We start from the raw sequence: 1,153,433 nt of genomic DNA on the forward strand, positions 1-1,153,433 counted from the left end.
CTGATCAGTGGCTTGGTCTCTGGAGGCGACATTTGTCCCAAGAGGAAGTGTTCTATGAATACTTGCTGTCCTAATTCTCAAGTCACGAAATGTCACAGAGGAAATTGTTTTTAATTTGGCATGTTGGTTCATCCATCAACCTCTTGGCAGTCTGGGTGGTGTGGAGCAGGGCCTGCAAGTGGTTCCACTTGCTTGAACTTATAGAATCAAGTTCCAGGGTCTATTAAGGAGCCACTCTGATCCTGGATAGCCGACTATGACCTCTGTCATATCCTCCCCTCACCACCTGGGCACATGCGATTCAAACTCAAAGGGTCTCATCTAACTCCTCTAATAGACATCTCTGGACTTGAGAGAAGTTTAGGAAAAGAAGAAAAAATTACTGCACAAGTAAATCTCTAGGCCTCCCTCTGATCTGCAAAATGAACTGCATCCATTCCGATTAGTGAATCCAACATTGCTGAGCGTGACTATGCCAGGTACTACGACAGGGTGGGTCAACTCTAAAAGGCTGGGCTTTTAGAGCAGTAACGCAAAAGGAAGTTCAAAGCCATTAAGACTCAGGTACTTATATTTATACAACATCTTTTGTGTTCATTGCCTGACAATAACACCAATTAGTAAAGAGAACTATTGAGTTTACAATTGGACTTGGATCAAAAATCAAAAGAATTCAGCAAGATATTGGTTGGGAACTCTTACTGCAGCACAATTTCCTTTTGCTCCAGTCCCTCCTGTCCCTACGGGTAACCACTGCCATTGGTGTCTTGAGAAGCCTCACAATACCCAAGTGGGATATGTAGAACATATATCATTACTGATATTTAGATGAAGGAGAGGAGGCCACAGGAAATTAAAGCACTTGCCCAAGATCACACCACTGGTAAGCAGCACAGCTGGAAATCAAACTCAGATCCTGTGCCTGAAAACTCATCTGTCTTTGTCCATGTAGGCTGCTATAACAAAGTGCCATACACTGAGGTGGCTTATAAGCAACCAAAATTTATGTCTCTCAGTGCTGAAGTCTGGAAGTCTGAGATCAGGGTGCCAGTATGGTTTGGTTCTGGTGAGAGCCCATATTTCAGTGGCAGACTTCCAACCTCTAATTGTATCCTCACATGACAGAAGAAAAGCTAGCCAGCCCTCAGACCTCTACTTTTTTATTATTTTATTTTATTATATTTTCCATAGGTTATTTGGGTACACGTGGTATTTGATTACATAAGTTCTTTAGTGGTGATTTGTGAGATTTTGTTGCACCCATCACCCAAGCAGTGTACACTACACCCTATTTGTAGTATTTTATCCCTTGCCCCTCTCCCACCCTCCTCCCGAGTCCCTAAAGTCCATTGTATCATTCTTATGTCTTTGCATCCTCATAGCTTAGCTCCACATATTAGTGAGAACATATGATGTTTGGTTTTCCATTCCTGAGTTACTTCACTGAAAATAACAGTCTCCAATCTCATCTAGGTCACTGCAAATGCCATTAATTCATTCCTTTTTATGGCTGAGTAGTATTCCATCACACACACAAACACACACAGACATATACACAGATATATATATATATATATATGTGTGTGTGTATTATGGAAAGAATGTGATAAATATATATATCACAGTTTATTATATCACAGTTTTTTATCACAGTTTTTTTTATCAACTTGTTAATTAATGGGCATTTGGGTTGGTTCCATGATTTTGCAATTGTGAACTGTGCTGCTATAAACATGTGTGTGCAAGTGTTCTTTTCATGTAATGACTTCTTTTCCTCTGGATAGATTCCCACTACTGGGATTGCTGGATCAAATGGTCCTTCTACTTTCAGTACTTTCAGGAATCTCCACACTGTTTTCCATAGTGGCTGTACTAGTTTACAAACCCACTAGCAGTGTAGAAGTGTTCCCTGATCACCGCATCCACACCAACATCTACCATATTTTTATGGCCATTAGGAGTAAGGTGGTATTGCTTTGTGGTTTTGATTTGATTTGATTTCCCTGATCATTAGTGATGTTGAGCATTTTTTCATATGTTTGTTCACCATTTGTACATCTGTTTTTGAGAATTGTCTATTCATGTCCTTAGTCCACTTTTTGATGGGATTGTTTGTTTTTTTCTTACTGATTTGAGTTTGTTGTACGTTCTGGATATTAATCCTTTGTCAGATGTACAAATTGCGAAGATTTTCTCCCATTCTGTGAGTTGTCTGTTTACTCTGCCATGCAAACGCTCTTTCATTTAATTAAGTCCCCACAATTTATCTTTATTGTTATTGCATTTGCTTTTGGCTTATTGGTCGTGATATCCTTGCCTAAGTCAATGTCTAGAAGGGTTTTTCCAATGTTATCTTCTAGAATGTTTACAGTTTCACATCTTATATTTAAGTCTTTAATCCATCTGGAGATGATTTTTGCATAAGGTGAGAGATGAGGCTCCAGTTTCATTCTCTACATGTGGCTAATCATGCCAGCATCATTTGTTAGAGGGTGCCCTTTCCCCACGTCATGTTTTTGTTTGCCCTGTCAAAGATCAGTTGGCTGTAAGTATCTGGGTTTATTTCTGGGTTCTCTATTCTGTTCCATTGGTCAGACCTCCTCTTACAAAGACACTAATCCTATTCATGAGAGCTGCCCCTTTGTGACCTAATTACCTCCAAAGGACCCACCTCCCAACACCACCACAATGGGCTTAAGACTTCAACCTATGAATTTTGGGAGACACAAATATTCAGTCCATGACACCATCCTTTCACAGAGCCCATCCCAGTCTGCCTAACAGGGGCTGATAGATACTTGTTAACAAAACTGAAGGAAAGATGTAGCACAAAAGAACACTCTACTAATGGTGATATATTTTTAAGGAGCAAAGCAGGTATCTATGTGCAAGAGATCTTCCCCAAGCTTCCTTTAATCAAAGTACAAAGGTTGCTTCTTCCAAGGGACTGCCCAGGGCCAATCCAGCTTCATCTCCAGGTCTTTATATGCTCTGAGTCTGGTCTCTGGACGGATGTCAAAAACCTTGAAATTTACTAAGAAAAATTAAAAAAAAAAAACAAAAACAGACAACCTCTCAAAAAGGAAAGAGTGGAGAAAATCCAGAAATCCAGAGAGTGAGCCAAGGTTTGCAAGCTCAGTCAGAAATCCAGAACCAGGGACTCAGCAGGCCCAGGGGCCAGCCCCACCAGCTCAGAGAATACTAGTGCTGGAAACCAGCCTAGGGTAATTTTAAGTTCCTGGTTTTAAACATGACACCCAGAGAGGTTATGTGATTTATCTGTATAGATCCAGTATATTCTTAGTCTTTTGGGGTTGCTATAACAAAAGACCTTAGACTGAGTAATTGATGAATAATTATAGACAATTATTTCTCATAGTTCTAGAGGCAAAGGAGTCCAAGACCAAGAAAGACACCTGCAGATTCAGTGTCTGGTGAAGGTTAGCTGTCCGCAACACAAGTAGCACCTCTTTGCTGCACACTCACATTGCAGAAGGGGAGAACGGCTCCTTGGAACCTTTTTAAAAGATAACTAATCCCATTCATGAGGTCTTCATATCCATGACTTAATTATGCCCTAAAGGCCCTGACTCTTCATGCCGTCACATCAGTGATTAAGTTTCAACATATGAATTCCTGAGGAAACACATTCAGTCCATAACAAGCAGGTAAGTGGCAAGCTGGAATTGGACTCTAAGTCTGAGGGATATTAGTGTATTTCCACCACAACCAAGAAAAGGTCCTAGAGTGGCCTTTTGGGCATGTTCCAAAAAAATTATCCAAAGTGTAGTATACATATGCCAGAGGTACAGGAAATGATTTTAAAGGGTAGGCACATAAATTTTAATGTGTGTTTGTTTCAATATGTTTTCTTTCTGAAAGTATATTTCTGGTTTCATAAATATTATCTCTTCAAACGAGGCTAAAATAGGTAATTGGTTTGTATGAAAATGAACCTAATTTAAAAAATAAGGAGGAACCCTGCTTTCACCTCTCATAAAACATCTTGTATCAGACTAATGCTCCCAAAAAATAACAGCTATAAAATCTGGATATATACAAAAGAAAAGCAGCTGTTGAAAGTATCCTAGAGCAATCAAGGTACAGTAATTGAGACTGAAGAGGCCAAAATCCCCAGAGAAGGGAAAGGCCTAGAAGTTAACCTTGGGGTTGGTGCTGTTTTCTTCTCTTACGGCACTTGCTAATTCACAGCACAGGACAAAGTGGTCCAAAAAAAAGCAGGAGTCTAGAACTTGTGAAAGTTTCCCTGACCTAGACATGAGCATTTAAGTTCAGGGCTAAGAAAGGAGCCAGGGTACGAGAGACCAATGTCTCAGAAGAAAAGGAACTCCAGAGAAAATCAGCATGAAATTTCCCTTTGAGAAACTATCTGACATTCCAGGCTGTGTTTACACACCAAGGAGAAGGGAGCTAATAACAGGCTTAAGATGTGAAAAGATGTTCTGCAGCACAGGACTAGGGAAGCGAACACTGGAGTCCAAGCCCCACCAAAGAGGAAGAGTCCTGCTCCATACCCCAGGCTTTCTAATGAAATACACTCTGCCTGCCACAAGAACACATGATCTTATCTGGAGAAAGGCCACTTCACCAAAAGCCTATACATTTTTATTTTGTGTTTAGAGATGGGGTCTCACTATGTTGCCCAGGCTGGACTCAACTTTTGGGCTCAAGCAATCCTCCCACCTCAGCCTTCTGAGTAGCTGGGATTAGAGGTACATGTCACCATGCCTGGTATTTTTTATACACAATATCTAACATTCAATCAAAAATTTATAGGCATGCCAGAACATGAAAACGAATAAATAAAAACCAGAGAGAAAGAGAAGAAAAAAAAATGACACAAGTAGACCCTCAGGTTATCTATATGTTGAGGTTATTAAACAAAGACTTTACTATCCCCAAGCTTAAAATAATCTACTTAAGGAAATAGATTTTTTTAAAGTGGAAAATATTATCAAAAAATAACAAAGCCTGTTTTTAAAAGTATCAAATAGGAACTCTAGTAATAAAAACAGTAAAATAAAATTGAGAATACAATATACAGTTTTAATAGCAGCTCAGAAACAGCTAAAGTGATGATTACCACCCTGGAATCACTAGAAAATAATTAAATTAAAGCACATAAGAAAATTTAAGGTAGAAATGACAGGAAACAGTATAAGACATGCTGAAAACATCTAATATGTGTGTAATTAAAATCTCAAAATGAGAAGAGAGAGACTATAGGCAAAACAAATATTTGAGAACAAACTGACTGAGAAGTTTCAAAACTATTAGAAAATATCAAACCAGAGATTAAAGAAATTCTGTAACCCACACATGGTTTAAATATAACGAAAACAACATCAAAGTACACCACAGTAAAACTGCTAAAAACCAAAGATAAAGTAAAAGTCCTAAAAGCAACCAGATTTTTTAAAAGATGTTTTACTTTCAAAGTCACAGCAATAAGCTGGATCACCAGTTTTCCAACAGAAATTAAAGAAGCAAGCCAATGCAATGGTATCTCTAAAGTACTGAAGTAAAATAACTGTTAAATGAGATCTCCATATCCAACTAAAATCTAACATCTTTCAAAACTGAAATCAAATGGTCAAATGACAATTATGCCAGGAATAGAAGGTTGGTTTCATATTAGAAATTGTATTAACATAATTCATTAAATTAATAGATCAAAGGAAAAATGTGATTATCACCATCTATGTTTGAAAAGCATCAAAATTCAACATGTAGTCCATGTTTAATTATTCAAGAAAATAGGAATTGCTGAATATTTTCTTAGTAGCATGTTTCTTAGTGGGAAAATACTGCAGTCTTTTCCTCTAAGATCAGGAAAGAGAAAGTACGTTTCCCATCTCCTCTACTATGCAACATTGTAATGCACAAATTAGCCAATGCAACTAGACAAAGCAAATCAACTCAAGGCATGAGAATTGGTAAAAATAAGTAAAGCAGTTTCTATTTTCAGTGATATTAATAAATGATAAAATTAACTCAAATAAAGAATACAATAACTTACAATATTATAAAAGAAGTAATCTACAGAAAGGAATAATTTTTATGTACACAAATAATAGTCAATTATGATGTAATGTGGTAGAGAAAATACCATTCCTTGTTACAATAACAACAAAGAAAGATAAATAATTGAGAATAACATCAATAAGGAATGTGAAACATCTATATGAGGAAAACATTAAAACACTTCTGATGAAAACGGTTTGGTAATTTCTTTAAAAATTAAAATATTTATCTACCCCATGATCCTCTAGATATTAATCCAAAATAAACAAAAGCATATGTCTATATAAAGCCATGTACACAAATGTTCATATCAGCTTTATTTGAAATAATTTAAAAATTGAAACAATCCAAAGGTCCACCAAGAGATGAGTGGATGTTTTATGACATTGAGCTTGACAGTGATTTCTTAAATATGATACCAAAAGCACAAACAATGAAAGCAAAATTAGGAAATTTTGGGGGGATTACAAATGGGAAAGCTTCTGCATAGCAAAAGTAATCAGCAAGTGAAAGGCAACTTAAGAAATAGGAGAAGATATTTGCAAACTATATATCTGATGAGGGATTAATATCCAAAATATACAAGAAACTCCTACAACTTGATAGCAAAATTAAAAACAAGTAACTCAATGTTTTAAATGGACAAAAGATTGAAATAGACATTTCTCCAAAGAAAACATATAAATGGCCAACAGGTGTGTGAACATCCCTAATCATCAGGGAAATGCAAATCAAAACCACAATGACATATCACCTCATATCTATTGGGGTGACTTTTATTAAAATATAGTAATAACTAGTGGTAGGGAAAATGTGTAGACATTGGAACTCCATAGACTATCAATGGGAATGTAAAATGATGCAGCCGCTGTGGAAAACAGTATGTATGGTGGTTCCTCAAAAAATTAAACGTATAAGGGCCCTATTATCTAGCAATCCCACTTTTGGATATATATCCAAAAGAATTGAAATTAGGATCTCAAATAGATGTATGCACTCTCAAGTTAATTACATTATTTATAATGGATAAGAAAACAATCTAAACGTCCATCAACATATGTATAGATAAGAAAATGTGGTACATACATACAACGGATTAGAACTCAGTCTTTAAAAAGAAAGGAAATCCTGCCACCTGCAACAACATGAATGAATCTAGGAAATATTATGCTAAGTGAAATATACCAGTCACAGAAAGACAAATCCTGCATGAACCATTTGTATTAGATATCTAAAATAGTCAGACTCAAAGAGTTGAATGGAGTTTTTCAGAAGCTTGGGAGAGGGGAAAATGGTCAGCTGTCATTCGATTGGTATAATGTTTCAGTTATGCAAGATGAGTAAGTTCTAGGGATTGGCCATAAAACAGTGTGTACAGTTAACAATATGGCATTGTGCACTTCACAATTTTCTTAAGAAGGTAGATATTAAGTGTTCTTACCACTGAAAAAAGTACCACAAAGGGTGCAAGAAAATTTTTGCAAGTATTAAATAAGTTTGTTATCCTGATTGTACATAATTACTGTTTCACAGGTGTGTGTATATATATATTATATATATATTTGTAAATTTAATATATACAATTAGATAAGTATATATGTGTGTGTGTGCGTGCGTACAAACGCATCTAATTGTATATATTAAATAGGCATGGTTTTTTTCTATAGTATATATTATACCTTAATATATCTATTAAAAATTTTAAAAACTGTGAAAACTCTGGTGTCTTCATACAAAGTAATTCTAATCAGCAATATAAAGAATAAACTATTAATACAAGCAGTGGCATGAATGGATCTCAAAGTCATTTATGCTCAGCAAAAAGGGCAGACAAAAATAAGTACATACTGCATTATTCTGCCTAGATCAAATTCTAGAAAAACTAATCTATAGTGACAGACATTACATCAGAGTTGCCTGGGACATGAGGAAGGGGCTGGAAGAAGAGAGTGCAAAGGGGTACAAGGGAACTTTGGGGAATAATGGATATTTCAGTCTTGACTGTGATGGTAACTGCATGGATATAAGATAAAAACACTTCTAAGTATTGCACCTTTCATGGGGACTCAAGCAGCACATTAAAATTAGCATTGTGCTTCAAGTGCGTGGCCTCCACTCTGCAAATTTTTGGAGGATAGAGTACAGAAAAGGTAAGGGGCTCACAGCCTACCTGTTGGGAGTCAGCAGACAGGTGCATGCTCTATGCCTCTTCAACACCTCCCCACACCAGATCCTGGGCACCCTGTCCTTCCACTGTCTACTAGTCATCTACGCAAAGTAGCAATACTATATATCAAGTGCCTACTGTGTACTAAATGTTCTATATTTGTTGCTGCCAATCCTCACCACCATCTTGCAAGGCAAGTGTTAGCTACATCTTACCACTGAAGGAATTGAGGCCCAGCTGGTTTTAGCCACACAGCCAGTAAGGAAAGGGAAGGCCTGAATTTAAACCCAGGTCTACTGACCCTGCGGCCTGGTGTCATGAGCAGTGGTTAAGATATGCACAATGGTATCAGGCAGGCAAGAACTAGAAATCTTCACTTGTTAACTGTATGACCTTGGGTAGATTAGTAACCTCTCCAATCACCAGTGTTCTTCTCTATAAAATGAAAATAGTAATAATAATAGGTTTACTCCAAGGAGTGGGAAAAAATACATAAAATTAAACATTGCTGGGAACAAGAAATAGCCAAAATAATATTTAAGAAGATCTGTATCTATTCAGAGTCAGATAAGTTAAAACTAGAAGGAATCTTAGAAGGCATCCTGTACAGTATACCTCCCAGTTTCAAAGATTGCATTTTTTTCCCTCTACATCCTTTATTTTGAAAATCCCCCTTAATCATCAACTCATCGGCGCTGTCATGGTGGGTGTGCTGAAGAAGACCACTGACTTTGTGGGGTTGGCTATGTGCAAGAATCCACACAAGAGGCTAAGATTATTGTACACAAGGATTCTTGATGTTCTTGAGGAAATCCCTAAAATTACAGCATATAGAAAGTATACAGAACAGGTTACAAATGAGAAGCTGGGTTAAAGCAGAACCAGATGTAAAAAATTAGAAGATCAACTTCAAGGTGGTCAAATAGAAGAGGTGATTCTTGAGACTGAACATGAACTAAGTTTGGCAAGAAAAATGGTGCAATGAATCCCACGTTCTCACTCATAAGTGGGTGTTGAACAATGAGAACACATGAACACGGGGAGGGGAACATCACACACTGGGACTAGGGTGTGATGTTGCAGGATGCAGGGGCTAGGGGAGGGACAGCAGGGGGTGGGGAAATTGAGGAGTGATAACATAAGGAGAAATACCTAATGTAGATGATGGAGAGCATGGATGCAGCAAACCACCATGGCATGTGTATACCTATGTAACAATCTTACACGATCTGCACATGTATCTTATAACTTAAAATATAATAATTTAAAATAAAATAATTTTAGAAAAATGGTACAATGAAAACCATGGGAGCCATTAGTAGAAGAGCCTCCTGCTGATCAGTGGAAATGGTCAATATAATTATTAAGTGACTGACAGTTTGATGGGAAACTGATGTAATGAAATTTTCTGTTATATTAAGAGCCTGTTCATATTGTTGACATTTTATAATCAAGAAAAGTGACACTGAAAGTATCTAGGAGACTATTAAAATTAGTGATTATGATAATACAGTCGTGAATCCATTTTTGATTTGTAAAGTAGTCACACAAATTATTTCAAAGATGATATTTCTACAAACAGAGAGGTCATGGGAAGATCTGAAAATTAATTAGAAAAATTCCTACAGATCTTCAATGTAGAGGCCATAATCAAAAAGTAAACTTTCTTTCATAGTATGTTCGGTACATCATTTAATTTTTTAAATTATCCTAAAGAAGAAAAGGTCCTTAATTATTATGGTCTAAACAAATTTACAGATCACTGTTTGAAGTAAATAATGAGTGAATATTTTCAAATGTGATAAAATAGCACAAGTGGCTGGTGATAAAATTTGACATTATGGTTGACATCCTTAGCTGCGATCTTACATATGTAAGGTAAAATTTAAATATATAATTATATTTTGATTGCAAAAAAAGAAAATCCCCATTAATAGAATTTCATAAGCAATTTCATTCCTTCTTCCTGATGTTTTCTTCTGTTACACAGTATATTGCTTTTAGATTCTCCAGACTAATCAGAGAAGAAAATTATCATTCTGTCTTTCTCTCTCACTCTCTGTGACTGCCTGCCTGGCTCACTAATGTCTGTTCCAGACCAGGACTGGAAATAATAGCCTTTAGTTAACAGCTAGAGCCAAAAGTATCACATTCTCTCAGTAGAATAATTCAGTCACTTCACTTCAGACCAGACCTTTCTCTTACTGTACTTATTTTCTTTCTTTTTTTTTTTTTTTTAATGGATTGGAGGTTTCAGTGGGACGGGAGAATCACAAGGAATCAGGTGTTCAGAGGAATGTATTGAGTATAGGTGAGGAACTAGGATGTTGAAAAGTAAAAAAAGGAGAGAAGGAGAGGAAGAAAAAGAGGGAGAGAGAACAGGAATATTGCTTCATTCTAAAAAAGGGTATTAATAATGGCTGATCAATATTTTGTGTATTTAAAATGGAGAACTCTATAAATATTTATTGAGTTTACTTGTTCCAGATCTGAGTTGAAGTTCTGGATATCCTTATTAATTTTCTGTCTCATTGAGTCTAAATCTCGTTATGTACTTATTTTCAAAAACAATGTTGAATGTAGGTTGTTTTATTCCTTGCGCACTGATAAAACATCCATGTATAGATAAAGGAAACATAAATTGTAGCTTTTCCATTCAATTTTTGGATGGAAATGGTCTTTTTTTTCTATTCATTCATTCAAATAATATGCATTGTGTGGCTACATACCATTGCCAGGCATACTCTAGGTGCTAAGAATAAAAGTAAACAACCGGAGAACATCATCCTCAGCAAACTGACACAAGAACAGAAAATGAAACACCGCATATTCTCACTCATAGGTGGGTGATGAAAAATGAGAACACATGGACACAGAAAGGGGAGTACTAAACACTGGGGTCTATTGGGGGGAAAAGGGGAGGGCCAGTGGGAGAGGGAGGTGGGGAGGGATAGCCTGGGGAGAAATGCCAAATGTGGGTGAAGGGGAGAAGAAAAGCAAAGCACACTGCCATGTGTGTACCTACGCAACTGTCTTGCATGCTCTGCTCATGTACCCCAAAACCTATAATCCAATAAAAAATTAAAAAAAAAAAAATAATAAAAAAAAAAAATAAAAGTAAACAACCCAGAGACATGATTCCTGCCCCAACAGGCCTCTGGTCTAGCAGAAAGACAGATAGTAAATCCTCAGCTTTTAAAATAATTGTATAAGTACAATTGTGATGAGAACTGAGAGAACAAATCAGGGAGCTCTATGAGTGTTGAAGAGGTTGCTGCACCTGAAAGATGATATTGTGTCTCCCTCCTCAATGAGCTTAACCTGGAGAATGGCCTGGGTGGGGACAGACTTCAAGGGCAGGCTTCAAGAGAAGGCCTTGCCTTACCAAAATAACAAAGCAATAGAACTACATCAGATGTGTGGGCAATTAGGGTAAATCCAGCCAGCTCAATATCTGTATCAATCTTCTAAGGTCTCCTCTGGTGTGGGGGTTCAGTCAGGATGGTTGGAAAAATTGTAAAATTATAGAATATAGTCACAAACCTTCTTGGAAGCCTGAGAAGTTTGCATAGTTTCAGGAGAAGTTTCAGCTGAAGGCAACCTAATCCCTTTTACCTTTATGTGATGAAGAAAAGCAAAACACTAGGGAATGTGGGGGCGTTTATCCAAATAACTTATTTACTCATTTGGTTCCAAAACTAACCTTTAATCTTTCACAATTAAAGAGTCTGATGGCTCTCTCAGGGGGAGGGCGACCAGATTTATCATCTGCAAATGGTGTTTGCTTTAGGCCTTGGAACCTGGCCTTTCATCATTATCCATAAGTGTGTTGACTCAGATCCTCTGTTAAATCTATACTGAATAAATGCCTAGAGTACCAGCTGTTCTGGGCCATGGCTTCTATCTCTGTCAGGACTGTCTGTGAATGGCCACAGATCCTGAGCCCACTCTTCTACTGGAGATTTGTGTTTGAGTGAATTTTGTTCATCCACCACTAAGTCAGGGTCTGTGGGTCAGACCCTGACACTCTGGTCCTGCAGAGGTTGGAATTCTAAAACCCACATATCCTACACTCCCTTGCAGCTAGAGTTCTGGTTCTGATTTAGGTTTCTTCTACCAGCTGTGCTCACTGAGGGCATCTGTTCCAGAACTGTATTAACCAGGAAGACAGGAGGCAGTAGGTGAGGATCATTTTTCAGGGACAGATCTAGAGTGGGTGACATAGCTCTCAGCCAAGAGTTGCAGTAACATCTTCCTGATCCTCAGATCGAGATTATGATAGTGTCAGTTTGTAACTAACTGCTGAGAATCTGATTCCCCAAAAATAACAGACACTTGTCATGCTTCATGCTACATCCCCTCATCCCACCTGGTTTTAGAGAAGCTGGGATGGGAAGCTGCCTGCATTCTACTTCAAGCCCCTGCCATGGCAAGTCTTTTTTTCTGTTTCAACCTTCAGACTTTCTCCAAAGTCATAAAAGGCAGTCCAGCCCATAGTGATGGAATCCACAACTTCTAACCATTCACACACTTGAGACCAACCCTTAACTCTCAGGGAGCAGGTGTCATGGATAAATGCCTCAGCCCTTCATTGTAGAAGAGAGTTCTCAGGTGCGTTCCATTTAATTCCTCAGCGGGTCCTCAAAGGTTGACAGTGGTAACCTTCCCATTAAGGTGCACTTTGTTGCCATTCCCCACTCCTCTCTGACTCAGACTCCCAGGCCCTCATCCTGGCTTTCTGGGATAAAACTGTCCACATGAACTATCAGCATCCAAGTCCTTATCTCAGGCCCTGGAAGCCAAATTAAGACATAACATACAGCTTACACATTAAGGCAGACAAATAGTTCCCTCATTAGGCTGGTTCTTTAGTATTTTTCTGGCAACTGGTGTTGGAGACCCAGCCTACAGCTGACTCCTCCAGCACTACCAACAATTATTGAAGCAATAATTCCCTGTGTCAAATCCCTTTCTAATCAAAATCTCCCAAGTGGTTGGCTGGCTGGACTTGAACCCCAACTCGCTACATGTTTCCTACATTCTGGATGGAGCACTTTTAGCCTGACTTGACTTTAAGGTTAATGCCAGTGGAGCCACATTCCCAGCAGATCAAGAAGACTGCAGAAATGGCTTTATTTTTCCTCAGGTCTAACACATATCCTGAGCACTCTAATTTGGAATAATTTTCTTTCGTGTAGCTATCACATGTTTACTTTTAAAAACACTACTAAAATCCTTAATCCTGTGTTCTTGTTCAGAATAAGACCTCTGGACAATACTAACCAACAGATAAATTTTTAAGACCTGAATAGGCAATAGTTTGTTAATGCTTATGAAAACACCCAGTTAGTGTTTTTCCCTATGAAATCAAATAATTTCAGTACTAAGATCAAATAATACTAGTAATGAGGTATATGGTAATGGGGCTAAGGTGAGGATTTCTTGTTTCTTGCTAAAATGTTGAAAATACATAAAACTGTGACAAATATCACACTAAACACCTAGGATTTTTTTTTTTGAGATGGAGTCTCACTCTGTAGCCCAAACTGGAGTGCAGTGGAGTGATCTTGGCTCACTGCAACCTCTGCCTCTGGGGCTCAAGTGATTCTCGTGCATCAGCCTGCCAAGTTGCTGGGACTACAGGTACATGCCACTACGCCAGGCTAATTTTTGGTATTTTAGTAGAGATAGGGTCTCACCATGTTGCCCAGGGTGGTCTCGAACTCATGAGCTCAGGAAATCCACCTGCCTTGGCCTCCCAAAGTGCTGGGATTACAGGCATGAGCCATCTAGGATTTTAAGATGACATCATACTTGCTTGCAGCTTCAGCTACATTTTTAAAAGATTGAAGATATAAAAATGGACAAAGTTGGAATCCCGTCTGCCACCTCCTCATTCTAAATCTCCATCTTCCTCCCCAAGACACACCACTGTCATGAATTTCATGTGTGTCTTCCAGTCTATATTACATAGCTTTGTTAAAACAATAAATCCATAAGTATATATGGAAAATGTATTTTTCAAATTTATACAAACGACTCATTATATTAATCCCTTTGTGATTTCCTTATTTTACATTTTAAATATATTCATATTGAAACATATAAATCTATTTCATTCATGAATAGATTCCTTTCTCCATTTGCCCATTGATAGACATATAGATTTTTTTTAGATTTACATTATTTAAAACTTTACTTCAGTACACACCCTTATGTGACTCTGCTTATAAACATGTATGAAAGTTTCCTTAAGGCCTATACTTAGAAACGGAAATGCCAAGTATATGCTCTAGAGTATGCACATGTTCAATTTTGCTAGATGTTCCCAAACTGTTTTCCAAGATGAATGTAGAAATTTACAATCCCATAAGCATTATAAAAGTTTTTATTTCTTTACACCTTTGCCAAAACTTGATATTTTCAGAATTTTTTAATTTTACTAAGCTATAGGTGAGAAATGGTATCTTATTTTGTTGTTTAATTTGCTTCTCTTGGATTATTGGTAAGGTTGAACATCCTGTCTTATTTATATGACATTGAATTTCTCTCTTTTGTGAATTCTTGTGCAATAATTGTATGCATGTTTCTCCTGTGTTGACTATTTCATATTAACTCATTGAATGTTCATGCATGTGTGTGTGTGTATACTGCATTCTAAGTCTGTCTATTATATATATTGCTTCTTCCCATCTTAGCTTATATTTTAATTTTGTTTACATTACCTTTCTTATTAGTAAGTTTAACTTTTAATCTGATAAAAGTTATCAAACTTTGTATTAATAAGTCAAGATTTTTCTGTCTTGTTGATATAGTTTGGTTCTGTGTCCCTGCTGAAATCTCTGTTGAATTATGATCTTCAGTGTTGGAGAAGGAACCTGGTGGGAGGTGACTGGATCATGGGGAAAATTTTCCCCTTGCTGTTCTCATTATAGTAAGTGATTTCTCATGAGATCTGGTTGTTTAAAAGTGTATAGCACTTCCTCCTTCACTCTTTTTCTCTCCCACTCGACCATGGTAAGACACACTTGCTTCCCCTTCACCTATCACCATGATTGTAAGCTTCCTAAAGCCTCCCCAGCCATGCTTTCTGAACAACCTGTGGAGCTGTAACTTAATTAAACCTTCTTGCTTTATAAGGAACCCAGTCTCAGGTAGTTTTTTATAGCAATGTGAAAAAGGATAATATGGAAAATTGGTACCAGGAGTTGGGTACTGCTATAAAATACCTGAAAATGTGGAAGTGACTTTGGAACTGGGTAACAGGCAGAGGTTGGAGCAATTTGGAGGCCTCAGAAGAAGACAGGAAGATGTGAGAACGTTTGGAACTTCCTAGAGACTTATTGAATGATTGTGACCAAAATGATAGTGGCATAAACAGTGAAGTCCAGGCTGAGTAGGTCTCAGATGGAGATGAAGAACTGGGAACTGGAGCAATGGTCACTCTTGCTATGCTTTAGCAAAGAGACGGGCAACATTGTACCTCTGCTCTAGATATCTGTGGAACTTTGAACTTGAGAGAGATGTTTTAAGGTATCTAGCAGAAGAAATTTCTAAGCAGCAAAGCCTTCAAGATATTGCCTGGCTGCTTCTAAAAGCCTCATTTGCATAAACAAAGAAATGATCTGATACTAGAACTCATATTTAAAAGGGAAGCAGAGCATAAAAGTTTGGAAAATTTGTAGCCCGACCATGTGTTAGAAAAGAAAACCCCATTTTCTGGGGAGAAATTAAAGGTTTCAGAAATTTGCATAAGTAAAGAAGAGTCACATGTTACTAGTCAAAACAATGGGGAAAATGTCTCCAGAGAATTTCAGAGACTTTCATGGCATCCCCTCCCATTACAGGCCTGGAGGCCTAGGAGGGAAAAAATGTTTTTATGCGCTGGGCCCAGGGTTCCATTGCTCTGTGCAGCCTCAGAACGTGGCACCCTGCATCTCAGATGCCTCAGCCATGGCTAAAAAGCGCCCAGGGAAAGCTCAGGCTGTTGCTTCAGAGGATGCAAGCCCCAAGCTTTGGCAGCTTCCATTTGGTGTTGGAACTGCAGGTGTGCAGGGGCAAAAGTAGAGGGTTGGGACTAGATTTCAGAGAATGTAAGGAAATGCCTCCATGTCCAGGCAGAAGTCTGCTGAAGGGGCAAAGCCCTCATGGAGAACCTCTACTATGTGCAGAAGGAAAATGTGGGGTTTGAACCCCCACACAGAGTCCCCACTGGGGCATTGCATAGTGGATCTGTGAGAAGACCACTGTCCCACAAGCCCAAGACCCCAGAATGGTATATCTGCCAACAGCTTGTACTGTGTGCCTGGAAAAGCCACAGGCACTCAATACCAGCCCATGAAAACAGCCACAAGGGCTGTCCCTGCAGAGCCACAGAGGCAGAACTGCCCAAGGCCTTGAGAGCCCACCCCTTGGATCAATGTAGCCTGGATGTGAGACATGGAGTGAAAGGAGATTATTTTGGAGCTTTGAGATTTAATGACTGCCCTTCTTGGTTTCAGACTTGCATGGGGCCTTTTTGTTTTGACCAATTCCTCCCTTTTGGAATGGGAGCCTTTACCCAAAGCCTGCACCCCCATTGTATCTTGGAAGTAACTAACTTGTTTTTGGTTTTATAGGCTCACAAGTGAAAGGGACTTGCCTTGTCTCAGATGACACTTTGGACTTGTACTTTTGAGTTAATGCTGGAATGAGTTAAGACACTGGGGGACTGTTGGGAAGGCATGATTATGTTTCAAGATGTAAGGACATGAGATTTGGAAGGGGCAGGGGCAAAATTATATGGTTTGTTTCTGTGTCCTCATCCAAATCTCATGTTAAATTACAATTTTCAGTGTTATTATAGAAGGGTCCTGGCAGGAGGTGATTTATCATGGGGGTGGATTTTCCCCTTGTTTTTTTCATGATAGTGAATGAGTTCTCATGAGAGCTGGTTGTTTAAAAGTATGTAGCACTTCCCCCTTTTTGCTCTGTCTCTCTCCTGCTGGCATGTGAAGATATGTTTGCTTCTCTTTCACCCCTCTGCCATGATAATAAGTTTCCTATGGCCTCCCTCACCATGCTTCCTGTACAGCCTGCAAAACCATAAGCCAATTAAACCTCTTTTCTTTATAAATTACCCAGTCTCAGGCAGTTCTTTAAGCAATGTGAGAATGGGCTAAAATCCTTGTTTAACAAAATATTCTCCACCCTAGGACAAAGTGTGGCTATTTGCTGAAATGTATGTTCTCTCTTTCTTGACATACTGCTCGACCACAGCATTTCCCAACATTGCACCTCTGCAGTTGACCAGTGGAGTGCTAGCAGACGTGATCTGTGTCACTTCCAGGCCTGGCCTCTAAAATCTCCTGTGTGGTTCCCCATGCTTTTTTCTCCTTCATTAATAAGTAGATGCAGAGAATCCAGAGAGGACTTCAAGGTCCTTAAGTAAGGTGGAGTCATTAGATAAAAAGATCCTGAATCCCTGAGTGAGGCCATGGACAGCTGCCCAGTGAACTGTGACATGAGTAGAAAACACTTGTTTAGTTGCATTAAGTCACTGTCATCTGATGTTTTATTTGTAATCCCAGCAGGGCATAACCTTTACAAGCTAGTACATCCACTGAATCTAAAAATTATTATCCTATATTTGCTCTTAAAGTTGTAAAGTTTTGTTTTTTGTATTTAGAATTTCAAGCCTTCTGAAATTTATTTCCTAAAAATAGCATGAGAAAAAATCCATTTTTTCTTTCTGACAAGGTAATTGTGTCAACCCTGCACATTAAATATGTATTAAGTAGTTCTCTTCCATCCGTCATATATCAAATTCTCAATTTTATATGTACATCTGTTTCTAGACTATTCTTCCTGTTATATCATTTACAGGGTGTCTGAAAAAATGAAAAGCATTAAATAAATTTATTCTTAAATAATATATTCATTACATCCTTCAAATCATATGCTCAATTTATTTTTATCAACTTTCAGATGCTTTCCATGTCTCTAAATGTAAAGCAATGAATTCAATTATCAATTTAAGAACAGCACAAAAAAATGCATTATTTTCCCATGTTTCTAGGCTTTCTGGATGGTATACCATCTTTATTCTATTTTTCAAAGAAACCTATAAATTATAGATAACAGAATTTAGCCAAATGTAACCTTATTTAAGATCTTTGCTACAATTGGATTGGGCATCTTCTACAGAAAAAGTTTTGCATATTTATTTAATAGGTAATTTATTTAACAGAAACTAGAACACTTAGCCTAGAAATGGAATAAACCAAATACATTCATGATCAGAAATTTGTTTTATCGTTTCTCTTTAATAAAAGCTAATGTTCATCATAAAAAGATATTCAGATTTCTGATTTTGTATTTTTTCCTCAAGAATTGTATTCTATAAATTCATTAATTCCTTTTTTTTTGAGTCTTGCCCTGTCACCCAAACTAGAATGCAATGGCACCATCTCGGCTCTCTGTAGCCTCCACTTCCTGGGTTCAAGCTCTTCCCATGCCTCAGCCTCCTGAGCAGCTGGGATTACCACCACAACTGGCTAATTTTTGTACTTTGAGTAGAAACAGGTTTTCACCATGTTGGCCAGGCTGGTCTGCCTGCCTTGGTCTACCAAAGTGCTGGGATTATAGGCATGAGCCACTGTGCCCAGCCTGTATTCTATTAATTCTTAACAAAAAAATAAAAATTATTTGGGGAATTTTTATTAAAGTTGATTTGGGAAGATAGACTTTTATATCCTTGAACAATATTTTGTAACTTTCTCTATGAGACATACGGGTTTCTAAAGGACATTCATGCATTTCATTAATTTAAGTACTTTTGTCTTACAACTATAAGCCAGATGTTTTTCTATGGCCATCATGTTTTTTGTTTTCTATTAAGTTTCTAACTGGTTTTTGCTAATGATAGGAATACCATTGACTTCTGTATTAGTCCATTCTTGCATCACTATAAAGAAATATCTGAGGCTGGGTAGTTTACCAAGAAAAGAGGTTTAATTGGCTTCTGGTTCTGCAGGCTGTACAGGAAGCATGGTGCCAGCATCTGTTTCTGGTGAGGTCTCAAGGAGCTTACAATCATAGTGAAAGGCAAAGAGAGAACAGGTGATGTCACATAGTGAAAGCAGAAGCAAGAGATAAAAAAAGAGAGAGGTGGCAGGTCGCGGTGGCTCAAGCCTGTAATCCCAGCACTTTGGGAGGCCGAGGCGGGTGGATCACAAGGTCGAGAGATCGAGACCAACCTGGTCAACATGGTGAAACCCCGTCTCTACTAAAAATACAAAAAATTAGCTGGGCATGGTGGCGCGTGCCTGTAATCCCAGCTACTCAGGAGGCTGAGGCAGGAGAATTGCCTGAACCCAGGAGGTGGAGGTTGCGGTGAGCTGAGATCGCGCCATTGCACTCCAGCCTGGGTAACAAGAGCGAGACTCCGTCTCAAAAAAAAAGAGAGAGAGAGAGAGAGGTGCCAGACTCTTTTAAACAACCAGATCTCAGATGACCTAATTGACCGAGAACTCATTTATCACCAAGGGCATGTTGCTAAGCCATTCTTGATGGATCTGCACTCATGATTCTAACACCTCCTACCAGGCCCCACCTCCAACACTAAAAATCATATTTCTACATGTGATTTGGAGGGAACAAACATTCAAGTCATATCAACTTCTAAATACTAATCCTGCTTATGTTGCTTCTTTCTAACACCACCAAATTTATTTTTATAATTCATCTGTAGATGTTGTTACATTTACTATATAATCATAACACTGAAAATAATAATGTTTCTTTCTTTCCAAGTATTAGATATGTCTTTCTTCTTACCTTATTATATTGGCTTGACCTCTAGAAAAATATTGAATGGTTGATCATGGTGAATTTGTTGATTACCTTTTATATTTTTAAATGTTTTTGCTTTATTTCATTTGAAGCTATGATATTGAATGCAGGAAAATTTAGCATGCCTGTATTTCCTCAAATAAAAAGCATGTTTATTATTTTATATAGTAACCTTGATCTCTATAAGGATAACTCACATATCACAGGTTTAATTGACTGTGTACTTTGTGATTTACGGTCTGTTGGTTATTGTTTTGAGTTTTTTTAATTGAAATGTAATCCCAATGCCACTAATTTTTTTACATGATTAAAGCTGTAAGTTTACTCTCACGTAATATTTAACTGCATCTCACACATTTTAAAGTATAGTAATAACATTCATTCTAAATGATTTTAAATTCTATTGTGATTATTTTGAGGCATAGGAGGAGTGGTTTGATATGTGGTCAGTGTTTATAAATGTTTTATGTGCATTTGAAAAGAATGTACATTATCTGTTTTTTTAATGAAGCCACATATATAATTCCAAATTTGTTCTCAGTTTTCAAACTTCTTCACTCTCAATGAATTAGTAAATCCTCAACCTATAGGTCTCTTTCTCTTTCAAAATATCTTAACCTATAGGTGAAAGAGCTACTAATAAATAAATGTATTAATATATTGGTAGCTCTTGAATTATAAGGAGATTACATTTGAATTATGAGTCAAGAGCTATCAATAAATAAATATATTGAATAAATATATTAAATATCTTCTTAAAAGTATAGCTATATCAATTTTCCTTATAATTCCATCAATTTTAGCTTTACATATTTTAAAGCTATAGTACAAGGTCTAAATACATTAATATTCATTATATCTTATTTATGAATATTTCTACTGTAGCATGCAGGATACTATTAACTATCACTATTTAACAAATCAGCTAAAAAATGCAATAGCTTTAAAAAATAGCACTTATCATTACACATAAGTCTATGGGTCAGCTGGGCAGTCTTGTTGATCTGGGCCAGTTCAGCTAATCTCAGTGGGGCATGCTCAAGCATCTTGAGCAGATAGTGGGCTGCTTGGGAGTTGGCTGTTCTAGGACGGCTTCAGTCACTTGGCTGGCTATTGGCAATAACAACAGATATAACTGAGCCACAGTTCTCTCATCTGCCAGCAGGCTAGCCCTACCTTGTTCCTATGGCACTGCTGGGGCTCCAAAACCACATAAGCTTCTTAAGAGCTATGCTCAAAACTGACACAGGGTCACTTCCAGAACATTCCCTTGCCAAAGAAAGTCACAGACTAGCCCAGATTCAAGGGATTAAAAAAGAGAGAGACTTTTGTTAGGAGGACCTGCAAAGTTACTTGCAAAACAAGGGACAAAGAATTGAGCACAGTTTAAAAATCAGTCACATACAAAGTTTCTTCTTACCTCTAATAATGCTATATATTTGAGACATGTTAATACTGACCTTCAGTAAGTCCCCTATCTTGGCAGGGAATATGTTCCAAGATCGCTACTTCATGCCAGAAACCACAGATAGTACTGATCGCAATATATATATATTTTCCTATACATGTATACCTATGATAAAGTCTAATTTATAAATTTGACACAGTAAGAGATTAACAACAATGACTAATAATACAAAAAAATTATTGTATTATATAATATACTTCAATAAAATTATAACAATATACTACAATAAAAGTTATATAAATGTGGTCTCCCTCTCTCTCTCTCTCAAAATATCTTATTGTGCTATACTGTGGGTACCTGAAACCATAAAAAGTGAAATTGTGAATAAGGGGGCTACCTTATTCACTGATTTATGTAATATTACTTTAGCTTTTTCTCATAAAGTTCAAATTTATTATCTCTATCTCTATCTCACTTTCAAATAAGACAAGACACTAAGATACTTGGCATAATTTAAATCAAGCCTGTCCGACCCACAGCCCACAGGCCACATGTAGTCCAGGACAGCTTTCAATGTTACCCAACACAAATTCATAAACTTTCTTAAAGCATTATTTTTTGCTTTTTTTTCTCATCAGCTGTTGTTAGTGTTATGTACTTTATGTGTGGCCCAAGAAAATTCTTCTCCCAATGTGGCCCAGGGAAGCCAAAAGCTTGGACACCCCTGTCTTAAATCATTAGAACCGCCCATTCCTATCTTTTGTTATTATTGTCTAAAGTTTTGCTTTCATTGTTTTATTCAAATGCAAAAAGTGTGTGTGTGTGTGTGTGTGTGTGTGTGTGTGTGTGTGTGTGTGTGTTCATTCCTGCATAGATTTTACTCTACATAGTTAATGATATCCAGGTTGACAATGTCTCTCTCATTGCTTCCCTCCCTCCCTCCCTTCTTCCCTCCCTCCCTTCTTCCCTCCCTCCCTCCCTCCCCCCTTCTCCCTTCCTTCCTTCCTTCATCCCTTCCTTCCTCCCTCCCTTCCTCCTTCCCTCCCTTCCTGCCTTCCTCCCTTCCTCCCAAAAAAAAAAGTTAATGAATACCTACATATTTCAACAGTTTCTTTGTTTACAGTATTTTCTTAAACCTTACTTCTTTTTTCCATATTTGTTTTTCTTCTTGATGAATTTTATCATTTTGTAGTTCTTTGGGCTATAACTTCCTTCACATTCTTTTTTTTGAAACTCCTCATGCTGTCATACAGGCTGGAGTATCGTGGTACAATCACAGCTCACTGTAGCATCAACTTCCTGGGCTCAAGCAATCCTCCTACCTCAGCCTCTCAAGTAGCTGGGACTACAGGCATATCTGCTATTCCCAGATAATTTTTTAATTTTTTGTAGAGATGGAAGTCTCTCTATGTCACCCAGGTTGGTCTTGAAATTCTGGGCTCAAGCAACCCTCCCACCTCAGCCTCACAAATTCCTGGGATTACAGACATAATCCAGCCCCTGTTTTTATGCTTAAAGCACCACACCCAGTCCCTGCTTTTATGCTTAAACAAATTTTTGATATAATTCTAAGGTGGTACTTATTTTATCTCTGCTCTTTGGGTAGGGATACACACACACACACACAGACATACATAAAACATAATATACACGTATATATAACTTCAAAGCCAACATTTCAAATATATTATTAGATTGGTGCAAAAGTAAACCTACCTAATATATTTTATGGAAAGGTTGCTTTAATAGTAAGTTGATTTAGAGGAAAATAATCAGTAAAGATTAGCACAGACAGTGTGGAGATAAAGCAAAAATAATGCAATGTTACCAGAAAAAACGAAGGATGAGAAACACTGTTTAAGCCATTCTAAGTTCCCTCCTCCCCATGGCACTGAGCAGCTGTGCCCACAAAGCCTCTGTGGATAAGCTAGCTGAGCTCTCAAATGGCAAATCCGAAAAAAAATCCAGAAGTTTAGAACTCCCCTTTCTACAGCCTTTCCCAGTATCACTGACACTCTGCCAAAGTGCTACCTTTCCCACTTTCAGTGGAGGGAAGGGTTAAATGCAGGATCCAGCGCAAAAGGAAGAAACTAGAAGCAGTTGGTTGTCGAGCAAGAAGAAATATCTGAGATGTCTTCAAAATCCCTAAGAGAAGAATCACCATTAAGAGGGATAAATCAGGCTTTGCTCTATTGATTTTGATTTTTGGGATTTCATTCCTCACCCTCCCATCTGTCCTTCTGATGAGCCTGCCGTTTAGATGCAATTCACAAGAGCTTCCTCTTAATGCTATTAAGTAAAGCAGTCAGTGTGAACTTAATACCACATCTCCCCGACACTAAACTCGATATCCAAATTTAAGCCCTTCCCATATGTTCCCATTACCAGACTGGACTTGCTGACGTGAAAAGTCTAGCTAATGCTCAGAATACTTTACTTCTACTGAGTCAATGCTGCAGTGAACGGTGCCGCAGAGTGAACTGGTGCCTCTGCTTTCTTTGGGCTTGTTTTCCCTCCATAAAGTTGACAGGGGCATTTTTTTTCAAGTTCCTAGGCCTCAGAACTGCAAAAGAATCATAAGTTCCTTTCAAGCTCTCATCAATAAATGATAGGATATGGGAAAACACTTTTACAAACTAGAGCATCCTTTCTTAGTAAGGATAAAGAAAAATGGATGCATTCATACAATGCTGAAGGAAGTGTAAATTCCCTCCTAGAAAAACTCTGATAGTGTCTATTTAATAATATACATGATTTTTCTTCCAGTATTTGCAGTATTTTGAGGGAGCCTATGGTATAAGGATACATTTATATAAGAATGTTTACTGCATGATTATTTATGATAGAGTACACTGGAAACTTCAATATTCATGATGAATGCTTCACTATTCATCAATAGGGAATTGGTTGGAGCTATGATGGCAATGCTATAAAATATTATGTAGCTATTAAAAATAAAGAGATGTATATGTATTGAACTAGAAGAATACCCATGATATGCTATTAAGCGAAAAGTATTAAGTTATAAAGTCATGTGTAAAATGTCATCTCACTTTTCATTTAAAAAAGAAAAACTGCATATACAAATATGTTAATACACACACAGAGGAAAAAATATATGTGTATATATGTAAATATAAGAGAGAACCTCTACACGCAAAAACTATTAACATGGTTAGTATGAAGAACAGGAATTGGGAGAAGATAGGAAACATTCTTAACTTTTTATCTTTTACACTTTGACTTGTTACAGTGGTCATGCATTATTTTTATAATTAAAAAATATGATAAAGTTTTTAAATTAAGCACAAAGCATTCCAATTCTATAATATCAATATATTAAATAATATTATCAATACCATTTTCTTTAAATTGAGATAAATCATTACTTTAATCATTCACTAGTTTGTGCAATAGGCATTGCCTCCAGTCAATCTACATTTAGTACTGTCTGACGTACCAGACACTGTGCTACATTCTAGGATGCAGCACAGAACAAACAGACACAGACACTGCCTTCATGGAATTTATGGTCTACATGGCGGAAGAGCTATTAAACAAGTAAAGCCTATATACAAATTGTGACTAGAGCAATGAAATAAAAATATGGAATACCGTGAAAGAAGACCAGGGCAGATACGGGGGTTGCTTATATTATGTGATCAAGGAAAGCCATTCTGAAAAGAACACATGTAAGATGAGAAGATGTAAAACACTGAAGATCTGGAAGATGTAAAAGACTGAGAAGTTTTACATCCTCTGAGAGATTGGGATCTTCCCCCTGGATGAGGGAAGAAGAATGAGATGAGGTCAGAGAGAAGAGCTAGATACTGCGGAGATATCTATGCCATGGGAAGCAGTTTGGATTTTGTTATGAAGTACACAGAAAAAGTCAACACAGAGGGCTGCCCTGAGACTTCTGATATAGGGCAAACACTATATACATACCAGTGACAGAGACATTTAAAGTAGTAAGTATGGAGTGGGGCCATGACAGAGATCTAAGGAAGCACTGAGTGAGGAACAACTACCTCTGCCTGGAAGGATCTGGAAAAGATCCTCAGAAGATATGACACTTGAGATGGGTTTTAAAGAATGATTAACAGTTCACCAGGCTGAGACCAAGATGGGTGGAGGTGGGAATTAGGTAGAAAGTGTAGACAGATAAAAGTGTGCAAAGATGGAGATGCTCAAGCAAGAAAGACTTCAGAGGGAAGTGAACTGCATTTCCATGTAGCTCGAGAATAAGGTCCACGGCCAGAGGGAGAAAAGGGTGGATGATGGACAGTGTACAGATTTGGGGGACCTTCGTAGACCATCCTGCTTTTGGAAATTTATCCCATAGGACATATATTTTTTAAACAGAAATGTGTAATAATCACTTCTAATAACCATACTACATTCCAGTTCATCACTCCATGAACCTCTATGTGCTCCATAAAAAATTAAGATGTGATTATAATTTTTGAATTGGATTTTGCTGTCATATGGTAAATGCATGTTTGATGCTAAGAGAAACTTCCAAACAGTTTTTCAGAGTATTTATACCATTTTTAACTCCACCAGCAAAGTATGAGAGTTCCATTTACCCCACTCTCTCACCAACACTTGATACTATCACCCTGTGTAATTTTAGCCTTTTTGTTAGGGTACAGACTGTGTTAGGTTGTTCTTGCATTGCTATAAAGAAATACCTCAGGCTGGGTAATTTATAAGAAAATGATTTAATTAGCTCCTTTTCCATAGGCTTTACCGGAAGTATAGCACATATGCTTCTAATCAGGCCTCAGGAAGCTTCCAGTAATGTTGGGAGGCAAGGAGGAGCAGGTGTGTCACACGGCAGGAGCAGGAGCAAGAGATAGAGTTGGGGGAAAGGTGCCACACATTTTTCAACAATCAGATCTCATGAGAGCTCACTCACTATCACAATGATAGCACGAAGGCATGAGGTATTCACCCCATGACCCAAACACCTCCCACCAAGCCCTACCTCCAACACTGGGGATTACATTTCAATATGAGATTTGAGGTGACAAATATTCAAACTGTATCATAGGGTATCTCAGTCTTATCGACACTGAGCATCTTCTCATATGCTATTGCCCATTGTGATACCTTCTTTTGTAAGTGCCTGTTCAAAACTTTGCCTGTTTTTAATTGAAATGTTCATCTCTTTATTATTGATTTGTAAGATTTCTTACAAATCTGGATTCATTTCTTTCACATCTAGTCTAATTCCAGCCAGAAGAAAAGAAAGAAAATGAATATTGACAGAAAATGAAGAAGGAAAAGAGAATATGTATAGATTATCTAGTATGTCAACCAAGTTGCTAGGTAGACTTAATTGGTTACTTAATTTTGTCCTCCCAGCAGCCCTTGTAAATTGGTTTCATTGATCCTATTAAGTAAATGAGGAAACTGAATCTCACAGGGGTTAAGAGACTGAGCCAGGGTCACTCAGCTGGGATGTGGCACAATGTGAACTGACCAAAATCTATATCCTGACCTCTCTGGAGTTAAAAGTCTGCCTGTCCAGATGGGCCTCAGCTCTCTCAAGATCCTGGGGTTAACAAGGTTAATGTGACTTCTTTGGACCCCTCCCTAAAGAAATCCATTTGTTCCCTAGTCCTGGCTCTAACTGAAGGCTATTAATCTGCTAATGGTGCTTTCCACTGAGACACATGTTCACCATCTTTTAACTAGGGACCACATCTCTGTGAGTACCAGCTTTCAAGGAGCTGCAGATCAATGCCTGTTACTCCATCTGCACATTCTCTCCCCTGCAAAGGTTGCCTCCAATAGATAAAGTGGACCCTGTCTTGCCATTAGCAGTAATCGGTGTCTGACAATTGCATCCATGAGGGGAGTCAGTAAGTCTTGATAAAAACATATGCCTTGTAAGTGCTATGTGAAAGCGAGAAAGAAAGGCTCCAACTAGATGTAACTGGCATTGGGATTTCACAGACACAGAGACTCTTAGAGGAGAAACGTGCCTCAGAGAATCTAATCCAATCCCTTCACATCACAGATGAAGAACTGATGACAAAATCATTTTCTTAAGACACAAATTTGACAATGTCATTTACATGCTTAATGCCTCCTCGTCAGCTACAGGATAATAATAACAACATTATTTCGACCAACGCTATCTTCCATCAGTAAGTTGTATCGTCATTTTTGTTTACCACTAAGAAAGGAAAAGATACCTGCCAATTAAACTATGACACATATCCCTATGACATATGCATTGTTCGCACCAGTTGTTTTGAATTTTTTCATCTATTTTGAGGAATTTGACAGTCTCTGTTGCCATCAGTTTCAATGCTTGGTGTTTAACAGGCAATTCTTTTGCATGCACCACGTTAATGAAATATAATACAGCATCATATCTTGTGGGTGTCTCCCTTCTTAAAAATATAAAAACACTAAGGTTTGCTTTGCAAGAAAATATAGAATTATTGTTACTCCATCAATGAACATTTGCTTCACTAATTTGAAATCTACTTTCTACCCCTCTGTTTTGATGCCTTTCTATAAATACAAAAAAATTTTTATTTAACACCAAATTATAGTGTATTCTTTTTAACATATTTGAAGTGGCAACTAAATTAAACATCTATCATATCAACAATAATTATCATGTTATTGAAGTCAGAACAACATGGATAGCTACACCCAAGTTCACACGTGCATGGACAGTGTTACATCTGCTGCCTACTTAGCAACAATTGTAAAGTATTATACACCATAAGTCACATCTAAAGTTCAGACATGTTATACTACAGAAGAAATAAAATATGCATCTTAGAATCAATGATGTAAAAGAATAAAAGCCAGCATTAATTCAGCATTTGCTATACGCCAGTCATTTCTGAAGTCTTTTTCAAGTCTAATTAATTTAATTTTCAGGGGAGGAACAAGAGAATATGCCTCTCCCACCAAAAGAAACCAAAATATTGACTAAACCTCCTATGTGGAGCCCAGGAGGATTTGCCTGTGGGACAGCTGAGGCAAAATGCAACTGCACACTCCCATCCCCAAGGCTCTCCGTCTTTCTCTGAGTGAGTCTAGCCCCTGCTGACTGCCAGGCTGGGAGAGAGCAGGGCTGCCCACCCAGTAGCACTGGGCCACACCTGGTCTGCATGCCCCCTTGTCCATCAGTCCCTCCCAAGGCCCCTGCCTCACCACTCATGCAAGAAGTTGCCCACAGCACAGCCTCTACTGCCCTGACTGAGTGTTTTGCCATCTACCTGGGAGCAATTTGGCCCCAGAACAGCCAGGAGACCAGGTACAAAGCTGTGAGCCCAGTGTCAACCCTAAGCACTCGAGTATGCTGCCCAGAAGTAATAAGATGAGATTTGTGGCCTGAGATGGAGCAAGAGAGAAACTTCCACCCTCAGAACACTGAAAAGAATGAGATGTTCAGAACACTGAAAAGAGTGTGCCGGTGCAGGAGCTACATGTCCATCTCTCCACAAGACCAGTCTGGGAATGGGTATCCTATTGGCCAGGTGCAGCATCTGCCTGAGGGATCCCCATGGCCTGCAACACCTGGAACAGCTCAGCAACCTGGGTGCAGACAGCTTGAGACAAAACTAGCTGGTCAGGCCTGCTCCTGAGTCACCAGAGGGAGACTCTGTCAGGGGAACATGAGCAGGGTGGTCCCAGAGCTGTTTTCTACGCAAGAAGTCCCAGACCAAGGGTACCATACCAGTTTATATAGTTTGGATTTATGTCCCTGCACAAATTCGGTGTCAAATTTTAATCCCCAATGTTGGAAGAGGGGCCTGCTGGGAGGTACCTGGGTCATAGGGGCAGGCTTCCCCCTTGCTATTCTTGTGATAGTGAATTCTCATGAGATCTGATTTTTTTTAAGTATCTAGCACCTCTCCCTTCTCTCTCTTCCTCCTGCTCTAGCCATGTAAGTTATGCTGCTTCCCCTTCACCTTCTGCCATGATTGTAAGTTTCCTAAGACCTCCCCAGCCATGCTTCCTGCACAGCCTGTGGAATGTGAGCCAATTAAACCTCTTTTCTTTATAAATTACCCAGCCTCAAGCATTTCTTTATAGCAGTGTGAAAACACACTAATACACCAGTTATACACCCATGGCACAACTGCCCTGCCCAGAGATCCTCTGCCCTTGACCCACCACATCAGCAGACCACCCAGAGACATACCCCACAACTTGCTCTGACTCTGCCAAGCTCAGGGGACCAGCAGGTCCCCAGGTGGTTGTGGGTCCCCTGATGACCTAACCTTTGGCTTGGGCTGCCTCTAAGGGAAGGGGAAGTGCAGCCCACCTGGGACCTCCTTCAGGCTAAGGAAACATGGGCACAGCACCAGTAATTGGAGGAGATCCCCAAGACACAAGAATGGATTTTGTGAGAAATCGTCTTCCCCTGCCACCACCACTACCATTTCCTTCTTCCCAGAGCATTGTTTTGCACATACTAAAATACAAAAGAAGCTGAGTAAAAGCCTATCTGCTGGCTTTTATTGTCAAGTGTCATCTACTGGACCTCAGACTGAATTATACCACCAAACAAAAACAAATTCCTTCACCATGCATCATCTGTGAAACAATGAAGAAAACAAGCCACAACTAAGGATGTGTACAGAGCCTGGGTCCTTTTAAAATACCCGAAATTGACTATAAACAACATATACCACAGTCAAATCCTCAAAGGAAAAAAAGAACTTAGGAACAAAAAGCCCCATTCAAATGACGGCAACTTCAAAAGGATAAAGAAACACCAGCCCTCTCGGATAAGAAGAAATTAGTGCAAGACCTCCAGCAATTCAAAAAGTCAAAGTGTTCCCTTATGTCCAAATGATCAGACTAAGTCTCCAACAATATATCCTAACCAGATTGAAATATCTGAAATGATAGACCTAGAAATCAGAACCTGGATAGCAAAGAAGCTCAACCAAACTCAACAGAAAGTTGAAACTCAATCCAAAGAAGCCAGAAAAACAATTCAAGAGTTGAGAGATGACATAGCCGTTTTTCAAAATGATCAAACTGAACTTCTAGAACCAAATAATTAATTATAGGAATTTCAATATAAGTGGTAGCCTTAACAACAGACTAAACCAAGCTGGGGAAAGAATTTGAGAGCCCAAACACTGGACCTTCAGATGAATTCAGTCAGACAAATAAATAAAGAATGTTTTAAAAATTAGCAAAACCTTCAAGAAGTATGACACTATGTAGAGAGACTGAACCCATGACTCTTGCAGTTTTGGAAAATATATTTGAGGATACAGTCCATGACGATTCCCCCAATCTTGATAGAGAGGTCAACATTCAAATTCAAGAAAGTTGAAGAACCCCTGTGAGATACTATGCAAGATGACCATCCATATTCAAGACACACAATCATCAGACTTTCCAAAGTAAGTGTAAAAGGAAATCTTAAAGGCAGCTAGAGAAAAGGGTCAGATCTCTTACAAAGGGAGCCCCATCAGGCTAACAGCATACTTTTCAATAGAAATATTACAAGCCAGAAGAGACTGGGGACCTATTTTCAGCATGCTTAAAGAAAAGAAAGAATTGCATATCCCATCCCGTTTCACAAGTGAAGAAGAAATAAAATCCTTTCCAGAGAAGCAAACACTAAGGAAATTCATTACCACTAGACCAGCCTTACAAGAAATACTTAAGGGAGTTCTAAACATGGAAACAAAAGAATGATACCTTCTGCCACAAAAACACACTTAAGTACATAGCCCACAGACCCTACAAAGTAACTATACAATTAAGACTACAAAGCAGCTAGCTAACAACACCGCAAAAGGATCGGAGCTTCACATGTCAGTATTAACCTTGAATGTAGACAGTCTAAACACCCCACTCAAAAGGCAGAGTGGCATGTTGTAGTGGAAAAAAAAGAGACTCAATCATGTGCTGTCTTGGAAAGACCCATGTCACACAAAACAACCCGCATTGGCTTGTTGTGAGAGATGGGAGAAGTCTATGAGGCAAATGGACAACAAAAAAGAACAGAGGTTGATATTCTTCTATCAGATAAACCAGACTTTAAACCAACAAGTTTTTTTTTTTTTAAAAAAAAAGGCGGGGGGACAAAGAAAGCCATTAAATAATGATAAAGGGCTCAATTCAACCAGAAAACTTAACTATCCTAAATATATATGCGCCCAACATTGGAGCACTCAGATTAATAAAACAAGTACTTCTAGACCTACAAAAAGACATAGACAACCATGCAATGATAGTTAGGGAACTCAACACTCCATTAACGGTGATAGACAGATCATCAAGGCAGAAAATTAACAAAGAAATTTTGGACTTAAGTTCAACACTTGACCAATTGGACCTAATAGACATCTACAGAATACGCCACTCAACAACTACCGAATATATATTCTTCTCATCTGCACACAAAACAAACTCTAAGGAAGGCCTTACAGACCCATTTTATAGATGAGGAACTAGAGAGAATGACAAACTTTCCTGAGGTCACATGACTAGCAGATAGCAGAAGTAGTCAGCAAACCCAGGCAGTATTGCTTTTGAGATCTTCTAACCCTATGCTATATTGACACTCTGATCTAAATTCTGTATTAATATAATTCAAGGACCTGTGCATTTGGGTCCTGTCTGTTCTCTGCATACCCATCTCACATAGCCCCTGTCTTTAAACTTTGTGTTTCAGTCGTGCTTTGACACTCTACACTGCCTCACCCTTTCTTGCCTTTCCTCCCTCTGGATTCCTGCCCTCTTGTTGCTTCCTTTGGTTAATCTTCCTTCGTCTTTCAAGACTCAACTCTGATGTCACCTCCCTTAAGGAGCTTGCTATGATAGCTCCTTCCAAAATATGGGTTAAGTACCTTCTCTCTGCTTCTGTAATACTTGAATTTCCATCTATTGTATTAATACATTGTATTTTCATCATCCGGTCACAGGACTGATGGTCAAAATGCACTGGTTCAGAGTCCTGGCAAGCAACTTCTCCAATTAAGGAGACATTCATGCTTCTGGGTCAGGGCTTGTGGCTGCAAATCATTCAATGGTGTTGACAGTACTACCACATTTACTTATCTGCTCCTCCTAACTAATGAACACTTTTATATCCTGGTGATGGAGCCCTGCACTTGGAACATATTGGACACTCGATAAATGTTTTCCAAAGTAAATTCAATTGAAATTTGCTCATGGTCTTACAGCAAACAACCACAGAATGAGTCTGTTCACTTAGTCTTGTATGTTCAGAGAATAGTCTTTGGAGAATCTATTCCAACCCCATTAGAGAAATCCAGCACACAGATAGGCAGAGAGGTAGGAAGAGTAATGTCTGTAAGAAACAAGAAACAAGCCATGGAGAGGAGACCAGGAGAGGCACCAGATCTCTCTGCTCATTCAATAAATGTTAGAGCCAAGAAAACCCTTAAGAGACTTGTCCATTCTAGAAGAGAAGAAATCAAGCCTCAGAAGAGGCAGTTCCTGGCCCAAGGCCTCTGGCAAGTAGAGGCAGAGCTGGGACCAAAACAGAAGTCCCAAGTCCTACCACTCACCCATCCTCTCCACCCTCATGGCAAGAGCACTGACTGTTGAGCCCTTCAGATTCAAAGGCAAGAATCGCAGCAAGTGGATTCCTATAAGTAGACTAGAAATTATAAAAAGACCACTTTCTTCTTGGAAGCCTTGTTCTTTAGCCTGGAATTTACTTGCTACATTTAGGAACAAGACAGATGAATCAGAGTTAAAAATGACTTTGAAAAGTGTGCATAAGAAAAGTGTTGAAGGACTCTCTCAGGACAAATCCATCAGCTAATACTCACAAAAAGCGTGACAGAAATCAGCCATACTTGTCATGAAAGACAGGTGATGAATCTAAGCCAAAAAGTGGAACATTGTGACTGGGCCTAATATCAAATCCAATCAAAACTGTCAGGCAGCTGATGTTCACCCCAAAGCATCACTAAGCTTCACAACACCTAGATTTGTAATCAATTTCCCACCAAAATAATGGAATGATTATGGACCTAGAAGAAGACAGTAAGTCCTGAAGGGCACAAGAGGTAAAAGTGGGCATGAAAACAAGATGCTAACATTACTGAGCCCCTGCTTTGCTTCAGACATTTTACATGCATCATTTGTTTAATCCCTGCAGTGGCTCTACAGCCATTATACCCATTTCACAGATAAGGCAACTGAGACTCAAAGAGGTGAAGTGTCTTGCCCAAGGTCTCAGGTCAGCAGTAGTGTCAGTCAGGGATTGGTCAGGCAAACAGAAAACAGTCTAGATGTTTCAAGCTGAAAAAGATTAGACATGTTAATCCTAATTAGGCATTAGGATCTTACGAGACTGTTGGAAGGACCCAAGAAGTGAATGTTGGGCGAGAAGCATGACAGATCTGCCCATCACTAGCTGTCACGTTTATCTCTTTAGCTAGGGTCTGAGGATTGCCTCCCAAAGATGAGGCTAATTTAGAAAGACATTATCAATGCCATACCTCCTCCAAAGCCCCAAATAGGTAATGATTGTTAAATAAATAGCAAAGCTGCTGCAAAGAATCTCACATTTACCAAAACCATACATCTGGCCCTGCTGCCAGTGCAAGAAAAGAGGCTTCTACTTCCCTTCTTCCATCTATGTCTCAGGCAAGTGAATTCCATTGGAAAAGCCTTACCCTATCAAGAACCATCCTGGCAGGTAAGTAAAGGAAATATAGTTTCCAGTCTTCCAACCCCTGAAGTGCAGGGAAGAACATCAAAGGGATGAGTATGGGCCGGGCATGGTGGCTCAGGCCTGTAATCCCAGCACTTTGGGAGGCCAAGGCAGGTGGATCATGAGGTCAAGAGATCAAGACCATCCTGGTCAACATGGTGAAACGCCATCTCTACTAAGAATACAAAAAATTAGCTGGGCATGGTGGCACGTGCCTGTAATCCCAGCTACTTGGGAGGCTGAGGCAGGAGAATTGCCTGAACCCAGGAGGCGGAGGTTGCGGTGAGCCGAGATCGCGCCATTGCACTCCAGCCTGGGTAACAAGAGCAAAACTCCGTCTCAAAAAAAAAAAAAAAAAAAAAAGGATGAGCATGGTGCTGGGCTCACAGACAATATCTAGCGAAACAGTTTAGCTGAAAATCAAGCTCAGGTCTGTCTGCTTTCAAAACTTCTACTTTCTCTACCAGCTCTCTTGTAACTTGAAGAGGATCTATAAGGAAACAAGTAAAAAAAGTTAAAGATTTTTATGGGATGATAAGAAGCATCTTTGTATTGCTTTTCAAAAAAATAAAGAGGAATAAATAGTCACATACTTTGATTTTTTAATTTAGTTGTAGCAGGACTACTTATTACCAGGAAAGTTGATCTATACTCAAGTTAACTGAAAGGAGTTTGTGGTTCATAATTCTTTACTGAGATATGTATAGTATTTGTTCAGAATTCACTAATTTCCAAACTCATATATGTGAGGGGAAAACTAAAAATCTAACAATCTACTAAAAACAAAAAAGAAAATTAAATAGTTTCAAAGTTTGTATTATTTTACATGCATTATCACATTCGAGCTTCAAGACAACCTCACAAGGGAGAAGACTACATGTTACTCCTGTTCCATGTTGCAGGAGAAATGAAGCAGGAAGTTAAGTCTTGTAACATACTGAGCTATGCCGCTTGCCACTGCACTAACGTCAGCGTCTCAACTCTTATCCTAGCCCTGCTACGACCTTGCTGTGTGACCTTGGATCAAAGCACCACCTTTCTGGACCATTAACAATGACACGTTTATTTACCTGATAGAATTGTGTGAGGAGAATTCACGTCAACACATCCATGAAACATCTGCTCTGGCGATGTGCCGTTAAACCCAATTACGCCTACGAGGGATAAACTTAGATAAAGTTAAAAGAGCGATACAAGTGTGAACAATCAGCATATCAATTTTCTTTTTTGGTATTTGTCTCTTTCTAATAAAAGCCAAATGTATGGGAAATTTTATTAGTATTCCAACTTATTTCTTTTTAACTGAACTATAGAAAAAGAGGTCCCATTTTATGTCTTGAAGAAACTTAAAATATAAGAGAAAAGACAAAACATGAGCAGATAGGTCTTGTCTCACCCACTTTTCCTCCCAACTTTCCAGGGTCAATGGTGGTTTTTATGCAATGTGGAAATTAATGAAATACTGCCATATATATATATTTATTTATATTTATATATTTATATACATATATATGGCAGTGATATACATACATACATAACTACTGCATATATATTCTACAATTGTCAGATTGGCCTCTACAGCTAGATTTCAGCTACCTTGAGGACATAGACCCATGAAGGACAGTGAGTTTCATCTTGAACACCAAAGCTTATTGAGTGGATAACGTCACTGCTCAAAATGTGGTCCAAAAACCTGCAGTATTGGTGTCACCTGGAAACATCAGACATGTAGAAAATAAGATCCAACTCAGATCTATTTACTTGGAAACCACACTTTAACATAATGCCCAGGTGAGTCATATGCCCATTAAAATGTGACAAGTGCTGACCTTGAGAATGGTGATAAGAAAGATTCTAAGGTTCTCAGCTGCAAACACCACTTCAATAGTTGTGTGATATTTTTTAACGGCAAGAGGGAACAGGAATCAAAAAGCATATTAACCTTGACAAAGACCAAATCTTATATGTCTGTATCTCCCACATCACCAAACATAATTCTGGGCAGAATTTAAGTACGGTGGATTCGCGATACTCATATAATGAACTTATCTGAGTGATTTACATATAACCAAACGTATAGATATCATCAAACTATATAGACATCACAACGGTCTATGATCTCCGTAGCATGCTCCATATTACAACTGAAATGGAGTTGCTATGGGATTACCATGGGCTGGGAAGCAAGTGGGAGTTCTTGCTTCATGGTTATAGAGTTTCTGTTTGGTTTAACAAAAACGGTTTTGACATAGACAGTTGTGACAGTTGAACAACATTGTGAAGATAATTAATGCCACCAAATTGCATACTTTAAAATGGTTTAAATGGAAAATTGTATAATATATATTTTTTTACCACATAAAAATGAATTTTAAAAAGGGAGAGCTGCTATGGGTCAGGAACATTAGGCTGGGATCTGTATCCAGCGGGGTTCAAATCCTGCCTTCCACCCATTTCTGTGAGGTCCCCCACAGAACCGACAAGGCAAAAGAGCATGTATGACCAACTAATTGGTTACTTAATATCCACAAAAAATATGAAAATGTCATAAGTCTTCTAAGGGAAGTGAGAGGCAACAGGTTGGAGCGGAATTGGGTGCCTGGAGATTGGCAGAGGCTGGGAAAGAGTGAAAGCCCTGATCTGACAAAGGGTTCGGGGGTGTCCCAGATGGGCAATAAGATAGGACTGAGGAACGGCAAAACATGCCTGGGCTTGGCAAAAGGTTGGAGAAGTTACAAAATGGGGCAATTTCATAAAAGGGCTTTATGATCATGGTAATGAATTACAATTTTTTGAGGGGAAAGGGTCTTGCTCTGCACCCAGGCTGCAGCACAATAGCACAATCACGGCTGACGGCAGCCCCAGCCTCCCACGCTGATATGGTTTTGATTTGTGATTCCACCTAAATCTCATGTTAAATTGTCATCCCAAATGTTGGAAAAGGGGCCTGGTGGGAGGTGATTGGATCATAGGGGCAGATTCACCCTTGCTGCTCACACAATAGTGAGTGAGTTCTGACAAGATCGGGTTGTTTAAAAGTATGTAACATCTTCCAGTTCTTCCTCTTCCCGCTGCTCTGGCTACGTGAAGATGTACCTGCTTCCCCTTCACCTTCCAGCATGATTCTAAGTTTCCCAAGGCCTCCCTAGCCATGCTTCCTGTACAGCCTGCAGAACAATGAGCCAATTGAACCTCTTTTCTTTATAAACTGCCCGGTTTCAGATATATCTTTATAGTAATATGAGAACAGACTTATATATAAGCTCAAGTAGTCCTCTCATCTCAGCCTCCTGAGTAGCTGGGACTATAGGTCCATGCCACCACACCCAGCTAATTTTATTATTTTTAGAGAGAGGGTCTCACTATGTTGCCTAGGCTGGTCTCAGACTCCTGGGTTCAAGTAATCCTCCCACCTCAGCCTCTCAAAAGTTCTGAGATTACAGGAATGAGCTACCACACCTGGATATATAAATATATATAAAAATATATATTTAAAAAACTATATATATATATATATATATATATAGAGAGAGAGAGAGAGAGAGACAGGGTCTTACTCTGCTGCCCAGGCTGGAGTGCAGTGGTACCAACATGACTCACTGTACCCTTGAATTCCTGGGCTCAAGCAATACTCCTGCCTCAGCCTCCTGAGGAGCTGTTTGACTGTGATAAATCCCCACATATTAACACTAGTATTATCTGTTCATTTACCCTTCAGCAGAATAGATACCTTAATCATGCCATGACAGCCAGTAAGTGGCACACCTGGACCAACCTCTTGGCTCCTGAATGCCAACCCTTTCCCTCCACCATTTTGAGCCAAGGACAATCGCATGGATTTCTGTCTACAACAAATTATTCGTGAGAGTCTCTGTCCTCTTTTGTCCTGGTATTTCTTACAAGAGGCAACAACTAACAGTTTGAAACCATCAATATAAGACTTTAATAGATTTTAAGAGTGGAGCCTGCGCTACAGCCAACCACTTCTCCAGTCCTTTGAAGTCCAAGAAGTTGTTCTGGCCAAAGACCAGAGGGCCAGAGAAAACAATTAGCAAATGCATGAATGTGGGCTCTGCCTATTCTTTTCTTGTGAGGGATAATCATGTGTTAATTGAAGTGAGATCTTATGAATCAATTGCATGTTGGCTGAGCAAACCACTACTAAATTCATAAGTTATAGTTGAAATATTTCTGGAATTTCAAATATGTTATCATTTACTACAGAGATGATTATTTCACACCAAGAAAATCACCAGCTTCTTCAATAATAAGTATGAATTGTGTACATGGGGTAACCAATTGTCCCAGTTTGCCCACCAGGACAGCCCTCTAGTGTGAGATGTTCCCTGGATGTGAGATATTCAGCACTAAAACTAAGAAGGTCCTGAACTAACTAGAAAAAGGAGGTCATCCTGTGTATGTACCTACCATATGCTACATACCATAGAGGAAGTGAAGAAAGAAATGAAATATAAGCCTTTTCCTCAAAGACATTAGAATGATGGCAGAGATCGTTTTAATGAGAATGTGCCTATATCTGTGCATTTCCATGTATATGACCTTCTCTCTGATCGACAAAAGGCATCCATCTCCCATGGCAAGAAAGTAGAAAGATGTGTGTGATTAGAACTCTTAGAGCAGAAATGCAAAGAGAAAAAAAAGCACATTTGCTATTCATCTTTTGAATACTAAAATAAAATTATCAAGACAGTATTTTGAAAGTCATACTTTCTCAAGATAAATATATGTACGTGTGTGTGTGTGTGTGTGTGTGTGTGTGTGTATGTATATATATATATATATATATACATTCAATTAACAAATCAAGTATGAGACCTGGATGATTTTAACACTGAAATTTTTCTAGGCAAGGCACAAAGAATACTTAGGATGTGATGTGGTGGAAATCCCACCCGATAGGGAAATTGGGAAGCTTTCCAACACAGTGCAGAAATAAGAAGGAGGTTGGGAGTATGCAATCAGACAATGTGCAATGGCTTCTACCTCCAGAATTTTGAAGCAGAGAACCAGATCGTTTGAGGGCTTTGCTGGACATCCATGATAGCCTGGCTGCCTTCTAACATGGGACAGTCACACAGGCTAAATGGGTGATCAGCACAGTTAAGGCAGGAAAACAACCTAAAGTAGCCCTTCTAAGCTCTGTCAGCCCCCTCCTAGCTGCAGCATGGAAAGGATCCAGAGCCTATGCCTTCTTGGGGAGGGGAGTGGAAGGTAACTGCACTGAGAACCCCAGCCAACCTCACAGAGCCATGTCAGGAAGCAGAGTGGCAGAGCCACAGGGAGCACAGGAGAGGGCAGGATAGAGGCTATGCAGCATGTGAGAGAGGCAAAGGCAAAGACAGGGAGACAGAGAGAAACAGAGAGACAGAGAAAGAGAACAGATCCCAGATTCACCAGCTGTGTCTCAAGGTCATCTGGGCAAGGGACCTAGAAACCATTCCAAAACATCCAGAGATCAGCAGAGTAAACCTTCAGCCACAGATCCCAGACCTCCTTTCCCATAGCTACAAAGGTACCTAAGTCCCCTTCCCAGCTAGGTGCCATTTTAGGGAGGAAAGAAGATGAATGCCGAATGACTAAGCATCTGCCAAAATGAATTGCACGAAAGTAAAAAAAAAATTGTCTAAATCAGAAGAGACTGAGATATAATTTACTGGCAAATAAAATTCTTTCCAGGCCACCCCATCCTCCTGTCTTCCTCCCAACACTCTATCCTATGCAATATGGGCTCATAAAGATTTATCAGTTATTGTAAACATGAACAAATTGAAAAGGAGGCGGAGTTATTTAAAGGTAGACTTTTTTGTTACTTATTGGATATGATTTGAAAATAAAGGCACAGAACAGGCACATTTTAAGTGAGAAAGACTTTTGTAAGACCTCATCGCATCACTCAAGAAGCTAAGTTGTGTTGTGGTGAGCAATAACCCCAAAATTTCAGCATCTCAGGACCACAACACCTATTTTCTACTCTCGCCACATGTGTCATGTGGATTGGTGGGTTGATGCTCCCTGAAATCCTTCAGGGAGCCAGGCTAATGGAACAGCCACCGTCTGGAACTTTGCCAATCACTGTGCAAAGGGAAAACAGCTCAGAAGGGTCTCAAATCTGCGGTTTAATGCTTGGGCCCTGAGTCATACCACTTCTACTCACAACTCATTGGCTGGGGCTAACCCGACAGCCCCACCCCCACCACGAGGCGGCCAGAAACTTCATATTATCATGTGCTGGAAAATATTTGACCAATAGCATTAATGATTGCCAAACAAGAAAATCAGGACTTTATTAATTTCTCATATCATGCTGTTTTGACATTACATAATTCAAAGTCAAACTGGCTACCTGTATAAACAGATTAATTGGTTCAAAGTTTAAACAGCAGCAGACAGTAAATCATAACACTAGCCACATCGTTAGACTAAATTCTCCAAGGTCAGATCAGAATCCATGTCACATTTGTCTCTTTAATCTGCAGAGCATAGTGTTTATTAATTAATATTCTTTACTCTAAGAAATATTAAATCCAGCCCTAACTGGTGGGTGCAAAAAGGAAATTGATTGGCTCGTGTAGCTAAACAGATTTGGGTTTCAGGCATGGCTGTATCCAGGGCTCAAATGATGTGATTGAAACAGTTTCTGTCTTTGTTTTTCAGCTCTGCTTTCTTTGCAGAGCCTCTATTCGCAGGCAGGCTCTTCTCTTGGGGTCCCAAGATGTATTCCAGTAGCTCCTGAGCTTTGTGGTTGTGGGCAGGCGAAGAGGCTGATTCCTGATAGTTCAAAGAAAAGTCCCCAAACTGAGTCATGTGCCCATTCTTGAACCCATTACAGGAGCCAGGGAATGGTTTCTTTGAGATGGTATATATCAATCAGGGCTCACTCCAAGAGATGGAGAGGAGGAAAGGCAGGAAAAAATGGCTAAATTTGCTGAATACTTGGCATATGCCAAATAATGTTCCAATAACTCTACAGAGTCACTTGAACCTGACATCAATCTTATAAGCCAGGTTTGTCATGATCTCCGTTTCATAACAGAGGTCTGGCTGAGTAAAGTCAACTCAGGGGCTTATGTTTACACAATGGTAAGTGGTGGAGCCGAGATTCTAACCCATGCGTTCTGACTAGGGAGCCCACGCGTGTAACTACTATTCAAAATGGCCCTGTTCCCATCACACCCAAACTCCTTCACTGGAAAATATATAGGACAGTGGGAAGCAGGGAATTGATGCTGGAAAGGCAACCAGATTACATCCGTCATGGTGCTCAGAGAAAAATAATTTTTAAGTTACAGAAAGAATAAAATCTACCTTTTACCAAAATTGTATATGACAATTTTTCTTATGCAAAATTGTATAACTTTCATTAACATCCTGATTACCTAAACATAGAATCAACTATTTACACTGTTTCCCTAGACATGTTGCACATAATTTTTTTTCTTTTTTGAAACGAAGTCTAGCCCAGGCTGGAGTGCAGTGGCACGATCTCTGCTCACTGCAACCTCTGCCTTGCAGATGCAAATGATTCTCGTGCCTCAGCCTCCTGAGTAGCTGGGATTACAGGCATGTGCCACTGTGTCCAGCTAATTTTTGTATTTTTAGTAGAGACAGGGTTTCACCATGTTGACCAGGCTGGTCTTGCTCCTGACCTCAGGTGATCCGCTCACCTCAGCCTCCCAAAGTGCTGTGATTATAGGCATGAGCCACTGTACCTGGACCCACAGATTTTTTTAATTGGGGCACTCTTTCAGTAATTTTTTTTAAAAAGCAACACTCATATGAACCTATGAATAGCCCTCTCCACTTCCACGAGGCATGCCTCCTTCCTTCATCTTCCCCTCTGACTCCTGTCTCTTAAATCTCCAGGGTTGTCTACAAACCACTTGAGGTGCATGTTCTCCCCACTGGTCTCTTTAGAGAATAAGCAAACTCCTTCTAGAATCCCCTCCCTTCATAAACATTCTCCTCCTTGTACTTCTTTGGCCAAGACAAGTCATCTGTCATCCCTTAGCCAGTTATTCTCAAAAGGGAATGGAATTAACATAATTGGCTAGATTAAGTGGGACTCATTTTCTAGGCTGGGTACTGAGACCTCCTCTTCTAAACCTGCTGTCAATGTCCAAACCAAACTATCTCCTGTTAAGTAAGGAAGAAGGGGACAATGGCTGTGGGTAAGGACACATGTCTACCACTGTCCAACACCACAGCTGCTGCTACAGAGACCCCAAGAAAACAAGGCTGCCCTGCCGAGGGCATTATCCCTTTTCTCTAATAACAGTGACTCGAGCTGCTTCCTGAGGACTTCTGCCACCACTGGACGCTGCCCTATCACCCTCGTTCATCACCTCTGGTCATCAGCTTCCTCTGCAGATGTCCCCAGTCACCACACTTAAACCTCTGCATCCCTAGAGGTGCCAGAGCTTCTGCAAACAGCTAGCCCAACTTGCTGGTTCATCTTATTCCTGGCTTTGTGACGTACTGACTCTTAAGATTCTATGACTAGAAACTCTAATGATCCACATTTTACAAGAGAGGAAACCAAGGCTGTAAAAAGTTAAGTGAATTTTCCAGGATAGAGCAGCTAAAACATGTCGACGCTTGGATTCAAAGCCAAGGTAACTGAGCTCTGGATTCTGACTCTAACTACCACTTGTCCTACCAGGGTCATTTACAGGGATGAGGAAGACATAATGCTTTTGCACACAGCAGCTCACCTACTCTATGAGTTTTAGTGAACACCAGTTTTCCATTTTTTAACTTATACTGCATTTCTTCCCCTACCACTGCCTCAAGACTCCTCAGACACAAGGCAATGATGGCAGGCAGAGACCACACCCTAGAAATAGACCCCTAGACACAGGGCCATACTGATTTTGAAGCAGGCCCTCCAATCCACTACCTAGAGCTTTGTTACAAGATGGGGATTCTCCTCAGTTTCTCCTTCCCATTCAGTTTCTGCTTCCATTAGATTGAGTTCTCCTCCAGGAGGCTTCTCAGCCCCTCATCCAAATACACTGGCAATGCCTCCACCCCTGCCAGCCTGATCTGCCCAAATGTGTTGGAATTCCCCACAGTAGACACTGCTCAGGTTCCCTTCCTTCATTCTATTTCTTATTAATTATTATTCTGCTTAATGATAGTAACACAAACAGCTTACGTTATTGGTTTTCTAAAACACTACATAAATTACATTATATCCAGACAGAACTTCAAATCAATGAAAATGTTCAATAAAATTAAGGGCTCCTCTAAGTGCCTTTATAGAGAATATAAACGTTCATTATGTAGATGAGAAGAATTTGGAGAATATGTTAAAGATGACTCATATAGTTTGCCTCTCTATAGCTTCCATTCATTGACTCTAATTCTATCTTCCGGAGTATATTAGTTATCCCTGGTACGACACTGCATTTTTTTAATGCCAAAATTTCAGGGGCCCACAACACTAAGAAATTTTCCTCATTTGCAGATCTACAAGTCAGCTGTATTGGTTCAAGCAGCTGCTTTGGGCTGTAGTCAAGTTCAGGTCTGTCTCATGCATCTCATTCTGGGGCAAGCTGCCACCTGGGCCTTGTTCTTCTCTTGGAAAATGCAAGAAGCCAAGCCAAACTGCACAGACCTCTGCTTGCATCATATCCATTCACATGCCACTAACCAAAGCCAGTCACCTGGCCAAATCCATCAATGCAAAAGGGAAATTTACTCCTCTCTCAACTCCAGGGAGGGTGGGGAAGATCATGGCTACAGAGAGGAGTAAAGGAAGAATTTCTGGGCACACAGCACAGTCTGCCATATGGATTAGCATGGAATGAAGCAATTCCATGCACTTTTCTGTCCATACTGTGTCCCTAGACATTTTAGGGCAGATTCAAAAATCTCTTCCAAATTCAATGATTCAGATAAGTGTCCCTGCATTACAGACTCTTCCCTCATCTGGAAAGCTGGCAGTAGAGTCTTCAGAACAGTGTGTCTGGACTATGCCGTGATGTGAGAAGGATTGGAAAGCATGAATATATGAAACTGTAAGCTCCTCAGATGTAGAAGGGCCTAGAACACAGGAGCAGACAGGTGGAGCTGCTCATGGCCAAAGGCATTATGTCCAGGAGCACTGCCACCCACTGTTTTCCTGGTTGCCCCTGAAGTTCAGAGATCAATGTCTCAGCACACTTGAAACTCATCACAGCTCACTAGTAGAGAAGTTCTGCTTCAGAGACCTTCACCCTGACACTCTGAAGATAGAGGACACTTAGCAGCATCTCTGCTAGGTGGTCCTCCACTCTCAATGAATCCCCCTCTCCCAGTGAAGCCCAGATAGTTTTACACATCTGTAACTGCTCTGACTCATTCCTTCTTTCACCATACATGCTATGTTAGACCTAATACACCAGCCTCTGTCCTAGATCCCGGGATACAGAGAAGGATCAGTCATGGCTTTTCCCTCAAGTTGGACTTGCGGTAGCGAGAGAGACACAGCACACTCCCGTTGTTGTAGTTTGAAGAATAAGTGCTGTGTGAGTCAAATAAGCATCCCAAAAAAGCATGATCTTAGGTATTAGAATTTATGATTGCCAGGCACAGTGGCTCATGCCTGTAATTGGGATCCAGGTGGATCACGAGGTCAAGAGTCAGAGATGAGCCTGGCCAACATAGTGAAACCCTGTCTCTACTAAAAATACAAAAATTAGCTGGTAATGGTAGTGTGCACCTGTAGTCCCAGCTACTCGGGAGGCCAAGGCAGGAAAATTGCTTGAACCTGGGAGGCAGACGTTGTGGTGAGCCGAGATCACACCACTGCACTCCAGCCTGGGCAACAGAGCAAGACTCCATCCCCCTCCCCCAAAAAGAATTTATTATTTATGTTGAACTGAAGTTTTTCTTTATGTAGCTTCTACCTAACCTGTAGAAAACCAACCTAATTTCTCTTCTAAAGAGCATCCTACCTGAAATCTGAATTTACTGATCATTTCTTTGCCCTTATGTCTCCAAACAGTAAAAGATTTGAGGTGAATCTAAATTTTTCAGATGGTTGGCTATGTCTATAGGAGATCATCAGGAGTGGTAGAAAGAGCATGGGCTTTGGGGTCCGATGCTTCCAGGTGTGAAGCTCCCAAACCTTAGCACGTTGTAAGTCAATTTCTCAGAGCCTCTAGTGCTCGCTCTGTGAAATAAGACTGTAACGTCTCCCTTGTAGAGCCACAGTGGGGATTAGATGAGCTGATACATGACTCACAAAATTACTGGCATGGCACAAGCATTACAAAAATGGTATGGTGCATCCCCTCTCTGTGTCTGCAATTCCCCAGCAAACATGTTTGGCCTTCAATAATCTACTTTTGCTCAAAAACTGGCTATCATTTCACTTCCCCAGCAGGTGGCAGTATCTGAGACCCTTGGGATTTCTTTCCAGCAGCTAAAGCAATAATGGAAAAACAACACAATATTAAAACACAGCTAGTAAGTGATAACTGGCTTCCAAACTAGAGCTCCAACATAATAAATATTTTCTCATCAAGTAGAACCTGCCAGCAGTATTTGATTTGCTTTGTAGCTGGGTGTTACATGATAAACTGACTGAGCAGCCTGCTAATTCCAGAGCCGTGCTCTCAGTGAGGAGGGAAGAAATGATTTGTGGAGAAAGCGAAAAGCAATGGTAGGAATCAGGCCAGGCATGGTGGCTTGTGCCTGTAATGCCAACACTTTGGGAGGCCAAGGCAGGAAGATCACTTAAGCTCAGGAGTTGGAGATCAGCCTGGGCAACATAGTGAGACCTCATCTCTATACAAAAAAAAAAAAAAAAAAAAAGGCTGGGCGAGGTGGCTCATGCCTGTAATCCCAGTACTTTGGGAGGCTGAGACGGGCTGATCACGAGGTCAGGAGATCAAGACCATCCTGGCTAACATGGTGAAACTCCGTCTCTACTAAAAATACAACAACAATAAAAAAATTAGCCGGGCATGGTTGTGTGCACCTGTAGTCCCATCTACTCGGGAGGCTGAGGCAGGATAATCACTTGAACCTGGGAGGTGGAGGTTGCAGTGAGCCAAGATCATGCCACTGCACTCCAGCCTGGGCAACAGAGAGAGACGCTGTCTCTAAAAAAACAAACAAACAAACAAAAATTCAAATAAAAGGAAGAATTTTAAAAAGCAATGGTAGGAATCAAGAAGAAACTGTAATGGTTTTAAAAACTAAAATAAAAGATTCTTAATTTTAAACCAACACCTATAAAAAGGAAAAAATGAGAATCGGAAATCTAATCCCATGTGTTTGGGAACCAACCTGAATAAAGCCTGGTGTAAAATATATCTTTCACGGGTGGAGTCAGATATGCTGCAGAGTCTATCATTTGTGTAAGTCAATAAGGGTATACCCTACCAAGTGTCTCCTATGTGCCAGGACCAGGATTAAAAACCTGATGGTATAATTAGAAAATAATCTTAGCATAAGATTGTCCAGGACACTATGGAAGCATCCAGGGATGATCATGACGGCTTCTCCAGAGAGATGACATTTTAGTTGAGCACAGAGAGAATGGACCTGTCCTGGTGAGTGGATGCTGGCAGGACACAGGAAGGGGAGAAGTGCCCAGAGAGGCAGAAAGACGATGACGCAGGTGGAGCAAACAAACACCCAAAGGTATGAGTGATCTCATCTAAATAACAACATCCAACTCAGAACACAGGGGAGGAAGTGATAGGATATGGGCCAGAAAACTAAGCAAAGCCCAAATGACCAAGAGGGCATGAACATTATAGATAATAGAAACTATTAACATCAAAGACTGTCAACAGACTAGAAACCTGGTCAGATGGTGTGATGATAATGACCTAACAGTGTATCAGTGGCTTAACAGACATTGCCTTCTATAATTCTCCAAATAACTCATCGCAGGGGAATAATGCCTTCCATCTTCTAGATGAGAGCTGGAGCTTTATGTGTGTGTCCCGAGTGATAAACAAGGCAGTTAGCAGTCAAACCAGGTTGCCTGCCTTCAAAGCGGATGTTTCCAACGCTAGCATATAATAGAGTGGAACAGTTAGTATCTTGGAAGAGTAACACAGTTTTATTTTGTTTTGCATTGTGATCCTCATATTTCCTTGTACCCAGTGTTCCTTTCCCTGCATTGAAGCAGCCGGTGGAGCATTCGGTGTTTCCTGGCTTAAGAAAGAAATGACCCAGAGGATGCGGCCAGAACAGAGGATAGTTTTGGGCTTTCTATTCTTAAAGCCTAAACCCTCTAAACAAGAGAGTTAGAAGAAAGTGTAGTGAGAATGGACTATGCTTTGGGTTTTCTGAGACCACAAGAAACTTGCCTGAGCAGGGGCAAGGACAGAGGAGAAATAGAGAGATGTGAATCCCGTCCCCATCCCAGCCAGGAGTGCAGGGAGGGAGGGAGTTCCCCAAACAGGTTTAGACAACTCAAGAGAAGGCAGAATCTGTGGAGCCACAAGTCTGTCCTCAAGCCCAAGCTCAGACTGGCACAGGACTAGAAGAAATGCCTGTAGGGTAGATCTAGATATGCCTCTACGGCAGCCTCATAGGGTGTGTTGTGAGAACAACAGCAGAAGGAGGCTAGAAATGGTGTTTCCTTTATACCATAGTGGGCCAGGGAATGGCAGAATATTCTCCCTACCAGAGGGTCAAAGGAGGACTGACTCAGGGTCAGATGCAAGAGAGGACAGAGCAATGAACAAATGGCTGAGGCTCTGCGGGGAATGTCAGCCTGCAGTCACGACACCACCAGGCTCCAGGTCTCCTTCACAAAACTCCCAGAGCTCAGATGCATCCCGATAAAGTAACGCCCAAGTGGACTGAAATTATCTTTCCTCCACTTAAACCTAGCAGCAGCTTGAAATCAAAACTAGAGTCGCTTGTAGAAAAAAAAAAAAGTTACATTTCTGGTCACACCTGAGGTCTTGGACCTAGATTCATCTCTGCTGTGGTATGAATCTAGGAGTCTACACGTGTGTGCAGAGCGGTGGTCTCCCTGGGGGCTTCCGCTTCCGCAGAAACTCCTAACAAGCACTGCACGGTGCCACGCGAACATCTTTCTCGCCTGCTCTGTGAAGCAGATGGTTCCGCTGTGGGTGATACCCAGTGGTAACACGCTTTATTTAGTCTGCCAGGTCCCTGAGAGTGTTCATTTCTGTTTGCTCAGAAGTGGTTTCCAGTGGCTTCTCTGGTTGGAATGTTCCAACCCCTGTGGATTGCTGCATTCAGAGTCAGGAAGGGTGGAGGCAGCTTCTCTTAGGAGGACTCTGGGTGTTTCAGAGAGCCTTGAGCCAGGGGTCAGGAAGCCTAGGTCCCCATCTGGGCCCTGCCGTAATCAGTGCAGGGACCCTGACCAAGTCAACCTCTCCTTGCTTTGGTTTCCTGTCTTAAAATAGAAGAGATCATTTCTTCTCTGCTTAGTCATGGGAGTAAAGTGAGGGGAAAAAAAAGAGGTCAGGAGTGGAAAAGCTGGAATAGGGACCAGAGAGCAGCTTGACGTGGTTCCAGTGCCCTTCCCTGCCTTTCTTCTTGCCTTCTGCTGTCATAGATTTCAAGGTGCTTCTTGCTTTTTGGACTGTGGGCTCACCTCAGCTGTGGGTGAATATAAGAAGACACAGTCCTCACACTGAAAGAGCTCTCCAGCTTACAAATCGCCTGCACAGAACCTTCCTAGGGCTTCCCATTATTCCCACAGCAAGTTCCAACCCCCCTCCAGGGTCTACACTGTGCCCCATGGGACTTGACTCTGTGCCTCTCTCCTGCTGTTCTGTGGTGGGCAGGCCTCTGCAAGCCTACCAGCTAGGTTGCTGAGAGGCCAAGGAAAGAGGCTGACAAATCCAGTTCTGGGAAGAAATGTCTGCTAAGGACTTACAGACAAAACTGATGGTGAGGGCCACCAAATGGTGAATACTTGGATCTGCCCTCCAGAAAACACTTTTTTTGTTGTTGTTGAGATGGAGTCTTGCTCTGTTGCCAGGCTGGAGCACAGTGGCACAGTCTCGGCTCACTGCAACCTCCACCTCCCGGGTTCAAGTGATTCTTCTGCCTCAGCCTCCCAAGTAGGTGGGACTACAGGTGCATGCCAAATGCCCAGCTAATTTTTGTATTTTTAGTAGAGACGGGGTTTCACCACATTGGCCAGGATGGTCTCGATCTCTTGACCTCGTGATCTGCCCACCTCGGCCTCCCAAAGTACTTGTATTACAGGCGTGAGCCACTGCGCCCGGCCCAGAAAACATTCTTTATACAGCAAGACTTTAGGGCAAAACTTTAGGGTAAAAAGTCTGGTCAAATCTTCAGACCTTCCTGCCATGACTCATGACCTCTGGGGAGCTTAGATAAGCATCTTTATGAAGGGTTATCTATACTACTGGCATTGTTTAAAGAGCGTACTGCAGAACACCTTGGTACATGGGAGTCAAACATCAGTCATCACGTGGTTTCTCCTCAAGATAGCGTCACTCCTACCATGAATAGATGGTTTTCTGCACCAAACTCATCACCTGTGAGGCTCCCCTACACCAGCATTGCTCCTTCTGTCAAATGCTCCAAGTCTGTCCCTGCTTCAAAGCCTCCACGTTTGCTGTTCCCTCTGGCCAGGACATTCTTCCCCGGGTCTCTCCGCACTCCCTCACTTTCTTCAGGTCTCTGAGCAACATCACCTCCTCAAAGAGACATTCCCTGGCCAAAAATTATACCCCTCCATGACCTACTTTTCTTTTATTCTGCTTCTGTTATTTTGCATGCCTCTTAAATATACAACCTCAGAGCATGTCATCTGTCATCTTGTCTATTTGTAACTCAATAAGGGCAGAAATGGTCTGTTCCATCCATCTATATATCTGAGCACCTGGAGCAATGCTGAACGTATAGTAGACACTCAGTAGATACTAATGAAATGATGCAAAGGCACATGAGAACACACAACACGCATACATCCATGCACCCACACACATGTATATATATGCTGCTACTGCTAACAAGAACTGTTTTAAGGTTTAAATAAGATAGTGTGTGTATGTCAGATGCTTAGCACGGGGCTGCTGTATTAGTTGCCTGTGGCTGCCATAGCCAATTACAACAAACTTAGTTTTAAACAACAGAAATGTATTTTCTTACAGTTCTAGAAATCTGAAAGCAGTATCACTGGGCCAAAATGGAGGTGTCTGCAGGGCTGTGCTCCCTCCAGAGGCTCTTGGGGAGGCTTCCTCCCTGGCCTCTTTGGCTTCTGGTGGCTGCTGGCACTCCTTGGCTTGGGGCCACAGTCCTTCAATTTTCTTTCTTTTTTTTTTTTTTTTTTTTTTTTTTGAGACGGAGTTTCACTCTTGTTACCCAGGCTGGAGTGCAATGGCGTGATCTCGGTTCACCACAACCTCCACCTCCTGAGTTCAGGCAATTCTCTGATCTCAGCCTCCTGAGTAACTGGGATTATACCCGTGCCCAGCTAATTTTTTGTATTTTTAGTAGAGACGGGGTTTCACCAGGATGGTCTCTATCTCTTGACTTCGTGATCCACCCGCCTCAGCCTCCCAAAGTGCTGGGATTACAGGTTTGAGCCACCGCGCCCGGCCAGTCCTTCAATTTTCAAGGCCAACGTCTTCAAACCCTGCTCTCTGCCTTTATGATCATAGTGCCTTCTCCTCTGTGTGTAAAATCTCCCTCTGCCTCCCTTTCGTAATAATATATGTGACCCCACTTAGCATTCACCCAAATTATCAAAGATAATCTCCTCGTCTCAACATCCTTAACTGAATCACATCTGCCAAGATCCTTTTTGCTCCCATAAAAGGTAAAACTCACAGGTTCCAGGAACTGTGACACGTTTTGGGGCTAGCTAGCTAATCTAGGTGGGCAAACAGTACCTATTCAAAAAATGTCACCTGATCATACTAGAAATTTTCCTCAGGTAGGCCGTTTTTTTTTTTGGAGACAAGGTCTCACTCTGTAACCCAAGAGCTAGAGTGCAGTGGCTCAATCTCAGCTCACTGCAACTGCTGCCTCCTGGGTTCAAGTGATTCTCATGCCTCAGCCTCCCGAGTAGCTGGAATTACAGACATGTGCCACCACACCTGGCTTATTTTTTTGTATTTTTAGTAGAAACAGGTTTTCACCATGTTGTTCAGGCTGGTTTCAAACTCGTGACCTCAAATGATCCACCCACCTCGGCCTCCCAAAGTGCTGGGATGACAGGCATGAGCCATCACGCCTGGCCCAGCTAGGTCATTTTAAAGCTCTGGAATCTAGATGAGATTTAGTATTAGACAGTATATGCAACAGTGCATTGTATGCATTTTTACCTCTAAAAAATGTTAATAAAATGATGATGTGTCTTATTAATATGTCTTAGAATCAAGGAAATATTGTGTTGTTGAGGAATTGTACCATTATATTGCAGGGAGCAAGAGACAAAGATGCATCTTTCTCCCACCCTGCATACACCCTGCACACAGACACACACACACACACACAGTCATTAAGTTAGCTGCAAGGTCACAGAACAAATTAGTACATGGCAGAAATTTTTAAAGAAGGGTTGAACCTAAGGAGTGTCTGGAATTTGTCCTCATTGGTTGGCAGATCAGCTAACCAGAGCTCAAGGAACATGGGTTCTAAAGTCTAAAGATTGGAACGGAACAACCCTAAACTTTGGAAATTGAGATTTAAACAACGGCAAAGAGAAAAAATAAGAACACATCAATCAATATTTATCTTGGATAGAAGAATGTGACCAAAATGGAACCTGAGCCAGCAAAGATCAGCCAGGGACAGGAAGGAGAATCAAAGAATGTCACGGTATCACTATGGCAACTAAGGAAGAGAGTTCAGGACACGATCAGGTAAGATGCCCTTAGTCTTTCTTGGGGATAGGTGTAAGTGAAAAGGCCTGTATCCAAATCATGATGCATCAACACTTATCCCAGTTTCTTTTTATGGCACCAAATCACATCCTACATATAAAAACTGTGTTAGGTAAGCATTGACTACATACTTGCTGGCACCTAACACAGAGCCTGGCATGTCACAGGGGATTAAAAAAAAAACAATCTTTGTTGCAAAAGTGGATGAAAGCCAAAGATTTGAATGAGGTGAGAATAGAAGGAACTGAAAGAAATACATGATTTCAGAGTTAAAAGACACGATCTCCCTATGTCATCTGATATGGTTTGGCTGTGTCCCCACCCAAATTTCATCTTGCATTGTAGCTCCCATAATTCCCACTTGCTGTGGGAGGAACCCAGTGGGATATCACTGAAACATGGGGCCAGTTATTCCCATACTGTTCTCACGGTATGAATAAGCCTCACAAGATCTGATGATCTAACAAGGGGAAACCCCTTTTGCTTGGCTCTCATTTCTCTCTTGCTGGCCACGCCATGTTTGTGAGGCCTCCCCAGCCACGTGGAACTCTGAGTCCATTGAACCTCTTTTTCTTTATAAATTACCCAGTCTCAGGTGTGTCTTTATCGGCAGTATGAAAAAGAACTAATACATCATCCCAATCAAGAGGTCATCTAGATTCTTCTAGAATACACTGAGTGATAGAAAACTCAGTTCCTTCCAAGAAGTCAGTTCTATAATAATCCATGGAGATAAAACTTTTCTAACTCATTACCATAATTTTTCTGAAAAAAATAAATGTAAGTCATTCCTCTGTTTTAAACCCCTCAGTAACTCCCTGTGCCCTCTGAAGAAAGTCCAAACTCCTCCTCACCAGGGCTTCCGAGGTCTTGTAGAACTGCCCCTTGCTTGTTTTCTCAGTGAGACCTCTACCACACTCTCCAATCCAGCAAGTCACAAGTGGCTACCAGTGCCCAAAAGACCGTCCATTCTACTCCCCTGCTTGGCAAACGACAGCTCATCTTTCAGTTTTCAGCTTTAACACGGATCACATCCACATCTGACCATCCAGTCTACCTTCTACCCATACACACACACACACACACGCACACACACACTCCATACTCCGCCCTATCCTCCTCCTGTATTTGAAACCCAGGCTTTACAAATCAAACCCTCCAGGCTGCAGGATGACTTTTTTGTTATAAATATTATTTTTAATTGAAAAATCATAATTCTATTACGTTTGTGGCATGCACTGTGATGTTTTGATATAGCCGTGCAATGTAGAATGATCAAACCTAAGAGAGTAAATTTCAAATGTATCACCACAAAAAATGTTAAGTAGGTGAAATGGATATTCAGAATGACTTTGAATGTCAGGAAACGTGCAAATTTCTGTGTCTCATTGACTGTTGTTGTCTCTTTAACTTAGTCCTCCATTTTCTTCCCCTGTTTTGTTAAAGGATAATGGACAAATAAAATTGTGTAAGTTTAAGGTACACACCATGATGATTTGATATACATATATACTGTGAAGTGATTATCACAATCAAGTTAGTTAACACATGTATCACCTCCCTTAGTCACTGTTTTTCATTGTTGTTGTTGTTTAATTTTTGATTTTGTTTTGTTTTTTTGAGAGTCTCACACTGTCACCAGGGCTGGAGTGCAGTGGTGCGATCTCAGCTCACTGCAACTTCTGCCTCCAAGGTTCAAGCAATTCTCCTGCCTCAGCCTCCCAAGCAGCTGAGATTACAGGCTCCTGCCACCACACCCAGCTAATTTTTAGTAGAGACGGGGTTTCACTATGTTGGCCAGCCTGCTCTTTTTTTTTTTTTTTTTTTTTCTTTTTTGAGACGGAGTTTTGCGCTTGTTACCCAGGCTGGAGTGCAATGGCGCGATCTCGGCTCACCGCAACCTCCACCTCCTGGGTTCAGGCAATTCTCTTGCCCCAGCCTACTGAGTAGCTGGGATTACAGGCACGCACCACCATGCCCAGCTGATTTTCTGCATTTTTTTTTTTTTAGTAGAGACGGGGTTTCACCACATTGACCAGGATGGTCTCGATCTCTTGACCTCGTGATCCACCCGCCTCGGCCTCCCAAAGTGCTGGGATCACAGGCGAGAGCCAGTGCCCGCCCAGATACTGTTTTTTGTTTGTCGCTTTTGTTTGTTTTTGGTTTCATCTTATGGTGAGAACATTTAAGATCTGCTCACAGCTTTCTTGTGAGATTTAAATACTTTGAAGGCAATTGAAAAGAGTAATGGCAACTGGTAGGCTGCCAGGTGTCTCAGAAAAGTCAGACTTCCTCAGTTCCCCTCTTTGCTCTGTGACCAGCTCTGTAAATCCCATTTGTTCTCTTGGCTTCCAACGTCTCCCCTATAGAAAACAAAGGGCTTTAACTACAGAATCCCTAAATATTCTTCCAGCTCTAACGATTCCTTCATGCCCTGAGCTCATCCAGCTGCTGCGTTGCTTGCCTTCCAGTGTATACTCATCCCTGCATGCCACTGAGGATTCCTCCAATCTAAAGTCAACTGTACATTCTGTATAATCAAGGCCCCCTAAATGCAAAGACAGGCAAGTCACTGAGGGGAAAATACTGCCCTAATTTACTCAATAGTCTCTTCCTGGTATTACTTTTCAAAGCATGTGACCAGAAGCCATTTCTCTAGCCTAGCAATTTTCTTTGCCTCAGGGTTCAATGGAACAAAACAATTTTGCTTTGGTTAACTAAGTTAGGGAAGGATTTGGATTCTAGACAGTTCTTACACACACACATGGATTCATTTGAAAGACTTTCCTATTGTTTTTGGAAGCCCTGAAACATTAAGCATATGCTCAGCTTTTTTTTAATAGTCTCATGAAAATGAGTCAGTTTATAGTGTGTTTTGAACTGGGTTTTACCTTCCTGTGGGCTTGTAGCTCTTGAGGTTTGTTAAAACCTACCTCGGAGGAGTTGAGTAACTTGAAGAACTCTGATACTGATTTCCAAAAACCAGAAGCCTGAGTTTCATGATCCCGAGGCTGTTCTAATCCTGATTACTGAGCTGACCTTAGCACTGACTTCCTAAGCACAGTGCTGGCACTCAATTGCTTTGTGTCATTTAATGCTCCCTCTGTGCTAGGTACTACCCCAAAACTTAGTGGCTTCACACAATAACAGTAATTTGCTGCAGAATATGTAGTATTCAGCAGGGTTCCACCACTCATCTCTGTTCCATTTGGTATCAGCTGGAACAGCTTGAAGGCTGGGGCTGGAACCTTCTGAAAGCTTTTTTCCCACTTGTGTCCTGGACTAAACAGCTAGGAATGGAACAGCTGGCACTCCTCCCACATCCCTTCATCTTTCTACATGGTCTCTCCTCATGCTCTCTCTTACTTGTGGCCTCAGGACTTCCTACAGGTGGTATCAGGGCTGCTGAGGTGCAAGGTGCATGTCCCAAGACAGAGTCCCAAGCAGAAGTTGTATTGCCTTTTATGACCTAGCCTCAAAAGCCACACAGAGTCAGCTCTGTCATAGTCTGTTGGTCAAGAACTCCATATGTCCAGTAAAGTTCAAGGGAAGGAAACCTAATCTTTCAATGGAGGAGTGTCAAATTCACATCATAGGACAAGCACGTGGCATGGTATATGTACATGCTGTCATCTTTGAAAAATACAGCCTGACACACCTCAAACCTGTCAGGTAGATATCAATGCCCCTAATTACAGATGAAGAAAATGATCCCAACAAAATATGAAGTGGCTTATCCCATGACCATATGATGAAAAAATGTCAGGGCTGGAATTTAAGTGGAGGGGGCCTGGAAAATGGGAAGTTTGGGGAGTAGAAGTGAGAAGATCCCCAGTCATCCCCGAGTTACTGCAAGAGAATGAGGCAGAAGAGGCAGTACACAGAAGCAGGGGCTCAGCTTGTGTCCCAACATGAGAGTAAGATCCATAGAGACAAGGACTACCTTGCCTACCTTTTTAGACCAGCAGGGTTTAACACAGGCAGAGTGGTAAGGTAGGAAAAGCATAGGTGTGGGAGTCTGTACACGGTTGAGGCTGTGTGATCTTGTCAAGACTTAACCTCACTGAGCTTCAATTTTCTTATCTGTTAAACAGGGAGACTAGTACTCTCATAACAAGGTTTTCTAAAGAATCCAAGATGCTAGCTAGTGTGTGAACTTCTTGCTGTATAGTGGAAAATCAATTAACGCTCATTATCGTTATTATACAGATATTTACAAAACTGAAATAAATCAATACATTTTGGGAGTTGATGTCTTTGTTAATATTTGGTCAGCCTCAGGTGCGAGTTATGCTAGGACCTCTAATATTTGATAGGGAGACAAACAGAACTGGGTCTGGGAAGCAATGGCAGAAGGGAGCTAGTTTGCTAGTTCAGGATAGTTGAAGGAACCATCCATTACATGGCTATGGACATTGGAATTAGATGACTCTATTTGAGCTTGGTCAAATTGCTTACTCCTTCAAAGCATCAGTTTCCTCATCTGTAAAAATTAGATAATGGTATTGGTATATAAATAATCAATAATAAAACACGTGGCAAACTGCCTGCCATCCAGTAAAATTTCAATGACTATGAGTTCTTCCCCTGCCCCTTACCCCTTTACCTTGATATCTGAAGAACAGTGGTTTACTCATATTAAGTCTCCACATTCAATTAAGTTGTTAAGTTGAATTTATACCATCCATTCCCATGGACTGATTGGGGTCATAGAGCCATGTGTTCTAAAAAGTATTTATTGAGCACCAGCTATGTTCCAGTCAGGGTGCTGGCTCCCAAAATACGTCTGAGAGACTGAAACACAGTCCATCGCCTACTTGAGGAGCCTACAGTATGGACAGGAAGACCTTGGCAGGGACTGTCGGGGAGGACTTGCTGAATTCCAGGATAGAAATAAGCCTTTCATTTGCTCCTTATTTCCTCTGCTAAAGTCTGCTCTTAAATGTTAACTTTATCATCTCTGTGAACATGGACTCATGCATGTGAAGGCATTTCTCATCCAGATCAGAGCTCCTGACGGTTGTAGGCAACAAGCATTGTCTCTCTTCCTGGCCTCCCCGGGACCCCTTGGCCTTGCAGGACAGATACCTGGAGGCGGGGCCAGCTGAAAGGAGAAAGGTGACATAGATTGAGACCTGCTGCCAGGCCTCCTGCCTCCTCCTGATTTTCCCAACTTCTCTGTGATACTCTTCTCTCTGGGGTCTTCCACTTTATGGGACAAACACTCCTGGGATTTTACTTCCTCCTCATACCAAAAGCCTCCTCTCCATCAGACATATGTTCGCCCTTTCACACATGGGTTCCTCTGATCAGCATAACAGCTCTGCAGGTCTGCTTTCATTATTCCCTCTTCACGTTAGGCTCAGAGAGATTAGGTGTCTTAAGGGGTTAAGTCAGTGAGTGGTATAGCTGTATTTAAAAGCAGGCTGCCTGATTCCAAGTTCACCTTGATATTAATTCAGTTCTCTTCAACATATACCAAGCACAGCAAAATAGCAAAGAACAAGATATGGTTCCTGTTTCCCAAGGGCTCACAGACTAATGGGGATATCAGGCATACCAGGAGAAATGTTAAATCTGAGTTAAATTAGATAATGTATGTCAAATGCTTGCTTCAGTGCCTGGCTCTCAGTGCAGGTCAACTCTTGTTCCTGTGCATGTAAGTACCAATGTAAAGGGAAGGAAACAAGGCCAAGGAACACAGACAAAACACAGGCAGCCTAGTCTTGGATGCACCACGTGAGTTCTACATCCTGAGCTACTTGCACTTTAAGCCTTACTGTGTTTAGTATAGAGCATCATTCTGGAGAGACCCCAGGGAAGACTGGAACAGTTCCAGGAGAATGTCCAAGGGATAAGAGAATTTGAACTCTTAGCACAGGAAGACTCCTGAGAGAACTAGGGATGTGTGTGCTGAGGCAGAGAAGATTGAGCATCAACTAAGAATTTCATTTGCCTGCTTATAATGACTACAAATAATACTACTTTTTAAAAAATCAGTGTTTAAAATTTTAATGGGAAAAGCCTGAAGGTGTGCATAGCTGCTCCAGACATTACAAGCTCAAGTTCCTTCTATCTTTCTGCTCTGCCAACCTTGGCATTGGCTTCTATCCTCCAGGTTGCCTTATATGGCTGCTGTAGTTCCAGCTATCACTTCTCCATTATAGTCAGAAAATGGAAAGAAACCAGGAGGGGCAAGGGGAAGGGGAAAGGGTGAGCTATCATCCCCTTTTAAGGAATTTTCTTGGAACTCTTGCCCAACAGCTTTTGTTTACAACTTTTTGGACAGAATTTAAATTGCCCCAGCTAGCTAGGGAGATTGGGAGACGTGTTCTTTAATTAGGAGCATCAAACTCCCAAATAAAAATTGAGATCTGTTTTTAAGGCAGAAAGAATAGGTTTGAGTAGGCAACAGGAGACATACTGTTCATCTCAACCTACTGACAAGAGTTATCAAGAAGAAGAGGAGGAGGAAGAAGAGGAAGAGGAGGAGGAAGAAGAGGAAGAGGAGGAAGAAGAAGAAGAAAAAGAGGAAGAAGAAGAAGAATCATCCATGGAAGGAAAGAATTAGGAGGAGACAAGTTTCTGCTCAATCCAAGGAAGAGTTCACCAAACCAAGGACTAGTGCTGCCTCATGCAATAGAGAGAACTCCCTTTGGAAAGGGGAGTGTGGATATGCATATGGGAGTGCTGTGGCAAGGATTTGGAACATCAAGAACAGAACTGGGCTTGAGGAATGTTAAGATTCTCTTTCTAGTTATGAAATGGAGATTTATCCCTTGTGAAAAGATTTTTAGGCATCCTCCAGCCAGAAGAAGAGGTATTTCAGGAGAGCAGAGACATCCTTCCAAAGAGCCTCAGTGTCCCTTGTAGGCAATTGTACACTACGTTTGCGAGTCTGAGCAACAGGCACACCAGGTGAATACTGTGTTTGTTTTTTAAGTTACATTAACATTTTAATGGTATGAAACTTATGGAAAAATTAGGAAATCCCAATAAGGGAAAATTTTTAAATTAAAATCATCAAAATCTTTTCAGTAGGTGTCTGACAGCTCTAACAGAAAGAGAATGGTCTTTGGAGTCAAATACTCCTCAGCTCAGCTCCAACTTCCACCTCCTACCAGTTCACCACGTATGAAAAAGTTGTTTAACTTCTCTGAGCCTCATTTTCCTTATTTGTAAAAAGGTAATAATTGTAACTACCTTCAAAAGTCATTGTGGCAATTGAGTTTTTAAATGCATGCAAGAGGCATAACACATATGTATTTAATAAATAATACATTACCAAAAATGTTTCCTTTCTTCTTTCCCGCTATCTATCCAAACCACTAGGAACATTTGGAAGTATTTTGTTACATGGTTTTAATGCCAGGCAAAGATTTTGTTTTATTTTGCATTTTACTTAGTGTATGTCATAAACACTTTTAACAGACTCTTCATAAACAATTTTCATGGCTATGTAATGCTCTGGTTAATATATAAATCATAACTAGTTGGCTGTTGGGAATTAATACATTTCTTCCATATTTTTATATAGAAAAGAACATTTTGTGAATAAGAACCTTTCTTCATTTTGGATCATTCCTCTAGAATACATTTTCAGAAGGGAAATAATTCTACCAAAGAGTAAAAATAATTTAAAGGCTTTGATACATACTGCCAAATTCCTTTCCAATATTTCATTTTTATGCATGATCTGGGTTTATAATTAAGTTTTTTTCTGTTATTCTTTTTAAATTGTGGGCCTCTTGAGGACAAAGCTGTATTTTTTCATTTTGTAACTCTATCCCCTGTGACACTGCCTGACCATAGGGCGCATTTTAATAAATATTTACTTAATGAATAAAAATGATCGTGCCTGTTCACATTTTCATTAGTACAAGAATGCCTGTTTCACGGCATCCTCATTATTATAACTGAATACACTGATATGGGAGTGGGGGCAGATCCAGAGGACAAATTCCTAAATAGATGTCTTTCATGACCTTTCTAGAAATTTCTGGGCTATCCTAGAACTTATAAAGCCTGGCAGAACACAAGTTTCTGACTTCTTGTTTAATCCTAACTTGTATGCATAGCTGGCAAAAGCACATATTTAAAGCTAGTCTTGGGCTCTTAACAAAAGCAGTGAGCTTTCTGAAAAATGTTTATGTGTCTCCATTGCTATGTGACAAACCAACCCAAAACTTAGTGAGTTTAAACAATTTATTTGGTTTATAATTCTATGAGTCAGTATTTTTTTTTTTTTTTTTTGAGATAGGGTCTCACTCTGTCTCCCCTGCTGGAGTACGATGGCATGATCAGGGCTCACTGCAGCCTTACCCTCCTGGGTTCAAGTGATCCTCCCACTTCAGCCTCCTTAGTAGCTAGGACTACAGGTGTGTGCCACCATGCCCAGCTAATTTTTAGTAGAGACGAGATTTTACCATGTCTCCCAGGCTGGTCTCAAACTCCTGTGCTCAAGCCATCTGCCTTCCTTGGGCTCCCAAAATTCTGGGATTACAGGTGTGAACCACTGTACCCACCCAAGCCAATAATATTTAACATGGGTTCAGTCAGGCAGTTCATCTGGTCTTGATCAAGCTTACTCATATTTGCAGATGCAGACAGCTCCTGGCTCAGGCAGAGGCTGGCCAACTGAGGAAGGCTTGTCACCCTCCAGCAGGCTAGCCCAAGCCTGCTTACATGAAATCTGGAAGAATTCTAAAAATATAGTGGAGGCATGCGTGGCCTCTTGAGGCCTGGGCTCAGAATTGGCACGCCATCACTTCTGTCACATTTTATCAGCCAAACCATGTCACCTGGCCAGCCCAAATTCAAGGGCAAAGGGGTAAGACTCCGCCTTTTAGATAGAGGAGCTACAAAGTCATGTGGCATGGAGTGTGAATACACAAAAGGAAGGAATACAGAATTTAGCCCTTTTGCGATTGACCGCGGTGCCAGTGACCATTTAGCAGAATGAATCTACTACGTGGAATTACTTAATCTTGGTCATTTTAAACTTGAAGATGATTTGCCCTCAATGTAGTGCCTCAGAGATTTTAAAGATTTAAAAACTTAGTTACTGTGGCTAAGTTTTTGTGTGCCAGCACATTAGGCAGGTTGAGTGGGCAAAGGGCTCTCTCCTCAATTTTTAGATGGAAGATGAGTCTAAAAGAAGTTTGCCTGACTGGGAGCAGATAGAGTCAATCATTCACTCTGTAGCCATCTCCTGCTTTGTGTCCTAGTCACAAAGGAAGTTTCTTTCACGAATGAAAGCCCCAATGCCATTCATTTCTAAACCACACTGCATTATTCAGAAACAAGTTGTAAGGGTTGAGCTAGGGGGTAAAATTAGGACAGAAGATGTCATGAGTCCACTTTCAGCTACCCCAGTTTTGGCAATACTGTTTCAAGGCAGACTCTGAGGCAACATTAATAGCCTGAATTTGTGCTAAGAGCTCACAGAATTCTCCAATGGGCTCAGCTGTGTTCACCATTACTTGTCACCTATGAGATTTGATTTCAGGAAACAGAAAGGAGACGGTCCTACATCCTACCTGCCAAACCCTACTTGTGTGAAATTCCCTTAATGGAACACCAAGCCCTTCCTTCCACAGTGAGAAATCTGTTTGAAAGTGTAAACCCTCAGGACATCAATTCTTATCATAACAATTCTATAGTACATTATAGAATTAAATACAGACATGCAGGCCCAGCGTGAGGGTGCACACCTGTAATCCCAGCACTTTGAGAGGCTAAGACAGGAGGATTGCTTGAGGCCAGGAATTCAAGACCAGCCTGGTCAACATGAGACCCCATCTCTACAAAAAGTTTTAAAACTAGCAGGATATGCTTGCATATGCCTGTGGTCCCAGCTACTCAGGAAGCTGAGGCAGGAGGATCTTTAGTCCAGGACGTTGTAGCTGCAGTGAGCTGTGATCACACCTCTGCACTCCAGCTTGGGTGACAGAGTGAGACCCTGACTCAAAAATGAATAAATAAATACAGACATGCATTGTTTAGCAATGGGAATACATTTTGAGAAATGTGTCATTAGGTGATTTTATCATTGTGTGAACATTATAGAGTGTACTTATACAAACCTAGATAGTAGAGCTTTCTATATATCTAGGCTATATGGTATAGATGACTGCTCATAGGCAACAAACCTGTAGAGCATGTTACTGTTCCAAATACCATAGCTAACACAGTGCTACAATCCTATGGGACCATCATATATGCAGTCCGACACTAACAGAAATGTCATTATGCGGCTCATGACTTATATTTATGTATATAATATATATTCATATAAATATGTGTATCTTATGTAACATATATATCTTTTCTATAACATTATAGAATGTATTATACAATTATAAAACATGCAATTCTATAATATAATAACTTTTTTAATAGACAAAATATATGAAGCCCTGGACTTAAGGCAAAGAAGGACAATGATTCTTAAGAGATGGAAAACAAAATGAGAAGAAGGCTACAATTGCCCCAGTCTCTGCTTTGCAAACTTCCAGGCCATGGAGAGGGTTTTGTGCTTGATTGTCAATGTCTGTCCTGGGCTCAGAGAGGGTCAAAAACAGCCCCCAACCACGTATTCCCCATTCCTGCATGATTGTTAAAATCTTTGGCTTTTCTGTACTCTGTTATCCTGCCTTCTTCCCCACAGTCTAAAATTTTCCCATTCTCTACCAGGTAGAGAAAATGTCACAGCAAAAGCACAGAAATTCTAACTTGCTGGACTTTTCACTTCCTATTAATATTACTTTATATTGGACAATACATAAAATGTTTTACATATACTGTATCAATTGTGCCTCATGATTGCCCGTTACATCAGTTAACACACTTTCAACTCCAATTAACAGAAACACCCATTCAAAATGGCTTAAACACTAACGGGGCTTATTTTCTCTGCCATCAAAATGTCTGCAATAAGGTACCTTCACAATTTGTTAATTCAGTTCCTCAAAAACATCATCCAGACCTGAGATTGTCCCATCTTTCTTTTCTGCTGGTCAGCTTTGTGCTTTATGGATCAAGCTGGGTGCCACATGTCCCCAGACACTACATGTGGACACCACAATGTCCTCTAGTGCAGCCACTGTTCCTCTGGCCTTTTCAAGATTTTTATGGCTAGGAAGTAGCAAAGCATCCTCTCTAATTCACATCCCCTGACTCTGAAGCCAGTGCCGATTTTACTATTCTAAGCAGACTGTCGGATGACCCTGCGCTGGTTACGGTTAACAACAAAGGCGATTTGTTGACTCTTCTTCAGCAAGGAATTTAAAATAGTAATTACCAGGTTCGACTTCTCTCAAAGAGGAAGTTGAAATTTAGCTTTTACCTGCAGTTCTCTGCTGTGACTTTGGAGCAAATCTATTCAACATCACATAGAAAACGCTAATTGTATCGCATAGTTTGGGGATAAACTAATTCTGTTATTGCTGCTGCACATGCTAGAACACACCTAATTATAGGGTGTGAGGAATACACACTTCATCTATGACTACACAGCCCAGAACGGCTGGGCAGGTTTTTGAGCTCACTGCCTCTGGCAAAGGAGACATAATCATCTTTGTTCAAGCTGGTAATTTATTCTGATGACAAAGTTATGTTCTTATGCCCTGTCATAATGTAAAAAGAGAGAGAGAGAGAGAAAATAAATACCTATCAGGACCCAAGTGCTATAGCCAGCCCTTGAGAGATTATATACACGATACACAGCATAGCGGTCAAGAACACAGACCCTGGCACCTCACTGGCATTGGCCGGGTTTCAATCCTAGCTCTGACCTTTATTAATTGTGTAATCTTGCCCAAATTGTTTAACTTCTCTAGGTCTGACTTTTCTCATCTGTGAAATGGGGATACTGATTATGACATTATCTATCTGACACAGTGTGTGAAGCACTTAAAACTATCTGTGGCATATAGTAAGTACTAAGTATTACTAATTTACCTTGTTTCCTCATTTATTTGAGTGTTTCTAAAAATTCTGTAGAATGGATGAAATTGGGATACCAGAGCTATTTTGAGGATGATAAAAGACATGTGTGAAATACTCAATTAAAGATTGCAAAAACCCATCCCCCATGAGGAGACAGAGGTCAAGAGAGTAAGTGACTTATCAGGTTACCCCAACTGGCACTGGCCCTGCTGCTCCACAGAAACTCTTCCCTGGATACACTTTTCTTCTTCCCATTGCTTCTGGTCCAAGCTCATCACGCCTCTCTCCTCGGTGCCTGCAAATGGCGGCCCGCTACACTGAGAATCAAGTCCAGCCCAGGACAATTTACAAAGGATCTGCCTGTGGTACCTCTCTAACCTCATCTCCTGTTCCTCCTCCTCTCACTCACTCTAATTCAGAAGTTAGGGCCTTCTTTTTCTTATTTCCTCATGGTCAAGCTTATTCTCATCTTGGAACTTGTGCCTGAACTCATAGATGACTCCTTCCTATCATTCAGAACTTGGTTACTTGTCACTCATCCCAGATCCCTTCCCTTGTCACACACCCCAAAGTAGCCATTGGCCACTAGTTACCAGATCACTTTAACTCCCTGTCTAGCATATCATCTGATCACTCCTTTGTCATATTTCCCCACATACATGTGAGACTCATGAGAACAGGGACCTTCTCTGGTTATGTCCCAAGATGTAAGAATAGTCCTCAACATATTGCAGGTATTTCACAAATATTAGTTGAATGGATGCATAGGATGTGAATATATGTTTTGCTTCCAATTCTAGTGCTCATTCTCCTACAAGTCATTTGCAGGGCTGCTGCTAATATCAGTAACTCCATTGTGAGAATTGAGAAAAGTACCCCCTCTGAATAGATGAATTGTAAAAAGGTGAAAATAGAAAAATTGTAAAAATTTCTGAGTAGACCAGATAGAACATGGCCCTCACACTCTGTGGATCATGTAGAAAAGGTACTCATCTCTTGGGCTGATACAGCTCGCTCAATATCACCTGACCCGACCAGTGCCCACATGTAGTGTACAACCAGTGCAGAGAGGTAGGGGAGTATGTTTGTGTGCCACATGTATGTGCATGGTATGTATGCACACATCATTTTGAAAATGTTCCTGGCTGCTAAATTTTTAGACGGTACCAAGTGTAAAGCCACAAAACATGTCAAAACATCAGAGGCCATCATGCATTCTCTCTCTTCCATATGAGGCCAGATGATAAGGAATTGACAGTGACATATGTTTATTCTCTGCTATGGTTCAGACCACATCTAAAGCATTTTGTCAGCTCAGAGCACCCCATTTGAAAATAAACTGAAACACTTCTAAATGAAGGCCCCCTAGAAGTGAAGGACACCCCAAATTATGTCTGACTAGAGTAGTTGAAGCCTGGAGATATTTTGCTTAGAAGAGTCCCAGGAAGACCTGACGGCCATCTACAAACCTTAAGGGCTAACACAAAAACAATACATTTCACCTATTCATTTTTTCACCAACTCTCTATCAAATGTCTGTGATGTGTTCTCCATGTTGGAGTTAGAGTAACAAACAAAGTGAAACATAAAATCCCTGCCCTCACAGCACCTACATTCTACATTCACTAGGTATGGGAGACACACAGCAAACAAGCAAATACAACACAATGAAATATAGCATCGAGCTCAGGCTCTGTGCAATTTATAAATTTATTATCTAATAATAAAATATTAGATAGTGACAAGTGCCATGAAGAAAGCAAGTGGCTGGGAACAGGAGTCAGAGGAAGCAGGTAGTTTAGTTGAGTGGTCAGAGAAGCCTTCAACAAGATAGCATTTGAGCTGAGACCCACATGAAGGGAAAGAGCTGAGTTTTGCTCTGGGGGAAAGCCACGTCTGGCAGATAGAACAGCAAGTGCAAAGGCTTAAGGCAAGAATGAGCTTGGCACACTCATGGAAAGAAACAAAAGGACAGTGCAGCTGAGACTCAGTGATGGTGGACTCAGGCAAGGTCTAGATCTTATACCGCCTGGAAGATCATCATAAACAGTCTGGATTTTTTTCTAATTTGTTTAAGCAGAAGAGAAATATGATACAATTTACATCTCTAAAGATGACTTTGGTTGCTGGGGGAGAATTGATTATAGAGCAGCAAGAGTTCTCTGTGTTCCATGAATAGAACTAAGATCAAGGGAGAGAGCCACAGGAGACAAATTTTAGCCCAAGACAAGTGCATTCTAAATTAATGAGCTCATTTAAAGGTGGTGAGTGTCCTCTACTGGAGGTATTCAAGAGAAGCCTAGATGTTTCTTTCCGGGAGGAGGCTGTGATTGTTAATTTTACGCATCAACTTGACTGGGCCACAGGGTGCCCAGATATTTGACTAAATATTATTTTGGGGTTATCTGTTAAAGTGTTTTTGATTGAGATTAATATTTCAATCTGCAGACAGAGAAAAGATTACCCTTCCCAATGTGTGTGGGCATCATCCAGTCCACTGAAAGCCAGACCAGAATTTCCATTATCAGCTCTCCTGGGTTGCCATCTGATAATCTTTGGATTTCTCCATATCATGTGAGCCAATTTCTTATAATAAACTTCTTCATTCATTACACATGTGCACATATATCCTATTGGTTTTGTTTTTCTGGAGAAACAAAACAAATTCAGTAACACAGAGAGGAATGTTACAATTAGATCTCTGGCATCAGAAGAGATCTTAACCTAAAACTCCTGTAGAACTCTTCCAGTCCTAGAGGAGAAGACACAGCCCAAAACTTTGGACTTTATGGTGACTTTATTTCCCTTCTGAAATGTGTGCTCAGGTGGGGTTTTTCTTTCTTTCCTATTTGTTTTTTAAGTAAAAGAATAACAATGCATGAACAGGGTAAAATATCCAACCATACAGTTTTAAATGTAAAAGCAAAGACCTCCCATCAACCCCTTTTACCCATAGGTAACTACTATTGACAATTTCTGATGTATCCTTCTAAAGAAATTATATGCTTGTCTCAACAAATATACTTGCATAGATCTTTTCATTTACACAATTACACTCTACATAGTTTCATGCCTTGCCTTTTTTACTTAATAATATGTAAGATGCTTCTCTTTTTTTTTTAACTCTTCTGTCCTTGAATTGTTTGAAAATACTGGATAGAGGTCTTCCTATCTTAAGAGGGTCACACCAAGATAGGTTATTTTTTTCTTCAACTTGTTTTAAGTTCAGGGGTACATGTGCAGGATGTACACGTTTGCTACACAGGGAAATGTGTGCCATGGTGGTTTGCTGCACAGATCATCCCTTCACTTAGGTATTAAGCCCAGCATCCATTAGCTATTCTTCCTGATTCTCTCCCTCCTCACTTGCCTCTTATTACCAACAGGCCCCAGTGTGTGTTGTTACCCCTTGTGTGTCCACGTGTACACATCAATCAGCTCCACTTATAAGTAAGAATATGAGGTGTTTGGTTTTCTCTTCCTGCGTTAGTTTGCTGAGGATAATGGCTTCCAGCTCCATCCATGTCCCTGCAAAGGACATGATCTCATTTCTTTTTATGGCTGCATAGTATTCCACGATGTATATTTTCTTTATCCAGTCTATCATTGACGGGCATTTTGGTTGATTCTATGTCTTTGCTGTTGTGGATAATGCTGCAGTGAACATACATATGCATGTATCTTTATAATGGAATGATTTATATTCCTTTGGGTATATACTCAGTAATGAGATTGCTGGATCAAGTGGTATTTCTGCCTCTAGATCTTTGAGGCATTGTCACACTGTCTTCTACAATGGTTGAGCTAATTTACATTCCCGCCAACAGGCTAAAAGTATTTCTTTGTCTCCACAACCTCACAAGCGTCTGTTGTTTTTTGACTTCTTAATAATTGTCATTGTGATGGTGTGAGATGGCATCTCATGGTTTGGATTTGCATTTCTCTAATGATTAGTGATGTTAAGCTTTTTTTCATATGTTCATTGTCTACATGAATGCCTGCAGACCAGCCCTGGGCAACATGATGAAATCTCATCTCTCCCAAAAATTCAAAAAATTATCCAGGCATAGTGGGACACACACCTGTGGTTCCAGCTACTTGGGAAGCTGAGGTGAGAGAATCACTTGAGCCTAGGAGGCCGAGGTTGCAGTAAGCTGAGGTCATGCTACTGCACTCCAGTCCAACCTGGGTGACAGAGTAAGACCCCCATCTCAAAAAAAAATTAACGGAAGATGAGAAATGGCTTATGTGTATTGAAGCCCTATTCTGAGCCAGGTTCTGTGCCTTTGACATTGCTATATATCATGTCCTCTGGCCAATCAACTCCGTGCTGGACATGAGATCGTGAAAACACATTCCTTCTCTCCATGCTGCTCTAATTGTTCCTCCTCTTCCTTTCCCTCTCCTGTTTTTCTTTTTTCCTTTTCCTTTCTTTATTCTCAGAGGCTTGCTGAGTCCAGGTATGAGGTAAGAAGGATCTTGGCCCACGTGTGGTATTGGTAAAAGACTGTGGAGTTTAGAGTCAGACATGGATTTGAATTCTGACTTGACTATGTTGTGTGACCTTGGGCTTGTGTGTCATTTAACCTAACTGCAGTAGGCAACTTTCAAATGGCTCCCAGTGATCGCTGCCTCCTGGTACTCTCACCCATGCATAATCACCTCCTTTTAATTATGGGCTAGACTTAGTGACTTGCTTCTCATGAATAGAATGTGGCAAAATTTGATGGGATGTCACTTTTTTTGAGAGAGAGAGAGAGACAGAGAGGTTCGCTCTTGTCTCCCAGGCTAGAGTGCAATGGCACAATCTTGGCTCACTGTAACCTCCACCTCCCAAGTTCAGGCAATTCTCCTGCCTCAGCCTCCCAAGTAGCTGGAATTACAGGCACCCACCACCATGCCCAGCTCCTTTTTGTATGTTTTAGTAGAGAAAGGGTTTCACCATGTTGGCCAGGCTGGTCTTGAACTCCTTATCTTAGGTGATCTGCCCTCCTTGGACTCCCAAAATGTTGGGATTACAGGCAAGAGCCACCACACCCAGTGGATGGGATGTCATTTCTGAGATTCCATTAAAGAATAGGACTTCTGCCTTTTCTGAGCCCTCTCTCTTTTCGTCTCCCTTGCTTGATCTGATGAAGCCAGCTTCCATGTTGTGAGCTGCCACATGGAGAGGTCCAAAGCCTGCAGTTCAACATCCTGGGAGGAACTGAATCTTGCTGACAACCATGTGAGTGAGCTTGGAAGCAGTTCCCACCCTTATGAGAGACCTCTTTTTTGCAGCACATGAGAGACCCTGAGCCTGAGGGCCCAGCTAAGCCAGTCTCAGGTTCCTAACCACAGAAATTTTGATACAGTGAATGTTCATTGCATTAAATCACCAAATAGGTGAGTGGTATTTGTTACACAGCAATAAATAACTAATACACTAAATGTTGGTTAGTTCGTCAGGGGAGGAAAAGAGGCAGAGCCTTCTAAGCCAGGCTAGAGGGATTGGTTCAGTCTTTAGAAGGTCCTCATCCCTACTTCCTCCTGCCACATCCCTCCCAAATGGACAAGGGGGGTGTGGCAAAGGGCCAAGGGAACATGCCTACTCTGTGCTCTGAGTACACAAGACACCAGAGTTCTGTGCCCAGATGGACATGGCTTGGTTCCAGGACTGGAAGACTTTCTCTTCTGGGTAGAGCGTCTACTTGTGTGCACATCCTTGAAGCCCACAAAGCGGCCCAGAGACAGCTGCTGTGAGTGGAGAACGGGCTATGCCTGGAGATGTGTATTAGGGTACCCATCATTTGTTAGCTGGATTTTCAACTATAAACATGGTTTGGTGCCTCCATTAGCACTCTTGCTCCCAGCCCCACAAGCGTTAGAGGAGGCGCTGAGTGGGGATAACAATAACTGAGAACCAAATGGGATCGTTTATTTGAAAGTACCTATCATAGAGTATGACATCCAGTGACTGATCAATAAATTATAGTTCACTTCCTGCGTTTAGTGTCTCTGTGACCTATGCAGAAAAACTAGGACTCACTGGATTTGCCACGTGGATCAGCATTCTTCCCGAAGAGTCCCTGGCTGACAGTTCTGGCCTTCAGGGGTGAAAGGTATTTCTAGCCTGTATCAAATTCACAGCTCTACTAAGGGAAGCACCCCTTGAAAACATACTTCTTACAGTGTGGACCAGCTGTGAGTATTGTGACCCTGCCTCCAAGGACACTCTGTAATCTTGGCTACAGTGTTAGGATTTCTTCCTACCAGGAAGTAAGAAGAAGGAAGAAAATCCTGAGCTCCTTGGGAGCTGAAACATGCTGACTCATCTTCAAAGTGTTATTTAGTCAGCAAATCTTTTTGAGAAGGTATAGCAGAAGGAATGAGAATCATCTCTTTCTATGCTGTTAGTGTGAGAACAATCTAAGCTTGAGTATTGAACTTTCTTACTAGCTGTTGGGCAAGTTATGTGACTTCTGTATCCCTCAGCATCTTCATCTGTAAAATGAGGGTTAAGAAATTTCTATCACATAGGGCCATGTCAGGAATAAAAGGGGTAATCATGGATCATGCTTAGGACAGCTCAGACTCCTAACCTTAAAAGGGGGATTAAAAGCAGGATGGACTTCAGGCTTGCAGTGTGGATGGCGTTAGGTTGTACATGCTTAGTCTGGAACCTGCTATACAGAAGAGGCTTGTAGCAGGTTGAATGTGGGCCTCACAAAGTATGTGTCCATCCGGAATGTATGAAGGTATCACTAGGTGAAAATAAAGGTTTTTGTAGATGAAATTAAGTTAAAAATCTCAAGACAAGATTATCCTCAATTAGGGGTGATTAGGGACCCTAAATCCAGTGATAAATGCCCTTAGGAATAGAAAGGGATATGGCAAACACAGGAGAGCACTAGAAGAAGACAGAAGCAAAGATTGTCACTATGCAGCCCCAAGCCAAGAAATGCCTGGAGCCACCAGCAACTGGAATATGCAGGAATTATCTCTTACAACCTCTGGAGGAAGCAAAGCGCTGTGAACATCTGGATTTCAGACTTCTGGCCACTCAGCAGTATGAGAGAATAAATTTATTTTAAGCCACCATGTTTGGGATAATTTGTTACAATGACCCTAGGAAATTATTACAAGGCTTAATAAATGTACACTATTACAATTATCTGTTGCTTTTCTCCCCCCCACTCCTCCAAGGTTGGGAAGCCACCTGCCATCTATGGAGGGAGAACTGTGAAATGCCTGGGCCGGGACCCAAAAGGAAAAGGTCCATCTGGCTTAGCACAGGTCCCCACCCCTGCCCTGCCTCTGACCCGTCCCACCGGGCAGGGTTCCATTTTCAGGCTGCCTTCATTGCCAGGGTTTCTGAGGCTGACAGCACACCCTGAGCCAAGAGATTCCAAGCCTCAGCATGAAGGAATCATTGTCAGCGAGCTCCCAGATTGTTTTGTCACATCCACTTTGCAATATGACAAGTAGGCGTCCAAAATATGCTCCAGGAGGGGGAGCAAGAAATTTTCCAAAAGCGTATGTGGCAGCCCAAGTCGCTGCTAAATCAAATGTCAGCTGAGTTCTTGGCTTCCCTCCCTACGCCAAGCAGCAGAGCTGTGTCCCTCAGGATGGGGAGTTCCGCTGGAGCGCCACTAGGAAAAGAAAAGCCTGCTCTCAGTGGCATTGGAACCATCCACTTGGCACCATTGGCTACTTTAGGACTTGTCTAAATGACATCATAATAATAGCTGTATTTCTAGAATCATAAAAATGACAACAATAAATCACTATTAGGTCCCCTGCATGAGGCACTATACTAAGTCACTTATGTACTCTTTATCCATTCATCTTCATGACAATTCTATGAAATGGCAATGATTATTATTATCTCTGTGCTAACACAGAAGCAAACTGAGGAAGAAGGAGTTTAAATAATCTGCCTAATGTTTCATTTCTAGAGGAGGGACTAAAAAAGATTCAATTTCTAAGAAGTGGTAGCGGTGAGAATCCATGACCGAGGTGGTAGAGGTAAGAATCTCTCATGAGCTCCTCCCCAAAGCTGGAAGTGTGTACTACACAGTCACTTTGCACAGTATACAGTTTGTTGGAATAAGAACCATGCTGCCCTCATTCCCACTGGGAGCTAAGGACCATCATATCAGAAAGGGACTGGCTATTCCAGATAGGAAGTGAGTAAGACTGTTAAAATGCAGAAAATACAGGTGGCATAAATAGAGTAATTAAAGTAAAGCAGATTGAGCTTTCTTCCTCTCCCACCTCCTTTCCTGGAGCCTGGCAGTATAGATGCTAACGCAAGAGAAGGTCTTTTATCATGTAACTCAGGAATAGGAAGGAGACTAACATTTTTTTTAGCACAACAGGATACAAGAGAAATGCTAGCAATAGGTTGATATTTGTAGTTGAGAGACTTAATTAAGACCAGATTGTTCCAAAGGCCTCTTCCCTTCCCCTTTTTACTATTAAGATCTTACTGTTGGTTGCCTACCCAGCATTCATTCCTCCCTTCTTCCTTCCAGACAAAACTCAGGTTTTGTTCTTTCTCTCCTACATCAAAATCAGTGGTGGTCGATCTCATTTCCAGCTCCAGGGATGGGCTTGATTGATCTAAGAGGAATTCTATTCTCTCTGCCAATGATTAGTTAAGGAATGGTGATCCCCAATTCTGGCTAATGAAACATGAGTTTCCTTCTAGGATGGGTGGTAGCTTAGGGGCTTTTGCAGGAAATGTCTTTCCTTCTAGGAAAGAACCACAGGGGAAAAAAAGAGAGAGAGAGAGAGAGAGCCCTTCTTCCTCTATCTAGATCTTTTCACATTCAGATATGATGCTCAGAACGGCAGCCACCATATTGTTACAAGCCTGAGAAAGAAGCCAGCTAACGATGACAGAGCAAAATGATAGAGAGAAACTGCTCCCAAATGCCATTGTTGAATGGCTAATTCAACCAGCCTCAGATCTGCCTGCCCCCTGGAATTCCTGCTATATGAGATAATAATTCTCTATTGTTTAAGCCAGCTTGAGTCAGGGTTTTGTTTCTGCCACCAAAACCATCCTGACTAATGCAGAATTCAAAGCACCCTCTCCTCCCCCTCCTCCCGCATTCAGCAGCTGAACTGAACCTGAACATCACTGAGAATAACCAACAACCCATTGCAGAGTCTGAGCACAAGAGGAAGAGGGGAGTGGGGTTGGGATGGAATACAGGAGGTTTAAAGGACCGAGGAGTTCATAGGAATGGAGACAGAGCAAGTGTATAAGAGACAGGGATCCTCTGTGCCACCTGCAGAGGGTAGAAACACAGAGTGTGCTCAGGTATCAAGGACTAAGTCTCCATAACCGTGGGCAAGGTGAATACACCAGACCTGCCACTGCTGTATCCTCACCATCCTTGACTCTGAAGGTGTTGGACCATTGTGTTTTAAATTTAAGTAAAAACCTGATTGAATAATATCCATGGTTCCAGATGGTGCTTCCCTGGCCAACAGTCACCATCCTTTTTCAGGCTATATCACCCCTACTTCCTGAAATATGGTGAACTGCTAGGATTACAGATTGTTGATCCCGGTAGACTCTTAAAAGGCCAACTAACCTAAACTTTCCCTTTGTGAATGGGGCTCTAAGACCTAGAAAGCTGAGGTGAGTTCCCTGAGACAGTGCAGAGTACCTTTGTGGCAAAGCCAAAAAAAAAATTTAAGTATCCTGTCTCCCAAGTCAGTTCACACTACACCACCATTTCCCCACAAGAGTATATCAAAAAACTGTCAATAGATTTTGACAGCCAGAATGGTTTTTCCTTTTTTTTCTTTTTTTTTTTGAGACGGAGTTTCATTCTTGTTACCTAGGCTGTAGTGCAATGGCGTGATCTCGGCTCACTGCAACCTCCACCTCCTGGGTTCAAGTGATCCTCCTGCCTCAGAGCTGGGATTACAGGCACGCACCATCATGCCCAGCTAATTTTTTGTATTTTTAGTAGAGACGGGGTTTCACCATGTTGACCAGGTTGGTCTCGATCTCTTGACCTCGTGATTCACCTGCCTCGGCCCCCCAAAGTGCTGGGATTACAGGCTTGAGCCACCGCACCTGGCCCAGAACAGTTTTTAATGGTCAAATAAGCTTGGGAGGCACAGCATGAAGTATTAATAAATCATGTTAAAGGTTTTTCTACTAGCAGAACTTCTCATCGTTTTGGTTTTATTTTATTTGTTTGTTTGCCAATAAATGCTCTGTGAATCTCTAAAACTGAAATACAGCAAATATTCCTTTTCAATCCATTAGACTATGGAACCTTTTTCCCAGAGTACCTCATCAGAAGAGTGTTCTACAAATTATATTTGAACAAATGCACAACATTTGCCTCCATAAAAAGGGAATGAGGTCAGAACATAAAGAAAAGCAGAGTACAGGCAGAATTGAAAAATGGATAGATAAGTCATCAAATGGATGTATGGGTAGAAGAATGGATGGATAGTCAAAAGGATGGATGTGTGGAAAAATCGATTTATAAGTAGACAAATGAATGGCTAGGTGGAGAATGGATAAATAGTCAAATGGATAGAGGGGTAGAAGAGTGAATAGATGAATGGGTAGATGGTTGGAGAAAGGCAACATAATTTGAGTCCCTGATATAGCAGACCTGTTACATGGCCAATATTTTTTTCCCCATAAGCTAGGTTGTGTTGTGTATTAGTCAGGTTTTCCTGTTGTTCTTGTGATAATACTGCATAACAAACGATTCTCAAATTTCAGTGGTAAATTTGGTGGTAAACAATGTATCACAAAATTGTTTATACTATACTCTCAGGAAAGCTGGCCCTGGCCGGGCCCCAGGATCACGTTACATTCAGGTCTTCTTCATTTGTCTCTGTCGCAGAACCAAGACTGAAGTAATCAGTGCTATTTGGTATGTGCTCTTCTCATGGTGGTAAGAGGAAGTATCAAAGAGCTGGTAGACACTTTCCTCTAAAGACCCCAGCTTGAAACTGTCACATAGCTCTGTGACCTTTGGCAAATCACCAAGTCCCTGGTCTTCCACTTCTTCACCTGTCCACATTCCACTGGCCAAAACAAGTCTCACTGTCAAAGCCTAAACTCAATGGGGGAAGAAAGCTATATTCTGTTCACAAGGAAGCCAAGAGCTGGGAGGTAAAGAAAAATGGTGGACAAATGCTTAAAATCCACCCGCAATTGGGTCTTCTCTGACTTACAACCCAAAGAGAACTGAAAAATTCAATTATCTGGTTACTTTGGGGAATCCCTGCTTGGTAAAGTACCTCTAACTTTATAGCTGATCCCTGCTCGGTAAAGTGCCTCTAACTTTATAGCTGATCCCTGCTTGGTAAAGTGCCTCTGAACACTTTATATCTAAATAAACTAGGCTGCTTTACTCACCTGGACTGTTCCTCACTTCTGAAACATTCCCTCTTCTCCACTCACGCTTACTTATTCCTTCTTTTCAAATTACTTCATCTCAGTTTCCCCATGTGTGATATGGAGGAGAACACTACAGACATCTCATGGCTCTTGAGACATTCAAATCAAATAATAACTAACTCCATCTTCTTGCTGTGGACCAGGCATGGCTCATATACTTTACATAGTTAACACATTACTTACAACACTCTGTCACTGGTTATGTGTTCTTTACAGAGGAGGAAACTGAGGCGTGAAGAAGGGAAGTGGCATGCCCAAGGCCACACAGCTGGTTAGTAACAGAGCTAGGATGCCACCTCAGGCCATCTGGCTCATGATCTATGTTGCTATGCAGTCCTCTGTCACATCTCCAGGAGAGGGTCAGCATGAGAAATGCAACACAGGGCAGATCCTTAGGAAACTGGCACATCCACCCTTTCACCTCAATGAAGACGACTACAGACACTGAAGCAACCGCCTGGGCTCTCATGCGTGTGCCTGCGTGCTTCGTAAGTCTCCTTCATGATGGAGGTTGGGCAGGTGTGGGATGGCTCTGCCTCCTTCTAGCTCTGTGACCTTTGGCAAATCATCAGGTCCCTGGTCTTCCGCTTCTTCACCTGACCATGGGGCTGCTAATACTCACCTCTAATATTTTATAGAATTCCTGTGAGGTCTGAAGAGATAATAAAGGCTCAAGTCCCTTGAAAATCTAAAATCTAAGTCCTCTGCAAATGCTCGGTTTGTTTTATAATATACATGAGGCTGATCTTTTTTTTTTTTTTTTTTTGAGACAGAGTTTCACTCTTGTTACCCAGGCTGGAGTGCAATGGCGCGATCTCGGCTCACCGCAACCTCCGCCTCCTGGGTTCAGGCAATTCTCCTGCCTCAGCCTCCTGAGTAGCTGGGATTACAGGCATACGCCACCATGCCCAGCTAATTTTTTGTATTTTTAGTAGAGACGGGGTTTCACCATGCTGCCCAGGATGGTCTCGATCTCTTGACCTCATTATCCACCCGCCTCGGCCTCCCAAAGTGCTGGGATTACAGGCTTGAGCCACCGCGCCCGGCCAAGGCTGATCTTTTAAAGCAGCATACCAGACCCAACCCTCCCAAGCGAGAGCTGGTCCCTCAGAAATGTTCTCCTCCTCAGCTACTGAGCCAGAGGCTTGTTCTAATTATGCTGCTTTTGCTCAAGGCATGTTTGGAATGTTTCCTTGGAAATTACCTTCCCAGCTAGTTTACAAGCCAAGTGAGAGAATCAGTTTTATTACCTCACAGACAGGCCTCCATTTCATTTCGGGGAGCCAAAAATGGTGTTTCTTATCTTGTTCTCTCATCTTATTCATAAGACGCCGTTCTGAATGAATTATGTCTATTTTTAAAAAATCAAATCCACCCTCAGAGGGGGAAGATTTGCCTCATGGAGACTATCAAAGGAATTTGATGTGGGAATCTGAAAGCAATATCATTATTTCACAGTCATATTTCACACTCATCAAACTCAAATGATGGCTGTGCCCCATTGTACCAGCCAGGTCTGTGAGCAAGTGCTCAGCCTGTCAGATATTGAGAGATCCATCCCTACAATAATCTCCTGAAAAGCATCTTAGAAGTCATGTTATCTAGGCAGAGCGAGGTTGCTCACACCTGTAATCCCAGCACTTTGGGAGACCAAGGCAGATGGAATACTTGAGGTCAGGAGTTCTAAACCAGCCTGGCCAACATGATGAAACCCTGTCTCTACTAAAAATACGAAAAAAAATAATTAGCCAGGCATGGTGGCAGGCAACTGCAATCCCTGCTACTTGGGAGGCTGAGGCAAGACAACTGCTTGAACCTGGGAAGCAGAGGTTGCAGTGAGCCCAGATCAGGCCACTGCACTTCAGCCTGGGCAACAGAGCAAGAATCCACTTCGGAAAAAATAAAAAGAAGTCGTGTTCTCTAAATCATTTAATTTATTCATCCAGTGCACTCATTCATTCAAAAAGCCATTCACTAAGTGCCCTCAACATACCCTCACTTTAATTAGGGAAGGAACAGGAAGACACACAGGTCTTAGAGAAGTGTGATGCCCACTCCACTGGAGGTCTGTGATCACTGAGAGAGGCCAGGCTGGCCCAACCCCAGAAGCCATATTTAGGGACTTTTCTGGACAAGAGACTCTGGAGTGGGATCTGGAGGACTTGTTAGAGTTACTGGAGTGAAGAAGGGTCCAGGCATCTGGCAAGAAGGACGTATGTGTATCCAGGCCCAAGATGTGGAAAGACGTGCTGTTTTGCACAACAGCAAAACTGGGAAAGACGCCAGTCCTCAGAGACCCAAGAATGAGTAGGTTTGGTGTTCATAGTGCAGACGTGTATAACTAATGCTAAACCGCTTGACAATATGTCAAATTCAGAGTAGAGAGAAGAGGACCCATGCCTTAATTTCCACCTTCCCTGGAAGAGGCTAACAAATGCATCCGTAGCTATTCCAAATGATCCTCAGGCTAAATAACTCAAGCCCTGCTGTGTTTGCTCAGCCTCTCAGGCTTGAGTTTTTCTTACAACTGCTCACTTTCTCATTCATGTTGCCCTCCTGGATTCTGCTGGTACTGAATTGGCCACCTTGCTTTTACCTGGTTGGCATAGTTAAGTATGCCCTACTGAAGGAGTTCTTAAACTGAGGTCTACAGACTCCTTGTGGGATTCAAGAATGAAGGAAGTATCCATGAACCTGAAGGAGAACAAAAGTTATATACATGTTTTACTAATCTCTACCTTAGATTTAGATTGTTCTTTATTCTTCAGTGTAGGCAACAAACCACAGTAGTGTCAGCAATGTTTCCATCTGTGGGTTCATCACCAGAAGGAACAACTAATACTTCCATTTTTTATGAGGGTTGTTGCAGAATCTCAAAACAGTGTTTGCATCCGTTGCTGCTTTGAAACTGCAATACATATTCAACTTCTACTAGATCTTATTTAACACCTTAGCAAAGCATATATATTTCTATATCATAAGTGAGATGAGGATTTTTTTTTACATTTTGATAATGATTTCTCAACAGAAGTGATTTCCTCTATAATGCTATATATTTCGTTTTATGCATTTAACTTATTACTCTGAGAAGAGGTCAATGGTACAAAAAAAATCTTAATAATCCCCACTTATACCTTTCTGTGTGCTTTAAACACCAATGAATGCATCGAATTATTCTTATTGCTACCATAATTAATTATAATAATTGCTGCTGGCTTTTATAGATGGAAAAAATTGAGCCACAGAAAGATTAAGTGAACTATACAGTGCCACATAATCAGGAAGTGGCAGAGCAGGGAAGGGATCTCAACAGCCTGGTTCCTGCGGCCGTGCCCTCAACCACTGGGCTTCCTTCTAGAAGAACCTGGACAGGGCACAGGCCCAGAACCCCAGGGCCTCAATTTGGTCCTAGAGGTAACAGGAAGAGCAGGAGGAGAGAGAATTGCATCTGTGCTGTGGAAACACACAAGAATGGAGTACAGGAGCCTGGAATGAAACGTGGTTAGAAACCCAAAAGGCAGGGAAGTGGCCCAAACCAGAGCAGTAGCCAAGAGCGGAAGAGTGGTAATCAATTTTGGGAAACCTTTAGGCTATAGAATCAACGCACTTCGGTACCCAGAGAATGAAGTGGTCCCAACCGGATAACCAGGTAACTGAATAAAATTCTTTTCTCACCAACTCTGCTACCCTAAATCAGGAAAGCAAAACAATGATTCTGAGGCCAAACATAACCTATGGTGTAGGGGCAAAGAGCCAATTATTTAGAGCATTTTAGTTGATTTGGATGGGCAGGGGTGAGCCACTGGATTCCCAAAAATTTCTAATCCAGTTCCACACACTTTGGTGGGCCCAATAAGCACCAGATACAGTGAGGTGAAAGAAGAGACAAGGACTACACAATGTGGCCTGCAGGAGGTGCCCTGGGATTCTGTGCAAGCCAATCCTTCACTGTGTGGGACTACTCTGAGCATGGCAGGTCACTTAACCCTGAGCCCTGGGCGTCAAAGCCTTTAGTACTGCGCTTCATCGCGGTGACAGCCAAAAAGTGCTCCCCCACATTTTCCAATGCTCCCACTGGGAAGCACTCCCACCCTGCTTGACAGTCTCTAGGCTACAGACAAAAGTAAGAATCAGAGGCGCCGCTGGATCTCTCCACATAAGAGTCATTCCTGCAATCCTGTGGCAAAGTTCTGTTATTAATAATTCAATCCTAACCACAGAGTCTTCCTTGGACGTGCTCTCTGTAATTCCGCTGCGCCTTTATCCGTGCTGTTTCTGCCTCTGACCACACCCTCCTCCCGTGCTCATCAGCCAGGCAGACTCAGCATCTGGCACGCAGTTAGAACTCAATATCCATTAGCCCATTATGCACACCTGCTCTGAGAAGCCAGCTCCACTTCCCTGGGGAAATAAGACACACTTTCCATAACCACCGTGCTATATGCTTACCTCCATTAAAACAGTGACCAAATGGTGTTGCAATCATTTATTTCTAAATAGAATGCACACTTTCTAATAGACACTCAGAAAAATGTGTTGCATGAATGAATAAATAATATCTTAATTTTCCCAGTGATCTACACTATCAACAACTCAAGCAGATCAGGTCAGATTTCAATTTCGCTGAAAAGAAAACTATAAATCCCCCTCATCCCCCCTAACACTAACATTTATTGAATGTTTAATAAACATTATTTATTAAGTAACATTTAATAATGTCATGAGATGTACTCCCCTGACACTTTCTGATTGTGGGGTGTTGTGTGTTTACTGTCATTTTAAATGCATTGTACCTCTTAAGAGGAAGTCTAAGAGGTTAGATGGCTCTCCCAAGGTCAAGGCCACACAGCCAGTAAGGAAAAAGCTGAAGTGGACACAGAGGTCCTCTGTGATCTGTGGGGCTTATCTGGGCACAGCAACTAAATATGACACAAAGCAAATCCAAAATACTGTATACATATTAGGATTTATACAGAGGGGAATATTAGGGTGGGAATTCTTTTAAAAAGGATTTCAGGATGATACCTTGAAAAGCATAAGTTCCCTTATTAATTAAAAATCTTCCTGACTTACATCATCAATTTTCTCATGCAGCTCTGCAGGAAGACAACAGTTGCATAAAGTGGGGCCACCTGCATTTCCAGGAACACAGACGCCGCAGTCAGTGCGAGGAAGGTGTTGAGTATCCCGAGTCTGTAGGGGTTGCCATCAGATTCCCACTGGCCCTGAGATTCCTCCTCTGGTGTGAGTGACGGTGTTCTTGCTTCTACTTGCCAGGAGCTCACCTAGAAGAGAACCCAGCACTGAGAGAGACCACAGGGCGTGCTTGGCTCCAAAAGATACCGGCTTTGGGCTGAGGTTGGGGGCTGCATTTTGCATTTGCCTCAATGCCTGGGTGGTCTTCGGGGCTGGTGCCAAAGACCACACATTGGAGCAATTTAGCAGACCACAGAAGTGGGTGAGAGCGGCGGAGGTTGAAGTGGGCTTGGAGACGGGCTCCACACCCCCACCCTGCTGACTGCCTCTTGCCACTCACAGAATAAAAAGGTGCTTCTGGTCCCTGCACAGTGTCTTGCAAAAGCCGTTTTCCATGCTGGACAATCAATTGCCAGGCACAACCCTCAGCCTCAGTTTACGCAGGTATGAAAATAAGGGTGAGAATGTCCACCACTTAGGCTTAATGTGAGGACAAGATGGTGCCTTGTTCAGTTGCTTTGAGCAGTGAATTCAGTGGTAGAGAGAGGAAACCTTTGGTTATTGACAAGGCTGAGAGGGTGTGCAGTTCAGTTCAGCAACAATTTGTTAACAGCTGCACCATTCCGGTCCCTTCTGCAGACACAGAGATGGAAAAGGTAAAGCCCCAGCTGTCATAACTCTAATATGAGGCCTGGTTTTCATTTTCTTTTAACATGGAATGACAGAGAAGGCAATTGCAATGTGGAAAGAGAGCAAGTGTCCTGGTGGGACAGAGGTTGAAGGGCTGACCCCCAAGTGGCCCCCACTCCAGAGGCCTGGTCCTGGGTCAGATTAAGCTTGACATCACCTTTCAGTAAGAACGCCATGTAATGAGGGCCTGCCATGTGCCAGCCCCATGCTAAGCACATCAAATACATCATCAGATTATCTTCAAAGCGATCTTTGAATGAATGATGATCTTCAGCTCTGCAAAAGAAGCATCATTAACCTTCTTTCAGAGGCAAGGAAGCAGTTCTGTGTACTGGCTAAGGATGTGAGCTTCAGAATTGAGCAGCTGTGTGACTCCTGCAAGTGGTTTATCCTGAGCCTCAGTTTCTTCACCTGTAAAATGAAAACCATGCATAGCTCCCTCCTGGGTTCATTTAGGAACGTTAAAAGCAATATACATTTATCTGCTTAGCACGGTATCTGGAAAATCCATTGTGGTTTCTATGAAATGGTAGCCTCAAGATAATTTATACTGCGTTCAAAATACCATGGGTGCTTAACAAATGTTAGCTTTCTGACTACATCTACCCCTCCTGCCCATCAGCCACACCTGAGCTCTGCATTCCTAGTACTTAGCACAGAGTAACACTCCAATGCACTGGCTGGAGATGTGAAATGGTATTATAGAATGAAGATGGCAAGCTGGAACGTTTTCTCTAGATCTGTGATTCTATTATTGTTTTATGCTGTAACATCTTTTGAGAATATAAGCATACCCCTCCCCCTAACACACTCACACACACACACACACACACAATCATTCACATTAACATCTGAGCAATATGTGAGTTCCAGGAAAGAGATCCATTTTAAGATGCATTCCAGTCTGATACCCCTTGGCAACAGTGTAATTACTTGCCAGCACTGTCTTTAAGAGAGGGCTGAGCCCTGACAGCTGGAGTTGATGGTCTCCAGGCCACCCCAGTGGGCCCCACACCTCCAGCCCCTTCACCTGATGGTGACCCAGTGATTCGGGCCCTGCTGTCTTTGGCTAGGTTTTGCAGTTTTCCCAGCCAGAGCACCAACACTCCAGGACTCAAAAGGATAACAGAAAGAAGTCTAACCTGAGCAAGAGGTTTTTTTTTTTTTTGAGACAGAGTTTCGCTCTTGTTACCCAGGCTGGAGTGCAATGGCGCGATCTCGGCTCACTGCAACCTCCGCCTCCTGGGTCCAGGCAATTCTCCTGCCTCAGCCTCCTGAGTAGCTGGGATTACAGGCATGCGCCACCATGCCCAGCTAATTTTTTGTAATCCCAGCACTTTGGGAGGCTGAGGCGGGTGGATTACGAGGTCAAGAGATCGAGACCATCCCGGTCAACATGGTGAAACCCCATCTCTACTAAAAATACCAAGAGGTTTTTTTAATGGACTTACGATTTCATATGGCAGCCACACCAAGACTCAGACAGAAATAGTTAGTGCAAACTATTTTCCTTCGAAGCTCCTCCTTCCAAGGAGATGCTTATCATCACTGAGACTGCTTGTTTGGGAAGAGCTGACAATCAGCACAGGGTCAGGCCAGGTCAGGCAGGGAAGTGGATTCCAGGGGACCAGGGCTATAGCTATTACCAACAGCTGTCAGAGCTGGAAATATGGAACATCTCAGAACCAGCCTCCATCCACACACACACGAAACCCAAATGGGAGAGAACATTCACTCTCTGGAAAGAGAGGAGGTGTTCATTTTCTTCTTTTCCTTCTATTTATTTCCCCCTTTCAGAGACAAATTTGCTATCCTGCAGGTCTGGAACTAACAGATTAATGCTGCTTACAGACAATGGGTTTATTTTCTCTCACAGACGGAAATCAGACCTCGTCTCAATACGGCACATCGAGTTTTGTTTTGTTTTGTTTTGACATTGCCCAGGCTGGAGTGCAGTAGCTATTCACAGGTGCGATCATAATGCACTAGCAGCCTTTAGCTCTAGATTCAAGCAATCGTCATGCCTCAGCCTCCTTGCTGAGCAGATGAGACGGCAAGTATGGGCCACCATGCCAGTCCTACCTTGAGTTTTAATTCAGTTAAATTCAACAAGCATGTGCTGAAGGCCAACAGCTGGCCTTTAGCTGGAGTGCTACAGGCTTGGGAAACAGAGATGTATCCTCATCCTCACTTAGCCTGCATTCTTTCTAAGTATCCTTACTAGCATACCTTACACGGGGTCCTGCCCTGTAGAAGGGCCACTCACTAACTCATAATCTTCCCAAACTCCTCCAGTATCTTGCATTTTCTTAAAGATTTCATTTACCCAGTTATCTTCTCTTGGGTTCAGACAGTCATCTTCAGCCCTTCACTATTTCTTTGGCAAGAGGCTCAGACAATTGTAACTACTAAGTGACTCAAAATTCCATCCCTCTTCATTGGGTCCTTATTCCTAATTGCTATGACCTGTTCAACATTTTTGGTTTCTGCCAAGACTCATGCTAGACCCTCCTTACTGGACTCCTTTACCTTCAGTTTCTCTACTTCCAAATTCTCTTTACTTCATATCCAGAACCACCTATCTCTAACATAGTCTGAGCATATGTCAGTCCAGCCTCAGTACATTTGACTGGTACCCACTTGCTCTAACATGAAATTTTCACTCTGTTTTATAAGAGGCACAAAGCCTGTCATGGCTCAGGCTGCTATTGCAAAATACCATAGACTAAGAGGCTTAAGCAACACAAATGTATTTCTCATAGTTCTGGAGGCAGGGAAGTCCAACAGCAAGATTATGGCCAACTTGGTTTCTGGAGAGGGCCCCCTTGCTGGTTTGCAGAAGGCTTCCTTCTTGCTGTGACTTCACATGACCTCTCCTCAGTGGCTGTACATGGAGAGTTAGAGCAAACTGTCTCTTCCTCTCCTTTATATGGCCCCCAAGCACTTGGACTACGATCCCACCCTAATGACCTCATTTAACCTTAATTACTTTTTAAAAGCCCTATCTCTAAACACAACCACATTGGGGATTGGGGCTTCAGATTATGAATTTGGCAGGAAGACACAGTTCAGTCCATAGCAAGGTCCTTCTCAAACTGAGTTCAATTTGTCCGTACCCTCGTCTCCAATTACTCCTCCATCCCACACTCCTGCTGAGCCTCACCACAAGGAACCACTTGAAGGTGTCCCAATACTGTAGCTAACACATGTCTCTGGCATCTTTTGTTCAGTAACCAGAGTAAGGTGGGCACCACTGTTCTGCCACAGCGGGCCATTTTCAAGCAAATGCCTGGTTACACCTTGATTGTATTACCCACATGTCAGCATCTCTGTTCAAGGTGACCATGTACTTCCTGCTGAGATGGGAGGTGGAGGCTTATTTATGGCCAGGGGTGTTGGAAGGAGATGCCTGGCCTTAAGAGCTGGGCTTGTGGAAGAGGGCTGAGCAGAGACTCAGGGCACAGAGGAACATTACTGAACACTGTCATTGCCTACTGGGAGTACCCCCAGGATATAAAGTGAAGAGCAGTTCCACACTTCCCAACCTCCCACACATCCAGACTGTGGGCATTATATGATTTGGCTGTGTCTCCACTCAAATCTCATCTTGAATTGTGGTTCCCACAATCCCCATGTGTCTGTCATGGGAAAGACACAGTGGGAGATAATTTCACAGGAGGCAGTTACCCTCATGCTAGTCTCATGACGGTGAGTGAGTTCTCACGAGAGCTGATGGTTTTATAAGGAGCTTTTCCCTTTTGCTGGGCACATCTTGCTGCTGCCATGTGAAGAAAAACACCTTTGCTTCTCCTTCTGCCATAATTGTAAGTTTCCTGAGGCCTCCCCTGCCCTGCAAAACTGTGAGTCAATTAAACATCTTTCCTGTATAAATTACCCAGTCTTGGGTATGTCTTTATTAGCAGGGTGAAATGGATTACTACAGAGTGTCAATGCTGCTTGCTCAGGTGGAGACCTGCGGTTTCTCAATCTTGCATTCTCTGTCTAATTCTGCCCTTGTCCTTGTGTGGCAGACTATAGAACGCTCTCGGAAATCTCTTCTCCCACAGTGCCAGTGTTCTAGCTGGGCACATGACTGCCCAAATAAGTTATCATTTCCCAGCCTCCCTTGCAGCTAATTGAAGCCACGTGATTCATTCCTGGACCATGACATGGGGCCAGAAGTAGTGTGCTCTTAAAAAGAATACACATAGATTCCCCTGGTCCTTTTCTCCTCTCCTGATGGCTGGAGATGGTGACAGCTAGAAGGATCACCTTGGACCCAGAGGGAGAAATTACACTTGAGAATGTAAAGCTGCTCTCCCTTCAGGACCTCCCGCCTCTGCAGTGTTATATGGGAGAGAAATAAGCATGTCCCCATCTAACTCACTGTATTTGGTGGCCTCTGCTAGATCAGTGTAGCCTATATCCTTACTAATAAACCTCAGCCCACAGTGTCTTTGTATCTAAGCCCTTGCAACAGAAAAAAATGCTTCATTTTCTCCTCTCCCCCACCACCCACCAAGTATAGTCCCCCAAAATGGCACTTCTTAATTATTTTTACATTCATAGTTATATGATTGGGATGTTCACAAACTTTCTACCATTGTCTCTCTTGAGCCCACATTAAAACATGTGTGTTTCCTCCATCTTTAACCTGGGCACAGACACATGACTTGCTTTGGCCAATGGAACATGAACAGAAGTGGTGTGTGTTCATTCTGGGGTCGTGCCATCATGGCCAGTCCAAGTACTATAGTCTCTCTCCCTGCTATGGTGATCGTGCAGCCCACATTTGAGGTGGAACCTCCACCCACCTGAATCCCAAATAAAAAGACATGAAGCAGTACCCCTAGCCAAGGAGCCAAGGACATGTAGCACAAACAAGAAAGAAATCTTTGTTATTATAAGCCACAAATATTTGGAGGTTGGTTGTTTCTGCAGCATAACCTAACCAAGTCCCAGCTGATACTGAGGCCAACCAGATATGATGAGAACAAAGCCTTAGAGGAAACATTGTGAAATACACAATGAGACGTGAATGATGACAACGTAAGGCACTGATAAGGTCATTCAAGGGTAATCTCTGTTTTAAGTATTTTCTTCCCCACCACGGGACCCAAGCTTCCCCACTTTGGCTCTGCCTCCAAATGAAAGAACCTGGTTTCCATGGCATTTCAAGGTAGAAGAGGAGGAGTTGTGTGGCCCTGCCAGGGGTGGGGAAACAAAAATGAGGGGAAATGTTTACCACTGACATTGTTTAGAATTGCTCACACATGATAATAAAAAACAGAGCAATATTTAGTCAGTTTAATTTTATGAAATTGTCAGTCACCTTTCATCACCTCACATAAGCACATCACTGGTTTGGTTTCATCTCTGGGTACCCGTGGATGAATCAGGGATTGCTGGAGAGCTGGAGTCTGGGATGAAGAACTCACCACTTAATCCTGAAATATTACCTACCACATACATGCTGTTTTTCCTACCACGATGGTTTCTGTCACTTTCTTTGACTGATAAAGTTCTTCATGGTTCAAGACCAAGTTCATGTTATCTCCTATGTAAATCTTTCCACAATCCTCCAGGCAGATTGAGTTGCTACTGCTGCTGATTCCAGGACATACTGTGCATACCACTGTTATAAAGTGGCAGTTGTTCATTTACATGCCTTTCTCTTCCACCACATAATGAGTTCTTCAAAGGCCAGGTGTGTGTCTGCTTTCTTTTTTGTCCCTGCACCAAGCACGATGACTGTTATAAAGCTGGTGTTCCATGCATAGTTGTGTTGACTTTGCAAGTACTTCTCTATTTCCTACCATATGTCAGCCACTGGACAAGGCCCTGTGGATACAAAGACACCCGGTCCACTGAGTGTGAAAGGCATTTTGTGACCCATCTGTGTCCCTCATTCAGAAACATTACTCTTTTTCTTTCCTGCCTGGGAAAGACGAAAGTCATCCTTCCACTTGTAGACTATATCATGCATTAGAATGCAGTCTGCTTCATGGCCTAAATTATGTATTTTCCTCAAGGTTTTTAAGGGGTCACTGAAGAATGTCTACTAGCCAAAAAATCTATTTTGAATGTAGAGGAGGTCATTCCACCTTGGCAATAATTGTTTCTTTCCAGCCACTGGGTTTCCCAAAGGCCGAACTTCCCATGCTTCATCAGCATCTGTTTTTGTTTCCAACTTCTGACTGTCACAAGAAATGACCCAGACATCTCGGAGGGTTAGTGAGTTTTTATTTTTACTAGCGGTCTGTTGCAATATTTGGCAAACCGGGGGAGAAGTATTATATTATGTGATTTTAATATTATAATAACTAATACTTTGTATCTTGCACAGAATGCTTAGATGTATCAGACAAGTCTTTTACATACATTTCCCTATTTTTCACAACAACTTGGTGATATTATTACTATGATTATCTCCATTTTACAGATAAGTTAACTGATGCATGAAGATTGAGCAATTTGTCCAACTAGTAAATGCTAGATTCAGAACCTGTTTCAGACACGTGTGCCTTCAAAGCCAGATCCACATTCCTACATTGTGCAACTGGCATGAACCAGCTCATAGCTTGAGAGAGCTGACTGTACACATCTGTTACCAGTTCCACATGCACTGACATCATGCTGGTAACTTGAAATTGACTATGGCAGGAATATTTACACCACAGAAATTGGCAAGCACTACAAATCAGGGCCTCTTTTCTTTTGGAGACACAGTTTTTAAATGTTTAACAGCATACCAATAGATAGTTGTGAGTTTCTGGCTTGGAGGAGGGAAAAATAAGAAAGAGAAGGAAAGGCAGAAGAGTTTGTTTTTCTTAAGGCCTTGATCTTATTGACCCACCTGACAGAGAAACAATCCTAGAATATGAGTCATCTCAGAAAGAGAGCTTACAAAGAAGTTGAAAATAATCTAAATTTCACCCGTTTTAACACTCTATGACTCCAAAACTTGTCTTTTGATCCACATCGAGAGCCAACTATGTGCCAGGCCCTATTCTTGGGAGCTTATATCTGGGGGCTGAAATCTTGATGCAGAAGTTTCACTCTCCCAGTTGGAATTGCGGGACTTGCTAGTGAGTCTATGATTGGGACTCGCAGGCAATGTCTGGGGAAGGAAAACAAGCAGAAGGCAATCTGGGGTTATCCAGTTCTGTGAAACCTTCTTCCCTCACGGTTTTCTTCCTGAGTAGCCTATATACATGGAGCTCAGGAACACTCGTGAGGTAAATTCCTTCAATCAATACCAAAATCTGGGTCAGACCTCACTTTCTGTCACCAGCCCCACAGGCACAACCTTTACTCCTTCCCTTCTCAGTAAGGACAGACGGCCAGACAATTCCCTGGTCAGATTCATGTATTTACTGAGGGCCTGTCTCATTCAGGGCCCTGAGATAGGCATTGAGGATACCAAGGTGCATTAGGCAGAACCTGGCTTCTAGGAGTTCACAGTCCAGTGGGACAGAAAGACCGACAAGGAGACAATAACAATAGAATACACAGAAAGGATGCCTGCCCTTTGCTCCAGAAGACGCTGCTTTATCTTCCAAGGCTGTTTTATATTAAAACACCCTTGAAAAGATAGTCCAGAATAAAAGCCATATGTGCCTTTGCTTGCAAGACATACAGAAACACAAAATACCTATGGAGACTTGCTTTCCAGCAAACTGTTAGAAGTCGCAGTCTTTGCCATGTCATTGTATATTCACTTCACAGCATTTTAGAAGAAATGGAGTATGCATCACTTTTTCATTGTTTATGAGATTGGCATTCCATGTATTAAGTTGCTTGTCTTACAAATGCCTCTGGTATTGACTGTATCCTCTACATTTTGTCTGTCAGTTTTTAAATAAATCAGCAGGGTTTATTTCAGCTTCCCTTTTCCTGTTCATTTTGAGACGCCTGTTTCAACATTTATTCCCCAAAGCTTTCCAGTGACTAATCCCAGTAAAGACAGCAGGGGCTCAATAGCTTTATAATTGGAATGTTGCTTCGAAAATTGCAACAATCTCTTGCTACGTATTTGGAAGTAAAATTTAAGCCATATAAATACGATTTTTCATATTAGTAACAGCACATAATGCACTTTCGTCACTGTGTACATACGATAAAAGGAAATTGGGTGTTTTTCAAAGTAAATGTGTTGTTCTGACTGTAAATTCTAAAACGCATATCATACTTGGGAGCAGAGAGACATAATGGGAAGACATTAATATTTTTGAAACATGCCAACATTTTATAAGAGCATGTGTCTGGACTGAAAACTGAGAATTGAATTGAAAAGGTATTTTATACATTTAGAAAATAATCCTGGATAAGAGCGAGGTTGCTTAGATTGTTGTGAGAATTTGAACTTCGAGGCATTGATAGATGACTGCAATCTCAGATCAGCTCCAACTTCCAATTCAGCTCTCTTTTGTTTTGGCCACAGTGTAGAGAAAAGAGAGGGAGTTTCATTCCTGTTGTCCAGTCTGGAATGCAGTGGCACAATCTCAGCTCACTACAAACTGTGCTTCCCAGGTTCAAGAGATTCTCCTGCCTCAGCCCCCAAGTAGCTGGGATCACAGGCATCCACCACCACACCCAGCCAATTTTGAATTTTTAGTAGAGATGGGGTTTTACTATGTTGGACAGGCTGGTCTCGAACTCCTGACCTCTGGTGATCCAACCATCTCGGCCTCCCAAAGTGCTGAGATTACCAGCATGAGCCACCACGCCCAGCCCCAGAGAAAATCTCGATGTGTATAAAAAATTAGATTGATAATAGCAATTTAAAAACCAGATCTTGCATTTCAGTGTTCTTCTTTCCCTTCTGAAATTTCAAGCCTTCTATTATATTTCCTTTCTGTTCATAGAACTTCCTTTACCCATTCTTTGAAAGAAGATGTGCCAGCCACAAATTCTCAGTTTTCTTTCATCTGAGAATATCTTTATTTCCCTTTCATTCCCAAAGAATAGCCTCACCCAACAGAATTTGCGATTGACAGTTCTTTTCTTGCAATATTTCAAAAGCGTTGTGCTACTTCCATCTGGCTTACCTGGTTCCAGGTGAGACATCTGTCATTCCAGCGGTTTTTCCAATGTAAACAATTGGTCATTTCTCTCCGGCTGTTTTCAAGATTTTTTTCTTTTGTTTTGTTTTTTTTTAATCAGTTTTTGAAAGTTTAATCTACGTTGCTTCTTGAATTTCTTTGACTTAATCCTACTTGTGTTATTTTTAGGTTCCAGTTTAGGTATTTCACCCAACTTAAGAAGCTTTCAGCTATTATTTTGTTGAACACCTTTTTTAGTTCCACTCTCTCATTCCTCTCCTTCTAAGACTCTGGTGATACAAATTTAAGTCTTTTGTTATTGTCTCGCAAGCTCTGTTATTTTTTTAATCTATGGTTTTTTGTGTTGTTGGGTAAATTCTACCGATCTGTCTTCAAGTTCAGACTCTACATTCATCTGCCCTCTATTACTGAGCCCAGGCAGTGAGTCTTTTATTTTAGTGACTATATTTTTCAGTTGTATAACTTCTATTTGGCATTTTTTTTTTTTTTTTTTTTTTTTGAGACGGAGTTTCGCTCTTGGTAGTTACCCAGGCTGGAGTGCAATGGTGCGATCTCGGCTTCCGGCAACCTCCGCCCCCTGGGTTAAAGCAATTCTCCTGCCTCAGTCTCCTGAGTAGCTGGGACTACAGGCGCGCACCATGCCTGGCCAATTTTTTTCTATTTTTAGTAGAGGCAGGGTTTCACCATGTTGACCAGGATGGTCTTGATGTCTTGACCTCGTGATCCACCCGCCTCGGCCTCCCAAAATGCCGGGATTACAGGCTTGAGCCACCGCGCCCGGCCCCTATTTGGCTTTTTAAAAAAAATAACTTCTGTTTCCTTGTTGCAATTTGCTATCTTTTCCTTTGTTTCAAGAAAATTCGTAAGTACTTGTTAAAGCCTTTTGGATGGCTGCTCTAAAATTCCTTTCAGATAATTCCAATGTCTGATTCATCTCAATGTTGGTATGCATTAGCTTTCTCATTCCAGATGTGGTTTTTTTTTTCTGATTTATGCTATAATGAGTGACTTTGTTATTGCATCCTAGACATTTTGGACGATATATTATGAGACTCTGAATCCCATTTAATCTTTTTTTTTTTTTTTTTTTTTTTTTCAGTAAGCAGGTCTGCTGCTGAGGTATACATCAAGAGCCTTGTGGGTGTATATGTGATCAGCTTCCTACTGGGCTCTGGAGCTGACTAATGTTACCTCATTAAAGACGGGTAGGGTGGAAGCTCAGTTCCTCCCTTGGTCTCACTGGCACCTGCTAGGTGAAAGGGGGCCACCATCTTGCCATCACCTAGTTGCCTCCAAGTTGGGGTGTAAGCTAAGTTTTCCACTGGGCCCTGCTATCCATCAGGGAAAGAGTAAGTCCAGGGTTGACTCATACTACTGTTTTGCTGCAGAGAAGGGGTAGAAGCTCAACTTCTTGCTGGACTTTGCTGACACCAGAGGAGAGCAGAGAAGAAGATGGGAGGGGAGAGGAGGGGAGAGGGAGTGAAGCAAGGGGAAGGAGGGGAGTGGGATAGTAGAGAAGCCTATTAGCTCCACTTCCAACCATCTCATTCCACTTCATTGATGCCAGGTAGGGGTGAAGACAGTGCTTCACACTGGGTCTCACTTACATATGAATGAGGGAAGAAGAAGTGGAGTCCTGACTAGGTCCACCTTGCATGGCCTCATTTAGTATTGCTGCTATCAGGTATAGATGGCTGGGCCCTACTGAGACTACCTCAGCAAGGGTATTAGAGCACCATTTAGAGTTTCTGCAGTTGTCTTCATGTTCAGTTACCTTCTCTTGTGCAGCATCTATCTATATTAACTCATTCAGGACAGTTTTTAAATTTCAGATACTGTATTTTTCATTTCTGTAAGTCCTTTGGGCTCCTTTTTGTGTTTCTCACTTCTCACTTCATTATGCTTGTTTTCCTTTGACTTGTTGAGCTCATTGAACACATTTATAGCTGTTGCTTTAACATTCTTGTCTTCTAATTCCATCATCTCTGTCGCTGACTGACTTCATATTGGCTGATTTTTCTCCTGATTATGGGCTCCATTTTCCTGCCTCTTCATATATCTTTTTAATTGAATTCTGGACATCATCATTTTGTGTTGTTGAATGTTAGATTTTATTTTATTCATTTAAAGAGTGGGGAACTTTTTCTGGCAGTCTGTTATTTATTCATGGATTAATTCAATCTTTTTAAGGGTTATTTTTAAGCTCTTTCAGGACATGTCTAGAGTAGCTTTTATTCTAGGGCTAATTGAACCCCACTTCTAAGATGTGGCCCTTCTGGGGTCCCTACTGAATGCCTTGGTATTCAACAAAGTATCTTCACACTGGCTAGAGACAAGTTAATCATGTGTCTTGTGTGAGCTAAGAATTGTTTGTTTATTGCTTCCCAATAATAACTCTTTCCTCCAAAGTGGTTTGTGTCCCAACCTATTGGGTTTCATTATATCCATGCATAAATTAGTATTCAGCTGAAGACTCAAGGGAAACAATGCACATTTCTGGAATTTTTTTTTCTGCATAGGTTTCTCCTCTCCATAAACTTGTCCCATGAGTCCCAGCTGACTTGACATTCTCAAATTCCAATCTCAGTCTTCTCAATGAGTGAGATTTTCAGCCTCTCTTGGGTTCCCTTTTCCTATATTGCATCCTAGAAACTGCCTCCAAGAAGTAATCTGAACCTATGATAGAGCTCACCTCATTTGTCCCATCTCTCTCTGATCACATTTCCTTCACTACCTAAATAATGTCTGAACACTGTTTTTTTAATATATTTTGTCTTTTTACTAGTTTTCAATAGGAGAGGACCTTTCCCATAGCAGTTAACCCTTCATGATTTGAAGGAAAACTTCAATATATATTGTTGTATATATACTGTTGACTATATGTTATTGAATACTAATCAATGTGTCAAGGGATATGCAAAGTTTTGACTGGATAGGCCTAAGTCACATGACCACTCTCAGAGCTGGGGTAGAGTCAACTCAACCTAAACTTCACCTCAAACACATCAACTGAGAGTGAGGGAGTATTTCCCAGAGGAAATTTTTGATAAAAACTACCAGGAGAAGGGTGAAGGTATATTAGGGAACAAAATCAGAAAATATGCATGACACATATCATCTAGTCTATTTCTCTGTCTGAAACAACCCACCAGTCATCTAGAATCTTCTTGGTTGCCTGAACTGATGAAGAACTCACCACTTATATTGGCAGCCATTTATGGTTAGTCTTAATCCCTCAAAAATGTTCCCTATGTTGAACCAGGATCTGCTTCTGCCTCTAATTTCCTCCCATTACTTCTAATTTTGCCATCTACAGCCACACCAAGTCCAACGCTTCTTTCCATATAACAATGCTTTGAATAGTTGGATCTTTCAGAACAATGGATGATGGTTTACAGGAATTCAGTAAAATTAGGCTTACTAATAATGTACTGCAGTAACTCTACAGATCAATTATGTGAAAGAGTTCTTTGGTTATTTCAATGTTGGATGAACATAACTGGCTGTTTTAACTAATTCTATTCAAATAAGAACATATTGGTTATGAACATGGACTTTAGATTTGGGTTTGAATTCTAGTTCTGCCATTTAAAGACTGCATGAGCATTAGAAAACTTACGATGATCTTAGTTTTCTCATTTGCGTAATGGGAGTGATAATAGCTTCCTATTTGTGAAGATTTAGTAAGATAATATTTATAAAGCATATATTTCAGGGTCTATTAAGCAGTAAATATTTATGAAACAGTAGTTGCTATGATAACAGCTGGTCTGAAAATTAGTCAGTTAATTAATTCAGCATAAGCCCTGTGCTAGGAACTGGAATAATGGGTGAATAAGATGTCATATTACCCTCTAAGAACACAAACATTAAAATGATAGGTTAATTTGATGTGAGACTAGCAAGAAAAACAACATGCCAAGAAAGCACAGACAAGAATAATTTTAAAGGAAGTGACATTGAATCTAGGCCTTGGAGAATCTAGTTTTCTAGGTGACAAAGTTGGGGTGGGAATGAAGAAACACCATAGGCAGAAGAAACTTTAGGAAGAGATTCACAGAGCTGCTATAGCCATTTTAAAATATGGCCCCAAAATTCTTTGTCACACCTTCTATCCATAAGAGGTGGAGTTTATGTCATCTGCCCTGGAATCTGAGTTCTGTGGATGCTTGAGCATTAGAATGCAGTGGAAGTAAAACTGAGTTGTTCCAGAGCCCAGTCCACTTCCTGTATCTTTAAAATACTCACACTTGGTGCCCATTTGGTATGCTGAGAAGAAGCCAAGAAACCACAGGAAGAAGTTATATGGATAGCTGATCCAACTGACAGCCTCAGCTGAGATCTCAGCCACCAACCAGCTCCAAACGCCAGCCATATGAATGCACCGTCTTGGAAGTGAATCCTCCAGTCTCATCTAGCAGCCCCAGTGGATGCTGCCTGAAACAGAGATGAACCTTCCCTGCTGAGCCCTGCCCAAATTGTAGATTCATGAGCTAAATAAATGACTGTTCCTGTTTTAAGCCATTAAATGTTGTGATTATTTGTTATGAAGCAATAGTTGAGAAAGTTGTCAGACTGTTTATGGACTGACAGATGCTCTGACTTCAGAAAGAATCTAAGATCCAGAGCAGAGAGTAGTGGAGGAGGCCTTTGATATATTCCGTCTGGAAGAAGATAAGGATTTTCTTTAAGTCAGAAGCATGGGGACACCCGAGACATGAAGACCAAACGTGAAGTAGCAGTTTCAGACAGCCTGTACTACAGTATTTCCCATGTGACAGTCAGAAAAAAATATTCTATGGTCACATAAGTTTCATGGCCACACAGAGAATATATTAACATATTAAAGAATATTTCCAAATATATTTTGCCACCCACACACACTTTTGTTTCTGTGGAAGCCTAATATACTGTGGTAGCTGTATCCAGTGGGACCCAGTTTGAAAAATTCTATTCTTTCTCCGCCAATAGGTTGAATATTTCAGAACTCATCTTGTCTTCACTACTTTGGAGAGGTCTTAACTGCCCCAAAGAATTAATGTATAACCCACAAAAAGCTCTCCCTCCTGGCTAACTGTTGCCTAGGGAGAATCTGATTTATAGACACCAGCACAGTCATACAGAAAGTCTCAAGGGGAAAAGAAGTTTTACGTTTTCCAAGAACCAAATTGATGCCCACAACTTTGTCTTCAGAACTCCCACGCCTTTCGTGAAGACTTGTCAAGCACAAGCTCTTTGCTGGCTGGTGTGTCCCAGGCTACCCAATCCCCATAAATACATGTGCTTCATCTATTTTCCTTATTTGGGCCAGGTGGATTTTCTGAAATTTCTATATATCAAACCTGTACGAATCTCTTATAGGTTCTGGACATGCGAAACCACATCTGCAACCTCAGCAAAGGTCTTAGAGGACACAACATGGTGTGGGTGGGTGACTCATGTGTGTTTTCCATGCATTCGATGAACTGCCACTGAGCACTGGGTAGGGTACAGGTTATGAGACTTAGAGTTCAGTGATGAAGACAGGCAAAATCAAAGCAAGAAACAAACGTGTGCCAAATGCAGACAAGTAACATGCACCCTGAAGGAAACTCACAAAACATCAAAGTGGAGAATAAAGGAGAAATTGGAGCCTATTTTAGATGTGATGGTCAGGGAAGATGAATCTAAGAACATAACAGTGGAAGGTGAAGATGAAAAAGAGTATTCCAAATAGCGTTAGCAGCATTTACAGATGTGTCGGGTTAGTCGTACAAATCGTATAAGGTCCTACTGAAGACCCACTTGGTTTAATACCTTTGGTAAAGAACTATCATCCAATTTCAGGCAGGGATCCAGGTTTCTAGTTATTTTGTAAAGTGTTTTCATAGATTGGATTCCTCAGAAGTAGACCCTGAGAGGAAAAAAAATGCATATGAAATAATTTATTAGGAAGAATTTCCAGGGAAAACAAATAGAGGATTGGAGATGTGGGAAGCGAAGAGAAGGAAACCAAGCAAAAGCTCAGTGTATCAGTCTGTTTTCATGCTGCTGATAAACACATACCCCAGACTGGGTAATTTATAAAGAAAAAGAGGCTTAATGGACTCACAGTTCCACGTGGCTGGGGAGGTCTCACGATCATGGCAGAAGAGCAAGAGACATTTTACATGGCAGCAGGCAAGAGAGAATGAGGCCAAGCAAAAGGGGTTTCCCCTCATAAACTATCCGATCTCATGTGACTTATTCACAAACACAAGAACAGTATGGGGGGACCACCCCCGTGATTCAATTATCTCCCACCGGGTCTCTCCCACAACATGTGGAAATTATGGGATCTACAATTCAAAGTGAGATTTGGGTGGACACACAGCCAAACCATATCACTCAGTATTAAGTCAGGTATCACAGAGATAAACTTGAGTTCAATTCCATAGGGGAACTTTCAGGAAAGCATAGATCACACCCAAGTAGTTCCAATCAGAGGACAAAGGAGTGAGAGTATTTACTTTCCTGCACCCTTCAGTACTGGTCAAAGCTGCTGCCAGCATGATATAAGTTCCCAGGCATTTCTGGGCTTTGCAGGGCACGGTGAAGCAGTCTCCAGCAATCTGAAGGCAGCTCACTGTCAGAGACAGGAGCTGGCTGATGCAAGTGAGATTACCCCAGCGTTCAGCGTAGTCACTGACATCTTCTGCTCTGAAAGTATTTATCTGTTTCAACCAAGTTTTCCAGTGGTTTTGCAGTCATTTACTGCCAGTTAAGAGGCAATCAAGGCCAGGCTTGGTGACATGCACCTGTAATCCCAGCTACTCATGAGGTTGAGATAGGAGAATCGCTTGAACCTGGGAGGCAGAGGTTGCAGTGAGCCAAGATCATGCCATTTCACTCCAGCCCGGGCAACAAGAGCGAAACTCTGTCTCAAAGACAAAAAGAAAGAAAAAGAAAATTCACAACTTAATGTGACCTGTCACCACTTCGACCCTTAGGTGCATTTTCCTGAGAAAGTTTCAGAAGCACAGCCTGGACATCAATTAGTCATCCTAAAGAAGAACTGTCAGCACATTAAGGAATTTGGAAATCCTGAAAGACAGAGGCCAGATGCCAAATGTTTCACTGAGGCCTTACAATTTGATCTCGTGTATTTGACAGGGAGTCTGGCTTCCCAGCAGGAAAGTCATATCCTAGGAAATCATATACAATTTGTGCAAGTCAAGCACACATTTAATTACTAATATCCACTAATGTGGATCCACTAGTCACCAAGACCCCAACGTGTTTGAGAAAGAATCAAGTTACTTTACATACTAAAAGTGAATAATGAGGGCTCATTTTTTATTCAATAAGTATTTATTAATCTCCTACTATGGACCCTGGTCATTTTCTGGGCACTTAGAATATATCAGTGAGGAAAACAGACTAAATCCCTACCCTTATGCTGGGCTTATATTCAGGAGGTTAGTACTTTTTCTTCCCAGATGCAGAGATAAGATCCAGAGAGGATGACACATATCTATACACTTCCTTTCATGCATTCAACTTTGGGATATAATTATTTTGGATAAAATGAGTTTTAAAACTGTTAAACTAGGCAAAATATCTAAAATGTACAAACAAAGGGGATTTTATCCTCAGCATCATTTTTAGCCTTCTAACTGGTTTCTAAACTTGTACTTCAGACATTTTAAAGTTTGACAAATTCAGTCACAGTGTTTGAAAAGCAGTTAACAATTTACAATCACAGTGAAACCTTCCTTACCCCTAGCCCACCTGAGTCTCTCTGACCTTGGACCACAGGCAGGAGTAGACTCAAGCTTCTGTCTCACCCAAGGATAGCCTGGCTCTTGTTATCTGTTGCGTAATGTGGAAGTGTCAGGAGATTATTTTCCAAGTTAGATGCTAAGTTCCTTCAGGGAATATGCCTTTCAAAGCCTTTTCTTCCGGTTTCTAGACAGCTGCACAGAGACCTAGCATTTTCCCCCTCCGAATTTAGAAAACACAGGTCAGTAGAAAGTACTGAAATCAACCCCAATGATGATGACAATGATGATGATAATGATAATAGTAATAGAATAACCTTAATAGCATGTCACTTTTCTTTACAGCCTCTTACAGGTTGCAACAGCTTCCATGTTTATTATTTATTTAATTCTCACTCTAATCCCATGCTGTGAGCACATGGGGATTGTTAGTAATTATGTAGTGAGTGGTAGAATGGTGATGGTACAGATTCAGTATAGGTTTATGGGATCAATGCCAGTTTTTAAACAAGATATTTTGTTTAAGATCTTATAATTGTTTTTGGTCTTTTTTTCAGAAGTATGCAACAGATGTTCACCATTGAATTCATAGTAAACAAAAAGAAAAAAATCAAATAGCACAACAATCTAAAATTCCCATAACCTAGAGATAACCTCCTTGTGATGAATAGTCTTTGAGATACTTCTTCATGAGTTATAAATATGCACATGTGTATTTCAAAGGAATGCATGACATTTACTGTTTTGTATATTCACTCTATATTTACTATTTTCATTTAATAATCTATTGACCTTTTCTATGACAAAAAGTGTAAATCTACACAATTTATTGACACACTAGGTTAATAAACCATAATTTACTGGACATTTAGATTTTCCACTTTTTCTATTATATATGCCCAAAATGCTCAACGAATAATGGGGTTACATTATTACATATCAATATTACAACAAATATTGGTAATTGTACAAATATACAATTATTATTTGTGCAATTAACTATTTAGGATAATTTCTTGGAAGTGAAATTTCTAGGTCAAAGAGCAGGGAAGAGTGTGTGTGTGTGTGTGTGTGTGTGTGTGTGTGTGTGTTCAGCTATATTGGATATATAAAAATAGAGCATCACACTTAAGACAGAAACAATGTACAAATATATACTTCTACTATTTATGAACATGTCCACCCCACCCATAGCCAGACCTAAAAGGGACATTATAAAAAACATACATTCATATTTCTTTGGCTTCCCTTCTTCCTTCCTTCCTGAATAATTTAGTCAAAAAATCCATTTGGCAAGCCTGAATAAGGAAGGTGGCCCCACGGGGGATGAGAACCCAAGTGAGAAAAGCAGCCAAATGAGATATCAGCCCAGCAGGCTTGGAGAGTGGATAGATATTGGAGGGGGTGGCTGGTGAACAAGTAAGTAAATATTTAAGGATAATGAGAGCCAGGCTTCTCATTGTCACAGAAGGGAGTTACAAATATAGAAGAAAAAAGGAATGCTAGAATGAACCATGGGGTACTGAATTAGAGGCTGATAGAACCTGGAAGCCATGATACCCAAGTAATCATGAACACATCTAGCACCTAGATCTTGGTTTCTAAATAACTTTTTACATTAAATAAAAATGAGTAATTCCAGGGCTGGGTTAGGGAATGTGTAAAATGAGTCCAGGATATCTTATTGGGCTACAAAATGTTCAAAATGCTCAAAGAATGATGGAGACACATTAAAACGATATAGCATCCAGCTTGAAGGGACTCCCATTGGCCAAATCCAAGACAATTTGAGTATGAAAATAAATAAGGATAATAATAGGTGATATATCATTACATAAATTAAGAATCTATAACCTGACATAAATAAAAATACATAAATGAATAAATGGGAAAAACAGAAATTTCTTTCTTGAAATAGAATGCCAACTAATAAACATAGAAGAAATCACGGAATTAGAAAATCACCATTTAGCATCTGTCATAGGAAAATTAATTCAGGCAAGAACCATTAATGTATGCTAAGTAGCGGGGGAGTTAAAACTGAACAAGAAAGAAGATGGTCTGGAAGTATCTCTTCACAAAACATATTAATTACAAGGGTAAAAAGACTAACTTTATATTGGAGAACACCTTGATCAAGTGATAAAAGTGAATAACATCAGGAATGATTCAAAGCAGCATTGCATCCCACTTAATGAGATACAGTAGGAGGATTCCAATGTCACTTCTGTGAAATTCCTACCAAAGAAACACAAGCTGAATCTAATCATCAGGATACATTAGGCACATTCAAATTGAAGGACATTTGACAAAATAAATGGCCTATAGTGTTTATAAAATGTTACTATTCAAGAAGCATCAATGAATCATAAGAAAACATTCAATATTGTAAATGCATTTTTCACTGTCAAAATATTACAATACGAAGAGGTAAAGCAATACGGCCAAACAGAAGCCTACAGCAATTATTCCTTCAGCAGGATCACCAAACTGAACAACTATCCACACAAAAAAGCAGCTTTGTAAGAGCCAAAAATTAGAAGAGTGATAGTACCTGCTCTTAAGATCGCATTAAGAAAAGAGACACTGAAGAGGGAAGGAAAGACAGTTTGAATTGCTTATACTACCCCACTCTGGCCCCCGGTGGTGTCTGTGTAGAATAGAGAAAATCTGTGTGCTTGAGAGGGAGAATCTGTGTGATTGTGGGACACTGCATTGGAACTCAGTACTGCCCTGTCACAGCAGAAAGCAACATAGGACAGAACTCAGCAGGGACCCATGGAGCAAGCATTCAGACCATCCCTAGCCAGATACCAATCAACCAACCCAGTGGCAGACCTGAGTTCCAGCAATCCCTGCTACCCTGGGCTAAAGTGCTCTGGGGTTCTGAATAAACCTGAAAGATGGTCTAGACCACAAGGAATGCAACTTCTGGGGAAGTCCTGGTGCTGTGTTGAGCTCAGAACCCATGGACTTGGGGTGCACATGACCTAGTGGGATACCAGCTGGTGGCCAAGGGAGTGCTTGCATCACCCGTCCTTCAGCCCCAGGCAGCACATCTCAGAGCTCCAGGATAGACTCCTTCCCTCTACTTGATGAAAGGAGATAGGAGAGTAAAGAGGATTTTATCTTGTAACTTGAATACAGTAGAAGAAGGCGTCAGACAGAATCCTGAGGCCCCTATTCCAGGCCCTAGCTCCTGGATGACATTCCTAGACCCATCCTGGGCCTGAAAGGAACCCTCTGACATGAAGGGAGGAACCCATTTCTGGCAGGATTCTTCTGCTGACTAAAGAGCCCTTGGGCCCTGAATAAACATGAGCAGCAGCCAGGCAGCACCCACCACAGGCCTTGGATGAGACTCAGAGCCATGCTTGCTTCACATGTGACTCAGCACATTCCCAGCTGTGGTGGCTCTGGGGTTGGGAAAGGAACCCCTTTTGTCTGAGGAAAGGAAAGGGAAGAGCAAAGAAGACTTTATCTTACAGCTTGGGTACCAGTTTGGCCACAGTGTGGTGGAGCACCAAGTAGGTTCTTGAGGTCCCAAGTCCCAGGCTTTGGCTCCTGGACATTATTTCTAGACCTGCCCTGAATAGGAGGGAAGCCTACTACCCTCAAAGGCAGCAATCTGGCAAACATATTTCAGGATATTGCCCATGAAAATTTCTCCAACCTCACTAGAGAGGCCAGCATTCAAACACAGGAAATGCAGAGAGCCCCTGCAAAACACTACACATGAAGACTATCCCCAGCAATCCCACTGCTGGGTGTATACCCAAAAGAAAGCAAATCGGCATATCAAAGAGATATCCACACTCTCATGTTTGTTACAGCATTGTTCCCAATAGCCAAGATTGAGAAGCAACCTAAGTGTTTGTCAACAGATGAATGGAAAAAATACAATGTAATATAAATGCATAATGGAGTACTATTCAGCCATAAAAAAAGAAAAAGATCCTGCCATTTGCATCAACACTAAGACACTGTCCTTTATTTTTCAACTTTTAAGTTCAGAGGTACTTGTGCACATTTGTTACATAGCTGAGCCCTTGTCATAGGGGGTTGTTGCACAGATTATTTCATCATGCAAACATTAAACCTAGTACCCATTGGTTATTTTTCCTGATCTTCTATTTTATTAGTTATTTTTTCTGATGCTCATCCCCCAGGGAAGTTCCTGTGGATAATGTGATGGTTAATATTAAGTGTCAACTTGATGGATTAAAGGATATAAAGCATTGTTTCTGGATATATCTGGGTGTTGCCAAAGGAGACTAACATTTGAGTCACTGCCAACACAGCTAGAAAAAAGAGGCAGAAAGTGGAAGGAGCTGACTACCTAAGTCTTGCAGCCTTCATCTTCCTCCCGTGCTGGATGCTTCCTGCCCTTGAACATCAGACTCCAGGGGAGGATCCAAGATGGCCAAATAGCAACAGCGCCAGAGTGCAGTTCCCAATGAGAACGTCACAGAAGGTGAGTGCTCACCGCATTTCCAAACAAGTTTTCACTGCCCACAGACCAGGAGATTCCCAGGCCAAAAAGTGCCATGAGTTTTCAGCACAGCGGTTTCAGCCAGTGCCAGGTTGGTGCACAGAAACTCACATAAGTCTGGGTGGCTGTTTCAACTGATCCCTGGGACACCAGGAAGACAGAGCCACCCATTCAACTAAAAGGGAGGGAGCAGAGACAGGGAGCCAGGCAATCTGGCTCGGCAGGTACCACCCCCATAAAACAAGCTATCTGAAATGCTCTGGATTGAGAATTTTGCAGCAGGTGCAGCTGGACCCAAGACAGTCCAGCTCAGTGGACAGAATGGCATACACCACTACTGAGGCAGTCCACCAATACCAAGGCAGTTCACACAGCAGCTGGGCAGAGCCTGTGACAGCTTAGCAATGCCTATGCTGGCAGACTGTGACTAGACTACTCCATGCAGGGCAGGGCATCTATGAAAAAAGTGAGCAGCACATCAGGAATTTATAAATAAAGCTGACCTTCCTAGGACAGAGCACCTGGGAAAAGAGGCAGTTATGAGTTCTGCTGCAGCAGACTTAAATGTACCTGCCCAGCAGCTCTGTACAGAACAACGGGGCTCTCAGCAAAGCACCTGAGCTCCTATAAGGAACAAACTGTCTCCTCAAGCAGCTCCCTGATTCCCACATACCCAAAGAGTCACCTCATAAAGGAGAGCTCAGGCCAACATCTGGTGGGAACCCTTCTGGGACAAGGATAGCAGAGGAAGAAACCAGCAGCAACCCTTGCTGTTCTGCAGCCCCTGCAGGTGATCCCCAGGCAAGCTGGATCTGCAGCAGACCTCCAACAGTCCTATGGCAGAGGGCCCTGACTGTTAGAAGGAAAACTAAGAAACAGAAAGAAATTGCTTCAACATCAACAAAAAGGAGGTCTACTCAGAGACCCCATCTGAAAGTCACCAACTACAAAGACCACAGGTAGATAAAGCCACTAAGATGGGAAGAAACCAGAACTAAAAGGATGAAAACAACAAAAACCTGAATGTCTCTCCTCCTCCAAGGGATCACAACTACTCTCCAGCTAGGGATCAAAGATGGATGGAGAATGAATCTGATGAATTGAGAGAAACAGGCTTCAGAAGGTGGGTAATAACAAACTTCTCAGAGCTAAAAGAACATGTGCTAACCCAATGCAAAGAAACTAAGAACCTAGAAAAAAGGTTAGATGAGATGCTAACTAGAATAAACAAGTTATAGAAGAATATAAATCACTTCATGGAGCTGAAAAACACAGCACAAGAACTTCACAAAGCGTACACAAGTTTCAATAGCCAAATCGACCAAGCAGAAGAAAGGATATCAGAGACTGAAGATCAACTCAACGAAATAAAATGAGAAGGCAAGAACAGAGAAAAAAGAGTAAAAAGAAATGAACAAAGGCTCCAAGAAATAGGAGATTATCTGAAAAGACCTACTCTATGTTTGATAGGTGTACCTGAATGTGATGGAGAGAATGAATCCAAGCTGGAAAACACTCTTCAGGATATTATCCAGGAGAACTTCCCCAACCTAGCAAGGCAGGCTAACATTCAAGTCCAGGAAATACAGAGACCACCACAAAGATATTCCTGTAGAAGAACAACCCCAAGGCACATAATGGTCAGATTCACCAGGGTTGAAATGAAGGAAAAAATGTTAAGGGCAGCCAGAGAGAAAGGTCAGGTTACCCACAAAGGGAAGCCCATCAGTCTCACAGCAGATCTCTCAGCAGAAACCCTACAAGCCAGAAGAGAGTGGGGGCCAATATTCAACATACTTAAAGAAAAGAACTTTCAACCTAGAAAGTTCTTTCATATCCAGCCAAACTAAGCTTCATAAGTGAAGGAGAAAGAAAATCCTTTATGGACAAGCAATTGCTGAGAGATTTCGTCACCATCAGGCCTGCCTTACAAGAGCTCCTGAAAGAAGCACTAAACAAGAAAAGGAACAACCAGTACCAGCCACTCCAAAAACATACCAAATGGTAAAGAGCATTGACACAATGAAGAAAATGTGTCAACTAATGGGCAAAACAACCAGTTAGTAATAAAATGGCAGGATCAAATTCACACATAAGAATATTAATCTTAAATGTAAATGGGCTAAATGCTCCAATCAAAAGACACAGACTGGCAAATTAGATAGAAAGTCAAGACCCATTGGTGTACTGTTTTCAGGAAACCCATTTCATGTGCAAGGACACATATATGCTCAAAATAAAGGGATGGAGGAAGATTTATCAAGCAAATGGAGAGCAAAAAAATGTAGGTGTTGCAATCCTAGTCTCTGATAAAATGGACTTTAAACCAACAAAGATCAAAAGAGACAAAGAATGGCATTACATAATGGTAAAAGGATCAATACATCAAGAAGAGATAATGATCCTAAATATATATGCACCCAATATAGGAGTACCCAGGTACATAAAGCAAGTTATTAACAACCTACAAAGAGACTTAGACTCCCACACAATAATAGTGGGAGATTTTAACACGCCACTGTCAACATTAGACAGATCTATGAGACAGAAAATTAACATGGATATCTAGGACTGGAACTCAGATCTGGACAAAGCAGACCCAATAGACACCTATAGAAATCTCCACCCCAAAGCCATATAATATACATTCTTCTCAGCACCGCATTGCACCTACTCTAAAATTGACCACATAATTGGAAGTAAATCACTCCTCAGCAAATGCAAAAGAATGGAAGTCATAACAAAGAGTCTCTCAGACCACAGGGCAATCAAATTAGAACTCAGAAATAAGAAACTAACTCAGAAGCACACAACTTCATGGAAACTGAGCAACTGGCTCCTGAATGTCGACTGGATGAACAATGAAATGAAGGCAGAAATACAGATGTTCTTTCAAACCAATGAGAATGAAGACACAATGTACCAGAATCTCTGGGACACATTTAAAGCAGTGTCTAGAGGGAAATGTATATCAATAAATGCCCACATGAGAAGTGAGGAAAGATCTAAAATGGATACCCTATCATCAAAATTGAAAGAGATAGAGGAGCAAGATCAATAAAACAAAAACTAGCAGAAGACAAGAAATAACTAAGATCAGAGCAGAACTGAAGGAGACAGAGACACAAAAAAACCCTTCAAAAAATCAATAAATCCAGGAGCTGGTTTTTTGAAAAGATCAAGAAAATACAGACTACTAGCCACGTTAATAAAAAGAAAAGGGAGAAGAATCAAATAGATGCAATAAAAAACAATAAAGGGGATATAACTACTGATTCCACAGAAATACAAACTACAATCAGAGATTACTATGAACAACTCTATGCACATAAACCAGTAAACCTGGAAGAAATGGATAAATTCCTGGACACTTGTACCCTCCCAAGCCAAACCAGGAAGAAGTTGAAACCTTGGACAGACCAATAACAAAGGCTGAAGTTGAGGCAGTAGTTAATAGCCTACCCACCAAAAAAAGCCCAGGTCCAGACGGGTTCACAGCTGAATTCTACCAGATGTACAAAGAAGAGCTGGTACCATTCCTTCTGAAACTATTCCAAACAATACAAAAAGAGGGAATCCTTCCCAAATCATTTTATGAGACCAACATCATCTGGATACCAAAACCCGACAGAGACTCAATAAAAAAAGAAAACTTCAGGCCAATATCCATGATTAACATAGATGCAAAAATCTTCAATAAAATACCAGCAAACTGATTGCAACAGCACATCAAAAAGCTTATCCATCATGATCAAGTAGGCTTCATCCCAGGGATGCAAGGCTGGTTCAACATACACAAGTCTATAAACATAATCCACCACATAAACAGAACCAAAGACAAAAACCACATGATTATCTCAACTGATGCAGAGAAGGCCTTCAACAAAATTCAACAGCCTTTATGCTAAAAACTCTCAATAAACTAGGTATTGAAGGAACATATCTCAGAATAACAAAAGCTATTTACAACAAACCTACAGCCAGTATCACACTGAATGGGCAAAAACTGGAAGCATTCCCTTTGAAATCCAGCACTAGACAAGGATGCTCTCTCACCACCCTTATTCAATATAGTATTGGAAGTTCTAGCCAGAGCAATTAGGCAAGAAAAAAAAATAAAGAGTATTCAATTCTGAAAAGAGGAAGTCAAATTGTCTCTATTTGCAGATGACATGATTGTATGTTTAGAAGACCCTATCATTTCAGCCCAAAATCTCCTGAAACTGATAAGCAACTTCAGCAAAGTCTCAGGATATAAAATCAATATGCAGAAATCACAAGCACTTCTATACACAAATAACAGACTAACAGAGAGCCAAATCATGGGGGAACTCCCATTTACAATTGCTATAAAGAGAATAAAATACCTAGGAATACATCTAACAAAGGATGTAAAGGACTTCTTCAAGGAGAACTACAAATCACTGCACAAGGAAATAAGAGAGGACACAAACCGATGGAGAAATATTCCATGCTTGTGGTTAGGAAGAATCGATATCATGAAAATGGCCATAATGCCCAAAGTATTTATAGATTCAACTCTATCCCCATCAAGCTACCAATAACCTTCTTCACAGAACTGGAAAAAAACACCTTAAACTTCATACGGAACCAAAAGAGAGCCCACATAGCCAAGATAATTCTAAGCAAAAAGAACAAAGCTGGAGGCATCACGCTACCTTATTTCAAACTATACTACATGGCTACAGTAATCAAAACAGCATGGTACTGGTACCAAAACAGAAATATAGACCAATGGAACAGAACAGAGGCCCTGGAGGCAATGCCACACATCTACAACCATCTGATCCTTGACAAACCTGACAAAACCAAGCAATGGGGAAGGGATTCCCTGTTTAATAAATGGTGCTGGGAAAACTGGCTAGCCATGTGCAGAAAGCAGAAACTGGACCCCTTCCTGACACCTTACACTAAAATTAACACCAGATGGATTAAAGACTTAAACATAAGACCTAACACCTTAAAAATCCTAGAAGAAAACCTAGGCAAAACCATTCAGGCCACAGGCATAGGCAAAGGCTTCATGATTAAAACACCAAAAACATTGGCAACAAAAGCCAAAATAGACATGTGGGATCTAATTAAACTCCAGAGCTTCTGTACAGCAAAATAAACAATCATTAGAGTGAACCAGCAACCAACAGAATGGGAAAGAATTTTTGCAATCTACCCATCTGATAAAGGGCTAATATCCAGAATCTACAAAAAGCTAAAACAGATTTACAAGAAAAAAACAAACAAACCCATCCAAAAGTGGGCAATGGATATGAACAGACACTTTTCAAAAGAAGACACATATGAGGCTAACAAACATATGAAAAAATGCTCATCATCACTGATTATTAGCGAAATGCAAATCAAAACCACATTGAGATACCACCTCACACCAGTTAAAATGGCGATCATTAAAAAGTCTGGAGACAACAGATGCTGAAGAGGCTGTGGAGAAATAGGAACACTTTTACACTGTTGGTGGGAGTGTAAATTAGTTCAACAATTGTGGAAGACAGTATGGCACTTCCTCAAGGACCTAGAAATAGAAATTCCATTTGACCCAGCAATCCCATTACTGGATATATGCCCAAAGGGTTATAAATCATTCTATTATAAAAACACATGCACACATATGTTCATTGTGGCACTGTTTACAAGAGCAAAGACCTGGAACCAACCCAAATGTACATCAATGATAGACTGGACAAGGAAAATGTGGCATATATACACCATGGAATACTATGCAGCCATAAAAAATGATGAGTTCGTGTCCTTCGTAGGGACATGGATGAATCTGGAAACCATCATTCTCAGCAAACTGACATAGAACAGAAAATCAAACACCACATGTTCTCACTCATAGGTGGGTGAGAACACATGGACACAGAGAGGGGAGCATCACACACTGAGGTCCGTTGAGCGGGGAGGTCAGGGAGGGATAACATGGGGAGAAATGCCAGATGTATGTGATGGGGGGATGAAGGCAGCAAACCACATTGCCATGTGTGTACTTATGCAACAATCCTGCATGATCTGCACATGTGCCCCAGAACCTAAAGTACAATAAAAAAGGGAAAAAAAAGAAAAAAAAAGAAAAAGAACATCAGACTTCAGATTTTTTTGGTTTTTAGATTCTTGGACTTACACCAGTAGTTTGCTAGGGGCTCTTCGGCCTTAGCAAGAGACTGAAGGCTGCACTGTTGGCTTCCCTTCTTTCGAGGTTTTGGGACTCGCCCTGGCTTCCCTGCTCCTCAGCTTGCAGAAGGCCTATTGTGATACTTCACCTTGTGATGGTGTGAGTCAATTCTCCTTAATAAGCTTCCTTTTATATGTACATCTATCCTATTAGTTCTGTCCCTCTAGAGAACCCTGACTAATACATACGATATCCTGAAATAAGTTTTCCAAGCTGCTTACACTCTCCCCATTTATTTTGGGGACATCAGTGAGTCATAGATTTGGTCTCTGTACATAATCTCATATTTCTCAGAGATTTTGTTTACTCCTTTTCATTGTTTTTCTCTATTCTTTTCTGTTTAATTTCATAAAACTAGTCTTAAAGCGCGAGATTCTTTCCTTAGCTTGGTCTATTCTGGTATTACTACTTGTGTTTGCCTTATGAAATTCTTATAGTGTATTTTTCAGCTCTATCAAGTCGGTTTTTGTTTTTTTCTCTACTGGCTGTTTTGTCAACTCCTGTATTGTTTTGTTGTGATTCTTAGCTTGGATTAGGTTTCAGTGCTCCTGCATCTCGATGATGTTCATCTCATCCACATTTTAAATTTTACTCTGTCATTTCAGCCATCTCAGCCTGGCTCAGAATCTTTGCTGGAGAGGTGGTGTGCTTATTTGCAGGAAAGAAGGCACTCTGGCTTTTTGAGTTCTCAGAGTTCTTGCTTGGTTCTCTCTCATCTTTGTGGGCTAATGTTTCTTCAATCTTTGAAGTTGCTAGCCTTTGGATAATTTTCCCCCCTTTTATCCTATTTGATGACCTTAAAGGTTTGATTGTGGTATAAGATAGATTCAGCCAACCAGCATCATTTCTGGAAGAGTTTAGTGGGCTAACACTCAGCTTCAAACTCCTGAACTGTGTGCTCTAACTCTGGGGGACTTGTATCAGGCCCCAGCTTTGTTCTATGACTCCTCAAGTTTAGGAATCCACATTGCACTAGTGGGGGACTCAGGTGCTCTGGGACTTGATCACTACACTCCAATGGGGGGCATATCAGCCAAAGTATTTCATAGTGCGGTGGCAACAGGATCCATCCTCCTTCACACATGCCAGTAGCAGTGGCAACACAGTGGGGTGCACATTCATCAGCTGAGGCAGGGTGCTAGCGGGTGCCAGGTGTCTGCCTCCATGTGAGCATTCAGTACAAGACACTGCCCTTGAACCATCTTCACCCATGTTGTTACAGATTACCATTACTAGAATGAATTCCTTCCTGAGTCTTAAGGGCTCAAATGACATAAAGCAGTGCCTCCTGACTAATAGGTAATAAATAGGTGGTCAAGATATTAATCCTCTCGGCTCTCAGGCAACAAGGAAAGGCCCAGGCATGCTGGAGCCCTGGAGTTACTCACTTCCCTTCAGGGTCAGCTTAGTCAGTTCATGGCAGGACTCTGTTTCCTGAGGCTGGGAAGATGTTAGGAAGCCCTACCTTAAAGGACTGGCTTAAGAGAAGCCAAAGAGTCGAGCATGTCAATATCTCTACATCTCAAAAGGCTGGTTCTCTTACACAGCAAACATCTGATGGTTTTGATTTGATTACGATGTTGGTGTTTACCTTCCCAATACCTTTCTCAGCTTTTCTGGTCATTACACCAATTTCTTTGAGGAAATGTATCCCCCCATCTCCATGTGTTCTCAAGGAGCTCTCACCTACAGCATCCCCTCTTTCAGGCCGCTGGGGTGGGCTTCTGCTTTGGCTCTGTCCAGTCTTTGTATTTCAGACATTTGGCAACCTTGATTGGTTTAAGAGGTTCATGACTCTTAAACCAATGACTAAGCAAGACACATGACTAAGCAAGGCCAGATCTCTTTCCCAGGATGTTTCCTGAACACTTGGAGAAGGCCGTTTTCTCTTTCACCTAAGGTTCCTAGGTTAGAATGGTGTTGGACTAGAACTGCTGGCAGCCATTTTCCCCACCACATGGAGGAACCCACACTATGGAGGAGAGAACAAGGCCCCTGCACAGGGAACAGCAGAGCTGAGAGGAAAAAGGGGGAGCGCAGTGGAAGAGATGGAGTCCTGAAGAGAGTTTGACTCTTGCCTGATGTTAGGTCTACCCACATCCCGTGGTCAGAGGGATTTCTTCTCTCCAGTTCTCACGTTTCATGTCTCCTCTGAAAAATCCCAACTTCCTTCCCCACCCTTTGCTTTCTCTTCCCCAGCATTTGATTGGTGAGGTGGGAGGGGACTGATAAGTATTATTACAATTCTCTCTAATAGGCAGGATTAAAGTGATAACAATTACTATTTCCACATGATCTCCTGCCCACAGAGCAGAGATGGTCTTCTCATATTCTCGCCTCCATGAGTGTATAAAATACTTTCTTGTCTGTCTTTTCTTCAAAACCAGAGACGAAATTTATCTTTGTAACCCTAGCATTTACCACAGTGGTGCTTACACATGCAGGTGCTCAATAAACAATTGAGTTCAATGAACCGAAGAATGCAGGAATTGCCTCAGGTGCCTTTCAACACTGTACTCATGCTCTCAGGAGAACATGAATATTTTTATGGTGAATTTGTTTGTACTATGCCCTCATAGACTCATCTGAAGGGCAATTTGCTATATCTGGAAAAGTCTCAAGAACAAAGAAGCAAGGTTTCACAGCAGGGCAGAACTCTAACCAGAGTTCCAATCCATTTAGCAAATAATGTGTTTACGTGCCTCCTTAGTGGAGATGCTGAGCTAGAAATACCCTAGGCTCCCAAGCACCTGGGAGAATTCATTTTTTCTTGTAAAGTGAATGTCACCTTGGAATGGATTTACTCATTCTGATTAGCTAAGGCTTTTTGAGTGCTCTGCCCTTCCTTTGATGCATGTGCTGAAGTTGTCTTCTACCAATATATGTATTGATGATTAATTCACAGTCCCTTGGGAACCTTTGGCCTATTCATGCTTGGTCAAATTTCTAGCTATTCTATTACTCTGAATAATACAATTTCAATCAACTACTGATTTATTATTTTAAAAATAGCACATATCTAGTTTCCCTGATCAGCATTTCTGGAAGTCTCCTCTGCAGTTTATCTTGTCTCTAAGTGGATGCAGACAGTCTCAACGGTGTCTGGGTAGGAAAGAATGTTTGTTTACAAAGCAGAATGAGGGAACAAAGGCCCTGCATCTCATTAAGTAATGGGACGTGAGCAGCAGCGTAGCATCCAATGTGGCCATCGCACTGTGATATGCGGGTTGTAAACTTGCAAAGAACACTTCATTTTATCTGCAGGGGGGAGAAAATTCAAGCGCAGGAAAAATACCTGCATTTAGTGGAAATGTAGCCCGCCACCATGTTAGCATCAAACACCAAGTACTCTATCAACTATCAAAGCAGAAATTGCTGTGTGCTGTGGCAGGAAGACAGGAGTCTGGGAGCCCAGTGACTTGGGTTCTCTCATGCTCTGTTGTTAGTTCACAGGGTGATATGGTTTGGATATTTGTCAGCTCCAAATTTCCTGTTGAAATCTGACTTCTTGTGCTGGTGGTGGGGCCCAGTAGTAGGAGGTGTTTTGGTCTTAAGGGTGGATCCCTCATGAATGGCTTGGTGCCGTCTGCATAGTAATGAGTGAGTTCTTGCTCTGAGTTCATGTGAGATCCGACTGTTCAGAAGTGTGTGGCACCTCCCACCGCCTCTCTCTTGCTCTCACTCTTGACATATAATACGTCAGCTCCCCCTTTGCCTTCTGCCATGATTGTAAGCTTCCTGAGGCCCTCTCCAGAAGCAGATGCTAGTGCCATGCTTCCTGTCTAGCCTGCAGAACTGTGAGCCAATTAAACCTCTTTTCTTTATAAATTACGCAGCCTGAGGTATTCCTTTATAGCAACACAAGAGCAGACTAACACACAGGGAGATCATTCTGAAATCACAGAAGCTTTTCCGGTCCTTAGTTTGTTGATATGTAAAATGAGAAGAGACTTGGAAAGAGAAACAATCATACCAATTGATCTCTAAAACCTCTTCTGTGACAGCCCATGAACACGTGGATTAATGCCATCATTCTTTCCAAGTCTCTGGCTTTCCTGGGACCTTAAAGATGCAGGGCAGTCCTCCTGGCTTCCCTAGTTGGACTGCTCATCTTTTCCCCACAGTAGTTCTTTTACATGCCTTGTGTATCAGTCTGTTTTCACACTGCTATAAAGAAATACATCAAAACAGGTAATTAATATAGGAAACAGGTTGAATTGACTAATAGTTACACATGGCTGGGAAGGCCTTAGGAAAGTTACAATCATGGTGGAAGGGGAAGCAGGCACCTTCTTCACAAGGCAGCAGGAGAGAAAGTATGTGAAGGAGGAACTGACAAACACATAAAAGCATCATCCCTCAGAGAACTCACTCACTACCATGGGAACAGCATGGGAGACACTGCCCACATGATCCAATCACCTCCCTCCCTTGACACATGGGGGTTACAGGCCCCTCCCTCAACAGGTAGGGATTACAATTTGAGATGAGATTTGGGTGGTAACACAGAATCAAACCACATCACCTTGCTGTCTTCCCAAGCCTCCTAGACTCTATCCTCTTACCCCTCACTTAGAGAATGTCCTTGCATCCACTGCACAGAGGAGCCCAAAGCCATCAGATGGGAATTCCCCAACATCCCAATCCCACCCCTAGGCAACAACCTGCCTCCATTCTTTGCTTGTCACCTACCCTCCTGGCCCAGAAGACGCTCCTCATAGGACTCCCTCTGGTCTGAGAAAAATCCTAGCATTAATCCAGCCTCCCAGCTCCACAGGTACCTTAGAATATTGATGATGATGTTCTCTCTCTCTCTCTCTCTCCCCGCCCTTTTCTTTCTAAATCTCTCGTCATCCTCATCATCATTCCCTCCTTTTCTACTTGCCTCTTACCGTCAAGCTTTAAACACACTCAACTCTCCTTTATGTCAGCACAAGCCCTCTGAGCTCACAGCACCCTCACAGGTATAGACCCATCTTTCTCATTCCTTCCAAAGCCAAGCATCTGAAATGAGTTGTCTATACCTCCTGTGCACATTTCCTCAATCTCACCTGATACCTCAATCCCCTACAACTGAACTTCTTCACTCATCACTCCACAGACACCACTCATGACCAATGATCTTTCTGTTGTCAAGCCCAAGTGATACTTGTCATTACTCATCCCATTTGTCCAGTCCGTAATGTTAGCACTGTCAATTTCTCTCTTGTCCCTGAAATCCTCCTTCCTTCACTTTGGTAACATTGGACTGATATGGTTTCTCTTCCTTCCAGAAAGTCTTTCATAATCCTCCCTCCAACCTGGGCAAGGAGCTTGTAGTAGGGTTTTCCAGAGAAATAGAAGCAAGAGAGAGAGAGAGAAAGAATAGGAAATGGCTCACATCATGTGGAGGCTAAGAAGTCTCAAGAGTCGCAGGATGCAGTGAGTATAGGTAATGTAGAGAACCAGGAGAGTCAATGGCATTGTTCCGGTTCAAGCCAAAAGTTCTGAGAAGCAGGAGCACTGATGGTGTAGTTCTAGTCCAAAGGCCAGCAGGCTCAAGACCAGAAAGAGTCTATGTTTCAACTTGACATCAAAGGCAGAAAAAAACAATGTCCCAGTTCAAAGGCAGTCAGGCAGGACAAATTGTCCCTTACTCAGGGGAGGGTCAGTCAGCCTTTTTGCTCTATTCAGGACGTTGACTGATAGGATGAGTCCCACTGCCATTAGGTGGCCATTAAAGAGGACCATCTGCTTTACTCAGTCCGTCCATTTAAACATGAATCTCATCGAAACACACCCTCACAAGAATACCCAATGACATTTAACTAAATACCTGGGCACCCCATGACCCAGTCAAGTTCACACATAAAATTAGTCATCACAGCGCTCTCCTTTGAATTCACCTCTTTCACTGTGTTTATTATCACAGATTCTCATTGTTTCCTTATCTGTTTCTTTCACTAGAATCTCAGTGTCTTAAAGACAATCAATATTTCTACCCTGCATCTCTGACTTCCTTGCACAGTGACTGGCCTATACCAGGCTTTCAATATATGCTTTGAATAAATGAATGGAAGATTCTAAAGGATAGACCTTACTGTGGTTATAATCATTTTAAAATTCTTATATATAGTCTTACTGCATCAATAAGATTATCTCAGTATGATAATTGTTAACACAATTCAATGAATACTAAGAGCCAGGTACTATTCCTAGTGCTTTTCATGTATTAATTTATATAATTTGCATAGCAGTTTGGAGGTAGACATTGTTATTACCCCTCCCCCATTTACAACTGCAGAAACTAAGGAATAGAGAGGTTAGGTGAACTGCTCTAAGTGACTCCGCTTTGCTGAAAACATCCCGCTTTACCCCAGGGTCCTTTCTACTTCTCCAAGAACTTACTGGGGAGGGTTTCCTCCCAGGTCATCTTCACCAAAAAATTGTAAGGTTGAGAGGCCTGTAGGAAATGCTGTAGTTTCATCAGGACATTACCATGTGCCTCAGTTTGCACAGTGAAACATTCCCTTCAATTCTTCCCCAGGAAAAGAAGTGATGGATCTGTTTGGTGCATTTATGAGCAAGAAGCAATGAGCAAGATACATACTTTTGGTTCTCTCTTCCCTCCCCTCTGTGCTCTAACCTGCCCTGTATTCTTCTGCCAGCTCCCTCTGTCTTAGGGTAAACATTCAGGGCAGTTTCTGCCTCAGAAGTTGGAATAGAACAAGGCATGCATTTGGCCACCTGCTCCATCTCTGGCCTGGTGGTAAGTTCAGTTCAAGGGGAAGACACTGTAGGCCATTTGAGCCTTAAGTCCATGCACCCTTCTCTAATACAGCATTACCAGTGTTAAAGTTAATTATTTTGATTCATACATGACTCTAGTGTCTATTTATCAATTGTATGGGAAATCAGAGCAGATGGGATGTGATTGATATCCCCTTCAGACTCCATCAGAATTCAAGTGGGGTATATTGCATCTATTATGTCATTCATATATTTATAAGTTAAATGCTATCTATTGTTGATTCTCAACCTTTGCTAACACAAAGGAGCCTTTTTAATATCAAAAATCATCACAAACACCCACATGAGAATAATCGCACTTTTGAATCCATTAGCAATTCAAATAAAGAGGACTATGAATTCAGAAATGTTTCTGGATGCATTTGCATATGATTATATGCAACAACATCTATATTCAGTTGAAAGACACTACGTGAACTCGATGCATAGTAAGCACTCAGTACATACTTGGTTATTTTACAAATAAATGAGCATACACACGATGCTTTCATTTATCAGGTTTAATGATGAGGTTTGTTGCACAATGGACCTGCGGCTACCTTATACATAATATAAGATACACATGTTCTCAGACCCTTGAACGTCAGCATGTAGATGTGCATGTGTACACGTTATGGTTCTAACTTAGCCTGACTTTTGCTTTATCTGTTGTTCATGGCCATTGTATCTGGAGAAACTTAGGGTTCTCCAGAGAAACAGAACCAATAGGAAACAGGGGTGTGTGTGTGTGTGTATCTGTGGTGCGGGGGAAGGGGAGAGAAAGATTTATTTTAAAGAATTATCTAAAGTGATTGTGGGGCTGGCAAATCCAAAACGTGTAGGGCCAGCTGGCAGGCTGGAACCTCAAGAAGGAAACTCAATCCTGAGGCAGCATTATTTTTTCTTCCCTGGGAAACCAGAGTTTTTGCTGTGAAGGCCTTCAACTGATCAAATGAGGCCACTCACATTACGGAAAGTAATCGCCTTTACTTAAATTCACCACATCTATAAAATACCTTCCCAACCGGGCACGGTGGCTCACGCCTGTAATCCCAGCACTTTGGGAGGCCAAGGTTGGTGGATCACCTGAGGTCAGGAGTTCAAGACCAGCCTGGCCAACATAGTGAAACCCTGTCTCATCTCTATTAAAAATACAAAAATTAGCTGGGCATGGTGGCAGGACCCTGTGATCCCAGCTACTTGGGAGGCTGAGGCAAGAGAATCACTTGAACCTGGGAGCTGGAGGTTGCAGTGAGCCAAGATCATGCCATTGCACTCCCACCTGGGTGACAAGAGTGAAACTCCATCTAAAAAAAAAACAAAACTTCCCAACATCTAGATTCATATTTTACTAAATAACTGGCACTACAGCATAGCTAAGTTGACAAATAAAATTAATCTTCACAAACATTTTTCCTCATTACTTTATATATAATACATAGGCTTCATATATAATGTCCATTTATGTCAGCACATAAAGATATAAAGTTCATTTAAACTGTCTACTTTTCTTCCTTTACTTTTAGTGTTTCCTAGATGAGGACCATAAAGGAAGTTATAAGCTACTTAAGCTACTTGTAATATTTCAAAAAGACTGGCAAACATATCCTGCATTTCTGATTAAAACAGTCATTTTCTCTTTTTTCTGAAAATATATCTCCACTTAGTAAGCTAGGTATTTCTTTCTTTTTTTTTTTTTTTTTTTTTTTTTTTGAGACGGAGTTTCCCTCTCGTTACCCAGGCTGGAGTACAATGGCGTGATCTCCGCTCACCGCTACCTCCACCTCCTGGGTTCAGGTAATTCTCCCACCTCAGCCTCCCGAGTAGCTGGGATTACAGGCACGCGCCACCATGCCCAGCTAATTTTTTTGTATTTTTAGTAGAGACAGGGTTTCACCATGTTGACCAGGATGGTCTCGATCTCTTGACCTCGTGATCCACCTGCCTCGGCCTCCCAAAGTGCTGGGATTACAGGCTTGAGCCACCGCGCCCAGCCGTAAGCTAGGTATTTCATACAAATACAAAAAAAGTGTAATGTAATAAATATACTATATTAAAACAGTATTAGAAACATACAATTCACTGTGGGAAAATATTTACAGGTGTCTTTGGTGGAGAAAGTTTTTGCCATTAATCCAACATATTATGAATTCATAAAGGTTTCTGCTTTGGGTGGTACAGGGTCAGAGCCATGTAGGAAACTCAAAATTCAAACTCACTAAGCAGTTTCATAACCAGCATCTATTCGTTCTGTCTGCAAGAAATAATCCATAGTTTTCTCAGACAACATTTGAACAGAAGTACTCCCATACTGCAAGCATCCGAGCACGGAGGGGCTCAGTGCCTCCTTCCCTTTGACTTGTTCTACCTCCCAACTTCCTAGTCTGTGTATTCCCCACTTCACAGACCCAGCATGCACCCTAACTTCACTCCCCAATCCCAGCCCCCATGGACTGACTTCTCCAAGCCACTCAATATCATCAATCAATGCCACTATGGTGTCTTCAAGGCAAAATGGCCCTCCATCTTCTCCATCAGACCTTCCCGATCCTATCCCTGACTCCAGGAAAGCTGTTGTCAGCTGCTGCTCCTGGATCTGTCTTACTCACAAGAAGGGCACCAGGCACAACGTGCCACATATAGTTACATAAATTCATCTCTGCTGTTCCTTGTTCAGGAGCAGGGAGTTGTCTGAGCGAGAGGCAACTGTACTGCACAGAAACACCTGCTGTTAGATGGTCTGTCTCATGGTTCTTGGCTTGGGCTGCTGGTTGGCATTCCTTCCTTACAGTTGATATTTTGTTTCTTTGTCCATGCCCTCATGAAATATGTGGTGTCCTGTCTCCACCAGCGGCTACATCAACCTCTCACTCTTATGTATGTATCATGTTTAAGCAAACACGTATAAAACAGTAACTAATTTTGAGCACTTATTTTCTGCCAGGCAGTAAGACATGAACTATATATGTTTTATTGTCACTTGATTAAATCATTATAATAACTCAATAAGGCAGTGGTTATTATTTTATTCCACTTTGTAGATGAGGCATTGATGCTCAGACAGTTCAGAGGTGCCCACACACATGCTGTGAGGCTTGTCTCCAGATGGTCTTCTTTGCACTCTTATGGAGTATACCTTTAGAAGAAACTCACCTAAGCCCTGTGCACTTAGAACTGCAGGTGATGGAGAAGATCGCAGGGTCTGATGGCACACTGCCTAGGTTTGAATCCAACCCTCACCAATGACCAGCTGAATGACTTTCCAGGATTCTCTAGGTCTCCATTGCCACATCTGTGAAATGGGGTTAACAAGAAAACTTGCCTTGCAGGGTGTTTGGGAAACACAGTGGGTGCCAGGTTGCTTGCACTGTATCACACCTGCCTGATTATACTGCCCTTTCAACACAGGCCCAACCAGTAAAACTAACCAAACGGATCACTTGTTTTACATGATAGACATTTGGCACTAGGTGGAAGAAATGTTGGTTAGTTACTGGGATGAGAGAAGACAGAGAAGTCAAGACATTTGTTCTGTTCATGGCACACGACAGAGTCTGGCATAAGGGGGTGTGTTAAGAGCAGTGAAAATCTGGTCTACTGAATAAACACAGGGTGGGCAAACAGTTGGCAAGAGGGAAGGAATAGATAATGGAGAAATTATGCATGATGAACCAACAGACTGAGTAATGGATAGCAGTGCCGGTTCTGATACTGATTGCCCGACACAGCCCTGACTTCACCACATTTGAATGGTGTGTTTGGCAAATTGTATAATGTCTTTTTGATTCAGTTTGCCCATCTAAAAACTGAAAATAACATTAGTGACCATTAACCATTATTGTGAGAATTAAGTAAGATAATACAAAAGTACTTAGATAAGTCTCTGGCTTGATCGCTATTATTATTATATATTATATCCTATTGCTGCTGTGACAAGTTATTGTATTAAAACAATACCATTCTCTTACAGTTCTAGAGGTCAGAAGTCTGAAATCAGTCTCATTGGGCTAAAGTTAAGGTATTGGCAGGGCTGGTCTCTTCTATGGGCTCTGAGGGGAAGGAATTGGTTTCCTTGCCTTTTCCCAGCTTCTAGTGGCCACCTGTATATCTTGGCTGTAGACCCTTCCTCCACCTCCAAAATTCATTACTCCAGTCTTGGCTTATCATTACATCACCTTCTCCTCTTCTGCTAAATCTCCCTCTGCACCCTTCTCATAAGGACCTCATCATTCTATTTAGAATCCATTCAGGTAATCCAAGATGATCTGCCCATTTCAATCCAATTATATCTGCAAAGACCCTTTGCTATCTATATAAGTAACACAGGCTACAGGGTTAAAATATAAATTTTGGGGGGAGAGGCATCATTCAGCTGACCATATAGGTTAATAATTCTAGTGTCACAGCAGGTGGGTGGACAAAAGAGATGGGAAATCTGAGGTGTATGATAGAGGAGAGATTGGTATGTATTGAGAGTACTAATAATGGTTACATTTATGATGCTGGGTCTTGGGGAAGATTAAGCAAGATGCTATCTGCCTGACACAGAGTCAGTTCTCAAAAACCGTCAACTGTGAGTGTTATCATAGTAGTTCCTTAGTCTTCTACGTCCCACTCTGAGTAGTGTGGCAGTTGTCTTCCCAACATGATTTCACCTCTCATCTATCCCCCACTGCATAGCCCATGATTTGAGTAGGACTGACCCCAGCTGCAGACTGGGCTGAAAATGGTCTAAATACTAGCACCGATCCTCTCAGTTAAGATGGTCCAATCCAAGCCGAGAAAGCTGCTACAGGTAGGTATCTTGATACAGGAAGGAAGACAGCCTAAAGATGAAGCAAACAGAAGATAGGATGGGAACGAAATTATGCAGAGGAGCAGAGCCAGATCCCTGACCAAACTATACCTGAAGTCTTACCTCTAGATTTTTAGTTGTCTAATGCAATGTTTCTTTCATTATGAAGCCATTTGGAATTGGATTTTCCTTCCCTTGTCACCTAAATTATCTTGGAGAAAAGTAGATATTGTCAACCTCAGTTTGTATCTGAGAAAATTGAGGCTCAGAGGGATGGATGACTTGTCAAGCTTAGATAACTAGTACAGGACATCGTGAGGCTTCAACCCACGCTTGAGTGACTCCATAGCCAGTATTGTCTCCCCCACCAAGTACTGTGCGGTGGCAGCTTCCTAATCGTCTTCCTCACCGATTCTGACAGTATACTGGGAGTTGTCCGAGGGATACCAACAGGGGGTCAGATGGTCTCACCTGACCATCAGCCGCACAGAGGCTGAAACCATGTAGCACCAACCAAAGATCACATCTGCAATACCTCAACCAGCACCATGGACACAGGAGGAATGAAGGACCCCAGAGTCTGTGTCACCTGGTATTTATCCAACATCCTCCTTCCCAGGTTGACTCTCCTTCAATGATAATTACTTGAGAAATATTGCCCGTTGGCTCCTCATGAAAGCAATCTCAGCTGCATTTTAATTATCTCCAAACAAGTTGTAATAAAAGCTCAAGGGAAGTGGGAAGTAAATGGACTATGTTTGAGTGATCTACTAAGTGCCATGAATAGCTCTAAGCAACAACTTATGTTATGTCATTTAATCGCCATACCCCTGTGAGTAGTATAATAATGCTCACTGGGCTCATGGGGAGACTGAGGCACTATAAGTTTAGGTCACTCTCCCAGATGGTAAATGGGCAAGGCAGAGTTTGAGTCCCATGCCTGGATCACTGAACACTGCATGCTATTTCCATGACATAACACAGACTCCTCTAAAAATATTGCTATGATTATTGTTTCTGGGACATTGCCTAATGCAATGACCTCAGCATCATTGGGCAGGACATCCTAGCCCAGGAGATAATGAGAGAAAGTGCCAAAGACACGTGGAGGGGAATGAGCAAACAGTCTGCAGAATGCTCGGGTGAATTCACAAGGTGATCAAAAAAGCCTGCAAGCGGAAACCTACCTTGGAAACATCTTGGGGGCAAGGTGCCTTGAGTGAACAGCCCAAGGACAGCCATGATCTCAGATTCAGTCATTATCATGTTCCCGAAAGATATTCAGAGGACAGTCATAAAAGGATCAATGACTCATGCTTGAAAATGCATCGATAAGGTTTTGTCCAGCCCCACAGAGGCAACCGGGCTTAGGTGTCAAGGCAGGAGCTATTGCTAGAAAAATGTTGGACAAGGCATCCGGGTTTTGAGTCCTGTCTGTGCCTCAGCAATGAGCTAGCAGCCTGTGTTTGAAAACTGTTCTTTGAATCAGCTACAGAGTCACCTTCCACCCACTGGCCCAAGTAAATTATGATTTATGATACAGGAACCAAATGGGATACTTGGCCATTCCATTCCAGTCCAGTGGTCTCACTCCTGGGTATCTACCCAAAAGAAAAGAAGTCTTTATATCCCAAAGACACCTGCACACATTGCTCACTGCGGCACATTCACAGTTGCAAAGATATGAAGCCAACTTAAGTGCCCATCTACCCATTGTTTGCCTGCCTCCTGGGACAGAGAATGGGTTGGCATGTTTCCAAATGTAATTTTCAAAGGTGGTATTAATTTTGAATCCAAATAGAGAGAGCTCTTGCTGGGGAAAAAAAATATTATCAATAATCCCCCAGGAGATAGGGAGGAGTAGAAGGTAGAAAGCAAGTCGCAACTAGAAAATACCTGAGGTTTACATATAAACACGTAGACAACAACTGTTGGAATCTTAGAAAAGGTTTTTGGTTTTTTGTTTGTTTTTTTGAGACAGGGTATTGCTCTGTCACCAGGCTAGAGTGCAGTGATGATCATAGATCACTGCAGACTCAAACTCCTGGGTTCAAGGGATCTTCCAGCCTCAGCCTCCAGAGTAGCTAAGACTAAAAATGTGCACCACCATGCCTGGCTAATTTTTCATTTCTTTTGCAAGGACAAGGCCTTGGTTTTTTCCCACGCTGGTCTCAAACTCCTGCGCTTAAGTGATCATTGTGCCTAGGCCTCCCAAAGTGGGTGTGAGCCACCGCACCCAACCCGAGGAATGAGTTTTTTTTAGTTTGGTTTAGTACTATGATTTTCTGAGAAAGATAACAATCAAGGTCAAATGCCGAATTCTCCAGTTACAGTGTCCCCCCTTTTTGCCCTCATTATTTTTACCCAACAGTGAGGCCCTGTGTTGGTCCAGCGGGACTGACCTTTTAAGAGGCCAAGAATTTCCATTATTAAAAAGTCAAACAACAATAGAGGTTGGCATGAATGTGGTGGAAAAAAAAAGAATGCTTAAACACTGCAGGTAGGAACATAAGTTAGTACGACATCTATGGAAAGCATTATGGAGATTTTTCAGAGAACGAAAAGCACATCTCCCATTCAATCCAGCAGTCTCACGACTGGGTATCTATCCAAAAGAAAAGAAGTCTTTATATGAAAAAACACCTGCACACATATGTTTAGTGCAGCCCAGTTCATAATTGCAAAGACATGAAGCCAACCTAACTGTCCATCAACAAATGAGTGGATAAAGAAAAGGTGGTATATATACACCATGGAATACAACTCAGCCGTAAAAAAGAACAAAATAACGTCTTTTGCAGCAAGTTGGATGGAGCTGGAGGCCATTATTCTAAGTGAAATAACTCAGAAATGGGAGACCAAACACATATATTCTCACTTATAGGGAGCTAAGCTGTGGGTATGCAAAGGCATACAGAGTGGTAAAATGGACATTGTAGACTCCGAAGTGGGGAGAGGAGGAGGAGGGCAAGGGATAAAAACCTGCAGATTGGGTACAGTGTGTACCACTTGGGTGATAAGTGCACTAAATCTCAGAATTCACCACTGTACAATTCATCCATATAAACAAAAACTACTTGTATCCCAGAAGCTATTGAAATTTTTAAAAAAGAGGTGAAAGACTCTAAGATATAGATAAAAATTGACCACTGAAACAGCTACAGAAGGTTTATAAGGGGTGGAAACTCTTGCATTTTAACAGTTCTGATTATATAATTTGTGGCATTCACTTACCATTTCATTCATTTTGCAAAATTTCCTGAGAATTTACTTTGGGTCAGGCATTTTACTGGGGCTGGAATGAACCTTGTATATTGTTTTCATGGATAGGTGATATGGTGGTGTTGGTGATGGTGGTGGTGGTGATATGGCAGTGGTGATACGACAGAGGCAGAGGTGATAGCGAAGGTGAGAGAATGGACAACTTGGATGTGTGTGTCTATAGTAGTGGTGGCAGAGGGTGGGGTAGTGATGGGAACAGTGGTGTTGCTGCTGTTGGCAGTGACTGTGCTGGGCCATTGTTGGTTATGGTGGTAATGGAGCAGCAGTGGTGTGGTGGCAGTGGGGGGAACATGAGTGATGGTGACATACATGCTGAGGATGACATGTGAATTGGACTTGGCTACATTTCTGTTGTTTTATCTGACCCCTTACTCTCTGAGAAGATTTCCTAAACACTTTATCTGACTAACTCAGTCTTTAAATCGTGTCTTCAATGCTTAACGTATACCAGAAATTTTCAACCCTATCATCCCACAATAGCACTGTGAGGAAGACAGAATTGTCCTCATTTTACAGATGAGGAAACTGAGGCACAGAAGGAACAGAAGAATTCCTAAGATCTCATAGTGAATGACAGAGACAACATAGCATCAGATTTCCCTGATTCTGGGTCCAGAATCACTTGTCTCCTCCAGGTGCTTTTTGATTCGCAGATCTCAGGAAGTCACTGAGGAAAATAGAAGAGGATGTCTCCATTACCTGGCACCTGACCAAGGAAGGAAGGAGCAGGATGCACAGTATTCATGTGCCAAAAGGTGCCTTTAATGAAATGACCTCAGGGCCCCTCACAGTTCCCTGGACCCTCCAAGCCCATCCCCCAGGCACCAAGGCCCAATTTAGCCTTGGGACAAGCTGGCTCAGCATAGGTACAGGGACAAGCTAAGTTTTATCAGGGAAAAGAAGTCTACGCAGAGGAAAGAGCAGAGACTCACAGTACACAGTCCTGGTTTCAAATTCCACCCCTTCTACTTCTTAGCTGTGGCCTCTAGGCAAGTTCTTGACCCCTTGGGAAATAGGAGTGGTGTGAGAATTAAAGGTGATAACAAATGCAGAACACCTGGCTTATGGATTCTTCAGTGGTCACAGAAACCAGAGGCAGTGAGGCAAATCCTCAAAGCAGAGACTCAGCTCAGATGCTGCTACTCATGGGAAATTGGTGTGGGCGAAGCGAGTGGGTGTGGGCTGCTAATAAAGACATACCTGAGAGACTGGGCAATTTACAAAAGAAAGAGGTTTTATTGGACTTACAGTTCCACATGCCTGGAAGAGGCCTCACAATCATGGCAGAAGGCGAGGAGGAGCAAATCACATCTTACATGGATGGCAGCAGGCAAAGAGAGAGCCTGTGCAGAGAACCTCCCATTTTTAAAACCATCAGATCTCTTGAGACCCATTAATTATCATGAGAACAGCATGGGAAAGACCCGCCCCCATGATTCATCATCTCCCACCAGGTCCCTCCCACAACATGTGGGACTTAAGGGAACTATGAGATTTGGGTGGGGACATAGAGCCAAACCATATCAGCAGGGCCTGGAACTTCCCTGGTTTCTGGTCTCTGAGTTCTCCGAGTTTAATGTCTTATCTAAATCAAGCTTCAAACCATTCATTCTTGACTCACTGTGGCAGAAAAGCAGTTGGCTTCATGACAGTGGATACTGTTGGTTGCTGCAAAACCACTGTGTTTTGGGAATCCTTGATATGTAAAAGTCTCTCATAGTCCAGGCCAAATACATGAACTGATTGGTTTGCCCCTGGGAGTGCCTGTGGAGCTCTACCTGGCCCCCTACCATAGGAAGATGCTTTCCCTCTGAGTCAGGATGAGAGGTCCCATCTCCCAGGAGCAGCCAGAAAAAAAGCCTTAACTTCTTTTAAAAGCCTCATTAATAGCTGTGGCCAGAAAGGGTCTCAGGAGAACCAAGGACCAATGTCAGGCAGCATGGAATGAGGTCTGGATTTACAGCCCAGCTCTGCCATTTCCTAGTGGTGTGACCTTGGTATGTCACTTCCCTCTAAATTTCAGATTCATCATCCAAAATATGGCAATGATAATGCCCAATTCCTGGGGTGGGTTCAAAGATAAATGAGACAATAAAACACAAAAGCTTTTAGGTCCTTTAGCAAGTAATTTAAATTCCTTTCAATTATTTTGTGGTACATATCAGAAATTGATCTAGTAATCTTTTTATTGGTTTTGCATCAATATTCTTCTTAGCTATTATTCCACCAGTTCTTTGTATAGTGTGAAAATACAAATAATTGGCACCAAAATGATGCTCAGCTGGCTCAATAAATATGGGTTTTGAGATAATTCTGTGCTTCACACTGGCCTTAGGTACTAGGAATAATTTTCAAATTTTAATGTACATAAGAATTTTCTAGACACAATGTAGATTCCAAGGCCATACCTGCTTGTGATTCAAGTTCAGCAGGTCTGGGATAATGTCCAAATATCTTCATTTTTTATATTATTGTGGTTATGATACTTAACATGAGATCTACCCTCTTGAAGTTTTAAATGTGCAGTACATTTTTGTTGACTATAGGTAGATAAAGAAAATATACTATATACTGGCCAGACACAGTGGCTCATGCCTGTAATCCCAGCACTTTGGGAGGCTGAGGCGGGTGGATCACTTGAACCCAGGAGTTCAAGACCAGCCTGGGCAACATGGTGAAACCTCCTCTCGACTAAAAAACTCAAAAATTATCCAGGCATGGTGGCCCGTGCCTGTAATCCCAGTTACTTGGAGGCTAAGGCAAGAGAATCCCTTGAATCCAGGAGGTGGAGGTTGCAGTCAACCTAGATCACGGCACTGCACTCCAGCCTGGGTGACAGAGCAAAACTCAATCTCAAAAAGAAAAAAAATATTCCACAACATGGATGAATCTTGAAAATAGTATGCTAAGTGAAATAATCCAGTCACAGAAGGACAAATATTGCATGATTCCCCTTATGTGAGGTAACTTAAATAGTCAAATTCGTAGAATAAAAGAGTAAATGGTGGTTGCCAGGGGGTGGGGGAGGGGAACGGGGAGTTGTTAATGGCATAAAGTTTTAATCAAGCGAGAAAAAAATCTGTTTTTAAAGAATACCTTTGGCTCAATGTTTTTCAACAGTTTCTCCAAAATAATTTTTAAAAGATTACGTTGTGACCTAGTGTACACAACTAAAACACAAGTTTCATAAAACAGTGACTACCTAATAGTTTCCCTTACTACCTGCAAGTGACGCAGGTGTGCCTATTCCGTGCTCTTGCGTTTTAATCTGATTCACTTTTTCTTCAGTGCTAGTTGTGACTCACTATGCTAATTTTGTGACCAAAACTACAGTTTAAAAAACACTGATTCTGGGGCCAGGAGTCTGAGACCTGCTTTGAAAAACAATGAATTTTTTGGATTTTAAAACTTTTTTTTTTTTTTTTTTGAGAGGGAGTTTCGCTCTTGTTACCCAGGCTGGAAGTGCAATGGTGCGATCACGGCTCACTGCAACCTCTGCCTCCTGGGTTCAGGCGATTCTCCTGCCTCAGCCTCCCAAGTAGCTGGGATTACAGGCATGTGCCACCGTGCCCAGCTAATTTTTTGTATTTTTAGTAGAGACGGGGTTTCACCATGTTGACCAGGATGGTCTCGATATCTTGACCTTGTGATCCACCCGCCTCGGCCTCCCAAAGTGCTGGGATTACAGGCTTGAGCCACCGCGCCCGGCCAAAACATTTTTTAAAATAACTCACAGACCCTGCCTTCAAGGGCCTCCAGGGCTTCTTCCCCACCTTGAGGTGGAGGCTCACAGGAACCACGTGTGGGGAGGGTCTGTCTTGGCTGGCAAGGGAGCTCTGCCTTAACAAAGTACCACAGACTGAGTAGCTTACACAACAGACGTTATTTTCTCACAGTGCTGGAGGCTAGAAGTTCAAGACTAAGGCGTCGGCAGTGTTGGTTCCTTCTGGGGACCATACAGGAGGAATCTGATCCAGGTCTCTCTCCTTGGTTTGTAGACAGCATCTTCTCTGTCTCTTCACATCATCTTGCCTCTGTACATGTTGTGTCCAAACTCCCTCTTCTCGTAAGGACACCAATCTATGTCCACACTTGCTCTTCTCTTAAGGACACTAGTCGGACTGAACTAGGGACCCCTGTAATGACCTCATTTATCTTCATTTCCCCCTACAGGCCCTCAAATACAGCCACATTCTGGGACCACAAATTATGAACATATGAATTTTTGACACTGGAGACTGTGAAAGCAAATCAGCCCAGGGTCTAATTGGTGTCAGGCTCCGTACATGAACACGATGGTGGAGGTAATTACCTACAGTTCTGGGAGCACCCAGAGAACAAAGTAATTAATTCATTAGGCCAGAGGGTTATTAGAGAGACTCCACAGAGAAGGTAACATGGGAAAAGGGCTTTAAATGAAAAGGTTTCATCAGGTAGAGAAGATTTTAAAATAGAAATTCTAAGTAGATAAATCTGTGCCTGCTAGAGCTTAAAAGTGTGAAAGAATGAGCCACATTGAAGACAACTAGGGGAAATAAGAGGGAAGAGCAGGGAGATGGTTGGAAATGAAGGTGGAGGGACCACTGGAGACCAAATTATAAGAGGTCTCCATCGTCAGTCAAAGATCTTAGTAGCCTTGATCCTTTGAGGTGGTTTCATGAACACCGTTTTTCAGAAAATCATTGAGGCCTAGAGTATTAGATCTGGAGGGAGGACAGAGAACCACCAGCTACAACTTCAGTTACAGATGAAAAAAATTATGGCTTAGAAAATACAAGTGAGTTAGTGGGGCAGAACCTCACCAGCACCTGAGATCATTCCTGTGTGCTCTCTACAACATCACACGTGGTCCCTGGGTCTGTGAAAGTACAAAGATTTATACACCCTGGAGATGAAAATGGGAGAGAAAAATCCCTTTTCCATCATCCTTCCAATCACAATAACATTATACTGGGTCATAAGTGAGGCCAGAAAAAACAGTTACCTTCAGTGATTTATGATCCAAGAACGGAGACCACCTACCATGCTCGGGCCTGAAGCAGATTCCACTAGGTTTTGAAAATAACACTCTGAGTGCAGCCGGCCTGCCAGCCATATGCCTGCCTGGGCCCCTGCCTCCCTATCAGGACCTGGGAGCCTCAACAGCGCTGTATTGGCTGGATCTTACTGCTAATGAGGAAAAAGAGGTGCATACTGATTGGGGAGCAGGGCATGATTTGTTTTTATCTCTGTCTCTGGAAGGAAATTAGTCCCAGATCATCATGCTAGGATAAAGGGCAGGTAGCTGAGCTCTTTCCTGGGAAACTAAGGGCAGCTACTGACCCTGGAGAGGATTATATAAATAGGTAGGCTGGGGAACAAACCAAGACCATCCCTTATGTGGGAACTTAGCTTACAGATGGTGTTAATCCAGTGAGTCTGGGTCTTCCAGAGTCATACTCAGAACTTTAGAGGATATCTTGGCCATTCCTTTTTTTAGGCTGCAGTGAATCTGAGGCAAAGGAGAAAGCAGCTTGCCTAAAGTCATAGAAAGTTGGCAGTCATAGCCAAATTGCTTGGCTCTCAAGCTCAGTGCTTTTCCATGGTAGCCTGTCAACTCCTTTGAACAAGAATGAGTATCAAGGTTTGGGAACCCATCACCTTGTTACTTGAAGGGCAACGCAAGGTCCCATCTCCCCTGTATACTATCCACCCCTAACCTCCAACTGAGGCATCCTCTCTTTTGCCTGGGATGCAGATTTTAGATAAATTTCAGGTTTGGACAATGGGTAAATGCTGATACTGGGTTTCCTCAATATGAATAAGTTGGCTAAATTAACATGTCGGAGCCTTGGACCGTGGGAAGCCCAGTGAGTTGGAGGCTGCAGAACCAGTGAGGACTGGAGGACATAGAATGGTGGTGGCAAGTGACAGCAGAGGACTTCACGTTAGGTAAGGCTGGGGATGGTTCTTCAGGGTGGACTTAGGGAAGTGAAAAGACTGGAAAGTGGGAGAAGAGCTGGTGCAGGTGGCAGAGTCAGCCTTCAAAGGTGCTGAAGTCAGTCCCTACCTGAAGAACTTGGGGAGGACACTAGGCGAGCATGGATCTGGGAATCATGAGAGGCAGCTAGGTGGGTGGGGCAGAGGGGCCTTAGATGCTAAGCACTCAACCTCATCGTGCCTCCATTTACTCAACTATCAAAGTAGAATTCTAACAATTCCTCTGTCTTCCACCAGGCAGTAGTGGGCAGGAAGCTGGGTATCATGAGCCACAGAATCTACTTTCCCCCAGATTTGATTCCCTAGGCTAAAAGGAAACATTGCACAGGAGCGGCAGGGCAGGAAGCATGCTTTATGAAGATTTACCCGGCAGCAGGTACGAAGTTGGCAGAAGAGACAGGAGGATGACGCTGAGAAGGGAAGGGCTCGAGGCATAAAACAGTTAACAAACTGTTGAAGCTGTCTTGGGGAGAGGTAATTAATTCCACTCAGCTGTTAGTTGGTGTTCTGACTGTACACATTTAGAATGATGGGCTTTGACAGGCCCAATGCTGTTTTGCAGTATAGATGGTAAAATAGTCATTTCATAGAAAAATCAATACGGAATCTTTTTGCCTAATTGATCCCTAAGCTCTCAACTTCTGCCTCCACTCCCAGCACTGCTCCCTTAAATCACACCCCTTCCCCGTCCTCTTCTCACCCTCTGCTTCACTGTGCACCATCTCCCTCTTAGGGCAAACAGCATGAACATGTAGTTGTTATTAGTTGACTTTGTGTGGCTGAAGGCCAGTGAACAATTGCATCCTTCTCATCTCACCTGTCTCCCATCACACCGACTGGAGACATCAGAACAGGCAGCCATCTCCAGAATACATCAGCCCCTCCAGGACCTGCTCAGGTTGGCAGATTCCTGCTTGGGAACCAAGAGCTATGGGCAGAAGGGCTAGCTGTCAGCAGCAGGAAACTTCCCACGTCAGAGGGCTCCCGCCATCCCGACCCCATGTCTTCTGAGCTGGAGATCCCTCGCTGCCCATCCACATGGCACCCTGAGGCTCTAGCTCCCACCACTGCCCCAAATCCTCACACTCGGGGCTCGGGGCCAGGTGCACAGGCCTCAGAGCTGGCAGAAAGGGAGCTGCCTGCAGCCAGGAAGGTATTTTCTTTACCAGCCCACCCAAATGTTGTTTGGCTGGCATTGCCTCTGAGCTTTTCAGAAATGAAAAAGAGGGATAGGGAAGTGGGAGCCCTGGTGGGCTCTGGAACCCTTTCTGTTTTCTCAAGGGCATCGCAGTAGGTCCAAAATGTCTCTGGGTTTGAAAGTGAAATGCCGGCACAGAGCAGATTCCTGATGAATGTGGCCCAGATGTTTCTAAGTGATTTATTTTTGTTAATGGAAAATGGCTGAGCTAATAACTCTCAGAAACATTTCTGTAGGGAGAGTTGAAGCCTGTTTTGCCTCTGTGCTTCTTGTTTTTGCTTGTGGTTTACTTTTAGGGAAGAAATTGGATGTAGGAAAAAGTCCAAATAACAACTTTGTCTATGCGACAGCTGATGCCAAAATCCCAGGCATAGCTTTTGTGACCTGATTTCTACCAATTATTGACCATTCACTGAGGCCCAAGTTCTTCTCGTCAATTACCTCATTTAATCCTTATGGCAAAGAGGAGACCAAGGCTCAGAGCGATGACATGTCCTACCCAGCCAGAGCCACACAGTCTATGACAGCATGACTGAGAATTGAACCTCAAGTTTTGACTCCAGATCAAAACCACCATACTCTATAGGGAAATAGCAAAGAAAATACAAGGGTTAAAAGATACCATGAGAGGCTGGGTGCAGTGGATCATGCCTGTAATCCCAGTACCTTGGGAGGCCGAGGTGGGCTGAGTACCTGAGGCCAGGAATTCGAGACCAGCCTGACCAATATGACAAAACCCTGTCTCTACTTAAAAAACAAAAAAAATTAGCCAGGCATGGTGGTGCATGCCTGTAATCCCATCTACTCAGGAGGCTAAGGCAAGGGCAGGAGAATCGCTTAAACCCAGGAGGTGGAGGTTGCAGTGAGCCAAGATCACATTACTGCACTCCAGTCTAGGTGACAGAGAGAGACTCTGTCTCACGAGAGAGAGAGAGAGAGAGAGAGAGAGAGAGAGAGAGAGAGAGAGAGAGAGAGAGAGAGAGAATGTGAGAAGTCTTCTAACTGAGAAGTTAGAACAGAGAAGTCAGTCTTCTAACTGATCCATGGGCTTTTTGTCAACACCCCAATTTTATACCCTAAACTTGGTCAGAGAGTCTGGTGAGTTTCCTTTTCTTTAAGGGAAAGGCACTGCTTTCTGGGCAGCAAGAAAAGGACTATCTTTGAGGTCCCCATGCCCCAACATTTCCTGGGCAGTGAGTGACTGTACTGTCTAATGCTATATTCATAGTAAAGTGAGATGGCTTTGAAGCAGAGAAAACCAGGTCCGACTCTAAGCTTCACCACTAACAAGCTAGGTGACTTTAAACAAGTCAGTTACTAAGGTTCTCTGTATTTAGTTTCCTCACTGCCCGCCAGGAAGCTCTCTCTAGCTCTGTCTCTGTCCCTGTAGCTACAGCCTATGGAAGGACTGTTGTGAAAACAGCTTGAGCACAGCCCTTAGCACAGAGCCAGCTCTCTGTAAATGGTTATTAACTATTCCATAACTATGGAAATGAGTGAGCAAGTGAGTAGTGAATGTGCATCTCCTCCTCTGTTGAGACTAAGAGAGACCCCATGATTGTCAAGTTTAGCCATAAGGAAAGGCATATAACCCTTCTTCTTAGCACATGTGCTGCTGGAAAGTGGCTCCTTTGTGCTTATAGTAATTTGCAAATGACATTACAAGAGCAGGATAATGGGCTGAGAGGAAACAAGCTTGCCATGATCTTCACCTCCTCTTGTTTCCACACATTGGGATCCCAGGACTGTATGTGATTCAGCAGGACTGCCTTATTCATAACTTACTTCCAAGCAAGGTGAGACTTAACCCATCTCTAGTGATCAATTATTGCACATCTGCCATGTGTCAGGCACTGTGATGGCGTAAATAGGTAAGTAGGTAGATAGAATACAATACAGTAGAACAGAATACAATGGAATACAATAGAACAGAATACAATAGAACAGAATAGAATTTTATATATATATATATATATATATATATATATATATATATATATATATATATATATATATAGAGAGAGAGAGAGAGAGAGAGAGAGAGAGAGAGAGAGAGAGAGACTGAGATAATCTCAGATCATCTTATCCTTCCATAGAGGCAGGACAGGATAGCGAAAAGAGTAAACTATGGAGTCAGGTAAGATGGTTTGAAATCCTGGCTCAACTCTTTTTTCTCTGTATGATTTTGGGCAAGTTGTTCTTCTCAGAATCTCTATAGAAGGAGGAAATTACATCTACTCATATGCATTGTTTTTAATCAGATAAAATTCCTGCAGCACACAGGACAGTCTCTGGCGCAGAGGAGAGTCATGGGGGAGCTGACTCTCATTTGTATTTACTCTGCAGAGTCGTTGCCATCATAGTGTACAGATGAGAATGTTGAACTCCAAGACAGAAGGGGACTTGTCCAGAATCACAGGGTTAAGGGGCAAACATAAAAACCCGGCTCTCATGCATCCAAATCGATTTCTGTTCAAAGCTGCAATAAATATTCACTGAGCACTTCATTAGACCCCTGTGCAGTGGGAGAGGGGCTGGGCATTTCTAGGAGATCCAGGATCCCAAGAAACTCACATCCCAGTGAGAGAAACATTTACTTGGCAAATGTTCATTGTGTTAGTCCGTTCTCACGTTGCTGTAAGGATGTACCCAAGACTGGGTAATTTATAAAGAAAAAGAGGCTTGATGAAATCACAGTTCCAGGTGGCTAGGGGGATTTCACAATCATGGCAGAAGGTGAAGAAGGAGCAAAGGCACATCTTACATGGCAGCAGGCCACAGAACCTGTGCAGGGCAACTGCCCTTTACAAAATCAACAGATCTCATGAGACTTACTCACTATCACAAGAACAGCTCAGGGGGAAAACCCACTCACATGATTCAATTACCTCCTGCCGGGTCCCTCTCACAATACATAGGGATTATGGGAGCTACAGTTCAAGATGAGATTTGAGTGGGGACATAACCAAACCATATCAGCCATTTCACCCATTCTGTATCTTTGGCAGCATGGAAGATGGTGGAAATGCAAAAGCATACCTTTATACCTGCAGCTGTGTCCCACAGAGCATAGTTTTGAGGACAGAAGTATGTGTATAAAATGAAATATGTTAAGCACTCCCATGGGAGAATCCTACAGCAAAGGGACTCACCAAGGAAGTGGCCCTTGAGTCAGGCTGAGGCATCAGGAATGGAGAGGTTAGGACTTAGTTGGAGCATCACTCGTCAGGGAGGGAACAGAGGTTCCCAGGAGTGGTCTGGAGAGGAGAGACTGCAGTCCTTGAAGAACTGGAGAAGGTCAGTGCAGCTGGAATTGAGCATAAGAGGGCATAACAAGCTTAGGTAAGGCTGGAGGAGGGCTGGGGCAGGGAAAGCCTTGCAACACATGTTAAGAAACCTGGAGGCTTTAATGAGGCCAGTGTAAAATCTTCAAAGTGGCCGGACGAGGTGGCTCAAGCCTGTAATCCCAGCACTTTGGGAGGCTGAGGCGGGTGGATCACGAGGTCAACAGATCGAGACCATCCTGGTCAACATGGTGAAACCCTGTCTCTACTAAATATACAAAAAAAATTAGCTGGGCATGGTGGCACATGCCTGTAGTCCCAGCTACTCGGGAGGCTGAGGCAGGAGAATTGCTTGAACCCAGGAGGCAGAGGTTGCAGTGAGCCAAGATCGCGCCATTGCACTCCAGCCTGGGTAATAAGAGCGAAACTCCATCTCAAAAAAAAAAAAACTTCAAAGTATTGTAAACAAAGGAGCAATAGAATTTACACATTAGAAAGATTACTCTTGTTACAGTTTGGAGAAAGGACTGGGGATGAGGGAGACACAGAAATAAACAATTACCATTAAGGCAGGGGATTAACAATTACCAGGATGCAAGGGAATATTCAAAATATTGAACAATCAATATCGAATGGACATCAACCAAACAGAATGTAAGGCTACTGGAGAAAGTCCTGAAGGCCTCCTTCTGCACCCAGCATCACCCCTACCAGTGCCGGCAAAGGGACCATGTGGCAGGGAAGGGGCATTCATGGGAGGGGCATTGATGGTGAGGGCAGTGGCTCTTCCCCAGATAGCATGAACTTATTTCAATATTTTAGCCACTGATAAGGCCACCTGGATGCATTTGATTGTCACTGTCAGCCAGGGTAAGGGTAAAAGCCAAGTGTTTGGAGAGACTGGAGATGACTCAGCAGGTTCCATGCATCTCACCTGTGAGCCAGGAACCCAGGAAAGGCCTTTCCTGTGCTCACAGTGTGAACACCCTGAATCATAGAACTCCTGGTGAAACGACTCTGACTTTGGAGAAGGATATGTCACATGGAAGTATGAGGACATGGCTGCTTTAAAAGGGATGCAATCTCACTGCAAACTGACTCCTGGTCACAGCTGCAGCAGGAGAGCATGTCCAAAGCCACCTGCTGTGGTTGAGCAGACTTTGTCTTGGATTCATCCCCAACTCCCACTCTTAAGATGCTTGACGCCCTTCCTGTGTCCTGACCAGGTCCTCAGTGAACAATTTTTCTAATTCTTCTAGATTCCTCTGTTTTTACCTTGCCTTCTCTGCAGAAACCACATCTACCCAGCTCCTTTTTAATTCTTATCTGTGTCTTTCAGTTTCTTCCACTGAACCAGCCAGCTGAGTGCACACCCCTCATTCCCTGCTGGTGCCCCAGCTTTTCTGTCAGAGAAGCAGTGCTTCAGAGAGAACTCAGGTTCAAGTGCAGTGTTTGCTGCTTTGCAAACTAAGATGCTTAAATCAGTGGAACCCTTCATTCATTCATTCATTCGTGCAAGTCTTCCTGCCAGCGCAGCGTAAATGCTTGTGGGATTTACCACTATTTCCACAACTTTAATATTCTGCCTGGAATCTACAGTGCACTCAGTAATGAATCATTGAGCATCTACCACTAGGTGCATGGTCTGTGCCAGGACTGCTGAAGATACAAGGATGATGTGGTCCTGCCTTTAATGAACTTTAGTCAATTAATTAATAATTTGATTAATTAGTTCATTCATTGATTCATTCATTCAGTCATTCCATCATCAGGCACTTGACAGAGCTACTGACTGAATGCCCACTTTGTTTCAGGCACTACAGATAAGGAGCAGTCACTAAATTCAAGCAGATTGTGGTTTAAAAGGAGAGGGTAATATGGGAACCATTGCAGGGCAAGAGGTATCTCTAACTGAAAGATTGTGTCACCCATGAAAAATGAAGATGGGAAATAAAACCAAAGTTTCTCAAGCTGCTTTAGCATTAGGTATTGACTTTGGCAAGAGGATGGAGAATGTGTGGTCCTACTTGAATGGTGGGGCCCTAAACCCTATGCAAGAGTTTTCCAAATCCATCTCATTTCAAAGGTTGAAGTCTAATGGGCAAAAGAAAAAAACATGCACTTGGACTGTGAGCCAGACCTCAAGTTCATTCATGGGACTCATGCTCTGTAAACAGCTTGCTTAGACCCTCGGCAGTTCACAGCCAAAACCTTGCACAGGTTCGTTGCATCTGCTCTCTCCTTTGGCAAGATACAAAACTTAGAACAACAGAAGCTCTTCTAAGTTTTGAACATGACCCTCAACACGGTCATGGCCAGACAGATGCCAATATGAAGCATCAGATCTCAGTAACCATTTAGGAGATTTAAGCTTCTGCATTTGTACTTCATTCAGAAAATATGTATTGAGTCCCTGTGTGTACCAGGTACTGTGTTAAGAGCTGGATGCATGGTAGTGGGGTGCAGTCCCTGCTGGCATGGGTTTTAGAGACAGGTGGGGTTCTCATTATATACCAGACAGTGTTCCAAATAAACCGCTTACAAATGTAGAAACTGAGGCACAGAGAAATAACGCATGCCCAAAGATACATTGCCAGTAAAGAAAGAGCTGAGATTTGAACACAGGGTCTGGCTCCAGAGCCCACATGTACTATTATACATCTCTAGACGAGTGAACAATATGGGAGTCTTTACCAAATGCCATGAGCCACATTGAACAAAACTGGGAAGTAGGGAGTAACTATGGTGGGCAAGCAGGAGAGAAGAAAAACACTGAAAGTGGCTAGGGAAGGCATCATGGAAGAGGGGACAGTTACACTGGAAGATGAACGGTAGAAGCAGTCAACCGTACCCTGAGCTGGGAAGAGCATCCTAGGGCAAGTGCTCCAAGCATGAAGGCATCAGTCAGGGGCCAAGAAAAAAGGAGAAATGGTATGAGAGTGTTTGTAGATGGAGGCACAGCCAGATCATGGGCCTTGGAAGTGAAGTGAGGGGCAAAGAGGAACCATCAGAGTCTTAGAAGGGGAGGTATGCCAGGCCCTGATTTGTGTGCCTGAGGATGAGGCTAAGATGGGAACACTGAGAGTGTAGAAGCACAGGCTCTGAGGCCAGGAAAACTGGATTTAGACCCTGGCTCCTCTACTTTAGACAAGTTGTTTATCTTTTCTGGGTGTCGGTTTCCTTCATTTCTGAGGAAGAGATGATAATGCCTCCCCTGGAAGGTTGCATATAAGGAGAAATGAAATGTGAGTTGCTTAAAACAGTGCTGGCCATGTAGCCAGCAGTCTGTCAATATCAGCTTTAGCACCCCTATCCCCACTTCACTTCCTGCTAAATACAGCTGTCGGCAATAGTATTTTGGCACACCCTGTAATTAAAAGTAATACATGTCCAATGCAGGAAATTTGGAAAATAGAGAAAAGCACAAAAAAATTATTCATATTCACACTAACAAAAGAAAACTGTCATTAATATTTTGCGGCTTTGTCATCTTGTTCAATGCACCTCTCAGAACATGCAAAAATGTTATCAAGTTTGTGTATGGCTCTATAGATTGCTTTTCTTTTTAACACAGCAACTACTGCAGTCTGAACTCTCCAGAGGTAAACACTGAGAGCATTTTGGAGGTGTGCAAGATGTTTATTTGAGATCAACACCTGAGGAAGAGATCGGGAGGAAGACAGATAAGGTAGAGGGAGAAGACAAACTTTAATGCAGGTGTTGAGTTACTTATATATCATACACCTGCATATATACATGCACATGCCCATGTATACGTATATATGCATTCATATGTATCAATCTATTATATAGAGAATGAGGAGAGGGAGGGAGAGAGAGAAAGAAAGAAAAAGGTTGATTAAGGCAGGAAACATGAAATCTCTGGTTCAGAGAAGAGAACTTTTTCACTCACAGAGCATATTCACACCAGTTCTTCACATCCCAGTCCCCACAGGATGATGCAGTAAGGGCCAGGTGTTACCCTTTGCATTTGGCAGGGGTGCAACATAGGTTGTGGCCCAAAAACTCATGGAATTCAGAGTTTGTATAGGGTGGCTAGGACATCTGCCCACCCTCCCCTCTGATTTTGAGTCTAGAATATAAATATGTGTTTCTGCAGGAGAGAGGAAGACATCCCCAGACTTATTACCCTAGAATGTGAGCAAATATCTCCAGAAAAGATTAGTCTCTAAATCTCTTTGAAGCCATACACTATATCTACGTTGTAAGACATGTTAGTAATTCAGTTTAACCAAGTTTGCTCATGTTCTTTGCTCAGAAATCCCAGGACCTACAGGATATTTAAAAATATTCATGGAGAATTATTTCCCTATGGAGGACTTAACATAAGCTAGGCCAACCCGGTGGGGAGCTCTGGAGCATAAATGGTATACCAGAATGTTCTGCACTGGGCAGAAATGGCTGGGCTTTTATACCCCTACCTCAAACAATCACTGGATGTGTGCATGCCTAGAAGGATATATCCATGGCTTGTCTCGCTCTGCAGTTGAGACAAGTCCCTGATGGAACTAACACGTGTGGTAGCAAGTCCTTCCTTGAAGGGGATCTGAACAGCACATCTCCGTATGTGCTGCAGCAACATGCTGTGAACATTTTCTCACATCAGTGATTTCTAAGGTTTGCATGTGATATGGTTTGACTGTGTCCCCACCCAAATCTCATCTTGAATGGTAACTCCCACAATTCCCACACGTCATGGGAGGGATCCAGTGGGAGATAATTGAATCACAGGGGCAGGTCTTTTTCATGCCATTCTTGTGATGGTGGATAAGTCTCATGAGATCTGAAGGTTCTGTAAAGAGGAATTCCCCTGCCCAAGCTCTCTCTCTTCGCCTGCTGGCCATCCATGTAAGAAATGACTTGCTCCTCTTTGCCTTCTGCCATGATTATGAGGTCTCCTCAGTCATGTGGAACTGTAAGTCTATTAAACCTCTTGCTTTTATAAATTGCTCAGTCTTGAGTATGCTTTTATCAGCAGCCTGAAAATTGACTAATATAACATGGTATTTCATTGTTCTAATTATTCTAATTAGGGCAATCTGCCTTATTGAGCATTAGGTTGTTATTAATTTTTTCTGTTCTAAATAATACTGCCACGAATTCCCTACTGTACTATATCTTCATATCCTTCTCTAGTTTCTCCTCAGGACAATTCCTAAAAGTGGAACTCTAGGTCAAGATGTTTGGATATTTTTAAGGCTATTGATATGCATTACAGAACTAGCCCCCATTAAGGCTATGCAAGTTGATACTGTCCTACAGTGGCTGAGCCTGTCTACGTCTCCTGCATCCTGCTAACCTTGATTCTCATTGCTCTTTTAAGTCATCTTTAATTGGATAGGGAAAAAATGTATTCCATTATTGTTTTATTTGCATTTTTATAATACCATAGATAAACATTTTCACGCGCCATTTGACAATTTCAACTTCTCATCTTCTGAATGGTTTACATTTCTTCCTCATGTTTCTAGTGGAGCATTTTTCTTTTCCTTATTGATTTGAAAGACCTCTTAAACATATCAACCCACTCTCGCTATCATACATGTTTCCATTATTTTTCTCAGTTTATAGTTTGCCTTTTCATCTTGCTTATGGCGTTTTTGACAAGCACTTTTCTAATTGATTAGAGCCAAATCAATCAATCTTTTTGCATTTTCAACTCCTTGTCATTATGTTTACAAAGCTTGGTTCATTTTGTAATCCAGATGCAGGATCTTAGTTCTTTTTCCTCTATTAAATTTGACCCAATTCATTTCAATTCATTGTTACAACCAGCCTAGTCCTTTTAGAATCTTGATGATGTCAGCCAGCATTTCAGCTCTGCCTCCCAGCCTTGAGTCAAAAGCAAATGTGATCCGCACTCTTTCTGTGACTTCATCCAAGTCATCCATCACCCCTCGTCCATTTCTCTAATGATGTTAATTCAACTTGTCTGAAATGGAGCCAAATGGAGCCTTCTGTATCACCAACACAGCAGCCAACTGGCCCTAGGGACTGACATTAAGGAGGAAAGGTACTGCCAATGGGATGCCTGGCCTGTTTGGATCAGCGTTTTCGCAGAACCTGTCACTTTAAAAACCTTCACATTTGGGTCATAATAGTTTATTTACATGTTCTTCTTCCTTAGGTGTATCAGTCTTTTTCTCTTTGTGGAATTTTAAGGGGCAGAAATACACAGAAATTAATGATGTGTTTGATGAGGCACGGAATGACGTGCAAACTGCCCAGAGTCACATTCGATGTTCAGTTCATTTCCTTAGAATACTGGGCAAGACATCAGAGATTATTTGGTCCCTGCCTTCCCCTCCCACTCGTCTGATGAAAAGATCCTTTTGACAGTGTATACACTGATTACAGATGTCATGATAGAAACCATCTAGGAACCAGCCAGTTTGCTGCTTTAAAGGCAGTAAAACACTTAGAAGTCAAGATATTGAGCCAAGATGACACAGTCTGGAAATGCTGGAAACCAGATTTGAACTCACATCTATCTGGATCCAACTCCCATGCCAAGTTGCCTCCGCATCTGGGGGCAGGCTGCCCCACCTTCTTTGATGACCATCAGGGATGGGACCTTACTCCTGAAGATGATTCCTGGAGCACTCCAGGGAATTCTGGATGTTGGCCTAAATTTCCCTTTCTGTCTCTTTTTCCCCTTAAAGACATACAAACCTGGTTTTCTCACCCTTCCTCAAGATAAGTCTTTTTAGGATTCTATTTGCCCTTTCCCCTCTCCCTCTGATCTGTTGACAGTTCCACACAGTCAGAGCTGGAATTCCCTTCGTCCTCCTGCCCACTCCCAGCTGACCTTGCTCTGAGTTATGCCTGTCAGCCACATTGCACACCACCGAATGCTATGCTCCAGATGGGCTTTGATTGCAACTGGACTCACATCTCCTGGTAACAGGCCAGGTTCTTTCCTTCTATTCCAGAAAGTTATGGGAAGGGGAAAAGCCTCCTTTCCTCACCTCCTACTCCCAACTTTCTGTTACTCCATTCTCACATGGGAGAGATTGGGAGCCAATGTTTGCTTTTTATTTATATTCATGCAAGCCTGGTCTCTGAACCCTGGGGGATACCAGGAGTGGTCACACAACCTCCTTTTCATGGCAAGGTTTTTTCTTATCTGCTTATGAAGCAAGATCCTGTCCTGGCTTGACAGCTCTTTTCTTACCTCTAAGCCTCACCCTGAAATTCCTGACAGCCTTTATTGAACGTTTATGTTTGGAGATGCTGTCCTCACTTCTTGATGCTCACGGAGAAACAGGTGACAAGATGAGAAAGCTCAGAGTTTCTGATCAGGGCTTCTAAGATGGGGAGCCATTCAGCATAGACCCAATGAGGGCCTCTTCAAAAGTGGCTGGCCACATGGCTGACCTCGCTTCTACTGCTGCATCTTGGAAGGAACTGGGAACTGGAGCAGGGAAGGCAGTCCCCAAAAGCAAGGAAGTGGGAGCAGAGAAGAGCACGTCATAGCCATTCTATGCTCGGCCTCATTTCCTAGTTACTGTATGCCGTGTCTTCTCTTCCCACATTTCTAACATGGGGATAATACTATGACTTACTTCATGGGTTTGTTGTGAGGATTAAAGGGTATAATGAATGTAAAGTGCTTGGAACAATAAGTGTTCCACAAATGGTAACTATTGGTATATTCACTCTAGCCCTAGATCTTCTTATTTCAGTTAACAAAGCACCAGGCTATGTTTGAGAAAAACGTCCTTGCTTTTTTACCTCTTGTATTAGTGCTTTCTCATACATCATGTCATCTGAGCCTCACGACAACCCTGGAGGAGGAAGTGCAGCAGACCTTACTGACCTTCACACAATGAGGACACAATGAAGACTTGGATGAATAAAAGGGTGAAGCCAGAATTTGTCCATGACTCTCAATTGCCACTTTGTTTTCAATGAACATTGTTGACTGGCAACAGGCTTGACCGAATTGAGTCTTGCCTCCCGTCCAACAGGTCCTGCCTCCATTTTATCCTTCTTTTGTCTCCCTCAATCCCCATAGGAGACTCAGCAATGGCTCCCCATTTGAGGCTGGGGCTTATTCCACTGCCCCAGTTGATCATGAAAATGGCAAGAAATTACTCAGTCCTGAATGTTGCTTCAGAGTTTCGACCTTCACCATCATTACTGGATTTAGTCCAAACCTCACTTCTGGACTCTCATCTTGGATTAAGAACTCTAAAGCATCTGGATCTTATCCTACCTGAAATCTACTAAGTTATTCTACCACAATTCCTGGGTACTGGCAGAAGATACAAGACTCCTGGGTCAGAGATGGACAACTTATTACTCAGAAATAGCAGTAGCCAGAATATCATCATGAGTGATTCCCTGACTCCCAATTTCAACATGGCAATGTGTAGACAGCTAGGTAACTCCTGCATATACAGTGGGGTGCATTGCAGGAAGAGAATCCCCAATTTAGGGAACTCTTCTCTTTTAAAGGGATTGTAAACAAACATCCCAAATTTTGCCCTGGAGAGAGACATTGCTTGCTGGTCAACAAAGAAATATGCCCTCCACCCCAGAAGAAAACACTATCTCTATGTTAAAGTTCTATTATATACACGTCCTTGAAAAGATAGTCAGAAAAAAAAAAGCTCTCAGTGCCTCTGCCCATGAGATGTGCAGAAACTCTTATGGAGAACTGATTCCCAATACCTTGTCCCCCCAAGCTCTGGAATCTATCTATATACTCTGGCCATAGATTTTGGGACAGTATCAATAGCCATGGCCTTATTGGGGTCATGATAGTAACATTATGAAGTCATAGCCAGGAGACTTTTAGAAGGTGCTCTGGTTTAAATATTTGTCCTCTCCATACCTCAAGATGAAATTTGATCCCTGGTATTGGAGGTGGTCTAATGGGAGGTGTTTCGGTTATAAAGGCAGATCCCTCATAAATAGATTAATGCTTCCCTCAGAGGTGAGGGAGTTCTTACTCTATCAGTTCTCACTAGAGCTGTTTGTTAAAAAGACCCTCACACCTACACACTCCCCACTTTTATCTTGCTTCCTCTCTCGCTGATCTTTGTACACACCAGCTCCCTTCGCCTTCCGCAATAGTGGAAGCAGCCTGAGGCCCTCACCAAATGCTGAGCAGAAGCTGGCACCATGCTCCTGAACAACCTGCAGAACCATGAGCCTAATAAACCTCTTTCCTTTATCAGTTACCTAGCCTTAGGTATTCCTTTAAATACAAAACAGATTAAGACAGAGGGCTAATGTGTTTTGTGCTGCACGCTGGCAATGGTTACAGACAATGTGTGCCTGGCTTCTTGAGGAAAGATCAAGTGTGACCCAGGGTTTTGAACCCGGAATGGGTATGATATGAAGCCTGATTAGAGGAGGCACTAGCATGAATTGTATAATGATGGCCAATCCCATTTATCTAATGATAGAAGTTCATGAGTCTAACACTGAAGGTTAGTACACTTCAGGGTGTGAGCAGTTAACCAATGTGGATTCTCTTGATGTTTGTGTCCTTTGCTTGAAGCTGTGTTCGTCCACCTGTGTGAACAAACACAGCTGGCTCAAATCCAGGGAAGTTCATATCAAGTGAGCTCACCATTCCCATCTACAGTTCATCTAAACATTACCTCATCCTTTCACCCCGTGGATAAAGGTTTATTATAGTGCTTGCTCTGGGGCAGGTTCTTAACCTTACATAATGAACAGCATGGTGTAGACTGTACAGCACTGTCATCTGACTGCACTGAAGTGACCTGGTAAAAAGTTCCCATAGCTCTTCAAGGGCTTTGCAAATACTTTCCTCTAGGAATTCCACATCCAGGGATGTATCCTAAGAAAAGTATCAGAGACAAACCAAATGGCTTTTCTGAGGATTAAATAAACTAACACACAGTGCTAAGAGCAATCTGTGACTCAATATATTTGTGTAAATGCTCAGCTCAGCTTTACTTATAAATGAGCAGAATAAACTAAATCTTTAAATAAATCTCCAACAGTAAAGAATTCTTTCAGTAAATTACAAAATGCACCTAAAGTGAATTTTAATGCAGGTATTAAAACTATATTGTACCTAGGTTCTGCTCATGTTTAGGATGTAGAAGGAAATGCATGAAAAACAACATTGAATGCAATGGTCACTGTGACCATCAGAAAGCACAGTGTCTTAGGCAGTCCTCTGTTACTATAACAGAATGCCTGCAATTGGGTACTTTTTTTTTTTTTTTTTTTTTGAGACAGAGTTTTGCTCTTGTTGCCCAGGCTGGAGTGCAATGGTGCAATCCCGGCTCACCATAACCTCCACCTCCCAGGTTCAAGTGATTCTCCTGCCTCAGCTTCCTGAGTAGCTGGAATTACAGGCATGTGCCACCATGCTGGCTAATTTTGTATTGTATTTTTAGTAGAGATGGGATTTCTCCCTGTTGGTCAGGCTGGTCTTGAACTCTAGACCTCCGCCCATCTCAGCCTGCCTCCCAAAGTGTTGAGATTATAGGCATGAGCCACCATGCCTGGCCTGGTCATTTTTTTTTTTTAATGTATTTCTTACAGTTCCTGCCTGTAGAAAGTCCAAGGTTTAGGGGCCACATCTGGTTTGGGATTTCTTGCTGGTGGAAACTCTCTGCAAGCATGACATGGCAAGGGGGACATGAGAAAAATCAAAATGTCAAACTGGCCTCTACAACAGACCCACTCTCATGATAACTAACCTGCTCCTGTGATAACTGATTAATCCACTAACCCATTAATCCATGAATGGATTAAAATATTCATGAGAGCAGAGCCCTCATGATGCAATCACCTCTTAAAGGCCCCACCTCTTAATATTGTTAGCTTGGGGATTAATTTTCAACAGGATTTTCAGAGGGAACAGACGTTTCAAACTATAGCACACTGAAAAGCTAAAAAATAGTACAAATAGGCCAGGCACAGTGGCTTACACCTGTAATCCCAGCACTTTGGGAGGCTAAGGTGGGTGGATCACTTGAGGTCAGGAGTTCAAGACCAGCCTGCCCAATATGGTAAAACCCTGTCTTTACTGAAAATATAAAAATTAACCAGGCATGGTGGCATGTGCCTGTAATCACAGCTACTGGGGAGGCTAAGGCAGGAAAATTGCTTGAACCCAGGAGGCTGAGGTTGTAGTGAGCTGAGATTCCACCACTGCACTCCAGCCTGGGTGACAGAGCTAGACTGCATCTCAAAAAAAAGAAAAAAGTACAAATATACAGGAATAAATAAACAAATTAGATAAAGACATTTTTACTGAAAACTACACAATATTACTAAGAGAAATTAAAGACTTTAAAAAAGAAAAACATACCATGTTAACATACTCAAAAACTTAATTTCATTAAACTATAAATTCTCCCCACATTGATCTACAGAGTCAGTGAAATTTCAATCAAAATCTCAAAAGGCTTTTTTTTGTAAATGTTAATAAGCTGATTCTAAACTATATATGGAAATGGCAAGAACCTAGAATAGCCAAGATAATCTTAAGAAGAACAAAGTTGGAGGACTTGCATTATTGTATTTCAAGACTTACTATAAAGCTATAGTTATTAGGATAATGCTTAATTTTAAGTGGACAAATAAATCAATAGAAATGAATAGAGAGTCCAGGAATAGACCAACATAGATCTGATCATTTGGTTTTTAACAAAGATCCCAGTGAAAATCAAGGGGGAAAGGAAGCCTTTTCAATAAATGGTATTAGAACAACTGAATATATACATTTAAAAAACCTTGATCTCTGTTTCACACCATAAAGAAAAACTAAATAAAAAATAATCATATACCTATATGTAAAAGCTTGACTATAAAGCTTTTTGGAGAAGACATTTAAAAAAATCTTAACCTTGAAATAGGCAAAGATATCTTAGCCTATAAAAGTAAATAATCATAAATAAAAACATGATAAATGAAATTTTATCACAATTAAAACCTCTATTTACTCAAAGACATTGTTAAGAAAGTAAAGAGGCAAGACACAGATTAAGAGAAAATGCTTATAATACGTACATCTGGCAAAGGACTTGTGTCTAGAATATGTAAAAACTACTGCAAATATTATAATAAAAGACAAATGTCCTAATTCTAAAATGGGCAATGGATTTCAACAGACATTTGATGAAAGAAGATGTTCTAACAGCCAGAAAGCACATGAAAACATGATTAATTTTACTGGTTGAGAAATAAAAATGTAAAACCATAGTCCAAAAATTGTCCCCAAAATGGCTAATATTAAAAAGGCTGACCATGTTGGTGAGAATGTAAAAGAATATGGAAACCCTAATACCTATGGGGAGTAAAAATTGGTACAACCACTTTGGAAAAATGTTTCTCAGTGTCTAATAAAGTTAAACATTCACCCTCCCAGCAAATGCTATGACCTAGCAATTTTCCTTCCAAATTCAAGAGTATATTTGAGTACACATGTCCACAAAAATACTTCTATGAGAATGTTCAAAGCCCTTTTATTCATAGTTGCCCTAAACTAGAAACAAATATCTCTCAATAGAAGAATTGAAAATTAATTTGTGGAATATTCGTACAGTTTATTAGTTGTTAAATGAGCTCTGGATACATTCAATAGGATGAATCTCAAAAACATTATGTTGAGTGAAATAAGTGAGACACAAGAGTATACACTACATGTTTCCATTTAAGTGAAGTAGAAGAGGCAAAATTCATGTACACTGATAGAAGCCAAAACAATAGTTAATATGGGGGCAGTCGTCAGGGAAGGGATTAATGAGGGGGCATGAGGAAAGAGGAAATTCTCTGGGATGGTACAAATGTGTATATCTTGATACAGGTTGTGGCCATATGAGAGAGAGAGAGAGAGAGAGAGAGAATAAAATACCTGTCATAAATCATTGAACAGTTTGCTAAACATTTGTGCATTTTACTATTTGAGAATCATACCTCAAAGTACTGAAAAAAAAACATATTGTAGACAAGGGTATGGGGAAATTTTTGTGACATGTTATTAAATACAAAAAAAAAGCAGCTGTATATAATAGTCTACAATGTGATTTCAATCTTGTTAAACACCCATAGAAAGACGTATCTATTATCAGGGTCTATGCAGCAGGATGAAGGCTTCTTTTATTCTCTTCCAGATATTTTTCTTCCCTTCCCCATCACCTGAGGGTTCTCTGGTAACTCACCAAGGAGACAGAATAGTTTCTTAGCACAATAATATCTCAAAGCACTCATTTGAGAATTGGTTTCTATAAAAGGATATGTATACATATGTGTGTATAATATATAATATACATTACATATGTGTATATCATACATAATAATAATGTATATTATTTATATGTATTAGTTTGTTGTCACATTGCTCTAAAGGGATACCTGAGACTTGGTAATTTATAAAGAAAGAGGTTTAGTTGGCTCATGGTTCCACAGGCTGTATAGGAAGCATGGCAGCATCTGTTTCTGGGAGGCCTCAGGAACCTTACAATCATGGCAGAAGGCAAGTCTTACATAGCAAGAGCAGGAGCAAGAGAGAGAGCAGGGAGAGGTGCCACACACTTTTAAGTGACCACATCTCATGAGAGTTCACAATCACGAAGACAGTATCAAGGAGATGGTGCTAAACCATTCATCAGAAACTGCCCCCATGATCCAGACACCTCCCAACAGGCCCCACCACCTACACAGAAATTACAATTCAACATGGGATTTGGCGGGGACACAGATCCAAACCATTTTCTCTAGATAATAGACAGTTGTTGCCAAAGTAATTGTAATTTTTGCCATTTAAAAGTAATGGCAAAAACTATTACATTTTACTGTATAAGAATCAGAATAGATGATATAGCTGTAGATATAGATACAGCTATATAATAAAGAGAACATGTCTCACAGATGTTCCACCCTAAGAAATCTGAAAGTTGAAATAACCTCCTTATACAAGGAGGGAAAGAAGGAAGAAGAGAGAGTTGAAAAGAGAAGAGAAAATAGAAGAATGGACGGTAGAAGGGGAAGAGGCAGAGACCACAACAGTAAAAGGGGGAATGGCTGGTACCTGGTCCCCCTGCCAAGCCAGACTCTGCATGGACTGCAAAATGATTCACAGAGGGAAAGTAATGAATGCCTCAGCTTTTGGGCTCTGTGTTTGTTTCTGATCAGTCATTGGTCAAACTCTTTTTGTTGGTAATGAGCTGTTCCTGCAGGCCTTTCCAGCAAATTTAACTGAAGAATAACAAATGCATGGGGAAGTGTCTGGAAATCCATGGACTAGCATGTTCCTAGTTGCCTTGCACTCCTACATTCACAGGAAGCACCTGCAACAACGTGTGCCCTCCAGGGAAGCTGCCAAAGCCCAAGGTCTGCCATCAGTAACCCCAGGTTGATCCTCCTCATCAACTAGCTTCCCTCTGCTAAATCCCAGGGCCATCAGTACTTGTCAGACTCTTGGCCCGTCTTTAAAAGGTGCTATCTCCTACCAATGCCAGATGGTGCCCTGACAAGGCTGTGGATCACCCTAAAAACCAAAGCCTCACAAAAACTGGGATCACAAACTCCTTCATCTAGAACCACATTGATACATTAGCCCCTTTACTTACTGACAAGCAGAAGAGCAGAGACTGGTTTGCAAGAGATTATTTCCTTTACCTAATATACCCTCTACTCTCCCCAGATCTCTAGGTTCCAGTTGTATAAGAGTTCCATTTAATTCTAACTTCAAATCCCATTTCTGCCAAGATGCTGCTCTCTCATTCTAACTAGTATTGACTTTCCCCCCTCTTGCTACCTACGGTAATTATGAACGCATGAGTCATAATATTCTATCTAAACTAGCCCTGCTCTTCTACCAGCTCCGTCGGAACCCCGGACAGCAGTTGTGGCACCACCATAGTTTACGGAGTCACTACATATTTACATTCATTAACTCACTAATCTTCAAAATGGGCCTGAACACCAGGTAATTCTACCCCATGTTGCATATGATTAAGCTGAGGTTCAAAAATGTCAGTGCCTTGCTCAAGGTTGCATCAGTACAGAGCTGGGGTTTGATGCCAGTGCCCTTCCATGCTGCCCATCCATCGATCACTGTGCTTACTGCATTATACTGAAAGCGTTAGGTTCCATGCTTGTCTCCCACTGGGATCTCAGCATCTGAAGGCCAAGGACTCAATCTTATTCCTTTTTATATCCCCAAGGTAATATGGGGTATTCACAAGCTATAAACAAATCTGACCTGAATTCAGTGTTTACCTAGATGCAGTATTTTCTAATTGTCACCCAGAAGGTTTGTTGAACATATAGCTTCTCATACCCTTGGACATTCTGACTCCTAGTTCTCAAATTCACCCCAGTATCTGCAATTCAACAACAGCCCCAGGAGATCTGGATCAGCGGTTCTTCTCATAGTGTAATATGCACAAAAATTGCTTGGCGATCTTGTTAAAATGCAGAGTCTGATAAAGTTAGGAGGCCCGAGACTGAATTTCAAATAGGCCTAGCTACAATACCAAACACACCAATTGTAAAAATGAGCAAAGGGCTGCCTAGAAAGGCTCACTTGCTGGTCCCGGTATGAGACAGAGACACTGACACTATAGTCAAACACCCAGAGAGATCCAGCTGTGTGTAGATTAGGGGAAGGATCTCCCAGACAGAAGAAACAAGTAGGCCAAAGACCTAAAAAGAGGAATGAGCTTGCTGTGTTAGCAGGTGAGAAGGGAGATGTAGGAGACGAGGTTGAAAAAGAAGGCAGGGATTTGTAGCTGGGAGTATAAGGGATTTGAACACAATCCGATTTGAATTTTTAAAAGAATAGATTCAGAAGAACTAGATTCTTTTAAAAATTAGATTTAAAAGAAAAACTCCTGCAGCAGAACAAATGAGGGAGACTAGTGTTGGATTACAGTGGAGTGGATGAAGGGAAGATGATTAATTTGAACTAAGGCTGCATGAGCTATCCATGTGAAGATGTCCATTTATATAGGTCTGGGCTAGACACAGAGTAACCAGCCATTGGACATAGTCTCATTCATTCTTTATTCCAATAAATACGAAGGTCCCAATAAATATGAAGGTCCTTCTCTGTTCCATGCACAGGACTTGGAGCTAGTCGTGCAGAGGTAAACAAGACAGTCAGGGTCCTCACTCTGATGGAGTTTCCACTGGGAATCAAATGATTAAGCTGTCTAAGTCAGGACCTCAAGATGTTAAACAACTTATAAAAATAGTCGTTTCATTTCCTTTGAGGTAAATGCTACAAAGTACACAGCCTAAAGGCATGAACAAGGGATCTGATCTACTCTGGATTATCAGGGAAGTGACGCTTTTTGAGCAAGTGTCCTTTGAACCCAGCTAGTAGGAATTAACCAGGTGAAAAGATGGGGAAAAGGTTTTCAAGCAGAGGGACCCGTATGGACAGAGGCCCAGAAATGGGATTCAGCATGCCTTGTTTGAGCCCCTAAGAGAAGAGCAGCCTGACTTAAAGGCAGAGAAAGAGGGGGAAAGTAGAGGCGGTGGTGAAAATCTTGAGAATGGATGACATTTTCCAAGGAAGCATGTCAATTGGGAAGAGCACGAGGTCGAGGTAGAGTTAAGAGAACCCAGATGTTTCAAGGGTGCCATGCAGTTGCCACCCAAGCCACAGATAAGCCCTGGAAGCCAGAGAGGTGGAGAATCAAGATTACAGACATTTTAGAAAACCAACAGCTTCTTAGGTACTGAATTTGCAAACCTAAGTCTACAACTGATAGAAATGTTACTGCAGTATTTAGGAGTAAATTTTGGAATTTAGGAATAAATTAGTCCAGTTCAACATTTCTGGAAACAGGAGACAAGTTTCTGGTATTAATGTCATACTCTTCCCTCTCGGCTATATTGCATGCCCCATAAAAATTCTTTTTATGGTGTGTTTAAATCACTGGTTTTCATGCTGCATAAAATCGGCTCATGATGGGCCATCTGAGAGTCATGGCTATACCCTCTCAGCCCGGATGCTCACTGATAGATGCTCTCAGACGAGCTCTGAAGCACTCAATCCATTAGATTCAGGAGGCTGCAGATATCATTAAACTTCCAAACCTATTCACTTTCTCTTGACTGACAAGTGGCAAGCTTAAAATCTGATTATTTACTGCCAGTCCATCATTGATGGACTGTCCCAAATTTTATCCTGCATTCAGGGCCAAGATGGTAATTAAGGAGAGGCTAAGTTTGGATCTTTGTGGCTTGTTCACAAACCCAAGAGTCATGCTCTATGATGTGATCCCAAATTGAATTCAGGCTGTTTAATTATATCATTATCTGCAGATATCATTAAACTTCTCAACCTATTCAACTTTCTCCTGACTGACATGTAGCAAGCTTAAAATCAGACTGTTTACTTTTTAGGTGGGGACAGCACTCAGAGAGGTCCAAGAATTGAGCACCGATGTTGCTTTGGTCACCTGTATTTATCTTTCCTGAGCAGGAGATTGTTGGCCACAATTTGAGCTTTGGTTATTGTCTGATGTCCATGGACAAGAGGAAGAACCTACATATCCCTAGGGTAGTGGTTCCCAAGGTGTGATATAAGGACCCCTACAAGTCCCAAGACCTTTACAGGATGTCAACAAGGTTATTTGCCTTTCCAATTGTGTTCACATTTGCACTGGAGGTGCAAAATTAGCAGTGGGTAAAACTGTTGAAAGTTTAGCAGGAATCCAAGCAGGGAACCTCAAACTTCAGGAATAATTGTTGAATTCTTCACTGCCAAAAAATTACAGTAAATTAATAATGATAATCATAATGAATTTTTAAATATTCTTTAAGGGATTCCATTTTAGAATGTCTTTGATGAAACTATAAAAACTCTTTTATTTCATCTTGACCCTTGAGTACGCATCCATGAGATAATATGGGAAATATGTATAAAGCATTTCTGCTACTTTGAGGTATACAATTCTGCCTCAAGGAAAAGCAATACTCATGCCATCATCTGAGTTGCAAGTTGAGCAAGCCACATTGTTTCAGGGAACACCAGTTTCATTTGAATGAACACCAACAGAAAAATTACAGTAGTCAGACTTGGGTATTTGGCAGACATTTTATTGAAAATGAATGAAGTCACCCAGTCATTTAAAGAAAAAAAAACACAATATTTTTCCCATGACAAAATTCAGTTTTTCTTTTTTTTTTTTGAGACGGAGTTTCGCTCTTGTTACCCAGACTGGAGTGCAATGGCACAATCTTGGCTTACCGCAACCTCTGCCTTCTGGGTTCAAGCAATTCTCCTGCCTCAGCCTCCCGAGTAGCTGGGACTACAGGCATGCACCACCATGCCCAGCTAATTTTTGTATTTTTAGTAGAGACGGGGTTTCACCTTGTTGACCAGAATGGTCTCCATCTCTTGACCTCATGATCCACCCGCCTCGGCCTCCCAAAGTGCTGGGATTATAGGCGTGAGCCCGCACCCAGCCAAAAATTCAGTTTTTCAAGGAAATATTAGAATTTCAGACAGCTTCTCAATGTTTAATGACTCATGATCAGATTGGTGGTGGTTGTGGTGATGAATGTGATTTTTTTAACACTGTGTAATAAAAACTGTCAACAATTAAGAGATCTGTAACTCAGTAAGCCAATATTTTCTAAATGACCAATGCATTCTGCTCAAAACCAAACATGGGTAAAAGATCGATTCCAAGTGTAAGAGAGTAATAGAGTATTTAATGGAGCAGAATACAAAAGGCTTTTAATTGCAAAGTAGCCGAGTTTTCTGTGCTTTTGAGCCCTGGTAAGGATGTGGCTTTAAACTGTTAAATCCAGGCAATGCTAAATTGACTATCCCAAATTTTATCCTTCATTCAGGGCCAAGATGGCAATTTTGGAGACACTAAATTTGGATCTTTGTGGCTTATTCACAAACTCAAGAGTCATGCTCTATGATGTGATCCCAAATTAAATTCAGGCTGTTTAATTATGTATGAAGGATAAATCTCCCCAGAGAGACCGTTTCTTTGGCCAAAGAAACTCTGCAACAAGATTCCACTGAAAATCACTGCCAGTGGTCACCTGGTACTCCCAGGATGGCTATACCAAACACTTATGGTTAGCATCTGTTTTAGTTGGTAAGAATTTGTATTAGTCAGAGTTCTCTAAAGGGACAGAATAGAATCGCGATTGATTGATTGATTCATTGATTGATAGAGATAGACAGACAGATGAGTATATTAAGGAGTATTAAATCACATGATCACAAGGTCCCACAATAAGCCATCTGCAAGCTGAGGAGCAAGGAAGCCAGTTCAAGTCCCAAATTTGACTAGGAGTCCAATGTTTGAGGGCAGGAGGCATCCAGCATGGGAGAAAGATACAGGCTGGGAGGCTAAGCCAGTCAAGTCTTTTCATGTTATTCTGTCTGCAGTGGCAGCTGATTAGATTGTGCCCACCTAGATTAAGGGTGGGTCTGCCTTTCCCAATCCACTGACCCAAATGTTCATAAACTTTGAAAACATCCTCACAGACACACCCAGAAACAATACTTTGCATCCTTCGATCCAATCAAGTTGACACTCAGTATTAACCATCACAGAATCTGAGTCATACAAGTTTTATTCATTCATTCAACCAATATTTACTGAGCTCCTACTATGTGCCAGGCAAGGACAGATTTGCTATGAAGCTCATCAAGTGTAACACTCAGGGCATCTCCCTTGCACAGACCTCACCTGAGGAGTCATATAGTCATGGTACACGAAGTATACCAAATAAGATATTTACCTACAGCTAATTGAGATCATTGTCTCTTATTTTTCAAGACCTCCCTCATTTGCACTGTCCTTCATGTTGATTAATGTGGGAGTGACTGTGGTATTTTAGAGATTCAGCTAAAGTTGAGGGGGGTGCTTAATTTAGTTTGGGTTTAGTGTGATGGGTTTATATGCACGCAGTCACTTCCATGTATGTTACATTATTGTTACCTGTGCCAGAAAGAAATTACTTTCAGAAGCACAATTACTGCCCACTATACCAATGCACCTAGAGTTATAATACAAATAATGGCCAGGGCCAGAAATTGTTTATTAAAACATGAATATTTTCTATGGGGTCTCACATAAAAGTATGGAGAAAAAAAAAAAAACGTATGAAACAACGTCACTGGAAAATCCCTCCTCATTTTATAGCTCACAAGTAGAAGAAATTTGATAGAGATCTTCCTAACTTTGACATAAGCAGACACAGAAGCTGAATGAAACTTTCCTAAAATATCATCAATAAGAAAGCAAATTTCAACCAACCATGCAAGAAAAAAGTTTGAGTTGTCTTTATATTTTCAGTAGAAAATGCAGCAAAATTGTTGTCTATTTATACTATTAGTTACTAAAGAATGTGTTGAAATTTCTCACTCTGGTAGCAAATTTGTGTATTTTCTCTGCAGCTTTGTTAAATTTAACTTTATATATATTTGAGACTATGTTATTTAGCATACACAAATTTAGAACTGTTTTATCTTACTGAAAGATTGAACCTATTTGTATTAAAAATGTCCTTTTTTTATTTGTTTTAATTGCTCTGTAGTATTACTTTAGATGTGACTCTTTTTAAAGATCAGATACCTAGGGTTTGTTTTTCAGAATCTATTTCAACAATCTTTTTCTATTTTTTTTTTCCTTTTCTTACTGCATTTTAGGTTTGGGGGTACATGTGAAGAACATGCAAGATAGCTGCATAGGTCCACGTGTGGCAGTGTGATTTGCTGCCTTCCTCCCCTTCACCCACATCTGGCACTTCTCCCCATGCTATCACTCCCCAGCTCCCCCCACCGCTGTCCCTCCCCTATTCCCCCAAATAGACCCCAGTGTGTAGTGCTCCCCTCCCTCTGTCCATGTGTTCTCATTGTTCATCACCCACCTATGAGTGAGAACATGCGGTATTTCATTTTCTGTTCTTGTGTCAGCTTGCTGAGAATGATGTTCTCCAGATTCATCCATGTCCCTACAAAGGACATGAACTCATCATTTTTGATTGCTGCATAATATTCCAAGGTGTATATGTGCCACATTTTCCCAGTCCAGTCTATCATCGATGGGCATTTGGGTTGGTTCCAGGTCTTTGCTATTGTAAACAGTGCTGCAATGAACATTCATGTGCATGTGTCCTTACAGTAGAATGATTTATAGTCCTTTGGATATATACCCAGTAATGGGATTGCTGGGTCAAATGGAATTTCTATTTCTAGGTCCTTGAGGAATCACCACACTGTCTTCCACAATGGTTGAACTAATTTACACTCCCACCAGCGGTGTAAAAGTGTTCCTATTTCTCCACATCCTCTCCAGCATCTGTTGTCTCCAGATTTTTTAATGATCACCATTCTAACTGGCATGAGATGGTATCTCAATGTAGTTTTGATTTGCATTTCTCTAATGACCAGTGATGATGAGCATTTTTTCACATGTTTGTTGGCCTCATGTATGTCTTCTTTTGTAAAGTGTCTGTTCATATCCTTTGCCCATTTTTGAATGGGCTTGTTTGTTTTTGTCTTGTAAATCTGTTTGAGTTCTTTGTAAATTCTGGATATCAGCCCTTTGTCAGATGGGTAAACTGCAAAAATTTTTCCCATTCTCTTGGTTGCCGATTCACTCTAAAGACTGTTTCTTTTGCCGTGCAGAAGCTGTGGAGTTTGATTAGGTCCCGTTTGTCTATTTTGGCTTTTGTTGCCTTATCCACCATGATCAAGTAGGATTCATCCTGGGGATGCAAGGCTGGTTCAACATACACAAGTCTATAAACGTAATTCACCACATAAACAGAACCAAAAACAAAAACCACATGATTATCTCAATTGATGCAGAGAAGGCCTTTGACAAAATTCAACAGCCCTTTATGCTAAAAACCCTCAATAAACTCGGTATTGATGGAATGTATCTCAAAATAATAAAAGCTATTTATGACAAACCAACAGCCAATATCATACTGAATGGGCAAAAACTGGAAGCATTCCCTTTGAAATCTGGCACTAGACAAGGATGCCCTCTCTCACCACTCCTATTCAATATAGTATTGAAAGTTCTAGCCAGACCAATCAGGCAAGAAAAAGAAATAAAGGGTATTCAAATAGGAAAGGAGGAAGCCAAATTGTCTCTATTTGCAGACGACTTGATAGTATATCTAGAAGACCCCATCGTCTCCACCCAAAAACTCCTGAAACTGGTAAGCAACTTCAGCAAAGTCTCAGGATACAAAATCAATGTGCAAAAATCAGAAGCATTCCTATACACCAATAACAGACTGAAAGAGAGCCAAATCAAGAGTGAACTGCCATTCACAATTGCTACAAAAAGAATAAAATACCTAGGAATACAAATAACAAGGAACGTAAAGGACCTCTTCAATACAAACCACTGCTCAACAAAATAAGAGAGGACACAAACAGATGGAGAAACATTACATGTTCCTGGTTAGGAAGAATCAATATCGTGAAAATGGCTATACTTCCCAAAGTAATTTACAGACTCAATGCTATCCCCATCAAGCTACCAATGACCTTCTCCAGAGAACTGGAAAAAACCACCTTAAATTTCATATGGAACCAAAAGAGAGCCCGCATAGCCAAGTCAATTCTAAGCAAAAAGAACACAGCGGGAGGCATCACACTACCAGACTTCAAACTATACTACAAGGCTACAGTAATCAAAACAGCATGATACTGGTACCAAAACAGAGATATAGACCAATGGAACAGAACAGAGGAATCGGAGGCAACACAACATATCTACTATCATACAATCTTTGATAAACCTGACAAAAACAAGCAATGGGGAAAGGATTCCCTGTTTAATAAATGGTGTTGGGAAAACTGGCTAGCCATGTGCAGAAAGCAGAAACTGGACCCCTTCCTGACACCTTATACTAAAATTAACTCCAGATGAATTAAAGACTTAAACATAAGACTTGGCACCATAAAAACCCTAGAAGAAAATCTAGGCAAAACCATTCAGGACATAGGAGTAGGCAAGGACTTCGTGATCAAAACACCAAAAATAATCTTTTTCTTAAGGAGCATTTGTTCTATTGCCATTTAATTAATGTGATTACTGATATATTTGGATTTTAACTAACCATCTTACTAAGTATTTTCTACTCATTCTACTTTGCTTTTATCTTTCTTACCATCATCAAGATTGATTCAAAAAATTTATTTCTATTCCATATCTGCATGAGAGTTACATATACAGATATTCCAGGGGTTATTGTAGAGATTACAATATGTATCCTTGGTTTATCTAAGTCTAATAATAAGCACTTCCAGGTTAATGCAAAGTTCTTAGAACGTTTTAACATCTCTCCAACTTACATACTATTTTGGCTGTGCATAATACATGATTGTTGACTACAGCTACAATGTTGTATAGCAGATCTCTAGGGCTTATTCATCTTGTTTGACTGAAACTTTAGACCTGTTGATTTGTAACCCATTTCCCGTGGCCCTAACCAAGGTGGACTGTATTTTAAATGTGTGTGTTTGTGTAATTTTAATCCCACATAGAAGAGGTCATTTTCCTTCTGTGTGAAGAATACTCTAATTTTTTTCAGTGTGCATGCTAAATCCTTTCATTTTTGTTTTTCTTCAAATGACTATCTTTATTATTGCAAGATATTTTTAATGGGGACAGTATTTTTAGTTGACAGATCAATTTTCACCTTTTCAGCATCTTAAAGCTATCATTCCTTAGTCTCTAGGTTCTACTGTTTCTGTGTTTCTGTTGATAAGTCAGCTTTCAATCTTATTTTTGCTCTTTTGCAGGTAACAAGGTCTTTTTGTCTAGTTGCTTTTAAGACTTCATGTTTGATTTGATTTTTAGCAGTATTGCTATAAGATTTCAAGGCATATATATTTTTTGTATTTATCTTGTTTAGGCTTAGCAGGGCTTCTTGACTCCTAGTTTGATGTTATTTCATAAATTTTGAAATTTTGCAGTTATGTCTTCAACTATCGCACCCCATGATCCTTGAGAGTCAAAAGTGCAACAGCACTTACACTTTTTGACCTTTCTCTCCAGAACTGATCAACTTTCCCAGAGGAAAATGTGGCCCCAGATACAGATGCTGAGATCATGTGCTGGGGCCTCTGCCCCTTCCTGGGCACTGGCATGGCAAATTTGTTACATCTTATTAGTTCTCTAGTGCCTCAAGATTTTATTAAATATTTTGTCCAAGTTTTCTAGTTGTTTTTAGCAGAAGGTTGGTTATTTGTACCTACTATGCCATTAGGTCAAAAGTATTTTTTCTAAAATGCACATTTTCTGTCATTAAAAGGGTTTTTCCAATGGGAGGGCACATAGATTTGTACCTTTTTTATTTTGTAATCTAGGATTATCTTTGTATCATCAATACTTAGGACTATGTCTAGTACATAGGAGGATAGCAATGAACGTGGACTATGTAATGGAGTCTGAAAGATGCCTGCCTTTCAGGTATGACACAAAATGTTAAACCCTTTTCAAAGATGACACAAAAATGTTAAACCCTTTTCTTGCTTTATAAAAGTCGTTTTATGCCATAACTGCTTATTTAATAGTCATAAGCTCACCAGCATAGCCCTACTACATAAAAGGTAGCATTTGCTGAAATAGGGAATTTCCAAGGGAATAATCATATTCCCTTCAGATTTCCTAGATAGTATAAATTTATAAAGCTGCTGGGTAGTTGTTCAATAATTAGAGAAGGTTTTTTTTTTTTTTTTTTTTTGCCTCTTTTCTCTCTTTTGTGGCAACGCCTCAATAAGAAAGGGGAGGTATTACCTGCAAGTATTCCCAGACTTGAGTTACGAAAGTCATAATTATGGTCTGTTGCAGTGGCTCATGCCTACAATCCTAGCACTTTGGGAGGCTGAGGCGGGCCGATCACAAGGTCGGGAGATTGAGACCATCCTGGCCAACATGGTGAAACCCCATCTCTACTAAAAAATACAAAAAATTATCAGGGCTCAGTGGCATGTGCCTGTAATCCCAGCTACTCAGAAGGCTGGGGCAGGAGAATTGCTTGAACCAGGGAGTCAGAGGTTGCAGTGAGCCAAGATCACACCACTGCACTCCAGCCTGGTACAGAGCAAGACTCTATCTCAAAAAAAAAAGTCATAATTATATGGAAGGGAAAATTTCTCACACAAAAAAGCACTAAACTGATTAAAGCAGAAACGAGAAATCATTCCTTAAGCAAGAAAGTTACCTTCCCAAACTAGAGGATTTATTAATGCCACCGATACATAATGGGTTTATGCAGACTTTTGTGTGAAGAGTTGGAGAGTGAAAGAGGAGAGCCCTCAACCCTCATCTGCTCACTGTAAATTCAATGAATGGAACAGCCTAGTCTATTGCATTTACATTACTTTTCTGAACAGTCCATTACAAAGTGCCTTGCGCTTTTGTTGAACTATTTCCTGCATATATATTTATTTCTCCAGCTAGGTGGTAAGCTCTCCAGCAAAGGCACAAGATTTGCACCATTTTTACATCCCTTCCCAACACCTAGCACAGGGCTGTATCTATCAATCAATCCATCCTTCCATCTGACATCCACTAATCCAGTAGCCATCCATCCATCAATTAATTTTATTTCATACTCTGTTATTATTTCAATGACGTCTACTAATTGTCAGGAACTGAAGATGGAATGTTTATAAGGTATGTCCCCACCTCTGAGGAGCTCTTAGTTAAGAGTAGCAGGTTTCAAGTACATTTGAGCAAGTACCTTCAATATATGTGTTTTTATTTATATTATTTACCAGTATATGTTATAATTTTTACTCCTCATACATGACACAAAACCCTCAATCTCACCAAAATAAAATTATTACTAAAAACACCTCTAGTCCCAGCTAGAAGCGTTAGAGCAATATGGGTTAAATACGCTTCCTTATTTTTAAGATGTTGGTTTCAGGCCAGGGTCAGTGGCTCATGCTTGTAATTCCAGAACTTTGGGAGGCCAAGCCTCAAGAATCATTTGAGTCCAGGAGTTTGAGACCAGCTGGGCAACATAGCAAGACCCTATCTCTACAAAAAAACATAAGTAAATAATGTTTTAAAATAAAATACTGGTTTCACTTTGTAGCATGCCTACACATATTTTGTGAGATAAATCTTACCCTCAGCCTCCATTCTACTGTCCTTCTGCACTGGGGGATTACCTCTCAGACTCCCTCACAATTAGAACTCTGCATTCAACGTAGTTCTATCAATTAGATGTACCCCAGGGCTATCTGAGAAGGAAATCATCCTGCTCTCTTTTAGCTGTTTCTTCTGACAAGCAAGAATGTGGAGATGTGAGGTTTCTCTGATGTAGCATCTTAGCACCTATTCCCCTGCATTCTGCGTCTTCAGGGACAATAGCAGAAGTGGCTGTAAGGTGACAGCAACATGGGCTCTTGATTCCAACTTAGCTCCAATGAGGGGCTTAAAGGGAATAACTCATCTTGTGTTGTCTGTATAGTTCCACAGTTATTGCTAGAATTCAGTCTAGAACCTTTTGTCTCAGCCCATTTAATAATTTCATTAGCACCATGTGTCTACCTTTGGTCCCCTTCTAATCAGAATGACTATAGAAGTTTTATTTCTGCACCAAACCCTGATTGACATATTTCTGACAAATCCCTTTTTGCTTATGCTTGCCAAAGGTAGTTCTGTTGCTTGCAATCAAAGAATCATTTCTATAAGGACCTGAAGTGACATTTGCAGAAGCTAAGCTATTATAATGCAAATAACTTAAAACTTGTTTAGAGTTGGGCATGGTAGGGGGTCCAAAGTGGCTCCCTCTGGAGGTCGTGGCACTTGCAAAGGCAAGGTCATGAGTTCAAGGCTAACCTGAGCAACCTTATAAGAGTTGGGCATGGTAGTTCACAACTGTAATCCCAGCACTTTGAGAGACTGAGGCGGGCTGATCACCTGAGGTCAGGAGTTTGAGACCAGCCTGGCCAACATGGTGAAACCCCAACTCTACTAAAAATACAAAAAAATTAGCCGTGGTGGCACGGGCCTGTAGTCCCAGCTACTCAGGAGATTGAGGCAGGAGAATCACTTGAACCTGGGAGGCAGAGGTTGCAGTGAGCTGAGATTGTGCCACTGCACTCCAGCCCGGGTGACAGAGCGAAACTCTGTCTCAAAACAAAACAAAATAAAACAAAACCTGTTTAGAATCAGAAGACCCAAGTTTGGCCACTGAGAAGCATATGGCTTGGGTATATCATTCATATTTCTGAGCCTCAGTTTCCTCATCCATAAAGCAAGGATAGTAACACCCATCTCACAGGATGATTGTAAGGATTAAATACATGAAAAAGTAAAAATGTGTTTGCTGCCTAATAGACATTAATAAGTGTTGGTTGTGTCTGCACTGGTTTAGTGAACACATTAGCAATTATCTAGAATTAAGTTTTTTAACTAAAAAAACTCATTTTTTTTTTAAAAAAAAGGCAGACTTTTAAGGTCCCACGGAGTCTACAGGAAATTTGCTTAGTTGTTCTTTTTGTTTTGGGAGGCGATAGGGTCTCACAGAGTGAGCTCTGTGGCTCAGGCTTGAGTACAGTGGCACAATCACAGCTCATTGCAGCCTCAGCCTCCTGGGCTCAAGCGATCCTCCTGCCTTAGCCTCCTGAGTAGCTGGGACTAGAGATGTGTACCACCACACCCAACTACGTTTCTTATTTTTTATAGAGATGAGATCTCACTAAATTTCCCAGTCTGGTCTCAAACTTCTGGGCTCAAGTGATCCTCCTTGGCCTCCTGAAGTTCTGAGATTACAAACATTAGCCACCATACCTGGCCACCTATCCACGTTTTCCTTTTTTTTTTTTTTTTTTGAGATGAAGTTTCACTTTTGTCACCCAGGCTATAGTACAATGGTGAGATCTCAGCTCACTGCAACTTCTGCCTCACAGGTTCAAGCAATACTCCTGCCTCAGCCTCCTTAAGAGCTGGGATTACAGGCACCCACCACCATGCCCAGCTAATTTTTAGTAGAGATGGGATTTCGTCCTGTTAGCCAGGCTGGTCTCAAACTCCTGACCTCAGTTCATGCTCATGCTCAAGTTCATGTTCACGCACACTATTATTTCATAGTTTTCTATCTTCTGCACATGCATTTTCTCATCTAATCTTCCCAGAAACTGTGACATAGGCAGGGAGCAAATTGCTAGTTTCAATCTAGAGATGAAAACATGTATCAAACACATGTGAACCAGGTGATTTACCTTGGCCTCCCAAAGTGTTGGGATTACAGGTGTGAGCCACCTCACCCAGCCCATTTTCCTTCTTATTGGTGACAGAATAAAAAGTTGAACAGCACTTGGGTCTTTGAAAATGTTTGTGAGCCACTGAATTAACTAACCTTGCACAATATTGTTTAACCAACATTTTGCTTGGTGTTCTGTTACTTGAAGCTAATGCCAACAAATAATCCTGGAAAAGAGATGCTAGGATAGTGGTTGATTGAGGCGCATCATTGGGATAGAGGCCTGTAAGAACATGACATAATCAGGACTGGACAGAAGGAATTAAAGTGCAAGGCAGTTTCAGAAGAGGTCTCAACCAACCCATGGGGGATGCTGGGGCCAGGATAGACCAGTCAGAGCTGTCCCAGATGGAGGCCAGACGACCAGCCTCTAGGCCCCTCCTTACGATTCTTGCATCAACCAGTCTTTTTTTTTTTTATTGCATTTTAGGTTTTGGGGTACACGTGAAGAACACGTAAGATAGTTGCACAGGTACACACGTGGCAGTGTGATTTGCTGCCTTCCTCCCCTCCACCTATATCTGGCATTTCTCCCCATGCTCTCTCTCCCCAACAGTCTTTTGGTGTGAGTAGCTCCCAGGGAGCAGGCATGGCCTGGAGCCAAGCAGCAATTCCTGGGCAGGAACTCAGCTGTGAGCTATCAGCAGACAACGCTAGCATCAACTGGAGAAATGACTGCATTGGTCCTTAAGGGAAATGAGGCAGCCCCTCAGAGCACCCACAGAGAAGCTCTAATTCAAGTTGCTGTGCAAACAGAAAGACTCTCATGAAAGAGGTATATGATGATTAGACCTACCTACTACAACCAAAAATCCTAAATATGTTGAATCAGGTAATGGCATTGTCATTTCTGTCCTCAGCATCTTTGTACTAGAAGGCACTTCAGGCTCACAGTACAATGAATTCATTTGCCCAACCCCACAGAGCCATTCTGCAGGCCTGATAGTGCCGAATCTAGAAGTGTGCTGTTTTGATTCATAATTCGTTACATGACTCTAGCTCTGCGTTTATTTAGCAGACATGTCTGGCTAGCAAAATATTATGCAAATGTTATGTGATGTATATGGCTATATTTATGATGTTTAAATCATTCTGAAAAAGTACTCTCAAGAGTCTTAATTGTAAAGCTTTTTGCATATACATTCCATTAGCATAATTGATTAAACCATAAGTGCCTGTATAAAATTAAACATAGTCTTTTGTTGTCCAAGTATAATTATGCCCCTGATGACAGATAGACCAGAAATTTATGCAACTCAACATGAATTCAATTCCAAGGATGATAACTAGTTCTCATAAAGGCTTCATCTGGGTAATAAGTTCATGTTCATGCACACTATAATTTCATGGTTTTGTGTCTTCTGCACATGCATAATAAGTTCATGTTCATGCACACTATAATTTCATGGTTTTGTGTCTTCTGCACATGCATTATCTCATTTAATCTTCCCAGAAACTGTGACATGGGCAGGGAGCAAATTATTAGTTTCAATTTAGAGATGAGAACATGTGTCAAAAGAAGTGAAATGACTGACTGAAAGATACACATCTTGTAAATGGTGGGGTCAGGGCAAAATGTAGGTCATCTGTCTCACAACTCAGTCTGGCAATTACACCCTAAGCTGACCCCAAGTGAGTCATGATCTTGTGTAATCTCCTCCCCTTGAGTTCAGGTAGCACCTGTGACTTGATTAGACACATGCCAATGACGATGAAATGCCACTACCTTGATTAATGCAAAGATGTTTGACATCACTCTGTGGTTATGCTTTGTTAGATAGGACTCTGTAACTAGAGAGAGGGGCACCCTTTCTGGCCTTGGAAAAACAATCTGCCATGTGTGAACAGCTTTTCTGGAGGGAAGTCCACATATCAGGGAACTGCGGGCAGCCTCCAAACCCAGAGGTTCTTTGCCAACCAACAGCCAACAAGACATTGGGGCCCTCAGCTGAATTCTGTCAACAACCTGAAGGAGCTTGGAAGCAAACTCTTCCCCATTCAGGCCTCCAGATGAGATTGCAGCCAAGCAGATGCCTTGAGTGCAGCCTTGCCAGACCTGGAGCAGAGAGCCCCTGGGTTCCTACTTAACGTGAGACATGCTCTAATCTTCCCAGAAACAGATACACTAAATGCATATTGTTTCAAGCTGCCTAGTTCCCGGTAATTTGATACACAAAGATAGAAAAGTATTACACCTAGTATTTCTTCCAAGACAGCTGTCAAAACCATATATCCCTCTGCCTCATCTTACTCCCTGGGCTCTGCAGCCAACCTTCTGCATTAAACCTATTTATACCATTGAGGAGCTTTGTTAACTTGGCCAGTTTTCTTAGCCTATTTGTGCCTCAATTTCTTCAGCAAAATAGAAATAATAATAGTGCTTTCTTCATGGTGTTCTGAGGACTGAATGAGATCATCTGTAGAAAAAAATCTTTTCAATCAGTAAATATTGTCTATTAGTCTTTTTTTTTTTTTTTTTTTTTTTTTTTTGAGACATTCTCTGGCTGTATTGCCCAGGCTGGGGTGCAGTGGCACTATCTCCACTCACTACAACCTCTGCCTCCCAGGCTCAAGTGACCCTCCCATCTCAGCACCCCCCGCGAAGTAACTGGGACCACAGAAGCACACCCCACACCCAGCTAATTTTTTTTTTTTTTTTTTTTTTTGGTAGAGGTGGGATTTCACCATGTTGCCAAGGCTGGTCTTGAACTCCTGAACTCAAGTGATCCACTTGCCTTGGCCTCCGAAAATGCTAGGGTTACAGGTGTGAGTCACCATACCTGGCCTGAGTATTAGTCTTGATATTGATGTGAGTATTTGCAGCTGTTTCCAAATTTTTCTCCAGGAATAGAAGTTTTTGCTGAACATAAAAATACCCATCTAAAAACTACATTTTCCAACCTCCCTGGCATTTAGATGTGACCACATGACCAAGTCATGGCCGACAGAAAGTTGTGCCTGCAAACTTCGGGGTACAATAGCTGTTGTTTCCCTGAAATAACCATGAAAATAACTTGTTAATGAAGCAAAGTTGAGTTTATTGCTTGCCACAGTAAGAAAGAATATTATCTTAACAAAATCCTTATGGAATTATGAAGTAGAAAAGCTTGTTAACAAATGTATGAGATACAAAAGTTTGGTTTCAGGTGGGTCTTTCAGTTATGGGAGAAGGAATTAATTAATTAGGATTGGGCCAAGTTTGTGAAATAATAGATAGGTTTGGTAGACACCGTGACAGAGTGAAACACTCATGGAAACTAAGCAACCTTCAAGTCCTTTGATGAGCCTTCCTGAGCACTCCATTGTCCTGAGAAGACGTATTTACTCTGCTTTAGTGTATCTTTCTGATAAATGACTTTTGGGGAAGTTCTTGAAACCAACTATAAGTTATTTGTAAGTCCTTCTTTCTCTGCCAGAGTTTTCTGGAATGATAAAGCTGTACGAATGCAGACTGTCAGTAGTCAGATCATGTTAAGGTAGACATTTGCTGTGCTCTCACTTGTAAAACAGACCAACAAAAAAAGAACAGTCACGGGAATTCCCTGCTCTTCTCCTCCTTTCCCCTGCCTGGAATGCAGAGTGGGAGCTGGAGCAGCTGTCTTGAATCATGTGAAGGAATTTGTGTGCAGAAGATGACATGGCAGAGACACAAGACAGAGGAACACAGTCCCCCAAATGACAGATGAAACTTCCAGCCCTGGGCCACCTAGCTAGACCTTTATCTCGGAGAGAAATGTGGTTACACACAGCTTAAAAATGCAAATTCAGAATTTTATAAAAAATAGCTCTTGTCATTTAAGAGAGGGATTAACAACCAGATGAAGCCAGGGACTAATTCACCTAAATTCTTAACACATCTATTTTATGGGTTGCCATTTATACATGAGCAGGACCCAGCATTACCACCATGTTCCCAGAAATTGTTTTGGGGTCTTTCAGGTGAAAGTGGTCATTGTATTGACACATTGCCATTTTCAAGAGGCTGGTAATATACATGTAAAGGGTGAATTATCTGTAGATTTTGCAAATGAGAGGGGACAGGTAAAACGGCGGGACAGGTGCAGTGGCTCATGCCTATAATCCCAACACTTTGGGAGGCAGAGGCAGGTAGATCACCTGAGGTCAGGAGATCAAGACCAGCCTGGCCAACATGATGAAACCCAGTCTCTACTAAAAATACAAAAATTAGCCGGGTGTAGTGGTGGGCACCTGTAATCTCAGCTACTAAGAAGGCAGAGGCAGGAAAATCACTTGAAACTGGGGGGTGGAGGTTGCAGTGAGCGGAGATCATGCCACTGCCCTCCAGCCTCGGTGACAAAGCAAGGCTCCATCTTGGGAAAAAAAGTAATGAAAAAAACTACACATCTAGAAGATGTAGGTAGACATGTAAATAGAAAGGGAGGCACAGAATTTCTTCACAGAATAGAGGAGTGTGCCATTGAAGGAGAAAAATACTAAGACTATTGTTTGTTGCAGTTTTCACTTTTAGAATATTTGCCACAAAGTTCTTTTGATCCTGGGGGCTTCAGTGCTCCCCAACTTTGCATGTTTACATCCACACGTAAGTAAAGATTGTTGTGAATTCCACACTTGATATGAGCCCAGTGCTTTTCCAGTTCATAAAAGCAATCCAGAGAAGTCACTGCTCCTATAGCCTGCGGCAGTTTTTCCAGACTTTGTTACAGAATTTACTGTTTACCGCAGATGCCACAGGGTCTGCAGACGTCCCCTTTTACAGTATAGTTTAAAGCTGCCTTAGAGGGGTGACAACTTAGACTTTTGGGTGATTACGCTTAAACATTGTAACTGACTGAGGAGTCAGACTCACGTTGTTTTGGTGATGGTTTTAGTACAATTGTAGATTATTGTCCACTGGTCTCTGACTCTGTAGCACAGAGCCAACTTGTAGCAGGGAGCAGGTCTTTATTCATAATTCCTTCCTGTGGAGTTGATCTCCCAGCTAGAGTGACGAGGTGGGCGTGGAGTCCAGTACTGTCCCGGCAGTTCACACTTCAGACGAGAAGGAATGTATCTTGGACAAAGAAAGTAATATGTCCTTGGGACAGGAGCCATCACAGGCTGTCTCCTGATAGTGTCATCTGGTCTATGGCTCCACAGTCCTTTGAACTGCAGCCCTCACATACACCATGACAATTGGAAGAACCTCAGGCCGCTTGAGGCCTGCTTATTTGTTGCAGTCGGCTTTCATAACAGAGAGGTGGGATGGAGCAGGCTGCCTAGATTCCTATTTATGAACCTATTTATGAATATCAGTATCATTTCTACCGTAACTTCAGGAGGAAAGCAGTCAGCCCGTTTTCTTATGGGTAATTCATTACCTAAGTTTTCTTCTGTTAACAAAAGTCTGAAGCTCCTACTTTAGGTGATAAGCTCCTCAATGTGTAAATGGTTTTCTCTTTCTAATTATTATTAATTATTTTCTCTTTCTAACCCTAGATTATTTTAATTAATAATATGCTGCAAAAGATGTTTTATAAAGTTTTCAGATCTGATGGAATTCTGCATGCCTTATATTCATAGTACTATGCAGTTCTTAGAAGATACTTAATATTATATCCACTTGAATTTTGGATATTTTATGTGGCTTAGTCTAATGTGCAATTGCAATGTATAGAGTCTTTCTTATATTCCACTTGGGTAAAAAAAAAATGCTTTCAGCTACAATTTACCAGACACATCATAATCTAACTGCAAAAACTAAGAAACAACAACAGCAACAAACCCTGAAAACAGCCAGTGGAAAACAACACATTACTTATACCACTACTTTTCTCCTAAGTTCTTTAAAATATGTGTAATAGTTACAAATGATTGACAGGTGAGATTTTCAATGTATATATGAAATACATATGACAAGTGCAACATAAAGGGCAGAAGAGTATGGGGACCTACAAGATGCACACTAGAAATGGTAAAATATAGATTATAAGTAGACTATTGTAATCCTTAGAGTAACCGCTAAGGACAAAATACACGAAGAGGTATTGTTTAGTCAGCTCAGCCTGCAATAACAAACGACTGGGTGGCTTAGACAGCAGAGATTTATTTCTCACAATTCTAGAGACCAGAAGTCCAAGATCAAGGGGAGAACAGGGACGATGTCTGGTGAGGGCTCTCTCTTTGGGCTGCAGATGGCCACCTTCTCCCTTCGTCCTCACGTGGCCTTTCCTTGGTACACGAGGGTGGGGAGAAAGGACGCAAGCTCTCTAGTGTTTCTTCTTAAAAGGCATGTTAGTCTGCTCTCACACTGCCATAAAGAATTACCTGAGACTGAGTCTTTTATGAAGAAAAGAAGTTTAATTGGCTCACAGTTCCACAGGCTGTACAAGAAGCATGGCTGGGAGGCCTCAGGAAACTTACAATCATGGCAGAAGAAGAAGGGGAAGCAAGCATGTCTTACCACAGTGTCAGGAGAGAGAGAGAGAGAGAGAGAGAGAGGGAACACAAAGGGGGAAGTGCTAAAACCTTTCAAACAACCAGATCTTGTGAGAATTCTATCACAAGAACAGCAAGGGGGAAGTCCACCTTATGATTCAACCACCTCCCACCAGGCATCTCCTTCAACACTGGGAATTACACTTCAACATGAGATTTGGGTGTGGACACAGAGCCAAACCACATCATAAGGCCACTAATCCCATAATGAAGGCAATACCCTCATGCCTTCATCTAAAGCTAAATACCTCCCAAAGGCCCCACCTACAAATACCACCAAATTCAGAGTTAGGACTTCAGCATATGAATTTGAGAGATACAATTCAGTCCACAGCAGATACAGTCAAAAACTCCATAGTTAAGTCAAAATGAAACACTGAAAAATATCCAAGGAATTCCAAAGAAGACAGGAAATTGAAAACACAGGGAATAAACAGAATGCAAATCATTAGGGGGTAGAACTAAATCCAGACGTATCGATTGTCCTATTAAGTAAGGATATGATCCGCCTTCACAGATAAGGACACACAGGCTCAGAGCAGCGCTGTTACCTTAACCAAGGGCGCACTGATGTAAGTAGCAGAGCCAAAGTTCCAGCCCACCTCTGACCAGGCCCCAGATCCACCCTCTTCTGACACTTTAGGCTTGTAAATTTCTCGTCACACCATCCAAGTATCCAGGAGTCCCCGGCCTGCACATAGAAGGTGCTAGTGCCCTTGGTCAGAAGCCAGAGAGGCAATAGGCCTGCATGTCCCAAATACCCAAATCTCTGGGATTCTACAACCCAGCTCACCTTCTGGCTCTTAGTTGGGAAGAGAAATAGCAGTATTCATTATACCCTTAAAGGGCAGCCTTTGGAAAATGAGTGTGGAGGAATCAGCAAGGAGCACATTATAGGTAAAGCAGTCCTTAGAAGCCTCAGGTTAGAGGCGAAATGCCTTCAAACTGGTGGTTGAGCCTCCTGACATTTATAATGCTTGTTACAAAGATGTGTGCATGAGGTTTCAATAGAAATTCACAAATACTACCTTTCCCGAGTAAAGTTCTCCCTTAAGCACCCTTACCCGGTTCACCCCATGCAATTCCAAAGTCTGCCCTGGGCCATGTTTTATTCCCTGCAGGTTGGCAGGAGGAAAGATCCCAAGCTACTCAACAAAGGCCTCTCCAAGTGCTTGCTGTGCTTTGTCCCAGGAAGTAAGTTGCCAGAAGGGGCTACCCGTTCAGTGACTCCCTTTCAAAGCTCTCCTTCGATCTGGTGCAATCCGAACTGACCACTCTTTCTCTGCCTCTAGGAAACAAGAGGAAGAGCCTTCCCAGCACTGGCTCCTGCTTCCCTGAGTCTCTAAAGAGCAGCTTCCTGCCAATTCAGCTCATAGTCATTACAATAAAACTCCAGCATTCCTTTATAATAATAGTAATAATATAAGCTACTGTCTGTCAAGCATCTAGTTGCCAAGCAAAGTAGTGTTTATTATCCTTACTGTAATACTAATCATGACTAACATTTTTAAGTACTTATTTTTGCCAGCCCCCATACTAAGTGCCTTTCAGATATTATTTCATTCACTTATTACATAGAACCCACAAGGCAGGTTATATTATTCCCATTTTTCTACTCAAGGATTTGAGGCTCAAAGAGATTAACCAACCAATACAACCAGGAAGGAGAGAATCAGGACTGAAAACTGGTTCTGTCTCCTTCCAGATCAGGCTTATTTTTGTAGCAACATCATAGTCAGGGCATATATTTAAAAGAGCAATAATATGCTCCCCTTTTGGGTTTGTTTTGCCTTGGGAGACGGAATCTCACTACATTATCCAGGCTGGTCTCAAACTCCTGAGCTCAAACAACCCTCCCACCTTGTCCTCCCAAAGTCCTGGGATTAGAAGTGTGAGCTACCATGCTCAGCCTATCATTTTAATATTAGTATATAACGTTGTCAGCAGGATCCACCAATAAAATCAGGCCAAACCACAATGAAGAAATACCATCTTCTAGTAAATGTTAACTTTTTAGTTAACTCATCTGCAATCAGTATGACACTGTGCTAGACACGATTTTCATTCATCCATTCCAATATTCAGTAAGTCTCTGTTATATTAAATACTTGGAGACAGGACAGTGAGTAAAACAAATAAGTTCCATATCTTTGCAGAAGCTTGCAATCTAGAGGAGGAAACAGACAAATAATCAATTAGAGGACAGGATGATAATTAATAAGATAAATCAAATCACAGAGGCATACCTGACACAGCCCTGCAGAACAGGGGTGGGGTCGGGTGCTTTCCAGAAGGAGCAATGCCTAAGGCAAGACCTGAGACTGGCTGAAAAAGAAGGCAGACACTGTTTACAACAGCAAAGACTTGGAACCAACCCAAATGCCCATCAGTGATAGACTGGATAAAGAAAATGTGGCACATACACACTATAGAATACTATGCAGCCGAAAAAAGGATGAGTTTATGTCCTTTGCAGGAACATGGATAAAGCTGGAAACCATCATTCTCAGCAAACTGACACAAGAACGGAAAACCGAACACCACATGTTCTCACTCGTAAGTGGGAGTTAAACAATGAGAACACATGGACACAGGGAGGGGAACATCACAGACTGGGGCCTGTTGGTGGGTGGGAGGCTAGGGGTGGGATAACATAAGGAGAAATACCTAATGTAGATGATGAGGTGATGGATGCAGAAAGCCATGACATGTGTATACCTATGTAACAAACCTGCATGTTCTACACATGTACCCTAGAACATAAAGTGTAATTTAAAAATAAAGAAGACAGAAAAATATCTGAGGAGAATGTTCTTAGCAAAGAGGAAGGCTCGTGTGAAGGCCCAGAAGGAAGAGAGAATACGGTGCCTTTGAGAAACAGAAGGGGCTGAGGATAGCATTTAACCAGGAGCGCAGAGAGAAATGAGAAGAAAAAGAAAATAGAGGCTACATTATTCAGAGTCTTATTAAAGATTTTGTACTCTATCTCATGAGCAATGAGGCATCAGCAAAGCCATTTTGTCAGGAAAACAACGTGACTACATTTTTACCTCAGACCTCTTTGAATGCAACAGGGGATTGAGACTAGAGGCAAAGAAACCAGCCAGGAGGCTAACGCAGTAAATCAGGAAAGAGATTATGTCAGCCTGAACCAGGGAAATGTCATGGGGATTGAGAGAACTGAATTAGATCAAGAGATGTGAAGAAAAAAGGCTGGACAGACTTAGGAACTGAAATGTGAAGGAGAGAGAAAGAAAAAGCAAAAGATAATGGGGAGGCTCTGATTGGGAAAGCTGTGCACGCACTTGCTAGGGCAACAAAAAGAAGAGCAGGCCAGGGTCAGGATAGGAATGGTAAGGAGACGAGTTTTACACATGCTGGGTTTGAGGTACCTGTAAGGCATCTAAGTGGGAAGATGTTGCATAGGCCAGAAACATAAGTCTGGTACTCAGTAGGAAAAACTGGACTAGAGCAATACATCTACAGACAAAATCATCTTTGAAAGCATGAGTATAGGTGAGCTCACCAAGACTGAGAGTGTACACTGTGAAGAGAAACAGGCATGAGGCAGAATTCTGGGAAAAAAACCCCGCAAAGCAAGAGGATTGATTATAGCGATGGAAGAAAAAGCAAGAAGAATGGTAAGCCAAAGGTATGAAAGGCCTTCAATAGTGACTGGCCAACAGTAACAAAAGATAAAAGTTGAAAGGGTAATGCATAAAAAACAAATTTATTTCTCAGAGTTCTGGAGATTAGGAAGTTCAAGGTCAAGGTGCCGGCAGGTTCTGGTACTTGGTAAGGCCCAGTCTCTGCTTCCGAGGTGTTACCTTAAATGTTGTATTCATCAGATGAGAGGAACCCCATGTCCTTACAGGAGGAGGGGCAGAAGAGAAGGAACCTATGCTTGCAAGCCCTTTGTATAGTGGCATTAATCTATTCATGATAGCAGAGCTCTCATGATCTAAACACCTCCCATTAGGCCCCACCTCCCAACGTTGTTGCATTCGAGATTATGTTTCAGCATGAATTTTGGAGGAAACAAAAACATTCAAACCAGGGAACCCTGCAGCCACCTGGGATGACATTCCAACTCTGCAACTCACTAGCTGTGTGGCTGTGGTCATGTCACCTCACCTCTCAAAGCCAGTGAATCTCCATCTGTTAATGGAGTTAACAATAAATGATCTCAAAAAGTTGTTGTGAAAATTCAAAAATATTATGCCTAACATATGGCGGATAAGAGATGCCCAGCACGCATTTCCTCCACAAATTACCAGTGTATAGATAACTACATGTCACATAGAACTTCTAAGAGAGAACACTGAAATTCAGCAGAAAAGTGACAGGGTACCTCTGGGGCACAGAAGGAAAATAAAACAAAGCAGCTGACCCAGCCAGGATCAGCTCAGAGCCAGAAGAAACTCTTCATAATAGAGAAAAAGTAGAAAGAAATCCCTAGCAGTCCACATTCCCACGGCAATCCTAGACATGGGATAGTCCCTCACCCCTTACTGGCTCTGAGATTAGTATAGGGAGATGCCTGGAGTCCATTTGACAGCATTATTCTACAGAGGGAGTTTGCACTGGGTTCCACACACCTTGCAAGACCCAAGCAGTTGCAGCATGTTGCCATTTTGAGAGCCCAGTTCCCAACAGACTACATCCTCCCCTGGAGCCCAACAACTCCTGTGTCTCCACATCCCTGTAGTTCTGCTGATATTCCCACATATCAACCCAAAGGACCGCAGTGTTGAACACTAGCTGGACCCCACAGTGTGGCCAAATCCCCTGCACTCTAGCCCAGGCAATGTCCTAAACCCCAAGGAACAGACAGTGTAGCTCACCAGGGAGGCTGTCCCTGGGACAAAGAGAGCCAAAGTGTGTGATTCCCAGAGCCTGAAAGCCACCTACCCAGGAGCACTGTCACTGACAGCAACCTCAACCTCTCCAATGTCAGGGCCACTGCACACCTGCACATACCTTCAGGAAACCTGGGAACTGGTCTACTACATGCATGCTATTCCAGGACCTGAGGACAGGCTCATGCCACCTGCCACCACCAGTTCCCACATATATCATCTGGGAGTCTGAGGACAGGCCCATAACACCAACCACCACCAACGCCAGTGCACGACAGCACTATCTGGGGTCCTGGGAGTTGATATGCCCTGCCTACTGTTGCTGGTACACACCATCAAAGAGCCTGAGGACATACCTGCCCCATCTGCCACCACCACAATCACCAGCAACAAAGAACACCACCTGGAGGCCTAAGGACCAGACTACCAAGACACACATTGGTTGGTACTCACCTTTTCCACCTGAGGCCTGTGGACCAGCACACTCAGGGCACCACCATCACTGGTACCTGAGTACTGGCTCACCTAGCATCCTTGACCCCACCAAAGACTCACCACAGCCTTCACTAATAACCACAGCCTAAACACCTAAACACTGAGAAACAGACAGCACTGATGCTAATTACAGCTGAGGAAATCATGAAGACAATACCACCATATCTACCCGGAATCAAAGCCAAACTGCCCTACCCAACCAACACTATAGATACATCTATAGGAAAAAATTCTTCCCCTGTGAAAGTCAATCCATATATTGGAAGAGGTAACTGTTATACCAGATGCGTAGCTATCAACATAAGAACACAGGAAACACAAAAACGCAAGAAAACATGAAACCTGCACAGGAACACACAAACTCTCCAGCAAGAGATTCCAAAGAAAAGAAAAGCTATGAACTGCTTGAACAAAATTCAAAAATAATGATTTTTTTAAAAAATCCATAAGGTATGAGAGAACACAGATAAACAATACAAAGGAATCAAAACAATTCATTATCTGAATGAGAAATTCAACAGAGATAAATGTCATAAAAAAGAACAAAACAGATATTCTGAAACTGAAGAATTCAATGAATGAAAAAAATATAATTCAGAGTTCCAATAATAGAATAAACAGAAGAAATAATTTCTAAACTTAAAGGCATGTCTTTTGAAATAACCCTGTCAGACAATAAATTAATAAATAAGAACAATTTTTAAAATGAAGAAAATCTGCATGATACATGGAACTACAAAGCAACCAAACATTCAACTTTGGGGAGTTCCAGAAAGAGAAGAGTTGGGCAAAACATAGAAAACGTATCTAATGAAATAGTAACTAAATACTTCTCAAGTCTTGCAAGAGGTATAAGACATCCAGATACAAAAATCTCAAAAATCCCTAAATATATATAGTCAACCCTAAAAGGTCTTTTCCAAGGCACATTATAGTCAAACTGTCAAAAGCCAAAGAGAGTATTCTAAAAACATCAAGATAAAAGTATCAAGCCACATATAGGGGAATCCCCATCAGGCTAGTAGCAGATTTATCAGCAGATACCTTTCAGACCAGGAGAAAATGGGATGATGCAATCAAAGTGCTGAAAGAGAAAAAAAACTCTTAACCAAGAATACTAAGTCAGCAAAACTATCTATCAAAAATGAAGGAGAGCTGGGCACAGTGGCCCACACCTGTAATCCCAGCACTTTGGAAGGACTAGGCAGGCAGATTACTTGAGGTCAGGAGTTTGAAACCAGACTGGACAATATGCGAAACCTCATCTCTACTAAACATACAAAAATTAGCCAGGCATGGTGGCGCACACCTGTAACCCCAGCTACTCAGGTGGCTGAAGGAAGAGAATCACTTGAACCCAGGCAGAGGTTGCAGTGAGCCAAGATCGTGCCACTGTACTCCAACCTAGATGACAAATTAATACTCTGTCTCAAAAAAAAAAAGAAGATAGATAGATCTACCACTAGTAGACAAAGTATAAAAAAGAGCTAATAAACACAATCAGAAATAACAAAGGGGACACTGAACCCACAGAAATACAAAATACCCTCAGAGACTATTATGAACCAACTCTATGCACACAAGCTAGAAAACCTACAAAAAATGGATAAATTCCTAGAAACATACAACCTCCCAAGATTGAACCAGGAAGAGATTGAATTCCTGAACAGACCAATAATGTGTTTTGAAATTGAATCAGTAATAAAAAGCCCAAGATCAGACAAATTTACAGCTGAATTCTACCAGATGTATAAAAAAAAGCTGGTACCATTCCTACTGAAACTACTCCAGAATATTGAGGAGGAGGGTCTCCTTCCTAACTCATTCTATGAGGCCAGCATCATCCTGATACCAAAACCTGGCAGAGACACAACAAAAAAAAACGAAATTTCAAGCCAATAATCTTGATAAACATAAATGCAAAAATCCTCAACAAAATACTAGCAAACTGATCTAGTAGTACATCAAAAAGCAAATCCACCACAATCAAGTAGGCTTCATCCCTGGGATGCAAGTTTGGATCAACATATGTAAATCAAGCTTCTTGATCTGATACACAACTTCAGCAAAGTTTCAGAATACAAAATCAGTGTACAAGAATCACAAGCATTCCTATATACCAACATCCAAGCTAAGGCCAAATCAAGAATGCAATTTCATTCACAACAGCCACAAAAAGAATAAAGTATTAGGAATACAGCTTACCTAAGGAGGTGAAAGAGTTCTACAATGAGAATTACAAAACCCTGCTCAAAGAAATCAGAGATAATAAAAACAAATGGAAAAACATTCCATGCTCATGGATAGGAAGAATCCATATTGTCAAAATGGCCATATTGCCCAAAGCAATTTACAGAGTCAATACAATTTTTATCGAACTACCAATGACATTATTTGCAGAACTAGAAATAAAACTACTTCAAAATTTATATGGAACCAAAAAGGAGCTCAAATACCGAAGGCAATTCTAAGCAAAAAGAACAAAGCTGGAGGCATCACATTACCCAACTTGAAACTATACTACAAGGCTACAGTAATGAGAACAGTACGTTACTGGTACAAAAACAGCCACATAGATAAATGGAACAGAATACAGAGCCCAGAAATAATGCCACATGCCTACAACCATCTGATCTTTGACAAAGCTGACAAAAACCGACCATGAGGAAAGGACTCTCTATTCAATAAATGGTGCTGGGATAACTGACTAACCACATGCAGAAGATTGAAACTGGACCTGTTCCTTATACGATCCACAAAAATTAACTCAAGATGGATAAAGACTTAAATCCAAAGCCAAAGACAATAAAATCTTGGAAGATAACCTAGGAAATACTATTCTGGACATAAGACCTAGCAAAGACTTCATGACAAAGATGCCAAAAGCAATTGCACCAAAAACAAATATTGGCAAATAGGATCTAATTAAACTAAAGCAAAAGAAACTACCAACAGAGTAAACAGACAACCTACAGGATGGAAGAAAATATGTGCAAACTACGCATTTGACAAAGGTCTAGTATCCAGGATCTACTTAAACCAATTTACAAGCAGAAAACCAAACAGCCCCATTAAAAAGTAGGCAAAGGACACTAACAGATACTTTTCAAAAGAAGACATTCATGCAGTCAATAAGTAAATGAAAAAATGCTCAGCATCACTGATCATTAGAGAAATGCAAATCAAAACCACAATGAGATACCATCTCACACCAGTCAGAATGGCTATTACTAAAAAGTCAAAAAATAACTGATGTTGGCAAGGTTGTTGAGAAAAGGGAATACTTATGCACTGCTGCTGGGAATGTAAACTAATTCATCATTGTGGAAAGCAGTTTAACAATTTCTCAAAAAATTTAAAAAAGAATTACCATTTGACCCAGCAATTTGATTACCGGATGTATACCCAAAGGGATATAACCCATTCTATCATAAAGACACATACACGCATATGTTAAGTGCAGCACTATTCACAATAGCAAAGACATGAAATCAACCTAAATGTCCATGAATAGGAGACTAGATAAAGCAAATGCGGTATATATATACCATGGAATAATATGCAGCCATAAAAAAGACCAAGATTTTGTCCTTTGCAGCAACATGGATGCAGCTAGAGGCCACTACCCTAAGCCAACTAACACAGGAACAGGAAACTAAACACCACACGTTCTCACAAGTGAAAGCTAAACATTAAGTACATACATACACAAAGAAAGGAACAACAGGCACCAGTGCCTACTTGAGGATGGAGGGTTGGAGGAGGATTAAAAAAAAAAAATGATAAAGGATAAGGATCAAAAAAAAGAAAAAACTAGCAGATACTATGCTTATTTCCTGGGTAATGAAATAATGTGTACAATGAACCTCCATAACATGCAATTTACCTATAGGGCAAACCTGCACATGTACCCTGAACCTAAAATAAAAGTTAAAAATAAAATTTACAAACATTTATACTTAAAAAAAACTGAAGATGAAACAAAAACTTCCTTAGAGCAGCAAAACTGAAGGAATCGTCACCACTAGAAATGCTTAAAAGAGTCCTATATCTTGAAGTAAAGGATGAGATTCATCATCATAAAAACTCATAAAAATATAAAACTCACTGGTAGAGGCCGGATGCAGTGGCTCATGCCTGTAATCCCAGCACTTTGGGAGGCCGAGGTGAGTGGATCACTTGAGTTCAGGAGTTTGAGACCAGCCTGATCAACATGGTGAAACCCTGTCTCTACAAAAAAAAAAAAAAAAATTAGCCAAGCCTGGTAGCACATGTCTGTAATCTCAGCTACTCAGGAGTCTGAGGTAGGAGAATTGTGTGAACCCAGGAGGCAGAGGTTGCAGTGAGCCAAGATTGCAACATTGCACTCCAGCCTGGGCAACAAGATCAAAACTTTGTTTCAAAAAAAAAAAAAACCTCACTGGTAGAGCAGATATGCAAATGAGAAAGATGGGTAGATCACCTGAAGTCAGGAGTTTGAGACCAGCCTTGCCAACATGGTGAAACCCTGTCTCTACTAAAAATACAAAAATCAGCTGGGCATGGTGGCACACACCTGTAATCCCAGCTACTCTGGAAGCTGAGGCAGGAGAATCATTTGAACCCAGGAGGCAGAGGTTGCAGTGAGCCAAGATTGTGCCACTGCACTCCAGCGTGGTGACAGAGCAAGACTCCATCTCAAAAAAAAAAAAAATTCTAAGCCAAGCTTTGAAGATGCCACCGTGTTTCCACCTGATGCCTGCCATCAAATGTGAGTGAGCGGTCAGTTGAAGAAAGGGTTGTAAATAAAAAGGAACTAGGACCTGATGGTTTTAAAATTTCTCAGCCTCTCTACAGGGCAAGTTAAGTTAAAATGTAGGAATGGCTTCTCAGCAGTAAAGAAATTAAGGAAAATGCTAGGAAACCATGGTGTTTGAGAGCCAAGGATTTGAGTAAGCTTTGAGTTGACCATCACCCCAATCGACAGCTTGACTGCAGCCTCGTGAGACAAGTTGACCCAGAGACACTCAGCATGCCCCAGATTTCTGAAACCCATAGGCTGTGGAACAAGAAGGATTGTTTTCAGGGCTCAGTGCTAAGTTTGGGGGTAATTTGTTACACAGCAATGAATCACAAATACATCAAGCCTCTAGATAACATGCCGTTAGCAGGGGTGGAAGGGGGGAATAAAATTACTGACCAAAGAAAGCTAAAAAAAAAATCTTAGGCAAAGCTTGAGGCCACAGCAATGAAAGTAGATTTTCTTTCACTAACGTATTTTAAATACATCAAATCTCTTTAGGTGGCAGTTACAGAGGAGAGAGATAAACAGTGAGATGAATGGTTTCTGCCAGCTGGACTTACTTGCTCTTTCTGTCTGAAGGATTAAGCAATGCCTTTTCCTGGCCAGTTGGAAATAAGAAAGGTAGGCACTCCTTATTACCTGTCCTTGCCCCCTACATGTTCCCCTCTAGATGAGATGGTAAGGATTCTGGGCTAGCCCAGGCCCAGGCAATGAATTTGAAATCTCCCTCCTTCAGCCGCCTCCTTCTCTGACTTCATACCTCATCCCCACAAAACCTACAAGCTAACCCAGTGAATCAGCTCCCGGCAAGTTCTGTAGATGGGGATTTGTCACGTTGCAATGTTGAAGGAAAGCTCCTCTAGCCAGTCTTCTCTTCACACTGCCTTGAGGACTTGATCATGCGTACACTGATTTATTTATACCTTAAATGAACCTCACACAGATGCGTGGAGAGAGACTAGGGAAAGATCAAAAGCCAACAGCCCCACTCTGCTAAGCTGGATCCAGTTCCACTTCTCTCTTGTGACTGATACACCAAATGCTCTTCCTCCACATCCCCTACCTTGGCCAATGGCAAGCCCTGGCCAACTGCTTAGAAGTGTCCCCCATACCCGCAAGAACCAGACTGCCTCCATTTTCCAAGCAAAGATAAAAACAACCAAAGAGCAACCAAATATTCCTGATAACTCTCAGGATGCCTCTAGGCTTGTCAATTAATTAGAAGATGGCACAACGTGACACAAGATGGCAGCAGAAATTCTATGGTCAGCGAGGCAGCCCCAGACATGCCTAGTCGCTCACACAAGAGGCCACTGCCAATGCCTCCATTGTCCTCATTGCTCCTTGTCTCAGTCTTCAGAGCTGATGGCATTCCCTCTCCAGTTTGAAAGACCAGCACGCATGCTGCCTCTCAGAGGACAGCAGCTGGGCAGGCTTCTGAGCCTTGCCTAGGTGGAACCAAACGCCCCTATTTGAACCTCAGAGCTCTTCTTCATTTCTGCTAGCAGCAGAGGGGAAAAGCAGGGGCTGGGTGTGTGGAACAGACAGGTACAGTGAGGGACGGGCTGGTAGTCAGGAGGTAAGTGTCATCAGGGCAGGGAGCATGGAGCAGAAGAAACCAGAGGTTTTTCTCCCTAATCCTCATCCAACCTAGATTTCAGGAGGGCAGTCTTTGATGACAGGCTAGATTCAAATTCTGGTTGTGTGATTTTTACCTTTGAGTTTCTTTGGATACAAAATGAGAATGAGGGTTCCGCCTTGCTGGGTTGTCTCAGAACTAAATTAGATATTGTATATGAAGTGCTTGACACAGCAGCAGGCACACAGCAGCCAATCAAAGCATAGTAGCAATTATTGGCCATTGTCGTATGCTCCTTTGAGTGTGTGTCAGCAGGGAAAATTACAATAATCATCTGTATTGCAGTAGTGTTTTATAATTTCCAACCTATGTCACATACGTTTTCTCACTTAGTTCTCCATCAGCCCTCTGACAGAGATTTTATTACTATATTGTTTCCACTTTTGAAGGAGAAAATTGAGAAGAAAGAAGTGGAAACAAGAGAGTCAAGAGGAAGGAATGGGAAGCAAATTTCTAATGAGTTTCCACCTACTCAGAAGTGAGCCAGAGAAAGTGAGCCACACCCCCAAATAATTCAAACTGTGCATACCGACTTCTTTGCAATTCCAGGAAAAATAACCAACAAAACACATACTAGAATCAGAAGCTCCAGACTCACACACCAGTTATGCCCCTTACGTTCCAATTTCCCCAGAACTTGGTTTCCGCACCTGCAGAATGCCAGCAACATTAATACCTTTCAGAGAGTAGTGCTCAGAAGAGCCAATAAGACACGCGAGGTGAAAGGGATTTCTAACTAGAGAACAGTACCTATTTTTATTGAAAAGGCTACCTTGAAAGCTTTTCTCCAGTCTTCATTCTCATTCTGCAGACTCTCAAATCACAGATTTCTTTTTTCCTATGCCTCCCACAATATTCTGTACCTTTATTTAAGAGCTCTTAGTATCTAGTTACATATCAGCTTTATTATCTATTGCCATCTGAGCCCTCCCCATCAGACCATGAGCTCCAGCGAGGAGCCAGCATAGAGTTGCTATTCAGTAAATGCTCGCTGCATAAAGATATGACTGTATCTCCAGTTTCTCCAATCTAACACAAGCCCAAACAGGTGAGAGGAACTCTGAGCGCAAGCTGAGAGAAGGAACCTTCTCTTTCTTGGTCCTGTCATCTCTGCCGCACTTCACTGGGTCATCAGGATTAGAACAAGAGCAGCTGGTGAAGTTTAAACATACGGAAATGACCAGAGGCAAGTGACTGGAAAGCCACCATGAGATCCAACCCACAAAACCAGAGGGCAGAGTTCTGGGGCCAACTCGGCCTTGGGGTCTTGCCCTGCTACAGGCCTGTCATTGCCAAGCCAGCTTGGACAGGTGCTTGGCCGGACATCCAGCAGTCAGAGTCATTTCAACCAGGATGAAAATAAATCTGAGGGTAGAATGTAGCCAGACACTGGCCAAGCTTCGTATCTAATCAATCTGAGTGTTCTCTAAGTGTGTTTGAAAAACATTCTCAGAGATAAAAATGGACTTTTTAAATAAATGGACTAGGAAAACTGTCAGGCATATGAAAAAAGTTAGAGTTCACACCATACACAAAAGTAAACCCCAAATAAGTAAGAGATCTAAATGTAAAAGGAAAAGAAAAGAAAAAAGAAAACTCGCAAGTACCAGGAGAAAAGATAGACACACGTTTCCTCATTTCGTTCTCCAGCAGCCCTCTGACAGAGATTTTATTACTATATCACTTCCACTTTTGAAGGAGAAAATAGAGAAGACGGAAGTGGAGACAAGGAAGTCAAGAGGAACACAAGGGAAGTGTATTTCTAATGAGTTGACACCCTCTCAGAATTGAAGAGGATTTTGGCAATATCTGACAAAAGCACACATTCTTTTACCTCTGGACCCACCAATTCCAAGTCTAGGAATTTACCCTAAATCACACCTCCAACACAATCAAAATACATATGCACAGTTATTCATTGCAGTAGCATCTGCAATTGCAGACGATATTGGAAACAACCTACTGCACATATGAAAAAAATTGGTTGAAACGATGATATATGCACACAATGGAGTGCTATACAGATGTCAAAGAAAAAGTGGAGTGATTTCCAGGGACTGCATTTACATGGAAAAAACCCATCGCAAAAGATTATCTATAGCATGCCACCTTTCATGTAAGAAAGTCATGATTAATTTTAGGTGTCCACTTGACTAGATTAAGGGGTACCCAGATAGCCTGTAAAACATTATTTCTGAGTATGTCTGTGAGGGTGTTTGAAGAAGATACTGTCATTTGCATCAGTGGACTGAGTAAGAAGGATTCATTTTCACCCAATGTGGGTGGACACCATTCAATTGACTGAGGGCCCTAATGGGACAAAGAGGCAAAGGAAAGAAGAATTTTTTTTCTTTTGGAGATAAGCAATGCTTCTTCTGGCCGGGCGTGGTGGCTCACACCTGTAATCCCAGCACTTTGGGAGGCCGAGGTGGGCGGATCACAAGGTCAAGAGATCAAGACCATCCTGGCCATAATGAAACCCTGTCTCTACTAAAAATACAAAAATTAGCCAGGCGTGGTGGCACGCGCCTGTGGTCCCAGCTACTCAGGAGGCTGAGGCGGAAGAATCACTTGAACCCTGGAGGCAGAGGTTGCAGTGAGCCGAGACTGCGCCAGTGCACTCCAGCCTGGCGATAAAACCAGACTGTCTAAAAAAGGAAGGGAGGGAGGGAGGAAGGGAGGGAGGAAGGAAGAAGGAAGCAAGGAAGGAAGGAAGGAAGGAAGGAAGGAAGGAAGGAAGGAAGGAAGGAAGGAAGGAAGGAAGGAAGGAAGGAAACCCTTCTTCTCCTGCCCTTGGACATCTGAACTCCAGGTTCTCTGGCCTTCAGACCCTGGGGCTTTTACCAGGGGCTCCCAAGTTTCTCGGGCCTTTAGCCGCAGACTGCAGCAGGTGCCTCATGGGACTTCTCAGCTTCCGTATTTGCAGGAGCCAGTCCCCCTCATAAAGCCCCTCTCGTCTATCTATCTTTACCTATTTTGTTTCTTGGGAGAACCCTGACCAATACAGAAAGATTTTCTTTTATGTATTTGCTAACTTAAGCAAACAGAATCACCAGAAGAAATTAGAAACTAAGAAATTAAGTCCAGAGTGGGTGGGAATAGGATGGAAAGTGTGGATGAATGGGAGGAATATAGAGGAGACAGGAGGGTGACATTTCTCTGGATGTATTGTTTGTATAGTTTTGACTTTCAAAATTATATTATGTCTTATACACTAAAGGAAAAAATCAAAATGGTTCAGGGAAGAAAGAGAAAAATGGAATACAAATAGAAATAAATGAGCCTACCTGGATTTCAAATGAATAACCAAACTCAGGAGAGGCAATGAAAAGAACCCCATGTAAACCTTGATCACAGTCTGACTAAATACCTCCAGGCTAAAGACAAAAATAACTGTGAAGAATAATTGAACCTAAATCATGAGTTTGTTTTCCACAACGGTATAGAGGAGCAATTCCAGGATCTAATGTACGTTCCAGAATTAAACAAATGAGACTTAGTTTGCACACAGTCGGAAGGGAGTTTTGCATATGAACAAGGTTTCAATGAACTCACTGGTGTTGAACTGGAATTGAAGGTGTTAAGTGTGAACCCATAGTTTTGAGGGAAGAGAGGAGGGAGAGGTGTATATGTATATACACATACATATATTTGCGAAAAAAAGAAGAGTGATAGGTTTCCTTACGTCAGGGTTCTTCAGGATCTTTAATTTCCTAATGCAAACTCTGAATCTCCAGTGGGGTGAGATAGTACTCCAGTTTCCAAAGCTGTTTAATGGTGGACCTCTTTTCCCATGGGATATGATACAGAACTAGAGTTTACACTAGAGTTTGAAGATGGCCAGAACCAGATTGGAAGTGCTACCAGCCCTTTCTAGCTGGGGGACTTGGGCAAGCTCCTTCCTTCTACAAAAAAAAAAAAAAAGATTAAATAAGATCACACTCAGGTACCTCATTATATTTTCAGGTACCTCATTATATTTTTACTTTTTCTCTTTGTTCCCCAATTCCCCTTTTCTTTCCCTCCCTCCTTTCCTACAACACTCCTATCTTATAGTCTCAGGGAACCAGTTCCTAATGCAGCCAGCTTCCAAATCTAGCCCATGTTAGGGCTGAGCAGAGAGTACAAATAAGCAGGCCAGCCCGTCTGAAACCAATTAGCTTTGTGGAATGCCATGGTTTTTTCTCTCCTCCTTTTGAAACTGGTTCTGCCTGAGCCCAGCACCTGGGTGACAAGTTAAATTTAAGAAGCCCAAAGAAAACAAAGGCAAAAGTGAAAGGAAATTAGAATGGCTTGCAGAAAATCCTATCCCTCATTCCTAATCATCAGGAGGTAGGAAACATGGCAATAAGCGGGCAGAAAGTAGCCAGGGGAGGCCCCACTACAGATGCCGTTGGCTTTGTGGAGTTTAGCTTAGTCCTGGCTGGAGCGATCTGAGTCATGGGTTGAAGACTGAGCAGACAGCTCTGATTGGTTGGGCAACCCCAGCCCATTTTAAGTGAATTTAAAGTCAGCCAAACTCAGAGAAGCCCCATACATTCTCTGACAGTTTGGGGACATGATTGGAGAAGGGTGTTGGAGACAGGTCACCAAGATTTCTCATCATTTTTTGTAACCCAGTGGGTAATTCCTCAGCCCCACCTGCAGGTTCAACCTGAGAGCTCAATGATTCATACGTGGGGATAAAAAACAAAATCCCTGGCCAGTCCCCTGCAGCAAGTCAAAGAGAGAGAAGCCAGATTCAACAGAGAGGCCAGGCAGAGTGGTTTAACTTACCAAGGCCAATTCCATCCACTCCATCCCCTGGGAATCCACAGCCCTGTTTCTCCTCTTGCTGTTCCTCATTATGGTAATAATCAGGGAGACCGTCTAGCACAGTCTATGTGTCAGGCACTATGCTAAACACTATAATGCTTATATCTATTATATTATCCCATTTAATCTTCGCAATGTCCCTGCAAAAGTGATATTCATTTACTTAAGTATTTGTATGTTAGAAGTAGTCCACGTGCCAGAAACTGTGCTGTTGGTGCTGGCATCATCATGATGAATTTACAGATAATGGAGGAATTCTTTTTCCATTCTACAGACGAGGAAGCGACGTCAGAGAGGCAAAGTGAGTGTTGGTCAGATTGCTTCTATATACTTTCGGCAGTTAATGAAGGCACCACCACAGGACTGAGGCTACAAATTGAAAAAGTAGAAACATTCAATAAAAAGCAGACATGTTCTTTCCTTTCAACAAGAAACTGAATATCTTTTCTATCCTGAGGACAGCTTTTCTTATTAAACAATCAGTCACTTGTCCATTAGTTAACAATCACTTCTAATAAAATAAGGCAGTCAGCAAGAGTTTTCTGAAGAAGAGTTTGACAGAGCAAATATAACCAGTTCACCTCAGCACCTAGAAGGAGCTCAGTGGATATGGGAGAAAAAACCAACTGAGGCACAAAAAGTATTACATAATTTTCTGACTTTGATCATAATCACAAAATGGTAGAACCAGAAAGGGAACTTATGCAATTGGAAGGGCAGCCTGTGGGCACCCTCCCAGCATACACTTGCTTCTCTTGGTCAGAAGCCCCAATTTTTATGTGGGCAGCCACACCTCCCTCTCACAGCCTGTTTACTTTGGAGAAGGTGGTGCCACTCCAGCTCCAACCAGCCACCCCACTTCCTGGCCTCAGTTATTAATTCGGAGATGGCAGATGGTCTGCTGGCCAATGTTCTCCAGTAAGGTGCTGGCGGAAGTTTGCCGAGGCTTCTTGGAAAGAAGTATCCTTGCTCTTCTGAAAGAGTGTACTCACTTGGGATTTGGAAGAAGCCAAGAGCCCCTTGCCTCAAAGATGACTGCAAGGCAACCAGCCTGAAAGACATGGAGTCTTGAGCACACCATTGAGCCACTGAGTCAAAACAACCCGGAAACCTGTTTTTATTTTGCTTTCTGATCTCTTCAGCGAATAAATCCCTTGTGTGATTGTAAGCCTATTTCCACTGGGCTATTTACCACAGAGGAACAGTAGACAACATAAGGCCAAATTTTTTTCTCTTAAAGGCAAACAAACTGAGGCCCAGAGAGACTCAGTGGCCTGTTCAAGGTCACACATCCAGAAGACGATAGAGTCAAAGTCTTTCTGGAAGTTTCCAAAAGGAAAAAATAGGATCCTGGTTTGGCATTTGTCTGAATTGGACTTCTATATGATTTTCTGTAGGGATGAATGTCCCAATTGGAGCTGTCCAGCAATGAGATGGATTGCCCTTGAAGAAGTTGAGTTCCTTGCCATAGGAGATATTCAAGCAGAAAGGTACAAAGACTCAACGACAGAGAGGCAGAGGGGATGTAGTCTTACGGAGATGGTTGACATAAACCTCTCTAACTGCATGGGCTGGAAGGGATCCAGGAAGTCCCCCAGTGAGTACCTAAGAGTTCTTTTAACGTGGAGATGATTTGTAGACCTAGGGAAAGCACCACCACACATAAAGTAAAAAATGACACCACATAAAATTTACCATCTCAGCCATTTTCAAGAGTGTGGCTCAGTAATGTTAAGTCTGTTCACATTGTTAGGCAATCATTCTCCAGAACACTTTCATCTTGCAAAATTGAAACTCTGTACACATTAAACAACAACTCCCCCTTCTCCTTCTCCAGCCCCTAGTAATCAGCATTCCTCTTTTTGTCTCTATGAACTTGACTACTCTAAGTACTTCATATGTGAACAGAATCATAACATCTGTCCTTTCGTGTCTGGCTTATTTTTCTTACAATGATGTCTTCAAGGTTCATCCATGTTGCAGCATATGTCAGATTTTCTTTCCTTTTTAAGGCTGAATAATATTTCACTATTCCACTGTACAGGTTGTTTCTACCATTTGGTTATTTTAAATATTGCCCTATGAGCATAGGTGTAAAAATATCTGAGTTCCTGCTTTCAATTCTTTGAGATGTATACCCAGAATTGGAATCTCTGGATTGTTTATGGTAATTCTATTTTTAATTTTTTGAGGAACCACCTTACAGTTATCCATAGCAGCTGTACAGTTTTACATTCTCATCACAAGGGATCCAATTTCTCTGCATCCTCAGAGGACCTGGGTTTGCCTCTTCTGAATCTGATATGAAGGTAGGATATCTGAGTGCAACTGTCCGTCAGACGGTCGGAGGTACTAACTATGACTCAGGTCAGGATGGTACTGCAGACAGATGTAGAATTTATCCAGTAAGAAATGAGAGAAGCCATGAAGATAAATGAGCGTCTGATGAGAGTGGAGGGTGAAGAGCAGGAGTTGAGGACTAAGCCTTGGGGAATGGCTCAGTTGGGTGGCACATTAATTCACAAATGGCAGCTGCTAATTGTTTCTTTAAAAGCTCATTCTCTAAGTTAAACATTCCCCTGCAGTCTCTGGATTTGCTTGCATATTCTGATAGTTACTCAAAACCAAAACTAAAGACTCCAATGATAGTTAACATCTGTAGAGGCTTTTTTCCACAGATTTAATCCTTATAACAACCCTGTAGAGTAGACATTATTCTCATGCAGTCATCTAGTGGGGAGGCAGAGCAACACGCCCCTGTAGGAGAGAGACAAGCAAGCTCTCCTGACTTGACTGCTTACTCCCACTCAGGGGGAGTTAGAAAGGAAGGGTCAGATATCAGACAGTGTGTTCACTAGTTGGCAGGAACACTGTGCTTTTAAAGCTTAGGCGCAAAGATCAGTGGTTGCCAGGGGTTCAGCAGGAGGGAGGGATAAATAGGTGGAGCCTTAGAGGGCAGAGATGGATACGTAGCATGAATACAATTGTCAAAACTTATAGAATGCACAGCACCAAGAATGAACCCTAATGTAAACAATGGACTTTGGCAAAAAATAATGAATCAATATTAGTTCATCAACTGTAACAAATGTGCCACACTAATGCAAGATGTGAACAATAGGGGAAGCTCAAGGAGCATAGTAAAGGACCATATGAGAACTCTAGTACTTTCTGCTCAATTTTTCTGTAACCTAAAACTCAAAAAAAAGAAAGCCTCCTTTTTAAGTGTATGCACATAGTGTGGCCTTTTGTGGTCACCTCTCTCCCATGCTGCAGGAGTGGTAAGAAGACCGGAGGGACAGGTCCCACGCTTTGCTCTGGAAACCTCTTTTCCCTTCTTCAAGGACCCCTCATAGAAGAAGCCCAGCCATCTTGCTCTTTTCCTCTCTGCTGTCTCTACTTCCATGTGGCAGCCAGCCAGACCCCACTTCCTGCTAGCTCTTCCTTCGGCATGAAGGTAAGCACATTCTCTCTCCCTGTGAATCTGTCCCTCGCCAGGTACATTTGGCCTAGTTCTGATAAATGGGTTATATTCGTTTTGGATTTGAAGCCATTTACACCTAATTACCTTAGGGGAAAACGTGTGATTCATGAACCTGAGTCACGTTCACATAGCTTGGGCCTCGGTCTGGCTAAAGACAGAATGGTGCTTGTTTTCCTTGCTCTCATCCTTTATGTGCCTATATTCCTTGGGGGGTCTCCTGGGAAGAAGGCATGGCTAAACCAAAGCAGAATTCTGCTGTTCCTGGTCCCCCAGCAAAATGCCAGCTAATAACAATCCAGAATCCTTATAATCTCTAAGAACTGAACCCCTTTTATAGGTAAGGAAACTAAGTATTGATCAGCCATAAGTGAACTTACTCAAGAACACAATTGCAAGTGGTGGGGCTGGGAGTGAAACTCAGATCTTCTGACTCTAGTATCAATATTCTCTCTATTCTACCCCACCTCTCTACAGGAATATGGCCTTCTTTGCTATTTTCATTTTTCTTTAAGCATGCATGGTTGTACACACCCAATTGTCTTTCTAACCCAGATCCAGTGGCTTTCTAGCTGTGCACATCAGAATCTTAATGTGGGGCAATACTAGCCCCTACATCAGAGTCACTCCAAGGAAATGCAGATGAGGATAAGGGCAAGAACACTAAATCAAATACAAATACCCAAGACTTTGTGTCCTTAAAGAAAAAGATTTTCTGTTTCTGGAGAAATAAGATGGATTCAGTCATTCAGTAAACATTTATTAGAGCCTTGGGAAACATGAATAACACATAATTCCTGCCCTTAAACAACGGATCACTGTCTCAAGGGTGGGATGAGTGAAGACAAATGAACAGATAATTACACATGGGGGTAACATGCAAAATATTTTATAACTGGAAAAGCATGGGAGCCAACCAATCAGAATGGATGCTTAGCCATTCAGAACACATTCCAGCCATAAATTAGCCACCTGGACATACCTATGTGTATTAGTCTGCTCAGGCTGCCCTAACAAAATACCATAGACGAGGTGGCTTAAACAAGAGACATTTATTTTCTCATGGGCCTGGAGGGTGGAAAGTCTAAGATCTGGCAGGGTTTGGTTCCTGGTTAGGGCCTCTTCCTGGCTTGCAGGTGGCCACTTCCTTGCTATGTTCTCACATGGTGCAGAAATGGAGCTCTGGTGTCTCTTCCTCATCTTAGAGGGGCAGCAGCCCTGCTAGATTAGGGCCCCAGCTTTACGACATTATTTTACGTTAATTAACTCCTAAAAACCCTGTCCCCGAATATAATTCACATCCTAAGTTAAGACTTCAATACATGAATGAATTTAGGGAGACACAGGTCACTTCCTAGCAGCACGTGTGTCCTGATGGCAGCATAACAGTGACATAACTGCTCCAAAGGAATTAACCATAGGGTCCTTGGGAGGAGCACTTCCCTAGTGACAGGATTTTTGTTTTATTTGTTTTCTTTTTTTTTTTTTTTGAGACAGTCTTGTTCTGTCAATTACAATAGGAACATCAGAGATCACTGATTACAGATCACTATAACAGATATAATAATGAAAATAAGTTTGAAATGCTGTGAGAATTACCAAAGTGTGACACAGAGACATAAAGTAAGCACATGCTCTTGAAAAAATGGCACAGATAGATTTTCTTGAAGCAGGGCTGCCACAGACCTTCAGTTAGTAAAATACACAGTATCTGTGAAATGCAGTAAAGTGAAACTCAATATGATGGGAGGATGCCTGGACTTTGTTACGGAAGCCCTGGGAAATTAACATATTAATTTTGTATGTTGTTCATTATAAGTGATGTCTTCGGGCACACAGTGGACAGTAGAGATTTGCTTGGAGTCCAACAGCGGAAAAAGTGTTTTCCCAAAGGGGAGTTGGGTGGGGCACCAATTAGGGTAAATGCAGTGTGTTTAGTGCAGTAGAGAATATGCTCATTTATTTTTTTTATTCATTATTTCAGCAAACTTTTTTGGGCGTTTCCTCTCTCAGCTTGGAGGCCCCTTCCCTCTGTCTCTGTACAGGGGAGCTTCTTCCTTCTTTCTCGCCTTTTAAACTCTCCACTCTTTCAAATAAGACCTGCTGTGATCCAGGGTCCATACTAGGGAAGAACAACGCCAAATTTAACTTCTCTACCTTATTTTTCTTTTTTCTTTCTGGAGGCTGCCTGCCTGGGTTCACCTCTGGCTCCTTCACCTGCAGTGTGACCTCAGGCAAATAACTTTACCACATAGTGCCTCAGTCTCCTCATCATCTCATATGTGAAATGGGATAACAGTAGCACTTCCCTTTATGGGGTTGCTGTGATGCCAAAAGAAATGATTTTTTCGAGAATGCCCACTGTAGCCCCTGGTTTATACCCAGTGAGATGTATCTTACTTATTAAAAAGTGTTTGTTACTATGCAAAGAAATCAGTTTCTATACAAAAGCAAATCTATTAGGAAAGGTAATGACTTTTTTAAATGGGGTAGGCAAGGAGTCCTAGAGTTCCTTAGAGGGACCTCAGGATGTAATAAGGGAGGGAGGCTGAGAGAAAGGGTGGGACATGCCAGGTTGGCCTTTTGTTATTTATTTCTTGAAATTCAGCTCTGGATTCTTTTTGAGCAGAATTTTGCTTCCTAAAAAAAGTTTGAAAACCACCCAAACATAGGACTGTTTTATGTATCATGTCCTATGTGTTAAAAGAGAAAGAGAATAAATCTGTATTACTTTTGTAATCAGAAAAAAATTATTAAATAAAAAAGAAAGAAATTGTACTCCAGGATATATGAATAATAAATCATCATCTTTGTTGATGGTGCTGAATTAAATATGAAATCCTATTAGTAACCTTCCCTAGTCTTCAGATAATGTTCACGCTCCCAGCAGGGCCCTGGAGCTGCCACTACCCTCACTGGTTCCCTCATATCTACCTCTCACTCTGACCTCACCAAACTTTTGTCATTTTCTTCATGGACTCAACCCCACTCAAATGTCCCCTCTTAGAAAATGCTGTCTTGACTGGGCCCAGTGGCTCACATCTATAATCCCAACATTTTGGGTGGCCAAGGTGGGCAGATCACCTGAGGTCAGGAGTTCAAGACCAGCCCAGACAACATGGTGAAACACCATCTCTACTAAAAATACAAAACTTAGCCAGGCGTGGTGGCACATGTCTATAGTCCCAGCTACTCAGGAGGCTGAGGCAGTAGAATTGCTTGAACCTGGGAGGTGGAGGTTGCAGTGAGCCAATATTGTGCTACTACACTCCAACCTGAGAGACAGAGTGAGCCTCTGTCTCAAAAAAAAAAAAAAAATACACACACACACACACACACACACACGCTAAATCTCCTCTGTGTGGTGTATTTATGGAATAACAAAGTCTGAATGACAGCACATTTGTTGACAGCATGGTTTACTGAATACTTTAAGCTGACTGTTGAGACCTGCTACTCCACAAAATCTATTCCCTTCAAAATAATACTGTTCATTGACAATGACCCTGTCACCCAAGAGTTCTAATGGATATGTACAAAGAGATTAATGTTTTCATGCCACTAACACAACACCCCTTTTGTAGCACATAGACCAAGCAGTAATTTTTACTTTCAAGTCTTATAATTTAAGAAAGACATTGTGTAAGGCTATATCTTCCATAGATAGTGATTTCTCTAATGGTTCTGGAAAAAATAAATTGAAAACCTCTGGAAAGGTCCCAGCCTCTCGCCTAGCTTCCAGGGATGGCCGGCAATCCTTGACATTCCTTGGTTTATTATAGGACTCTATTTATTCCGAATCCAATCAGAATAAACTCTGCCTTCACAGTTTATTCCAGTCTCTGCCTTCATCTTCACATGGCTGTATTTCTATAAGAACACCAGGCATACCCTACATCAGTATAGTCTCTTGCTAATCACATTTGCAATTCATCTATTTCCAAATAAGACTGGATTCTGAGGAGCCGTGGGTTAGGATTTAACTTATCTTTTGGGAGAGACACAATTCAACCCATAACATACAATAACTTCACAAAAAAATGTCATTTAGGAATCTTAGTAAGCACAGGTTAGACACTTTTGTTGACCACAGCTCCGGGGTAACTACCTGGCATCTATTGGAGTACGGTCGATTCGGTCTTCTGCAGGTGAGAAAGAACACTGGGCTGTAGATGTGAACTTTACATGAAAGAAGAACTTACTGGTGAAGAACAGAGGCCCTGCACGCAGACTGCCTGAGCTTCCATCAGCTCTCACTTTCTATGTGAATTGGGCCGAGTTATCCAGTCATGCTGTGCTTCAGTTTCCTTCTGTGTAAAATTAGGATCATAATAGTACCAACCCCTTATCATTGTTGGGAGGATTAAATGAGAAAACATCCATAAAGTATGTTGAAAATTATTGGCACATAATATATTCTAAATTTCTAGTTTGCAATAATAATAATTACTATTTGGCATTATAGGGATAAAGACAGTAAATGAAATGTGAGGAGTGGATGGCATGGTAAGTAAGGTAGAAAAGAAGGCCTAGGACCAAGGTATAGGAACACTAAGATTTAAGGATCAGGTAAGGGAGAAGGAAGAAGAGCTGGCAAAGAGATAGAGAAAAACGGTAGAAAACCTCATTTCACAGGAAGGGAGTACCCTAAGAGATATCAGTGCCCCCGTGCTCACAGCAGCATTAGTCACAACAGCCAAAAGGGAGAAGCAACTCAAGTGTCCATCAGTGAATGAGTAGATAAGCAAAATATGGTATACACAATGGAATATTACTCAGCCTTAAAAAGGAAGGAAAGGCTAACTCATGCTATGGTATGGATGAACCTCAAGGACATGAGGCTAAATGAAATCAGATAATCACAAAAGGACAAATACTGTATGATTCCACTTATAAATGAGGTGGAAAGAGTAGTCAAATTCATAGAGACTGTATTAAGCCATTCTTGCATTGCTATAAAGAAGTATCCGAGACTTGGTAATTTGTAAAGAAAAGAGATTTCATTGGCTCACAGTTCTGCAGTCTGAACAGGAAGCATGGTGCTGGCATCTGCTCGGCTTCTAGGGAGGCCTCAGGAAGCTTCCAATCATGGCAGAAGGCAAGGGGGAGCAGGCATGGGATATGGCAATGACGGGAGCAAGTGAGAGAGAGTGTGGCGGGGGAGGAGCCGCATACTTTTAAACAATCAGATCTCATGTGAACTCAGAGCAAGAACCCACCCATCACCAAAAGGATGACCCAAGCCACTCATAAGGGATCCACTCCATGATCCTGTCACCTCCTACCAGGCCGCACCTCCAGCATTTGGGGATTGCAATTCAACATGAGATTTGTGAAGGAAAAAATATTCAATCTATGTCAGAGACAGAAAAAAGAATGATGGTTGCCAGGGCTGGAAGGAGGAAGGATGGGGACTCGTTGTTCATTAGAGACAGAGTTTCCGTCTTGCAAGATCAAAGGAGTACTAGAGGTGGATGGTGGAGATGGTTATACAACAATGTGAAAGTATTTAACACTGCTGTACTGTATACCTAAAAAGGTTAGAATGATAAATTTTGTTATGTGCATTTTGCCGCATTTAAAATTTAAAAATAATTAAAAAGAAGAATGGAGTGGTCAACAGTATTTAATTCAGCTGAGAAGTCCAAAGAGGTAAGAACTGGAAAAGGGTAGTTGGTCTTATCAACAAAGAGGCTGGTGGTGGTCAGGCTGCAAGGGCAGCAGCAGCGGGGCTTAGAAATCAGGCTGCCATGGGCTTTAGGTGAGTGACAGATAAGACAGAAAGCCAGCAGTTTGCCTATAAAGGTGGAAGAGATGTGTAATCACAGTTAAGAGAGGATAAAAGTTGTTAAAAGGGCTTTTCCCCTTTCTCTATTAAATTCCTTTTTAAAACTATAAAATTAAGGCATGCTTTGTACAATACATTGACCTACAGAGAAAATATTGATAATCCTTCCTCCCCCTCTTCACTTCAACCCAGTTACTTGTGTTAACAGGCTAGTGTGGGCTTTGCCACTGCCTTCACACTTGCGCCAACATACATCAATGTATAGAGTGTGCAAAGGCTCTGAGACCAAGGTAGACAGTGTTCAGGGAAAAGCCCTGTGTCATTGAAGAACATGAGCAAAGGAGTCAGGTGGATTGGGAAGACAGAGCTGGAGCCATGTAAGACCCTGCAAGCCTGTGTGTTATTCCAAGGGTGATAGGAAGTTATGAGAAGATTTAAGTACAGGAGAGATCTGGTCTGTGCTCTGTCCTCAGAGATTACCTGACTGCTGGATAAAGATCGCCACAGTAAGTGTCGAAATAGAAAAACTACCTAGTAAGAGATCATAGCAAAAGTTCTGGTGAGGAAGGATGGTGGCTTGGCCCAAGATAATAGTGGTGGGCATGGGGAGAAGTGGATTCAAAGCATCTTTTGAAGGGAAAGATCACACAGCTTGCCACTAGATTGAGCAAGTTTCTTAGAGTAGTTTTTAAAAGCCCCTAAGCTCATACATGTCTTAAGAGACAGACCAGTATTCAAACCCAATTCCTCTACTCAATAAGTATGTACTGGCTGGGCGTGGTGGCTCATGCCTGTGGTCCTGGCACTTTGGGAGGCCAAGGTGGGCGGGTCACCTGGCGTCAGGAATTCAAGACCAGCCTGGCCAATGTGGTGAAACCCCATCTCTACAAAAAATACAAAATTAGCCAGGCGTGGTGGTAGACACCCGTAATCCCAGCTACAAAGCGGGGTGAGGTGGGAGAACTGTTTGAACCTGGGAGGCGGAGGTTGCAGTGAGCAGAGATCAGGCCATTGCGTTCTAGCCTGGACGAAAAGAGTGAAACTCCATCTCAAAAATAATAAAATAAAATAAAAGTAAGTATTTATTGAACATCTGTGTTAGAGACTGGGGAAGGAGCTGTGAACATCACTCCTCTCCATCATGAAGCTCATATTCTAGCCGTGGAGAGCCAGTGCACCACAGCAGCTAAAGGCATGGCCCTGACAGGCAGCCATGCTGACATCCCAACTCTTCTCCTGAGTAGCTATGTGATCTTGAGCAAGTTACTTAATCTCTTTATGCTCCATGTTCTCATCTGTAAGATGGAAACAATAATCATCACTCCTGCCTCACTGCTTATTATAAAAAATAGATGGCTAATCTTATGGTTTAAATGTCCCCTCCAAAGCTCATGTTGAAATTTAATTGCCAATATAATGGTATTCAGAGGTGGGGCCTTGAAGAGATGATTAGATCATGAAGGCTTTGCTCTCAGTAAGAGATTAATGCCATTATGGCAGGAGTGTATTCCTAATAAAAGGATTCAGTTCAGCCCACATTCCCTGTCTTTTGTGCTCACCGCCACCTTTCACCCATCCACCCGCCGGTTAGATGTGGCTCACCAGATGCCCATACCACGCTCTTTGACTTCCCAGCCTCCAGAATCACGAGCTAAACAAATCCCTTCTTTATAAATTACCTAGTCTATAGGTATATCTTTTAAAGCAGCAGCAAACAAAGACAGCTAGTACTGTACATAGAAAGTGCTTAGAACAGAGAAAACACTTTAAATGTTATATTTTATTACTGCAGAAGTCAAGCTCTTAACCATTAGGCAATTGGGCCTCAGTTTCAATATCCCATTCCAGCAATGCAAATTGACAATGAATTTCCTCCTTTATTCTGCAAAGTTGAGTATGCGATATTAAGGTTTCACCCAATGGCAATTGCCTCTGTAGGTAGCAGAAGTTAGAAAAACTGCCACATATTTATCCACGTATATGTGAACGGTCCCAATCTTATGACGGTTTGATTTACAATTTTTTGACTTTACAGTGGTTCAAAACTGATATACGTTCTGTAAAAACCACACTTCAACCTTGGAATTTTGCATTTTACCTGAGCTGGTGACAGGTAGTACAATGTTCTCTCAAGATGACGAGCAGCAGCTATGAGCACAGCTCCCAGTCAGCCACACAATCACAAGGGTAAAGAACCACTAGTCGCCAGTGTACCACGTTGCTAGATGACTTTGCCCAACTGTAGGCTAATGTATATGTTCAGAGCATGTTTAAAGTAGTCCAGGCTAAGCTTTGATGTCCAGTAGGTTAGAAATCTTCAGTGCATTTTTTTACTTATGGTATTTTCAACTTACAATGGGTTTATTAGGACAATCCCATCATAAATCCAGAAGCATCTGTAAGTCCACTGAAATAAAATGGCAAAGATAGAGCTCGAAATGATGACACTGTGTGGTGGGATCATGATGGGATTAAGGGTAATACTCAATTTCTTCTTTATGTCAAGTTCTCTGCAATACGACTTTGTTCATGTCCTAGTCATGAGAGCAATCATAGTTATTTTTACAAAAATATCTGAGCAAAGGATCTATAAGCTTAAAGAAAACAGAAATGCATCCATATCCTTTCCTTTTTTGCTTTCAACTCAGGATATACCCTGAGAAATGACAAAAGCATCAACTATTCACCATTGTCCCAAGGCAAGATCACAAAGGAGTGACTCAGAAGTGGCTTCTGACACAAGGCAGAGGGATGACTCAGAAGTGGCTTCTGACGCCAGGCGGTGCCTGAGATAGAAAAGTGCATGAGAGCCAGCAGCAGCCAGCCAACCTCTGCAAGAACCCTCCCTTTCTAAAGGAATGTGGCAGGGAAGGGGCAAGGGGGTGGGGTTGGGAGAGCAGACAGGGTGTTTTGACCCTGAACCACACAAGGCTGGACTCACCTAATTAGGCATGTTAATTGCCAAAAGAGAGCTCTAAACAGTCAGACCCAATACACTGTGGAATTAAAGAATAGCCAAGCTTAGGAGCACTGCCCCCTACCCCAGTCCAGTTCCCTCACTGTTCCACTTGCAAAAAAAAATTAAAAAATTAAAAATCCCCAGTATCAAGATTTCTTTTACTTTAGCTCCCCACAGAGTCCCGCATGGGGCCAGGAACACAGGAAATAAAGTGCTTTGATTATTTTAATCGCTCTTTCTTGTGTTCCCTGCCCAGCATCTATTGCTCCTTTTCCTGGCAACAATGACCAGCTTCCCTTTGGGGAGCCACCCCTCCCCTACTCTTGGTGGGCCGGTAAATCAAGGTGAACTTCCCTCCCTGACCAGGTGGTGGACACTGAGCTCAAGCTAAGCCAGTCAGATGCTCTTTTCCTTGAACAGGGTGAGAGTGGATTCCCCACCCACCCGCTACCTATTACCCACCCACCCACCCACTATACCCTATTCCCCACCATTGCTGAAAGCCTTTTCATTGGCTTTTGTCACCCAAATCCCTGGACCTGAAATGATCCCTACCCTTTTAGAGATCTACTTCTGCAAATTTTCTCCATTTGTGAGAGTGCCCCAATGTTCTCCCAATAAAACGCTTCTTCATTTAAGAAAGCTAGAGTCCTATTTCTGTCACCTGCTCCCAAAGAACCCAAATTTGCTGCTATTCATCATCAAGAGAAAACATAAACAAAATCAACAAGGATACCTAGCATGGATTGGGTGTCACTGTTAATAAATTATTTTCACATTCATTGTCTCCTTTGGTCTTACAGCAAACCAGCAACTCAGAGAGGTTCATTGACTTGCCAAAGACCACAAAACTGTTAAGTGTTAAAAAGATGGCGTCAACCAGATCTTCAGCCTTCGGGACCAGAGCTCTGCAGCCTGGAGTGGCCCTTCTATGGCATCACTGTACAGAAGACATCACTCAATCAGTCTTCTAGTCGCCTTACATTTTTCTCCACTTTTCTCCACAATAGGTTGTGGTCACTATTTTACAAGTTCCTCAAAGACAGAAAGGCACTGTTTCTCCTGCCTGTTCTTTCCCAGCCCACGCTCTCACCGGGAATTTAAATGCCAAGCTTTACGCAAGTTCTCAATGTTAGAACCTCTCAAGCAAAGCGGAGTGAGCAAGAGGGAAAGTGGGCAAACCTTAGGCCTCACAGCTTTAATGCCACCAATACATCCAGTGAGGGACCTGGTCTCTCTGCTTCCAAGACAGGGTCTTGTTGCTGTGTCTTCCAGAGAGGAGGAACACTGTTTCCTCATGTGACAGAAGAGCAGAAGAGGGCAAACCCGCTCCTTCAAATTCTACTTTTCGAGATAGGATCTCGCTCTGTCACCCAGGCTAGAGAGAGCATAGTGGTGTGATCGTAGCTCATTGAAACCTCAAATTCCTGGGTTCAAGCCATCCTCCTGCCTTAGCCTTCCGAGTAGCTGGGACTACAGGCATGTGCCACAGCACCCAGCTAATTTTTAAATTATTTCTTGTAGAGACAGGGTCCTGCTTTGTTGCCCAGGCTGGTCCGGAACTCATGGGCTCAAGCAATCCTCCCCCTTCAGACTCTCAAACTGCTGGGATTACAGGTGTGAGCTACCATTCCTGGCCTGCAAACACTCTTCTAATGAGTATCATTAGTTTATTCATGCAGGCAGAGCTCTCATAACCTAAACGCCTCCCATTAGATCCCACCTTTCAATACGGTTGCACTGCGGATTCAATTCCCAACACGTGAATTTTTAGAGGGGACAAAAACATTTAAATCATAGCTCACCTCTATTAAAGGCCCCTCCTTGTCCACACCTCTTACTGCTGTTCACAATGCACGTCACCTAGCAGGCTGATATTCTAGCTGTAATCACAGAAAAAAATGTTCCTTCCGCTTCATTATGGTGTGATATCTTTTTATTTCCCCCATTTCCCCTATAGTCTCATAGCAGGCGATAAAACCAAGAGGTAAATGAGTGATTCTGACCTTCCTAACCCATAAGGATCAGAAAGATACTGAAAGAGGGTAAAAGGAGGTAACTCGGCTGAAGCAAGGAAAACAAAAACTAAGTGTAAGAAGTAATCCCACAGTGGAGAACTGTCAAGCAAAACTACTTTTTGGGTTTTGTTTTTTTGTTTTTTGAGGTGGAGTATTACTCTGTTCCCCAGGCTACAGTGCAGTGACGCCATCTCAGCTCACTGCAACCTCCGCCTCCTGGGTTCAAGCGATTCTCCTGTCTCAGCTTCTTGAGTAGCTGAAACTACAGACGCACACCACCATGTCCAGCTAATTTTTGTATTTTTAGTAGAGATGGGGTTTTGCCACATTGGCCAGGCTGGTCTCAAACTCCTGACCTCAGGTGATCCACCTGCCTCAGTCTCCCAAAGTGCTGGGATTACAGGCATGAGCCACCATACCTGGCCCAAAACTACCTTGGTTTTACAAACATGGCTTTAGAGTCTGGAGGCTGTGGCCGAGCTAAAGCTAAATGTTCACCAAATCCTATTTTATTTTCCACTTCCTGGGCACAAGGGAAGACCGCAGTTCCCAGCAACCTTTCCAGTTAATCAGGTGCCATGTGATCCATTCAGGCCCATGGTTGTGAGCAAACATGATACACATCATGCTCTTTTTTTAATTTGTCACAGACACATTGGAAGCCATAGGTTGAGATGGTGGCATCACAAAAGGAGGCAGCCTCGATCAGGAATGACTGCAGAGAGCACAGCTGCCCTGGAGAGTCACCAGACTTCTGCATGACACAGAGACTGTGGTGCTGGGTGGATTTGTTCCTGCATCATAAACCAGGCCCCTCCCAAACAAAACATGGATTTCCTGTTACCTCCCAGTCTATCCGCAAAGGGTATCATAAAATGTTCAAGAAGCCTCAGCTGAATGGGGCATTTAAAAACGGCACAGTAGGAAATGAGAGACAGAACAGGGAGGATATTTCATTTGTCTCATATTTCTGGCTTGACCTGAGCCTCAGTTTCCTCCTCTGGGAGACAAGAATAAACATACCTACCTCAGGGAGCGGTGACCTTTTGAAGAACGGATTTACTTCACAATCATGTACATGGTATTTACCACGGCCAGGGACAGCTCTACATTTTTTACCAGTGTTCACATGTTCAGTCCTTGTATTTGTTTCCTGGGGCTGCTGTAGCAAATTAATCACAAACTGGGTGTTTAAGGTGACAAAAGTTTATTCTTTCACAGTTCTGGAGGCCAGATGTCTAAAATCAAGGTGTCACCAGAGCCATGCTCTCTCCGAAGGTCCTAATGAAGAATTCTTTCTTGCCTCTTCTAGCTCCTGAGCAGGGGCAGGACATTCCCTTGGCTCCCAGCAATTCTTGGCATTCCTCGGCTTATAGCCACAAGACATTATAATCATCCTATGAAGTGGGTACTAATATTATTGCCATTTTACAGATGAGAAACCCAAGAGAAAACAAGAACCACCTGACTCTACAGTTTTTATCAGGACACTGTGTTGTTTCTGAGACAATGCATGTGAAATACTTTCCACAATGCCTAATAAATGTTAGGGGTTTCGTGCACCAAGCTCAATGCCAGAGCGGGGGCACTGTCAGGGAGGGAGGTGCATCCCTTGCAGCTAAACATTAACTGCACCTGGAGAAGAGGCAGCAGCAGATTAGGCTGGAAAAGTCTCAGGAGACCAGATGCTCACAGGAGACTGTGATTCGCATTGGCCCCCTCCACTTCCCTCCTGTAGCTCTGGTCTGGAGGGTTCCCATGCACAGTGCAGGAGGTTCTTATGTCCACATGTGCTTTCTTTCATAGCTAGAGCTCCGGAGTTTTTGTGGTGGCTGCAATATAGAATAAGGAATTTCCCTCCCGAGCAATTCTTTATCTTTGGCAACCCACTGGAGTGTGATTTTGGCACTTGCACGATGTGGCAGGAGCTTAGCTGGTGCGAGCCCAGAATATCCTGTGGCTGTCGTGCCAGCTGCTCAGCCGAGGAAGGTGCCAGGGATTCTGCCAGAATGGCCGAACTCGCCATAGTTCCTGGTGACAGCATCAGTACCATGCCTGCTTTGTCTGCCCCATTTCACTTTTGGCTTCCATTGAGAGAAGTGGGAGAGAGGGCACAGCCATGTTTTGGGGGTTGTTTTAGAGAAGAAACCTCTTTCTACCTTGAGGGAATGAAGAAGTCACTGGCTTCAGAATCAAAACTCAGCTGGATTCTAGTCAGTCCCAGATCTCCCAGACTGACTTGCTATATGACTGCTGGGAACCCTGGGGAGGGAGGCTTTATAACCTCTCTCAATTACCAGTATCCTCATCGCCAAAATGGAAAAGATAGTAATAGCTACCTCAGAGGGACATGATGGGATTCAACAAGGACCTACGTCAAGTGCCACAGTCGCATTTGGCACGTAGTAGGTGCCAAATGATGGTCTGCTCAATGACTACCAGATCATCCTACACGTCTTCTCTCCATACGCCTTGAAGGCAAGAGCCATGTTAAATCTTTGTTTTCTCCCATAAAGCCAAGCACAGAGTGCCTTGTACAAATTCGATGCTCCATAAACATTATTTGAAGAATTAGTGAGTGAGAGAAAGGTACAAGTTGAATGTATGAATGAGAGGCAGACAAGCAGCTCTCAACACTTCCCGTGGAATCCGCTGACTGAAATGGCAAATCAGCAGTTTCTCATCTCCCAATCTTCTCAGCACACAAACACGGATCCACTAGGCAGAACAACGGATGCAAGCCCCTCCCAGCCCTCTAGATGCTCCCAGTGCCCTCAAAATCTGGGCACTCTCTTCATCTGCATGCTCTGGGCGTCTGGACATACCTCCTTGACCCCCCACCAACCACGAAGCTCCAAGACGCTGGGCCTACAGAAAGGGACTCCCCCCAAGCCTAAACAGAAGGGCACCCAGGCCAGGCGTGCAGATAGGGGACTATCCCATCCCAAGTCAAAACAGAGGGGTCCTTCTGAGGTACATATTGCTATTATATCCATTTTGCAGATGCAAAAACTCATACCCACTGCAGGCATGCAGACAGACAGGACTTCCCCACGCCAAGCCTAAACAGAGGGGTACCCACCCCAGGCATGCAGAGAGGACTCCCAACCCCAAACCCTAAACAGAGAGGTACCCACACCAGGCATGCAGACAGGACTCCCTCACCTCAAGCCTAAACAGAGGAGTACCCTCCTCCCCACCCCCAGGCACACAGAGAGGACTCCCTCACCCCAAGTCTAAACAAAGGGGTTCCCACCCCAGGCATACAGACAGGACTCCCTCACTCCAAACCTGAAACAAAGGGGCACCTACCCCAGGCATGCAGAGAGTACTCCCCCACCCCAAGCCTTAAACAGAGGAGCACCACCCCAGGCATATAAAGAAGACTCCCCACCCCAAACCCTAAACAGAAGGGCACCCACCCCAAGCATGCAGAGAGATGACCTCACTAGAAGACAGACCAGTGGGAATTGCTTAAAGAAAGCCACAAACTCAGTGTATTTATGGATCTTAGTCCTGAAAAAGTCCCCGAGTACCTCAGCGCACCCACAGCCCTGCCAGTCAGAAGACTGGCGTCAACTCATTGGCAAGATGTCTAATTTTTAAATGCTTTTGTTTCCTGGTCCCCAGATATCACCTCCTCAGCCCTCTCTTCTTCACCTCCCCCTCCCCCAGTTTGCACAAAAACACCATTTGTGGGTGCAAATCTCCCAACCTGGCACTGAGCCCCACAGTGAAGTAATTGCGCAATTAGAGCTTAATTGCTGGATTTAATTTCGGGCTTTTTTCCCCCCTTTGCGTCTCAATTGTTAAAAATGTGCAGTTCCCGCCTTCGAATGTCTGATGAGTTCCTTGGGTCTGCCCCAGGAAAGGGTGTGCTTGGTGCTGAGGAAGGGAGCAGCAAATACAGCTGGCTGGGTTTTGCATCTCAAAGGGAATTTGCTACTCAACCTGCCCTATAGGTGGCTGAAAGCCAGCTAGGAAGGGGAGATTAACTCTGAGATGTGGTGGCAAAGGGATTTTCCCTTGGGACTTTAGATTTTCAGTGACCTTCAACAAATGCCATGCCTGCACTTAGCAGATGTATGGCATGGAGTATCATTACATTAGCCATTCACTGAGGACATGCTATGCGCAATGCACATGAAGCCAAGTGGTGCCATTGAAATCCTCAGAACAACCCTGCCTCAGTTTTTGTGCATGAGGAAACTGAGGCTCAGAGAGGTTCAGCAGATTGCCCGAGGTCACACAGCCAGTTAGTGTTAGAGCTGGAATGTGAAGGCAGGAGCTAGCTTTTTTCTTTTTTCTTGTTTTAACAGCTTCACTGTGGTCTAATTTCTATACAATGAAATTGACCCATTGTAAGGATACAATTCTATGACTTTTATTAAATTTGTAGGTTTCTGCAGCTCTCACCACAATTCAGTTTTAAAACATCTCCATCACCTCAAAAAGTTATCTTATTAATTCCCACTTCCAATTCCAGCCCTAAACAATTACTTTTTTCTTTTGAAACAGAGTCTCGGTCTGTTGCCCAGGCTGGAGTGCAGTGGCATGATCTCGGCTCACTGCAACCTCTGCCTCCTGGGTTCAAGCGATTCTTGTGCCTCAGCCTCCTGAGTAGCTGGGACTACAGGCATGCACCATCATGCCTGGCTAATTTTTTGTACTTTTAGTTGACGGGTTTCACCATGTTGGCCAGGCTGGTCTCAAACTCCTGAACTGAGGTGATCTGCCCACCTCAGCCCCTCAAAATAGTGGGATTGCAGGCGTGAGCCACCACACCAAGCCAACAACTACTGGTCTGCTTTCTGACACTATAAAGTTGCCATTTCTAGACATTCCGTATGAGTGGAATCAATTATACAATATGTAGTCATCTTTTGCATCTAGCATCTTTCACTTAGCATTATATATTGGGGGTTCACCCACGTCATAGCAGGTGTCACTAGTTCATTTATTTTTATGGCCGAATAGTAGCCCATCAAAAGAAGACATCACATTTTGTTTACCCATTTTCCAGTGAATGGATGTTTGAATAATTTTCAGTTTGGGGAGGAGCTATCTTTTTCCATCCTCCTCTCCCCAAAGGGCCTAGCACAGTAGCCACTCCAGGAGAGAATCAATATGAAAAATGAGAGGATGGGTTCACTTCCCACTTTTCCTGCTCAACAGTAGTGAGGTTCCTGCAACTCCATGTCCTCCACACACCTCTCTGATCTGTCCACACTTGATCCAGGCAGCCCTTCACCAAGCCTCTCAATAGGCCCCGTTACCACCACCCTCCTGTGCCCTGGGAAGGCAAGACCAGCCAGCCCCACAGCCTCCAGCTGGCTCAAGGACCTGGCCCCTTCCTGCCTTCAACACACACTGCTGATGGACACCTCAAGGGGCAACAGGAACTTGAGTGCCATCGACAACAGAAGCTCTGGGAATGGTTATTTATCTGCACACCGGGTTCCGGGTTCCTAAGGTAGAGCCTCCAAGTCTTGCCCTTTCTGTATTTATGGCACAATCCTGAATGCTAGAACTTTTGGGGGTTCACTAGTTAGAACTAGATTCACTAGAATCACTAGATTCTTCAGGAATCATGCTTCTCACTCAGCCTCCTTTTGCCCTCGCTCTTGTCACTTTCTGAGTGGGAGGTCTCATGCCTAACCATGTTCTCTCATATCCTTCCCATGAGCCTAAATCCTTCCCGTGAGCCTTGCATGGCTCAGCAAACAAGCACCAGCTTGAGTCTATACCGGGGTCTGCAAACTACAGCCCACAGCCAAATCCAGCCTGCCATCTGGTTTTGAACAGCCTGTGAGCCAAAAATGGTTTTTACCAATTTTTAATAATTAGAGGAAAATCAAAAGAAAAATGGTATTTCATGACACATGAAAAGTGTATGTAATTCAAATTTTGATACTGATAAATAACGCTTTTTTGGAACACAGCCATGCTCATTCTTTTGTGTATTATATGTGTAGTCGTGACAGAGACTCTACAGCCTTTAAAAGAAATATGATGATAACCTCTGGTCTATACCATTGTGACTTACCTCTCAGAACAACTTTATAGCCCATTTTCTTTCATAGCCCACTTTTCCAACCATCTGACAGATGCCTTCATAATGGTCAGCTGCTCTTTCCTGCTGAATGGGATTCTAGCTCTAGCCCACTGATATCACATCCCGCCATTCAACATGGTAGGTTCTGACAGGACATGGATTGACTCAAGCCTTTGCCACCATCCCAGCCAGCAGTAGGAAAGGCACAGAGACGGAGTGGGAGCTTTGGATTTAGACTGCCTGGGTATGAATCCTGGCATCTCCATTCTCCACCTCCATGAGCCTCACTCAGTCCCTGCTATGGAAATGGGGAAATACAGGTTGAGTAACCTGACCCTGGAAATCCAAACTTCAACTGTTCCAATGAGCAGTCCCTTTGGGCATCATGTTCATGCTCACACACTTTCAAATTTTGGAAAATTTCGGATTTCAGATTTTTCACATGAGGGATGCTGAACCAGGAAGTATAATGCAATTATTTCAAAATCAAAAAAAATATGAAACACTTCTGGTCCCAGGCATTTTGGATAATGGATATTCAACCTGTGGTCATGATAGCCACAGCATCAGGTTGATGTGAGCATGAAACAAAAGGATATCGGTACTGGGCTTGGCACAGTGCCCATCCTACAGTACACATTCAGTAAAGCAGACCGCAGTGTGATCCCTAAACCTGGTGAGTATTGATTCAGGAGCATTTCTTGGAGGCCAATCTCATCTCTCCAGTTCCGTTAACTCCTTTTCCTCTATTCTCTCACCTGCCATCCAGTTCCTGTCATTTCCTTAAATGTTATTAACAGCTTCACATGTGCCCTTTGCTGCCACTTAAAATGTGTTGTATCTTAATTTCTCCAACTGCAAAATGGAGATAAAGTCTCCTCCTGATCCACTTGACAGAGCTGCTGAGCAAATGAGTCGAGGGATAGGCTGCACAGAATCAGTTTGCAAAGTGCAATACTCTATGCTTACTTACGTTTGGTAGCTTTGAAGCAAAGGATATTTGGAGTGGATTGTGTGTTAAATTGTGTCCCCTTGAAAGACATGTTCAAGTTTCGTTACCTGTAAATGTGACCTTATTTGGAAATAGGGTGTTTGCAAATGTATTCATATTCAGATGAGGTCATACCGGATTTGGGTGAGTCCTAAATCCAATGATTGGTGTGTTTTTTGATTTTGTTTCTTGGGGTTTTTTTGTTTTTTGGTTTTTGAGATGGAGTTTCCCTCATGTTGACTAGGCTGGAGTGCAATGGGGCGATCTCAGCTCACTGCAACTTCCGCCTCCCAGGTTCAATCAATTCTCCTGCCTCAGCCTCCCAAGCAGCTGGGATTACAAGCATGTGCCATCACTGCCGGCTAATTTTGTATTTTTAGTAGAGATGGGGTTTCACCATGTTGCCCAGGCTGTTCTCAAACTCCTGACCTCAGGCCATCCATCCACCTCAGCCTCCCAAAGTGCCGAGATTACAGGCATGAGCCACCAAGCCCAGCCAGTATTCTCACAAGAGCAGGGAGCTTGGACACAGACACAGAGGGAAGTGCACCGCATGACAACAAAGGCAGAAACTGGAATAATGCAGCTGTAAGCTGAGTAACGCCAAGAATTGCCAGGAGCCACCAGAAGCTCGAAGAGGCAAGGAAGGTTCCCTAGAGCCCTCCGAGGGAGCATAGCCCTGCCGACACCTTGACTTGGAATTTCTGGCCTCCAGAACTGAGAGAGAATCAATTTCTATTGTTGTATGCCACCCAGTTTGTGGTTATCTGTTACAGCCCTAGGAGAGTAGCACAAAGTGCAAGGTCCCTCTTACCAGTCAAGCCTCCCAGAGCCCCCACAGTGGTCCTCAAGCTCTTTACCCTGACAAGCCACCTCTTCGACCAGTTCCCCCTCTTACCAGCCCCCAGCCCACACTCTGCCACCAGCATATCCCATTCATGTTTTCTTCCACCCAATATCGTCTGTCACCCGCTTGCTGGCGTGCAAACACAAGGCAGCATGCTACACTCTGACCTCACCACGGCAGATGCCAGGCAGCACAGTTGCTGACATTGGCAGGCACCGTGCCAAGGGTTTGTGTTTGAGCAAAGCCCTCCTTGCTGGTGGCTCGTGTTCAGTTGCTAAGCAGAAAAGCGGGGGGGAAAACCTGCTACAATTAGGGATGAGCTTCTGCATGGTTCTGAGGCCTCATCAAGCCCTGAAGAAAATGATTAATTACTCCTGAGGTCCCTGGAGCTCAAGCTCATCTGCTATTAATGAAACCCACCCCAAAATAGGGCTCAGAGGAGGGAGACTTGCCTTTTTTTTTTTAATTAAAAAAAAAAAAACAGTAGAAGAAAATATCCACCCACTTCCCCTGGCCTTTAATCAGGACTCAGTCTCCCTGGGTGGATTGTCCACCCCTGTCTTTGCTATTCTATTGCTTTCTCTGAGAATGCCCTTCCCCAGTTCCAGATATGAACCAGCTCCAATGCCTCCTCCCCTATGATGCCTTCCAGAATCAATTCCAGCCACGATGGCTTCATGGGCCTGTGACCTGTATAATCACACGAACCTCCATACTTGGAAGGACTCCAAGTTAATGCTCTAATCCTCTGCTGTCACCAACTTGAAATTTGTAACCATTTTTGAGCTAGCTGTGTTGAATTTTCCATTACTCAGTCAGAGCAATCTCTTCTCTGGACCCTAATTGAATGCTATTTACCTGTACATCTCTTTATTATGCACTCAAGGAACATTTATTAAGCGCCAGTTAGGGTGTAAGACCCTGTTCTAGGCAATGGTGATTTGGCAACAAACAGAACAGTTCCGACCCTGCTCTTATGGACCTAACAGTCTAGTGTGAGGGAGATGCAATAGACACATTAAATACAAAAAAGGCGGATTAGAAATCCTCTTACTTTCTTAAAGTAATTGCCTGTTTCTACTTGTACGTTGATTTTTTTTTTTTTTTTTTTTTTTTTTTTTTTTTTGAGACAGGGTGTCTGTCTCCCATGCTCAAGGGCAGTAGCACAATCTCTGCTCACTGCAACCTCTGCCTCTCGGGTTCAAGCAACTCTCCCACCTTAGCCTCCCAAGGCCGGGGCTACAGACACACACCACCACGCCCAGCTAACTTTCGTATTTTTTGGTAGAGATGGGGTTTCACCATGTTGGCCAGGAGTCTCGAACTCTGACCTCAAGCCTCCCAAAGTGCTGGGATTACGGGCATGAGCCACCGCGCCCAGCCTTCTATGCTGATCCCTGTACGCTTGCTGCTCCTCCAACAAACACCAACATCCCCAGGCTGACCTGTGGGGCCTGTTCGGTCCAGCACCCACTTTCCCTGCTCCCAGCCTTACCTCATTTTGCCCTGATTCTCTCCAGACCTCTTTCAGTCTCCTACACACTCTTGTCAGAGGCCTTTGCATACACAGTTCCTTCTACCTAAAATACTCTTCACTTAATAAACTCTCGTGCGTATTTCAGGTCTCAGAGCCAACCAACATCACTACCTCCAGGAAGCCTTCCTGAATTGCCCTGACTCCTCTACATCTTACCCCACCCATCACTTTATATGTGTGTGGTTAATGGATTAATGTGCACCTCCTCCATTGGACTGGGCCCTGCTGGAGCTGAGACTTCTGCTTTGCTTCCTATTTGTATTAGTCCATTCTCACAGTGCTGTAAAGACATACCCAAGGCTGGGTGATTTATAAAGGAAAGAGGTTTAATTGACTCACAGTTCCACGTGGCTGGGGAGGCTTCTGGAAACTTACAATCATGGCAGAAGGGGAAGAGGCTCGTCTAACATGGCAGCAGGCCAGAGAGAGCAAGTTTGTATGTAGGAGGAACGTCAGACACTTAGAAGACCACCACATCTCGTGAGAACTCACTATCACGAGAACACCACAGGGGAAGTCACTCCCATGATCTAATCACCTCCCCCCAGGTTCCGTCCTTGACACGTGGAGATCACGGGGATTACGATTTAAGATGAGAGTTGGGTGGGGACACAGCACCAAACCAGATCACTATTGTGCCTCCAGCTGTCAACCCTGGAACACAGAAAATGCCTGATTAACACATACTGAACTTAGCCAGCAAGAAATAAGATAGGCTCCTGATGAGAGCAGGACTCAACCCTCAAAGCACTTGGCAATGATTGAGTAAGTGATTAAATAAAGGATTACCCATAAAGAAAAGCACCTGCCCTGCTTTCTGCGTCTCCCAGATTCCTGAGTCCCCCTTTTCCCCAGAGGTCAGTCCTACACACTGCTCTCCCCAATCCCCCTGTGGAATGTGGGGAAGGCAAAGCCCACCCCAAGGCCTGCCCAAGATCCCCAATAAGGAGGAGGTTCCTGAAAAGACTCTGAAGCCCTGATCCTCAGACATGGCTCAGCAGACATGGCAGGGAGTTCTGCAGCCCAGTACTCACTGTTGATACAGACGCACAGGCACACACACGGCTTCTCCTCAGAGTTCACTTCATCTGCATGACCCATGCCAGCATGTTCTGAGTGGAGCTATCCATCTAAGGGTCTACTCAGGAAAGTTTGGGAATCTCATTACAGCTATGAAAATGGACGACTAGAAAAGTGCCTTTAGGTGCAATTCCAATGCCTGGAAACTGTACCTGGTGCAGATATGCTGTATGTGTGGACCCAAATCAAATGTTCCTGAAACTGGATGAAGGTAGGATGGCCATGAATCTAATAACTGGGTGCACATAAGCACAAACACAAATGCATATGTGTGTGCACAAGTAACTTTCTCTATAGATACTTGCTTATCTGCTTCCCACCTGCCCATGCCTCCTACCAAAGTTGGCATGATCCTCAAGCCCTAAGCAGACGGGGCAACATGACAGCCTACACTGACAATAGACAAGATTCCCAAAGGTGAATCTACTGGAGAATCAATAGCATAGAATCAGATGTGGTGGCATGCACCTATAATCCTAGCTACTCGAGAGGCTGAGGCCAGATGATCACTTGAGCCCAGGAGTTTTAGGCTACAGTAAACTGTGATGGAGCCACTGCATTCCAGCCTGGACTACTGAGCAAGATCTCCTCTCTAAAAAGCCAATGGTGGGTTGTGGGGGGTGGAATAGTGAGATGAGCGTATTGGACTTATTTTTCTCCCTGTTCCTCACCCCTAAACAAATGGAACCAAGAACTGTAGAGATAAGTTTCAGCTCAATCCAAAAACAGGATGGAGTGGATCACCTCTTGGTAGTGAGTTTGACATCCCAGAAGGGAGCCATCCCTGGGACAGGCAAATAGTCATATGGGTTCTTGCAGCGGACTTCCAGGACTGTGTAGGGTATTGGACTGTAAGGTCCTACAACTTAAATAAATGTAATACAAACGCACCTGGCTTTTTAGAAGTTACATTAGTTAGAAAATGTTTGCAATCTATTCACCTGACAAAGGTCTACTATCCAGAGTCTATAAGGAACTTAAAAAAATTAACAAGAAAAAAAAAACCCATTAAAAAGTGGGCAAAGGACATGAACAGACACTTCTCAAAAGAAGATATGCAGCCAACAAGCATGAAAGAAAAAGCTCAACATCATTGATCGATAGAGAAATGCAAATCAAAACCACAATGAGATAGCATCTCAAGCCAGTCAGCATGGCTATTATTAAAAAGTCAAAAACAACAGGCACTGGCAAGATTGCAGTCAAGGAACATTGTTACACTGTGGGGGGAGTGTAAATTAGTTCAACAACTATGGAAGACAGTGTAGCAAGTCCTCAAAGACCTAGACACAGAAATGCCATTTGACCCAGCAATCCCATTACTGAGTACTTACTCAAAGAAATGTAAATTATTCTATTACAAAGATACATGCACATCTATGTTCATTGCAGCATTATCCGCAACAGCAAAGACATAGAACCAACCTAAATCCCTATCAATGATAGAATGGATAAAGAAAATGTGATACATACACACCATGGAATAGTATGCAGCCATAAAAAGGATCATGTCCTTTGCAGGGACATGGATGGAGTTGAAAGCCATTGTCCTCAGCAAACTAACAGGAACAGAAAACCAAACATCACATCTTCTCATTTGCAAATGGGAGCTGAATGATGAGAACACAGGGACACAGGGAAGGGAACCACACGCACTGGGGCTGTTGGGGTGGGGGAAGGGAGAGCATCAGGAAGAATAGCTAATGGATGCTGGGTTTAATACCTGGGTGATGGGCTGATCTGTGCAGGAAACCCCCACGGCACACACTTACCTATGCAACATACCTGCACATCCTGCACATGTACCCGTGAACTTAAAATAAAAGTTGAAGAAAAAAATAGAAATTGTATTAGTTTTTCTCTAATCATAGTATTGTTACACGTTAATAGTCATCATTCACAAAGACAATCTCTATGTACCAGGAACCAAAATATGCTTTACATAAGTCATCTTATTTAAATTTTGCCATTGCTGCAATGGGGTATTTTAGCCCCATTTTAAGATTAAAAAAAATTGAGGCTTAAAGAGAATATCAATGTGGCCAGGCATGGTGGCTCATGCCTGTAATCCCCGCACACTGAAAGCCCAAGGTGGGCCAATCGCTTGAGTCCAGAGTCCAAGAGGTCAAGACCAGCCTGGACAACATGGGGAAACCCCATCTCTACTAAACATACAGAAATTAGCCTATCATGCTAATTAGCCTGGTAGCATGCACCTGTAATCACAGCTACCTGGAAGGCTGATTCGGGAGGATCACTTGAACCTGGGAGGTCAAAGCTGCAGTGAGCTGAGATTGCACCACTGCACTCCAAATTTATAAGAAAAAATTGTAATTTGAGATCCTGTCTCAAAAAAGAGAGAGAGAGAGGATATCATTGAGAACTCTTTTTTGATGTACATAACAGTACCTCTTGTTCAAATTGCCTTCAAAGAAAATGGGAAGTTATTTGGTGCCATAACTGAAAAGGCAAGAGGTAGGGAGAAGGCCTTCAGGCTGTGCGTGATCCAGAGGCTCAAAATATGTCAGGAGGACCCGGCTCCATCTTTCTCTGCTCCCCTAAGCCTTGGCAGTCTCTGCATGTTGACTGCATCTCCAGCCGGCTCCCCATGCCAAGGCAAAAATAGCCAAAGTCACTGAACATGAATCTTCACTTCTTACTGTTTTCCCAGGAAAAAGCAAATCGTTTTTGCCAGAGCCCCAGCAATGGTCTCTCTCCATCTCCTTGGACCACACTGTTAAGGATCGTGAGATGAGGAGATTTTTCTGGATTATCTGAGTGAGCCCTGAATGCCATGATGAGTGTCCTTGTAAGAGAGAGAGACAGAAGGAGACTAGACAAACCCAGAAGAGGAGGAGGCAATGGGACCCTGGAGGCAGAGATTGGAGCCACCAGAACTGAAAGAAGCAGGGAATAGATTCTCCCCTAGATCCTCCAGAGAGAGTGTGGCCCTGCCAACACCTTGATTTTAGCTCAAAATGCTGATTTCAGACTTCGGGCCTCCAGAACTATGACAGCATACATTTCTGTTTTCTTAAGCCACCGATATTGTGGTCTCTCCTTACAGCAGCAATAGGAAACTAACAAGCCACCTAATACCCACACACTCCTGGGGCTGGGCACCATGGGATGCTCTAGTACACCATATAACCTCAGTTTGACCTCATGGGTGGTATGAGTTTTCCTGGAAGTCATTCCTACACCGGGACAGCTAACAGTAAATGTACCGTATATGGAAGTTACTGTAAATCACACATAAATATAACCCACCAAACAAATAAGAATTCAAACCCAATTCATCTCACTCTTCATCAGATCCCCAGACTTCTCCCAGGCACTCCAGTGCTACTTATCAAGAGAGGAAGTGCAAGGGAGGAAAATCAGAGTGGGAAGAGACAGTGGCTGGACACAATGGCTCAGGCTTGTAATCCCAGGGCTTTGGGAGGCCGAGGCTGAAGGAACACTTGAGCCCGGGAGTTCAAGGTAGCCATGAGCTATGATTGCACCGCAGCATTCCAGAATGAGATTTTACCTCTAGAAAATAAAATTAAATTAAAAACACAGTAGTGTTTTGTTTTGTTTTTTGAGATTGAGTCTCACACTGTAGCCCAGGCTGTAGTACAGTGGCACCATCTCAGCTCACTGCAATCTCCTCCTTCTGGGTTCAAGCAATTCTCCTGCCTCAGCCTCCTGAGTAGCTGGGACTACAGGTGTGCCCCACCACACCCAGATAATTTTTTTATATTTTTAGTAGAGATGGAGTTTTACCATGTTGGCCAGGATGGTGTTGATTTCCTGAGCTTGTGATCTGCCCGCCTCAGCCTCCCAAAGTGCTGGGATTATAGACATGAGCCACCGTGCCCAGCCAAAAACACAGTAGTCTTAACCGACTGCTGTGTATTTGGAGAGAGGAAATTCCAAGAGGTTTTTTAATTAATTTTTTAATTGATATGTAGTAGATGTACATATTTTTGTGATACCTTGATACATTTGCATAGTCAAATGAGGGTAATCAGGATATTTATCACCTTAAATATTTATCTTTTCTTTACATCAGGAACATTCAAATTATTCTCTTCCTGCAATTTTGAAATGTATAATCTATTAGTGTCCACTATAGTCACCCTACTGAGCTATCAAACACTGAGAACTGCAATTCAAAGCTCTTAATTCAGCAAATTTTACAAAAATATATGGACATACAAAGTTGTTGCTAGGGCTCCTCCCAAAACTTTGCAAGGGGCTCTGCAAGCCGCCTCCCCATGATGCGCTTTTAACAGGGTTATTACAGCCATGTACTGAAACTACACTCAAGGGATGAGGGCAGAAATAGGGGACCCACAAGGACACCCTTTCACAAACGCAGGTAAGACACAGTGGATGCTCAGACCAGCCAGGTGGCAGGGCGGTGGGAGAAGTGGTCTGGTCAATTTCTGGATGTATCTAGAAAGTGGAAACAATAGGATTTCCTGGTGGACTGGATGTGGGTGTGAGACCACGAGTCAGGAGAACTGCACATTTTTTAGCTGAGCAGTTGTGAGGATGGTGCTGCTATGAACTGAGATAAGGAAGACTTTTTTTTTGGAGAGGAAGTCTCACTTTGTCTGCTAGGCTGGCATGCAGTAGCGCTATCTCAGCTCACTATAACCTCCACGTCCTGGGTTCAAGCAATTCTCCTGCCTCAGCTTCCCCAGTAACTGGGATTACAGGCACATGCCACCACCCCCTCCTCCCCGGCTTATTTTTGTATTTTTAGTAGAGACGGAGTTTCACCATGTTGTCCAGGCTGGTCTCGAACTCCCGACCTCAAGAGATCCTCCCACCTCAGCTTCCCAAAGTGCTGTGATTACAGGCATGAGCCACCGTGTCCTGCCAGGAAAACTTTTTTTTAAATGCTACATTCTGTCCTAGCACCACCCCCTTTAACACAGGAAAGTACTCCATATTCTGAGGCTTGGGAGAGAGTCCACAAATAAAAAGATTTTGAATTGTCTCTGGGGTTTCGTTGTGTTTTTCGTTATTGTTGTTTGTCGTTTGGTTTCTTGCTTTTGCTCTTTTTGTTAGCCTTTTTTCTCCCTGCTTCTACGGTTTCCCCAAGGAAACACCTGTTTCTCCCACTCCACAGCTGATCCTCTGACTTCATACTCAATTCCTTGCCTGTGGCCTGGCATGGCATCTGTGCTACCTTTAAGGATAGCTGGCTGCAAACCATTGCCTGTCTCCCTGGGGAGTGGTTCAGGGGAACTTTGAGGGAGGCTTCCTGGGGCTCAGAGTTGATATGCCAATTAAGTGGCTTGGTCCCCACCCACTGCCTCGCCCTCCTCCTTCTGTGCCTCTGACAGCCAGCTCCTCCCACAGACTGCGTGGAAAGGAAACCGAATACTTGAGAGCCTTAAATTCCAAAATCGTTACTCTCTCCGTGGCAGAGTCTGGAAGTGAGATCTTGCAGCCACATCCAGTGTGGGTGCTGTGTGTGTGTGTGTGTGTGTGTGTGTGTGTACTTTGTGTCACTGTCAGTTTCAGGGTGTAAGCCATATTCTCCATTGAAAGTCACAGCATATAATTAAGGAATCTCGGCTGAGTGCAGTGGCTCATGCCTGTAATCCCAGCACTTTGGGAGGCCAAGATGGGTGGATCTCCTGAGGTCAGGAGTCTGAGACCAGTCTGACCAACATGGTGAAACCCCATCTCAACTAAAAATGCAAAAATTACCTGAGCATGGTGGTGTGTGCCTGTAAACCCAGCTACTCAGGAGGCTGAGGCAAGAGAATCACTTGAATCTGGGAGGCAGAGGTTGCAGTGAACCGAGATTGCACCATTGCACTCTAGCCTGGGCGACAGAGCGCAACTCCATCTCAAAAAAATTAATAATGATTAAGGAATCTCACTTCCTGGACCTGCTGAAAGCATCTACCTTGTTGAAGCTACTTCTGAATATGACAATAATCATAATCTCAAAGATAATACTACAACCTCTGCAGTAAGTACTGCTGTCATCATTTTAGAGATGAGAAAACTCAGGTTTTCTTTCCCAAGTCACCAGTCGGCTCTTTGCCAGCTCTGGTCCCTTGCACTTGGTTATTATGTCCTCTACCTGGAACTCTCCTCTCCAGGCTCTTCTGCAGCTGAGCCATTCTCATCCTCTCATCCATCATGGCTCAGCTCAAATGTCACCTCTTCTGAGAAGCTGTCCCTGACCACCCTCTACAGCAGCAACCCCACCACTCTTAGTTTTTCTCTATCAAATCACTCCATCTCCTTCTCAAAACTCAAGACACTCTGTGTTGTTGTTTGTTCATTTGTCTACCTGATAAGAGCATGCCTTTCCGCACCAGAACATACACTCCTTGAGGGCAGGGGCCTGCTCTGCCTTATTCACTTCCACATCCCAGGAACTAGACTAGTGCTCACTAAAGGAAGCTTTCTACTAGCTCCTCGATTGACTTTACTGGTTCAGGCATTTTGAGCCTTCCTCTGCAGCACTGTCGACTGCGTCGGGGTGATGCTCAGGCACGCTGGAGGCCATACTGGGAGTATTTGTATGCCCCTTGGTTAAGCTGGTCCCAGGTGCCACTGAGTGCCAGGAGTTTGAAAAGCTGCAAATGAACTAAATGGTCTCTGTAGGATGGGGATGAACCAGATCCCCTAGACAACAAACTGGAGACATAGTGTGTCTGCAAATGTAAACCACGATTAGGTTGGTGCAAAAGTAATTGTAGTTTTTTGCCATTGAAAGTTATGACCAACACGAGTTCAAGACCAGCCAGCCAATGTGGTGAAACCCCATCTCTACTAAACATACAAAAATTAGCTGGGTGTGGTGGCATCCACATAATCCCAGCTACTCGGGAGGCTGAGGCTGGAGAATTGCTTGAACCCGGGAGGTGGAGGTTGCAGTGAGCTGAGATTATACCATTGCACTCCAGCCTGGGCGACAAGAGCAAAAAATTCATCTCAAAAAAAAAAAAAAAAAAAGACAAGAATGTAATAACCAAAGCCACAATTACTTTTGCACCAACCTCATATTCGGAAATTAATAATGCCGAAAATTTACAAAGCAAAAAAGGAAATGCCCAGCAGAGCAAACAGTGTTAAATCTTTTTAAAAGTTCTATTATCTCAATTCTCACTTTGATCTTTCAACAACAGTGATTATTTGGGCACTGACTACGTACCCTCACGAATTCCTAGGAGTCCAGCATTAGGCCAGAAACACATGTGCAGTCAGAAATGAAATAAGAAGGAAACAAATATGGCCCCAGGAGAGGAAGAAAAGGGAGACTGATGGGCCCAAGAGGGCTTCCTCAATGAAGTACACCTTGAATCGAGACCTGAAGGATGAGTAGGAGCTGGAGAGAGAGGACCCGACTAAAGGGAGTGTGAAAAGTTCCAGAAACTAGAAGAAAGCTGGTATGGTAAAATAAACACTGAGTGAAAGCTCACCAAAGATGTTAGTGTAGCTGAACCAGCTGTTAAATATAGAAATCCTTCTGTACTGTTGGATAAATGTAGCCACTGCTTCAGTACGCCAAGTGCCCCTCCAGTGGCCCACCTGCTCCTCCGGAGCCCCCAGGGCCCTTCCCATGATGCAGCAGCTAAAGCCTTAACCCTGCCTACACAGCAGTTAGAGTCGATCCTGGAGTGTTAACAAGCAGGAGGGCTCCTGTCTAGGAGAAGTAGCAATTTTGAAGGCACTTTAAGCAGAGAGGGCTGCAGAAAGGGCTGCCTATGCAGAGGTCATGCTCTGTGGAGAACACATTAGGAGTGTGGAGAACACCAGATTAGGAGCAGGCTGCATTTTTACTTTCCCAGAAATGATGGTGACTTGGAGTAGAGTGTTAGCGCCAGAAATGGAGACAAGGGGCCTGACTCCGGAAGTACTTAGAAGGTAAAATCAACAGGACACACGATAAGGACAAGGGAAGTATCAAGATGACTCTGAGATTGTCTGATTTGTTGGACTGGAGAAATGGAGAGAAGGAACACCAGAAGGGCTGACTTTGGAGTCACTTAATTCAGAGATATTTCTTTTTTCCTAGAAAATGAACGGAGCTAGCAGCAAGGCTGCTAATTAATATAAAAGAGAGACAATTTGGTGTTATTCCGCGCCCCCCCCCCCCCGCCCCGCAACCTGGACATTCACAACAGCACCTAGGAAGCATTCTTCCAAAAAATCAAATTGAAATTGGAGTAAGCCTCTAGACTTCTAAATGTCAGGTTGAAGTTTCTGCAGTGATGGCGTGTTCTATAATTTGTACTGTTCCATATGGTAGTAATAGCCACATGTGATTACTGACCACTTGAAATTTTGTTTAATTTGTTAAAATCTGAATAGCCTCATGTAACTAGTGCCTTCTATACTGGACAATGCAGGTCTAGATCAAACTACTTAACTACAGGAAATATGGAGGGAATAAACCGTCTGGGGGGACACGCAACCAGCCAGATTCAGACAGGAGAAATTCTGTAGGACCAAAACAAGAAACAGTTTCTTCTACAAATATATTGTATAGGTATAAAAAGAGAGGGGGGGGGAATCTATGCATAAGACATACTAAGTCAATCACAATGTGATCAGCTTGTCTAGATTCTGATTTTTCTAAAAATCTTTAAAGAAAAGTATGACATTTTCTAGATAATTAAAAACTTGAACACCAAGGAAATTGATGATATTAAGGAAATATTATGAATCTTTCTTTAGGGTGATAATGGCATTGAGGTCATGTTTATTAAAATATCTTACTTTTTTAAATACTTACTGAAATATTTATGGATACTGTTATATGATGCCTTGTATTTGCTTTAAAGTTACACAGGAAGGGGAAATGTTTGGCATGGGGATAAGGCAGAAGTGACTATGAGTTCATGACCAAGGAGCTGTGGTGGATTCATGGAGATTCAAGAGACTTTACTGTTTCCTTTTACTTATATTATGATATGGTTTGGCTGTGTCCCCACCCAAATCTCTTCTTGAATTCCCACATGTTATGGGAGGGACCTGGCAGGAGGTAATTGAATCATGGGGTGGGTCATTCCTGTGCTGTTCTTATGATAGGGAATAAGTCTTACAAGATTTGATGGCTTTTTTTTTTTTTTTTTGAGACGGAGTTTTGCTCTTGTTACCCAGGCTGGAGTGCAATGGCGCGATCTCGGCTCACCGCAACCTCTGCCCCCTGGGTTCAGGCAATTCTCCTGCCTCAGCCTCCTAAGTAGCTGGGATTACAGGCACGTGCCACCGTGCCCAGCTAATTTTTTGTAATTTTTAGTAGAGACGGGGTTTCACCATGTTGACCAGGATGGTCTCGATCTGCTGACCTCGTGATCCACCCGCCTCGGCCTCCCAAAGTGCTGGGATTACAGGCTTGAGCCACCGCGCCCGGCCAAGATTTGATGGTTTTTAAAATGGAACTTTCCCTGCACAAGTTCTCTCATTGCCAGCTGCCATCCAAGTAAGATGTGACTTGCTCCTCCTTGCCTTCCACCATGATTGTGAGGCTTCCCCAGCCACGTGGGAACTGTGAATTGCCCATTAAACCTCTCTCTTTTGTATATTGCCCAATCTCGGGTATGTCTTTATCAGCAGTGTGAAAATGGACTAATACATGTTAGAACTTCCACAGGATGATAAATTTAAAATAGAATTAAACAAAATCAAGCATGCCCCAAATAAAAGATGCTTTAGGCATAACTGCAGCCCTGCCATGGGTCCCTCATGGATGCGGTATCATTATATCTCTTTGTCTCACCCTTGGCAGCAGCAGATCATTTGAGAGATGGCTCTTTTCTCCAACCTGCTAACTTCTTTTTAGTCTGATGAAAGCAAAACAAAACTGAATGAAAGATGCTCTTTCATTTTTGCCTGCAAAAAGTCAGCCTCCGAAGGAGAGCTATTTCTCACTCTTTCTAAAATTGTTGCAGTTGCCACCAGAATTGTTTCTAACTTCATCAAAAAACATCTTGACCTTCAGCTTCAGCTCCCGCAACCCCATCCCACTCCCTCCGAGTTCTGGACTTCTTTAGACTGAGCCACTTTCATCTTCCCAGAAAGTACAGTGTCACCCTCTCTCTGGCCTCTTGCATGAGTAGTCAGTGTGCCTGGAACATCATCAGGCAATGAGGAACAGCAGGTGCAATATCAGGGAGAGGGGTCCCAAGGAGAACACAAACATGAGTTTCGGCAAATTCAATAAACACAGTTACAAAAGTGAGACCCCATCCCATGCAACTTGAAAAGGGGCATCCTTCGTAGGCATTACTTTTCCCTGCAGCAATCCCTAGGCTGCATGTCTGTGAATATTAGTTAGGGTACTAATTAGCGTCTCATTTAAGCCACTGATATATGGCCTTGAACAGAGTGGTTTAAACAAGACAAGAGCCTGTTTATTTCTCCCTCAGCAGGAGGTTATCAGGGATGGTGGGTTTCTCTGCTCCATGATTTGCTCCATGTAGATCATGTACCAGGTCTGAGCCAGTTTTGTAAAAGCTGTTCTAAGGTCCTGGAATCAGGGGAGACATCTGCTTGGGAGCTGTTTCTGCTCACCATTGAATTTCAGTATTCGGCAAAACTCGTTGCCTGGGACAGGAAGTGTTCTATAACTAATCAAGACAATAAATATTAGTTTAATTCATTTAAATATATGTGTGCCTACAAATATATACATGTGCATATGTACATATGCAAGTGCATTTATGGCCAAACTCGTTGCCAGGACAGGAAGGGTTCTGTACATAATCAAGACAATAAATATTAGTTTAATTCATATAAATATATGTGTGCCTACAAATATATACATGTGCATATGTATATATGGAAGTGCATTTATGCACAGATCTCTGCCAAAACAGCATATGGGAAACTGTAATATAACTAAGAATATAAAACAAGGGAAGAGTCCACTGAACACTGCTCCATTGTTAAAGTAATTCTCCCTCCAACTAATCTTGGAAAATAAACTGTCCACCTCTCCACAGGATGCTATCTGGATTTTGGCTTCTAGTCATCATGGAATATCTGTCACACACTCCCCCATTTTCTTCCTGTGTCTCTGACCCAGACTTTAAAATCTTTACAAACCCCTCGTCATCTACTATTTCTCAAAGGGTGACGTTTCTAGTAACCTCTAGCCTCCTTGGCAACACCCTCCCTGATAGTTGAAATCACTCCCATGACCTTGGTTACCTTCTACATGCCTACATATCCCTGATACAGACACATGATCTGATACAGATCATGAACCCAGATCATTCCCCAGAGCACTGGTCCTGAACACACAGCCACCCATGGTCAACTCCACATACAGGAAGTCTTGTCATGGCACGATTCTCTCCTTGGGGAGACCTACTTCCTCATAACCTTTTTCTACCTCTGGCCCCTCTGTGTCTCCCCACAGCCACTTGTTTCTGGAGTTTCCAGGTATTGCAAAACAGTTCAAGCTCTCCCACTGTTACAGTCTTGCCAGTGCAACATGCATCACAATGGAGCAGTAAGGTATCACCCAGAGATCTTTGTCTCATGACCAAGAGAGTTAAGGATGGTGGACACAAAGGGTGAGGTTGGAGCAAAAATTTAATAAGAGAAAAGAAAGCTGAGGAGAGGGGACCTGGAAGTGGGTTGACATTTTTACAGTTGAAGGCAAGGCTTTTATAGGAGACTGATGAGGGCTGGGTATCTTATTTGCATAAGATGTGAATTTTAGGTAGCTCTACCCCATCCTTCTACTGTACATGAGGGCCCTTAACTTGACTTACTCCATATTGCTTTGTTCTCCTTACTGCATATGTGTCAGGGGATGGAATTTTCCATGCGGGCATGCTGGGCAAATCACCTTTATAGCTTTTCTTATCTGTGTGACTGTGGGCATGTCTTAGGCAAGCCCCCCATGTGCAAGTTCCCTTATCTGTGCCTGCAGGCAGTTCTTTTGTTTAAAAAGACTCAACCAAGGTCCCACCCTAACTGCCTGCCTGATCATCTTTCTACCTTCTAGGTGTTCACTTGGCTCATGGGAAACTCATACGTTCTCAGCACCCAAAAGTCTATTCAACTCTGCTCCTCTCCCCTACTCAGATAGGTAGAGGGGCTGGATTAATCAGGATACTCCTTTAGCAAATGTTCAACTGGGAAAGGAGATTTCAGGCTCAACACCTGGCACTCCAAATCCCAGCTCTCTGAATAGAGGGCAGTGGAGGAAAAGGCTCGGCACTCTACCCTTCTCAGTGCTTGATGCTTGACACTTGTCATCAATTAGAGGTCTGCACACCAACTCCACAGCAATAGGAAAAGTCCCGTCACAATCTCTCCCCACTCCCCAGCACCCAGTTAAGTTTTCGCATCCTAGCAAAAGCTAATCATCTATAGGTATATTAGTCCGTTTTCACGCTGATGATAAAGACATACCCAAGACTGGGCAATTTACAAAAGAAAGACATTTAAGTGGACTTACAGTTCCACATGGCTGGAAGCCTCACAATCATGATAGAAGGCAAGGAGGAGCAAGTCATGTCTTACATGAATGGCAGGAGGCAAAGAAAGAGCTTGTACAGGGGAACTTCTCTTAATAAAACCATCAGATCTCATGGCACTTATCCGCTCTCACCAGAATAGCATTAAATTGTCCCCATGATTTGATTACCTCCCACTGAATCCCTCCCACGACACATGGGATTTATGGGAGTGCAATTCAAGATAAGATTTGGGTGGGGACACAGAGCCAAACCATATCAATAGGCAAATCTCCTTCCAAAATTCCCATTACTCAAATACAATTTCCAAGCTGTTCTTGCCTTTCTAGCTCCATTTGTTGTGTGTAGAGCTTTCTGATGAACCCAGTGTCTCTGACCCTCCAATTCATTCTCCGCTCTCACTGGAGCTCCTCTGATCCTCCCTCCTCACCTTCATTATGTTTAACTGTGGAAGTAGAACATAACTGTAAGTCAAATAGTAGAAAAATTAAAAACTAAAAGCGCTCCACTTCAATAGCATCTACCTAGCATTAGCATTAATAAAAGTTAAGTATTTATCAATTGGTATAAACTTTATATATCAATCCAGAATTTGGGGGAAAAAATTCCAAACAGTAGGAAATGATATAAAATGAAAAGTAAAGGACTCCCTCTTTCCCTCTCTTTCCAACTCACTTTTCAGAAATAACTACTAACAATCATTTATTGTATATTCTTTATAAAATTATTTTGCATATACATACAGGTACATGTATGACTCTGTGTATATACATGTAAATGCATAGTCCTCCTTTTCCCCACAGAGAATTGTATTATTATGCCCTGGTTTTTTCACTTGACAATAAACCTTGGTGACTTTTCATGTGAACGCAAATAGATCCTGCTCCATTTTTAATGATAACACCGTCAGCTTTTGTGACATATACTGTAATTTATTTAATCAGTCCTCTTTGACGGCTACCTAGCTGGTAAAATGTAGCATCGAATACACCAATTGTGATGGTTAGTTTCATGTGTCGGCTTGTCTAAGCTGTAGGACCCAGTTATTGAATCAAACACAAATCTGGGTGTTGCTGTGCAAGTATTCTGCAGAGGTAGCTAACATCTACCGTCAGTTGACTCTAAGTAAACAGATTGCACTGGACACTGTGGTCAGCCTCATGCAATCAGCTGAAGACCTTAAGAGGAAAACTGACATTTCCCAGAGAAGAGATTCTGCCTGAAGACTGCAGCATCTGCACTTTATGCAAATATTTAGGCTAAGTATAATAAAACTAAAACCTATTTTGCAAATAAATTGGTCCTACTGTGACTTGTTTTTCATAGAAATGGAAAGGTGGAGAGAGAAAAATGATGTTTCAGAAAAACTAGAGTACACCTGTTATTAGATTCCAGCCTTGTCCATTGTTTTTGAGCCTCTGCTGATGACCCAATATCTGGTTGAGTCTTGGGATCGTTAACCTGGATCTCTCAAGGCTTCAGGTCAATTCTACAAGACATTCGCTCCTTATGTTAGGGCTTATAAACTGTTGTTCTCTAAAGTGCTGTACTAAAGCTGTAATAAGAGCACCAACGTTTTTGTTATGCAGACCTTGGTGACCTTGAATACACAGAGACAAAGCAAAACAATTTCATTCCTCTGACCCTAGAGGCAACCCCAACCAACGACATCCCGACATCCTGTGTCAGCAGGAAGAAATTAAAGCAATCCCTCAGACTTTTCCTATCTTGGTAGCTCACACCACAGGATCGAGGTGTGCTAAAACCCGAGGTGGGGACATTGAAACCACCTTCGCAAAATTATAATAAGAGAAATCTGACATAGTCGACTCCATCGTCCTTCTAAACTCCCAGCTGTTTTCGTTCATTCCTGGGCATAGGCCAAGCTAACTTGGAGAATAATTTTGTTTATAGTTTAACATTAAAGCAAAGATGATAATAGCCCTTCCCCAAACCAAATCACCTTTGTGAAAGTAAGGAGAGGTCACAGGATTAAAATTATGAGTGGGGCTTGAATGCTGCTAAGATGTAGGTGTATTTAAATGATAACCAAACCATTGTTCCAGAGGTCACAACATTGATGACTTCCCCAGTTACTCCTGTAATTAACATCACTGTTATAGAACCTAAATTGGCCTTTTGAAATTTTTTTTCAGACTTTTACATTTCTCATGACCAGCTGACCCCAGCTGGACCCATGACTCGGCAGCTCCTGTGCCCTGCCCGCCCCGCCGGAAGCTGACTCAGCACACCAAGACTGCTCTTGACACCCCTGTGATTTCATTCCCAACCAATTAACATTCTCCATTCCCTAGACCCTGCTCACTGAACTGTCCTTGGAAAACCGTAACCTCCAAGCCTTCATAAAGGCTGATTTGAGTAATAATTCTGTCTCCTGTGTGGTAAGCTTCACATAAATTAAACTCTTTCTTTACTAGAACAAAAAGGCTGCAGCATCAACTCCTACCTGAGCTTCCAGCCTGCTGGCCTGCCTTGCAAAAATTCCACACTTGCCAGTCCCACAATTATATGAGCCAATTCCTTAAAATAAATGTCTCGGCAGGTGTGGTGGCTAACGCCTATAATCCCAGCACTTTGGAAGGCCAAGGCGGGTGGATCACAAGATCAGGAATTGAAGACAAGCCTGGCCAAGATGGCGAAACCCTGTCTCTACTAAAAATATAAAAATTAGCTGGGTGTGGTGCCAGGCACCTATAATCCCAGCTACTCAAGGAGCTGAGGCACAGAATCACTTGAACCTGGGAGGCAGAAGTTGCAGTGAGCCAAGACGGCACCAATGCATTAAAGTCTGGGTGACAGAGGGAGACTCTGTCTCAGAAAAATATAAAAGTAAATAAATAAATCCCTTTATATGTGTATATAAAAGTACACATATACACACATATAAAATGTACGCTATATGTACCTTTAAATAGATTATACATTTTTATATACTATATATAATCTATATATAGGTGTAAGATATATATGCACACATATTGTGATAGTTAATTTTAGGGGTCAACTTGACTGGATTGAGGGATGCCTTGATAGCTGGGGAAGCCTTGTTCTGGGTGAGTCCATGAGGGTGTGTATTAGCCTGTTCTCATGCTGCTGATGAAGACACACCCCAGACTGAGCAATTTGCAAAGGAAAGAAGTTTAATGGAGAACTCACAGTTCCACGTGGCTGGGGAAGCCTCACAATCATGGTAGAAGGAAAGGAGAAACAAGTTACATCTTACATGGATGGCAGCAGCCAAAGAGAGAGCTTGTATAGGGAAATTTCCATTTTTAAAACCATCAGATCTCATGGGACTCCCCATAATCCAATCACCTCTCACCAGGTTCCTCCCAGGACATGTGGGAATTGTGGGAGTTACAATTCAAGCTGAGACTTGGGTGGGGGCACAGCCAAACCATTATCAGGGTGTTTCCAGAGGAGACTAATGTGGGAGTCAGGGGACTGGGAGAAAAAGACCCTGCGCTCACTAAGAGTGGGCACCATCCAGTGGGCTGAGGACCTGGCCAAGACGAAGCAGGCAGGAGAAGGGGGATTTCCTCTCCCTCTGCTTTCTCTCTCTCCCTTCTGGAGCTGGATGATTTTCTCCTCCTGCCCTTGGACATCATACTCCAGGTTCTTTGGCTTCTGGACTCTGGGACTCACACCAGCAGTCTCCGGGGGTCTCTCAGGCCTCTCTGGGATCTTCACTCTGGCTTCCCTGGTTCTGAGGCTCCTGGACTCGGACTGAGCCACACTTCCAGTTTTGAGTCACACTGCTGCTTTCCCTGGTTCTCCAGCTTGCAGTCATCTCTAGGAGGTCTTTCTCCTGAACCCTGACCAGGGCACATAGGTTGTATCCTACTGGTTCCATTTCTGGAGAACTCCAACTGATAAGTCGGTCCTTGGACACTCCTCACATTACCTGCTTATTTCAAAATCCCCGCTTTGTTCTCAGGATGAAGCCCTTCCTGGGACATAGAACTTTTGATCCAGCCTTCCCTTCCCCCACTGCCCACTTCTCTCTCCCACCTGCCCACCTCGGCTTTCCTAATGCAGCCCCACCTAAGCACTTGGCACTCACCAAATACAAAGCATTTTTTTTTTTTTTTTTTTTGGTCTCACCTCACAACCTTTCCTCTACGACACTCTTCCCACTAACCCCTGTTCTTCCTCCAGCTGGGTATGGTGGCACACGCCTGTAATCCCAGCTACTAGGGAGGCTGAGGCAGGAGAATCACTTGAACCTGGGAGGCGGAGGTTACAGTGAGCCGAGATCACGCCACTGCATTTCAGCCTGGGTGACAGAGCAGGACTCTGTCTAAGAAACAAACCTTCCCTGCCTCCAAGATTGGTTTAGGTGACCTTCCCCTAGGGCCCCAAAGTCTCCAGTAACTGGCACAAGAGACTTGGCACTCAGCAACAGACATCAATATGGCGATCATGAAATGCTGGACTTCCAGTCTAACAATAAAATGCATTTATGGCTGGGCGCGGTGGCTCAAGCCTGTAATCCCAGCACTTTGGGAGGCCGAGGCGGGTGGATCACGAGGTCAAGAGATCGAGACCATCCTGGTCAATATGGTGAAACCCCATCTCTACTAAAAACACAAAAAAAATTAGCTGGGCATGGTGGCATGTGCCTGTAATCGCAGCTACTCAGGAGGCTGAGGCAGGAGAATTGCTTGAACCCAGGAGGCAGAGGTTGCAGTGAGCCGAGATCGCACCATTGCACTCCAGCCTGGGTAACAAGAGTGAAACTCCGTCTCAAAAAAAAATAAATGCATTTATGGGAACAACAGGACAATATGTTTGAAACCAATACTATTTCAGACAATTGGAGATAGTTATTTGTTCTCCAAGAATAATGAGGGAAATAAATATTGTTCAACAAACATTTATTGGACCTAAAAAGTTCCAGGGGCTGAAATGTTACTGATAAAGAGATGAGCAAGGCACACTCGAGTGGAAAATTTGGATAAACACCAAGCTGCTTCTTGGATGTGGACATGGGAGCCTGACTCCAGAGAAATCTGGATCATAAGCACTAACACTTAGTGAGCACTTACTAAGTGCTGGTTCTTCTTCTAAGCATTTCAGTGCCCTAATTCATTGATGTAATCTTCTCAAAAGTCCTGTAATGTGGTATCTCCATCAGGGCTCTGGAAGTGAAGCCTGAGGCAAGGATTTGGGTGTATTTGTGTTGTCAGGACCAGGGAGGAACACGGCAAGCTGAGGTAGGTCTCAGCTGGAGGCAGCTCCAGTCTGGTCCCACAGGGAGCTCTGGACCACAAACCATACCACAGAGTTAGTCTTACCATGAGGCAAAAGTAAGTCTGACTTGGAGGCCATTGGCCTCTGGCTGCCTCGGGGATTCGGAGAGAAATGGACATAACCTCTTAGGTGGGGAATCCTTATTCAACCTAAGACAACTGGCTGGAGAAGGGGCAGCCAGCAGTAGCCCTCAGAGCAGCCAGAGGATGGGTACAGAGTGACCCCAGCATCTACTGCAAGAAGGGACTATTATTGTCATCTCCATATTACCAAAAAGGAAACTGAGGCCTGGGGAGGTGAAGAAATGAACCCATGCCCACAGCTGAAGTGAAGGCACCGGGGTCTATTGGAGCCACTGCATGTCTCACTGGTTCCTGAAAGTCAAAGGTCTTTGCCCAGAGTTCACTCTCAGAAATATAGAAGACTGGGGAGTTCTGGTCTCTGGAGGAAAGGTGATAGAGACTAAGCCCTCATTTAAACAGATGAACAATCTGAACTTGCTGGAGGCAGAGCTGCTGAGTGAGTCTCATTGGAAAGGGGAAGGGATGAGAAGGAATGGAGCTGCAGGCTGTTCGCACATGGAATTTAACACCAAACTCCACAGCCACATCTGGATTCTGTAAAGTCAAAAACAGCCACGCCTGAAGACCCAGTGCTCCACATTTGGTGTGGTGCCCTAGAAAGGGTTCAGCCTCTGAGGCTTACCTGGCAAGGATGGCGTTCACTAGACCACCTACCGGCTGTTTGACTTTGGACATGTTACTGCATGTCTCTGTGCCTCAGTTTCCTTATCTGTAAATGAGATAACAATAGTCCCAACCCTCTGGGGATGTAGTGAGGGTTGAACAAGTTGTTGTTCATAAGGCATTTAGAACCATGCCAGGAACACAGTAAGCGTTTCATTTGTGTTTGTTAAATACACACACACACAAAACAAGAATTTGTTGAATAAATGAAAGAATGAATGCAGCCTAGCAGACCTGGGTTCAAATCCCAGTACTGCATTGTGTATATGCTTCGTGGCCTAAACCCTTGATACTAAAGCATAGCCTGCAGCCCAACAGCTGCCCTGGGAGCAGAATCTCAGGCCCCAGCCCAGACCTTCTGAATCAGCATCTGCATTCCAGCAGGATTCCAGGTGAGAGGTGAGCACGTTGAAGGAGGAGATGAGAGCCTTGTGCCCAATTCTATGGGAGAGGAAGTCCCTCATTTCCTGTCTCTGTGCTATAGGAGAGGAAGTTAGGCCCATGGATTTCTCAGAAAGGACACTTCAGGTTTGATGTGCACAACCTAAGACCACCAGAAGCACCACCCATCACTCTGCCTTGCTCTCCCAGCCTCTCAGTGGAGGGGTTCAATGGGCTTCAGATTGCTTGGGACTGACACTGCCCTGAGCAGGTGCATGGCTTTCTCTCTGTGGGAGTCCCTTGTGCTCCATAGAGAATCAGGCCAGAGTGAGGGGAGCCAACCCCCTGAAACATGAGCCTTCTAACTGATCCCTAAGTCTTTGGTCTTGACCCTCAAATCCATGCTCCATACGGACCCCAGACTCAACTTTCCAGGCAGATCTGACTGTCAACTCTGTTTGTCTCCCTTCAGTGGCTCCCCACTGCCCCTGGATCAAGTTCAAACCATTTATCCTGGCCCACCAGCTCCTTCCCAGACTGACCTTAACCTAACTCTCCAGCCTCCCTCCCTCCCTGACCTCACTGAGACCTTTCTGGCCATGTTCTTTCAAGGCTATGGTGCTCCAAAGGATAGGATTTGATGAGCAAGGAGGCTGGGAGGCCAGGTGTGGTGGCTCACACCTATATTCCCATTACTTTGGGAGGCCAAGGCAGGAGGATTGCTACAGCCTAGGAGTTTAATAACTGCCTGGACGACATAGTGAGACCCCATCTCAACAAAAAATAATAATAATAGTAATAATAACCAGGCGTGGTGGTATGCACCTGCAGTCCCAGCTACTCAGGTGACTGAGGTGAGAGGTTCACTTGAGCCTGAGAGGTAGAGGCTGCAGTGAGCCATGATCATGCCACTTCACTCCACCCTGGGAAACAGAGCAAGACCCCATCTCAAAAGAAAAAATACACACAGTGAGGAGGGGAGGTGTCCTAGGCTGGGCAAAGCTGTACAAGGCATGGGGCTGGAATGCGGTGGAGGTGTTCAGGGCTCTGCACCTTTGGTGGTGCAGTATACTGCTTGGAATGCTTTTCCTACTCCACCTCCAACTGCAGGCTTGGCCCAATGCTCACAATCCAGCCCTCTTGTAATCACCTCTCTTAATCTACCCAGGTGGAAGTAAAGGCTCTTTCTCTGCTGTGCAGGAGCATTTGAGAATAGGCGGCAAATGATGCGTGGCAGTGCCATTCATTCATTCATTCATTCACTTATTTTGAAATGGAGTTTTACTCTTGTTGCCCAGGCTGGAGTGCAATAGCGCAATCTCAGCTCACCACAACCTCCGCCTCCTGAGTTCAAGCAATTCTTCTGCCTCAGCCTCCCAAGTAGCTGGGATTACAGGCATGTGCCACCACACCCAGCTAATTTTGTATATTTAGTAGAGATAGGATTTCTCCATTTTGATGAGGCTTGTCTCAAACTCCTGAGCTCAGGTGATCCACCCGCCTCAGCCTCCCAAAGTGCTGGGATTACAGGCGTGAGCCACTGCACCCAGCTGGCGGTGCCATTTATTTATTCATGGCTCTTGCCCCCACAAGACTGTGCAGGCAGAAACTATATTCTCAGCTTCTAGCCTGCTCCTTCACCTGTTGTGGGTGCTCAGTAAATGTTTGCTGATGAAATGAATGAACACACCACTGGGATTTTTTTGGAGAAGTAATGCCACCCTGTTACCCAGGCTACATTGCAGTGACGTGATCATAGCTCACTGCAGCCTTGAATTCCTGGGCTCAAGTGATCCTGCGACCTCAGCCTCTCAAGTAGCTGGGACTACTGGTGTGTGCCACCACACTCAGCTAACATGATGTTTTTTATTTTTTTAGAGACTCTCACTATGTTGCTCAGGCTGGTCTCAAACTCCTGGCCTCAAGTGATCCTCCCACTTCTTATATCTCATAATTCAGTATCCACCAGTAGATAGGGGTTGACTCAAAGAGCAATTGGAATATCAAAGAGGCTGGGAGCAAAGGATTCATCTAGGCTCCCATTATTATATTATAGAGAATGGAAAAAGAGTTCAGAGTCATTGAACAATGTAGATGCTGTAATACAGGTAGTTCAAATGACAACTGGACTCCAACTCTGCTCTCAGGTTTTTCTCTTTTCTTTTCAATGTTTTAATTATATTTTTACAGTGACCTATATCCATGTTTTTTAAAAAATCAAATATTGCAAAAGCATGTACAGTATGGTTAAATTCTCCTTCTCTTCCCTGATCCTCAGTCCTCAGTTCCTTTCTTAAAAGAAGTTCCTTGCTATTGTTAATGAGTATTGTTAATGAGAACATTTACATATACTGTATGAACACATTTCTACAGACGTTCTATGAATATCTATTCACATATATGATATTTACCTCCTCTTACACTAACAGTAGCAAACACAGAACAGAATTTCTCAAACTATGGATTGTGATGCATTAATAGGTTATAAAGCTCATTATCAGTGTGATCTTCTTTGGCTGTTTTGTTTGGTTTTAACGAAAAATACTGGGATGGGAGGGAATGGATTAGAGTACATCCACATAAAAGATCAAGTATTGTTTCATAAAACTTGTTTCAGTTTTCTTTAATCAAGCTTATCGAGATATAATTTGCATATAATCACCCTTTTTAATGACGTACAAAATGTGATGAGTTTGAACAAATGTATTCAGATGTGTAACCACCATCACAATTAGACACAGGACATTTCCATGACTCCAGAAAGCTCCCTGGCAGCCTTGAAAGTCAATCCCTTCCCCCTCAGCTTCAGTCCTGGTAGCCACTGATTTGCCTCTGTCACTAGAGTTTTGCTTGTTATATTTATAGAACAAGTGAAAAAAGATATATTATATATATCGTATATAAGATATATTATATAAATCATACTATTTATACTATGTTATATTGTTATATATTATAATATATATGATATGATTATAATATATAATACACATGTATATAAAACAAGTGAGGCCTTTGCATCTTACATGTTGGAGACATTTTTCTCCAACTAAGTTTGTGGCTTATCTTTGGACTTAAAAGTAATTTTTGGAAGGCAGAAAATCTTCATTTTATGACATCATAACATTGTTACTGATTTTCTTTTCTTCTATGGATTCTGAAGTTTGCATCATGTTTAGGAAGACAAAGCTCTTCCTCCATTTGGATATTATTTCAATAAGATAGCTCCTGTTTTCTTTTAATACTTTTACGGATTTTTTTTTAATTAAATCTTCTCCATCTGGATCTTATTTTGGTATAAGGAACCAAGAAGAGATGTAAACTGTGTTAGATGGCTACCATTTGTCTAAACATCACACAATTTATTAAATAATCTCCTTTTCTCCCACTGATTTAAAATGTCCTCTTAATCACAAACTAAATTTCTCTGCATATTTGGGTTTATATCTGGCTCTCCACACTGTTTTATTGGTCTTTCTATCTATTCATGTACCATTACCAAACTACTCAATTTTGTTTAGCTTTATAATATATTCTAATATCCTCTAGCCTTAGATTACTGCTGATTTTTCAGAATTTATGTTGTTATTCTTCTCTGTTTCTTTTTTAATATACACTTTAGCATATCTAATTTTTAAATCCTATTTCCTAAATGAAATTATGCTAATTTTTTTTTTTGAGACAAACTCTCACTCTGTCACCTAGGCTAGAGTCTACGGCACGATCTCTGCTCACTCCAACCTCCATCTCCTGGGTTCAAGTGATTCTCCTGACTCAGCCTCCTGAGTAGCTGGGAGACGTGCACTACCATGCCTGGCTAATTTTTGTATTTTTAGTAGAGACAGGGTTTTACCATGTTGGCCAGGCTGGTCTTGAACTCCTGACCTCAGTTGATCCACCCACATCAGCCTCCCAAAGTGCTGGGATTACAGGCATGAGAACCGTACCTGGCCAGATTATGCTCAATTTAAATATTAACACTGGGACAATTGACTTATGTAGCATGGAGCTTTTGTTTCTTACAAACCTGTCTTTCCATTTATTCCTGTATTTGTGTATATTCCTCAATAATGTCTTCAAATATTCTTCATATACAGTACATCGGTTTTTTGTTTGTTTGTTTTTTGAGATGAAGTCTCACTCTGTCACCCAGGCTGGAGTGCAGCAGTGCGATCTTGGCTCACTGCAACCTCTGTCTCCCAGGCTCAAGCAATTCTCCCAACTCAGCCTCTCGAGTAGCTGGGATTACAAGCACACACCACCACGCCCAGCTAGTTTTTGTATTTTGGTAGAGATGAGGTTTCACCTTGTTGACCAGGTTGGTCCCAATTCCTGACCTCAGGTGATCCACCCACCTCAGCCTCCCAAACCGTGTAATAACTGGGATTACAGGTGTGAGTCACTGCACCCAGCCCATATACAGTACATCTTACACACTACTTGATAACTATATTTCCAGGTATGTGATCTGTTTTTAGCTATTGTAGATACACTTTTTCCTTGTTTTATTCTTGTCTGCTTATGATGTGGGAAGACACTGATTTTGTTACCCAGATGCCTTACTGCATTCTATTGTTAGCAGTGTTTTTAAATGAAATGAAATGTTAGCAGTGTTTTCAATGAAATATCCTGTTGTGAGCATCGCCATATCTATATATAATAAGTTTGCCTCCTCCTCTGTAACATTCACATCCTCCTTTCTAAGCCCATCAGCTATGCCTCATGGCCATTATCTAGTAGTGATTGTGATCATGGACACATCATGTTCCTAACTTTAATGGGACGACTTCTGGGGCTTCATGATTTGGCACATGGTGTGTGTTCCATGATTTTCACAGCTCGCACAAAGAAAGGGAGGAAGCAGAAGGAGACAGAACAGATGAGACAAATGAGCAAAGCAAGTGAATTCTGTGCCTACAGCCCAGACAGCCTCAGACATGCATCTTCCTCCTCCCTCCTCATCTTCCAAACTCTAGGGGAGTCTCCTTTCCCAGAGTCTCCGATGGCTTGAGATCTCGTCCTTCATTCAGTCACTGGAGCTCAGATTCTAGCCCCAGCCCTGCCACTGTGCTTCTGAGCCTCAGTTTCCTCATGATAACTACTCTGCCTACTTCCTGGGATGGGTGTGAAAATCTTTCGTAAATGACAATGCAATCATGAGATGTTATCATTATGGAGTAAGTTTAGGCAGCTGGTGGTCCTCTAACCACACAAATTAAGCTTGTAATGATAACTTGGAGCTTTCTAACCAAGTGCATAACTTGGAGTTATGCACAAGGAGTGAGATGCTGTAGGATCATTTTCCTTTAAACTGCATCCCGGGATGATGCAACAGGCTCCCAGGACCTGCGTGAAACTGCAGTCCTGTCGTGCCGGCTCTCAACCCCTGAAGCAAAGCCCTGCACTTCTCAGGAAAGGAAATTAAATAGTGATGGCATTTCTGACTGACGTGCCAGGGCCTTGGAGGACAGAACTAGTTTTTTGCAGGTCAAGCTGGGTGAGAAGAACCTTGAGAGCCATAGGCAAACACCCACTGCAGCCAGCGTCCAGTCAGCCCATCACGGCCAATCGGGCAGCCCAACTCCGCAACTAGATATCTGCAGGGCAAGAAACCAGGTCGTAAAATCTAGGCAGCCACTTCCGATATCCAAAACCACTTTTTAAAATACAATAACAAAAAATTAGAAAAAAAAATGTTGGAGGGAATAAAAGATGCCTGCCACAATTCTGAGTGTTTAGGACACTGATACGAAGCAAATGAATAAGGAGGTCATCAAGATCAGCAAATAAATGGGCAAGGACGGGAACAGCCTTCCAGAAGAAACAGCCAAGAAACATACAAGGTTTTTGGCTCTTTCTACTTATTTATAGCTTCTCCGTGTTTCTGCAAGGAGCACTGATATTACCTTGGCAATCAGAAAAAGATTACTTGATTAATCTAGACAGTTATTTCAAAACAAGCCTAAGGCTTCTTCCTTGCTGTTTTGTTCTACAACAAAACAGCCCCTGCTGTGCGCTTACACATCAGAAACCTACAGCTGCCTGTCACTTAGATTAGGAGCCATCCTGGGCACAGAGGGGAGGGCAGCAAGCTAGGGCATGTGAGGAAGCAGAAAATCCAGAATAATGAAAGAAAAGGATGGCGGTGATGGGCCCAGGGTGTACAGTCAGATGCCTGAGGTTTGCGCACCAGCTCAGCTACTTAACAGCTGTATAACCTTAATCAACATGCTCAGGCTCGCTCAGAGTCATCCCCTTGTCTGTAAACTGGGAGTAATAGTTTGTATCTTTCAGAATTGTTGTGAGAAGTAATCGAGGTAACGTGCGGAAAGGAATTAGCACTGTGCCTGCCACGTGGTAATCACATGTAAGATGCAAGGAGCACTTGTACCATTAGTAAAGAAAGAGTGCTCTGGAGTAGTGGAAGGATCCACTCTGGGATGGGAATTTCGTCCTAGTCTATGGGACTTACTGTGTGGCCTTGGGCAAGTCCTGTCCCTCCTGCGTCCCAGATGAACTCTGAAGTCTCTTGCAGTCTGGACACTGAGTCTTGTTCTTAGACCCTCCCAGCCGGCCTGCCCTTGGCTGCCAGCTAATTACCCTAGCCACTCCCCTCACCCAGATGGGATGCCAGTGACATGGTTCCTTGTTGAAATGCCACAGCACATAGCTGAGACTCTTTGCTGATGGGTCAGCCCTCCCTTCCCCAAGAAAGCTGACTTTGTTTGGGCCTCAGCCATTTCCATGGAGACAGGGGACACAGCAGAAGGGTTATTGAAAGTTCTTCCTCCAGGAAAGGCTCCTCCCTTCCCCAGGGAGCCCACACTCTAGTGACGCAGTTTCCCGGATCCACTGAAACCACAGGGACTTCCCATAGCAGCTGCCTCCAGGCTGTTCTGGGGAAACAGGGCCAGGCGGCCCCTTTGAGGGGACTCCCTGGGAAGTCAGCGCTCTGCCCACACCCAGGCTCTGCTTGCACCAGGCACCTTCCATCTGGCTGCCTGCAAATTCCTTCTTTCTTACAGGTACCTGCTTGTTCTTGGGATGCAGGACGAAATTTCCATCATTCCTGCTCTGGGAGCCAAGCCCTTGGCATCAGAGAACCAAACCTTCCAAAGCCTGGAGCAGAGTGTCTCTTCTCTTGGCGGAGTTCAAACTAGTGCCGCACATAACCCCACCACTCCTCACAAGGCAGGAAGCACGCCCTGTGAGGGGGCTTCCAATACTCCCAGTTCTCCATCCTGACTCGGAAGTGGCCCACCTATGGCGAGTCCTCAAGACAGCAGAGTCAATCCTGTTGGATGGTCTTCTTGCTTCTCCCTTTGCCACTCCCAGTCCCACCCTCAGTGCCCAGCCCCCTCCACTGCCCAGGCCACTGCATGCCCATGGAAAAGGCACGGGGATTGGAATCTTCAGTCCAAATACCAGTCTGTCATCTACTATTTGGGTGATGTTAGATAGGCTATTTAATCACCTGTGCTCTGTTTTTCTCATCTGTAAAATGGAAATAATAAAAACAGCCTCATCGAGTTTTGTGTATTCAGTAAATGCTTCCTGAGCTTACCTGAGTGCCCAGTGTTTTTCTAGATGCTAGAGAAGCAGCAGTGAGGAAGACATACCTGAATTCTTGCAAATGAACAGAGGTGACATTTGAAAAGCACCTTGCGGCCTTCCATCCCTAGACGTGATTATTTTGTATCACATCAACACGCTTTTAAAATAGCTATCAAATCTGGATTAAAAGGCAAACCAAAAAACAAACAAACAAACAAACAAAACCCAGTCCTTTGAAAAGCACAGAAAAACAGCTTTTCAACTTTAATGTACTTAAGAGAACTTGTTAAAACTGTTTCCCAGCTGAGCTCAGTGGCTCACACCTGTAACCCCAGCACACAGGGAGGCCAAGGTGGGCAGATCACTGGAGCCCAGGAGTTTGAGACCCACCTGAGAAACACAGCAAAACCCCAAAACTACAAAAAACACAAAAATTACCTGGGTATGGTGGCATGTCCCTGTAGTCCTAGCTACTCAGGAGGCTGAGGTGGGAGGAATTACTTGAGCCTGGGAGAGGGAGGCTTCAGTGAGCTGAGATTGCGCCACTGCACTCCAGCTTGGGAGACAGAGTGAGATGCCTCAAAACAAACCAAACAGGCTGGGCACGGTGGCTCAAGCCTATAATCCCAGCACTTTGGGAGGCTGAGACGGGTGGATCACGAGGTCAAGAGATCGAGACCATCCTGGTCAACACGGTGAAACCCCGTCTCTACTAAAAATACAAAAATTAGCTGGGCATGGTGGTGCGCCTGTAGTCCCAGCTACTCAGGAGGCTGAGGCAGGAGGATTGCCTTAACCCAGGAGGTGGAGATTGCGGTGAGCCGAGATCGCGCCATTGCACTCCAGCCTGGGTAACAAGAGTGAAACTCTGTTTCCTGGGCTGTATTCCCAGAGCTCCTGACTCAACGGGTCAAGTTTGGGCTCAGGAATTTGCATTTCTACCAACCTCACAGTTGATGCCAGTGTTCCTAAGGACCACTCTTGGAATTACACTGGCGGAGGAGAACCATCAAGGTGCCCGGAACCTGAGGAGCAGAGGCCTGGGGAGAAGAAGGTCTCTTGTGATGAGCCTGATATTCTCGACCTCTTCTGCCTTTGAGGCATCTGCTGATCTGCAAGTCCCGTAAAGCCAAACAACCAAGTTAAAAACAGCTACGAAGAGTTCTCACCCGTGTCGTGGCTTTGGAGACAGTCCCAGTTTGAGGAGCCAAGAGCCGGGAGAAAAATTAACTACAAAGAAGCAAGCTCAACATTCTGCTCATCCTTTTCCTGGAGATATTTTTCATTTCCAACTCCTTCCTGTCCATGCCACTTGCCTCTTGCCTCCTGTTTGGTTCTGAGAGCTCTGTGAGAATCCGCTCGCCTGCGGTACACATCCGCTCGCCTGCGGTACACATCCGCCCGCCGACGGTACACATCCGCCCACACACAACCTTCAAGTGCAGGGAGTTCACATCAGGCGAAACTTTGATGAATGGAAGACAGAAGCCATTGGATAAATCATGCCCTTGGGTAGAGTCCTGAGACACAGGCTACATGGCTTCTTGAGGGCAGTCTTGTGATCTGAGCAAATTATTTCACTTAGCAGTGGCTAGTATGAAATGATATCCATTAGTGTTCTTTTCATAATGCTAGTAGATTTCCGGTATGTGTCACACGACAGATTTTTCCTCACTCCTATCACCATCAAAATCTACCTGTTTCTTTTCTTTTTGTTTTGAGACAGGGTCTAGCTCTGTTGTCCAGTCTGGAGTGCAGTGGTGCCATGATAGCTCAGTGTAACCTCAAACTCCTGAGCTCAAGTAATCCTCCTGCCTCAGCCTCCTGAGTAGCAGGGACTATTGGAGTACCTGGGTATTGGACTGCATCACCACACCCAGCTAATTATTTTTTTAAAAGTTTGTACATGTAGGGTCTCACTGTGTTGCCCAGGTTGGTTTTGAACTTTTGGGCTCAAGCAATCCTCCTACCTAGGCCTCCCAAAGCACTGAGATTACCGGTGTAAACCACTACACGCAGCCAATTTCTTAAAATAATAATAGCAAACATTTACTGAGCTCTTACTCTATTCTAATTAATGTTCTAAGTGCTTTTGCACATACTAATCCTCTCAATAATCCTGTGAGGTAGGCACCAGCATTACCCTCATTTTATGGGTGGGAAATCTGAGGAACAAAGGGGTTTAGAAATGTGCACGAGCTGATCAGAGTTGATCTGGGATTTGAGCCTGAATTCTTGCTGCAGACTCTGCCATCCTGAGCACTTATACAGCTTCACAGAGCATCACTGCCTTAAATTACTGAAGAGAATCTGTTTAGGAAGAGTTTTCACATGTATCTTATTACCTGTGCCTAAATAGTAATCCTGTAATATAAACATGAAGACATAGTGCTATCCCATTTTACAGCTGGGAAAATCGAGGCCCAGAGGTCATTAGAAAACTTCCTGACAGAGTCTGGATGTCGCCCTCTCCAAATCTCATGTGGAAATGTAATCTCCAATACTGGAGGTAGGGTCTGGTGGGAGGCGATTAGATCGCAGGAGCAGATCAAGAAGGTTTAGTACCGTCCCCTTGATACTGTCGTCACAATAGTGAGTGGTTCTCCAGAGATCTGGTAGTTTAAAAGCGTGAGGCACCTTCCCCTCTCGTGCTCCTGCCCTGGCCATGTAATGTGCCTGCTCCCCTTTCGCCTTCTGCCATGACTGGAAGCTTCCTGAAGCCTCCCCAGAAGCTGAGCAGATGTCGGCATCATGTTTCCTGTAAAACCTGCAGAACCATGAGCCAATTAAACCTCTTTTTCTTTATTAATTACCCGGTCTCACGTATTCCTTTATAGCAATGTGAGAATAGCTTAATAAACACAGTTCCCAACGTTTCCAAAGCTAGCTAGCAGCAGAATCCGTGTCAGAAATTACGCCTTAGAGTTAATAATAATAACTTTATTACTACGTGTCAGTCACTATGCTAAAAGCTTTACATACATCATTCATTTTAAGTCTTAGAGCAATCCTATGAGGTAGGTATTAGTTCCCCCATTTTAGAGAGGAGAAAAATAAAAATACAGAGAGATTTAGCAAGGTCACAACTAAGAAAAAACAGAGATGACTTTTTTAGCAGGCTTTACTGAGACATAATTCAAATACTATATAATTCACCCATTTAAAATGTATAATTTGGCCAAGTGCAGAGGCTCATACCTGTAATCCCAGCACTTTGTTAGGCCAAGGTGGGAGGATTACTTAAGCCCAGTAATTCAAGAGCAGCCTGGACAATGTAGTGAGACCTTGTCTCTACAAAAAATAAGATAAAATAAATTAGCCGGGCAGGGTCGTGTGCACCTGTATTCCCAGCTACTTGGGAAGCTGTGGCAGAAATATCACTTGAGCTGGGGGAGACTGAGGCTGCAGTTAGCCCTGATTGTGCTACTGCACTGCAGCCTGAGTGACAGAGCAAGTCCCTGTCTCAAAAATAAATAAATAAATAAAATTAAAGGTATAATTTAATAGTTTCTAGTATATTGACAGAGTTTTGCAACCATACCATAATTAATTTTATAACACTTTTATCACCAGACCTAGAATTTGAACCCAGATCCACCCAGCTCCAAGGCTTATGCCCTTAATCACATTATATTACCATCAAAATCCAGGTCAGAGCGCCATCCATGACACAACCCTGTCTTTCAGAATGTAAGCCACCTTCCAAAGCCTGGACACGTTCCCATGAGGCCCTGCCACACTCTCTGGGATGTGGAAATCCCTGAGGATGGTGAGGATGGTGTACAGACAGCACCTGAGACTGAGGGCTGAGTTGAAAGCAGTCCCTCACCCATCTGTGACTGACTCAGCAGACCTCAGAGACAGGGCCCAATCCAGGTGGACTGAGATGAAGCTGAAAATAGAATAGGTCACGATGTGAGTAGGGGCCAAGGATGGTCCAAGCAGATCATCCTGTCTTTAAATGCTCTGTGGTGATGAGACAGTGATCAAGAAAGGAGGTGGAGGGTGGATAAAATACTGATCTTGTGCATTCATGCATTCATTCATTCAATACGCACTTACTATTGAATTAGGTATTTTATTATTGCAGCAGAAATACCTGCCATCAAGGAGCTCACAGTTCATTGGAGAAAGCAAGAACAAATTATTATAATGCATTTACTCATTCATTTCAGAAATTTATTTTATTTATTTAATTATTATTATTATTATTATTTGAGATGGAGTCTCACTCTGTCACCCAGGCTGGAGTGCAGTGGCACAATTTTGGCTCACTGCAGCCTCTGCCTCCCGGGTTCAAGTGATTCCCCTGCCTCAGCCCTCCAAGTAGCTGGGATTACAGGTATACACCACCACACCAGGCTAATTTTTGTGTTTTTATTAGAGAAGGGGTTTCACCATATTGGCCAAGCTGGTCTCAAATTCCTAACCTCATGTGATTCCACCCACCTCAGCCTCCCAAAGTGCTTACAGGCATGAGCCACCACACCCGTCCCACTCCATAAATTTATAAGGAATACTAATGACATGTCAGACACTGTCCTAGGAGCTGTGGATCCAGCAGTGATCAAGACTGGCGCAATCGTCAGCTGCCCCCGAGTGCCACCCTGTGCTCCTTTCACAGTAAGGCTGCATTTTCCAACCCCCCAGCACTGAGGTTCCAGGTTGTGGCTGGAACACAGAGAAGGCAGAGTGAAAGGAGATGGGATTGGTGAGGCGGGTGAGGCCAGAGTGTGCAGGGCTCCTTGGACTATGGAGAGGAGGTATGGCCAATAGGAATCAGAATGGTCAGTGGTATTGGAAGTGGCATGTGGCATTTCCAGGTTAAGACTTTAAAGGGAAGGGCCTGGCCCATCTTCCCCACCTCTGTCTCCATTCCGCTTCTGGCTGTGAGCATGGTAGCAAGCTGTAACATATCGGGCAGCACCCAAAGCTGACAGACCCAAGAGAGGAGCCTGCATCCAGGCTACGGTGGAATCGCCATAGCAGCCTTGAACTGCACACACCTGATTATTACATGAGGGCCAGAGGAGGCTGTCTCTTGTTTAAGCCACTGGTATACTGGTTTCTGTGGTAGAAGTCAACCACATATTCTAACACAATAACAAACACAACTCCTCCTTCATAGGTGGGTTATGGAGGGAATAAAAGAGCCGCTGCTTGAGAAGAATGAAGGAAAATGGCAGGATCAATTAACAGGCATGAGCCAGAATCAACTCACTTCCCAAGAAGAAACTCATAGAGCTTTTGGATGGGCGCAGTGGCTCACGCCTGTAATCCCAACACTTTGGGAGGCTGAGGTGGGTGGATAACTTGAGGTCAGGAGTTTGAAACCAGCCTGGCCAACATGGTGAAACCCCATCTCTACTAAAAATACAAAAATTCACCAGAAGTGGGGGCAGGCGCCAGTAATCCCAGCTACTCGGGAGGGTGAGGCAGGGAATCGCTTGAACCCTGGAGGTAGAGGCTGAAGTGACCTAAGATCACATCACTGACAGCAACCTGGATGAAAGAGAGACACTCAGTCTCAAACAAAGAAAATAAACTCATAGAGCTTTGAAGGGGAAGGTTAGCAGTGCAGAGCATAAGCTCATCTTGTCTTTGCCATACAGGGATCTGTGACTTTCCAGGATTCATCGGAATACTTAGGGCCCCAGAACATTGTATCCATTAGGATGTGTTCAGCTGCAAGTAGCAGAAAAACTGACTAGAAGTGGCTAAAACATGAGCCTGTTTATTGTTTACTAAAGAAATCTAGGGGCTGATTATTCCTCTAGAGGCTGGTCATTGTTGGTTTAGTGGTTGACATCACTGAAGACCACTATTTCCACTCCTACACTCTACTTAGCTCACTGTTTAGTCTTAAGCATTCCAACTCTTGGTGGAAAAATGGCTGCCTAAGCTCCTGCCTTCATGTTCTCATCAGGCACAAAGGCTCAAAGCGGGAGTAGGGGAGAAACTGGGAAACAAGCCTAGAAGAGAGAGCTCTCTTATTTATCTTTCCCAGAAGTCTTCACCCAGCAAATGTTTTATTAAATACTGGCTGTTAGAACTGGGTCTGTAGCCACTGTTATCTGTAAAAGTAGTTGAGAAACTGAAAATCTGACTTTTGAAGCCTCTTTTATAGTAGTGGATGAGGGAGAAATGTGCTGTTAAGAGAACACTTAAGAGAATTAGAGGAGGTTATTTAAGCTCTGTCTGGAGACCTGGTATCTCTCTGGGGTTCTTCTGGTTCAGGCAGAGGCCTGACACCAGCCAGGAATTATGAGTTTAAAAAAAAATAGCTGATCGGGCATGGTAACTCATGCCTGTAATCCAAGCACTTTGGATGGCTGGAAAAGGAGGACTGCTTGAGGCAGGAGTTCAAGACCAGCCCAGGCAGCATAGCAAGACACTGTCTCTTTAAAAAAAAAAACAGGTATGTTGGTACACACCTGTAGTCCCAGATACTCTGGAGGCTGAGGTAGGAGGATTGCTTGAGCCCAGCAGGTCAAGGCTGTAGTGAGCTGTGATTGATCATGCCACTGCACTCTAGCCTGGGTGACAGAGTGAGATCCTATCTCTAAAAATATTATGGAATTTTTGTTAAGCCAAATGTGGCCTGAGCTAAACTGGATCTGGATCCTGCACCATCTCGGCCCTAGACTTCCAAGGCTTTTCTCTTGAGGGAAAGTCAGGAGAAGGGAGGATGCCAGCAAGCCGCCTGCCAGCTCCTTTCCAAGAGCCCCCACAGGCCCTTTCCTGCTGGACTCCCATCTGTCAGCAGGGCAAGGAGCAGTAGGTGGTTGGCACAGTGGTTTGAGAATTAGCTTTTTTTCCATCCCCAGGGCAAAGCCCTCCACTTAGATGAGCCAGACCCAGCAGGGACCTTGAGGGTCAAATCCCCGACTTTGGAGTGAGAGGACCTTCTTCTCTTTAGCTAGCATGGCCTTCTCCATATAGCATGGAAGCTCTCTACAGTTTACACAGGCGTGGTTTCCATGTCCTCCCCACCGCAGTTGGGTGCACACTGCCCTGCATTATTTTAAGCTGTGTGTGTGTGTGTGTGTGTGTGTGTGTGTGTGTGTGTGTGGTGCTGGTTGTGAGGAAGGCAAGAAGTATGTGCCCAGGACTCCCAGGAGGAGGAGAGGGACTCACCCTGTCCTGTGGTCTCAGGGCTGCTGGTATAAATCAATTTCATCTCGTTGACTTGGCAGAATACTAAAAGCTCTGGGAATGCTGAACATTCCTACAAAAGACATGTTTACTGAGATAAAATAACTCATAGGTGACTGCACCACAGACAGGATCTCCAGGATCTAAAGAACAAATTCCTTTATGCTTACGTTTCCCAGGGTCAAAGGCCAAACTGCAGTCCTTTGAGGGTCTCCTACATCTGGCCCCAGAATGGCTCCTGATATGTTTCTCTAAAATGACTTCTTTGCAAGCCCCAAATGTGATCCTGCTTCTCCTTCTGCCTAGAATAAGCCCCCTCTCATCACCACATGACTAACCTGCCACTCTCCGGCGAACCATACCCAGGCTTTTCTATTACACTTGTAGTAAGGTTCAAACTCCTCTCCATAGTCCAAGGAGCCCTGCTCACTCTGGCCTCACCCGCCTCACCAATCCCAACTCCTTTCACTCTGCCTTCTCTGTGTTCCAGCCATCAACACTCAGTAATCCTTCCTGCCTCAGCACCTTTACAATGCAGTTTCCTCTGTCTCAAACTCTATTTTCCTAAATCCTTGCAAGGGTGAATAAGACCCCAGCTGGGTGCAGTGACTCACGCCTGTAATCCCAGCATTTTGGGAAGCTGAGGCAGGCAGATCACCTGAGGTCAGGAGTTCAAGACCAGCCTGGCCAACATGGTGAAACCCCATCTCTACTAAAAATACAAAAATCAGCTGAGCATGGTGGTGCATGCCTGTAATCCCAGCTGCAGGATTGGGAGGCTGAGGCTGGAGAATTGCTCAAACCCAGGAGTCAGAGGTTGCAGTGAGCTGAGATTGCGCCATTGCACTCTAGTCTGGGCAACAAGAGCAAAACTTCATCCCTAAAAATAAAAAATAGTAAAATAAAATAAAATAAATGTAGGACCCAATATAAAGTAGCCCTAATGGCCCCAGACACAATCTGTTGATCAATCTGTTTGATTTTTTTCATGGCACTTATTCCAGATTTTCCTGTTCATGATTGGTTCACTTGTGTTTTTATGTGTCCCTCCCGCTACTAGAATAAGAGTTCCATGAGAGCAGGTTCCTTTTCTGCCTTGTTCAGCATTACCTTTGTGTCTCTAGTACTTAGTAGAATTCTTGCCCCAATGGCAAACCTATACTTACTAAATAAATGATTGAAAGCTCAGTTTAGATGGAACCGTCAAAAGCCTTTGCTTAAAGCCAGGCATGGTGGCTCACACCTGTAATTCCAGCACTTTGGGAGGCCAAGGAGGGTGGATTGCCTAAGGTCAGGGGTTCAAGACCACCCTCCCCAACATGGTGAAACCCTGTCTCTACTAAATATAAAAAAGTAGCCGGGCATGGTGGCATACACCTATAATCCCAGCTACCTAGAAGGCTGATGCAGGAAAATTGCTTAAACCTGGGAGGCAGAGGTTACAGCGAGCCGATATCACAGCACTGCACTCCATCTTGGGCAACAGAGCAACACTCCATCTCAAAAAAGAAAAAGAAGCCTTTGCTGATTCCCTGAGCTGGAAATAATCTCCTTCCTCTGAATGGCAAAGCCTCACTCTCTGCCTCTCCTAAGGTCCTCAGCACTTCTGCCTGTACTGCAGTTATTTATAGTTTTTCTCTCCCCTGCCAGACCTTGGGCTCCTTGATCTAGCTCCTCACCTAATTCCTCTCTGTATCTCCCACCTCCTCCCAGCTTTTAGCAAAGTGCCTTGTGCACTGCCAATTCTCCTTCAATGCTGAGTAAGAGGTGCTGACTCTCCTCACAGACCCCTAAGAACCGTTTGGAATTCCATGGGTATGCATACCAAGCATCATGCTCCACACTCTGTTCAAGATGACTCTGAATATATGCAAATATGATTTCCAAAGATAAATATTGCTGGGGAGATAAAATTGAGTAAACACAGGGCTTTACTGGCAGGTTGTTCTGGTGATGATTTTCTCCTCATACTCAGCATAATAGGATGGCTGCATCTAGGTTGTTTTGCACCAACCCTCTTCAAAGGAGGGTGATTAAATGCCAAGAAGATGAAAATGGAAAGCAACAATCTTATTAGGGGAATGGAAAGATGACAAATGCCACTGAGTCTCTATGAAGATGCAAGGCAGGGAGGGACGTTTTTTCAGTGCTTGTTGGACCGTGATGGGCTGCAAGGATCCCGACTCGGTCTGTTTCTGCTCTGGTACATTTCCACCGTCAGCCTTAAGGTTGCATTGGCAGGTCTGCCCTTTGCTACAGGATCCCATCAGACTTTGTTGGCTTATGGAGACACTACCATTGTCTCCTAGTGGAGGATGGATTTGGGGGGATGTTTTCGTTTTACCAGGTATCTCAAACCAAACTCCCTCTGCCACGCACGGTGCTCTGAAATCTCCGTTCCCACTGCTCCTTGGTCTCCTCAGGTATGCTGCTGTTAGGCCATATTACAATCTCCCAAACATGCCATCTTCCCTTACAGCCATTTCCACCAGTGGCATGTTCTACTTGAAAATGCCCGCCCCACCAGGCCACTTTCAACATCCAACCCCGGGAACTCACCCATTAAGGCCAGCTCCAGCCATGCCTCCTGGGCGGGGCCTTCCCTGAGCTAATCATTTTCCCTGTTTCTGCCTTCACTAGATCTTGGTCTTTACTTAAAACAATTATCATCTTGAATTGTCTGTGTCTATCTTCCTCCCTTACCCAGCAACAAGGTCCCGAGGCAGGGACTCAGTCTAATTTACCTTTATAGTCCTGTGCCTAGCCCAGTGCCTGGCACCCAGCAGATGCTCAATAAATGTTTGTAGAACACAGGATGTGGAGCAGAAGCCAAAGTCCTGACTGCTGCACGGTGTGGCAGAGTTGTTAAGTACATAGGCCCTGCCAATAGATTGCTTGAGTTCAAATCCTAGATCTTGACTTGCTAGATATATAATGCTGACCAAGTTACATGGGCATGGTTTGGTTATTTGTCCCCTCCAAATCTCATGTTGAAATGTAATCTTCTTAGGAAGAGGGGCCTTGTGGGAGGTGTTTGGGCCATGGGGGTGAATTCCTCATGAATGGCGTGATGCCCTCCTCATGGTAATGAGTGCACTCTCCCTGTGAGAGCTGATTATTTGAAAGTGTATGGCACCTCCCGTCTCACTGTCTTGCACCTGCTCTTGCCATGTGACATGACTGCTCCTGCTTCACCTCTACCATGAGTGGAAGCTTCCTGAGGCCATCACCAGAAATAGATACTGGCACCATACTTTCTGCACAGCCTGCAGAATTTCGAGCCAATTGAATGTCTTTTCTTTATAAAGTACCAGACTCAGGTATTTCTTTTCTTTTTCTTTTTTTTTTTATTTTGAGACAGAGTCTTACTCTGTGGCCAGGCTGGAGTGCAGCGGAGCAATCTCAGTTCACTGCAACCTCCACCTCCCAGGTTCAAGCAATTCCTCTGTCTCAGCCTCCTGAGTAACTGGGACTACAGGTGTATGGCACCATGCCCATCTAATTGTATTTTAGTAGAGAAGGGTTTCACCATGTTGGACAGGATGGTCTCGATCTCCTGACCTCATGATCCACCCACCTCAGCCTCCCAAAGCATGGGGATTACAGGCATGAACCACCTCGCCCGGCCAAGTATTTTTTTATAGCAATGAAAGAATGGACTAATACATACATGAAGTCCGTTTCCTCATCCCCAAAGTAGGGATGGTGACGATCATGGTAATAATAGCCCCACCCCCATCACAGGGATGTTACAGGGATATTAACATAGCACATGTGAGGTGCTCAGACAGTGCCTGGCACATGGTGCATGTGGCTGTTATCGCTGCCGATGGTGTGATTGTGGGTAAGTCATCCACCCATTCTAAGTCATTTCTACTTACTTCCCCAGTAACAAACTCACAATTGCTGAGAGACTCAGATGATACAATATGCAGGATGAAACTGCTGGGAAGAAGGAAAAATACTATATGAATAAGATGAAACCCCATGTCGTGAAAACTGTGAGCTGCCTCTTCCTCTCCCGCTCTTTCTGCACTCCTCCCCTCCTTTATTCGGAAATGCATGTCATTGCATCGCTTCCCTCAAATAAATCAGAAAATATGGAGATATTACGCTATTTGAGCAAAAAATAAAATTATTGGGCATGTACACTAGGAAAAGTTGTTCATCTAACACCTTGGGTTAAGGTCAGGATCACCCGCTTTAGTACTTCATGATGATATTATTAGGTTGGTGCAAAAGTAATTGCGGTTTTTGCCATTGAAAGTAATGGTAAAAAAATGCAATTACTTTTGTTTTGTTTTGAGATGGAGTCTCCCTCTGTTGCCCAGCCTGGAGTGCAGTGTCACAATCGCGTCTCACTGTTGCTTCCACTTCCCAGGTTCAAGTGATTCTCCTGCCTCAGCCTCCCAAGTATCTGGGATTACAGGCACCCTCCATCACGCCCATCTAATTTTTTTATATTCTTAGTAGAGACAGGGTTTTACCATGTTGGCCAGACTGGTCTTAAACTCCTGACCTCAGGTGATCTATCCGCCTTGGCCTCCCAAAGTGATGGATTATAGGCTTGAGCCACCTCGCACAGCCAAAAACCGCAATTACTTTTGCACAAACCTACTAACTCTGATCCATTCTTCATGCCCTTTGAATCGTCTATCGTAGTCACCATCTATAACAGCACGTGGAGGATGAGTGGGACTAGGGATGTGTTTCCTCAACCTTTGCACCTTCAAATGAAACCCGTACAATGTTTGCCATATCTTTGTAGTGTGTTCCCTCTTTAGACTAGCTCCCTTTTAAAATTTAAATAAACTTATTTACAAAAGGAACTGGATATAGGAAAAATGAAAAGTACTTGCTATAAATAAAAGGAAACAAAAAAAAGGACTACAATGAAAACACGACATTATTGTTGAATTCCAGCCACATGCCATTGCTTCTGTAAGGCTCTTAGCTTCGTTCAAAAAAAAAAAAAGATTAAGAAGAGGCAGAAAGCTGTTTCGCTTTCTGACCTCACAGTGAAACTTTCCCCGTGTTGTTACAAGAGGGAATAAAGAAAGGAAAATGGGGTGAGGACGTACTATCTCACTTTATGTTTTAAGGTTAATTCCGTATTAGTGCACAGTCTAAAATCAGCTTGTGTGTGCCTTACAGGCATATTTTGCTAGTAGTACACAGGTGGCTCTGTCTAAACACTGGCCGACTTACTAGAAAATCATTATCATGGACTAAATGGCTTCAGACATCAACCATAGATAACTCAACCCAAGCACAGTCTAGCCCCTTTTTCCACCTCACTTCATACAAATCTGCCATCAGGTCCTATAGATTCTGCCCCTTCATGGCCCTTGAATCCCTTTCTCCTTTCCATCCCCAGCACCATCTTCTGGGCTCAGCGCTTCGTCAATTCCCTGTGGACTGGTGCAGTATCCTTCTCTAGCATCTGTTTCCTAGGGCCTCTCACATTCTTGCTCCATCTGCCATATGGCTGCCAAAATCAAGACCCTAACAAAAGTTTGCTGAATGAATGAATATATATCTTTAAAGACCCAAATAAGTCGCTGTCCAGAGGCATAATTGGCATTTCTCAGAAATAAATTGGAGTAAGGATAAGGTCTGAAATTTCAAAAAAATATATATGTGGCTGTGCTGTGGCTCATGCCTATAATCCCAGCACTTTGGGAGGCCCAGGCAGGTGGATTGCTTGAGGCCAGGAGTTCAAGATCAGCTTGGGCAATGTGGCAAAACCCTGTCTCTACAAATAATACAAAAATTAGCTAGGCATGGTGGTGCATGTCTGTAGTCCCAGCTACTCAGGAGGCTGAGGCAGAAGGATTGCTTGAGCTCCCCAGGTTGAAGCTGCAGTGAGCCGTGATCACACCACTGCACTTCTGCCTGAGCGAGCAAGTGAGCAAGAAGGAAGGAAGGAAGGAAAGAAAGGAGGGAAGGAACGGGGAGGTAAGGGGAGGGGAAGGGAGGTGAGGGGAGGGGAGAGGAGGGGAGGGGAGGGGAGGGGAAGGGAGAAGAGGGGAGGGAAGGGGAGGGGAGGGGAAGGGAGAAGAGGGGAGGGGAGGGGAGGGGAGGGAAGTGGTGCACTGATTAATTAGATGAATTAAAGAGCTTTCTGGAGTTCTGGAAGACTGTAATAAAAGATGGAATACTCCTTCCCAACCAGAGAGGGTATGACCATATCAAGGAAGCACCCCAGCTTTCTTGGCCTCACTGTTCCCCCAGGGGACCCCTGCCCCAACGTCCTTTATGTGTTCTGTTCTGCAGGACTCTGAGTTGTGTCTATCTCTTTTTCCCCAGCAGACTGTGAGCTCCTTGAGAGCAAGGACCATACCTTGATCAGTCTGTACCTTCCCAGTGCTTAGTACATCGAGGAGATGCCAAATAAATGCTGGCTGAACTGAACTGCTGAAGTCAAAGGCTTAGTAATTCCCCCTCACCTGTCCCATCAGGCTCTCTGCCAAAGCCAACAGGATCCTTGTCAGCCATCCAAGGCCTGAGCATAACCCTGTGCAGTTTGCATGCAGGATCAATTTGTTTCTTCGTGGGAGATCTTGTCAGCCTCTTCTTTCTGGAGGTGAAGTTTAAAAAAAATACTGGCAGAAGACAAATTCAAATGGAAAGCACCTCGAGTGAGGTTAGGAAAGAGTCTTGAAGGCAGCTCTTGCAGCAATTTCTTATGCATATCTCCAAAAATTCATACAATGATAACTGTGAGTCAGCAACATCTTCCCTTGCCAACAGTGCGATTAAATTACCTTTGTCAGTGACTGTGGGCCCCAGGGACTGTGTGGAGGGAAAGCCATTTGTTTAATAGGAAGTTCAGCACAAGAGCCTGTCCTTTGCCACCTCCACCCAGGCATTTGTTTTACTACCATTTAAAGAGTGTGTGCTCTAAGGTGGATGCTTGGCAATTTTCACTTTGCAGCTGCAGGACTGAGGCTCGGATAAGTGAAATAACATGCCCAAGATCACACAGCTCCCACAGCCAGTGTCACTAACCATTACACACACTGCCCCTTTCTCTCCCAGACCAAGAGCCTTTCCAGTTACCTATCACTCTATTCCTGATAAGAGGTCTGCATGACAACTCTCAGGCCGTGGTCTTCAGAAGGAGGGATGCTCTATAAACATATGGGTGGAAAAAACATCCCTCAAATCCATGACTATATCCATGAACATGCAACAGAGGAAATGTGAGGATTTTCCAACCAGACACTGCACCACTGCCAAGTCAGGCTCTGAGCCCAGATTATATGTAAACATTATGTAATTTCCATGTATATGTGAATATATAATTCTATGTATATTGAATAGCATATATTATATGTAATGTCCTGTATTACATAAGAATATTAATAATTTTACATACACATACATATATCTATTTCTTTTCAGGCTGTGAACCCTGCAGGAACTTGGATCCCTTCCCTTTCAAGGCCCAGCTCTAATGGCACCGCCTCTGTGAAGACTTCCTTGATTCCACCAATAGCAGTAAAAAGCCTGACTAAAAGCAGGATGCATTTAGTTAGGAACTGTTGTATCATTTTCAATAATTCATTGCAGTGGGTATTATTATCCCCTTTCTAAAGGTAAGGAAACTGAAACACAGAGAGGTTAAGTAGCTTGTCTGAAGTCGCTGAAGTGGTAACTGGAGGAGCTAGGATTTTATTCATTGAGCAAATCTTTCCTGGTTGCCTTCTATGTGCAAGTGCTGTTTTTTTTTTTTTTTTTTTTTTTTTTTAGGCAAAGTCTCTGTTGCCCAGGCTGGAGTGCAGTGGTGTGATCTCAGTTCACTGTAACCTCCACCTCCTGGTTTCAAACAATACTCCTGCCTCAGCCTCCTGAGTAGCTGGGATTATAGGCACCTGCCACCACGCCTGGCTAACTTATTTTTGTATTTTCAGCAGAGATGGGGTTTCACTATGTTGGCCAGGCTGTCTCAAACTCATGACCTCGTGATCTGCCCACCTCAGCCCCCCAAAGTGCTGGGATTACAGGCGTGAGCCACGGCGCCCGGCCTTGCAGGTGCTGTTCTAGAGACTGGAGAAATAGCAACAAACAAGGTCATCAGAAACCTTCTGTATCCATGCTCTTCATATGGGCCCACACACCTGGAATGAGGATGACGACAATGACAATGACCATTAATACTGCTGTTCGCTGAGTACCTACTGTGCACCAGGCCTCAGTCTGCTCAACTGTAATATGGAGTTAGTATCACCTGTTCCATTCTATAGCGTAGGAGCATATTTCTCATTTAATCCTCAAACTCCATGATATAATACGATGGTATCTAGCGTACAGCTGAGCAAAGTGAGGCTGAGTAAATTTAAGTTGCTTGCCTACAGGTCCATCCTCCCCTGATTCACGTACCTAGATGCTCCCCATCCTCCAGGGCCTGGCTCAAAATCACATCCCACTACCAGGTCTTTCTTGGCTGCCCCACCTGGTCACCTCCGGTTCCTCCACATTCTTATACTGACAGTTATCTGGACAATCAGGAGAGAGACATCTGAAACCAGGGAAACGTAAACATGTATTAGGCAACGCCTTTGAGGTGCTGGAACAGAGTTTAGGCCATAGTCGCAGTTCCTTCCCACAGACTCCCCCTCCACCACTCTCACCACTGGAAGAGGCTTTCGAGTATCAGAGCTGCAGCTCCTCTAAACCTCAGTGGCTGCTTTCTGTGCAAGACAGAAGATCGTTTATCTGGGTGGATGCGCAGAGCCAAATCCAGGCGATTTTACTTTCTTGGAAAGATACAAATGTCTTCACTGTGTGATTGGGTGGACTCACCCCTGAGAGCGCAGCTTGTTTTAACAAACTCTGGTCTGTTCTTAGGTATTCTTGAAACACCAGAGCAACAACTATCTAGGCATGAGCAGGCCAGGACAAAGCTTCAGACGTCCTATCCCACCCATCCATGGGACCAAGGGACTGAGGCCGCCAGGTCTTTGCACACAATGTCCCCCCTGCCTAGACTCTGAATGACGTTCTCTGCAATATTTTTACCTGGTGAGCTTCTATGCCTCCTTCAAGACCCAGATTAAGGGTCATCTCCCCTGTGACTCTCCCTGACTCTCAGGGGCAGTTTCCTCTGTGCTCCCAATGTACCTTATCCGTATGCTCATTAGACATATCCCATATCATGTGTGAATATTAATACTTTTACACACACACATATGTATTTCTATTTCTTTTTAGGCTGTGAACTCCACAAGAATTTGGATACCTTCCCCCTCAAGTCCTGGCTCAAATGGCACCCCCTCTGTGAAGACTTCTTTGATTATACCAAGAGCACTTTGTTTGATTCTCCACTATGGCATTTGAGCCTTGGTGCCTGGATGAGTATATGAGAGAGAGAGAGGGAATGTGTGTGTGTGTGCACACATATGTAAAATCTGGTGCTCCTTCTGGGTTATGAGCTCCTTGGAGGCATGGCTGGGTGTCTGTTTGTTTGTTTGCTTGTTTGTTTTGAGACTAACTCTGTGACTCAGGCTGGAGTGCTGGAGTGCAGCGGCATGATCTCAGCTCACTGAACCTCTGCCTCCTGGGTACAAGTAATTCTCCTGCCTCAGCCTCATCTGGGACTATAGGCGGGCACCATCACACCCAGCTAATTTTTGTATTTTTAGTAGAAACGGGGTTTCACCATGTTGGCCAAGCTGGTCTTGGACGCCTGACCTCAAGTGATCTGCCCACCTCAGCCTCCCAAAGTGCTGGGATTACAGGCGTGAGCCACAACACAGGGCCGTCATGGCTGTTTTATGATAGATTTCTGTGTCCCTGCCTCCTCACCTAGATTCTAGCATATGGTAAATGCTCATTATTTGTACAAAGCTTATAAATCCTGAGCCCCATGTGGGTGCAGTTGAATTGAAAGAACCACAGTCCTGAAGCCAACACAGTGAAAAAGGAATCCCACTGTTTATCTAGGTATCTCCAAGAACAGGAAAGGGGACACGATATACAACTTGCAGTGACACTCATCCAAAACGCCTTCTCCTCCCCAGCTCCCTTATGCTCTGAAATTGCTCTGGAGCCTCCCTCTGGCTGCCACCCCTACCTTCTTTTTGCCAGCCACATCCGAAAACACTTTCTCTCACACAGCCCCGGAGGCCGTGTGGCTGGTTCTTCCTCCGACTTCCCTGCCTTCTTACCTCACCTCTCTCTCCCCATCCCTCGTTAGGTAAATCTGCTTCTCTTTTTGGCTTTCCTTGGGGGTATATAGTAGTTATATATATGTTTCTGGGGTACTTGAAATATTTTGATACAGGCATACAATGTATAATAATCACATCAGGGTAAATAGGATGTCTGTCACCTCAAGCATGTGTCCTTTGTGTTACAAACAATCGAATTGCACTCTTTCGGTTACTTTTAAACGTACAATAAATAATTGTTGACTGTAGTCACTCTGTTATGCTGTAAAATACTAGCTCTTATTCATTATACCTAACGATATTTTATACCCATTAACTACCCTCACTCCCCACCAACTACCTTTCCCAGCCTCTAGTAACCAGCATTCGCCATGATGTCGAGATGTTTTAATTTTTAACTCTCTGCCTCTGTGTCTCTATCCCCATGAGTTGAGATGTTTTAATTTTTAGCTCCCACAAATGAGTGAGAACAAGCAAAGTTTGTCCTTCTACGGCTGACTTATTTCACTTAATATAGTCCTGAGATCTATGTTCTACCCATGTTGTTACAAATGACAGGACCTTAGTTTTTCATGGCCGAATGGTACTCCGTTGTGCAAATGTGCCACATTTTCCTTATCCATTTGTCTGCTTTTTTTTTTCTTTTAACGGGGACAGGGTGTCACTCTGCTGCACAGCCTGGAGTGCAGTAACACAATCATGGCTCACTGCAGATTCAAATTCAAATTCCTGGGCTCCAGCAATCCTCCCCCCTCAACCTCCCAAGTAGTTAGGACTACAAGTGTGCACCACCACACTCGGCTACTTTTTTATTCTTGATGGAGATGAGCTCTCACTGTATTGCCCAGACCGACCTCAAACTCCCCGGTTTAAGGGTCCTCCAACCTCAGCTTCCCAAAATACTGGGATTACAGACATGAGCAGCCATCACGCCTGGCCCCATTTTTCTGTTGATGGACATTTAGGGTTGCCCCCAAATCTTGGCTATTGTGAACAGTGCTGCAATAAACACAGGAGTGCAGATATCTCTTCAATTTCCTTTCTTTTGGATATATACCTAGTCTTTTCAGATTCTGGTTTGCTTTTCACTTTAAGCAAGTGTCCTTTCTCCCTTTGCTCACACATATTTGGAACTCTGCCTCTCTCTACCTAGTTCCCATTTTTGTGCCCTTCCTCAAGTCTAGGGAATCGGGATGACAAAGGGCAAATCCTCCCTCGGAAGGAGAGGAAAGGGCTCAACATGAGCAGGTGGCTGGGAGCATCCACTTGCTGAGAAATCTTGTCTTAGGCTGAGTGTGGTGGCTCATGCCTGTAACCCTAGCACTTTGGGAGCCCAAGGCAGGAGGATCACTTGAGCAGAGGAGTTTGAGGCTGCAGTGAGCTATGATGATGCCACTGAATTCCAACCTGGGTGACACAGTGAGACCCTATCCCCCAAAAAACAAAGAAAGAAAGAAATTTTGCTTGAGCCACATGTGTTTCTTGAATGGATAGATGGATAAATGGATCCAGAGTGTCACTGTAAGTTATGTCATTTATTTATTTAACACATATCCATATAGCACCCACCGTAAGTCAGTTATAGGCACTAAGAAGTCAGCCTTGACAGGAGAAGCAAGGTGGAAATCCTAGCTGATAAGGTACCCTCATCAAGCTTCCCTTTTTCTGGGAAAAGGGTCCCAGTGTGTGTCCCCAACTCTATAGTATGTGGGGAATTCTGTTTTAGGCAATCATACCAGTGCTGAGAACCTCCTTTTCCACTTGTTAGGTAGGAAAATCCACTCATAAAAGTCAAGTGAGTTACTCAAGATCTTTCAGCAAGAAAATTGGAGAACCTGGGCCTTTGAACTTAGGTTTTAATGAAGAGATTGCCTTCTTTGGAAATTCACGATGCAGTTTTTTGGCCATTGACTGCTGAGTACAGCTATTTTAGGGTTTGGTTTGAACTGAGTGGAAAATGGGTCCTAATATGAATATATAGTTCGTATAACAATAACAATAGGTACTTTTTATTAAGCATTTAGCATGCATTAGGCACAATGCTATACCCTCTACAATACACAATTTTAATTAATTCTGCCAATAGTCCTACAAGACAGACATTACAGACAAGGAGACCGAAACTGTGGAGAGACTAAATAACTTGCCAAGTATCAGAGGGGTCAATACCAGAGACAAGATTGAAACAGAAGCCCATGGGATTCAAACTACTGTGACCTCAGTCAAGATGGCCAACTCCTCTCCCTTCCCACAGGGCCGGTTCAACTCAGGGTGGTCTTCAGAATGCCGTGAACCAGGGAGGTCTTTCTGGTCTATATTTTGTTCTTTTCGCCATCCTTTGCCCCCAAGTTCTCCAGCCCCTAAACACACACTCATGCATGCACACGCGTGCACACACACACACACACACAAGCACACACACACACACATCTGGTAAAGGCAGCGATATGGTTTGGCCCGTGTTCCCACCCAAATCTCATCTTGAATTGTACTCCCATAATTCTCATGTTTTGTGGGAGGGACCTGGTGGGAGGTAATTGAATCATGGGGGTAGATCTTCCCATAGTGTCCTCATGGTAGTGAATTAGTCTACGAGATCTCATGGTTTTATCAGGGGTTTCTACTTTTGCATCTTCCTCATTCTCTCTTTGCCCGCTGCCATCCATTAAAGATATGACTTGCTTCTCCTTGCCTTCTGCTATGCTTGCGAGGCTTCCCCAGCCATGTGGAACACTAAGTCCAACTAAACCTCTTTCTTTCATAAATTGCCCGGTCTCGGGTATGTCTTCATCAGCAGTATGAAAACAAACAATATAGACAGTGACTTAGAAAGACAGTTGTTGGTAAAAGAAAAGATAAACCAGCAGGCAATAATTAGGAAGCCACAAAATTCACATCCTGGAATGCGGACGTGGTCCGAATAGCCTCAGCACTCTGAACAGTCCCTCCCCAGCCCACATTGGTGACAGTGTCCTGTAACACCCCTGCAGTAGGCTGCAGAGCCTGGGGAACAGCCCCAGGCCTGTCTCCCACCTCCTAACCTCCATTCTGAATACTTTGCTCTAGTGGCTCCAGAAACTGCACCCACAGCCTCTCCTCCAGTTTCTACATACCAGCCCAGCCTCTGGGTTGACACTTATTCCTTCTGAATGCTGCTTTTCAGCCAGAGCTGCGCAGAAACAGTGGGACCTCCAGGCAGGGAAGTGTCATCCACCTTCAAATGGATATTCTTTCAATATTTTTATTCTGCATTTATTTAATGGAGAGGGGAAGGGTGGGTGAAGGAGGCCTGCTTCTTAGTCACCACCCCAGCCTGTCCTCCACTGTCACAGCAATTTGGCTCTGAGCCTGCACATCCCACTTTGCAAAACCAGAGCCCCTACAACTGACCCAGTTGCGGCCTCCCTGGAAGGCAGTTAGCAGCCTGAGCAGACATTTTGAAGATCCTCCTCACTGACACCCTCAGAAACATCTTATTGAAATGTTTCTTACAACCTTCTTGCAAGCACGCATTCTATTTTTCTTGGAAGGGGTTCTGGGGGCAATGATTTCCTCCATGCCCTCACACCTCCAGTGTTGGCCAGCCGGTTGGGTTTTGTGCCTGGCTAGTGGCCTCTGCCTGTGTTCAGGTCTCTCTAAGCTGTAAACTGGGCCTCTCAGCTAGTCCTGCCCACCTGAGGCTGAGAAGAGACTTTCTCTGGGTCCACATTCAGGTGCAGGAGACACCAGACTTTGGAGAAAGGGAGTTCAAACAGTGTATTTTCACCATGTTAACCATTCTGTCATTGGTATGCTTATCACAGTCGATGTGGCCATTTGATGTGGCAACACTTCTTACTGTTTACCCAAAAGCTGTTGTTAAATCAGAAAACAGCTTACAATCCATGGTATCTTGAAGACATTTGTAGCCTTCATTAATGCACAGACACACCACTCCACATCCAGGCGGAATTCCCTGCTGTCTTCACCGTCTTCCCACGGCCCTTTGTGTCTGCCTCTTTTATAACCCTTGTCAGGGCCCATCATCGTTGTTTGTTTGCGTGTGTCTCACCCACTAGACAGGGAGCTCCTCAAGGGCAAAGGCTCTGTCTCATTCATTTTTATACTCCGATGACCAGCCCTGTGTCTAGTACCTGGCAGGCACTGAATTCAATTTGGTCAAATTGGAAAGAGACTGAGTTCAGAGGTCAGGGAGACACATCAATCCTGCCATCTAAAGGGCTTAGGGTTCTTTTTATTTCACTAATTAGCATAGGCAGCCATGGACCTCTCCTGCAGAGCTCCACGCATTTGTTGTGGAATGAGATGACCCAAACAGATGATGGATTTGTCGACCTTTCTAGGGAAACTTCAAATCCTGGGGTTGTGCTACCATGAAGGGCCCTTTCTACAGTGTCTGGGAGCTCCCTGTCTGTCCCCAAAATCAAGCTCAGGGTGAAAAAAATCCAGTAGTTGACTCACACTGAAAACTGGAAGGAACGGGATCTTGTATTGTGAAACCCTTTTTGGCAATTGTGCCATTGATTATTTTTTCATAAGACCTTTGGGGATTTCACTCCAGCCATATGACCTCAGGCGGAGTGAGGTTGATGGCCTCTTGCATGAGAAGTAAGGATATAAGGTCACAAGGAAGAGGGTATACAGTGAGGCATGAAATCGATCTTTCCCCTAGTCCCCAGTGAATCAGGCCAAGGTTGCAGCAGTTGCCGTTTGAAAAAAGCTATGACAAAATTCACCTGCCAGTTTGTCTCTTTTTAGTAATTATAATATTTGCCAACACATGTGTGGGTTTATATGCTCCAGGTACAGTCAGTGGCATATAGTAGGCACTCAATAAACTTTTGTGCACAGAATAAATGAATACGTGTTCTGTCTACCTGCACAATCTCTTTTAAAGTGTACAACATCTCTGAGGTGAGGCTTACAGAGGCAAAGTGACTGGTCAAAGGTTATCCGCTTTATGTCCCCACTCAGTGATCAAAACCGCTTCTCCTCAGCAAACCAGGGCCTTCCAATGGCTTGCAAGGCTCTACACGATCTGTGATCATTTGCCCAAATGTCACTTTTTCCTGGAAGCCCCCCCTGACTACCACATTTTACCCTGCAATATCTCTGAATATGCCCACTCCCCGCCTCCATGATTTACTTTTTATCGTAGCACTTACTCATCACTCATGATAATCCATATCTCATTTTTTGTATGTTTGTTGATTGTCTGCTTCTCCCCAGAGGAATGTAACCTTATGGAGCAAGAATTGTTTTGTTCCCCTTTGAATTCCTTAGTATCTCAAAAAATGCCTGGGCAATAAATGATTGTGGAATGAATGAATGAAGCACACTAGATCTTTGGGAGCATTGCTGCCTACTAGCGTGAGGCTTCATTACATACCTGGATACTTGCAAAAGTCTCTCAGTTGGTCTCCCCATTAATCAGTGGTTCCTTCCTCTTTCCCCTGGGTCAGAATTACCAGGTCGGTATGGACTAAATTGCGAAACATCTCGAATGTGAAAGCTAAGAGGTATGGCTCTTACCTAGGCAACGAGGACACTTTAAAGGCTTTTAAGAAGGGCCAAGTTGTTTTTTCAGGCACATGACAGGCAGGAAGAGAGAAGATGGAATTGGAGCTGCATAATAATCTAGTCAGAAAGACTAATAAAAAAACTGTTGAGCCAGTCCTGGCTACCAGCTTTCACACTGTGTTGCAAAGAGCTGAGGTGCCTGATGCAGGTGCTCCTGGGGTCACCTGAAGCCAAGGGGGGCATTGCGTAGAAAAAGAAAAGGAGACCTGAGTTGCAAAGAGTGGCTGAGCGCATCAATTACTGTATTTGGAAATAGTTCACGTTGGTTTAAAAAGAGAAAATCACAAATCACTAATCCATGCAAATCACATTGCAAACCACATTGCAAATCACAATGAAACACAAAGAAAGCATGAGCAGAAAAAGGAGGAAGAAAAGAGGGGGAGAAGAAGGAGAGAAGGGAGAAGGAGGAGGATACGCTCACAATGAGGCAAGCATCATGTTCTTCAGCGCTGCAGTCATTTCAAGGCATCCAGGTGGATCTGCATCCTCGTTCCCTCAAACAGCTGTTGACAGGATTCAATTCCCTGGAGCGAGAGCCTCTTCTCCTGGCTGGCCGTAAAACAGCTCACAGTACGGTAACTTGGCTTCATCAGAGTAGTCGAAACCTTGGAAGCGACATCGCTTCTATTTGGTAGAAGCAATCGCTAAGCTGCAGCCCATGCTCAGGTGAGGGGATTAAACAAGGGTATGAATACAAGGAGGCAGGCATCATTGAGAACTATTGTAGAAGAGCCAATCACATTCAGGAATAATCCTCAACAGGACACACTAGGCTCTACTCCTCCTCCCTAGAGGAGACATGACATCTCTGACTCCTGAGTTTGGGGAACAGGAACTGAGACACGTAGACGAGCTCCTCCTTTTTCTCTTCCTCTTTGGAATTCACTGTCTGTGGAGAGCTAGCTGTGCCTGCTACTACCCTGCTGACAGCTTAGCAGGAAGGGCTCTGTCTCTTCTGGGAGAAAGTTCTCCTTTTCCAGAGCCACTGGGGACAAGTCTGTCATTCTGGGTTCAGAATTAGGCAGCCTGCTGTGGCCACGCACCACATGTCACAATCCAAAATAAAGCCTTGCCTTTAAAAATAAAGCTGGCATTTTTTTAAATCACTATTGGCCTGGCAATTTTGGTTTTATCAACTGCTTTAGAACTCAGGAAAGAAAGAAAAAGGTACACCCTCAAAGACCAATGCCATCCTGGAAGGAGCTGGCATTTGGAATACCACCAACTGTCCAGGGCTGGCTTGATGGACATGCGACCTATGTAGGCAAGCAGGAGCCCCAAGCTTGGTTTCATGTTGTTGGCATCTTGAAATTCTTAATAATTTTTGAACAGGAAGTTCCATGTTTTCATTTTGCACAGCGACCAAGTTATCTAACCAGCGCTGAACCTGAGTTTGATCCCTCTTTTACCACTAGCCACTAGGTCTCAGGCAAGTGGTCATCCTCTGTAGCTTTCTCACCTGCATAAAAGGGCTGCAAAGATATTGAAAATTGTGTCTAATCCTAGGGTGAATGAAATCTCAAGTGAGACATTATAAGGGAGATGAGCTGTGCAGTTTACAAACTGTACCCAAATGTCTAATCTTCAGTGAATGAATTCATCACTTCATGTGTGTCCAATGTGCCCTTGCCCCAGGCGGATCCTGACTGAAACAGCTGAACCAAGATGGCAGGAGGAAGGGACAGGAAAGCCAGTGTCATTCTAGAGTCAAATTACCAGTCTGAGATTTCACAACCAATGCACTGGCAAGCAGAGGCTCGAAGGCAGGGAAGTCTGCTCTGCAGGCAAAGGCCCACCCTGTGATTCTGTGAGCAGCTCCCATAACGCACTGCTGATGGGGACACCTGGCAACCTCCAGGGCTCCAAGGCTGTGATGGCACAGGACATCTCCAGGGGACTCAGGCTTCAGGCAGTGATGTACAAACACAGGAGAAAGAACTGGTACCCTGAATACTCATGTTTCAACCAAAGTGGAAATGTTTGCAGACATCAAGCTATAAACAAATCACAACTTGTTGTCTGAAAAAAAAAAAAAAAAAAACCAATGTCAGTGTCTCATTAATATATTTCATTGAAAAATATCAGGGAGAGATGCTCTGTTTGCTACTTGCATAATTTACTGCATTTCATGTTTAAATTGAAGTATCTAATTATACAATTATGAATCATCCTGATTCAAATAAAGTTCACCAAAATAATCTCCTTATGTAACATTATCTTCCAATATACCTGCTATCTTCATTTCATTATGTGCTTTTATTCTGCCAGAGTCTAAAGATCTAATTGTCTTTTTTAAGTGTCCCATTAAACCAAAATAACTATTCTGCCACAACAACCATCAGGAGATAGTATTGGCTTGTATTACATTTTGAAATGTCACGCTTTTTTTATGGTTGTTTTCTCAAGACAGTTTATAGCTTTTGCAATTAGGCAGCCTTGTAAAGCATGGTTTTAAATGATTTTAATGTTTCAAACCAGTTGAGCATTTCATACACCAATTTCCTTTGTCTTTTTTAACCTAATAGTAACGCCTTTCATGTATCTTGGTTCTGTATGATTTACAAAGCACAATCACATTTGTTGTTTTAATTGATCATACTTTCCAGAGGTTACGTGCTAAGAAAGGCTCGAGGTCACCAACAGAATGGGGCTGCCAGAGACAAAGAGAAAAAAATGGGAATAATTTAATATATTTTTTAAAAGCATTAAAGTGGTCTTCTTGAGAAACACCAGCCCCCCCGCCCCCCAGTTTGACTTTTTGATGTTTATGTTATGGCTGAGATGGCGACCATGCAGTGACATCTTCCAATTTGTAAGCATCTTTAAGCCCGCCAGCTTTTCAGGGAGCTGCTTAGGTACTGGGGGGAATCCCACGTGGGTGTCATGACAGAGATCAGAGCTGGGGGCTTCCAGCAGTCATTTAGTCCTCTGTTATGTGCTAGTGTGCCTGTTAGGGGACTTGACTGCAAACAGCAGAGACTGACTTGGGCCAACATGAGTGTAAAATGAATGTATTGGCAGGATAGCAAGCCGGCTGCTCAGGGATGAGGAAACAGGCTGGAGAACCTGGCTCCCACAGCACCCGGGACCAAGCTGAGAAGCTGAGAACACAGCCAAGAGCTTGTCACAACGATAGTCTAATTAGAGTGCAGGCACCAGGGCTGCCAACCCTGGACACTACTTGGGCTACTGGGCTTTGTTTTCTTTTTAGTTGAGATATAATTTATATAGTGCTAAGGGCACAAATCTCATGTGTGCTTCTCAAATACATCTACACATGTGGAACCACCACCCTGTTCAAAATATATGATATTTCTAACACCTCCAAGGGCTTTCTTGTGCCCCCTCCGGGGTTGGTACAGGATCCCCCTCAAGGTGATGACTTTTCTGACTTCTATTACTATTGATTAGTTTTGCCTGTTGTTGAACTTCACATGGATAAACCATACAGTATCTACTCTGTTTATACTCTTTTGTGCCTAGAGTTCTCTCTCTCTCTCTCTCTCTATTATACCTATGAGATTTGTCCATGTGGTTACCTGCAGTATTGTTCATAGTTATTATTATTACGGCATACTACTCTGTTGTATAATTTTACCAAAATGTTTTATCTATTCTCCTTTTTATGAACCTTTGAGTTATTTTTAGTTTTTGTTTTGGTTATCATAAGTTATACTGCTATAACTTGGTAGACATATGTACTAATTTTTCTAAAGCATAGCAATCCCGGTAGAATTGTTGGGTCATAAGGTAGGTATATATTTTACTGTCATAGATTTTAGTTGATGCCATAGATTTTATTTGAAACTCTGGCAACCGCTGTAGATAGTATTCCCTGTCCCTGCATCTTTGCACTGCTTGCTATTCATGTGAAATCCTGGGAGCACTCAAGTGGTCCAGACTAGATCTCTCACCTGCACCTGGTAGCCATGGAGCAAAGGAAGACTGACCTTGTCAGCTTCTGTAAGAGGAAGGGATGCTGACTTCCAGGAAGACTCACTTGCTTCTGGAATGTTCCTCCCAATCAAGGTAAGGCTCAGATAGCTAGCATCAAAAAATTAGGCAAGTGTCAACTGCAGCATATTAATCTTCAAGATTCTTGTTCTATTCATATATCACAATAGTCAATTGTCATTGACTATCTTCCTTTGATCCACTTTTTAAATGTTAGATTTATATCATTTTATATCAGTATCATAAATAATAACACTGTCATAAGTAAAAGATGATTGTTCAAAATGGAAATAAACAACGAAGGCAGGCAGATTACTTGAGGCCAGAACTTCAAGACCAGCTGGGCCAACATGGCAAAACCCCATCTCTACTAAAAATACAAAAATTAGCTGGGCATGGTGGTGCTTGTCTATAATCCCAGCTACTCAGGAGGCTGAGGCATGCAAATTGCTTGAACCATGGAGGCAGAGGTTGCAGTAGGCCAAGATTGCACCACTGTACTCCAGTCTGGGTAACAGAGTGAGACTCTGTCTCTAAATAAATAAATAATCTAATTATTTCACCCAAGGCCCTGAACCTGAGACATATCCTGTTTTGTTAAAAATGGAACATTAGGCTGGGTATGGTGGCTTATGCCTGCAATCCCAGCACTTTGGGGGATCAAGGCAGGTGGATTATTTGAGGACAGGAGTTTGAGACCAGCCTGACCAACATGGTGAAACTCCATCTTTACTAAAAATACAAAAAAGTAAGCTGGGTGTGCTGGTGCATGCCTGTAGTTCCAGCTACTCAGGAGGCTGAGGCAGGAGAATTGCTTGAACCTGGGAAGCGGAGGTTACAGTGAGCCAAGATCAGGCCACTGCACTCCAACCTGGACGACAGAGTAAGACTCCATCTCAAAAAAACAAAAAACAAAAATGAAACATTAAAAATGGGGGAAGCATTAGCAAGCGTTTAAGAAGTCTTAGCAATTTACTAATAGAAATTGGAGACTTTCTCTTTGAAATAAACAGAATTGTGGAGAGAATTAAAAGGGGGATGATTTTCTCACTATGTGATTCTGCTTTTTAACATCATCATATTTTTGCGTGATGGGAATACATCTCACATTCTGGGAACAGTCCGATATGAATTAAGGCCTTAAAAAGTAAATTGAGTTGCCCAAGATCAGACAGCAAGATAATGGCTGAGATAGGCAGATCTTTCAGATGCGTATTTTGTGTTGTTCATTTATTCATTCAACAAAGATTTAATGAAAATGTAAACAGTGCCAGGCATTGGGGAAAAATAGTTAGCAAGGTGGTTATAGTCTCTACTTATAAGGAGCTTGGAGTCTGGTCTTTTCTGCCTTAAAATAGAGTATCTCTCTAACCAGTAGCAAATACAGAAATCAGAAACAAGAGAACCATTAGACAAATTTTTTTTTTTTAATTTTCAACTGAGTTTTTCAGCCCACTGTCATCTAGCCAGGGCTGGCTCTGAGTGTACACTCCTAGGAAGCTCCAGGCAGTAGAAAGCTCACTGGCCCACGTGCTGCTGAAATTCCTGCCATTTGTCATTTCTTCAGGTTGCTGGCATCACTAATAGCTGTGAAATGCAAATATTTCCGGGAAGAGTAATGCATTATGTTTCCCTGAATTAGTATTGCCTTCTGACTGTATGAACTCTACTTTCAAAACATGATGAGAAGCCAGTCCTCATATCTTAATAAATTACAAATTAAGCACACATATACACACAAATCAAATATATGAATAATTACATTAAATGTAACTGAACTAAATATTCAAATTGAAAGATAAAAGATGGTCAGACTGGATTTTTTTAAAAGCAATTACAAGCTGCTTATCAGACACACCTTAGAAATATAGAAAAAAGTAAAATAGGGTAGAAAAAAGTATACAATGCAAACACTCACCAAAAGTCTGTATAGCTCTACACATATCAGTAAATACAGGCTGTAGATCAAGAAGCATTACAAGAAATAAAAAGGAACATTTCATAATGAAAAAAAGTTTAATCCACCAGGAATACATAATAATTCTAAATTTATAAGCATCTAACAATATAGCCTCAACCAAACATATGAAGCTGAGGCAGGAGGATCACTTGAGCCCAGGAGTTTAAGGCTGTAGTGAGCTATGACTGCACCACTGCACTCCAGCCTGGGCAACCAGTGAAACCCTGTCTCAAAATAAGTAAATAAGTAAATGAATAGTTTTTAAAAATAGTTGTACATATTTATGGGGCACATGTGATATTTTGATACATGCATATGATGTGTAATAATCACATCAGGATATTTAGAATATTCATCGCCACAAACATGTATCATTTCTTTGTGTTGGAATCATTTCAAATCTCTTCCAGCTGTTTTGAAACATGCAATAAGTTATTGCTAACTAAAGTCACCCTACTGCGGCATTGAATGCAAAACTTATTCCTTCCCCCTGTGTTTGGATCCATTAACCAAACTCTGCTCACTCTCATTCCCTCATGCCAGCCTCTGGTAACCATCATTTTACTCCCTAGTTTCATGAGATCAGCTTTTGTTTTCCCCATTTGAGAACATGGGAGATTGATCTTTCTGCACCTGGCTTATTTCACTTAATATAATGACTTTCAATTCTATCCATGTTGCTGCAAATGATAGAAGTTCATTCTTTTTATGGCAGAATAATATTCCACTGTGTGTGTGTGTATATATATCATATATATACACCACATTTGCTTTAGCCATCTTTTAACAGACAACCCTGCTGCTTCCATAGCTTGGCTGTTGTGAGTAGTACTGCAGTAAACATGGAGATGTAGGTATTTCTTTGGTATGCTGATTTCTTTTTCTTTGGATAAATACCCAGAAGTGGGATTGCTGGATCTTATGGTCATTCTATTTTTAGTTCTTTGAGACACCGCTACTGTTTTCCATAATGACTGTACTAATTTACATGTCCACCAATAGTGTATAAGAATTCCCTTTTCTCTGCATCCTTAGCAGCATTTATTATATTTTGCCTTTTGACAGTAGCCATTCTAACTGGAGTGAAATGATATCTCATTGTGGTTTTTATTTGCTTTTCCTTGATGATTAGTGGTGTTGATCATTTACACCAATTGGCCATCTGTGTGTCTTCTTTTGAGAAATTTCCATTCAGATCCTTTGCCCACTTTTAACAAGATTTGGGTTTTTTGCTGTGGAGTTGTTTGCATTCCTTGTGTATTCTAGATAATAGTCCCTTGTCAGATGAATAGTTTGCAAATATTTCCTGCCATTCTACAGGCCGTCTCTTTACTCCGTTGATTATTTCCTTTGCTATGCAGAAGTTTTTAGCTTAATAAAGTCTATAGGATGGTTTTCCTAGAGGTGGTCCACATCAATACCCAATACTCACTACCTCAATAGGTATTGAGTATTGAGCCTCTACTGAGTACAATGGTAGTTGCTGGCAATAAGTAGTAAATCAGAGAAGCTTTCTCTCTGCTTAATGAGGTACATAGCGTAATCACATTCACAGAAACAGAAAGTAGAATGGTGGTTGCCAGGGGCTGAGGTGGGAGAAGAAATGAGCAGTTGTTGTTTGATCGGTACAGAGTTTCAAATTGGCATGACAAAAAAGTTCTGGGCCAGACATGGTGGCTCATGTCTGTAATCCCAGCACTCTGAAAGGCCAAGGCAGGTGGATCACCTGAGGTCAGGGGTTCAAGACCACCCTGACCCTGGCCAACATGGTGAAACCCCATCACACACACACACACACACACACACACACACACACACAAACCAATTGTATTTTGTAAAATGCAAAAAATTTATACTACTCAGGAGTCTGAGGGAAGAGAATTGTCTGAACCCAGGAGGCAGAGATTGCAATGAGCTGAGATCTCACCACTGCACTCAAGCCTAGTCAACAAAGCAAGACTCCATCTCAAAAAAAAAAAGAAAAAAAAAAAGCTTCTGGAGACATATGTTAGTGATAGTTGCACAACAATTTTCTTTTCTTTCTTTTTTTTTTTGAGATGGAGTCTCAAAATGTTGCCCAGGCTGGAGTGCAATAGCGTGATCTCAGCTCACTACAACCTCTGCCTCCCAGGTTTATGTGATTCTCCTGCCTCAGCCTCTCGAGTAGCTGGGATTATAGGTGCATGCCACCACACCTGGCTAATTTTTGTATATTTAGTAGAGACAGGGTTTCACTATGTTAGTTAGGCTGATCTTGAACTCCTGACCTCAGGTGATCTGCCTGCCTTGGCCTCCCAAAGTGCTGGGATTACAGTCGTGACCCACCATACCCAGCTGCTAATTTTTATATTTATTGTTTCCCCACCAGAATATAAGCTCCACAAGGGCATGGATTTTTGTCTTTTTTGTTTAATTTTGTTCACTGAGGTACTCCAAGCACCAAGAACAGAGCCTGTCACACAGTTGATACTCAGTAAATATTTATTGGATGCATAAACTCATGATGGGTACAGGAACCGATGGAATGCTTCTGTCACCTGCTTGCTGGGTACCACTTTCCACTTAGTGATTATGAGAGGCACCATGGAAGTCCATTCTACAGATGAGTAAAGTGAGGCATGGATAGGAGTAATACTTTTTCCACGGTTCAAAGAAAAGCCTAGGTTCAGAGATCACATACAGAGAAAATAGCAAATCTAACAGGAAAGGGAAATAAGCTTTCACTGCCAGAAAAATAAGAGATTCACCTGCTTATGTTTTTTTTAGCATTTGCCCTGAAAGACAAACTTGTTCAACGTACAGTTAAGAAAAAAATCAACTTCATGTTTTCCAGCAATATCACCGCTGGATTTTGTCAATCTTTTCCTAACTGAAGCATAGTTGGTAGATAATGGAAAGGGACAGCAAAAGATTGGGGTGAAGGGTGAGTAATGGGTTGGATGAACTGCTTATTAGAGGTTTATCACAAAATACAATTTCTCAATCACTTAAAAAAAAATCTGTGGTTTCCAGATAAATACCATGAAAGTGATGAGTTTTGTTAGGAAAGAAATTTTTTTCTTTCATTTCCTGGGGATTGCAGGAGACTGGGATTTATTCCTGGTTTTAACATTTTAACATGATCTCTCTGTTTAAATAACTTCTCCTGTTGGGTCTCAGCCTTATCATCTGAACAGAATAGGGCAGGAGGAGGATACGGGAAATGTGCTAGATGACCTCCCGGGAGACAATCGCATTTTTTTGCTTAGCTCATGTGTTAGATATCAAAAATGGCAAATAATTCTAAAGATGCTTCTAGTCATACTTTACATACAATGTTTTGATTTAGGGGTGACTGATAACAGTAGAGGAAAGATGGCCAGGCGCGGTCGGCTCATGCCTGTAATCCTAGCACTTTGGGAGGCCAAGGCGGGTGGATCATGAGGTCAGGAGTTCCAGACCAGCCTGGCTAATACAGTGAAACCCTGTCTCTACTAAAAACAAAATAATTAGCTGGGCGTGGTGGTGCATGCCTGTAATTGCAACTACTCAGGAGGCTGAGGCAGGAGAATTGCTTGAACCCAGGAGGCGGAGGTCACAGTGAGCTGAGATTGCACTCTGGCCTGGGCAACAACGCAAGACTCTGTCCCCTAAATAAATAAATAAATAGAGGGAAGAGGAGCCCCTCGAAGCATTCCTTGTGGCCATCCCTGCAGAAGAGGGACTGCCTGGCTGCAGAACAGACTCTGTAAGACGAAGGTGCAAACAGAACCACTGAGGGGCCCGGGACAGAGGTTGCTAGGGTGGGAGAAGAGCTTTAGGGGCTCAGTGGTGTCTGTGAGACACCATTGAGATGCCGTGTTCTTGTTCTTGTGGCAGAACCAGGTACCTGATGGGAGGGCTTCAAGGGTAGCCTCCGGTCACAAAGAGGCTGAAGTAGAGGAACCTTAGAAGTTTGTTTAGAACCCACAGGAGACCCCCTAGGAGATCCCCGAAATAACTGGGTCAGATCCTGCAGGGAGGGAGGTGACATCCTGCTCAGGCAAGTAAGGACAAGCAGCCTGTGAAATTTGAGTCATGCCTGTAAATGGGGTGACAGCCAGAGATGTTCTGGCTTCATATGCAAATTAGTTAACTTTTCAGGCAAATTAATGGAAAGATATTAAGACAATGGAAATGGCTCAGTGGCTGCTCACTGCGTACTGTAGTTAGAGATCTCAGACAAACTGAAGTCTTAAGTACGTCGGTCTGATTTCACTTTCAGCTGACGTAAATAGAGCATGTGATTAAACAAGCAGACTTTGGGTTCATAGTCAAGTTTAAAAACATAATGGATATTTGGATTCATTTCAGGAGTCAGCACGTCGGGGTCCACGTTGTGGAAATAATAATCCTGCCCTTCTCTGCACTGGTCAGATGCCATCTGGAGAATTTATTTACTTCCGAGGACTGTGTTTCAAGAGGACATGAATCAACTTTCATGGGGTCAGGCAAGAGCAAGTGGGTAGGGGTTGGATCTAGAAGTCTGTTATATGAGAAACAAGATGTGGGAGACGCTTAGGGAGGATCATCAGAGCGGTTCTGTTTGAATGTTTGAAGAGATGCTGTGTGGAAAAGGGATTGGACTTGTCCTGTGTTATTCCAGCAGGTAGGATCTGAGCAATAGAGCATTATAAGCACAGCAGCCTTGGCTCTATTTAAGAAACCACCTTCAGGCCGGGCGCGGTGGCTCCCACCTATAATCCTAGCACTTTAGGAGGTTGAGGCAGGTGAATCACCTGAGGTCAGGAGTTCGAGACCAGCCTGGCCAACATGGTGAAACCCCATCTCTACTAAAAACACAAAAAAATTAGCCGGGCCTGGTGGCATGTGCCTATTATCCCAGTTACTCAGGAGGTTGAGGGAGGAGAATCGATTGCACCTGAAAGGCGGAGGTTCCAATGAGCTGAGATGGTGCCACTGCACTCCAGCCTGGGTGTCAGAGCAAGACTTCATCAAAAAAAGAAGAAAAGAAAGGGAAGGGAGGGAGAGATGGGGGGAGGAAGGAGGGAGGGAGGGAGGGAGGGAGGGAGGAAGGAAGGAAGGAAGGAAGGAAGGAAGGAAGGAAGGAAGGGGAAGGGAAAGGAAGGGAAGGAGGGAGGAAGGGAGGGAGGGGGAAAAAAAAGAGAAGAGAAAAGAACAACTTTCTATCTGGTTTCTTCTCCCAAGGAGGCTGACATGAGCTGGGGACTGAGTCCTGGGTCTGCCTGGGTAGGGTCCCTAAGCTGTGGGAAGCTGAGGACAGAGACAGCCACCAGGGCAGAGCTACACCAAGTCTGCAAGTGAGGACAGTGCAGAGACCACAACAGGACCCGAGCAGAAAACGGGAGAGGGGCCAAGCCTCAGGAGCCAGGCAGAGTCAGCCGGGAGCCAGCTGCGCTGACCTACCCTCAGCCGACTGGCACCCATTAGTGGCTCACAGAATACATGCAGAGCCATTATCTTAAAGAATCCAAGTTATAATGGAGCTCATGAGCTGGTCTCTGGCAAACTCATGTGTCAGGAAACATCCCAAGCCTGGAGGCATGCAGTCACTGCCTGGTGGCCAGCTATATTTTCAGCAGTTAAACTTTTAAAAACTTTTAATTGTGGTAAAATACACATAACATAAAATTGACCATCTTCACCATATTTAAATGTATTTAAAAGTCGTGGTATGAAGGACATTCATGTTGTTATGCAACCATTACCACCATCCATCTCCAGAATTATTTTCATCTTGCAAAACTGAAACTGTACCCATTGAACAACCTTATTCCCATTCCTCCCAGCTCCTGGCAACCACCATTCTACTTTCTGTCTCTGAATTTGACTGCTCTAAGTACCTCATCTAGGTGGAACCATAGAGTATTTATCTTTTCTTGTGACTGGCTTTTTTCACTGAGCGTAATGTTCTCAAGGGTCATCTCTACAGAGGTGTGTGTTAGAATGTCCTTCCTTTTTAAGGCTGATAATATGGCATTGTGTGTACACACCACATTTTGTTTATCCATTCATCCCTCAATGAACACTTGGGTTCATTGGGTCAATTTTGCACTGAGCCCTCCAGTAAGCACTGAAATTAATATGATGAATATGACCCTCAAGGACCTGACAATCTACTTGGAGTGGGAGGAGGGGCTGGAGAGGGGAGTGGGAGTGTAGCAAATATGTATGCCAATTTTAATAATGTATTTTGGGCCGGGCGTGGTGGCTCAAGCCTGTAATCCCAGCACTTTGGGAGGCCGAGGCGGGTGGATCACGAGGTCAAGAGATCGAGACCATCCTGGTCAACATGGTGAAACCCCATCTCTACTAAAAATACAAAAAATTAGCTGGACATGGTGGCGCGTGCCTGTAATCCCAGCTACTCAGGAGGCTGAGGCAGGAGAATTGCCTGAACCCAGGAGGCGGAGGAACGGTGAGCCGAGATGGCGCCATTGCACTCCAGCCTGGGTAACGAGCGAAACTCTGTCTCAAAAAAAAAATTAATAATATTAATAATAATAATGTATTTTGATTAACAATATGATTTTTTACCTTCCATCTCTACAGGATATATTGGGTTCACAACGAAGGAAGACATCAGTTCTGGGGGTAGTGCAGAGGGAGGAGTATGATTTTTTTTTTTTTTAAGAAGGCAGGTGTCAGGCCTGGCGTGGTGGCTCACGCCTGTAATCCAAGCACTTTGGAGGCCAAGGTGGGCGGATCACCTGAGGTCAGGAGTTCAAGACTGACCTGACCAATACGGTGAAACCCCATCTTTGAAAAAAAAGAAGAAGAAGGCAGGTGTCTGAGCTGATGAGATCAATAATGCTAGAAAACCTTCTTTGCAAAACTTGAATCTGACTGCCTGGCAGCCCAGTGGTACTCAAAACTTGGATCAGTTGCTAGACCTAACTCTTTGGGACAGTTCTTAAAAATATTGCTCTCAAGAATTCTGATTCAGTGAATCTAGGGTGGAGGGCAGGAGTCAGTATTTTTTATTTCTTTTGTAGAGATAGAGTCTTGCTATGTTACTCAGGCTGATCTTGAACTCCTGGCCTCAAGCGATCCTCCCAACTCAGCCTCTCAAAGTGCTCGGATTACAGGCCTAAGCCACTGAGACTGGTGGAGAGTCAGTACTTAAAAGAGGCTATCCTGGTGATTTTGATGACAAATAGGCTTGGCAGGCACTGGGGAAACACTGAAGGTTATAAGGTGAGGTTTGCATTTTAGATACACGTCTCTGACCTCACCGTGGATGGGGCAAGGATGTGAAGTTAAAAAAAAAAAAAGAACCTCAAGGTAGAAAAACCAGTTCCAGCCCATGAGTGCAATATTCCACGGGCTAGAAATGCTGAAGACGGGCGTGTGGGGTGTGTTCATCTTTCCATTCATTCAGCTTTGCACCTACTGTTTGTTACGTGGACTAGAGCACCCTGAAAAATCCCTTCCATGTCTCAGATTCTATATTCTATCGAACATTAAAAAAAAAAAAAGTCTTAGCCAACAGAATATGGCAGAAATGAGGTTGTGAAAGTTCTAAGCCCGAGGGTATAAAAAAGGCCTAGCAAGCTCCTCTTTTGCTTATCTCAGAACCCTGCTGCTGTATCAACAAACCTGGTCTAACCTGCTGGAAGATTAGCAATCACAGAAAACAGAGATACACTGTTTCAGCTGACCTGGGAGATGACCACGAGTGTATAAATGAACCCAGTTTAGATCAGGTGAAAGCTACCCCGCTGATCCTACCCAAATCACCACCAATCCACAGAACGAAGGGCTGGGTGGTTGTTTAAGCCACTTTGTTTGGGGATAGTTTGTTATTCAGCAAAAACTAACTGATAACGCTCCATTCATTCAAACATCAGCTATGCACCTACTGTGTTACCTGGACTAGAGCGTCCTGAAAAATCCCTTCCATCTCTAAGGTTCTGTATTCTATTGATCCTTTTTTAAAAAGGCCCAAGCCAATAGAATACGGCAGAAAATAGGTTGGTCCTTTGGCAGAAATGATAACTCCCTTTGGTTCTAGAGCCTTAACACATGTTCTTGGTTCTTTACACATGCTGTTGGTTTGGTTCTAGAGCCTTTACACGTGCTGGTCCCTGTTCATGAAACACTCTTCCTTCTTTCTTTGCCTGGTTAACTCCTAATTATCACAGCTCAGAAAAGTTTTTCCTGATCTTGATTAATTTCCCTCTATTTTAGGATCCCATTGCAATTTTTACCCCTCTGGTAGCACCACAGTAATTATAATTTTATATTTATTTGTACGTATGATTTGGTTAAAATCTTTCCTCCCACTGAGACTATAAACTTCCTGAGTCCAGGGACAGTGTCTGTTGTGTTGACCATTACATTCCAGCACCTTGTACATTTCCTTGCACGTAGTTGGTGCTCACTGTAAATTGAATGAAAGACAGCAATATTGCCTTGGAGGAAACAGGGTTTTGGGGATTCTTTTTTAAAATAATGACCCTCGCAGCAGTTCGTTCCTTCCCACTATTACAGAAATTAAAAACAGATACAAGTCACTGCATAAGAATGTGTTTTGTCATTTTTAAAGGACTGTACATATGTTAGTTCTTGATTGTTAGTGTTGTTATTCTGAGGTAGCAACAGCTGGCTTTAGGGGAATCCTTTCCCTGCCTCATTCCCCTGAAATGGCCCCAGGCAGTTTCCTAGCAGCTATGATTATGGCTGGATAAGCAATTTACAGGCTGGAAGTCTTGCCTACAGTAAAAACATGGATATGTAAATATCTCTGTAGTTGCAACCTAGCAAGCAATCTTCAGGCTGGTTAATTGCAGAACTTGGTGGTAATGATACCAATGCTGAGTTCAATTAAGGACTATCTACAAAACCACCGGGGGAGTATTTTCCACTTTTTCTGAAACACTAGGCCCAGACTAGAGGGACCTGTTATTTTACAGTATAAATCACAGCTCAGATACACTAAAATATCCCTTAGATTTAAAGCTGGCAAACTCCATGCCCTATTTTGGCCCCTGGAGCTCAGTTTGCAGCAGGAGAGCCTGAGGGTAATTGCCAAAGGCAGATACTCTGTGTGTAATCTTTCTGAGCCTCAGTTTCCTCGTCTGTAAAATGTACATACTAGTAGCTTACCTTTTAGGTTTACTTTGAGATTAAATGAGACGATCAGTAGAAAGTGCCATTAGAATCATTAGAACAGTGCCAGGTATACAGTGAGTGCTCACATTTTAAGGACTGTACATGTGTTCTTGATTGTTAGTGTTGCTATTCTGAGGTAGCAACAGCTGGCTTTAGGGAAATCCTTTCCCTCCCTCATTCCCCTGAAATGTCAATATCATTACTGTTATTAACACTCGTGGTTGTTTCCACCCTGAACTATTACTGAAACACCATGGGTTCGGCCTAGGTCCTGCTGCTCGAGGCACAGAAAGCCAACGACTGAGACGAGTATTGTCAAGGAAAAAGGCTTGAATCAGGTGCTGCAGAGGAGGAGATGAGAGATGAGTCTCAAATTCATCTCCCTAACTGACTAAATTTAGGAGTTTATATGGCAAGGGAGAAATGTCACTGTGTATGGGAAAACAGGAACTCAGGAGGGGTAAGGAAGCAATCACCATGAAGAGGGGCCTGGCATCTCATTGTCTGGATCTGGTGAGTTTGAAGCTTTAAGACCAGAAGGGTCACTTTCAAATGCTTATCAGGAAAAACTGTCCATGGGACTGTTAGGTCAGTTTCAGAACAACATACCTGCTGGAAAAGCCAGCTCTGAACCCCTCCTTACTCATTCTTTGCTTACTCAGGAAGTGAGAGTGTTTTTTCTTTTTTTTTTTTTCAAACAGCTGGTTTGTGGCGATGTTTTGTAAAGCATGTAAGTTCATTCATTCAAGAGACATGAGTTGAGTGCACACTGTGTGCCTGGCACTCTGATAGATGCTGGGGATACAGAGGCAAATAAGAGAATATCTGCGCTCAGAGACAATAGGGGATAGAGTGTGCACTGTGGTTAAGGCTTGTCAACATTGATCCCAAGGTTCTGTGGAAACACAGGGTTTGGGGTGACTGGCTTCACCCCAAAAGGTCAGGGAGGGCTTGCTTGGGACCTTCTGGGGTTCCCAGGTGAAGAGGGTGAGACCCTTATTAATTCCACACACAAAAGAAGCAGACCTTACTTCCTTAAGAGATTGCTGCTGTGAACCATTTGTCTAACCCTTTTATCACCAAGGTCCATTATAGCTGGAAATGAAGCTTTCAAAATTAATAACCTAAGAAAGGAAAGCATTTTCCCTGATATTCAGCAGCTATAGAGGAAATGCCAGGGTGTTTATCTTACAGGGCTTCTTCAGGGTACGTTTTAGCTGAGTGGGGCTTCATTAACAGTGTAATGGGAAAGATTTCATCATACTTCACATTCTTATGACCTGGGCAAAAGGAGTGACTCCAGGATTGACACTGATTGGGTATAGTAAAGTGGCCAGGTTTTCAGGTAGAAAAACTGCCCCAGCATTCAGAGACCCTGGCTTTGTTCTGACCATGGTGACAGCAGGGTGTGCAAACCCGATTCAGTCATTCACTTCTCTGTGAACAGATGAGCTAAACTTGAGGTTATATAAGGTATTCCCAGCTCAGGGGAGACTGCTTACCACATGCCTCTGTTTTTCCTTCTCCCCTAGACCCTTTTCTTGTTCTCCCAACTGGAAGAAAAACAAAACAAACCTTCCCTGGGATCTTCCTAAGCCTCATGTTACTATTCCATCTCTTTCACCTTCATTACTCAGCTTGAAAAATAATTTTTTAAATGCTGCTACCATAGTTGTTAAAAAAGGAAAACAGTGGCCAGGCGTGGTCTCACACCTGTAATCCCAGCACTTTGGGAGGCCAAGGTGGGCAAACCACCTGAGGTCAGGAGTTTGAGACCAGCCTGGCCAACAAGGTGAAATCCCATCTCTACTAAAAATACAAAAAATTAGCCTGGCATGGGGGTGTGTGCCTGTAATCCCAGCTACTCAGGAGGCTGAGGCAGGAGCATCGCTTGAACCCAGAAGGCTGAGTGTGGCATAGGTCACGTCGGGGTCACTACTTGAGACATTAATCACCACTTGCAGGGTCTGTCCTGCAAACTCTGACTCTGTGACGGATGAACAAATAATCTTACAACTTTCACTAATACTTCCCTTAATATTCTGCCAACTACCTTAAGTGAATCCTAACAGCAGAGGCTTTCATGAGCCAAGATCCGGCCACTGCACTCCAGCCTAGGCGACAGAGCAAGACTCAGTCTCCAAAAATAAATAAATATATATATAAATATATGGAACAAAGTGATGAATACTTATGCTTAGACACTTCTATATCCTCTCAACGACTTTATGAGAATGGGTACTTTTATCCCCCTTTCTATAGCCAGGAAGCAGGCTTACCCTGTTGTTACTAGGTAAAATGACACTGCCAGTAGATGATTGAGCTGAAACTCAGCCTACTCCACTGCAGCACAGGTTCTTGTTTTGCTTCGCTTTTGCTTTGTATTTTGCCTGTGGCGATGTTGCACAGGTCCCTACCCACCTGGCTGTGTATGTTCCACATGCCGGCCCCACTTCCCACTCTTTCCTTTCTTCTTCTCCTCGGTGCCCCTGGAATGCTTTCTTCTGGCATCAAGGATCTCTGGATGGCCCAAAGAGGAACTTCTTGTAGTAGACACATTGGTTAGGTTTTAGGTGCCCAGATCCATTTTCTCTTTCTGTAAGCCCTTGGTTTTCCATGGAATTACCTCTCTTCCATTGATTCTTGTCCTGTGGGGCTGGAATCAGGACTCTCGTCTTCTTCTGGCTAAGGGACAGGGGAGTGACCCAGGCTGGAATTTGCCTTATAAGCAGCAAGGTCAAGAAGGCTAGAAGAGTTTGGCATTCTGTTCGATCCATCCAAGTGAGTGCCAACAAATTCAGTCAAAATAAAGAATATTTTAATGCAATTGTTAAAAAAGAAAAATTAATGTAAAAGTTCCAAGATGAACAAAATACTAAAATTTTAAATAAAGACAGAATCAGGGCCGGGCGCGGTGGATCACACCTGTAATCCCAGCACTTTGGAAGGCCGAGGAGGGCAGAACACATGAGATCAGGAGTTCGAGACCAGCCTGGCCAACAGGGTGAAATCCCGTCTCTACTAAAAAAATACAAAAAAAATTAGCTAGGCATGGTGGTATGTGCCTATAATCCTAGCTACTCAGGAGGCTGAGGCAAGAGAATCACTTGAACCCAGGAGGTGGAGGTTTCAGTGAGCCAAGATCACACCACTGCACTCCAGCCTGGGTGACAGAGCGGAACTCTGTTTTAAATACATACATATATACATACATACATAAATACATAAATGAATACATAAAGACAGAATCAGTATGACTGACTTTCCCTTTTGCCTTGGGCTCCAATATTGCAGGACATGGCACTGCCAGGGATGCCTGTGGAGTGGAAGCCATCCGTGTGTTGCCTTCCAACACTCTGTACCTCTCTCTCATTCTTTGTTCCAAGGTTGTTCTGGGCCTCTGCCTTTGCTCATGTGGCCCCTCTCTGTGTGAAAGGCCTTTTCTCCTTTTACCCTACCTTGCTGAACTCACCCTCCTTCACCATTGTACTTTTCTATGTGTCAGTTTCTTTATCTATAAAATGAGCACAATAAGTAGTACCTAATTCATTGCCTTGTGTGAGCATTAATATGGGCATAGCTCCTGACTCCAGCATCTTCTTGTTCTCATTCCACAAGAAGACAATCAGGGGCCATGCTTCCCACTACTCAAAGGTCAGGGCTGCTGCCTAACATTGGTGAGATGAAAAGTTACACCTAGTTCCCCGTCTACATGGCCAATCACTAAAATCTCAATTAAGGACTCCTCTTCCTCCATCTGATTGGTAAGTTTTGGTGTTCCCTGGGGTTGTTGCTCAATCTTTCTTCTTCCTCCTGTCTACTTTCTCTCCAGACCATGTATAAATATCCACAGCCTCAAGTGTGTCCTCTTGTCTGTGATACATGTGTCAGGTCTGTATCTCCAGGCTCAAATTTCCAAATGTGGTCTGGATTCGTCACCCATGCCTAAATACCATTAAAATACTATGAATGATAGCCAGCAATGATCAAACACTAACAAGGCACTCTGTACTGAGCCTGGCACTTTGCATGGATGACTTTACTCAGTCCTCTCCAAAACTCCGTTTTACAAATTTTAAAAAAAAGTAGAAACCAAGAGAAGACAAGAAAGTCATTCAAGGTTATGAACTAGAGAAGTGGTGGAGCCAGAATTTGAAACTGAACACAAATGCTTTTGCTAAAAAGGTTATCAAAAGGGTCACCTTTCAATCAACAAGTTCAAGTGATGTGAGAAAAACCTGAGAGAACAGTGGTCTCAACCGGGGGCAATTTTGCTTTCCAGGGAGCATTTTGCAATGTCTGGAGATGTGTTTGGTTGTCCCAACTGGAGGGTCACTGCTGGCATCCAGTGGGTAGAAGCTGAACCTCCTGAAGGGGAGGCTGCTGCTGAACATCTTACAAAGTGCCAGAAGCCCGCTACAACAAGGAATCATCCGGTCCCACATGTTAATATTGCCAAGAAAGAGAAACTGTGCACTAGAAAAATCCAGATGACGCAAGACTATGAGAAGCTGGTGAAGGGTGCTATCTTTTCAGATGCTAACTCCCCCACTCACCAACTGAGCAGGTCTCTCTGCCTCCCTCCTGCCCACCCCCCTTCAAGCCCAGCCCCCACCCCAGCCTAGCAAAGCCTCGCATTCTTACCCACCACCTACTCCCTTCTCTCCAGAAAGCACAAACAGGAACTCATAATCTTCCTCCTCAAAACCTTCCCATCCCTCACTCTTTGTCATGGTTAAAAATACCACCCTCGTCCTCCTTACAGGTGAGCACCGTTGTCCCCTCCTGGAGTGTGCCCCGCCACTAGCCAACAAGCTGTGTTTGTGGAATCTCCCAAGTCTCTCCTGCTCATCCTTGCCTTCTAACTTACTTGGGACAAAATAGCTTCTCATGCGATCTCTTTTCCAGTCATTAGGGCTGAAGTCACTTTTTATTCATCTACTTTTGATCATCCAGAGAGTTTTTTTTTTTTTCTTTTGAGATAGGGCCTCTCTCTGCTGCTAGGGCTGGAATGCATTGATGCAATCACAGCTTACTGTAGCCTTGAGAATCCAGCGATCCTCCCACCTCAGCTTCCCAAGTAGCTGGAACTAGATGCATGTACCCTCATGTCTGGCTAATTTTTAAATTTCTTGTAGAGATGGGGTCTTGCCATGTTGCTTAGGCTGGTCTCAAACTCCAGGTCTCAAATGATCCTCCTGCTTTGGTCTCCCAAAGTGTTGGGATTACAGGCATGAGGCACCTCACCTAGCCTAGAGCATGATTTTCATAAGGAATTAAACTCAGGGGTTTAAACTGAAGAATCCACCTAGTTCCTAGTCTGTGACGCCAGGATATCTATGGTGGTTCTTAGAGTCCTGCACCTTGCCCTTTGGCTCTCTCCTTCAGCAGACAAGGTGGCCTCTTCCAGTCTAGGGCTCGTGCCCCCAACCCACTCTAGTTCCCATTTCCTCTCATCAATGAACCATTCCTTCCTCTCAACCTCTCCTACCAACCCAGATGCTTGCCTGCCCACACATCTTTAAAGAAGCCTCCACCCTTGCCTCCCACTTGCTAGACAGCCACATTTCTGAAAAGAGTTGTCCACACTTGCTGTCTCCCACTCACTCCTCAACCCACCGCAATCTGGCTTCCAATCCCTCCACTGCGTCGAGACAGCTCTGGTAAAGTTATCAGCCCTCTCATTGTCAAATGATATGAACACTTGCTTTCCAGTCCTTTCCTGATGAAATTTCCTGCGACATTTGTGAGTATTGCTCATTCCCTTCTTATAAAAGCAATTTCTTCCCATGCCCCCTGGTTCTCCTTCTGGTTCTCTTTCTCATTATTCACATTCCCAACAGCTTGAACTGTCAAGAAAGGCAGTGCAGGGTGGTGAAGAGCCTAGACTCCAATGCTCCTTGGTATGGTTTGGCTGTGTCCCCACCCAAAGCTCATCTTGAATTCCCACGTGTTGTGGGAGGGACCCATTGGAAGGTAACTGAATCACGGGGGCAAGTCTTTCCTGTGCTGTTCTCGTGGTAGTGAATAAGTCTCATGAGATCTGATGCTTTCAAAAAGAGGAGTTCCCCTGCACAGCTCTCCCTCTCTTTGCCTGCTGCCATCCATGTAAGATGTGACTTGCTCCTCCCTGTCTTCTGCCACGATTGTGAGGCTTTCCCAGCCGGGTGGAACCGTAAGTCCAATTAAAGCTTTCTTTTATTAATTTCCCAGTTTGGGGTATGTCTTTATCAGCAGTCTGAAAATGGATTAATACACTCCTCTGTTCACTAGTGTTTAGCCTGGGGCAAGTTACTCAACACACCCGTGCCTCAGTTTCCTCAACTGTAAGATGGTGCAAGGCTTTTTAGTCTCATTGTTTTCCATATCTGAACGTGCACCATGTTCTCAGATCATGCTGAACCTGGTAGAGTTACCCACATATATTGCATGCTCACTCAGTCTTTGCTCAGTAGGGGTACCAGCCAGTATCTGCAGATGCATGCATGAACACTCCTCTGGAATAGATTTCCCCAGAAGTATACTTTGAGACAAGGAGATGGGTGCAGTTACTTTGTTTGAGATCCTAAGAACAAACGAGGAAGTGAGAAAGTAAGGCAGGGAAGGAGAAGAGGCAAATCAAAGAGTGACTTAATGAGGGAGTGACTGCTGGGGGCAACTGGACTCAGTCCTACTGGGGATCCTCTGAGGAACAGCCTTGAGAGCATTTGAGAATTGTTCTTTAGGAAAGAGGAGGCTGACACATTCATCCACTGTTGGGTTAAGGACTGCCCCAGGGCTGTTGGAAACTTTCAGGTTAAGCAAGATCCCACAGCCCTAGAGAAAGCCTCCTGGCAGAGAGGAGGAGGGATGCCTGCTTTGGGTAGACAGTTCCTCTACAGAGGGCAACTCATTGCAGGTGCTGGTGAGCTCAGAGATGGGCCCAGGGGACATGGAGCCGAGTATCACCAACACTCGTGCTTGTTATTCTGCTTGGCAGCCCTGTGCCCTCTTATGAAGCTACATAGGTCCTATCTCTTCCTTGAAAGTTAGTTCAAGAGTACCCACTTCTCGGGAGCATTTTCCAACTTCTCTCCACCCTACTCCACCCTCGATGCTCTGAATAGCCCTATATACCCGGGACATGACTCTCTAAGAGTACGTGTCTCTCTGTTAGCTTTCTTGTCTTTCTTAGCAAGAATAATTCTTTTTCATCATTGCAGATGTAGCACCCAGAGTTTTTAGCACATTACAAGTACTTAACTGATGCCTTAAAATGCATTCAAGTTCACCTTGCTCAGGGACCCCTCAGAGCAAGTGGTCAACAAATGTGGACTCCCTTTCCTCCATCTGATTTACGGGAGCAGTCACTAGTATATAACATATAATGTGATAGATATGTTCTTCAAACAGAAATGCCAAGAAAGCACAAAGGAGGGCATAATTAACTGGGACTGTACCAATGAGACTACAGTTACTTCATCTGACAGTCTTAATTACTTATGGTTATTATTGTTGTTATTTTTTGAGACGGATTCTTGCTCTGTCGCCCAGGCTGGAGTGCAATGGGGCAATCTCGGCTCGCTGCAACCTCTGCCTCCCAGGTTCAAGCGATTCTCCTGCCTCAGACTCTCAAGAAGCTGAGATTACAGGCACCTACCACCATGCCTGGCTATTTTTTTGTGGTTTTAATAGAGATGGTTTCATCACGTTGGCCAGGCTGGTCTTGAACTCCTGACGTCAGCCTGCCTCGGCCTCTCAAAGTGATGGGATTACAGGCGTGAGCCACCATGCCAGGCCTACTTATAGTTTTAACTTTCCAGAAGCACTAATAGAGGCATCTGGTGCTTCTTCCATTGCACTGGGCATTCCTTTTTGAATCTCTCCACCAAAGAGGAAGCTACAGGAAGCTGCGGGAGAGAGTGAACCATCCTATCTCAGGTGGGGGTCCTAACTGCAACTCTAGTTTGTTTGCTTCTTTCGTGTATTCAACACATGTTTATCGATGGTCTCATATGGGCCAGCACTGTTCTAAGGAGACAGGCAGAGGTTCTGCTGTAATGCAGTTTACCCATGCAGTGGCGAGAGTGGAGGGCAGATAAAAAAATAAGCAACAAATCACGTAGGCGACATAAATAGTGACAAGGGCTATGAAGCAATCAAACAGGATTAGCTATGTTTGGGAGAGGTGGAGGTGGGGTGTAGGTGCCAGAGACAAGTAGATCACATGGCTGGGGAAAGCCTCTCTGCGGAGCTGACTTCTGGGCTGTGAGCTGTGTGCCAAAAACAGCCGTGCAAGGATTCTTCCAGGCAGAGGGGACGGCAGCTGCAAAGGGCCTGGAGCAGGACCCTAGGACTCCTGGTGCCCAGCCCAGAGCTCGTCCTGCTGCTACTGATCACGGAAAGAGAATTGCAGAAAGGGAACAATGCTGGGTCTAAAACTGCTATCTGTTCCTTACTTGGAAAAAACAAGCTGGTACCCAACTTTCAGTTCCCAGCAGGTTCATTTCAGGCTTCTGTTTTCGCTCATGAGCATGTTGTTCCCTCTTCAAAGTCTGATTGGGTTTCAAAGGAATCTGAAACACTTAACAGCAAAACCACCAAGCTGTATCCTCCAGGTAGACACCCCCAAATGTGGCATTTCCGTGGGAAACCACAATGAATCATTCATTGGCCACCCGGCATCTCTGCCCAGTCAGAGATTGATTTTGGTTTTCCCAAACGCTGTAAAGCCTCTCCAGACTGTTTACCAACCCCCACTCCCCACCATACCGCGACTCACAGATTGAGAGCAAAATCCCAAATTTTGTGAGGTTTTCTGTTTCAGATTTCACCAGAAGGGGGTCTGCTACAGCCACTAACCATTTCCTCTGCAGAGAGCAGTGTCTGAAATGCTGCAAAGAAAAATACCCAGTAATTAGGAGGGAAATGAAGTTCTAAAGAAAGTTCTGTCTCTGACTTTGAAAGTAGACATAGATATGCACAATACACATCCCACAAATTAAAATCCTTTCTCTGGTGTCTTTTAACAGTAATAATGACAAGCGTGGCTATCATTTATTTGGGTGTTTCCAACCCTCTCTAAACATTCGGTTTCCAGATCAAACCTATGAGGGTGGAATTAGCATCCATTTCATATTTAAGGAAACTGAGGCTCAGGGAAGTTGAGTGAGTTACTCAAGGTAACACGGGTAGAAAAAAGGCCATATTCCAAACGGACACAGAGCCTGCAGTCCACACTATTACTATCCATACTGTTCCTATACTATCCCGACTGGAAAAGTCCCGTTCCCCTGGCACTGGACAAAAATGAGGAAATTTTAAGAGCAGAGAGGAAGTGGTGAAAGGGGGCAGCCTGCTGAAGTCACTTCTTTACTGAAAATAGGGGTAACGGCCAGGACAGTGCAGGGTCCATCCTCTTCAGATGGAAGACAAGCACGTCCTTTACCGCCTTCCCGGCCTTAGAAAGGCACCTTCCGCGTCCAGGGTTTTCTGCGGATAAATCCCACCCCTTCCACCTCTGGCGGGGAGCAGGCCGCCCGGCCGGAGCACGGGGCGGAAGGCCAAGAATGCCCGACCCGGGCCGAGGTCGGGACCCCCAGCCCGTGTCCCGCGCGCGGCTGCCGGCGGGCCAAGGGTTAAGCGAGGCGGGAGCCCCCGGCTCGGAGCGGCTCGGGGCTGGGAATGCTTAGTCAGGATTCCGATTTCCTGTCGAAGTGTTTGGATTTCCTGAAACCCGCGCCCTCCGCAGCTGAGCGGGATCGTGCGAGCCGCTCGCGTCGCCGCGGCCTCCTCCCCCTCGGCACATGGTCGCCCGCCCCTTCCTGCGCCGCGCTCGGCTCCCGCGCATCGCCTGGCCTGGCTCTTCGCCGCCGCGGGCGAGCTCTCTGCGCCGGGCAGCCCCGGGCCCGCGTCTCCCGCCCCGCCGGCGCTTCCAGGTCGCCGTTCGCTTTTCCACCCGAGAGCCGCGAGCGCCCGGCCGAGCCCGCGATGGAATAATGCCCAGCGGCCCGCCCGGTCCCGGTGAGTTGCGGGGCGCCCGGACGGGCTCGGCGGGGCCGGGCGGAGTCGCTGACGAGCGCGGGCGCCCTCTGCCCGGTCCCCGGCGCGAAGAGGGGCTCCGGGACGGGGCGCCGGGCGGGCTCCGGCTCCTCTCGCCGCGGGGTGTCTTTCTCCGCGGGGAGGGCGCCGGCCCGGGGCTGGGGCATGTGCGGGGCGCGCGGCCAGGCTCTGCAGGGCCCGGCGAGGCCGCCCGGTGAGGGGAGGTGGTCTCCGCGCCTGCAGCCCCGAGACGGGGGCCCTGCCGTGGGTGCGGGGAGGGGGTCCGTCCTGGGAGGGCTTTGCGTCCTGCTCCGGGGGAGGGCCCGGGACGACGCGCCTGGCGGCCGGGACCCCGCGATGGGGCGCCCTCCCGGCATTGTCTCTGGCGCCGCCGAGGAAAGTTTCCCGCGGCCCGCAGCCCGCGGCCCGCGGCCCCCGGCCCCTGCCTGGACCTGGCGCTGCCTGGCAGGCCCCAGGCCACTTGCCTAAAGCAAAAGAAGCGAAACGAAAGGGAAGAGGGATAAAAGTCCCACTTGGAGCTTGGTGGTTGCTCCAGGTGGAGCGTGGAGTGGCTTGTGTTTTTTTCTGCTTGTACCATTTTGGGACCTGCTGCGTTTTCTGAGAGCGACATGAAGTTTCAAAGAAAAAAGAAACTTGCCGGTGTCCAGTTTTCTGCGGTTTGATACATCCCAAAAGTTCATCTTGGGCACTTGTAAAGCAGTTTCCTTTAGTAATGTGGTTTTCCAGTAGCTCACAGGGAGGCTGATGGTCAACTGCAGACCATCATCGTTAACTTGACCTCAAACTTTACCCGTACTCATCAGGAAAGAAAAAGAACTCCTTCCCGCATTTCCCGGTCTACTCTGTGAGATGATCTTGGTGTGATTGATTCTGGGATGACATCAGGACCTGGATTGCTGAGTAATGTTTTGGGATTGTAAAAGCTTGTTCAGTTTTTAGGCCAGGGTTATCGCTATTGCAACCTTCACCCCAAAGTCTTTCTGTTTTGCAATTGTAGCTCCGCCAGATAGCTTTCCGTCTTCTGGAAACACCCAGTGAACAGTTGAGAAAGAAGAAGATCTTGGAGAACAACTGATTCTGCCTCTTCTGAGGAGGCCTTTCTCGAAAGGTGACCTGACTTGCCCAAGGTCATGTGGCCAGGAGTAGTTTCCACTTTTTTCAAGCTCAGTCCGGTGCTCCTTCCACTGTGTTAGATTTTGATCTGTTAGCCATCAGATTTGTAAACATGTCTTCTTTGCATCATAAGCTTAACTACTTTAGTGCCTTCTCTTCTGTCTTGTCTGTTAATGCTATTTTTAAGAAATATATACTTATCTGAAGCTGCATATTTTGAGGTAGGGAGTTAAAAAAAAAATCACCTAACCCCTACTGTTCAGCCACTAAATGGATTTGGAGGTTCAGCTACCAAATGGATTTGAAGTATAAAATGAGTGGCTTATTATATGGGGAATTATTTTTCTCTATCCCATTCTTTTGTGAAAAATGGAAACTCCCAGGTCCAAAAAAGGGCAGTATCTTGGCACATAATGTACCCTATGATGTTCTCTAGACTTGATTTTCAGCCCTCCTGTTTCTCATGAGCTAAGCAGCCCATCTATTTTTCTCATGAGAGCTCTGAATGGCTGATTTTTCATTTTTAGTATATGATAATGTTGGAGAGAAAGGACTTTTCGCAAGCTTGCCATTTGGTGAGGGAAATTGAAATTCTCTACACCTCCCCAGTCCTCACCAGCCCCAGCGAGCCAGATTTTCAAAATCAGTGCAAGTCTGGCGGGCCCAAAGATGAATGTGTGCATTCAGATTGAGCCTTGCCTCGTGAGGACTCATGTCCTGGCTGACATCTCCACGCTGCACCTAGGTGGCTGAAGTCTAGAGGAAAGAAGAGATTCCCAGCTAGCTAGGACAATGTCATTTCTGCCATTTTCTTACGTGGGTCTCAGTCGTATTTGGATCCTGCTGCTCTGTTCTTAGTTTCCCCTCTCCTTTCTTCACCCAGCCACTGTTGTATCTGGCATGGGCTCCAGAAGGTTCTTTCTTTTTTTTTTGAGCTGGAGTCTCGCTCTGTCACCCAGGCTAGAGTGCACTGGTGCAATCTCGGCTCACTGCAAACTCCGCCTCATGGGTTCACGCAGTTCTCTGACTCAGCCTCCTGAGCAGCTGTATTACTGGCGCCTGCCACCCTGCCGGCTAATTTTTGTATTTTTAGTAGAGACAGGGTTTCACCATCTTGGCCAGGCTGGGCTTGAACTCCTGACTTCGTGATCCACCTGCCTTGTCCTCCCAAAGTGCTGGGATTACAGTAGTCTTTTCTAGGAGACTGCATGAGTGATCCCCACATGAGCAATTTATTAAGCACTTTCTGTTTGTCCTAGAAGTGTTACCTCCTCAGAAGTCCTAAGGAGGAGTGGAAACTTCTGGGGGAGCCTTGCCCAGAAAGGATAGCACTTCTCAGATTTATCTGGAATTGAGTTTTTCTTTCATACATTCACGGAAACATTCGCTAAGTGGCTCCCCTGTGGGAGGTGCCAGTCGTGCAAAGATGAATAGGACCATGTTCTCAAGGCCTTCTATTTCCAGCCTCATCTTTCAATGTCAGCCTCACACTTTCTCTTTTAATTAATCAATTGAACAACTATGTATTGAGCACACGAGCCATGCTAAGGCTTGTGTGAAGTCCTGATGATACAGTGGTGGATGAAATAGACCTGACACTGCCCTTCTGGAGCTTGCATTCCTCTGGAAGAGATAGGCAAGAAGGAAGAAGGAGAAGAAACAACCTCTAACAAATGAACGATTCGTTGCCATCAGGGAAACAGACCTGGAACCAGAGGAGGGGATGGTGGGACCAAGTTCGTCCTGGTTTTGCAAGGAAAAGCCTTTCTGAGTTTGGAAAGAGGAGAAGGAAGTGGGCAGGCAGAAGGATTGTCGGGGAGGGCATTCCAGGCAGAGGAATGGGAATGTGCAAAGTTGGCTATGTGCAAAAGAGCTTGGTGTGTTCCAAGGAGTGAGGGCAGTGCTAGAGTGTAAGGGAGAGATGAGGGGAATGGCACAAGGTGAGGTTTGAGAGGGAAGCAGGGGTGAGATCACACAGCCAATTATAAGCCATGAGGGAAAGAGTCCCCCCACCCAAAGGGAAGCTTTGGTGAGTTTAAGCTCAGCAGTGAGAGCTGATTGGCTTTTTTTTTTTTTTTTTTTTTTGGACAGAGTCTAGCTCTGTTGCCCAATCTCAGCAGTGAGAGCTGATTGGCTTTTTTTTTTTTTTTTGGACAGTCTAGCTCTGTTGCCCAATCTGGAGTGCACTGTGCAGTGGCACAATCTCAGCTCACTGCAACCTCTGCCTCCTGGGTTCAAGTGATTCTCCTGCCTCAGCCTCCTGAGCAGCTGGGATGACAGGCATGTACCGCCATGCCTGGCTAAGTTTTGTATTTTTTTTTTTGTGAGATGGAGTTTCGCTCTTGTTACCCAGGCTGGAGTGCAATGGCGCGATCTTGGCTCACCGCAACCTCCGCCTCCTGGGTTCAGGCAATTCTCCCGCCTCAGCCTCCTGAGTAGCTGGGATTACAGGCACGCGCCACCGTGTCCGGCTAATTTTTTGTATTTTTAGTAGAGACAGGGTTTCACCATGTTGACCAGGATGGTCTCAAACTGTTGACCAGGATGGTCTCGATCTGTTGACCTCGTGATCCACCTGCCTCGGCTTCCCAGAGTGCTGGGATTACAGGCTTTAGCCACCGCACCCAGCCAAGTTTTGTATTTTTAATAGTGATGAGATTTCACCACGTTGATCAGGCTGATCTCAAACTCCTGACCTCAGGCGAGCCACTGAGGCCAGTCTGATTGACATTTTGAGGAGATTGCTTTGACTGCCTTGATGAAGAGTGGATCATGGAAGCAAAGTGTAGAAGCGGGGAGACCACCTAGGAAGAAAGATGATGGTGGCTTAGAACAGGGCAGCGGCAATGGAGGTAGAGAGAAGTGGGCGGAGCCTACTTAGATCTTGGAAATAGCATTGATGAGATCCGGTGATGGATTTCATCGGAATGAGGAGGCAAGGGGAGGGACTTAAGGGTGACTCTCAGGGTTCTGGCTTGAACAGCTGGGTGCATGGTGGCATTGTTGTGGCAGACAGGAAGACTAGGAGGATTATGTTCATGGAGAAAATCAAGTTCTGTATCAGCCATCTGAAATTTGAGATGTCTAGGAGGCCTCCTATGGAGATGTCAGGCAGGCAGGAAGCCACATGACTGGACCTCCAAGGAGACTTGCAGGCTAGAGACATTATTACCAGCCTGCTGTGGAGCCGCCAGAGTGCATGCCGGCACACGTTCTGCCATTTCATTTCCCTGAGTGTCTGCTTACGTCCTTCCCCAGGCCTGGGATGCTCTTCCTGTCTTCCAGGCTAATTGCTACTCATCTTTAAACAGCACCTGCGTCTTTATCTCTTCGAAGATGCCTTTAACTTCTTCCCTTACTCTTAGGTCCCTGTGTTTACTTCATCGGCTCTTCAGGTGAAGTTACCTTTTTTTTTTTTCAGTAACTTATGTGAATGAAACACTTGGTGCTGGCCTTACCACATAGTAAGTACTCACAGTAAGTAATAGCTAACATTCAACAAATGTTAGTTATTATTGATGGGAGTGATAGACTTATAAATACTAGGATAAGCATAATGACGGTGTATTAGTTTCTTATTGCTGCTGTAACAAATTACCACACACTTAGTGTTTACATCATACAAATTTACTATCTTACAGTTCTGGAGGTCAGAAATCTAGAATGGACCTTGCCGGGCTGAAATCAAGGTGTTAGCACAGCTGCGTTCCTCCTGGAAGCGCTGGGGAGAATCTGTTTCCTTGTCTTTTTCAGTGTCTGGAGCCCACTTGCATATCTTGGCTTGTGGTCTCCTTCTACCACTTTGAAAGCCGGCAATGGTGGTCTTAATCCTTCTGAGGTTTCCATCTCTCTGGTTCTCCCTTCCGGCATCTTCTTCCACCTTGAAAGACACTTAAAGTTATTCCACTGGGCCATGTGTATAATCTAGGCTACTCTCCCTCTTTTAAGGTCAACGGCTTTGCAACCTTAATTTCACATTGCGTGTAACTCGTGTAACCTAATGTATTCACAGGTCCTGGGGGTTAGGATGTGGTTATCTTTGCAGGTTGGGAAAGGAGGGTCTTATGGGAGTTCTGGGGAGAGGTTTCTAGCCCATGGGGAAGAGGAGGGCAGGGACATCTTTCTGCAGCCATAGTGATGCATGGGTGGGAGTCAGCCTCCACCGTGTCCTCATGGTCACTCCTTTGTCAAGGCTCTTCTCTGTGCCAGGCCTCCGTGAAGAGTTGGAGTTGAGGATTCATTTCACTGTGCATTCTTCAGCTCTCGGCCCATTGTTCACTTTCAACCCAGGGACACTAACTTCTCACCTGGCCTCTTGTATAAATTAAATGTACTAACCCATGCAAACCCTCTGCCAGCCTAACTACCTGCATGTCCTCTCCCTGGAAGGGATGGGCAGGGTGTGGGCTGGGTCCTCTGACTTGAGAGTCTGTCTCTCCCCTCTACTGTTCATTTTCCAGCACAGCACAGGTCCCTACTGTTGTTTCCTTTTGTACAGCTAAAACCTTGGTTCCAAAGCTGCAGCCAGGTCCCTAACGTCAGCCAGCCCTGTTCCCAGAGCAGGTTGTTGGCCCCAAGAGAGGTCACAAGGGAGTGTGCGGTTCAATTAGGACAGATCTGTCTGAGTCTTTAGGGGAAGAAGCCACTGGGGAGCCTGGCCCGCTGGTGGCCCCATCTTCTGAGAGTAAAGGAAACATACCACAATGTGCTGTGTAGCCACGTCGCTGCGAGGGGGTAATGAAGACCAGATTTCTGAAGTCCTCTCAGTTATTTAGAGAAAATGGGCTCCTGTCCCAGATCCTCCCCAGAAACAGATGGTTTCTTGAGACCTTAAGCACTTTGGAGAGGCACATGAGCTCTCTTGGCCACCGGCGTGCTGAGTTACAAAGCGACCGAGGGCGTCTGCTGCCTGGGGTTACCCTGCCAGCCCCTTCAGCTCCCATCGCTTGGCAATGCCACAAACTAAGCTTGTCTTGTAATATTTTTGGTGTTTCCTCTTCCTTTACTGCCCTAAGTCAGGAAGTGCGAAGGTGCACAGAGTTAGGAAAACAAAACCTCGTCCCTCGAGTGGTGGGATCCCAGTTGGAGCCTGATTTGGGATAAAGAAGAGTGCCTGTCAGTACTTCCCCAGCTGTGGTGGGAGTTACGCAGAAGCCAGCCGGGGAGGATCAGCTGTGGGCAGAACAGGAGGAAGGGCGTCAAGACAGTGCCTGCCCGCGGCTTCTGGGGGATGTTGGCATTTCCCTTTTCAAAGCCAATTGTGAATATTTGGTCAAGGCTTCTGCCTTTGTAAAAACTCGGCCTGTGTGTAGCAATACTGTATGCCTATTTCATTGTACTTCTCTTTTTCCTTTTTTTTTTTTTTTTTTATGGAGTCTCCCTCTGTTGCCCAGACTGGAGTACAGCGATACAATCTCAGCTCACGGCAACCTCTGCCTCCTAGGTTCAAGTGATTCTCCTGCCTCAGCCCCCCGAGTAGCTGGGATTATAGGCATGCACCACTACACCTGGCTAATTTTTGTATTTTTGGTAGAGACGGGGTTTCACCATGTTGATCAGGCTGGTCTCAAATTCCTGACCTCGTGATCTGCCCGCCTTGGCCTCCCAGAATGCTGGGATTATAGGCATGAGCCCCTGTACCCGGCCACATTGTAGTTTTCTATCTAAATAATTTCCTTTTGAGTAGAAATGTACAAAGGGTGCCCAGGCATTCTATTACAGTTGTTTTCTCCTGAGATCCATAACCTTGGGGATGCTGGATGGCTCAACAGAATGGTTGGTGGGTGGGAAAGCCAGAAGATTCTGGGGTCTCCTGTAGTTACCGCCTTTCCTTCTCTTCTGCATCGGCCATACTGACTCAACTGAGATAACAAAGGACAAGCAGGTAGCACAAGGGTCCTGTATATGGTAGCCGCTGTTACAGCTGCCTTGCAGGGAAATGTGAGTGGGGGCGTGTTGAAGGGGAATGGGAACTGGGACTCTATGTTATTCCTCTTGTCCCTTTGTGCCCAGCAAACGACAGGCACTGGATGAGGAGGCTGAGTCAGGTATATTGGCTTCAGTTGCTTAGCTGTGTTACCACCTTTCTTGAACTTTTTTCGTCATTGAGTTTTAATTTTTAATTTTTTTTTTTTTTTGAAATGGAGTCTTGCTCTGTCAACCAGGCTGCAATGCAATGGCATGATTTTGGCTCACTTCAACCTCTGCCTCCTGGGTTCAAGCAATTCTCCTGCCTCAGTCTCCTGAGTAGCTGGGATTACAGGCATGTGCTACCACACCCAGCTAATTTTTGTATTTTTGGTAGAGATGGGGTTTCACCATGATGTCTTGACTGGTCTTGAATTCCTGAACTCAGGTAATTCACCCTCCTCAGCCTCCCAAAGTGCTGGGATTACAGTGAGCCACCATGCCCAGCCTAATTTTTGATATTATTACTTTAGGTGATAGGGTCTGCCTCTGTTGCCCAGGTGGGAGTGCAGTGGCACCAATATAGCACACTGAAGCCTCTAACTCCAGGACTTAAGCAATCTTCCTGCCTCAGGCTCCTAAGTAGCTGGGACTACCAACAAAAGCCACTGTACCTGTCATTCATTCATTCATTCATTCATTCATTCATTCATTCATTCTGTAGAGATGGGTCCTGCTTTGTTGCCTGGGATGGTCTCATACTTCTGCCTTCAATGGCCAGGCACAGTGGCTCATGCATGTAAGCCCAGCGCTTTAGGAGGCCAAGGCAGGTGGATTGCTTCAGCCTTGGGAGTTTGAGACCCACTTCGGCAACATGGTGAAACCTCATCACTCAAAAAAAAAAAAAAAAAAAAAAAATTAGCCATGCATGGTGGTGTACTGCTATAGTCCTAGCTACTTAGGAGGCTGAGATGGGAGGATTGCTTGAGCCCAGGGAGGTCAAGGCTGCAGTGAGCCAAGATTTTGCCCCTGCAGTCCAGCCTGGGTGGCAGAATGAGACCCTGTCTCAAAAGAAACCAAACTCCTAGCTTCAAGTGATCCTCCTGTCTCAGCCTCCCAAAGTACTAGGATTACAGGTGAGAGTTTATAATTTTAATGAGTATACATTTTACTTTTAGAAATTCTTAGTTCTCTTTCAGTTCAGCCTGCGCTTCTATCCTTGGGTCCTGTTCTTTCCTTAGGGTTTCTGTTTCATATTTTGTATGTTCCTTTTAGATACACTGATGTTCTTTTTCAGATTGCTCTATGTTTGTTCTAGAGGAGCCAGTTCTTCCATTTGTTATGTCTTGTGCTTTGGGGGCTTACTGGCTCATGCCCCATGAGTCCCACCTATCGTGGGTAGCAGAGAGGCCTCCACTTAGCAGTGTTATGCTTCAGCAAAGGGCCTAAGTGTTTCCTGGAAAAGTTTCTATGGAAGCTTTTGGGCCCAAGATTTTGCCCACAGGCCAGTGGTGTATGGTGGCTTCCACAGTCATACCCGGGAGCTTTAAAGTCCTCACAGAGCCTTTTTTCCTTACTTAGATCCTGCTTTCTTGCCATTTCTCTGGGCTGTGGGAGGAATAGTTCAGGCTCTCATTTTAGAGGAGACTGATCTCTTTGGGGGTGCTGATTTTATAAAGGGGTCTCAGTTCTCCAGTCTTCCTGGGAGACACCAAGTTGCAACCAGGTAGCTTAATATTCAGTCTTCTTTTTCGAACCAGGAAGAGAAAGAATATTTATGAAAATGTACAAATTGCCATTTTGGGAAAAGAACTGAGATCTGTAACAGAGCATTAGTAATGAGAAGTTTGGATTCATATCAGCAAGTACTTATTGAGTGCTCCCTGTGCATTCACCTGCTGCAGTGCCTGCTGGAGGTACAAGGGGGGTGGTAGGTAAGGGCGCTGATCATTTCTATAAGCCCTGGTGCCTAGCACTGAGCCTGGCACAGGAAGACAATAAACATTTCAGGAGAAAGGAAGGAGGCGGGGTGCAGTAACTCATGGCTATAATCCTAGCACTTTGGGAGGCTGAGGCAGGTGGATCATGAGGTCAGGAGTTCGAGACCAGCCTGGTCAACATAGTGAAACCCCGTCTCTAATAAAAATACAAAAATTTAGCTGGACGTGGGTGGCAGGCACCTGTAATCCCAGCTACTCGGGAGGCTGAGGCAGGAGAATTGCTTGAACCCAGGAGGCAGAGGTTGCAGTGATCTGAGATTACGGCATTGCACTCCAGCCTGGGTGACAGAACAAGACTCCATCTCCAAAAAAAAAAAAAAACAACAGAAAGGAGATGCATGTGCTTGAAGAAGACAAATATGCAGAAGACATAGTAAGAGAACTGAATTGAGACCAGACTTATTCTGGTGTGGAATGGACACTGACTAGTTATGTGACCTCAGATAGTAGCCAGTTATCCTCTTTGGACCTCAGTTCCCCACCTGCATAAAGGGGATGGTAGCTCCTGTCCTGAGTCACCCTCCCCACCAGGTTACAGTACAGTAATGAGTATGGGAGTGTAGGAGCCTTGGAAGGCCAATGGGACAACATGCCTTCCAGCATCCATCTTGCTTTGGGAACTCCCTTTATCTTGCCCTGTAACCACTGTGGGTGCTGAGTTTTCAGGGGATGGGCTGTAAGCATTTTCAGTCTCGTTTGAGCTAAGGGGCTATTCTTTGGTGTATGGTCAATATTTGAGCACTGGGGAGCTGACCTGCTTCCTGTCTCATGTGATGTCCTTTCCCCTAGAAGTTCCCACTGGACCCCATCAGTAAGGGCCAAGCTGTTGCGGAGAGCCATCGTGGGATGGAATTTTGGCGTTCCATTGCCTTCGTGATCTTTGACCCGCTGTTCTCTGCAGCTTCTCCTCTGGACAGTGGTTCTCATGACCCCTCCAGTGGGCTGTCCTTTGGCTAGTTCATTCTTTCCTGCCTAAGGTGACTTGGAGGGTGAAGGAGCATTTGTCATGATGCTATGGAAAAACCACTGGACTTGGAATCAATAATGATAGCTCTTATGTATTACTCATTAACATACGCCATTATTGTTCTAAGCAGTTTTCCTCTATGAGCACATTTAATCCTCATAATAACCCTATGAAATAGTTGCTATTTTTAACTTCCACTTTATACATGAGGAACCTGAGTTAACTAGCTACCTAGTTAACTTCCCTGAGGTCATATAGTTAGTAAGTGGCAAGATTTTTTTTTAGACAAGGTCTCACTCTTGTCTCTCAGGCTGGAGTGCAATGCCGCTATTACGGCTCAGTGAAACCTTGTGATCCCAGGTTCAAGTAATCCCGCCTGGTTCAAGTGATCCTCCCACCTCTGCCTCCCTAATACCTGGGACTACAGGTACGCACCACCAGGCCCAGCCAATTTTTGTAGTTTTAGTAGAGACGGGGTTTTGCTGTGTTGCCTGGGTTGATCTTGAACTCCTGGGCTCAAGTGATCCAGCTGTCTCAGCCTTCCATAGTGCTGGGATTTCACGCATGAGCCACCATGCTTGGCCCTTGTAAATGACAAGATTTTAAGTGAGGCAATCTGTGTTCAATACCAGTACTCTTGACCATGATACAATATTGCCTCTACAGACTTGAATTTAAATTTCATGCCCTAATTCTTCATGTGGCCTTGGAAGAGTCTGCTTTTGGCCTTTCTCTTAGTCTGCCTGAGCTTTAGTTTTCTGTTCTGTAAATTGTGAAAACTCAGTTTTTTAGGGTGTCAAATAAAGCAATATATAAGGAAAATGGCTAAGCAAGTGCCTGGCACAGAATGGGTACTAAACAAAAATGAGTGGGTTTCGAATTGAGATAGAGTTCTCATTTGCATGATCAGTAGGGAGAAGAAGCATGAAAGAGTGAATGCAATTTTAAGAGTTTTCATTGCACAAACTTCCCTGCATATCCTGCTGTATGCCAAGCACTTAGGATACAAAGATGAAAAATCGAAGTCCACTTGCTAGAATACCTTCCAGTTGAATCCAACAGAAAGATATGTAACTGTTAATACTTTTGGACAAATGTCACCCAACAGCATGGGAGAGTTACCAAGGAAGTCTTGGATGTAGGGAAGGGAGCGAGTCCTCCCAGCAGGGTGGTCAGAATACACTTTGCGAAAGAAGTGTCTGAGCTTTCCTTTTCCAAGATAGGCAGGGTTTCCCTAAGTGGGGAGAGAAGGGAAGGATATACAAGGTTGAGAAGAGCTGGATCAAAGTCTTTGTGGTAGGAACGTGCAGGCTATTTCGGGGGAGGTCTAAGGAAAATGTGTTCAAGGAGAAAGGTGAAACTTTTGGTGAAAATGAAATGGCATTTGGGGCTTCTGTCTGAAATGCAGTCATCCCTGCTGCTTCCTGTGCCTCCACTGTTACAGAACTCCTGATCTAGAAAAGCAAACTACAGTGTCGTTTATAGACCTTCCCTTAATAGCCGTTAGCAAGTTTCCTCTCCTAGGACAGTTACTTCCTCAGCCCTAAAATAGAATGGCAGCAGGGTGGAGACGTGGCATATTTGCAGTCTACACTCTGTTGAGAAGCATACCTCGGGGGCGAGTGAACGACCAGGTGTAGCAGACAGTGGTTGCTTACCCAACCTCCTTTCCCCTTCTTTTTCACTGGCAAGACATTGATCTTCAGATTTCCACCTTCCAACAAGTGAATCACTGGGTCCTATTCTGCTTGGCAGTGATTGGGTTAGGTGTGGGGAACTGACAAAGCTCTGGCCGGTGAAATATGAAGGGAAGTTGCCTGGCGGTGAGGGTGAAGAAAGATCTTTCTGCATCTTAAAAAGAGATATGTAGGAAGAAACAGCCCCTCTTCCCTTGTGGGATATACTGCAGTTGGCATGTGATACCTGGAACCATGGCAGCCATCTTGGGACCATGAGGGAGCTTAGCTTAGGGAGGACCTGTTGAGGGTGTCAGAGCAGAAAAATGGAAGGAATGAGACACTACCTTTAGACTATTCTGATGGGCGTTTTTTGTTATTTGTGACTAAAAAACACCTTAACGAATGTACAATGGGATGGACACCTCATATGGCATCTAGAAGATTCTGGATTCACTACACTTACCTCGTTCACCCTAGGCTTTAGCCCACCACCCTGTTTGAATTATCTTCCAAAACGAAGAACTTTTATGCATTTACGGTCTTGCTGTTCCCATCATCTGAAATGCCCTTTCCCTACCTTCTCTATCTGCCAAAAACCCCACTTATTCTTTAAAGCATGGTTCAGATGCACCATCTCTGAAAAGCTTTTCTCAATCTTTATTATTGTGATTATTTTCTTCTTTGAGTACTCGTGACATTTGTCATCCTCTTCTCAACCTCCCTTCTTCCCTCTCTCCCTTTGCCCCCTCTTCCCCTCCTCCTCCCTCTCTTCCCCTTCCTCCCTTTCTCCTCCCCTCTTCCCTTTCCTCCCCTTTCCCCTGTCCCCCTCCTCCTTTCCTCCTCTCTCTTCCCCTCTTCCTCCTCCTCATTTCCATCTCCTCCTCTCCATCTCCTCCTCCCCATTCCCCCCTTCTCCCCCTTTGCTCCCCGTCACCTCCTTCTTCCTCCTCCTTCTTCCCCTCTCCCAATTCCTCCTCTCCTCCTCACCATTTTCCTGCTCCTTATGCTCCCCCTTTTCCCCCTCCTTCTCCTCCTTTCCTCCCCCTCTACCCTCCTACCCCTCTCCCTTCTCCTCCCCTTCTGTCTCTTTCTGTATTAAGTGCCTACCGTGTGCCAGCTGTTGTGCTGCATACTCTGCTATCCTGGAACCTCTCATACGAATGGCAGCCAGACATGCCCAGATAATTATGAGACAATGTGGTTAGTGTGGTCCTACAGGAACATAATGTGTAATGGGCACCTAGGAAGAGGTGCCTGACTCCACCTTGCAGGGAGGGTTAGAGAAGACTTGTTAACAGGGTCGGATCCTTGAACCAAATCCTAAATAATGAATAGGAACCAGCCAGTAAAGAATGGAAGGAAGGGAAGGAAATTCTGGATGTAGGGAGCCTCAGCAAGATGTGAATGCTAGCAATAGCACAGTACGTGCCGGGAATTGTGAGTGGCTCCCTGTGGTTGGAGCCTAACACTTGAGGTAGATGTGTTGAGGTCAGAGGAGGAGGCAGAAGCCATATCCTGGAGCTTGAACTTTGTCTTGAAGCCACTGAGGATCCACTGAAGGCATAAGGCCGGGGAGTGATGTGATTCTCGCCTATTGAAAAGGTGACTCTGGCTACATTGGGCTGAATAGATTAGTGGTTGAGGGCACGGTCTGGAAGGAGAAGACCAGCTGTGGTGCTCTTATAGGAGTCTGAAAGGGAAGATGGGGAGGCAGTAGGATTGGCTGGCTTGGGGATCATTTTGTGGGGGAGTGGGGAAGAGAGAGAGCCATGACACTGAGCTTTCTGTGTCATGGCAAGACTGAGTCATGTCTGTCTCAAAACGTTGTTGCCTCCCGGCCTCCTGGTCCTGCCAGTGTGTGCGTCCCCTGGGGTGGTCAGTTCCTGGCCTCAGTGGAAGACAAGCTGTGGGAGACACCTACCTTCTCTCCTGTCTTCCCTTCCCACAGCTGCGGCACTTTGGCTCCTGTTTAAGTGGAACAGGAAGTGGGGCTGTGACATGGTTTTCCTGGCGTCCTTGCTTTCTAGGTCTGAGCTTGAGAAGAGAGAGACTCCCTTAATGCCTGTCACTCATCGTCTTTCTTTCTTGCTCTTCTTCCAACCCAAACCAATTCTGAATACGCTTTCCCAGTGTCTGCCATCCAGCCCCTTCTGCCTGTCCCAGAGTTCCTGCCTTAGTGGTGTTCCAGCCAGTGGTGTGGGTGGTTTTTCCAGAATCTTCTAGCCCTCTCCTACCTTACTGCCCTCAGCTCATCCTCTGAACTGCATCAGGGGAATCTCCTTAAAATGTTAGATTGGGTCCCCTTCCTGCTTAACAAGCTTCAGTCTCCATCCCCATGCCCAGGTGGTCAGGGGAAGAGGAAAGCAGCTGGACGTTTGAACTGCTCAGACCCAGGGTCAGCCCTGGCCCTCGGCTTACTCACTGAATGCCCTCAAGCAAGTCACCCAACTTGCTGAATCTTCATTTCTTCAGCTGTGAAATGGAGATAACTTGTCTTACTGAGGGATGAGTGAGAAAATACATTAAAGTGCCATCCTAACACATACGCACACACACACACATGCACTCACGCGTGTGCACACACATGCAGGCACGTGCGTGCACATGCACACGCACACGTACACACACATGTGCACACACGCACACACACATGCACACACACAGATTTTCTTTCCTCCTTGCAGTTTTTTACTCATCTTGGTGAGTCCTTCATATCCACTTAGCAAATTGCCCATCCTGCAGTAGACCAGATGCTTAATTCATGTTTGATTAGTGAATTATTCCTTCATTCCTCTTTAGCTGAGAGTTTGACAATCTCTCTTTTGCTAAATTTGAGAAGCTTTTTTGATTTGTCTTTGAGGTCCAGAAGGACTGGGGCCCTGGACTCAGGGGAGTTCATATGGAGGAGGAAACGGAAGCAAAGACAGTCTCAGGCTTCCTGACTGCAGGCCAGTGATCTTTCCAGTGGCCACCCTGTAACTTCCTGGACAATCAGGAGCCATCTACTGGGGCATGTTGCCCAGGTTCTGGGATGTATCATCATGAAGAGTTGAGCCCTCCAGGCAGCTATTAGAGGGAACAACAAATTGAGCAGTTGGCATAAGCAGGGCCACAGGAATTAGTGAAGTATACATGCGTTACTCTTCGAAACTCATTTTTCCCAAAGAATCCTAATGGACAGAACATGTGTGTGTGCTTGTGTGTGTGTGTGTGTGTGTGTGTGTGTGTGTGGTGGGGGCAGAGGGGATTGTTCTCATCCTGGAACAAGGTGAAAGTTGGTTGGGGTAAGTTAAGTTCAGTAATGATATTTTAAACTTCCAGCCTGAAGAAAGTAATAGTGTTAAGTGATTGCAGATGGTAATCACATTGGACCTGAAACAGCCTACAGAGGGAAATCATACACCAGGAACAACGCTGCTTCTGTGGTATAGATGGCTGGTAAGAGTTTGGATCTTGGACTTAGGTGTGGGTCCTAACCTGGCATTTTACTGGCTATTTGCTGACGTTAAGCAAGTTTCAAACCTCTTTGAGCCTTAGTTTTGTTACCTGTCAAATGGGGAGAATACAACTTCTGCCTCATATGTTTTGTCAAGAGAATTATCTAAAGTGAGACATGGAGAATAGTGAGAGTGGCGTCTGGCACATGGGACTAGGAGGAGAGGAAATGTGAGCTGTTCTGAGGACCATGGTGATAAAGATGATGGTTACGAGTTGCATTGTGTCCCTCCAAAAGATATCTTGAGGTCCTGGCCCCCAGAACCTCAGATTGTGTCTTTATTTACAAATGAGCTTTCCACAGAGGAAATAAAAATTAAAATGAAGTCATTAGGGTAGGCCCTGATCCCAAATGACTGGTGTTCCTGTAAAGGAAATTTGGACCTAGAGGCGGATATGCAGAGAGGGAAGACAGTGTCAAAGCACACAGGGAGAAGACACCCTGTGACTGCAGTGATGCAGCTACACGCCAGAGAACATAATGGATTTCTGGCAACCACCACAAGCCAGGAAGAGGCAAGAAAGGATTCTCTCCGAGAAGAACCAGAGAGGGTGTGGCCCTGCTGATACCTTGCTTTTGGAATTCTAGCCTCCTGAACTGTGAGAGAATAAATTTCTGTTCTTTTAAATCATCCAATACTGGTGCTTTTTTATGACAGCCCTAGCAAATTAATACAGTGATAATGATGATGGGGGTAGTGATGGTGATGATGATGATGTTGGTGTGGTGGTGGTGGTGGTGGTGGTGGTGATGGTAGTGGTGCTACTGCTGCTGATGGTGGTGGTGATGATGATGGTAATAGTTGTGATGGTGATGATGGTGGTGTCGGGGATGGTGATGATGATGGTGGTGATCATGGTGACGGTGGTGGTGATGATGGTGATGATGATGGTAGTAGTTGTGATGGTGATGGTGGTGTCGGGGATGGTGATGATGATGGTGGTGATCATGGTGACGGTGGTGGTGATGATGGTAGTAGTGATGGTGATGATGGTGGTGTCGGGGATGGTGATGGTGGTGATCATGGTGACGGTGGTGATGATAGTTGTGATGATGGTAGTAGTTGTGATGGTGATGGTGGTGTCAGGGATGGTGATGATGATGGTGGTGATCATGGTGACGGTGGTGATGGTGATGATAGTGGTGCTACTGCTGCTGATGGTGGTCGTGATGATGATGGTAGCAGTTGTGATGCTGATGATGGTGTTGGGGATGGTGATCATGGTAGTGGTGATCATGGTGGTGGTGGTGATGATGGTGGTGATGACGGTAGTACTTGTGATGATGATGGTGGTGGTGATCATGGCAAGGGTGGTGGTGATGATGGTGGTGATGATGGTAGTAGTTGTGATGGTGATGATGGTGGTGTGGGGGATGGTGACGGTGGTGAGATGGTGATGGTGGTGGTGATAGTGATAATTGTGTGCTGCTACTGCTGATGGTGGTGATGGTGATACTGATGGTGATGATGATGATGGTGGTGATGATGACGATGGTGTTGATGGTGATGATAATGGTACTGCTGATGGTGGTGATAGTGATGATGAAGGTGTTCGTGGTGATGATAGTGTTGATGATGATGGTGGTGGTGATGATGGTGGTAGTTATATGATGGAGATGATGATGGTGCGGGGATGGTGATGATGATGATGGTGACGATAATGATGGCAGTGATGATGATGATGGTGATGATGTTGATGATTTGGCATCTGGCCTAAAGACTGACCCAGAAGTTGACCTCATGTGTGTGACTGTAGATGGTCCTGTGGCTTTAATTTAGCTAGCACTGGCATGAACCTATTTTAGACACATCTCCAGTGGTACTTTTTGGGAACTTCATTGGTGGTATACTAGAAGCAGGTGATTCAAAGTAAATATTCCCAGTCTAGAGAGTGAGATAGACACCGAAAGGGGACAGTTCCTCAAGAGGTGAAGTGACTTTTGATCCACTGCATGACTGTGTTGGAAAGGGGGATCCCTGGAGTGCTCTCAGATGGTGGCCTATGAGTCACCATGTAGACAGTGGTGGGTGGGGGGTGCTTTGTGGCCAAGTGCAGAGACTGCATAGGCAACAGGATGGTGAGCACGACAAGTGTGTGTCTGGGATTGGTGAGGAAGTTGATGTGGAGGGATGTAGAAGGGTTGGGATCCAGGGGCTTACGACATGGAGGCACAGTGAGCAAGGAATAGATTGAAATTGAGAAGAAGGTGGGTCTTAATCCTGTTGCCAGGAAGAAGAGATTTGTGAGTTGTGCTTTAGGAACATCCCTCTGTTGGGGCTCAGCTGTACCTCCTTTATCTCCGAGTTTTGTTGGCCTCCCTGTGCAGTGCATTGAGAGGATATTCAAACTGAAGGGGAGAAGTGCTGATTTTAAAGGATGAAAAAGGAGCAATGTGAGTTCTTCCATGTCTTAGAGATAGTGTGGTGTGACAGAGAGTGTAAACTCTGGTATCACATAGTCCTGGGGCGGAGTCCTTCGTGGAATCTAGCTCTGTCCCTTGCTTGGTGACCTTGGACACCTTCTTTTCTCTGAGCCTCAGTTTCCTCTCCTTTCCACTTGTGCTGCCAATACCCCCTGCAGAGTATGGTGGAGATTAAATTGGGATCTGATAGGCCAATTACATGGCCCCTTAGAGGCCCTGAATAAAAGTCGGTTCTTCTACACTGAACCCTGTCCACACCTGGGATCTGGGCAAGGGCTTATTGGTGCTTGTGATACCTAATTAATCAGAGGTGGGAGGGAAGAATTGACCACTGGGAGGGCTTGAAATTCATAGGATTAAAAACATTGCCAATATCGAGAGGAGCTGAGTCCCTGGGAGGAAGGGGCGAGACGTGGGGGCTCCAGGGAGGCCATGGTAACTCTTACTGGGAGGTATAACAATGAAGTCCCCATTACTCTCTAGTTCTTTAAAATATCAAGAAAAGCAGGTAAAGTCTTAGTTGTGGATGGCTTAAAAATAGCCACTGATCAGAGTGGCCAAGAGTGTTTTCCCATGACTTGGCACCTAAGGTCCCCTTTCCCCCAATTCCTGCTCTGCCGTCTCTGCCCAGTAATGACTCCTCATGTAACCTCATCCCAGACCCTCCAGCGAGGAACCTTGATATTTATTCCACACATACTTGTTTGCATTTCCATTGCATATCAGTAGTATTCTAGGGGCTTGGCAACAGTAGCAAACATGACACAGAAAAATCCCTATCCTCATGGACCTTACATTGCAGTGGGGCAACAGATAGCAAACAGACATTAAATGGATGGTGTATGAGATGATGAATAGTCCTTATGGAAGAAAAATCATCTGGAGAGGAGGCTGGGGATGTGAACTGTTAAATGGGGTGTTCAAGGAAGTTCTCCCTGAGAATGTGACATTAAGCAAAGACCCAAAGGAGCCAAGGGAGTGAGCACATGACAGTTTGGGGAGAAATGAGTCTTAGGCACAGGGCCTGCCCCACGCGGAGGCCCTGGTAGCCACATGTGTGGAACATTAAATGTACTTGGAGGAGGCCAGTGTGGCTGGAGTGGAGTGAGTGACAGGAGAGTCCTTGGTGCAGGACAAGGTTGATGGGGTGGGGATGAGGGCCTGACCTTGCAGCTGGGCATTTTGAGGACTTTAGCTTTTGCTCTGAGTAAGAAAAGCAGCTCTTGGAGGGTTGTGAGCAGAAGAATGACATGAGCTTGGCTTACCTTTTTTTTTTTTCTGACCAATGTATTAGTTCATGCTTTCACTCCTGTAAAGAACTACTCGAAACTGGGTAATTTATAAAGAGGTTTAAACAGCACATGGTTCTGCAGGTTGTACAGGCTTCTGCTTCTGGGGAGGCCTCAGGAAACTTAACAATCACGGTGAAAAGTGACCGGGAAGCAGGCACATGTTACATGGCAGAGCAGGAGAAAGAGAGAAGAGGGAGGTGCTACACCCTTAAGCAGGCAGATCCTGGGAGAACTCTATCACAAGACAGCACTAGGGGGACAGTGCTAAACCATTAGAAACCACCGTCGTGATTCAATCACCTCCCACCAGGCCCCTCCTCCAACACTGGGGATTACAATTTGAAATGAGATTTGGGTGGGGACAGTTGCAAATCCTATCAAGCAGTATTTGCTGTCTGCTCTGTAGAGAATGGGTTGAAATGGGCAAGGGTAGAACAGGGAGGCTGTTGCTTGTTGCTGGTGAGAGTGGAAGCAGTGACAGTGGTAGGGATGGTTGAACGCTGAAATTATGGATTTCCTCTCCCTCCCTCAGCTCATCCAAATCGCTGCCAAGCGGGGTCAGTTTTATCTTGGCCGTTGTAGGGAGATTGGGAGGAATTTGGAGATACTATACGTCAAGTATGTTAGTCTGTGACCCCCTTTAACAAAGAAATATTTCTTTTTTCTTAGGTGTCCTTAGAACCTAGCCCAGTGCCTGACATAGGTGGTAGGCATTTTCAATGCTTATGATGATTAGCCTGTCATTATCTGATCCCTAAGATCGAATTTGAAGTCATCTTCAGTGCTCCCAGGATCCCCTTGTGTTTAAAACCTTTTCAAAACATCTGTCACCCTGATCTTTCATTGTCTGTCTCTTCCCTCTGCTAGTCCGTGATCTTCATGAGACTCGTGCTGTGTTTTTGTTTTTTTTATTTTTTGAGACAGAGTCTTGCTCTGTCACCCAGGCTGGAGTGCTGTGAGACTACTCACTGCAGCCTCTGCCTCCCAGGTTCAGAGGATTCTCATATCTCAGCCTCCCAAGCAGTTGGGAATACAGGTGCACTCCACCACCCCCAGCTAATTTTTGTATTTTTATTTATATATACATTTTTTGAGATGGAGTCTCACTCTGTCACCCAGGCTGGAGTGCCGTGGCACAATCTTGGCTCAGTGTAACTTCCGCCTCCCAAGTTCAAGTGATTCTCCCATCTCAGCCTCCCAAGTAGCTGGGATAACAGGTTCCCACTACCACGCCCAGCTAATTTTTGTATTTTTAGTAGAGATGGGTTTTTGTCATGTTGGCCTGGCTAGCCTCCAATTCCTGATCTAAAGTGATCCGCCCACTTCGGCCTCTCAGTATTGGGATTACTGGCTGGGGCCACTGCACCCAGCCTGACCCATGCTGTTTGGTCCATTCTTGTAAGTGCAGTATCTCTTTCTGGCCTGCTACCTGGTTGGTGCTGAGGAAGTGCTCTTTTAGATGAATGAATGTAGCTGGTCCCTTTTATCACCTGCTCAGAAGGGCACTGGTTTCAGCCAGCATCTGTTCCAATACCAGCATGTCACTGGGAAGATTATATTGTTAAAAACCCATGAGACTACAAGGTAGCCTCTGGGCTTTTCGAAGGGAGGAGCAAAGTCAGGGAGCCGTTGCTGTTTGAATCAGCGGCGCTGAAGGGCTCTTGGGAAGTGGACTGCTCTCTGAGGCTTGTCTACACGGCAGAGGCATGTGAGTAATCGCATCAGGAGAGTAGGGGGTGCTTGGCTGCTAGACTGATAGGCAGGGATGGGCCAGATTCCTCCTGGCCTGGGAGATCCAAGCTGAATGGAACAGTATTTCCAGAAATTGTGGTTGACTGAGTTTGCCTGTATAGACCAGAGAGTGGGCAGCCATAGTCTCATGTGAAAACATTATGCAACTCTCCCATTTTCAAGCTCAGCTCACATATATTGATTTTTTTTTTTTAACCTCAAGGCCTTTTACAATTTCTTTTGTTATCCATTTAAAAATTAGATTTTTGTAATAACTTTATTGATGTATAATTCACATACCATGCTAATCACCATTTAAATTGCAGAATTTTGTGGGTTTTAGTACATTCAGAGTTGAGCAGCCATTGCTGCAGTCAATTTTAGAACACTTTCATCACCCCACCTCAAAAAAACTCTGTCCAGACCTTTAATCTACTTTCTACACAATTTCTTTTTTCCCCCAAATGTAAACAGAATGCTCATAACAGAAAATTCAGAAAGAACAGGAAAAGATGAAGAGGCAGATAATGACCATCCAGAATTATCCAGCCACTGAGAGATAACCACTTTTGTCTGTCTATGCTGATATACTCACAGACACATAGATTTTGCAAACAGTGTCATCTTACACATTCTTTTCAACTTATTCCTTCATTAAATATGTAGGGACTCTCTTTCCATGTTGAATAAATATAGATTTACATGATCATTTTGCCTGGCATGGATATATCATAATTTATCTGACTGGTTCTTTTTAAATGAATATTTAGGTTGTTTCTAGTTTTTGCATGTACATATTGTCCAAATATGTACTTTTGACAAATTTCCAGAGGTGGAATTTCTGGGACACAGGGTAGGCACATTTTCAAGTGTTGTATATATTACCAAGCCACCCTCCAGAACGGTTTAGCAATCTGTATTTCTAAGAGCAATTTTTCGAGTATACATTTCTTCAGATCCTTGCCTGCCCCAGGCATTATCAATTATGCTAATTTTTGCATAATTGATGGACTAAAGATAAATGTTCTTTATTTGCATTTTTTAATTTAATGCTAAAGTTGAACATATTTTCATAGAAAGTGGTATAAATATGGGAGTCAGGTATGGTGGCTCACACCTGGAATCCCAGCACTATGGGAGGCCAAGGTTGGTGGATCACTTGAGGTGGGGAGTTCGAGACCAGCCTGGCCAAAATGGCGAAACCCCTTCTCTACTAAAAATATAAAAAGTAGCCATGCACGGTGGCGCACACTTGCAATCCCAGCTATTCAGGAGGCTGAGGCAGGGGAATCACTTGAACCTGAGAGGTGGAGGTTGTAGTGAGCTGAGATTGTGCTAGTATACTCCAGCCTGGGTGATAGAGCGAGAGTATCTCAACAACAAAAGGCATAAATATGGATTGCAATAGTTGTTGTAAACAGACCGAAGCCCATTGGGGCAATTTAGTTCTATTACTTGATACTGTGCTTTTATATAGACTTGGGTTCTAGACCTGACTCTGCCATCAACTGTGACCTCAGGCTGCTTGCTCAAACTCTAAGGGCCTCAATTTCCTATCTTGTGAAGTGTGGGAGGTGAAGCAGATGGCATTGAGGTTGTTTCTGGATCCATCTTTATCATTCCACATTAAGAATAACGGAAGGAAGCAATGGTGAGGAAACTGAGGCTTTAGCCTGCCTACTGACTTGCTCCAGATCCCAGAATTCATAAATGACAGCGCAGATTTGAACCCAGGACTTGCTGTGAACCCAGGACCAAGCCTCTTGCTCTTCCCCTTGGTCCAGTCCCCTTTAGGGGAAATGAACCAAGATTTGTCAAGATGATTGTTAGTCCCCAGGGCCTACTTCAGGGGGTGTGAATCCCCTCCAGGAGGCTGATCCATGGGAAAGAGTTTGGGGAACACAGGGAAGAAAAGGTAGAGATTACCAGAAAAATATCTGGATTTCTACGGACAATGCAGTCTTGACAGAGACAGCTTAGGAGGAGCCGCAGAGAAGCCTGAGGCAAGTGAGAAGGCAGGAAAGTGCGCTGTGTAAGAGACAAGCATGGGCTGGGGAGCAGGAGCCAGGAAGCATGGGTGATCCCAGCCTGGAAATGTACTTTTGCATCAAGGAATTAGAAAGTCAGGCCTCATCTGGGAAGGGCTAGATTAGATTAAATCAGCGTTTCTCTGTAGTCACAGTTTATGTGCTCCTGAACCCTCACCAGGCACCCGTGGTGGTCGGGCTCCATGGTCCTCATCAGCTTCATCTCCACACCCCCTTCTTCCCCTTCTTCCCCTTCTTCCACCTGCAGCTGTTGTTGAAGATGTGCCCAACCCCCTCACACGTCCCTCTTGGTTTCAGGCCTCCACACTGTGGCTCAGTTGGTCTCTGAAGACCTGTGATGTTTGTTTACATGATAAGTCCCTTATCCTGAGCTGGAGTATTTCCCTCTTCCAGGAGGCTGTTCCTAACCAGCCTGATTCCAGGTAGAATTGACCACCTTCTTGTCTGTGCCCACCCCCTCTACCTTGTACACGTTCTTCTCAAAGCACCCGAAACATTTCAATGTCTGTTTTCTTCATACCTCTGTCTCCCCTACTATTTTGTGGCTTTCTGAGAGCAGATAGTCTTATATTTTCTTTATTTGGAACTCACAGGATTTCTCACATAGTAGCTATTCAAGTGAAGCTTTTTTTGGGTGAATTAATGAAACCTGTAATTCAATTCAGTAGACACATATTAAGGAGACTGGGATGGAGTATTAGTTAGTAATACAGTGATAATAGCTGCAGTAGCAATTAGTCCCCACAATGTTTATTGGCTCAAACACAAGAAATGTTTTTTTCTCATTCATGTAAAAGCCTAAAATGTGTATTTCTAGTTCAGTGGGAGGCTCCCCTCCACGTGGTGGCTCATGGACCTAGGCCTCTACTACCTTCTGTGGCCCTGCCATCCCCTGGAGCTTTGTTTCTGTCAGCATCCATTGGCAGAAGGAGGAAGGATCCTCAGAAAAAGCACACCCACTTCTTAAAAACCTTGGCCTGAAAAATGGCATGCAACATTTCTCTCATTATCATTGGCTAGAATTCTGACACATGGTCACATCCAGCTGCAAGGGAGTCTGGGAAATGTAGTCTAGCCATGCACCCGGGAAGACGAGGAAATGGAGTTTTGGTGAACTAGCAGTGCTGCCACAGGTTGTGAGTGGGCCTCAACACCTTGTCCTCTGAGGCTTGGTTGAAGGGATGGGGAATGTCTGCTTGAAGAAGCAAAACTCCTGATAAAGTGATATTTGTGACCAGGGCTATAATTTGCCAACCCTTAGTCTAGAGAGATCCAAAGTCCCTCCCAACTCTAGATGCTGTAATTTGTTTTTTTTATTATGCACCCAGTATATACAGAACCCTAAGACTTGTTGGTGGGAGGGGAGGAGGGAGGCAGGGGACAAGCAAGCTTGAACTCCATGCTGTGCTAGTTACTGGGCCCTATATTTACACTATAGCGATGATCATAGTAACTGACATTCGTTAGACGCTTGCTGTGTGCCAAGAACTGTGCCGAGGGCTTTACGTTCAGTCCTCACTTCTAATACCCTATTTTATAGATGAGTAAACTGAATCTCAGCGAAGTAATCTGCTCAAGGTCACGCAGCTAGCAAGGCGTGGAGCTGAGATTTGGGCTCCAGCAAGCTGGTAACAGAGCCTGTCTGCTTAGTGGCTACACTGTATGTTCCTCATTTGGGCCCAGTACCCATTCTACCAAGTAGATATTATTATTGCTTCTGAGAGAGAGTCGTAATTTGTTGTTAAGAGGAATGAGGAATTAATGAAATCACCTTTTCTTTTTTTTTTTTTTTTTTTGAGATGGGAGTTTCACTCTTTTTACCCAGGCTGGAGTGCAATGGCATAATCTCAGGTCACTGCAACCTCTGTCTCCCAGGTTCAAGTGATTCTCCTGCCTCAGCCTCTGGAGTAGCTGGGACTGCAGGTGCATGCCACCACGCCCAGCTAATTTTGTATTTTCAGTAGAGACAAGTTTTCACCATGTTGGCCAGGCTGGTCTCGAGCTCCTGACCTTGGGTGATCCGCCCACCTTGGCTTCCCAAAGTGCTGGGAATACAGGCATGAGCCACCACACCCAGCCTGAAATCACCTTTTGAGCTCCACCTAATGTTCTAATTATGTTTTATACGTTCTCCTAAGTAGCTGTCTTAATAATCCTAAACTAACTTAATGAAGTTGGTGTTATTAGCCATATTTTACAGATGAGGAAACTAAAACTCAGAGAAGCTTAGACACTTGCCTGAGGTCACCCAGCTGGGAAATGGTTGACTGCATATGTCAATTAGGAAGCTTCTAGCTGCAAGGAACAAGGCTGTCTTAAAGAAAACAATGAGGAAGGGCACTGACCTACGTCACTGCTGGTCCACAGTCAGGTGAGGTATCAGCTATTGTCCCAGCAGGAAACACAGTGCACCCTGGAATTCGGGTCATTCAAGGATAATTTCATAAAGGCATTTTATTTTACATATTTATTTTTTTGAGATGGAGTCTTGCTCTTGTTACCCAGGCTGGAGTGTAGTGGTACAATCTTGGGTCACAGCAACCTCCACCTCCTTGGTTTATCCATTCCATTCCTTGGCTGATAGACTTTGGGTTGTTTTGCCTCCCAGCTATCATGAATAGTGCTGCTATGAACGTTCATTTACGAGTGTTTATTTGAATGTACATTTCACTTCTTTCATGTATATGGCTAGGAGTGGAATTGCTGGGTCATCTGGTAACCCATTTTTTAAGGAACTGCCAGAGTTTTCCAAAGCAGCTGAACTGTTTTACACTCCTACCAGCAATGTATGAGGGTTCCAGTTTCTCCACATCCTTGCCAAGACTTGCTGTTTTGTCTGTGTGTGTGTGTATGTGTTTGTGTGTGTTTATGGCTAACCTAGTGGGTGTGAAGTGGCATCTCACTGTGGTTTTGATTTGCATTTCTCTAATGGCTAATGCCTTTAGGCATCTTCTCACCTGTTTTTTTGGCCGCATAAAGGGATCTCTAAGAAGGTGTAGGCAGGTCGGCCAGGAGCAATGGCTCATGTCTGTAATCCCAGCACTTTGCCGGGCAGAGATGGGAGGATTGCTTGAGGCCAGGAGTTCAAGGCCAGCCTGGTAAACATAGCAAGACCCAATCTCTATTTAGAAAAGAAGAAGAAGAAGGTGGTACAGGCAGCTGTAGGGACACTCCGGGGACAGCAAAGCCCTGAGGCTCCAGAGTGTGCCTAGTTTTGAGGAGCAAGGAGGGAACAGTTACTGGAAACTGGAGATGGCGAGGGCTGTGCAGCAGGGCCCTGGCCAGAGCTGAAACTTGGATGGAGGCAAGTAGCCATTTTTCAGTGACCCCCAGAGAGGGATCCCCAGGGGAGAAGATCGGATGCCTCAGCCTCCTTCTCCCTCCTGTCTTCTGCTGAGGCTCCCTGTTGCTAAAACCGTCCTGCAGCAGAGGGAGAGCGAGCCCTTGCACTGGTCCCTGAGGTCAATTTGGGGTGCAGAGTAGGACGGAGAAGGGAGGACAAGCGGAGAGGGCCTGGCGCAGTGGCAGTGCAGGAAAAGGACAAGCGGAGAGGGCCTGGCGCAGTGGCAGCGCAGGAAAAGGACAAGCGGAGAGGGCCTGGCGCAGTGGCAGCGCAGGAAAAGGACAAGCGGAGAGGGCCTGGCGCAGTGGCAGCGCCGGAAAAGGACAAGCGGAGAGGGCCTGGCGCAGTGGCAGCGCAGGAAAAGGACAAGCGGAGAGGGCCTGGCGCAGTGGCAGCGCAGCTTCCTTCTCCCTGTAGTTCTTTGGGTTCATCTTTCGTATGTCGGTGTCTCCCCAAGACTGGTAGTGAGATTGGCTGCAGCCATTTTTAGCTTCCCATCTTTCTTACAACATCCAGAAGAAGAGAGAAAACACTACTTCAGAAACTTCTAGGCAACAGAGAAAGAGCTTTCCCAGAAACCTCCAGCCTCATGTCTGATTGACCCCAATTGTGTTACATATTTCTTCTAAACTAATTAGTGGCAGACGATGGGAACGGTTTCAAGCTAGTGAGGCCCACACCTGGGACTGTAGGCACATGTGCTTCATGGGAAGGGAGATCCCAGTTGAAATCAGGAATGAGGTGGGGTACTGGGCAGAAAACCCACAGTGCCATGTCCTTAGGGAGTCCTTAGACCATCTGTTTGACTAAAGCCTGGGTTTTTTTCTGCTCCACCATGCACTGGTTGGGGTAAGACAGTGCATGCTGGACTCAGGCCTCCAGGAAGGGTTCCTGCCCTGGCTACAGGGCCTGATGTCCCATGTTTGGCTCAGGCCTACTGGGAAGCCCCATTTCCAGCTTCTGCCTCTTCTCAGGCCTCTTAGAGAGGGTCTCCTAAGCCTCTCATTCCTTCTTTGACCCATGTTGCTGAAGGGATGAACTGAAGCGCCTTCCATAGCAGTGATTCCTGGGAGTGGGACTTAATCAGAGCCACAAGGGCAGAGTTCAGCCAGGAGTTTAGGGAAGAGGATCTTTTTGTAGATTTTGCCACAAGAGAAAGAATAGTTAAAAAAAATTAAACGCGAATCCCATGGCACCTATTGTATGATTCTGTCCAAAGAGGCAAAGCTATAGAGATAAAGGTTATATTGTTATTTTTGCCAGAGGTGGGTAGAGGTTGGAATGGGGAGTCATTGCTTATGGGATCGGGATTTCATTTTGAGGTGATGAAGGTGGATTGTGGTGATGGTTGCACAAGTCTGTGAATTACGCTAAAAACCATTGAATTGTATACTTTATTTATTTATTTTGAGACAGAGCCTTGCTTTGCCACCCAGGCTGGAGTGCAGTGGCATAATCTCGGCTCACTGCCACCTCTGCCTCCCAGATTCAAGTGATCCTCATGTCTCAGCCTCTGAGAGGACCTGGGATTACAGGCACCCACATGGTGCCCAGCTGATTTTTGTATTTTTTGTAGAGATGAGTTTTCACCATGTTGGCCAGGCTGGTTTTCAACTCCTGACCTAGGTGATCTGCTCGCCTTGGCCTCCGAAAGTGCTGGGATTACAGACATGAGCCACCGCCCCGGGCCGGAATTGTATACTTTAGATTGTGATGAATTGTGAATTATAACGTGAATTATAACTCAAGAAAGCTGTTGGATAAAAACATTTTAAAATAATGCAGGCTCTTATTCTCTTTGTTTTATTTAAGGCTGAAGGTGATTGCTACCTTATTCTCTAATAAAAATTATAGTTTACACCACCTCCTTTTCTCTCTTCTCTCTTCTGCCCTGTGGCCTTGGGGCAAGTTCTCCTCCCCTCCCTTAGTCTGTGGGTCTCCTATGGAGCTGAGCCGCTCCCTGTGTCCATCTGGGCACATAAGCAATACCTGGCTCGTCCAGTGAGTATTCTAGCTCCTGGCAACAGAGATTAGTGCAAGGATGGATGAACAGAGTCAATCCTGAGACTTTTATTAGAACCACTAGCAAAGCGAGGCTTTCCTGCAGGGATTGCTGAATTGTGTCTGACGTAAGCCTGAAGGCCAGTGGCCCCCTTGGCCAAAGCCTCCCTGAAAATACCGCCCTTCCCCTGTCCAGAAATGCAGAGCCAACAGATGAAGAATAACCTCTCCCTAACCACATCCTCTGAGCCCCTGAATCTAGCTAGGCCTGAATTTCCATCCTTCCTGGACTTGTCAGTTTTGTCGTCAGTCCATACATTTCCCTCTCCTTTTTTTTTTCCGCCTAAAGCCAGGGCTTGTGGGGTTTCTGTCTCCTGGAGCACATCTAAGGATGGGTTCTGCAAACTTGGACCCTCCAGCCTGACCCCTTTTTCACAACAATCTCTGGACCATGAGAAGGGACTGCTCTTTCCGCCTGTATCACTTGTGTCAGAATGAGCCAAGAAACCAGCTTCCACAGAGGAAATGGGCTGACAATGGAATGTCCTGACCCAGCACATGAAGTCCTTTGGAAGGGCCGCTGGAAGCGCATCGGGGAACCGCCCAGCATCCTTTCCGTGGGCCCACAGGGAGCAGCCCTGCTGCTGCAACACACATTCCATTGCACTTCTGCATGTCTGTATGTGTGCACGCAGTTGTACGGGGGCTGTATTTCTGTGTGTTTGTATGTGTGCAGTTGTGCATGGGTTGCACTTTTGTATGTGTATGTGTGCACGCAGTTGTACGGGGGCTGTATTTCTGTGTGTTTGTATGTGTGCAGTTGCGCAGGGGTTGCACTTTTGTGTGTGTGTGTGCACGCAGTTGTACGTGGGCTGTATTTCTGTGTGTTTGTGTGCATTTTCACAGGGGTTGCACTTTTGTATGTGTGTGTGCACGCAGTTGTATGTGGGCTGTATTTCTGTGTGTTTGTATGTGTGCAGTTGCACATGGGTTGCACTTTTGTATGTGTATGTGTGCACGCAGTTGTATATGTGGGCTGTATTTCTGTGTGTTTGTATGTGTGCAGTTGTACATGGGTTGCACTTTTGTATGTGTGTGTGCACACAGTTGTACGTGGGCTGTATTTCTGTGTATGTGTGCAGTTGTACATGGGTTTCACTTTTGTATGTGTATGTGTGCACGCAGTTGTATACGTGGGCTGTATTTCTGTGTGTTTGTATGTGTGCAGTTGTACATGGGTTGCACTTTTGTATGTGTGTGTGCACGCAGTTGTACATGGGCTGTATTTCTGTGTGTTTGTGTGCAGTTGTACATGGGTTGCACTTTTGTGTGTGTGCACACAGTTGTACGGGGGCTGTATTTCTGTGTGTTTGTATGTGTGCAGTTGTACCTGGGTTGCACTTTTGTGTGTGTGTGCATGCAGTTGTACGGGGGCTGAATTTCTGTGTGTTTGTATGTGTGCAGTTGTATGAGTTGCACTTTTGTATGTGTATGTGTGCACGCAGTTGTACATGGGTTGCACTTTTGCATGTGTGTGTGTATGCAACTGTACACTGGTGTGTATACCTGGAGCTGTGGCCTTTATTTCTTCCATTTGGCCATGTATTGTCCCATTTGGATCATAGTCATTCAAGATTTGATGTGCTGGTAACAGCAGAAGGAAGGCTACCCCGTCAGCTCAGGCTGTCCTGATACCAGAATGGGAAGTCTCATGCTCTCTCAGCTTTTTCTCCTTGGCTCCGATAGACCTCACAGTGATTGTGAGATGTGGGCATTATGATTTCTGTTTTACCACTGTGGCATCTGAGTCTCTGAGGCACCAATGTGCTTTCCATTAGGTGGTAGCCAAAGCGGGTAGCTGAGCCAGATAGATCTCTTGCCCCTTTGGGTCACTAATGCATTCTGCCTCTGACTAATTCTTTGTAGGTCTCTGTCATTCAGGGGAAATAGAGTTCAGAAAGGTGGGAAGCCTTGGTTGGTCTCTAAGAGAAATCTAGTTTACAGCAGCCCCCAGAAGATGACAGTCAAAGTGATCTATTTCAGAGATAGTTGCAAAGCAAGCGACTTGCAGGAGATCCATGGCCCTGATTAGATGGTGTTGACTGGTCGGCAGCTGGGAGCTGACTCGGATGGGAAATGACCGTGTGTGCCCAGAAAGTCTTGGCATGAGGGTGTTTGTTTAGGCATTCATTAATTAATTCATTCAACAAACATTTACTAGGCCAGGCACTGTGCTAACTGCAGCATCTTGTTACCCTGAAGTTTTCTCTGGAGTGGAGGAAGAGATGGAGTGTGTGGTTGCTTTGCTTACACTGCTATTTTGCCTGCTTGGGTGATTTTTCAAGGGCCTTCCCTTCTAATGGGCACCCTGAAATCAGCGGCTTGTCCTCGGGAGTTGGCAACACTGAGTGGGGCAGGGAGTGGCACCGGGCCTGTGGTGAGTCAGCTGCATCTAGGCTTAGCATCCTGCCCAGGTGTGGCCCACTTGGCCTGGGAGACACACAGCTGTTGAAATAGAAAATATTTAAAACCTCATTAAAAGGAGAGTCTAGACTCTGGGGAAACTTCATTTCGAAAAGGAGTCTTGTGGAAATTGGCTGATCTTCTCAGTTGATAGGCAGTGAACTTTCTAAGAAATGGAGATGGGCCTTCAGGAAGATGGTTAAGGACTGGAACAGTGGTGTTCCCTGGTCACAGGCTTTGTCGCGGTTGGCTGAAATGTAAGTTGTTGTAGGACTTCCAGTGGAAGGGCCAGTTTTAGGTCACATGACTATTTCCCTGTAGGGTTTTTTTTTTTTTTTTTGAGATTGTGTATCACTCTTGTTTCCCAGGCTGGAGTGCAGTGGTGCAATCTTGGCTCACTGCAAACTCCGCCTCCTGCGGTGAAGCAATTCTCCTGCCTCAGCCTCCCAAGTAGCTGAAATTACAGGTGCCCACCACCACGCCTAGCTAGTTTTTATATTTTAGTAGAGATGGGGTTTCACCATGTTGGCCAGGCTGGTCTTGAACTCTTGACCTCAGGTGATCCACCCACCTCAGCCTCCCAAAGTGCTGGGATTTACAAATGTGAGCCACTGCACCTAGCCATTTTTTTTTTTCAAGAGACAGGGTCTTGCTGTTGTTGCCCAGGCTGGAGTACTGTGGCACAATCATAACTCACTGCAGCCTTGAACTCCAGGGCTCAAGTGATCCTCCTGCTTTAGATTCCAGAGTAGCTGGGACTATAGGCAAATACCACCACACCCCACTAGTTTTTAAATTTTTTTAGATACGCGTCTAACTATATTGCCTATGCTGGTCTTGAACTCCTGGCCTCAATCTATTATTCTGCCTCAGCTTGAATTTCCTTATAGTTTAAAAGGCATTCCCGGTTTCCCATTTTGACAATGCATACAGGTGTCTTTTTGATGCTTTCCTTACTTGTTTTTATCTAATTCTGTTCATATATTCATCAACAGATAATTGGTTGAGCACTTGCTGTATACTAGGCTTTTTAAGAGTTACGGAAGTGGGCTGGGCATGGCGGCTCCCTCCTGTAATCCCAGCACTTTGGGAGGCCGAGGTGGGGGCTTTGCCTGAGGTTGGGAGTTCGCGACCAGCCTGACCAATATGGTGAAACCCTGTCTCCACTGAAAATACAAAAATTAGCTGGGCTGTGGTGCTGCTTGCCTGTAATTCCAGCTACTCAGGAGGCTGAAGCAGGAGAATTGCTTGAACTGGGGAGGCAGAGGTTGCAGAGAACCAAGATTGTGCCACTGCACTCCAGCCTGGGCGATAGAGGGAGACCCTGTATTAAAAAATAAAAATAGTTATAGAAGTGAACAAACAGTATTCCTACCCTCACAAATAAAACACTTTGATGTATTCTCAAGAAAGAAAAAAAAATCATTGTTAAGTAGATGACATACTTTGGCCGATTTTAGAGAAGCTACATTTGCAATATTTTGAGGCTAGAGGGCCAAATGGCAAGAAAGACATCAGTTACATGTGTATTTCTGTGTGCAAATCACAAGACCTGATTCATAGCAAGTACCTAAGGTTAATATTACTATGCCAGTTTCTACAGACTAGGAAACTGAGGTTCAGGGGCTTGCCCAAGACTGGTACAGGGAAGAGCCAGGATTCTCAAATTCTAGTCCCCTAATTCTAAAACTCTGGCTTTTTCCTTCTGCTTTACTGCACATTTCCGGTCCAGAACCTTCTAAATGCAAATCTGCATATTTGTATGGGTGGTAACAAGGTTTTAGATGGAAGCACAGACTTAATGGCTTGAAACAACAGACATTTATTATCTTAAGGTTCTAGAAGTACCATCATTGTGCCTTGGACATAGCAGATGGGTCAGCAAACATTCGACCAATGAAAGGTCTCTTTTTTTTTTTTAGACGGAGTCTTGTTTTATCGCCAGGCTGGAGTGCAGTGGCGCAGTCTTGGCTCACTGCAACCTCCACCTCCTGGATTCAAGCAATTCTTCTGCCTCAGCCTCCCGAGTAACTGAGACCACAGGCACATGCCACCATGCCCAGCTATTTTTTGTATTTTTAGTAGAGATGGGGTTTCACCATGTTGGGCAGGATGGTCTCGATCTCTTGACCTCGTGATCCGCCCACCGTGGCCTTCCAAAGTGCTGGGATTACAGGCGTGAGCCACCACGCCCAGCCAAAAGGTCTTTTTAAGACTACCATTGAATCTAGTGTTCTGTCCATCCAGAATTCCCTCTTCTAACCTTTCTGTCTGGTGTCCTCCTGTTCATCCTCAAAACAAGATGCTCTACTACTTCCCCCGTAAAGCCACTCCTCATCCAGTCCTCCACGTTATTTTCTCTACTTTGTAGCAACTTCTGTTCTTGCAGGTACCAGCAATCATTGGTTCACCTGTTTGCCTGACACCAGAGGAAAGTGCCCCACTTGGATGGGTACCTACTAGGCATCTGTTGGAGTGTTACAGAAATGAATGAATGAATGAATCTGGCAAAATAGAAGATATAGTCAACTATATATTTCGTATTTTTACAACATAATGGGCACCCATTTGATGTTATCTGTGGACTGACAAGTGAGGAATTGATTTCCTTTTTTTAGAACTGAAAAATGCAGATATATAGGGATTCCACGAGATTTCTGAGCCACAGATAGATGGTAGTGGGGTGCCGTGTGGGGCAAAACTTTATGGAGGGCAGATACGTTGATGGATTTTTTGGGAGGTTTGAAGGAGATGATTCAGGCTCCTCATTTTTCAAAATTACAGTCTTCTAAGGCCTGATCTGGGCTTATCTTGATGAGATTTGAACATTTCTTAGATATACTTTATTTCCTTTGATTCTGAGATGCCTTTGATTTTTAAGATGCATTATTGATATCATGACAGTGTTGGGAGAGAAACTAGTTCTGCCACGTTATCTTTTATTGATAGGAAGACACATCCTGTTTCAGAAATGCTAAAATGTGAAAATGTGGTCATTCTAAAACGGAGGAAATAAGGTAATTACGAAGAGTGTGGTCGAGTGGGGTTGATGTTGATTGGTCCTCCTCCTGAGTGTTAGGAATGAGCTTGAGTGAGGCTGGTCTTGTTCATGTGTTAAAGATTTTTTTTTTTAGTTCTAAAATTAGAAGGGAAATGCATGCAGCAGAGACCTCTCCTGAGGCTGTCCCTGCTCTGAAAGGCTGGTGAGATTTAAAGGAAAGAGAAGTCTTTTTAATCAGACAGATCTGGGTTCCATTTATTAGCTGTAAAAACTCTGGCAAGATACTCATCCTGTATTTGCCTCAGTTTCCTTCTCTGTAAAGCCAAACAATAATACCTGTCTCCTCAGTTTGTTTTGAAGGTTAAATAAGTTAATCGCTTGTGTAGTTAGTGTCAGATACACATAATAATCATGCAATATATGCTAGCTTTACTATTTTTAAAAATTGTGGCCGGGCACAGTGGCTCACACCTGTAATTCCAGCACTTTAGAGGGCCGAGGTGGGTGGATCACCTAAAGTCAGGAGTTCAAGACCAGCCTGGCCAACACATGAAACCTCATATATACTAGAAATATAAAAATTAGCTGGGTGAGGTGGCGCATGCCTGTAATCCCAGCTATTCAGGAGGCTGAGGCAGGAGACCTGCTTGAACCCAGGATGCGGAGGTTGAAATGAGCCAAGATTACACCACTGCACTCTAGCCTGGGTGACAGAGCAAGACTCCGTTTAAAAAAAAAAACTATTCTGCTAGATTCATTTTAGGTCATTCTTGCATTGCTGTGAAGAAATATCTGAGACTGGGTAATTTATAAAGAAAAGAGGTTTAGTTGCCTCATGGTTCTGCAGGCTGTATAGGAAAGATGATGCTGGTGTCTGCTTGGCTTCTGGGTGGTCTCAGAAAACTTACAATCATGGTGGAAAGTAAAAGGGGAGCAGGCATGTCACATGGGCCAAGCAGAAGCAAGAAAGAGTGAAAAAGGCACCACCCAGTTTTAAACAACCAGATCTCGTGAGAAGTCACTTACTCAGTGTGGCAAGGATAGCAACAAGGGGGTGGTGCTAATCATTAATGAGAAATTTACATCCATGATCCAGTTCCCTCCCACCAGGCCCCACTTCCAATACTACGGATTATAGTTCAATATGAGATTTGGGCTGGGACACAGATCCAAACTCTATCAGACCTGTTGTTATTTATTCTATTAAAATTGTTATTTATTCTGTGAGAGCTGTTGCTTCCTCTGTAAAGTGGGATAACATTACTAGCTGTGCCTCTCACTGCTCTGGGCTGGGTGAAGATTCAGCATGATTGAAAGGGGCAATGTGGCCAATACCCATACAGGGCCTGCGTGGTACCTGGTGAGCCCTGAGCAATGGGGGCTTCCTGAGGGGGAGTAAACCCCTTTCCATGCAGATCCCTTTCCACCCTGGCTCCCTTTTCTTTGGATAGGGTGGAGGCTGGGACACTGGGGTGCTGCTCCCAGAAGGTGACTTCCAGGCCTTGGTTGTATTCTCTCTCTGTCACTGGGACAGTGGCCAGTGGACACCAACAGGATGCCCAGCCACATGAAACATGCCGATGGAGCTGGCCTTGCTGGGAAGCCAGGCCCCTGGGCTGCAGATGTCATTTCTAGTTTTGGGTTGTCACAATAGTGGCAGTTGTTCATTACACACCTGCTTTATGCCGGCATTTCTCACACTTACACGATCTCCCTTTTTCCGTCCTAACAACAGTCTGTTAAAAGTATCATCATCCCTGTCTTGGGGTGGTTTCCCCAAGAAGCCAACGCTGAGAAAATACTGGAGCATGAGTAGTTTATTTGGGAGGTGATCCAAGGAAACACAGGTGGAAGAATGAGGAAGTGACACATAAGCAAAGGAGCTGATGAAGGGCATGTTATCAGGAAGGCAACTGGAGTTTCATTACTCTGGGGACCTCTCGGGGTTGTCAGAACCAAGGGGCAGGGAGCTGGGATATTGTTTCCACCCATCCTTGTCTGAAGGCCACACCTAGGAGCATTTATTTCCTGGAGCTCCCAGCCTGCTCCTTGTGGCTGAGAGCAAGCTCTTGGGCAGAGTGGCAGGTGTTGCTTGCAGTGAGATGTGTCTGGCCTGTAATGGCCTGTGAGAATCCAGGCAATGTTTGTAGGCATCATCATAGTCTGCAGACATCCCCATTTTTCAGAAGAAGACACAGGGCTGGGTGCAATGGCTCACACTTGTAATCCCAACAATTTGGGATCCACCCACCCCAAAATGGGTGGATCACCTGAGGTCAGGAGTTGAAGACCAGCCTGCCCAACATGGCAAAACCCTGTCTCTCTTCAAAATACAAAAATTAGCTGGGTATAGTGGCACACACCTGTAATCCCAGCTACTTGGGAGGCTTAGGCAGAATTGCTTGAACTCGGGTTCAAGAACTGCACTCCAATCTGGGTGACAGAGCAAGACTCTGTCTCAAAAAACAAAACAAAAACAAAAAATAGAAGATGATACAGGTTTCTAGAAGTGATTTTTTAGCCACTCAAGATCAGCCAGCAGTTAGGTGGGAGAGCCCGTGTTGGAATGTGTCTTTCTGTCCCAAGGGCTCCCCTCCTTGCTCCACTTGGGAAATTCCCCCAGCCCTGCACTGCTGCATGAGAGAGCAGCTGCCCAGGTGGCTCTGTGCTCAGCATACTCACTGAGAGTGAACTCAGGATTGTTTGAAATGACCTTGACGATATGATCACGCAGTGGGCAGCACAACAGACCCTAGGCTCCCTCGGATTTCACATTCCACACTTGCACTTCTTCCCAGAGGACCCTGAAGGAAATGTGTAATTTGTGGTGGCACAGACTGGGTTGAGCCTGCTCCTGCTGGCGTGAGGAGTGGATTGCGTGGCTGGTGAGGGAGCCTAGCCTGCCTCTGGGCATAGAACTCTCAAGTTTATTTGGTTGTTCTGTCCTAGGAGCCCAGAGGCTATTTCTCTGGCACTCACTTATTTTAAGATTCACAAAATTCTTAGGATGTAACTTTTTAAAATGCTGAGGATTTACTAATCACTGACAGTAGGTGGGTTCCTATGGCACCAGTACTTGGCTTTTTTCTTGTCACCTGTGAGGTTATTTGCTGAAGGTCTTATTCCTTAAGCAGCAACCATGTCTATTTTGCTAACCAATACTTCCTTGATACTTAGCTTAATTTTTTTTTTCAGTAAATTAGTTGATGAACAGATGCATTTTCCTGGCAGAAAATGCTCACTGTGGGAAGCTGTAGCCAATGGAAAGTAGCATGCAGTGGGCACTTACGGGATGTGTGTGAGGCAGGTCCTATGACACTGTGTTCACACCCAGAAGATACCACTCACGGTGTTCATCTCGCCTGTTTCTGTACCCGTCCCTGCCCCACCAGACTGTGAGCTCTCTATGGGCAATGCCCTTGTGTTACTCAACTCACCCTCCTCCCTGTCAGGCCCAGTGCCTGTAATCTACTCAGAGTAGGCTGTGAGACATGCAGTCACAGTGTCATGAATTTATAATCCAGCAAGACGATGGTTCTGGTCTTCTGAATTGTAGATCCTTTGCAATGACCTCTGCTTTGGAGAGGAGAGACCCAAACCATTTTTGATTGTTATTATTTGAACTAACGAGTGAGGCAGGGGGTTGGGGCAGGACCAAAGCTAATGTCAAGCAGCCTCAGCATTGTCAGGGAGAATTCTGCAGCCCTCCTTGGCTTTCTTCTTGGGGTGGGCTTCTGCAAGGTCTCCTCTGTATCTCTCTGAACCATAGCCTGTTGGATAATCCTGGGCAGATAGAGTTAGTGGAAGGGCCCATCTCACACACATGCATGCTGGCCAGGGAGAAGGGGGATTAGGAGGAACAGCAGGGGTCCAGAGTTGCCTGGCCTGAGGTTACAGATGCCTAACTCAGGGCTGATCAGGGTTGGTAGGGAGGCAGGACTTGTTTGCTAGCAGATACGAAGACTGAAAGACCTAGCAATTAGTACAAAATCCCCATGACCAGTTCAGGTGGTCTCAGCATTACATTCAAGAATCACCACAGGAGAGGAGTGTTTCTGTTTTGTTTTGTAAGATGCAGTCTCACTCTGTCACCCAGGCTGGAGTGCAGTGTCGTGATCTCGACTCACTGCAACCTCCGCCTGGTACCTGTAGAGATGGAGTTTTGAATTTTTAGTAGAGATGGAGTTTCACCATGTTCGCCAGGCTGGTCTGGAACTCCCGTCCTCAGGTGATCCAACTGCCTTGGCCTCCCAAAGTGCTAGGATTACAAACATGAGCCACCACATCCAGCCAGGAGAGGAGATTTCACTTACCTTTACGAACAATCAGGATATGATACCAAATGGGGCGTATTTGGTCATGATCCCTAGTGCCTTGCTTAGCACAGCAGATAAAGTTCTGAGCTTTGAAATCAAGCTGTTTCAAGTTTGAGTTCTGAATCTGCCCTACTAACCAGCTGTATGACTTGGGAAAGGTTACATAATTTCTGTGAGCCTCACTCTCCTTATCGAAAATTCAGACTATCACAATTCCTTGCAGAGTTCCTTGTAGGATTTAATGAGATAATGAATGTGCCTAGGATGGGGTCTGATATATAGAAGGGTTCTTCAGAGAAACAGAACCTACATACATAAGGGGAAATTTATTATAGGGAATTGGCTTATCCCTATAATAAGTGGAATTGATTATGGAGGCCGATTGGTCCCATGATCTGTCATCTGTAAGCTGGACAACCAGGAAAGCCAGTGGTGCAATTCAGTCCTAGCCTGAAGGCCTGAAAACCAGGGGAACTGTTGGTGCAAATCCCAGTCTATGTTTGAAGTTCTGAGAACCAGGAGTGCCAGTGTCCAAAGGCAGAAGAAGATGCATGTCCCAGCTCAAGCAGAGAGTAAATTCGCCCTTCCTGCTACTTTGCGTTCTCTTAATGTTAGGCCTTCAACGTATTGGATGATGCCCACTCACGTTGGGAAGGGCAATCTTCCTTACTCAGTCTCCTGATTTAAATGTTAATCTCTTGCAGAAACACCCTCATAGACACAATCAGAAATACTGTTTTACCAGCAATCTGGGCATCCTTTAACCCAGTCAAGTTGACACATAAAACAATAAGGGTTTGCTGAGGTTATTAGCAGTCCTGTAAGAGTTGTGCTGGGAAAGTTCGAGAAAGCTTCCTGGAAGAGGTGGAATTTCTACTGGGACGAGTTGGGCTTCTGATTGCTTAAGAGGAATAGTGTCACAAAAATGTGTTTGGTCTATTTTCTTTAGGTCCCTGATTTTCTAAGTACAGCTTCCACAGAACAGAAAAGAATTACATCAGTAAGTGGGAAAAATGTTTGCTGTGATAGTATGGGAAAAAAACCGTCCAAGCTGTAGCCAGCTGCAGATGACTCAAGAGTTTATAGCATCCTCTATAAAAGGATACAAATCCCAACATTTGCAGAGTGATTTCTGCTGAATAAAAAACACCTATTTGAGGAATGGCAGTAAAGAAGGGTTTATGTACCAAATGATTTATGTCCCTGATTCCTGGATGGCATCAGGAATTGCTGTCCTGACTGACAAACTATAAGTCATAGAAAAGAATTTCAGTGGAAAAGCAGAAACGTGGGTGGTAACAAATGTGATGCTTGCTGGTAATGTGAATTCTGGTTCACTATAGCAGGCAGGTGCTTTAAATCTTCTGTCGCTGGTGGCAGCGGGAAATGAGAGGTTGCACAGAGACCATGGGGGTTGATAGACGTTGTTCACTCACTCCTTTGATAGATATTTATTGAGCCTCTGTGTACAGATGTTGCCACGTTCCTGCTCATATCTTTGAGTGCTTCCTGGAAGCCACTGCAGACAGTGCTGGTTCACATAGAGGGCTTCCTGCATCTCAGCCTGAGACTATGCCCTGGTTGTGTTTGGGCAGTGAGGGATGGAAGGTGGCAGGTAAATGCCCACTTCAATGTCTGAGTGTTAGCTTCTCCTAGGATGGGTGCGGGGATTAAATGAGGCAGTAATATCACTACCAACACAGTTAGCTTCCGTGCATTCCTCAGTTATGGGGAGCCGACCATTTTTTGCTTAGTTCTTTAATCATGTTCTCTTATTCTTGCAATGACTGCATGATGTAGGTACTTTACTTGTGGTTACCAGCTGTGCTAGGAGAGTTCAGAAATGGACAGATCATTGGGCGGGGGAACTTGGAGAAAGCTTCTTAGAAAAGGTGGAATTTCAGCTGGGACTAGACAAGTTGAGCTCCTGATAGCCTAAGAGGAATAGTGTCATAAAAATATGTTCAGTCTGTTTTCTTTTAAGTCCCTGATTTTCTAAGTACAGCTTCCACAGAACAGGAAATCCAATTTTAACGACGAGAGAACTAGGCTGGGCATGGTGGCTCAGGCCTGCAACCCCTGCGCTTTGCGAGGCCGAGGTGGGTAGATCGCCTGAGGTCAGGAGTTTGAAATTAGCCTGGCCCACATGGTGAAATCCCTTCTTTACTAAAAATACAAAAAATTAGCTGGGCCTGGTGGCGCATGCCTACTTGGGAGGCTGAAGCAGGAGAATTGCTTGAACCCAGGAGACAGGGGTTGCAGTGAGCAGAGATTCTGCCTCTGCCCTCCAGCACTCTAGCCTGGGTGACACAGTGAGACTCTGTTTCAAAAAAAAAAAGAGACAACTAAAATACGAAAGGATAAATAACTCATCAAAGATTCATAATTTAGATTCTAACCCAGATGCGTTTGTTCTAGGGGCCAACATTTAATAAGTCATATTTTTAGAATATAGGATGTAGCAAGGAAGCTGTCATCATCATCATCATCATCATCATCATCAATCATCATCATCGTCCAGTGTCCAGCACATAGCGGGTGACCCATATTTATGGAATAAAAAAATAACGAATGAATGAACATTAGTCCTTTAAGATCATGAACTTTCTTCTGTTCTTCATTCCGTCTTTAGGCAGCAAGAGCAGGGTAGTTCCCTGCTTCTAAGAAAATCATGGTAATGGAAACGTATTCTTTGTTTCAGCATTACCAAAAAAAAAAAAAAGTCCCAGAAATAAAATGGCCTTAATATAGCAACAGTATTTATCTTCAGGTATTGAGATAATAATTGATTTTCGTTTTTCGCCTTAATATCTTTTCTGATGAACCTGGATTAATTTCTTAACTGGAAAGAAATAATCTCCATTTGTATTAAAAATCAGTCTCAAAGCATTAAATGAGTCTCCAAGTGCCATGGGTGAGATATGGAAATAGACGTAGCTGTAACCTACTTTGAGGGAGTTCAGAGTCAAGGCAGCAGGATGTGAACTGACTTTGGTGTCACACCTCACACAGCTCTTTCACACTCCATGTCTCTGGAGGTTCACGATGGTCTAGTGACGTAGGCCAGGCAGGGATTAGTGGCCTCATTTCATAAACCTGAGGCCTCTTTAGGCTCACTGACAAGGGTGAAGCTCTGCGTGGGGGTGGAGCTGGGACTGGAACTTTCGATGTTAGGCCCAGCGGCCTTCCCCCTGACCCCACCAGTCTCTCGTGAAGACCCACAGAAGGAATGGGACAAGAGTGGAGGGAGACTGGTGCATCACAGACTCATGGGACAGCATCTACAAGACCCTTTTATGATTTATGCAGAGTAAGCCTGGCTTGGAGGTTTTTAGAACACCCAGAACAGGATCTTAGTTCTGCCACACACTGTCTTGGACACATTATTTCATATCCTGTGAGTTTCTATTTTTTCATCTATGAATCTGGCCCAGTGTCTCCCTTGTGTGGGTCCAATTGGCACCAAGGAGGTGGGAATTCTGCAAGAGTAGCTGTCGATGGTCATTGTACTTGTGCTGTCTGTATGCAAGGCTTTCATTTTCCTGACCTGTGTTGGTACTTGTTGGTGTTCATAAATTAATATTCCCATGTGAATTAGGCAGTTTTTGCTGAGTAGCAAAAACTTGAGAATGTCAGAGGCTTGTTTGACAGAGATCTGTGTCTTCATGCTCAAGGATCTGTGGGTTGGTTTTGGTTTGGCTGATCTCGCCTGTGCATGGCTGGTTCATGCTGGACTTATGGTTGGGTTCACATCTGCTCCACATGTCTTTGATCTGAGTTCAGACTAAAAGGCAGCAACAGACAGTGGCCATGGAGACGTATTCCTTTTGTGGTGCATCATAGGAGGGCAAGAGGGATGGACTTGGGACCAGCATACTGCTGCTTCTAGCTACATTCCATTGGCTAAAGCAAGTCAGTGATCCAGTCCAGAATCCAGTGAGACAGGGAAGTAAACACCACTCACTCTAGTGGGAAGTACACAAAGTCCCATGACCAAGGGCAGAAATATATAGTGCATATATAGTCATGTTGGAAGTAAAGAACTGGGAAGACTCACCCAGCCTACCGTGCTAACTCAGCTGGCCCACTTGGGTGAAGCAAGAAAAGCAAAGGAATAACAAACTGAGGAATGGGCTGGGGGAAGCACTGACTATATGAAAGTAACAGATACTTATTGTTTGTAAGCATGTGCTTCATAAATTTGGGTTCTGGAGGTAAATATTATAGGAAGATCACGATCTTTGATTCTGAAGGAGAACATATGCTTATCCTTTGCCAGTACCACACTGTCTTGATTTCTGTAGCTTTGTAGGTTTCAAAGTCAGGAAACAGGAGTCCAACATTGTTCTTTGTGTTTTTTTTTCATTGTTCTTCATTTTTAAGATTGTTTTGGCTATCCTGAGTCCATTGCATTTCCATATGAATTTTAAGATCAGCTTGTCAGTTCCCCGTCTAATTTAAATTTGTGATTCAGTGCTCAGGAAGATTCAATTGCTGTTGGCGTCTAAGTTTGAAGGAAGTGTTATTTATTATAAATAAATCTAAGTTTATTTATAATAAATAAAAAATATTTATTAATATTGTTGTACTGGGCATTGTATAGTCGGTGCTGCAACATACACCAGTAAACAAATTCAAACACAGTCTTTGTGCCCATGTAGCTTATAATTGAATCAAATTAGCAGATATTAATCAACCTTTACATTAAAAACTGAGATGAATGCCATTGTCTAATCTGAAGGTGCAGAGTTTCTCTGAGAGTGTAACATTTAAGGAAGTACAGGAGTTACCTAGACCCAGAAGATGAGAGAGGAAGCCTTCCAGGCAGAGAGAAGCATGGGCTAAGGGCCCGTGGTGGAACGACTGCAGCATGTTCCAGGATCTAAGAAAATGTCCTGTGGCTGCAGCGTTGTGCCTGGTGGACAGGTAAGGTCAGAGAGGTGGACAAGAGTCAGAACATGTTTAATGGTTTGGATTTTTATTCTGAAGCACTGACAAGCTATTGAGGGAAGCTAAGCTGGGGGAGGAGAGTTGAGGGACGACACAATCAAGTTTGTGTTTTCAAAATTGTATTCTTCAGGGAGCTGCGGTGGCTCTGGCCAGTTGTCCTGGCACTTGAGGAGGCGAGGCTATGAGTTCAAGGCCAACCTGAGCAACATAAGAAGCTCTCATTCATTAACCAAGAAAAAAAATATTGTATTCTTCATATCATTCAATTGTTAAGTGTCAGTATTATTTGGATCTGGGTTTTAAGAAAACACTTGTTAAAAACAACATTTTTGACACTGATGAGACTATTAGGAATTTGAACATTGTGTGAATATTTGATGATATCAAGGAATTACTGCCATCTTTTTTAGGTATGGTAGTGGTTTTACAGTGATATATTTTTCCAAAGACCTTATCTTAGAAATCTATACTATAATATTTATGACTGGAGTGATAAGATGTCTGGAAGTTTCCTTGAAATAATACTGCATGGGCGGGAAGGATGAGGGTTTGGATGGGGCGGGTATGATTATGGGTTAATGTGATTGGACTGGTTGATGGGTTCCGGGGATGTATGATACATTTCTCTGTTTTTGTGTCTGTACACAATTCCTTGTAATAAGAGGTTAAAAAAAAAAAACCCACAAAAAAGTATCCTGCTTTCAGCATGGAAGACTAGATTTCAGAGGGAGAAATGGTGATGAGGGGAGATCAGTTAGGAGGCAGCTGCAGAGGCCCAGGTAAGAATGATGGAGGCTTCGTCCAGAGCTGGACCAGTGGAGGTGGGGAGAGAGAAGTGAAAAGATCTTTAGGAAGTAAAGTAGACTTGAACTGGGGATGGATTGGATATAGGGGTGAGGGTGATTGTGGAACCGAGATGTCTCTCTGTTTTCGTCCCTAGATGGAGATGCCACATTGAGCTAGGAATCCCTGGACAATAACCAAGGAGGTTCCTTGGCTCAACTTATTTTTATATCCCCACCTCTGTTTCCCTCCATTCTGCAAATATTGAAGCTGTTCCCTTATGTAACATCCTTTTATCCCAGACTTCCTGTGCTCTGTGCACTCAGCAATTAATTAAGCTTGGGTATGCATGAATTAATTAAAATCCTCTCCCAGGTTCAGAGGGGCTGTCCTGAAATATGTATATTAATCTATATCTGCCTTCTTCCTGGAACTGGTTTCCTTTGCCGGGTGAACACTTTTGCTTTCTCATGCGCACACAGCTGAAGGTGTCTGACTGTCTGTCTGTTGCATCCGTCAGCGCACTTTAATTTTATGTTTAGGAGCCTAGGTCTAGAGAAGTTAATGACTTATAAATTGCTCTCCAATGTGGAGCTAGAAATAAATGATGGAAGGATTCCTGAGTACTTAACTCACACAGGGATTCGATGATGGAGGTATCAGCCCCACCGTAGGAAGCTGAAATAGTAGTTTCCCTCATATTCCTGTGGTGCAAGAACATTCCTGACAAAGGTGCAGCCTCCAAATGAAATCTCATTTGGTCTGAGACAATGTCTTCTGCCCAGTTTCACTGGATGACTCTTGCCATCTTTTTTTCCTGCCCCCATCCAGGTCATTTTCTGATGTGACGGCTGAGACATGAGATCTTCGGCCTCCAGGCTCTCCAGTTTTTCGTCCAGAGATTCACTATGGAATCGGTGAGTGGTCTCTAGCCCATCCTGTCCGGAGAACCTGGCCTGGGAGATACAGAGGGATTCTTCTTGGGAGTTGAAATGCAACATTTAATCAAACACAAGCACTGGAATCTAACAGAGACCGTTGGCACGATTGGTAGCAGAGAATAGATCTTTAGCATTTGTAGAGGTGCAGACGGTCTACTGTGTTTTCTGTCACATTATCCATTGCCTTTGTTTAGAAGGAAAGTTGCCTGTAAGAAGTCGAGAGTAGCAACAACAGTGACACCATCAATAATATAAGGTGCTATTGGAGTCCACTGCATTTTAAGTCCTTTAAAAACATTTCAGACCGGGCACGGTGGCTCATGCCTGTAATCCCAGCACTTTGGGAGGCTGAGGCGGGTGGATTGTTTGACGTCAGGAGTTCAAGACCAGCCTGACCAACATGGTGAAACCTTGTCTCTACTAAAATATAAAAATTAGCTGGGCATGGTGGCAGGTGCCTGTAATCTCAGCTACTTGGGAGGCTGGGGCAGGAGAATCGCTTGAACTCAGGAGGTGAAGGTTGCAGTGAGCCAAGTTTGCGCCGCTGCACTGCAGCCTGGGTGACAAGAGTGAGACTCCCTCTCAAAAAAAAAAAAAATTAAAAATTAAAAATAAATAAAATAAAATTTCATGTACTCTACCCAACAATCCTGCCAATTAAGAATTTCTACATTCATTTTGCAGATAAAGAACTTGCCCAGCTAGATAGAAGTCAATTTTCCCTGACTGTAAGACCCTTGCCTTTTTTTTCTATGCCATGTTATCTCTTGGGAGAAGTAGAGGTATGATTTATTCCATTTTGCAGCTGGGAATCCTGAGGCGTGATGTAGGGACACCTGATGAAGAGTCTAAGGAACCTGGCCTTAGTAGATGGAGATCTGTGTTAGAGGATGATACAACACTGGACTGGACAGGAAGAACCATGAAAAACTAGGCAGGGAAATCTTGTAGAGTCTGAGAAGCTTAAAATTAGCAGGGTGACTGGCACAGGGGTAACCTGTTGGGACCAGGGTTTCTAAGAATTCCATGTGGTGGCAAGTGTGCGGGTGCTAGAAGGGGTGGTTGAATCCTGGCCCTGGCACCGACTTGCCATGTGATCTCATATAAGACACTGACTTTCTCTGTTTTTTTTCTGTTTTCTTTTCTATGAAAAAGGGGTAATATTTATGTTTCAGATTTTTTTGTGTAGTTTAGGAAAAATATATGATAAAGTATCTTACGTAAAGTAGGCACATAGGGCATTGTAATCACATCAATTTTTAGGATGAAAATGGTTTTTAAAGGATGATAAGGTAAGCAAAAGTCTCCTAAATAGGTGGACGAGGTGAGAGGCTAGAGGCAGAGAGGCTTTTGATGTGATCCAGACATGATACCGCCTTCCATGGTAAATGAAGCTTTACTATTTTCAAAATTTGTGTATTATAGGATTACTCCTGGAGTTTGAATTCTGGATCCATGGTTTTGTAGTTATGTGACCTTTGTTTTTTTCTTTTTTTTTAAGTCAAGAGTTCAGCACAAAATGGTATTCGTTTTGCAGGTATCTTTTTAGGTGATATTAATTATAATTGCAATAACTCAGTACATTATTAGAATTCGTTTTTGCTGGCAATGACATAAAGTCTAAAAGAACATTGGCTTGGAGAAGTGTCTCTCTTACCTAAAAGTTCAGGTACAAGTAGTACAGATTTTCTACAGCAATCTATGGGAGAACTGGGCTTTTTCTCTCATTTGTCTGTCATATGAGCCTCCATTCCCAAGGTCACCTCATGGCCCCATTTTAGCTGCTTCTGCTCTAGCCATCACATCTAACAGCAGAAAGAAAGAACGAGAAGGAGAAAGGCAGGTCCCATCCTTTAAGGATGTTTCCTGGAAGTTGTAACTCCTGCTCCTACTTACATTCTATTGGCCAGAATTTAGTTCTCTGGTTAAATTTTGCAGCAGAGAAGGCTGGGAAGTGTAATCTTTATTCTGCAAGACTGTGCGCTTACCACACTGAGAGTTGTTACTATAGACGAAGAGAACCAATATTGGAGGACAAATCTTTCCTTGCCATGCTAATAGTTCTTGAAAGATTCTGCTGAGACAATAGGCTTCGCAGCCAACCAGCTGGAGTTTGAATCTGGATCCATGGTTTCATAGTTATGTGACCTTGGAAAAGCTCCTTAACTCCTCTGTGCCTCAGCTTCTTCTTGTTCTCTCCTATTTTATACATACTTATAAAGGTTGTTTTGAGTACTGGTTAAGGCAAAGCACTTGGAACAGTGCCTGGCACAAGGTAAGTGCTATGTAAGTTTTAGCTATTATCACTATTACTATTGGTCCCGGTATCTCTACTGCTTGTACTACTGCTCCTTTTGTTACCATTGTTACTATTCATACTTTCACTCTTACCATGACTGCTGCTTCTACTGATACTCCTACTATGGCCCTTACTGTTATTTCTGCTGCTGCTAGTACTGCTGTGACTACTTCTGCTTCTCTTGTACTACTATTACTACTATACCGTTATTATTTTTAAATTGTATACTCATAGCATGGTAAGTACTATTTTCCCCAATAGAAGATAAGAGTCAGAGAGGATAGTAACTTGTCAGATGCCATCAATGGTCTACCCTTGGGTGGGTAGGAGATATCAACTTGAAGGGAGCATAGGGCAGGTTTCTGCGATTCTGCTAATGTGCTGTTTCCTGATCTGGGTGATGGTTCCTAATCTGGGTGATGGTTCATTAGTGTAAAAGTTCCTTGCATGACACACTTATGACAGAGACAATTTTGTGTATGTATCTTTATATTTCAATAAAAACATGTCATGTAGCTGGAAAGTGGTAGAGCATGAGTGAAACCTACACTTGCCTGATTCCAAAGCCTGTGCTCTTAGCTATAACACAAGGCCAGCACCTTTATTTCTATGATTGATTGATTGATTCATTCATCTAACTTGTATTGATAACTGCTTATTATTTATGTGCCAGGAACCTGGCTAGGATGCCTGGGATACAAAGGTGCATGCTATAGACAACATCCTGCCCTCATGGGGCTTCCTATCTAGAGGAAAAGGAAAGAGGTAAATACCACTCAGATTAGCAGCCACCAGGTTAGGTTCAGTGTGGGATGCCCTGGGGCCACAGGAGGGGCATGGAAGCTTACCCAGCCCCACAGGCTGCATCTGCTAAAATAACACAGAAGTGTCTTTCCCCCAACTCCTTTGATGGGGGAAAAGTTCTCACATCAGTAAGTAAGCTGACCACCGGAGGGCTACATGAAGAAATTCAAAGCAGTTCCCTCCATCCTTTGCTTAATCAGCACTAAGAAGCGGTCAGCTTTTCTTGTCCTGTTTTCATTGTCACAGTTGGGAACATATCTGGTGTTCCATGAGGAGAAGACAAGGGAATCGCAGGAGCAGAGACTTCACTTACCTAATATGTATACAGGGAGCTCTAATTTAAAATAAATATGTGGGTTGGTCATGGTGGCTTATGCCTGTAATCCCAGCACTTTGGGAGGCCAAGGCGGGTGGATCACCTGAGGCCAGGAGTTTGAGACCAGCATGGCCAATATGGTGAAACCCTATCTCTACTAAAAATACAAAAAGTAGCCAGGGCTGGTGGTGGGTGCCTGTAGTCCCAGCTGCTTGGGAGGCTGAGGCAGGAGAATCACTTGAACCCCAGAGGCAGAGGTTTCAGTGAGCCAGGATTGTGCCACTGCACCACAGCCTGGGCAACAAAGTGGGACTCTGTCTCGACAACAACAGCGACAACAAAATTCTCATAAAATAAATATATGAATGCAATGAATGAATAAAATCACAAGCCACAGCAATGCAGTTGTCATCCCTGGGAAAACTCAATTCCACGGGAATAAAGAATAAGACTAGTGTCCTTTATTCACCCCAAATGCCCTCAGGGAGAAAGGAGCACAGCACATGAAAGTGGAATAAAACTCTGATTCTGATCTAGCAGTAGAAATCAGCTAGCTTTATGTTCATGTTTTTCTCCATATGTAGAAACAGAGTGACCTAAACTTTAGACCCTCCTAAACCAAGCTCATGAGAAACCTCTGTGTCTCCCCCTCCCTCTTTTGCCTTTCCAAATGTCAAGCAGACGCCCTGTCATTATCATGCCGCCGGCTGTCAGCCCAAATTGAATTTCCCTGAGCCCAGCTGATGTCCCTTTTTGGCTGCAGGGCAGGGGTCAGGAACACATGCTGCACATGGACGGGAAGCGTGTCCCTGGAGCTGAATGCAGAAGGCTGACCTCTCAACTCTGCATTTCTAACATAGTTGGAAGGGTTAGGAAGCCTTATGATTTCTGGATGTAAAATAAAAAGAAATGTGTTTTAGAAAAACAGTATTGAAGTTCTGCCGCGAAAGCCCTTTCAAAATAATCGAGTCTATTTAAAATTCAACTGGTTATTCCACAGCATTGACTCTACCTCAATTAGATACATAAAGGAAGGAAGGTTCTGGCGAAACTGGGAGATGGGAAATTATGACCCTGGTGTTGTCTTCCTCCCACTCTTCATTTTTCCCTTCCCGCCTTTAAAATGTATTAAGCAGTGACTGTGTGCCAGGTCCTATGCTAAATCCTGGGGAAGTACATGAATAAGACTCATTGTAAAGCCTTCTTGAGCTTATCCTTCATTTGTTTTTAGAAAATGTATTTGTTCTACAAATGGTTCCTGAGCACCCGATTTGCTCACATCTCTTAGTAGAGATAAAATACGTGGTTCTTCCTCTTACTACATGTATACTTTTTAGAAAAAAATCACTTTTCTGGTGACCTACTATGTGCTAGGATCTGTGCCAGCTGCCAGGATACCAAGGGAAACAAAAACATCTGCTTTGATGGAAATGAACGACTACAAAATGTCCCATTAGTTTCCTAGGATGGCCGTGGCAAAGTACCACAAACTTGGCGGCTTAAAACAACAGAAATGTGGCCAGGCGTGGTGGCTCACACCTGTAACGCCAGCACTTTGGGAGGCTGAGGTGGGCGGATCACCTGAGATGGGGAGTCAAGATCAGCCTGGCTCACATGCTGAAACCGCATCTCTAATAAAAATACAAAATTAGTTGGGTGTGGTGGTGGGCGCCTATAATCCCAGCTACTCAGGAGGCTGAAGCAGGAGACTCACTTGAACCCGGGAAGCAGAGAGGTTGCAGTGAGCTGGGATTGTGCCACTGCACTCCAGCCTGGGTGACAGAGTAAGACTCAGTCTCCCAAAAAAAACAGAAATATATCATCTCATAGCTTGGAGGCCAGAAGTTCAAGATCAAGGTGTTGGTAGAGTCGTGCTCCCTCTGAAACCTGTAGGGGAGAATCCTTCCTTGCCCTTCCTGGCTTCTGGTGTCGCCAGCAGTCCTTGATGTTCCTTGGCTTGCAGCCTCATCACTCCAGTTCCTGCCTGTGTTGTCCTGTGGCATTCTGCCTGTGTGCCTCTCTTCTCTCTTGTAAGGACAGCAGTCATACTGGATTGCAGGACTGCCCTCTCATATGACTTCATCTTAATCACCACCTTAATGATACCTACAAAGACCCCATTTCCAAATAAGTTCACGTGCCTATATGAGGGGGTGGCTAAGAGCTTTACTTTTTGCAAGGGGACACAATTCAACCCATTCCAAACATACATAATGATAGAAAGTGCCCACAGTTCCTGGTGCATGGTGGGCCCTGAGGATGTGTTATTGCCTTCCCTTTCTTTCCACTTAACCTCTGCCTCTAAAGGGTGAGCACCTTGAGGGCAGGAACTCTGTGTTACTTTGAGTGCTTCCAGCTTTCTTGCGAGGGAAGTGAGATGGATGTTTTTCTTATGCTTCGGCAGGGACATTCTTATGTGGTCCCTGGTTGATGGGAAAGGCCCTCTCTTGCTACTGTCATTAGTTTTTGTTTCTTATGCTGATGCTTAATGAGGGAGTCATGGGGAAAGAATAACTTGATTGGAAAGCTGGGCCTGGTAGTTAAAATGGTAAGCCAGGTTTTTCTCCTGGTTCTGCTGTTCGCTAGTCATGTGAGCTTGGGTACATTTCCTACTCTCACTGATTCCAGGCATCCCATCTGTACCCCTTAGGAGTCTTTTTATTTGTTTGTTTTGAGATGGAGTCTTGCTCTGTTACCCAGGCTGGAGTGCAGTGGTGAGATCTTGGCTCACTGCAATCTCCACCTCCCAGGTTCCAGCGATTCTCATGCCTCAGCCTCCCGAGTAGCTGGGATTACAGGTGTGCGTCACCACACGTCGAATTTTTGTATTTTTAGTAGTGATAGGGTTTCACCATGTTGGTCAGGCTGGTGTCAAACTCCTGACCTCAAGTGATCCTCCTGCCTTGGCCTCCCGAAGTGTTGGGATTACAGGTACGAGCCACTATGCTTGGCCTTCCCAGGAGTCTTTGAGAGGGCCAAGTGGGATCAAATGTTTGACAGAGTGTCAGGCCCACAGTAAATGTTTGGTGCTTGTTTGGGGGAGTAGTCCAAGACATTTAACACCTTCCAGGGAGAAGGGCTTACCTGGCCCATTCAGCGCATTCCCCTCAATGAAGACTCTTGGTCACTAATTAGCACCGTTGACCATCAGAACATTTCCTTGTGATTTTCCTGAGGAAAGTTTTTCAGGAGTATGGAAAATAGCGGTTGCACAAAGATGTCCATTAGGGCATCATTTAAAATGATTACAAACAATGATTGTTCCAAACAAGATCCATGATTGTTCCAAACAAGATAAAATCTTGCTGTACAATGAGCAGTCGGTTAACAAATTAGGGGTAGAAGGATGAAAAACAAATTAGGGTAAAATAATGCAGCCATTAAAAAGAAGGAAAGTTATGAGAATGCTCATGATATAACTGTCATGTTAAAAAAAGAAAGGTTTATTTTTGAGGAAATGACTTAATTTCTCTGTGCCTCGGTGCCATGGTTTGGATATTTGACCCTTCTAATCCTCCTGTTGAAGTGTGATCCCCACTGTTGAAGGTGGGGCCTAACGGGAAGTGTTTGGGTTATGGAGGTAGATTCCTCATGAATGAGTTCTCACTCTGTAAGTTCCCATGTCAGCTGCTTGTTTAAAAGATCCTAGCACCTCCTCTAACTTCTTCTCTCACCATCTGATCTCTGCACATACTGGCTCCCCTTCCCCTTCTGCCGTGGGTGGAAGCAAACTGAGGCCCTCACCAGAAGCAGATGCTGGCACCATTCTTCTTGTACAACCTGCAGAACCATGAGCCAAATAAACCTCTTTTCTTTATAAATTACCCTGCCCCAGTTCTTCCATTAGAGCAGAACAAATGGACCAAGACACTTAGCTTCGTTATCTATAAAACGGAGATGATAACAGTACTTTCCTCGTACACAGGATTGTTTTGACAGTTAAGTCAAAAGCACATGAACAGTACTTGGCACATATGAGGTACTCACTAAATGCTAATTGTTATTGTTAGTTATTCATCATATGGTCTAAACCATGTGTAAAATATTCATAGAAAAAGAGTAGAATAAGTAACACGGATGAATACACACACCTTTTCCCTATTAGATATCTTATTCAAAGGAACTTTATTCTGTCAGCAAACATTGCACAGCTTCTCTGTATCAAGCACTCTGACAGCCTAAAAGGCAGCAGGTCTCCCTTTAGGAGTGTGTATGAGAATCCCTTTTGGAGGCCTTTTAAAAAACACAGATGCTTAGAGATGCTGATTCAATAGATGTTTGGTGATTCCCAGACATCTGCAGTCTTAAAAAATATTTCACAAATGATTTTGACTCTCAAGGTTGATATATAAGTTACAATCCTTCCCCTCAAGAAGTTTGCAAACCAGATAAGATGGGACAAGCAGTGGCATGAGGCAGAATGTAAGTGCTAAGGATTAGGGGCTCCCAGCCCTGGCTCCCCCCTGCACAACTTTGCAAAAATGAAGATGGTTTTTCTTGTACCTCTAGATGTGGAATCAGACACCCAGGGCGAAGTGTTTCCGGGAGTTCTGGTGATCACCCTGGTTGGGGACCATGGGTGAGAATTGTGTGTGCTTCCTGTTTGAGAGAATGCAGGGGGTCCCTGTGGCCTGGGATTGTCAAAGAAGCTCCTTCTAAAGAGGCATAATGTGCTGTCAAAGAATACATTATTACACCTACTATGCTGGACTGAAATCACCTGTTAGATATCCGTTTCCCCTGACATACTCTGAGTGTCTTGAAGACAGGAAGCGTGCATGCTTTGGTCAGCCTTGCGATGGTGCCTCTGTGTCTCATCTTGGCATTGACCTCTCCTGGACCCCAGTACCTGCCTAGGTACAGCAGGCTAGATTCAGAACCAAAGTTTTTCCAAAGCCATTTTCTCAAAACCATGAGAACTGATATATTTTCTCTGGCTGGTAGTAGTGAATGCTTTTTAAAAAATCTTTATTTTTATCTATTTTAATTTTGGTGAAGTACGCATAACATAAAAATTACTATCATCAACTATTTTTAAGAGCAGTGACATTAAGTATGTTGACATTGTTGTGCGACCATTGCCGCCAAATCCATCTCCAGAATTATTTTCATCTTGCAAAACTGAAATTCCGTACCCATCAAATTGCAACTCCTCCTCTCTCCCCTCCCCTCCCATTCCTGGAAACCACCATTCTACTTTCTGTCTGTATGAATTTGATGACTCTAGGTGTCTTATATAAGTGGACTCATATAGTATTTGTCTTTTTGTTACTGCCCTACTTAACTTAGTATCATGTTCTCAAGGTTCATCCCTATTATAGCATCTACCAGAATTTCCTTCATTTTTAAGACTGAATAACATTCCGTTGTATGTACCTATCACATGTTGTTTATCCATTCATCTGTGGATGAATATGTGGGTGCTTCTACCTTTTGTTTGTTATGAATAATGCTTCTATGAATATGGGTATACAAATATGTCCAGATCCTGCTTTCAATTGGGTGGGCTGGGGATAAATACCCAGAAGTGGAATTGCCAGATTATATGGTAATTCTACATTTACATTTTTGAGGAATTGTCAGGCTATTTTCCATAGAGGCTGCATCAATGTACTGTACATTCCCACCAATAGCGCACAAGAATTCCCATTTCTCTGTATCATTACCAACACTTGTTATTTTCTGTTTTTGTGATAGTAGCCGTTTTAGTAGGTATGAATGCTTTTAACTGGTGAATGCCTTTAGTGAGGACATTCCATTTTCAGCTTCGTATTTCACTTAGGTCATGTGGTCCTATTAAACAATCTCCAAGCATTTGTTTAAGCCCTATGCTCTGAGAATGCAGACCTAAATAATACATGCATGGTACCTGCCTTCAAGGCACTCAGAGTATGTCAGAGGAAATAGATATCTAACAGGTAATTTCAGTCTAGTATGGTTAATGTCATCATGTATTCTTAGAGAGCATATTATGCCATATATAGTTGAACATTCCAGGAGATCTTGACTGAGTTTGGTGCCTTAGTGTAAAACACATGAGTATGTCATTCAAGCAATTGAGATTCCTAGAATATTTAGGCTGGAAGGGACTTTTGGTACTTTCCAATAGAACTTTCTGTGAAATGGAAATGTTTTGCGTCTGCCATGTTTGGCTTTTGAGGACTTAAAATGTGCCTAGGGTTGGGTTTGTGGCTCACATCTGTAATCCCAACACTTTAGGAGGCTGAGGTGGGCGGATCAGGTTGTCAGGAGTTAGAGACCAGTTTTTTTTTTTTTTTTTTTGCTGAGGATAAATTGAATAAAGTATTAGCTGGCTCTCACTTCTTGGGGTTAGAGGTCAAAGAGAAAGGGCATCACATCTGGCTGGCTCATGCACTGTTGGATACTTTCCAACCGAGTGGGAGCCAAGGCTCCGGCCTCCTCCTCAAAGCGGCGGTGGGTGTCCCTCCTCAGTCAACTTCCAGAGGCAAGATCGAGGCCGTGTGCTGGCCCCACCCTGCATGCTGCTGACAGGTACTTTCTCAAAGCTGTCTCGGAAACAGAGATTGTGACAGACGGTATTCTTCCAGCCTTCTGGGGCTGTCCGGAAAAGGGGGAAGTGCTTTCGAGTGAAACTGTAGATCTGTTGCACGTTGAGGCCACAGAGGGAACTGTTTCTTAATGCCAGGGCAAGTAGATGGAAGTAATTGAGAGGGGGCTGGGACCAGAGCCTCCCCGCCTGGCTGCTGGCTTGCCGAAGCCTCCGACTCTAGAGGGGGGCCCGACATCATGAAACCCTTCCTCTAATAAAAATACAAAAATTAGCTGGGTATAGTGGCATGCACCTGTAATCCTAGCTACTCAGGAGGCTGAGGCAGGAGAATTGCTTGAACCCAGGAGGTGGAGGTTGCAGTGAGCTGAGATCGTGCCACTGCACTCCAGCCTGGGCGACATATCGAGATTCCATCTCAAAAATAAATAAATAAACAAACAAGTCTAGTGCAACTGAGAAACGGAAATTATAAAGTTCCTATAATTTTAGTGAATTTATGTTTAAGTTAAAGTTAGCTATAAGTAGTGGCTACTATGTGAGACAGCGAGGTAATGGTGGGCATTCTTTCCTGATTCTCATGCTTGAATATGCATGTGAGTTGCCTGGGGAGCTGTTAAAAAGCAGATTCTCTCACTTGAACCTGGGAGGCGGAGGTTGCCATGAGCCCAGATGGCACCACTACACTCTAGCCTGGGCAACAAGGGGAGACTCCATCTCAAAAAAAAAAAAAAACCAGATTCTCAGCCCCTTCCTTAAGTTGTAGTAGGGTCAAGGAACCTGTATTTTAACAACTACCACAGGTGATTCTTTGAGGTTGCAGTTTGAGAAATGCAAAATATTGTGGTTTTCAAGCTTTTGCATCCTCAGAATATTTTCTTCAAATGGAAGCTTAAAGCCTGGGCAACATAATGGGACCCCATCTTTACAGAAAAAGAAAACCCTAAAAATATTAGCTGGGTATGGTGTTGTACACCTATAGTCCCAGCTAGTTGGGAGGCTGAGGTGGGAGAATCGCTTAAGCCTGGAAGGTTGAGGCTGCAGTGAGCTGCTATTGTGCCATTGCACTTCAGCCTAAGCAATGGAAGAAGACCATCTCTCAGGAAAAAAAGAGAGAGAGAGAGAAAAGAAAAAAAAAGAAAGCTAAACAGAGAGCCCAGTGTTTAGAACAGAGAGTAGAGTTGTCCCGGCTTAGGTAGGTCAGGCTGCTTCCAGAACTTTATACATATTAGGGGACCAAACTCTATGGTCTCTGGGGAAGGAACTGGGGTTTCTTGGAGCATAATTTATACAACTCTAACCTAGCACAAGCACCTTACTTTATTCATCTTTAAACCTATGAAATGCAAAATAAGATTTGGTTTTATAATACCTATAAACATGCCAGCACCAATTACAAACCACAGGTATCTCTGGAAATGCAAGTTGAAGCAGAAACACAATTAGCACATTAGTCAGCCATTTCTCCCCTTGCCCTGGACTTTAACCAGCCATCTTGGCGTCACACGGTGGAACTGCAGAGTAGTGATTAAAAACACAGGCTGTCTGACGTGGCGGTGAATCCAGTTTCCACCCTAGAGCCTACTGGGTGGTCCTAGGCAAGTTTCCTCATCTGCAAAATGGGTATAACAGTAACTTCTACCTGAGACAATACCAGTAAAACCCAGCACTTGGCCCTAAGTATTCATTATTATAACAACAGCAGTGACAACAATACTACTAATAGCTAGTACTCACCAAGCATTTAACATGAGCCAGGCACTTTCTTCTAAGCACTTGCTGTTTATTAACTCATTCAATCCTTACAACAACTTTGTGAGTAGGTAGTATTGTTATTTCCTTTGTAAAGACAAGCTAAAGCTCACAGAGGTCTGGACAATTATTTAAGGCCACATTGCTGGTTAATGGCAGAAGTGGAACTTGGTTGCAGGGAATCTGGCCCTGGAGCCTGCAGTTTTCACTTTTACTCCCTGTGCTACTGTATTATCCCCAGGCTCTAAGGAAAGCCTGTTAAGATGATCCTTCCATTCCCTCCCCCTAGCCCTAGCTCTAAATCTCAAAGCTTTGGAATTAATCTGTAAGTCAACTCAGCTTCCACGAAGCATCTGACCCAGTTGATCACTCCCTCCCTCTAAAAACACTGTTTCCTTTTGGCTTCCATGACGCCAAGCCGGCTTGGATTTCTTCTTGTGACTCTATGCTCTCAGTCTCTCAGTTGAGTACCCTTGCTCCAACTTACCTCAAAATATTTTTGAAGATGTCTGTATGCAAATTATACAGACATACAAATTGTATTATACACTTTCAACTTATATCTCTAGCTGAATCTGTCCTCTTGAGTTCCAGACTCGATGATGCCTAATTAATATTCCCATTTGGAAGTCTAGCAGGTGTCTCAAACTTACTACGTCCAACATGGATTATTCTCCTCACTCCTCCTACAGGAGATCATGTTGCACCCCTGGTTACAGCCACCACTGACCTCTGAGGCTCCTGCCCATTTTACTTAGAATGAAATTCAGATTTCTTACCGTGACCTTTAAAGACTAGAACGATCTAACCCCTGCCTGCCTTTGCACCCTCCTCTGCCCCCACCCCATTTCCCCAAGAGGCTTCAGCACGCTGACCTTCTTTCTGTTCCTCACAATCAGCAAATGCTATCCTGTCTCAGGACCCTACTTCATGTTCTTCTCTGCTGCAGGGCCTTGTCCTGTACCCTGTACCTCCTGTTCCCCACTCCCTGGTCATCACATCCTGGAGTCTCAGCTTAAATGTTGTGTCCTCAGACGGATCCTCCTAGCCATTCCAGCCTTATTCTCTTTGATTGCTCCCTGTATGTTTTCTTCTGAGCACTTGTAACAATCTGGAATTGTTTGTTCTTTTGTGTATGTCTGCCATCCCCACCAGCTATAAGCTCCCAATGGTCAAGGTCAGTGATGGCTGCTTATTCGGTAAAGTTACTCCAGTGCCGGGCATAGAGCCTGGTACACAGATGGTCAATAAATATGTAGTGTTGTTGAAATCAAATCAGTTGCTACTGCTAAGTCAACCAGGAGTATAAAATACCAGTTCTAGGCTTGTTATTTGTAGAATCCTTTCACGGACTAGAGTTTTCATATATGTATACAAGTGGTTAAAACATTGGTTCGGACTTGGGTTTTTTTGTTTGTTTCTAAGATGGAGTCTCACTCTGTCACCCAGGCTGGAGTGCCATGGTGTGATCTCAGCTCACTGCAGTCTCCACCACCTGGGTTCAAGCAGTTCTCCTGCCTCAGCCTCCCGAGTAGGTGGGATTATAAGTGTGTGCCACCATGCTCTGCTAATTTTTGTATTTTGAGTAGGGATGAGGTTTTGCCATGTTAGCCAGCCTGGTCTCGAATTCCTGACCTCAAATGATCTGCCCACCTTGGCCTCCCAAAGTATTGGGATCACAGGCATGAGCCACCGCACCCACTGGGCTTTTTGATGGGCGTTGGTCTCCATTTTCACATTTCTTCTTCCTGGGTCATCCAGAGTATTAGGACTTACTGAGATACTCTTAGGAAAAACAGCAGCCTTGGATGCCCAATCCATATGAAAATAGGTTTGATTTCAGTTTAAAATGGAAACTCTGAGCTAATGCATTTTACAGATTTGAGTAGAGAACAGTTTTCTCTGTTTTTAAGAAAATAAAGAACAAAATGTGGGATAACTTTGTGTGAGTTACCATACTGCCACAAGCTCCTGAAAGGGGTTCTCTGCAAATATTTGGGGTTTGGTGCTTATAAACAACTATAAATGTTTTCCTGAGAGTTGATAACCACAGCAACAAGGATGTCATTCCACAGTGCAAACATACTTGCCAAGCTGAAGTGTGGAGTGACTGTTTTTGGCTGAGCCATGAACCTGAAAGTGAAGGTTTACAAAGTTAGTGCAGACAGGTCATTAGCTGCAGTGAGCTCCCTAAGTCTTCAGAGCTGCTGCCTTTCATCAGCAGCGATATAATTGACTGTTACACTCCCAAGCCACAGACCACGGCAGAGGTGAGTCCTCTAGTCTAGCTGTTTCTGCAGGGTGAGGTACAGTTGTCAGAAGTTCCCAAACAGTGTAAGTTTGGTAAGAGGAGACTGGAAATGGAGTTTTCACCAGTAAAACATCGCGTAGCGATTATCTACAGGGTGCAGAACGCGCTCAGCTCTGTGTTGACGGGCATGTGGGCTGAGGCCATGATCTGAATTTCCTGTGCCCAGGTCTGTTCTCATCAGGACAGCGTGTGGGAGTGGGGGCAGGCAGAGCTCCAAACTATGGAATTGATGATGTAGGTAACATGTGGTCAGCACAGTTTTAGTTTTGAGTGATAGAAACCCAACTCAGGTTGCCTTAAGCAAGAAGGGAATGTACTGGCTCAGGTAGGAGAGGAGTCCGGGGCTAAAACCTGGTCCCGGAAATGACTGGATTCCTAGATTTGGTCTCTCCCTTTTTTCTGCATCACCACTGAATCTCTCACCCCCTTCCTCTCTAGTGCTTTTTCCTCCACAGGCTGTATTCTCAGGTTCTCCAAGTGTGGTTTCCGGAAGTATCGGTCCTCCAGCCATTGGTTATAAAGACCGCACCTGATAGAGAGCTTTTCTTCCCAGAAGATTCCCGTTACGTGGAATCTTGGTCTAACTTGGGTTATGTGGCCAGCCCTGTACCAATCACTGTGGATATGGCCATGGACTATTCTGATCAGATAGGCCCATGTCACCTGACCATTCCTGGACTTGAGGGAGAGGTTGAAGGTGAGAATCATAGGAACCAAAGGATGTGGGGGGGTCTCCCCAGTGGGAACTTGAAATGCATTTGCCAGAAGGGGTACTGGGTGCTCGGGAAGCAAAACCACAAATGCCCACTCCTATAACCAAGTAACTGGTTGTAGGGAGAGCAAGTAGCTCAAATTCAAATCAGCTTCCTTAGAGGGATGTTCAAAAGCCTCTGTTCAGAGCATGACATCAGCAATGTGGCCGAAGAGAAGCTCCTGACTCTCCCTCCACTTGTGGGCACACCAAGTAAACATCCCTTCACCAGTCAGTTCCCTCCGAGAGAGTCAGAGACCACTTGAGAGACTCCTAAACATCCAATAACTGAGAAAATATCCCCATATAATGGATGGGAAAAGCTGAGGCTCCCTTGGGCATGCCCCCACCTCGGCCACTGAGCCAAGGGAAAAAGAATCCCAGCCCCCAGCATCTCCCCATGGAGAGGAGGCTTTGTGCCTCACCAGGACCACCCTAACTCTAAGGCTTCTTATGGTTGGCTCTTAATTCACCAACTCTGGGGTGGAGGGAACTAGACACATGCAAGTCTCTGTTCTGCTTTGGCTCTAATTTATTTATTTATTTACTTTTTTTTTTTTTTTTTTTTTTTTTTTGAGACAGAGTTTTGCTCTTGTTACCTAGGCTGGAGTGCAATGGTGCAATCTCGGCTCACCGCAACTTCCGCCTCCTGGGTTCAGGCAATTCTCCTGCCTCAGCCTCCTGAGTAGCTGGGATTACAGGCACGCACCACCATGCGCAGCTAATTTTTTTTTTTTTTTTGTATTTTTAGTAGAGATGGGGTTTCACCATGTTGACCAGGATGGTCTTGATCTCTTGACCGCGTGATCCACCCGCCTCGGCCTCCCAAAGTGCTGGGATTACAGGCTTGAGCCACCGCACCTGGCCTTATTTACATATTTTTTAGTAGAGATGGGGTTTCGCCATGTTGGCCAGGCCAACCTCAAGTGATCTGCCCACCTTGGCCTCCCAAAGTGCTGGGGTTACAGGCATGAGCCACCGTACCCTACCTGCTTTGGCTCTTTTTTTTTTTTTTTTTTTTTTTTGAGACAGAGTTTCACTCTTATTGCCCAGGTTGGAGTGCAGTGGTGTGTTCTTAGTTTGCCACAACCTCCTCCTCCTGGGTTCAAGCGGTTCTCCTGCCTCAGCCTCCCGAGTAGATGGGGTTACAGGCATGTGTCACTGCCCTTAGCTACTTTTGTATTTTCAGTAGAAATGGGGTTTGTCCATATTGGTCAAGCTGGTCTCAAACTCCCGAACTCTGGTGATCCGCCTACCATGGTCTCCCAAAGTGCTGGGATTACAGGCTTGAGCCACCATGCCTGGCCAGCCACTTTGGCTCCTTTTTTTTTTTGACCATGCCCACCTAATTTTTTTGTTGTATTTTTAGTAGAGACGGGGTTTCACCATGTTGACCAGGATAGTCTTGATCTCTTGACCTCGTGATCCACCTGCCTTGGCCTCCCAAAGTGCTGGGATTATAGGTGTGAGCCAGCGCACGGGCCTTTTAAGTGAACCTCAAGTGCACCTCCACCAGCCAGCCACCTGGCTGCTGCCTCTGGGATTGCCCCAGGCCACCCTCTTCTTGTAGCTCCTTGTTCAAGCTCATCCCCTTGGATCAAAGACAATATTTGGACCTCAAGCCCTGGCCTCCATGGAGCCTTACGCAGCTCCCCATAGTGTGTGTATGTACATGGGACACCGTCTGGTTTTTATTCATGTTCAGTCTCTGCCTTTCTTACTAGATTATAACCTCCAGGAGAGTGGGGGTCTTCTTGGCCTTTCTTACCACAGTGCACAGCTTTGAGGACATAGTGAACCGTCAGTAAATATTGGTTGAATGAACGAATGACAAGGCAATGGGGAGCCATTGAGGGATGTGAAGTGAGACAGGGTGACTTGCTCAACGATAGTAGAACACACTATCAGTGGATCACTTGAGGTCAGGAGTTCAAGATCAGCCTAGGCAACATGGTGAAACCCCATCTCTACTAAAAATACAAAAATTAGCCAGGCGCGGTAATGGGTGCCTTTGTAATCCCAGCTACTTGGAAGGCCAAGGAATGAGAATCACTTGAACCCCAGAGGTGGAGGTTGCAGTGAGCTGAGATTGCACCATTGCACTCCAGCCTGGGTGACAGAGCAAGATCCCCCCCATCTGAAAAACAGACACTATCCTCCCTGAAGTCCATGTCTTCTGACTCTCTATCTCCCCCCCACCCCCCCACTCCCCGCAACTACCAGCCAGCAGTGGGATTCTCTGAATAAGAAGAAGGGGAGGGGGGGACATATTAACACAGAATGGATGCTTATATGCAGACCAGGGTGTAAATTACATAGCAAGGAGAGCTTTGATGTTGCAGCTGAGAAGGTGTAATTGCCCCTTCCAGCAGGTTTCTCTTAGTGTGGAGGGGAAAGTGGTTTGTGCTTTATTTTAATCAGAGAGGCCCCTTCCTGCTGGAATGACCCTCTAAGGTCATTCCGTCTCATCCCAGAGGATCGTCTTGTCCTTGGGTTGCCATAATCTCCTTTGGTTATGAAAAGGACCTGGAGCCATGCAAGGATGGGATGTTGACTTGCCACCGCAGTCTCACATTTAATCTGACTTCCCCATGCAAGCATTAGAATAAGAGTTTGGGTGTGTGACCTGTGTCACAAAGGGCAGTCTTCATCACAAACCATAGGAATGGCAGACGGCCAGCTCTAGAAAGGAGACAGGAGATCTGGGTCCTTCTTATGACACCCAGACTGCTGGGGAGGGAGACAAGGGCAAGTCCTTTCACCTCTGTGGGATTCCATATCAGTTAAGCATCTTTTAGTGTCAAGTGGTAGAAAAGAAAGAGAAATCCAAGGCTAGTGCTGGCCTCAGGGCTCTTGTAGAACCAGGGATGCCACGGGTGTGGTCAGGCCTCTGTCTTTTGTTGTGATACTACATACATAAACATTAAGATAAACAAACACAAACATAATAAACATTATTCCCCATCTAACATTTCCCTGCAGTGTGACCTTGGACAAGCTACTAACCCCTGTGAGCCTCGTTTCCTCCTCTGGGAATAATATGAGATCCCACGCGCCACTGATGTGAAGATGAAAGGCAGTTCACAAGATTGCTTAGCACTCTGTGCCTGGTGCATGGTGCATAGTAGGTCCTCTGCACTGTGCCTGCTTCATAGTAGGTCCTCTGGGCTTTGCTGTCCTCTCCGATGGCCTCATTTTCAGGCAGGCTTTCACCCCTCGTTGGTCCCTAGTGGTTCTGGGCTCATAGACTCCTGGCTTCTAGTCCACTGTAAAGAGTTTCTTTTCCGTAAAAGGTCTGGGAGGTGGACATGAGCTCCATGCTCACTGGCTGCAGGCTTATGCTATCAGCCAGGAAGCACTCCTTTCAGGGACTGGAGCTTGGGGACCTTTTGAGGGAGATGTCTAAGAAGTGAGCAGTCTGCCTGCCTTGTTGGCAGGGAGGCTGGGCAAAAAGGGGGTGGGGACCAGATGAAGATAAGATGTCATTTCAGGCAGAAGATTGAATAAAGAGCCTTGCAAGCCTTGTTTTGAGAGAGGGGAAACCAGGAGAGAGGGAAGACCTTGAGTGTGTATTAGCAACATGTGACATGCTCTTCTGTGCCTCTTTGCCTTTGCACATGCTGTTCTCTTTGCTAGAACTTCCTCATCCACCCTGCACAGTCCCATTCATCCCCTGCGACCCAGCTTCTTAATAAAACTTTTTCTGGCTAAAGTAGCCACTATCCATCCCCTCCAGCCCCATTTCCCTATCATTAATTGCTTTTCCTTTTTTTTTTTTTTTCCTTTCCTTTTGAGACAATCATGCTTTGTTGCCCAGATTGAAGTGCAGTGGCATGATCTTGGCTCGCTGCAGCCTCCACCTCCCAGGTTCAAGCGTCTCCTGCCTCAGCCTCCTGAGTCTCTAGAATTAAAGGTACACCCCCATGTCCAGCTAATTTTTGTATTTTTAATAGAGACTGAGTTTCACCATGTTGGCCATGCTGGTCTCAAACTCTTGGCCTCAAGTGATCTACCTGCCTCAGTTTCCCAAAGTGCTGGGATTGCTTTTCCCTTTTTTTTTGAGACGGAGTTTTGCTGTTGTTACCCAGGCTGGAGTGCAGTGGCACTATCTCGGCTCACCGCAACCTCCGCCTTCTGGGTTCAAGCAATTCTCCTGCCTCAGCCTCCTGAGTAGCTGGACTACAGGCGTGCACCACGTTGCCCAGCTAATTTTTGTATTTTTTAGTAGAGATGGGGTTTCACCATGTTGAACAGGATGGTCTCGATCTCTTGACCTTGTGATCCACCCGCCTCCACCTCCCAAAGTGCTGGGATTATAGACGTGAGCTACCACGCCTGGCCGCTTTTCCATTTTTGAACAAGCCTCTGTTGGGAGATAGCACTGTGTGCTGAGAATACAAATGAGAAGACATGACAGTGCCTGTGTCAGAATGAGTTTGATCCTTCCTCTCTGCTCTGTTTCTCCTTTATCAGAGCAGTTACTTGTTATTTATCCAGCACATCTTTATTAAGCACCTTGTATTTTTCCAAGTGTTGGTCTAGAAGCTGGAGATTCAGCGGACGGTGGGAGAGGCAATAAAATCAATAAATCATGTTAATGAACAAAGTAATTTCTGATGGCGTGTACCTTACAAAAATAAACATGGGTAAAGGGAGAACAAGAGATGGGGATTAGGGTGGGAGGAGAGTGGTCAGGAAGGGGGGACCCTGTGGAATAGGACCTGGAGGGTGACAAGGCACAAGGGTGCGAAGGCCTGGGTACAGGGCATTCTAGGTGAGGGGAACAGCACGTGAAAAGGCCTTCAAGGGGGTGTGTTCCAGGAGTGACAAAAAGCAGGACTGCGCTGAGAAGAGAGGACAAAAGTTTGGAAATCGAGGTCAGGGAGGTGGATCGTGGCCTGGTCATATAAGGAAGGCCTTTAGACCAAGTAGTGGGAATAAATTTTATTCTAAGTGCCTTGAAAAGCCACTGTAGTGATTCTTGACTGGCTTGGAGGAAGCATTCTCCAAGCTGGGCGTCATCCTGCCCCTTAGATGCACAGTAATTCTTCATTCTCTTTGATGCTCAAACTGCGTCATCTAATACAGTAGCCACCACATTGGTAGTCCCCCTGGGTCCCCTTGGTGCCCCCGGGTTCCCTGCACCCTTCACACCCTTGGCTGCTGGCTCCTGAGGGCTTCTTTGGCATGCTCAGCTGCATGTGGGGCAGGTCAGAAGTGATGGGAGTTCACTCCCCAGGAGCAGCTTTCATCCAAGAAAGGAGCAGAGTTGGAGAATACACACTCATTGTCCTGCTTCTCGGGTACACAGCTCTGAGGTGTGTTCTCTAGCGTTTCCCGAAGGTCACCTTCAGTGGTAACCTGCTCTGCAGTACACCCAGTGCTGGCTTCCTTTCTGTCCCTGTTTTACCTCTCCATTCATCTGGTTGGGGTCACTTCCCAAATAAAGTCTGTGTCCTCAGATCATCCTCTCAAGCTGGGCTTCTGGGGGAACACAACCTGAGACCCAGGGTGCCCAACATGTGCCCAGGGAGCTCAGTAGGAGAGGGCCTGTCTCGCCAGCACTTGCCTGGTGTAGGCTGGCTGCCTGCTGTTGGGGGTAGGGAGTGGGGTGAGGTGGCAGGGGGATCCTGGCCAGTCTCCTGCAGCCTCTGGACCTTTGAGCCTGAGGACAAGGAACAGGGACATGAGTGTCCCAGGCTTGGGGCGTGGTCCTGGGCTGGTCCCAGGCTCACTGGTTGGTACCCAGTGCCTCTAGCTGCCACACCCAGCGAGACAGTTGAATCAGCAGCTGAGTCATTGAGGGCAGAGCCACCCTGCTGAGCACCCACCTCTTGTGTCAATATGGCAGTAGGACCTTTCACAGCAGGAATGGGGACGCAGCGTCCAGCATCTGTGGTGAAGTAGAGTGTTTCCAGGAGCATGTCTTCTTTCTGACATCACTTCTGACTCCAAATGTTTGGGGTTTTCTCCATACGAAGCAGTTCTCCAAATGTCCTACCTGGACTAGATGTTCAACAGTTGAATTTGATTCTGACCCTAACTATCTGGAGTTAGGGCAAACCCCACAGTTCGATGTGCTAGTCCCATTTCAGATGCTAGAGGCTGCGTGTGTCTGACCAACCAGCCGTAAACTGAGAGGCTTCCACAGTCTCCTTCTCAAGTCTGATTTGCTAGAACAGCTCACACAACTCGGGAAAATGCATTTACGGCCATGCCACCCTGAACATGCTCAATCTCGTCAGAACTTGGGAAAGTACTTACTATTACTGATTTATTATAAAGGATACAACTCAGGGACAGCCCAGCTGGGGCTGGGTATGGGGAGGGGGTGGGGGGACAGTCTCCATGCCCTCTCGGGATGTGCCTCCTTCCCAGAACATAGCTGTGCTCACCCACCAGAAGCTTCTCGATCTCAGTCTCTGCAGTTTAGGGGTTTTTGGAGGTTTTATTATAAAGGAATGATTGATTGGCTCATTGCATCATTGACTATTGGTGACTGAGCTCCTGTCTCCAGCCCTTCTTCCCCCAGACTTCTTTCTGGCCATCTCATTAGCATACAACAGACACTTATCACTCAGGAGATCGCAAGAGTTCTGTGCCAGAAGTCAAGGACAAAAACCAAATCTATTTTTTATGACACCACAATGATCTCATAATATAGGGTCCAGCTGTACAGAGTCCCGTGAGTCCCTCCCTGCTGGTGTGGAGATGAAAAATTAGAAATAAACACATAATACACAGAGATAGAGAAAAGAGAGTTTGAGCCCAGGGGTCCATTGCTATCCAAAGCTTGGAGACCAGCAGTGGCCCCGAGTGCCTGAACACTCTAACTTTTGTTGAGTACAAAGCAGGGGGCAGGGCAGGTAGGTGGTCAGCGATAGGGCCAGGTAAATCACGTGTCTTGGAGATAGGGGGCCCAGGACTTTGAAGAAGCCAAGGCGAGGAGAAAACCTAAGGCGTCAGCACTTTTTTCTTACTTGATAAGAAATAGCAAGGTCACTAAGATTTGTGTTACTATTACTAATTCTTATCTTCTAAGAAAAAGAGGAACCAGGTGCAGAAGCAGGACTTGAAAGTAGCCATGGAACGTGACCGCTGAAGCACAGCACCACACAGAGACAGTTCAGTCCCTGGATGTCTGTGGGTGTCCCTGACCGCCATCAGGCCTACTGCAAGAGCTTGGAGAAGTGGAGTTTTCTCCTCACTCCGGGGAAGGAGTGTCTCAGCCATCTTGGATGTCTCCTTCCTGGCTGGCTAAACAGCGGGCGCTTTCACAGCATTGACACTGTCACACAGCCAAGGCATCCTTCAGCAGCCCTTATGCGGGTGTGACAGAGGACTTAAGAGCATCTTGCCTTAGGGTCACCTCTTTTCCAATGCTACTTCAGTCCCATACTTCTTGACCTGAGACTTAGTAAGATTAAAGATTATATAGATGTAGCTATTTGTGATTACATATGAATAGCTGTGTGATTATGTATAGGAATAACTATAACTATATCTCTAATTCTTTTCTAATTCTATGTTTATATGAGAACACGCTGAGGCTTCAGACCCTTGCCTCAGCTCTTGTGGGGTTTCCCCCGATACCATAATATTAATGAGAGAGATGCGAAAACATGTGGAAAGGCCTGTGACCGGTGAGTTGCCCGGATCATGGCATGTTATATGTGTGCACGTTTTTTGGAAGGAAGCAGGGAAATTACAGATCTTGCTGTCTAGAACTGCTGATGTGCATTTAACAGACATCTGCCAGGCACCTACTGTGTGCTCATGCAGTGCCCAAGGAAGGCCCAACATTGCCGCCAGACTGAACCTTCTCAGCATCAAAACTGTTCGTGTCCATTTGCCCATTGCCAGCTTAGAAACTCTCCCTCACTTTTAAAGCAACAACCAAGTTCTTTGACATGACATCCAAGGTCTTCCTCGGCCGGTCACCCTGCCTACCCCTCTGGCCTCAGCTCTAATCCCTCCCTGCATGTCTTCTTTGTTTCGTCGCGCTCAGTTATTTGCACCACTCCACCTCTATATGCGTGTCAAGCCTCCGTGTACTTGCACCTGCTGTACTTGTGCCTGGACCATTATTTGCCAACATCTTCTAGTTAACTTCCTTCAGGAGGTAGCTCAGTGTCACCTCCTCTGGGCATTGCTTCCTGATTTCCTCTTTACCATTACCTTGTCCTTTCTTCTGTGTCCCAGTACCTATTTCTCCTAGTGCTTCTGTCATTCAGCAGGTACATATTGGCCACTTCCTCTATTAAAGGAATTGCAGTATAGGAATCCCTACTAATCTTTGTCAGCACTGATACAGTCATTTAATCCTCATGACCACCCTACTAAGTACACACTGCTACTAACTCTATATTTCAGAAGTGCAAACTGAGGATTAAAGAGGTTAGATTGAAGAGATAGTAGTAGAGCAAGGATGGCAGTCAGATCCCAGAGCTCTTGTATCTCACTGAGGAACAACATTATCTTTCACTGTTCTGCCTTATATTGTAACTGTCCATTTACATGGCTATTTCCCTGTATCAGTCAGGGTTCCAGGAGGAAACAGAAAGCACATTGGAAATAGGGCAATCCGAAGAGAGTTTAATACAAGAGACGTGTGGGCAAAGGGCAGGAGATCCACAGAGGATAGTGGGGCACCCAGCCCATCAGAGGTCTGAAGGGGTGAGGGAGAGGAGGCCTCTGGGAAGCAGGAGCCAGAGAGGCTGGGTGGAACATGCCCTGAGCACGGAGGGCTGGAGCCTGGAGAGCCTGGGAGCACTCCCCGCCTCTGATGGTCTTCTGCCGGTTGCATTTTACCACGTGCCTTTGCCTGAATCCACATGGAAGCCGGAGGGCCGAGGATCTCTGAGATGTGTCTGGAGCAGGTCAGCAGGACAGGGAGCGTACAGAGTGGGCCTGGCAGGCCACCTGCACACACTGAGACTATGGTCTCAAGGACCATAGGCTCCTTGAGAGCTGGGGCCTGGTACTGCTCCTGTTTACACCCCAGTACTCAGCACAGAGGCCAGCAGGCAGGAGGTGCTCGGTCAGTGTGTGTCGGATGAATCAACAATGAGGGACTGACGTTTAGTACAAAACACTCCTTCAGCACTGTCTGCTTGTTGATCACACATGGTCTCAGGAGTGATTTTTTGTTTTGTTTTGGGAGAACAGGTGGTATTTGGTTACATGAGTAAGTTATTTCATGGTGATTTGTGAGATTTTGGTGCACCTATCACCTTGTGTGAGCAGTATACACTGAACATAATTGTAGTCTTTTATCCCTCAGCCCCTTCCCACCCTTTCCCCCTGAATCCCCAAAGTTTGCTGTATCCTTCCTATGCCATCACATCCTCATGACTTAGCTCTGACTTATGAGTGAGAACATACAATTCTTGTTTTCCATTCCTGGACTCAGGAATTCTAAGTGATGTGTGTGTGTCTCTCTGTCCATGCTATTTGTGAGGTTTGGCATGGGGAAGATGATGGCAAAATCTGTCTAACTCTGAGGCGATCTGATTCTTTTCTGTGGCTCTCAGAAAAGTTTTCGCACCTCTTGCCCCATTTCAACTTGGATGTGAAAGTGGAGAGCAAGACTTTTTTGGTTTTTTTCAAGGAAACAAGTGTAAATGCCACGCTGTTCTTGCACCAGCTGCATATAGCCACAATTACTGAGATAACTGGGCCTCATCCTTTAGCCTTTGCCTGAATTTCTGAGATAAAGGAAAGAAAAGCAGCCTGGATGTGGAGTCCACTAGGTCCTGGGTTTGTGGACCTGGTAGGATGCACTGGCATTCAGGGTGGAGCACCCAGCCCAGCCTTGTGGCCACGTCTCCACGCCTTGTGGTTAGGAGGCCCTGTTTGTGCTTCCAGTTGGAAATCATCTGAATATCTCCCAACCAGAGAGAAAGGGAGAGAAACAACCCGAATTACTGTAGTATGTGTATCTGGGAGCCTGTACTTCCTGGAAACTCTAATTCCAAATTGATTATGTCTTCTTTGTTGTTGTTAATTTGTGTGTGGTATGTTTATGTCTCTGAAGAGGCAGGGTAGAGATAACTCACCTCCTTGCCTTCTCCTCTGCCCCTGAGGACATTAGATCACATGGAAATGTCTGTTTTCCTGTTTTGTTATTCATTTCGCAAGCATGTCAGTTGTAGATGGCTGATGTAGAAAAACAGTCCTGGCTTTGAAATCATTCTTTTTAGTATTTAACCTCTCTGTGCCTCAATTTCCTTGTTTATAAAGTGGGGAGCATCTTATGTCACTCACAGGATAATGTAAGAATTAAAGGAGATTTTAAAAAAACAAAGAAGAGAGAGGTGAATGAAGGCAGATGGGCAGTCATGGGAACTCCCTTCTTTGGCCTCCATTTCTTGCTGGTCGGACTTCACTTGCCTATACTTTCTTTTTTTTTTTTTTGAGACAGAGTCTTGTTCTGTCAGCAGACTGGAATGCAGTGGTGTAATCTCGGCTCACTGCAACCTCCACCTCCTGGGTTCAAGCGATTCTTCTGCCTCAGCCTCCCGAGTAGCTGGGACCACAGGCGCATGCCACCATGCCCTGCTGACTTTTTTGTATTTTTAGTAGAGACAGGGTTTCGCCATGTTGGCCAAGATGGTCTTGATCTCTTGACCTCGTGATCCGCCCGCCTCAGCCTCCCAAAGTGCTGGGATTACAGGTATGAGCCACCGCGCCCAGCCGCCTACACTTTCTGTTACACATTTAAACACTTTCCAGTGAAACCAGAAGGAGGGGACCTCTTTTTTATTTTCTTTCTAAGAGTCCAGCTCAGACTGGAGTGCAGTGGCACAATCATAGCTCACTGTAACCTCGAACTCCTGGGCTCAAGCAGTCCTTCAGCCCCAGCCTCTCCAGTTGCTGGGATTACAGGCACGAGCCACTGTGCCCAGCTCATTTTGCTTCCATTAATTTTTTTTTTCCTGGGCTGCTCCCCCACCTCTAACCATAGCCAGACCCCCTGGGCCTCTCTTCCCAGCAGTTCTCCAGGATCTTGCTCTCCATGGCCCATTCCTGCAGTGACCAATAGAATATTAACCAGGGAGGGCGCATTATCTTCCTTAAGCCTGGAGGATCCAAGGGTTTAGAGCCCTGCAACTAAACACAAGTCAATAACCATAAACCATCCCTGACATTGGCCTAGGTTCTTTCCGCCTGCTGATCCCCAAGTGCCCACCAGGGAAGGCAGCTGTCTAAGTAGCCCCAGGCCAAGAGCGGCAATACGGAGTAGTTAGGAAACTGGAGCCATTAAACGTGCAGGTGGGCGAGGTGAGCAGTGGATGATGAGTTCAGTTAGGCTGAGATTCCAAAGCTGACTTTGCTAAAAGGCAGTTACCTGAAGGGTGCCCACAAATGATTCTTTTTTGCAGAATCTTCTTTCACATGTTACCTTGGAAGTAGTCTTGGATATCTTGTGGATGGGGGCTCTGCGAACAGCGACACCACTCTCTTTTTTTTTTTTTTTTGAGACGGGAGTTTCGCTCTTGTTACCCAGGCTGGAGTGCAATGGCGCGATCTCGGCTCACCGCAACCTCCGCCTCCTGGGTTCAATTCTCCTGCCTCAGCCTCCTGAGTAGCTGGGATTACAGGCACGCGCCACCATGCCCAGCTAATTTTTTTTTTTTTTTTTTTTGTATTTTTAGTAGAGATGGGGTTTCACCATATTGACCAGGATAGTCTCGATATCTTGACCTCGTGATCCGCCCACCTCGGCTCCCAAAGTGCTGGGATTACAGGCTTGAGCCACCGCGCTCGGCCTGATACCACTATCTTTTTTTTCTGACACAGTTTTTTGCTCTTGTTACCCAGGCTGGAATGCAATGGCGCCATCTCGGCTCACCGCAACCTCCGCCTCCTGGGTTCAGGCAATTCTCCTGCCTAAGCCTCCCGAGTAGTTGGGATTACAGGCACGCGCCACCATGCCCAGCTAATTTTTTGTATTTTTAGTAGAGACGGGGTTTCATCATGTTGACCAGGATGGTCTCGATCTCTTGACCTCGTGATCCACCCGCCTTGGCCTCCCAAAGTGCTGGGATTACAGGCTTGAGCCATTGTGCCCGGCCTCTGACACCACTATCTTTAAGGGATAAATCATTGCAGCTCTGTTATCCTCTTCGTGTGAAAAGAAGCCCGTTGTACTGGGCTCCTGACCTTTTCCAGGGCTAGGAGGTTGGGCACCTCCTGTGGAAACTGCGCATCTTTGTACGGGTCAGGATTCAGACTCGCTCACTCAGCGCGACTTTAAACATCTGTGCTGCTTCTCCATCAGGAAGTGAGGATGATGCCAATTCGCTGAGCGGGGCAAAACCTGCACTTTATTAAAGTCTACAAGTATGTAAGTGTGTTAAAAAGCAATTCTACAAAATAATAGAGCTACCCTAGACCAAAGTTTGATCCTAACTAAATGCCTTTTTGCATTCTGAAGAGGAGACTGCATTACCTGGGAACCTGATTCCAAAACTTTGTAGTTTTAGAAACAGTTAAATATGTATGCTGTTGGTAATAGGAGGGTCTGGTTTTTAAACACTAGAATGCAGAAGTTCTGCTCAGATCCAGTCCATTCCAGATCCATGGCTAATCAATGTCTCTTTCGTTTGGCAGCCTTCAACTATGGTGTGGTTGAAAGAGAAGCTAACTCGGAGTCAGAACTGGTTTCAAAAGCAGTTAGTAGCTACTTGGTGGTAGGCAGGCTTCTTAAACTCCATAAAATTACTCTATTTTAACAGGGTTGTGTTGAGGATGAAGTGAGATACGTATCTGAAAGCACCAAGTCCCTTGCCCGCTATGTTATCAGTGCTAAATGTAATAATTTCCTTCCTATGTTCATCTCTTTAGCTTTTCCATACTTATGGTCTGTTAATATTAGTCTGCCCCTGTTGTGAATATACATGTGTTGCAGTCAACCTTGGCAAAGGTGTGAAAGCTCACGGGACGGGGGTACCATAGAGTTCCTGAATGCGGGACCATTTTCTGGCTAGAAGAGTTGGTTCCTTATTCAAATTAGAGAATATGAAAGAGGGCTTGGGTCAGATCGTGTGTGTGTGTGTGTGTGTGTGTGTGTGTGTGTGTGTGAGAGAGAGAGAGAGAAAGTGTGTCGTATTTATACTCTACTTTATTCTTCAGACAATAGGACAGCTTATGTTGAGAAATATACAAACCGCTGGGCGCGGTGGCTCACGCCTGTAATCCCAGCACTTTGGGAGGCCAAGGCAGGCGGATCACGAGGTCAAGAGATCTTGGTCACCATCCTGGTCAACATGGTGAAACCCCGTCTCTACTAAAAATACAAAAAATTAGCTGGGCATGGTGGCGCGTGCTTGTAATCCCAGCTACTCAGGAGGCTGAGGTAGGAGAATTGCCTGAACCCAGGAGGCAGAGGTTGCGGTGAGCCGAGATGGCGCCATTGCACTCCAGCCTGGGTAACAAGAGTGAAACTCCGTCTCAAAAAGAAAAAAAAAATTAGCCGCGCGTGGTGGCAGGCGCCTACTCGGGAGGCTGAGGCGGAAGAATCGCTTGAACCCAGGAGGCAGAGGTTGCAGTGAGCTGAGATTGCACCACTACATTCCAGCCTGGTGACAGAGCAAGACTCTGTCTCAAAAAAAAAAAAGAAAAAGAAATATACAAACCTACCAAGTAGAATTCAAGAGCCCAAGTAATAGTAGGACACTAGTAATAGATCCCAAGCATCTTACTATTACTTGGGCTGTTAAAAAAAAAAAAAAGAAATATACAAACCAATGGAAATATATATGCATAAAATTCAAGACCATAGTCTGGAATATAAAGACCAGGGATGGAAGTGTAGTTGTGTTTACCATAGGATCTCATAGAGTTGTTACTTTGAGAGTTCAGATTTTTTCTGAGCATGTATTTGTGTGTGTGTGTGTGTGTGTGTATAAATTATACATACAATACTTGATGAACATTGTTATATGTGTATTTTGGTGAACAGAGGTATGCTTCTATTAGGTATATACGTAGGAGTGAAATTGCTGGCTCACATTTTTTTTAATTTTTTTATTTTGTATTTATTTATGTTTTTTTAGAGACAGGCTCTTGTTCTCTTGCCCCAGGCTGGAGTACAATGGCACAATCATAGTTCACTGTAAACCTCCAACTCTTGGCTCAAGTGATCCCCACTCTTCAGTCTCCTGAGTAGGTGGGACTACAGGCATGAGCCACCATGCCCGGCTAATTATTATTTTTGTGGAGACAGGGTTTTACTTCGTTGCCTGGGCTGTTCTTGAACTTTTGGGCTCAAGCAATCCTCCTGCCTTGAACTCCCAAGGTACTGGAATTACAGGTGTGAGCCACTGAGCCCAGCCCTATCCTTTTATTTTAATGAACATCATCAGCACCAATAATAATTTTAATATTTTTTCATAGAAAGCAATGAAGATTCACATAGTAAAATCTCAGTTTTGGAAAGAACATTTGTGGGCTACTTATGTTGTACTCACATATATTATCTTATTTAATATTTAGAACAGACTCTGAAGTTGCTGTCGTGAGCCTTGTTTTAGAGATGAGGAAAGTGTGTCTAAATTGAGTCTTTTGCCCAATGTCATGCAATATGTAAATAGTAGGGCAAGGATTTGATTCCAGGTCTTTTGAGTTCTAAGTTCTGTATTTAGCTTGGACATGGCTGCTTTTATTATTATTATTATTATTATTATTATTATTATTAAGGGGAGTTGCACTTTTTCCAAGGACTTTGAGCACCAAGTATTTTTAAATTTTATATTATCTTTGCTGGTTTGATTGGAAAGTCTTATAAGAATCTGGATCCAGTTTGGTAGCTTGAATCATACCTAAAACCTTTTTTTTTTTTTATTACACAGGTTTGCTTTTTTTTTCTTTTCTTTTTCTTTCTTTTCTTTTCTTTTCTTTCTTTTTCCTTTTTCTTTTTTTGAGACGAGTCTTGCTTTATCGCCCAGACTGGAGTACAGTGGCATAATCTTGGCTCACTGCAACCTCTGCCTCCTGGGTTCAAGTGATTCTCCTGCCTCAGCCTCCAAAGTAGCTAGATTACAGGTACATGCCACCATGCCTGGCTATTTTTGTATTTTTAGGAGGGACAGGGTTTCATCATGTTGGCCAGGCCAGTCTTGAACTCCCAACCTCAGGTGATCCACCGTCCTTGGCCCCCCCAAAGTGCTGGGATTACAGGCATGAACCACCATGTCTGGCCAGGTTTATTATTCTGAATATCACTTACTAGTTGAGGCCAGGATCGGTTAGGTAGAATGTTTTTCACTCAGTAGCAGGCCCATGTATTTAGAATTTATTTTTTTGTGGAATGGTGTATTTGTAAATTTCTAGTTCGTGGTGCTACATTTTCCTCCCTTCCTTGTAGCCCCCTTTCACTATTCCCAGCATAACTGATGCATTCAGTTTGTTGAAGATCTGAAAACTAGCTCACCAAACTTGTTAGAATTTTGAGTATCGTAAGAGAAAATAGGAGCAAGTCAGAGCTAAGAGAGTCCACATGTGATTAAAATGCATAGGTTTTGTATGCAAAAAAAAACCCCATTCATAATGAATGTGTCTGTCTGGAACTCTACATGATTTTTTTTTTTGGCTCTTGTTTTCTAGAAAAGATGAGACTGTGTGTGTATGTGCGTGTGTGTGTGTTGTGTGTGTGTATGTCTGTGTGTGCCTGTGTGTGCTTATGTCTCTGTGCGTCTGTGTGTCTTTCTGTGTATGTCTGTGTGTCTGTATGTCTGTATGTCTGTGTTTATGTGTGTGTGTGTTTGTGTTATGTGTCTGTATGTCTGTGTGTGTGTGTCTGTGTATGTCTGTGTGTATGTGTGTATATTTGTATGTGTGTGTGTCTGTGTGTGTCTGTGTCTGTGTGTGTGTTTCTGTGTTTATGTGTGTCTGTGTGTATTTATGTGTGTGTATGTGTATGTGTGTGTCTGTCTGTGTGTCTTATCTGTATCCATATGTCCGCATATATGGGTGTGCTCTCTGATAAAAGGAAAGAGGGGGGTAAAATTTCCAGCCACAGTCTGGAAAAAGGATTGTAATACATTTTTCTTTGAATTTTCTCTCTCAGGAAACAGCCTACAATAGAAAATAAAATCAAGATTTTTGCCCTCATAAAGAATATGTGGGTTACCAGCTCTAGCCATCCATAGTGCATACAAAATTAGATATATCAAGCTACAGAAAAAAACTGAAAAAAATCTTTCCTTCCTGCAAATGTTTCATCCTCACTTACGTCATTGTGGCTTGAATTCTAAAGAACACTGATGAGAAAGAAGGAAAACCAAAGAAAAGCCACTCTTGACCCAACAGTACTGTATCAGCCTGCTGTTGGGGTATAGATAATACATGGGTAAGGATCACATCTATTTTATGTAAACAAATAAACAACAAACCTGGGGTTCTGTTTCAGCTGTGGCAAGCCCACTGCCATTTGTCTCTTTGGCAGGGAGCATAATTCTGGAATTTTAAATGATTACTCTGGAGCGATTGGGCAGAACATGATTTTAAAGCAAAGAAGTCTTAGAGCTTTATCATCTTCCTTCCTGTGTGGAATCTGCCCTGTCTCCTCTTCCTTAGCCAAATTGTGCAAGGGTTCTGTAAATAAATTTGCTTCTTCAGAAATCCACTCTGTGGGAGCCTGTTGGCTCCTCTGTGGCTGTATTTCTGAAACAATTTCTGAGATGAAATTTAAGTGCTTATAAAATATAATGCCTATACTTGGTGGATTGAGACCAGTCTTTTCAGTGATTCTATAACTTCACAAAATAGGCCTGTTGCATGTCTTCAGAATAATTCAGTAGGATCCCTAAGCTTCTTAAATATACAATCCAAAACACAGAAGACTTGTTAGGAAAATGACTCTGGCAGAATACTTCTAATCCGACCACTTCTGACATGAGCTGTTCATACATCCTTAGTTGGTTCAGCATTTTCATAGGCCCATTGTGTAAATTAGGATTAGATTTCAACTCTGTACCAACAAAAATCCAAATAACATTAGCAGTTAGGTTTGTTTTCCCTCCCAGACCAGAGAAGTCTGGAGGTGGTTCAAAGCTGGTCAGTGCCTCCGTGGTTATCAGGAACCCAAGCCTTTTCTGTTTCTCTGGCTCTACTGTCCTTATCATATTGCTTTAGGATCCCAAATGGTTGCTGGAGTGTCAGCCATCACAACCACATCACAGCAGGCAGCAGGATGGAATGAGAAAGGAAGGATAACAGGAGTCCTCTTCCAGCTGTGTTAGCTCTTTTTTAAGGCACTTACTGGAAGTCCTACATAGTATTTCTGCTTGCATCTCACTGGCTAGATTTAGCCATATAGCCACCCCAGCTGTAAGGGAGGCTGGAAGATGAGTCTTTTAGCTGAACATATTGCTGCCCCAAATTAAACTGGGGCTGTGTTACTGAAGAAGGGGAGACTAGAGAGCAGGTACATAACCAGTGGTTATGCCACATCAGCAGAGTACCATTTGTACAGAGAGCGCAATGTAGTGGAAGAGCCTTGAACTTTGAAATTAGATAGGCTTCTCTTTGAATCTTAACTCCAACACTTAATCATTTCAGCACCCTGAGTCTAGCACTTAACTTCTCTGAGTCTCAATTTCCTATCTATGAAACATGAGGAGAGTAATAGCTACTTTGTAGGGTTGCTGTCAGGGTTTAATGAAATCATTTATATAAATGGCCTTGTATACAGTAGATACTAAATCATAGCCATTATAGTTGTTATATCTATCTATCTATCTATCTATCTATCTATCTATCTATTTATTTATTTTGAGATGGAGTTTTGCTCTTGTTACCCAGGCTGGAGTGCAATGGCGCCATCTCGGCTTACCGCAACCTCCGCCTCCTGGGTTCAGGCAATTCTCCTGCCTCAGCCTCCTGAGTAACTGGGATTACAGGCACGCGCCACCATGCCCAGCTAATTTTTTGTATTTTTAGTAGAGATGAGGTTTCACCATGTTGACCAGGATGGTCTCAATCTGTTGACCTCGTGATCCACCCACCTCGGCCTCCCAAAGTGCTGGGATTACAGGCGTGAGCCACTGTGCCCGGCCTATAGTTGTTATTAACAGGGAAAGTGTGCCTTCTATCTTTACCACCATGGTGGTTATTTTTAAAATTGAGATAATTCCTATGAAATTTGCCCCTTTAAGATATACATTCAGCACTTTGGGAAGCTGAGGCGGACGGATCACGAGGTCAGGAGTTCAAGAGCAGCCTGACCAATATAGTGAAACCCTGTCTCTACTAAAATACAAAACTTAGCCGGGCATGGTGTCATGCACCTGTAGTCCCAGCTACTTGGGAGGCTGATGCAGAAGAATCACTTGAACCTGAGAAGTGGAGGTTGCAGTGAGTTCAGATTGCACCACTGTACTCCAGCCTGGATGACAGAGCGAGACTCCATCTCAAACAAACAAATGACGAAAGATACACAATTCAGTGGTTTTTAGTGTATTTACAAAGTGATAGAACTGTCACCATGGTCTAATTCCAGAACATTTTTGTCACTCCCCATAAGAAACCCTGTTCCCGCTGGTAGCCATTGCACATTATTACTTCTCCCCAGCTCTTAGAACCACTAATCTGCTTTCTGTCTCTATAGATTTGCCTATTCAGGACCTTTAATATAAAAGGGATCATACAGTGCGTGGTATTGTGTATCTGGCTTTTGACTTAGCATAATGTTTCCAAGTTTCATCTGTGTTGTAGCATGTGCCAGTACTTTATTCCTTTTTATGGCTCAATAATATTCCATTGCATGGCGATACCACATTTTGTTTATCCATTTGTTTGTTCATGAATGTTTGAGCTGTTTCCAATTTTCGACTTTATGAATGATGCTGCTAGGAACATTGGTGGGCAAGGTTTTATGTGGACATATGTTTTAATTTCTCTTGTGTATATACCCAGGAGTATGTCTTAGTCAGTTCGGGCTGGTATAACAAATTACCATAGACTGGATGGCTTACAAACAACAAATATATTTCTCTCAGTTCTGAAAGTTAGAAGACTAAGATCAGGGTACCAGCACGACTGGGTTCTGGTGAGGCCCTCTTCCCTGTTGCAGCCTGCTGACCTCTCATTGTGTCCTCATATGGCTGAAAAATAGCTAGAGCTCTCTCTCTCTCTCTTTTTTTTTTTTTTTTTTTTTTTTTGGTTTTTGAGATGGGATCTCACTCTATCACCCAGGCTGGAGTGCAATGGTATGGTCTTGGCTCACTGCAACATCTGCCTCCTGGGTTCAAGCGATTCTCCTGCCTCAGCCTCCCAAGTAGCTAGGATTACAGGCGTGTACCATCATGCCCAGCTAATTTTTTGTATTTTGAGTAGAGATGGGTTTCGCCATGATGACCAGGCTGGTCTTGAACTCCTGACCTCAGGTGATCCTCCCTCCCCCTGCCTCAGCCTCCCAAAGTGTTGAGATGACAGGCATGAGCCACTGCACCCCGCCTGGGGACTCTTTCATTCATGAGGGCTCCACCCTCATGACTTAATTACCTCTCAAAAGCTTCATGTCCTTCGTAATACCATCACATTGGGTTAGGATTTTAACGTATGAATTTAGGTGAGACACACCATTTAGTCCATAATAGTATACAATTCCTAGGTCAGATGATAACACTAGGTTTAACCTTTGAGGAGTTGCCAAATTGTCTTTCAAAGCCACTGCACCATTTTACATTTCTACCAGCAATGTGTGGCGGGTTTCAGTTTTCTTTACATCCTTGACAATACTTGTCACTTTCCATCTTTTTTATTATAACCATCCTAAGTGGGTGCAAAGTGGCATTTTACTGTGTTTTTGATTTGCATTTTCCTAATGATTGGTGATGTTGAGCATCTTTTCATGTGCTTATTATCCATTTGTATATCTTTGGAAAAATGTTTATTCAACCCCTTTGCTCACTTTTAAATTAGTTGTTTGCCTTTTTATTGTTGGGTTGCAAATGTTTAAATATTTTGATACTAGACCTTCATCAAATAAAGTTGAGAATTCCTAATCTGAAAATCCAAAATCTGGAATTCTCCCAAATCCAAAACTGTGAATGCCAACATGAGATACTGACACTTTTGCTTTCTAATATTTCATTGTATACAGACATTGTTTCTTGCACAAAACCATTAAGAATATAGTATAAGATTAACTTCAGGCTCTGTGTATAAAGTTTATATGAAACATAAGTGAATTTCATGTTTAGTCTTGATTTCTATCCCCAATATGTCTCATTATATATGTGCAAATATTCCAGAAAAAATTTTTTAAAAACTGAAATGCTCTGGTTCCAAGCATTTCAGATAAGGAATACTCAACCTGTATATGATTTGAAAATATTTTCTCCAATTTCTTATGTGTATTATCTAATTGAATCTTTGTAGCAATCCTTTGAGGGTAGATATCATTATCCCCGTTTTACAGATGAGGAAGCTGAGGCTCTAAGGCAGTGAACAGCTTGCCTAAGATAACATATCTAGTAACTGTGAATATGGTACTGGAACCCAGGAAAAGATTAGCCAGGGCTTTTTTAGTTTTAGTGGTAGAAACCCAACTCAGACTAGCTTACCCTAAAAAAGAAGTACAGCTGCTCACATAACTGGGAAGTCCAAGGGTTGGATGAGCATTAGGCGTGGTATAGATTTTTGTGGATCCAGTAGTTCAAACGATGTCACCAGGACTCTCCCCCCATCTCCTGCCATCTTTTGGTTATAATGATTCTTAGGCCGGCTCTCTCACATATGGGAAAGATGGTCACCAGTAGCTGAAGGCCTACTAAGTCTTTTGAACTAGACCTTAGAGAAAAGAGGCATATTTGTCTGTACCTAGCATCTGTAACAGTCCTTCATAAAGGATTCTGGTTGGCCATGCCTGAGTTAAATGCCTGTTACAGTACCCATCAGTGCTGTTTTCAGGAGTCTGGAATACTCTGATTGGATAGCCTGGGTCCAGCCCGTTAGTTGGGAAGGTAGATACATGACTGACAGTCTAGAAAATTACTTGGAGTCAGGGAGGAGTAGTTCCTACAAGAAGGGGATGTAGGGCAGACAGACAGTGTAGTCGGTGTGCTAAAGATCTTTCTAAACTGCTGATAATTTCAAGATATTAAAATTAGTTGGGAGTAAATGAAAGTTAATTCTTAAACCCAAACATAGGGAGAAAAGTCAGTTTATTCACACAAAGCCCCCCAAAATATTGAAAATAATATTCAGGGCCAATCAATAGTAAGTTCTCTGCTGTTCATGTAAATATAGCAGTTTTATAAATTAGTTTTTATAATGCTTCTCAACGTCTAAGGCCAGAGCAAAAAAACTAATTTTTTAAAAACAAAAAACCAGAAAATAGGGAACAGAAGCTGGATGCTCTGTCAGAAGGTTTGCTAGCAATTGTAGTGACTTTTTTTGCTAAATTTGAGCCCGTAGTGTGATTTGGAATGTTCACATTGAAAAAGGATGTTAACTGAATAGCATATGTTAAGAAGAAGACTGCAGCGGGTGGGCAATTTTCCTTTTTCAAATGGAGCAATGCCCTACATTTGACATGGCTATGGAAAAATCCTGTTATGATACAACTCATTGTTATGTGCGTTCAAATACATTGCAGGTGAAATTATATTTTTGAAAAGCAACAAGAGAATACTGTGACAGATTAATGTAATATAGGGTATCCTTAATGGGGGCCCCAACCCAGACAGAAGACCTCTAGACAGTTGGCTTTTTGAAGCAGAGCCGGAAACCTCTTGGTGTTTGGGGTTGGTAGTCACACCGATGTCAAAAAAACACTTACCGAGTTGCATGCTATTGCCAAGGGACCTCTGAGAGCCTGTGCCCCAGGCTGCTCATTTTACCCACAAGGAAAATGAGGCCGAGGGAGGTGAAATTATTTGGCCGAGGAAAAGGAGCTGACCTCCCTGGCATGCCATGTCACAAACATCTTGGTGTTAAAGTCACGAATAGCTACCATTTATCAAATTTTTCTTTTGGAGTAGTATTTCAGAGGCCCAGCAGCTTTGAAAAGTGCTCATAAAAATAGATCTAACTGGGCTGTGGACAAATCAGAGAGAGTTACATCAAATTACTTTTATTTGGACTTTACATTCATTGGTCACATTTTTAAAACACACCTTTATTTTGTTTGAATTATTTGAACATTCCATCACTTGTGTTGAAAACCAGTATCTTTGCCCACATATAATGTAGCTCCTTGATGACGGAAGTTGTCTCTTATGTTTTAAAATATATTTTTGGCTCCTAAAGAATCTAGCAGAGTACCTGTTTAGAATGCACATAGTGATATTAGTAGCTAATGTTTATTGATCACTTACTATATACCAGGCACTGTGCTAAGCATCTTGCATGGATTATCTCATTTCAATCTTACAACAACTTTAAGAGAGAGGTCTTATCATCATCTTCCTTTTAATGATAAAGCAATTGAAATTAAATAATTTGCCAAGGTAACAAATCCTATTGAATGGCAGAGCTGAGATTGAACCCCAGGTAATCTGAATCCAGATCGCACACTCTTAGCCACTAGAAAGGTTATAAAGCTGCTTAATAACCGTTTGTGCATTAGAACTGAATTGACTGGTTCACTCCTAATTCCTCTGTACCTGGTGGAGAATGTGCTTAGAGACTCAGGAGGCAAAGATCTCAGCTCTGAAAATGGCCAAGGGAGAAGGAACTATGTCACAATAGTCAACTGGACTTGAGAGGAGGAGAAATTTGACCTACACTCTACATGTGCTGGGAAGCTTCCCTGAGTAAAAGGCGGGTTGCTTAGAAAAATATCACAACTAGATGAGTACCGTGGGGCACAGTCTTCTTGCCCCAAATTAGGGATGTCAGTTAAGTGATTTGTCCCAAACTTTATACTGTTGTAATTTTTAAATCATAGACAGTTGTGCATAGGCATCCCTTGATACTGTGATGCCAAGACAACAAAATCTGCTGTAGATGGGAGTTTCTCAAGGTCTTTAATCCCATCCTTGAAGTGTAACTGGGAAAGGTGAGATGGGAAGCCCTTGGGAACCAGGATACCTGGCATTTGGTCCAGTTCCCACAAATCTGTCAGGGAACACTGAGCAAGTCGCCTAACTGCTTGGGTATTAGTTTTCTCATCTGAAAAATGAAAAGTTTAGAAAGCACATGATCCTTAAAATTCTCTCTGGCTCTTATTGCTTATAATGATATAAGATAATGAAAGCGACTCGAAGAACCAGGATGGCTTCCGTAGATCTTGCTCTTTTCTGGATCTCTCCAGTTCTCCTCTCTCAATTCCTCTCATATCCCTCCCCCTACAAATGTTTGCTCATTCATTCATTCATTCTTCCTTCCATCTATTCAGTAAGTATCTCTTAAACACTTGGGGGCTTTGGAGCTATAATAACAGATAGAAACCCTCCCTGGTCTTAGGTGGCTCACAGTCTAGTTGGAGAAATACAAATATTTGGAAAATGGTACCATTGAAAAGGGCCAAAAAAGAGGCACGTTCTCATTCTTGACATAGCACAGAAGTTGGGCATCATTAAAGGTGATCAACTCAACTTAAAACAAATTCATCAAAGAAAAAGAGAAACCTGGATGTTTTGTTACGTTTTTCTCATTTTTCAGGTGTATGTTACGTTTTCAGAAATAAGTAAGATTTTAAATCCCTCGTTCCTATAGATTGAAGTGTTTAGGAATCCCATAAAGCACTGTGATTTTTCTTCACTGGAGGTTGTTTTACTTGGATTAGAAATGATGTAGGTCATAAAAGGGAGCCAGTTCAATTCAAAACACATTTATGGGGGGCCCCCAAGGGACTCCAACTAGGCAGTGCCTTCCTAGAGAAGAAAAAGCCTACATGGTTTGGATTCAGAATGACTGAATAGCATTTCTCCACTTATTAACTGTTGAGCTTGAGCAGACTGTGCATATCTCTGAGTTCTCTTGTAGAAAACACACTACCCCAGTAAGTTACTAGGAAGATTTTAGGAGATGGTGCTTGTAAAAGGCCAAGCCCAGGGCTCCAGGAATCTTCTGTCCTTGCTTTAATTTCTGGGGGATGTTGCTGATATAGGCATGGATAGGATTTAGTCCCTGAATGCTGTCAGGGATTGATAGTCTGGGACTCTGTAGTGTAGGATACTCAGTTGGAAGATATGATTTTTGGGGGTTTTTTTGGAAAAAATTTAAAAGATTTTTTTTTTAATTATGGCAAAATTTACATAACATAAAATTTACTATAGTAACCATTTTTTTTTCAATTTTTAAAATTGCATTTTAGGTTTTGGGGTACATGTGAAGAACATGCAAGATAGTTGCATGGGTACACACATGGCAGTGTGGTGTGCTGCCTTCCTCCCCGTCACCTATATCTGGCATTTCTCCCCATGCTATCTCTCCCCAGCTCCCCACCCCTCACTGTCCCTCCCCTATTTCCCCCCTACAGACACCAGTGTGTTTTTTATTTTATTTATTTATTTTTTTGTGACTGGATTGCTGTTGTCCAGGCTGGAGTGCTTAGGTGTAGTGAAGCACTCATAGCTCACTGCAGCCTCGAACTCCTGAGCTCAAGAAAGAGATGAGTCAGAGCCAAGCCCTTCTGCTAACAGAGCTATTTGTTGCTGAGGAAGTTCTCAGTTTCTCCCTCTGAATGATGCCAATATCCTCCAGCTGCTTAAGGCAGAGTGAGAGAAGCTGACTGCAAATACCCACATGAAGATTAATCCTACCTGGAGGAATGGGACAAGGCGAGTGCTCTCTAGATTGATCAAGCTTGCATTTGAATTGGGCTTGTAATGAGTTCCCCAGAAGGAAAAAACATACACATATACTCCAACAGAAAAAGTATCCTGGGACTGTGGACCTATCCACTGTCTTTGATAAGCCAACAGAGTACGGTGGCTGATCACATATGCTATGAAATCAGATTACTTGGGTCCTCCTCCCCTACTTGACAGGTCTCCTCTAAGCTTCACGTTTCCCCTGCATATAACATCGGGACTAATATAGCACCTGCTCTATATTGTTGCTGCAAGTATTAAGTGAGGTTGCGCCTGCAGACTCAGGATAATAAGGGCCCATAATAATAAGCACAGTATTCTTTCATAGGACTACACAGAAACACATCCCTGAGTTCATTCAGTTGATATTTATACTACATGTCTTCTGGATTCCCACCATTCTGCCTCTTTTCTTCCTACTTCCATCAGAGGAACAGGGAGGTAGAACAGAGTAGTTTTTTGTCTCCAAACAAACCATGTTCCCCTCTTAACTGAGAAAACTCTAGTGGTTTTGCTTGGAGTATTTAAATTGAATTAAGTACATTTGGGACTAGAATACACCTTTTTTTATTATATGAAATTGCATGAGTGCACTTGGGAAGCACTCATAGAAAGAACATGAAAGAAGCAGTCTTTAGTTTATGTAGACTATGGCAATGTGAGCCTAACAGCGTAAAACAGGGAATCAGGTACAGCCCTCCCTCCTCCTGCTCCTTCAGTGCTTTCCTTTCCTCCACCACTTCATTAAGATGGGAGAAAATGAATCCGTAAGTTGTCAAGTGAAATAAGGATACTTTCTTTGGTTGCCTGGGCTGGGAAAATACTGTATCTAACAAAGGAGCACTATACCCAGCACAGTAAAGAGACCAATTTTGCAGGCAGCAGAAAAAGCATTGGATTTAGAGTCTGCCAGGCTCAGGGACATTAACTTGCAGTGAGATTTTATTGTGTCTCGGTTTCCATTATTATAATACTTGTATCTCAGGACTGTTATATGAATGAATTCAGACATTACATATCTAACAAGCAATGCAGTACCTGCCTCCGGATGGAAGCTGAGAAAGTAGCATTCTATACCTCAGCAGCCTTAGGTTTCTCTGGTAAATTTGGGATCAGTATGCTTAATTCATAAAGTTGTCATGAGGCTTAAAGAAGGGCACATGTGTTCTAAATTCTGTACTTAGCAGGTCATGGTGAATATTCTGTTTTTGCAAGAATATCATAATTTATTTTTTATTAAAAAAAATTGAGGCCGGGCGCGGTGGCTCAAGCCTGTAATCCCAGCACTTTAGGAGGCCGAGGCGGGTGGATCACGAGGTCAAGAGATCGAGACCATCCTGGTCAACATGGTGAAACCCCGTCTCTACTGAAAATACAAAATATTAGCTGGACATGGTGGCATGTGCCTGTAGTCCCAGCTACTCAGGAGGCTGAGGCAGGAGAATTGCCTGAACCCAGGAGGTGGAGGTTGCGGTGAGCCGAGATCCCGCCATTGCACTCCAGCCTGGGTAACAAGAGCGAAACTCCATCTCAAAAAAAAAAAAAAAAATTGAGATCCAGTCTTGCCATGTTGCCCAGATTGCTCTCAAACTCCTGGGCTCCAGCAGTCCTCCCACCTCAGCCTCCCAAGTAATTGGGATGACAGGTGTGTGCCACTGTACCTGGCAAGAATGTCGTAACTTATATTTCCTGATAAGGTTTTCAAAGTTCCTATAATAATATTGGAAAAATAATTCTCTACTTAGGATGTCTGAGACCCTGCTATGCCTTAGCTCATTGAATTCTCAAAACACTGAGATGGGGCTGTCATTGCCCCGTTTTATAGACATGAAAGCTGAGACCTAGAGAAGAGAAATGCTTTAACAAGGTCTAGTAGCTACTTCATGGCAGAGGCCAGAGCCTGTTTTTTTTAATGTGAGAATCAGCCCATAAAAATAAGTGCCCTGTACCATCATCCTTTAGAAGTTGTTTTGCTCAGATTATCCTTCTTTACAGGGATTGTGTTGGATGAAAATAGGCTTTTATTTTATTTTAGTGAGTTAGTCTTAACTTACCTCTGATCTTGATTGGCATTCTTCCAGTTTGACTCTAGATACTATCTATTTACTTCCATCCAAGCCATCACAAATGGATCTGTTCTAACAAGGGATACCTTGAGAATAAGCAAGATCTCTGAAGACTGTTTATTCCCAAATCTGAGATTCTAGACTTTGGGAAATACTGTGCAACCTTCCTCTCGCCTTCTTCTTTCCTCCTCCTAGTGACTAATTTAGAGATATCTGAGTCGCGGAATGAAAGCAGATGTATTTATAGTCATCTTTCACACAAAAAGGGAGTTCAAAGGGAATTCACATTGGCTCATTATTCACTATGCCTCAGCCTGTTTTTCCATATCTTCTCATTTCATTTCACATAATAACCTGAAACATAGTTTAGAAAACGAGGCTAATCGACAAAGTAGAGATTTAAGCTCAAGTCCATGTAATAAAAAATGTGTTCCCTTCCCACTCTAGCCATTGTCGCTGTTCCATGAGGGCATCGGGGCCTGTGATGAATGCTGTCGCTAGCTAACACTGCAGATCAGAGCACCAAGAGCTCCTCATGGCTTCCTGGACCCAGATAGCACCCCTGACTCCCCACCCACACCTCCCACCTCTGGTGTCTGGTCAGTCATCTTGCAAATGCACCTCCTTGGTTATAAGACAGATGGACAAGAGTGAGGTCTGCAACTGGAAATGTAACTGAAAGCTGATTCCCTGATGGCAAGTGGGTCAGTAGCGCCATTGCTGTTCAGAAGAATAGGCCACCACTGTTCCTGCTGCCTTTTTTTCAGGGAGACAAAGTGCATTCTGCCATAATCACAGTGTTACCTCAGTCAGCAGTGCTCAGAGTGAGAGGCAGGCATGAGGAGGACAAGCGGGCTCAACAGTCTTATTATAATGATGACAACAAAGATGATGGTCGCTTTATATAAAGCCAGGTGCACACAAGTATAAGTATGTGTGTACGCACATTTTCCTGGCTTTGGAGAGGATGTGTATATTTTGGGGCAGCTCCACGCAAAGAAATCCAGCGTTTAAGTTTTGAATACGTCAGTCTCTATTTGCTTTCAGATATCCAGGAATGGTTTTCAGAGTATTTGAGAAAATGAGAGGTGCAGATGTTGTTTTCACTGAGGCATAGTTTCAAATTTAAAGAGGATTATGGCCCATGAACTCCAGAAATGGTGGGTAGAGGTGTGAACCTTTGAAATTCTAATTGCAGACCAGTCTGAGGAGGTATATACTTACCAGAGCACAATATCTTATTGTGACATTATTCCTTTCTTGGTCGAAGGAGACGGGGGGAGGAGCAGATACATAACATAATCTTCAGATTAAACTGAAACAGCAATTGATGGCAGCAGTTTGGAGTCTCCGGTGAATTCAGTCAAGAAAGAAATCCCCAGCTGTCTACCACTGCAGTTAGCTTAGCTTATTGTAATAATCTTTCCTTTCTGCATCTGCAGAGCTGAGTGTATACACAAATCAGCTCCTGCTGGGAGGAATCTGTGGTCCTTTTGACACACCCACCCCTTTATTTTACAAAGGATAGCACTAAGGCCCAAGATGACAGCATCAGTTACTAGGAGAGAAAACTCTGGAAGGGCCTCTTGGAATTGAGGCAATTAAACACTGACTTTTGGCTTTCAATGACAGCTTATGTTTATTGAGTCTTTACTATAATGCCAGATAAAGAAGCTGGAAGGAACTGCCAGCCCAGTGGAGGTGACAGGTGCAAGACGACTATTTGGAATAGATGGAATAAATGCAAGAATTCAAGTCTGAATTTGTTTCCAGCCTAGAGGAAGGAAGTGCTTCTTGGAGTGAAGTCTAAGTACTGTGTGTTTTCAGTGCTCTGTGGGTAGCTGGGTCTCAGAGAGTTTAATTAGCTCAATTAGTATGGGCCATACTTGTTCCAAGTCACAGAATTTTCCAGATTTTCCAGATGCAGGGTAACTTGGTTAGTATGTGGGGAAAAGATGGTAGGATTTTCTCCTGGGTGGCTCATACTTCAAAAGACCATGTTCTGTCAACTATGACACATGAGCAAGTGACATCCAGGTATGGATCTTCACTTGCCTGCTATAACCATCTGGTTGTCTCCCTAGAACTTCAAATTTGGTATGTCCCAAACCAAGCTCTTTTTTTTTTTAAGTGGAGTCTTGCTTCTTTGCCTAGGCTGGAGTGCAATGGAGCCATCTCGGCTCACTGCAACCTCTGCCTCCCAGGTTCAAGTAATTCTCTTGCCTCAGCCTCCCAAGTCGCTGGGATTACAGGCACATGCCAGCACCCCGGCTAATTTTTGTATTTTTAGTAGAGATGGGGTTTCACCATGTTGGCCAGGCTGGTTTTGATCTCCTGACCTCAAGTGATCTGCCTACTTTGGCCTCCTAAAGTGCTGGGATTACAGGTGTGAGCCACCGTGCCTGGCCCCAAACCAAGCTTTTAAAGTGCTAAAGAGGACAGAGTGGGTGCCCATTTATTTATTTACTAATTTTTTAAAGAATGCCTTTTCAAGTTGATTTCTCAATTCCCTTTGTCAGGGAAGAATATTTATGTACATTCCCCTTACAAAATTCTCCCTTTAGTTAGCTGGAACACTTGCTTACCTGAAGCATCGCCTCTTAAAGGACATTGAGGAGCATATCACTAGAGGCACAGTGCAGGTTCAGCACAACCAATAGTGGGAGGTGAATATCTCACACGTTTCTAATGGCTTCCCTATACACAAAGTACTTTCTCATCCATCACCAATGAACTCAACAGAACAGCCAGGTCCTGGGGTTGGTGTCCTTATCTTTTGCTTTCATGTGAGGCAACTGAGGGCCCAAGATGCCATAGACAACAGGATATCTGGGTGACACTCCTGTCATTCTTTTCTCAAGATTCTTTATACTATAGTGACTCCTTCACTTTCTTTATATTTACTCCACTTTATATATTTGTGAATTGTCTATTTCCATCATAGAAGGTAAGCTTCTTGAGAGCAGGGGCCGTGGCATTACTCAGTCTCCAGGACATACAATTGGTGCTTAGTAAATATTTGAGAATTAATGAGATGATGTATTTTGACAGCCACTCTGCTACTTCTCTGTACCAGGCCAAAGGCTTAGACAAGATCCCTGCTTTGGGGCACTCCTTTGTAGTCAGGGGTAAGAACCAGAGAACGGATTTGAGGCTTAACAGTGCAAGATGGCAGGAGCCCAATTCTGGGGGTGAGGGGTAGGCCATGGTGGGTGTATGTTGGGGAGAAGGGGCTCAGCGTTCCACGCTAAGGCTATCAAAGGCTCTCCTGACTTTACAGGTACCAATCCTGTGGCCCCAAAGGCGTAGCTTTTCCTTCTTTTCTTTTAAATCAATTTCATTCGCAGTGAATGGTGAGAAATTAAATGGATTCTTCGGACTAAGTAGGTTGAGCTAGTTTCAAAATTAGCCAATTTCCAAGGCAGAAGAGTGAGGTATCTGTTGGTACTTTTTCCACCGATATTTGGCATCCGCACAGCGTCGAACACCATTTGCAGCTCGGAAATACCTGTTACATTCCCTGACCCTCGGTGTTCCTGTGGGTTAAAAAAAAAAAAGTGCAAATGAAAGATTAGAAAATTATTATTTTTTTAAACCCCAAACGCTTCATTCGTCTTCACGCTGCATTGTAGCGACCTAAAGCAACTGCACAAAACCAGCCTTTCAGAGGCGAGCCGTACCCTGCAGAGGGAAGGGGCTGGCGGGCGGCCTAGGAGGGCGGGAGCTGGGCGAGCGGGCAGCTACCAGCCCCGGCCCCGGGAGGCCGCCCCTGCTCCCCGCGCCTCCTTTGCAGGGTCGGCGGCCCTAGCAGTAGGAGGCGGCATTCCCGGGGCCTCGCTTCCTGCTCCCACACGCGACTATAAAAGAACACGTTCAACTTTTTTGGGCCCCGTTCTTGCAAAACGCTCGCGTAACGAGCTCGCTGCAATAACCGCTCCGGGGGCGGTACAGGCACTCCGGCTTCCGGAGCCGCGCAGCCAGGGTCCGCAGCAGCTTCGGGAGCCAGGCCCCGGGGGCAGTGCGCTGACGGGGGCGGAGCAGGGGCCGGCCCGGGGGCGGGGCGCAGGCGGGGGGCGGAGCGGGGCGCGGCGCGCGTGCGCAGAACACTTCCTTGTTTGTCCCCGTGACTGCAGCGCGAGCGCCGCCCGCCCGCCTGCCGCGGGAGTCTGAGCTCCTTCAGTCGGGCTCGCGCCGCCGCCTGTCAGCGCGTCTGAGTAGGCAGCGCCGGCCGCCGGAGCCGCCCAGCCCGCGCACGCTCCAGCGAGCGGCCGGAGCCCAGACCCCTGCCGCGACCCCACGCGCAGCCGCGTCCCCTCCCCCGCCGCTGAGGAGCCGCTGCGGCCGGCATGAGCAGAGGGAGGCGGGTCCCAGAGAGCCCCCTGCCTCGCGCGCGGCTCGGAGTTTGAAGGGCCCCGCGCCGAGCGCCGCTGCCGCCGCCGCCTGCCTTCGCCCGCCTCCTTCCCTCCCTCCCGCCGCCGCCGGGGACGGGAACCGCGCGCCAGGCCGGGCGGTGGGTGGCGGGCTGCGCGCCGGGGTTCATGAGCCGCCGGGCGGCCCGCGGCCCCGGGAGCCTGCGCCGTGACTCACCCCCCGCCCCCGCTTGTGTCTCGTCCCCCCGGCAGGATGCCGGACCAGATCTCTGTCTCGGAGTTCATCGCCGAGACCACCGAAGACTACAACTCGCCCACCACGTCCAGCTTCACCACGCGGCTGCACAACTGCAGGAACACCGTCACACTGCTGGAGGAGGTAGGTCGGGCCGCTCACCGCCGCCGCTGCGCTGCGGGAGGGTCTCCTCTCGCAGCTGTGAGGAAGGGGACGTGGGGTCGGGGGCGTCACACCCCCTCCAGGAGTCGCTGGGTGAATAAGGGACTTCGGACGGGCCGCCCTGTCCCCATCCCCCCCGTCCTTTCCGGGGTCCTACGGGGGAAAGGCCTGGGGGTTGGAGGTGGGAGAGGACTGAGCTAGCTATGGGCACTCCGGGAAGCGCAGAAGAGGGAAGTCCTCTCCCTGGCAGGCACTGTTCAGCGCTTCCACATCTTCGTGACCCTCCTATAACCCTTGAGGTAGGTGGCTTCAGGCCACCGAGAGCACAGAGGCGAAGCAGCGCAGCCAAGGTCACCAGTAAGGGAGATGGGCAGTGAACGCACCTCTGAGCGGCCCGGCTGGGCCAGGCAGGCGTAGCTGCGAAGGCAAGAGCCGGTGGAAAAATCCCAAAGGAGCCAGAGAGAACTCAGGCTGGGACTGTCTCCACTCCAGCACTCCTCCCTGCTAGTCTCTGGTGCCTGAAGCCCAGATGGAAAGAGATCTGTGCACACAGGTTCCCACCCGGCTTCCCTAACCCAGAGAGTTTGGTAGGGCTTGGGGATGCTGCGCCAGCAGGACCTGCCCATGGGGACATCTGAGGCTGGGCAGGGACATCTGAGGCCGATGTAGCCGGCTTGAACTGACCAGAGAGGACGCAGGGAGGCCCAAGGCTATAGTCAGACAGCTCCACTTATCTGGACCCTTCAGGAAAGCGTTGCGGGCAGTGGTGGGGGGGGGGGGGGGAGGCGGGGGCACGGCCAAGGCCAAATGAATTTTCTTTAGAATTTTCAGTGAATTAATGATAGAGTGGCATGGGCAAGGAGCTCCTGCGAGCCAAGGAGCTGCAGAAGCCTCTGGGGTCAGGATAAAAATAGGATATTTGCCCTGGAACTCAGCATCATCAATAAGTGCCATAAAGCATCCCTCCCCTTCAAACAAGGAAAACATATTTCAACTGAAAAAGGCAACTTCGGGTGGAAGGTAGGAAGGGAGATGGTTTTCCCTGGGTAGGTTATGCTGTGGCTGGTTTGAGGTCTAGGGAGCTCTATCTGATGTAAGCCCCCCCTCCCCCAGGACGGCCCTCTGTAATATGGGGAAGCTTGGGCGTCTGTGGGCTGACTGCTCTTGAAATGAGCTTTGATACTCATGTTTCCACACAGGTAGAACTGGGATTCAAAAGTAGAGGGGTCCTGAATTTTAAGAGGGGAGAGACTTCTGTTAGTGCTGGGTCCTATCTTTCCTGCTTGGTGCTGTGACTGAATGTGTCATTCGGCATGCTTCCAGAGTTCTCTCTGGAGTCAGTATTGGGTGATGGGAGGGAGTTGTGAAGCCGATGGAGAAATAGCACCTAACTGGGTTTGTTTGAAAACTAGAGGTAAATGGATTTTTTCTTTTCGGCTTTATGAACTGCCAGTCTGTTACACTTGTCTGGCATTAAACAGAGTTGCTAGGCATTGAACCCCATCATGGGTCTGTCCTTCACTTAACTTTAATAAATTGAAACATGCTGATGAAGGAGGATTTTGCATCCCCTTTCTGTACTAATTGTATATACTTCTAAGGATGTGGCATTGATTAGACTGAGCAGTTATTTTCCTTCTAGATAAGTTCTTTAGTGCCTGCTAATAGAGCTGTCAGTTATTTTAACGTTCTCTTCCTGCACATTCAGATAGTGTTGCTGTGTTCTGTTTGTGAAGGGTGAGATAAAATTAAGTATTTGGTGATGCTGTTTGTAGGGGTGTGCGAACATATCTTGCAGCAATCCTGGAGGAGAGGGTTAATGTTAAATTACATCAGTTGCTGTTGATACTAGTTTAAGATTACTACATTTAAAAGCAATTAAAGCAATTTTTTTATTTTTAATGAGAAATACTGTTGTAGGATTAGGTAGAAAAATAGATTTAACTATAATGCAAGTGTGGTCACCTACGAACTTGGAATCAGGCTAGAAGCTACAGTACATTGATGATACCCATGTTCTCAAAAATGTAACAATAAATGTTTCATTCAGGATGGCACAATAATTTTATAATTCTTCCGAGCTTGAGTAAGGTGTTGGTCAGGAAAACATTGTCTCCAATCTGCATATTTTAATTCTTGAGGTTGGACTCTTTTACATAGATGTAAAAGGTACACTTTAGGTTATTTTACTGATGGATAGCTACCATTGTTGAATTTTAACTTTTCCCTCTATGCTTACATATATGCAGGTAGTGCATTATTACAATATCTTAGGTGATCACAATTCAGTTTTTTAAAAATGGGTTTAAGATTACCACACTCAAAAGAAAAATTTGGGGGGGCATACCACAAAATCTTGTTGGCATATGCTTCACAAGTGAGATACTTGGAAACTTTAAGAATGTGGCTTGTGTTATTTTGTGGTTATTCTTAGGAAGAGAACTTTTGAGTACTTTTCGGTGATACGAAACTCTGGAATAGGAATTAATTTGGGTAACTTGGAATTCTCTCTTTAAAAAAATATTTTCCTAGTTCTAGTAAGTACCTTCCTGTTTATGACCTTTTTTGCTCTTTGGATCACTAATTAACATACATGGAGCTCAACTGAAAAATTGTTAGATCTCCAGGATTGGAGCCCCAAATTAACCCACACTCTTCCCTTAACTGTCTCCTTGGTAAAGAATGTGGTGTATTATGCAAATGTTGGTGCTTTTGGTTTTATCTCTGTGATGAGCACTCTGGGAAGTAGATCAGAAATATATGATAGGAAAGGCTGGATACAATGGCTCATACTTGTAATCCCAGCACTTTGGGAGGCTGAGGCAGGTGGATCATTTGAGGTCAGGAGTTCGAGACCAGCCTGGCTAACATAGGGAAATCCCATCTCTACAAAAAAAAATTAGCCAGGCATGATGGCACAAGCTACTTGGGAGGCTGAGGCAGGAGAATCATATAAACCTGGGAGGCTGAGATTACAATGAGCCAAGATCACACCACTGCATACCAGCTTGGGTGAAAAAGCGAGACTGTCTCAAAAAAAAAAAAAATAAACATGGGCCAGGCGCGGTGGCTCAAGCCTATAATCCCAGCACTTTGGGAGGCCGAGGCGGGTGGATCATGAGGTCAAGAGATCAAGACTATCCTGGTCAACATGGTGAAACCCCGTCTCTACTCAAAATACAAAAAATTAGCTGGGCATGGTGGCGTATGCCTGTAATCCCAGCTACTCAGGAGGCTGAGGCAGGAGAATTGCCTGAACCGAGGAGGCGGAGGTTGTGGTGAGCCAAGATCACGCCATTGCAGTCCAGCCTGGGTAATAAGAGCGAAACTCCGTCTCAAAATAAATAAATAAATAAATAAATAAACATGGTAAGAAGAGACAAAGAGGAGTTTATTACTGGGCTTCACCTTTTGGGGCAAAGTGTTACACATGGCTACGGGGGTCACGGTTTGGCTGGCACACAGTGAGTGGCTACCTTGGGGAGGCAGGAATGGATCAGCTGGTATTCTGCTAAGGTTTTGTCTTGGTGTGTGCGTGTTTTCTAAGCAAAAACCCAGTGTTTTATTTATTCAGCAATGAAAGCACACTGGTAAGTGCCATTTTACTCATGACCATTTGTAAGTTACGAGTAATTGACTAGGAGAGTATAAGTGTTTTCCCTAAACAGGAGCAGGCAGGCATTTTAGGACCACTGTGACCCAGACATTAGAAGGGACCCTCCGTTTAAAGGCATAGAGTGACTAATACTTAGTACCTTTGAAGGAGAGAGTGTCTAACATCATAAATGAAGGTCTACTTGGGTATTTTATATTGAGCCATATTTTAATTTAGTGGCAATGAAGGAGGCAAGTTCTGTCCATTTATTGAGCACCTGCTGAATACCAGGCCTGCTGTAGACACACGGCATGAATGCTTACATTTACCTCTCATATGAGCTCTCTGAAAGAGGGACAATTATCATCTCCATTTTATAGGAAAGAAAATTGAGGCTGAGAGAGATGAAATTATTTGTGTCTAAGGTCAAGTGGTTAGTAAATAAATTGGAGTTTAAAAATCTCACCCTGTTCTCCCCCTAAAATAGGGTCTCAGACTGTCACCCAGGCTGGAGAGCAGTGGTGCGATCTTGGTTCACTGCAGCCTCCACCTCCTGGGTTTAAGCGATTCTCCCACCTCTGCCTCCCAGGTGACTGGGACTACAATTGCATACCATCACGTCTGGCTAATTTTTGTATTTCTGGTAGAGATGAGATGGGTTTTCACCATATTGGCCAGGCTGGTCTCAAACTCCTGACTTCAAGTGATCTGGCTGCCTCAGCCTCCCAAAGTACTGAGATTACAGGCATGAGCCACCACACCGGACCCAGAGTTTAGAAATCTTAAAACAGTTAAGACATAAAATAGGCATTCTAAATGTCTACAAAACATTTCAGTGGCTTTGTAGGGAACATAGGAGACTTTGCTGTCATTGCACTTTCAAGTTTTGGTTTCATTAAACAGGTGCCTAAGTTCCTTGGAGGCTTAGTGTTTCTTCATGTTTATATTTCAGAGTTCTTAATAGTGATATTTAAATATACTATTTTTTCCCCTGTACTTTCATATATTTGGATATGAGTTTTCAGATTTAAATATGGGAACTCATTTGGGTATAATCCACGAATGGCATTTGTTCAACACATTTTTGGGGAGCCCCTGCTATATACACGTCATTTTCCAAGTCCTCCTGAGGTATCGGGGTTATCTGGATTGTATTATGGCGAAGCTAGTGGTCTTTAAGAAATAAAGAAATAAGGCTAAAACTCCTAACAGGATAGAAAGGGGCAGTTCATAGGGGAGGGAAATAGTATAGAACATACATCCTAGGAATACAAGTGAAATCACTCAAATTACCATGTAGTCAATATACAGATTGTTCAGTGCCTCTTATGTGCCCAGCAGTGTGCTAGTCCCAGGGATACAATCATGAAAAACCCTGCCCTCAAGAAATGCAGTCTAAAAGTTTTCTTAAGGGAATTGTCAGTCAAGTGTGGGTCTGGCATTGGAGGCTTTTTTTTTTAACGTGTTCACATGGTGTGTTCAGTTCTTTCTGAAGACATAGAAATGTTTGATGAAATGAATGAATATGTGGAATGTAGATGCAGTATCAAGATCTATCTCATAACAGTAACATTCCTACTATGTGCAAACCCTGTACATACTATTATTTAATACTTTTCTTCATTCTGCTATTATCAGTGGCCCCATTTTATAGATGAAGAAACAGGATTACAGCAGTTAAATATTTTGCCCAAGTCATACAACCAGTATCAGATTTGGGATTTATCGAGTCCTCTTACAGGCCAATCAGACTTCGTTTGTGTTCCTCACCTTCCATTTAAGTTTCAATCTTTATCGATGTGCATGTCTTCCATGCTGATGATAGAGGTCATCAGTCTGATAAATACTGTTAGGTCCTTAAGTGTTTTCCTGTGGAATCTTACACATGGGAATTGTGTGTTTAGGGCGTGACATCTGATCTCGTTCAACAGCTCCCCTTGCTTAAGAATGCAAGTGCATTACCTCTTAAATTTTGAAAGCTGGTAAATTTAATAGGAAGTGCTACTGTATATTGCAGCTGCTAAACTTAAGGAGCCCATTAATTACCCCCAAGGAGATTATAGTCTTAAAAAAAAACTCAGGACGGATTTAGATAAAATCAAGATTTATGCTTTTGCTTAAGGTAGAGAAAGTATGTTTGGTTCTGTCTTTGACCTCTTGAAGATATTATAACAAAAGGCAAACAAACCTTCCCATAATGCTCTGTTCCACACAGAAGTCAAGGCTCTGGCCCAAGCTTTTGACCCAGTCTGGGGGTACTTACGATGGGTTTTGTCTGGATGAAACCAGCAAAGGTCCGTGAGTGTATGTATCTGTCCATAGAATCAAAAGGAGAAGGAAATTTTGAGTGTTGGAACTCCTGCTGTTTCCAAAACATGGCACAAACCTGTTAGCCGGATATTCCATGCTAATGCTTTTTGTCCTTATAATATGGTTTGGATTTTTGTCCCCTCCAAATCTCAAGTTGAAACATAATCCCCAGTGTTGGAGGTGGGGTTTGGTGGGATGTGATTGGATCATGGAGGTGGATGCTTCATGAATGGATTGCATCATCATCCCCTTGATGATAAGTGAGTTTTTGCTCAGTTCTCATGAATTCCAGTTTTTTAAAAGTCTGGGTCCTCTACTTTCTCTCTCTCTTGCTCCTGCTTTTGATATGTGATGTGCCTGCTCCCACTTCTTCTGCCATGACTGAAACACTCCCTAACGCCTCCCCGTAAACCAAGCAGATGCCAGCACCATGTTTGTACAGCCTGCAGAATTTTCTTTCTTTATAAATTACCCAGTCTCAGATATTCCTTTATAACAACATAAGAACTGCCTCACACACCTTCAAATTCATCTTTGGGGTTTAAAAATTTTTTATACCTATCATCCAATAAAAGCTTACTGTAGTGGTATTCTTATTATTGTTTTATATATGAATATACAAAGGCTCAGAGACATTAAATGACTTGTCCAAGCTCACACAATGGTAAGTGGTAGACTTGGGCTCTGAATGCAGAATCTCTGCATTGAAAACCCATTCTCTTTCTTCTGTATTTCTGTGTATTTTATGCTTCCTCTCTGCCAGTTTTTTTTTTTTTTGCCTTGCAAGACCCATGAGAAAGGCATCTATTAATTATTTTTCTTATCTCTATCTGATTTCTAGTGCTAGAGAGAAACAGTTTGGGAGAGGGAAGAAAAACGAAAAGACAGTTGCTTTTCTCTATTCTTCTGAGACCTCTTGCTGGACCTCTCTTTAAATCTCTGCCTTTTGTCATCAAAGACAGTGCTGCCAGCAGTCCTCTTTGGACTGGACAGATGTGAAAATGACCCTATTGCTTCCATCTCCCTCTGGCATGCTTAGTCTTGGACTGTTGACCCAACCTGATTTGCCTATGAGCTGCCCAGAGCCCTGGCTAAAGAATCACTACTCTCAGTTGCAATTTCTGCAGGGCTCTCTGGCTTTCTGCTTCCAGCTTCCTGGCCATACAACAGCCATGTGGTTTTGCTAGGTGTCAGTTATTTAGGGAATTGCTAAGTGTCCAAGTAAAAGGGACCTTGGAGAATATCTGGTCTGAGATTTGTTAGCCTGAAAGCCTGATCTCCAAAAGGCTCGTGGAAGCTGTGACGGGGGCCTATAGCTGCTTTGCGGAGAAGTTAGTGGGCACCACTGGTAACATGGTTTGGCATAACTCTCATGCCAAATGTGTTTGATTTTTGGATGAAATGCGTCAGCTCGGTGGTGTAGCATTAATTATCTTCTGCTGATTGGATGCATGGACTGCCAGTTACAAAGTAGGAAAGCAAAGTGTTACCTCATCCAGGTGACTGGCTTCCTAGAAGGGCTTTGTATCTCCATGGGAGAAACCTCATGAATGATGGGACCCACCAGAACTAGTTTAGTCCTATTGCTTTGAAAGGCGGAGACTGAGGCCCAAAGATGAGAAGGAAACCATGCAGACATTTAAATTCAGGGCTGCTAACTCCCAGCTAAGGGTTCTTTGCACTCTGCTATTTAGCAGGGCTGTGGGGACGGGAAAGATGAGACGGAAACCATGCAGACATTTAAATTCAGGGCTGCTAACTCCCAGCTCAGGGCTCTTTGCACTCTGCTATTTAACAGGGCTGTGGGGATGGGCAATACAGGATATGGGAGTCCTCCCCAGTGTCAATCTGTAGAACTTGCTTCTAGGCAGAGAGTAGAGGGTAAACCATAAGTTTGGAACTGGATCTTGCTTGCCCAGTCTGCTGACATTAAGTCCTTGTCTCAGAAGACATGCTGTGCAAGGCCACAGTAGCCTTCCCTGATGTCAGGCTAGGAGCCTTTCATCAGAAGCCATTTGTGGTGTTGGATGTTCAAACCCTGTGCAGACCTTTAAAGCTTTCATTGTCTATTTGTCCAGGGAGCCTCAGAGAGATGGTTTCCAGATATGTAACCTAGTTATTTAGGGACTAAAGCCATATCTTGGTCTTGGCCATTTCCACATGTATTATTTAAGCATGAGTAAAGTTTGGGGCTAGAGATCATGTCTAAGCCTCTGTTTTCCCATTTGATAAATAAATGGCATTGCTTTTTGAGTATTAAAGGAGACAGTGCATGGAAGGCACTCATCAGGTGACTTAATGTGTTGGTAATGCGTGGCCCTGTGGGCTTCAAGGGAGAGATAGATGGGCAGGACTACTCTGTATTGAGGGCCAGTGGCAATATTTGGGTTGAGGAGGGTGAAATTCTCTTGCTTAGGTTAATTGCATCCCTATTACTTCTAGCATGTGTTGGGCAAGTTACTGAGCCTTACTGTGTCCTGCTTTCCTCATGGGGATAAGTACCTACCTCTCAGTGAGTCAGTATCTGTAAAGTGCTTACAATAGTTCCTGGTGTGCTAACTGCTCTATAAATGATTGTTCTTATTATCCTTGTTGCTATTGCCCTGTATTATTGCATTAGACCATTCCATGTGTAACTGAGAAGATGAGACTTGGTAGACTCATTTTTGAAGGGTGAAGTCATGATGTCAGATGACAGAGAGATGAAGTCAGGTGTGTGAACATCAAGGACCTAGATTGGGGAGGCACAGATGGAACTAAAGAGGGGACTGGGGCAGCACCAAACACTGACCATTGTGGGTCTTGGTCACAGCCAGTTTGATCTGAAGCAGACTGTCAACTCAGTGTAACTGTATAGTCAGCCCTTAGTGGGCCCTATACTCTCTGAAGTAAGGGAACCAGTGACCAGTGCTGCCCACTTTGACCCAGGCCAGCCTGATGGGCTCTACCAGTGCAATGGCATGGCCCATGCTTCCTCGTGTCGTTGCTGTAATCTTTCTCCTTGCTTCTACACCCCACTTGTTGAGTCCCCTCCATTGGTTGGTCAGAGCTGCCCCTTCTGATTCTTGCTGGGGCTTTGGGGTAATGAGCTGTTTTCTCTGTTACATAATAAATGCAGGTATCTATTATGTACTTGCATAATTGATTGATTGTGGTCATTTGTGGAGAGGTGAAACATTTATGCCCTGACTGGTACAGAGTATGGCAGCTAGGTTGTGTGCTTTATTGATTACAGCTTGAAGCACTGAGACCACAAGGAATTCTATTTTGGTTTGGAAGCAGGAGCCTTAAAGCAAAAGGGATCTCTCCTTGAATTTTCATTTCTGTGTGCTTCACACCTTGTTTTCAGTGTCAGTAAAATGAGTTTTCTAATTACTTGTGGGTAGGAGTTAGGTCAGATCAAGAGGCGCTTGACTCTACTTGGTCGTAACAGAATCCGGTAGTTCACAGTAGGCTCTTTCCAGCCCAGAGCCTTGTCTGAACAGCCTGGTGGCATGATACTGTTTGTGGTCAGTTATGTAAGAACTGAATTTGAATGCCAAGCTATGGTATAATTTTCCCCCAAAGAACTGGAATATGTATCCCTTTGATAAGACAGCACCCAATTTAGCCACTTACAAGCTGGGAAAAGGAGGTAAAGCCCAAGAGACGACTACATTTTGGCACCAACTATTATAGAAAGCAGAGTTGGGTAAGTCAATCTAGGCCATCGCTTTCCCTGCCAGATGCGTTTTGGGTGGAGGAAAATGTAAGCTCTTCTTAGCTCTATTATTAAAACAGCCTGGATACCTTGCATTTCTGTAGCATTGTACCCAAAGACTAGGGTCAGGCTTGCCATGTCCCCAGTGCCTGGTATAGCACCCAGCACGCAGTGGGCTGTAAGTATAGTGATGACTATGTTATTACGATGCACATACTATAGAACTGGAAAAGGCCTTAGAGACCATCTAGTCCAGCTCTTCTTTTTGTGGATGAGGAAGCTGAGGCCCAGAAAACCCACGTGTTAGGCTGTTTTGTTGTAACAGATTCCTTACCCTCCCCCAGCAAAACGAAATACTTTAGTTAAAGCAAAATGGGGACTTACTAGAAGGATTCATGGGAGTATTTTATGGACCATGAGGGGCAAGAATGAAACAAAATGATGGTGTTCTCTTTGGGGCAAATGGTAGGTGATGGTAACTCCGGCACTAAATTACTCCCAGCTCCAGTGCCCTATACCACATTGGTGTCTGCCTGATTCTGGGGCAGGCATATGTAGGAAGGAGGATTGTATTGACCCCACTTGGTCAAGAGACCACCTTTGCTCCACTCAGCTTTGGCCAGGATGAGGGGGTTATGTGTTGGGGTGGGGCTAAGGCCTCCCCTTCAGCCTGGGGGTGATGGTGGTCCTCAGAGGAGAGTAGGAGGATAGGGAAGCATACCATTTATACCCAGATCGCACAGCAAATCTGGGACTAGATCCAGTTCTTCTGGCCTCATCTTCATTTTTTATTTGACATGACAGTTAAATGGAAATGATGGTACCTCACAGCTGCTGGGAGAACCAGTAGGAATATAAGGGAGGCAGATGCCTGGCACTCAGACACTTGGAAGATGTTAGTTTCTCTGCCCTTCCCTCTGCAAGTCTCACCTCCCCTGGGTCTTTTCTGCTGTGTATTCATTTGGGATACTTGGAATGACTGTGGTCAGAGCATTGTGCTGCCTAGTTTTAGCTTTGCTGATGTGGTAAGGAACGATCAGCATTCCACATAGGATATGGCCAGAGAAGAAACATCCCATTGCCACTAAATCCAAAGTGATGGCATGGTGGTCTTTGAACAGTCTCTCCATAGATACACAGGATGGATGGAAGACCAGCAGGACAACTTGGCTCTATTTGGGAAAATTTCTGTTTTGATTGGTTTTTCCTCAGTGTTAAATAAGGGAGCCTGCTTAAAGGTCCAGTGAGGACTAATGGCTTTACTTCCATTGAACAGCTTCTTCACTGCCCAGTTACACAAAAAATAAAATTTGATTGTCTTCATTGTTTTGAAATGTGGAGAGCCTTCCTCTGTGTTTCATTAATTACTTTTTTATGATGCCCATTTCCTTTTCCTTGTAATGTTTATTCACATTAATAGCATTTACATAAAATTAGATACTCCTTATTTTCACAAAGTGCAAATCAAAATAAGCACCCACTGCTGGCCCAGCAGGTGCTGCTGCGGCTTTAATAATAGTAACATTTTTTCATAGCAAGGCAAGAGAATGCACTGCCCCCCAGTCAATACAATGCTGCCAAGTCAGTGCTGTCACATCCCAGGGCTTCTGCATTTTGTGTGTAAGAGTTTGAACATATTCAGAATCTGCAGACACTGCTGTTAAGAGGCTACTCTAGGCCGGGCGCTGTGGTTCACGCCTGTAATCCCAGCACTTTGGGAGACCGAGGCGGGCGGATCATGAGGACAAGAGATTGAGACCATCTTGGCAAACATGGTGAAACCCTGTCTCTACTAAAAATATAAAAATTAACTAGGTGTGGTGGGGCACGCCTGTAGTCCCAGCTTCTCAGGAAGCTGAGGCAGGAAAATCGCTTAAACCTGGGAGGCAAAGGTTGCAGTAAGCCGAGACTGCACTACTGCTCTCCAGCCTGGCACCTGGCAACAGAGGAAGACTCTGTCTCAAAAAAAAAAGAACCTATGGTATGCTGGGACCTGTGCTGGTCCCCCTACCTATATCATCTCATATAATACTCCCAACAGCTCTGTGAGGTGGGTGCTGTTTCTCCATTTCACAGATGATGAAGTAGGTTTACAAAGGATTCAACTCAATTTATCCTCTTTCTACTCAGACTCATCCTCAAGAAAAAAATGCTGTAAATGCAAATATGCATGCAATGCTAATGAAAAGAACAAACAGGAAATAGGCTTCTGCTGAGACATGACATATTTGGGTTAGACTTGTAAAAGAACTTCCTGACAGGGTATTACATACCAACCAGATGGCCATGGAAGTAGGATTTTTTTCCTCCCGACTTTGGGATCATTTTGTTAATGTTAGGCTGGTGAATTAAGTCGTGTTCTTATTCATGTTCGTATATGTCTTCACTTTTAGTATATTGTAAGTACCTCAGGGATATCCCCCCCTCTTTTTAGCTTTAGGTTGTTTTGTTTTGTTTTTAATGTAGTTGGCATTCAGAAATTTGAGTAAAATTATGAAGATTGTAGCAAAACTACATTTGATTTATAAATTTCAAAGGTAGATCTGGTAAAAGTTTTCCAAATACTGTTAAGTCTACCTCTCTGGGCTTTATATATAGTGAGAGCAGTTGGAAAAACCCAGTTACTAAATTTCCTGAAAGTTGTGCCACAGATGCATAGCAGACCTGAATGCTAAAGCGAGATCCCTAGTCTGTCCTCTTAGTGTTTGCAACCTGCAGTCCTCTGTTGGCCTAGAAATACCAGTCACAGAGTTGGCTGTCATTTTTTGAGTACCAGCTCTGTACTGAGTACTTTTTTGTTATGTTGCCGAGGCTGGTTTTGAACTCCGAAGTTCAAATGATCAGCCTGCCTTGGCCTCCCAAAGTGGTGGGATTATAGGCATGAGCCACTATGCCCATCCTGTACTGTGTACTTTATGTAGGCTGTTTTTAACCCTCACATTACACTGCTAGTGTTTGCCTGACTCCATGGCCGTACCCTCCCCACTGCCACCCTGCCTTGCCTTGTTAGTGATTTAGCTACAAAGTGCAAGTAAACGGAAGAGAGTCTGGTTGGCATTTACTTTCTTGGTGGAAACAAACACAAATATACACACACAAATAAGACATGCATCTGCCAGTGGAAAAGGAAAGCATTTTTCCCTCCTGACTTGTTTCCTTTGAGTTGAGTGGGGAGGCATTTAAATCTAGATAATTTACATCATGCATCTGGGGGAGCCAGTCATATGTTATGAAAGGGGTTAATGAGAGAATTGGTATTTTCAAAAAGACCTGTCAGATTTTTCTTTATGGGTAGGAAGTAGTGAATCATATGATTTTATGAGCAGTTGTGCCCTGAGTTTAGTCTCCAGCATTTTTGCACCCTTTTATAATATATTCTCATTTCATCCACACAGCACTTTGTTAGGCAACAAAGTCACCATTTTCTCATTTGGCAGATGAGGAAACAGGCTCAAAAAGTTAAAAATAATTTCTCGAAGATCATTTGCCTGGAAAAGCATGGTGAGGCTTGAGGTCAGTCCTACCAACCAGTCTCCCTGCCCTTCACTTTGAAAGAGACCGACCTATGTTGGAGACGTTTTGTCGAGTAATTTATAACTGAAACGATAGCTTTAGGATTAAAACATACGGGCTTTATTATTGGATAATTTTGTGATATTTTCCAGTATTAGATTCCCCTTTCTCCTCTTGCCCCCTACCTTTTGTAGTCTGTTTTGCACTAGTAGCTCAATCTTCCACTTCCAAGTGGTTTTTTACTTTGGACATTTTTTTCTTAGTTTGCTTTTTTTTTTTTTTTTTTTTTAAGAGACACAATCTCGCCCTGCCACCCAGGCTGGAATGCAGTGGCACAATCATGCTTACTACAGGTTCTATCTCCTGGGCTCAAGCGATCTTCTTGCCTCAGCCTCCCAAAATGTTGGGATTACAGGCGTGAGCCAGTTTGCTTGTTTTTTAACTTAAATTTTTGTACACACAGTAGCAGAGAGACATGTAACTGTCGTTCAGTTTCAACATTTGCCAATCTTTTTTTCATTTCTACCTCCTCTGATTTTTTGAGGAAATAATCAGGTACTTCATTTCATCCATAAATATTTCAGTATGTACTTCTAAAAGATAAGAACTTGAAAAGAATAAACCTGAACCATAATATGTTTTCTCATCTGAAAAAAACACTTCTTCAGTGTCATTAAATATTCAGTCACTGTTCAAATTTCCCTGGTTGTCTCTTTTTTAAAAAAATGGTTTGTTTTAACTGGGATCCATATGAGATCTGTATGTTGAAATTGATGGACATGTATTTCAGATTTCTTTTAATCTGTGGGTTCCTTCCTCTTTTTTTTTCGTTGTAATTCGTTTAAAGGAACCTGGTGGTTTATAACTTACGTCAAGTGAGCGGTGAAAGGAAAAAGGAATGAGTGTGGGTGTTTTCAAACTCTCTGCTTAGCAAACTGAAAGCCAGTGCCATCTCAGTGTAAAAGGGTAGTGGGCAGCTCTGCCTTATCAGCCTGTATCTGCCTTAGTGGTGACTTCTCTTTCTGTTCCATACAGTCTCTTGTCTGAAATTCCTGCTTGTCATGGAAATAAGTTTGTTAAGGCCTCTCTCTCATGGGCTCAGAAATAAAGAAATAGCGTTCACTATGAAAAGGGGAAATGTGTTGAAGACCAGACATGGCCAGCTTCTAGCCTGCGTGTTGCCTGGCCTCAGGTAGCACTCCTTTCTTTACATATATATATGTTCAGGCAAGGAAGAACGTATATACCTAAGTCACATTACTAAGTCACAGGACATTTCTCCAGCTGAAAGCCTTTTTGGCTTAGTATTTCTTACAGACCCAACCTATACTGTCACTTCATTCACACATGATTGTGAATTAGTTAGCTTGGTTGTTTCCCAGTTAACACTTGGCTGAGAAGTAGGGTGGAAAGTATTTTGGAGAGAGGGGTAGAAGTCAGGGGGAGGGGTGTGGTGCCGAAAGCAACTTTAACTTGTCGTTTCTGAGAATTGGCATCTTTTTTAAAAGTCAAGTTATATTTCAGATTTTGTCCTTGAGCTGTCCCTTGGCTAGGGGAACCCCATCACTTTGTTGTGTGAGTTGGTTACGTTCTGTGTTTGTAACAACCACTTTTGTTTTTCTTAGGATGATGATTTCTCAGTTCCTGAAGTTTCAGAGAGGCCTTTCTCAATCTTTGGAAATTGCTTCTGGGTATGTTGGGCCTCTGCTTCCCTAGGGGGTCCAAGCAGCAGCTCTCCGGAGCATCTTTCCCAGCGGATTTCAGCTTAGAATGGACATCTGTTAAGTCAGGGTTCACTCTTGGTAGAATGTGCTGAGTTCCATGCCAAGTACTTTACCTGCAGTATTTTACAGGAGGGCTCTATTATTGGATATTCTGAGGAGAAAGTCTGGAAAGTAAACAGTATTAACTTCGTTTTACAGATGAGAAAATTGAGCATTGAGGGAAGGAGTGACTTGACCAGGATATGTGGTCAGTGGGGAAGCTGGAGTTTGTGTCTCTGAGGTCTATGGTCTGACATGAGAGTGCTACCCTTGCCAACTTGGTACCCTTCTTCATCCTCCTCTCCCCTAAGATGTCTTGCTTGCCCTCAGGGACTCAGGGCATTCTTTTCTCCACCTCAGCATGAATGCCCTCTTTCAGGACCAACATCTTCCTTTCCAAAGTCTGCTTTCAGCTAACTCTTGGAAGGAAATCTCTCCAGTGATTCACTCAAAGATATGAATACCTCTGAGGCATTTTAGGAGCTTATGCCGAAGGTAGTTTTAGGTGTTGGGCATGGGGATCCTATCAAACCTGACAGGGTAGCTGGCTGTCTCTTCCCATCTCTTGTTCCAGTGAACCCTTAGAAAACAATGCCAAGAGTCTCCTAGTTTGACTCTGGTTTCTTGCTGCTCTTCTGTGTCTTCTTTGTTAATATATAATTATATAAATAAATGCTTTTCCTTTTTCTCTTTTTGGTGCCAGGACTTCCGTAAAGCCTGTTTGCGGACCATTGGTGACTGAACCTTGGTCACTTGGTGTGTGTCCTTCACTGGGCTCAGCAGTCAAGTTGAAGACATGGAATTGTCTAATCTTTGCACCAGCCTCGTCAAGTGCTGCTCTGGTTCCCATCTTATAGATTGGAAACAGAGACTCAAGAGTTGCCAAGCTCTTGACATATGTTTTATCCTTTGATCCTCATAACAAGTGGGTAATGTTACTAATTTTTTTAATTTTCAGGTAAGGGGCCTGAGGCTTGGCAGTCAGCAGTTAACTGCCTCATGTTTTACTGCTGAAGGGAAAGAATTGAGGTTTAGACTAAGATCTGGCTGACTCTCAAGTCTCTAAGTCTCTGCCATTAACTGCTCTGCTTGCAGTTCTTACCCAAGATCCTATAACCAATGCTTAAGTTGACTCAAGCACTTAGACACTGTGGGTGCTTCATGGGGCTTACTGAAAATGAGCATGAGTCATGGACAACAGTTTGACATTGTGACACTTGAGCCATACATCCATTTTTGGGAACAGGGTGGCCTTCCTGGTGCCCTGCTCCCATCCAGGCATGCTGAGGGTGGTAGGTGTGTTTCACTCTGGAGCACTCAGTTGGAAGCTTCGCGTTGACTTCACTTTCTGCTGTAATGCATCTTGTCCCTTGACTTAGTGACTTAATTTGATCTGTAAGCACCCCCATAGCCACATGACATTACTGTATCACATTTGATGTCGGTTAAAAAAAACTCTAAAAAACCAGTTCTCTGCCCCCTCCCCTGCCATGAAAAGGAAAAAGCTAGTATTTTATTTCCATGAAGCCTCTGGAAAGATTCTGTCATTCATTGCAATGACTGATCAGTCTTAAGAAGCATGCTGGAGCCATCATAATAACCACAAGGTATTAAGCTTCCTCTTTGGAGCCTAGTAGTGTGCTAAGTTCTTTATGTAAATGTAATACTTAAAACAGCTTTGCAGAGGGTTTCTCCATTTTACAGGAAGTGAATGAATGCTTAGAGAAGACCAATAAATGCCCAAGTTGCACAGTTGTTAAATGGTGGAGCTAAGTTTCAAACCAAGTTTCTTAACTCCTTAATGTCACACTGCTTCCTTAGACATTATAGCCTTTTAAAAAAGGAAATGTGGAATGAAGATTTTTACATTTAAAATTTAAATACAAAGACATATTTTTTGTGTTGGGTACAAGAGTCTAAATACCATGAATACTTACTAATTAGATATTTCTTATCTGCTGTGCCCTTTTTCCTAGAAAGGTGACAGTATGAAGGGAGATAGAATGATTGTTCCACACCCAGTATAAATTATTACCCAGGGTGAGTTAATTTGTGTTTATTTCTGAAGTGGCAGTGGTTGCTTTCCGAGGTTATAACCTTGTTTGACTCTTTTGTAGGCTAAATTTCTGTAGGCCTTTTGCAGAAGCCCTGTCTTCTTCCTCTCAGAGACAATCCAGGTGTTTTTATTCCCTAGTAAAGTCCTCTTTTTCTCACAGTTGTGTGGGATCCTTGGAAAACAGTTAATTATTTGAGGTCATTTATTTCTCCAGCCAGTTTTTCAGCCTTTTCTTCATGTAGAACCCACTGTGCTGAAATGTTGGTTTTAAGGGTATTGCATTATTGTTTTCAGGATAGGACTGGTTTATTCATCTGTTTATCTCCAAAGCCTGGGACCCAGTAGAATGAACTCCCATTTGAATGAACAAAAAATGTACACACACTAAATCCTTGAAGAATTTAGGCAAGGTGAGCCTGGCTCTGTATATGGCAGAATTGAGGATAAGGAGTGTCCAGAAGTACTGTTTGTAGGACTGACCAGGAGGGGAAGGGGAGGAATTTCAGGACTTGCAAAATTTCAGGGGAAATAGTGTAATCTTAGAGTTTTAGAGCCAGAAGGAGCCTTAGAAATCATGGAGGTCAACCACCTCATTGAGATTTCTCATCAGTCCTGAGTTTGCAGCCACTGCCAACTGATCTTCAGGGCACAGAACCGGACATATCTCTTTAAGTTATTGCTTTTATTGGTTAAAACACTTCCTAATCATCAGCATTGTGTTTTATGTTTTAAGTAATTGATTTTTTGTATTTGAGCCCTAAGATGATTTTGTCAGGAAGCTATTTTTAAAAATCTGGAAACCAAGCAGATAGAGCACTGCCTGAAGTGGAAAAGAGTTACCCCACATTGAGTCTTGTGATAGCTCCTTCCTCTTCTTGACTTCCATCTCTACTTGTTGTGAAGTATTCTCCTCCCTGACCCGCCTGATGTATTTGAGGATACTTGTAAATTTGCTGATTCTTAGAATTTTTTTTTTCCATAAAGCCTTTAATTTTTTGTTCACCTCTTTTCCGCAGCATGGTCTTTCAACAGCTGTGAAGGTTTCCAGCATCTTAAATTTGTTTTTAGAAAGATTTTTTGTGTATGTTATTTTATGTTGAGGTATTGGTGAAGCAGCGTAGCTCAGATAAGTCACCTTGCTTAAAACCTTAGAGAGGGTGGGTTGCTACTGGTTAACTGTTGAGTCTAGGTAAGATGACTCGTGTCTCTGGCTTCTGCCATGGCAAAGACCTTTTTTGTTTGTTTGTTTTATTTTTAGTTTTTAATTGCATTTTAGATTTTGGGGTACATGTGAAGAACATGCAGGATTGTTGCATAGGTACACACATGGCAGTGTGATTTGCTGCCTTCCTCCCCATCACCTATATCTGGCATTTCTCCCCATGCTATCTCTCCCCAACTCCCCACCCCCCACTGTCCCTCCCCTATTTCCCTCCGACAGACCCCAGTGTGTGATGCTCCCCTCCCTGTGTCCATGTGTTCTCATTGTTCAACACCCACCTATGAGTGAGAATATGCGGTGTTTGATTTTCTATTCTTGTGTCAGTTTGCTGAGAATGATGATTTCTGGGTTCATCCTTGTCCCTGCAAGGGACACAAGCTCATCGTTTTTTATGGCTGCATAGTATTCCATGGTATATATGTGCCACATTTTCCCTGTCCAGTCTATCATCGATGGGCATTTGGGTTGGTTCCAGGTCTTTGCTATTGTAAACAGTGCTGCAGTGAACATTCGTGTGCACGTGTCCTTATAGTAGAACAATTTATAGTCCTTTGGATATGTACCCAGTAATGGGATTGCTGAGTCAAATGGAATTTCTATTTCTAGGTCCTTGAGGAATCGCCACACTGTCTTCCACAATGGTTGAACTAATTTACACTCCCACCAGCAGTGTAAAAGTGTTCCTTTTTCTCCACATCCTCTCCAGCATCTGTTGTCTCCAGACTTTTTTTTGAGACGGAGTTTTGCTCTTGTTACCCAGGCTGGAGTGCAATGGCGCGATCTCGGCTCACCGCAATCTCCGCCTCCTGGGTTCAGGCAATTCTCCTGCCTCAGCCTCCTGAGTAGCTGGGATTACAGGCACATGCCACCATGCCCAGCTAATTTTTTGTAATTTTAGTAGAGACGGGGTTTCACCATGTTGACCAGCATGGTCTCGATCTGTTGACCTCGTGATCCACCCACCTCGGCCTCCCAAAGTGCTGGGATTACAGGCTTGAGCCACCGCGCCCGGCCGTCTCCAGACTTTTTAATGATTGCCATTGTAACTGGTGTGAGATGGTATCTCAATGTAGTTTTGATTTCCATTTCTTTAATGAACAGTGATGATGAGCATTTTTTCATATGTTTGTTGGCCTCATATATGTCTTCTTTTGTAAAGTGTCTGTTCATATCCTTCACCCAACAGAATGGGAAAAAATTTTTCCATTCTACCCATCTGACAAAGGGCTAATATCCAGAATCTACAAAGAACTAAAACAGATTTACAAGAAAAAAGACAAAGACCTTTAAAATCGCTCTGTGTTTACGTTCCTTTAGGATTCCTTGAGTTTGAGCATTCATTTCCCACTCTCTCTTCAGGTGCTGTCTTCCTGACTGCTCCACTTCTTAGGTGCGGAATAAGGTGCTCATTAGTGCCCAGGTGCTTTTGTTATTCCCCCACCTTGTGATTTTGATTGTCAGCCCAGCAGCCCCGTTCTGGACCAACCACTGTACAGAAAGAGTCCAGCAACTGCTGCCCTGAGGGAAGTGCCAAGGAAATAGTCCTCAGAAGGACTGTGATCTACTGAAGCAGCAAGACAGCCAGGCTCTCTGTGTGGAGCATTGGTGTGGCAGGGGAGATGGGATTGTCCTGGGCATTCAGCTGAGGAAACTAGGCTTACAGATGTCATGTAGTTAGAAGGTGATGGAACCGGAGCTACTGTTAGCCCAGTGTGTACATATTCCAGCACACCCCGTTGCCTGCTTTTAATAAAAGAAATGGAAAAATCTGCACAGATGCATAACCAGCTAGAGTCATTAAAGATATTGCAGAGTGTTTGCTGGGAGGACTGTGGGCAGTAAAGCTATTGAGGAGTAGTCAGGATAATGTTCTTATTTTGGAAGGAGGGTCCAGTCTTTATTTACCTGACACATATATTCTGTTGTTGCTGGCTATTCTTTGTTGAATACTTCCCCTATGCAAAATACTTTCAATTGTAGCAGCTAATTTTTATTATTTGCTGTATGTCAGGTAGTTAACAGTATCCACTAATGTAAACCTCATGACCAACATTTAGGTAGGTACTGTTAAGCTTGCGCTGCCACTTAACTGTGCAGTTTTGTGTAAGTTGTTTTACTTCTCTGTGCCTTAGGCATCTGCTCCCAGCATCACCTATAAATATACACGTTTTTCTGAACTGCAATATTTTTATTGTACTATTGCATGGGTCTTTTGTGAGGGTAAAGTGAACAAATGCATGTAAAACATCGTAAGATTCTTAGGTTGTCTTATCCCCCAGTGCCTAAATATGTAATCTAAGGCAAGCCGCTTAACCCCTCTGAGCCTGTTCTTCATCTGTAAAATGAATGTAATATGTATTTCAATGATTGTTGTGAAGCTAAAATGAAGTAATGGATTAGGCATCTTACCCTCCACATTGGTATGTAGTAAATGCCCAACATAAATGGTTGCTGTAAAGGCCATCCCCATGGGAAACCGGTTGTCACTCTTTTATATGTAGATTAGATTTTAGGATCAAAGGAGTTTGCTACCAAGTCTGGCCATTGGCTGTTCTCTGTTCTGACTAAAAAGAAGAAAATGTTTTGGTGGATGGGTGAGATTTCAAGTTCACGGGAGAGGAAAGTTAAAAGACTTACAAAAATGGCAAAAAATGCCTAAAAACAGATGTATTACAGAAGCTCTTTGAGAAGTTGTGGATGAGGTTTGGTCAGCCATTACTATTTCAATTTTCATGGGATGGAGGGAAACTTCCTTCATCACTACCCCCACCCCCCATACATAACCAACTTTTATTTCCTGATAGGATGATATAACAATTTTTTTCAGTTAATTATGAACATGTTAGGATTTGATTATTTGGGAAGGACTAGCATACTTAATTAGTGTTCACAATTTGTAATTTATAGTGGAGTTCTCTTTGCAGTGTATTCATTTTCATACACTGGAGACTTCTGAAAAAGCAACAAGTTGCCTTATCAAATGAGGAATCAAATGCAGGTGGTTGGTGGTAGAGGAAATCAACCCAATTACTGATTAATATGGGTTATAGAGTGAGTGATTTTCCTCTGATCTTATTTGGAGCATGCATCACTCATTTGGCATTAAGATGATAGTTACAAGGAAGCAGATCCTAAATCAAACTTAAAATGTGATCTAACATGGAAAACATGAACATCTTTTAAAATATTTGGAATTAATCTCACCCTTTTACCAACCTGTGCCATTATTTTCTTGCTGTTGATTGCCAAGCCTTTCCTTATTTCCTCATACCAACTCTGGTGTGAGTTCTAACTGGGTTAATTAACTATTTGTCATTGCCCCTGTTGTAAAGATACTCAAAGTATGGTCTGGGCTTCCCTGTGGGGAGTCCCAGGATCCTTCCAGGAGTTCTGAGAGAACAAAACTATTTTCATACTAAGGTCAAGATATTATTTGCCTTTTTCTCTATTATTCTTTCATAAATGTATGGTTTATGAGACTGGAGCTGTTTGGAAGAAATAGTTTCTTGAAATGTTCTTTGGTGGTTTCATTTGGAGTTTAATACCATTTTAGCTTTTCTGCTAGGTCTAACATCTGGCTTACCATCTTTTAGAGACAATGCAAATCGATACTTACTTTCTTACTGTTTGGTGACTAATGTCAAAATGAGGACCGTCAAAAAGTACCTTTTCTCCTGGTTGGCATTACTGTGCTCCTCTCAGATTATGAGAGTATGTTTTCTGAATCTCTTTGATGCATCACATGCATCAAAGATGCTGGCACCATTCATCTTACCCTAGTCTTTATTTATTTTACCCACGTAAAGTGCCTAATACCAAAACTGGTACATAGTAGACGCTCATCACATATTCATTCCTTTGGTTTATTGCCTTGTCCTTATCCAGCTTGCTTTGAATGTATTTCTCAAATTTGAATGTGTGTATCTGGAGAACTTGTTATATACTGATTCTAATTTGGTAGCTTTGGGGTAGGGCCCAGTAATCTGCATTTCTCTTCAGTTCTCAAGTGATCCCATTGCTGCTGGTCCACTGACCACACTACGACTAGCAAGGATGATTGATGTACATACAACCTTAAACATGCTCCCACACATATATATACCCTTTTGTAACTTGGCCTTCTTCTCCCCTACTGTGATTATTAAGTTAAAAGCAGGATCACTGCCTTGAATTGATTGATCACTGATTTAGTCAGTAAATATTTATTTTGGGTTATATGATTGTTTTCACAGGGCTGTTTCTGGAGCTTTGTTTTGCATTATCTTAATCCCAGGTGTTCATTTCTGTTGGGCATTGATCAGACAGAGTTTGGAGTTGAGTAGTCTTCATTGCATGCAGCTTGGTCTCATTCTAGGACTCTCTTTTCCTGTCTCATTTGGAAATTTCATTTCCCAGTAATTATACTTCGTAGTCATTAAGTTGCTTAGAGTTCACACTTTTTTCTTTTAGCATCCTGAAACTTATTACCATCATTGGACTGACTCAGCAGTACTATAAAAGAAATAAGTTTCCATAACATTTTTACTAACCTCTTCTTTAGATTAAAGCCTACAGAGTAGCTACTTCTGTTGTGTTCGCAGGGTTTTCTCCTGACCTATATTTTCTTTCTTTTTTTTTTTTTTGAGACGGAGTCTTGCTCTGTTGCCAGGCTGGATGCAGTGGCGCAATCTTGGCTCACTGCAACTTCTACCTCCTGGGTTCAAGCAATTCTTCCGCCTCAGCCTCCCGAGTAGCTGGGACCACAGGCATGTGCCACCATGCCTGGCTAATTTTTGTATTTTTAGTAGAGACGGGGTTTCACCATATTGACCAGGATGATCTCGATCTCTTGACCTCATGATCCACCTGCCTCGGCCTCTCGAAGTGCTGGGCTTACAGGTGTGAGCCACTGCAGCTAGCCCTGACCTATATTTTCTAACCTCAGACTGTCTCTCCCTGACCCAGGAGCCCAGTAGTCCTTAGTGGGATGGTGTGGAGGACACAGCCTCAGCAGGGCTCCTGTACCCTTGATCAACCGTTCAAAGAGAGTCAGGCCCAGAATCTGCCTCCCAACTCTTTCTTTCTGTCTCTTTTTCTGCTAGAATAGTTTCCACTAGGATGGTTGTATGCTCTCTAGGCACTGCTGATTTCTGGCTTTGAATCATGATCTTTTCATATTCCAGTATCCATGAATAATAGGAAAATTTCATGCATTCACCCTGCTATTTCTGAGTAGAAGTTAGTGTGACCAACCAAGTTAGAATCTCACCTGCATCTGAATCCTGGCTATGTTGCTCAGTATTTGTCAGTTTATTATACCTCTTTGGGTCAGGTTTCTCCTCTGTAAAATAGGGATCATAAAGTGATCTTATTGAATGACAGGGATTACATGAAGTAATCTATTTAAATGCCTGGCTGAGGGTCTTTTGCGAGATAGGGATCCAGTTAATGGTCATTGTCATGGAGAAAGGAAAGGGAATACAGCAGAGATAATAGTCTGGGGGAGATACTGCTTATGATAGGGAAGGAAGTAATAGGCAAAAAGTATGCTTTAGCTCTCTGGATCTCATTCCACTCTTAAGGGAGGAGAGAATAAGTCAATCATCTTTATGCGTCTCATGCCAGAGAAGTGCTTCTCGTGACAGAGCAGTGTGGCCAGAGAGAATTTGGCCACAGGAAGCACAGGAAGGCAGTGAAGACAAGGAGGGATGCTTGATATTCTGAAAGGAGGTTTGGAGGTCTGACATGTATTTGGATAATCTAAAGGGAGGGTTTATTTATGACAAAGGTACTTTGTTAGTGGGGTGATGGTTTTTAGTCACATTGGTGTTTTGTATTATTAAATGGAGAACTGTTGATATTTGAGAGAGATGCCCAATTTTTCCAGAGTCTGAAAAGGGATTTTTGTTGATGTTGTAGCATAAAAAGTACTCTGTGACATGGCACATGGCTGCCAAAAGTGTGAAAGAAACAGGAAATCACGACACACTTGAAATATAATAGATCTTTTCATTCATCTTGTGGTTTTTTTTCCCCTCTGAATTGTTAAATAAAAGTTTATTCTGTTACATGCTACAGCTAGAAGCATGCTTTAAGCTATCAGAATAGTTATGAAGAACTGTATTTGCTTCATGACATAAAGTTCTTTTCAAATTGGGTTACTCATCCTGTGATTTAAAAGTTAAAAAGAGACCATGTATGTGAACTCTAGCTGAATTTACGTGAAACACAAGTAGAACTTTTGGGAGTCTGTGAGGTTTGTAGAAGACTTGAATAGAAATGCATGAAGAGCTGGTGTTTTTATAATATTTCATCATCTGCTTTTCTTTTTCCGTTACCCAAGGAATATATTTGATATGCTTTTTTTTTGTTGTTACCTGAAAATGAAACTGTACCACTTTATATGTGTACCTCAGCAACTTTTTATGGTTTATAGGATAATGTCCATTCTCCTTAGCAACTAGAGTCCTCTGCCTTCCTCTCCTGCTGCCGAAAGGAGCAGAAGCCAACTTGAAGCCTCTTGCATTTTCACGTTTCCTTGCTTCCTCCTGTACCAGGTGCACACCTACTCAATCTTTCTGGACTGAGCTCAAATGTCATCTTCTGAAGAGATGCTTCGTAACTGCTTTTCCTTGTTCCCCAGTCCCTATTAGAAGTTGGCAGCTCAGTCCTTGCAGCTCCAGCTGCTCTGTGCACACTGTGGCCCAACACTGTGAGGCTTGACGGGGTTCCCTGAGGGTGTAGATCTCTTCTGTAATCTCAGCTTCTGTGGGTTAGGCATGGTGTTCCATCGAGCATGCTGCTCAATTTCTGGCCCTCCAGAAATACTACTGAATGAATAAATGCATCTAATAGTCTGTGATAATTTTATCTGTATGATTGATGAAAATATTAACATATCTCACTGTAAGATCTGGTAAAAAAAAGAAAAAACCTTTTGATATTGTGACTTTGATATGAACCTTTCTGTTAAATGATGGAAGTTTGCCCTGCCATACTTTTAAAAAATTATTATAGCTCTGCCTCGTCTTTCTTTTCTTTTCTTTCTTGCAGAGTTTCATTCTTGTTGGCCAGGCTGGAGTACAATGATGAGATATTGGCTTACTGCAACCTCCGCCTCCTGGGTTCAACCTATTCTCCAACCTCAGCCTCCCAAGTAGCTGGGATTACAGGCATCTGCCACCACACCCAGCTATTTCTTTTTTTTTGCATCTTTAGTAGAGATAGGGTTTCATCATGTTGGTCAGGCCAGACCCAAACCCCTGACCTCAGGTCATCCACCCGCCTTAGCCTCCCAAAGTGCTAGGATTACAGGCGTGAGCCACCTTGCCCAGCTAGCCATGCCTTTTTACTGTAGAAGAAATAAAGAAAACAAATAGAATGTAATCCCATCAACTCAGGATGTTTAGAGTTAAAACACTTTGGTGTATAACTCTTTATAAAATAACCTTTTAAATCCAACTGATTTGGACTAGAGTTGGGGGTGCTTAGGAAGTAAGGAGTAGAGAATAAGATAGTATGGAGTAGATACATAATTGTAATTCCCTCTTGAGTTTTGAGAGCTACTTACCCAAAATAGAGCATGACACGGTTTCGTCTCCAAACAGAATTTCTGTATGAAAGATTGAACCACTTTGTGCTTGAATCACTGTGAATATTGTTGCTGCTAGTTCTTTCTGTAACGTCAATAGAATTTCCTTAGATAACTTGTTTCTCTTTAAAAAGGAGTGTTTCTGTTTTAAAAAAAAAACACTTCTTTTTTTAGCTATTATAGATTTCTCAGATTTTTATGTAAAAATAATCTCTGAAATATTTTTTACAAAAATAAAATGAAAATTGTGCCTGTTGTGCTGCATGTGCATTCAGGTTAGAATCAGACATTGACATGTTAATGGCTCCTTCTTCCAGGTAGGCAAATTAATAATGATTATCCTTTTACTTGAAGAAAGTGGTAAGAGAAGTAGAAAGAAAATTAGGCTGAGATTAATGAGGGAAGCAGGCTTTTCATTCTACTTTCAGCCATTTAGAAGCGGGGAAAAAACGCCAGAGTTTTTAATAAGAAAACAAAAAGTTGTTTTGCATTCTGGAATATTTCCAAAAGCATTGCTGTTGATGTTGAATTCCACTTTGGATTTGGAATTAGGAAATTTTTGTAAGTGCTGAAGTAAAATTAGTTGTTCTTTGTATTATTTTTTATTGACAGTGTGCAAATAATGGAACTATAAACTAAACTACAATGACATAATCACAAAAATGATCATAAAAATGGTTATTTAATTTGAAGTGGGATTGAATATTCAAAAAGTGCAGGTGGTGTGAATGGGCATCTGGGTGAAATTAGGTTTCCTTTCTTAGCAGGAAAAGAAATAGAGTTTTCATTATACTCCCTGCCATTGGTTATCGGGTGTAGACCTGTAATGGTAACAAGCATTTAACATCTTCACTGAAAAGCACCGGAAAGATGCAGAGCAGAAGCTGTAAACTTCACAACAAGTGCCATCAAATCAGACTGTTTCTTCAAAGTTGAATGGAAAATTTCAGATGTTGGTTGTGAAATTTTTACTCTGTGACCCAAAACCAACTAAACAGAGGCCTCCAAGAGAGGTGCTTGCTCTTGGATTTGAAATAGTAGCCATAGTAATAACTTCTGTTCTCCGTGTAAGCCCTATAATTTTGTGTAGTCTCTCACTCTCTCTGTATTTAGAGGTTCTGAGAAAGCAAACCTAGACCTTGGACTGAGACTTCACACAGAAATATTTGAGGATCTGCTTTATGGTTCACTAGGTTGGTTCTCAGATTTTTTTCAGCTTTTGTGGATTCTGATCATTCTTCCCACTTGATGAGCATTGTGTGTTTGCATGTGTGTGTGTGTGTATGTTTCTAGATATGTCTGTGAATTGGGGGGGTGTATTTTTTCAGTGCTTTGCTTGTATTTTTAATGTTGCTAATAAAATACTAGCTACATGATTTTGAGGACTTTATACCTCTTGACTAGGTAACAGTACTGTACTAAACTCTTTACCTGTTTATCTGATATTTTTCTCATAATTGCCTGATGTGGGCGGATGTCCTCTTTTTTACAAATGAGAAAACTGAGGCTCAGAAATTAAGTAACTTTCTCAACTAATAAGGAAGGCAGGAAATAAGGCTGGATTTCATGCCTACCAGATTCCATAGTCTATGGACTTAGCCACCATGTTTGACAGCCTGATTCCCTAAAACTTCAGTATAAGTTGTTGTTAAGGGTTTAGTGGCAAGTTGAGTGTAATGAGTCATCAGCTAGAGTGAAGGCTTTGAATGCTAAGCAACTGTATGACTTGCTTTACTTAACATTCTGGGCCCGTTTTCTTCAGCTGATGCCCAGGCAAGTGAAGTAAACTGACCAAGTTGACACAGTAAGGAATGCTCAGAGCCGGTGTTCCTCTCTCTCTCCAGACGTCTTCCGTGGAATTCTTGCTCTGGGTTTGGCAATTCCATCATGGTTCAGAGAGATGAATCTAAGAGCAAGATGATACTGTGATGCCACCTAAACTTCCAGAGAATGGTCCAAGGGGTAATAGGGCCCTCCTTGCTCTTTGCCCTCGAAATAGCCATGCTCTCTTTCCTTAACTTTGGAGCCCACAACACTTAAATTTAAGATTAGCTGACATTTAATATGTGTGCTTGCTAGGTTCCGGCTCTTTATATATCCTATCTATTCTTTATATCCATCTGCTTGGGAAGTAATCTTACTCCCTTTTTGCAGCTAGAGGAACTGAGCCTTGGAAAGGCTGGTCTGTCCAACAGCACAGCTGTCTTTCTTATGCCAAAGCCCATTTTTGGTCCAATATATCATCTGCTGAGAAAAAAAGGCTAGAAGTGGAGGGGGGGTTGTTTGTACTTTCAGGAGCATCCCAGAGAACTGTAGAGTTGGGCTTAGTATAGTCTTCATGGCTTCACATATAATTTTCAGTTTGGGGCATTTTTATAGGTTTAAGAATGATTATATGTAAAAACAGGCAAAATTTCCAGAAGGCAGCAACAATAAATGATAGAACCCTGTCTTCTGTTCCTTTCCCCATAGAGATACATAAACACATTTAACCTGGGAATGGAAACAATGATCCATGGTAAAGCTTACTCATAAGACAAATTGCCTTTGGCAATATAAACCTTAATGCTCGTGAAGGCCTCACAAGAGTTAAGTACAGTTTAATATGATTCTCCCATTTGAACATCTACTGTGTGCCTCGTTTTTGGTAGATGACTGAGGGAAGGGCGACAGAATGAATTAGACATGCTTTCTGTCCCAAAAGTGTTCACAGGTGAATGGAGGGTGCTTTTGGGGTGCCAGGTTAGCTGTAATATAGCATAGACCAGTCAGAGCTATGATTATAATTCAGATTGCTCTGGGAACACACATGAGGTCACAACTGGTTCTAACTGGAGAAATGTTACAGTGTCTTCTCTGATCTAGACCTGAAGGATAGATGGGTAGAACATTCCAGGCAGAGGATACCATTTAAGCAACGGCCCAGAGTGAGAAAACGCAAGGTGGAATGGAGACTCCCATTAGATGGGTAGTACTGTTTCATGCTTATTCAGTTTGGGTTGATGAAGCAATCTCTCTGTCTCACTCTCTTTGTGGGGGTGTATACATGTGTGTCTTGCTCTGTTAAATGCATTTTGTGTTTTGTTGGGGATATGTGTGGGAGTGGTTCATTTCCAGCTGGGTCCAGCTGTAATGAAAATGTCCTATTTGACAAACTAAGGAATTAGACTACAACCATCTCTCCCTGAAAGCTGTGATACTAGCAGTAAAATCAAACATCCCTGCCTTTGTGGGGCAAGAGAGGAGGGAAATGGTGATTCAGGCTGGATGTGTTGACTAGAAAATTATTTGAGTAAATAAGACTGTGTTGCTCCGTTGATTAATAAACATGGCTTCTCACTGAGCCATGTGGATTTCCTCCAAGGAGAACTTAGAATGGTGCCGTCTGAGGCTGCCCTTGTAGAGAAGTGCAGCACATCGTAAGTGGTCAAAATATTTTTATTGGACTAAGTAATTCATTTGTGTGATTTTCTATTTAATCTCTATTTCAGAGTTCTTTTTTTTTCTTAACATGTAAAGTACTCTCAACTTGGTAAAACTTGAGAATACCTGAAGTTTTAAGTTAGAAGTTTATTATGAGCCGGTAACATATTTGTGCAGGAAATCTGGAGGAGAGCAGTATCACTTGTGGAACTTTCAGCAAGTTTATAACCACCCAGCTATGCCACTTCCTATGTCTGTAGAACTATAGATATGGACCAGCTGACCTCCAAGGTCTTAAACAATAGTTCTTGGGAACTATTGGAATGAATAAATCCAAGATCCTGGATCCTTGCTCTACCCTTTGGCAATACTTGGGATGTAGCAGCTTTGCAGGTTCTCACAGTCTTAAATGAAAAGAGCTAAGCCAAAGCTGAAATTTTTAGTATCTTCCTCAAGGGAGGTTCCCACCCCATGTCTATTCCACAACTGGATGCCCATGTTTTGAGAGGAGCAACAGAGACCAGAATGGAAACGGAACTGGAAAACTTGTTAAGTGGCTCCCTGAACTACTGCTTTGTTACTCAGAGATGAGGCAGCAATGGTGGGGACTGAGGGCCAAAGCTAGCTGTTGAACATTTGGAGGGCTCTCATACCCTAAGTATTGAATCCAGCGTGAGGAAGAGCCATCTAACAAATGGTCAAGAGTGAAATGAAGTGCTTCTGAGAGGGTCAAAGGCTTCAATGGAACCATTCAAACAGATGTCATATTCTGACCATCAGAAATTTGGTTAAGGGAAGTGTTATCCTGTATTTCCTGCTACTGTAGGAGGTGTGACCTTTAACAACCATAAGAATCTATATTGAGGCCAGAATGAATTAGACATACTTTCTGTCCCAAAGGTATGCATAGGTGAATTGGTGGGGGAGGGTTGTCCATGGTTGTAGGGTGCCGGGTTAGCTCTAATATAGCATAGACCAGTCACAGTTGTGATTATAATTCATATTGCTCTGGGAGCACACATGAGGTCACAACTGGTTCTACTGGAGAAATCTTACAAGGTCTTCTGTGATCCAGACCTGAAGGATAGATGGGTAGAACATTCCAGGCAGAGGATACCATTTAAGCAAAGGTCAAGGCTCACGTCTGTAATCCCAACACTTTAGGAGGCCAAGGCAGGAGGATTGCTTGAGGCCACATGTTTGAGACCTACCTGAGAAACACAGGCAGACTCCCATCTCCACAAAAAATAAAAATTAGCTGGGCATGTGGCATGTGCTTATAGTCCTAGCTACTCTAGAGGCTGTGAGGTGGGAGGATTGCTTGAGCCCAGGAGTGCAAGGCTGCAGTGAGCTATGATCACACCAGTGTACTCTAACCTGTGTGACAGAGAAGACCCTGTCTCAAAAAAAAAAAAAAAAAAAAAAAAAATTATACTGAGCCATAACTAATTAATTAGGTTTTATTGCTTTTTGTCTTAAAATTGCCTACATCTCTCATGGAAATAATTTGATTGCAGTATTGTGGGGCCAAGGTGGTGTGTATGTGGTGTGCAGGGCCCATGTTGGGGCAGATGACCAGAATTTCTTGCTTTTACTCAGCAAAATATTTGTCCTCCCTCATCCTGAAATTAATACAGGTTTCTTATAACAAAAGTAGTGTAAAGGTTATCACCTCCACTTCACTGCTTTTAAGACTATTGACCACTGTATTATATATCATAGTGGTTAAGAGTGTAGTCTTTGGTCTGTTGGCCCTGGTTTTGAAACTGTTGTGCCACTACATACTAATTATATGAACTTGCTCAAGCTTCTTTTTTGTCCACAAGTTGTGGTTATTTCCTCATCTAGTACTAGTTTCAGAGAATTATTACGATGATAGATGAGAAATGCATTTAAAATACTTACAACAGTAGCCACCAGAGTTTAAGTGCTCAGTAAATGTTAGCCAGCTGCAATAGTGGTGGTAGAAGTAGAAGATAATAAAACTCTTTGTGTTTTTGTTTTTTGCTTTTTTTTGCAAAAGTGGGATCCTATTAAATCATCTGTCTTAAAAAACTGCTATTTATTTCCCTTTATATTGAGCATTTTTTTCATGTCATTCATCTCCCAAATGATCAATTTAAAAACAGTTTTATTGGTGCTTAATTCACATAACATACTTCATCCATTTGAAGTATACAGTGCAGTGGTTTTCGGTATATTCAGAGTTGAACAGTCAATTTTAGAACATTTTTATGCAAAAGGAAGTTGTGTACCTCTCAGGAGTCACTCGTCATTTTCCTTTAAATCCTTTACTAATATACTTTCTGTTTCTGTGGATTTGCTTATTCTGGATTTTCAAGCCATGCTTTTTAATGGCTACACAATATTCTGTTATGTGGATATACCTTACTTTAGCAACCATTCCACTGCTGCTGGGAATTTAATTTATTTTCATGATTATAGGAAATGTTTATATTAAGCTCCTTTAACCATCTCAGTAGAGTCACCTGAGAGTCTTAATTAAGACTCTTTCATGCTACTTAATTAAGAAGTAACATAAAATCTTCACCTGTGGTCTTACACATGCCTGTGCTGTGAGATGTTCCTGGAGCACTTCAGGCTCGCGGAGCTGCTGACACTCCATAACAAGGTCCCTAACGCTGGAGCCAAAGCTCTGGTAACACCCTACACTGAGGTCCACTTGGAGCTCTTCAGGGAATAACAGCAGCAGCTTGTCTAACAACTTTGGTACGACAGTTTGGTGGGAGAGGATGAGTGACTTATTTGAGCAGAGTTGTTGGAAGACAGGCAGGGCAATAGTATCACCAGCTGTTCAAATAGTGCCACAAGTCTCAAATCTGAGGACAACTTCTAGAGGAACTGGAGTGCAAGGAGAATTATTCATTACATCTGCTCAGAAAGAGTGCCCTACCAGCAGGTTCTTTGCAAACTGAAATTCCTTTGCTCTTGACATGTGATCATCCTGCTAACTCTGTGAAAGCTCCCTTAGCTGCTCAAATGCTGCCTCCTGGGGACATTCATCCAGTTCTTCACATCTGAATCATGGTACTCTGATGTGGACTGACCTGGAGAGGGGGAAGAAATAGCCACAGTGGGTCTGGTGTGCCAGAATCTGAAAGGCTAACTTAAGACGACTTGTGAAATAAAGGGATCCTGAAGAAATAGGCCACTCATCATCTCTGGATATATTCTATAGGGTCATTTTCAGTTCTCAGAGCTGGGAAACAGAGTGTGGAGAGAAGCATTAAGTTTATACTTTGCTTTTAAATGTTGGGATTCTCATAGAAGAATCTATTTCTGCTCATTTGCTATCTTTCTATCTTAATGTGTTGAAGTGTAGAACATTTGCATTTATTTGTTGTTCACAGTGTGTTCTCTACCCTTTGTTGGCCTCCAGATGGATACAATGTTAATTTACTTAGATTAGTGTGGAGTGAGCTGCTTATAAACTTTTTTCAGGGGAAAATGAAAATGAAATTTGTTGCAACAGGAGCTTAGCAATGTTGCACCGACTATCATTCAAACACACGCAGTCTGTTCAAGCTCTGTATTGACACCTGGGTTTTATTTGGGGTGGAAAATTGCTTGAGGCATTTCAACTTCTTTGTGCTTAAATTGGGGATCCTGTTGCAGCACCGTTGTTTTATATAAAAATGGAAGTCGTAGAAAAGTATGGACCTTACATTGCAGGCAGGTGAATTCACAGGCTTTGCAAGTAGGTGCCTGAGTACTGTAATCATGATAGTAGACTTGTAAAAGCAAACTCCTGTTCTTTCGTTTGTGAGCATGTTGGGACTTCTCTCATTTGTCTGTCTCCAGTAGTAAGGATATGCACTGGGAATTCTGCAATGAGGCACTGCATTGAGATTGAGGCATGTCACATGCCACCTCCTCCTTGAAGCCTTCTCTGATTTCCAGCAACTCCCTACTACTTAGCACTGTGGATGGTGGTTAAGGACACATGCTGCGGAGTCAAAAAGATCTAGGTTCTTCAGCCAGCTCTGCCATGGCAGTTTACTTAAATTCTCTCGATTTTCTCATTTGTGAATTGGGGATAATGATAGTACTTAAAACGTCATTGTGAAGACAGAATAGAAAATTTCATGTAAGATGCAAAACTTACCACAGTTTCTGGCATATTTAGTGCTCCATTAAGGTTGTGATTACTGTTACCAATTATATGCTTTGGGATCTCTTCTTGAAGCCTCAGTTTTGTCATCCACAATATAAGAGCAAAGACATCCATCTCAACAGCAGTTGGTAAGAAGTAGAAGAGACAGTGCTGGAAAAGCATTAGCCCTGCCCTAACTTATATCAGTCACTTGGCATTTCAGCATGTGGTGGTTAATATAGTCATAACACTTCATTCTGTTCTGTGTGTGGTAACTAGTTGTTTATGTATCAGTCTTTGACTAAACTGTATATTAAAGCTATGCTCTCATCTTCGTATATCCCCAAATGCCTTGCTCAACACAATAGCTAATCGACAAATGGTCATTCCGACAGGTATGTTTGAACTTTAGAGCACATAGTTTAAGAATGAGTGTGTCTTACTTTGCTTATAGAGTGAACAAAATATGATGAATGGTACGGATGTCTTTTTCTTAACAAGGATGCTTGTGGTGTGGTTATCACATTCACATGAAGTACAGGAGGCACTAGCTAGTGCAGCATTGGTCTTTTCTTTCTGTGCGCTGTTTGACGTTGGCCTCAGTGCTAGAAATCTGTATTACCTGAGCAAATGTTTAGGAATTCTCTTTGCTTTTGAATAATTTGAAAGAAAGGAATTCTTTTTCCGACTTGTTCAGTTTTTCTCCCAGTTAAGAAGAAACCTGTATATTTGATCCCAAGAAAGAGCTAGATGTGGACGCATCACAGTTTTCAGAAAAGGAAAGGTTGAAAGCTCACACATTAATTATTACTGCTGCTATTCTCCCTCTTCTTCACCCCCCCACAATTTGTCTGTGGAATTTTGGTCTCTAAGTGTATAGGAATGTTTAGGTTAGGGTAGGACACACCCCACCTCTGGAAGGGCCTGCAAGCAGGGCTGCCAGTGAACAGCCAGGGCTCTGGGTTTTGGAGGTTCCTTGTTCTCAGTCACCTTTGATTGGCTTTTGTGGAGATTGGGGTTACCAGGCAGACTGTCAGAGCCTCTCCTGCTTCTTGCACTAGATGCTCATGCACTCTGCCACTAGCTGAGGATGCCAAGGCCTTCTTTTGTTTTTCAAAAGAGGTACTGTAAAAAATGAGTGTATGGTTAAGATGTGTGCCATGTGAATGTTCATTGCAAGAATCTTAGGTGTCTGGGTAAAACAGATGAAGTTGTAAGTGCCACTGAAATTTTCTAGCCCTATTCATGTATTCATAGACTTGGAGGCCTCATATTTTGCTGGATTTTATAAATTATGCTTCCTAAATTGATGCACAGTTAAATTAGGATATAATTAATTCCCTCAAACACAACTGAATCATCCAGTGCATATATAGTCAGCCCTTGATTATTTGCTGTCCCTGCTTTAAGTAGTTCCCCAAGTCAGTTTGCCTCACTGTGCCTTAATTTCCTTTTCTGTAGAACAAAGGAGTCAGACTTAGATCATCTTTAAGCCTTAAAAAAAATTACTTCTTGGCCAGGCGCGGTGGCTCACGCCTGTAATCCCAGCCCTTTGAGAGTCCAAGGCAGGCAGATCACTTAAGGTCAGGAGTTTGAGACCAGCCTGACCAAAATGGTGAAACCCTGTCTGTACTAAAAATAGAAAAATTAGCCATGCATAGTGGTGCATGCCTGTAATCCCAGCGACTCAGGAGGCTGAGGCAGGAGAATCACTTGAACCCGGGAGGTGGAGGTTGCAGTGAGCTGAGATTGTGCCCCTGCACTCCAGCCTGGAAAATAAGAGTCAGACCCCATCTCAAAAAAAAAAAAAAAAAAAAATTACTTCTTTGCAGGTGGATACAGCTCTCTGGTTGGTTATGAAATTCAACCCTTTCATCCCTACCTGCTTCCAAAACAACCTTAGAGACTTTTAGCCACACTCCCTCACTTGCTGTTTCCTTATCCATGTTGTTTACCTTCTCATTTCATTTTGGAAAAAGAAGTGAGCCTAACAATTCTGGAAGCTCAGTAAAGGTTAACAGACAACCAGCCAGAGAAGTGGGGCTGAGTAATGATCTTTCTTACAGGACCAGGGAGGCTGTGCCAGAACCATTCAGATCTTCCTGATTAGAAGCTCACAGGCCCTTGGCTTCTACTGATTTGATGATTGACTCAGAGGGTTTGGTTAGTTGGCATCTAACAGAGCTGGCAGGGAAGGAGGGACATGGCCTAATATGTTTTGATCCCCTAGAGGAATAGGGTGTTAACTGAGGGAGTAACATTGTAAGGAAGTCCTGGCAGCTCTGGGAGCCCTGGGGCAAGAAAGGACAAGTGATCCTGCATCTGCTGCTTTTTGTTTCTGGGTATTTATTTACACATAAGTGTTTTTTTTTAATGCCTGGTAATCTCTTAGGCTGTAGGATACAAAGATGCCCTCAAGGGTGTCTCAAGGCTGGAGGGGAGATCTTACTGTTTGTCAAACATCTGCAGAGTGCCTAGCATTGTGTTATGGGCCTTAAATACATAGTATGCCTAGTTTTAATGCAGTATGATAAGTATTTTGCAAGTGGTATCTGCAAAGGACTATGGGACCCTAGTGGATTGGAGACTGCATTCTGGCTGGAGATGGGGATTAAGGGGGAACAGACAGTAGAGGGAGGTAGGAGGAGTTGAAATGGTTTTTCACATGAGATAGAGCTCTCAGCTCTTCTGCAGATGGCATTGGAATAGTGGTCACTTTCTTATCCAACAAGACTGGGGACTGGCAGGTAGAAATCTGTGCCTTGAAATGACTTATATTTGTCTGATAGAGTCAGGTCAGTTTAATGCTGCCTTTCCGATATCTGATAATGTTTGTTACAGCTTTTAAAGCCTTATTTGTTCTTTTCAGAAAAGTGGCTAAAGAAGGTATATTCTCTCTTGTTTCTCTACACTGGTGTTTAAAAACATCAACAGTTTCTGCCCTCCTTCTCACATTCCTAAATGAGTGTCCAGTCCATAATGTTCAGGCTTGAATAGAACGGCAGAGCAGTTCATTTTGCCTCAGTATTAGAAATCTTGTCCTCCCCAGGCACATGGTAATGATCCAGAACACAGTCTTAAGACTATCATACCATCAACAGGAGCAGTTGCTTTTAGTGTTTAGAGACACCAGTTTCTTTCCATTTTTGTGCAGTAGTTGTCTTTAATGACTGGGGCACTGTCTTCACTCCAGCACATGCACTGATAATTTTATTGCGTTGTCCATTCTGGTCTTTTTCTCATCCAGTTTGATTCCGCAAATCCCTAGTGCTTCACGAAGGCTGGATGGAACTGATCCTGTGGGTGTTTTGTTAGAAAGTTCTGATACATGGACTTCCTTCTCCTTAAAGCCTTCTCCATCTCCCTGGCTTGGAAATGATCTTTTCCTGTTGCTCTATAATGCAGGTCTTTGTATATCTCTCTTTGCTCTTACCACTTTCTGCTCTTTGTTAGTTATACATATGTGCATCCTGTCTCTCCTACCACATTGTAAACTCACTTAGGCAAGGACTGTGTTCTATACATACTTCACAATCACTAGTAGGAGGATTTACCATAATAAGCACTAAATAAATACTTGTTGAATGGAACCAAATCCAGATAGCATTATACTGAACTGAGTCCTCATCATGAAGTACAAAGGAATTGTTCTTAGAAGGTTAGTAATATTTCCTTTCCCTATCTGATCCCTAGCCCCTAGTTCTATATTTAATTACTTAAGATACATGTACCATCTGCATCCTGAAGAATTCGGCAGCCAATGATTAAAATACAAGGTAAAATGAGGCAGTTTAGGATAAGATCCGTGTAAATAATACCTCTGTAGGAGACAGCAGGGACTCAAGACACCTGATTTCAGCAGATGGCAGTAACTTCATAATTTATTTGCATCTAAGAGAAGGAACCATGTTTAGTTACAGCGTTTTCATTTTTTTAACCACAGATGGCATAAAATTCATCTCCAGAGAGCGTTCTTAACTAAACCTGAGTATGAATTTTTATCTCTCAATTTGTTAACGCAGTTTGTCACTGCATACCTATATAGCCTTCTTTTGGATGTTTTATTGACTTAAATTTAGCTTTTGTATGTTTTACTTGCTGCTTCTCTTGTCTTCCTGACTTTTTTTTTTTTTTTTTTTTGAGACAGAGTGTCGCACTGTCACCCAGGCTGTAGTGCAGTAATGCAATCTCGGCTCACTGCAATCTCTGCCTCCTGGGTTCAAGCAATTCTCCTGCCTCAGCCTCCCAAGTAGCTGGGGCTACAGGCATGTGCCACCATACCTAGCTAATCTTTTTTTTGTATTTTTAGTAGAGATGAGATTTCACCATGTTTGCCAAGATGGTCTCGATTTCCTGACGTTGTGATCCACCTACCTTGGCCTCCCAAAGTGCTGGGATTTTAGGTGTGAGCCACCACACCTGCCCCCTAGCTGATTTTTCTTAACAAAAAATCTCTAGAGTTGAAGAACTATGCCAGCACAGTAGGATCTTCAATACATTTATGATTTGCATTTCCAGCTCAGCACTTTGCAATGCATATTTGCAAAGCAAATTTAATTTGATAAAAGTCATACTGAGATTTAGCATCTATCTATTTACCATCTGTTATGTGCCAAGTATAGTGCTGGACACTTGCACACTCATTATTTCATTTTATAGAAATTGAAAACAGAAAATTATGTGATTATTAACAACTTTGCATCTCATACTAGGGAAATGAGTTCTCTGGAGTTTATGTGATGGTGGGATAAAATAACAGATGTTAAAAGACAAACATGGTGTATCTTTCTGGCATATTAGTTTTATTCAGAGATTTTGGGTGGGAGGAGTGGAAGAACTTAGACAATTTAAGTGACCAGTAATCATTTTATATTTAAACAACCATGGAAATACAAAAGAATGCAAACTGTGCACAAGTGTTGATAATAAAACAGTCTTTATTACGTAGTTAGAGTGGTAAATTAGGATGCACCCCCTGACTTCTAAGGGATACTTTGTGGAAGAGCTGGAGAGAGACTCCCATCTATATCTCTCTTCTTTTTGTAAATGTAGAAATTGAGGCCCCAAAGTTCACGTTACTATTGACTGAAGTAGGATTTGAACTCCCAGCTCACTGATTGACCCTCACATGCCTGCTTCTCCTTGCCCTTTGGAAGCTTTGGTGCTGAACCAGACTCACATCTGTAGGCTCACATGGTCAAATGGAGGTGAATTTGAAATTGAGGTGGCAGAATACCATAAATGAGGCTATAGAGTGGGTTGTAAATGCCAGGCTGCCTCTTTGCAGTCACCCAGTCTCTGTAGCCACTGGGACTTATTGACTATAATCCATGATTTTTTTTTTTTTTTTGCAGGAAATTGACAACCTTTTGGAAGATTTAATTAGCTGCTCTTCCAGGAAAGATGGCTTAATATGCCAAAGATTAAACTTACTGTGACTTAAAATCACAAAATTTCAAAATGGAAAGGATGTTTAGGTTTTCTAGACCAACATTCTTGCTTTATATATTTGGGATGAGATAGCAAAGTTTTCTCAAATTTCTAGTGGCCTCTATTTGAAGTTAGATAGGTGGCTAGCCTGTTAGTTGTTTACCTGTTTTATTGTTCCTGATGTCTTTAACCGAAGACTGGGCATGTTGCACTCTTTCGCAAACTAAACTAGGGCAATGGTGTTGATGTCTACTGATCTGATCAGTGGTTTGGGATAATTTTACTCTTTCCATTGATAAATTCTACTTTCAGAGTAACCTGTTAGAAAGGATGAAAAGCTCTGAATTTCCTCCATTACTTTTTTATGTGATACTAGAGAGGAATGATACTTCTTCCTGGTACATTGGAAAGCTACATTTAGGTTGGTCATAATTTTTACTGTAACTCTTCTTCCATCACACAGCACTAGTCTTCTCAGTGCTTAAATCTAGGTGTCGTCTCATTCCTGCGTATGTATGTATGTATTTTATTTTCTTTCTTTTTTTCAGACAAGGCCTGGCTCTCTCACTTAGGCCGGAGTGTAGTGGTGCTCACTGCATTCTCTGCCTCCTGGGCTCAACCCATCCTCTCACCTTAGCCTACTGAGTAGCTGGGACTACAGGCAAGCGCCACCATGCCCAGCTAATTTTTGTATTTTTTACAAAATTACAAAAAAAGAGACAGGGTTTGTCATGTCACTCAGGCTGGTTTGAGCTCAAGCAGTCCTCCTGCCTCAGCCTCCCAAAGTGCTGGGATTATAGGCGACAGCCACCGTGCCTGGCCTTCTGTATTTCTTATGATCTCAAATTCTGGAGGCACATGACATATGCCCATTGATATTCCATTTTGGCAGTGAATTTGATAGGCATGACAAATTTGGTTTTGCATTAAAATATAGTGACTTTTCTGATTGTGAAAGTAATTCCTCTTTTTTATTTTTTAAAAGAACATTATAAGTAATTTCTCTTTATAAAAATAGGGAAAATACAGAAAAATATAAAGAAAATTGTGTGCTAATTTTGTGAATTCTAATAGCATTAACTAGATAGGAATGTGTGAAAATGTACTTTTCTATGTATTATATAGTAATGGTTAAATCTTTATATAGAACATGTAAATAATTGTATGAAGTAGTGTACAGAATAATGTCATATATGCAGCTTCATCTTGTGCTTTTTTCACTGATAAAGTTTTTTTCTCATGTTATTAAAAGCTTTTGCCCTCTGTTTTCATGACTACATGATACTCTGTTGCATGGATGTACCTGCCTTACTTTATTCATATTCCTATTTCTGATGTTGGTTTTTCCATCCCTCCACTGTTATAATACATGCATTGCTCTGCTCATCTTTTGGTTGATTTCCAGGAAGGGATCTCAGTAAGTGGAGTTGCTGGGTTTAGGGCTTTTGAACATTGCCCAATTCTCTGAATGCTTTCACCAGTGGATGCCAGTGTGTCCCATCTTCACGGGTAATGTAGGCTTTGACTCTCTATTCATAGGATTTGTAAATACTTGCTCTGTTCTGGGCCACTCATTGTTCCCTGCAAGAAGGGCACCACACTGTCTCATTCAGGGCCTGGAGCAATCCTCACCACCCCTTGAACTGGCTGCTTCCTCTCCATTAGCTTTTTAGTCTTCATTCACTAATGCCACAGTCTGTCAGGGAAGTGCCAGGAATTTTTCTCAACATACTTTTCTTCCTTTTTTATTTTATTTTATTTTAAAGAACAGAAGTGGCTCTCTTAAAATTAGTAGCAGCTGGGGGCTGCTTCTGGCTATGTGATCCAACTCAACAGTAACTTAAATGAAGGTGCCATTCTATTTCTGTCTGCAGAAGCTTCCTTGCCATCTTCTTAGTGTTCTTCACCAAGGTGCTCAGCTGGCTCCCTTGCAGTTTCTTCTCCAAATAACCACAGTAGTTGCTACAGAGGAAGCGAAAATGTAAAAACACTTCAGAAGACTGACTTATTATAGGAGTGACTGCTCTTAAGTTCTAATAAATTGTGTTAATTTTCTTATAATTTCCATTCAAATAAAGGAGAGTCCCAGCTTTTTAACTGTGCTTCTAGCGGGTTTCTTCCTTTCCCACTTCTCCTGAAGCAGGGTAGAGTAGTAATGATGAGACCATTAGCTGAAGGCCCCATTGCTTTGTCCTCACTGATCTTTTTTTCCATTGACCACTCCTTTTGACATTTCCACTGACAGTGTCTTATTTCTGAGTTGAGGGGAAACAGTTTCTTCAAGTGTCTAGTCCATATTTGAAGTTAGATAAACATGGGCTGAACCCCAACTCTATCACATACTGGTTTTAAGGGCTTGGGAAAGGGACCTAACTGTAAAAGGAGGTGATAGTACCACCTCACTGGGCTGTCGGGGGATGAACTAGGATGGCCTGTTTAAAGTGCAGAGAACTGTCCAAGTTAACAGTGAATGTTTTAATTCACTATGTCATTTGCCCCTACCTAGGTTATTTCACCTGTCGACTCATTGCGTTGCTATGAAAATGAAAGGAGGTGTTTGTGAAAATGTCTGGTATGGTATCTGGCACATAGTAGTGCTTGCCAATGGCAGTTCTCCTCCTTGTAGCTCTCTCTAACTCCATGGCACAGCTAATGCACCTCATCATAAAAACACTGGTCTGGGTATGGTGGCTAATGCCTGTAATCCCAACACTTTGGGAGGCCATGGCAGAGGATCGCTTGAAGCCACGAATTTGAAACAAGCTTGGGCAACGTAATGAAACCCTGTCTCTACAAAAGAATAAAAAATTAGCTGAGTGCAGTGGCATGTGTCTGTAGCCCCAGCCACCTGGGGGGCTGAGGTGGGAGGATTGTTTGTGCCTGGGAGGTCGAGGCTGCAGTGAGCTGTGACTGTATCACTATTTCAGCCTGGTGACAGAGTGAGACCCTCTCTCAAGAAAGAATTAAAAAAAATGTATTCCATCAAACAAGTGCTTTTCCTTTTTTTCTTTTTATAAAAAGTGGATGCTTTCTGCACACCCATTTTCTTTTTCTTTTCTTTTTTTTTTTTTGAGACGGAGTTTCACTCTTGTTACCCAGGCTGGAGTGCAATGGTGCGATCTCGGCTCACCGCAACCTCCGCCTCCTGGGTTCAGGCAATTCTCCTGCCTCAGTCTCCTGAGTAGCTGGGATTACGGGCACGTGCCACCATGCCCAGCTAATTTTTTGTATTTTCAGTAGAGACGGGGTTTCACCATGTTGACCAGGATGGTCTTGATCTCTTGACCTCATGATCCACCCGCCTCAGCCTCCCAAAGTGTTAGGATTACAGGCTTGAGCCACTGTGCCTGGCCACACCCATTTTCTAATAGTTTCCTGTTCCTTATTTTAACTATTTCAGTAAAAGTGACTAATGGTGTAGCAACCATTTCTTCACGAGCCCTTCCTCAGCTCTCCCCTCTGCTCCCTCCTCCTCAGGATTTACAGGGTCCTTCTTGGTGTGAGGTATCAGGTCTCAGCTCATTAGTTCTTTGAGGAAAGGGTCTGCCATGCCATATTCATCTCTTCAACCACAAAGGATGGCTTTTATTCAGTAGTCATTTCTTGAACATCTGCTACATTCCACTCTTAGCACCAGTGACACGAACAGGGTAGCGACAGAGCCCCAGGCCTCAAAAGCTCACAATGGGAGTAACTGGTTTCCAGATTAAGTGCACTAAACTGTGGAGGGTGTTTTGATAGTACCTGTACAGGTTCTGATGGAAATATCAGTGGTGGACTTGGCTTTTCCATTTGGGGGAAGAGGATAAAAAAAAGCCTTCCTGGAGGACATGGGCTTATTCTGATTCACAGACAAGTCCAGCCCCTTCACGTCTTACTTTGAGCTACTCCATGTGGAATCATAGAAACTCAGAAGTAGCTCAGTGAATCGTAGACCCTGTTCCTACAGTTTCAACGTTGAAAACCCTGATGGTGGCATTTTGGTTTATCATAGAGATTTCTTTTTTACCCTACAAGAATAATTCTCTCTTGCCAGATTTTGGCTGAGATATGAGGAATATCATGACCATTTTGGCTGTATGGTGTTAGCATATAATGATGTGGGGATTGGTGAGTGAGGAATAAAATGAACCCTCACTTGCTTAGGTACCAATTTTATGTGAAGAAACTCACAGCTTATGCACATTATTTGAGATTTATTTTTTCTGTTTAACATATCTGTGGTACTTTCCTAAAAGGTTATGTTATAGACACCTAGAGATTAAAAAAGCAAGATGTGAAACTAAAAGCAAAATAGGAATGAGTCTCAAGGTGCATAATGTACCAAATGGTACTAGGGTCTGGAACATTCCACAGGATAGCCTGTACTGACATAAGATTAAGAAACTAATGAGTTGTCATTAGAGAGCTTGCACCACATTTTGTTATTGCCATTATTTGATCATTGGCCAGCATCAATTATTACATTGAGCTGCATACTACGGGGGAAAATCCCAAATAGAATTTTTTTTTTTATTTGAGACAGAGTTTCGCTCTTGTTACCCAGGCTGGAGTGCAGTGGTGCGATCTCGGCTCACCGCAACCTCCGCCTCCTGGGTTCAGGCAATTCTCCTGCCTCAGCCTCCTAAGTAGCTGGGACTACAGGCATGCGCCACCATGCCCAGCTAATTTTTTGTATTTTTAGTAGAGACGGGGTTTCACCATGTTGACCAGGATGGTCACGATCTCTTGACCTCATGATCCACCCGTCTCGGCCTCCCAAAGTGCTGGGATTACAGGGGTGAGCCACCGCGCCCAGCCCAAATAGAAACTTAAATGTGATAGTTTATTTCTCTCTCATCTAAAAGGAACCTCAGCATAGGCCTGGAATGCCGCGTTTGTGGTGTCCTTTGGGATTCAGGCCTCCTTCCTCTCTATCTCACCTTCCTCAGCACATGACGTCCATCCTCAAAGTTCCCTCTTGTCTTAAGGTTGCTGCCAGAGCTCCAGCTTTCATTTCTGAGATGCAGAATCTAAAATGCAAGGGCAAAATTGGACTCTCCCAGCTGAGCTATTTCTTTTCCAGAACCCACATAACATTAGTATTTATTGACCACATCTGATGGTAAGAGAGGCTGGAAAATGTAAACTTGTATTTTCAAAATATTCTGGTAAAACCTAGGATTCTGGTACTAGGGAGCTGGGGAGAATGGATGTTGGGGAGCCTATCAGCAGTGTCTGTCACAAGGCCACATCAGGAGTACTTGGAATAGAGAAGAGATAAAGCTTAATGAATCCAGGAGGTGTCAAAGTTGATGGTCACCAATATGGATAACAAAGTTGCTAAGAGAGATGTGGTGGTGGAAGGAATTGTGGATTAGATGGAAAAGTTATTGAAGTATTAGTGTCCTGGAGCTCAGTAGGAAAAGATGGTTGGCATAACCCTCAGAAGAGACTGGTATCATTATAGCATAATAGTGGTCACAGATGAACTTGTGGATGGGAGCCGACTGTAGAAAAGGGACAGCATTCTTTGAGACTAGGTCTTTAGGAAAGGGAATACCTTTTAAGCTGAAAAGGCAGAATTATTTTCCTCTCCTAGTCATGGAATACATGATAAGTTGGTCCTCTGCAGAGAAGGGACCCCAAGGGCACAGGCAAAGGGATTGACTAATGCCAGTGGGAAGATGAGCCAGTAAACCATATAGAGGGAGTAGAGAAGTGGGATTTATATCCAGGCCTAGGCTAGTAGCTGTATTACCAAGAAAAAGGAAGTTGTCACTTGAAAGTTAGGGAGAATGGGAATGATGGATGGGCAGAAGTGTTGTAAATTGGTTTGGTTGCTCAGTGTTGCTTTTTTTTTTTTTTTTTTTTTACATTTTCCAATTTCCTCTGTATTGCCATACACTGTAGTAGTCATTCCATTTAAAATTGCAGCTGAGTAGACCAAATGTTGCTAGGGGTGAACTTGGGAAGTAGGGGGCTCTGCTAATGGAGGCACTCTGGACACCTCATGGGAACATAGCTGGGAAGCAAAAAGTTATCTATTTCTTGGCTCAGCAGGATTCAGAGGCCTCTTCTTAGAGAAAGGAGGAGGAGCCTCTTCCTTATGCTCTGCTCATTGTTTAGGGTTTTTCTTCCTACTTATTGAGATTTTGAACATTATTAATGGATAGTCCTGGTTTTGAGACTTACCTCCTGCCTTAGACCCCCTGTTCCTAGCTCTTACTTCCTGGAACCCAGTTTTTTCTGTTTCTGGATCTCAACTCTGATCCCTGACAGGGCATGATCATTGTGTTACATGATCTCTCTTGGTTATATACAAAGAAAGTAACAGTTCGTGGAACATTCATAGGCTTTTTTTGGTTTTGTTTCTTCCTTTTTGTTTTTTATAAATCCTAGAATGATCCCCTTCTTTGCCACCGGCATGATTTGGGACTGTCTAGCACTTTCCTTATAAAACTTTCTACTCTCCCTGCCCAACTGATATGGAATATTTTTTGTTTCTTTTCACTGTTTGATATGTATTATTATTTCTGTTGCTGTAGTGTTTTGTGGTTTAATAGAGGCTCTTGTCACATTTTCTCCACTAATTCTCATAGTAAAATTGTGATGGGAGCTGACAGTAGTCACTTATTTACAAATCAGCAACTGAAATTCAGAGAGGTCACCCAGCTAACTTGTGGAAGACCAGAAAACTGGATTGGAACCCAGTTTTTCTGTCTCTTAAAGTTCAGAAGTTCAGAGTAAACAAATGAATGTTAATTATTGGCCTGAACAAGATCTAATTAAAGTGGTCAGTCTGCTGTGGCTGAAATAGTTGTCTCCATATCTCAACCACATCTAGACCAGTCTTTGATTGTTTAATGTTTAGTATCATCTGTGGCTTAGCTCCCTTGTGTTTGCACCAGTTAGAGCATGTTGATGCCACAGCAGTTCCGTCCTGACCCTATGAACTGAAGCACGTTTTTGCAGGTCCCCACCTTGCAGGTGCCTCTGGGAAGCACAGCATGCTGTGGTTTGGACAGCCTGCCTAGCATTGGTACTCAACAGGCCTAGTGTGTTCAGTACCACTAGGACACAGACACACTAGTCTGTGTTCTAGTGTGAGTGTTAACTCTCTTATCCTTGGTACAGCACTTAGTATTTCTGATCCTTCAACTTCTCATTGTCAAATTGGGGTAGAAACAGGTAGTTTTTGGACCATTTGTTACCTCTGCAAACCTCAGTTCCCTCTCATCTACAAAATGGGCATAATGATACCAACTTTGTAATGGTTCAGGATTAAATAAACTGCTGTACAAAAGGAGCTCAGAGCCATGCCTAGCAATACAGGGTGCTTAACAAATGTTCTACCCTTTTCTTCCTCCTCATCATTTCAAGACGTTTTGAGAGCATTATAAAAAGTGGTATGAAGATTTAAAAATACAGTCAAGGATGTCACAGTGTGAAAGTTGTTGCCCCTCCAGTAGAACTAATACATGGGGTGTAATTGGGCAGAGCAAGCTTACCTTTTTGACCCCAAGTGAGAGCCTTGCATGACTATTTTCTTAACAATGGCCCTTTCTGGGCCAGGTGTGGTGGCTCACACCTGTAATCCAGCATTTTGGGAGGCCAAGGCAGGCAGATGACCTGAGGTCAGGAGTTCGAGACTAGCCTGGCCAACATGGTAAAACCCTGTCTCTACTAAAAATCCAGAATTAGCCGGGTGTGTTGGTGGGTGCCTGTAATTCCAGCTACTCGGAGGCCAAGGCAGGAGAATTGCTTGAACCTGGGAGGCAGAGGTTGCAGTGAACTGAGATCGAGCCACTGCACTCCAGCCTGGGCGACAGAGCAAGACTCCATCTCGGGGCAGGGGGTATGGAAAGGTCGGTCTTTTCTGACCAAATTGAGGGTGATGCATTCTAGACTTTCATTTATAATGTTTATTTACATGCAGTATTTCTATTTTCAGATTATTTTCTATCATACTGAGTGATTGGTGGGCTGCTTGCCAGCCTAGGGGTGGACTATAGCAAATTTTGTGTTAGGGAAGCCAGCAGTTTGCAGGGCTGTGCTGAAGTGGGGAGAGGAGAAGGGCATGAGACATGGTGTCGAGTGAAGTGATACTGACTGCAGACAGGCTGCTGCTTTACACTGGGGCATTCATTCCCTTTCCCCCAGTAAAGACTGTTAAAATACCAGAACTGATAGTGTGAAGTCATGAGTTTTTTAGTTTATGCAGAATGTGGACCATATTTGAGATAAAAATTCACAAGCTTTGAGTATTCTGGGGCTGATGGTTTTAGGCAGTGAAGTTAATTTTATTTTATTTTTATTTTCCTTAGCTGAAACGTCTGGTTTTCTGTGAGGACACTGATTACGTGTGTTCCATTGCCAAGAGAAGTTTCTCATTTTCAAATTGCAGCTCCCGTAGTTGGGCAATATAACTGTAATTTGAGAATACCACTAGGGCAGTCTGCTACTCTGCAGATAACCCTGCAGTAGATTTGCATGAAGGCATGACTTTAAAACGGTTTTCTTCTCTGACCCATTATTGCAGAACAAAATAGCAGTTTCCTTTCTAAGGTAAGAGATTTGGAAGGAGGACTCATTTTATTTGTGATCTCATTGATAGTGAGGGCAACAAAGATGAGGAAAAGAAGTGGACTTTTTAAAAGTAAAAAAAAAAAAAACCAGTTATTTTATTTTGTTGAAGACAGAGGATATATTTTATTTTAGGCACCCACCATAGTTACTTAAAAATTATCTGCAGGCTTTAGGGATTTTTGCTTATCAGTATATTTCATTCGTCCCATTCTTCAGCCCATCCACCTCCTCTCTCCACTGTTCTCAGTGATTAAACTAGGAGAACATAAGCATTTGGTTATGTGAAAATGTACTTACAGTTCTTCCATGAAAACCTAAAGAATTAAAAACCCAACAGTTCACTTGTGTTCTTATATGAGCGGGTATGTACATGCTGTGATTGCTTTCATTTGCCAAGTCATTTTATTTTTTAATTTAATGAGCTGTCATTCTGCTGTAATTGGATCAATCGTAGACAAGGGAATATCTTTTGGCCTTCATTTGATGTCTTTCTCACGTGCTCATTGCCTGATCTTGTTTGGTTGAGAATCACATTGGCAAAACCAAATCCAGAATGCTAGGATATGACTGAATGGCAGAACAAGCTAAGCAACTATTTCTAGGGGGAACAAATTTCCGTGCCAGGCTTTATTGCTATAGTGGTTGAGTATGGGCTTTAGAATCAGAAAGATCAGTTCAGATCTCCGCATTGGAACATAAAAGTTGTGTTATCTTTATCTAATTTCCCTTAGCCTTGTTTTCCTTATCTATAAATAGCAACAATAATAGTACCCACCTGTAGTGGTTGATGCGGCGAGATAATGCCTATGTATGTCTTGGGCCTGGAAATGTCTCTAATGCAGAGGAAATTCACTGCCAAAGGGAGAGAAGACCCCCTGGGAGTTGGTACAGGTTGCAGTATATCTTTTTAAACCAGAATTTCTAATGCAGTTGTTTCCCTCCTTTTAATGATACTGTATTTTGTTTAAGTGTGTTATATTTAGTTCTCATCTGGGTAGTGTTTAAGCTCCCTTTCAAAGGTGCTATCAGTGCCCAAGGCCAGGGGTTCAGCTGCAGGGATGGTAGCCAGCTCTTTTGGGCATGGTACATCCATTTTTTTTTTTTTTTTTTAATTTAAAGACAAGTTCTTACTCTGTCACTCAAGCTGGAGTGCAGTGGCATGATCATGGCTCATGATGGCCTCAACCTCCCAGGCTCAAGTGATTCTCCCACCTGAGTCTCTTGAGTAGCTGGGATTACAGGAGCACACTACCACACCCAGATAATTTTTGTAATTTTTTTGAGAGACCAGGTCTTACTATTATTTTCCAGGCTGGTCTTGAACTTCTGGGCTCAAGTGATCCACCACCTTGGCCTCCCAAAGTGCTGGGGTTACAGGAGTGAGCCATGGTGCCTGGCCACTTCAATATTTACAGTGGTTGGTGTTCATTTAGAATTTAATGAGGTGAACAAGAATGTATATGCCTATACATTCTAGGCTGAATTTGGATTACCTCATTTAGAGGGAGCACAATTAATAGCAAATCATTATGGATCATATTTAAATTACTATTTTTTGTTGTTAACTAGAGTTGTTTTTGTTTACTTGACAATAGATTTTTAACCATCTAGTTTGGCATACTATTATCATTTGGCCTAAAATCTTTGCTTTCCATAATTATAAGTAACCTGTAATATATCACTTATTTTGTCCTTTTTAAGTACTGGCTTCACAAGTAAAAAAAAAAATGCATGTGCATTGAAGAAAGACTAGGAAGAGATAGAATACAGTGCCAGTAGAGACTGTCTCTGTGTGACAGAATAGGCTATTGTTATTTTAGACTTAAATTTCTGTACTTTTCAAAATTACCACCTATTTGGATACCTTTTCTTAGTTTTATGAAATATGGCCATTAGGAAAAACTTGAAAGTTGAACAAAATACAGAGAAGAGAATTTTAAAATGACCCGTGAAGCCAGCACTCAAATCACCACAGATGACATGTTGGTGCATTGCTCTGTTTGTCACTTATAGTCAGAACAGCAAATGTGCTTCATTTTCCAGGCCTGCAATTTGTTCCTTTTGCATACATTTCTGACAGCCTGCCCTGGACTGCATTTTCATAGAATGGCTGTCCTCCCCACTGTAGGAGCTCTTGCTGAGCCTCAGGAACAAAACCTCCTTCACAGTAGACCTGGAGCTTTTTCAGAGATACACTGGCCCCAGATAACTGGCCCAGGCTGGTCTTGAGTCCAGGTGTTCTCAAAGTGTAACTTAAACATTATGTTGGCATCATGTGGAGCTTGTTTCTTTATAGCAAAGCTCAAATATATAGGGAAATGGGATAGTTTCTGCATCGAGCCCATTAAGAAAATTTTCTGTCAAGTGTGGGCAGAATTTAAACAGACTATTTCCTTTGGCGGGCATGAAGTAGGCCTGTTTAACAAGAAAGTTTTCAAGCTTTTTTTTTTAACCAGAGAATATGCGATTTGGTGATTGACTCTATAAATAGTGTGACCCATATTTAACTAGATTGCTGATGTGTTTTTCAGCAGGACTTTGTGGTTTAGCTAATGAAATCTTTTCAGAGATGATCCTCTGAGCCTTCTGTCTAGTTACTATCACTACTGCTGCTTTTATGACTTAATTGTCTTTGTGGTTTAATTCACTTCATGACACATCCATCACCATGAAGTTTAGACTATTCACCCCATCTTTCTGAGTATTTGCTTGATGACTCCTGGGGTCAAGGAGAGGTTGATAGGTGGTTTTATGCTATTAAAAATAAGTGGTCTGGGCTAACATCGTTTAATTAAAACAGTCCTTTTAATTTTAATTAATGCATTGAAGCTACTTCTTCCTCATAATTTTCCGTGTCATAATACTGTTATCTGAGCCAATAATAGTTATTCCTGTTATTTGTAGAGATTATAAGGCTCTTTCATATTTGTTCTACCATTTAATCTCTCCATTTTTATCTCCCTCCCCCGAAAGAAAAAAACTGTGTTAGCCCCATTTTGTAGATGAGGAAGCTGAAGCAGAGAAATCATGCCAGGTTGGTATGGCTCATGTGTGCTAGAACTGGGAATTCCTGCTATAGAAACTGGACAATTGGGATATTACGATTTAGAAAAGAGCCTCTGTTTCGGGCCGGGCGCGGTGGCTCACGCCTGTAATCCCAGCACTTTGGGAGGCCGAGGCGGGTGAATCACGAGGTCAAGAGATCGAGACCATTCTGGTCAACATAGTGAAACCCCATCCCTACTAAAAATACAAAAAAAAATTAGCTGGGCATGGTGGCACGTGCCTGTAATCCCAGCTACTCGGGAGGCAGAGGCAGGAGACTTGCCTGAACCCAGGAGGCGGAGGTTGCGGTGAGCCGAGATCGCACCATTGCACTCCAGCCTGGGTAACAAGAGCGAGAGTCCGTCTCAAAAAAAAACAAGAAAAGAAAAGAGCCTCTGTTTCATTATTGTCTGCTATTACTGAAATTACCATAGTGTTAGCATCACAAAAATATGTCTAAAGGCTCCTGTTGAGTTCTGGATTTTGAGAGATTTTCAACTAAACCTTGTAAGTTTGCTTGGTCAGTCTTTGATTTTTGTGGACATGGCTGTGGGTTCACATGGCATTACAGCTTGTGATTAAAAGTTCATTTTTAGAGGAACCAAAATCTGTTTTTGCTTCCTTTAGAGCCAGTCTCTGCATTGAGTTTTCTCATTTCCCCTAGCCACGAATGAACTATCAGGAAATTCCAAATGCATCTCAGTGTCATAACTGTCTTCTTTGTGCTGCCCTCTGCAGCACGCTCCTTGGTGGCTGCCCTGTGCTTGTGTGGTGAGAGCCACATGTGGTGGCACAGCCCACAAGGCTGTCTTGGCTGTGCCCTTGTCTCGCCTCGTATATCACTGCTTATCTTGCCTCATCTGCAGCAGCTTCATCTTGAGACGTGTTCATCCATGTCAGCCCAGCTATCTACTTGTTCATCTCATTGATTCTGCCCATTGTTGAGAACTTAGTCTAAGTGCCATAGCATTCATTCAAAGTCTTCTCCAGTACCTTGCCACCCATCACCTCTCTGTTAGTTGGGCTGGGTTAGTTCTTCTCCTCTGTTATTTTATAGGAACTTGTACAGCTCTGTCTTAGTACCTATTCATTCTTTTGAAATGATTTGCTTACTTGTTTCTCTCTATCATCATTTGACTCCCAAGACTGAATTTCGTAAGACTTCAGTCCTAAAGTGACTATGCCCTAAACCAACATTGTGCTTTTTAAAACAGTAGGCACTTCAGAGATTATCAAATGGATAATCCCCCTGGCTAGCACACTAACTCCTTGATAGATAGGTGCTTCCAGACTTGTTTGCTGAAAGAATGAGGTACTGAAAATCTAAGGCTACCTTGGTCAACTCTCACCTCTCTATTATGCATGTGAGTCACTTGTGGTATGGATCATGTGGCAAATTTAAAATACCAACTGGCTCCCTTTCCTTTAACTCCCCATGATAGTTGTAGACTCTTCATCGGCAATCTTTTTTTTTTGGAGGCACCTACCACCATGCCCAGGTAATCTTTGTATTTTTAGTAGAGACCAAGTTTTACCATATTGACCAGGCTGGTCTTGAACTCCTAACCTCAAATGACCCACTTGCCTTAGCCTCCCAAAGTGCTGGGATTACGGGTATGAGCCACTCTGCCTGGCCTCTTCATCGTCATTCTGCATGCCCATTTCTTATTCATTGATATATACTGAGGGAGTTGAAATTATGTTTTATGTCTGTCAAAAACATACATGTTGAAAAAAATTAAATCTGTTGTTGAAAAGAATTTTAAAATGTTTTCTGGATTATCCATGTTTGAGATTAGCTTTCCTCCTTGTTGGTAATGTTAATAAATTTGACTATAAACTATAGTTTTATCAAAAGATCTTGTGCTTACTCAATTTTTTTTTCTTTGTTTTAATTGCATTTTAAGTTTTGGGGTACATGTGAAGAACATGCAAGACTTGTTATGCATTTACTCAATTTTTGTTTAAGATACTACTATTATTTTAAAAAGAACATCTGTATCTTATTCTAAAGGACTGAATTATTTTTGTGTACAGACATACATACAGAATAAAAAATGTACACCTTGATTTTAGTCTGTTTGATTTAAATTTTATTTATTGAGTAGTTCCCCCGTCTGCCTGTATTTGGGTTTCTCATTTTGATCATAACATGGGGTTGGGTTGTTTTTGAGTTTGGAGTTGAGAATCTTATTTTTATAATGCAATAAGAGAAAACACTCTAGTATATTATATTTTGAATTGGATAACTGTGAAAATCTCAGTTTATAGAATGTAAGTTTGGAGTAGAATTTTGAAGCCTTGTCTTACAAAATTTATCTTAAGATGGATAGTTACGTGCATTTAAAATATTTCTACAGGCCAGGCACGGTGGCTCACGCCTGTAATCCCAGCACTTTGGGAGGCCGAGGCGGGTGGATCACGAGGTCAACAGATTGAGACCATCCTGGTCAACATGGTGAAACCCCGTCTCTACTAAAAATACAAAAATTAGCTGGGCATGGTGGCACGTGCCTGTAATCCCAGCTACTCCGGAGGCTGAGGCAGGAGAATTGCCTGAACCTAGGAGGCGGAGGTTGTGGCGAGCCGAGAATACACCATTGCACTCCAGCCTGGGTAACAAGAGTGAAACTCCGTCTCAAAAAAAAAAATTTTTCTACAATAATTAAAGGAACTCGTGATAGCATTATAAATTCAAGACTGTTTTGCTAGGAGCAAATTGACTATGGGTTTTAAAAATGTAAGCATTTCCTAAATTAATTCTATGTTAGGAAATGGAGACAACTTTTGAGGAAGGAAGCTGCTTGCTGAAGCTGTGCAAACGGTACTTCGCTCAAGTGTATTTTAACGCTAATGTTAAAAATCCATTTATGTATTAGGAAAGGCAGCTTACCATAGTAGAAGGAGTAAGAAATTTGGAACCAGAAATTCTGGATGGCAAGCTCCAGCATCAACACTTACTCCTTTGTGACTTTGGGCTAGTGTTTTGACTTCCCTCAGCCTTTTAGTTTTCTCATTGGCAAATTAGAGTGAGGGAATTGGGAAATGGAGGTGCTTATCTCTGTTCCTCCAACCTCACAAAGCTGTTAGATGATCACTTGAGAGGTGGAAGGGGGATATTTAAATTGTCCAGCACTATACAGATGATGTGTGTCTTTCTCTTCTAGAGAGGTAGTTACCTATGGGGTGTTGGAGAGAGAAAAATAAGAGAAAAACTAGAGGCAGGTGACAGTAAAATTGTACCACTTTGCTCTGGATTCCCATTTAAACCACTGGAGGAGGAGCAGACATCCCTAGTCTACTTGGTGTGGTTTAGACCTAAATCTGCGGGCTCCTTGCCAGAGGTTGTACATACTATAGATTAACAGTTCCCATTTTGGGTCCCTCTTTATTTTTGCCACAGGATCAGATAAAAACCTGTGACTTTTAGTTAAATATTATTTCCTGAATACTTAACTATATTCACTTATTCAAAGGATATATCAAATGGAGCACTGACTATTTTATAGTAATTGTTCTAGGTGTTGGGGATTACGCCAATGGAAAAAGCATAGACAAAATTCTCATCTTCATAGAGGGTACATTGTAGAGGGAGACAGATAAAGCAAAAAAAAAAAAAAAGTAAAAGTAAATTCAGGTACTGATAACTGTTATGGAGAATACAAATAGGGTGACTTGATAGCGCCAGGGTAGGACAAACTTAGTAAGGATTGCCCAGAGATATCTTTTTAAGGAAATTACATTTGCACTGCATCCTGAGATGTCAGAAGGAGCCCAGAATAAGAAGAGTTGGCCAGGCACAAGTGCTGCAGACTGAGGGAGCTAGTACAGACATTCAGAGCTGGGTGAAGTGAAAGAAACATGTTTCTAGTTTCCTTAGGCTCTGAGGTCTTTGGCCTGTAAGACTGAAATTTTTAAATGGAGGAGAAAAGCACCATAGAGATAAGACAGAAAGATAGAAAATACAAGCACATGTTGAGTTACGTGGTCCGTGCATTGTGAGTCTAGCTAAAGAATTTATGTGGTCCATTAGTATTTACTTAAAATATACCCTAAATATATGAATGAAATAGCTTTGTAGCTCATTTCATTCCTACATCTGCTAATTTAACCTTATTCAAAGAGCTGACTCCCAAGGTTATTGACCTCTGTCCTTTGGTCTCTCCAGTACAAAGTATGAGAGGAGTTAAGGAACCAGCTGTACTTAGACCTTTGACCAATTGATCGTGTGGATGCTTGGGTGCTTTGTGTTCATGTCAGTGGATAAGGTTTTCTCTTTGCCTTTGAATTGATTTTGTGGCTTTAAAAAAACATCAAAGACTAAAGGGGTTGTCAGTGTAGGTAGAGGGACATTTAAAAAGATGCTATTAATCCAAGTGACTGGGAAGAGGTCACATATGATGTTCATTTACATTGACTTGCTGAATAGAAATCTTTGAGTGAGTGAATAACTTGATAAATAATAATAATTGTAGTGAAAGCTAACACCTACTAAGTGCTTACTCTCTGCCAGATTGCCTGTTGTAGTATCAAGGCCTTTCTATACATGATTCTCCCTGAATTCCTCTAAGAAACCCGTGAGGTCAGTATTACTATCATTATTCTTTACCTGAGAAATTTATGGCTTAACTAGGTTAACCTCCTTGCTGAAAGTCTCATAGTCTGCAAGGCTGAATAAATTTGGACTGAGAACTTTATGATCCCAAATCCTAGTTAATCATAACAAGTCATCACTTGCCCTGATGATGTTAGAAGTGTAAGTAAAGGACATTGAGTGAATACTGTCTAGGGGGAAAAAGTGATGAATAGAAGTAAGGAGGTCTAACATAAGAGCTTGAATAGCTACTAAAGTGCTTTGAAATAGCAATGGAAGGGCTAGTGGATGTGAAGTTATTGGCCCCGATCCTGTCATCCCAGTCACTTGGGAGGCTGAGGCAGGAGAATCACTTGAACCTGGGAGGTGGCAGTTGCAGTGATCTGAGATTGCGCCCTAGCACTCCAGCCTGGGTTACAGAGCAAGATTTCGTCTCAAAAAGAATAAATGAATCTTTCATTAATTGAGTACCTAAAATGTGGCAGGAATCGTCTAAGTGCTATGACAGAGCAATGAAAAACAGACTAAGAAGAATATGCATTGAATTTATTTTTTTAGTGGGGGCAGGCAGTATGTTAGGTTACAGTAGGTGCTATGAAGACAAAAAGAGATGGGCTACAAGAGAATGATGATGGGGCAGTGTAGGAGCAGGAGGGGAGGCTTCATGAGCAAATTTAAGTTGTGATAGAGTTAGCTATGTAGATATGGGGGTCTGACAGCACGTGGTCCTCCAGTAGGTGCATGCTGGACACATTCACGAAGCAACAGGGTCATGTGGCTGAGGTAGACCATGTGAGAAAGAAGAGGTTGGAAAAGTGACAGGAGCCAGATCATGCAGGGCCTACTGACCGCTTTAAAGCCTGGGTTTTACTGTAAATAAACAGGGAGTCTACGGAGTTTTGTTGTTTGGGGTTTTCCATTTGTTTGTTTTGTTTTGTAATTTTGAGAAAGGCAAGCAACACTGAATTACCAGGCTTATACTTAAGATGCATCCCTCTGACTGCTCTCGAAAATAGATTAAATAGATTATGAGGGTATGAGGTGAAAAGAGGGTGCCCAGTTAGGAGGCTGTTGAAGTAAGTAGTTTAGGTGAGATCAGCATTAGTTGGTGATGTACCTCCTGTGTAACATTGAAAACATTGCACATTTAAACAAGGTTGAGATTAAACATGAGATTGTCACAATCAACCACTGTCACTGGGGTGGGCAGATGCGTAGAAGGCTCTTGGTTGTGTAAATGTAAATTGCACAGCGTGTTTCAGGGAGGGCAGATGTGTGAAGGTTGGCTTTGAGCCTCTGCTAGGCTTGACCAGGTTCATAGGTTAAAATTGTTTTTATCTTCATTCTTTCAATATGTTAGTATTACAATAGCATACTTAGAGAACAGTTGTCCTTTTTTCTAGGGTGAATGTGTCGGAATTTCAAAGGTGACTCTTTGGATATTAGATGTTTATATCAACTTAGAACTGGAACAGAGACATAAAATATACAAGACGTTCTTTTCCAGGCACTGTAAAAAATTAATATATATTCACCTCTAACATAAGATCTAGGAGCCATTTTTTAAGCCAAAAAGGAACAAAAGACTATACTATTAATCCACGTTTCTCAGTGGAGATGGAGAGATCTAATTAGTACATTTTTTTTTTAAAAGAATAGTTTTAAATTTACAGAAAAATTGAGCCAAAAGTCCAGAGTTCTTATATGTCGTCTCATTTCACTACCATTGCCACTGCGGTTTTCCCTATTATTAACATCTTACATCATTTAATAATAATGTATTGATATTGACTCATTAACCGTGACAATGGTGTCACACTAATGTAAGTCCATGGTTCACATTAGTTTACTCTGTGTTATGCATTCTGTGGATTTGACAAATGTGCAATTATATGTATCCTCTGTTGTATTAGAGTAGTTTTAGCAGCACACCAAATCTCCTGTGGTCTTCCTAGTCATCTCTCCTTCCTTCTTCCGAAACCCCTGACAACCACTGATCTTTTTTCTCTTTCCATAGTTTTGCCTTTTTCAGACTGTCATATAGTTGGCGTCATAAAGTGAAATATGTAGCCTTTTCAGATGGACTTTTTTCACTTAGCAACATGCATTTAAGTTTCCTCCATGTGTTTTCCCAGCTTGATAGCTCATTTCTTTTTATATAATAATATAAAAATAATATTTCATTGTTCAGAAGTACTACAGTTTATCCTTTCAGGTAACGAAGGACATCTTCATTACTTCTCTGGAAACATTTTTTGGTCACCAACTAAGTGGTAGAGGTGATAGGGCAATTAGTTGGTAGAGGGCAGAGATGCGCCTAATCACCTTGCAGTACACAGGAGACCCCCGCAACAAAGAATCGTCCAGTTCAGAATGTCAGTAATACTTGATGTTGAGAAAGCCCTATTCTAAATATATCTTAAATAGTATGAAGAAAGCATTTTAGGCATATACTTTAGTTTTGCTGTGCTAGAATTGTTTGAGAATCTCAGCCTTACAGCATCCTCAGGAACAAGGTATAATACAAATTCCATTTTGTAGCTGAAGAAACAGTCTAAGATGTTAGTAACATGCTTCCTGTCTTTCTGCTAGTAAATGGCCAAAGCCAGGATTCAGACCTGGAGCCTCCTCCATCTCCAGCCTCAGCATACACAGGCACCTCCTGGTGTTATGTGTGGTTTTCCCTTCTGCCTTAGGTATGGATTCTTTGGTTTTTAACCTACCAAAAACCAGTAGACTCTACTGTATACATGGGAAACCATGGTGACTTAAATTTCTTATAATTGTTTTTACTTAAGTTCTCTTGAGTACATACCAGGTCTTACAATGTTGTAGAAACAACAAAGAAGGAGAAGACATGATCTTTCTACGTGAAGAGGAGCTTTCTAATTGTCTTCTGGAGTTCCTTATTTCTACATAGTTTTCTCCCTTAGAAGTGATTGCACCGGAAGATAAAGGTACACTGATACATGTCCTCTGGTGATTCAGCTCCTCCTAGCCCAGAACCAAAGCCTCTTTTCTCCAGAGAACCATTTGCTTAATGAAGCTAATGAAACTTGAGATGTCCCCTTGTGCCCCTCCCCCTCAGCTGGTGTCTCTCCAGGGCTTGGCTTGCCACCTTTGGCCTTATTCCTATGGCCATTAATCTAGCGCTTCCAGCAGATGGCAGCTGATCTGGATAAAGAACTTGGTTGTTCTTTTCAGTGCCCATTAGAGGCCTGCCCTCTCTATCTGTTCTTCCTGTTTGCCATGAAGAACAGCTGGCCGTGTTGGTTTAAAAGCCAGAATTTTTATTTGTTTGGAGTTTTGCCTTTTCATTTTTAGCATTTCTCTCTCATCTCTTTCAGCCTTTGAGATAGCCATTCATAGTGGCACATATTCTGTATCTGTGAAAAAATGAGCCCCTTAACCCCCAACACACACCATAGACATACTCACCTGTCCTCTAAATATTTATTATTTAAGCAGTCTGGCTGGTTTCCATTATGTTTATTTAATCTTTCAAGAATTTTTTTAATAAAAGACCTGGACAGTGCCTTTTTACTGAGTAAGGTGAAAAGGTGTATGTGATTTTTCAAAAATTGTTCAAAAGAGAGAATGTGTGAGTCTTTGCATACATGCAGATGTTATACCTAATTTAAGACTGTAGCCGTGGGCAGATTTTCTATTTACCTGTCTTTCTCTTCTTTTGGAATGTTAACTCTTAAAGCACAGAGAATATTAGAGAGTATTTACCAAGTAACAGGCTCTGGGCTCTAGATTTTGAAGATACCCCTGCCATCATGGAGGTTACAGTCTTTTCATTCTAACTCTGATCCAGTCATTCTACTTATTTGAAGATTATCCTGTATGCAGCCTTTACTTAGAATTTTAAAAACAGTGAGACACCCTTACTGGTAAACATGATTGAAATCTATGAATATGCTCTTAACAACAATGCATATGCATGTCTGTTGACATGGAAAGACAGTCATGTTGTATTAACTGGAAATCAACAGGATATAAACTAACACAGAAAGGATTATCCCATTTTATGTACCTATAAAGAAAAATTGTAGGATATAATTCTGATTACATTAGTTATTTCTGGTTATACATTAGTTATAAGCAGACTTTTTTTCATTCACTCAGCCACTGTATATGGAGTGTAACTGTATGCCAAGCACAAGGCAGTGAACACAACATACTATAAAAGTCCATGCCTTTAGAGCGTTCTAGAGCATAGTTTACATTGAAATGCTACTAGGTAACAGGGAAGGAGCAGCAGTGTGTGTGGATTAGAGTCACCTCAGAGTTTTTGTCATTTCTCAGAACACACTATTTTGTTTGTGGGTGGAATAAAGGAGGCTGCCGTGTTTAGTGTACATATTGAAAGAAAAAGGTTTTCTACAAGAGTAGGCATTGGTACTACATGTCATTTAAGTTAAGAGGTGGAGGAAGGTAGCCTAATGGGTTATGCAAGCCACTTACCTTTTAAGATAGTCTGGGTAAAATATAGGGTACTATTTCTTATCATGTCTTCTGTTTATGCTGGTTCCCCTATACCATCTGAACTAATAGGTTTTTTGGCATCATGTCCTTAAATGCATCATAGGGAATGAATTTCTCACCAAGAAGCCCCATTACAGCTTTTGTCAGGCTAGGTTTTGATTTAGTGATAGCAGTATGTGCCTTCCAGACAGAGGATGACAATGAGGGAGGGCCTCTGCTGGTTCTTAAGTGCAGGCAGCCCCCTTCTTAGAGATTAATCATTATTGTGACAGATGTGCTTTTGCTGAAACCTGGGCCAGAGAGCAGCAGATAAAGGTTTGGATGATGTCTCTTTTCTTCTTTGTTGGCCAAAGGAAGCCAGCCAATGCTGGGCTTTGAAGAATCCAGTTGTTTAGATATGGGGTAAATAAAGCAGGAAAAGATGTTTTCTTTTTAGAGATTGGTGTGAAGCTTTCTGATCTCCCAATCCAGTTTAGGTTTTTTCAGCTTCATTATCTGTTGAGAACTTGCCATATTAGTCTAAGAAGTGACCTGACTGTGGTTCTCTACCTTGGCTGTACGTTAGAATCATGCTGGAAACTCTTAAAAATCCAAGCCATATGCTAGACAATTAAATCAGAAACTCTAGGGGAGGGATCTAGGCAGCAGTGTTTTAAAGCTGCCAGGTGATTTCAGTGTGCTGCTAGAACTGAGAACTTCTGCAATATGGTTGGTTATACCAGCTACACAAGGCAGACAGTTTTTACCTTGAAAAAATTAGAAAACAGCAGTAGTATAAAAACACTGTCTTCTTATTAAAAGAAGAAATGTGACAGAATGAGTTCATTTAGATGTCTTGTTTGGTGGTTTGATTTTAAAATGCCACACTAAGGTTGAAAACTTTCTCTGTTGTTCTCCATTCCCATGGCCTGATTACTGTGAAATTCTGGGAACTTAGAAACCTTTGGTATTGACTGCTTGTGTGCTCATGTGCACGCGCGCGTGCTCGCTCTCTGTCTCTCTCTCTCTCTCTGTGTTTGTGTGTGTGTATTTTTCTTTTACTTCTTGTTTGGCCAAGAAACTCTATGTGTTACAGCTTGTTTGTTTTTCATTTTTTGTTTTGGCTAAATTGCTTTTTAAGGAACTGCCTGACTCCTTGTTTAATTAACTTCCATATCCTGCGTATGTGGCTCATTTCACAGCCCCTCCATCCGTTAGTGGTTTTCCAGTCTACCACAAAGATTTATATGAAGAAAATATCCACCTCATCTATTTATGCTATTTTGTTTATCTTGATGTTTTTCATTGTTTCTCTGAAGCATATTATTTCTGATCTTGTTATGTTTTTAAATATATTTTTACAGGAATTTATTTTTCTCCTCTGAATTGCCTTTGTTGTTGTTCCTTTAGATTTTGAACTTACTTAACTCTGTACTGGAAAGTTTCTGCAGATTTTCATCTTCTTGATCTCTGTTTGTTCAAATTTTAAATTATTTTCTATTTTTCCTTATTGTTGAATTGTAACACTTAGTCTTTCTGTCTTGTCACGATTTATGGAGACTGACAGCAGAATCGACTTAAATAGTACAGCAATTAAACATATCTATCATTGTTTCTTAGCCAACAGCCTGCATGGATATGCATCCTTTAAAAAAGAGAAGAGGATGAGAAAGGTACTGTGCCATATAGTGCTGGCCATACAACCAAGAGGGCAGTAGATACAATTTGTTAGTGATGTCCAGTTACTAGTATTGCTGAGTTTATTTGTGACCTACATTTTACCTTTTCTATTCCCTGTGCATACATACGTATAGCACTTAAACAGTGTTCTGTTGCCAATATCTCCAAATACTGGAAAAATAAGTAACTGTTTTTTCAGTTTCCCTGGGCTCCACAGAATGTAGAGTGGGCACATCTGCACACAGCACAGGGCACAGCTTGCCCTTGAACGCTTCATAGCCTCTGTCATTGCCAGTGTATCTGCTTGCATACTCATCCTAGCCTCTGGGCAGACGTGCAGAGGCACAGACACACGGGCATCCAGCTTATCCCTCTCCTTTTTTCAACTCCCCATTTAGCTTGTCTTCTTTACCCACCCACTTTCCAGTCATCTCAGGGAAGAGGCCATTCATTTCCTTAATAAGGATGTTTGTTTGTTTATTTGTGTTTCTAAAGTACATACTATGTTCCAAGAACTTTGCTAGCTACTAGGATGCAACTGACTACAAGACAGATGTGGTTTCTGCCGCCCTAATAACTGTAATCTGGTGGGGGAGACAGATGAGTAAACAGAAATTTACAGTGGAGTGTGGTCAATGCTGTGATGGAGTTAGTGCAGACATCCTGGGAGATCATGGCAGGTCACCCAGCCTAGTCTCCTGAGTCAAAGAAGGATGTCCAGAGGAAGCAGCACCTCCACTGAGATCAGAGGGATAGAGGTGGGAGAGAGAACCTGCCACTTTTGAGGAAGTAAAAGATGTATGTTATAACTAAAGGATAGTGGGGAACAAGAATGGTAATGAGCCTGGAAAGACAGTGGGGCTTATCTTGGAAAGGCATGGAAAGCCTTTAGGGTTTCAAGCAAAGGATTGGCATGCTCCAGTTTGCTTTTTAGAAGGACCGTTCTGACTGCAATGTGGAGAATGGATTGGAGAGGGCAAGCATAAATGAAAAGTAACAAGCATTTGTAGACACAACCCAGTGAGAGCTATTGGTGGTCTGGCCTTGAAGGGGAGATGGGGTGGAGCTAGCAGAGATAGGGATTCAGGAATTATTTAACCCATGCCTGCTGTCTCAGGGCAGAAATGATTCTTAGCCCTTGAAAATGAGGGCTTGTCCTGCCATTTGGAGTCTTCATCTATGTTGTACATCATCTTGAACAGATGTGTATTAGCTTCCTACTAATCAAAGCATCTTCATGGATATGGACACCATTACAGGTTCCTCATGTTTCCCTTGGCTCCCAGACACTGGACTAAGTGTTGGATTAGTTGTGCAGTATCCATACTTGTTAACTAGCTGTTTGTCTTTGTTTGGCATCCTGGAAGCCAAAAATACTAGAGCAGTATGATTCCTTAAGTTTTGTCCCATCCATCCCTCATGTTTAGCAGTGAAGATGTGGAAAGTCAAAGAAGGGAAGTGATTTGCCTGGACTCCCACTAAGTATTGGGACTGGAACCCAGATGTTTCAGCTTCCAGTTATGTTTTTCTTTGGGTCAGACAATGGCCTCTCTGGCCAATTTAGCTACAAGAGCATGTCACTTCGCCAGTTTTACTCTTACGACTCTTTTTGAGCAGCAGTGAGTTAGTCTAAAAATGTGTGGCAGTTAAATAAATCAAGGCTGATCTTGGGTGCGCCCTTCCTTTAAGGCCATGGGCCTCTCCAGAAGAATAGTGTGAACATTGTCTTTTGGCTCTACCTTTCTTTTCTGCCCTTTGTTTTCTTTGTCTCCAACAGCAGTGGATTCAGAACCTAGATTTCCCTTTCTTAAGCCACTTGGTGAGTGGCAGGGAGCAGTAGGACTCTGAGAGGTTCTAGGGGTTTTATTGTGGTGGGAGATAGTCCTGCTGCACTTCTGTCAGTTACAGCCTAGCAGGTAGAAGCCTGGGCTGAGGAATCAAGTTGGGTTTCAGTCTCAGTCTGCTTCTTGGCCACTGGACATGCGTGGCCTTCATTTTCTCATCAATGAAATCGGAACAGTCATACTTAATTACAGTTGACCCTTGAATAGCCACAGGTGTGAACTGTGCTGATCCACTTAAACATGGATTTTCTTTAACCAAACACGAAGTGAAAATGCAGTATTTGCAGGATGCGAAAGCTAGTTACATGGAAGATTGGCTTTCTGTATCCTCAGGTTCTGCAGGGCCGACTATGGGACTTGAGTATAAACAGACTTTGATGTGTCGAGGAAGAGGATCTAATCTCCCACATGCAGTGGGACAACCACAATTAGATTTCAGATTTTAAAAGAAAAGTTTTTTAAAACCCAGTGCAGTACCTGGCACATAGTTGATGGTAACAATACTTAAAGTAGATCATTATTCTCTGTCCCTTTACTGTAGTTTCCCAAACCATAAATTTAACTGCCCACACAGCTGTCCACCATCAGTTGCCCTAGTATCAGTTTTTAAGTGAAATTTCAGGAGTGTGGGATTCTTTGTTTCTGCCCTTCTAATAGGTGGGAACTCTTACCTCTCTCATCCACTTAGACCCCCGCCAGAATGACAGTTAAACTTGAAAGCTGCCTGACTGTGAAAAAGTAAGAACCCCTGGCCAGGGAGAGGGCTTCAGCCTTAGATAGTTACAAGTGCCTGAAGCAGAGAAAGAGAGAGATATGTAAAAGCAAATTTTACCTGCTTGGAAGGTAGCGTAAATTTTTTTTTCTTTTAAACTAATTGTGTAGTTGGTGTTGTGCTCTGTAGAGATGAATGAATGCTTAAAAAGAAAGCGGAGAAAAGCCAGAAGAAATGAATTCAGTGGCATAGAGCTAGGAATTCTTCCTTGATGCAGGATCAAGGAGGTTGAAGGAGGTTAAATATGTGAGGGCCAGAAGGAACTATCATGTAATGAGTGATAGTTCGTCTAGCTGCTTCTCAGCAGGGCAAAACATGGGCTTAACAAACGGGAAAAAGAAAAGAGGAAATTAGGCGTTGGAGATAATTTAAATAGCGAAGGGACCCCTGATTACCATCCCTCCACAGAGTTTTGCCCTGGAGTGAGCATGGCATCAAGGTGCTTGCTGCTTCCTCCAGTGGCCCAAGCTCTGTGTGCCTTTGTTGAACAAGGTTTTCGTGGAGCTAAGGTGACTCGTGAACAGAGAATACCTGTACAGAGAAGTACCCAAATGCAAACATCTGCTTTATCTGGTGTTCAACCACGTAAACTTCTGTTTAGAGAGAAACGTCATCTGCAGAGTGGGGAGTGTCTTGTCCTTTCAGGAGCTAGTACCCTAAGCTAGACTCATAAGGAAGAAGGTCAGGCCTCCATAGGTCTTTGTTTCTTCTGAGCAGTGGTAAGCTGGAGGGATTGAAGTGTGACCACTTCCCAGTAAATTCCACTGGCTGGGTTTTAGAAGTGAGTAAGGCTGCCTTTTTGCTCATTACACAAGAATCTAGACATTCCTTTAATTGGGTGGCATTTTAGGTACTAAAAGAAGGGGCTTTGAGAGACAAAGATGGGATATCATAAATTTTTTGTTTTCTATTTAATATAGCTCAGCTCCTGAACTTAAGATTTAACTTTGAAATATAACACAGCTGAGATCTGGCCCCAAAATATTTCTGATATCTCCATGAAGCCTAGCTAGGGACTGATAGAAAAAAAATTCTTGTGCCACAGCTTCATGCAGCTTTTAGGAACCTTTCTGAAACCAGTGGCAGACCATATTAGAGCCCAGCATAAAGTCCACTCATGCACATCAGACAGTTGCAGCTTATTGTGAAAGCTGTTTTGCTCCTGGTTTAAGGCCTTCCAGTCACCAGTCACATGCAGTTAACAGCTACATTGTGTGCTTACTTTTTGCTAGATATTTCATAAACATTATCTCATATAAACTTCACAATAACTAGGTGTCGTTATCCCTATCCCTATTTTACAGCTGTGGAAAGTGAAGTGAAGGATTTTTGTATGGCCTACCTAGGGTCATACAGCCAGTAAGTGCCAGAACTGACTTGAACCTAGCTCTCTGTCTTGATTCAGTGGTGGTTCTGATCAGGCAGATCACCACTGCTTTCTCCATTGGTGGCTCCTGGCTAATCAATGTGATACAGTCTTTAGGGGAAAAAGTGAGTTACTATCTTCAGGGCTTTAAACTTATCTGGGAGAGAATTTAGGACTTTCCTTTGTGAGACAGAGTTGTGCTCTGTCGCCTAGCCTGGAGTGCAGTGGTGTGATTATGGTTCACTGTAGCCTTGAACTTGTGGGCTCAAGTGATCCTCCTGTATCAGCCTCCCAGGTAGAAGGACTACTGGTGCAACTACAAGTGCATGCCACCACCGCTGGCTAAATGTTTTATGTTTATTCATTTATTTATTTACTTATTTTGTATAGACTGGGTTGCACTATATTGCTCAGGCTGATATTGAACTCCTGACCTCAAGCAATCCTCCCACCTCAGCCTCCCAAAGCACTGGGATTACAGATGTGAACCACTGCTCTTGGCCTAGGACATTTTTATTATTCCCCATTCTGTTAATGCACCAACCCTGTCCACATTCCTGTAGATTGGCTTTGTTCATCTTTTTATCTTCCAGACATGTTAATTTTAAAACGAGGGCATCTTACTGTCTTTTTAATGGCTTCCGTTCTCTTCCAAGTTAAACCAAAGAGTCACTTGTAATTTGCCTCAGTAATTGGATTGTGACTTTTAATGGCTGCTAGAATTGGCCTTTTGTTGACTTTACTGGTGTTAAAATAATTCTGTTTTCATTAGCCAAGAGAAAGACTTGTGACTCTTGATGCTTTTCCTACTGCATGAGCAAAGCAGTAACCCCAATAAGGGAGAAGAGAACTTAGATTTGTAGGAAGTCCACTGTGTGTTGGACACTTAAACATACTTTAGATCTATTATCTCATTCCATCTTTCCAACCACATGAAGGTGCTGTTGCTATCCCCATTACGTAGGTGCAGAGAGAATTAAAGGTTACTATGCTGCCGACAAGTAGTAGATTTGGAATTTAAAACCAGGCCTGACCAGCTCAGTTATTTCTACTGTATCACATTTTTCACTTGTACATGATGAATGGCCAGAGTGAAGGCTGGGCTTTATGGGATACAGAGGAGGTGGCTGTACACCAGGGGAAATCAGTGTCACCTTTCTGAGGGTCCATGGCATTACCCTCTTCATATAAGTTACCTTGAAAGTCTTATGAGTACATTGAGAACTAGTTCCAAGTCACAGAACTGTTCTTGTGGTGAAAGTGGTCAAAAGGCTGTAGTTCATTTTGGTTATTGGGTGGAAAAGCCCTCTTTTAGTATACCAGCCATTGTTTCTTTATATGGAATGTTGCTTCTTTTGTCCCATTTTCTCATCTGCAAAATGTGGGTATTCTATTACGTAAGATTATGAGAATTGAGAAGTGTGATAATGTAGGTAAAACTTTAGCAGAGTATTTGGGACTTACATAGAGGCTCAAATTGCATTAGTGGCAGGAGGAAGTTCTGTTTTATTCATTGTTGCTTCCTCAGCAGCCAGGACATTGCAAGGCACATGGTGCACATTCAATAAATGTTGGTGAGTCATTGATTTCTTTTCTCCCTTTTTACAGATAATTTGAGCACCTAGCTTTATGCTAGACAAGAGGGGACATGGGGGTCCTTCACCCAAGAAACATTTGTAGCCTCATGAGATATGTGGTCATTTGTGAAAACAATCTAAAGAAAATAACCCAGTGGTGAGTGGTAGACGGTGACCCTTGAGGCTGTGGTGTGCAAAGCTGATTTTGAAATCCCTCCAGCCAGCTCTGGGGCTGATTGTGGTGGGGGTGGGGGAATCTTTACAACTTTTGCCCCTGCTGTCAGAATTGGACCTTGTACTGTCATTCTAAGCTGGGTTGAGCCTGAGGACGTCTTGTCACCTCTGTGACTGAAGGATGATTTAATATGTCTTGAGGCAATATGATTTCAGGAAGTGGCTTGCTGGGGCATGAGGGATGGATGTTGGAAGTTAGAAAAGAGCCAGAAATTAAAATGCTGCCTCAATTGGATAACTGAATTCTGTCTTACCTGGTGGGGCAGCAACTTACAGATTTGGAAAGTCTTGAGGAATCCATTTTTTTGGTATTCACACTGGGGTATGGGAACCAGCAGCATCAATATCACCTGGGAGCATCTTCAAAATGCTGAATCTGAGCCTCCACATTAGACCTGCTGAATCAGAATCTGTGTTTTAAAGAGATTCCCAGATATTTGTGTGCAGTGTTAAAAGCAGGCTTTGGAAAAGAAAGGGCAATTTTGTAGTCTTTGAGCCTGGGAACCGAGAGTATTATTGTGGAGTTATTTGAATGTCAGTCGTTAAGCAGCGCTGCCAATTAGGGCTAATTTTCTCACTGTTTAATACTTGCCAAGTATTTTGAGCAGTGGCATCCCAGCAGACTGAGCTGCTAACTGAATAAAGGTGGCATAATTGCTGATGAAAATAATAGTACGTTAGAGTTTTAAACTATTTTTCTATAGTTCCTTTTCTCTATTCACAGAGTAGTCTTGTGAGATCAAATCTCTGCTTTACAGGTAATAAAAACGGAAGCACAGAGAAGTCGTGACATGCCTAGAGTCACACAGTATAATCAGTAGCAGTTTTGAACTGAGGTCTTAAAATTCCAAGAAGTTTGGAGCTTGCTTTTTTTTTCTTCACCATCTAAAGTTTCCATGTTGAGATATTAGATATCCTCCATTTCTGCCATTGCATTTGTGTAAGTGCACAATAGGGGACGTAAGACAATTACAGTAGAGAAGAGAAGAATCTAGACCAGGAATGGCATTCTGCAATAATCACCTCTTGAATTATAAACTTGGAAAGTTTCATGGTTGTTTCTGATTTAAAGCCTGGAAGAGCAAGCCATTGTCCTCCTCCTAGCTCAAAGGACCCTGCTTTATAAAGCTTTCCCTCTGGGTTGGGGTTGGGGGGTAGGCAGATAATTGGTTGCTTTGTGCATGTTTTATATATACTTCTGTTACAAAGCTGATTGCACTGTCTTAACTGCACGTCTTACTACCCACCTGTGCAGACAGGCTGTGAGATTCCTGAGGACCTAGAAAGAGTCCTCTTCACCATTGTAGCCCCACTGTCTGGCATATGTTGTTCCTTCATACATGTTAAGTGAATGCATGCATGTATGCATGATTCAGACTTTGTTTTTTGCCTTTCTTTTCTTTTTCCCTATTGTCTGCTTTTTATAGATTTGTAATAGCATCTGAAAGGGTAGTAGGGGCAGGAAGCTAAAGGTGAGACATAAACTCAAATTTTTCAGTTTTGAGTTCCGTTCTCAGTTCAGCTCTTCTCCCGCAGCTTTTAGGAAAGCATTTTAAGGAAAGGGAGTCTGACTTGGGGTTTGAGAATGATCTGGTTCCTCACAGTGAATAAACAAGCATCAGGTGCAGTTGTAGTTGATACATAATACTGCACATTACCTTTCCTCAGTGTCCCCTTATAAGCAGTGAAATGTAACAAGTGGCGTTTTAGGAAACCCATGAGTTGTCAGGTTTCCACAGTTTGGAGAACTTTAACATATGGCATCTTGGGATCTAATAAAAATAAATAATTCATGCCTGGAAATGTGAGAGTGAATCTCACTCTTTGTTATGTAAATGGGGAATTTGGTTGCCTTTTTGAAGGTAGGAATGAAATGTATTAATTTACTCACTCCACGTATTTACGTCCCTTTACTTTCTCACTTACTTGTCAAACTTATCTACCTCTTCTTCCCCCTCCTTTTCCCTTCTTCTCCTCCCTCTTTCCCTCATCTCTCTTCTCATGGAAACCCTGTGGGAGATAGGAAGGTAATAAGTATTATTGTTTTGTCAGTGTCTCCATCTCACACCTTCCATTTTCCTTTCTTGAGGGACCTCAAAGAGAAGTGGCAGGAGGTGACTTTCAGGAGACCTTTCCCCTTAATGAGGACAGTAGGTCCCAGGGACATGTGGAGGCAGAGATGAGGAGGCAGATGAACAAGAAGCTGTCTGGCCTAGGTCTTATATAATTATTTTTTCCTGGAATTAATATACTTACAATATATACTTTAGCAAGTGTATATTTCTGGCTCCAGCATTTTTCTTTGGGTGTCAAACCTGGTTTTATCTCTGAGATTTTTCAACACTAGGAGAATTTGACATTCACATTCTAAGAGTGTTCTGTAATGTTTCCATTTACATACCAGTTTTCTTCATTTTTGGCTGGAGGGGTATGTGAATATATACAAGAATCTGAGGTTCATTTTTAGCTGCAGCAGAGGCAGGCCTCAGGGGAAAAGTCAAGATAACTGGATTTTTGAAATGGTAACTTGGCAACTCTTCTGTTCCTTAGCCTACAAAATGTTTTTTTTGGTTTTAGAAGAAGAGTAGCTCCTAGTTTTGAAGGTCTTCGTTGAATGCATGAACCGTTAGAATCCTTACTCCCTTTAACCCAAGCTGCATCTCAGTGGCTTAAAAGCATGTCAGGCCAGGCATGGTGGCTCAAGCCTGTAATCCCAGCACTTTGGGAGGCCGAGGCGAGTGGATCACCAGCTCAAGAGATCAAGACCATCCTGGTCAACATGGTGAAACCCCATCTCTACTAAAAATACAAAAAATTAGCTGGGCACGGTGGCGTGTGCCTGTAATCCCAGCTACTCAGGAGGCTGAGGCGGGAAAATTGCTTGAACCCAGGAGGCGGAGGTTGTGATGAGCCAAGATCGTGCCATTGCACTCCAGCCTGGGTAACAAGAGCGAAACTCCGTCTCAAAACAACAACAACAACAAAAAAAAACATGTCAAAGCAAGGAGAGGAAAGTGTGTGTGATACAGTACTAAAATTGATTGTGTAGTACCTGGCATAAGGAGAGGAAGGTATCCTGTTAAGGATTTGTCATGCCTCAGAGCATCTGCAAGGAAGTAGTCCACAGATAAAGTTCAGCAAGTGGTTTGCATTTGGTAGAGGTGGTTTGGCATTTTGAAAAGCTTTATAAATGTGACTGCAGCCTGGGAAGAATGACCACCACTGGAATGCGAGAAGGCTAGAAGTACTTAAGGGGTTCTTTATGAAATCAGGCACACATCCCCATGTGGACTACGCTAGACTCAGGCACCAGAGTAGCCCTGGTTCAGGGTTGCTTCTCTTTCCAAGAAGGTTTGGATCCTATAGTTAGAAAAGAGGAATCTTGGATCTCTAGGTGAGGGCTAGAGAAAGTGTTCTGGGCATCTCAGGTTAGAATTTGGTGTCTTTGCTTAACAAGTTGAGAACATTCCATGTGAGAGAATATGGGCTAGTGTTGTAGTCCGTGCTGTTTCACCTGAACAGTCCCTGCCCTTGAAGGACTTAAAGTTGAGGGAATGTGAGGAGGAGAAGTAGCACAGTTATATGACACCTAAGCCAAAGTAGAATATGCGAGCCTTAAGAGAAATGCGAGGGCTGTGAGGAGTACGAAGTGGTTGGCAAATAGATTCAGTATTATATTTCATTCATTCATTCTGCAAATATTTATGGAGTGTCCTTTTATGTTGCTATCGCTGTGCTAGTATTAGTGATACAACGATGAATACGACACCTCTTGGCCCTTGGCTAACTGTTGAGTGCCAGGAACGGTGCTCAGATGAATGGCCATGTACAATGGAGTATGTGCAGTTATAGGTCCACTGTTGTTTGCTGTTCTGAATTACAAATGTTCATATTTTGACATGAAGTTTTGTTTCTTGAGGTTTCTAGAAACTAAAAACCTACTGGATATTTAAAAGCTTTATTACCAGAATCTGATAATGGAGTTCTACCCTAGTCCCTGCAGGATATGTTGTATAATATACAATAAGCGTAGTGTAATTTCTTTCTGAAATTCATAAAATTATAAATTCTAAAACAGCCAACCCCAGCTAAATGATTGTGGTTACAAGTAAGATACTTGAAGTGATTTGGAGAGTTTACCTGACTGTTTGGGCTACCTTGGGAATATAACCACTCTTCATAACATCCTTTCTTCAAGAATGGCATGTGTTAAGTTATAAACAGCTGACTTAGAGACATTATTATAAGTATGAGGCCCTCATTTTTCCATGTTATTTATATGCTCTTGGTAAGCTTTTTTTTTTTTGAGACAGAGTTTCGCTCTTGTTACCCAGGCTGGAGTGCAATGGCGCGATCTCAGCTCACCGCAACCTCCGCCTCCTGGGTTCAGGCAATTCTCCTGCCTCAGCCTCCTGAGTAGCTGGGATTACAGTCACGCGCCACCATGCCCAGCTAATTTTTTGTATTTTTAGTAGAGACGGGGTTTCACCTTGTTGACCAGGGTGGTCTTGATCTCTCGACCTCGTGATCCACCCGCCTCGGCCTCCCAGGTAAGCGTATTTTTTAATGGTTATACACAGTTTCATCCTGTGAATTTATCGTAATTTACTTAACCGTCTCCCATCACTGGACATTGTTATTTGTCCTTCCCTCCCTTCTTTTCTTCTACAAGTAATGCTGCTGTGAATTTCTTGCATTGACCAGATTACTGGGCAGATTACCTCTGCTTCCACAGTGGCTTTACCATAGTACAGATGCCATCTTCTTCCCATCGTGCCCTTGTCTAGTACATTTTAAATTATTGGAGGACAGAGTCTCCTTCAGATTTGTCTGTGGGTCCTCTACACTGCCCTGCTTACTGTCTTGAAGGTGATTAACACGTTTGGTTAATGGATATTGCAGACCAGACTTCTGAATGCCCTTTTCCTTCTTAGAGATAACATGTAAGAGCCGGCAGTGCTCTGTAAATGCACAACCACAGGTAGGACACTGCATCTCCAAATAAAACATAAACATTTGCAGAGAGGTTTATATTCTTAAAGATATCCTCTTCATTAATAGTTGTTTCAACAAGGAATTTTTTTTAATAGCAGCTCTTGCAAAAGAATAGAATTACCCTGAGGAGTGAGTTCTGGGGACCTAAATTGAAGAATGATGCCCTTGAAGTCAAATAGTGGAACCAGAAAGGTTAGAAATAGATTAAAAGCCCAGCTTTATCAGAAAAAAGCCACAGATGAAAAGCCTCAAGCAGCTTCCAGCATGGCTGAGGAGATAAGCTTCCCATATTTGCATTAATTAGCAGGAGCACCATTTAGCACTGATTGCTTGATGTGTATGGCTGAAGCTCCTGCCAAGGGAGAAGAGTTCCGTGCAGCATGGATGCAGGAGTAGGGCTAGAGCACAGCTTGAAAGAGCTTTGGCCTCACCCTGCATGGGTGCTTGGTTGTCTGAGGGTGACTAGAAAGGACAAGCCCGGGCAAGAGGAAGGCCATGATAGGGACAAGAGATATGTGTTTGAAATATTAAGTCAATTTACCAAACTTTCCTGGGGTCTCTGCTATATGCTAGAGTGAGTGGAAGAGCCAGGGGTACAGAGTTGACAAAACCCAAACAGCCCTTTAGCATTCCCTCTGTTAAAGGGCATAAAATAGTTATAATAATGTTCTATAAAATATGTAATTATGACCTTTGGCATAATCTGTGTCTGATAGTTTGCACTCAAACTTGTGAGATAGGGCTTACTTATTTTGCAGAGCAGAAATGCAAATGCAGAGGGTTTGAGGCATTTGCCCACAGAACTGGCCTTCAGTCCTTGACTATTAGGCTATATGGGTTAGGCTTTATGTCCTCAGCATCGCATTGAACTGTGTTTCCCATGGGCTGAGGAAATTAGCCTAACTATGCCTCCTCCCAAAAATCAGTTTACCTCTCAAAAATGGATGGATGAGTGGGTCGGTGGGTGAATGGATGGACGGATGGGTAGAACAAAGACAGTATTCATAAAGGAGGGTGTGACTGATGAGTAAGTGCATGGTGCCCCCATCTATACTGCATTGTCCATTTGTTCAAGCTCTTCCTAATCTGAAGTAACCTTACCTACCCTATGTTATCTTTTACTATCCCCCAACGTCCATCCATCAAGCTGTCCTTCCATCCTTCTGTGCTTTCATCCATCTAGCCATTATTTGCCTGTTCCAGGCACTGTGCTTTGGGCAGGGAATATGCAAAAATGTATGAAGTTCAGTCCTTGAACTCTTAGTGCATATGTAGTCAGCTTTGTTCAATTAAGAGTCATAATTCTGCTTAACAATCAGTTTCCCTGTGTTCCTTCTGGCCCCATTACTAAAAATGCTCTACCTACTTTCGTTTGAGCAATAGTCTTCAAGGTCTCCCTCCTTGGCCACCAGAAAGTCTTCCCTCAAATTGTGCTCATTTCCCCTTTTGACCCCTACAAGCGTTCATCTGAATTGCTCCCTGCTATGAAGTGTTTTCTTATACCATTAGCATATCTTACCTTGTTTATAAACTGGTGTCTAGATTAATGTTCCTTGCAGATAGGAGCTTTTGCTTTTCATCATTTCATAATGATGAGCACAAAGACATTAAAGTTGTTTGCTCATTTGTGCATTTATTTGGGCAGTTGCACAGTTTTTAAAGCTCAGTAAATATGTCGGATGCTGTGAATCTCAATCATTCACACCAGTCTTGGTGTGATGAGCATGAAGGTGATGATGGCTAACCCTTATTGGGTACTTCCTGTGCACCAGGCACTGTTTTTAGTGCGTTACATGCTTTAACTCATTAAGTCCTCACAGCAACCCTCATTGGATAGAGGAAGGAACCAAAGCACAAAAGTATTAAGTTGCTCAAGCAGGATTAGAAACCCAGGAATTCTGGCTTCCAGACACCTTCTGTAACTACAGCACCATCAGTACATGAAGGAGTTCTCTGGCTGCTGTGACTCCCAATTTTGTGAATAGTGTTTTTATTTTATATCAAAGTAAGTGATGGACTTAAAGTGTGAATGGAAGTAGAATGTCCTATACACAGTGAGATAAACTCAGTAAAATAAATGTTAGCTTTGTTTTTAGTTAATTAAGAATAACTTTGTAAGTTCATTTTGCAGCACGTTTTTGTTATGGCCCCATTTTCACCAAAACCCATTGCTAGTGTTTTATAGGAAGCAGTGCAGTGTACTCCAGGTGGTCCTGGTGTCTAAAACGTGCTCTGCCCTTTGATACTGTGAGAACTTGAGCAAATTAATGCGCTCTTAGCCTTGTTTCTTCATTTGGAAAATGGAAAATAATTCTTCCTGGCAACTTTGTTGTGAGGATTGAGGGAGATAACACCTGTTATTTTCTAGCACCATGCCTGGCACATATAGTATGTTTTCAGTAAGTGGTGGCTAAAAAATAATAAATATTTCAGAAACTTGTTACCAGTGATTTTCTAAGTTAAGACAAGAACCAAATTATTTATGATATCTGTTCCAGTAAGGCCTTGACTATTATCTTGTGTTTGTTTATTTTTAATCGGTATTGGAACATTGTTGGTACTTTCTCAGCAGGAACGAAACATGTTAAAGTTACATAGAAACCAGAGGTAGAAAACTTTCCATTGTGTTATGCATAAACAAACACTTCCCATTTTTAAAGAAAGCCTGGCTATTGCCTATAGAAAACAAAAACTGGTATCAGCCTTATTCCAGCTAAATTTGAATGCCAGGTTGACACAGATCATGGATGCTTTCCCAGAGCTTTCAGAAAAACAAAACCAACCTGTTGTGTTTGTTTAATTTTCCAAAGATGTCAGAGTTACAATTGGCAGAGTATTTTTGAAGCTACATACATGGCGACTCTCTTCATTTCAGAAATTAAATTTTTAAACAGATACTTCCTGAATAGATAAATATGATTATAATTATGTTTTTCCTTGGTTTTATTTAGACTACCAAAATTTTTTCTAGTGATAAGATTATTTTGTTTTGGCTGACATACATAAAATTCTCTTCATTCATGAAATTCTGTGTTCACTAGTACCTGTAGACTGGCACCAAGTTCGTTTATTTATTTATTTTTTCTTTCCAAGTTGGTGCTTTACAACTCCTTGAGTATTCCATTTTATTTGTATATGTTTCTGCAAGGAAGATCAACTATTTAAAGTCATTACTGGTATATCTTAATGCTTATTTTACTAATACTTTTTTTAATGCTTGCTATAGGAAAATGAGCGTGAGTTGCCAAGTCTTCCTTTTCTCTTAGGTCTGGTATTCCCTGAAGTAATTCACTCCAAATTTTGCTGTCAAGGAACTACTAGGACCATCTTTGTTAGATATTGGCCTTTACTTTCTTAAATAGGATGTGGATGGGAGAGGTTTTCCAGATCCTCTTCCACAGGCGTTAGGACAAATTTTTGTGGGTAGCCACCCACTCTGTCTCTCTCTCTTTTTTAGGACCAATCTTTGTGGGCAGCCACCCACTCATCATGAGTCTTGTCCCCTCCCCTCCCCTCCCGTCCCCTCCCCTCCCCTCCCCTCCCCTCTCTTCTCCTCTCTTCTCTTCTCTTCTTTCTTTCTCTCTCTCTCTCTCTCTCTCTCTCTCTCTCTCTCTCTCTCTCTCTCTCTCTCTCTGTGTGTGTAAGAGTGTAAAAGGAATGGTTGGTTTTACTACCTCATAAGGAGATCACGTATTCTTTATGGGGTTGGGGGGAATATTAGGAAAGATGTTTTTTTCCTCTGTGCAAAGCTGTCATGCTTTGTCAGTGGTTGCAGAGATACTTAACAGTAAGATGCCTCTTACATCACAGTCTACATGTGGTCTCTGTGGTTCATTGTCACTGGTTCCCAAACATAACCAAAGGAAGCCATTGGCCTTGTTGAGTGGTGATACTTACCTTCATAAATCCTGGCTCTACCTGGGCACATCCCCTTAGTTTGTTTTCAGCCCAGCCCTCATAGTTTACCTTCCCTTGCTTAAAAAATTTCATGGAGTTTCCATTACCCTTAGGGAGAAGTTTAGTTACCACAATTTGACTCCTGTTTTTGCCTTTATGGGGGTTCATTTGAACCTCATACTTCGTGGGCTAAATTACACTATAGCCACTTGAATTCATTTATATATACAATTTATTTATTTTACTACTGTCTAGAATGCTTCTTTACCCCAGTTTTCATTTTCCTACTTTTATTTTTCCAGTGTTTTGAGGTCTTGGATCATTATTACTAAATTTCCAGGTTTTATGGATAGAATTTTGCTTTTAAAAGGCATCTGTTCTTTAAGGCCCCCAAATTTTGAAGAAGCCTTATACAATCGGTTGGCCACTTTAATCCCTTCTTAGGGATGGGTTTTGTCCATAAGCACCTCTGTCCTCTGTGCCCGTGTACTGGGAATTTAAGGAGGATGTGATGTTCATGAGTCTAACAAAAAGCTGTCCTGATAACATACCCAGTCCCCCACAAGGTTTTTGTGGATACAGTCAGTGAAATACTCTCAGACCATCTAGATGAACTCTTCACAGCTTCTGGGGATTTCCTACATCTGATAAGTTTCTGATTCTGAAGCCCCTTAGGACTGATGTTCTCGTGAGACCTTGGCCTTCCATCCAAATGTTGATTTCTCTTAGGACATGGAACCATTTTTTTTTTTAGGCCCTCACCCTTTGTTGAATATTACCATGGCTTTTCAATTTAGACAGCTACTGACAGTTATTCTATTTTGTTCATCAACCAAATCTGATGTTCTATACCTGGTTTTAAGGCCACCTGTTATCTGGCCCTTCCTCATATATCCGGTCTCAACTACCACTTTCTGTCTTATCAAGTTAGTCTCTCCATTCTGAAACACTGTTCCCCACACATCCCTGCCTTTGCTTGGCCTTCTCCAGCTGTCTACATCCTACATTCTTTTAAGGCTAAGTCCAGATGTCATGCTCTCTACAAAGAGGTCCCTGCAGCCCATGTGGATATATGTTTCCTCTCTCCTACAGTAGTTATTACTGCAGGGCTCACAACCTGGTGGCCCACTTGCCAAATCCAGCCCATGCAGGTTTTGTTCTCTCCACCAGATTTGACCTAGTTGCCGTTATTTGTATTTCAGGAAATTTCACATAAATATTGGATTTCTGGCCTGTTTGAAAAGTTAGACCATTTAATAATATTGAATTTCCTTCCCCAATTGGCAAAAGCCAGCTAAAGCTATTCTTTTAGTAGCTGTTTTACTTAAATGATGAAAGTCGTTGTAACTTTACCACGGCAATACCTTCTTCCTGTTATAATAGGTCAACCTTGCTTCTTTCATTAATATTATCTTCCTGACCCCAGTAACTATCTGAGTTTGTGATCCTTTGGTTTCTTGTTCATTTAATTGTCTACCCCACCACACTGTATTTCAAATTATTTGTGTAATTTTTATGAGTAGGGATAACAGCTTTTTAAAAATATATTTTCCCCAATAATGTGGATACTCTGTTGAGTTATTGCAAATTAGTGACTGGTTTTGATATTGTGGCTTGAATGCCATGGTTGATGTACATGTACCAGAACTTTTTTTTTCTTATTTAACCTATGCTACTTAGCTAGCCTTAGCAGCATTTGAAAACCTATGAAAATAATAACATAGGACTGTCATAAACAAATTCTGTATTGCACACCTTAGCATCTCTAAGGCTTGGCCAAAGCACAGAGTCATAAGAGCAGGCCGTAAGCACTGAAAGGGACAGTGCTGTAGAGAGAAAGGGTGACTTCTTTTATAGCGTTTAAGCCTCAGTTCCAGCATCAGCTTCTCCGGGAGATTTTTCTGATCCAGTATAGATGTGTACTCAATAGCATTTATTGAGTACCTCCTTTCTTGTAATTAAATGCCTTTACATAGTGTATTTCATGTAATCCTTGCAATACTCCTGTAAGATAGCAACTCTTTTCCTTTTTTTATGGAGGTGGAAACTGAGACAGAAAGTTAAGTGGTAGATTCCCTAAAAGTGGTTTTAATACTAATTCCAAAATCTGAGACTTTAACCACTCTTGCAGGCTGCCCTCCTGTAACCTCTCCCTCTGAACTGATGAGACTAATGCTTATGCTTTTGCTTGCCTCTCTGGGAATTTCTTGAGGTTGAAGGAATATGTTTACATATTTTAATATTCTTTTTCTTCTTCTTTTTTTTTGTTTCTTTTTTGAGGCATAGTCTTGCCCTGTCACCCAGGCTGGAGTGCAGTGGCGTGATCTCAGCTCATCGCAACCTCCACTCCCGGGTTCAGGAGATTGTCCTCCCTCAGCCTCCTGAATAGCTGGGACTATTGAGGCATGTGCCACAATGCCCGACTAATTTTCATATTTTTAGTAGAAACAAGGTTTCACCATGTTGGCCAGGTTGGTCTTAAACCCCTGACTTCAAGTGATCCGCTTTCCTTCACCCAAAGTGCTGGGATTACAGGCATGATCCATTATGCCCAGCCCATATTTTAATATTCTTAACACCTAAAACAAGACTGGCACAGAGAAAATGCTTGATAAAGGAAATGTGTAAAAATGTGTTTTGGTTTCTTGCCAGCATATTTGTAGATTTTTGTGTGTCTCTCTAGTTAAATTCTCATTGGTCATATCTGGAACAAGGCTTTTTTCTCTCTGGGCAACCACGTGTATTATAGAAAGGAGAAAGGCACTTAAATGATTTAGACTTTCAGTTTGCCAAAGGGGATCTTATTAAGTGCTCACAATTACATTCATGCATCATGATTAATAATGAATATCCACGTGGAGTGCAGATGGTACCAGTTGTATTGCAATTGGTGAACCTTAAGCAGTTTCAGATGAGATTGCAAAAATATTTTGATTTGTTTTTATAAATAGACTAATAATTAAGCCATTTCCAAAAGAAGGAATTAATATACAAATACAAAAGGAATTTATAGTTTTGACTAAAACATGTACAAGTTTGGAGTCACACTATATTTTGTTTCTTTATTTTTTCCTATTTGGCAAAATAAGTAGAGAAATAGTGGTTTCCCAGATATAGATTATTAGATCCCTAAAGCATTGTATACTTGCAGGAGCTTAGGTACTTCTGCTTTGACAGTGTGATTAAATCAAATTGGATTCTAATTAAATGATATTGCAAAATATAGAACATATATATTTGACTGATACAAGAGTAATTGCGGTTTTTGCTATTACTTTTTTTTTTTTTTTTTTTTTTTTTTGAGACAGAGTATTGCACTATCACTCAGGCTGGAGTGCAATGGCATGATCTCAACTCACTGCAACCTCTGCCTCCTGGGTTCAAGCAATTCTCCTGGCTCAGCTTCCCGATAGCTGGTATTACAGGCACCTGCCACCACGACCAGCTAACTTTTTGGGTTTTTAGTAGAGACAGGGTTTCACTGTGGTGGCCAGGGTGGTCTCAAACTCCTGACTTCAAGTGATCCACGTGCCTTGGTCTCTCAAAGTGCTGGGATTACAGGCTTGAGCCACTGTGCCAGGCACCATACTTTTAAATGGCAAAAGCCACAATTACTTTTGCACCAATGTAATACAAAATGCAGAGTTTCTTAGAGGAAAACCATTATTGTGTATTTTGATTCCTGGGTTCCCCACATATCACCATATGGATATGTTACAACACAGAATGAATTAAGTTGTTTTTTTAACCCCCCACCCAAAAAATTTTTTTTTACTTTCGATAAGCTTTTTTAGCCTGAAAAGCTGGACCAGTCCTTAGTTATAGATTTACAATACCTATACTTGGAGATACAAACCCCTGTTCTTAGAAAGTAAAAACTCCTGTCCTGATGAAAAAATCAAGGACCAAGGAAGGTATTCCCTCTCCCCCAGTAGTAGGTTTTCAAATTCAGTTAATAAGCATACATCAGTCTTTATCGAAAAAAATCAAGAAACTATGATGGCATTGACCATCAAGAGATTTGTAAAACTTAAAAGCAAGTTACAGGGAAACATTGTTTATGTTGATCTGTGGATCTCTCATACTAGTTTTATTGAATTGTAGGGTTGTTTACTTCTCCCAGCAACCTTTGTGGGGAGGATACATATCATTTCCAGTTTCAGATAAGGTAATTGAGTTATCTGGATAAAATAAGCTGTTCAATGTCATACCGCCCCAGGTTATCTGACCCCAAGCCTCTGCTCTCCTCTGCCATGCAACACAGCCACCAAGTATAATGTGTTTTTTGAGCATGTATACATCCATACTCTTAACCTATTTGTTATTTGGAAAAATAACATGTTGATTGTTATATGTTATTTGGAAAAAGTGAATCTGTAAGCATATTACTTACCCATTTTTAGACAAATCAGTGACTGTTAACAAATCATTGACATGGATTCTTGGTTATCGTTTGTTTAAATCAAATGATGCTATTAATGACCAGGCAGAAGCATGGGCTGATAAAATTCTCATTTCCTTCTTTGTTTATTTTTAAATTTAAATAGAAACTGAAGTGTTAAATTCTAACATAGAAAATTTAATTCAGTTTTGGCATTCTTCCCAGCCCCAATAACTGGGATCGTTCTGAATTTTAAGTAACTGGATTAATTCTATTTTATTACAAATTTTCACTCTCTGATAGAATCTCTGATGAGGGTGTATTGCTCTCCCTCTTTTCTGTTGCCTTTTGTTGACAGATAAATAACGCTACGGCTAAAAGCTGGAAGAGTCCAGTAGGATGATTAAATTATATGAATTAGGCTCTGAGAAAGTTCTAGTCTGAATTCTGAAAATGCTGACATCATTGACTACTCTCTATTGTGGCAGATTGTGTGTCAAGGATGCCTCCCAGGAGTCGTGCTGATTTGTGAGGATTAGTTGTCAAAAGATTACATGACCATTGTCACAATTAGACTTTATCCATAAAGTGCCCAGTTTCTTGGGACATATAATCACAATTGAATATATAACACACCACTTTTTAAAACTTGTGTTCTAGACCAGAGGTCAGCTACCATTTTGTCCTGCCGGATTCTCCTGAAATCCATCCTCCATATGAGGAGTAAAAGTAGAAAAGGGACAGCGAGGAATATGAGCAAGCACTGGACTATCTGGTGAAATCATCTTTGTTATGTTCTAGCTCGGCTACTCACTGGCCTTGTGATGTGTTTTAAAGGCTTCTTGATTCCTTTGAACCGTGGTTTCCTTGTCAGCAAAACAGAGTCAAGAACAGTAGCTCTGCCTACCTCTTTTTGATGACCAAATAAACTAAGGAACATACAAGTGCCAGTTTGAGATACTCTTAGAACAGTACAAAGTTGCTGAAGGAAACACAGACTCAGGTGTCTAACCTGGCACATAGGTGATGTTTACTAAAAGTTAGTTCCCATCTCCTCTTTTTAGGCGTAGGTTTTATACTGATTATTGGTTCAAGAGAGGCAAAAGGTTGTAAATCATCTAGTCAAGTCTATTTGATTTATAGATGAGGGAACTAAAGCTGAGGGGTTAGTTTCTTGTTTGAGATCACACAGCTGATAAGCAGCCCAGCTGGAATTTAAACCCTATGCTTGTTTCAAAAGCAAATTTATTTTCACTGCACTATGCTGCTTTTACAATTTCTGTTCCCTCACTCTGTTTAAAAATATGCTTAACTATCTCTGCAGAAGTGATTTTCTAACACCTGCCATTAACATCTACTGCCGTGTAAGTCAAGTCCCCACATTCCCTCATTGCCATATTAAAGACTCCATGTGGGACAGCCATGGATCTGGCAGAGAAGCTGATTGCAGCAGAAGGTGTGGGTGACTTCAGAACCCCTAGCACTGGGTGTATGATTCAGACCTTACATGAGAAAAGAATAATTTCCTGTACCTCCCCTGTATACTTTTAGGCTGTAGCAACCACAAAGTTCAGAAGACGGTGTAGGATTTGTGTACTTCTGTTAATTTTTTTTTCCTCTCAGTCTCATTGTGAATCAAGGGCTTGATTTTGGAGATTTTGCTTTTACCTGACAAGTAGAGGGACTGGGATTTGTTCTGTTTCTTATTAGATATCACTTTCAATACCTTATTAGGTATCACTTTAAATAACACCTCTTTCTTCAGCTTCCTCATCTGTAAAATGGGTTTGAGAGTTCCTCCCTTGTTTGTCTGTAAGGGTTGTTTTGAATGAACTAATAGATGAGGAAGTGCTTTTTAAACATTTCTAACACCCTTTAATTGTGAAGGCCTTTATGAAAAGACATAAAAGTAAGAGATAAAAGCCATGGACTTGAGTTCCGGCTCTGCCCCAGAGTGGTTACTGGGTAGGGTGAGTAGATGTTGGGTGGTCGAGAAACAACAGCTTTCTCTCTTCTGTTTCACCCATGCATATTTCTATTTAGAAAGGGTATTTAATGCATATGGATGAAATATCCTAGGAATTAATTAGGGTCTTTTTGGTCCTGTATCAAGTCTTTTATCACATATCCCAGTCTAATATTTGTACTCTTAGCTACAAAACTGGATGATGCATACCGAAAAGGAAAAAGAGAGAAATGCTTATTTGCATGGAAGAGTTTTGCAAATAATGTTTTCTCATTGGCTTATATTGTCTTCATGTGTTTCTAATGAAACAAAAGCCAATGAGTCTCTGGGTAATTTCTTTGTTTCCACCTTGACCCTGTTGATGTCAGCAAAAAAATGCAATTTGTTTTTGGATAGGGTCATATTTTCTTTTTCTTTCTTTCTTTCTTTCTTTTTTTTCATTTAGCATAGGAGTGGTGGATTTTACCTGCCACACCCTTTTCATTTAAAAAACAGTGTCTAGATTATGGGATGTGACTACAGCTTTCTGTGGTTGGTCATATCCATCCTAAAGGTCTGGGGTCAAGACCTGGAAATGCTTGTGTTACTACAATGAAAAACATGCATAACACAACCTGATAAGTATTTACTTTGCTCATTCCCTTCATGCTACTTATGTAACATCATAGAGTTAAGGAACTCATGGTTTGAGGACATTGGTGCTACTTTACATACTTAACTTTTACAAGGCCCTTTGATTTTTTTTTTTTTTTTCCAGGTTTTCAACACACTTACTAGGTCTCTTCTCAGGGCACATGGAAATAAATATTCAGGCTCACTGAGAACCAGACTACTTGGGATTTCTTATTTGCCCCCTTGAGCTCTACTGAGATGAGGTCCTCCCTAAGGACTTTCTGCCACTCTTGTATGTCTCTGTGAACTCCATTTGCAGTCTGAAAACTGTCCTGCTAGGTCCATGTGATGGGCCCACGAACGCCCCAGCCCTTCGTCAGCAGACAGAATACGAGCGTCAGAGACATTTATGTAATCCAGGGACAAATTTGTAAGCTCTTTTGAGAAATCTTACAGAAATCATTTCCCAATTGGAGCTAATGGCTGCTTGCTGGTGGTGTTTCCTAAGGCATTTGAAAGCCATGTCTATATCTGTACTTCCTTTATTCCCACTCTTTAGACTTCTTGGTGTCCTGTTAGATTTAGACTGTTAGGACACTTACTTTTTATTTCTGTCATGAGTTTTGCTTACATGTATAAAGATGGGACTGTCTAAACATTTTTCATGTGATAAAAATGGAATTCATGTTTTGAATTTGTATTTTTTCTATTGAACTTTCTGGTTCTTTCCCCTCAACTTCATCTGCTTCATCTTTTGTTGTTTTAGATTCACTGGACATAAAGAGCTAGCATGGCTTATAGTTACTGGTGTTTTTCTTCTGTTGCCTTGTCCTCGTTACCAAGTGGCTGTTACAGGAAACCACCTTTTAGGTGAATGGCCAGACTAGATGAGGCAGACTGGTTCCTCTTTCTCCCCGGTGCTGTTTGGCAGCTACTTTCTCTCCAGTCTCACTCCTGGTTACTCCGTGGTCCTCCACCAGAGCATGCATCGTAATCAACTAGGAGATTCTGATCTGAAGGGTCTGGTGGGAGGCCTTTGTGTGTGCATTGAAAAGCGCACACGTGATTCTGATGTGGACAGGTGAGGGGTTATGCTGGCAAAGCTGGACCCACTGTGAGCCTGCAAGGCCACACATGGATGAGGGGCCCCAGGAACTGACCTCCCTCGGCAGCAGGCAGAGTTCTTCCATCCTCAGCCATTGAGTTCACGTAGTTCTCTGTGTCTGCCAAGACTGCTGCTGGCACTGTCAGCACACTGCTCTCCTTGTTCCTTCGTTTCTGTTCTTTGGTTTCTGTTGACTCACACTTTCTCTACCTTCTCGTAGTTTAGGGTCATTCATGCTGCCACAGGGTTTTTTTGTTGAGAGAGAGAGAGAGAGAGAGAGAGAGAGAGAGAGAGAGAGAGAGAGAGAGAGAGAGAGAGAGCGCGCGCGCGTGTGTGTGTGTGTGTGTGTGTGTGTGTGTTAGCAGTCTTGGCTCTCAGTTCATGTTTGGCCTGCAAATCCCAATCACAAATCCATTTGGTCAGAATTCAGGCTAAGTGCTTATTCCAGATAATCTCAGCTGTGGCTGAGGTACTGTCACAGAAGACCCTGGGATCAGCCTTTGGGACACACATGCCAGCTTTTCTTTCTCAGGATACCTGTCAGTAGCATAGACCATCACATATCTTATCAAACTTGCTCCTTGTACTTCATAATGGGCTGCAGTAGAAGAAAAGCCTAAATTTTGAATTCATAGTTATGAGTTACAGTCCTTACTAGCATTTGTTTACAGTGTGATTTGAGGTAAGTCATTTTATCCTTTATAAAATGGAGACTAATGTAGCTTTTGTCACAGTAGCAGAATGTATAGGGAATCACTTTGTGAACTTAGAGGAAGTGGAAGAGATTGTTACAGCTGGAGCGGCCTGGCGTTCCCCTAGCCTTCTTTTTGAAACAAATGAGGAACCCAGGTCTAGGAGTTTGCTGTGTCCAGGGACACCATACTTTATTAGTAGCAATGCCAGACCTGGAAGTCAGGCCCGCAGGGTTATTTTTGTGACATCTTTTGTCAGGGCAAAGCATCCATTCATGGAACTGGGCTGAATCTTTCTCACACTCTTCCCTTCAAGAAGCTTGCCTTTTTGTAACTTGGTTCTTTCCTTGATCATTCTGTCATAGAATCTGTTGTTCTTGTGGCCGCTGATGAAATCAAGTAATTGTCAGTACCTTTACTTCAAAAATGTGACTAGTATTATCTGCTTGGTTGTAACGGTTTATGTTCTTTTCCAGTTCTGTTGTTCTTCATGAGGAATATAGTTTTCTACATGCCTTTTTCCACTGGAGAATTACAACAAAAAAGCAAACAAAATAAATCTTATCTTGTCTCTGATATGGCCTTCTTGTTAGTTTTAAAAACATTTTAATGTTTATTTGGATAATATTTAGAAAATATAGATTTAAACATACATAATTTTAAAAGCATCAAAATGCTTACATTTCTCTAATTGTAAGGATTTTTATATAAAGTTTTTTTTTTTAATACTGAAGTTCTATCTTCCTAGTAAAATTTGAGCCAATTTGAATGAATTTCTTTATAAGTTGATAATGTCCCTTTAAAACCCTTTTAACTTCTTGAGACAAGCTCTTAGCTCTCTGTGTTTGTTTCCCTGTTTAGAAGGTGCTTTCTCCCTCCTAGGCTGGCCAGAAGGAGAGCTTTTGTATGCAGGAACTGGGATGCCTCAGGGGACTGGTAATTGAGAGAGGGTTATTGACCTGAGTCATCCATCTGAAAGTACAGAAGTGCTGCTGTCCAAAGCCATTACTACTGCCTTCCAGGAATCTTTGATAAGTGAATTAGTGGGTTTTCTCTAGCTCTCTACCTGTGGAAAGTCCAATTACAGGCCTCTTTGTTTACCCATTTGTTACGGTCTGTTACGGCCAGGAATATAACTTCCATTTGAAGACTTCTCCCAGTTATGCATTTCAGAGCGCTCAGAGCTTTGTATATGCTCTCATTTCATTCTCACCTCAGATTTAGAGGTGGTTAGGATTATTCATTCCTGTTTTACAGATGAAGATTCTGAGAAAGTTGGAGAAGTAGCTCAAGGTCATCCAGCTACAAAATAGCACAGCTAGAGTTGAATATGGAGCTACAGTGTCAAGAGTCTATGCTTATGATGCCTCACTAAGTGGTTTCTGTTTCAAGTTAAGGGTAGTGGACTATGAGGAAAAGAGAAAAGACATTCATATTCCATTTCCACCCACAGGTATACAGAAATAAGAATTACAGTAGTTATAATCAAGAGCCAATCCAATCCTGTACTGGTGGGGTTCAAGAAGGCTTTAGGAGGATCAAGATTCTATGCCAGAGAACACAGATTCCTTCAGGTCACTTCAGCACACATCTGCTCTGTGCCAAGTACTCTGCAAAGGAAAAGAAGTCCATGCTCCCAAGGAAACGAACTTTCGTTGATCACTCAGATCCGAATGAAATATTATGTCATCCAGTATTAATTCTCAAAGATACATCCCCAATGATGAATTCAATCTTGAGAAAAGAGGCAGAGGTTGCTATATCAAGGCTATATATATCAAGTTGATATTCTGTGGCACAACTGTGGGGTTAAGCATCCCCTTCTCTGTTTTCTGTTTAGGATTTAAGGTAGATTTGAGTGGTCTAGTGCAAGGGTTCAGACCAGAAACCACAGCTGTTTGATTCTTCAGCCTGGTTCTTTGCTAGCTGTTATCTTCTCTCTACCAAAGAAAATAACATAGTAACCTCCCCATTTCTGCACCTCCCTCAAAACAAAACTTCCCCATATGCAGTATAAGTGAAAACTTGGCCTCTCTGAACAATGCCAGCAAGGCCCAGTTGACCTCCATCTTTCATGACTTATTGATATGCATGTCCCTTCTTCCATCTTCTTAGTACCAATTGTTTGTCATCTTCTAATAATTGCAAAGCTTGCTGTCATTTTGAGTTGATACTTCCCCAAGGGAAAGCAGCGCAGACAGGGAGCTGTACATTATTAGTATGAGAAGAATGAAAGATAATTATGCTTAAGGTATTGTGAGTCGTAGACGTTTACATTCTAAAGGAATTTATTGCAAACCTTTCCTTTTTCAGATGGGGAAACTGAGGATCAAGATATGAAAGCCAATTAGTAGCTGAGCCAAGGCCAGAACTCAGATCTCTTTACTTTACTCATGAACCCCAGTTCCATGTGTCTCTCCCACCCCTCTTCGTCCAATGGAGGGTGCTGGGATTAATGGGATTTTGAACAAGTCTTGGGAGTAGGAAGTAGTGAGGTTTTTTATGAGAACAGACAAGGTTTTATCTATGTGGCAGATGTGACCAGACAGGGGCAGTGTTAACCCTGGCTGCCCATTGGAATCACCTGGGGCATGTTACATGTGGGCTAATGCCTGAGTCCCACCACAGACCAGTTGAAACTACTTCTTTGTCCTTCTGCACGTGTGACCTATCTCACCAGCTCTGTCATCTTTAGGCATGACATTATAAATTAGGTTTTCTCCAAGTGAGGTTTGTAGGCAACTTCTATCAGGATGCCCAGATACACCCAGAGAAGCAGATACCAAGATCCTTTGAGCTGCTCCTCAATAGAAGCTCCTGGGTTCAGGATCCTGGCCTCCGTGTTTATAGCAAGTTCCCCAGGTAATTTTGATGCGCAACCAGTGTATTGGATGTGGTTTATTTTTCTTCTAGTTCATATTCCTCCCATCCACCCCCACAATTCCTTGCTGATGCCTCCTCCTGCTTTGCTTCATCACCTTCCCCATCTGCAGACCTTGAATGGAAGCAGGCGTTATCCTGCCTTGGTAGGGACCTCCAAACTTCAAGGTCTTTGTTTTTGATGCTTTTCTCCTTCCTCAGGAAGGAAAGAGATTTAGAATGTGGGCTTTTTTCATATTAAATTTAAGATAATAAATGTTAATTGCAACACTAAAACTAACCTTTTTAAAAATCTGTTGATTTGTTTGGCATATGAGTGATAGGATTGTATCTCTCTCTATTGGATTAGCCCCTCTCTTCTTGCTGAAACATTATATTTGGAGGTTACTATGTTAACTGAAATAAAGCAGGCACATGGGGTACATGCGAAATTTTCTTACATGCATAGGATGTGTAATTATGAGGTCAGGGTATTTAGGGTGTCCATCATTTCTGTGTATTGGGAAGGTTTCTAGTCTTCTCTTTGAGCTATTTTGAAATACACAATATATTGTCATTAACTGTAGTCACCCTACTCTGCCACTGAACAGTAGAACTTACTCCCTTTATCTAATTGTATGTACTCATTAACCAACCATTCTTTATTCTCTCTCCTTCCCACCTACCTACTCTTTCCAGTCTCTAGTATCTGTCTTTCCATCTCTGCCTCAACATTTTTAGCTCCCACATGAGTGAGAACATAAGATATTGTTCTTTTTGTGCCTGCTTTATTTCAGTTAACATAGTGACATCCAGTTCTATCCATGTCACTGCAGATGACATTATTTTATTCTTTTTTATGGTCAAATAGTATTCCATTGTGTATACATACTACATTTTCTTTATCCATTTATCTGTTGGTGGACAGATAAATTGCATATCTTTGCTATTGGGAATAGTGCTGCAGTAAACATGGGAGGGTGCAGGTATCCCTTTTATATACTGATTTCCTTTCGTCTGGAGAAATACCCAGTAGTGTGATAGTGGGATTGCTGGATTGTATGATTCTATTTCAGTTTTTTGAGAGATGACCTTACTCTTTTTCATAGTGATTCTACTAATTTAGATTCCCATCAACAATGTGTAAGAGTTCTCTTTTTTCCACATCCTCGCCAACATAGGGTGTTTGTTTGTTTTGGTGTTTTTGATAATAGCCATTCTGACTGGGCTAAGATGATATGTCATTGTGGTTTTAAATTGCATTTCTCTGAAGGTTAGTGATGTTGAGTATTTTTTGTATATACCTGCTGGCCATTTTTATGTCTGTTCATGTCCTTTCCCTGTTTTTTGTTTTTGTTTTCTGAGACAGAATTTTGCTCTGTCACCTAAGCTGTAGTGCAGTGGCATGATCACACCTTATTGCAGCCTGATTTCCCAGAGTCAAGCAGTCTCCTGCCTCAGCCTCCCCAGTATTTGGGACTGCAGCTTACTGCAGCCCATTAGTGACAGTAAGTCTTTTTTTTAAATTTATTTTTATTTTTTATTTCTTCATCATTCAACTTGAGACAGTAAGTCTTGCTTCCTCCCATTCCATTATAAAAACATGACATTTTTATTTCCACAAAGATTTTATAAATTATAAAAATAACAAAATGGGAGGAAAGCTCAGAGTGCCACACAGTCTTCATAAACAGGAGACTAGAAAATGATAATCTAAATTTAGTAATTTTTGAAGCAGAGATGACTATGTGAACATGTGTAGCTACATTAGGAACCATTTCCTAATGATATGAAATCCCAGTAATGAAAACAAGTTTAGCTCAGTGGGTGATCAACCAGTTGTTTATAGTTTAACATTTAGTTTCATTTTAAAAACCTTGGGGCTTGTATTGTACTCCTAAAAGATGCAAAAATGGAAGACCAAGAAATCTGGAGATGTGGGTTGGTAGGTGTTGGATGCTAATTTGCAAAGTTAGCTGAATAGCCCAAGCATCTGAAGTGTACATGTAGGAATGAAAGAAATGATTTTGGCTCCCCGGCCTCCTTTTCCTTGAGGGTGGTAAATATTCTTCTTATCAAAACTATGTAAAATATATGTATAATTTCTTAGTAAAGAAAAATACTTTGGAGCTGTGTGGTCTACAAGCGATGAGGTATTGTCTTAATAGCATATCAGGATAATTTGATATTTTTACAAAAGGATCGAGTCAGGTTGAAGGTACATTTGGGATAAACTGTCCCTTTAACATGACACATGCTGAAGCATCACCCTTTCCTCTGGGTCTAAGGCACTTGTTAGTATAGCTTTTCTGATTGAGTACAGTTTTAGGAGCAAGCAGGCCCTTTGCTGATTGGAAGAATGAAGACTTGGGAATGAGAAGGATTTGTTGCTTGCTCACAGGGCAAATGACACCGAATTCGAGCAGCCTGGCAGCAGGTTCTCCTGATCAGTGGGCCCTCCTTGGGTACCGGAAGCAGCAGTTCTTGTTTTGGGACGGTATCATCCTCAGACTGCCCCCAGTGTACTCAGATACTTGCAAAGGAGACAGTGGTTTCTTTGGCTAAGAAGATTGTTCACTTCTTCTATGTGCTGATGACTCATCTTACACTGTAGGATGAACTACTCAGGCAATAGTTATAGGAAAGATTCCTGTTTTAGAAAAGCAAGATCAATGCAATTCATTAGGAAAAATTAATTCAAGCAGACGGAGGAAATGGCTTTTAAAGGTAGAGAGAAACAGTGGAGTAAAATCTGTAACTCTTGCCTAAGGACTATTTTTTCACAGCAGCTGCTACCTGCTGGACAAAATTTACCTTCCTGAGGTACCTGTATGTTTTGGATGGGTTTTGTTTGTTTTTTATTAAATTCAGATATTAGAACCAAATTGCCTTCTTGCAAAGAAATATACGGGATGAAGATCTGGCCTAGTTGGTTTAGTTTTTGTGTTCTTATGCATGTTTGAGTTGAAAGACTGTTTTTATGCACACAGCAAAATATGAGTGACATGAAAAGCTTTGAATATATAAATTACTTGTCTCTACTACTAGTTATCCAATTAACCTTTTAAATGAGGGAAATTATTTCTTTATGCTTTTGCATACAGAGCTGATTCCTCCTTAGCTATCACACAGATCAGACTGAAAGAATATTGGAATTAGGAACCATCAGAATTACAAGAGACTGCAGAAATATCCTAGTCTAAATGCAGGTCACAGTAGTCTAAATGCAAGTCACAGTGTATTAATGGGTAATGAAATGAATTTAGTGTGATCTTTACCAAAAGAAAAAGTTTGATCTTATTGGAGGGGGAAGCATGGGCCCATATAGGGGAGTGACTTAGCTTGGTTCTTTGTCTTAAATGTTTGGTACCATTTTATTTTATTTTATGGTATACATATTTTTATTTTTTGTTACAGAGTCCTGCTCTGTCTCCCAGGCTGCGTGATCTCAGCTCATTGCAAAATCCGCCTCACAGATTCAAGCAATTCTTGTGCCTTGACATCCAGAATTTGGGATTACAGGTGTGGGCCACCAGGCCTGGCTAATTTTTGTATTTTTAGTAAAGATGAGGTTTCACCATGTTGGCCAGGCTGAAACTCCTGACCTTAAGTGATCCGCCTGCCTTGGCCTCCCAAAGCTGGAATTACAGGCGTGAGCCACCTTCCCTGGCCTGATACCTTTTTATACTTGGAGCAAATGCCTCAAAATTTTGTGATCCTGTATGCTTGGAATACACACTTAGCACATTTATATAATCCAGAGACCAGATAAAACAACAATGAAAAATAACTCTACCCTTGCATGATCCAGAAGCCCGTTCTTATAACCAGAGACCCTGACCTTTACATACCTTTCAATTTTCCCAGGACAGTGCCTCATCTGATAGTGACCCCTTAGGCTACCACCCATTGTCTGGATGAGGACTTGTCTTTAGTTAGGAAACTGGTATTTTTGGCACACAGGAGGTGAGACAGTCACACATAGTTATCAAAACCTAGGTTTGCTACACTAAGCTGAGATGACCACCATGTCAGTATGAAACTTGGAGAGGGACTTTGGTAGGTGGCATCTATTACTGAGTGGCAGTGTAGTCTGTGGGGACATAGGTTTAACATTCTTGTTTCTTTCCTGCTATTGACCCTGTGAGCATGTGTAAACAGACACTTGAACTGTTACTACCTGTATTCCCAGGACATCCTATTAACAATTTTTTTGTTTGCTTCCTTCCAGCTAGAGGTACAGTCAGGTCACAGAATGGCAATTTTACTTAGAAACTCTAACACAGAAATCTGCATTGGCCTTCTATCTCTGGCTGTGTGGGTAATTCTGCAAACCTCAAATTTTACTTTCAAATTTATCCACAGCTAAACCAGACTCTGCTTTTTTTCTAAGTCTAAAGAATGCATCCTAGACAAAAGGCCAATTTCAGTTGGCCTTAATTCTCCCACTGCGGCATTCCTTTAGTTCTATGTGTTTGAAATTCAAGGCCTGTTCTGGTTTCAAGTACGCTTCTTAAAAAGTCTAAAACAGAAATGTATTATTGGACTGATAATGCCTTATGGGGGCCAATAATGGTTTTATGTACAAGCCACAGTACTTTTTTGTCAGTGATTTAAGTGCCTTTGACTGCTCCTTCTCCACCCTCACTTCTCCCCCCTCAGATTTCGTGAATCATGTTAAGTAACTTGATACTGCTTTTGTCCGGCATAATGTAAGCTAACATTGGCAAAATTGGTGGGGGAGTACTTCAGGGAAAGAATTTCGTTTAACAAACAGTAGTATAATTTTGTGGAGACTGCAAATGATTCTTAAACTGGAGTGCTATCAGGGAGCCTGAATGCCTCCCCGCCTTCCCCAACAAATGTAGTATACCATACAACAATAGCATTTTAAAAATATTTGGAGAGAAAAGATCACCTGCCTTCTCAGCACTCTAACCTAACTACTTTTAGTTATTACTTTTTAGTTTTTGTTGTTTGCATACATTGTTTTAACAGTTACTCTCTTCAAATACATGCCATGTTGAATTTTCCTTTTTTATTTTAAAATAGTACAAATATTGCTCTATAGTTGTACAGTTTTTTGTTTTTTGTTTTTGTTTTTTTTTAAAGACAGGATCTTACTCTTGCCTAGGGTAGAATATAATGGCGCGATCTCAGCTCACTGCAAACCTCTGCCTCCTGGGCTCAAGTGATCCTCCCACCTCAGTCTTCAAGTAGCTGGGAGACAGGGTTTTGCTATGTTTTCCGGCTGGTCTTGAACTCCTGGGCTCAGGTGATCCACCTGCCTTGGCCTCCCAAAGTGCTGGGACTATGCTGGGACTACAGGCAAGAGCCTGTAGTCCCATGGCATGCGCCATGCCAATAAAGTCTTATTTTGAGGGCCACATAATATCATCATACAGAAATGATCCTCAATTTACTATGTTACTGGATCTGTGGAGATTGTGTCTGTATTTTGGCTGATGCCATCAGATCTGTAACTTCTTTGAGTTAATAGCCACTTTTCTCCTAGTGACCAATTTCCTTGGGGTGCATGGAAGTAAGATGCTTGGATAGAGGTAATGGAGCACCATCTTTTTGGAACTTGTCTTGTGCTGCCATGTTACTTTGTTCAAATGTTGTGTAACACCACTAGCCACAAAGAAGGGTCATGGTTTTAGGAAAGACTACTTTTTTAGCTGTTTCTACCAGCTCTGGGCTGGACACTTCCTGAGTTTCTCTTAGAGAGAGGGCCTCACTCAACATCCCCTTTTATAGACTACTTATGGGAAGATTTTCTCAAGGAGAAAATGTGTTAGTCCCAACTGAGTTCCCTGCTCTTGTGAAGGAAAATATTCTTCCCAATGGCAAAGGAGATTCCACTCTCACCACAATGCTTTTATAAGGATAGGGTAGAGGAATTCCTTTGATACATAATTTATTCATTAATTACAAATTAGATTTTTATCAAGGGAGAGGGGCTCTGCTGAGATACCAGAATGGTTAAGAGCCTAGCTGTAGAGTTGGGTAGATTGGGCTTGACTTTGAGTCCCTCCATTTACCTGCAGTGTGAGTACAGGCAAGAGGTGCTTGACATTCCTTATCTGTGAAGTCATCATCATCATATCATTCCCATCTTACTGAGTTTTTGGGAGGATCTAATGTGATTCTTCATCTAAAGAGCTTAGCACAGTGTTTGCACAGGTAAGTACTTAGTAAGTCTTAGCTGTCAGTATTATATCACAGCAAAACATTTATTCCCTTATTCTTCAAGGTCCATGAATTGCTTGATTACTATAGCTTTTATATTACTCTCGTTTTCCTTGGACTTCATTATATCTAGGAGCTGTCACTAGGGTTAACTGTAGGATTTAGTGTAGCAATAGATAACTTTTTTACAAGGACTTCCCCAACTGGAGTGTATGAAAAGGAACTGTACTACTTCTTTGTTCTATTAATGGTGCTTTTTTGGTACCTGTAGGTTTAGGTTTAAGCTTTCTCATTCTATCTTCCATGTCCCTTATCCTCACTTACTATTTTGCTTTTTCTTTCTCTGGGCTTCATTGTAAGGATAATTTCATTAGATATATCTTCCAATTAACTAATTCCCTCAGCTATTTTAATGATTCCTTTGATGTCTATTTTTTAGTTTTTAGATCTGCTTTATGTGTATTTATATCTGTATATCATTGTTCATAGTGTCTTGTTCTTTTCTCATTTTTATTCTTGTTTTAGGTCTTTATTTTTACAAATAGTGTAATTAATTACAAATAGTATAGATAGTGTAATTGCAAATACTGAATACATTATTCAGTAACTGTATTAGATCAATTTATTGGGGAAATTAGTTCTGTTTTGTATATCTTTGTTTCTCACTCATGGTAGATTGTATTCTTCCATGTTTTTGTGTTTTGGGAAGGTAATCTCATTATCAGGAGGGCTTTATCTATGGGAAATATATATGGCCTGATTTGAGTCATTACCTTCCACAGTAGTTTTACATTTCATTCTCCTGGGGTGCTTCCAGCTCCAAACTGCTTATTTAATTCATTTAAAAATATTTTTTAAAAGATCCCAAACTTAACTGAAAAGTGGCAAGTACAGTACACAGAACCCCCTGCCCCTGACCACCATTATTTGAAATTAAGTTACTGACATGATTCCCCTCATCCCTGAATGTCTAGACCCCTGTTGTATACCATCACTTTTCAGCTTGAAAATAGATTCTCTTCAGGTGGAATCACTGATCAGTGGTTATGTCATCTCTGGTCAGACTCCTGCAGCCCCACCTTCACTTCTACTCCCAACTTAGACAGAGACAAACCAACTTTTTTGCATATCCCTGTGCTTGTGGGTGGATTTTCCCTCTTCCTTAGTTCACCTTTCATTGAGATTATAGTCCCTCAAGAGATCCAACTTTGGGAGAGAATCTAAGTTTCAGTCCCCCACCTGTGGGTCATTTTTTGTTGTCTCTACAAGAGTGTTGAAACCTAAGCTCCCATAAATTACCAAAAACATGGAAAAGGGCTGTGGCACAATCATCTCACATGCTTGCTGCTTACTTACTATAGGTATTAGCTGTACTTTATCTAGAACTTCTATGTGCTTTATGCTATAATGCTGGAAATCTTCTTTGCTTTTTTTTTTTTTTTTTTTTTTTTTTTAATAGAGACAGGTTTTTGCCACGTTGCCTGTGCTGGTCTTGAACTTCTGGGCTCTAGCAGTCTGCCCACCTCAACCTTCCAAAGTGCTGGGATTACAAGTGTGAGCTTCCACACCTGGCCTCCCCACTTCCTTTTTTTTTTTTGAGGCAGGTTTTCAAGCCAGACTGGAGTTCAGTGTCACCATCATAGCTCACTGCAACCTTGAACTCCGGGATTCAAACAAACTTCCTGCGTCAGCTCATGAGTAACTGGGACTATATGCGTGTACCACCACACCCTGTTAATTTTTTTTAAATTTTAGTTGAGATGAGGTCTTGCTGTGTTACCCAAACTGTTTCTCAAGCTCCTGGGTTCAAGCAGTTGTCCCACCTCAGCCCCGCAAAGTGCCAGGATTACAGGTTTGAGACACTGCACCTGGTCCGTCTTTGCTTCTTTATCTTGTTTTGGGAAAAGTGTGATGGGACACTCTCCCAAATCCTGATTGCTTATATGACTATTCACTTCCAGAAATGTTTATGAGCATCTCCTGTTATTCTGCCTGCTGTAGGTGCTCTGGGGAACTGTGAAGGAAACAAGCTCCCCCATCACAGTTCCTATTTAAAGCTGCCAGGAACCCTTTGTTGCCATGAGAAAAGGGTCACATCCTTGGCTTAGTTCACAATATTCTTTGAAAGATCTCTCTTTCTTTTTTACCACTTCTTTGCACACCAGTAATTTTAGGCCTCATGGCTTCTTCTCCCATACTTTGCCTATGTTCCTCCCCCTTTCTTAAGATGCTTTTCTCTTCCTTTGATGCTTGGGGGTCATTTACTCTTCAAAGATGGCGAAATGCCACCTTCTCTGGGACATTCTCCCTGACCCACCCAAGTAGGGCTTCTGGAGCCCCTTTGTGTACATAGTGATCATATGTTGACACTGTGGTTTACTTGTGACGCACCAGCATCATCACCCCGTGTGCTTCTAGAAGGGAAGGATTCACCCTCTTTCATGTTTGTATTCATGGATTGAGGGTGGGGAACAAACACATTGTTTATTAGCACATAGTGAAGTGAATTGAAACACAATGAAATATGGTGTATGTGAATATATGAGTAACAACTCAAGAATGAAGTTATAGTTCTGAAAACGTTTAGATGATCATTGCTTGCTAGTATTGATCAAGAAGGGAGCAACTAAGTAGGCTTCCATAATCAGGGGCATTGCTTGGGCCACTTTTCCTTCCAAGCACTATTGGTATCTAACCAGGCAGAGGAAAGGAAGGAGAAGTCCTACTAGCCAAGTCAGCTGCCTGGCACATACCACTGCCTTTTCTGATTGAGAGGACATGGCTGGCCTGAGAGTTGTGTCCATCAGGTGACCACAGTATCCTATATAGATCCCAGCAGCATTTTCTTAGCAGATCAACCATGAAAGGACCAGGTGGGATGAAACGTCAGCACTTTTCTCTCTCCATTTCCAATCCTCACCATTTAGGAGCCTCAGTTTAGCTAGCATTCTTGATTTGATTTGCCTTTAGGTTGAATCAGTCTCTGATGTTCTGAAACTTCATTCTCTTCTCCTTATCTGGAGGTAGCCCTCAAGAAAGACATGTGTGTCTGTTCCTCTGTTGACCTCCACACCATGTCATGTCCATCATATTTAGGAATCCTCTGCCTTTTCCAGTTGTGGTTTTTTTCCTTCTCACTACTTTTAACAGGGACTAGAACCTAAGTTGTCAGTGTGTGCACCACAGAGGTGTGTAGCAGGAAGAACGCGTGTGAGTCATTGGACTGCCTTATTGCCTTAGACACATGGAACCTCTCTGAACCTCGGTTTCCTCATCTGTGCAATGTGCCTACTTTTCAAGGCAAATGTGTTAGAAAACTGACAGATGATAGATATAAAGTGTTCCTCTGGAGTGCCTAGCTGGTAGAAGGCACTGGTAGTTGTTATTGTGGAATGCATATAGAATGGTGAATAAGCCCTAGGATATGGAGCAAGACATTGTTGAGCTCGATTCTCTGATCTTGCTACTTAATAGCTCTGTGAACAGCCGAGGTTAATAATACACACTTCATAGGGTTTTTAGACTTAAATAAAATAACAAAGAGAACCCTTTCAGTTAGGCTCCCTAAGTGAGCCTTTGTTCACTTAAACTTACCCGTAAGTGGTGGTCAGTGGGGGATTAATTCCAGCCACCTCCTGGTGTCTCTCAAGGATGTCTCCTTTTTTGCATTTATCTATTTTGTTTTCTTCACATTCGTGTTGTGCCTAGACTTGCCTTTGCTTGGTGTATCTTTTTTCTACTACCTAAGTTTTTATCCCTTCAGTAAGATTTGTGCATGGCCCATCATGGTCTCTTCTCAGTCACCTTCTCTTTTTCTAGTTCAAATTCCTGAGAGGGTGGGATCTGACTAGCCCAGCTCATCTTTTTTTTCTCCACCTACATCTTGGGTTGCTGGGAAGCCTTTAGGTCATGCTACCCTCCCTGGTTCAGTATAGCTAGGAGAAAAGTGTGGCCCTTTGGTGTAAAACCTGACTACCTGATCTTTGAATTCGGGCATTTTGAAGCTAAGTTTTGTGATCAACACACATAATCAGACACTATATGCCAAGTCAGTGGGAGCTATTCATATTAGTAAATACATATTCATAGTAGTAAAAATCAAGTATTTCAGGGGATGGATCTTATGCGTTTCCATGTTGTACAAAAGCAGAAATATTGTCAAGGCAAGGGGTTTAGGGTAACTTTTGATTTGAGGAGGATTTCTCTCTCGATTCAGGGCAGATCTTTGGTTGGAATGTTGCAGACTCTAGTGCAATGAGTCAAAACTTCCACTGGTTTGCATTTTTCATTAGCGCGTCATGCAAGGAAATCCTGTCTTTGGGGTCATGGAACAGGCTTTTATGTTTACCCTTCTGCTGAAGTAAAAAAATTTGAAGCATTTAATAATGCATCTGAAAATAAACTTGTATTTGAGGTCTGTTCTTCTAGAGCTTTTGGGGGGAATTTTCGATGGAGCCTATTTTATAAATATTTTCAAAATTCTGTTATACCTTTTATCCCAACATGGATCATGGAAGATGCAGGGTTCTTATAGTCTAAATATTAAAGACATTTGAGGAGGTAGGAATTCCAACTGACATTCAAAGGCTACTTTCTTCATACTTGATAGTTATTTTCTACCCTAAGCATTCATTGCAGAGATTAGTGAATAAACCTTCTGTCTAACCTATCTGAAATTCCACATGTACTCTTTTTTAATAGCACTAGAAACATGAAGACAATCTATAAAATACCTTTTTTTCCTCATATGCTTGTTGTTAGCAAATGAAAAAAGTATTCATAGTTTAAATATAAACTATGAATTTATAACAGTTAACTGTTAAGTTTTTGCAGTAATTATAAAGTTAATTTGTTTTTTTCTTTTATACCTGTTTACCATACTCCTTTTGTTCATTTTGCCTTTATTGTGTATATATGATATATAAGAAATGTGAAATTGCTGGGGTGGGGGTTCGACTTTCAGTAGTCATAGAACTAAGAACAAAAGCTAATCCCTTGACTCTGATCCTAACTCCTTCCGAATCTCCCCGACCCAGGTCCTTTGACTGCCTCCACACAAGCTCCCATGTAGGCACTCACACTATTTGCATTAACTCTCAAGATTGTATTGTGTTCTTGATCTAAAAGTCTTAGGGAAAAAAAACTGTATTGTGTATCAGAGATTCTTACTCTCTGTTGACTATATGATTGCCTCAGGGTACTGCCACCTGAGGAGTTATCAGCCTCTAATTTAGACGGGCCAGAGTGGACGTTAGATATCTCTTGTATGAGGTCTTCCTGGTCATTTTTACTCACAATGGAAGATAACTAGGTTCCCTTAAGCCTACCCCAAGCCACTTGCTCACATCTCATCTCATTCCAGTATTTCCCAAGCCTCCTCCCACTCTACATCTCCCTTCTAGTCCTTTTAAAACTTACCCCTGGAAGTAGAGTTGGATTTTATGGGGTAGTTAGGTTATCATGTTAGGTGCAAGTAGCATATGGGCAGAAATACCCTTAAAAGTTGTGTAGGAAGATTCCATGATGGAGACCACTATATCTGGGTACTTTTTCCCTTCAGAACATTATTTGTTCATTTGAGCACCAAAGTGACTGACTTGTGTTTAGGGGCTGTGGTGTCATATGTACACATACCTGGCAATGCACACATATTTAAACTGGAATTGCTTTCAGAATAATGGGATCCTTGGAATATGAGAGAGCTTGCAGGAACTAAGGGGCCAGCAGATTCCTTAATCATCTTTCACAGTCTCACTGGCATGGTTTCCTCACAGTGGGGTCTGTGACTAGTAATTGCCCTCTCCCCACACACCATTTTTTTTTTTTTGAGAATATATAATCGAATAAATGTGGATTGTATCTCTTCATGAAGTTGCTTGAGGGATAAGAGACCCTAAGAGGCTTTGAAATTTCCTGGAAATACAGTGTTTTATCTTGAGGGGGAAAAAAAGCAAATTTGGTTTTATGCACAATATAGTTTATGTCGGTTTTAACGTAAAACTTTTTTCTCTCAAAAATCTTTAGTGCCTTGGAAAGAGGCACTGTGTTCATCCGATGGCTGAGTGTGCCCTGATATTTCTTTGTTTATTCCGTAGTGTACTGGCTGGAGAGCTCAAGTGGTTTAGCACATAGAGACAGACTCTGGGGATCCCTTCAGAGGCCAAATTGATCCATTCTTTCGAAGCTCATCCAGCAAGGATCTGAGCTGAGGGACTTACTTGCTAGCCTGGGCCAGTGCCTCCCCAGAGTCTGAAATTCCAGTTACACCTCAATGGAGGGAGAAGCCACGCCCAGGTTTAGTCCTGGTGCTCACCCGTCCAAGTTATGTGAACTTACGCAAGTCATTTAACCTCTCAGAATTTCAGTTTTTGCTTTTTTTTTTTTTTTTTTTTTTTAAAGATAGCAATTAGGATATGTCACCTCTAAGGTCTTAGCTGCTCTGTCCCATAAGATGAGCTGTTAGAGAAAAGTGGCTGAAACATTGTTAGCATGGAGGCTGAACTGCAGTGGGTATGAGAGAAGTCAAAGACCAACACCTCTTGGCACAGAGCTCATTTATGGTCTAGTAGCCCAGCCATCAGAGTGGGCAGTGATTTGACTGGAAGAGACTGCGATTGTATAGAATATACCACTGTTGTGAATATTCTCTCAGGTTTTACTCAGATCTAGTTAGTTCATTATTATACACCTTACATTGTAAAGACCTCATACTGTCACAAAAATAACAAGAAACTTTGGGAGTAACTACTGAATGGAAAGAAAAACATAGATTCTTAATGGGTTTTCTTCTATAACTGGACAATATCTAGATGAACAACATTGTTTGTCTTTTTTTCTTCTTTCAAAAAGGAAAGGAATTTAACAAATTCTTTATCCATTTTCCCTAAAGTTTTTGGAAGAGAGAAAAGTCACTTGAAAAGGAATTTTAGAATAATTTTCAGTGCTGCCCATGACTGATAGATAAATGCACTTAGTTTGGAAGCCTTAGTATTTCTTTATTCTTGGACAAGAAGTATCCAAAATTTGCTTCTCTTAGAACTCTTGCTCTGTATGTGTGAAGTTCGTTGAACTAAGATCTAACCTTTTATAATTTCTTTCTCAGGTGAATACATTGTAGAATTGTACATACTATCACCCCTTCCTGTCCATTATAAGCAACTAAAATGTTTGGATGTCATGTGAGGCAGTGGTGTATAGCTAATTAGTCAGCTAGCATGACAAGATAATGATGGTTCATTAGGTTGCATTTTAAAGAACAGCATTTCTAATTTACACTAATTTTACTTGAAATTTTTGTACAGTCATAACCAGCCCACAAAGGGCACTTGTTGAATCATAGCTCTGCTTTTTTGTTGTCTTGTTTTGTCCATCTGCAAACTTAAAAGTCAGCAGGAGAGACCTTGCATCCAGGGTGATTTCAGTGTAGTCTCACAAAAGAGGACTGGCAAGGGTTTAAAGTGAATTTTAAGCATTTTAGCATCTACTTTGAGGTTTTCATTTCATAGAAGGAACTTGTGAGAAATAACTTGTTATTAGCTGAAATAAAGGGGACAGATTTAAAAGGAGTAGAAAATAGAAGAATGCTTGAAGCTTGTTGGGAGAAAATAAAGACTTTCGGGGAAAATCCCAAGGGAAATTCTCTGATATTTAGAAATCCCAAGGCACAGAGGAAAAAAATCCAGCCCATCTTAGTGAGTCATTACTTTATTTTCTAAAATACAGGCAGATTGTTATTTTTCAGATCAGCTCAGGTCATGAATTTTGTGAACCATACTCTGTGGGGAGATTTCCTTCTTTCTTTCTTTCTTTTTTTTTTTTTAAGAGAGTTCTCTTCTTACCCCCAGCCTTCATAAAATTAAAATACCATAAGCAAATGGACACATGCTCCTCTGGAATTTATTTTCGGAATCAATGGGGCCAGTAGGAAAAAGGCCTTCCTACCACTTGCCCCAAAATTAGGGGTGAGGGAAATAGAGAAGGCATAAGAAACATGGGAATTGAAACAAGGACATTTCTTTAGTTTTGCAGGGAATAAATCAGCAAATCAATCAGTCACCGCGTATGTTACATATTTACTGTAAGAACCCAAAACCATTCCATTTGGAGTATGAGAGATGTGTGAGACACAGTCATAATGTCATGGAGGTACAATGTCAGAACTGATAAACATCTCTGAACCTTCCACTCACCCTGTAAAATAGTGGGGTGAAGATCCTCACTCCCAAAGGGAGTAGGAGACATACCCAACTCACAGAGCACTTCAGAGGTAGAGCTCAGACGCAGACCAAGTCATCTGGGCTCTCCTCTCTGTCGTTTCCACTATACTCACACAAAACAACTGGAAAGTAATGAAGGATGCACTCACTGTTTAAAACATCCATGGGGTGGAGGAAGTTAAGTGAATATCAGCAAATCAATCTTTTGTCATAGCAAAAAAGCTATGACACCTTCACAGCTAGAGTGTACATTTAACTGCTTCAAAAGGGGGCAAGAGTGAAGGTGGCTGTGTTAAATATGCCAGGGCAATGGGTGTAAACAGGGACTGTCCTTGACAAATTATCCTGGGTCGTGGAGGAGGTAGACTGCAGGGGATGGGCTGGTTGAAGATTGACTTTTCTCCTCAAGCATCCTAAACATGCCCTAACATCTTCCATCATGGAGCTGGCACCAGCTATCAGTGACTGGATCAGTGGCAGCTGGAGAACCTAGAAAGGCATCTCCTCTATAGGCCCACTGACTGTCATTGCTGGAAAAAGGTGAATTCCAATCAACCAAGGCCTTCTGTAGTAAAAGCTGATCTTTTAATTTTTTATTTTAAATATCCCAAGTTTTGAAATGTTTATACACTCATATACAAATTTACAATATACTGGCCATGTAAAACACCCATAGCAGTTTGAATTTGGATTTTGGGCCCCATATTTGCAATCTCTGCTCTAACAGATTTGCTGGAATATTATGGTTCAAGTGTGTATAATTAACATGTTATATGGAGAACTAGTTCTGAGATTAGGTACTTCTAAATATAATGGGGAGGTGCTCTTGAGGCCAAGTAAGTTTAGAAAATACTGTGTTAAAGTTTAAAGTTAAAAAACATTTTTTAAAAAACGAATTTAATGAGCTTTTGGTGTATTAAAGCTTTTTGAATTTTCAAAAGGAGATGTAGTTTGGAGTGTTTCCAGACTTTACTAGCCAGATCTCTTTTTTCCCCAACAGCATTAATCGGGCTAGTTGGGCACAGATTTTGAGAAATACTGATCTCAGTGACTATTGCTCAAATTTAGGTATATTCTAAATATGTCAAAGTTTCTAAATCTTTTTTTTTTATCAGACCTATCAAACAGAAGCTTATAAAGTGAAATATTCTTCATGAAGTTCTGTGCCTAATACCAAGTCCTCCACCGTAGTGCTTTGTGAAATGTTAGCCAAACTGTGTATAAATAAATGTAGTTACATTGTGACAGAAAACCTGAACTTTTTGAGGAAAACATCTCCAAAGTGTTAGTGTGCATCTTTGAGGAAAAGGGTTTAATTTGTAGAAAACTTCTTTAACTCTTGTGAACAGGAAGAGTGGAAACAATACCTTGTGCAACATAATGTTCATTAGTGCTTCAGGACAAAGTTTGGTAACTCATCCCTCTCTTCCTCAAGTTAATATTGAATCATTAGGTCCCTGGGTCTGTGAACATTCTCCCATTCTCTTCCTAATAAGACATTCTGCCTGAATTGGCCATCCCGAGGGAGCTTTGTTTGAAAGAGTACATGTTAAGGACCAACTGTTTTGTGGGGTGGGGGATGGGGGGAGGTGGGTGTTGGGAGCAGGGGTCCACATTAGTCATTGGACCCTTTTAAGATGCATTTACTTTGAATTAATCTTATACTAAATTGTACTCACACGTAATTTGCAAGAGGATTAGATTTTTGTGGCATCTCTGGTATGTGACCAGCTTTTGGAAGTCAAAAACGAAATGTAAGACTTTTTGTCAGTGTTGCGACTTAGGAACATAAATTATTATTATCTGAAAAAATAACATTAGTACCTGCTGATAATTCATAATCATATTTTTAAACACACACATAACTTAAAATTATATTTCATAAAAGCAACTTTTTGTTATTTGGCATTTATCCTGAAAATTAGGCTTTTATAAATCAAGACTGTTAGCTACTAAGAAGACTGTTAGTGAAAAACTGTTGATTAAGCTAATTTTGACAGGAATGAATAGGAGACAGATGATATGTCAGAGTGATACAGTGCTATGCAGCTGCTGAAGTGGCCATGCACATGCAGGAAATAAATACACAAAGGTATTTACAGCTTCATATTAAATGAAAAAAGCAGAATACTGGTTGCCCATAAAACATTCATTAGGTACATAGAGAACATGTACATGAACAAAGATAGGAAGCCAACAAAAAAGAAAGTAGTGTTTTAGCGTGGCAGAGTTCTGGCTAAAGTCTAAGATTTTTAATTTGCTTGGTATTGTGTTTAATACAAAAAGGAACTTGTCTTGAGTTTTTCTTTTTGTCAGTAGCAGGTGTCCTAAATGCCTTGTGATAAGTGGGAAACAGACTTAGGGGTTAAATATCTATTTTTATTTGCTTTTAGCGATATGGTATCTTTATATCTTTAAGGTTATGGGAGATCTGTGAACAGAATAATTTTTTAAAAACTAAATGTTGATTTGGGAGATGAGTTTTGAGACATTTATTACTTATGTGGAAAGTCACTTAGCCTCTCTAGAGACCCTTAATTTTCCCAGAAAGGGAAGATGGGGATAATATTTTGGCAGTTGGGAAAGTCACAAGCACAGTGGTAAAAAATGGTAAGATACATGGTATTATTTTATTTTTGAATAATGGTAGTTCTAAGTTCAAAGTTATTAGATTAGTTGTTGCTACTTAAGAAAAACCCATTCAGAGAGTTAGGAAGGAAAACCCGATAGCTTTAAAATGAGTGTACCATTTTAAGAGTTACTTAATGTTTGGTGACTTCTTGTTACAAATTCAAGCCTTAGATAAAATTACTGAGAAATTTTCTGCTAAAAGATCCTTGATTTAGCACTATTTACATAAAAGTCATTATTTACAAACCATTCTCTGAATGGGGACCTTTTGAGTTGAATTTTATTATTTTATTTTGTTTAATGTCTGGTGCCTTTTATCATCTCTTCTAATCTTTCAATGTATTTGTTTGCAATATTGGGGTGAAACTTTTTTATGTGTACTTTCTCTTTGAAGTTTTAACTGTAAATTTTCCTTTTTAATGAACATGTTAAGTTGTACTGTAGTTCATGCAACAGCTGTCACTTACCCAAGTCTTACCTTGAATTTGTGCCCTAACAGACTACTGTATGATTACTTCTCACCGTTTGAATTGCCCATCTTGTTTTATATTAGTCACATTCTTAAGTGCCTTGAATTTTAACAGTTCACTTTTTACAATGCTATTTACTGAATTTATTTATTAAATAAAAACATCTAAAATATTTTTAAAAAGAAAAAACCATTGGGATCTTTGGCGGTGGCCTTTAAACAGTGGGCGGTGTTGTTGCCGTCTCTCTGTACAGACAATCGATAGCTCCTGGCCTGCGTTTTTGTCACATTTTACTCCACCTTCCCCATAATGCTTATAAGCCTGGATGGCAGTCAGTAAATACATGTTGAATTATTTTGTATGTATAGGGCCAAGACGTTTTATTGTCATAAATTTTTTTTTTTTTTTTTTTTTTTTTTTGGAGATGGAGTTTTACTCTTGTTGCCCAGGCTGGAGTGCAATGGCACAGTCTCAGCTAACTGAAACTTCTGTCTCCTGGGTTCAAGAGATTCTCTTGTCTCAGCCTCCCGAGTAGCTGGGATTACAGGAACCTGCCACCATGCCCAGCTAATTTTTGTATTTTTAGTAGAGATGGAGTTTCACCATATTGGCCAAGCTGGTCATTATTGTCATACGTTTTTTTTACCAGAAATATTTAAGAAAAAGTAAAATCTTAAGTTCCATAACAGCAGTGGTTCCCAAACTTTTGTACATCTCATTTGTAAAGCCTTTTGAGCATGCATTTTGTCTTCATATATATAAATATACATACATATACTTTTCTGTGCTAATGCCGTATAATTATACAACATAAGAACTGCAAACAGAAGTTATAATACTTTTCTTCCCACATTGCAGTGGACTGACTTGTGTGCTTCCTTCTAGGAGATCACTAATCTAAAGAGCTTGTTCAGTGGAAGGCTTTGTATCTGTATCTCCCTTTTCTTTTCATTCTATAGTAGCACCACCATTCCCATAAAATTTGTTCTTGCTAACTATGTATCTTTTGGGAACCTTGGTGAAAAAAAAATTAAAAGTATATGCATCTGCAAATTCTAGCTAACATTTATTGAGGGTTTGCTCTCTTCCAAGTACCATTCTAAGGTACTTTTTATGGGTTTCTTCACTTAATCCTTATAAATCTATGAGGTCAATTACTATAAATTTCCCTGTTTTACAGAGGGAGGAGACTGAGGCACAGCTGGGTTAAGTTTCTGGCCCAGGTTGTATAAGTAAGTGGTGGAGCTAGGATTTGACCACAAGCAGTTTGGCTCTAGATTTTGTGCTCCAAACCATGTTATTTAAATTCCAGCATCTAGTCAGTAGCTATGTGATTTTCTATCTCAGATAAAATTGTGTAACTAAGGCTGAATGACTGTGAGCCATCCGTAACATATTTTGAATCGTTTAGGCCAAGACCCAGACAAACAGGTTTATTAGGACATTAGGGGATCTTAGAACTGGTGGGAAGCTAAAAGGCTCAGTGGTTTCCAATCTGTTCCAATCTGTTGTCCGTTGAAGTAGGATTCTATAAGTTCTTACTATCCTAAAAAGATGTGACTCAGGAAACTTCTTTCCAGTCTAGGTTTTAATTCTTCTAAGGAACTCTCACTGTGTTATAACATAGAAGTGATATTTTCATGAGCATTTTTTTTTTTGGTCTTTAAATACCTTGTTGTACCTATAATTATTATTTTCCTAAGAAGGGAACTGAAATTGCATCAAGATGAAAAAGCCATGGTGCTTGTGGGTGGGTGTGCTAACTCCGAACTTTAGAACCACAACAGAAATTAGAGGTTCACAAGGTAATTGCCATGATTACAGTTTTCTTTTGCACCCAGACAGGAGCTCTTGAAACACAATATACTACTAATTTTTTAAATGTACAGTTTGCAAGGCAACATGGAGATTACTGAGAGTATGTACCCTTTCTTCCTTGTTTTCTATGAAAGTTAACATATTGTTGGGTCCTTTGAAATTGCTCAGGAAAAAGCAGGCATTGCATGTATTATAAGACACTGTTAAGAGAATTAAAAATAAAAATACTGTAAGTACTGAATCAATCTTTTAATATTGTATAAGGAAATTATTTTAAAACAAAAAATTTTCCTAATTACAACATAGCACAACTTTTAAACATCTGTAGCTATGTCTCTGCACTTTACATTTCTAGATAATTTACATTATTATAATACATGTAACTTTACATTCTAAATTATATTTTGTAATATCTGCTAACATTATTATATAATAAATGATAGATCTTTGTCCATTATAATTTGTTACATACATAATTTTTAGTAACCATAGGGTCCTTTCTATTTCTGTTACTCTTTAGTTACCATTTCACTGTTGTTGGACTTAGGTTACTTCTAACTTTCTATAAAACACTGCTGATGATGATTTAGAGCAACACATCCTTTGTTTATTATTGAGGATATGGTAGCAGTTGTTTTGAAAGGAATTATCAGGACTGGGATTACTGTGTCAAATATAAGGGTGGTTGTGTGACTTGAAATGTAATTTGTCTACTATATGATTTGTGGCCATTTCTCCAAAGCCTTTCCAGTCACTGAGTTTTTTGTTTGTTTCTATTTCTTACAGCTTTAGAAAGATAAAAAGGCATTTTATTATTGTTCCATGTGAAATTTAAAAATTGTCAGTGCGATTGAAATTATTTGCATATGTTGGCTATTTTTAGTTTCTTGTGTTAATGTTTTCTGTCCCTCTGTTCTTCTTAGTCTCTATAGCAGCAGCATAAGAATTCCACATCCTAAGTATATATTCTGAACCCAGGAGGCGGAGGTTGCGGTGAGCCGAAATCTCACCATTGCACTCCAGCCAGGGTAACAAGAGGGAAACTCCGTCTCAAAAAAAAAAAGTATATATTTGAGATGTCAATTTTGACTACTCTAATGCATGATTTTTGTTGTATTTTTCCCTCTTAGTTCTTTTGTCTTAGTTTTGTTTATTCTGTAAAAATTTATTGCAATTGTTTATCTTTTTCCTAATAGTATCTATTGTTTACATTAGAAAATTGTCAGACCTCTTTAGCTGATATACATAATCTATTTTTTGAGGCCTAACTTTGTTCAGTTTTCAAAAATTGGTTGATTTATTATTTATTAATTTTGAGATGGAGTCTCACTTTTTCACCCATGCTGAAGAGTAGTGGCCCAATCTTGGCTCACTGCAACCTCCTTCTCCCTGGTTCAAACAATTCTTCTGCCTCAGCCTCTCAAGTAGCTGCAATTATAGGTGCCCACCACCACATCTGGCTAATTTTTGTATTTTTAATAGAGACGCAGTTTCATTATGTTGACCAGGCTGGTTTTGAACTCCTGACCTCAAGTAATCCACCCACCATAGCCTCCCAAAGAATTGGGATTACAGGTGTGAGCCAGCATACCTGGCCAATTTTTAAAAAATTTAATGTTCTATATTGGTGTTCCAAAAAACATTGTTCTGCAGGTGTGCAAAAATAAAAACAAAACTAGGTATTCTGATTGTAATTGCTTATTTAATTATTTATATTCTCTTGGTTGAGAATTGCTGGAATACAGAGTTAAAGATGTTTCTTTGAAACATTCTAGTCTTTCATTTATGCAGCCAACAAATATATGAAAAAAAGCTCATCATCACTGGTCATTAGAGAGATGCAAATCAAAACCACGTTGAGATACCATCTCATGCCAGTTAAAATGGTGATCATTAAAAAGTCAGGAAGTAACACATGCTGGAGAGGATGTAGAGAAATAGGAATGCTTTTCCTTGATGAGAGTGTAAATTAGTTCAACCATTGTGGAAGACAGTGTGGCGATCCCTTAAGAATCTAGAATTAGAAATACCATTTGACCCAGCAATCCCATTGCTGGGGATATACCCAAAGGACTGTAAATTATTCTAGTATAAAGACATATGCATATGTATGTTTATTACAGTGCTGTTCACGCTATCAAAGACTTGGAACCAACCCAAATTCCCATCAATGATAGACTGAACAAAGAAAAGGTGGCACATATACACTGTGGAATATTATGCAGCCATAAAAAAGGACAAGTTCATGTCGTTTGCAGGGATGTGGATGAAGTTAGAAATCATCATTCTTAGCAAAATAACACAAGAACAGAAAACGAAACACCACATGTTCTCACTCAGTAGGGGAAGTTGAACAATGAGAGCACATGGACACAGGGAAGGGAACATCACATACCAGGGCTAGGGGAGGGATAGCATTAGGAGAAATACCTAATGTAGGTTACGGGTTGATGAGTGTGGCAAACCACCATGGCATGTGTATACCTATGTAACCTGCACATTCTGCACATGTACCCCAGAACTTCAAGTATAATAATAATAATAAACATTCTAGTCTTTGATAGCCTGATATGCATTCAATATCTCTAGGAAAAAGATATCGTTAGAATGTAGTATTTTCCAAATTTACTATTAATTCCTTTTCTTCAGAATACTTTCCCACATATCTCAGAAACAGTTTGCTACAAATTGCAGTATAGGAACTGCTGTTTTAATTCATTTGATTGTTTTTTTTTAACTCCATCAGTTTTTTTTTTTAATGAGAAGCAATTCTTCATTTTTAGTAATCATCTTTATGCAAAAGTATAACTGGGGCTTCTTGATCTCCTCTGCCAAATTAGGTCTCTCTCTCCTTATTTTAAAAAAAAAAAAAACCCACAATGACCAGATTTGGGGTTGGCAGCGCTGAGGTTTGTTTTGATGAGTAAACAATTGGGTCTAAACTCACAACTGAAGTGGAGAAGTCACCAGTGGCTTACAGCTTGTATTCCCTTCAAAATTCTGTTCTCAGAAGCTAGAGAGATGAACCAACTATAGTAAGCTTAGCATGTGCAATACTTGACATAAAAAAGAAAGTAGAATAAAACATGTTTTTTAATTGGAGAAGCAGCCAGACATGGCAGAAAGCACAGAATTTGGAGTTAAATGTTCCAGGGTTAAAATCCTGATTTTTCCATTTATTAGATTTTTGGTCCTGGATCCCTACTTTGTGACTCAAATACTCCATAAAGGTAGTATTAATGCTTGTCTTCGTAGATTAATGAAGTCTTTGAATATTAAATTCAAGGTGGACTTTTCACAATATTTCGGAGGTCAGAGGAGGCAAAATAGGAACACAGAAATGGCTGGAATTAGAATCTGAGATTAACACTATGGCCTATCTTTTTAATTGCATAGCAATCTTAAATATTAGATACTTTCCCAGATATATTTTCATGTTGATGCTATTTGTGTTACTTTTTAAAATTAAATTTTCTTTCATTTAAAAGAAAATCTAGCATGCTAAGAGAGTTAAAACAAGAATAATGTTCCTAGGATTTGAAAATACTTGATTTTCAGAAATCAGAGCCAGAAGAGACTGCAGATTGGTCTAGTCTTACACGTTTCCACAGGAAGCTTCCACAGGAAGAAAACCAGAGACATCTGAGGGGCAGTCAAACTTAGATGGTTCCAGTTTCTGTGTACTGGGCACATCTAGATCTTCTCCTACACCCTGGGGTGCAGGACCAGCAAGCTGGCTGTACAAGTGGGAGGAAATAATATATAAACAAACACATACATATATGTGTCTGGTATCTTAAAAAATTAATAACTATTCTTTGCCAAGATGAAAATGTGATGAGAACATCATTATAACCTGGAATGTGCTCTCATGGCATTAGTAAATATGAAGAGAGATTATTTCTTAATTGAGGAAGTGAGGCAGTAAAACTTTCTTATTGGGTGATAAGAAAGGTTGAAACAAGAGTTTGTAAAATTGTTAAGAAGACATTGGAGAAAAAGGTGAAAGGCAGAAGTATTGTTCAGAAAAGAGAAAATTTTAGCTACGAGAAATAACATCTCCAGAGTCGTAGAAGCCAGAAAAGATCCTGGTATGTTTGAACATCATGAACTTGGAGAGCTGGGAATATAAAGTGGAAAGTCACAGTGAAAAGAGTGGGCTGGCTGCAAAAGGGAGTATGCAAAAGTAGTTTGAGGTGAGGCAAAGAAGGGCTTTATGGGCCATGGTTGGGGGTTCCACTTTATTCTGTTTTAAAGCCAGAGAGTGACATGACTAAACATGTTTAGAAACATTCTGCAATTGTGAGGAAGATAAATGGGTGGAGGATGAACTGCTAGAGGCTGTAGAAGTACCTGGCTGGGGCATGGTTAAGTCCTAAAAGCAGGAGCCCTTGGAATGGGTTTCAGAAATGCTGCAGAACAGCCTGACAGAGGCACACACTGGTAGTCCAGCTGCTCTGGAGGCTGAGGCAGGAGGATCCCTTGAGCCCAGGAGTTTGAATCTAGCCTGGTGACCTAGTGAGACCCCTGTTTCTAAAAAACAGAAAGAAAACAATAACAAAAAAAGAAATGCTGCTGAGATTGAACTGGCAGAATTTTGTGGCCTGTTGGATACAGAGGGTTAAATGAGGAATGTGACTTTGGTGTCCAGCTGAACATCTTCGTGGCATCACTGTGATACTATATAGACATGGAGGAGGAAGAGAAGATTTGAGGAAACCTTGAGTTTGGGGTGTGGTCCCAGAGGAGGAAGTGGATTAACCCACAACAGAAATACTTCAGAGAAGTTCAGCTTGTTTCCTCCCTTTCCAATCATGCCCCTTTATCTTCCATTTCCACCACAACAGCCAGAGTCATTTTTCTCAAGGTCAAAGCTAATTACTTCTTTCTTCTAAAACCCTAGAGGCTCCATCTTGGCCAGTCTGCAGCCTCCAAAATAAAATCCAGTCTCCTTGCCATGGCCCTTTCTTCCCTGTGTGATGGGTCCCAGTGTATCTCTTTATCTTCCTGTGGCCACTTGTTTTCAGGCATCTGATCTCTTTGATGCTTCTTAACACCAAGGGCCTCTTTTCTCAGAATGTTGACATACACGTGGTGGTTCTCTGTCTCCTCCACCTTGAAGAAGAAAACTTTTTTGTCTTCACCAGGTATCCCCACATCTAGAACAGACTTGATGCCTGGAGATACAGGTCTTTGTAGATGGAGGAGCCATACCTGCCTGTTGATTCCCTCGGCCACATTTCTCAGCACAGACTAAGTGCTTGAGTGACTTCTCAATGATAAATTAGCTCCTGTTTTCTCTCAGATCCTATAGATAAGCCCACTAATTCTTTTCAAGGATTTTTCTACCAATCAGTCACTCTCAGTGGTCTTTTTCCATAAGTCACCAGTATTTTAAAAGGCACCTGGAAGCTTTCACAAGCCTGTGCATCTCCACTTGGTGTTGTGGTTGGTTATTTATATTAATCCTTATTTTCTGTGTGCAGATACACGTGCCACCAATCAGGTTTAGTGAAAATGATGCCCATTGTCAAGACTAGTTTTCACTTTGTGAAGTCCACAGAGGCTGTAGTTCCCAGAGTTTGCCTGAAGCTAAGTGGGAAGCCCCTCTGTGCTGAGCAAAGTATTTAGCAGATAGACCTATGTGAAATGGCGATGGGCAGCTCAAGTCTGACTTGCTTGGGTGGCACAACCACAGTGAGCTGTATATTGACTCCTTTCTACTTTGCTTTTTATCTCATCTACGCATTGTTTGTTTGTTTGTTTTTATCTCATCTACTCTTTAGCTGCTTTACATAGAGCGTCCTGGAATGGGAAGGAAAAGGTCTTTGAAACTAATTTTCTAATGGCCTGATTAATGAATCCTTCCTTGATTGATTGCTTTTTTAAGGATCCTCCATCTTTTGAACCCCATTGTGTCAGGTTGAAGGGTTAGAGAGCAACATGGTTATTAATATAGACCTTGGGATCAGGAAGACTGCTTTGGAATCTTGTCTCTCTTATTAGCTGCATATCTAAGGGCTATTCTGATGTTCAGTTTTCTTATCTGTAAAGCATAGGTAATAGAAACCTTATAAGTTATTGTGATGATTATATAAAATGATACAAGATTAATGACAACGTCACATTGTCATTTTATCATCAATATTGGGGAGAAGAGAGGGAAGAAAGAGCTAAGATCAGACTCTGAGGACCGTTGGGAAAAGGAGGACAAGAAGCAAACATATGTCTGTTCCAGGTATTACATAAGAAAGGCATTAACAGTACCTTTAGTATCAGAGGGGGTGACTAACTTGATCAGAGTCACATTGTGTTTGTAGCCATGGCTTTATCCCTCTCAACATGGTGGCTTGCTGCAAGAGTAGGCTCTGTTTCTTCCAAGAGACAAAGGTTGGACCTGTTAACAAATGGTGGTTGAGTTCTAGAGCATTGATGATCACTTAGAACTATGGGTACTTGTAATAACTTAGTGACAGATCAGATGGTGTGGGACCATCAAGGATTCTACTGATTAGGTACAGAGAAAAGCAAGAATTAGCTTAGCCCTAAGAGGTAGATTGAGATGTGTGGACCGGCTGTACTTCTCTAGGGTGACAAGTTTGACTTTAAGGGTTGTATTACTTTGTTTTCACAATGCTATAAAAAACTACCTGAGATTGGGTAATTTATGAAGAAAAGAAGTTTAATTGACTCACAGTTCCACATGGCTGGGGAAACCTCAGGAAACCTACAGCTATGGCAGAGGGTGAAGGGGAAGCAAGCACCTTCTTCATGAGGCCACAGGACAGAGAGAGAGAGAGAGAGAGAGAGACGAGAGAAAGTTCCACACTTTTTAACCATCAGATCTTGTGAGAACTCACTCACTCACTGTCATGTGAACAGAATGGGGGAAACCACCTCAATGATCCGGTCACCTCCCACCACCATGCCTCTCCCCTGACATGTGGGGATTACGGGATTACAGTTTGACTTGAGATTTGGGTGGGGACACAGAGCCAAATCATGTCAGGGGTCCTGAAGAGGATGTATTTTCCTTTCTCTGTACACATTGCTGGATTCTGCCATTGGTACAAAAGGCAGAGTGGTTTAATGAAAAGATCGTTGATATGATAATGAGGCCTATACCTTCCCCTCACTCAACTACTTTCTCTTGGAGTCTTCTTTTCTCATTTGTGGGGTGAGAGGCGGTGGGGAGGGAGGGAGGTAGTCTTCACCACTGTGGCTTCCTTTTGCCCGTGTTAAATGTAGGACTTTGTAAGGCTTCCTTTACAACTCACAGTGACTAATTGAGAGGAGTGTGCTTCATTCAGGTCCTAAATTTTCATAAATGATCATAAAATGATTTCATCATTGATATGTGTTAGATGTGACTGACTTTTGAAAGGCAAGATGAGGCTTGTGAACCTCCAAGAGTCCTAGGGCAATTTGAAAGTGAATATTTCTACATATGCTACCCAAACAAAAAATATATGTTGCAGTATTTACCTTAGTTAAAATGGTGCTTCCTTTAAGTGATTTGAATAAACACTAAGGCTTTAAAACAAATAGTACATGAGAAATAAACAGCAGCATTATTGAATTCCTGTTTTCTTCTGTACAGCTTTAATTCTTGATGCTTTTAATATTGACTCAGATTTATTTGACTCGTATTTATTGTTCCCTACTCTGGGCCTAACTTAGGCCCTGCCCTCAAAATGTATACACACCTGACGTATAGTTTATGCCTATATAGGAAAGCAGACTTTTGCAAGCTACAGTTTTATGCAGTAGCTTTTCTTTGGCTCCTAGATAGCTTAGTGGTATTTTCCTGCATGGACTAGAACCTTAGAATTCTTTAGGAGGTATTGGCAGAAGGTGGTATGTTGAATTTTTGCCATGGATCTGAACTGTGAAGTAACTTGTCAGGTGGGGCCCAAGCCCTTCAAAGTTTAGGCACTGTAGGTCTTTGCTGTTCTTGAGTCAAATTCCAGCTGAGAACCATGCAACCATTAAGCTGCAGGTATTGGAGAGGACATTAAATGTTTCTGATAGAAATCTTTATAAACACAGAATAATCTTAAGGACACTTTTTATAGTCTAAAACAGCAGAGATAAACAGCTTAAAACCTTCATTTGCTGATAACATGTAAACTTTCCATTTTTTTGCTGTGTTATGCAAATCAAATTTTATTTTAGGTTGGTCATTTCCCCTTCATGGAAGCCTCATTCAACTCATATTAATCTTGAAACTAACAAATGATAACATCTTTACCTCTTCCTTTCACATAAGCTGCTACTGCCAGGTCCCTCTTCCTCTGTTGGCAAGTATTTGGCGCTACTGCTTCCTGGTTTAACCCCAGTAACTATGGGTGTCTTGTAGTCACACAGGATGATTCTTAGCACTCCACACCTCAACTCCTCAAACTGCTGTAATTGAGGCTGTACTTCGAGTTCCTGTTTCTGTTCTGCTTCTCTCTGCCTCAACTTGTCTTTCCTGTCTGCACCCTTACTCCCATTCCTTCCTGGCTTGTTCCAAGAGGATTGTCAGGTAGAATGTTGTGGCTGTCGTCTCCTCTAGGATCGTAGGCTAGGCGCTGAAGATGGAGATGACCTAGGGCAGCGCGTGGCCCACAGGGGACATTCTTAGTTAGCTCCCTCCTTCTCTCCTTAATTCATTTCTAACCTTCTTTTTGTTATCCCTGGAACCCCATGAAACTTACTTTGTTCTTCCAAAGGTGTGCCATACAGACAGGATATGTTTCAGTTTCTTCTGTGTCTTTATGGCCTAGTTCCTAGCCACTGCTTAGTAAATGTTTGCTGGGTGGGTGAATGCATAGAAAGATAATTCTAGTGAGAAGACATGATGAGAAATATTTTCAGACTAGTTGGGTTTTAATTTCCTTGTGGCCACTGCACTTACTCTTTCAAATGAGGAGACAAATCTGCTTTGGCGGCAGCAGCAGCATTCGTTGTACCCACATGGTCATTTTGGATTCTTCCACGGTCTCCAGGAATGGGCATTCTTGTTTTAGTTTCAAGTAGTCAGAAGATTCTGGGACCATCAATTTACTAGTGTAGGAGGGGACAAGGCAACAGGGAGTGCATATCCACATAGTACACCAGCCAGTTTAACTGCAGCCACCAACAGGTCCTCAGATGTCAGAAACAGACTTAAGAGAGGTATTCTTTCTTTCACCATTCGTTGTGTCTTTCATTCTTTCGCCTTCCGTTTGTTCACTTGTTCAGTCAGCTTCCACTGACTGCTCTAGTAAGCCTGATACCATGCCACCTGTTGGGGCCTTTTAGTCTAGATATGAAGGTTACAACAGGGTGATCTGCACACCCTTGATTCAGCCTTCCAGCCAGATCGGTGACTAACACAAGTTTTTAAAGTGAATTTAATAGATCAACAACTTGTGAAAAGAAGGGAAAATTTAAAAATTAATAGATACTTACTGAGTATCTTTTATCATTTCCAGTGCTGGTGACATTGCCACAAACAGAATAGTACTACCTTCTTTGAGAGATTACATTCTATTGGGACAGATGGATTGTAAATGTAGGAGCATACCCATAAGATCATTTCAGAGAGTGTTAGTGCTTCTTAGGAAGCAGGAGAGGGTAAGGAATGGAGAGTGACGGTGAGTTGGGTGGTCAGCATGTCCTTTTGAGATGACATTTGAGCTGAATGCCAGAAAAAAAAAAAAAAACTGAAGGTAGAGGCCAGGCTTGTTTAGATTTAGGCAAAGAGAGTTTTAAGAAAAAGATTTTAGGAGAGAGGTCAGCAATTGTAAAAGCTCTAAAGCAGGACTAGTGCTCTGGGGTTAGAATAACTATAGGTGTGGCTGGAACTTAATGAGTAGTGGAGGATGTGGGAACAGAGGGGAGAGGGCAGAGAGCTGGGTCACATAGGGCCTTGCAGGCAGTAGTGAGGACTTCGTTTTATTGGAAGAACAGTGAATTCATTCATCTTTCCTTTCTTCCTCCAGAGAGAGAGAGAGAGAGCGCACGCACGTGTTCCTTCATGTCAAGGAATCCTTACACAGCATCTTTTATGTGAAGAAATAAACATGAATATTATCCTGGTATTCTTAGAAAACTTTTAGTTGATGGAGTTAGAGGGAGAGACACGGGTACCTAACCACCTAAAACCTAAGATATAGAATGGAAAGATGTGAGAAGTGTGGATAAAGCAAGCCCCAGGCTAGCAATAATAAATGTTTAATGAATAACTTACTTTATCAATCCTATCAGAAGCCTTACTGGGCTTCCCATTTCTTTTAGCAATGGGTTTTGCTGCTGCTGTTTTGCTGTGGCAAGTAGAAGTGAGGAGGCCTGCAGCTGGTTAAGGAGAGGTAGATGAACAATTTGGTTTTCACACTTAGGCTGTGAAAGCGTGTTCACTTGTTGAAGCGTCTGGCACACTGAGTGGATGAGTAAGTGCATAAATCATGTAAAAACCCAAGTTTGATAATCAGCAGAAAAAATACAGTTGTCTCTCAGTATCTTAGAGAGATTGGTTCCAGGACCCCCCACAGATACCAAAATCTATGCACACACAAATTCCCCTTGTGGAACCTGCGGTTATGGAAGGCTGACTGCACACATTTGCATGGTTTGCCTGTACCTCTCCCCTTTTTTGAGGAGGAACTTTATCCATAACTCTACTCATGATCACATGGGACAATGTGGAATGAATGCATGGAAAGAGCTTATGCCTTCACATTATGATTATTCATGTATATGTTCTAGCATGTGGAGCCTTACAATGGATAAATAATTTGCTGATTTGGCTGTGAGCCTGCATGAGAACTTACATCACTTTTTCATCCTCTTATGCAAGTGTTAAGTAGACATCCCTAAACCCAGCAGTCCTCCCTCCTCCCTTCCAGGTAGCATGATTGCCCAACAAGCTCAAGGCTGAAGTAATCAGAGTCTAAACCAAAATTAGGCCAAAGTAGCATTCCCTTGCTTCCTTATTAAAGGAATAATACATATAAGTACATTTGCCTTGTGACAATTATGGGACAAATACATCTATTAAGAAGTATATTTGAAATGACCTCTCTGAATGTACTATAAAGCAATAAAATGGAAGCACTTTTTTTTTCCAAGGGAGTTAAAAAAACTTTTTTTTTTTTTAAGGAAATCACTTTGTTATAGGAGTATTTGTTTCAAAGATGTTTTGCTGTTGCTGCTCCAAGTATTTCACTCGGTACTGCCTTCAGAGGTGAGGGTAAGGACAGCTAGTCATTTTTGAGCACCTGCTCCATTCCAGGCTTTGTGATAGCCACTTCTAGGTACATTAACATACTGAATGCTCAGAGCCCTCCTGGATGGTAGGTATAATTTCCTGCTATCACTAGGAAGTTCTGTGCTAGAATTTTATTGTTATGTACTATTTCCTGCCTCTGTAAACATATTTATAAAATCTAGCTCCAAAGAGTTATAGTTATTATCTAAAATCAAATCTACCCAAAATAAGAGCAGTTTTCCTACTTGAGTATATAGAAAGTGCTATAGATTTAGAAAGTAATTCTAAAATAGAAAATCATAATGAATAATGGCAACAGTATTGCCATTGCTCAGTTAACATAAATGTATTTCAATAAAATATTTCTAAAGAAAGTTCACAGAATAACTATTTTAAGGCAATGTTTTGTTAACACATTATTCTCATCACTGGATAGTCATACCTCTTCTACATATATGGCTATAGATAAAAGATATGTATACCTTTAAACTTTGGTTGTTCAAAATCATTAGGGAAGGAATTACAGAGGACCATGTTTTCTGAATCTATAACTATTTTATCAGCCATTTTCAAAGCAAGTCTTATGTTGCCTACTTTTCTGTTTTGTAGAGATGATTATACTGGTGAGTTTATGTATTCAGTCATTTGTTGCTTCATTTCTTTCTTTTTTTTTGAGACGGAGTTTTGCTCTTGTTGCCCAGGCTGGAGTGCAATGGCGTAATCTTGGCTCACTGCAACCTCCGCCTCCTGGGTTCAAGTGATTCTCCTGCCTCAGCCACCCAAGTAGCTGGGATTATAGGCATGTGCCACCATGCCCAGCTAATTTTCTGTATTTTTAGTAGAGATGGGGTTTCACCATGTTGGCCAGGATGGTTTCGATCTCTTGACCTCGTGATCCACCCGCCTCAGCCTCCCAAAGTGCTGGGATTACAAGCGTGAGCCACCGCGCCTGGCTTGTTGCTTCATTTCATAAGCATTTTTGAGCATCTGCTATCTGCTAGTCACTGGGAATAGGAACTCAGCTGTGAACAGGTCATACAAAGCCCCTGCTTTCATAGAACTCTCATTCTTCTAGTAGAGAGAGAAATACCATAAAAGCAAATAAATCATGACCAGAATCATTTCAGGGTATGGTAACACTATGGAAAAATTGGCATGATGTGCATTTGAGAGTAACCCTTGGGTGGGACAAAGGTGTACACTGCTGTAGGGTGTCCTTAGAAGGCTTTTGCTGGGAAAGGACTTTAATCTGAGGCCTGTGTAAGAAGAAAGAACCAGTAATCTAGAGAACTTGGGGGAAGAGTTCTAGGCAGAGCAATCAGCTAGTTCAAATGCCCTGAGCTGGAAGCAGGCATGATCAGATTCATACATGTCTCTGAGAACATCTGCTCTTACATTCCACTGTGACAGAGGGATACTACTTGGCCTGGAGGGGTACCCTTTGTGTCCTCAAAGTCTCAAGTGCTTTTCCATCCTTACGGTTCAGTTTGTATAATTTTTCTACATCCTTTTGGCTGTCAGCTCTCAGTGCTTCCATCAGTATGGCTTCCCAGCAGCCTCTCTCTCATTTGCAGCAGCCTGCAACTCTTCCCTGTGCCTAGATTCAAATGACAAGACTTGGTAGGACTGTGTGTGAAATAAAAATAAAGTTTATATCAAGGTTGGAAGTACTCTTCTCAATTAGAATTCCTGATCTTTAGTTATATAATGTTAAAGAGAACGTAATGATGCAATCTCTCACAACTTTACCCTCTCCTGTATTCATTTATTTGTTAATTCATTCTTGTCCCCCCCGCCCCCACTCACCCTTTTGAGTTGTTCAACTGTGGATGCATACCTAGAAATGCCCGCACACATTTTATCATACTTTTAATGATTTGGGAAAGAGAATCTTAGAGCCTATATTATCTACCATTTTTCTCTTAGCCCTTATTTAATTTTACATATATGACATTTCAAAGGATGTCACTGCAGTTATTGTTTAGCACTTATTTATGGGAATGAAACTTCGTAGCACACTTAGACATGTGTGTTACTGCTAGAGGGTGCCTTGTTTGATTGAAGGACAGTATCCCCTGGCTCTCTAAAACATGAGGCTCTTAAAAGTGCATTTTATTTAGCTTCTTTTTGCCAGTGGCCAAACTTAAAAAAAAGAAGTGTCACCTAGACTTAACTGACTATAGCTGTCAAGTGGGGATGCTTTTAATAACCTTTAAAAGTAAGTAGGTGAACTTTACACACTACCAGTTCATAGGCAAGTTAGTAAACATTCAGTAGAAATTCTGAGACTGTACCCACTTTCCCCAACAAAAGGAAGTAGGTAGATGGTCTAAAAAAATGTTATGGCTGAAATCTTCCACATTCGTTTGCTCATTCAGAGTTAACTCTAAAGCCCACTTATTAACTTCTGTTAGACCACAGCCATCCCTTTTTAGTCATTATTTCCCCAGAGATAACTGATAGGTTATTTTCCTCCAGAAGCAGATCTTTGTTTCTTTCTTGAAAATAATTTAGAAATGTTAAGATCCAGGGGAAACTTGGACTTGCCTTCCACAACACAGTAGGTGGCATGTTTGAAAAAGCATGGCTCTTCTCTTGCTTAGTATGTGACAGTTGGCAAGCTAACGAATTTCTCTAAGGCCCAGGGTTTTTCATCAGGAAAAAAGAGCAATCATAAGTATAGAAAAGAAATAAATGACTATTTTTAGGATTTTTTTAAAAAGGTCATCACAAAAATAGTGTTTCTGAGAATAAACCCATTGGATTCAGTCTTTTAAGTAAATGCATATTTGCATCATTTTCTTTACCTCCTAATCTTAGCAATTTAAATGTCTTGTAATTTTTTTAAACTCAGGTTTATCTCAAAACTGATATATAGTCACTACCTCCCCCATATGATGAGACTGTTTTTAGTTTCAGCTTATCATAGATATCATTAGAATGCAGAATTAGGTATGGTTAGAATATAAGGCTCTGTTGTCAAAGACCTGGGTTCAAATTCCAGCTCAGCTACCCTGGGCAAGTTAACCTTTCTAAGCCAAGCCTCTGTTTCCTCATCTATAAAATGGATATAATAGTAATATTTATTTCACAGGACTTTTGTGAGAATTAAGTGAGATAATCTGTGTAAACCTCTTAGCATGCTTTCTGGTTAATACCAAGCATTTGTTAAATGTTAGTTCTTCCCTCTGGTTTTTCCTTTATCATAGCTCTTTACAATAGAGTTATTTAAATTTTTTTAAAAAGCTGTGAGTGTATTTAAACAAAAATATTGAACAGAAATACAAGGGGGCAATGGATGTGACAAAATTAGAATGTAGGTGATGGATACAGTGGAAATAGTGTTAAACTTGCAGCCTGGAAACCTTGTTTTCTGTCTCAGCATCCCAGTAAAGAAAGTGTATGCTTTGGGGTTTGGTACGTCTAAGTGTGGAATGTGACATTAGCATTTTCTGACTCTGTGACCTTGGAAAAGCCTTTTTTTCCTTCCCTTTCTATGAGTATTTATTGAAGGTCTGCTACATTTCCTTATCTAAAAAATGAAGATGATACTTAACAGGGTTTTTGTTAAGATGCAATGCAAAGAGATAAAATATTTGAAAGCATATATATCTTACAAAATTGGTTATGTTTTATAAATATAATCAACATTATACCCAATGTGTAGTTAGTGCTCAGTAAATGATAGTTCTAGTGTTATTTTGGACTTGTGGTTACAAGTGACGGAATTCCAAGCTCAAGTGGCTTGGGACAGAAGGAATTAGTTATCTCATGTACTCAGACTGTAGGAAGGTTAACAGTGACATATGCCTTGGGGGCACCTAGAAGCAAAAACTCAGATGCCAGAGGACTGTCTTTACCTCTTTTCTTTGTTACTGTGTCTCTGTTAATGTCATTCTGTCTGGCCAGATTCTTCCTTACATCTAGAAACAGAACCACTGGCAGTCCTAAGCTGATGTGACCAGAAAGGGACTGAGCATTGTGGTCATTGTTTCAAGCACACAAATCCTAGGGATGACATTGAGCCCAGTATGAGTCGGGTACTCACCTGATCAGCCATTGGTGTCTAGAGAACAAGAGGTGAAGGAAAATGGTAGGAAAGACCATTTTCCAGAAGGGGAATGGTGGGTGCCTGCTGCCCTTGTATTTACCCCTTTCGGCATCTTCAGGGAAGTACTTAGCCTCTGAGGGCATCAGTTTTCTGCTCTGAAGTTCCGAGGTTTAGATGACTTAATGGATGCAAGTGTACGTTTAATGTTTTAAATTTTTATTTATTCAGCTTATTACTGTTATTACTCATGCCCTCCAAATCTTGACATATCATCTGGGAATTCCTAGCCTGACCACCAACCCTTGTTGAAGTAGCAGAAAGGGGCCTAAAATTATTTTAGGAAGTTAGTTCAGTGTGCCAACTATATTGACTATGCCTCCTTTTAAACTTGTAGTTGGAGTGTAATATATGTACAGAAAGGAGTACATATCCTAAGTGCACAGTTTGCTGAATTTTAACAAACTAAACACAATTGTATATCTTGGACCTAGATTAAGAGTCAACAGCAGACCCCTAGAAGACCCTGCTTGTACCACAAGTAGATTAATGTGTTGATTCATCATCTAAGAAATCATTTAATAGCATTGCCAGAATCATGATGGCATTTTCCAAACTTTTTTAAATTAAAAGATTGCTAAAATTCAACTGCCATAAGTCATAGTTAATTTTTTTTTTTTAACACTAAAATCCCAAAACTTAAAAGCACTGTGAAAAGCTTTTCAGGTCATTCCTACTCATTATACCTCTTGAAATGTTTTTCTGGCTAAAATTATCATTAGGTGCTAAAATGTGTCCTGTTGCTGGGGTACTGTGCCATTCAGGTCTATGCTTGCCTTTTCTCCTTACCAGATTGTAAACTCGTGAGAGAATACAAATTTCTTAGGTGTCTTGTATTTTCTTTCTTGTACATAACAGCATGATAATTGACTGACTAAAATACTATCCATTTCACACAGAGCTTTGTGAAATGACTAATTTTCCTGAAAAAAATAACTACTCAAATCTCCCAGACTTCAAGTCTGAAATGGTTCATTGTTAATAAATATGTCAGTTTGCTATTGTTTTGATACTCAGGAAAATAAATGCAATTACAAATGAATTTTTCTTTTTTTTAATTTACCAAATCTTCTAACATCTTTTCCTCCTTTTTTCTCTTTTAGGCTCTAGACCAAGATAGAACAGCCCTTCAGAAAGTGAAGAAGTCTGTGAAAGCAATATATAATTCTGGTCAAGGTAAGCACTTACTGAAAATTGGATGACATGAATAATGTCTACAGAGTTTTCTTAGTTATTTAAAACATGTTAAGTTTATAGGAAACGTGACACAAATGTAAAAATAAGTAGGTAAAGAAATTTCTCTTTTTCTCTTAACTTTGACTATCAGCCTAAACCTATTATTAGTCTTTCCAAAATAGAAAGAAGAGAAAACATTAGTCGCAGTGGATTTTATTATACACTTAAGTGCTTAATAGAGTTATGAGTAATTTTGTCACAAGTGACATGAGATGTATAAAATGTCTGTGTGAATTTGGTCAACCTGTAACCCAGTGACCTCAATTTAACACATCAGAATCTTTTCCCCTCCTTAGTGTTACATGTACACATTTGAAAATCAATATTGGTGATGGTTGTGGAAAAAGTTAGAGAGGAGGGGACAAAGTTAAACTCAGACCTCAACAGACCTGTCAGCTATCATCTTTTCTTTTGTTGGGAGGTGTGCCGGGTAACCTGTGTAATTAAATGTTTTAACTTTGTCTAGTAACTTTGTCAACTTGGAGGCAAAAGTATGTCATTGGTGCATAAGAGGAAGTAAATTTAAAAACAAAAAACAATGAGTAACCACAAAAATTGGTAGGCTCCAGCACTGTAGAGGAGAGGCTTCGAAACAAAATGGATTTCTGAGTCTCTCACTCATGTCTTTTGTTATTATTGCAGTACCAGCTCACCTACCAATATGTTACTGATCTAAGAAATCAATGGTCTGTAACTTAACAGAAAACCTGGGAGGGAAGACAGGAGGCTATAATAGAAAGAGCACAGGCCGTGAAGTTGGACAGATGTGGGTTTTCATTCTTGCTAATCCATTTATTAGCAAGGTGACCCTGAACTGATTGTTTCACCTTCTTGAACCTCCATTTTTCTTTCGTAAAACGGGGATAGTGGTATTTAAAAAGTTGTTGAAGGGATTTAATGAGCTCATATCTGTAAAGGGTCTGCCCGGTCATGGGAGTTCAGCAAATGCGTATTCCTCTTAACGTTATCATCATCAAATTGTCGAGCTGAATGAAGAAAGCAAAACCCTCAGGTACTTTATGGCCCTTATGTCTCATCAGAGCTGGGAATCACTAGCCAAATAAAAACTGGAACCTAATACTCTCTTGTTTTTTTAACCCCTCCTTGGTCTGAGACATTGTGTAATATTAATTGTTAACACATTTTGCACCCTGGTGCCTTCATTTTGCTCCCTAATTTCTTTATATCCAATAAAACACTAACTTTTCATTAAGGTAGATAACTAATAGTCATGTAGTTGTGACCAAATGTCGTTTTAGATCTTGGCCTAAGTTATATACCTAATTTATTACTTCTGCCCTTCATTTTTATTTCACGGAACTCCCACACTTGTGTTAGGCTCTTATATTTGATATTAGCTCTTCAGGGAATCAAGTGGAATAAATAACTAGGAGATGCCACAAAGCGGGCTTCTGAGGTGCTGATATTGTTGTTTCTTGATATTAGTGGTGGTTATGTGGTTAAGTTTACTTTTTGATAATACATCAGATGCTGAACTTAGGATTTATGTACTTTTCTGTGCGTATGTATATTATGTACCAATAAAAATTTATTTAAAGTATTATATACAAGGAATTTCACTGAAGCCTCGATTGTGGTTTGGAAGGGCAGGAAAAAAAGGGATTTATTAAATAAACAATAGTATACATATAATAGAACACGACACACCATTTTAAAAAAGAGAAACTCAAGTATTCTAGGTCTGAGTTTGAATCCTAGCTTTGTTATACTTGTTCAAGCATATTATTTAACTTTTAGGAGTCTTACACTTCCTCACCGTAAATTTAAAAAATAATATCAAATGTGCAGGGGATTGTATGGACAAAATGAGAGACCATCTAAGACCCCTAATACACTGCCTACCACATAGTAGGTGCTTAACAAATTGTAGATGATGGGAAAGGACAGCTGGATGAATATTTGTGTGCCTTCTCTATTTTAATTCAGTGATTCCACATATAACATTTGACCAGACTTATTTTTTAAAGAGCTTAATGAACCATTATTTGTCTCAGGAAGAATGGTCAGTTCTCTGTAATGAGATGACGGTTTGTGCTTGAGGCTCTCAGCCTGTGAGCTGCAAAAGGGAGACACTTGCTTTACACCTGTGAGGCACTGCTGTATTTACTATCCTGAGAGCTCCCTCCATGTGACTCTTTTCCAAATGTTCTCCCTCAAAATGTATTTCATCCCTTGGCCACATCACTCAGCGGCTCACACAAAGGCTCCTCTACTGGGGGATATACTTCTTCCTGTTCTTTAAAGGATTTCCTTGATCAAAGCTGCCCTTGGTATGACAAAAGGGAGAAGTTGTTCCTGTATGGATGTAAAGAGGAGAGAGTTTCAAGGGCTGTATGCAGAATTTGGGTGCAGCCCCCTTCAGTAGACTGCACCCTCTTTGTGGGTGGGGGTGGCACAGTTAACTGAACATTGAATCTCTCCAGTCTAGACTAGATTGTGTACCCTCCTCCTAGGTCTTTACTATTAGAGTAGCCTCTGATGACATATGGTTTTATATTTTAAATTAATTTAAATAAAATTTATAATTCAGTTCCTCAGTTTTAGCTACATTTCAAGAGCTTAACAGCCATATATGACTAGTGGGTGCCATATTGGATAGTGCAGAAATAGAAACTTCTCCATCATCACAGGAAGTCCTGTTGGACAGTGATACTATAAGAGAATGTGTATCCTGTTGTATTGCAAATACTAACCATCTCTCTTGGAGGAGACTAATGATTCTTACCTTTGTTGATTAGGATCACCTGAAGAACTCTTAAAAACAGAAATCCCTGAAACTCTTACCCTAGAATTATTCCAAAGTAGAACCCAGGTATAGGGATTAAAAAAATATTATTCCCCAGCTGATACTAACTTGCAGCTAGAATTAAGAACTGTTGCACTGGCCTATGAGCTTTTTGATAAGACTAGTACTATGTTTTTCATCTTTGTAGTTTATGCATTTGTCAAAGTAATTTATTAGTTTGTTCAAAAAGGTATTTATTGAGCACCTATTATGTTCTCCTGTTCTGGGTGTTAGGTGTTTGGCACATCAAATTCTCTGCCTCCATGAATTTTACAACCCAGTGGGGAAGAGATTAATGATCATCAAACTGGAAAGTACTTGTAACTAGAAACTAGGAAGTGCTATAAAAGGAAGCTTACAAAGTACAAAGGGTGAAATAGGAAGAAGGATCTGAGGTAGTGTGAGGAAGGTGCTAAGGGAATACCACTAGGTGAAAATGATATTCATTGTGTATTTATGCTATAGTAGACTGAGACAAACAAGCTGATAAGGTAGGTACCATTGTCCTCATTTTATAGATGATGAAACTGAAACTTAGAGAACCAGAAAAACTTGTTCAAAGTACCATAACTAGCAAAAAATGGAAAGAGAGCCCATCTGACTCCCAGCTTTGCTCTTTTACGGCTACTCTGTATTTGTCTTCTACCTAACATAGAGCAGGGGCTCAACAAGGGTTGAATCGCTGCATGTTGGCTGGATAGGTTACTACCTGGGAAGTTCTCTGAGATCAGCTATGAATATTCACTAATCATGAGTATTTATGAATGGATCCATCATATGGAAACTCCCAGCATTGTAATCTGTGGGATGAATTTGGTATTTCCCAGAAGAGACCACAAATAGTAATTAACCATGGTCATGTTTCATAAATATAGGGACAGACTCAGATCTCTCCAGCTTCCTCACAGAGGCCTGAAAGGGTTTCTGTAATCATGAGCGAGTATAGTACAGCTGAGTTTGTGGACAGCACTATGACATTTAACTCTTCAGAAATAACTAGATGAGTAAAACAGTGGTGTTGCATATCTTTCCATGATACATTGTCAGTGGAATCCAAGCTGTTCCCCTCCAAGGGCTTTTGGCCTCATCCAGAGAAACCACAAGAGGCTGAACCCTGGTATCTGTTTCCCAATGCGTTTTCATAATTTTCTTGTTTTCTCACAATGCTTAAGTGATACAAAACCCACATGATATTTTTTAAACATTTAAAAAGCATTCCTATATTTCTGGTTGGAGATTACCAATCACTCACCTTCTCAAAGTGATTTGAAAGCTGGCTAAACATTGTGAAGGTTCTTACCCTTAAAATGTGTTATTTTTACACATAAGCTTTTATCAGTACTGGTAAGCAGTATAAAAATGAGGGTTTTTTGTTTTTTTTTTAAACAAATTGTCTCCATGCAAGCTCTTTAGTTTGAAGATTGTTCTGGGAATTTGTGTCTCACTTTTCCTTGTTGTGTATGAGGACATTTAAAAAAAAAAAACTCATTTCTGTGAACTGCTTAGACCAGTGGAAGATTCTCAAAGCCATTCAGTTTTCCTGTGTTGTTAGTTGTAAGTTTTGAAGTCTTGATGTTACTAATCTGTGAAACAGATTGTCATTTAGGAAGTCTGCCTTAGTGGTCCCTCTCCCGTTCCCGTTTTCTCCCTCCTTCACTCTTTTGCTAATATGTGATTAAAATGGCTAATAGTTTCTCCGGCACTGTGGAGGTTTTAAAATATATTGTAATTCTGGGACAATTTCCTTTACAAAGATAGAGCCTAATCCCCCTTCCCCTTGAATGTACACCAGAGTTACTGAGTTATTAACTCCCTTCTAATGAATAGAATGTAGTAAAAGTGATGCCATGTGATTTCCAAGGCCAGTCCATAGACAAGATAGCTTCCACCTGGTCTTTCCTTCCATTTTTTTCTGGTCATTTTATTTGGAGAAAGGCAGTTACCATATTCAGGATACCCAAGCAGTCCTATGGAGAGAAATCTCTCACTGAAAACTACCACTCACTTGCCAGCCATGCTAGTGAGACAGGGAAGCAAATCTGCTAACCCCAGGCAAACTTTCAGATGACTGCGGCCCTGGCTGGCATCTTGAACTTGATCTTTGTGAGAGACCCTGGGTCAGTACAGTAGGAGTGGGGCTGGCATTCATGGGATTTCTTCCCTTGGAAACATGGGCACGTGAATGCACGTAAGTCAGGTGTGGCTTGAGAAAAGAGCTTACTGCTTGCTTCTCAGTATTTAAAAACAAAGTGAGATGTACTTTTACAAAACAGAAGCATGCGGTTCATAATAAGCATGGGTATACTGAGTTGGCTGTTCTATCAGATGAGCTAGGTTGAAAACATTAATCTTTTTGAACAGATATTTTTTCACACAACACAGGTACAGGTATGCACTCTTTTCTGGGAATAGGAACTCAGGATATTCCTGCTACTAGGTCTTTTTCTGTAATACAGTTTTACGTTTTTTTTTTTTCTTGGCTCAAATTAAATGGACATTTTATTATTACATGGGTGATTCCTTAAAATTTATGCCAGGATGTATTCAGAATAAATGTTAGCTTATTAGTAACACATGATGTCCCCTAGAATCTATAACATTGTTGGTCTTAAAGTTGAGGCTTGTAAATCCTTTAATATTTCTGGGCAAGAAAAAAATGACAGTGGTATATAATTTGATTACAAGCATATGACGTGGAAGTCTTATTTTCAAAAGACAGCTAGATTGTTATAAAGTTTTGTAGCTTTTTCGTTACAAGGAAGATAGCCATTGGTTTTCTCAGTGCCTTCCATTTTTGTCTCCCATTCCCTTTCAGTTAGAATTAAGTAGTAGATAGTTTTATAAGAGAGTGTTTTTGTTTTTAAGTCAAAAAATATATGGTGTTCTCTTCAGGTTTTCATTTTGTTAAGTTACCTATTTTAAGAAAAAGCTCCTAGCGCACAATCAAATCTAGGATTTTAAAGGTGAAGTACTAAATTTATCAGTGGATAGGAAGCAAATGTTTTTGTAGCCAAACAACTTCATTTCAGCTATTTTTTAGTTAAGCATTTCCTCAGACTTGAAGGTATATTGTGAATTCAGTTGTAACTAGAGTTGGTGATTAGGTTCAGTGTCTTACTGTGGTGTCACATGATGCTTATTTTAATCTTGCAGTTTTCATTGGGGAGAAAAACTTTCTTAACAGGCATGTATAAGAGATATAATAGATTAGAATAAAATGTCACAAAATGTACAAAAGCAGCTTGTCTCTAGGAAGTTTTACCTTTTTTGCTGTTTTTCAATTTTGTGGATAATAACCGGATTTTTTTTTTTTAAATCTTTTTGAATTACAGTAAATTTATTAGTAAAAATGGTAACAATTCCAAGCTCTCAAAAGGTATTAGATAGAAATACTGGGATTGAGCAAAATCTCAACAAATTTTTTTGGGCCTTAAAGGCATTTTGCATTCTCGTGGGTCCATTATTACTTCTTGGGAGGTCAAAACAAATTATTCAGTTCCTTCAGAATGGTCAAGGAAGGGGTATTTTTTCCCCCGCAAAAGGGAATATACTTACCCAGGAGAGTATTACTCCTTAAATTATGTGGGGATAAACTAGAGCAATTCAAAAGACTGCTGTTTAAAAAAATCGATGTCTCTTTCCAGAATAATATATATATGGATGGGGTTTCACCATGTTGGCCAGGCTGCTCTTGAACTCCTGATCTCAGGTGATCCACCCACCTTGGCCTCCCAAAGTGCTAGGATTACAGGCATGAGCCACCACACCTGGCCTCCAGAATAATATTAAAACCCCAGGCTTCTTAGGAAGTTTCAATTTTTGGGTCCCAGTTATTGGCTCACATATTCTGTTACTTGTAATTAGAAGCTATTTACTATGTATACGAGCCTGTGTATGCACTTCCTCCATTTTGCTGGTTGTAGAATGAGTCCTCTCGTTCTACTTAAAATGAGTTAATTTTTAATGATGGATGCTTGTATCTTTGGGGAATATACATCATGACAAATTAAGTAGTTTTAAATAAACTTGTGACCACTAATTTGGGTTTTGTTGGAGACAGGATCTCACTGTGTTGCCCAGGCTGGAGTGCAGTAGTGCAATCTCAGCTAACTGCAGTCTTGACTTCCTGGCCTCGGGTGATCTTCCCTTCTCAGCCTCCCAAGTAGCTGGGACCACAGTTGCATGCTGCCATGCCCAGCTAATTTTTTTGTGTGTGAAGGGGAGGGGATGTTTGGTAGAGATGAATTTTTTACCGTGTTGCCCAGACTGGTCTTGAACTCCTAGGCTCAAGCCATCTGCCCATCTCTGCCTCCCAAAGTGCTGGGATTTACAGGTGTGAGCCCACCATGCTCAGCCTAGTTTGGGGTTTTTAAGCCTCAGCATGAACAACAAATTTGCTCTGTTAAAGGTGGATATATAAATGTATTTCTCTGCTTTAATGATTTCTTTTGGTAAAAATAAATAATAGCTGCTGTTGAATACCTGCTGTGTGCCATGGAATCCATTGATTCAGATTAATGACTATAGTTATTTTTAAGGACCACATTCAGGCCTTAAATAGACCCTTCTTGACAATTACAGGCAAGATTTTATGGCTTTACCTATATCTTGCTGCTTCTTATTCCAAATTGCATTTTCATCATTCTTGAATGGTTTATGTCTCATCAAAGTAGGATTGTATTTTCCTGTATAAAGGAAACTACACTTAAACCATAGCAAAGAATCTGCCCTCTAGAAACAACAGTGGCATGACAACCTCTAACAAGCAGTCATATGTGTGTGTTGAATTATATTTTTAGTTCATATGTCAACATGAATTTTAAAATGTCTTGTTTTTACAACTGGAGGCTTCTCCAATTAAGCCTTTAGCAAGAAAGAGTAACTACTTTTGTGATGTCCCATTTGGGTATGGAAATCAAGCAAGTTGTTACTGATTCTGAAGTAGTTTTCATTGATAATCAGGGCTGTAAGACAAAACTTTTAGGAGTTGACAGAGGATGACTTTGCTCGGCCAGTTTGTCTCTTGCATTCACAGACAACAGAAGGATATTCTGAGATCTTTTATGGCTCAGATAATTGATCAGTCATGTATGTTTTTCTTTATAGAGAGCTGTGTGGGTGCTGAGGGGACTGGGACATCCAGTGCTGATTTTTCTCACTGGTATTTTCTGGTTTCTTCCCCCATTGTGAAAGGGCAATGTGATATTAATATGTTTACTGTAGAAAATTCAGATGAGCTAAAAGAAAAAAAGATAGTAACCACATGTCTTTTTCAAGGTTTTTTTCATTGTTTATATATTTTTTTCCCCAAGTTATAGGCGTTTTTTATTGTTCATATTCCTTCTCTCCTCTCCTCTCCTCTCCCCTCCTCTCCCCTCCTCTCCCCTCCCCTCCCCTCCCCTCCCCTCCCCTCCCCTCCCCTCCCCTCCCCTCCCCTCCCGCCCTACCCTACCCTACCCTACCCTACCCTCCTCTTCTTCGACAAGGTCTCACTCCATTGCCCAGCCTGGAGTGTGTGATGGCATGATCTTGGCTTACTTCAGCCTCACTCCTGGGCTCAGCTGATCCTCCCACCTTAACCTCCCAAGTAGTAGCTGGAACCACAGGCACTTGGTACATGCCTGGCTAATTTATGTGTTTTTTGTAGGGATGTTGTTTTGCCATATTTCCCAGGCTTGTCTTGACCACCTGGGCTCAAGCAGTTCACCCGTCTTGGCTTCCCAAATTGCTGATTACCAGTGTGAGCCACTGCTCCTGGCCCATTGTGTATATTCTGAATCACAAACACACACACTTTTGGAGTCCCCACACATCTGTGTTCTCTGAGGCCCTCATTATCTTACTCGTCCACATTTTAGAGTGATGCCTTTTCCCAGAGTTCTGAAGTGGAGAAGCCTAGTTAAGGTCATGTTTTGGGGAGTGTTCTATGCTGCCTGTACAGTGAGGAGTCGGGATGCTCCTAGGTAGAGCTGGGATATGATCTCTACTCTGACAAGAAGTAACTGAATATTTTTTAACAAGTCCCTTCATTTCTCAGGACCTTGGTTTTTCTATCAGTAAAACAGATGAGATGATGATTTTTTTTCTTGTCTATTTATGAAATGAGATGAAGATGCTTTTGTAGCCTCTAAAATGCACTGTGCATACCCAAAGGGGAGTTCATAGTGTCTAGCAGTACTGCATCTCCCTAGCAACTAATCCAGAGAAACCTGCCCCTTTTGATCTCACATATGCTGTTGCCCTTTCCTCAGACTCAACAACTGTGCACCCAGAAAGGGCAAGAAGCTTTGTCTTCAGATACAGCTAACATTTCTTCTAATTCTGGATATTTTGGGGTCATGGACCCCTTGGTAAACCTTGGAACAATGACACACATTCTCTGAATTAAAAAAAAAAATCTTACAAAGCAGAATATTTCAGTCAATTTCAGGGGTTTTTGGAACCCCTGACATTGAGATCAGAACCATTTATTTATATAAACAGTATTGTTATGATACATACAATATATACTATGTTATATGTAGTATAATATATATAATAATATATAATTGATTAAATAAACATATAAGCAGTGCTTGGAAATGCTTTGAAATGTTTTACTGACAGGGATTGATTATTATTAGTTTGGAAGGCCAAGTACAGTGTGGCTCATGCCTGTAGTTCCAGCACTTCAGGAGGCCAAGGCAGGCGAATCACTTGAGCCCAGGAATTCAAGACCAGCCTGGGCAACATGGTAAAACCCCATCTCTACAAAAAATTAAAAAAAAAAAAAAAATTAGGTGGGCATGGTGGCATGCACCTTTGGTTTTAGCTACTCAGGAGGCTGAGGTGGGAGGATGGCCAGAAGAGGTCAAGCCTGCAGTGAGCCGTAATTGCGCTGCTGCACTCCATCCTGGGCAACAGAGTGAGACCCTGTCTCTCAAAATCAACCACAAAAAAATAGTGCAGAGCACTAGTTCAGAGGGTAGTTACTCAGGCTGAGTCCTGTCCTAGGCTACTACCTCATTAGCAGAACCAGAACCCAACAAGGTTTTATTATCTCTATTTTACATATACTTTATAAGCCAAAAAGCTAAAGTTCAAAACGACTTAAAGGTCACATCCAAGGCCATAATTCTAAACGCTAAACTAAATAACCTTTGTATCCTATTGCAGGTGCTTGATGAAAGTTTGTGAATTAGTAGTAAAATATGGGGTCCTGTTTGTAAACGCCAGTTTATTTATTTAGAAGGTTTGGCTCCTTTCAGTCATACTGTGGAGACTGAAGTAGGGAAGGAATAGGTTGTGTCTTTGCTACCTATTTGAGGGGCCAGATCTCAAAGCATTGCAATTACCTACAGAGCCATCAGTAAACCAAAGTGTAATATGTATTTCTTCTGACAGGTAGGAAGGCTGTATGAAGAAGCCAGGAGAGAGAACATTTGTGCTTCTGCTGTAGGAGAGTGATGTTCAGATGCTGTTTAAGTGCTGAGTAATAGCTCTGTAAAACTCTGTGGGTATCTTTTCTTGGGACTCTGTTATTTAATGGATTTGTCAGTGCTGCAGAAATGAGAATATGCATGCTGAGTTTCCACATAACACCCCAGAGGCTGGGGCTTGGCTAGGACTTTGAAAGAACAACTCCAAATTCAAAATGACTTTGAGAAATTATAGAAATGAATTGTCCAAAGTGGCGGGGAGAAAAGCGGTTTTGAAAAATGTACACAGGGCTTTCTGCCTCCAAGGACTTTGTTTTTAATCTTAACAATAGACTCTTACAGTTAATGGTGGTAGGAAAATGTAAGGATACTGAGGCTCAGGGAAGTGAAATAACTTGCTCATAATCAGCAGCTGTTTCCAAATTAGTCAGTGGTATAGATAAGGAAATAAAGAGTTTAGACTCAAACTCCAGCCCTCATTCCCCAATAACATGGTGTCTATAAAATTAAAACAAATTCTTTTCTGGGTCACAGGACAAGTGGCACTGAGTTTATGGATTGGTGTGGCAGAAAGGATCTGAGCCCCTGTCTGATGATGAACAGGAACAGAGGACTGTGCTTTTAAAACTTTAACCTATCGCAGTGCTTTGGGGGCTGAGGCAGGAGAATTGGTTAAGGGCTGGGTTTCGAGACTAGCTTGGACAGCATAGTGAGGCCCCATCTCTTAAAAACAAAAAAAGCCAAGCATGGTAGTTTATGCCTATAGTCCCAGCTACCAGGGAGAGGCTGAGGTAGGAATATCACTTGAACCCAGGAGATCAAGGATGTAGCAAGCTTTGACCATGCTGTTGCATTACAGCCTGGGCAATAGAGCAAGACCTTGTCTCTTAAAACAAAACAAAATCTTAACCTACTTGACTCTAGATTGAAGGTGGTAAGTTCTGGAGCAACCAGAGATGCCATGTTAGTTTCTTTGTATCTCAGCCCACCTAAGCAAACACTGGCTTCCTTATTCTTGAGTACTTTATGGCATCCATGTGGTATGCTGCTATCTCTTGCCTTGAATGTTCACACCACAAGTCTACTTGTTAAACAGCTATTCATTTTTCAAGTTTCTGCTCAATTATCTTCTCTTGTGAAACCTAACCCGCTCCATCCAAGTGTTGTCTGTGTGTTCTTTTTTTTAAATCAAATATTAAATAGCTGCCTTTTATAGGCCATCTTAAAATACAGAGCAGTATGTTTTCATACAGAAGAAAGAAAACAAAGTTATAACTCCTAATGCCCTATAATTTCATTGCAGATGGATTAAGTATTTACATATTGAAGTAAATGAAACTTGAGAAAGTTTAGTAACATACTTTAAATAACTAACTCTTTCCTGTGCTATATAAACAAATATATTGCTTTTGATTAAAGATTAAATATTTTTAAAAATACTAAACACTAGAAGGCTTAGGAACATAAGCAAGGCAGGAAGCCCCAAAAATTCATTTGCGTACAGATTGATCTATAATGACTACATGAAAATTTTTAATTTCTCTATGACAAAGGACACCATTAACAAGTTACAAGACAAAATCGAAGAAATATTTGCAACTTATAAAGTTTCTATCCTTTATGCAAGACATTCTTACAAACTGGTAGGAAAAAGACTAGCATTGGAAAACTAGGCTAAATATGTAAACAGACAGAAAAGGAAATGTTAATGGACAATAAAATACAAAAAGATAGATTTACTATAGTCAGTTTTTTTATATACATGTGGCCAGAACTAAAAGGAACAGTAACATCTGTGTGCTTATATGGTTGAGCCCCTTGTATATGTGCATTGCTGTTGGGAATGTGAATTGCTTTAACCAACTTCTCTGGAAAAAATGTGGCAATATGAATTAAAATTTGAATTGTACACCCTATCCCCTAGCATTTCTGCTTTTGTGAATATATTTTTCCAGAGATAAACTAACGGCATGTAAGAGCTTATGTATAAGAGTATTTATTGCAGCATTGTGTTTTGGTGACAAAAGCTACAGAAAACCTAGTATCCTCTCAGCAGGAGGATTTATTATGGAACATAATCACAGTTAAAATAATTAGGCTTACTTATATTAAATGTCATGATTTTTATTCCATAGGAAAAAAGCAAGCCATAGTGGTCATATGTAATATCCCATTTGTTTTTTTTTTTAAAGGGAGAAAGGGGTGGAAACACCTGTATGTATGTGTGTGTGTGTGTGTGTGATATTTTTAATCTTAAGATTTCACTGAGATACACTCCAGATTATTAACTTTGCGTATTTTAAGGAGGTGGGATTTGAAAGGGGGAAATTGTAATTTTATCTTTTTATATCTCTGTAATAGTATATGAGTTATTTACATAATTTTAAAAACAGATAGAATTAAATATTTTATAACTGTTATTAGTGCTACAAAGTATGTATGGGATAATATAAAATAATTTGTCACTTCCCCTTTTATGGCAGCACTATGATTTATGACACATTATATGGCTTAGTTATTACATTATAGCTCACTGTATTTTATGTCACTGGCACATGGCTGCTGCTATGTATTTTTTGAAGGAAGGAAAAAGGCTTGTTCTAGGAGAATCCACTACACGCAGTGAGCATTTTACTGAAAACTCACTATTGCCAGGCCCAGCACTGAGAACTGGGCATATAACAACGTATATTAAGCTGAGACCCCCCAGCTTGGCAAGAGGATAAGAAGAGAGTGACTAACAGGATGCTTGGTAGGTTACACTTATATCTGACCTTGAAAGAGTCAGGATGAGTCCTGAAATTGTGATGGAAGTTACAAACAGGAGAACTTTGGATAGGTTTTGTGACTGTGGTGTAATAAAGCATGTATCCCAGCTATCCACTGGAAGATTTTTCTTAGTTCATGAAGATAAGATGATAAACACATGTTGCTCTGGACTCTTGACGCAGAAGGAGAACTTGCATAAAGACCTTGGAAGAGAGGCTAGGCTCCCAGGAAAGAAAGTATGGGAAATTAAGGAAGGAGATTCTGGAGTGTGGGATGGTACTTAGCATTTTACAAACACCCAGTGTATACCAGATACTAGATGAGGCACTTCATAGGCTTTTCTCGTCTGTTTCTGTTAATAGCCCCATCAAGTAGATATTACAGCTAAGAAGGCAAAATCTGAGATGATGTATAAATTTCCCTAGATCCACAATTTATAAACAGAAAACCTGGAATTTGATCCATAGCCATCTTATATATCCTGGAATCCTCCAAAAAAATACCATGTTTAAATTTATATTTGATGTCCATTAGCATCAGGGCTTTAGCGCTGAATTTCAGGGTGAATGAAATTAATAGAAATAAAGGTATTTTTAGAGGCATGCCATGTACCTTATTGGCATTGTCCCATTTCACGTATGAAGTTGAGGCCCAGAAAAGTTAAGTGCCATTTCCAAGGTTATATATGGTCAGTTAGAACCAGATTAGGGATTCAGACCCAAATCTCTGTGTCACTTAGGCCTATGTTCTGTGTGATCCTTCACCAAATGATGTCTAGGTTGTACTTGGTTGTGGTTTGGAATGCTCTTTAGGATGGATTTATTTTTTTTGTTCTCAAGGCCTTATTATACCCATTAAGTAGAAATAATCCTTTGTGGTTTTATAATTTTTTTGTGTTTTTCCAAAAGAGCTCTTATATTAGTTATGACACCTTTACCTCTCAGCAGAGCAGATGTTATTAGACCTATTTTGTATATGCAGAAATTAGGGCCCCTAGGAGCTGCAGTCTCCTGACATAGTAGAGGCTGGAGCTAAGACCTGGATTTTCGGGTCACTCAATCACTTGGCATCTGGCTCAAGTTAAAAGACTTCTGGAGGCTCCAGCACTTAACCGAAGTACACTAGTTAAGAGCACAGGCTTGGGGTCAGTGCTTGTCACTACTGCTTCTTAGCTGTATCACATTGGGCAACTTGCCTAACTTCTCTAAACCAGTTTCTACATTGTGAATATTGAACAAGTTAATGCAGGAAAAATACTTAGCACAGTTCTTGGAACATTAATCAAAAATTGTAATTGCAAATAATTATCATTATTATTACTTTGTTAATATTATGGGATAGAAAGTCTTATTCACCTTTTTTTTCCTGGTATTTGTCATCAAGCCTTTCACATACTAGATTCTGAATAGATACTGTGGTGCACAATATTCTAGTATCCGTGATAGTCTTTCCTGAGTGTGTCAGTGGAGAACGATGGGGTTTGGAATCAAATGAAGCTGGGATCTAATCCTTTCTTCACCACTAAGTTACACTTTTCTAATCTATAAAGCAACTGCCTTGAGGGAGTATCACAGGAGTTTCAGGATATTCACTGTGATGAATCCCTCTACATAGTCAGTGCTTACTAAATAGCAGCCATAATTAGAGTCACTGAGAATCAAAGGTTAGGTTGGCAGGCAGTCTGGTCCAGAGGTTTTGTGAAAATTGCTCTATTTTGTAAGGTATAACACAGGATATCAGAAAAACCCCTCAGGGAGAGACCTATTTAATAATTGCTATGGTTCTTAAAGTTTTGAGGAAGGCCTTCCTTCAAAGGAAGGCCGTATTCATTGGATGAATATACGAAGTATGTTTAAAGAATATTGAATTTTAATGTATTCCTAAGGTATTTGTTAATGCCAGCCCTTAAGGATATCAACTCTTCAGTATTGTCTGAAGCCTCTGCCTTCTGTCCATGGGGTAAAAGGCTGGCTCCAGTGCAGTGGCCAAGGATGATAGTTGGTATAGTTGTCATCGTTGTGTCATTTCCATTATAAATGTTTATTGAGTTCATTGTGTACCAGGCATTTGGCATGCAATAGCTTACTTAAATTTAATAACATCTGGCTGGGTGCAGTGGCTCACGCCTGTAATCCCAGCACAGCACTTTGGGAGGCCGAGGTGGATGGATCAAGAGGTCAGGAGTTCCAGAGCTGCCTGACCAACATGGTGAAACTCCATCTCTACTAAAAATTAGCTGGTCATGGTGGCGTGTGGCTGTAATCCTAGCTACCTGGGAGGCTGAGGCAGGAGAATCTCTTGAACCCAGGAGGCAGAGGTTGCAGTGAGCCGAGATTGTGACATTGTACTCCTGCCTGGGCGATAGAATGAGACTCCATCTCAAAAAAACATTTTTGAAATAACATCTCTATGAGGTATATGTCATTATAACTTCCAGATGGGGAAGAATGAGGTTTAGAAAGATAAAGTTACTTCACCAAGGTACCACACAGATAGTAAATGATAGACTTGAGATTTGACCCTAGGCCTGTCCCACTTCAGGATGTGGCGTTTAGGGGAGGAAAAAAACATTCTCTGCTACCCTGTAAGGTTTAGTGGCTGATGTCTACAAATTAAACGAAAAAAGACAGATTAACAGGAGAAAAGGCTAGTATGTACATAAGGGGCCTCACAGAAAAGAAATGAAAAACCCCAAAGAAGCAGCTAGGCCTAGGAGCTGCTAGTAAAATATACACTATTTTAGCAAAGGGCAAGAAATTGTGGATAAGTGACAAGAGAAAAGGAGGTTTCTAGGAATTAACAGGGCAGTAAATTATAGGGAAGATAAATAAATGAGGGAAACAAATAGATGATTATTTTAACGAGGTTTATTTATGCAAATTAATCTTGGTGCTGACTTTTCATCTCTTGTCACACGGTTTTTTTTCCTCTTCCTAGAAAGGAGGTGGGGGAAACACTTTCACAAAATGAAACTTATGCCTTGCTTTTAAGCAGAAAATTTTCTTCCCTCCCCTCCCCTCCCCTCCCCTCCCCTCCCCTCCCCTCCCCTCCCCTCCCCTCCCCTCCCCTCCCCTCCCCTCCCCTCCCCTCCCCTCCCCTCCCCTCCCCTCCGTTTTTTCTTTCCTTTTTCCTTTCCTCTCCCTTCTTCCCTCCTTCTCTTTCTTTCCTTTCTTCCTTTTTAATTTGTTCAAGGTATCATTCTGTCACCCAGGCTGGAGTGTAGTGGCACAATCACCACTTATTGCAACCTCAACTTCCCAGGCTCCAGCTGTCCTCCTGCCTCTCAGCCTCAAAAGTAGCTGGAACCACAGGGTTACACCACAACACCTGGCTAATTTTTATATTTTTGCTAGAGATGGGTGATAATGGTCTGGCTCTGTGTCCCCACCCAAATCTCATCTTGAATTGTAACCCCCACATGTTAGGGGAGGGACCTCATGGGAGGTGATGGAATTATGGGGGGCTTCCCCCATTCTGTTCTATCATAGTGACTGAATTCTTACAAGATCTGACGGTTTTGTGAGGAGTTTTTCCTTTCTTCACTCTGCCCTTCTCTCATATTTCTCTCATACATCACCATGTGAAGAAGGATTTGTTTGCTTCCCCTTCTACCAATGACTGTAAGTTTCCTGAGGCCTCTTCAGCCATGCTGAACTGAGTCAATTAAACCTCTTTTTTAAATAAATTACAGTCTCGGGTATGTCTTTATTAGCAGCATGAGGACAGACTAATACAATGGGGTTTTACCATGGTGCCCAGGCTGGTCTCAAACTCCTGGGTTCAAGCCATCTGCCCACCTCAGCCTTCTGAAGTGCTGAGACTACAGGTGTGAACCACCGCACCCAGCTACCTTGCTGTTTCTTAAGTGCTTTTCAAAATAATAGTTATGTCAAAGTGGCTTGTGTTAGGGTGGCATATCCTTATATATGACTTGTATCATCATGAGTAAATGTATCTACACAGTAAGGATGGTAATAGTATTTATCTCATGAACTGTTAGTAAGAGTGAATGAAGTAATGTACTGTATATAAAGTGCTTAATACAATGACATATAGTTAATACCCAACAAGCTAGCTGTTATTACAGTTATTACTGGAGTAGTCAATCGGTGATTAGTTTATATTAGTCATCTCCCCACAGAAATGCTGGCAGTTGAAATCCTAATGAAGTAGCCTTTTCTGGTCTAGTTGATAAAACTCTATTGTTTTATTCTTCTTTTAACTGAAAGGATTCACCTAGCTCTTAGAATTATCTTGCAGGCTGAGAGTGGTGGCTTTCAGCTATAAATCCTAGCACTTTGGGAAGCTGAGGTGAGAGAATCACACAGGCCCAGGAGTTGAATGAAGACCAGCCTGGGCAACATGGCGAGACCCCATCTCTACAGAAAATTAAAAATTAGCCAGGCATGATGGCATGTGCCTGTAGTCCCAGCAATTTGGGAGGCTGAGTTGGGAGGATTACTTGAGCCCAGTAGGTTGAGGCTGCAGTGAGCCATGTTCATGACACTGCACTTTAGCCAGGTCTACAAGAGCAAGACCTTGTCTCAACAACAACAATACCTTGCATTCTGCCACAATGTCGTGGATGCCAGAAGTTTCTTCGGAATATTGGGAAAGAATGTATCTTCTTAAGGGATAGATATTTCTTTTTCTGTTCTTTTCTTTTTTCCAGTTTATTTTCTCACCTACTTACCCTAACTCCCACTGTACCATGTGCCCAAAAGTCTTCCAGCTCTTAGATATAATAAAGATCTTAAAACAGAACTGCATCCTGCTCTCTGAAACCTCTTGAAGTGAGTGGGCCATTTTCTGCCTTACCAGTCCCTCTCCTTCAGACACACTCATTTCTGTGGCAGTGTGCCACCAGCACAGCCTTTTCTTTCCCTCCTCTTCCCTATGCCTCTGAGCTGACATTCCACTCAAATGGCTTACTGTATTCTGCAGTGTGTTCCTCCCTTTTGCTGCTGCCCTTGCTGTTTCCTCCACCAGAATCATGGTTCTTTGCCATCTCACTCTCTGTGTCTGTTGAAAATCTGCTGGGTAAACCCTTAATTTAGAACACACATGTATGTGTTGGGGGACATGTGTGTGATCTTTCTAGTACTGACATTGCTAACTTTATAATACAGTATGTTAAAAAAAAAAGACATGTGAGACCTGTGTTTTTATACCATCTGACATTACAGACATCTCTCTGTATTGTAAGTAGTCATGAGTGTATAGCAGTAGCAGTGGCTAACATTTTGGGGCACATGCCAGGCACTATTTTAAGCATCTTACATTTAATTTCTATCATTTCTATTCTCATGGGATTATTATTATTATTGTTACCCCAAGATATATCTTACTAAACTGTACATTTTTACACTAGGATTTTTTTTTTTTTTGAGACTTGAGTCTCTCTCTGTTGCCAGACTGGAGTGCAGTGGTGTGATGTCAGCTCATCACAAACTCTACCTCCTGGGTTCAGGTGATTCTCCTGCCTCAGCCTCCCTAGTAGCTGGGACTGTAGGCATATGTCACCATACCTGGCTAATTTTTGTATTTTTAGTAGAAACGGGGTTTCACTATGTTGGGCAGGCCGGTATTGAACTCCTGACCTCGTGATCCGCCTTCCTTGGCCTCCCAAAGTGCTGGGATTATAGGCCTAAGCCATGGCACCAAACCTACACTAGGAAATTTTATACATATATATATGTATGTATACACACACACATACGCGCCAGTATATACACACATACATACATAGATATTCATATATATATAGAGAGAGAGAGAGAGAGAGGAAGAGAAAGAGACTACATGATTATTCAGCTGTGGAAATAGCAAAACATACAGGACCCATGACCTAGCCTGTACTTATTTAGTCTTCTGCCTCACATCACATTTCATGTTTCATCTACCTAATAAGCATAATTCTTCCCTTGCAGAACTGGTGAGGATGAAATATGAGATTGTAGAAAGCATAAGCATTTGAGTCACAGAAGGTTCTCAGCTTCTTCCAACACTTTTCTTCCCATAGCCTGTCTCTGCCGTAGCCCTTAGCCAAGTCCATCTTATTCTTTAATGAGTCTGTCATCACTGATAGACTGAGAGCTTCTTGTAATTCTTTCTAACCTCTGCATGAAATTTCAATTCAGGATAATGGCTGTGTCTAGGGAGGGAGGGAAAGAGATTGGAACTGGGTAGAGAGACAGTAGTAGGGGAATAGGGAATCATTCTTTAATATTTTATTTCTTAAGCTGGATGGTGCATACATGGATACTTGATCACTCTGACAAATTATTTTTTTCATATCAATATTTGATATTTTCAAGCAAACAGCCTACATATCTGTGTTTACTACTGAGGTACTCCCGTTGGGAGCAGCTATAATGAACAGGCAGCTGAATTCTTTTTTCACTGGTCTCCAAAATCAGAAAAGGATATCAGATGAGGTGGGAGTCTTGGTGGTAAGGTGGGACCTCTTTGGCCTCAGACATAAGGTATCAGGAGTAGCTCCAGCACATGAGGGTGATGAAACCTGTGCATCCTCTGCATTGAGCTAGTGTGGCCTTTCTTTTGTGTTTTTCTGAGCCGCTCCTCTGAGTGAACTTGGGTAGTAACTAGAGCTGCATTTTTTTAATATCTCAGCCTGAAATGCTGACAGCCCCTGCAGGCACCATGAATTTTTAATGTGGTGGTGATTAAAGGGCTGGCTAGGGCCTCATTTCATTTCATTAGACTGCTGTGATACTTGTTTCCTTCATTGTATTTAGACTTCCAGGGTTATTTCCCAATCCAAACGCATGTTCTGTTTCATGACTGCTCATTCCTCCCATGCATTTACTAAGGTGTGTTTGAAAGCGGAATTTAAAATTTTGATCTCAATTATTGAACAACCTAGGCTATTTCAGAAGGGGGTGCTTCTTAAATTCCTGAAAAAGAACTCAATAAATTCAGGTCAACAAATATTAACCAAGCCGCAGCTTTGAAAGTTCAGCTCACTGAAAAATCTACAGCAATGTCTGCTAGGTGGGGATGCAAAGTGAACCATAGGTAATCTCTGCCTCTTGCAGTGTGGTGGAAATGATGTGTGCATATATACATACATACATATATATATATATGATATGAGAATTGTGGGCAAGGAGGGATTGTTTCCAACTAAAGGAAGACTTTATAAAGAAAAGTAATTTGTTGTAAAGCTTTAAAGATAACAACTTTGATAAAAATCTATTTGTTCATTTATTCATTCGATAAATACTATGCATCTACTGTGGGCCTCCATACAAAATCGGCTTCTCTGTACACCACAACAGAGGATGGAGATGGAGAGTTGAGTACGGGTGTCTGAAATGCTTCCATGTGAATGTGGTATGCGTCACTTCCACTCACATGGCCTTGGGTGGTGCATGCCATATTCCCTCCCTTACTTCAAGACTGTAGGGAAATGCAGTACTCCTTTCTGTAAGCCTGCAAGGATTGGGAACTTGGATATCCATGGCAAGTGGTAATATTTGCCATGAAAGTCACAAGATCTGATGCACACTATATAACAGTGTTACATTGAAAGCTGTGTTGATAACGGACTGCTGGGAAGCAAAAGCAGCAACAAAGAGACCATTTCAGAAGCAAAGGGTATTTGCCATTGCCACAGATAGGGTACTGAGAAAAAGAGAGTTTGGGTGGAAGATAAAGAGTTTGGTTTTAGACATGTGAAGATTGAACATAGTTAGTGGAGATACTGAATAGGCAGTTGAATATATGTCTGTATTACAGAGGGTAGGGTTGTCTGGGCTAGGAATATCAATTAGGCAGTTACCAGCTGATAGAAAAGTATTTAAAGCCATAAGACTGAGATCCCAAGAAAGTAAGCAAAAATAGAGAAGGAAGGCCCAAGACTGAGGGGTCTCAACATGGTAAGGTCAGAGAGATGAAGAACCAGCAAAAACAATGGAGAGGACCAGTTATGAGGCAAGAGGACACTCAAGAAAAGGTGATATCCTGGAAGCCAGATGAAGAATATGTTTCAAGGCAGTGGGGGGCTATTGTTTGTGGAGCATTTGCTCTATTGAGAAACTTTTATATACTTTATGTCAGTTTGCCAGTACCACAGTTCTATAAGGCAGATACTGGCCTCATTTTATGAAGTAGAAAACAAAAGCTTAGGGAGGAAAAATTTTCAAAAATTAATGTTTCTCATGTGCACCTAATTCATCTGATCCAGTTCTGAACTGGATGAGAACCATAGGTAATCTCTGCCTCTTGCAGTGTGGTGGAAATGATGTGTGCTCAAGAGATTTTGCTCAAGAGATGGACTGTGAAAAGCATTTTACAAATGCTATTCCTCAGACCTGGGACCTAGACAGAATTAAAGGAAATGAAGATTAGTTGCAGGGAAGGAAACCTGTTAGGACACATGAATTTGTCTTTTGCAATCCAAGATTGTTTTGCCAAAGAGAATTTTCTCCATTTTCTGATAATTGTTCCTTTCCCTCCCCCATCCCCTCCCCTCCCCTTTCCTTTCCTTTTTCTTTTCTTTCGGTCTTGTTCTGTCTCCCAGGCTGGAGTGTAGTGACACAGACACGGCTCACTGCAGCCTCAACTTCCCAGGCTCCAGCTTCCCAAGTAGCTGAGACCACAGGCGCATGCCATAACACCCAGCTGATTTTTAATTTTTTGTAGAGATGGGTCTTGCCATGTTGCCCAGTCTGGTCTTGAACTCCTGGGCTCAAGTGACCCGCCTGCCTCAGCCTCCCAAAGTTCTAGGATTATAGGCGTGAGCCACCACACTCAGCCATTCATTATTTCTTAATTGCTTGAAAATGTGAGATAATTTGACCCCTCAGTCTATGGGGAATTAGTGGATTAACTGGACTATAAATGAGCTAAATTCTGTGAAACAAAAAGGGAAAATCTTCCTTGATAGAATGAGTTACTCCTAACCACCTCTGGGATCTGTGTAATAAATAATTGATACAGTTTATGCTTCCCTTTTGAGAATTTGTAATGATCAGTTTTCAAACTATTTATTGTGGCAAATAATAGTTCAGACTCCTTTCTTCTTTTTTCGTTTTTAGATCATGTACAAAATGAAGAAAACTATGCACAAGTTCTTGATAAGTTTGGGAGTAATTTTTTAAGTCGGGACAACCCTGACCTTGGCACCGCGTTTGTCAAGTTTTCTACTCTTACAAAGGAACTGTCCACACTGCTGAAAAATCTGGTAAGACATTTCATATGAGAGTAAAAAGAATTACAGCCTTTCCAGAGTATAACGTCATATATAGAGAACATTTCAATAATCCTTCCCCCTCAATTCTTGGTTCTGGGGTGAGAAATAATAAACAAAAAAGCTTTTTAGTCCTAGGTGAGTTCTACACCTCAGCTAAAAAGCTTCTTAGTCACTTAGGATTTGCTTAGAGAAAATCCCATTGTGAAATTCTGTAATTTGTACCTGTGGCCCAGCTGATAGAGTAGATTTATTGAAGCTGAGAGAGAAACTGCTTAACCTGAATTCTCTTCCACATCTCTTACCATTGATTTTTTAAAAGATAACCTTTAGCAACTTCTGCTTTTTAATTGGCTAAAAGAATAATGATGATTTCTGCGTCAGTCATACATTGGAAATATATATTGAAAATAATGTATCTTGGCTGGGTGCGGTGGCTCACGCCTGCAATCCCAGCACTTTGGGAGGCCAAGAGGGGCGGATCACAAGGTCAAGAGATCGAATCTTGGCCAACATAGTGAAACCCCGTCTCTACTAAAATATAAAAATTACTTGGGCATGGTGGTGCACATCTGTACTCCCAGCTGCTCTGGAGGCCGAGGCAGGAGAATTGCTTGAACCCAGGAGGCAAAGGTTGCAGTGAGCCCAGACCGTGCCACTGCACCTGGCACCTGGCACCAGAATGAGACTCTGTCTCAAAAAAAAAGAAAGTAATACATCACTTGTGTGTGAAGGTGATCATGCATTTTGGTTTCTGATTTATAAATAATGAACCTCCCTTAAATCCCCACATTCTTTTAACCCCCAAGCAAGAAAAGGGTTTTGAGATTTAGGGAATCTCTGGTTTCAGAAGTAGATGACAAGAAGAATCCCTAAAGATCCAAAACACTAGAGCTGCTGGCCCCAGGAGGCAGACCCAGGGATGGGGGTAGTGAAGGAACCTATTTCCCAAGCAGCTGTGGGTGGGCATCCCCTTGTACTGCACCCCCCTCCCCAGCCCTCACACCATGTGCACACTTAGAAAGGTTCTAGGTAACACCACCTGGACTGATCATTTGGATTTTGTTGGTTTTGGGGGATTAAATTATTTCTCTTAAGAGACACCCATACCTCTAAGTGAAATAATTTAGTCTCTTTTCTCCTAAGTCCCCAGAGAAAGGGGCACCATGAGGTTGAAAGGTGCCAAAGGAAAACTATTTATATCATACATTTCCAAGTTAGCTCTGGCCTGGAGAATAGGAGCTGTTTTCTCTTCTTCTCTGCCAGTCTCTTGGTATTATACTTTTACCTCCTTTAAGGATCCATTACTCATGCTGAAGAAGTCCTTAGCCTAGTTCAGTTATTTACATATCAAATAGGCTTCTGTGACCTTAGGTGATAATTTGTCATAAATCCATTGGATACAAAAGATTAGTTTACAGATGAAGAAAATCTATTTGAAAAAATGAAAACTACCTTCCTACACTCTATTAACCTATTTGGGCAATTACAATATTCTTTTTCTCTATCACAATAAATAAATATATGTGTGTATGTTTCTGTTTTCTTGACACTTTTTCTAATGGGTAATTTATGCCATTGAATTAATCTTACACAATAAATAAGCAAATCTGAAAGCAAATGAATATTGAACATAGAAATATTTACTTTCAAAAAGTTGGGAAAGGATAATTTTAAACTTAGGCTCCAATGTTTCTGTGCTTTGGAATTTAACAAATCCATGATATTTTTGTAAATCTTAGATTATATAAACCTTATTTATGCAGAGAAGCACCCTCGGTTTTCTTCCCTCTGAGCATTGCCTGTGCTTTTGCTGGAGGCCTTGCTCAATGTGTGGTGTGGTGTGGTGTGGTGTGTGGTGTGGTGTGGTGTGGTGTGGTGTGGTGTGGTAGAAAGAGAAGAAGCGAAACAAGACTCTGACAGTTCACTTTGGTCATAGCTGGTAAAGGACTTGCTTGGCCAAGTTCTATTTTCTCTGAGATGGGTGTTTTCACATGGATAGCTTGCTTTAGCTTCCAAGAGACCAAATGCATTTGGCTTACAAGTCATTACCTCCTAGGTTCCTGGACCAATTCACCTCTATGCTTTGCTACACTACAGGTTCCTTTCAACTGTGTGTATATGTGCCATACACACAGTTCAGTAGCCATTCAGGCCAGCATTCATCATCTGTATTTGCTCATCTAATACATTTGCTCACCTCCATACAAAACCAGCTGAGATTTGTTGAACGCTCTTGATGAACCTGGCAGTTTGGTGGGTGCGTTACGTGGATTATTTTTTTGAAAACACTACAGCAATCCTAAAGTAAAGGTTACTGTACCTTTAATCCAGATAATGAAACTCTGAGGCACATTGCGATATGTAACTTGTTCATTTACACTATTAGTATGTGTTACAGACTTGAACCCAAACATTCTGTCTCTGAACCCATTGTCTTTGCTTTTCTACAGTACCCTACCTCTGTCACCTCATGCTCTGGTTGTGTTGTTTCCCTAAGCAGAAGTACTGATCAAGCTACTCCCATATACATACCCCAAGCTATGGCACCTTTTTTCACACACACTCCCCTTTAAGGAATAGAAGTCTAAGAAAAATCTAAAGGAAATTGCTGGTTTTGTTCATTCATTTAATAAAGAAAAACAAATTTTGCCTCTGAAAGTGGTGATAGCATTCCTGGTGAGGGAGTCAGTTAGAAGAATCAGTTTCTACTGTAGTTTGGTTACTAAGAAAACATTATTCTGATTGAATAAAAAGGCAGTCCCAGGAGTTCACACAATTTGACAACAGTCAGCACCTTGCCACTTCCCTTTCTATGCTTTTCCAGGAAAGGGAAGAGCAAACTAGACAGATTGATAGGGCCACCATGCCTTGGAACAGGGGGCTCTGAGAAAGCCAACACCCCCCGAAGGGGTCAGAGTTCTGAATCTTTGTGCAGCACCTGCAGCCCACCCTCCTGGGGCTCAGGAGAAGCCAAAGGCGAACCCATACTTCTCAGAAGATTCCCAAAAATCCTGTTCTCTTATGCTAGTGAAGGCCAGAAACATTAAGCAAACTGACACAGTTGAAATGTAGAAACCAAAGTAGGTGAAGGTATTTGGTACATTTTATTAGACTTTGTAAATTGTATTCTCAATTCAACCAGCAAGTACCAAAAGTTTGTTACGTTCCAAGGTATACGATAAATCCTAAAAAATGTCATTTTCTAATTAAGTATTGCTTATGAAGAGTATTTTAATAGTTTATACTAAAACATAATTTATATTTATAGAGAAAAAGAAAAGGATAGATTTGCAGGCCAGGTCTCTTACTAGCTTTCAGCTTTTGACTAACCCTAGATGAGAAAAACATTTATTATTTGTTAGTTGTAAGAAATCACTATTGCAAGTGTATTGTGTTTAGCAGTTTCCAGGTGGGAGAGTGGTCTTAAAAAATAGTCAGTGCATTCAATGATGGTAACTATCTCAACATCGAGATGCTTTGGGGTTTTTTTTTTTCTTTTTCTGAACTGTCTGTGATTGTAGAAAGTATGATGATCAAGCAAGATGTGATATGAAAACTCCCAAGAGTTACTTACAAAGATGTTGGCATCAACACTGCATGGCGCTGAGTCTGTTTTTAATTAACCAGACATCTGAGGACTGCAAAAAGGATTGGAATTATAGCTGATTACTCTGTGAGCTCTTACCACAGTTGATGCACCAAGTCAATTTTAAAGTAACTTCCTTTTCTTACTCCCCGCTCCTCCGAATTATAGAAAATGGTTCTTACAAAAGTTATTCTACCTTGTAATATAGGATTCGAGAGGCTATGAAGCAAGAGTGGTTGGAGGATCATCAGTTTTGGTCTCAATCACCTATCCCAGCTCCCACCTCACTAGTTTTATAGCCTTTGGCAAGTCACTTAACTTTTCTAATGCTAGTTTTTTAATCTCTAAAAATAAATAATAAGAGTGACTGTTTCTTGGTAGTGGCAGGATTTCATTCAGATCACAGAAGTGAGTCACTACCACAATACCTGACACAATTTGTTTCACAAAAACAAGCCTTCATTGTTATTTACATCTTCTCATTTTATTTTTAAGGTAACTCAATGTAAAGACAGCTATCAGTCATATCCCATTTTAGAGACAGGTACACCAAATCTTCAAAAAATACATGCCTGCAAAATGGTGCAATTAGGGATTGAGCTCAAGCCCTGTGGCTACAGATCATGCCTTGTTTCAGTGATGCCGTCCCACAAATTATATTGCCTTGATAGATTATGTGGGTGGTAAAGACCCACCTGACACGGTGACCAGGGCCTGTCCTGGTGATCATTAAACTACTGTATGTGTTTTAGCCTGCACGATATTTTCTTGGCTATTTTTGTCCTTTGAATTCTCTTATTGGTGAGTTTATAGCATATTGGAAAGAAAGTGTTAGATAGTAGTTCTCAAACTTGTTGGTGTTAGGACCTCAATCTTTTTTTTTGAAACGGATTTTGCTGTTGTCACCCAGGCTAGAGTGCAGTGGCGTGATCTCCGCTCACTGTAACCTCCGCCTCCTGGGTTCAAGCGATTCTCCTGCCTCAGCCTCACAGGTAGCTGAGATTACAGGTGCCCATATCACGCCCAGCTAATTTTTGTATTTTTAGTAGAGACAGGGTTTCACCATGTTGGCCAGGTTGGTCTCGATCTCTTGACCTCATGATCCGCTTGCCTCAGCCTCCCAGAGTGCTGAGATTACAGGCATGAGCCACCACACCTGGCCCAGGACCTGAATCTTAAAAGTGACTGAGGACACCATGTAGTTTCATTTATGTAGACTATTTATATCCATATTTACTGTCTTAGAAATTAAAACTGAGAAATTTTTCATATGTATTACATATTTTAAAATAAACCCACTTTAAAAATCTGTTTTTATGGAAAAATAACTATTTTCTCAAACCAAAGAACATTAGACGGGTGGCATTGTTTAACATTTTTGCAAATCCCTTTAAAGCCAACTTAATAGAAGGTAGCTAGATTTTCTTGTCTACTTCTGTATTCATTTTGTTACAATTTATTGTTTTGGTTGAGGTATATGGAAAATAAGGCCTCACACAGGTGTGTATTGAGAAAAGAGAAGAGTATTTTAAGAGCCCTTTCAGGGCCAGGCACAGTGGCTCATGCCTGTAATTCCAGCACTTTGGGAGACTAAGGCAGGCAGATCATGAGGTCAAGAGATCAAGACCATCCTGGTCAACATGGTGAAACCCTGTCTCTACTAAAAATACAAAAAATTAGCTGGGCATGGTGGCACGCTCCTGTAGTCCCAGCTACTTAGGAAGCTGAGGCAGGAAAATTGCTTGAACCCAGGAGGCAGAGGTTGTGGTGCATTCCACCCTGGCAACAGAGCAAGACACTGTCTCAAAAAGAAAATTAGAAATAAATAAATAAGAGCCATTTCAGGTATTCTATGATACTACATAAAAACTTGGCAAGTAGTCCTTCCTTAAATGTTATTGACGGTATGAATCTGAAACCATGTAAAGGAACATTATTTGGAAGCTGTCAGCTCTTGATTTTCCAAAACTGTAGCTTTCTCTGAAAGCTGTTTTTATCATTAGCAATAAATGCTCTCAGTTGTTTGCCTTGAGATGTTAAGCTCACTTCATTCATTTTCAAGGACATGTTTGGCAAATACTGGAGTTTGAATAACTGTAGTTTGGTAGTCTTTCTTTCAAGAAAAAAAAGGTGTTCCACTAAAAAACAAAGCTCATTATTTCAACTTGCAACTCAAAAAGTTACGTAAGTGGTTTTCCTTAAAACAACCGTCATATTTTGATATGCCTAAAAAGGGCTTCATGCATACTTCCTGTTTCATCAAACAGAACATAAAAAGGTTGAATTTGAGAGTCAAGATGTAATAAAAATCATTTTTACTTTTTCATTATGGGCATTCTTAAATGAAAATATTCTTTCTTTTTTTTTACTGCAAGAGCAAGACCATGAAGAATACATTAACTCCAGTTTGTGGCAGTGCCTTGATTAATGCTTAAGGCACCAGCTGTTTTACTCACTGTTGCTTTTGCACTGTCAGTGCAAATGTCATCACAGTGAAAAATTCAGATAACCTCTTAGTATTGTTATGAAAATAATTTGGACCTTGGAAACCTGTGGGGGCCTAGGCATCATGCTTTAAAACCACTGGTGTAACCCCTACTGTTAAATAGATTAATGCTGCCTAACTTACAGACAAATTTCTTCACTAGCAGAATGGGGGAAATTACTTTCTCATCTTCTATTGGTTGTGTAGGGATGAAATCATACCATTCATGTGAAAAATATAACCTGCAAATCCTTTGTACATACTGAATTATTATAGTATTAATAGGCTACATTAATATTACTATTACTATGGTATTAATAGCCACTAACAGGGGACTTCGTATTACAAAAAGAACACATGCATATTGGGGAATTGTAATTTCTCTTTCATATTCCGTCTAATCAGAGATAACTACAATTGATATTTGGAGTTTGTTTTTCTAGTCCTTTTGTCTGTATCATTTTTTTGGTTGGGTGGTGGCAAATAGATGAAATGATATATTCTAAGCAATTTTGTATTTGCTAGATTTCATGTAGTACTGGCACTGGAGCAGACACACTTTCCCGAGTTGGATCAAGTCATAGATTCAGAAGCTCAATAGAACGTGACTTATCTGAGAGCCACACATAGTGAATTTCTCATCATTGGCAGATCAGCCTTCGTCCCCATTGCAGCCTCAACCCCTTTCTGTTATGAGAGCCAATGCAGTGACATCTGCAGAATGCCAATCCAGCTACCCAGGCAGAAAGACAATCGAGGATAACCCACGTACTTACAAGATCTTTGTGTTTTACGTCCGTGTTCTTTATACCCCTGTAAGCTTTTATTGCTTTAAAGTGAAAACGTTCCCTAAAAGAGTGACTTTAAATAAGATAACCTTGCCATTTGTGTATTTTTATGACTGAAGTCAAAGTCATCCAAAATTACAAAGATGGAGAGCAGATCAGTAGTTACCTGAAGTAGGAAAGGGAACAGCACTGTGACATGAGGGCGTTCTTTTGTGTTGATGGAACAGATTGATATCTTGATGATGGTGATGGTTGTAGTTATCTATATGTGTGACAAAATGCCCCCCATTAATTCTAGTAAGGTCTGTGGCCTAGTTGTCTTGCACCGTGTTTATTTTTTCATTTTGATAATGTACTATTTAGCATATATAAGATGTTACTATTGGGGGAAGCTGGTTGATGGGTACAAGGGATCTCTCTACTAGTTTTACAATTTTTTGATGAGTCTGTAATTTTTTCAAAATAAAAGTATAAACTATCAAATTATTGTCAAAATATAACCTATCAAATTATTGTCAAAGAGGGAAAATGTTTAGTAATACATGATTATGTAAAAATTTCAATGTAAAACAAATGTGCAGAACACAAATCAAACTCTGACTTCTCTGGTATTCTTTGAGACACCTGATCTGCAGTCCCCAGCCCCGCTTCCTTCTCACTTTTGTAGGTTTCCTAAAACAGTCTTTCTCTTTCTGGTGAACTTCTCCCTCTAGTTAAAGTCCTATATGTGTTCACTGTTCCACAGAAGTAGAATGATTAGCCATTTCCTCCCAGAAGTGAGTCTGTTTGTCATGATTGAATATATCTAGGGAATGCTGCCTCTTAGTGGTGAGAAGCCAGAGAAACGTGGGCAAGATCTATTCTGAAGTTGCTGTTGTTTTCACTATTTTTGAGGCATAGTTTGAAGCGCATGGGTTTGATTTTAATGAGGCCTGTGTAAAAATAATTACTCAGCATCTTCTTACTTGTGTGGCCTTGTTGAGTTCTTTGAGTCTTGGTTTCTTCATTTTTGTGAAAAGGGTTTAATAATCCCTCCCTGTGTTCATTTATGATTCACTGAATTATTTATTAAGATTCTAATAAGCACTGTGGGTAGGCAGTAGGGATACAGCAGTAAGGAGAACATAGACGAGGCAAATAAGGGCCATATCCTCTTGGAGTTTGTATTCTCTTGACATTTTTAGAAATAATTTATGTGAAATACCTATCAAAGCATCCAGTTCATAGCATGTACTTAATAGATAGTGACATTTAAAAAAAAAAAATTATCTGTTTAGTTGACTTGCAATCTCTCTGAACTTGTCCTTTCTCTCATTAAAGGTGCCTTCCTAATCAAAGCCAGCTGCAGACATAACAAATGATTTGTTGTTCTGGAATAGATACCATTTCGTGCTTCTATGCCTTCATACATTCCATTCCTTCATCTTTGAGTGTCCCTTAAGTAGTTAATGTATTAATGATAAAGGCTTTCTTTGCAATGCAACTTTCTTGTTTAAAAAAAGAAAAAGGAAGCAGAATGCTCCTGAGTTTTAGCAGTTTCTAAGTGGTTTTGTTGTTGGTTTGATTAAATGTATAGTAGTGAAAAATTATGTTTAATCTTTTTTTAAAAAACCATGGAAAGGAAAGCAATAAAATCATTGCTTGCTAAGCAATGCTGGGTCTGCTCTACTCCCAGCATCAGACATCATTCCTGCCATCCTAGCAGAGAAGTTAAGAAGTCAACAGAGAATTGCATCCGTTTAATACTAAAACCACAAAATGAGTCAGGAAAGGAATAACTGGTGGATCGAAAAACATTCTCAATGGACAGAGGAAAACTATGTAAATGCCATACCCTTTGAAAGTTCCAAGGTCGCAATGGTTTTAGAAAATGTATGTAAATTCTTTTTAAAATAGTGGGAGTCGCCTGGAAGTATTCTAGTTCATCCAGGACTCATCATGCATCTGGTTGCTTCTCTCCTGAAGCCTTTGGACAGTTCTGTAACTTGCATAAGAGCTTGAGTCTCATTAAACAGTTGGAGGACAGTTATGGCTTCAGAGCTGTTGAAGCAAAGCAAAGATTTCTCCAGCTGCATAGCATTTCCTGTTTGCAATCTCTGACTGTAGAGTATTGTGGTTGGTGCTAAAGTTTTTTTTTTTTTTTTTTTTACTTCTTTTCTTTCCCCTCAAATAAGAGTATCTGATAACTTACAGGTTGGATCTAGATTTGCAGCCAGCAGATTATTTCTCAAGTTCTTCTTTGAAGTGTTGAAAAGTATCAAAAGCATGGATGTGCCTAATGGTAAAATTGGTAGCTTCTGGGTGCCCTGAACTATATAATGACATTTTTTAAACCTTATTTTTTTAAAAAGTGATCATCCATTATTGGCAGTTTTCAGTGTTTGATCTACCGGGTACCCCTCGTGTCCTAACATGCCTCACTACCAATTAATATTGTGGGACATTTTGTGAAATGAGATCTGTCCATGTGGGTTGATGGGTGGATAAGAGGGAAAGGTTATTTTTTTTAAATCTCTTCTATTAGATAATCACATATATTTCCATACAAATTTCAGAAATATGGAAAAATTTTGAAAGATTATATAATTCTAGCTTCTGTTAATATTTAAGAGTATAGTATTTTCTTTGAAACAGTTTTATGGATAAATCCTCAGCATACACAGAGATGCTGCTAATTTGCATAGATATCTGCAGGTATGGATATTTATCTCATTCAGGTCCAAAATCCTTGGAGTTAGATTTATTCCAAAATTCAGAGTTATACAGATTTCAGAAGATGACAGCGTGTACATGCCTTATATCATTCAGCATACCCCCTAGTGACTTCCTGGGAAGGTACTTACAATTCAGCACAGTTTTGTGTGTGCAGTGAAAAGTGAATATTCACATGAAGTGGGATAAATAAAGACTATTAGGTGCCCCACCTTAATCAGAGATTACCAACAAATGAAGTCAGGACAGGTTTTGCTGTTACATGAGTTTCAACTTAAAAAAAAAGAAGCCGTGTATTATATGTATATTTTGTGAACTCAGGTTTTTGGTTGAAGCATGATAGTCTTCCATGACCACATAAGTAAACTGCAAAATTGTTTTAACTGTCTGTACACTATTTCATTATATATCTGGACCATAGCTGATTATTTGAATTTTCTATTTGTCAGTACAGGTAGAGTTTGTCTTAAATACATCCAATAAACAGATATCCTGGTGTATACCTCAGGCTGAATTTGAAAGTGGTTTCTGTTTTAGCTTTTTTTTTCCTTTAAGGATTTGCATTCAACGTTTCAAGGTAGGATCTCAAATAATACATTTTAAATTGGATTGCATTTTCAGCTTGTGGCTTTTGCATGCTGTTAATAGCACTTGTCTAAAGTGTGTATGATGCAGTATGTGTATTTAGTTGTCTACTATTATATCACTTGAGACAGACTCACAAAACAGCATTTGGTGTAGAGTTGTGGTTCTGTGTGAGAGGAAGAAAGAAGAAAAAGAGAGAGTGGGGAAGGGAGAAGAAAAATCGTCGCTTATTGGAGCAAAGTTTCGTTGGCCATAGGAAAGGATTGAACTTTAAGAATGGTACTGGAATGCTTTGTGGTGTCTCTAACAGCATTTGCTAATCATTATCTTTTTGGTAAAAGAGCCGGTCTCACCTCACAGCCTTAAGGCAAGTGAAATTTGCATTATTTTCATTTTTATGGTTAACTTTTGCTATACAAATAATACTGATAACAAGACCTTGTCTTTATAGTGTGGTAACTGTATGCCAGGCACTGGGCACTTGAGTACTTTACATGTTTTATTGGTTAAGATAGGCTAGGATATACTGCAGTAATAAATGAACCCCCAAATCTCTGTGGCTTAAAATGGTTCATTTCCTTCACATGTGACATGTCTACCGAAGGGGTCTGTTCTACTTAGTAACAGCAACTCATATACTTAGATGCATGGAAGCTCCCCCTTCTTTACAGGTGAAGATAGAGACTAGAGAAGCATATGCATACTTTTCACAGCTTTCCTAGATGTTGTAGTTCATTGGTTTGAAACTGTGTTCCTGGCCCCACCTACCTAGCTGCGGGAGACCCACGGAAATGGGAGGGAGCAATAGAGTGTTGGGTAAGCATTATCCTCTCTGCCTCATATGTATATAGCCTCATTTACTCCTCACAGCAGCCCTACCAGGTAGTAACCATAGTTACCTTTATTTAAGAGCTCAGAAAACTGAGTCACAGAGTTAAGTAGATCTCAAATTCAGCATTCAAACCCAGGTGGTCTGCTCTAGGGCAATGGTCCCCAACCTTTTTGTCATCAGGGATCAGTTTGTGGATGACAATTTTTCCACAGATGAGGGGGTAGCAGGGAGGATGGTTTTGGGGTGGTCCGAGCGTATTATGTTTATCATTAGATTCTCATAAGTAGCGTGCAACCTAGATCCCTTGAATGCACTCTTCACAATAGGGTTCCCTCTCCTGTGAGAATCTAATGCTGCGCTGCCCTTGATCTAACAGAAGGCAGAGCTCAGCTTCCCTCCATAGCCCACCACTCACCTCCTGCTGTGTGGCCCAGTTCCTAACAGGCCACAGACCTATACCCATTCATGGCCTGGGGGTTGGAACCCCTGCTCTAGAGTACACTGTACCACCTCTCAAAAGATATGGACATCCTTTTATGGACGTAATGTAAAATTTACTTTTAAATTAAGTTAAAAGTTGTATTGGCTTAAAGAACAGCAATTAAAACATTGACAGTGATGTTATAAAGATAAGTCAAACACTGATTGAAGAGAATTACCAGTCTTCTGTCTGCATGATCTTTGTCCCAAAAGACTCCAGAGCTTTCTCCAGGTTCAGATCTGGAGGTACATTGCAAAAAGTAAATGCAGGTCTTTCTTCCTTCCTTAACAGAGAATTCTTTCAAACTCTGCCCCACATTCACTTCTTTGATCACTTCCACTCTTCCTTGATTTCCCATTTCCCATGCCAGGTATAACCCTTTATCTGCATCTCCCACTCTTCCTAGCTGCTTCAGATTAAATGTTCTGTCTTGAGCTGGCTTTGGATTCCTCTGCACAATGTTGCCTCTGAGTCTCTCCTCACCTCCACATTCTAGGGCCCTCAGACAAGGCCACCATTCCAGATCCGGACTGTTGGGATCTGGAGCTCAGCTGGTGCTTTTTCAGGGCTGATGTCAGCCAGCACAGGGAAACACAGGTTAGTGAGGGGAACATGGCTGGACCTCAGGCTTCCATTGTACAATCCAGGTGGCTGCTTTGAGCCAGGTACACCCTGCACAGCCTTACACAGTGGCCTCCTGGGTCTGGTACATTTGGCTTCTTCTTGTCTGGGAACAAGGCTGTAAAGAAACTTGTCCAATGCAGTGCTTTCTCATTTATTTGAGCACAGACTTGGTTGTTGTATAAGAAGTGTTGACTTTTCATGGAACCCCTTCAGAAAATGCTGATTTAGATGTTTTGCTGGACCAGGAAATCCATTTCATTTGTATGGTTTGTTTTTTTTTTTAATTAAAATTCACTTCTGCCCTCCAAGAATTTCTTTTGTTTTCTGAGATATCAAAAATAATAGATTTCTTCTCTTTGCCATATGTGTATTTTTTTATGTCTATATGCACCGTTATTACTGATACAAAGTATTTTACATATTTATGGGGTACCTGTGAGTATCTGTTAGATGTATAAAATCAAGCCAGGGTATTTGGGGTATCCATCACCTTGAGTGTTTATCATGTCTGTGTGTTAGTAGCATGTCAGATCCTCTCTTCTAGCTTCTTTGAGTATACAATACATTGTTGCTAACTGGACACTCTACTTTGCTATCAAATATTGGGCTTATTTCTTCTATCTAACTGTGTGTTTGTACTCACTAATCAACCTCCCTTCACCCTCCCCTCCCACCCACACACACTACTTGGCCTTTAGTATTTATTATTCTGTTCTCTGCTCTACAAGACCAAGTGTTTTATCTCCTACCTGTGAGTACGAACATGCAGTGTTCGTCTTGCTGTGCCTGTCTTTTCCCATTTGACATAATGACTTCCATTTCCATCCATGTTGCTGCAAATTACATGATTTCATTTCTACTTTATATTTCAGTGTGTAATTTCTCATTCTTTTTAAGCTGGTTGCCACTTTGCCTTTTCTTTTCATTTTAGAGTATACCGTTTAGTAACTTCAGGGTTAAACATGAAGAAATGGCCAAACTGATGCAGTCTTGAACTAGCATCCGACTACACCTTTCAGTAGAAACAAATGGATCTTTTCATTGACATACTGCCCCAGATGTGTTAAGCAACTGCAAATTCAGAGAATTGGCAGAAATAACTTGACATTGAAATCAGATATAATTGAGTTCATATCTCTGCTCTACCACTTCCCAAGCTAGGTCACCTGAGACAGATTGATTCATTCATCCAGAAAGCAAGAGTATCAAGGAAGGCTTTGCAGAGGAGGCATCCTTTATCTAAACCATAAATAATTAAGAGATATTCATGAAACTCTATTATCTTAAGCTAGCAGAGGCTGTTTTCATAAATAGAAACATTAAATAATATTAAGCAATGGTTGATACACTTGATAAAGAGTGAGGTAAAAGTCTATACTTTAGCACTAAGAAAGAAACAAACTCTCCATAAAGTGTATCCTTGTCTCTGCCAGCAGTTACCAAGTGCCCACTCTGTTCCAGACTATGTGCTAAGACTGTCATTTTCTATGTAACAGATTGCTTATACATAATGTTTAAAAAGTTTACCCTAGAGCACTCCTCAATTTTTAAAGGGAAAGATGGACAAGGGTATAGGACCAGACTTTTAAAACATCATGCTTTTGGTTTCCCACACATGGGGTTTCCTGGCAGCAGTTGGCATCACAAATGTAATAGCTAAGAAGATTCCTTTTCTGCAAGGGAGGCTTTGAAATATGTTAGACAACTGCGTATCAGAGTTACCATTTAGGTGGATTCTTTGACTTCTGAAAAATTTAATGAGTATTAAGTGAAATGAGTCTTACAGCGTGAAAATATAGATCAAGCAGACAGGGCAGGGCTTTCCAAGCAAAGGGAGCAGAGATGGCTCTGTTTTCTTGTCAGTTAAATGAAGACAGTAATGTCTACTGTGAGACATGACTATGTCACCCCAGTACATGGTAAGCCCTGTGTGCTTGCATAGTTTGTTTTATTGAATTTTAAAAATTGTGTTAAGAAGGTATATCCTGAGTAAAAGATATTGCAAAACATTGATCATAATCTGTGGTAAAGATAGATGTTCAGTGAAAGCAAGGAAAATGTGATTCGATATTGCAGTATGGTTTTATTCTAGGGAAAAAGAGCAAATTATAAATGCCATGCATGGAAATGAAATTCAAGGTCTGAAAGTTGATCATGAACTAACTGATTATCATTTTAAGTACAATAAAGAAATCCTTAGGGTGGGGATATCTTTCTCAAACCACAGCCTAGCTATATAGCACACCCTCTCCCTTTGCTTTCTCCTTTGTCTCGGTCTTACAAATCTTAGCTGCTTCCCCTTTCCATATAATTATCGGCAAATGAAATCAGATGCTGCAGATAATGCACAGAGAAATGGTAGTTTCATTTTTACTTGATGTGGCAGATGATGTTAAATCTAACCCACCATTTACAAAATTGAATTAGATAAAATATAATTGCATTATTTTAAGTTAAGGAATTCTCATATTCTCTGGCACTCTTAGACCTACCCATTTTTCTCTCTAGCATTTCCAGTTAAATGTACTTTATGCCTAAATTCAGTCTTGTCAGTCCCGAATGCCTTTAGCACATGGTGTCATTTGGTTTGCATTTTTCCTTGAGTTTGTCCCAGATCTTCCAGAGCAGTACCTCTGTTCTTCATTGTAATTATGCCTCAGACCTTAGGCAGGTGATTTCTGCTCTCTGACTATAAGTCTTTCCTTCTCTTGGACAGCCTTTAGTCTAAGGCAGTGGTTCTCACACTTGATCTCACATCAGTTAAACCTTGAGAACTTGTTAAAACCCAGGATGTTGGGCCTCACTCTTGGAGTTTCTGATTAATCTCCCTATAGTTCTCACCCATTTGAGCTGGAATTTTTTTCTCTTTTATTCCGCTGTATCTCAGTAGCTCGTTTTAAGCTGTAAGAGTGTTATAACTGGAAGGTACCTTAGAGGTCTTAGAGACTTCAGTGACCTTGCACTTTGTTGATGGCAGACACGGAGAGTGACCTCCCCAAACATCCGCAGCTGGATGGAGGCAAGTTCAAGTCTAGAACAGGTCTCCTGACCTTCATTCTTTGTTGTCCTCTTGTCAGACAAAGCCTAACAGCTGAAGGATGGGTGGAGTGCCCTTGGTCTGTCACTCCCAGCCATATCCTGGGAGCAGTTCTAACTCTCCTATCCCTCTCCTGAATCTTGCCTCTTCCCCCATTCTGGTGCTGGGCACTCCAGGAAAACCAAAACTGGTTCAGGTTCTGTAACACCTGGTGCTTGAGAGCAGCTCTACTGATTCAGAGAGGAATCCATTCATCATTTACTTAATCAATAAGCATTTTTATTTAGTATTTATAACATGTCTATACTTTAGGAGTTTGATGTAACATAGTGGTGGGCAAAGCAGACATAGCCTCTGCCTCCAAGAAGCTTTGCTCTAGACAGTAAAGGAACACACAGGTAATTGTAAAGTGCAGTACTCTGTGAAAGTGAGCCTGTTCTGCCACTGGTCCAGAATAACAGGAGATTAGGGAGAAGGGACTTATTTATTATTTAGAATGGTCAAGCCCTCATAGAGGGAGTGACATGGAGACAGAGGAAGAGTGTTCCAAACACACATGCTAAAGCACATGCAAAGAGGGAGAAAGCTCTGTCGGTTAAGAAGCAGAAAGGAGTTGAAGTGCAGTGAGAATGAGTAGAGGGACTCAAAACAGGTTGGCAGGGCCAGAACTAAATTGGGAGCTTGGATATTAATGTAGTTCAGTGGGAAGCCAATCATGGGTTTTAAGCAGGAGAATAATATAATCTGGTAATCACTTTAAAAGATCACTGTAACATTCTCATTTAAATGAGAATGGCCTTTGGAGTCAGTAAAAACCTTAATTAATAACCTGACCATCTGCTTTACTCACTGTTTGATCTCGGGCGAGTTAGTTAACCTCTCTAAGCCTGTTTCCTCATTAATCTAGTGAGACTAAGACCCATTTTACAGAGGAGTGAGCAGTAACTTTAGATAATATACGTTAAATGCAGTACTCTCTGTCATTTAAATAAAATTCAGGCTGCTCCGCCTAGATTAGAACAGGGTATAATGGGCTGCATTATCTTAGAGTTTATGGAGACTGCCTTGCAGAACAAGGCAGGGAACCAGGAACTGTGAGATGGAGAGAATGTGGTGAAATAGACAGGTTATTTTGGAGCTCCCCATGCCAGCCTTAAAAGTACCTGAAATGCTATCTCATTATCACTTTTTCACCATTACTGCTGAGCTTTCAAGTGTAAAGAATCTTATGATTTAACATGGCGAAACCCCATCTCTACTAAAAATATGAAAGTGAGCATGGTGGCGGGTGCCTGTAGTCCCAGCTACTCGGGAGGCTGAGGCAGGAGAATTGCCTAAACCCAGGAGGCACAGGTTGCAGTGAGCATGGCTGCACTCCAGCCTGGGCAACAGTGAGATTTTCTCCAAAAAAAAAAAAAAAAAGGCCAGGAACGGTGGCTCATACTTGTAATCCTAGCACTTTGGGAGGCTGAGATGGGCAAATCACAAGGTCAGGAGTTCAAGACTAGCCTAGCCAACATGGTGAAACCCTGTCTCTACTAAAGATAGATTAGCTGGGCATGGTAGTGGGCACATGTAATCCTAGCTACTCAGAAGGCTGAGGCAGAAGAGTCACTTGAACCCAGGAGGTAGAGGTTGCAGTGAGCCAAGATGGCACCATTGCACCCCAGCCTGGGCGACAGGATTAAACTCTGTCTCAAAACATTAAAAAAACTTAGGAAAATAAACCTACTTACATTTAATTAAGGGATATTAAGTAGTTATTGTGCTGAACTCCTATTAGCCTCAGTAGGGAAGGCACTGGGTTCAAGAGGCCAAAGAAAAGGCTCAGAGCCAGAAAATGAGTCATGAGGTATATTAGATGCTTACATACAGAAGACTCCAGTGGCAGCAGGCTGGACAGGAAAACTGCACCCACTAGTGAACAGCATGTAGCTTATATAGGATTTTCACTTAACACTCCCCTTAACCACCTCCACCTGGCATCTTTCATGGAACCCAAAACTCAAGGCCTCAATCTTCTATATGGCTCATGTTCCACAGGACAGGCTAGGCACTCGGGCATTCCTCATAGACAGGAAACAAATTTCTGCGATTGCCACCCCTGGGATTCCCTAGCTCAGAACGCACATTCATGTGCATCTGCCATAGGGTCATTCTGTGGGTGTGCTTAAGTTATTGCTATCTGAGCATTTGCCCTACAGTAGTGTCAGGCATTTTGCCTGCATTTGTATCCACTATGTCTCAACTAGCTGTGTGGGTTTGACCAAGTGATTTAGTAAAACCTTGTGGGGTTACTAGGTAATGAGACTTTGTGCATAAAACCAGCAACCTCTGTGGCCTCGTATAAAGTGGAGCTTTATTGCTGTCTGTTATTTTCTTGTTTTCTTTTGAGACAGAGTATCATTCTGTTGCCCAGGCTAGAGCACAATGGCACCATCTCAGCTCACGGCAGCCTCAACCTCATGGGTTCAAGCAATCCTCCTACTTCAGTCTTTTGAGCAGCTGGGACTACAGGCATGCAGCACCCACTCCCAGCTAATTTTTGTATTTTATTTTTTGTAGAGACGGGTGTCACCATGTTGCCCAGGCAGGTCTCCAACTCCTGAGCTCAAGCAATCCACCTGCCTCAGCCTCCCAAAGTGCTGGGATTACAGATGAGCCACGGCACCTGGCCCGTTGGTGTCAGTTCTGCCCCGATCCACCCACACTGGCATGGGCTAGTTTAGGAAGGTGCTGGGACACCAGCAAGGTTAAACAGTTCACTCAGGCCAGGAGTGATGAGTGGCCACATGCCTGTAGGATTTTTTCCTCTGTATCACAGTACCCTGGAGAGCAGCCTAATGACGAGGCACCAGTTTTATTTGTATTTAGTTTAATTTTTTGACCTGCCACTTTCAGAGGCACCCGTTTGAAATAGCTTCAAGGTATTCTAACTCTCTAGGGCATGAAGGAGTTAATATACTAGACAGAATACCCAATTTATACCAGGGAATAGCAGACTTAACTGCTGTGAGCTGGCTCATTATTTTAATTGGATTTTCCAATGTGTTGAGCAAGTCAGCAGATTTGCGGTAGCCTTAGTTTCAGAGAAACTGTTGCAGTTCTGGAGAGAGAGAGAACCAATGGGCAGTGGAGAGGGAATGTCAAAATTAATGCAAGATGACAAAGCAAGCAAATTATGTCCTCGTTAATTAATACAGTCTTGTGTGCATGTAGATGTCCTGGAAGTACCATTTGTATAGCTGTGCTCTGGTCTTTCATAGGCAAGAAAAAATGAGGCCCTGCTGATTCATTGTCTTTTTGCCTGTTGGCTGTTCCAGCAGGACAGGGTAGCTGTTGGGGTGAGCCCTTAAGGGCCCTCCGCCTACAGTCCCATTGAGCTTGGAGCTGAGTTGGGCAGAATTCAGGCAAGCCAGAAATTATAGTACAGTGTGACCTACAACTGCTTCTTTCTTTTTTTTTTTTTTTTTAAGATGGAGTTTCTCTCTTGTCACCCAGACTGGAGTGCAATGACGTGAGCTCAGCTCACTGCAGCCACCACCTCCCAAGTTCAAGCAATTCTCCTGCCTCAGTCTCCTGAGTAGCTGGGATTACAGGTGCCTGCCACCACACTCCCAGCTAGTTTTTGTATTTTTAATGGAGACAGGTTTTCACCACATTGGCCAGGCTGGTCTCGAACTCCTGACCTCAGGTGATCCGCATGTGTCGGCCTCCCAAAGTGCTTTACAGGTATGAGCCGCTGTGCCCAGCCTACAGCTGCTTCTTGACTCCTTCTTTGGGATCTAATCAGTTAGTGAACAAAACAGACACAGAGCCGCCCCTTAAGAAGCAAACCTTCTAGTGAGGAAAGACAGGTGATAAACCAGTAAACAATAAGTGAGATCATTTCTTTTAGTGGTAAACCTGTAAAGACATTTTTAAAAATCAGAGCAAAAGATATATGTTCATATATACAGAGGAAAAACTGTTTATGAAGTCATTTCCAGTGACTAGGATAACAGTGGCTATTTTTTGTATAATGCTGGCAGTGTTAAAGTAACTGTAAAGAATAAATGGGTATTTTTTTCAAGTTTAATATTAATTACAGTTACTTGCTTCTGTAAGTGTCCTTTGCATAATGAAAGCACTCCCTCTGTTTGATTTACTCCAAATTTCTGGTTAAGCTTGAGGTATGTATTAGCAGGGGAAATACCTCTTCTTTTGAGGAAGGGAATTTAAAAGCAATTTGTTCAGAAAGCAGAACTATTTACCATACTTAAATATCATTCTGGTGTTTTTTTAATCATTCTGGAATTTATTTAAGAGCCATGTTCTCACTCTGTCACTCAGGCAGTGGCAGGATCATAGCTCACTGTAATCTTGCAGTCCTGGGCTCAAGTGATCCTTTTGCCTCAGTCTCCTGAGTAGCTGAAACTACAGGCATGCACCATCATGCCCAGCTCATCTTATTTCTTTTCTTTCTAAAGAGATGGAGGTCTTGCTGTATTGCCCAGGCTCTTCTCAAACTCCTGGGTTCAAGCAGTGCTCACACCTTGGCCCCCCAAAGTGCTTGGATTACAGGCATGAGCCAACATTCCTGGCCCTGAAATGATTTTAAATGCATTGTTTGCGAAATAAAATAAAAAAATATATATATATATTCACAAACATACTCCAACTTTTTATAGACTTGAATTGTGTAAAGAACTTATGTTAATTTGACTTTATCATTAAAGGAAAGGAAATTATTTGGAAGTTGAGTAAATGGAGATAGTCAATAGAATTTTAGTAAAATCAATGGGAAATAATTATATAATGGATTTGAAACGCTTTTTTAAAAATATATTAAAGATAAAGGTGATACAGGAAGTTTACTGATATTGTTATTATATTATATTGGCTGTATTGTAAGTGCCTTGGAAATGACTGTTACATATCAGTTTGTAAAACTCTCAAGTCATATAAAGGAGGGGCCCCCAACCCCTGGGACTGTTAGAAACCTGGCCACATAGCAGGAAATGATCGGTGGGTGAGCAAGCATTACCTCCTGAGCTCCACCTCCTGTCAGATCAGCAGTGTCATTAGATTGTGAAAGGAGCACAAACCCTATTGTCAACTGTGAATGTGAGGGACCTAGATTGCACACTCTTTATGAGAATTTAACTAATGCCTCATGATCTGAGGTAGAAGAGTTTCATCCTGAAACCAACTCCTCCACTCTCTGCCATCTGTGGAAAAACTGTCTTCCATGAAACCAGTTTCTGGTGCCAGAAAGGTTGGGGACCACTAATATAAAGGATTCCTTAAAGAACTATAAAATGAGAACACAGGAAATCTATAGAGTCCCACATACCAAACACATACAGTAACTTCTTTAAAAAAAAAAAAAAATGCAGATACAGGGTTTTCCCATGTTGGCCAGGCTGGTTTCGTATTCCTTGCCTCACATAATCTGCCTGCCTCAGCCTCCCAAAGTGCTGGGATTACAGGCGTTAGCAACGACACTCAGCCACACATAGTAACTTTTTAATGTCATCATTGTGGTTAGGCATGAGGGGAAGACAGAAAAACCCCAAGAATTAAGAATTTCTCTGTGGTTATCTACACACCTTCTTGAGGGCTGATAAGAAATCATGAAGGCAAAACACGTATTAAAAATTCAGAATGTTCCCTGTGACTAGTCAATGAAAAGGCTACAGGAAAAAAAACTTAAAATTTAGTCTTTCCAACTTACTTCCCAAGAAAAAGTAGGCTAATTTTAAAAACTAACAAAGGAATTTTTCTTAAGTGACAAGTGAACAGTAATAACCAGTGTCATTATAAAGAAACAAAGAGGGCCGGGCGCGGTGGCTCAAGCCTGTAATCCCAGCACTTTGGGAGGCCGAGACAGGTGGATCACGAGGTCAAGAGATCGAGACCATCCTGGTCAACATGGTGAAACCCCGTCTCTACTAAAGATACAAAAAATTAGCTGGGCACGGTGGTGCGTGCCTGTAGTCCCAGCTACTCGGGAGCCTGAGGCAGGAGAATTGCCTGAACCCAGGAGGCGGAGGTTGCGGTGAGCCGAGATCGCGCCATTGCACTCCAGCCTGGGGAACAAGAGCGAAACTCCGTCTCAAAAAAAAAAAAAAAAAAAAAAAAAAAAAGAAGCAAAGAAAGGTTAAAGAGAAAGCAGACCAATATCAAGAGGAGGAAATTTTAGGAAATATTGGGGGGGGGGTTGCCAAAAAATTCCTTACTTGGAGATCTCAATGAAGGGAAAACTTATTCTCTGTTATTTTAGGTAATTACTGTGCAACAGAGATGGAGTATATGACTTCACAGTCATGGGACTCTATAAATTTCTTTGTTCTTAATTTAAAAAAAATTAATGCTATTAGTACCCTGATCTGAAGACTATATTATAAAATAACAAATAATTATGAAACTCCGTGGTTAGTACTAAAAGCTTTGAGGCACTTTTCATTTGGAATAACCCTCACATTTAGTACTAACCACAGATTTTCATAATTATTTAATTGTTATTTTATAATATAGTCTTCAGATCAGGGTACTAATAGCATTAGTTTTTTTTTTAATTTTCTGCTTCATTTCGCAAAGGATTTGAGGCATTGATGCAAACCATAATTGAGAACAAAGAGTTGAAAAGGGGTTCTTTATAATCAGTATCTTTTCATATTTTGTCTTAAATTTTTGACTTTTTAAATAGTACATTACATATTTTTATTATTTTTTAATGCAAAAAGTCTCCTCTTCCATTCTGTTCCTTTGCTCAGTTTCCAACCTTGGAGGAAATTGGTATCAACAGATTTCTGTGTATTCTTTAAGAATTCCACCCCGCCTCCTTTTTTTTTTGGAAATGGAGTCCTGCTCTGTTGCCCAGGCTGAAGTGCAGTGGTGCAATCTCGCTGCAACCTCCGCCTCCCAGGTTTAGGTGATTCTCCTGTTTCAGCTTCCTGAGTAGCTACAGTGTGTGGCACCGCACCTGGCTAATTTTTGTAGTAGAGATGGGGCTTCACCATTTTGGCCAGGCTGGTATTGAACTCCTGGCCTCAAGTCATCCACCCGCCTCAGCCTCCCAAGGTGCTGGGATTACAGGCATGAGTCATCACGCCTAGCCTTTTTTCGTCTTCCTTATGCAAATTCTTGCATACCATAAGTAATATTTTGTACCTTGCTTTTATCACATAAAAATTTATTTTGGAGATATTTTCAAAGTGAAGCATAAAGAGCTTTCTTGATTTTTTGGCGGTTGTTTAGAATCTCTGTAATTTATTTAGCCAGTGCCGTATTGATAGGCATGTAACTTTCCATCAGTGTAGATAGCCCTGTAGAGAAGAACCTGGTATACAAATGATCGTGTATTTCATTTCTTCTACAAGTCTTTTTTGAGCATCATTGCCTGCTCTGTGCTAGGCAGTGTTCTAAGTTCTGGGAATATAGCAGTGAGCATACAGATCCCACTCTCAAGCTGGCAGTCAAACTGGGGAGACAGACAGCAGTAAATAGGGAAACAAACATATGTACGAATGGGTAGGCATAGTAAGTGCTTTGAAGAAAAATAAAATAAGGATCTCCATGAACAGAGGAAAGGTAGGCAATGGCTTGACTAGTAAAGGGCAAGTCAGGCCCCCCAATCTTATTCACCCATCATCCATCCAGACTTCTAAGGCCCACAGGATAGGGGGATCCTAGGGAATTGTACTCCAAGAAGGAAATTGAGGACTCAGAGTAAATTATTTCAGCTGTCTATATAGAACAGAGGGCGAGTCCTGTTAATCTTTTTTTTTTCAGTCTCAGATCCAGTTAGTGTTGCTCAGCCTTTTTTTTCCTCATAATGATCCAATCTTCCTTTTCTCCAAGAGCCTTATTAGACATGATCCCCCATCTCTCCCCCCATGAAATTTTAATACAGGTAATAGACATAATTGATACTATTTATATAGTGTGGCCATTTGGAGGGTCACAAACAGTTGTAACAGCTAAGGTTTTTTTTATTTTTAATTTTTTTGCCTCACTCCCCAAGAACCAGTGTCCTAGAGCCTCACAGAACGTAGACTCTCAGACTAGAGCTCTCTGGCCTGCCAACCAGGTCGTTGGTGTATGATTGGTGGCAAAATCACAGACAGAATTGTCTTGGTAGAAATCCCTTGATCTTTGAAATAAGAAAGAAGTGATTGTTTCTGATGCAAACCCTGTGGTGACACGCATTGGGAAACCTTCCTCGTGTATAAAATTAGTTGGTTGGTGTTCAGGGAGAGTAAAGAGGTAGAATGACTGAGAGTTTCAGGAAACCTAAGATGAAAACAATAGTAAAGGGTTAGGGAAAATTTAAGAGCAAAAAGGGGAAGGCCTTCCTATTCCCCGCCCCTCTTTGCTCCCACATTACCTTATGCATAATTAGCATCCCATAGCATTTAAAAAATAAACATATATTCAACACTTCCTAGGTGTCAGGGAGTAAGCTAGCATGTTATTGTTTTTTTGTTTGTTTGTTTTTTGAGACGAAGTCTCACACTGTCGCCAGACTAGAGTGTAGTAGGCCAGACTGCAGTGGCACGATCTCGGCTCACTGCGACCTCCACCGCCTGGGTTCTAGCAATTCTCCTGCCTCACCCTTTCAAGTAGCTGGGACTACAGGCATGTGCCACCACTCCCAGCTAATTTTTGTATTTTAATAGAGATTGGGTTTCACCGTGTTGGCCAGGATGGTCTCAATCTCTTGACCTCATGATCCACTCACCTGGGCCTCCCAGATAACACTGGGATTACCGTGAGTCACTGTACCCAGCCATACTTTTTACACATATTAACTAATTTCATCCTCACAATAGCTGCTTGCAGTAGGTTATAATATTCCACTTTAGAGATATGGTTAAGAGAGTCATGCACAAAGCCCTTCCAAGTCAGCTTGGTCCTTCTCACACCACTCTCTCCCTCTACCGCTAACACATCATAGCATAATGTAGTAGAGTTGGCTCTGTAGTGACTGCCTCTGTTCCTGGAATATGAGCTGTCTACAAGTAGGAATAGTGCTTATTCATCTTTGCCCATCAAGCTTCCAGTATAGTGTGTGGCACAGAGTAGATATTTGATTATTGATAGATGGGTGGGTGGGTGGATGGACAGACTGACAATTGAGTATACTTTTGTGTGAGTAAAATTCTTGTGTGAGGGGACCTACAAATCTTTCCAGCTATAATCTGGAAAGCTGGTCCTGTAGATCTCTGTATTCTTGGGTTCTGTGCTACTAATAGGGGTTCCTTGAAGACAAGTAGTTCAAAACTCTTCTCAGTCCTTGTTTTGGTTACTCCTTTCATACCTGAATCTGCCTCCCTTGGTTCCCCCTTGCCATTCTTCTCTGCAGCTGGGTAGCATCTTCTTCTCCTTTGTAGATTCCTCTTTGTTCTATCTTAAAAATCAAGGAGACTCAGGCAATTGCTGCAGAGCAGTGAAAAAAAAACTATTTCCTGATTATAGATTGCACTTCCTAAGCATCTTATCTTTTCAGTGGAATCTAGGCACAAAGGATGTAGCTATTAACAGAAAAGTCAAGGTGTCCCTGTCCTCATTGACCTTATGTACTAGTGAGGGAGATAGAATACCCAAGCTAGAGGCCTCACATTACCTGACTTCAGATTATACTCCTAAGCTGTAGTAATCAAACCAGCATAATGCTGGCATAAAAACAGATGCATAAATCAGTGGACCCAAATAGAGAACCCAGAGATAAATTCACATACTCACAGTCAAATTATTTTTGACAAAGGCACCAAGAACATACACTGAAGGGAAAATTGAATATCCATATGTAGAAGAATAAAACTAGACCCTTTCACCATATTCAAAAATCAAATCCAAATGGAGTATAGACTTTAAGACAAACTATGAACCTACCAGAAGAAAACTTAGGGGAAAACTCTCCAAGACATTGCTCTGAGCAAAGATGTCTTAAAAAAGACCTCAAAAGCCCAGACAACCAAAGAAAAATGAGCAAATGCAAATGGGATCACATGAAGCTAAAAAGCTTCTGCACCACAAAGGAAACAACCAACAAGTGAAGAGACAGCCTGTGGTGTTGATCACATTGGTGTCCCTGTTCAGGCACCAGCTGTGGTGAGTGTCACATTGGTGGTCCCCCGTTTGGACACCAGCTGTGACGAGTGTCACAGTCTTGTCTCCTCACACTGGGGTACAGCTGTGGCATTGATCTCACACAGGGCACTAGCTGTGGTGTTGGTCACATCGGTGTCCCTGCTTGAGCACCAGCTGTGATGGGTATAATGTCAGGGTCACCACCTGAGACATTGATCCCTGCCTTCGGAGGTCTGTCCTGCATACCTGACTCAACAATGGATGAATAAAATGCACTCACACACACCAGAAGACAGTGAATCTGAGTGGGCTAGGGATGGTTGTCAGCTGCTTTCAGAGGGCGATTGCAGCTAACTGACCACCACTTACTGCTCCCTCTCACATTTATTCAGTATAGATTTAATAACAGAGGTTCTAAGTCAACAGGCTTGTGTATAATTAACATGGTTAAGAAAGTCATTTTATGAATGATAAAAGGTCTTTGTTCTAGGGCCCAAAGTAAACACTGTTAACAGGTAATTCCCCTTTGACCTCCCCCTGAGAGGGCCATCTAGCACAAAGCTTACATGAGCAAACAAATTAGAGAAGGGAAAAGGAATGTGGGGTAAACAGACTTAACTGAGGAAGCTTTTATTATTGTAGTCTTTTACCCTGTGACTTAAAGTTGTAACGTAATAAACTGGCTGCCTTCAGCCCATTCCATTAAAACTTTTCAGCCTTCCAAAAGGTTTGAGACTATAATCTTCTAAATTTTTATAATATTTTGCCAGCCACCCCAAGTGAATCCCAACAACAACCCACAGAATAGGAAGGAGAAAATCTTTGCAAATTACCCATCTGACAAGGGATTAATAATCAGAATATATCAGGAGCTCAAATAACTCAAAGGAAAAAAAATTCAGTTTAAAAATGGGCAAAAGATCTGAAGAGATATTTCTCAAAAAAAGACCTACATATGGCCAACAGGTTTATTTTTTAAATGCTCAACATCATCAATCATCAGAGGAATACAAATTGAAACTTCAGTGAGATATGTCACGCCAGTTAAAATGGCTTCTATAAAAAAGACAGTAATGGATGCTAGCAAAGATGTGGAGAAAGAGGAACCTTCATACACTGTTGGTGGGAATGTAAATTGCTACAACCACTGTGGAGAATGGTCTAGAGCTCCTCAGAAAACTAAAAAACGAACTATCATATGATCCAGAAATCCCACTGCTGGGTGTATGCCCAAAAGAAAAGAAATTAGAATATCAGCAAAACAGCAAGATAACCTGTTCTTTCATGTTCATCAGAGCACTATTCACAATAGCCAAGATACAGAATCAACCTAAGTGTCCATCAACAGTTGAGTAGATAAAGAAAACATAGTATGTACACGCAGTGGAATATTATTCAGCCATTAAAAAAACAGGACAGAATCATGCCACTTGCCACAGAGTAGATCCAACTGGAGGACATTATGTTAGGTGAAATAAGCCAAGCACAGAAAGACAAATATTGCATGTTCTTTCCCAAGTGGGAGCTAAAAAAAAAAAAAATTGATCTCACAGAGATAGAGAATAGAATGATGATTACCAGAGGCTAGTGGGGAGGAGGGAACAAAGAGGGATTGGTTATTAGGTACAGAAATACAGTTAGATAGAAGTAATATAATCTGGTATTAGGTAGCACAGCAGGGTGACTGTAGTTAATGATTTTTATTATATATTTCAGAATAACTAGAGTGGAATTGAAATGTTCTAGCACAAAGAAATCATAAATGCTTGAGGTGATGGAAACCTCAATTACCCTGATTTGATCCTTATACATTGTATGCTCATCAAATTTCACATGTACTTTATAAATGCATACAAGTATTATGTATCCATAGAAACTAAAAAGTAAAAGATAAATCTAATTAAAAAAATAAAGCCGAAACACAGTGATTTCAGATGATGATATATGCTATTAAAAAATGTAAAAAGGAAATGGGACAAGCCCTCCTTACTCAGACAGAAGCAGTTAAAGAAAAACCACAGTAAGAGCTACAGTTTTGGCAGACGTGTTAATGGAAGTGCTAAAATGATTTGAGGAATTATTTGTACACATGTGTGTGCTATAGTATACTGTTTAAGAATGCAGGCTCTGGAGCTACTGCCTAAATTCACTGTCTGTCTGCCTCCCTCCCTCCCTCCCTCCCTTCCTTTCTTTTTTGACATAGTCTCTCTCTCAGGCTAGAGTGCAGTGGCACAATCTCAGCTCACTGCAACCTCTGCCTCCTATGTTTACATTATTCTCCTGCCTCAGCCTCCGAAGTAGCTGGGACTACAGGTGCATACACCAAGCCTGGCTAATTTTTCTATTTTTAGCAGAGACGGGGGCCTCCCCATGTTGGCCAGGCTGGTCTCTAACTCCTGACCTCAAGTGATCCACCTGCCTCAGCTTCCCAAAGTGCTGGGATTACAGGAAAGAGTAACTGTGTCCAGTCTATACTGCCTAAATTCAAATCTTAGCCCCACTCCATGGTTCTGCACAAGTGACTCCATCTTTGTCCCTTTAGCTGCAAAGTGGTGATAATTATGTTGCCTAACCTACAGAGGTGGCATGCAGGTTCAATGAAATAATGCATGGAAATTCAACAGAGCCTGATGTGTGAAAAATGCTGTCAATAGTAGCTGGTTTTATTGTTCATGTGGACTTTATTTTTTAATCATCTCCCATCTTCCCTTTGCTTTTTCAGCTCCAGGGTCTCAGCCACAATGTGATCTTCACCTTGGATTCCTTGTTAAAAGGAGACCTAAAGGGAGTCAAAGGAGTAAGTGTTCAGAAATTTGATTTTCACTTTAACTTGAAAGGATTGATTTTTTTTCTCTTTTAAGATCATAGTAGTACTTGTATTTGAAAGACTCTTTGAACATTTTTAGCATTAAAAATGCTTTTGGAAAATGATCATTGGAAAAAATGTGCCACTTCACGTGATGGTATTGACAGAGGAACGAGATTAGGCACTTTTAAGAAGATTGGGAAGGTCCTCCGTGGGTGGCAGAGAGAAGCTAAGCCTGAGTCTTGGCTTCCACAGTGTGACCACTGGGAACCCAGCCTCTCTACTTTAGGTTCCTGCTTCATCAGCATGACCAGGGTGCTCACCCTTCTTTCCTCTCTTAGTCTTCTTGTATGTAATACGTGGTGTGATGTTGGTCAGGCACAGTGGTCACGCCTATAATCTGAGCACTTTGGGAGACCATAGTGGGCAGATGGCTTGAGCCCAGGAGTTCGAGACCAGCCTAGGCAACATAACGAGACCCCCATCTCTACAAAAAAATGTACAGTAATTAATTATCCAGGGGTTGTGGTGAGTGCCTGTAGTTGTAGCTACTCAGGAAGCTGAGATGGGAAGATGGATTGAGCCTGGGAGTTCAAGGCTACAGTGAGCTGTGATTGTGCCACTTCACTCCATTCTAGGCAACAGTCAGATCCTGTCAAAAAAAAAAGGTGTAATATACCTGAAAGTGAAGTTCCCAGTGTCCTGTAAAGGAAGCAGTTCTTGCTGCGATACTTTTTCAAAAATACTTATTCATTTTCAGCAAAAGTAGATGCAATTTTAATTTTATTTTCTCTTTTCTAAGGATCTCAAGAAGCCATTTGACAAAGCCTGGAAAGATTATGAGACAAAGTTGTAAGTGGTTTTTTGTTTAGTTTATTTGTTTTTAAATATTGTTGTGAATTTTGAAGAAAAAAAAAAAAACTGGAAAAAGGACAGCCTTAACTAATAACTTGTCAACAAAAACCTGTTTCGTATATCCTGAATACGGCTAAGAGTTTGGGTGCACTGACCTAAGGTGGTTGCATCTCCTGTGCTATTTGTCTAAAGGGAGAGGTACTTTTACTATCAGTCATTTGGCATTTATGGCTGCTGACACTATCTATCAAGTTATAGGGCTATGACTCTCATAGATAGCATGTAACTATGGACCATTTATGTTTCCATATAGTATAACAGTTGGAAAATAGTAAAAGTAACAACTAATACTTGTGATGTCTTCATGCCTGACAGGACCTGCACTAAGTTTTTTTGCATGTGTGACCTCCTCACAGCAACCTATCTGTAGAACTTTACTCTCTATATATATACATCAGGGAAAATGAAGCCTAGAGAGGCTAAGGGGCTCGTGAAGGCTAGACAGCTAGTTAACTGTCCAGCTGCCATTCACTCCAGGTCTGAGCACAGCTTCAGCATAGCATGGGCACTGAGGTCAGACCACCAACCTTGTGGAGTTCTTATATGGGATTAGGGCAGTAAGCACTTTGCAAGGTGCATGGTCCATCTTTATACTGTGTATCATACCACGTTTCTTTATTATTATTACTCTGAGAATTTTATAACACCAAGCCTGAAGGTGGGGTAGGAGGAGATACGTATTTTTAAAGCTTTTAATAAAAGTCTTGGCTATAAACTTGGAAACTGTAAACGTAAGAGAATAAAACATTTCTGTAGGCAGCAATAGCAGCAGGATAAAAACAAGCAAAAGAAAAATTCAGGATTACATATGTTTTCCCAAACTATTCTTGTAATTGCTTATGTAATAAGGGCATTGTTAGGGACTTGCTGTCTTAGGAATATTGCTGTGCATTGAGAGTTCTAAATGCAGTAGAGAACAAAAAGGTCCCTAAAAGGGTCAACTGATAATGCTGTGGGCTATGATCTTTATGTATGAAAGTGGGTCATGAATATTCATACTTTTAAGCTAAGTACTGCCCAGAGGCAACCGTGCATGAACTTGGAATGGAATATAATTAAGTACTTCGAAAGTGGGAGGATAGCCAGGTGCCTTGGCATGTGCCTGTAGTCTCAGAGACTCGGGAGGCTGAGGTGGGACCATTGCTTAAGCCCGGGAGTTCTGGGCTGTAGTGTGCTATGCTGATCGGGGTCCACACTAAGTTTGGCATCAATATGGTGACCTCTTGGGAATGGGGGACCACCAGGTTGCCTAAAGAGGGGTGAACCGTCCCAGGTCAAAAACAGAGCGGGTCAAAACTCCCATGCTGATCAGTGGTGGGATTGCGCCTGTGAATAGCCACTGCACTCCAGCCTGGGCAACATAGCGAGACCCCATCTCTAAGAAACAAAAAAAGAAAAGAAAATGGGAGGACAAAGCGGGGGGAAAGAAAACCTTGCTCTACACTTGTAGACTATGTCTTCTTTGTGGGACATAGGAACAACAAAACATGATTATATGTGCTTTGTCAACTAAAGTACTACCAATATTAGGTGGTACAACTGTATATTTTTTAAGTCTCTGTTGGCTGAAGACCTAGAAGTACCTGGTGTTTAGTATTATAAGGACTTAGAATATAAAGCCTTCTAAGATGGTACAGGTGTTCTTCCTTGTACTTCTCACTCAGCATAAGAACATGTCTGGCTGTACATTTTTCTTTTTTCTTTTTTCTTGAGACGGAGTTTCACTCTTGCCCAGGCTGGAGTGCAGTGATGCCATCTTGGCTCACTGCAGCCTCTGCCTCCTGGGTTCAAGTGATTCTCCTGCTTCAGCCTCCCAAGTAGCTGGGATTACAGGTGCCTGCCACTAACTCCCAGCAAATTTTTTGTATTTTTAGTAGAGATGGGGTTCCACCATGTTGTCCAGTCTGATCTCGAACTCCTGGCCTCAGGTGATTCACGTAACTTGGCTTCCCAAAGTGCTGGGATTACAGGCGTGAGCCACCATGCCCAACCTAGCTGTTCATTTTTCTTTATTGTCCTCTACAGTCTAAATTTGGTGAGGACTGCAACCACATTATTCTTATATATGGTGTTATTCTACCAGTGCTTAATGACTCATAGTCTGTGTACTATTTCATTGAAGAAATAAAAAAAATTATTCAGACCTGGAAATGTGTAACAGGAATAGCAAGTTGAGTGGATCATGAATTTAAGAACTTATGAAGGCAGGTTTTGTTTGTTTGCTTAGTAAATCCCCGTCAATAATTTTCCTAAGATAGACTTCTTTGTTGCTGTAGTGGTTCAGGAAAGAAAGAAAACAAGCATTTGTCTCTTTGATGTATTGGGACTCATGCAGTTACAAGTTACCGAAAGAAAAATGACTTCCACACAAAAGTTCATTTATTAGTTTTGATAATGGAGAAGGCTGGATGTTTTCTGTGATCTTCCATTTAGAACTCTGGAGGCAGTGAAGTTTGTAATGATTTAGATCATAGACTTAGAGACCATTACCAGTTTTGTGACCTTGAGCCAAAATACTTAACTCTTATGATCCTTACTTGTAAAATAATATAAAAATTACCTACTTCTTAGAGTTTTTGTGAGGACAAGATAAGGTAATGTATTAAAGCAGCTGTCAGTGTTTAGCATAGGGAAGTCACACAATAAATCATTTCTAAGTTTTTTAAGAATCAAATTTCATTTGGTCAAAAGGATAAATGTACATAAAATAAAACACCAGATAGTACTTTTGCTAGTTAAGACTTACTCTTATACAGCATACAGTGGAAACCCCAAATAATAGTGGCTTCAACATAGAGTTTATCATAGAATAGAGCATTCTAGGACGGACCAGGTACCCTTTGTAGCACTTCTCATTTATCTATATTGTCCTCCACAGTCTAAACTCAGTGAGTTAAAGCTGCACCTAATGTTACAGGGTTCTTTACAAATGATGACAGGGAATATCTTAAGTAGGCAACAGATGTGTTTCTAATGGAAACCCAGCAGTCCTCTGCCTGCCCCTCCTGATCCTGCTAGTCCCTCCCCTTTTTTCTTTTTCTTTTTCTTTTTTTTTTTTTTTGAGACAGAGTTTCGTTCTTGTTGCCCAGGCTGGAGTGTAATGACGCATTCTCGGCTCACCACAACCTCCACCTCCTAGGTTCAAGCGGTTCTTCGGTCTCAGCCTCTCAAGTAGCTGGGATTACAGACATGTACCACCACGTCCAGCTAATTTTTTGTAGTTTTAGTAGAGACAGGATTTCACCATCCTGTTGGTCAGGATGGTCTTGATTTCTTGACCTCGTTATCCCCCTGCCTCAGCCTCCCAAAGTGCTGGGATTACAGGCCTGAGCCACCGCACCCGGCCTCCTCCCCTTTTTTCAACTCTTTTACCTGCTTCTTGACGTACCTACATGTTCCTCAGTATTCTCTTGCTCTTTCTAGCTTTGGCTGGGATTTATCACTCTGGTAGATGAGGATTACATTCCCGTGCACAGACACCCCATCACTTTTGTACCCTTGTTCATCCATTATGGTTAATAAAACAATTTTTGATTAAACTAGTTTCAGTGTTTACATTTTTATATTCTACCATTGCTAATCTGAATGGTAGAATAGGATTGAATTTCCATTCTTAGATCTAGTACAGTTGTTTGCTTTTTCTTAATGACATATTTGCCTCATTTTTTTCATTTGCTTAGTTCTATATGAATCTTCTGGGTTTTTTTTTGGAGACTGTCTCGCTCTTGTCAGGCTGGAGTGCGGTGGCACAATCTCGGCTCACTGCAGCCTCCGTCTCCTGGATTCAAGTGATTCCCCTGCCTCAGCCTCCTGAGTAGCTGGGACTACAGGCGCACACCACCACATCCGGCTAATTTTTTGTATTTTAGTAGTGATGGGGTTTCACCATGGCCAGGATGGTCTCAATCTCCTGACCTCATGATCCACCCACCTTGGCCTCCCAAAGTGCTGGGATTACAGGCGTGAGCCACTGTGCCCAGCCTTCTGTGAATTTTTATCATCTGTTCCAGCAGATGTCAGACACCTGTCAATATTTCTGTTTACAAAGTACATTATGTATATTGTTATATATGTGTATCTCTCAGTATTAAATTGTGTCAGTTCCTTCTGTTCTTTTTTGGAGACATCCCTTTTAGATCAGCAGTACAGTTGCCGTCCTAGGATGGCCTTTGACTCTTTAGTTTTAAATCTACTTCCTTTCTCTTGACCAGTATAGTTCCATAGTTTGCTGGCCTATTACTTTAGTAGTTTTCAGAGAATAGCTCTAGAGGAGGCAAAGATTTCAGGTTTTGTATTTCCAAAATTATCTTCATTCTGCCATCACAAAAAGTAAGAGTTTGGCCAAATATAAAGTACTGATTTTATAATAATTTTCAGGCATAGTAGCTCAAGCCTGTGATCTCAGCACTTTGAGAAACCAAGGCAGGCAAATCACTTGAGGTTGGAAGTTTGAGAACAGCCTGGCCAAGGGGGTGAAACCCTGTCTCTACTAAAAAATACAAAAATGGCTAGCCGGGTGTGTTGGCAGACACCTGTAGTCCCAGCTGCTCAGGAAGCTGAGGCAGGAGAATTGCTTGAACCCAGGAGGCAGAGGTTGCAGTGAGCTGAGATTGGACCATTGCACTCAGCCTGGGTGAAAGATCAAGACTTTGTCTCAAAAACAATAATAATAATAATTTTATCTCAAATTGTTGAAGGCATTGTTTTATTGTTGAAGGCAGGTATTGTTTGCTTAGTTGAAGCAAATGTTGAAGGCATTGTTCCATTGTTTTCTACTTTCCAGTGTTGCTAATTTAAAAAAATCTGATACCAATCTGATTCCCATTTATTTGTATGTGATATGTGGTTGTTGTTTGTTTCATTTATTTTTGGTTAGGAAATGTAAAGTCTTGTCTCTATAAAAGGTTTTATGAAGAGTCTTCATGTCCCATGGTATGTGTATTCTGTTTGTGATTTTTCTGTTTACAAATTTTCGTGCATCATTCTTAGAAACTTCTTGTAATTCCTCCTGTTTTTTCTTTTTTTCCTCTTTCTGGAATTTTCATCATATAATATTTGACTTCCTAGTCTTAGAGTTTTCTTCTCTTTTCCATTCTATTTGTATGATATTTTAGGTTATTTTTTTTTTCAGTGTTTTTTCCCCACATTTTCAGTTAGCTTTTTTATTTTGGCTGTCATTTTAAATTTTTATAAGTTCTTTTGCTCAAATGGGTTTATAGTTTCTTTTTCTTGTTTCATAGATGCAATATTTTAGCTGAAGAATTAATGACATCTTATAAAATGTTTATCTTCTTCCTTATTGCCTCTGGTTCCTTCCCAATCCTCCCTTTTGTTATTAATACTTTGCTTACTCACACTTTCATTTTGGAGATGTATGATCTTTGGGTGCATTCATATTTTAGAGCAAGGTACTCAAAGACTAAAAGCTCATATGCATCATTAGAGATCCGCTTTCTGCAAGAAAGCAGAAAGTCTTTTTAGGTTTCAAGTTTTAGGATGTGATGGCAGCTCTTTCATTAGGGGTATTTCAAATGTCAGTGTCTGAGATTTGTCTCAGAGCCTTGCAGTTCTTTCAGCCTCCTGCCTAGTAATCTCAGCACTTTGGGAATCATGTATGATGGCAATTTAGAAGCTATGTAAGCAAGGGAGGCAGGGAACCCTATAGTTTGAGGTGCTCTCCTCTCTTCAACCCTGCTCTTCCAAATACTTACTGAATTCTATCATCCTTTTTTGTCTTCATTTCTTCTTGTCTGTGGGAGATTATCCGGTTTTATGCCTTTACTCTCATCTTAGTGGGATCACTGGAGGAAGAAGAAATAAAGACATGGTAAATCAAAAGGCTTATAATTAGGTTATGCCTGTCCCTCCATATTTCTTCTCTTCCTCAGTGGAGAGAGAGCTGTGATTTATTCTCTTTCTGTTAAAATCCCTGTTATCATGCCCCTTCGACTGCCAAGGTGGCGTGATTAAAGAATTTCTTAAATATAATAGCATTAGGGTATTAGAGTCAATCCCAACTGGGTTTCTAAGATTTTACACTGGGTTGATGGGTGGATTTTCCACTGTGTGTATGTATATAGGTAAGGATGTTGGCTTTCTTTGGGGTTTGCTTTCCCCTACCACTACCATAACTTAAAGACTTGAAGGTTAGATCAGTTAATCTTTGCATTCACAACTAGAAATTACAGGTTGTTTCTGAAATTAGAAATCCATTTTCAGGTTAATGGATTTTTGGAAACCAGGCTATAATCATTGGTATTATTACCAGAGTATAATGTATCAGAGCCAAGCATAGCATTGGATACTATAGGTTTAATGTAGGCCTTTCTTTTTTATCACCTGGTTTTCCCTAACCCCCCACCACCACCACGCACACACACACACAGAAGAACATTTTCATAGGATTCCAAGTTATGTATTGGGATTTCTTCTGAATTTTTTACAGTCCAGTAACAAGTGGTTGACTGACTAAAATATGTTCTTGGAAGGAGGAAATAGCTCAAGTCTACAGGATATTGGAAATTATCTTTGACTAAATTTTGTGCATAACCACAAAGATCTTATATATACTTTTAATTATTTTGAAATAATTGAAGTCTTGTAAGCTGTTGATATTCAAGGAAAATCTTTCAGATTCTTTTTTATTATAAAGTACTTTACCAAAGAGTAGGTAAACTACCAGAATTTCTTTGTGCCTACCAAAATGTAAGAGAATTTATATGAAGCTATCATATGTAAGATCAAAGTAAAAATGTAAGAAGCTTCCCCTACGAAAATCCATGCACTGTGTGTGGTCTTTTTGAATGTAGGCTTTTACTTCTGATTGATTCCACCAACTTAAGAATTCTTGCCTCTGAACTTTAGGAATTAATAATCAGTGGCTTTTGCTAAAGGGAAGACATGAGTGTGATTTGTTTTTAGTAGACTTCTTTCTTGAGCAGAAGACACCGAGATTTCCCATATGCTCCCTCCCCACACACATGCACTGCCTCCCCTCACCATAGTGGTACATTTGATACAGTTTATGAACCTACATAGACACATCGTCACCTCATTCCATAGTTTGTATTAGGGTCTACTGTTGCTGTTGTACATGATTGTATTTTTTTTTTAATGACATTGGCTTTAATTACAGTACAAAAATTGAGAAAGAGAAAAGAGAGCATGCAAAACAACATGGGATGATCCGCACAGAGATAACAGGAGCAGAGATTGCAGAAGAAATGGAGAAGGAAAGGCGCCTCTTCCAGCTCCAAATGTGTGAAGTAAGAATGGACTTTTCCATCATTTGCCTAGAATTATAACAACTGTAATTTTTCCTGCTAGTCAGCAATCTTTATGCTTAAAGGCAGACTGTGTTCGATTATTAGAGAGGGAACTGTTTCTTAAGGATTCTAATCTCCATTTTTCTCCAAGCTTTTTGGGAACCTGCCATTGCACTGTTATCTCATATTTTGAGCCTTGGCCCTATGGGGCTCTTTAAGCCAAAACGGGATTCTTTGGTGAGAACCTTAATGTTGCTTGTGAGTGGTTGTGGAAGGAAAACATTGGTGAGCGGTAACACTGGTGAATATTAAGTTTTATTGGTATATATTTAGAGCATGTTTTTTTTAACCATATGTCAAGTTTGAATGAAAACTCAAGTGAAAGTGTCATTAAGAAAGTCGATTTCATGAAAAAAATGCAACAAAAAGCATGCTGACTTAATCTTAGAGCAGTGGCTCTCAAACTGAAGTCCAGTTGAACATGAACACTTCTTGACCTATAAACCCACCTGGTCAGACACTGCTGTTGAGTAAGAGTTTTTGTTTTTTTAAGACAGAATATCGCTCTTTCGCCAGGCTGGAGTGCAGTGGCGTGATCTCAGCTCACTGCAACCTCTGCCTCTTGGGTTCAAGCGATTTTTGTGCCTCAGCCTCCCCTCCCCTCCCCTCCCCTCCCTCCTTTCCCTTCCCACCAACCAACCGACCGACCGACCTACCTACCTACCTACTTTCCTTCCTTCCTCTCTCTCTTTTTTTCTCTCTTTCTGTTTCATAACCCTTTGGCTACTTGGATTTGTGTACTCATGAACCTTTTCACATAATAAAAGAAGTAAGCAAGCAGCTAACAATGTCAATAGAAAATCTTGACCAGTAGTGTTTAGTTACCTGAGTAAATTAATAATGGTATATTTTTTCATTTTTGAGTAGCAAAAATTCTTTGTGATTTACCTCCTTTTCCTAAAGTTTTAATATCTCATGGTATATTCTTTGATGAGAATGCTATTCTACTTACTTTCTGCAAAAAACAATCCATTTTTCAGGTTTTTGACCATATGAACTATATGTTTGAGATCCATTGCACCAAGGGGAAATAATAATTCTAGAATGTCTTGCGGTGTTTCATTTCTGCTTGTTGGGTAAACTAATCATAAAAGAATTTACAAAATGCTAACTCTCTAGCCAATTTGTTTTGTACACTTTGTGACTGTGCCAATCAGCATTCTCTAAACTGTCTAAAGGACATCAAGGCTTGGTAACTTGTGCAGATTCAGAGTGAAGAGCCCTATCTGGAATTAACCAACATAAAATCCTGTTTTATTTCCACAGTATCTCATTAAAGTTAATGAAATCAAGACAAAAAAGGGTGTGGATCTGCTGCAGAATCTTATAAAGTATTACCATGCACAGTGCAAGTGAGTAGACTATTGCAAGCATTATTATTAGCCCAGTGACTGCCCCCTATACTTTATTATTTGTCTTAATCCTCTTTCTTTTCTTCATCTCATGACTAAATACTGTGATATGACGACCTTTTTCAGCTAAGTAGATAAGAAATAGTGTCTTCCATCTTCAGTATCTTATACAAATCAGTAGCTCAAATTAGGGCTTAAAAATACTCTCTTCCTTTCAAGAAGGCAAATACTTACAAGTATTTCTCCCTAACTTTGACCTCCTGTGGAGCTCTTATTACAGATGCATGATCTCATGCCAATTCTGATGATCCCCTTCCCTGCCTCTCTTACTTGGCATTTTGCCTATTATTGCATCATTTGCACCATGTATTTCCACCTGGAATCTTTGGTTTAGTTTTGTTCCATCTAAATTAAATGAATTTAAGTAGTTTGGGTAGTAAGAATACTTTGCATTTATACATGGATTCTTATATAATTGGTGTTATATTTTGAGAGATATTCATTGTTCTACTTTGGCACTATGTTTGCCTGTATTGCAGGGCTACCTTTTTATTATGTTCATGAGTCTATAAGGCCACATTTGCTTGCTTACTTCTTTGTTTACTTATTGGGTTAACTTTCATGGGTTTTCTGGTAGAGTTTGTGTGTGAAAATGTGCCAGTTACTATTAGTAAAGGCTGTATTAGTTCCTGAAAGCTATGCAGAAAATAATCCAAGGACCTTCCAGAAGTGGTATGGACAGCTTTCATAAGCATAATAATATAAAGGTTAATCTTATAATAATATAAAGGTTAATAGAAAAATACTCTTAAAAAAGTTAAATTTACAATTTCCTTTGATTTTTATTATTGTTTTCAATAATGTTATATTTAGAAAGATAACCGTATTCAACTACAACATTTAAGGAGGTCAACGTTAATATCACATGAAAAGCACAAAGCTTGAGTTATTCAAATTCGATGAGTCCACATTTTGGCTTTGCAGCTACGTATCTGTATTCTTAATCAGGTACTTCACTAAATCTCGTATACTCACCTGTCAAATTGGGTTATGGTTCTGTAGCACCCTAAGGTTTTTGTAAGGCTATAAAAAGTAAAAATGAGAATGCATATGGAGTGCTTTGCCTAGTGCCTGCAACCTTGTATGTGTTGACAGCTGTGATGATTCTAAATGACATTTTAAATTATGTATTTATATATATTATTGCCTGGAATATTTCTCTTCAGGAAAACCTTTTTGGTGATCAGATGGTTGTTTACACAAATTTGATGGCATTAACTTTTTTTCTCTTTTCAAAGTAAATTGTACCTTACATAAATGTCTTTCAAAAATAAAAATAATATATTGAAGTAGAAACAGTTTTCACCTTCTTAAGTTTGTTTGCTCAAGACCTGACTAACTAACTTACTTTTGGCTTCAGTTTGGTTGGGCAGTTATGAAACTTTGACATGTGTTTTGGTGGTCCCTTATTTTAGTATTGCGTGGAATTTCTCATCTTTCATCAAATTTAGTTTTTCTGGAAACATTAAATTCCTTTGAAAGTTTTAAAGAAATAAGGGACTCTCTCAGACTCCTAAATTCTATAATCCTTTGGCAACAAAACTGATTTTACCTGACTTTAGAAATCTGTTTTCATCTTAAATTCTCTAAGTTTATAAAGAAGAACTTGGCCTACACAGACAAGTTTTTCAAAATAGAAGATGCTTTATAAACTATACATGTATTAGCCTTTGCCAGTAAAGGTGATTCAAACTTGTGTAGCTAATGCATCCCCCCTTTATTCTTTGCTTTTTCTCTTTCCACAAATATTTTTTAGTCTTACCAAAGATCAGAGACTGTGCCCAGTTCTGGGATAGAGATAAATCAAGACTTCTCCCCTCAGGAGCTAATTGTTAGGTATAAGAAGTAAGTCAGATCCATTATTAATCATAATGGGGCTAGTACCATGGAGCATCAAGAGGAAGAGGGACAGCTGGGTGTGTTGGCTCACAACTGTAATTCCAGCACTTTGGGAGGCAGAGACAGGTGGATCACTAGAGGTCAGGAATTTGAGACCAGCCTGACCAACATGGCAAAACCGTTTCTCTACTGTAGCCAGATGTGATGGCCCACGCCTATAATTCCAGGTACTTGGGAGACTGAGGCAGGAGAATCACTTGAATCTGGGAGATAAAGATTGCAGTGAGCCAAGATAGTACCATTGCACTCCAGCCTGGGCAACAAGAGCAAAACTCTCCATAAAAAAAAAAGGAAGAGAGACTCCTGATACCAGGAGGACTGAGGAGAAGGTGCTAGCACCTTGAAGGAGGTGGTGGGACTTGTCATTGAACTTGGAGGATGGCTAGAATTTGGTTGCCAGATTGCAATCTGGTAGAAGAATGTCCCCTAGGTCATAGAGAGATCATCGGAAGACAGTGATGATCTGTCTTTCAACCGTACACAGTGAAAACCTTTAGGGAGAGAGGCGTTCTAAGTCATAAAGTAGTAAAACCATGTTGTAAGGGGATTCAACTAAAAGTGGCTCCATGGTTGAACCCCAAGAACTCTGTCACAGTAAGAAGCGAGGGTAGTTTTCTTTATTCTTTTCTACTTCAGTCAGTTCCTTAAAACTCTGAATAAGTATATTGTGTGGACCTGTTAGCCATTCTCTACTTAGGTGTTTTTTGTTTTGTTTTGTTTTGAAGATTTCTTCTCAGTACTTGCTTCAGTTCCCAAAGTGATTTTCAGCACAAAGTCAGCTGGTACTCAACAGTGAATTTGCCATGATAATAATAGTCATGGCACTTCGGTGTGGATGAAGCTACTATAATGGAAAAATAAAGGGAGCAGAAAAGAAGGGCTTTTAACTGTTTCTAACCTATTTCAGCTCACTCACACTAATTACTGCTCATTTTCAGACATAAACATTCTCAATTACATGCTGCTTTCTTTTTTTTTAATTGCATTTTAGGTTTTGGGGTACATGTGAAGAACATGCAAGATAGTTGCATAGGTACACACATGGCAGTGTGATTTGCTGCCTTCCTCCCCTTCACCTATATCTGGCATTTCTCCTCATGTTCTCTCTCCCCAACCCCACCCCCCACTGTCCCTCCCCTATTCCCCCTAACAGACCCCAGTGTGTAGTGCTCCCTTCCCTGTGTCCATGTGTTCTCATTGTTCAACACCCACCTATGAGTGAGAACATGCGGTATTTCATTTTCTGTTCTTGTGTCAGTTTGCTGAGAATGATGGTCTCCAGGTTCATCCATGTCCCTACAAAGGACATGAACTCTCGTTTTTGATTGCAGCATAATAATCCATGGTGTATATGTGCCACATTTTCCCTGTCCAGTCTATCATCGATGGGCATTTGGGTTGATTCCAGGTCTTTGCTATTGTAAGCAGTGCTGCAATGAACATTCGTGTGCATGTGTCCTTATAGTAGAACGATTTATAATCCTTTGGGTATATACCCAGTAATGGGATTTCTGGGTCAAATGGAATTTCTATTTCTAGGTCCTTGAGGAATCGCCACACTGTCTTCCACAATGGTTGAACTAATTTACACTCCCACCAGTACATGCTGCTTTCAAAAGAGACATATCCTCCTGTCCACCTGCTTCTTTTACCAACTCACAAGTGTCATTATGACCTGTGGAGTGAAGAGCATTGACATTGTTTTATTATCTGTCATTTTATAGGTAGTAATAATAATAGCTAACATTTACTGAGAGCTTATTTTCTAGGCCAACTTATATAGACTCTACCTCTAAGTTCTTTGCGTTTGTTTTCTCATTTAATATTCCCAACACTCAAGAAATTGTAACTCAGAAAGGATCAGTATTTTGTTCAAAGTCATGTTCATTGATTTAATAAATGCTTAGTAAACATGTCAAAGCAGACAACGTAAGCACAGGAACCCAAAGAAAATATAAATTGGGCTTCAAAATTAAAAGCTTTTGTTCATGGAAGTATATTATCAAGAAAGTAAAAGATAACCCACAGAATAGGAGAAAATATTTACACAACATTTTTCTGATAAGAGTCTGATATCCATAATATATAAAGAATTCAGCAATGGTCCAGATGTGCTGGCTCATACCTATAAACCTAGCAATTTAGGAAACTGAGGTAGGAGGATCACTTGAGCCCAGGAGTTCGAGACCAGCCTGGGCAACACGGGGAGACTCTGTCTCTACAAAAAAAAAATTTACCCAAGTGTGGTGGCACACGCCTATATTCCCAACCACCTGGGAGGCCGAGGTGAGAGGATCACCTGAGCCCAGGAGATCAAGGCTGCAGTGAGCCATAATGACACCACTGCACTCTAGCCTGGGCAACAGTACAAGACTCTTTATATTTAAAAAATTATATACACACACACACAGAGAAAAACACATGAAAAAGTGCTCAACATCATTAGTCATTGGTAAGTACAAATCAAAACCTCAGTGAAATAGCACTTCATATCCACGGGGATTGTTGTAATTAAAAAAAAAAGTCTTGGCGAGGATGTGGAAAGATTGCAACCTATGTATTGCCAGTAGGAATGTAAATGATGTAACTTCTTTGGAAAACAGTTTGGGAACTTCTCAGAAAGTTAAGGATAAAATTAGTGTATGATCCAGCAGTTCCACTCTTAGTTGTATACCAAAAAGAACAGAAAGCAGGTATTTAAACAAACACTGGTACATGAATATTTATAGCAGCATTATTTACAACAGCCAAAACACGGAAACACCCAAATATTCATCAGCTGATAAAAGATTAAACAAAATGTGGTATATCAAAATGGAGCATAGTTCAGCCACAATGCTGAATGTGAATGAAATATTGATGCATGTTACAATATGAGTGAGCATTTAAAACATTAATGCTAAGTGAAAGAGGTCAGACACAAAAGATTGCATGTGTTCACTAACCCAGCAGCTCTCTAAATACCTTAATTTAGAGGATTTTATAGAGGTCTTATTACATAGACCTCTACAATTACATAGACCAATGATTAATTAAATTAATTAATCTGTTGGTGATTGGCCCAATCTCCAGCCTCTCTGCCCTTCCCAGAGATGGGAGAAGAGGTGGGGCTGGAAGTTCTGCACCTAGTTGCCAGGTTGGTTCTGTAATGAGACTAAAAGGAGATTCCATTAATTGTGTATAAAAGGGAGGTAACTGGTAAAGACTAAATACTCAGTAACATGTTAGCTGTCATTACTGTTACTTATCTTCTGAAGATCTCGTTATGTTACAGTAATTTCTCAAGAAAATGGCTAAAAGATAAATGGGGTGTCCTGGAGGTCATTTTTCCTTCTGTTTGGAAGATTTATGTGTTATATGTAGTGATCGGTAATCAGAACTCACACACATGCTTCACTTTCCAGTTAACAACACTTTTATCTGTAGTAGCTCATCTGACGCTCCTTGAAACTAGAAAATGTTTACATTTGGAGATGAGCATGCTGTTACTCAGACAGGGTAAATAACCTTCCCAGCGTTACCAAGTATAGTAAGGTTTAGAGCCAAAATATAAAATACAATATAGTTTTGACTCCTAAGCCCTTGGTTTTTTATTTATTTATTTTTTTTGGAGTTAGAATCTCACTCTGTCACCCAGTGCTGGAGTGCAGTGGTACGATCACAGCTCACTGCAGCCTCAACCTCCTGGGTGCAAGCAATCTTCCCACCCCAGCCTCCCAAGTAGTTGGGACTACAGGCAGGTACCGTAACACCCGGCTAATTTTTGTATTTTTTTGTATAGACGGGGCTTCAACCATGTTGCCCAAGCTGATCTCAAACTCCTGGCTCAAGCAATCCTCCTGCCTCGGCCTCCCAAAGTGCTAGGATTACAGGCGTGAGCCACATGTGCAGTAGCCCTTGCACGTCCACTGAACTATGACCAGCTAAAACAGAAGAGAGAAAAGAGGAACAGAGAAGCCATTGCCCTCTGTGAAATGTTGTGGCAGGTGTCCACCTGTGATGCCTCTCTGTCTACCTTGTCCACAGCTGGAACTATGACCCTTAAGGAGGAGAGAATGAAGCACAGAGGGACAGTGCAGATGACAGCATGTCACCCTTTGCTTTGTGTCACTAATACATTGCTAATGACTACCATGGTTATTTTGTTCTTCTCCTGCAACTCGTCTTCTTTTCCTGCTCTATTTCTTATCAAAACTGGAACTTGGCCCTATAATGAGTTTCTGCAGGGGGTTCACCTCCTAATTGTTCATCCCAGACAAAATGTTGATTCTTTCATTTTGTTTTAAAGAGTAATACATTATATTCTTGAGAAACAAAATTAGAAACTCAGGTTAAGGAAAAATAACAAAAACCCATAATCTCCTCACTTAGGTGATTACTAGATTCTAGTATCTGGCTTGTTTTGTTTACAAAAATGGGATCATGCTACAGATGAAAGCAATCATTACATTGATTTTTCTTAGTCTCTGGGTATGTAGTAGTCTGAATAATTGAAGCTGAAGGAAAGTAAATTTGTTTGGAGTCTTTCTTCAGCTTTGTAGTTAACAGGAATTTTCACTTTTATCAATGCTGTTTCAAACTAAAACAGTTCCGTCTTTCTCACTAAAATTTATAATGTATTCTTCAGTATTTCTTTTGTGCTCTTCAAATATTTGCTTATTCTTTTTGTTTTTTTGAGACAGAGTCTTGCTTTCATCGCCAGGCGCCAGGCTGGAGTGCAGTGGCGTGATCTCGGCTCACTGCAGCCTTCGCCTCCTGGGTTCAAGCAGTTCTCCTGCCTCAGCCTCCTGAGTAGCTGGGACTACAGGCACGCACCACCACACCCAGCTAATTCTTTTGTATTTTTAATAGAGGCAGGGTTTCACCATGTTTGCCAGGATGGTCTCAATCTCTTGACCTCATATTCCACCCACCTCGGCCTCCCAAAGTGCTGGGATTACAGTCGTGAGCCACCGCACCCAGCCTGCTTATTCTTTATCTAGAGTGGTGTTGTCCAGTAGAACTTTCTGCTATGGTGGAAATGTTCATATCATTTACCATCTGCATGGTACCCACTGACCACACGTGGCTACTGAGCACTTGAAATATGGCTTGTGAGACTTCAGGAGCAGAATTTTTTATTTAAGTTTTAATAGCCACATGTGACTAGTGGTTGCCATATTGGAAAACACAGATCTAGAGCATTCTTATTGAAACTAACCTTTTAAAAAAATTGGGGAAAGATTTAATTCATGTTCTATTCTTTTCTTAAAATTTTTATTTCAATAGTTTCTGGGATACAAGTGGTTTTTGGTCGCATGGATAAGTTCTTCAGTGGTGATTTCTGAGATCTTGGTGCACCTGTCTCCCAAGCAAAACTCACTTATTTTTGAGCATAATGATTAAATTCCCTTTATGTTGAAAGTGAAAATGAAATACCTTTTCAAAAATATCTGCAAGGAATCTGTATCCCTCTGCAAAGGAAATAACTCCTTATATGATAAAGTTATGCAGCTCCAGGGAAGGGTATCATTTTCTGAGCACATGCTAACTGCCCCACACTTTGCTGGCTGATTTCATATGTCCTATCTGTATTGTTTGCCCATTTACACTTGAGCAAACTGAGGCCAAGATAAGTTAAATGATTTGCCAGAACACAGATTCCTAGTCATTATCATCTGACCCCAAAGCAATTGTTTTTTCATTCGTAAGAAGTCCTGACAACATCCATCTTTTAAATTTAAGTGCTCTACCTTCAAAACTTCAAAATTACTTAAGTGCAGTATCAGAGACCAAAACTGATTTTGCTATGATTACCTTTGTACCCATACAAAACCATTGCTTTGACTATCAGGTCTAGAGAATGCTGCTTATGGGGAAGCAACTGAGCTGAGTCTTGATAAAAGAGAATTTGGCAGGCAGGTTGATAAGGTCTGGCTCTGTGTCCCCACCCAAATCTCATCTTGAATTGTAATCTTCATAATCTCCATGGGTCAAAGAGGGGACCAGCTGGAGGTAACTGAGTCATGGAGGTGGTTTCCCCCATGCTGTTCTCTTGATAATGAGTGAGTCTCACAAGATATGATGGTTATATAAGTGTCTGGCATTTCCCCTGCTGGCACTCATTCTTTCTCCTGCCACCCTGTGAAGAGGTGTCTTCTGCCATGATTGTAAGTTTCCTGAGGCCTTTCCAGCCATGTGGAACTGTGAGTCAATTAAACCTCTTTTCTTTGTAAGTTACCCAGTCTCAGGTGTTTCTTCACAGCAGCGTGAGAATGGACTACTACGCAGGTACAGAGGGGAAGGGCATTCCAGGCAGAGGGAATAGCATATGCAGAGGCTGAGGTGGGGGAAGATGGGTTGAAAAGGAACAAGCAACTAGAAATAATGTGGCATAGCTAGACCTTGGAGTATTTAAGGAAAATGGTAAGAGGTAAAACTTAGAAGCAATTCAAGGGTCAGAACATAAACTTTTAAGATTCTGTACTGAGAAGTTTAACTTGCATCGCTGTAGGCAGTGCTGAAAAACCAAATGCTAGAAAATGAGAATTTAGGCCAGATGTGGTGGTGGCTCACACCTGTAATCTCAGCACTCTGGGAGGCCAAGGTGGGCAGATTACTTCAGTCCAGGAGTTCAAGACAGCCTGGGCAACATGGCGAAACCTCATCTTTACAAAAAAATATAAAAATTTAGCCAGGCATGGTGGGGTGCACCTGTAGTGCCAGCTACTCGGAAGGCTGAGGTGGAAGGATCACTTGACCCCTGAAAGTCTTCAGTGAGCCTCTGCACTCCATTGGTGGTGACAGAGTGAGACCCTTTCTAAGAGAGAGAGAGAGAGTGATTGATTTACTGTGTTCATGTGGTTTTCAGTTAAATGATTAACCAAAAGGCCCTTTTTCCTCTCATCCCTGTTGTTGAAAAACTTTATTAAGCTTAAAATATGTCTATTAAGATATGCCTTATGCTGGGCGTGGTGGCTCACACCTGTAATTCCAGCATTTTGGGAGGCCAGAGTGGGTGGATCACTTGAGGTCAGGAGTTCGAAACCAGCCTGATCAACTTAGTGAACCCACACCCTCCCCCCCATCCCATCTCTACTGAAAACATGAAAATTAGCCTGGCGTGGTAGCAGGCACCTGTAGTCCCAGCTGCCTGGGAGGCAGAGGTTTCAGTGAGCCAAGATTGCGCCACTACACTCCAGCCTAGGTGACAGAGTAAGACTCCATCTCAAAAAAAAAAAGATACAGCTTAAAATGTCTTGATATTGCTTCATTTAGTCTCCTTTGTGTTGGGCCCACTGTGATAGGGAGTTGAGACAGTCCTCATCCTCCAGGTCCTCATTGTGGGGAGACAGCAAAACATAGTATCTTGAGAAGTAATCTGCTGTGGTTAGAGAAGCTTCTAATAGGGCAGAGAAAATTCTAAACACCAGTTTCCTGAGGTATATTTGTATTTCTCTAAACTGATACTAGAGATTGGGTTCCTGAGTGGAAGTGTGCCACATGAGACAAGAAATCCCTTCACTTCTGGTAAAGAGCATGGATCAGAATCTGGCAGAACTGATCTGAATTCCACCAGCTTTGCTGCTTAGTAGTTGCAGCTTGACCAAGTTTTATACATACTCTGTACTTCAGTTTTACAAATGGAGATGAGATTGAAGTGCTTTAATTCATTAGGGTTGTGTACATGAAATCACTGTGTGAAGTGTTTAGAGTATTGCTGGGCATGTGATAAATACTCCACAGATATTAATTCTTGTTATTTCTCAGGTGAAATAATGCAACAATATGTTGTAGGATAAAGCTTTCCAAACCCATTGGTATTATTGCTTTGAAATCTTGTGTTTCAAATATATGTTGGAACACAGGGATCTTTGAGGAACTGAATGAACTTTGACTCTTCTTTTGCCTTTATCTATAGTCCATCTTTTTTCTTATACTGTCTAGATTGACCTTATGATATTCCACTGGTTAATGTATCTTTCTCTCTTTCGAATTCAAATATGATACAACTGGGAAGAACTGTTCTATATATAATGGATATGCACATTATGAAATCACTGTTTCGGGACTGCAACTATAATTTCCAGTCTCCTTGTGGTATCTTCTATCAAATGTTAACTGGTAGCCATAATTTGTTCATTGGTAAATCATTATAAAATATCATAATCAGTTTTATAACTGTCTTGTATAGATAAATGCATGGAGAATGAGTATATATGTCTATTCAAGACAGTTTTATACACACACACACACACACACACACACACACAGATCTGTGTATTTTCAGATTTTGCAGGTTATTCTAGTTTCTTTCTTTCTTTGTTTCCACGTAAGGAAACAAAAATTCTTTCTTTTTTATACTGGTGGTAAATTTCCTATTTTTTTTTAATTGTAGTTTCTTTCAAGATGGCTTGAAAACAGCTGATAAGTTGAAACAGTACATTGAAAAACTGGCTGCTGATTTATATAATGTAAGTTCTTTATAAAATACATGCAGTTTAACTTGCTTTCATGGATAAATATCACTGAATTTGGAATCTGTATTAGAAAGATGTTAAAAGCGGAAAGATTAAATGATGTGTCTGTACAAAGCTAGGGCAGATAACCCTACATTTTAAGTCAGAGGAGTCATCAGTGGTGAAATACTCCAGAGTGCCTTCTGGGGCCATGAGAGGAGCAGGGAGGAGAGTAGCCATCAGTTCCAGATGGCTCTGCACTTACAATTCAGTTAGCATCACATTTGATGTTCCCTGATCAGCAATTGCTGAAAGAACGTATGATTGTGGAAGGTTAAAAATTAAGTGACTCTCTGAATAGGCAGGTTTATATGGTTTTTGTTTGGTTGGTTCCCCCCCCCCCCCAGATTGAGTCTCACTCTGTCACCCAGGCTAGACTGCAGTGGTGCCATCTTGGCTCACTGCAATCTCTGCCTTCTGGGCTCAAGGGATTCTCATGCCATAGCCTCCCAAGTAGCTGGAACTACAAGTACCCCCCACCACTGCCAGCTAATTTTTTGCATTTTTAGTAGAGACAGGGTTTCACTGTGTTGCCCAGACTGGTCTTGAACTCCTGAGCTCGAGTGATCCACCCACCTTGACATCCCAAAGTGCTGGGATTACAAGCATGAGCCACTGTGCCTTTCATTTATGGGTTTGTTTTTTTTTTTTATGTTTTATATTATCTCTCTCTTTTTAGTGTCTAGGTCTAAATTTTTTAGAAATGGTAAAGTTGTTGCCCAAAAACTATTTGGTGGGAAATAAAAGCATATGTATGTATGAGTATGAGTAAATATCACTAAATAAAGTTTTAGAATTACAAGTAATGCCTTATATTCTTATATAACTTTAAAAATACATAGCTGTATATTTTTTCTGATTTTCTTTTAGTAGTTAACATGGTTAAGGTTACAGTTAAGTCCCAAGTGGTTAAAGGAAAAAGCAGCACCAATCCCTTGACCCCATTTCATGCTATGTAAACTTTCATGTATGCATTGGTCATTCTTAGGATTCTTTTCTGGACTATTGAATCACATCATGGCATTTCCATTACCACCCTTTGAAAAACCAGAAGCAAATAATCTCAGTGATATTTCTTAAGCTGTTTAGCACTTCAGAGTTAATTGTCTAGCTTAGATATGTTATTTAATAAGAATGCATGTTGCATTATTCACTAATTTCAAGGCCCACTGGTACTATTATAAGATGAGAAATCTAATACCAAAAATGAGATAGTGTAAAGGACTTGTAATAAGAAAAACAACTATATAATAGAGTTGTTTGATGAGTGGTATTTTTGAATAAAAATTCTACTCTACCTATAAAATTAAACTCTACCTATAAAAGTATAAATGGTAAGTAATAGAAGTAATTTTTTTTTGCAGATAAAACAGACCCAGGATGAAGAAAAGAAACAGCTAACTGCTCTCCGAGACTTAATAAAATCCTCTCTTCAACTTGATCAGAAAGAAGTAAGTGGTTTACATGTTTACAAAAGGGCTAACAATGTAAGTAAGGCTGCTTTTGTGATACCTGTGTTTCCTGATGTGTAAGACAGGCACAGTGATATCTTACATAATATACAAATGTGTACTTATCATAAGCCCCATGTAGAAACTGTATTTTAGTTCCTTTTCCTTCCTAACAGGAAAGATGTTCTGGGTATCTAATTCCATGGCTGAATTTTTTTTTCTTTTTTTATTTTTTTGAGGCAGGGTCTCACTCTGTCACCCAGGCTAGGGTGCAGCGGCGAAATTATGGCTCATTGTAGCCTCGACCTAAAGCAGTTCTTCCATCTCAGCCTCCCAGGTAGCTGGGACTACAGGCACATGCCACCACTCCTGGATAATTTTTGTATTTTTTGTAGAAATGGAGTTTCACCATGTTGCCCTGGCTGGTCTTGAACTCCTGGACTCAAGCAGTCTTCCCACCTCGGCCTCCCAAAGTTCTGGGATTACAGACATGAGCCACTGCACCCAGCCCCATGACTATAATTTTTCTATCCTAGTTTTGAAGACATGCTTTTTGGAAGTGTATGCTGAAACATAGTACATTCTACAACTGTCCTCTTTAGACCACCTGTCTTTCTGGGCAGCCAAAAGGGGCATGTCTCATTTGCCAGGGAAATACTTTGATGCAGAATCCTATAGAAGCTTTCCCCTGCAATTAGGGAGGTGAGATGGTCCTTGGATATTGAAAGAGTATAGAATGCATGGTAGAGGCTGGATGAATGCAGTACATATCCTTAATTATAAATGTTATTTGTTCAAACATTTCATTAACACCTACTGTGTGCCAGACACAGTTCTAGGTATTAAACTTTAGTCCCTTCCATCCAGGAGCTAATTATCTAGTCATCCATGTGAACATGAAATTATTATGTTTTAAATTTAAGAGCAGTGGCTCACACCTGTAATTCAAACATTTTGGGAGGCTAAAGTGGGAGGATCACTTGAACCCAGGAGTTTGAGATTACACTAGGCAATAAAATGAGACCCTGTCTCTACAAAAAAACTTTGAAAAATTAGCCATGCATGATGGCATGTGCCTGTAGTCCCAGCTACTAGGGAAGCTGAGGTGGAAGAATCCCTTGAGCCCAGGAAGTGGAAGCTGCAGTAAGCCAAGTTTCTGTCACTGTACTCTAGCCTGGGCAATGGATCAAGACCCTGCCTCAGCTAACCAAACAAACGAACAAAAAACATTAAGAGCAGTATTTAATAATAATAACATGAAATACAGCATTTTTTTTTTGAGACAGAGTCTCACTCTGTTTCTCAGGCTGGAATGTAAGTGGTGTAGTCTCTGCTCACTGCAACATCTGCCTCCTGTTGGAGTGATTCTCCTGACTCAGTCTTCCGAGTAGCTGGGACTACAGGCATGCACCACCATGCCCAGCTAATTTTTGTGTTTTTAGTAGAGATGAGGTTTCACCATGTTGGCCAGGAAGGTCTCAATCTCTTGACCTTGTGATCCACCTGCCTCAGCCTCCCAAAGTGCTGGGATTACAAGCATGAGCCACTGCAGCTGGCCGAAACACAGCATTTTTTATAGTCAGTTTTTAAAGACTATCACCCAACAATAGCAAACTCACTTATTTTAAATTCCAACATTTCTGAAAGGGGTTTATGAGTCTAAAAACAAAGCAACTCCCCTAAAACATAGGAAGCCCTGCACTAGTGACAGTAATCTTTTAAAGCAATCTGAAGGTTTTCTTTATTGACTGAACATAAGCCTATACTTTTCTGGTTCTCCAAATCTACTATATGCATTGGGGATTGGTCAAGTGAGAGAAACAGTGTAACACTAGGCATCTGCTATCCTGTGGAGTAGGCAGAGTGGCCAGGAACATCTCTGTGCACTAAGGCAGTTTCTGCATCCATGTCATTCAGAGTGTCAGGCAGTGACTGCACCTGTGGCTTGAGGCCTCTGACTGTGATTTACAAGAACTTCTGAGTATTAGACCCCCAGTGGACTTCAGACTGAAATACAGATATGCCATGCCCTTTGAAGGTGCTCATATATAAATCCTAGGAGAAATGTGGTCCCTCTGAATAATTTCTCAGTGTAAGAGCATTAAAAAGACCCAAGTAGAAGGGAATAGCAGGTAGTAGATTTCAGTCTTGGGGTAAAATTATGAGGGTTTTCTTGGGTTTTGGGTTTCGGGTTTTTTTACTTACCAGTATGTACTTAACCACTTGTATTTACCTTTGTTTTGTCATACTGTATTACCTCTTTCCTATATGGAAGCTTTCTTGAAAAATAAAAGGGAGGACTATTATAGCCCCTTTTTGTTTTGCATGGAGACTTACGTATCCTGCTCATGCTAGCTAAAAAACAAAGTTGCACATTAGCCAAAGGAATGCATACATGATGAAATGCATATGATTTAACTCCATCCTAGATTAATAAATGAGCTTTCATTAGTACCTTGTCCAGAGAGTTTCACAAGTAATAAATTGATCTTTCACAACATGTCTATTTCTTTCTCATGCTGTTTATCATCACTCTTTGCAGAATATGTTTAGAAGGTAATGATTTTTCATGACTTAAATTAAATGTGAGAGGAGACTATCCACAGACAGTTCTAACCATGGTACTACTATTTGAAAAGAGTGTCAAGTAATCTTAAAGATTAACTGAGGAATCAAAAACACCCAACATACTATTTCACCTACTGACCCCCACCAGGTTCTAACTCGGCTCCATTAAAGGAAGCTCCAAGAATTTTAGTTGTAAATAGATCCCTGGAATTCTGGTAAACTCTTCCCCCCCCCATCCTTAAGTTTGTATTGTCTTAGCAAAGAAATGTTCTATGAAATTCTGTTAAGTTTTGGTAATATGCTAACCTACAAAAGAACTATTTGCTACTTAACTATTTTTAGATTTGAAAGTGGGTTTTTGTTTAGTTGGTTGGTTGGGTTTTTTTTTTTTTTTTGAGACACAGTCTCACTTCGTTGCCCAGACTGTAGTGCAGTGGTGCAAATCTCGCTTACTGCAGCCTCTGCCTCCCAGGTTCAAGTGATTCTCGTGCCTCAGCCTCCCGAGTAGCTGGGACTGCAGGCATGCATCACTATGTCTGGCTAATTTTTTGTATTTTTGGTAGAGATGGAGTTTTACCGTGTTAAACCAGACTGGTCTCAAACTACTGACCTCAAGTGATCTACCCACCTCAGCCTCCCAAAGTGCTGAGATTACAGGCATGAACTACCATGCCTGGCCTAAAAGAATTTTAAATGGTGGTAAGTCATATTTAGGATATACCAAATTATTCCAAAAATTCCACCTTTTTTGTTTGGGTTCACTGATGGACCCTCTTAAAATCACATCACATTATGGTTGGCAGATTTGACAGATTCTGTTTCTGAATTACTCATGTCACAGTATCTGTCATCTAGCCTGATACCAGAAAACTCTTCAAATATTGAGAAAAATGAAACAGATAAGGTGATGGGGAGGAAGGCAGCACATCACACTGCCATGTGTGTACCTATGCAACAATCTTGCATGTTGTTCACATGTACCCCAAAACCTAAAATGTAATTTTAAAAAAATTGAAAAATAAAATAAAAATGAAACAGAAGGAATCTTTTGCCCACTCCATTCATACCTTACATTAGAAATTTTAGGCTTCTCTAGTAGAGGTTTAGTTTTAAATTGGATACCACAAACATTTATAACATCATTAAATCAATGAATATGTAACTGCTTTCACTTTTAAAAGATTTGAGACTCTGCCTCTTAATAACACATTTTATACATTAATAAGGTTTTCAAATAAGAAAGTAATTAGTATGTACTGCTAATAGAGAATAGGAAATTAAACTAAAAAGATTTTAAGTTTATTGTTTATGTTTTATATTTTTGCCCAAATGAGTTTTTCTCTTTCCTGAATACATAGTTAATTTCTGGTATGCTATCAAAGGATTCAGAACCGATTTTATTCCTTCAGTTTGTGTAAGTTTTTAAATTGTTATTAATGTTAATAAGGCTCCAATATCTACTTTCTCAAAAAAGAAAACCTTTTTTTCATTTATCTAGAGTGCCCTGCTTAGCAAGCTGAATGGCCGTCATTTCTCACAGTGCACAAGGACTAATTGGTGTGACTTTATTAAGCCATTAAACTCATCAATAGTTAATTTAGGATTGTTGATACTAAACTTCTGAAACATACTGCTTCCTTTCTGCTCAGTTTAATGAGATCAAAGCCTGGAGTTTAGCCACTGTATTCACCTTTAAAAGCATATTAGTTTGATGTAAAGCAAGACCCAGTCAGTCTAAGAGTTTGTTATTTAGAATTTAAGGTTTACTTAAGCTAGTAATAAATATATAAGAAATGTCTTAGTGGTAAATTTAAAAAATATAATCGTTTTTATAAGTTGTTAGCATCTGAATCCTTGTTTAAAAAAAGATAAGTATTTTTATTTTTTAACTTAGTATTTTATTTTAAAGGTTAGCAAAGGTTAAGATTAGACATACATAGTTGCTTGTTTTTGATAGAGTGCCTAATAGTGAGACATCCATTTGTGTTTTTTTGTTTCCTGCCACATGTGGGAGCCATTCTCTGAGGCAGGAAAGGCATGAAAAACTTGAGAGAGATCTGTCACAGGCCTTTGCCAGCTCCAATATAATACATGTGGCAGTGGTCGGCCCATTTGAAAACTTAACACATGTTCCAAAAAGAAAACTACCACAAGAGTTATATAGTTTAAAAGCATTCAGACAGACCTAGGAATTACATGGGCAGATGAAGAGAAGTCTAGTTCAGTAACAAGGGTTCTGAGGAAGAGGGCTGTGAGTGAGCACCAATATGCAGGGAGATTTTAGATTTTGTTTTTAATGTTTCTGGGATATATAGATAGGGCAGAGATCCCTGACTCCATTCATAATTGAGTAATTTTCATGCAATTTGGTTGGATTAAAGCAGAAAGCCCTGTGGATTTCATTAATCCCTGCCTCCTGTTTTGTCCCATGACTCAGTTCCCTGCAACCTGATCTATCTTTCCTTTTTAGGATTATGAACACACTGCTGCCTCCCAAAAAAAAAAAATGCCTGTTACTACTGTTGTTACTAGGGACTGTTGCTGGAGGTATTGGTAGGGGAAGGTTGCTCTTCTTGCTTGCCTGATATTCAGTATAGTCCCTCAGTCCTACCTCCATTTAGAAAGTGTGAAAATCTCTATTAAGAAGGACTTAGTGAGCCACATTACTCTGGAATTCCAGGCTATAGGCCCTGATTAAAAGTGAACATTTAGATCGGACATGGTGGCTCACACCTGTAAACTCAACACTTTGGAAGGCCAGAGCAGGAGAATTGCTTGTGTCCAGGAGTTCAAGACCAGCCTGGGCAATATAGTGAAATCCCATTTCTACAAAAAAGCAAAAATTACCCCGACATGGTAGCACACACCTATAGTTCCAGCTACTCGGAAGGCTGAGGTGGGACAGTCATTTCAGCTTGAGAGGTTGAGGCTGCAGAGAGCTGTGATCACACTATTGTATTCAGCCTAGGAAACAGAGTAATACCTGGCCTCCAAAAAAATACACACACACACACACACACACATTTTTAAAAAGGAAATAGGGAGAATTTTGCAAGAAAATCCTAGATCCAAGTCAATGCCCCACGTCTTCCAAATGATTAATATTGTCCAATTAAATGTTTCATATGGAGGGAATCTGGCCAGTTATAAACAGAGAAATTATTCAAAAAGAAAATGACTCAAGTTTGTAAGCTTTTTAATGTGAGTCAGCTTGCCTGGTTAAGTGTACAGTAAGCTCCCAGTTACCTACACGAGAGCAGGACAGTGATATGGTGAGAGTGTGAGCATCTACCTCAAAGGCAGAGCTTATATTGTATACTTAGGGTCCTGAATACCTGGCTTTTCGGAGGTATTCAGGACATGATTTTGAACACAGAATCTGTCATGTGTAGAATAGCCTTACAAAGATACATTGTCTTAGAGATTTTCCTTTGACTATTACTTATATTAATTTGCATCACCGAACATACTTTGCTTGGCCCAAAAAGATCCCGAATGTTAGAAGGAAGCCATCCTGGCCTTAAAGGTATTCTATATACAAGTCAGTAAATAGTCAATGGTTAGTTTAGCTTACCTTGACACCGTCACATTTCAGGTGTTGTTTATGAACTGGATATATTTAAGTTCTTTTCCCTTGGGAAAAAAAATACTCCTGCTGCAATTTGTGGCTATTAGATTTTTCTGAATAATTGATTTTGGGTTTCACTGAGGTATTGATTCCCTATACTTATATATTTGAGATTTGTCAATCATTTTATTTTGGTAAAATATGTGTGTACTTCATGTTCTTCTATTTAGCCATGTTTCTGTTCTCATGCAATATGACCTGAAATAAAACTGGATAAATATAAACATTTTATTGTCCTATCACCCAAAGTTTATCTTGAATCTAAAGGTGTATATGTTGTCTAGTATTATCTTTAGAGTGATGTTTTCTGTGTACGTTATATAAAATGCTTAAATTATGGGTGATATGATTTTCAATGAAATTAACTATATTTTCAAATGTTCTACCTTTTTTCTCTATTGCTTTTGCCCTTCCTGATCGAAGTCTAGGAGAGTAAGTCAATACTTTTTATGAGAATATATTGTCCTACTTGTATGTCTAAAGACCATGTTCTCATTCTGCAGTTGAACATTGTTGATTTTATTTCTTACATTTTCATAATGTAATGACTGTTTCTAGTCATGTAGTCCTTAGAAACTATGTAAGTAGCACTCAGTGGAGTGCTAATAGTAAATCAACCTTTTTTGCATCTGTGTTGTTGGTTTGGCCCTTGTCACCCTCCACGACGTCATACACTTTTCACTGCCGTAGAATTGTCTTAATTGAAAAGTATGGTTATCGGTATATTTTACAGAGCACTAACTACAAAACAAGAAACATAGTAATTGTTAAAACCTCACTTAGAAGGTTGCCCTTTTATTTGCGGATGTTTTAGCAGAATGTGTAAAGGGAGAAAAGATACAGCCTAAGGGAGGAACATATTCAGGTTGCATGAACTTTATTTTGTGGTCCACTTCACTTTTTCCAGTCCCTCCTATGGTTGCCTCTGCTGCTGGTGTAAACTGGTTTCAGTCTAGTAGTGTGTCTACCAGTGCACTGTGCTTGGTTGAATTCAGTTCAGAATAGAGCTGGGTTTTGTACAAGAAATCAAGAGACCCAGCCCACCTCTGTCTCGGACTTGCTTTGTGACTCTGGCAAGTATTTAGCTGCCCTGTTTCCTCCTCTAAAATAAAGGCAAGGACCTGGCAGCTCTTAAAGTTCCATAATTCCCTTAGACCCAGGCTAGTGGTAAAGGCTTAGTGGCAGAATAGAATCAAGGATTTGAGAATTGTCTCCAATTTTTGTTTAACCTGTAGTTTTTCTTTCCTAGGATTCGCAGAGCCGACAAGGAGGATACAGCATGCATCAGCTCCAGGGCAATAAGGAATATGGCAGTGAAAAGAAGGGGTACCTGCTAAAGAAAAGTGATGGGTATGTATGAGCCCAGCCCAGTGTCTCAGCATGTGATTAACCTAGGAAATTTTTCCAGCTTCTCATATAGGGAAGCACACTTTAAAGTTTCATAATACACTAGCTGCTGACCTTTAGCATATTGGTTTTCTTCAGGTAAGTCTGTAATTAACCTGCTCTCTTTAGAAGAAGTGGTAATTGCTCTGTGGCCCCTAAATGGCATCTCTGACTTGTAACATGCAGCTACTGAGCTCAAAGGAAGCTACTGAGTAGTACATGCAGCAGGCAAGTGCTGACCTCATACCTACCCACCTCTCCGCTTTTATTCACTGCTATTTTCTCTGCCTGGTTGCCCACCAGGCCACCCAACCTTGGGGGTCACCCATGACTCCTCTTTTGCCTGTTGTATTTTAGTTAATCTGGCAAAAGCTCTTCCATTTCTAACTCTAAAAGTAGTATACTTCTTGCCATCCACATGGTCCCAGCTCTAGGGTGAGCTGCTGCCGTCTCTCCTGGCCTATTCAGCAGCCTCCTAACTGTTCTCTTTTCTTCACTCATTCTTCTTTCTCTGCAATTCATCTTCACACAGCACTTAGAGTGGTTTTTTAAAAATCATAAAGCACATGATGTCATTCCCCTACTGAAAATACTCCAGTAGCTACCCTTTGCAAATAGCATCTCAACCTAGCCTTCCTGTCCTGCCTCGTCTTGTTCCATTTTCTCCCCAGGATTCTGCCACGTGAGCCTTCTTTTCTTTTGCTTAAACAAATGATTCCGCTTCACAGTAAGTGCATAAGTAGAATCTTGATTATTCCCTTTAATAATTGTCTTTTTGGCGGTGGCTCAAGCCTGTAATCCCAGCACTTTGGGAGGTTGAGGCAGGTGGATCACGAGGTCAAGAGATCGAGACCATCCTGGTTAACATGGTGAAACCCCGTCTCTACTAAAAATACAAAAATTAGCTGGGCATGGTGGCGCGTGTCTGTAGTCCCAGCTACTCGGGAGACTGAGGCAGGAGAATTGCTTGAACCCAGGAGGTGGAGGTTGCGGTGAGCCAAGATCACGCCATTGCACTCCAGCCTGGGTAACAAGAGCAAAACTCCGTCTCAAAAAAAATCTGAATATCCAAGGAAGAGCAACAGAGTCTTTCCATAAGTGTAGCTTAGTTCAAACCCTAAAGTGTTCAAGCAAATTATCATCTTGTGAGCACCTGTGTATGCCTCCCACACACCCAGGCACCCGCTCACTCATCTCATTTGACACGTTTTGCAGAGGTTAAATAACTTGACTAAGATCATATGGACAGTAAGTATGAACACCCAAATTTGAACCTGTGTATTCTGACTTCATGCCAGGGTATCTCCCCTTTGTTTTTCAAAGGGGCCACTGCTGCTGTTGATCACCCTTGGGATATGCACGACATAAACTGGCACGAGTTCTCCCCCTTGATTTCTTCATTCTTTTGGTCTCTTCCTTCATGTATTCATTCCACACACATGGATGAAATACTCTAGTGTATGAGGCAGCCTGTTAGATGCTGGAGGTAAACACAAATGAGATATGGTTCTTACCCTCACCTTGAATGTGGTCTGTTGGGAAGCGATACAGAAGGAGCTGTTGTATCATAGAGTTGGAAAGGAAGTCAGGCAGTTCTACCTCCTAATAATCACGTAGATAGCAAAGATGAGTACTAATAACTGGGAGTTGCTTGTGATTGCTTCTGTGAAAGAGTAAAAAGTTGAAACACTTATACATGAAAACAGACTCATTTGCAAACAATGACCGCTGATAAGTCCTGGATTTTTCTCTGAAGTATTATTTGCATTAGTAATTTTTGACCCTAGTTTTGGAATGCTCTTTATTACTTAAAGGATTATTACACAATTTGAAAAATGATTTAAAATTTTAAATAATAATGTTTTAAAACATTATGGACCAGAGGCAATTATTGAGAGGCAAAGGAGCAATTGCTGTATCATATTTTCACATTATATGTATGAAGGTGGGCATTATTGTCTTCATAATACAGAAAAGGAAACTGAGTCTCCAAGAGGTTGAATAACGAGCAAAGTCACATAGCTAGAGATTGGTCTGGGATAGATGCTCAAGTGATCCAGCATCAAAGTTGGAACTTTTATACGAGACCATTTTCTAATGGAATTTCTTTTCCTGGAATTGTAAGAGTCCAGTATGGCGTAATCAGTAATTGTGTGTGGCACTCTCTGTGCATATCAGATGGCAAGAGTCCTTGGTATGTCCATTCAGAAGCTATGCAGACTGGAGCATTTGTAAAGCTTTCCGTTCAGAGAAGGGAGATCACAGCAATTCAGTCTAGTCCACAGAAGTCTTGGGAATAGAAGCTATCAAAATGTTCACAAAGATCAGGCGCTATCTGGGCTTGGCGGCTCATGTGTGTCATCCCAGCACTTTAGAGAGCCAATGCAAGTGGATCACTTGAGCCCAGGAGTTCAAGACCATCCTGGGCAACATGGCAAAATCCCAGCCAGTGGCACTTGCCTGTAGTCCCAGCTACTTAGGAAGCCAAGGTGGGAGGATCACTTGAGCCTGGGAGGTCAAAGCTGCAGTGAGCCATGATCGCACCACTGCATTCTAGCCCAGGTGACAAAGTGACACCCTGTCTCACCGAAAAAAAACAATCGGCGATACTGCTCTCAGCTATGCCAGGAGATATCTCAAGATTGTTCCCTTTCCTCTGACAATCTGAAAGTGCCTCAGTCACAATCTCTTGTCAACCAGAAAGAGTAATGCTTCTGTGTTACTTTCCTTGGCCTTATTAGCAGTGCAAGAGAAGGGGTGTGTGTGTGTGTGTGTGTGTGTGTGTGTGAGAGAGAGAGAGAGAGAGAGAGAGAGATGTGCTTCCATAATGTACATGGGTAAGTAAAACTAATGAATAAAAGCTTAATAAAGTGGATAAACTGAGGTTTTAAACTATTCCTGAAGGTTGAATGGTTTGATTGTTGAGTTGGGTGTTTGATACTTGGGATGACACTGGTTTTGACTTAGTGTGTACAGGGATGCCTCACCTATGTTAGCAGGCTCTTGTAAGGGTAAGATGGATGCAAAACTATTTACAGCAAGTTAGTCACATTCACTAAATGTGGCTCTGATTAGTTGAGAGCTATTACCTCTAATCAGACATTTCCCTGGTCAGTACTTCTAGAAGAAAATATGTGATTTAGCTGTGATTTGAGGATGGTTTATCAATTAATAGTTAGCCTCCTGAGCAAGGTTAGCATTTTGAATACAGTATATTCAATTTGCATTTGGCTAGATGGTGTCAAATTCTTACTTCCCTCTGTGAAGCAAGCTTTAGAACAAACTGTGCTTCTAGTAGTTAAATACACAGTATTATTTGTGTTTAGAGATGGTTTTAAATTTGTGTTGTGGCAGCTTTCTTAGAGGGCTAATTTAAGAAGGAAAAGAAAAACACAAGATGATACTGTTTTAAATGCCTGGGAAAGCTTCAGTGGTCTCCTGATGTCGTGTTTCCATGGTACCAGAAGGCCTTCAAAACTTTCTTCCAGCCTAGGGAATCCCTGTTCCCTGCCCATTTCTTCTTACCTGATGGAAGTAGTCTCAACTAGTGCATTTGTTCCTACCTGCACACACGCAGATCTGCTCACACATGCAGTCTCTTGCCTGTGCCTGGAGCCACACACACACACACACGCAAACTTTTCAAAGTTTAAATTAGTTTTATTTAGTTTTTTTATCCTTCAGTATTTTCAAATCACATTTTTTAAAATGTGTATTGCTTGTAACTATTTGTGAATGGTTTGGTCACCATTTACTTCCCTATGCAAATCACGAACAGTTCTTTCTCTGAGCTCTGAAGCATCATTTTGTCTCTGGAAGACCTCTAAAGTGGTGGTGTATGACTTACAAAAATGACGATGCATTCTCGAGCCCTGGCTCAGCTCGTCCTGTACATTCCGAGGCAGTTCACCCTTACTCTCTGCATGGCAGACTTCTTGAGTTACTTTCTTAATGTTAATTTTTTTTGTTGTTTCGTAGATACGGGATTCCCCTATGTTGCCCAGGCTGGTCTTAAACTCCTGGGTTCAAGCAGTCCCCCCACCTCAGCCTCTCAAAGTGCTGGGATTACAGGCATGAGCCACCGCACCCAGTTACTGTCTTAATTTTTAAAAATCAGTTATTAATAACAAGTAATTGAACATTCTTATGAAAGATTCACAGATATGTTTAAAAACTACTTATTAACACCACCCCTAACAGGTTTGGTTTCCCTTCCCAGAGAGGAGTTGTTATATCAGTGCAGTACCTGTAATTCCTTTATTCAGTCTCCTGCTGTTAGGTTATTATTGTTTCTGTTTCCCATTTTTACTGTCAAAAGCAGTGCTATGCTCGGGCACAATGACTCACACCTGTAATTTCAGCATTCTGGGAGGCTGAGGTGGGCAGATCACTTGAGCCCAGGAGTTTGAGACCATTCTGGGCAACATGGCAAAACCCTGTCTCTACTAAAAGTACAAAAATTAGCCAGGCGTACTGGCAGATGCCCGTAATCCCTTCTACTCGGGAGGCTGAGACAGGAGATAAGCTTGATCCTGGGAGGCGAAGGTTGCAGTGAGCTGAGATCGTGCCTTTGCACTCTAACCTGGGCGACAGAGCAAGACTCTGTCTCAAAAAAAAACAAAAAAAACCCAATACTGTAATGAACATCCTTGTACATGTCTACTTTTATGAATTACCTTCCACCTGGGATAATAAAAGGCAACCCAGATTTTTTTGGTTTGGGGAAGTTATTTTGTAATTATTATTATATATCATACTATATCATTGCATGTCCCAGAGTGAATCAGATACTCTATCTAGTTGTGTTTGACTTCCTCCTTAGGATCCGGAAAGTATGGCAGAGGAGGAAGTGTTCTGTCAAGAATGGGATTCTGACTATCTCACATGCCACAGTAAGTATTTTTTTTAATGTACCCTGCATTTGTTATGTTTTCTGACTTCGTGGGCCAGAACGCAAACACGGTTATGTACCCAGCAGTAAAGATTTGCCCAAATATCTTATGCACTTGGGTCAGATCATTTCAGATACTCCTTACCAAAAAAAAGTGTTATCTTGTCCTATAATGGTCTGCATCATTCTTTGGTAGCACCAGAAACTTGTTTTTTTGCTCTCTCAAAATGAATAAGGTATTTTGATTTTATAATCTTATCTTTCGGGAAATATTTTTCTGAAAAACCTAGTTTTTTGAATTATAAAGATGACATGTTTTTGCATGTAAAAATAATGTAGGAAACATAACAGTAGATGCAAAAACCTTAGTGGTAATCAAAGAAGCACACCGTAAGTCTGCCCTTTTTAAACCAACAGAAAACTCCTTTCAGTTTTTAAAGATGCAGAGATTCTAGTGGAAAATGTACCAAGCAGGACCGGAAATGGCAAAGTATATGCTAAGTCTTTTTAAATGTGCTTGCTGTTTAACCCAGTAATCTCAGTTTGGATTTTAAAAACTCATTAGTCCAGGTGCAGTGTCTCACATCTGTAATCCCAGCATTTTGGGGAGCCGAGACAGGTGGATCACCTGAGGTCAGGAGTTTGAGACCAGCCTGACCAACATGGTGAAACCCCATCTCTACTAAAAATACAAAAGAAAAATTAGCTGGGCATGGTGGCGGGCACCTGTAATCCCAGCTACTGGGAGGCTGAGGCAGGAGAATCACTTGAATCCAGGAGGCGGAGGGTGCAGTGAGCTGAAATTGCGTCACTGCACCCAACCCAGGCAACAGAGTGAAACTCTGTCTCAAAAAAAAAAAAAAAACTCATTAAATTAGAGTATCCTGTGCCAGGTGATGTCCTTGTGCCACTGCTCAATTAATTACTAACAGAATAGTAGAAATGAGAGATAAGCATTTTACGCTGGCAATTTTGTATGACTTACAGCTGACTTTACATATCTCTCTATCAGGGAGGAAAGGAACTACCACTTACCTTCATAAAATTTATTTCATTTAATCCTCCCAACAACGTATGTGGTATAACCTTCATTTTACAGATGAAGAAACTGAGGCACAAAGAACAGCTATAACTTGGCTAGTAACTGGCAGAATTGGAAGTTCAAACTTGGGTGTCTATCTGACATTAGTCCATGTGGCCCTTCTCTCTTCCTGCAGAACCCATCATCTTACTAGACTGTAAACACCTCTTAGGCACTTACCTAGTCCTGTTCTTCTTTCTGTCATGAGCCTCTCACACAGAACTTGACACGCAGAAGACTCCTAGTACACACTTGAGGCCCAGTCCTTTGTGTAAATGACTGCACACATTTTGAAGATCGTTGTCCTTTATGGAACTTGAGCAGTTGCATTGTCTCTGTCCCTTGCCCCGCCGCAGCCCACTTTCCATGATTCCTCAGAGGAATTCCTCAGAGGTCTTCAATTTCCCTCACACAGCCCAGCTGAAATTTTTAGCTATTGTGCCTGTTGTGTCCAGCTACCCATCTGATATCAGAAATTCTGCCCGCCGACTTAGATCTGCTCGTAATTATGATTGAGGCTATCTAACAATTACTCATTTCTTCAGCAATCCTTATTTAAGCTTCCATTCTGCCATGTTCTGGCCTAGTTATCAAAGATGCATGGGTGAAAAATTAGCTAATTTTTACTTTCTTATATTTAATTCCATACACAGTCACCTGTGTATACTAGAATGAAAATTTCTGATCCTTTGACTATATACATGGTGTGTTTTTAGTCAAAGAGTTACCATGTTTTGGTTTGTTTTGTTTGAGACAGGGTCTGGCTCTGTCACCCAGGCTGGAGTGCAGTAGCACAATCTCTGTTTACTGCAAACTTCTCATCCTAGGCCCAAGCCATCCTCCCACCTCAGCCTCCTAAGTGCTGGGAATACAGGTGAACACCATGATGCCCAGCTAATTTTGGTATTTTGTTTAGAGGCGGGAGTTTTGCTATGTTGCCCAGGCTGGTCTTGAACTCCTGGGCTTAAGCGATCCACCCACCTCAGCCGCTCAAAGTGCTGTGATTACAGGCATGAGCCACTGCACCCAGTCAGAGTTACCATGTGTACCCCAAGCCTCCTTGTCTTCTGCTGCAGAGCTCTCCCCCTGGATTTGTCAGGCTGTAACACTCCTCACTAGGCATTTTGAGAAGTTATATAATGGCTTTATCATGTTGTAATTATTTGCTTTTCTTAGAAATCTGCTGTGAAAGGCATTGCAGAGTGATGGGAGATCATATAGTTGGTGAAGTGAATCTTTGGCACTGCTTAGTAGTTATATGACCTTAGGCAATTTGCTAAAAATAAAATAAGTTCCCTTCCCCTTCTTGTTCTTATTCCTGCCAAAACATATTGTTGTGGCCAAGCCAACTGTTTATATGCATTCTTAAAGCTCGAATTAACAACGAATATCATATCACCCACATTGTCTAGTGGCTAAGAGAATGGACTATGGCATCTGTCAGATCTGAGTCTGAATGCCAACTTTGCTGTTTATTTCGTGACCTTGAAAAGCATTTAACGCATAAAGATTATATGAGGATTCAGTGAGATAACATGCCATGTGTGGCCATTCTGTTAATAGTTATTATTGCTGTTGCCATTAGTTTATTGGATGTTGCTGACAATACTGAAATCTGTTGACAAGCAGATCCTTCTGTACAAACATCAGCACTCTCCTGCCCCCAGAGCAGCCTGGAGGGAAATGGCTTACTCCCCTAACTTCTGATTCCCTCCTGTTGATTTGTACGGATTTTCTTCCTCCCTTTTCATTGGCTTTGGCCCAGACCTTTTTTGCTGCCAGTTACATCACTGGTAAGCACATTGCTGCTCCCACAGAAAGGTCTCTAGCCAGTTTTAGCTGGCTTTTCCTGACTTTGCAAACACCGTTGATTAGAATTAAGTTGAAAATCAAGGCGAGCAGTGTTCTGAGAAAAGCATAAAGGGCTTCAGTGGTCTTTGAAAAAGTGGTGAGAAGAATCTGTTGTCAGAAAACTTGAGGTGTTTGTTTGGGACACATGGAAATTTCTTTGGTTTGAAGGCCCTAATCAGTGTCACCTCTGCAAATTGTTCTTATCAAACGGAAGTAGAGGGCCAAGTATGCATTTAGATTAATGATGCCAAGGAAGCTGAAGTGGGAGAATTGCTTGAACCTAAGAGGTGGAGGCAGCAGTTAGCTAAGATTGTGCCACTGCACTCCAGCCTGAGTGACAGAGCCAGACCCTGTCTCAAGAAAAAAAATTTTAGCCTCACAACTTTAGTATAAAGTTTATATGAAGCCACTAAACTATTATAGATTTCTATACTTCCTAATTGTTTTTTCTAACTAAAAGCATTATAGTATAAATAAATATAATAAAACAGGGCCGGACGCGGTGGCTCACACCTGTAATCCCAGCACTTTGGGAGGCCGAGGCGGGTGGATCACGAGGTCAAGAGACCATGACCATCCTCGTCAACATGGTGAAACCCCGTCTCTACTAAAAATACAAAAAATTAGCTGGGCATGGTGGCACGTGCCTGTAATCCCAGCTACGCAGGAGGCTGAGGCAGGAGAATTGCCTGAACCCAGGAGGCGGAGGTTGCGGTGAGCCGAGATCGCGCCATTGCACTCCAGCCTGGGTAACGAGCGAAACTCCATCTCAAAAAAAAAAAAAATATATATATATATATACACACACAATAAAACAAATTACAACAGAAAGTATAAGAATTATAGTTGACATATTACTTTATTCTAGTAATCTTGAAAAATCAATTTCAAAAGTATAAGCAGCTATTCTCTTCAAAACCCCTACTCCCTGAATTTAATAACCACAGTGTCACATTGTTTAAATAATGGGTGTAAAAAGAAAAAGAACTACCATCTGTGGAACACTTGGAATGCACCCTGTACTTCATCTTCAAGGTGGCCCTACAGGATAGGCATCACTATCTCCCTTTCTCACCATGCTGTAAGTTCCTAGGAGGTAGGGACTGCATCTTACTCATCTTCGAATTTTTAATACCTAACACGTTGCCTGACATGTTCTTAGCGTTCAGTGAACACTTTTCTAATGAGACTCCATTTTATAGATGAAGCTCAGAGAGGTTAAAGCTCATGCCTCAGGGTCATGAAGTTTGTAAATAGCTGGACCAGTTTTTCAGCCTTAAAGCCTATACTCTTTCTACTGTATCATATGGTTTTTTGGTTTTTTTTTTTCCTCAGATGCCAAATTGTTGTTAGGTCTTTGAAAGTTTCATGAGTAACAGTTCTTTGCAGTGGAACTCTCTACCTTGGCCTTATTTTGAAACTCCTTAAATTAGTCATGGGGTCTTAGGGTAGAGAAAGCTGTAAGGGATTCTGGGAAGGGAGAAGGAGGAGTACTGGTCATGAAGATAAAACAAGTGTTTCAAGAATTTATATTTGAATCTGAAACTGCCTAAATAATGTTACATCTTTTAAATGTCTTCAGATGCCCATATGATTAACACTTGGAGCAGTTATTAGATTTATAGTCACTTTTTTCTCAATCAGCCAACACCAAAAGTATTTTTAATAGCACACAGAAGTTCATTAAGGCCTGATGTTTTACTCAAAAAGGTTAAATCCAGCTGACCTATTTAGAGGTTCCACCTCATAGGTAGATAGTGTGTGTGTGTCCACCTGCTTGATAGGCTGTTCATTTTAAACAGGGAGATTCAAAGCACATCCTTTTGAGTCCATCTGCAATTAAATGCCCATTCGGCATCTTATTGTATGTGCATTTTATTAAGCTAGTTAACTTGTACTACTCATCTGTAAAACAGAATAACACTACCTATTTTCCATGTTGTGAGAATTAAGTAAGATAATGCATTTAAAACTTTGCAGAGCCCGGATCATAATAAGTATTCCTAAAACTTAATAGCTGTTGTCATCTCAGTGAGCTGACGTAGGATCACAGCATCTGGAACCCTGGAGTCGGACTGCCTAGGCTTGAATTTCAATGCCGACACTAAATCTCTCGTGAGAATTTTTTATCTAAATAAAATGGAGCTGTTAGTAAGGCCTAATTCATAAGTGGTTGTTACAATTAAATGAGTTTATTGATTAGAAATAATTAGAACAGAATGTAGAGCAGAATTAGTGCTAAAAAAATGTCAGCTATTATTATTATTACCACTTCTCTAATGTGTAACTATCTTCATTTTAAACTGTGGTTTATTGGAATTCTTTTTTCTTTTTTTTTTTTTTTTTAAAGAGCGTTTCCCTTTGTTGCCCAGGCTGGAGTGCAGTGCCACCATCTTGGCTTACTGGGCTCAAGCAATTCTCATGTCACAGCCTCCTGAGTAGCTGGGATGACAGGCATGCCTTGTGATCGCAGGCTAATTTTTAATATTTTTAGTAGAGACTAGGTTTTGCCATGTTGGCCAGGCTGGTCTTGAACTCCTGACTTAAAGTGGCCTCCCAAAGTTCTGGTATTACAGATGTGAGCTGCCGCGCCTGGCCATTGGAATTCTTCTGTATTGCCATTTTCATTACTACTCAGTGTACCTTACAGAGCCCGTTGGGGATACCTATTCTCATAGAGATTTAATTTCTGCCTGTTAGGGATTAACAGCAGCTCTGTCACCTTCCATGGCATTTCACTAAAGCAAGAATTGATTGTGTTTCTTCTCCCTTTTCTTTGGCTCTTTGGATCTAAAGTCTATTGTTTTCTTGCCCTATCCAGAGCCCTGAAGATAACATTTAGCTGCCAGGGCTTTAAAAGAAGCACTAAAAGCACATTCAGGAAGCAGGAAGAGACCTGCAAAATGGAGTGCTCTCTTCTTTGCAGTGTATTCAGTAACCTTCTTTCTGTGACTGGCCTTCGGAGGCTCTCCTGGGCTGTCCCCTGATTCCACATTTTTACCCTCATTGTCACTGAGAAGAGAGAAAGAATATTTTTCTTTGCTCCAACAGATTAGAAAGCAGCACTGTGAGTTGTAAGAGGGCAAACTTTGGAGCCAGTTAGACCCAGACTCAAACCCCTGAAAAAACTGTAGGACCTTGGATAAGTTACTTAAGCCTTTGGAGCCTTGATTTTCTCAGATATAAAATGAGCATAATTTACTCATTAACTTTTTTTTGTTCCTTTCTAGGCTAGGTACTGTAGAAGCAGTGATGAATTAGTGGCCCCTGTCCTGGAGCTTGTTCTAAAGAAAGGATAAGTCCCATAAAAGAAGTGAGCAGGAGGTTGTGATGGAAAACAAATGGGCAGCTACTTTCATGTGGTCAGGAAAGGCTTTTCTGATCATTTAGCGTAAAGCTAAGCAAGGAGAGCCCTGGTAGAGGGGGGAAAATAGTCCAAAATCATGAGGCTGGACAGTGTGTTCATGGAACCTAAGAGAGGCCAATAAGGGTGGAAATGATAACACTTTCCTTACCCTCTCTAAAGAGTTCAGAGGTTCAAATAAGACACTCTTTGAAAGCTGTTGCTATCTATGTATTCTAGTTACCAAAAATATATATATATTTAAAAGTTAAGGATGAACTTGAATCAGTATTGTTTGAATTCTCTCTGAATTGCTCCTTCCCCCTTTTGAATTACAATTCTGTTTTATGTCTCTCTCAACAGCTTCATCTAATGCCATTTTTTTCCTTCACTTTATGAGCCAGTTCCTCGCCTTGTGCTGTCATTGTGACATTTGTGACATTTTCATTTGTGAAAACTCACTAACATCCCCTCGCTTTTTTAAACAAAAGACCAGATGTTAACTTTCCTGAATGAAATTCAAAATGCATCTGCAAGTAGGGCATGGTGGCATGCAACCTGTAGTCCAAGGTACTTGGGAGACAGGCCAGTTGATCACTTGAGGCCAGGAGTTCAAGGCTGCAGTGTGCAATGATTGCACCTGCACTCCAGCCTGGACAAAATAGCAAGACCCTGTCTCTGATAAAAGGAATGCAACTTCGGGTCCAAAGGCACTAGTGTTGAGCCTTCTCCACAGCCATGTTCCCTGGCAAAAGAAGTATAGTTGTTCCAGTATAGAAAATGTTATTTGGACATATGACATAAGCTGCACTGTTTGCGAAACTAAGAGTCACTGTGAAATATCTTTGTCTTGTACATGGCCAATGCAGAACCTGAAGACATAAATGTCTACTAGAGGGCTTCCCAAGTTCAAGTTCTATAAAACATAAGTTTAGAAATATATCTGCTAATATGTTACAGGTTATTCTTTGAAATAATACATGCAGCAGAGATGTTTACTCTGTTTGAATCCTGGTGGAGGGTCTTCTTTTCCCTATTTGAGATACAAGATTAGATATTAGAAGCATCAGTATACAGTTTATTGCAAATGAAAACTCTCATCACTAGCACCGAATGAACCACTGCAAGTGATGGAAGGGGGCTGTAGTTGGCCAAATGAATCCAATGACTCTGATCCCTTATGGGACATTAGAATCACCTGGTTCTACCCTCAGTGATTCTGATTTAACTGATCTAGCGATGAAGCCCAAATACTGCTAATCAGATAACTTCAGCTTTAGCCAGAGCAGAGACCCTCTGAGCCCTTCCACCATTGTTTGCTACTGTTACAATATAGAGGGGCTAGAATGGAGTTGTGTTACTCAGAAATCTGCAGCCAATTTGACAGTGATATTTGTCAACTTTGTGAACTGGATTGTGGGCCTCGGTTAGAACTTAGCCAGTTTGAGTCTAGTTCTCATCACCTCCTTCTTTATTCTAGTTCAGTACCCTTTTAATAAATGAAACAGTAAAGTCAGAGCAATGGACAGGTCTAAGCTTCTTGCAAGGCCAGATGTTTGTTAAAACACTTAGTATTTTAAGTTCCCAGAGTTACTGAGTTTTTTCACCACTCTTCTGGTTCTCCTCTGTGTGCCTGGAGTCCCTCTGTTAGCAGGCTCTGTGGCATCACATTCACCAGAGTTGTGTCCCCTAGACTTCTCTGCTGTTCTGATGCTGCCTATTGCCCATGCCCATTCAGTTTACTCCCCTAGAACCTCCACCTTAGATAAGATCTGATGTTCTGTTTGAGCCTTAGTGACTTAATGGGAAACTCTCCCAGAGATGATTGCATTTTAACAAGGAATACTGCCTTAATCTAAAGGGAAATGGATAATAACAGAATTTTGTGTATCAGCTATGTGGACACCATCAGAGGAGGTATTTTTCGAAGAATTGGTAATTGTAAAGATAGTTGTCCAGGTGCAGTGGTTCACACCTGTAATCCCAACACTTTGGGAGGCCGAGGAAGGAGGATCACTTGAGTCTAGGAGTTTGAGACCAGCCTGGGCATCATACTGAGACTTTGTCTCTACCAAAAAAAAGAAAAAAAAATTAGCTGGGCATGGTGTCACCTGCCTGTAATCCCAGCTACTCAGGAGGCTGAGACAGGAGGATTGCTTGAAACTAGGAGGTCCAGGCTGCAGTGATCCATGACTGTGCCATTGCACTCAGCCTAGGTGACAGAGCAAGACCCTGCCTCAAAATAAAATAGGTGACATTTATTGAACACTCACTGCATGCTAGGCACTTTACATACATTCTTTTTTAACTTCGATAACACCTTCACAAGGAAGTAGGTGTTAATCCCCTTTTTAGTGGGAAGAAGCCTGAAAGTCACATTAAGTGCTAAAGCCAACTATGCACCCAAGAAGGTAAAGTCGAGGGTCTTTGCTCTACTTGGAAATAGAGCACCAGACATTTGTCACGCATTGCCTAGTTCTATATTGCAGCAGAGATAGCATTGTTTTCCCTTGTGGTGGTGAGATAGCTTGAGACTCAGAAGAGCTAAGATACTTGCTTAGCTCTAAGATACTTGCTGTTTCACCCTTGGCGACAGAATGAGACCCTGCCTCAAAAAAAAAAAAAGTTTTACTTTAACCTAATGTTCTGCTGTTACTAGCTGTGACCTGAAGGCAGAGTTAACTTAACCTTTTGGTGCCTTATTTTCCTCATCTGTCAAGTAGTAAAATAGTGGTACTTAGTTTTAGGGTGATTGTGAGAATTAAGTGAACAAGTATATGTAAGACATATGGCACGGGGCCCAGCATGAGTAAATGCTGTGTTCTCATCAACATGATGATTCCCTCGCTTTAAAAACTACCCTTTCTGTGTGAGGATAATATAAGTCTCAACACATTTTTGTCTCAGCCACTCACTGCCCATTTTTTTTTATAAAATGCAATGAGAATATTTTTTAAAAAACATAAACTAGGGGCCTGGCACGACGGCTTATGCTTAATTCCAGCACTTTGGGAGCCTGAGGGGCGTGGATCACGAAGACATGAGTTTAAGACCAGCCTGGCCAACATGGTGAAACCCCATCTCTGTTAAAAATACAATTTAGCTGGGTGTGATGGCACAGGTGCCTGTAATCACAGCTACTTGGGAGGCTGAGGCAGGAGAATCGCTTGAACCTGGGAGGCAGGAGGTGTAGGTTGCAGTGAGCTGAGATCATGTCACTGCACTCCGGTCTGCATGACAGAGTGAGACTCCATCTCAAAAAATATGTATATACTATAGCTCAGATGTTTTACTATCAAATTAGTGCATTTTATACAAATATTCCAAATCTGAAGGTTTTTGTTTTAGGTACCTTTGTGGGATAACATGACATAAAGTGGCTATTGTAGCTAAATAGGAAATGTGAATTTAAAAATTCTTGAACTGGCCCAAACTCTATATACTAACAAATAGTAGGCGCTCAGTAAATACGTGCAGAAACACCTGCACGGATGACCATCTAGTTAGTAGGCGCTCAGTAAATACGTGCAGAAACACCTGCACGGATGACCATCTAGTTAGTAGGCGCTCAGTAAATACGTGCAGAAACACCTGCACGGATGACCATCTAGTAGGTGCTCAGTAAATACGTGCAGAAACACCTGCATGGATGACCATCTAGCGCATTCATTGGATGCGGCAGCATCAGCCCCAAGTCTTAGCAGCAGCCCCCAGTAAGCTCTTTTTCTATTTGCATTGTAGCATTGATTGTTTAATGTTGATTTCAGTGGAATATCCTCTCAAAAGTAAGGTAACAGCTTCCTTGCTACAATGAAAGACATTTTCTTGGAGCGCTCCATTTTCAAATATTTCTTTCTCACATGTATATATATACATTCTGCCAACCGGAAATGAGTCCCTTTATTAAAATGGTTGAGAGATACAGTGATAAATGTTTGGCAAAGAAAGAAAGTGGTTGCCAGGGTTAAGGGAATTCAGTCATCCACTCTCTGGAACGAATTACTTCAGTTAGATAATCTCTATTATATCTTCTCTGTCTGAAGGATCACACAAGGCTTGGGAGAGCTTGAGCTGTGGCTACAGAGTAGAAGTTTGGAATTTGGAACATGTATCTGGAGGGAAAATGAGGGAACTGGCCATTTAAAGGCAGTAAGAACCTGAAAAGGCAAAACAGTAAAGCTATATTTTGACTGACTTTGTAAGTTTTCCAAGGGCTTGTCTTGATAGGGAAACATTGTGATAAGTGAGAAGAGATTTGTTCAGAATTCAGCTTTGCCTTTTACTTTTTGGAAAACATAAGTTAGTTTACTTCACCTTCCTGATCCTTGGTTACCTCATTTATGAAATGGCTTTAGGAACAGTACCTAAGTAACAGAGTCATTGCAAAAATTAAATAATAGAAGAGATATAATGTACCTGGCAGTTTAGTGCTCAGTTTTTAAAAAAAAAAAAACTGTTACCTTTTATCTTTTTGGAAGGCCAAAAGCTAATAGTCTTGATTGTTAAAATTCTGGAGATAAGATCTCTCTGCAGTGGTAGGTGTTCAGCATGTACCTTAATTTCTTGCCAGGGGTTTGTTGTGGTTGTTGATTGTGTGCCAAAAATATATGTCCTGGTAGGGGACAGTAGGTGTCTAAAAAAGTATTGATTGAATGAAAACTTTGAAAATGACCATAATGGTCTGAGCAGCTCTGTTTTCAGGCACTAGCACAGGAAGTGAAGAGAGCTTTGTCGTTTTATTTTTACCTCTTTCCACATGTCAGCTTCGTCTTGGCGGGGTGAGGCCTATTTTCCAAGTAATTAATGATGTTCACTTCTTATTTGTAAAGCAGAGCAATTCAGTTTGATGATGGGAGGAAATAATTTCATTTCTGGGTACTAATTCCAGTAGCAGCTGTTTTCTGCTAAGTGAGAAATATGCCTGTGCTAACAACTTTACCCTTCCAGCAAAAACGCTGGAACCGTGGCACATGCTAAGATATTTAAAGACAAATGTGTGGTGTTTATTTTCTTTTAGGAAACACAGAAACATTAATTGGAATTGGTTCATTCTGTTTCTGTATGCATTTCTACTTACATGTTTGATGATTTTCCTAGCTGAACGGCCACTTTGTATTATATCAGAGGGATATATTCATCACTTCTCTTCATAAAATATACCCAGAGCTTCCCTAGTTGAAACATTTTCCAAAAAAGCTTAAATAGGTTTGCCTTTTGTCTGAAGATGTGTGGGGGAGGGGTATGTAAAATGAAGACATCTATGTATATTGTTAATTGGGAAAAATGGTCTGCAAAACAGTATATACAAGTTGAACCAACGTATGTCCAAAAAAAAAAACCAGACATCTCACGCATACATCTTGGTAAAATTAAGGTATTAACAATATTTATTGCTACATGTAAAACTGGGATTAACAACTAATGTTTGGTTTCTTCTTTGCACTATTTCTGTCTCATTTTCTTCTATAAATGTATCTTATTTTAATGAGAAGTAAAACCTGTAAAAGGACAAGCCTCAGAGTTTGAATGAACAAAGTTATAGAACCTTCATTTTTGAAAAGTGTCATAACTGCATTTGAAGAGGCTCTTCTAGCTTTTCAAAGAGATGCTGCTCAAGAGAGCCTTCAGGAGCTATGTGTCCCTCCCTCTAATCACCATTCAAAAGGTTCCTGGACTGAGTCATTCACATACTAGGGTAAAGGTTACTTGTGGAATGCTGCATTAAAAGTCTCCCTTTCTAGCTGTCTTAAGCCTCTGGCTACCAGCACCACTACTATAAGGCAGCTGTGATTCAGGCCCTTCTCATTTCATTGTTTATCTTCCTTACTCTCTCAGCTTCTCTCTACCTCTCCCACCAATTGCCCCTGTGAAATACAGGTCACTCCACTAATTAGCTTCCTCCAGTATATTGCCAGCATCATGGGTGGGAATGTGTGTTTCTTAGTGCGGCATGCAGCGTCTCCCTTCTTGTGTGCTCATCATCACCTCCTCCAGCTTGTCCTCTCCTATGCCCCAGTTTGAATTCATCACTTCTCTTCAGACTGCTCATACTTCATACTGCTTCATCACTGTTCCTCAACGCTTTCCAGTTTGTCTTCTAAAGTCCTCTCTAGAAGGTTGAGGCTGCCTGTGTGGAGCCTTGCCTACATGTTTGGTGCAAACCCTTGAGCTCAGGTCCCTGGGCCCCATACCTAGTCAGGTCAGTTTCCATAGATGCTTGATGGCACAGACCGTGTGTTTTTCGGATGTACTTGGAATGTGGTAGAGGCTTGATAAATATATGATGAATGATTTGGTAGGAATTCAAACTGCCTTCTAAAATTTCTCTTTTTCCCAATTATGAAAGTAAGTAGAGGAGAATCAAATAACCCAAGAAGATATTAAAACAGAAGTTAATCTTTGGAGCTTTTGCTTTATTGACTTTTAACCCTTACTATAACCAGGAGGAAATGTTCTTCTGTGCTGGGCATCCAGCTGTTATTCCCCAAGCTATATCAGATTTCTTTCTTTCCAAGCTGGACTGCAGAGTGAACGCAGAAGAGAATGAGTTGGGGCTCTGACCCATACAGACTATTTCCTTACTGGGAGAGCTTAGGAATGTTACTTAACCCCTCTGTGCCTTCATTTCTTCACTTAGTAAAAGCAACTAAAAAGACTTCCCTCACAGGTAGTACATGAGATAGCATATGATGTAAGATGCCTGGAATGTAGTCATTCATTTAGTAAATATTTATTGAGGGTTGGACATGGTGGTTCATGGCTATAATCCCAGCACTTTGGGAGGCCGAGGCAGGAGGATCACTTGAGGCTAGGAGTTTAAACCAGCTTGGGGAAGAAAGCAAGACCCCATCTCTACAAAAAACTAAAAAATTAGTCATGGTGAGGTGTACCTGTAGTCCCTGCTACGTGGGAGGCTGAGGCAGGAAGATGCCTTGAGGCCAGGAGTTCAAGGCTGCAGTGAGCCATGATTGCACCACTGCATTCTACCCTGGGCAACAGAGTGAGATCCTGTCTCTAAAAAAACCATATATTTTTAATTAGCTTCATGTGGCATGCACACATAGTACCAGTTACTAGGAAGGCCAAAGTAGAACAATTGCTTGAGCCTCAGTGGTCAAGTCTGCTGTGAGCCGTGATCTTGCTAGTACCTGATGTGTGCCAGGCACATTTTAATGAGAAAAAATGTGTGTGCCCTTAGGGGGAAGGAAGACAGGAAGCAAATAAGGAGTGATAAGAGCCAGAAAGAAAATACAGCAGGGTGTACAAGAATGGAACATGATGGGGAGGTGGTCAGGCCGGCACCGCCCTCTCTGAGGAGGTGCTGATTGATGAGAATCCTGCAAGAAGTAAGCAGAGCCTGCAGGAATGTGTGAGCAGCAGGAGGGACCAGTGACCCTCCTCAGCCAAAGGAACAACTCAGAGTGACAGGAGCTGAGTGCGAGAATGGGGCCTGCTGTTGGTGCCTGGAGGTCATGGCGCAGATGTGTGTTGATTCTGAGCAGTATGGGAATCAACAGCAAGGACTCAGTAGATACATAGATGTTTCCAGAGTTTCTCTTCTGTTTTGCTTTCTTTTTTCTCTCCTTAAACAATATGAAAGCCTTTCCTAAACTGTTCTACTGTGGTATAGCCCAGAGTAAATCATTTAGTTTTACTTTTAGTCTGCTGAAATCCCAGGAAAGATTATACTGTCTCTAATCAATATACCTATAAATTAGTACTAAATGTCAAGAAAGTGCCTTGAAATTTTGGAAAGTTTTGCAAACATCTGGTGTTACAATTATTACTGTAGTGATTTCCATGCTTCAAATGCCTTGGTCCTTCGACTTTTGTGGAACATACCACTCCCCTCTGGTATTCATGGGCTCAGCACTGGGTATGTCAGCTGCTTAGACAGTCAAAAATTGTGCATACTTGGCTCCTCAAAGTCACCTTTGGGATGATGGCTTTGTCAGATGCCTCACTGGCAGCTCAGTTTGGAGAAGAACACTGTGTAGGCAGGATGTTCCTGTGTCAAACGTAGTTCATGTTAACATAGGAAAAGTCAGTCTAGTAGATTTGACCAACTTCTAAGAGAATAAACATCATACGTCATCACCATTGAAGCTGTGGGTCAATCATGGAGTGACTTAAACTGTGTAAATTCCTTATCAGCAAAATACTTTGAAATAGTCCATGCTTAGAAATGAGAGGTGAGGAGGGAAAGGAACAGAAAAGGTAACTATTGAGTACTGGGCTTAATACCTGGGTGATAAAGTAATATGTACAGCAAACCCCTGTGACACATGCTTACCTATGTAACAAACATTCACATGTATTCCCAAACCTAAAAGGTTTTTTTTATTTGTTTGTTTTTAAAAGAAAGAAAGGAGAGCTGAGGCCTGAGGCCAGCATGTTGCCTCATGCATGCAATCCCACCGCTTGGGAAGGCTGAAGCAGACAGATTACTTGAGCTCGGGAGTTTAAGAGCAGCCTAGGCAACATGGCGAGACTCTGTCTCTACAAAAAATACCAAAAAAAAATTAGCCAGGTGTGACTGTGTGCATCCATAGTCGCAGCTACTTGGGAGGCTGAGCTTGGGGGATCACTTGAGTCCAGTAGGTTGAGACTGAATGATCCATGCTACTGCACTCCAGCCTGGCTGACAGAACGAGATCCCTATCAAAAAAAAAAACAGAGAGAGAGAAAGAAGTGAGAGGTGAATAGTGCTGTTTAACTTGCCTGAATGCAGTTAATACTCAGCTGAGTGGTTTTTGTTTTTTTTTTTTTAAGATTTCATATCTGTTCTTGGTTGTATCTGTTGGTAAGATTGTTCAGAAACACCGGAGAAACCTAGATTTAGGGAGAATTAAAAAAATAAAGTTAACCTTCTGTCACGTTCAAATGTGAATAGTGTCTAAAAATTATTAAATTTTTCTTTTTTTTTTTTCTTTTGAGACAGTCTTGCTTGGCTTACTACAGCATCCACCTTTCAGGCTCATGCAATTCTCCTGACTCAGCCTCCTGAGTAGCTGGGATTACAGGCATGCAACACCACACTTAGCTAAATTTTGTATTTTTAGTAGAGACAGGGTTTTGCCACATCGGCCAGGCTGGTCTCAAACCCCTGCCGTCAAGTGATCCACCTGCCTCAGCCTCCCAAAGTGCTGGGATTACAAGCATGAGCCACTGCACCTGACCAGCTTAAAAAATCATTAAATTTTTCAAAGACAGTTCTTCTCTACATAAGAAACCTGAAACCTCTTGTTATGCATAATCAGATTAAGCTTGGGAAGTTCTTCCTATGTCTTGTGCAGATCATCTTCTACAATTTGAGTACATTTCTTTTCATCTGAGCTAGTGGAAGACAGCTGCCCAACCTTCGCGATAACAACCTTCTTATACTTGAAGATGGTCATTAAGTCACCCCCTAGCTTTCCCTCCTCTATACTAAGTAATGCCTCTTACTCATCTTCAGAGTTTCTATTTTTCCACCCTTTTAATCATCTCTTGATCTCCCCAAGCTTTTCTGCAACCTTCTTTAAATGCAGGTTCCAAATTGGAACATAATATCGTAGCAAGAGTTCTCACCATTAACTGGGTCGCTACTTTTTCAGGTGGTCATATGTTATTGTCATTTATATGAGAAAGTCAGCAATTTATTCACATCCAAAAAGATGAGATGTAAAACTAACAGTTCCTTTTACAGTAGGCTGAGCCTGCTTTGTGGCTACATATTCTGATTTTGGAGTCTGAGGCCTTTAGCAACTCAAACTTCAGCTGTTTTCTAAGAAAAATTTGCAGACCCACAAGCTCCTGCTCCCCTTCTAGGTTTGTTGACAAGTTCTAGAGTACAGGAATCTTCCCAAGCACTGTTTCCTCTTAGGCAAAATTATCTTGTACTTGACTTCTGGTTCCATTTCTAAATCAAAGGTACATGCATTGAACACGGAGTCTCCTGGGTCTCTCACTTCCTCTCACAAAGTAGTTTGCTTTGGAATAGATACATATGGGACAAAGGGCATTGTTTTCTATGTCTAATGTCATTGAAATAACAGAGGGAGAAAGATCTTGAAAATGGTCCAGAGAGCACAGAAAGGTAAACAGAAATGTTTAATGCCTATTACTTAGGAGAGGTGACAGTGTGTCATTGAAGTTGTCTTGATTGTATGCCATCTCTGCTATTCCACTTTGATTGGCTTACTGATGCGACTTGTCTCTAACTCCCTTCCCCTCTCTTTTCCCTAAAAATTGTAATTCCTCAGCTGCAGATGCACCTGGTACTAGGATTTTGAGAACCACAGTTCTCAGTTGAGACAGGGATATAGGTCCACCTAAAGAGTTTTATTGCTTATTTCTGCAGGCTTCTCAAGTTCGAGCACAGCCCAGCCCGGGCACTCAGACATTTCATACCTTGGTCAGCTTCTGCAGCAAGGAGGAATCCTTGTCCAGCATGTGACCTTGGACATAGGCAGGCAGGAGAGTGTTTTGCCCAGTGTTAATATGTGGCAAGACTTCTAAGTTAGCATGACTATCTGGATACTGTAGGGTCTGTTTTATATGTGTGACCAAGAGATTTCCTGATAAGTTATATTAAATCCTTCTCATATTTTCTCTCCCCAGATATTGGGGTTCATTAAGCATTGCCTCACAGATAGTAATTGTCATTGTACTTCTGAGAGAAGCAATGTAGATTTTGCATGACAACCAAAATTTGTCGAATTCATGGATATCTGGGATATCAGTTTGGGGATGATTAATTGCTGGGATCATTTTGAATGAATAAATGCAATATAGCTTAGCTACATTTCACACTAAGATACAGTGTTAAAAGTGTCAACTGTATGTGCTTAGGTATGTGTAGGTTTCAGAAAGGTACATTTCCATGAATCATGCCCACTGTTCATTGGAAGTAAGGTGAATTATTTTTTATTCCATTCTGAAAAATCACCAGGATATTTATGCACAGTTTAAAGACATTTAGTAGGACACCTAATTTTTTCCCCCATCTTTAATGAGATTCAGAATTCAAGTGGGATAAATAAAACTTTACTAAACTTACCAGCTTATATTTGAGGGCAGAAACTTATAGATCTGATGTCTTCTTGCGGTAAACTTTGAACAATGCTCAGGTGTCTCTTTCTTCGTTGCTGAAAATATATTTTTGTGCCACCGAGCAGCCCTTCTGAACTGCATACCTGCCCTGCAGGGCACTGAGCCTGCAGACAAGAGAGTAGAGCTGCATGTAACTTCTCCATTTTCCCTTTTTTTCCAGTCTAACAGGCAACCAGCTAAGTTGAACCTTCTCACCTGCCAAGTAAAACCTAATGCCGAAGACAAAAAATCTTTTGACCTGATATCACGTGAGTCCTTTTTCTCTCTCTGAGTTGATTATTGTGGCTTCTAACACCTGCACATTTTTATTCTCCAGGTATTTAAACAGCAGCTTTTCCAAGCAAGGCTCCCCAGAGTTGGCATTTGAACAGGTTCTTGTTATTCCTGCATGTGCAGCTCTGGAAAGATGCCCCAGGTCTCTGAATTTCCACTGAGCCCACCTGCAGTTGACAAGGCATAGCAGTGTCAGATCTGACCAGCAATAGAATAGAATCTAGTATTTGTGCATTGAACTAGACAGTGCCTGACTGTGAGTACACAGCTTTGTCCCCTTGGAAAGATGTTTCTAAGTATATTCCCATTTCTCTCTTAGATCTACTGAATCACAGTTGTTGGTATAAGGCCCAGATATAGTTTAAACAAACAAACAAAAAAGCCCCTAGGTGATTGTAACGTGCGCCTGTGGTTAAGAAGCACTGATATAGACTTGGGAATGCAGCTATGCCAATATATATGTACAACGAATTTGCTCAGAGTTATATCCCTGCAAAATCTGGCTCTTAATGGAAAAATTATTTCTTTGCTTCCAAGGAGAATTGGCTTCAACCTTCATGAATTGATGGCACTGCACCCTATCACTTTTCTACTTCATGGTTCAGAGTTTGTTTTTCTCTTGTGATGAGAGAGCATAATGAGCTACCCATCCCACAGCCTGTAGCCTGTGCTCTCACAGTGTGTAGAAAGTTGGGGGAAAATGTTTTTCCTCTAGGCCAGCTTCCATGGGTATGCTTATCGACCCACACTGTAGCTGAGAGGACTTCTCTTTCTAAAGAGAGGATGACAGTACCAGTGAATATCCTGAAATCCTGCAACACTCATCTTAAATAGCCCTCCTTCTCTGTCACAGCCCAGCATGGCAGGCCAACAGCCAAAGTGGATGATCTGTGTATAGAAGCACAGAAATATTTTCCTGACCTTTGAAATCCTTTTGTTGCAATTGTGTGAATGGAAGCTCAGGAGTCCTGACCCAAAAGATGGAATCAGTCATGAGGCTCTTTAGATACAGTGTAAGCTGTATTCTGCAGCATCTGTATGAAGTTTAGATTCCCCGTGATTTTCATGACCAAGAGATTTCTTGAGTTATTGGTAAGAAAGAAATATGAAAATTTGGAATTATTTTATGACTTCAAAAAGCCAAGAATCCCTAGTTATGAGAATATGTAGGTTATTAATAATAGTTGTCAGTTACAGAGCATCTGTTACATGCCAAGTGGAAAAAAAAAAAAAGCATTATTGCTAATCCTCACAAAAGCCTTACCAGTTTTCCATTTACAGAAGGAAAAACTGAGACTCCAAGAGGTCCAGTGAGCTACACAAGGTCACACAGCAATAAAGCAGAGACCCAACCAAAGCTCTCAGGCACTGCCACCCATGGCATGTTCTTTATTGTTTTGTTTTGGTTTTTGTTTGTTTTTGAGACAGGGTCTCACTCTCACCGAGGCTGGAGTCCAATGGTGGCAACCAGAGTTCACTGCAGCTTCAGCTTCCCGGGCTGAAGTGATCCTTCTTCTTCAGCCTCCCAAATAGCTGGGACCACAGGTGCATGCCACCATACCTGGATCATTTTTAATTTTTTGGTGGAGGCAGGGTCTCCCTATGTTGCTGAAGCTGGTCTTGAACTCCTAGGCTTAGGCACCCTCCTGCCTCGGCCTCCCAAAGTGTTGGGATTACAGCCATGAGCATGGTGTGTTCTTTGACATTCACATTGTCTCTCTCCCCAGGAGAGATGAAGGGTATGAATGCCTAGCCTGTCACACAGGAAGTGCTCGGGATGTATTAGTTTGACCTGAATATGTTGAAGCTTTCTTGAAATCCTGAATTTTAAGAAAGAACTTCCCTCATGTACACCTGCCCAAAGTATCCAAGTTAGGGCACACCTTCCCTTACCTAGATAGCAGAGATTGAGCCCTTCTTCCCTGCAACCTGATTTATCCAGAGAGTAGCCCCAACATCTGGGGCACAGTATGCTTAGTGTTGGGGGTGTTGGGGCTACTCTGTAGGTAAGTCAAGACCAGTGGAGAACAGTAAATGAATCATTTCTGAAAAGGAGATTTAAAAAAAAAGAAAGCACAGTAACAGTTGAATTGAAAATGAAACAGAAAATGCTGAATTAGCGGGCACTCTCCAGTTTTTCAGGAAAACCCATTTGGATCAAATAGGACCTTCCCCTCTCCTCACTGTTTATTCAAAAGTGGTTCCAGGTGTTTGCATGGTATTTGTGGTTATTTTATCGTATTCTTGTTGCACTTAAGAAAAATAATCTTGACAGAATGAATCATGTAGCTATTTTATTGCTGTGTTACCTTGTACAAGTCACTGAACCTTTTGGATCCTCAGTTTTTTCATCTGTAAAATGAAACACAGAAAAGACTTTTGTGAAGATTAGCAATAATATACACAAGGCACCTGGCTGATACTGCTGTAAAACTAAAATAACATTAAAATCCTACTTTTACTGGGTTGTTTTTTCCAGGAACTTAAATTTCTGTTATACCTGAAAGAACCCTGCTTTTCATGGTTTCACTTATTTTTCTTTTTTTTATTTTAGATAATAGAACATATCACTTTCAGGCAGAAGATGAGCAGGACTATGTAGCGTAAGTAGTTTTGAAATAATGGTGCCATGCCTTGGATTGAAAAAGCACCTCTCTCTTTACAATATACATCAACGTTTTCCTTTAATTTGTAAGAACTTTTCCTGGTGCCTCCACACTTCTTTCTCACCCGTGGGCTGTCCCATGTTGCTCTTCTCTCTGTCTGTGGTTCTCCCTCTTGTCTACTCAGTAACTTCTGGTACCTCCAGCAAGATTCTGCTTTAGCCCCACCCTCTCTGGGGTTATTGCTCCCTACTCTCTGCACGTGGCCTCTTCATACCCCTCTGTGACCCTCTGGTGCATGTCTGCAGCCCTGTAGAAAAGAAACCAAGAGCTTTTTGAGGGCAAGACTATGCCTTATGCATGTTTTAATCACATTCCTTGCCCTCAGGAGGGGCCTTTGCTCAGTTTTTGGTGGCCAAACATATCAGCCAGCCTACCTGGACACTTGACCATTACTGTTAAGAGAAGCAGGAGAGCCGGGTTCTGAAGGAAGGAACCTGGCAGGTGGTGCCTTTCACTGGGGTAGACAGTCAATTAAAGGGAACCTGATAAAGTGGCCAGGACCGGACCAGGTTTGGTATCACTGGAGTCCTGCAATAACCTGACCAGGTATGCAACCTTAGACAGTCCCTGGCCCCTTTTTAAAAACACTATCCCTGGTCCTGAGCCGTCTTTATGCCATCTTCTTTCTTATAGCCTAGACTGAAAAAGGCAATGTGTGACTATTATCTCAGCTGCTTGGGAAAGGGATGTTTTGGTTAAAGTGGGCTATTGGTGTTTACTTTTTTTTTTTTTCATTATTTCTAATGAGTACTTGGGGTAATTTGGACCGAGTTTCATAAACTGTCAAACTTCCTTTTCCATCAGTGGCACACAGTAAGTGCTATGTTCCTATCATTTCTTTCCTCTTTTATTTCTGGAGGGTCACAGAATTCTTCTCATACCCTTTTTGCCTTACACTCACCTTTTTCTCTCTTCCACTTGCTTACTTGCTTTGCTATTGCTCATATACACACAGTCTTCTCTGGGGAATTTTACTCTTTTCCCATTTCAAAGAAGAAATGATAAAGGATCAGAAAGAGAATAGAACATGGGTAGAAAAGATACAGAGATGGATGGAACAGTGTGGGGAAAGAAAGCTGAGAGAGAGGGTAGAGAGACAAAGGAAAAGGTGGAGAAAGGTCTAATTAGCTATTCATTATTTGAATATTTAATGAATGCCAGCTGTATGACAAGACTATGCAAAGCCTTGAGAATACATTAAATTAGATGGAGCCCCTGCCCTGAAGGAACTGCATCTCTACTGAAGGAGGCTGTCAGTGTGATATAGTGCAGGTGCTAATTGTAAGGAGAGGAGACCATGAGCTGAAGGAACAGACTCGAGGCATACACTGTCATGGCTTCCTGGGGTTGTTGCTCAGAGATGACTTCCCAGAGGAAGGTAAGCCTGAGCTGGCTCACGAACTTAAGGGAAGGTTGTGAATACTCTGCACTCCAAGTAGGAGGCTCTGATGGCTCAGAAGCAGCAGGAGGATGGAATAGGAAGGAAGTGATTGATGACTTGGTGTTGTGGGTATAGAGTTGGTGGACTAGAAAAGTGACTAGAAATCAAATGGGAAAGGAAGAAGTCAGAGAGGGCTGTCCTTCCACCCACAGATTCAGGGAGAGGTACTGTTTATAATGAAAATGGTAATATTTATTGAGATGTTACTCTCTTATTAATCCTTATAGCCCTGAATTTTGTCCCTAGTTTGTAAATGAGGAAACAGAGGCACAACATGCCCATGGTAACAGTCCTAGTAAGCCAGGATTTGAACCCAGACAGGATTCCACGGTCACGTTAGAATATTGTTTCTCCTTCTATGATTTCATTCTCTCCTCCTTGTTTCCCTTTCTCAAAGCCCTAAGTGGAACACAGGTGAGTAATTTGGGTGAGGCAGGGAACACAGCCACTTTGTCTTTGTTCCCTTGTGACTCAAACTCAGGCCTTCAGTATTTTATTTACTCTTAGGACTTACAGGTAATTCAGTCCCCGTTTTGTTAGATATTGGTTTCCTGCCCATGAGGTTTAACATTTTTTAGTAAAAGAAATACTTGGCCTATCTTGAAGCTGTACATTTTGCACTTTGCAGTTTTGTTTTGTTTTTGAGACAAGGTCTCACTCTGTCACACACACTGGAGTGCAGTGGCGTGATTATAGCTCATTTGCAGCCTGTCTCCCAGGCTCAAGTGATCCTCCTGATTCAGCCTTCCAAGTAGCTAGTGCTACAAGCATTCATCACCGTGTCCAGCTAATTTTTTTTTTTTGTCAGTAGCCATGAGGTCTTGCTGTTGTTACCCAGGCTGGTCTCAAACTCCTGAGCTCAAGCCATCCTTCCACCTCGACCCCACAAAGTGCTGGGATTACAGACATGAGCTACAGTGCCCAGCCTGCATTCTCTTTGGGTGCTGATAGTGAGAGGGGAACTTTGTTCTGAGTGATGTGGGAGGTAATGGCAGTCCACAAAGAAAGCACATGCCCCAGAGGGAAGCCATAGTTCTTCACTTACCTCCAGGTTACAAAGAGACAGTTTTCACTACATTGAGTTTATTTTTCATATGAAAGTTTGAAGAAATTGAATGAAAAAAATTCCTTTTCACTGAGGAAAGTATACAAAGAGCAGATGCATATTAGACTCATTTGGCTTCTAATCCAGCCTCTGCTGGCTAGTGGTTTTAAAAAAAAAAAAAAAAAAAAGACGAGGTCTCTCTATGTTGCCCAGTCTGGACTTGAACTCCTAGGCTACAACAATCCTCCCGCTTCAGCGTCCCAATAGCTACAACTACATACATTCACTACTGTTGTTAGTGGCTTCTTAACCTTAGGCACATCATCTGGCTTCAGTCTTCTCATCAGTAAGATGGGATTATGTACCTCAATTGCAGGATTTTGAGAGGATAAGATATGTAAAGCCCTTAGCACAGTGCCAAGTAATTTTTTATCTTCTAAAACTCAAAGGGACTTTTAAAGTATTAAAATACAATTATGCATTCTTTATGCTTTTGAGTATGCTTGTTACTTGAAAATAATTTAAAAGTTTAAAAATACTGTCATAAATGATCACTGTGATTCTTGGTCCTTTTGAAATGTAGCCATTTCATTCCACCAAATTTGAATTAATTTCTTTAGAAAATTATCCTTTAAATATATTTTCTTCTGATTATCATAACAAACCTCTTTATTTGTCATGAGCTCCTGAGTAAAGAGGCAAATGGAAGGAACTCTGATAAAGTGAGTCAACAAGTATTTTCTTATCTCCATCTGGTCTGACACAATCCAGCCTAGGACCTTAGGCAAGTCATATAACTTCAGTTTCCTCATGTATAAAGTATTATCAACCCTAACCGAGAGGCATGTTGGAAGATTCTATAGGTTGAATATCCCTTATTTGAAATGCTTGGGACCACAAGTGTTTTGGATTTTGAATTTGGGGTGCTCAATCTGTATGTCAAAAAGTTGTAAGTATTGGGTACGTGCTGAATACTGGACAATATCAGTCAAATTCTATAATGCCTGAAGAAAGCAAAATAGAGGCTTTGCAGTCAAGTGAAAAATCCAGTAACAACAGTGTTGCTGATAGAATGCAGTGGTCAGTCCTGTTGAATCCAGGTTCTTGAGTTGTTTTTAACAAAACAATTTCTAGTTTCTAACTTGAGATTAACTGATAGAAAAAATACTGTTTAATCATCTAAAAGTTACAAAATCCCCCCGTTCCTGCCATGTCAAATCCCTAGACTGTTGGTTTTGAAATGTTCATAAACTTCTACTGCATTACAGAAGTTAGTTGTATTTCTCCCAACATACTGAAGGTGAGCGCCACCTAGAGTCAAGGTGTGACTTGCATTATTCACATACTCCAAAAACATAATGTTTTTTAATTATTATGCTATCACTATTATTCAAAGCCTTTTGTATAGTGCTTTGTTTCATATTCATTTTATTGAGTGATATATGAAAAAATGAGAGATTTGGTTCTAAACCTTTATATTGCCTGTTGAGAATAAGCATTAGCTATCGATGTAGTAACTAAGAAAACAAAACTACAGTGGTTTGGAAATGTTCTTCATTTTCTTTTTAAAAAATAAATTTGGCAGCCAGGCTCAGTGGCTCACGCCTATATTCCCAGCACTTTGGGAGGCCAAAATGGGTAGATCACCTGAGGTCAGGAGTTCAAGACCAGCCTGACCAACATGGAGAAACCCCATCTCTACTAAAACACAAAATTAGCAGGCATGGTGGCACATGCCTGTAATCGCAGCTAATCCAGAGGCTGAGGCAGGAGAATCGCTTGAAGCCAGGAGTCGGAGGTTGTGGTGAGCCAAGATTGTGCCACTGCACTCCAGCTTGGGCAACAAGAGCGAAACTCTGTCTCAAAAAAGAAATGAGAAGAAGAATAAAAAGTAAACTTGACTTTTTCCTCATTCATGAAAGTAATACAAGCTCATTATAGTTTTGAAAAATTATAGAAAGCACAAAGTTGAGCAATTCCTCTATCATTTGTTTTCTGCAGAAAATTACTCAGAGACAACCACTATTGACATATTGGTGAAATTCCTTTTGGCCTTTAATACACACATATATTTAAATTTGGGGTTATATGATTATATTAGTCTGTTCTCACACTGCTATAAAGAAATACCCGAGACTGGGCAATTTATAAAGGAAAGAAGTTTAACTGACTCACAGTTCCACATGGCTGAGGAGACCTCAGGAAAGTTAGAATTATGATGGAAGGGAAGCAAATAAGTCTGTCTTCACGTGGCAGTGGGAGAGAGAAGTGTGTGGAACAAAGGGGGAAGAGCCCCTTATAAAACCACCAGATCTCATGAGCACTCACTCACTATTATGAGAAGAGCATGGGGGAAACCACCTCCATGATCCAGTCATCTCCCACCATGGGTCTCTCCCCAGACACATGGGGATTATGAAGATTACAGTTCAAGATGAGATTTGGGTGGGGGCACAAATCCAAACTGTATCAGTCATATAATAGATTTTTTGGTTGTTGATTTCACAAAACACTATATTATAAGCATTTATCCAATGTCATCAAAAATCATTTGAAAATGTGCACTTTAATGCCCACTTAACTGTTCTACTTTGTGGTTATTTCCTGCCTTATTAATCAACACCCTGTTGTTGGATTTTTAGGTTATTTTAGTAGCAAAGGGTTATTTTGTTTGGGACATATGGTAGTCATATTGTATATAAGTAAATAATCTGCACTCTTCATTTAATATTTAATTTCCATGTTAATATGACTTTCTCATAAGCATAAATTTTTGTGGCTCCTAATGAAATATCTCTTTATTTTCACTATTAAGTATCCTCACTGATATGGTCTTGCAGAAAACAGATACCTTTTGCTAAACTCCTTTTCCTGTCCCCTGTCCATTTCTCATCATTATTTTCTCATCCTTGTATTGAATGGGTCCCTCACTGAGTCCTCTTCATTCCAACATTCCCTTTATTCAATATGCCCACGCTGAAATTCAGTCTCCTTGTATATTCGTGCAAGTCCTCAGTTATACTGATTTTTTACTTTTCTCACTCGTCTGCTCCTCTCATCTCTCATTTTCCCCTATGTGTAACTTTCCATTCTTTAACTCTCACTTTCCTTCAAGTTGGATTTATTCGTTTTTCCTCACTTTATTGCTCATTTGGTAGGGGGGGGTTTCTCTTTCGGTATTACTTGACAGAAGTAGATTTTCTTGCAGTGGAGGAAGAAAACAATGACCATGCTCTTATAAAGTCCTTTTTCCTCTTATGTTTTTGCCAACAGATGGATATCAGTATTGACAAATAGCAAAGAAGAGGCCCTAACCATGGCCTTCCGTGGAGAGCAGAGTGCGGGAGAGAACAGCCTGGAAGACCTGACAAAAGCCATTATTGAGGATGTCCAGCGGCTCCCAGGGAATGACATTTGCTGCGACTGTGGCTCATCAGGTTTTTGTCCCATATTTGAACGAGCTTTTACAACATCCTTTCTCTTCCTGTAGAATATAAAATGATCTAGTTATTGAAAAGTCTTAACCCCAGTGGACACACTCACAATCACACACAAAACACATAGTCCCAACATGATAATTCCCACCACTGATCTCCTTTTACCTTGCTGTTTTCTCTACCTGGAAAGCCCCTCTTGCTCTCCTAGATGTCACTGCCAAAATACTACCTTTCCTATAAGGTCTAGGACATATATAAGCACCATGGACATTATAGAGAGAGTAGGGGTCATGGAGTCCACATTTTGTATCACAGTCTGCCACTCACAGCCTGGACAGTCTCACACCGACTCCCTCTACTATTCTGATTAACACTTTTCTTATCCTAAAAAATGGGTCAGTCTCTTTCTATGGCATGGTGACTCATACCTGTAATCCTAGCACTTTGCTGAGGCAGGTAGATCACTTGAGGTCAGGAGTTAGAGACCAACCTGCCCAACATGGTGAAAATACAAAAACTAACTGGGCAAGGTTGCAGGTGCCTGTAATTCCAGCTACTTGGGACGCTAGGGCAGAAGAATCATCTGAACCCAGGAGGCAAAGGTTGCAGTGAACCGAGATCACCCCATTGCACTCTAGCCTGGGTGACAGAGCGAGACTCCATCTCACAAAAAAAAAAGAAAGAAATGGTTTATGTGAAATTAACTGACGTGGTACAGATTTTCCTTCCTTCCTACTCAGCCAAACTCTCCCTAACTTCTATACCACTGTCTCCCAAACTTTTATTTACAAATAGCACTATATTATCTATCTATTGGCAGCTGCTAACATTGAGTGCTCCTACTGTATTGAGAATCGTGCTAGGTGTTTTGCTTATCTCAGTGAATCTTTGCAGAAGCCCTGTGAGCAAGATCTCAATATTCCCATTTTCCCATTTTACAGATGAAGAAACTAGGACTCAGAGAGGTTGAATGACTTGCATAAGGTTACACAGCTAGTAGGGGTCAGAACCAGGATGTAAGCCTGGTGTTATTAAGCACTATGATACACCTTTTTTACTGTTTTACTTGTGAAACTGGATTTTCTACACAAGACGCCATAAGGACCTCAGAGAGAAGTCTCAGATTTTCTGCCATTATTGTGTACATGTAGGATAGTGACACACATAGGATCAGGAAATGGCAGACACGTAGTAAAATCTGAGGCATTGACCAGTCAGAAAGAAGCTTGACCCAGAGAAAGAACACTGAAGATTTTGCTAACATAGAAGTAATAGTTCCCACTGCTCTAGGGCCATTGGAGGTTGTAGAAAAAAAGACCTTAGGTCACTAAACATTTGGTGTTCATTATTTACAGCTGTCTTATTACTAAGAGATGCTCATGGGGAAGCCATGACCATGAACTGATGGGTTAATGTTAGTTACAACTTGGAGGTTAATGATGGCTATAGAATCCATTCACCTGTGAGCAGTACTTCATAGACCTTCATTCAGTCCATCACTGTCAGCGGTTATAGTGGCAGTGAGGGAACATCTCTCACAAGGCCTAAAGGTATTGCATAGGATCTCGTAAGAAAAGCCTTTCTCACATTTTCACAAGGATAAAGTGTTTAATCTTGTTTTCATTTCAGTTTCAAAAGGAAACTGTTATAGTAGTCCCTAAGCTAAACCACAAGAGTCTATTTCTTTTATTTAAGTCTTTCCTTCATAGTTCTTAACAAGTTATACTGCTATTGTTTGAGCTTCCTCTGTAGTTGGCACACTAAAATTAAATATCTTGTTTGTTTCATTGTCTTCAAAATTCTTTCCACAGAACCTACCTGGCTTTCAACCAATTTGGGTATTTTGACCTGTATAGAATGTTCTGGCATCCATAGGGAAATGGGGGTTCATATTTCTCGCATTCAGTCTTTGGAACTAGACAAATTAGGAACTTCTGAACTCTTGGTAAGTAGTGACCTGTACTTGGGAAGAATAATATTGTCATGAGTAATTTTAATATATTGTTTTGTTTTTTTTTTGGATTCTGCTGAGTACAAAGAACTATAATTCCTGAATTTTATGAGTTTGCATAGATGTTTAAAATGTAACTTTTATGGTGTGTAATGCTGTTTCTGTTCCCTATTTGAAGAAAGTGAATCATACATGTCTATAATTAGCTCAATGAAACTGGCTCTTTTCTTTTGGGATGGGCTTCTTCAAAACTCTTTTTTCTTTATTAATTAGTTTTCATATGACTCACTGAAATAGCATTTAAACTCAAATGTTCACATTACTTCATGGCTTCTGTTATAAGTAATGACTGAAGAGTTTATCTCAATTTTCTTTTTATTATTTCTAAGTTTGTAAAAGTACACATGAATTAGGAGTGGCTTGTTAACTATTGTTATAAAACCAGCTACTCGCTAACCCATAACTGCTTTTCTTTTTGAGACGGAGTTTTGCTCTTGTTGCCCAGGCTGGAGTGCAGTGGTGCAATCTCCGCTCACCGCAACCTCCGCCTCCCGGATTCAGGTGATTCTCCTGAGTAGCTGGGATTGCAGGCACGTGCTACCACACCCAGCTAATTTTGTATTTTTAGTATAGATGGGGTTTCTCCATGTTGGTCAGGCTGTTCTCAAACTCCTGACCTCAGGTGATCTGCCCGCCTCAGCCTCCCAAAGTGCTGGGATTACAGGTGTGAGCCACTGTGCCCTGCCAAAAACTTCTTTAGGTGGTAAGTGAAGAAATTGTGTAAAGTTGCGGTGCTTGGCTTCTTAATTCAAAAAAGGGGTTATGTACACTTAAACTTGTTTTCCTTTAACCTCTGTACTTCCCCATCATGAGTCACCCAGATCTGGAGTTGTCATCAGGTTCAAATAGCTCCCCGAGATATACCAAAAAACAGAAGGGGAGCCCTACTTGGCATCCCGCAAGTAGGAAGCCTACTGGACACATGCCTTGTCTTGCATAATTTTAACACTGGTGCACTGGGAGAAAGAGTCTTTGTACTAAGAGTGAAATTTTTAAATAAAATATGACTTCTCAGACAGGAGGCTCACTGTTGCGCTGAACCTGAGTGAACCTGGGCTCAAAAAAAAAGGCTGAAAGTCTAGCTTATCATTAGCCTTGACTGGAGAAAAGTACCAAAATGGGCATTTAGTGATCCAGTCAGCAGACCTGGCCATGTGAGCATTCACCAAGCAATCGTGATCTGCCTTATATTCTATGCACAATACAAGACATTCCTTTTAATTTAGAAGGTAGGAAGTTACTATGCTGATACTCAGCTCCCTAGTTCACTTCTGGATTCTAGAGAAAAGACAGAGTCCTAACATCTGAAACACATTCTTGTTTAGTACAGAAATGATGTCACTCATATCCTTGACCTGTATTAATGAAATCCAGTTTGATGACAAGAAAGAGGAAAGTCCAAATCCCAAATTTTAACTGCCCTGCAGTTAACCCAAGATTTTTTTCCCCAGAGACCTGGTTGCATGTATGTTTCTTAAACTTTGCATCCCAGAATTCATGAAATGAATAGAGGCCCGTCAGGACAAATTTTCTTAGAATTATCTTGAAACCAGAAGCAAAATGCTTCCTGGGTCCTCTGCTACCTGCAGCATCTTAATCTGTTCCCAAATACAGAATAATCCTATGTGCTTTTCTGTTGAGGGAGTAAATGTGTTCAATATAAAAAGGAGATGTGATGGTGGTTGAAAAGCTATTGTTGTTCATTAAAAGTTTAACCTATGGTTAAGCTCACATGGAGCCTTCTCTCTGTAATCTGAGATCGTTTGTATGTGTGTAGGACCAGATTCTATTTTAGCATTTATCACATAAATATAGACATGATTGATTCCTTGTCAGTGGCCCCACTAGACTATGAGCACCTATGGAAAAGGAACATGGTTTACCCATCACTGCATTTCCAGCACTTAGTTTGGTGCCTGGCACATAGTAGATGCTCAGTAAATATTTGTTGACCAGATGGATGGTGGTTTATATTCTAAGTCAAATGAGGGAAAACACATATTCAGAAATCTCAAAAGTAAATAATAGGATACTTTTAACTAGTAGTAAAGAGTTTACTATATTGTGGTTTTTTTTTACTTTCTATTACAGCTGGCCAAGAATGTAGGAAACAATAGTTTTAATGATATTATGGAAGCAAATTTACCCAGCCCCTCACCAAAACCAACGCCTTCAAGTGATATGTAAGTATTTCTGATATATTGAACATTTTTTTTACCATTCTATAATTATTTTTCTACCCTCCCAAAAAACTTCTTAGTTTTTTACATTTTTTTTTTATTTCAGTGCAAATTCCATTATCAGGGGAAAGCAGAGTATTTAGAAATGTATTACCAGAATGCACAGATTCTTTTCACCCTCACCTTCCCTTCTGTAGTTGCAGCTGAGTCTGTGCTCTGTGGAGCACAGATTGTCATGGGGGCAGTTCTCTCAAAAACATGACGTATTGTGATAAGTAAGAGACATTCCAAGACAATGGGAGATTCCTGTTAGCCTGGCAAAAATCCAAATGCTTACAAACCCACTCAGCAAGACTGGGGAAACTGACATTCTGTCTCATAGTATTGCCAGTGGGAGTGCAAAATGGTACACTATGAAAAACAAATTAACCATATTTACCAAAATTATAAATGTATTTACGCTTTGACTCGGCAGTCCCGCTCCTAGGAATTTATTCCTATTCTGTAATAGAAAAAGATTAGAAACAAAACAAGTATCCATCTGTAGGCATCTGATGAAATACTCTATGGTAGAGCCTCACAACAGAACAGTATGCAAATGAAAAAAAAGCACAGATTACACTGAAAAGGCTTTTCAGAAGTTAATTTGATCATAAAACTACCATGAAGAAATAAGATGTAAGTTATTTTGCCAGCTTCGTAACAGTAAGTTCCCAAGTGCATACACAGTGCAGTCTTGTCCACACCAGCATTTTTGAAATGTTTGCATGACCCAAACCTTGAAGACCCTGCTGTCGAATTAACATCATAACAGCATGGATTTTTATGTCCTGTTTCTCATGTGGAAAACAGTATCAGCGCTGCCTGGTCGGCTTCATGCCTCATCTAGTCATTTGGCCTCTGTAAGGCTTTTGCCTTCAAAATGTCAGTGATTCTCCAGTATCTCTAATGTAGTGGTTAAGGCCATAGATTTTAAAGCCAGGCTGCTAGAATTCATAACATAGCTCTGCCATTTTCTAAACTATGTGACCTTGGACAAGTAACTTTGTTTCTGCCTTAGCTTCCTCATCCAGAACATATGTCTACCTCGGAGGGTTGTGGTAACAAGGGGCTTGAGTAAAAAGTGCTCGGAGCAGCCAGACATGGTGGCTCATATCAGTAATCCTAGCACTTAGGGGAAGCCAAGGCAGGCAGATCACAAAGTCAGGAGATCGAGACCATCCTGGCTAACACGGTGAAACCCCCTCTCTACTAACAGTACAAAAAACTAGCCAGGCATGGTGGCACACGCCTGTAGTTCCAGCTACTTGGGACGCTGAGACAGGAGAATCGCTTGAACCTGGGAGGTGGAGATGCAGTGAGCTAAGATCATGCCACTGTACTCCAGCCCGGATGACAGAGTGAGACTCCGTCTCAAAAGAAGTGCTTGGAGTAGCATTTGGTCTGTAGTAAGTGCTGTATAAGTATCTATGAAAATTACTATTATTGGTCTGTAGTAAGTGCTGTGTAAGTATTGCTACTACCACTACTACTACTGTTTTGTTTGGTCAGTGACCCAGAGGCATAAAATGAACCTCTTGTAACATGCAGTTTAATCACTCATTTAGTCCTTGATCAACTCCTTATGAAGCAACTTCCCTGCTCCAGGCACTCTTGTAGGTGCTGAAGATACAGTACAAACAAGACAGAGTTCTGTCCTGCTTACATTCTGGCTGAGGAGAGGAAAACACAGGGAATTAAAATGTCAGTAATACAATTGCACATTGTATTAGGTGTTATGAAGAAAGTACAACAAGAGGAGGTGTTGAAGTGTGTGGAGAAGGGGGAGGGGACTTTTTTTCAGGTTGAAGATGGGGAAAGCAGAGCTGAAGGGCATGAGGGCCCCTCCCTGTGGGGAGCAGCCAGGCAGCTGAAACAGTCATTGTGGGTGCCCCAAAAGTAAGGTATGTTTGAACTATGACCTGAAAGAAGGTGTGGCAGGAGAGAACTGAGCATTTGGGGAATGCTGGGCAGGATGGAGATGGGACCAGATCATGTAGGTCATGCACTACAAGTGTGATTGAGAAGTTTTAAACAGGAGTGGCATGATATGCGTTATATTTTAAGTTGATCATGTGTTACTGGTTCTCAACCAAGGGTGACTTTGCTCTCAGAGGATATTTGGCAGTGTCTGTAGACATGCAGTTGTCATGACTTGGACAGGTGCTACTGCACCCAGCAGGTAGAGGTCAGGGTTGGTGCTAAACATTGTACAATGCATAGGACAGCTGCCAGATAAAAGAATTACCCAGCCCCAAATGTCAGTAGGGCTGAGGTTGGGAAACCCAGCTGTAACTGATGTGTGAAGGACAGACTTGTGGGGAGTGTGGCGGAGCCTGGGTGCCTATGGAAACAGGCCGGGGAGAAGCTGTTAGACCAGATCCACTGAGCACTGAAGATAAACTGGACAAAGGTGGTAGCAGTGAAGGTAATGAAATGTAGTGGACTTCCCAATATATTTTGAAGTGAGAGCCAACAGGATTTGCTAATCAGTTTTCATATGTGATGTTTAAGACTCTTGTCAAGGTAACACCCAAGGTTTTACCTCTAGGTAAATAGATGGTAGCTTTAATGAAAATGGAGTAGAAAAGGAGAGGCCTGGGTTTAAGGGGACAGAGGAGAAAAGTTGTCTTTATCAACCATAGTACTAGAATTCTAGTGTCCAGATTTCCAGACAGATCTATTTTCCATTCTCCCTATTACTCCACTGTCAGAAAACCTTAAATTGTCAGGAAACCATGGGCTGAATGCCCACAAAAAGTTGAAGGTATTGTGGCTAGTAAGAGGCCAGATACTTCCTCTGGACACAGAATTAGAGACCTAAGGGTAGAGGTGATTTTCAGGGTGATCCAGGTGATCATGTGATACCTGAGCACCCTCTGCATCATTTCTTCCAAATAACTGTGTGGCATCGCATGGTACTTCCAGTGATATGAAGCCATCTGCAGATGTTCCTGAAACACAGATGAATGCATGGAAACAGAAATGTAAGATCTACCTCCCCACAACTTTGCATCTTGAAGTCTAGTTCTGCCCTTATAGATAATAATGGGAAGGAAGCTTTCAAATGAACTCCTAAGGCATGCATCATTCTTCTTTCCTTACCCATAATTTGCTTCCTATGATTACCAGGCAGCTATGATTACTAATGTTTTACAGGTGAGGAAACTGAGGCACAGCAAGAACTTGATTTACCCAAGGTCACATAGTTAGCATTTGGTCTCAGACTTGAATCAAGAGCCATTTAATTTTTAAGTCTGTTGCTCCATTCATCAACACAATAACTGCCATTCACACCTTATGTAAGACACATGCAGCAGAGGCCTCAGAAGCCAGGCTTGGGCCATTCTTTTGGTTACTGGAAGTCTTCTAATTCATCAGGCTCTTGCTATCCTAAAGGGACTTTGACCTAAGCATAAAGGACACCCATGAGCATGAGCACTTGGTTACTTAATAAAATCAGTTGGTCTTTTCTCAACTGCATAGAGTTGAGAAAAGACCAGAGGCTATGTGCCATCATCAACCAGCTCAACTCTTTTTACTACCAACCCAGAATGAAAGAAAAAGGTATTGGCACAATGTTAAACTGTGTTGCCTGACTGTGAGGTGTTGGAAATAGCAACAGCTTCCACAGGTGGAATGCATATTTTTGAGCAAGAAAGTTTATATCCTTTGTGTTAGAGCCCTCTCAGAAGGTAGAAAACACTTCTTAGAAACTACATCCTTTAATTCAAAATATACCAATGTCTTATCTACATTTTCAGATTTTTTAAAAAAAACCTAAAGCTCATGAAGATTAAGCAGTTTCCCATGGTCACACAGCTGGGATGTTGTAGAACTAGGATGTAATCTGAAGTCCATTTACTGTCTTTTTTAAACTCATGTAACTGGGAAATTAAAGGGATGGATTCAGATACAGCTGGATCCAGGCTATCAGACAGCGTCACATGTACCCTAGCTCTCTTTCCCTGACTCTTACCTCTCCTTTCCTCATAGCTGACTTTCATTTTAGTCTTTGCCCAGAGGTGACCAGGGCAACCATTGGGCCACTTAGGTTATATACTCACCCCTGTCGCTGAGAGGTAAGCTGAGTCCTACCAGAAATACTTGAACTAAAGTGAGAAAGGTGATTTCTCAAGAGAAGGAAAAAGTACCTCACCCCTTCAGGGTTTGGGCATGTTACCCATGTGGTGTCGTGCTCCCACACCAAAACTTCTGCGGGAAAGATAGCTAACCTTCACCCCTTTGGAGCTCAATGCTTGGCCTGGGGTAGTTGCTTCAGTGACAACCTTTCTGAGCCTCAGTTTCTTCACCTATAAAATGGAGAGTTATGGCCAGATTTTGGCTCACGGCTGTAATCCCGGCACTTTGGGAGACCAAGGCAGGAGAATTGCTTAACCTTAGGAGTTCAAGACCAGTCTGGGCAACATAGCGAGACCCCACCCTTTAAAAATTTCATAAAATAAATAGGAAGTTACATCAGATGACAAAAATCCTTTCCATGAAGCTCTGAAAACTGTTAATTGATCTTTTATAATGTGTTTAATTTCTTAAATTTTTTAATTTTCTCATATATATCAGAGTTTGAAGTATTTACACTTGATTTCTCATGCTGTTGGTCAAGATGAAAAAGAAATTTGCTGTGATTTATGTATTTAACTAATATATACAGGTAATAAATATAGTTTACTTCGTAACTATATTTATTACCTGTATATATTAGTTAAATACATAGTATTTTCTTTATTCTGTCTCTATTGGAATAATTTGGTCTAAAACCTGTTTTGTTTGAATGGTGAAAAGAAGCATATCTTAATTAAAATAACTTCACAAAGAGAAATGTTTGTCAGAAAAACATAAACCTTTCTTAGCACTTGGAAAATAAAAATTCTTTATTTTATCTTGTGTTTTAGGACTGTGCGAAAAGAATATATCACTGCAAAGTATGTAGATCATAGGTTTTCAAGGAAGACCTGTTCAACTTCATCAGCTAAACTAAATGAATTGCTTGAGGCCATCAAATCCAGGGATTTACTTGCACTAATTCAAGTCTATGCAGAGGGGGTAGAGCTAATGGAACCACTGCTAGAACCTGGGCAGGTAAGTCCTCACTAAAATCATAGGATAAAGAGTAATGTGGAAAATCGGTTTAAAAGGTGACTTATTTTAAAATTATACTATACAATGAGACTCTTATACATTGGGTGACCATGTCTAAATCAAGAGATTTTGAGAGTGAAAATGTGTGCTCCTTATAATTACTTCGACTAATGTATATGACACTTCCCTAGGCAGAGCATATGATCCACTTATTTATACTTTTTCTTCCCTTTTTAGGAGCTTGGGGAGACAGCCCTTCACCTTGCCGTCCGAACTGCAGACCAGACATCGCTCCATTTGGTTGACTTCCTTGTACAAAACTGGTATGGTTTTTGTTTTCTCTATTGAATTACCTGAATATGCCTTATAAATTAACACAAACCAGTCCTATCAGTGGCCTCGATCAGGAATTGGCAAGCTTTTTCTGTATCATGCTAGATATAAAAAATATTTTTTACTGGGAGATGTCTCGAAATGTAAAATCCCATCCTTTGGGTTGTGGGGTTTTTGTTTTCTCCAAACAAAATCTGATCTTTAAGGTTAATATATATGTATTGGCTTTGCAGGCATGAAGTGTCTCTGTCAGAGCTATTCAGTTCTGCCATGTTAGTGTGAAAGCAGCCATAGACAATGTGTAAACAAGCGAGTATGGTTCAATTCCAATAAAACTTTATTACTTTATTTATAAAAACAGATAGTGAACTAGATATGGCCTGCAGGCTATAATTTGCCACCCCTTGGCCTTTATAAATGTAAAATTCTGTTTGTATTCAAAACTCTTCTGCACAGACTGGACACATTTCCCAACCATTAGGAGAGGTTAAAAGAGAGAAGACTTAACAGCACAGGTTAACCAGATTTTTGAGTTTTCATTGTTCATAAATTTCATATGAAACAGCAGCAGTGTGTGTGGCTGGATCAGTAGCTCATTCAAGTTTGGGACATACTAATGGAAGTATAATAGTGAAACAGGAAGTTTGGACTTGCTGGATTCCTTCTTTATTCTTTAGCTGTTCTGTAAGCAACAGATTTGTGAGGAGGGACTAGAGCTCATCCAAAGAAGATGATCAAAATATTAGGGGATCGGAACCCGTATAGGAAGAATGGTGCATAGACACAAGCCAAATTATATAAAAGTCCAGGTTTCTTCTTCAGAGACAACATAGCATAGCGGGTCAAAGCATTGGCTCCAGAGACAGAATACCTGTGTTCAGATCCCTGCTTCACCATACCCATCCTGAAAATCTTGAAAGCAAGCACTTCAGCCTCTCTGTGCTTTAGGTTTTTTTATCTGTAAAAGAGGCTATTATTAGTACTTACCCCATCAGATGGTTGTAAAGATTCAATGAACTAATACATGTACCATTAAGAAACAATGTCTGTCCCATAGTTCCTGGCACTCTCAGTAAATGCTAGTTGTTACCACTATATTGCTTATAAATCTAGGTTAGAAACATAATTTTCTCTGTAATAAGTAGGTCTCAAATTTGACTCAGTTGTCAGCACAAAAATAGGTGCTAATCTGTAGTTTTAAATTACAGAGTAAGTCATTTTTTCTAACCATCTGACTTTTCAGTGGGAACCTGGATAAACAGACAGCCTTGGGAAATACAGTTCTACACTACTGTAGTATGTACAGTAAACCTGAATGTTTGAAGCTTCTGCTCAGGAGCAAGCCCACTGTGGATATAGGTAAGAGTGTGTCCTAGTGTCTTCATGACTGTAATAAGAGCATGTGATGCATGTTACATTGTTATGTCATTGTTGTTCCTTGCCTTTTTTTAAGGTGTTTCCTAGATAATTATGCAAATTAATTTTTTCTCTATTTCAGTTAACCAGGCTGGAGAAACTGCCCTAGACATAGCAAAGAGACTAAAAGCTACTCAGTGTGAAGATTTGGTAAGCAAAAATGGACATGGGAGATTTATTAGACATTGTCTGCCTTAAAAGTGTCATTCTGAGAAACTGGAATTGAATATTAAAAATGCAGATTCAGGCCAGGCACAGAGGCTCACGCCTATAGTCCCAACATTTTAGGAGGCCAAGGTAGCCGTATCACAAGGTTAAGAGATCGAGACCGTCCTGGCCAGCATGTTGAATCCCCATCTCCACTAAAAATAAAAAAATTAGCTGGGCGTGGTGGCATGCTCCTGTAGTCCCAGCTACTTGGGAAGCTGAAGCAGGAGAATCACTTAAACCTGGGAGGCAGAGGTTGCAGTGAGCCAAGATCGCACCACTGCACTTAGCCTGGTGACAGAGCGAGACTCCGTCTCAAAAAAAAAGCAAGTTCATTTTTTTTTTAACATTGACTAAAGAAATTCAGATAAGCACTGTGCTACATTACAAAAGGTGGTCAAATGGTCTACAGCCATACCACCCTGAACACACCCAATCTCATCTATCTGATCTCAGAAGCTAAGCAAGATCAGGCCTGGTTAATACTTGGATGGGAGAAAAAGTGGTAAAATGATAAATTTGTCATCCACTTGTCTTTGGAATGCAGTTAAAGGAGCTGAAAAGCTTTTGAGAGTTGTTATTACCAGATAGGCTTGTGGATTGAGGTCATGCTTTTTATTTCCCAGACCGTTAGACTTTCTCTGAAGCTTAACAGTAAAGAATTATATGAGAAGCTGATTCCAAAACTTGGGCAAGTAAAGCTCAGAGTGCAGTGGTCTTCAAAATGGTAACACACTGTTCTCCTAGCCCCTCCCCTTTCTGTGCACACTCACTTTTTTTGACCCCACTAGTTTTGCTTAGCAACTCTGAGCCTTCACATTAGTGTTCTTCTCTTGAGTTTCTGCTAAGTGCCATGTTCCAGGCCCAGCAGCTGGGCCTTTTTATTCTTAAAAGAATCCTTTGAGACAGTTATCCCTTCTTCCATTTTATGAATGAGAAAATGGGGCCACAGATTGGACTGGGACCTTAAAAGCCTAACTCTTAAACTTCAAAGACACATTTTGCCTTTCAGCCAGGAATTTGCAAGTTTGAGGCCCATTTAATAAGAAGAAAGCTTTTAATTTTGGAGACAAGTCAAGTTATCAGAATAAAGAAGGCTCTGCCTGTAGTTCTTTGCATTTCTTCTTGAGCCTGTCATGCAGCAATGTAGCTTGTCTAATCAGAATTTTGCCTGTAGTACACCTGTAGCTGATTCATTGAAAACGAGGAGGAGGGTGGGATTTGCTTAGTGTTTGTATAATATTGAGGTGTTTCATTTAAATTAAAATGGTGCACATTTGCTGTTCCTTCCAGCTTTCCCAGGCTAAATCTGGAAAGTTCAATCCACATGTCCATGTAGAATATGAGTGGAATCTTAGACAGGAGGAGATGGATGAAAGTGATGATGATCTGGATGACAAAGTGAGTATAAATTATATCCTGGAATTCCTTAGCACTTACCCCAGCTTTTCTACTCTGTGTAGACAAGATCCATTTTTAGTGAGATTGATTGATCGTAGTTTTATAATTTGATGTACCAAGGCCATTTTTGTTGTTCAGTCCTTATTGGGCACCATTTAACAGCTATATTAAGGTTGTCCAGAGAAACAGAGCCAATAGGATAGAGAAAGAGAAATTTTTTTTAAGAAATTGGCTCACATGATTGAAGAAGCTGTCAAGTTCAAGATGCACAGGGCAGGCCAGCAGGCTGGAAATCCAGCAGGAGTGAATGTTGCGGTCTTCAGGCTGCACACAGTCTGGAGGCAGCATTCCTTCCTCTTTAGAGGACCTCGGTCCTTTCTCTTAGGCCCTTTGGCTGATTAGGTGAAACTCACCCACATCATGAAGGGCAGTTCTCTTTACTCGAAATCTACTCACTTAAATGGTAATTGCATCTAAAAAATATCTTTACAACAACATCCAAACTGGTGTTTGGCCAAACACCAGGACATTGTAGCCTGCTGACATAAAATTAACCTTGAGGCTGAGCATGGTGGTTCATGCCTATAATCCAAGCACTTTGGAAGGCCAAGGGCAGGAGGATCGCTTGAGGCCAGGAGTTCGAGACCAACCTGAGCAAAATGGTGAGACCCTGTCTCTACAAAGTAGATAAATCCATCAATAAAACATGGTGGTGCTACTCGAGAGGCTGAGGTAGGAGGATTGCTTGAGCCCAGGAATTTGAGGCTGCAGTGAGCTATGATCACACCACTGCACTTTGGCCTGCATGACAGAGCAAGAACCTATGTCTTAAAAAAACCAAACCAGAAGTAAACAAAAATAAAATTAAACTTCAAGTAATTATTAAGTAAACAACAATTGTTATTTATTGAACATAATCATGCACCATATAATAACGTTTTAGTCCACAACACACAGCATACTCAGTGGGGATCCCTGTAAGATTATAATGGAACTGAAAAATAGCTATCACCTAGTGGTGTCATAGATGTCATAATACCGTAGTGCAATGTGTTCCTCACATGGTTGTGGGGATGCTGGTATAAACAGACCTACTACACTGAGTAGTATAAAAGTATACGGTAATGTCCTAGGCCTTTGCTCACCTAGGCCATTCACTCACATTCAGATTATATTCCAGTCCTTCAAGCTCCATTCCTGGAAAGTACCATTTTTTACTCGTATATACCATATTTTTATTTTATCTCTTCTATGTTTAGATGCACAAGTAGTTACCATTATGTTATAGTTGCTTACAATGTTTAGGATAGTAACATGCTGTATAGGTTTGTTGCCTGGGAGTAATCAGCTATACCATATAACCTAAATATGTGGTAGGCTATTCCATCTAGGTTTGTGTAAGTATACTCTATGATGTTCACACAAGAACAAAATCACCTAACACATTTCTCAGAATGTGTGCCATCATTAAGGCATGATGTTCATTAAATATGGATTAGACAGATTTAAGCACTTAGGTTATCTCAGATCATCTTTATTGAAAGTCCATAGTCTGGTGCCATGGCTCACACCTGTAATCCCAGCACTTTAGGAGGCTTAGACGTATGGATTGGTTGAGCCCAGGAGCTTGAGACCAGCCTGGGCAACAGAGCGAAACCTCTCTACAAAAAAAATATAAAAATTAGTTGGCCGTGGTGGTGCGCACCTGTGGTCCCAGCTGTTCGGGAGGCAGAGGTGGGAGAATCACCTGATCCCGGGAAGTCAAGGCTGTAGTGAGCCAAGATCCCACCACTGTACTCCATCCTGAGTGTCTGAGTGAGACCCTGTCTCATACATAAGGGACATCGTAAAGTCTCCTAGCTAGTAGAAGACAGTTTGTAGGATTAAGCCCGTTTCTCACTGGGTTTTCCTTATAGGCAGTTAACTACCTCTGAAAGTTCGTTCATGTATTAATTGATTGCATAGGTATTGGACATTTCCTCTATCCCAGGCAGGATGTAGGGAATGGCCAAAGAGGTCCTCAAGGCATTAACAGCTTAAGGAGGAGATAAATTATAATAAGATGTGATAACCATTATAAGGGTTTGGGAAAATTCCCAAGAGGTTTTCAAAGTATCAAGCAGCTGTCTTAGTCTTGGCAAGCAGTGAAGACCTTCTCAAGGACATTGGAGACGGGTTTCTAAGAATAGGTAGAGGCTTGCCAGGGAAAGAAGTGGAGTGGAATGCATCATTCCAGTGATGGAGAACAGCATGTGCCAAGGAAAGGAGTCGTGGTAGAGCCTGGATGTCTCAGGAATGGAGAGAAGCACTATGTGTGAGCCGCATTCGCATGGATGGGTGGGGAGAGGCTGGCATCTGCCTTGGAGTCAAGCAAACCAGATCAAGACAGCTTTATGAGCCAAGTCTGGCCTTTGGGTTTTTCGTGCATCAGTAAGAAGCCCCAAGAGGTTTGTTGTCTAAAAGAGCAGTTTCCTACCAGTTCTGGCTGCAATGTGGAAAATGGACTGGAGAAAAGAAACTGGAGAAGTGGCCATTCCAGAGGCTAGAGCTGTAGTGGGAGCTGATGAGCACCTGACTAGGAGTGGCTTTGAGGGGTGTTTCCGAGGTGTCTGCAGGAACCAGGGAGTCTAGGTGACACTGAGGTTTCTAACTTGGGCAGTTGAGTGGATTCTAATGTCATCACCACAATTGCAAATACCAGAGATACCTCATGGGACATTGAAAATGGTTTGGAACCCAAGTAGTTGGGGTTGGATTTACAGATCTGTAAGTCATTATTGTGTTGGGGGCAGTGGGTGTGAATCCATTTACTTTGCAGGGGGATATAAAAGAGGCAAAGAATGAGAACTTGAACGTTAAAGGATTGAGGAGGGAAGAAAACTTAATGTAGCAAATTAGAAGTAGGTGGAAATATATTCAAATGTTGCTAAAAACGTCCTGCATTCTGAAGGACATTGCTAATTAAAGGCTAAATCTACCTGTGACCTTAACACTATGCTTCTGACACTGCCGCTGATCCTAACCAGTGTTTCACTAGTGTGATTACTCATAGTGGTGAAAGAAATAAAAGTGTGATATCTAGATACTTCCCTTGTACTATTTCACCACCATGAGTCTCATTGTGGCGGACCTTGTAAAGCTCAGAGAGCCACAGGAACCCAGATTACCACCTGAGCCCACCCTGCAGAGGCTCTCTGTACACCTGAAGGGTGGTCCTTCATTATTATCTCACCTTCTTGTTTCATCTGCCAGCCAAGCCCCATCAAGAAAGAGCGCTCACCCAGACCTCAGAGCTTCTGCCACTCCTCCAGTATCTCCCCCCAGGACAAGCTGGCACTTCCAGGATTCAGCACTCCAAGGGACAAACAGCGGCTCTCCTATGGAGCCTTCACCAACCAGATCTTCGTCTCCACAAGCACAGACTCTCCCACGTCACCAACTGCGGAGGCTCCCCCTCTGCCTCCTAGAAACGCCGGGAAAGGTACGGGCTTTGAGAAGGGGTCATGACTCCATCCTCAGAGCTGGTCGTGTAGCCAGCTTTGAGGTAAGAAGTGCAAGGTACATTTGAGTGGCATGGATCATGTTGTCAGGAGCAGCTTGAAATAGGGACCGTGCCATTTGCCCAGCACCAAGAGCAGGACAGGCAGTGTTGTGGGCACTCTTTATGCATTATTTGTGTTAATCTCATGACAATCCTGTGAAGTATGTGTTTTTGTGCCCATTTTACAGAAGAGGAAACTAAGGCTCAACGAGGTAGAGTGACTTGCCCAAGGTCACACCACTGGTAAAAGGTAAAGTCGAGATTCAGTCTGTGGTCTGCATGGCTCCAGAACCTGTGCTGCTTATGATGTGGAATGGAGTTTCAGTTCTCTGAAGAATTACTTTTCTCTACATTAAAATGCCTCTCTTTGGAAGATGCTAGTAATAATAGTGATAGTTAATAGTTATGAAACACTTGCCTTATGAGAGGCTCTGTGCCTAGTACTTCTCATGTATTAGTCTCAAAATGATACAGGTACTGTTATGCAGTTACTGGCATCACGTAGATGAGGGGATGTGTTCAGAGATGCTGAATAATTGGCCTGTAGTTCTCTGCTACTAGGGATTCTAACCCCAGGTTCTGTGTGAGCAAAACCCATTCTCTTGTACTCTCTAATGAGGATTATTTTTCTAGAAACAGAACCTGGAGAGGATTTTTTTTTTCCCTTTAGACAAGGTCTTGCTCAGCCACCTCCACCTCTGGGGCTCAAGTGATCCTCCCACCTCAGCCTCCCAAATAGAGAGAACCACAGGTGCATGACACCATGCCCAGCTTTTTTATTTGTTTGTTTTGTTTTATTGGTAGACATGAGGTCTTGCTGTGTTGCTGAGGCTGGTCTTCAATTCCTGTGCTCAAGGGATCCTCCTGCCTTGACTCCCCCACCAAAGTGTTGGGATTACAGGCCTGAGTCATTGCACCCGGACGAGGAATCCTACTCAGAGGAGGGTTGTTGCACTGTGTGTTGTCAAATATCTCACAGGGCTGGCGCCTCTCAGGCTGACATTAAAGTGTTACCCTAGCCAGTAGGGAAAATTGAGAGGTACCCAGAGCTATAGCTTCAAGTTTGTTCTTTGCCAGTAAATCCAAATGCAGGGTTCTCCCTGTGTGCTCAGCTTGTGCTCCCACAGGTTTCAAGGCCTCTCGCTACACAATGCCATGCCTATTTGAATCACACTGGGGCTATTTTCTGGGAAATGTGAGCTTTATTCAAAACAGTGTTTTTTTAGAGCTTATTCTCTATTCAAATAGTGTTATAAATGGGAGCTGTGTTCTTAGAGAGACCCCAAATGGCCTCATAGATGATAAACTAATAGAGAAAAGTTAACATAACACTTAGGCATGAACAGCTCTCATCAAAGATAACCAGTGACCACACAGTAATAGTGCATGTAAGCCCAAAGGTCTAACCCACCAGTGTTTTCTTACCATTCCATACATTGTACTAAAACGTATGTTTTTAAATCACTCACATATCAAGCTGCAGGTCCGTACTGTAAGAATGCTGCGTTGTTGCTTCCCTGTAGGTAATGGTATTCCCCGTCAGGGTAGCAGTCTGACATAGAGCAGAAATTCTCTTTCTGCGCTCTACAGAGAACTGTGAGAAGCCTCCAGACCAAATACAATAACGGAAGAAGTAACTGAAAGATTTCACATCCTCTGAGTGTGGTTACCAACATAGCAGTGGTGGCCTATTTAGACAGGCACGGCTTATGCCTGTTCAGAGAGCCTCGAGGTCATTGAGAGTCCTGAAAATGGTTTATAGGAGAAAATGACACCAGGATCCTGGGTGCCAAGAGACCCCCTCACTTCCCTCCACCCCCTTCTGTAATTTTATCTCAAGGGGGACACAGAAACCCAGAATGTAGACTGTCTGACTTGGTGCCAAGTATATCTCTCATGCCTTGAATAAATTCTAACCAGCTCTTTACCAAAGACCCAGAAGACAAAGACTAAATTTATTTAGTGTTCCAGCTGCTGAAACAAGTGTTTGAGACTTGGCGACAGCAACTGTAGTCAACTAAGGATAGAGTGCTTTCCCCTCTTCCCCCGAAAAAGCCCATAATTGAAAATAGAAATCCTCCCTACAAAAATCAGAGTGTTCTTCGTTGCTGTTCACAGCAGGACATCAAATTCAGAGAGTTGGCCTGTCTGCTGGTGAGATGTAGGGAGTACAGCCTTCTCATGACTTTTATAAGGAATTTGAGTTGTGCAATATCTCATAACTAGCTCAGCTCACATGCACTTACATTTGGAAAACTGGTAATGTTTAGAATGGAGCTCTTAGAAGACATTGTAAAGATCAGCTGATGCTCTGTATGCAGAGATAATGCTGTTTTGGGGCCCCTATGTTGTTTTTTCATTTCCTTCTGTTGAACTGATAGAACCATTTGCATAAAAGCAAGGGTGTCTTGGCTCTTTTGTTTGAGTTGCTTGGTCTCCATGACAAGTAAAGCAGAGGTCCCTATTTGTAGCAGAAGTCATTTCCTCAACTTTGAATTCAGGGGTCACAAAGACCCCTAAATTAAGTCTTCCGGTGAGACAGAAACAGACACTCAAGATAAAGTCCCCACAAAGGGGACAAGGAGAAAGAATTATTCTGAATCCAGCTGAGGAATATTTTCGAAAAACTCCAGCTGCCTCATCAAAATTCAAGGAAGCTTGACCTAAATTACCATCAAGCAAAGCCCCCTTGTGCTGTGCGTGAGCAGTGCCCCAGAGTCTCAGAGGAGCACAGCAGCGCAGAATCCCAAAGTCACCATCCTTAAGCCCCATATCAAAACATTTTGCTCCTAACCCCTCTTCAGATGTGGGGTCCAGAGAGACTAAAAGCTCTAAAATTAAAAGTATGTAGAAGTGTCTCTTATGTGATCAGTAGCCTCCCCCTGCCCTCCCCCACTTATACTGTATGTTTATTAAGACTGGTTCTTGAGGCTTGCCAAGATTAGTTTCTTTTTAAACTTTAATTAAAATAATATCATAGAACCTAGGTTTACTTATTTTTTAGAGATAGAGTCTTGCCCTGTTGCTGAGGCTGGAGTACAGTGGCATCATGATAATTTATTGCACCCTTGAATTTCTGGGCTTGAGCAATCTTCGTGCCTTTTTTTAGAGACAAAAAGATACTAAAAAATTAACACAATCTGTACTTACTTTACAGGTAAGGAAACTGAGCCCAGGAAACGTTAAGAAACTTACTTAAGGTCACATGTGGCTGAAATAGGATAAAAAATTAAAATGGGCCTTAAGATTTGTCAGACTAGATTCTCTCTTTTCTTCTTTTCCACATTGAAAAAGATGATTCACCCATCTCCGTCTTGCCTGCCTCGTGAAATTGTAGTTAGAACCCAGTGAGATAATACAGGGAGAAAGCATCTTAAGCTATAGAAATGTGCTTTCTTCCATTGCAAAATTTCATACCTTTTGTGTAGCAATCACAAAAACTTGTAGCTGACATAGAGTCGCTAACTCACATGATAGTGTTGTCTAGATTAAATAGAAGTATATAAGCATTTAGCTCAGTGCCTGGCATATAGTGCTCCCCAGGGAATACCACTGCCGGTATTGATGCTACTACAGCTCCTCAGCTTTTACAAGAGTTTTTTTGGGAAATTGGGGCCAGAGTGAAGTCACGTAAGCCTGTTAATTTTCCTTTTCTGAGACAGAGTCTCACTCTGTTGCCCAGACCTGTAACAGGTGCTCTGGATAATGAGACCTGGCACTTGGTATGCATCTTAACTCAAAGAAAGGATGTGTTAAATAAATGAATGATAATTCTAATCTCAAGAAACTTCTTTAACATGCTTAAAAGAACTAACCGGTTAAGCTTTTAGAAAGGCAAACAACTGATAGGCTAATTACAGTTCATTTTCATGTGTGAAGCCAGGCCTCTAGAATTAGGCGTTATATAGCCCTTCTCAATAGCATGTGAATACCTGTAAGTGTTAATTCTGCATTTCATACACATTTGTTACAATGTAGACTTCCTACCTTAGAAAGGCTCTGGCTTTGAAATAATAAACTAGCAGATAACCTGCACAAAAGTAGCGTGGTGTCTGGCATACTGAGATTTATAATAGATAGTTGTTGATGAAGGGTTGGTGCCACAGAGAAAATTGAATAGATGAAGAGACTATATACTCTTATTAAAGTGTATACAGTAGTTTGAGAATAACAAACTAAGGCAGATCAGTCTGTGTCAAGCCAGACCATGGCTGCCTGGACAGCTGTGAACTCCCGAGAAGCCGTTCAACCATCACCTTCTCCTCTTCAAGAAGCCTTCTTTTCTGTGCCACACAAAAGAGACTATGGTGGCCGGGCCTGGTGGCTCACACCTGTAATCCCAGCACTGTGGGAGCCTGAGGTAGGCAGATACCTGAGGTCAGGAGTTCTAGACCAGCCTGGCCAACATGATGAAACCTTATTTACTAATAATTCACAAAATTAGCCAGGCATGGTGGCACATGCCTGTAATCCCAGCTACTTGGGAGACTGAGGCAGGAGAATCGCTTAAAACCAGGAGGCAGAGGTTGCAGTGAGCCAAGATCACATCACTGCACTTCAGCCTGGGCAAGAGAGCAAAAATCCATCTCAAAAATACATACATACATACATGCATACATACATTCATGCATACATACATACATAATTTTTTTTTTTGAGAGACCACTGTTTCTTCTCATAAGGGTCAATCCTGCCCTGTACTTGTCTCATCCTAACATTGAGCTGATCTTGCTGATTTTCAGAGTCTTCAACTGAAAAATTAGGTTTTTTCCTTGCTGGGTCACTGCTTAGAGAGCATGAAATAATGTCTATGAAGTGACTGACACGTAGTGAGTGTTCAGTTTAACAAACATTCTGGGCACTGGAAATGTAAAGAAGAAGGGAGAAGTAGCTCCCACACTCAGAGCCCCAGGGAAAGAGGACACAGTAGAATGTGACCCTAGGGCCAGTAGGGAGTATTCCTGGAGGAACAGGAAGGAGAGGTGCTTTCACAGCTTCAGAAAAGGGTTAGGGAAGTCTTCAGTGCACTCTTCCAGTTAGAAGCAGAACTCCTTCTCAAGGACAAGGGCTGTGAATAAGCTGCCTTTGCCTCCCTGGCACAGAGAGTAGTAGGATGCTCGTCAGTGCTCGTCAGATGCATAAACAACAGCAGAAAGAATCAGTGAAAGCGTGACCCAGAAATAGGTGGCCACTGGAAGGAGGGAACACTGATCAAACTAAACCAGATGTCTGCGGGTGTGATAGTTGACTTGCTGAAAATCTAATGTTTGCAGCAGTTGTGCCCAAACACAGCTGTGTTTGCATTTTAGACATTTCTCCAACTTTCCTTGGAGATCTGTGGCAGTAGTTGGGAAGAGGAGTAGAAAGGGTGGAGACTTGCTCAGTATATGACGATGCCTGCCGTTATGGAAGTACACTACTGCATGATTCAGGCTCGCTTGGGAAATATTTTCCTATCAGTAGTGTTATTCATGTATTGATGACTTTACAGTTTCCTGCGGTTTTTTATCTCATGAGAAGACAGTCATTTGAGTGACTTAATATTAAAGCTTCCCATGGACTGTCGCCCTTGATTTGTGTTTTGTTTTAGGGTGTTTTTTTTGTTTGGGTTTGGTTTGCTTTGGGGTTTTTGGCCTTTTTAAATCTGTTCCCCCAGTCCTTCTTAAAGCGTTGCACGTGAATCACCTAGTGCTGGCCGAAGTATCGTCTGTGATTTTTGCCCTGAATAGTGACCTTGACTGAGGCTCTCTAGCTAAGTCACCTGACTGCCAGGGTATAGAAAGAGAAGCAGAGGAAATCCTTGTTGTGCTTCTGGCATTCGAGGTGGATGAGTAATTGTTAAGGAATCAGCCCTAAGTCTCTTGAATACAGGTACTTTCCTCTTAATTATTAGTGTCATAGAAGGAGATGGAAGGACAGATGGATAGCTAATGCCATTTCCTGTGTGGAAATAGTTAACAGAGCAGTGTGGCACATGCCATGCCAGGGCAGCAGCCTGTCCTGCTGCATGTAATCCTGGCTGACTTTCTGTAGTGTCCCAGCACACTCTACTCCACCATGCCCCTGTTTCTCTATCTGAATGTGGAGATGATAACAGCTCCTTCCTTCTACACTGAGTCCTTTATATAAATATAAATAAGCTTTCTACTCTTCTAAGCTTTATACTATGAAAACCATTAGATCAGTTAGGAAGAATAAGTTTAAGAGATCTGTTATACAACATGGTAACTATAGTTAATAATGTACTGTATTCTTGAAAATTGTCAAGAGAGTAGATTTTAAATGTTCTTGCTACAAAAAAGGTATATACATTAAGTAATGCATGTGTTAATTAGCTCAGTTGAACCATTTCACAATGTACAGTTATCTCATCCCATAACAGAACTCCAGGAATGCTCAAGTCCCTTATATTAAATAATGTAGTATTTGCATATAACCTGCACACATTCTCCTGTGTGCTTTAAATCATTGTCATACCTAATACAATGTAAATGCTTTGTAAATTGTTGCTATACTGTTATGTTTAATTTGGTTTTTGTTGTTGTTGGATTATTTTTTACTGCAGGGTTTTTTTTTTTTTTTTCTAAATATATTTAATCAAGGGTTGGGTAAACCTCCAGATGCAGAACTCTCAGATACAAAGGTCCAACTGTATACATATTTCAAAACAATATGTAATACATAACAAATACATATTTTATGAATTAAAAATAAATTTAAAAAAGAAAGCTATTAGAAAGTGATAAAGTCTTCATGTGTGTTGTCCTGAGTTGGATACATATAACTTCTGCCATTTTTCCTACGTGGCAGTTTAGAATGTGTAAATTGTATTTCTACAGATGTTTTCAAAAACTGTCTAGATAATTTTTAAACAATCTTCTAGGTTTTTTTTTCTTTGAAACTTCAAAGTTATAGTTTTATTTGATCTCCCAGTGTGAGAGACCTTTGGTTTTCCTGTGTGTAACTAAAAATCAGATGTACAAGGATATTGAAAAAGCATCCTTCTGACTTACACTATAAATTATTTTTATAGTTGTGTATTAAGTACCCAGGATGCACTGGGCCCTGGCACTGAGAGCTGTGGCGACAATACAGTCATGCCCTGTGGAAGCATGCAGTCTAGAAAGGAAGAAAAATTGTAGCTATAATGCGTGTTAGAGAATATCTACTGCCATTAAGCCCTGTGGAAGCTCAGAAATAGAGCAGGTGTTCCAGAGAAGAGGAGATGGATTAGAGAAGGACTCTAGATGAGGTTACATTTGAACTGACCCTTAAAAGATGAAGATGTAACCAGAATCCATGGGATACAGCAAAAGCAGTACTAAGAAAATGTGTAGTAATAAATACCTACATAGGAAAAGAAAAACATTATCAGGTGCAGTGGCTTACACTTGTAATCCCAGCACTTTGGAAGGCCAGGTGGGTGAATCACCTGAGGGAGGTCAGGAATTCAAGACCAGCCTTGCCAACATGGTGAAACCCCATCTCTACTAAAAATACAGAAATTAGCCAGGCGTGGTGGTGCATGCCTGTAATCCCAGCTACTCGGGACGTTGAGGCAGGAGAAGCACTTGAACTCGGGAAGCAGTGGTGAGATCATGCCACTGTACTCCAGCCTGGGTACAAAAGTGAAACATCTTTAAAAAATTAAAAATAATTTTAAAAAATTAAAATGTCAAATAACCTAATGGTGCACCTCAAGGTACTAGAAAAGCAAGGACAAATCAAATACAAAATTAGTAAAAGGAAAGAAAAAAGATCAGAGCAGAAATAAATAAATTAAGTTGCAACCAAAAAGACAATATAGAAAAGCAACAAGTGTTGTGTTTTTTTGAAAAGATGAACGAAATTGACAAGCCTTTAGTGCTAGACAAAAAAAAAAAAGGGGGGGGGTGTAAGACCTAAATAAATAAGATTAGAAATATAAAAGGAAGCTAATACCACAAAAATACAAAGGTCATTGTAGGAGACTATTATAAATAATGATAGGCCAGTAAATTAGGAAACCTAGAGGAAATGGACAAGTTCTTGGAAGCAACCACCAAGATTGAACCAGGAAGAAAGAGAAAACCTGAACAGATCAATAACAAGTAACAAGATTGAATCAGTAACAAAAAGCCTCCCAACAAAGAAAACCCCAAGACCAGATAGCTTTATTACTTGAATTCTGCCAGATCTTTGAAGAGAAGAACTAGGCCAGATGTGGTGACTCATGCCTGTAATCCCAACACTTTGGAAGCTGAGTCAGGAGGATCACTTGAGACCAGGAGTTCAAGACCAGTCTTGGCAACATGGTGAGACCTGTCTCTACAAAAACATATATATATATATATAAATAAATTAGTTGGGCATGGTGATGCCTACCTGTGGTGCTAACTACACAGAAAGCTGAAAAGAGGATCACTTGAGCCCAGGAGATCAAAGCTACAGTGAGCCAAGATCACACTACTGCACTCCAGCCTGGTGACAGAGTGAGACCCTGTCTCAAACAATAAATAAATAAAGAAAAACTGACACCAGTTCTTAAACTTTTCCAAAAAATCAAAAGAGAAAGGAATTTTTCATAACTCCAGCATTGCCCTTATACCAAAACCAGACAAGGACACAACAAAAAAAGAAAACTACAGGCCAATGTCCTTGTTGAACATAGATGCAAAAAATCCTAACAAAATACTAAAAAAATGAATCCAACAACACATCAAAAAGGTAATACACTATGATGAAGTGTTATTTATCCAGGAATGCAAGGATGGTTCAGCATACACTAATCAATAAATGTGACACACCGTATCAACAGAATGAAGGACAAAGACCATTTGATGATGTCAGTAGATGCAGAAAATACATTTGATAAAATTCAACAACTTTTGTAATAAAAACTTTCAATAAATTACGTATAGAAGGAGCTTACCTCAAAATAATAAAGGTCATATGTGACAAACTCACAGCTAAATCATCCTGAATGGGGGGAAGCTGAAAGCTTTTTCTCTAAGAACTGGAAGAAGACAAGGGTGCCTACTTTGACCACTCCTGTTCAGATAGTACTGGAAGTAGTCCTAGCCAGAGCAGTCAGGCAAGAATATGCAGTAAAGGGCATCCATTCTGGAAAAGAGGAAGCCAAATTGTTTCTCTTTTCAGATGACATGATCTTGTATATAGAAAAACTTGCAACCAAAAACACACTTAGAACTGATGGATAAATTCAGTAAAGTAACAGAATACAAAATCAGCGTACAAAAATCAGTAGTGTTTCTATACACCAGTAACAAAGTAACTTAAAAAGAAATCAAGAAAAAGCTGGGTATGGTGACTCACACCTGTTATCCCAGCAATTTAGGAGGACAAGATGGGTATATTGCTTGAGCTCAGGAGTTTGAGACCAGCCTAGGCAACATGGTAAAACCCTATCTCCACAAAAATAAAGATTAAAAAAATTGGCCAGGTGCAGTGGCTCACTCCTGTAATCCCAGCACTTTGGGAGGCCAAGGTGGGCAGATCATGAGGTCAGGAATTCGAGACCAGCCTGACCAACATGATGAAACCCTGTCTGTACTACAAATACAAAAATTAGCCAAGCGTGGTGGCAGTTGCCTGTAATCCCAGCTACTTGGGAGGCTGAGGCAGGAGAATGGCTTGAATCTGGGAGGCAGAGTTTGCGGGTGAGCTGAGATCACACCATTGTACTCCAGCCTGGGCAACAAGACCAAAACTCTGTCTCAGAAATAAAATAAAATTAACCTGTAGTCCCCAGTTAATAGGGAGGCTAATGTGAGAAAATCTCTTGAGCTTGGGACACTGCAGTGAGCTGGGATCATACTACTGTACTCTGGCTTGGATGACAGAGCAACACCCTGTGTCTCAAAAGAAAAAAAAAAAAAGAAAAAGAAAAAAGCTTAAGAAAGCAATCCTTTTTATGTTAGCTACCCCCTTTGGGGATAGCTAACATATAAAAACTAGGAATAAATCTAACCAAGGAGGTGACAGAGCTCTGTAATGAAAACCTGTAAAACACTGATAAAAGAAATTGAAGAGGACAATTAAAAAAGACAAGACATCCCATGCACATGAATTGGAAGAATTAATGTAATTAAAATGATCGTATTACCCAGAGCAATCTACAGAGTTGATACAATCTCTTTCAAAATACTAATGACATTCCTGATAGAAATAGAAAAAAGCAATCCTAAAATTCATATGGAAATAGAAAAGACTTCAAGTAGCCAAAGCAATACTAAGCAAAAAGAAAAAAGCTGGAGTCATTATACTACTTAACTTCAAAATATACTACAAAGCCATAGTAACCAGAACAGCTTTGTACTGTTATAAAAACAAACACGTATATAAGTGGAACAGAACATAGAACCCAGAAGTAAATCAATGTTATAGCCAACTGATTTTTATAAAGGTGCAAATAATATACATTGGGGAAAGGAACCTTCTTTAATGTGCTGGGAAAACTGGATATCTATAAACTCAAGACTAATTAAAGACTTACTATAAAACTACTAAAGAGAACATGAGGGAAACACTTCAGGACATTAGTCTGGGCAAAGAATATATAAGTAACACATCAAAAGCACAGGCAACAGAAAATTAGACAAAGCAGACCATATCAAACTAAAAAGCTTCTGCATGGCAAAAGAAACAATCAGAGTGAAGAGACAACCTGTCGAATGTAGAACCTAGTTGCAAACTATTCATCTTGACAAGGGACTTGTATGTCTAGAATATACAAGGAACTCAACTCAGCAGCAAAATAATAATAATAATGATAATCTGATTTTAAAATGGTCAAAGGAACTGAATAGACATTTCTCAAAAGAAGACATACAGGCTGGGCACAGTGGCTCCCACCTGTAATCTCACCACGTTGGGATGCCAAGGTGGGTGGATCACCTGAGGTCAGGAGTTCAAGACTAGCCTGGCCAACATGGTGAAACTCTGTCTCTACTAAAAATGCAAAAATTAACTGGGCATGGTAACATATACCTGTAATCCCAGCTACTTGGGAGGCTGAGGCAGGAGAATTGCTTGAACCTGGGAGTTAGAGGTTGCAGTGAGCTGAGATCACGCCATTGCATTCCAGCCTGGGCTACAAGAATGAAACTCACTCTCGAAAAAAAAGAAGTCATACAAATGACTAATAAGTGTATGAAAAAATGTTCAACATCACTAATCATGAGAGAAGTGTAAATCAAAACCATGATGAGATATTATCTCTCTCTCCAGTTAAAATGGCTATCATCAAAAAGAAAGGAAATAATAAATGCTGGTGAGGACGCAGAGAAAGGGGAATTCATACACTGTCGGGTAGAATGTTACTATGGAAAAACAGTATGGAGGTTTCTCACAAAACTGAGAATAGCACTCTCATACCACTGAGCAATTCTACTACTGGGTATTTATCCAGTGGAATGGAAATCAGTATATTAAAGGGATACCTGCACCCCATGTTTACTGCAGTGTTATTCACAGTGGTAAAGATAAGGAATCAATCTAAATGTCCGCCAACAGATGATGAGTAGATGAAGAAAATGTACTGTATATATATACATAATGGAATATTATTCAGCCATAGAAGTGAATGTAGGCTGGGTACAGTGGCTCATGCTTGTAATCCCAGCACTTTGGGAGGCTGAGGAGGGTGGATCATCTGAAATCAGCAGTTCAAGACCAGACTGGCCAACATGGTGAAACCCAGTCTGTACTAAAACTACAAAAATTAGCCAAGCATGATGGCATGGGCCTGTAATCCCAGCTACTTGGGAGGCTGAAGCAGGAGAATCGCTTGAACCCGGAAGGCGGAGGTTGCAGTGAGCTGAGATCGTGCCACTGCACTGCAGCCTGGACAACAGAGCGAGACTTTGTCTCAAAAAAAAGAAATCCTGTTGTGTGCCACGCAATATGTGTGAGCCTGAAGGACATTATTTTAAGTGACATAAGCCAGACACAGAAAGATAAATACTGTGTGTTCTCACTCGTGTGAGTTAAAACAAAAATTAAGCTCAAGCCTGGAAAATACACTGAGACCCCATCTCTACAAAAAATTTTTCTTGAAAAATTATCTGGGCCTGGTAGCATGCATGTATAGTTCCAGCTACCCGGCAGACTGAGGTAGGAGGATCACTTCAGCCCCAGAATTTGAGGCCGCAGTTAACTGTGATCATACTGCAGCTTTCCAGCTTGGGCAACAGAGTGAAACTCTGTCTCAAAAAAAAAGAAAAAAAAAAATTGAGCTTATATAAATAGAGAGTATAAGAAAGGTTATTAGAGTCTGGTAAGGGGTTGAATAGAGGATGAAGCTGATTAATGGATACAAAATAACAGCTAGATGGGAGGGATACATTTTCTAGTGTTCTGTAACACTGTAGGGTGACTATGATTAACAGTAATTTAATGTATATTTTCGAAAAGCTACAGGCGAGGATTTTGAATGTTCACATCACAAAGAAATAATAAATGAGATGATAGATTTTAGCTACCCTGATTTGGTCATTACACATTGTACACATATATTGAAATATCACTTACATATCCCATAAATACGTACAATTGTGTCAACTAAAAATTTTTTTCAAGATGAGAATGCGGAAGTGAAGAGATAACTCAGTTATGTTCCTGAAAGTTCTAACAAGAAAGGATGTGATGCCATTTAGAGGAAGGGAAGCAGGCTGTTGTCAAGTCTGAGAGCCCAGCCTTGAGTCAGACAGAGTGGGATTCTGCCTGGACACAGCTGCTCGTTTGCTGTAACTCAGCAAGTTCCTAAACCCTCTGAGCTTTGGGTCCTTTTATTTTTCAAATGGATAATAATGATGACAATAATGATAAATTTAAATATGGTCTTTTAGCTCAGGCACGTAATACTCAGTAAATGGTAGCTCCAGAAAATGCAAGAAGAGGAGGAAGAGATTTGAAAAGCATGCTGATTATGATTTTAGGAATGCAGTTTTATTTTTTAAGATATATTTATATATTTTTAGGCATAGATGAATGATTTTCCAGGACATTTTTTCTGGGATAAGTGGAGAGATCTTGTTGTTGAATGCCATTTGGGGAGATACTCTCAAACCACCTTCATCGTTTAAGAATATATTGATTCCCCATAAGGGGGCTTCATTGAGAAGAGATATTCCTGGGAGAGTCTCAGGAGATAGCTGCCACCTCTTAAGAGACTAAATTGTTGGGCCCAGGAATATGGGGCAAGCCCTTTGGCCTGAAAACTGCCCGTGGGCCTGCCAAGGTGAGCATAGTCACTTGTGTGATGCACTGCCCGCGTGCCCTTTCTGAGCCCTGGACGCATGCCAGGCACACTTCTAAGATAATCAGTCAGATGCATCCTGGAGGCTGCACATCAGATAGGTTCAGTAGGGACCACCTGAGTTGAAGGCACAGCAGAATGTCCAAACAGAGTGACCAAGAGGCTGTTGGAGATGTGGGAAGTGACCCAGACATAGTCAGGGTCAGGGCTGGGGATGCCATTTGTTCAGGGAGGGCCATTACCAAGGGAAGACAGTATAGAACAGATCAGAATCACTTTTAGAACCCCTAGAGAACAGGGCGGGTGAGGAGAGAAGCCACAGAGCAGAGTGCCTTGAGGACAGGCCTATGTCCAGAGTATAGCACTTGACATCCAAGAGAGGACCCAGAAGTGCCTCAAGAATGAAGGGTGGTGAAAACAGGCACCCGTGGGTGTCCACAAAACAGTTTTCAAGGACTTTTTTTTTTTTTTTTTTTTTTTTGAGATGAAGTCTCAATCGGTAGCCCAGGCTAGAGTGCAGTGGCACGATCTTGGCTCACTGCAACCTCCATCTCCTAGGTTCAAGCAGTTCTCCTGCCTCAGCCTCCCAAGTAGCTGGGATTACAGGTGTGTGCCACCATGCCCAGCTAATTTTGTATTTTTTAGTAGAGACGGGGTTTCCACTATATTAGCCAGGCTGGTCTTGAGTTCCTGGCCTCAAGTGATCCGCCTCGGCTCCAGAAGTGCTGAGATTACAGACGTGAGCCACCGTGCCCAGCCTCAAGGACTTTCTCTAATCATGGATTATTTTTAAATAAATGTTGGCAGCACTTTGGGAGGCCGAGGCGGGTGGATCATGAGGTCATGAGATCGAGACCATCCTGGTCAACATGGTAAAACCCCGTCTCTACTGAAAATACAAAAAATTAGCTGGGCATGGTGGCACACACCTGTAATCCCAGCTACTCAGGAGGCTGAGGCAGGAGAATTGCCTGAACTCAGGAGGCGGAGGTTGCAGTGAGCCGAGATCGCACCATTGCACTTCAGCCTGGGTAACAAGAGCGAAACTCCGCCTCAATAAATAAATAAATACATGAATGTTGGCCCTCTTACTCTATTGTCCACCTCTGTTTAAGCGCGGGGAATGCTTTCTTGTGGAAAACACACTCCTAATGATTCAGCTTCTTTGAATGTGACATCTGATGCTAAACTAACATGTAAACCCTCGGGAAGAATGAGGTGTACTCTGTCTCCTCTTGGAAGACCTTCTAATTATTTAACCTCAAATTTATTCATAGAATCTTTGGAAGACTAGACCCATGTTTTTAAGAAGATGTAGAAATTATTTTATATGGTAGCCAATATTAGTGGCAAATGAGGTTTGGGGCACTTTCTTCTTACTTCCACAGGCCCCTGGCGCAGAGTTCAGAAGAGAAAATTCCCTCGTAGTCACCCCTGCATCTCTGCCACCACTCACTAATCTTATCCCCACACCCTTTTTTGCGTTGTGTTTTATTTGTTTCCGCTTTCTTTATCTTACCAGAATTGCTTTTTTCCTGACTGAACCAGTACTCAGATTTACTTTGCATAAAAGATCTCTTTTAATGCTACAGAGCTGGTTACTAATTTTGGAAGTCTTCTGAGCTCTTTAAATCTTCAAACATTTTTTAAGTCTGTGTTTTTTAACCTTATTTTAACTCATGCCTTACCAGCCAAGATTTTATAGCATCTTTCTTTCTGTAGCTTCTGTTACAAAACAATACATAGGTCTGTCTGTGTGTTTGTTTTCCAAATATAAGATTATAAAATTGAACATCCCTTTCACAGATAATGCTGTTCTTTCCTGCTAATTCTCTCCACGCATTTGTGATCAGTCACCCTAAGTGAAACGTATTGGCCTCCTTAAGAATCACTGGCCTGGCTGAGCGCTGCGGCTCATGCCTGTAATCCCAGCAATTTGGGAGGCTGAGGTGGGTGGATCACCTGAGGTCAGAAGTTCAAGACCAGCCTGGCCAACATGGTGAGACCCCCATCTCAACTAAAAATGCAAAAAATAGCCAGGTGTGGTGGTGTGCTGTGCACCTGTAGTCCTAGCTACTCGGGAGGCTGAGGCAGGAGAATTGCTTGAACCTGGGAGGCAGAGGTTGCAGTGAACTGAGATTGCACCACTGCACTCCAACCTGGGTGACAGAGCAAAACTCCATCTCAAAAAAAAAAAAAAATTACTGATCTAAAAAGATAGACGTGGTTTAGTTATCCATTTATTCAATAAGTATTTACTCTACACCAAACCAAAGAAAATCACGGCTCTAGTAGACTAGGACTCTCCCTGTCTGGTGGGAGAGTTGGGTAACAAGTAAACAAAGAATTAAATAATGAGAGATTATAATCAGCAATATGAAGGAAGTCAGAAGTATATAACAGCATGGGACACACTAGTTCTTTAATTTTTGAAATTATTCAGGGGAGTGAATTTTGCATGATTTATGGTTACAGGATGCCTCTTTGGTCTGATCTCTCCCACAATTTCATGTATATGTGGTACAGCATTGCTCAGAGACATGGCTCCATTAGCATTTTGTCTTCACAATTTCTGTTTCCAGGCAGGGAACTGCATCTGCATCAGAAAGTCCCTAGATGGCGATAAGGATAAAATTGCTAGAGAACCTCACCATTGTCTGTTATCTATTATCCATTTATTTCCAAAAGGAAAGTTACATTTCCTGATACTGAGCATTTGTTGTTTTCTTCATGTGCTAAGCACAGGAAATACTGCCCTGGCTTTCAGGAACCAGCAGCATCATTTGATGGGGCAAGTGCCTCACCAGTCCTGGATACCTGCCTTATCCCAGCTCTGCCCCTCGTGGCTTGTGACTTTAATCATGCCAAGCTTCTGAGTTTTTAGCTGCAAAATGGGTACAATACTACATGACCCACATACTTCACAGGGTTGGTGTGAAAATCAAGAGGTACAACTATTAGTATCCATAAACATTTAAAAACATTTTTTGGACCAGGCACGGTGGCTCATGCCTGTAATTCTAGCACTTTGAGAGGGTTGCTAGAGCTCGGGAGTTCAATGCCAGCCTGGACAACAGATTGAGACTCCGTCTCTATAAAGAATTTAAAAATAAAAAAAGTTTTTAAAATTAGCCAGATGTCAACCAGGTGTTGTGGCTTATGCCAGTAATCTCAGCACACTAGCAGGCCAAGGCAGGTGGATCATGACGTCAGGAGTTCCAGACCAGCCTGGCCAAGATGGTGAAACCATGTGTCTACTAAAAATACAAAAATTAACCAGGTGTGGTGGCAGGCACCTGTAATTCTAGCTATTTGGTAGGCTAAGGCAGGAGAATCACTGGAAGGGTTGGAGGGGGTGGCGAGGTTACAGTGAGCCAAGATTGTGCCATTGCACTCTGGCCTGAGTGACAAAGTGAGATTCCACCTCAAAAAAAAAAAAAAAATTAGTCAAATGTCTATGCCTACTACTATGCCGGTAGTCCCAGCTACTCAGGAGGCTGAGGTAGGAGGATTGCTTAAGCCCAGGAGATCAAGTCTGCAGTGAGCTGTGATCATGCCACTGGACTCCAGGCAAGGCAGCAGAGCAAGACTTTGTCTCAAAAAAAAATTTTTTAATGATAAATCTAGGGAAAAAAAGTTGAGGAATAGCATATACAAACACATTTTGAAAACTACAAAGCATTATAAAGATGCAGGGCCATAATAATCTCTATTATAAAAGTTTCTGAAAGTGCAGTGACTGATACCCTTATTAAGTGTTGATTTGGGGTTAGCATCAGGCTTCCATTATGTATCACATTAGTGGGACAAAGAAATAAACTATATAGCCTGGCCATTTAAACCTGAAGCAGATGATAATTTTGCTGAGATTAACAGTATTTACTTTCAGGACTAGCCTATCTTAGAGAAATAATGGTTTAAGTCAGTATTGGTAGGGACTAGTAATTGACAGTGGGAAATATGAAAACTTACTTTACCACGGAAGGAGACCGACAGTAATTAAAACTTTTTTTTTTAATACTAACAATTAAAAGGCTCTTTTGGAGCCTTTCTGGGTCACTAGGTATCTACTAATCTGTGCTAAACATTCAGTATGGCAGTGTTCTTAGCAGTTGTTTTTCTGTTTGTTTGTTTTGTTTTTGTTTTTTTTCTGAGAGAGAGTCTCACTACGATGCCCAGGCAGGAATGCAGTAGCGGGATCTCGGCTCACTGCAAACTTCGCTTCCCGGGTTCAAGCAGTTCTCCTGCCTCAGCCTCCCTAGTAGCTGAGACCACAGGCATGCATCACCATGCCTAGCTAATTTTTGTATTTTTAGTAGAGATGGGGTTTCACCATATTGGCCAGTCTGGTCTTGAATTCCTGACCCTAAGTGATCTGCCTACCTTGGCCTCTCAGAGTGCTGGGGTTACAGGTGTGAGCCACTGTGCCCGGCCCCAGGTTTTTTTTCTTAACATTTGCAGAAGCAGTTTGCCATGAACACAGTTAAGCCATACTCCTTAATTCCATGCTGGTGAAAGTACCCAGCATGGAATTACCTGGCACACACCAGCCACTTCAAGTGTCACTTTGAGTGAACAAAACTAAAAACAAATATACAGTACTCCCTTAACAGCTTTTAAAAACAAACCCTATTTTTGTGTGTATGTAGAACATTACTGTCATTCCTGCTGTCTTGTCTTTAGTTCTGGAGAAAGTTGAGTCTTTTTTTTTTAAGTCTATAAAAATCATTGTCTAATTTCTATAACTGTTGTTCAGGCTTCCAATATAAATAGATAGTTTAATTTCTAGAGCAATTCAGACCCAGAAGAAAAAGGTTTTTGAATTTCTTTTTTTTTTTTTTCTCCAGGTAATGCTTTACATCTGGTTCTTTCTACATTATTTAGGAAAGGTGTTTTGTTTTGTTTTGTTTTGTTTTGTTGTTGTTTTGTTTTGTTTTGAGAAAAACTTCAGGCTGGGCGCAGTGGCTCATGCCTGTAATCCCAGCACTTTGGGAGGCCAAGGTGGGGAGATCAAGAGGTCAGGAGATGGAGACCATTCTGGCCAACATGGTGAAACCCCATCTCAACTAAAAATACAAAAATTAGCTGGGTGTGGTAGCACACACCTGTAGTTCCAGCTGTTCGGGAGGCTGAAGCAGGAGAATTGCTAGAACCCAGTAGGCAGAGATTGCAGTGAGCCAAGATTGCGCCACTGCACTCCAGCCAGGAGACAGAGGTAGACTTCAGGCAGTTTGCTGACTAAAAGAAAAAGTTGTAGAGACAAAAATTCTGTTATATGAATTGTTTTATTTTCACCTTGTGACCCAGTGAAGGCTTAGCGTGTACCCTGTTCTTTCTCTGTTGATTTTGCTGGTAGTGGTGTGTGATTTCTCCCTTAGTAGATTGTGTGATGATTCTAAGGAGTTGTTTTAAGATGTGTGTGTTTTATTTTTCCCATTGTACCTAAATGATCTAAACCCAGTAGCATTCTGTTTTGACTGGCATTTTGTTCCTTAAAACACACTCTTCTTACCTTTATTGTAAATTTGTTTTTCTCTCTGTTGCCTAGGCTGAAGTGCAGTGGCACAATCATAGCTCAGTGTATCCTCGAACTCCTGACCTCAAGCGATCCTCCTACCTCAGCCTCCCAAGGAACTGAGACTACAAGTGCACGCCACCACACCCAGCTAATTTTTTTTAATTTTTGGTAGAGACAGGGTCTTGCTATGTTACCCAGGCTGATCTCGAGCTCTTGGCCTCAAGCAATCCTCTCACCTCAGGTTTCCATAGTGCTGAGATTACAGGCGTGAGCCACTGCCCCTGGCCATTTTAACCAACAAATTTTTAAAACACTGTTTGTTACTAGATTGATGGACTTAGCCATATCCAGCCTTTTGCTTTTGTCTCTGTGTATCATACCACATTTTGATGTGTGGAAGTGATTGCATACTAGCTATTTTGTATCTGTGAGACTGGGATTAACCTTCCTGCCCCCATTCAATTTCCTTTCTAGGTCCAACTGGCCCACCTTCAACACTCCCTCTAAGCACCCAGACCTCTAGTGGCAGCTCCACCCTGTCCAAGAAGAGGCCTCCTCCCCCACCACCCGGACACAAGAGAACCCTATCTGATCCTCCCAGCCCAATACCTCATGGGCCCCCAAACAAAGGCGCAGTTCCTTGGGGTAAGTTATCCTAAAGTCAGGGCCAAAGCTGCTGGGGCCAGGTAGTGTGTGGGGCTCCACTGGGCAGTGGCCCATTAGCACATTCAGAAGGTGTGCCAAAAATGCCCACACATGCTGGGCAAGGACTCGGGTATATATGACATGCTTCTAGCTGTCTATTAAGGCCAAGAAACATTTTGAAAAATATTTTGGCTGTAAAAACTGTAAGGTGCTGAACACTTCCTAAATCTCATTCAATCTTGATAGCAAGTCTGTGAGGTACGTATTATTAGGTCTGTTTATATATAAGGAAACAGAGGCTCAGAAAAGCAAAATAATCCATTGTCCTCACAACAGCCGAATGGTTTTCTTATAAAATATAAATCACAGCCAGGCACAGTGGCTGACACCTCTAATCCCAGCACTTTGGGAGGCCGAGGTAGGTGGATCACCTGAGGTTGGGAGTTTGAGACCAGTCTGACTAACATGGAAAAACCCCGTCTTTACTAAAGATACAAAAAATTAGCTAGGTGTGGTGGTGCATGCCTGTAGTCCCAGCTACTCTGGAGGCTGAGGCAGGAGAATTGCTTGAACCCAAGAGGTAGAGTTTGCCATGAGCCAAGGTCGTGTCATTGCACTCCAGCCTGGGCAACAGGAGCAAAACTCTGTCTCAAGGATAAATAAATAAAACAAAAATCAGATCATGGACACTCTTCCCCTTAATACTCTTTCAAGATTTCCTGTTGAGCTTCAGATAAATGCAGACTCCCTATACCAAGGCCCCTGGGCCCTGCATGATCGGGCTCTTACCTCCCAGACCCTCTCATGCCAGTGCCTTCGGGGCTGGCCTTTCACTTCTTGGATACACCATCCTCTGCCACCTGAGGGCCCTCCCACTCCCTGGAACTCTGTCATGCTTTTTGAAAGGCTGCCTCCCTTTCATCCTTGAGCTCTCAACTCACATGTCTGTCTCCCTGACCCTCCTCCAACTCAGCTTCCTCCCTACCTGTTTTCTCCCTAACACCTTATCACAGAATGTAAGCTGCCCCACTAAAATGGAAGCTCCATGACAGCCAAAAACCTCGTCTTGTTCTTGCCTGTGTTTAGTGGAACCATGCCTGGCACACAGTGAATATTCAGTAGTCACTTGAGAATGAATAAATTTGCCCAGAGTCAGCTCGTTAATCACTTCAGTGACATTGACTGCACTTGACAAATTCCCATCTACAAGGGACATAATTTCCATCTTTACTACTAGCCTGCTAGCAACTTAGGGGTCACCCCATCACCAAACAGGGTCTTGGCCCATGACAGACACTCAGAGAAGCTTTGCTGAATAAATGTGTTAGTTTGTGTGTCTCGCCTCCTCCTGCCATGGAGTTTCATTGTGGCTTTCTTCTTATTTTTTGTGTTTTGAGTTTTGGGGTAAAGTTATATTGTCCCCTTGCAGATTGTCACCTGTTCACCATCTGGCTCAGACACCCCAAGTTATGTGTGTGCAAGCATGTGTATGCATTTAGCCAATCATTCTCTGACTCTGCTTTGCCTACTTGAGGCACTTACTATGCCCCTTGCTTGGGCCTTCTCAGTCTATGTGCTCATGGAGCTCATGGTCTGATGCAGGAAACACGTGGGTAAATCATTAGATCACATGTTTTATACTATCAGGTTAGACATGTTGTCTAAACACTGTGAAAATGCTGGAAAACTGAGGGTCAGACTTTAGAGGAAAGCCAGGGAAGGTTTAGAGAGGAGGAGACATTGGAGTTTGGTTTTAATGAATTAGTTCCTGCAAGCCAGGCAAGAACAGTTGAGATGTGCTGGCACATATGTACGTGTAGACTAAGGATGTCGTCCTTGACATTTTCAGAGGCTGCTGTGTAAGGCCTTCGGGATTTATAGATTTTGTCAAAAAAGGCCGTTCCCCCAAATAACATTCAATGAAAGTCACAAGTTTCACATGCAGACTTTCATATCACAAATTAACCTCCTTTCCAAATTTCTCTAAATTTTAATCCTCTTATTCAGTTGGTTTTATTTCTTGTAAGGTTTAAAGTGCTTCATTCACGTTATGTAGACTTGAACATTCCTTAAATAAATTTACCAAATTTCTCTTTTCTGGCTTGAAAATCATCACTTTTGTAGATTTTCACATCACTCAAGAGCAGGACTAGTAGCTGGCCATTTTCCCCCCATTGTTAGTGGCACAGGGAACATTTTTTATTAAACAAAATTTACTTTATAAGAGTGCCCAACAGTGAGCTGTGAGCATTAGAACGTTTTCCATATGTGGACACTTCTGTCGGCCAGTTTCTTACCAGCTAAGAGCCTTTCACCTACAACCAGCCTTGAAGGACAAAAATCCTGTCCTCGGCCACAGACTCTTTATTTTTGAAATCAAAATTTTAAATTAAAAAAAAAAATTTGATTTTAGAAAGCATGTGTTGGCGTACATGGATGTATGTGAGATATACTACCTACAGACACAGATCAGTGACTGGCATGTGTTGGCGCATGCATACACAGCTGGACTTACCCTTAGAAAGGTCATAGTTGCTCTGATCCTGGTGCTTGTGCTCTGTGTTTTATTAACACTGCTTGGTTTTATCCCTCCCCGCCTCCTGTTGACATTATAGTTTAGAAGCCAAAGACAGGGCCCAGCCCTGTTATCAGTGAGACACTTAAGGGATCAGCCACCTAAGAAACCTTCCTCTCTGATGCCTGCAGCTTCCCTCTGTGGATGCATATTTCCAGTGCTCTTATGTTCCTCTACACCTCCCATCTCTGCTCAGCCCATGAGGATCAGGGCCTTTAACTGTGAGAGATCAGAACTGAGGGGTAGATACCAGGCATAAGCAGGTAGTAAAAGAACAGCCCCTTAGCTCTCACCAGGCCTTACCGCTCCACCCCTAAAGCTGAAATGTCTGCCATGTTGGGGTATACCACATTCCCAGAAATTCTATTTTTTTCTCTGAGATCTGAGCCTTTACTTACAGTATGCCCTCAGCCTAGAATCTTCTTCCCTCTACTTCTTTATATTAATGTTTAGCCATCTTTTAAGATCTACTCTCCTGGGATCTGCTTAAAAGGCCTTCCGTAATCCATCCATCACTCCTCACTCCTACTCTTTGTCCCCCCTGGTATAGGAGGTATCACAGTGGCTGTTTGCCTGTCTTTCCCAGTTCCTGAACTCCTGAGGGTATGCACTGCTTCTCTCTGAAGAGCAAAGTGCTCTGATGTGGACTCTAGTGTCATACTGTCTGGATTCTCATTCCATGTCTACCACTTGATAGCCTTGTGTTTTTCAGCAAATATTATTTATTCAGTCCCAAAGTTTCTCCAAGTATAATACGGGGCTAATAAAAATGTCTGTTTTGCATATGGAGTTATCATGAAGATTCAATGAGAAGAAGATATAAAAAACAACCAAAATATAAGAAGCACCCAATAAATGGTAGCTACTGTTAGCCATTCTCAGTCTAGCATTTTGCTGTATAGCTAGAGATGGGAGAAACCCGCATTAATTTACTGAGGCTTCTACAACGCATACCACAAACTGGATATCTTAAAATAACAAATTTGTTCTCTCAGTATTAGAAGCAAGAAGTCCAAAATACGGCAGGGCTTTGCTCCGTCCAAAGGGTCTGTAGGAAGAATCTGTTTCTTGCCTCTCTCGGCCTCTGGTGATTCCAGGCATTCCTTGGAGCAGTGTAGCTGGTGTGGTGCAGCCTCTGCCTTCATGTCATCTCCCCACTGCCGCCACCTCTCTGCGTTCTCAAAACTGCCTTTGCCTCTCTCTCATAAGGGTACATGTGATTGTATTTAGGACCCACCTGAATTTCCTATGATAATCTCCTTGTCTCAAGATCCTTAATTATATTTACAAAGATCCTTTTTCCTAATCAGGTCACATTTACAAATTCCAGGGATCAAGACTTGATATCTTTGGGTGGCCATTTTTCAGCCTACCATAGCTTGCTCTCTGACCCCCAAAGAGTCACATCCAACTCACATGCAAAATATATTTACCCCATCCCAACAACCCTAAAAGTCTCAAACCCCTGTCTTGGCCGTTGCTTTTTTCTAGTCTTAAGAAGATGTGAGCTGTCACGTAACTGCCAGATAGACTCCTCTCCCTACTGTTCCTACGATTTTCTCCAGATTCACGGGGGAGATTTGGGGGTTATGGTTCTTGTCAGCAGCCCTCCATTCTTATAGATAAATGGGTTCACCCTGATTGCTTACCTAACATTAAATAAGGAATCAAACTTGTAAAGTAGGCAAGACTCGAGGCCTCCTGTCCCAATCTGTTTTAGGCCACTGGTTCACACCACCACTCTGTTGTACCCACTAGTCTCTCTAGGCATTCATAGAGCAGCACTGGCATCACTCCCAAGACCTGCCTGCAGCACAGCAGCCTCTTTCCTCAGCCAGGAGGAAGTTTCCACCTGTCAATTTCATTGGTTTTTGGTTTTGGCTTTTTGTTGGTTGGTTTGTTTGAGACAGTCTCGCTCTGTTGCCCAGGATGGAGTGCAGTGGTATAGTTTCAGCTCACTGCAGCCTCCACCTCATGGGTTCAGGCAATTCTCCTGCCTCAGCCCTCCCTAGTAACTGGGATTGCAGACACCCACCACCACGCCCAACTAATTTTTTTATTTTTGGTAGAGGTGGGGTTTCACCATGTTGGCCAGGCTGGTCTCAAACTCCTGACCTCAAGTGATCCACCCATCTCGGCCTCTCAAAGTGCTGGGATTACAGTCATGATCCACCACCATCAGCCCAGCTGTCAAGTCTGAAGCCTGTACCCACATGTATGTTTCTGGTCTCAGGGGCACCTCTGACATTCTGCTCCTCTGCAGAGTAGCAATAACTGACAAATCTTGGCTCTGCTATTTTCTGTTGATAATTAGCCCCACCCAATCCTGCACTGACCTTTAAGAAAGAGGTAGAAGCAGCTACTCAGGAGGCTGAGGCAGGAGAATTGCTTGAACCCAGCAGGCGGAGGTTGCGGTGAGCCGAGATCGCGCCATTGCACTACAGCCTGGGTAACATGACCAAAACTCCGCCTCAAAAAAAAAAAGAAAGAGGTAGAAGGAGGTTTAAGAAGGAAGTAGATCTTTCATTTGGCCTTGGAAGATGAGTGGAATAGGCAGGAAGAAATAAGCAAGGCAGTTGATGTCGAGACATTTGTGAGAACGATGGCCAGTGATTGTAACCTTATGCATCTACTTCATAAAAGACTATACTTCATCCATTACGAAGAGTCTGTCTTTCCCCCTCTGGAATTCCATTTCATCCCTTCATAAACTCTTTTTTCTTTGTTTTTGAGACAGGGTCTTGTTCTGTCACCCAGGCTGGAATGCAGCAGCATAATCATAGCTGACCACAACCTCTACCTCACAGGCTCAAGCTGTCTTCCCACCGCAGTCTCCTGAGTAGCTGGGACTACAGGGGTGCACCACCACGCCCAGCTAATTCTTGTATTTTTTGTGGAGATGGGTTTTACTATGTTGCTCAGGCTGATCTCAAACTCCTGAGTTAAGTCATCTACCTGCCTTGGCCTCCCAGAGTGCCAGGGACTACATGTATGAGTCACCACGCCTGGCCCATAAATTTGTAATACAGGTTTATGGCTTGTAAGAAAAAAGAAAATGACAATTCTTCATTATTTAGAATCTTCAGATCAAAAACTACATACGTAATATTTTATAAGGCCATCACTTTTAAGCCCCCTTACAAAGTGCTAGGCACTGTGTTGAGCACTTTGCATGTGTTCACATACCTCATTCTTAACCACAGTCACATGGAGAGAAAATGCTATTATCACTGTTATCTCAACTTTGAGATGCAGAAAGGTAACAGGATTTACACTTTCTCATAGCTACTACATGGGGGGCAGCGGGGGTCAGGATTCGCCTGCAGCCTGTGTGGCTGAGAGCCAGGCCTCCTCACCCTCTCCATGCACCACCCTGTGCTCGCAAAATGCAAGCCCACTGGCTGTTTCTCCTCACAGCAGTGGTTTCTGTGCCCATGAAGCTGACTTAGCATGGTTCGCCTGGCAAGCAGCACAGGCTCTGCTGGCTGTGCCTCCTTAACCATCTGCAGCATGGCCCCCTGGTGTGCAGCTCCCATACTACCCAGGCTGGGAGGGCCACCCCAGGCTTCTTCCTTGCCAAAACCACAACGTCCACAGTGCCCAAAATAGCCCCAGCATTACATTACTGAAGTCCTGTTTCTGTGATGAATCCAGCCATCTGTCTCAGGAGACTTGTAAGGCAAGCTTTTGGTAGCAAAACAGATAGTCCTATGGCCAGATTTGGGTTTTATAGGGACTTTATGATTTTTGAAGCTGCATTTCTTTGAACCTCTTTTTTTTTTTTTTAAGATACTGTCTCGTTCTGTCGCTTAGGCTGGAGTACAGTGGCATATTCATGGCTCACTGTAGCCTCAACCTCCCAGGCCCAAGTGATGCTCCCATCTCAGCTCCCAAGTAACTTAGGACTCTAGGTGTGTCATACCACACCCAGCTAATTTTTTAATTTTTGTAGAGACAAGGTCTTATGTTGCCCAGGCTGGTCTCAAACTCCTGGGCTCAAGTGATCGTCCTACCTTGGCCTCCCAAAGTTCTGGGGTTACAGGTGTGAGCCTTCTCACCCAGCCCTCATCTTTTTTTTATGATCTACTTTATAACAGACTAACATATTTAACACAATTTAAATAATAAGAAATTAGGACAAAGGGAGAATAAAGGTAGCAAAGCAAGGTGAATTCTAGGAGTGTGATTTCTCGACAAAATAAGCAACATAAAGTCACATACAGTATCTGGAAGTGGGCCATGGATTTGACCCTAAGATTCTTACAGGCAAGAGCAAAAAAGAAATACAACTAATTGTTAGGTTCATGATAGCCTTAAGACTAACCCTATTCTCACACCTGAGACTCTTGTAATTAATATCTGAGAGCAGTTCTCCTCCCTGACCCCGGTCCTCCATCCTTTGGCATTTAGAGAAGTGTCTGCAGTGCACATGGGAAACCATAGCACACACTGAAAGAACATTCCAGAAGCCCAAGTTCTGATGCAGGTTCTACCAATCCCTGACAAAGTGACCTCTGAGAATCACTTAAGTTCCTCATCTTTGGTCACTGGGAGTTAGAATGGTATTTTTGTTTCACATAGAGCAAATAATGGATGAAAAACTTTTATCAAAAATTGATTTACTGCTTATAGTTCAGAGCCAGGACTTCCAGGTAAGAAAGCTCAGTAGTTCCGGTATCTAATCTGAGACATGCACAATTACTTACGTTCTTTTTTTTTTCTTTTCTTTTGCTTTTTTTGGTTTTTTATGTTGTTGTTGGTTCTCTGTTTTATTACATATCTGCTTATTGGAAGTAGGACTATTATTGTCCCAGTTACTGATGAGGAGATTAAAGCACAGAGAAGTTAAATGATTTGCATAAGATCTTAAATCCAAGAATTACAGAACTGAGATTTGAACCCATTTCCAACTCCAAGGCCTGTATAGTAATTCACTATTACAGAATACTCCTATAGCAACCAGGCCATTCACTGCTGAGCCGTTGCCCCCTTTCTTTCCACAAACTCTTCTCCTGTAGCTTCGAAGCTATAATAGGTAAACAGGAGTCTTGGCTGCACTTTTCCATTGCCTGCCCAGGATGTATCTCCAACCCTCTCTTATATACATCTGTGTGATACACTTGATACACTAAGATCCTTTTCCAAATTGCACACAGAGAGAAAAAGGGATTGAGTTGCTTCCATATTTTTGCTCCTCATTGTTCTCTTTTCAGTACTGTTTTATTTTCAGAATTTTTTCTAAGCCACAGTTTTCTTCTCAAGCACAGCAGATAGCTTTTGCATAGCTATCTATGCACAGAGAGTGACAGGATTCTTGTCAACCAGACCACAGACGCCTACCCAGCCAGGTGTAAAAAGACACGCTGTGGACACAAGTTGATGAGCCAGAGTGGTCAATCCTCTCTTTCTTTAGCAGGGACTACTGATTGCTCTGTGCCACACGTTGTGTTAGAAAGTAGTGTTACAGAGACATAGAAGGCAGGGTCCGTTCTTTGAAGTGACCACTCGTTGAGTAAATTAACATCATTTCTGTTTCATGCCATTGAAGAGCAGTGAATATTACCCTTGTGTCAGGCTTCCTGTGGACTAGCCCCGTGCCCCATACTTCAAAGTTTCTTCCCTTTAGTGCTCACACCCATCTAGAGTAGTAAGTACCATGGTTGTTCCAGGTTGTAGATGAGGGAATTGAGGTTTAGCAGAATAAGAAGTCACCCAAACTCATGCCCACTGGTCAGCAGTACAGCTAGAATTCAAAACCACACTTTGTCTAGGTCCAAAATCTGTACCTCTAATTAACCACTCCTGATAAGAAGTTGATTACCAGGGTTGGTCAAGTCAGCTCTGGAAGAATTCTCAAAAAGTGACTCTAAAGATACTCTTTGAAGGTGGTATAGGAATTCGCCAAAAGTGAAAGGAAACAGGCCTTCCTTACAGGGGAAAGGAATGTAAGGGGCAAAGTTACAGACATAAAAAACTCTCAGCGGCTTTGGAGAATGGAGACTCATTTTGAGAGGCCAAAGAGTAAGGCTAAATGAGGATTCTGGACATTTGGGCCTGTGGGTATTGGGCAGCAGCCCCTGACATGATGACTCGTCTGTATGACAGCAGAGAGAATAACCACAGCAGAGTCAGGGGGCCTTTACAGCCCTGTTGATCCCAGGTTCACTCATGTATAGTTCATGTACCCTGTGTTAGTATTATCACTTGTTTGCAATGTTTTCTGCCTGCAAAGGGAGTTAGTAGATGCAACAATTCGTTCCCCAAACATAAAATTTTCCTTGACGTTTTGAGTGTTATAGCTCATTTAAGTATGCAAGTATAAGATTTGATATCTAGCCTTGAAGAGTCAGCATTGATCACGGTGCTAAAAAGAAATGCCTATCGGGCCAGGTGCAGTGGCTCACACCTGTAATCCCAGCACTTTGGGAGGCCAGGGCAGGAGAAGCACTTGAGGCCAAGTACTTGAGACCAGCCGGGGAAATATAGTGAGACCTTGCCTCTATAAAATTTAAAAAATAATAATAATAAGGCCTGGCATGGTGGCTCACGCCTGTAATCCCAGCACTTTAGGAGGTCAAGACAGGCAGATCATGAAGTCAAGAGTTCGAGACCAGCCTAACCAATATGGTGAAACCCCGTCTCTACTACTAAATAATAAATTAATTAAAAATTTAGCTAGGCATAGTGGTGCATGCCTGTAGTCCCAGCTTCTCGGGAGGCTGAGGCAGAAGAATCGCTTGAACCTGGGAGGCAGAGGTTGCAGTGATCTGAGATCACACCACTGCACTCCAGCCTGGGCAACAGAGCAAGACTCTGTCTCAAAAAATAATAATAATAAATTAACCAGGCATGGTGATACATGCCTATAGTCCTAGCTACTTGGGAGGCTGAGGCAGGAGGATCACTTCAGCCCAGGAGTTTAAGGCTGCAGTGAGTTATGATTATGCCACTGCACTCCTGCCTGGGCAACAAAGCAAGGCCCTGTCTCTCTGTTTTGTTTTTTGTTTGTTTTGGAAAGGCCACGTGTGGTGGCTCACACCTGTAATCCTAACACTTTGGGAGGCCAAGGTGGGAGGATCACTTGGTCTCAGGAGTCCAAGACCAGCCTGGGCAATATAGTGAGACCCCATCTTGAAAAAAACTAATAAAAAATAAAGAAGAAAAAGTAAATAAATACCTACCTTAAAGAACATCACAGCTCAGAGGATTTAATGAGCATTACCAAATAAGTCCTTAAATATTAAGTTATGTGGGCTCATGGACATATACTGATGGTTAGTTTAATTAAAATTAAACGAAACTAAATTTGAAAGCCTTTGGTTCTTCTGGTAATGGCAATTTACCTCATTTCTTTGTATCAATATCATAGAATTATAGAACATTCTGCCCAGGAGGTGAGCACCCTGCCAGCCTCTCCCTCTTCAGTAGGTGCAAATCGGACCAGGAGGTAATAGATGCTAGAGTGTGGTGGTTCACAGTACAGACCCTGGAAGAGGGCTGCTGGCTTCTTATCCCCGCCTTGACCCTTACCAGTCACCTGACCTTGGGTAATTGCCTTTATTTCTCTGTGTGTTTCTTCATATATAAAATGAGGGGTGATTATACTATTTATCTCATAAGCATAATTACTATGAGTATGTAGCACAGTACCTTGCTCATAATAAGTGCTCAGTAACTGATCGTTGCTGTTAATAATGTTATTATAGGCTGTCTTGATGGGTAATGAAGAACACACTCATTTGTTATCTCCTCCCAGGTACACCATTTCCCTGTGGGACCTGCAGCCATTTATTCATTTAGTCTCAGTTCCTTATGTTTAGAAAAGGGGTAATGATGCCAGTCTCACACTGAATATAAAAGCACATGGGCAACCAGTGGTGCTGTTGAGCAGATGCATGGCGTAGTGAGGATCGTTTTTTTCTTCAGCCCTGCCCTGTTCATCTGCCCTCCTGTTGCTCAGCCCCCTCAGCCAGCCCCTTTTCAGTGCCATTGAGGCAGTATTACAGTCTTCTAGGCAGAGGAGGAGATGAGGCCGCTGAAGGAAGAGAGCAAGAGTTTCCAGAGCAGCCGTAGGAAGAAAGGGCAAGGAAATGAACTAGAGCCCCAGAGAGAGGGTGTCCATGCAGGGTCCTGGGGAATCTTCCTGGGCCCCTGCAGCTTGGGGCTCCATGACTGCCCTGCACTTCTGCCACCATGAAATGGATCATAGAAGAGCCTCTTTTATTGCACATTTACCTCCACCTGTTTGCCTCTGGTTTTGCTGCTCACCCACTAGAAAGTTCTTCACCTGTCCAGGTGCTGTATCCTACCTAGAGGGCATTCTGTACTCCCTCTCTCCCACTCCTGCCAGCAGTCAGTTTTGAAACTATATTTTCCTCAATTGACAGCAACTGCTGTTCATCAGATTACACATTATTAGCATATTTCCTGTGCTTAAGTCTCATGGGCCAGAGCATAAGCTCTGTGAGAGCAGTGACATTTTATTTGTTTTTTGTGCCACCTTCTTCACATTTATGTCTTGCACATAGTAGGTGCTTAATAAATGTTAATATCTGGCCTGGTGTAGTGGCTCACGCCTGTAATCCCAGCACTTTGGGAGTCCGAGACGGGTGGATCACCTGAGGCCAGGGGTTTGAGGTCAGCCTGGCCAACATGGTAAAACCCCATTTCTACTAAAAATACAAAAATTAGCTGGGTGTGGTGGTATGCGCCTTGTAGTCCCAGCTACTTGGGAGGCTGAGGGAAGAGAATTGCTTGAACCTGAGAGGCAGAGGCTACAGTGAGCTGAGATTGCACCATTACACGCCAGCCTAGGCAACAGAGTGAGATTCCATCTCAAAAAAAAAGTTAGTATTTCAGTGAATGTCCTTGTAGTCCCAGCTACTTGAGATGCTGTGCAGGAGGAACTTGAATCCGGGAGTTCAAGGCTACAGTGAGCCATATTTGCACCACTAGACTTCACTTCAGCCTAGGTGACAGGGTGAGACCCTGTCTTGAAAAAAAAATGGATAAAAATGAAAAAGTGAATGAATGATGAGTCATTAAGTGCCTGAGGGCCTAGCCCAACAGATGACTGCGTTATGCACCACCCTGCTAATGGTGTTCCATGCACACTCAGAACTTGTCAGTTGTGTGTTTCATCTTAGTCTGGATATTAGGGTATAGTCTTCTAGCATGGGCACCTCTTGGTGAACTTGAAATTTATTCTTCTTTCTCAACCCTCAAGCTAAGGACAAGATCCTGAGCCAATGGGAACATCACCAGGTTTCTGTGATCTTCAAGGCCTTGCCATGGAGCAGCTGTTCACCTCTTTGATATGCTCCTTTACCAGAAATAAACCACAAAGCCCAAAGCAGTGCTCAGTTTTGTTTTGGTCATATGCCATATGCCAGAAATGCATAGTGTTTTGGCGTGGATCTTTTATTTATTTATTTTTTAACTGTACTTCGGGTTCTAGGGTACGTGTGCAGATCATGCAGGATTGTTGCATGGGTACATACATGGCAATGTGATTTGCTGCCTCCATTCTCCCTGTCACCTATATCTGGCATTTCTCCCCATGTTATCCCTCCCCAACCTCTCCACCTATCTCCCCACTGTCCCTCCCCTGGCCCCCCACAACAAACCCCAGTATCTGATGCTCCCCTCCATGTGTCCATGTGTTCTCATTGTTCAATACCCGCCTATGAATGAGAACATGTGGTGTTTGATTTTCTGTTCTTGTGTCAATTTTCTGAGAATGATGGTTTCCAGATTCATCCATGTTCCTACAAAGGACACAAACTCATCATTTTTTATGGCTGCATAGTATTCCATGGTGTATATGTGCCACATTTTCCTTGTCCAGTCTAGCATCGATGGGCATTTGGGTTGGTTCCAGGTCTTTGCTATTATAAACAGTGCTGAAGTGAACATTCATGTGCATGTGTCCTCATAGTAGAACGATTTATAATCCTTTGGATATATACCCAGTAATGGGATTGCTGGGTCAAATGGAATTTCTATTTCTAGGTCCTTGAGGAATCGCCACACTGTCTTTTACAATGGTTGAACTAATTTACACTCCCACCAACAGTGTAAAGGTGTTCCTATTTCTCCACATCTTTGCCAGCATCTGTTGTCTCTAGATTTTTTAATGATCGCCATTCTAACTGGCATGAGATGGTATCTCAATGTAGTTTTGATTTGCATTTCTCTAATGACCAGTGATGATGAGCATTTTTTCATAGGTTTGTTGGCCTCATACATGTCTTCTTTTGAAAAGTATCTGTTCAGGCTGGGTGCGGTGGCTCACGCCTGTAATCCCACCACTTTGGGAGGCTGAGGCGGGTGGATCACAAGGTCAACAGATCAAGACCATCCTGGTCAACATGGTGAAACCCCGTCTCTACTAAAAATACAAAAAATTAGCTGGGCACAGTGGCGCATGCCTGTAATTCCAGCTACTCAGGAGGCTGAGGCAGGAGAATTGCCTGAACCCAGGAGGCGGAGGTTGCGGTGAGCCGAGATCATGCGATTACACTCCAGCCTGGGTAACAACAGTGAAACTCCGTCTCAAAAAAGAAAAAAAAAAAGAAAAGAAAACGTATCTGTTCATATCCTTTGACCGCTTTTGGATAGGTTTGTTTGTTTCTTTCTTGTAAATCTGTTTTAGCTCTTTGTAGATTCTGGATATTAGCCCTTTGTCAGATGAGTAGATTGCAAAAAATTTTTTCCCATTCTGTTGGTTGCTGGTTCACTCTAATGATTGTTTGTTTTGCTGTGCAGAAGCTCCGAAGTTTAATTAGGTCTTATTTGTCTATTTTGGCTTTTTTTGCCATTGCTTTCAGTGTTTGAGTCATGAAGTCCTTGCCTATGCCTATGTCCTGAATGCCTTTGCCTAGGTTTTCTTCCAGGGTTTTTATGGTGTTAGGTCTTATGTTTAAGTCTTCGATCCATCTGGAGTTAATTTTAGTGTAAGGCATCAGGAAGGGGTCCAGTTTCTGCTTTCTGCACATGGCTAGCCAGTTTTCCCAACACCATTTATTAAACAGGGAATCCCTTCCCCATTGCTTGGTTTTCTCCAGTTTGTCAAAGATCAGTTGGTTTTAGATGTGTGGTATTGCCCCTGAGACCTCTGTTCTGTTCCATTGGTCTGTATCTCTGTTTTGGTACCATTATCATGCTGTTTTGATTACTGTAGCTTTGTAGTATAGTTTGAAGTCAGGTAGCATGATGCCTCCAACTTTGTTCTTTTTGCTTAGGATTGTCTTGGCTATGCAGGCTCTTTTTTGGTTCCATATGAACTTTAAAGTGTTTTTTTCTACTTCTGTGAAGAAGGTCATTGGTAGCTTGATGAGGATAGCGTTGAATCTATAAATTACTTTGGACAGTATGGCAATTTTCACTATCTCATTCTTCCTATCCATGAGCATGGGATGTTTCTCCATCTGTTTGTGTCCTGTTATTTCCTTGAGTAGTGATTTGTAGTTTTCCTTGAAGAGGTTCTTTACATCCTTTGTTAATTGTATTCCTAGGTATTTTATTCTCATTGTGGTAATTGTGAATGGGAGTTCACTCATGATTTGGATCTCTGTTTGTTTCTTATTGGTGTATAGGAATGCTTGTAATTTCTGCACATTGATTTGTATCCTGAGACTTTGCTGAAGTTGCTTATAAGTTTAAGGAGATTTTGGGCTGAGTTGATAGGGTCTTCTAAATATACAATCATGTTGTCTGCAAATAGAGACAATTTAACTTCTCCTTTCCTAATTTAATATCCTTTATTTTTTTTTCTTGCCTAATTGTTCTGGCTAGAACTTTCAATACTATATTGAATAGGAGTGGTGAGAGAGGGCATCCTTGTCTAGTGCCTGATTTCAAAGGTAATGCTTCCAGTTTTTGCCCATTCAGTATATTGGCTGTAGGTTTGTCATAAATACCTTTTATTATTTTGAGATACATTCCTTCAATACCTAGTTTATTGAGAGTTTTTAGCATAAAGAGCTGTTGAATTTTGTCAAAGGCCTTCTCTGCATTGAGATAATCATGTGGTTTTTGTCTTTGGTTCTGTTTATGTGGTGGATTACGTTTCTAAACTTGCATATATTGAACCAGCCTTGCATCCCGGGATGAAGCGTACTTGATCATGATGGATAAGCTTTTTGATATGCTATTGCCATCAGTTTACCAGTATTTTATTGAAGATTTTTGCATCTGTGTTCATCATGAATATTGGCCTGAAGTTTTCTTTTTTTGTTGGAGTCTCTGCCAGGTTTTGGTATCAGGATTATGCTGGTCTCATAAAATGATTTGGGAGGGAATCTCTTTTTGGATTGTCTGGAATAGTTTCAGAAGGAATGGTACCAGCTCCTCTTTGTACGTCTGGTAGAATTTGGCTGTGAACCTGTCTGGACCTGGACTTTTTTGGTTGGTAGGCTACTAATTGCTGCCTCAACTTCAGCCCTTGTTATTGGTCTGTTCAAGGTTTCAACTTCTTCCTAGTTTAGGCTTGGGAGGGTGCAGGTGTCCAGGAATTTATCCATTTCTTCCAGGTTTACTGGTTTATGTGCATAGAGTTGTTTGTAGTAATCTCTGATGGTAGTTTGTATTTCTGTAGAATTGGTGGTGATATCCCCTTTATCGTTCCGTATTGCATCTATTTGATTCTTCTCCCTTTTCTTTTTTATTAATCTGGCTAGTGGTCTATTTTGTTGATCTTTGCAAAAAACCAGCTCCTGGTTTTATTGATTTTTATTTTTTTTGAAGGGTTTTTTGTGTCTCTATCTCCTTCAGTTCTGCTCTGATCTTTAGTTATTTCTTGTGTTCTGCTAGCTTTTGAGTTTTTTTTTTTTTTTCTTGCTCCTCTAGCTCTTTCAATTTTGATGATAGGGTGTCAATTTTACATCTTTCCTCACTTCTCATGTGGGCATTTATTGCTATAAATTTTCCTCTAGACACTGCTTTAAATGTGTCCCAGAGATTGTGGTACGTTGTGTCTTGGTTCTCATTGGTTTCAAAAAACATCTGTATTTCTGCCTTCATTTCATTATTTATCCAGTCGACCTTCAGGAGCCAGTTGCTCAGTTTCCGTGAAGTTGTGTTGTTCTGAGTTTCTTAGTCCTGAGTTCTAAATTCATTGCACTGTATAGTCTGAGAGACTGTTTGTTATGATTTCCATTCTTTTCCATTTGCTGAGGAGTGATTTACTTCCAATTATGTGGTCAGTTTTAGGGTAGGTGCAATATAGTGCTGAGAAGAATGTATATTCTGTGGCTTTGGGTGGAGATTTCTGTAGATGTCTGTTAGGTCCACTTGGTCCAGATCTGAGTTCAAGACCTGGATATCCTTGTTAATTTTCTGTCTCGTTCATCTGTCTAATATTGACAGTGGAGTGTGAGTCTTCCACTATTATTGTGTGGGAGTCTAAGTCTCTTTGTAGGTCATTAAGAACCTGCTTTATGTATTTGGGTACTCCCATATTGGGTGCGTATATATTTAGAATTGTTAGCTCTTCTTGTTGCATTGATCCTTTTACCATTATGTAATGTCCTTCTTTGTCTCTTTTGATCTTCGTTGGCTTAAAGTCCATTTTATCAGAGACTAGGATTGCAAGTCCTGCTTTTTTTTTGCTTTCAATTTGCTTGACAAATCTTCCTCCATCCCTTTATTTTGAACCTATGTGTGTCCTTGCACATGAGATGGGTTTCCTAAATATAGCACACAGATGGGTCTTAGCCTTTTATCCAATTTGCCTTAGCCCATTTACATTTAGAGTTAATATTGTTACGTGTGAATTTGATCCTGCCATTTTGATGCTACCTGGATGTTTTGCCCGTTGGTTGATGCATTTTCTTCATTGTGTCAATGCTCTTTACCATTTGGTTTGGTTTTGGAGTGGCTGGTACTGGTTGTTCCTTTCTTTGTTTAGTGCTTCTTTCAGGAGCTCTTGTAAGGCAGGCCTGGCAGTGACGAAATCTCTCAGCAATTGTTTGTTCGTAAAGGATTTTATTTCTTCTTCACTTTTGAAGCTTAGTTTGGCTGGATACGAAATTCTAGGTTGCAAGTTCTTTTATTTAAAGATGTTGAATATTGGCCCTCACTCTCTTCTGGCTTGTAGGGTTTCTGCCAAGAGATCCACTGTGAATCTGATGGGCTTCCCTTTGTGGGTAACCAGACCTTTCTCTCTTGCTGCCCTTAGCACTTTTTCCTTGATTTCAACCCTGGGGAATCTGACAGTTATGTGCCTTGGGGTTGCTCTTATTGAGGAATATCTTTGTTGTGGTCTCTGTATTTCCTGGACTTGAATGTTAGCCTGCCTTGCTGTTGGGAAAGTTCTCGTGGATAATACCCTGAAGGGTGTTTTTCAGCTTGGATTTATTCTCTTTGTCACATTCGGGTACACCTATCAAACATAGATTAGGTCTTTTCACATAATCCGATATTTCTTGGAGGCTTTGTGTATTTATTTTCACTTTTTTCTCTAATCTTGCCTTCTCATTTTATTTCATTGAGATGATCTTCAGTCTCTGATATCCTTTCTTCTGTTTGGTCGATTTGGCTATTGAAACTTGTGTATTCTTCGTGAAGTTCTCATGTTGTGATTTTCAGCTCCATGAAGTTGTTTATATTCTTCTCTTAGCTGTTTATTCTAGTTAACATTTCATCTAACCTTTTTTTGAGGTTTATTACCACCCACCTTCTGAAGCCTGTTTCTGTCAATTCATCAGATTCATTCTCCATCCAGCTTCATTCCCTTCCTCGTGTGGAGTTGTGATCCCTTGGAGGAAGAGAGTCTTTCTGGTTTTTGGTGTTTTCATCCTTTTTGCTCTGGTTTCTTCCCATCTTTGTGGCTTTATCTACCTGTGGTCTTTGTAGTTGTTGACTTTCGGATAGGGTCTCTGAGTGGACGTCCTTTCTGTTGATGTTGAAGCTATTTATTTCTGTTTCTTAAGTTTTCTTTCTAACAGTCAGGCCCCTCTGCTACAGGACTGCTGGAGGTTCACCCCAAACCCTACTGCTTGGGGATCACCCACAGTAGCTGCCGAACAGTAAGGGTTGCTGCCAGTTTCTTCTTCTGTTTTCTTCATTTCAGAAGGGTACCCACCAGATGTCGGCCTGAACTCTCCTTTATGAGATGTCTCTTTGGGTACCGGGGGTCAGGGAGCTGCTTGAGGAGACAGTCTGTCCCTTATAGGAGCTCAAGTGCTGTGCTGGTAGCTCTGTTGTTCTGTGCAGAGCTGCTGGGCAGGTATGCTTAAGTCTGCTGCAGCAGAACTGATAACCGCCTCTTTTTCCAGGTTCTCTGTCCTAAGAAGGTCAGGCTTTATTTATAAGTTCCTGACATGCTGCTGCCTTTTTTCCTAGATGCCCTGCCCAGACAGAGTTAGTCTAGTCACAGTCTGCCAGCAGAGGCATTGCTGAGCTGCTTCAGGCTCTGCTCAGCTGTTGTGTGAACTTCCTTGAGGTGTTTTTTATAGAGGTACAGTTAGAACTGCCTCGGTAATGGCAGACTGCCTCGGTAGTGGTGGACTGCTTCAGTAGTGGCAGACGCCCTTACCCCCACTGACCTGGACCATCCTGGGTCCAGCTGTGCTTGCTGTGAAACTCTCAATCCAGAGCATTTCAGATTGTTTGTTTTGTGGGGGTGGTACCTACTGAGCCAGATCACCTGGCTCCCTGTCTCACCCCCTCCCTTTCAGTTGAATGGGCAGCTCTGTCTCCCAGGCATTCCAGGCACCAGTTGAAACGGCTGCCCAGATTTGTGTGAGTTTCTGTGCGCCAACCCCCAGCACCGTCTGAAGCAGCTATGCTAGAACCTCATGGCTCTTTTCGGCCCAGGAATCTTCTGGTCTGTGGGCAGTGAAAAATCATTTGGAAATGCAGTGATCACTCACCCTCTGCATTGTTCTTGCTGGGAAGCGCACTCCAGAGCTGTTCCTATTCAGCCAACTTGGCTCTTACTTCAGCTTGGGTCTTTTAAATGCCTTTCTGGAACTTGAGCAATGCCTGTCTATAGGCCAAACCCATATATCCTCATATTGCATTTCCCCATCTACAGATGCATCTTTTCACATTTGGTTTTCCTTGTAGGTAACGATGTGGGTCCATCATCTTCAAGTAAGACCACAAACAAGTTTGAGGGGCTATCCCAGCAGTCAAGGTAAGCCATCTCAGCACTTCCTTTCCCCTGTTGGATCCATTGATGAAATGGACAGAATTCTAGAAATGAGTTTTCATGGATTTCCTAGCACTGCTCAAAGCTGTAGTCAGCTGAGGGGGGCTGGCCACAACGAGAAGCCAGACGTTCACTCTTGGCTTGCGTGCACATCTTGTGGCTGGACTGGGCACAGGTCTACAGACCGTGCTCTGAGCAGCACCGCTGTCTACCCAGTTCACAGACAGGAGCTAACATCACTTCCCAGTGGTCACAGGGAAGTTCACAATGGTCACAATGGTCACATTGTGCAATGGTCTTGAACAAAATTCCTGTCAGAATGAGTTTTTATTTTTGATACTTTAATCAAGTAACTTTGTTACTTTCGCTCTTGACTCCTTTTGCAGATTTGGGAATGAAAAGATACTCCTTAGGGAAATCTGATCGCCCAGAGATTTTCAGTCAAAAATATATCACTCTTTTCAAGTTCTCTGTTTCTAAGATTTTTTTTTTAGACTAGGCTGACAGCACTGTTCTTTTCTTCCCTTTTTTCACTGAAATTGTATACTTGAGGAGATTTTTTATGAGCAGTTTTTATGCAGCCCTACCCCCCAAAGGGTTTTCTCTGGAGGTGCTGTCTGAGGAAAGGATAGAGAGCCACTTCCAGACCCAAACTTCAGGGAGAAAGAGTCATGGTGTGTGGGGGGTTGATTTCCAGAGTTTCTGAAAGATGAAAAAACAAAATCACTTTATTTTTTGAGACAGGGCTTTGCTCTGTCACCCATACTGGAGTGCAGTGATAGAATCACAGCTTGCTGTAACCTCAATCTCTTGGGCTCAAGAGGTCCTCCTGCCTCAGCCTCCCAAGTAGCTGGAACCAGAGGTGTATACCACCTTACTTGGCTGATTTTATTTTTATTTTTATTTTTTTGCAGAGATGAGGTCTCAGCTTGTTGCCCAGGCTGGTCTCAAGCAATCCTCCTGCTTCAGCCTCCCAAAGTGCTAAGATTACAAACATGAGCCACCATATCCAGCCTTTTTTAAATACCATTATCATATGTACTCTGTAGGCCCAATTACTATAATTCAGTTTTGCAGGTAAGAATAGTGAGGCCCAGAGCCATTAGGTGGTGGGCGCAGATGTCAGAGCCTCTCCAGCCTGCTTATTCTCCTGACTCCACATTCACCGCCCCTTCCTTGCCCTTATGCCCTGCCTTTCATTCCTCACTCACCTTCCTTCAGCCCTAATTTGGGGGACCCTGTAAAACTAAAGTTCTGGTCTTCATATTCCAGAATGGAGAGAGTATCTGACAATCCAAAAACACTCATAAAAGGTGTTTAAAGGCTGGACATGGCTCACCTGTAATCCCAGCACTTTGGGAGGCTGAGATGGGAAGATTGCTTGAGCCCAGGATTTGAGACCAGCCTGGGCAATACAGGAAGACCTTGTCTCTTCTAAAAATTTAAATTAAAAAAAAAAAAAAAAATCAGTCAGGCATGGTGGCACAGGCCTGTAGTCTCAGCTGTACGGGAGGCTAAGGCAAGAGGATCACCTGAGCCCAGGAAATTGAGACTGCAGTGAGTCGTGATTGTACCTCTGTACTCCAGCTGGGGTGACAGCAAAGGGTTCTTGGTTCTGTACCAAACAAAAAAGTTTTGGCCAAGCATAGTGGCTCCCACCTATAATCCCAGCACTTGGGGAGGCCAGAGCAGGCAGATCACTTGAGGTTAGGAGTTCGAGACCAGCCTGGCCAGCATGATGAAACCCTGTATCTACGAAAAATACAAGAATTAGCCAAATATGACATGGCGTACCTAGTCCTAGCTACTCAGGAGGCTGAGGCAGGAGAATCACTTGAACCTGGGAGGTGGAGATTGTGGGAAGCGAGACCACACCACTGCACTGCCGCCTGGCAAACAGAGCAGGACTTAATCTCAAAAAAGTTTTTAAACAAAATCAAGTTGATTGTGAACTAGAGCTTTTGGCAACTCATTAAGCTTGTTTGGGTTTGTTTTGAGATGCAGTCTCTTTCACCCAGGCTACAATGCAGTGGCATGATCTCAGCTCACTGTAACCTCCGTCTCCCAGGTTCAAGCGATTCTCCTGCCTTAGCCTCCCATTAGCTGGGACTACAGGTGCATGCTGCCATATCTGGCAAACTTTCTGTGTTTTTAGTACCGATGGAGTGTCACCATGTTGGCCAGACTAGTCTAAGACTCCTGACATCACTCGGATGATTCGCCTGCCTTGGCCTCCCAAAGGACTGGGGTTACAGGTGTGAGCCACTGCATCCAGCCAACTCATTAAGTTTTCAGTCTCCTTCCTCACTGCACACAGTGCCACCAACAGAAGGGTCCTGTGTTCATTTCTAATAGGAACAAGCCCAGGTTTCGCAGCACCACACAGGAGCTTGTGCAAAAGAAGTGTTTGAGCTTCTAGGCTTTGGCCTTGATAGTGTGGCCAGGAATGACCATTGCCCACACACAGTCATGGGCAGCTGGGCCTGCCTAGGAAGATGCTGAGGCATAGCACAAGAAAAATAACACCCCAAAAATGTCAGAAGCAAAGCCCTCTCACATTTACTGTTCCTGTTTAGAGGCAGCTTTATCGCAACAAAATCTCCCAGTTGCCCAGAGGCAGGAGGATTTCAAGTGAGCTGAGGAAAGAGCAGTGAAGACCAAGGTTGGCCAAAAGCCAGGACAGAAGGGAGCACACACATTTCATCTTCTTTCTTTGACTCCTGTTTGTTTTGTTGGTTGGTTTGGCTTTTACTTTTCTTTTAAACGCTGTTAGAATAGAAAGAAGCAGCAGCAGCCAAACTCTTAGGACATCAGGGCACGGAGAGACAAGATAATAAAGGGGTTCTTGGCAGGTGGGGCTCAGGCACTCAGCTACTACTGCTTCTCAGGCATGCAGGCCTCCTGGCGTCCTCTCAGAATGCCAAAGCCTCTTGTTGAAGAGAAATAGTGACTTCCACGTGATGCAGACAACTGACAGCATTGGGGTCTCAGTTGCAGAAGTTAACGTTTGATGATTCAGACAAGTTAGTTCGGACCTGTATTCCAGGAACTTGGGCCTTTGTCACCCTCGTTTACCTGTCCTCCAAAAGGAGGGCAAGGCCAAGGAGAGCCTGGAGGCCCGAGAACCAAGCCCTTTGCTTTGCTATAGTGGAGGAAATGAGGGCTCTGGAGGCCAGCAGAGCTAGGGCTGAATTTCCACTTCTACCTCTAACCCATGTGGGACCTTCTGCCAGCCACCAGCACCTTCATTCCCTTCCATTACCTTGTCTGGAAACAGAGCTGTTTCGTGGGATCATGTGGGATGAGTTACTTCTGTGGACTACACTGGGGTCACCACTTAGAGTGTGCCAGGTCCCTTCATAAATGCTTTGAAATGGAGGAGTTAGGCTTTATCATTAAGAGGGAATTTTTTTCACCCTTTCACTGTGCCTCCTCAGCCAGGCAAACTGAAATATGGAAAATAGACTATAATCTTTGGTTAAAGAAATTTTGAAAGCATTCTTTAGATGATTATGTAAATGCCTTGAATTTCCTTAAATCACTAATGATATTCTAGCACTTTTAGATCCTAAATGATTCTTATTTGTTAATTAGCACCAGTTCTGCAAAGACTGCCCTTGGCCCGAGAGTTCTTCCTAAACTACCTCAGAAAGGTAAGATCTGTCTTTTTCACATTCACATGTAATTAAAATGTCACTAACCCCTCCAAGGGGCCCAAGGTTTTAATCTCCCTTGTTCACTGATCCATCCCAAATGCTTAGAGCAGCACCTGGGATATAGTGGATGCCTAGTAAATACTCGTTAAATGACAAAAGGTATTTATAAATTCATATTTGTCCATTAACAAAGTACCATACTATTGCAGAATATGTAATACTTTTGTAGAAGATATATTATTATAATCCCCAGGTACCATTTTTTCTCCCCTTGTAAACATAATCAGAGAGACCTTGGAACCAACACCAGCTCTACCACTTAGTAGCTGTGTAGCCTTGGCTGGGTAACATCGTAGCTTCACTCAACCCGAAACTCCTCATAGGTAAAATGGGGGAAATAATACTTATTTCATGAGGTTTTGTAAGGACAAAATGAAGTCATGCTTCAGAAAGTCCCTAGCAAGTGGGTGGCAAAGGAATCCTTCCCTGGGATGGCATCTGTCGTGCAGAGTAGAGATACCCATGTTTTCCAAAGTACAAGAAAGCAGTGTCTATAAATGCTGCTTTTTTGCCAAGCTAAGACACTCAGCTCTTTGACCAGGTCTTCTTTCATGCTGATAAGCTTTTCATTTGTAAAACCAAAATTTCAGTCTTATTACCACACAAGCGATAGTTCTGCCTTTTGTTGTTGTTGTTACCATACCTTACCTTTAGAGTTGCAAAATACCTCTAGGAGCATCTAGGTCATTCCCTCCTTATATAAGCCTGCAAGGCCAGCAGGGCCCACCTTGGATACATGTGGGAGCTCAGAGGAGCTCAGGGCCTGCTCCTTGAATTTTCAGTGCCAGCAGCAAGACTTGTGACCCCAGTCCAGTGCTCTGTTGCCTAGTTTTAGCAGAAGTCAAACTGGGAGTTAGTACTGGGAAGCTGAAATTCACCACTCTCTAGGGTTCTTCAGTGAAGTAACACACTTTGAAGAGCACTGGCTGGTCAGGCCAGCCTCCTGTTTAGTAAGATGAGGGGATTCCCAGATGACTGCTGGTTTACTCTCCATAGAACATATGCAAGACTTCCCTTAGGTTTGCTGAGTCTTTATCTAGGATTGGTTTTTGCTGCCTTTTATTTTTAAAATCTGCCCAAAGGGCTCTTTTAATCTCAAAGGAGATTGAGACAAGCTTCCCAGGCATGTACCCCCATCTACAGTGTGCCCAGATTCCATCCCAGATCTCTCACGCATCACCCCTGCTGCTCCAGCTTGCTTCCTTTAGCACCAGACCCCAGTACTTCTCAGTGCCTGTGGGGCTTCACCGTGGCTGCTGCCAACTCGTCCCTATGTTCATCACCTTTGTGCCCTCCCTTGCCTCGCAGCATGGTGTCAGTCCATCACCAAAGTCACTCCCCGATGTGCTCCCTCAGCTCCTGCCCCTCCTGTTCTGAGTTCTGCCACCCTATTGACTTCTGAGAGGCACAGTCAGGATGGCGGTCTGGTTCTTCACATGACCGCTGACCTTACATGGTCATCTGGGGCTGCCCAGCTGTCCTGATACCACAAACTTTCAGCCCACTCCCTGGCACTGTCTCCTCTCCTTAGGAATTCCTTGTTTCTGTTCCTTATTGAGTCAGCACAGGAGTCCACCCCTACTATCACCTGCCAGGCATAGTGGCCATAGTCCTAAGGTAGACGCTGTACTACCCTCTCACCCCCTTGGGGACAGACTCCAGCACGTGTCCCTCCCTCTTTTGCACTGCTGTTCCCTTCCATCTGACCTGCCCTATCAGGGCAGGCCTGCTCTCAATACCCTTCAAGACCTGTGTCCCTCCCACCACCAACCCCTTGCACCATGCTCTGTATGTGTGTGTGTGTGTGTGTGTGTGTGTGTTTACTATTTGGAATTTCCCATAATAAACATATACAGAAATATTAAAAAAAAAGACAGAATAGTATCCTGCAGCCTCCTCCACCACACGTACTTACTTATCACCCATTCTAGCACTTACCAGCTTGTACCTGATCTTGTTTCATCTTGTTTTTGACCCAGCCACTCTCAATAATTCTGTAGCAAATCCCAGCCAACTTTATACACATGCAGTTCTATTATTACATCAAACAATTTCATCATGTCTAAAAAATCAAAAATTTCTTAATATCATCAAATACCAAGTGTTGCATATCCAGCTATCTCACAACTCCCTTTTTTTCTTTGAGAAATTGTTTGTTTGAATAAGGATTAAAATAAGGTCCACATATCAGAGTTGATTGATATATCTCTAAGTGTCTTAGGCTAAAGTTTTCCCTGAATCTCTCTTTTTATTTGTTGAAGAAACTGGGCTATTTGTCCTATAGATTTCTTCAGTCTGTGGGCTATTTGTCCTATAGATTTCTTCAGTCTGGATTCTATCCTCACGTTTGTTCATTTAACATGTTACTCTATCTGCCATATTTCCTTTTAATTGGAAGTTGATTCCAGAAACTGATCAGATAGATTCAGGCTTTGGCAAAACTGCTTCATAGGTGGTAGCGTGTTCTCTCACAAGGTGTACACCATCACGTTGCCTCTGTATGTGACATTCGCAGCTGTTAATGCTCAGAGACAAGAATCATGCATCTATCCTCTCATCCCATCCCACTGCAAGCCGATAGACTGGTAGTTAAGCTTCAGCCCTGTCTCGCTTGGCCATCTGCAGCTTTTGGCACAGTTACTGCTTCTCTCCTGCCTGGAATGCTATGCAGTTGTCTTTTGGACACCCCCTGTCCACTCTCACTGCACTGACAGTTCCTTCCTGACCCCCTTAGCTGCTTTCTTGTCTCCTCAGCCCCTGCATGTTGGGCACCACAGGCCGTACTCATGGACTGCTTCTGTTCTGCATTTTCCCTTACTCCTTAAGTCATTCGAACAGTCCCCCAGCTTTATACCCATCCAGAAAGCTCCACATTCTATCTCCTGCCAAAGTATCTATCCATAATCCAAATTCACCAACAACAGCCTATTTCATATTGCCACTTGATGCCTGTGGGGAAAATTCTGTTTTTCCTCTGCTCTCACATCACAACAGTCAACACAGAACAAGACTTCTGTGACAAATGTGAGGGGATTTTTCCCCACACACCAAGCAGCAGACACCAGCTGGGTGTGTTCTCATTCAGTTCCAACACTGTCCACCTGGAGATAGTGACAGTCCCACTGGGTGAAAGCTCAGTCTCCAAAACTGCCCCCCACCACACACACATACCAGTTGCAAGTCCAGGCCTTCAGAACTTCTGACTGGCTTCAAATTGGGGTTCCTCCAACTCCCTCTTTGAGTCCATCTAATTTGCTGGAGCAGCTCACATAACTTAGGGAAACTCATTTACCAGTTTATTATAAAGGATATTGCAAAGGATGCAGATAAATATGTAGGGCAAGGTATGGGGGAATGGGTGCTGTATTAGTCTGTTTTCATGCCGCTGATAAAGACATACCTGAGGCTGGGTAATTTATAAAGGAAAAGGTATAATGGAATCACAGTTCCACGTGGCCGGGGAGGCCTCACAAACATGGCAGAAGACGAAAGGCATGTCTTACGTTGCAGCAGGCAAGAAAAAAATGAGAGCCAGGTGAAAGGGCAGACCTCTTATAAAACCATCCGATCTCATGAGACTTACTCACTACCATGAGAACAGTACGGGGGAAACCGCCCCCATGACTCAATTATCTCCCATTGGGTCTCTCCCACAATGTGTGGAAATTATGGGAACTTCAATTCAAGATGAAATTTGGGTGGGGACACAGCCAAGCCATATAGGTGCAGGGCTTCCAAGCTCTCCCTGGAAACTTCAGGAGCCTCCACATGGTCAGCTCTCCAGAAGCTCACTGAACCCTGTCCTCTTGACTTTTTATGAAAACTTCATGATGTTAGCATTCCTTCCCCCAGGGTATAGGGTAGGACCCTCTCATGGAAGGGGTGTAAGACCCACAATTGGAATAGAGTCCTGCCTTGGAACAGGCGATAAGAGGGCAAGAGAAGGTCAGAGGCCTGCCCGTGAGGCCTGGCACAGCCAACATTATAACAGAAGACTGTAACAAGGGCTATAAGCCAGGAACCATGGATGAAAACTAACATATAACACCACAGCCCTATTTGCTGGTTTTCTGCTATGGATCCTTTATATCAAAAATATATATATACACAATCACAAATAATTAGTCCAGTCCATCATAGTATATGAATGTCTCCCAGGATGATGAGGACATTCTAGTTTGTAGGCTTTCATTCAGTATTGTCCACAAGCAGGAGTGGCCTTGGGAAATACACAGCTTCATTCTCTCAAGCATCTGGAATCACTGAGCTAAGAAGCAATGTTATCTCTTGCCCTGAGACTCTTTTGAGTTGTTAATGTAACATTGAATTTTCCTAAATTAATAATCCACTTGTTTACTCTCAGCTATTATTTCTCCTTCTCCAAACTTTTTTGAAGGGACATTAGAATTGCCACTGTGCTGGTCTAGATTACAGGCAGGAATACAAGTCTAGCAAGTAGTTCCTTCTCAGTCTACTCCCATTCAGATGGGGTGAGGTTACATAGGTGCAGAACTAATGAGCAATTTTTACCACCAGCCATATTCACTGATAGCCCCAGTTTTGCTAGAAGTGGTGAAAGCACATCTCATCCACATGCACTCAGGAATTTTGCCATAAGGTTTAATAACATGGTTACAGTTTTTTACTTAGAAAGCATTTCTGCTAAATATTTTTTAAAAGTTGGGCTCAGTGGCTCATACCAGTAATCCAAGCTCTGTGGGAGGGTGGGAGGATGGATTGAAGCCAGGAGTTAGAGACCAACCTGGGCAATACAGTGACATCCCATATCTAAAAAACAAAAGTCATCTTTGCTGTCCCAACACTTGTAGTTGCAACTCTGGTCCTAGAATCACTGCATCAGGTAGGGGAGAAAAAGTAAGTTTTTTTTTTCTGAGATGATTTGGGGAAGAAAGAAACTCCGCTCAAGAGTGCCTCCTCCTTGCATACCTCAGGTAGCATCATGCTCTATAAACCATTTCCAGTTTACTGTGGAACTCTTCTGGGTACTGCCATCCCCATTAGAATGTTCTTGGACATCTCCTGAGGCAGCATGAGTATTTCAGGTGTCATAGGGGTAACTTCAATTAACATTTCATGGCAAGGTAGTAAATGCCCCTTAAGTGGAAATTCTCTATTCCAAAGTCCCAGTAGTTGTTGCTGGGGGGTGCTCAGATACTTTGGTCATCAGCCCCAGGAACTGCTCCACAGGTTATCAAGTGGAGAGTTTGTCCCCGCCAGCACTCTAGCTTCTACTCTGCACTGTGTGGGCTTGGGCGCAGCCGATTAATAGTGCTTAGAGAGCAGATTTACATGCCTTCTATTTTATAGTACCAGATAAGGGAAACATTCTCCAGTGTGCTACTGTGTTCGTTACCATGATACAGTCAGATAAAGGAGATGCAGTCACTTCACATGAAGTGTGTTCAAATATACCAGCTTTCATCATCCTATCAACCCTTATATTTTTATATTCTAGTTTCAGGAACTTCTTCACCTCAGACCATTTTACTCTCTCGTGTGCAAAAAGCTTTGGGTCTGTAGCCAAGGATTGAACCAAAGGACCCTGGACCTTTTGTTAACTTTATTTTTATTAGTCGGCCCCACTTTTGCCCCAGGCAATTTCAGATCATACAGTTCATTGTCATCTCTGCCTTGCAACTTTTTAAAATTTCTTCAAACTGGGAGAAATACAGTAAACTAGTTAGGGCCCTTTGATGTTGGGAGAGCGGAGGGGCTCCCTTTGGTCTACCCACCTTTCAATCATATTGTATTAAGACCTTTGTTGTGCTCACTTCAGCAGCACATATACTAAAATTGGAACCATACAGAGAAGATTAGCATGGCCCCTGCTCAAGGATTACACGTGATTTTTTAACAACAGCAAAAAGACCTTTGTTTTGTGGTGGCTTAGGCCTGTAATCCCAGCACTTTTGGGAGGCCAAGGCGGGTGGATTGTTTGAGCTCAGGAGTTTGAGGCCAGCCTGGGCAGCGTGGAAAAAATCTGTCTCTTCATAAAATACAAAAAATTAGCCAGGTGTGGTGACTCATGCCCATAGTCCAGCTGCTCAGAAGCATGAGAGGCGGAGGTTGTAGTGAGCCAAGATCACACCTGGGTGACAGAGCAAGACCCTACCTCAAAAAACAAAGACCTTTGTTTTAACTGTATCAATTTCCATTTTATTCATTCCATTTCTTAATAACCATCTAAAGATTTCCACCCTGCTGGGATGAATCCATGACTCTCTCCTTTCTTTTTCTTCTTAGTTTTATCCCATCAGTGTTTTCTTTCCTCACCTTATTTGTTAATAACCATCTAAAAATATCCACCTTCTATCAACTGAAACAATTGTGGAAAAAAAAAAAATTTCCACCTTCCTGGAAAGAGTCCTTTAGCTCTCCCTTTTGCCTTTCCCTGTTATCTTGTTAGTTAACCTAATATTTTTATTAGCATCTGTAAGACTCAGGAAGGGAAACTGAGACCACAAATTTGATAAAGCTTCTCCAACTGAGCTCAAGTTCAGTTCTGTAGGAATAATATCACATGGGGTGCCCATGTAGAAGGGGCCCTCTGAACCACAGCATTTGCCATGACCTGGGTAATAGGCATATTCAGCATGTAAATAGCCCCGTCATCATAAAGCCAGTCCATATGCATACAGAGCATATCAGCTGCTGGATCTGGGGTGTCCCACTTGGCATTTATAGGTGGGGTTAGACAGTGCCCCTTCTCAGAGTAAGCAGACCTTACAGTGGCTTTATCTGTTCCACCAGGCTGGCAGTTACCTCAAGAATAGCCTCCTGTGTGTCTGGATCATACATACCCATCTGCAGTTGTTCAGTAGTGAGCTGTGGGTCCCATCAATCCAAACATGTACTTCCACTCTGTGGCATTTAAAATCAAAGATACTAGCCCCTAAATTCGTCAGTCTCATAATCCGTTTTAGTAAAGGTTCCTCAGGAAGCCAATGATACTGATCTACAGAATGAAACAGTTCCTTCACACTGTACCCTCTAGTTTCCCTGGTTACTTGGTTTTGCCCCTCCTTCATACTGACTACCTTCTTGGTAACCACAAGTCTCAGAGGTACTTTCTGTTGTCCCTGCATAATTTTCTCATTTGTGGGTAACTTTAAGGCTAGTGGCTTGAGCTCAGGCAGGCCCACATCTGAGCTTAGCCCAGCCTCAAGTCCTGACCCAGCAGCACCTTCTCTTACTTTAGCTATTATAGACAACAATAACTAAAGGATTAAATATTTTACTTTTTTCTTAGTTTGCATTTATTTATGCATCCAGTGCACCAGTTCCTGGGGAGTCAGATCCATCTCTGAATTCCACTGGTAACTTTTGCCTTTAGTAACTGATCTCAACACAGCTGTGGCTTCATACCCTGGGTGACCACATGGCCACACAGGAATCAAAGATTCCTGATCCCCCACCCTTTTATCCTTTCTCTTCTTAAACCACGTTTCTGTGAGTCAGAGCTGTTCCAACAAATCCTGCTTCACTGATACCAAATGTGTGGTAATATGGCTCCCAGCAGACTGATTTTTATGTAACTATTAATATAAACCTTGATGATCAGATGCTTGGAAAGATCTGTGGGCATAAAGGACAAAATGTAATGGCAGCATACCCAACATGCCACAGTACACTATGTATACTCTTACCACCCTTCTTTTTGTGGATGGAAAGCTAGTAAGCAGAATAGGGGGAAACAGTGGGTTCTTCATGGGATTAAAACTGTGGGGCTGGGCACCGTGGCTCACACCTGTAATCCAGGCACTTTGGGAGGCCCAAGCTGGAGGATCACCTGAGTCCAGAAGTTTGAGACCAGCCTGGGTAACATGGTGAAACTTTGTCTACAGAAATTTGAAAAATTAGAGTGTGGTGGTGTGCACCTGTGGTCCCAGCTACATGGGAAGCTGAGGCGGAAGGATCTTTTGAGTCCAAAAGGTCAAGGTAGTAGTAAGCCATGTTTGACAAGGAACGCTGTGGGAGGCCTACTCATCTAACTCTAGTATGGGGCACCCAGCATTTCTCGGTTCAAAACATGTATCCTAACTATACTCAGGACTTTTGTACACAGTGCAGCAACATACATGTTGAATTAAACGACACTGACCCATGAGACAGGAAAGGGCCTTACAGAAGACAAGTACAGGTCTGGGTATCCTGGGATAAGCTGAGTTTGCTTTGAATAAGGAGCAGAATTCAGAGGAAAATGCAGATTAGAGGGAGTTCTCTTTCAGGAGGAAAGCAAAAGGATGAGAGTCAGCCTGAAAAGATAAGGAGGCTTTGGCAGAGTGAGCCAGGCAGACTAAAGAAACAATGCTGAAGAATGCTAAGACACAGCTTTGGGAAAGGGCCTCTTCACAATTTTAATACAAATAGAGGCTGAAGTGGCCATGGAGCAGTGGCCTTCAGTCATGGCTGCTGAGGCTCAGGGGCACACCTGTGGGACTCTTATAGTCCTCTGAACTTACAGAAGTTCTCTGAGGGCACTTGCAGTTTTCATCATTGTAAGGCATGAACTATGGGCATGCATTTACTATGACTGCCCTTGTCTCTAGAATAGGGCTAAGTAAAACATACTCTACAGTGCAGTTGGTAGGTATGGGAACTTTTCTAAACACCGCTCAAATGATGGATGGATGGATGGAGGAATTAATGAATGAATGAATGAAATAGGCCAGGTATTGTGGCTCAAGCCTATAATCCTAGGAATTTGGGAGGCTGAAGCAGGAAGATCACTTGAGTCCAGAAGTTGAAGACTAGCCTGGGCAGTGAGGTGAGACCCTGTCTCTATTTATTAATTAGTAAAATAACCACCACCCATGTCCTGCCTGCAGGAGGCAGATGGACTGTGCTATAACTCACAGCACCCAGTGGAAACCAGTCTCAGTACAAGCCTATGAGATGAGACAGGGCGATTGGCTCTGCCCCTAATTAACTTTGAATCCAGAAATGACTGAGTCATGGCCATTGTAACACCTGTCCTTAATAACATTTGGTAATTGGACAAGGGGAAATTTTATTGGAAAGGCAAAGGAAATACCTCTGTCATTCTTACTAATTCGTTCCGTAATGAAGCTAAATTGTACCATGATTGTACCACAGTATAGTGTAATACTGGTGGCATTGGTAAGGTTCAGCTTCCTCTTGTAAATAAGCCTGTAATAATACTGATACTGATGATCAGATGTATTGAGAGGTTGAGTTGAAGCCCCCTCAAGATGTAAACCTGTGGAAAATTACTGGCCTAAGAAGGAACTGTGTATCTCACTAACCATCAGCTGATCTCTGTGCTAAACAGCTCTGCACAAGTTTATCATAAGGTGCAATAGCAGCAGACCAAGGTGGGAAAGAACGGTGAGTCTAGTACACGATTATGAAAGTGTAGGACTTCGTGGAACAAATTAGTTATTTCTTTAAATATATCCCTACCCACACTTGCTACTCCGGATATTAGATGGATTTGATTGGCGGCATTGCTATATTTGTTTTATAAATGCTACAACAGATGTTCTGATAGATACAATTGTTTTGGTATAAGGGATCTGTGATTGAAATCCAAGGAGTGGCCTATGGTGTTATAAGATATACGTATATAGTTGGAGTTATTGATATAATATGTATTGGTGTCTGTCCACAGATCCTGGTTCATAATGTCCACATCCCTTGTTACAGTCTTTTGTTGTAATGCTGGATGTGTTAGGCCTCAGGAAACAATCTCTCCTGCCCTCCTATTTCATGTGCCCCAAGCTGGACTTCAATCTTTTCTCATCTTTCAGATTGTGGGTTTGAGATCCTCCCCTAAGAGAGTCCTACCATGTACCCTGGGGGAAGGAATGCTGACATCATGAAGCCTCCATAAAAACCCAAGAAACTGGGTTCAGGGAGCTTCTAGAAAGCTAAACCTGTGGAGGCCAGGAAAGTGAAGAACTCGTCCAAGTGCCAGGAGGCTGGCACACCGCCAACTCCACAGGTTCAGAAGCTCCCGCGCTCAGGACCCTTCAAGACCTTGTCCTATGTATCTGTTCATCTGAATGTTTATCCTTTAAAATATCCTTCTTAGGGCTAGAAGCTGTGACTCTGAGAAGGCTCATACCTGTAATCCCAGCACTTAGGGAGGCCAAGGCGGGTAGATCACTTGAGTCCAGGAATTGGAGACCAGCTAGGCAATATAATGAGACCTTGTATCTACAAATAATAATAAAAACAAAAATAGTTGGGCATGGTGACACAGGCCTGTAGTCCCAGCTACTTGGGAATCTCAGATGGGAGGATCACTTTAGCCCAGGAGGTCGAGGCTGCAGTGAGCCATGATTGTCCCACTGCACTCAAGCCTGGACAGTATAGTAAGACCCCATCTCAAAATATGAATATACACATATACGCAAACATACACACACACCTCTTAGTAAACTGATAAACTTAGGTAAGTGTTTCTCTGAGTTCTGTGAGCCACTCTAGCAAATCAGTCAAACCCAGAGGGAGTTGTTGGAACCCCAGTTGAAGCCAACTGGTGAGAAATTCCAGAGGCCTGGGCTTGCTACTGGGCAGGAAGGTGGGAACAGTCTGGGGGACTGAGTCTTAAGCTGTGGGATCTAACATTGTCCTCAGGTAGACAGTGTCCGAATTGGATTGGAGGACACCTGGCTGGTGTATGCTGCTTAGTGGTGGGGTGAAACCCCCACACATTTGGTCACAGAAGTTTTCTTCCATGCTGATGATCACTGTGGTGTGAAAGTGGAGGAAAAAGCACAGTTAGAGGAGTAGGTTTTTCCCCACACAATGTCTCACAGGCTTCTCAACTTAAAACTGGAATACAGAATCCCGACTCTACTCCAGACTGTTCCTCCTTCAGTCTCCCCATCTGATAATGCAGTGTCATTCTTCTAGGTGTTCAGGCCTTAAAGCCTAAGAGAGATGCTTCGCTCTCCGTTTCTCTCACACACCATATCCTGTGCTTGCACAAATACTGTTTCATCCCCCTTCCACATCTATTTAAAACCCAGTCACTTCTCATCATCTCCACTGTTGTCACCAGGATCAAGTGACCATTGTCTCTTGTCTGGACAGTTGGAGCCTCCTACACTGTCTGCCTGGAGCCTCCTAACCTGGCCCTGCAGTCTGTTCTCAGCAGAACAGCAGAACCATCCACATTCAGTCACATCACTCCTCTGTCCTGAGCCATCCGGTAGTTCTTCTCCCAACCCCCACCAAATATCACAAGCCTCCTGCACATTTTTAACACACTCTTGTCATATCAGAGTGGCCTTCCCTGACCACACCCTCTTTGGTGGTCACTCTCCTCTTCCCCACCCACCCAGCACTCTGTTTTCCCTTCCCCTGCTTACCTGCCATCACCCTCTGGTAACTCCATGTTTATTTGTCTCTCTCTTGCGGAATGTGAGCTCCCAGCAGGCAGGGGCCTAGTCATTTCCATCTGCTGTGTCCCAAGTGCGTGAAATGGTACTGGGCACAGCACGTGCCCAGCAAGTAGGGGTGGAATGGTAACCCTTTTCCTGTAAGTCTAAACTATCCTCAGGCTAGGAATCAACCATCCCTTACTCACTTTGTGACTTGGGAGGCTCCACAGCCTCCCTCAGTATCTTCACTTGGAAGATGGGGATGATGGTGATATCCCCATCAGGGGGCTGTTAGGAAGATGAAGCTACATCATGCAGCAGGACTCAGGAAGACCGACCTCCTCTCGTTCCCTTCCCTGTGGTCCCGTCTCTGTCTTGCCCAGAGTTGGGTCGCTTGGGCCCTGGCCAGCCTTGTATCTTCCCCTCAAGGGTCTCAGGCTGGTGCCAACAGTCACATTGTCACACCAAAGCCAAGAGTACAGAGAGAAGATGTGGGACCAGGGTCAAGATACCTGAAGCTGGGGACAGCATGGCCCTGCACATCTCTACTAAAAAATTTAAAATGAGCTGAGTGTGGTGGTACATGCCTGTGGTCCTAGCTACTAAGGAGGCTGAGGCAGGAAGATCACTTGGAGCCTGGGAGGTGAGCCTTGATTGCACCACTGGACTCCAGCCTCAGTAACAAAAGGGAGGCCCTGTCTCAAAAAAAAAAAGAAAGAAAATAAAGAAAAACTACCTGAAGCGTTACCACCCAAGACAACTGATGATTTAGTGTGCATCTTTCATCTTTTCTTCTCTGCTCTTTTTTGAAGTTTCTGTTTAAGCTAATAATTTTTATTGGCTACGTTTTGTTGTTGTCATTTGTTTGTTTGTTGTGAGACAGAGTCTTCTCTGTCACCCAGGCTGGAGTACAATGGCACCATCATAGTTCACTCAGACTCCTGGGCTCAAGTGATCCTCCAGTCTCAGTCTCCCGAGTAGCTAGGACTACAGGTGTGTACCACCACACCCAGCTATTTTTTATTTATTGTCCCTACAATCCTGTACATTCAGATGGGTGGCATTTTTTCATTATAAACAGTACTGTGCCAAACATTCTTAGTACAGACATCTCGGTGTATGACTTCAATCACTGTTTAAGAATAAATTCCTAGAATCGGAGCTGCAGGTGAAGGGGCTGGGGTATTTTGAGGATTTTTGATGCCTGGCACTTACGGTTTCTCTTGCCCCATAAGTGTGACTCATAGCCAAGACCTTTTCAGCCCCATCGTCTAAGGGATTCCCCCTAGCTTTTTGCCTCATGACTGCCTGGCTCAGATTGTTACTTAGCCAATTTCAGGCTTCCAAGAGAGGAACGAAGTTGATGTAATTTAACTTTTAAAGCCAAGCTACCTCAACTGAAGCTTAGGGACCAGCCCATGAGAACACTGTCCCTTGATTTTGACTTTTTTAGAGATATGGCTAGACAGGTCATGTGCAGAAACAGCCCCAGTACAGTCAGTGACATGTACAAAATGAGGTTTATCTGTTTCTTCTTCTACTTTAAGAATGTCTTTCTAAATACATTTTATTTTTAAGATCAAATTCCTAGTGTGAGTCAGTCAGCTGTTTCTCCCTGAGTGCATGCTATGTGCTTGGCCCCTGTGCTAGGAGCCACAGTTACAAAAATGAGTAGAATAGGAATGTGGGCCCCAAAAAACTGTAACAGTGGTGGTAATCCTACTCCTACATAATGCTTACAGCCTGCCAAGGCCTGTCAGTAAATTATTTGCATATATTAACCCATGTAATCTGCATGCCAACCCTTTGAGGTCGAGTTTCAAGAGATAAGTAAGTTGCAGCACAGGAAGGTTGTGTAATTTGCCCAAGGTCACTCAGCTGTTAAGTGGTGGAGCTAGAATTGGAGACATGTCCATAGTTTTCTAAGTACCAAGACCTGTGCAAAGAGCTATGGGATCAGGTCAACAAATTGATGCATTTCCTAAGTTGTGCGTACAACTATGCAGCCATTAAACAGAATAAAAAACTGATTTGGAACTCTCCTAAACATTAAATGGGAGAAAAACAAAGTTTCAGACAATTTGTATATCCCTTGTGTGGTTTTTAAGAGGCATAGCACATGCATTTGTATCCAAAATGTTAGCAGGTTAAGAGACAGGGGCACAGAGTGAAAGGAGAAGCCTTTTGCTTCTTATCTTACGTACTGCATGAATCATGTAAAATGGGGAGAAATAATAATAAATTGTGATATACCTACAGAATGGAATAGAATGCACCATTCAGAATTACATACCACTAATAAATAATTTTTAGTAACATGGCAAATACTGTTGCTAAAATGGTACTAGATAAAATCAGATAAAAGTTATATCTATAGAAAATATATAGAAAATTTTAAAGAAACTATAGAAACTAATTTCAAATGGCTACATTCAGGTGTTAGGCTTAAGAACTGTATACTTTCTGATTCTCTGTAATCTGTTTCTATTATATTTATTTTTTTGATTCTGGGTGAATGTAGACATTCTTTTCTTACATAATGAAGCATGAAATCATGCATCATAATGCGTTCCAGGCTTTCGACCTTTGTCTCTGTAAAAACTGGCAGCCTGGGTGGGCCTGGCTACTGGTTCATCCATTTCAAGTGCTCACTGTAGGTTAGTTCCCTTTATGATGATTGTGCCTCTTTTAGGTGACTGACAGGAAAGCAGCCCTTCCCACCAATGACCTCCCTCCTTTTGATTGCTTCCACAGTGGCACTAAGGAAAACAGATCATCTCTCCCTAGACAAAGCCAACATCCCACCTGAAATCTTTCAGAAATCATCACAGTTGGCAGAGTTGCCACAAAAGCCACCACCTGGAGACCTGCCCCCGAAGCCCACAGAACTGACCCCCAAGCCCCAAGTTGGAGACTTGCCACCTAAGCCAGGAGAACTGCCCCCCAAACCACAGCTGGGGGATCTGCCACCCAAACCCCAGCTCTCAGACTTACCTCCCAAACCACAGATGAAGGACCTGCCCCCCAAACCACAGCTGGGAGACCTGCTAGCAAAATCCCAGACTGGAGATGTCTCACCCAAGGCTCAGCAACCCTCTGAGGTCACACCGAAGTCACACCCATTGGATCTGTCCCCAAATGTGCAGTCCAGAGATGCCATCCAAAAGCAAGCATCTGAAGATTCCAATGACCTCACGCCTACTCTGCCAGAGACGCCCGTACCACTGCCCAGAAAAATCAATACGGTGGGTGGGACCAATGTCCAGGCCCTTAGGAACCCTATGCTGCACTTTGCAAGCTGGTGGGACGGCGATGCTCCAACTTACACAAGAAAAAGTGAGAGCCTGCTCACCTGACCCTTATGTGCTCTGGTTCAAGCATGATGGTGGATTGGAGCCTTTGGGTTACAAACTCAGGCTTTGGGCTCCAGCAGACAGGCTTCAAGACCTGGCTTCAGTGCCTAACATAACTGTACAACCTTGGCAAGTTACTTTCTCTAAGCCGTAGTTTCTTCAAATACAAAAGGGAGCTAATTTAATATCTGAGCTCACAGGTGATTAAATACAGTGACAGATGAGCAGTACTTGGCTGGCACCTAGACAACTCAGCAAGTAGTCACTGTTACTTAGGAACATTGAGGGTGAAACTTTTCCTTTCTTGAGGGTTACGAGGAACATTGAGGGTGAAACTTTTCCTTTCTTGAGGGTTACGAGAAAGCAATTTCCCTCTCAGGGGTCTGGGTATTGTCTTTTTTTTTTTTTTTTTTTTTTTGAGATGGGCTCACTCTGTTGCCCAGGCTGGAGTACAGTGGTGCAATCACAGCTCAGCGCAGCCTCAACCTTCTGGGCTCAGCCTCCTGAATAGCTGGGACCACAGATGGGCATCACACACCAGGCTTTTTTTTATATTTTTGGTAGAGACAGGGTTTCTCCATGTTGCCCAGGCTGGTCTTGAACTCCTGGGCTCAAGCAGTCCTCCCACCTTGGCCTCTCAAAGTTCTGGGATTACAGGCGTGAGCCACTGCACCTGGCTCCCTGAGTATCTGCTAAGTCAGACCTTCTCACTGCATCTTCCTAAAGGAATTGGAGGTAAAGCTTTTGATATAATAGAATAGCATAGAAATTTGTCGAAATCCCATATGCTGTCATTTTCATGAAATGTTTCCTCCTCTGTATTAATTTTATTTTAATATAAGTGATTTTATCCCTCACATTCTCTGTGGAAACGTGGTGCTCCAGGAAGATGTCACATGCTTTTTATCCAGGACATAGCTGCCCTCCCACCAGGCCACCAGCTCCCCAGGAGGAGGAGCACAGTTAACAGGGAAACCAAAAGTTCTCCCATTGCATATGGCAGCTCTACACCCCTCACATTCTGTTACAAAAATGTTACAGTACCCAACATTTTGGGAAGAGATCAGTGGATCACTTGAGGCCAGGTGTTCAAGGCTGCTGTGATCACACCACTACACTCCAGCCGGGGTGACAGAGCAAGACCTTGTCTTAAAAAAATTAAAATGGGGCTGGGTGCAGTGGCTCACATCTGTAATTTCAGCACTTTGGGAGGCCAAAGCGGGAGGATCCCTTGAGCCCAGGATGCATGACCAGCCTAGGCAACATACAGAGAACCCATCTCTATAAAAGATAAAAATTAATTAGCCGGGCATGGTGGCACATGCCTGCAATCCCAGCTACCTGGGAGATTAAGGCAGGAAGATTGCTTGAGCCCTGGAAGTTGCTGCAGTGAGCTGTGATCACACCACTACACTTCAGCCTGGGCAACAGAGTGAAACCCCATCTCAAAAAATAAATAAATGAGTAAAATGTTACAATAAAAATATATCTTACCAGCCAGGCACGGTGGCTCAAGCCTGTAATCCCAGCACTTTGGGAGGCCGAGGCGGGTGGATCACGAGGTCAGGAGATCGAGACCATCCTGGTCAACTTGGTGAAACCCCGTCTCTACAAAAATACAAAAAATTAGCTGGGCATGGTGGTGTGTGCCTGTAATTCCAGCTACTCAGGAGGCTGAGGCAGGAGAATTTTGCCTGAACCCAGGAGATGGAGGTTGCATTGAGCTGAGATCGCGCCATTGCACTCCAGCCTGAGTAACAAGAGCAAAACTCCGTCTCAAAATTACTCATCTTGTAGGTTGGAGGCTGCTGTGTCTGGCATGGTGGATACTTTTGCTATTCAAAAGTGAACTCTCCCATGACTCCCAGACACCACTGATGCAAAGTTGTCATTTCACGCTACATACTCTATAGTTTGATTATCTCATTTAATCTCTGTGTTATAAACTAACACACTATAGGCTTTCTCAGTTGCTCATGCATTCCCCAGCTTCTCTGACCCACCCACACAGGCCCAGAAGGGAACTCAAAAAGCAGCTGGGACTATCAGAGTGATTAAAGGAGAAACCAGGGAACACAGAGGAAGAATCATTCCACCCAAAACATTTAAAGAGACCAGCTTGCTGTTTTTTTAAATTGCTCATTAGCCAGGTGCAAAACAAACCAAAAAACCCATCATTTCGAAGGTGATACCTCTACTTTCACTTTTCTGTTTGCAAAGAACTGGAAGTCCAACAAATAAACACTGAAGTCAAAACTGATCAAAAATTAAAACTGTTTTAGGAACTGCATAGAATCCTCCTAGCCTCAGGCCGATACTGCTGTGTTTAAACAGCATGTACTGACTTGCTGTTTTGCATGAGAGGACTGAGAAATTTGTTTATGCTGCACATTCAGTATGCAGAAACTGCACATTTTGCTTTACGTCATGTTTCCTAAAAACATTTTTAGACTGCTATCATTCTACAAGCTGATGTTGTTGGGTTTTGGGGGTACAGAGTGCTTCATGGTTTTTGATGAGGCTGAATTTTCATCCCTGGACCCATCTGGTGAAAATAACTTGATGATGTCCAATCACCAATGCAGAGCCCATGCCTACCCTGATGCTGGGGGAAGAGGAAGGACCTCTGGTTCCTTAAGAGCACACAGCATGCTGGGTGCCTGGCAGACATTCTTCAAGGGTGAGGAAATCAAGGCTCAGTGAGGTTAAATTACTTACCCAAGGTCAACCATTTTACAAAGAACCACTACTGTTTTTTTTCATTCAGTCCATTATTTCCATTAAAACCCAGTTTCTTTCTTTAAGGGGAAAAATAAAGTGAGACGGGTGAAGACCATTTATGACTGCCAGGCAGACAACGACGACGAGCTCACATTCATCGAGGGGGAAGTGATTATTGTCACAGGGGAAGAGGACCAGGAGTGGTGGGTACGTATGAATATCTGTCCACTTCATCTGTGCATTCATACAGGTGCCTGGGCAAGCACCACATTGGAGCCTGCAGACAGTGCAGTAAAAGAGCGCCCTTTTGAGTTCTGTACCTAGGATTAAAAAAAAAAAAAAAAGCTCCCTCGAGCACAAGGACCCTGTCAGCTGCATCACTCACCCAACAGGCATTGCATTTGGTGTCTTTTCTGTGTCACACACTATTACATGCTAGAAAAACAGCCTTGGGGTTTTGAAGGCAGGTCGAGAGAATTAACATTTGTATGTACTTTACCCATGGTATCATGTAACCTTGTGAGTTGTAGGTGTTTTCTGATTTTTCTGATACAAAACTAAAGCTGAAGAAAGTTGGGCATGTTGCCTATGTCCCTTAGCAGTAAGCAGGCAAAGTCAAGATTCCGGATGGGCTCTGACCCCAGAGCCTATATGCTTTGCTCACCATTCCACACTGTCACCAGGCTGGGAATCAGAAGGCCTGAGTTCCTGCCCAGGCTCAGCAGTTGACAAGCCCTCAGTCTCAATTCTTAATCCAGTCTGCAGTTCCCTCTTTGTCAAGTGGGCCATGATACCTTCTTCATGTAATTTTAGGAAAAGATTAAATGAAAATATCTGATATTTTTTACATGAAAACCTGCAGCCCAGGCATCAGGAGGGAAAGACATCAGCATCCTCAGAGGCCCTGCTAGGTACCTAGGCTATAAATGACCTGCAAGGGCAATCCACAGAGCTGTTGATTTTCCAGTTGCTAGGGAGTAAGTCTCCTGATGGGAACTGCCAGACCAAGGTACAGTGAACCAGCCACCTGTTCTGCTTTTCCTGTTGATCATTTTCTGACGTCAGTGTAAAAATTCCCCTTCCTTGGTAGCCTGAGCCCTCTCCTGCCAAGAGGGACCCAGTTCTGTCTGCCAGGAAGGGACCTGAGGTTCATAGCTGAGCCAGCAGTACCTAAGAATGCCTAGGAATACATGTGTATATACATGTGTGCACACACACATATGCATAGACACACATTCACCTTTGACTTTTCTTCCTTCAGGCCTAGACAGTGACCTCAAATTCTTAATCCCAGCTCTAGGGATTTTGTTCCAGGGACATTTATTAATATCTGGAAACATTGATTGTCAGGACCTAGGAAGGAAGAGAGTTGCTACCAGCACCTAGTGGGTAGAAGCCAGGGATGCCAGTAAACATCCTGCAGTGCTCAGGGAGCCCTCACAAGCAAGGATGCCAGCAGCACCAATGTGAGAAACCCTGGACTGAAGGGATCAACCTGGGGGCAGCCAGGGGGTATGTCAGCAGACTGGGGCCTGCCCCTGGCATAGAGCCTGTCAGAGAGCCCACTTGGTCTCATGATGAGGAGTTGGGCTCTGAAGCCCTCCCAGTGAATCAGTTACTGGCTCCGGCCCTTGGATAAAGCATGTCCTTCTCTAAGCCTGTTTCCTCTGAAAAATGAGGCATGATTAATCTTCCTCACAAGGATGTTGAGGAACTCACGTCGTAATCATTTAATATTATTATAATCAAGCAGTGATCATGTTCTTTGCAAAGAAACTGATGACTGCAGCAGAGACTGTTGAGGAGAGTAGGAAGTTGTCATGGGTATCCCTAGCATCATTCTTAGGGGACCTGGTATGTGCCACCATTACGTGCCTAGCCAGACAAAGGTAGTGCCATGCACACATCCTGTGATGTGAAATTCACAGAGACCTCCCACATGCATGACACCAACTAAGACCACATGTGGTAGGTGGACAGGCCTTCAGAAGAGCTGAGCAGGCCTGGTTGATTCTGTTCCACTCTTAAATCCACCCTCCTCCTTATCAATTTGGTATTTGAAGCCAGTGTGCACCATTTTGTTTTTTCTGTTGAAGGCTCATTGCATGATTCTCTTTAGTGCAATTAAACTGATCAAATTGAGGTAATTAAAAAACTTTCATGGGTAACTGGCTTACAAACTAATGCAACAGACAGTAAAATTGCCATTGGCCACCATCAGTCTCAAATTTTCACAGTATTCTTCCTCCATGGTAACTGGAAAAGAAGTGATAGTATATAGCAGCCTTTTCATGTGCTTTTTTTTTTCTTCCTTAAATGTATCACACAAGCCTGGGAAGAAGGGATTTTTTTTTAGCCCTACTTTACAGAGAAGAGGCTTAGCAAGGTTTTTCTGAGGTCACCCAGCTGTAAAGGCAGGCAGGCCCCCCGGTTCAGAGCAAGGACTCTAGAGTCCCACACCTGTGGGAGAGCATGCCACCTCTCTGGGCTACTGTCCCATCATCTGTAAAATGAAGATTGTAAACTGTGTAAGAAATATCCACCTCGAGGTTGCTGTGTGGGTGCAGCAAGATCCATGTAGGGTGCTGGGTATATTGGAAGTTCTGTCGTTTGCTATTTCCTTATGTCGTTTATGACCATTAAGCTCTCTGTAGTGCACTAAAGGGTGGGAAGAAGAGTAAGTCTGGATTCCACCCCATGTCTGTGGGCAGACTGGATTGGGCTTGTCATGGGGCCACTGCCTGCTGCCTCCATCCTGACCACTCTCTTTTCTCCCTGCAGATTGGGCACATCGAAGGACAGCCTGAAAGGAAGGGGGTCTTTCCAGTGTCCTTTGTTCATATCCTATCCGACTAGCAAAAAGCAGAACCTTATGATTGTCCACATCCTTCATGCAAGACTGCTGCCTCCATGTAACCCTGGGCACAGTGTGTATATAGCTGCTGTTACAGAGTAAGAAACTCACGGAAGGGCCACCTCAGGAGGGGGGATATAGTATGTATTGTAAATATCCTGTGGTCTTCCGCCTTCGCCAGTATGAGGGTAGCCTCGGACCCGGTGCACCTTACTGGTTTGCCAAAGCCATCCTTGGCATCTAGCACTTACATCTCTCTATGCTGTTTTACAAGCAAACACACAAAAATAGGAGTATAGGAACTGCTGGCTTTGCAAATAGAAGTGGTCTCCAGCAACCGTTGAAAGGCATAGAATTGACTCTCTGTTCCTAAGAATGCAGTATTCTCAATTGTGTTACTGAAAACGCAACATTAGCAAAGAGGTGGGTTCTGTTTTCCAGGTGAAACTTTTAGCTCCATGACAGACCAAGCCTGTAGTTATCTGTGTACACAGTTTACAGCTACAAAAACCTACTTCGGTATTTATTACAGAAAAGTGCTCAGTTAAATGTAAGTGTTATTCTTTCAGCAAAACATCCACTGACCCAAAACTCTGTGGCATTTTACAATGCACACAGCCTCATGCAAGTTTAGACAAATGGATTTATACTGTCTTATGAGTGCCCGCCCCAATATATTACCTCATTATGCAAAAGTAACATATCTTTCATGACTATTTTGACAAAAGTTTAAAATACATATGAAGTTCAACTTTCAGGAACCAAGGACTGCCAGAAAATATTAGCCTTTACATTATGCATGCATTTAGAAGCTTACCTGAAATCTGCCTTTTATAAAGGAATAGTATGGATAAGTGGAACTGTACATTTTTTAAACTTGATTGCCATTAAAGCAGAAATTATAAGGTTGCAACAATATTTGTTTCTAATCATTGGCTTTCTCAAGAGTATGGATGGACATACTGTGTTATAAATGCATATCCCTCAGATATGATGAAGCATCCATTGCATCCATTTTTAATTATTATTTTCTTAGTTTTGTTCTTGGACAAATTTAAACTTTTAAGATTACTCAAGATGTAGAATTTAAAAGTCAACTCTTCACACAGTTTTCTTGCTGTAGAATCCAGGTGCTGAGACCAAACCTTTATTTTCCCATGCTCTTTGTTAAACCCCAATTATAATAAGTTGTCCAGTCTTAAGCTCTGTCCACCTTCAAGTCAATTCATAACCAAGTTTCAAACGCTGCTGTGAATTGCACTGTGAAAAGCACTCTCCCCTCTCAGTTTTCTTTTCATCCCAGCCATGTTTATCAGATCCTTAAGAACATTGTATTTCAGTCTTTTACATCAGTCTGAATTTTGGAGAAGAATACAATAGTTGTACTCCACAGTCAGTGGAACTGTTCCCTGAGTCCGAGGCTCATGTGTCATTCTGGCACTACATTTGCTTAAATTGCTATTTTGGCAACAGCACAGAAAACTAATATTTTTAAGCAGAGAATCTTGGCAATGAGTGAGAGATGTTAATTTCACAGAAGCACAACTCCCAACCCAACCCTTAGGAAAAGCCCTCTTTGGTTGTTACAGTGCTCAGTGAATATGTAGTTCTGCTTAAGTGGTTGCTATACAGACTTTGAATAGCCACTTAATAAATAAACCTTGCATGACAAACCTGCAAAATATTTTATCAGCTGTTATTGGAAAGTGATTTTAAGCAATTGCTTCCTCAGTGTCAGGGCACATGGGAATTTCCATACCAAACTGAGAGTGTGAGGAACCAGTTGACATGCTGGGGTGTGACTGGCAGCTTTAGCGGCCTTAGTACTGAAGCCACACTGGTGTGAGGACGGAAGTCAGCATCTGAGGTTGCTCAGTGTCCCAGTCATTCATGTACACATTTTAACTTGCATTAAAGAGCTATTCATTTTTGTGGCCTAGACTATTTTCACTAATCTCAAAATAAACTGGTTTAAAAAAAAAATACACAAAAGTAGCATGTCTAAAATTACATGGAGTTAGTGTCTATTCTTTTTCCCCTTTTGCAGCAACTTACACTGCATTTTTAATATCTTTCTTTTTCTAGTTTTTTTGTTCGATTTTGTTTTCCATCAGGAATTTGAGTTCTCTCTAACCCAGCTTACTGTGGGACATAGGAAAACTCGGTAGAAATACCATCTTGTTGAGTTTAAGTGTGATCTTGATCTTAAACTCAGCAAGCCAATATCTGCAATTTTGTACATTATATAGTATTTTGGAGATATGGAACCTTATGAAAAACAATAGCAAATTAGTTCTTTTTCCCCCAGAGGGGAAAGTTATGTTCTGCAAATAGTGTGTGTCTTATTTTACTGTTGAACAGCAATTGCTATTTATTTTTTTATTGCCTAGAACTTCAACATGTTGTATAGGAATCCTGTAGTGCCACTAGTTCAATGCCGAATTCTCATCTGGATGTTACCACCAAGCATCAGTACACTTGTCGTTTCACATGTGTTTAATGTGACCGTTTTTCAGTACTGTATGTGTTAATTTCTACTTTTTTTAATATTTAAAGTTGCTTTTAAATAAACATATTCTCAGTTGATCCCAAACATCTGAAATCAGGCCATTTTGTGAGTTGTTCACTACCCTGCTGACAGGAGAGAATCAAGGCTTCATCTGGCTTTGGGCATTTAGATAACACAGGTCACTCCAACCTGTATCAGAGCTCACTCTGGATACGTACAAATACGTAGCACTTGTCCCAGCTTACAAACTGCAGGCCTTAGGCCCCTTCCTGTCCTACCTCCACCAGGTCCACTTCTGTGCCTGTCAATGTGAACCGGGCAGGAAGAAGGTGGAGGGGCACAAGACCTACGTGTTGCCATGTGGACAGCACATAGACTGAGCGTCGTGTGTTTGCTTCTGTCACGGCTAGTGCTGCCACATGGTGGAGCAGACCTGGCCCAGGCAGTCTGCCTGCATCACCCCCCTGAATCCTCCACAAGCCCAGGAGAGGCATGAAGCCCTCAACTTTACAGAGCTTACAAGTGAGGCTCGGAGACGTTCATTCACACACAAGAGATGTGTGGCTTATAAATCACTAAGGCAAGAGTGCACACAGGTGGTTTTGGCTCCAGGGCCATCCTCGGGATTCCCACCATGCAGAAGACACTCTGTTATGCAGTTCTAGCTGCAGAGGACCACAGCAGTGGAAAGCAGGCCAAAACTGCGGCACGGAGGGTCCTGAAGTGCTGGTCTCGGCATTTCCTTCTATTGTCTTTCATGAAAGGTGGTAAACATGGCTAGGCATGATGGCTCATGCCTGTGTTCCCAACACTTTGGGAGGCCAAGGCAGGCGGATCACCCGAGATCAGGACTTTGAGACCAGACCTCGGCTCACATCTTCCCACCTGAACCTTCCAAAGTGCCTGGATTACAGGCATGAGCCACCGTGCCCAGCCTAGCCCACCACTGGATACTGTTTCAGGCTTAAGACCTAATCTTCCCCATTCTTAGAATGTGTGTGCGGCAGCGGTGCAGTTGTGGCAATGATCGTTACTGAGGTTATTCAGCCTGTTCTACTTTGCCCCCCATATGTTCTTCTCCAACCCCATGGACATCTTTGGTTCTCCCCGTTATGTGCCATATGGTTGATTTGGAGTGAATGGGCTCACGTCTCTAGCAGGGGTGCCTGAGAGTGTGTCCCCCCAACAAAGGCCTGGCCTCTCTAGCCAGCTGCCTGGGATGGAGGTGAAGTCCACTAAATTAGGTCACATTACTCCTGCGCACCTGAGGCTCGCATATTCCACAAGCATTCCATTTGTGTCCAGACAGTGCCAGGCCTTTGGTTGCAAAAGACAGCCCCATATTCTGTCCCTGAGAAGTGCAGAGAGACAGGTAAGTAACAATGACTGTCAGGGAGCTGCCTGGAGAAAGGGGCGGAGCTCATTTTCCGGGCCTGCACAGATTTGAGTTCCTGCAAAGCTGCTGGGATGGCATGGCGTTCCTGCAAAGCTGCTGGGATGGCATGGCATCCCTGCAACAGCTGGAACAGACAGGAGAAGGAAACAGCAGGCTGAAGGCAGGCAGTACCAGCCCCAGAGTCACCTGTATTGTGCTAAGGAGCAAGGTCCCCACACTCCATGGAGGCAGATCTGTGCATCACCGGCAGCTCATCCTACTGAGGCCTCCATGGGTGCTGAGCACCAGCCAAGCACTTAGCAGCACGATTGCAGTTCTCTCAGCAGCACTGTGAGGTAGGAATGATTACTTTCCCCATTTACAGATTAGGAAACAGATGCTTAGAGTGGCTGAGCCGTGACTTGCCAAAAAGTCAAGTCACTCATGAAGGGTGGAGGCCATAATTTTGAGTCCTGACATCAGGATTCAGCCATGAGGCTCCTGGCCACAACCCTGTGCTGCCTCTTGGCTGCTGCTGGTCAAAGCTGGCCTGCTCCAGCCCTCTACCATGAGGTCAGCACCAGGGAGGGGTGAACCATGAAGTGTGATGAAGTTCCAGATTGGGAAATTCAGGCGTTTGCCAGCAGGCCCACAGTGAGCATTTCTAGTAACATTTTATGGCCAGCTGCCGTGCACTGGGAGTTAGAGGTCAAGGTGGCACACGGTGACCTGGTGCAGGCCGAATGTGAGTGACTGAGAAGAAAGCAGAGTGTGTGTGTGTGTGTGTGTGTGTGTGTGTGTGTGTGTGTGTGTGTGAGAGAGAGAGAGAGAGAGAGAGAGCATAGCAGCCCATACAAAAATACCTGAGCTCTTGAAAACAGGAATTAAAGCTCAGATAAACAGCTGTTTTGCAAAATCTTACCACACAGCAAACCCTAGTCTGAGGCTCAAGAGGCCAAAACTTTCACCTCTGCAAAACCGCCAGGGGAAAAGCGTTATTTGGCTTCACATTTCAACAGCATTTAAAACTTTATAGCTCTGAGAAAATTTGAGGGCACAAGATGGCAAATGTGTCACATGTACACTGGCCTAAAATATATTAGGGCCATGTTTTCACATGTCGGCAGCATCACCTGAGGTCCCCAGTGCCTGTAGATTCCAACTCTCAGGAAGGGCTCAAGAATGCATTTAGCCAGCATCCCTGGGTGACTTCCCTGCATCACCAGGGGACTCAGGTCACTCCTGGGCCTCCTTGAAGTCCCTGAGAATCTGGAACTGACACTGCAAGGGAGAATTACCTGGAATCCATACAGGGCCCCTTCTAATAGTGGAGAGAACCCTCATCCTGGGCTCAGTACTTACAGAACTACGTCTGTCTTTTTCCTGCTGTGTGAAGATGCAGTGAAAAGAATGCAGACGCTGGGTATAGTGGCTCACACCTGTAATCCCATCACTTTGGGAAGCTGAGGCAGGAGGATCACTTGGGCCCAGCATTTAAGACTAGCCTGGGCAACATGGTGAGACCTTGTCTCTGTGGAAATTTTTTTAAATTAGCTGATGTGGTGGTGCACACCTGTGATCCCGGCTACTCAGGAGGCTGAGGTGGGAGGCTTGCTTGAGCCTAGGAAGGCAAGGCTGCAGTCTGCCGTGATCGCACCACTGCACTCCATCCTAGGCAACCGAGCAAGACACTGCCTCAGAAAAAGAAAAGGACACAGAAGTTGGAGTTTGACAGACCTAGTTCACCCGCTTTGGCCGCTTACCAGCAAATGTGCACAACAGACATTTATTGAGACAACTGCGTGTGAACAGTCATCTCTGTAACCTGAGGCACGTGGCTTAAGCTCTGAGCCTCAAGTTTCCTTTAGATGTGACACTTAGCTTGGGAGTCTGGAAGGTGGAGCAGTGCTCTGTGACTCGCCCAGTGCCGTGAGACCATCTCTTTAAAGCTAAATGCACATTGTCCCATGCCCAGCCACAGGCTTCTCTGTGCAGTGTGAACCGGATGCAGGGCCTGGAACCTTCCATCATCTGCAGCACAGCTTTTGTTCATCCCTAAGGGTGGCAGCTTGGTAGCCTGGTGGGGCCAGCCACAGCCATTTGTCACCTAGGCCTAGAGGGATAGGGTCAGGGAGGCTCTGAGTTTGGACTTTGAAATCAAAGCAATGCATTGAGCCTTAACCTCTTCAAGCCTCAGCCTTTGCCCAAACGGGATAATAGTAGTCTTAGTATTATGGAATTAGCGTGATAAATGAAATCATTGATGTGATGGTGGGTGTAACATGCTTGTCCTGGTGCCTAACACAAAGTAGCAGAGAATAATATTCATTAGCACTCACCACTTCGAAAAGGAGAACTTGCCCACTGATGACCATGTGCAAAATAAAAAAACAATAAAATGACCAGAACTTTGAAAACTCACCTTCCCCAGTGACAAGTAAGAAATTAGAGAAATAAACCTCCTCCATTCTTGACCTGCGGTTGGTGATCACGGAATATTTCTTGAACGAGTGAACACATGAAACCAGCCAAAAATAACGAGCAGGGCGTCTGCTGTTGAAAGGGGTGGAGTCCAGGGAGTCACATTAGCTGTTCTCCTTTCAAAAGCATGGGCAGCACCCACCCCCAGCCGAGGGCCCAAGCCTGGGAGCCTCTGAGCCACATTAGCTCTACCCACTTACGCTGCATATTGCTGACTCCCACCCAGGAAACTGACTGCTTGACAATGGACCTCTTTTTATGGTGCAGTAAGCCACCAAACAAAGAGTCACAAGAATACATTGTCTGAATATGCAAGCCTGGTTCCTGCTCAGCTGGAAGCACTTAGAAATGTGGGACACCGAGACTACCCTGGCTGGCTCCACCTCCGATTACCAATGACTTCCCTATCTGAAGCTCCTTCTATGGTTCTGCCGCCCTAAGCGAGCTCTGAAGATGAAGGAACAGCAGTGCCCCCAGGGTTGCCTGTCGACTAGTTCCAGTGGCCTCAGGTTTACTTTCCCACTCAAAACCCAGGCCCAGTCTGGTCTATACCAGAGTGGGAGATGCCAGGGTAGTGACCCTGCTTGCTTGCAAGGAGAGGGGAAGTTGAGGGCGTGGGGCAGGAGGCAGAGAACAGGAACAGAGTCAAAGTGAAGTCAACTTAAGCTGAACACACTTGTGTTCTGTTACCCGTTGATTCACCCGTGGAAATGTGACATACATTGGCCAAAGACATGCACGGGAATGTCTGTAGCAGTCCTGTTTACAACAGTAAAACCTGTGAGTTACCTGAATATCCACCACAGTGAAATATATATAAATTGGGGGATGTTCACACAATGCATTCAGTAATGAGAATGAGCACTCTATAACCACATGAAGCAACATGGATGCATTTCATAGCATTGCATGCAAGAAGCCAGACTCAAAAGAATTCACTCTATGATTCCACTTAATGTGGAAAAATAAGCAATCTGTGCAATTACATGTCCAAACAGACCAGGTGCAGTAGCTCACACCTGTAATCCCAGCACTTTGGGAAGCGAGTTGTGTGGAGTTCGATACCAGCCTGGCCAACATGGTGAAACCCCGTCTCTACCAGAAATAAAAAAATTAGCCAGGCGTGGTGGGCACCTGTAATCCCAGCTGCTGGAGAGGCTGAGGCAGGAGAATCGCTTGAACCTGAGAGGCAGAGGTTGCAGTGAGCCAAGATTGCACCATTGCACTCCAGCCTGGGCAACAAAAGTAAAACTCCGTATCAAAAAAAGAAAAGAAGAACAATTGTTATCTTTGAGTAACCACTAGAAGAGGACACTAGAGAAAGGGTTTTGGGGTGAAGACTCTTTCTTTGGTTGCTGGTCACAAAGGTCAGTTCAGTTTGTGAAAATTCATCAAGCCATTCACTTCTGATACATGCACTTTTCTCTGTGTGTGTTATCCCCAGGGATAAGCTGGTAAATGTTTAACTCTCAAAAAAAATAATAATTTTTTTTAAAGCCCTGAATTATAGCATTTGCCAATTCCTGTGGTGTAAATATTTCTATCATGGCTGATTACATGCTACCAATGTGGTGTCAATTCTGAGTTGGGCAAAGAGACATGATTGGTTCTTGCACGTTGAATTGAGCCAGCTCCAGGAGACCACTGGTTATACTTCAACACAGAGTTCTTTTGAAAAATAAAGTCTTCTAAAATGAGAGGTGAAACTGAGTGCCGGATGGGATAAGTTTCCTTGCTTGGTACCTTGCTAGCACTACCCATCACCTACTTCCCTACCTTCCTTTACTCTTAAAAAAAAAAAAAAACTTACCTTTATTGACATACAATTCATCTACAGTTGACTCGTTTAAAGTGTACCTTTTGTTTATTTTTGAGACAGGGTCCCCCAGGCTGAGAGTACAGTGGCACGATCCTCCCACCTCTACCTCCCCCGTAGCTGGCATTATAGGCATGCACCACCACGTAAGGCTAATTTTTTAATTTTTTGTAGATATGGGTTCTCACCATGTTGCCCAGACTGGTCTCAAACTCCTGGGCTAAAGGGATCCTCCCACCTCAGCCTCCAACAGTGCTAGGATTATAGGCCTGAGTCACCACACCAGGTGTAAAGTGTACATTTTAATGTTTTTTTGATATATTTGCAGAATTGTGCAACCATCATTATAATTTTAGAACATTTTTATCACCCCAAAAATAAGACCCCTACCCATCAGCAGTCACTCCCCATTTCCCCAAACCCTGACAACCACTAATCTGCTTCCTGTTTCTGTAGATTGGCCCCTTTTGCATGTTTCATAGAAATGGAATCATACGGTAAGTGGGCCTCTGACCAGCTTCTTTCATTTGCCATAATATTTTCAAGGTTTTTCCATGTTGTAGCATACATCAGTATATCATTTCTTTTTTTTTTTTTCTCCCTCAAGTCATGGGACAATATTTCATTTCTTTTTAGTGCCAAACAGTATTTCATTGTATGGACAGACTACATTTTGTTTCTCCATTGATGGACATTTGGGTTGTTTCCTCTTTTTGACTGTTATGAATAATGCTGCTATGAAATTTGTGTACATATTTTTGTGTGGAAGTTGGTTTTCATTTTTTTTGTTTTGAAACCGAGTCTCGCTCTGTTGCTCAGGCTGGAGTGCAGTGGCACAGTCTCAGCTCATTGCAACCTCTGCCTCCTGGGTTCAGGCGATTCTCCTACCTCAGCCTCCCAAGTAGATGGGATTACAGGTGTGCACCACCACGCCCACCTAATTTGTGTATTTTTAGTAGAGATGGGGTTTCGCCATGTTTGCCAGTCTGGTCATGAACTCCTGACCTAAGGTGATCTGCCAGCCTGGGCCTCCCCAGGTGCTGAGATTACAGGCATGAGCCACTGTGCCCTGCTGGTTTTCGTTTCTTAGGTGTATATTTTGGGAGTGGAATTGCTGGGTTATAGATAATTTCATGTGTAGCCTTCTGAGGAACTGCCAGACTATTTTCCAAAGTGGCTACACCATTTTTCCACCACTTTGGGAAGCTTCCAAAGAAGAGAAATCCCTCCCAAAGTGCTGGGATTATGAGCATGAGCCACTGCACCTGACCCAGAGCATTCTTAATGGCTTATAACTTGTTTTTCACTTTTTTTTGGTATCATAACTGCTTTTAGTAGAGGAAGCCTGAAACTGCTGTCTCAGGGCAGTGGAGAGGGAGAAAGGGCAAATATCACTGCTTTTGCTTATATTGTTACTAAGGCAGAGACAAGCACAAGTGTTTCTCAGCCTGCTGGGCCAGCAAGAAGTTTGCCATCAACTGAAAGCAAGAGAAAGTATCATTTATTTGCCTCTTCTCTCTGGGGGAACAGCCTTTTGGCCCCAGTAAGGGGTTTCAGTCTCCCCCATGGCATTGCATCTGCCAACCCCTGTCCCGCTGGGGAGCGCTGCCTGGACAGATGTGCCCAGAGCCTTTGGGTTCTGCGAAAACACCCACAGCCACGCTCTGCTTCCAAAGTCAGGTCACACAGTGGCCTGGGGGAGAAGAGAGGGTCAAGCCGGTGTTAGGTTCTAGAACATTGGGTCTGGCACAAGGCCCAAGGGTGAGCTGTGGGTTTAAAAATAAAAATGAAACCATTCTAGAAGTTCCTTATTTCCCCTCAGGCCCTAACAGTAAAGTCACTCCCTTCCATGAGTCAGGCTGAGAAATGCTGACACCCTGATAACACATCACCTCTACTCAGAGAATGCTCCCTTCAAGCCAGGATTCCTGGAGCTCAGACACACCCTGGCTGGCGAAGTGCCTGCTCCTTCTTGTTCTCATGATGCCCCAGAGGAGCCAAGCCCAGAGCAGGTACCCCAATGCTACGCTTCTGCCTCTGCTGAGCAGACCCATTAGTCCCTGCCAAATTTCTGAGTCTTTGCTTTGCCCAGGCTTAACCTGTGGGTCTCAAACTTGAGTGTTGTTGTTGTTTTTTTTTTTTTGCAGGATTCCTTTTATATGAAATGTCCAGAATTGACAGATCTACAGACACAGACAATAGATCAGTGGTTGTCTGGGGCCGGAGAGGGGGAGGAATGGGGAGTGACAGCCAGTGGGTGCAGAGCTTTCTTCAGGGTGATGAAAATGTTCTACAGTTGATTGAGGTGATGGTTGCATAAATCTATGCATATACTAAAAAACATTTAGGTGTAACTTCAAACAGGTGAATGGTGTGTGCTATGGTTTAAATGTCCCCTCCAAAAGTTATTTCGAAATGTAAAATTTAATTGCCTTTGTGATGGTATTACAAGGTGGGTGGGAGCTTTGAGAGGTGATTAGGTCGTGAGGGCGCTGCCTTCGCCAATAAATTAATGCTGTTATTGCAAGAGGGGGTTAGTGTTCCAAGGAGCCAACTTCCGGTAGAAGGATGGGTGCAGCCTCCATTTTTTCCATCCTGCGTGCACACTTGCTCACCATGTGGTATCGCAGCATGGGATATTCTGCATGGAGCTTCTTGCCAGATGTCAGCGCCAGGCTCTTGGATGTTTCAGCCTCCAGAACTACAAGTCAAATAAGTCTGGGTTTGGGTTTTTTAGAAAGACTCTTGCTCTGTTGCCAGGCTGGAGTGCAGTGGCATGATCTCAGCTCACTGCAACCTCCGCATCTTGAGTTCAAGTGATTCTCCTGCCTCAGCCTCCTGAGTAGCTGGGACTACGGCACGTGCCACCACACCCAGCTAATTTTTGCTTTTTTTCCCCACACTGCAATGTTATTATTTTTGCTAAAATAGTAAGTTAACTTTTAAGCAGATTTAAATAAAAATATATATTTACACATGAAGATAAAATTTTCCGCGGTCTTCATTTCTTTGTGTAGATTCATATTTCCATCAGGCACCATTTTCCTTCTACCTGCCAGGCTTCTGTCGTTGTTGGTGGTTAGCATTTCTTGCAGTGTGGGTCTGCTGTGGATTCATTCTTTCAGCTTTTGTCTGTAGGAGAAGTCTTTATTTTGCCCTGGTTTTTGAAAGACATTCCATTAGATATAAAATTCTAGTTTGGCTTTTTTTCATTACTTCATGCTCTTCCACTCTGCTAGGTTTCATTGTTTCTCATGAGAAATTTGTATCACCCTCATCTTTGCTCCTTCATACATAATGAATGTTTTTTCTTTGTCTTTTAAGATTTTTACTTTATCACTGTTTTTGATCAATTTGAATATGATGTACCATGGTGTAGTGTATAGCTCGCTTGATTTCTTCCTTTTTTATTTCTTTCCTTCCTTTTTTCTTTTTTTATTTTATTTTTTATTGCATTTTAGGTTTGGGGGTACATGTGAAGAACATGCAAGATTGTTGCATAGGTACACACATGGCAGTGTGATTTCCTCCCCATAACCTATAGCTGGCATTTCCCCCCATGCTATTTCTCCCCAACTCCCCACCCCCCGCTGTCCCTCCCCTATTTCCCACCCGACAGACCCCAGGGAAACTTGAGTGTTAACAATGCAAACCCTGCACCCTGCTCTCAAGATTCTGAGTTAGCAGGTCAGGTGGAGTCTGCGGATTCCCAGGATTCTGTGCAGATTCGCCCAGGTGATTCTGACGTGGGTAGTCACAGACTGTCCTTTGAAAAATTAAATTTGCCCATTTTGATTTTTTTTCTTAAAGCAATATGTGGATATTAAAGTTAAAAAAAAAAAGGTTAGGGAGCTTAGATGGAAACGGGCTGGATCCTGGCCTGGCCTCTACCGCTGAGTCCTGCTAGGCCATCAGGCCATGCCTTTCTCACTGCCTTAGCCTCTCCCTCATTCCTGGGGCACCGCCTGCACAAGCCACTCTCGCTGTTCCCTCCATATTCCATCCGCATCTGGTGTCCCCTCTGGCCAGTTCTGGGGCTCAGGCCATGACCGGATGTTGAGCTCGTGAGGTATGGCCTGTGTCTGCCCCTCTCATGGTCTCTGCAATGATATGCACAGTGGCCCCTCAACATCTTTAAAACCTGACCCCATGGCCAGGCGAGGTGGCTCACACCCGTAATCCCAGCACTTTGGGAGGCTGAGGCAGGCGGATCACTTGGTCAGGAGTTTGAGCCTGGCCAACAAGGTGAGACCCCATCTCTACTAAAAATACACAAATTAGCCAGGCATGGTGGCACGTGCCTGTAGTCCCAGCTACTCGGGAGCTGAGACTGGAGGATCCCTTGAGCCCAGGAGTTCTGGGCTGTAGAGCACTATGCTGATCGGGTGTCCGCACTAAGTTCGGCATCAATATGGTGACCTCCCAGGAGCGGGGGACCACCAGGTTGCCTAAGGAGGTGTGAACCAGCCCAGGTTGGAAACGGAACAGGTCGAAACTCCCATGCTGATCAGTAGCGGGATCGCTCCTGTGAATAGCCACTGCACTCCAGCATGGGCAACATAGCGAGACCCTGTTTCTAAAAAAAAAAATACACAAATTAGCCGGATATGGTGGCGCACGCCTGTAATCCTAGCTACTCTGGAGGCTAAGGCAGGCGAATCAAGAATTGCTTGAACCTAGGAGATGGAGGTTGTTGTGAGTTTGTTGTGAGTTGGGACTGCACCACTGCACTTCAGCCTGAGCTACAGAGTGAGACTCATTCTCAAAAAAATAAAAAAAACTGACCCCACTCTACCAAAAGTACAATGAGAGAAGAGGTGATCATCACAGAAGCCATTCTCTTTCCTTCTGGCTGAAGAGAGGATGTTCAAAAACAACTGATATCTCATCCAATTGATATTGGTATAAATATAGTCCTATTTGTGCCCGCAACCAATTAGCAAGGGAAGAAGGAATGAGGAGGCGCAGCCCTGCTGGACAGCAGTGCAGGAGGCAAACTGGACCCTGACTGCTGGGATCACCCACCCCCAGGGCTGCCGAACCAAGATTCGGGAGAGGCGACCTGGGCTATGGTTCTTGCTGGGTGCCTAGCCAACAGGATGGCCTTGAGCAAGGCTTTTCCCCTCTTAAGCTTTAGGGGTTTTTTTTCCTTTTTTTTTTTTTTAAGACTGAGTCTCACTCTGTCGCCCAGGCTGGAGTGCAGTAGCATGATCTCGGCTCACTGCAACCTCTGCCTCCTGAGTTCAAGCAATTCTCCTGTCTCAGCCTCCTGAGTAGCTGTGACTACAGGCGCCCGTCACCACACCCAGCTAATAGGTTTCACCACATTGGTCAGGTCGGTCTCAAACTCCTGATCTCAGGTGATCTGCCCACCTCAGCCTCCCAAAGTGCTGGGATTATAGGCATGAGCTACCACGCCCAGCCAGTTTTAGTTTCTTCGTCTGAAAAACAGAGATTACACAGTTCTGTCTAGACCCTGGCACTGTTGGGAGCATGTGTGTGTGTGCATGTACATGCATAGATATTCTTGCGTGTGTGTGTGTACATGTGCATATATCATATATATGCATGTAAGCTTTTTTTTTTTGAGACAGAGTCTCTCTCTTGTTACTCAGGCCGGCATGCAGTGGCATGATCTCAGCTCACTGCAACATCTGCCTTCCGGGTTCAAGCAATTCTGCCTCAGCCTTTGGAGTAGCTGGAATTACAGGTGCCTGCCACCACACCCAGCTAATTTTTGTACTTTTAGTAGAGACAGGGTTTCACCATGTTGGCCAGGATGGTCTCAAACTCCTGACCTCAGGTGATCCTCCCAGAGTGCTGAAATTAAAGACGTGAGCCACCACGCCAGGCCTGTGTGTAAGCTTTGAATATGGGAAATCTCTATTCTATCACAGAGCCGATTCATCTTCCCTGACCTTCTGAAAGGTGGATGTCTCTTGTTGCTTTCCTGGCTGTTCTGCTGTAATGCACCACTGCAGGAAAGTCAGGAGCTAGAGGGCTTTCTTCTCCACTCCAATGAACCCAATAGCTTCCCCTCTGATGCCCTGGGAATACTGCGTCAGGGGTTCAGGACACAGTGCTCCCCCATGATGTGGAAAGATACCCATCGTGGCGCCTTCCGGCACCTTCCAGGCTTGTCTGACTGACGGCTTCAGGTGCCTGCTAAAGAGGAGGGCAGCAGAAGGATCTGCTGGTCCAGGGAGACCAAAGGCAGCCACAACCCCTGAGAACACGCACTCAGGAGGAGCCCTTCCTGATCTTGGAGGTCTCAGTCCAGAGAGTTCAAGGGACCTGCCCAAGTGTTTGTTAAATGCTTGCTATTTTCCAGGCACACTTCTAAACTTTTCAAATACCTTAATGTGTGTAAATCACAAAGCAGCTATATGAAATATGTTCTATTAGCATCTCCACTTTACAGAAGAGGTCTCTGGGGCTTAGAGGATGTCATTTCCTATAACAAATTGCTATGAACTTAGTCATTTAGAATAACACAGATTTAAGCTGGACATGGTGGCTCAGCCTGTAATCCCAGCACTTTGAAAGTAAAGGCACTTTGGGGGGCCAAGGCAGGTGGACCGCGAGGTCGGGAGATCAAAACCATCCTGGCCAACATGTTGAAACCCCATCTCTACTAAAAATATAAAAATTAGCTGGGCATGGTGGCACATGACTGTATTCCCAGCCATTCAGGAGGATGAGGCGGGAGAATCGCTTGAAGCAGGGAGTCAGAGGTTGCAGTGAGCCAAGATGGCGCCACTGTACTCCAGCTTGGCAACAGAGCAAGACTCCATCTCTAAAATAAATAAAATAAATAACACAGATTTATTTTCTTCCTCTTCTGGAGGTCAGAAGCCTAAAACCAAGGTGCTGGCGGGAATGTGTTCCTTCTGGAGGCTCCAAGGGAGAACTTACTTCCATTGGCTTTTCTATTTTCTAGAGGCTTCCCGCATTCCTTGGCTTCTGTCCCCTTTATCTTCAAAATGTATCACTCCAACCTCTGGCTGCCTGGTTGCCTCTCCTTTTTCTGACTTTGATCTTCTTGTTCCCCTTCATAAAAATCCCTGTGATGACATTGTCCCATGCAGGTAATTCACAATAATCTCCTCACTTGAAGATCTTTCAGTTTCCCAAAGCCACACGGCTAGAGCGCACGTCTTGGGCAAGTGTCGCCCAGGTGGCTTGCTCCCTCAAACCCCCTGTGACTACAAGCCTGTGAGCTGTGAGATCCATCCTGGTCTCACACCCAGCAGCTGTCTCAGGCCTGCAGCAAGCAGATGAGGCTGGCTCTGCCCTTGGCCAGTTTCCCTGCCCCATACTCCCCAGTCAGGGGCAGGGGCAGTGGCAGCCCAGCCAGCTGACTGCCTGCAGCAGGAATGGATGAGTAGGCAGGGCCAGGTGGCCCCAGGTAGCCCGAGGAATCACAGCCTTACCCTCACCACCAGCTCTAGGTCTCTAACCAACTTCGGCTTGAGGCGACCTGTTCTAATACCTGGGGGCCCATCTTTATAGGAGACTGATACCCATTTCTCTCCTGAGAACCGTTTTTTCTTTCTTTTTCAGAGACAGGGTCTCATTCTGTTGCCCAGGCTGGCATGCAGTGGCCTGGTCATACTTACCTGCAGACTCGAACTCTGAGGCCCAAGTGATCCTCCTGCATCAGTTTCATGAGTAGTTCAGTCTACAGGTGTTCACCGCCACGCCCAGCCATTTTTTTTTTGGCGACAGAGTCTTGCTCTGTATACAGGCTGGAGTGCAGTGACATGATCTCAGCTCACTGCAATCTCTGCCTCCCAGGTTCAAGCAATTCTCCTGCCTCAGCCTCTCAGGTAGCTGGGGTTACAGGCACACACCACCATGCCCGGCTAATTTTTGTATTTTTAGTAGAGAAAAGGTTTCACCATGTTGGCCAGGCTAGTCTCAAACTCCTGACCTCAAGTGATCCACCCACCTCGACTTCCCAAAGTGCTTGGGTTATAGGCATGAGCCACTGTGCCTGGCCTCCATTTTTTTTCTTTTAATTGTGTACATAGCATGTGCCAGGTTCCAGGGTTACAGAAAATAATCAACACAGCATTGCCTATGTGGAGACGCAGAGTCAAGTCAGCAAAATCAGTGCATAAAGGCTGGGCACCGTGGCTCATACCTATAATCCCAGCACTTTGGGAGGCCAGGGAAAGAGGGTCACTTGAGGCCAAGAATTGGAGACCAGCTTGGGCAACATAGTGGGACCTTGTCTCAAAAAAACAAAAACGGAAAAAACAACAAACATGCATACAGTACTGAAGTGAAGCAGTTTTCCAGGCAAGAGGCAATCTAGATTATAATAATATTTTTGGCAATACATAAGAAGCACAAAATTTATTAATACCCTGACCAAAATTTTAATTCTTGGGAAATTTCCTAAGAAAAATAAAACATTTACATTCTGCAGGGTTTTTGTTGTTGCTGCTGTTGTTTCTGAGACAACGTCTCGCTCTGTCGCCCAGGCTGTAGTGCAATGGTGCAAGCAGCCTCTGCCTCCCGAGTACCTGGGATTACAGGTGTCTGCCACCACACCCAGCTAATTTTTGTATTTTTTGTAGAGATGGGGTTTCACCATGTTGTCCAGGCTGGTCTCGAACTCCTGACCTCAGATGATCCACTCACCTCAGCCTCCCAAAGTGCTGGGATTACAGGGGTGCACCACCACCCCCAGCCATATTATGCAGTTATTTTATAAATACATGTGAGTAATTTTGATACAACCACCCAATAAAATAATATGTTTAGAACATGCAAACACGCTGAACACACGATATTTCGGAGCATAACCTAACATCCACCTACAGGAAACTGATTTGCAAAGGTAAGGTGACTTCTGACAATAGGACACCAACAGCTGGCAAAAAGAAAGAGGTAGAAATTCTCGATGTATCAAAACAGAAACATACCTCGTTTTTATATGGAAAAAATTGTTTGAAAGGATTTGAGTGCCCTGGCTCTGAGGTCAGAGTTTTTACTTACTCTCAGTATAACCAGTTTACAAAGCAGTCAGTAATATTTAACAAATTCGAAGCTGCACATAGTGGCCTATTACTCAGCTACTCCATCCTTGGGTACATAAAAATTCTGTCCTACATGTGCAACAGGAGACAGGGGAAATATTCTTGCAAAAGTACTGATTAGATTAGCAGAATGCCAGCCTGGCCAACATGGCAAAACCCTGCCTGTATTAACAAAATACAAAAATTAGCCAGGCATGATGGCACGTGCCTGTGATTCTAGCTATTTGGGTGGCTGACACACAAGACTCGCTTGAACCAAGAAGGCGGAGGTTGCAATGAATCAAGATCGTGCCACTGCACTCCAGCCTGGGCAACAGAGCAAGACTCTGTCTCTAAATAAATAAATAAGCAAAACATTGGAGTAATGAAAGTGTCATCCATGGGAGAATGAGCCAAACAATCGTGTCACATTTGAATGTATGCTATACAGCTCTGGCTAATTCTTGGACCCAATGAACCCATTTCTCAGGTTACATTACATGCTCCATACTGTTCTAGTACCTACAGAGTCATCTTTGCTCTCACGGAGCTGATCGTCTCATGGAGGAAGGTAGATAATAGAGTTGGATAGGTAGGAAGACTCGGTGGCTCACGGTGTTCATGAGTGCCATGAATCGACCAGGACCACATGTAACGGTATGAATGAATAGTGCTGAGTGAAAAAGAAAGTTACAGAAGGATTCATACCAAATGAAACAGTTTCTCTGACTTTTTAAAGATCTGCAAATGTTTACATACTGTTTATGGAAATGTTGGGATGATTAACTCCAAACTCAGGAGACTGGTTATCTCAGAGGCGGGAGGGACAGCTGTGGGTGTCAGGGGACACAGGGTTTCCCTCACCAAATAAAGGAAATGAAGAAAGAAAAAGATCTGATGCAAGCATGGCTAAGTGTTAAGATCAGAGATAATGCATGGGAAGGTAGACTGGCGTTGGCCCTAGATGGACAGGAAGTGCCTGGGAGGAGAGAGCCTTCCAGGAGGAAGGGGCTGTCTGAACTGACTTGTGTTCTCTGAGTCATTGTGCTGAAACTTTCAACACTTTAAAGAAAAACCAGGTGCAGCACAGTGGCTCACATCTGTAATCACAGCACTTTGAGAAGCCAAGGTGGGCGGATCACCTGAAGCCAGTAGTTCAAGACCAGCCTGGCCAACATGGCAAAACTTCATCTCTACTAAAAATCCAGAAATTAGCCAGGTGTGGTGGCACATGCCTGTAATCCCAGCTACTTGGAAGGCTGAGGCAGGAGAATTGCTTGAACCCAGGAGGTGGAGGTTGCAGTGAGCCAACGTCATGCCAGTGCACTCCAGCCTGAGTGACAGAGCAAGACTTTGTCTCAAAATATAATAATAAAGAAATGAAAATCTAAAATGGTTTTGTTTCCCTGGACGTCAGCTTTCGTGCAGATGGCCTCCTTTCTGTCTTCCAGACAGACCCAACCCCACCTCGGTTCATTTGTTCATTTTTGTCTTTGATTTCCCCTTCCTCTCTGTGAAATTTCAGCCAGACACTGGTAAGAAAGTATCTGAGCCAAGTTCATTGGTTCACACTTATAATCGCAGCATTTGGGGAGGCCAAGGTGGGAGGATCGCTTGAGCCCGGGAGTTGGAGACCAGCCTAGGCAGCATGGCGAGACCCCTGCCTCTGCAAAATTTTGTTTTGAGACAGAGTTGTGCTCTATCGCCCAGGCTAGAGTGCAGTGGTGTAATCTCGGCTCACTGCAACCTCCACCCGCTGTGTTCAAGCAATTCTCTGCCTCAGCCTCCCAAGTAGCTGAGATTACAGGCACCTGCCACCACACCCAGCTAATTTTTTGTACTTTTAGTAGAGACAGGGTTTCACCATGTTGGCCAGGCTGGTCTCAGACTCCTGACCTCATGATCTGCCCGCCTCAGCCTCCCAAAGTGTTGGGATTACAGGTGTGAGCCACTGCGCCTGGCCCCAAAAAATGTTTTAAAGAAAAACAATAATGATTTTTAAAAATATCTAGATCTCTCCTTTAAAACACAGGCTGCTCCACTCTGAGTGCAAATAGCAGCCCTGGGGCTGAGGAGGGTCTCCTGTTGGCTGAGCTCTTTCAGGGCACATTTCCAGAGCCCCTACTGGGTGACTGTTCTTGGAATCCCACAGGGAATCCGAAGTCCAGGTTTTCCTGGCGCTCACTTTCAAAGGGGCAGGTAAAACAAATAAAGAGAATAGCCGATAATAAGTGTCACGGAAAATCAAACAGAAAACTCGATAGTGATGGTGTCACTTGGTAACGCCAAAGACATTTGGAGGCTTCTTTTTTTTTTCCTCAAAAATGTTTACAACGAACTTTCTCAATTAAAAAAAAAAACTGTTTTAGCTTTATGATTCTCTTTTTCTTAAAAAAGAGGGGTATCAAGTTTTTTAAACAGTGCCATTTTTCCCAACTGTTAGTTGTTGGAAAGAATTGCCTTACTCTTTCTGTCCCTCTCAAATACCTTTGATGTGCCAAGAATGTGGCTTTTACGACCTGTATTCCCCTGATGATGTGTCTGTTCTGTCACTGTTCTTACCACGAAGAGTTCCTTCACAACAACTATTGTCAGAAGAAAGCCAGCTCTTCCTCTCATCAGTCAGGTGGCTTATCCAAGATCCATTTATTTAAGCTACAAAACAAAAATAGTAAGGGGGACCGTGAAGACTATAAGATTAATTTCACTCTTTTTTTTATATGGTAATATGGTAATTGTTTTTCCTTTTTCCTTTTTTTTTTTTTTTTTGGAGACAGAGTCTTACTCTGTTGCCCAGGCTAGAGTACAGTGATACAATCTTGGCTCTTTGCATCCTCCGCCTTCCGGGTTCAAGTGAGTCTCGTGCCTCAGCCTCCCAAGTAGCTGGGATTACAAGTGTGCACCACCATGCCCACTAATTTTTGTAGTTTTAGTAGAGATGGGGTTTCGTCATGTTGGCCAGGCTGGTCTCAAACTCCTGACCTCAGGTGATCCACCCACCTTGGCCTCCCAAAGTGGGAGAGATTACAAGCGTGAGCCACTGCAACCGGCCCGTTTTTCCTTTTAATGACAAATGGCATGGAAAGCATCATCATTCCTTCCTTCCAGAAAACATTTTCTGAGCACTGCTCTGTGAAGTGTTGGTTCTCTGATGTACGGTGATGGGAGACGCCCTCCTGTGCTCCAGAGTCCTGGCCATCAGGCACCAACAGCCATGCTGGGCGACAGAGAATGGGACAAGTCGAAGAGAGCCTTCGCTGGAGACATTCAGAGACTCCTTCCAGCAGGGAACTGGGGGCCATTCACGGTGCCGGTGGCATGAAGGCGGCTTTGAGGGAAGGGATTTCCAGATGAGGAGCAAAGGCTGGAGTGACCTCCTTTATCCTCTCTCAGGAATCACCGCGCTTGCTGTCTGCTGTTCCATGTTTGAAAACAGTTGTTTCTTTCTTTTTTTTTTTTTCCAGTTATTTAAAGCCGGAGGATAAATCCAGTCCTTGTTACCACGTCTTGAATTGAAGTCTCCCCAAATCTGTTTTCACTGGGGAGACGGTCTCTTCTGTCTCTTCTCCCTGGTTTTCCCCACTATGTGGTTAGCCAGCGTCGACCTAAATCACAAGAGAGGCTGTCCAAGAGAGAAGACGTTTGTTTGGAACTAGACCATCAGAAAGGGAATACGTGTGTCATAGTAAACTACGTGCACATTCAGGAAGTAAGGAAGACAAAGGTTTTTAAATGAAAAATGAAGAGGTTTATATAATTGTTTTAAGATGATTATCTTTGGCTACAAAGATCAATGACAAGGGTGACACCAGCCTGAGGGTGGACAGGCAGTTGCTGGGCAGATGTCCTTGCAGAAGTATTGTTTGTGTGAGGTTGCGATAGCCTTCGAGCAAGGTTGTTTTCGTCGTCTTTTTCATTATCGGGCATACAAGCCTGAGAACCCGCTCTTCATGGCCTTCTCCTGCGCTATCAGAGTTTTCTTAATTTTTTTTCTTTTTGAGACACGGTCTCGCTCTGTAGCCCAGGCTGGAGTGCAGTGATGCAATCATAGCTCTCTGCTGCCTCAATATCCCAGGCTCAGAGGACCCTCCCACCTCAGCCTTCCAAGCAGCTGGGAGTACAGGTGCCCACCCCTCCTCATGCCCGGGTAATTTTTTGTAGAGACCACGTTAGGCTGTGTTGCCCAGGCTGGTCTCAAGCTCCTGGGCTCAAGCAGTCCTCCCACCTGGCTTCCCAAAGTGTTGGATTGCTGGCATGAGCCACCGTGTCTAGCCAGAGTTTTCTTAACCTTTGTGACTCCATTTTGATTCTGCTTGATTCTGCCAACTTTCACACCAGTGACTTGGTTACTAAGTATCTGAGGATGAATTGGAATCCTAGTGTCAGTTCTTGCCATGGGGCTTAGTCTGGAAACAAGGCCAAGTCCAGCTTCTGCTACTAAGTAGATGATGGACTGGGCACCATGGGCTCACGCCTGTAATCCCAACACTTTGGGAGGCTGAGGCAGGCAGATCACTTTAGGTCAGGAGTTCAAGATCAGCCTGACCAACATGGCGAAACCCCATCTCTACTAAAAATACAAAAAATAGCCAGGTATGATGGTGGGCACCTGTATTCCCAGCTACTTGGGAGGCTGAGGCAGGAGAATTGCTTGAGCCTGGGAGGGAGAGGTTACAGTGAGCCGAGACTCCGCCACTCCACTCCAGCCTGGGCAACAGAGCAAAACACTATCTCCGAAAAATAAAAATAATAAATAGATGACTAGACCAGGCATGGTGACTCATGCCTGTAATCCCAGCACTTACATGCCTGTAATCCCAGCACTTGGAGGCCAACGCAAGCGGATCATCTGAGGTCAGCAGTTCGAGACCATCCTGGCCAACATGGAGAAACCTCATCTCTACTAAAAATACAAAAATCAGCCGGGCATGGTGGTGCATGCCTGTAGTCCCAGCTACTTGGGAGGCTGAGGCAGGAGAATCACTTGAACCCAGGAGGCAGAGGTTGTAGTGAGCTGAGGTTGTGCCACTGCACACTCCAGCCTGGGGAATAGAGCCAGACTGTCTCAAAAAAAAAAGCAAAAACATAAATAAATAAATGACTAGATGACTTTGGGCACATCACCTCAACTTTGTCAGGTGGCAGTGATAGTACCGGCCCCACCACAGGGGGCAGGAGGTGGCTGAGGGGTAAAGGGAATGTGTGTAAAATCCCTGCGTGAGCTCTAGAGCCCTGCATCGTTGTAAGGTCCTTTCATGAGCTGTTTTTACAGCCCCGCTTCTAATCAGACAGAGCTCGTGCTCCAGGAATACTTTGAGAGCAGCTGAAGCAACCTATAGTTGTAAAAGGAAATGAAATACAATTACAGTATTTTGGAAAAATCATAATGTCTTTCAAAGACGAATGCAAATTGTACAAATACATGTGGAATTAACCTATTAGGGAGTATATGCGGGTGCTATTGCTACCTCTCAGTCTTTATTTGTATTTACAACCTAAACTACAAAGGTGTTTCCTTTTGCATAAGAATGACATAAGAATAATTCTTTTTTTTTTTTTTTTAAGAGAGTTTTGCTCTGTCCCAGGTTACAATGCAGTGGCGCAATCTCGGCTCACTGCAATCTCCACCTCCCGGGTTCAAGCGATTCTCCTGTTTCAGCCTCCAAGTAGCTGGGACTATAGGCATGCACAACCATGCCTGGCTGATTTTTGTATTTTTAGTAGAGATGAGGCTTCTCCATGTTGGAGAAATCCCAAGTAGGCACCTGCCACCAAGCCTGGCTGATTTCTGTATTTTTAGTAGACGGGGATTCATGATGTTGGCCAGGCCGGTCTTGAACTCCTGACCTCAAGTGATCTGCCCACCTCAGCCTCCCAAACTGCCGGGATTACAGGTGTGAGCCACTGCACGCGGCAAAAATAATTCTTATATCTGTGCCTTTCCATACAAATAGCAACAATAAAAGAAGAATAACAATCACGAACACAATTGGCAACTTCTCGTGTGCCATGTGCTGCATGAAGCACTTGGGCTGTGTTACTGCAATCAGTCTCCACTGCAACCCTGTGACGTGGGACGATGATCATCCTCATTTACCGATGAGTCAGCTGAGATGTGGAGAATTCAGAGAGTGAAGTGGCAGTTCCTTTAACAATGAAAGCTAATCAAGTCAGATTCTGAGTAGCAACGATATTTCCAACTGGAGCCTTCAACTAACTGACGTGTGTGTGTATTTTCAGGCTCAATAGACTTCAAGAGAAAAAAAGCGAGTGCCCGTAAAACATATTTTAAGAATTCTTCCCCCACCTGCCTTTTCAAATTTAGAGACAAAGTCTTGCTATGTCGGCCAGGCTCTTCTTGAACTCCTGGCTCAACCACTCCTCCCGCCTCAGTCTCCCAAGTAATGGGACTACAGGTGTGAACCACTACGCCCAGCTCCCCGTTTTTTAAATACAGCTGAGGGATTATGCTAGAGCCCTTTTACATCAGTGGTCCTACAAAATTCATTTCTGTTCATTCATTCATTCATTTGGCTCATTTAGTTAGCACCTACTGAGTCCTAGGAACTATGCCAAGTTTACAAAAACAACATTTTAAAAAATGACTTTTAGAAAAAAAAATATGCTGAAGTGGCGTATAGAAGTGACTTTCATGTCTGGGCATGGTAGGTCACACTTATAATCCCAGCATTTTGGGAGGCTAAGGCAGGAGGATCATTTGACCTCAGAAGTTCAAGACCAGTCTGGGCAATGTATCAACACCCATCTCGATTTTTAAAATATATAAATAAGTAAAGAAAAAGAAAAAGACTTTTAGGGGAAGGGAGCATTAAATTGTGGTGAAGAGCACATGTGCAGACATCTATTTGCCTGCTGTGACCCTTGGAAAAATCATTTAGGCTCTCTGGGTTGTAGAGGCTTAATTTGTAAGATGGGGATAACAGCAGTGCCTACTGTTAAATGAGGTCATGCATGTGAAGGACCCAGGCAGGTGCTGGGCACTTAGTAAATCTTTCTTAAATGTGCCTTTCATTTTTTTTTTTTTTTCAGAGTCTTGCTCTGTCACCCAGGCTGGAATGCAGTGGCTCAATCTCAGCTCAATCTGAGCTTACTACAACCTCCTCCCAGGTTCAAGCAATTATCGTGCGTCAGCCACCCAAGTAGCTGGGATTATAGGTGTGTGCCACCATGCCCGGCTAATTTTTGTATTTTTAGTAGAGACAGGGTTTCACCATGTTGGCCAGGCTGGTCTCAAAGTCCCTGACCTCAACTGATCCGCCCACCTAGGCCTCCCAAAGTGCTGGAAATTTCAGGCATGACCCACCGTGCCTGCCTGGGAATCTGTATTTTAAACAGGCATGCCAGGGGGCTCTGATGCAAGCAGCTCTGGGATCATGTTCTAGGAAAACTTAGTTTTCTCATCTGTAAAGTGGGGATAATAAGAAAATTCCGAAGTTTAAATGTAAATTAGTTACATTTAAATTAGCATTAAATGTAGCTAATTAATGAAATGTAACTAATGTAAATTAGTTATTAAATGTAAATAATTTTATAATAAACATGTTAGAGTAGGACTGAGGGTCTAGATGGAGGGCTTTAGTCCTAAATTTATCTCTGACTTGCTCTGTGACCTTAGGCACTCCACCTTTCTGTGATTCGATTTCCTTATGTGCAAATAGAAGGGAATAGCGCTGCTTTATCTATATCATGGAGTGTTAGACAAAAGCGCTGGAGACAATGGCTGTGGAGATCCTTTGAAGAGTAGGAAGGGTTAAGCTTATAAAACACAATCCCGTAGAAAATAAAGCAGGCAAGAAAGCAGGAACACACGAAATAAATCCACTCAACAGGTATTTAGGATTTCAGGGAGAACTGGAGACCAGGCGGTCTTGACGTAGCGTGGCCAGGGAACATCCTTGGGGAGCTAGGGAACCTCTTTCCACATGGAAGAAAAGAGCAAATGGGTCGGACGCAGTGGCTCACGCCTGTAATCCCAGCACTTAGGGAGGCTTAAGTCAGCAGATAACTTGAGATCAGGTGTTCGAGACCAGCCTGGCCAACAGGTAAAACTCTGTCTCTACTAAAAATACAAAAATTAGCCAGGTGTGGTGGCAGGTACCTGTAATCCCAGCTACTTGGGAGGCTGAGGCAGGAGAGTTGCTTGAGCCCAGGAGGCGGAGCTGAGATCACACCATTGCACTCCAACCTGGGCGACAGAGCAAGAATCCATCAAAAAAAAAGGCACTTGAAGAACTTCAAGACTTTCTGAAGCCTGAGCCCTTATTGGAGGCAGAAGAAGCTCCCCAGGTGTTGCTGGAACTTCAGCTCCATTACCACCACCTGGTAGTCTTGTGAAAACCCAGATTGCTGGGTCCCAGCCCCGGAGCTGCAAGTCCATAGGTTTTTGCTTTTCTAAGCAGTTCCCAGGTGCTGTTGGTGCTGCTGATTGAAGGACTCTGCTTTGAGGACACTGAGTGTTGCAGGCTTGCAGCCTGCAGACAGGAACCTGCTGGGATGAGCACAGGGTTTTGTAAAGGTCTGAATGTGAGTATGCCTAAAGACAGGTCACATCTCCTCTTTGCCCCAGTCCCCACTGCTCCCTATTGCACAGTTTGGGGCACCTCACTCACTTATGTTTCTTACCTGGCCTTCATGGTGTTTGAGTTTGCTGCTCTGGGAAACTCACAGAATGCTGGAGCTGAAGCTGGAATAAAACCTTTTTTTTTTTTTGAGACAGAGTCTCACTCTGTCACCCAGGCTGTAGTGCAGTTGTACAATCAGCTCACTGCAGCCTAGACCTATGGGGCTCAAGCAGTCCTCCAACCTCAGCCTCCTGAGTAGCTGGGACCACAGGCATGAGCCACTACACCCAGCTAATTTTTTATTTTTGTAGAGATGGGGGTTTTGTAGATGTTGTCCAAGCCGCTCTTGAACTGTTGGGCTCATCCCCTGCCTTGGCCCCCCAAATGTTGGGTTTATAGGTGTGAGCCACCACGACCAGCCTGGAACGAACCTTTGAAACCTTTCCAGCAAACCTCCTTGTTGCATGTGGGGAAACTGCAAAATGTGGTTAATTGTTCAAAGACATTAACAACAATATGGATAAAGAAAGCTGTATCAATGTAACCATTCTCTCCAACTGTGAGAATAGGACCCAATGCCTTTGCTATCTAATGCATATGTTTTCTTGTTATTGTTGCATGAGACGGAGCCTCGCTCTGTCATCCAGGCTGGAGTGCAGTGGTGTAATCTTGGCTCACGGCAATCTCCGCCTCCCAGGTTCAATCGATTTTCCTGCCTCAGCCTCCCAAGTAGCTGAGACTACAGGCATGCACCAGTCCAGGCTATTTTTATATTTTTAGGAGAGACAGAGTTTTGCCATGTTGACCAAGCTGGTCTCAAGCTCCCAACCCCAAGCGATCCGCTGGCCCTGGCCTCCCAAAGTGCTGGGACTACAGGTATGAGCCCCCATGCCTGATCCGATGCATCTGATTTTAATTCTCTTGTAGCAGGTGCAGGGGAGGGGAAAATGGCTTCCCTTCGCCCTTCTGAGTTCTTTGGCTTGGCTGGGCTACAAACTAAATTGACATGAGATGAACTAACGGGAGAAAAATCATTTGAATGAACATGTATACACACGGGAGTCCCATAAAACAGGAGTCTCGAAGAAGGGTCAGATGACTGAAGCTTCTATAGCACCCTGAGCTACAGAAAGGCATAGGGGGCTTGGGGTTTCTCAGGGGGCCTTGACACAAGTCATGGGAGGGTGATGGTGGGAAATGTCTGATGAATAAAGGTTGTCTTGTTACACAGATAAACAGCCAGTCTCAGTGGCATGTGCCTGTAGTCCCTGCTCCTAGGGCGGCTGAAGCGGGAGGACTGCTTGAGGCTACAAGTTCGAGACTGTGGTGTGTGATGATCGCGCCTGTGAGTAGCCGCTGCACTCCAGCCTGGGCGACAGAGCGCAACTTCAGCTCTAAAAAAATTCTCTCAGGTAATAGAAGCTGTCTGGAGCAACCCGCTTCCTGATACAGATAGTTTGACTAATGTAGATTTCCTTCATAGATGTAAATTTATTTCACAAAAGGACAGCTTTTCAGAGCTACTCCTGTGTCTGCAGTTTCTCAGAATAACCAGCTCAAAATATGCCTAAGAAGTATATTTCGGGTTGGCATATTCTGGTCTCTCACAGTCACATTTTGGGGTGGTGTGTCCTGAGCCCCACCACAGGATTAAATTCAATAATCAAAGAAATTAGGACAGTTAACATTTTGGGGGACCCAGTTCTGCCCCTTACTAGCTATGTGACCTTGAGCAAAGGACTTAACATTCCTGATTCGTTGCTTCACTCGTAAAACCTCCTTGCCTGAATTACAAATGATCACTGGTTGCCAGGTGTGGTGGCTCATGCCTGTAATCGCAGCACTTTGGGAGGCCAAGGCAGGCAGGTCACCTGAGGTCAGGTGTTCGAGACCAGCCTAGCAAACATGGTGAAACCCCGCCTCTACTAAAAATACAAAAATTAGCTAGGCTGGGTGGCAGGCACCTAGAATCCCAGCTACTTGGGAAGCTGAGACAGAGAATTGCTTGAACCTGGGAGGTGGAGGTTGCAGTGAGCCGAGATAATGCCATTGTACTCCAGCCTGGGTGACAGGACAAGACTTTATCTCAAAGAAAAGATAAGAAACCAAATGATCCCTGGGAAGCACTCAGCACCTGCCATAGACAGAAACACGATAAATGGTACTGAGTTTGGGGTTATTTCAAGTTTGCCCAGCCTGGAATCTTCCCCATCTAACCAAACATTATGTATACCTTCATCTCTTCTCTTCAAGAAGCCACTTGGAGGCTGGGCACGGTGGCTCACACCTGTAATCCCAGCACTTGGGAAGCCGAGGCAAGTGGATTGCGAGGTCAGGAGTTCGAGACCAGCCTGGCCAATATTGTGAAACCCTGTTTCTACTAAAAATACAAAAAAAATGAGCCAGGTGTGCTGGCACACCCCTGTAGTCCCAGCTACTCAAGAGGCTGAGGTGGGAGAATCGCTTGAACTCGGGAGTTGAAGGTTATAGTGAACCGAGACCACATCACTGGACTCCAGCCTGGGTGACAGAACAAGACTCCATCTCAAAAAAAAAAAAAAAAAAAGGAAGCAACATGGCAAAAACAAGGCTTTAGCACCCGAGAGACCAGGGTTCCAATTCTGACGCTGCTGTTTGGCTTTGAACATGTTCGAATTGAAGTTGAATGTCAGTGCTTGAGGTACCAACAGGAAGCCCAAACAGATGGGGATTCATGTAATAACGTAGGGAATTTGGAAGCCTCGTGTAACTGGAGAATGTGTACCCTGACGTATTCAGATGTTCCAAACTTCCCAGCACTGTGCTGGCAAAAAGAAAACCACCTATACACCCTTTTCCCCTTTAGCCGCCAGTCTCTGTCCTTATGGCAGGTGTTTGCTAAATACTGGTTCTCAGGCTCGATGGCTTATGCCTGTGATCCCAGCACTTTGGGAGGCTGAGGTGGGTGGATTACCTGAAGTCAGGAGTTCAAAACCAGCCTGGCCACCATGGTGAAACAATCTCTACTAAAAATACAAAAATGAGCCGGGTCACACCCGTACCTGTGGCTACGCAACTACTCAGGAGGCTGAGGAGGGAGAATCCCTTGAACCCAGGATGTGGAGGTTGCAGTGAGCCGAGATGGCGCCACTGCACTCCAGCCTTGGGGAAAGAGCGAGACTGTCTCGAAAACAAAAACAAAAAACTCCGAAGAACGTAATATTGGTCCTCCCCGACCCTCCTTCGTCCCAAGGAGGTCTGTGGGCAGCTTCCTGTTCTTAAGTTCTTTTGAGGTTGCTGCATAACGTAGCTCCTCGCTGTTATTTTCCAGCAGCATTTCTCTCCCCAGTGAGATGCGGAACTCCTGGCAAGTCAGTTGCACTCAGTGTTTGTATCAGCCCAGCTGAGGCAGGTTGCAGGCTTACCGAATCCTTGCTGATGTCTCAATAAACAGCAATGACAGCTTCCAGCTTTACTCGGATCACAGTTTCCAGGCCAGAATTTCTCAAAGCAAAAACTGCCATCAGCTTGGGGCAGAGCGAGGAGAATCGATAGGAAAGGCAGCTCTCCAAGCCCCATGCTAGAGATAGTAATCAGACGCTGTGCCATAGAATCTCCACCTTTTTTTTTTTTTTTTTTCCAATTACGGAGTCTCACTCTGTAGCCCAGGCTGGTGTGCAATGGCAAGATCTAGGCTCACTGCAACCTCTGACACCTGGGTTCAAGCGATTCTCCCTCCTCATCCCGAGTAGCTGGGATTACAGGTGTCTGCCACTACGCTCTGCTAATTTTTGTGTTTTTAATAGAAACAAAGTTTCACCATGTTAGTCAAGCTGGTCTCCAACTCCTGACCTCGGGTGATCTTCCCACCTCAGCTTGCCAAAGTGCTGGGATTACAGGCATGAGCCACCACGCCCAGCCAGAATCTCTACTTTTTCTTGGAAATTCTACGATCACTCCCTGGGTGATTTTTTTTTTTTTTTTTTAACCTGGAGTCTTACTCTGACACTGAGGCTGGAGTGCAGTGGCATGACCTTGGCTCACTGCACCCTCCACTGCCTGGGTTCAAGCGAGTCTCTTGCCTCAGCCTCCCCAGTAGCTGAGACTACAGGCACATGCCACCAAACCCGGCTAGCTTTTATACTTGTAGCAGAGACAGGGTTTCACTATGTTGGCCAGGCTGGTCTCAAATTCCTGACCTCAGGTGATCTGCCCGTCTCGGCCTCCCAAAGTGCTGGGATTACAGGCGTGAGCCACCGTGCCTGGTCCCTGGGTGATTCTTATCCACCAGAGTTTGAGAAGCACTGACTTTGGCACCTGCTGGCTGGGCTCTAGAACTAGGTGATTACAAAATTAAACCCTCAACCAGGCAGATTTCTCTGCATGAAGGGCGAGAGCCTGCAGAGGAGACCTGTGACTGGACCTGTCGGCAGGGTTGGCGGCCCTTGGATCAGACATTGTATCTTTTCCCCATTCATTCGCCCATTCAGGAATGTAGGAAACAGTGACCTAGCAGTTCTATCTTGTACTGGACTAAGGTCTGAATAAGATAGTGTCGGCCCTGGAGGAAATGACCCTGAGGAAGAAAACGGCAGTTTCTCACATTCTCCTTTCCTTCCCCACCTGGGTTTTGGGTTGCCAGTGGCCTTGCCGTGTATTATTTTATTTTATTTTATTTTTTTTGAGATGGAGTTTCACTCTTGTTACCCAGGCTGGAGTGCAATGGCGCGATCTTGGCTCACCGCAACCTCCGCTTCCTGGGTTCAGGCAATTCTCCTGCCTCAGCCTCCTGAGTAGCTGGGATTACAGGCACGCGGCACCATGCCTGGCTAATTTTTTGAATTTTTAGTAGAGATGGGGTTTCACCATGTTGACCAGGATGGTCTCGATCTCTTGACCTCGTGATCCACCTGCCTCAGCCTCCCAAAGTGCTGGGATTACAGGCGTGAGCCACCGCGCCCAGCCGCCGTGTATTATTTTAAAAACATATGTCAGATTAACATCCTCACCTATACGTGAATGAAACCGTGGGATTCAACGTGTGCACAGCGTGTGATGGCAGCTGTGTTAAAATGCATTCCCAAACCCCAGGAGACCCTGAGTTAAATGTTAAGGAAGAATGGCTGGCCCTGGAGCATTATGGGAGCATTGCTTTCTTTCTTACACTTTATTCTTCCTCTGTTTTTTTGTTTATTTATTTTCGACAGAGTCTCACTCTCTTGCCCAGGCTGGAGTTCAGTGGTGCAATCTTGGCTCACTGCAACTTCCACCTTCCGGGTTCAAACAATTCTCTGCCTTGGCCTTCTTAGTATCTGGGATTTCAGGTGCCCAGCACCATGCCTGGCTAATTTTTGTATTTTTATTAGAGATGGAGTTTCACCATATTGGCCAGGCTGGTCTTGAATTCCTGACCTTGTGATCCACCTGCCTCAGCCTCTCAAAATGCTGGGATTACAGGCGTGAGCCACTGTGCCGGGCCTCTTTTCTTTTTCTTTTCTTTTTGCCTTTCTTCCTTTCTTTCCTTTCCTTTTTTTTTTTTTGAGACAGAGTCTTTCTCTGTTGCCCAGGCTGGAGGGCAGTAGTGAGATCTTGGCTCACTGCAGCATCCACTTCCCAGGCTCAGGCAATTCCTGTACCTCAGCCTCCTGAGTAGCTGGGACTACAGGCACTTGCCACCATGCCCTGCTAATTTTTTGTTGTTGTATTTTTGTAGCGATGGCATTTCATTACATTGCCCAGGCTGGTCTCGAACTCTGAACTCAAGCAATCCACCCCACTCGTCCTCCCACAGTGCTGAGATTACAGGCGTCAGCTACCACGCGCAGCCTCCTCTCTTGATTTTTCTGTGATTAACATGGGTTACTTTCAGAATTAGAAAAATAACTGACATAAACACCATCTTCTTCCTGGAGAGTATGCATCTGGGCGTGCGTGCATGTGTGTGTGCACACGCCTGTGCTTGTGGACCAGGATAGAGATGTTTTATGCTTAGAGAAATGATTCATATTAAATGTAGGGGGTGGTTTTATTTCAGTATGACCAGAGGGAGAAAACTCCTATCTCTTATCACATAGGGTCATTTGATATCTCATTCAATATCACTGACACAGGGCCCCAGCAACACCTTGGTGGGGAATAAGGTACCCCCACCCCACGCCTCCAAAAGTTAGTTTATCTGCACATTGAAAGTTAACTCAGTTATGCAATTCTTCTCTCTGCAAGTAACCATTTAAGAGGCTGGGCACGGTGGCTCACACCTGTAATCGCAGCACTTTGGGAGACTGAGGCAGGAGAATTGCCTGGGCCCAGGAGGCGGAGGTTGCGGTGAGCCCAGATCGCGCCATTGCACTCCAGCCTGGGTAATAAGAGTGAAACTCTGTCTCAAAAAAAAAAAAAAAAAAATTTAGCTGTGTGTGGTGTGGTGTGGTGTGCCTGTAACTCCAGCTACTTGGGAGGCTGAGGTGGGAGAATGGCTTGAGCCCAAGAGGCAGAGGTTGCAGTGAGCCAAGACTGTGCCACTGCACCCAGACCAGGTGACAGAGTTGGACTGTCTGGAAAAAAAAGTAACCACTTAACAGCAATGTCTGCAAAACAAATGGCATTTCCCAGCTTTTCTTGTGGATTTAGGCTCTTGGTAGAGTGCGAAGGGCCAGGGGCTCTCCCCTGAATCATCCCAGGGAGCTGGCAGTGTTTCTGTTTGCCCTCTTGCTCTTAATGGTAGCTGTCACCTTGTAACGTACTGGTAACATGCCATGCATCTTCTTCTCAGCTCCTGTCCACAGAGATCGTGAAAAACGGACAGGGAGAGGAAGTGCTGCATCTGCTTCAGCCACGTCACCAGCATCTATTGTGTGTGCTCTGTGTCAGCACGGGCTGGGGAGAAATACCTCTCAAAAACATTCTGTGCGCCCTCAGTAACTGTAGTGTGTACAGTTCCCAGTCACTAGATTGTAGACAGCAATTTCTTCTTCCTCCTCTCCTCCTTCTCCTCCTCTTACTTCTTTTTTTTTTTTTGAGGCAGAGTTTCATTCTTGTTGCCCAGGCTGGAGTGCAATGGTGTAATCTCAGCTCACTGCAACCTCCGCTGCCTCAGCCTCCCGAGTAGCTGGGATTACAGGCATGTGCCACCATGCCCAGATAATTTTGTATTTTTAGTAGAGATGTGGTTTCTCCATGTTGGTCAGACTGGTCTCAAACTCCTGACCTCAGGTGATCCACCTGCCTCGGCTTCCCAAAGTACTGGGATTACAGGTGTGAGCCACCACGCCCAGACTGGAGACAGCAATTTCTAAAGTTACCCTGAGATGAACTGAAAGTGTCACCTCACAATTTGTAAGTTGAAATCCTAACCCTGCAACGTGATGGTATCAGGAGGTGGGGCCTTTGGGAGGTGATTATGTTGTGGGGTTGGGCCTCATGAGTGCACAAGTGTCCTTATAGAAGAGGCCCCCCAAGACCTCCTCCGACCCTCCCACTGCAAGAGGATGCAACCTCCAGAACTGTGAAAAAGAAACTCCTATCCTTTATTTATTTATGAATGAGATGGAGTTTTGCTCTTGTTGCCCAGGCTGGAGTGCAATGCACAATCTCAGCTCACCACAACCTCTGCCTCCTGGGTTCAAGTGATTCTCCTGCCTCAGCCTCCCAAGTAGTTGGGATTACAGGCATGCACCACCATGCCCAGCCAGAAACTTCTATCTTTTGTAAGCCACACAGTCTGTGGTGCTTTGTCACAGAAGCCCTAATGGACTAAGATGTACCCCATTTTCCTGTGGGTCCAGGTTGTGAAAGATTTTCTATACGGTACAGGAACAACAACGATGGTGACAATGACAACAGCAATAATAGCTGCCATTGCTGAGGCACCTTCCGGGTGAATGTCACCTATGCTGTCCCACCCAGTCACCAACACAGTCCTGTGATGACAGTGATGTGGCATCTCCAGCCCCATTTTACCTGATGACGAAATGCAAGGCGCAGAGAGGCTCAACTTTTCCAAGCTCCTGCAGCCAATAGGAACTAAAGGCAGAATTTGAATTCAGGTCTCTCTAAATTGAGCCCTGCTTTTCCACTATGTTATACTCTTTTCCAGAAACGCATGAGCGGGCTGTGGTGGCTCATGCCTGTAATCCTAGCACTTTGGGAGTCTGAGGCAGGAGGATTGCTTGAGGTCAGGAGTTCGAGAGCAGCCCGGGCAACACAGTGAGACCCTGTCTCTACCAAAAACAAACAAACTAAAACCTCAAAAAACAAAAAGCCACAAATTAAGTTATAATAATAATATCCAAACCGCACCATTCACACTAAATTGTTTTACTTTCTGTGTGAAAGCATGAGGTACATAAACCAGCTGCTCATAAGTAGTTACTGCGCTCAGTTGCTATGATTCTGACACATGCTTCATTTCTGCAATGCTATTGTGAATGTATGAAAATACTAAAATATAGTTAAGGCTCTGCTCACTAGCTTTTTATCCCTCAAGTTATTCTTTCCTTAAAATTCAGGTGAAATTCATATAACACATAGCTAACCATTGTTTTCTTTTTTGAGGCAGAGTCTCACTCTGTTGCCCAGGGTGGAGTGCAGTGGTGCCTGGGTGTGCAGTGGCATATCGGCTCACTGCAACCTCTGCCTCACGGGTTCAAGCAATTCTCTTGCCTCAGCCTCCTGAGTAGCTGGGACTGCAGGTATGCACTACCATGCCCAGGTAATTTTTGTATTTTTAGGAGAGACGAGGTTTCACCATGTTGGACAGGATGGTCTCGATCTCTTGACCTGGTGATCTGCCTGCCTCGGCCTCCCAAAGTGCTGGGATCACAGGCGTGCGCCACCTTGCCTGGCCCTAGCTAACCATTTTAAAGTGAACAATTGGGTGGCATGTGGTACATTCCCTAATGTGAAACTACCACATTTAATTTAATTCCAAAATATTTTTGTCACCCCCAAAAGAAATCCCATAGAGTGACTCCCCATTCCCCGCTCCTCCCAGCCCCTAGAAATAATCACTTAACGGCTTTTGAGGCCCAAGGCTCCGCATCTCTCCGTAAAGACCCTGTTCTAGGCCAGGCTCGGTGGCTCACACCTGTAATCCCAGCACTTTAGGAGGCTGAGGCAGGCAGATCCTGAGGTCAGGAGTTTGAGAGCAGCCTGACCAACAAGGAGAAACCCCGTCTCTACTAAAATACAAAATTAGCCAGGTATGATGGCATATGCCTGTAATCCCACCTACTCCAGAGCCTGAGGCAGGAGAATCACTTGAAGCCGGGAGGCGTAAGTTGCGGTAAGCCAAGATCACGCCATTGCACTCCAGCCTGGGTGATGGAGCAAGACTCCGTCTCAGAACACACACACACACACACACACACACACACGCACACGCACACCCTGTTCTAACTTGAGGGCTAGCTCTCTGTGTCCCGGGAAGTCATTCCACCTCACTGAATGGGATTCCCACCCTAAAGGGGCTAGCTGAGCCTCTGAAGCATCTTCCAAGGGCTGTGCTCCAGGGCCGGACAGCATCCCTTAGTGGGTTTGGGCGTGGTTTTCCCTTTCGGTTTCCAGTGCAGAGGTGTGGGGAGACTGAAAAGTGCTAAGCCTAACACCACCGAGTTTGCTTTTATCGAGATGGGATGTGGAGTGGGCTTAATTGCAAAATAGTAACAGCAGGACAAAAACTGAGTCTCTGTGTCTCTCGACTTTATCTTCTGTTACCTTCTATACCTAACAGCACTCTTGCAAATGCTCAGCAGGGAAATGCATTTTGGAGGAATATTTTTGAGGGGCTTTTGCACATATGAAGGAAATAGCTATTTTTTGCTTGAAAGATGTGTGGCCTGCATGTGCTATAAAAGCAGAGGCTTTCTTTTTAATTTTTAATTTTTAAAATCTTATTTTTCAAGATTCTTTGCTTGGTCAATGAAAACACAGGATTCTAATATTGAAAGTAAAATGTGCATGCTGCTTTATTATTATAAAGCATGAAAAACTCATTTTCTTACATAGTCCTCTCAATGACAGAGGATAACGTTATCATTCCCACTTTGCTGATAAGAACGTTCAAGAGTCAGAGGTTAACTGACTTGCCCAGAACTGCACAGCTGAAGATGGCAGGCTGACCTCCCTAACTTCAAACAGTGCTCTCTATAGGTTGCTGGACTTCTGCCTACATCTGTCAGGGTTGACACCCTGGGAAACAAGCAGTCACTACAGAATTGCCAGAGGTTCCCACTGGCTTGAATTTATCAAACCTATCAGGATCAGAGTGAGCCAGGATCATCTTCTCAGCCTCACTGTAAGCAGTGAATGGAGACTTTCCCCTCTGAGTTAGATTCCCTATCCCAGGTATCTCAGAATTCAGTGGAGTGCAGGCTAGGAGGAATCCAGGCCCTGTTCTCGCCTTCACCTATCTTCCCTGCTTCTTGGACCCCCAAATTTGCGCTCCATGTTACAGCCACATCAAAGTATTTACAGATCCCAAGCTTGCCTGAAAATTCCTTACCTCACGCCTTTAACAATTATTATGGTAGGCCAGGCCTGTAATCCTAGCATTTTGGGAGGCCAAGGCAGGTGGAACGCTTGAGCTCAGGAGTTTGAGACCAGCCTGGGCAACATGGCAAAACCCCATCACTACAAAACAATACAAAAATTAGGCCGGGCACAGTTTTTGGGAGGCTGAGGTAGGCAGATCACCTGAGGTCGGGAGTTTGAGACCAGCTGCCACATAGTGAAACCCCACTTCTACTAAAAATATAAAAATTCGCCCAGCGTGGTGGCACACATCTGTAATCTCAGCTACTTGGGAGGCTGAAGCACGAGAATAGCTGGAACCCGGGAAGTGGAGGTTGCAGTGAGCCAAAATTGCGCCACTGCACTCCAGCCTGGGTGACAAAGTGAGACCCTGTCTTAAAAAAAAAAAATGAAATAAAGGTAAATTGCAAGAGTTATGATAATAGTAACAACATCGCTGATTACTTTCTCCTTGGTCCTACCCACTAGGTTCTATGTATGCGCTGTGTCATTTAGTTCTCACCATAACCTAATGAAGTAATTATTATCCATTCCATTTCACAGATGAACAAACTGAGTTTCAGGGTAGATAATTCTTGGGCTCTGGAGTCAGACAATCTGGGATATGTCCAGCTCCACCGCTGTCTAATCAGTGTGACCTTGGGCAAACCTCATCTCTCTTCCAGCTGCAGTGTCTTCGTGCATGGCACTGGGCCACGATAAACCTGCTTCATGGGCCTGTGCTCATTTGGCACCTGGTTAGTACTTTATAAACGTTCAGAATTGTTAACGCTCATTTTATAAGGGCTCTGCCTCTTCCAAACCTTTTCCTGCTTCCCGTCAAGGTCACAGTTCAGGACCCAGTGGTTTCCCACCTACTTCTCAGTCCCCACGGTAAGGTGGACATCAGTTCCCTTTCCTTAGGAATGGGGGCACTGGAGCTCAGGTAAGCTTAGAGAGCGGTCCACGGGGTCCTGCTGAAATGGCACCATCTCAGTGCCCCCAGCTCCTAACACTGGGCCTGACCAAGAGAAGGCTGGAAGCACCTTTGTTAAAGAAATGGCAGGCTGGGTGCGGTGGCTCACGCCTGTAATCCCCAGGCTTTGGGAGGCTGAGGCGGGGAGGATCCCTTAAGCCCAGGAAAAAGAGGCCAGCCTGGGTAGACAGGGAAAATAGGGAGACCCCACCTGTACAAAAATGTTTAAAAATTAGCGGAGCATATGGTGCATACCCGTGGTGCATGCCACTGCGGAGGCTGAGGTGGGAGGATAGCTTGAGCCCAGGAATTCAAGGCTGCAGTGAACTATCACATCACTGCACTACCTAGCTTGGCCGAAAGAGCCAAATCATGTCTCCAAAAAAAAAAAAAAAAAAAAAGACTCAGCACTGAGTATAATGTGAGCACACCCAACCCCCCATAGCTGGAGGTGGAGGTGGAAAGACAATGGAAGCTTTTGATGTAACCCTTTTGATACCCTGCTGGAGGACAGCAGAAAGATACTTGCAAGAACACTGTATCTTGACGAGAAATTCTGGCTGAATGTCAAGATAATGATAGGATGGGCTTCAGGGCCAGGGGAACAAGGCAGAGGGAAGAATATCAGTTTCCTAGGCACGTCCCGTTAGAGGGAGAAAAACATACTCTGTGCCGTTCTAGACCAGGGGAAAGATGAGGTCTCCCAGAATACCTGAAACTGGACCTACAGCGAGGAGCTTTTTATGTATGCAGAAATTTCTGTACTAAATTCAAAGTCCTTGGAGAGCCACTTAGGGTGGTAGCACCGACAGCCCCCACTGTCCCCTCACCCCGCTTTATTTTTCCTCTGGCACAGCACTTAGCACCATCAGACCCATCAGGTATTTACGGCCTGGTCCCGCTGCCCCTCGCAGGCAGGGATTTTGTCTGGGTTCGCAGCTGCAGCTCCAGGGCCCACAACAGCCGAGGCACTTAGTAGGCCCAGTGAGTATCCGCGGAAGGGCTGAACGGGTGCGTCGACCGCACATCCTCCGACTGACCCCACTGCGAGGTGAGCGGGGCAGGGACTGTCACCATTCCTGAAGTCCAGGTGAGGGGGAAGCCACCCAGGGACGGGAACCTGGCCGGCCCACAGGTCTGGAGACCTGGATTCCAGCCGAACCCTGCCTGACAGGCCGTGACCTTGGGGGCCACCCCCGTGTCTCCCCGGGCCAGGTTTCCTCCTGGCACAATGAGGGTGACGGTCCCCAGCCGCAGCGCGCTGCGCGGTGACTTGCCCAAGGTCACCACTGACCCGGGCCCACGGCGCCCCGGCTCGGGAGGGTACCGGCCAGGCGGGCGCGGGGTTCTGGGGTGGGGGCTGGCGCGGGGCGGTCCCGGGGCGCGGCGCGCGCTGACGCCGGGGCCCCGCGATGCGGCGGGGACAGGGCGCAGGGGGGAGGCGCGTCGCGAGGCGAGCGTCCTCCTTTTGTGCGAGCGCCGGCGGCTCGGCTTCTCGAAGGTAAACAGCGCTTCCTCTTCCTCCTCGCCGCGCCTCTTCCTTTTATAGTTATTTCTCGCCTGGCACTCGCCCCGGGCCGCTGCTGCTGCTGCTGCTGCTGCTGCTGCTGCTGCCGCTGCGGTGGGGGCCGCTCGCAAACCTGTGGCGGTGACGTGAGCCCCGCCAACCCGGAAACGGCGGCGGCGGCGGCACCGGAGGCTCCGAGGCTCCTGCGCTCCCGCGCCGCGCTCCCCTAGCCCGCCCGCCGGGGCCACCAGGTACGTGCCGGGCTCCGAAGGCGCCGCCGCCCGGCCGGTCCGCGCGCGCGCTCCTGGAGCCGATTTGCCCCCGGAGAGGGCGCGGGGTGCGGGGCGCAAGCGTGATGGGTGCGGGGAGGGGGGGTGCCATCCGGGCCGCTGGGCCGGGTGCCGCGGTGGGTGTACATGGGGCGCCGCCGGGGTGGGGGCATCCGGGCGGGCCGGCGCGGGGGTCCTGGGGGAGGTGCCTCGAGCTCGCGGGGGGGTGGGGGGGCTGCGGGCGGACCCTAGGGGAGCACGCCGCAGGGCCGCCGCCCAGGTCCACCCAGCCGCGAAGCGGCGCGTCGTGCGCCTCGAGGCAGGGGGCACTCGAGTCGGGGTGGCGGGTCCCGGGCAGACCCTTCCTGCGAGCCAGGTGTCGGCACTGGGACTGACCCAGGGAGCGGCGCAGGCCCCCGGCCGCCTCCCATCAGGAGCTGGGAAGGCCAGTCACCTTCAATTTGAGGAACTAGAGGGGTGAACAAAATCTCCGTTGGCCTCAGGACTTCCTCCTGGGGCAGCCACCCGCCTGTGTTTAAAGAGCGCTTCCTCTTCGCCTTTTATCTCTTCATCATCTTTCTTTTTAAATGGAAGTTCAGTGTTAACGGGTGGGTGTCCTTGCAGCCGGCAGAGCTTTTTTGGGGCTGTGGACACAAAAACTGGGGTGGGAGAAACCTGTGTGTCGTTTGGAACGTGTGTCCTGTGTCAGGGTTGGAAGGAAGGAGGAATCGAAGGCTGCCCATGCTGGAGCTCCCTGGGGTGGGTCTTCGCTACCCACCCTGCTGCCGGAGGTGGAGGGGTGCGGAGGAAGAGAGTGGGAAACCGGCGCTGCGGGGAAGTGTCACGTGCACTTCGCACCTATGTTTAATGCCTGGCCCTGTTGCTTACTAGCTGTGTGACCTTGGGCAAGTCACTTACCCGCTCTGAGTCTTGGGCTCCCGTCTGTAAAATAGGCTGCTGTTGAGTAGAACCTTGAGAAAACGAGCGTAGATTTCCTGGCCTGGAGGAAGCGCAGTGATAGAAAGTGTCATTGCCAGTCACCTTGAATTTCTGCATCTCCAGCACCTAGAAAGGGTGCGTTGGAGCACGTGGGAGGTCCCATAGAAAACTGTGAGATGAACGGGTGGGTGGTGAATTTTGAGAGGTGAGCCGGTGAGCTTCCACATTTTGGCTTCCTTGCCCTGTGACATCCATCCACAGTACCCAGGGAGCCACGTTTTGCCATCTGGGTTGGATGGACTCCTTCCCTCTCTGAGGAGACCATCTTGGGAAAATACTGACTCCATTGTGACAAAGGGCTTCATCTCTGACTTTGAGACTCTCCCATTCTCGGAAGATCGCATTGGGGGAAAAATCTAAAGAAGGCATCATTTTGATTGCCACTGCCTGATGACTGGCTGAGCCAGGGCTGATGGCTGGGATGGTTTCCCAGGCCTGGGGTTCCTATAATGTGGGGGAAGCCTGAAAAGGTGGCTTTGCTACCTTGGTCAGCAGGCAGAAATGGTCAGCTGGCCTGAGTTTTCTTCCTGGGGAGGCACGTTGGAATTTGCAGTCTAGATTCTTGCTGGACTCACAGCACCCGGAAAGGTAGTGTGTGTGATGCAGGAGGCTGGAGTGGGTTCCAGCATAGGGAGACTTGGAGATGGCTTTCAGATAAAGGCTGGTACATGTTTCTGCCCTTCACTTTGGGAGATTTTCAATTAATTTTTCTCTCTCTGACAGCCACTTCTCCTCTCTCAGCCCCCCAAGTCTTCTGGGTACCTCTCTTAGGATCCTTAGCTATGTGGGTCCCCCAACTCCCAACCCCCTGAAGTGCTATTATTATTTTTATTTCAACAGGACAGCCCTCTGTACAGCAACATGCTGCTGTTTGAGCATGTGCAGATTTATTTTGTGTGTTTTAAAGACAGGGTCTCATGGTATTGCTGAGGCTGAAGTAGTGCTGTGGCGCGATCATGTCTCACTGCAGCCTTGACCTCCCAGACTCAAGCCATCTTCCTACCTCAGCCTCCCAAGTAGCTGGGACCACAAGTGTGTGCCACCATGCCCAACTAATTTTTTTTTTTGAGATGGAGTCTCACTTTGTCACCTAGGCTAGAGTGCAGTGGCGCAATCTCGGCTTACTGCAACTTCCACCTCCCAGGTTCAAGTGATTCTCCTGCCTCAGCCTCCTGAGTAGCTGGGACTATAGGCGAGTACCATCATGCCTGGCTAATTTTTGTATTTTTAGTAGAAATGGGGTTTCACTATGTTGGCCAGGCTGGTCTCAAACTCCTGACCTCATGATCCACCCACCTTAGCCTCCCAAAGTTCTGGGATTACAGACCTGAGCCACTGTACCCGGCCAAACCAGTTTTTTAATGTTTTGTAGAGATGGAGTCTCCCTATGTTGCCCAGGCTGATCTCAAACTACTGGACTCAAGGGATCCTCCCTGCCTTGCCTCCCAAAGTGCTGGGATTACAGGTGTGAGCCACTGTGCCCAGCCCAGATTCTGAATGAATGAGCTGTGGAGTGGCCAGGGTTACCTGCAAAGGAGAGCTAGGGTGTAATTTTCCTGAAACTTAGAGAGAGTGCAGGACTTGGCCCCAGACCTTCAGTCAGGAAGGGGCAGATTGAGGGTTCTCGCCTAGTCTTTGGCCTGAAGAGCTCACGTTGCTTCTTGCAGACCCTGAATAGTCTTTGTGCTTGATCTGGCACGTGACGTGCTGCCTGGCACATGCAGGAAACAGTATTTGCCTTTTGACAGAATGAGCAGAAGCATGATGGGTTCCCCTTTGCTCGTTGAGGATATACATTCCTTTTCCATCTCAAGGTCAGTGCACTGGCCTGCAGTTGGCCTTGAAATGGTTCTCCTGGGGTTCTTCCCTATGTGGAATCCTGGTCCCTGACAGCTCTTGCGTCAGGATCCAGAGACCCAAGCACAGGAAGGACACCCGAGGGACGCCAGTGCCAGGAGGTTGTGGCCTCAGCTGTGCGCAGCATTACTGCCATCTCTTTAATTGAAGAGACCACCATTCATGTGGCTTTGGCGGTCTGGGACTTGGCTGCCTTCAGTGAAGTCATCCGCCAGTGAGCATTGTAAAGGCAGTGTTTTAAGTCTGAATTTTATCAGCTACACCTTCACTGTCTCTTGGCTCTGCAGCCTTTGTGCGGTCACTACACTCTTGGAACCTCTCTTCTTCGTTTCTAAACAGGCAAAAGAATCCCCACCCCCATCGGTCTCCTGGGGCATCTGAGTGAGAGCGTGAGATCCAAATTCACACCTCGGTTTTCCTTCTCACTGCTCCCATGCATGGAACCAAGTTTGTTCCCTTCTTGGAGCCTCAGTGTTCTCATCTGTAAAATGGGCACACATGTTATGGGGTCGTGTTGCTCACAGCAGTAGCGTAAGTGAAGCGCTTAGCATGGGCCCATGTTCCCATTGCACACCCCATGTAATGGCGATCACCACCCATGATTGTTATCGTCAACAGAATAATCACTGTCTCCTCAGCAAGCATATAGGCATTCAAAGGCCATATTCATCTCTCTGTTTTAGCTTGAATTGGAGCTTCCTGAAAGAAGTAAATTGCTGCGGGAGGAGTGAAGGGTTTTTTTCTCTTCCCTAAAGGGTATACTTGATAAAGGCCTGTGGAAGACAGATGCCTTGTGATCTTGCTTTTCTTTCATTTCTCAGGATGAGGACTGCCCCCCCCCACCCCTTTTTTTCTGTCTCTCTCCTAAAGTCAACTCTTGATGTTCCTGTGACACTCATTTGCTATCTTCTTAAGAACTTCGCATCAACTCTCCTTCCTGCATTCAGCTGAGACTTTCCTTTTCTGGGCTCTCCAATGGAGCAGTCCTTTTGCTTCAGTAGAACTTTGGCAATTAAGTCATTCATAGTCTTAAAAGGGGGGCGATTGGCCTCCCCAGGCTGAAAGAAAGGCAACTTGGTTAGACTAGGATGCAGGAGGTTAAGAGCAATTTTTTTTCTGTCTCCTTTTCTTCTGGAGGCAGTGAAGCCTTTGGGTCCCGAGAGCCTGGGTTCGCATCCTGGCTCTTCCACTCACCGGCTCTGTGGCTTTGGCCAAGATACTTCCTTTCTCTTTGTCTTTCTCTTCATCTTTCAAATGAGGACTAACAGTCTCCACCTGGAAGTGTTGTTGTGACGATCAACCCAGAGGTTGCATGGCACAGCAGACAGCATGGCACCTGGCAGGTGCTCGGCAACGTCTGTGTCTTCCCTCAGCAGCCGGTGCTTTCTGTCACTCCCCTGGTCCCAGCATCTGTCTCCCCATCCATCGCCTTGCCCTTTCTCGACAGAACTTCCATTTCCTTTGGGAATTGAGCCCTCGGCTGGCAGGTCATTCCTAGATTACAGAGGGAGCCTCCAAGCTTTATGAAGTCCAAGTTTGCTGTTTTAAACCAATTGTGGACTTTTGTGTGGCGCTTCCGCTGAATGGAAAGATAAGAGTACCAGAGCTTGTCGAGAAGAGTAGACGGGCGAGTCACGGAGCTTCCATTCTGTCCCATTGATTTTTTTTTTCCTCCTTTTTGAGGACTTACTAGCTACCATCTGCTCCTTGACGACAATAAATATATAAATAATCGAAGCTGACGAGGAGGTTTGCTTAAATAAGTGTTGCTGAGAGTGATTTTTATAAATATTTAAGATAATCTGAAATCATTAAAGGAATTGCAGGGTTTATTAAAAAACTGAAGATGCGTTTTGGAAAGGATCCTTTTTTTACAAGCTGAATAAATGTCAAGAGTAGAAAAATGAGGGAAGAGAGCTTTCTGAGCGTGGACACGGGACCCGTGCGGGTGAGTGGGCAGCCAGTCTGTCTGTCTCTGCCAGGCCTCAGTGTTTTCTTTTTTTTAATTTTTATTTTTTGAGATGGATCTCACTCTCTTGCCTAGGCTGGAGTACGGTGGCGCAATCTTGGCTCACTGTGACCTCTGCCTCCTGGGTTCAAGTGATTCTCCTGCCCCAGCCTCCGGAGTAGCTGGGATTACAGGTACATACCACCACACCTGGCTAATTTATGTATTTTTAGTAGAGACGGGGTTTCTCCATATTGGCCAGGCTGGCTGAGCTCAGGTGATCTGCTTGCCTTGGCCTGCCAACATGTTGGGATTACAGGCATGAACCACTGCGCCTGACTGCCTCAGTGTTCTTTTTTTTTTAAAAATTGAGACAGTGTCTCGCTCTGTCACCAGGCTGGAGTGCAGTGGCTTTATTTTGGCTCACTGCAACCTCTGCCTTCTGGGTTCAAGTGATTCTCCTGCCTCAGCCTCCTGAGTAGCTGGGGCTACAGGCGCATACCATGCCCAGCTAATTTTTGTATTTGTAGTAGAGATGGGATTTCACCATGTTGGCCAGGATGGTCTCGATCTCTTGACCTCATGATCTGCCCGCCTCAGCCTCCCAAAGTGTTGGGATTACAGGCATGAGTCACCATGTCCAGCCTCCTCAGCCTTATTGAAAGCTGCCTGGGCTTCCTTGAGAGTCAGAGAGGGCCAGTGAGTGATGTGTGCCAGGAGTCACCCCGGACACTACCCATTTCAGATTCTGCTTGTGACACTCAGTGGCGAGGCTTCTAGAAGGTTCCTAAGGCAGATCTCCTTGGTTAATGATGAGCTATGTTTTAGTGAGCCCTGCTAAGCTCACAATTCTGGAGGCTTCTAGGTGGCAAAAGCAAGGGAGGGAGGAGTTGGAGTTTTCCAAACTTGAGTGTGCTGCGTATCATGAGGGGATCACCCTGGAGGTTCTGAGCAGGCGCTGGGGTGGGTTGAGATGCTGCATTTTGAACACTTTTGCACATGATGTGATGCCTCTGGGTTGTGAACCACACTTTGAGTGCAGTGGGCCAAGAGATCATCCAACCTGACCTTCTTCCCGTCATTCATTCAGAAGCCAGGCTGACACTGAAGGTGCAGACCTGATTATGATGCTGGAGGTTCCCGCGGTAGCTTAGTGGAGGAGGCAGACGTGCAAAGCACCCATATGACAAAGTGACGAAGGCCTAGCATGGACCTCAGGACAGTCTACAGTGGGAACAGGAAAGAGTGGTAGAGAGACTGCTTCTGTCTGCCAGCGGGTGCTGAATAAGCCTGGAAGGGCCTAGGTGCTGTGAGCCATTGAGATGGGGAGGGGAGGAGGAGAGGCAGTGTGAGCTGAACAGCCCCCCCATGTGATGGTGGCCTGGAAGGACTGAGCAGAAACCCCATGCTCAGAGTCTCAGGCCTAAGCATCCAGTACTCTAATTTTAACACACAAGGGAACTGAGACCCCCCCCATGGGGAAGCATCTTGACCAAGAGGCATAGTCAGGATTGGAACCTGTGCCGCTGGCTCCTGAGCCTGGTTTTTGCTCACCGCTCCACAGTGCCTGCCATCTGCATCCACTGCTATGTTTAGCACTAAGGCTGTGAGAGCAGGAGGATGCTGAGGACTGGAGTCCTTCCCTAGTTCAAAATGTATTTCTGCCCTTGACCTTTCAGCAGGGTACTAAGCACCTAAATCCACAGTGGAAAAGAAGGCCCAACATGGGGAAAGCGACAGCTTTGAAATCAACATAAACCATGCAAGAGACTAATCCTCTCTCTGTCTTTTCCCCCTCCCAGCAGCAGCATCCTTTGATAAGAAGGTGGGGGAAGGACAGTGAGGGCCCTGTTGTGCAGAGGAGTTAAGGATGGGACAGGCTTGGGTAGTGGGAGGAAGAAAAGCTCCATTCTTTCCTCATCTGCCTAATAGAGTCTCTTGTCACTGGCTGTGTCTGGCTGCTTTGAGCTCTTTGGAATTTACATCCAGTGCTCACTCACTCAACTATTGCATGGCAGGGCTGATGGAGCCCTGGCCCTGCTTCTTAGCACTGCAAGCCTTTGGGCAGATCACATCCTGCTGCAGAACCAGAATTGTCATTGATGAAGCTGGGCTACTATCACCTGCTTCCCTGGAATGTGTGGAGGATTGAGTAGGATAATGTGTATCAAAGCATCTAGCATAGCCTCTAGCAGAAGCCCTCCATATACACACCCTTCCTCTGTGGGACATAGTCACAGGTGGTTGAGAGCTGTCTAATTTGTCCAGGGCTATCCTTCTGGCAGAGATGGGATCTGAATTTAATGCAGTGGGGCAGTTCTTCAAGATGCTTTCAAACTGCTCAGGGGCCTTTATGAAAAATGAAACACTTTGCAGTGTTGGTGGCTGGCACCTTTGAAAAAGGACAGTGGCAGGTTGAAAAGCAAGGACCTTGGAGCCAAGGAGGTCTTTGATTCAGACTTGACTCCCTAACTGTGAAGTGTTTTGCACATTCCATAACTTCTCTTGGCATCTCAGGGTCTGTTTTCCAGTTTGTTGTGGCTCTTAGGTTAGAAAATGTCCAAACATACTTATGTCAGGTATATATCAATGGGTGCTCAATAATTGGAGTCCCTGGTCTACAGAGTCTCAGTGCTGGGACTCAGGGAGAGGAACAAGTAGACTAAGGGAAGTTTCTTTACCAGCCCCAGCTTTGCTCAAAACCAGAGTTGAAGTAGAATGCAGAAGACGACGTGGAAGTGAAACTTGGGCAATAACTTCCTAAAATGTCTGCTCTGCTCCCCTGAACTCTGGTTTTGTGTATTGCCCTCTGCTCCTGGGACACCAGAGACTAACCAGTGTGTAGACAGATCAAACAGGCTTGCAAATGAAAGAATCAAATGGGGATTTCTATGTATTCTGAAAGGTAGTATTTTACAGTCATTCCTAAACATGGCTTTATAACTCTCAAGTTTTCAGGTCTTGAGGGAGGAGTGAGATGCATCCTGCCATTCAACAACAGAACAGATGCTGAGTCAGCACCTACTGTGTGCTAGGCCCTGTGATGGATCCACATGGGGAGTGATACTCCGTGCCCCACAGCCACCCCACACACGTCCCCTGAGGCCTGAGCAGCTTGGAGAATCGCTTGAACCAGGGAGGCGGAGGTTGCAGTGAGCCAAGATCATGCCATTGTACTCCAGCCTGGGTGACAGAGTGAGACTCTGTCTCAAAAAAAAAAAAATAGAGGTATTTTCGGCTCACGAAATCTCTGCCTCCCAGGTTCAAACAATTCTCCTGCCTCAGCCTCCCAAGTAGCTGGGATTATAGGCACCTGACACCACATTGGGCTACTTTTTTGTATTTTTAGAAGAGATGGGGTGCCACCATGTTGGCCAGGATGAACTCCTGACCTCAGGTGATCCACTCACCTCGGCGTCCCAAAGTGCTAGGAATTCAGGCATGAGCCACCGTGCCCAGCTGCGTCATGTACTTTGCATATTTTATTTCTTCCATGGTAACTCTGTGTGGCAGGTGATATTATTTCCATTTTACAGATGAGGAAACTGAGAAAACCTGAAGGCTAATAAAAAGCAGAGCTGGAATTCAAACTTACCAGGTGAGCTTCAGTGCCCACCTCCTGCTTTTACTACCTCCTTCGGGTGAACCTCAAATGTAACTGGAAAAGTCTGTGAATGGAGTTGTCTAGCCAAGAGCAGACGCTGCTCCTGTGGGCCCTGCTAGGAGAGGGCAGGGGTTTTCTCAGTGGGCATCTCATAACGATGGGCATCTTAGCAGCCCTCAGGGCCAAGAACCACCTACTGCAAACTCATCAGCCAAGGAAGCTCAGAATTTATAATTGCGGTTTGTAAGCAGATTCCTTGAGCTAATTTGAGCTGTGAGATTTTTGTAAAGTTAGTGTGAAATGACTCAGACTAATAATCTACCTCTCGATGCATTTGGTGTTGGGATTTGTAGCACTTTGCGTGGTCTGCATACATGCACTCCCCATGAGAAAAAGATCTTGGGGAAAGAAAGGTCCTGAGACCTTACGCTGTGGGGGATTGAATTTGAAAGGAAAGTTTCAATGTTTGGATACTGGTCCATGTAGACTTGAGAAAATAAGGTGCATGTAGGATTTATATGTCTGCTTTCAGTGTTCCCTCACCCATTTTCTATATGTGACCTTGCCAGCATATTCTATGCCTGCATTCCGTCTTCTGCAGTATTTCTTTCTTTCTTTCTTTCTTTTTTTTTTTTGTTTGAGATGGAGTCTTGCTCTGTGGTCAGGCCGGAGTGCAGTGGCACCATCTTGGCTCACTGCAACCTCTGCCTCCCGGGTTCAAGCAGTTCTCCTGCCTCAGCCTCCTGAGTAGCTGGGACTACAGGCAGCTGCTACCATGCTCAGCTAATTTTTGTATTTTTAGTAGAGATGGGGTTTCACCACGTTGGCCAGGATGGTCTCAATCTCTTGACCTTGTGATTCGCCCCCCATTGGCCTCCCAAAGTGCTGGGATTACAGGCGTGACCCATTGAGCCCGGCCTCTTCTGCAGTATTTCTTTAATCTGCTCATACCTGGGTGTGCTTAGGCTTCCTGGGTGGAAAGGTCCAGATATATACACACACACACACACACACACACACACACACACACATGTGTATATATGTGTATGTATACATATATGTGTGTATACATATGTATATATATATTTTTTTGAGATGAGAGTCTTGCTCAAGCTGGACTCAGTCTTCTGGGTTCAAGTGATCCTCCCACTTCAGCCTTCCAAGTAGATGAGACTGTAGGTGCACACTGCTGTTCCCAGCAAGTGAGAGTCTTTTTTTTTTTAAGACAGAGTCTTGCTTTGTCGCTTAAGCTGGAATACAGTGGTGTGATCTCAGCTCATTGCAACTTCAGTCTCCTGGGTTCAAGCAGTTATCATACTTCAGCCTCCCAAGTAGCTGGAATCATAGGCATGCACCACCACGCCTGGATAATTTTTGTATTTTTAGTAGAGACAGGGTTTCACCATGTTGGCCAGGCCAGTGTCAAACTCCTGACCTCAAGTGATCTGCCTGCCTTGGCCTCCCAAAGTGCTGGGATTACAGGCATGAGCCACTGCACCCAGCCTGGAGTCATACTTTTAATGAGCATTCTAAGTGATTCTGATGCAGAGGTCCCTGTCACTGGGTTAGAGAAATACCTATTAAAGGTAATCTTCTGCCTGTGCCATCTATTCTGAGTGTGGTGGTCATAGGGTGGCTGGTGTGAAATGGAAAGGCCAGTGGAGATCACCTAGTTCCATCTTGCTCAGCCTTTAATTTATTTTTATTTTAAGAGATGAGGTCTCACTATGTTGCCCAGGATGGTCTTGAACTCTTGAGCTCAAGTGATCATCCTGCCTTGGCCTCCCAAAGTGCTGGGATTATGGGTGTGAGCTACCATGCCGGACCCCAGCTTTTAATTTTTAAGGCACAGATCAGGGGATGGAGCTGTGAAAGAGGAAGCTAGAGGTGACCCACCCGGGGGCCCCGTCACCCCAGATGCTGAGGTCAGTATCTCACACGGTGTAACCTCTTGTTAGAATCTCGCCTGTGGGGCTCTGATTCCAGTCCAAGGTGGAAGGGTGTTCAGAGGCAACTGAGGTCCAGCGAGGTGGACCATTATCACACTGGAGTGTGACAGTCATCTAGGTCACTCCTCATTTAGAGAAGGAGGGAGCAGGCCAGGCACGTGAAAGCCCGCTATGGGACCCAGCAGTGAGGGGGCGAGTTCTCTTGACCAGATAGCCTGTCACTGGGAGGCAGCTTGTGAAGCCACAAGGCCCTGCTCTGGTACCCACCAGCCTGGGTCCTGGTTTCCTGTTCTGATCTGAGCTGGGCTGGTTTTCTGCTTTTCCTAACACACAGACACATGCCCCCAAGACCTAAAAGCACCAAAGGAGAAGCTGCTGAACAGAGTCACATCTTCATGGTGAAGTTCAGAAGTCAGCATAGTAGGCAAAAAAAAAAATAAATCCTGCCAGTCTCCCAGGTTGCTCCTGAAGGCTGGTTTTCCATGCACTGGTCTTGTGTGTGCGGTGCTGCACAGGGACGTCAGTGAGTCAGTGCATAAGCGGAACAGCAGTAGACAATATACGATAAAGTACAATGTACAACATACAAAAAATAAGAAACAGTGCTATAGCTCTTTTAGAATTTGTCCAGCAGGCTTTCCATTTTCCCCATGCTAAAAACAAAGCAAAACAAACGAAACCCACAGAAACAAATACAGGCCAGGTGCAGTGGCTCACACCTGTAATCCCAGCATTTTGGGAGGCTGAGGCAGGCAAATCCCGAGGTCAAGAGATCGAGACCATCCTGATCCTGGCCAACACGGTGAAACCCCATCTCTACTAAAAATACAAAAATTAGCTGGGCATGGTGGCGCACGCATGTAGTCCCAACTACTCGGGAGGCTGAGTCAGGAGAATCACTTGAACCCAGGAGGTGGAGGTTGTAGTGGGTTGAGATGGCGTCACTGTACTCCAGCCTGGCGACAGAGATTCCGTCTCAAAAAATAAAAAAAAGAAACAAATACAAATAAATACAATAGGCAAAATACACCTTTACATTATTTAAAGTTTTTTAAAATGGAAAAAGGAAAGCATTTGGCCCTTTGAGTACAGCTGAATTTGGCTCAGTTAATCAAGGGTATGGCTGAGGTGGTGGTACACGCCTGCCGTCCCAGCTACTTGGGAGGCTGAGGCGGGAGAATTGCTTGAACCTGGAGGCAGAAGTTGCAATGAGCCAAGATTGTGCCATTGCACTCCAGCCCGGGCTACAGAGTGAGACTGTGTTTCAAAAAAAAAAAAAAGAGTTACTTTCAGGGAAAGGTAAGATGAATGAGAGCCTCTGATGAACAGTTGCCAAGTGTTTTCTGTTTGGGGACTTTATGTTATTTCCAAAGCCAAATGACCTTTGGTTCAGGAGCTGTGTTCAGTGTGTTCTCAATGGAAGATGAGTGACCTTATGTCTCCAAGCACCTGAGTAATCCCTCTGCTCTTGCCACTTGCACATCCAGGGAGTGGGGTGCAGCGGGTGCGCCCGACCTCTCTTGGGGAGAAGGACCACTTTTCAGAACCCTCTTCCTGTGCTTTGTGGTGGGAGGCAGGGGCAGAAGAAAAGGATACATCTGCCTCTGAGAAACTCGTACGGAACAGACAGACGAAGGCACCCCAGCGGGTGGCTGAGCTATTACCGTTTATGCGATTGCAAATTTCCAGACAGACTCTTATAGTGTCTAAAATGCCGTTTTCTTCTGAGCCCTGTGTTACAACCCACTATCATCTTTGCCTGTGTTTTGGAAGGGTTTGGATTCAATGCTCCTCAGCCATTTTTCAAAGGGAGGCACCAAATATAGAAAGTACCTAGTAGGTAGGTACCAGACATATGTTTGATGAATGACTATATGAGTTAATTTTCTACTTTGGGTGGACAATTGAATTTTTTTATTATTATTACATTTTTTTTTCTTTTAGAAAAAAAGCTGGGACTACAGGCTCTCTCCACTGTGCCTGACTGATAACTTAAATTGACATATTTATTAATTAATTATTTAATTTTATTTTGAGACAGAGTCTTGCTCTGTCACCCAGGCTGGAGTGCAGTGGTGCAATCTTGGCTCACTGCAACCTCCACCTCCTGGGTTTAAGTGATCCTCGTGCCTCAGCCTCTCAGTAGCTGGGACTACAGGTGTGGCCCATTATGCCTGGCTAATTTTTGTATTTTTAGTAGAGACGGGGTTTCACCATGTTGGCCAGGCTGGCCAAGTGATCTGCTTGCCTCAGCCTCCCAAAGTGCTAGGATTACAGATGTGAGTCACTGCGCCTGGCCTAAATTGTCATCTTTAAAAATATTCATTTCATGCCCTGAATTTACCATTTTGATGTGTGTATATAAGTATTTCTGTGATTAGATGCAAAAGGGGGACATGTCTTAGCATCTCAAGTAGGTATTTATTGAATGTCCAGAAAATCCCCAGGTTTGCCCATGGTCTTCCCTGTCTCTGTCCCTTACCGCACCTTTCTCTTGTCCTCACATCTGGCCTCTCTGCTCCTCAGCACCTTGGAGAGGAAGTGATAAGTCAGTCGGCTGCCCTGGCTGAAGGAGTGAAGAATGGACCCAGCTACTTGCTGAGCAGGGCCCTGGGTTTACCAAGCTGAGTCATGCTGAGTCATGCAGGCTCCTTGTCCTTATAGTTTCAAGGGTCAGAGGAACAAAATGAAGGACCAAAATACAAGGGGGATGCAGTAAGAGTAGAGCTTTCTGCTGAGTGTGCATCATCTCATTTAATCCTCATCAAAACCTTGTGAGAGGCTGGGTGCAGTGGCTGATACCTGTAATCCCAACACTTTGGGAGGCAGAGCTGGGAGGATTGCTTGAGCCCAAGAGTTCCAGAATAGCCTGGGCAACATCAGGAGACCCCCATCTCTACAAAAAATTTTTTAAAAATATCTTGGCATGGTGACACTCACCTGTAGTCCCAGCTATTCAGGAGGCCAAAGTGGGAGGATTGCATGAGACAGGAGGCTGAGGCTTCAGGGAGCTGTGATCGTGCCACTGCACTTTACCCTGGGCAACAGAGTGAGACCCTGTCTCCAACATATTAAAAATACAAAAGCACAAAGCCTTGTGGGAGATTCCATTCAACTCAGCCTGTCTTCAGGCAGGAAGCAATTCTGGTAAAACGTTTAGTCCTGGGAGGAGTTGAAGCCTGTGGCAGCTCCAAGGTTTTCATCACCTGAGGGTGTCAATTGCATCTGCTCCTTGGGTGGTGGTTGGTACACATGGGCCGCGCCTCTGCATCGTGTCACCAGGCCTGCCACGTACTCCTGTGTTGCTGGCAGGTCGCGTCACTTGTCTGAGCCTTCCTTCCCTTCCCTGTGCACAGGGATCCCAAGTTGGGCCCGGGAGGATGCGGTTCAGCGTGTGTCAAGTTGCAGGCCCTGGTGACTACGGTCAGCTCCTCCCCGCTGGCCGCACCTGGAGGGCACTGTCACCTTGCAGCTCTCTCAGAGGAGTGTGGCTGCCTGCTGGGCGGCAGCTGGGGTCTCTGCTAGTCTCTCCCGGCTCCTCTGCCCCTCCTGCCTCCCACCCCCCATGTTATTCTCAGAGCATGGGACAATTCCTCTGTTAGGGTGAATAATTGAGCGTTAACTCTAGGAACAGACGACTATGAATAGATGTGAGGAAGAACGCGTTTTGTCAAGTTTGAGCTGAGCTGAGGATTGTCAGCGCTGAATTAAAGATGAGCTTCCTGGCTCTCTCTTCTACTTAGCATTGATTAAGCACCATGTCTTGAATTTTCAAAAAAAGAAGAAAAGAAGAAGGAGAAGAAAACAGTCAGAAAGGGGTTTATATGATAGAAAATCAAGTACAATGAGAGCACCTTATTGTCCATAGGATATTTGGCATTTAAACTTTGACCTTGCTCGACTAAACATAGGTGGGCCCAGGACGGGGTCACTTTCTGGGTTAGATCCACAGGCCAGGCTCGCAGTAGGCCTTGCTCCAAGAGTGTTTGTAGAGTGTATACTTTACTTTTAGAAAATTGAAGCCCAGAGAGGTTGAGTGATTTGCCCAAGGCTGCGCAGCTGGTCAGGGCCAGAGTTGGGACTTTTTTGTTTTTGTTTTTTTGTTTTTTTTGAGATGAATTCTCGCTCTGTCACCAGGCTGGAGTGCAGTGGCACAATCTCGGCTCACTGCAACCTCCCCCTCCTGGGTTTAAGTGATTCTCCTGCCTTAGCCTCTCAAGTAGCTGGAATTACAGTTGTGCGCCACCATGCCCAGCTAATTTTTGTATTTTTTATTAGAGACAGGGTTTCACCCAAGGATGTTCTCGATCTCTTGACTTTGTGATCCGCCCTCCTCGGCCTCCCAGAGTGCTGGGATTACAGGCGTGAGCCACCACACTCTGCCAGGACTTATTTCTTTAGCCCTGGCTCCTGTTAAACTTTACTTGGTGACCTTGCAGATACATTTTTTGTTGTCATTGTTGTTTGAGACGGAGTCTCGCTCTGTTACCCAGGTTGGAGTGCAGTGGCACGATCTCGGCTCACTGCAACCTCCGCCTCCCGAGTTCAAGCGATTCTCCTGCCTCAGCCCCAACTAGCTGGAATTACAGATGTGTGCCATCATGCCTGGTTAATTTTTGTATTTTTTTTGAGACAGTCTCACTGTCACCCAGGCTGGAGTGCAGTGGTGTGCTCTTGGCTCACTGCAATCTACGCCTCCCAGGTTCAAGCAGTTCTCCTGCCTCTGCCTCCCGAATAGCTGGGACTACAGGTGCATGCCACCATGCCCAGCTAATTTTTGTACTTTTAGTAGAGACGGGGTTTCACCATATTGGCCAGGATGGTCTCGATCTCTTGACCTTGTGATCTGCCCTCCTCAGCCTCCCAGAGTGCTGGGATTACAGGCGTGAGCCACTGCGCCTGGCCTGTATTTTTAGAAGAGACGGGGTTTCACCATGTTTGCCGGCTGGTGTCGAATGTCTGACCTCGTGATCCACCCGCCTCGGCCTCCCAAAGTGCTGGGCTTACAGGTGTGAGGCACCACACTCGGGCATGGATACATTTTAAGCTGACAGAGGATTCACAGCTCAAGGGACACAGGTTAATTCATGAAAAGAGCACTGACGAGGGGCACTCTCCCTTTAATCAGAAGGCTAGTATTCCTGTACTGCCAAAAATTAGCCCATTCTCATGGTGGCCACATAAACTGTGTTCTCTTCCCCTGTCTCACCCATCATGTATTTAAGTGTTTTCCCATGACACTTCCTGGGTTTCCTCCAGAAATCCTAGAAGGCACATGGGGATGTATTTGGTGATTGAAAGTCAGGATGGGCCAGGGCTGAACAAAAGAAGACTCTGGTCCTGATGAGTGAGGCCTCTGTCTCTCTCTGTTAGACAGGCCCTGGCTGGGTCTCCTCTGGAGCAGCCACGCTTAGCTGTTCTAGCCTCTGTTTTCTTATCTGTAGAAATGGTTTTATCAAACCTGTGTGTGCTGGGTGCAGCACTGTGAGCCTGCTTCTCACAATAGACACTGTACGGCCTTCTACCAGCCCTGGATGGGGTCATGCTTGGGTCCTGGGCGCCTTCAGCCTCCAGCGAGATGCCCCTGCATCCCTCTCTCCCTTCCTTTTTGGGTCTAGTGGGTGAGGACTTTGCTCTCAGGGTTTTGTTTCTTCCATTTCCAGGAAGCCTGCATGAAGCACGAACTCTGTGTGAGGGTTTGGGTTAGGTTCCTGTATGTAGAGGATTAATGGGATGCCGGCACTGCCCTCAGAGGGTTCAAGACTGTGGGAGGAGATGGAAATAGAAACAAACTGTTGTCTTAATAGGCAGAGTGTTTCAGTTATGAAAATTTTAAAACATGCAAAACAATGCTGTACACTATTTAGGGAGTGCAGTCATATGTAGTTAAGGTATAAAGAAATACAGGGAATCGGTAAATACCAAATTCAGGATGGTGCTTCCCAATGGCGATTGGAGAGAGCGATGTGATTGGGGTACCCAGGAGACTTTGTGTTTGATGTATTTTGTTACATAAAATGAATACATGGTGGTGGTGGGCACAAGAAGTGCTTTTATTATTCTCTTATTCCTTATACATCTTTTTTGAGATGGAGTCTCGCTCTTACCAGTGCGGTGGCGCAATCTTGTCTCACTGCAACTCTGCCTCCGGGTTCAAGCGATTCTCCTGCTTCAGCCTCCTGAGTAGCTGGGATTACAGGCACGTGCCACCACACTCGACTAATTTTTTGTATTTTTAGTAGAGATGGGGTTTTACTGTGTTAGTCAGGATGGTCTCGATCTCCTGACCTCATGATCAGCCTCCCTCAGCCTTCCAAAGTGCAGGGTTTACAGGTGTAAGCCACTGTGCCTGGCCTGTACATTTTTTTTTTTTTTGAGATGGAGTCTCACTCTGTTGCCCACGCTGGGGTGCAGTGGCATGATTTTGGCTCATTGTAACCTCTGCCTCCCAGGTTCAAGTAATTCTCATGCCTCAGCCTCCCGAATAGCTGGGACAACAGGCGTGTTCCACCAGGCCTGGCTAATTTTTGTATTTTTAGTAGAGATGGGGTTTCGCCATGTTGGCCAGGCTGGTCTCAAACTTCTGACCTCAAGTGATCTGCCCGCCCTGGCCCCCAAAGTGCTGGGATTATAGGCGTAAGCCACTGTACCTGGCCCATTTTTTATACATCTTAAATATCATACAGTAAAAATTTTTAAATAGATTTTCAAGTAAGGGGTTATTTGGAAACTCTAGCCTGGGAAGGTATGGCCAAATACGTTTCTCCTCCCTGCACTTCATTTGAAGCACAGGACCTCGCTGGACTCACACCCTCAGGAACTATTGAACCAAACAGACTCTGCCTGGAGGGGATGGGAAAGGCTTTATAGAGAAGGTGACAGTTTAAACCGAGTTTTGAAGGCCAGCACTGGGAACAGCATTTCAGACAGGGAGCAGCAGGTGCTAATGCAGGCAGGCAGAACAGCATTCAGGGAACTATAGGTGTGAACGCTGGGCACAGCTCAGCTTTGGAGCAGTGTGGAAACAGTTTGTTTTGCTCTTGACCATTTATACTGAGAGTGGCTCAGAATCCAGGTTGGCTTGGAGTCAGCTTGGGATGGACTCCACTCTCGTATTGAAACCAAGCCAGTTCCCGAAGAGTGCTTTGATGTTTATTGAGGCTTCATCATTGTGAGAGATGGGTCCCAGCCCGAGGAGGCTGGCTTCAGCACCAAGTGCAGAATGCTGTTGGTATACTGAGACTCTGATGAAAGAGTTATACCTGCTGAGTGCAAAAGCTGGTGAGGAAGACGGTCTTGTACAGAAAAGAGCCATGCGCGGACCCACTGAGTGTCTTGAGGTTGCCATTGTCTGACGTTGAAGACTTACGTGGTAAACTGTGGTGGGCAGGGGTCGGGGTCGGGAGTAGCAGGAGGACCAAGCTCTCTGTGTAGTGACGTGGAGTATAATGTACATTCAAGATGATTTTCTGACTGGGCACAGTGGCTCACACCTGTAATCCTAGCACTTTGGGAGGCTGAGGTGGGTGGATCACTTGAGGCCAGGAGTTCGAGACCAGCCTGGTCAGTAGCCGTCTCTACTAAAAATCCAGATACTAGCCGGATGTGGTGGCACGTGCTGATAAGTGCCTATAATCCCAACTACTTGGGAGGCTGAGGCATGAGAATTACTTGAACCTTGGAGGCAGAGGTTACAGTGAGCTGAGATCACACCACTGCACTCCAGCCTGGATGACAGAGCAAGACTCTGTCTCAAAAAAGAGATGATTTTCCTTGAAGATACTGCAAAGCCGACAACCTCCGGGGAGCCAGATTAAAGCACCAATGGGAAATTTCATCAGCAATGCTTCATCAAAGGCATTGATTGTTTTCTGGTCCCCACTGGTTCCTCTCCCATTGTTGTCCTGAATTGTGGAAACTTGTTCAGTTCGTTAGGGCTTCATTAAGGCTGGCCCTGGCTGTCGCCCCTCCTTTGCTTTCTTTGCAAAGTCATCCACTTCCTTGTGGAATCCGTAGGGTTCTTCAGCATCTTTGCCACTGATGTTCAAATTCAGACCAGACCCTCATACATTTCAGAGCATAGCACTCCTCTGCACCCAGGTACCAGTTTGGAAGGACCTAGTGTGTGAGAAGCTGTTATTGGGAGGGACCTTGGCCAGTATCTGGTGCAGCGGCCAGATGTGGACACTGAGGTCCTGAGATGAGCTGGCTGTTATGCTCTGGAAGGGGCAGCCTCTGTTTCTGAGCTTCTTTAGGTGCCTCTTGTAACTGGAGCACAGATTCTTCCTCCAAAGGCTGTCCCCAAGGAACCTGTAAATCCACAGGATTTTTAATTGCAGTCTGGACGGGCTGTGTGACAACCTAGTGGCAGGAGGGGGAGGGGAACCCATATTAGCTGCATCAAGATTCTCTGGCTCTGTCCAGAGGAACTTAGCACGTATCTCCCACCAGGGACCAATTAATTCTGCAGGAAGTTATGGTTTACATTTTCCCCTGGAAGCTCAGGCCCTGCACACATTTATGTGCCTTGGCCCTCAGAGCTTCCTCCTGCAAGTTTTGTTTAATCACAGTTGTGATTGAAAACGAACAGCATTTTCCCGTGATTTTATTAGCCAGTCCTTACCCACATTTCATCTGCTTTTTCTTAAACACTTTTTTGGATCTGTGTTTATAGGCCCTGAATAAACACAAATAGTTGACTTTAATTAGGAAGGCAGCAATGGCCAAAAAAGGAGGCTCATTCTGTCTGTTTCTCTTCTACTGTGGAAATTGAAAGGAAAGTGAAGGAGGGCAGGGGATCCTGCAGTAGATAGTAGAGTGGTCTTGGGGCGAAGAATTGTGTGGTGTCTCCTTGCCCCCAATAGACCATGTTTGCTGGGTCAGCTTACGTGGCATCTTGAATAGATCACTTGGTGTTCCCTGTCTTACCTCCCCTCCCCCCTCCCCTCCCCTCCCCTCCATCTCCCCTCCCTTCCCCTCCCCCCTCCCCTCCCCCTCCCCTCCCCTCCCTTCCCCTTCCTTCCCTTCCCCTCCCCTCCCCTAACAATGTCAACATGGTAGATGGCAATCTGCTTCTTAAACTCTTCTTAAACTCTCCCCTCCCTTCCCCTCCCCCTCCCCTCCCCTTCCTCTCTCCTTCCCCTCCCTGTCCCTCCCCTTCCCCTCTCCTTCCCCTCCCCTTCCCTCCCTTCCCCTCCCCTCCCCTTCCTTCCCTTCCCCTCCCCTTTCCTCCCCCTTCCTCCCTCCCTTCCTTCCTTCCTTCCTTTCCAAAGGCATATCAGATTTTCATAACACCAATTCATGATCGTATCTTAGAAGGCAGTGATTTTTGCCTGTGTTCACACTGGTATCGCTGCACTTACAATAGAACATACTCTAGGTACTCAGTAAATGTTGTTTAATGAGTAAGTGAGTACCTGCCATTCCATCATTAGGAATCCTTTTCTTTCTTTTAATCCCAGGCTTTTCTCTTCAGGGTATCTTAAAAAAAATATTCCCGGGGGAGGGTACAGAATACATTAGAGCACCAATAGTAAGTTGGTCACAGGAAAAGAGATGGAACTCTGCCGGGAGCGGGAGAGGGAGGGCTCAGAGCTGTCTGAGATGTAGAGCTGGTTTGGAAATTGCTATGGAGAGAGTAAGAGTAGAGACCCAGCTGGTTGACTAGCAGTAACATTGTGGGCAAGTCCCCAGGCTCTCTGAGATAAATGTCCTAATCTACCAATGAGGAGGGAATGGTAACGCCAGATGCTTACCTTAAGTCTCCTCTGCCCTCTCCCACTTGGCTTCTGTTTCCCCATGGCCCCTCTGTCATTCTGGGTCCTCCCATTGGCACTTCCTCAGGTCATTCATTCTGCTTCACTGTGTTCACAGCATGAGCACTGTACGAGGCTCAGGGGATGCAGGGGTGGATGGGACAGATGAGTCTCTTTTGCATCTAAACCAGGGAAGCTTAGATAGAAAGCCAGTGCTGATCCAGGGATCTGTGATGTAGGCAAGTCTAAGCTCCCGCAGGCCTGTGGGGTGAGGGTGGGGGACATTGATCCCAGCCTGAGAGGTTAAGGAGGGCTTCCCAGAGGAAGTGGCAACCAATCGGGTAGCAGCTGTGTTTTTATTACTCTTTAGTTCTTAGTTTTAAGCAAGTGCCTCGGCATTCAATGAATGAATGAAGGCGTGGATGCCTGTAAAAGTGTCTTATAAACTGGAGGGTGCAGTGCAAATGGTAAGCACTGGTATTATGATTGTGGAGGGTAGAGTAGGGGCACGTAAAGCAAGCTTCATCTCCCTGTTTCCTGAGGACCAGCTGCTGACCAAGAGCTAGGGTCTGCCCGAGAGCACAGCCAGCTGGCAGGTTGGGGTCAGCCTCTGTCTCTTGTCTCCCACCCAGGGAAGCATATTGCCATCTACCATGTTGACATCGTTAGCCCATCCAGTAGCCTGCAGCCCTTCTTTACAGGATCTAGATTGGCACATCCAGGCCTGGTCTTTGGACCATGGTCCTAGGGTTGGTGGCTGAGAAGGGAGGTAACTGATTGGGAGGAAGTGTGTGTGTGTGTATGTGTATGTGTTTAGAAATGCATGGTGCCCAGCAAATGCTAAAAAAAGTCTGGGACGCGTCTTCCCATCACTAACCTCTAACCCTCCATGACAGTTGCCATCCCCAGCGAAACCTTCTCTGTTGTCCTCTTCTCCAGCTTACTGACCTTGTGGTCAGGGAGGGCAACTCATTCATCTTTGTAACTCCAGTGTCTAGCACAAGGCCAGGTACATCTGGGTCTTGGGACAGTTTGCTGAATGAATGAATGAACAAGCTTCAGATAATGTTATCCAGAATGTAGGATGCTGAATGGCTTCTAGGGTAGGGGAAGAGAGATGTTTCTGGAAATGACGTTTTGCTACTACTTTAGATATTTTGCAATAGCAGATGCTTGAAATTCCGCTTCACACTTGTTCTCTGTGGTGAGAGATGAAGAAATACTTCCTTTGTTCACAGTTGGCTCTGGGCTGTGTAGACATGCAGAGGCCTCTCCCTCACTTCCGCCACCCTGGAAGCCTGAGTGCATTCTGTAGGACTCTGTACAACTTAGTCTCGGTACGATGGGACTCGGGGATCTGCCTTTACTTAACTCTGCAGCTTGGTGGGTTGGCGGGTCTCACGATGGGTACTTGTTATATTTTGGGATGCTCAGCACCCCACCTACCTTCCTGGTTGGGGGAGCCCTCAGTGTGTAAGTCTTGGAGGGAGGCAGAGCCCTTCTGCCAGTATGGAAGCTAAGGTGGACCAGATATTCTTTCTTGCAGCCTCTAGGCTGCTCAGGCTCTGCCTCAGCTTGGCCATGTGGGCACTGCCACCCTTGGCTTTGACCCTGGGCTGAATACTGCACAGATGCAGGGGCAGGGAGAGGTTGTTTAGAGTTGAGGCCCAGTGAGAGTGGCAGTGTCTTCAGCCGATGTCCTGAAGCCTTGGCCACATTTTCCCCCTGCATGGTATCTGTGGTCCTTTGTCTGAGCGTGGCTCTGCACTTTGCCTGTAGGTTCTGATAACTTCTCATTATCTTCTAATCAAAACCCTCTTTTCCATAAAATACTCAGAGCAGAGTTGGTGGTGGTCTATTGCCTTGACCAGCACGTACTGCCAGGCTGTAGTAGGCCTTGGTGAGATGGAGAGCTTGGGTGCCTCTCTGCACCTGCCTCCATGGAAAGTAGACAGCTGCCCAGCCTGATGCTGTGCCTTGAACACCCAGGCTTCTGTGGTCCGGTTCCACAGAGGTGGAGCCCCCTTCTATGTGCTAAGCACAGGCATACAGAGACAATGAAACCTGTATCAGCTTCCCAGGGCTGCTTAACACATTCCACAAACTGGGACTCAAACAGCAGACATCCAGAGTCTGAGAGCTGTTCTGGAGGCTGGCAGTCTATGAGGAAGGTGCCGGCAGGATCGGTTTCCTCATGGGGATGTGTGGGAGAGTCCATTCCATGCCCCCCCACCCAGCTTCCGGTATTTGGGGCAGTCTTTGGCATACCTTGGCTAATAGGTGCGTTACCCTCTGCCTTCATGTTCACGTGGCCTTCTCCCTGTGTGTGTGTCTGTGTCTTCATGTGGTTACATTTTATTAGGGACCACTCTACTCCTCTATGCCAACTAATTACATTTGCAAAGACCCTAATTCCAAATAAGGTTACATTTCTTGGTATTAGGGGTCAAGACTTCAGTGTATGAATTTTGGGACACACTATATACCCAAGCGGTAATCCTGGACTGTAAGCAGCTTAAAGTTGAGGTGGAGGGAGAAACACAATTGAATGATTGTGTCCAGACGGTGGGAGAATTGAGGGAGGTAGGGCAAAGGTGCTGTGGCAGCACAGGGACTCTTTTTTTTTTTTTTGAGACGGGTCTGGTTTTGTCGCCTAGGCTGGAGTGCAGTGGTGCGATCTTGGCTCACTGTTACCTCTACTTCTTGGGTTCTCCCACCTCAGCCTCACGAGTAGCTGGGACTACAGCTGTGAACTACCACGTCCAGCTAATTTTTTTTTTTTTTTTCTGAGAGAGAGTCTCACTCTGTCCCCCAGGCTGGATTGCAGTTGTGTGATCTCAACTTACTGCAACCTCCGCCTCCTGGGTTCCAGTGATTCTCCTGCCTCAGCCTCCTGAGTAGCTGGGATTACAGGTGCCTGCCACTGCACTTGGCTAATTTTTGTATTTTCAGTAACGATGGGATTTTGCCATGATGGCCAGGCTGGTCTTGAATTCCTGACCTCAAGAGATCTGCCCACCTTGGCCTTCCAAAGTGCTAGGATTACAGGTGTGAGCCACTGCACCCAGGCTTGTTGTACCTTTAAACCATGTCTTGGCTGGGCACAGTGGCTCCTAACTGTAACCCTAACACTTCGGGAGGCTGAGGCAGGTAGACTGCTTGAGGCTGGGAGTTCAAGATAAGCCTGGGCAACATAGTGAGACCCTATCTTTACACAAAATAAAAAGGAAGTTATCCAGGTGTAGTGGTAGGTGCCTGTAGTCCCAGCTACTTGGGAGATTGAGGCAGGAGGATTGCTTGAGCCTGAGAGGTCAAGGCTGCAGGGAGCCGTGATGCTGCCACTACACTCTAGCTTCACAGAGCAAAATCCTGTCTTAGGGAAGAAAAAATACACACACTACTCGGGAGGCTGAGGCAGGAGAATTGCTTGAACCCAGGAGGCGGAGGTTGCGGTGAGCCGAGATCGTGCCATTGCACTCCAGCCTGGGTAACAAGAGCAAAACTCTGTCTCAAAAAAAATAACAAGAGCAAAACTCTGTCTCAAAAAATAATAAAAGAAAAAGAAAAAAAGAAACACGCACACACACACTGTATTGTTCTTTACGTATTCATTTGCTCAGCAGCATGAAATATTGTACATATTACGCAAATGCCATTTATTGAACACCTATTATGTGTTATAGAGAAAACATACTTTAGATATATAAAGCATGCATATATATGTATGTGTTATGTCTACATAAAGAAGCATTTATTGAATGCCAACTATATGTTACAAACACGTTTCTATGTATGAAACATGCATATACAGTATATACATATATGTACATTTGAGTGTTTATGGAGCACCTACTTGGTGCCCACACCGTGCTGGGCACCAAGGAGACCACAGCCTAGTAGAAGAGATGGAGAAGAAGCCTGTGCCTTCATAGATGGGGAAGTGTCCTAAAACTGAGGGCGAGTCGGAGAGGTGGCCCTCTTACTGCCTCAGAAAGTCAGCGACGTGAACTAAGAAAGGGCACCAGGCTGCGAGGTCCTGAACACGTCCTGAGGCTGGGGTGGGAGTGAGTTCTGGTTGCTGGCCTCTGCTGCCTTGATAAGGGCCCCCTCTGGCCATGCGCCTGCTACCTACACCCGGGTCCCTGCAGAGGGAGCGCCTCAGAGTGCCCCTTACGTGCTGATGTAGGTGCTTGCCAAAATCAGAGCTTGTCTGAGTTGTCACTTAATTTGAGTTCCTTCAAAATCATCAGTGAGATGGAAACTCGACAACAGCTTAGGTCCGCTTTGGGAAGTAGGGACCGCCTTTCATTGCTCAACAGCTGCTGTCTGTGCTGCTGGTGAGGGCTTTGTTTATGGGTAGGAGAGAGGGTGAGAAACCGCAGGAGGCCTAAGGCATGGTAGGCCCCAGTCATCCTGCCAGTAAACACAGAGACCCCATTTTTCAGAGACCCACGGAGAGGTGGTGCAAAGAGCAGAACACACATGCTTCTCCGTGGCTTCCTTTCTTAAGTGAGTGTGTCATGAGTGTTGTAATAACGAAAAGTGACAATGAAGATTCAGTTATTAATAAATGTGTGGGAAAAGACAAGCTGGCGTTTGTCCTGGCAGGTCAACCTCCTAGCTGTGTGACGCTGGGAGTGATTTTGCTTCTTGCAATCTCAGTTTCCACTTCTGTAGAATGGGAAGGTTGTACTAGAAGATCTCCAGGGGCTATTTTGAAATTAACTCTCCCAATGTTGCCATGATAAGTGCTCTCAGTTCATGTGCAGCGTTGAGAGAAGTTTTCTTCGTGGACATTATCTTAGGGCTCTTAGTGAAATGTACACATCTGGCTGGTTTTCAGTTAAAACAGGAGGGAAGAAACCCACCCACCATAATTTACCTAAGGCATCTTGAACCCAACCTCTTTCTGTCCCAGTGTGGGTGTTAGACAGGGTGCAGGATTATGGGCCTTGGTAATTAGAGGGGAAGAGGCTGTGTCTGTGAGGTCCTTTCAATATTTACTTAATGCCCACAGGGAGTGGGAGCTTTGACCTCAGTGGACTGGATGTGGGTTATGGAACGTGAGGGGTTACCCTCATCCTCAGAGAGCTTATGGTATAAACTGGGCTTGCCAAGACTCCTAAACATTTGGAAACACTGTTCCTGTCAGGTGACTTGTGCAAATGCCTGGAGATGCGAAGGATCTCAGTGTAGCCAAAGAACATTCACAGGTCCACGTGGCTGAATTGGAGGGTTCCTCAGGACATCAGGGTCAGGCGATGGTGACTTTGTAAGCTGTGTTAAAGGGACTTGTCCAATCTGTAGGCTGTGGGAGCCAGTGGAGGATTTGTGTACTAGAAACAATGGGGCCAGGCACGATAGTTCACGCCTGTAATCCTAGCACTTTGGGAGGCTGAGGCAGGTGGATCGCTTGAGGCCAGGAGTTTGAGACCAGCCTGGCCAATATGGTGAAACCCCGTCTCTACACAAAATACAAAAAGTAGTTGGGCGAGGTGGTGCCTGCCTGTGGAATCCCAGCTACTCAGGAGGGTGAGGCAGGAGAATTGCTTGAACCTAGCAGGTGGAGGTTGCGGTGAGCCGAGATTGCGCCACTGCACTCCAGCCTGGGCAACAGAGTGAGACTCAGTCTCATTAAATAAAAGAAAGAAAAGAAAAGGTGGGAGCTGGGAGGTGGCAGATGAGAGACTGGATTCCGGGGCCCACAGTGAGAGAGGGAGGTTGTGTTTGCATGAAGTGGAGGGCATGAGGCCTTAGCCCAGCCTCCCAGGTGCCATCAACAAGCCACAGTCAGAGCCAAAAGAGTAGCCAGGGCAGGAAGTGGGGCCTAGTAGCAACCAGCAGCCTCTCATTAACCCATAGAGCACGTGTCAGTCAGTGCTGTGTTACAAGTGAGAGTACCCAAACTCAAGCTAGCTTCAATCTAGAAAAGATCATTTATTGCGTCAAGTTAGGCTGGGCTGGTCCAGGGGCCCCAACTGTGTGGGCCAGGTTTTGTCTCCCATTTCCTGGTCCTGCTTTTCTTTTTTGTTTCTCAAGCAGTCTCTCCTTTCATATTGGCAAGAGGGACCAGGTGTGGTAGCTTATGCCTGTAATCCCAGCACTTTGGGAGGCCGAGGCGGGTGGATCACCTGAGGTCAGGATTTCAAGACCAGACTGACCAACTTGGTGAAACACTGTATCTATTTAAAAAAAAAAAAAAAAAAAATGGCCAGTGTGGTGGCTCACTCCTATAATCCCAGCACTTTGGGAGGCGAGGCGGGTGGATCATGAGGTCAAGAGATCGAGACCATCCTGGTCAACAAGGTGAAACCCTGTCTCTATTAAAAATACAAAAATTAGCTGGGTATGGTGGTGCGCGCCTGTAGTCCTAGCTACTCAGGAGGCTGAGGCAGGAGAATTGCTTGAACCCAGAAGGCAGAGGTTGCGGTGAGCCAAGATCGTACCATTGCACTCCAGCCTGGGTAACAAGAGCGAAACTCCGTCTCAAAAAAAAAAAAAAAAAAAAAAAGGATGGCAAGGGGCCATCAGCTTGGATTGGATCCAGGTTTCCATCCACTCATATTAGCAACCCTGTGGGGGAGTGGGGAGGTACCCTTTCCTAGTGGCTTCAGCCAGAGTGTCAGAGAGGTCTCTTATTGTCCAGTTAGGGTCACATGGCTGTGTTTGAGATATCTGTTGGTTCTAGAGATTCCATGCTTTGACTGTCCTCCTTTGGATAATGCGCCACCCCTGGAACGTGGGAGGAGGGTTAGGGGATGCCCCATAGGAGAATGATGCCATTACCAGAAGGGGCTTGGAGGCTGGCACGTAGTGCTGGGTTTATTTGTGCCTCGTGTCTTTGTCCTCTTTCTTCCTTCTTTCTTTTCTTTCTTTCCTCGTGCTCTGTCACCCAGGCTGGAGTGCAGTGGGGTGATCTTGCCTCACTGCAACCTCCACCTCTGGGGTTCAGGTGCTTCTCCTGCCTTAGCCTCCCAAGTAGCTGAGACTACAGGCGTGTGCCACCACACCCAGCTAATTTTTTTCTTTTTTTGCATTTTTAGTAGCCACAGGGTTTCACCGTGTCAGCCAGGATGGTCTCAGTCTCCTGACCTCGTGATCTGCCTGCCTCAGCCTTCCATAGTGCTGGGATTACAGGTGTGAGCCACTGTGCCCGGCCAGTCTTTGTTTTCTGTTGCTTACCACAGAATATCTGAAACTGGGTAACTTATAAAGAAGAGGAAGCTATTTCCTGCAGTTCTGGAGGCTGAGATGTCCGTGGTTGAGGGGCTGCATCTGGTGAGGGCCTTCTTGCTGGTGGGGACTCTCCAAATTCCCGAGGCTGTGCAGAGCGTCACATGGTGAGGGGCTGAGCGAGCTCATGTGCTAGCTCAGGTCTCTCTTCCTCTTATAAAGCTGCCAGTCCCACTCCCGAGATAACCCATTAATCCATTAACCTATCAATCCATGAATGGATTAATCTATTCACGAGGGCAGAACTCTCATGATCCAGCTGCCTCTTAAGGTCCCACCTCTCAACACTGCAACATTGGGGATTCAATTTCAACATGCGTTTTGGAGGGGACACATGTTTAAACTGTAGCACCCGGCTAGGGAGGCTTCTGCTGCAGTGGGGACCTGAATTGGGACAGAGTGAGTGGCCCAGAGGAGGGAGGTGTGACAGTTCTGGGGCCTGTCCTTGGGTCCACTGAACTGCCACTTGAATCAGTTTTCCCTCTCTCCCCACTGTGCCTGCTTCCCCTCTCTCTTCCCTTAGCAATCCATTTATTAAGACCTTGTCCCTCTTCTGAATCCCCCAGAATTTCGTTTGCATCTTCATGCCCCTTACCTGTGCTCAGGAATGATGGCCAGAATATTTAACCTCAGGCACCGATCGCACCCCTCCCCTCCCTTTTCCTCCCCTCCCTTCCCTCTCTCTGTTCTTTTCTCTTTTTTTCCCTCCCCTCCCCTCCCCTCTCCTATTTTTTTTTATAACGCAGCCTTACTCTGTTGCCCAAGCTGAAGTGAAGTGGCGTGATCTTGGCTCACTGTAACCTCCCCCTCCCGGGTTCAAGCAGTTCTCCTGCCTCAGCCTCCCAAGTAGCTGGGACTACAGGCACATGCCACCACACCTGGCTACTTTTTTGTATTTTTGATAGAGATGGGGTTTCACCGTGTTAGCCAGGATGGTCTCGATCTCCTGACCTCGTGATCCACCCGCCTCGGCCTCCCAAAGTGCTGGGATTACAGGCATGAACCACTGCGCCCAGCCGATCACACTACTTTCTGGAAGCCTCTATTGGTACTGCGACACTAATTCTTTCCTTGCTGCGGCCTGGGGGAGGTCTGGGAGTGTTGGGGGAAGGGCACTTAGGGCGAGGGCTCCTAGCGCAGCAGCTACTTCCCAGCCTGTGTGGAAGGACTCCCTATTTTAACAGCTGGGGTAGCCATGCCAGGCTAGTTTGAAAGTGTTTGGGATGGGCTGGGGTAGACTGTTCCTCCCTTCCAACCCTCCCAGACCCCTCCTCACCCTCAGGGGCTTTTCAGTGGGCCTTTTGCAGAGTGAATGTTGTGTTGATTTGCTGTGGAGGTCGACTGAGAAAAGTGGAGGGCGGCCGCTCTGGGCTGGGGTAGTTGTTCAGGGCCCGCTGCCCCCATCCCCCGAGGTCCCGCTGACCACCTTTGCCACACTCCCTCTATTTGCTCTGAAGCATTTTTTTTTCCCTGCGATTCGGGTTTATAGGCTTTGGAGAGTGTGCAAATATTTGATTTTAATTAAGGAAGTCTGGAATGGGGAATAGAGAAAGGTTACTTCTCGTTTACTATTTCTGGGGGGTGGGGGAGGCCATGTGGTCGGTCTCCAGTGTCTCCAGGGTGGCCCAGGCACCCAAGAGGAGTGGTGAGCTAGAGGCAGTGGGTCACCGGCCCAGGGAGCCTGCGGGATTTCAAGGGGGTGAATAAGGCAAGAGGGTGAGTAGTATGGAGTTTTCCCGGGCCAGGATGGAGTGTGGAGAGGTTGTGAGAAGGAACTGCCTCCTGGATGGTGGCACCTACTGCCTGTTAGTACCTGCTGCCAGCTACTGTGGTGCCTGTCCCATCCACTGGATGATCTCACCTAAGAATCCTCACCACCACCCTTAGTAGTAAATATCATCAGCCCCACTTTACAGCAGAGGAAACTGAGCCCAGACAGGTTAAGCAGCTTGTCCCAGGCTGGGTGTGGTGGCTCATGCCTGTAATCCCATCACTTTGGGAGGCCAAGGTGGGCATATCACCCGGGGTCCAGAGTTCGAGACCAGCTTGACCAACATGGAGAAACCCTGTCTCTACTAAAAATACAAATTAGCCAGGCATGGTGGTACATGCCTGTAATCCCAGCTACTTGGGAGGCTGAGGCAGGAGAATCACTTGAACTCGAAAGGCAGAGGTTGCAGTGAGCCGAGACTGCGCACTCCAGCCTGGGCAACAAGAGCGAAACTCTGTCTCAAAAAAAAAAAAAAAAAAAAAGCAAAGAAAAAGAAACTTGTCCCGGATCACTCAGCTACTGAATGGCAACCCTGGTGTGTCAGGCTCCAAAGCTGTGCTTAAAAAACACCTCTCTGGCGTGGTTGGAGGCCATTCCTAGAGGACCCAGGACTGTTTTAGGGAGGAGGTGGGGTCGCATGAATTAAAGTCCTAGCATGTGCAGTGAAGTGTCATCCTGACTGGTAGAGCCTGTTTTCTGTAAGAGGAAGGAGAAAAGGTGTTGGGGGAGGGCTGGGCAGCAGCCACATCCTGGGGCACAGGGAGGAGAATGAGCCCTGGAGCCCAGAGTTCCCGTGCCAGCCCTGCCCCCAGCATCATGTGGCTTTGGGTGACTCATCCCATTGCTCTGAGCCGGCTTCTTTCTCAGTGAGATGAGGGTAGCAGCCACAGTAACAGCAGGGACTGTGGGATTCCTAGTGCCAGGTGCATGGATTAGAGCTCCCGCGCCTGGATGCTTAGGGGGTGAGGAAGAGGGCCTCCCTGCCAGCGCTGCCCGGGAGACACTGGATGGGGAGGTCCTGGACAACCGGAAGGTGCTTAGCCTTCTGCAAGGAGAGGGAAGCAGCTTGTGTGTGTCCTGTGTCTGGCTTCAGGCCCCTGCAGCCCTCTGACTGCTGTCCCAGAAAGAGGCAGGGGACTTTTAAGGATAGTACTTCTTGCCACAGCCCTAAATTGTGCTTCTCTCTGCTGGTGGGCGGTTCTCCCGCCCTGGTGGCTCAGCAGGATCACCTCCTCAGGCATTCAGAGGAAAAACAGGAGGCCCCAGCTGTGCAGCACTGTCACCTGGGAGCCGTCTATAAACCCTCATCTCAATTCTGGAGAACAATATTGTTAAAAAGCTCCCCGCTGATTCCGATCAGCGGCTGGCTTCTCCTAGGACCTGCTGCCGGTTCCTGCCAAGGGGATGTATTCATTAGGGCCTGGGAGGGGCCCCGGAGGAGATCGGCTTTACTGCGCAGCGCTTCGGCCTCCTGCGCCCGGTCCCGCATCCCGGGAGTGGGCGGTGTCCTCTGTAGGTCGCGCGGGGCCGGCGATGCCCAGGACGTGCTCCCGGGCGGTCCCCTGGTGTCTCCGCATCTCTGCGTCCCCAGCGTCCCCGCATCCCTGTGGCTGGCACAGAGCGCACGTGAGCGCTGCCTTGTCCCAGCTCTGGGACTGGCCTGGATCCCTCCCTGTCCCGGATCCCTGCCGCCGCCGGGGCTCTCTGAGTGACCACACTCTGGGTGACCTGCCACTAACCCCCACCGGGTGCCTGCCACCCCATGGTATCTTCTTAAAAACATTTTTTTTTTTAAATTTAGCAGGGTATTTATTTTATTTTTTATTTATACATTTTTTAAGAGACAGGGTCTTGCTGTGTTGCCCAGGCTGGTCTGGAGCTCCTGGGCTCAAATGATTCTCTCTCCTCTGCCTCCCAAAATGCTGCGATTACAGTCATGAGCCACTTCCAAGGGTTTTTTTTTTTTTTTTTTTTAAACAGCTCTACTAAGGTATAATTGATATATGAAAAATTGCCCAAATTTAACGTATCCATTTTGGAGAGTTGGACATGCATGTTTGTAGCTAGACTGTGTTGACTGCGATACCTTCCGAAGTGGCTTGGTGACAGCCAGCTGCAGGCCTAGGGACACAAATTAAGATGTGGTGAGCCCAGCTGGACAGCCGTGACAGTTTAAAATGAGAATTAAAAACAGACAGGGGTTTTAGAGACCTGCTGGAAATGATGCTCGTGCATTTACTTTTTTGGTTCAGAATCAAATTTTTCTTGCATTTTTACATATATTTGGTTTAGTTGCTTCTAGAGAAATCCTATTTCTTGAAGGTCTGCTATGGGCCAATCACTTCACTTTCCATACATTGTTGCAAAGTGAGTTTGTGGGGATTACAGATGAAGAAACAAGATTCCCTAAGAAGTGTGGTGTTAGTGAATGAGCCAGGATTTGGACCGAGGCCTGACTTCAAAGTTCATCCCTGTGTGCAGTGATGGCACACTAATTCCATGAATGGAAAACCAGAATTAAACTATCAACAGAGCTGCTGCTAAGCACATGGGGCTATTTATGTCTCCGTTAATTAAAATGAAATAAAATGACAAATTCAGTTCCTCAGTCACAGTAGCCAGAGTTCAAGTGTTGAGTAACCACCTGTGGCTACAGCGAAGGTATTAGACAGTGCAGACAGAAGTCATCCTCACTGAGGCAGAAGGTTCCATTGGACAGGGCTGAGCTGGAGGGACCGCATGGCACAGATGGGGCTCTGGGGCCTGGCCTGGGTGTTGGAGGATGGTTGGAGAAGGGGGAAGTGTGACCAGGCTGTCTGATCCTGTTAATGTCTGCTACCAGTGACCAGCCGTCCTGGTTGGGGTATTTCCCAGGACTTGGGATTTGCATTGCTAAAGCTGGGAAATTCCCTGGTCAATGGGGACAAGTTGGTCACTCTGTTCACTACACATAGTATCCATGTGGATGTCATTACTGCACTCAGTACCGGGACACAAAGAGGAATGTTTGCTTGAGTTACTCTCAATCCAGCCGGGAAACTAGATAGACAGATGATGATGCCCTTCACCTATAGTGTGAGGAGTGCTTTGAGGGATGGGGACAGGGGTCGGGTGGGCCAGCGGGGGCACCCATCTGGACAGCAGGCTCCCTGAACTGAGACCCGAAGCCTGGTAAACAGTTGACCAGCTGAAGGGCTTTGGGACTGGGAGGAAGCTAAGTCAGGAAGCCTGGTCCTGGTCCTGCTCTGCTGTGATCCTATGGTCAGGCCCCAGGCATGTTTTTTTTCTTGCAGACTTTAGATTTTCTCACCTATAAAATCAGGAAAATGGACCAGATACCCAGAAATAATACTCTCGATCTCTGCCAATGTCACATTTTCAAGTAAATAGTGACATACCTTTAAAAGAGATACGTCCTTTCACAAGGGAAGGATTTGATAATCAGTTTTCCCTGAAAAATCAGAAACATCATTTTTCTCTTCTCATCTATTCTGTTCATGTCTCCACCTAAAAAAGTGTGGGGCTGGGGCCAGACACAGTGGCTCACACCTGTAATCCCAGCACTTTGGGAGGCTGAGGTTGGCAGATATTTTGAGTCCAGGAATTCAATACCAGCCAGCCAGCCAACATGGCAAAACCCCATCTTTACCAAAAAAACAAACAAATAAATTAGCAGGGCATGGTGGCATGTGCCTGTAGTTCCAGCCATTCTGAAGGCTGAGGTGGGAGGATGTCCTGAGCCCAGAAGGTGGAGGTTTCAGTGAGCTGAGATTGCACCACTGTGCTCCAGCCTGGGCAACAGAGCCAGACCCTGTCTCGAAAAAAAAAAAAGGTGTGTGCGTGGGCAAGCTAACTCTACCTCTCAGTTTAACTGAGGTGATATTGGGATCTGGCTTTTCACTATACAATAGTTCATTTCCTTCCTTGTCTATCTCCTTCCCATCTTCATATTATGCTGTTTTGTTGTCTGTCGTGTGTGTGTGTGTGTGTGTGTGTGTGTGTGTGTGTGTGTTTTGAGATGGTCTCTTACTCTGTTACACAGTCTGGAGTGCAGAGGTGTCATCTTGGCTCACTGCAACCTCCACCTCTCAGGCTCAAGCCATCCTCCACCTCAGCCTCCCACATAGCTAGAACCACAGGTGTGCACCACCACGACCAGCTAATTTTTTGTATTTTTGGTGGAGATGGGATTTCGTTATGTTGCCCAGGCTGGTCTTGAACTCCTGAGCTCAAGTGATCCACTTGCCTTGGCCTCCCAGAGTGCTGGGATTACAGGCGGGAGCCACAGTACCTGGCCTCATATTATGGCTTTTGTTTGTTTTTGAGACAGAGTCTCACTCTGTGGCCCAGGCTGAAGTACAGTGGCGAGATCTTGGCCCACTGCAACCTCTGCCTCCTGGGTTCATGTGATTCTCCTGCCTCAACCTCCCAAGTACCTGAGATTACAGGTGTGAGCCACTGCACCCAGCCCATATTGTTTATTAAGTCAGTGGTGTGCTGAACTGGACTTCTTGAAAAACAAGACTGCGTATTAAAGTGCACAGTAATAATTAATGTTATTGGTTTAAACAGATGATTGGCTTAAACCCTCAGAAAACTTCTTTTGAACATTTATCAACATGTCAGGTGCCAACCACACTATGTAGTTGTCCTCCCCACCCCAAAAATCAGATTTCTTGATGGCAGATTCATCACGTGGACATAGAGCTGCAAGTACTACAGTGCCATTAAAAACAATTTTTTATTTTTTTGAGATGGAGTCTTGCTCCAGCCCAGGCTGGAGTGCAGTGGTGTAATCTTGGCTCACTGCACCTCCTTCTCTGGCCCATTAAAAACAATTTTAACTATGTAAGCAATAGATCATGATACTGTAGAAAAATGATGTGTGTCTTAAGCTGCGATTGGCCTATGCCAGGGGAATGGGAGGCAAATGTAAAAACTGTGTTTTTGTTTTTATCATGCATCAGAATTTAATCTGGAAAATGGTTCATATTTCCAGGAGAGAATGAATTTAAAGGAAAATGATAATTATTTTATTTTATTTTGTTGAGACAGAGTCTCGCTTTTTTTGCCCAGGCTGGAGTGCAATGGCACAATCTCAGCTCACTGCAACCTCCACCTCCCAGCTTCAAGGGATTCTCCTGCCTCAGCCTCCCAAATAGCTGGGATTACAGCTACCCACCACCACACCTGGTTAGTTTGTGTGTGTACATTTTTTAGTAGAGACAGGGTTTCACTATGTTGGCCAGGCTGGTCTCAAACTCCTAACCTCAGGTGATCCACCTTCTTTGGCCTCCCAAAGTGCTGAGATTACAGTCTCCAGCCCCATGGCCGGCTGGGAAATGATAATTAATAGACCCTCCTGCTGTTTATTATCTTTGAAAGAGAACGGCCTAGTATTCTAGCAGGATATCCCCAGATCTTGGACCCCAGTTCTGGGCAAAAGGTATACTCTGGGTGCTGTTATCCTTCATGTGTTAGCATAGCAATGTGTTGAAATTAACCTTAGCTACTATTGACAGAACATCCAAGTCAGAGAATGTTCGTAAACTTGTGGTAGACCGGAAAATCTGTTGTGTTATCCCCAAAGAATCCCAAAATGTGTATGGGATTTGCATCTTGGTGGTAAACATGCATTGAAAATCAGAAGTACTTTGTATTTTCCTGGCATGAGGATTGTAAAACATTGATATATTATTATTTATTTTGAGGCGGAGTCCTGCTCTGTCACCTAGGCCGGAGTGCAGTGGCGCTATCTCTGCTCACTGAAGCTTCTGCCTGCTGGGTTTGATTCTGCTGCCTCAGCCTCCCTAGTAGCTGGGATTACAGGCGCACACCACCAGGCCCAGCTAATTTTTTTGGTGTTTTTAGTTGAGATGTGGTTTCGCTATGTTGGCTAGGCTGGTTTTGAACTCCTGGCTTCAAGTGATCTGCCTGCCTCGGCCTCCCGAAGTGCTGGGAGTGGAGGCGTGAGCCACTGCACTGGCCTATGTTGATATATTTTTAAAAAGGTATATGTGTATGTGTGTGTGTGGGTATACATGCACTTAACTAGTTAGCACTAGGTATGAATAGGAAATTAAATACCTGGGAATATATTTTAAAAAAACATCCCCCAGTCCCAATGTATTAGCATCTTTTCTGGACTATACTTGGGAAATAACATTGACAGAGCTATAGAGAACTTGGCTAATATAAAAGGACACGTTCTGAATGGATGAAGGGATCCTTTAGAAAACTCCAGCATGGGGGAGGATTCCTCCAAATGGGTTCATTTTCCAGGTGCATCTTTTGTTCTGTATGATCCTGGAACATGCCCGGGGGGACGCTGCCCACAGCGCGGGGCTTGGGTTTCTGGGGATCCGCTCGTAGATCTGTTACAGTGAAGGTTTCAGACACTGCGGTTTTTCCAACAAGCTCAAATCAACCAAGACAAATTGGAATCACTTGTGTGAAGCCTGCCCCACAACCATCTCACAGTAGTCATTTAGTGCTTGGCTGGCTGAATATTTAACGAAAACGTAAGAAAGAGAAGTTTGATTATTCAGGTAATCTGACTGTCTAGCTATGTAACACACTATAGACAATTAAGAGGATAAAAACTAAAGTTAGACTGGGCCCGGTGGCCCACAGTGGCTTTGGGAAGCCTAGGTGGGCGGATTGTTAAGACCAGGAGTTGGAGATTGACCTGGGCGCATAGCAAGACCTCATCTCTACATAAAATAAAAAAGTTATTCAGACACGGTGGCACACCCCTGTACTACTGAGTAGAACCCCAGCTACTTGGGAGCTAAGGGAGCTAAAGACAGGAGGACCGTTGAGCCCTGGAATTCAAGGCCACAGTGAGATATGATGGTGTCACTCACTGCATTCCAACCTAGGTAACAGAACAAGACTCTAATAAAAATAAACAAACAAAATGAATACTTCTACTGCAAATACAAGATGTCCACTCTCAAGGTGCTTATGATCTGTTGGAAACAGATGCTCGGTGCCGCAAAGAAAAGTGAACGGTGAGACAAAGGGTCTCTCAGCAAGCAATTTTTACTCCCTGGACTGCAGGAAGGCTACTCTTGCTAGCCATCTTGCCATAAGAGTGCAGCGAACAAAGGAAAAGCAGACATATTTATCCCTTACACATTTGGGGTTGTTCTTACTGCTGTGTCTGATCTCCATTGGCTGGAGCCAGACCTCATATATTTTCGTTTGTTTGGTTTTTAGAGACAGAGTCTCACTCGGTCGCCAGGCACCAGGCTGGAGCGCAGTGGCACAATCTCGGCTCACTGCAACCTCCGCCTCCCAGATTCAAGCAATTCTCCTGCCTCAGCCTCCCGAGTAGCTGGGACTACAGGCATGAGCCACCACGCCCAGCTGATTTTTGTATTTTTAGTAGAGATGGGGTTTCACCGTGTTGGCCAGGATGGTCTCAATATCTCGACCTCGTGATCTGCCCGCCTCGGCCTCCCAAAGTGCTGGGATTACAGGCGTGAGCCACCGTGTCTGGCCATAATTTAAACTAAAATCCGATTGGGTAATATAAATAACTTAAAACTTTTCTCAACAGGTAGGGGGCATAGGCTGTGAGCTGGGACATGCCTATGAGCATGTCCAGCACAGATATCTTGGTGAAAGTACAAGGACATAGAATATATTACATGTCTGTAAGCATGGCATGTTTAACAGCTACATAGGATAGGGCGTAACTAAGAGTTATTAGCACATTTATTCTTAAGAAAGAAACATTAAAGAGGAACTTTACTTCCCACAGGATCTCATTGAAAGAATGAGGACAAATATTAGGTGATAATACCAAATGGTATAGGATGGGAGTTGGCACATGTGTGATCATTTTTCACTTTATAATTGACATTCACATACAGAGATGTGCACATCATTATTTTCGGCTGGGTGTCGAGTCCAGTTGATTTAAAACATGAAATGGCAGACTTGGGGAGCTTGATGGCATTAGGAAGTGAGGCATAGCGGAGTTCATGTGTGAGCCATAGGGAGGTCTACTGGGAATGAGTGTGAATCTTGAGCTGAACATGCCCAACTTCCCGCATACCTACCTGCTAGAAGCCTTCTATGCCTGGCACATCACGAGAAGAGATGACTGGGGTAGCTTGTATCAGCAAGGCAAGACATTTGGAAATGGCCTTAATAAAACCTCTTTGCTCTGGCTGGATGAAGTGTCTCATGCCTGTAATCCTAGCATTTTGGAAGGCTGAGGCCATTGGATCACTAGAGGTCGGGAGTTTGAGACCAGCCTGGCCAACATGGTGAATTCCATCTCTACTAAAAATACAAAAATTAGCTGGTGGTGGTGCATGCCTGTAATTCCAGCTACTTTGGAGGCTGAGGCAGGAGGATCGCTTGAACCTGGGAGGTAGAGGTTGCAGTGAACCAAGATTGCACCACAGCACTGCGACAGAGCCAGACTTCGTCTCAAAAAAAAAGAAACCAAACACAAAAAACCTCTTTGTTCTGATTCAGAAATTCTATTTCTTTTTTTCAAACAAATATTTGGCTTCTCAGAACTGAAGGGTAAACATTAAGAACGACCTTCCAAATTCACGCTCAGAGAGGCAGCTGTAGGGAGAAGTTGGAATTAAATACCACTTATAACTATTAGCTTCTCTAGACAGTGATGGGAACAGCTGAGCAGGGTCCCCTTGAATGAGGAGATAAGTTTACCTGTGTAATGACTGCATTTCGTTTTTTCTCATGAAATTATACAAAAGAATTGCTTTACTTAAAGGTCTATTTTCATAAGTTTGTTAAACATTGCCCTAATAATTTTTTACGTTATTGCTAACTGCTCCTAATAGTATGAAATAAATTCAATCTAGTTTAGAAAACGCTCATGACTTCTGAATTAAAATAATTCTGAATATCCGTTATTATCATAAATACTAATGTTTATTGCATATTTACTATATATTAGCCACTGTCTGGGGGCAAGTTTTATTAAATAAAGCAATTAGGGTGGTTAGAAATATTGCAGAGCGCTTGTAGGTGAACAGGATTATGGGTATAAGTTTATAATTTTATTAACAGGGATAGAATGAATCATGGTAAAGGAAAAAGTGAGTGATAAACAAGCCAATAAAATAACAAGATGAATCCACTGAGGGGAAGGAGTAATTATTTAAATTATCAGTTTTTGTTTAATTAAAATGTATTGTCTTCTGGGTAACAGGCACTGCTAGGGACTTTTACATCTGCTATTTTATTTAATTACAAGAGTTCTTCATTTCCAGGTAAGATTTCCCATGGGCTTCCTTTGACTAATGAGTTATCTTAGCCTGGTGCTTCTCAGTCCTAACCGCACATGAAAATCACCTGGGGAGCTTTGGCGCAATGTGATGTGTGGGGTCCATCCCCAGAGAGTCGGTTTAATTATGCAGGGCGGGGACGGGCAGCAGTATTTTTAAACTCTGACCAAACCAGAGATGTCATTTCACTTGCAGGAAAAATACAGCAATAAGCAACTGTTGCAAACATCAGCGGTAGAGCATGCTGTGCCAGGTGGAATAAGCAGAAACACCTGTTTTCCTTTGTCTGTTTCCTATTAAGTGGGATGTGGAAAGTGTCAGAATAATGAAATGAAGCAGGTTAGAAAATGTTGCTTTAAAAGTCTCAAACCCAAAATTTCCAGGTGCTGTTAATTTGTAGCCTGGGTTTTGCTCTGTGGCGTTTATCAGAAACATGGTGCCAGTGACTTGCATAATAGTTTTTGTCTTTTTTTTTTTTTTTTTTAAGAAAAAAGGAAACTAACGATTTGTTATACTAAAGGTAATGTGTTTTAATGAAATACATATATAGGTCCAGAGTACAGATCTGTGGATAAGAGTTTAAGAGGACACAGGATTGTAAGGAATATTTCTTTTGGTGGAGGGATTATGAGTAGAAATATCTTCTTTAAAAATCATCTGTTCCAGCAGGGCATAGTGGCTCAAGGCTGTAATCCAAGCACTTTGGAGGCCAAGGCGGGAGGATCACCTGAGGTCGGGAGTGCAAGACCAGCCTGACCAACATGGTGAAACACCGTCTGTAAAAAATAAAAAAATAAAAATAAGAAAATCATCTGTTCTGGGTGAGTGGCTCACTCCTGTAATCCCAGCACTTTGGGAGGCTGAGGTGGGCGGATCGCTTGAGGTCAGGAGTTCAAGACCAGCCTGGGCAACATGGTGAAACTCTGTCTCTACAAGAAATTAAGAAAAAAAATAGCTGGGTATGGTGGCATGTACCTGTGGTCCCAGCTATTTGGGGGACTGAGGCAGGAGGGTCACTTAGAGCCCAGGAGGTCGAGGCTACAGTGAGCCGTGTTTGCGCCTCTGCACTCTAGCCTGGGCAACAAAGTGAGACCCTGTTTCAAATTTAAAAAAGATCATCTGTGGTTTTTTTTTTTACTTCTGGTAAAGTTGTTTAATGGCAAAACATTTTTAAAAACCAGGAAGGAACTAAGTGGTTTAGGAGGCTTAATTAAAAAAAATTTTTGTAGCCTTAGATCACATAATAGAGACTTAACTTTAAAAATGATCCATAATCAAAAAGATATCCAGTCCCTAAAACAATTCCTGGTCACCTTTGTTAATAGATTTGCTTCAGTGGGAACTTTTAGTGCTACCTAGAGCATCTCAGGAGTCAGTGTGGTGAAATTGGTCAGAGAAGGAAAGCTTCCATTCGACTTGCCAACATTAAGGGTTTTCTGCTTAAAATAAACAGTGTTTCTGGTAGGGGTGATAGATAGGTTTCCATTTAAGTGATGTTTTGCCCCTTTAAAAAAACTTCATATTGGCCGGGCGCGGTGGCTCACACCTGTAATCCCAGCACTTTGGAAGGCCAAGCCAGTCAGATCACAAAGTCAGGTGATCGAGACCATCCTGGCTAATACGGTGAAACTGTCTCTACTGAAAATACAAAAAATTAGTCAGGCATGGTGGCACCCGCCTGTAGTCCCAGCTGCTTGGGAGTCTGAGGCAGGAGAATTGCTTGAACTTGGGAGGCAGAAGTTGCAGTGAGCCGAGACTGCACTGCTGCATGCCAGCCTGGGTAACAGAGCGAGATTAACTCAGAAAAAAAAAAAGAAAAATAAATAATTTAAAAAACCTTTATATCACATTTGTTGAGAGACCTTGGGCAAGTCATACCATTCTTTTGGGCCTGAGGTTATTTGTTGATAAAATAAGGAAATCACACTAACATAGCTGTCGGTTCTCAGATTGGGATTCATGGGGTGGAGTCTCCTAGAGACGGCTGGGGGAGGGGTGTTGGGTTGGCTTGATTCTGGGTCTCCGACCTTGGCCTCAGACAAGCAGCCCTGTGGTGGGGCTCTGGTCTGTGCTCATTGGCAGGGAGGGGAAATTGGTTTGGTTCTGCCCGGATTTTGGGGATCTTCTGGACATCAGGCATAGTACCAGGTGCAGGGGATACTAGGATGACCAAAACTGGCATGAGCCCTCAGGTAGCTTAAAGCTTAAAGTCTCTTGGAAAAGACAGATAAGGACACAGAGAAATCCAGCATTTCTCAGCTAGGTCAGGGACTGGGTGGGAGAAAGGAGGGAGTTGGTTAGAAGGCCGGTTAGGTATACGAGCCCTGGATGTTTTTCAATTTTTATTTTTATAGAGACAGGGTTTCACTATGTTGTCCAGGCTGGATTTGAACTCCAAGGCTCAAGTGATCCTCCTTTCTCAGCCTCTAGAATAGTGGGGACTATATAGGCGAGTATCTTTTAAAGAACTAAATGACAACTGGAGGACAGCTCCCTTCCTTGAGTCACTGTCTGGTCACTACTGAGAGGAGACGAAAGAGGAAGGAGCGGAGCCCACGTGAGGTGGTTGGCTTGATTCTGGGTCTCCGACCTTGGCCTCAGACAAGCAGCCCTGTGGTGGGGCTCTGGTCTGTGCTCATTGGCAGGGAGGGGAGCCGTCCTCTGGAGCCGACTTCAGCATGCCAGTGACAAGCTGTCAGGGAAAAAGAGGACCTAGGCTCTCAGAAGACGATAGAATCTGTGTTGAGGGCTGGGACGGACCTCAGGAGGGCACCTGGCCCCGGCAGGTTACCCTGGCAAGCCCACCCCTGACATATTCAGGCCCATCCCTCTTCTATCTCCTGGGCTTAACTGGGTGGACCAGTAGTCCAACCTGCGGGCCTTTGCATATGCTGAGAGCTCTGCTTGGATCCCTTCCTGCCTCTGGCTGATTCTAACTTAACTTTATCTTCTCAGCTTCAATGTCACCTTCTTGGGGAAGCCTTTCTTCCATTATCCATCACTTTCCATCCCCTGCTGAGTTAATTAAATACCCTTTTCAGGGATTGCCTCATCTGCTTTCCTTCAGAGCATTCATCTGCCTGGAGTTGCTCCCCTAATCTTGGAGAGCTCCTGGGTGGCTGGGACGGTTTGATTCATGGAATTATCTCCATGGCCACAATGCTTGGCACACAATAGATGCTCAGTAGCTGTTGAGTGAATGGGTGTCCTCACTTTATAACAGAAGTGAAATGACTTGCCCAAAATCAGATGCTGGGAAAGACTGAGAAGGGATGAGATCCATGGTATGAGGCTGAAGAGGGGGCGAGGTCTGGTTTCTAGAGCTGAAATCCAGGCTTTTTGCCCGTAGCTTGGAAATGAAGTCACGCTTGTTTAGAGGCCCACGTCACTTCTATCACAGTCACACTACACTCTGTGCCCTGGGTGTTCTGGGTGTGTGTGTGTGATGTGTGCATGTGTGTGGGGTATGTTCCTGGGATGTGTGTGTGTGATGTGTGCATGTGGGGTGTGTGCACGGGATGTATGGTGTATGTGTGGTGTGTGTACTGGGAATGAATGTGTGGTATATGTGGAGTCTGTGTGTATGTGGTATGTGTGTACCTTGATGACATAGTTTGTGAATCTGTAGGATGCTTAGATGGTTCTTTTTTTTATTTTGTTTGAAGACAGGGTTGCTCTGTCATCCAGGCTGGAGCGCAGTGCATGCATATCATGGCTCACTGCAGCCTTGACCTCCTGGGCTCAAACAGTCCTCCTGTCTCAGCCTGCCAAGTAATGGGGCTGTAGGCATGTGCCACCACGCCCAGCTAATTTTAAAATTGTTTGTAGAGACGAGAGCTCCCTAAATTACTGGGCTCAAGCGATCCTCCCGCCTCAGCCTCCTAAAATGCTGAGATTATTGGCGAGCCGCCCTGCCTGGCCTAGATGGGTCTTAAATCCTCTCCTTGGCCACTGAGCCGTTCTGTGATTGTTATTTAAAAGGGAATGTTAAACCACACTCATGCCACAACAAGAAGAACAACAGAAAGAGCTGCAAAAGCAGAAGTGGCTGAGATTCTCAGCAGATAGCATTCTCTCCGGACAATTAGACATGGCCCCTAAACCTTTTGTGAATAAAACAAGGCTGGTTAAGTGGCTTCCGGCAGTTTCAGCACCCAAAGAAAAGCAAAGAGAAAACACTAAGGCAGCTAAAGATTTAATCAGAATAAAGGTCAGAGAAAAAGTCATTCTGTTGCTCTTCCATTCAATAGTAAGAGTGTCTAGACACCGCAGACTCTGCTCTGACCTTCGCACTAACTGCTGGTGAATGCATTAAAATGGGATGTTGTTTAACTTTGGTTTGATGAAAATTCTCGTTTTTCATCAGCTTTTGTTGCTGTAAGAGATTCTGGAGGGTGACAAGGCTGGTGTAATGTACCTGTTTGTGTTTCTCTGCAAAGTAGAAACCTAAAACAGGAAGTGACTCAGGGGACAGCGTCACTAAGACCATTTCAATCCCAAGTTGAACTGAACATTTGCTGGGACCAAGAGCTGCTGCCGCAGCTCAGGGTCCCAAAATCCTTTATACTACATCTCTGTGGGTAGCCCAGGCCCCACCAGATACGCCCTTAGCACTACACAGTCCAGCCAAACCGTCCTTCAGTCACAGGAGTTTGGTTTAGGTCTTTGTTCTTTACTTGCTGTGCAACGTTCAGCAGATGACTCAACTTCCCTGAATCTCTATTTATCTGTAATACAGCAGACAATTTTGAGCATTAAATGAGAAAACTGTTTGCAAAACAATTCAGTGATATAATGGTCTGTACAAATGCTATCTGGGGCCAGGTGTGGTGGCTCACGCCTGTAATCCAACACTTTGGGAGGCTGAGACTGGCAGATCACTTGAGGTCAGCAGTTTGAAACCAGCCTGGCCAACATGGTGAAACCCCATCTCTACTAAAAATACAAAAATTCACCAGGCATGCTCGCTTGAACCTAGGAGGTGGAGTTGCAGTGAGCCGTGATTGTGCCACTGTACTCCAGCCCAGGCAACAGAGCAAGGCTCTGTCTTAAAAAACAAGCAGACAAACAAATGCTATTTGGAGTTGTTATTCCCAAACTGTGCCTCTACTATGGGAAAAAATAACAGCAAGGATTTACTGGGGGCTTTCTTTGTACTGAGAATTATTGTAACTTGCTTAATCCTTGCTATAACTCTTTTACAGGAGAAGAAACTGAGGCCTGGAATTTGATTAACTCGTTCAAGGTTACCGAGCTGGTAAGTAACAGAGCTGGAATTTGACCATGGCCATCTGGCTCCAGAGCCAGCACTCTTTTTTTTTTTTTTTTTTTGAGACAGAATCTCGCACTGTTGCTCAGGCTGTAGTGCTGTGGCACGATCTCAGCTGACTGCAATCTCCGCCTCCTGGGTTCAAGCACTCTCCTGCCTCAGCCTCCTGGTGGCTGGGACTACAGGCATTCACCACCACACCCAGCTAATTTTTTTGTATTTTTAGCAGAGACAGGGTTTCACCATGTTGGCCAGGATGGTCTCGATCTCCTGACCTCGTGATCCACCTGCCTCAGCCTCCCAAAGTGCTGGGATTACAGGTGTGAGCTACCGTGCCCTGCCCAGAGCCAGCACTCTTAACCACACTTCTTATGAGGAAATATTAAAGTGATGGTAATGGCTACAAGATACATTTCAGTCGTATAAAAATAAGGACCTTCTACCTCTGTTGAAATCAAAATATATATACATCCCTTCATTTACTCGATAAATATTCACTCATTCCATCAGCCTACAAAGTTTTCAGGTCAAATTGTTAGTTTAAATAAGAGCTATAGGCCGAGAGTGGTGGCTCAAGCCTGTAATCCCAACACTTTGGGAGGCTGAGGTGAGTAGATCACTTGAGGTCAGGAGTTCAAGACCACCCTGGCCAACATGGTGAAACCCCATCTCTACAAAAAATACAAAAATTAGCCAGGCACACTCGCTTGAACCCAGGAGGCAGAGGTTGCAGTGAGCCGAGATCAGGCCACTACCCTCCAGCCTGGACGATAGAGCAAGACTCTGTCTCAAAAAAAAAATAAATGAATAAAATAAATAAATAAGAACTATAATTTTGGAGGGAAGGAGACATTTCTAGCCTTCTGTCATGGGTAATGACAATAATAGCTAATACTTATTGAATATTTACTATATGCAGACACTATGGCTAAGAGCTTTTGTTTTTGTTTTGTTTTCTTGAGATGGAGTCTCCCTATGTCGCCCATGCTGGAGTGCAGTGGTACAGTCTCGGCTCACTGCAACCTCTGCCTCCCGGGTTCAAGCAATTCTCTGCCTCAGCCTCCCGAGTAGCTGGGATTACAGGCACATGCCACCACACCTAGCTAATTTTTGTATTTTTAATAGAGACGGGATTTCACCATCTTGGCCAGGCTGGCCTTGAACTCCTGACCTCGTGATCCACCCACCTTGAAATCCCAAAGTGCTGGGATTACAGGCATGAGCCACTGCGCCCGGCCAGAGTTTTTTAACTTGTTTAAGCTTTACATAAGCCTCCACAAAGTTACAGTTCAAGGAAGACAAATAACTTGCCGAGGGTCACTCTTTTGGTAAGGGATAGAGTTCGTATGCACATCCAAGCAGTCTGGACGGAAAGTCAATGCTCTTAACCAGTGTTGTCTTGTCAACCCTATAAAGCCCTTCACAGGAAACCATCACATCTTGGAGCCTGGGTGCCCTCTCTCTGTGACAGCACACTTCCCTTTTCTGCCTCTTTTCTCCCCAGGTTTTCTAGACTCCCTGCTATCCTCACTGGTAAGGCTTAACCATAGGATGGGAACTTTTGGCAAAATCCTGTGCAGCCCTGTCTATTTAGGCATGCTTTTTTTTTGAGATGGAGTTTCGCTCTTGTTGCCCACGCTGGAGTGCAATGGCGCAATCTCGGCTCACTGCAACCTCTGCCTCCCAGGTTCAAGTGATTTTCCTGCCTCAGCCTCCTGAGTAGCTAGGATTACAGGCGTGTGCCACCACGCCTGGCTAATTTTGTATTTTTAGTAGAGACGGGGCTTCTCCATGTTGGTCAGGCTGGTCTCGAACTCCCGATCCCGGGTGATATGCCCACCTTGGCCTCCCAAAGTGCTGAGATTACAAGCATGAGTCACTGTACCCGGCCGCTCTTAGGTATGCTTTTAACTTGTATTTTAATCAAGCTATCTTACATGCTGTAAAATACACAAATCTTAATCATACAGCTTGGTGAAATTTTAATATGTTACACCCATGTAACCACCACCCAAATCAGGATATACAGTATTTCTAGAAAGTTCCCCCATGTCCCTTTGCACTTTGTATTGCCCCAGAGATACACACTATCCTGATGTCTGTCATCATAGATTCTTGCTTCTACCTTATTTGTATCCAAATATACTTGCTCAACAAAAAGAGAACAAAAGGATAAAAACACCACTTTAAATAGCATGGGTGATCCTGTCATTCCACCCAATGGGCGTCTCTCTTGGAGCGGGTGTGAATGGCAGACATGGATCGGCTATTCTGTCTGTTGGTCTTTGTTCCCTTGGCTTTTTAGAACATGAGCATCTTGTGCCACCAAGTATGTTTCTCATATTATGGATTTTAATTATCACACAACATGGCCCCTAAATCCAAGCCAGCTATTACATATGGTGCTCAACCTGCGAAATCCAATCCAGTGCTGAAGGAAAGACTGTCTGTGTTGGACTTCATGAAAGATGGTTTGTTTGTCTCCAACCTGAGACCTTATTGTGGGATTTTCAAGGGGAATTTTGGCTTCTTTCAATTTTCATATTACATGCTGGCTTTGGAAGTTAACCCTTGAGCAGATACGATTTCAATTTGGGCAGAACTCAACTGCAGATAAGTGGTTTTATTAGCTTTAGTGACCTGGAATACTTCTGGTAATGTGGTGGACTAAGCTGACTTGTGTGAGTCCTTCCTGGTATGAACACAGAGTTGATGGACATATAAGAATTTTATCTAGGGAGCGCTGAAGAAAGAGACATCTGCAAATGTCAAAAATGAGGATAGACTGGGCACAGTGGCTGATGCCTATAATCCCAGCACTTTGGGAGGCTGAGGCAGAAGATCACTTGAGGTCAGGAGTTCACAACCAGCCTGGCCAACATGGTGAAACCCCGTCTCTACTAAAAATACAAAAATTAGCCAGGTGTGGTGGCACGTGCCTGTAATCCCAGCTACTTGGGAGACTGAGGCAGGAGAATTGCCTGAAACTGGGAGGGGAAGGTTGCAGTGAGCAGAGATTGCACCACTGCACTCCAGCCTGGGCTACAGAGCGAGATTCCACCTCAGAAAGAAAAAAAGAGGATAAATTTAAGCTAAATGGTGGCATGTTAGCTGAAGCCATGACTACTCCTGGGGCTTTTGCACAGAAGCTGTAGAGCCTGGTGGCCAAGGTTTTAATGCCACAGTGGCTTTAGGAAGGAGGCCTGGGCTCAAGGTGGAATAGAGTGCTCTGGAGCCTTGAAGGTCTGACTTTTTCATGAAAATGGTCTAGAAAAACTTCAGTGCCTGGAGAAATAGAGAGGAAGCTGGTCTTGACTGGAAAAAAAGTGACCGGCAAGAACTTAAACACATGGGACTGTACCATATGTGGTTGTGGAATCTATATTTGTATTTTCTATGAGATATGAGACCTTTCAACCTGAAAAATTAACATAAAAACTGGTGTAGTACCATGAAAACCTCTACTACCAACACAAAATCATTCCATAGGCGTATTTCCAATTTTAGTATATGTGCTGCCAAAGTGAGCCCTCCATAGGCGTATTTCAACAACCCATACCTAACAGCACTCCCACGGAGAGAATGACCTCTGAAGACGAGTTCACAATGAAAAACTATAAACTATTCAGGAAACCCCTCCAAGTGGGAAATCAAAAAACTGTTTAAAACAGACTATAAGAATGGTATATTTAAAATGATTAAGATGTCTTCATTTGGGTTCACAAGAAGAAAGAAATAAAATAATTAAGAACTAAAGATAATATAAAAAATGTGAAGAAAGGTAGAAAAAGAATAGGTTGACTTGAAGAGCAGCCAAACTGAAAGGAAAAAAATCATTAAAATCCAACAAAAGAGTTAAATGACAGATTTGACATAGCTAAAGAGAGAATTGATGAACTGGAAGACAGTAATGGTTAAAGTTTGTTAAGTGCATAGTACATGCCATTGTTCTATGTACTTTATTTGCATTAACTGATTTACTCCTTAGAACAAAATTATGAGGAGGCATTATTATGATCATCTAAATTTTATAGACAAAGAAACTAAAAAGCAGTTTAAGCCACTAGGTTGTGGTCACATAGCTGGCAAATGATAGAGCTAGGATTTGGCCTTGAGTCTGTGTTTGCAAATATTACACTCTGGAAAATCACCAAGAGTAGGCAGTAAGTGGTTAAGAGATGGGTATATGAAATAATGGTAAAAAAGTATCAATGATAATACTTATGTCTACATAGAGGGACCAAGGGAGAGGTAGTATTAGAAGACATAAGGATTAGATGTCCTTTCAGACATCTTCCAATCCTTAGGTTCCAAGAATTTGTGACCAGGACATCAAGGGCAAAATATTCAAAGGAGTCTAGTACACCCTCAGTTTTCACGGTAGTCTACATTGTGTGCTGGTAAATGTTTACAGTGATTTAAGAAGAAAAGAAAAGAAGCCCTGATTTGTAACATTTGCTGATTTTTATGGTGTAAATACTTCCATCATGACCAGTTTCACCAACATGATGCCACTGAACACAGTTTGGAAGAGATCAACACGGTCAGGACTCTTGAGTCAGTATAGCCACCTCCAGAACACCACTGCTTTTGGCATTCATTTTATTTTGAACTGTTTGTTGTTGTTATTTTTATTTTTAAAATAGGGCCTCACTTTGTCACCCAGGCTTGGGTGCAGTGAAGCAATTATGGGTCAGTGCACTAATTTAAAAAAAAACACTCATTGCTAATATTTTTAAAATTTATTTTTGTCTGGGCTTGGTGGCTTGTGCCTGCAATCCCACCATGAGAGGCCAAGGTGGGAGGATCACTTGAGCTCAGGAGTTCAAGAACAGCCTGGGCAACATGGCAAAACCCTGTCTCTACAAAAAATATAAATATGAGCTGGGCATGGTGGTATGCACCTGTAGTCCCAGCTACCTGGGATGGTGAGGTGGGAGGATTGCTTGAGCCCAGGTGGCAGTGAGCCAGGATCGCTCCTCTGCACTCTAGCCTGGGCCGTGGAGTGAGGTCCTGTCTCAAAAAAATAAAAAATAAAATAAAATAAATAAAATTTTAAAAAGAAAGTAAAATTTATTTTGTATAGAGGCTGATCTTGAATTCCTGAACTCAACTGATCCTCCTGCCTTGGCCTCCCAAAGTGCTAGGATTACAGGCATGAGCCACCATACTTGGCCTATTTTAAACTCTGATCTCTGGGTTGTGCATCCAGGGGTGGAATTTTTAGGAAGTAGTAATGTCATGTATGATATCACAGGGGCAAGAAGAGGCAATGGAGCAAGAGTGGAGCTCTGCCTTTCTTCTTTCGTATTTAAAAATGAAGCAACCTTTTGTGAATGTGGTTGGAGAACCTGGCATACTCATTCTACTACTGGTGAGAGTTAAAATTAGTGCAACCTCTTTGGAGGACCATTTGGCACTGTCTACCATTTTAAGTGCACATACTCTCTGACCCTGCAATCCCACTTCAAGGATTTTATCTTATAAATTCTGTCTTTCCTATAGTAGTACATGTGTGTGAAGATGCCTGTAATGTATATGCATTGCAGCATTGCTAGTAACAGACTGTGGAAGCAACTTAATGTATGTCAATAAGGAATTGATTTAGGCTGGGCGTGGTGGCTCACACCTATAGTCTCAGCACTTTGGGAAGCTGAGGCAGGTGGATCACTTAGGTCAGGAGTTAGAGACCATCCTGACCAATATGGTAGAAACCGTATCTCTACCAAAAAATACAAAATTAACCGGTGTGGTGACCTGTGCCTGTAACCCCAGCTACTCAATGGGTCTTGGGTGGGTGGAAGATATCCTGCTATATGTCCTTTTATATTTCTTTGAATGTTTAGAGGAGATTTAGCAGGTCTCCTAGGTGGGGTTGCCTATCCCCCATGGAAAACCAATATTTATTGAGCATTTGCCAAGCACTAGGCAATTACCTGTGTTACCTGCTCACAGGTAAGACAGATCACACAGGTCAGGATGTGACAATGTCCTTACACATCCATAACACTGGAGTTCTCTCCAATGCTTGCTGATACCTGGACTACAGAGCTGCCCCGTAAATGTGTAATAAATGATCATCTCATTTTTTTTCTTTTTCTTTATTTCTTTGGAGACAGGCTTTTGCTTGATCACCCAGGCTGAAGTGCAGTGACATGATCATGGCTCACTGCAGCCTCGACCTCCAGGCTCCAGTGATCCTACCATCTCAGCCTCCTGAGTGGCTGGGACTACAGGCATGCGCCACCACGCCTGGCTAATTTTTTTCATTTTGTAGCGATAGGGGTCTCCCTGTCTTGCCCAGGCTGGTCTTGAACTCTTGGGCTCAAGCGATCCTCCTGACTTGGCCTCCCAAAGTGCTGGGATGACAGGTGTGAGCCACTGTACTTGGCCCATAATCCCATTTTCAAGAAGAAGGGTGGTACCTTTGTTGTGCAAAGACCTGTGGCATGCAGGTAGAGGAAGGGAAATTCCATGGCAGCCTGCAAGGTATTTTGGAAACAGGGATAACCCGGCTGCTTCATAGAAATCTGAGTTGTCTGGGAGGCATCTCAAGCCTTTCTCCTTACACCAGCCCCTGGTACCTTTCTTGAGACCATATGGAAGTATTCAGTCAGTACTAATTTTTCCAACTGTTAGATTCTTTGTTCTGGAAACCTGTAGCTTGTGTTTCTGGACCACATGAATTGCTGATGTGTTTAGAAACAACAAAAGCAAGGAGAATTTGCCCTGCGATGTCCTCCTTTTCTGAATTATTTTATCTTTACAACTTTCCCGTTGAGTATGCATCATCAAAGGTCTAAGAGACACCAGCTTCTGTTCACTTAAAAAGAGTGCCCTTTAGGACCTTTCTTCTCAAAATAGATGTTCCCAGAGGTGCTTTTATTGTTGTTATTGTTGTTTTCTGCAATCAGTCACATTTCTAACCCATCAGGAAATGTTTTATAGAGCCAGAGGCTTTCTCTCTACCCCTTCCCTTGATCATTTGGAAATAAATTCAGTAAGTAGGTTATTCATCTTGAAAGGGCTGTTTTGATGCTGTTGTGATGTAATCGATGCCCAAATGGCCAAGAAAACTGGAATGAAAACTTAAGTGTATGGAATCAAAATCACAAAAACTGACCTGGGTGGTATTTAAGAGCGTAACATTATCTACACAATTCAGATGAAATACTTGCAAGTGAGAGTTATTTGACCTTAGCACTTTGCTGGTCTCTTGAGACGGTATTTTGTAGGCTCTGAGAGAGCTGTTAAGAGCTTTAAGTATCATTACCCTTATGTGCAATGTGGGATGTAGTGGTTTTAGTTTACTGTAAGATGAATGTGAATCAACAGTGTTATCTGACTCCCCCAAATAGCAATTCCATCTTCACTGCCTGAATAGAGATAGGAAGTAGCTATTGCTGTGCGAGGCCTTCCTGGACCCTGGTGCTTTGCTGTGCTCATATTGCACTGTGTAGCATTTAATTAAAGCAATTATCTTATTGGCTTTAAATAACTGTAGTTGTTTGTAGCTATCTCCACATCAGCCTGTGAGTGCGGAAGGATGGTATGGATCACCTCGCTTCATCTGTGTATAGCCAGCATGCAGCCTACACCACAGCACTTCGGATTTCATTAGTCAGGATTCTGTCGACCTTGAAACAGGATCTCACCTCGAACTGGCTTCCGCAGAAAGGGGATTTGTTGGTTTATGTAACTGAAGAATCTAGGAATGAAACATAAGGCATGGAGGATCCAAGGCTTAAAGCGTTGCCAAGACTTACACAGTTTTTCACCATCTTCAGCGCTGCCTCCTTTTTCTTTTGGACTGTGGTACAAAATGGTTGTCAGCAGTTCTAGCAGGAGGAAAAAAAAAAGAAAGCCAGTGTTCCAGTCGTTCAACAGAAGTCTTAGAATTGAGTCCAACTGTCTCTCTGATTGGTCTTTTCTGGGTAACATGTACGTCCCTGAACCAATCGCTGTGGTAAGCAAATGCGATGCTCTGATTGGCCAACTTGGATCAAATGCCCTCCTTCTGAGGGAGATTGGGTGCAGCCTGTACCTGCTCAGGTACAGGGCCTGAGAATGAGGGAAAGACTGCAGGTCCCCAGGGAAATGCGGGTACCGTTTGTGAATGGTGGGTAGGCAAAAGCTGAGGATGTCCAATATAGTAGGTTTTTAATCAGTGTTTACTCAGTGAATGAATTAACAGATGAATGAGCAAACAGGAGCGTGCTGCTGATTCTGCGAGCTGGTTATGCAATACCCCGAGTGGGGTTTTAACAGATGGAGCCTTTGCAGAGGGGAGGGATGGAAGAGGGCTCTGAAATCAAGTCATCTGAGGATACCATTAAATTAGCTGAAATATTTAACAAGAAATAGGAGACAGAGGAGACATGAGATAGCTGTTTCCAAACGTAAAGGGCATTCATAGGGAAGGGACATTTTCTGGGTCCCTACTCTATGCCATAGATGCTGGGCTAGACACGTTAACTGACGTCACCCCACTTTTATTTTTGTTTTATTTTATGTTATTTTTTTGAGATGGGGCCTTGCTTTGTGGCCCAAGCTAGAGTGCAGTGGTACAATCCTAGCTTACTGCAGCCTCAATCTCCCAGGCTTAAGCAATCCTCCTGCCTCCCTCCTGAGTAGCTGGGACTACAGGCACACACCACACTCAGATAATTTTTTTTTTTCAGACAGGGTCTCGCTCTGTTGCCCAGGCTGTAGTGCAGTGGCACAATCACTGCAGCCTTGACTTCCCAAGCTCAGGTGATCCACCTCAGCCTCCCCAAGTAGCTGGGACTGTAGGCAAGCACCACCAGGCATGGCTAATTTTTTGTATATTTGGTAAAGAAGAGGTCTCTCATGTTGCTCAGGCTGGTCTCCAACTCTTGGGCTGAAGCCATCCTCCTGCCTTGGCCTCCCAGAGTGCTGAGATTACAGGCATGAGCCGCTGTACCTGTCCGCAATTTAAACATTTGTATTTAATCTTGATAATTGCGTTTGTTAAAGAACCTAGCTGAGAGAATTTAGGAACTTGCCAGCCCAGGCCTGGAATTCAGTCTAGGTCTGCTGGTTCAGAAGCCCCTCAGATTTCCTGGTATTTGATTTAGCGGCTGCATAGCCAGCACACTGTACTAAATAATAGGGTTTTGTCATAGTTCTCTTTTGAGAATCTTGATTTCATCAATATTTGTTTATCCACTCGTTCATCTTCATTCATGTACTCAGGAAATATCCTATTGATTGCCTACTGGGGTACTAGAGATAGGCCAGTGAATGATTCAAGCCCCTGCCCTCCTGGAGCTTATAGTCTGGACAAGTTCCATATTACTTCTAAGTGGTTCAATGACAGCCTCTAAGGATGTACAGATCTATGATAATACCAGTTGCACTAGTCCCACCCCTCCGTAAGGAGGCAACCAGCAAAACCAAGAAGCTGGATGGCTCAGTTCTTTCTATGCTGTCTGCCTGGGATGCTGCTTCTAAAGGGACTGATGGGTGTTGAGGTATGGGAGGCTCAGTGTGCCTCACCTGTTCTCATCCTCCCAGGCTGGCTCCGCTGGGTGATCTGGGCTGTGTCCCACTACTCTGTCCATATGATAACTTCCTTTTCTGAACCCCAGAGCAGAACCCATGGAATGAAGCAGGGTTAGCTGAATAGGAGGGAAATAAATATTTCTTGAATGAGGCCTCCCCTGGTTCTTTGATATGGCTCCCCCTGCCCAGGGAAGTAGGTATTATTGTCTCCATTTTTCAGGAGAAGAAGCTGAGGCTTGTAAGAGTCATGGTTTGAGCCCAGGCCTGTCTGATGGCTCCAAAATGGTATGGGCTTCCTCTTGACCCTCCTGTGATCTAGACAGGTCTGGGGAGTAGGGCTTTCAAAGCTTCTGAACTGCAAGGCGATCTGAATAGCTGGGATGACAGATGCCTGCCACCATTCCTGGCTAATTTTTGCATTTTTAGTAGAGACAGTGTTTTATCATGTTGGTCAGGTTGGTCTCAGTCTTCTGATCCGCCCCCCTCAGCCTCCCAAAGTGCTGGGATTACAGGCTGAGCCATCATGCCTGCCTTTTTTTTTTTTCTTGAGAGTCTTGCTCTGTCACCAGGCTGCAGTGCAGTGGCGTGATCTTGGCTCACTACAACCTCTGCCTCCTGGGTTCAAGCAATTCCCCTGCTTCAGCTTCCCAAGTAGCTGGGATTACAGGTGCCTGCTATCATACCCAACTAATTTTTGTATTTTTAGTAGAGATGAGGTTTCACCATGTTGGCCAGGCTGATCTTGAACTCCTGACCTCAGGTGATCTGCCCACCTTGGCCTCCCAAAGTACTGGGATTACAGGAGTGAGCCACTGTGCCTAACTGTGAGTTAAGTTTCATTTCATGTATTTATCTAAAGAAGTACTTATGGAGGGCCTAGGTACGGGAACTGGTAGGCCCTGGGTGACCATGATTGACCAGGGTTTCTGCTGCCAGGGAACTTAAAGTCTGAGTTAAATAATTGGAAGTACACAATCTTTCATTCAGTGATTTATTCAGCCATGCACCAGGATGTATCAGTTAGGTGCTTTGAATTGCAAGTGACAGAAGTCCCAGTTCAAATGGGATAATTGATAAAAGTGGTTAAGTGGTTCACACAACCAGAAAGTGGAGAGGGAGGATAGGTCAGGGCTCTGCTGACATTTCTTTGTGATCCTCCCAGCTCTGTACTTCTGTCTGCTCTGTTCTCAGGTTGACTTCCTTCAAAGTGGTAAGAGAGAAGAGCTACCATCTCTCTAGAGTCACTCAACAAACTTCCTGAGCTTCGTCCTGATTGGATCATTTCAGGACATGCATTCATTTTTCAACTAATTGTGGTGGCAGGGGAAATGGGATAACACTGATTGGCTTAGACCATTCAGGACCTGTCCTTGGAATTGGAGGTGAGGTGTGTTTGACTGAAGGATGTGTCTCCATGGGGGAGGAGTGGAGTAGATGTTGACAAAGAGGTGATCACACCCTCTTAGTGGGCAGTGTGCTAGGATTGGCATACAAATATGAGTGAAAGCATCATCTCTTATTAGACACTCATCTTTTTCTTATTTTTAGAAATATTAATAACAGAGATGGGTTCTTGCTAAGTTTCCCAGTCTTAAACTCCTGGGTTCAAGCAATCCTCCTACCTCAGCCTCCTGAAGTGCTGGGATTACAGGCGTGAGTCATCACACTGGACCAGAAACTCACCTTCTCTAGTGAGCTTCCTGAGAAGGGCATTTACCTAGCTTTAATTGAATGCTAGGTACTCAACATACATTTTTCAGAGTTAAGTCTCATAATATCCCTGTCAAAGAAATAAATATTTCCAGTTTACAGATGAGGAAGCAAGTTCAGAGAGCTGGGTTGCTTGCCAGCGGTCACACGCCGCACACACCTAGGAAGCAGGCGGGGCGTGGCTGTGGCTGTGGCTTCCACACTACTTCCTCTGCTTTTTTGTGATTGTGGTAGAGAAAATAAATCATTAATAGAGACCTTAAAAAGGTTTGTTGAATGACTCTTCTGCATAAACAGAGTCTTGGGAGTAGTTACTGCTTTTCATTTCAAGCTTTTGTTAGAGGAATCCTGCCTGCCTCTTTTTTTTTTTTTTGAAACAGAGTCTCGCTCTGTCGCCCAGGCTGGAGCGCCGTGGCATGATCTTGGCTCACCGCAACCTCCAACTCCCTGGTTCAAGCGATTCTCCTGCCTCCGCCTCCTGGGACTACAGGCACGTGCCACTGCGCCTGGCTGATTTTTTGTATTTTTAGTAGAGACGGGGTTTCACCATGTTAGCCAGGTTGGTCTCAATATCCTGACCTCGTGATCCACTTGCTTCAGCCTCCCAAAGTGCTGGGATTACAGGCATGAGCCACCTCTGCTGGCCTTTTTTTTTTTTTTTTAAACTAGCTGTAGATGGGAGGAAAACTCTTCTTCCAGGTTGAGGTAAATAACAGAAATTGAATGAGTTCAAGAGAAAAAGCAGAACCATTGTCAACTGACAATGTCTCCAAAGAGATGATTGCATCAGATAATTTTACAGAAATGGTTTCTCTCTCCTTTTGACTTTTCTGCCTGAGGCTGCCATTAGGTTTTAAAGTAATAGAGTAGCTATTATGTAATTGTGTACAATGCTTCCTTCCCTTGGGCCCACAGTTAACTTGTGCCTTCAAAATACAGAATACAGTTTTTTTGGTAAAGAGTTTATGTAAAGCCAGTGTGATTCCTAAATTAAACTGCCAAAATGAGGGCAAACAAGCTGGGTTTTCGGGCTTTCTCCAGGCTCTGCAGAGATGTAACATCCGACAGATCAGGAAGTCGATTTGCCGAAAGTCGTTTGTGTGCTGGTGCAGAATGTGTTCATGCCGCTCCTGCCCACAGTGTGCGTGCGCTGCACTTCACTGCCCAGTGGAAAGGCTCTCATTTGTTCATAGGTCCCCCAACCTCACCTACTTCCATTCCATCCAGGCAGATACAGTTTCATCCGGGGAGAAATTAATAATTTTTTTTTTCAGAGACAGAATCTCACTCTATTGCTCAAGCTGGAGGGCAGTGGCATGATCTCGGTTCACTACAACCTCTGTCTCCTGGGTTCAAGCGATTCTCATTCCTCAGCCTCCCAAGTAGCTGAGATTATAGGCGTGTGCCACCATGCTCGGCTAATTTTTTGTATTTTTAGTAGAGATGGGGTTTCACCATGTTGGCCAGGCTGGTCTTGAACACCTGACTTCAAGTAATCTGCCCGCCTCGGCCTCCCAAGGTGCTGGGATTACAGGCATGAGCCACTGTGCCTGGCAATAAAAAACTTTGAAAGCAAATGGTGGTTTCAAAGTAACAGTCTGGGTGACAAGTTGATGAATAAGGTTTTCAGCTTAGGTACTGTGCTTTTTGAGTTCTTATGTCTGCTTTTTTCCCAGGTTATTACTGATGATAATTGATTTATCTATCCACATTTCTAGCACAGTATGTACAGTGTTTTAAGTCTTGGGGACAGAGAAGTGAGCAAAGCACAGCCATAAGTGCAAATTGCCTTTAGTGGCCTTCCTCTAAGCAGATTTCCCCGAAGTCTGTCCACATTGGTGTGATCTATGGGCACTGATTTACTCTGGGCCAAGCAAACTTTAACTGGACTTGGGAAAAGGTATGAAGTAGGAGTAAACAGAACATGAGAAAGTTCTGGGGATGAAATGAAGAGGCTTAGGCCATGCACAGAGCTCATGCCTGTAATCTCTGCACCTAGGGAAGTTGTGCTGGGAGGACTGCTTGAGCCCAGGAGTTTGAGATCAGTCCTAGAAACATAGCGAGGGTATTGAACTCCTGAACTCAAGGGTATTGCTATGTTGCTGCGACTGACCTAGCATCAATAATAATAATAGAAAAGAAAAAAAATAGCCAGGCATAACGGTGTATGCCTGTAGTCCTAGCTACTTGGGAGTCTGAAGCGGGAGCTTCACCAGTGCCCTGGAGGTGATGCTACTGCACTCCAGCCTGGGTGACAGAGCAAGAGCCTTTTGAAGGAAAGAAAGAAAGAGAGAAAGAGAGCACGAGAGAAAGGAAGGAAGGAAGGAGGGAAGGAGAGAGAGAGAGAAAGAAAGAAAAAGAAAGAGAAAAGAAAAGAAAGAAAAGGCTTAAATGTCAAGTAATGACCTGAAAAACAGGGCTCTGGGCTCATTGTGACCCTGCAGGGGTGACCAATTGGTTTTCATTAGGGATGAAATGTAGGGGCTTTGTTACCACACCATAACCCAGCTCACCCTAAGTCACGTAACCACTACTGTCATAGAGGGAGCACGATTCATGGAACTTGGGAGCAGCTGTATGTGTGCGCACGTGTGCACGCAAAGACATGTATGTGTATATATGAATCTTGCTGCCTCTTGAAACTGGTTTCCAAACTTGTCTACACATTGGAATCACCTGGCAATCTTTTAAAATCCCAAGCCTCAGGCCATACACTAGATGAATTACTTCATAGACTCTGGGGATGGGAAGTTTTCTTAAGCTCTCCAGGTGATTCTAATGTTCAGGACAAGTTAAGTTCAGGAATCACTGCTCTGTGAGAATTATAATAATATCATGATGATCATGATTATTTGAGGAGGAGTGGGCATAATGGTAGTGACAGTGGGAGTAGCCATCATTATCATTTACTGGCTGCTAGCTATATGCCAGGCAGTATCCTGGGTGTTTTACAAAGATGATCACTTCTGATTCTCACTGCACTCCATTAGACAATTTTGTAGGTTGTTGGAGAAGGAAAGGAGAGGGTCATATCTTTTTTTCTTGAGACGGAGTTTTGCTCTTGTTGTCCAGGCTGGAGTGCAATGGCGCCATCTTGACTCACTGCAACCTCTGCCTTCTGGGTTCTGGCAATTCTCCTGCCTCAGCCTCCCAAGTAGCTGGGATTACAGGCATGTACCACCATGCCTGGCTAATTTTGTATTTTTTTTAATAGAGATGGGCTTTCTCCATGTTGGTCAGGCTGGTCTCAAACTCCCAACCTCAGGTGATCCGCCTGCCTCAGCTTCCCAAAGTGCTGGGATTACAGGCATGAGCCACCGTGCCTGGCTGAGGGTCATATCTTTCAAACTGATGTCAACCCCAGAGTTGGCTTACCAGATTGTCAGGTGAAAATGAGTAACATGGGGTTGCTGGGCTTACCTTCTTGACCCCAGAGGGACCATTGTGGTCATCCTTAGGGCTGAGATTCAGGGTTTCTTTGTTACCACAGCATAACCTATCCCGTCCTGATGGATGCAGCCATCCTCTTAATAACCACAGTGGATTCAGGCATCAGTGTTCAGAGGGACATTTTGCAACGTGATAAATTGAGGATAGTTTATTTCGGCTTGCGGCTTGGAAAGAGAGAAGAGCGCAGTAAACCAGGCTATTAATCTTGGGTTGGTTGGGTCATCCATCAAAACCACTTTGTATGTGTCTCAAGGAATCATATTTGATAAATTAATAAAATGCTACCTTGTGTTTTGTAGCACTTTTCTCAGCAGAATACACAGTGCTATGCAAACCTCCTACTGTTGTTAGTCTTTTTGATACACCATAGAAGGTTTGTAAGAGGTAAGTAGGGCATTTTACCATAAGGTAAAATGAGGAAGTAAGTTACCTTGAAATGCTTCTCTAACATCTCTATAGATTTCTGAAGTCTGCAGAGATTTCTGAGGGGAGCCTTTACATGTAGGTAGGAGTTTGGCTGGGAAATATGGGAGTGTTGTGAAAAGTGTTTCCAGCAAAGGAACAGCATAGAGAAAGGTGGAACAGCAAGAAACAGTATTTACATGAACTTTGTAATCAGATTAGCATTATGACTGAGAAAGATACCATTCCTTGCTACTATGGCTGATTGGGAAATCTCATAAAGCCTGCATTTCTACTTATTTCTTCATCATGCAGCACATATATCTTTTTTCTTTCTTTCTTGTTTTTTTTTTTTTTTTTTTTTTTGACACGGAGTTCATTCTGTCACCCAGGCTGGAGTGTAGTGATCTTGGCTTACTGCAACCTCCACCTCCCGGGTTCAAGCAATTTTCCTGCCTCAGCCTCCCAAGTAGCTGGGACTACAAGTCTGTGCCACCACGCCTGCCGAATTTTATATTTTTAGTAGAGACTGGGTTTCACTATGTTGGCCAGGCTTGTCTTGAATTCCTGAACTCAAATGTTTTGCCTGCCTTGGTCTCAAAGTGCTGGGATTACAGGTGTGAGCCACTGCACCTGTCTGTAGCACATACATCTTCTAACATTTTTGCAATAGTGGAGGAGATTTGTGTGTTGTGTGTAATGAGGGCCGAATAAGGACACCAATTAATTGACCTACTTTTTTTTTTTTTTTGAGACAGAGTCTCGCTCTGTTGCCAGGCTGGAGTACAGTGGTGCAATCGCGGCTCACTGCAACCTCCGCCTCCCAGGTTCAAGCGATTCTCCTGCCTCAGCCTCCCGAGTAGCTGGGACTACAGGCACGCACCACCATGCCCAGTTAATTTTTGTATTTTTAGTAGAGACGGTGTTTCACCATGTTGGTCGGGATGGTCTCAATCTCTTGACCTTATGGTTCATCTGCCTCAGCCTCCCAAAGTGCTGGGAGAATTATAGGTATGAACCACTGCGCTGAGCCTAATTGACCTACTTTTACCCTGAAAGATTACACCAGATACCATACCAAATGTTGTACACTGCTTATTAGTATAGCTATTGCACAGGACTTTATTGATGCCTCAGTGATATAGAATAATCTTTGGAAATAAAGACAGTATAGACATAAACCCCTGTGATCTTCCCTGGGGTCTAGAGTTCATGACTAGGGGATTGTGCCCTGGACAAGTTCCATAACCACCTGGGCCCTGTATTTTCATAAAAGTGTTAGGTTGAAGGTGAATTCCAAAGTTTCTTCCGTTTCTAAAATTAGTTGATTTCATCCAGAAACTCTGATGCCCAGGCACTTATTAAGTCCAAATGGCCTATTAAATTAAGAAGCTAGGGCAGGTGTGGTGGCTCAAGCATGTAATCCCAGCACTTTGGGAGGCTGAGGTGTGCAGATCACCTGAGATCAGGAGTTCGAGACCAGCCTGGCCAACATGGTAAAACCCTATCTCTACTAAAAATATAAAAATTAGCTGGGCATTGTGCCAGGCACCTGGAATTCCAGCTACTCGGGAGGCTAAGGCAGGAGAATCGCTTGAACCTGGGAGGCAGAGGCTGCAGTGAGCTAAGATTGCACCACTGCACTCCAGCCTGGGTGACAGCGTGAGAGTCTGCCAAAAAAAAAAAAAAAAAATTAAAAATTTAAATAAGTACTGAGATGATAGACATTTTCTCCAAGTCTGTAGATTGAGGTTAGACCAGAGCTTGGGCAAGGTAACATTCTCCCCTTTGCCCTCTTCTGTGAATTACGCATTGGGGAGAGGTATGCATTCTCATTAAACCTGTGTTCCAACATGAAATCGGCACCAGGATTTTAGAGCGGAAGCTTGCTAAACCAGTTACACCTCTTCTTAACTTGGACCATATTGGTTATCTTTACTTCTGTAGCCTCAAAAAGTGACTATGAGAACCTCAGCTCTTTCAGAGTTTTAGTTCATGTTTGACTTTTCCCCATCATTCTGTCTAAATCTCTGTATTTCAAATACTACGTTACACACTAGCGACCTGATCATTTAGGCTAATTCTGGGCAGGGTTAAATCTTACCTCCTTGTCTTGCTTATCTGATTCCCTGGTTCCAGCTCTGTGGCCATGCTAGGGATTCACAGTAGTGTTAAGACAGGCCTGTGCTGATTCAGGCTGGGCCAGTGTCATCTCCTTGACCAGCTACAGCTGTTGAGTTCATGCCTTGTGCAGGCTCCATGCTCTCACTGGGGATACAGTCATGACAAAACTGTGTGGCCGGTACCCTCCCGGAGCTCACAGTGTTCAATAACCATACAATTACAGTGATGGTGTGTGCTGTAAACAAGAAGCAAAGAGGTTGAGAGCACCTGCACAGGGGATCTGACCTGGTTTGCTCAAAACGGTAAATGCATGGCCATGATGAGGAGCCCAGGCAAGCAGTTAGGGGCTGGAGGCATTAAGAGCAGCAAGCGATCTTGAGTACAAGTTGGGACCAGGTGAACGGGTCAAGAGTCAGCTAATGAACAGGTCCCTGTTACTGGATAAAGTGCAGGACAAGTCCTTCATCTCCCTGCTCCGTCTCCCCTGACCTTCCAAAGCTGGAGGGAATGCTTCTAGCCCGTTTATTTTACAGGATGTATTGATACCGTCCATGCCATTTATTTGGCAGTTGTGTGTTGCTTTGTATTGGAGTAAGTAGTATGCCTTTTATCTCCTGGAAGAGAAGTCTGTTTCCTACACTCTGTGTTCCCCTAAGTAGGTGGCCCTAGATGGAATGGTTGATGCATCAACCGCCTAATGAAGATGCCTGTGGCACTTCATTTGGTCTTAGAATGTGGGCCATGGTGAAACCCCATCTCTACTAAAGGTACAGAAAATTAGCCAGGCATAGTAGTGCACGCCTGTAATTCCAACTACTCAGGAGGCTGAGGCAGAAGAATCACTTGAACCCGGGAGGCGGAGGATGCAGTGAGCTGAGATCACATCATTGCACTCCAGCCTGGGTAACAGGGTGAGAGTCCATCTCAAAAAAAAAAAAAGAATGTGGGCCTTGTTCATTTTGCCTTCAAAGCAGCAGATCAACAGAAGGTTGAGAATGGAGGAGAATGGTAACACGAATCAGTTCCAAGTGTTCCTTTGTGCTGAAATTTACCAGTGCTTCTGTGGATTGAGCCAATTAATGGGGGAAATTCTGCCAACCTAGGAATAGTTTAATAGATACTAGCTTGTAATTAAAAGTTCAAGGCAAATTGTCTTCCCTTTATCTGCATATTACCTACTTTTCCTTCTGCCTGTGTGATTCTATTTCCATTAATAGAGTAACTACCAGCCATGAGTCTTCTGTTTGCTTTCGCCCCTCCTGTGTTTCCTCATTTTCTCTGTCAGGTTTCTCCTTCGATCGGTTCTGCTTCCTTTTCTTTTCCATTTTCTCCTGTCCACACTCTTCCTTTTGTAAATGCCATATTTTTGGACAAATAAAATGGTTCAAAACATTAAAGGAAAATTAAAAAGGATATGATTTCATTCCCACATTCATCCTGTTATCATTGAGTTTTAACTTCTCTGACCCTTTCTACCATTCCCCATAGGGGTACATATTTTATATTAATTATGTACATAATTTTGCATTCTATTATATATGTAACTTTATTACATATTTATCTACCTATGTATACATGTAATATACATAATTATAAATGTAATTTAGCATTTTATAATATATGTAGTTTTGTACTTTTTTTTTGAGATGGAGTCTTGCTCTGTTGTCAGGCTGGAGTGCAATGGCGCGACTTCAGCTCACTGCAACCTCCGCCTCCTGGGTTCCAGCGTTTCCCCTGCCTCAGCCTCCCTAATAGCTGGGACTACAGGCGCGCACCACCAGGCCTGGCTAATTTTTTTTTTTTTTTTTCGTGTTTTTGGTAAAGACGGGGTTTCACTCTGTTGGCCAGGATGGTCTTAATCTCCTGACCTCATGATCTACCCGCCTTGACCTCCCAACGTGCTGGGATTACAAGGTGTGAGCCACTATGCCGGGCCTGATATATGTAGTTTTATATTTTGTTCTTTTAACTTAATATTCACATTTTAAAAATCAACAAATGCTAACTGAGCTCCTGGTATATACCAGACATTGTTCTAGGGGCTGGGTACGCATTAGTGGACAGACCAGCCATAAACTCCTGCTGTCATGGGCTTAGGTCTAGTTCATGGAGAAAGACAATAAACATAATACCAACGATGTTAGGAGGTGACAAGTGTTATGGAAACAAAGAGTAGGGTTAAAGAAGACTGGGAATGTTAATTTATAAAATAGTTTCTTGTGTTTCTACCATTTTCTTTTTTTTTTTTAAAGATGGGGTTTCACCATGTTGGTCAGGCTGGTCTTGAACTCCCGACCTCAGGTGATTTTCCCACCTTGGCCTCCAAAGTGCTTGGATTACAAGCATGAGCCACCATGCCAGGCCTGTTTCTACCATTTTCTTATGTACTCAGTTATATGTTGTCTTTGATGATGATGGATTTTAATTCACTGAGACCCTCAGGACTAAATAGCTTTATTTATTTATTTATTTTCTAGACAGAGTCTTGCCCTGTCGCCCAGGCTGGAGTGCAGTAGCACAATCTCGGCTCACTGCAACTTCTGCCTCCCAGGCTCAAGATTCTCCCACCTCAGCCTCCAGTGATTCTCCTGCCCCAGCCTCCAGAGTAACTGGGACTACAGGCACGTGCCACCATGCCCAGCTAATTTTTGTGTTTTTAGCAGAGACGGGGTTTTGCCATGTTGGCCAGGCTGGTCTCAAGCTTCTGGCCTCAAGTGATCTGCCTGCCTTGCCTCCCAGAGTGCTGGGATTATAGGCGTGAGCCACCGCGCCGGGCCAGGACTATATAACTTTAAATCACGAGAGGACATATGAGTCCTTGAGAGCAAACCCTTTGTTTCTGAGGTGAGAGAACAGGGCCAGAGAAAAGAAATGACTTGCCCAAAATCAGCCTGCCCCCAAGTAGCAAAGCAAGGACTTACATTTTAATTAAAGTGATTTGCATTAATTCTAAAGATGGTTCTTTCAGAATCCTACTATGCCATTTCCCTAGAGTGGGAAATTTAATTTGTGTCTGGTTTTTATTACAAATAATGCTGCAGCTTTATTAAATAGCATCTTAATGAAAGCAAGTCTATTAATAAAAGCCATAATAAATAATAGAAAATGCTAATACTTATTGTGCTCTTAAATTTTCTGTTCCCTGTGCTAAGCACTTTACATGAAATAATTTACATCTGACAATGAGTACCATTCGTTTCTTCATTTTTTCTTTCTTTTTTTGAGACAGAGTTTTGCTCTCGTCACCCATGCTGGTGCAGTGGTGTGATGTCTTCTCACTGCAACCTCCACCTCCCGGGTTCAAAAGATTCTCCTGTCTCAGCCTCCCAAGCAGCTGGGATTATAGGCACACGCTACCATGCCCAGCTAATTTTTGTATTTTTGTAGAGACGGGGGTTTTGCCATGTTGGCCAGGCTGGTCTCCAACTCCTGACCTCAGGTGATCCACCTCCTGCTTGGCCCTCCAAAGTGCTGGGATTACGGGCGTGAGCCACCATGCCCAGACACTTTCTTCATTTTATAGATGAGAAAATGAAGGGATTAAAACTCAAGATTGACCAAGCCCAGGGTCTGACGGTCAGCTTCTATGATATACAACTTTACGTGTGTGAATAGTAAAACAACAACTTTCGACAAAAAATCCCCCAAACTCTCAAATTAAAAAAAAAAAAAGCAAATGTCAAAAGCCAAGATAATCAGGTACATGCATTTATTTAAAACTTTACCAGCCAGGCACAGTGGCTCACGCCTGTAATCCCAACACTTTGGGAGGCTGAGGTGGGCAGATCATGAGGTTAGGAGATCGAGTCCATCCTGGCTAACGCGGTGAAACCCCGTCTGTATTAAAAATGCAAAAAATTCGTCAGGTGTGGTGGCATGTGTCTGTAGTCCCAGTTACTCAGGAAGCTGAGGCAGGAGAATCCCTTTAACCTGGAAGATGGAGGTTGCAGTGAGCCAAGATCGCACCAATGTACTCCGGCCTGGGCAACAGAGTGAGACTCCATCCTCCCCCCCCAAAAAAGTTTACCAAATATTTAAGTTTTACCAATCTTTTACAGATTATGTTTCATATGTAATTATTGCTTTCTATAACCAAAGACTGTTCAAATTGGCAGTTTCCTAAGTTCTACTTATTATTGTAGTCAATGCTCACGATTGACAGCAATTGTTAAAGTAGGTGATAATTGTGCCTGTTTTATAGATGAGTAGTATAGTATTTCAAGGGGAGCTTGACACTGCGGGATTTGGTTAATGTTTACAGAAAGGAAAAAGGGATGGGGAAGCAAGGCCGTTGGAATGATTTATGCACAGCAGGCAGCTAAGACTTGGGTGAGAATCCTGGTTCACGGCCTAGTAGGTGTGTGACCTATGGCAAAATACTTGAACTGTTTGTCCCTCTGTTTTCTCATCTGAAAACAGGGAGGTAGTAAGTCTCTTTTATAATGTTGTAAGGATTGCATTATAAATGGGTAGAAATCACTTTCTATAACACTGGCAGAAACTAAGCAATTGATCAGAAGTATTGGCGGTAAAAGTTTCTTCTGTCATTATATTTCCAATTAAATTCTTTTGTTTTTCTTCTAATGACAGTGTTTCTGTAAAACACACAACAAATCTTATTTTAACAGCATTGATAAATTATTATACTTTATCAATCTTTTAAAATGTCATTGATAAATTAATGACTCTGGACACAATTAAGAATTCTTTTTCTTTTCCTTTCAGACAGGGTCTGACCCAGTCACCCAGGCTGGAGTGCAATAGTGCAATCGCGACCCACGGCATTCTTGACCTCGTGGGCCAAAACAATCATTCTGCCTCAGTCTCCCAAGCAAATGAGACCACAGGCTCACACCACCATGCTCGGCTAATTTTCCTTTGTTTTAAAATTTTTTTCTACAGACAGGGTCTCTTCATGTTGCCCAGGCTGGTCTCAAGCAATCCTCCCACCTTAGCCTCCCAAAGTCCTGGGATTACAGGCGTGACCCACTGCACCTGGCTGGAATTCTCTTTTTCTATAAGCAAAGATTTCATCTAATTCTGATGGTGTGCTATGTAAGGTGGGTAGAATAGCAGAGATTCACTAACCTCTCTTGAGTTTTGGGGTCACAGTAGGATGAAGCTCAGAAATGAATGGCCTACCCAGCCATTTTTCTTCCTTCCGTTCCTCTGGAGCCATCTGTGATTTTGTGGCATCTTGTCCCTTCCTTCAGGTGATGCCCTCCTGCACCTGTGCCTTTTCCTGATGGGAGGCATGGGATTGTCAGAACTAAATATGTCAAGTGAGTGGTACTTCGTGCTGCTGAACCACACCATGGGCCGAAAGAAGTATTCATGGAAGGGGTGGCACTTTCTGAGCATACCCTCTTGGAGTTTTTTTTTATTTTTTGCAGCCAGTGAGTCTGTAAATGGAGCCATGGGCTTGGTCTGAAAACTGCTTACAGTATCAGTGAGCATGGGGGAACAGCCTCCCCCTTGGGAAAAAAACCTCTCCTTGAGGGTAGGGCTTGGGAAGAAGTGAAGGCGTGCAGAAAATCTTTTCCTCTTCTCCCTATTGAAATCTTGGCAAGAAAGCACACTCTTCATTTCTGTTTCTTATATCAGCAGCAGATTCCCAATTTGAACTTGAAGGCATCGTCCTTGCTTCGTCATACGTCAGCTTTTCCGGCTGCAAACAATTTTGCTTTTCTAGTTGATGAGGACTCTAATAACTCCAGGTGGTGAATGGGCGGTGGGAAATGCAGTTCTGTAGAAATACAGCTTGAAAGCAATACAAACAGAGAGGGAAAAAATGGGAAGCTTGGCAAGGGGGAAATGCTGGAATAAAGCATTTTACCTTTATTGAAATTGAAGAGACCTCCCCTCAGCTGAATTCCAGATTCATTCAATACTTCATGGTTTAGCTGCACAGTGGAGTATTATATAGTCTTTAATAGTGATGTGGCTGAAGTTCCTTTGTTAAGGAAGGTTGATAAAGATACACTATGAGATGAAAGACAGCAGATGACAATTCACTAAATGAACCATTTTAATAAAAATATGTGCTGTCTATATATAGATATAGACAGGAAAAACATTTGGAAGGGTGTCCACATGGTGTGGGTGGTTGGATCATGGGTGTTTATATTTTCTTTCATTTGCTCATATGTATTTTCACATTTTTTGCTGCCATCAACATGTATTACTCAGATATTCAGGGTGAATAGTGCATTGGGCACCTCATTTACTGCTCAGATCCTCCCTTTTTTTAAAAATCCATTTTTTCAGCATATTTAGGGAGGCTCTCCTAGGGGCTGGGGACTGTGGCAGGAACTGCAGTGGGCACAGTGATAGCTTCATCTCTGCTGTCACAGCTGACATTGTAATGAGAGGTGGTTTTTGTTTGTCTGTATGGGGTTTTTTTAGTTAAAACTTTTTTTTTTTTTTTTTTTTGAGATGGAGACTCACTCTGTCGCCCAGGCTGGAGTGCAGTGGCACCATCTTGGCTCACTGCAGTCTCTGCTTCCTGGGTTCAAGCTATTTTTCTACCTTAGCCTCCTGAGTAGCTAAAACTACAGGCGTGTGCCACCACGCCTGGCCAGCCTGGTCTTGAACTCCTGACCTTGTGATCTGCCCACACTGGCCTCCCAGAGTGCTAGGATTACAAGTGTGAACCACTGCACCCAGCCAGTTAAAACATTTTTAAGCTCAACATTTAAAATAATTAGAGGCTGGGCGCAGTGGCTGATACCTGTAATCCCAACACTTTGGGAAGGCAGGAGAATCATTTGAAGTCAGGAGTTTGAGATCAGCTTGGCCAACATGGTGAAACCCCATCTCTACTAAAAATATGAAAAAATTAGTTGGGCATGGTGGTGTGTGCCTCTAGTTCCAGCTACTCAGGAGGCTGAGGCAGGAGCATCGCTCTTGAACCTGGGAGGCAGAGGTTTCAGTGAGCCGAGATTGCACCACTGAATGCCAGCCTGGGTGACACAGCAAGATTCCATCTCAAAAAAAAAAATACAAAAAAATTAAAAGAATTAGAGTTTGTGATAAGCGCTGTGAAGGAAAAACGCCAGTGACATGTTAGGGAATGAGTGAAGGTAGGTGGGGTTCACCTTTGGAACGGTGATGGGGAGATCGCTTTGTTTTTTTTTGAGACGGAGTTTCGCTGTTGTTACCCAGGCTGGAGTGCAATGGCACGATCTCGGCTCACCGCAAGCTCCGCCTCCTGGGTTCAGGCAATTCTCCTGCCTCAGCCTCCTGAGTAGCTGGGATTACAGGCACGTGCCACCATGCCCAGCTAATTTTTTGTATTTTTAGTAGAGACGGGGTTTCACCATGTTGATGAGGATGGTCTCGATCTCTTGACCTCGTGATCCACCTGCCTCGGCCTCCCAAAGTGCTGGGATTACAGGCTTGAGCCACTGCGCCTGGCCTGGGGGGACCGCTTTGAACCTGAAGGCAGAGAAACACCTAAATGAAGAGACTGGAAAGCTACTCAAGGTACATAAAGAATAGCCAGTGTGAGGCTGTGGGACCCTTTTTCCTTCCTGCAGACCACCTGAAGGGCTGGGGAAATGAGACTTGGAGTTGCTCCACTTGTCAGAAATACATTAGGTTTGCAAACGTATTGGAGGCTCATAGATAAACCTTATAAGTTGGGAAATAGAGCCCTAAGGACAGCTTTATGGCTCCTGTGAGATTGGTTAATGTTTGCTAAATAACAGGAAGGTGTCGGTTTGATTGGCTGCCTTCTTATTTGGGTTCTTTTTGAATAGTGGCTCTGATGTCACTTTCCATGCGGAATGAATTTCTAGCCCTTCCCAGGGGATTCTCAGGCCTCTGTCCCCTGTCCTCTTCCCCTTTCTTCGTTAAATAGTCATCCAGTCCTCATCCCTAAGGCAACACTGCGGTCCCTGACTACAGCAGAAATGTTTGGAAGCTGTATGTTCCCTCAAGGATTCAGTGTTCATTCATCCTGTGAAAAGAAAGAGAATTAGTTGATAGAACTCCCTCCATGTTCAGTTGAGGAGTGAGACTATATACAGAGGCAACAAAAACTCTGCTCTAGGTGCTTAAGCATATTGAAGGATGTATTTGAGTGAAAGCTGGCAGCAAAATATAGAGTCTTCCCTAAAGACAACTGGGCAATAACAAATCAGGAACCAAAAACACGTTCAGATCCTTTGACCCAGTAATTACGATCCAGGGAACTCATGCTGAGGTCAGACCTTTTTAAAGGGAAAAATAAAACAAAACATCTCTAGCAGCAGCAACAGTCAATAATGACGTGTTTTGGAGCTTTGAAAGTATTTTCTTATACAGTCTTTATGAGAGCTTCCCAACATTCTGTGAAGTAGATACTCTTATCCCCATTTCACAGATAAGAAGTGAAGATCAAGTGGGTGGTCCTAGTTCACTCTGGAAGATTCAGGCTCTGAGCTCCAGCTCCTGAATGGTTACCCAGTGGGTTTGGTCAGAAACTCAAGGTACAGCTGGGCGCAGTGGCTCTTACCTGTATTCTCAGCACTTTGGGAATCACCTGAGGTCAGGTGGCCAAGGCAGGCAGATCACCTGAGGTCAGGAGTTTAAGACCAACCTGGCCAACATGGAAAACCCCATCTCAATTAAAAATACAAAAATTGTGCCGGGTGCAGTGGCATGCCGGTAATCCCAGCACTTTGGGAGGCCGAGGCGGGTGGATCACGAGGTCAAGAGATCGAGACCATCCTGGTCAACATGGTGAAACCCCATCTCTACTAAAAATACAAAAAATTAGCTGGGCACGGTGGCACGTGCCTGTAATCCCAGCTACTCAGGAGGCTGAGGCAGGAGAATTGCCTGAACCCAGGAAGCGGAGGTTGCGGTGAGCTGAGGTCACGCCATTGCACTCCAGCCTGGGTAACAAGAGCGAAACTCCATCTCAAAAAAAGAAAAATACAAAAATTAGCCAGGTGTGGTGGCACATGCCTGTAATCCCAGCTACTCAGGAGGCTGAGGCAGGAGAATCACTTGAACTGGGAGGTGGAGGTTGCAGTGAGTGGAGATCGCGTCACAGCCCTCCAGCCTGGGGCGACAGAGCAAGACTGTCTCAAAAAAATAAATAAATACAAATAGAAAAAAAGAAACTCAAGATACAGTGGTGGGAGTCAAAAAAGTGTAAGGAGAAAACCAAGACTGATAACAGTTATTGAGCTTAGTCTGTACCTGGTTCAGTTCCCAGCATTTTACAAGTTTTTTTCTGAGTTAACACTACAACAAACTTGTGGGGGAAACTGAGGCTTTCAGATGTTGAATAACTTGTGTAGGTTGTAGAGCAGGTTTCAAGCCTAATCAGGTTACATCCAGAGCGTAGAGGTGGAGTCAGCTTTGCCATGTTGCTTTCTGCATTTACAAGAATGCTTTGTAGAGGGAGTGAATACATGACAAATGAATGAACACATGAATTAGGGAGGTTAGGACATGAGAACCAGCTTGTGTGGAGAATCAGACCTCAGGCTCCCTGTGGATGACAGGTTCTTTTCCATAGCTGTGCATTTTCTACATGCAATACAGCAGTGCAGTTGTCCAGGCCTCTCCCAGGAGAGTTGGAGCTGTCCTGGCCCTCGAGGCCACACTTCTCCAGCACCTTTTGCCTAAAGTCTCTTTTTCCCTAAAGGCTTAACTCATCCCTTGCCAAATACCCAAAGCCGAATCAGTCTCAGGGGTAAGCCAGGCATGTAGGGTGTGGACCTTTAGCAACTGAAGGAAACTGAGCTATTTCAGCATGATGAAATACTCTGCAGTCATTAAAGTGACAGATTTGACTGTGTAGAAATATGAAAAAGTATTAGGAAAGAGTTACACATATCTGAAGATACCAGTGAAAGCAATGTGCATTTATTTGTTTATTATTATGTTTTTTTTTTTGAGATGGAGTCTCACTCTATTGCCCAGGCTGGAGTGTGGTGGTGGGATCTTGGCTCACTGAAATCTCTGCCTCCTGGGCTCAAGCGATTCTCGTGCCTCAGCCTCATAAGTAGCTGGGAATACAAGCATGTGCCATCACGCCTGGCTAATTTTTGTATTTTTAGTAGAGACAGGGTTTCACTATGTTGGCCAGGCTGATATCGAACTCCTGGCCTCAAGTGATCGGTCTGCATCAGCCTCCCAAACTGTTGGGATTAGAGGTGTGAGCAACCGTGCCTGGCTGAAAGCAATGTGCATTTACATGGATGAAGATTGGAAGAGAAGAGGAATGAAAATTGTGTAAAAGTATTGGGATCAGATGGTGTCACCGTCCAGTTTGTCTAAGCCAGGAGCCTCTGGGTCATCCTGACAACCCCACTCTTCTCTTCCCCCAGATTGAACTTGCAGATTCTGCACCCGTTGTCTGTTTTTCATCCTCACTACCAGTTTCCTCCAGCAGACTCTCCTTATCTCTCCTGGACCCCACAGCAGCCTCTTAACTGGTTTGCTGGTCCTCTGTTCTCTGTACCACTGTAGCCCATATTGGACTCTGTGGTCAGAGTGATCCTCATATAACACATGTCTGATTATGTGTCTCCCTTGGTTAGAAGCTTCTCTTTAGAAGGCAAGTTCAAATTTCTAACATGGTGTATGATGTCTTTTACAATCTCAGTGTGTCACAGCACCCCCACTATCCTCCCCAACCTTTGGCCCTCTGTGTTTTCTTCTTGGTCTTTTCCCCTTAGCTTCAAGACCAAGCCCAGAGGTCCCCTGCCCCCGGCTTTTTTTTTTTTTTTTTTTAGATGGAGTCTCACTCTCACTCAGGCTGGAGTACAGTGGTGTGATCTCGGCTTACTGCAACCTCCGCCTCTTGGGTTCAAGTAATTCTCTTGCCTCAGTCTCCCGAGTAGTTGGGATTACAGAGGCACGTACCACCACATTCAGTTAATTTCCTTTTTCTTCTTTTTTAAGTCGAGATGGGGTTTCACCATGTTGGTCAGGCTTGTCTCAAACTCCTGACCCCAAGTGATCTGCCTGCCTTGACCTCCCAAAATACTGGGATTATAGGTGTGAGCCACTGTGCCTGGCCAAAGGTCCCATTCTTTGTGAAGCCTTCACAGCTGTCCCAGGGAAAGTTGGTTCCTCTACCCTTCTAAATTACGAGTCATGCTATGTTTTAAGTGCAAGGTTACAGCTGTCCTTTCACTAAACTCAGCCCCTCTGGAGCAGGGACTTGGTGTCTTACTCTCCTACTTCCCAGACCTTCAGCCAGATGCCCACGACTCAGTAAGGGGGCAAAAATGTGTATTGATTGAATGGATCAATGATCGAATAAAAGCATTTATTTTCTTTTTTTTTTGAGACGAAGTTTCACTGTTGTTACCCAGGCTGGAGTGCAATGGCACGAACTCGGCTCACTGCAACCTCCGCCTCCTGGGTTCAGGCAATTCTCCTGCCTCAGCCTCCTGAGTAGCTGGGCTTACAGGCATGCACCACCATGCCCAGCTAATTTTTTGTATTTTTAGTAGAGACGGGGTTTCACCATGTTGACCAGGATGGTCTCGATCTCTTGACCTCGTGATCCACCCACCTCGGCCTCCCAAAGTGCTGGGATTATAGGTGTAAGCCACCTCACTGGCCAAAGCATTTATTTTCTATAGTGTTTTAAAACTGATTTGATAATAAATAAGAATTTCTAAGAAAATAGCACTGAAAGAAAGACATGGGACCTTCTGAGATGTAAGAAAATAGACAGAGACAGCCAGGCGTGGTGGCTCACGCCTATAATCCCAGCACTTTTGGAGGCCGAGGCAGGTGGATCACGAGGTCAAGAGTTCGAGACCATCCTGGTCATCAAGATGAAACCCCATCTCTACTAAAATACAAAAATTAGCTGGGCATGGTGGTGCGCGCCTGTAGTCCCAGCTACTTGGGAGGCTGAGGCAGGAGAATTGTTTGAACCCAGGAGGCAGAGGTTGCGGTGAGCCGAGATTGTGCCATTGCACTCCAGTCTGGGTAACAACAGCAAAACTCCATCTCAAAAAAAGAAAAGAAAATAGAGACAATGCGGTGTAGATGGAGAAACACAGAAAGTATGGACAGGGTTTCACCATGTTGGCCTGGTTGATCTCGAACTCCTGACCTCAGGTGGTCCACCTGCCTTGGCCTCCAAAGTGTTGGGATTATGGGCGTGAGCCACCACCACGCCTGGTCCGGTATTTTATTATTATCACTCCTCAGTGGATTGTTTTCTTTGCTGGACTGTAAGCTCCCTAGGCCAGCGTCATGTCTGTATTGCTCTCCATAAATAAAATTAGGATCAGTGGGCTAGGCGCGGTGGCTCCCACTTGTAATTCCACCACTTTGGGAGCCTGAGGTGGGTGGATCACGAGGTCAGGAATTTGAGACCATCCTGGCTAACACAGTGAAACCCCATCTCTACTAAAAATACAAAAACTAGCTGGGCATGGTGACAGGCACCTGTAATGCGAGCTACTCAGGAGGCTGAAGCAGGAGAATCACTTGAACCCGGGAGGCGGAGGATGCAGTGAGCTGAGATCCCGCCACTGCACTCCAGCCTGGGCGACAGAGCTAGACTCCATCTCAAAACAAACAAAAATTAGGATCAGTGGATGAAAATTGTTGTGCATCATATTTTTGCTTACTGTAAAATAGGTTCCTCACAGTCAGAGGCTGATAATTGCATTAAAGAGCTCCCTATAATTGGAGATATTAGAGCTGAACTGGATATTCACATGTTGAAGATACTATGAAAGATCTCTGCTTTTGGTGGGACATTAGGTTAGAGGTGTATGGTTACTAAGAGCTCATATCTAAGGGACTGTGAACATGTATGAACTCTTCCTCTGGTTCACATGGAGCACAGTGGTCTATCTGGACCCAGGTTTTCTGAGATTGGATGTTAGTATGTCAGCCGAACGGACCAAGGTTCTTGGATTATAAGAACTTTTCTATCAGCATCGACATTTGCAAAATATCATCTCCAGTTTAACTGAAATTGACGAAAATTTTAATAGATACAATATAGAACCTTTGAATCCTCCTGAAGTATAATTAAGGTAAAAGTCTGAGGCCCAGGAATGTTGCCTTTAGTGTTTGCCTTGAAAAAGCCACTTAATCTCTCCATGACTCAACACGTTTCTAAGTAATATGCCTACCATGTAACATACCATTTGGTCTCTACATAACTCAAGAGGAAGACAAAAAGACTAAGGTAAGGCCTGCCCTTCTGTGTTTTGTAGCAAGGAGTGATTTCTTGGCCCCATACAGTAAGGCGCAGATAGTTCCTGGGACCTTAGCACTTTGACTAGAGCTTCGTTCATAATCAGGATTTCATGGATGACTCCCTGGTTGCATGAAATTCCTGAAATTTTATGCAAATGTGAGTGCATGTATGTATTTTTCCGGGGAGGGGGTGGGGGAAGGCCCTACTTTTGTGGGATTTCAGTTCTGCCTGTGACCCCAAAATGCTTATTTATAATCATTCACCTCCATCTTAGTGATCTACCCAGCTTTCAAGCTGAAAATAACCCTGGGAGAAGTAACATTGTCATCTTTTCCCCCTTAGTGTTAATGAAAAAAATCAGCTTTGTAACAGGATTAGGACAAGCTAGCTAGATGGGATGTTCTGTTTTTGTCTGTAAAGGGGAAGGGATCAGTTGTGTTCAAAGAGTGAAAGGGGAATTAGGGAAATAATTAAGAGGCTGCGCCCTCTGTCACATCCAAGTTTCTACCCACCAGTTATTTTTGCCCAGTGTCGGTCCCAGAATAGGGGTCTGATTTATCTGAGAGTGCTGTAAGTGGCGTCTGATTGTTGTTCTCAGAATCATCATTTTTCACCTCCCAAGGGCGTCTCCGCGATACCATCGCAGGCGGTAACGGTGCAGTCTCCTGGCGCTGGGCGCCTGCCAGGCACACGTGCGGCGCCGGGAACGCGGGCGCGGCTCAGTACCCGACCGGAGGGGGAAAGGCGCGCCCTGCAGCCCAGCGGTTCCAGCCGTGGAGGGACTGTGGCAACTTCTCAGGGTTCAGCAACAAGTCCCGAGGTCCAGTTCTCGCCATTCCCAAGCTCGCTAACATGAGGCAGGTCACTGCCACCTCTGAACCTCCGTTTCCCATCAGGAAGGGTGGAAGACCCAACTCACTCAGAAGTTATCTCGGCGCGAAGGTGCTACCCCTTTAAGGAGGCCGGAGGGTACAAGGGGTTGGTCACGCCTCCTTCCTCCGCAAGCGGCGCCCGCCGACCACCTGTCTCCGGCTTCGCCCCGCCCCTTCGGGAGGGGCGGGAAGGAGGGGCGGAAAAGATAGGCTAAGGATTTACCTTGCGGGGCGGGCGTACAGCGCATGCGCACGGCCCGACAGGTCCGCGGCGCCCTCACTTCCTGGCATTCCCCCCTCCCCCTCCTCGCCGTTACCCTGTACATCCGGGTCACTTGCCCTCCCCGCTCGGAGCCGTCTCCGCTGCCGCCTGGCTCATCGCGGCTCCGCTACAGGGGCAGGTGCTGAGGGGCTCCCGGTCCGGCTGCTGCCGCTCCCCCGCTCCGGACCCGGGGCTCCCCCTAGCGCCGCTGAGGAGCCGCCTCTGCGGCTCGAGGAGGGCGGAGAAGCGGGGCTGAGAGCGCCTGGAGGCTCGAGCGGAGGGTGAGTGATTGGTTTTTGCCATTTTCTCCTCTTCCCTCATTCCTCGCTTTCCTGATCCGCGACCCCATTTTGACGAAGAGGCGGGTGCTGCGGGGCCCGCGCTGGCGCGGGGCTTCCTGCTTCTCCGGCGCGCTGGGCCCGCCCCCGGCCCCGCGGCGCCCCTGGCCCGCTTCCTCCCTGGCCCGCGGCTCCGGCCTGCCCCCGGCGCTCATTCATTCGTGTCTTCCTTTCTTCCGCCCCCTTCCTTCCACTGGCACCTCCACGCGCGCTCGCCGCCCCCTCCCACCCCAGATCCTGCGGCGGCCTGTGACCTTTGGCTCCCCGGCTCGTCCCCTCCCTCGTCCACATTGTCGCCCCACCCGGACTCCCACCACTCCTTCCTCCTCGCGGCCGCTTTTCCTCCTCCTCACCCCTGTTCCTGTCCCCAGCTCCACACCTCCTTCTCCCCCGGGCTTCGCCACGCCCCGCGTCAACAGCCAGCCCTCCTGGTCCCTGGTGTTGAAGTTGGTGTCTTCATCGCTCCCCATCACTTCGCCTTCCACCTGCGCGGCTAGACCTTCCAACTTAGATACTGCGTTGTCCTTTTAATTAATGCTCAGCGTTTAAAGTCCAGATTCTCAGTTTTAGGGTGTGGTCTTAGTGTGTTTCCAAAACACACAATTTCTACTATAATTACCCAAATGTATGACTGTCACACTCTAGTGGAAGTGGCAGTTGCTGTGTGTGTGTGAACCTCATGGCTATTTTGGGCTGTACTGAATACCTTTTTTTTTTTTTTCCTGGAAGACTTCTATGATGGCTTAATTTCCTCAGAGTGTGAAATTTGGCAGAAGATTGTTATTCTTTCTGCTCCTCTGGATTCCTCCTCACTTTGTCCCTTGACTGATCTACAACATTACCTGTTAATACATTGCTGTAGGAATGTTTGTTGGTGAGACTTTCTTGTCTCATCTGTCAATAACATTTTTTGACAACGTTCGCCCTGTGTGCAGAATACTGATGCCCGAATACTTGCAGTACCACAAAGTGCCATTCTGAATGAGACAAAGGTTTTTGAAATTTGCTCACACTTTTTTTTCCCTACTTCTTTGTAAGTTTATTGAGTTTGCCACCTTTTTACTCTTTAATTTCTATGTGAAAAATGTGGTCAATCAATTTTGTGTTTTTTTTAAGTCTTAGGGGTTGGGAGATTGGCGTTCAAGAGGAGTGTTTTATATAGCGAAAGGAATTTCAGTCGCTGGGGTGTTTGGTAACTTACTCTTGCAAATCATTTAAGGCTAATATTCCTCAAGAAAAACCATGATCCTTTTAATTCTTTAATTGTATTTAATAATAGAAACAGAAGCTTTGCGTCTAGAACTGCTTGATAACTGAGGCTTATTGGATAGCCTGTTTGTAAAGTGTTGCAGTTAACTGAAACTCCCTAATCAGCATTCATAGAATGAAATGACAGCACTTTTTTTTTTCATGTGACTTTCATAGCCCATAATAACGAACTCCAAGAGAGGTTCTCAGTCCTGAAGCACACCTAGCTGCATGTCATTATGATGATGCTATTGCTGTCGGTATTTGTGTTAGCATTTCCTAACAGCCTTCGTTTTTGGGGAGGTGGCTGTTAAAAAGGTACTTGGCCGTTTGTCCCTGCTTAGGTTTTAGATAACCACTTCAGCAGTAAGATTTCTTAACTCGGTGGGGGGGGGAGGGGGGAAGAGGGAGGGAGGGAGGGAGGATATGAATGAATGTGTATTTGCAAAACAGTTTTGCTAGATAATAATCTTTAAAATCTCTTTAAAACTAATAGTGATATAGCTGTTTGTAAGAAAACTCTTGCTTTGTAAAATGTTCTAGGATATGTAGTATGAATTCTAGATTGTATAATTGGATAGAAGCTAGATTTTTCTCTCCCATGAAAGTGGTTGGTTGATCAGAGGGAGGAGTGGTTAGTAAGTTATAATTATAGTTGCCCCAGAAAAAAATAATAACTTCAGATGTTGAGTAAAACTAAGTGAATGCAGTTTATTTTTGATTGCTGTTTAACTTAATAGAACTTAAAATTCATTTCTCTGAACGTTCCAGGAATAAACAGGTTTTAAAAATTTACAGGTAAAATTAGTGCCCTGCTTGGAATTATTTCACTCATATTTGAAATGGTCATTTGTCTTTACATAGTAAATAACATTTGATGGAGAAGAATAGAGGGGTGCCTATTCTACTTCTAGTCTCTGTGGGGGAAAATACTGGATTGTCCTTTACATGAGGTCACTTAACTCTAAGTATTAATGCATTCAACTGTAAGAACTTACACTTTTCTCTTACATTGTTTAAGGAAAACAAGACTGTATTAGTTGGAATAATGTAGTGGCATATGTCTTCTTGGTTTTGGTCTCTTCTGTAACTACACCAGAGTTTAGCACAGTGCCTGCCTGGTGCATGGTGGATACTCAGTAATTAGGTTTTGAACAATTGAGTGAATGGCAAGGTCAAAGAGTCTTAGATTCTAACAGCATTTTGTAATTATGTGACAAAAGTTTTTGAAAAAGATGTTGATTGCTCTGAGCTGTAGTTTTTTCAAGTATCTTGTTTGAAGACTGCTGTATTGGGTTAAGTTGCTTTGAAATCTTTGGGGGAGGAAGTATAGACATAATTCTGTGTTATAACTTTAGTTCATAGAATGGATTGGTTTACTTAGAATGGGTATTTGATATATGTATCTTGTCAGCATTCGTGAACAACAGTCAGTTCTAATAATTTCTTGTGGATTTAGAGTTTCTAAAAGTCCACATAAATGTTCTTGGATGTGTGAGCTCATTCTTTTTTATGGTCAGTTCACTAAATCCTGGCTCTTAATTATGCTGTGATATTGAAGACCTACTGTATGCCTGATTCCTTATAAGCATTAAGTTAGTTTTATAACAACTCCGCAATGTGCAGGTTAGTTTCTATTTAATTTCTAATTAACATTAGGAAAGTAAGGCTCAGAAAGGTTAGGTTAGAGGTATGCCATTAGTCATAATTAAATATTTCCAGTTAGGTCTACTTGCTCAAGTATATTGCCAAGTGGGATATGTTGAGACTGGCATTTGAACCTATCACATTTACTGAAATTCTATTTCAGCGTGCTAATTTGGGGTCTTATGTTTTATATTAAGTATTCATAGAACATACTTAAAACAGCAAAGCTCAAAACTTTTTACTTGTTCAGCTGCCGTGCAGGATGGATACTGTTCACTTGTTCTGTACTCTCCTGTAAGAATATACAGGATTAAAAGCTAGCTAAAAGCTTCATCCCTTTCCCACTTATGCAAGTAATTAGAATGCAAGGGAGTGACATTTGTAAAACTTTTTAAACATGGAAGTCATTCTTAGAATTTTGATTATTTAAATATAAACATTTCTTGCAACACAATGTGGATAATGGTACCATGGGTCAGAATGACTACTTTCAAAGATATTGTGTGATTTTGTTTAAGACTTAATGCAGAGATATATTTTTGCAGCTGTTTATTTAATTCGTTTGGAAAAGATTGATCTTCAGCATAAAGGTACTATTGTATGTGACACCGTGAAGCTTGAGTCCTGTACAGTTATTTTCTGCTAATGCAGTCATCTCTTCTTGGTATATTTTAGTTGACGTATTATGTATGATATATATTATATTCTAAATTGACACAGACTCTTTCTTTTCTTTTCTTTTTTTTTTTTTTGAGACAGGGTTTCACTCTTGTTACCCAGGCTGGAGTGCAATGGCACGATCTCGGCTCACTGCAACCTCTGCCTCCTGGGTTCAGGCAATTCTCCTGCCTCAGCCTCCTGAGTACCTGGGATTACAGGCACACGCCCCCATGCCCAGCTAATTTTTTGTATTTTTAGTAGAGACGGGGTTTCACCATGTTGACCAGGATGGTCTCGATCTCTTGACCTCGTGATCCACCCACCGTGGCCTCCCAAAGTGCTGGGATTACAGGCTTAAGCCACCGCACTGGGCCGACACAGACTCTTTCTACTGTGTCTAGAGCAGGGGTCTCCAACCCGTGGGCTGTAGCCTATTAGGAACAGGGCTGTGCAACAGGAGAGTGGCAGGCCGGCAAGCGTTACCCTCTGAAATCTGCCTCCTTTTAGATCAGCAGAGACAGCATTAGTTTCTCTTAACATGAACCTTCTTGTGAACTGTGCATTAAAGGGATCCAGATTTTGTGCTCCTTATGAGAATCTAATGCCTGATGATCTGAGGTGGTACAGTTTCATCCTGAATCCATTCCCTCTGTCCGTGGAAAAATTGTCTTCCGTGAAACCAGTCCCTGGTCCCAAAAACGTTGGGGACCGTTGGCCTAGAATATTTATTCCTTCCAATCATAACTTGGCATGTCCTCAGATAATCCAAATTAACCTGAATACTACTTTAGGTCAAGCATTTTCAGAAAACATTTGCTAAGAAAAAAATTATGACATAGTCCCAGATGTCATAATACGACATAGTATGTCATATTGTTCCCCGACCAAACTGATGGTCAGGTTGCTATTTCTTGTGGCCCAATAACGAGATGCGGGTGAACTGGGGAGGAAGCAACTCTTTATTTTCTACAACCAATTACAGGGAGAAGGCCTGGAAATTATCGCCAGACCAACTCAAAGTTGCAAAGTTTTTCAGAGTTTATATGCCATCTAAGCTATTTGTCTACATGTAAGTGTGCATTCATCTGAAGATATAAGTGATTAACTTCTTCCTGAAGACCTTCCTCTGGAGCCTCAGTAAATTTACTTAATCTAAATGGGTCCAGTTGCTGGGGTGATTACCTTTATCTTGACTCCTGTGAAATCACGGAGGTTTGGGGAGTTCCTTTAAACCGCCAATAAGCTTGTTTGTGGAGACCTGGGGAGTTTCTTCAGGCCCACAATAAAACTTGTTTAATCCTAAATGGCTCCTGCTAAGAATTCCTTCATTATTTTGTCATGCTTTAAGGCCCAGGAAAAGCCTAGGCAAAATTCTTGATGGCCTTTTATTTTATCCCAGACTTTGTATAAGGGCACTGGTTTTTAATAATTAACTTAATCACTTAGTACTAAAACAGTTGTTTTGGAGGCCTGGCCTGCCTCAATATGACATAATATATCATGGTATGTATTTTGATATGTCATAATACGACATATCATAAAGTGATACTATAAGGATTATTTATGCCATTTCTCTGTCTTAGTGAGGATAATAGAGAATCAAATGCACTAGTTTAAATGAAATCGGAAATCTGTGACTTGAGGTACACTTTTACAGTTTGTTGACTTGTACCCCAATTGAGAGATTCTTCTCATTGTAACATTCTAGTATGTATGGACAAAAAACATTGAATTTAATTTAACAAATTTGCTTTGTATGATAATGTGAAAATCCTCATATTATTAAATGGGAATAATAATGTCCCCATTACATGCCTCATTAAACTGTTGTGAAATTTTTATGTAATTTCAATGCAGCATAATAGGGAAGGCAGCATATAATTTTATTAAGGTAGTTCTAAGTCAAAGGATTATTAAAAATAACTTTGCTTTTTATCACCTAGCACAATATGTGGAATATAGATTGCCATTAACTACCCAAATAGTTATTGAGCACATAAGAAGGGTTGTATTACAGTGAATAAATAATTTGCAGTTCTTCCTTAAAATAGAATAGAAGGTACAGAAGGAGTGTGAATTCAGTAATATGTGTTACATGGGTACTTAACCTTTTTTTTTTTTTTTTTTTGGGATGGAGTCTTGCTCTGTTGCCAGGCTGGAGTGCAATGGCACAATCTCGGCTTACTGCATCCTCTGACTTCTTGGTTCAAGCAATTCTCCTGTGTCAGCCTCCCGAGTAGCTGTGATTACAGGCACACACCATCACGGCCAGCTGAGTTTTGCATTTTAAAAAAACTTATTTTTATTTTTTTGAGATAGAGTCTTGCTCTGTCTCCCAGGCTGGAGTGCAGTGGTATGATCTCAGCTCACTGCAACCTCTGCCTCCAGGTTCAAGTCATTCTCCTGCCTCAGCCTCCCGAGTAGCGGGGATTACAGGCACCCACCATTATGCCCAGCTAATTTTTGTATTTTTAGTAGATACGGGCTTTCACCATATTGGCCACGCTGGTCTCGAACTCTTGATCTCTTGATTTGCCCACCTCAGCCTCCCGAAATACTGGGATTACAGGCGTGAGCCACCACGCCTGGGCCAATGTTTGCATTTTTAGTAGAGGTGGGATTTCACCATGTTGGCCAGGATAGTCTCGATCTCCTGACCTCATGATCCGTCTGCCTTGGCCTTGGGTACCTCATCTTAACTAGTCACGATAAAAGTCCCTGTTGTATTGTCATCTAAACTCTGACCTGAAGACTAGACCAGTCAGGCCAGAGGGAGAGTATACATGGGGGTACGGAAGAGAGAGCGAGAGAGAGGCAAAAAGCCTGAAGATGAGGGAAGTCATGTTAGAAACCGATAGGGGTTATAGTATGACAGTAATAGAGACGGTAAAGGAAGAGTGGGAAAGATGAAGCTGAAGAGATAGACAAGAAGTAAACCATTAGGCCAGCTGCGTGAGTCATGTTAACAAGTCCCATTCAGTTTCAGCTGAAGGCAATGGGGAAACTATTATAGGATCTTAATAGGGGAGAGAGTAAAATACTCGAGTTGTCTTTAGGAAAGATTGTCCTGACTGCTTTTGGAGAATGTATTAAATGTGAAGTGAGATTGGTTACAGGGAGACAAGTTAAAAGGCTGTTGCTTAAGTCCAGGGAAGAATTGATAGTGATCTGACTGGAATATTGATGATGTCAAATCTATAAGACATGATGATTTACTGGATGCAGGCTTCATTGAGCCATTAACTTTGCCTCCATGGGTAGAGTAGGGGATAACGTTTTCCCCAAAGGGCTAGGTGCCTGCCCTTTTTCTTGTAAAGTTGTGATCCTTCTTGGGCTAAGGCTAAGCCAGCGGTGTTTCACATAAGCATTTTCCATTGAGTTACCACATTGTTAGTCATTGAGTGTAAGGTGACTCACCTCAAAATAGGAGTATCAGGCTGGAGACTCGTGAGGCCTCCATGAGTTAGGCATTCAGTTTCCAAAGGAATCCAGAAGGAAGCTAATAGCTGCTTGTCAGAGGGTAAACTTGATTGCTGTGTCAGGGAGGCAGTGTTCAAAACCCCTGTAGGTGGAGGCTGCCTCCTTTTGCCAAATCCTCTAATCAGTAAAATCATGAGACTTACAGCTCAAAGTGGTCCTTAGGATTGTGGGGTCCCAAAGGTACTAGTGCACTTTTCTAGATACAGCCCATTCTCCTTGGAAAGGAAACCCTCACCGGCTCTTAAGTGAGACTTTTAAGTGCAAGCACACAACATATCAGTTCCTTTTTTTTTTTTTTTTTTGGAGTTGGACTCTCACTCTGTCACCCAGGCTGGAGTGCAGTGGTGTGATCTTGGCTCACTGCAACCTCTGCCTCCTGGGTTCAAGTGATTCAGCTGCCTCAGCTTCCTGAGCTGGGGTTACAGGTACACACTACCATGCCCAGCTAATTTTGTATTTTAACTAGAGACAGGGTTTTATCATGTTGGTCACGTCTCAAACTCCTGACCTCAAGTGATCTGCCTGCCTCGGCCTCCCAAAGCATGATGAGCCACCATGCCCGGCTCATCAGTTCTTACTATACATCGTGATGTAGAGGCAATAGTAGTACATTGAATAAGCCCAAAACATCCCATCCATAAGTCACATTTATTTCCCTAACCACTGTAAACCGTGCTCAGACCCTGTTAGCTGAATCTGGGTGTCTGTCTGACAGGACAAGTTAGAATGGTTACCTGGGTGCCTATTTCCAAGAGAACCATAAAATTTTGAGTCTCTCCCTGAACTTCTCTGGGCAAACCTCCTGGGTGGTATGTCTGGCCTTCAGTTCATCTTGGGGATCAGGGAGCCCTCAGCTCCATTCCTAACCATCGTTCTCGTTAAAGCAGAAGAGTTTGGGGGGTGGAAGCAGACAGGGATCAGGGAGTGTGGAGGAGGAGGGAGCAACTCTGTGCGGGTTATGAAGGCTTTATATTCACTTTGGGTCATTCTCTCGCAGTTTAATGTTTTTGGTCTACTTGAAGCTCTGTAGTTGGCAGCAAGGCCGTCATTATTAACACCATCTCTTTTAGTTTGGGGGAATCCTTGGCTCAGCAGTCACAGCCAGACCTGGGACCAGGGAGCTTGTTACCCTTATTGTTATGAGACTTCCCTCCCTCCACCAGCACAGAGGATAGTGAACAACCACCAAATCACCATTTGGGTGGCTAATTTCAGCCTCACTTCTCACTGCTCAGTTTCTAAACATTTAATTCCACTCCTGTTCATTAAAGGTAGATGGGTAGGGGAGTCTTTATTCCCACCTTCTTTCCATCTACCACTACGATCACTCTCAGATCCCAGGGTATCTTCCCATGTCCCAGAATTCAGGCTGCAGGGCCTTTATCCTTTCTCTAAGAGTGTTATGGCTATGTCAGCATCCCATCCTCTTTCCCCAAAACTGCCAAGAACCATGATGGTCTGAGATGTTATTCTCCTTGCAGACTAATAAGTTAGCCAGCCACATTTTCATGGAATCTGGTAGAAGACATGAAACTCCTATGTTAAAGATGAAGGGCAAATTATTATTCTTTATAATAGCAGTAGCCAGAGTATCAATCAGCATTTGTTCTTGTTTTCTAAGCCTCAGTCTACAGGATGACATGAAGAGGACCAGGCAGTACTTGTACACACAGTGGGCTACCTTGTTGCAGAAAAGCCCTGAATTAAGAAAACCCAAATCTTTTCTAATGAGCAATAAGCATGCCTGTCCTTTGCTCTGGAGGGATACATTTTATTATACTGGACGGACAGTAAACATGCTTGTCCTTTGCTCCAGAAGGAGATACTATCTTTATTTCTTAAGGTTGTTCACTCTACAAACATTCTTGAGAAGATACTCTCTAGAGCAAAGGGCAGCTGGCACCTCTGCCTGCATTATATGCAAAAGAGATGCATATGAAGAATTATTTTTCCTAACGTATATAAATTATACCTCGTTAAATCTGACATTTGAAAAAGTGGCCAGGCTCAGTGGCTCATGCCTGCAATCCCAGCACTTTGAGAGGCCGAAGCGGATAAGCCACTTGAGGCCAGGAGTTCGTGACCAGCCTGGCTGACATGGTGAAATTTTGTCTCTACTTAAAATACAAAAATTAGCTGAGTCTGGTGGTACACACCTATAATCCCAGCTACTTGGGAGACTGAGGCACAAAAATCACTGGAATCTGGGAGGTGGCGGTCACAGTGAGCCGAGATCGTGCTGCTGCATTCCAACCTGGGTGACAGAGTGAGACTCTGACTCAAAAAAAAAGTTCCTGGCATGTGATAAGAACATGACCCGTATTATTATTATTATTTTTATTATTATTGGTGCTCTTCACTTTTTAATCTGTTTTTGGGGACAAAGTTGCATGTAATGACCTTTGTGGAAATTTGAGATTTTCTCAAAGGCAAGTTTGGTTACTTTAATAGCATTTACTCAAAAAGTAATAACTGACATGTTTAGACATCTTTCAGTTTGAAAGAGATCACATGCTTTTGAGAATTTCAGGGACATCAAATTTAAGTGAAATATGAGAAAACCACCTTGGGGTACAAGGTGTGAGATCAGTTTGCTTTCATTGTATCAAATCACAGTTCTCAACTTAAATTCTGGCGAATTCTAACATAAATGATGTTAATTAAGCACATTTTCAAGGAGGCTTCTTTTCCTTTATATAAAAGGACAATGTATATTTAGGTAAGTAAGAGAGGCTAGCATAATTAGTGAAGAGAATGTTCAAATTCCCTGTTTTTTTTCCCCCCCTAGGGGAATAGGGCTTCATTTTATTTATTAGCATTTTATAAATTATCTTCCCTTTCAGCTATTTTCTGCAAACAAGTCTTCTAGAAATGTTATTTTGAAAGCTAACTTGCTAAAGATTATTTGTTACATTTGAATTTATTTTGATGTAAATGTTAAATACTTAATGTGTTCTGGTATTTAGTAAATATATTTACCAAGTTTTTTCCAAGAGTATGGAGAAGTCAGCTTCATTTATTCTGTTCATTTGGGTTAAAGCATACATGAATTTAGAGACTTGGAAACTTAAAACAATCTTCTAGCTATGGAGCTGGTTCTGAGTTGCTAGTGGGTAAAAGCAGGTGGATCCTCGAAAATGAGGGATTTTAGAAAGTCTTTTTGATAATTGGGACTTCCTGTATTAAAATGTGAATATAGTTAAACTAAAGTCTTTTTATTTATAGAACAATATGTTGAAGCAGTAGTCAAAATATGTAGCCTGGTTGGCAGCCCTTTGAAATGGGTGTGCCAGAGTTCCATTATGGTATGTGCGATGGTGACAACTGGCCAGTGTTCAGTCTTTGGTATGTGGCGCCGACCTCCTGGCAGTCTATTAGCATATTAAATATGTGTCTTTTAAGAACTTAGTTTTAGCAGATTTTCATTGTTCATGCCTTATAAGCAACTTTTTAAAATAGTGTTTTATTAAAATTTGAGTTTTTAAGCCATTTTCAGTATGCCTAGTTTGGGTAGGAAGGTAGCCTATGCATTTAAGCACTTTAGAATTCTTCTTAGTTGAGGTCTGCAAGTGGAACTTTGTGTGAAATTCTTTCACTGCCCCTTGTCCCTCAGATCTCTTCTAGGATCTTGTTAGGGTCTCATAAGTAAGAGATGAACCATTTTGTTTTAAAAAGAGTAACTGGCTAACGGTATTATAGAAAACTATCCTAAGTCATAAAGTAGGGCTAAACAGATAGCCTAAGACTGTTTGTTTAGCTCAGGTAGTTTTAACTACTGTATCCAGGTTATATAGCACGTGAAGTCTTATAGCAAATTCCTGTGCCTTATCTTTAGATACATCCTTTCCCTCATTTTCTGTAAAATGGAAACTGTAAGTCACCGTTTTATAAGTTATTTGGGAATAGTGGAAAGGAGACTGCCAGAATATTCACTCACTACTTGCCTTCAAGCCCCTTCTCTTTAGATAAGATTTTACTGGATTTCTATCCAAAGAAAGTTCTAGAGCAGACTTTGGATAGCTCTGCTTTATTTTTTAGTTTCTGGTGTAGGAATATACATATATAATATACATACTTGTATTCTTTTATTTATTTATTTATTTATTTTTATGAGACGAGGTTTTACCATGTTGGTCAGGCTGATCTTGAACTCCCAACCTCAGATGATCTGCCTGCCTTGGCCTCCAAAGTGCCTGGATCGCAGCTGTGAGCCACCAGGCTGGATCGCAGCTGTGAGCCACCAGGCCCGGCCCATAGTTTTATTTCTCTTATGATTCTGTATAGCTGGAGGGCATAATTAATATGGAAGAAAAAGGTGACCTTGTTTTTACCCCCCAGTCTTCCTTGGTAAAGATGTAGAGCCAGTAGTTAATCAGATAAACAAGATATACTCTCATGACCTTTAGAAATACTCCACTAAAGGGTAGAAAGTAGAAATCACAGTACTGGTATTGGAGATAAGTGGTATGTGTGCCATTTTGATATGCTATTTTAATTTGTTTTCATTTAATATGTTTTGTTTTCTCACTGGTTTCTGGCTTTGGCATCTAGAAAACCCTAATCATTCCTTCAGTAAACATAAGTAGGTACTAGCTTTTTTCACTGTCTTTTTAAAAACAATTTTATTGAGGTGTACTTTATACACCATAAAATTCACCCATTTCAAATTCACAATTCAGTGGTTATTAGTAAATTTATTCAGCTTTGCAACCATTACCGTAGTCTAGGATATTGTCTACTAACCCAGTAAGATCCCTTGAAAAGCCTGTGCATCTTCCATACTCCTCCAGTCCCAGACAACCACTTTCTTATCTTCTAGCTCTTACACACACATTCTCTGTCTCTGTCTTTGTCTTTGTGTCTCTTGCTCAGTTATTCTTTCCTGGACATTTCTTTTTTTTTGAGACGGAGTTTCGCTCTCGTTACCCAGGCTGGAGTGCAATGGCGCGATCTCGGCTCACTGCAACCTCCGCCTCCTGGGTTCAGGCAATTCTCCTGCCTCAGCCTCCTGAGTAGCTGGGATTACAGGCACGCGCCACCGTGCCCAGCTAATTTTTTTGTATTTTTAGTAGAGACGGGGTTTCACCATGTCGACCAGGATGGTCTCGATTTCTTGACCTCGTGATCGACCCGCCTTGGCCTCCCCAAGTGCTGGGATTACAGGTTTGAGCCACCGCGCCCGGCCTTTCCTGGACATTTCTTATGAATGGAACATAAAGTGACTTTTGTGTCTGTCTTCTTTCATTAACTTACAGTTCATGCATGTTGAGTGTGTCAGTAATTTGTTCCTTTCTATTGCTGAGTAGTATTCTATTCTGTGGATATGCCACATTTTGTTGGTTAATTACCAGTTGATGGGCGTTTGGATGGTTCACAATTTTTTGGCTGTTATAAATGATGCTGCTATGAACATTTGTATGCAGATATGTGTGGACATATGTTTTCTTTTGCGTAGATGCCTAGGAATAGAATTATTGGGTCATGTGGAAAACTTACATTTAATTTTTAAAGAAACTGCCAAACTGTTGTCCAGACTGTTGGTACTATTTTACGTCCTACCAGTAGTGCATGAGGATTTCAGTTTCTCTGAATCTTCCCAACACTTTTCATTATCTTTTTGGTTATAATTATTCTACTGGGTCTGAAGTACTATAGCATTGTGGTTTGAATTTGCATTTCTCTAATGATTAATGATGTTGAGCATCTTTTCAAGCCATTTTCTTCTTCTTTTTTTTTTTAAGAGAGGCAGGATTTTATTTTGTCACTCAGGCTGAGTATGGTTGCATAATCACACCTTCCTGCAGCCTAGAATTCCTGGGCTCAAGCAGTCCTCTGCACGTTGGCTCACGCCTGTAATCCCAGCACTCTGGGAGGGCGATGTGGGTGGATCTTGAGGTCAGGAGATCGAGACCATCCTGGCTAACACGGTGAAACCCCGTCTCTTTAAAAAAATAGGGAAGAAAAAACAAAAAGAAAAGCAATCCTCCTGCTTCAGCCTCCCAAAGTCCTGAACTATAGGTATGCCCCACCAAGCCATTTTCCCCATCTGTTTTGGTGAAATGTCTGTCAGATCTTTTTGCCCATTTTTAATTGGGTTGTCTTTTATATATTCTGTATCCAGGTCCTTTGTCAGATATATTATGTGCAAATATTTTCTCTCAATCTGTGACTTGTCCTTTGATTTTCTCAATGGTGTCTTTTTTTTTTCTTAAGAGATGGGGTTCTTGCTATGTGGCCCAGGCTAGACTCAAACTCAGGGCTCAAGTAATCCTCCTGCCTTAGCCTCCTGAGTAAGTGATACTACAGGCGTGTGCCACCATACTTGGCTGTTAATGGTGTCTTTTGAGTTATAAGGGTTTTGACTTGGGTAGCGTCTACTTTATCTTTTTTTTCTTTTTCCTGTTAAGAATGGTTCAGTGTATGTTGTGTCTAAGAAATCTTTGCCTAACCAAAGATGATGAGATTTACTCTTGCATTCTCTTCTAAAAGTTTTCTAGTTTTGGTACATTTTTAGTTAACTTTATGGTGTGAGTTAAGTTACTAAGTTCAACTTTTTGACTGTGGATATCCTGTGGTCTCAGCACCATTTTGGAGATCCTTTCCTCTACTGAATTGCCTTGGTATCTTTGTTGGTAATCAGTTGACCACAGATGTTTGGGTTTATCTGTATAGACTTTTATGTATGTTTCATTGATCTATGATTCTGCTAGTACCACATGGCTGGATTATTGTAGCTTTCATACTGTTATTTTAATAATGAAAATTCTAATAAACATATATGCTCATATTTATTTAAAAAAATTGAAACAATATGGGGGAATAGTAAAAGGAAAAAGCAAGAATCACCATCTAGGTAGTCACTGTTTTGGTGACCATTTTCCCAGGCATCTTTATGCATATATACATGTAATATCAGTACGCACACATACTCTCCACATTTATTCATAGAGACACATCAGTATTTGCCCACACTCATTGTTCTTGTGTGCTTTTTGAGTGAATACGTTTATTGTCAGCTTTAAGAGAGAACTGATTATTTTTCTTTCTGCAGGCACTTTTTTAATTTGTAAATTGCATTTTTACTGACTTAAACTTCTTAGCAGATTGGAGCCTCTTTGAGCTAAGAACTATGAGTATATTTTTCTTGGTAGCATGTTTAAATGGAATTTACTTCTCATTTCATCTGGTAAAAGATTACTTTAAAACTTTTTTTGAAATAGAGTCTTACTCTCTTGTCCAGGCTGGAGTACAGTGGTGTGATCTCGGCTCACTGCAAACTCTGCCTCCTGGGTTCAAGCCATTCTCCTGCCTCAACCTCCCAAGTAGCTGGGATTACAGGCACAGGCCACCATACCCAGCTTGCTTGCTTATCTATCTATTCTATCTATCTATCTATCTATCTATCTATCTATCTATCTATCTATCTGATCTATCTATTTGTAGTTTTAGTAGAGACAGAGTTTCATCATGTTGGCCAGGCTGGTCTCAACTCCTGACCTCAAGTGATCCGCCTGCCTTGGCCTCCCAAAGTGCTGGGATTACAAGTGTGGTAATCCCACACTTGGCTCTAAAACAGATTTTCAAATGTGTGCTCTGTGAATGGATAGCACATTATGTGTAGAACTTGTAACAAAATGAATCCCCAAATTGAGTTTTAGGCATTTAAAGTTTTAATAAATCTACTCTTGAGTATTAGATTAACTTTTTGGCAGTTGGTGATAATGAGTGTGGAACCAGTATATATATGTGTAGCGATACAGAATTTGATTTGCAATCATACAAGGACTGATTCCCACTGCAAGCTTAGTTTTATCATGCTAATAAAGAAATAACTACCTTTGTTCTTTAGCATTTTGGAATTTGGTCCTAGTTCCTATTGAAAATATCTCAGGATCCGGCTTCATTGAAGGGTAACAAGATTGAAATCACAAATTCTGAAATATTTCTCTCCTGCTAGTGTAGGTCACAACCCATTATTAGAAACTCCCCTGACATCTCCATTTTTCTTGTATGATTTTATGTGATGCATTCATGGTTCAAAATCATATTTAGAGATGTAACGGCTCTAGGAGACTGTGTAGATTATGCTTACTTTTTAAAAGATTAAAGTTTAATCTCTGGTGGTGGGGAGCCATTAAAGGGTTTGGACTTCAGAGTGGTACAGTGAGACATGTTTTGGAAAGACCAACACACTAGTTTAGTGGAAATTTGATGCTTGAAAAAGGTGATGCGCTTAAATTAGATGATAAACTTGATTGCGTAATGAAATTATAGAAACGAAGTGTTATTGTACAAAGTTTTAAATAATTTAAATTTAAAATTTTAAGTGGCATAAAGGGAAAGTGTTAACAGTGGCTAACTCTGAGTGGTCAGGTTGTGGATTTTTATTTTCTTCCTGCTTTTCATGGAAAATTTAGAAAATGTAAAATATGTAATAAGGTGCTAAAATGGGTGGAACGCTTGTGTTCTGAGTTTGGCCCTAAGTCAACAGATGCACATTACTAAAGGGAGTTGTAACAACACCATTTGTGTTCAAAAGAGCCAGAAAATGAATCTTGTGACTTCTAATACTTATCCATCTTTTGGTATAAATGTTTCATTCAAAAAGTTGGAGATTAGAAGAGAGTTTTTGACACGAGTTGTTGGAAATTAGAAAAGTTTTATAACCCAGTTGTTGGTATTCTAGGAGACTTCCTAACTGCTTTCCCCCATCTTTGTGGGAGGGATGGGAAGTACTCTCCGTGCAGTAAAGATAGAGGGGCTTTATAGTAAGACCACTTGGGGAGCTTAATATATAACTTCTGCAATTTGAGGGACACAGTGGTTTGTTGTCTGTCTAATGCCTGGAAATTTTAAAGGGTGGAAGATTAACTATCTGCTTTGGCAGCACAGCAGAGAAAGCAAGGTTGCCGTGTGGATGGACTGCCAGTCCTCCCAAAGTTTTTTGGACCAGAGATGTGTGTTTCTAGAGATCACATGAGGGCCGCCTGAGAGAAGCAAGACAAATAGGGGAAAGCCAGAAAGGATTCCCGGAGGAGATGCAATATAGAAATTGGAATGAGAGATCCCCAGGGCTGGGTGGGTAAGAGCTCCCGACTTTCAAGGAACCCCTGAAAATATTCCTGAACAGAATCAGCTTTTTTTTTTTTTTTTTTTTTTTTTTTTTGAGACAGAGTTTCGCTGTTGTTACCCAGGCTGGAGTGCAATGGCGCTATCTCGGCTCACCGCAAGCTCCGCCTCCTGGGTTCAGGCAATTCTCCTGCCTCAGCCTCCTGAGTAGCTGGGATTACAGGCACGCGCCACCGTGCCCAGCTAATTTTTTGTATTTTTAGTAGAGATGGAGTTTCACCATGTCGACCAGGATGGTCTCTATCTCTTGACCTCGTGATCCACCCGCTTCGGCCTTCCAAAGTGCTGGGATTATAGGTGTGAGCCACCGCACCCGACCCAGAATCAGCTTTAAATTTTTTTTTTTTTTTTTTAAAGACAGTCTCATTCTGTCACCCAGACTGGAGTGCAGTGGCACGATCTTGGCTCACTGCCCAACCTCTCAGGTTCAAGCAATTCTTGTGCCTCAGCCTCCTGAGTAGCTGGGATTACAGGTGCACACCACCATGCCCAGCTAATTTTTGTATTTTTAGTTGGCCAGGTTGGTATAGAACTCCTGATCTCAGGTGATCCGCCTGCCTTGGCTTCCCAAAGTACTGGGATTGCAGCCATGAGCCACCGGGCCTGGCCTAAACATTTTTTGAGTCATGAAGGTGTCTAAGCCCTCTGATAGCACATAATTGCACCACCCAGGTTTAGCAAGGTGTAAAGGAGAGAGGGGTAAAAGCATAATGCTTGTACTGTGTAGGCTGAGCTGGGAAAGCAGAGATACTAACTTTAAATGAGAAAAATTTGACAATTATACTAAGGATCTTTCAGTCACTGCAGTCTCGACCTCCCAGGCCTGAGTGATCCTCCCTCATCATCCTTACAAGTAAGTGTGACTATAGACATGTCCCACCACCTCTGGCTAATTTTCTTTATTTTTTATAGAGACGGGGTCTCCCTATGTTGCCGAGGCTGGTCTACAGCTCCTGGGATTAAGTGATCCTCTGCTTCAGCCTCCCAAATTGTTGGATTATAGGTGTGAGCCATTGTGCCCAGCTGGGTCTTTCAGTTTTAAAAGTCAGATTATTTTTATAACTTGGGAGTGACCAAATTCATGATCATTCACCTAAATGAAAGTTTGGGGACATTAACTGTGGTTACAGAATAACTTTAAAGGATAGTGGTGGACAGAAAGTTGCTGTTTATAAGTTACATCCCACAGGTTCAGCTTGTTCAGTGTAATGGTTACAATTGTTTTTTTAATTAAAAAAAATCAAAGAATTAATTTTTAGAGGAATGTGCTCATGGAGGCATTTTGTTGTGAATAAAGTGGCATCAACTTTAGGATAGGCAGATCTGTTCTGGAAACAGATCAACCCCTTATTGACACTGCCCTCTTATAAGCTCTGATGCACTGATGTGAGGTAAGTAAGCGCCCCACCCTTTTTTTTTTGAGGAAGGTTCTCACTCTTTCCTTCTGGTTGGAGTGTGGTGGCATGATCATAGCTCACTGCAGTCTTGACCTGGTCTCAAGCAATCCTCCCACCTCAGCCTCATGAGTAGCTGGGACAACAGGCATGTAAAATCATGCCTGGCTAATCTTTATTTAAGAGATGGGACATCACTTATTGCCCAGGCTGGTCTCAAATTTTTAGGCTCAAGCAGTCCTCCTGCCTTGGCCTTGCAAAGTGTTGGGGATACAGGCATGAGCTACTGCGACTAGCCTAAACCAGTTTTTGAAATTCATTTTCCTCATTTACTTTTTGTAAAAAGGTAACATCCCCAGTTTTACATTGTTTAAAAAAAAAACTATGGTCTGTAGCAAAATGCATCGTACATAGTAGATATTCCCATATATTAGTACTTCTTTTTTCTTTAAAGCAAATATTCCCTATTAAGTGTTTTTACTCTTTCTCATGTTTTACTTCTTCAAAATGTATTCCTTAAAAATACTAAATGGAGGTAGGGAGTTTAGTATGTAAATGGTGTACAATCAAGGATCTAAGAAATGTTAATCTTTAGTAGAGCCAAAATTCTACTTTTGATTTGAAATGTGAAAAGTTTTTGGAAAATGAAAAGTAGTTTTACTGACGTGTGTGAGGGAAGTGTATGAAGTAAGAGACTAAACGTAGACTTGGCTGGGCGTGGTGGCTCATGCCTGTAATCCTACTACTTTGGGAGGTGGAGGTGGGTGGATCACCTGAGGTCAGGAGTTCGAGACCAACCAGGCCAACATGGTGAAACCCCGTCTCTACTAAAAATATAAAAATTAGCTGGGTGTGGTGGTGGGCGCCTGTAATCCCAGCTACTTGGAAGGCTGAGACATGAGGATCACTTGAACCTGGGAGAGGTGAAGGTTGCAATGAGCCAGGATCACGCCATTGCACTCTAGTTTGGATGATAAGAGTGAAACTCCATCTCAAAAATATATAACTAACTAAATAAATAAAGGTAGATTCAGGTGTAGAATTTTTCCATTACTGTTCTTAGTAGGAGTAATTTGGAATGTACAACAAAACAGAGAGAACACTTTGTAAAAACCAGTATTAGTCTTGTGTTCTCATATTCTCTTTTTTTTGCTTTTTTGTTTCTCATATTCTCAGAATCTATTACATCATTCTTTTTATGAAAAGTTTTTTAGTTCTTTATTTGATATTTTTTAAGTGATGTTGGTGTTTTGTCATCTTTTCTGGATGTTGTACTTAATGTTCAAATTTTATACTTTGAAACTTTAATTATCCTGGAATCTCTTAAATATCTCAAAAAACTGATTTATACCATCTAATTTTTGAGTATCTTTATTATCTGTATTTATACTTCAGAGTTAACATTTGTAACATAAATTCTGCTTGTTTGTAGGAATGCCTTTAAATTGGGAAGGAAATTACAGTTAGTTTTCTATTTGAGACCAGAATATTTTTTATAATTCATTAATGGGTCCTTGGTTGCAAGAGTAGAAATTGACTGGGTAATTTGCATATAAAAGGAGTTTATAGGGATGATGACAAGTAGCTCACAGAATTGATGGAGAGAGTGGAAATCCAGATTCACAAAATGAGCAATAACCGGAGGCAGCTGAGCAGCAAGAAAATACTGCCCAGATCGTGTTACCGGAACAGTATGATTAGCACACTGTGGCCTCTGGTCTCTTTACTGTTGCCACTGTGAATCATTTCGAGTGTCCTTGGTCTTTGGATACAGGGTCTTGGGGGGTAGGTATAGTATTTGTCATCTGACCTCTTCGTTGAACTCCATACTTCTGTTTGTCATTGCCTTCACAGCATCTTCAGATTGGTGGCTCATAGGTCTCTCAAATTTCACATGTCCAAAACTGAACTCCTCTTCTTTTATTAATCTTCACACCTGCTCCATTTCATCCAGTCAAGCTGTGTGATAGAAAATATTTCATAATCTGGATTTGTCTTGCTTTGTTTCCTGATAGAGTTAGTTTATATATACTTGACAAGTTTATTACATAGGGTAATGTTGAATACATCCCATTGCATTACATCAGCAGGTATATAATGTGTATTACATTTTTGGTGATACTAAATTTTATCCTTAAATTAAGATGGTGTCAGCCAGCTTGGGCAACATGGTGAAACCCTGTCTCTACAAAAAAATACAAAACTTAGCTGAGCGGGCTGGTGTGATCCTGGGAGATCGAAGCTACTGTGAGCTGTGATTGTGCCAGTGCACTCCAGTCTAGGCGAGAGAGTGAGACTTGGTAAAAGGTCTCTGGTAATACTTTCAGACCATGTGAATATCTGGTTGCCCAAAATTTTTAACTGAATCGCTTAACCTAGGAGAGGGCAGACAGTCAAATAATGGTTGTTAATGTATATCCGAGTAATAACTATTAGTTATTATCAAGAAGTTACGGAAGAAGAAGACTCTCCTGTGTTAGTTTCAGTTTTTAATACAGTAGAGGAAAGATAAGTAAATTATGAATTTCAAATTCTGAAAAGAAGCCAATTTAATCAGCATTAACAATCATTCTCCAATTCGGACTGCAAAGGTGACACATGATGGCTATAAGTAATTTAACTTTTAAAAATAGGTAAGACTAATGTCTGAATAAACAGGTCCAACAGAAAGGAGGCTGAAAGAAATGGCTAAAGATATTGATGATCTGTTAACTTTAGTGATCAGTACTTTCTCATCTATCATTTAGCATATATCAACATTTTTCTCCATTTTTGTAGTTTCAGTATTAAAATTTTTTTTCATTTTCTTGCACTTTACAAAATATTTTTTCTGTTAATTCAAGGAAGCAAGGTCTATTTTCCAAATGGCTAAAAATGTGTCTCTTGTTATAATAAATCTATCTCTGTAGAGAAAATAAATTCGTAGATACTACAACTAGTAAACTAAATAAAATCTAGGATATATAGGTGCTTCTACATTTGTTGGAAATCAAATGAAAAGGGAAAGTGGGAAATTCTAAAATGTACGGGTTTTTGTAAGGTATTAGTGAATGAGTAGAGTAGCAGAAAGTAAAACATCCAGGATGTTATGAGTTAATGGTTTCAGAATTTATTTTAAAATCATATTTTGTTTATTTTATCTTTTCCAGTCTCAAATACCTAGGTAAAAATTACTGATGATACAGAAGTTTGTGACATGGCAGTTGAAGTACAGGTATGGCACTCATTCTGTTTGTGGGTGCCTATCTGTTAAAAATCATTTAAACTAGGATGTTTAAGTCTAGGAAATAAAGTGAAAATACTGAATGTTTTCTGCTTAATTATCTCTGTGAAACTTAAAAATTCTAGGAAAAATAAAGTTCTTCTACTGAAGAACTACCAGCTCTTTTGAGAAATTAATTGAACCTATCTGATATGATACATTTATAGTTGTGTTTATTGATGTCTGTTGAACTAATTAGGTATCATGTGGCTGTTAATGAGCATTTGGGAGAAAAGCTCATAAGACATATAAGGCAATTTTTAAAAGAGAAGAAGATAGACAAGAAAAAACCCCACTACATAGGAAATTTAACAGGTTAGACTATGTTTTAAAGCTAAAGGTTTAGTACATAAATATATATTCTAACCATGAAAGAATAATTTTTAGAATAGTACGTGCCCTTTTTTGAACGTGTTTTCCCCTGACTTGGCTTATAAGTTCAGACTTGACAGTCCAAAGTTGGAATTATATAAGCTATCCAATAAGCAGAAATAAGGGCAACAGATTAAGGTTCAAACATGTATAGCAAGCGGGGTAGAAATTATTGAAAAAAATTAGTGCGGTTTTGTATTTATTTATTTATTTTTCTTCTTTCCCGATTAAACATCTCAGGAGGTTTTGTATTTATTAGGACTAAAAAGACTTATCCATTGTTCTTCTGAATTCTTGGAGGTGCCTCAGTCTGTTTAACAAAGCCTTTTTCTTAAGGACTTTAGTAGTATTTTATTATGTTACCTGTTGTTAACAATTAGGTAGTAATTAAAATGCTTCTTACAGGAGAAGAGAAGATTTTCCTTTTCCAGTTTAGTGAATATGCCAATATAAATCCTGAAATTAAGTTATTTGACTTAATTTGAAGCATATAAAAATGTCTTTGGAAGTTATTAGTAGTACTGGTGTCTTTTAAAAATATGTAAATCACCCAGATTACTCCCTTCTCTAGCTTTCTCTGACATTCTCCTCTAGATATAATTAAATTATTTCCTCAGTAGCAGTTTAACCACAGAACTCTAGCATAGCATTTTATTTAATTGTACTGTATTGTAGTAATTTGTTTACATGTCATATCCTAGACTATAATCTTTATGAGGACAGGTCTTATTTTTACACTACATTTTGTACTTTGCCTTACATAGAATGTCTAGCCTATTGGGGGTCCGTAACTGATCTTCATTGAGTTTTGAGGACATTTTTTAACATTATGTGACAAAGTATTTTTTGTAGTCTTAAACAAAAATCTATTGTTTTATTGCTACCGAGACATGTGGTAATATATATTACCACATATCAGATATATAGTATCTCTCCTAAGTGGTTATCTATACCTATTGTTGCAATTGAGTTTTGTCAGTCCAGAAAAACTGTATCTATCTGTAGGCTGGACAGGCACAGTGGCTCACACCCATAGTCCCAGCAGTTTGGAAGACTGAGGCAGATCTCTTGAGGTCAGGAGTTCAAGACCAGCCTGGCCAACATGGCAAAAACCTATCTCAAAAAATAAAATAAAATAATTTAAAAACTATATAAAACCATGGTGGACACACCATAGAGTATTTCATTTAAAGTCTCTTTAATTTTTAATAGGAGAAATTATATATTTTTCTAAATTTTGTCAGTTATCTGCTACCAATACATTGACCTCTCCTTATCTCTCCTTTCCCCAAACAAATCATTTAAGCAGAGTGGCAGCCTTTTGGGACCTTAACTCTAGACAAGTTGCATTTATTCTAGTGTACTTACATCTTTTATCATGTTTGCTTACTCATTCAGCATCTATACTTTGGAGCCTGTGATGTGTCAGACATTGTGCTTAGTGCAGAGGGGAGTATGATAACAATGAACAGGCTGTGACAGCCACTTTGAGTCACTGGAAAGGGTCTCTCGTTTTGATGAGTGATATGATGTAGTGTGGGGCCTTTTGAGAAGATTTTTAGCTCATACATGGAATATCCTTTTCTTTCACACTGTCCTGTTGGCTAAATTTCTATTGTAATTGTAGTTTGTAACAATACTTTGGTGTTGACAGAATTATGGATTTGTTACGTTTTAATATATGCAAGTATTATCTTCACAGGAAGTCTTTAACTGCTTTTAGGATACAGATTGTTTTCTTTTTTCAACCCTTAGAAAATATGAAAATCATTCCTAGTGTACAGGTAGAACAAAAAGCCTTGGGATTTGGCATGGTCTGTGGGTGACCCCAGCTTTAGATAGACAAAGCAATATTATCATGTCTGGGGTTGGTCACTTTTCTATGTAAAGTTTCTTAATCTGGGATTGGGCAGTCCTGGCTATGTTTTAGAAACATTGTAGGACTTCTTAAAAAAAAGTAAATGCCATGACATATGGTAGACTTGGTGAATAAGAATCTGCTGTTGTAGCTTTGTGGTATGCATAGTTAAAAACAGGGTGGTTAAAAACAGGGTGACGGTCTTCATGGATGATTGTGGGGCAGCTGTTACTGGTAGTACTGGCCAGCGGTCACTCGTAACACGTGGAAATGAAGTAATACGAGGTGGGGTGGATTTTCCTTTCCCAAATTTTTTGTTATTAAATCATTGCAGTAGTAGGATGGATTTTCTAATAAAACTAGAGCTGAAGTATTTAAAGCAATAATTACGTTTCTTATCAAGCTGCTTTAACGGCCAGGTGAGGTGGCTCATGCCTGTAATCCTTGCACTTTGGGAGGCCGAGGTGGGCGGATCACCTGAGGTCAGGAGATCGAGACCAACCTAGCCAACATGACAAAATTCTGTCTCTACTAAAAATACAAAAATTAGCAAGGTGTGGTGGTGTGTGCCTGTAATCCCAGCTACCCGGGAGGCAGAGGCTGCAGTGAGCCAGGATTGCACCACTGCACTCCAGCCTGGGCCACAGAACAAGACTTTGTCTCAGTCAATCAATAAATCTAATTTAACAATGCATCAAAAAGATATTTAAGAGATCTGGGAAATATTTCTTTGAAAATTGAGTCAGCCTGAGATTTCTGTGTTCTATGCCATTGCAGTTTTGGATATATACTAATCGGAAGGATGATGCATCGATATGTGATCATTTTTCTGCATTAGGAAGATTGTTCTAATAACATTATAGACAATGAGTTTGAAAAGGTTAAAGGTGCAGCAGTGAGACCCATATAGGCTACAGTAGGAGTCCTGGCTTGAATTGCTAGTTCAGTGGTTGTATGAATAGAGGTCTTTAGAAAATAGAATGGTCAGTTTTTTAGGTTTTACAGTACAGGTAAGAATGATTGTTATTTTCTAACTTGGATGAATGAATGGTATTTGCATATATTAATACATCAAATTCTTTAAGATCAGAGCTTAAATCTTAAACATTTTGGTATTTCTAGAACCTAGCACAATATCTGCCACATGGTAGATATTTAATCTGTGTTGCTAATAATAGCTACAAGTAAGTGAATGTCTTCTTTGTGATTTTTCCTAAGCACTGAACATGCATTCTCATTGAATCTTATTTAATGCTTGCAACAGTGCTTAAAGTCTATTAACTCCATGGGACCAATGAGGTAACTAATGCTTATTAGCTGTGTGATCCTGAATTATGGTAATTGTCAGAACTAGGATTCAAACTGGTATTCAAAGCCAGTAGACTAAAACTTTTTTTTACCTATATGTGCTATGCTGTTTCCCTTTGTTGTAATACACTTAAGTACTGCATATTAAGTAGGATACAAAAGACCTGAGAAACAAATTTTATCTTCCCTCAGTAATATAACTAACATTGGCAACCAATGAGTAGCAGTGTACTATTGGATGAAAGTGCTTCAGAATTGCAGGGATTGAGGTGGCTGGAGTCCTAAGGAAAAGCCTGTTGAAAGTAGGCATGGCTTTAAATTGGCCTTAAAGGATAAGACCCTTTTTAGGAAGAAAGGAATACCTTTCCAGGAGGAGGAAACAGATTTCAGGACTGGAATGGACAGAGGCTGCTAGGGGACTCTGCTCTAGTAGCATGTGTACTGGGAGTAGTCCGAAATCAGAAAGGGTATTCCTAAGTGTGCCAGTTTGAGAATGTATCCTGAAAAGTATTGGGAGCTATTAGAAGTTTTTGTTTTTGTTTTTTTAAATAGGGCAGTGGTAAGATAAAATCAGCGTCTCATAGTGCTTGACTAATGCTAGGTACTCAGGTATTTGTGAAATTGAAATAAAGTGGAGAGAGAACTACAGAAGTAGGTTATCCATTTAGGAGATTATTTGCAGTAGTTAGGAGTGAGAACAGAAAAACCTGAGCTACAGAAATGACAATAAATAGGAATGTAGGAGAAATTGAAAGCAAAGGATTAGGAACCCTTTTTAGAAGAAGATTGGGTAGATGACTTTCATTTCAGAAGAAAGTAAAATAGAAGATTTGCATTTTATTACTGACTCTGCCCAAATCTAACCTTTCTGGGTCTCAGCTTTCCCATTGTGAAATAAAATTGGGACAAGATATGATATGCAATTGAAATCATAAAGCTTTATTTTTAGCTTTAAAACTTGTTGGGCTTTTCTTTTATTGAACTATTTCAGAGATTACCTATATGCCAGATTTCAAAATATAAATATGAATGTAATAGGATGTCTTAAGTTCTTCTTTTTTTTTTTTTGAGACGGTGTTTCACTCTTGTTACCCAGGCTGGAGTGCAGTGGCACGATCTTGGCTCACCACAACCTCCGCCTCCTGGGTTCAGGCAATTCTCCTGCCTCAGCCTCCCAAGTGACTGGGATTACAGGCACGCGCCACCGTGCCCAGCTAATTTTTTGTATCTTTAGTAGAGACGGGGTTTCACCATTTTGACCAGGATGGTCTCGATCTCTTGACCTTGTGATCCACCTGCCTCGACCTCCCAAAGTGCTGGGATTACAGGCTTGAGCCACCGCACCCGGCCAAGTTCTAAAGCTCTGAAATTATGGGCTTCATCTAAGACCCTGTTGATATAAGTACTAATGAAGTAACTTGTTAAATGCTAATTAAATTTTGATTAAATGAAATATTGATGGACTAAAATTCTAAGTGTGTTTTTGTAGATGAGTGAGATAGTTCTTCTGGAGACTCTAGGCATTAGATCCTCTAGATTACAGAATAAATACGTACATTAGTGTAATGTGGGTCTTGGAAAATGCAATTAATCTGGCTTGACCCCCAGAAGTTAGTGGGTTGTGGCAAGCCTGAGAATCCCCTTTTTTGGCAGATATAGATGGTCCATGGGCCATTTAAAAAAGTTTTATTAAGCACACAGTTTGTTGAGCTTCAACATAGTTAATCACCCATGAAACCATCACCACAGTCAAGATAATGAACATAATTACCTCCAGCGTTCTTCCTGCCTCCTTCAAATCTATCCACCCTACTTGCCCCTAGACCCCAGTCAACCACTTATGTATTTTCTGTCATTGTAATATTAGTTTGCATTTCCTAGAATCTTACTTTTTTTTATTAATTTTTTTAGAAACAGGGTCTCACTCACTATGTTGCCCAGACTTGACCCCTAGAATCTCATATATGAGGACTCATAGAATATATATTCTTTTATGTCTGACTTCTTCAACTCAGCATAGTGATTTTGAGATTTATATTTATTATTGGATGTGTCAGTAATTTGTTTCTTTTTGTTTTGTTTTGTTTTTTGAGATGGAGTTTCGCTCTTGTTGCCCAGGCTGGAGTGCAATGGCACGATCTTGGCTCACGGCAACCTCCGCCTCCTGGGTTCAGGCAATTCTCCTGCCTCAGCCTCCAGAGTAGCTGGGATTACAGGCACACGCCACCGTGCCCAGCTAATTTTTTTGTATTTTTAGTAGAGACGGGGTTTCACCTTGTTGACCAGGATGGTCTCGATCTCTTGACCTCGTGATCCACCTGCCTCGGCCTCCCAAAGTACTGGGATTATAGGTGTGAGCCACCGCGCCTGGCCAGTAATTTGTTTCTTTGATTGCTGAGTAGTATTCCAGCATATGGAAATACCACAGTCTGTCTATTCATGTGTTGATGAACATTTGGGTAGCTTGCAGTTTGAGACTACTGCAAGTAAAGTTGCTGTGAACATTAGTGTATGATTCTTTGTATGAACATATGCTTTCATTTTTCTTGGATAAATACCTAGATGGAATGACTGTGTCATATGGTAGGTGTATATTTAACTTTTTAAACTGGCTTTGCACAAGTGTATAGGAATTCATTTGCACTGTATTCTCACCAGCACTTGGTATGGTCATTTACAATTTTTTTTAGCCATCTGGTATGTTTTCAGTTTTCATTTCTCTAGTGCCTGATGGTGTTGAGCATCTTTTCAAGTGCTTATTTGCAGTCCATTTAACTTTGATGAATTATCTGTTTAAATATTTTGCCTGTCTTTAAGTTGAATTGCTTTCCTTCTTAGGTTGTAAAAGTTCTTTATACAGGCAGTTCTCATTTTGTGCTGTGGACTGTAAAAATACTCATGCAGGCTTAAATTTTGCAAAGCAATCCTAGAAATTATGTTGTTCCATGATTGTTAGAAATTTTCTTCAAAACATACTCTTATTGTTGTAAAATGTATAGGGAGAGGGATAAAATAGTAAAACTAGTATTTTACTTAGTGTAATGTTAATTTAAACCTTGAGAATGAAAGTGTTTTATTTTTTCGTAAAAATCTTTTCAGGAGTAGTTAGAACCATGCCTGGTTTCTTCTTCCCTTTTGTACGATGTGGAGTGAGCATCATTCCTAGGCTTTGGACAAGTTGTTATACTTCTAAGTTTGGATCAGCTTCAAACATTTTATCCGTTACACTTGGAATATCAAGAAATACATGTGAGTTCCTTTAATATGAAGGTTTTTTGCTGGTGTGACTTCCTCTGAGACATTGTCATCCTTTTCACCATAACCACTTTCTTCTTTTATGTTAATCAATTTACCTTCAGAAAGTTCCTCTGGCTGCATATTTAGTCTCCCTGTTGGCAGCAGTGTCAGCAGTCTCACAGTCAGCTCTTTCTTTGTAACTCCATTTATATTCCGTTAGAATTTTACTTCCACTATTGCTTTTGTTTCTTTGCTTCACTTTCATCTTTGTTGGCAAATCCTCTCTTCAGGTACGCTTTTTAAAAAAGAATCTCATGGGTTTGTCACTGGGAGACAGGGAAGTAACACGGCTACATGCTCTGCAGTCTGTGCTTTAGTGACTAACAGGTATGCATTGACCAGTCACTGACAGGCTTTAAAAGAAGTGATATGATTGGTCATGGATCAGGATATAAAGATTGGAGAAAAATATAAAACTATCTTAATTTCTCATTATATTGAAAAAAGACAAAAACTAGACGTTTTAGAAAAAGTGTATTTATGGTTATGGTCTATATAATAGTAGTGATGATAATAACATCAGCTTGCATTTATAGAGTACTTAACTGTCAGGGACAGTTTTAAATGCTAAACATATTCTTGTTTAATCCTCATAATAACCCAGTTAGGTGGTAGGTATTACTGTTACCCCACTGGAGAGAGAGAAACTTGTCCAAGGTGAGTGAGCCTCACAGTTTGGCCCCAGAGCCCACGCTTTATTTATACTAGTGCTACATAAAGTGCACTTTGCAAACCAGCACTGACTGTTCACATCTAGTCTGTGAAGAATTGGAATTTACATTTTTTAAGCTTTAAAAAATTTTTTTAAAAAAGATTCCTTTTTTCCCCTAATAATTTCTACAAAAGCATTGGATCATGGTGGCTGGAAATATTCTAGCAATGACTTGTCATTGAAGACTGTACTTTAGTTTTCTTAAAAAGAATTAGCTAATGAATACACATGTATGTATTTTAAATGTTTCAAGAATAGTAATTAATTGAACAACTTCTAGTTCTGATTACTATGGAAAAGCTTTTACTGTAATTAAAACACTGTGACTAAAGACAAGGTTTATCTCAAGAGCTTTTGCTTTTTTGTAGGTGTGATTTTGAAAGGGGAGCAGATTCCTGAAAGTCAAGGCGTTGCATTGTAGGATTCACTTTTGTGCTTTGTATTTAATCAGTTTCTTTAGTAGCAGTAAAGAACATACTTGTTTTCTGTCACCATGACACATAGATTAGGAATTCACTGAGTCATGTTACCTGAATGACTCTTTAATATACTTTCATTAGTTCCGCCTGTTGATTATCATATAGAATTATTTGAAAAAAATGGCTTGCAAGACAAGAAAGGCCCAGCCTGGGCAACTTAGTAAGACCCTGACTCTAAAATAAAAAACTACAAATAGAGAAAGGCAAATTAAAATAACCCAAGTCTTTGTTTTCATTCAAATGCACCTTCTCTGTTCCCAATTCTCCCCTACCCCCAAACCCAGAGTGCATCTGCATCTTTCAAGGCTGACAGATCACCTGAGGTCGGGAGTTCAAGACCAAAAAATACAAAATTAGCTGGGCATATTTGTATGGTGGCGCATGCCTGTACTACCAGCTACTCAGGAGGCAGGAGAATTGCTTGAACTCAGGAGGCGGAGGTTGCAGTGAGCCTAGATCACGCCATTGCATTCCAGCCTGGGCAACAAGTGTGAAACTCCGTCTCAAAAAAAAAAAAAATTAAAAGTAAGGCCTTGATAGAAAAATGGGAAGACTAAGTTACACAATTGTGGAGAAAAAATAGCTGACCTTAGTAGTTTAAAAAACAAAGGGAGAGAGGATGGGCAAGGTGACTCGTGCCTGTAATTCCAGCGCTTTTAGAGGCCAGGACTTCAAGGTTACAGTGAGCTATGATTGTGCAACTGCATTCCAGCCTCGGCAGCAGAGCGAGATCCTGTTTCTTTTGTTTTTTGGAAAGAAGGTCTTGTTCTGTTGTCCATGTTTGGGTACGGAGGCAGTCATAGCTCACTGTGGCCTTGAACTCTTGGGCTTAAGCCATCTTCCTGCTCAGCCATGTGGTTGGAACTACGGTTGTATGTTACTAGACCTGGCTCTTCATTTTATTTTTTTGTACAGATGGTCTTGCTATGTTGTCTCATCTGTTCTCAAACTTCTGGCCTCAAGCAATCCTCCTACCTCAGCCTCCTAAAGTGTTGAAATTACAGGTGTGAGCCACTACACCTGGGCCCTCTCTCTTCAAAAAAAAAAAAAAAAAGTGAAAGAAGGCACCGCTTGTCAAGGATTCTGTGAAGTTGGCCAGTGCATCATTCTGTCCAAAATTACATTCTAATTTAATTCTAATTAATTCTAAAGTTTGGACCAGGGTACCTGGCACTGGCTTAGGTATGTTTGTGTCTTAATGTTCAGGGATTATGTTTGTCAGTAGGCAAGAGTGTGACCCTTGTGTGCAGGGGCATGTGTATGCACAGCCAGGGTTTTTTGCTTGCCGAGGTTCTTAAACCCCAACCCAGGCAGAGCTATATTGTATAGATGTTCAGGTTGTATAATAAAATAATAGTTCACCCACATTTTTATATTAGACTGGGATAACATTTTCTAATCACACAGATATTTATGTGCTTATGGAAGTCTTGGGCATACCATTGTTTATAAGAGCCAAAGATTAGAAAAACCTGAATGTCCAGTAGTAAGAAAATGCTTGAAAAAATGTGGTATACCCACATGACGAGTTGGTACGTAAAGACTAAAGGTGGTATTTTGGCAGAGGTTTTAACGATGTGAAAATATTGCTCATGATATGAATGATAAAAAAGCAGGACAAATACAAATAAGTGGTGTTAAATTTTATAAAAATATGCATAAGAGAATTTAGAAGAGAATAATTGTTAAAGTTTTGGTCGTGGGATTATAGGTAGTAATACTTGTTTCTTTCCACTTTATGTATTTCGTACAGTGAGCATGTTATACCCTTACAAAACAAAGGGAAAATGGGCCGGGCACGGTGGCTCACGCCTGTAATCCCAGCACTTTGGGAGGCCAAGGCGGGAAGATCACGAGGTCAAGAGATCAAGACCATCCTTGTCAACATGGTGAAACCCCGTCTCTACTAAAAATACAAAAAATTAGCTGGGCATGGTGGCGTGTGCCTGTAATCCCAGCTACTCAGGAGGCTGAGGTAGGAGAATTGCCTGAACCCAGGAGGCGGAGGTTGTGGTGAGCCGAGATCGCGCCATTGTACTCCAGCCTGGGTAACAAGAGCGAAACTCCGTCTCAAAAAAAAAGGGAAAATGAAGTTTGTAAGACATTTTTAGAATCTACAAAAATCAAGTCATGTTCTGAAAGCCTGGCATTACCTAGTTAACGGTTACAGGCAATTTACTTTTTCCTGGAGATAATTTTTAAAAAACTTTAAAGCTAATGAGAAATGTTGATATTTCAGTTCTTCTGGAGCATGGGTTTACAATAGAGATTAAGATTTTCTTTGCCAGGCATAGTAGCTGATACCTGTGATCTCAGCACTTAGGGAGGCTGAGGTGGGAGGATTGCTTGAGGCCAGGAGTTAGAGACCAGCCTGGTCAACATAGCAAGACCCCATCTCTATTTTATTTAAAAATTAAAAAAAAAAAATCTCTGTAAAAAAGAATTTATTGATATTGTACTAATATTTAGTATTAATATTTGTACAAATACAGATTTATATTTATCATATATACCTTGATATTTGTTTTTATATAAAAAATATACTTCTAAGTATATCAAGGAGGGAGGCTCTAAATGTAACCATTGTACTTTCTTCTGATCAAACTATTTTGTGGTAGTAAGCATGGTGTAGGATGACATAGAGGAAGCCGCAGGTGTTTGAGGTCTGGTGCAGATTAGACATGGTTTCCTTAAGAGTACTGTACTTGAGATTTAGTGTCAATAGATATATATTATAATTTTAATATTAAATCAAAAGAAAGTGACCATGTTCAACAGAACTAACAATTCTATTAATCTGCACACTTTGAGTTTATTTTTGCTCTTTTACAAAGGAAAAGGATACATAGATAACCTAATTTAAATAAGTGAAAAATGTGCATTTTACATGTAACAAAGCATGCTCAAATAACTTAAAAATTTAAATAATTGGAAATGCAACCCAGGTCTATCTCATTTCAGAACCAGTTCTCTAAACCATTTTACTATATTTGCCTTTTATTATTAGGGGCTCTACATTTTTTTCATATTTATTGCTTTGCCTTCCTGTTACAAATTGTCAAGGTTATTTTTTTCTGTTGTCTACATGGGATTTATATACACTCCCATGAGCTATTTAAGACATTTTAGTATCCTTTATCTTTAATTTTTACGAGATCGATCTGTCTTTCCACTTTAAATTTCTTATAGTGCTTTATATTTTAGCATATTATTTCTCCAAAGATAAGTAAGATTCTGTGTTCTATTTTCTGAGATTTAGTTTTGAGAAATTATATTCAAATCCGTCTGTACTGTATAGTTTGAGAAGGGTCTATCTTAGTTTTCCATTTCAACGCTACTTATTATTTATTTATTTTTTTTTTGAGACAGAGTCTTACTCTGTTACCCAAGCTGGAGTGCAGTGGTGCGATTTCAGCTTACTGCCACCTTTGCCTCCTGGGTTCAGGCAATTCTTCTTGTGCCTCAGCTTCCCAAGTAGCTGAGATTATAGGCGAACACCCCCAGCCCAGTTGTATTTTGTATTTTTGTATTAGGGGTTTCACCATGTTGGCCAGGCTGGTCTCAAACTCCTGACCTTAGGTGATCCACCCACCTCAGCCTCCCAAAGTGCTGGGCATACAGGCGTGAGCCAGCATACCTGGCCAGCAGTGAGATTTATGTACCATCATTTGAAATACTACAAAGCTATAAACATGGTTGACAGAATGTTCGGAAGTCTTAATTAATGTCTTGCTGGAGGCAAGAAAATCTTAATGCTTAACTTGAAGAATCTCTAGGTTTGTAGATTTTGGGTGTCTGGATTATCCAATTTAAATATTAGTTAATATTTACTATTTATGACCTGATATTTGATTTCTAATGGTGAATACAGTTACAAGTGTTTTATTGTTTCTTGATTTATTAAGAATTAGAATCTTTCCTCATGGTTTTATGCAAGTGGCACTGTTTTTTCTGCTGTGGTTTATAAAGGTGGTCAGTCAAGCCACTTGTTTATTTCTGGGTGCCTGGAGTGGGCTGTAGGGAAGGAAGTTTTATCTTTGGCAGAAAAAGCAGTAAAGTGTTTATTCATTTCACTTTTAGTAATACTGATCCAAGGCAAGCTTTTAAGGAAAACTAGAGCAGTTAGGCTTTGAACGTGACTCGCATTTATGGACTAACTCATAGAGAAAAGTGAAAGATGAAGGATTAATAAAATAATAAATTGTAGATAAATAATAAATGTGAGCTTCTAGAGTAGAAGTCGCAAACTGATGGTTTGTCCACATATAGCTCTCAGACTGTTTCATTTGGCCTACTGGGTTATGTCTGACTTATTTCATTAGTTGCTAGCGTCTAAAATCTGTTCACATGAAGTTGAGCTCTGGATCACCTGTATTTGTAGCATGGCATATTGATAGCAGTGGCACCGTTTAGATAAACACATAGTTTGTTTGCCTGGTTAACACTTATCCAAGGTGGCCCCAGCCAGCCAACTACATATGCATTTTTGCAAACTCTGTTCTAGTTTCTTGAATATGAAATAATAGTAGATCTATAATGCTCATGCAACAGAATCTTCAGCCTTGAGTTAGTAGGAGATAGTAGGCTCAAGGATTTTATGTAGTGAGAGTTTGGGTGGAATATGGGCTGTGCAAGAAAGTGTAGTGGAAATTAAGAAGTAGCATCCAGTGAGGTAGGATGAAAAGGGATTATGGTTTCATGGAAATCAAGTGTCTTGACCTAGTTTTACTCCAAAAGCAGAAACTGAGACAGCTGCTTTTTTGCAGGTAATTCATTTGCACACCTGTTAGCAAGAAACAGAAGTTGAAGGACTGGAGCAAGTGAACTAGGAAAGAGAGAACACCAATCCAAGGGTGCGTTACTGAGCTGTTTACTTTTGTGAGCAACTGGGGCATGATCCTGAGGAAGCCCTCTAAGAAGGCAATAAAGATATCCCCTTTGTTGGGGAGAAGGTGATATTTATCTGCTAGATCCCATCTCTCAGTGTTAACACCTTCCAATTTTCAGATTTGTCTGTCTCTGGTTAGCTGAAGAATTTGTGTAGATATCTCCTATTGCAATGCCCCAGAGCAGAAAGTTAACCACAGATAGTGCAGTCAGGAGGCAGTACCTCAGCTAGATGAAAACCTGAGGCTTTTTCTTGGTAGAGTGACCCATACCTTCTTCTCCAAGGGGTTAATATCTTTATTTGCTTCTTTTAACCTTTTATTGCAACGTTATAATAAGCTCATTCTGAAGATTTTATTTTACCTAAAATTGTGTCTTTGGAATAGTAAAATTCAGCCTGGCATGGTGGCTCATGCCTGTAATCCCAGAACTATGGGAGGCCAAAGCAGGAAGCTCACTTGAGCACCAGGAATTGGAGACCACCTTGCGCAACATAACGAGACCCTTTCTCTGCAGAAACGAATGAATTTAGTGAATAAAATAGTAAAACCAATCCTAGAGAGGCCTTTGTGGTTCTCTTGAATTTTGCCAAATGTGTCCTTGGCAAATAGTAGGTTATTGTCATGGAGTAGCGATTTTAGAACCTTTAGTAAAACTGATTATTAATACATTGAAACTGAATGAACTTAAACTGTGATAAGAATATATAAATGAGCCTCTTTGGATAGTTTTAGGCCCCTGCTAAAGAGGAATTACTGACTTTCCTTTTCCTTCTTTTTTGAGACAGAGTCTCGCTGTGTCGCCCAGGCTGAAGTGCAGTGGCATGATCTTGGCTCATTGCAACCTCCATGTCCCAGATTCAAGTGATTCTCCTGCCTCAGCCTCCTAAGTAGCTGGGATTACAGGCATGCGCCACCATGCCAGGCTTATTTTTGTATTTTTTAGTAGAGACGGGGTTTCACAATGTTGGTTAGGCTGGTCTTGAACTCCTGACCTCGTGATCTGCCCGACTCGGCCTCCCAGAATGCTGGGATTATAGGTGTGAGCCACTGCACCCAACCCTGACTTTCCTTTTCTTACCCTTTGCTTCATAAGCTGTGATGAGAATTGTGTACTTGTCTTGGTACACTTTTTACTCTTTGAGTGTATTGACTATGACAACTGGGTTGTCTTACCTATTGTTGTTTTCCAGGGCTTAATATAACGCCTTACTCTAAATAGGTCCTCCCTCAATGGTGGTTAATTCCGAGGAAATAAATATATGTGTGTATGTATAAAATGTGCATGTGATGGCGTTCGTGAACTTTAAGGTTAGCTGTAATAAAAACTTGTTTTAAAATACAATAATGTTTTAGACTTTCTTCCTTTTTTCTTTCTTTAAACAGATAGAAGGACAAGGACAGAATCACCAGCACTGGCTGAAGGTAAATACGTCTTTGGGGGAAATGATTATTCAAATACAAATGAAAAGTTATAATTTCAATAAAAACTTAACACATTAACTATATATAATTTAAGGAAAATGTTCTATGCATGATATTGAGCTACTAAAAATGTTGTTAGGAAATACTAATTGTTTAGTTCTGGGCTCAGAATAGGAACTGGTGGGGAAATGGAAATTAATTAGACCTTTTTTTTAACAGCTTTCTTTCAATAGGAGAGATATGTATTTTCCTTTGAATTAAGTCATTTTTAGCTATCACCAGTATAGTTGATCAAGAAAGGTCTAAGCCATAATTTTAGTAAAGTATATGTATATACATATATTTTTTTTTCATTGAAAACAGAAGGGATGACACTTTACACATTACCTTAAGAATTCTACCTGTTGGTGGTTTTTGTCCTTTTTTTGAAAAAAATCTTAGAAGCAAAGAATAGTCATAAAAAAAATAGTTACTGTTAAAGGGTCCTGAGCACTTAAACATTTGTAATCCTGGAATTATTCTAATTATAACAAGTTACTAAGTATTCAAAATGTAATTTTTTTTACAGTGTTCTTAAGTGAAAATGACTAGCTTAAAATCCCTTTCCATGTTCTTCTTTGTCATAATCAGAAGATATTTTTTCAAGACTAGTTGATCAGGCTAGTCGTGGTGGCTCACCTGAGCCTGGGATGTCCGGGCTGCAGTGAGCCAGGTTTGCATCACTGCACTTCAGCCTGGGCGACAGAGCAAGACCCTGTCTCAAAAAACAAAAGCAAGGCTGGGCGCTATAGCTCATGCCTGTAATCCAAGAACTTTGGGAGGCCGAAGTGAGCAGATTACCTGAGGTCAGGAGTTGGAGACCAGCTTGGCCAACATGGTAAAACCCCATCTCTACTAAAAGCACAAAAAATTAGCCAGGTGTGGTGGCATGCACCTATAGTCCCAGCTACTAGGGAGGCTCAGGCAGCAGAATTGCTTGAACCCAGAAGGTGGAGGTTGCAGTGAGCCGAGATTACCAGCACTCCAGCCTGGGCAACTGAGTGATACTCTGTGTCAAAAAAAAAAAAAAAGAAAAGGAAAAAACCGCCCATTATTTTATTAGAGCTGGTATGACAGTTACTACCATGACAGTCCTTCAAAATTGTCATAACCTTGCTTACTCTGATTTTACAGTTCACGGGTTCTTAACGAGTATTTTTTGTGCAAAGGACCTCTTAGGCAATCTTAATAAAGCCTGTGAATCCTGCCTCAGGATAATGATTCTAATGATTCATGATTATATGAAGTAAACTACATAGGATTAAGAAGGAAATGTTATATTAAAAAACCATTAGCAAATACTATATACAAATTTGTGATAAAGTAATATGTGTGCTTCTTACATTAATATGTGTGTTTCTCATGTTGGAGAATAAGCATTAGTAAATGTGCTATGTATCATAATTTTAAATAGATATGGTCTGCAAAAATTATAGTATGAAAATACCCATGGTTTCTATTAATGACAAATTCATAGGTTTTCTAATACTACTGTGGTTTGTTAATTACATTCTTGATTGAAGGAATTGCTAATTTTTGCTAGAGGTTAGTGAAAAGGTTCCCTCCATATTTACAGATCCCTGAATTCTCTCTGTGTACCCCCATATTAAGAACTTTAGTTAGTGAAAATTTAGGTAGACCTTTTTCCATCATACTTCAGTAAGTGTAATTTTTCATGTTCTATTTAACTAATCTTAAAGAAGTAGTTATGGACTGGGCACAGTGGCTCATGCCTGTAGTCCCCAGCACTTTGGGAGGCCAAGGCAGGCAGATAACTTGAGATCAGGAGTTTGAGGCCAGCCTGGCCAACATGGTGAAACTGAAACTCCATCTCTACTCCAAATAGAAAAATTAGCCTGGTGTGGTGACACCCCCCCTGTTATCACAGCTACTTGGGAGGCTGAGGCATGAGAATCACTTGAACCTGGAAGGTTGCAGTGAGTGAAGATCACACCACTGTACTCCAGCCTGGGCGACGGAGCTGGACTCTGTCTTTCTGGAAAAAACAAAAAAGTATCCTAATAGTATAGGCTAGAAGTTTGTGAAATAGCTTTGAAGAAGCTTCCGTTTGCCTATCCATGATAACAGAAACAACGAATTCTGTGGAGAAAGAAAGTAGAAAATGAGTGTGAAGCCTTGGCAAGTGCCTGCCTTCAAAGAACATGAAGTAAATATGTAAGAAACAAGTATCAGGGCTGGGCGCTTGGTGGCACACACCTGTAATTCCAGCACTTTGGGAGGCTGAGGCAGGTGGATCACTTGAGGGCAGGTGTTTGAGACCAGTCTGGCCAATATGGCAAAATCCTGTCTCTACTAAAAATACAAAAATTAGCTGGGCATGGTGGTGCACACCTGTAGTCCTAGCTACCCAGGAGACTGAGGCACCAGAACTACTTGAGCCTGGGAGATGGAGGTTGCCATGAGCTGAGATCATGCCACTGCACTCCAGCCCAGGCATTAGAGTGAGACCTTATCTCAAAAGAAACCACCATCCCAAAACCCAAAATATACGAAATAGGAAAGAAACCTATGTTTTCTTAATACTTCAAAATTTTAAGAAGAGAAATGCCATCATTGTCATAGGAAGGATACAAATGGTAGTGCCCTGATAATTGTGTTCCTAAAACATGAAAAAGGTAGAGACTTGCAGAAAGTCACCAGCTGTGTGGCAGTTCCATTAGTATAAGCTGTACGGTGGTAAGTGCCAGCATGATCTAGAACAAGCCTAGAATCATGTCCCGGAATCCCAGTCTTTGCCCAGCAGCTGACAGCTGATTACAAATGAAAGGGAATGACAGGTCTGTTGAAGTTTGGTTAATGCAAAAACAGCATTAACAATCATTTTAAAGGGGACATAGTGGGGGACTTGACTTTCGTTTTTGTTTGCTTTGTTGTGGTGGTACTTCACTCTTTTGATGTGATGTGGGCCTGATGCCATGTTTTAAAGATGTTCTCAGAAGCTGCACTGCCAGAGTCAGTGGATTAAGCCTCACATTTTAAATCATTTGCTGCTTTGTCCATGTCACCAAGGTTTTTTCTAGTCCTTTTTTTTGAGATGGAGTTTTTTGCTCTTGTTGACTAGGCTGTAGTGCAATAATGCAATCTCAGCTCACCACAACCTCTGCCTCCCAGGTTCACCAGTTCTCCCGCCTCAGCCTCCCAAGTAGCTGGGATTACAGGCATGCACCACCACACCCAACTTAACTTTTTTTATTTTTAATTTTAGAAGAGATGGGGTTTCTCCTTGTTGGTCAGGCTGGTCTCAAACTGCTGACCTCAGGTGACCCTCCTGCCTCGGCCTTCCAGAGTCCTGGGATTACAGGCGTGAGCCACTGTGCCCGGACTAGTCTTTACTTCCCTTCTTTCTGAAAATTAGGGAGTTGAGCTCATTCAAGTCGTTTCACAAACCCTATAGTCTGGGCTCAGATTTTCTATCCTTTGTCATCCCCTTTCTCCATTTTTTTCCCCAGCAACTTTAGACATGTGGTAATGAAAGTCTTCAGAATCAAAATGGAGTTACTAATGTTAAGAAAATTCTGACATACAGAGCCAGGAAAGGCTGTGAAAAGAGTGTTCTCACACTTGTATACCTGATAATGAAAAAGACTACAGAGACCACAGCCTTATACAAAGGCCATCACCACCTTACACAAAATAATACTTCTGCAAGGACATCTGCCCAGCAACTGCCTGTTCAGCTGCAGACCGGTGTCACCCTTGTTACTGATCTCTGTAGCTAAGGATATTTATTTCAAAGCTATTATATAACCCTTGTTTTTCCTTTAAAAATCTTTGTCTTCCTTTACCTTCCTGAATATGTATGGCATAGCTAACTATTCAAAAAAATTTACATTCAAAAAAATTTATATGATATGCACATGTGTTTGATCTTAATAATCTCAGCATTTCATTTACAATTACCTTATTCCATAGTATTAAGAAAATACAGGTTTCTTCCTATTTGGTATTAATCAACCTTTTAAAAAAGCAATATTATTTTTTTTTAAACCAGCTTTTGCAATATTATTTACAAAGATATCTGGCCTTGTCATTTGAAAATAATTATGGATTTGCTTTTTTTTTTTTGGGACAGAGTCCGTGCAGTGGTGTGATCTCAGCTTACTGCAACCACTGCCTCCCGGGTTCAAGTGATTCTTCTGCCTCAGCCTCCCGAGTAGCTGGGACTATAGGCATGCACCACCACACCCAGCTAATCTTTGTATTTTTAGTAGAGACGGGGTTTCACCATGTTGGCCAGGATGGTCTCATCTTCTGACATCGTGATCCACCCGCCTCGGCCTCCCAGAGTGCTGGGATTACAGTTATGAGCCACCACTCTTGGCCTTGGGACTTGCTTTTAAATTTACTAAGGGGAATCTCTTTCTGCTCTTAACTGAAGTAAAATTGTACTTTAGAGAATTATGTAATGAAAGGCCGGCCACGGTAGTTCATGCCTGTAATCCCAGCACTTGGGAGGCTGAGGCGGGTAGATCACCTGAGGTGCTGGGAGTTCGAGACCAGCCTGGTTAAACATGGCAAAATCTGATCTCTACTAATAGTACAAAAATTGGCCGGGAGTAGTGGCATATACCTGTAATCCCAGCTACTCCGGAGGTTGAGGCATGAGAATCACTTAACCTGGGAGGCAGAGGTTTCAATGAGCCAAGACTGTGCCACTGCACTGTAGCCTGGGCGACAGAGTGAGACTCTAAAAAAAAATAAAAGGCAAAGTAAAAATTTATATATTCAGTTATAATTACCACCTCCTTGGCAACATCAAAATGTAAATGAATGACCTGCTGGACTCTGTCTAGCACTGTAAGAGATACTGATTTATACATGTAGAAAATTATTCAAGTACGTATTTTTAGAATTCTGTTACCAAGAAGAGAAAAATAAGTTTTTGTATTCTATTTGGCTATGATAGGCCTGGAGGACATACATTTAAGAGAATGATTTTAATTTTAGTTCAGTTAAATTAATTTCAAGGACCAGGAAAACATTTGTGCCCTTTTGTAATTTCACTTTTATTAAATTCCGTTAGTGTACAAGGCTCAAACAGAAAGACCTGACAAGCTGTAGAAAACTATTTAAGAACATTTCCTAACATCTGTCTTCTTTTCCTAATAAGCATACCTTCTTCTTTTTAAAATTTATTTTACTTTTAGCTTCTGCATCCAGCCATCCATAACATAGTTTTTGCTTTTCTTAAATTTTTTCCAGTGAAATTTTTTTTCTAACTTAGAAATTTTAGTACTAATTTCTTTCGAGAACACTTGAAATTTTTCTTAATTCTTTTAATTGTATGTACCACAGTAAGCTTCCATTTATTGACTTAACATTTATTTAACACTAACATCATGCAAAGACCTCCGCAGGGTGCTTTGGATACAGAAGTTAAGATCACACTCAGGGAGAAGGTTCCACTGCCCTTGAGTATTCCCTTAAAAAAAAAAAAAAAAAAAAAAAAAAAAAAAAAACTTAAACTTTTAAATTGGGGCTAGGCGCAATGGCTCACGCCTGTAATCCCAGCACCTTGGGAGGCTGATGCAGGTGAATCAGCCCGGCAACATGGGGAAACCCCATCTCTACTAAAAATACAAAAATCACCTGGGTTTGGTAGCAAACACCTGTAATCTCAGCTACTTGGGAGACTGAGGCAGGAGTATCACTTGAACCTGGGAGGCAGAGGTTGCAGTGAGCCGAGATTGCGCCACTGCACTCCATCCTGGGCGACAAGAGTGAAACTCTTGTCTCAAAAAAAAAAAAAAATTAGATGAGCTCTTGCTATGCTGCCCAGGCTGGTCTCAAACTCCTGGGCTCAAGCAATCCTCCCACCTCAGCCTCTCAAACTGCTGGGATTATAGGCATTAGCCACCATGCTTGCCCCTAGAAAATCACTTCTAAACTTGATTCAGAAGCTAAATTCTTGACATTACTAGATAGGAGATGTCTTGTTTGTAACTTTGCCAATGCCAACATATATAATGTTGGGTATTATATAATGGGTAACTTTCTTTTGACCTAATTTGACTGTTGTTTTAAGATACTTAATATATTTAATGGTTTGTTAAGTAGTACAGGGATTATGTATGGTTTATTTCCAGGAGGTCAATGAGAATTTAAACCAAGGAGAAAAAATTAACAAGTGGGTAACTTGCAGTTTAATACAAGGATTGTGTGGTTCTCGAGGGTAGAATTCATGTCTTAATTGTGCTTATTCAGTCATTGGCTTAGTTTCTACAAATTTTTCTAAAAGTTGACAAAAGTCTAAAATTTAAGTTATGTAGAGTTATTTAAGCAGTGGTGAGATGGCTACTTGGCGTAGATATATTGTAGAGTACATTCATACCAAGATTAAAGAGTCAAGATTGAGTCTTCCATTTGACCATGGGACGGTTCCTTCCTGGTTTGAGAGTCTCTTATTTATTCATAGTGAGATATAAAGCCATTCTGCCTGTTGTCTTTCACTCCCCACAGTGACTATAATGTTAAGAGCCCCCCTAGTTAACCCCAGAAATTAAAGGATACTTCAAAGAAGACTGTATCTTTTAACTCAAATTATGAAACAAAGAAAGCAGAACAATTTTTGAGGATCTTTTACCCATGTCAGTCAGAGAGAGGTGACTAGGAATGGCATTTTACTTCTATATGCCAAATTCTGGCAGATTTCCTTTCGATTGTAGGCCTCCTGCTTCCCACACTTTGTCCATTTCCTATGATATCTCCCAGGAGATGAAAGACTGATGGACAGTTTATCCTTTCACTGCCATAGGCCTCTTCACTTGGCAGTGAGGCCTTAAGTTTCTTGCTTTTTTTGCTGCTGTTTGGTAACTGGAAGAGGCTCTCAGTCTGGGGAGACGGGTGGCATGTTTGTAAGTAATGGATGAGAATGTCTTTGTAGCCCATAGTTATTCTCTGTGCAAAAACAGAATACTAGAATTGCTTCTTCTGAAGATGACTGTTGGTCATGAAGATTTTAAGGATTTGAACTCTATAGCAATAATGCATAAGAACATGAGAAACATCACTGAAGATTAGTTCAGAGGTGGTAAAGAGTCTTATGGGAAAATACCATTGCTGTCTAGGCCAGCTTTAATGTTTTAGCAATAAACCTTTGTCTGTTAACCTTGTCTGCGATTTTCTTAATGTTTATAGAGCTTATATTTGAATTATCCCTTCATAGGTAGGACCAAGGGATTATTCCATAAATTTAGTCCCTAATTTATTACATTGCACTTTGTTTCATTTGACCTAAAGCTACTTTTTTTATGGGATGCCCTTAGTTTGGGTATTTTCAGATAAATAAGCTGTTTTTTACTTGAATTGTTCATTCATTAATTTGACAAATATTTATTGAGTACTGCCTGTGTGACAGAATATCTGTTAGAGGCTAGAGTTTCAAAGATGAAAACAGATGTAGACTTCTTAGATGTTTGGAAGAGCTTTCCTGTAAAACTCATTGAATAACTGACACCTTCTATTGTTTATAAATGGTTCTAAAGAATAGGAAAAGCCTATGTATACAAATATGCTTGACAGCAAAACCAGACAGTAATAGAGAGAAAAATTATAGGTCAGTCTTATAAATAATCCAAGGTGAAATGTTAGCAAAACCAAATCTAGGAATATATTTTTTTAAATGACCAAATAAACCAGGTGCAGTGGCTCATGCCTGTAAGCACCTTGGGAGGCTGGGGTAGGAGGTTTGCTTGAGCCTAGGAGGTCAAGACCAGCCTGGGCAACAAAGGGAGACCCTATCTCTACAAAAAAATAAACTAACCAGGCAAGGTGGCACGCACCTGTAGTGTCAGTTACTTGGGAGGTGGGGGCAGGATGATCGCTTGAGCCTAGGAACATGAGAGGCTGCAGTGAGTTATGCTTGTGCCAGTGCCTTCCAGCCTGGGCAACAGAGTAAGACCCTGTTTCTTTCATTCATTTATCATAAATAAATAAGCAACCAACCAAGTAGATGTGATCTCAGGAATCCAAGAATGGTTTAGCAATAGAAAATGAATTTATATAATCTGTCATATTCATAGATTAAATGACAAAATGATTGAAATTAGAGGTGGCAATTATATATTTAATGCAAAGTCAAATCAGAATCCCATCAGAATTTTTTGTAGAACTTGACAATCACATGAGCGAGCAAAAGGGCAAGAATAAGGCATTTTTGAAGAATTATTTAAACAAGCAGAGACCATGAAGAAAAGGTGAAAAACTGGACTATTATGACAAACAGCACCGTACACCAAGTTAAGATATGTTGGAGCGTAGGAAAATAGGAGAAAGTATCTTGTATATGAAAAGATTGGTATCCAGAATTTCTTTCTTTTCTTTCTTTTTTTTTTTTTTATGGTCAAGTCTCCCTCTGTCATCCAGGCTGGAGTACAATAGTGCAATCTCGGGTCACTGCAACCTCCGCCTCCTGGGTCCAAGCGATTCTCTCAACACCATGCCCGGCTACTTTTTGTATTTTTCTTGAGATGGGGTTTCTTCATGTTGATTGGGCTGGTCCTAAAATCCCCACCTCAGGTGATCACCTGCCTTGGCCTCCCAAAGTGCTGGGATTACAGACATGAGCCACTGCGCCCAGCGGTGTCCAGAATTTCTAAAGCTGCCAGGTGTGATGGCTCATGCCTATAATCCCAGTACTTTGTGAGGCCAGGGTGGGGGAGGATTGCTTGAGTCCATGAATTTGAGACCAGCCTGGGCAACAGTGTGAGACCCTGTCTCTGCAAAAACAAACAAACAAACAATCCCCCACACACCCACCCACATACACATTAGCTGAGCATGATGGCAGAGGCCTACTCAGGAGGCGGAGGTGGGAGGATCGAATGAGCCAGAGTGATCAAGGTTGCAGTGAACCATGAGCATGCCACCACACTCTAGCCTGGGCAACAGAGCAAGACCCTGTCTCAAAAAAAAAAAAAAAAAAAAAAATCCTGAAAATTTGAAAAAAAGAAAAAAAAAGAGTAGTATGACAGTTGAAATTGAGTTAAGAAAACTTATCACTCTGGATATTTCAAACAATTTAATATAGATTGTTTACAAAGATATTAGAAAAGCTGGAAGAGCAAAAGAAACAAGGGAGAGAACAGAGTAGCAAAGATAAAATAAGAAATTGTGATGGGCCGGGTGCAGTGGCTCATGCCAGTAATCCCAGCACTTTGGGAGGCTGAGGCGGGCGGATCATGAGGTCGGGAGATCGAGACCATCCTGCTGAACATTGTGAAACTGTCTCTACTAAAAATAAAAAAAATAGCTGGACATGGTGGCGTGCACCTGTAGTCCCAGCTACTCAGGAGGCTGAGGCAGGAGAATCACCTGAACCCAGGAGGTGGAGGCTGCAGTGAGCCGAGATCATGCCACTGCATTGCCAGCCTGGGCGACAGAGCAAAACTCCGTCTGAAAAAAAGAAAAAATAAATTGTGATGCTGCTATTACCAGAGACAAGCTGCTGCCACCCACTAGGCTGGACCCTGTCCCTAATTAGGGTATTGGATGCTGGGATCACCCTATTCACACTGCCCCTACAACTGCTAGCCTGTTCTAATCAATAACGTCTCTCTTCTCCTGTCTTCTCACCCTCCGGTGCCTCCTATTGACATCATCTAACAGGAAGCCAGCTGGCAAAGATGTTTGGGAAATGTCATTTGCATTCTCAGCCCCAGTGGTGCAGAAAGGTAGAAGTGGGGCTGAGAAAACAAAAAAAAAAAAAAAATAAGGATCATAAGTGGCAAAGGAAATGATATACACTTCACAGGTGGCTCATGTAAACGTATAATACAAAGAGGTGCTACTGATAATCAAGAAACTACAAATTTAAACATCAATGAAACATTTCAGACTTTAAAAATTAAACTTGAGGTTTTGGAGGACAGGAAAAAGGAAATCTTTCTACCTGTGGAACAGAATTGATGGAAGTACTTAGGAGAGCAATTTAGCACCATCTAGTAATGTTACAGTTGCCTTTTCATTTTTAGATAGCTGCCCTGTAGAAATCTTGTACATGAGCTTAAGTGTATTGAGTGAGAAAATCCAGTTTTCAAAGAATATGCACAGTATATCATGTATGCAGATTGAAAAGCAGGATAATACTATATTGTTTATGATGAATACATACCTTTGGAACAAAAATCTTAAAATATGTTTGGCAAGGAAACCATATTGGAAAAAATAAAAAAGGCCTAGTGTGATGCCTTATGCCTATAATCCCGACACTTGGAGAGACTGAGATGGAAGGATTCCTTGAGGCCAGGAGTTCAAGAGCAGCCTGGGCAACATAGTGAGACCTCCATCTCTGTTTAATACTTTAAAAAAAAAAAATACTGATTATCTTCAGTGAGAGAGGAGGGAAGGGAAGGAAAGTTAATTGAAAGAGGTTGGGAGGTCAGGTGCACACACAAAAATGTAGGCCATCTGAATCAACGATTGCCAAATTGTTACAGCTTTAATCTGGGTGACAGACTGAATAGGTTTTTTTTTTTTTTTGTACTTTATGTTGGAATTCCTAATTTAAATAAATAGCAAACAAGAAAGAAATAAGAATCTGTGCTTGCTTCGGCAGCTTATATACTAAAATTAGAAATAATTAAGAATCTGCCCTTCTGGGGAGCTTTTATTTACTTTACCAAGACTGGGTTAGGCATTCTTTTTTCTGTGTGTTCAGAATGCCCTTTGCTTGTTTCTGTATTAAAGTATACCCACACTTGCTTGTCTGGTCTTTTTCACTTATTTGTGAATTCCTCAGCACCAGATATTCAGTATTCATCATAGCCATTGGCAGACAGGTGCTAAGAAAACATTGTTTGATTTAAAACAACTACCACCATCATACTGTAAATGCTAAATGTATAGAAGTATCTGAGGCTTATATCATGATACATTTTTAAAAACTGATCGTCCATGCATTGTAGCATGTGTCTTAGAGTCAGGCACCTGAATTCCATTCCGAGCTTTTTTTGTGGGCATCTTTCAGTGAGATGTATGTGCTCCCTGAGCATCAATGGCTTTGGCTTTACATTTTTAAACATTTAAAATTATTGATTCACACAAGAGGGTGCATACTTTATTTGTAAATGGTGAAGCCTAGAAATAAGACTCTCAGGAATCCACCACTAATTTAGGAGCTAGAATAATTCTAAGGTCTTTAAAGTTGCCCGATCCTGTGAATGTCTCCCCTAGAAATAACCAGTATTTTTAATATGATGTTTGATTTAATGGTATTGTATTGTGTATAGTTTTCTTCATCTTTGTTGTATGTAGCTGGAATTAATTTGTTTGCACAGTAGTATAGTTCACTGTGTGAATATTGCCCATGAACTTCAGAAGGAATGTCAGACTAATTTCCCAAACTTGTCATAGTAGTTTACATTTCCACCCAGTTACCCATTGCTCTTGCCTTTCATGTCAGCCTAGTATAATTTTGAAATATATAGCGAAACGAAACTTTTCTAAAATATAATATTTTTCTGAATTAATCATTGAAACTACTGGCATATATTTATTTTACAGCATGACATATAAAGAAAGTTATAGTTAAAAGCAGAATGCTACTTCAAAAATATATATATAACACTTTTGATAATTAAATGTGACAGTGGACTTGTGTGACCAGGCTTTTCTTTTGAGTTGTTGACGTGAAATAAAATGTATTATTTTGTATTCATAGATTTTAAAATAATATTGTTTGCAAAATGAATTCACAATACCATATTTGTCTAATGATAGTGCATTTTCAAGAGAAACTTTCATAGTCCTTATAGGTCATTTTGAGTTGTTTGTTTTGCATATTTCCATCACATCTCATTCCAGAAACTTCTGTATTACTTGCCTTAAGACTTTGTGCTAGCCCTTCTCATATTCTTTGTCTGTGCTTGATGCAAGCCATTGTAGCAGGATGTGTTTCTATGCTTTCATGGTCTAAATATGCGGCTCTCACACTAATTTGCATTGGTGGTTAAACTCTTCTTTTATCTACCTCCTTGTTATACAGAAGGTGGTTTAACTTTTTGTGGCTGGAATCGTGGAAAAGTGCCAGTAACCTTTGAATCAGACTCAGAAGATTTTGTGACAGTCTGATCTAATACTGTGGTTCACTTCCATGTAAGGAACAGTATTGGTTTCCTAATTTATTATATCCATTGCACATGACCCAACAGAAATAGGTAAAATAAGATTTTTCATTCTGTAATATGAAGTCTAAGTGTATCCATCCACTAGATGTCAGCATTAGGTAAGGTGCTGTGGAATGGATGTAGAAGAATAGCCGGAAGCTGGGTAAGAGATTTAGTCTAACAAGTAAATTGACTTACCTAAAGTCACACATTTTGTGATAGAGTCAGAACCAGAAATCAAGTCTCCCAATTTTCATTCCATTGTTCATTCATGTCACATTTATTTAAGTCACATAACTTAACTGCATGTAATTTAGTAGCTAAAATTAAAATATATTGATCTTGACATTTGCTAGAGGTTCATGGCGAGATTTTAGTATTACTGTGTTGCTGTTAACACTGGCACCCAGGAATACCTGAATCCTGTTGGGCTATTCACTGTGAATCTTACTTTACATTTCGCAAAAATGGAGAATGAAAGGATCACTGTATTAATCGCTAAACTGGTACTTGATAGCGGTGAGTTAGATAGTGTTAGTAAGGTTAAGGATTAAGCTGTTCTCTAGAACTTCCCTGATGTCAGTCAGATTCCAACCAGGAAAGCAGAACCATTTTAAAATTAGGGATTTTAACATATGTATTTAGTTCACAAGTGTTGGAAACCTAAGCCAAAAGAGACGCCTGAGGTAACTTAGATATTAATAGAAACCACAAGAAGCAGCAGTGACTTTTTGGGCTGAGGGAACAAAAGGTAAGAGATAGATTTGGGAGAATTTAGGAGCTTAAAGGAAGAACCCCACAGGCCTGGAGTCTCACTCAGACCTTTGAAGGGGGCCAGAGAATACACTGCTGCTGGGAGTTCCACAAGAAGCTAGAGTTTAGAGCTCTAGCCATCTTGCTACTGGAGGAAATTACCAGGACTTGAAAGGCCCCTTTGTTTTTATTCTTCTCCTCACCTTTCGATTTCCATTTGGTGACATTTTCTTTTCTTTCTCTTCTCTCTCTCTCTCTCTCTCTCTCTCTCTCTCTCTCTCTCTCTCTCTCTCTCTCTCTCTCTCTCTCTCTCTCTCTCTCTTTTTGGCAGTCTCGCTCTGTGGCCCAGGCTAGAGTGCGGTGGTGTGATCTTGGCTCACTGCAGCTTCCACCTCCTGAGTTCAAAACTTTTGTGCCTCAGCCTCCCAAGTAGCAGGGACTGTAGGCATGTGCCACCACACCCAGCTAATTTTTTATATTTTTAGTGGAGACACGGTTTCAACATGTTGTCCACACTGGTCTTGAACTCCTGACCTGAAGTGTTTCGCCTGCCTCGGCCTCCCAGAGTGCTGGGATTACAGGCATGAGCCACTGTGCCCAACCTGCTTTCAAGTGATGATACGGTTTCTTAGAAGCAGTTCAGTTAACAGACTTTGGGCAATATTTGATGTGGATGGTACCCTGAATATTTCAGAAGCGTTACTGAGATTGCTAATATGATGTAAGTCTTTGTAAAGTTGTTACTATTTTAGCTTGTACGTACTGCTTTCTACAGTCACCAGCCTGTAATCCCAGCACTTTGGGAGGCCGAGGCGGGTGGATCACGAGGTCAAGATATTGAGACCATCCTGGTCAACATGGTGAAACCCCATCTTTACTAAACATACAAAAAATTAGCTGGGCATGGTGGCGCGTGCCTGTAATCCCAGCTACTCAGGAGGCTGAGGCAGGAGAATTGCCTGAACCCAGGAGGTGGAGGTTGCGGTGAGCCAAGATCGTGCCATTGCACTCCAGCCTGGGTAACAAGAGCGAAACTCCGTCTCAAAAAAAAAAAAATATTCACCATCAAGTCTTAGATCCAGAAATGTGGCAGTGGAGTGACGAGAGGCAGTTTATACTGCCTTTTCAGGATGGCAAAGCTGTGCAACTTTCTGCCTTCTTTAACCTTTGATTGCATCTGCCTATCTTCAGCATTTCCCGTGGAGTAGATCGATCAAAAGAATCTTTTCCAAATGCATCATATCATATTTCTGTAATTGTTCTCTGCGAGCCCATCAATTTTATTACTTATTAGGCAGATGCCAGCAGGTAGATTACTTTCTCTGAAAGAATTGCTTATTAGTCATTTTTTTCTGTTGGCATTATCTTCTGAGCACAATGTTAATGCTTTTGAAATGTTAAGGCAGCCTTTAAAAATATATGATGGCTGCTGATCAGGTATAACAGAGCAGTTTCAGAATCTCATATATTTTGTGGTATGTCTTTGGATGAAGAATTATGAAAGCAATTCTCTATATTTTTACTTATAAAAGTATTTTAGTTATGTTTTTGTTATAATTGGCCTTCACGTTGTTCCATTGTCAATGACAATTGCATCTTACTTTTCAGAATTGATTTTCCATTCTGTTAATATTTTTTAGGGTTCACTGTATATGTTATATGAGCACCAGAAATTTCTATGTTTTTAATTAATTAACTTATTTAAGTGACAGGGTCTCACTCTGTCTCCTAGGCTGGAGTGAAGTGGCATGATACTGGCTAGTGAGCTGTAGTCTCAAATTCCTGGGCTCAAGCAATCCTCTTGCCTCACCTCCCAAGTAGCTAGAGATAGGGTCTCACTTTGTTGCCTGGACTGGTCTTGAACTCCTGACTTCAAGCATTTCTCCCTCCTGGGCCTCCCAAAGTGCCGGGATTATAGATGTGAGCCACCTTGCCCAGTCAGAAATTTCTTGGCAGATAAATAAAGCAGAAACAGTTTAATTCTACATTAATCCATCATCTTAAATTTAGCTTCTACTAGGTTTCACATGTCTCAATATCTGATGTGTAAGACAAAAATAGCATATTTAATATTAAGTAATTTTTGTTCACGGAATATAACTCAGTAATATTTTATAGGAAGATGTTCTCCAGAAGACCTTTTTGCCTAGGATTCACAGCTTAGATAAATGTTAGAAATTACTACTCTTCAACACGAAAAATGATTGCAACTTTTTAGTGATAATTTTGATAAGTATTCACACATTTTTAGTCACCATAGATTCGAAGGTTTAGGACATTAATACAGTGTCATAAAACATTCTTCTGAAATTTGTTTTGAAATTTTCTTAGAACAAAGTATGTTTTGAGTATTTCCTTTTTTCTCTAACAGTTCATATTTCTTTTCATTCTTTATTATATTACGTGGGTTGAAGGTGATACTGTTGTAATTGATTTTGGAGTTTGTCTTCATAAAATTTTGACAGACAGAATGGACAGTGTGCTTTTAATTCCTTCTCAGAAGATGTGAAGAGCTTTCAAATAGGACTCTATTGGAGAACTTACTGTGTAGAGGGAATTAATTGAAACTTAAACCTACGTTTTAAAGCTTATTATGTTTAACATTATGCTGTTCTGTTTTACAAAGATTGGAATTATGATATAGGCTAGTCTCTATTTTTTTCTTATTTCTATTTTGGAGTCACACTTATGTCTCTCAAAGGATATACAGACCTACCTCTGAGATATCGTGGGTTCCATTCCAGACCACTGCAATAAAGTGAGTCATGTAGATTTTTTGGTTTTCTAGTGAATATAAAGGTTATACTGCAGTGCTGTCTATTAAGTGTACCATAGCATTATGTCTAAAAAATAAAGTGCATACCTTAATTTTAAAATACTTTATTAATTAAAAATGCTAACAATGATCTGAGCCTTCATTCAGCCAGTCTTAACCTTTTTGCTGGTGGAAAGTCTTGCCTGGATGTTCATGGCTGCAGACTGATCAAGGTAGTAGTTGCTGAAAGTTGGTGGCTGTGCAATTTCTTAACATAAGATAACAATGAAGTTTGCCACATCAGTTGACACTTCCATGAAAGATTTCTCTGTAGCGTGTGATACTGTTTGATAGCATTTCACCCTCAGTAGAACTTTCAAAATTGAAGTCAGTACTTTCAGACCTTGCCAGTGCTTTTTCTGCTTTCTTGATGTAATACTCGTTTTAACAGTCTAAACAACATCTCCACCAAGAGTAGATTTCATCTTAAGAAACCATTTTTGGCTGGGCATGGTGGCTCGCGCTTGTAATCCTAGCACTTTGGGGGGCCAAGGTGGGCAGATTGCCTGAGCTCAGGAGTTCGGGATCAGCCTGGGCAACATGATTAAACCCCATCTCTACTAAAATACAAAAAAATTCAGCTGGGCATGGTGGTGTGTGCCTGTAGTCTCAGCTACTCAGTAGGCTGAGGCACAAGACTTGCTTGAACCTGGGAGGTGGAGGTTGCAGTGAGCCAAGATTGTGCCACTGCACTCTAGCCTGGATGGCAAAGTGAAACTCTGTCTCCAAAAAAAAAAGAAAGAAGGAAAGAAACCTTTTTCTTCACTTATTTGTAATAAGCAACTCCTTATCCACTCGAGTTTTTATCACGGGATTGCTATAATCATGGGATTACAGCAATTCAGTCACATCTTAAGGCCCTTCTAAGATGAGCTTCTGCTCTACTTCTCTTGGTATTTCCACCAAACCTGCCATTCCTTTCTCCGCTGAAGTCTTGAACCCCCTCACAGTCATCCGTGAGAGTTGGAATCAGCTTCTTTCAAACTCCTGTTGCCGTTTTGATCCCTTCCCATGAATCACAAAGGTTCTTAGTGGTATCTAGAATGGTGAATCCTTTACAGGAGGTTTTCAATTTGCTTTACTCAGATCCATCAAAAGAATCCGTATTTATGACAGGTTTAGCTTTAAGAAATGTATTCCTGGGCCGGGCGCGGTGGCTCACGCCTGTAATCCTAGCACTTGGGGAGGCCGAGGCGGGTGGATCACGAGGTCAAGAGATCGAGACCATCCTGGTCAACAAGGTGAAACCCCATCTCTACTAAAAATACAAAAAATTAGCTGGGCATGGTGGCGTGTGCCTGTAATCCCAGCTACTCAGGAGGCTGAGGCAGGAGAATTGCCTGAACCCAGGAGGCGGAGGTTGCGGTGAGCCGAGATCATGCCATTGCACTCCAGCCTGGGTAACAAGAGCGAAAGTCTGTCTCAGAAAAAAAAAAGAAAGAAAGAAAGAAATGTATTCCTTAATTAGTAAGACTTAAAAGTCAGAATTACTCCATGATCCATGGGCTGCACAGTGGATATTGTGTTAGCAGCATGAAAACACCATTTATCTCCTTATACAACCCTGTTGGAGTTCTTGGGTGACTAAATGCATTGTCAGTGAGCAGTAATTTATTGAAATGATTTTTTTTTTTCTTCTGAGAAATAGGTCTTAATAGTGGGCTTAGAATATTGGGTACACCATTTTGTAAACAGATGTGCTGTCATCTAGACTTTGTTTTTCCATTTAGAGAGCACAGACAGAGTGGATGTAGTATAATTCTTAAGGATCCTAGGATATTTTATTTTGAGATGGAGTCTCCCTCTGTTGCCCATGGAGTGCAGTGGCACGATCTTGGCTCACTGCAATCTCTGCCTCCTGGTTCAAGCAATTCCCCTGCCTCAGCCTCCTGAGTAGCTGGGATTACAGGTGCCTGCCACCACACCCAGCCAGATTTTTGTATTTTTAGTAGAGATGAGGTTTTACCATGTTGGCCAGGCTGGTCTCGAACTCTTGACCTCAGGTTATCCATCCACCTTGGCCTCCCAAAGTACTGGGATTACAGGTGTAAGCCACTGTGTCCAGCCTCTCTTTCTGTTTTTAATCATGTATTTTTTCAGCAAATATGAATACCAACTATATCCCAGGCAGTGTTATAGGTGCTCACAATAGAGAGGTGTACAAAACAAAGCTCCTGCCTTCTTCTCAGAAGACAGAGTAAATAGATAAGAATAGTAGATGGTGCAGGCCATCAGTTTGGGAGGGGGTTAGAGAGGAGGGTGGAAGGGGAAGTTATAGATCGATAGGTAGCTCAAGGATTCTCTCTGAAGAGGTGAGGCCTTACTGAGCAGTGGAAACTGCAAGTAGGCTGTTGTGGTTGGATGCACATGTGTGCAGTGGAGAGTGAAGGGAGATGAGGCCAGAGTGTGTCAGGGGTAGATTACCTGAGATATCATAGGACCTCTGTATTAGTTTGTACTCACATTGCTATAAAGAACTACCTGAGACTGGATAATTTCTAAAGAAAAGAGGTTTGATTGGCTCATGGTTCTGCATGGCTGTGGGGGGCGGTTTCAGGAAACTTAGAATGATGGAAGGGGAAGAGGAAGGAGGTATGTCTTTCATGGCTGGAGCAGGAGGAAGAGAGATGGGGGAGGTGCCCCACCCTTTTAAACTCCACATTAAGTCTATAGTCCAAAGTCTCACCTGAGACGAGGCAAGTCCTATCTACCTTATGAGTCTTTAAAATCAAAACGAAGTTAGTCACTCCCAAGATACAATGAGGGTACAGGCATTATCTAAATATTCCCATTCCAAAAGGGAGGAATAGGCCAAAACAAAGGGGATATAGGCTCCATGCACACCTGAAACCTAGCAGGGCAGTTGTTCAATCTTAAAGGTCCAAAATAATTTCCTTTGACTCCATGTCTCACATCGAGGTCACACTGATGTAAGGAGTGGGCTCCCAAGGCCTTGTGCAGCTCTGCCCCTCTTACTCTACAGGTCTCACCTCCTATGGCTATTCTCTGTGGCTTTTCTAGGAACATGGTGCAAGCTGTTGATGGATCTACCATTCTGGGGTCTGGAGCATGCATGGTAGCCCTCTTCTCGCAACTCCACTAAGCAGTGCCTCAATGAGGACTCTGTGTGAGAACTCCAACCCTACATTTCCCCAGCACACTGCCCTAGTAGAGATTCTCCATGAGGGCTCTGCCCCTGGACTGGACTTCTGCCTGAACATCCTGGCATTTCCATACATCCTCTGAAATGTAGGTAGACTCCCAAGCCTCAACATCTTGCTGTCTGCACACCTGCAGGTTTAACACCCATGGAAGCCGCCAAGGCTCGTGGCTTGTACCTACTGGAACAGCAGCTTGAGACATAATCTAGGATCCTTTTAGCTGTGACTGGGATGCAGGGAGCAGTGTCCCCAGGGCAGCCAGGCTCTGGACCTGGCCTGTGAAACCATTCGACCCTCCTAGACTTCTGAGTGTGTGATGGGAGGGGCTGTCACAAAGGTCTCTGAGATGCCTTCAAGGCATTTTCCCCATTGTCTTTGATTTGTCATTGAATTTGGACAGGGACACAAATTCAAATCATATCAACCTGGTAAAGGATTTGGATTTTATTCTGAGTGTGATGATTAGTCATTGCATGACTTTGAGCAGACAAAGGATGATTTATATGTTTAAAAGAGTGCTTTGCCTCTTATAGATAGAAGAGATTGTAGGAGGAGACTGGGATGGAAACAGGGAGACCAGCAACCCTGGCAAGAAATGAGGGTGGCTAGAAGTAGGGAGATGTGGCAGTGGGGGAGGTGAGACTTGCTGCCCTTTAAGCTAATGGTAAGTGTGTTGAGAAGGATGAGGAGAGCGTCAGGGCAGATGCTGCTGACAGGCAAGGTACAGTGTGAGGGCTGAGTATGGACATTGGAATTAGCAACGTGGAAGTTACTTGATGGCCTTCCCAGTGCAGTTTTGATGGTGAGGGACGGGGATAAAAGCCACATTGCAGCAGGTTTAACAGAGAATGAAAGGAGAGAAATAAAAGATGCTGTGTGTTAGACTATTCCTTTTAAGGAATTTTGCTGCAAAGAGAAGCAAGGGAATAGGGTGGGAACTGGTGATGGAAATTGAATCAAGGAACATTTTTGTTTATGTTTTAAGATGGGAGAAATAAATGCATATATGCCAAACAGAAGGGTACTGAAAAGGAAAAACTGAAGTAGGAAGGAAACTCAGGAGAATGTATCTTGCAGAATGTCAAAATTTGAAAAAAGCGTTTTCAGGAAACGGTGGGTGATTAACTGGGTCAAGAGCTGCTAGTTCAGTAAGTTGAAGTGTGAGAATTGTCCTTTAGATTTAGTCAAATGTAAGCTTTGGTGTCCTTGACAGGGACAGCTTTATTGTAGTGTGCATAAAAGCCAGATTGGAATGAGTTGAAAGAATAGGAGTTTGAAAAGTGGAAACAAACAGCTACAGACAGACAGTTCATTTGACAAGTCTTGCTATAAAGGGGACAGGAAAGGTGATGTTTTAGTAGAGGGCACATGAAGTCCTTGAGCAGACGAAGGCAGGTGGGAGAAGTGGTGCCCCAGAGGAAAGGTGGTCCTTCAGGAACCAGGTACAGAGGGTGGCCACGTGGTTACCATGAAGAAAGAGTAGTAGAAAAGATAGATGTTTCTGTGTTTCACGTGTGAAAAATAGTGAGGTCATTTCCTGCAAGTGAGAATGGAGGATGGGTTGTTGGGGGTTTGTGGTTTCTTTCTTTTTTTTTAAAAGAGATCATGAGGAAGATAAGATATATATATATTTTTTAATGTGTGGAATAATCACCTGGGAACGTGGGCGAGGAGATTGAATGAGGTAGCAAAACTGAGAGTTCACTTCAGGTTGGTAGTCCTTTGTTAAAAGCAGAAGCTCTCAACCACAAGCAATATTGTCTCCCAGGGGACATTTGACAATGTCTGGAGGCGTTATTGGTTGTCACAGCTAACAGCAGGGGTGATAAGAGGGGTCTAGTGGGCGGAGGCCCAGCATACTGATATACAACCCACAAGGCATTAGACCGTCCCCCACAGCAAAGAATTGTACAGTTGAAATGTTAGTAGTGCTGAGTTTAAGAAACCCTGATTTAAAGTGAAGCTGGTCAGTGTATTTTTTACCTTTCTTTCCTCCCCCTCCTTCTCACTGGCCACTTAACACGTTTATAAGCTGAATGTGAGGAAAACCGACACTAAACAATTAGAGTAATTGAGATTGTGAGAAGCATGCTGAAAAAATAAGCTGGGTGAAGAGGTAGGTGGAGGATTATCACTGGTACAAGTTATAGCCGGTGCAACTCCTTTGAGAAGACTGGCAGAGAAAAGTCTTCAAAGAAATGCCTTTTGAAATGAACCCTGAAGGATGGAAAGAAGCCGGCCATGGGAAAATCTTTCAGACTAGCGTTCTAGGAAGAAGAGACAGCGTTAAAAAGTACTTGAGCAGGAAAAAGTGAAGTAACAACATCTCTTAGGAAGTTTCTAGTAAGAGAGAGGAACTACTATAGTAATTGTAGCATATAGTTCTGTTTCTATTGGCTTCTATTATTCTGTAAAGAAACTTAATTTTAAGTGTTTCATGGGAAAATGTATTGAGTGCCTTTTGTGAGCTTAAAAATACATTCCACAGACTACCGGCCAGGAAGGGCATGTTCCTTTTCAGATAAGTTGTCAACATGGAAATAAATGTCTAAGGGCTCATAGTGAAAATATTTCACCAGATATAGGACGACTCTTGAGTAAACTGTATCTAGATTCTATGTATTTGTGTTGAATTTATTTTTAGCTTATTTAGTAAATGCAATATTTAGTTTAAATCCAAGGATTACAATAAAAAATAATTTGAAAGAGAATGCTTTAGCTTTTTCCTTCTAAATTCAGATAGTAAGGCTTAGTTTATTCTTCTAAATGATAATATTTGTTATTTACCTTTAAAGTATTACCACTAAACATATCAATAGTGTTTTGGGTCAAGTTTTATATAGACTGTTTTAAAATCTTAAATCCTTTGGTATCGTTCATGTCAAATGTATTTATTCATTCGAAACTTAGGAATCTTACTAGACTTCTTTAGATGAATGTGGCAGAAATCCAACTCAACTAAATAGCTAAAAGGGATATTGGTTTAAAGAAACCAGAATATCTTAAAACCAGAGGAAAATCAAGCAACCTGACCGAGAGAAGTGACAGCTCGAACTCGGGAATGAATGGAAATTAATGACTCCAGGACACCTTCTAACACTTTTCACTGTAATATTGGTTCATTCTCTTGTGACAGACTGTCATCCTCTATGGCAGGAAGTATGACTGTGGCATCTGCGCACGCCTCACATTCCATAGGTTCTGCTACTGGGAACAAAACCTGAAGTTAGGTTGCTCTGACAGCTGCAACAGTAATAGTAAATAAACTGCCAGGTTTGGAACTAAATGCTGTACTTATATTAACCCATTTAATGATTTTAGGAACGCTCTGAGGTGAATATTATTATTATGCATCTTTTACACCTGAGAAAACTGAGGAATGGAAAAGTTAAAAAAAAAACACAAAACTTGACTAAAGTCACAAAGCTTGAAAGTGGCAGAGCTGGGTTTCAGACCCAGGCAGTCTGGTCCTACCTAAGCTGATGATTAACTGCTGTCTTGTTAGTTGAAAACAGTCACAGTGAGAGCACAGAAGGGTTTATTTTGGTTTTTGACTGGCTTAAAATATAGTAAGATAGGATTATGGTTTTAATTTTTTGTTTATTCTTATACAGGATAGGAGAACCGATAATGTTGCAATGGAACTGTTTTTAGATCTTTGAAAACTTCCGTGACTTTCTGTTCAAAGAGACATTGTGATGTGGGCTGCCTTCGTAGCATCTGTCCTGTGTGCTGTGTGGTAGAGGGAACTTCTGCACTGGACGGCAGTTGTTGTAGTGGTTCTCAGGGGTGATTTTGCCCCCAGGAGACATTTGGCGGTATCTAGAGGCATTTTTGATTGTCACAGCTTGTATGGGGGGCAGCTACTGGTGTCTAGTAGATTGAAGCCCAAGATATTGCTGTTTTTCCTACACTGTGAGACAGACTCCCATAACAAAAGAACTCCTCAGCCCAAAATGTTAATAGTGAGAAACACTGTGTTAGATAAACTGAGCCATTTTCAATCTAAGTGTCTGTGTATGGTGTAAAGAGGCAAGAAATTCTCAATTCTTATGAGAGTAAATAGGTCAGGACCAAGTCTGATGTAGTGGTCATACTCCCAAGTATGAGGAGTGGAGGATCACATTAGCCTGGGGTGCCTGGAAAGAAGGACAATATACAGAGGAAGAAGTTTACGGAAGGAGCTGTAGGAAAATGGAGCAGACATACCTGGCTAGTTCCAAAATTTTCCCCAAGGTTGGACTGTGTGCATACAGGTAAAAAGGTAAGGAAACCTAATCTCCCTCTTCTTTATACCTGATGATGGTTTCCTGTTAATAGAACTAATTTTAGGACAACATTCCAGCAATGTTCTTGACAAATATGGGCTTTGTTCTCATTTATAACGTTGAAATTTGTTGATAAAGACTCAGGTTTATGTTGAAATAAATAGAGCCATTATTACTTTTAAAAGGTTGTTTTGTGATATTTAGGTTTTAATTACAGCAACAGCCAATATTTATTAAATGTATTCTGTGTGCCAGACAGACGCTAAGCTGAGTGAGTCAGTGCTTAATCTCATTTAACCCTGATAAATAGGCATTTAAGGTAGTTACTATAATTATCTGTGTTTTACCAATCAAGAAATGAGTCCTCAGAAGGGTTAACCACCATCCTTAAGGTCAGACAGCTAGTAAGCTAGAGTTGAATTTCTGCTTTGTTTCCATAGATTAAACTCCTAAAACCAAATGGTGTGCTGCTTTTTTCCTACTAAAATAATTATAGTCCCTTCTCATGATATATTTTTCATCTGTAGTTACAGTTTTGATACCACTAGGTAATTTTTTAAAAATTTGGTCTTGGTTCTTGTTAGTGAGAAAATTTGTATATGTTTGGAAACAGTCATTCCATATATATTGGAAAGCTTTTAAAAATTAAAGCTGTGAGATATGCTACTTCCAAATGGTTTCTTCCAAAATCTATTGAATAACTTTAGTAACCAATTTGAGGTAATTATTTGGGTGTGATGATTTAATAAAAATGTTTTTCCTTTCCTTTAATATAAAAGCTTGGTATTACTAAATGTTTTACAATGTATAAGGCAATTAAGATGAAATATTAAATATTTCTCTCTTAGCTTTAATGTCACCTAATCCATTTGTGTAAAATATTGTACAAAATCAGACCATTGAAATTCAGTGTAATAAAAATATTAATGTAAAAAGAAGATAGATCTATCTCTCCCATTGGGGGAATATTGTTTCAAAAGAGAAGAACCATTCAGTACTTACCATACGTGAATAGATTGCTTTTAACGTTTTATAAAGACTTTGATCTCTAAAGCAAATAACTATTACACGCACCATTCATTTTCTCATGGGAAGCTTACAGTTAGAAACAAATGCTAATGTTGGAGATTAGGTGTAAGAAGTGGGGGATGGCACAGGTGACAAGAAGTGCTAACCTTTTTCAAGCTTCTTGTAATGAGAGTGAGTGGCAAGTTGTCTTTTTTTCCTTAATAAAAATGTTGTTTTATGTTTTGCTTTATTTACATTTACCAGCAACGGGATCTTTGGAGAAAAACATACAGCAATTGGAGGAAAGGCACAGCAGTTGGAGGGAGGAGAATGTGGGTAGCTGTGATACCTACTGTAGCTTGCCTTCCCTTTTGTCACTCCACCTTCCAGGTTTGAACCTGGTTTCCTGGATGTTTCTGACCCCATTCCCACTTTGATCCTCACTGCATTATGGCAAATCTTGGGCAGCATTTATGCCAATGCTGTATTTTTACTTTTTCCCTCTGCAAACTTAGTAACTTGAGATAATTGCTGGCTCCCTGTTGTGTTTGTTTGCTGTGTTAACTTTTAAGTTCCTTACATGGTATAGTTGTATATAGTTGATTATTCAGGCTAAGAGTTAAATAATAAACGTTTGATTAATCTTAGGAGATAGAAGATATCAAAAACATTTTATGTGTGGTAAAGTTTTTTTAGGTGGGTCATTAATTAGTAACTTTCTTTAGTATTTAATGGTTAAATGTGGTTTGTCTTCTTTGTATTCCCAATAGGATTTGATTCTGCAAGAAGGAAAATATTCCTATTATTTAAAAAATAATGGTCTCTATATTTACTTATTTGAGAAATCTAGTTTTGCTGTTAATTTAAATTGAGAAATATATGCCTCAAAAATTTTAAAGGAGTAACACTGACATAGATAGCAATAAAATGTAAATATGCAAGTTATATGTTGAAATCTAATCTTTTTTCCCATCTTGCTTATGTAACTTTTTTGATATGTGGAAAAGAGGGACAGGAGCTATAAACTCAGAGCCAAATGTGCTTTTGTTGTTCCAAATTCTCATTGCCAAAAGCATATAAACCTGCACCTGTTGATAATTATGAGCAAGCCAGCCTTTGCCAAATCCCAGGCCTCTGCTTAAAATTTTTTACTGGAACTAAATGATGTTGCCATTTTTATTTTTAGGTTTGCTGGCATGGGTAATCTCATTAAGGTGCTAACCAGGGACATAGACCACAATGCAGCACATTTTTTCTTGGACTTTGAAAGTAAGTCTCTTTAGCCCTTCACAGCTGGTGCATAATGGTAAAGGTGAAAGATGAATTATACTCACACCACGGTGAAGGCCAGCCAGAATATTTGTTAATTAAACATGGGGATCAAACAAAGGTTGCATGATTTTTTTCTTAATCGTAGGCAAACATCACCATCATATGTATAATTTAGTTTTTCATTTGCTAAAATCATGTTGAGTCTGTAGCCAGTGCTGTCCTTTCATTAGTCCATGAAGCAAGTAGCCTTATGATGAACATTCTAATAGTATGCTTTAGTGACTATGTCAAACAATATTCACTTATAATCCTATAACAATTTTATTTCAAAAATCAGAATTGTGCTGCATATCTTGAGTCAGTACTCTCCATAACCTCCGCAAATTATTAACAATCCAAATTTGGTTAGAAATATATGCTTTATTTAATCTCATGCAGGAAGTAAGTTTTACATTATACTGTTTTAAGATGAGATGCAAAGGTGAGCTGTGGCCAAATTATTCATATTTGGCTTTGAAATACATTGTTATTTCAGTGCTATGCTAACAATATTACATGTAAATAATTCTTGATCAGAAATTTCTTTTTCAGAATATTAGCACTATTGGAATACTTAAAGAATTTTTCATTATAAGGCCATTAATGAAACTTGTCTTGGGAGAATTTTGAGAAGAATTAGAGCAACAGTTGTGCCATTGTGTACAGGAAAACCACATTTCACCTCTAGGTCCTACATACCAACACCTTGAGAACCCGATTTGCTGTCTGCCAGAGCACATTCTGGGTAACCTGAAGAATGAATTCATGGCCTAATGAACATTTTCCCTGTTACTATTTTTCTTTAAGTAAACTTCAGTTGTTCTTTTTTGTAAAGGGATATTTTCTCTTTTCTCATTCTTGTCTTGACAGGTACCTTAACATGGGGAATCTTCTTAAAGTTTTGACATGCACAGACCTTGAGCAGGGGCCAAATTTTTTCCTTGATTTTGAAAGTGAGAAGATGATTTTATATCTATTTCTCTTTGCCTGCAGTAGACTGCGTTTGTCTTGCACTAAATGAATGTTTCCACTTTGCCATCTTTTTAACTGCTTTGCATGACTGAGCTATGAATTGTTTGTAAATTTCTGGTGCCTTCTAGAACTGGAAGTCCTGTTTTATAGATTAAATTGTGATGATAAAATGTCTTTAGTTTAGTTTTTATAAGAGATTTTATATCTCTTAGTTGGAGATTATTTTGTAATTTGAGATCTATTCTCTAATGAAAACGTTTTAATGCAAAAATTTTGTTGGAAAGGTCAAATACTACCTCAAGATTTATTAATAGAAGCAGTATTTGGGGAAAACTTTTGTTGTAGTCAAGAAAAATCGACAAGGTTTCAATTATTCTAGGGTGCGTATTTAAGTATTTCAAATATCAATCTGTTCATGAAGGCCATTCAGAGCTCAGTAATTTGGGCATAATATTAAAAGGTAAGTGTGAACCTAAATTATTTAATCTTTGCAGATAATTTGAAAAGTTAAAACATGGAATGTATTTACTTCAGGAATTTATTTTTTCTAAGTCTAAATAAAAGGACAAATAATGGGTTCACAGACCTTTAAGTAATTTGCCTTCTGTTTGTTTTATGTTGCATGACCTATTGTAATATGGTCTAAGAGTGGCAGGTAAGTGTCATTGACCTCAATGCATGTTGCAAAGCTTTTGCTTTTGTTGGCTGTTGATACCGCTTTAGCTTGTCTGGTTGTCCAATTGAGAAAAATGATTAAATTGATGTTTTAGTGTGAATGATGCTATTTTAACTGATCAATCGAAAATTGTTAGGAAAGGGTGAAGAGGTATTCCTTAGGTTTTCCATCATGTGATCCCTTACATTTTTATTTGAGGTTAAAGTGTTTGAACATATTTTTATATACTTAAAATTTAAGGTGTTTTCTGATTTTAAAAACAAAACAAACAAATCATTTAAAATAAACCCCCAGAAAGTCATTGCCTTCTCCTGCAACTTCACTTTAGTTTTTATGATTTTATGTAATTTATTCTATTTTATGAATCATTTTAAACCAGGGCAGTTCATATGAACACATCAATTTATAGCTTATCTTCGTTTTGTAGAATAATTTGTGGTCTCTGATTATTTTTGACTTTTATTCCACTTCTATAAAGAATCTGTTATAGTTTGGGTACTATGTACAGGCTAGTAAAGAATAGTAATATCAATATCAGGTCCATGTGAAATTGGGTTTCAAAGAAATTGGGTTTTTAGGGGAAATACTGTTAAATATTAGATAAATATTAGTTTTCTTGACCCTTCTCAACAATTTACCAGTGCTATTTTAAGTGCATGTTCAGCATGACTTTTAATCAGCTTGGGGATGTTGAGCAGATTGCTTACTTGAAGATATTCTTTCAAATGAGGCAGCTTACATTAGAGCTGTATTTTAGTTTATTTGCATCTGTTTCCAACTTGGTCTTGTGTATTTTTCTGCTATTCTGTCTCCCTTTTCCTCTTTGTCTCAAATTCCTTACATTTACAGAATCTTGGCTTTGATTCAGTCAAGATCTTGTTCAAGACTTGGCACTTGATCTTTTTGTAAACCTAGTATTATATTATGGTCAAGTGGGAAGCATGAATTTAAATGTAGTATTTAAAAGATTACTTGGTCTTGGCTTTCCATTTTGTGGGCGTGTTTGAATGATTTTACACACACACACACACACACACACACACACACACACACACACACTTTTTTGTTGTTGTTTTGGATATGGGGTCTCACTCTGTCCACCAGACCAGAGTGCACTAGCTCTCTATCTCACCTCACTGCAGCCTCTGCTTCCGTGACTCAAGGGTTCCTCCCACCTCAGCCTCCAGAGTAGCTGGGACTACAGGCGCATGCAACCAAGCCCAGCTAATTTTTCATATTTTTGGTAGAGATGGGGTTTCACCATGTTGCTCAGGCTGGTCTCAAACTCCTGAGCTCAAGTGATCTACCCACCTTGGTCTTACAAAGTAGTGGGATTACAGGTGTGAGCTACTGCACCTGGTACATTGTTATAATTTAAATAATAATAGTGACAGGAAATGGTTAAAATTGCAAACAACAATAATAATAACCAATAATATAGAAGTACATATAAAATGTTAACTGTAAAGACAGATATTGTTGCCTGTATCAGCCAATGTAGATCTTTTGGATTTATACTTACTGGCGTCCTATAAATGAAAGTTAGTGATCACATACTGTATACCAGACTAGAGTTTGCCCATCGTTATTTCTTATGTAGATTTTTAGATACGTTTTCTTTTGATTCTAACATTGGCATTATCTTAATTTCATCTCCCATCCATTTGCACATGTTTCTTCTTTTTGGAAATAGCATATTTGTGAAAGCTTACCTTATCATTAAGCGGCTATAGTGACCTTGGCCCATCAGACAGCTGCTCTCTTAAACTGTTTTATACTGTTTTGTAGCAGACCCAAAATTGTCAACATAACTGATTTGCTGGCTCCCAATAACTTAAGACATAGCCACATCATTTTTGCTAGAGTACGTAGTTCTACATTGTTTATTTCTAGATGCACCTTAATATTCATGTCACCAGAGTAATTTAGTTTTACTGTTTCCATTATTCTAATTGGTTAAGTCTATCCCAATATATCTCTGCAGTTGGGCAACTATAGAAATAATTCATGTAGATTTCCTGGCTCTTTGTATCATATTATATATAAAATTGAAACGTGATTTAGTGGAATCTTGTAGTTTGCAAAGAAAATGATTTAAAGTAAATCATTACTCTCTTAAGTTACTACTCCCCTCTCAACCCCTGTAACTGTTTTTCACTTGAGTTCAACATATCTTTATGACTTGCCTCCTGTATACCAGTAGGTGCTGGGGATGCAGAATAACTAAGATACAACCCATACCTTTGGGAGCTCTCAATCTAGTAGGAGAAGATAGAATTGAAAGCTCATAATTTTGTTTTGTTTTGTTTTTGAGTCAGGGTCAGTCTCTCACCCACGCTGGAGTGCAGTGGTGTGATCTCAACTCACTGCAGCTTCGACTTCCCTGGCTCAAGTGACCTTCTCACCTCAGTTCCCAACCCAAAAAATGCTGGAATTTCAGGCACCCACCTGCCAGAAAACTCATAGTTTTACTTACATTATTTATTTTAAACATTATTTTCAATGTGTAGCTCAGGAAGATACTAACTTTAAACGTCAGTGAGTAGATTGGGAATCATCATGGAAGACCTTCTTTTTTGAGATGGAGTCTCACTCTGTCACCCAGGCTGGAGTGCAGTCGTGTGATCTTGGCTTACTGCAGCTTGCACCTCTTGGGTTCAAGCGATTCCTCAGCCTCCTGCTTCAGCCTCCTCAGTAGCTAGGATTATAGGCATGCAGCACCATATTTGGCTAATTTTGTATTTTAGTAGATTCGGGGTTTCACCATGTTGGCCAGGCTGGTCTCAAACTCCTGCCCTCAAATGATCCACCACCTTGGCCTCCCAAAGTGTTGGGATTACAGGTATGGGCCACTGCACTTGGCCCCTCATGGAAGACTTTCTGCTGTTGATGTTTGAATTGGGTTTTGGAGAGTGAATTAGAATGTTTGAGCTAATACAGTGAAGAATGGTGGAAAGAAGGAACAACATGGTCAGAGACCTTAAGGCATGAAATGTTCTGCATTCAGTGAAACATTTTTCAGTCTTGGTAGAAGGATTTTTTCCTTAGAACAGATTACACCTATATGATCAGATTTTATTTTGTTTTTATTTAATAATAGTTCAATTAAAATATAAGCCCAAAATTGCTCCATTAAATTTGGCAGCAGTTATGCTAATGACAGCAGATAAAAAGCTCTGAATGGAGCTAGGTGTAGTGGCTTATGGCTAGAATGCCAGCACTTTGGGAGGCCACAGCAAGAGGATCTCTTGAGTCAAGGAGTTTGAGACCAGCCTTGAGCAACGTGGCAAGACTCTGTCCAAAAGATTTTTTTTTTTTTTTCACAAAATCAGCTAGGAATGGTGGCGTGTGCCCCTGCAGTGAGCTATGGTTGCTCCACTGCACTCTAGCTTGGATGGCAGAGCGAGACCCTGTCTTTAAAAAGAAAAGGGAAAAAAGAAACTGAATAGGGGCCTCTATAGCCTCTTCTAGTTCTTGGAATTTCTCATTTTATAACAAAATGTTAACTTATAGCTCATTCTAATGACAGATCTTTACCTGAGTAACTCTTATATCTACTAGGTCACTAAATTCTAGTTCTTGGGAGGAAAGAGACTTTTATTTATTATTTGTGTCCTTTCCCAATCTTAGCATAGTGCTTTTTAAATGATAGAAGTTCAGTATGTATTTGTTAAACTTGATTTACTTATCTCCAGGTAGATCAAAATAAGAGAGTAAATAGAGTTAGTCATTTGTTAAGGGAGAAGTAGCATATATTTTCTCTGATTCTGTTATAGTGCCTTTCCATTGAGTCATACATTTCTTCTCTTTCTTGTGTCCTTTGTGTTACTTGTTTCCCCTTTATCATTTAGAAATATTGGGACCTACTCTCACTTATTTTTTCATTTATCTCTTGCATAGTTTCAGTTGCTTTTGCCCTGTACTTTGAAATATCTTTATTCTGGTGGCATCTTTCTTATATTTATTTTTCTAAAATGATATAGGATGATACTTATTCAGAGATCAAAATGCATAGTGGTCTTCCTTAATTCATGCTGGAGACTTATTTTATGTCTCTGTACCCTCTCATTCATTCAAAATGTATTGTAGAAAATCTACTAGTACTGAGTTTACATATGAACCAGTGGTACGTACTGTACATTCTGGTCTGTGTCTTGATGTAACTTAGAGGTAGGTTGCATAGATTTATTGAATGAATTACTGTAAAATTAAAGCAGAAAGATCTCTTACCCCAATTATAATTTTTATGTTGACTTTTTATTTTTTTATTTCATAGTTAGTTCTTGCTTCCTTTTGTATCATAATGACTTCAATTTTAGCAGTTACTTTTAGTGACTCTTTTTCTACCCTCCACCCTTAAGGTAATTAGCGTGAAGTTATTACAATTTTTAATTTATCTTCAATAAGAACAATGGAAACATGCCTTAATTTCCCTTGAACAGCTTTAAAAACTAAGCTCGATGATTAATGAATATGTCTACTCTCAATAGTAGATATATTATTTTACAGTTTTGAATGTCCTTTTGGGAAATGTCTAAATGATACTTTTATTTATTTATTTTTTTGAAATAGTAAAGCCATTTTTTTCCTGTGGAAAATCAAAGTGACAAGTCTTGGTTGCATTATATAGTACCATTTTTCGGGAAAATAAAAAAAGCTTTATTTTATCCAGCCTTTCCCCCTTCCTAGTATTTCACCCTTTTGCATGACTTGCTTTCAGTAAAGTAGTGCTTACCTGTCTGCTATTTTCTGTTTGTCTTCATTTCTACAGCAGTCTTCAGCAGCTTTCAAAATTATAAATGTGACTTTCCTGTGACAGTCTAAAAAATGTTTAATCATTGTGGTGCTGGGTGTTTTTCTCACCCTAAAGGGAAACTTAAATCTTCTCTATTTTTAAATTTCTCGGTACTTATTAAACCTTTACTAGTTATTAACCACTTACAAGGTCTACTTAAGTCTACTTGATAATGTTTCGTTTGTATGTAAGTCTCAGTGTCACATTTTTATGTTAACAGTTAGTCACCACACCCAAAATACATAGTCTAGCATTGTCAAACTTCACAAATACCTTTGATATATAATAGATAGCTAAAATATTGTCTTTTGTCATGAATTCCCACTTCATGAATTCAAACTAAATACATGTCTACTATTGATGTTACGTCTGTAGTTTCACAATTTCATATGAAAAAGTGTAAGACTGTCGTTTTTTGCATGTAAAAATTATTTTTCTCTACATCTGATGTAAGTATAAAAGTCATGAAGTGTGCTTTTTTTTTAAAAAAAGTGTTATGTCTAACTATTACAGTGGAAAATATGGCAAAATGTAAAATATTTAGCAGTAAATTATTACTGCTAAATAACAAAGCCTGATCTATAAGAAAGCCAACCATACAGTTGCAATATCAGTATTTGTTCCTAGTAATAATACCTTTGTAGCCTTGGATAGAGAGTCTTTTTAATTTTTCAATTGGCTCCTCTTGTATAATTGTTTTGTCACAGTATTTTCTTCCTAAAAAAATGATTTCTGAAAAGAAATTTGAAAAATGAGGGAACAGATATGTGAACACATTCTTAAGTTGACTTTGCATATGAATGTTACTTTATTATTGTTGCTGTAGGACTATTTTACATATGTTGAGTTTAAAATTTGGTAATGTAATTGTTGATTTTTAAAAAATATGTTGTATATTTTTGACTATTTGGCAGGTTGAGTTATGACTTGCTCCAAGCACAAAATAAAGTTACAGTTTTTGGGGATCTTTACACCCAGTTTCATGTTTAAACAAAGTTTCTTTACAATATTCTAAGTAAAGGAATAAAAACATCATTGTGTGTTTGATGTGAGGTGAAAAGGAGCAGAAACGTCTAGTTAAATAGTTTTATATGATTGGTAGACAAAGATTATCAAAAACCTGTTTTGTTAATATTTTTCAATTTAAAGACCAGTTGATAGTATTAAAAACGTTCCTACTTCATCTTATAAATTTGGACTGATTCCTTTCCCCTTATAAGAGAGAATTTTAGCATGGAGGAATTCTGCCATTTTTCTCTAAAACATTATATTCACAATGTTTATAATTTTAAGTGCTTTATGCCTTACCTGTGGTGCTGAATGTGGCCTGCTTGGAAAGATTTATGAAAAACTCTTCATTTCCTCTTAGCGTCCCCCTTTTTTCTTAAAATAAGAAAGATTTGTCCCTGGAGAACAAATGACCAGTATTATTAAAAACAACTGTTAACTTGACTCAAATAGAGAGAAATCCACATTTAGTCATCCATTAACATATGTTTTGCAGCTAACACCACAGGTGGTGAAAATGCCCATATGTTTGTGTCCCTGATTCTGCTTTTCATAACTGTAATTCTTCCTTCATTTTTCTCTTACTCCCAACTGTGTAGGAACTCAGATTTTCCCTTAGTATTTCAAAATTTGAGTAATAGTTTTATAGTGTAGCTTGAAGTATCTTGTTTTCAGCAGCTGAGTGCTTGTGGAGCAGTTTTCTAATTGGAACTCCTCTGCATAGGAACCTTGACCTTGTAGTCATCAGCAGAATAGTTCAGTGATATTCTCTTGGATTTGTTTTTAGACATATATATCCTCCCTTCTTTAACCTACATTATCATATATGTTGAGACACTTTAGAGTGATCCCTAGAAAAGGGGGAGTGCTTAAAAACGATTCTTTTAAAGTTTTTCCTTTTTAATATCAAAACCTAGTCATTAAAAGTAAAATGAACGGCATAGGCAAATAAAAATACTTTGTCTTAAACTATAGATAAGCAACGTGCTTTAGTAGGCTTTTCTTTTGCATTAAAATTGATCATTTCTGATGCATTTACAGTGATAGTGATGATTGTAGTAGAAAAAGTCATTGTTAAGACTATCACAATTAAAGGTTTTAATTGTAATTCTCAGATTAGTTTAATACACCAGGTCCTAATTTGGAACTTAAACTAAGTTAGTAACGTTTGGTGTTGCCTTGTTTTCTGTAATATTTGTAAACTTGAAGCTAGTCATTTAAATGTAGATCTATGGGAAAAGTATTAGTCTTTTCTTAAAAAGTGCAAAGTTAACATTGAATAGAATTAACTCATCTTTGGAAATTGGGGTTGTTAATTGCTTACAGTTACATATGTATTAAAAAAAAATCATGTCACTGTAAATTTTCTTGTGCTTTCCTGCTATTTAGATGCCCAGCCTACAGAGTCTGAGAAGGAAATTTATAATCAGGTGAATGTAGTATTAAAAGATGCAGAAGGCATCTTGGAGGACTTGCAGTCATACAGAGGAGCTGGCCACGAAATACGAGAGGTAAAGCACATTTATGTGTTTTCTAGTTAACTGAAACTTACTGTCCTGCCTCTTTGTAATCTCTATTGTTTTCTAGACTTCAAAATTCTGTATTTTATATTAAGTATTATATTTGGAGGATGGTCACTTGGCATTGTTTCAGAAGTGATTGCAGTGCATTGAGCATAAAAGGAAAAGCTGTGTTCCATTAATAGGTAGTTTTTATATATTAAGAAAATTTTATTTACCTTTTGGGTTGCTGTTACACCTGTAATTTGCAGTATTTATGTGGTGCTTTGTAGGAGAAAGTTGACATCATCCTTGTAGCCAGGACACCTTCCCCATGACTTTACACCACAAAGAAAATATGTAATGTGGTCCCCCTCAACTTTTCTCTCCCAGAATTCTGAGCTTTTTTAGGTTTTCATTCATCTCATTTTTTGTTTCTTCTGTTTTTCAGAAGAAGCTGTGTCCTTGTTTCTTTCCAAGACTAACTTCTTTACCTGTGTTCTTCATCCCTCTTTTAGTTATTTCTTTTCTTTATTAAATCTTCAGTCTTTTTTCTTTTACTGACTTCTTCCCCACAGCACATCCTCAGGTGTCCGTACTACCCAGAGGAACTCCCTGTCCCCTGGGCCTTCATCTGTCTCCTTCTCATTACTGCATTTCTTGAAGCCATTGCCCATGCTGTGTTTCTTGATTCTTCCCATCCTCCGCTTTGCACATTATTCTCTGTAACAAAGAGCGCAGATGTCATCAAGGTCACTCTTTGGGACATACATTCCATATCCACCTCAATTTCTCTTCTGACATTTGGAGTACTAGTGAAGGCAGAATCAAGTGCAGACACCAGAAGGTGATGATTCAAAACATGTGATGGTGATTGACTGAATGTTGAGTGTAAGGGAAGAGACAGTTAAATGATTCCATGGTTTTTATTTTATTATATTTGTGTGTGTGTGTGTGTGTGTGTGTGTGTGTGTGTGTTTTATTTTGAGACAGGTGTCTAGCCTGAATTTTTTTTTTTTAATTGTAGTACTTCCCATTGGGAGAATTATTCTACTTCTGTGTGTGGGAAGGCTATAGTGTTTCCTCTAAAGTCTGTTTGTAGATTTGATTGCACATTAAGAGTCATTTGTAATCTTCTAGAATAGAGTATAGAGGTAGAAAAGTTTATATATAGGCTATATCAAAAGAGACTTTCTAGGGCTGTGAAACCAGGGCTCATAAAGCTATGACCTAAGATTGAAGCTTTGCATAGGATGCCGTAGTCACTCAGTAGCACTGTTTTCCTGAGAAAATAAAAGACGTAGCCATGCATAGTTCACTCATAAATAGTCCATGATTGGTGATGTCAGAAAGTAAATAAAGTTTAAAGGAAAAGAGAAAGTTTATATAGAAAAGTAACACTGAAGAACACCAAAATATAAGGGAAAAATAAAAAGCAATGGTAAGTGATTCATCTTACCAGGCTTGAAATAACATACGAAGGTACCATTGTTAAATGATGGTAAAGGAAGTAATAAAAGAGAAATAGGCATTAAAATATAAAATATGTAAGCTAGAAAACTGAAAAATTTCATTGAAATCTACTGTAGATAGGGATCAAATATGTAACAAGAGTTGAAGAAATTTTTGTTGAGAAGTTGATGCGGGTTTAATGATACAAAGAGGAAAGATTTTTGAAGAGTAGAGAAACAGATTAAGAAAGGAAGGTACAAATAAAAGTTGAATATATACCAAATAGTCAAAGAACTGATGTGTTACAACAGTCATAGGTCAGTATTAAGACTTAGTGTTGCTAATAGTGTTAATAAGAGTTGGAGCAGCCAACTATTTTACCTATGAAAAAGCACAGACAACAGAAAAAATGGTCAGCTTTTCTGAGAAGTGCACATCACTGTGAAGAAGTTTTGGTTTTTTTATGTAAAAACGATAATCTCAATCAGTGCAAGAAGTATTGTAAAATTGTAATCTTTTCGGAGGTCAGCTTGGCAGTATATTTAAAAAAAACTATAAAATTGTTTGTGCTCTTGCAGTAGGTACTTTTATTCTATGAAACATTTCAGACAACTAATTTAAGAGGAAATGTCGATGTAAAAACCTATATGGCTGCCTTATTCATAGCAGTAAAAATGTGGAAGCAGTTCAGAGTTATTATGAAGATAAAATTAGACAGTCCATGTAAACAGCATGGCACTGCGTCTGATACAAAGCTAACATAAACTGAGAGTTTTCTATTATTACTATACTAATGATGTTCAATTATATATTAATATATTTTAGTTTAATATTTTATTAAACATTGTAAAATAGAATGAACTTTGATTTAAGATAGAAGCTATCAAATAAATAATGCTTATTGCCTAGGATTGATCACCTAGAGGGAAATAAGTACTTTCCATTAATGTAATGTGTCTATAACTGTTTTAACATTTTTTGATAAATTTTTAAAAAAATAAAGATGGGGTCTTGCTATGTTGCCCAGGCTGGTCTTGAACTCCTGGCCTCAAGCGATCCTTCTGTCTCAGCCTCCCAAAGTGCTAGGATTATGGGGTAAGCCACTGTGCCCAGCCAATTTTAACATTTTTGAAAATGAGTTATACCTGCTCCATAATAACCTCACCATTGGCATTTACTAAGTGCCCTTTTGCACGTTGGGCTATGATAGGTATTGACCCCAAACCTTATCTAACAGAAGTGAAATTGTTGCTTGAGGACAAGAACTTAGAAGTACGAGGAAGAACGTAAAATGTTTATTATAAGAGAGCAGCCAGTGTCTTCAGTTCTAAATATAGGCAAGGCAGGGCCAGGGAAATAGTTAGCTCTGCCCAATTATGAAAATGGGTGACATTTGCTAGAGCATTTTTATATTGTGAGAATGAACTGATATTTAGAAAAGCATTTTTAGATCCTTGGGAGAAAAATTGGATAGACTTCTTTAAGAGAAGAAAATAACATTTTAACATTCATGAATTTGCTTTTTTATTGTTGTTATTGTTTCTAGTTTAATAGACATTTGTTCTTTTAGTTGAACAACCTCTATATAGAGTCAAAATGTATGGTTTAAGATTTTTTTTAGTAGAAAGAAATTTCGATCTCAAGAACTTCATAACCAAGCCTTTTGAATTTCATAGAGAAGACAGGAGAAAAATTGGTCCGGAGAAAAATTGGTCCAGAGAAACCAGCATTTAAATTAAAGCCAACAAATCCAGAATTTAGAAGAATTATGCAATTTCTTTTCTGCATTTCATTCACACTCAAATTTACCCTGGGAGCTAGTAGCCTAGTCTATCGAAAAACATGGTAAAAACAGATATGCAGTGCATTGTGGTGGTATGTGGATGTTGGCACATACCTGATGTTCCAGCTTTGTGGAATGATAAGGATTTTAGGGTAGTTTGAACAGGGACAAGAAAAATAACTGCAGACAACACATATGGTTCTATTGGGAACCATGAACTTACATTGACTTCAATTATGACTTTTCTCTGTAGCCTATGAGAGTGAACAGAGCGGGTTGGCTCAAGATATTTTTATTTGTAAGACTAACTGGTCTAAGAATGATGTGCATACTTCTGAATAGCCAACTACTTTTCCCCTGATGTGGCTGAAGGGATTCATAGTAGTCACAAATTAGTGTTATTGATAAGTATTTTAAAAGCTTGATTAAAGTTGACTTTTTCTACCCTCACACTAAAAAGGTATTTATCTAAAGCTTACTGGCTTCCTACCCTAGCATTGATTACTAGTTTGCAAAACTTAAGGTTAATAATTTTATTTATGTAACATTCAGTTTCACAATACACCAGTGTAAATAGCCCTGCTGACTATTAGCCATTGATTTCTGTAGAGTCGTGGCATTTATGTGAACTTAAAATGCTACTGTGGAGACTGAGGCAGTTTTGTTTAGGTTAACCCAGATTTTCTTGCAACATATTTATTCTTCAGAGGAATAAGGCTTCTACTGGGTTAAAGCATCATTTAAAAATATTGAATAAAACATCAGTTTGAAAATAGTGCCAGGTTTATAAAATAAATTGCTGAACCAATGTGTAGCCCATTAATTCAGTTTGCAGCTGATTTGCTCAGAACATCCTTTAGATCTGTCTGGGTCCAATTTTATTTTGCTTTCCTGTTTTTTTGTTTTTGTGTGGCTGGAGTCAGAGTGCTAGTGCCTTGGGAACATCAAGACATGTCAGATAACCTCTTGATAATGTTTATAAGCAGACCCCTGCTTTAGTTCTGAATTTCAGACGGTGTGCTTAGTTTGTTTCCAGTTGTTAGTGAAAGTAAATCAGGTTGTTGAAAACTGTGTGAACTTCTGTAAAGCAGTAAGAAAAGCGTGTATAGGCAGAGGCACAGCTAAGAAAATACTATTTTTGGAAATAAACCTCTACATTCAGAAAAGATTACTTAATGATTTGAAAGACTGGGTGTAGAAGAAGTCATATATATTCAGATTTATGTTTTCTCTCTCCTTTCATATTTGAAATTAGGTTTTCATTTTCTTCTTCAGAAAAGCCTGAGAAAAGTTGGCATGTAAAAGAGGATTTTAGTTACTGAGAATAGGTGGCTGTGACAATTCTTCTTTTCTGAGATGGAGTCTCGCTCTGTCACCCAGGCTGGAGTGCAATGGCATGATATCGGCTCACTGCAACCTCCACCTCCCAGGTTCAAGCGATTCTGCCTCAGCCTCCTGAGTAGCTGGGATTACAGGTGCACACCACCATGCCTAGCTAATTTTACTATTTTTAGTAGAGGCTGGGTTTCACCATGTTGGACAGGCTGGTCTTGAACTTATGACCTTGTGATCTGTCCGCCTTGGCCTCCCAAAGTATTAGGATTACAAGCATGAGCTGCCACGCCTGGCTGACAATTCTTAAATCAGTTTCAGCTTGATTTAGGTTCTTAAGTGGTAGGTAGTTTTCTTTTCTTTTTTTTGAGACAGAGTTTTGCTCTTGTTACCCAGGCTGGAGTGCAATGGCGCGATCTCGGCTCACCGCAACCTCCACCTCCTGGGTTCAGGCAATTCTCCTGCCTCAGCCTCCTGAGTAGCTGGGATTACAGGCACGCGCCACCGTGCCCAGCTAATTTTTTGTATTTTTAGTAGAGACAGGGTTTCACCATGTTGACCAGGATGGTCTCGATCTCTTGACCTCGTGATCCACCCGCCTTGGCCTCCCAAAGTGCTGGGATTACAGGCGTGAGCCACCGCGCCCGGCCATGGTAGTTTTCTTAATGCAAGTTTGGACCCTGGAATTTGAATTATTGGAAGTTTCTTAGCTTGTTCCTGGAGTTGGCATCTTCAGTTATTGCTTTACTTTTTGAGTTTTTTTTTTCCTTTTACTAAAACAATTCTTTGACAAAGAAATACTAAGAGACTCTGTAAATTGGGAAAGAATATGAAATATTTTCTTCTTATGGATCTGCTAGGCACCAAGGCATAATATATTTAACAATTATATTGGACCATTTTTAAGATTTTCATTATGTTCCTATCTATTGCAAGGATAAATAAGAATGTATTATAATAGGTTGAAGTATCTATGGAATTGAGAAGACCCGCTCTTAGCTCTCCTCTATGGAGTGTCTGTGGAGTTGAGAAGACTCACCCTCAGCACTCAATATAGAATATTCAACGCTCATCTGGGCACGGTGGCTCACACCTGTAATCCCAACACTTTGGGAGGCTGAGGTGGTTGTAACACCTGAGGTCAGGAGTTCTAGACCAGCCTGGCCAACATGGTGAAACCGTATCTCTGCTAAAAATAAAAGAATTATCTGGGCATGGTGATGCATGCCTGTAGTCCCAGCTACTTGGGAAGCTGAGGCAGGAGAGTTGCTTGAACTTCAGAGGTGGAGGTTGCAGTGAGGTGAGATCACACCACTGAACTTCAACCTGGGCGACAGAGTGAGACTCCATCTCAAATAATAATAATAATAATAATAGTCAGCGCTTCCGGTTCAATATTCTGTATTTCATAGATTATACAGGGTTTCCTGTGTTTGCTAAAACCTGCATTTTAATGTAAAAATGAACCGTTTTGATTTTTTAAAAATCTAACTATTTTTATTCTTTGGATTTTGAAGGCAATCCAGCATCCAGCAGATGAGAAGTTGCAAGAGAAGGCATGGGGTGCAGTTGTTCCACTAGTAGGCAAATTAAAGAAATTTTACGAATTTTCTCAGAGGTTAGGTAAGTTGAAAGTTTTGTAATTATGACTTCCCTAGTGAAAAAGATGTTTACTAGTTCCAGAAGTTTAGAGTAATTTATGTTCATGATGCTGAATTTGGCTTAGAATCTGTTTTGTAAGTAAAGCAAGCTTGTTAGACTAGAAGATCACAGTGTAATCTTTCCTTCAGTCCTGGCCTTTTAGTTCTTTAGACCATTTTTGTCCACAAATTATTTTCCTCATCTTCTGTGGTTTTACATACATGAATCTGAGCATAATCAGCAATGATTTTAAGAACACAAAAGTTTAAATAACCAAGGACTTGAGGATTAGTTTTCTGTATTTGGGAAAAGGACTTACTGTAGAGATGGAGAGAGATTCTACCAAGGGATTTCTCATAGTGGGATCCTTTATCATGTAAAGAAATCAAGGAGACTTTCTTGAAATTTTTGCTGGTTATGCTCAATGCATGTATTTAAAACTGTAGAGGATGAGAAATAGTCTGGACGTGCTTGCTCATGCCTACAATCCCAACACTTGCAGTCTAAGGTTAGGAGATTACTTGAGCTCAGGAATTTAAGACCAGCCTTGGCAACATGGCAAAAACCCCATCTCGTAAAAAAAAAAATTAGCTGAGTGTGGTGGCACATGCTTGTGGTCCCATCTACTCTGGAAGCCGAGGTGGGAGGATCACCTGAGCCCGGGAGGTCAAGGCTGCCATGAGCTGTGATCATACCACTGCACTCCACCCTGGCAGCAGAACGAGACTCTGTCTTGAGAAAGAAAGAAATGGAAAGCTAATGATATACTCAACATTGTCTAGGGAGTTATTAAAGCAAAAAGAATTTAAAACAGTGTGCTTTTTCCCTTGCTTGGGAAAAATTATTTGAAGTCAAAATTGTGTCTGCACAATGAGTGAGCAAAGTTGTAACTCTTTTTTTGTAGGAGGAGGAGGCAGAGCAGGTAAGATTTAGCCAGTTAGCTCCTTGTGTGATTTTAAAGATGTAAATGTGAAGCACTTTATTTTGTATACGTATAGGTACAGGGGAGGAATAGTATAGGTGTGTGTCAGAAATTAGGATGATTTGAATGTAGTTAATTTCTTAGCACATACTTCCATATAGTTTGAATTTTTCAAATGTATAAACATGTTACAAATTAATCATAAGAAAATTATGCTGTGATTGTTTGTTTTTTAAATACCTGAGCCAGAAACCAGGGGGTATATACTATAAGATTGAAGTTGTACTGGAGACCCAAAGGCTGAATTTAGACTTGAGATATAATTTGTCTGGCCCACATAATTGTAGAAATTTCTAATTAGTTGCCAGATTTCACACTTGGTCACTGTATTTTTTTTTTTTTTTTTTAAGCCTCCAACAGTAATAATTGATGTGCATGTTAGCCAGAACCACATGGCAAACCATTTCTGTCTCCATTAGTTAGGACCTGTGCTTCCTAGTTTGTAATAAGTTTTATTGCTTCATATTTTTTAATACCTTACTCTGTTTATTTATATTTGCTACTTGGCCATTTGTGTTTGTAACTTCCAAAGTTGAAGTTCCATTTTTTGAAAATGCTTATGTTCTTAGCTTATAGGAATGTGGCGGCACATTCCTATAGTCCCAGCTACTTGGGAGGCTGAGGCAGGAGAATCACTGAATCCGGGAGGCAGAGGTTGCGGTGAGCTGAGATCGTGCCACTGCACTCCATCCTGGGGAACAGAGCGAGACTCCGCCTCAAAAAAAAAAAAATGCTTATGTTCTAAAAAAGAAAGTAAGACAATTGCTATTTTTCCTTTAGCTGCAGTACAGCCTATTAAATGTCATGTTAAGACAGACAATAGTTTGAGTAGAAGTGATTGTGTAAATTATCATTTTCTTACCGGAAGTAAGAATTTATTTTCCCAGTTTTAGAATTAGTTCTTTTTCAGTGTTTATCTTTCAGTCAAGTGTCCGTATAGTCTGTAGCTTTGTGCTTTATAACCCAGTGAGCCTGGCTTTTTCGTCTTGGTTGTCTTGTCTACTACCGACAGCTTTCCTTATGCAGGTTTCTGGCTCCATTTATAGTTAAATTGTTTTTGATGGTGCTCAGGTGCTGTTCAAGGTCATCTTGGTCTTTTAGCATATCCCAATAAATAGAATAATTGTAAAATAGGCCAAACTAGTTAGACTTAAATGTTATATTTTTACCATGGAAATTAATTGGTCTTGTGGTATATGTCCCATCATGGGTGCTGTCCCAGCACATGCAGCACCATGGAGCACTATGCAGCTATGAACGTACACATGGTCCTTCAGAATCTTGTAGTTCTAAGGAGAGGGATTCTTGGTCTGAGCACTACAGATAAACCATGGGTTACACTTCAGAAGACGGACCCTGATCCCTTGCCAATTTGCATATTTATAATGGGACAGGGGAAGGATTACCTGCCTAATTTGAAGATATTCAGTTTTGCTGACAGGGTTTAACCGTACCGCCCTGGGAAACTTGCTGTACTTGCTTGATTTGGTCTGAGGCCGTCAAGCCTGTCCTGTTGAGGCAGCTGAAAAAGAAGGTTGTATGCTCAGGCAGTAGACAAACTGTTTTGTCTCTCCTCAGTCTTCCTCATGCTTTAGGGGCTTACATTAGGGACTTCCTCCAAGGGTCATAATGAGTAAGTCCCTCCAACATGTTAGCTTCTTTTTGCTGGTCTGAATTTATCAAAATGTATTTTAAAGGCCCCAAATGCTCACCTTACTTGTGGTCATAACTTTGGGTTGTCTTAAACCTTCTACAGTCCATGTCCTTGGGTTCTCCTCTGAGGATTTGAGAGTAGATAGATAGCAGTTGGTAAGAATAAATGGCTGTTGTCTCTAAAGAGAAACTCCCTCCAGGGACCGCCTCTTCCTGGTCATCTACTTACTCTTCCCTGTCCTAGTTTGTGGACTGATTTGTGATCTTAATCATTCCATCTAGCTGTCTTTTCCTTGCAACCTTCTTGTGTGGTTTTGGCTCCCACATTCATCTGTCAGCTTCCTTTAGTTCTTCCAGATTTCGGAGCTTAATAGACCATTAATTTTATCCTGGTTATGTGCTTTTTAAAAAATCATAATCACACGGTTTTGTTTTAGGAGCTTCATCCGAGTCCAATCCCTAGGTCATCTTGTCTTTGTCCTCTCTTTCTTTCCAACTCATCCAGAGACCTCTGGGACACTTTCTGTGGGGTTCTTTGTCTCCAGTTTCTCTCTTGAGACAGAGCGTTGTAGCCTAGTAGGACTGACTTGTGCCAGCACAACAGGCCTGCAGGGTGAGGCTGATCTAGCTGCTTCAAAGGCAGATTAGCAGATTGATCATCTTGAGTTTCCCTTTCGTCGTAGATCTACCATTGAGCGTCTCAGCCATTCATAAACAAAAGTTCTGCAACTGCTGGTCACTGACCATCCCAACTCAGCCAGGTGACACGACTCTAATCCCAAAAGTGGTAGAGAACTTGGATGCTGAAATTAACCCTGAGACTTGATAAAGTCTAGGCAAATGCAGTTTTCTTTTTTTCTTTAACAGACTATAATAATACTTTGTAAACAATTTTTTTTTTTTTTGTTCTGTATCTTTCTTACTTTGTTTTCCACTTAACGCCAACAGATGGAATGAATCTTGGGAGAAGTAAACCATTTTTTAAAAACCCAAAATGTTTGACTTTTAATTGATCTTCTTCACATCCACCGTTATACCTCAGTACACTATCCATACCCTTACAATCCATGCTCCACACTGCAAATGAAGTAGCGTTTTAAAATGCTTCTGATAATGCCACCCCTCTGCTTAAATGATTTCTCCAGGGAGGTTAGGATGCCAAGGCCAGACTACTTAATGTGGTACACAAATTATGTGTATATTATCTTAGTTCTGGTTATCCTCCTCCTCGCCCTCTGTATTCCATCTACATTGGTGGTCTTGCAGTTCCTCAAGTATGTCATGCTCTTGTCAGTCCAGGGTCTGGCTCCCTGCCTTTCTGTCTGCAACCTTGTGTTCATCCTTGCTATATACCTCAGTCTCAGTCCACGAGTCACTTACTCAGGGAAATCTTTTCCTGGGCCTTCCATTAGGTGAGGTCTTATTGTTAGACCTTTACACTGTACTGTGTATTTCTTTTCAGCACATATCACAACTGTAGTCATTTGTCTGTCTTTTCTCTGTATAATAAGGCTCCATATAGGCACAGGGAGCATGTCTGTCTACATCCATTTCCCAGTGCTTGACACAGGGTAGCCAGTCAATATATTTTCTGACTTACTGGAAAAAAAAAAAAAAGGATAATAGCTGTCATTTGGAGTAATTGTATGGATGAGAAACTATGTCGGTGAATTATCTAGTTCAGTACCTGGTATGTAACAGACACATAAGAAATGCCTACTATTGTTTTTAATCAGTAATGTCTTATGAGGTTACAGAAGGCTACGTACAATGTTGCTTTATTTCAGATCAGTTTATTGTGGTAGAAAGAATAGGGCTTTGGAATCAGAAATACCTGGCATGTACTAGCTATAACTTTGGGCTCTAAGCTCTTTGAAACTCATTTGATCCATCTGCCGTGACCATGTCATAGTTGATAGTGAAAATCATTTAAGTTATGGGCTAATTACCTGACATCAAATTTTAAATTAGTCATTAATATTTGTTTATTAATCTGACACTTTTAACATCAGATCATAATTTAACTCTGTAAGCTCTTATTTTCTCTGACCAGAATCTCGCATTATTTTCCAGTTCTGTGATCTGTAACTGAATTAGTTTGACTTCTGTGGCTTTTTGAAGTGAAATATTAGTATTTCCATTATCAAACACAGTATTTATTAGTCTGGCATTCCGTAAGTAGCACTTATTTCAAAGGGACCATTTTGCTCATGTAATGAATTAGAATATTTATATTGTAGTCTTGAAACACTAAGTTCTAAGACAAGAAACTTATTGAAATACATATTCTGTTCTCTTTAGTAGCTGAAGGAAAACAGTTCGTGTTTATGAATAAATAACATATTCAAAGTATGACAAATTGGTAATTGATTCATAGGCATATACAGGCAGTGTGGACACAGTGCCACTGAAGAAGTTACTCAGTTGTAGGTAATAATTACCATTTCATAAAACCTAATTCCACACCATGTGAAATGATAAAAGCAGTATAAAATTTGCCCTTTGATCCTGGTGTTTAATTCAAATTCACTTCCGCACTGTTTTCAATCTGGGTTTACAGAATTGTAAACCCTTGAATTAGTCCCTTTAAGGTTTTTATTCTGTTAAACAGTATTCAAAATGCATGCAGTACATTAGCAGTGGCAACATTTACACTTCTTAATTAGTTTTGATTATATGTAGATCATCTGTTTTTTAAAGAGAACTTTTCTGGGAATTAATATTTATGAATTGTTCACTTTTTAATAAATATCACACAGATACAAACAACTTAATGTTCTTATCAATTTTTTTCTTTAGAAGCAGCATTAAGAGGTCTTCTGGGAGCCTTAACAAGTACCCCGTATTCTCCCACCCAGCATCTAGAGCGAGAGCAGGCTCTTGCTAAACAGTTTGCAGAAATTCTTCATTTCACACTCCGGTTTGATGAACTCAAGGTAGAATTATCTATTGGCCCTGATTGTTACGAAAAGCATGAATCTTTTAGTGAGTACTAGGAGGAAGAGCCGGGAAACCTTGTTAAAATGTATTTAAATAATGACTATAGACCTTAATTAAAATGGGAAACTGGATTTAGGAATTATGACTGGTCTTTTGATATATGGCAAAGACCAAATTATTGAGTATTCAGTCTCAATCTTTTAATATTTTTTGGAGATGGAGTCTTGCTCTGTCACCCAGGCTGGAGTGCAGTGGCATGGTCTCGGGTTACTGCAGTCTCTGTCTCCTGGGTTCAAGCGATTTTTCCTCCTCAACCTCCGAGTAGCTGGGATTACAGGCATGCGCCACCACGCCCAGCTAACGTTTTATTTTATTAGAGACGGGGGTTCTCCATATTGGCCAGACTGATCTTGAACTCCTGATCTCAAGTGATCCACCCGCTTTAGCAGTCTTCATTTAACTTTGTTTAAAAATTGTCTCTGAAACGAAATCTTGAGCTTCTTTTCTAATATTTTTTCTTTTCTGCTCACCCGCCCCCCATTTTCAACATTGTTTTACATGAAAATGTTGCTAAAATGTCTTATTTTCCCCTTCCTCCTTTCTCTCTTTCTTCTTTGTTCTTTTTATCTCTGTCATTGTTAATAGTGTTTGGAACTATAAATACTTTGTTGTTAGAAAGAGTGAATGTAAAGGAATAAGCACTAGGTCTCATAGCAAGAGACCTGAGTTCCAGTTCACACTCTGCCACAGTAACCCCAGTCATGGGACACTGGGCAGGTCCTTTGATTCTTCAGGGTCCCTGGTACCCTGTCTACAAAATGGAAGAGCTGGATTCAAACTTCAACATTTTATGATTGTATTACAGTCAGATTTGTATGTAAAATTCTAGTCTGAAGATTGCTCTGTTTACCATATCTACATACTTTAATTGTAATAACTAAAAATCAGGGCCTAAATAGTCCTTTTTGGTTTTGTTTATTTTATAAAAAATCTTTTGGTATATTACCTGAAATTACACCAGGAAGATATACTCCCTGTGACTGAAAAACAGTCTTTTGTTTTATATGTTCAGTAAGGACTGAATACAGTTACAAGCCATCTTGGATTATACCAGTTCTAGTTCTTAAAATGATAGTATAAATTAGGGAATGTTTTTTACTAGTTAAAACTAAAGATTTTTCACTTAATTTTTTACGTTAGCATTTAGTTCATAACACATTTTTCTTCACAAATGTCTTCTTCAGATGACAAATCCTGCGATACAGAATGATTTCAGCTATTACAGAAGAACATTGAGCCGTATGAGGATTAACAATGTACCGGTAAGTTAATGCTTTGAATTAGGGGGATGATGAGAATAACACTTAACGCTCATTCTGTTCATTTTATTCTTTTATTTGTTCGTTCAGAGAGTGTTAAAGCTAGCAGTAAAGTTAGTAATTACGGGCAGCCACAGCGGTAAGAGGAAAGAGCAAACTGTAACAAACCATATGGTGTTTACCTGTTTTTCTTCACAGTCTCTTCAATTCCCACAACTACTTCAACAAAATTGCTTTTCTGTATGACATTAATACTGATAAAATTTCTCGGTGTATGCTTTTTAACTGTACAGAAATTTTGTGAATTCATGGTTAGGAGTTTTTTGTCTCCATATTCTTAGAATGGAAGAGTCTCGTAGAGAAATTGATGTGGGTTAATTTCTTGGAGAGAAATCTTGAACCCAAGTCAGTTTTTCTCCAAGAAATTAATGGTTAATGCTGACAAGAGGGGATATTGAGGGCATGGCCTATCAGCACACCTGTGCCTGCCGTGGCTGTTTGAGAAAATGGCTTGTGTCTGCTCCTTGGCTAGTACAGCATCTCTTCTGGCTTCTATAGGTCTGGTAGCTTCTTACCATCCTCCTCTTAAGGTGTTTAGTACTTTTCTACCTCCAAGGAACTAAATACCTTAAGTAAAACCAGCGCGGAAGAAAATATTAAATTGTTCTCTATGTGTTCCGAGAACCTTCATGGTGATAAATGGCCTGAAAATTTTCAAACATCAACCCTTGTTTCAAGTAGATAGTTTAATAGAGAAATACTGTAACTGTGTAAGAAGTGACAAGTGTCATAAGAGATTTAAAAATACATATATCAAAGACAATCATTTATTTTCTTTTATCTTGAAAAAATATTTTAGGAGGTGCTTGCACTAAGGCACTGAGTTGGAGGAAAAGATTCCTCTTCATGAAACATCTGTTATTTGCATCAATTTGATTTTGCATAGACCAGTTCCTGGTGTGAGACTGACCTTAACATCTGTCTTTTTCATACCCACCATGTAAAATAAGATAAAAGCAAAACAGCCAATCCTATACTCTGGCTATCCTTGCCATCACTTAAGGCCAAAGACATTAGTCATCTTAGTTCTCCCTTTATAGGGTATTTAGTTCTACCCTCAATAATTAGGTAAAAGCCTAATCAGGTAAAAGCCACTTGTTTTCAACTGAAATGTCTCTGAAATGTCTTCTCCATCCTTCTTTTCATCTCCCCCTCCTGCTATTCCAATAGAGAGCCTAATTCTCACTCTTTCTGGCAGTCATTCTACACAGCATAACTCACTTTCTGACCTATAGGTCTTTTTCCATTTCGGTACAGTCCACCCACTATCATCAGTTAATTTTCTTGAGGAAATCGGCTTAGTTGTCATTCCTTCTATCAGATACTCTAAATGGCTCCCCATTCTACACAGAATAAAAATAAGAACTTAAGCTAGCATTTAAAGCACTCGGCAGTCTGACCCCAGCCTGTATTTTGCATTGATTGCTGCCCCTTATTATGCTACTGAATGTGCTGAATTACTCTCTAGGGAGTCATTTGAAAACATGCTCTTTCCCCTGCCAGATTGGAATACCTTGTTTACTTGCCCAGTATCCCCTGCAGAAGCCTCACTCTTCTTCTATGAGTCCTCCTTAGTTTCTTCTAGTCCAACTTAACGTTCCTCCGACTCCCTTTTTCTGTCATCACCTGTTAGAATCTTACCGTGGATGTTGTTGTATGAGTACTTACGGTTCATAATGGAGGACAGGGTACACGTTTATAATCACTTTTCTGTCCTCCATAACATTTAGAATCCCTTGTATATAGTAGACAGTTCATTAAAGTTTTATTTAATTCCTTAATGTCATTTAAAATATTTTTGAAGAGGTTAATCTTTTTTTTTATTAAAAAGTGCTTCAGATCATTTATAGTCATTTTTTTTAAAGAGTATTTCAGTATTATGTATACATGAGGGTCGAAAATGTAATTGAGGCAGGCACCCTGTCGGTTCTTTTATCATTGTTATTATATGTAATAATTTGTGAACTAACATCAGGTGCTTTTACTTTCCCTACAGGCAGAAGGAGAAAACGAAGTAAATAATGAATTGGCAAATCGAATGTCTTTGTTTTATGCAGAGGCAACTCCAATGCTGAAAACGTTGAGTGATGCCACAACAAAATTTGTATCAGAGGTAAGCATTGCCTAGGCAGGTATTCTTTGTGTTGTCACCCATCCCCCTGTTGCAGACGTGAACTCAGCAAGCCCAAGACGTTAAATACCATCTTGAAGCCAACAGACTCCCACATGTATGTGTTGAGTCCTGACTTTTTTCCGAGGCCCACGTGTGCACACCTGTCCACCTATTTGCAGTGTCTCTGGAGGGATGGTCAACTTCTTTCTCAGTGATAGCTGATAGCACGGCCAAACCAAACTCGGTTGCCTTTTGCAACCCTGCCCTTTCTTTTATTTTTTTTCTCTTTCAATAGTACCAGTGCAGGCGAAAACCTACAAGTTATGTCATCTTCAATTCCTCCATACATGTATTCCATCAAACAATCCTGTTGGCTTTCCCTCCAAAATATTAATACATCATGAATCTGAAAACTTACTATTTTCTTGCTACCAGCCTCATCAGACTTCTCTTCTGGATTACTGCCCTCATGTCCTGACCATTCTTATTTCTTCCACTCTTGCCCCAATATAGTCCTTTCTCCATAGAGCAGCCAAGTAATCTTAAAACAAACCGTTTTCCCTCCGTCCTCCACATAAAATGTTCCCAGTGACTTCCTAGTACTCTTAGGATAAAATCCAACTATTGCATAGCCTAAAAAACTCTACACCTTTGACCCCTGTCTACATTGTTGGAGTTGTTCTTACACAGCTAGAATGCAAGAGCCTTTCAGAAGAGTACTGTCCTCGCTGTCTTGCTCATAGCTGTATCTCCAGTGCTTGGAACAGGTGCTTAGGGTCTAGTGCATTATTTAGGAAATTAGAAGTAGGAACCAGGTTTTAAAGTTGCTAAGTTTTCGTATTATGCTAAGTAATAACTGTTTTTTTGAATTATGCTTAAGTAATAACTGTTTGTTACTTTTACATTTTTTGTTCTTCATGTACTTCTACAGAATAAAAATTTACCAATAGAAAATACCACAGATTGTTTAAGCACCATGGCTAGTGTATGCAGAGTCATGCTGGAAACACCGTGAGTATCAGCTGAACTTTTTCACTCTAACAGTGCTGTTGAGATGACTGATATTTCAGAACATGTTCATATATGAACATGTTTTATCTGGAAGGTGGAAAGTAAGTATATTCCAAATATTGAATATTAATGTATGAACAAACTTAAAAATAATTTGGCCACTTAATGTAACTTCTGGTTAAGTATAAAATAGAGTTGGTCTTCAGGTACCTCAGACCAGTCAGACTGACTTAAACTCTTAGTTCTCTTCTCAGACAGAAATGTAGTGGCTTTTTTGTGGCTGGGATGTAGGAGAAGACCTTTAAAGCTCCTTGGTTATACTTACCCATAAACATTCTTTTTCCATATTTAGAGAATAATCTTACTCTTTTGCCAAAGGGCTGGAATTATTCTTCTGTTTTTCTCTCAATTATTAGTTGTCACTCTTTCTTTTTCAACACAAACCTGAATTCTCCTCTTTTTCTCTCTCCTCTCTGAAGCATTTATGATGTATGACACAGTGTGTCCTGGCTGGATTTTTTCCTGTTAGCAGGCAGAAAGATTCCCTCCTGGATTCTAGAATAAATACAGTCATGTGCTGCATAATGACGTTTTGGTCAATGAAGGACCACATAAACCATGATCCAAAGCACTATACGGTACATCGTCTCATTGGAAAGCCTTAGGAAACAGGAAGGCAGCTATCCTCATAATCCTCTTCCTCCCCCGCCCCCAGTTTCAGGGAGTGAGGTCCTGGCAAATGAAGGGACACACAGTCCACATGCTTGGATGTCTCTATCCTGGTTCTGTACTCTTTCTGCTCTGATACACTACTGCCTTCTATATGTAGATAAAAGTTTAATTTTCTTTTTCTCAAATGAGAGAAGAATGTGATTGAGTTTTAGTAAAATCGAAATCCAGTAATACTAAAAATGTGTTTAGATTAAGTTAGCCCCTAAATAGCAAACCTGCTTGCTCTATTAAGCTAGTGATTTTTTTTTTTTTTTCAAAAGTAGTAACAGCCTTTACATAGCACCCATTCCCAACCTTTTACTTAGGGACTACTTTGACTTCTCTAAAATTGTTGCTATTAGTCAAGCAGCAGAGTAACACACTAATGTTGGTGCAAATATTATAGAAACCAGAATACATGGGTGGTGACTGTTCCACTCACCACCTTCTCATCTCTCTAGGGATCTCACTGTGGAGTAAGGGGTATAACATTAGTATCCCTTTTTAGAGACCAAAGGGGCAATCAGCATCAGCTGAAAGTTGCATCGGCTCATTAAAGAATTTTGTATCTCTTTCAGGGGGTTGATGTGGAAAGGAAAACAGACATAAGATTTGAAGGTATCAGTGTAGCTACTTGTGAACTTACTGCATTAAACTAATTGATAGAAATTTGAATAAAATATTTTAGAAGAGGTTTTTTTTGGTTTGTTTTTTTAAAGAATTTCGTAATGCACTTCTTCCATGCATATCTTATCTACCCTTCAGGGAATACAGAAGCAGATTTACAAATGAAGAGACAGTGTCATTCTGCTTGAGGGTAATGGTGGGCGTCATAATACTCTATGACCACGTACATCCAGTGGGAGCATTTGCTAAAACTTCCAAAATTGATGTAAGTTATTTATTGTTTTATATAAATCATTTCAAACAAGTTTCTCCATGAAAACCATAGGCCTTTAGAAGAGCCAGCAAGCTGAACTGTCATAAAACTCAGATTTATAGTTTGAGAAGTGGTGGCTTTCTTCTCCTCTGTCCTCGTGCTATATTTTCTGTGGCCTGTGTTCAGGTGGAGTAGAATGATTGAAGGATGTGACTGCATTGTCTGTTGAGTACCTTCTGGAAGGCTCCTACTACATATTTGGCAATATAAATACATAATTAGATATAAGTTTGAATCATGGCCTTTAATTCCTTTGGCCAAAGGCCATTTCAGATAAAAATGTTTATTTCAAAATGCATATAAAAAGTCAGTAGTGCTGCCGGGCATGCTGGCTCGTGCCTGTAGCCAAAGCACTTTGGCAGGCTGACGTGGGAGGATCAGTTGAGCCCAGGAGTCTAAAACCAGCCTGGGCAGCATAGTGAGACCCCCCATTTCTACAAAAAAAGAGAAAAAATTAGGCAGGTGTGGTAGCACACAGTAGTAGTTACAGCTATGTTGGGAGGCTGAAGTGGAAGGATCCCTTGAGCCCTTGAGCCTGCAGTGAGCCACGATCACACCGCTGCATTCAGTCTGGGTGATGGAGAGAGACCCTGTCTTAAAATTTAAAAGACAGCCAGTAGTGGTGCTCCAGTGGAAAAAGATGAAAACTTTACATATTTTCCCTCCCCTACCCAGTCATAATAATTTATGAATGTAGTTGGGTTTCTACTTTTCTTCTCTCTGTAAAAGTTTGTATTAGAAATAGTTTTCTTTTTTTTTTTTTGAGACGGAGTTTCGCTGTTGTTACCCAGACTGGAGTGCAATGGCACGATCTCGGCTCACCGCAACCTCCGCCTCCTGGGTTCAAGCAATTCTCCTGCCTCAGCCTCCCGAGTAGGTGGGACTACAGGCGTGCACCACCATGCCCAGCTAATTTTTGTATTTTTAATAGAGACGGGGTTTCACCTTGTTCACCAGGATGGTCTCGATCTCTTGACCTCGTGAGCCACTGCTAATTTGTCTACTTTGTATTTTCTTTCCCCATCCTCTCATGTCTAGTTCATTAATGTTTGATGAGAATTGTCTTCTTGTTTCCCTTTCATATCTTAGCATTTTGGATCTCGATTACTGATTGCTAGCCACACTTTCTATGTAAAGAGAAATTAGTTAATATTTACTGTATGGTTGCCATGGCCCAGGAATTTACATTTTTTCTCTCTTCTGACTCTGAAAATACTCTTAGGATGTTAAGTGTCATCTCCCCTTTACTGACAGGGCAACTAAAGTTTAGGAGATTCAGTAATAGAATTGCTTTGCTGGTAGGCTGGGCGCGGTGGCTCATGCCGGTAATCCCAGCATTTTGGGAAGCTGAGGTGGGCGGATCACCTGAGGTCAGGAATTCAAGACCAGTCTGTCCAACATGGTGAAACTTCATGTCTACTAAAAAAAACTACAAAAATTAGCTGGGTGTGGTGGCACAGGTCTATAGTCCCAGCTACTTGGGAGGCTGAGGTGAGAGAATCGCTTGAACCCAGGAGACAGAGGTTACAGTGAACCGAGATCATGCCATTGCACTCCAGCCTGGACGACAGAGCGAGACTCCTTCTCAAAGAAAAAAATTGCGAGAGAATGGTAGAACCCACATCTCTCTGGCTTCTAAAGCCTGTGCTTCTGCTATACCATGCTTTTTCACAGTAACCAGGCTAATACATCTTAAATACCATCGTCATCAGGTCATTACCTTTTAAAATAACCTATAAGAGGCCCCTGCTGCCAGGCCTAACAGTTCCATATGACTCATCCTGGCTTTCAACTTCTCTGTACCTCCAGTTCCAGCCCTGAAAAATTCCTGTCTGTCCTCTGTGTGATACTTTATGCCATGGGGTTTTTCTGCCTGCAGGCTCCTCTTTTCCGTACTAGCATATTCATTCTGTCCTTTAAATTGCCACTCAGCACCTTCTGTAGGAAGTCTTCCCTTAGCAAACCCCTGGTTTTTCATTGCATGTGTGGTACTTTCAGTTTGGCTAATTTTGTTCTGAAAAAGTTTGTTTCACTAAGAGAATAGTAACAGTTACGTTGGTGTTTTTCTGTTCTAAGAATAATTAATTTGACACAGTATGTAATCTCTTGGGTTCCATAGTTGTGGTCTTGATTTATTTTACTATTTTGAAAAGGAATGTTACATGAAAAAAATGGCTGTTTGACCTTTTCTGTTTTCTTCCTTAGATGAAAGGTTGTATCAAAGTTCTTAAGGACCAACCTCCTAATAGTGTAGAAGGTCTTCTAAATGCTCTCAGGTGTGTATATGTATGTGTACCTATGTATAGAAAAAATCTGTAAGGAAAATGTTTGGTTTATGTTTATGTAAAGAAAATGCATTAAGTACGATTAGGACATAAAAACAAATGATCAAGCTAGAAATAAGAAGATCTTATTTTGCTTATTGGTCATCTTGCTTCCAAATACTGGTTCCTGTATCTTACAATGAGGAATGTGTGTGTATACATGACAATACCAGCTTCATTTTCTGGTTGAAGATTTTGGCTTTTACTTGTTGCTTCTCTTGAAACAAGGATTGCTTGTTTTTTTAATAAAAGTAATATATGCTAATTATAAATGCAATTCAGAAGACATAAAATATAAGTAAAAAGAAATAATGTAATTTCACCATTTTGAGATAAACCACTATCAGCAGATAGCCTTCAAGTTGTTTCTTTACACATGTAGCTAATAATAGCTCTATGTAGCAGTCATGTTTTTACAAATTGATACCGTACAAAGTGTCTTGTAACTGGCTCTTTCCTCTTAATGTAATTACATTTGTGTTCAGACTTGTGTTCTATTATTTTTGTGTATTTCTTGTAATAAAAATTAAACAGCCATTACTTTATGTCTTTTCATAGCTTAGTTTTACTTAATTTAGTTACTAAAGCTTCTTTAAATGCTAGAACTTTATTTGTTTAGAGGCAGAGTCTCACTCTGTCACCCAGGCTAGAGTAAAGTGGCACAATCTTCACTAATTGTAACTTCCGTCTCCCAGATTCAAGTGATTCTCCTGCCTCAGCCTCCCAAGTAGCTGGGATTACAGGCGTGTGCCTGTATTTTGTATTTTTAGTAAAGATGGCATTTCACCATGTTGGCCAGGCTGGTCTCAAACTCCTGACCTCAAGTGATCCACCCACCTTGGCCTCCCAAAGTGCTGGCATTACAGGTGTGAGCCTCTGTGCCCAGCTACTAGAACATTTTTAAATGAAAATCTCAGTTCTTCATAACTACATGACTACAGAGATTTTTTGACTACAGAGATTCAAATGGTAGTATTCATATGACATAAAAGATGATGTCCCGTTACTTGATTATTTTGGGTTTAAACACAAAAATTATATGAACACAGAAGTATTTAATGACATTTACTTCATAAAATGTAGGCTGTATCATTTCAGCTACGTGGAACTGTCAAATGACTTAGGAAAAAATTTTAAAAATAGGTTTTAAAAGGTTATGAGAAGTGTTGTCTAAGCAGTTACTGCCTGAGTAAAGGGGATCTGTGACCCATCAGCAAGATTAAGGAGCATAATAAAAAATTCTTATCATGTCAAACTGTTTAAACCACAAGCCTATTTTTTATAATTCTGTATTCTTGGGGTTTTTACAATGCATACTTCAGCGGTTTTACCAATATTTAATGATACCCAGTCTTTCTTCCTTGGTTTCTTTCTGAATATTCCCTGTGTCTTAGCCTGATTTTTCTCTCAAGCCTCTGTCTTTCTGATTGGTCAGGCTGTTTGAAGCCAGCAAGCAGCAGGAAATCTTTTTTAAAAACTTAGAGGTAATTGAGGTCTAGGAGGTTTTAGGATTCTTTCTTCAGCTTAAAGGGAGTATGCCTAACACAGAATCTGCTTTTTTCTTTAAGCATAGTTCTGTTTCCTTTTCCTTGGAGTGAAAGCAGAAGAGGGCTGTGATGGCGAGTGAAAGATGGTCCCACACAGTAATCTGTGTTCGAGGGAGAGGGGAGGGAAGGAAAGTGCCACAGAGGCAGAGTCACCTGTCCGTTAGGAACATTTTCTTTCCTAATATAATAGATAATGGAAACTAGTCTGACTTGGGGCACTTTCCTTTTAAACACCCGAGCTGATGTAGGTAATGCTGATACTTTGAAAAACAGTGCTTAAAGTAAAGCCATCTAGCCTTTAGTATGTTTTACCGAGAGCAAATGTTTAGAAAGCATTTTGTAACCCCAAAGTACTACACAAGTGTTACACACCTCCACAGAATAGAACTTACCTTTTGGAGAATTAATGACCAAAAGACTTTAAATGAGAGAATAATTGCGTATGTATTTATATGTTTGTTTTGAATGGTTTTCTGTAGTAATTATTCAGATAGAATTTTATGTGCTACTAAGAGAAAGCATCAAGCCATATGTCCATTTTACAGGTGGAAAAATGGAACCAAATACATTTAATCATAAGAGGGAAAGAAAGAGGTAGAGCTGGGTGTTCAGGTTCACTAGTAGATAATTTTCTTCTTTGTTAAATTTAAGAGTAAAGGTAAAAATTGTTTTTCTTTGGTAGAAAAGTCATGCACTTGGAAAAAAACTTTTGTTTTTGTGCACAAAGGAAAATAATGCCATATATCTTCCTGTTTTGTTTTCATATATATTAGATATTGGCCTTTTCTTGATAAATGAGTCTGGTGATGCACTGTGCTCTGCATGGGCTTTGTGCAACGAAGGAAGCTAAGATCACATCCCACAGAAGGAGCAAGAACTTGCGTCCTGGGTAGAGAGGAAAACACTTAGCATTCTTTGAATAGCACAGTACATTGCTGAGGAGTGTTACCTTTACCTCCTCTGCAGTAGAAATTTTACTGTGCACATTACTTGGCTCTTTCCACTATCTGGTTGTATAAAGAAGTCAGGGAGAAACAAATGAAGAAACAGATTTTGAGAACCTTAGGCATCTGTAGGATTTTGTGTCATTGCGTATACTTTACATAAAGAGAACACAAAGGTTAAATCCTTGTGTCATCACTTAGCATTGAATGTAAATATTCCTTTATGGATTTTTTTTCTTTCCAATCTGGCCGTCTACTTTGTCTTCCTTCCACAAATATTTATTGAGCACCAATTATGTGCCAGACATTCTGATACCTGTTCAAAAACATGAGAACAGTTGAGGGTGACTTCTCAGTAACATTGTAGACAGCGTATCAGGTACCTTTTAAGCATTCTTCAGTTTTTAAATTGATGTGCAATGAACCTAATAGGAATTGGGTTTAAATTTCTTAAATACAGAAAAGTGATCTGTGTGTACCTCCTGAGAATGATGGAGTCCTGGCTGGGCATGGTGGCACACACTGTCATCCCAGCGACTTGGGGGCTCAAGGCCAGGAGGATTGCTTGAGCCCTGGAATTGAAGTCCAGCCTGGGTAATATAGCCAGGCCTTGTCTCTAGAAAAAAGATCTAGTCCTTTAGATTATATGTGGAAATCTTGTGAACCAAATTAATCAGTCTATCTGGATTATCTCCAAAATACAGCCCGCACTCACACACTGACACCTGTCTTCACTGCTGCTGTAATCTGGTGCAAGCCTTGACATCCGATCATCTCACACTTGGTGCTCGGTAACAGCCCCTTATTTAATGCCTCCCTGTCGCTCCTTCTATTCCCCACAGCTCACCCTCACCGGCCAGAATGATAAAACTTAAGTGGGATCACATCCATCTCCTGCTTAATATGCTCCACTGGTTTTCATTGCACTTAAAATACTCTCCAAACCTCCTCCTATGTATGATCTCAGGGTGTTCGTGTGAGATGGTCTTTCCCTGTCTCTGTGTAGCCTCGTTCTGTTATACTTCCCTCCTTTGCTGCTAGGCTTTATCCCATCACTAATATTAGTGTATCATTGTCTTTCTCTGTCTGCTGGTTGTAAGCTTCCAGAAGAGTGCCTGAGACATACATAGTAGGCTTGCCTAGTGGATTTTTACTATTTAAGGGAATACTGTCGTGAATCTTACAATAATCACTCTTAGTGATTCCTTTTTTGGATTCTTATGTTGGATTTGCGTGCATGTAGCAAAAGACATGCCTGGAAATAGGGCACTTGGAGAATTGAGACATTTTAGAGATATGATAGCTGTAGTAATTGTGGTGTCATAAATACAGACTCTGTATTAAGACCCTTTCTGTAAAGGGCCAGAGAGTAAGCAGATGTTAAAGGCTTTGTGGGCCACGTGGTTTCCGTCATAGCTCCTCACCTCTGCCACCATAGCAAGAAGTTAAGCATAGATGGTACATAAATGAAGCAACATGGCGTGTTTCAATAACACTTTTATATGTAAGCACTGAAATTTGAATTTCACATAATCTCCACAATAATACATGAAATGTTACTTTTTCTTCTTTTTGTCTTCCTTTGCCCCCTACTCATCCAAATGTAAAAAAAAAAAAAGAAGAGCACAGCCCACACAAAAGTTGGTGGATTGGATGGCCCATAGGCTGTAATTTGCCAGCCTCTGGGATAGAACCGCATTTTCTTCTGAGTGAGAAGTTACAGCTAATTGTTTACTTGAGAGCTTAAGCAATCATTTCAGCAAAGTTGCTGTAACTAAGTTAAATAGCTACTGGCTATTCAGTTAGAACGGTGGTGAGGATGACAGGCTGTGCGGAACCCGAACAGGGTCAGAGCTGCAATGAGAAGCCCTAATTCTGTGAATTTTGCTGAGACCAATTCCTCATCCTGTCATAATTAGGGAACACGACGCCGATTCTTTTATAAATTTCCTAAAATTGGTCTTTTTTTCTTTTCCCGTTTTAGGTACACAACAAAACATTTGAATGATGAGACTACCTCCAAGCAGATTAAATCCATGCTGCAATAACAGTTCCGGAGTGAGCACCTGCTGCAGGCAGAGGACAGTGTTCTGCAATGACCGAGAATGCACAGTTTTTTAGTGATTGCAATTACGATCTCATTTATTCTTGCTTTTATTTCTTTCCTCTGTTCCTCTTCCCTCTTTTTTAATCATGTTCTTGTTCTTAAGACTTCTTTTCTGTGCCAAAATCAGTAAAGTTACACTCTGAAGGGATATCATCCTTTCACACAGGCCATCTAAGGCAGCTAATTATGCATTGCATTGGGATCTCTACTGAGAAAAATTCTGTGACTTGAACTAAATATTTTTAAATGTGGATTTTTTTTGAAACTAATATTTAATATTGCTTCTCCTGCATGGCGAGACTGCCTATTCTGCTATTTAAAAACCCTCAATGACTTTATTTTCTACTGCCGCCTTTTTCATGTGCAACCAAAATGAAAATGTTTAAATTAACCGTGTTGTACAAATGGTACCCAACACAAACTTTTTTTAAATTAGTAATACTTTTGTTTAAAGTTTTAAGTTTGCATTTTGACTTTTTTTGTAAGGATGTATGTTGTGTGTTTAACCTTTATTAACTAACGTTCAAAACTGTGATGTGTGCGTAGAATATTACGTATGCATGTTCATGTCTAAAGAATGGCTGTTGATGATAAAATAAAAATCAGCTTTCATTTTTCTAAGTGTGGCTTGGTTTACTGATGTTTTGTTTTTAGGCCTCTAAAGTTTTCCCCATGTATGTTTATATGGAATGCATATATACATGATTTTCTCTTCTTTTAGGGGAGAGCCGGGTCTTTTCAGCAGAATTTTGATCATTGTCTATGTATATAATTTTAATTGCTTAAAAAATTTTGCTAAGTATATTAAGACCAGTAATCTTTTCATTAACTGGACTTTTATTCCTGATTTCCTCTTGTATGGATGTAGTGATGGAAGGAAAATCACACCTTGCTTGACTCTCAGTTTCCAGGAGAGCGGGTAGCAACATGAAGGCAGAATAGCCCTTTAATCCCAGGAAGAGAATGACTGTAAGAGGGACTTTCCAGGAGAAAACCGAGGACATGATCTCGGTAGTGGTAGAAAACTAACATGTTTTTAGTTTAAGATCATAAAACCTAAGTCATGAAATCTAAATCTCATGGTTGGAAGAAACTGCTTAAAGGTTGTCCTGTTCAGCCATGCCAGATTTTAAATATTTAGGAATATCTGAGGTATAAGACAATTAAAGGGGTTCACCATGGAAGAGAATCACAGAGGCTTCCATCAAACCCTTCTAGATTACTAGAGCCAGATCATGACACACGCAGCTTCTCAAGATCACATTCCTGCTGATCTCTGGCCCTCCCCCTCTTCACACCCTGTTCTCCAGCCAGGCCCGACTGCTTGCTGTTCACAAATCGTTCCATGCGATGTCCCTTCCTTAACTGTGGTCTGGCTGGTCCTTGAATCTGATTCCCTTCCCCCTCTTGTGACCGTCTAATGAACACCAGCTTTCCTCTTTGAAGGGTTAGCTTCTGTTACCTCCTTCATGAAGTCTTGTGGATGGCATTGGCCATGTCCTTCTAGGCATTTTCTAAGAATAGTGTAATGGGTTGAATAGAGGCCCCCAGGAGATACATTGACTGGGAACCTGCACATGTGACCTTATTTGGAAAAAGAGTTTTGCAGATGAAATTGAGGATCTGGAAATGAGATCAACCTATAGTGGGTGGGCCCTAAATTCAATGACAAGCTCTTATAAGAGAAAAGAAGGGGAAATAGACACAGAGCTGAAGGCCACATGAAGATGGAGGCAGAGATTAGAGCAATGCATCTGTGAGCCAAAGAACCCTAAGAATTGGAGGAAGTCACTAGAAGCTAGGAAAGAAGCAGGTCACAGATTCTCCCTCAGTCTTGAGAAGGAACCGACCCTACCAATATCTTGTTTTCAGACTTCTGACCTCCAGGATTGTGAGGGAATAAATGTGTTGTTTTAAGCCATGCAGTTTGTGGTATTTTGGTACAGCAGCCTTAAGAATCTGACACATGTATCTCGTAAAACATCTCCGATACTTACTGCGCTTGTGGCTGTGTTTTCTGATTCTATGAGAGCTGTAGTATCTGGATGCTGGAGAGAGTCTGTGAACTTGAGAGAAGGGCCGTGTCTGATTTTTTTCCTTCAGTGTCCCAAGGAAGGCTCTTGCACAGTACCCAGATTTGAAGAGGTGCCAAGTGAATGCTTCGGTGGACTGAATGAACACAAATCAAAAGTAATGACGCAGCTGGAATGGATGCAGTAATATTGCTGTGGCCCGTGCAGTTCACACAGCTCACGCTCTGCATGTTGAAGAATAAGTGGACAAATCTCTTTAGCCCAGGGGCTAGCAAACCGGTCTGTAGGCCAGTTCATCCACCATCTGTTTTTGTACAGCTTGTAAGTTAAAAATGGTTTTTAAAAAGGTTGAATAAAATGAATAATATTTTGTGGCATGAGAAAAGCATATGAAATTCAAATTTTAGTGTTCATAAATAAAATTTTATTGGAAACTCGCCTCATTTGTTGACACATTATTTTTCGAGACTTTTGCACAACAGCAGCAGAATTGTGACAAAGACCATATGGCCCTCAAAAGTGAAAATATATTTACTATCTGGCCCTTTCCAGGAGGATTTTCCTCTCCCTCCACTGGTTCCGAGAGTAGGTTTATCTGAGCGTCTAGTGTGATTGAGGCAGAGGGCTGCAGTGTGGTCTAAGGGGGCAGCTCTGCAGCCAGAAGATGACTCAGCCTTAGCTCCAGTACTCGCCATTCAGATAGCCAAAGAGCGCAAGCAGGCGTCGTCTCTGCTAACTGTCTAGTTCTCATGTCTGTCCTTGGAGTGAAGGATTTTGGGGGTAGGCATGGACTCAGCCAGTGTCTTAGTCTATTTTCACCCTGATGATATAGACATATGCAAGATGGCACCTTACAAAAGAGGTTTAAGTGACTTAGTTCCATGTGGCTGGGGAGGCCACACAATCATGGCAGAAGGTGAAAGGCATGTCTCACTTGGTGGCAGACAGGAGAGCTTTTGCAGGAAAACTCCCGCTTATAATGACCATCGGATCTCATGAGACTGTCATGAGAACAGCATGAGAAAGCCCTGCCCCCATGATTCAGTTCCCTCCCACAACACGTGGAAATTCAAGATGAGATTTGGGTGGGGACACAGCCAAACCATATCAGCCGGGACTAATTACTGCCTCCTGGAGGGATTTATGAGTCTGCCCTGGTATAGGTAAATCCTTTGAACCCCAGTCTTGTCTCTAAAACGCACCTGGTTAGTGTGTGTCTACTCATCCTACGCCCCAGCCTTTTTTCACAATTTAGAGAAATTCATTGCCTCATCTCTTCCACCAAACGTGTCCATAATTAACTCACCACTGCCCCATTTCCACAGCCCTCAGGATAGGTAAGTGGAACTCTTCTACTGGCTGGCTTCTCACCTTAAAGATTTGTGCTAAGAAACATTCTGGGCCATTTTAACATTGCTGCAAGTATTTTAGACTTGTCAGAAGGATTAATGACATTTGTAGTCAAATCGAGGTCTTTTGAGTTGAAATGTCATTGTGGTTCCATTTGAGATTGCAGTTAACTGCAGTTTTGAAGTTCTTACTTTTCAAAGCGTATTTCAAAGTTATGAGTAAGATTTAATTATAGAAGATGCAATGTGAAGATCTGTGGGTCAAGGGTCAGGAGACCCAAGCCATATCTCTACTTTGGAACTCTATTTTCCTCATCAGTAAAATGAGAGAATTGAAACAGATGATCTCTAACACCGATTCCAGGTCTCACATACTGTCTGCAAAAGCAGTAGCAGTGTGAATACTTAAAAGAGAGGCTTTAGTCAGTGGAGGGTGAGTTCATTCTAACTAATAGCAGGACGTGCTATGGAGTTAGCTTTCCTCAGCCATGGCACCTTCTGAAGCAGACATCACACTTCAGTTGTCGGGTTTTCAGAGCTGAAAGTGAGTAACTGCTCTGTATCTGTAAAGCACGTGGTGAATCCCCTTTGTTGTATCTGTTTAACCTGTGAAGGTGTACAAAGCCAGCCTTTCCCGCCTCGCTGGTGCCCAACCCTGAGAGGACCTTGATGCCTTTACATACGCTGTGTTCTTCTCTTTCTGTACACCCCTCTGAATTCCCCACTCCTGCCTGAGAAAGCAATGCTGGACTGTTCATATGCCTGAAAAAGGGGAGTCCTAGAGCTTGTTCTGCCCTTAGGATGCCTGTCTGCCTGTTAGCAGCTTCCCAGGGCCTCCTTTGTAACACTGATCACACCTGGAATGAACAAGTGTTAACAATATCATTGTGGTGTAATAGCTGACCGCCAGGCACTCTGTGTATGATCACCTTTAATCTTCACTACAAGCCTGTGTGTGGGAGGTGATTAACATCCTCACTTAACAGGGTAATTTTACAAGAGATAGGAGCTCAGAGACAGGACAACCTGCCCAGAGCTACGCAGCTGTCAGTGGCAGAGCAATACACTGAGCCAGGCTCTTCTGGAACCAGCCTCTACCATTCTCAAGGAAGCATCCTGCACCAAGGTGGGACCCTCGCGTAACAGGTCCAGCCCCCAGTTCTGGACAGGTGTGTCTAATGTCTGGGAAGCAATCCTGAAAGCAATAAAAGAGAATGTGTGAGACAGTCCAGGCTGAGGCCCCTGGCCACCTGTGGCCACTGAAGGGCCAGCTGCATCCTGGCCTGCACAGAGGCTCTGGGAAGCAGCCCCCTGGGGTCAGCACAGCTGGCCATATTCCGAGGCCCCAGTGGATGCTGAAAACCACAAATAGTAGCCCCCCCGTATCTTATGTTTTACTGATCTGATTACCCAGACAGCTACTTCAAGCGATTCTCCTGCCTCAGCCTCCCGACTAGCTGGGACTACAGGCGCCCACCACCACCCCTGACTAATTTTTGTATTTTCAGTAGAGACAGGGTTTCACCATGTTAGCCAGGCTGGTCTCGATCTCCTGACCTCGTGATCCACCCTCCTCTTCCTCCCAAAGTGCTGGGATTACAGGCATGCGCCACTGCACCCATCCACATCAGTATTTTTTTTTAAAGCTCCATAGTGGATTTCTGCTTGCACCTAAGGCTGAAACCTCTGCTCAGGGATTCAAACCATCTGCCCTGCTGTTTCCTCAGGGAAACCAGATATATGTATCAGCTGGTCTTTTTCTTAGGCTGAGTCCCAGGGAGGAATCTTCCAGTCTTCTGCCTGGAAGGCAATCCTGGCTGCCTGCCTTTTGGGAACCCAGTCGAAGCTGGGCTGAATGGAAGTAGTCTTCCAAGTGTAAATGATCACTTATTTCTTTCTTTTCATTTCTTTTGTTGAGACAGGGTTTCACTCCCATTACCCAGACTGGAGTGCAATGGCATGATCTCAGCTCATTGCAACCTCTGCCTCCTGGTCGCAAGTGATTCTCCCATCTCAGCCTCTTGAGTAGCTGGGACTACAGGAGCACACCACAGCACCCGGCTAATTTTTGTATTTTTAGTAGAGGTGGGAGTTTCATTATGTTGGCCAGGCTCGTCTCAAACTCCTGAGCAATCCTCCTGCCTTGACCTCCCAAAGTGCTGGATTACAGGCATGAGCCACTGAGCCCAGCTTATTCCTTTATTTTCAGTTTGATATCATTGTTCACAGTTGTGCCAGGTGATATCCAGCCTAGTGATTCTGTCTTCTGCTCAAGTGAGGGAGGGGCAGTCTCCAGCTATTGAGTAACGGAGATCTGAAGATCTGATCTGCTTCTTAAAAACACTTTTTCACTGGGGGGCGGTGGCTCACTCCTGTAATCCCAGCACTTTGGGAGGCCAAGGCAGGTGGATCACAAGGTCAAGAGATTGAGACCATCTCTGCTATGGTAGTGCAGAAGGGAAATGTGGGGTCAGAGCCCCCACACAGAGTCGCTACTTGGGCACTGCCTAGTGGAGCTCTGAGAAGTGGGTCACCGTCCTCCAAACCCCAGAATGTTAGATCCACCAACAGCTTGCACTGTGCACCTGGAAAAGCCGCAGACACTTAATACCTGCCCATGAAGGCAGCCAGGAGGGAGGCCGTACCCTGCAAAGCCATAGAAGCAGAGCTGCTCAAGGCCATGGGAACGCACCTCTTGCATCAGCTGACCTGGTCTGAGACCTGGAGTCAAAGAAAATCATTTTGGAGCTTTAAAATTTGACTTCCCTGCTGGATTTCAGACTTGCATGGGCCCTGTAACATCTCTTTTGGCCAATTTCTTCCATTTGGAATGGCTGTATGTACCCTCATTGTATCTAGGAAGTAACTAGCTTTCTTTTGATTTTACAGGCTCATAGGCAGAAGGGACTTGCCTTGTCTCTGATGAAACTTTGGACTGTGGTCTTTTGGGTTAACACTGACATGAGTTAAGACTTTGGGGGACTGTTGGGAAGGCATGATTGGTTTTGAAATCTGAGGACATGAGATTAGCTGGAGCCAGGGGCAGAATGATATGGTTTGGTTCTGTGTCCCCACCCAAATCTCATCTTGAACTGTACTCCGACAATTCCCACATATTGTGGGAGGGACCTGGCGGGAGATAATTTGAATCCTGAGGGCGGTTTCCCTCACAGTGTTCTCATGGTAGTGAGTCAGTCTCATGAGATCTGATGGTTTTATCAGGGTTTCTGCTTTTGCATCTTCCTCATTTTCTCTTGCCACCACCATATAAGAAGTGCCTTTTAGCTCCTGCCACGAGTCTGAGGTCTTCCCAGTCATGTGGAAACGTAAGTCCCATTAAACTTCTTTTTCTTCCCAGTCTCAGGTATGTGTTTTTCAGCAATGTGAAAACAGACTAATACACGGACCCAACGGGATTCCTGCTGAGGGCAGGCCAAAGTGATCAGACATCACCTGGCAGGTGCTGGGCAACGAGGACTTTGGTCAGACGTTGAGGGTGCCCAGATATTGGGAGTGGAGGTTCTGGCCAAACTGACTTAGCAGGATTCTTCATAAAACTTGGGTAATGCAGGACAGATATGGAAGTCCAAAAGTCAGCCTAGGTGGGAAGATGATTAAGGGGAGCCTGACTACAGTTTGGTTAAGGAGAAATATTTGTCAGACCTCATTTTAGTTTAATTATATCTGCAAAGGCCCTATTTCCAAAAAAGGCCACATTCTGAGATCCCTGATAGACAGATTTTTGTGGGAGTGATGCTATTCAACCCCATGCAGTATCTTTATACATATTTTTCTAAAAAGAAAAAAAGAACACTGAGATAGTGTCTTTTATTTTTTTTTAATTTTTTTGAGATAGTGTCTTTAAAAAAAAATCCTCTGTATTTCCTGATTTTCTCATTCCCTTCCCACCCAATTTAGGTAAAAAATGGACTCTGCTCATTGTCTCAGGGGAAGGAGGGAGCAGGGCAGAGAACACAGGGGTTGGGGAGGCTGCACCTAAAGGTCCATGAACCAGGGAAGGAGGGTATTTGGGGGTAGCCGCAGAATGCCTTCTCCTGAGTCTCACTGCAAGGCCTGGGGTATCTTCATGTGCCTTGTCATTTCTTTTGAGATGAATGAGGCAAGGAGAGAATGTTCCTGAATAATGTCATCAACTGGAGGGTGGAGGGAGGAATGGAAATAAGCACATCGCCAATTACTGACCGATATTACTCAGAGTTTGAATCATTCTTACGCTTCACAATTATTTTCACATCCAGAATCACATTCAAATGTCATGACAATTCTGTGACTGAAGTAGATGAGTAAAATATTGTGAAGGTTATCTCAGTTGTACAGAGGAACAGAGAGGTTGAGAGACAAAGGACACACAGCAGTACCAGGGTGTGGATGCTTTTTCTGTTTTCCTTTGCTCTAAGTCAGTTCTACTCAATAGAAATATAAGCCACACATGTAATTAAAATTTTCTAGTGCTAGTTTTAAGAAGTAAAAACAAATAAAATTAATATAATATATATCATTTTATTTAACCCAACATATAAAGAACGTTTCACCAGATCATCAATATGAATGTCTTTTACATTATTCGTTCTCACACTAAACCTTTCAAATCTGGTATGTCTTTTAGTCTTACAGCACATCTGAATTTGGGATAGTTACATTGCTGGTGATTAATAGCCACGTGGGATAATTGCCATTGAATTGGACAACACAGATCTAAACCATGTGCTATTCTAATTGCATTGTCCTGCTTACCCCTGAAGAACAAAGAGAAACAGAAGGTACGGAAATATCAAGTAGTATGAGAACAGAAAAGGCTTGTATCTTCGCTGGTTGCACCAGGCTGAAGGGACTGTGACCAACCGAATCTCACATGAAACACTTCTCGCCTTGTATAATAATTGTGCTTTTGTGTGTTCCAGCAATGAATGGCCCAATTTTCTTCTAGGTACTTCGGATTTGAAATTTTCTGTCCTGAACTCACCAGGAATTTTTGGAAGATCTAAGTATTCTATTATTTTGGTACCTGCTCTCCCTTTCCCACCTGCCTCTTGCCCTTTGTGTTCAAGTATCCTGATATCCCTCTCTCATATATATATGTATATATATGAGAGAGAGGGAGAGAGAGAAGGAGGGAAGGAGAGAGGAGAGGAGAAAGAGAGACTGAGAGAGGAGACAGACATTTCAACAACGTGATGAGGTTGACTATTACCCTGATTTTATGATAGAGGGAAAGTGGAGAGGGAGAAGGGAGAGAGGAGAGAGAGACTGAGAGAGGAGGCAGAGAGAGACTCACTCTGTACCCAGGCTGGAGTGCAGTGGAGTAATCACGGCTCACTGCAGCCTTGACCTGCTGACTTCAAGTGATCCTTGCACCTCAGCCTCTCGAGTAGCTGGGACCACAGGTGCAGCCAGCTAAGTTTTAAATTAAAAAAAAATGTAGGCCGGGCGCAGTGTCTCAAGCCTCTAATCCCAGCACTTTGGGAGGCCGACGCGGGTGGATCATGAGGTGAAGAGATGGAGACCATCCTGATCAACATGGTGAAACCCCGTCTCTACTAAAAATACAAAAAATTAGCTGGGCATGGTGGTGCGTCCCTGTAATCCCAGCTACTCAGGAGGCTGAGGCAGGAGAACTGCCTGAACCCAGGAGGCGGAGGTTGCAGTGAGCCGAGGTCGCGCCATTGCACTCCAGCCTGGGTAACAAGAGCGAAACTCCGTCTCAAAAAAAAAGAAAAAAAAGTAAAAGCCTCTTGAGTAGTGGGACCACCATACATGGCTAATTTTTAAATATTTTATAGAGACGTGTAATATGGTTAGGCTTTGTGTCGTCACCCAGATCTCATCTTGAATTGTAATTCCCATACTCCCCATATGACAAGGGAGAGACCAGGTGGAGGTAATTGAATCTTGGGGGCAGTTTCCCCCATGCTGTTCTCATGATAGTGAGTTGTCACGAGGGCTGACGGTTTTATAGGGGGCTCTTCCCCACCTTCTCTCTGCACATTTCCTTCCTGCCGCCTCGTGAAGAAGGTGCCTTGCTTCTCCTTTGCCTTCCACCATGATTGTGAGGTTTTTGAGGCCTCCCCAGTCATGCTGAACTGTGAGTAAATTAAACCTCCCTCCTTTATAAATTACTCAGTCTTGGGCAGTTCTTTGTAACAGTGTGAAAACGGACTAATACAACAGGGTTGTATCATGTTGCCCAGACTGGTCTTGAACTCCTGAGCTCAAGCAATCTGCCTTCCTCGGCTCCCAATGTGTTGGGATGACAGGCGTGAAGCATTGTGCCTCGTGCATGCTAATATTTCTGTCGCTAAAAATTACAAGCCATATGAGGACACCTGACCATTTCCCATCCAAAACCCAGGAGTCTCTGTCTATTTACTGCAGTGGCTGTCAAACGTTAGCTGCATCAGAATCACCAGGAGGGCTTGCCCCCAGAGTTTCTGAGCAGGTTCAGGGTGGGGGCCCAGAAGGTGCAGGTCTATCAAGCCCTCCCCACCCCCCTACCGCCACCACCCCTCCTCCCCGCATGTGTGGCTGGTGCTGCTGCACTTTGAGCACAAGGACGGAGGTGGCTTGGGGTCAGCCTGAGAATGTGGGGACTGTTCTCTCCAAACCCTGCCCCCCAGCTCCGAGTGGCTTAATTGACCCAGAGTCCCTCAGTGTGACCCCTCAGGCCAAGGCACCTTCTGCTTGAAGAAGTGCTTTTCCTGCTACTAGTTCCTTAGGCGCCGGCTGAGCCAAAGTGACTGCACCTGCGGGGGCGGCTCTGAGCTCCTCCCAGGGACTCGGACCAGGCCTGTTTGGATGGGAGAGGCTTGGGGTACCTGAGTGTACAGTTCCCTGGAGGCCATCCCGGAACGGTTGTGGATACCAACACAAGCTCCCGCTGCTTGAGTGCAAAGTGCCAGCCAGGTGCTTCCCAGGTCTTAGCTGATTACAACAACGCGATGAGGTTGACTGTTATCATCCCCATTTTAACAATTAGGATTAGCCGATTTCAACAAGGCCATGAGGTTGACTATTACCCTGATTTTAACAATTAGGAATTAGAAGCACAGGTTCAATTACTTGCCCCTGGTAAGTGACACATCACTGGTAAGTGACAGCGCCAGGGCTTGCACCCAGGGCAGTCTAGCGGTTAAGTCTGGCGTCTTAACCTCTGCGCTATACTTAAAAGCAAATGAGCAAAAAGCCACCGCCAATAAAAACCAGCTTCAAAATCGCTGCGAAAACAGTGCATGTTGATTGCTGCTCTCTGCTGCCGCCTTGCGGTTTTACATTGAGAAACAGTTTCCATCTGAGCCTTCTTATGTAGTTGGAGTTATGTAGAGCGGGAAGAAATAACCTAGCCGCCAGGCGGGGCCAATGGTAACCTGGCAGAGCACGGGTGGGGGTCACAGGCATCTGGCAGGGATAGCTCCAGGGTGGCTGTTTGCACTGTAGCCACTGCTAATGCCGCTGATGAGGGTGACCTGCAGTCCAGCTTTCAGTAGGATGGGTCTTGCCTCGATGACTGCCAGTTCTCAGGCCATTCCTGCACCTTGCATTTGTTCTCCAGGTTCTCTCCACTTTAAGATCTGGGGTGAGGCCGGGTGCGGCGGCTCCCGCCTGTAATCCAGCACTTTGGAAGGTCGAGGTGGGTTGATCACTTGAGGTTAGGAGTTTGAGACCAGCCTGGTCAACATGGTAAAACCCCATCTCTGCTAAAAAATAAAAAAATTAGTAGGGCGTGGTGGCAGGTACCTGTTCCCAGCTACTTGGAAGGCTGAGGCAGGAGAATCACTTCAACCCAGGAGGCAGAGGTTGCAGTGAGTCGAGATTGCATCATTGCACTCCAGCCTGGACAACAGAGCAAGACTCAGGCTCAAAAAAAAAAGCTGCATGCGGTAGCACGCGCCTGTAATCCCAGCACTTTGGGAGGCCGAGGAGGGTGGATCACGAGGTTAGGAGTTCGAAACCAGCCTGGCCAACATGGTGAAACCCCATCTCTACTAAAAATACAAAAAGTAGCTGGGCGTGGGGGCACACACCTGTAATCCCAGCTACTTGGGAGACTCAGGCAAGAGAATCGCTTGAACCTGGGAGGCGGAGGTTGCAGTGAGCCGAGATCGTGCTACTGCACTCCAGCCTGGGTGACAGAGCGAGACTCTGGTCTCCAAACAAAAGATCTGGGTTTCAAGTCACCAGCCCCACAACAAACAGCACAGGGCTCATGTTTGTTTCCCCTTTGTTGTGGTCTGAATGTGTGTGTCGCCTCCAGATTCATGCTGAGTCCCTCACTGCAGTGTGACAGTGTTGGAAATGAGGTCTTTGGGAGGTGATTGGAGTTGGATGTAGTCGTGGGGTGGCGATGGGGGGCTCTCATGATGGAATTAGTGCCCTTATAGTAAGAGACACCAGAGAGCTTGTCTCCAGTGCCCTCACTGTCTCCACCAGAGGACACAGTGAGAAGGTGGCCTTCTACAAGCTATGATAAGAGCCCACACCGGAACCTGACTATGCTGGCACCTTGATCTCAGACTTGCAGCTTCCAGAACCACATGGTAGAAATTTCCATTGTGAAAGCCACGCAGTCGAGTATTTTTTCAATACCAAATCTGTTGGACAAATCTGTCCTCTCTATAGCTTGGATGTTCATAACATCCCTGTTCATGAAGGTTGGGCTCCATGACAGCCTCAGTGGGAGCTCTACATAGAAAGATGGAGGAGCAGGCAGCGCTGCCTTTCTCTTCAGGAATAAAGGTGTGCGTAGGATTGGAGCTTCTCTTGTGCAGTGTCTTGGGGACCCGAGGAAGATTCATAAGAGGATGTCCTGCCTTGACCCGGTGGCTGGTGTTCCTTGACCACTGACCACTTCCTCCCTTGGCCACTGAGCCATGGTTCCATCTGGGCCTGGCCTCTACCTCTCCTTCTCAAGTGTAGCTGGGGCGACACCTGAGGTTTTCAGTCGACTACTCTTCAAGCACAGCGGAGACAGAGTCAGAGAAACCTTAGTTTGAACCCCAGCTCTGCTTCTTCCCAGTTTCATGACTTTTGGAAAGTTATTCCTATCCAACAGTGGGTGGGACAGTGGGAGGAAAGGTCTCAGTATGCGCTCCTGGGATCACTGCTGTCTGACTCTGCTGTGGGAGCCTGGGACAGGCTTCCTCGTCCAGCTCAGTCACCAGCCTCTCTGGTGACATGGAAGGCATTGCAGCTACCTTACTTCTTTGAGCTTCAGAGAAGAAAAGGAGCAGGCTAGGTGATCTTGAATTACCTTCTAAAAATAGAGAACGCAACTCCTGTGAGCTCATGACTTTTTCTTCTTGTGTTCTCCATGAAAGGTCTAGGATTCCACTCAAGACCATGGTTTACTGGAAACAGTTCTGGCCTCAGATAAAAGTGCTGGCTCTGTCTCTAAATGCTGTGCGATCCCAGTCAAGTCCCTTGGCCTCTGCTTACCTTGAGGTCTGGCCAAGGGCATGATACTTGTCCTACCTATTTCATAGGTGTGGCATGGGGACACAATGACATGATGGATGGGACAGTGTTTGGATAGGCCAAAGCGACACAAATGATGCCCTGCCTTTGTTTTTTTGAGACAGAGTCTCATTCTGTAGCCCAGGCTGGAGTGCAGTGGTGTGTTCTCAGCTCACTGCAATCTCTACCTCCAGGTTCAAATGATTCTCCTGCGTCAGCCTCCCGAGTAGCTGGGATTACAGGCGCCTCCGCCACACCCAGCTAATTTTTTGTAGAGACGGAGTTTCACCGTGTTGCCCAGGCAGGTCTTGAACTCCTGACCTCAGGTGATCTGCCCATCTTGACCTCCCAAAGTGCTGGAATTATAGGCGTGAGTCACCATGTGTTGGCCATGAGTGAGGGTCCCCTGTCCCTGGTGCTGAATTAGTTTCTCTCTCTCTCTCTCTCTCTCTCTCTCTCTGTGTCTCTTTCTCTCCCCCAATCCCTTCTCCCTGGAGAGACAGTATAGCACAGTAGTGACTTTGGGATAAGATAAACATTAGTTTGAATCTCGGCTCTGACTCTTACCAGTTTCATGTCCTTTGGAAAGTTATTTACCCCTGTGAGTCCGGGCGTCCTCCTTTATAGGATAGGGATTCTATCTCTTAACTGGATGGAAGATTGAATGTGTTGCTGTGTGAAAGTGTCCAGCATGTAATTTAGTACCTAGTAGATACTTCATAAATGTGAATTCTCTTCCTCTCCTCTCTCCTTTTCCAAAGGTGACAGTGAGACTTCCTGGATCTTATATTCAGATATTTAATAGGAGATGAGGTTGTGTTATTTTTTGTAGTTGAGGATTATTTGGTTACAAAAGATAACTGCCTTAAGGGAGAAAGGGGCACAAAGATATACAAAAGGTGTTAAATAACATTTTTTTTTTCAGTAGCAGAAGTTACCAAAAGGCAAGGACATGGATGGCAAAGGAGAGAGGATGAATATTTGCTTCAGCTTGGCAAACTTTCCTGTCACTCTTAACTGACGGCTGTAGAGGCGCTAGGAAGAGGAGTGAGTCAATTCTGAAAGATGACACTAAAAAGCTTCAAGTTGTAGAACAGGGAGGTGAGAAGTGCGTGCTTCCTATGGCGTGACCCCAATCTTCCCTTGAAAGCAGAGCTCTCCCTGCGCAGTTCTGTGCCCCATCAGAGAGACACAGACAACTTCTGGAATGTACTATTCTTCTGTTGTTTACTCCTGAGTGGAAAGAGAAAAGATAAATGCAAGACACCCAGAGCTAATTATTGTGATTTAAAAAGCAAACAAAAACCACCCCAGAACATTTTTAATACAGGTGAAAACAGAAAATGTGAATAAGACACGATCTCCTGGCCGGCAGGAGGAAGCGGAAGTGTCCTCCTCCACTTCCCAGGTGGCGTTCAACCCAAGGCCTTAGTCAGCAGGAAGCGGAAGTGTCCTCCTCCACTTCACAGGTGGTGTTCAACCCAAGGCCTTAGGCAGGAGGAAGCGGAAGTGTCCTCCTCCACTTCCCAGGTGGCGTTCAACCCAAGGCCTTAGGCAGGAGGAAGCAGAAGTTTCCTCCTCCACTTCACAGGTGGTGTTCAACCCAAGGCCTTATTCAGTCTTTCCCTCTCATCTGCTTGGGTGGGTGGACATTAGAGACTGGGGAGGTGGGATGGGGAAGGGAAAGACTGGCTCCTGGGAAGAGGGCGGTGACATGGGATGCAGGTGTTGGGGATGGCAAAATTATCTGAGTGGAAGGTGACTGTCACACCTCTGACCCTGCTCTCAGGCTCTGAGTCACTTTTTTCTCCCTCGGGCGAGGTAGGCTAGCACTCTCAAGGAACTGAAGACTCCTGAGGAGGGAATCCCTCCCGGCTCTGCTCTTGGGAGGGTCTCCAGGATGCTGAATAAAACATCCCAGAGGCTGGGTCTCTCAGGCTGGAGGCTGAATCATCCACCCCACTCCAAGGACACCCTCCATGATCAACAGCTGCTTACATTCCGGGCCTCAGGCTCAGTCCACCTCACTGGTGAGTTATCCCAGTGAGTACCTGACCTGAGACAGGTGTGACTTGAGGAGGAAGATCACAGTATTGGAAGGGCTGTGGAGAGGTGGCATCTAACCCATGCCTCTCATGAGGTCAATGGCCAACCCTGTGACTCTCCCAACCTTCCCCCAGATCACTGTCACACCCATTATGGCTTCAAGGAGGTAAAGGAGGTGGGGTCTTGGGTTGAGCCATAGATTGCTTGAGTCCTCTCCTGGCTCATTTAGGTGAAACTGCCAAGGCCATCCAAAGAATCTGAGGGAGCCTGTTCTAAGTACTGGAGGCAAGTATTATTGGTAATAATCATAACACCATATGTCATATAATTCGCCTATGTCTTCTGTATGGATAGGTGATAACCAAGGCGTGAGGGTGAGGACTGCCTGTCTCCCCCAGGAAATTCCAAGCAGCCTCCTTATGTGGGAGCTGCACTCCCTGGTCCTCATTATGCCTTGGGTCACGGTCCCTAGTCCTTCTCATCACCCTGGTGTCTTGCTCATTCCTCCTCCTGCATATATCTTGGTGGTCATATCTTCTAACCCTATCTCTTTACAGCTATGACCTCCCCATGGCAGCTGGTTGAGTTCATGCTGGAATGAGTTAAGTCTTTGGGGGACTATTGTGAAGGTATAAATATATTTTGAAACGTAAGAAGGACCTGAGATTTGTGGGATCAGGGGTGAAATAAGATGGTTTAGATGTTAGTGTACACACACACACACACACACCCCTCTATCCCTGTTCTAGAGTTCAGAGGAGAAAGGTGAGATTCCATGTGGCCCCATGGCTTGTAGGTGGTCAGAGGTAGGGGATAGTGGCAGGTGGTGTAGAAGCCTGTCTGGGAAAGGTTCCCTGTGGGTCGTTGTGAGCTGAGTCCCCAGTGGGGTTCTTAGGAGCATCTGTATTACACTGTTTTTGCATCACTATAAAGCAATACCCGAGGTTGGATAATTTATAAAGAAAAGAGGTTTCTTTGGTTCACAGTTCTGCAGGCTGTACAGGAACAATGGTGCCAGCATCTGCTCCAGGAATCTTCCAATCATGCCAGAAGATGAAGGGGAGCCAGCCTGTCACATGACAGAGAAGGGGGAGGTCCCAGGCTCTTTTAAACATCCACATCACATGAACTAACTGAGCAGGAGCTCACTTATCACCAAGTGGCTACAGCTAAATCATTCGTGAGAGATCCACCCCCATGGGCCAATTGCCTCCCACCAGGCCCCACCTCCAACACTAGGAATCACATTTCAACATGAGATGTGGAGGGTACTAACATCCAAACCATCTCATTTCAACCCTGGTCCCACAAATGTCAGGTCCTTCTTACATTTCAAAATATATTCATACCTTCACAACAGTCCCCCAAAGACTTAACTCATTCCAGCATGAACTCAAAAGTTCCAAGTCCCAAAGTCCAGAGTCTCATCTGGAGATAAGCTCCTTCTACCTATGAACCTGTGAGATCAAAACCAAGTTACTTACTCCCAAGACACAATGGGGGTACAGGCATCGAGTATACACTCCCATTCCAAAAGAGAGAAATTGACCAAAATAAAGGGGTAATAGGCCCCAGACAAGTCTGAAACCCAGCAGGGAAGGCATTACATATTAAAGCACCAACATAATCTTACTCATGTCCTGCATTCTGAAGTGAGGGATAGGGTCCCAAGGCCTTGGGCAGCCCTGTCCCTGTGGCTTGCTAGGGTGTGGCCCACATGGCTGCTCTCATGCGGTGGAGTTGAGTGCTTGTCACTTTTCCAGGCAGGGGCTGTAAGCTGCTGCTGAAGCTACCATTCTGGGGTCTGGAGGGCAGTAGGCCCCTTCCCACAGCTCTGCTAGGCAGTGCCCTGGTGGGAACTCTGTGTGTGGGCTTCAAACCCACATTTCCACTTGGTACTGCTCTAGTAGAGTTTCTCTGGGGTGGGGGTGGGGGGGCTCCACCCCTGCAGCAGACTTCTTCCTCGGTATCCAGGTTTTTCCATACGTCCTCTGAAATCTAGGTGGAAGCTGTCAAGCCTTCATCAAACTTGCATTCTGAGCATTTGCAGACTTAGCACCATGTGGAAGCCACCAAGGCCTAATGCTTGTGCCCTCAGGAGTGGTGGCCCAAGCTCTACCTGGGTCCCTTTGAGCCAAGGAAGGAGCTGGAGTGGCACAGATGAGGGAAGCCATGTTCTGAGGTTGTGCAGGGCAGTGGGGCCTTGGGCCTGGCCTACAAAACCATTATTTCCTCGTAGGCCTCTGGGTCTCTGATGGGAGTGGCTCTCTGATGACTTCTGAAATGGTATTGAGGCCTGTATAGGCTATTTTTAAATTTTTTGAGAGGGAGTCTCACACTGTCATCGAGGCTGGAGTGCAGTGGTGCGATCTCGGCTTACTGCATCCTCCACTTCCCAGGTTCAAGCAATTCTCCTGCCTCAGCCTCCCAAGTATCTGGGATTACAGGTGCCCACCACCATGCCTGGCTAATGTTTTGTATATTTAGTAGAAATGGCGTTTCACTATGTTAGGCAGGCTGGTCTCAGACGCCTCACCTCGTGATCCACCTGCCTTAGCCTCCCAAACTGCTGGGATTACAGGCGTGAGTCACCACGCCCGGCCTAGGATATTCTTGCATGGCTATAAAGAAATGTTTGAGACTGGGTAATTTATTTTTTACAAAGAGGTTTAAATGGCTCATGGTTCTGGATGTTGTACAGGATATGTGGTGCCAACATTTGCTTCTGGTGAAGGTCTCGGGAAGTTTCCAATCGTACAAAAGGTGAAGGGAAGCCAGTATGTCACATGGCAAGAGCAGCAGCAAGAGAAAGAAAGATTAAAAGAAGGGAGAGGTCCCACATTCTTTTAAGCAACCAGATTATGTATGATCGAACTCAGCCAGAACTCACTTGTCAGGAAGGGATGAAACTCAACCATCTGTGAGAGACCCACCCCCATGATCCAGTTACCTCCCACCCGCTCCAGCCTCCAACATTTGGAATCACATTCCAACAGGAGATATGGAGGGGACCAGCATCCAAACCATATCAGCATCCAAAGGGAGTCAGGCTCAGCAAGGCCCAGCTCTGAAACTCCCCTACTTGAAAGGTTTTGTGCTTATTGTCATCTGAGATGAGAAGACTGGTTGGAAGAAGCAGCCACCTGGTTAGAAGAGCCAAGGGAAGCCGAGGTCATTGCTGCTTAGACATTCATGGGTCTGCACTGCAGCCTCCCTGGCTTCCTCTGCCAGTCCAGGTGTGGCAGCTCTTCTCAATGTGGTCTGGCTCCCCACCCCTTAGAATCATCTAAAATGATCATTAAATTGATCTCTGAGGTATTGTATCTTCTGAATCAGGCTCTCTGAAAGAAGGCCTTGAAACCTGCATTTAATTTATTTTATTTGAGATGGAATCTCACTCCATTGCCCAGGCTGGAGTGCATTGGTGTGATCTCGGCTCACTGCAACGTCTGCCTCCCAGGTTCAAGTGATCCCTCTGCCTCAGCCTCTCTAGTAGCTGGGATTACAGGCATGAGCCACCACATCTGGCTAAATTTTGCATTTTTTTTTTTTAGTAGAGTCGAAGTTTCACCGAATTTGCCAGGCTCGTCCTGAACTTCTAACCTCAAGTGATCTGCCCACCTTGGTCTCCCAAACTGTTGCGAATATAGGTGTGAACCCCCGCACCCCGCCAGAATCTGCATTTAAAATAAGCCCTACTAGTAATGGTTCTGCCCTCTAACATTGGAAAACTGCCTTTATAAGTTAAAGAAGATGGGCTTCCTCCCTGCCTTGTCATTCAGGCTCGTCCTCATGTTGCCTGCCCTTGTTCTTACTGTCGCAGGGCCTCGGTCACTCCTTCCCTCTTAAGCCTGCCATCTTCTTGGGTGATTTCAAATTCATGGAGAGAAATGTGCTGAGGTCTGAGGGTAGCATAAGAGCGAAAATTAAGTGTTCAGGAGGGAAAAGCACCTTTGAAAAAGAATAGATTCTGATACGAGAGACCCCAGACCGTGGTGTCATGGTATCCAGGGAGAAGAGAGTCCCTAGCATGGAGTGATGAAGTCCTGTTTGTTAGTGGCTTATGAGTAAATTGACCAGAGGGTGGCTGGCAGTGGTTGAGGTGTATGGAAATGCCAGGGGAGGAAGTGACAACCCAGTGTGTGTGAATGACTCTTGTAGTATGTCCCCTGTGAGGGACAATGGTTGGGAGGAGGTGACAAATAACAGAGGTGGAGGGGCACTTGGAGAAAAGGGTTTATGGCAGAGACCTGTCAGGTGAGGAGAAAGATCCTGCTGAACTGGATACGGTGAAGATGAATTGGAGTCAGTTGCATTGCTGGATGTGTATCTCCATTCCTTGCATCAACTAGGGAGAGAAGGGCTCATTTCCCTTTTTTTTTTTTTTTTGTGAGAGAAGGCTGTGTAAAGACAAATAGAAATTAAAAATGGGACTAATTCTCAAAGAGACCTCCCTCGTCTTTTTCTGACAGTGTTTAATCTAAAAAACTTGTAAGTACTTTCTCTTCTCTGAAATGTATGGATAAGACATGGTGGCTCATGCCTGTAATCATAGCACTTTGGGAAGTTGAGGCAGGTGAATCGCTTGTGCTCAGGACTTCAAAACCAGTCTGGCAACATGGTGAAACACAGTCTCCACAAATCAAACAAAAATTAACTAGGTGGCATGTACCTGCCGTTCTGACTATTTGGGAGTCTGAGGTGGGAGGATCGCTTTTGCCTGAGAGTTAGTGACTGCAATGAGCCGTGATTGCACCACTATAATCCAGCCTGGTGACAAAGTGAGATCCTGTCTCAGAAAAAATATAGTATATAAATCCTTCTGAAAACTTGGTAAATTGTTTAACAACTTGAGGATTCAGGAACCTCCAGACCCAGAGAACCTGTGTTTCAAATGCAAACAACCCTATCTTCTGTTTTCTGTGGAAACCTAACTGGGCGAGCTGGGAAGGGTGTGTTCTTTCTCAAGAACCAGAGAACCTGTGTTTCAAATGCAAACAACCCTATCTTCTGTTTTTTGTGGAAACCTAACTGGGTGAGGTAGGAAGGGTGTGTAACTTTCTGTTGCAAAATTATCTCCTGTCATAAAGATATTAGAGGTTTGTTGTTTCTCTGGAAAAAGCCAATTTACTAACACGTGGTCACACCCATTACCAGGTGAGTCTGGGCTGTGCTGTGTGTGTCTGACAGATGGTGCTGTCAGCTCCTCATACCTGGGGACTAGTTATTGTTTATCTTGAAAACATGTATGTAACTGGTGATATCTGCTTGTATATATGAAGCTACAATTTTATCCTTGTCTTTGCATCCTCTTAGTGGATTGCTTGTGGTTTAATGCTTATTTAGTTAAAGAAAAAGGTGTTTTTTTCTCTCACCTATGGATACTGGTTTTCTGTGTTGAAAGAAGATTTTGTTTTTAATTATATTTTCCCAACAGCTGAAAGTTAAAGATCCTGCTGAACTGGAGAAGGTGAAGATGAATTGGTGTCAGTTGCACTGCCGGACACGTATCTTCATTCCTTGCATCAGCTAGGGAAAGAAGGTCTCATTTCCATGTTTTGCGAGAGAAAGCTTTGTAAGGACAAATGGAAATTAAAAATAAGGCTAAGAAGACTAATTTCCTCTGAAGTTACACAGCAGAGGCTACTGGAAATTATTGAACAGCTCTGCACATTGTTTCCTTCCTGACTTGCTATGAGGGTTAAGTCCTTAGTGTCAGGCTAGCGTTTCGTGGACTTGGCACAAGCCAGGTGGGTCCCTTGTCCCCTAGGCGCAGCTCCTGTTCAGAGATGCCTCGCTCACCTCCTAGTGGTCAGGTCGTGACTTGCAGGCTCCACTACTAAGAGGTTAACCTTTCGGGAGTCTGACTTCATTTGCTTCACGATTGTCAACACTTATGAAATATGCTGTTTTTGAAAATGGAGTTCTTTCCCTCTCTAAATTAAAATAACCTTATGGTTCACCATGATCCTGAAGATCACCACTATTTCCCAGTGCCCTCAGCAGGAGTCTCTGACGTCTCTCTAAAGTGTGAATCTGATTCTCACGCCTCCTCCTTATTAGAGAGCTGCATTGGATATGTTTGGTGTTTGTAGAAGCAGAGTCTACTAGGTGCACAAGTTTGGAGGGTTTGGCCATTTTCCGTTTATGGCCACTGATAGGTGGTAACTGACACGAGGACACTCCCTTGACCAGATACAGTGAGTGACATTGTAGATCTAGGCAGCAGAGTGTGAGTGGGAATGTTCTGTGGTGAGGGCATTCAGCCGTCTCACAAGAGCTGAGCCCTTGCTGAACCAGGACGGTCACCAGCTGGGACCGGCATGTGGGAAGGGAGAGGACAAGGACCCTGAGAGCCCGTTGTGTTCCCAGCACTCACCATCACACCCAGGTGTGCACCTGACACAGATGCTTCTGCCCAGGTGGAGTCTGAACCCAAAATACGTGTGGCTGGGACTGTACATTTTGAAGCTGGTGAAGGAGGGAGAGATGTGGCTAAAACTCGGCCTTCTGTTCTTAGGGCATAGTGTCTGCAGTTTTGTTTGTGATTCTGCTGTTGTTGCCTCATAGGACCTTAATCTGGGGTTATGGGTATCCTGGGGAAGGCTCTGTGACTGTTTCAGTTGAGTTGCTGAGAGAAGCAGGAACTTGAAAGACTCGAGATAGTTGGGATTGGAGCCAGATTTTGGCCAGTGCTAAGAGCACCTCTGAGTCGGGCACCTTTTCTTCCTTCCCATGTGTGAGACCGTCTGTTGTATCTGCCAGTGGCAGCATTCAGCTGGTCCGTGCTCAGAGGGAGCTGTGGGTGGTAGGCTGTGTGTGCCCCAGACAGTGAGATATGTTGCTCGTCCTCCTCCCTGGGCAGGCAAATAAATCTAGAAAACTCATGGGAAAGACACCAGCCCTTCCCTGCTCTTGCCTTCCCTATTCCTGGTCCTGATTACAGTTACTGCTCTTTTTTCTCTTCCTTCATCCAGTATTTACCTACACATTTCTTAATTTGATGATTATATTGCAATGTTTTGATTTTTCCAAATTAGGTATATTATTGACTTTCTTCTCTTGATGATGAGGATTTTTTTTCCTACTCTTCTCTCGCTACTCATTTGGAATCACATTTCAACATGAGATATGGAGGGGACCAGCATCCAAACCATATCAGCATCCAAAGGGGGTCAGGCTCAGCAAGGCCCAGCTCTGAAACTCCCATACTTGAAAGGTTTTGTTTTAATTGCCATCTGAGATGCGAAATGTGTTGGAAGAAGCCTCCTGGTTAGAAAAGCCGAGGGAAACCAAGGTCATTGCTGCTTGGTCTTCTCCCTGGCTACCTCTGCCAGTCCAGGTGTGGCAGCCCTTCTTAATATGGTGTGGCTCCCCACCCCTTAGAATCATCTGAAATTATTGTTACATTGATCTCCAAGCTCATTGTATCTTCTGCATCAGGCTCTCTGAAAGAAGGCCTTGAAACCTGAATTTATTACTTTATTTGAGATGGAATCTCACTCTGTTGCCCAGGCTGGAGTGCAGTGGCATGATCTCGGCCACTGCAACCTCTGCCTCCCAGGTTCAAGTGATCCCTCTGCCTCAGCCTCTCAAGTAGCTGGGATTACAGGCATGAACCACCACTTCTGGCTAATTTTTGTATTTTTTTAATTGCATGTTAGGTCTTGGGGTACATGTGAAGAACATGCAAGATTGTTGCATAGGTACACACATGGCAGTGTGATTTGCTGCCTTCCTCCCCATCACCTATATCTAGGATTTCTCCCATGCTATCTCTCCCCAACTTCCCTTCCCCCGCTGTCCCTCCCCTATTTCCCCTCAACAGACCCCACTGTGTGATGTTCCCCTCCCTGGGTCCATGCCTTTTCATTGTTCAACACCAACCTATGAGTGAGAATGTGCAGTGTTTTGTTTTCTGTTCTTGTGTCAATTTTCTGAGAATGATGGTTTCCAGGTTCATCCATGTCCCTACAAAGGACACAAACGCATCATTTTTTATGGCTGCATAGTATTCCATGGCGTATATGTGCCACATTTTCCATGTGCAGTGTATCATCGATGGGCATTTGGGTTGGTTCCAGGTCTTTGCTGTTGTCAACAGTGCTGCAGTGAACATTCGTGTGCATGTGTCCTTATAGTAGAATGATTAATAATCTTTTCAATATATACCTAGTAATGGGATTGCTCAGTCAAATGGAATTTCTATTTCTAGGTCCTTGAGGAATCACCACACTGTATTTCACAATGATTGAACTAATTTACACTCCCACAAATAGTGTAAAAGTGTTCCTATTTCTCCACATCCTCTCCAGCATCTGTTGTCTCCAGATTTTTTAATGATCGCCATTCTAACTGGTGTGAGGTGGTATTTCAATGTGGTTTTGATTTGCATCTCTCTAATGACCAGTGATGATGAGCATTTTTTCATATGTTTTTTGGCCTCATATATGTCTTCTTTCATAAAGTGTCTGTTTATATCCTTTGCCCACTTTTGAATGGGCTTTTTTTTTTTTGTAAATCTGTTTTAGTTCTTTGTAGATTCTGGATATCAGCCCTTTGTCAGATGGGTAGACTGCAAAAAAATTTTCCCATTCTGTTGGTTGCAGATTTACTCTAATGACTGTTTCTTTTGCTGTGTAGAAGCTCTGGAGTTTGATTAGGTCCCATTTGCCTATTTTGGCTTTTGTTGCCAATGCTTTTGGTGTTCTGGTCCTGAAGTCCTTGCCTATGCCTATTTCCTGAATGGTTTTGCCTAGATTTGCTTCTGGGGTTTTTATGGCGTTATGTCTTATGTTTGAGTCTTTAATCCATCTGGAGTTAATTTTAGTGTAAGGTGTCAGAAAGGGGTCCAGTTTCTGCTTTCTGCACATGGCTAGACAGTTTTCCCAACACCATTTATGAAACAGAAAATCCTTTCCCCATTGCTTGTTTTTGTCAGGTTTGTCAAAGATCAGATGGTAGTAGATGTGTGGTATTGCCTTTGTGGCCTCTGTTGTGTTCCGTTGGTCTCTATCTCTGTTTTGGTACCAGTACCATGCTGTTTTGATTACTGTAGCCTGGTATTACAGTTTGAAGTTTGGTAGTGTGATGCCTCCAGCTTTGTTCTTTTTGCTTAGAATTGACTTGGCTCTGTGGGCTCTCCTTTGGTTCCATATGAAATTTAAGGTGTTATTTTTCCAGTTTTGTGAAGAAGGTCATTGGTAGCTTGATGGGGATAGCATTGAATCTGTAAATTACTTTGGGCATTATGGCCATTTTCACGATATTGATTCTTTCTAGCCATGAACATGGAATGTTTCTCCATCTGTTTGTGTCCTCTCTTATTTCGTTGAGCAGTGGTTTGTAGTTCTCCTTGAAGAGGTCCTTTACATTTCTTGTTAGTTGTATTCCTAGGTATTTTATTCTCTTTGTAGCAATTGCAAATGGCAGTTTATTCTTGATTTGGCTCTCTTTAAGTCTGTTATTGGTGTATAGGAATGCTTGTGATTTTTGCACATTGATTTTGTATGCTGAGACTTTGCTGAAGTTGCTGATCAGTTTCAGGAGATTTTGGGCTGAGCAATGGGGTCTTCTAGATATACTATTATGTCGTCTGCAAATAGAGACAATTTGACTTCCAACTTTCCTATTTGAATACCCTTTATTTCTTTTTCTTGCCTGATTGCCCTGGCTAGAACTTCCAGTAGTATATTGAAAGTTTCACCACCAAGAGTGGTGAAAGAGGGCATCCTTGTCTAGTGCCTGATTTCAAAGGGAATGCTTCCAGTTTTTGCCCATTCAGTATGATATTGGCTGTTGGTTTGTCATGAATATTTTGAGATACTTTTTTAAAAATTATTTTTATTATTTCGAGATACGATTCATCAATACCTAGTTTATTGAGGGTTTTTAGCATAAAGAGCTCTTGAATTTTGTCAAAGGCCTTCTCTGCATCAATTCAGATAATCATGTGGTTTTTGTCTTTGGTTTTGTTTATGTGGTGAATTACGTTTAAAGACTTGCATATGTTGAAACAGCCTTGCATCCTCGGGATTAAGCCTACTTGATTGTGGTGGATTAGCTTTTTGATGTGCTGTTGCAATTGGTTTGCCAGTATTTTATTGAAGATTTTTGCTTCTATGTTCATCATGGATATGGGCCTGAAGTTTTCTTTTCTTGCTGAGTCTCTGCCAGGTTTTGGTATCAGGATGATGTTGGTCTAATAAAATGATTTGGGAAGGATTCCCTCTTTTTGGATTGTTTGGAATAGTTTCAGAAGGAGTGGTACCAGCTCCTCTCTGTATGTCTGGCAGAATTCGGCTGTGAACCCATCTGGACCTGGGCTGTTTTTGGTTGGTAGGGTATTAATTGCTGCCTCAACTTCAGCCCTTGATATTGGTCTATTCAGAGTTTCAACTTCTTCCTGGTTTAGGTTTGGGAAGATGCAAGTGTCCAGGAATTTATCCATTTCTTCTAGGTTTACTAGTTTATGTGCATAGAGTTGTTTGTAATAATCTCTGATGATGGTTTGTATTTCTGTGGAATCTGTGGTGATATCCCCTTTATCATTTTTTATTGCATCTATTTGATTATTCTCTCTTTTCTTTTTTATTAATCTGGCTAGTGGTCTATTTTGTTGATCTTTTCAAAAACCAGCTCCTGGATTTATTGATTTTTTTTGTGTCTCTATCTCCTTCACTTCTGCTCTGATTTTAGTTATTTCTTGTCTTCTGTTAGGTTTTGAGTTTTTTTGATCTTGCTCCTCTAGCTCCTTCAATTTTGATGATAGGGTGTCAATTTTAGATCTTTCCTTACTTCTCATGTGGGCATTTATTGGTTCCTATTTTCCTCTAGACACTGCTTTAAATGTGTCCCAGAGATTCATGTATGTTGTATCTTCATTCTCATTGGTTTCAAAGAGCAACCTTATTTCTGCCTTCATTTCATTGTTTCTCCAGTCAACATTCAAGAGCCAGTTGTTCGGTTTCCATGAGGCTGTGCGGTTCTGAGATAGTTTCTGAATTCTGAGTTCTAACTTGATTGCACTGTGGTCTGAGAGACTGTTATGATTTTGATTGTTTTGCATTTGCTGAGGAGTGATTTACTTCCAATTATGTGTTCAATTTTAGAGTAGGTATGATGTGGTGCTGAGAATGTATATTCTATGTATTTGGGTTGGAGAGTTTTGTAAACGTCTATTAGGTTTGCTTGGTCTAGGTCTGAGTTCAAGTCCTGGATATCCTTGTCTCTTTGATCTGTCTAATATTGACAATGGGGTGTTATAATCTCACATTATTATTGTGTGGGAGTCTAAGTCTCTTTGTACGTCATTGAGAACTTGCTTTATGTATCTGGGTGCTCCTGTATTGGGTGTGTATATATTTACGATCCTTAGCTCTTCTTGTTGCATTGATCCTTTTACCATTATGTAATGTCTTTTTTTGTCTCCTTTGATCTTTGTTGGTTTAAAGTCTATTTTATCAGAGATTAGAATTGCACCTCCTGCTCTTTTTTGCTCTCCATTTGCTTGGTAAATCTTCCTCCATCCTTTTATTTTGAGCCTTTTTGTATCCTTGCATGTGAGATGGGTTTCCTGGATACAGCACACCGATGGGTTTTGCCTTCTTATCCAATTTGTCAGTCTGTGTCTTTTGATTGGTGCACTTAGCCCATTTACATTTAGGGTTAATATTGTTATGTGTGAGTTTGATCCTGCCATTTTGATGCTAGCTGACTGTTTTGCCCATTAGTTGATACAGTTTCTTCATTGTGTCCATGCTCTTTACCATTTGGTATGTTTTTGGAGTGGCTGGTACTGGTTGTTTTTTTCTATGATTAGTCTTTCAGAAGCTCTTGTACAGCAGGCCTGGTGGTGATGAAATCTCTGAGTACTTGCTTGTTCATAAAGGATTTTATTTTTCCTTCACTTATGAAGCTCAGTTTGGCTGGATATGAAATTCTGGGCTGAAAGTTCTTTTCTTTAAGGATGTTGAATATTGGCCCCCACCCTCTTTTGGCTTGTAGGGCTTCTGCTGAGAGATCTGCTGAGTCTGATGGGCATCCCTTTGTGGGTAACCCAACCTTTCTCTCTGACTGCCCTTGGCATTTTCTCCTTCATTTCAACCCTGGTGAATCTGATGATTATGTGCCTTGAGGTTGCTCTTCTTAAGGAATATCTTTGTGGTGTTCTCTGTATTTCCTGGACTTGAATATTGGCCTGCCTTGCTAGGTTGTGGAAGTTTTCCTAGATAATATCCTGAAGAGTGTTTTCCAGCTTGGATTCATTGTCTCTATCACATTCAGGTACACCTATCAAACGTAGATTAGGTCTTTTCTCATAGTCCCATATTTCTTGAGACTTTGTTCATTCCTTTTTACCCTTTTTTCTCTAATCTTCTCTTCTCATTTTATTTTATTGAGTTGATCTTCAACCTCTGATATCCTTTCTTCTGCTTGGTCAATTCGGCTGTTGAAACTTCTGTATGCTTCATGAAGTTTTCATGTTGTTTTTCAGCTCCAGCAATTCACTTACATTCCTCTCTAAGTTGTTTATTCTCGTTAGCATTTCATCAAATCTTTTTTCAAGGTTCTTAGTTTCTTTGCATTGGGTTAGAACATGTTCTTGTAGCTCAGAGAAGTTTCTTATTACCCACCTTCTGAAGCCTGTTCCTGTCAATTCATCACACTCATTCTCCATGCACCCTTGTTCCCTTGCTGGTGAGGAGTAGTGATCCCTTGTAGGAGGAGAGGTGCTCTGGTTTCAGGTGTTTTCATTCTTTTTGCTCTGCTTTCATCCCATCTTTGTGGATTTATCCACCTGTTGTCTTTGTAGTTGTTGTCTTTCAGATTGGGTCTCTGAGTGGGCATCCAATTTGTTGATGATGAAATTATTTCTTTCTGTTTCTTAGTTTTCTTTCTAAGATTCAGGCTGCTCTGCTGTAGGACTGCTGAGGTCCACTCCAGACCCTGTTTGCCTGGGGATTACCTGCAGCAGCTGCAGAACAGTGAGGGTTGCTGCCAGTTTCTTCTGCTTTCTTTGTCCCAGAAGGATACCCACCCAACCCAATGTCGGTCTGAGCTCTTCTTTATGAGGTGACTCTTTGGATATACGGGGTCAGGGAGCTGCTTGAGGAGATAGTCTGTCCTTTATAGGAGCTCAAGTGCTGAGCTGTGAGCTCCATTGTTCATTCAGAGCTGCTGGGCAGGTATGGTTAAGTCTGCTGCAGCAGAACTCATAACCACCCCACCCCCTTTTTTTTCCCAGGTGCTCTGTCCTGGGGAGTTAGGTCTTTGTTCATGAGATTCTGTCATGCTGCTGCCTTTTTTCAGGGCTGCCCTCCTCAGCAAGGAGGCATCCTAGTCACTGTCTGCCTGCAGAGGCTTTGCTGAGCTGCTGTGGCCTCCGCCCAGCTGCCATGTGAACTTCCCTGCAGTTCTGTTTATACAAGTATAGTTAGACCTGCCTTGGCAATGGCGGCTCACCTGTGTAATTGCGGACTCTCTCTGTAATGGTGGGCTGCCTTGGCAGTGGCAGGCTGCCTCAGCAATGGTGATCTACCTCCGTAATGGTGTACTGACTCGGTAATGTCAGACTCCCCTTCCCCACAGAGCTGGACCATCCCAGGTTCAGCTGTACTTGCTGTGAAACTCTCAATTCAGAGCATTTCAGATTGCTGTTTTTTTTGTGGGAGTGGGACCAGCTGAGACTGATCACTTGGCTCCCTCCCTCAGACCTCTTTTTTTTTTTTTTTTCAGTTGAAAGGGTGACTCTGTCTCCCTGGGGTTCCAGTTGCCTGTTGAAAAGGTGCTGGGATCTGTGTGATTTCCTGTGCGGTGACCCACTGTGCCAGCTGAAATAGTCATGCTGAGATTTGTGGCACTTTTCTTTCCGGGAATCTCCTGGCCTGGCTCCCTGTTTCAGTGCCCCCACCCCCCGCACATATTTTTATCAGTTGAATGGATGACTCTGTCTCCCAGGAGCTCCAATTGCCAGCTAAAATGGTGCCCGGACACATGTATTTTGTGCAGAGACCCGCCATGCCTGAGCGCAGGCCAAAAATCTGCACCAGCCAAAACAGTGGCATTGGCAACCCGTGAGGCTCCTCTGTGTAGGAATCTTCTAGTCTGTAGGCAATAAAAATCCATCTGTAAAGGCAGAGTCCACTCACCCTTCATACTCTTCCTTGGAGTTGCAATCCTCAGCTGCTCCTAATCTGCCACCTTGGAGCCTCCTCGATAGTGAATCTGTATTTATTTATTTTTAGTAGAGTTGGAGTTTCACCATGTTTGCCAGGCTGGTACTGAACTTCTAATTCAAGTGATCTGCCCACCTTGGCCTCCCAAATTGTTGGGAATATAGGTGTGAGCCACCATGTCCTGCCAGAACCTGCACTTAAAATAAGCCCTTCTGGTGATGGTTCTGCCCTCTAGCATTGGAGAACTGCCTTTATAAGGTAAGGAAGGTGGGCTTCCTCCCTGCCTTGTCATGCAGGCTTGTCCACCTGTTGCCTGACTTGGTCTTAGTGTCATAGGGCCTCCTTCATTCCTCCCCTCTTAAGCCTGCCATCTTCTTGGGTGATTTCAAATTCATGGAGAGAAGTGTGCTGAGGTCAGAGGGTAGCATAAGACCGAAAGTTAAGTGTTCAGGAGTTGAAAACTGCCTTTAAAAGAGAATAGAATCTGATACAAAGAGACCTCCAGTCCGTGGTGTCATGGTATCCAGGGAGAAGAGAGTCCCTAGCATGGAGTGATGAAGCCGTGTTTGTTAGTGGCTTATGAGTAAATTGACCAGAGCGTGGCTGGCAGTGGTTGAGGTATATGGAAATGCCAGGGAGGAAGTGACAATCTAGCCTGTATAAATGACACTTAAAGTATGTCGGCTGTGAGGGGCAATGGGTGGGAGGAGGTGACGACTAACAGAGGTGGAGGGGCACTTGGAGAAAAGGGTTTATGGCAGAGACCTGAGGTGTTGTCAGGTAATGGGAAAGATCCTGCTGAACTGGATAAGGTGAAGATGAATTGGAGTCCGTTGCATTGCTGGATGTGTATCTCTATTCCTTGCATCAGCTCGGGAGAGAAGGGCTCATTTCCATTTTTTTTTTTTTTTTTTTTTTTGTGAGGGAAGGCTGTGTAAAGACAAATAGAAATTAAAAATAAGACTAATTCCACCAGTTGAACATAAGGGACAAGAGCTCCCTGGTCTCCTTTTTCTTATAGCGTTTAATTTAAAAAACTTGTAAGTACTTTCTCTTCTCTGAAATGTATGGATCACACATGGTGGCTCACACCTGTAATCATAGCACTTTGGACAGCTGAGGCAGGTGAATCGCTTGTGCTCAGGACTTCAAAACCAGTCTGGGCAACATGGTGAAACACAGTCTCCACAAATCAAAACATGGTGAAACACAGTCTCCACAAATCAAACAAAAATTACCTAGATGTGGTGGCATGTACCTGCCGTTCTGTTCTGACTATTTGGGAGTCTGAGGTGGGAGGATCGCTTTTGCCTGAGTGTTAGTGACTGCAATGAGCCGTGATTGCACCACTGTAATCCAGCCTGGGTGACAAAGTGAGATCTTGTCTCAGAGAAAAAATAGTATATAAATCCTTTTGAAAATTTGGTAAATTGTTTAACAGCTTGATGATTTAGAAATGTCTTTCTCAAGGACCTGAGAACCTGTCTTTCAAATGCAAACAACCCTATCTTCTGTTTTCTGTGGAAACCTAACTGGGTGAGGTAGGAAGGGTGTGTAACTTTCTGTTGCAAAATTATCTCCTGTCATAAAGATATTAGAGGTTTGTTGGTTCTCTGGAAAAAGCCAATTCGCTAACACGTGGTCACACCAATTACCAGGTGAGTCTGGGCTGTGCTGTGTGTGTCTGACAGATGGTGCTGTCAGCTCCTCATACTTGGGGACTAGTTATTGTTTATCTTGAAAACATGTATGTAACTGGTGATATCTGCTTGTGTATATGAAGCTATAATTTTATCCTTGTCTTTGCATCCTCTTAGTGGATTGCTTGTGGTTTAATGCTTATTCAGTAAAAAAAAAGTGCGTTTTTTTCCCCTACCTATGCATACTGGTTTTCTATGTTGGAAGATGATTTTGTTTTTAATTATATTTTCCCAACAGCTGAAATTTAAAGATCCTGCTGAACTGGAGAAGGTGAAGATGAATTGGTGTCAGTTGCACTGCCAGGCACGTATCTTCATTCCTTGCATCAGCAAGGGAAAGAAGGTCTCATTTCCATGTTTTGCGAGAGAAAGCTTTGTAAGGACAAATGGAAATTAAAAATAAGGCTAATGAGACTAATAAGGCTAATAATGACTAATAAGACTACACAGCAGAGGCTACTGGAAATTATTGAACAGCTCCGCACATTGTTTTCCTTCCTGACTTGCTTTGAGGGTTAAGTCATTGGTGTCAGACTAGCGTTTCCTGGACTTGGCACAAGCCAGGTTGGTCCCTTGTCCTCTAGGTGCAGATCCTGTTCAGAGATGCCTCGCTCACCTCCTAGTGGTCAGGTCGTGACTTGCAGGCTCTACTACTATGAGGTTAACCTTTCAGGAGTCTGACTTCATTTGCTTCACGACTGTCAACACTTATGAAATATGCTGTTTTTGAAAATGGAGTTCTTTCCCTCTCTAAATTAAAATAACCTTATGGTTCACCATGATCCTGAAGATCATCACTATTTTCCAGTGCCCTCAGCAGGAGTCTCTGACGTCACTCTAAAATGTGAATCTGATTCTCAAGCCTCCTCCTCATTAGAGAGCTGCTTTGGATATATTTGGTCTTTGTAGAAGCAGAGTCTGCTAGGTGCACAAGTTGGAGGGTTTAGCTTTATTCTGTTTATGGCCACCGATAGGTGGTCACTGACACGAGGACACTCCCTTGACCAGATACAGTGAGTGACATTGTAGATTTAGGCAGCAGAGTGTGAGTGTGGGTGTTACGGGGTGAGGGCATTCAGTTGTCTCAGAAGAGCTGAGCCCCTGCTGAACCAGGATGGTCGCCAGCTGGGGCTCGGCATCTGGGAAGGGAGAGGACAAGGACTCTGAGAGCCGATTGTGTTCCCAGCACTTCCCATCACACCCAGGTGTGCAGCTGACACAGATGGTTCTGCCCACGTGGAGTCTGAACCCAAAATATGTGTGGCTGGGACTACATTTTGAGGCTTGTGAAGGAGGGAGAGATGTGGCTGAAACTTGGCCTTCTGTTCTTAGGGCATAGTGTCTGCAGTTTTGTTTGTGATTCTGCTGTTGTTGCCTCATAGGACCTTAATCTGGGGTTATGGGTAACCTGGGGAAGGCTCTGTGACTGTTTCAGTTGAGTTGCTGAGAGAAGCAGGAACTTGAAAGACTCGAGATAGTTGGGATTAGAGCCAGATTTTGGCCAGTGCTAAGAACACCTCTGAGTTGGGCACCCTTTCTTGCTTCCCATGTATGAGACTGTCTCTTGTATCTGCCAGTAGCAGCACTCAGCTGGTCCGTGCTCAGAGGGAGTCGTGGGTGGTAGCTGTGTGTGCCCCAGACAGTGAGATATGTTGCTCGTCCTCCTCCCTCGGCAGGCAGAGCAGCAAAGTTTGCACATCCATAGTCTTTCTCCTCTTGCTTCTTAGGAGAAGCAGACACCACCCTCAACCCCTCCAATCTCATCTGCTTACCACCCGCTTTCTCCCTGATAATCAGCTGCTGCTTTTTATAGGCTGTCATCATGCCTTGTGGTATAGTTGGTGTCATCTCTCTCACTTTGGGACCTTCTCCCTCGCCTTGACCCCGGAGATGGAAAATATGCCTAGAATGTTAAATTTCTTTGACTCCTAACACTATTAAAAATCATGTTATTTTTAATCAAAGTAATATACACATATAATTTTATTTTTTAATTCAGTGCAATACAAGGCTGTTGAAATTTATGCATGTGTTTTTAAAGTCAGATAGATCTAGAAACCTCATGAGAAAGACTCCAGTCCTTCCCTGCTCTTGCCTTCCGTTCTCCTGGTCCTGATTACAGTTACTGCTCCTTTTTCCCTTCCTTCATCCTGTATTTACCTACACATTTCTTAATTTGATGTTTATATTGCAACGTTTTGATTTTTCCAGATTAGGTATATTATTGACTTTCTTCTCTTGATGATGAGGATTTTATTTTCCGACTCTTCACTTGCTATTTAGCCCCTACTTTTCCTTCTCCCCCTTCTCCTAAAATATTCATGTCTCAGTGTCTAAGAAATAGTCACAGTTTGGCCATATTCAGTGGCTTGCATCTATTATCCCAGCACCTTGGAAGGCCAAGGTGAAAGGATTGCTTGAGGCCCCAGCTCTGTAAGAAGTTTTTTAAAAATCAGTGTTTCCTGTTGGGTGGGACTTCTTGATGTAGACCTTTCCTTTGTCAGTTAACGGATGGGATAAGCCTACTCTTCATTCTTGAGACTAGTTATTGTTTCCAGGGAAATGAGTCATTTGATCTCCTGCCTGGGGTGTGTGTGTGTGTGTGTATGTATGAAGGGAGTGGAGTCAGGGTACACAGAGCTGAATGAAGTGAATGGGGGAAGAGGGCTCTGTTTCCCCACTCAGAATAAGAACTTTCACTTATTCCTCCTTTCCCAGTTTGTCCCTCATTCTCATCCTTTATTATAGCCAGTGTCCTCAGTTCCAGAGCCCACATTGTTTTACTTTCTGCAGAGTCTACCAGGATGAAAGAGGGTCATTCCATGGCTACAGAAGCTGGAAGGAGATATGGGACCCTAAGGGTTCATTACATCTATTTCTACCCAATATATTTAGTTTTAGTTTTGTAGCAGGAGCAGCCACAGGAAATGGATCTCGGACATCAAATACAGGAGGAAGGAGTTTATTCAGCCGGGGGCAATGTGGCATAGTTGCCTAACAGCCAAGCTCCTTTAATAAAGGAAGGTTCCTTCTTTATATAGGCTTATGCTTTAGATGTTACACGTGGAAGAATCTTAGGTTTATAGCTTAACATATGAAAAGTGTCTTGGTTTACAGTGTTAGGAATTGCATATGAAAAGGATCTCAGTTTACAGTCTCAGGAAAAAGGGGAAGTTGATCTGAGATGCCTGGGTCTCCCTCTTCAGTTCTATTTATATCCTCTCTTTAGAGGTAGCCACTACCTCCAGTTTTTTCTAGACCTTTTCCCCTATTTATTTGGGAGTCAGGGTTCTGATTGCCAGTGTCTATTCCATTTGTCCACTCCTTTTTTTTTTTTTTTGAGGTGGAGCCTTGCTCTTATTTCTCAGGCTGGAGTGCGATGGTGTGACCTTGGCTCACTGCAAACTCCATCTCCTGGGTTCAAGTGATCCTCCTGCGTCAGCCTCCCAAGTAGCTGGGATTACAGCTTCCCACCACCACACCCAGTTATTTTTTTTTTGTATTTTTAACAAAGACAGGATTTCACTATGTTGGTCAGGCTAGTTACGAACTCTTGACCTCAGGCGATCCACCCCCATTTGCTTCACAACGTGCTGTGATTACAGGCATGAGCCATTGTGCCTGTCCTGTCTATTCTTTATCTTGTGAATTTTGATATCTGTCTTCTGTTATTTCCATTCCTTTTTTCCCCTGTGTTTAGGGATTTGTACTTTGTGCAACAGCAAGTGGACAATAAGTTCTTTGAATGTAGGAAGCAGAGTTTATTATCTTCCTGTAGAAGTGAGTTGCAGGTTCTGGACCTTCTTTTTCAGCGCCATGGTTTGAGTGTGTCCCCGAGAAGTTTGTGTGTTAGAATCTGTTTTCTTTTTCTTCTTCTTTTTTTTTTTTTTTTTTAAATTTTTTAGTGCATTTTAGGTTTTGGGGTACATGTGCAGAACATGCAAGACAGTTGCGTAGGAACACACATGGCAGTGTGTTTTTCTTCCTTTCTCCCCTTCACCCACATTTGGCATTTCTCCCCAGGCTATCCCTCCCCACCTCCCCTCCCACTGGCCCTCCCCTTTCCCCCCAATAGACCCCAGTGTTTAGTACTCCCCTCCCTGTGTCCATGTGTTCTCATTTCTCATCACCGCCTATGAGTGAGAATATGCGGTGTTTCATTTTCTGTTCTTGTGTCAGTTTGCTGAAAATGATGTTCTCCAGATTCATCCATGTCCCTACAAACGACACAAACTCATCATTTCTGATTGCTGCATAATATTCCAGGGTGTATATGTGCCATATTTTCCCAATCCAGTTTATCATCAATGGGCATTTGGGTTGGTTCCAGGTCTTTGCTATTGTAAACAGTGCTGCAATGAACATTCGTGTACATGTGTCCTTATAGTAGAACGATTTATAGTCCTTTGCATATACACCCAGCAATGGGATTGCTGGGTCAAATGGAATTTCTATTTCTAAGGCCTTGAGGAATCGCCACACTGTCTTCCACAATGGGTGAACTAATTTACACTCCCACCAGCAGTGTAAAAGTGTTCCTTTTTCTCCACATCCTCTCCAGCATCTGTTGTCTCCAGATTTTTTAATGATCGCCATCCTAACTGGCGTGAGATGGTATCTCAATGTGGTTTTGATTTGTATCTCTCTGATGACCAGTGACGATGAGCATTTTTTCATATGATTGTTGGCCTCATATATGTCTTCTTTTGTAAAGTGTTCATATCCTTTGCCAAATTTTGAATGGGCTTGTTTGTTTTTTTCCTGTAAATCCGTTTGAGTTCTTTGTAAATTCTGGATATCAGCCCTTTGTCAGATGGGTAAACTGCAAAAATTTTTTCCCATTCTGTTGGTTGCCGATTCACTCTAGTGACTGTTTCTTTTGCCGTGCAGAAGCTGTGGAGTTTGATTAGGTCCCATTTGTCTATTTTGGCTTTTGTTGCCAATGCTTTTGGTGTTTTGTTCATGAAGTCCTTGCCTACTCCTATGTCCTGAATGGTTTTGCCTAGATTTCCTTCTAGGGTTTTTATGGTGCCAGGTCTTCTTTTAGTCTTTAATCCATCTGGAGTTAATATTAGTGCAAGGTGTCAGGAAAGGGTCCAGTTTCTGCTTTCTGCACATGGCTAGCCAGTTTTCCCAACATCGTTTGTTAAACAGGGAATCCTTTCCCCATTGCTTGTTTTTGTCAGGTTTATCAAAGATTGTATGGTTGTAGCTATGTTGTGTTGCCACTGATGCCTCTGTTCTGTTCCATTGGTCTATATCTCTGTTTTGGTACCAGTACCATGCTGATTTGATTACTGTAGCCTTGTAGTATAGTTTGAAATCTGGTAGTGTGATGCCCCCCGCTGTGTTCTTTTTGCTTAGAATTGACTTGGCTATGCGGGCTCTCTTTTGGTTCCATATGAAGTTCATGGTGGTTTTTTCCAGTTCTGTGAAGAAAGTCAATGGTAGCTTGATGGGGATAGCATTAATTCTGTAAATTACTTTGGGCAGTATAGCCATTTTCACAATATTAATTCTGCCTAACCATGAACATGGAATGTTTCTCCATCTGTTTGTGTCCTCTCTTATTTCATTGAGCAGTGGTTTGTAGTTTTCCTTGAAGAGGTCCCTTACATTCCTTGTGAGTTGTATTCCAAGGTATTTTATTCTTTTTGTAGCAATTGTGAATGGCAGTTCGTTCTTGATTTGGCTCTCTTTAAGTCTGTTATTAGTGTAGACGAATGCTTGTGATTTTTGCACATTGATTTTACATCCTGAGACTTTGTTGAAGTTGCTTATCAGTTTGGGCTGAGGTGATGGGGTCTTCTAGGTATACTATCATATCATCTGCAAATAGAGACAATTTGGCTTCCACCTTTCCTATTTGAATACCCTTTATTTCTTTTTCTTGCCTGATTGCTCTGGCTAGAACTTCCAGTACTATATTGAATAGGAGTGGTGAAAGAGGGCATCCTTGTCTAGTGCCGGATTTCAAAGGGAATGCTTCCAGTTTTTGCCCATTCAGTATGATATTGGCTGTTGGTTTGTCATAAATAGCTTTTATTACTTTGAGATATGTTCCATCGATACTGAGTTTATTGAGGGTTTTTAGCATAAAGGGCTGTTGAATTTTGTCAAATGCCTTCTCTGCATCAATTGAGATAATCATGCGGTTTTTGTTTTTGGTTCTGTTTATGTGGTGAATTACGTTTATAGACTTGTGTATGTTGAAGCAGCCTTGCATCCCCGGGATGAATCCTACTTGATCATGATGGATACATTTTTTGATTTGCTGTTGCAATCGGCTTGCCAATATTTTATTGAAGATTTTTGCATCTATGTTCATCATGGATATTGGTCTGAAGTTTTCTTTTCTTGTTGGGTCTCTACCGGGTTTTGGTATCAGGATGATATTGGTCTCATAAAATGATTTGGGAAGGATTCCCTCTTTTTGGATTATTTGGAATAGTTTCAGAAGGAATGGTACCAGCTCCTCTTTGTGTGTCTGGTAGAATTCGGCTGTGAACCCGTCTGGACCTGGGCTTTTTTGTGTGGTAGGCTCTTAATTGCTGCCTCGACTTCTGCCCTTGTTATTGGTCTATTCATAGTTTCAGCTTCCTCCTGGTTTAGGCTTGGGAGGACACAGGAGTCCAGGAATTTATCCATTTCTTCCAGGTTTACTAGTTCATGTGCATAGAGTTATTTGTAATATTCTCTGATGATGGTTTGAATTTCTGTGGAATCTGTGATGATTTCTCCTTTATCATTTTTTATTGTATCTATTTGGTTGTTCTCTCTTTTCTTTTTAATCAATCTGGCTAGTGGTCTGTCTATTTTGTTGATCTTTTCAAAAAACCAGCTCTTGGATTTATTGATTTTTTGAAGGGTTTTTCGTGTTTCAATCTTCTTCAGTTCAGCTCTGATCTTAGGTATTTCTTGTCTTCTGCTGGGTTTTGAGTTTTTTGATCTTGCTTCTCTAGCTCTTTCAATTTTGACGATAGGGTGTCAATTTTGGATCTCTCCATTCTCCTCATATGGACACTTATTGCTATATACTTTCTTCTAGAGACTGCTTTAAGTGTGTCCCAGAGATTCTGGCATGTTGTGTCTTCATTCTCATTGGTTTCGAATAACTTCTTTATTTCTGCCTTAATTTCATTGTTTATCCAGTCAACATTCAAGAGCCAGTTGTTCAGTTTCCATGAAGCTGTGCGGTTCTGGGTTGGTTTCTGAATTCTGAGTTCTAACTTGATTGCACTATGGTCTGAGAGACTGTTTGTTATGATTTCAGTTGTTTTGCATTTGCTGAGGAGTGCTTTACTTCCAATTATGTGGTCAATTTTAGAGTAGGTGTTATGTGGTGCTGAGAAGAATGTATATTCTGTGGATTTGTGGTGGAGAGTTCTGTAAATGTCTATTAGGTTTGCTTGCTCCAGGTCTGAGTTCAAGCCCTGGATATCCTTGTTGATTTTCTGTCTGGTTGATCTGTCTAATATTGACAGTGGAGTGTTAAAGTCTCCCACTATTATTGTGTGGGAGTCTAAGTCTCTTTGTAAGTCGTTAAGAACTTGCTTTATGTATCTGGGTGCTCCTGCATTGGGTCCATATATGTTTAGGATCGTTAGCTCTTCTTGTTGTATCGATCCTTTTACTATTATGTAATGGCCTTCTTTGTCTCTTTTGATCTTTGTTGTTTTAAAGTCTATTTTATCAGAGATGAGAATTGCAACTCCTGCTTTTTTCTGCTCTCCATTTGCTTGGTAAATCTTCCTCCATCCCTTTATTTTGAGCCTTTGTGTATCCTTGCATGTGAGATGGGTTTCCTGGATACAGCACACTGATGGGTTTTGGATTTTTATCCAATTTGCCAGTCTGTGTCTTTTGATTGGTGCATTTAGTCCATTTACATATAGGGTTAATATTGTTATGTGTGAATTTGATACTGCCATTTTGATGCTATGTGGCTGTTTTGCCCGTTATTTGTTGTAGATTCTTCATTATGTTGATGCTCTTTAGCATTTAGTGTGATTTTGGAATGTCTGGTACTGGTTGTTCCTTTCTATGTGTAGTGCCTCTTTCAGGAGCTCTTGTAAAGCAGGCCTGGTGGTGACAAAATCTCTGAGTACTTGCTTGTTTGCAAAGGATTTTATTTTTCTTCACGTATGAAGCTCAGTTTTGCTGGATATGAAATTCTGGGTTGAAAGTCCTTTTCTTTAAGGATGTTGAATATTGGCTCCCACTCTCTTCTGGCTTGTAGTGTTTCTGCTGAGAGATATGCTGTGAGTCTGATGGACTTCCCTTTGTGGGTTACCCGACCTTTCTCTCTGGCTGCCCTTAGTATTTTCTCCTTTATTTCAACCTTGTTGAATCTGATGATTATGTGCCTTGGGGTTGCTCTTCTTGCGGAATATCTTTGTGGTGTTCTCTGTATTTCCTGCATTTGAGTGTTGGCCTGTCTTGCTAGGTGGGGGAAATTTTCCTGGATGATGTCCTGAAGAGTATTTTCCAGCTTGGATTCATTCTCTTCATCACATTCTGGTACACCTATCAAACGTACGTTAGGTCTCTTCACATAGTCCCACATTTCTTGGAGACTTTGTTCATTCCTTTTTGCGCTTTTTTCTCTGATCTTGGTTTCTCATTTTATTTCATTGAGTTGATCTTCGACTTCTGATATTCTTTCTTCTGCTTGGTCAATTCGGCTATTGAAACTTGTGCATGCTTCTCAAAGTTCTCGTATTGTGTTTTTCAGCTCCTTTAATTCATTTATATTCCTCTCTAAGTTATCCATTCTTGTTATCATTTCCTCAAATCTTTTTTCAAGGTTCTTAGTTTCTTTGCATTGATTTAAAGCATGTTCTTTTAGCTCACAAAAGTTTTTCATTATTCACCTTCTGAAGTCTAATTTCGTCATTTGGTCACAGTCATTCTCCGTCCAGCTTTGTTCCCTTGCTGGTGAGGAGTTTTGGTCCTTTCTAGGAGGCGAGGTGTTCTGGTTTCGGGTGTTTTCCTCCTTTTTGTGCTGGTTTCTTCCCATCTTTGTGGATTTATCCACCTGTCGTCTGTGTAGTTGCTGAGTTTTTGATTGGGTCTCTGAATGGACACCCAGATTGTTGATGATGAAGTATTTCTGTTACTTGGTTTTCCTTCTACCAGTCTAGTCCCTTCACTGTACGACTGCTGAGGTCCACTCCAGGCCCTGCTTGTCTGGGGTGCACCTGTAGCAGCTGCGAAACAGTGAGGGATGCTACCAGTTTCTTTTTCTGCTATCTTTGTCCCAGAATGATGCCTGCCAAATGTCAGTCTTTTGGATATAGTGGTGTCAGGGAGCTGCTTGAGGAGACAGTCTGTACTTTATAGGAGCTCAATTGCTGAGCTGTGAGCTCTGTTGTTCATTCAGGGCTGGTAGGCTGCTATGTTTAATTCTGCTGCAACAGAACTCATAAAAAAAACCCTTTTTTTTCTCAGATGCTCTGTCTGGGGGGGTTGGGGCTTTATTTTTGAGTGTCCATTGTGCTGTCCTGCCCAGCTAGGAGGCAGTCTAGTCACTATTTACCTGCCGAGGCTCCACCCTGCTGGTGTGAGGTTCGCCCTGTTGCTGCAGGCTCTGCCTTTCTGCTGAGGTCTCCGCCCTGCTGCCACGGGCTACGCCCTGCAGTGGAGTGTCTCTGTTGTAGTGGGTTGCCTCAGCAATGGCAGGCTGCCTCAGCAATGGGCGTGTACCTCAGTAGGGGCGGATTGCCTCAATAATGGCGGACACCCCTCCCACACGGAGCTGTGCCCTCAGGGAACCTCTCCATCAGGAGCGTTTGGAATCGCCGTTTTGTTTCTCCCACTGCGCTACCCCAAATGCTTTGTCCCTGGAATCTCCTGGGCTGGCTCACTGTCCAAGTCCCGTTCAGTCTCAAGTTCAGCCCTCTCAAGTCTCAGGTTGCCGGTTCAACAGGGCCCCTGGACCAATGCGCTTTGTGCAAAGTGCTGTGGAGCGCCGCTGTGCTACAGCATGGGCCGCCGCTGCACCGGCTACCAGCTACACCAGCCAAAACCTCTGCCTGGCATCCCGCATCTCTTTTATACCTGGGAATTTCCCCGTTCTGTGGGCAACAAAGATCCGTCTGGAAATGCGGCCCTGACTCACCCTCTATGCGCATTAACTGAGAGCTTCAATCCTGGGTTGTTCTCACAGCGCCATCTTGAGTTCTCCCTCTTCTTTTATTTTTTTGACAAGTCTCGCTCTGTGGCCCAGGCTGTAGTAAGTGCAACGGTGCAATTGTGGCTCACTGCAACATCCGCCTCCTGGGTTCAAGCAATTCTCCTGCCTCAGCCTCGTGAGTAGCTGAGATTACAGGTGTCCACCACCATGACTGGATAGTATTTGTATTTTTAATAGAGGCAGATTTTCACCATGTTGGCCAGGCTGGTCTTAAACTCCTGGTTTCAAGGGATTTGTCTGTCTTGGCCTTCCAGAGTGCTGGGATTACAGACATGAGCCACTGCACCTGGCCTGTGTGTTAGAATCTTAATTTCTCAAGTAGATAGTGTTGGGAGGTGGGGCATTTTGGCCATGAGAGCTCTGCTCTCATGGAGAAATTAATGCCTTTCTCATAAGACTGGGGAACAAATTAGTGTCTGCAAGAATCAGTTGGTGCAAAGGGGCAAAGGGAGGTTGCCTGTCATGTCTGGCTCTCTTTTCAATTCCTCATTTCCCCTTCTGCTTCTCTGCCATGTTGTGACACAGATTGAGCCTCTCACCAGAAGCTGAGCGGATGCTGGAGCCATGTTTCCTGAACTTTCCAGCCTCCTGAATCAGGAGCCAAATAAACCTCTTTTCAAGTTATGCTGTCTCAAGTATCCTGATATAGCAGCACAAAACAGAATAAGGCATACAATTTGTTTGAATTTTATAGACTCCATTTAAATTAAAAATATTATATCCAATACTCCGCCTGTCTCCTCTTTGATATGTTAATATATTTTTTAAAATGGTATATTTGTGCCAACTGAATTTCCATAATGTTGGTAACTTAGGTACCCCCAGTTCTTTATAAGCCATATTGGTATGTGCAGAATTACTGATTCAAAGAATATGAACTTGAAAAATGATTTTAATGCCTACTACCACAAGCTTAGAAATACTGTTCTAGGTTATGTTCCCACTAATATTTATGTGAGTTCTGGTTTTGCTGTATTATTGGCAACACTACAAAGTGTTTGTATTTGTACAAAACTTTAATCTGGGTGTGGAGCCTCATGCGTGTAACCCCAGTGCTTTGAAAGACTGAGGAAGGTAGATCACTTGAGCGTGGAAGTTTGAGATTAGCCTGGGTTAAAAACATTAGCTGGTCATGGTGGTATGCACCTGTAGTTCCACCTACTTGGGAGGCTGAGATGGGAGAACCAATTAATCCTAGGTGGTTGAGGCTGCAGTGAACTGTGATCAATCCACTGCCCTCCAGATTGGGGGACAGAGCAATACACTGTCTCAAAACAAATAAACAAACAAAAAACAAAAATAACTTTCCTGAATCAAAGTGAAAATGCAGCCTCAATATTACTTACTTTGATTGCTAGTGATCGTCAACATTTTTAAATGTTCATTTGTTTTGTTTTTCTCTGATGAGTTATCTACCTTTGTCCTTTACTCATTTGTCAAGTTCTGTAGTTAAAAATGTTTTATATGGCAATGATATTGATTCTGTCATTTTGTGGCAAATAATTTCTTCAGTTTACTCTAAATTATTCTTCATGACTTTTCCAGGCACCCACAGTTATCTGATATAGTGAGGTCTGATATACTGTTTTTCTTATTGCTTTTCCCATAACTTACAAAATTGCACTACTTTGATTTTCAGTCAAAAGCATGAAGAGCAAAATGGTGGAATGGGAATTCCAGCCCTCATCTTCCATAGAACCATTGATTTAAAGATGATATATGGACAAAAATCCCCTTATGAAAAGTCCAGAATCCAGTTAAGAAATTGTGGTAACCCAGGTGAGCACAAAACAGAGGACGGCTGCATTGAAATAGGTAAGAAGAGAAATGTTGCTTTATCTGTGTCAGCCCTCCTCTAAACCAGCAAAGCCGTGTGCTAAGAGAAATCACCTTGGCTCATGACTTCTTTAGTGCGTAAGGGAGAGTGAAACCTCTTATTCAACATTTCAGCCTTTCGTGGTCCTGCCCAAAGGACTTGTTTCTGTTCTCACTGGAATGCTGCAAGCATAGTTTGAATATCTGGAGGCAGCCAAGGACAAAGAAAAGAGGTAGATGGCCCCACACTCTTTTAAACAACCAGATTTTATATGATCGAACTCAGCGAGAACTCACTTGTCAGGAAGGGATGAAACTCAATCATCTGTGAGAGATCCACCGCCATGATCCAATTACCTTCCACCCGCTCCAGCCTTCAACATTTGGAATCACATTCCAACAGGAGATATGGAGGGGACCAGCATCCAAACCATATCAGCATCCAAAGGGGGGGTCAGGCTCAGCAAGGCCCAGCTCTGAAACTCCCATACTTGAATGGTTTAGTGTTTATTGTCATGAGATGAGAAGACTGGTTGGAAGAAGCAGCCACCTGGTTAGAAGAGCCAAGGGAAGCCGAGGTCATTGCTGCTTAGTCTGTCATGGGTCTGCACTGCAGCCTCCCTGGCTTCCTCTGCCAGTCCAGGTGTGGCAGCCCTTCTTAATATGGTCTGGCTCCCCACCCCTTAGAATCATCTGAAATGATTGTTACATTGATCTCCGAGCTCATTGTATCTTCTGCATCAGGCTCTCTGAAAGAAGGCCTTGAAACCTGAATTTATTACTTTATTTGAGATGGAATCTCATTCCGTTGCCCAGGCTGGAGTGCAGTGGCATGATCTTGGCTCACTGCAACCTCTGCCTCCCAGGTTCAAGTGATCCCTCTGCCTCAGCCTCTCAAGTAGCTGGGATTACAGGCATGAACCACCACTTCTGGCTAATTTTTGTATTTTTTTAATTGCATGTTAGGTCTTGGGGTACATGTGAAGAACATGCAAGATTGTTGCATAGGTACACACATGGCAGTGTGATTTGCTGCCTTCCTCCCCATCACCTATATCTGGCATTTCTCCCCATGCTATCTCTCCCCAACTCCCCACTCCCTACTGTACCTCCCCTATTTTCCCCCAACAGACCCCAGTGTGTGATGTTCCCCTCCCTGGGTCCATGTCTTTTCATTGTTCAACATCCACCTATGAGTGCGAATGTGCAGTGTTCCATTTTCTGTTCTTGTGTCAATTTTCTGAGAATGATGGTTTCCAGGTTCATCCATGTCCCTACAAAGGACACAAACTCATCATTTTTTATGGCTGCATAGTATTCCATGGTGTATATGTGCTGCATTTTCCATGTGCAGTGTATCATCGATGGGCATTTTGGTTGGTTCCAGGTCTTTGCTGTTGTAAACAGTGCTGCAGTGAACATTCGTGTGCATGTGTCCTTATAGTAGAATGATTTATAATCTTTTCAATATATACCTAGTAATGGGATTACTCATTCAAATGGAATTTCTATTTCTAGGTCCTTGAGGAATCGCCACACTGTCTTCCACAATGGTTGAACTAATTTACACTCCCACCAAGAGTGTAAAAGTGTTCCTATTTCTCCACATTCTCTCCAGCATCTGTTGTCTCCAGATTTTTTAATGATTGCCATTCTAACTGGTATGAGGTGGTATCTCAATGTAGTTTTGATTTGCATTTCTCTAATGACCAGTGATGATGAGCATTTTTTCATATGATTGTTGGCCTCATGTATGTCTTCTTTTGTAAAGTGTCTGTTCATATCCTTCGCCCACTTTTGAATTGGCTTGTTTGTTTTTTTTCTTGTAAATCTGTTTTAGTTCTTGTAGATTCTGGATATCAGCCCTTTGTCAGATGGGTAGACTGCAAACGTTTTTTCCCATTCTGTTGGTTGCCGATTTACTCTAATGACTGTTTCTTTTGCTGTGCAGAAGCTGTTGAGTTTGATTACGTCCCATTTGCCTATTTTGGCTTTTGTTGCCAATGCTTTTGGTGTTTTGGTCATGAAATCCTTGCCTACTCCTATGTCCTGAATGGTTTTGCCTAGATTTGCTTCTGGGGTTTTTATGGCGTTATGTCTTATGTTTGAGTCTTTAATCCATCTGGAGTTAATTTTAGTATAAGGTGTCAGAAAGGGGTCCAGTTTCTGCTTTCTGCACATGGCTAGACAGTTTTCCCAACACCATTTATGAAACAGAAAACCCTTTTCCCATTGCTTGTTTTTGTCAGGTTTGTCAAAGATCAGATGGTAGTAGATGTGTGGTATTGCCTCTGAGGCCTCTGTTGTGTTCTGTTGGTCTCTATCTCTGTTTTGGTACCATTACCATGCTGATTTGATTACTGTAGCCTTGCAGTATAGTTTGAAGTCCGGTAGTGTGATGCCTCCAGCTTTGTTGTTTTTGCTTAGAATTGACTTGGCTCTGTGGACTCTCTTTTAGTTCCATATGAAGTTTAAGGTGGTTTTTTTCCAGTTTTGTGAAGAAGGTCATTGGTAGCTTGATGGGGATAGCATTGAATCTGTAAATTACTTTGGGCATTCTGGTCATTTTCATGATATTGATTCTTTCTAACCATGAACATGGAATGTTTCTCCATCTGTTGGTGTCCTCTCTTATTTTGTTGAGCAGTGGTTTGTAGTTCTCCTTGAAGAGGTCCTTTACATTTCTTGTTAGTTGTATTCCTAGGTATTTTATTCTCTTTGTAGCAATTGCAAATGGCAGTTCATTCTTGATTTGGCTCTCTTTAAGTCTGTTATTGGTGTATAGGAATGCTTGTGATTTTTGCACATTGATTTTGTATCCTGAGACTTTGCTGAAGTTGCTCATCAGTTTCAGGAGATTTTGGGCTGAACAATGGGGTCTTCTAGATATACTATTATGTCGTCTGCAAATAGAGACAATTTGACTTCCTCCTTTCCTATTTAAATACCCTTTATTTCTTTTTCTTGACTGATTGCCCTGGCTAGAACTTCCAGTAGTATATTGAATAGGAGTGATGAGAGAGGGCATCCTTGTCTAGTGCTAGATTTCAAAGGGAATGCTTCTAGTTTTTGCCCATTCAGTATGATATTGGCTGTTGGTTTGTCATGAATATTTTGATTATTTTGAGATACGTTTTTTATTTTTTATTATTTTTATTATTTCGAGATACGATTCATCAATACCTAGTTTATTGAGGGTTTTTAGCATAAAGAACTCTTGAATTTTGTCAAAGGCCTTCTCTGCATCAATTCAGATAATCATGTGGTTTTTGTCTTTGGTTTTGTTTATGTGATGAATTACGTTTAAAGACTTGCGTATGTTGAACCAGCCTTGCACCCTCGGGATTAAGCCTACTTGATTGTGGTGGATTAGCTTTTTGATGTCCTGTTGCAATTGGTTTGCCAATATTTTATTGAAGATTTTTGCTTCTATGTTCATCATGGATATGGGACTGAAGTTTTCTTTCCTTGCTGAGTCTCTGCCAGGTTTTGGTATCAGGATGATGTTGGTCTCATAAAATGATTTGGGAAGGATTCCCTCTTTTTGGATTGTTTGGAATAGTTTCAGAAGGAGTGGTACCAGCTCCTCTCTGTATGTCTGGCAGAATTCGGCTGTGAACCCATCTGGACCTGGGCTGTTTTTGGTTGGTAGGGTATTAATTGCTGCCTCAACTTCAGCCCTTGATATTGGTCTATTCAGGGTTTCAACTTCTTCCTGGTTTAGGTTTGGGAAGATGCAAGTGTCCAGGAATTTATCCATTTCTTCTAGGTTTACTAGTTTATGTGCATAGAGTTGTTTGTAATAATCTCTGATGATGGTTTGTATTTCTGTGGAATCTGTGGTGATATCCCCTTTATCATTTTTTATTGCATCTATTTGATTATTCTCTCTTTTCTTTTTTATTAATCTGGCTAGTGGTCTATTTTGTTGATCTTTTCAAAAACCAGCTCCTGGATTTATTGATTTTTTTTTGTGTCTCTATCTCCTTCACTTCTGCTCTGATTTTAGTTATTTCTTGTCTTCTGTTAGGTTTTGAGTTTTTTTGATCTTGCTCCTCTAGCTCCTTCAATTTTGATGATAGGGTGTCAATTTTAGATCTTTCCTTACTTCTCATGTGGGCATTTATTGGTATATATTTTCCTCTAGTCACTGCTTTAAATGTGTCCCAGAGATTCATGTATGTTGTATCTTCATTCTCATTGGTTTCAAAGAGCATCTTTATTTCTGCCTTCATTTCATTGTTTCTCCAGTCAACATTCAAGAGCCAGTTGTTCAGTTTCCATGAGGCTGTGTGGTTCTGAGTTAGTTTCTGAATTCTGGGTTCTAACTTGATTGCACTGTGGTCTGAGAGACTGTTATGATTTTGATTGTTTTGCATTTGCTGAGGAGTGATTTACTTCCAATTATGTGTTCAATTTTAGAGTAGGTATGATGTGGTGCTGAGAATGTATATTCTATGTATTTGGGTTGGAGAGTTTTGTAAACGTCTATTAGGTTTGCTTGGTCTAGGTCTGAGTTCAAGTCCTGGATAACCTTGTCTCTTTGATCTGTCTAATATTGACAATGGGGTGTTATAATCTCACATTATTATTGTGTGGGAGTCTAAGACTCTTTGTACATCATTGAGAACTTGCTTTATGTATCTGGGTGCTCCTTTATTGGGTGTGTATATATTTACAATCCTTAGCTCTTCTTGTTGCATTGATCCTTTTACCATTATGTAATGTCTTTTTTTGTCTCGTTTGATCTTTGTTGGTTTAAAGTCTATTTTATCAGAGATTAGAATTGCACCTCCTGCTCTTTTTTGCTCTCCATTTGCTTGGTAAATCTTCCTCCATCCCTTTATTTTGAACCTTTGTGTATCCTTGCATGTGAGATGGGTTTCCTGGATACAGCACACCGATGGGTTTTGCCTTCTTATCCAATTTGTCAGTCTGTGTCTTTTGATTGGTGCACTTAGCTCATTTACATTTAGGGTTAATATTGTTATGTGTGAGTTTGATCCTGCCATTTTGATGCTAGCTGACTGTTTTGCCCATTAGTTGATACAGTTTCTTCATTGTGTCCATGCTCTTTACCATTTGGTATGTTTTTGGAATGGGTGGTACTGGTTGTTTTTTTCTATGATTAGTCTTTCAGAAGCTTTTATACAGCAGGCCTGGTGGTGATGAAATCTCTGAGTACTTGCTTGTTCATAAGGGATTTTATTTTTCCTTCACTTATGAAGCTCAGTTTGGCTGGATATGAAATTCTGGGTTGAAAGTTCTTTTCTTTAAGGATGTTGAATATTGTCCCCCACCCTCTTTTGGCTTGTAGGGCTTCTGCTGAGAGATCTGCTGAGTCTGATGGGCATCCCTTTGTGGGTAACCCAACCTTTCTCTCTGGCTGCCCTTAGCATTTTCTCCTTCATTTCAACCCTGGTGAATCTGACGATTATGTGCCTTGGGGTTGCTCTTCTTAAGGAATATCTTTGTGGTGTTCTCTGTATTTCCTGGACTTGGATATTGGCCTGCCTTGCTAGGTTGTGGAAGTTTTCCTAGATAATATCCTGAAGAGTGTTTTCCAGCTTCGATTCATTGTCTCCATCACATTCAGGTACACCTATCAAACGTTGATTAGGTCTTTTCTCATAGTTCCATATTTCTTGAGACTTTGTTCATTCCTTTTTACCCTTTTTTCTCTAATTTTCCCTTCTCATTTTATTTTATTGAGTTGATCTTCAACCTCTGATATCCTTTCTTCTGCTTGGTCAATTCGGCTGTTGAAACTTCTGTATGCTTCATGAAGTTTTCATGTTGTTTTTCAGCTCCAGCAATTCACTTACATTCCTCTCTAAGTTGATTATTCTCATTAGCATTTCATCAAATCTTTTTTTGAAGGTTCTTAGTTTTTTTGCATTGGGTTAGAACATGTTCTTGTAGCTCAGAGAAGTTTCTTATTACCCACCTTCTGAAGCCTGTTCCTGTCAATTCATCACACTCATTCTCCATGCACCCTTGTTCCCTTGCTGGTGAGGAGTAGTGATCCCTTGTAGGAGGAGAGGTGCTCTGATTTCGGGTGTTTTCATTCTGTTTGCTCTGCTTTCATCCCATCTTTGTGGATTTATCCACCTGTTGTCTTTGTAGTTGTTGTCTTGCAGATTGGGTCTCTGAGTGAACATCCAGTTTGTTGATGATGAAGTTATTTCTTTCTGTTTCTTAGTTTTCTTTCTAAGATTCAGGCTGCTCTGCTGTAGGACTGCTGAGGTCCACTCCAGACCCTGTTTGCCTGGGGATTACCTGCAGCAGCTGCAGAACAGTGAGGGTTGCTGCCAGTTTCTTCTGCTTTCTTTGTCCCAGAAGGATACCCACCCAACCCAATGTCGGTCTGAGCTCTTCTTTATGAGGTGACTCTTTGGATATACGGGGTCAGGGAGCTGCTTGAGGAGATAGTCTGTCCTTTATAGGAGCTCAAGTGCTGAGCTGTGAGCTCCATTGTTCATTCAGAGCTGCTGGGCAGGTATGGTTAAGTCTGCTGCAGCAGAACTCATAACCGCCCCCCCTCCTTTTTTTCCCAGGTGCTCTGTCCTGGGGAGTTAGGTTTTTGTTCATGAGTTTCTGTCATGCTGCTGCCTTTTTTCAGGGCTGCCCTGCTCAGCAAGGAGGCATCCTAGTCACTGTCTGCCTGCAGAGGCTTTGCTGAGCTGCTGTGGCCTCCGCCCTGCTGCCATGTGAACTTCCCTGCAGTTCTGTTTATACAAGTATAGTTAGACCTGCCTTGGCAATGGCGGCTCACCTGTGTAATGGCGGACTCTCTCTGTAATGGTGGGCTGCCTTGGCAGTGGCAGGCTGCCTCAGCAATGGCGGTCTACCTTCATAGTGGTGTACTGACTCGGTAATGTCAGACTCCCCTTCCCCACAGAGCTGGACCATCCCAGGTTCAGCTGTACTTGCTGTGAAACTCTCAATTCAGAGCATTTCAGATTGCTGTTTTTTTGTGGGAGTGGGACCAGCTGAGACTGATCACTTGGCTCCCTCTCTCTGTCTGACCTACCCTCTGCGGGAAGACTGGGCTCATTGGGAAAGAAACCGGACCTCAGGCTAGAGGAAATTCCTTAAGTTCAGGCTTTATTGAGAGGAAAGAGCCTCCGGGCGGGCCAGCCAGGATGAAAAGGAAAAATGGCCGCGCTGCTCAGAGGGGCAGGGTTGTTTTATAGGGGGCTGAAGGGCTGGGGGGTGGGGAAGCCAAAAGCCGAGGTGGTGGGCAACTGTTGGTCAGTTTGAAGTGCTGGGCGGGAAGCTGGGTGGCGGGAAGGCTAGGGCCGGTATGTAAAGTGAGAGATAAGGGAGCCTTTTTGTGGGGGAGGGAAAGAGAGAGAGAGAGAGAGAGAGAGAGAGAGCATTTGCGGTAGGGGCAGAGTTTTCCAAACACCCTCAGACCTCTTTTTTTTTATTTTTCAGTTGAAAGGGTGACTCTGTCTCTCTGGGGTTCCAGTTGCCTGTAGAAAAGGTGCTGGGATCTGTGTGATTTCCCGTGCGGTGACCCACTGTGCCAGCTGAAATAGTCGTGCTGAGATTTCTGGCACTTTTCTTTCCGGGAATCTCCTGGCCTGGTTCCCTGTTTCAGTGCCCGCCCCTCATTTTTTTTATCAGTTGAATGGATGACTCTGTCTCCCAGGAGCTCCAATTGCCAGCTAAAATTGTGCCCGGACACATGTATTATGTGCAGAGACTCGCCATGCCTGAGCGCAGGCCAAAAAAGCTGCACCAGCCAAAACAGCGACATTGGCAAACCAAGAGGCTCCTCTGTGTAGGAATCTTCTAGTCTGTGGGCAATAAAAATCCATCTGTAAAGGCAGAGTCCACTCACCCTTCACACTTTTCCTTGGAGTTGCAATCCTCAGCTGCTCCTTATCGGCCACCTTGGAGCCTCCTCGATAGTGAATCTGTATTTATTTATTTATTTTTAGTAGAGTTGGAGTTTCACCATGTTTGCCAGGCTGGTACTGAACTTCTAATTCAAGTGATCTGCCCACCTTGGCCTCCCAAATTGTTGGGATTGTAGGTGTGAGCCACCATGTCCTGCCAGAACCTGCACTTAAAATAAGCCCTTCTGGTGATGGTTCTGCCCTCTAGCATTGGAGAACTGCCTTTATAAGGTAAGGAAGGTGGGCTTCCTCCCTGCCTTGTCATGCAGGCTTGTCCTCCTGTTGCCTGCCTTGGTCTTAGTGTCATAGGGCCTCTTTCATTCCTCCCCTCTTAAGCCTGCCATCTTCTTGGGTGATTTCAAATTCATGGAGAGAAATGTGCTGAGGTCAGAGGGTAGCATAAGACCGAAAGTTAAGTGTTCAGGAGTTGAAAACTGCCTTTAAAAGAGAATAGAATCTGATACAAAGAGACCCCCAGACCGTGGTGTCATGGTATCCAGGGAGAAGAGAGTCCCTAGCATGGTGTGATGAAGCCGTGTTTGTTAGTGGCTTATGAGTAAATTGACCAGAGCGTGGCTGGCAGTGGTTGAGGTGTATGGAAATGCCAGGGAGGAAGTGACAATCTAGCCTGTATAAATGACACTTAAAGTATGTCGGCTGTGAGGGGCAATGGGTGGGAGGAGGTGACGACTAACAGAGGTGGAGGGGCACTTGGAGAAAAGGGTTTATGGCAGAGACCTGAGGTGTTGTCAGGTAATGGGAAAGATCCTGCTGAACTGGATAAGGTGAAGATGAATTGGAGTCCGTTGCATTGCTGGATGTGTATCTCTATTCCTTGCATCAGCTCAGGAGAGAAGGGCTCATTTCCATTTTTTTTTTTTTTTTATTTTTTTGTGAGGGAAGGCTGTGTAAAGACAAATAGAAATTAAAAATAAGACTAATTCTACCAGTTGAACATAAGGGACAAGAGCTCCCTGGTCTCCTTTTTCTTATAGCGTTTAATTTAAAAAACTTGTAAGTACTTTCTCTTCTCTGAAATGTATGGATCACACATGGTGGCTCACACCTGTAATCATAGCACTTTGGACAGCTGAGGCAGGTGAATCGCTTGTGCTCAGGACTTCAAAACCAGTCTGGGCAACATGGTGAAACACAGTCTCCACAAATCAAACAAAAATTACCTAGATGTGGTGGCATGTACCTGCCGCTCTGTTCTGACTATTTGGGAGTCTGAGGTGGGAGGATCGCTTTTGCCTGAGTGTTAGTGACTGCAATGAGCCGTGATTGCACCACTGTAATCCAGCCTGGGTGACAAAGTGAGATCTTGTCTCAGAGAAAAAATAGTATATAAATCCTTTTGAAAATTTGGTAAATTGTTTAACAGCTTGATGATTTAGGAATGTCTTTCTCAAGGACCTGAGAACCTGTCTTTCAAATGCAAACAACCCTATCTTCTGTTTTCTGTGGAAACCTAACTGGGTGAGGTAGGAAGGGTGTGTAACTTTCTGTTGCAAAATTATCTCCTGTCATAAAGATATTAGAGGTTTGTTGGTTCTCTGGAAAAAGCCAATTCGCTAACACGTGGTCACACCAATTACCAGGTGAGTCTGGGCTGTGCTGTGTCTGTCTGACAGATGGTGCTGTCAGCTCCTCATACTTGGGGACTAGTTACTGTTTATCTTGAAAACATGTATGTAACTGGTGATATCTGCTTGTGTATATGAAGCTACAATTTTATCCTTGTCTTTACATCCTCTTAGTGGATTGCTTGTGGTTTAATGCTTATTCAGTAAAAAAAAAGTGCATTTTTTTCCCCTACCTATGCATACTGGTTTTCTGTGTTGGAAGATGATTTTGTTTTTAATTATATTTTCCCAACAGCTGAAAGTTAAAGATCCTGCTGAACTGGAGAAGGTGAAGATGAATTGGTGTCAGTTGCACTGCCAGACACGTATCTTCATTCCTTGCATCAGCTAGGGAAAGAAGGTCTCATTTCCATGTTTTGCGAGAGAAAGCTTTGTAAGGACAAATGGAAATTAAAAATAAGGCTAATGAGACTAATAAGGCTAATAATGACTAATAAGACTACACAGCAGAGGCTACTGGAAATTATTGAACAGCTCCGCACATTGTTTTCCTTCCTGACTTGCTTTGAGGGTTAAGTCATTGGTGTCAGACTAGCGTTTCCTGGACTTGGCACAAGCCAGGTTGGTCCCTTGTCCTCTAGGTGCAGATCCTGTTCAGAGATGCCTCGCTCACCTCCTAGTGGTCAGGTCGTGACTTGCAGGCTCTACTACTATGAGGTTAACCTTTCAGGAGTCTGACTTCATTTGCTTCACGACTGTCAACACTTATGAAATATGCTGTTTTTGAAAATGGAGTTCTTTCCCTCTCTAAATTAAAATAACCTTATGGTTCACCATGATCCTGAAGATCATCACTATTTTCCAGTGCCCTCAGCAGGAGTCTCTGACGTCACTCTAAAGTGTGAATCTGATTCTCAAGCCTCCTCCTCATTAGAGAGTTGCTTTGGATATGTTTGGTCTTTGTAGAAGCAGAGTCTGCTAGGTGCACAAGTTGGAGGGTTTAGCTTTATTCTGTTTATGGCCACCGATAGGTGGTCACTGACACGAGGACACTTTCTTGACCAGATACAGTGAGTGACATTGTAGATCTAGGCAGCAGAGTGTGAGTGTGGGTGTTACGGGGTGAGGGCATTCAGTTGTCTCAGAAGAGCTGAGCCCCCGCTGAACCAGGATGGTCGCCAGCTGGGGCTCGGCATCTGGGAAGGGAGAGGGCAAGGACTCTGAGAGCCGATTGTGTTCCCAGCACTTCCCATCACACCCAGGTGTGCAGCTGACACAGATGGTTCTGCCCACGTGGAGTCTGAACCCAAAATACGTGTGGCTGGGACTGTGCATTTTGAGGCTGGTGAAGGAGGGAGAGATGTGGCTGAAACTCGGCCTTCTGTTCTTAGGGCATAGTGTCTGTAGTTTTGTTTGTGATTCTGCTGTTGTTGCCTCATAGGACCTTAATCTGGGGTTATGGGTAACCTGGGGAAGGCTCTGTGACTGTTTCAGTTGAGTTGCTGAGAGAAGCAGGAACTTGAAAGACTCGAGATAGTTGGGATTAGAGCCAGATTTTGGCCAGTGCTAAGAACACCTCTGAGTTGGGCACCCTTTCTTGCTTCCCATGTATGAGACTGTCTCTTGTATCTGCCAGTAGCAGCACTCAGCTGGTCCGTGCTCAGAGGGAGTCGTGGGTGGTAGCTGTGTGTGCCCCAGACAGTGAGATATGTTGCTCGTCCTCCTCCCTGGGCAGGCAGAGCAGCAAAGTTTGCGCATCGATAGTCTTTCTCCTCTTGCTTCTTAGGAGAAGCAGACACCACCCTCAACCCCTCCAACTTCATCTGCTTACCACCCACTTTCTCCCTGATAATCAGCTGCTGGTTTTTATAGGCTGTCGTCATGCCTTGTGGTGTAGTTGGTGTCATCTCTCTCACTTTGGGACCTTCTCCCTCGCCTTGACCCCGGAGATGGAAAATATGCCTAGAATGTTAAATTTCTTTGACTCATAACACTATTAAAAATCATGTTATTTTTAATCAAAGTAATATACACATATAATTTTATTTTTTAATTCAGGGCAATACTAGGCTGTAGAAATTTATGCATGTGTTTTTAAAGTCAAATAGATCTAGAAAACTCATGAGAAAGACTCCAGCCCTTCCCTGCTCTTGCCTTCCGTTCTCCTGGTCCTGATTACAGTTACTGCTCCTTTTTCCCTTCCTTCATCCTGTATTTACCTACACATTTCTTAATTTGATCTTTATATTGCAATGTTTTAATTTTTCCAAATTAGGTATATTATTGACTTTCTTCTCTTGATGATGAGGATTTTATTTTCCGACTCTTCTCTTGCTATTTAGCCCCCACTCTTCCTTCTCCCCGTTCTCCTAAAATATTCATGTCTCAGTGTCTAAGAAATAGTTACAGTTTGGCCATATTCAGTGGCTTGCATCTATTATCCCAGCACCTTGGAAGGCCAAGGTGAAAGGATTGCTTGAGGCCCCAGCTCTGTAAAAAGTTTTTAAAAAATCAGTGTTTCCTGTTGGGTGGGACTGCTGCTTCTTGATATAGACCTTTCCTTTGTCAGTTAACGGATGGGATAAACCTAATCTTCATTCTTGAGACTAGTTATTGTTTCCAGGGAAATGAGTCATTTGATCTCCTGCTTGGGGTGTGTGTGTGTGTGTGTGTGTGTGTGTGTGTGTGTGTATGAAGGGAGTGGATCAGGGTACACAGAGCTGAATGAAGTGAATGGGGGAAGAGGGCTCTGTTTCCCCACTCAGAATAAGAACTTTCACTTATTCCTCCTTTCCCAGTTGGTCCGTCATTCTCATCCTTCATTATAGCCAGTGTCCTCAGTTCCAGAGCCCACATTGTTTTACTTTCTGCAGAGTCTACCAGGATGAAAGAGGGTCATTCCATGGCTACAGAAGCAGGAAGGAGATATAGGACCCTAAGGGTTCATTACATCTATTTCTTACCAATATTTTTAGCTTTAGTTCTGTGGCAGGAGCAGCCACAGGAAATGGATCTCTTGGACACCGAATACAGGAGGAAGGAGTTTATTCGGCCGGGGGCAATGTGGCATAGTTGCCTAACAGCCAAGCTCCTTTAATAAAGGAAGGTTCCTTCTTTATATAGGCTTATGCTTTAGATGTTACATGTGGAAGAATCTTAGGTTTATAGCTTAACATATGAAAAGTGTCTTGGTTTACAGTGTTAGGAATTGCATTTGAAAAGGATCTCAGTTTTCAGTCTCAGGAAAAAGGGGAAGTTGATCTGAGATGCCTGGGTCTCCCTCTTCAGTTCTATTTATATCCTCTCTTTAGAAGTAGCCACTACCTCCATTTTTTTCTAGACCTTTTCACCTATTTATTTGGGAGTCAGGGTTCTTATTGCCAGTGTTATTCCATTTGTCTACTCCTTTTTTTTTTGAGGTGGAGTCTTGCTCTTGTTTCTCAGGCTGGAGTGCGATGGTGTGACCTTGGCTTACTGTACACTCCATCTCCTGGGTTCAAGTGATCCTCCTGCATCAGCCTCCCAAGTAGCTGGGATTACAGCTTCCCACCACCACACCCAGTTAATTTTTTTTTTTTGTATTTTTAATAGAGACAGGGTTTCACCATGTTGGTCAGGCTAGTTATGAACTCTTGACCTCAGGTGACCCACCCCCCTTGGCCTCCCAAAGTGCTGTGATTACAGGCATGAGCCATCGTGCCTGTCTTGTCTATTCTTTATCTTGTGAATTTTGATATGTCTTGTCTTCTGTTATTTCCATTCCTTTTTTCCCCTGTGTTTAGGGATTTGTACTTTGTGCAACAGCAAGTGGACAATAAGTTCTTTGAATGTAGGAAGCAGAGTTTATTATCTTCCTGTAGAAGTGAGTTGCAGGTTCTGGACCTTCTTTTTCAGTGCTATGGTTTGAGTGTGTCCCCTAGAAATTTGTGTTAGAATTTATTTTCTTTTTCTTTCCTTTTCTTCTTCTTCTTTTTTTTTTTTGACAAGTCTCGCTCTGTTGCCCAGGCTGTAGTGAGTGCAGTGGTGCAATTGTGGCTCACTGCAACATCTGCCTCCTGGGTTCAAGCAGTTCTCCTGCCTCAGCCTCGTGAGTAGCTGAGATTACAGGTGTCCACCACCATGCCTGGATAATATTTGTATTTTTAATAGAGGCAGATTTTCACTATGTTGGCCAGGCTGGTTTTAAACTCCTGGCTTCAAGGGATTTGCCTGTCTTGGCCTTCCAAAGTGCTGGGATTATAGACATGAGCCACTGCACCTGGCCTGTATGTTAGAATCTTAATTTCTCAAGTAGATAGTGTTGGGAGGTGGGGCATTTTGGCCATGAGAGCTCGGCTCTCATGGAGGAATTAATGCCTTTCTCATAAGGCTGGGGAATGGATTAGTGTCTGCAAGAATCAGTTGGTGCAAAGGGGCAAAGGGAGGTTGCCTCTCATGTCTGGCTCTCTTTTCAATTCCTCATTTCCCCTTCTGCTTCTCTGCCATGTTGTGACACAGATTGAGCCTCTCACCAGAAGCTGAGCGGATGCTGGAGCCATGCTTCCTGAACTTTCCAGCCTCCTGAATCAGGAGCCAAATAAACCTCTTTTCAAATTATGCTGTCTCAAGTATCCTGATATAGCAGCACAAAACAGAATAAGGCATACAATTTGTTTGAATTTTATAGACTCCATTTAAATTAAAAATATTATATCCAATACTCAGCCTGTCTCCTCTTTGATATGTTAATATATTTATAAAAATGGTATATTATTTGTGCCAACTGAATTTCCATAATGTTGGTAACTTAGGTACCCCCAGTTCTTTATAAGCCATATTGGTATGTGCAGAATTACTGATTCAAAGAATATGAACTTGAAAAAATGATTTTAATGCCTACTACCACAAGCTTAGAAATACTGTTCTAGCTTATGTTCCTACTAATATTTATGTGAGTTCTGGTTTTGCTGTATTATTGGCAACACTACAAAGTGTTTGTATTTGTACAAAACTTTAATCTGGGTGTGGAGCCTCATGCGTGTAACCCCAGTGCTTTGAAAGTCTGAGGAAGGTGGATCACTTGAGCGTGGAAGTTTGAGATTAGCCTGGTTTAAAAACATTAGCTGGTCGTAGTGGTGTGCACCTGTAGTTCCACCTACTTGGGGGTCTGAGATGGAAGAACCAGTTAAGCCCAGGTGGTTGAGGCTGCAGTGAACTGTGATCAATCCACTGCCCTCCAGATTGGGGGACAGAGCAACACACTGTTTCAAAACAAATAAACAAACAAAAAACAAAAATAACTTTCCTGAATCAAAGTGAAAATGCAGCCTCAATATTACTTACTTTGATTGCTAGTGATCGTCAACATTTTTAAATGTTCATTTGTTTTGTTTTTCTCTGATGAGTTATCTACCTTTGTCCTTTACTCATTTGTTAAGTTCTGTAGTTAAAAAAATTTTATATGGCAATGGTATTGATTCTGTCATTTTGTGGCAAATAATTTCTTCAGTTTACTCTAAATTTTTCTTCATGACTTTTTCAGGCACCCACAGTTATCTAACATAGTTAAGTCTGATATACTGTTTATCTTATTGCTTTTCCCATAACTTACAAAATTGCAATACTTTGATTTTCAGTCAAAAGCATGAAGAGCAAAATGGTGGAATGGGAATTCCAGCCCTCATCTTCCATAGAACCATTGATTTAAAGATGATATATGGACAAAAATCCCCTTATGAAAAGTCCAGAATCCAGTTAAGAAATAGTGGTAACCCAGATGAGCACAAAACAGAGGATGGCTGCACTGAAATAGGTAAGAAAAGAAATGTCACTTTATCTGTGTCAGCCCTCCTCCAAGCCAGCAAAGCCATGTGCTAAGAGAAATCACCTTGGCTCATGACTTCTTTAGTGGGTAAGGGAGAGTGAAACCTCTTATTCAACATTTCAGCCTTTCGTGGTCCTGCCCAAAGGACTTGTTTCTGTTCTCACTGAAATGCTGCAAGCGTAGTTTGAATATCCGGAGGCAGCCAAAGACAAAAAAAAAGAGGTAGATGGCTTACTGTAGGCAGCAGGGCTCTGCAAGATTGGAGGAAGGTGCATAATTCTGAGATCTGTTTTCAAGGGGAGAGGAAGAATAGTAGAATGTACATTAAATGTCTCAGTCTCTCGGTGCACTGTCCTAGGGAAAAGGGGCAGATGGTTTACTGCAGTCAATCTGGTTTTGCAAGTTTGAGAGAAGGTGTGTAACCTTCAGCTTTCTTTCCCAGAAGAGAGGGAGAGAAGTGGGATGTGAACATCTATAGAAAATATTTGGGAGGCTCTTACAATCTCTAGCCAGGCTGATTAGTGCACATCTTTCCCTTTTAAGCCATCCTATAAAGACTAGGAAAGGAGTCTATTTCTTCAAATGTGTCAACACCAATAAAAACTGATAGGGACCAAGAGCAAAAGGGAACTATGACATAACCGAGGGAACAAAATAAATACTCAGTTACAAACCCTAAAGGAATAGAAATCTTTAAATATCTGATGGATAACTCAAAACAACAGTCTAAAGGAAGCCAGAGAGTTACAAGACAACACATCTAGACAACTGAATGAAATCAGGAAAATTATAAATAAGCAGAACGAGAATATCAACAAAGAGATTAAAAGCAAAACAAAAAAAGGAAAAGAAACATTAATCCTGGGCTTGAAGAGTATAATAATTGAACTAAAAATCCAGTAGAAGCCTTTAACAACAGACTTGATGAAGCAGAAGGAAGAAACAACAAATACAAAGAGAGGTCATTTAAAATTATTTAGACAAATAAATAGAAGAGTTAAGAGAACCCAAGGGGGGCCAGCTGAAGTGGCTCATGCCTGTAATCCCAGCATTTGGGAGACTGAGGTGGGCAGATTGCTTGAGCTCAGGAGTCCAAGACTGGACTGGGGAACAGAGTGAGACCCTGTCTCTACAAAAAATACAAAAATTAGCCGGGCATGGTGGTGTGTTCCTGTGGTCACAGCTACTTGGGAGACTGAACTAGGGGCATGGGCTTGAGCTTGGGAGGCAGAGGTTACAGTGAAATGAGGTCATGCCACTGCCCTAGGTAACAGAGTTAGACCCTGTCCCAAAAATAAAAAAATTTAAAAAAAAGAGAGAGAAACCAAGGGACTTCTGAGGTACCATCAATTAAAGCAACATACAACACATTATGAGAATACTACAAAAATAAGAGCAAAGAAGTGGTAGAAAGCTTATTTAAGAAAATAATGATTGAAAATATCCAAATCTGTAGAGAGAAGTTTGCATCCAGATTCATGAAGACCCCGAAGTCCCCAAGTAGAAGAACCTAAAGAAATAATACACTGAGAAACATTATCTCAAATTGTCAAAGGTTTCTTTTGAGTTTTCTTGTGAAAAAAATTTAAAAATTGTCAAAGTCAGAGACAGAGACTGAATTTTTAAAGCAACAAGACAAATGCAAATCATCGTGTACAAGGAAACCACCACAGGATAATCAGTGGATTCATTAACAGGAATGTTGGAGGCCAGAAATGAGTGTGATGATATAGACACCGTCCTGGAAGAAAAAACACTGCCAACAAAGAATGCTGTATCTTGCAAAACTATCTTTCAACAATGAAGGAGAATATTTTGCTCCAGATAGCTGATTATAAGCAGTTAGTGTATTCCTCTTTTATGGAGAGAGAACAAAGCAGCAGCTAAACATTAGCTCTTTAAGCAGACCATCTAAGATATCATTCTGGGATTCACCAAGGAAGCAATGGGATCCTTGGAGAACAGAGAGGAATGAAGCCCCCTAATGTGGGCATGATTCCACAGGGTATCCACTTTTCTCCCATGAATCTTTACAATTCTGAGCATAGAAGAGCCAACCTGATTCCCCTGGGCCTCCAGACCAACACAGAGTGCTGTGTAGAGGCACTGCTCATGACCATGTATAGCCCTATGGGCCTTTGATCTATGAGCCCCCCAGCACCAGCTGACATATCTCCACCAACAAGGAAGGCAAGCTCTGTTGCCTGCTCCTAGGATAGATGCTGCAGTCATGGTACTGAGTAGTTGACAGACCATGAACCCCCTTAGTCCGGCTGCTCCTCACTAGGCAGCATCGTCTGTCAGCTACTCAGATGAACAGCCTTGCATCCCCAGGATGAGGCCTACTTGATTGTGATGGATAAGCTTTTTGATGTGTTGTTGCATTCAGTTTGCCAGTATTTTATTGAAGATTTTTGCATCGATGTTCATCATGGATATTGGCTTGAACTTTTCTTTTTTAGTTGTGTCTCTGCTATGTTTTGGTATCAGGATGATGTTGGTCTCTCATAAACTGAGTTAGGGAGGATCCCCTCTTTTTGGATTGCTTGGAACAGTTTCAGAAGGAATGGTACCAGCTCCTATTTGTACATCTGGTAGAATTTGGCTGTGAACCTGTCTGGATCTGGACTTTTTTTAGTTGGTAGGCTATTAATTGCTGCCTCAACTTCAGACCTTGTTATTGGTCTATTGAGGTATTCAACTTCTTCCTGGTTTAGTCTTGAAAGGATGTAAGTGTCCAGGAATTTATCCATTTCTTCCAGACTTACTGGTTTATGTGCATAGAGTTGTTTGTAGTAATCTCTGATGATGGTTTGTATTTCTGTGGAATCGATGATGATATCCCCTTTATCATTTTTTATTGCATCTATTCAATTCTTCTCTTTTCCTTTTTATTAGTCTGGCTAGCAGTCTGTCTATTTTGTTGATCTTTTCAAAAAACCAGCTCCTGGATTTATTGATTTTTTGAAGGGTTTTGTATGTCTCTATCTCTTTCAGTTCTGTTCTGATCTTAGTTATTTCTTGTCTTCTGCTAGCTTTTGAATTTGTTTGATCTTACTCCTCTGGCTCTTTCAATTTTAATGACAGGATGTTGATTTTAGATCTTTCCTCTTTTCTCATGTTGGCATTTTGTGCTATAATTTTCCTCTAGACACTGCTTTAAATGTGTCCTAGAGATTCTGGTTCATTGTGTCTTTTTCATTCCCATTGTTTTAGAGGGACATCTTTATTTCTGTCTTCATTTCATTGTTTATCCAGTTGTCATTCAGGAGCAAGTTGTTCAGTTTCCATGAAGTTGTGTGGTTTTGAGTTAGTTTCTTAATCCTGAGTCCTAATTTGATTGCACTGTGGTCTGGGAGAGTGTTTGTTATGATTTTCATTCTTTTGCATTTGCTGAGGAGTGATTTACTTTTAATTATGTGGTCAATTTTAGAGTAAGGGCAATGTGTTGCTGAGAAGAATGTATATTCTGTGGATTTGGGGTGGTGAGGTCTGTGGATGTTTGTTAGGTCTGCTTGGTCCAGATCTGAGTTCAAGTCCTAGATATCCTTGCTGATTTTCTGTCTCATTGATCTAATATTGACAGTAGAGTTTTAAGATCTCCCACTATTATCGTGTGGGAGTCTAAGTCTCTTTGTAGGTCATTAAAAACTTGCTTTATGTATCTTGGTGCTCCTGTATTGGGTGCATGTATATTCAGGATCGTTAGCTCTTCTTGTTACATTGATCCTTTTACCATTATGTAATGCCCTTCTTGGTCTCTTTTGATCTTTGTTGGTTTAAAATCCATTTATCAGAGACTAAGATTGCAACCCCTGCTTTTTTTGCTCTCCATTTGCTTGGTAAATCTTTCTCCATTCTTTTATTTTGAATCTATGTGAGTCTTTGCATGTAAGGTGGGTCTTCTGAATACAACACACCAATGAGTTTTGACTTTTTATCCAATTTGCCAGTCTGTGTCTTTTGATTGGGGCATTTAGGTTGTTTACATTTGAGGTTAATATTGTTATGTGTGAATTTAATCCTGACATTTTGATCTAGCTGGTTGTTTTGCTCATTGTCGATGCAGTTTCTTTGTTGTGTTGATGCTGTTTACCACTTGGTATGTTTTTGTGGTGGCTGGTACTGGTTGCTCCTTTCCATGTTTAGTGTTTCCTTCAGGAGCTCTTGTAAGGCAGGCCTGGAGGAGACAAAATCTCTCAGCAATTGCTTGTCCATAAAGGATTTTATTTCTCCTTCACTTATGAACCTTAGTTTGGCTGGATATTAGATTCTGGGTTGAAAGTTCTTTTCTTTAAGGATGTTGATTATTGGCCCCACTCTCTTCTCGCTTTTAGGGTTTCTGCTGAGAGATCCACTGTGAGTCTGATGGGCTTCCCTTTGTGAGTGACCTGACCTTTCTCTCTGGCTGCCCTTAGTATTTTTTCCTTCATTTCCTCCTTGCTGAGTCTGATGATTATGTGCTTTGGGGTTGCTCTTCTTTAGGAATATCATTGTGGTTTTCTCTGTATTTCCTGGATTTGAATGTTGGCCTGTCTTGCTAGGTTGGGGAAGTTCTCCTGGACAATATCCTGAAGAGTATCTTCCAGCTTGGATTCATTCTCCTCACCACATTCAGGTACACTGATCAAATGTAGATTATATCTTTTCACATAATCCCATATTTCTTGGGTGCTTTGTTCATTTCTCTTCACTCTTTTTTTCTCTAATCCTGACTTCTCATTTTATTTCACTGAGTTGTGTTTAATCTCTGATATCCTTTCTTCTGCTTGATGGATTCAGCTATTGAAACTTGTGTATGCTTTGCGATGTTCTCATGCTGTGTATTTCAGCTCCATCAAGTTGTTTATGTTCTTCTCTAAGCTGGTTATTCTAGTTAACATTTCATCTAACTTTTTTTTCTAGGTTATTAGTTTCTTTGCATTGGATTAGAACTTGTTCCTTTAGCTCAGAGAAGCTTGTTATTACCCACTTTCTGAAGCCTGCTTCTGTCAGTTTGTCAAACTCATTCTCCATCCAGTTTTGGTGATTTCATCTTTTTAATGCAAGTTTCTTCCCATCTTCATGGATTTATCTACCTTTTGGTCTTCGAAGTTGCTGATTTTGGAAGGAGTCTCTGAGTGGACATCCTTTGTGTTGATGATGAAGCTTTCTTTCTGTGTTTTAGTTTTTCTTCTAACAGTCAGGCCCCTTTGCTACAGGACTGCTGGAGGTTCACTCTGGACCCTGTTTGCCTGGGGATCACCTGCGGGGGCTGCAGAGCAGTATGAGTTGCTGCCTATTCCTTCTTCTTGTATCTTCATCCCAAAAGGGTACCCACCAGATGTCAGCCAGAGCTCTCCTTTATGAGGTGACTCTTTGGCTATATGGGGGTCAGAGAGCCCCTAGAGGAGCCAGTCTGTTCCTTATCAGAGCTCAAGTGCTGTACTAGGAGCCTCATTGTTTCATTCAGAGCTGCTGGGCAGGGGTGTTTAGATCTTCTGCAGTGGAACTCACAACCCCTGCTTTTCCCAGGTGCTCGGTCTCAGGAGGTTGTGGCTTTATTTGTAAGTCTGTGACGTGTTTCTGCCTTTTTTCAGAGATGCCCTGCCCAGCAAGGAGGGAGTCTAGTCACAGTCTGCCTGTAGAGGTGTTGCTGAGCTGCCATGGGCTCTGCTCAGTTGTCATGTAAACTTTCTTGCAGTTTTGTTTACATGGGTAAGGTTTGAACTGCCTCAGAATGGCAGCCTGCCTCAGTAATGGTGGCCCACCTCAGTAACGGCGGCCTGCCTTGGTAATGGCCAACTGCCTCTGTAATGACCAACTGCCTCTGTAATGACCGACTGTCTTGTTAATGGTGGACATCCTTCCCCCCATGGGGCTTGAAGGTCCTGGGTGGAGCACAATCTGCTGCACTGGCTGTAAACCCCTCAAGCCAGTGGGTTTTAGATTGCTGGTCTTTGTGGGGTTGGACCCACTGAGACTGTTCCCTTGGCTCCCTGCCTTCAGCCCCTCCCTTTCAGGGGAATGGGCAACTCAGGTGTCTGTCTCGCAGGTGTTTCAGGTGCCAGTTAAAAGGGTCACCCGGATTTGTGCTTGATTTTGTGCTGGAAACCTGTGGTGCTGGCTGAAACACCATGCTGGAAACCTGTGGGGCTTGTCAACCGGCAGGAATCTTCTGGTCTGTGGGTCACAAAAACTGCAGGAGAAGTGTAGTATTGGAAAAACAGTGCCGGAGTGGCTGAAAAGCCCTTAATGGTCTTTGTTGGGTAGGAGGAAGGGGTTCTCTGGTCCGCTGCACTCTCTTGGTGAGGCAGCACCCCACCCTGCCTGTGCTCACTCTCTTTGGACTACACCCACTGTTCAACCAGTCCCTTTAAGATGCACCTGGTACCTTGGTTGGAAATGCAGAGGTTGCTTGCCCTCTGTGCCTCTCTTGCTGTGAAGGGTGCTCTGGAGCTTCTCCTATTGAACCATCTTGGTTGCTCCCCCTATTTTTCTTTTAAAGATGGGGTCTTTTTCTTCCTCTGTCACCCAGACTGGAGTCTGGCAGTGGCAAGATCATAGCTCACTGTAACCTCAACTCCTGGGCTCAAACAGTCCTGACACTCAGCCTCCCAAGTAGCCAGGACTACAGGAGCATGACCCCATACCCAGCTACTTTTTCTTTTTTTCTTGTTGTAGAGATGGCATCTCACTATGTTGCCTAAGCTGGTCTTGAACTCCTGGCTTCAATCAATCCTTTTGCCTTGGACTCCTAAAGCACTGGAATTATAGGTGTGAGATACCACACTTGGCCTATAACTTGTATTAGTCCTTGAAACTGTGACATGGTAAAAGCCCCATAAAACTGCATATCTCAACCACACCTCGGCTTTCTGTTGAAACTGCTCTCTGTGAATCTGACGTGATAGGCACCAGTCCAAACCTATGCCATCTTGGCCCCTGTGACTTGTAATAAGTAACTAAGGTCCATAATTTCCACCCCTCTGGGCAATGTGTAAACTAATGCTTATCTTGACTTCTGTGAACCACTTAAGTATATCAATTGAAATGTCCAAAGCCCCTCCCCGTAACCCCCCAAGTGGTAGTTTACAGAATGTCCAAAGTCCACTGTCCCTTGGAATGTCCAAAGCCCCTCACCTCCAACCCCACCCAGGAGGTGGTTTACAGGCATAAAAGGTCTTGACACCCTCCTTTCGGGGCCATGGCTTGGAGAGACACGAGTCCTCTGTGGCCAGTGGCAACAAAGTCCCTGCAGTTTAACATACTTTTGTCTTAGTGTTAACTTTCTGTGCTTACTCCAGTACAACATCTGGAGGGTCCAGCAAGACTTTCTCTTCATCCATCACCAGACAAAAGCCATCTCAGAGTCTTGCCCGGGCAGCCGCTCCCACCTTGAGGACCTCTAGGGGAGGCATCCCCTGAGACGTTTCAGGGCCCCAGAGTTCTGGCCCTGTGAAGGACAGGCGACTACCTGGTCAACATTCACCCGAAATTCCTCAGGGTCCCGGGAACCTCCGGAGGTAAGTCAGGTCTGGAAATCAGGGGACCGGTCCATCAGGAGGGCCTGAGTCATTGCAACTCTGACCAGGCAAGTCTATCGTGAGATGTCACTGGAGGCTCGGGTTGCCTCAGTGGAGGCTCGGGTCATTTAGTGTTTGGCTGTTTTTCATAACCTCAGTGTGTGTGAGAGAGTGAGTGTGTATATATGTAGTCCCATGGCTGGAAGGCTACGGGGCTTGTACGGGCCTTCGTCCGTGGTTCCATGGGGACATCATAAGGCATAACGGTGATTCATCTCAGGACTAAAAATTCTGAGGTGACTAGGCCCAGGATTTATACAGGTACACCTTAGCGAAGACACTCTGAAACATCCCTCCAGGGACATGGCCGGACAGGCAACAGACTGATCTTCTTCGGGGGACACCCATGTGTGTTCATCTATCTCTTATGTGGTTCTGTCTTTATTGTAAGTCCTCTAGTTTCCCAAGGCAGTTACTAGCTAATATACAGTGGTTTAAACCTGTTACTCTTAAAGTAAATATTTGGCTAAGTAATTAACTTCAAAAAACTCCAATTGAGTTTACACTCCTGGAAATAACTGTTCTCTTTCTTTTTCTTCTTCTTATTCTATCATTGAGGCCTCATTCTTCCTCTTTTTCATGTCCCCGCCCCCCCACAAAAAAAAATTCTGCCCCTGATGACTTAGGTGTAGTTTTCTTCTCTGTCTTAGGAAATCAAACTTTAAATAAAAAAGTACCAGCCCTCTTTGCCTGTTCAAGGTGAAAAAGGAGTAATAGTCTCTTCTGTCAAAAAAAAAAAAAAGACAGAAAGATGAAAGAGAGAGGGAGAGGGAGAGAGAAGAGAGGAGAGAGGAGACAGAGAGAGAGAAGAAAGTAGAGGAGGGAAGAAGAGAGAAAGGAGAGAAACAGAGAAAAGTAGTAGAGGGAAAAGAGAGAAAAAAAGAGAAGAGAGAGAGAGAGAGAAGAGAGAGACAGACAGAAAGGAGGGAGAGAGGAATTTAATGCTTTTCAGAGTCCCTGTGTGTGAGAAGCATTTTTTTTTCTTTTTTTAGCCGACTGCCAGCTCTGCCCAGCTTGGGGAACTTGCAGTCACGATGGCTTGGCTGCCAGCTCTGCACAGCTCAGCTGGCAGTCACTGCAGCTTAAGAAGCCTTTCCGACTCTTTGTAATGCAAATGCCCTGTTAGCACAGTAGTTAAGTTATAGGACCTGCAACTGCCAGGTCGTTGGTACAACTCCTCAGTAATTTCTTGAGGGGATTTAAAAGCTAAGGAAAAACCAAATAAGGTTGTGTAGCTCCCGGCCTGGTACCCTGGTCCAATGCATAAAGACCAACTTCAAGGTTGGGTTCTCAGGCTTCTGACTTGGAGGGTTCAGAAGACAGAAAGATGAGGGAAAGTTCAGAACTTTTTGAAGACTTGTTAAATTGTTGTGAACAAAATGCAGAAAATGACATGGACAATGAATTCCAGGCTAAGGTGGTCTTAGATGGAGAATTGGAACTTACTGGGAACTAGAACAAAAGTCACTTTTGTTATGAATTAGCAAAGAGGTTAGAGGTAATGTGCTGCTGCCCTAAGGATCAGTGGAATTTTGAACTTGAGAGAGTTGATTTAGAAGAGCTATCTGGTAGAAAAAGTTTCTAAGCAGCAAGGTGTTCAAGATGTGGCCTGGCTTTATCTAGGAACATTTGCTCATATGTTTGAATGAATAGTTGAACTGAAACTGGAAGTTATATTTAAAAGGAAGCAGAGCAAAAAAGTTTGAAAAATTTGCAGCCTAACCATGTGGTAGAAAAGAAAAACGCATTTGCAGGGGAGGTGTTCAAACTGACTGCAGAAATTTGCATAAGTAAAGAGGAGTAGGAATGTTAATAGCCATGACAATGGTTGAAAGGCCTGGAAGGTATTTCAGAGACCTTCATGGCAGATGCTCCCATTACAGGCCTGGAGGCCTAGAAAGAAAAATAGTTTCACGGGCCAGGACCAGGGTTGTTCTGCACTGCACAACCTAAGGAAGCTGCTCCCTGTGGCCCAGCTGTTCCAACTCCAGGCTTGGCTAAAGGGGTTCCAGATATGTCTCAGGCCACTGCTTCAAAGGGTACAAATTGTAAATTTTAGCAGCTTCCATGTGGTGTTAAGCCTGCAGGTGTGCAGAAGGCAAGGGGTAAGGTTTGGGAGCTTCCGCCTACATTTCTGAGGCGATATGGAAATGCCAGAATGTCTAGGCAGAAGTCTGCTGCAGGTTTGTGACAGTAAGGCAGGGAAATGTGTAGCTGGAGTTCTCACACAGTGGGGCACTGCCTAGTGGAGCCGTGAGGAGAGAACAACCATCATCTAGAGCCTAGAATCGTAGATCCACTGATGGCTTGCACTGTGCACCTGGAAAAGCTGCAGGCACTCAATACCATGGAAGCAGGCATGGGGGCTGAGCCCTGCAGAGCCACAGGGGCAGAGCTAACCAAGGCCTTGGGAGCACATTCCTTTCATCAGTGTGGCCTGGATTTGAGACATGGAGTCTTGCATTGGCACCTGTATCCCCTTTGTTCTGGTCGATTTCTTTTTTTTGCAATGGGAGTATTTAGCCAATGCATGCACCCTCATTTTATCCTGGGAGTAAATAGCCATTATTTTTTTTTCATTGGCTCATTGGTGGGAGGGATTTGCCTTGTCTCAGATGAGACTTTGGACTATGGACTTTTGAGTTAATGGTGAAATGAATTAAGACTTGGGGGATTGTTGAGAAAAGTGGATTGTATTTTGCAACGTGAGAAGGGCATGAGATTTGGGAGGCATCAGAGGCAGAAAAATATGGTTTGGATTTGTGTTCCTGTCCAAATCTCATGTTAATTATAATTCCCAGTGTTGGAGGAGGGGCCTTGTGGGAGGTAACTGGATCATGGGGGTAGATTTCCCCCTTGCTATTCTCATGATAGAGAGTGAGTTATCATGAGATTTGGTGGTTAATAAGTGTGTAGCGCCTCCCCTTCCTTTAGTATTGTCCCTCCTGCTTTGGCCATGTAAGACTTTGCATTTTGGGAAGGGCTGCCAGTGGTATTGTGGAAGGACTATAGGGAGACAGAAACTTCCTGCTAAACTTTGTAACAATTTTGGCTGAGCATGAATTTTCCAGGGCAAACAGGAAGTGCAGATTCGAGCACAGAAGCCATGGCAGGTGGGAAGGGGTGAAGTCTGAAAGCCATATCTGCTTTCTCAGCAGCGAGGCTTATAGCCTGGGGCAAGAACTCAGCCCTGCATACGGTCTGCCTGGATACAAATCTAGTACTTTGGTGGAGCATGGTGGGAGTGAGACTGGCCTTGCTGGCTGCCTGGGAGCTGTCTGAGGCCCATTATGGCTAATTTTCCCCCACTTCCCTTGTGAGTTGTATGATGCAGCAGAGGCAGCCATAATCCCCCTGGGAACATAACTCACTGGCCTGAGAACCACCAACCCCCACAGTGGCTGCAGCAAGTCTTGCCCAAAGAGAGTCTGAACTCAGATATGATTAACCTTGCCCCCAACTGATGGTCTTTCTTTACCTGCCCTGGAAGCCAAATATAAAGGCATAATCTCTTGGAAGCTCTATGGCACTGCTCATTGCCTGAGAAATCCAAATGCTTATCTAGGCAGGCTTGTATCCCCACTATACTACCACAGCTGATGCTGTGTTGAAAGCACCACCTCCTCGCTGGTGGTCAGCAAATTCAAGACTTTGGAGCAACTCATAAAAGAAAATCCCTGCTTCAAAAAAGGAGAAAAAGAATAGCTAATTCCACTGCCTGCAGCATCCTGGATAACACAGGTCCCGAGTCTGTCTATGTGACAACCTCACTGCTAGCACAACTGGCATTTGAGAAAACCAGCAGCTAATAAAAACTACAACCAAGGACTCTCATAGAGTCCACTCCACTCCCCTGTTACCTCTACCAGAGCACGTGCTGCTGTCCATGGCTGAGAGACCAGAAGACAAATCACATCCCAGAACACTTTGTGCGCATTCCCCAGTACCAGCCCAGAGCCTGGTAGCTCCACTGGGTGGCTAGACCCAGACGAGCAATAACAATCACTGCAGTCTGGCTCCTAAGAAACCTCATCCCTAAGGGAAGAGGCAGAGCAGAAAATCAAGGGATCATCCTGTGGGACAAAAGAGTCTGAACAGCAGCCCCTGAGCCTCAGATCTTTCCACTGACATAGTCCTAAATGAGAAGAAACCAGAAAAACAGTTCTGGTAATATCACAAAACAAGGAACTTTACCACCTCCAAAAGGTCACATGGGCTCATCAGCAATGGATCCAAAACTTAAAGGTGTAGCAATCCTGTTTACAGTTTCTCCTGCAGGCACTTTACTGTATCTTGAAATCATTGAAAGTATTTGGAAGAGGCATGGCTTTAGGCAAGTGTTTCATTCTTTTTGCAAATCCTCTTTTTATTTATCTTTAAAATAAGGATTGTTGCAAGATTGGATTTAGATAATACATGTGTGATATTTAATACAGAGGAGGGATTCAGCACAGTAACTCCTGTTGTACAGAGCTCCACATACAGGCAGTTCAGAAGTGCTTCCCAGAACCCTGGCACTGGTGCTTGTCCCTCCTGCTGAAGTTGTTTTTCTTGATGTCCAATGGCTGAATTCTAAATTCAGCACATAGGCTAGAGGAATATGGGCCAAAGGAGTTGTTTTAGCTACTCATGCTGGGAATCCATGAGTCCAAGACTTGCTCAGGTAGATCTGTATGTAAAAGGAAATGGGTGTGGCTTCTGAAAAAGCCTTTTAAATTCTGATTCAGGACATATATGATTAGATGCTACTTGATTCTGTTCCACAGAATTTTGGGCTGAGAAGGACTTGAGAGGTAAGGTTCTGTGATCTAAAACCAGTTTCAGACTTACTCTTCTGGAAATAAAGAGGGCCCTCCCTGTGCTTATTTTTCTAGGATACTGCATTGGACACTGAGTCAGGGACCCATTGGTGAGAAGGAAACAGTGAGTAGAATCACATTGATCTGGTCCTGGAGTTTGTCTGTTTCCTGCTTGGCAGCAGGAGGTCTGAAGATGGGAAGGGGCCCTACTCAATCGTACTATTTCTCTCTCTTTTTCTCTTTTTTCAGACGGAGTCTCACTCTGTCACCCAGGCTGGAGTGCAGTGGCACTATCTGGGCTCACTGCAATCTCTGCCTCCCAGGTTCAAACAGTTATCTGCCTCAGCCTCCCAAGTAGCTGAGATTAGAGGTACCTGCCACCACACCCAGGTGGTTTTTATATTTTTAGTAGAGACAGGGTTTCACCATCTTGGCCAGGCTGGTCTTGAACCTCTGACCTCGTGGTCCACCCACTTTGGCCCCCCAGAAAGTGCTGGGATTACAGGTGTGAAGCACCGTGCCTAGCCAATTTCTCTGTTGGACAAAAGGATGTACAACCTGGTAAGTCCTAATGGGATTGGGGGATGAAAAAGAAAAGATAATATCATCAGTGACAAAAATGTTCAGGATGAGTTTGTGAAACGAGTTGAAGATTTTTTCCCCTATATAATTTGACTGAAAAGAAAGTTAAGTTCTTCTTAATCATGGAGAATTCCAGAGAGCATGTAAGGCTAAGGAATATATCTCTGATACATTAGTGTACAGGTCCAGTCGTAGAGAAGCTTCTTTTGTTCTCATTATTCTCTGTTTTCCAGTGACCTTTTACATGGCTCATATCAGAGAGAATTGAAATGGTCACATCAGAACTTTTACATGAACTGTTAAAAATTCTGTCTCTCTTCATTATTAAACATTTTTAGAATGTTCTAAATTAAATTACATATAGTTAGAAAATCCTGTTTCTATTTGTTATAATTGCAGCAATGCAATTATACTTTTAGTTATTTTTAAATGTACAGTTACTTTTGACTCTAGTCACCCTGTTGTGCTATCAAATACTAGATCTTATTCAGTCTTTCTGACTACTTGTTTTTGTACTCGTTAACCATCCCCACCTCCCTCCTACATCCTAATACCCTTCCCAGACTCCGGTATCACTCATTTTACTCTCTATCTCTGTAACTTCTATTGGCTTAATTTTTAGCTCTCATAAATAAGTGAGAACATGGACAGTTTGTCTTTCTGTGCTTGGCTTATTTTACTGGATGACCTCCAGTTCCATCTATGTTGTTGTGAATGACAGGATCTCATTCTTCTTTATGGCTGAGTAGTAGTACTCTGTTATGTATATGTGTCACATTTTGTTCACCTATTCTTTTGTTGGTAGATACTTGCATTGCTTCCTGATCTTGGCTATTGTGATCAGTGCTGCAACAAACATGGGAGTGCAGATATCTCTTCAGTGTACTGTTTTTCTTTCTTTTGGGTGTATATCCAGCAGAGAGATTGCTGGGTTGTATGGCAGCTCTATTTTTAGCTTTTTGAGGAAGGTCCAAACTGTTATCCATAGAGGCTGTACTAATTTACATTCCCACAAACGGTACAAGGTTCCCTTTTCTCAACCTTCTCTTCAGCATATTTAGTACTTGTCTTTTGGATATAAGCCATTTTAACAGGGGTGAGGCATCTCATTGTAGTTTTGATTGAGATTTTTCAATAATTAAAAATTTTGAGTAACTTTTCATATGCCTGTTTCTTACTTGCATGTATTCCTTTGAGAAATGTCTATTGAACTCTTTTGCCGGTATTTTACTCTGATTATTAGATTTTTTCCTGTAGAGTTGTTTGGGCTCTTTATATTTTCTTGTTAGTAATCCCTTAGCAGATGAGTAGTTTCCAAATATTTTCTCCCATTCTGTGGGTTGTCTTTTTCTGTTGCTGATTGTTTCCTTTGCTGGCAGGAAGCTTTGTAACTTGATGAGATTTGATTTGACAGTTTTTGTTTGGTTTCCTGTGCCTGTGCCTGTGCAGCCAACAATGCAGCCTTTCCCCATTGCTTGTTTTTTGTCAAAGTTTTTGCAGACCAGATACTTGTAAAAGACAAGCCATGGGAAAAGACTGCATTGTTGGCTGCATGTGTGTCTTCTTCAATAAATGGTGCTGGGATACCTGACTAGCCATAGGCAGAAGATTGAAACTGGACCATTTCCTTATACCATATACAAAAATCAACCCAAGATGGATAAAAGACTTAAATGTAAAATCCAAAACTATAAAAAGCCCTAGAAGACAACCTAGGCAATACCATTCTGGACAAAGGAACTGGCAAAGATTTCATGATGATGCCAAAAGCAATCACAATAAAAGCAAACATTGACAAATGTGATCTAATTAAACTTAAGAGCTTCTGCACAGCAAAACCGCTATGAGCAGAGCAAACAGGCAACCTACAGAATGGGAGAAAACTGTTACAACTATGAATCTGACAGAGGTCTAATATCCAGCATCTATAGGGAACTTGAGCCAATTTATCAGAAGAAAAAACCCCATTAAAAAGTGGGCAAACAACATGAACAGACACTTTTCTAAAGAAGACATACATATGGCCAACAGTCAAGTGAAAAAAGCTCATCATCACTGATCATTAGATAAATGCAAACCAAAACCACAATGAGATACCATCTCACACCAGTCAGAATGGCTATTACTAAAAAGTAAAACAAATAAACAAACAAAACCAGATCCTGGCAAGGTTGAGGAGAAAAAGGAATGCTTCTACACTGTTGATGGGAAATTAAAATTAGCTGTGAAAGGCAGTTCAGTGATTCCTCAAAGTCCTAAAGACAGAAATACCATGTGACCCAGCAAGCTCATTACTCGGTATATACCCAAAGGAATAGAAATCACTCTATAATAAAGACACATGTGCGTATATTCATTGCAGCACTATTAACAATAGTAAAGACATGGAATCAACTTAAATACCCATCAATTGTGGACTGGATAAAGAAAATATGGTACACATATCTCATGGAATACTGTGTAGCCGAGAAAAGAACAAGATCAAGAACAGCTCCCAATGGAGCTGGCAGCCCTTATCCTTAGCAAACTAACACAGAAACAGAAAACCAAATATCTCATGTTTTAACTTATAAGTGGGAGCTAAATGATGAGAACACATAGGTTCATGGAGGGACCAACACATATCCTCTATTGGAGGTAGAGAATGGAGTGTGGGAGGAGGGAGAAAATTAGGAAAAATAAGAATGGATACTAGGCTTAATACCTGGGTGACAAAATAATCTATATAAGACACCTCAGTAACAGGAGTTTACCTATATAACAAGCCTGCCCATGTGCACCTGAAACTAAAATGACCCATAAAATAAAATAAATCTCTCTCTGAAAAAGAAAGAAGAATTTCCCTGACCTTTTAGTTGTTGTAAGCAAAAACCAAAATCTCTCTACCACAGGTTTTGAGAGCATCAGGAATCATTCATTTATGATACCACTCATGATTTGTGAATATGCATGAGCTCACTAGTAAAATCATTTGGTGAAGATTTGTCTTTATCACTATGCTGTAAGCCCCAAGAGATTAGAGGCCATTCTTATGTTGCTCACCACTATATTGCCAATTCCTGAGAGAGGGCCTAGCATCTAATGGGTGCTTATTAAATGTTTGCAGAATGAATGAATAAACAGGAAAATCCACAAATTAATTAGTGAAGAACAATTTCCCTGGAATTGTAGCAAACCATCCTTTTCATAGATGTTGTCTCTACCTTCAGTGTAGACTAGGACCTGATCACTTCTCATCACTTTGAGTGAAATGCCCTGGCCTCATCTCTCACTAACGATGACCTGTAGTATCACAAAACTGCCCTAACTTGACTCCCACTTCTGCCTGTACTCCCTTACTGCATGCTGTTGTCAACACAGCCACCATAGGCATCTCTCCTCGAAAGATGCATCAGATATGTCGCTTGTGTGCTCAAATCCCTCCAAAGACTTTTAATCTCACTTCAAGTAAAAGAGAGTGATGAAAATGACCAACAGGGGCCTTCACCAACTTGCCCTCAGTTTCTTCTGACCTCATCTTTTTTCCTTTCCACCTCACTTATTCCAGGCATACATTGCTTCCAAGTTTTTGCACTTGCTGATTTCTCTACCTGGCATTCTTTTCTCCACGTAATGTTTATCGTTTATACCCTGCCTCCTCTACATTATTGTTCAAATGTCACTTCTCAGTGTGGCTTTCTCTGTAAAATTGCAAACACCAACAAAATGTGTACCACTACTCATATCATCTTAACATAAGCCCTGCCTTCCCTCTGGCCCTTTAGTTGATGATAGTATTCAGCCCTTCCTTATTCCTGTTATTTAGAGTATTCTCGGGTTAGAGGTGGGGAGATACCCAGGCTTTCCTACTCCAACCATAAGGGGTAATGAATTTCACTGCAGTGCTTCTGTCAGAAGTCCCAGTTGTCTTTAGAATCCCAAAGTTGGAAGCCAGCTGTGGTTGTGGGTGCCTATAATCCCAGATGCTAGGTGGGATGAGGTGGGAGAATCACTCGAGCCCAAGAGTTCAAGATCAGTCTGGGAAACATGGCAAGACCCCATCTCACAAACAAATAAACGAATTCGAAGTTGAGAGAGTTATAATGTCACTATTTTAAATTAAGACCTGCTAATCTCATATGTAGATCTTTTCCTTAAGGGGAAATATCAATAATTGGTGAGAGTTTAACCATTTTTTTTCTCCTCTCAACTGAAATTTGTGCTCTCCTTTCATCTCCCCTAGCAACATTTCCTCTATGTTCCAACGAATTAGCAAAAGTTTGGTCAAAGAGGTTGGAAGAAATGACCTGACGCCTGTGGAAAGTCCGTACCGTGCCACCAAATTACGTCAGTTTGCCGTATTACAAAAGACAAAATATGGTCTTTCATTTTTTTGGGAAAAGTATGACTATGTTCCACGTAATTTCTTTCTCAGTGACATCCTGGAGTCAAGTTCTTCAGTCCCAGGTATCATCAGCCAGAGGCCAAGGAGACGAGGTGTAAAAAACATTGGTGGTCAGATAGAGAGATGGCCCAGCATCCAAAAATAACTGAGCACCCAGGAAGGAGTTCTCAGGACCAGCCTTTCCTGTAGGCAAGGGGCAAGGAGCAAAGACAAACTGAGACAAATTGAGAATCCTACTAATTATCTGGTTGTAGGTGTTCATTAGGTCATTTAATATTTGCATCAGGCTCAAGAGGTGAAGATGTTATCCCAACTTTACGTAAGAGTAAGTAGAGTGCTATACATTGATCTGTTCAAAGTTATGTACCTGAGGGCTGGGCACTGTGGCTCATGCCTTTAATCCCAGCACTTTGGGGGCCGAGGTGGGCAGATCACTTGGGGCCAGGAGTTTGAGACCAGCCCGGCCAACATGGCAAAACCCTGGACTCTATTAAAAATACAAAAAAAATTAGCCAGGCATAGGTGGTGGACTCTTGTAGTCCCAGCTACTTGGGAGGCTGAGGCACAAGAATTGCTTGAGCCCAGAAGGTGGAGGTTGCAGTGAGCTGAGTTGTACCAATGCACTCTAGCCCGGGTGACAGAGTGAGACTCTGTCTCAAAACAACAACAACAATAACAACAATTAAACAAAAAACAAAGTTATGTACCTGGAACTGGTAGAACTGAGATTGAAACCCAGGTCTGTCTGGCTCCACCCCTTAAACATTTTCTGCCCCCGTGTGCTGCCCTCTGAGGCTGGGTGCTGTGCCTGCCGCAGAGGAGACAGCGTGCCTGGAAGGATAATCCTATGGGTATTCCACATTGTACGTTTGACACCACTATTTCTCAGGGTGAATATTTTATCTCTGTCACACAGTGCCCAGTGGATTTAAACATTTTCCCTTTGTAGTAATTTACATGCACATTAATTGATTAGTTAATTTTCAACAGAATATTAAATGAGTGGGAGGGTTGGGGCAAAATAGGTCTTTGTTATTTCATTTTACATAGCAGCTGTTCTTGGCTAAACCTATGAATTCCTGAATGGATTCTTGGCTAAACCTACGGCCATCTTTTCTTTCCCCAGATAATGATGTGAATGGACCATTATATTTCCGTGATACTATGATCCAAGAGTATAAGGCTGGCACAGGCGTGAATGTTGGTGGAGAACTGAGTGTGTCAGGGGGGCACTCTGCAGACCAGGGAGGCTCCCTTGGGTATCAGATTGTGACCATCTCAGCTCCAAACCTGGATGTCTTTCAAAAAAGGTGAGGCAATGGGAGAGGAAGGGGATGGATCAATAGTATCCCAGGAAATTCTTTCCTTGTACATAAAAATGCATCTAGCAGGCCTTGTCTCAGGGATCAAAATCAAGATGACAACATCCCAGATTCTGCTACTCTTCTTGAGTATTCATACCTTCTGTTACTCAAGTAATAGTTATTGGTTACCTAACAAATGCTTACCAGAGCAGTAACTACCTACTACTGTGTTGTTATATTCTGGCGACAGGATGAAAACAAGACAGGTATAAATACCTGTCATATTTAAGAGAGAAAATAAGCAATAAAAAATAAATTAACAAAGTATTAATTTAAGTGAGATGAAGACTCTAAAACTGTTTAAGTAACATGTACATTACTGTCTTTGGGTTTATTTTTATTGTTTTCAGCTGTACTGAGGTATACTTGACAAATAAAATTGTATGAATTAAAGGTGTACAATGTGATTATTTGATGTATGTATATATTGTGAAAAGACCACAATAAAGTCAGTTAACATGTCTATTATTTCACCTAGCTATCATTTTTTTTGTGGTGAGAACATTTAATAACTCCCTTAGCAAATTTCAAAGATACAATGTAATATTGTTAATTATAGTCTGTGTACTCTTTGATCAATGTCCCTTTATTTTCCTGACTTCCTAGTCCCTGTTAACCACCATTATATTTTGTTTCTGTAAGTCTGAATTATTCAGGTTCCACATATACATGAGATTATACAGTATTTGTCTTTCTCTGTCTGACTTCTGTTCAGCATAATGCCATTCAGGTTTATCCATGGTGTTGCAAATAGCAGGGTTTCTTTCTTTTTTTATGGCAGAATAATATTCCATTGCATACACATACCACAATTTTGTTTTTTATTCATCTGTTGACAGGTACTTAGGTTGTTTTGGTGTCTTGGCTATTGTGAGTAATGCTGCAATGGACATGGAAGTGCAGATATGTCTCTGAGCTACTGATTCAGTTTTCATTGGCTGTATACCCAGAAATATGATTGCTAGATCTTATGGTAGTTCTATTTTTAGTTTTCTGAAGAACGAACATACTGTTTTCCATATGGCTATATCAATTACATTCCCATCAATAGCATACAAAGACTTCCTTTAATTCACATCTTTGCCAACACTAATCTTTTTGTAAAAGCTATCCAAACAGATGCAAAGTGATGTCTCATTGTGGTTTTGATTTGTATGTCCCTGATAAGTAATGTTGAGCATTCTTTAATGTGCCTGTTAGCTGTATGTATGTCTTTTTTGGAGTAAATATCTATTTAGGTCCTTTGCACATCTTTTTTTTTTTTTTTTGAGATGGAGTTTCGCTCGTTACCCAGGCTGGAGTGCAATGGCATGATCTCGGCTCACTGCAACCTCTGCCTCCTGGGTTCAGGCAATTCTCCTGCCTCAGCCTTCTGAGTAGCTGGGATTACAGGCACGTGCCACCATGCCTAGCTAATTTTTTGTATTTTTAGTAGAGACGGGGTTTCACCATGTTGACCAGGATGGTCTCGATCTCTTGACCTCGTGATCCACCCATCTTGGCCTCCCAAAGTGCTGGGATTACAGGCTTGAGCCACCGCGCCCGGCTGTTTTTTTGGAGATAAGTCTCGCTCTGTTGTACAGGCTGGAGGGCAGTGGTGTGATTTTGGCTCACTGCAACCTCCACCTCCTGGGTTCAAGCAGTTCTCCTGCCTAAGCCTCCCTAGTAGCTGGGACTAACAGGTGCACCCTGCCACACCTGACTAATTTTTTATTTTCATTTTTAGAAGAGACAGGGTTTCACCATGTTGCCCAGGCTGGTCTCGAATTCCTGATCTCAGAAAATTGTCCTGCCTTGGCCTCCTAAAGTGCTAGAATTACAGGCATGAGTCACCCTGCCCGGCTCATTTTTTAAATCAAGATTTTTGTTTTGCAATTTTGCTTTATGAGTTCCTTGTACATTTTAGATATTAAACCTTTATCAGGCATATGGTTTGCAAATATTTTTGACCATTCTGTAGGTTGCCTTTTTACTCTGTTGATTGTTTTCTTTGCTCTGCAGAAACTTTTTAGTTTGCTAGAGTGCCACTTACTTTTTCTTCTGCTGGTGCTTTTGGTGTCATATCCAAAAAATTGTTGCCATACCCAATCTTGAGGACATTTTTTTCCCTTTTTCTAAAAATGTTTTAAGGTTCCATGTCTTACATTTGCATTTCTAATCTACTTTGAGTTGATCTTTGAGTGTGATATAAGGTAAGGACCCAGTTTTAGTCTTTTGCATTTGAAAAGTCTTTTGCATGTGAAAAGTCTTCAGTTTTGTTGAGAAAACTGGATAGTTTCCTCAACACCATTTTTTGAAGACTCTATCCTTTATCCCACAGTCTATTCTTGTCATGCTTGTCAAATATTGGTTGATCATACACATATGAGATTATTTCTTGGCTGTCTACTCCACTGGTTTATATGTCTTTTTATGCAAGTGCCATAAGTTTTAATGTCTATCGCTTTGTAATATACTTTGAAATCAGGAAGTATGGGATGCCTAGCTTTGTTCTTTTTTTAAAATATATTTTTTATTGTACTTTAGATTATGGGGTACATGTGCAGATCATGTAGAATTGTTGCATAAGTACATACATGGCAATGTGGTTTAGTGCCTCCATCCCCATGTCACTTATATCTGGCATTTCTCCCCATGTTATTCCTCCCCAACCTACCTACCCCCCACTGTCTCTCTCCTAGTTTCCCCCAACAGACCCCAGTTTGTGATGCTCCCCTCCCTGTGTCCATGTGTTTTTATTGTTCAACACCCACCTATGAGTGAGAACATGTGGTGTTTGATTTTCTGTCCTTGTGCCAGCTTGCTGAGAATGATGATTTCCAGATTCATCCATGTCCCTACAAAGGACACAAACTCATTGTTTTTTATGGCTGCAAAGTATTCCATGGTGTATATGTGCCAAGTTTTCCTTGTCCAGTCTATCATCAATGGGCATTTGGGTGGTTCTAGGTCTTTGCTATGTAAACAGTGCCTCAATGAACATATGTGTGCATGTGTTTATAATAGAATAATTTATCTTTTGGATATATACCCAGTAATGGAATTGCTGGGTCAAATGGAATTTCTATTTCTAGGTCCATGAGGAATTGCTACACAGTCTTCCACAATGGTTGAACTAATTTTCACTCCCACCAGCAGTGTAAAAGCATTCCTATTTCTCCACATCCTCTCCAGGATCTGTTGTCTCCAGATTTTTTAATGATTGCCATTCTAACTGGTGTGAGATAGTATCTCAGTGTGGTTTGATTTGCATTTCTCTAATGACCAGGGATAAGGAGAATTTTTTCATATGTTTGTTGGTCTCATGTACGTTTTCTTTTGAAAAGTGGCTGTTCATATTCTTTGCCCAATTTTGAATGGGTTTGTTTGCTTTTTTCTTGTAAATCTGTTCTTTGTAGATTCTGGATATTAGCCCTTTGTCAGATAGGTAGATTGCAAGAATTTTTTCCCACTCTGTTGGTTGCCAATTCACTCTGATGATTGTTTCTTTTGCTGTACAGAAGCTCTGGAGTTTAATTAGATCCCATTTGTCTATTTTGGCTTTTGTTTCCAAATGCTTTTGGTGTTTAATCATGAAGTCACTGCCTATACCTATGTCCTGAATGGTTTTGCCTAGGTTTTCTTCTAGGATTTTTATGATGTTAGGTCCTATGTTTAAGTTTTTAATCCATCTGGAGTGAATTTCAGTATAAAATGTCAGGAAGGGGTCCAGTTTCTGTTTTCTGCTCATTGCTAGCCAGGTATCCCAACACCATTTGTTAAACAGGGAATCCTTTCTGCATTGCTTGTTTTTGTCAGATTTGTCATTACCTTAGCCTTGTAGTGTAGTTTGAAGTCAGGAAATGTGATGCCTCCAGCTTTGTTCTTTTTGCTTAGGATTGTCTTGGCTATGTGGGCTCTCTTTTGGTTCCATATGAAGTTTAAAGTGTTTTTTCCAGTTCTGTGAAGAGGGTCATAGGTAGCTTGATGAGGATACTGTTGAATCTGTAAATTACTTTGGGAAGTGTGGCCATTTTCACAATATTGATTCTTCCTCTGTTTGTGTCCTCTCTTATTTCCTTGAGCAGTGGCTTGTAGTTCTCCTTGAAGAGGTCCTTTACATCCTTTGTTAATTGTATTCCTAGGTATTTTATTCTCTTTGTAGCAATTGTGAATGGGAGTTTGCTCTTCATTTCATTCTCTTTTAGTCTGTTATTGGTGTATAGGAATGCTTGTGATTTCTGCACATTGATTTTGTATCCTGAGACTTTGCTGAACTTGGTTGTCAGTTTCAGGAGATTTTGGGTTGAGGCAATGGGGTCTTCTAAATATACAATAGAGACATTTTGACTTCCTCCTTTCCTAATTGAATACACTTTATTTCTTTTTCTTGACTGATTGCTCTGGCTAGAACTTCCAGTACCATATTGAATCCAAGTGGTGAGAGGGGGCATCCTTGTCTAGTGCCAGATTTCAAAGAGAATGCTTCCAGTTTTTGCCCATTCAGTAGATATTGGCTGGGGGTTTATCATAAATAGCTTTTATTATTTTGAGATGTGTTCCATCTACAACTACTTTATTGAGGGTTTTTAGCATAACGGGCTGCTGAATTTTGTCAAAGGCTTTCTCTGCATGTACTGAGATGATCATGTGATTTTTGTCTTTGGTTCTGTTTATGTGGTGGATTATATTTATAAACTTGTGTATGTTGAACCAACCTTGCATCCTGAGGATGAAGCCTACTTGGTCGTGATGGATAAGCTTTTTGATGTGCTATTGCAATTGGTTTGCCAGTATTTTATTGAAGATTTTTCACCTATGTTTATCATGGATATTGGCCTGAAGTTTTCTTTTTTTGTTGAGTCTCTGCCAGGTTTTGGTATCAGGATGATGTTGGTCTCATAAAATAATTTGGGAAGGACTCCCTCTTTGTGGATTGTTTGGAATAGTTTCAGAAGGAGTGGTACCAGCTTCTCTTTGTATGTCTGGCAGAATTCAGCTGTGAACCTACCTGGACCTGGGCTTTTTTTGGGTGGTAGGCTATATTAGCCAGGCTGGTTTTGAGCTCCTGGCCTCAAGTGATCTGACTCCTTCGAATTCCCAAATTGCTGGGATTACAGGCATGAGCCACTGTGCCTGGCCTTTAGCTTGATTTTGATTGCATAAAAAAGCATTATATCTTTACTTCTTCCCCTCATTGATATTTTAGGTTAGTGATGTTATGATTTACATGTTTTTCATATTGTATATCTAATAACAAATTACTGTAGAGTTATTTTTAATATATTTAAAACGTTTTTATATCAGAGGTGAAAACTGTTTATGTACCAAATTTAGAATATTACAGAGTTCTGACTCTGATTATATATTTTTCTCTACTGGTGAATTTTACACATTAATGTATTTTATGTTGTTAATTAACATATTTTCATTTTAACTTGAAGAATTCCTTTTTGTATTTCTTGTAATACAGATCTAGTGGTGAACTTCATCAGCTTTTGTTTGTTTGAGAAAATCTATTTCTTATCTCTGAAGGACAGCTGAGTTTTGTATTCTTGTTTGACAGTTTCTGTGGTTTGAATGTCCCCTCCAAAACTCATAATGAAATGTAATTGTCATTGTACCAGCATTAAGAGGTGGGGCTTTTAAGAGGTGATTGGGCCATAAGTGTGCTGCCCTCATGAATGGATTAATATCATTATCGTGGGAGTTGGATAGTTTTGGCGGTAGTGGGCTCCTGACAAAAGGGTGAAGTTCAGCCCTTGTATTCTCTTTGTCTTCTGTGTTTGCTTCTGCTTTTCACCATCTTCCATGAGATGACATTCACCACTGCTGGTGCCATGATCTGAGAACTTCCCAGCCTCCAGTACCATGAACCAAATAAACTTCAGTTATTTATAATTTAGCCAGTTTGTCATATTCTCTTATAGCAACAGAAAACAGACCAAAACAGCAGTTTTTATTTTCTTTAAGTATCTTGAATATATCATCCTTTCCTAGCTAGATTTCCTTTAAGAAATTTGCCGATTATCTCATAGATACTCCCCTACATGTAATGAGTAGCTTTTCTCTTGTTACTCTCAATATTTTCTCTTTATCTTTTGATAATTTAATTATAATGTGTCTTGGTGTAGACCATTTTGGGTTCAACCTATTTGGGAAATTTTTAGTGTGATAAATCTTGCTGCCCACTTCCATCTTAAAATTTGGGAGGTCCCTTTCCTTTTCCTTTTCCCTTTTCCCTTTCCTTTCTAAATGGTCTTGCACTGTCACCCAGGCTGGAGTGCAGTGGCATGGTCTTACATCACTGCAGTATCTACCTCCTGGGCTGAGGTAATCCTCCCACCTCAGCCTCCTGATTACCTAGGACTACAGGTGTGTGTCACCAACCTGCTTACATATCTATTTTTTGGGAGAGACGTGGTCTCAATATTATACTCAGGCTGGTTTTGAACTCCTGGACACAAGTGATCCTCCAACTTTGGTCTCCCAAAGTTCTGGGATTATAAGTGTGAGCCACTGCATCTGTGTATCATTATTTCTTCAGATAAGCTTTATATCTCGTTTTCACTCTCTTATATTTCTGGAGAATATTATCTTTTGTTTCACTTGATGGTGTCTCATATGTGCTGTAAGTTCTTTTCATTCTACATTCTGTTTTCTTTTTATTTCTCTGACTGGATAATTTCAAAGTTTTACTGAGTCCACTAATTATTTTCCTTGATTGAATCTGCTGTTGAAACTTTCCTAAATTTTTTCAGTTTAGTTACTATATTCTTCATCTTTAGGATTTAAAAAAAATAGTTTCTATTTCTTTGTGGAACTAATTTTGTATATTGTTTTCTTAATTTTGTTTAGTGGTCTATCTGTTTTTTCTTGTAGTTCATTGAACTTCTGAATTCTTTGTTAGTTTATTTATAGATCTCCATTTCTTTAGAGTCAGTCGTTGGAGCTTTATCAGATTCCTTTGTTGGTAAGTGTTTACTTGATACTTTATAATCTTTATACCCTTGCATTTCTTTCTGTGCTTTTGAGGCAGCAGCCACCTCTTCCAGCCTTAACAGTTCATTTCAGTGGAGATAGACCTTCACCAGTCAGTCTAACCTTGGGTTCTAGATGGACTGGCCGTTAGTATTCATGAGTAAGTGTGGCTGTTTATGCTCTTTTGTTGGTAGGGCCACTGCCTGCACCCTGAGGTGGAACTGCTGGCTGTGGTTCATGGTTGAGTTGGATCATTGGCTGGGTTCTGTGGTCAGGAAGAGCTGTTGGTTGGACTTTGCATTCAGGCAGGGCTACTGGCTGGGCTCTTTCATAGGGTGGGGATTTTGACTGGCTTTGTGTCCAGTAGGGCAACTGGCTGGACCACACAATCACTTCTTGTCAGATGTTGTTGCAGCCTGTGCTCCTGGCTTTGTGGTACTGTTGTTTAGACTGTATATTGGACAGGGCTTTAGGCTGGGCTCTGAAATTGCCTCTGTTGGATGGGGACCCATGAAGTGCTCCCTGACTGGGTGTACTGCTGGCTGAGTGTCATGTTCAGATGGAGCCATAGACTAGGTTTTGTAATTGGTGGTCTCAGGATGTGCTTTGTAGTTGGGCAGGCCACAGGCTGGGCTCCATGTTTGGGTAGGGGCACAGCCTGCGCTGTGTATTTGTGCTGGATCACTGGCTGGGAACTTGATCCAGGTAGGACTACTCACTTTGCTCCATGGTCAGTCAGGGTCACTATGAACATTGTGACCCACATTGGCTGTGTTTGTAGCCTGTGTCTCACATTTGAATGTGGTTGTAGGCAGAGCTTCAAGGCTGCGTTGGGTTGTTGATCAGACTCCTTCATGAGGCAGGGTAAGAGACTATCCTGCACAGTTAGGCAGAGTCACCAGCTGGACTTTCTGCTTGAGTGGGGCCTGGGGCTGGGCTCTGAACTTGGGAAGGGTCACTGTTTGGGACTTCCTGGTCAGGCCAGGTCAGAGCCTGTGCTCTGCAGTTAGGTGTGGTTGCTGGCTGGCCTCCGTATTTGGGCAGTCTTAGGCTGAGCCTGAGGCTGAGTAGAATTGTGGAGGATCCTTGGTCTGTTGGGGCTAGAGGCTGTGCTCCACTGTTAGGGAGGGCTGCTGGCTGGCTTTCCTATCTTGCAAGGAACTTAGGCTAGGCTCTGAGGCTGGCATCCACAGCCTTTTCTACCACTTGCTAAGGATGCAAGCCAGATAGACACTGCCTACCATACTTCCTGGCCAGACAAATTTGTTGCCTGTGGTTTGTAGATGGGCAAGGTCCTGGCTGGTCTCTCTGATTGGGTGCCACTGCTGGTAGGAATGCAGTGTCACTACCAAGATCCATGCAGTGATTGCTGAAGCCTTGACCACTTCTTTGCTTCTAGATGACCAGAGGTGGTTTAGTCCTTCCGATTCTCTCAATGTTCTCTGTGACATGGGACATGGCTGGACCTCCTAGGATGCGCTTTGGAATGCTGTTTGAAGCTGGATACCCACTTTGGCTCTCTTTTTCCCACTGAAGAAGTCATGGACCCAGGGGAACTCTATCCACGTTGTGATGGAGCTTGGGGGAGGAGTGATACTGCAAAGTGAAACTATTACTTTTACCATACTAACGAGGCTGTGTGTATGTGTGTGTGAGTGTGTGTGTTTCACAGGGGTGCTTCAGCCTCACCCTTGGGTTCTGGGATTTTTACAAGAGCATTTTTGTCTACGGATAATTACTAACTGAACTTTCTGTGAGATAGTATATGCCCAAGGACCTCTCATTCTGCCTTCTTGCGTATGTCACCTCTGTCCTGGGATTTAATTTACCTTCTTGTACCTTGGGAAAGATGGATTTCCAATGATCCATTAAGGGCTAAACAAAGGTAAGTCTTCATGAATAGTAGAAACAGATATGTAAATTTAATGATATTTCTATCGAGGCAAAAAGTATTAAGTAAGCAAGTAACTAAAATCACAGAATGTTGAAATCAAGGCTAAAAGTTACTTTGACATTCCACAATTTTGGTATGCCTGTTTTTTTGCGAGAATTAGAGGTAACATTTGTAAAGACTGTTGATGGTGTAAAAAAGCATCTGAATTTCTGTAGGTGACAGAAAGAGAAGCATTTTTCTCACAGAGATATCTTTTAGTATTTAAAGAGCCTGTAATTTCACAGGTAAATATTATTTGCCAGCACCAAGAGAAACAAGCCAGAACTAAAACTTTTACATAAAAAAGAAAAGGTAGTGAGATGGTTTTAATAAATGAGATGAGGGACATGTAATGTGTTTTCACCTATAAATGTTTTGAGAGGTGCTCGGATAGTAATAAAAAGATGAGGTAAAAGAGACTGGGTGGAAGGAAGGGAGTCCATTTAGGTCTCTCTTTGGATTTAACAGTTGCACTGACATGTACAGAATGAAAGTCAAGCAAAGTAGGAAGAAAGGGGTCCTGATGAGGTGTTTAGTACCCTTGGGGTAAAACAGAGCTTGGTCTTTTCAGGATAAGAGGTGAGGTCAGTGAGTTGGAACCTTAGACAACCAGGATAAAGGAGATACAACATGAAACTTGGAAGATAAGCAGGTATCAAATAACATAACATCTGAGGACATGGTAAGATGCTTGAATTTTATTCCAACAGCAATGAGAAAAACCTAATATTGTGTGCTCAGTCACATCTTCCACTGAAAAGAAAAATTAAGAATCCCTCAATATTCCACATGACTTTTGTATAGGACACTGAATGTCTGCCTTAAGTAGAATCAAGGTTGAGCCTCAAAACTGAAATAGAGATGAAATTGATCTTCAGTCCTTCAGATGATTCAGATATCCTTGGAAACTACATCATCAGTTTCAGCCCCACCAATCCACCCACCAAGGACAATAAATATGTAATGATCATGAAATCATCCAGAGTCCTTCTTGCCTCACCCCACTTTATTTATCTGCTCTCCAGGCCCCCTGATTGTGCTAATGGACATATTTGGTGTGAATACCCAGCTTTCATAACAGGACCTCCTAAGGACTGTTCTCAGTTATCTGGACCTTTCTGCTTCTAGCCCTTCTTTTTCTTAGAGACCCTAGTGCTGAAATTCTATAAATTATACCTTAACAGAACCAGTATAATTTAGTAAAATGTAGATGCCTTTAACAATATGATACATATAGTCTCACACCTGAACCACCATCAATGGAATCTTCTCCATCCTGCATGTCAGATAAAACATTCTGCTGCCCTAGGTACTTGAACATCCATTGGTGACTCACCTATCAAGGTCTAAAAGCATTACCCTCCCAGCTCTTGATGAGAAGGGCACCCAGAGTAACCTGAAAAGCCATCTCTTTCCCACTCTGACTCTCCTCCTCCTTCCTTAAATCACCAGGAAACGGTTGCATCCAGAGCCGGAATATCTAGAGCAATGTCGGATGAAAGGGGACGACCTGTATGTGGTGACAGACATTGTTGAACTGACCCGTGATACTGTGCTGTATGACTACAGTAGTATTGATCTTATTTTGAAGATTTCTTCTTGGATTACTGGTGTCAAGGTATACATTTGTCCTGAAGTGGGATTGAAATACAAAAAAGTACAGCCAGTCCTGTCAACCAAGCTTCATTTCCCAGGGAGCTCTGGACTCATTCCCAGGGATTATGAGGGTTAGAGTCATTATTTCCCACTTCTCACATGTCAGTGTATCCTGACTTCTGAGAGTATATCCTTATAGCTTCCATTACAGTGTTTTAGTATAGAGAGTCATGCAGTATTGATAATATCAGAAATATATTTAATTATTTAATATTGTGTTTTGCTTTGGTTAAATGATAATCAGCAGAATCCAAATATGTGGCTGCTGTGTTATATAGAGTCTAGTTTTATGGCTGGAAGAAATGAGGGACCCTAACACCAAACCCCAGTCATTAAAGTACTTTAAGCTCTAAGAAAACCTGATAAATGTTTCAAGGAGTGAAATCAAAGTATCTCCAAGTACATGTGACTTATATGAGTCATTCACAATAACCAAGTCTAATATTTTTAATATGAATAAATTCAATTATCAAATATTCAGATCAAGTATGGGTGAAAGACATATAAAGTTTGTGTGTGTTATAGTATGCTTTTGCATCATGTCTGTGTAATTGGTCGTCACTTAAGAGCTTTAGAAACTAAAGAAAAAAATCTGATGTGTGTACTAACTTTCCTAATGCAGTGAGTTACTACTAAAAAGTAGACAAATGGTAACAGACCCTCAAAGCAGGAATAGTGGACGGCCACCTGCAGCAGGGGAGAAATTTTAGAAACAAGAATCCCCAAAAGGTTCAGGAATTGGAGGCACTAGTTACCTCTGAAGACAGGGTACAGGTGGGACTGAAAGTAATAAATATTGATTGGAAATCTTTAAAAAATTTTAAGAAGTTGGTATATAGTAGATATAAAAAATTTTAAGAAGTTGTTTGTTGGTATATAGTAGATATAAATATTTATGGAGTACATGAGATATTTTGTTACAGGCATACAATGTGTAATAATCATTTCAGGGTATCTTTATAAAGAACATTCAGAGCCCAAATCCATTCCCACCTCTGCACAGCCAGGCACCTACCCTCACCCACTCTGGCAGAAGACTTTCTGAAAAACTTATTCACTGTGGGCTCTAGATTTAGGGAGTCTAGTTACAGTGACGGGTGGAGGTGAGAAGCCATATGGAAAAAGGGGAATAAGTGCACGTCCTCAATGGGAGTGAGGACATTGAGCCCCTTTCCCTACTCAGCTTCAGGCATCACGTCTCTACCTTTTCCACCCCCATAACACACAGCCTAGGTGGGATATAAAATAATTATTTCCTAGGAAAATTAACCACTACAGAAGAAATAACTGAAGAAACCCCAACAACTGGAGACTCCAAAGAGATAGCTTAATCCCTGCCTGGTTGCCCCAAAGTGAAACCTCTACTCAACATATCCTGCCAATGCACACTTAACAGCTTTCCTGCTTCACTCATTAGTAAAACAGAGAAAAATCACAGACTCTTGAGGAAAGTCTAAAACACAAAGCAAAAGCACTTTGAAATCAGGAAATTAGAGGAAAGAAAGACGACATAAGGAAGTAAGAAATACTTGATCCCTCTAAAGAGATGACATTTTGTTTTCATGAAAGGATAGAGCTCTATAAAAAGGGTATTTATGGCTCTTATAAATTATAAACAGAGTAGTGGAAATTTATTATTGTTTTTCTTAAATAGAAGAGTCAAAAAGCAAAATCAAAGAAATTCCCAGGAAAGGATAAGCAAAAAGATAGAAGAATATTCATAAAAAAATTTGGAGGCCAGGTACAGTGGCTCATGCCTGTAATCCCAGCACTTTGAGAGGCTGACACAGGTGGATTGCTTGAGCTCGGGAGTTCAAGACCAGCCTGGGCAACATAGTGAGACATTGTCTCTACAAAATATAAACAAAAAATTAGCCAGGTGCTGTAGCACATTCTTGTAGTTCCAGCTACTTGGGAGGGTGAGGTGGGAGAATTGCGAGAGCCTGGGAGGTTGAGGCTGTCGTGAGCCATAACTGTGCCACTGCATTCCAGCCTGGGAGACAGAATGAGACCCTGTCTCAATTAAAACAAAACAAACTTGAGGATCAGCCAATGCGATTTAACTACTCCTGAATAATAGGAGTTCCCGAAGGGGAGAACAAAGATATAATGCAATGGAGAAAATCTTTCAGGAAAAAATACAAGGAAGGTTCTGAGACCCAAAGCATGTGTTTCCAGAATCAAAGTGTCCACTGAAGGTGTGGTTTCATTAGTCGACATAGATTCATACCACAAAATATAAGTGTAAATTTACAGAACATTTACCCCAAAAAGAAAACCATAAATATTTATAAAAGGGAAATAAAGTCATATTCCAGAGAATTCCAGCCTTCAATTCTATGCCTAGTCAAAATATCAAGTATGAGGTAAAATAAAAAATGCCTTTAGATGTACAAGGTCTCAAGAAAATGTGTCCCCCATCTGCTCTGGAGAGAATAAGTAAAGAGACAGGGAAGGCACAGGGACATCACATCAACTGATAAAGGAAAGGTTGGGAGTGGGGAAAAGCAGTTTTCCCTGAGTATAAACAGTAAATATTAACTTAAACTTTGAGATATGAATATTTTAGAAAGATAGAAAGGAAATAAGGAATGAGAGAAGAGAAGGAAAACAAATTCATCATAATCAAAAAGAGAATAGATAGATAAATACAGAAAGAAATAAAAGCATTACAATATTAACATGAAATTGAGAAATGGGAAGATGAGAATGGGATGAAACAAGGAAGAAAAGCAGTGATTGGAAATCCGAAGTCAGCAGTAGGGAGGATGTGAGCAGGGAATGCTGGCGTTTTTCCTCATGAGCTTTCTAGAGCCATCTGACCTTCACAATGATATACATTTAATACTGTATTGTCTGGTTTCTCTCCTCAGGGTGAAGTCCTAGGAAGTATTTTCAGAGAGAATAAGAAGGTGCTGACTCTGAAGAAGGGCATGGTGATGGCATATAAGGCAAAGCAGCTGATTTTTGAGGAAGAAGACAGGAGTAAGCAGAGCTCAGCGAGTCAGATGGGGGTAGAGAGAGGTATCTGCTTCTCCTGAGAGAGAAACGACAGGAAAATAGCCACAATATGTAACCTTTCCTGCTCTGCCTATCCAAGGAGATGTATGTATATTTCTTACTGCCCAGGGCACATACCCATCCTACCACACAGAGGCACTTCCAAGCATGGCCTGGCTGAAATGCTGCTATTGGCAGATACAGAGACAGTCTCGTACATGGATATTAATCCAACTTGTTCATCTTGGAGTGTTGTTAGCACTGGTCAGGTCCAACTATAATCCTAACCATCCTTATTCATTTAAGCATCCTCAGCAACTCATCAGCCACAGAGGCTTATCCAAGGTTACCCATAACCCCAGATTAAGGTCCTATGAGGCAACAACAGCAGAATCACAAACAAAACTGCAGACACAAAACCCTAAGAACATAAGGCTGATTTTATCTACATCTTTCCCTCCTTCACTAGGCTCAAAATGCACAGTTCCTGATCACACACTTTGGGTTCAGACTCCATGTGGGCAGAAGCATCTGTGTCAGTTGCATGCCTGGGTGTGATGGTGAGTGCTGGGAACACAACCGGCTCTCAGAGTCCTTGTCCTCTCCCTTCCCAAATGCTGAGTCCCAGCTAAAGCTCATTCTAATACAGATTGAGTTCAGCTCCTCCTTCTCCCACACTCACTCTCACACTCTACTGCCCAAAGTATCCTCACTGCAACATGGTCAAGGGAGTGTCCTGATGTCAGTTACTTCTCATCAGCGGCCATAGACAGAATAAAGCTGAACTCTTTAATCTTTCACAGCTAGTGGATTCTGGCTTCTGGAAAACTGACCATATTCAAAACAGCTCTCTCAGGAGGAGAAGGGGTGAGAATGGGATTTCCACTTTCAGGACTCTTGCTGAGGGCACCAGGAGATGGTGGCACTATCAAAGGTCATGGTGAATTATAAGATGATTTTAATATATGTGATAAGATTATTTTAATATATAACATAATAGATTTTAATATTTTAATATTGAAGGAAAAAAAGGAGTCCTAGTTTCAATATATCATAATAATCAACAATAAATCAAAAATGATGTGGTCAGATAAAAGAAGACTCCACAGAACGTGATGTGGTGGTATCCAGATAGAATCAAATCAGTTTTCACTGGTGACCAAAGCCAGGGAGACTCATTGGAGAATAAACCACAGTGGAGGAAGTCTGAATGCAAAGAGAGGAAATGGGGACCCAGTGTGTAGATGACTTGAAGAAAGTTGGCTGTGAGGGCACAATAGGTGGGAGGAGGTGATAACTAAAGTCCACGTAGCTTAGGGGAAGGGGATTATGAGATGGTGAAGACGTGAGCCTGTTGTCAGGCTACAGGAAAGATCCTGCTGAACTGGAGAGGGTGAAGATGAACTGGAGTCAGTGCATTGCTAGACATGTAGCTCCATTCCGTGCATCAACCAGGGAGGGAAGATCTCATTTCCATTCTACAGATGTGGTGTCTGACATAGAGGAGTGCCACTCTCCCTGCTAGTAGTCAGAACATGACTTGCAGTCACTGCTGTGAAGTTAGCTTTTCCTCTAACTTCATTCATTCATTTCCTCTAAGCTTTTCAACACTTATACAACATTTTGTCTTTTTCATGGGCTCTTTCTCCTGTTGAACACCTGCACTTTAGTGTTAGGTGAGTTTTAGACCTCAGTACATTTCTCTACATGGAATGTGAAATCATCCAAGAAGATGCCAGATTGGGAGTGGTAAGTAAGGCAGGTCAGTAAGAAAAGGGCAGCAGGAGGCAGTCCTACCTCCTGAAGGTCAAAGGAAGCTGAGTTCCTTTACTCTATCAAGGTAATTTCTAAATGTTGGATGGCAAAATGATTACCCAAAGTGCTTGTTTATATGCAGGTTCCAGGGCACCCTTCACAGTGATTCAGAAGACACAGAGTGAGGCCAGTGGTCAGATCTAACAGCATCCCGGTGTTTGATACAAGGGGTTCCCTGGTCCAGGTATAGGGTATGGTAAAGACTCAGGCAGAAATAACAAGTCTCCTAACGAACTTCTTTTCCATTCAGCCATTCACATCACAGATGATTATAGACGCTGCACCTTTCAAAATGGTGAGTTCCTAAGTCTGGTTTATTTTTATTAAAAAAAATTTTTTGTGAGTACATAGTAGGTGTATATATTTATGGGGTATGTGAGGTGTTTTGACACAGACATGCAATGTGCAATAATTACATCATGGAAAAATGGAGTATTCATCCCCTCAAGCATTTTTTCTTTGTGTTACAAGCAATCCAGTTATAGTCTTTTAGTTTTCAAAAAATGTACAATTAAATTATTTTGACTGTAGTCACCCTGTTGTGCTATCAAATGCTCGGTATTATTCATTCTTTCTAGCTTTTTAAAATGTGCCTATTAACCATCCCTACCTATCCCTGAGATCCCCTCCCTGACCCTTCCCAGTCTCAGGTAGCATCCCTGTGTGTTCAACTGTTTTGATTTTTGCATCTCACATGTAAGTGATAACATAAGATGTTTGTCTTTCTGTTCCTGACTTATTTCACTTAACATAATGATCTCCAGTTTCATCCATGTTGTTGTAATAATAGGATCTCATTCCTTTTTATGGTGAAGAGTATACCACTATGTATATGTACCATATTTTCTTTACCCATTCATCTGTTGATGGACACTCAGTTTGCCTCCAAATCTTGACTATTTGAACAGTGTTGCAACAACATGGGAGTGCAGATATCTTTGGTATACTCATTACCTGCCTGTTGGTATATACACCCAGCAGGGAGATTGCTGGATAATAGGGTAGATCTATTTTTAGTTTTTTGAGGAAACTGTTCTCCAGCATGGTTGTACTAATTTACATTCCCATCAACAGCATATGAGAACCCCCTTTACTTGTCATCCTCCCCAGCATGTGTTATTGCCTGTCTTTTGGCTACAAGCCATTTTAACAGGGGTGAGATGATATCTCATTGTAGTTTTGATTTGCATTTCTCATAATCAATGATGTTGAGCACCTGTTCATATGTTTGTTTGCTATTTGTATGTCTTCTTTTGAGAAATGTCTACTCACCTCTTTTGCCCATTTTTAATAAGATTGTTAGATTTATCTCTATAGAGTCATTTGAACTTAAATATTCTGGTTATTAATCCCTCTCAAATGGGTAGTTTTCAAATATTTCCTCTGATTCTGTGGGTTGTGTCTTCACTTTGTTGATTGTTTCCTTTGCTGTGAAGAAGCGTTTTAACTTGGTGTGATCCCATTTTTCTATTTTTGCTTTAGTTGCCAGTGCTTGTGGGGTGTTTACTAAAGAAATCTTTTCCCAGGTCATTGTCCTGAGGAGTTGCCTTAATGTTTTATTTTAGTAGTTTCATAGTTTGAGGCCTTAGATTTAAGTCTTTAAATGATTTTGATTTGATTTTTGTATATGGTGAGAAATAGGGGTCTAGTTTCATTCTCCTGCTTTTGGATTCCAGTTTTCCCAGCAGTATTTATTGAAGAGACTGTCCTTTCTCCATTGTATGTTCTTGGCATCTTTGTCAAAAATGAGTTCACTGTAGGCACATGGATTTGTTTCTAGGTTCTCTATTTTGTTCCATTGGTCTGTGTGTCTTTTTTTTTTTATGCCAGTACCATGTTGTTTTGGTTACTATAGCTCTGCAGAATAATTTGAAGTCAGGTTATGCGATTCTTTTGGTTTTGTTCTTTTTGCTGAGGATGGCTTTGAGTATTCTGTGTCTTTTGTGATTTCATATAAATATTAGAATTTCTGTGAAGAATGTCATTGGTGTTTTGATAGGAATTGCATTGAATCTGTAAACTGCTTTGGGGAGTATGGACATTTTAAAATATTAATGATTCCAATCCATGAACGTGGAATATCTTTCCATTTTTTTTGTGTCTTTTTAAATTTTTTTCATCAGTGTTTTGTAGTTTTTGTTGTAGAGATCTTTTACTTTGGTTAATTCCTAAGTATTTACTTTTATCCCTATCATGAATGGGATTAGTTTATAAATTTCTTTTTAAAGTGTTCGCTATTGGCATATAGAAATGTTACTGATTTTTGTATGTTGATTTTGTATTCTTCAACTTTACTAATTTATCGTTCTACTAGTTTTTTTAGTGGAGCCTTTAGGGTTTTTCAAATATAAGATCATATCATCTGTGATCAATGATGATTTGACTTCTTCCTTTCCAATTTGCATGGCCATAGGTTTTTCTCTTGTCTGATTGCTCTAGCTAAGACTTCCAGTACTATGTTAAATAGCAATAGTGAATGTGGATATCCTTGTCTGGTTCCAGATCTAAGAGGAAAAGCTTTCAATTTTTTCCCCATTCTGTATGAAACTAGCTGTGGCTCTGCTGTATATGGCTTTTATTATGTTGAGGTATCTTTCTCCTATACATGGTTTTTAAAGGGTTTATCATTAATGGATGTTGAACTTTATGGAGTACCTTTTAAGCATCAATTGAAATGATCACGTGGTTTTTGTCCTTCATTCTGTTGATATAATGTATCACATTGATTGATTTGTGTATGTTGAACCATCTTTGCATACCTGGGAAAAATCTTACTTGCTCATGATGAATGATTTTCCTTCCTTCCTCCCTAACTTACTTACTCTCTGTCTCCCTGTCTTCTTCCTTCCTTCTTTCTTTCTCTTTTCTCTTTCTCTCTTTCTCTCTCTCTCTTTCTCTTTACTCTTTCTTTCTTTCTTTTTCTTTCTTCTTTCCTTTCTTTCTTTCTTTCTTTCTTTCTTTCTTTCTTTCTTTCTTTCTTTCTTTCTTTCTTTCTTTCTTTCTTTCTTCTTTCTCCCCCCTCTCTCTCCTTTCCCCCTCCTCTCCCCCCCTTTCTTTCTTTCCTTTCCTTTTCATTCTTTCCTTTTTTACTGGGTTTCACTTGGTGCTCATTCCAGAGTGCAGTGGTGTGAACATGGCTCACTGCAACCTCTGCCTCATATGCTCAAATGATCCTCCCACCTCAGCCCCCAAGTAGCTGGGGCTCCAGGCTTGTGTCACCATGCCTGGATAATTTTTATATTTTTTGTAGAGACATTGTCTCACCATGTTGCCCAGGCTTGTCTCAATCTCCTGAGCTCTTGTAAGCTGCTCACCTTGGCTTCCCAAAGTGCTTGGATTACTGGTGTGAGCCATGACACCTGGCTATAAATGATCTTGTTAATATTTTGTTGAAATTCAGTTTGCTGGTATTTTGATGAAAATGTTTGCATCAATATTCATCAGATATATTGCCTATAGGGTTTTTAACTGTTTTATTTTTAATGTGTCTTTGACTGGTTTTAGTATCTGGGAATACTGGCCTTATAGAATGAGTTTGGAAGTATACTCTCTTCTGTTTTTTGGAATAGTTTGAATAGGACTAGTATTCATATTTTGCTTTATATCTTTGGTAAGATTCAGCAGTGAATCCTTCAGGTCCTGGGGTTTTCTCTACTGGGAGACTTTTTGTTACAGCTTCAATCTCATTACTCATTACTGATCTGTTCAGGTTTTACATTTCTTCATGGTTTAATGTTGGTAGGTTCTATGTGTCTAGGAATGTATCATTTTTCTCTAGATTTTCCAATTTATTGATGTAGGCACTTATAACTATAAATATCCCTCTTTGTACTGCTTGGCTGTGTCCCACAGCTTTTGGTATGTTGTGTTTCTATTATTTCTATGATCATATGTTTCAAGAAATGTTTCAATTTCCTTATTAATATTTTCCTTGACCCACTGGTCATTCAGGAGCATATTGTTTAATTTTCATGTATTTGTATAGTTTCCCAAATTCCTCTTGTTAATTTCTAGTTTTATTCTATTGTGGTCAGAGAAGATGGTCACTATTACTTCAGTATTTTGGAATGTTTTAACACTTGTTTTGTAACCTAACATACAATATATCATTGAGAATGATCCATGTGCTGAAGAGAAAAAAATGTATTCTGCAGCCTTTAGGTAAAATGTTCTGTAAGTACCTATTAGGTTTATTTGTTCTATAGTGCAGAATAAGTCTGATGTTTCTTGAGTTTCTTTCTGGGAGATCTGTTGAGTGCTGAAAGTAGGGTGTTGAGGTCTCCACTTATTACTCTCTTTAGCTCTAATAATCTCTCTTTAGCTTTAATCATCTCTCTCTCTTTAGCTCCAGTAATATCTGCTTTATATATCTGGGTGCTCCAGTGTTGAGTGCATATATATCTACCATCATTATATCCTATTGCTAAATTGACTCCCTTATCATTATATAATGACCTTTTCTTTGGCTCTTCTTACAGTTTTTGTCTTGAAATCTATTTTGTATGATATAAGTATAGCTATTCCTGCTACATATATATACATACATACACATATATATGTATATATGGTACTTTAGGTTCTGGGGTACATGTGCAGATCATGCAGGATTGTTGCATAGGTACAGGATTGTTGATGGAGGCAATGTGGTTTGCTGCCTCCATCCCCCCGTCACTTATATCTGGCATTTCTCCCCATGTTATCTCCAACCTCCCTACCCCTCACTGTCCCTCCCCTAGTCCCCCCCCCACAGACCCCAGTGTGTGATGCTTCTCTCCCTGTGTCCACGTGTTCTAATTGTTCAATACCCGCCTATGAGTGAGAACATGTGGTATTTGATTTTTTGTTCTTGTTTCAGTTTACTGAGAATGATGGTTTCCAGGTTCGTCCATGTCCCTAAAAAGGACACGAACTCATTGTTTTTTTATGGCTGCATAGTATTCCATGGTGTATATGTGCCACATTTTCCCTGTGCAGTCTATCATTGATGGGCATTTGGGTTGGTTCCAGGTCGTTGTTATTGCAAACAGTGCCACAAAAAGCATACATGTGCATGTGTCTTTATAATGGAATGATTTATAATCCTTTGGGTATACACCTAGTAATGGGATTGTTGGGTCAAATGGAAGTTTTATTTCTAGATCTTTGGCATGGAATCTCTTTTTCCATCCCTTAGTTTTCAGTCTATGTGTATCTTTCTAGGTGAAGTGTGTTTCTTGTAGACAGTAGGATCATGGAATCTTGTTTTCTTTTTTAATCCATTCAGTCACTGTTTATCTTTTGATTGATGAATTTAGCCCATTTGCAATTAATGTTATTATTGATAAACAGGGACTTACTCTTGCCATTTTGTTACTTGTTTTCTGTTTATTTTGTTGCCTTCTTTTGTTTTTACCTTTCTTTTCGTAAAGGTGATTTTCTCTGGTGATGTTTTTTTTTTGCATTTTGTTTTGTGTATCCATTGTAAATTTCTTGATGTGAGGTTACTGTGAGACTTGCAAATACTGTCTCATAACCTTATTTTAAACTGAAGAGAACTTAATATTGATTGCATAAACAAATAAACAAGCAAAAAGAAAACTAATAAAAACTCCACACTAGCTTCCCACTTTTGTTTTGTTGTCTTTATGTCTTATTGTACTATGTCTTGAAAAGTTGTTGTACTTGTTATTTTTGATTGATCCATCATTTAGTCTTTCTATGTAAGTATAGTTTACACATCACAATCATAGTTATATATTATTATATTATGTATGTCATAATATAATATAGTTATATATATTACAGTTATAATATTTGTGTTTTTCCATGTGCTTTCTATTAACAGTGAGTTTTATGTCTTTAGATGATTTCTCCTTGCTCATTAATGTCATTTTCTTTCAGATTGAAGGATTCCCTTTAACATTTCTTGTAAGATATGTCTGGTGTTGATGAATTTCTCAGCTGTTATTTGTCTAGAGAGGTCTTTATTCCTTTTTCATCCTTGGAGGATATTTTTGCCAGGTATACTAGGATAAAAGCTTTTTTTACTTCAGCAATTTAAATATGTCATGCCACTCTCTCCTGGCCTGTAAGGTTTCCAGTGAAACGTCTGTTGCCAGACATATTGGAACTCCATTGTATGGTATTTGTTTCTTTTTCCTTGCTGCTTTAGGATCCTTCCTTTATCCTTGATCTTTGAGAGTTTGATTATGAGATGCCTTGAGGTAGTCTGCTTTGAGTTATATCTACGTGGTGGTCTAGAATGTACTAGTACTTGAATGTTGATATCTTTCTCTAGGTTTGGGAAATTCTTTAATATTAGTCCTTTGGATAAACTTTCGTATCCTATCTCTTTTTCTATGTCCTATTAAAGGCCAACAACTTTTAAAGCTGTCTTCAAGTGCTTCATTGATTTTTATTCTTTCTTCTTTTGTCTCTTCTGATTGCATATTTTCAAACAGACTATCTTCAACTCACTGATACTTCCTTATGCTTGATTGAATCTACTATTAAGTGACTCTGATGCATTCTTCAGTTTGTCAATTGCATTTTTCACCTCCAGGATTTCTGCTTGATTCTTTTTGATTATTTCCATTTCTCTTTCAAATTTACCTGTTAGAATTCTGAATTCCTTTTCACGTTATCTTGAATTCCTTTGAGTGTCTTCAAAACACTATTTTGAATTCTTTATCTGAAAGGTCACATGTCTCTTTTTCTCCAGGATTTGTCTCTGGTAGCTTATTTAGTTCATTGGTGAGGTCATGTTTTCCTGGGTGATCCTGATTCTTGTAGATGTCTTTTGATATCTAGGCATTGATGAGTTAGGTATTTATTGTAGTCTTCTTAGTCTGGGCTTGTTTGTGCCTGTCCTTGAGAAGGCTTTCCAGGTATTCAAAGGGAGTGGGACTCCCTGTTTAGTTAATCTCTGTGGTTGTTGCAGATTTGTAGAGGTTCTGCTTTGGTGGTCTTGAATAAGATCCATAATAGTTATCTGCATTTTCAGGCAAAGAATCTTGTCCTTTCCCCTTACTTTCTCCCAAACAAATGGGGTCTCTCTCTCTTTGCTGAGCCACCTGGAACTAGGAGGGTGGTGATGTAATCACCCCTGTGGCTACCACCCCTGGCACAGCACTGGGTTAGACCTGAAGCCAGCCCAGTGCTGGGTCTCACCCCTGGCCTGCTATAACCACTACCTGGCTACCACCTGTGTTCACTCAAGACCCTAGGGATCTACAGTCAGTAGGTGATAAAGCCAGTGAGGTTTTTGCACTCCCCTTCAGAGCAGTGAGTATTCTCAGGCCCCGGTTGGGTACAGAGATGCTGTCTGAGAGCTAGGGATTGAGGGATTGGAGTAAACAACCCTTATAAATTTACCTTATGTTCTACTCTACTGCTGCTAAGCTGTCACTCAAATCATAAGACAGTTTTTCCCGCTTACCCCTCCCCTTTTCACAGGCAGAGGATCCCAGAGGGGTTCTGCCAGGCCATTGCCTATGTTTGCTGACAGCCCATGGGCTCATCAGTCAGCTTGTGGTAAATTGTAGCTGGACTGGGTCTAACCCTTTAGGGAAGACCCAGTTCAGCCCATGGGCTCAGCTTGTGGTAAATCATAGCTGGACTGGGTCTCACCCTTTAGGGTGGGCTCTCCTCTGGCCCAGGGCAGGTCCAGAAATGCTGTTGAAGTGGGCTAGGCCTGGTCTAGAGGGCCTTGAGAGCCTGTTTGGTACACCATGTCACGGTGGCTGAGCTCGTATCTAAGATGCAAGACAAAGCTTCCTTTACTTTTCCCTCTGCTTTTCTCAAACAGAAGGATTCTTTCGCCACAGCCACCACAGCTGGGAATATGCTGGGGCACACCTGTAGTCAGCACATCTCAGAGCCCAAGGCCAACTACATACTACCTTGGTACTGCTGCTGTTTATTTAGGGCCCAGTGGTTCTTTATTCAGCAGGTGATGAATTCTGCCAGGGCTATGTTCTTCCCTTCAAGGCAGTAGGTTTCTTTCTCCCCCAGTAGTGTCTAGAGATGTTGTCCAGGAGTTAGGGCTTGGAATAGGGACCTCAGAACTCTGCCCAGTCTCCTGTCCTACTGTGGCTGAGATGGTTTCCAAGATGCAGGACAAAATTTCTGTGCTCTTTGCTCTCTTCCACTTAACCAAAGGGAATGATACACTTTCATTGCTGTCAGCTGCACTGCCTGGGATTAAGGGTGGGGTAGCACAAGCACTTTTTTTTAGCGACCCCCAACTAGTGTCTCTGTAGGTGATGTGTCACTCTAGTCCTCTGGCTCTGAGCCCAGCTCAGCATTAGGAATTGCCTAAAAATTGCAGTCCTCATGTCCTAGACTGACCTTTAAGTTCTCCTAGGACTCCAGAGCACTTTGTCTGGCATTACTGAGGCTTACCAGGAAACTTGAGTTCTGAAAGAAGGAATGGGCAATTCCGCTTTTACTAGATCTGGTCCAAATGCTCCCTTAGTGCACTGGCACTGATTGAGTCCAGCCTGACTCTGCTCTCTGCTATGACAAGGCAGCACTGAGTTCAATGTAATGTCACCCAGTCACTGTGCCCTCTCTCTCCCAAGTGTACAGCGTTTCCGAGAGGCTAGGCTACAGTGTGGCGATGAATGAAGAGTGGCTACAGTCATTCACTACCATCTCTCCAACACTCTTCAATGCCTCGTCCAATGATATAAAGTTAAAACTGGGTACCGGGATTGCACAACTGATTTTTGGTTCTGTGATGGTGCTTTTCTTTGTGCAGATAGTTGTTAAAATTTGGTGTTTGTGTGAGGCGTATGAACCATGGAGGCTTCTATTGCACCATCCTGCTCATCCTCCTCTGTCAGTTTTTTTTTTTCCTCTAGAACTTAGTCACTGCTTATCCCTGACCACCTTTGGATTCCCACAAGAGCGCTGCTTGGGCCCAGCTCCCACAGACCCACAGAGAACATTCCCCCAGTCAGGCTCCTCCATTACCTGTAACTGTCCCCTTCCTCTGACCCAGTTACTGTCCCCCGGGGCCACAGGGAAACTAGGCTTTCTCCTTTAAACATTGGGATAGGTGTGAGTTTGTTGGGGAAAGAAATGGGAAATGAGAGATGGGGCTCCATCTCTCTGGAGAAGTTTTTCAACTGAACTGATGGTACACGTGAGAGAAAAGGGGAGGAGAGAAGAGTTAGAGGTGAGACCAAGAGGGAAATAAGTAGCAGAGGAAAAGTGGGGGTAGGCTAATGTTTGATGAGTAAACGCCTTTCTTTCTCTTTCCAGTGTTAATTGCGGAAATCTGTGCAGTGCATTCTGGAGGTGAGTGGAACCTGGCCCTCCCCTCCCAGGACAATGTGCACTACAAAACCCCACCTGATTGCCTTTGCTGCTATTACTCAAGATCCTGGGGTTTGGCCTCTTGGGATAAGGGCAGGAGGAGATAGAGAAGAGGGGTTCAGGGAAAGCAGGGCAGAAGGCAGGAGAAATCCAGTTTTGACCCTCTTTGGTGAGGAATTTTATTCCTCTTTTTATCATGCAAACTAGGTGACATCCTCCCAACAGATGAGTGTGAATTTGCTGAAGGTGAGGGCGGGAATCCCATCCTGCACACAGGGATAAGTAAGGCAGATTGACCATGCTTTGCCTTTGCCACCATTGCCTTAGGGCCTGGCCCTTGGTCATGTGGAATGGAAAGGCTTCAGAAAGGCTAGATAATGGAGGGATGGACGGGGATGGGAGCAGGAAGAAGTTAAGCAAGAGGAAGGAAGTGGTAGGAGAGCAGAACCCTCCAAAACATCTCAAAAGTGAATTTGATGGGGATGAGGAAGGAAGATGCTGACTTGATTCTCCTAGGAGGAATAGAGGAACCCCTCTGGCAAAGTGAATATTTATTAAGAGAGACCCTGGGGCTTCAGGGTGGGAGCTGCAAGTCTGAGCACCCAAACTGGTAGTTTTCATGCCAGTCAGAAACTGAGGTCCACTTCCTCAGAACTTAGGCACTGCTTATCCCTGACCACCTTTGGATTCCCACAAGAGCGCTGCTTGGGCCCAGCTCCCACAGACCCACAGAGAACATTCCCCCAGTCAGGCTCCTCCATTACCTGTAACTGTCCCCTTCCTCTGACCCAGTTACTGTCCCCCGGGGTAGCCAGTGAATGACTGTAGCCACTTCCTCTGACCCAGTTACTGTCCCCCATGAGCAAACTGAGGTACACTTTGCTCATGAAACAAACATTGAGGACTTATTGGACAACAAGCATTATTCAGAACCTGAAAGTTATGGGAGTGAACCAAACAGACATAAATTGTTGCCTCCTTGGAGCTTCCAATCCAGTGATCCCTCATCTCAAGCAGATTACCCTGAGGTCACCTGGTGCCTCCTAGGAGAGACAGAGAGCCCCAGCATGCAGCCCGAGGTTCATTCTTCATAGACATTGAGGATTCTGGCAAAACTGCATGATAATAAGGGTAGCTTATATGTGCCAAGTGTCTTATATACATACACTTTCTCTCTTGTTTTTTTAAATGGGGTGTTACTATGTTGACCAGGCTGGTCTTGAATTCCTGGCCTCAAACAGTCCCCCCATCTCGGCCTCCCAAAATGCTGGGATTACAGACATGAGCAAGCATGCTTGGCCTACATAAACTCTTATAATGCTCATAAGATCCCATTTTAAAACATGGAAACTGATTCCAGAGCCCCCAAGATTTTTGCCTCTAAAGCCCAATGCTAGATTTTACAGTATTCCTGACATGTTCTAGAAATGACCACTTTGTCATTCTCTTCCACCTGCGATGATGTCATTTCAGAATCTCAATCTCTGCTCCCAGTGTTCTGTTTCCTCCTTTCAGAGCACTGGATTGTCCATCTTTTTAGCTTCTTGTAACAGCTCTACTCCCAGAGCTCAAGCATGCCATCAGCAGAGATAATTTTGATTAGCAGCTGAAAGGGATAGAGGAGTTTGGCTCATATTCATGCAAACAGGTTGTCATTCCATGGATGTTCTAATCGAAGAATTGTCCCCACTTTCTGGTTGCTGTTGATGCCTGAGAACAGATTTCAAGTCTCTACACGGGGAGGTTTCCCGGAACATAGAGGCACTGGCCCAGCTCTCAAGGGATGTTCAGGGTGTCGTGTTCTCTAGTATCCTGGTCATGCTCAGAGGTGAAGAGGATCTGCAGAACCTGATGTACATGGTGAGCGGTTCCACAGTTGCATAGGTCTGGTAAAAGCTGTAAATGGGATTGCTTAGGAGATATGACTACCAAGTTACATGGGGGAGGAAGAATGAGCGAGATGCCGGGGAATGAGAAAGACTGGGGACTCTGACACCCAGGCACAGTGGTGTGCTAACCCCCACACACTGAGGCTGCTTGAAATCCCTTGCGGGAGGTAGAGAACCCTTACCCCTACCCTTTGGTTATCACCAGTAGACACAGGCAAATTATATAACATTACTGTTATTAGTATTATTATTAACAATATATCTGTCTTCTGTAGCTGGAATTGGACAGCTCAGGTCATTTGGATGGCCCTGGTGGTGCCATCCTAAAGATACTTCAACGGGATTCAAACCATGCATGGTCTAAATCAAAGGAAGCAATTCTGTATCTCCTTGAAGCCATAATGGGTAAGAGTAATTAAAGGGATGAATGGGAGAGTCATAATGTTGGTCCCCAGAACCCCAAAAAGCTGTGTTATATGCCATGTCTTCAAGGCCCTTTGAATGCCATGGGTTTTGTCCTTACATCACAGCTCTCTCTAAGGTCAGAGGGCTCACTGTGATAACTTGCCATATGATACAGAATGAATTTAAGGTCTAGGAAGTGACCAGCTCATGTCCATCCACAGATCACTGGAGGTGGGTGATTTCAGCCTTCAGCCCTTGAATCCCATCCTTTTGTCCCTCTTATTTAGTGTCCTGGAGAACCATTCTCAAGGACTAACCAGGGCAGAGAATTTGATCTTCAAGTTGAATGGGTTTATTCCTCTGTCTTAGAGTTATTCTCTCAGGGGGTCTCCTGCTTTACAGTAGGAAGAAAAATCTGGATTCTTCACTACTGTTTTTCCTCACATGTTTCCCACCCTCAGTGCTGAGTGACATCCAACATGATTTGCTGGCCTATTCCATGGAGAAGAGGATCCTGCTTCAGCAACAGGAGCTGGTGAGGACTTCCCAGGGCCCAGAAGTTCAGGGAAGGGGACGAGGAAACCAGAGTTAAGAAGAATGATTCTGAGGAAAGAGATAACACAGGTTTATGCCAAGAGAGGAGTCCCGATCCCAGGGTGGCCACTGGGACGTCCCTAGCTGCAGCGTCCTCCTGGAGACCTGACCCAGTGTGTATGAGTCACCCTCAGGAGGGTCTCAGTTTCCATGGCAATCCCTGTGGCATTCCCCAGCAGGACTAAAATAGCCACATAGGAGCACAGGACTTTGAGGTCTAAGGGGATATGATATTCCTGCTCTAGTCACACTGTTACCATTTGCTGATCACTCCTGCTCTAGTTACACTTGTGATTTGCTAATTTCTCTGTTTTCTCTTTCCAAGTATATGTATATATAAATACATACCTTTATATGCATATACCATATACATACATATGTGCATATACATTTAGAAATAAAAACACCACTATTCTACAAGGGGAGTTTTATTTTTACCATTTTGTAGACGTGGAACCTGATTTCCAATAACTTGATCTGCTGATTATAGGATACAACCAGCATGTAACTCCTGGTCCTCTGGATCCCAGAGCTCTTGTTCCTTTTATTATCCTCCATGGGTCCCCGGCTGCTGGGGCAGAAGCTTTCTCTTCCTGACCTTAAAGGCTGGTCTGTAGAATCTGATCATCCTTCTTCTAGGTAAGGAGCATCCTGGAGCCAAACTTGATATATCGCAGGAGCAATCCCTTCACCCTCAAGCCGGAGCTCCTTGCCCCGCTCCAGAGGGAGGATTTGGCCATCACCTATGGCCTGCTGGAGGGGTGTGGCCTGAGGATGGAGCTGGATAGCCCCAAGTCAACCTGGAATGAAGCCGTGATGAAGCCCCTGTTTGCCCTCTATGGGACTCTCTCATTGCTTCAGCCGCTGGCTGAGGCCTAAGCCCTCCCTGATGGGCAGTCAGCCCAGAGATGCTGGCCCCTGCCTAGTCTATGTTGTGAGTGTCTTCAGGGGTGCAAGAGATAGGGCTGTGTTTCTCTGCTCTTCCAGGTGGAGTAGAGACGGCCATGGGTAGAGACTTTAGGAAATGTTTTGGGGGTGGTGGAATACTTTATGTATTGACAAGGATTTATATATCTGTCAAAACTCCTCAAATAGTATGTTAAAGATGTAAGCATTTCACTATGTTTAAATTTTACTTCAAAATAATAAAAACAAATACTGACTCTAGTTCATGGTGTGCATTTTGAATTGTTTTGGGCAAAGTGAACCGATAACGTTAGATAACTTACATTGAAATGCAACAAAAAGTTGACTTGATAATAGACAGATATGTGACCAAGGAAATGTGATAAAGTCTTAATAATTGGGGACTATGGGTGAAGAATATAAAAGAGTTTTTTTTAACTCTTGAAACATTTTGTGAGTTTGAAATTGTTTCACATCAAACGTTAGCCCCCAAATGTGCGTGTATGTGTGTATGTGTATATTCCTCAATTATTAACATTTTGTCACATTTTCTTGGTCATGTATCTGTCTCATCCTGTGCTCTCTGTGTCATTTGCTAATGCCACGTGGCCTCCTGAGCTGCAAGCTGGGGGTCCGCCTCGACTCGTCTCTCTCCTTAACCCCCGATCAACACAGTCCAGCCGACTCACCATGGCCCTCCACTTCTCACCCGGACAGCGGGTCCAGTGCTCCCAGCTGGTTTCCCCACCAGCATCTTGTTCTCTTCAAATTCTCCTTAAATCCTGGAGGCTCATATCACAGCAGGCATAGGGAATAATTTAAAAATGCAACCTTTATATGTCACTCCTCTGCCTAAAATCCTTCAGGAGCCCCCTGTCATCTAGAATCATCAACCAAGATTTTAAACATGACGTCTCATCAGAATCACGTTGGCCTACATTTTCACATGACAATAATCAAGTGAATAATCACCCGTTCACTCCAGGGTATTCCAATAATTCCTATGGCTCACATCGTGTCTCACTTTTAGATGGTGTTTACTTATTTTCTGCTAAGAAAAGGCAAGGAAATAAATTCTCCCATCTTGCTCTTCTAGCATCTTCTATCTCCCAGTTATTTTATTGTTTGTAAATTGCCAAGGAGTGTAACCATATTCCTCAGGGTTAGTGTTAATTCTTTTTATTTATTTATTTATTTATTTATTAATTATTGCATTTTAGGTTTTGGGGTACATGTGCAGAACATGCAAGATAGTTGCATAGGTACACGTGTGGCAGTGTGATTTGCTGCCTTCCTCCCCTTCACCCACATATTTAATTTTTTTTCTTTTGAGACAGAATCTCACTCTGTCACCCAGGCTGGAGTGCAGTGGCATGATCTTGGCTCACTGCAACCTCCACCTCCCAGGTTCAAGTGATTCTTGTGCCTCAGCCTCCTGAATAGTTGGGATTACAGGCATGTACTATTATATCCAGCTGATTTGTGTGTGTATATGTGTATTGAGACAGGGTTTCACGATGTTGTCTAGGCTGGTCTTGAACTCTTGGTCTCAAGTAATCTACCTGCCTCGGCCTCCCAAAGTGCTAGGATTACAGGCATGAGTTCACAGACTATCTAAATTTATTCATTGGTAACTAACAGTCATTTTATTCCTTGAATTGCTGTGATCAAATAATTTTTCAGTAGTGCTTCACTCCACAAGTCCCTTCATATTTGGAAAACTTTGCCTCTTGTCTTTATTCTTGAGGATCTCTTTGGAGATAGATTATCTTCTTAGGTAACACCTTCTTGCCCTCAGTCTTTTGTGGCCATACAAAGGTCTCCTGTTGACTTATTGATGCTTTGAAGAAGATCAAGGCCCGTAAAATTTCTCAAACTCTCCACAAATACATCTAAACATATGCCTGAAGAATTCTTTCTTCATCCTTGAAGTTAAGCACTTTAACCAGGCGATACCTGTGTCTTAGTCACTCTGTGTCACTTTTCCTGGGACACTGTGCCTTGTGAGCTGCAGATTCAATTCTTTCAGGAAATTTTTCTCTTATAATAATAAAATACCTTTTATATTCTATTTGTTAGTTTCTCTACCTCACAGATGCCAATTGTCCTTTATGATTATCCATATATTATCTGTCTAATTCCTGCATCTTTGATTTTTTTTCACCTGCATTCTGTGAGATCATGGCAGGTCTTTCCTCTGTGTCTGTAACTCGACTCTCAATATAATTCCTTTCCATTTTATCAGTTCAGATATGGTGTTGTGATCTTCAGTTCATTTCCTTAACTTTGCAATCTCTCTTTTCAAATATTTCTGTTGTTTTACCTTTGCAACTTTGAGGTTTTGCCTTATTAAAGTATTTCTCTTAAATTCTTCCATGGCACAAAACAATTCTTTTTCTTGAGCTACATTTTCCACCTGAATTGATTCCTCCACTCCCTTCTTTTTCTGTCGTGTTTTGTATGGATCCTCTGTCCCCCCCGTACATTTTGCCCAGTAATGCTCATCACAGCTCTGTCCAAACTCTATTTGTACAAAGAAAATAGGGTAAATGAGTTTTTCTCAACTCTCTTACCGATTAAATGAGATGGCTTCTGTTCCTCTGCAAACTATGGATTAAAAACTGTGTTTTCCATTACTTAAGGTCATGGCATGTGGAAGGGAAGGAGGGCTCACCTGGGGCTTTGGGCAGTCTTGGATGATTTCCCGGCCTCTCTTGCACCTTCTATGTTTTTAAACATTCTCTGTACCTGACCTGAGTTCCCTCACCTCATAAAGGGATTTTATCCTTTTGGAACTGACTTCTGACATCAGCGACCTGAAATCATACAAGGAACCCAGGTCCTTTGGTCAATCCTTGTACTGATTAGATTGTGGGATCATCATGGCAGGTGATCTGAGGTCATATTTCTTACTTCCTTCAAACTAGGGTGAATGAAGCTGGCCCTTCATTATTGGAGGAGCAGCAGTGGCTTGCGCACATCCCAAACCCTAGGAGGGTTGCATTGAGAACATTTTTGGCCCATGAACATCTGCTTTATTCGTTCCATTTTTTTATAGGCATTTAAAGATTTCCACCCTGCTGGGATGAGATCCCTGACATCCTTTCTCTCTCTCCTTTATTTCACCCTCTTCATGTTTCCCCATTTTCTTAGGAACTACACCAGTCTTCTTCCTTGTCCAAGTTTCAGTGTAACATTTCCCTTTGGAAATGGCTTTGAGGCTAGTGGCTATATCTCGGGTGGGCCAGAATCTGAACTTGATCCAGCCTCAGGATCTTCCCCAACACATTCTTTCCATGAGGACCCTGCGTCCTGGGGCTGTAGTCAGACCAGCCATAATCTAAGCTTGGCTTGCTATTTCTTTCATTTTAGCTATTATGGACCGCAATAAACAAGGAATTGTATGTTTTCCTGTTTCTTGTGACTTTGCATTTCCTGATGCATACAAGGAGCCAGCTTTCTTAGCAGTTGATCTCTCTTTTCCAAATTCCAGTGCTGGCCAGGCTCAGTGACTCATGCCTGTAATCCCAGCACTTTGGGAGGTGGAGGTAGGCGAATCACTTGAGGTCAGAAGTTAGAGACCAGCCTGGTCAACATGGTGAAACCCTGTCTCTACTAAAACTACAAAAATTAGTCAGGAGTGGTGGCATGTGCCTGTAGTCCCAGCTACTCTGGAGGCTGAGACAGGAGAATTGCTTGAACCCAGGACATGGAGGCTGCAGTGAATCAAGATTGTGCCACTGCACTCCAGCCTGGGTGACAGAGCAAGACTGTCTCAAAAAAAAAAAAAAAAAAAAAAAAAAAAAGAAAAATTCCATTGCTTAACTCTTATCAGTTAAGATAAGAGTTAGTATTTAGAAAACAGAGATTCTCAACTTCTATCATAACTGATCACTGCACAGCTGCAATTTTATATCACAGGTCTCTAGGGACTAGGTAGCCATTCAGGAATCAATGTTTATTCTCTCACCCTTTTATTCTTTCTCTTCCCAAAGCACATGTTTCAGTCTGTCAGAGTAACTGTAGCCAATACTACTTTTGTGAGATCAGAAAACGACTCCTGAAATTAACTACCTGGAGTCAGGCTGAATTTTAGAGACTCAGGGCACTGCCCTCACCTCAGACATGAGCAGCAAATTTGGGAGTTCCCAGAACATCTTCACTTTTTACCAGCTGACTACAAACTTGGGGTTTCTCACTAGACCCTCAGGTTCGATAATTCACTAACACAACTCACAGAACTCATTGAAAGTGTCATACTTGCATTTATATTTTATTATAGCAAAAGGATACAAAATGGAATCAGCAAAAAGGTTGAGTTGCATAGAGTGAGGTCTAGGAGGTTCTGACATGTGAAATTTGTTTTTTTGAAAATATCTTTTATTGTGTATATTTAAGTTATATGGCACACATATAAACAGTAAATTAATTGCTGTATTAATCTGGTTTCATGCTGCTGATAAAGACATATCTGGGACTGGGTAACTTATGAAGAAGAAAGAGGCAGGCAAAGACTGGATGAGAACCAAATGAAGAGGGAAACCCCTTATATACCATCAGATCTTGTGAGACTGATTCAGTACCATGAGAACAGTATTGGGGAAACTGCGCTCATGATTCAGTTACCTACCACTAGTCCCTCCCATAACATGTGGGAATTATTGGATCTACAATTCAAGATGAGATTTGGGTCGGGACACAGCCAAACCATATCAGTTACTATGGTAAAGCGAAAGAACATAACTGTGAAGCTTCCATGTATTCAGGGACAGCTCAGCCTCTTGGCACATCTAGGTATAAAGAATATCATCCATCAAGGAAGCTCAACTGAAGCAGGGCTCTCAGCATGTTGGTGCATGGAGGAGTGGTATATGTAATTAAGATTTTCTATTTCAAGTCTATAGTTTTTCCAGTGTAAATGATAGGAAGTAAAACTCCATTTTGGTCAATCTTGTCTGGTGGTGATATGCAGAAAGTACAGCTCTAAGCTATGTCCTCAATGTGCCGCACATCAGATTCCTAAGATTAAGAAAACTGGGTATGTGACTTTTACGAATATTAGAGGAGGCAGAAGTAAAATAAAGGCATTGTGAAGATTGTCAGCTGAAAGGAATGTGACTATTCTGTGTGTCAGTTCTGGGATGTTGCTTAGAAGTTGTAGGTGTGGCAATTCTGTTAACACAGTCTCTCCCCCTTCAGGCACTTCACTTATTCCTGTAAGTTCACACGGAGTAAACGGAAAGGGAATGGGTTTTGGGCAAGATGTTTTTTGTCCTGTTGCTTTATCTTTAGAATAGTGTTGTAAGATTGGATTACATAATACATGCAAGGTGCTTGACAGTAAGGAAGTGTTAAAAACATTAATTTCTCTTGTACAGATGTCCGCACTCCCACAGCCGGGCAGTTCAGAGGTACTTCCCAGGGTCCTGGCCCTTGGACTCGTCCCTTCTCCTGATGCTGATGTCTGCCTTTCTTGCTGTCTCATGCTGACATATGTAGACTGAGCCCCTTGTTCTCCAGGGAGTGTGAAAAAAAGGGAAAATAATAGACCTATGAAGTTAGGATTCTCCAGAAAGACAGAACTCTATGTATGTGATTAGACTTATTAGAGGAATTGTTTATTCCAAAATACAAAAATAAACATTGACTTTGCTGGTCCTGTACTATATGGAAGGGGTGTCCTTTAGAGGCAAGTTCCTTGGTGGAACAATTTGTTTTCTTTTGGATATATACACAGTAATGGAATTGCTGGGTCGGATAGTAGTTCTGTTACAAATTCTTTGAGACATCTACAAACTGCTTTCCACAGTGGCCGAACTAATTTCCATTCCTGTCAACAGTGTATAAGCATTCCCTTTTTTCTTGCAGCCTCATCAGCATCTGTTGTTTTTTTGACCCTTTAATTCTGACTGGTGTGAGAAAATATCTTACTGTGGTTTTGATTTGCATTTTTCTGATGATTAGCTATGTTGAGCATTAAAAAAAAATGATTGTTAGCCACTGGTATGTCTTCTTTTGAGAAGTATCTGTTCATGTCTTTTCCCGTTTTTTGATGGGGTTGTTTTTAGCTTGTTCAATTAATTACGTTCCTCATAGATTCTGGATTGTAGACATTTGTCAGATGCATAGTTTGCAAATGTTTTTTCCCATTCTGTAGGTTGTCTGTTTACTTTGCTGACAATTTCTTTGGCTGTGCAGAAGCTCTTTAGTTTAATTAGCTCCCATTTGTTGATTTTTGTTTTTATTGTAATTGCTTCCGAATTCAATCTTGGAGATTTTGTTTTTCCAGGAATTTATTCACTTCCTCTAGATTTTTTGGTTTGTGCATGTAGAGGAATTCATAATAGTCTCTGAGGATCTTTTATATACCTATGAGACTGGTTGTGATGCTACCTTTGTCTTTTCTGATTGTGCTTTCTGGATCTTCTGTTTTTCCTTGTTACTCTAGCTAGTGGTTTATTTTGTTTATTATATCAAAACAACTTTTGCTTTTGTTGATTTGTTGTATAGATTTTTGGGGCTCAATTTTGTTCAGTTCCACTCTGATTTTAGTTATTCATTTTCTTCTGCTAGCTTTGGGGTTATTTTGTTATTGTTTTTCTAGTTGTAGGTGTGATGTAAGATCATTAATTTGAGATCTTTCTGATTTTTTGAGTTAGTCATTTAACACTCTAAACTTTCCTTTTAACACTGGCTTTGCTGCATCTCAGAGATTTTGGTATTTTGTATCTCTGTTTTCATTTATTTCAAGGAATTTTTTGATTTTTGCCTTAATTTTGTTGTTTACCCAAAAGTGCTTCAGGAGCAAGCTGTTTAATTTGCATGTAATTGTGTGCTTTTGAGAGATGTTCTTCTATTTTTGTTCTACCCTAGTCCCAGAGTATGGCTGGTATGATTTAATTTTTTTTGTTGTTTATTGAGACTTGCTCATTATGGATCATTATGGATTCTGTGACAAATCTGATCATCTCATGCTGAGCAAAGACCTGGGTTGGGAGTTTCAAATATTTTTCCATAAGCAGAGAAATATTATCTCTAAATCAATTTAACCAATTACTCTCGTTGAAAACATTAGAATCTTGGTTAACACACAAGAAAGCAAGGGTGGTGAGAATCTTGGGATTCATTATCTTGGTAGGTACAAAGGTCGTCTTCATTTAAAAGACTTCTGATTAGGGCAGTAGGGCTAACCAAAAATACCTGGATTTGGAGTTTGCAGCCTCCGGTAAATAATTGAAAATATTTGAGCTTCATTTTTCTCAGTGTATTGGGTTGCTATTGACACAAATTAAATAATGTGTATAAAAAAAACTTAGTATAGTGTTAGCGCATAGTTGCTGCTGAAGCAGCTTTTCTGTAATGAATGGAATTAACAGCAATAGCAATATTGAATTTTAGAGGCCTGCTGTTTACCTGATATTGTGGTCATGGCAAGACTCAAAAGCAATGAATGGAAAGAAGAGAAGAATATGACTCTTTGATCTGGGACATTTAAATTACTATTTTTAATTTTTAGATCTTGGGCAATTGAACACATTTGAAACTGCCCCTGGCTCTGGAGCGGGGTGATAAGTAACTGAGATGCCAGGTCAGATGCCACTTTTCTTACATACCTCAAAGCATGTGGCAGAGTACACAACATCAACTCTGGAAATTGAGCCATTAGAAGGAAAGGAATGGATGAATGTGTCTTTGATTTGAATACAGGCAGTAACCTCATCACCTGAGATGGCAGGGAAGGGCAAATCTTGCTTTTAATCTATACCAGATTTATTGTCAGGGAACAAGAAAAAGATTTGCTGTTATTATTCACCATCTCTTATTTGAGGACACGTATTTAGGCTGTGCTCCAACAGTCTAATAAGATACTTGATGGAGAGAGGGTGTGTGTGAATGTGAAGGGGGAAATGTTAGCACCATGGTCTTCCTCCCGAGCTTTCTTAGGCCAGCAGAGGACAGGAGCAACCACAACAGCTCAGGTTAGAAAAGGGGCTGAAGGGTTAACTTGTTCAACTGGACTTGTATTCTCAAATTCCTTTTACGATATCGCTTCAGGAGCACTTCAAGAAAAACTGCAAGTAGAGCTTGACATCTTAGTCCCCCTGGGCCACTTTGCAATGCCTTTTCCTTCTCATGAGAAGCTGAGCTTCTCAAACTATACCCTTTGTTGATAATTCTTTCTTTGAATACTTCAAGGCCCTGTATTCCTTCTACACGTAGCTCCCTCTCACCCCAGTAAGGGAGGAGGATGATGTAAATTCTAATAACATTTTTCCTGTAATTTCCAATAGTTCTTTTTGGATAATTATGCTAATGTTTTTTGCTAAAAGATATCATTTGATTGAAGAATTAGACTTCTGTTTCTGGGTGTGAACCAATATAGATTTCTATAAAAAATTAGGGACCAACTTGTCATTAAGTGAGTTGTTACTCGTTGTTTATTGGATGCATACAAGATACCAGGAATACAGGAGTGAATAAGACAGAAAACCTGCCCTCCGAGAGTTTGCAGTTTAATAAGCTGTCATCTCAAACAAGGTGAAAGAAGATTGTATTATCTCTTGCTGCGTAAGAAATCACCCTCAAAACATAATGGCTTAAAATAATAAACACTTGACTTGTATTTTCTTCTTTCTAATGGTCAAGAATTTGGGAATGGCCTGCCTGGGTTGTTCTGGCTGAGGGTCTTACATGTGACTGCAGTTGGATGTTGGTACAGGCTACAGTCATCTGAAAGCTTAATCAAGGCTGGAGAATCTGATTTGAAGATGGCTGTCTCACATGGCTGTAGGCAGTAGGCCTTATTTCCTAACCATGTGGCCTTTCCATAGATGGCTTGAGTTCCATCACAACACGGCATCTGGCTTTCTCAGAGTGAGTGATTGCCTCAGGATGCAGCAAGCCTGGCTTTCCCCTGAGGCCATGGTTGCCTCAGGATGCAAAAGGAAGCCCTTGTATCCACATATTAATTAATTAGTTCAACAAATATTTATTGAGCACCCACTATTTTCTAGAAGTTCCAGCTTGAAACATACCTCATTCTTTCCTCACTGACAGTCTGGAAAAAGTAAAAATACTTTCAGCTTAGTTAGAAATTGGAAGGGCTAGAGTCGTAATATTTTCTGGAGTCATTCATAGAGAATAAACCATCTAACCAAGGAAGGGGTACAATCCAACCAGTTGCAAACAAGCAGTGTGCTCTGGGTCTCTTTATTTTGGAAATCCTTGTGCTTTTGTGATGGTTGCCTAGCAACCAGAGCTTTGCTCAGTTCACACCAGAAGTGTTTGAGCAGAGTTACTCAATAGCATTAAAATTCACTGGGTCTCCCAAGAAGTAGGAAAACTGCTAGATGCTGAGCCCGGATGGCCACCTAGTGGTGCAGAGGGTGAGCATTGAGGTGGGAAGACCCTGGAGGGAGGTAGAATTTTTCTGGATGGGAGGAAGAATGTGCCTGTGTGATGGCAGTTCTACCTATGGTTGGTTAAGAGTGGCATGATTCACATTGAAGAATAGATGACATTTGTTTGAAAATGTTCGTGGTGTTTGCTTTCACCAGTGCTTACACTGAAATGGAAATGACACAGAAAAATAGAATCTGGTGAGTACATCCCTCTTATTTGTGAACATTCTACAGTTTTATGATTACAAGCCATCAATTGTAGAATTCTGGTGCATAGATAATTTAAATGAGCTTACTTCTCAAAACTTGCACTGACCTCCCACCCCCCAAATATGATTAGAATCCTTTTTAAAAATGTGTTTTGAAAAGTTAAATCCATCTGTATTCAAGATTATGCTGTATGTAAGACTCTGGGTTAAGTGAAGTGAAAAAGATACTGTTTTTATTACTTATTCATTTATTCAATAAATATTAAGGGAACAATTTTCAAGGTACTCTGTTAGGCATTGGAATATAGACATCAGTAAAAGGGACACATTCCTTGTCCTTCAAGTATTACATTCTAGTGCAGCTCATGACATGTGAGGAAGAGAGGAAAAACTCACACAGCTCTCCTGGGGCTATGTGAGAAGGGACAAAGGACGGCAGTAGGTGAAATAAGGATTTTGACAGCTACACAGGAAACTCAGAGTTGCCAAATTCTGCCTTTCTGGATGCTTTGCTGTGAATTTCATCCATGACAGGTGGATTCTTATGTAACAGACTTGTTTACAAGCTACACTAGCCCAAGGTGTCCAACTGGACTGCCAGAAATAAAACTAACTCTGTCACTCACCCACGTTGATTATTCATTAAAGCTTCACCTCTTTCAAAATCTCTCTCTCTCATTCAAGGAGGGCTCTGAAGATTTTCACACATGCTTGGAAATTGCTATTCCCTGAGCCTCATAGGGCTTTTAGTGAGGAGTCATTGAAGACTCATGAACAGTGGGAAGAAATAATCAAATGTATCTTAAGATTAATTTGCAAACAGGGAATAGAGTGACAAAGTGGAATGAAATTAGAATTAAGAAGTACAATAAAGAAGCATACTGGAGAAATATTTTATATGTTTTTAATTTATTTACCACCAACTTGCTGTTTTTTCTCAGTTTAGGGTAGTACCTCTTCAGGTCTGCTTTGGGGGACCATCTTTTCTACTCTTAGTCATTGTGATTTGGGTGGGGTAGATCTATCCCCCACTCTGGGGATAGGGTTAGTGGACTAAGTCTGGCCAAGGAGAAAACATACAGCACATTGCATGAACAATCATTCATAGAATGTTAGCTGGAACCGTGAGTGAGGCATCCTCTTGCCAATGGGGTTACCAGTTGGTGGGATGTAAGCCCAAAGCTGTGTTTGTTATTTCTTATATAAGAAAAAGTGACTGGGAGTGCTGTCAAGTCAGAGAGAACTAGAGCAGTGATACTATGGAGAGTGATATTTGATAATAATGAGGATCTGGATTCAGCCCTGTCTAAAGTCTAATTTTCAGTTTTATTTGCCCACAAGTTATGTTATTAAAGGCAATTTGAGTTGAAATGTCTGCCATTTCTACAAGAAGATCCTGGGCTAATACACTACAATATTGAGCAGTATCAAGGCTTTAACACCAACAGTTGTAAAGTAATTAAAATTGGGGATGCTATTGAGAAGAATTACAAAAAAATGTGGTAGATGAAGGAGAGAGGAGTAAGGCAGTAGGGTTTGCCAGCTTCAGCCAGATGCTTAAGAAGATGGTGCTGTCAGTTCTTAACAGAAACAAAGTTGAACAATGAGAACACATGGACACAGGGAGGGGAGCACTACACACTGGGGTCTATCGGGGGAAATAGGGGAAGGACGGCAGTGGGTGGGGAGTTGGAGAGAGATAGCAAGGGGAGAAATGCCAGATATAGGTGATGGGGAGGAAGGCAGCAAATCACACTGCCATGTGTGTACCTATGCAACAATCTTGAATGTTCTTCACATGTACCCCCAAACCTAAAATGCAATAAAAAATAAAAATTAAAATTCAAAAAAGGAAACCTGAAAAAAAAGTCAGGAAAATGATTTGGAGTAAGGCAAAGGGGTGGGAGTGAAACCTATTTTAGATACGTTGAGTTGCTAGTGATGGCTGGGCATCTAACCTAGTGGTTGAAAATTTGGAACTGAGTCGATGTGGAGACCATTTCTATAGTGGGAGGCAATAATTAAAAATGGCGTAGTGAGTAAAATCATGAAGGGAGAACATGGTGGCTGGGTAAGAAATGGGCCACTGGAAGACCAGGTTTAGGATTCACGAGGAAAAAGTGAAACCAACACAAATGGACTCTTGTCCGAGTGCCTTTGCATGTGGTTCCTTGACGCCCTGAGATCCACTACTCTTATGTCACTTCTGTAAGACAGCTCAGATAGAACTTCTCCCAGGCTGTCTTCTCTTCCTGTCCCATCTTGTGCACCTGTGGTTGGGCTTCCCAGTACCTATTTCGGTTTCCCACTGCACTTATCATGTTTTATTTTCAGTATGTCTCTCAGTCTGCTTCTGCAACGGACTTTGCTAGAATTTGAAACCAAATCTTCCTGATTCTAGAATGCATGCTTTTCCCACTATGCTTTGCTGTAATGATTTTTAGTCTACTTACAGTGTAGGACAACTGAGAATGTCAAATGAGATGATGCATATGAAATTGCTTTGAGAACTCAAATTAACATGTAAGTATAAGCTGACATTACTATTATAAATCTGTTATTGACTATATATTTGTGTGCGTTTAAAGTGACATTATTGCAAATGTAAATGTAGATCGTATTTGTGCACATGTTCATTAACATGTAATAATATGTAATATAGTGTTTGTATACATATATAGAATAACATTAATATGTATGTGGAATTATTCTTATATGTATATATATATGATATATTTATGTGGATGTGAATGTGTGTATATTTATTACAGTACTCAGGAGACAAGTTATTGGCTTTTAAAATGTATTCTATTAAATGAGAATTTAGACCAAAAAAGACACTTTATTTGATATGTGCTGATATCAGAACATTGTAAATACTCAAATTCATAACCTTGAATGTTGATAATAACAGCAATTATTCACTACATGTGAATTTGTGGTCTTTAGACTACAAAGCCTGATCACAGGCACTATTCTACTTGTTCTCATCAAAATACTGTGAGGGCATCTGATTTGTATATTGGGAAGTATTGGCTTTGACGTTTGGCAGACTAGGGCCTCTACTCTGGATCCTGTCTACGTTCTAGCTTGGCTGTCTTGAGCACATTATAATAGCGACATGATTGAGTGTCTTTTCTGTTCATATTCTTTTATATATTGTTTTAAATTTTTCAAAGGGACTCATAACAGGTACGTATTGTTCCCACTTATGAATGAAAGTACTTGTTATTGGAGGAATTATGTGACTTGAATCTTTTTATTTTTATATTTATTTATTTATTTTGAGATGGAGTCTTCCTCTGTCACCAGGCTGCAGTGCAGTGAAGAGATCAGCTTACTGCAACCTCTGCCTCCCAATTTCAAGTGATTATTGTGCCTCAGCCTTCTGAGTAGATGGGATTACAGGTGCATACCACCACACTCAGCTTATTTTTGAATTTTTAAAAGAGCAGAGTTTTACCATGTTGGCCCGGCTTGTCTCAAACTCCTGGCCTCAAGTGATCTGCCTGCCTCAGCCTCCCAAAGTTATGGGATTATAGGCGTGAGTCACCGTGCCTGGTCACTTGAATCTTTTTTAAATGTATTGAGTTGGCTGGGAGCGGTGGCTCATGCCTGTAATCCCAGCACTTTGGGAGGCCGAGGTGGGCAGATCACAGGTCAAGAGATCGAGACCATCCTGGCCAACGTGGTGAAACCCTGTCTCTAGTAAAAATACAAAAATTAGCTGGGTGTGGTGGTGCACATCTGCAGTCCCAGCTTCTTGGGAGGCTGAGGTGGAAGAATTGCTTGAACTTGGGAGGGGAAAGTTGCAGTGAGCAGAGATTGTGCCACTGTGCTCCAGCCTGGCCACAGAGCAAGACTCTGTCTCAAAAAAAAAAAAGTATTGAATTATTTTATTGCCCAAAATCTACCTCAGTAAGTATTTCATGTGATCTTGGAAAAAAAATGTGTATTATGCTTATATTGAGTGCTGGATTTTATAAAGTTAATTTGGTAAAGTTGGTTGATGGTATTGATCAAGTCTTCAGTTTCCTTACTAATTTTCCATCAAATTGTTTGATGACTGAGTTAGAGATATTGAAATCTTAAACCATAATTGCCAATTTTTTTACATCTCTTTTTGGTTGAATCAGCTTTTACTTCACATATTTTGAAACTCTATTAGGTGTATAAACATTCAGAATTGTTATGTTTTGTTGATGAATTGATCTCTTATTATGAAATCAACATTATTATCTGTGATAATGTATGTTCTGAAATCTATTTTCTCTGAATTTAATATAGCCAAATGCATCTTTCTATTATGTGTTTTTAAAATTATACTTTAAGTTATGGGATACATGTGCAGAACATGCAGGCTTGTTACATAGGTATACATGTGCCATGGTGGTTTGCTGTACCCATCAACCCATCACCTACATTAGGTATTTCTCCTAATGCTTTCCCTCCTCTAGCTCCCTGCCCACTGACAGGCCCTGGTGAGTGATGCTCCGCTTCCTGTGTCCATGTGTTCTCATTTTTCAACTCCCATTTGTGAATGAGAACATGCAGTGCTTGGTTTTCTGTTCCTGTGTTAGTTTGCTGAGAATGATGGTTTCCAGCTTCATCCATGTCCCTGCAAAAGGCATGAACTCATCCTTTTTTATGGCGCATATTATTCCATGATGTATGTGTGCCATATTTTCCTTAACCAGTCTATCATCGATGGGCATTTGGGTTGGTTCCAAGTCTTTGCTATTGTGAATACTGCTGCCATAGACACATATGTGCATGTGTCTTTATAGTAGCATGATTTATAATCCTTTGGGTATATACCAAGTAATGAGATTGCTGGGTCAAATGGTATTTCTTTTTCTAGATCCCTGAAGAATCACCATACTGTCTTCCACAATTGTTGAACTAATTTGCACTCCCGCCAGCAGTGTAAAAATGTTCCTATTTCTCTACATCCCCTCCAGCATGTGTTGTTCCCTGGCTTTTTAATGATCCCCATTCTAACTGGCATGAGATGGCATCTTATTGTAGTTTTGATTTGCATTTCTCTAATGATCAGTGAAGATGAGCCTTTTTTCATATGTTTGTTGTCCAAATAAATGTCTTCTTTTGAGAAGTGTATGTTCATATCCTTCACCCACTTTTTGATGGGGTTGTGTTTTCCTTGTAAATTTGTTAAGTTTCTCGTGGATTCTGCATTTTAGCCCTTTGTCAGATGGATAGATTGCAAGATTTCCTCCCATTCTGTTGGTTACCTGTTTATTATGATGATGGTTTTTAAATTTTAATTTAATTTCTATTTTTGCTGTGCAGCTCTTTAGTTTAATTAGATCCCGTTTGTCAAGTTTGGCTTTTGTTGCCATTGCTTTTGGTGTTTTAGTCATAAAGTCTTTGCTTATGCCTACATCCTAAATGGTATTGTCTAGATTTTCTTCTAGAGTTTTTATGATTTTAGGTCTTACATTTAAGTCTTTAATCCATCTTGAATTAATTTTTGTATGAGGTTTAAGGAATGGGTCCAGTGTCAGTTTTCTGCATATTGGTACCCAGTTTTCCCAAAACAATTTATTAAATAGGGAATCCTTTCCCCATTGCTTGTTTTTGTCAGGTTTGGTTCTGTTTTGGTATCAAAACAGATATACTATACTAACTATATATAGTATATACTAAATATAGACTATACTAAAAGGTACTGTAGCCTTGTAGTATAGTCAGGTAGGGTGATGCCTCCAGCTTTGTTCTTTTTGCTTAGGATTGTCTTGGCTATATAGGGTCTTTTTTGGTTTCATATGGAATTTGAAGTAGTTTTTCCTTATTCTGTGAAGAAAGTTAATGGTAGCTTAATGGGGACAGCATTGCATCTATAAATTACTTTGGGTCATATGGCCATTTTCACAATATTGATTATTCCTATCCATGGGCATGGAATGTTTTTCCATTTGTTTGTGTCCTCTCTTATTTCCTTGAGCAGTGATTTGTAATTCTCCTTGAAGAGGTCCTTCACATCCCTTGTAAGTTGATATCACCACTGGCCCTACAGAAATACACATTACCATCAGAGAATACTATAAATACCTCTATGGAAATAAACTAGGAAATCTAGTAGAAGTGGATAAGTTCCTGGACACATACACACTCCCAAGACTAAACCAGGAAGAAGTTGAATCCCTGCATAGACCAATAACAAATTCTGAAATTGAGACAGTAACTAATAGCCTACAAACCAAAAAAAGCCCAGGACCGGAGGGATTCACAGCTGGATTCTACCAGAGGTACAAAAAGGATTTGGTGCCATTCCTTCTGAAGCTATTCCAAACAATAGAAAAAGAGGGACTTCTTCCTAACTCATTTTATGAGGCCAGCATCATCCTGATACCAAACATGGCAGAGATACAACAAGAAAAAATTGCAGGCCAATATACCTGATGAACATTAATGCAAAAATCCTCAGTAAAATACTGGCAAACTGAATCTGGCAGCATGTCAAAAAGCTTATCTACCATGATCAAGTCAGATTCATCCCTGTGATGCAAGCCCAGTTCAACTTATGCAAATCAATAAATATTACCCATCATATAAACAAAACCAATGACAAAAACTACATGATTATTTCAATAGATGCAGAAAAAGCTTTCAATAAAATTCAACACCCCTGCATACTAAAAACTCTCAATAAACTAGGTATTGATGGAATGTATCTCAAAATAATAAGAGCTATTTATGACAAACCCGTTGCCAATATCATATGGAGTGGGCAAAAGCTAGAAGCATTCCCTTTGAAAACCAGCACAAGACAAGGATGCCCTCTCTCACCACTCCTACACAACATAGGCAAGAGAAAGAAAGAAAGGGTATTCAAACAGGGACAGAGGAAGTAAAATTGTCTCTGTTTGCAGATGACATGATTGCATATTTGCAAAACCCCATCATCTCAGCCCAAAATCTTCTGCAAAGTCTCAGGATACAAAATCAATGTGCAAAAATCACAAGCATTCCTGTACGCCAATAATAGACAAACAGAGAGCCAGATCATGAGTTAACTCCCATTCACAATTGCTACAAAGAGAATAAAATACCAAATGTATCTTTCTTTTGATTGGTATTAATACATTATATTTTTCCCCACCTTTCTATTTTAATCTGTTTGTGTCTTTATATTTAGTGTGCATTTCTTGTAGAAAGCATATGATTGCATCTTCCTTTTTTCCATATTCTGAAATCTCTGTCTTTTAATTGGAATATTTAGTCCACTAACATTTAATGTGATTCTTAATGTAGCATGTTTAAGTCTGTCATCTTGCCACTTGTTTTTAAATTTGCCCATATGTTTTTTCCTCTTTTCACCTTCTTCTAGAATATTTAAAAATAATTTCTTTTTATCCTCTTTGTTGGCTTATTTGCTGTAACTCTCTATTGTTATTTTAGAAGTTGCTTCAGGTTTAAGTAATATTATACTACTTCATGTACAGTATAAAAAACTTACAATAGCATAATCTATTTTTCTCCTTACAGCCTTATGATATTTTTGACATATATTCTACTTGTACATGTGTTATAAAATGCATACTACATTGTTGCTATTTTTGCTTAAACAGATTAGTTTGTTTAAAGGTATTTAAATAATAAAAAATTGTATATGTTTACTCATGCAGTTAACCCCTCCAGGGCTATTCATTCAATTTTGTAGATCCACATTTCCATCTGATATCATATTCCTTCTGCCTAAATGATGATGTCTTCTTGTATTTCTTGCAATGCAGCTCTGCTGGTGAATAAATTTTTGAGATAAACCACTATCAGCAGATAGCCTTCAAGTTGTTTCTTTACACATGTAGCTAATAATAGCTTTATGTAGTAGTCATCTTTTTACAAAATGATACCATACAAAGTGTCTTGGAACTGGCTCTTTCCTCTTAATATAATTGCATTTGTGTTCAGACTTGTATTCTATTATTTTTATGTATTTCTTATAATAAAAGTTAAACAGCCATTACTTAATGTCTTTCCATAGCTTGTTTTACTTAATTTAGTAGCTAAACCTTCTTTGAATGCTAGAATTTTATTTACTTAGAGACAGAGTCTCGCTCTGTCACCCAGGCTAGAGTAAAGGGGCACGATCTTCACTTATTGTAACCATTGTCTTCCAGGTTCAAGTGATTCTCCTGCCTCAGCCTCCCAAGTAGCTGGGATTACAGGCGTGTGCCTAGATTTTGTGTTTTTAGTAAAGATGGCATTTCACCATTTGGGCCAGGCTGGTCTCAAACTCCTGACCTCAAGTGATCCACCCACCTTGGCCTCCCAAAGTGCTGGCATTACAGGTGTGAGCCTCTGTGCCCAGCTACGAGAACACTTTTAAATGAAAATCTCAGTTCTTTATAACTACATGACTACAGAGATTTTTTGAATACAGAGATTTAATTGGTAGTATTCATATGACATAAAAGATGATGTCCCGTTACTTGATTATTTTGGGTTTAAACACAAAAATTATATGAACACAGAAATATTTAATGACATTTACTTCATAAAATGTAGGCTGTATCATTTCAGCTACGTGGAACTGTCAAATGACTTAGGAAAAAATTTTAAAAATAGGTTTTAAAAGATTATGAGAAGTGTTGTCTAAGCAGTTACTGCCTGAGTAAAGGGGATCTGTGACCCATCAGCAAGATTAAGGAACATAATAAAAAATTCTTATCATGTCAAACTGTTTAAACCACAAGCCTATTTTTTATAATTCTGTATTCTTGGGGTTTTTACAATGCATACTTCAGCGGTTTTACCAATATTTAATGATACCCAGTCTTTCTTCCTTGATTTCTTTCTGAATACTCCCTGTGTCTTAGCCTGATTTTTCTCTCAAGCCTCTGTCTTTCTGATTGGTCAGGCTGTTTGAAGCCAGCAAGCAGCAGGAAATCTTTTTTAAAAACTCTGGAGGTAATTGAGGTCTAGGAGGTTTTAGGATTCTTTCTTCAGCTTAAAGGGAGTATGCCTAACACAGAATCTGCTTTTTCCTTTAAGCGTAGTTCTGTTTCCTTTTCCTTGGAATGAAAGCAGAAGAGGGCAGTGATGGTGAGTGAAAGATGGTCCCACACAGTAATCTGTGTTCGAGGGAGAGGGGAGGGAAGGAAAGTGCCACAGAGGCAGAGTCACCTGTCCGTTAGGAACATTTTCTTTCCTAATATAATAGATAATGGAAACTAGTCTGACTTGGGCTCAGGCACTTTCCTTTTAAACATCCTAGCTGATGTAGGTAGTGCTGATACTTTGAAAAACAGTGCTTAAAGTAAAGCCATCTAGCCTTTAATATGTTTTTACTGAGAGCAAATGTATAGAAAGCATTTTGTAACCCCCAAAGTACTACACAAGTGTTACACACCTCCACAGAATAGAACTTACCTTTTGGAGAATTAATGACCAAAAGATTTTAAATGAGAGAATAATTGCGTATGTATTTATATGTTTGTTTTGAGTGGTTTTCTGTAGTAATTATTCATATAGAATTTTCTGTGCTACTAAGAGAAAGCATCAAGCCATATATCCATTTTACAGATGGAAAAATGGAGCCAAATACATTTAATCATGAGAGGGAAAGAAAGAAAGAGCTAGAGCTGGGAGTTCAGGTTCACTAGTAGATACTTGTCTTCTTTGTTAAATTTAAGAGTAAAGGTAAAAATTGTTTTTCTTTGGTAGAAAAGTCATGCACTTGGAAAAAAACTTTTGTTTTTGTGCACAAAGGAAAATAATGCCATATATCGTCTGTTTTGTTTTCACATATATTAGATATTGGCCTTTTCTTGATAAATGAGTGTGGTGATGCACTGTGCTCTGGATGGGCTTTGTGCAACGAAGGAAGCTAAGATCACATCCCACAGAAGGAGCAAGAACTTGCGTCCTGGGTAGAGAGGAAAACACTTAGCATTCTTTGAATAGCACAGTACATTGCTGAGGAGTGTTACCTTTACCTCCGCTGCAGTAGAAATTTTACTGTGCACATTACTTGGCTCTTTCCACTATCTGGTTGTATAAAGAAGTCAGGGAGAAACAAATGAAGAAAGGGATTTTGAGAACCTCAGGCATCTGTAGGATTTTGTGTCATTGCGTATACTTTACATAAAGAGAACAGAAAGGTTAAATCCTTGTGACATCACTTAGCATTGAATGTAAATATTCCTTTATGGATTTTGTTTTTCTTTCCAATCTGGCCGTCTACTTTGTCTTCCTTCCACAAATATTTATTAAGCACCAATTATGTGCCAGACATTCTGATACCTGTTCAAAAACATGAGAACAGTTGGGGGTGACTTCTCAGTAACATTGTAGACAGCGTATCAGGTACCTTTTAAACATTCTACAGTTTTTAAATGGATTTGCAATGAACCTAATAGGAATTGGGTTTAAATTTCTTAAATACAGAAAAGTGATCTGTGTGTACCTCCTGAGAATGATGTAGTCCTGGCTGGGCATGGTGGCACACACTGTCATCCCAGCGACTTGGGGGCTCAAGGCCAGGAGGATTGCTTGAGCCCTGGAATTGAAGTCCAGCCTGGGTAATATAGCCAGGCCTTGTCTCTAGAAAAAAGATCTAGTCCTTTAGATTATATGTGGAAATCTTGTGAACCAAATTAATCAGTCTATCTGGATTATCTCCAAAATACAGCCCGCACTCACACACTGACACCTGTCTTCACTGCTGCTGTAATCTGGTGCAAGCTTTGACATCCGATCATCTCACACTTGGTGCTCAGTAACAGCCCCTTATTTAATGCCTCCCTGTCGCTCCTTCTATTCCCCACAGCTCACCCTCACCGGCCAGAATGATAAAACTTAAGTGGGATCACATCCATCTCCTGCTTAATATGCTCCACTGGTTTTCATTGCACTTAAAATACTCTCCAAACCTCCTCCTATGTATGATCTCAGGGTGTTCGTGTGAGATGGTCTTTCCCTGTCTCTGTGTAGCCTCGTTCTGTTATACTTCCCTCCTTTGCTGCTAGGCTTTATCCCATCACTAATATTAGTGTATCGTTGTCTTTCTCTGTCTGCTGGTTGTAAGCTTCCAGAAGAGTGCCTGAGACATACATAGTAGGCTTGCCTAGTGTATTTTTACTATTTAAGGGAATACTGTCGTGAATCTTATAATAAACACTCTTAGTGATTCGTTTTTTGGATTCTTATGTTGGATTTGCGTGCATGTAGCAAAAGACATGCCTAGAAATAGGGCACTTGGAGAATTGCTGGGGAGGCCACACAATCATGGCAGAAGGTGAAAGGCATGTCTCACTTGGTGGCAGACAGGAGAGCTTTTGCAGGAAAACTCCCGCTTATAATGACCATCGGATCTCATGAGACTGTCATGAGAACAGCATGAGAAAGCCCTGCCCCCATGATTCAGTTTCCTCCCACTGGGTCCCTCCCACAACACGTGGAAATTCAAGATGAGATTTGGGTGGGGACACAGCCAAACCATATCAGCCGGGACTAATTGCTGCCTCCTGGAGGGATTTATGAGTCTGCCCTGGTATAGGTAAATCCTTTGAACCCCAGTCTTGTCTCTAAAACGCACCTGGTTAGTGTGTGTCTACTCATCCTATGCCCCAGCCTTTTTTCACAATTTAGAGAAATTCATTGCCTCATCTCTTCCACCAAACGTGTCCATAATTAACTCACCACTGCCCCATTTCCACAGCCCTCAGGATAGGTAAGTGGAACTCTCCTACTGGCTGGCTTCTCACCTTAAAGATTTGTACTAAGAAACATTCTGGGCCTTTTTAACATTGCTGAAAGTATTTTAGACTTGTCAGAAGGATTAATGACATTTGTAGTCAAATCGAGGTCTTTTGAGTTGAAATGTCATTGTGGTTCCATTTGAGATTGCAGTTAACTGCAGTTTTGAAGTTCTTACTTTTCAAAGCGTATTTCAAAGTTATGAGTAAGATTTAATTATAGAAGATGCAATGTGAAGATCTGTGGGTCAAGGGTCAGGAGACCCAAGCCATATCTCTACTTTGGAACTCTATTTTCCTCATCAGTAAAATGAGAGAATTGAAACAGATGATCTCTAACACCGATTCCAGGTCTCACATACTGTCTGCAAAAGCAGTAGCAGTGTGAATACTTAAAAGAGAGGCTTTAGTCAGTGGAGGGTGAGTTCATTCTAACTAATAGCAGGACGTGCTATGGAGTTAGCTTTCCTCAGCCATGGCACCTTCTGAAGCAGACATCACACTTCAGTTGTCGGGTTTTCAGAGCTGAAAGTGAGTAACTGCTCTGTATCTGTAAAGCACGTGGTGAATCCCCTTTGTTGTATCTGTTTAACCTGTGAAGGTGTACAAAGCCAGCCTTTCCCGCCTCGCTGGTGCCCAACCCTGAGAGGACCTTGATGCCTTTACATACGCTGTGTTCTTCTCTTTCTGTACACCCCTCTGAATTCCCCACTCCTGCCTGAGAAAGCAATGCTGGACTGTTCATATGCCTGAAAAAGGGGAGTCCTAGAGCTTGTTCTGCCCTTAGGATGCCTGTCTGCCTGTTAGCAGCTTCCCAGGGCCTCCTTTGTAACACTGATCACACCTGGAATGAACAAGTGTTAACAATATCATTGTGGTGTAATAGCTGACCGCCAGGCACTCTGTGTATGATCACCTTTAATCTTCACTACAAGCCTGTGTGTGGGAGGTGATTAACATCCTCGCTTAACAGGGTAATTTTACAAGAGATAGGAGCTCAGAGACAGGACAACTTGCCCAGAGCTACGCAGCTGTCAGTGGCAGAGCAATACACTGAGCCAGGCTCTTCTGGAACCAGCCTCTACCATTCTCAAGGAAGCATCCTGTACCAAGGTGGGACCCTCGCGTAACAGGTCCAGCCCCCAGTTCTGGACAGGTGTGTCTAATGTCTGGGAAGCAATCCTGAAAGCAATAAAAGAGAATGTGTGAGACAGTCCAGGCTGAGGCCCCTGGCCACCTGTGGCCACTGAAGGGCCAGCTGCATCCTGGCCTGCATGGAGGCTCTGGGAAGCAGCCCCCTGGGGTCAGCACAGCTGGCCATATTCCGAGGCCCCAGTGGATGCTGAAAACCACAAATAGTAGCCCCCCCGTATCTTATGTTTTACTGATCTGATAACCCAGACAGCTACTTCAAGCGATTCTCCTGCCTCAGCCTCCCGACTAGCTGGGACTACAGGCGCCCACCACCACCCCTGACTAATTTTTTGTATTTTCAGTAGAGACAGGGTTTCACCATGTTAGCCAGGCTGGTCTCGATCTCCTGACCTCGTGATCCACCGTCCTCTTCCTCCCAAAGTGCTGGGATTACAGGCATGCGCCACTGCACCCATCCACATCAGTATTTTTTTTTAAAGCTCCACAGTGGATTTCTGTTTGCACCTAAGGCTGAAACCTCTGCTCAGGGTTTCAAACCATCTGCCCTGCTGTTTCCTCAGGGAAACCAGATATATGTATCAGCTGGTCTTTTTCTTAGGCTGAGTCCCAGGGAGGAATCTTCCAGTCTTCTGCCTGGAAGGCAAAATCCTGGCTGCCTGCCTTTTGGGAACCCAGTCGAAGCTGGGCTGAATGGAAGTAGTCTTCCAAGTGTAAATGATCACTTATTTCTTTCATTTCTTTTGTTGAGACAGGGTTTCACTCCCATTACCCAGACTGGAGTGCAATGGCATGATCTCAGCTCACTGCAACCTCTGCCTCCTGGTCGCAAGTGATTCTCCCATCTCAGCCTCTTGAGTAGCTGGGACTACAGGAGCACACCACAGCACCCGGCTAATTTTTGTATTTTTAGTAGAGGTGGGAGTTTCATTATGTTGGCCAGGCTCGTCTCAAACTCCTGATCAATCCTCCTGCCTTGACCTCCCAAAGTGCTGGATTACAGGCATGAGCCACTGAGCCCAGCTTATTCCTTTATTTTCAGTTTGATATCATTGTTCACAGTTGTGCCAGGTGATATCCAGCCTAGTGATTCTGGTTTCTGCTCAAGTGAGGGAGGGGCAGTCTCCAGCTATTGAGTAACGGAGATCTGAAGATCTGATCTGCTTCTTAAAAACACTTTTTCACTGGGGGGCGGTGGCTCACTCCTGTAATCCCAGCACTTTGGGAGGCCAAGGCAGGTGGATCACAAGGTCAAGAGATTGAGACCATCTCTGCTATGGCAGTGCAGAAGGGAAATATGGGGTCAGAGCCCCCACACAGAGTCGCTACTTGGGCACTGCCTAGTGGAGCTCTGAGAAGTGGGTCACCGTCCTCCAAACCCCAGAATGTTAGATCCACCAACAGCTTGCACTGTGCACCTGGAAAAGCCGCAGACACTTAATACCTGCCCACGAAGGCAGCCAGGAGGGAGGCCGTACCCTGCAAAGCCATAGAAGCAGAGCTGCTCAAGGCCATGGGAACGCACCTCTTGCATCAGCTGACCTGGTCTGAGACCTGGAGTCAAAGAAAATCATTTTGGAGCTTTAAAATTTGACTTCCCTGCTGGATTTCAGACTTGCATGGGTCCTGTAACATCTCTTTTGGCCAATTTCTTCCATTTGGAATGGCTGTATTTACCTAATACTTGTACCCTCATTGTATCTAGGAAGTAACTAGCTTTCTTTTGATTTTACAGGCTCATAGGCAGAAGGGACTTGCCTTGTCTCTGATGAAACTTTGGACTGTGGTCTTTTGGGTTAACACTGACATGAGTTAAGACTTTGGGGGACTGTTGGGAAGGCATGATTGGTTTTGAAATCTGAGGACATGAGATTTGCCGGAGCCAGGGGCAGAATGATATGGTTTGGTTCTGTGTCCCCACCCAAATCTCATCTTTAACTGTACTCTGACAATTCCCACATATTGTGGGAGGGACCTGGCGGGAGATAATTTGAATCCTGAGGGCGGTTTCCCTCACAGTGTTCTCATGGTAGTGAGTCAGTCTCATGAGATCTGATGGTTTTATCAGGGTTTCTGCTTTTGCATCTTCCTCATTTTCTCTTGCCACCACCATATAAGAAGTGCCTTTAAGCTCCTGCCACGAGTCTGAGGTCTTCCCAGTCATGTGGAAATGTAAGTCCCATTAAACTTCTTTTTCTTCCCAGTCTCAGGTATGTGTTTTTCAGCAATGTGAAAACAGACTAATACACGGACCCAACGGGATTCCTGCTGAGGGCAGGCCAAAGTGATCAGACATCACCTGGCAGGTGCTGGGCAACGAGGACTTTGGTCAGACGTTGAGGGTGCCCAGATATTGGGAGTGGAGGTTCTGGCCAAACTGACTTAGCAGGATTCTTCATAAAACTTGGGTAATGCAGGACAGATATGGAAGTCCAAAAGTCAGCCTAGGTGGGAAGATGATTAAGGGGAGCCTGACTACAGTTTGGTTAAGGAGAAATATTTGTCAGACCTCATTTTAGTTTAATTATATCTGCAAAGGCCCTATTTCCAAAAAAGGCCACATTCTGAGATCCCTGATAGACAGATTTTTGTGGGAGTGATGCTATTCAACCCCATGCAGTATCTTTATACATATTTTTCTAAAAAGAAAAAAAGAACACTGAGATAGTGTCTTTTATTTTTTTTTAATTTTTTTGAGATAGTGTCTTTAAAAAAAAATCCTCTGTATTTCCTGATTTTCTCATTCCCTTCCCACCCAATTTAGGTACAAAATGGACTCTGCTCATTGTCTCAGGGGAAGGAGGGAGCAGGGCAGAGAACACAGGGGTTGGGGAGGCTGCACCTAAAGGTCCATGAACCAGGGAAGGAGGGTATTTGGGGGTAGCCGCAGAATGCCTTCTCCTGAGTCTCACTGCAAGGCCTGGGGTATCTTCATGTGCCTTGTCATTTCTTTTGAGATGAATGAGGCAAGGAGAGAATGTTCCTGAATAATGTCATCAACTGGAGGGTGGAGGGAGGAATGGAAATAAGCACATCGCCAATTACTGACCGATATTACTCAGAGTTTGAATCATTCTTACGCTTCACAATTATTTTCACATCCAGAATCACATTCAAATGTCATGACAATTCTGTGACTGAAGTAGATGAGTAAAATATTGTGAAGGTTATCTCAGTTGTACAGAGGAACAGAGAGGTTGAGAGACAAAGGACACACAGCAGTACCAGGGTGTGGATGCTTTTTCTGTTTTCCTTTGCTCTAAGTCGGTTCTACTCAATAGAAATATAAGCCACACATGTAATTAAAATTTTCTAGTGCTAGTTTTAAGAAGTAAAAACAAATAAAATTAATATAATCTATATCATTTTATTTAACCCAACATATAAAAAACATTTCACCAGATCATCAATATAAATGTCTTTTACATTATTCGTTCTCACACTAAACCTTTCAAATCTGGTATGTCTTTTAGTCTTACAGCACATCTGAATTTGGGATAGTTACATGGCTGGTGATTAATAGCCACGTGGGATAATTGCCATTGAATTGGACAACACAGATCCAAACCATGTGCTATTCTAATTGCATTGTCCTGCTTACCCCTGAAGAACAAAGAGAAACAGAAGGTACGGAAATATCAAGTAGTATGAGAACAGAAAAGGCTTGTATCTTTGCTGGTTGCACCAGGCTGAAGGGACTGTGACCATCCGAATCTCACATGAAACACTTCTCGCCTTGTATAATAATTGTGCTTTTGTGTGTTCCAGCAATGAATGGCCCAATTTTCTTCTAGGTACTTCGGATTTGAAATTTTCTGTCCTGAACTCACCAGGAATTTTTGGAAGATCTAAGTATTCTATTATTTTGGTACCTGCTCTCCCTTTCCCACCTGCCTCTTGCCCTTTGTGTTCAAGTATCCTGATATCCCTCCCTCATATATATACGTATATATATGAGAGGGGGGGAGAGAGATATATGTGTGTATATATATATATATATATATGTATATATATGAGAGAGAGGCAGAGAGAGAAGGAGGGAAGGAGAGTGGAGAGGAGAAAGACAGACTGAGAGAGGAGACAGACATTTCAACAATGTGATGAGGTTGACTATTACCCTGATTTTATGATAGAGGGAAAGTGGAGAGGGAGAGGGGAGAGAGGAGAGAGAGACTGAAAGAGGAGACAGAGGGAGACTCACTCTGTACCCAGGCTGGAGTGCAGTGGAGTAATCACGGCTCACTGCAGCCTTGACCTGCTGACTTCAAGTGATCCTTGCACCTCAGCCTCTTGAGTAGCTGAGACCACAGGTGCAGCCAGCTAAGTTTTAAATTAAAAAAAAATGTAGGCCGGGCGCGGTGTCTCAAGCCTGTAATCCCAGCACTTTGGGAGGCCGACGCGGGTGCATCACGAGGTGAAGAGATGGAGACCATCCTGATCAACATGGTGAAACCCCGTCTCTACTAAAAATACAAAAAATTAGCTGGGCATGGTGGTGCGTCCCTGTAATCCCAGCTACTCAGGAGGCTGAGGCAGGAGAACTGCCTGAACCCAGGAGGAGGAGGTTGCAGTGAGCCGAGGTCGCGCCATTGCACTCCAGCCTGGGTAACAAGAGCGAAACTCCGTCTCAAAAAAAAAAAAAAAAAAAAGTAAAAGCCTCTTGAGTAGTGGGACCACCATACATGGCTAATTTTTAAATATTTTATAGAGACGTGTAATATGGTTAGGCTTTGTGTCATCACCCAGATCTCATATTGAATTGTAATTCCCATAATCCCCATGTGACAAGAGAGAGACCAGGTGGAGGTAATTGAATCTTGGGGGCAGTTTCCCCCATGCTGTTCTCATGATAGTGAGTTGTCACGAGGGCTGACGGTTTTATAGGGGGCTCTTCCCCACCTTCTCTCTGCACATTTCCTTCCTGCCGCCTCGTGAAGAAGGTGCCTTGCTTCTCCTTTGCCTTCCACCATGATTGTGAGGTTTTTGAGGCCTTCCCAGTCATGCTGAACTGTAAGTAAATTAAACCTCCCTCCTTTATAAATTACTCAGTCTTGGGAAGTTCTTTGTAACAGTGTGAAAACGGACTAATACAACAGGGTTGTATCATGTTGCCCAGACTGGTCTTGAACTCCTGAGCTCAAGCAATCTGCCTTCCTCGGCTCCCAATGTGTTGGGATGACAGGCGTGAAGCATTGTGCCTCGTGCATGCTAATATTTCTGTCGCTAAAAATTACAAGCCATATGAGGACACCTGACCATTTCCCATCCAAAACCCAGGAGTCTCTGTCTATTTACTGCAGTGGCTGTCAAACGTTAGCTGCATCAGAATCACCAGGAGGGCTTGCCCCCAGAGTTTCTGAGCAGGTTCAGGGTGGGGGCCCAGAAGGTGCAGGTCTATCAAGCCCTCCCCACCCCCCTACCGCCACCACCCCTCCTCCCCGCATGTGTGGCTGGTGCTGCTGCACTTTGAGCACAAGGACGGAGGTGGCTTGGGGTCAGCCTGAGAATGTGGGGACTGTTCTCTCCAAACCCTGCCCCCCAGCTCCGAGTGGCTTAATTGACCCAGAGTCCCTCAGTGTGACCCCTCAGGCCAAGGCACCTTCTGCTTGAAGAAGTGCTTTTCCTGCTACTAGTTCCTTAGGCGCCGGCTGAGCCAAAGTGACTGCACCTGCGGGGGCGGCTCTGAGCTCCTCCCAGGGACTCGGACCAGGCCTGTTTGGATGGGAGAGGCTTTGGGTACCTGAGTGTACAGTTCCCTGGAGGCCATCCTGGAACGGCTGTGGATACCAACACAAGCTCCCGCTGCTTGAGTGCAAAGTGCCAGCCAGGTGCACTGGTCTTAGCTGATTACAACAACGCGATGAGGTTGACTGTTATCATCCCCATTTTAACAATTAGGATTAGCCGATTTCAACAAGGCCATGAGGTTGACTATTACCCTGATTTTAACAATTAGGAATTAGAAGCACAGGTTCAATTACTTGCCCCTGGTAAGTGACACATCACTGGTAAGTGACAGCGCCAGGGCTTGCACCCAGGGCAGTCTAGCTGTTAAGTCTGGCGTCTTAACCTCTGCGCTATACTTAAAAGCAAATGAGCAAAAAGCCACCGCCAAGAAAAACCAGCTTCAAAATCGCTGCGAAAACAGTGCATGTTGATTGCTGCTCTCTGCTGCCGCCTTGCGGTTTTACATTGAGAAACAGTTTCCATCTGAGCCTTATGTAGTTGGAGTTATGTAGAGCGGGAAGAAATAACCTAGCCGCCAGGTGGGGCCAATGGTGACCTGGCAGAGCACGGGTGGGGGTCACAGGCATCTGGCAGGGATAGCTCCAGGGTGGCTGTTTGCACTGTAGCCACTGCTAATGCCGCTGATGAGGGTGACCTGCAGTCCAGCTTTCAGTAGGATGGGTCTTGCCTCGATGACTGCCAGTTCTCAGGCCATTCCTGCACCTTGCATTTGTTCTCCAGGTTCTCTCCACTTTAAGATCTGGGGTGAGGCCGGGTGCGGCGGCTCCCGCCTGTAATCCAGCACTTTGGAAGGTCGAGGTGGGTTGATCACTTGAGGTTAGGAGTTTGAGACCAGCCTGGTCAACATGGTAAAACCCCATCTCTGCTAAAAAATAAAAAAATTAGTAGGGCGTGGTGGCAGGTACCCGTTCCCAGCTACTTGGAAGGCTGAGGCAGGAGAATCACTTCAACCCAGGAGGCAGAGGTTGCAGTGAGTCGAGATTGCATCATTGCACTCCAGCCTGGACAACAGAGCAAGACTCAGGCTCAAAAAAAAAAAGCTGCATGCCGTAGCACACGCCTGTAATCCCAGCACTTTGGGAGGCTGAGGAGGGTGGATCACGAGGTTAGGAGTTCGACACCGGCCTGGCCAACATGGTGAAACCCCATCTCTACTAAAAATACAAAAAGTAGCTGGGCGTGGGGGCACACACCTGTAATCCCAGCTACTTGGGAGACTCAGGCAAGAGAATCGCTTGAACCTGGGAGGTGGAGGTTGCAGTGAGCCGAGATCGTGCTACTGCACTCCAGCCTGGGTGACATAGCGAGACTCTGGTCTCCAAACAAAAGATCTGGGTTTTAAGTCACCAGCCCCACAACAAACAGCACAGGGCTCGTGTTTGTTTCCCCTTTTTTGTGGTCTGAATGTGTGTGTCGCCTCCAGATTCATGCTGAGTCCCTCACTGCAGTGTGACAGTGTTGGAAATGAGGTCTTTGGGAGGTGATTGGAGTTGGATGTAGTCGTGGGGTGGCGATGGGGGGCTCTCATGATGGAATTAGTGCCCTTATAGTAAGAGACACCAGAGAGCTTGTCTCCAGTGCCCTCACTGTCTCCACCAGAGGACACAGTGAGAAGGTGGCCTTCTACAAGCTATGATAAGAGCCCACACCGGAACCTGACTATGCTGGCACCTTGATCTCAGACTTGCAGCTTCCAGAACCACATGGTAGAAATTTCCATTGTGAAAGCCACGCAGTCGAGTATTTTTTCAATACCAAATCTGTTGGACAAATCTGTCCTCTCTATAGCTTGGATGTTCATAACATCCCTGTTCATGAAGGTTGGGCTCCATGACAGCCTCAGTGGGAGCTCTACATAGAAAGATGGAGGAGCAGGCAGCGCTGCCTTTCTCTTCAGGAATAAAGGTGTGCGTAGGATTGGAGCTTCTCTTGTGCAGTGTCTTGGGGACCCGAGGAAGATTCATAAGAGGATGTCCTGCCTTGACCCGGTGGCTGGTGTTCCTTGACCACTGACCACTTCCTCCCTTGGCCACTGAGCCATGGTTCCATCTGGGCCTGGCCTCTACCTCTCCTTCTCAAGTGTAGCTGGGGCGACACCTGAGGTTTTCAGTCGACTACTCTTCAAGCACAGCGGAGACAGAGTCAGAGAAACCTTAGTTTGAACCCCAGCTCTGCTTCTTCCCAGTTTCATGACTTTTGGAAAGTTATTCCTATCCAACAGTGGGTGGGACAGTGGGAGGAAAGGTCTCAGTATGCGCTCCTGGGATCACTGCTGTCTGACTCTGCTGTGGGAGCCTGGGACAGGCTTCCTCGTCCAGCTCAGTCACCAGCCTCTCTGGTGACATGGAAGGCATTGCAGCTACCTTACTTCTTTGAGCTTCAGAGAAGCAAAGGAGCAGGCTAGGTGATCTTGAATTACCTTCTAAAAATAGAGAACGCAACTCCTGTGAGCTCCTGACTTTTTCTTCTTGTGTTCTCCATGAAAGGTCTAGGATTCCACTCAAGACCACGGTTTACTGGAAACAGTTCTGGCCTCAGAAGTGCTGGCTCTGTCTCTAAATGCTGTGTGATCCCAGTCAAGTCCCTTGGCCTCTGCTTACCTTGAGGTCTGGCCAAGGGCATGATACTTGTCCTACCTATTTCATAGGTGTGGCATGGGGACACAATGACATGATGGATGGGACAGTGTTTGGATAGGCCAAAGCGACACAAATGATGCCATGCCTTTGTTTTTTTGAGACAGAGTCTCATTCCGTAGCCCAGGCTGGAGTGCAGTGGTGTGTTCTCAGCTCGCTGCAATCTCTACCTCCAGGTTCAAATGATTCTCCTGCGTCAGCCTCCCGAGTAGCTGGGATTACAGGCGCCTCCGCCACACCCAGCTAATTTTTTGTAGAGACGGAGTTTCACCGTGTTGCCCAGGCAGGTCTTGAACTCCTGACCTCAGGTGATCTGCCCATCTTGACCTCCCAAAGTGCTGGAATTATAGGCGTGAGTCACCATGTGTTGGCCATGAGTGAGGGTCCCCTGTCCCTGGTGCTGAATTAGTTTCTCTCTCTCTCTCTCTCTCTCTCTGTGTCTCTTTCTCTCCCCCAATCCCTTCTCCCTGGAGAGACAGTATAGCACAGTAGTGACTTTGGGATAAGATAAACATTAGTTTGAATCTCGGCTCTGACTCTTACCAGTTTCATGTCCTTTGGAAAGTTATTTACCTCTGTGAGTCCGGGCGTCCTCCTTTATAGGATAGGGATTCTATCTCTTAACTGGATGGAAGATTGAATGTGTTGCTGTGTGAAAGTGTCCAGCATGTAATTTAGTACCTAGTAGATACTTCATAAATGTGAATTCTCTTCCTCTCCTCTCTCCTTTTCCAAAGGTGACAGTGAGACTTCCTGGATCTTATATTCAGATATTTAGTAGGAGATGAGGTTGTGTTATTTTTTGTAATTGAGGATTATTTGGTTACAAAAGATAACTGCCTTAAGGGAGAAAGGGGCACAAAGATATACAAAAGGTGTTAAATAACATTTTTTTTTTTCAGTAGCAGAAGTTACCAAAAGACAAGGACATGGATGGCAAAGGAGAGAGGATGAATATTTGCTTCAGCTTGGCAAACTTTCCTGTCACTCTTAACTGACGGCTGTAGAGGCGCTAGGAAGAGGAGTGAGTCAATTCTGAAAGATGACACTAAAAAGCTTCAAGTTGTAGAACAGGGAGGTGAGAAGTGCGTGCTTCCTATGGCGTGACCCCAATCTTCCCTTGAAAGCAGAGCTCTCCCTGCGCAGTTCTGTGCCCCATCAGAGAGACACAGACAACTTCTGGAATGTACTATTCTTCTGTTGTTTACTCCTGAGTGGAAAGAGAAAAGATAAATGCAAGACACCCAGAGCTAATTATTGTGATTTAAAAAGCAAACAAAAACCACCCCAGAACATTTTTAATACAGGTGAAAACAGAAAATGTAAATAAGACACGATCTCCTGGCCGGCAGGAGGAAGCGGAAGTGTCCTCCTCCACTTCCCAGGTGGCGTTCAACCCAAGGCCTTAGTCAGCAGGAAGCGGAAGTGTCCTCCTCCACTTCACAGGTGGTGTTCAACCCAAGGCCTTAGGCAGGAGGAAGCGGAAGTGTCCTCCTCCACTTCCCAGGTGGCGTTCAACCCAAGGCCTTAGGCAGGAGGAAGCAGAAGTTTCCTCCTCCACTTCACAGGTGGTGTTCAACCCAAGGCCTTATTCAGTCTTTCCCTCTCATCTGCTTGGGTGGGTGGACATTAGAGACTGGGGAGGTGGGATGGGGAAGGGAAAGACTGGCTCCTGGGAAGAGGGCGGTGACATGGGATGCAAGTGTTCGGGATGGCAAAATTATCTGAGTGGAAGGTGACTGTCACACCTCTGACCCTGCTCTCAGGCTCTGAGTCACTTTTTTCTCCCTCGGGCGAGGTAGGCTAGCACTCTCAAGGAACTGAAGACTACTGAGGAGGAAATCCCTCCCGGCTCTGCTCTTGGGAGGGTCTCCAGGATGCTGAATAAAACATCCCAGAGGCTGGGTCTCTCAGGCTGGAGGCTGAATCATCCACCCCACTCCAAGGACACCCTCCATGATCAACAGCTGCTTACATTCCGGGCCTCAGGCTCAGTCCACTTCACTGGTGAGTTATCCCAGTGAGTACCTGACCTTGGAGACAGGTGTGACTTGAGGAGGAAGATCACAGTATTGGAAGGGCTGTGGAGAGGTGGCATCTAACCCATGCCTCTCATGAGGTCAATGGCCAACCCTGTGACTCTCCCAACCTTCCCCCAAATCACTGTCACACCCATTATGGCTTCAAGGAGGTAAAGGAGGTGGGGTCTTGGGTTGAGCCATAGATTGCTTGAGTCCTCTCCCGGCTCATTTAGGTGAAACTGCCAAGGCCATCCAAAGAATCTGAGGGAGCCTGTTCTAAGTACTGGAGGCAAGTATTATTGGTAATAATCATAACACCACATGTCATATAATTCGCCTATGTCTTCTGTATGGATAGGTGATAACCAAGGCGTGAGGGTGAGGACTGCCTGTCTCCCCCAGGAAATTCCAAGCAGCCTCCTTATGTGGGAACTGCACTCCCTGGTCCTCATTATGCCTTGGGTCACGGTCCCTAGTCCTTCTCATCACCCTGGTGTCTTGCTCATTCCTCCTCCTGCATATATCTTGGTGGTCATATCTTCTAACCCTATCTCTTTACAGCTATGACCTCCCCATGGCAGCTGGTTGAGTTCATGCTGGAATGAGTTAAGTCTTTGGGGGACTATTGTGAAGGTATAAATATATTTTGAAACGTAAGAAGGACCTGAGATTTGTGGGATCAGGGGTGAAATAAGATGGTTTAGATGTTAGTGTACACACACACACACACACACACACACACACCCCTCTATCCCTATTCTAGAGTTCAGAGGAGAAAGGTGAGATTCCATGTGGCCCCATGGCTTGTAGGTGGTCAGAGGTAGGGGATAGTGGCAGGTGGTGTAGAAGCCTGTCTGGGAAAGGTTCCCTGTGGGTCGTTGTGAGCTGAGTCCCCAGTGGGGTTCTTAGGAGCATCTGTATTACACTGTTTTTGCATCACTATAAAGCAATACCCGAGGTTGGATAATTTATAAAGAAAAGAGGTTTCTTTGGCTCACAGTTCTGCAGGCTGTCCAGGAACAATGGTGCCAGCATCTGCTCCAGGAATCTTCCAATCATGCCAGAAGATGAAGGGGAGCCAGCCTGTCACATGACAGAGAAGGGGGAGGTCCCAGGCCCTTTTAAACAACCAGATCACATGAACTAACTGAGCAGGAGCTCACTTATCACCAAGTGGCTACAGCCAAACCATTCGTGAGAGATCCACCCCCATGGGCCAATTGCCTCCCACCAGGCCCCACCTCCAACACTAGGAATCACATTTCAACATGAGATGTGGAGGGTACTAACATCCAAACCATCTCATTTCAACCCTGGTCCCACAAATGTCAGGTCCTTCTTACATTGCGAAATATATTCATACCTTCACAACAGTCCCCCGAAGACTTAACTCATTCCAGCATGAACTCAAAAGTTCCAAGCCCCAAAGTCCAGAGTCTCATCTGGAGATAAGCTCCTTCTACCTATGAACCTGTGAGATCAAAACCAAGTTACTTACTCCCAAGACACAACGGGGGTACAGGCATCGAATATACACTCCCATTCCAAAAGAGAGAAATTGACCAAAATAAAGGGGTAATAGGCCCCAGACAAGTCTGAAACCCAGCAGGGAAGGCATTACATATTAAAGCACCAACATAATCTTACTCATGTCCTGCATTCTGAAGTGAGGGATAGGGTCCCAAGGCCTTGGGCAGCCCTGTCCCTGTGGCTTGCTAGGGTGTGGCCCACATGGCTGCTCTCATGCGGTGGAGTTGAGTGCTTGTCACTTTTCCAGGCAGGGGCTGTAAGCTGCTGCTGAAGCTACCATTCTGGGGTCTGGAGGGCAGTAGGCCCCTTCCCACAGCTCTGCTAGGCAGTGCCCTGGTGGGAACTCTGTGTGTGGGCTTCAAACCCACATTTCCACTTGGTACTGCTCTAGTAGAGTTTCTCTGGGGTGGGGGTGGGGGAGCTCCACCCCTGCAGCAGACTTCTTCCTCGGTATCCAGGTTTTTCCATACGTCCTCTGAAATCTAGGTGGAAGCTGTCAAGCCTTCATCAAACTTGCATTCTGAGCATTTGCAGACTTAGCACCATGTGGAAGCCACCAAGGCCTAATGCTTGTGCCCTCAGGAGTGGTGGCCCAAGCTCTACCTGGGTCCCTTTGAGCCAAGGAAGGAGCTGGAGTGGCACAGATGAGGGAAGCCATGTTCTGAGGCTGTGCAGGGCAGTGGGGCCTTGGGCCTGGCCTACAAAACCATTATTTCCTCCTAGGCCTCTGGGTTTCTGATGGGAGTGGCTCTCTGATGACTTCTGAAATGGTATTGAGGCCTGTATAGGCTATTTTTAAATATTTTGAGAGGGAGTCTCACACTGTCATCGAGGCTGGAGTGCAGTGGTGTGATCTCGGCTTACTGCATCCTCCACTTCCCAGGTTCAAGCAATTCTCCTGCCTCAGCCTCCCAAGTATCTGGGATTACAGGTGCCCACCACCATGCCCGGCTAATGTTTTGTATATTTAGTAGAAATGGCATTTCACTATGTTGGGCAGGCTGGTCTCAGACGCCTCACCTCGTGATCCACCTGCCTTAGCCTCCCAAACTGCTGGGATTACAGGCGTGAGTCACCATGCCCGGCCTAGGATATTCTTGCATGGCTATAAAGAAATGTTTGAGACTGGGTAATTTATTTTTTACAAAGAGGTTTAAATGGCTCATGGTTCTGGAGGTTGTACAGGATATGTGGTGCCAACATTTGCTTCTGGTGAAGGTCTCGGGAAGTTTCCAATCGTACAAAAGGTGAAGGGAAGCCAGTATGTCACATGGCAAGAGCAGCAGCAAGAGAAAGAAAGATTAAAAGAAGGGAGAGGTCCCACATTCTTTTAAGCAACCAGATTATGTATGATCGAACTCAGCCAGAACTCACTTGTCAGGAAGGGATGAAACTCAACCATCTGTGAGAGACCCAACCCCATGATCCAGTTACCTCCCACCTGCTCCAGCCTCCAACATTTGGAATCACATTCCAACAGGAGATATGGAGAGGACCAGCATCCAAACCATATCAGCATCCAAAGGGAGTCAGGCTCAGCAAGGCCCAGCTCTGAAACTCCCCTACTTGAAAGGTTTTGTGCTTATTGTCATCTGAGATGAGAAGACTGGTTGGAAGAAGCAGCCACCTGGTTAGAAGAGCCAAGGGAAGCCGAGGTCATTGCTGCTTAGACATTCATGGGTCTGCACTGCAGCCTCCCTGGCTTCCTCTGCCAGTCCAGGTGTGGCAGCTCTTCTCAATGTGGTCTGGCTCCCCACCCCTTAGAATCATCTAAAATGATCATTAAATTGATCTCTGAGGTATTGTATCTTCTGAATCAGGCTCTCTGAAAGAAGGCCTTGAAACCTGCATTTAATTTATTTTATTTGAGATGGAATCTCACTCCATTGCCCAGGCTGGAGTGCATTGGTGTGATCTCGGCTCACTGCAACGTCTGCCTCCCAGGTTCAAGTGATCCCTCTGCCTCAGCCTCTCTAGTAGCTGGGATTACAGGCATGAGCCACCACATCTGGCTAAATTTTGCATTTTTTTTTTTTAGTAGAGTCGAAGTTTCACCGAATTTGCCAGGCTCGTCCTGAACTTCTAACCTCAAGTGATCTGCCCACCTTGGTCTCCCAAACTGTTGCGAATATAGGTGTGAACCCCCGCACCCCGCCAGAATCTGCATTTAAAATAAGCCCTACTAGTAATGGTTCTGCCCTCTAACATTGGAAAACTGCCTTTATAAGTTAAAGAAGATGGGCTTCCTCCCTGCCTTGTCATTCAGGCTCGTCCTCATGTTGCCTGCCCTTGTTCTTACTGTCGCAGGGCCTCGGTCACTCCTTCCCTCTTAAGCCTGCCATCTTCTTGGGTGATTTCAAATTCATGGAGAGAAATGTGCTGAGGTCTGAGGGTAGCATAAGAGCGAAAGTTAAGTGTTCAGGAGGGAAAAGCACCTTTGAAAAAGAATAGATTCTGATACGAGAGACCCCAGACCGTGGTGTCATGGTATCCAGGGAGAAGAGAGTCCCTAGCATGGAGTGATGAAGTCCTGTTTGTTAGTGGCTTATGAGTAAATTGACCAGAGGGTGGCTGGCAGTGGTTGAGGTGTATGGAAATGCCAGGGGAGGAAGTGACAACCCAGTGTGTGTGAATGACTCTTGTAGTATGTCCCCTGTGAGGGACAATGGTTGGGAGGAGGTGACAAATAACAGAGGTGGAGGGGCACTTGGAGAAAAGGGTTTATGGCAGAGACCTGTCAGGTGAGGAGAAAGATCCTGCTGAACTGGATATGGTGAAGATGAATTGGAGTCAGTTGCATTGCTGGATGTGTATCTCCATTCCTTGCATCAACTAGGGAGAGAAGGGCTCATTTCCCTTTTTTTTTTTTTTTTTTGTGAGAGAAGGCTGTGTAAAGACAAATAGAAATTAAAAATGGGACTAATTCTCAAAGAGACCTCCCTAGTCTTTTTCTGACAGTGTTTAATCTAAAAAACTTGTAAGTACTTTCTCTTCTCTGAAATGTATGGATAAGACATGGTGGCTCACGCCTGTAATCATAGCACTTTGGGAAGCTGAGGCAGGTGAATCGCTTGTGCTCAGGACTTCAAAACCAGTCTGGGCAACATGGTGAAACACAGTCTCCACAAATCAAACAAAAATTAACTAGGTGGCATGTACCTGCCGTTCTGACTATTTGGGAGTCTGAGGTGGGAGGATCGCTTTTGCCTGAGAGTTAGTGACTGCAATGAGCCGTGATTGCACCACTATAATCCAGCCTGGTGACAAAGTGAGATCCTGTCTAAGAAAAAATATAGTATATAAATCCTTCTGAAAACTTGGTAAATTGTTTAACAACTTGAGGATTCAGGAACCTCCAGACCCAGAGAACCTGTGTTTCAAATGCAAACAACCCTATCTTCTGTTTTCTGTGGAAACCTAACTGGGCGAGCTGGGAAGGGTGTGTTCTTTCTCAAGAACCAGAGAACCTGTGTTTCAAATGCAAACAACCCTATCTTCTGTTTTTTGTGGAAACCTAACTGGGTGAGGTAGGAAGGGTGTGTAACTTTCTGTTGCAAAATTATCTCCTGTCATAAAGATATTAGAGGTTTGTTGTTTCTCTGGAAAAAGCCAATTTACTAACACGTGGTCACACCCATTACCAGGTGAGTCTGGGCTGTGCTGTGTGTGTCTGACAGATGGTGCTGTCAGCTCCTCATACCTGGGGACTAGTTATTGTTTATCTTGAAAACATGTATGTAACTGGTGATATCTGCTTGTATATATGAAGCTACAATTTTATCCTTGTCTTTGCATCCTCTTAGTGGATTGCTTGTGGTTTAATGCTTATTTAGTTAAAGAAAAAGGTGTTTTTTTCTCCCACCTATGGATACTGGTTTTCTGTGTTGAAAGAAGATTTTGTTTTTAATTATATTTTCCCAACAGCTGAAAGTTAAAGATCCTGCTGAACTGGAGAAGGTGAAGATGAATTGGTGTCAGTTGCACTGCCAGACACGTATCTTCATTCCTTGCATCAGCTAGGGAAAGAAGGTCTCATTTCCATGTTTTGCGAGAGAAAGCTTTGTAAGGACAAATGGAAATTAAAAATAAGGCTAAGAAGACTAATTTCCTCTGAAGTTACACAGCAGAGGCTACTGGAAATTATTGAACAGCTCTGCACATTGTTTCCTTCCTGACTTGCTATGAGGGTTAAGTCCTTAGTGTCAGGCTAGCGTTTCGTGGACTTGGCACAAGCCAGGTGGGTCCCTTGTCCCCTAGGCGCAGCTCCTGTTCAGAGATGCCTCGCTCACCTCCTAGTGGTCAGGTCGTGACTTGCAGGCTCCACTACTAAGAGGTTAACCTTTCGGGAGTCTGACTTCATTTGCTTCACGATTGTCAACACTTATGAAATATGCTGTTTTTGAAAATGGAGTTCTTTCCCTCTCTAAATTAAAATAACCTTATGGTTCACCATGATCCTGAAGATCACCACTATTTCCCAGTGCCCTCAGCAGGAGTCTCTGACGTCTCTCTAAAGTGTGAATCTGATTCTCACGCCTCCTCCTTATTAGAGAGCTGCATTGGATATGTTTGGTGTTTGTAGAAGCAGAGTCTACTAGGTGCACAAGTTTGGAGGGTTTGGCCATTTTCCGTTTATGGCCACTGATAGGTGGTAACTGACACGAGGACACTCCCTTGACCAGATACAGTGAGTGACATTGTAGATCTAGGCAGCAGAGTGTGAGTGGGAATGTTCTGTGGTGAGGGCATTCAGCCGTCTCACAAGAGCTGAGCCCTTGCTGAACCAGGACGGTCACCAGCTGGGACCGGCATGTGGGAAGGGAGAGGACAAGGACCCTGAGAGCCCGTTGTGTTCCCAGCACTCACCATCACACCCAGGTGTGCACCTGACACAGATGCTTCTGCCCAGGTGGAGTCTGAACCCAAAATACGTGTGGCTGGGACTGTACATTTTGAAGCTGGTGAAGGAGGGAGAGATGTGGCTAAAACTCGGCCTTCTGTTCTTAGGGCATAGTGTCTGCAGTTTTGTTTGTGATTCTGCTGTTGTTGCCTCATAGGACCTTAATCTGGGGTTATGGGTATCCTGGGGAAGGCTCTGTGACTGTTTCAGTTGAGTTGCTGAGAGAAGCAGGAACTTGAAAGACTCGAGATAGTTGGGATTGGAGCCAGATTTTGGCCAGTGCTAAGAGCACCTCTGAGTCGGGCACCTTTTCTTCCTTCCCATGTGTGAGACCATCTGTTGTATCTGCCAGTGGCAGCATTCAGCTGGTCCGTGCTCAGAGGGAGCTGTGGGTGGTAGGCTGTGTGTGCCCCAGACAGTGAGATATGTTGCTCGTCCTCCTCCCTGGGCAGGCAAATAAATCTAGAAAACTCATGGGAAAGACACCAGCCCTTCCCTGCTCTTGCCTTCCCTATTCCTGGTCCTGATTACAGTTACTGCTCTTTTTTCTCTTCCTTCATCCAGTATTTACCTACACATTTCTTAATTTGATGATTATATTGCAATGTTTTGATTTTTCCAAATTAGGTATATTATTGACTTTCTTCTCTTGATGATGAGGATTTTTTTTCCTACTCTTCTCTCGCTACTCATTTGGAATCACATTTCAACATGAGATATGGAGGGGGCCAGCATCCAAACCATATCAGCATCCAAAGGGGGTCAGGCTCAGCAAGGCCCAGCTCTGAAACTCCCATACTTGAAAGGTTTTGTTTTAATTGCCATCTGAGATGCGAAATGTGTTGGAAGAAGCCTCCTGGTTAGAAAAGCCGAGGGAAACCAAGGTCATTGCTGCTTGGTCTTCTCCCTGGCTACCTCTGCCAGTCCAGGTGTGGCAGCCCTTCTTAATATGGTGTGGCTCCCCACCCCTTAGAATCATCTGAAATTATTGTTACATTGATCTCCAAGCTCATTGTATCTTCTGCATCAGGCTCTCTGAAAGAAGGCCTTGAAACCTGAATTTATTACTTTATTTGAGATGGAATCTCACTCCGTTGCCCAGGCTGGAGTGCAGTGGCATGATCTCGGCCACTGCAACCTCTGCCTCCCAGGTTCAAGTGATCCCTCTGCCTCAGCCTCTCAAGTAGCTGGGATTACAGGCATGAACCACCACTTCTGGCTAATTTTTGTATTTTTTTAATTGCATGTTAGGTCTTGGGGTACATGTGAAGAACATGCAAGATTGTTGCATAGGTACACACATGGCAGTGTGATTTGCTGCCTTCCTCCCCATCACCTATATCTAGGATTTCTCCCATGCTATCTCTCCCCAACTTCCCTTCCCCCGCTGTCCCTCCCCTATTTCCCCTCAACAGACCCCACTGTGTGATGTTCCCCTCCCTGGGTCCATGCCTTTTCATTGTTCAACACCAACCTATGAGTGAGAATGTGCAGTGTTTTGTTTTCTGTTCTTGTGTCAATTTTCTGAGAATGATGGTTTCCAGGTTCATCCATGTCCCTACAAAGGACACAAACGCATCATTTTTTATGGCTGCATAGTATTCCATGGCGTATATGTGCCACATTTTCCATGTGCAGTGTATCATCGATGGGCATTTGGGTTGGTTCCAGGTCTTTGCTGTTGTCAACAGTGCTGCAGTGAACATTCGTGTGCATGTGTCCTTATAGTAGAATGATTAATAATCTTTTCAATATATACCTAGTAATGGGATTGCTCAGTCAAATGGAATTTCTATTTCTAGGTCCTTGAGGAATCACCACACTGTATTTCACAATGATTGAACTAATTTACACTCCCACAAATAGTGTAAAAGTGTTCCTATTTCTCCACATCCTCTCCAGCATCTGTTGTCTCCAGATTTTTTAATGATCGCCATTCTAACTGGTGTGAGGTGGTATTTCAATGTGGTTTTGATTTGCATCTCTCTAATGACCAGTGATGATGAGCATTTTTTCATATGTTTTTTGGCCTCATATATGTCTTCTTTCATAAAGTGTCTGTTTATATCCTTTGCCCACTTTTGAATGGGCTTTTTTTTTCTTGTAAATCTGTTTTAGTTCTTTGTAGATTCTGGATATCAGCCCTTTGTCAGATGGGTAGACTGCAAAAAAATTTTCCCATTCTGTTGGTTGCAGATTTACTCTAATGACTGTTTCTTTTGCTGTGTAGAAGCTCTGGAGTTTGATTAGGTCCCATTTGCCTATTTTGGCTTTTGTTGCCAATGCTTTTGGTGTTCTGGTCCTGAAGTCCTTGCCTATGCCTATTTCCTGAATGGTTTTGCCTAGATTTGCTTCTGGGGTTTTTATGGCGTTATGTCTTATGTTTGAGTCTTTAATCCATCTGGAGTTAATTTTAGTGTAAGGTGTCAGAAAGGGGTCCAGTTTCTGCTTTCTGCACATGGCTAGACAGTTTTCCCAACACCATTTATGAAACAGAAAATCCTTTCCCCATTGCTTGTTTTTGTCAGGTTTGTCAAAGATCAGATGGTAGTAGATGTGTGGTATTGCCTTTGTGGCCTCTGTTGTGTTCCGTTGGTCTCTATCTCTGTTTTGGTACCAGTACCATGCTGTTTTGATTACTGTAGCCTGGTATTACAGTTTGAAGTTTGGTAGTGTGATGCCTCCAGCTTTGTTCTTTTTGCTTAGAATTGACTTGGCTCTGTGGGCTCTCCTTTGGTTCCATATGAAATTTAAGGTGTTATTTTTCCAGTTTTGTGAAGAAGGTCATTGGTAGCTTGATGGGGATAGCATTGAATCTGTAAATTACTTTGGGCATTATGGCCATTTTCACGATATTGATTCTTTCTAGCCATGAACATGGAATGTTTCTCCATCTGTTTGTGTCCTCTCTTATTTCGTTGAGCAGTGGTTTGTAGTTCTCCTTGAAGAGGTCCTTTACATTTCTTGTTAGTTGTATTCCTAGGTATTTTATTCTCTTTGTAGCAATTGCAAATGGCAGTTTATTCTTGATTTGGCTCTCTTTAAGTCTGTTATTGGTGTATAGGAATGCTTGTGATTTTTGCACATTGATTTTGTATGCTGAGACTTTGCTGAAGTTGCTGATCAGTTTCAGGAGATTTTGGGCTGAGCAATGGGGTCTTCTAGATATACTATTATGTCGTCTGCAAATAGAGACAATTTGACTTCCAACTTTCCTATTTGAATACCCTTTATTTCTTTTTCTTGCCTGATTGCCCTGGCTAGAACTTCCAGTAGTATATTGAAAGTTTCACCACCAAGAGTGGTGAAAGAGGGCATCCTTGTCTAGTGCCTGATTTCAAAGGGAATGCTTCCAGTTTTTGCCCATTCAGTATGATATTGGCTGTTGGTTTGTCATGAATATTTTGAGATACTTTTTTTAAAATTATTTTTATTATTTCGAGATACGATTCATCAATACCTAGTTTATTGAGGGTTTTTAGCATAAAGAGCTCTTGAATTTTGTCAAAGGCCTTCTCTGCATCAATTCAGATAATCATGTGGTTTTTGTCTTTGGTTTTGTTTATGTGGTGAATTACGTTTAAAGACTTGCATATGTTGAAACAGCCTTGCATCCTCGGGATTAAGCCTACTTGATTGTGGTGGATTAGCTTTTTGATGTGCTGTTGCAATTGGTTTGCCAGTATTTTATTGAAGATTTTTGCTTCTATGTTCATCATGGATATGGGCCTGAAGTTTTCTTTTCTTGCTGAGTCTCTGCCAGGTTTTGGTATCAGGATGATGTTGGTCTCATAAAATGATTTGGGAAGGATTCCCTCTTTTTGGATTGTTTGGAATAGTTTCAGAAGGAGTGGTACCAGCTCCTCTCTGTATGTCTGGCAGAATTCGGCTGTGAACCCATCTGGACCTGGGCTGTTTTTGGTTGGTAGGGTATTAATTGCTGCCTCAACTTCAGCCCTTGATATTGGTCTATTCAGAGTTTCAACTTCTTCCTGGTTTAGGTTTGGGAAGATGCAAGTGTCCAGGAATTTATCCATTTCTTCTAGGTTTACTAGTTTATGTGCATAGAGTTGTTTGTAATAATCTCTGATGATGGTTTGTATTTCTGTGGAATCTGTGGTGATATCCCCTTTATCATTTTTTATTGCATCTATTTGATTATTCTCTCTTTTCTTTTTTATTAATCTGGCTAGTGGTCTATTTTGTTGATCTTTTCAAAAACCAGCTCCTGGATTTATTGATTTTTTTTGTGTCTCTATCTCCTTCACTTCTGCTCTGATTTTAGTTATTTCTTGTCTTCTGTTAGGTTTTGAGTTTTTTTGATCTTGCTCCTCTAGCTCCTTCAATTTTGATGATAGGGTGTCAATTTTAGATCTTTCCTTACTTCTCATGTGGGCATTTATTGGTTCCTATTTTCCTCTAGACACTGCTTTAAATGTGTCCCAGAGATTCATGTATGTTGTATCTTCATTCTCATTGGTTTCAAAGAGCATCTTTATTTCTGCCTTCATTTCATTGTTTCTCCAGTCAACATTCAAGAGCCAGTTGTTCGGTTTCCATGAGGCTGTGCGGTTCTGAGATAGTTTCTGAATTCTGGGTTCTAACTTGATTGCACTGTGGTCTGAGAGACTGTTATGATTTTGATTGTTTTGCATTTGCTGAGGAGTGATTTACTTCCAATTATGTGTTCAATTTTAGAGTAGGTATGATGTGGTGCTGAGAATGTATATTCTATGTATTTGGGTTGGAGAGTTTTGTAAACGTCTATTAGGTTTGCTTGGTCTAGGTCTGAGTTCAAGTCCTGGATATCCTTGTCTCTTTGATCTGTCTAATATTGACAATGGGGTGTTATAATCTCACATTATTATTGTGTGGGAGTCTAAGTCTCTTTGTACGTCATTGAGAACTTGCTTTATGTATCTGGGTGCTCCTGTATTGGGTGTGTATATATTTACGATCCTTAGCTCTTCTTGTTGCATTGATCCTTTTACCATTATGTAATGTCTTTTTTTGTCTCCTTTGATCTTTGTTGGTTTAAAGTCTATTTTATCAGAGATTAGAATTGCACCTCCTGCTCTTTTTTGCTCTCCATTTGCTTGGTAAATCTTCCTCCATCCTTTTATTTTGAGCCTTTTTGTATCCTTGCATGTGAGATGGGTTTCCTGGATACAGCACACCGATGGGTTTTGCCTTCTTATCCAATTTGTCAGTCTGTGTCTTTTGATTGGTGCACTTAGCCCATTTACATTTAGGGTTAATATTGTTATGTGTGAGTTTGATCCTGCCATTTTGATGCTAGCTGACTGTTTTGCCCATTAGTTGATACAGTTTCTTCATTGTGTCCATGCTCTTTACCATTTAGTATGTTTTTGGAGTGGCTGGTACTGGTTGTTTTTTTCTATGATTAGTCTTTCAGAAGCTCTTGTACAGCAGGCCTGGTGGTGATGAAATCTCTGAGTACTTGCTTGTTCATAAGGGATTTTATTTTTCCTTCACTTATGAAGCTCAGTTTGGCTGGATATGAAATTCTGGGCTGAAAGTTCTTTTCTTTAAGGATGTTGAATATTGGCCCCCACCCTCTTTTGGCTTGTAGGGCTTCTGCTGAGAGATCTGCTGAGTCTGATGGGCATCCCTTTGTGGGTAACCCAACCTTTCTCTCTGACCGCCCTTGGCATTTTCTCCTTCATTTCAACCCTGGTGAATCTGATGATTATGTGCCTTGAGGTTGCTCTTCTTAAGGAATATCTTTGTGGTGTTCTCTGTATTTCCTGGACTTGAATATTGGCCTGCCTTGCTAGGTTGTGGAAGTTTTCCTAGAAAATATCCTGAAGAGTGTTTTCCAGCTTGGATTCATTGTCTCTATCACATTCAGGTACACCTATCAAACGTAGATTAGGTCTTTTCTCATAGTCCCATATTTCTTGAGACTTTGTTCATTCCTTTTTACCCTTTTTTCTCTAATCTTCTCTTCTCATTTTATTTTATTGAGTTGATCTTCAACCTCTGATATCCTTTCTTCTGCTTGGTCAATTCGGCTGTTGAAACTTCTGTATGCTTCATGAAGTTTTCATGTTGTTTTTCAGCTCCAGCAATTCACTTACATTCCTCTCTAAGTTGTTTATTCTCGTTAGCATTTCATCAAATCTTTTTTCAAGGTTCTTAGTTTCTTTGCATTGGGTTAGAACATGTTCTTGTAGCTCAGAGAAGTTTCTTATTACCCACCTTCTGAAGCCTGTTCCTGTCAATTCATCACACTCATTCTCCATGCACCCTTGTTCCCTTGCTGGTGAGGAGTAGTGATCCCTTGTAGGAGGAGAGGTGCTCTGGTTTCAGGTGTTTTCATTCTTTTTGCTCTGCTTTCATCCCATCTTTGTGGATTTATCCACCTGTTGTCTTTGTAGTTGTTGTCTTTCAGATTGGGTCTCTGAGTGGGCATCCAATTTGTTGATGATGAAATTATTTCTTTCTGTTTCTTAGTTTTCTTTCTAAGATTCAGGCTGCTCTGCTGTAGGACTGCTGAGGTCCACTCCAGACCCTGTTTGCCTGGGGATTACCTGCAGCAGCTGCAGAACAGTGAGGGTTGCTGCCAGTTTCTTCTGCTTTCTTTGTCCCAGAAGGATACCCACCCAACCCAATGTCGGTCTGAGCTCTTCTTTATGAGGTGACTCTTTGGATATACGGGGTCAGGGAGCTGCTTGAGGAGATAGTCTGTCCTTTATAGGAGCTCAAGTGCTGAGCTGTGAGCTCCATTGTTCATTCAGAGCTGCTGGGCAGGTATGGTTAAGTCTGCTGCAGCAGAACTCATAACCGCCCCACCCCCTTTTTTTTCCCAGGTGCTCTGTCCTGGGGAGTTAGGTCTTTGTTCATGAGATTCTGTCATGCTGCTGCCTTTTTTCAGGGCTGCCCTGCTCAGCAAGGAGGCATCCTAGTCACTGTCTGCCTGCAGAGGCTTTGCTGAGCTGCTGTGGCCTCTGCCCAGCTGCCATGTGAACTTCCCTGCAGTTCTGTTTATACAAGTATAGTTAGACCTGCCTTGGCAATGGCGGCTCACCTGTGTAATTGCGGACTCTCTCTGTAATGGTGGGCTGCCTTGGCAGTGGCAGGCTGCCTCAGCAATGGTGATCTACCTCCGTAATGGTGTACTGACTCGGTAATGTCAGACTCCCCTTCCCCACAGAGCTGGACCATCCCAGGTTCAGCTGTACTTGCTGTGAAACTCTCAATTCAGAGCATTTCAGATTGCTGTTTTTTTTGTGGGAGTGGGACCAGCTGAGACTGATCACTTGGCTCCCTCCCTCAGACCTCTTTTTTTTTTTTTTTTCAGTTGAAAGGGTGACTCTGTCTCCCTGGGGTTCCAGTTGCCTGTTGAAAAGGTGCTGGGATCTGTGTGATTTCCTGTGCGGTGACCCACTGTGCCAGCTGAAATAGTCATGCTGAAATTTGTGGCACTTTTCTTTCCGGGAATCTCCTGGCCTGGCTCCCTGTTTCAGTGCCCCCACCCCCCGCACATATTTTTATCAGTTGAATGGATGACTCTGTCTCCCAGGAGCTCCAATTGCCAGCTAAAATGGTGCCCGGACACATGTATTTTGTGCAGAGACCCGCCATGCCTGAGCGCAGGCCAAAAATCTGCACCAGCCAAAACAGTGGCATTGGCAACCCGTGAGGCTCCTCTGTGTAGGAATCTTCTAGTCTGTAGGCAATAAAAATCCATCTGTAAAGGCAGAGTCCACTCACCCTTCATACTCTTCCTTGGAGTTGCAATCCTCAGCTGCTCCTAATCTGCCACCTTGGAGCCTCCTCGATAGTGAATCTGTATTTATTTATTTTTAGTAGAGTTGGAGTTTCACCATGTTTGCCAGGCTGGTACTGAACTTCTAATTCAAGTGATCTGCCCACCTTGGCCTCCCAAATTGTTGGGAATATAGGTGTGAGCCACCATGTCCTGCCAGAACCTGCACTTAAAATAAGCCCTTCTGGTGATGGTTCTGCCCTCTAGCATTGGAGAACTGCCTTTATAAGGTAAGGAAGGTGGGCTTCCTCCCTGCCTTGTCATGCAGGCTTGTCCACCTGTTGCCTGACTTGGTCTTAGTGTCATAGGGCCTCCTTCATTCCTCCCCTCTTAAGCCTGCCATCTTCTTGGGTGATTTCAAATTCATGGAGAGAAGTGTGCTGAGGTCAGAGGGTAGCATAAGACCGAAAGTTAAGTGTTCAGGAGTTGAAAACTGCCTTTAAAAGAGAATAGAATCTGATACAAAGAGACCTCCAGTCCGTGGTGTCATGGTATCCAGGGAGAAGAGAGTCCCTAGCATGGAATGATGAAGCCGTGTTTGTTAGTGGCTTATGAGTAAATTGACCAGAGCGTGGCTGGCAGTGGTTGAGGTATATGGAAATGCCAGGGAGGAAGTGACAATCTAGCCTGTATAAATGACACTTAAAGTATGTCGGCTGTGAGGGGCAATGGGTGGGAGGAGGTGACGACTAACAGAGGTGGAGGGGCACTTGGAGAAAAGGGTTTATGGCAGAGACCTGAGGTGTTGTCAGGTAATGGGAAAGATCCTGCTGAACTGGATAAGGTGAAGATGAATTGGAGTCCGTTGCATTGCTGGATGTGTATCTCTATTCCTTGCATCAGCTCGGGAGAGAAGGGCTCATTTCCATTTTTTTTTTTTTTTTTTTTTTTTGTGTGAGGGAAGGCTGTGTAAAGACAAATAGAAATTAAAAATAAGACTAATTCCACCAGTTGAACATAAGGGACAAGAGCTCCCTGGTCTCCTTTTTCTTATAGCGTTTAATTTAAAAAACTTGTAAGTACTTTCTCTTCTCTGAAATGTATGGATCACACATGGTGGCTCACACCTGTAATCATAGCACTTTGGACAGCTGAGGCAGGTGAATCGCTTGTGCTCAGGACTTCAAAACCAGTCTGGGCAACATGGTAAAACACAGTCTCCACAAATCAAACAAAAATTACCTAGATGTGGTGGCATGTACCTGCCGTTCTGTTCTGACTATTTGGGAGTCTGAGGTGGGAGGATCGCTTTTGCCTGAGTGTTAGTGACTGCAATGAGCCGTGATTGCACCACTGTAATCCAGCCTGGGTGACAAAGTGAGGTCTTGTCTCAGAGAAAAAATAGTATATAAATCCTTTTGAAAATTTGGTAAATTGTTTAACAGCTTGATGATTTAGAAATGTCTTTCTCAAGGACCTGAGAACCTGTCTTTCAAATGCAAACAACCCTATCTTCTGTTTTCTGTGGAAACCTAACTGGGTGAGGTAGGAAGGGTGTGTAACTTTCTGTTGCAAAATTATCTCCTGTCATAAAGATATTAGAGGTTTGTTGGTTCTCTGGAAAAAGCCAATTCGCTAACACGTGGTCACACCAATTACCAGGTGAGTCTGGGCTGTGCTGTGTGTGTCTGACAGATGGTGCTGTCAGCTCCTCATACTTGGGGACTAGTTATTGTTTATCTTGAAAACATGTATGTAACTGGTGATATCTGCTTGTGTATATGAAGCTATAATTTTATCCTTGTCTTTGCATCCTCTTAGTGGATTGCTTGTGGTTTAATGCTTATTCAGTAAAAAAAAAGTGCGTTTTTTTCCCCTACCTATGCATACTGGTTTTCTATGTTGGAAGATGATTTTGTTTTTAATTATATTTTCCCAACAGCTGAAATTTAAAGATCCTGCTGAACTGGAGAAGGTGAAGATGAATTGGTGTCAGTTGCACTGCCAGGCACGTATCTTCATTCCTTGCATCAGCAAGGGAAAGAAGGTCTCATTTCCATGTTTTGCGAGAGAAAGCTTTGTAAGGACAAATGGAAATTAAAAATAAGGCTAATGAGACTAATAAGGCTAATAATGACTAATAAGACTACACAGCAGAGGCTACTGGAAATTATTGAACAGCTCCGCACATTGTTTTCCTTCCTGACTTGCTTTGAGGGTTAAGTCATTGGTGTCAGACTAGCGTTTCCTGGACTTGGCACAAGCCAGGTTGGTCCCTTGTCCTCTAGGTGCAGATCCTGTTCAGAGATGCCTCGCTCACCTCCTAGTGGTCAGGTCGTGACTTGCAGGCTCTACTACTATGAGGTTAACCTTTCAGGAGTCTGACTTCATTTGCTTCACGACTGTCAACACTTATGAAATATGCTGTTTTTGAAAATGGAGTTCTTTCCCTCTCTAAATTAAAATAACCTTATGGTTCACCATGATCCTGAAGATCATCACTATTTTCCAGTGCCCTCAGCAGGAGTCTCTGACGTCACTCTAAAATGTGAATCTGATTCTCAAGCCTCCTCCTCATTAGAGAGCTGCTTTGGATATATTTGGTCTTTGTAGAAGCAGAGTCTGCTAGGTGCACAAGTTGGAGGGTTTAGCTTTATTCTGTTTATGGCCACCGATAGGTGGTCACTGACACGAGGACACTCCCTTGACCAGATACAGTGAGTGACATTGTAGATTTAGGCAGCAGAGTGTGAGTGTGGGTGTTACGGGGTGAGGGCATTCAGTTGTCTCAGAAGAGCTGAGCCCCTGCTGAACCAGGATGGTCGCCAGCTGGGGCTCGGCATCTGGGAAGGGAGAGGACAAGGACTCTGAGAGCCGATTGTGTTCCCAGCACTTCCCATCACACCCAGGTGTGCAGCTGACACAGATGGTTCTGCCCACGTGGAGTCTGAACCCAAAATATGTGTGGCTGGGACTACATTTTGAGGCTTGTGAAGGAGGGAGAGATGTGGCTGAAACTTGGCCTTCTGTTCTTAGGGCATAGTGTCTGCAGTTTTGTTTGTGATTCTGCTGTTGTTGCCTCATAGGACCTTAATCTGGGGTTATGGGTAACCTGGGGAAGGCTCTGTGACTGTTTCAGTTGAGTTGCTGAGAGAAGCAGGAACTTGAAAGACTCGAGATAGTTGGGATTAGAGCCAGATTTTGGCCAGTGCTAAGAACACCTCTGAGTTGGGCACCCTTTCTTGCTTCCCATGTATGAGACTGTCTCTTGTATCTGCCAGTAGCAGCACTCAGCTGGTCCGTGCTCAGAGGGAGTCGTGGGTGGTAGCTGTGTGTGCCCCAGACAGTGAGATATGTTGCTCGTCCTCCTCCCTCGGCAGGCAGAGCAGCAAAGTTTGCACATCCATAGTCTTTCTCCTCTTGCTTCTTAGGAGAAGCAGACACCACCCTCAACCCCTCCAATCTCATCTGCTTACCACCCGCTTTCTCCCTGATAATCAGCTGCTGCTTTTTATAGGCTGTCATCATGCCTTGTGGTATAGTTGGTGTCATCTCTCTCACTTTGGGACCTTCTCCCTCGCCTTGACCCCGGAGATGGAAAATATGCCTAGAATGTTAAATTTCTTTGACTCCTAACACTATTAAAAATCATGTTATTTTTAATCAAAGTAATATACACATATAATTTTATTTTTTAATTCAGTGCAATACAAGGCTGTTGAAATTTATGCATGTGTTTTTAAAGTCAGATAGATCTAGAAACCTCATGAGAAAGACTCCAGCCCTTCCCTGCTCTTGCCTTCCGTTCTCCTGGTCCTGATTACAGTTACTGCTCCTTTTTCCCTTCCTTCATCCTGTATTTACCTACACATTTCTTAATTTGATGTTTATATTGCAACGTTTTGATTTTTCCAGATTAGGTATATTATTGACTTTCTTCTCTTGATGATGAGGATTTTATTTTCTGACTCTTCACTTGCTATTTAGCCCCTACTTTTCCTTCTCCCCCTTCTCCTAAAATATTCATGTCTCAGTGTCTAAGAAATAGTCACAGTTTGGCCATATTCAGTGGCTTGCATCTATTATCCCAGCACCTTGGAAGGCCAAGGTGAAAGGATTGCTTGAGGCCCCAGCTCTGTAAGAAGTTTTTTAAAAATCAGTGTTTCCTGTTGGGTGGGACTTCTTGATGTAGACCTTTCCTTTGTCAGTTAACGGATGGGATAAGCCTACTCTTCATTCTTGAGACTAGTTATCGTTTCCAGGGAAATGAGTCATTTGATCTCCTGCCTGGGGTGTGTGTGTGTGTGTGTGTGTGTGTGTGTGTGTGTGTATGTATGAAGGGAGTGGAGTCAGGGTACACAGAGCTGAATGAAGTGAATGGGGGAAGAGGGCTCTGTTTCCCCACTCAGAATAAGAACTTTCACTTATTCCTCCTTTCCCAGTTTGTCCCTCATTCTCATCCTTTATTATAGCCAGTGTCCTCAGTTCCAGAGCCCACATTGTTTTACTTTCTGCAGAGTCTACCAGGATGAAAGAGGGTCATTCCATGGCTACAGAAGCTGGAAGGAGATATGGGACCCTAAGGGTTCATTACATCTATTTCTACCCAATATATTTAGTTTTAGTTTTGTAGCAGGAGCAGCCACAGGAAATGGATCTCGGACATCAAATACAGGAGGAAGGAGTTTATTCAGCCGGGGGCAATGTGGCATAGTTGCCTAACAGCCAAGCTCCTTTAATAAAGGAAGGTTCCTTCTTTATATAGGCTTATGCTTTAGATGTTACACGTGGAAGAATCTTAGGTTTATAGCTTAACATATGAAAAGTGTCTTGGTTTACAGTGTTAGGAATTGCATATGAAAAGGATCTCGGTTTACAGTCTCAGGAAAAAGGGGAAGTTGATCTGAGATGCCTGGGTCTCCCTCTTCAGTTCTATTTATATCCTCTCTTTAGAGGTAGCCACTACCTCCAGTTTTTTCTAGACCTTTTCACCTATTTATTTGGGAGTCAGGGTTCTGATTGCCAGTGTCTATTCCATTTGTCCACTCCTTTTTTTTTTTTTTTTGAGGTGGAGCCTTGCTCTTATTTCTCAGGCTGGAGTGCGATGGTGTGACCTTGGCTCACTGCAAACTCCATCTCCTGGGTTCAAGTGATCCTCCTGCGTCAGCCTCCCAAGTAGCTGGGATTACAGCTTCCCACCACCACACCCAGTTATTTTTTTTTTGTATTTTTAACAGAGACAGGATTTCACTATGTTGGTCAGGCTAGTTACGAACTCTTGACCTCAGGTGATCCACCCCCCTTTGCTTCACAAAGTGCTGTGATTACAGGCATGAGCCATCGTGCCTGTCCTGTCTATTCTTTATCTTGTGAATTTTGATATCTGTCTTCTGTTATTTCCATTCCTTTTTTCCCCTGTGTTTAGGGATTTGTACTTTGTGCAACAGCAAGTGGACAATAAGTTCTTTGAATGTAGGAAGCAGAGTTTATTATCTTCCTGTAGAAGTGAGCTGCAGGTTCTGGACCTTCTTTTTCAGCACCATGGTTTGAGTGTGTCCCCGAGAAGTTTGTGTGTTAGAATCTGTTTTCTTTTTCTTCTTCTTTTTTTTTTTTTTTTAAATTTTTTATTGCATTTTAGGTTTTGGGGTACATGTGCAGAACATGCAAGACAGTTGCGTAGGTACACACATGGCAGTGTGTTTTGCTTCCTTTCTCCCCTTCACCCACATTTGGCATTTCTCCCCAGGCTATCCCTCCCCACCTCCCCCTCCCACTGGCCCTCCCCTTTCCCCCCAATAGACCCCAGTGTTTAGTACTCCCCTCCCTGTGTCCATGTGTTCTCATTTCTCATCACCGCCTATGAGTGAGAATATGCGGTGTTTCATTTTCTGTTCTTGTGTCAGTTTGCTGAAAATGATGTTCTCCAGATTCATCCATGTCCCTACAAACGACACAAACTCATCATTTCTGATTGCTGCATAATATTCCAGGGTGTATATGTGCCATATTTTCCCAATCCAGTTTATCATCAATGGGCATTTGGGTTGGTTCCAGGTCTTTGCTATTGTAAACAGTGCTGCAATGAACATTCGTGTACATGTGTCCTTATAGTAGAACGATTTATAGTCCTTTGCATATACACCCAGCAATGGGATTGCTGGGTCAAATGGAATTTCTATTTCTAAGGCCTTGAGGAATCGCCACACCATCTTCCACAATGGGTGAACTAATTTACACTCCCACCAACAGTGTAAAAGTGTTCCTTTTTCTCCACATCCTCTCCAGCATCTGTTGTCTCCAGATTTTTTAATGATCGCCATTCTAACTGGCGTGAGATGGTATCTCAATGTGGTTTTGATTTGTATCTCTCTGATGACCAGTGACGATGAGCATTTTTTCATATGATTGTTGGCCTCATATATGTCTTCTTTTGTAAAGTGTCTGTTCATATCCTTTGCCAAATTTTGAATGGGCTTGTTTGTTTTTTTCCTGTAAATCCGTTTGAGTTCTTTGTAAATTCTGGATATCAGCCCTTTGTCAGATGGGTAAACTGCAAAAATTTTTTCCCATTCTGTTGGTTGCCGATTCACTCTAGTGACTGTTTCTTTTGCCGTGCAGAAGCTGTGGAGTTTGATTAGGTCCCATTTGTCTATTTTGGCTTTTGTTGCCAATGCTTTTGGTGTTTTGTTCATGAAGTCCTTGCCTACTCCTATGTCCTGAATGGTTTTGCCTAGATTTTCTTCTAGGGTTTTTATGGTGCCAGGTCTTCTTTTAGTCTTTAATCCATCTGGAGTTAATATTAGTGCAAGGTGTCAGGAAAGGGTCCAGTTTCTGCTTTCTGCACATGGCTAGCCAGTTTTCCCAACATCGTTTGTTAAACAGGGAATCCTTTCCCTATTGCTTGTTTTTGTCAGGTTTATCAAAGATTGTATGGTTGTAGCTATGTTGTGTTGCCTCTGATGCCTCTGTTCTGTTCCATTGGTCTATATCTCTGTTTTGGTACCAGTACCATGCTGATTTGATTACTGTAGCCTTGTAGTATAGTTTGAAATCTGGTAGTGTGATGCCCCCCGCTGTGTTCTTTTTGCTTAGAATTGACTTGGCTATGTGGGCTCTCTTTTGGTTCCATATGAAGTTCATGGTGGTTTTTTCCAGTTCTGTGAAGAAAGTCAATGGTAGCTTGATGGGGATAGCGTTGATTCTGTAAATTACTTTGGGCAGTATAGCCATTTTCACAATATTAATTCTGCCTAACCATGAACATGGAATGTTTCTCCATCTGTTTGTGTCCTCTCTTATTTTGTTGAGCAGTGGTTTGTAGTTTTCCTTGAAGAGGTCCCTTACATTCCTTGTGAGTTGTATTCCAAGGTATTTTATTCTTTTTGTAGCAATTGTGAATGGCAGTTCGTTCTTGATTTGGCTCTCTTTAAGTCTGTTATTGGTGTAGACGAATGCTTGTGATTTTTGCACATTGATTTTACATCCTGAGACTTTGCTGAAGTTGCTTATCAGTTTGTGCTGAGGTGATGGGGTCTTCTAGGTATACTATCATATCATCTGCAAATAGAGACAATTTGGCTTCCACCTTTCCTATTTGAATACCCTTTATTTCTTTTTCTTGCCTGATTGCTCTGGCTAGAACTTCCAGTACTATATTGAATAAGAGTGGTGAAAGAGGGCATCCTTGTCTAGTGCCGGATTTCAAAGGGAATGCTTCCAGTTTTTGCCCATTCAGTATGATATTGGCTGTTGGTTTGTCATAAATAGCTTTTATTACTTTGAGATATGTTCCATCGATACTGAGTTTATTGAGGGTTTTTAGCATAAAGGGCTGTTGAATTTTGTCAAATGCCTTCTCTGCATCAATTGAGATAATCGTGCGGTTTTTGTTTTTGGTTCTGTTTATGTGGTGAATTACGTTTATAGACTTGTGTATGTTGAAGCAGCCTTGCATCCCCGGGATGAATCCTACTTGATCATGATGGATACATTTTTTGATTTGCTGTTGCAATCGGCTTGCCAATATTTTATTGAAGATTTTTGCATCTATGTTCATCATGGATATTGGCCTGAAGTTTTCTTTTCTTGTTGGGTCTCTACCGGGTTTTGGTATCAGGATGATATTGGTCTCATAAAATGATTTGGGAAGGATTCCCTCTTTTTGGATTATTTGGAATAGTTTCAGAAGGAATGGTACCAGCTCCTCTTTGTGTGTCTGGTAGAATTCGGCTGTGAACCCGTCTGGACCTGGGCTTTTTTGTGTGGTAGGCTCTTAATTGCTGCCTCGACTTCTGCCCTTGTTATTGGTCTATTCATAGTTTCAGCTTCCTCCTGGTTTAGGCTTGGGAGGACACAGGAGTCCAGGAATTTATCCATTTCTTCTAGGTTTACTAGTTCATGTGCATAGAGTTATTTGTAATATTCTCTGATGATGGTTTGAATTTCTGTGGAATCTGTGATGATTTCTCCTTTATCATTTTTTATTGCATCTATTTGGTTGTTCTCTCTTTTCTTTTTAATCAATCTGGCTAGTGGTCTGTCTATTTTGTTGATCTTTTCAAAAAACCAGCTCTTGGATTTATTGATTTTTTGAAGGGTTTTTCGTGTTTCAATCTTCTTCAGTTCAGCTCTGATCTTAGTTATTTCTTGTCTTCTGCTGGGTTTTGAGTTTTTTGATCTTGCTTCTCTAGCTCTTTCAATTTTGACGATAGGGTGTCAATTTTGGATCTCTCCATTCTCCTCATATGGACACTTATTGCTATATAATTTCTTCTAGAGACTGCTTTAAGTGTGTCCCAGAGATTCTGGCATGTTGTGTCTTCGTTCTCATTGGTTTTGAATAACTTCTTTATTTCTGCCTTCATTTCATTGTTTATCCAGTCAACATTCAAGAGCCAGTTGTTCAGTTTCCATGAAGCTGTGCGGTTCTGGGTTGGTTTCTGAATTCTGAGTTCTAACTTGATTGCACTATGGTCTGAGAGACTGTTTGTTATGATTTCAGTTGTTTTGCATTTGCTGAGGAGTGCTTTACTTCCAATTATGTGGTCAATTTTAGAGTAGGTGTTATGTGGTGCTGAGAAGAATGTATATTCTGTGGATTTGGGGTGGAGAGTTCTGTAAATGTCTATTAGGTTTGCTTGCTCCAGGTCTGAGTTCAAGCCCTGGATATCCTTGTTGATTTTCTGTCTGGTTGATCTGTCTAATATTGACAGTGGAGTGTTAAAGTCTCCCACTATTATTGTGTGGGAGTCTAAGTCTCTTTGTAAGTCGTTAAGAACTTGCTTTATGTATCTGGGTGCTCCTGCATTGGGTCCATATATGTTTAGGATCGTTAGCTCTTCTTGTTGTATCGATCCTTTTACCATTATATAATGGCCTTCTTTGTCTCTTTTGATCTTTGTTGTTTTAAAGTCTATTTTATCAGAGATGAGAATTGCATCTCCTGCTTTTTTCTGCTCTCCATTTGCTTGGTAAATCTTCCTCCATCCCTTTATTTTGAGCCTTTGTGTATCCTTGCATGTGAGATGGGTTTCCTGGATACAGCACACTGATGGGTTTTGGATTTTTATCCAATTTGCCAGTCTGTGTCTTTTGATTGGTGCATTTAGTCCATTTACATATAGGGTTAATATTGTTATGTGTGAATTTGATACTGCCATTTTGATGCTATGTGGCTGTTTTGCCCGTTATTTGTTGTAGATTCTTCATTATGTTGATGCTCTTTAGCATTTAGTGTGATTTTGGAATGGCTGGTACTGGTTGTTCCTTTCTATGTGTAGTGCCTCTTTCAGGAGCTCTTGTAAAGCAGGCCTGGTGGTGACAAAATCTCTGAGTACTTGCTTGTTTGCAAAGGATTTTATTTTTCTTCACGTATGAAACTCAGTTTTGCTGGATATGAAATTCTGGGTTGAAAGTTCTTTTCTTTAAGGATGTTGAATATTGGCCCCCACTCTCTTCTGGCTTGTAGTGTTTCTGCTGAGAGATCTGCTGTGAGTCTGATGGACTTCCCTTTGTGGGTTACCCGACCTTTCTCTCTGGCTGCCCTTAGTATTTTCTCCTTTATTTCAACCTTGTTGAATCTGATGATTATGTGCCTTGGGATTGCTCTTCTTGCGGAATATCTTTGTGGTGTTCTCTGTATTTCCTGCATTTGAGTGTTGGCCTGTCTTGCTAGGTGGGGGAAATTTTCCTGGATGATGTCCTGAAGAGTATTTTCCAGCTTGGATTCATTCTCTTCATCACATTCTGGTACACCTATCAAACGTACGTTAGGTCTCTTCACATAGTCCCACACTTCTTGGAGACTTTGTTCATTCCTTTTTGCGCTTTTTTCTCTGATCTTGGTTTCTCATTTTATTTCATTGAGTTGATCTTCGACTTCTGATATTCTTTCTTCTGCTTGGTCAATTCGGCTATTGAAACTTGTGCATGCTTCTCAAAGTTCTCGTATTGTGTTTTTCAGCTCCTTTAATTCATTTATATTCCTCTCTAAGTTATCCATTCTTGTTATCATTTCCTCAAATCTTTTTTCAAGGTTCTTAGTTTCTTTGCATTGATTTAAAGCATGTTCTTTTAGCTCACAAAAGTTTTTATTATTCACCTTCTGATGTCTAATTTCGTCATTTGGTCACAGTCATTCTCCGTCCAGCTTTGTTCCCTTGCTGGTGAGGAGTTTTGGTCCTTTCTAGGAGGCGAGGTGTTCTGGTTTCGGGTGTTTTCCTCCTTTTTGTGCTGGTTTCTTCCCATCTTTGTGGATTTATCCACCTGTCGTCTGTGTAGTTGCTGAGTTTTTGATTGGGTCTCTGAATGGACACCCAGATTGTTGATGATGAAGTATTTCTGTTACTTGGTTTTCCTTCTACCAGTCTAGTCCCTTCACTGTACGACTGCTGAGGTCCACTCCAGGCCCTGCTTGTCTGGGGTGCACCTGTAGCAGCTGCGAAACAGTGAGGGATGCTACCAGTTTCTTTTTCTGCTATCTTTGTCCCAGAATGATGCCTGCCAAATGTCAGTCTTTTGGATATAGCGGTGTCAGGGAGCTGCTTGAGGAGACAGTCTGTACTTTATAGGAGCTCAATTGCTGAGCTGTGAGCTCTGTTGTTCATTCAGGGCTGGTAGGCTGCTATGTTTAATTCTGCTGCAACAGAACTCATAAAAAAAACCCCTTTTTTTTCTCAGATGCTCTGTCTGGGAGGGTTGGGGCTTTATTTTTGAGTGTCCATTGTGCTGTCCTGCCCAGCTAGGAGGCAGTCTAGTCACTATTTACCTGCCGAGGCTCCACCCTGCTGGTGTGAGGTTCGCCCTGTTGCTGCAGGCTCTGCCTTTCTGCTGAGGTCTCCGCCCTGCTGCCACGGGCTACGCCCTGCAGTGGAGTGTCTCTGTTGTAGTGGGTTGCCTCAGCAATGGCAGGCTGCCTCAGCAATGGGCGTGTACCTCAGTAGGGGCAGATTGCCTCAATAATGGCGGACACCCCTCCCACACGGAGCTGTGCCCTCAGGGAACCTCTCCATCAGGAGCGTTTGGAATCGCCGTTTTGTTTGTCCCACTGCGCTACCCCAAATGCTTTGTCCCTGGAATCTCCTGGGCTGGCTCACTGTCCAAGTCCCGTTCAGTCTCAAGTTCAGCCCTCTCAAGTCTCAGGTTGCCGGTTCAACAGGGCCCCTGGACCAATGCGCTTTGTGCAAAGTGCTGTGGAGCGCCGCTGTGCTACAGCATGGGCCGCCGCTGCACCGGCTACCAGCTACACCAGCCAAAACCTCTGCCTGGCATCCTGCATCTCTTTTATACCTGGGAATTTCCCCGTTCTGTGGGCAACAAAGATCCGTCTGGAAATGCGGCCCTGACTCACCCTCTATGCGCATTAACTGAGAGCTTCAATCCTGGGTTGCTCTCACAGCGCCATCTTGAGTTCTCCCTCTTCTTTTATTTTTTTGACAAGTCTCGCTCTGTGGCCCAGGCTGTAGTAAGTGCAACGGTGCAATTGTGGCTCACTGCAACATCCGCCTCCTGGGTTCAAGCAATTCTCCTGCCTCAGCCTCGTGAGTAGCTGAGATTACAGGTGTCCACCACCATGACTGGATAGTATTTGTATTTTTAATAGAGGCAGATTTTCACCATGTTGGCCAGGCTGGTCTTAAACTCTTGGCTTCAAGGGATTTGTCTGTCTTGGCCTTCCAAAGTGCTGGGATTACAGATGTGAGCCACTGCACCTGGCCTGTGTGTTAGAATCTTAATTTCTCAAGTAGATAGTGTTGGGATGTGGGGCATTTTGGCCATGAGAGCTCTGCTCTCATGGAGAAATTAATGCCTTTCTCATAAGACTGGGGAATAAATTAGTGTCTGCAAGAATCAGTTGGTGCAAAGGGGCAAAGGGAGGTTGCCTGTCATGTCTGGCTCTCTTTTCAATTCCTCATTTCCCCTTCTGCTTCTCTGCCATGTTGTGACACAGATTGAGCCTCTCACCAGAAGCTGAGCGGATGCTGGAGCCATGTTTCCTGAACTTTCCAGCCTCCTGAATCAGGAGCCAAATAAACCTCTTTTCAAGTTATGCTGTCTCAAGTATCCTGATATAGCAGCACAAAACAGAATAAGGCATACAATTTGTTTGAATTTTATAGACTCCATTTAAATTAAAAATATTATATCCAATACTCAGCCTGTCTCCTCTTTGATATGTTAATATATTTTTAAAAATGGTATATTTGTGCCAACTGAATTTCCATAATGTTGGTAACTTAGGTACCCCCAGTTCTTTATAAGCCATATTGGTATGTGCAGAATTACTGATTCAAAGAATATGAACTTGAAAAATGATTTTAATGCCTACTACCACAAGCTTAGAAATACTGTTCTAGGTTATGTTCCCACTAATATTTATGTGAGTTCTGGTTTTGCTGTATTATTGGCAACACTACAAAGTGTTTGTATTTGTAAAAAACTTTAATCTGGGTGTGGAGCCTCATGCCTGTAACCCCAGTGCTTTGAAAGACTGAGGAAGGTAGATCACTTGAGCGTGGAAGTTTGAGATTAGCCTGGGTTAAAAACATTAGCTGGTCATGGTGGTGTGCACCTGTAGTCCCGCCTACTTGGGAGGCTGAGATGGGAGAACCAATTAATCCTAGGTGGTTGAGGCTGCAGTGAACTGTGATCAATCCACTGCCCTCCAGATTGGGGGACAGAGCAATACACTGTCTCAAAACAAATAAACAAACAAAAAACAAAAATAACTTTCCTGAATCAAAGTGAAAATGCAGCCTCAATATTACTTACTTTGATTGCTAGTGATCGTCAACATTTTTAAATGTTCATTTGTTTTGTTTTTCTCTGATGAGTTATCTACCTTTGTCCTTTACTCATTTGTCAAGTTCTGTAGTTAAAAATGTTTTATATGGCAATGATATTGATTCTGTCATTTTGTGGCAAATAATTTCTTCAGTTTACTCTAAATTATTCCTCATGACTTTTCCAGGCACCCACAGTTATCTGATATAGTGAGGTCTGATATACTGTTTTTCTTATTGCTTTTCCCATAACTTACAAAATTGCACTACTTTGATTTTCAGTCAAAAGCATGAAGAGCAAAATGGTGGAATGGGAATTCCAGCCCTCATCTTCCATAGAACCATTGATTTAAAGATGATATATGGACAAAAATCCCCTTATGAAAAGTCCAGAATCCAGTTAAGAAATTGTGGTAACCCAGGTGAGCACAAAACAGAGGACGGCTGCATTGAAATAGGTAAGAAGAGAAATGTTGCTTTATCTGTGTCAGCCCTCCTCTAAACCAGCAAAGCCGTGTGCTAAGAGAAATCACCTTGGCTCATGACTTCTTTAGTGGGTAAGGGAGAGTGAAACCTCTTATTCAACATTTCAGCCTTTCGTGGTCCTGCCCAAAGGACTTGTTTCTGTTCTCACTGGAATGCTGCAAGCATAGTTTGAATATCTGGAGGCAGCCAAGGACAAAGAAAAGAGGTAGATGGCCCCACACTCTTTTAAACAACCAGAGTTTATATGATCGAACTCAGCGAGAACTCACTTGTCAGGAAGGGATGAAACTCAATCATCTGTGAGAGATCCACCGCCATGATCCAATTACCTTCCACCCGCTCCAGCCTTCAACATTTGGAATCACATTCCAACAGGAGATATGGAGGGGACCAGCATCCAAACCATATCAGCATCCAAAGGGGGGGTCAGGCTCAGCAAGGCCCAGCTCTGAAACTCCCATACTTGAATGGTTTAGTGTTTATTGTCATGAGATGAGAAGACTGGTTGGAAGAAGCAGCCACCTGGTTAGAAGAGCCAAGGGAAGCCGAGGTCATTGCTGCTTAGTCTGTCATGGGTCTGCACTGCAGCCTCCCTGGCTTCCTCTGCCAGTCCAGGTGTGGCAGCCCTTCTTAATATGGTCTGGCTCCCCACCCCTTAGAATCATCTGAAATGATTGTTATATTGATCTCCGAGCTCATTGTATCTTCTGCATCAGGCTCTCTGAAAGAAGGCCTTGAAACCTGAATTTATTACTTTATTTGAGATGGAATCTCACTCCGTTGCCCAGGCTGGAGTGCAGTGGCATGATCTTGGCTCACTGCAACCTCTGCCTCCCAGGTTCAAGTGATCCCTCTGCCTCAGCCTCTCAAGTAGCTGGGATTACAGGCATGAACCACCACTTCTGGCTAATTTTTGTATTTTTTTAATTGCATGTTAGGTCTTGGGGTACATGTGAAGAACATGCAAGATTGTTGCATAGGTACACACATGGCAGTGTGATTTGCTGCCTTCCTCCCCATCACCTATATCTGGCATTTCTCCCCATGCTATCTCTCCCCAACTCCCCACTCCCCACTGTACCTCCCCTATTTTCCCCCAACAGACCCCAGTGTGTGATGTTCCCCTCCCTGGGTCCATGTCTTTTCATTGTTCAACATCCACCTATGAGTGAGAATGTGCAGTGTTCCATTTTCTGTTCTTGTGTCAATTTTCTGAGAATGATGGTTTCCAGGTTCATCCATGTCCCTACAAAGGACACAAACTCATCATTTTTTATGGCTGCATAGTATTCCATGGTGTATATGTGCTGCATTTTCCATGTGCAGTGTATCATCGATGGGCATTTTGGTTGGTTCCAGGTCTTTGCTGTTGTAAACAGTGCTGCAGTGAACATTCGTGTGCATGTGTCCTTATAGTAGAATGATTTATAATCTTTTCAATATATACCTAGTAATGGGATTGCTCAGTCAAATGGAATTTCTATTTCTAGGTCCTTGAGGAATCGCCACACTGTCTTCCACAATGGTTGAACTAATTTACACTCCCACCAAGAGTGTAAAAGTGTTCCTATTTCTCCACATTCTCTCCAGCATCTGTTGTTTCCAGATTTTTTAATGATCGCCATTCTAACTGGTATGAGGTGGTATCTCAATGTAGTTTTGATTTGCATTTCTCTAATGACCAGTGATGATGAGCATTTTTTCATATGATTGTTGGCCTCATGTATGTCTTCTTTTGTAAAGTGTCTGTTCATATCCTTCGCCCACTTTTGAATGGGCTTGTTTGTTTTTTTTCTTGTAAATCTGTTTTAGTTCTTGTAGATTCTGGATATCAGCCCTTTGTCAGATGGGTAGACTGCAAACGTTTTTTCCCATTCTGTTGGTTGCCGATTTACTCTAATGACTGTTTCTTTTGCTGTGCAGAAGCTGTGGAGTTTGATTAGGTCCCATTTGCCTATTTTGGCTTTTGTTGCCAATGCTTTTGGTGTTTTGGTCATGAAATCCTTGCCTACTCCTATGTCCTGAATGGTTTTGCCTAGATTTGCTTCTGGGGTTTTTATGGCGTTATGTCTTATGTTTGAGTCTTTAATCCATCTGGAGTTAATTTTAGTATAAGGTGTCAGAAAGGGGTCCAGTTTCTGCTTTCTGCACATGGCTAGACAGTTTTCCCAACACCATTTATGAAACAGAAAACCCTTTCCCCATTGCTTGTTTTTGTCAGGTTTGTCAAAGATCAGATGGTAGTAGATGTGTGGTATTGCCTCTTAGGCCTCTGTTGTGTTCTGTTGGTCTCTATCTCTGTTTTGGTACCATTACCATGCTGATTTGATTACTGTAGCCTTGCAGTATAGTTTGAAGTCCGGTAGTGTGATGCCTCCAGCTTTGTTGTTTTTGCTTAGAATTGACTTGGCTCTGTGGACTCTCTTTTGGTTCCATATGAAGTTTAAGGTGGTTTTTTTCCAGTTTTGTGAAGAAGGTCATTGGTAGCTTGATGGGGATAGCATTGAATCTGTAAATTACTTTGGGCATTATGGCCGTTTTCACGATATTGATTCTTTCTAACCATGAACATGGACTGTTTCTCCATCTGTTTGTGTCCTCTCTTATTTTGTTGAGCAGTGGTTTGTAGTTCTCCTTGAAGAGGTCCTTTACATTTCTTGTTAGTTGTATTCCTAGGTATTTTATTCTCTTTGTAGCAATTGCAAATGGCAGTTTATTCTTGATTTGGCTCTCTTTAAGTCTGTTATTGGTGTAGACGAATGCTTGTGATTTTTGCACATTGATTTTGTATCCTGAGACTTAGCTAAAGTTGCTGATCAGTTTCAGGAGATTTTGGGCTGAGCAATGGGGTCTTCTAGATATACTATTATGTCGTCTGCAAATAGAGACAATTTGACTTCCTCCTTTCCTATTTGAATACCCTTTATTTCTTTTTCTTGCCTGATTGCCCTGGCTAGAACTTCCAGTAGTATATTGAATAGGAGTGATGAGAGAGGGCATCCTTGTCTAGTGCTAGATTTCAAAGGGAATGCTTCTAGTTTTTGCCCATTCAGTATGATATTGGCTGTTGGTTTGTCATGAATATTTTGATTATTTTGAGATACGTTTTTTATTTTTTATTATTTTTATTATTTCGAGATACGATTCATCAATACCTAGTTTATTGAGGGTTTTTAGCGTAAAGAGCTCTTGAATTTTGTCAAAGGCCTTCTCTGCATCAATTCAGATAATCATGTGGTTTTTGTCTTTGGTTTTGTTTATGTGATGAATTACGTTTAAAGACTTGCGTATGTTGAACCAGCCTTGCACCCTCGGGATTAAGCCTACTTGATTGTGGTGGATTAGCTTTTTGATGTCCTGTTGCAATTGGTTTGCCAATATTTTATTGAAGATTTTTGCTTCTATGTTCATCATGGATATGGGACTGAAGTTTTCTTTTCTTGCTGAGTCTCTGCCAGGTTTTGGTATCAGGATGATGTTGGTCTCATAAAATGATTTGGGAAGGATTCCCTCTTTTTGGATTGTTTGGAATAGTTTCAGAAGGAGTGGTACCAGCTCCTCTCTGTATGTCTGGCAGAATTCGGCTGTGAACTCATCTGGACCTGGGCTTTTTTTGTGTGGTAGGCTCTTGATTGCTGCCTCAACTTCAGCCCTTGATATTGGTCTATTCAGGGTTTCAACTTCTTCCTGGTTTAGGTTTGGGAAGATGCAAGTGTCCAGGAATTTATCCATTTCTTCTAGGTTTACTAGTTTATGTGCATAGAGTTGTTTGTAATAATCTCTGATGATGGTTTGTATTTCTGTGGAATCTGTGGTGATATCGCCTTTATCATTTTTTATTGCATCTATTTGATTATTCTCTCTTTTCTTTTTTATTAATCTGGCTAGTGGTCTATTTTGTTGATCTTTTCAAAAACCAACTCCTGGATTTATTGATTTTTTTTTTGTGTCTCTATCTCCTTCACTTCTGCTCTGATTTTAGTTATTTCTTGTCTTCTGTTAGGTTTTGAGTTTTTTTGATCTTGCTCCTCTAGCTCCTTCAATTTTGATGATAGGGTGTCGATTTTAGATCTTTCCTTACTTCTCATGTGGGCATTTATTGGTATATATTTTCCTCTAGTCACTGGTTTAAATGTGTCCCAGAGATTCATGTATGTTGTATCTTCATTCTCATTGGTTTCAAAGAGCATCTTTATTTCTGCCTTCATTTCATTGTTTCTCCAGTCAACATTCAAGAGCCAGTTGTTCAGTTTCCATGAGGCTGTGCGGTTCTGAGTTAGTTTCTGAATTCTGGGTTCTAACTTGATTGCACTGTGGTCTGAGAGACTGTTATGATTTTGATTGTTTTGCATTTGCTGAGGAGTGATTTACTTCCAATTATGTGTTCAACTTTAGAGTAGGTATGATGTGGTGCTGAGAATGTATATTCTATGTATTTGGGTTGGAGAGTTTTGTAAACATCTATTAGGTTTGCTTGGTCTAGGTCTGAGTTCAAGTCCTGGATATCCTTGTCTCTTTGATCTGTCTAATATTGACAATGGGGTGTTATAATCTCACATTATTATTGTGTGGGAGTCTAAGACTCTTTGTACATCATTGAGAACTTGCTTTATGTATCTGGGTGCTCCTTTATTGGGTGTGTATATATTTACAATCCTTAGCTCTTCTTGTTGCATTGATCCTTTTACCATTATGTAATGTCTTTTTTTGTCTCGTTTGATCTTTGTTGGTTTAAAGTCTATTTTATCAGAGATTAGAATTGCACCTCCTGCTCTTTTTTGCTCTCCATTTGCTTGGTAAATCTTCCTCCATCCCTTTATTTTGAACCTTTGTGTATCCTTGCATGTGAGATGGGTTTCCTGGATACAGCACACCGATGGGTTTTGCCGCCTTATCCAGTTTGTCAGTCTGTGTCTTTTGATTGGTGCACTTAGCCCATTTACCTTTAGGGTTAATATTGTTATGTGTGAGTTTGATCCTGCCATTTTGATGCTAGCTGACTGTTTTGCCCATTAGTTGATACAGTTTCTTCATTGTGTCCATGCTCTTTACCATTTGGTATGTTTTTGGAATGGCTGGTACTGGTTGTTTTTTTCTATGATTAGTCTTTCAGAAGCTCTTATACAGCAGGCCTGGTGGTGATGAAATCTCTGAGTACTTGCTTGTTCATAAGGGATTTTATTTTTCCTTCACTTATGAAGCTCAGTTTGGCTGGATATGAAATTCTGGGTTGAAAGTTCTTTTCTTTAAGGATGTTGAATATTGGCCCCCCCCCTCCCTTTGGCTTGTAGGGCTTCTGCTGAGAGATCTGCTGAGTCTGATGGGCATCCCTTTGTGGGTAACCCAACCTTTCTCTCTGGTTGCCCTTAGCATTTTCTCCTTCATTTCACCCCTGGTGAATCTGACAATTATGTGCCTTGGGGTTGCTCTTCTTAAGGAATATCTTTGTGGTGTTCTCTGTATTTCCTGGACTTGGATATTGGCCTGCCTTGCTTGGTTGTGGAAGTTTTCCTGGATAATATCCTGAAGAGTGTTTTCCAGCTTCAATTCATTGTCTCCATCACATTCAGGTACACCTATCAAACGTTGATTAGGTCTTTTCTCATAGTTCCATATTTCTTGAGACTTTGTTCATTCCTTTTTACCCTTTTTTCTCTAATCTTCCCTTCTCATTTTATTTTATTGAGTTGATCTTCAACCTCTGATATCCTTTCTTCTTCTTGGTCAATTCGGCTGTTGAAACTTCTGTATGCTTCATGAAGTTTTCATGTTGTTTTTCAGCTCCAGCAATTCACTTACATTCCTCTCTAAGTTGTTTATTCTCATTAGCATTTCATCAAATCTTTTTTTGAAGGTTCTTAGTTTTTTTGCATTGGGTTAGAACATGTTCTTGTAGCTCAGAGAAGTTTCTTATTACCCACCTTCTGAAGCCTGTTCCTGTCAATTCATCACACTCATACTCCATGCACCCTTGTTCCCTTGCTGGTGAGGAGTAGTGATCCCTTGTAGGAGGAGAGGTGCTCTGGTTTCGGGTGTTTTCATTCTGTTTGCACTGCTTTCATCCCATCTTTGTGGATTTATCCACCTGTTGTCTTTGTAGTTGTTGTCTTGCAGATTGGGTCTCTGAGTGAACATCCAGTTTGTTGATGATGAAGTTATTTCTTTCTGTTTCTTAGTTTTCTTTCTAAGATTCAGGCTGCTCTGCTGTAGGACTGCTGAGGTCCACTCCAGACCCTGTTTGCCTGGGGATTACCTGCAGCAGCTGCAGAACAGTGAGGGTTGCTGCCAGTTTCTTCTGCTTTCTTTGTCCCAGAAGGATACCCACCCAACCCAATGTCAGTCTGAACTCTTCTTTATGAGGTGACTCTTTGGATATACGGGGGTCAGGGAGCTGCTTGAGGAGATAGTCTGTCCTTTATAGGAGCTCAAGTGCTGAGCTGTGAGCTCCATTGTTCATTCAGAGCTGCTGGGCAGGTATGGTTAAGTCTGCTGCAGCAGAACTCATAACCGCCCCCCTCCTTTTTTTCCCAGGTGCTCTGTCCTGGGGAGTTAGGTTTTTGTTCATGAGTTTCTGTCATGCTGCTGCCTTTTTTCAGGGCTGCCCTGCTCAGCAAGGAGGCATCCTAGTCACTGTCTGCCTGCAGAGGCTTTGCTGAGCTGCTGTGGCCTCCGCCCTGCTGCCATGTGAACTTCCCTGCAGTTCTGTTTATACAAGTATAGTTAGACCTGCCTTGGAAATGGCGGCTCACCTGTGTAATTGCAGACTCTCTCTGTAATGGTGGGCTGCCTTGGCAGTGGCAGGCTGCCTCAGCAATGGCAGTCTACCTTCATAGTGGTGTACTGACTCGGTAATGTCAGACTCCCCTTCCCCACAGAGCTGGACCATCCCAGGTTCAGCTGTACTTGCTGTGAAACTCTCAATTCAGAGAATTTCAGATTGCTGTTTTTTTGTGGGAGTGGGACCAGCTGAGACTGATCACTTGGCTCCCTCCCTCTGTCTGACCTACCCTCTGCGGGAAGACTGGGCTCATTGGGAAAGAAACCGGACCTCAGGCTAGAGGAAATTCCTTAAGTTCAGGCTTTATTGAGAGGAAAGAGCCTCTGGGCAGGCCAGTCAGGATGAAAAGGAAAAATGGCCACGCTGCTAATAGGGGCAGGGTTGTTTTATAGGGGGCTGAAGGGTGGGGGGTGGGGAAGCCAAAAGCCGAGGTGGTGGGCAACTGTTGGTCAGTTTGAACTGCTGGGCAGGAAGCTGGGTGGCGGGAAGGCTAGGGCCGGTATGTAAAGTGAGAGATAAGGGAGCCTCTTTGTGGGGGAGGGAAAGAGAGAGAGAGAGAGCTTTTGCGGTAGGGGTAGAGTTTTCCAAACATTCCCGACTCCTTAAAGAAAAGAAAAAGAGGGGGTCAGGGGTGTCGGTTGTCTCTCTGGCTACTTCCTGCTGACAAGGGTCGACGGGGGGTTCTGAAGAAATCTCTTTTCTTAAGGAGCCTGGATGTTCCGGGAGAGGTCTGTTTCTTGCACTCGTTCAGGGTAGGGTTGGAGCAGCATCTGGTGGATGGTGACTTGAGTCAGTTCTTGAAAGCGCCGCTGTAGGAACCAGGATTGGCAGAGCTCAAGCATGAGCTTGGTCAGATGCTCCTTTATTAGGCCATTGGCCCGTTCTACCTTACCAGAGGACTGCGGATGGTAGGCGGCATGTAGCTTCTACTGAATTCCTAGAGAGGTAGAAATGGCATTAGTGACTTTGGAGATAAAGGCTAGGCCATTGTCTGACTGTATGGTAGCCGGGAGTCCAAAGTGTGGGATGATGTCTTGAATGAGATGAGTGGCTACTGTCCTGGCAGACTCAGAGGCTGTGGGGTAAGCTTCAATCCAGCCTGAAAATGTGTCAACAATGGTTAGCAGATACCAGTACTGTTTGTGCTTTGGCATATGGGTGAAATCAATTTGCCAGTCTTAGCCAGGTAGGAACCCGCGTAGCTGATGAAGCTGGCGCCGAGGATGACAGGAACCCTGGGAATTAGTTTTCGCGCAGACAGTACATGAGGACTGGACTTCCTGTATGGTACTGAGGAGATGGTGAGGGTGAAAAAGGGGGTTGAGGAATCGGTATAAGGCTTTAGGCCCAATGTGGAGTGAATTATGGATGTCTTGGATTATCTGGTACCTTTGCTTTTCAGGGAGGATGAGGAGGTTATGCTTGAAGGCCCAGTCATCCTTGAACCGTACCCCGGGGGTAGACTGGAGGGCCTGGAGTTCCGAGGCAGAGTATTGAGGGCTAGGAGAAAAAGGCTGTGTGGGCTGGCGGTGGGGAAGGTTATGACGGCCTTCAGCTTTGAAAGGATGTCTCGCCCCAGAAGGGGAACTGGGCAGGTGGGGATTACTAAAAAGGAGTGGGTGAATGGAGTGGAGTTATATGAGCACATGAGTGGTGGGGTTTGGTAGGGGATACTCGGGGTCCCATCGATTCCCATGACTAAGACCTGGGAAGGGGTGAGATGGCCAGAATAAGAAGGAAGTGTGGAGTAGGTAGCCCCCAGGTCTTGTGACCCTAGGCTTGGCGAGGGTAACCGGAGTCGGAAAGCCAGGGCCCCGCTAGTCATCAAGCAGCCCTAGTAGACTGGGGAACGGAGCTCCCACGGAGGTCGGCTCCTGGCAAGCAGGCTCCTCCCTACTGAGGGTGACCGCCAGCTGTGTAATGCCAGTGTGTCTGTTTTGAGGAACCGGCACCCTGGGGAAGCTGGGGCAGTCTGACTTCCAGTGTCCTGGGAGCTGACAGATAGGGCAAGGCTTAGTTGCTGGCCGTGGTTGTGGACAGGCTCGGGACCAGTGTCCTTCCTTTCCACATTTGAAACATGCCCCTGGAGGGGCATGGGTTTCGGCCTTGGGCTTCTGGTTCCCTGCTGGCCTTAGAGCCGCCACTAGGGCTTGGGTCTGGAGGGCAGCCTTCTGCTTCATGCGAGTTTGGCGGGCAGCCTCAGCCGCATCTTCCCTGGCATTGAATACTTTAAAGGCCATTTTTACCAGGTCTTGTATGGGAGTCTCTGGCCCCTCTTCTGCTTTCTTTAGTTTCTTTCTTATGTTGGGTGCTGATTGGGAGATAAAATGGGAGGCTAATACAGTGGCCCCATTTTGGGAGGCTGGATCTAGTTGAGTGTACCGGACTAGGGCTTCTTATGTTTGAGTGAGGTATTGGAATTCTTTAATATAGGTGGACGGGTCGGCTGAGAAGGATCCTAAACGTTTCTCAATTTGGGACAGGTCTTGGAGTGAGAAAGGAACATGGACCCTGATTAAACCTTCTGCGCCTGTTACTTCTCGGAGTGGGGCCAGGATAGCTGGCTGGTGGGAGTGGGTGTGGGCCGCCACCGGAGAGGCAAGAGGAAGTGCAGCCTCTGAGGGAGGGGGCTCGGAGGGAGTAGAGGGAGAGCGAGGCATGGCCTCTGAGGTAGGAGGTGCAGAGGGAGTGGGGGAAGGGCGTGCCGTTGATGGCGACTGGTTGCTGAGATTGGCAGGAGAGGACAGATGTTCAGGCATATCCTCCGGTGAGGAGTAGGGAGGGGGAGAGGTAGTGGAGGAAGATTTACGGGGGGTTCGAGATAAGAGGATTTGGTAGGTGGAGCAGGAAGAACATAGGTCGGGGTGGGGACGGAGGTCCCAAAAAGCCTGGACGTAAGGAATTTCATTGTCCTTGCCCGCGCGGTGACAAAAATCATCGAGATCTCGGAGGGTGTTGAAATCAAAAGTGCCAGTCGGGGGCCAATGTGACTGGTTACTGAGTTTGTATTGGGGCCAAGCCACCTGAGACAGGAAGATAAGCTTTTTCTTTCTGAGGGTTTGGGAATATCCCAATTTGGTAAAATTTTGCAGCAAGCACCCAAGGGGGGTGCTCAGAGGTATTTTGGACTCCGAATTTCCCATGGCAGGTGCAGCTACAGACTCTCCGGCATGGATGGGCAGATGCAACGAAAAGGCGTCCCCGTTCGTTGCAAATTCCCCGGAGTACAATTAAGTACAGAAAGGGAAGTGGTCAGAGGGGCGTCCCCCGTCTGGCGGCTGTCCCTTGGAAGGCTCCTGGAGCCAGAATGGAAGACTACCTTGGCTCGGCCGAGACTAGGCAAGGAGTCCGTGTGGAACGCCAGAGAGGGAGCAACTGCACCGTGCCATAGGAAGAGGAGACGGGAAGCGGGGGAAGGCAAAGCAAGAAAAACTTGGCTTACCTTAATCAGAATGTGGAGGTGGCAGGGCCAGTGTTGGGTAGGTTGGGGAGGGGGGCCGTGGCCGGGCCAACGGCCCCAGCTCCCGGGTTTCCGGCACCATTTGTCCGACCTACCCTCTGCGGGAAGACTGGGCTCATTGGGAAAGAAACCGGACCGCAGGCTAGAGGAAATTCCTTAAGTTCAGGCTTTATTGAGAGGAAAGAGCCTCCGGGCGGGCCAGCCAGGATGAAAAGGAAAAATGGCCGCGCTGCTCAGAGGGGCAGGGTTGTTTTATAGGGGGCTGAAGGGCTGGGGGGTGGGGAAGCCAAAAGCCGAGGTGGTGGGCAACTGTTGGTCAGTTTGAACTGCTGGGCAGGAAGCTGGGTGGCGGGAAGGCTAGGGCCGGTATGTAAAGTGAGAGATAAGGGAGCCTCTTTGTGGGGGAGGGAAAGAGAGAGAGAGAGAGAGAGAGCATTTGAAGTAGGGGCAGAGTTTTCCAAACACCCTCAGACCTCTTTTTTTTTATTTTTCAGTTGAAAGGGTGACTCTGTCTCTCTGGGGTTCCAGTTGCCTGTAGAAAAGGTGCTGGGATCTGTGTGATTTCCCGTGCGGTGACCCACTGTGCCAGCTGAAATAGTCGTGCTGAGATTTGTGGCACTTTTCTTTCCGGGAATCTCCTGGCCTGGTTCCCTGTTTCAGTGCCCGCCCCTCATTTTTTTTATCAGTTGAATGGATGACTCTGTCTCCCAGGAGCTCCAATTGCCAGCTAAAATGGTGCCCGGACACATGTATTTTGTGCAGAGACCCGCCATGCCTGAGCGCAGGCCAAAAAAGCTGCACCAGCCAAAACAGCGGCATTGGCAACCCGTGAGGCTCCTCTGTGTAGGAATCTTCTAGTCTGTGGGCAATAAAAATCCATCTGTAAAGGCAGAGTCCACTCACCCTTCACACTTTTCCTTGGAGTTGCAATCCTCAGCTGCTCCTTATCGGCCACCTTGGAGCCTCCTCGATAGTGAATCTGTATTTATTTATTTATTTTTAGTAGAGTTGGAGTTTCACCATGTTTGCCAGGCTGGTACTGAACTTCTAATTCAAGTGATCTGCCCACCTTGGCCTCCCAAATTGTTGGGATTGTAGGTGTGAGCCACCATGTCCCGCCAGAACCTGCACTTAAAATAAGCCCTTCTGGTGATGGTTCTGCCCTCTAGCATTGGAGAACTGCCTTTATAAGGTAAGGAAGGTGGGCTTCCTCCCTGCCTTGTCATGCAGGCTTGTCCTCCTGTTGCCTGCCTTGGTCTTAGTGTCATAGGGCCTCTTTCATTCCTCCCCTATTAAGCCTGCCATCTTCTTGGGTGATTTCAAATTCATGGAGAGAAATGTGCTGAGGTCAGAGGGTAGCATAAGACCGAAAGTTAAGTGTTCAGGAGTTGAAAACTGCCTTTAAAAGAGAATAGAATCTGATACAAAGAGACCTCCAGTCTGTGGTGTCATGGTATCCAGGGAGAAGAGAGTCCCTAGCATGGAGTGATGAAGCCGTGTTTGTTAGTGGCTTATGAGTAAATTGACCAGAGCGTGGCTGGCAGTGGTTGAGGTGTATGGAAATGCCAGGGAGGAAGTGACAATCTAGCCTGTATAAATGACACTTAAAGTATGTCGGCTGTGAGGGGCAATGGGTGGGAGGAGGTGACGACTAACAGAGGTGGAGGGGCACTTGGAGAAAAGGGTTTATGGCAGAGACCTGAGGTGTTGTCAGGTAATGGGAAAGATCCTGCTGAACTGGATAAGGTGAAGATGAATTGGAGTCCGTTGCATTGCTGGATGTGTATCTCTATTCCTTGCATCAGCTCGGGAGAGAAGGGCTCATTTCCATTTTTTTTTTTTTTGTGTGAGGGAAGGCTGTGTAAAGACAAATAGAAATTAAAAATAAGACTAATTCCACCAGTTGAACATAAGGGACAAGAGCTCCCTGGTCTCCTTTTTCTTATAGTGTTTAATTTAAAAAACTTGTAAGTACTTTCTCTTCTCTGAAATGTATGGATCACACATGGTGGCTCACACCTGTAATCATAGCACTTTGGACAGCTGAGGCAGGTGAATCACTTGTGCTTAGGACTTCAAAACCAGTCTGGGCAACATGGTGAAACACAGTCTCCACAAATCAAACAAAAATTACCTAGATGTGGTGGCATGTACCTGCCATTCTGTTCTGACTATTTGGGAGTCTGAGGTGGGAGGATCGCTTTTGCCTGAGTGTTAGTGACTGCAATGAGCCGTGATTGCACCACTGTAATCCAGCCTGGGTGACAAAGTGAGATCTTGTCTCAGAGAAAAAATAGTATATAAATCCTTTTGAAAATTTGGTAAATTGTTTAACAGCTTGATGATTTAGGAATGTCTTTCTCAAGGACCTGAGAACCTGTCTTTCAAATGCAAACAACCCTATCTTCTGTTTTCTGTGGAAACCTAACTGGGTGAGGTAGGAAGGGTGTGTAACTTTCTGTTGCAAAATTATCTCCTGTCATAAAGATATTAGAGGTTTGTTGGTTCTCTGGAAAAAGCCAATTCGCTAATACGTGGTCACACCAATTACCAGGTGAGTCTGGGCTGTGCTGTGTGTGTCTGACAGATGGTGCTGTCAGCTCCTCATACTTGGGGACTAGTTATTGTTTATCTTGAAAACATGTATGTAACTGGTGATATCTGCTTGTGTATATGAAGCTATAATTTTATCCTTGTCTTTGCATCCTCTTAGTGGATTGCTTGTGGTTTAATGCTTATTCAGTAAAAAAAAAGTGCGTTTTTTCCCCCTACCTATGCATACTGGTTTTCTATGTTGGAAGATGATTTTGTTTTTAATTATATTTTCCCAACAGCTGAAAGTTAAAGATCCTGCGGAACTGGAGAATGTGAAGATGAATTGGTGTCAGTTGCATTGCCAGACACGTATCTTCATTCCTTGCGTTAGCAAGGGAAAGAAGGTCTCATTTCCATGTTTTGCGAGAGAAAGCTTTGTAAGGACAAATGGAAATTAAAAATAAGGTTAATGAGACTAATAAGGCTAATAATGACTAATAAGACTACACAGCAGAGGCTACTGGAAATTATTGAACAGCTCCGCACATTGTTTTCCTTCCTGACTTGCTTTGAGGGTTAAGTCATTGGTGTCAGACTAGCGTTTCCTGGACTTGGCACAAGCCAGGTTGGTACCTTGTCCTCTAGGTGCAGATCCTGTTCAGAGATGCCTCGCTCACCTCCTAGTGGTCAGGTCGTGACTTGCAGGCTCTACTACTATGAGGTTAACCTTTCAGGAGTCTGACTCCATTTGCTTCACGACTGTCAACACTTATGAAATATGCTGTTTTTGAAAATGGAGTTCTTTCCCTCTCTAAATTAAAATAACCTTATGGTTCACCATGATCCTGAAGATCATCACTATTTTCCAGTGCCCTCAGCAGGAGTCTCTGACGTCACTCTAAAGTGTGAATCTGATTCTCAAGCCTCCTCCTCATTAGAGAGCTGCTTTGGATATGTTTGGTCTTTGTAGAAGCAGAGTCTGCTAGGTGCACAAGTTGGAGGGTTTAGCTTTATTCTGTTTATGGCCACCGAAAGGTGGTCACTGACACGAGGACACTCCCTTGACCAGATACAGTGAGTGACATTGTAGATATAGGCAGCAGAGTGTGAGTGTGGGTGTTACGGGGTGAGGGCATTCAGTTGTCTCAGAAGAGCTGAGCCCCTGCTGAACCAGGATGGTCGCCAGCTGGGGCTTGGCATCTGGGAAGGGAGAGGGCAAGGACTCTGAGAGCCGATTGTGTTCCCAGCACTTCCCATCACACCCAGGTGTGCAGCTGACACAGATGGTTCTGCCCACGTGGAGTCTGAACCCAAAATACGTGTGGCTGGGACTGTGCATTTTGAGGCTGGTGAAGGAGGGAGAGATGTGGCTGAAACTTGGCCTTCTGTTCTTAGGGCATAGTGTCTGCAGTTTTGTTTGTGATTCTGCTGTTGTTGCCTCATAGGACCTTAATCTGGGGTTATGGGTAACCTGGGGAAGGCTCTGTGACTGTTTCAGTTGAGTTGCTGAGAGAAGCAGGAACTTGAAAGACTCGAGATAGTTGGGATTAGAGCCAGATTTTGGCCAGTGCTAAGAACACCTCTGAGTTGGGCACCCTTTCTTGCTTCCCATGTATGAGACTGTCTCTTGTATCTGCCAGTAGCAGCACTCAGCTGGTCCGTGCTCAGAGGGAGTCGTGGGTGGTAGCTGTGTGTGCCCCAGACAGTAAGATATGTTGCTCGTCCTCCTCCCTGGGCAGGCAGAGCAGCAAAGTTTGCGCATCGATAGTCTTTCTCCTCTTGCTTCTTAGGAGAAGCAGACACCACCCTCAACCCCTCCAACTTCATCTGCTTACCACCCACTTTCTCCCTGATAATCAGCTGCTGCTTTTTATAGGCTGTCATCATGCCTTGTGGTATAGTTGGTGTCATCTCTCTCACTTTGGGACCTTCTCCCTCGCCTTGACCCCGGAGATGGAAAATATGCCTAGAATGTTAAATTTCTTTGACTCCTAACACTATTAAAAATCATGTTATTTTTAATCAAAGTAATATACACATATAATTTTATTTTTTAATTCAGGGCAATACAAGGCTGTTGAAATTTATGCATGTGTTTTTAAAGTCAAATAGATCTAGAAACCTCATGAGAAAGACTCCAGCCCTTCCCTGCTCTTGCCTTCCATTCTCCTGGTCCTGATTACAGTTACTGCTCTTTTTTCCCCTCCTTCATCCTGTATTTACCTACACATTTCTTAATTTGATGTTTATATTGCAATGTTTTAATTTTTCCAAATTAGGTATATTATTGACTTTCTTCTCTTGATGATGAGGATTTTATTTTCCGACTCATCTCTTGCTATTTAGCCCCCACTCTTCCTTCTCCCCGTTCTCCTAAAATATTCATGTCTCAGTGTCTAAGAAATAGTTACAGTTTGGCCATATTCAGTGGCTTGCATCTAATATCCCAGCACCTTGTAAGGCCAAGGTGAAAGGATTGCTTGAGGCCCCAGCTCTGTAAAAAGTTTTTAAAAAATCAGTGTTTCCTGTTGGGTGGGACTGCTGCTTCTTGATATAGACCTTTCCTTTGTCAGTTAACGGATGGGATAAACCTACTCTTCATTCTTGAGACTAGTTATTGTTTCCAGGGAAATGAGTCATTTGATCTCCTGCTTGGGGTGTGTGTGTGTGTGTGTGTGTGTGTGTGTGTGTGTGTGTATGAAGGGAGTGGATCAGGGTACACAGAGCTGAATGAAGTGAATGGGGGAAGAGGGCTCTGTTTCCCCACTCAGAATAAGAACTTTCACTTATTCCTCCTTTCCCAGTTGGTCCGTCATTCTCATCCTTCATTATAGCCAGTGTCCTCAGTTCCAGAGCCCACATTGTTTTACTTTCTGCAGAGTCTACCAGGATGAAAGAGGGTCATTCCATGGCTACAGAAGCAGGAAGGAGATATAGGACCCTAAGGGTTCATTACATCTATTTCTTACCAATATTTTTAGCTTTAGTTCTGTGGCAGGAGCAGCCACAGGAAATGGATCTCTTGGACACCAAATACAGGAGGAAGGAGTTTATTCGGCCGGGGGCAATGTGGCATAGTTGCCTAACAGCCAAGCTCCTTTAATAAAGGAAGGTTCCTTCTTTATATAGGCTTATGCTTTAGATGTTACATGTGGAAGAATCTTAGGTTTATAGCTTAACATATGAAAAGTGTCTTGGTTTACAGTGTTAGGAATTGCATATGAAAAGGATCTCGGTTTTCAGTCTCAGGAAAAAGGGGAAGTTGATCTGAGATGCCTGGGTCTCCCTCTTCAGTTCTATTTATATCCTCTCTTTAGAAGTAGCCACTACCTCCATTTTTTTCGAGACCTTTTCACCTATTTATTTGGGAGTCAGGGTTCTTATTGCCAGTGTCTATTCCATTTGTCCACTCCTTTTTTTTTTGAGGTGGAGTCTTGCTCTTGTTTCTCAGGCTGGAGTGCGATGGTGTGACCTTGGCTTACTGTACACTCCATCTCCTGGGTTCAAGTGATCCTCCTGCATCAGCCTCCCAAGTAGCTGGGATTACAGCTTCCCACCACCACACCCAGTTAATTTTTTTTTTTTTTGTATTTTTAATAGAGACAGGGTTTCACCATGTTGGTCAGGCTAGTTATGAACTCTTGACCTCAGGTGACCCACCCTCCTTGGCCTCCTAAAGTGCTGTGATTACAGGCATGAGCCATCGTGCCTGTCTTGTCTATTCTTTATCTTGTGAATTTTGATATCTCTTGTCTTCTGTTATTTCCATTCCTTTTTTCCCCTGTGTTTAGGGATTTGTACTTTGTGCAACAGCAAGTGGACAATAAGTTCTTTGAATGTAGGAAGCAGAGTTTATTATCTTCCTGTAGAAGTGAGTTGCAGGTTCTGGACCTTCTTTTTCAGTGCTATGGTTTGAGTGTGTCCCCTAGAAATTTGTGTTAGAATTTATTTTCTTTTTCTTTCCTTTTCTTCTTCTTCTTTTTTTTTTTTGACAAGTCTCGCTCTGTTGCCCAGGCTGTAGTGAGTGCAGTGGTGCAATTGTGGCTCACTGCAACATCTGCCTCCTGGGTTCAAGCAGTTCTCCTGCCTCAGCCTCGTGAGTAGCTGAGATTACAGGTGTCCACCACCATGCCTGGATAATATTTGTATTTTTAATAGAGGCAGATTTTCACTATGTTGGCCAGGCTGGTTTTAAACTCCTGGCTTCAAGGGATTTGCCTGTCTTGGCCTTCCAAAGTGCTGGGATTATAGACATGAGCCACTGCACCTGGCCTGTATGTTAGAATCTTAATTTCTCAAGTAGATAGTGTTGGGAGGTGGGGCATTTTGGCCATGAGAGCTCTGCTCTCATGGAGGAATTAATGCCTTTCTCATAAGGCTGGGGAATGGATTAGTGTCTGCAAGAATCAGTTGGTGCAAAGGGGCAAAGGGAGGTTGCCTCTCATGTCTGGCTCTCTTTTCAATTCCTCATTTCCCCTTCTGCTTCTCTGCCATGTTGTGACACAGATTGAGCCTCTCACCAGAAGCTGAGCGGATGCTGGAGCCATGCTTCCTGAACTTTCCAGCCTCCTGAATCAGGAGCCAAATAAACCTCTTTTCAAGTTATGCTGTCTCAAGTATCCTGATATAGCAGCACAAAACAGAATAAGGCATACAATTTGTTTGAATTTTATAGACTCCATTTAAATTAAAAATATTATATCCAATACTCAGCCTGTCTCCTCTTTGATATGTTAATATATTTATGAAAATGGTATATTATTTGTGCCAACTGAATTTCCATAATGTTGGTAACTTAGGTACCCCCAGTTCTTTATAAGCCATATTTGTATGTGGAAAATTACTGATTCAAAGAATATGAACTTGAAAAAATGATTTTAATGCCTACTACCACAAGCTTAGAAATACTGTTCTAGCTTATGTTCCTACTAATATTTATGTGAGTTCTGGTTTTGCTGTATTATTGGCAACACTACAAAGTGTTTGTATTTGTACAAAACTTTAATCTGGGTGTGGAGCCTCATGCGTGTAACCCCAGTGCTTTGAAAGTCTGAGGAAGGTGGATCACTTGAGCGTGGAAGTTTGAGATTAGCCTGGTTTAAAAACATTAGCTGGTCGTAGTGGTGTGCACCTGTAGTTCCACCTACTTGGGGGTCTGAGATGGAAGAACCAGTTAAGCCCAGGTGGTTGAGGCTGCAGTGAACTGTGATCAATCCACTGCCCTCCAGATTGGGGGACAGAGCAATACACTGTTTCAAAACAAATAAACAAACAAAAAACAAAAATAACTTTCCTGAATCAAAGTGAAAATGCAGCCTCAATATTACTTACTTTGATTGCTAGTGATCGTCAACATTTTTAAATGTTCATTTGTTTTGTTTTTCTCTGATGAGTTATCTACCTTTGTCCTTTACTCATTTGTTAAGTTCTGTAGTTAAAAAAATTTTACATGGCAATGGTATTGATTCTGTCATTTTGTGGCAAATAATTTCTTCAGTTTACTCTAAATTTTTCTTCATGACTTTTTCAGGCACCCACAGTTATCTGACATAGTTAAGTCTGATATACTGTTTATCTTATTGCTTTTCCCATAACTTACAAAATTGCAATACTTTGATTTTCAGTCAAAAGCATGAAGAGCAAAATGGTGGAATGGGAATTCCAGCCCTCATCTTCCATAGAGCCATTGATTTAAAGATGACATATGGACAAAAATCCCCTTATGAAAAGTCCAGAATCCAGTTAAGAAATAGTGGTAACCCAGATGAGCACAAAACAGAGGATGGCTGCACTGAAATAGGTAAGAAGAGAAATGTCACTTTATCTGTGTCAGCCCTCCTCCAAGCCAGCAAAGCCATGTGCTAAGAGAAATCACCTTGGCTCATGACTTCTTTAGTGGGTAAGGGAGAGTGAAACCTCTTATTCAACATTTCAGCCTTTCGTGGTCCTGCCCAAAGGACTTGTTTCTGTTCTCACTGGAATGCTGCAAGCATAGTTTGAATATCCGGAGGCAGCCAAAGACAAAAAAAAAAAGAGGTAGATGGCTTACTGTAGGCAGCAGGGCTCTGCAAGATTGGAGGAAGGTGCATAATTCTGAGATCTGTTTTCAAGGGGAGAGGAAGAATAGTAGAATGTACATTAAATGTCTCAGTCTCTCAGTGCACTGTCCTAGGGAAAAGGGGCAGATGGTTTACTGCAGTCAATCTGGTTTTGCAAGTTTGAGAGAAGGTGTGTAACCTTCAGCTTTCTTTCCCAGAAGAGAGGGAGAGAAGTGGGATGTGAACATCTATAGAAAATATTTGGGAGGCTCTTACAATCTCTAGCCAGGCTGATTAGTGCACATCTTTCCCTTTTAAGCCATCCCATAAAGACTAGGAGAGGAGTCTAGTTCTTCAAATGTGTCAACACCAATAAAAACTGATAGGGACCAAGAGCAAAAGGGAACTATGACATAACCGAGGGAACAAAATAAATACTCAGTTACAAACCCTAAAGGAATAGAAATCTTTAAATATCTGATGGATAACTCAAAACAACAGTCTAAAGGAAGCCAGAGAGTTACAAGACAACACATCTAGACAACTGAATGAAATCAGGAAAATTATAAATAAACAGAACGAGAATATCAACAAAGAGATTAAAAGCAAAACAAAAAAAGGAAGAGAAACATTAATCCTGGGCTTGAAGAGTATAATAATTGAACTAAAAATCCAGTAGAAGCCTTTAACAACAGACTTGATGAAGCAGAAGGAAGAAACAACAAATACAAAGAGAGGTCATTTAAAATTATTATTTAGACAAATAAATAGAAGAGTTAAGAGAACCCAAGGGGGGCCAGCTGAAGTGGCTCATGCCTGTAATCCCAGCATTTGGGAGACTGAGGTGGGCAGATTGCTTGAGCTCAGGAGTCCAAGACTGGACTGGGGAACAGAGTGAGACCCTGTCTCTACAAAAAATACAAAAATTAGCCGGGCATGGTGGTGTGTTCCTGTGGTCACAGCTACTTGGGAGACTGAACTAGGGGCATGGGCTTGAGCTTGGGAGGCAGAGGTTACAGTGAAATGAGGTCATGCCACTGCCCTAGGTAACAGAGTTAGACCCTGTCCCAAAAATAAAAAAATTTAAAAAAAAAGAGAGAGAAACCAAGGGACTTCTGAGGTACCATCAATTAAAGCAACATACAACACATTATGAGAATACTACAAAAATAAGAGCAAAGAAGTGGTAGAAAGCTTATTTAAGAAAATAATGATTGAAAATATCCAAATCTGTAGAGAGAAGTTTGCATCCAGATTCATGAAGACCCCGAAGTCCCCAAATAGAAGAACCTAAAGAAATAATACACTGAGAAACATTATCTCAAATTGTCAAAGGTTTCTTTTGAGTTTTCTTGTGAAAAAAATTTAAAAATTGTCAAAGTCAAAGACAGAGACTGAATTTTTAAAGCAACAAGACAAATGCAAATCATCGTGTACAAGGAAACCACCACAGGATAATCAGTGGATTCATTAACAGGAATGTTGGAGGCCAGAAATGAGTGTGATGATATAGACACCGTCCTGGAAGAAAAAACACTGCCAACAAAGAATGCTGTATCTTGCAAAACTATCTTTCAACAATGAAGGAGAATATTTTGCTCCAGATAGCTGATTATAAGCAGTTAGTGTATTCCTCTTTTATGGAGAGAGAACAAAGCAGCAGCTAAACATTAGCTCTTTAAGCAGACCATCTAAGATATCATTCTGGGATTCACCAAGGAAGCAATGGGATCCTTGGAGAAGAGAGAGGAATGAAGCCCCCTAATGTGGGCATGATTCCACAGGGTATCCACTTTTCTCCCATGAATCTTTACAATTCTGAGCATAGAAGAGCCAACCTGATTCCCCTGGGCCTCCAGACCAACACAGAGTGCTGTGTAGAGGCACTGCTCATGACCATGTATAGCCCTATGGGCCTTTGATCTATGAGCCCCCCAGCACCAGCTGACATATCTCCACCAACAAGGAAGGCAAGCTCTGTTGCCTGCTCCTAGGATAGATGCTGCAGTCATGGTGCTGAGTAGTTGACAGACCATGAACCCCCTTAGTCCGGCTGCTCCTCACTAGGCAGCATCGTCTGTCAGCTACTCAGATGAACAGCCTTGCATCCCCAGGATGAGGCCTACTTGATTGTGATGGATAAGCTTTTTGATGTGTTGTTGCATTCAGTTTGCCAGTATTTTATTGAAGATTTTTGCATCGATGTTCATCATGGATATTGGCATGAACTTTTCTTTTTTAGTTGTGTCTCTGCTATGTTTTGGTATCAGGATGATGTTGGTCTCTCATAAACTGAGTTAGGGAGGATCCCCTCTTTTTGGATTGCTTGGAACAGTTTCAGAAGGAATGGTACCAGCTCCTATTTGTACATCTGGTAGAATTTGGCTGTGAACCTGTCTGGATCTGGACTTTTTTAAGTTGGTAGGCTATTAATTGCTGCCTCAACTTCAGACCTTGTTATTGGTCTATTGAGGTATTCAACTTCTTCCTGGTTTAGTCTTGAAAGTCTGTAAGTGTCCAGGAATTTATCCATTTCTTCCAGACTTACTGGTTTATGTGCATAGAGTTGTTTGTAGTAATCTCTGATGATGGTTTGTATTTCTGTGGAATCGATGATGATATCCCCTTTATCATTTTTTATTGCATCTATTCAATTCTTCTCTTTTCCTTTTTATTAGTCTGGCTAGCAGTCTGTCTATTTTGTTGATCTTTTCAAAAAACCAGCTCCTGGATTTATTGATTTTTTGAAGGGTTTTGTATGTCTCTATCTCTTTCAGTTCTGTTCTGATCTTAGTTATTTCTTGTCTTCTGCTAGCTTTTGAATTTGTTTGATCTTACTCCTCTGGCTCTTTCAATTTTAATGACAGGATGTTGATTTTAGATCTTTCCTCTTTTCTCATGTTGGCATTTTGTGCTATAATTTTCCTCTAGACACTGCTTTAAATGTGTCCTAGAGATTCTGGTTCATTGTGTCTTTTTCATTCCCATTGTTTTAGAGGGACATCTTTATTTCTGTCTTCATTTCATTGTTTATCCAGTTGTCATTCAGGAGCAAGTTGTTCAGTTTCCATGAAGTTGTGTGGTTTTGAGTTAGTTTCTTAATCCTGAGTCCTAATTTGATTGCACTGTGGTCTGGGAGATTTGTTATGATTTTCATTCTTTTGCATTTGCTGAGGAGTGATTTACTTTTAATTATGTGGTCAATTTTAGAGTAAGGGCAATGTGTTGCTGAGAAGAATGTATATTCTGTGGTTTTGGGGTGGTGAGGTCTGTGGATGTTTGTTAGGTCTGCTTGGTCCAGATCTGAGTTCAAGTCCTAGATATCCTTGCTGATTTTCTGTCTCATTGATCTAATATTGACAGTAGAGTTTTAAGATCTCCCACTATTATCGTGTGGGAGTCTAAGTCTCTTTGTAGGTCATTAAAAACTTGCTTTATGTATCTTGGTGCTCCTGTATTGGGTGCATGTATATTCAGGATCGTTAGCTCTTCTTGTTACATTGATCCTTTTACCATTATGTAATGCCCTTCTTGGTCTCTTTTGATCTTTGTTGGTTTAAAATCCATTTATCAGAGACTAAGATTGCAACCCCTGCTTTTTTTGCTCTCCATTTGCTTGGTAAATCTTTCTCCATTCTTTTATTTTGAATCTATGTGAGTCTTTGCATGTAAGGTGGGCCTTCTGAATACAACACACCAATGAGTTTTGACTTTTTATCCAATTTGCCAGTCTGTGTCTTTTCATTGGGGCATTTAGGTTGTTTACATTTGAGGTTAATATTGTTATGTGTGAATTTAATCCTGACATTTTGATCTAGCTGGTTGTTTTGCTCATTGTCGATGCAGTTTCTTTGTTGTGTTGATGCTGTTTACCACTTGGTATGTTTTTGTGGTGGCTGGTACTGGTTGCTCCTTTCCATGTTTAGTGTTTCCTTCAGGAGCTCTTGTAAGGCAGGCCTGGAGGTGACAAAATCTCTCAGCAATTGCTTGTCCATAAAGGATTTTATTTCTCCTTCACTTATGAACCTTAGTTTGGCTGGATATTAGATTCTGGGTTGAAAGTTCTTTTCTTTAAGGATGTTGATTATTGGCCCCACTCTCTTCTGGCTTTTAGGGTTTCTGCTGAGAGATCCACTGTGAGTCTGATGGGCTTCCCTTTGTGAGTGACCTGACCTTTCTCTCTGGCTGCCCTTAGTATTTTTTCCTTCATTTCCTCCTTGCTGAGTCTGATGATTATGTGCTTTGGGGTTGCTCTTCTTTAGGAATATCATTGTGGTTTTCTCTGTATTTCCTGGATTTGAATGTTGGCCTGTCTTGCTAGGTTGGGGAAGTTCTCCTGGACAATATCCTGAAGAATATCTTCCAGCTTGGATTCATTCTCCTCACCACATTCAGGTACACTGATCAAATGTAGATTATATCTTTTCACATAATCCCATATTTCTTGGGTGCTTTGTTCATTTCTCTTCACTCTTTTTTTCTCTAATCCTGACTTCTCATTTTATTTCACTGAGTTGTGGTTAATCTCTGATATCCTTTCTTCTGCTTGATGGATTCAGCTATTGAAACTTGTGTATGCTTTGCGATGTTCTCATGCTGTGTATTTCAGCTCCATCAAGTTGTTTATGTTCTTCTCTAAGCTGGTTATTCTAGTTAACATTTCATCTAACTTTTTTTTCTAGGTTATTAGTTTCTTTGCATTGGATTAGAACTTGTTCCTTTAGCTCAGAGAAGCTTGTTATTACCCACTTTCTGAAGCCTGCTTCTGTCATTTTGTCAAACTCATTCTCCATCCAGTTTTGGTGATTTCATCTTTTTAATGCAAGTTTCTTCCCATCTTCATGGATTTATCTACCTTTTGGTCTTCGAAGTTGCTGATTTTGGAAGGAGTCTCTGAGTGGACATCCTTTGTGTTGATGATGAAGCTTTCTTTCTGTGTTTTAGTTTTTCTTCTAACAGTCAGGCCCCTTTGCTACAGGACTGCTGGAGGTTCACTCTGGACCCTGTTTGCCTGGGGATCACCTGCGGGGGCTGCAGAGCAGTATGAGTTGCTGCCTATTCCTTCTTCTTGTATCTTCATCCCAGAAGGGTACCCACCAGATGTCAGCCAGAGCTCTCCTTTATGAGGTGACTCTTTGGCTATATGGGGGTCAGAGAGCCCCTAGAGGAGCCAGTCTGTTCCTTATCAGAGCTCAAGTGCTGTACTAGGAGCCTCATTGTTTCATTCAGAGCTGCTGGGCAGGGATGTTTAGATCTTCTGCAGTGGAACTCACAACCCCTGCTTTTCCCAGGTGCTCGGTCTCAGGAGGTTGTGGCTTTATTTGTAAGTCTGTGACGTGTTTCTGCCTTTTTTCAGAGATGCCCTGCCCAGCAAGGAGGGAGTCTAGTCACAGTCTGCCTGTAGAGGTGTTGCTGAGCTGCCATGGGCTCTGCTCAGTTGTCATGTAAACTTTCTTGCAGTTTTGTTTACATGGGTAAGGTTTGAACTGCCTCAGAATGGCAGCCTGCCTCAGTAATGGTGGCCCACCTCAGTAACGGCAGCCTGCCTTGGTAATGGCCAACTGCCTCTGTAATGACCAACTGCCTCTGTAATGACCGACTGTCTTGTTAATGGTGGGCATCCTTCCCCCCATGGGGCTTGAAGGTCCTGGGTGGAGCACAATCTGCTGCACTGGCTGTAAACCCCTCAAGCCAGTGGGTTTTAGATTGCTGGTCTTTGTGGGGTTGGACCCGCTGAGACTGTTCCCTTGGCTCCCTGCCTTCAGCCCCTCCCTTTCAGGGGAATGGGCAACTCAGGTGTCTGTCTCGCAGGTGTTTCAGGTGCCAGTTAAAAGGGTCACCCGGATTTGTGCTTGTTTTTGTGCTGGAAACCTGTGGTGCTGGCTGAAACACCATGCTGGAAACCTGTGGGGCTTGTCAACCGGCAGGAATCTTCTGGTCTGTGGGTCACAAAAACTGCAGGAGAAGTGTAGTATTGGAAAAACAGTGCCGGAGTGGCTGAAAAGCCCCTAATGGTCTTTGTTGGGTAGGAGGAAGGGGTTCTCTGGTCTGCTGCACTCTCTTGGTGAGGCAGCACCCCACCCTGCCTGTGCTCACTCTCTTTGGACTACACCCACTGTTCAACCAGTCCCTTTAAGATGCACCTGGTACCTTGGTTGGAAATGCAGAGGTTGCTTGCCCTCTGTGCCTCTCTTGCTGTGAAGGGTGCTCTGGAGCTTCTCCTATTGAACCATCTTGGTTGCTCCCCCTATTTTTCTTTTAAAGATGGGGTCTTTTTCTTCCTCTGTCACCCAGACTGGAGTCTGGCAGTGGCAAGATCATAGCTCACTGTAACCTCAACTCCTGGGCTCAAACAGTCCTGACACTCAGCCTCCCAAGTAGCCAGGACTACAGGAGCATGACCCCATACCCAGCTACTTTTTCTTTTTTTCTTGTTGTAGAGATGGCATCTCACTATGTTGCCTAAGCTGGTCTTGAACTCCTGGCTTCAATCAATCCTTTTGCCTTGGACTCCTAAAGCACTGGAATTATAGGTGTGAGATACCACACTTGGCCTATAACTTGTATTAGTCCTTGAAACTGTGACATGGTAAAAGCCCCATAAAACTGCATATCTCAACCACACCTCGGCTTTCTGTTGAAACTGCTCTCTGTGAATCTGACGTGATAGGCACCAGTCCAAACCTAAGCCATCTTGGCCCCTGTGACTTGTAATAAGTAACTAAGGTCCATAATTTCCACCTCTCCGGGCAATGTGTAAACTAATGCTTATCTTGACTTCTGTGAACCACTTAAGTATAACAATTGAAATGTCCAAAGCCCCTCCCCGTAACCCCCCAAGTGGTACTTTACAGAATGTCCAAAGTCCACTGTCCCTTGGAATGTCCAAAGCCCCTCACCTCCAACCCCACCCAGGAGGTGGTTTACAGGCATAAAAGGTCTTGACACCCTCCTTTCGGGGCCATGGCTTGGAGAGACACGAGTCCTCTGTGGCCAGTGGCAACAAAGTCCCTGCAGTTTAACATACTTTTGTCTTAGTGTTAACTTTCTGTGCTTACTCCAGTACAACATCTGGAGGGTCCAGCAAGACTTTCTCTTCATCCATCACCAGACAAAAGCCATCTCAGAGTCTTGCCTGGGCAGCCGCTCCCACCTTGAGGACCTCTAGGGGAGGCATCCCCTGAGACGTTTCAGGGCCCCAGAGTTCTGGCCCTGTGAAGGACAGGCGACTACCTGGTCAACATTCACCCGAAATTCCTCAGGGTCCTGGGAACCTCCGGAGGTAAGTCAGGTCTGGAAATCAGGGGACCGGTCCATCAGGAGGGCCTGAGTCATTGCAACTCTGACCAGGCAAGTCTATCGTGAGATGTCACTGGAGGCTCGGGTTGCCTCAGTGGAGGCTCGGGTCATTTAGTGTTTGGCTGTTTTTCATAACCTCAGTGTGTGTGAGAGAGTGAGTGTGTATATATGTAGTCCCATGGCTGGAAGGCTACAGGGCTTGTACGGGCCTTCATCCGTGGTTCCATGGGGACATCATAAGGCATAACGGTGATTCATCTCAGGACTAAAAATTCTGAGGTGACTAGGCCCAGGATTTATACAGGTACACCTTAGCGAAGACACTCTGAAACATCCCTCCAGGGACATGGCTGGGCAGGCAACAGACTGATCTTCTTCGGGGGACACCCACGTGTGTTCATGTATCTCTTATGTGGTTCTGTCTTTATTGTAAGTCCTCTAGTTTCCCAAGGCAGTTACTAGCTAATATACAGTGGTTTAAACCTGTTACTCTTAAAGTAAATATTTGGCTAAGTAATTAACTTCAAAAAACTCCAATTGAGTTTACACTCCTGGAAATAACTGTTCTCTTTCTTTTTCTTCTTCTTATTCTATCATTGAGGCCTCATTCTTCCTCTTTTTCATGTCCCCGCCCCCCCACAAAAAAAAATTCTGCCCCTGATGACTTAGGTGTGGTTTTCTTCTCTGTCTTAGGAAATCAAACTTTAAATAAAAAAGTACCAGCCCTCTTTGCCTGTTCAAGGTGAAAAAGGAGTAATAGTCTCTTCTGTCAAAAAAAAAAAAAAAAGACAGAAAGAGGAAAGAGAGAGGGAGAGGGAGAGAGAAGAGAGGAGAGAGGAGAGAGGAGAAGGAGAGGAGAGAGGAGACAGAGAGAGAGAAGAAAGTAGAGGAGGGAAGAAGAGAGAAAGGAGAGAAACAGAGAAAAGTAGTAGAGGGAAAAGAGAGAAAAAAAGAGAAGAGAGAGAGAGAGAGAGAAGAGAGAGACAGAAAGGAGGGAGAGAGGAATTTAATGCTTTTCAGAGTCCCTGTGTGTGAGAAGCATTTTTTTTTCTTTTTTTAGCCGACTGCCAGCTCTGCCCAGCTTGGGGAACTTGCAGTCACTATGGCTTGGCTGCCAGCTCTGCACAGCTCAGCTGGCAGTCACTGCAGCTTAAGAAGCCTTTCCGACTCTTTGTAATGCAAATGCCCTGTTAGCACAGTAGTTAAGTTATAGGACCTGCAACTGCCAGGTCGTTGGTACAACTCCTCAGTAATTTCTTGAGGGGATTTAAAAGCTAAGGAAAAACCAAATAAGGTTGTGTAGCTCCTGGCCTGGTACCCTGGTCCAATGCATAACGACCAACTTCAAGGTTGGGTTCTCAGGCTTCTGACTTGGAGGGTTCAGAAGACAGAAAGATGAGGGAAAGTTCAGAACGTTTTGAAGACTTGTTAAATTGTTGTGAACAAAATGCAGAAAATGACATGGACAATGAATTCCAGGCTAAGGTGGTCTTAGATGGAGAATCGGAACTCACTGGGAACTAGAACAAAAGTCACTTTTGTTATGAATTAGCAAAGAGGTTAGAGGTAATGTGCTGCTGCCCTAAGGATCAGTGGAATTTTGAACTTGAGAGAGATGATTTAGAAGAGCTATCTGGTAGAAAAAGTTTCTAAGCAGCAAGGTGTTCAAGATGTGGCCTGGCTTTATCTAAGAACATTTGCTCATATGTCTGAATGAATAGTTGAACTGAAACTGGAAGTTATATTTAAAAGGAAGCAGAGCAAAAAAGTTTGAAAAATTTGCAGCCTAACCATGTGGTAGAAAAGAAAAACCCATTTGCAGGGGAGGTGTTCAAACTGACTGCAGAAATTTGCATAAGTAAAGAGGAGTAGGAATGTTAATAGCCATGACAATGGTTGAAAGGCCTGGAAGGTATTTCAGAGACCTTCATGGCAGATGCTCCCATTACAGGCCTGGAGGCCTAGAAAGAAAAATAGTTTCACGGGCCAGGACCAGGGTTGTTCTGCCCTGCACAACCTAAGGAAGCTGCTCCCTGTGGCCCAGCTGTTCCAGCTCCAGGCTTGGCTAAAGGGGTTCCAGATATGTCTCAGGCCACTGCTTCAAAGGGTACAAATTGTAAATTTTAGCAGCTTCCATGTGGTGTTAAGCCTGCAGGTGTGCAGAAGGCAAGGGGTAAGGTTTGGGAGCTTCCGCCTACATTTCTGAGGCGATATGGAAATGCCAGAATGTCTAGGCAGAAGTCTGCTGCAGGTTTGTGACAGTAAGGAAGGGAAATGTGTAGCTGGAGTTCTCACACAGTGGGGCACTGCCTAGTGGAGCCGTGAGGAGAGAACAACCATCATCTAGAGCCTAGAATGGTAGATCCACTGATGGCTTGCACTGTGCACCTGGAAAAGCTGCAGGCACTCAATGCCATGGAAGCAAGCATGGGGGCTGTGCCCTGCAGAGCCACAGGGGCAGAGCTAACCAAGGCCTTGGGAGCCCATTCCTTTCATCAGTGTGGCCTGGATTTGAGACATGGAGTCTTGCATTGGCACCTGTATCTCCTTTGTTCTGGTCGATTTCTTTTTTTTGCAATGGGAGTATTTAGCCAATGCATGCACCCTCATTTTATCCTGGGAGTAAATAGCCATTATTTTTTTTTCATTGGCTCATTGGTGGGAGGGATTTGCCTTGTCTCAGATGAGACTTTGGACTATGGACTTTTGAGTTAATGGTGAAATGAATTAAGACTTGGGGGATTGTTGAGAAAAGTGGATTGTATTTTGCAACGTGAGAAGGGCATGAGATTTGGGCGGCATCAGAGGCAGAAAAATATGGTTTGGATTTGTGTTCCTGTCCAAATCTCATGTTAATTATAATTCCCAGTGTTGGAGGAGGGGCCTTGTGGGAGGTAACTGGATCATGGGGGTAGATTTCCCCTTGCTATTCTCATGATAGAGAGTGAGTTATCATGAGATTTGGTGGTTAATAAGTGTGTAGCGCCTCCCCTTCCTTTAGTATTGTCCCTCCTGCTTTGGCCATGTATGACTTTGCATTTTGGGAAGGGCTGCCAGTGGTATTGTGGAAGGACTATAGGGAGACAGAAACTTCCTGCTAAACTTTCTAACAATTTTGGTTGAGCATGAATTTTCCAGGGCAAACAGGAAGTGCAGATTCGATCACAGAAGCCATGGCAGGTGGGAAGGAGTGAAGTCTGAAAGCCATATCTGCTTTCTCAGCAGGGAGGCTTATAGCCTGGGGCAAGAACTCAGCCCTGCATACCATCTGCCTGGATACAAATCTAGTACTTTGGTGGAGCATGGTGGGAGTGAGACTGGCCTTGCTGGCTGCCTGGGAGCTGTCTGAGGCCCATTATGGCTAATTTTCCCCCACTTCCCTGGTGAGTTATATGATGCAGCAGAGGCAGCCATAATCCCCCTGGGAACATAACTCACTGGCCTGAGAACCACCAACCCCCACAGTGGCTGCAGCAAGTCTTGCCCAAAGAGAGTCTGAACTCAGATATGATTAACCTTGCCCCCAACTGATGGTCTTTCTTTACCTGCCCTGGAAGCCAAATATAAAGGCATAATCTCTTGGAAGCTCTATGGCACTGCTCATTGCCTGAGAAATCCAAATGCTTATCTAGGCAGGCTTGTATCCCCACTATACTACCACAGCTGATGCTGTGTTGAAAGCACCACCTCCTCGCTGGTGGTCAGCAAATTCAAGACTTTGGAGCAACTCATAAAAGAAAATCCCTGCTTCAAAAAAGGAGAAAAAGAATAGCTAATTCCACTGCCTGCAGCATCCTGGATAACACAGGTCCCGAGTCTGTCTATGTGACAACCTCACTGCTAGCACAACTGGCATTTGAGAAAACCAGCAGCTAATAAAAACTACAACCAAGGACTCTCATAGAGTCCACTCCACTCCCCTGTTACCTCTACCAGAGCATGTGCTGCTGTCCATGGCTGAGAGACCAGAAGACAAATCACATCCCAGAACACTTTGTGCGCATTCCCCAGTACCAGCCCAGAGCCTGGTAGCTCCACTGGGTGGCTAGACCCAGACGAGCAATAACAATCACTGCAGTCTGGCTCCTAAGAAACCTCATCCCTAAGGGAAGAGGCAGAGCAGAAAATCAAGGGATCATCCTGTGGGACAAAAGAGTCTGAACAGCAGCCCCTGAGCCTCAGATCTTTCCACTGACATAGTCCTAAATGAGAAGAAACCAGAAAAACAGTTCTGGTAATATCACAAAACAAGGAACTTTACCACCTCCAAAAGGTCACATGGGCTCATCAGCAATGGATCCAAAACTTAAAGGTGTAGCAATCCTGTTTACAGTTTCTCCTGCAGGCACTTTACTGTATCTTGAAATCATTGAAAGTATTTGGAAGAGGCATGGCTTTAGGCAAGTGTTTCATTCTTTTTGCAAATCCTCTTTTTATTTATCTTTAAAATAAGGATTGTTGCAAGATTGGATTTAGATAATACATGTGTGATATTTAATACAGAGGAGGGATTCAGCACAGTAACTCCTGTTGTACAGAGCTCCACATATAGGCAGTTCAGAAGTGCTTCCCAGGACCCTGGCACTGGTGCTTGTCCCTCCTGCTGAAGTTGTTTTTCTTGATGTCCAATGGCTGAATTCCAAATTCAGCACATAGGCTAGAGGAATATGGGCCAAAGGAGTTGTTTTAGCTACTCATGCTGGGAATCCATGAGTCCAAGACTTGCTCAGGTAGATCTGTATGTAAAAGGAAATGGGTGTGGCTTCTGAAAAAGCCTTTTAAATTCTGATTCAGGACATATATGATTAGATGCTACTTGATTTTGTTCCACAGAATTTTGGGCTGAGAAGGACTTGAGAGGTAAGGTTCTGTGATCTAAAACCAGTTTCAGACTTACTCTTCTGGAAATAAAGAGGGCCCTCCCTGTGCTTATTTTTCTAGGATACTGCATTGGAAACTGAGTCAGGGACCCATTGGTGAGAAGGAAACAGTGAGTAGAATCACATTGATCTGGTCCTGGAGTTTGTCTGTTTCCTGCTTGGCAGCAGGAGGTCTGAAGATGGGAAGGGGCCCTACTCAATCGTACTATTTCTCTCTCTTTTTCTCTTTTTTCAGACGGAGTCTCACTCTGTCACCCAGGCTGGAGTGCAGTGGCACTATCTGGGCTCACTGCAATCTCTGCCTCCCAGGTTCAAACAGTTATCTGCCTCAGCCTCCCAAGTAGCTGGGATTAGAGGTACCTGCCACCACACCCAGGTGGTTTTTATATTTTTAGTAGAGACAGGGTTTCACCATCTTGGCCAGGCTGGTCTTGAACCTCTGACCTCGTGGTCCACCCACTTTGGCCCCCCAGAAAGTGCTGGGATTACAGGTGTGAAGCACCGTGCCTAGCCAATTTCTCTGTTGGACAAAAGGATGTACAACCTGGTAAGTCCTAATGGGATCGGGGGATGAAAAAGAAAAGATAATATCATCAGTGACAAAAATGTTCAGGATGAGTTTGTGAAACGAGTTGAAGATTTTTTTCACCTATATAATTTGACTGAAAAGAAAGTTAAGTTCTTCTTAATCATGGAGAATTCCAGAGAGCATGTAAGGCTAAGGAATATATCTCTGATACATTAGTGTACAGGTCCAGTCGTAGAGAAGCTTCTTTTGTTCTCATTATTCTCTGTTTTCCAGTGACCTTTTACATGGCTCATATCAGAGAGAATTGAAATGGTCACATCAGAACTTTTACATGAACTGTTAAAAATTCTGTCTCTCTTCATTATTAAACATTTTTAGAATGTTCTAAATTAAATTACATATAGTTAGAAAATCCTGTTTCTATTTGTTATAATTGCAGCAATGCAATTATACTTTTAGTTATTTTTAAATGTACAGTTACTTTTGACTCTAGTCACCCTGTTGTGCTATCAAATACTAGATCTTATTCAGTCTTTCTGACTACTTGTTTTTGTACTCATTAACCATCCCCACCTCCCTCCTACATCCTAATACCCTTCCCAGACTCCGGTAACACTCATTTTACTCTCTATCTCTGTAACTTCTATTGGCTTAATTTTTAGCTCTCATAAATAAGTGAGAACATGGACAGTTTGTCTTTCTGTGCTTGGCTTATTTTCCATCTATGTTGTTGTGAATGACAGGATCTCATTCTTCTTTATGGCTGAGTAGTAGTACTCTGTTATGTATATGTGTCACATTTTGTTCACCTATTCTTTTGTTGGTAGATACTTGCATTGCTTCCTGATCTTGGCTATTGTGATCAGTGCTGCAACAAACATGGGAGTGCAGATATCTCTTCAGTGTACTGTTTTTCTTTCTTTTGGGTGTATATCCAGTAGAGAGATTGCTGGGTTGTATGGCAGCTCTATTTTTAGCTTTTTGAGGAAGGTCCAAACTGTTATCCATAGAGGCTGTACTAATTTACATTCCCACAAATGGTACAAGGTTCCCTTTTCTCAACCTTCTCTTCAGCATATTTAGTATTTGTCTTTTGGATATAAGCCATTTTAACAGGGGTGAGGCATCTCATTGTAGTTTTGATTGAGATTTTTCAATAATTAAAAATTTTGAGTAACTTTTCATATGCCTGTTTCTTACTTGCATGTATTCCTTTGAGAAATGTCTATTGAACTCTTTTGCCAGTATTTTACTCTGATTATTAGATTTTTTCCTGTAGAGTTGTTTGGGCTCTTTATATTTTCTTGTTAGTAATCCCTTAGCAGATGAGTAGTTTCCAAATATTTTCTCCCATTCTGTGGGTTGTCTTTTTCTGTTGTTGATTGTTTCCTTTGCTGGCAGGAAGCTTTGTAACTTGATGAGATTCGATTTGACAGTTTTTGTTTGGTTTCCTGTGCCTGTGCCTGTGCAGCCAACAATGCAGCCTTTCCCCATTGCTTATTTTTTGTCAGGGTTTTTGCAGACCAGATACTTGTAAAAGACAAGCCATGGGAAAAGACTGCATTGTTGGCTGCATGTGTGTCTTCTTCAATAAATGGTGCTGGGATACCTGACTAGCCATAGGCAGAAGATTGAAACTGGACCATTTCCTTATACCATATACAAAAATCAACCGAAGGTGGATAAAAGACTTAAATGTAAAACCCAAAACTATAAAAAGCCCTAGAAGACAACCTAGGCAATACCATTCTGGACAAAGGAACTGGCAAAGATTTCATGATGATGCCAAAAGCAATCACAATAAAAGCAAACATTGACAAATGTGATCTAATTAAACTTAAGAGCTTCTGCACAGCAAAAACGCTATGAGCAGAGCAAACAGGCAACCTACAGAATGCGAGAAAACTGTTACAACTATGAATCTGACAGAGGTCTAATATCCAGCATCTATAGGGAACTTGAGCCAATTTATCAGAAGAAAAAACCCCATTAAAAAGTGGGCAAACAACATGAACAGACACTTTTCTAAAGAAGACATACATATGGCCAACAATCATGTGAAAAAAGCTCATCATCACTGATCATTAGATAAATGCAAACCAAAACCACAATGAGATACCATCTCACACCAGTCAGAATGGCTATTACTAAAAAGTAAAACAAACAAACAAACAAAACCAGATCCTGGCAAGGTTGAGGAGAAAAAGGAATGCTTCTACACTGTTGATGGGAAAGTAAATTAGTTGTGAAAGGCAGTTCAGTGATTCCTCAAAGTCCTAAAGACAGAAATACCATCTGACCCAGCAAGCTCATTACTGGGTATATACCCAAAGGAATATAAATCACTCTATAATAAAGACACGTGTGCGTATATTCATTGCAGCACTATTAACAATAGCAAAGACATGGAATCAACTTAAATACCCATCAATTGTGGACTGGATAAAGAAAATCTGGTACATATACCTCATGGAATACTGTGTAGCTGAGAAAAGAACAAGATCAAGAACAGCTCCCAATGGAGCTGGCAGCCCTTATCCTTAGCAAACTAACACAGAAACAGAAAACCAAATATCTCATGTTTTAACTTATAAGTGGGAGCTAAATGATGAGAACACATAGGTTCATGGAGGGACCAACACATATCCTCTACTGGAGGTAGAGGATGGAGTGTGGGAGGAGGGACAAAATTAGGAAAAATAAGAATGGATACTAGGCTTAATAACTGGGTGACAAAATAATCTATATAAGACACCTCAGTAACAGGAGTTTACCTATATAACAAGCCTGCCCATGTGCACCTGAAACTAAAATGACCCATAAAATAAAATAAATCTCTCTCTGAAAAAGAAAGAAGAATTTCCCTGACCTTTTAGTTGTTGTAAGCAAAAACCAAAATCTCTCTACCACAGGTTTTGAGAGCATCAGGAACCATTCATTTATGATACCACTCATGATTTGTGAATATGCATGAGCTCACTAGTAAAATCATTTGGTGAAGATTTGTCTTTATCACTATGCTGTAAGCTCCAAGAGATTAGAGGCCATTCTTATGTTGCTCACCACTATATTGCCAATTCCTGAGAGAGGGCCTAGCATCTAATGGGTGCTTATTAAATGTTTGCAGAATGAATGAATAAACAGGAAAATCCACAAATTAATTAGTGAAGAACCAATTTCCCTGGAATTGTAGCAAACCATCCTTTTCATAGATGTTGTCTCTACCTTCAGTGTAGACTAGGACCTGATCACTTCTCATCACTTTGAGTGAAATGCCCTGGCCTCATCTCTCACTAACGATGACCTGTAGTATCACAAAACTGCCCTAACTAGACTCCCACTTCTGCCTGTACTCCCTTACTGGATGCTGTTGTCAACACGGCCACCACAGGCATCTCTCTTCGAAAGATGCATCAGATATGTCGCTTGTGTGCTCAAATCCCTCCAAAGACTTTTAATCTCACTTCAAGTAAAAGAGAGTGATGAAAATGACCAACAGGGGCCTTCACCAACTTGCCCTCAGTTTCTTCTGACCTCATCTTTTTTCTTTTCACCTCACTTATTCCAGGCATACATTGCTTCCAAGTTTTTGCACTTGCTGATTTCTCTACCTGGCATTCTTTTCTCCACATAATGTTCATTGTTTATACCCTGCCTCCTCTACATTATTGTTCAAATGTCACTTCTCAGTGTGGCTTTCTCTGTAAACATACATACATAATGTCTACCACTACTCATATCATCTTAACATAAGCCCGGCCTTCCCTCTGGCCCTTTAGTTGATGATAGTATTCAGCCCTTCCTTATTCCTGTTATTTAGAGTATTCGTAAGTTACAGGTGAGGAGAAACCCAGGCTTTCCTACTCCAACCATAAGGGGCAATGAATTTCACTGCAGTGCCTCTGTCAGAAGCCCCAATTGTCTTTAGAATCCCAAAGTTAGAAGCCAGTTGTGGTGGTGGGTGCCTATAATCCCAGATTCTAGGTAGGACAAGGTGGGAGAATCACTCGAGCCCAAGAGTTCAAGATCAGTCTGGGCAACATGGCAAGACCCCATCTCAAAACAACAAAAAAATGAACTCGAAGTTGAGAAAGTTATAATGTCATCACTATTTTAAATTAAGACCTGCTAATCTCATATGTAGATCTTTTCCTTTAGGGGAAATATCAATTGGTGAGAGTTTAACCATTTTCTTCTCCTCCCAACTGAAATTTGTGCTCTCCTTTCATCTCCCCTAGCAATATGTCCTCTATGTTCCACTGCATCAGCAAAAGTTTTGTCAAAGAGTTTGGAAGAAATGACCTGACGCCTGTTGAATGTGGGTACCATGCCATCAAATTACGTCAGTTTGCCGTCTTACAAAAGACCGAAAGACCTTTTTTAACTTTTTGGAAAAAGTATGACTATGCTCTACTTAATTTCTCCCTCAGTGACATCCTGGAGTCAAGTCCTTCAGTCCCAGGTATCATCAGTCAGAGGCCAAGGAGACGAGGGGTAAAAATCATTGGTGGGGGCCGGGCGCGGTGGCTCAAGCCTGTAATCCCAGCACTTTGGGAGGCCGAGGCGGGTGGATCACGAGGTCGAGAGATCGAGACCAACCTGGTCAACATGGTGAAACCCCGTCTCTACTAAAATACAAAAAATTAGCTGGGCATGGTGGCGCGTGCCTGTAATCCCAGCTACTCAGGAGGCTGAGGCAGGAGAATTGCCTGAACCTAGGAGGCGGAGGTTGCGGTGAGCCGAGATCGCGCCATTGCACTCCAGCCTGGGTAGCAAGAGCGAAACTCCGTCTCAAAAAAAAAAAAAAAAAAAAAAAAAAAAATCATTGCTGGTCAGATGGAGTGATGGCCCAGCCTCCAAAAATAACTGAGCACCCAGGAAGGAGTTCTCAGGACCACCCTTTCCTGTAGGCAAGGGGCAAGGAGCAAAGACAAACTGAGACAAATTGAGAATCCTACTAATTATCTGGTTGTAGGTGTTCATTAGGTCATTTAATATTTGCATCAGGCTCAAGAGGTGAAGATGTTATCCCAACTTTACGTAAGAGTAAGTAGAGTGCTATACATTGATCTGTTCAAAGTTATGTACCTAAGGGCTGGGAACTGTGGCTCATGCCTTTAATCCCATCACTTTGGGGGCCGAGGTGGGCAGATCACTTGAGGCCAGGAGTTTGAGACCAGCCTGGCCAACATGTCAAAACACTGACTCTATTAAAAATACAAAAAAATTAGCCAGGCATGGGTGGTGGACTCTTGTAGTCCCAGCTACTTGGGAGGCTGAGGCACAAGAATTGCTTGAGCCCAGAAGGCGGAGGTTGCAGAGAGCTGAGCTGTACCACTGCACTCTAGCCCGGGTGACAGAGTGAGACTCTGTCTCAAAACAACAACAATAACAACAAACAACAACAACAACAATTAAACAAAAAACAAAGTTATGTACCTGGAACTGGTAGAACTGAGATAGAAACCCAGGTCTGTCTGGCTCCACCCCTTAAACATTTTCCGCCCCCTTGTGCTGCCCTCTGAGGCTGGGTGCTGTGCCTGCTGCAGAGGAGACAGCGTGCCTGGAAGGATAATCCTATGGGTATTCCACATTGTACGTTTGACACCACTATTTCTCAGGGTGAATATTTTATCTCTGTCACACAGTGTCCAGTGGATTTAAACATTTTCCCTCTGTAGTAATTTACATGCACATTAATTGATTAGTTAATTTTCAACAGAGTTTTAAATGAGTGGGAGGGTTGGGGCAAAATATGTCTTTGTTATTTCATTTTACATACCAGCTGTTCTTGGCTAAACCTATGAATTCCTGAATGGATTCTTGGCTAAACCTATGGCCATCTTTTCTTTCCCCAGATAATGATGTGAATGGACCATTACATTTCTGTGATACTATGATCCGAAAGGATGAGGCTGCCATAGATGTGAATGTTGGTGTAAAATTGGGTGTGTCAGGGGGGCACTCTGCAGACCAGAAAGTCTCCCTCAAGTTTCAGGTTGTGACCATCTCAGATCCAAAGCTGGAAGTCTTTCAAAAAAGGTGAGGTCATGGGAGAGGAAGGGGATGGATCAATAGTATCCCAGGGGGTGCTTTCCTTGTACATAAAAATGCATCTAGCAGGCCTTGTTGCAGGGATCAAAATCAGGATGACAACATCCCAGATTCTGCTACTCTTCTTGAGTATTCATACCTTCTGTTACTCAAGTAATAATTATTGGTTACCTAACAAATACTTACCAGAGCAGTAACTACCCACTACTGTGTTGTTATATTCTTGGGACAGAATGAAAACAAGACAGATATAAATACCTGTCACATTTAAGAGAGAAAATAAGCAATAAAAAATAAATTAACAAAGTATTGATTTAAGTGAGATAAAGACTCAAACTGTTTAAATGACATGTACATTACTGTCTTTGGGTTTATTTTTATTGTTTTCAGCTCTATTGAGGTATAGTTTACAAATAAAATTGCATGAATTAAAGGTGTACAATGTGACGATTTGATGTATGTATATATTGTGAAAAGACCACAATAAAGTCAGTTAACATGTCTATTATTTCAGGTAGTTATTTTTTTTTTGTGGTGAGAGCATTTAATATCTACTCCCTTAGCAAATTTCAAAGATACAATGTAATATTGTTAATTATAGTCTGTGTACCCTTTGACCAATGTCCCTCCATTTTCCCGACCCTTTAGTCCCTGTTAACCACCATTATATTTTGTTTCTGTAAGTCTGACTTTTTCAGGTTCCACATATACATGAGATTATACAGTATTTGTCTTTCTCTGTCTGACTTTTGTTCAGCGTAATGCCATTCAGGTTTATCCATGTTGTTGCAAATAGCAGGGTTTCTTTCTTTTTTTATGGCAGAATAATATTCCATTGCATACACATACCACAATTTTGTTTTTTATTCATCTGTTGACAGGCACTTAGGTTGTTTTGGTGTCTTGGCTATTGTGAGTAATGCTGCAATGGACATGGAAGTGCAGATATGTCTCTGAGCTACTGATTTAGTTTTTATTGGCTGTATACCCAGAAGTATGATTGCTGGATCTTATGGTAGTTCTATTTTTAGTTTTCTGAAGAACCAACATACTGTTTTCCATATGGCTATATCAATTACTTTCCCATCAATAGCATACAAAGATTTCCTTTAATCCATGTCTTTGCCAACACTAATCTTTTTGTAAAAGCTATCCTAACAGATGCAAAGTGATGTCTCATTGTGGTTTTGATTTGTATGTCCCCGATAAGTAATGTTGAGCATTCTTTAATGTGCCTGTTAGCTGTATGTATGTCTTTTTTGGAGTAAATATCTATTTAGGTCCTTGGCACTTTTTTTTTTTTTTGGAGATAAGTCTTGCCCTGTTGCCCAGGCTGGAGGGCAGTTGTGTGATTTTGGCTCACTGCAACCTCCACTTCCTGGGTTCAAGAAGTTCTCCTGCCTCAGACTCCCTAGTAGCTGGGACTAACAGGTGCACTCTACCACACCTGGCTAATTTTTAATTTTCATTTTTAGAAGAGACAGGGTTTCAACATGTTGCCCAGGCTGGTCTCGAATTCCTGAACTCAGACAATCCTGCCTTGGCCTCCTAAAGTGCTAGAATTACAGGCATGAGTCACCCTGCCCAGCCTCCCATTTTTTAAATCAAGATTTTTGTTTTTGCAATTTAGCTGTATGAGTTCCTTATACATTTTAGATATAAACCCTTTATCAGGTATACGGTTTGCAAATATTTTTGACCATTCTGTAGGTTGCCTTTTTACTCTGTTGATTGTTTTCTTTGCTGTGCAGAAACTTTTTAGTTTGCTAGGTAGAGTACCACTTTTTCTTTTGCTGCTAATGCTTTTGGCATTATATCCAAAACATTGTTGCCATACCCAATCTTGAGGACATTTTTTTCCCCTTTGTCTAAAATGGTTTTAAGTTTCCATGTCTTATATTTACGTTTCTAATCTACTTTGAGTTGATCTTTGAGTGTGATATTAGGTAAGAATCCAGTTTTAGTCTTTTGCATTTAAAAAATCTTTTGCATGTGAAAAGTCTTCAGTTTTGTTGAGAAAACTGGTTAGTTTCCTCAACACCATTTTTTGAAGACTCTATCCTTTATCCCACAGTCTATTCTTGTCACGCTTGTCAAATATTGGTTGATCATACACATATGAGATTATTTCTTGGCTGTCTACTCCACTGGTTTATATGTCTTTTTATGCAAGTGCCATACTCCACTGGTTTATATGTCTGTTTTTATGCAAGTGCCGTAAGTTTTAACTTCTATAGCTTTGTAATATATTTTGAAATCAGGAAGTATGGGATGTCTAGCTTTGTTCTTTTTTAAAAATATAATTTTTATTGTACTTTAGATTCTGAGTACATGTGCAGATCTCGCAGAATTGTTGCATAAGTACATACATGGCAATGTGGTTTAGTGCCCCCATCCCCATGTCACTTATATCTGGCATTTCTCCCCACGTTATCCCTCCCCAACCTCCCTACCCCCCACTGTCTCTCTCCTAGTTTTCCCCAACAGACCCCAGTTTGTGATGCTCCCCTCCCTGTGTCCATGTGTTTTTATTGTTCAATACCCGCCTATGAGTGAGAACATGTGGTGTTTGATTTTCTGTTCTTGTGTCAGTTTGCTGAGAATTATGGTTTCCAGATTCATCCATGTCCCTACAAAGGACACAAACTCATTGTTTTTTATGGCTACATAGTATTCCATGGTGTATATGTGCCACATTTTCCCTGTCCAGTCTATCATTGATGGGCATTTGGGTGGTTCCAGGTCTTTGCTATTGTAAACAGTGCCACAATGAACATACGTGTGCATGTGTGTTTATAATAGAATAATTTATCTTTTGGCTATTTACCCAGTAATAGGATTGCTGGGTCAAATGGAATTTCCATGTCTAGGTCTATGAGGAATCGTCACACTGTCTTCCACAATGATTGAACTAATTTACACTCGCACCAACAGTGTAAAAGCATTTCTATTTCTCCACATCCTCTCCAGGATCTGTTGTCTCCAGATTTTTTAATGATTGCCATTCTAACTGGTGTGAGATGATATCTCAATGTGGTTTGATTTGCATTTCTCTAATGAACAGTGATGATGAGAATTTTTTCATATGTTTGTTGGCCTCATATATGTTTACTTTTGAAAAGTGGCTGTTCATATTCTTTGCCCACTTTTGAATGGGCTTGTTTTTTTTTCTTGTAAATCTGTGTTAGTTCTTTGTAGATTCTGGATATTAGCCCTTTGTCAGATCGGTAGATTACAAGATTTTTTTTCCATTCTGTTGGTTGCTGGTTCACTCTAATGATTGTTTCTTTTGCTGTACAGAAGCTCTGGAGTTTAACTAGATCTCATTTGTCGATTTTGCTTTTGTTGCCAATGCTTTTGGTGTTTTAGTCACGAATTCATTGCCTATACCTATGTCCTGAATGGTTTTGCCTAGGTTTTCTTCTAGGGTTTTTATGGTGTTAGGTCTTACATTTAAGTTTTTAATCCATCTGGAGTTAATTTCAGTGTAAGGTGTCAGGAAGGGGTCCAGTTTCTGTTTTCTGCACATGGCTAGTCAGTTATCCCAACACCATTTATTAAACATTGCTTGTTTTTGTGAGGTTTGTCATTACTGTATCCTGGTAGTATAGCTTGAAGTCAGGTAACGTGATGTCTCCAGCTTTGTTCTTTTTGCTTAGGATTGTCTTGGATATGCGGGCTCTCCTTTGGTTCCATAAGAAGTTTAAAGTGTTTTTTTCCAGTTCTGTGAAGAGGATCATAGGTAGCTTGATACTGTTGAATCTGTAAATTACTTTGGGCAGAATGGCCATTTTTACAATATTGATTCTTCCTAATTTTCCATTTGTTTGTGTCCTCTCTTATTTCCTTGAGCAGTGGCTTGCAGTTCTCCTTGAAGAAGTCGTTTACATCCTTTGTTAATTTTATTCCTAGGTATTTTATTCTTTTTGTAGCAATTGTGAATGGGAGTTTTCTCTTCATTTCATTCTCTTTTAGTCTGTTATTGGTGTATAGGAATGCTTGTGATTTCTGCACATAGATTTTGTATCCTGAGACTTTGCTGAACTTGGTTGTCAGTTTCAGGAGATTTTGGGTTGAGACAATGGGGTCTTCTAAATATACAATCATGTCAACTGCAAATAGAGACATGTTGACTTCCTCCTTTCCTAATTGAATACGCTTTATTTCTTTTTCTTGCCTGATTGCTCTGGCTAGAACTTCCACTACTATATTGAATAGGAGTGGTGAGAGGGGGGCACCCTTGTCTAGTGCCAGATTTCAAAGAGAATGCTTCCAGTTTTAGCCCATTCAGTATGATATTGGCTGTGGGTTAGTCATAAATAGCTTATATTCTTTTGACATACGTTCCATCTATACCTAGTTTATTGAGAGTTTTTAGAAGAAAGGGCTGTTGTATTTTGTCAAAGGCTTTCCTCTGCATCTATTGAAATGATCGTGTGGTTTTTGTCTTTGGCTTTGTTTATGTGGTGGCTTACGTTTATCAACTTGTGTATGTTAAACCAGCCTTGTATCCTCAGGATGAAGCCTACTTGATCATGATGGATAAGTTTTTTGATGTGCTGTTGCAATTGGTTTGCCAGTATTTTATTGAAGATTTTTGCTTCTATGTTCATCATGGATATTGGCCTGAGGTTTTCTTTTTTTGTTGAGACTCTGCCGGGTTTTGGTATCAGGATGATGTTGGTCTCATAAAATGATTTGGGAAGGATTCCCTCTTTTGGATCATTTGGAATAGTTTCAGAAGGAATGGTACTAGCTCCTCTTTGTATGTCTGGTATAATTCGGCTGTGAACCCATCTGGACCTGGGCTTTTTTTTGGTTGGTGGGGTATTAATTGCTGACTCAACTTCAGCCTTTGTTATTGGTCTATTCAGGGTTTCCAGCTCCTTCCTGGTTTAGGCTTGGGAAGATGCAAGTGTCCAGGAATTTATCCATTTCTTCCAGGTGTACTGGTTTATGTGCATAGAGTTGTTTGTAGTAATCTTTGATGGTAGTTTGTATTTCTGTGGAATTGGTGGTGATATCCCCTTTATCATTTTTTATTGAATCTATTTGACTCTTCTCTCTTTTTTTTTTTATTAATCTGTCTAGTGGCCTGTTTTGTTGATCTTTTCCAAAAACTAGCTCCTGAATTTATTAATTTTTGAAGGGATTTTTGTGTCTCTGTCTCCTTCACTTCTGCTCTGATCTTAGTTATTTCTTGTCTTCTGCTAGGTATGAGTTTTTTTGATCTTGCTCCTCTAGCTCTTTCAATTTTGATGATAGGGTGTCAATTTTAGATCTTTCTTTGCTTCTCATATGGGCATTTATTGCTATAAATTTTTCTCTAGACACTGCTTTAAATGTGTCCCGGAGATTCTAGTACATTGTATCTTCGTTCTCTTTGGTTTCAAAGGACATCTTTAGTTCTGCCTTCATTTCATTGTTTATGCAGTCAACATTCAAGAGCCAGTTGTTCAGATTCTATGAAGTTGTGTGGTTCTGAGTTTCTTAATCCTGAGTTCTAACTTGATTGCACTGTGGTCTGAGAGACTGTTTGTTATGATTTCCATTCTTTTGCATTTGCTGAGGAGTGATTTACTTCCAATTACGTGGTCAGTTTTAGAGTAGGTGTGATGTGGTGATGAGAAGAATGTATATTCTGCGGATTTGGGGTGGAGAGTTTTGTAGGTGTCTATTAGGTTTGCTCAGTCCAGATCTGAGTTTAAGTCCTGCATATCCTTGTTAATTTTCTGTCTCGTTGATCTGCCTAATATTGACTGTGGAGTGTTAAAGTCTCCCACTATTACTGTGTGGGAGTTTAAGTCTCTTTGTAGGTCATTTAAAAACTTGCTTTCTCTATCTAGGTACTCCTGTATTGGGGGAGTATATATTTAGGATCCTTAGCTCTTCTTGTTGCATTGATCCTTTTACCATTATGCAATGCCCTTCTTTGTCTCTTTTGATCTTTGTTGGTTTAAAGTCCATTTTATCAGAGACTAGGATTGCAACTCCTGCTTTTTTGGGCTCTCCATTTGCTTGGTAAATCTTCCTCCATTCCTTTATTTTGAACATATGTGTGTCCTTGCACATGAAATGGGTTTCCTGAATATAGCACACTGATGGGTTTTGACTTTTTATCCAATTTGCCAGTGTGTGCCTTTCGATTGGGGCATTTAATCCATTTACATTTAAGGTTAATATTGTTATGTGTGAATTTGATCCTGCCATTTTGATGCTAGCTGGATGTTTTGCCCATTAGTTGATGCATTTTCTTCATTGTGTTAATCGTCTTTACTATTTGGTACATTTTTGGAGTGGCTGGTACTGGTTGTTCCTTTTCTTGTTTAGTGCTTTCTTCAGGAGCTCTTATAAGACAGGCCTGGTGGTGACAAAATCTTCCAGCAATTGCTTGTCTGTAAAGGATTTTATTTCTCCTTCGCTTATGAAGCTTAGTTTGGCTGGATATGAAATTCCAGGTTGAAAGTTCTCTTCTTTTCTTTAAAGATGTTGAATATTGGCCCCCACTCTCTTCTGGTTTGTAGGGTTTCTGCTGAGATATCTGCTGTGAGTCTGATGGGCTTCCCTTTATGGGTAAGCCAACCTTTCACTCTGTCTGCCCTTAGCATTATTTTCTTCGTTTCAAGTCTGGCGAATCTGACCATTATTTGCCTTGGAGTTGCTCTTCTTGAGGAATATCTTTGTGGTGTTCTCTGTATCTCCTGGATTTGAATGCTGGCCTGCCTTGCTAGGTTGAGGAAGTTCTCATGGACAATATCCTGAAGAGTGTCTTCCAGCTTGGATTCATTCTCCTCACCACATTCAGGTACACTGATCAAACGTAGATTAGGTCTTTTCACATAATCCCATATTTCTTGGGGGCTTTGTTCATTTCTTTCACTCTTTTTGCTCTGATATTGCCTTCTCATTTTATTTCATTGAGTTGATCTTCAGTCTCTGATATCCTTTCTTCTGCTTGGTCGATTCAGCTTGAAACTTGTGTATGCTTTGTGAAGTTCTCTTGTTGTGTTTTTCAGCTCCATCAGTTCATTTATATTATTCTCTAAGCTGTTTATTCTCGTTAGCATTTCATCTAAACCTTTTTCAAGATTCTTAGTTCCTTTGCGTTGAGTTAGGATATGTTCTTTTAGCTCAAGTTTGTTATTACCCACCTTCTGAAGCCTGTTTCTGTCAATTCATCAGACTCATTCTCTCTCTAGCTTTATTCCTTGTTGGTGTGGAGTTGTGAGCCCTTGGAGGAGGAGAGGCATTCTGGTTTTTGATGTTTTTATCCTTTTTGTGCTGGTTTCTTCCTATTTTTGTGGTTTATCTACCTGTGGTCTTTGTAGTTGGTGACTTTCAGATGATGTTTCTGAGTGGGCATCATTTTTGTTGATGTTGAAGTTATTTCTGTTTTGTAGTTTTCTTTCTAACTGTGAGGCCCCTCTGCTGTAGGCCTGCTGGAGGTCCACTTCAGACCCTGCTTGCCTGGGGATCACTGACAGGAGCTGAAGAACAGTAAAGGTTGCTGCCAGTTTCTTCTTCTGTCATCTTCATTCCAGAAGGGTACCCACCAGATGTCAGCCTGAACTCTCCTATATGAGGTGTCTCTTTGGATATACAGGGGTCAGGGAGCTGCTTGAGGAGACAGTCTCTCCCTTATAGGAGTTCAAGTGCTGAGCTGGGAGCTCTTTTGTTCTGTCCAGAGCTTCTGGACAGGTACATTTAAGTCTGCTACAGTTGAACTCATAACTGCCTCTTTTCCCAGGTCCTCTGTCCTAGAAAAGTTGGCTTTATTTATAAGTTCCTGACATGCTGCTTTCTCTTTTTAGAGATGCCCTGCCCAGCATGGTGGCAGTCTAGTCATAGTCTGCCAGCACAGATGTTACTGAGCTGCTGTAGGCTCTGCCCAGCTGCTATGTGAACTTCCTGTTAGAACTGCCTCAGTAATGATGGTCTGCCTCAGTTATGGTGGACTGCGTTGGTAATGGCAAACCGAGTTGGACTGTCCCAGGTCCAGCTGTGCTTCCTGTGAAACTCTATCCAGAGCATTTGAGATTGCTGGTCTTTCTTGGGGGTTGGTCTGCTGAGCCAGATCACCTGGCTTCCTGTTTCAGCCCCCCTTTTTTTTTCAGTTGAATGGCAGCTCTGTATCCCAGGCATTCCAGGCACCTGTTGAAATGGCTGCCTGGATTTGTGTGAGTTTTGTGCAGAGACCCACAGTGCCGGCTGAAACAGCTGTACTGGAAACTTGTGGCACTTTTCAGCCTGGAAATCTGGTCTGTGGGCAGTAAAAACTCGTTTGGAAATGCAGTGATCTCCCACTCTCCAAATTCTTCTCACATTCGGCCAACTTGGATCTCTTCTTCCTAGCTTTGTTCTTTCTTGAGATTGCTTTAACTCTTCTGGGTCTTTCCATAAGAGTTTTGGGATTTTTTCCCTATGTCTGTGAAGAATGTCATTGGTATTTTGATAGGAATTGTATTTAATCTATAAATTGCTTTGAATAGTATGATATTTTAATAATATTAATTCTTCTTATCCATGAGCACAAATATTTTTCTGTTTATTTTTGTCTTCTTTAATTTCTTTCATCAATTTTGTAGTTTTCAGTATAAAGATCTTTCAGCTCCTTGGTGAAATGTATTCACAAGTGTTTTATTATTTTTGATGCTATTATAAATGGATTTTTTTTTTTGAGACAGAGTCTGACTCTGTCACTCAGGCTGGAGTGCAATGGCGTGATCTTGGCTCACTGCAACCTCTGCCTCTGGGGTTCAAGCAAAATGCCTGGCTAATGTTTTGTATTTTTAGTAGAGATGGGGTTTTGCCATGTTGGCCAAGCTAGCATCAAACTCCTGAGCTCACGTGATCCACCTGCCTCATCCTCCCAAAGTGCTGGGATTACAGGTGTGAGCCACTGTGCCCGGCCTACATATGGATTTTTAAAGATAGTTCATTGTTAATGTGTAGAAATACAACTGACTTTTAAATGTTGATTTTGTAACCAACAACTCGACTGCAATTATTTATTAGTTATAACATTTTTAAATTGGAGTTTTCAGGATTTTCTATGTATAAAATATAAATAAACAGAGGCAATTTTAGTTCTTTCTTTCCTGTTTAGGTGCTTTTTATTTATTTATTTTTCCCTAATTTCACTGGCTGGGACTTCCAGTGCCATACTGAATAGAAGCGGTGAGGGTGGACATTCTTGTTTTGTTCCTTATTTAAAAGAAAAAGCTTTCAGCTTTTCGACATTGAGCCTGATGTTAGCTGTGGGCTTTATTACGACTATGTATAGCCTTCATTATGTTAAGGTACATTTCTTCTATATCTAATTGGTTGAGTTTTTATCATGAAAGAATGTTAAATTTCATCAAGTGTTTTTACTGCATCTACTGAAATGATCATATGGATTTGTCATCAATTATGTTAATGTGGTGCATTATATTTATTGATTTGCATATGTTGAACTATTCTTTTATTCCAGGGATAAATTCCACTTGATTGTGGTGTATGATCCTTTTAATGAGCTCTTAAATTTGGTTTGCTAAAATTTTGTTAAGGACTTTTGCATCTAAGTTCATCAGACATACTGGCCTGTAATTTTCTTTTCTTGTAATGTCCTTTTCTGGGTTTGGTATTAGAGTAATGCTGGTATTGCACAGTGAGTTTGAATTATTCTTTCCTCTTCAATTTTTTGGAAGTGTTTGAGTAGGATTGATATTAATCTTCTTTTAATGTTTAGTAGAATTTACCACTGAAGGCATTTGGTCATGGGCATGTATTTTGGGAGCTTTTTTGATTACTGATTCAATTACCTTACTTGTTAATGATATGTTCATATTTTCTATTTCTTCATGATTCAATCTCAATAGGTCATATATTTCTAGGAATTTATCCATTTCTCTTAGATATCCCAGTTCATTGGTATATAATTGCTGATAACAGACTCTCATAATCCCTTTTATTTCTGTGACATCATTTGTATTGTCTCCTTTTAACTATAATTTTTATTTATTGGAGTTCTTCTTTCTTGGTTTGTCTAGATAAGGGTTTGTCAATTTTAAAATTTTTTCAAAAAACCCCTTCATTTTATTGACCTTTTCTATAGTTTTTCTATTTTCCATTTAATTTATTCTGCTCTAATGTTTATGATTTCCTTCTTTTGTCAATTCTGGGCTTAATTTGTCCTTTTCTAGTTATGTAAAGTTAGGTGGCTGATTTGATCTGAATTCTATTTTCTTAATGTAGGTGTTTATAACTATAAACTTTCCTCTTAGACCTGCTTTTGCTGTATCCCATAAGTTTTGGGATGTTATGTTTCATTTTTGTCTGTCTCAGATATTACTTGAATTCCTTTTTGATTTCTTCTTTGACCCCCAGGTTGTTCAGTTTAATTTCTACATATTTATGAATTTTCTGAAATTCCTTGTTGTTATTTCTAGTTTTGTACCATTGTTATTGGAAAAGATACCTGAAATAATTTCCATATTCTTTAATTTGTTAAGACTTGTTTTGTGACCTAACATGTGATCTAGCTTGGAGATTGTGTTGTGTGCTCTGGAGAAGAATCTGTAGTCTGCTCCTGTTAGGTGCAATGTTCAGTATGTGTCTGTTTGGTTCATTTTGTCTATAATGTTTTTCAAGTTTTGTATTTCTGTATTGATTTTTTTTTCTGGGTGACCTGGCCATTAGTAAGAGTAGGTATTAAAGTTTCCTACTAATTTTGTATTGCTATTTATTACTCCTTTCAGTTATTTTAATTTGATTTTTATATTTATGTGCTCTGATGTTTGCTGCATATTTGTAATAGTATCATTATATAATGGCTATAATGGCATTGTTCTATCTTGTTACAGTTGACAAGTTCACTTAAGTCAAATCAACTTTTATATATATATTTAGTGTTTTATATATATATGTGTATATATGACTGTATATACACCCCCCCAAATATATATATAAATATATATGAATGAAGGTGGCCATACATACATAGACACACACACACACAACACTATATATATATACACACACACTATATATATATACACTATATATGTGTGTGTATATATATATACACATATACAATGTGTGTGTGTGTGTGTGAGTCATTTTTTGCATTAGAATTTTTTTCCATCTCTTCCCTTTCAGCCTATGTGTCCTTAAAGCTAACACAAATCTCTTCTAGGCAGCAAGTCATTGGATTTTGCTTTCTTATATATTTATCCACTCTAGGTCTTTAGTTTGGAAAATTTAATCCATTTACATTTAATATAATTATTGATAGGTAAGTACTTACTATTGTCATTTTAATTGTTTTATAAGTTTTACAGTTTTTTTTCTTTCCTACTTTCTCACCTGCCATCTTCCTTTGTGATGTGATTACTTTTTGTGGTAGTATGCTTGATTCCTTTCTCTTAATTTTTGCATATCTACTGTAGGTTTTTTTTGTAGTTACAATGAGGCTTACCTAAAATATCTTATTCTTACAATATCCTATTTTATGCTGATAACAACTTAATTTTTGGGGAGTTAATTCTTTTTGGGGGGGGTTCAACTGATTTGGGACATTTTTGAGACTGTCTCACTCTGTCACTGAGACTGGAGTGCAGTGACACAATCTCAGCTAACTGCAACCTCTGCCTCCAAGGTTTAAGCAGTGCTCATGCCTCAGCTTCCCAAGTACCTGGGACTACATGTGTGTGCCACCACGTCTGGCTAATTTTTTTGTATTTTTAGTAGAGACAGGGTTTTGCCAAATTAGCCAGGCTGGTCTTGAGCTCCTGGCCTCAAGTGATCTGACTCCTTCGAACTTGCAAATTACTGGGATTACAGGCATGAGCCACTGTGCCTGGCCTTTAGCTTAATTTTGATTGCATAAAAAGCATTATATCTTTCCTTCTTCCCCTCATTGATATTTTAGTTTATTGATGTTATGATTTACATGTTTTTTATATTGTATATCTAATAACAAATTATTGTAGTTATTTTTAATATATTTAAAACATTTTTATATCAGAGGTGAAAATTGTTTATGTACCACATTTAGAATATTACAGAATTCTGACTCTGATTATATATTTTCCTCTACTGGTGAATTTTACACATTAATGTGTTTTATGTTGTAAATTAACATATTTTCATTTCAGAACTCCTTTTTGCATTTCTTGTAAGGAAAATCTACTGGTGAACTTCATCAGATTTTGTTTGTTTGGGAAAATCTATTTCTTATCTCTGAAGGACAGCTGAGTTTTGTATTCTTGTTTGACAGTTTCTGTGGTTTGAATGTGCCCTCCAAAACTCATAATGAAATTTAATTTTCATTGTACCAGTATTAAGAGGTGGGGCTTTTAAGAGGTGATTGGACCATAAATGTGCTGCCCTCATGGATGGATTCATATCATTATCGTGGGAGTTGGGTAGTTTTGGCAGGAGTGGGCTCTTGACAAAAGGGTGAAGTTCAGCCCTTGTATTCTCTTTGTCTTCTGTGTTTGCTTCTGCTTTTCACCATCTTCCATGAGATGACATTCACCAATGCTGGTGCCATGCTCTGAGAACTTCCCCGCCTCCAGAACCATGAACCAAATAAACTTCAGTTATTTATAATTTAGCCAGTTTGTCGTATTCTCTTATAGCAACAGAAAACAGTAGTTTTTCTTTTCTTTAAGTATCTTGAATATATCATCCTTTCCTAGCCAGGTTTCTTCTAAGAAATTTGCCGATTGTCTCATAGATACTCCTCTGCATGTAACGAGTAGCTTTTCTCTTGTTACTCTCAATATTTTCTCTTTATCTTTTGATAATTTAATTATAATGTGTCTTGGTGTAGACCCTTTGGGTTCAACCTATTTGGGAAATTTTTAGTGTGATAAATCTTGATGCCCACTTCTGTCTCACAATTTGGGAGGTCGCTTTCCTTTTTCTTTTCCCTTTTTCCTTTCCTTTCCAAATGGTCTTGTCACTATCACAGGCTGGATTGCAGTGGCATGATCTTGGCTCACTGCAGGATCTACCTCCTAGGCTGAAGTAATCCTCCCACCTCAGACTCCTGATTAGCTAGGACTATAGGTGGTGTCACCAACCTGCTTAAATATTTATTTTTTGGGAGAGATGTGGTCTCAATATTAGGCTGGTTTTGAACTCCTGGACACAAGTGATCCTCCAACTTTGGTTTTCCAAAGTGCTGGGATTATAAGCATGAGCCACTGCATCTGGGTATAATTATTTCTACAAATAAGCTTTATCTCTGTTTTTCGCTCTTATATTTCTGGAGAATATTATATTTTGTTTCACTTGATTGTGTCCCATAAGTGCCAGAATATTTTTCACTCTACATTCTGTTTTCTTTTTATTCTTCTGACTAAATAATTTCAAAGTTTTGCTGAGTCCACTAATTATTTTCCTTGATTGAATCTGCTGTTGAGCCTTTTCTAAATTTTTTCAGTTTAGTTACTATATTCTTTATCTTTAGGATTTTAAAAAAATGGTTTCTATTTCTTTGCGGAACTAATTTTGTGTATTTTTAAAAATTTTTGTTTAGTTGTCTGTTCTTCTTGTAGTTCATTGAACCTCTTAATTCTTTGTCAGTTTATTTATAGATCTCCATTTCTTTAGAGTCAGTCATTGGAGCTTTATCAGATTCCTTTGGTGGTAAGTGTTTACCTGATACTTCATAATCTTCGTACCCGTGCATTTCTTTCTGTGCTTTTGAGGCAGCAGCCACCTCTTCCAGCCTTAACAGTTCATATCAGTGGAGATAGACCTTCACCAGTCAGTCTAACCTTGGGTTCTAGATGGAGTGGCTGTTAGTGTTCATGAGTAAGTGTGGCTGTTTATGCTCTTTAGTTGGTGGGGCCACTGCCTGCACCCTGAGGTGGAACTGCTGGCTGTGCTTCATGGTTGGGTTGGATCATTGGCTGGGTTCTGTGGTCAGGAAGAGCTGTTGGTTGGACTGTGCATTCAGGCAGGGCTACTGGCTGGGCTCCTTCATAGGGTGGAGATTTTGACTGGCTTTGTGTCGAGTAGGGCAACTGGCTGGACCACACAATCACTTCTTGTCAGATGTTGTTGCAGCCTATGCTCCTGGCTTTGTGGTACTGTTGTTTAGATTGTATATTGGACAGGGCTTTAGGCTGGGCTCTGAAGTTGTCCCTGGTTGGATGGGGACCCATGAAGTGCTCCCTGACTGGATGTACTGCTGGCTGACCATCATGTTCAGATGGAGCCATAGACTAGGTTTTGTAATTGGTGGTGGTCTCAGGATGTGCTTTGTAGTTGGGCAGGCCACAGGCTTGGCTCCATGTTTGGGAAGGGGCACAGCCTGCACTGTGTTTTTGTGCTGGATTACTGGCTGGGAACTTGATCCAGGTAGGACTACTCTGCTCCATGGTCAGTCAGGGTCACTGTGAACTCCCACATTGGCTGGGGTTGTAGCCTGTGTCCCACATTTGAATGTGGTTGTAGGCAGAGCTTCAAGACTGTGTTGGGTTGTTGATCAGGCTCCTTCATGAGGCAGAGTAAGAGACTGCTCCACAGTTAGGCAGAGTCACCAGCTGTACTTCCTGCTTGAGTGGGAAGTACTTCCTTGAGTGGGGTTTGGGGCTGGGCTCTGAACTTGGAAAGGGTCACTGTTTGGGACTTCCTGGTCAGGCCAGGTCAGAGCCTGTGCTCTGCAGTTAGGTGTGGTTGCTGGCTGGCCTCTGAATATGGGCAAATTCTTAGGCTGGGCCTGAGGCTGAGCAGAATTGTTGTGGAGGATCCTTGGTCAGTTGGGGCTAGAGGCTGTGCTCCACTGTTAGGCAGGGTTGCTGGCTGGCTTTCCTATCTTGCAAGGAACCTAGGCTAGGCTCTGAGGCTGGCATCCCCAGCCTTTTCTACCACTTGCTAAGGATGCAAGCCAGACAGACACTGCCTACCATACTTCCTGGCCAGACAAATTTGTTGGCTTTGGTCTGTAGATGGGCAAGGTCCTGGCTGGTCTCTCTGATTGGGTGCCACTGCTGGTAGGAATGCAGTGTCACTGCCAAGATCCATGCTGTGATTGCCGAAGCCTTGACCACCTCTTTGCTTCTAGATGACCAGAGGTGGTTTAGTCCTTCCGATTCCCTCAATGTTCTCTGTGACATGGGACATGGCTGGACCTCCTAGGATGTGCTTTGGAATGCTGTTTGAAGCTGGATATCCACTTTGGCTCTCTTTTTCACACTGAAGAAGTCGTGAGCCCAGGGGAATTCCATCCATGTTGTGATGGCACTTGGGGGAGGGGTGATATTGCAAAGTGAAACTATTACTTTTACCTTTCTAATGAGGCTGTGTGTGTGTTTGTGTGTGTTTCAAGGGGGTGCTTCAGCCTCACCCTTGGGGTTTTTTACAGGAGCATTTTTGTCTATGGATAATTACTAACAGAACTTTCTGTGAGGTAGTATATAGCCAAGGACCTCTCATTCTGTCTTCTTGCGTATTTCACCTCTGTCCTGGGATTTAATTTACCTTCTTGTACCTTGGGAAAGATGGATTTCCAATGATCCATTAAGGGCTAAACAAAAGTAAGTTTTCATGCATGGTAGAAACAGATATGTAAATTTAAATAATATTTCTATCAAGGCAAAAAACTATTAGGTAAGAAGTAACTAAAATCACAGAATGTTTAAAGGCTAAAAGTTACTTTGACATTTCACAATTTCTGTATGCCTGTTTTTTTGCGAGAATTAGAGGTAACATTTGTAAAGACTGTTCATGGTGCAAAACAGCATGTGAATTTCTGTAGCTCACAGAAAGAGAAGCATTTTTCTCGCAGAGATATCTTTCAGTATTTAAAGAGCCTTTAATTTCACAGGTAAATATTATTTGTCAGCACCAAGAGAAGCCAGAACTAAAACTTTTACATAAAAAAGAGAAGGTAGTGAGATGGTTTTAATAAATGAGATGAGGGACATGTAATGTGTTTTCACCTATAAATGTTTTGAGGGGTGCTTGGATAGTAATAAAAAGATGAGGTAAAAGAGACTGGGTGGAAGGAAGGGAGTCCATTTAGGTCTCTCTTTGGGTTTAACAGTTGCACTGACATGTACAGAATGAAAAGCAAGCAAAGTAGGAAGAAAGGGGTCCTGATGAGGTGTTTAATATCCTTGGGGTAAAATAGAGCTTGGTGTTTTCAGGATAAGGGGTGAGGTCAGTGGGTTGGAATCTTAGACAACCAGGATAAAGGAGATACAACATGAAACTTGGAAGATAAGTAGGTGTCAGATAACATAGCATCTGAGGACGTGGCAAGAAGCTTGAATTTTATTCCAACAGCAATGAGAAAAACCTAATACTGTGTGCTCAGTAACCTCTTCCACTGAAAAGAAAATTAAGAGTCCCTCAATATTCCACATGACTTTTGTATAGGACACTGAATGGCTCCCTTGAGTAGAATCAAGGCTGAGTTTCAGAATTGAAATAGAGATGAAATTGATCTTCAATCCTGCAAACCATTCAGATATCCCTGGAAACTATATCATCAGTTTCAGCCCCACCAATCCACCCACCAGGGACAATAAATCTGTAATGGTCATGAAATCATCCAGAGTCCTTCTTGCCTCATCCCACTTTATTTATCTGCTCCCCAGCCCCCCGATTGTGCTAATGGACATATTTGGTGTGAATACCCAGCTTTCACAACAGGACCTCCTAAGGACTGTTCTCAGTTATGTAGACCTTTCTGCTTGTAGCCCCCTTTTTTTTTCTTAGAGACCCTAGTGCTGAAATTCTATAAATTATACCTTAACAGAACCCGTATAATTTAGTAAAATGTAGATGCCTTTAACAATATGATATATATAGTTTCACACCTGAATCACCATCAATGCAATCTTCTCCATTCTGCATGTCAGATAAAACATTCTGCTGCCCTAGGTAGTTGAACACTCATTGGTGACTCACCTATGAGTCTAAAAGCATTGCCCTCCTCCCAGCTCGTGATGAGAAGGGCACCCAGAGTAATCTGAAAAGCCATCTCTTTCCCACTCTTACTCTCCTCCTCCTTCCTTAAATCCCCAGGAAACTGTTGCATCCAGAGCCGGAATATGTAAAGAGGTGTTGGAAGAGCAGGGACAACCTGTACGTGGTGACAGACATTGTTGAACTGACCCGTGATACTGTGCTGTACGACTACAGTAGTATTGATCTTATTTTGAAGATTTCTTCTTGGATTACTGGTGTCAAGGTATACATTTGTCCTGAAGTGGGATTGAAATACAAAAAAGTACAGCCAGTCCTGTCAACCAAGCTTCATTTCCCAGGGGGCTCTGGACTCATTCCCAGGGATTATGAGGGGTGGAGTCATTATTTCCCACTTCTCACATGTCAGTGTATCCTGACTTCTGATCTGAGAGTATATCCTAATAGCTTCCGTTACAGTGTTTTAGTATAGGGGTCATGCAGTATTGATAAAATCAGAAACATATTTAATTATTTAATATTGTGTTTTGCTTTGGTTAAATGATAAATTCAGCAGAATCTAGATGTGTGGCTGCTGTGTTATATACAGTCTAGTTTTATGGCTGGAAGAAATGAGGGACCCTAACACCAAACCCCAGTTATTAAAGTACTTTAAGCTCTAAGAAAACCTGATAAATGTTTCAAGGAGTGAAATCAAAGTATCTTCAAGTACATGTGATTTACATGTGACTTATATGAGTCATTCACAATAACCAAGTCTAATATTTTTAATATGAATAAATTTATTTATCAAATATTCAGCTCAAGTATGGGTGAAAGACATATAAAGTTTGTGTGTGTTATAGTATGCTTTTGCATTATGTCCGTGTAACTGGTCGTCACTTAAGAGCTTTAGAAACTAAAGAAAAAAATCTGATGTGCGTACTAACTTTCCTAATGCAGTGAGTTACTACTTAAAAGTAGACAAATGGTAACAGACCCTGGAAAGCAGGAATAGTGGACGGCCACTTGCAGCAGGGGAGAAATTTTAGAAACAAGAATCCCCAAAAGGTTCAGGAATTGGAGGCACTAGTTACCTCTGAAGACAGGGTATAGGTGGGACTGAAAGTAAGAAATATTGATTGGAAATCTTTTAAAATAAAAAAAAATGTTTATGGGTATATAGTAGATATAAATATTTATGGGGTACATGAGATATTTTGTTACAGGCATACAATGTGTAATAATCATTTCAGGGTATCTTTATAAAGAACATTCAGAGCCCAAATCCATTCCCACCTCTGCATAGCGAGGCACCTACCCTCACCCACTCTGGCAGAAGACCTTCTGAAAAACTCATTCACTGTGGGCTCTAGATTTAGGAAGTCTAGTTACAGTGACGGGTGGAGGTGAGAAGCCATATGGAAAAAGGGGAATAAGTGCATGTCCTCAATGGGAGTGAGGACATTGAGCCCCTTTCCCCTCTCAGCTTCAGGCATCACGTCCCTACCTCCTCCACCCCCACAACACAAAGCCTAGGTGGGAGATTAAAGAATTATTTCCTAGGAAAATTAACCAGTACAAAAGAAATAACTGAAAAAACGCCAACAACTGAGACTCCAAAGAGATAGCTTAATCCCTGCCTGGTTGCCCCAAAGTGAAACCTCTACTCAACATATCTTGCCAATGCACACTTAACAGCTTTCCTGCTTCACTCGTTAGTAAAACAGAGAAAAATCACAGACACTTGAGGAAAGTCTAAAACACAACGCAAAAACACTTTGAAATCAGGAAATTAGAGGAAACAAAGACGACATAGGGAAGTAAGAAATACTTGATCCCTCTAAAGAGATGACATTTTGTTTTCATGAAAGGATAGTGCTCTGTAAAAAGGGTATTTATGGCTCTTATAAATTAAAAACAGAGTTGTAGAAACTTACTATTCTTTTTCTTAAATAGAAGAGTCAGAAAGCAAAATCAAAGAAATTCTCAGGGAATGATAAGCAAAAAGATAGGAGAATATTCATAAAAAAATTTGGAGGCCCGGCACAGCGGCTCATGCCTGTAATCCCAGCACTTTGGGAGGCTGACACAGGTGGATTGCTTGAGCTCGGGAGTTCAAGACCAGCCTGGGCAACATAGTGAGACCTTGTCTCTACAAAATATAAACAAAAAATTAACCAGGTGCTGTGGCACATTCTTGTAGTTCCAGCTACTTGGGAGGGTGAGGAGGGAGAATGGCTTGAGCCTGGGAAGTTGAGGCTGTCGTGAGCCATAACTGTGCCACTGCATTCCAGCATGGGAGACAGAATGAGACCCTGTCTCAATTAAAACAAAACAAAACAAACTTGAGGATCAGTCAAGGAGATTTACTACTCCTGAATAATAGGAGTTCCTGAAGGGGAGAACAAAGACATAATGCAATGGGGAAAATCTTTCAGGAGAAAATACAAGGAAGGTTCTGAGACCCAAAGAATGTGTTTCCACAATCAAAGTGTCCACTGAAGGTGTGGTTTCATAAGTCAACATAGATTCATACCACAAAATATAAGTGTAAACTTATAGAACATTTACTCCAAAAAGAAAACCATAAATATTTCTAAAAGGGAAATAAAGTCATATCCCAGAGAATTCCAGCCTTCAATTCTATGCCCAGTCAACATATCAAGTATGAGAGGTAAAATAAAAAATGTCTTTAGATGTACAAGGTCTCAAAAAAATGTGTCCTCCATCTGCTCTGGAGAGAATAAATTAAGAGACAGGAAACGCACAGGGACATCACATTAACTGATAAAGGAAAGGTTGGGAGTGTGGAAAAGCAGTTTCTCCCGAGTATAAACAGTGAATATTAACTTAATAAACATTGAGGTATGATTATTTTAGGAAGATAGAAAGGAAATAAGGAATGAGGGAAGAGAAGGAAAACAAATTCATCATAATCAAAAAGAGAATAGATATGCTTAAATATGGAAAGAAATAAAAACATTACAATATCAACATGAAATTGAGAAATGGGAAGATGAGAACAGGATGAAACAAGGAAGAAAAGCAGTGATGGCAATCAGAAGTCAGCAGTAGGGAGGATGAGAGCAGGGAATGCTGGTGTTTTTCCTCATGAGCTTTCTAGAGCCATCTGACCTTTACAATGACATACATTTAATACTGTGTTGTCTGGTTTCTCTCCTCAGGGTGAAGTCCTAGGAAGTATTTTCAGAAAGAATGAGAAGGTGCTGACTCTGAAGAAGGGCATGGTGATGGCATATAAAGCAAAGCGGCTGATTTTTGAGGAAAAAGACAGAAGTAAGCAGAGCTCAGCGAGGCAGATGGGGGTAGAGAGAGGTGTCTGCTTCTCCTGAGAGAGAAATGACAGGAAAATAACCACAATATGTAACCTTTCCTGCTCTGCCTATCCAAGGAGATGTATGTATATTTCTCCCCACCCAGGGCACATACCCATCCTACTACACAGAGGCACTTCCAAGCATGGCCTGGCTGAAATGCTGCTATTGGCAGATACAGAGACAGTCTCGTACATGGAAAATAATCCAACTTGTTCATCTTGGAGTGTTGTTAGCACTGGTCAGGTCCAACTGTAATCCTAACCATCCTTATTCATTTAAGCATCCTCAGCAACTCATCAGCCACAGAGGCTTATCCAAGGTTACCCATAACCCCAGGTTAAGGTCCTATGAGGCAACAACAGCAGAATCACAAAATTGCAGACACAAAACACTAAGAACATAAGGCTGAGTTTTATCTACATCTTTTCCTCCTTCACCAGCCTCAAAATGCACAGTTCCTGATCACACACTTTGGGTTCAGACTCCATGTGGGCAGAAGCATCTGTGTCAGTTGCATGCCTGGGTGTGATGGTGAGTGCTGGGAACACAACTGGCTCTCAGTCCTTGTCCTCTCCCTTCCCAAATGCTGAGTCCCAGCTAAAGCTCATTCTAATACAGATTGAGCTCAGTTCCTCCTTCTCCCACACTCACTCTCACACTCTACTGCCCAAAGTATCCTCACTGCAACATGGTCAAGGGAGTGTCCTGATGTCAGTTACCTCTCATCAGCGGCCATAGACAGAATGAAGCTGAACTCTCCAATCTTTCACAGCTAGTGGATTCTGGCTTCTGGAAAACTGACCATATTCAAAGCAGCTCTCTCAGGAGGAGAAGGGGTGAGAATGGGATTTCCACTATCAGGACTCTTGCTGAGGGCACCAGGAGATGGTGGCACTATCAAAGGTCATGGTGAATTATAAGATGATTTTAATATATGTGATAAGATTATTTTAATATATAACATAATAGGATTTTAATATTTTAATATTGAAGGAAAAGAAAAGGAGCCCTAGTTTCAAAATATCATAATCATCAACAACAAATCAAAAATGATGTGGTCAGATAAAAGAAGACTCCACAGAACGTGATGTGGTGGTATCCAGATAGAATCAAATCAGTTTTCACTGGTGACCAAAGCCAGGGGGACTCATTGGAGAATAAACCACAGTGGAGGAAGTGTGAATGCAAAGAGAGGAAATGGGGACCCAGTGTGTAGATGACTTGAAGAAAGTTGGCTGTGAGGGGACAATAGGTAGGAGGAGGTGATAACTAAAGTCCACGTAGCTTAGGGAAAGGGGATTATGAGATGGTGAAGACGTGAGCCTGTTGTCAGGTGAGGGGAAAGATCCTGCTGAACTGGAGAGGGTGAAGATGAACTGGAGTCAGTGCATTGCTAGAGATGTATCTCTATTCCTTGTATCAGCCAGGGAGAGGAGATCTCATTTCCATTCTACAGATGTGGTGTCTGACATAGAGGAGTGCCACTCTCCCTGCTAGTAGTCAGAACATAACTTGCAGTCACTGCTGTGAAGTTAGCTTTTCCTCTAACTTCATTCATTCGTTTCCTCTAAGCTTTTCAACAGTTATACAACTTTTTGTCTTCTTCATGGACTCTTTCCCCTGTTGAACACTTGCACTTTAGTGTTAGGTGAGTTTTAGACCTCAGCACATTTCTCTACATGGAATGTGAAATCATCCAAGAAGATGCCAGATTGGGAGTGGTAAGTAAGGCAGGTCAGTAAGAAAAGGGCAGCAGGAGGCAGTCCTACCTCCTGAAGGTCAAAGGAAGCTGAGTTTCTTTACTTTATCAAGGTAATTTCTAAATGTTGGATGGCAAAATGAAGAACCTGCATGTAAATAAGCACTTTGGGTGCTTATTTACATGCAGGTTCCAGGGCACACTTCAAAGTGATTCAGAAGACACAGCGTGAGTCCAGTGGTCAGATTTAACAGCATCCCAGTGGTTTTGATACAAGGGGTTCCCTGTTCCAGGTATAGGGATGGGAAAGACTCAGGCAGAAATAACTAGTCTCCTAATGAACTTCTTTTCCATTCAGCCGTTCGCGTCACAGATGATGATGAACGGAGCATCTGTCAATATGGTGAGTTCCTAAGTCTGGTTTATTTTATTTTTATTTAAAAAATTTATTTTGTGAGTACATAGTAGGTATATATATTTATGGGGTATGTGAGATGTTTTGTCACAGACATGCAGTATGCAATAATTACATCATGGAAAAATGGAGTATTCATCCCTTCAAGCATTTATCCTTTGTGTTACAAGCAATCCACTTATACTCTTTTAGCTTTCAAAAATGTACAATTAAATTATTTTGACTGTAGTCGCCCTGTTGTGCTATCAAATGCTCAGTATTATTAATTCTTTCTAGCTTTTTAAAATGTGCCTATTAACTATCCCTACCTATCCCTGAGATCCCCTCCCTGACCCTTCCCAGTCTCAGGTAGCATCCCTGTGTGTTCAACTGTTTTGATTTTTGCATCTCACATGTAAGTGATAACATAAGATGTTTGTCTTTCTGTTCCTGACTTATTTGACTTAACATAATGATCTCCAGTTTCATCCATGTTGTTGTAAATAATAGGATCTCATTCCTTTTTATGGTGAATAGTATACCACTATGTATATGTACCATATTTTCTTTACCCATTCATCTGTTGATGGACACTCAGTTTGCCTCCAAATCTTGACTATGTGAACAGTGTTGCAACAACATGGGAGTGCAGATATCTCTTTGGTATACTCATTACCTGCCTGTTGGTATATACACCCAGCAGGGAGATTGCTGGATCATAGGGTAGCTCTATTTTTAGTTTTTTTAGGAAGCTGTTCTCCAGAGTGGTTGTACTAATTTACATTCCCATCAACAGCATATGAGAACCCCCTTTACTTGGCATCCTTCCCAGCATGTGTTATTGCCGGTCTTTTGGCTACAAGCCATTTTAACAGGGGTGAGATGATATCTCATTGTAGTTTTGATTTGCATTTCTCATATGATCAATGAGGTTGAGCACCTTTTCATATGTTTGTTTGCTATCTGTATGTCTTCTTTTGAGAAATGTCTACTCACATCTTTTGCCCATTTTTAATAAGATTGTTAGATTTATCTTTATAGAGTCATTTTAACTTCTTAAATATTCTGGTTATTAATCCCTCTCGAATGGATAGTTTGCAAATATTTTCTCTGATTCTGTGGGTTGTGTCTTCACTTTGTGGATTGTTTCCTTTGCTGTGAAGAAGCGTTTTAACTTGCTGCAATCTCATTTTTCTATTTTTGCTTTAGTTGCCAGTGCTTGTGGGGTGTTTACTCAAGAAATCTTTGCCCAGATCATTGTCCTGAGGAGTTGCCTTAATGTTTTATTTTAGTAGTTTCATAGTTTGAGGCCTTAGATTTAAGTTGTTAAATGATTTTGATTTGATTTTTGTATATGGTGAGAAATAGGGGTCTAGTTTCATTCACCTGGTTTTGGATATCCAGTTTTCCCAGCAGTATTTATTTATTTATTTATTTATTTTGAGACGGAGTTTCGCTCTTCTTACCCAGGCTGGAGTGCAATGGCACGATCTTGGCTCACCGCAACCTCTGCCTCCTGGGTTCAGGCAATTCTCCTGCCTCAGCCTCCTGAGTAGCTGGGATTACAGGCACGCGCCACCATGCCCAGATAATTTTTTGTATTTTTAGTAGAGACGGGGTTTCACCATGTTGACCAGGATGGTCTCGATCTGTTGACCTCGTGATCCACCTGCCTCGGCCTCCCAAAGTGCTGGGATTACAGGCTTGAGCCACCGCACCCGGCCAGCAGTATTTATTGAAGAGACTGTCCTTTCTCCATTGTATGTTCTTGGCGTCTTTGTCAAAAATGAGTTCACTGTAGGCACATGGATTTGTTTCTAGGTTCTCTATTTCGTTCCATTGGTCTGCGTGTCTTTTTTTTTTTTTATGCCAGTACCGTGTTGTTTTGGTTACTATAGCTCTGCAGAATAATTTGAAGTCAGGTAATGTGATTCTTTTGGTTTTGTTCTTTTTGCTGAGGATAGCTTTGACTACTCTGGGTCTTTTGTGATTTCATATAAATATTAGAATTCTTTTTCTTTCTGTGAAGAATGTCATTGGTGTTTTGATAGGAATTGCAATGAATCTGTAGATTGCTTTGGGGAGTATGGACATTTAAAAATATTGATGATTCCAATCCATGAACATGGAATATCTTTCCATTTTTTGTGTGTCTTCTTTAATTTTTTCATCAGTGTTTTGTAGTTTTTGTTGTAGAGATCTTTTACTTTGGTTAATTCCTAGGTATTTACTGTTATCCCTATCATCAGTGGGATTAGTTTTTTAATTTCTTTTTTAGAGTGTTCACTGTTGGCAAAAAAAATGTTACTGAATTTTGTATGTTGATTTTGTATTCTTCAATTTTACTAATTTATCATTCTACTAGTTTTTTTAGTGGAGCCTTTAGGTTTTTTTCAAACATAAGATCATATCATCTGCGATCAATGATGATTTGACTTCTTCCTTTCCTATTTGGATGGCCATAGGTGTTTTCTCTTGTCTGATTGCTCTAGCTAAGACTTCCAGTACTATGTTAAATAGCAATAGTGAATGTGGACATCCTTGTCTTGTTCCAGATCTAAGAGGAAAAGCTTTCGATTTTTTTCCCATTCGGTATGAAACTAGCTGTGGCTCTGCTGTATATGGCTTTTATTATGTTGAGGTATCTTTCTTTTATACATGGTTTATAAACGGTTTTATCATGAATGGATGCTGAACTTTATGGAGTACCTTTTAAGCATCAACTGAAATGATCATATGCTTTTTGTCCCTCATTCTGTTGATATAATGTATCACATTGATTGATTTGTGTATGTTGAACCATCTTCGCATACCTGGGAAAAATCTTACTTGCTCATGATGAATGATTTTCCTTCCTTCCTCCCTAACTTACTTATTCTCTTTCTCCCTTTCTTTCTTTTACTTTTTCCTTCCCTTCCCTTCCCTTCCCTTCCCTTCCCTTCCCTTCCCTTCCCTTCCCTTCCCTTCCCTTCCCTTCCCTTCCCTTCCCTTCCCTTCCCTTCCCTCCCCTCCCCTCCCCTCCCCTCCCCTCCCCTCCCCTCCCCTCCCCTCCCCTCCCCTCCCCTTCTCTTCCCTCCCTTCCTTCCTTCCTTCCCTCGTTCTTCATTCTTTTCTCCTTCCTTTCTTCCTTCCTTTTCTCCTTCATTTCTTCCTTCCTTCTTTTATTCCTTTCTTCCTTCTCTCTTTCTTTCTGTCTCCCTCCCCCATCCCCCTCCTCCCCCCTTCTTTCTCTCTCTCTCTCTCTCTTTTCTTTTCTTTTCATTGTTTTCTTTCTTACTGGGGTTTTACTTGGTGCTTAGTCTGGAGTGCAGTGGTGTGAACATGGCTCACTGCAACCTCTGCCTCAAATGCTCAAATGATCCTCCCACATCAGCCCCAAAGTAGCTGGGACTCCAGGTTGTGTCACCATGCCTGGATAATTTTTGTATTTTTTGAAGAGACATGGTCTCATCATGTTTCCCTGGCTGGTCTTGAACGCCTGAGCTCTAGTAATCTGCTCACCTTGGCTTCCCAAAGTGCTTGGATTACTGGTGTGATCCATGACACCTGGCTATAAATGATCTTGTTAATATTTTGTTGAAATTCAGTTTGCTGGTATTTTGATGAAAATTTTTGCATCAATATTCATCAGAGATATTGCCTATAGAGTTTTTTTTTGCCTATAGTGTTTTGTACTTTTTTTTTTTAATGTGTCTTTGGTTTTTGTATCTGGGTAATACTGGCCTTATAAAATGAGTTTGGAAGTATTCTCTCTTCTGTTTTTGGAATAGTTTGAATAGGACTAGTATTCATATTTTGCTTTATATCTTTGGTAGAATTCAGCAGTGTATCCTTCAGGTCCTGGGGTTTTCTCTACTGGGAGACTTTTTGTTACAGCTTCAATCTCATTACTCATTACTGATCTGTTCAGGTTTTACATTTCTTCCTGGTTTAATGTTGGTAGGTTCTATTTGTCTAGGAATGTATCATTTTTCTCTAGATTTTCTAATTTATTGATGTATGCACTTATAACTATAAATATCCCTCTTTGTACTGCTTGGCTGTGTTTCACAGCTTTTGGTATGTTGTGTTTCTATTACTTCCATGATCGTTTGTTTCAAGAAATGTTTCAATTTCCTTATTAATGTTTTCCTTGACCCACTGGTCATTCAGGAGCATATTGTTTAATTTTCATGTATTTGTATAGTTTCCAGAATTCCTCTTGTTAATTTCTAGTTTTATTCTATTGTGGTCAGAGAAGACGGTTGATATTATTTCAATATTTTGGAATATTCTAACAATTGTTTTGTAACCTAACATATGATGTATCATTGAGAATGATCTATGTGCTGAGGAGAAAAAAATGTGTATTCTGCAGACTTTAGATGAAATGTTCTGTAAGTATCTATTAGGTTTATTTGTTCTATAGTGCAGAATAAGTCTGATATTTCTTTCTTGAGTTTCTTTCTGGGAGATCTGTTGAGTGCTGAAAGTAGGGTGTTGAGGTCTCCACTTATTACTCTCTTTAGCTCTAATAATCTCTCTTTAGCTTTAATACTCTCTCTCTCTTTAGCTCCAGTAATATTTGCTTTATATATCTGGGTGCTCCAGTGTTGAGTGCATATATATTTACCATCATTATATCCTATTGCTAGATTGACCCCCTTATCATTATAAAATGACCTTTTTTTGGCTCTTCTTACAGTTTTTGTCTTGAAATCTATTTTGTCTGATGCAAGTATAGCTATTCCTGCTATGTATATATATAGTACTTTAGGTTCTGGGGTACATGTGCTGATCATGCAGGATTGTTGCATAGGTACTACATGGCAATGTGGTTTGCTGCCTCCATTCCCCCATCACTTATATCTGGCATTTCTCCCCATGTTATCCCCAACCTCCCTATCCCCTGCTGTTCCTCCCCTAGTCCACCCCAACACACCCCAGTGTGTGATGCTTCCCTCCCTGTGTCCATGTGTTCTCATTGTTTAACACCAGCCTATGAGTGAGAACATGCAGTGTTTGATTTTCTGTTCTTGTTTCAGTTTGCTGAGAATGATGGTTTCCAGGTTCATCCATGTCCCTAAAAAGGACACAAATTTGTTGTTTTTTTATGGCTGCATAGTATTCCATGGTGTATATGTGCCACATTTTCTGTGTGCAGTCTATCATCGATGGGCATTTGGGTTGGTTCCAGATCTTTGCTATTGCAAACAGTGCTGCAATGAACATACATGTGTATGTGTCTTTATAACAGAACGATTTATAATCCTTTGGGTATATACCCAGTAATGGGATTGTTGGGTCAAAGGGAATTTCTATTTCTAGATCTTTGGCATGGAATCTCTTTGTCCATCCTTTTATTTTCAGTCTATGTATATCTTTATAGGTGAAGTGTATTTCTTGTAGGCAGTATATCATGGAATCTTGTTTTCTTCTTTAATTCATCCATTCACTCTTTATCTTTTGATTGATGAATTTAGCCCATTTACAATTAATGTTATTATTGATAAACAGGGATTTACTCTTGCCATTTTGTAACTTCTTTTCTGTTTGTTTTGTCACCTTCTTTTCTTTGTTTTTACCTTTCTTTTGGTAAAGGTGATTTTCTCTTGTGATGTTTTATTTTTTTGCATTTTGTTTTGTGTATCCATTCTAAATTTCTTGATGTGAGGTTACTTCGAGACTTTCAAACACTGTCTCATAACCAATTATTTTAAATTGATGAGAACTTAACACTGATTGCATAAAGAAATAAACAAGCAGAAAGAAAACTAATAAAAACTCCACATTAGCTTCCCACTTTAACTTTTTGTTGTCTTTATGTCTTATTGTACTATGTCTTGAAAAGTTGTTGTAGTTGTTATTTTTGATTGATCCATCATTTAGTCTTTCTATGTAAGTGTAGTTTACAAATCACAATTATAGTTATATATTATTATAATATTATGTATAGGTTATAATATAATATATATATTATAGTTATAATGTTTGTGTTTTTCCATGTGCTTTCTATAATCAGTGAGTTTTATGTCTTTAGATGATTTCTTCTTGCTCATTAAGGTCATTTTTTTTTCAGATTGAAGGATTCCCTTTAACATTTCTTGTAAGATAGGTCTGGTGTTGATGAATTTCTCAGCTCTTATTTGTCTGGAGTGGTCTTTATTGCTCCTTAATCCTTGGAGGATATTTTTTGCCAGGTATACTAGGATAAAAGCTTTTTTTAATTCAGCAATTTAAATATGTCATGCCACTCTCTCCTGGCCTGTAAGGTTTCCAGTGAAAAGTCTGTTGCCAGACATATTGGAACTCCATTGTATGGTATTTGTTTCTTTTTCCTTGCTGCTTTAGGATCCTTCCTTTATCCTTGATCTTTGAAAGTTTGATTATGAGATGCCTTGAGATAGTCTGCTTTGAGTTATATCTACGTGGTGGTCTAGAACGTACTTGTACTAGAATGTTGATATCTTTCTCTAGGTTTGGGAAATTCTTTAATATTAGTCCTTTGGATAAACTTTCTTACCTTATCTCTTTTTATATGTCCTCTTAAAGGCCAACAATAGTTAAAGCTGTCTTTCTGAGGCTATTTTCTAGATCATATACATGTGCTTCATTGTTTTTTATTTTTTCTTCTTTTGTCTCTTCTGATTGCATATTTTCAAACAGACTGTCTTCAACTCACTAATACTTCCTTATGCTTGACTGAATCTACTATTAAGTGACTCTCATGCACTCTTCAGTTTGTCAATTGCATTTTTCAACTCCAGAATTTCTGCTTGATTCTTTTTGATTATTTCAATTTCTTTTTCAAATTTACCTGTTAGAATTCTGAATTCCTTCTCACGTTATCTTGAATTCCTTTGAGTGTCCTCAAAACACTATTTTGAATTCTTTATCTGAAAGGTCACATGTCTCTTTTTCTCCAGGATTTGTCTCTGGTAGCTTATTTAGTTCATTGGTGAGGTCATGTTTTCCTGGGTGATCCTGATTCTTGTAGATGTCTTTTGATATCTAGGCATTGATGAGTTAGGTATTTATTGTAGTCTTCTCAGTCTGGGCTTGTTTGTGCCTGTCCTTGAGAAGGCTTTCCAGGTATTCAAAGGGAGTGGGACTCCCTGTTTAGTTAATCTCTGTGGTTGTTGCAGATTTGTAGAGGTTCTGCTTTGGTGGTCTTGAATAAGATCCATAATAGTTATCTGCATTTTCAGGCAAAGAATCTTGTCCTTTCCCCTTACTTTCTCCCAAACAAATGGGGTCTCTCTCTCTTTGCTGAGCCACCTGGAACTGGGAGGGTGGTGATGCAAGCACACCTGTGGCTACCACCACTGGCACAGCACTGGGTTAGACCTGAAGCCAGCCCAGTGTTGGGTCTCACCCGTGGCCTGCTATAACCACTACCTGGCTATCACCTGTGTTCACTCAAGGCCCAAGGGCTCTACAGTCAGTAGGTGATAAAGCCAGTGAGGTTTTTGTACTCCCCTTCAGAGCAGTGAGTATTCTCAGTCCCTGGGTGGGTACAGAGATGCTGTCTGGGAGCTAGGGATTGAGGGATTGGAGTAAACAAACCTTATAAATTTACCTTATGTTCTACTCTACTGCTGCTAAGCTGTCGCTCAAATCATAAGACATAGTTTTTCCCACTCACCCTCCCCCTTTCACAGGCAGAGGATCCCAGAGGGGTTCTGCCAGGCCATTACCTATGTTTGCTGACAGCCCATGGGCTCATCAGTCAGCTTGTGGTAAATTATAGCTGGACTGGGTCTCACCCTTTAGGGAAGTGGGCTCTCCTCTGGCCCAGGGCAGGTCCAGAAATGCTGTTGAAGAGCCTAGGCCTTGTCTAGAGGGCCCTGAGAGCCTGTTTGGTACACTGCATCACTGTGGCTGAGCTCGTACCTACGATGCAAGACAAAGCTTCCTTTACTTTTCCTTCTGCTTTTCTCAAACAGAAGGATTTTTTCACCACAGCCACCACAGCTGGGAATATGCTGGGGCACACCTGTAGTCAGCACATCTCAGAGCCCAAGGCCCACTACATACTATATGGGTACTGCTGCTGGTTATTTAGGGCCCAGTGGTTCTTTATTCAGCAGGTGATGAATTCTGCCAGGGCTGTGTTCTTCCCTTCAAGGCAGTAGGTTTCTTTCTCCCCCAGGAGTGTCTAGAGCTGTTATCTAGGAGTTAGGGCTTGGAATGGGGGCCTCACAACTCTGCCCAGTCTCCTATCCTACTGTGGCTGAGATGGCTTCCAAGATGCAGGACAAAATTTCTGTGCTCTTTGCTCTCTTCCACTTAATCAAAGGGAATGACACACTTTCATTGCTGTGAGTTGCACTGCCTGGGATTAAGGGCGGGGTAGCACAACCACTGTTTTTTTAGCTACCCCAAGTAGTGTCTCTCTAGGTCATGTGTCACTCTAGTTCTCTGTCTCTGAGACCAGCTTAGCATTAGGAATTACCTAAAAATTGCAGTCCTCATGTCCTAAACTGACCTCTAAGTTCTCCTAGGAGACTGACCTTTAAGTTCTCCTAGGACTCCAGAGCACTTTGGCTGGCATTACTGAGGCTTACCAGGAAACTTGAGTTCTGAAAGAAGGAATGGGCAATTCCCCTTTTACTAGATCTGGTCCAAATGCTCCCTTTGTGCACTGGCACTGATTGAGTCCAGCCTGGCTCTGCTCTCTGCTATATGATAAGGCAGCACTGAGTTCAATGTAATGTCACCCAGTCACTGTACCCTCTCTCTCCCAAGTGTACAGCGTTTCCGAGAGGCTAGGCTACGGTGTGGCGATGAATGAAGAGTGGCTACAGTCATTCACTACCATCTCTCCAACACTCTTCAATGCCTTGTCCAATGATATAAAATTAAAACTGGGTACCGGGATTGCACAACTGATTTTTGGTTCTGTGATGGTGCTTTTCTTTGTGCAGATAGTTGTTAAAATTTGGTGTTTGTGTGGGGTGTATGAACCATGAAGGCTTCTATTGCACTATCTTGCTCATCCTTCTCTGGCAGTTTTTTTTTTTCCTCTACAACTTACACACTGCTTATCCCTGACTCCCTTTGGATTTCCACAGGAGCCCTGCTTGGTCTCAGCTCCCACAGACCCACAGAGAGCATTCATTCCCCCAGTCAGGCTCCTCCATTACCTGCAACTGTCCTTTTCCTCTGACCCAGTTACTGTCCCCAGGGGCCACAGGGAAACCAGGCTTTCTCCTTTAAACATTGGGATTGGTGTGAGTTTGTTGGGGAAAGAGGCTGCCTGGGGATCCATCTCTCTGGGGAAGATTTTCAACTGAATGTACATGTGATGGTACATGTGAAAAAAAAGGGGAGGAGAAAAGTGTTAGAGGTGAGACCAAGAAGGAAATAAGTATCAGAGGAAAAGTGGGGGTAGGCTAACGTTTGATGAGTAAACGCCTTTCTTACTCGTTCTCCAACTGAGTGGAACCTGGCCCTCCCCTCCCAGGATAATCTGCACAACAAAACCCCACGTGGTTGCCTTTGCTGATATTACCCAAGATCCTGGGGTCTGGCCTCCTGGGATAAGGGCAGGAGGAGGTATATAAGAGGGGTTCAGTGAAAGCAGGGCAGAAGGCTGGAGAAATCTAGTCTTTGAGCCTCTTTGGTGAGGAATTTCATTTTTCTTTTTATCATACAAACTAGGTGACACCCTCCCAATAGGTGAGTGTGAATTTGCTGGAGGTGAGGGCGGGGATCGCATCCTGCACACAGGTAAGTAAGGCAAATTGCCCCTGCTTTGCCTTTGCCACCATTGCCCTAGGGCTGGCCCTTGGTCATGTGGAATGGGAAGGGTTCAGAAAGGCTAGAAAATGAAGGGATGGATGGGGATGGGGCAGGAAGAAGTTAAGCAAGAGGAAGGAAGTGGTAGGAGAGCAGAACCCTCTGAAACATCTCAAAAGCAAATTTGGTGGGGATGAGGAAGGGAGATGCTGACTTGATTCTCCTTCTAGGAGGAATAGAGGAATCCTGCCAGCAAGGTGAGTATTTATTAAGGGAGACTCTGGGGCTTCTGGGTGGGAGCTGCAAGTCTTAGCACCCAAACTGGTAGTTTTCATGCCAGTCAGAAACTGAGGTCCACTTCCAAATTTACACTTTGATCATGAAACAAACATTTATTGAGGACTTATTGGACAACAAACAATATTCTGAACCTGAAAGTTATAGCAATGAACCAAAGAGACATAAATTCTTGCCTCTTTGGAGCTTCCAATCCAGTGATCCTCATCTCAAGCAGATTACTCTGAGGGCACCTGAGGCCTCCTAGGAGAGACAGAGAGCCCCAACATGCAGCCCGAGGTTCATTCTTCATTGACATTGAGGATTCTGGAAAAACTGCATGATAATAAGGGTAGCTTATATGTGCCAAGTGTCTTACATGCATACACTCTGTTGTTTTTTTTGAGATGGGGTGTTACTAGGTTGACCAGGCTGGTCTTGAACACCTGGCCTCAAACAGTCCCCCCATCTCAGCCTCCCAAAATGCTGGGATTACATGAGCAAGCATGCTTGGCCTACATAAACTCTTATAATGCTCATAACATCCCATTTAACAAACATGGAAACTGATTCCAGAGCCCCCAAGATTTTTGCCTCTAAAGCCCAATGCTAGATTTTACAGTATTCCTGACATGTTCTAGAAATGACCACTTTGTCATTCTCTTCCACCTGCGATGATGTCATTTCAGAATCTCAATCTCTGCTCCCAGTGTTCTGTTTCCTCCTTTCAGAGCACTGGATTGTCTGTCCATCTTTTTAGCTTCTTGTAACAGCTCTACTCCCAGAGCTCAAGCATGCCATCAGCAGAGATAATTTTGGTTAGCAGCTGAAAGGGATAGAGGAGTTTGGCTCATATTCATGCAAACAGGCTGTCATTCCATGGATGTTCTAATCGAAGAATTGTCCCCACTTTCTGGTTGCTGTTGATGCCTGAGAACAGATTTCAAGTGTCTACAAGGGGAGGTTTCCCGGAACATAGAGGCACTGGCCCAGCTCTCAAGGGATGTTCAGGGTGTCGTGTTCTCTAGTATCCTGGCCATGCTCAGAGACAGACAGAATCTGCAAGACCTGATGTACATGGTGAGCGGTTCCACAGTTGCATAGGTCTGGTAAAAGCTGTAAATGGGATTGCTTAGGAGATATGACTACCAAGTTACATGGGGGAGGAAGAATAAGCGAGATGCCAGGGGTCTGAGAAAGACTGGGGACTCTGGGACCCAAGCACAGTGGGCCAGGATGTGCTAACCACCACACACTGAGGCTGCTTGATATCCCCTGTGGGAGGTAGAGAACCCTTATTCCTACCCTTTGGTTATCACCAGTAGATAGGCAAATTATATAACATTACTGTTATTAGTGTTAACAATAATACCTGTCTTCTGTAGCTGGAATTGGACAGCTCAGGTCATTTGCATGGCCCTGGTGGTGCCATCCTAAAGATACTTCAACAGGATTCAAACCATGCATTGTCTAAATCAAAGGAACCCATTCTGAATCTCCTTGAAGCCATAATGGGTAAGAGTAATTAAAGGGAAGAATGGGAGAGTCATAATGTTGGTCCCCAGGACCCGGAAACGCTGTGTTATATGCCATGTCTCCAAAGCCCTTTGAATGCCATGGGTTTTATCCTTACATCACAGCTCTCTCTAAGGTCAGAGGGCTCACTGTGATAACTTGCCATATGATACAGAATGAATTTAAGGTCTAGGAAGTCACCAGCTCATGTCCATCCACAGATCACTGGAGGTGGGTGATTTCAGCCTTCAGCCCTTGAATCCCATCCTTTTGTCCCTCTTATTTAGCGTCCTGGAGAACCATTCTCAAGGACTTCCCAGGGCAGAGAATTTGATCTTCAAGTTGAATGGGTTTATTCCTCTGTCTTAGAGTTATTCTTTCAGGGGTTCTCCTGCTTTACGGTAGGAAGAAAAATCTGGATTCTTCACTACTGTCTTTCCCCACATGTTCCCTCAGTGTTGAGTGACATCCAACATGATTTGCTGGCCTATTCCATGAAGAAGAGGATCCTGCTTCAGCAACAGGAGATGGTGAGGACTTCCCAGGGACCAGAAGTTCAGGGAAGGGGACGAGGAAACCAGAGTTAAGAAGAATGAATCTGAGGAAAGAGATGATACAGGTTTATGCCAAAAGAGGAGTCCCGATCCCAGGGTGGCCACTGGGAAGTCCCTAGCTGCAGTGTCCTTCTGGAGACCTGACCCAGTGGGTATGAGTCACCCTCAGAAGTGTCTCAGTTTCCATGGCAATCCCTGTGGCATTCCCCAGCAGGTCTAAAATAGCCACATTGGAGCACAGGACTTTGAGGTCTAAGGGGATATGATATTCCTGCTCTAAGCACACTGTTACCATTTGCTGATCACTCCTGCTCTAGTTACACTGTTATGATTTGCTAATTTCTCTGTTTTTCTCTCTCCAAGTATATGTATACATAAATACATACCTTTATATGCATATACCATATACATACATATGTGCATATCCATTTAGAAATAAAACTACTTACCGTTATTCTACAAGGGGAGTTTTATTTTCACCATTTTGTAGACGTGGAACCTGATTTCCAATAACTTGATCTGCTGATTATAGGATACAATCAGCATGTAACTCCTGGTCCTCTGGATCCCAGAGCTCTTGTTCCTTTTATTATCCTCCATGGGTCCCCGGCTGCTGGGGCAGAAGCTTTCTCTTCCTGACCTTAAAGGGTGATCTGTAGAATCTGATCATTCTTCTTCTAGGTAAGGAGCATCCTGGAGCCAAACTTCAGATACTCCGGGAGCAATCCCTTCACCCTCAAGCCCGAGCTCCTTGCCCCACTCCAGAGGGAGGATTTGGCCATCACCTATGGCCTGTTGGAGGGGTGTGGCCTGAGGATGGAGCTGGATAGCCCCAAGTCAACCTGGGTTGGAGCCCTGAAGATACCGCTGTCTGCCCTCTATGAGACTCTCTCATTGCTGCAGCAGCTGGCTGAGGCCTAAGCCTTCCATGATGGGCAGTCAATCCAGAGATGCTGGCCCCTGCCCAGTCTATGTTGTGAGTGTCTTTAGGGGTGCAAGAGATAGGGCTGTGCCTCTCCGCTCTTCCAGGTGGAGTAGAGACGGCCGTGGGTAGAGACTTTAGGAAATGTTTTGGGGGTGGTGGAATATTCTATATATTGACAGGGGTTTATATATTTGTCAAAACTCCTCAAATAGTATGTTAAAGATGTAAGCATTTCACTATGTTTAAATTTTACTTCAAAATAATAAAAACAAATACTGACTCTAGTTCATGGTGTGCATTTTGAATTGTTTTGTGCAAAGCGTACCCATAACGTTAGATAACTTACATTGAAATGCAACAAAAAGTAAGTTGACTTGATAATAGACAGATATGTGACCAAGGAAATGTGATAAAGTATTAATAATTGGGGACTATGGGTGAAGAATATAAAAGAGTTTTTTTTAACTCTTGAAACATTTTGTGAGTTTGAAATTGTTTCACATCAAACGTTAGCCCCCAAATGTGCGTGTATGTGTGTATGTGTATATTCCTCAATTATTAACATTTTGTCACATTTTCTTGGTCATGTATCTGTCTCATCCTGTGCTCTCTGTGTCATTTGCTAATGCCACCTGGCCTCCTGAGCTGCAGGCCGGGAGTCCACCTCGACTCGTCTCTCTCCTTAACCCCCGATCAACACAGTCCAGCCGACTCACCATCGCCCTCCTCTTCTCACCTGGACAGCGGGTCCAGTGCTCCCAGCTGGTTTTCCCACCACCATCTGTTCTCTTCAAATTCTCCTTAAATCCTGGAGGCTCATATCACAGCAGGCATGGGGAATAATTTAAAAAAATGCAACCCTTATATTTCACTCCTCTGCCTAAAATCCTTTAGAAGCCTCCTGTCATCTAGAATCATCAACCAAGATTTTAAACATGACATCTCATCAGAATCACATTGGCCTGCATTCTCACATGACAATAATCAAGTGAATAATCACCCATTCACTCCAGTGTATTCCAATAATCCCTATTTCTCACATCGTGTTTCACTTTTAGATGGTGTTTACTTATTTTCTGCTAAAAAAAGGCAAGGAAGTGAATTCTCCCATCTTGTTCTTCTACCATCTCCTATTTCCCAATTATTTTATTATTTGTAAATTGCCAAGGAGTGTAACCATATTCCTCAGGGTTGTTTAGTATTAATTCTTTATTTAATTTTTTATCTTTTGAGGGAGAGTCTGACTCTGTCACCCAGGCTGGAGTGCAGTGGCATGATCTTGGTTCACTGCAACCTCCACCTCCCAGGTTCAAGTGATTCTTTTGTCTCAGCCTCCTGAATAGTTGGGATTACAGGCATGCACTATTACACCCGGCTAATTTTTGTATATATATATTTTTTGTAGAGGCGGGGTTTCGCGATGTTGGCTAGGCTGGTCTTGAACTCTTGGTCTCAAGTAATCTACCTGCCTCAGCCTCCCAAAGTGCTAGGATTACAGGCATGAGTTCACAGACTATCTAAATTTATTCATTGGTAACTAACAGTCATTTTATTCCTTGATTGGCTGTGATCAAATAATTTTTTCAGTAGTGCTTCACTCCCCATGTCCCTTCGTATTTGGAAAACTTTGCCTCTTCTCTTTATTCTTGAGGATCTCTTTGGAGATAGATTATCTTCTTAGGTAACACCTTCTTGCCCTCAGTCTTTTGTGGCCATGCAAAGGTCTCCTGTTGACTTACTGATACTTTGAAGAAGATCAAGGCCAGTAAAAGTTTCTCAAACTCTCCACAAATACATCTAAACGTATGCCTGAAGAATTCATTCTTCATCCTTGAAGTTAAGCACTTTAACCAGGCAATACCTGTGATTCAGTCACTCTGTATTACTTATCCTGGGACACTGTGCCTTGTGAGCTGCAGATCCAATTCAGGAAATTTTCCTCTTATAATAATAAAATCGCTTTTATATTCTATATGTTAGGTTCTCTACCTCACAGTTGCCAATCATCCTTTAGGATTCTCCATATATTATCTTGTGTAATTCCTGCATCTTTGATTTTTTTTTTCATCTGCGTTCTGTGAGATCATGGCAGGTCTTTCCTCTATGTCTGTAACTCAACTCTCAATATAATTCCTTTCCATTTTATCAGTTCAGATATGGTGTTGTGATCTTCCGTTCATTTCCTTAACTTTGCAATCTCTCTTTTCACGTATTTATGTTGTTTTACTTTTGCAACTTTGAGGTTTTGCCTTATTAAAATATTTTTCTTAAATTCTTCCATAGCACAAAACAGTTCTTTTTCTTTTTTCTTTTCCCCGAGATGGAGTTTCGCTCCTGTTACCCAGGCTGGAGTGCAATGGCGCGATCTCGGCTCACTGCAACCTCCGCCTCCTGGGTTCAGGGAATTCTCCTGCCTCAGCCTCCTGAGTAGCTGGGATTACAGGCATGCGCCACCATGCCTAGCTAATTTTTTGTATTTTTAGTAGAGACGGGGTTTCACCATGTTGACCAGGATGGTCTCGATCTCTTGACCTCGTGATCCACCCGCCTTGCCCTCCCAAAGTGCTGGGATTACAGGCGTGAGCCACTGCAGCCGGCCAGTTCTTTTTCTTGAGCTACATTTTCCACCTGTATTGATTCCTCCACTCTTCTTTTTGTGTAGTGTTTTGTATGGATCCTCTGTCACCCCCACCAACCTTTTCCCTCGTAATGCTCATCCTCAGCATGAGCAGCTCTGCCCAAACTCTATTTGTACAAAGATAATCGGGTAAATGAGTTTTTCTCAACCCTCTTACCGATTAAATGAGATGGCTTCTGTTCCTCTGCAAACTATGGATTGAAAACTGTGTTTTCCATTACTTAAGGTCGTGGCATGTGGAAGGGAAGGAGGGCTCATCTGGGGCTCTGGGCAGTCTTAGATAATTGCCCGGCCTCTCTTGTACCTTCTATGATTTTAAACATTCTTACATCAGCGACCTGAATTCATACAAGGAACTCGGGTCCTTTGGTCAATCCTTGTACTGATTAGATAGTGGGATCATCATGTCAGGTGATCTGAAGTCAAATTTCTTACTTTCTTCAAACTAGGGTGAATGAAACTGGCCCTTCATTATTGGAACAGCAGGGGCTCCCATCCCAAACCCTAGGAGTGTTGCATTGAGAACTTTTTTTGGCCCATGAACATCTGCTTTATTCACTCCGTTTCTTTATAGGCATTTAAAGATTTCCACCCTGCTGGGATGAGATCCCTGACATCCTTTCTCGCTCTCCTTTATTTCACCCTCTTCTTGTTTCCCCATTTTCTTAGGAACTACACCAGTCTTCTTCCCTGTTCAAGTTTCAGCGTAACATTTCCCTTTGGAAATGGCTTTGAGGCTAGTGGCTATATCTCGGGTGGGCCAGAATCTGAACTTGATCCAGCATCAGGATCTTCCCCAACACATTCTTTCCATGAGGACCCTGAGTCCTGGGGCTGTAGTCAGACCAGCCAGAATCTAAGCTTGGCTTGCTATTTCTTTCACTTTAGCTATTATTATGGATCACAATAAACAAGGAATTGTATGTTTTGCTCTTTCTTGTTAATTTGCATTTCCTGATGCACACAAGGAGCCAGCTTTCTTAGGAGTTGGATCTCTCTTTTCCCAATTCCATTGCTGGCCAGGCTCAGTGACTCATGCCTGTAATCCCAGCACTTTGGGAGGTGGAGGTGGGTGGATCACTTGAGGTCAGAAGTTAGAGACCAGCCTGGTCAACATGGTGAAACCCTGTCTCTATTAAAACTACAAAAATTAGTCAGGAGTGGTGGCATGTGCCTGTAGTCCCAGCTACTCTGGAGGCTGAGGCAGGAGAATTGCTTGAACCCAGGCCATGGAGGCTGCAGAGAGTCAAGATTGTGCCACTGCACTCCAGCCTGGGTGACAGAGCAAGACTGTCTCAAAAAAAAAAAAATTTCATTGCTTAACTCGTCAGTTAAGATAAGAATTAGTATTTAGAAAACAAAGGTCCTCAACTTCTATCGTAACCGATCACTGCACAGATGGAATTTTATTTTATAGGTTTCTAGGGACTAGGTAGCCATTCAGGAATCAATGTTTATTCATCTCTCACTCTTTTATTCTTTCTCTTCCCAAAGCACATGTTTCAGTGAGTCAGAGTAACTGTAGCCAATATGACTTTTGTGAGATCAGAAAACAACTCCTGAAATTAACTACCTGGAGTCAGGCTGAATTTTACAGACTCAGGGCACTGCCCTCACCTCAGACACAAGCCGCAAATTTGGGAGTTCCCAGAACATCTTCACTTTTTACCAGCTGACTACAAACTTGGGGTTTCTCACTAGACCCTCTGGTTCAATAACTAACACAACTCAGAACTCACTGAAAGTGTCATACTTGCATTTACATTTTATCACCGCAAAAGGATACAAATTGGAATCAGCAAAACGTTGAGTTGCATAGAGTGAGGTCTAGGAGGTTCTGACATGTAAAATTTGTTTTTTTAAAAAATATCTTTTATTGTGTATATTTAAGGTATATGACACACATATAAACAGTAAAATGATTACTGTGTTAGTCTGGTTTCATGCTGCTGATAAAGACATCTGAGACTGGGTAATTTATGAAGAAAAAAAGGCAGACAAAGAGGGGATGAGAACCAAATGAAGAGGGAAACCCCTTATAAAACCATCAGATCTTGTGAGACTGATTCACTACCATGAGAACAGTACTGGGGAAACTGCCCCATGATTCAATTACCTGCCACCCAGTCCCATAACATGTGGGAATTATTGGATCTACAATTCAAGATGAGATTTGGGTGGGGACACAGCCAAACCATATCAGTTACTATGGTAAAGCAGAAGAACATAATTGTGAAAGTTCCATGTCCTCAGGGACAGCTCAGCCTCTTGGCACATCTAGGTACACAGAATATCATCAATCAAGGAAGCTCACCTGAAGCAGGGCTCTCAGCATGTTGGTGCATGGAGGAGTGGGGTATGTAATTAAGATTTTATATTTCAAGTCTATGGTTTTTCCAGTGTAAATGATAGGAAGTAAAACTCCATTTTGGTCAATCTTGTCTGGTGGTGATATGCAGAAAGTACAGCTCTAAGCTATGTCCTCAATGTGCCACACATCAGATTCCTAAGATTAAGAAAACTGGGTATGTGACTTTTACGAATATTAGAGGAGGCAGAAGTAAAATAAAGGCATTGTGAAGATTGTCAGCTGGAAGGAATGTGACTATTCTGTGCGTCAGTTCTGGGATGTTGCTTAGAAGTTGTAGGTGTGGCAATTCTGTAAACACAGTCTCTCCTCCTTCAGGCACTTCACTTATTCCTGAAAGCCCACACGGAGTAAACGGAAAGGGAATGGGTTTTGAGCAAGATGTTTTTTGTCCTGTTGCTTTATCTTTAGAATAGTGTTGTAAGATTGGATTACATAATACATGCAAGGTGTTTGACAGTAAGGAAGTGTTAAAAACATTAATTTCTCTTGTACAGATGTTCACACTCCCATAGCCGGGCAGTTCAGAGGTGCTTCCCAGGGTCCTGGCCCTTGGACTCATCCCTTCTCCTGATGCTGACGTCTGCCTTTCTTGCTGTCTCATGCTGACATACATAGACTGAGTCCCTTGTCCTCCAGAGAGTGGGGAAAAAAGGTAGAATAATAGACCTATGAAGTTAGGATTCTCCAGAAAGACAGAACTATATATATATATATGTGGAGACTTATTAGAGGAATTGGCTCACATCACACAAGTGTTTCCAAAATACAAAAATAAACACTGGCTTTTTTGGGTCTGTATAATATGGAAGGGGTGTCCTTTGGAGAAAACTTTGCAGTTCTAGTTCCTTGGTGGAACAATTTTTTTTTTTGATATATACACAGTAATGGGATTGCTGGGTTGGATAGTAGTTCTGTTATAAATTTTTTGAGACATCTCCAACTGCTTTCCACAGTGGCCGAACTAATTTACATTCCCGTCAACAGTGTATAAGCATTCCCTTTTTTCTTGCAGCCTCATCAGCATCTGTTGTTTTTTTGACATTTAATAATCGCCATTCTGACTGGTGTGAGATAATATCCCACTGTGGTTTTGATTTGCATTTTTCTGATGATTAGCTATGTTGAACATTAAAAAAAAAATGATTGTTAGCCACTTGTATGTCTTCTTTTGAGAAGTATCTGTTCATGTCTTTTGCCCGTTTTTTGATGGGGTTATTTGTTTTTAGCTTGTTCAATTAATTAAGTTTCTTATAGATTCTGGATTGTAGACATTTGTCAGATGCATAGTTTGCAAATGTTTTTTCCCATTCTGTAGGTTGTCTGTTTACTTTGCTGACAATTTCTTTTGCTGTGCAGAAGCTCTTTAGTTTAATTAGCTCCCATTTGTTGATTTTTGTTTTTATTGTAATTGCTTCCGAATTCAATCTTGGAGATTTTGTTTTTCCAGGAATTTATTCACTTCCTCTGGATTTTTTGGTTTGTGCATGTAGAGGAATTCATAATAGTCTCTGAGGATCTTTTATATACCTATGAGACTGGTTGTGATGCTACCTTTGTCTTTTCTGATTGTGCTTACTGGATCTTCTGTTTTTTTTTTTTCCTTGTTAATCTAGCTAGTGGTTTATTTTGTTTATTATATCAAAACAACTTTTGCTTTTGTTGATTTGTTGTATAGATTTTTGGGGCTCAATTTTGTTCAGTTCCACTCTGATTTTAGTTATTCATTTTCTTCTGCTAGCTTTGGGGTTATTTTGTTCTTGTTTTTCTAGTTCTAGGTGTGATGTCAGATCATTAATTTGAGATTTCTTCCTAATTTTTTGAGTTAGTCATTTAACACTCTAAACTTTCCTTTTAACACTGGTTTTGCTGCATCTCAGAGATTTAGGTATTTTGTATCTCTGTTTTCATTTATTTCAAGGAATTTTTTGATTTCCGCCTTAATTTTGTTTACCCAAAAGTGATTCAGGAGCAAGTTGTTTAATTTGCATGTAATTGTGTGCTTTTGAGAGATGTTCTTCTATTTTTGTTCTACTCTAGTCCCAGAGTATTGCTCGTATAATTTTATTTTATTTTTTAGTTTATTGAGACTTGCTTTATGACCAATCCAAGTGGTTGATCTTGGATTATGTTCCATGTGCAGTTGAGAAGAATGTATATTCTGTGGTTGATGGGTGTATTCTCTAGATGTCTATTAGGTCTGTATTAGTCAGGGTTCTGTAGAGGGACAGAATTAATGAAATATGCATGCCCACACAAACACACACACACACGAGTTTATTAAGTATTAACTTACATGATCACAAGGTCCCACACTAGGCCGTCTGCAGGCCGAGGAGCAAGGAGAGCCAGCCTGAGTTCAAAAGCTGAAGAACTTGGAGTCCAATGTTCGAGGGCAGGAAGCATCCAGCACAGGAGAAAGATGTCAGCTGGGAGGCTAAGCAAATCTCACCATTTCACATTTTTCTGCCTGTTTTATATTCACTGGCAGCTGATTAGATAATGCTCACCAGATTAAGGGTGGGTGTGCCTTCCCCTGCCCACTGACTCAAATGTGAATCTCTTTTGGCAACTCCCTCACAGACACATCCAGGATTACTACTTTGTATCCTTTAATCCAATCAAGTTGACAGTACTAACCATCACAAGGTCCAAATGGTCAAGTACCAATTTAAGTACGAAATTTCTTTGTTAATTTCTTGCCTCAATGATCTGTCTAATGCTGACAGTTGGTGTTGAAGTCCCGCACTATTACTGTGTGGCTAAGTCTTTTTGTAAGCCTTAAATACTTGTTTTATAAATCTAGATGCTCCAATGTTGGGTATGTATCTATTTAGGATAGTTAAGTCTCGTCGAATTGAAAACTTTATTATTATATAATGCCCTTATTTGTTCTGCTTGATGGCCATTGGTTTAAAGTCTGTGTTATCTGATAGTAGAATAGCAACCCTTGCTCTCTTGTGTTTTCATTTGTACAGGAGATCTTTTTCCAACCTTTTGCTTAGAGCCTAAGAGTATCATTACATGTGAGATGGGTCTCCTGAAGACAGCAGATGGATGGGTCTTGTTTTGTTAATCCAACTAGCCACTCTGTGACTTTTAAGTGGAGCATTTAGACCACTTACATTCAAGGAGCTGGCTACTTTGTAAAAGTGGGGTTGCTTTGTAGGGTCTGTAGGCTATGAGCAGGTATTGCTCTTTCATTTCCAAGTTTAGAACTCCCTTACAGATCTTTTACAAGGGTGGTCTAGTTGTAACAAATTTCTTTCATGTTTGCTTATCTGGAAAGGATTTTATTTCACCTTTGCTTATGAACTTTAGTTTGGCAGGATATGAAATTCCTGGTTTGAAATTCTCTCCTTTAAATATGTGAAGATAGACTCCCAATCTCTTCTGGTTTATAAGGTTTCTGTTGAGAAGTCTGTTTTTAACCTGGATGCGATTCCCTTTGTATATGATGTGACCTTTTTCTTTTTCTTTTTGCAACAGAGTCTTGCTCAGTTGTCCAGGCTGGAGCACAGTGTCATGATCTCAGTTCATTGCAACCTCCACCTCCTGGGTTCAAGCAATTCTCCTGCCTCAGCCTCCCGAGTATATGGGACTTCAGGTGCCTGCCACTGCACCCAGCTAATTTTTGTATTTTTAGTAGAGATAGGGTTTTGCCATGTTGGCCAGGCTGGTCTCAAACTCCTGACCTCAGGTGATCTGCCTGCCACAGCCTCCCAAACTGCTGGGATTACAGGTGTGAGCCACCATGCCTAGCTATGACCTTTTTCTTTAGCTATGTTTAAGGTTTTTTTTCCTTAGCATTGACTTGGGACATTCCGGTAATTATATGTCTTGGTGCTGCTCATTTTTTAAAATTGCATTTTAGGTTTTGGGGTACATGTGAAGGACATACAAGATTGTTGCTTAGGTACACACATGGCAGTATGATTTTCTGCCTTCCTCCCCATCACCTATATCTGGCATTTCCCCCCATGCTATCTCTCCCCAACTCCCCACTCTCTGCTGTTCTTCCCGTTTCCCCCAGACAGACCCCAGTGTGTGATGGTCCCCTCCCTGTGTCCATGTGCTCTCATTGTTCAATACCCACCTATGAGTGAGAACATGCGGTATTTGATTTTCTGTTCTTGTGTCAGTTTGCTGAGAATGATGGTTTCCAGGTTCATCCATGTCCCTACAAAGGACACAAACTCATCTTTTTTAATGGTTGCATAATATTCCATGGTGTATATGTGCCACATTTTCCCTGTCCAATCTTTCATCGATGGGCATTTGGGTTGGTGCCAAGTCTTTGCTATTGTAAACAGTGCTGCAATGAACATTTGTGTGCATGTGTCCTTATAGTAGAACAATTTATAATCCTTTGGTTATATACCCAGTAATGGGATTGCTGGGTCAAATGGAGTTTCTATTTCTAGGTCCTTGAGGAATCAACATGCTCTGCTCATTTTATATAGTATCTCATAAGCATTCTCTGGATTTTTTGTATCTGATTTTTTTTGTATCTTTCTAGGAAGATTAGGGAAATTTTCTTGAATTATTTCTTCAAATACATTTTCCAGGTTGTTTGCTTTCTCTCCTTTTCTCTCAGAAATTCCAATAATTTGTAGGTTTGGTAGCTTTACTTAATCCCGTATTTCTCAAAGACTTTGTTTATTTATAAAAACTCTATTTGTTTATTTTTGTCTGACTGGGCTAGTTCAAAAACTGGTCTTCAAGCCCTTGCTGTAATTTTTTCTTCTGCTTTGTCCATTCTATTGATAAAAGTTTCAATTGTATTTTGAAATGCCTTAAGTGAGTTTTTCAATTCTAGAAGCTCTGATAGATTTCTTTTTAAGATGTTTATCTCTTTCTTCATTTCCTGGATTGCTTTAGAAGTTTCCTTGTGTTGGTATTCAACCTTGTCTTGGAGCTCACTGAGCTTCTTTGCAATCTATACTCTGAATTCTTTATCTGCCATTTGTGAGTTTCCATTTTGATTAGAGACCATTGCTGTAGAGTTAATGTGATCCTTTGGTGGCATCATTAAATTCAAAATTTTCTGTGCTTGTTCCTTCTCATCTGGAGACCCTAGCACTTCTAATATTTGTAATTAGTGTGTGTAGGAGTTTTTTTTTCTTTATTTCCCTATAATAGTCTTTTTTTTCCCCCCCTTTTCCCCTTCCCTAAGGGGTGAGACTGTAGAGAATGCTTGGTAAGGTCTTTTGGCTTTCCTTCTATAGCCCTGTGTTCTTCTTTCAGCAAATTTTATATTGCATTGTGAAGTTGGATCTACAAGCCAGTAGATGGTGCTTATAGGTAAGAGCTGGTGCAGCTGGTGTAGCTAGGTATATACTTGATCCTCGTTTACTGCCAGAAGCTCTATGTTGCCCCAGACAATGAACTGATTTGTGGAATGCATAGTGGTCTGAGCTCCCTGCTCAGGGAAGCTGGGGGAGGTGATGCTCATTGAGGTCCACCTACAGGTCTCCTGATGGCAGGCACAAGCACCTGTGCTGAGGGAGAATCCAGTAGTTGACTACCAAGCACCTGGAGGTGTGCCTAGGTGTGGAGCTGGAAAACCTCCTGAGTCCCATGTTCTCTGTATGGTGGCGGGGGCAACCTAAACTCTAATCCAAAAGAGTGCATGCTCCAGATGCCTGGAGATTGGCCTGGGTATGTAGCAGAGATGACCCCTCTGCACTAGGGTCTCTGCACAGAAGCAGTGTGGCAGGTCAGGCTGCTTACGAAGTTGAATGGGTGTTCCAATTACCTGGAGGTCTGCCTGAGTGTGGAGCAGAGAGGGCCCTTTGCACCAAGATATCTGCACAGAAGGAGTGGGGAGACTCAGGCTGCTGATTTGGGCAAGCAGGTGCCCTGAATGCCTAGAGATCTGCTTGGGCGTAGAGGACTGAGAACCTTGCTACAACACAGTCTATGTCCAGGATGGATGGGGAGCTTAGGCTGCTGGTCCAGATCATGTATGCTCTGAATGCCTGGATTTCTGCCTGGGGGTGGAGTGAAGAGGGCCCTGCTGTACCATGATTTCAGAGGAGCAGTCTGGGCACCCAGCAATGGCATATACAGGTGGGTTCCAGGTTGCCAAGATGGCCCTGGCTGAAGTCTTGCTGCCCAAAGGAAACTGTGGCTGTAGCAGATTTCCTCTTGCCCCAGACTTGTGATGGAAGAGAATACAATTCTAGAACCTATTACTGAGGCACTTTCCATAGCTCTGACTGTGGAGGCTCCAACCCCACTCCAGAGCAGCTGCTCCAATCTCTTACCCATGACTACAATTCCTGTGCAATCATCCTGCCGGGGCACCAAAGAATGGATGACTTTGTGTGCACCGAGATTAAAAATGGTATCTTGATGTCCATCCTGAGTCTGGGAATATGTCTGTAGCTTTTTCCCTTGCCATTCATTCACAGTGGCTTCAAACATCTCCCCAAGTAGTTTCACGATTTGAGAGAAACAAAGTTCTCTCCCTTGGCCTGTCTTTCTTGGATCCCCATGGAAATGTGACTTACAGAGGGAGGTCCTCTGTCTCTCTCATGTACTAGGGCTTCACTCACTTTTATCTGTCATGGGGGCTGTTTGCTGGCGTTGCCTCTGGCATTTGGAATGTCCTTTACAATCCTGGTGAATTCCTTTTTTGCTTCTTGTATTAAAGCTCACAGAGTTGATCTTTACGCACTGTCTTGCTATTTCCAAGTGGCTGAGCCATGCTAAAAGCCTCTAATCTGCCATCTTGAAATAAAATTGTGTCTTTTCTTATAAGGACATAAATCATGTCCTTATATGCTTATTGTAAGTCATGGATTTAGGACCCACTCTAATCTAGTGTGACCTTTTTTTTTACCTAAATACATCTGCAAGGGCTCTATTTCCAAGTAAGGTCACATTCTGAGGTTCTGGGTGAATGTAAATTTCCAAGTAAACTTTCCTGACTTCAGAGGTCTTATGTGTAAATAAATGAGAATGTGAATAGGGGTGTGTGTATGTGTGTGTGTGTGTGTGTGTGTGTGTACGTGTATTAGATGTGAGTGGGAAGTTGCCGGCAGACTGAGACATGGTGGTGTTCCATTACAGCCACTTAAAACACTATTCTGGACATACAATAAAATCTGAGCCACTGTAACTTGGTTTGCAGGCCACAAGTTTGGGATCCTTCCTGGCCCAGAGAAATACATTTGAATTTGTTCCAAGTAAAATTCAGTCATGGAGACTCTGACTGCTAGAGGCAGGGGGTGGGTGGGGGAGGACTGGATTGGAAGGTCGCAGGCATGGAGGTAGGTACCACATTGAGGAAGTTTCTCTAATCATCCAGGCATAGTATGGAATACTTCAAAAGACAGGAGCTTGAAGAGTAAGTGTATTGAATTGTAGTTTAAATAGATGTCAGGAATACCTTGGAGGTAATAAAAAAACTTTGTCGGTATATCAGATCACATCTCTGTGATTTTTCTATTAAACGACAGTGACAAGCTGTATTTTCTAGTAATTTTCCAATGTATGCCAGAAGGTGGCAGCATTGTCAAACAGCAGGATGTTTGGTGCTGCCTGCCACTCTATTGGCTTTGGAACCTATTGAATTCAAAGCCATCTCTTCTCTCTCACCCTCTGCTCTCCTGCCTCCCTTCCTCCATGTCTTCCTCCTTGCTGGGTTAACATGGAGTGGGCTGGGAGAAATGGGGCATCGACAGAGGGCCTAACACTGGTCACTTTTTATATTAATATCCTCAGAATAGAACCTTCTTAAAACACTATATTGATTATATTAAATGTCTCCCTTAAAAATCTCTGGGAGGTAAGACCAGAATAATGAGGAACTTAGAACAATTTTTCATATCTTGGAAAAGCCATGCTTTGGTGAGATGTCAACTACCTATGCTAGGAGCATTATGGATTCTGTGATAAATGTGATCGTCTCATGCTGAGCAAAGACCTGGGTTGGGTTTTCAAATATTTTTCCATAAGCAGAGAAATATTATCTCTAAATTAATTTAACCAATGACTCTCTTTCAAAACCGTGGAATCTTGATTAACACACAAGAAAGCCAGGGCGGTGAGAATCTTGGGATTCATGATCTTGGTGGATACAAAGGTCATTTTCATTTAAAAGATTTCTGATTAGGGCAGTAGGGCTAACCAAAAATACCTGGGTTTGGAGTTTGCAGCCTCTGGTAAATAATTCAAAATATTTGAGCTTCATTTTTCTCAGTACAATGGGTTGTTATTGACACAAATTAAATAATGTGTATAAAAAACTTAGTATAACGTTAGTACATAGTTGATGCTGAACCAGCTTTTCAATAATGAATGGAATTAACAGCAATAGCAATATTAAATTTTAGAGGCCTGCTGTTTACCTGATATTGCGGTCATGGCAAGACTCAAAAGCAATGAATGGAAAGAAGAGAAGAATATGACTCTTTGATCTGGGACATTTAAATTACTATTTTTAATTTTTAGATCTTGGGCAATTGAACACATTTGAAACTGCCCCTGGCTCTGGAGCGGGGTGATAAGTAACTGAGATACCAGGTCAGATGCCACTTTTCTTACATACCTCACAGCATGTGGCAGAGTACACAATGTTAACTCTAGAAATTGAGCCATTAGAAGGAAAGGAATTGATGAATGTGTCTTTGATTTGAATACAGGCAGTAACCTCATCACCTGAGATGGCAGGGAAGGGCAAAACTTGCTTTTAATTGATACCAGCTTTATTGTCAGGGAACAAGAAAAAGATTTGCTGTTATTATTCACCATCTCTTATTTGAGGACACGTATTTAGGCTGTGCTCAAACAGTCTAATAAGATACTTGATGGAGAGAGGGTGTGTGTGAATGTGAAGGGGGGAAATGTTAGCACCATGGTCTTCCTCCTGAGCTTTCTCAGGCCAGCAGAGGACAGGAGCAACCACAACAGCTCAGGTTAGAAAAGGGGCTGAAGGGTTAACTTGTTCAACTGGACTTGTATTCTCAAATTCCTTTTACGATATTGCTTCAGGAGCACTTCAAGAAAAACTGCAAGTGGAGCTTGACATCTTAGTCCCCCTGGGCCACCTTACAATGCCTTTTCCTTCTCATGAGAAGCTGAACTTCTCAAACTATGCCCTTTGTTGATTATTCTTTCTTTGAATACTTCAAGGCCCTGTATTCCTTCTACACGTAGTTCCCTCTCACCCCAGTGAGGGAGGAGGATGATGTAAATTCTAATAACATTTTTTCCCATAATTTCCAATAGTTCTTTTTGGATAATTATGCTGTCTAATGTTTTTTTTTGCTAAAAGAGATCATTTGATTGAAGAATTATACTTCTGTTTCTGGGTGTGAACCGATATAGATTTCTATAAAAAGTTAGGGACCAGCTTGCCATTAAGTGAATTGTTACTCATTGTTTATTGGATGCATACAAGATACCAGGAATACAGGAGTGAATAAGACAGAAAACCTGCCCTCTGAGAGTTTGCAGTTTAATAAGCTGTCATCTCAAACAAGGTGAAAGAAGATTGTATTATCTCTTGCTGCGTAAGAAATCACCCTCAAAACATAATGGCTTAAAATAATAAACACTTGACTTGTATTTTCCTCTTTCTAATGGTCAAAAATTTGGGAATGGCCTGCCTGGGTGGTTCTGGCTGAGGGTCTTACATGTGACTGCAGTTGGATGTTGGTACAGGCTATGGTCATCTGAAAGCTTAATCAAGGCTGGAGAATCTGATTTGAAGATGGCTGTCTCACATGGCTGTAGGCAGTAGGCCTTATTTCCTAACCATGTGGCCTCTCCATAGATGGCTTGAGTTCCCTCACAACACGGCATCTGGCTTTCTCAGAGTGAGTGATTGCCTCAGGACGCAGCCAGCCTGGCTTTCCCCCGAGGCCATGGTTGCCTCAGGATGCAAAAGGAAGCCCTTGTATCCACATATTAATTAATTAGTTCAACAAATATTTATTGAGCACCCACTATTTTCTAGAAGTTCCAGCTTGAAACATACCTCATTCTTTCCTCACTGACAGTCTGGAAAAAGTAAAAATACTTTCAATTTAGTTAAAAATTGGAAGGGCTAGAGTCATAATATTTTCTGGAGTCATTTATAGAGAAATAAACCATCTAAATAAGAAAGGGGTACAATCTAACCAGTTGTAAATAAACAGAGCAATTGTATTGGATTCAGGTGTGCTCTGGGTCTCTCTTTATTTTGGAAATCCTTGTGCTTTTGTGATGGTTGCCTAGCAACCAGAGCTTTGCTCAGTTCACACCAGAAGTGTTTGAGCAGAGTTGCTCAATAGCATTAAAATTCACTGGGTCTCCCAAGCAGTAGGAAAACTGCTAGATGCTGAGCCCGGATGGCCACCTAGTGGTGCAGAGGGTGAACATCAAGGTGGGAAGACCCTGGAGGGGGGTAGAATTTTTCTGGATGGGAGGAAGAATGTGCATGTGTGATGGTAGTTCTACCTATGGTTGGTTAAGAGTGGCATGATTCACATTGAAGGATAGATGACATTTGTTTGAAAATGTTCGTGGTGTTTGCTTTCCGCAGTGCTTACACTGAAATGGAAATGACACAGAGAAATAGAACCTGGTGAGTACATCCCTCTTATTTGTGAACATTCTACAGTTTTATGATTAGAAGTTATCAATTGTAGAATTCTGGTGCATAGATAATTTAAATGAGCTTACTTCTCAAAATTTGCACTGACTCCCCCGCTCCCAAAATATGATTAGAATCCTTTTTAAAAATGTGTTTTGAGAAGTTAAATCCATCTGTATGCAAGACTATGCTGTATGTAAGACTCTGGGTTAGGTGAAGTGAAAAAGATACTGTTTGGCACTTACCATTCGTTTATTCAATAAATATTAAGGGTACAATTTTCCAGGTACTCTGTTAGGCATTGGAATACAGACATCAGTAAAAGAGACACATTCCCTGTCCTTCAAGTATTACATTCTAGTGCAGCTCATGACATGTGAGGAAGAGAGGAAAAACTCACACAGCTCTCCTGGAGCTATGTGAGAAGGGACAAAGGACGGCAGTAGGTGAAATAAGAATTTTGACAGCTACACAGGAAACTCAGAGTTGCCAAATTCTGCCTTTCTGGATGCTTTGCTGTGAATTTCATCCATGACAGGTGGATTCTTATGTAACAGACTTGTTTACAAGCTACACTAGCCCAAGGTGTCCAACTGGACTGCCAGAAATAAAACTAAGTCTGTCACTCACCCACGTTGATTATTCATTAAAGCTTCACCTCTTTCAAAATCTCTCCGTCTCATTCAAGGAGGGCTCTGAAGATTTTCACACATGCTTGGAAATTGCTATTCCCTGAGCACCGTAGGGCTTCTAGTGAGGAGTCATTGAAGACTCATGAACAGTGGGAAGAAGTAATCAAATGTATCTTAAGATTAATTTGCAAATGGAATAGAGTGACTTAAAGTGGAATGAAATTAGAATTAAGAAATACAATAAAGAAGCATACTGGAGGTATATTTCATAAGTTTTAAATTTATTTTTGACCAACTAGCTGTTTTTTCTCAGTTTAGGGTAGTACCTCTTCAGTTCTGCTTTGGGGGACCATCTTTTCTACTCAGTCATTGCGATTTGGGTGGGGTCGATCTAACCCCCACTCTGGGGATAGGGTTAGTGGCCTAAGTCTGGCCAAGGAGAAAACATACAGCACATTGTATGAACAATCATTCATAGAATGTTAGCTGTAACCGTGAGTGAGGCATCCTCTTGCCAATGGGGTTACCAGTTGGTAGGATTTAAGCCCAAACCTGTGTTTGTTATTTCTTATATAAGAAAAAGTGACTGAGAGTGCTGTCAAGTCAGAGAGAACTAGAGCAGTGATAATATGGAGAGTGATATTTGGTAATAATGAGGATCTGGATTCAGCCCTGTCTAAAGTCTAATTTTCAGTTTTATTTGCCCACAAATTATGTTATTAAAGGCAATCTGAGTTGAAATTTCTGCCATTTCTACAAGAAGATCCTGGGCTAATACACTACAATATTGAGCAGTATCAAGGCTTTAACACCAACAGTTGTAAAGTAATTAAAATTGGGGATGCTATTGAGAAGAATTACAAAAAAATGTGGTAGATGAAGGAGAGAGGAGTAAGGCAGTAGGATTTGCCAGCTTCAGCCAGATGCTTAAGAAGATGGTGCTGTCTGTTCTTAACAGAAACAAAGTTGAACAATGAGAACACATGGACACAGGGAGGGGAGCACTACACACTGGGGTCTATCGGGGGAAATAGGGGAAGGACGGCAGTGGGTGGGGAGTTGGGGAGAGATAGCATGGGGAGAAATGCCAGATATAGGTGATGGGGAGGAAGGCAGCAAATCACGCTGCCGTGTGTGTACCTACGCAACAATCTTGAATGTTCTTCACATGTACCCCCAAACCTAAAATGCAATAAAAAATAAAAATAAAAATTCAAAAAAGGAAACCTGAAAAAAAAGTCTGGAAAATGATTTGGAGTAAGGCAAAGGGGTGGGAGTGAAACCTATTTTAGATACGTTGAGTTGCTAGTGATGGCTGGGCCTCTAACCTAGTGGTTGGAAATTTGGGACTGAGTCGATGCGGAGACCATTTCTAAAGTGGGAGGCAATAATTAAAAATGGTGTAGTGAGTAAAATCATGAAGGGAGAACATGGTGGCTGGGTAAGAAATGGGCCACTGGAAGACCAGGTTTAGGATTCACGAGGAAAAAGTGAAACCAACAAAAATGGACTCTTGTCCCAGTGCCTTTGCATGTGGTGCCTTGACGCCCTGAGATCCACTACTCTTATGTCACTTCTGTAAGACAGCTCAGATAGAACTTCTCCCAGGCTGTCTTCTCTTCCTGTCCCATCTTGTGCACCTGTGGTTGGGCTTCCCAGTACCTATTTCGGTTTCCCACTGCACTTATCATGTTTTATTTTCAGTATGTCTCTCAGTCTGCTTCTGCAACAGACTTCACTAGAATTTGAAACCAAATCTTCCTGATTCTAGAATGCATGCTTTTCCCACTATGCTTTGCTGTAATGATTTTTAGTCTACTTACAGT

The 1,153,433-nt window shown here is 42.3% G+C and overlaps 4 protein-coding genes, 1 long non-coding RNA gene, 2 other non-coding genes and 2 pseudogenes across 64 annotated transcripts; 7 read left to right on the forward strand and 2 right to left on the reverse strand.

Moving 5' to 3' along the window:
* Positions 1 to 8,890: 8,890 nt before the first annotated feature.
* On the forward strand, positions 8,891 to 9,572 carry LOC100406666 (NADH dehydrogenase [ubiquinone] 1 alpha subcomplex subunit 5-like; annotated as a pseudogene).
* A 274,772-nt stretch (positions 9,573 to 284,344) lies between these two features.
* On the forward strand, positions 284,345 to 690,031 carry ASAP1 (ArfGAP with SH3 domain, ankyrin repeat and PH domain 1). 4 transcript variants are annotated; one of them, XM_017965593.4, is made up of 30 exons: positions 284,345 to 284,499; positions 328,884 to 328,969; positions 375,214 to 375,340; positions 498,483 to 498,555; positions 520,671 to 520,816; positions 548,755 to 548,829; positions 549,641 to 549,690; positions 556,889 to 557,018; positions 558,345 to 558,430; positions 568,767 to 568,842; positions 570,252 to 570,338; positions 577,784 to 577,884; positions 582,743 to 582,812; positions 600,341 to 600,428; positions 603,008 to 603,056; positions 608,879 to 609,042; positions 610,854 to 610,987; positions 613,145 to 613,236; positions 618,186 to 618,372; positions 618,610 to 618,695; positions 619,949 to 620,064; positions 620,204 to 620,271; positions 621,622 to 621,729; positions 624,982 to 625,210; positions 644,521 to 644,691; positions 663,338 to 663,407; positions 667,017 to 667,075; positions 681,265 to 681,755; positions 684,669 to 684,791; positions 687,366 to 690,031. In XM_017965593.4, the coding sequence occupies exons 2-30, from the start codon at positions 328,911 to 328,913 to the stop codon at positions 687,438 to 687,440; spliced, it is 3,390 nt and encodes a 1,129-aa protein (XP_017821082.1). In that variant the 5' UTR covers positions 284,345 to 284,499; positions 328,884 to 328,910; the 3' UTR covers positions 687,441 to 690,031. The 4 variants fall into 4 exon arrangements, with proteins under 4 accessions (XP_017821082.1, XP_008981508.1, XP_078209308.1 ...); XM_008983260.5 differs by lacking the exon at positions 644,521 to 644,691; XM_078353182.1 differs by lacking the exon at positions 520,671 to 520,816.
* On the reverse strand, positions 574,910 to 575,061 carry LOC118148703 (small nucleolar RNA SNORA12). Its single transcript, XR_004735619.1, has one exon. It is a non-coding gene; the product is annotated as a small nucleolar RNA SNORA12 (small nucleolar RNA).
* Positions 672,923 to 673,031, forward strand: LOC118148661 (U6 spliceosomal RNA). Its single transcript, XR_004735581.1, has one exon. It is a non-coding gene; the product is annotated as a U6 spliceosomal RNA (small nuclear RNA).
* Positions 690,032 to 697,480: 7,449 nt separating the features above from the next.
* CYRIB (CYFIP related Rac1 interactor B) lies at positions 697,481 to 898,902 on the forward strand. 50 transcript variants are annotated; one of them, XM_078353195.1, is made up of 16 exons: positions 726,114 to 726,189; positions 770,060 to 770,112; positions 780,841 to 781,031; positions 835,597 to 835,683; positions 837,103 to 837,141; positions 862,497 to 862,579; positions 863,492 to 863,574; positions 871,462 to 871,583; positions 877,656 to 877,761; positions 883,214 to 883,350; positions 884,599 to 884,676; positions 886,730 to 886,846; positions 887,778 to 887,857; positions 889,334 to 889,460; positions 891,714 to 891,784; positions 896,308 to 898,902. In XM_078353195.1, the coding sequence occupies exons 7-16, from the start codon at positions 863,502 to 863,504 to the stop codon at positions 896,369 to 896,371; spliced, it is 975 nt and encodes a 324-aa protein (XP_078209321.1). In that variant the 5' UTR covers positions 726,114 to 726,189; positions 770,060 to 770,112; positions 780,841 to 781,031; positions 835,597 to 835,683; positions 837,103 to 837,141; positions 862,497 to 862,579; positions 863,492 to 863,501; the 3' UTR covers positions 896,372 to 898,902. The 50 variants fall into 50 exon arrangements, with proteins under 50 accessions (XP_078209312.1, XP_078209310.1, XP_054102665.1 ...); XM_078353193.1 differs by lacking the exon at positions 726,114 to 726,189 and adding an exon at positions 726,359 to 726,446; XM_078353186.1 differs by lacking the exons at positions 726,114 to 726,189; positions 862,497 to 862,579 and adding an exon at positions 697,481 to 697,631.
* Positions 737,422 to 737,472, forward strand: LOC118148689 (U7 small nuclear RNA; annotated as a pseudogene).
* LOC144579757 (uncharacterized) lies at positions 869,699 to 871,931 on the reverse strand. Its single transcript, XR_013528104.1, has 3 exons — positions 871,811 to 871,931; positions 870,373 to 870,470; positions 869,699 to 869,796 (listed from the first exon to the last, which is right to left on the reverse strand). It is a non-coding gene; the product is annotated as an uncharacterized LOC144579757 (long non-coding RNA).
* Positions 898,903 to 961,691: 62,789 nt separating the features above from the next.
* On the forward strand, positions 961,692 to 1,001,922 carry GSDMC (gasdermin C). Of its 2 annotated transcripts, XM_078353214.1 has the most exons (12): positions 961,692 to 962,014; positions 966,949 to 966,997; positions 971,678 to 971,901; positions 972,966 to 973,149; positions 983,549 to 983,714; positions 986,626 to 986,737; positions 988,818 to 988,862; positions 997,814 to 997,849; positions 999,588 to 999,727; positions 1,000,032 to 1,000,161; positions 1,000,623 to 1,000,696; positions 1,001,395 to 1,001,922. In XM_078353214.1, exons 3-12 carry the CDS (start codon positions 971,691 to 971,693, stop codon positions 1,001,632 to 1,001,634), a joined length of 1,338 nt encoding a protein of 445 aa, XP_078209340.1. In that variant the 5' UTR covers positions 961,692 to 962,014; positions 966,949 to 966,997; positions 971,678 to 971,690; the 3' UTR covers positions 1,001,635 to 1,001,922. The 2 variants fall into 2 exon arrangements, with proteins under 2 accessions (XP_078209340.1, XP_078209341.1); XM_078353215.1 differs by lacking the exon at positions 966,949 to 966,997.
* An 86,327-nt stretch (positions 1,001,923 to 1,088,249) lies between these two features.
* Positions 1,088,250 to 1,135,668, forward strand: LOC100412432 (gasdermin C). Of its 5 annotated transcripts, XM_078352438.1 has the most exons (14): positions 1,088,250 to 1,088,572; positions 1,093,531 to 1,093,579; positions 1,098,237 to 1,098,316; positions 1,098,429 to 1,098,460; positions 1,099,857 to 1,100,040; positions 1,117,081 to 1,117,246; positions 1,120,149 to 1,120,260; positions 1,122,359 to 1,122,403; positions 1,132,037 to 1,132,054; positions 1,132,345 to 1,132,371; positions 1,133,331 to 1,133,470; positions 1,133,776 to 1,133,905; positions 1,134,362 to 1,134,435; positions 1,135,141 to 1,135,668. In XM_078352438.1, exons 5-14 carry the CDS (start codon positions 1,099,895 to 1,099,897, stop codon positions 1,135,378 to 1,135,380), a joined length of 1,098 nt encoding a protein of 365 aa, XP_078208564.1. In that variant the 5' UTR covers positions 1,088,250 to 1,088,572; positions 1,093,531 to 1,093,579; positions 1,098,237 to 1,098,316; positions 1,098,429 to 1,098,460; positions 1,099,857 to 1,099,894; the 3' UTR covers positions 1,135,381 to 1,135,668. The 5 variants fall into 5 exon arrangements, with proteins under 5 accessions (XP_078208564.1, XP_035133070.3, XP_008981516.4 ...); XM_035277179.3 differs by having other exon boundaries at positions 1,098,237 to 1,098,460; XM_008983268.5 differs by lacking the exon at positions 1,098,429 to 1,098,460.
* The last annotated feature ends 17,765 nt before the right edge of the window (positions 1,135,669 to 1,153,433 follow it).

The sequence above is a fragment of the Callithrix jacchus genome, chromosome 16 (genome assembly GCF_049354715.1).
Source record: "Callithrix jacchus isolate 240 chromosome 16, calJac240_pri, whole genome shotgun sequence".
Classification (NCBI taxonomy): Eukaryota; Metazoa; Chordata; class Mammalia; order Primates; family Cebidae; genus Callithrix; species Callithrix jacchus.

Coding starts and splice junctions, on each gene's coding strand:
- ASAP1 (XM_017965593.4), top strand. CDS start 328,911: ATGAGATCTTCGGCCTCCAGGCTCTCCAGTTTTTCGTCCAGAGATTCA. Junction 328,970..375,213: donor AGAGATTCACTATGGAATCG/GTGAGTGGTCTC, acceptor TCCCCCCGGCAG/GATGCCGGACCAGATCTCTG. Junction 600,429..603,007: donor ATCTTTTGACCTGATATCAC/GTGAGTCCTTTT, acceptor TTTTTATTTTAG/ATAATAGAACATATCACTTT.
- CYRIB (XM_078353186.1), top strand. CDS start 863,502: ATGGGGAATCTTCTTAAAGTTTTGACATGCACAGACCTTGAGCAGGGG. Junction 863,575..871,461: donor TTTTTTCCTTGATTTTGAAA/GTGAGAAGATGA, acceptor CCTGCTATTTAG/ATGCCCAGCCTACAGAGTCT. Junction 886,847..887,777: donor CAACAAAATTTGTATCAGAG/GTAAGCATTGCC, acceptor GTACTTCTACAG/AATAAAAATTTACCAATAGA.
- GSDMC (XM_078353214.1), top strand. CDS start 971,691: ATGTTCCAACGAATTAGCAAAAGTTTGGTCAAAGAGGTTGGAAGAAAT. Junction 971,902..972,965: donor GTCAAGTTCTTCAGTCCCAG/GTATCATCAGCC, acceptor TTCTTTCCCCAG/ATAATGATGTGAATGGACCA. Junction 999,728..1,000,031: donor TGCAGAACCTGATGTACATG/GTGAGCGGTTCC, acceptor TGTCTTCTGTAG/CTGGAATTGGACAGCTCAGG.
- LOC100412432 (XM_035277179.3), top strand. CDS start 1,098,241: ATGTCCTCTATGTTCCACTGCATCAGCAAAAGTTTTGTCAAAGAGTTT. Junction 1,120,261..1,122,358: donor TTTTGAGGAAAAAGACAGAA/GTAAGCAGAGCT, acceptor TTTTCCATTCAG/CCGTTCGCGTCACAGATGAT. Junction 1,134,436..1,135,140: donor TGCTTCAGCAACAGGAGATG/GTGAGGACTTCC, acceptor TTCTTCTTCTAG/GTAAGGAGCATCCTGGAGCC.